Source organism: Pipistrellus kuhlii, unplaced genomic scaffold (assembly GCF_014108245.1).
Source record: "Pipistrellus kuhlii isolate mPipKuh1 unplaced genomic scaffold, mPipKuh1.p scaffold_m20_p_6, whole genome shotgun sequence".
In the NCBI taxonomy this organism is placed as follows: Eukaryota; Metazoa; Chordata; class Mammalia; order Chiroptera; family Vespertilionidae; genus Pipistrellus; species Pipistrellus kuhlii.
The window spans coordinates 28,745,716-29,835,688 of NW_023425562.1; the positions used below are offsets into that span (position 1 = coordinate 28,745,716).

The following is a 1,089,973-nucleotide window of genomic DNA, read 5'->3' on the forward strand; positions in this document are numbered from 1 at the left end:
GGGATATACCCAAAAGCAGAAATGCTGGGTCATAATCTATCCTGTTAAATATTTTGAGAAACTACCAAATAATTTTTTCACAGTGATGGACACTGTATTTGTCTTATCTTAAACACTCAAAAGATTAAGAAGTGGAGTATATGAAAAATATTATCAGATATTCAAATTATAATTACATAACACACACAGTAATAATTACACAATAAATGTGGCAACTCAACCGTCTTTCATAAATACAAAAGTTTATTTGTACTTCATTAGTGTAGAAAGACCACAATGCTTTTCATACCACAACACTCAAGACACGCCAAGTTATTCAAATACATAATTACTTATTTATCTCGACTAACAAAACAGTGCAGTTTAATAAAAGATATACCAAAGATAGAGTTCACAAATTCATTGCCAGACCAAAAAGGAAAAAAAAAAAGAACACAGTCTAGGATTAACAGGAATAAGCTTTATCGTAAGGGAAAGTTTCATCATTATAAAGGTATAGAATGTTTAAGCAAATACATGTATGTTCTTTGATATAGTAAAATGTATCTCTTTAAAATTCCTTTAAACAGGATTTGTTCAGGACAGCAGCGTTTTCTTTCTTTATTGGATCTTCATAGTTCTTAAAAGCATAAGGGATATCCACTCAGACATTATGAGAGACTGCAGCCTCAGGACCAAGTCAAATCCTACCCTCTAACTAGTAATATTCTACCATTATATAACAATAAATAACCTTCAATGTCGGCTATGAATGAAGCTTCGCTTTGTGGTAGAAACACTCCCGATACTTTAAAAATTGCTACAGCTAGGGAAATGTCTTGTAAATAAAGAAAAAGCACTTAAGATAGCTTTTTTTTTTCTTCTTCAAAAAGTCTCTGGTTTTTATAAATTTTCTTTAAAACAGTAAGCAAAGCACCACGTTCTTTCTTCTTATCAGAATATCTTCTGTCCTCATAATATAATTAACAAGGACAATTATATTATTTATTTCAAGAAACATTATAACTTTCATTTCTCCCATTCTTCATATTAGAAGTACTACATGTCCCAGTGTATGCACACTAGACACTGGGATAATGAGTGAAATATAATAACTTGGAGGGATATATGTAATTGGTAACCAAAACTTACCCAGGATTGCATATTTGCATATTTACAAGTTAGTGTATAGCTCTGACTTGCATTACAAAGTGCGAAAGGAAATTTTCAGAATGATTGTAGTGCAGAATAGAATGTTTCCCCCTTTCTAGGAATCATTCCCACTTTGTCTCCAAGGTAGCAAATCAACAGCATCTGATGTGTGGTCTCGGTGGAGGCAATTCTGGTGGAATCTCAGGTTCTGGTTGTAAGGAGAGGATACTATTGGACAGCTCATTCCTTAAAATATCCAGGGGCATCTTCAGGACAAACAAAAGACAAAAACACATTTTAACTACCCAATGTATAGGTAAGTGCTCTGCAAGTCGTACAATTATATAAGAGCAAAGTATTTTTAAATAAAACTTTCTAATCATCAAAGTTTAACTAGACATTCAAATACTAAGCCAAAAAAACAAAGCAGGTTCAGGATGCATCATGTCCCTTTATACCTGAGGAGGAAGAGATCAGATGGACCTCATAACCATGTCTTTTTCATGGCCCAGTATAACGGGAACTCAGTGCATGAATACATGAAAAAGCGGTTCTGCATTCTCAGGGGGTATAGCATCACTGAAGAAAGAAATAACCTTTCTAATAAAACAGCCATTTTATTAGAAGCTTCTGAATTATGTTTGAACTGAGCAGATAACATGTAATAATAACACAGTTCTTACTAAAAAATCTCTGAATGTAAGCTTCAAGACGCCTGAAGAAATTGCTGCTGCTCAGTGAAGCTGCCTAACAATTCTCCTGGTGCTCAGCATGAGAAAGGCTTTGGTGAAAGAATCAGGCTTCTGCTAGAGCAGAGCACAAGGACCAGGCTTCCCAGCTCAGATCCCTGCACATTCTGCTGTCTCCTCCATCTGTACCTAACTTAGTCCTTGTGGGAAAACAGGAACAGAAAAAAAGCAAATGCCAGATAAACATGGCACACTGTCATGCCAGCGCCAGTCACTCCACCAAACTGTATTTAAGGCTAAGTAAATACACTGGACATTAACTCCAAGGATACTGAAGACCACAGAATGGAAGGGCTGCTGCGATTGCAGGCTTGATGCCTCTGGCTGAGTTAACAACTTCACCTGCTCCTTAAGCCAGAGAGAAACTACTGCATTTCCATTTCGAAATAATAAATCCTCAACCAAAAAATAATAAAGGAAACAGTACGTTTCCGATGAAAAACTTTTATGTAGATTTTTCTTTTTTTTTTTTTTTACCTTTTTCAGAATGTCATCAACAAGTTTCAGAAATATTTCATCCACGTTGAAGTTATCCTTGGCACTTGCTTCGCAGAACCGCATCCCAGTTATCTGCTGTGCGAACTAAGGAAACAAGTTATTTTTCCTCTGTGTGGGGTGCGATGTACTCTAATGTATGAATATGAGGCCAATGATGGGGGAATCATACCTTCTGGGCTTCAACTATACGGGAAGGGGAGGACTAAAGGTTTGTTAAGGCCCCTGTATGCTTAATTGTAAAGCTCCTAAGTGCAGCAAATTCTTACATTGTAAGTAAATAACAAAACCTAGGGATACCATGACCTTCAATTTAAATTATGTGACCAAATTTCTAAAGTTATAATGTATCTGATATTGAAAATGTGATTATCTCTAATTCTCCAAGAAGATTAATATATATTAGAGTGAGAGATAATCATGAAAGCAATTTTATGCTTTTAAAAAAATACTTCTTTGTATACAGTGTCAGGTTAGATAATAATGCAGCATATACTAATGTGGTTTTTTTCCCTTCAATTTTAAAATGAATCTAAGGAAGTAAGATTGCTTAAAAAAAAAAAAAAGCAAACATATGAGAAGGATGTGATTGAGTGGCAACTGTATAATTATTTCATAATTTTTAAAAATTAGCAATTTGTTGAAAGGAAAACCATATCAATTGCTAACATACAAAGTGTGGGAACTGACCTCTCTCTCCTGCCCCAGGGGTTTCTCTCACCTTTTCACCCTGCTGTCTGGTGATTTCTCTGTCCGTTTCACAGTCCAATTTATTGCCAACTAAGAGAAGTTCTGCATCTTCGGAAGCATACTGTAAAATTTTAAAAGAAGCTGCATTTCAAAAATGGGCATTATCATATGCTGACAGGAAATGTAAAACAATCCAATATTTTTCACTTATTTGTTCATTCACTCTACAAATCTTTAAGCATTTTCTCTGTCCTAGGGAGACCTGGTTACTGTGGCATGGAAGACAGCGCAAAGACAGCTCACAGTGTTTTAGAAAGAAACATGGTCATAGGTAATTCCTTAGAATCTACCTCAAGGAAATGATTCAAAATAACGGCAAAGCTTTGTATTTAAAAATGATCATTAATAAAAAAATGTAAAAATCCAACTGATGAAGAATGAAGTAAGTTAAGGAACATAAAAGAATGAAGCCATTAAAAACAAACACATAGCCCGACCAGTGTGGCTCAATGGTTGAGCATCAACCTATGATCTAGGAGGCCAAAGTTTGATTCCTGGTCAGGGCACATGCCTAGGCTTTGGCCTGATCCCTGATAGGGGGCATACAGGAGGCAGCCAATCAATAATCCTCATCACTGGAGTTTCTATCTCTCTTTCCCCCTCTCTTCTCTCTGAAATCAGTAATATATAATATATCAAAACAAACATGCTTTGGAAGAACAGTTAATGACATAGAAGGCCATCATAACAGAATATTTAGTGAAATAAGCAGGATGTAACATGGAATGAAGTATAAATTCAATTTGGTCTTTCAGGATGGCAGAACTACAGATTTGAGCTCCGAGTTCAAACAGCCCAGGATACCAGAATAAAAATATAAAAATTCTGGTTTTATTACTTATAACAATAAAACTTTGATTATTGCAATATGGATTAAAGACCTTTATAATATAAAAGTATGATTCCTAAATGTTTTCTTTTATAAGGATTAACACCCACGAGCAAAGAGTTCATAATTGGAAAAAAAAAAAGGCAACACTTACCTTATCAATCATCTTCATCCATTTTGGCAAATCATCAAATGTCTCCTTCTTAGTAATATCATATACTAATATGATCCCCTTGGCACTTCTGTAATAAGCTGAGGTAATGCTGTTGAATCTCTCTTGACCTGCTGTGTCCCTAAGAAATAGCAGCCAAAAAAAATCAGTTCCCAAACCATAACCATAGTAAGTAACTCCATGTTCCAATGCACACAGGGCGAGTGGTGGCCCCACCAGGCTGGCTCCTTCTAGTCATCAGGCCACTCCTCACATCTGTGCATGTTCACTATTAGTGGGGATAGCTTTTCTGAGCTAGTTACATTCAAACAAAAACAAAAAGGAATCCCAATTTCTTTCAAACCAATCTTTTGAAAAGAGAAAAAAAAAGAAAAAAAAAAAAGAAAAAAAAAAGAGCATTTTTATGGCAGAAAGTTGTAATAAAAAGAGGGAGAAGGCAGATCCCACGTAATTTAACTAAAGATGCTAAAATCCTATATATAACAAAAATTTTAATTAAAAAACAACAACACTTTCCAGCGTGAAAGCTCATGCAAAAATAGCATCCTATATAATAAAGGCTAATATGCAAATAGACTGAACGGCAGAACAACTAACCAGTCACCATGATGTGCGCTGACCCTGTGCCCACCGCAGCCTTGTGGCCCACAGTTCCTTTCGAGGTGCATGAATTTGTGCACTGGGCCCCTAGTTAAATATAAAAGTGATTTCTGATTTCTTAACTCATATTCAAGTGACTCACTTAAGCTGACATTAGCTTCGGAATGAATTTTTTGACATTCAAGAATAAAATTATGAAAGCGTGAGGTAACTTAATACTACAAATTACATAAGTACACTTGACACACTTTTCTCCCCCACAAAATCATAAACTTTGCTCTAGATTGATTCTAAATTTATAATCGACTGCTCTGTGAGGAAAATTGTTTTGGAAGGAGTAAGAGAAATAGCAAAAATGAACAAGGAGTTAGGTGGTGGGCTGATATTCAACTTTTATTTTGTAGTCATAAAGTATTATGGTCAAGTCAGCTTTTCTAGGTATTTCACCTCTAACAATTGTTGTATTCATAGGTATAAATGCTGTTATTCCCCCAATTTCCTCAAAGCCTGTCTGGGGTGCACAGTAGCTGTTCCTGGAAAGCTCTGCTCCAGCAGGCAGGCCCTGGGCATTCACTGTGGGTGCCAGGTACCTGGGCACCAGTCTTGCTCCTTTAGAGAACTCAGCCTTTCTGAAATGAGCTCAGTTTCTAACGTGCAAAATGGTAGAAAGTTAACACCCTCTATGGGAGGCAGTCATCAACTAGGAGAAAACGAGGGATAATAATTTAAACTATTTAAGTCTAAAACTCTCCTTTAACCAATCTCAATGGCTAATATCTGATTTTGTTGATAGGATACCCACTAATGAAAAATGCTATAGAACCCTTTTAAACAGAGTAAGTGGTCAAAGGGAAAGAGGCGAGTTACCAAATAGCTTTATAGATACAGTAACGTTCATTATTCTCTGACTGCTACTTTGAAATCTAAGAACTATTTATTCTGCTGAAGTTGAGCACTTCAACGTGAGGAAGGATATAAGCACACTAGTAATGTAGGGAAGCTGGCTGTGACCTAGTTTCTCCATCTAAGAAGCCAAAAACTGCTTGAGACAAATGTGGATCAGCGGAGCAGGGCTTCTGATGAGGGAAACAATGTCTCTAAAGATGGTGTAGAGTTTAGCTTTCCCCAAAGCCTACTGCTGGCATACGCCCAGCGGCCATGGTGGGTCACAGGGGCGAAAGCTGGGCAATGGAGAAACAACAATAAGGTTCCTCACTGCAAAGCTATTCAAAGCCTGTAGCATGACAGGTCTCAGTGGGAGTGTGTGCAACGCTTTCCTGGTCGAGGTGCAGCTTGTGAGGACTGTGTCCCTAAAACAACCCTTGGCAGAGGCTACAATTTATGGCTTCATCTAGGTTGAACTCACCACCAATTAGTTCACATTTCTGATGTTATGCCAAGCAAACGAAACTCATTGGGAAATTTATTTCACATAAAAACAAAGCCATTTGCTTGGTTCCAGAGGACACAAGAATCCCATGCTGTCCTTGACTGAAGGCCCGAGAGGCAAGGCCGGTCTATTTCTGTCCACCAGGGTCCCCCCAGAGCGGCTGTCAATAACATGTGCTGACCAGAACATACGTGTAACATGTAGAAAGTTTAATTCAGTTCGACAAGTATTTAAGTACCTACTCTATGCCAGCACCAAAAAACCAACACAAGTCTCTCTTTTCAAAAACTAGATAAGGTACCAATCTGATCATGCTTTTGTCTTTTTATAAAGATGCAGAATCCTAGTATTTTCCCCTTTATCACCATGAACCCGAATTGTCACTGCAATGACGAAGAGCTGATTTCTAGAGATTTGCAGATTATTAATGCCAGCCAAATCATCATTTACTAACAGCTAGCATGTGATCTTACTATTATTTCTCTCTTTGCTTTTGGTGTAAATTAAAAAATTCCTACAATTCTGTTTCCCTAATTCGGTGATACAATGATGTTTTAAAAATTAAAAAATTCTCATCTATAATATTTAATATATCCATTGAAATGACACAATTACTAATTTGAAGGGCAGGAACCAATTTCAGTATGGTTGTGACCTAGTTTCTCCATGCTGGAGAATGCTCTTCCTCTTCCAAGCACAGTATGAAAGAAAAGGAGTTTGGTGTTAACAGAAGAACGCCGATGAAAACCAAATTCCCCAACAGTGGAGACTGGCACGATGACAGAATGAGTCTTACACAGAGCATTTTAATTCTATGTTTGCCTAAAGTAGGAGACAAATTTCATGGTCAAGTCCATCTCAACACAATGACTCTAAGTCACCATGTATAACTTCCAGGATAGCATTTGGATATAAATGCATGAAACTATATTCTAGCAGAAACATTTTCATTTTAGTTAAATTTTAAGCTCACACACACACACACACTAGAAGTCTGGTGCATGAATTCGTGCACAGGTGGAGCCCAGCCGGCTGCCTCTATCAGGTCCAATCAGGCCGGGCCAGTTGGCCCTCAATTGGGGTGATGAACTCCTTTACCTTTTTCTTCTGTGAAGCTCTTTATCTGGTCTTCATTTTTAAAGGAGCTTTGCTGGTAGAGAAGGGCGTGGCAAGAAATATTCAAAGTGAAGAAGAGCAAGGACCTGCAGCAAGGGTGACTTCCTTTTGAAAGGATGTGCTGCTCCAGATAGAGGGTTTGGTCTAGTGAAACCCAGGTCGGTCTTTGCATCAGGCAAACGGAATTGCTGAGGCCTGTTTGAGAGTCCCGAAGGTTGGGAGCCCGATCTCAGATCAGTTAAAAACACGTTCGTGAAGGGAAGTTACAGGTTCTCTCTCATCAAAAAGCCCTTGCGTGTCTGTGCTACACCCACGGGGTTGCTTTAACTGAAGCCTCCACCTGCAAGCCCACCTCCTCCAGGAGCTGGGGGAAGTTGAAAGTAGCCGCGTAGATGAGGCCGGTGCCAGGGGACCTGGCAAGTGCCAGCAGCTTGGCCGCCTGAGCCCCGGGCACAGGGAGACGGGCTCTGACATCACCGCCGCAGAGGATTTGACGGCACTGGCAGTAGCTTCAGAGCTTACTGCTATTTTATTTTTATCTCCCTTTCCCTTTAAGCCTCTCCAGGTTGTGTGTGTTAGAGAGAGGAGCAGCCTTTGCAGCCTCCTCAGCAGAGAACACACCTTCAAATTGGGTTCACATGCAGCTGGACAGAGTCCTGTTTAGAAACACGTGTGGTTTTGCATTATTTGTGCAATTATCGCTAAAAAGAATTTTAGATTCTGCTTATCTACGAGGGCAGGGGCCGAGCGCAGTTCTTCACTCACAGGCCTCCATCCCAGGAGGCGATGCAGGTGCCTGGCACACGGGGAATGGGGGGGTGGCAGTGGTCGGAGGGGGCCAGGGATCAGGGTCGGGCAGCAAACTCAGAACATGGCCATCCACGCCTTCTGTCTCAGTCCTGACCTTCCTGCTCCAGGTCTGTGGGGGTCTTCCTCTTGAGGCAGATTCAGGCCTCTGCGGGATATGATATTTGCCACAAGCCGTTTCTCCGTGTGGGTGATCAGCATGGGGGTGTTCCTGCATCAGACTTCCTTTGGCATTGTGGTGGTGATGGTGGAGGACAGCATAAAGGTGCAAACACAACCTGTGCAAACTCCTTGTTGAGCACCTTCTGTATACCTGGTGGGCATCTCCCCTCAGAAGGCGAGCCAAGCTGAAACCGGTTTGGCTCAATGGATAGAGCGTCGGCTTAGGGACTGAAAGGTCCCGGGTTTGATTCCGGTCAAGGGCATGTACCTTGGTTGTGGGCATATCCCCAGTAGGGGTGTGCAAGAGGCAGCTGATCGATGACTCTCTCTCATCAATGTTTCTAATTCTCTATCTCTCTCCCTCTCTGTAAAAATCAATAAAATATATTAAAAAAAAGAAAAGAAAAAAAGAAGGCGAGCCAACAGCTCAGTCGTATGCTCCCTTTGTCCGAGACCAGCAGGTGTGCGTGTGGGGGGGTGGTGGTCAGGGGTGGGATGGCCAGGAGTGGGGCCATGGGAGGTTGGAGGGGAGCTGATCGGGGCGGTTCAGGCTGGTTGGCTGCTGCAGTGCATGTCATAGCCATCAGTTGTTCCTCAATAAAGGTCGCTGGGCTTTTATATACCTAGATACATATGAAAGACTAATATGCTAAGTGTCTGACGATTGGTCACTATGATGTGCACTAACCTCCAGGGGGCAGATGCTCAACGCAGGAACTGCCAAGGTGCAGTGACTGGCAGTGGCGGTTCTCAGGTGACACACCTGAGCCAGAGAGGAGGGGGCCGATTCCTCGTGGGGCCGTGGGTTATGTCGTTGCTGGTTTACTGCACACTTGCGTTTGCATTCCACACCCTGTATGGCAGCAACTTTGCAGAGTGCCCTCTCGCACTCCGGGACCCCTCAGGGGATGCCTGAGCGCCAGAGGGACCGCGCTCACTCCACTAACGGCAGGGGGGACTGCCGAGGTTGGCTCCAGGGCGTGTCCAGCCCACCTTGCCCAGTCCTGCCCCACCAGTCACCTTCTAATTAATTTCCTTTTAATGTGCACGAATCTGTGCACCGGATCACTATTATACATATATGTAGAAACACTCTAAGTACAGAGATGTGAAAAATCAGTTCTTTGAAGAACTGAAAAATGTGACCTAAAAATGTAACAATGACACCTGTAGCTTTGGGTACTTTAAACCTTCAAGAATCCACAGTAAATAACATTTTCTTAGATGGACTAAACTCAGACATCATCAAGAAAAAAATGCATTTCTTCTGACAACACCTCTCTGAAGGCTGACTGGCAGTGCTTGCGGGGACTGACAGTGTACAAAACCGGAGCAGGGCTATTATTAGCAGCCTCTCTGACGAGCTCCTTCCAACCAAACCAGATCCTCCTATGCCCTCAACTGGTGACAGCAAAGTGACGACAACATGTCCTTGACAAAGCAGATTACAGCAGCAACAGCACAAGGACTGCTGCCGACACCAAAACAAGCCACGTGTTACTTTAAGTAATGAAACAGGACTCCACTGCTTCCTTCCTACCTACTGGATAACAATAATGTCTTTTCCAAGGAAAAGACAAGTCCTACTTCCTAATTGCATCACTGGGATATTCCCCATAGAAAACTTGCAATCATCCTTTCAATAGATTCAGTGAGTCTTGTTTTTTTTCTCAGTTATAGTCTTCACCGATGTTGTACAGTTTTGAAAATTTTGAGAGCCAAGTCTAAGGAGTGATGAGCGAAGGAGAAGCAGAGAAGGAATTATTTGGGGAAATGCTTTTACATCCAAGAGAGAAGTGCTTTCATCAGGGTGCCCTGTGCATTGCTTGGAACTGTAATATCACATGTTTCCCCGTGGACTGGGATTCATAAGGCAGGGCCACCTACATCAGGCTCAAAGCCACTGGAGTGAGATCCAGAAGAATCCAATGTCACCGGCTCAGACTCAGTGAGCAGAGTCTATTTTATTACTGCCTAAGATGAAACTAAAGTATTAATACATTAATCAATATGTTTTAATCATGCCATCATTTAGACACTGCTGCCATCCACTAAGCAAGCTTCACAAACATTCTAACATTAGCTGTATCTCCTTTGCGAGGCAATCTCCATCAGAAGTGTCTCACCCGCAGGCACTATGTACAGAGGAGGTGTCAGAGACAGCAAGAGCATTGCACAGCACTGCTGCTCGAGTCCATGTATTCTTCTACAGTCTCCCAGACTATGCCAGAGTTAGGTTCTTTCTCGAATCCTATTCGCTACACTAACCGTTGGGAACTTAGTCCAAGTTCTACCTTTATCCTCTGATCACTAGTTGCAGGTGTTGGGTCTGAGCCCTTCCGTCTAGGGACTGGACCTTCTTGGACGCTGGGTCTTAGATGGAGAAGCCATGAGAAATTGTGGGTATATAAGAAGGAATTGTTGTTGCAGAAGTCAGTGGCCATAGCCTTCAGACAAAACAGTTCTTCAAGCAAGTCCATAGAACAGGCAGCCGTACATACACCGGCTGGTGAACAGATACATCGTCCCACACGTCAGCAGTAATAGCCTCTGTGCCTGCAGCAGCTTCTGAGCAACGCAGGCTGCCTCCAGACCTAAGCTTTCCATAGCAACAGTACCTGAGCTCCTGTCTCAGCAGCTTCTCTCAGCCTCTCTGGTCTCTCCCCGCTCCAGCGCACCCCTCTGACCAACTCACTGGCTGGTCAACATGGCTGCTATATCTGAGCTCTCTATAAGCTCTTGGCCTTACTTTGTAGCAGAATCAGCTCTTAGCTCTCTCTCTCCTTCTCCTCTCTCTAGCTCACGAAATATAACATGTATATTATTTCCAGAGACAAAGAGGGCTTCATGCCAATAGTTACACCAATCATATTTTGGCTACAGAAGAGCATGCATGTGCAGTATACCGTGGGATTATTGTGCGTGTGTCCTTGCACCTGCTTATGGTAAATTAGCCTAGGCGCAGAGTGGCCTTGGACATTCGGTGTATTGACAATAAGATATCTGTGCTTTAATTGGCCTTGACTTACAGGTGGACATACTCCAAATACTTTTAAAGGTGGTCTTTACCTTAAAGAGCTTATAAAATTAAAAATAGCAGCTCATGTGAAAGATACTTTGTTGCCATTTCCAGAGTTCCAAAAAAATGGGCAACAAGACACAAAACAGTTTGCTGCCTTTCCGATCATGGGCCCATCTAGTAAGAAATATGCGTTATTTGGGGTATCAAGTATTTAGGCTAGACTGTTAATGTTTCATAATTAAGTTAAAACACCTTAGAGTGGGTTATAAAGCCACAGATGGCCAAATAAAGATATTACCTCAGACACCTCCGATGGGCAAGCAATGCTGGTTCGGCTGCAGCTGTATCCCAGACAGGGACACGGATGAAGAATGAAGGCATGGCACTAACATTCAAGCATTAGGTGACCGATGATGCCACAGATGAGGCAGCAATTAACGCAGATGAAAGCAAACACACACACGGTGGACAAACACTCAGAGCTGAGGATGACCTGCCGAGAGGAGTTAGTAAGCTGAGTTCACTGCAGCTGTGTCCTTAAAACAAAAGGGCATTCTCAGAACAGCTCAGCGGTGACTTTTAAACCAACACCAGACCTGATCCTCTCTCCACAGATCGGTTTCCTAATGCTCCCTGTGGGCTGCTGGGAGCCAGCAGAGTTCTTAGAGCTGACACAGTGGCAGCACAGCTGGTTTGGTATCTCATGCGACTACACTGCGAGAAAGGGGCCGTGGATTCATTTCTAGTTGGCATTAATGAGGGCTTTCTTCATGTGGCATCAGCAGAATGTGGCCAGAAGGAGTGCGTGAGTCCCACGGCGATACCCACACTGTGCCACCAAGAAGAGTCCCTGAACTGCAGAGGTTATCTGGCTTGAAACTGTGTAAATCTGGTCAGAAACACACTGAACTTTCTTTGAATACTATCAAACAAAATAACTTTAAAAACATGAATTCAAGCATACCAGCAATCAATTTAGTGATGACAGTTTTGTCAAGTGATTTGAAAATAGAGACAAATTTACTATCACTGGCGTCCTGCTTTGCACAACTGCCCATGTGCACACGGGAGTATGAAATAAGCAGACTCTTCTAAATTCTCTCTCACTGTTCATTTTATTTAAACATGAGCAAAGGAGAGGAAAAGTAGGAGAGCAAACCAGCTCAAATGGTTAATTGTATTAGACAAGCGTATGGACTGTTAAACATGAATGGCAATTACAGGGTACAGATTCTCCACTTACCAGATCTGTAGTCTGATTTTCTTTCCTCTTAGCTCTACAGTTTTTATTTTAAAGTCAACACCTGTAAATAAAACAGATTAAGATGAAAAAAAGATGCAATTTGTTAAAAAAAATCCCACTTATACATTTAATATATTATTATCAGAAAAACAAAAACAACATGAATATTAGCAACTGTCAAAAGGGAAGCATGCCAGTATCTATAAGCACCCAGTAATTCTACACTTCAACATACAACTGTAAGCCAACTGCTGCTATTTTATCCTAGTTATGCAGCATTTACTATTCATAATATAATTTAACAATTTTTAAATTTCTAATTACTGTAATTTATTACTACCATAATTTAACATAAAAATCAGTTAAATTATATTTAATGATACTGGGTGGAAATTCTTATATAGAACACTGGAAACAATCTTGATTTCAAATAGCCTTACTCTGAATTCACAAATTATTGTATTTAATTCTTTTAGCATTTGCACAAAATTTAGTTAATACATAAACAGTACTTCTTTATTATATGGTCAATAGTGTGGAAGAGGAATTATTTTTTTAAATTTACACATAAAACAATTTTTATTTATTTCAGTATTATCAAGCAAATCATCATGTACCACTGTCCCTTTCCAATTCAGATGATTTTTAAACCAAAGTTTTATTTGTGTAGGTTGCCATCTCAGTTATAGAAAACTTAAATATTTAAGACAGTATTTTTCACACAATTTTCTAAACTAAAAAAAAGTAAAAAAAAAAAAAGGAATGCTGGCTAAATTTGAGAACCAGAAACATATTCTCCACAGGAACTACTTCTCGCCTGCTCTGTAGGGTGCAGGGTGCTCATGCTGCCTGACCTCCAATAAGCAGGGGGGACACAAACAACCCCTGAGTGCCATGTGGCCACAGAGAGCAGGGCCCCCTCCCCGGCTCTCCACTTCAGAGAACTGAAGCAGCACTTCAATGTCAGGTGATGATCTTGAGGTGAAGGGAAAGGCACATGACTGGCTTTTATAATTAGTAACACCCCGTGGACACCAATGTAATACCAAAAAACATGTTTACAGCCCTGTGCAGAGGTGGGGCAGTAGCCCTCATCTGTACAATACAGAGAAATTGCATGGATATAAAATGTCACAAGAAAACAAAGCTATTTGTAATCTCTTACACCAGATATAATTTCAAATGTCACCAAGTGAAAGCTGGTCAATTCAATTTCACTTTCGGTTCTGGAATAAATTTGCTTTCCAGAGCCAAATGGCACTGAAACCACCTTAAAACGCGAAGCATGTTTGTGCATCAACAGTATCCTCAGAGTTCCTAAATGGCTCAACCCCAGGGGAAGAGTGTGGCTTAAAGTGATATTCTTCAAGGCACAAAAAGCAGCCTGGAGGTATCTGCTATGTTCTGACTTTAAACAGACAAAACAGTCTTCCTTACATTAGCATCAAGCTGGGACCTCGCTATGTAACTCTGTGATGGCAATTTATAAATCAAATTCGTATTTTGTTACGACTACTATTGTTTTACTTTTATTTCCAGTTATTTTTATTTTTAAAGATTCAGGTAAGGGAACTAACTTTTATAATACATACCACTGTGGGTACTACTTTATTACACTTGTGAGCTCTACTTCAAATCAACTAAAAGAATCCTTTGAAACAAACAGCTAATGCAAATAATTTTTGTTTCGATTAGGCTGTTTTCTCTGCTAAGAACTGCTCTGAGCCTGAACATGTCAGACACCATTTTTCAACCAACTTGAGTAATTTATCAACTTTAGCAGTCCTACATTAGGACTATTTTGTAAATACAAAGTTCAGTACGGAAAGTAAAAGGAAAATGTACTAATATTCAAAATCAAGAAGTAAGTGGTAAGGTTAGGATAATTTAAACAAGAAAACAAAGTAGCCGAAACCGGTTTGGCTCAATGGAAAGAGCGTCGGCTTGGGGACTGAAGGGTCCCAGGTTCGATTCCGGTCAAGGGCATGTACCTTGGTTGCGGGCATATCCCCAGTTGGGGGTGTGCAAGAGGCAGCTGATTGATGACTCTCTCTCATCAATGTTTCTAACTCTCTATCCTCTCCCTTCCTCTCTGTACAAAATCAATAAAATATATTAAAAAAAGAAAAAGAAAACAAAGTAAAGATGACAGTGAACATGGTTCATTATCTGTTTAGCCAAAATGAAAACTGTCTAGTTCAGTGGTTGGCAAACTCATTAGTCAAGAGAGCCAAATATCAACAGTACAACGACTGAAATTTGAGAGTCGAAAACCGACTTCTGCGCATGGGCCACAAAGTTTCAATCGCACTGTACGTGCACCAGTATGTGCTTGCCAACCACTGGTCTAGTTTTAGTGAATACATTGACAACGAAGGAACTAACAACAACAGAAAAATACCCAGGGCTAAACACAAAACTCCATAAAAGGAACAGCTGATTAAAATGGTCTCCTCTCTTAGATGAAATACCCTTTACATCTAACAGACACACATTAGGTGGCTTGCAAAGAATTGGGAACTCACTCCAATTTAAGGCTTAGAAACACATCCTTGTTCAAAGCCTACGAGTAAACATTCTTAGAAACCTTCTTACATTAAGTCAAAGTATTTCTTAATGCTGTCTATTTATAATATTTACATTCTATAAAAATGGTAAAGATCCCTAATAAAAGGCAGCAAGTCACTGAAGCCTTAAATATTCATATTAGTTTGGAAGAACTTTCCTCTCACTAAGGAGGAATGCCTACAGACAATGCTTATAAACAAACAGGGACAAAAGGGGAGCACCTTCATTTCCATCCACAGCACTTGCCCAAAACCCAGTTTTCTAAAGGTCTCCTGACTAACAGGAAGTGATCAGCCCTACTCCTCCATCAGCTGATGGGGACAGTCCCTGCCCTCAAAGAGCTTAGTCATACTGACCTAACCAACAAACACCCCAGGCACTTGACAAACGCTTTTCTCTGCTGTCCTCTCTTAAGACAGCCTCCTTGTCTGCCCAGAATGTAGGTCCTAGTGATTCCTGTCTGAACCTTATGGGGTCCCACCCTTACCCTCAATTCCTCATGTGCTCCCAGTTGTTGGCCTGAACTCTTTTAGCCCTTACCACCTTGCTCCTTCTTTGTTGGGGTCCTCTCTGAGGACACAGTCTTTGACTCCTGAAAGCCTAGGATAATGCCTGGCAACTCAATAAATCTGATGAATGGACCCCCTCCCGAAATCAAATGCTAGATATGTAAGGAGGAGTGATGTTATTTGGGGAAAAAGTTAGGGAAATTCAGGACTTAGGATTTTAAAGCCCAAACAAACAAAACACTTTAGTAAAAAGAAAGGGCAACTGTCCTGTGTCTGGTGGGCAGAGCAGAGGGATTCCTACAATTCGTATTATTGATGTAAATCCTTAGAGGATGGAGCAGTCTTAATATACTCACATGCTCCCCCTACATACAGCCATCCCAGGAATTATGGTAGTAACTATTTATTCAGTTGCTTAGATGGGAGTGGTCCACTAAGGGTATTATTCTGACAATAGGAGCTTACCTTTCTTTTTTTTAAACTCTCGCTCGAGGATGTGCTTTTATTAATTTTAGAGAGAGAAAAAGCAGCATTGATGTGAGAGAGACATCGATTGGTTGCCTCCCACATGCACCCCGACCAGGGCTTGAAATCATACTTGCAACCCAGGAACATGCCCTTGACCGGGAATTGAACCCGAGACCCTTTGGTCCACATGTTGGTGCTCTAACCATTGAGAGACTGGCCAAGAATGTCTTCGTTTTTCTCTCAATGACCTTTAATAGCAACAATAGTGGGCATTTGTCAAACATGCTGTGCCTGACATCCAACACATAGAATCCTGCAGCAGCCCAACGAGAAATGCTCTAGTATCCTAATTTTGCAGAGGAAAACAGTAGAATGGAGAGGAAAAGGTGATTTGCATCAAGGTCATAGTACATGCTAGTTCAATGGCAGATATTTGATTCAAAATTTGTAACACTGCCTACAAATGAAAGTCAAATGCTTAAAAAAAGTGTGAAATGTTCTATAAATGACCTAGAATCACCACATCAAGCTGTTGAAGAACAGAACTTAACTTTGCAATTTGCCTTTTTCTTTGTGTTTGTCTTTCATAAACCTTAGCAATAGCATAAATAATTTGTATACTTAGTGTTGATAAAATTTCTAAGTTCCTCTCCCTTAAGGCAAAAACATTTCCAAAACATTAGTGTATTTCTTTTGCTGGGCCACAGAAGTTACAAAAGGAAAAATAAAATAATAAACAGAAGCTTCTTCCTGCACATTCCTTTTCAGTAAAAGCTTAAAAAAAAAAAAAAAAAAAAAAAAAAAAAAGGCAGCAAAAATAACACCATGGTTCATGCCTATAATTACAGCTGAATGGATGTCCTCTCCTTTTTCTTCTCTGCCTGGTCCCACCATCAAAGATTTGATTTTATCTTACTGAACACCTTCAGGAAGTTGAAGGGTTTCAGACTTTGAAATATGCCTCAGTTCAAATAGTGGTTGCAATTTTAATGACACTTTATAATATCTATCTTAAATCTGTATAGCTTTTCTTCCAAGGATATATACCTTATAAAGTGTCGCCCAATTTTCGATGTAATATTTCTACCAAGGGAGAGTATTTCTAGCATTTTCACCAAGAGCGAGAAAATAAATTCAGAAATGCATAAAGGTCACATAATGTAAATTTATCATTAAAAAACAAGTCGCACCTAAGCCTGTTTGGCGTCTGCCTGTGGACTAAAGGGTCACAGGTTCGATCTGGATGCCCAGGGAGGTTGGTCACTACCACCCATCCTCAGTTCCCCATCCCAGCCTAGAGCCTGGCCCCAATTGGGCGATGGGGGCCTGCTGGCCGGGGGTGGGGGGTGGGGTGGGGGGGAGATTGCAGGAGGTTGGCCGACAGGCCCTATTTGGTGATTGGGGTCTGCGGACCAGGGACAGCTCCTGTGTTGAGTGTCTGCCCCCTGGTGGTTAGTGTGTGGTTTGTGTCATAGTGATTGGTCATTCCATCATAACTGTTGCTTAGGCATATATATATACATATATATATACATATATATATATACACACACACACACACACACACACACACATATACTAGTGGCTCGGTGCACAAAATTTGTCCACATTAAAAGAGCATTAATTAGAGGAAATATTTAATATTGCTATTTGCCCTTTCTCTATAATAGAAGTGTTAGAGATTAAAGAAAATTAGTAAAATGAACATGAGAATATTCCTCCTGTCAGAGTCTGGGGCACGTCGCAGGACCCAGAGTCAAGTCCCTGCCCATCCGTGAGCACCTCGAAATTGTGCAAGAACCAGACCCAGCCGGCCCCACCCCTGTCAAGCCCTGCTGGGTGCGGGCATGGCCTCAGGTCCCCGGCCTGGTGCCAGGTGCGGCTTGAGGTCTCCTGGCCCATCGCTGGGGTGGAGGGCACGGCCTGAGCTCCCTTGACAAGCCCCACTGGGTGGGGGAGAGAGGGTATAGCCTCAGGTCCCCCACCCCGGCCGGATGCCACACAACCTTAGGTCCCTGCTGATCGCTTGTTACGGGAACCCTGCCTCCGCTATGGGCGCAGCCATTTGTGACAGCGTGATGGAGTGAGGGTCAATTTGCATATTACCTCTTTATTATATAGGATTATCTGGCTTTCCCTACTTTCACTATTATGTGTCTTCGATGAAATAGAAACCAAGTACTATAACTAAAATAGTCTGATGATTCTCAGAAGTAGATACCATTAAAATAGTAAAATAATTGCATGTCATTAAAAAATGCTTATCAGGCCTGAGGATATCAAAAATATATCCCAAGTTTATGAACATCTGCCTCTCTTTCATTCCAGGTTGACATGCCTCCACTCCAGCACGTGAAGACTACAAGGAGACAGCCTTGCACTTGGCTGGAACAAACACACAATGACACCACAAACAACATCAGGCAGGGACAGAAGAGAGAGCCCGAGGTTATCTGAGAAGAGGCTTAGAGAAACAGAGTATGTGGACCACCTGGGAGTCCATCAGAATAGGTGAGTGGTTCCATTTCCATGAACCATCCTTTATAATAAAAGGCTAATATGCAAATCGGCCGAAAAGTGGAACAACTGGTCACTGATGCGCACTGACCACTAGGGGGCAGATGCCAGGCTCACGGCTGGCGAGTGCAGTGGCAAAGCCTCTCCTGCCTCCGTGGCTGTGCTAAGGATGTCCAGGGGAAGGGAGGGAGCAGGCCTAAGCTGCCAGTCGGACATCCTCTGAGGGCTTCCAGACTATGAAAGGGCACAGGTTGGGCTGAGGGACACACCCCCTCCCCCAGTGCACGAATTTCTTGCACTGGGCCTCTAGTACATGTATAAAACCATTTCACAGAAAGGGGTTTATTCCCTTTACAAAAAGATTAAAAACTATTTTGTGGTGTTTACTATGTTTCAGGTACTAGTCTAAAGTCTTTACATTTACTCACTGTACATAACTCACTGCATTGTATCCTCTTAACAATTTGAGGTGGATATTATCATTGTCCCCATTCTACAGGTGACAGGACTCATCAGAGGTTGGTTACCTGCCCAAGGTCACCAGGCTGGTATTAAGAGCACAAATCTGAATCTGAGCTGAACGGCTCCAGGCTATGCTCCTCCCTGTGCAGCCTCACCTGATGAATGAGGGTATGGCTGCCAAGAGGTACAAACACGTATTCAATGCTAAGAAAGGATTCTGTGTTGTTAGGGAAATATTGCAAAGTGAAAATGAGGGATGCTGACTGGCCTAGACAGACTGCTCCTGCATCCGCAGGCCTTCCTCGGCTCACAGACCCTTATCAGAAAAAGCAGTCATTTTGACCTCTTGATGGGGGAAGGGGAAGGAGAGAGAGGAAGAATCTGGAAAATTAAAAACAAAAAACCCAGATATCAAATAGTGGATCAGTAATATATATATTTTTTTAAATATTTTTATTGATTTTTCACAGAGAGGAAGAGAGAGGGATAGAGAGTTAGAAACATCGATGCGAGAGAATCATCAATCAGCAGCTGCCTCTTGCACACCCCCCACTGGGGATGTACCTGCAACCAAGGTACATGCCCTTGACCGGAATCGAACCCGGGACCTTTCAGTCCGCAGGCCGACGCTCTATCCACTGAGCCAAACGGGTCCTGGCAATATTTTCTTCTTATGCAAAAAGTATTATTAACTTTACTACTGTTTAGGTTGAGTCCATAAAAACACAAGTAGATTTTGTACCTTACACAGGCCATCTGTTTACATTTTACTTCCTATTCTCCTATGTATATTTCAGGATGCACCTCTAAAAGACAAGAATTATTTATTGGAGTGTTTCAGAATTTTGGCATCTGTAATATAAATTAGAAGGAGAAGGGAACATAACTGGCTTTTTCTAGGCCAGGTACATTAGATATTTTATCCCCACTTACTCCTGTACCAAAAGATAGAAAAAGGTATTTATATATTTATTTATTTATTTATTTATTTATTTATTACTTCCTTTTAAAAATGAGGAAAATGGAGTTAAAAGTCACTTGCCTAAAGACACACTGATAGCTGTGGTAGAGCTGGGACGTAAATCCAGGATTTTGGGCCCACTCTGAACTCCACACTCTTCCCTCAATATGCCACCCTGGGAGCTCCTAGAATGAGGAATGGCCAAGGAGAAGGCCAAGTGTTTTCCTTAAGAGAAAAATTAAGTGAAAAATTTGGTGGTAGGTGTGTTTCATTCTTTTTCAGTAACTGAGAGCAGAGTTCTGCTGGGTAGCATGCCAGAATAACACAGCTCCTCGTTTAAAAGGGGCCTGTTCCTTCCCCCGAGAGCCGGTTCAGGGGGATTGAGGCTCTGGTGTTAAATTAAGCCTGGAAAACCAAGAGGGTTCTATTCACCAGCTATTTCCATCCTAGGTCTGCCTGAGGTGGAAATGCAGGTTGTTGTTTTGTAAGCTAAGAAGGCATTATGTAAGCACGAGAAACCAAGCAGTGGAGGCTGTCAGGTTTGGTGGGAAAATGTTTTCTATGGAATCTAGTGTTCTGTTAGGCCTGTGTTTTCTGATTTCAAAGGAGAAGCATTTAAAAAACAAACAAAAGAACCCCACAATCACATTCAATTAAGGACACTATTTTAGATCTGTAGCTTTGGTTTTCCAAATATTTTCCCAATGTCAGAAATGTGCAACCACAGAACAAAGGAGAACAATCAATTTCTTCCTCTGCTGAATGCAACAGCACAGCTCTTCAGCTCTTTTCTGACATTTTGTTATGACTGTTTCCATGACTCACCGCTTCTGAAAAGGACAAGCCAGGTGAGCGCAGGCCTCAGTGTTGCATCCAATAAATGGTGAGCAGAATGGCACCTGGGATGAATATGAACAGCCTCTCAAAAATAGCTGCTGACTACTGTACAGAGCTGTTTTCTTAGAACAATGTACGTGAAACCCAAGGCTGGAGAATAATTTGAACCTCTCAGAAGAACCAATTCTGCCTCCTCAAGCCAGTTCCAAGATCTGCACCAGATTGCTCCTGGCTGACTCCTCAGGCTGGAGGAGAGAAGCAATCTCTAAGAATCTGGATTTCTGTCATGCATAATGAAACCTTTCTTCCTCAGTGCCAGCGAACAGGGGAAGGCGGAGTGCACTTGAGCCAGGTCTTTAAATAGAGTTTCATTCAACCTAAACAACCCCACTGCGATACATTTCCATACTTTCTTTGAAAGATAGCTCCATTATTTCACAAAAACAGTCACTGCACAAGCCCATTAGTGTGCATTAACTAAGTTCATTAATAAACCTAACCACACAATACATAGCATAGGCTGGTATAAAAACTAAATGATAACCAAGAGCACTGGTTCCCTTCACACTCACATCTCCCTGAGCCATCATGCTACATCATTCTGGCAGGGAAGTGTTGGGCTTTCGCAGTGGGAATTCTCGACAACTTTTCCTAATTCTCTTTTAAGTGAAACATGTAGGCCGATCAGCGATGGCTCGGAAGATTACATATAAATACAGAAGAGCAAACTAAAACAGTTTAAAATCTGAATCCAGTTGATGTTCATTCTTTGTTTTCTAAAAATCTCTAAGTTCCCAGAATAAAGTATGAGTAATTAATACTTTACTCTGGGAATAAGGTATTGACTCCTCATACTTAACCAGCGGTTCCACTGCTTCTAGAAGTTGACCAGACACTCGTGAACTGCATTTCATCTATCATGTCTCCTGATATGAGACATTCAAGGCCAGGCCCACAGAGAGCCATTTCTGCCAGGGATTTGTATCCACCTGTTTCTTGGACCCCTCAATTCGGCTTCCAGTCGTTGGTCCTGTCAGCATGCGGCCAGCTGCACCACCAGGTATCCCCAACCTAGGAACAGGCAGCTTCCTCTCAACACAGGACTACTGCCAGCAACTAGGTGAAACCAGGGTTTCAGTAAAGCGCCACCATCTTCTAAGACCAGCCCCTCTCAGGGGCCAGCCTGGGAAGTTTCACGCACTGCTACAAAATTAGAAAAATGAAGATGGAGTAGGGAGGGTCTCAGAACTTTTTAATTAGGATATTCTGAATTTAAAAAAACTTTTTAATTAGGATATTCTGAATTTCTTATTTTGGGGAGAGACAACTTGATTTTAAATCTTTTTTAAACTGGCAATTTGTTTTTATTTTTATTAAATATCTTTACTTGGCAAAATAAAAGAACTGGTAATCCCTATGCTGATCTCCAGCACTCTGGGGGAAATTTTACTGCCCAGGAAAACCAGAATTCTGGTTTTGATGACCCTACTCCTACTTTCTATTTAAAATGTCAAATCTTGGAAAATTTTTATAAATATGTAGAAGGCTTAAGATATGTAAATGAATGAATATTTAGATAAGGAATCCAATTCTTAGAGCATTATTTTAATATCCAGAAGTCAGGTGAGGAAAGTAAGCTAAGGAACACAGAAAGAATTCTCCATAGCCCTGTCCCCGACCACTTGCTGACCATGGTGCCACAGTGGCTAAGTTTATCCCTCTTATCTGTAAAATGGGGAAAACTTTCAGGACTGGTATGAGGATCACAAAGAGTGTACTTTTACTGATACATAGTAAATACTTAACAAATTGTAGCTATTACTAAAAGAATGCTGTATTTTATATGCAAAGACAACTAAATTACTTATCCAAAGCCAAACAAAGAGCCCAGGCTCTTTAATCTTGCTCTAATGTTTTTTCTAGAATGCAATGTTCTTGAAGTGGGGGTGGGTTTTGCCTGATAAAACCATTTCAGTCAAAGCAAAATTAAGAGGTAGCAATGAAATAAAACAAAAGTTGACAAACATATAATTTTGTGGGTTTTTTTTTTTAAACATTAGATAGTTGTAAATTTCTACAGCCAACTATTATAGTTTCTTTTCTCATTTCTGAAACTTTAAAAAGCTGCTCCTGTACTTTTAAAAATCTGATATGCTAGCTATATCAGACTAAATAATTCAATTCCATAAATACAAGATACCATTATCCTATCCTATATAACAAAAGCCTAATATGCAATTTTCCCCTTGGGCAGTTGTTCCACTGGGAGACTAAGAGTTTGACCGCTTGCTATGACGTGTGCTGACCACCAGGAGGCAGTGTTAAACATGGCAGGAATTGGCTATGTAGAGCTGGCAGTTGGTAAAAGTGGAGGGGGAGCAGGTGGTGCCAGACCAAGGTGGGTGCGAGCGGGGGCCCGACTGCCCGCTGATGGAGCTAGGTGTGGGCGGCCGCCTGGCTCCCAGGCGCTGAAGGAGCTGGGCAGTGCAGGGGAGGGGGCCCCATCAATCACCCTGCAGGCAGAATGGTAGAGCAGGTGAGAGGGCAGCACCAGGCCAAGGTGGGGTGCCAGGCGGGGCTGGGAGTGAAAGCCGGGGCCTGATCTCTGCAGGCCATCCCGAGGGACCCTGCTCTTGCATAAATTTGTACACCAGGCATCCAGTTTGAAAATAATCCTTCACTTGGACAATTTCCACTAAATAGTCAAATATTAAAAAGTCTTGTTAGCTTTTCATACCCTGGTGAATTTTCTGTCTTTAAACCAAGTCAATTTCTGATTTGATTAATAATTTTTTAAAAAAAATCAATATTTGCTCACTTAAAATCCCCAAGCCCTTCCACAATGCTCTTTTATAGGAAGTCCAGGGATCCTGATTCACTTTTAAAAGGCACTTTGGAGGCAGTCTCTTCTAGCCTGTGAATTACACAAGCCCCTTGGTCTGTGCACGCTCAGACTCCTCCCCCGTGGTGGGGCCACCGTCTTCTCCAGACTCTGCTGTCAGGAGCAGACCACGTCTGCAAGTCTGGACAGGGCAAGGGGAAAATGCTACGGCGGCGGAGAACCTTTCTCTGTGTGGAGCTGACTACACGGAGATGAGAGTTGACAAGCTGGACCCAGAACGACCTATGAGCTAACTGCTCAGACGGCAGGTATTCAGGTGAGGCAATCACAATTCTACACCACACCCAACGCCACATTTAAATAGCATTTTTCTAAAGGAACTCTAGGAATGAATTTATATTTACAGCATTCCAATGGGAAGGAAACTTCCCCTGACAAGTCCTCTCCTACCCAACTGGAAGGTCTTCCGCTACGTTCCTCAAATATTCTGTACGCATCTTGGCCGCTGCCCTATCAACCTGGATCATCATTCCCCAGGGCTCTGGCCACATCTGGATAGACTATGTCCTGTTCACTGCTCAGTGCCCAGTGGGCAGCATATCACCTGACACACAGTGTAAACGCTCAGTAAGTAATTTGATAAGTGGAAGGAGAAAGCCACTCAGAAGCAGAGCTTAGAGAGAGAGGTTAATTAGCTTTCTTCGTGTCTTCACATGCCGGGTCAGAACAGAAACGATCACCTTTCTCTGAACTCCCCACAATTAATTAACATGCACCAAGCCAAGGACTATAGGCCATGTGTGCAAGAAACAAAAATGAGCAAGACAAGAATCCACACACATAAGGGGCCTCGCAGTGTATGTGCATGTGTAGGTGTATGTATTTAGGATTGTTAAGGGACAGAGGAACAAACTCCCTTACCTGCCACTTTCTCATTCCCAAATATCCTACGGAATCCTGCCCTATGAGTTTCACTGTCTTCACGCCAAGACTCCACTTGCTATAGAATAAGGTCCACCCTCTTCAGCATGGCATCCAGGTCTCGAAGATGCTGCCACATTTCTAATGTTCCTAAGTCTTTCTCAGAACATGGGGGTGCTGCTCCACTATGGCCCCAGCTTAGAAAACCCTTCATCTCTCCTCTGCCTTAAAGCACACCTCTGCTCCTATCTCACCTCCATCCAGCCAAGCCCTGTTAGTCACCCACTAGTGCCTATGCTGACTTCATAACACAGTATAGCTGTATTATCCTTCATTTATTTAAAACGAGAGGCCGGATGCACAAAATTCGGGCAAGGGGCTCAGCCCTCACAGACCTGGCATCGACTGGAAGGTCGTCCAGCTGTCTGGTCTAATTAGCACATTAATTATCCTTTTATTGTTATAGAAGATATATTTTTGTTGATTTTAGAGAGGGGGGAGAGGGATAGAAACATTGATGAAAACATCAATTGGCTGTCTCCTGTATGCCCCCTACTGGGGATGGAGCTGGAATCCTAGGCCTGTGCCCTGATTGGGAACAGAACCGGTGACCTCTTGGTTCATGGGTTGATGCTCAAACGCTGAGCCACACCAGCCGGGTTTATCCCTCATTTTTGCATATTTTAAGTGTAGAATCATAAAAGATTGGTAATTCTGAATTGCTTTTAATTCAATTTCAGGTACTATACAGTAACAGTATAAACCCTCATTTAATAGTTTATTAAGTCCCAGTACTTTATATGATCCAAGACTAAATATATGAAACAGGTATAATTATGCTCCTGAATTTTAATAGCATGGTCCCAAGGCCAACATTTAAAAAACAAACAGGGTATAGAGAACACAAAAAATGATCCATTCCAAAGAAACATGAAGGGAAACGAATTCTCACAAAACGACAATACCAAGTTTGGGAATTACTTTCTTTTGTTACGGTAATTTAAAACAAACTCATCCCAAGTTGCAGTGCCTCGGAACTAGCACTGGTTACAACACTAAATTTATACACAAGAATACAGAATACTTTTCATTCTGAATTTCTAACTTAAATATTACTCAATGTTCCTCGGACGTCCCCTGGGGAAACCACTCGCTGCCTACCACTGAAGGTGAATACCCTTTACTTTGAAGAACCAGCTCTGTGGTTCCTCCCGCTCTGACAGCTCTTAAGGGGCTTTCTGCTACCCACACCCACGTGAAAGACCTCAATGCCAAGACCTGCACATCTGACTTCATCAAAAAAATGTCCCTGCGCTTTCAGTTTTAGGTCCCCCGGGCATTACACTTCCTGACCTGGAGAGCTACTGTATTTCCTTCATTGTTGTACTTCACCCACCGGGGTGGTGCTGGCTAACCTATCTCCTCCACTTCTGTCCCCGGGTTAGTCGAGGTCACGAAGGAGTGGTGCGGCCAGGTCCCTCTGCCCCGCATTTACACTTAAAGAAATGGAGTGTAGTTGTAGTCTCATTAGTCTCCACAGATCCTCCACAGGAAATATTAAGCGTCATCATTTCTGCATACCATAAAAGTGAGTTCAAACTTATAACATAAGCCTTGGTTCACGGCGGGAGAACTCCTGGCGCGGTATAGCGTCGGCTATCCTGGTGGATGACCACTTAGGCCTCCGGCCAAGGGCCCAGCTTCAACCTCACTGCACTGTCCCCCCTGCAGCCCACCTCCCACCACCTCCCACCACCCCTTCCTCGGGTGAGTAATGAATGTGAGGGTCCAGAGTTTCCGCAGAGATGCTCACCATGGGCCCGAGGGCGGACGGGACCGATGCATCATCCCAGCTCATGACCGCCCTTTGGGGGTGCGGGGAGGGGGCGCGGAGACGCCTGTGCTCCGTAACCCGCTCCCACCGGGACCTCGGGAGGGCCTGAGGGGGTCTGTGCCGGGAGGAGAGGAGGCTCCCAGAGCAAGTCTGCGCGGAGCTACACCAAGTCCCTCCATCCGGCTCTGGGGATAGAATCGAGGGTTTCCATGGGTCCTCCAACCCCCTCCCATCCCCTCAGATGTCACCGACAGGCCCATCGGCCAAGTGCAAGCCCATCCAGTTGGAGAGGAAAAGCTCAGCGGAAAAGCGATGAGAAACGAGGCCGCCGGCGCGGTGAAGGGCACCAGCCGGGGCCCTGGGGACCGAGGGGAGGCAGGAGAGCCCGGCCCCGGCGCGCCCGGCCGCGGAGCCCTGGCTTACCCACGGTGGACTTGCAGGCCTCGCAGAAGGTGTCGTCGGTGAAGCGCTCCATCAGGCTGGTCTTGCCCACGCCGCGGGAGCCGATGATGATGACCTGCAGCTTGAAGTCGGCCGGCCTGGGCGGCTGCTTCCTCCGGCGGCCCTGGCCCCCCGACAGCGCCGGGGAGCCCGTGCCCAGGCCGCCGCCGCCGACCCCTGCCCGCCTCTGCAGCGCGGCGCCCGGCTCCATGCACGCGTACGGCCCCCGCTCGGCCCGCCGCCCGCCGCCGCCGCCGCCGCCGCCCGCCCCCGGGCCGCGCGTCCCGGGCCCCGGCGCCCCCTCGGCCGCCGCCGCCGCCGCCGCCGCGCGCCTGGGCTCGGCCCCGGGCTTGGCGCCCGCCCGCTCGAGCACCCCTGGCGGCCCGCGGGCCTCGCGCGGCAGCTGCGCCGCTGGTTGGCTGCCCGCGCCCGCGCCCAAGCCGCCGCCGCCGCCGCCGCCGCCGCCGCCGCCGCCGCCGCCGGGAGAGGAGGAAGGGAAACAGCTCCCCCGCAGCAGCGGCAGGAGCATTCCGGACGGGGAAGGGCAGGAAGCGCAGGCGCTGGGCGGCGGGTGGGAGGGGCGCGGGGCCCCGCGGCGGGCGGCAGGTCCGGCGCGCGCGCGCCCCCTGCTGGCGGGAGGACCGCTCGCCCTGCGCACCTCGTCCGCCCTTCACCTACTTTGCTTTCTCTGCTCCCACTGTTGTGTCCAGCATGCCAGCTCTCTCTTCCTTCTCTTTTCTTTCCGTCGTCTGTTTCATCTTCTTCTCTCCCATCTTGCCCTCCCCCCACACACACACATACTTTCCTGTTCACTTTTCCATTCCCTGCTCTCCCTGAGCACAGTCCTAAGACACCATGCCCATAGATTAGCCATCTCTCCCCCAAGCCTGTTACTCTCAAGATGTGTCTCCAAAATCGCTGCCGCCACTCATTGTTGTTGCCAGGACGCTCGCAAGTCCCCGAGCCCCAGCCTCCGCCGTCACCCCCACCCCGGCCGACACCCGCCTCCCCTGCAGACCTGCTCCCGCGCAGACCCCACTCACTGCTACCCTGTTTCCCCGAAAATAAGACAGTGTCTCATATTAATTTTTTCTCCCAAAGTTGCGCTAGGTCTTATTTTCAGGGGATGTCTTATCTTTCCATGCGCTAGGTCTTATTTTCGGAGGATGTCTTATTTTCGGGGAAACACGGTAGAAGCCCTGCGCTCCCCTCCTGGGAGGTAGACTTCATCTCTTCCTAGCATGTGTGTCTTCCATTTCCCACAGGAAACAAGAGAAATCGGTTGTTTTTATTCCTAATTGCTGGCTCAATCAACGTTCGGAAGTCTCCCCCCCCACCCCTCCCGTTTAACTTTTAAAATAAGTAAGTGGGATGCTCCATTGGGGGGAGCGAGTGAGTTAGCTAGCACTCAAACAGTAGTAAGCTTTTCCAGATCGAAACTCCACAAATTTAGGAATTCTGGACTTGGATGTGTTCTGCCGTTTCTGTTCGAAAGGACTTAAGGACGCAGAAAATCGCTGCTCTGGTCCCCTGCCAGAGATTTGTTTAGCAAATTCCTCCGCGTTAACTTGAGCACCTCAGAACACAGGGTTCTGAATATGATAGGAGCTGGCACATTGGCCGAGGGTGATCGTGTAACCCACCCAAATTTCAGCTTTATTTAGAACTGGGTTTGGTAACGCATAGTGCACGTGGATGTTCGCCTACCAATTGGATTTGTAAAAGTCTAGCCTTGCCCACAAAGCGCATTGGAAGTTCACGTTCACGTTTATGAGATAATTCTTAGCTTTCCAAAAACATTACAGTAGGGACCTTTTCGGTCGTTCTTGAGGTATTTAAAATAAGATTCTTTTCATTACTTTAAGCACAAGCTCCATCACTTACAATCAGGGAACCATTCTCAGCTGTGCATTTCTCTGCTTTTCTTGCCATTGAACATTTTAAGGGGGGAAAACTCAACAAACAAAGCTATACAAAGTCTGGTATAAATAATAACTCACTGTGAAGTGTAAGGGATTGAAGAAACTGATTTATGCATGACTTTTGGGGAATACCATGATTTCACAAAGCAAGACACATCTGCTCAGGTAAGGTCAGGATTTTTTAATAAGGTCCATACTGAATTGTAACACCACTTGTCCTAATAGGCAGATAGCTTGGCATGGCTTTGTGGGGCTGGATGCCCTCCTGCCCAGAATAAAATATCTTTCCCATAAAGTAGCTCTTCAGTTTCCTTCACCAGAGTAATCAACGGGTTAAATGGCAGAGGTTTGGGTAATACCTCCTAAGGTCACAGCTAAAAAAATCAAAGGTAGCCCAGATCATATACAAGAATCACCCAATGAATGAAACAACAAATTGATGTTTCTTTCTCTCCCCTCTCTCTCTCTTTCAAATAAATAATAATAATGCCAAATGGAATGCACTGCTTACACCAACCATCTGTCACTACCTTGTGTACTAGTATATAGAACTATACTAGATATACAGTACAATCCAGCAAATATTTGTAAAATAATGAAAAATACTTTCACAGATACTCATATTGGCTTCTCTCAGGCTCTATCCTAAATCCAGATTATGAAATACAGGTGACACTCTGCCATCCTACTCCCCCTCCCCCAAACCCACCCCGAATTCCTTCCTATCATTTTGCCAAGCCCCCCCCCCCCTTTTTCTTTTTAAAATATATTTTATTGATTTTTTTACAGAGAGGAAGGGAGAGGGATAGAGAGTTAGAAACATCAATGAGAGAGAAACATCAATCAGCTGCCTCCTGCACACTCCCTACTGGGGATGTGCCTGCAACCAAAGTACATGCCCTTGACCAGAATTGAACCTGGGACCCTTGAGTCCGCAGGCCAATGCTCTATCCACTGAGCCAAACCGGCTTCAGTCAAGCCCCCTTTCTTTATTATCACCTTAACACCACCATCATCACCTGTGACAGAAAAGTTGCAAGGTTTACAAAAGACCCGATTTGAAAGAGGATGTAGAGTAAAAACAGAGTCAAGGACAGAATTTGGGATCACTGATACTAACAGAATAGGCAAAGGAAGAGGGGCTTCCTACAGGGAAGCGAGGAAGGAAGTCTCGAGATAATGGCGTCATGGGGAAACGGGAGGATTGTGGTTTACAAAGGAATGGCCAAAAGAGTCACACATTATATAATGGTTATATAAAAAAGTACAGGCACTACTCGCTTTACTTGGGCCATAACAATGAAGCTCAAAGGCTGCAAAATGACCTTCATAATCAATGGGACAAATATGATTGTTCCATGACCTTTAACATTTTTGTCAAAACTTTGGCAACAGAACTGTAAGGTAATTGTTGGGTTATAAGTGTATAAAGAAATGAAGAAAAAAATAGTTAAACTAGGACATTAATGTAAAACAGCAGAACCATTGAGAACACAGGTGCATTATTTCTTTGCAGAAAACCTGGAGACTAGCCTGAACAGGCAGGCGTTGTCTTCTTGCTGTATGACTTCCTAGGAGGAGCCGACTTCCTCTCTGTGCTGTTGTGAACTGTTTCCTCCTTTCTAAGTCTAGATCAGCTTCCAACGGTTTATTCTTTGAGCTTCCCGTGTAATGAAGCATCTCCAAGAGTTCATTTCATGTGAAATTTCTTGCTGGCACCACGTCCTCTGGGCATCCTCCTTCTTTCATCACAACCGCCTCAGCGCTGTGTGTGGGTAAGCTGGCCTTCCTGGGGTCCTGGTCCTCACACCGAAAGCCACCAGTCCCACAGCAGCGGCTTCCTCTGGAGCTCCACTTGCGTAGATTGGAATTTTACCTCCAGCATCGCCACTTCCTGTTTCTTTGCTTTACTTCACCTTCGTTGGCCAGTTTCCTCTTTTGACAAACTGTTTTTTATTTTTATTTTCTTTTTTTACAGAGAGGAAGAGAGAGGGATAGAGAGTTAGAAACATCCATGAGAGAGAAACATGGATCAGTTGCCTCTTGCACACCCCCTACTGGGGATGTGCCCGCAACCAAGGTACATGCCCTTGACCGGAATCTAACTTGGGACCTTTCAGTCCGCAGGCCAACACTCTATCCACTGAGCCAAACCGGTTTCGGCTATTTTTATTTTTATTTATTTTTATAAAATGTCCTGCGAGGTTAGCAATGGGACATGTGGAGGTGACTCAAGGACACACTTTGCTCTCTGTGTGGGAACTGAATAACACACCGTGACCAGTCACCCAGAGACTCGGAAAGAAGTGATGTTATAATAAAGAATCTGACTTTATTTTTTTATGTTCGGTACTGATATCTTTTAAGCCCCCACCTCTCTTCACCCCTTTGTGTCCCCCATCTGGGCAAGCTGACAGGGAAGCCTGTTACTCTGCCTTTGGCACTGCTGGGAGAGTCAAACCATGCAGGCCCTTCTGGCCTCCCTGCAGATGCTCTCATCCGAGCCCCGCCCTTCAACACAGTAAGCCCCTGAGCCAGACTCCATCCCTTTACTCTTAAGCCATTTGGAACTGGCTTGGGAGGTCCATCCTGTTCTCCCCAGAAAGCTTCCATAATGTTTGCAACAACCACACCCTCTTGACTTGTGCATGGTGTCATCGGGCTTGACATTCATCCTGAACTTTGGTGGAAGGCCATCCCATTCTTGTGTGTTCAGGACAGACATGGTGCTCACTGGTTAAGATGCACACACACCTGGTGTTTATGGAGTGATCTGGGGACTGAAGTCTGTACTTCATGCAATTACTCATAGTTAATACACCATGGTAAGGCGAATGTGAACTGCTGGGGAGATGGTATTATTTAGCTACCCTGTGCTTAATTTGAAATCTCTGCTTACCAGAACCATGCAGAGAGAGGACTGTGTTGAAAAGCATTCATTACAATGAGGTGGGGAACGGATTGCATTATTCTTCTCTGCTAACAGAACTCTGAGATTTGTCCACATATTCAGACTGCTCTGTGAAGTCCTGTGCTGCAGGTAAAGCTCGCCCAAACATCGGGACCAGGGTGGGAGGAAGAGGGGCATGGTTTGTCTATGTCCCTCACTCAGATTCCAGTCTCCTTGTCAGCAGGGGGCTTTGGAAGAGGCATATGACTACACTCTGGTCAATGAGACATGCAGGAACATCTTTGGGAGACAGGCTGGGAAGGTCTTAGCTCCTCAAAAAAGACCCTTTTCTGCCTCTGTCCCTTCGTGTGAAGGGGATGATGCTTCTAGGAGTTGCTGCCATCTTGCCATCTGAGAGGAGATTAATAGACCTGTGCCTCTGATGTGGCTAGGAAGCCACCGAATCAACCACACCCCCTCGCCCCCACACCGAGGGACATCTTCCTAGGAAAGAGAACACATTCTCTTGTTGTGTAAGCATTTGAGTTAGGCGTTTTCATATTTGAAGTGAAAGACTCCTAACAGATATAGGAAGACATCCTTACGAATACGATGTAATGGAGATTAGCTTGAATCAGCCTTCATCTTTTTTTTTTTTTAAAGACAGAACATGATTATTTATTTATTTATTTATTTATTTATTTATTTTCCCCATCACCTTTTATCCCTTCTCTGCCCTCTCCTAATCGTTTTTTAAGGAATGAGTTTTTACAGACTTTGATACTTTAATCATCAGGAACACATTACCCGTGATGTGCCTGACAACTGGTCACACACACACGTGCTCTGTGGGGCTGCAGTTCAGAACTGTGCTACGCACTAGTTACGAAGGAAAGTCAGCAGATAGGAGAAGCCAGAAAAGAACGCCAAACTCAACATGTTTTGGCATTGGAAATGCCAAATATTGGAAATCAAAGTAATGTTCTGTTGGCTATGGAAACTGATATAAAAACGCATCATCTATAAACTCAGACTGGATCCAGCTTTTGTGTGGCTTAAAGCTTTTTCAGCTTTGAGATCCCTCTTCAAGAAATTCCAACATTACAAATGCAAAACTATCAAGAACTGTGAAGGGTTTGAGATGTTATCTAACTTGCAAGCTAGCAAGTTAGCCTGCCCCAGTTTCATGGCTGCTGGCAGAAGACAGGATCCTGGAGCAGAGGCAAGCAGGTCTCAGCCTTGTTCCTGCCAAGGCACATTTCCCCCGGATTATTGGGTATAATTGACATATAACACTCCAGTAGTCCAAGGTGTACAGCATAGTGATTTGGTATATGCATATATTGCCAAAGGATTATAGCAGTAAATTTAGTTAACATGAGTTGTCTCTCTCATATAGTTCTGATTTTTTTTTCTTGTGAAAAGAACATTTAAGATCTACTCTCTTAACAACTTTCAAATATACAACACAGTACAGTTAACTGTACTGTACATTACACCCCCAGGACTTATAACTGGAAGTTTGTGTCTTTTTATAAGTGAGATAATTCAGTACTTGTCTATTTCCGACTATTTCACTTATTATAATGCCTCAAGGTCCATCCATGTTGTTGCAAATTGGCAGGATTTCCTTCTTTTAAAAGGCTGAATAATATTCCAGTGTGTGTATGTGTATTTGTGTGTGTGTGTGTGTGTGTGTGTGTGTGTGTATCATGTTTTCTTAATTGGTGTATCCATCAATGGACACTTAGGTTGTTTCATGTAATGCTGCAATGAACATGGGTGCAGATATTTATTCATGACAGTGACTTCATTTCTTTTGGATAAATATCCAGAAGTGGAATTGCTGTTTCATATTGTAGTTACATTTTTAATATTTTAAAGAACCTACATACTTTTTTTCTATAGAAGTTGCACCAGTTTACATTCCTTCCAACAGAGGAACACATAACACGTTTTATTAGTTTATTTTATTACTATATTATGCAACAGTGGGCACCATGAGCTTCATGTTCACCTCAGTTCCTTTTGTCCCCAAGTCCCACAGATGCTGTGGAGTGGCCCCGGGTGAATGCTGCACACCGCTGGAATTGCATCGCAGCTAGGAAACTTCAAGCGTGGGAAGCCCAGTCTTCAATGGGGCTGCCAGGAAATTTGCCATGAGGGAGTCCTTGTCTCTATTATACTGGTCGATAGACAAATCTCTCTGCCCTGAAGGGAGATGGGATCGCCATCTCCCAAAGTTGTTTATTATACAAACATTCCTGAAACGATCATCCTGGCCATAGCCAGTTTTGCTTAGTCGTTAGAACACTAGCTTGTGTACTAAAGGTTCCTAGGTTTGATTCCGGTCAAGGCACATACTTCTGTTGGAGATTTCCAGCCTTGGTAGGGGGCATGCGGGAGGCAACCAGTTATGTGTCTCCTCTCACATCAGTGTTTCTCTCTGTTTCTCTCTCTTCCTTCCACTCTCTCAAAAAATCAATGGGAAAAAATATCCTCAGGTGAGGATTAAAAAATAAAATAAAATAAAATAAAATGTGCATGAGTGTTGTTATTTACATATAATTGTTTTTTTTTTTTAAAAAGATCATCCTGAACTAAAGTTGTCAGTATCCAGTTCACAAGGTGTGCAGAAATATGAGTGGCCCATGGAGAATTGTCTCCCAACAAAAAGTAAGTAGAAAGTGAATGTTTCAAATGATAACAGAAATACACAATTTATAAATTTGAAAAAGCTAATAAAAGCTCTGAACATAATTTTAGTACTTGGTATTATTTTTAGTGGCAGGGTGTGGGGAAGGGGCAGCAGGCACCATGTCCAGCCCTGAAGGTGGCATGAAGCAGCCCTGGTGCAGGCCAAGGAGGTGGATGGGGACGGTAAGGCACTGGAGCAGAAGCAAAAAGAGGAGCAGAAGGAACTAGAGGAGCTGAAAGCCAAGCCCCCTGGGAAGGGCTCCTGGCCACAGGTGGAATTAAGAAATCTGACAAAAAGTGAGCTGTTCCTTGCATCTGGGCATTGGTGATCCCTAATTCCACTCCTGTTTTAACATCTGGATTCCCTGCCATACCTTGCCACCTACAGCTAGAATGGAGAGTTGTTTTGCAGGCTGTTGTACATTTAAGAATAAACTTTTGCAAATAATAATCCTATTTAATAAAATCCTAATATGCAAATAAACTGAACAGTAGAACGATTGGTCGCTATGATGTGCACTGACCACCAGGGGAAGGCACTCAACGTAGGAGCTGCCCTCAGCCTACAGGTCCCAGGCTGGCCAAGGCGGGTGCCACTGGGCCCCCTACCCCCAATAGCCCTGCTGTCACTCCACAGATCAGCCCTGATTGTTGGCCAGGCCTAGGTACCCTACCCATGCACAGATGCTGTGCATTAGGCCTCTAATAATAATAATAATAATAATAATAATAATAATGCAGTGGCTCATCTCTTTAGTTCTCCTCACTCTGACACTGTGACCTGCACTGTGAGGCTAGAAAAAACCCATCCCAGAATCCTGCCAAACTGTGTTCTTTAGTTTTGTTCTGTCCTTAATAATGTGCTGCCTGGAATTTAACCAACTCATTTGGAAAAATAAAATTGCATTTATATTAATTAATTTCCTGGATCACTTCTGTAACTTTTTAAAAATTATATTTGTTGGCTACATACATTTGATTACATGACAATAATTTTGTAACATCATCTTGTATGGAGAAAATTGAAATGCAGTCTTCCCGTTAGCATGGTCGTTGGAATTTTCAGCTAGGCCTCTCTCTGGTGTCAGTTCCATCGCTTATCTCTCTTTATCACGGTTTCCCAGTCCCAAGAAAAGGAAAAGGCTGTACTCTGCAGCCTCCAGAAAGAAAGAATATAAACTTATATTCTTTGTTCTATTGCCAAGTTCCCAGGGAAGGCCCTTGATTGGCCTGGCGTGGATCCGCGCTCCAGCTTTAGACCATTGATGGGGGACAATGCAAGGGGTGACTTCGAAGAGCCTGGCCGTTCTCCAATGACCAGAGCCATCCACAGTGGTGGCCGACTCCAGGGAAGTGCAGCCAGGCGGTTGGAATGGCGTGGGCCGTGAGCTGGGAGACAAAATTACAGCTGTCTGCTTCCAGCAAAAAGAGGGGGAAAGCCTGTAATCACACCATATAAAAATAATTGTTGGGACATTTGAATACCTTCCTTGTTTTTCACTATTAAAGGACACTTTATGTTCACACTTTAAGATAGAAATAGTGCTAGGATTGTGTGGGTGTTTTAAGTTTTCTTTTAATATTTTTACCCAATTTCTAAATTCTCATACAAGTCTGCTTTTATTATCTGAAAAAAATGAACTATTATTAAAAGGCAATAAGAGAGGTATTTCAGGAGACATCAAGTTTTTCAAAATATTTCTTTCTTCTGGACACTTGTAACCTTTGCTTAAACAGACATGATTCATGGGGTATCATTATGGAATACTTTTATTGTATCTGTCACTGTAGCAAGAGCAAAGCATGTCACTGTTCTTTTAAATTTACTCAATGGGGCTGGGTTTTTTTCTGTACCTATATGCCTGGATGAAATGGACAATTTCCTAGAAACATGCAATCTTCCAAAACTCAGTCAGGAAACATCAGAAAAACAGATAGACTGAAAACAACTAATCAAATTGAAGTAGTAGTATTAGTAGTAGTAGTAGTAATAATAATAATAATAATAATAATAATAATAATAAAAACTCCCAGCAAAATAAAGTCCTGGATTGGATGACTTCACAGGTGAACTTTACCAAACATTCAAAGAAGAACTAAAACATATTATTTCCAAACTTCTCCAAAATATTTAACAGGGAGAAGACTTCCAAACTCTTTTATGAGGCCAGCATTATCCTAATTCCAAAACCAGATAAAGATCCTACAAAGAAAGAAAATTATTGGCCAATATCCCTGATGAACATAAATGCTAAAATCCTCAACAAAATATAAGCAAACTAAATCTACATAAAAATGCATTCACCATGACCAAGTGGGGTTTATTCTGGGGATTCAAGGCAGGTATAATAGCAGCAAATCAGTAAGTGTGATATATCACTTCAACAAAATGAAGGATAAAAATCATATGATCCTATCAATAGGTGCAGAAATAACATTCGATAAAATCCAGCAGCCATTTAGGATAAAAACTCAGTGAGTGGGAATAGAAAGGTCATACCTCAACATACTAAAGGTCATACATAAAAAACCTATATCCAATGGGCAAAAGCTGAAAACATTTTCCTTAAGATCAGGAACAGGACAGGAGTGTTCACTTCTATCCCTCTTATTCAACATAGTGCTGGAAGCCCTGGCCATACAGATCAGACAAGGAGAAATAAAAGCATTCAAATTTCAAAGGAGGAAATAAAACTGTTATTATTTGCAGATGTCATGATATTGTACATTAAAAAACCCTAGACTCACTCCACCAAAAAACTCCTAGATTTAATAAACGAATTCAGAAAAGTAGCAGGATACAAAATTAATATCCAGAAATAGGTGGCATTTTTATGAACTAATAACAAACTCTCTGAAAGAGATGCAAGAAAATAGTCCCATTTACTATTGCAACAACAATAACAAAATAAAGTACCTAGGAATAAACTTAACTAGAGGTAAACGACCTGTACTTGGAAAACCATAGGACACTGAAGACAGAAATAGAAAAAGAGTCAAACAAGTGTTCATGGATTGAATGAATTAACATTATCAAAATGTTCATACTACCCAAAGCATTCTATAGATTCAACACAATTTCTATTAAAATACCAATGGCATATTTCACATATCTAGAACAAGTATTCTAAAAATTTACATGAAACCAAAAAGACCCCAGGTAGTCTCAGCAGTGTTGAGGAAAAAAACAACAACAACAAAGTTGAAGGGATCACAATATCTGATATCAAACTATACTACAAAACCACTGTAATCAAAACAACCTGGTACTGGCACAAGAATGAGCATATATGTCAATGGAACAGGACAGAGAGTCCAAAAACCAATTCATGTTTTTATGGTCAATTAATATTTGACAAAAGAGGCAACAGCATACAATGACATAAAAACATTTTTTTTTTCCAATAAAAGGTGTTGGAAAAATTAGACAGGTACAGGCAAAAAAAAAAAAAAAAAAAAAAAAAAAAAAAAAAAAAAGAAGAAGAAGAAACTAGACCATCAACTTATATCATACACAAGAATAAACTCAAAATGGATAAAGGATTTAAATGTGATTCACAAAACCATAAAAATCCTAGAAGAGAACATAGGCAGTGTAATCTGAGACATCTCTCATAGCAATATGTTTGTTGGTACATCTCCTTGGGCAAGGGAAACAAAGGAAAAAGAAACAAATGGGACCACATCAAACTAAAACGTTTCTGCACAGCAAAAGACATCATCAATAACATTAAAAGGAACCCTATGGTACTGGAGAAAATATTTGCTAAAGATTCATCTGACAAGTGCTTAATCTCCAAAATATAAAAAGAACGAATACAGCTCAACACCAGGAAGATAAACAATCCAATTTAACAAAAGGGCAAAGGACCTGAACAGACACTTCTCCAAAGAGGACACACAGATGGCCAATGGACATATGAAAAAATGCTCAAGGCCACTAATGAGAGAGATGCAAATTAAAACTATAATGAGATTTAGCTGAAGAACATACATGAATAGTCCATGGACACAGGCAATCATGTGGGGAGGGGGCTGGATGGAGGAGGGCAAAGGAAGGGAAAATGGGGGACATGTGCAATAGTGTCAACAACACAAACTTTAAATAAAAAAATAAATAAGCCTTGATTCATCTCTCAATGCTGTTTTTTTGTTAGAAAATTTTAAAATGGAACCATTTTGTTCTCAGTACATCTATTCTTAAGCCCTAGACACACCTTAGAGTTTTACATCACACTCTGCTTTGGAGTTAAAACTGGAAGTGATAATACCTTTAATTTATATAGCACTTTGGAGCTTAAAAAGGAGTGCTTCCAAATTGCTTATTTCTACACTCAGTTGTTCGGAATTAGGAGACATAAAAGAACTCAAAGAACAAAGATGGAGCCATGAATAATGTATCCCTCTGTGTACTTGCTCGCTTGCATGAAGGATTGTACAACTTTGGAAGATTTGTACCTCAATTGAGATGACCGTTTTATTGTTGTTTCAAAAATCCTGGATTTATTCATTAATGGTTATGCTGCTAAAAATAAATAAATAAATAAATAAAATTAGGTTTTTCTGTTCTTCCTTGAAAGGAGACATTCACACTTGAATGTTAAACTCAACGATACTGTATTTCACTATTGAACATGCTTGCTTGTGTTAATGGCGTGAAGTGACTGCTCTCCAGGCGATGTCGTCTTTCAGGGAGTGTTTCTCACATGCTGCCCAAGCAGGGTGCTTGCAGGAAGGTCAGAGCCTGAGCCACTTCTTCCCCAGACAGCAACCGCTGCTTTTACCGCTGCCTCAGCTCCATTTCCACAGTCTAAGGTACTGTTCTCCACTGGGACTGTTCCCCACTGGGACTGTTCCCCACTGGGACTAGTCATTTCCTCTGGAATAAAGGTTTGTTAATGAGGGAACTAAGGTTGCTGCACACACACACACACACACACACACACACACACACACGCACACACACACGCGCGCACACACACACACACACACACACACACACGCACACACGGCCAATTAAAAAAAAAATCTCTCTTCTTCTTTACTTTTTCCTCCCCACCACTGCCGATTCTTATCCTTCTTCCTCCTGTGCCTGGGCGGGAAACACAGAAAGTCCCTTAAGCCCCACTGGATGCCCCAGACGTGGTTCCTCACCACAGGAGCCACCAGCCTTTTTGAGGAAGTGGGCTAACCTTCATCTTTATCTCCTGATGACTTCTTCAATTTCTCAGCTCTGACAACATATTTAGGAAATGGGGTGAGAGAAAATGGGTTTCTCTGTCAGTAACATGGGGCCTATGAAAACCTCTTAGTCCTGGCAGCCTGAGTGCTGGTACTATATTCTTTCGTCTGCGTCAGGACAGACATCACCATCACCTGTCACCTCTAACCTGTGCCCAGGTGGACTCACGCAAGCCTGAGTTAGCAGTACTGACTTCAGTACTTTTCCTGTCAGGGTTGCCACACATTTTATTTTTGTTGTTGTTGTTGTTAAGCCTCACCTGAGGATATTTTTTTTTTCATTGCTTTTTCAGAGAGAGTGCAAAGGTGGGAGGGAGGGAGAGAGGGAAAAGGGGGGAGAGAGAGAGAGAGAAACATGGATGTGAGAGAGACACATCAATTGGTTGTCTTCTGCATGTGCCCCCACTGGGGCCAGGGGTCAAACCTGCAACCCAGGTACATGCCCTTGATTGGGAATTGAACCTGTGACATTTAGGTGCACTGGCTGACACTCTAACTGCTGAGCACACCGGCCAGAGTGCCACACCTTTGAATGTGACCTGGATCTTTTCATTCAATGTTGTTTTATCATTTAATTATTTAGCGTATGCAGCCAGCAGATGTTATGGAGATGTCTGTCTACCTGACACTCCTGTGTCAGTTGATAAGGGGGGTTTAGAGAAGGATTCCTGCCTCTAAAGACTGTCAATCCAGTAGAGAACATACCTCTCTCTGTATCTGCCTCCTCGCACGCCAAGAATTCAATGTATTAAATATCTCCGGAGCCACTTCAGGTCTTCCTGCCCCACACCATGTTCCAACTGCAGCTGCAGCCACCTGCACAGCGCAGGCTCTGAACAGCCAGAAGGAGCAACCTGACAGCGTCTTGCCTCTTGACAGGCCCATGTCAACAGCCTCTCACTTCTTACCCCAGGGATTCTTCAATGTGGGCTTGGGCCTCTCCATGGGCACCTGCTTAGCACCTATGCATGTGTAACCAGGACGTGGAGGAGTTAACACATTTTACCCAACAGAGCTGATGCCCCTGGAGGTACCCATGGCGAGGGAGGTAGGGTACCCTTGACCAATGGGCAACAAAAGCCTCCCCTTTTCATAGCTGGGCCAAGATAGTAAGCCAGAAGCAATTCCACCTCTTGGGAGAGATTGCAGCCACTAGCACTGTCGTCAAGGACAAAAGATGTACAAGGTTGGGCCCCGCCATATTTTATTCAATTCTCTTTTTGGTTCCTACACAATCTAGCTCTATCATGGCAGAGGCCAGTGGGTTGCTGAAAATTACACAAATGGTAGCCAATGGCAATAGCTGTGATAGATAAATAAATAAATACATAGATGCCTTTACTGGAGCAGATTAGCTCCTCTTTTGGCACTCGACATGCAGCTATTGATCTGGGAAATCAATTTCTCTCAATGGCCATTGATAAGAAGAATAAAATGCAACTGACTTTGATAGCAGTATACCAGTACTTTCTTGAGTGCTCCTATTCTTTTTTGATAATATAATCTATAGGATCATTGATTATCTTGACATTCCCCAAACCACCATGCTGGTCCACACTATTGATAATATTATGCAAATTAGACCTGGTGAGTATAAAGTGGCCAGAAACCTAGGTGCCCTAATAAAATACAGTGTGGCCATGGGTGAGAGATCAATGGCATAAAGATGCAAGAATCTGCCACTTCGATAAAGATTTAGGGATCTAATGGTTTTGGGGAAAGAAGGGAAATCCCTTCTAAGGAAAAGGGGAAGTGGTTGCACCTTGCATTCAAAATCACTTTTTAAAGAAATGAAACATAAAGACAAGGCACTTGGTGCAATGGATTTTGGAGACAGCACATTCACTTGGGAAGACTGTTCTGACCCACTCATTGGGTGACTCAGAAGGCTACCAGTTTTAAGTGGGTGTCAGAGCAAGAGAGGACTCCGAGGAGGTCCAGGCTACCTTCCATCAGGCCATTTTACCCAACAGAGCTGATGCCCCTGGAAGTACCCATGGCGAGGGAGGGGGCTGTGTGGGAAGTCCTTGCAGTTCGGAAGTAATGGCATTCTGCAGCAAAGAAATATTCACCATTTGCTTTTTCAGATTTAAAAAATATTTATTTATTAGAGAGGTGCTAATTTAATACAATACATATGTTATTGAAATTCAACAATAATAGCAGTGTTCAAATACTTTGTTCTCAGGACCCCAGTGTACTTTTAAAATCTTTCTGAGCTCTAGCCCTGTTTGGTGTGACTCGGTTGGGTATCATCCTGTGCTCCAAAAAGTTGATTTAATTCATGGTCAGGGCACATACCGGGTTTTGAGCTCAATCCCTGGTAGGAGGTGTGCAGGAGGTAGTCGATCAATGTTTCTCTTTCTCTCTCCCTCTCCCTTCTTCTTCTCTCTCTAAAAAAATAAAAAGAAAAATTTCTGAGCTCTTTGATTTTGTTTATATCTGCTAATAGTCACATATTAGAAGTGTATATTTTTTAAATTAAATGTCTATCTTAAAAAATTTAAATCTACTGCATATTAATGCTTACTAAATCCACTACATGTTAACATATATAATATACATTTACAAAAATGATTTTCCAAAACAAAACAAAACAAAAGTTAGTGATAAGAGTAATGTGGTTTTACATTTATACAGAGGAGTCTCATATGTGCTTCTACATTCAGTTGGTGGCAAGATACTTGCCATGTGAAATACTCTTGGTGTGCTGCCAGATCCTGTTAGAGACAGACTTCTGAACCAGAGGCACTAGTGCCCACATGACCAGAGCTGACCATCATGAGCTGGTATTAACAGACCGACCACATTATAAGCAAAGAAGATAATGCTACACTCAGGACGAGCCCACGCAAGCGTAGAAGACCCATATATTTCATCATATGGCCCCAAACCTCCTGCTAACAATCTCTGTGACAGCAATGCCTCTGTCCCAACTCAAATGTGTGGCTTAGTGGGACTGGGGTGGGAAGAGTTCCTATCACTAGCTGGTGGAGGAGGAAAAAATTCAGGTTTTATTTACTGACTAGAGGCCTGGTGCATGAAAATTTGTGCACTGTGGGGGAGGGGGGGTGGGTGGTGCCCTTCAGCCTGGCCTGTTCCCTCTCACAGTCCAGGAGCCCTCAGGGGATCTCCTACTGATGGCTTATGCCTGCTCCTTCTGTGGGATGTGACCGGGCTGATCAGGGGAAGGCGCCGCCTCCATCACTCCGCTGCTGCTGCCACTGCCAGCTGCTGGCTTTGTCTGAAGGCAGTTTGGAAGACATCCAGTCTAATTAGCATATTATCCTTTTATTAGCATAGATGGTTTATCAGGATGGTTTGGTGCTAGCCATAAATGGTTTGGTGCTACACGACAGCCCTGCTTAGGAGTGGCATTTGGGACGGTGGTGACAGAAATCTGCCTGGTGGGCAGATCTGCAGGTACTAGTCTTCATGGCTCACTGGTGTGGAGAAGTCGTCAGAGGTAAGGTATCTGACCACATTAGTTTACAATGTTTGCAATTCACGTAACTGGACCAGGATTAGGATCTCGGGCTTGAAAGGGCCAAGGGGAGGGTGGGGGACTGTCAGAGAAACTTGAGGAATCCAAACTATGCAGGGAAACGAGTTCATTAAGATTACTAGTCAAGACCTGCCCAAATTCCAAATTTATTATGTGAAATAAAACTGGTACAGGGATAGTCAAATAAATGGGACAGGAAAACAACCCCAGGAGCAGACACATGGACATTTGGTTTGTGACAGAAGTTCACCATAGGACCATGAGGGGAGGACTGTGTTTTAAAAAAGCAGACCTAACACAATTGGGCATTTATATGGCCATACAATGAAATGAGATCTCCACCTCAGACCATCCGTCAAAATAAAATCCAGCGGATTATAGACTTAAATAAAAAGACAAATTACAAATGGCTTTTACAAGTTTGTTTGGGAGAAAATCTTCATGACCTCAGAAAGAAAGATTTCTACAAAAGCTCTGTGCATACAGAAAAAAAAAAATAGATATTTTGACATTTAAAATGAAGAATTTCTCCATCCAGGATATCAATAAGGAAAGGAATACCCAATAGAAAATGGGCAAAAGGCTGAACAAACATTTTACAGGAGAGGTATTCCAAATGCCAATGATCTTATGAAAAGTGCTCAACCTCCCTGATAATCAGTGAAATGCAAATTAAAACCACAATAAAATACCACGACACACTGTGTCAGATGGGCAAAAGTAAACTGAAACTGCAATGCCTTCTCTCTCATAAATTCAAACACACACGTCTCTGTTTCTGGGCACTTTATTCTGTTCCTTAGACTCTCTGTTTTACCTGCTAAAGAATAGATCTGTCTCCTGTTGGTGTGGGTGAGGGAGAGTTTCTATTGCACAGAAGTAGGAAGGGGTTGTCAATTTTTAAAATTAAACATACAACCAGTTCTCATTTATCCTTCACATACACTGCAATTCCTGAGTCCTTTGGAGATTCCTCAGTTTACAGTTGGCTCTCCATAGCCATGGGTCCGGCATCAGTGGATTTAACCAATCATGGATAAACATATTTGAAAAAATGACGCTACACGGTTGCTGACATGTACTACAAAGAAGACTGGCCTATGGCAGTTGTGTCTGTGCGTCTGTATGAAACAGGTTTGTCTTTTTCTTGTCATTATTCCCTAAACAATACAATAGAACAACTATCTGCATAGTATTTACATTATATTAGGTATTATAAGTGACCTAGAAATGATTTAAAGTATATGGGAGGGCTGGCTGGCGTGGCTCAGTGGTTGAATTTGATTCCTGGTCAGGCCACATGCCCTGGTTATGGGCTTGATTCCTAGTGTGGGGTGTGCTGGAGACAGCTGATCAACGATTCTCTCTCATTATTGAACTTTCTATTTCTCTTTCCCTCTCTGTTCCTCTTTGAAATCAATATGAACATATGTTTTTAAATGTATAAATAAATAAATAAGTATATGCGAGGATGTGCTAATGCATGCCATTTTATATAAGGGCTTGAGCATGTGGATTTTTATTTGTGTGTGGGAGGAGGGGTGCCCTGCAAGTAATCCCCCATGAATATGGAGGGATGACTGTATGTCAGGTTGCTTCTCAGCTTTCTATGTTGCTGGCTTAAGATTCAATTTCCTTGGGTTTACTGACTCATTTATCACTCTTCCATCTGCTTCTAGCATCCAAAATTTGTTGTCTCTCTTTTCATCCTTAAGGGTTTATTCCTTTAAACACACACACACACACACACACACACACACACACACACACTCACTCACTCACAAGCACACCACCCTGTCTTCCTGCTTCTCATCAGGGCCAGGGATCAAGGTGAAAAGGAGAGTCCCATTCAGGAGTTTCCCTTCTGAAAGCTCTGCCTCAACAACTGTGTGGGTGAGAGTGGAGTCAGGCTGACCAGGCCCCACCCCGTGTTCTCCAAAGCCAGATGCACCGGCAGATCCTTTGGCATCAGGAAAAATGAAACCATTTCCGTCCACGAGGTGAAAAAATCTTGGAGAAAAGTCTAAAGGTATGAGAGTACGAGTTACTAAAAAATAACTTCTCAGACACTGGAAATTTAGGTTTTGGGATCCAGGAATAGACACATTTGGGCATCAAATATGGTCTCCAGAACCTGGACTTCTGTGTGGTGCTGGGTAGGCCAGGTCTCAGCATCACAGATAAGAAATGCAGGGCAGGCCGCACTGGGGCCAAACAGAATCAGCAAAGAGGAGGCCATGTGCTCGTTTTAGCAGAAGGAGGGTGGGATCATCCTTTCTGGCAAATGCATTTTCGTTTCTCTCCAAAAGGCTGAAAACATGTGTTCAGCGAAATGGAAATAAAATAAAGCAAAACAACATTAAACCTTCATTATCATCTTAGTGAGATTTCAGAATGAAGAGAATATCTATATGTATACTAATTAATTCTCCTTTTCCCTTTTGCTTCCCCTCTCTCTAAAAATCAATAAAAATATTTAAAAAATCCAATCTGTGCACTAATCCCAGTAGGGGATTTATAAAATTTTGAAGATATTCACAGATTAGTACATTGGTCTGAAAGACAGCTTTTTGTGTAAAGCACAGATTTATTTAGATGGGTTAGATCAACAGGTGTTTGATTATTGACTGTCCTTCATTAGTGAAGAATCACACATATTCTACACTTGTGGAATAAGCCACTTTTCTTCTACTCATCAAAAATTATCAACATATACTGTCTTTGTTAAAACAAGACACATTACTGCCATCTCCTGGAAAACTGTAGTAATAATAATAATAATAACATAAATTGCCCATCTAGGAAGTATAGAAAAATTTAATACTACCCCCAAAACCCACCTTAGTCAAGATGCCTCTCACGTGAACAGCGCTGCCCTTGGATTTGGTGTCCTTGTGCTGTGCAGAGCTTGAACAAGTGTCCTCTTCGTTACCTTCTGGGTTCAATCATACAGATTTTTCTGTGTACCTTCCTTGTCCAAGGAGAACTCTGGGGAGGAACTTGAGTTTTCTCTCTGGTGATTAGCGGAGGGGATGGTGAAGGAGAAGTTCCTCATGTGGTGGTGACCCTCAACCATAAAATTATTTTCATTGCTACTTCATAACTGTAATTTTGCTACTGTTAATGAATTGTAATGTAAATATCTGTGTTTTCCAATCGTCTTAGGCTCTACAGCAGCGGCTCTCAACGTGTGTGTGTGTGTGTGTGTGTGTGTGTGTGTGTGTATGTGTGTATGTGGTGGAATATAACTTTTTGAATGCTTTCAAAACCATCCTCTACCTATCTATTATAAGGGCGCCCATTAATACTCTTAACATCTAACAGATACCGAATGTGGATGTGTAAAAAATCCTCACCACTCTGCTGGTTTTGTTATGCATAAAAAAATGCAGATCACACACTAGCTGGTTTTGCTCAGTGGATAGAGCTCCAGCCCTCAGAATGAAGAGTCGCAGGTCCAATTCCAGTCAAGAGGTCAAGGGACATATCTTGGTTGCAAGCTCCATTCCCGTCTCTGGTCAGGGCCTGGCCCTGGTTGGGGCACATGCAAAGGCAACCAATTGATGTGTCTCTCTCATATCAATGTTTCTCTCTCTTTGTCTCTCCCCCTCCCTTCTACCCTCCTTAAAAACAAATGGGAAAATATCCTCAGGTGAAGATTAACAACAACATCAAAAAAAAAAAAATGCAGATCACAATGATTGCTAAGTGTGCTTTGACTCTTTCAGTTACGTAAAATCAAGCGTAAATGGTTGATATTCCAGGTTGAAAATGTTGACAGAAGAGCGGAATATTTAAGAGCTCTGTTTAGATGTTTTCAACTTGCTTAGTGTTAAAACATGATCTCTGAATAAATTTAAATTGTGCTTATCCCAACATGTCAGAAATTTCAAAGAAAATGGAAAATTTCTAGCAGAAAATTGCTTTGCTTTGTGGAATCTCCCACCACACCATAAATGAGGTATAAATAGTTTTCTAATTTAGGAAAAACAATGAGAAGATTTTGCTGCTGCTTGAGACAAGCAGTTTTACCTACTCTTAAAGTAATTGGAATGCCTGATTGAAAACATCATAGTAGGAGAGCACACAGCTCAGAGAATTTCTGGAATGCCAAATTAGAGCTACAAATAGAAGACGTGTGTATTGGGCTCTACATATCACTGGAAAGAAAAAGGTGTGATTTAAAAAGTGAAATAGCCCTGCTGGGATAGCTCTGTTTATTGGGCATCATTCCATGCAGGAAAGGTTGCCAGTTTGACTCCCATTCAGGGCACATGCCTAGGTTTTGGGCTTGATCCCCATAAGTGGCACACAGGAGGCATATTTTGCTGTCACATTGATGCTTCTCTCTCTCTCTCTCTCTCTCTCTCTCTCTCTCTCTCTCTCTCTCTCTCTCTCTCTCTCTCTCTTTCTTTCCCTTTTTCTCTCTTTAAAAATCAGTTAAAAAATCTTTTTAAAACAGTGAAATAATGTGCAGCTGCTGCAACTGTTTAGGGTAATGTCTTGGGGCCAAATCTCCTTTCTGCTAGGCCCAGCCCTCCGGAGGGAACTTCACCAGGGCCCCATGAGTGTGCACTTCGGCCTTATCCCAGATGAGGCTCTCCCTGACATGCTGAAGCCAGGTTGGGCCATGTCCATTCATAGCCCTATAGCTCACCAGCCTGCAAAGAGCAGACCAGCAGAACCGGTAGGTCTGTCAAGCACAGTTTCATTATGTCAAAGCCTTCCCCTCCTCCACCTCCTTAAGGGACAAATTACCACCGAACTCCTCCCCCCATGTTCCTCCTGGTGGAGCGACTGGACCCCGCAGAGCCCTGCCTGTAATTACTGTTTACTCCGGTTTCTGTGGCTCACCTCATTATAGTTCATCAACATCATGAAAGGGTCTCATATGCAACCAGAGACCAGGGGTGGAACAGACTCAGTTTAGATTCTGACTCACTGGGCTTCATTGGGTCCAACTCCAGTTGTGTCTGCTCCTGGCTTACCTCACTTCTGTGGTCACAGGAACACAAACCACTTCACAGTCACCGGGCATTGTCCCTGCCTTCACGCCCTCTCTGCCACTTCCTCTCCCACCCCAACTCTGGCCAACCCATATAGTTTTCCCTGAATCTAATGAAATTATGTAATGCAGTAGATCATCCCCTGCCCTCAATACTGTTCATTAGCATCTATTCCACATATTTCAGTGCCTTTCTAAATAGTTTTATCCCCTCTGAAAAATTTCTGACTTTTAAAATTTCTCTGGTCTCTTCATCTTGTTTCACATTATATATATATACTTACCTCTTACCTCTTATATCATTCTTTGTCATCAGAAAAATGTTGTGTTGTGCCTATTAGAAGGAGACCTGTTGTTAAGGTCACTGCCCCAAGACCAGGAAGTGCTGTGAGAGGGCCTTCTTCTCTCCTCAGAGTTATTCAGATAAAAAGACTCGTCATTGGTACTCACACTCAGACCAGGCTGTGCTCTGCCTGCTTTCCCAAAGTTTCTCTCTCTCATCGATGTTTCCCTTTCTCTCTCTCCCTTCCCTTCTCCCTAAAAATCAATGAACATGTCCTCTGGTGAGGGTTAAAAAAAAAAAAAAAGTGAGAGTAATTGATTATTTCCCCCCCCTGAATTAACTTAATCAACCAGCCATTAGGTATCCTAGATGTAACCTCTAAATTTACAAAATAAGTTCCACAAAATATATAAAAGGAGCCAGCTTTTCTACTCAACAATCACAGGAATCACCCTCAGAGACAAGCCTACTCATCCCACTATTAATGACTTCAAAGGACAAATTATGCCCTGTGATTTGGAAAGAAAAAAGGAGACTGATTTCTTTTCAGCTTTTACTGAGACCATTGACTTACAATTAAATCATCCATTCCTGGTCAGACACATGCCTGGGTTCCTGGCTCTATCAAGGGTAGTGCAGGAGGTTGATTGATGTTTCACTCTCACATTGGTACTTGCGCTCGCGCTCTCTCTCTCTCTCTCTCTCTCTCTCTCTCTCTCTCTCCAAAACAAAACAAAACAAAACAAAACACTTAGGTTCCTGCCTGTTCTGCTCCAGGTTACAACAGGCAATGTTCCAGATTTTTCAAAATAGTACAGATTTCAGCCTCACATTAGAAATTCCAACATTTTAGCTTATAAACATATTTTTGTCACTTCTCATTCAGAGAAAGACCACAAAATCGTTTGCGGGTCATTGTCCCCCACCCCCAACCCCCAGTGCAGGTCATTGCTACTGATCATAGGTTCGGAGAGCAGAGAAGCTGGGGGTGGAGAACGGAGTGGAAAGGAGCAGGGCTGGAGGTGAGGGTAACTATGAGGAGGCTGCTGCAGCTTGCCAGGCTGGGAAGGAGGGTGGTCTGAACAAGGGGAATGACAGTGGGGACTGAGAAACAGTAAAAGGTGTGTGAGAGATAGAGGAAGTGGACATGGTGACTGACATTGGATGTGGGAAGGGAAAAGAGTGGAGACTGCCGCCTGCTGGGTTTTGGCCCTGAGCAGCAAAGTGGATGAAGATGCCCTTCCCACCAGAGGAGGAGTCAGGAACTAGTAAACAGGCAGGAAATTTCTCAGCTGAGTGCTAGCAGGCCAAACTATGCGTTGGCAAATATTTATGAGTGGTTCTACCTGCCAGGCACTGCTTAGAGAGAGGGCAGTTGGAGAGGTGCAATTCCAAGGCTGGGAAATATGGAAGCAAGAATTCTGTCTGGTGACCCAGGAGTCTAGAACAAATAAATTCTGCTTAATAAATAAAATCTAGCTTTAATTGGTGGAAGAGCACTGTGGCCATGTGACAACATTGTTACAGCACCGCTTAACAAGCATATCAAGGAAAAAACAAAAGTCTGTCACATCAAAACAGCCTTTGGGAAATGCAGAAAAGTGAAGAAAAATTGATCCTCTACTAACTCTTGAAGCAGTCAGGGGAGCTATTATGTTCTCCATGTATAGACAGAAAAATCAGGGATCAGATGAATCCAGGAGGAATCAAATGGCACATTCAAAAATGGGAAATTTGAGGATCATACAATAAAGGGTCTTTAAAAAAAAAATCCTTACCATAGAGTATTCTTTCCACTGATTTTATTTGAGAGAGAGTGGAAGAGAGAGAGAAATATTGATGTGAGAGAAACACATCGACTGGTTGCCTCCTGCATTCACCCTGACTAGGACCGGGGCCTGGGAGGAGCCTGTGACAGAAATACGTGCCCTTGACCGGAATTGAACCCACAGGCTGAGGCTCTATCCACCAAGCCAAACTGACCAGGGCAATAAAGGGCAGGTGGAAAGCAACTTCTGGGAGCTGCAACCCTGCTTCAGTCTGAAACTGCCAAGGAGGCAGTTAGAACCCAGAGCAGGGAGCGTTGTGTGAGTGCTGCCTGATAGGCGCTTAGCAGAAGGACTCAGCCAATCACAAGAATTTGTTCCGAAATACAAGCCCCATCTCCATCTCCTGGCCTCTGACCTATGTCAACCTCCCTTTCTTGGCTGAAACTAATCAGAAGCCAGACCAGGTATCAGTGGGGTGAGAACGTGCTGGTGGGCTGGATGGAAGACAGTCTGCAGAGATGATTAAGGGATTTGCTTCAGGGAAAGATAGGAAGGAGCAGACACCAGATAAAATCTCAGGTCTTAACACTTAGTTAAATGTCTTTCTGGAGTAAATGAGGTGACCAGAGTGTGAATTCTCTGTGAGGAAGAAAATGACAATGCATTGCTAAGGTTATGATTTTAGGTGTATCTTGACATGGTCATTTAAGCCTCAAGAATTCAAAATGGAAAATGGCTTTAAGCAAGTGATAAAAAGAATGAACATGTGTAGCACAATGAGCAGATGGCCCATCATCTCATCGTCTTTTTAGGCTTTCATTAAAAAATTCAAAGTTATCAAAAGGATCTTTAATTGTATGTATAGTTTTTATGGACAACAGAGGCAATCATTCTCTCCTAGCTGGCTTGCATCTGAAGAATACAGGCTGAGCCAGACCCTTAAGTCTTTCTGAGCATAAAAGAACTTAATGAGATCAAGGTCAGCTGCTGCAATTTCTACCTCAATGTGACTGGGGAAGAGGACTTACCCTAAAGCAAAATCTTGGGAATCTTGATTGATTCCAGAAAACTGAGGTTGAAACCCATTTTTTTTTTTTTTTTTTTTTAGAAGGATTCCTGTATGCCTTGGCTGGTTTGGCTCAGTGGATAGAGCATTGGCCTGTGGACTGAAGGGTCCCTGGTTTAATTCTGGTCAAGGGCACATGCCCAGGTTTCGGCTTCAATCCCTAGTAGGAGCTGTGCAGAAGGCAGCTGCTCCATGATTCTCTTTCATCATTGATGTTTCTATCTCTCTCTCCTCCCTTTGTTGCAGAAGACCAGAGAAAAACCAAGCAACGATTTAGAGAAATGGAGTTACATGGTTTATTACGCTGGTGGACTCAGCAGAATAAGTTCCCAAGTCTGAGCAAAGTAACATGCAAGGAGCTTCTATTTTATATCTTTCTGGTGTCTTTGTCCCTCAAATATGGACTATGCTTCCAGTCCTTTCGTGGACTTTGTAAAAATGGCCCCAGGTTTTGGGGGTCTTGACACCATATCTAATGGTCTGGCCTGGTGCTAATACCCAACCTCCCCCTAGGGCTATGCACTGTTCATAGTTTATGGCCTTGTGAAATGTGAGCATTTAGGTAACAGATCCTGCAAGACCAATTTCTGGGAAAGAGGCAGTGCTTTAATTGTAGGTTATCAAACATGTTCACTGGGCTTGCTGGCCCCCCAAAATATCAGGGTTACATTGGAATTAGTCTTCTCACCTTCCTCTCTGAAATAAATAAAAATATATTAAAGAACTAAATATAGTAAAGGGATTCCTATATATGTTCATGCACAAAAAATGATTTTTGGTGCAATTGACTCGATCCATGATTTTTGGGAGATGGTTGAGCCACTGAGAAAAAGACAAACAATAAAACACCAGGTTTCTGGATGGGATACAGTGGAAATGAAGACTGGTGGGGTGACTGGTATTTCCAGGATGGGAAAGTGAGGTCTGATGACCACATCTGCAACTTCCTAGGTCCGACGCCTTAGGCAAGTTGTTTGATTAATCAGGGCTTTATTCTCTTCTATAAAATGAGAAAAATGGCTTTTAGCCAATCTCACTAGCAGTTGTGAGGATCAAATAAGATCAGAGATGTGAGAATGTTATGAAAATTGCTTTAAGCTTAAAAAATGAAGATGCCAATTTTGTTCAGCCCAAAACATTTCCCCCAGAATGTATAGAAATATGCACTACAAATCTGAAGTCCCTTTGATCCTCTCTCATACCGTACCAATAACTGAATCCAAGATTTAAAAGCCTGGTTCAAATGCAATCAATGGTATGCTTTATCTATCAATGTCATTAATCTAGAATCATATTTTAAACAATAAGTCTTACTAATTCTTCTGAGTCCAAATTATTGCAGCCCATATGATATAAAAGTCTGAAGATGCAGAAACTGTTCACCAAGGTTAGTTTAGGAGCATGGTCAGCAAACTGCGGCTCTTTGTCCCCTTGAGTGTGGTTCTTCCACAAAATACCACGGCCTGGGCGAGTCTATTTTCAAGAAGTGGCGTTAGAAGAAGTTTACATTTAAGAAATTTGGCTCTCAAAAGAAATTTCCATCATTGTCCTGTTGATATTTGGCTCTGTTGATGAATGGGTTTGCAGACCACTGGTTTTGGAGAAAGAAATGAAATTCAAGTTTAGATCCACCTGGCCCTGCTCGAGATGCTTCTGGAGCCAGTGGTACACATAAAGTAGCTGAACACTGGTGGGTGTACACCCCTCACCCTGAGGTCTTCTTGAAACTGTAGTGCCATTGATGGGTCACTCCTACTCACCCATCACTACTGGCACCATTAGCAGGAGATGGAGCACAATGAAGATGGGACATGGGTATGAGATATTGAGAGCTGGCCGAATGAGGATTTGGAGGTACTTAGTACCATAGTTAGTTTGAATACAGATAATAAACAAAGACATAACAAATCTAAGCAAGGTTTCCACTGGACACTCCACAATTGGAAATACTGATAGTCTTGTCCTGAGGAGAAGCCAAATCCATTTTTTTTTTTTACTAACATTGCTTCCTGGAAGAGATCTTTCAGAAAGCTAAATTGTAAGCCGGCTATAAATTCATGCCTAATATAATATGGCATTTCTTTTCTGCAAAGGAAAATAAAACCATTCAGTCCATGAGGAGATAGAGAGTGAATTGGAGTTTGCACAAATAAAGTCGTAAAATTAATGTTCGGTAAGAGACCGGCCTTTATGACAGCATATAAGAAAAGGCACCGATAATAAATTTGCTCCAAGGATAAACTACTTTTTTTCTACCTAAAGCCCATCTGGCTGTCATCTTGAAATGAATATTTAGTAAGGGAATAAAATAAAAGCATTTCAAACCCACTGCAGGAATGTGTTTAAGTAGATGAGACCAAAAAAAAAAAAAAAATAATAACAGATGATGAGATGGCCTGGATATGTTTAAAATATCAGAATAAATCACATTCTTCAGGAAGAATGCCTTAAGAATATGTGTTTGGCATCTAGTGCACAATGCTACTTCAGCCCAGATGTGAAGTCAGCGGAGTAGGAGATGACCAAGTTTTGGAAATGGGAGCGCTGCAGCTACTTCTGAAGGACCTCAATCCATCAAGATGCCCACCTAGATGATGTGCTAGAAGTTCTCTATGCACACGCCCCTGCATGCCTTCTCCATGTTGCCCATGGCACTACTCCAAGCCAATCACCTTGTTCACCTGGCACAAGTGACATCACCCAGACACAGAGGTGCAAAACTAGATGACCACTGACTTATTCCTGAACAGAGGGACTGTGCCGCTTAGGTGGTGTGCTGCTGCCACCCTGATCTTGCGCTTCCTCTGGCAAGCAGCACTGCCTCCTGGTGGTGTCCATGGAACAGCCTGGTCACCCTGGCACTCCTGGAACTGGCCTCACCATTCATGGATAGGAGCGCTTTCAGCACCGCTTCTTCCTCAGGACCTTCCATCCTAGCATCTCAGCTTTCTCTTCCCTTGACTCCATTCAAAGCCAATTAAAGACAATTCTTCTCTTCTCCCCAGCACCATGGGGAATTCTGCTGTGGAGATAAGGACTGTGTGCTGGAAGCAGGAAGGGCTGAGTGGGTCATGGGCCCCTGGGCACCAGGGATGGATGGACCAAATCAGCCAGGGTTTTCAATGCAACAGGATCTGCAACCAGCTGGAAGGAACTTCCCTACAGAACACTACCAGGGAAAAGTGCTCTAAGTATGTGTTGGTAGTTTTTTCTATTAACACAGCTCCCTCGCTCCCCTACTAAATTCCAAGCATCCACCAGGACCCATTTGATTTTCATTCAGAATAAACCCTTCTCCCTAAACTGCCCCCCTCCCCACTCTGATTCAGACCTTAGCTCTCTCCCTTCTGCTATGAAATGGTCTCTGAGTCTGCAGGCGCATCCCCTTCCCAAAGACTGCCGCAGATCGCATGTCAGTCCTGTGTTCAAAACCTCCACTAGTTTCTTGTCACCAGCTAGGATCAGGTCTTTAAGGCTCTGGTCAGCCAGCTCCATTTCCTCCTGTGGCTGTGTCTCCCATGGCTCTCCCAGCACCAGGTCCCACCCCCACGAACACCTACGCAGCAGTTCCCTCTTAACGTGTCTTCTTTCCCCGTTCCATGCTTAGAACATGCTCTGCCCTCCCCTCAGACTGTCAGAAATCTCGAGATACTGTCTGTTCTGGAAGGACTTCTTTCCACCCAGTAATCACACTGCTCTGTGCTTGCACGTCGATTTTCTCAACTTCTGCCATTGAAACCTTTGTAGTTTCTGAGAATCAGTTTCTGAACCCAAACCCATGGTCTGAAGAGGACAGTGTTGAGGCTGCTGTCCTGAAGCGTGAGGGGTGTTAGCACCCAGGGCATATAGGTTTATTGGGAGTTTTAGAAGGCAGGAGGACAGCTCCTAGTCCCATAGCCATGACACAGCAGCTACTCATGAAAAGCTGGCTGTGTTAAACCAGACTCAAGGGACTTCCCCTCCCCGCCCCTTGATTTTTACAGTGTGGAAGGGAGGGGGAGAGACAGAGAAACATCAATGTGAGGGAGTGCATTGATTGGTTGCCTCTCGCATGTGCCCTGATCTGGGCCAGGGATCAAGCCTGCAATTAAGATATGTGCGCTTGCCTAAACTGGTTTGGCTCAATAGATAGAGCGTCGGCTTGGGGACTGAAAGGTCCCAGGTTCGATTCCCGTCAAGGGCATGTACCTTGGTTGTGGGCATATCCCCAGTAGGGGGTGTGCAAGAGGCAGCTGATCTCTCTCATCAGTGTTTCTAACTCTCTATCTCTCTACCTTCCTCTCTGTTCAAAAAAAAAAGAAAGAAAAAAAAAAGAAAGAAAGATATGTGCGCTTGACTGGAATCAAACCCAAGACCCTTCAGTCCTCAGGCTGATACTCTATCCACTGAGCCAAACCAGCTAGGGCAAGGAGCTGATTTTTTAAAAACATGAAACATTATAGGTAAATATATTTCCCTCCTTCCCCTTAAGGAGGAAAGGGAGAAGACTATTGAGATTTAGCCCCTGGATTTAATCAAAACCATTGTTCTAGTTAACATTTTGGTTACATGAGCTAGTAACCACCACTACCACCACAATCACCCTCTTTGTTTCCCTCCCTTCCTCTCTCCCTCTTTCCCTCCCTCCCTCCTTTTCTTTCTTCCTTCCTTCGTTCCTTTTCTTTTTGTGCCAGTTCTGTTCATTTGTCTGGAAAGAAAAAAATCCTTTTTCCTTAATTATTAATTTCATGTAATGGTGGCATGTCATGTCATTAGAGTATTAGGGAAATAAAATGGCTACTCATCAGGTAGTCACTTGCAACTGAAAGAGTTTCTACTAATACATATGCCTCTCACCCCAGACAACTTCAGAGCTGACAACCGCTTGCATCGCCTTCTCTGATTGTGCCTGACAAATTGTCGGTGCATAATGAATATTCAGCAACAGCAAAGCCATTTAATGTGTACCACTCAGAGTGAATCCTAATGTCAACAATAGACTTTGGGTCATGTGATGATGTGTCAACTGTAACAAATACACCATTCTGCTGAGGGATATTGATAATGGGGGAGGTTGTGCATGTGTAAGGGCAGGGAGTATATGGCTAGTATATGGGGAAAGCTCTATAAGTTCCTGTCAAGTTTTCTGTGAACCTAAAACTAGCCTAAAAAAATAAAGTCTTATAATAAAAAAATTAATGTTTATAAATTACAATCATTCTACTCTTAGAAATTTATTGGAAGGAAGTCAGGAGAGGTGTAAACAATAACACACACACACACACACACACACACATAAATACAATATATATATTTTTTCATTGCTCCATTATTTTAAAAAAATATTTTATTGATTTTTTTTACAGAGAGGAAGGGAGAGAGATAGAGAGCCAGAAACGTCGATGAGAGAGAAACATCGACCAGCCGCCTCTTGCACACCTCTTACCGGGGATGTGCCCGCAACCAATGTACATGCCCTTGACTGGAATCGAACCTGGGACCTTTCAGTCCACAGACCAATGCTCTACCACTGAGCCAAACCGGTTTCGGCTGCTCATTATTTTTAACTGGAAAAATAAATACCTAATGTGCATTAATCTGGGAATTTTAAGTACATGTTGGTATGACTATATGATGAAATACTATATAGACATTAAAAACCATGAGCAGACCATTACAACATAAAAGAAATCGTCCATGCTATATTAATGCAAAAATCAGAGGGCAAGGTTAACAATATGACCTCAGTATGACATGTAGTATGCATGTGGTGTGGAGCGCACAGGCACCTACAGAAAGAGATACTGGAAATATGCACAGGAACTATTAATCATAGCTATCTCTAGGCGACACAATTGCAAGAGGTCTGTATTCCCTTTTGTAGTTTTCTGTGTTGTTTCCATTTCATTTGACAATGAGCATGCACTATCTCTTTCTCCTAACCAATAAAGCTAGCCAAATTATTCTCCATTGCATTAGTAATTTATGTAGAGCTTATGATATTCTAGTTTGGCAACAAACTAAAATAATGCTAAGTGATATTACACAACAGAAGTTGATATTTAAAATAAAGCATACCTCAGTCATTTACAGTAAAAGCACACTGTTATGTATACTGGCTTCTAATGTGTTGGTGGAAAGCCTGAAAATCCTCATCGTGGAGAGGGAAACTATGCATTATTCCGATGGACATACTACAGCTGAGGTTATTTTTAAATAAAGAGTAGCAGCAGTACTTAGAGTAGAAAAAAAAAATTCTCAGTTTTAATGTTGCATTGTTTTCAGTTACAAATAGTTAGTTGAGACTTAGTGAGAGGATTTTCCTGAGGTGGAACTTACTGGGTTGTGTTTTTTAAAAACATGCAATTTGAAAATTAAAATGATTTTGTTCATTTTAGTTTAGCGATTTCAGAAATTCAATTGTTTAAGGTGAAAGTGTATGAGAAGGCACCGCGTCTTCTTTTTAATCCTATGGTAGTTTCTAAATTTACTGCTAATATACAAAGAAGCTGGAAATTAGGCTGGTACCCTATGGGGCAGAAAACTGACTTCTCTTGATGAGAAACAGAAAGATATGAAAGCTGCCCAATGTTACATTACAAAATGAGCAAATTGCTTATTGTATGAATTACTTAATTTGGACCTGTACTCACTGTTGTTTGGGTTTGCTGCATTTATTCACACTTTCTGCTGTTTACTGCATGTGGGCAAATTCACCATCAGCTGATGTTTGGTGCCTTCTGAAGGATTATTGAGGCACAAGTAACCTCCTGCAACTCCCTTCCTTAGAAACGATGATGTGTTCTATCATTAACTGTTTCCTCATGCTTCACTAACCCATTCCATCGTGGAATCAACTATCAGACTATTTTAAATCATATCCCCAGTGGTTTTAATAGAAATGTCTTTCTTTCAAAAATTCTTTCTTTGTGGTTTGGAGTCTCTTTAGGTCAGCGATTTTTTCAACTGGTGGGCCACAGCAGACACACTGGGTGTGCTGCAAGAATTTTTAAAACACTCAGTACATGATTATTTAGTCAGGAGCATTGATTTCTTTCCCCTTAGATTGTCCAATAAAAAAAATGACAACAGACAACACAACAATAGCTGTCCAATGTGAATGAATAAAAATTATGCTAATTTTCTGTTAGATCAGCAAAAAATCCTTATAAAGAGGGAATATGCTAATTGACGGCTCCGCCCTCAAAGACAGCGGAGCCCACAGCTAATTGACTGACCTGCCCTCAAAGATGATGGTGTCCACAGCAACAAGATGGTGGCACCGAGTCCCCGCAGCCCCGCTGGGGCCTTGCTGCAAGCCTGCCTCCAGAGTCCCGCAGTCCCTTCAGTCCCCCAGCTGCCCAGGGCCATCCTGAGGTGCAGGCAAGCCTCGGCTGTCGGCTGACAGCTGCCCAGCTGCCCAGGGCCAGCCCCAAAGTGCAGGCAAGCCTCAGATGGAGGCTGCCCAACTGCCCAGGGCCGCCTGAGGCTCAGGTAACCAGGGCTGGCCAAGGCTTGTGCTGCCAGCAGTGGCAGCAACAGAGGTGTGATGGGACATCGCCTTCCCCTGATTGCCTGGTTGCCTCCTGCCTCTGAAGTCTCCCAGACTATGAGAGAGAGCAGGCTGGGCTGAGGGACCCTCCTTCCAGTGCATGAATTTTCATGCACCGGGCCTCTAGTAGAATATATATTTTGGTGTGCCATAGAATTTTAGTGATTAGTTCATTTGTGCCATGAGATGAAAAGGGTTGAAAATCACTGCTCTAGATTAGCTGGCCACAGTTCTTTCGTGGAGTAATTTCATGGTTTTAGCTAATAGTTGTGTTTGTCCCTACTCCAGAGCTGCAGGGAAAACATGTAAACAGTTTTCTGTTGATTGGTTTGCCTTCTTTCAGAGATGCTGAGAGAACTGAAATGATCAGGGCCATTTTTCTCCGATCACTTGGGGCTCAGGCAGCGTGAAGCCATGTTCTCTTTTCTTTCCACTCTTTCTTCCCAGGTGATCATGTAAGTTCTGAATTTAAGTACCACCCCCTGCGGCTGTCCCCCGAGAGCACGCCTTTACCCTTGATTTCTAGGAACCAACTTCTGTGGAGAGATGCCGCCCTAGACAAAGTGTCAAGTGAAGGCTGTGGGAGCCCGTGGGGGCATGGGGATTATGTTACTCTATGTTTTCACTTCACAGAGGAACCTGGGACCAGGAAGGATTCCGGGTTGTGTTACGTCTACTAGTACTTGGCAGTTTCAGAGAACCTTTAGGTAGAGTTGTTTGAAACGTGGCCACATTAACATGTCTGAGCGATCTCTTGGTTTCCTCCCCGCTCCAAACCAGCCGTCTATTCTGTAGCTTTTCCTGTGACACCACGAGTCCCCCAATTAAGCCAGAAACCAGGAATCAGGCTGGATTCAGTTCTCCTTGCAAAATACGGCTCACATGGGCCCACTTCTGGCCATGGCCACCAGGGCCACCTCACCCAGGCTGCTGTCATCCAGGATTTAGACCTCTCCAGCAGCTTCCTTTAACTCTTGCCCGATGTCAACCCACTTGCCAACAGACTGCAAAAGTGACCATCTTAAAGGGCAACTCAGGACCAAAGGGGACTGAACAGAAGGGCATCTCAAAGGCACAGAGCAAAGGCGATGGTGATTATGAAGGACCAAGGGGACCCCGGGAGTTGGCAGGGGGACTGTGAAGAGGTGATGGGGCACAAAGTTGCAGCTGAGGGAGCCGGGCAGGTGTGTGGGGCCTTGCTCGGCAGCTCTCCTGTGCCTGCGATTGCTTTCGAGGGAGTCAGAGCTGGCAGTGGGGAAGGCTGGAGGATGGGACTTTGGTTCTTGTTATAAGCCTTACAAGCCTTTCAGCTTTTTAAAGTGTTCATATATATAATACTGTGCTTAGAAGGGAGGAGAGGAAGAAAGAAAGAGGGAGGAGGGAAGGACCTGATTAATTAGTTCCTATTAAGATAATTATGATCCACAACAGTTTAACATATTACTGTTCCCAAGAGCACTTGCAGTTTTAAAGGTGACAAGAAAATCCATTTACATTGTAACCCAACAAAACGAACGAGGCCCCATAACGGGTGAATTGGGGATACACCGGGAGGCATGTAACCGGAGGAGCTGCCCCAGCACCTCGCAAACCACAAAAAGGACAATGAGTAGAAGGGGGAAGGCTGGAGAAAAAGGGTAAGTGATTCCAGAAGGTGAGAGAACAAAGGATGCCCTATTAATTTCCACACCTCTGGAGCCTGGCGCACAGTGGGTGAGCGCCGAGAAGAAGGAGGTTTAGGGAAGGGGATTCAAGAATAGACAGAAAAAAGTGGGAAACTACGTTCGTTTATTTGTGTGTCCATGGTGTGTGTGTGTGTGTGTGTGTGTGTGTGTGTGTTTGGGGCTGGGGGCAGGTACCTGTTAGGAAAGGCCTGGGAATTCAAACTAGGAGCCAGAGGTTTTGCAGACTCACTGAGCACAGGATGATGATCTGGGGAGATTCCGAGTCCATCCCTAACTCATGTATCTGCTGCAGAGGGTATGGGTACAGTAAGTCCTCTCAGATATTATTTGTGAAATTGCCAATGGGAACGTCCCTTTGGAGAGCAATGTGGTAACAGAGGCCTGTGAAAACGTTAATACCCTTTGATACAGTTATTTTATTTTATTTCTGGGTCCGTATCCTGAAGCAATAATTATAAATCTAGACAGATTTCTGCACAAAGACTCACCCTGCAGGGACTTATAACGGCAAGAAATAAGATATAATCCTGGTTTACATATTTGCTTCCTCTTTTTTGTGTGTCTTTAATAACAATGTAGATGTATATCTGTGTCTTTTGTCTATATGAGAATTGTTGCACTGTTATTAAAATGGTGTCTATAAAGAATTTGGTAACATGAAGATATGGGGTTAAATAATAGTAGGAAAATGAAACAATATATCTATTATTATCACAACCTATTTTTTAAAAAACCTATATGACAAGACAGAACAACTGAAGGCAATACAATAAAATCTTAACAGCACTAGGTACATGAGTCATTTATTTTCTTTTTATATTCCTGCTTTTTTTTCCTTCAAATTTATGTAATAAACATGCATTGCTTTATAATTGGAAGTATAATAAATGTTCGCAAGCAAAACTCCTACAGCATTGACAGATTCCTAGCACAGAAATCAGGTAATATGCAACCTCCAGAAATATTCAAAGATTATAAGTCCTTAACATACTTAGCTACTTTTGTTTCTGAGCAATTATATCCAATCCTGGATTTTTAAAAAATTAATCACAAAATCCTTGTAATGTCCTTCTATCTACAGTTATTCTGCATATTCTCTGCTAGAGGTCTCAAGCTTATTCCAAGTGGGTTCAAGAAATTACTGTATGATTCCTTTTAAGTGACTTGATAAAGATTTTCATTAGATTTTCTCCAGTCTACACAGTGGCCATAATTAAAAAGCCCAGCTGTCACTCAAATCGGAACGCATCAGACCCAAAGGCCACGGAGCGTGTTGGCAGGCAGTGCTTGCGTGGATCTCCCCGCAAGCAGGAAAATGTCAGGCGAGAGGGAGGGAGGCCTGCAGATGCTGCATTCTGGAGAGCCGGCATTGACCGACACTGTTTGACAGAAACATTAAAACACGGAGAGATCTGACACATTCCGCTGAAATGTTTTTCCCAAAGGTGGAGCCAGCCGGGCACCAGGCCTCGAGAATGGCTGAGAACTCTGAAATGTCTCATATCTGTTGTTACTGTTTTCTTGTCACTCAGAAAAGGCCACTGGCTTTTTCTCCTGGCCTCGCAGTCCATTAGCTGTGCAGGATCCGGGTAGATAGATGAATATGTCATTCCTACAGCTTTAGAGAGTTGCCAGGGCTCACATTCTTATCAGCTTCAAGCCTGCCCTCCTCTCTACCTGGCCTTTCCGTGTTAGTCACGCTCCCCTACTCAGAAAGGGTCTGCAAACACGTAGGCGCTGTGTGAAGGAACGGTTTCCATTGATTCCAAACGAGGTTTTGTCCCAAGCTGCATTTTAGCAGCGCTGAGACACTGAGGAGGCTGGGCACCCTGCATGTCCCTGCAACTGATACCGCAGGGAGCCACAAGGTGGCTCTGTCGCTACAGCAAAGGTTGTGTTACATCCCAGCCACTTTCCCTGTCAGGGGTTCTTCAGCTTGGGGCAAGCACTCACCAGGCCTGTAGGTGGCGTTGTAGATGGTGATAACTACCACCTCCTGGCTAAGTTCTAGAGCAGTTTTTTCCTTCTTTAATAATTTCTTCATTTGATACTTGGGTGACTTTAACGGACTAACAAACTGAATACTGAAAAGCACATCTTTGAATAGACTTTTTTTTTTTTTTTAAACATGGCTATTCCAGGTACCACCATCTTTTTCATACAAACTTTGTTTAAATGGGGGAAAAGATGAGCTGTGCTTAAATATAACAGGACATTTTTCCCCCCTGTAAATCCCCAAGAAGACGTTTCTCATTGCAGTTTTCAAAACGGGTTGGTTTCTGCTATTAAAGGCAAGGAGCACACTGTTCCTTATAATCTCATTCAATTGAAAAGCACTAAATTCAAGGTCTCAAGGGACAAAGGCAGTGTATGAGGGCTCAGGGAGCTCTCCGTTCCACCTATGGAAAACAGCGTGTTCCAGAACAAACTAGGTGCAGTGCTGTGGTAACACAGCAGCCATGCTTGTGTGGGCTGTTCTTGGCCAAGTTACCTTTTCTCCAAGACACAGCGGTGACATCTAAGACATGCTCACTCAGCCCAGGAGGGCTTCAGGGAGTGAAGCATGAACCCAGGGTACTTTCAGGCCGAGGGGGTGGCTATGACAGGAAAAGTTCTGAAAAGACCCATTGGACCCATCGTATCTTCTCCACCATCCTGCCCTGGCAATGACTTCCAGTAAAGTGTTCAGAGCCAGCTGAGAGAGGTGCAAGCTGGGAGCACCTTAGAATCATATCAAGTGGTTCATAGTGTAGGGTGGGGACAGAGTGATGTTTGAAAGCCCTCAGCTCCCGGACACCTCTCACCTTCCTGATGATTTTATTATGCAGACAAGGTAAATAACCAATGGTTTTGTGAGCTAATGGAACAGAAGGTACTGGAGTAGGCATCACACCTGCTACCTTCCCCATACACTTAGCACCTTGCCAGTATTTGAGAGATTGCCCCACAGCGCCTTAGACTTTCTGGGAGGCAGAGAGAGGAAAGGATTTGTGCTAGCAGCTGGGGGTCCCTAGAGACAGGCAGGGTAACTCCACAAGAACTGTTGGACCCCATCCAGCCCTGAATGTGGGGCAAGAGAGAGACAGAAACAGCGCCAACGCCAGGATCCTCAGTGGATGAGATGGCTGCTATGGTTAACCTCACCACCGCCCCGCAAGGTGAGTATCGCCCCGTTTACCACAGATGAAGATAAGCATTTCTTGCTGCTTTTCCGTTCTGCCCAGAGTCACAAGGAAGTAAGTGAGAGGTGAGGGCACAGCAGACAGGGAGGTCCAGGATGAAAGGAGGTGGGTGCCTGGGGCACAGACAGGTGGCGCTGTGACAGGCCAACCAGCAAAGAGGCGTGGGCTCGAGCAACACCCACCTCAGTGGTTTCAGGCACACAGGAAGCAACGCCCAGCGACCCCCACTGTGCCTGGAGCCAGGGCCTACTCCCATTATCCAGGTCTCCTTTTTACAGATGCAGAGACTGGGCCTCTGCAAAGTTAAGTTGTTACAGAAAAACCGAAGAAGAACAAAGCAATATTAGAGAAATGGAGTTACATTTATTACGCGCGGGTCCAGAGGAAAATATATCTCAAATTCTGGGCCCCAACATGCAGGAATTCTTCCTATATATATGATTCTACCTTCTTTGTCTCCCAAATATGGAGTGCTTCCGGCCCCCTTTTGCAAGTTCTTAAAGAGTCAGTGAGTACTGGGGCTTTGAGACCTCAACCAGAAGCCTGGCCTGGCGCCAGCACTGATAACCTTGTCTGGGGAAGGTTTAATTTACAGAGGCCAAATAGCAGGGTTAAAATTTCAAACAGCAGTTTTCATACAAGATGGATGCTTCAAAGTCACTCCCCCAAGGTCTCACCAGGAGAGTAGTGGGGCCAGATTGCGGTCCCAGGCACCGCGTTGTGCAACTCCCTCCCTCCCGGGAGGACGCTGGACTCTTTCCCCTCTGGGAGCCTTTCTCTTAACCCCTGGAACCTTTGCTTGCATACTCCTAGCACCCTCCACCTCTGCCTCTCCACCTGATGGCAACCTGCACCTGGACCCCACGCAGGGCCTCTAAGAGGAGCACCTGCCCACCCTGTACCCGCCGGACCACCGAGCCCAGAGGCAAGGTCAGCATCTACCTGCTCCCCAAGCTACTTCTGAGGAATTACCAACCTCCCCGTTCAAAAACCTCTGCTCCCAGAGTCTGACATTCACTTTTCTTTTTCACTTGCCTGCACCCCTTGTGTTCTCACCAAGGCTCCTGCACTCTTTGACGATCCAACTCCCGCATTCCCCGAGTGAGCTCACTGTCCCAGACGACAAACCCACTCCCCAGCGTCCCTGTACCCTGAATGCCACTGACCCCTGATTCCACATCAGCCACACACAATATCCCGATCTTTCCAACTCTGCAGGCCTTAAACTCCATGAGTCCTGCTCTGATCCTTTAAGCTGTTGATTCTCAAACTTTAGGGTATATCAGAATCTCCCAGAGAATGGTAAAACACAGCTGGAGAGGGTTACACACAGCTGGAGGGGGTCATATACAGCTGGAGGGGGTTACACACAGCTGGAGGGGATAACACACAGCTGGAGGGAGTAACACACTGCTGGAAGGGGTTACACAGAGCTGGAGAGGGTTACACACAGCTGGAGGGGGTAACACACAGCTGGAGGGGGTCATATACAGCTAGAGGGGGGTTACACACAGCTGGAGGGGGTAACACACAGCTGGAAGGGGTTACACACAGCTGGAGGGGGTTACACAGAGCTGGAGGGGGGTTACACAGCTGGCAAGGCCTTACCCCCAGAGGTTTTCATTCAGGAGGTCTGGGATAGAGCCTATGAGTTTGCATTTCCGAGAAGCAGCCAGGTGATGCCAAAGCTGCTGACACTTGAGAAGCTCTGCAGTGAATTGCTCTCATCCCCATAGCATATTCCCATCACCTGGGGAGCTGTACCAGCCAGCTCTGCCCGCCCCACCCCTGGCTAATTAAGCCAGCATCTCTGGAGAAGGGGCATTCCTGTGCTTTAAAAACTCCCAGGGAATCTGAGGTACAGCCAGCTCTACGTGTCCCCACCCACATCTGTTTCCTCAGTCCTGGCCTTGCTCAGCAAAATCGCAATCCTCGATCAGCCCAACTTCCTGCTGTTTCTGCTTCTAAACCTGGGCTGCTGAGCCGGCACCATCAGGCGGATCTGGGCCATTTCAAGCGTAGTTTCTGGTCTCCGTTGGGTAATCAGCGCTGCTCAGCAGTCTTCAGATGGGTCCCTCATCAGCTCTGTCTCAGTCCTCAGGACACCACTCTCTCCCCCGGGCTCCTCGGGTCCCATTCCTCAGCAGCAGGACCCCACCAGGTGCGGAACCGCTGAGCCTCAGTTGTCCTGTCTGTCAGAGGCAACAACAACCACCTGGCATCGCGTGTTCCAAATGACGGCGCAATGCCAGGGTACGAGGAACTCACCCGCGGTGTTGTCAGTGCTGGGTGATGGATGGTGGTTGTTGCTTATTCTCAATAAAGGGTTCCACCACCAGCTGAATAGCTCTGAGCCCCTCAGAGAGGCATTTACTAGTTACTCATTCACCCATCAACATACTTGAGAACCGAGAGATAAAAAATGGCGGAAGAGTAAGTGGATGCTGGACGAACATTCTCGAGTACCACATTACAAGAATTATTTAGTAAAAATAAAACATAATTCAAATTCACAGGCTGTTTTGGATGAATCCAGATACTTCTTTTTTCCTTGGGCCTTTGCTTTATTTCCCTGTTGCTTTGACTCTTGCCCTCAAAACACTCAACCTGATTTTCCGAGATGATGACGATGGGCTTGAAGATGCAAATAATCAGAACTAGGCTACCCTAGCTGACTAACTTGCATATTTGAAGATATAATATCACAGCCCGCAGTATCTGATTAGTGTAATGAATCTAGGCTTCTGATGATGCTGAAGGAAAAGGTATTCCTGAGTGCAAAGGATGGTCAGGTTTTCATTACCTCCTGGAAGCTGGGCGCCCATTGAGGAAGGTTGCAGCCAACTGAAGATTTCACCAACGAAGAAACAAGGTTTAAATGACCTGACACCATATTTGTGAACAAAGACTCCAGAAAAAGAAAACATAATACATAGCCCCACCCTCAAAATAAGTGCCTCCATGTTTACCAGCTCATTCCTGACCCACTTAGAAAGGTCCCTGAGCAATAGGTAACTGCACTGGCCTCTTTCTCTGCTACTTAGTCTACTGCTGAAATAGACCTGGATGGCCAGAGTTGAATAAACTCAAAGTGCAACTATCATCCATCTAAGAGGAAAGCCAGAGAAGGGTGTAGGTTTTGTATCAGGAAAGAAGTAATTTTTAATGTAAAACATTGAATAGTGTTTCCTGACATATTGAAGCTGACCAGAACACACTACTTCGGTAAGAAACTCCAAAGAAATGGAAAATGAGCCCCCACCTTTTGTCGAACAGCAGGACCACACAGAACTGTGCTGGGAGAGCCACATCAGATGGGCTGAGACCCGAGCCAAAGGGAGGAGAGTGTCTGAGGGGGGTGTCAGCTGAGCAGAGACCAGCTCCGGTTTTTATAAAGGGCACATTGCAGGGCTTTCCCCGAGGCTTCAGGGCCCGCAGTGACTCATTTGATCCCTCGGATCTGCTGATGGGAACGCTCAGGCTGCCAGCCCTGGTCATGGGAATTGCCCATGTGGTTTCTTTGAGGATGGGAAGACTCCTCAAGCTTGGCAAGTTCTACGGGATGGCATGGGTCCACTAGAATAGTGGTATTTTTCCCTCTGGAGAGAACAGGGTTTTTGAAAATCGTGCTCTGAAGCAATCTTCTTTAGACCCTGGGAAAGGATCCCTTCACAGATATAGAACAATGAGCCAGCCTGCCAGTGCGTGCCTTCACTGCCTTCTATTCTGCGGACCATGTATTTAGCGAGACCTGCCCGTGTGCTGGCCACGTGCGTTTTCTCACTTACTCCTCTGAACAAACCGGTGTCATGATCTGGATTAACAGACGAGGAAACCGAGGCTTTGAGAGGCCTCTTGGCTCAACCAGTGATGGGTAAACACGGAAAAAAACACACTAAAACAAGATACCCGGATGTGCAAGTCTTTTGTGCATTTCTGTGGTATAATATTTCTTCTGTGGCCAGATTCAGGGTACCAAGAGTTTACCACTGCCTCACACAACTCCTGCATTTTAACCATCAGCTCCCCAAGCCCAGGGAGCCAGCTCCAGCACAGCCCTCGCTGCAGCATGCAGGCGCTTCTGAATAATCCTTGTGGCCCACCACACTGCACTGGCCCTTACACAAACAAATGTGGGCTCGGTGAGGGCAAGGCCAATATTCAGAGCAGTTCCCTTGGATGTAGAGATGAAGGCTTAGTGATTCACTAATTCATAGAGCAAACATCCATTCTGTTTCTGCAGGTTCACCTGACAACCAAGGACAACAGGATTTTATTCCCTGTGAGAGGATTTTGTCTCATGTAAGAATGACAGGTTTCAGTGCCTCATAGAGGGCACCCCACAGCCAGCTGCAATGATGCACAGCACAGGGGAACAGAGGAGACACATCCATAAGCCCTCTCTATGCTATGTCTTAGCCACCTTCTCTCCCAAGGATGTGTTTTTATTGATTTTGAGAGAGGGGGGAGGGGGAGAGAGAGAGAGAGAGAGAGAGAGAGAGAGAGAGAGAGAGAGAGAGAGAAACAATGATGTGAGAGAGAAACATCGACAGTTGCTTCCCACATGCACCCCAACCAGGGATTAAACCCACAACCCAGGTATGTGCCCTAATTGGGAATCACACCTGCCACCTTTTGATGTTCGGGACAACACTCCAACCAACTGAGCCACCTGGCAGGGCATGCCTTTACTTCCTTCTATCCTGCCATCCATGTGTTATTTTCTCCTTCACTCTATTAGTGTCCTCTCCCAGTGTTGAAGGCTTATCCTTCTATCCGACCCACCTTCCTTGGCAGGACTCATAGAATAAACCCTCTGAGCACCCAGCTCAGCATCTTGCGCAAAGTATAAGCCCTAAAAATGGATTTGGACTTCAAAGTACACATACTTATTTCAACAGTGCACTTCTGGTTCTGACGGTGCCCCAGATGGTTTTGTGATGTTCTCAACTTTCCAGTTGAAAAGCAACATGCGCAGAGAAGTCTCTCTCCATTGCAATTAGAGGCAGATCACAGCATGCAGAGATTGTCCTGGTCAGATGTGAGCGTGGGTCAAGGCAACTACAGTGTTTGCAAGTCTCATGCCCAGGCCTGCCCCCCAGGCTCAGACGTCCTTCCCTAGGAACTACTCAGGTTAGAGTCCAAGTATTCTTTATGACAAAGCAATGTTCTGAAACTTGAAAGAAGTCTGCAGCAATGAGGACTGAAAAAAGCTGGGAGGCCCTGGCTGGTTTTGCTCAGTGGGTAGAGCGTTGGCCTGTGGACTGAAGGGTCTCAGGTTTGATTCCGGTCACAGGCACATGCCTTGGTTGCGTGCTTGATTCTGAGTAGGGGGCATGCAGGAGGCAGCCAATCAATGATTCTCTCTCATCATCGATGTTTCTATCACTCTCTCCCTCTCCTTTCCTATCTGAAATCAATAAAAATATATATTAAAAAAAAAGTGCCAGGCATGGGGACTAGCAAAGCTCTGTAGATCAAGCATGTCAAACTCACAGCCTATGAGCCATATGCCTCATTTATTTGGTTCATGTTAGCCTTTGAGTTTGACATATTTGCTCTAGACCAGTGGTTGGCAAACTCATTAGTCAGCAGAGCCAAATATCAACAGTACAACAATTGAAATTTCTTTTGAGAGCCCAATTTTTTTAAACTTAAACTTTTTCTAACGTCACTTCTTCAAAATAGACTTGCCCAGGCCGTGGTATTTTGTGAAAGAGCCACACTCAAGGGGCCAAAGAGCCGCATGTGGCTCGTGAGCTGCAGTTTGCCGACCATGGGTCTAGACCTTCTGCCAACTGCTAGCTCGATTGAGCCTGGTGTCAAGGTAGGAGACCTGTTTTAACAAAAAAGGCAAGTGCCTGCAGCTGGTCTCCAAGGAGATCAGGGCACGGATTCCGCTCCTGGATCAGAAGAGAGTCTGGGAAAGGGATGCAAACCTTGACATTGACTAAGCCCTGACACCCCTCCGTCTCTGCGGCCAAGCCCAGGCTGTGTGGGTTGATTTTTGCATCCTGTCTTACACAGAATATTCACATCCCTTCTTCTGCTCAGATGACGAGGCTGAGCCCATTTTGTTTTGGTGACGGCATCCAGAGTGGTGGCCAAGAGCACAGAGCTGAGAGCATAGAAGCCGAAGGCGTGCTTGTCCAGGAGACACTGTGATTGGGGGAAGGTCAGTGAAGCCCACAGACCAGTGGGCTTTAGTGCGGTACAAGCAGCAGCACTTCCAGAGAGAGCCTGGCCTCAGAGCCAGCAATGGTCACTCTCTCCCCAGCACTTTATTTGGCTCAGAGCCCAGCAGACAGAAACGTGAGAAAGACAGGTGTTTCCATGCACACCGAGTCTCCTGGGCATTTAGCAAACAGGATGGAGAAAGTGGCTGCGGCAGCCCTTCCTTAGGAAAGATTCAGGGCAGAGGAATTGAGGGCAAAGCGAAGCCATTCTGCTCCCTGTTTGCTCTAATTAATGTAGTTAGCCCACCCTGACCCCAAGAGGGAACTAAACTGGGTAAGACACGTCAGAGCTGGTGCGAAGGAACACACAGCTGCGAGTCCATTTGCGGTGACTATGACCCACTATCTAGTCCGTGTCCTGCCTGCCTCCGTCAGGGAAGCTGACAGGGCGCCTGGGACAACCAGGTGGGTGTTCCCTCCTGCAAGCTTCTAGTCCTTTCTTGAGAACCTTCAGGCTGTCGGTCTACACTCTGGTGATTCCACCTTTTCTTTAGCCAGCAGAGAAACAGATCCTCTGGGACCCCACTCCCCGCTTACTGCACCCCCTCCACTTTGAACGGAAAGGAGCACGTTCAGCGAAGAGCTCATCACCAGCGCTTCCCACAATCTGGAGTCACCTTAAAGCCATTAATGACCATGTGGACCCGCTGCTGCGAGGTATGTCCCTTTAAGAATAAAGTTTTAGCTCTGCTCCCCGGCACAGGTTTCCAGGCCTGACACTTTGCTTCTGGTGTCCTGAGAGTAAAAGCCGCTGCACCCAGACCCGTGGTGGTCACATCCCCCGTGGCCTGCTCCCTGCAACCGTGTCCCTAATGTGTGCTCTGGGCAGAAAACTGCCCTGTTATCGTGAGGAGGCTGTTCCAGCGGTAATGCTAATATCCAGTGTGCTGGGAGGAACCGTTTCCCTGCAGGGCGTCCTTTCACCTGCTGTCCTATTTTACAGGCCACTTACATCCTATTGCAATCGATAGACACATCAGCACGTTCTGCTGCAGCCAGGCACGTCGGCAATCCGGGAGGCGGGCTCCCACCGGTCCCCGGCATGGCGCATTAGGCAGGGGGCCAGCAGGTTCACATCCGAGAGAGCTCTCCATCTCATTAGTTTCTCCCCGTACAGCAGAAAGCATGGTCATCTAGGTTAGAGCAATCAGGGCAGAATTGCTTGCAACTGTAATGGGAGATGCACTAGATTTCGGAGACTTTAGACAATGCCATCCCGCGATCTGTTGAGTTTTAAAACAGAGCTAACGCGGGGAAGGGAAGGGAATTTCTCCACCCCAAAGGTTCTGGTTCCTGTTACCGTGTTCTGAAAGGGAAGCTGAGGAATGCTTCTAGGTGTCCGCCTTAGATCGTCAGTAATCTCAAGGAAGCTATTCTCTTGGCTTAAGAGCAACACAGAACACATTCCTCCAATAAATAAATAAATAAATAAATAAATAAATAAATAAATAAAACTTAAAACTTAATAAATAAATAAATAAATCAGAAAATATATTTTGCTCTGCCAAGAATCCTAATAGGAGCTTTAAAAGTCAAATAGGATGTGAGAGCCCAGAAATCTTTTTATCTATAAGTTAAACAGGGCCTGAGACTAATGCTGAAATGCCCATAAGTGCCTGGACATAAATGGATGGACAAGGAATACACTGTTCCACAAGGCGATTATTGATCCTACCATTCACCTAATTTTCAGTGGGCCATTCATTTTCTTAACTGAAAGAAAGCTAGGGAACGAAATGGGTAGACGGCAGTTAGATTTAACATTCACGAACACAGTATTTGAGTTCAGTTCTGTTCAATACATTGAGAATTTGTTAAATTTCAGTCACCGAGCAGGGCTTGAGATTGGTTCTTGAAGCCTCCTGGTTTATGGGTTGATGTGGGAAGGGTAAACAGACACTTAAAAACCTAATTTCAATCAAATGAAAACAGCGAGGACTCTCACTGGTGGCAGAGACAACGCCCTCAGGTGCTTAGCCCAGCTGGGTGGAGCCAGGTGTGTGGGTCTCTGGAACTGACTGGGAGATCTAGGGTCTGGGGCTGGGTGAAAGGGTTCTGGAGAAATCTGCAGGGAGGAATAGAGCTCTGACTAGCTATGGGGAAAGTCAACACATCAAGATGAGACACCCGCTATGCAACCGTGAGCTTGCCTTCCTCCTGATAGGAGCTTCTACCCTCAGGGATACAAGTGAACAGTTTAGAACAGTTTATCCCCACACAGCGACTTTGGAAGCAGTTGACCTTTGAGCTTTTGAAAAAGATGCAAGATTCCCTGGGCCTCTCTCTTCGGCCGTCCAGGCTCCTGGGTGGGCTGTGAGGTGGGCTTTCTGTGTGAGGAGGTTGGTGGGTGGATGCACACCAGTCCAGGCTTGGCTTCCTTCTGCCTTCTCTCGGATGGCTTTCCTGCAGAGACAGCTCCTGGGATGCAAACCTCACCCCGGGAAGCCCGAAGGAAGGGGCCTGGGCCAAGGAGAGGCGATACCAGATCTGACTCACTGCACGGGGCTGCAAAGCACAACAGACTCATGGGGCAGCCAGAATCTCAGAGGCCTGCTTTCTGCTTATTCCTCCCCATCAATCTCCAAATCCAATGGCCACTGATATCCTCCATTGTGCCCTGTACTACTTCTCTGTTTGTCTGGTGGTGGGCATGCTGGTGCCCATGCGTTCCTTCTCAGCGCATGCCCAGTTCTGTTCAGGTTTCTGCCCGCCCACCTGGCAGGTCACGTGCTTAAGGGAAAGTCAGCCTAGTTGACCTAAGGGTCAGTGAGCGCCTCTTGCCTGAAACCATTGCCTCCTGGCCACTCAGTGGTTCAGAATGGCCAACAAGACTCAAGGGCACTTGAAGGAAAGAATCATCCTTGCTCTTAAGAGGAAGCCACAGGAAGAATGTTCATTGTCCCTGAAGACTTGGCTAGGGGGTGAGGCCTGAACCCATGGCAGCCTCCCAGCTGTCCAGCATCCCGGCTGAGTACAGGTCCCAGTGAGGCCACAAGGAGGCAGAGCCTGAAAACCCACAGGGTGGAGAGAGGCCAGAGCCTCTGCAGGTTTCTCTTTCCCTGATGTGGGCCAGTAAAACCCAGATATGGGTTAGGCTGATCCTAGGCTGCCAGCATTTCTTGCTCCAAAGCATTCTAACAAAAGCCATCTTTTGCTCACTGAGCCTGCCAGAGCTTCATTTCAGGTGTTGCCATTCGACTTACCTGAACCAGTCTGGCCTCCCATGCACCTTCCACACAGGGCCAGAGGGAAGTGCCAATGTGCACAAGTACCCTGCCTCTCCCCTTCCCACAGCCACCTTGCCCACCTACAAAAGTGCAAGCTCTCCCAGTCTGTCCCCTGCCTCCAGCACCACCTGCCATCACCCAGCTTCTGCCAGGAAAGCTTGGGATGAACCCAGGCTGCAGGGTTCATCCTGGAATTCTGTCCACACTCACTGCTTGTGGGGTGACTACCTGTGCCTGCTTTTCCTGGCCTGAGTGCCTGGACAAGTGCCTCTTACTACTAATACCCAGAAAGTCCGGCCTATTAGGATGACTTGGTTGCCCTACCTCTCTGTCCCTCGGACCTCTAACAGGCTCAGAGGTCCCTTCTTTCATGGAGCTTGGATAGTGGCCGGCCCAACATTCAAACACGTGTCTTTCTGATGCCCAAATCCCTTATCTTTCACTTCTTGAAAGATAATCATTTCAAATGACTTGCAATTTAAGATGAATTACACATTCTGATAAACTTGAAATCCTGCCTCTTGATGAAAGGTATAGAATTACCCCAATTAGTGTTCTTGTGCTGGTTTTGTTTCTGAGAAGAACTAGAGGAATGAAAGGAGATGCTGGAAGTAAATCTATGTTTATAAAGTCTTATACATTGAAAGGTGTTCAAAACATGGACTTTATCATGGACTTAACTGTGGCCTTGCTCAAAATGTGGTATGATTTTCACCATATTGTTAAATGCATCCATTTTCTGCGTGTTAAGGAAAAATGCTACACATTACAAGTAGCAAGAGACCAGTGGGATTGGTTCTCTGATTTACATATAGGCAACTCTGTGGTTGGTTGGCAACAGTCGTCTGCCCAGTAGTTCTAACACCTCCTAATTAGCAGAATGGTCATGCCACATCAGCAAGTTCTGTTTGCACGCCCCGATATGGTGACTGATGTCAGGGGTACAGGTCTATTAAAAAGCACCTGAGCTGTTGGCCAAGAAAATATAGGAACATAAATCACATGTTGCTTTACACAGAAATTGCATGTTAAAAATTTAATAGCCACACAGCCCTCCTTAAGTTTTCCATTACATGGTAAGAACATTCCCTCCTCTCAGCCAGCGGCTGCCTTCCCTAGAAGGGACTGGAGATTTGTCTGTCCCATTCCCCCGAAGTGGTATAAAAATAGCAAAGGCCGTCAATAGTGATTGATTAATTTCAATAACGTAAATAATGACTGTAATTGCAATCGAGAGAAATGCTTTCCTCTCTGATTAATCTGACCCTCTGGGCCACCATTAACACATGCACATTAGAATGCTAATCAGGAGGTAAATGCAGTCTAGCTCTGCTGGTCTTCCCCAGCCCTGTCCCATGCTCTTCATTCTAGTTCCAACCCTTTTATCTTGTGCATGCCACCCAGCGCTTCCCTCTGTGCGATAGGAAACACTTCATCTTTGAAGCTGGCTCCTGTCTCAGAGCCATTCCAACCAGAGAAGCATCCTGGTTGCCCTTCAGTGTTGCTCTTGGTGATTTTAAAGCTCTGCGTGACCATCAGCAGGTGGGTGAGTTGGCTAACTGGCTGGATGGTTAGGCCCATTTTACAGTGACTGGGTAGAGACACTGAAAGGTTAGGTGACAGCCCCAATCAGCCAGCAGGTGGGAGGCAATAACAGAAACAAATGTATCCCTCCACATCCTACATTCTGGCTGAGTCTCTCTGATAAACACTATAAGTGCACCGGGGCCACCTCCCCTGCTGACTGACTCTGCTGTCCCCCTTTCCAGGTCACCCTCAGGGCCCCTGGGCCTCTCGATGCCTCCTCTCACCCCCTCTACTTGCCACACCCAGGCGAGCAGAGCCACTGCTTTCGATCCGCCATTTGGAGCTCTTCAAGTGCCTCTTTCTATGACAGTGGGCAGGTCTGGAGGCCTGGGGACTGATCCTTAGGGCTGGTCATTTGGGTCCTCTCTCCTTCAGATCTGTGTCCCTACAGAACATGCATCTGTTGCTTCTTTCCCCACTAAGCCAGGCTCTGGCTGGCACCCTAGGGAGCTTACGTTCACAAGAGCAGACTCTACCTGTCAAAACTAGCCACAAAGTACCCTCCCCCACACACTCACACTCAGGCACTGTGTAAAAGTTCTCAAAATTGAAAAAGGACATTGTATCCTTTACGTTCACACCCCAAAATACAGAGAGTATCCTGAGTCTGCTCACCATTGTTCACTTCTGCTCCAAGGTCCGAGGCTGCAAGGTCGGCCTCCGTTATTATGTTATAAAATGAAAGAGAGTAATTTGATGGAAGAGTTTTCCAAGGTTGATGTTATTTATATTCAGAGATTTGTATCTAGTATTTCTATTGGTAAATGGAAACATATATATATATATATATATATATATATATATATATATATATGCGTTTATTCAAATGTATTCAATATAACTTAGAGGACAGATGGATTCTTCTCAAAAACAAAGCCAGCACAAGAACACTAATTGGGGTAATTCTATACCTTTCATCAAGAGGCAGGATTTTAAGCATGTCAGAATGTATAATTCATCTTAAATTGAAAGGCATTTGAAATGATTTTCTTTCAAGAAGTGACAGCCAGGATTTGCTTGCCCAAGGGGCCGAGTGGCCGCGCGGTCACTCCCAGCAGTGAGCCCCATTTCTCCTGCTATCACAGCGCAGACAAAGTGCCTCGCGGTTTTCGGCTGCACAGGCCGAATCCTCACTCAACCGCGGGGAAATGCCTATCGCATTGACATTTTCTTTTTGTTCCCATCAAGCCAACAAAAGACAATTTTTCAAGATCACACTTCTCTGTGCCTTAGATTCCATGTGTCAAATTGCAGTAATTTCTTAGAAGAGTCAAAAATAACTTGAGTGTGCTCTTTTTTTTTTTTTTTTTTTTTTCCTTTCTGGGCAATTACTAAACTTCAAATAGCCACTGGTGAATAGTCTCCCTCCCCATCCTCCTGTTAGATTAAAAAAAAAAAAAAAAAAACTCACAAAAAACAACCTTCAACTAGCAGGAAATATGACAACACATACTGCCTTTAAATTCAAGCAAAGAGAAAATCTATATTGTATATTTTATTCTGCCCAGGGCTAAGGAAAATACATTAGGAAAAAGGTATCTCCTATAAACGGACCATTTTTTTCTTTCTTTTCCAAGTCTACCTTCTTGGGAAAGGAGTTATTTCCTCAGGGTCTCCTCAGATGACCACAGCACACCCTGGACCAGCCTAAGCCAACTCCAGGCCCGGGATCACGGAGCCAGGCCCCCATGTAGGCCTGGCCCTGGCCACAGGCAGCTGACTCCAGGACCTTAGTTCCAGGTGAGTGTACGTTGAGTGTGGGTGAGTGTAAGTGGCAATTTAGATATTTTTCCTCTTAGTGGATGTTGCCCCATAGAGGAGTGTGCAAGGCTTGGTGAGGGGACAGGGCGTGATTTCAGTCCCCATGTACCTGTTGACCAGATGTCCTCCTACAGGGTCCACCTGCACAATGTGAGAAGGCAGCCCCAAGGATGAAGCGCTCTGAAGAGTCTTCAAGAAACCGCCTCATTTGATTGGAGAAAGAAAAGTACTTCCTCTCTCCCGCAATGCCAGCAGTGTCTCTCTACACGGGTCCTTTTCTCTAATCTTTACATTACAACAACTCTCACCTTTGAAGTGGATATTGAGCCAAGGACTTCAGAGTATAGTTTGTTCTTTTACTTTTTTTTGGAATGAGGAAGGTACTGAGACAGACACTCAATTTAACTTCCTGCTACACATATTTATTATCTATTTGTTCTTTTCATTCTGAAGCTAGTCTTCCAGCTGACATTGTCTTGAAGGCCTCCTCCTCCCCCCTTCTCTCAGCTGTTGCTTATGGCCTTAGAGAAAGAAATGGCTGTCACAGCATGGTGTAAGCAGGTTTCTACTTTGAGCCCGAAAAGAAAGATAGGGAGGATGGAGTGGGCATGCTGGCTTAGGGAGAAGAGCGACTGGTGAAGAGACTCTACCTGTCTTAGACAGTGGAGAAGCTGTGGGCCATCAGATCTAAATGACAGCCACCTAGGAGAGGAATGCAGTGGCTGCTTTTTCCTGCTGTTAAAGTTCGTTAGAGAGAAACAGAAGTGACAGTCCATGCTCCAACACTGCTGCTCTCATACATGCATGAGAGGCTTGCTTCTGAGAGTCCAACAAGGATCTAGCAGCTGTGATGTCGATTTTACTGCCACTGGGAGCTACAAGCAATACAGAAAATTGTTAGGGTTGCCCTGGTTGGTGTGACTCAGTTGGTTGAGCTTCGAAGGGTCTTGTGCACCGAAGGGTCACTGGTTTGATTCCTGGTTAGGACACATACCCAGGTTGTGGGTTCTATCCCTGGTGGCCAGTCGGTGTTTTTTTTCCCTCTCTCTCCCTCTTCCTTCCTCTCTCTATAAATCTATAAAAAATTTTTTAGGATTATGCTTTGTTCTATAAGTTAGTTTCTAAATAACTCTCCATATTGTAAATTGTGAATGAGATTTTTTTTTTAGTTTCCCTTTCTGATAGTTCATTATTAGTGTATAAAAATGCAACTGATTTCTGAATATTTATTTTGTATCTTGCTACTTTACTGAATTTATCAGTTCTAGTAGTTTTGTGTGTGTGTGTGTGTGTGTGTGTGTGTGTGTAATCTTTAGGGTTCTCTATATATAGTATCATATTATCTACAAATAGTGACAGCTTTACTTCTTTCTTTCCAATTTAGATGCCTTTTATTTCTTTTTCTTGTCTGATTTCTGTAATTAGGACTTCCAGCAATATGTTGAATAAGAGAAGTGAAAATGGATATCCCTTAAGAAAAATGCATTTAGTTTTTTCCATTGATTATGATTGTTAGTTGTGAATTTGTTATAGATAGCCTTTATTATGTTGAGACTAGAGGCCCAGTGCATGAAATTCATGCATGAGCAGAGTCCCTAGTAACTGCCGGCTACTGGCCAGGGCCTTCCTTAATTCCATGCCACCCCCTGGTGGTCAGCACATGTTATAGTGAGTGATTGAACTCCCTGTCAGTCAAACTCCTAAGAGGACACTTCACGTATTAGGCTTTTATATACATATAGACTAGAGGCCTGGTCACAAAATTTGTGCATGGGGAAGGGGGATATCCCTCAGCCCAGCCCGTACCCTCTCTAACCTGGGATCCCTCAGGGGATGTCTGACTGCTGGTTTAGGCCTGATCCCAGGGATAGGGCCTAAACCAATAGTCAGACATCCTTCTCACAATCCAGGACTTCTGGCTCCTAACTGCTCACCTGCCTGCCTGCCTGATCACCCCTAACTGTCTCTGCTTGCTGGCCTGGTTGCCTCTCATTGCCCCCCCCCCCCCCCCCCCAGCCAGCCTCGTTGCCCCAACTGCCCCCCTGCCAGCCTGGTTGTTCCTCACAACCCCCCCTGCCAGCCTAGTCACACCCAACTGCCCCCCTCTGCCAGCATGGTTGCCCCTCAGTGCCCCCCCTGCCAGCCTGGTTGCAACACGAAGCTTGCTGTTTGGTTGTGAGTGCGTCCTGACCAATTTGCATATTACCTTTTGCATATTACTTTATTCCCACTTTACTGAAGGTTTTATTCTTTTTCCTTTATCATAAATGGGTACTGGATTTTGTCAATTTTTTTTCTGCATCTATTGATATGATCATATGATTTTTATCCTTCATCCTTTTTATGTGATATATCACATTAATTGATTTGTGGCTATTGTACCAGCCTTGCATCCTAGAATAAGTCCCACTTGGTCTTGGTGTCTGATCTATTGGTGAATTTGGTTTGCCAATATTTTGTGAAGGATTTTTGGCCTATAATTGGCCTATAATTTTCTTTCTTTATAGTGTCTTTGTCTGGTTTTGGAATTAGGAGAATGCAGCCTTATAAAATGAGCTTGGGAGTCTTCCCTCCTCTTGAATGTATTGCAATAGGTATTAGTTCTTCTTTGAATGTTTGGTAAAATTCAGCCATGAAACCATCTGGTTCAAAGCTTTTGTTCATTGGGGATGTGCGGGCGATCTGGCTGCGACATCTGTCACCCCATTGATCGCCAGGGTTGATTCGGCTGATCTGGCTGGCTAGGCGGGTGTCCCCCTCCTCCCTCACCGATCCATGTGCGTCCCTCCCGAAGCTGCTGTGCGCTCAGTCGAAGAGGACGACTTTCCCCCAAGAGGAGAGGACCGGTCTTCGGTCAAGGGTATACGAGTAGCTGCGCTCCCCTGCTAGAACCTCCAAACAAGCTCTCAAAGCTTTTGTTCATTGGGAGTTTTTTTTTTTATTTTTATTTTTTATTACTTCTTTAACTTTATTAGTTGCAATTGATCTGTTCAGATTTTCTCTTTCTTTTTGATTCAGTTTTGGGAGATTGTACATTTCTAGAAATTTATCCATTTGTGGGTGTCTTTACAATCTATCCAAATATCAACCATATAGTGGTGGTACAAAGATTCAATGATAGGAAAAAGAAAATGCAAAGGCCTGAGGACAGAGCTTGGCATATAGGATATGCAATAAGTTTTGGCCTTCCTCATCCATGACATTTTATCACCTTCGAAGGGGAGGACTCTACAAACCCCAACTTCACAGAACCTACCGGTCAGGAACGCCGCTGGGATTAATTAGATTTAAAATTGCCCGGTGAGACTCTCTTAGTTCTTTAGAGATATGCAGGATGTACATTTAAGGTGTTATGACATGATTATAGTTTTCCCATCCTGGCTGGGGCCGCACAATCAAGACTATCAAATATTATAGGCTTCTCATTCTATTTTTTACTACCGGAGCACTGGATAATAAATTTAAATGGGAGAGTCTGAAAGTGAGACGACCTCTTTCCTACTAATTGTATCAATTGAGAATTCAGGTCTGAACCTGGAGAACTTTGTATCTTTTTCAAAGGGGGAGAATGACTTCATAGTTTGGGTCCATGCATAAGGGTTTTTGCAAAGGTGACAAAAATAGCCCGCGGCGCTGACCCCTCCTTGGGAAATGCTATTGAATGACATTTAATGGCGTCCAGTCTTAGCCGAATAGACTTGTTTCTCCTATCTTTTTACATGGTGCCTAAGTCCGTATCTTTCTTTTTCTCGTGTATTTCAAAACATGACTTTAAAATATCGAAGTAATGTTTCTTTTTCCCTTAAAAGATGTTTGTTCCAAGCTGAGAACCTAAGGCTCCTCCTCTCCCCCCCCCCCAGCATTTAATCTGTAATTTTGTAGGTTACACTCACTTGTAGATTTTTTAAAAAGTGCCTTTTATTCTGCTCTAAGTGTTAGAGCAATTTAGATTAATGGGCCTTGGACTCTTTGATACCCGTTTTTTTAAAGGCATTTCAAAATGCGTGGAAGACGACACCCTTTCATGTGTGATAAGTAAAAATCTTGGCAGATGAAAGACTTTTTTTTTCTTTTTTCTTTTTGTTTTTGCACAAAAGAAATCTTCGGTACTGCAGAAAAACCGCAGAAGAGGAGAGCTCTTCATTATTGTGATTTTCCCCTCCTCCCCGCCTCTACACCCTCCCCTGCCCAAACCTGCTTGAGAACTCAGCTGCACGGGAGATGGGAAAGGATGCAGGGTGAGCCAGCTGCGTGGAGAGGGGGCAAGCGGAGGGCGAGGCTGATGTTCCCCCTGAGCCTCCCCCAAGCGTTGCACATCATGCTCATCACTTGTTCCTGAAAAAATTGTTTTTACAGAGCCTGATATTCTCCTCCCACTCCTTGCACCAGTGCATGACCACTCTGAGCACCAATGTTCTCTAGTCAAGATCGCGGCCCAGTTCCCTGGGAGGCGGGGGGGGGGGGGGGGGGGGGGGGTCAGTTGGTTGTTAGTCGCCCTGAGCGGTGCGGACAGACCTTTGTCTCCCCGGTTCCTCAGCAGCAGCGCCATGAGCTGGGGACACCGCTGTGCAGGGCAGGAGCGGTGCCCACAGCTGGCTTATTCACTCCCCTTTGAATAAGGACTATCAGGTCCCAGGTCCCCACTGCATTTGAAGGGGGCTTAAGGGAGGCCCAGCGAGACTGCTGGCATAACTTCAGCTTGCTGTTCTGCCTGTCCGCTTGTCTGTCCGGTGGGAAGGAGGGGTAAAGGTGAGGAGGAAAAGGCCAAGAAATCACCCAGCTGTTTCCTGCAATTGTTCGCCACCTCGTTCTCAATAAGCAGCTCTGCACACAGGCATGGTGCTGCTCAGCACTCTCCTGGCTTATTGCTCCCAAGGGCTTGACTTCCTTAGGCCATGCTGAGATGCTGAACTTTGGTTGATTTCAGGAGAACCAGGGATCTCAGACTGTGAGCCATGGTTAGTCCCCTTGCTCTCAGATGGAGACACAGAGGGTGTGCTCCTGTCCTGGAGTCAGCCCCCCTGTAGTGACAGACCGGCTGACACCATGGGGTGTGAGGAGAGGATGGTGCAGGGCTGGCCACTCTCAGTGTTAACGAGCTTTATGACTGGAGTGGCTTGAGCACCCTTCTCCGTCCTGGGCTCAGGCCCACCCTGAGTTGGCCTAATTCCACAAGGAGCGTGAGGTCAGGGCTGGCAGACGCACAGGCTTCCTGAATGAGAAAGCCGTCGATTGCAGCTATTCTGCCGGGCCACTGGGCAGCACTGACGTATTATTAGGGAGCAAGCACACGTTTCTCATGTCAGTAGTGATGGTCAGCACCCCACGCATGCAGTTGTCACTTCCTCCTTCTGCCCCGTGATATTCACTCATCACCTTCTTTGCATTTTCCTCTTTCTCTCTGAACTTGCTGCACAACAGAGGTGATGACAGGGGGAGTTTTTGGACCCATTTACCAAGAAATGGTGCAAAGCCCAGTGAATCTGTTTGGCTTTATCCCTTGCAAACATAACAGGCATTTTTACTGTATATTCAGAACCTGGACTTTTCCCAACTCCTTCCTCCCCCTCCCACTGATCCTTCCCCACAGGGAACTTTTGCACGTGCTGAAAAGGAGCCACATTTTCAGGCCTTGGCCTGGTGCCCCGAGAGCGAGGGTGGCCCAGGGTGGCCTTGGATAGGAGTGCTCCTGTGCAGGGGAGTGGGGGCAGGGAGACAATAATTTTGGAAAACAAGCCGGGGAAACCCAGAGCAGCACCTTCCCACTATGAGAGGGCTGGTTCCACAGCGACATGTTCCCGGCTTGCAGAGATGGGTGGGTGTGTGGGGGACATGCTGGTAACATATTTATCAGGCATTGGGGCTCTGGCGCTGATTATCAGGGTTCAAACCTCCGTTTGCTGCAGACTTTGGGAACATAGACAACAACTCCAGCTTGTTAGCTTACATGGGCTAATACTTGTCAGAGCAGTCGTGAGGATTAAACCAGGTAGTAGATTCAAGCAGACAGCTCAGGCAGACTTCGAAAGGCAAGTTAGGCAGCCTCTCCCGTCCCCATAAACACACAGCGTGTGTGGACCAGGCACAGCCAGAGCGTGGTGGGCTGGGCCCCAGGAGCCTCCCTGCTGAGCTCTCTTTTTCATAGGCCTCTGAGGGGAGAAAGCACCAGAACAGCGAAGGACTTGGTGGCGTGGAGGGTGCCCTGGCTGGAGAGATGTCAGCTGCCTAGGAGACTGGTGCTGTGGACAGTAGAGACCTCGTGCAGCCCCTCCTCTCCTTTGTCGGGGGAGGGAGCCTCACTCCCACATTCGCCTCCTGCCAGGTGAGGTCAGCAGAATTCGAAAGATGTTCCCCCAAGATTCCCATCCGTGGTTATCCAACCGAACACTAATCTAGATACGGCTCTAATGGGCCTTTGCAGTTGCAATGAAATCAGCTGACTTTAAGATGGGAAGGTTATCCTGGATTTTCCAGATGGGGCCCATGTGACCCAGTGGGGCCCTTAAAAGCAGAGACTTTTTTTTTCGGCTGAAGTCCACGAAATGTGGCGAAACAGGACAGGAGGAGAGATGAGGCGGATGGGTGGTCAATGATGCAAAGCTTGAGAGAACTCATTTGCTGTTGCTGGCTTGAAAGGGGTCAGGGACCAGGGAAAGCGGTGGCCTCTGGAATCCGCATCACCTCTGGCTGCAGGCGGGGAAGCACCCAGGCCAGCCAGGAAACAGTCTTCCAATGACATGCAATTGAGTTCTGGCAACAGACTAAGTGACCTTGGAGATGTGTTTTCCCCTAGCGCCTCCAGGAAAGGACAGCCACCGGCGACACTTTGCTTTTGGCCCTGTGAGAGCACTGGGGCACCTACACCACGCCTGGCACATGATAGACACTCAAAGGTCAGCCTGAAACGGCCTCACAGCCAGTCCAACCCAGTTTACCTCCATTGTGGGGGGAGGGAGCCCAGTTCTGGAGTGCGAGAGGGAGTTATCCTCCCGGCTCGGCCAAGTGAGGGTGGATTGGCCACAGGAGGCTTTGCTCCCTGCAAGACCCAGTGAGGCCCCTGCTCCACCCCACAGTCTATGCTTTCATTCCATCCCACCATCCCCACCACTGTGCATGCAAGTGCCAGGCCACGTTAGAAGTAAGGTCTTCTGGGAATGAGAAACAGGTGGAAGGGTAGTCAGTGGGGAACAGCAGTCAATGTCAGAAATGGCAACAAGAGTGAGAGGTCACAGAATGGGAGGAGAGAAGGAGATGAGGAGGTAAAGGAGGAAGAGAAGGAAGGCCTGACAGGTAGCCACAACAGCCGGTGCTGTGCTGGGAAAGGCACTGTAAGTCCAACGGAATCCCTGGCGCCCACACCTGGTGGCCATGTCTCACTTAGGAGCTTCCGTTGGACCCATCCTGTTCACCTCCGAGGCCTAGGGGACGGGCCACGTCTATTCACTTCTCCTTGTCTCCTGATGTCTCTTCAGGGAGAACTTGTCATTGGCCATGGGCTCGGCCACGCCAGGGAGTTGAGGATGCCTGTCTGGGCCTGCACTTGGGGAAACTGAGACTCTGATGTCCCTAACGAGCAACATTAGGGAGGAGAAGGCTGGAAACAGCTTCTGGTCTTGTTCCTCATACGTGAGCCATTACCTGAAGAAGTACTTTCCTTGCTTCCTTCTTTCTTTTGTCACTTAGAATCCTAATATATAAAAAGCCAGGGGCCATCACGACGGAAGCAACGAGACGGATGACTAAATAGCAACCTGCACGGGGTGACCAGGCCGGCAGAGGGGGGCAGGTGGGGTGACCAGGTTGGCAGGGGTGACAGTAAGGGGCAACCAGGCCTGCGGGGGGGGGGGGGCACAGTTAGGGGTGATCAGGTAGGCAGGCAGGCAGGTGAGCAGTTAGGAGCCAGTGGTCCCGGATTGTGAGAGGGATGTCTGAGTGCTGGGTTAGGCCCAGTCCCTGGGATCGGGCCTACCCCAGCAGTCAGACATCCCCCAAGGGGTCCAGGATTGGAGAGGGTACAGGCTGGGCTGAGGGTCCCCCCATGCACAAATTTCATGCACCGGGCCTCTAGTACAATTATAAGAGCAAATGTGCATGCCAGCCACAGTTCTAGACTCCCTGCACATGTTAGTTCTTTTACTCCTCTGCACACCACTGTGTGGCAGCATGATGGTCATCCCGCTCCACAGAGGAGGTGGAGGCCCAGTGAGATGAAGGATCCGTTAGGGTCACTCAGAGGGGGGTAGACTGGACTTTAAGCCTGCACTGCCTCCTATGCCCACCTGTGGGGCAGGTTCTCCATACGTAGGGACATGGCATCTGTGGCTTTGCTATTGTTGTTCTGCTTAATTTATATTAGCAGCTCATTTATTTTACACCATAATGAACTGCGGCTACTTGATGAAAAGGGAAGTGGAATTTCTATGCCTCTGAAGTTAGGGCTGTTTACTGGTTTATTGAGATTTAATGAGTGGAAATAAACAATACTTTCAGTATATATATTATCAGGTGATATATATTCAAAGCAGGATATTTAAAAATTAACCATCTGCTGAGATACATCCCTTTGTGTGGGAATGTGATTGCCTCATTCTGAAATAGATTTACTGACAAAACCCATCAGACTGTACGTACACAGTGGCTCTCCAGCTCTGGGCAGAGGCCTCCCCTGGGTGAGGGAAGTGTGCTTTGTGGCATCAGGAGGCTGACCTGCTATTCACAGGGCAGACAGATAGGAACTGTAGAGGAGCGCTGGGCCCAATGGCAGAGCTATGAGCACGTTGTGCGCTGGCTGACAGAAGAGTTTATATATTGGTAAGTGTCCTTCCTAGAGGCTACAGTCGCTGGGCTCCTGCTCTTGCCCCCGCCCCAGCTCGCTCCCCCACCCTGAGGAATTGGATTTCCAATCACACCAGGACACCTTGATAACTGCTGAACACACATTACCTGCTGTAAGAGGTTCCTCAAAGCAGGCGACTTCATGACTGCGAAGGGGGCTGCCCGTGCATCACCCCCAGGACAGCAGGCTGGGCCAGGGGGTGCCGGCTCCTGCTGTGGGGCTGCGCCCCACTCTGAAGGCTGATGGGGTCAGAGCACTCAGCCTCCCAGCAGGGGCGTGAGCAGCCTGTGGAGAGCGAAGAGAGGACCCCCAGGGCTCTTCTCTCCTACCAAGGGCGGCAAACCGCGGCCAGACTGGGAGCTAGGGAAGTAGGTCCTGGGCCTCCTGCTTCCTGGTCCTGGACCTCCGTGCTTCCCTGAGAAAACGGACTCTCACCTCCTGTTGTGGACACCAAGGCCAGGCTCGTGCTCCAACAGCGGGGTGGGGGAGGGGGTGTGTGAGCTGCCCAGTGTTGAGTCTGTGAGGAGCCCTGGTACCCCAGGGTTTTATGGAGGAGCAGAGAACTCCCCACTCCCTACATTTGATTTAGGAGAGAGACGATTTAGGGCTAGACAATTTTTTTATGTTATCATATTACAAGTTTGCCTCATTTAATGAGAAACCAATTACCAAAAAGATGCTGGGTGCTTATTACATGCCAAGCATCTTACTAGGCTTCCTGGGAAATTAAAAATGAACTCAGCATGTTCCCGACTGTGAGGAGTCCCAGGACGCACACATATGAACAGTGAAGACACACCACCAGCTGTGCACAGGCAACACACAGGGAAAGGTGGGAGTGTCTGCCCAGTGGCGGGTGGCGGAAGTTGCGAGGGGCAGGAGGTGATGGCCGGGGGTGAGCTGGAGGACCTCCTGGAAGAGGTGGGCAGGCTCTGTGCCCACTGTCGCTGACCTCCTGCATCTGGGAGGGAACTGTGTGCTCTGCCCCTGACCCTGAAGGGCCTTTGGAGATGCTTTGTAAAAGCCCAAGGTCGTTTTTGTGTTCCATGCCAGGTAAGTTCCACATACGGACATCTAGCTTCATATCATTGTCAAACCAGAGCGAGCATTGGCTTTACACATGTATTTCAACCATCCTCTGTTTTGAAAATCTTTGATTTACAACTTTTGGGGGGGAAAACTAATTATCTGGAGCAGAGATAGACCGAAGGACTAACGATAGGTTTCAGGGGTGTCCATGGAATCAGAGAGTATCTGTGGAAGTGCATGTACCTTTTTCAATGGGACAGGGCTCAAAACTTTTTTAGAGTCTCCCAGGAATTGGTGGTCCTGAAAATGGTGAAGACTCCTTTCGTAGTTTGAAATTTTGTCTCTCTCGTGGCTGTTAGTACTGATGTTACTTTAGAAGGTTAACAGAATGTACTGAGGAGCCACAGTGGGATCTCCTGTCAATCACAGGGAGGCACAACTTAGAAGGGGTTGAGGGAGAAAAAGGAAAACACAGGGACTGGAGCATAAGTCAAAACTGAGACTCTTGAGGCCAATACCAGCATTATTCCCAGTAGTCGAGAGGCGGAAACAAGCCGCATCCATCGGTAGATGAATACACAAACAAAAAATGTGGCAAATGCACACAACGGAACATCATTTGGCCTTAAAAAGGAAGGAGGTTCTGACACATGCTCCAACATGGATCTTGAAGACGTTGTGCTGAGTGGAATAAGCCAGATAAAGAAAGGCAAATGCTGTATGATTCCCCTTCAATGAGGCACCCAGAGCAGTCAAAGTCATGGAGACAGAAAGGAGAATGGTGGTTGTCATGGGCAGGGGGAGGGGAGACTGAGGCGTTGCTGGTAATACAGTAGATGCAGATCTTTGCTCTAGCTGGTCTGGTTCAGTGGATAGAGCATCGGCCCGGGAAGGGTCCCGGGTTCGATTCTGGTCAAGGGCATGTACCTTGGTTGCGTGCACATCCTCAGTGGGGGTGTGCAGGAGGCAGCTGATCGATGTTTCTCTCTCATTGACGTTTCTAGCTCTCTTTCTCTCTCCCTTCTGCTCTGTAAAAAAAATCAATAAAAATATATTTAAAAATAAATAAATAAAATGATTAAAATGATACATTTTACCACAATAAATAGAATAAAACAAAGTAAAAAGACTCTCGAGGCCAATGTCAAACTTCCAGCATCCTGTATGCGTGTTGCCTGTGGATTACGAATTTGGCTCTCAGCTTTTCAGCAGCCAAGTCTCAAGCGTTTTTCCTCGGAGAGGCAGGGGCTTACCTGACTTATGAAGCAAAACACTTTGTTATAATGGCCACTTAAGTACCGACAATTAAAACCGATACCTATTACACGGTCATTTAAACGCGTGACAATGTGCTAATGCTTTTATAAGCTAATGGGATAGGAAAGAGGTGAATTATGTTTAAACTGATCTATGTAATTTAAAATGAGGGTAATATCCGAGAAATTGGTGCTTTACCAAATAGATGGAGACACTGAGATAGTGTGAGGGAGAGGGGGAGCCTTGGGTGGATGGACACAGACCCCTCATTAAATCAGCAGATGAGCCGAAAATCAAGCATGCTGCCTGGGGTTGGGAGGGAGAGCCAGTCTGTGGGTCACGCACACCCGAAATCCAATAGGTTTTCAGCGCCAGTGAAATCTCTTCAGCCTGGGGAAGGCTGCCCCTAACGTCTCCGTTTTGCTAACCAGCCAGGAGTGATGAGTCTGATGATCCTGGAAGGACGCAGAAGCCCGATCGCACAGGCTGGAGCCAACTCCCAGGACCGCGCGGCTGCCCTGCTGGCCTGAACTCTCTGCTGGCCCGGCTCCAGCTGAGGTGCCTGAAGTGTGGGGGAGAGGGGGGATCCCCTGGGAATTGCTAGTCATATAGTCCTGGTCCCCAGCTGGCATCACCTCTTGAGGGAGTTTCATGCTGACTTCTCTTGTTGCCAGCTCACAATCCTTGGAGGTGGCAAGTGGGCTCGAAATGCCGTCCTGAAGCAGCGTACCTGCTCTCCCAGCGAGGCCAGGGCGCTCCCTGTGCCCCTGCACTCTGCCCGACTCTCAGGAAAGGACCCCTCCATCTCCTCCAAGAGATGGCTTCCGGAATCCCCACTTCCCAGCTGGGCCCAGTGTGGTCCGCTCAGTCCATGCCTGGGACCGCTCAGTCAAAACACACGCCTGCAGGTGCCATGACAAGGCCAGGGCAAGGGTTTCCCTGACTCACAGGCTCTGCATTCCACTGGCCTGTGGGTAGCAGGCTCCAACCTGCCACCCCTGGGCATCCCTCTAGGGAGCAGGCATGCACCCCAATGCATTCACCAGCCCCTGGGGCAGTGAGGCAGGAGGCCTCAGGCCCAGCACTGCCCCCAGGCCCGCACTTCTCCATCCTTCCCCAGGCTAGGGGGGAGAGAGCGGAGGGTGTGGGATAGGGAGGAGGGAGCAGAGGGCAGCCCAGCCTGTGGGTGCAAGAGGGGAAGCTGCTACTCAACCTTTAAGCCCAGGCGGCCTCTGTGTGCTGCAGGGCTGTGGCCGGAGACGGCAAAGCTGGGTGGTCTGGAGATGCCAGTTCTCTTTCCAGTGGCCAGGGGCTCTGCTCAGAGGCTCAGGAGCGCATGGGCACAGCTGTGTGCCTTTCCTTGTGGTGGGCTCTGAGCTGGCCGGAGAAGCCCAGAGCAGCCGTTAACTCAGCTCCCATTCTGGGCACTTCTGAGTCTTTGCATCAGGGCCTGGGTATCCTATCCCATGGGGGAACTCAGTCCTCAGCAGTTTCTGTCTGGTCTGCTTCCTAAGGCCTCTCCGAGAGATGCTACAGCAAAGCGATTTTCTGGCCTTCATCTTGTGTTCACAGGCTCAAGGATGCGCCTGCGTTTCTCTTCATTCTATGACGTAGCTGCAAACCGCCCGTCTCCCACGTGGGGGTGAGTGAAAGGAGGCTCAAACGCCCTGGGGTATGACTGCCAAGTCCAGATTATCACAAGGCTCAGGCTCATTTTCAATAAGGGAGAAAAACGAAGGGGAGGAAAGGACCCGTGTATTTTCTAGAAATATGCCAGTCACCAGGAAGCACCTGATTGAGTTGTCCAGATGAGGAAATTAAGACAGAGGTTGCCCAAGATCCAACAGCCAGGGAGCTGGTGGCTGTAGCTGGAACCCAGCAGGTTCGCTCCAGAGCCCAGACCCTCCAGTGAGGGCTTGTGGGGCCTGTGAGCACAGCTGGCTCTGAGTTCAAGTCCTGCAGCCGCCTTGTTGGCGAAGGTGCTACATCAGGGAAGCCACATCCCCTTAGCACCATCCCTAACAGGTTCTTTGCCTGGATATGAAACAGTCTCCCGGGATCGCTTTGGGGGAGGAAACGGTACAGCTGGCAAGGACAAATGACTCCAAATCATCTTTTCTACACCAGGAAGAAGGGGCAACTTTCAAAGGGTTCTTAATTAAGTTAGCCGTGGTAATTAAATTTCCGCTCTATTATTTATATTAACATAGAGGGAAGAGGGGCATCTTAATGTTGCTTTAATGAACCAAGAGACAGCCTCCACGGCCTGCCAAGCTGAGCATCTGCGCCCTGGAGGCATTATCTTTGTTTACGGCCCAGCAGGCTGCTCTCCCAGCTCAGGGCCTGGGGGCCTAGCTCAGGGTCTGGGGGCCCATCTCAGTCATGAAGACAGCTGGAAGAACCCAGAGTCCACACTGGCATGGCTGCCCCGAAGCAGCAATGAAGAGCAAGTTCTTTGTATGCCTGCCTCTTGTAGTTAGTAATGCCAATTAACGTGTTATTTACCACAATTTTTACTTTTCCCATGTGAAATCTCTTTTTGGTAGATAGGATTTCTTGCATCTGATACCCGTAGTATCTGGATTTTACATTTGCATGGCTCTTGTGTTACCCACCACACCTTCCCATTTCTTTAGGTGGTGGCACATCCTTGCAGGAAACCCAAGGAAAACCCTACTGTCAGCCGGTGGCCAGGCGGGATGGGGCTGGCCAGGCAGGCCCCCAGGTGGCTGGGGGAGTTCAGCTTTATTTCCATCTGACAGGGGAACGGGGCTTTAGAATACAGTGTCTGCTCTGTAATGGGAAGAGAACATAGAGCTGATCACCACCCTGTTCTTTTTCCAAACACACTTTATAAGCACCCAAAGACATCGAGTTTCTAAGATCACCTGCGATTTATTTAAATGGTGCACTGAAATTTCTACCACCAGAGAGGGCTGAGGGGGCTGCACTGTTCCTGTTACATGAGGGTGTTAAATGGTTGACCCCCTCCACCCCCATGATTAGGCAATCATAATAGAACTAGAGGCCCGGTGCATGAAATTTGTGCACTGGGGGGGTTGGGAGTCCTCAGCCCAGCCTGCCCCCCCTCACATATCTGGGAACTCCCAGGGGATGTCCTATGGACAGCTTAGGCTGCAGTCTGGCCTTCCTCTGTGGGAGGCAACTGGCTGATCAGGGGAAGGCGCCACCCCCATCACTCTACTGCTGCTGCCACTGCCAGCCACTGTAGCTGCCAGTGTTTTCATAAACACAGACTCCAGTCCCTTCACCATGAAAAAAATGACAACTTTCATTAGGCATTTTAAAGATGTCTCTTTCATAGGCTATGACCTTCCTTCCTTCCTTCCTTCCTTCCTTCCTTCCTTCCTTCCTTCCTTCCTTCCTTCCTTCCTCACCTGAGGATATTTTCCCATTGACTTCTAGAGAATGTGGAAGAGAGGGGAAGACAGAGAGAAACATCAATGTGAGAGGGACACTTCAATTGGTTGCCTACTGCATGAGCCCTGACCTGGACCCTGGCCAGGGAGGAACCTACAAGCTAGGTACATGCCCTTGACCAGAATCAAACCCAGATCCTGCAGTCCACAGGCTGAGGCTCTATCCACTGAGACAACTGGCTAGGGCAGGACATGACATTTTTTAGCCCCTCCAGCAGCCGACCTTTATTTTTTCCTCCAGGAATGAAGTAAAAAAAAAAAAATCATCTTCTTGGATTCTTATTACCCAAGTTATCCAAGTGGCATACTGGGAGCTTAGCCAATGAGCAGTCAGGAAAGATGTTTCCTCTTCAGCTCACACACAGAGGCAGGACTGCTGGTACACTGTGGCTGGAGCAGCCTCAGGCCCCCCTGTCGGTGTTGGCTCTGGAGTGGCCCCCTGTCAGTGTCTGCTCTGGGGTGACCCAAGCTGGTGCCGCAGCTCAGGCAAGCGCCCCCCCCCCCCCCCCCCCCCCCCCCCCCCGTCTCTGTGTCCTGCACGCATAACCTCCTCCTGACCGGCCAGGACTGTTACGGTGTCCCAGCCTAATTTGCCTATTACCTCTTTTATATATAGATGACTCTGATAAGCTGCATCTTTATTTAGTCACGCAGGGGTCTTCAAACTACGGCCCGCGGGCCGCATGTGGCCCGCAGAGGAGTCTGATCTGGCCCGCCAGGTTTTTTGGGCAGTGAGCGCAGCCGAGGTGTTACAGTAGGAATTAGTAGTTCATATAGTCCGGCCCTCCAGCTCTCTGAGGGACCGTGATCTGGCCCCCACTTTAAAAAGTTTGAGGACGCCTGATTTAGTGGGTTCCAGCTCAGCACTAGCACAGTAATAAGAACTCGAAGTTCAAGGTGGGGTCAGAGACAAGGATCTGGACCAGCCCTTTCCTTGCAGAAGCTCCCCACCCTTCCTAAAGAGGGGAGGCGTGGGAGAGAAGGCCCACAGAGACAGGAAGCATTGGTCATAAGACCTATCATCCAGTCTATTTAGGGCCAATGCTCACATCTGCTGCCTGACGTGGATGTTTCCTGAGGGACGGCATCCCACTGAGAGGCACAGTGAGGGCCGGGGCGCTGTGGGCTGCAGTGAGCGGAAGGATCCAGGCTGGTCAGCATTGCTTAGCGTTTATACAAGCAAATGTTCTGTCACTGTTCTGTGAGTCATCTGCCTTTGCCACTTCATGCTGCTGACAAAAAAGTAAAAACTCTGATTCTCATTTGAAATCTTAGGAAGGCAAACCTAAAACCCACGGGAGTTAATGCAGAGAGGAAATCTAAGGCTAGGGTTTCCTCTCCTCCCTTCCTCTCTCCTTCCTTCTCTCCCCCTCTCCTCCCCTTCTCTCCAAGTATTTATCAGGTATCCCACTGGTGTTACCTTAATTCCTTGACGTTCAGTGTCCTAAAACGACTTAAAAATACATATATCTTCCTCAGTTATTTTATCAATAGTTGTTTCAGTTAGGAGGATAAACAGGCTCTTACAGGGGTCCTCAAACTTTTTAAAGTGGGGGCCAGATCACGGTCCCTCAGAGAGCTGGAGGGCCGGACTATATGAACTACTAATTCCTACTGTAACACCTCGGCTGCGCTCACTGCCCAAAAAACCTGGCGGGCCGGATCAGACTCCTCTGCGGGCCGCATGTGGCCTGCGGGCCGTAGTTTGAAGACGCCTGGAAGTCACTCAGAGAATGGACTGGACATTTTCATAAATCCCAAGAATGAGGATGGCAAGAATAAAGCAGAGAAAGCTAGCAGTTGATGAAACTAAGGTTCCCAGCTGTAAGACGGCTCCATAATGAAACCTACTGTGGGGAGGATCTGCTGCCACTCGGGAAAGCGCCCTGCACAGTTTCTGGCACAGAACTGGTGTCTGATAAAGGTTGTCCCCACCAGCTACTGGTCGTCACTTAGCACAGCCTGGAACTCCGTTTATTCCTGGTGGAAGTTCACCGCACAGCGTCTCCCTCCGTCAGAGGTGGGGCCGGGCCCTGGACCTGCGCAGAGCAGAGCAGGCTGCCCGCAGTGATTTCCCTTTCCAGCAACTGTTTAGCTTAGTGTTCTGCTTAAGGGCACTCCGATCCCATAACCCTTTAAAAAGTGTTCCCTCAGCAAGTTTCAGGTGTGAAAGAGGCTTGGCGAGGACAGATATTACCCAGGGAACAGGTGAAAGAGAGGAGGAGGAGAGGGGGCTCCGGGTCAGAAAGTCTCCGCCCTGGAACTGCCTGCCCCCCAGGTGAGAATTCATGGCCCGGGCAGACTCTGGGGGTGTGTTTCCTCAGCGCCAGGAGAGGCTCCCCGGATGGGCCTAGGTTTCTTGCTGCCAAAAGTTCTGTCCCCAAAATTTTAACTCAACCTGCTCCAGGCAACAGTTTCTAAGTACAATCTCTCCGCCAGTGACCTGGAGGGACCGGAGCTGCTTCTGCCGGGCGCTGGGACGCTAGCAATACACCACGACTGGTCGCTGGTCTGTCTTTATTGAGCTGAGAATTCACACAAGGGAGCATCATACAGTCAGCCATTTCCTGGGCTTCATAAAAATGATTGTCACTCACTGCGCTTCACAAAAAATTCTTTTTAATGAATAAATAATTTGATGAAATCAAAAGTATTTACAATATAAACACGCGGAAAAGCTTTCGATCTGTGAATCTGATCGCTGAGCTTTGTACTTTTGAACTGAATTCCTCCCCAGCGTCTCCCTTAGAAACAATATAAATCTGATAGAAACAACAACTCATACATTATATGTTTGTTCATTATATGTTTATCTGTTAGTCTTGGAAAGCTACATTAAGCTTATATTATGCAACATATTAAAATACAAATATTAACTAAAAATAATATATTATCATAATGCCAGGTAGCATTCTCCACGGAACAAAAAAAATGTACACTCAGCTGTAACAATAACAAAGGTTCACGGGTCACAAAATAATACCCCAAAGGTACAAATTCCTTCATAAGAATATAATTGTGCTCTTCAAGGCGCCAGCTGTCTGTGCTGCTCTAACAGGCGGGCGCCCAGGGGTACAGCCTCAGACGACTGTAGCTGTGTGTGCTTTCCGCCCGGCAGCAGCATCGCTAGGACGTGGGCAGTGCAAGCGGTTTTATACATCCTCTGGCTCTTAAAAAGAGCCAAATGCTGCAAAGCAAAATAAGCACATCGCGAGTCCTGATCTCATCTTCACAAACGCCTGGGGAGCTCTCGGCTTTGTGGGATGACAGGTCGGTCTGCAGTGCTGAGATGCCGTCAGCCAGAATTCAAGTATTCCAGGGCCACCTCGTAGCAGAACTTGTACTGGTCCTGGAACAGGGGAGGGAAAACATGTCAGCTCTGCGGTACCTGAACGCCGCTTCTAGTTAAGCAATGATGCCAGATGAGGGGTTTAATTGGACGACGTCAAACTGAGAAGAAGGATCTGAATCAGCAATAAATGAGAAAGTCGTGGTTCTGAACCACAAATGTATCCACTGTTGGTAGATGTTCCCACGAGGCCTGATGAAAGGTATTTTGATATCCACACTCACTAGAATTCCTGGGAAGTTCTAGATAACTGGAGCACACATATACGTATATGTGTTTGTCCATACACGCATGTTTACCTGTGCATCAACATGCTGAGCACAAAGCAAGGGAAGACCACGAGGTAGAAGGGAAGATACTGAGTGCTGGAGGCAATGCTTCATGGCTTGCTTACAGAAGGCCCCAGTAAATAAACGTGGCTTCACTCCAGGCCCAACTTAACCTTTGCTGTTCGGTCAGCTGGATTCCCTCCATTTCATGAGGAGTTTTTAAGAACCTCTTAAGGACCAAGCACCTTGACCTGGGCTCTGACTTTGAGAAGTCCATGGTCCAGTGAGGAGGATGAGACAAGCGACCCATGACAACCCATGAGGCAGAGCTGAGCAGGGCCCGTGAATGGTCCTCCAATGTGGAGGAGAGACTGGAACCTCTTAGGGAAGATCTGGCGAGAGGCAGTAGGTAACAGGAGGGAGAGGGTGAGCTTGTAGAGCTGGGATAGGAGTTAATGTGCCTTGGTTTGCCCCAGACAGAACTGGCTTTTGCCTCTTGTCTGGGCATAAGCATTAGCAGCGTTCTCTTTTACTCTGAAAAGTGTCCCGGTGTGAGCGATTACATGACTATCCTAACTGGCATTAAGACAGGCATTCCATGTAGAGGCGACAGGATAAAGAAGGGCACCGGGAGGAAATGTTTGACACCCTCTGGGAACCACATGCCAGCTCTCCATCAGGCAGTGACTTCATTTCTATGAGCACTGCGTTCTCAGGTCATGGACCTGAGGTCCTGGCCCACGCACGTAGGGTCTCAGGTGGCGGGGAGGGCATCCAGCTCCTGTTTTGGTGCACATGGATGCTCGCTGGGTGAGGCCTCTGAACAGAGCAGAGGGACCCAGGGGTTGAGGATGCAGCGGCCCAGTGTCGGGGGGCAGAGGGGCTGGCAATTGTAAGGCTCTCTTCCCAGCCCAGGAAGAGGCAAACTTTTGTGAGTTCTGAGAGTCAACACCACTGTCTCATGGCTCAACACAATGGTCACAACCAAGGACATGGGTCTTTTATTTGCCAAATTCATTACAAATACATTTCTACCTTTTTAAAAAAAATATGTCTCTGATTAGTCACTGCAATGTCCTTTTCCTCCCCCATTATTTGTTCTCTAAAGGCCCCAACTAGTCCAACCTGTTTATTGGAAGACAAGAGCCAGCATACCAGTCTTTGGTGCAGAACCTGACATATAGTTGTGGGGCGGGGGGCACACTTTGGTCTTCTATGTAAATGATGACAAAGGGCTCAGCAGCACTTGATACAACTGAGCAAACAGGAAAGACTAGAGACCGGGGATTTCCAGGCACAGCCTCGGTCCTCAGAGAGCTTACAATCTAGAGATCATTTCCATACACTGACGGTGCCACAAGACAAACACCAGTGGCAGCAACACCTGCCAGGATGGCTCACAGAAGAAGAGAAAGACAGGAACACACATTGGGGAGGATGTAGGGAAGCGGGAGCCTTCACACTCTGCTGGTGGGCATGCAAACTGGCATAGTCACTTTGGAAAGCAGTCTGGCAGCTCCTCAAAAGGCCGTAGAATCACTCTATAGTCCCAAGGAATATGCCCAAGAGAACTGAAAATGGTGTCTAAACAAATCCACTGTGACTCACAACACAGTATTTTTAATTTCAGAATATTGAAAAGAAATCACTTGAATTTCAAAATTCTGATGTTGGCAGATCACTGAGCTGGCCTATTGGCTATAAAGTGCTCCAATGAGTTCTGTGTGTGTGTGTGTGTGTGTGTGTGTGTGTGTGTGTCACAGTGACACTCCCCTCCCCCCAATGAAATTCCCCAATGAAATTTTAAGAGATCCAATTCCTTATTGAATAAAACAGGATTTTGTACACACCTAATTGTGCAACTAACGCGAGTGCCTATTACGAACCCATTTCTTTTAACATGAAGACATTAACATTTCTTTCATTTCGTGGGAAAGGTGGCTGCTGGCCTCCAGGCACGCACTGGAAGGAAAGGCTCAGGCTCTGCTGCCAGGGGCTGCTGTGTAGGTCACGGAGGGGGTGCTCTGTAGGCATGACTCTAATTTTCAAAATGAATTCTCTCTCTCTCATCTTCTCCCTCCCAACCAAGCGGCTAACCCCCACCCACCGATCCTGTGATATCTGACATCTGAATCACAAAAAGAAGAGGAAGGAGGGCAATCATCCTACATTGTTGCGTCCCCTCCCCCGAGCACCTTGGGAAATGCCTGAAATCTTCCTCCCATGGAAACTGATTTCATTTGATCACCAGGTTCAGGCCTGTCTTCCAAGGTTTCTCTCAACTCCCTTGCTTTTGAACAGTATAATTAAACCACAGGAGTGAGCCCTGTGCTTCAGGGGAAAAATGTTTATGCCTTGGTCCCCTGCTCTCCCGACTGGGGCGGCTTTGGCTGGCTTCGGGCATGAAGAAGGGATGTGAGTGGGGGGTCTATCCTTGTGCAGGACGGTACCAGGGAGACCCGCTATTCCTCTCCAAGGCCCGACCCCACTGCCACTCCAGATCACATCTCTTGTTCCCGGGAAGAAAGTGACATCTGAAGAGGCACCTAAAAGTCAGGCTCTGTTTCAAAAGTCCCCACTCACTCTGAGGGCTCTGGGTCCGCCCTGCAGGGCCCGGGCTGTGCCTTTGTCACTCAGGCTGCTGTGTCTGAGGAACTGGGGGCCCTATGGGCAGCCTTCCACTTCAAACACCCCAGCCCCGCTTGCCTGGGGAAATTCAAAGAGAAGAGTCTGCTGGCTCATCTGCTGCAAAGCTCCCCTCTGGTGCTCCTGCTTTTTGAAACTGAGACAAGTTTCATAGCTTCAGTTGATCCTGTGCTGACAGATCCTTCCACATGGAAAGAATCCTGACCGATGCTCCTGCCAGGAGGTGACAAGGTTCCCAGATTGGGTTCATTGTTCCGCGGGTCAATGGGGCAACCAGTCAACGTGCCAAGGAGACCGCTGACTCACCCCTCATAAGACAGCTGCGTGTCTCTGACAATGAACGGGAAGGGTCCCTACTCTCATCTACATCTTTGAAAATGTATGGAGAACCTTCTGCATGCAGAGCCCCAAGCAGTCTGTGTGGGTTCCCTCGTCAGCCCTGTGGGCATGTAGCCACAGCCTTCTCCAGGTCCCAGAGGGCAGCCAGGGCTGCCAGGATGGATGGCTGTCTGGGTACAGGGCAGAAATACCCAGTCACTCAGCAAATATTTATCGGGTACCCCCTTGGAGCTAGGAGCCCTGCTGATGCTGAGGGGAGTTGACCAGCCCCTGCCTCAAGGAGATCAGAGTCTTGGGCAGAGAGGGGACACAGGGCATCAACAGAGATTCCCCCAAATGCTTCCTTAAGATGTGGGAAAACCGACCATGAGAGGACTTACGGAGAGGCTGCTCTCCAGGGCTGTGAGCCCCAGGCTGTGTGACAATGGCTGGGCAGGCCTGAGAGAGGTGGAATGCCACTCAGACTGGCAGCCACAGCCGGCTGGGGCACAACTCAGGGGCCTGAGTGCACATCTCTGATTCCCCACCTGAGTCCTATACCCTTCACTGCAACACACACACACACACACACACACACACACACACACACCCCTACACACTCCCACTCCCACATACACACACCTAGACCTCTACACACACCCATTCTCACATCCATACCTACACATACACATATGCACATATATCTATACATACTGCATACCTATATCCACATCCACACATCCACACATATACCTGTGTATACACACCCCCACATATATACCCATACATACCCCCCAGCTATTATCTATATACATACACCTACACATACACCTATGTACACCCCACATACCCACATCTATATACTCAAATGCACCTATACCTACACACACAGCCCCACACCTATATCCCTACACATGCACAGCCCCTCACATACCCATGCCTACACATTCACATCCACTCATACACTTACCTTCACACCTCCACACCCCACCTTTCAAATAGTCTGCTGATTTCACACAAGTTCACAGCATATCATATGTATGACTCTTAAGAGGAAAGAGGGCTGAACCTGGGTGGCCAGTTTTGCAATACAGGTGGGGGATACTGGCAGAGCTGGACCAAACAGGCGTTAGGGAGGTGGGCCTGGGCAGGCAGTCTGCTTGGCAGGAAAAGGAAGCCTGTCACTCAGCTGAACCCTACTTCTCGCCTGCAGCCCTTTAGAGTCCCCAGGCCCCATGCCAATGGGTCTGAGTCTCTGGGGTGGGCTTCGGGATTGGAATGTCTAAAGTTCCCATTAAAGAGATGGAACAGCGGTTGCCAATGGTGGCTGAGGGGAGAGGGGAATGGGATGCTGTTGGTCAAGGGTGTAAACTTCCAGTTATAAGAAGTTTGAGAATAGTTAGTAATACAATATTACATACGTGCAATTGCTGAGACTAGGTATTCTCGACACACACACACACACACACACACACACACACACACACAGTATTAACTATGTGTCAATCACCTTGATCTTGGTAACTTTGGCCAAAGTTCCCACCACATCCCAGGCGATAATATATATCTCTAGGCAAGATCAGTCCCTGGAGGCTGTTTTTTTTTTGTTTTTTTTTGTTTTTTTTTTTTTTCTAAAACAGAGCCCTAGAACTTCAAAAGCCAAAGTGAGGAGAACAAAGGTGAGAGGGGCGCTACACACTGAAGCACCCGTTTTCCCACAGCTATCAGGGCTTCAAAGGAGCTCAGTATTCAGGCTGTGGGGTCCTGCCTGCCCCTGGGACCCAGGCCTTTGCTTAGGACTGGAGGCTGGCGAAGCGGTAGATAATGTAGAAGCTGGGCTGAAGAGGGGGTGAGGGAAAAGTACCCTGCTCTTGCTGGGTAAAACACACCTCACTGTGTGTTATAAATTATTTTGCTTCCTTGCAATCCACTGGCTTTTCTCATGAGCCCCCAAAACTAAGAATTTGAAGAAATAAATCTTTTAGGGCTTCCTAGATCTCTCTTCAAAGTGCCATGCTTCAAAGCAGATGGATGGGTTTTCAAACTTGGAAGCAATTTGGAGAAACCAGGGCCTCAAAGGGAGGTAGAGACGGGACTCCCCTCTGCACGCTCCTCCACGCTGGCAGGGAGGGGGCGCTGGTTTTGAATGGAGGGGACCTCTGTGGATTCAGCCTCCGCATGTGATACATGAGCAGGTCTAGGGGGGCCCAGGCCAAGGCTCTCCTGACCCCATCCACCTGGCTCCCCCGTGCCAGCACAAGTGCACTCCAAAGCCTTCTGGCGCACACATCGCCGTTCCATGAAGATGCAGCTAAGAAGACTCCGCACTCTGTACGTTTCAATTGCGGGTACAATATCCAGTGCTTAGGAGAAACTCGGTCTCCGATGACCTTTTATGCCCAATAGAATTGTAGCCGATTTTATCACCCTGACCTGAATTAATCCCCTTAGCCAATATACACACAGGTACAAGGACCACTCTCACAGGAATTGTACTTAAAGGCAAAAACAAACAAATGACAAGGGCCCTTATTTAGTTCAGGAAGCTTTAAGCCCGCTGCCAAGAGCACTGTGACATTTTTTTGCCGGTCACCAGACATTACCTTGCGAATATTCACTGTGGACAAACTTATCAGACATTCTTCTCAGGAAATTGCAAAACTGTCCTATATTTCTCAGCCCTTGACTTTATCCTAAAGCTGGTCCCGACCCTCTGAGTTCTGGGCACGCAAGAATCCTGTTTTCTCTAGTCCAGTGGTCGGCAAACTCATTAGTTTAACAGAGCCAAATATCAACAAATGTACAACGATTGACATTTCTTTCAAGAGCCACATTTTTTAAACTTAAACGTCTTCTAACGCCACTTCTTCCAAATAGACGCGCCCAGGCCATGGTATTTTGTGGAAGAGCCACACTCAAGGGGCCAAAGAGCCACATGTGGCTTGTGAGCCGCAGTTTGCCGACCAGGGCTCTGCTCTGATCTTACATAATGACAGTAAGTAGTGAGTTGGGGTCGGAGGCTCCCTTATGGTCCAACCACCCAGGTCCCATTCATTTCGTGGAGAAGCAGCACCACTGATTTGGGAAAAGCCACGTTGCTTCTGCCCATAAAAATGTGTGAGTGATGGAAGCTGCAGCCAGAGCTTAGAGGAAAGGCCTGGAAGGATCTATCCTAATCCTCTGCTTAATGTAGGCTGCACAGAGAGGGAAATGACTTTTTTTTTTTTTTAAAGCAAGGTCAGCTTTGCCCAGGTACCAACCAAAGTTTGGAAGGTACACATCTGTCCGTGAATCAGGGAGATCAAATACAAAATGAAGGCACAGCAAGTTTTAATTGATGCCTTTGTTTTCAGCCTCTGTCAGCCTTCTTATCTGTCTTCAACTCAGGCCACTCCTGATACCCGACTGCCCTCTTGTCACTTGCTTCCCAGGAGACTGAGAATTCTGTGGTGGGAGACCCTACCCTTCCCTCTGGTTCCAGTGACCATGGCAAACTCCTCAGCCTCTCGGCCCCTCCCCAGGAGATCTGTGACCCGTGAAAGGCGTTAGGAGTGTCACCTACTAGCTTCTAGCCGCCACCTCCTGAGTCTCCCCCAACACTTCCCATAACTACCTCAGGCAGGCTGCTGGCTGCCCCATGCCCTGTGGACACCTGCACTATCAAGAACCACCATTCCCACCTCCGCAGTTTCCAAAACACTTTCACGTACATCATCACGTGGGATCTCTTCTATAAGGCAATACGTCCCTCGTTTACCCAACTCAGACCCAAGGGAGTGAAGTGCCTTCCTTGCCCAAGGAAACTTACATTGACAAGTTAGTCACTCTGTTGTTTCTCATCAGAGCATACACATTGTCAAGTTGTCTGAGGCCATAACTTGAATTAGTGGCAGAGCTGAGACTACAATTTGGGTTTTCATGGGCTTCCCCCAGGGCAGGAATGAGAGGGGAGCAGTGCGGGTGGCGACACACAGTCCTTTTTCCATAGAAGCCAATGTGATGCCTTCTGATGGCTGTCTGGGCCCGCACCTGGCCGAACAGGTGGCCTTGTACCAAAGCCCCTGCCCTGCACCATGCTTCTTGGAAGGAGAACAGCTCATCCAACATGGGACACACCGCTGGGGAGACCAGAGACTCTGGGGAGTGACTTGGATTCAGTGTCACAGGCCACTGTCATTACCCAGCCTCGTGTTCTGCTGTAATGACTGAGGACCACGGCTACTTCCGCAACCTTATCGTAAATCTCAGCTCTCTCTTCAGTCTCTTTGTGATATTTAGAATGTTAACCCCCCTGCTCCAGCGCTGTGGCCCTCTCTTCCTCTCTCTCCGCAGGCGGTCCTCCCCACCTCGGGATTAGTCCTTCTTTTCCTCCAGACCCTGCTTCTGCCCACAGAAGAGCACAAAGACCCAACCTGGAAGCTCCCTCCTCTAAGCTGGCTCGGCTGTTCTTGAGTCACAGTGGTTGGCATTTCAACAGCTCCACACAAAAGAGAGATTTCACGAAACACTCTGCGAAAATAATTGCACGGAGTCCTTTGTTTCTCAACTCCTCTCTAATCCCTTTTCGCAGCGATGGCCACCATAATTAAGTGCAATATTCCGGTGTCAAACTAAATTCACAGCTTTGATAAATATTAGGCGATTAAGCCATTTGTAAGATATGCAATTTGAAAAATCTGGCGTTTCACGTGCTATGATTATGTCTTCTGAAGACTAAGTGCTTAGCCACGCGGAAGCCTCTGCCAGGAGCGGGGATTAAATGAGGATGTTCACTTGTGAGTTTCAACTATTTCACCTCTCAGATGCGCTGAGAGGAAGTCTCTCTCTGTGGCAAAGCGAAGAGAGGGAGGAGAGGGAGAACAGCCTTTGCAAGTGGAGTGACCACATGATGTTTTTGAAAAAATGAGCCTATCCCATTGTGATCAGTTTCTCTGCAGACCTGAGCCTGGAGGCCTCCCACTCCCCACACCGCTAACCCGCCCGACGGCAGCGCCCCCTGCGGCGCGGAGGCCTACCAGCAGGTCCACCATGTTGGGCTTGTTGTTCCGCAGCGTCTTCACCGCATGGAACACGTCCACGGTGCGCTGGTGCCGCAGCATCTCGCACACGATGCTGATGGCACAGAAGGTCCCGCTGCGGCCGCCCCCGTTCCTGTGAAGACAGAAGCCAGAGAGTTAGACCTTTGTCTGCCTTACATCGCGCCCCTTAAACCCTGAGAACCCGTGGTGGTGCAGCTCCCGGCTGGGACCCTCCACCTGGGCCAACCTGCTAAGGAAAGGAGATGCAGCTTGTGCTGTGCTGGAGGCAGGAACTGGAACCCCTATTCTCCCAGCCTCACCGCAGCCCTAGATGACAGAACTTAATACAGCACCTTGTCAATTTCTACAGGGAGGGCCTACCTCGGAGATGTTTCAATGAGCACCTCGGTGCTTCAGTTAAAACTAGTGACAAGTGTGGGTTCTGCTCTAAGATGGACTTGGCCTTACAAATACCCATTAGCATTCCATTATTTACTTCTAAGACGTAAGGGCTCTTTTTAAGTAAAGCTTTTAATTTTGAACCAAGTTTAGACCTAGAACATTGCTGCAAAACGAGCACCGAGTGTCCCGCCCTCCCCTGCTGTGGACTTCTTACATAGCTACTCCCATCATCAAGCCAGGAGGTTAACGCTGTGGCAAAACTATTGCTACCCTGCGGACCTCAGTCATGGCACCGGCTTTTGGATGCATGTCCTTTTCCTGGTCCAGGATCCATCCCAGGATCCCACCTTGCATTTTATTGTCATGTCTCCTTACACTCCTCCCAACTGTGACTTCTCTTCCTTGTCTTTCTTGACCTTGGCAGCTTTGAAGAAGACTGGTCAATGATTTTTTTTTTTTTTTTTTTGAAACCAAAACAGAGAATGTAGATGTGGAAAGTAGCCATGATCCCTATCCATAATTGGAGAAATCATTATGAAATACAAACTGTAGGCTGACATTCATTTGGGTTTGCCTGATTTTTTTTTTTAATGATTGGAAATGGAGTTGCACATTTTGGCAAGAAAAGCCACAGAAGGGGCTGTTGCATCCTTCAAGGGAGTCATGTTGAACTCACAGCTGCTGCTGATACAGCTGATCACTTATTAAGGTGGTAGGTGTCTGGCAGATTTATTTTCACTGTGTAGGTGTTACCTTTCTCTTTGTAGTTAGTGAACGTAATGGGAAAGATACTCTGGGATTATGCAAATACGTTGTTTCGCCTCAAACTTGCACCTACTTATTTTAGCTTATATTGGCAGATCACATTGATGGATCCCGTCTGCAACAATGATTAGTGTGGTGCTTGCCTAATTGATTTTCTGCCTTCCTCTCTCCTTCAACATTCTTCTTCTCCCCTGTTTAAAATTGTTATTTAGCTTATTTTTTTTATCATTTGTCAATTTAGACCTATTAATTCTATTTTATGAGCTAAAATCCAGTAGTCTACATATTTTGTTGCTGAAATTGTTCTAGCTCAGTCCACTAGCCGCTCCATCAGATTGCTTTCGTGTTCTTTCAACAGCTGCTTCTTCTTCTTCTTCTTCTTCTTCTTCTTCTTTTTTTTTACAGAGAGGAAGAGAGAGGGATAGAGAGTTAGAAACATCGATGAGAGAGAATAATCGATCAGCTGCCTCTCGCACACTCCCTACTAGGGATGTGCCCGCAACCAAGGTACATGCCCTTGACCGGAATCGAACCTGGGACCTTTCAGTCCGCAGACCCGACGCTCTATCCACTGAGCCAAACCAGTTTCGGCTTGACAGCTTCTGTCATTTTTTTTTTTTTTTTTGAGTATGTCCTTACTTTCTGTAACCATAGATGTTCCAGACTCATTCTATATGGTCCCTATACCAGCTCTAGAATCAACCAATCTAGGGATCTTTAAAAAAATAAACACAGGATCATTATTGCAGCTAACATTAATACACATTTCTCTTTTAATGTAATCAAGTTTCTAGTCACTGTTTAAATTTCTCAGGAAATTTAAATAGTGACTAGAAATAGTAGTTGTCTATTTCAAATCTACATCCAAGCAAAGTCCATGCATTGCATTTAGTTGAAATGTCTTGCAAATTTATTTTAATCTATAGTTTTCTTTTCATTCTCTCTTTTTTTTCTTGGTAATTTATTTCTTGAGGACAAAGGGCCATTTTTCCGTAGAGAGCTCATATTCTGGGTTGTTCTCATTCATTGTGTCTCTGAATATAATTTAACATGTTACTCTCTAATCCTGTATTTTCTATAAATTTGGAGTTAGCTCCAGAGTTTCATAAAAATTTTAATTTTTTTGGATAAGGATGCCTTATAAGTATACTGTCATTAGGAAGTAGGCACAGATATAAAATTGTTCCTTGATTTGTGATTTTAAGATTTATCATTGTGTTCAAATGTCAGTTTGATCAGTCCATTACTAAGTTTCAAAGCAGTTTTTAAAATAAAGTATAACATACCTTAAATTAAGTCCATGAATGCTAAGTATATATATGTTAATTTTTATAAATGCATATGACATGTAAACACCATTTAGATAAAAATATAGACTATTATCAGCTCCCAAGACCCCCTCTTACTCCTTCCTGTCAATACCATCAATACTCCAAAGATAATCTCTGTTCTCACTTTTATCATAAAAAATTTATTTTGGCCTTGGACTGTGTGGCTGTTGGTTGAGCATCGTCTTGTGCACTAAAAGGTCACCAGTTTGATTCCCAGTCGATTCCACTTAATATTATCTATGAGAGAATCATCCATATTGTATCAGTCATTTACTTTTTTTTTATGTTGCTAAAAATAATTACATGGATTGGATATACTACTGTATAGTTTATTTCTCTAACAGCTGATGAATGTTTGGCTGTTTCTAGTTTCCGGTACTATGAGTAAATCTGCTGTAAACATGCCTCATGGTTGCATACATGACTCACTTCTGTAGTCATATGCCTAGGAGAAGAACTCAGAGAATGTATGTGCATTTAGCTTTAGTTAACAGCTCCAAAACAGCTATAGCATATTTATCTCCTACCAACAGTGTATGGGAGTTCCAGTTACTCTACAGCTACACCAACACTTGGTATTTTAATTTATGTGTTTGTCTTTTAAATTCTAGACATTCTGTTGAGTATGCACTGCCATCCGACTCTGATTTTAATGTGTATTTTTCCGACAACAAATGGCACTTAAGACCTGTTCTATGCGTATCAGCCTCTTGGACATTCTTTTCTTTTGATTTCTTTTTTAAATCAAGTTTTTGTCAAGGGTTGTCTAGCCTTTTCCTATTGACTTGCAGTAGTTCTTCGTCATTCTGGCTATGAGTCCTTTGTCCGATGGATGTATCACAAAACTCTTTACCAGCTCCGTGTCTTGCTTTTGCACTCTGACTGGTGTTGTAGGTGAACTTAAGTACTTAACTTCAATGAAATCCAACTCATCAATGTTTCCTTCATGGCTAGTGCTCTTTGTCTTGTGTAACACATCTTTGGTAACCTCATGGTTATAAAGATTTACTCCTGGAAATGTCACTTTTCTTCTTCTTCACATTTTGGTCTACAATCCATCTGGGTGTGATTTTTGTATATAGTGCGAGGAGAGACACCAGGTATGTAGGCAGTCTTTTCCCACTCCCATGAAGTAGGTATGCTGTGGGATCTTTGTTGTACATCAGGTGACCCTGAGGTGTGGCTCAGTTCATGGGTTTTCTCTTCTGTGCCATTAGTCTATTTTCTGCCTTTGCACTGACACCACACTGCTTTTCCTCCATTAGCTTTTCACCCAGTGCTCTCAGCAGCTGTCAGAGACATTGTCTACATCCATCATTTTCATCAAGGATTGCAAAATGGTGATATCTTACATTTCTTTTGGTTTTATTAGCCGGGAGATATGTATAAAGAAAAGAATCCCCTATTTGCTTATCGTGAGTATATGTGGCTTAAAGAACCATCCTTGGGCAGGGATGCTCTGCCCACAGCCATTAGGTGGTGCTACATTATGCTAAAACAATGTCCTTACCTCAGAAGAATAGCAGGGAGCTGTTTGGATCAAAGCATTCTTTGCTGGCTTATACCGGAGGATACCAATTTAACCTAAAAGTCTCACAACTAAAAGTCTTAGATTTATAATAGATTTAAAAGTCTAAACAACAATAAACATTCTCACCAGGCCTGGGTCTCTTGGCCACCCCAATGTTAAGAGAGCAAGAGGCAGCCCCATGAGAACCACAAGGACTTTGTAATGGAGAATGCCCCCCTACCCCCCAAAAAAGCAAGGTTTTTTTTCACCAGAAGAAGGGGAAGAACAGCGGATGCCGGATGCCCATCACTGTCTACTACAGTTAGGTAACAGCCCTCTGTTTTAGATGTCACGTGGAAAGGTGACATAACTGCTTAGTTCTAGGGCCACAGCTGTGTCCCAGAAGGTCATAGTTGGTGGTTGTCTCTGAGGTACAGTGATGTAAGGGAACCTTCTATCTTCCCCTCAGGCTTGTCTAGTGCCTCAACTTCCCCCACTGTGACTTAGACCTTTGTATAATATTACGGCACTTGCCCTTGTAAGGAAGCTACTCATCAAATTTGGTACCATGCATTATGCTCCTAGTTCTAAATGCTGGCAGATGCTAGATGCAGAAATGGATATCTGCAAACTACTTTTAGGTTTTTTTTTTTTTAACTTAATAGATATAATACAAACTCTAACTAAAATGTTAATTTTCCTTGCCAGGATTGTATCAACCCACACTGGTGACCCTCTGATCTTATTCTGATCAGAGGTTATATCTGGCCTTGAAAGATATAAAAATGGGTCTGTGAGTTGTTCATCATTCCTTTTGGCATTTTCTAGGTAGAGATGTTTTTAATGAACTGGGTCCATGAAAAGGAAGGAGAAAGTAGTAAAAGGTGGTAGCTTATGAACAGCTTTTCCGGGGACAAAGGATTAGGGTTAAGTGTGAGTAGGTTCATACGGTTCTTTCCAAGGGAATACCATTTTCTTACAGGCTGACAGGCCACATTTTGACTTGAGAGGCAAGGCAGAGTTCTAAGCGGTCACAAGAAGTCCTAGGGCCCTGAGTGGGAGTGGCATGGCATGAGATATGGGCAAAAGGTGGAGAGTAACCGAGGTCCTTAGCCAAGCTTTTAATTAGGGTTCGTGGGCCCAGAGTAAAACTTTATTTTCCCTTCAATTTGAGAGAGATCTCATTGTATACTTCTAATGACATTCCACTGGATGAGACATAAGCTTAACACTTTAAGTTTCCACAAATTCTCTAAACATTTTCCCTAATTGCCATGACTTTCTAATTGCCTGCTCCATTAAGCCAATTCCAGCTGGCTGATTAGCTACATATCATCACCAATGAGAAAGTGCAGGTGAAAGTGCTTCGAAAAGCACAGAAGTCTCTTTTCAGCAGCTCTTCATCTTGGCCGAATGTTAAAATTACCTAGGAGTTTAAAAACACACCCATGTGTGGGCCCCGCCCAAAGCGATTTTGATTGAATTTGGCTTGGGTGTGGCCAGGGCACAGACATTTCCCAAATGACTGTCAATGAGCAGCTAAGGTGGGAGTCACTGCTCTGTGGCAAAGGTCCTCCCATTTCAGCTCCTGCTAAAACTGGTGGCCTGGAGACCACACTCTGGAGACAATGGCTCTCACCAAATCTTCCCAATGTATATATTCCCAGGCCAAAACCAAAATAAAACAACAAAAAACTCTCTTAAAACCACAAAGAAAACCCCCACACAGTTCCTTTGGAGCTTCTGACATGATTTCCAATAGCATCACCCGCTATACTAGTGTGATGGCAAGCTAGCCCTGATTTGTAGTATTGGCTGATTTCTGTGATGTAGATTCTTTCACTTGGATGGTTTATCAAGTAATCAACAGTTTAGAAAGTTCAACCAGCTCAAAAAGTCCCCCAGATGTTAACAACTGGTTCTCAAGAGCTGGTAGGAGCCTACTGGGCTAACCTACGTGTTTTTTGTTTTTGTTTTTGCTTGTTTGTTTTTGCGGGGGGGAGGGGTTCCCAATCACAAGGCCGGGGCTTGTTTTTATAGCAGTCACAGTCTGTGCAAATGCAGAATCAAAACATGCATATCTTGTTTTCTGCAAAGCAAACCAAACCTTCATCAAGTAGATCATCTCCTTTCACTCACATCTACTTATTTCTTCCCCAACTGTAGTGAAACAAGAGAGAGTGAAATGGCAGGTAACGGAAGGTGGTTGGTCATTCCCAGACGCAGAGCGCTATCTCACACTTACAAGCAGTGCACAACCGTGCGGCCTTCCCCGCCATTGTATTCCTCCTGCCACTTGTCCACCTGGCGAATGAGCTTCAAGAAGGAGCGCTTGGACACCGGCGTGTCTCTGTACATCGGCCAGCCCAGGAACTGGAATTGCTGCACCATCCGATATCCATCTTGGGGCTGGAGAATCAGGCAATAAGCAGGGAGTGAAAAAGAAAACAGGCATTATTTACTTTATTGAATTCCAGTGGGCAGGTTCCACCTACTTGGTCTTCTCATCAAAGGAGGGCAATATTAAAGGAGAGGCTGGCCTATAAATAACAGAGGAAGCTTCTACTGGCCTGAGAGTTATGAGTTTTAATATTGAGGTGTTATAAAAAACCAGGTGTTTGAAATGACAGACTAGGCAAATAAAAGTGAAGCCAAAGGCTTGCAATTTTGCAAAAACCAAGTGAAAAATAACACACAACACGAACACTGACCACATTGTGTAGTAAATGGTAAAACGGCTCTACTTTAATTACAGGTAAATTAAAGGTAGAGGATAGGTTACAATCAGGAGATGCATGTGAGCTGAGGGTGTTATAGATTGCACTGTGTTTCCTGTGAATATGATATGGTTTTGCTTATTGGTGTGACTCTTGCTGAGATACCAGTAGTTAATTAATCTTTACTCATAGTTCAATACAATTGCACTATTCAAGAAAATGTTAGAAAAGGCAACCGTTTTAATCCGCCATGGCTACACCATTGGCGTTACATGTTCCGTGGCCCCCAGCAGTCTTGGACACAGGTGGTCACGCTTTTCTTGTTGACAAACTTTCTTCGTCTGGCTGTCCCTTGTCCCTGACTGCTCTCTCTCCCCTCTGTAGTGGCTTCCCCTTCTGATGGACCACGGCTCAGTCTATGGGTCCCTTTTGCTTTTGTCTCTCATTTGATGATTTCATGGCTTTAAATATTCCAATAAGCCATCAATTCGTATCTTTAGATCAGACCTCTGTCCTCATAGATCCAAATGCCAACTCAATATTTCCACATAGGTGTCTAATGGTCATCTCAAACCTAGTATGCTTCAAATTGAACTCCTGACTCTCTCTCCATGTATGACTCTCTTCTCTCCTGAAATTGTCCTGTTTACACCCACCATCTTCCCTAAATTGGTTCATGTCAATTCTATCACTCTAGTTCTCAGAACCAAAATCTGGAGAGTCACCCTCAGCTCCCTAGGAGCCAAACTGCCAGCAAATCCTATCGGTTCTGCTGTCAGAATATACCAGAGTCTCTCTATTTCTTACTACCTCCAACTGCTACCACTCTGTCCTGCCATTGTCATTTCTCACCTAGACTGTTATGATCGTCTCCCGGTGGGCCTCTCTTAAAATCTGTTCTCAACACAGAAGCCAGAGTACTCCTTTTCAAAGGTAAATTATATCATGCGATTATTCTCAAACCCTGTAATGGCTCCTGATTTCCTTCAGAGCAAATGCTCAAATCTTTGCAGTGGACTGCAAGGCCCTGCATGATCCCTGCCATGCCTCCCCGCTGCCTCCCCTAGTCCATTCCCTAGGTGGTTATAGCTTACTGTGCTCAAGCCATATCAGCCTCTTTACTGTTCCAGAAACCCTCCCTCAGGGCCTTTGCACTGACCAGTACTTCTGCCTGGAAAGCTGACTCTGCAGAACATCGGATGGTTGCTCCCTCACTTCCGTCAGGTGTTTGTTCACACTGTACATCTACTTAAGACAGAGCCTTGCTCTCCCTCCTGTTAATGCCCTAGCACTTTCTACATTTCAGATTTTTTCTATAGCATTTATCAATTTCTAACATATCTCATTATGTCTAATATATCCATTATTTATTGTTTATCACCTCCCATTAAAATGTAAGTTCCCTAAGGTCAGGGAGCTTTGTTTTGTTTACTGATATAGTCTATGCTCCTGGAACAGCGACTGCCACAGAGTGGCACCCTAAATATGCATTGAATGAGAAAATGAAACCCCAATGTGATATTGGCTGTGGTTCTTACTCTGGATGCATTATAAATACGGAATATCCTGCTGATGATGTCTTCTTCTAAATCAGCAGAAACAAATTCCACTTGGATCGGGCCATGTCTGTGAACTCCGTTCTCTGGCCAGTACTGTGGACACAACTGAATTCAAAACAAAGAAACACGAGGTTATTTTAAGAATAAGTTTACTCTGAGCAGTTTGGATATGGTCAGTATTGACATTCAGTGGGTCTTAATACATCCGTGATTCACTAAGTTTTATTTCCTTTCTCTCCCTTCAAGAAAGTAGACTTGCAGACTTTCTTGTTGGCTGATTCCTCAGCTCCACCTGTCCTTCTTCTAGTCCTTTTCCCTGCATTTTCTCAGAAAGCATCATTAAACTATGAGCAATTCTGTTTTCTGAGGACATGTGGATGCTATTTTACACACCCCGTAGTAAGATTCCTTTTGCTGCTGACAAGAACTCTTACAAGGCCCTGGGAAGATGCCACTAGCTGCCATTAGAAGAGCTACGGTTCTTAAGATGACACACATACCTACAAACACCCAAATCTCCATCTTTCCCTGGGCTTGCTTTGCAATTTGTAATCACTTTGGGGAATAAGGTTATTCTGTGACAAGATACTGATAACAGCATTGCATTGAATTTTTATGCTCTGGTCCAAACCCTGCCGCTCTGTTCTAGAAAACCTGGTGTAATAAGAGTAAATGCTTTACCTGGAGGTGGCTTTAATAAAAACCACAATTTCCTAGAGTCTCACACTCTAGCTTTGGTGACACTAGGTTACTGGAACTTTTGTATGAATGGGATATGATGCGCAGTTCTAGTGGAGAAGTGCAGCTGGGCATGGTGTCTTATGAAACTGGGACTTTCATTCGGTGAGCCACCATTCTATTAGCCACAGTGTTAGAATACCCAAGATAGGTGAGAGAATACTCAAGATCTTTCCTTCTCACAAAGCTTTTCTAGCCCTAAGACTCCAAAAGGCATTTAAAGTTGGAAATTAAACTTCTTTTGGGGCATGATATTCCAGTGACACACTGGGTAGTATCATGTAACTTTTATCTTTCTGATTTACCAGAGGGACAAATAGCTGTGATGAGACAAAAAAGAACTACTTCATTACTTTACAATCAGTTTCTATTGGGCTTAGAGCAGATGGAAAACATATCAGCTCATTTTAAGCAGAAGGAAGAACCACAACAAGAGAATCTACTAGCTGAATTTCCTTTCTGATGACTTATTTTCCAAAGGATCTAAACATCTTAGTGTCAAATGTTGCAATTTATATATCTTGCATATAAATTGATTTATATGCAAGATAATTTTCAGTTAATGGCGGGTCAACCTAAAGAGCAATCTTCCTCTATTATAAAGAAGTTAGAGGTTTGGACTTTATGATTAAGAATGAAAGTGAGGTAACTAAGGATACTTAATAGTATCTTAGAAAGTACATTTATTTATTTTTAAAATGTATATTATATTAGTTTCAGGTGTACAGTCCAGTGATTAGACACTATATAACACTAAGTGATTATCCAGAATAAAAATATGGTACCCAAGTTGGTGGGGCAAGGCATAAGGGAATCACCAGGGCAGGGTGAACAGTCATAGCCAGGTTGATGGAGACTCAGGTATGGCACCCCCTGCTGGTTCTGTGGGGGAAGGACTCAGAAAGGGAAAAATGGCCTTTGCCAGCACTTCTGTCTGGGAGAAAGCTGCCCCTCCAGCTCTCATCTGATGCCAGACATTTTAGTTTCTACCCTTATGTCTCTGGTACTTTTCAAGGTACTGACAAAGCACTGGAGTTCAGAGGGAGAGAGACTGAGTAAGTCTGTGTGGGGCCTTTTAAGAGGAACTGCCTGGGACTCCAGCAGCCTCCATCACACTCAGCCACAATCCCTGCTGGTTTTTATAATCCAAAGCTATGGGGACTTCTCTTCCTGGCATTGGAACCCTGGGCTGGGAGGCTTGGTTTGGGGCTGGAACCCCTTGTTCTTCAGGGGGAATCTCCATAGCCAAGATATTCCTCCTACTTTTGTTTTTTAAATATATTTTATTGATTTTTTTACAGAGAGGAAGAGAGAGTTAGAAACATCGATGAGAGAGAATCATCCATCAGCTGCCTCTTGCACATCCCCTACTGGGGATGTGCCCGCAACTAAGGTACATGCTCTTGACCGGAACCAAATCCAGGACTTTTCAGTCTGCAGGCTGACGCTCTATCCACTGAACCAAACTGGTTTGGCTCCTCCTACTTTTTATCTTCTACATCTCTGCCTCTCCTACTAGTCTTGATGTGGCTTCTTTTTTTAAATCATTAGTTGTAGGACTTCCATTGAGCTAGATTTCAGGTGGTTCTGAATAATGGTTGTTGTGTAATTTAGTTGTATTTTTGATGTGGCTGTAGAAGGATGCGAGTAGAACATTTCCCTATACCTCTATCTTGACCAGCTGTTTATTTATTTTTAAATAATGCTCTCATGAAATCTTCCCTTCCTCACTAGCACTTCCCGGCAACAAGTTATAAAACTGCCTTATCAAACTATAGCATGCTAATACCTATTTTCTTTTTGATATCCAAATGTACCCACTGTTAAAATTAATAGGCATTGTGATAGGAAGCAGAGATGGTAATAAAATCCGAACATGCACAGTTGAACTGTTCTGCCCATTTTACTCCTGGCTGAGCTAGCTTTGCTTTTTGCTTGTTCTCTCAGTTCAAACCCAGATCAAAAGCTTGTCATTTATACCAAAGAAATATGAATGGCCTAGGCTGACATTTGGCTCTTGGCACACTGCATTCTGCACTTTGCCCAAGTAAACGATATATAAAATGGCTTAAATGGTGTATAACACATCCATGAACTAGACCTATAAATACTTAAAATAGTTGAGTGCTATTCTCGTACAATTGCAAAGCCTTTAAGTTCAAATGCTTAGTTTAGTGTTCTCTAAAAGACCGACTCCCAGGAGCCTCTTTTCTCTCACTCTGAAAATCAGCTCTGTCTGCTGAATGGAATTACTGTCTCTTTGTCTCTCCTCCCCCTGGCCAGGCAAGGCTTGGTTTCAGTCCAGACAGTTTGGGTTTAGAATGCAGCTTTGGAATTCAAACACTGCTGTTTAAAGAGAACACACAGAAATAACTAATGCCTGGCTCACTAATATGAACAAAACAGTACATCACTACATTTCAGGATCCACATTAGGGGGAAAAGAATGATTCTGAAGAGGGATCAAGCCTTTTATTCTAGAACTGTCTATGACTAAGGACTCCTGAATTAGGGAAATTTAACCCTGGACACTGCGAGTTAGAAAACCAGGATCCGTGGTTCCATTTTGAGTTGTGTCTTTGAAGCTCCCTTAGCTGCGACTGTGTTTTTAAATGGCTGCAATCTGTCCTCTGGAGGGGGCCAATGGGGGAAGACCTGAAACATTAAGCCTTCTTAAGCAAAAAGGACTAGATGAGGACAAGGATTGTCATTATCATTTCATAAACATTCAGGCTACAGCCCTAATAATATAATCTAGTATCTCAAACTTAATTAAAAACATTACAGCATTAAAGAAAATTCCATATCATTTACAGCAGATTGATGGCAATAAAGTAGATTTTAGGAAGGGATGCTGAAATAGTCAGGCCTTTTTATCTTATTATTTATTTATTTTTAAAAGAATTTGTCTCTATTAAATAGGAAATAAATTCAGTTCCAGAACAAGTTTATTCTTAAAACACACTAAGTTCAAGTTTAGCATAACTGTCTTGACAGTTAAGCCTGTGATTGGTATGGCTGTATCCTAAAGCAATAAATTCAGCTCCTAAATGGCCACTGTGCTAATGCTCGCCTGACAAGTCTCTTGAAGAAAATGTTTTTAAACCCCATTACTAATATCGAGTCATTACTGTCCATTCTATCTTTTTTTATGTTTAAGAAGAGGAGCTATGAAAATGTCCCATTTATCATTCTGAGCTTCTCTTATCTTCCAGTCCCAGTTTTATTTCTTTTTAATATCTTTATCAAAGAGTTGACACAACTAATTGCTTTCCCTTAAAATTGCCTGCCACTGCATCATCGTACTATCCCTGATGGGACTGAGAGCTGGGTTCGATGCTGACATCTACCACGGCTTCTGGCTTGCTTGCTCTGATTTTGGTGTTGTGGCATTCCTGTTCCTGTTCCGCTCTGACTCTGCCCATTACCTTGATCTCCCTCCAGTCAGTATTTCCATCCTTTCTGACTCCATCTTGCCCTCTCACTTCCACCATCTGTAATTCCAGCCTGTCTTTGGGTTTCAGATGACTTTCTGCCCCAATCCCTAATTCCATCTGATTTTTAATGTTTGTGTTTCTGCATCTCCTGTTCTCAGTCCTCACCTGACTTTTGTGACCTGGCACTGGAGGCCACACTTTTCAATATGCAAACAAAGCAAGCACAGATTTAACCCTGGGCACGAGCTTTGGCTGTAATAACTCATGAGTCTCACCTGGGCCGGATCCACATCATTCAGCATAACTACAGACGTGCAGTGATAATCCAGGACCAGCCTCCAGAAGTCTTTCACTGTGTTTGGCAAAGGATGCTGGGTGACTATAAAAGCGGAAGGCTGTTTATAGCTCTGCAAACACACAAGAAAGATCCAAATATATCAGAAAATATGAAGGGAAGAAGCTAAGGTTATTTTATATGCATACAAATTTGTGACATAAAACACTGAGCATATTTAACAACTGTTGAATTCTATCACCATTGTCAATGCCAAAACAGACTAAATATAAACTTATCTATATTATAGTAATGATAAAATATTCTCACTTTGACACTAAGAACACAAGAGCATTTCATAAAATGTTTGCTGTCTCTAGTAGAAAAGCAATATTGGCCTTATACATAATCGGTCCCCCCTGCTCCACTCTCCTTCCCCCTCCCCCCTCCCCTGCCCGAGGAATAAGCTTTTGTCTTGTCTAGGGCAGCGGTCGGCAAACTCATTAGTCAACAGAGCCAAATATCAAGAGTACAATGACTGAAATTTTTTTTGAGAGCCAAATTTTTTTTTTAAACTTAAACTTCTTCTAATACCACTTCTTCAAAATAGACTCGCCCAGGCTGTGGTATTTGGTGGAAGAGCCACACTCAGGGGGCCAAGGAGCTGCATGTGGCTCTCGAACGGCAGTTTGCTGACCATGGGTCTAGCGCTTGGGAGTTGGATCTCAAAGAATTTAAAAAATTTAACCGCTTTTTGTCAGCAACTACTAGGAAGGTAGCACATAAATGTTTTGCTCCCAGGCTGACCTTCAGTGTATTCATTGTTCAATTCAATGCTCTACTTCTGTCTTAGGTCTAGCTTACTCCTTACTTAACTGATTTTTTTTGGCTGTTTCCTTGACTAGGCTCTGAAAGAAGCATGGTACTGTCTCCTTATATGATGATGAATTTTTCCATCTCACTCTGTATTTCAATTTCTGTTTTATATATTTTTGAAGCCATAATTTTAGTGTAGCACTGTTATTTCTTCTGAGTGCATCAAACATTATTTCTTATGAAATGACTCCATAAAATAAGTCATCCTATTTTTTTAAAAGTTACCTTTAAAGTCTTTTTTTTTTTAACCTTAAAGCCTATTTTGCTTGCTAACAATATAGCTACTTTCACTTCCTTTTAGCTAGAACATAATCATATATTTCTAGTTATTTTTCTTTCAAATTTTAGTATCCTTTTAGCCAATTCTCCTAAATTATCAAGTAAGATTTTAATAATCCTTTTAATAAGGAAAATGTAAATTTATTTTAAAAATATGTGTAATTAAGCCTTGGGCAGTATGCTCTGTTAGTTGAGCATTGTCCCATGCACCAAAAGGTCTCAGGTTCAATTCCGTCAGGGCACATGCCCCGATTGTGGGGTTGTAGGCTCAACCCCAGAGGCAGCAGACTGATGTTTTTCTCTCTCATATCGATGTTTCTCTCTCTCTCTCCCCCCTCCCTTTCTCTCTAAAATCAATAAAAACATGATTAAAAACATGCATAATTAAAATAGCTCTGCTTTTCCTAAAAATCTTTCCTTGTCATGTATGTGTGTGATGGTGCTACTTATTTTTGCCACAAAAGGATGTATATGCTTTTTACTGCTCTGGAGAGCCTCAAACAAGTTTTTTACTGATATCACACCAATAGCACTAAAAATATCCATTCACATTTCCCACCAATTGAATAGCAAATGCTCATTCAGTTAGAAGAAAACAGACTGACAGGAAGTAATGAGCTGTGTACTATCTGTACTGACAGGTGATTTCCCCCCCATGTTAATTACTGCCTGAATTAGGAAGAAAGGGCACTAAAATAATGTTGCAAACCATATTATCCCACTTGAATTGCCGCAGTGACCTAAGAGCTGTCTCTTGCTCTCCGGCCAGCAGGTTAAATCTGCAAGTGCTCAGAGAGTAAATGGGACATGATTCATTTATCAGTACGTTAGGACTAGTGGTTTCTGCATTGACGGGAAAACATATATGGAGTCTGAAATGCACTTTTCAGAAAAAAATAGTTTCTGTCTTTAAAAAAAACAACACCTCGAAGAGCAAGGGCAGATGAGTCTAAGGACTGCACTTAGTCACTTCCCAGTTGCACTTAGTCACTTCCCAGTTGCTGCCCCTGGAGAAACATCTCCCCGTTTCCTTCCGAGGGAAGGTAGGTGGGCTTACATCCATGAGAGCGGCGTTGATGTAGTTGCTGCTCTCCCCGTCGATGGTGATGAGGAAAGGCAGGCAGCGGTCCGGAGGCAGGACGTCCATGCACCGGTTTTTCTCATGGTTCCGGGGCAGAAGAGCGATGCTACAGTCTTCCACACGCAGAGTTGGCGTGACCATGTTCAGGGTCTGTGTGACAGAATGCGGGCAGTGGAGAAGACACTGGATAGTACACAGTCTTAATGCAGACTGCAGCACAGCCAAGTTTCCTACAGCTGAGTACACGATCAACCCCTCCTCCACCTCCGCCATCGCCCCACTCACAGTTATATTTTTATTTCTCTTTATCTCCTTGGATTTTGTCTATAGAGTGTGCCCATCAGACATAAGGACCATTGAGGGTAATGAGGGCTAGACATCTGGGCACTTGGGAGTAGAAGGTTGGGTAGAATTGGTCTAGAGCCATGTACATTTAGACCAAATGTGAGGATGAGGAACTCTTGCCTGAATATAATATCTTGCTTTTTTGGTGCACCCCGGAGCATTATGGGATTACCAGGTGTCTGCCTTTGAAGTGGGGAAATGGCACTGCTAGACCAACGGTTCTCAAAAAGTAACTTTGCCCCCATGGGACACAGGCAATGCCCGCACACATTTCTGGTTGTCACAACTGATGTGGCATCCAGTTGGTAGAGTCCAGGGATCCTACATGACAGCCCCACAGCAAAGAATTCCCCAGCCCCCAATATCAACATTGCTGAGGTTCAGGAACCCTGTGCTGCCTCAATGATTCAAGATCTGACTTAGATATATTTTTTGAGGAGCAAAGTCACAGCCACTCGCCTCTCCCTCTAGCGTGACTTACCCGGAACTCCTCCTTAATCTGGCTTGAATTTGTCTGTGGGTCCAGTTTGTTCATGTCATAATACAGAGACCGAACTTGGGAAGCAGGGATGGAGGTGTCTCCACAAAGACAGGCTTCTAGGATGGCGTCATGGATAAACACATATTGCTCCTGGTGAAGCAGAGGGGACTGGTTAGTAACAGAGGGCTCAACCGGTTTACATGGAGTGATTAAAGTCTTATATGGACCGATTAAAACCAATCAGATGCTGATAAATACTAGAGCAAGCACTGTGATGCTAGAGTAACTGTGGCTAACCTACTTGGGTAATTCTGATCCCATGGGTTTGAAACTCAGTATTTCAGATGAGGAAATGAGCAGAATCTTATCCATCTATGATAAAAAAAATTGCTGACCAAATTAATAATGCAGAGAAGGTGAAGGGAAACTTGACATTACAGTGAAAAATCAGTTCTGAGCACTTAGAACTATTTACTTTGAAATATTAATGAATGTGATAATTACAAAAGTCTTTATGTGTCCAGAGAAGGGCATTTGTTTGTAGGTTACAAGTCCACAGTTTAAAATGGGTCTTTAGACTGGCCAGCATGGCTCAGTGGCAACCTGTAAACCAGAAGGTCAAGGTTCAATTCCTGATCATGGCATATGCCCAGGTTGCTGGCTCGATCTCCAGTGTGGGCATGCAGGAGGGAGCCAATCAATTATTCTTTCTCTTTTTACTAATGTTTCCATCTTTCTCTCCCTCTCCCTTCCTCTTAGATATATATATAAAAAAGTATTTTAAAAATAGTAAGAATGGGTCCTTTAATTCAGAACTGGCACTGACTTTATCTACAATTATTTACTAAAGTTTTACCATATGTATTATCAACTTTTAATTACTTGAGATGCAAAACAGTCTCATTACTTTTTACTTTAATTTCTATAAATAACCAGGACTCTTAATTCTCAAAACTGCCACTGCTATTCAACATCACCTCAAAAAAGAGAAGCAAGTGGGAAAATGGATGAGACAACATTTGATCAATTGTAAAGTATGTTAAAAATACATTATTGCCCTAGCCGGTTTGCTCAGTGGATAGTGTTGGCCTGCAGACTGAAGGGTTCCAGGTTTGATTCTGGTCAAGGGCACATGCCTTGGTTGCAGGCTTGATCCCCAGAAAGGGGCATGCAGGAGGCAGCCTATCAATGCTTCTCTCTCATAAATGTTTCTGTCTCTCTCCCTCTCCCTTCCTCTCTGAAATCAATAAAAATTTATTTAAAAAGTACATCATCATTATTATCTTTAAAACAAAGAATTCCTACTCTAACGAGAAAAAGACCAGGAAAATAGCATTTAAAGTTTCTGCTATTTTTCTTTGTTAGCTAAAACTAAATAAATAAATAAATAAATTAGGGTTTCCAGTGCCTTGTGTAAACTTTATGCGCAAAAAAAAAAATGTACTGGATTGTTTTTAGTTCTTCTTCTATTTCACAGATAATTTTCCAGGTGGTGAGTGTAATGCTTACTTAAAACAATCACATATTAGTAAAAACATGAATTTCCTATGAGTAGGATCTAATTATTTTCCTCAAAAACTCAACTTCCTGATACACTTCGAATTCTAGTTGATGGAAGTACTGGTTGGTACATAGTGCTCCTATAAAATGGGCAAATTCCCATGATACCAAGTCATTGGGAGGAATTTTTAGGGACCAGGAAAGGAACAAAATGTACAGATACGACCCTTGAGTCACCTGGCAACTGCCTGGCTATTCTGAGGAGTGACCTTGCCCTGGTTACCAGCTAGTTTGAAGGCATAAGAAGAAGAAATGGAATTGGAAGCCTGAAGCCTTAATGCAGAGACTCCACTGGGCTCCTTGACCCGGACACTCTCGAAGATTTAGGCTCATGGCTACGGATTCTGTAACCTGCAAGACTCGTGGCCTTTTGTGTTTGTTTATGAAAGGAAAAACAAAAGGAAGCAAGGAGGAGGGAAAGAAAGGCTGCCAGGTGTGTCACTTTTTCTTTTAGGGAGTTTAGGAGTGAGAATTGCCTGCGCTTCTTTTCTCCTTGGCTCTCTGGGGGGTAGGGATGCACCAGAGGCCCCAGGGGACCAGCTCAGGAGCTGATGGGGACCGATGGGAGCACAGTACCTCCGTTTGCACCATGTTCACTCTCCGCGACCGTAGCTCCCGGACACAGTTATAGATGTCCACCACGCCTTCCCTTTCCGCCATGTCCAACATGATGTCGATAACGATGAAACAGCCGGTCCTCCCAGCACCAGCACTGATGGAGAGAGATATCTATTAGAGGAGGAGAAGGACCCCTGTGTAGCTGCTTCTTTAAAAAAAACTTATCATGTGATGGCGAGATTCACATCACCTCACATAAAATGAACCATTTAAAGTGTGCAACTCAGTGGCATTTCACACCTTCACAATGGTGTGCAACCTTCACCTCCATTGGTTTCCAAAGCATTTTCCCCACCCAAAGGAGACCCACACCCACTGCCCTCTGTGCGTCTTCCCAGAGGCTCTGGGCGTGCTACTCACCTGCAGTGCACCACCAACGGGCCTGAGTTGGGCGGGCTCTTCGATTTGACCTGCCGGACGAATCCCAGCAGCCCTGTGGCATGGTAAGGGACCCCGTGATCGGGCCAGCCAGTGAAGTGAAACTGTCTGATCTCTCGGATTTCATGAACGCCCCTCTGTCATTCCCAGTCAGCACAATGCAGGAAGAGAACAAAGGGAAACACATGATGAGCAACCAAGAGAGCCTCGGGTACCCCTCGGCAGCCAGAAAGTCTAGGGATAGAAACCCTGGGTCTCTGGGAAGAAGGTGATTCTTAGATATTGTACGCACTTTGAAAACCTTACCACAGGCAGGAAGGTACTCGGGTGGAAGGGGAGGTGATGTCTGGGGACAGTACTAACTGACAGGTGCAGTTCCAGCAAATGAATGGATGGATCTCTTTGAGTCCTTGAAATTCCTTTCTAAAAAGTAGATTCAGTGAAGAGTTTGTGTGACACTTAGATCCTAAGGGTGAAGTGTGAGTTCATAGAGAGAGAGGCACAGAACAGGGACCTATGTGCTCAAGCGATCAGCCACTAAAATGCAAGACCCTGTTCCCTCTCTTCTATGTTCTGGTTCCTTTGTCCGGGGCCCTTGAGCAGTGTACACACTGTGGATGCGTAGAGAATGTCACTGGAAGAATGAATGAGGACTACTTTTCAACTACATAGGCCAGAGAACTAATTTTTTTCCATTTGCAATTCATTTTGTTAGATTTCTCTTTTTTAGTCTGGGTAAACATTTCATCCATTCATCTGTTCAGTGACCATCTGAGTGAATGCAATGCTTCCTTCAGGTGTGACCCTAACTGCTGGGGACACAGAGGTATTCAGACAGTGCCTCCTGTGTTCAGGTTGTTGCAGCTGGCTTTTGGAAAACAGGTATGTAAGCAAATATATATTTGCTAAAATTCTTTGTTGGATCAGTAAACTGAAGTGGGAGAGCTGCCTGACACTGAAGTGAAGGGAAGGCAGAAGAAAAGAACCTTAAGGTTTTGTTTTTAAAAAACTTATTCTTGTTTTGAGAATATTTTAGTTTATATATATCCAACAATTTTTTTCCTAACCATGAGCCTATGTTATAAGACTGTGTCTTAAAACCAAAGTCTGTTTTAAAAACAACCATCACTTCTAGAATCAAGGCTGGATGTAAATTTGAGGTTAAACTGAATTTTCTCCTGCCTCATTTAGTGACTATTTACCATTTCTGTGTTAATCCCTGACTGTGGTTTTATTTATCATAACACATAGAACTCACTAACCTTATCACATTCACCATCAGTCATTGTTCACACATACTTATGAGCAAAGAAATTCAGAATTTTATGTGCTTTGAAAGATTGGAAGAGGCCGACAATTATAGATTTTAAGATAAGACTTGCTTGCTGTAAGTGTATTAACATGTCTTAGTTTAATAACCCACAAAAGTTGAAGCTTTAGCTCTCTTTGAAAATCATGCTATTCTTTAATGCTGTTTAGGCATTAAGGTATTAAAGCTATCAGAGAGTCATGAATAAAAATCAACACTGTTATCTGCTACAGATGCTCTGTGACCCCCAAAGTAACATTACAAGGTGGTTAGGAGCCCACATTCCTTATTGCTGACACTGTAGCCAGTCCCAAAGTCTCTATTAGAAGACAGAGGGTTGAGCTGGGTCACCCTCCAAATCACTAGAGAGTTCCCCTAGCTTTAGGTGTGACAACTGGGTCAGTTGTGGTCCCACACAGTGGAAATGTCTATAATACATATTTGCTTATTCCAAGGACCACTGAAGGGCATTTCCCCCCCATATACTGATTTTCCTCTTAATTTTTATTTTTTGAGAACTTCCCCTTCTAGGTTTGCTAGATTTCAGCCCCAGCATTCCCAAGTCCCAAACTTCATCCATCATGAGATGGGCCCCCAACCGTTCTCTTTAAGACTCACTTTCGGAGCAAGATAAATGCCCTTTTCCCAAAAGAAACCTCCACCCTCTTCCATGTTCAAGATTAGCAAAGAGAATTGTTTCTGAGTCAATTCATTAGAGGGGAGGGGGTGTTTGAATGGTGGATGTGATTAATGATCACAGTTACAAATACTTCCCAATTTGATACCATTACATTTTTGTTTATTTTTCATCATAACAAGTATTAATGCAATATAAAAAAGTAATATTCACTTAATTTTTTCCATGTAATTTAATGGGAAAGAAGAACTCAAGATATACAATAAGTGCCTAGAACAAAGTATGCACTTAATACATATCTGTGCATGCTTTGTCTTTGAGGCAGTCAGTTCATATTCTCACTGCCTTCTCTGAACCCCACACACCTCCTAGGTAGAGAGAATTTGGTAGCCATTATCAGCTTCCTTTCTGCCAGGTTAGACTGGGATAGATTCACCAGATAGCCGAGTTCCATGGGGACTTTTAAGCTGTCTTCCTCCTGACACAGTGGGCACTTTACCTTACTTAATATCTGTTTAGCTTTGAGTTATTAGCTACATGGGAAAGGAAAGATGACAGTCCCATGCAGAACAGGGCTTCATCAGTTTCAGATTGCAATGTGTTTGCTTGTTCTGCAAAGTGGAGCCCAAATCCATTTTTCACCTTCGGTCCCTTGATGCAACATATTCTCAGAATTGCAGGGCTCGCACAGTATATGATTGACTGTTTCCCCTGCTTCTAATGAGAAAGTTTAAAATCCACAAGGAGTGCTCCGTGGAAGTGCTAATGATTTGTTTTCCTCAAAGTTTCCAATTGCCCAGTTGGAAAATCACAAACAGGTCATTTTAATTTCCCTCAGAGCCTAAAAAAGCTCCCCTTCCCTCCCTTCCACCACCTCTTCACTAGTTGTCTGGTGACTAAAATAACTGGGTATTTCTAAAACATTTCTGTGTACCTGGGGATGCAAGAGAGTATAATAAGAGGTTAAAAAAAGAGCAAAGAAACAAACAAACCCTTCCTTTAGCACCAGAGACGCATTTTCAGCTTATTAGAGAGCTGACTACTGTTCAAAGAACTCTATGTTTAAGCGATGGCTTTGGATGATTTTTTTAAAAAAGAAAAAATATTGAGGATCTTTTATCGCTATCTGTTTTAATGTAATTCATGAGTGTTTTTGCTAAGAGCTGTACAGAAATCCTCCCCCAAACCTGCTTAAGATGGAAAAAAAAAAAAAATCGAAGTGTGAGGTTCAGAACTTGAAGAATTGAGGCAACTAGAACTCCACATTCTTTGAAGTCCCCAAGTCTCCTGCCTGCTTATTAAAATGACAGGCTAAAAAAAATAGTATTAGAAACAGACTAAAATAAAATCTTTTCAGTCTTGTGATTCTCTGACAAATATGAATTTGCAACCCAGATAGGTAGTTCAAAACAGAAGAGTTAAATTAACCAATAAACAACTTATTTAAACCGGTCTTGCTAACCCAAAAAGTACAAATATAGAGTAGAGGAGAAGGCCAAGAGCCAACTACCCAGCAGCCCACGGATAATCCAGGTCCTCTAAGAGGACCTGACAGTGTAAATGAGCACCAGCCTGCACTGAACAAATTCACAACAAAACTGCTCTGCCCAGTGTAACTGCAGGGCCGAGTTCTGGAGAAGCAGCTCTTGACACAAAGTCTGTGGACCCCAGACACGATATCATGTGTCCCCCTCATCGGAGGCAAGATGAGGACTGACTGGCAGGCAGAGTGTTTCTCAGCCACGTCACCTCCACTGTCCCACAGCCTACCTGTGACACTTCTCTGGGTGGACTGCAGTTTGCTTCACTTTCGGCCCTTCCCTATGTCAGCAGAAAGAGGGGGAATAAGGAAATTCCCTGTTATGCCCTACAGTGCTTCCCGGAGAAGCCCCATCCATGCACATGGGATGAGGCAGAGGAGAGCTAAGGCAGAGCATTCACCACCAGCAAGTACAAAAGGCTGAGACCAGTATGGAAGTGAGTACAAATGGGGTGTTGGTTCATGCAAGGGTGACCTAGGTTTCCAGGTAAGTCACTTCTACCTGGAAAATCCATCAGTCCATGTGAAACCAGAGGCCTGAAAAGCCTCAGGAAGCAGAGGGATTCCAGAAGGAGTTAGGACTTGGGTCTCAACACAGATACTTATTACAGGAAACCCACATGGACATACAACATGAAGGCATTTATTAAACTGCCAGTGAATGAAGAGAGAGAGAGAGAGAGAGAGAGAGAGAGAGAGAGAGAGAGAGAGAGAGAGAGAGAGAGAGAGAGAGAAAAGAAGAAGAAGAAGAAGAAGAAGCAGCAGCAGCAGCAGCAGCAGCAGCAGCTGCAGCAGCTGCAGCAGCAGCTGAACAATATCAACCAGGTTAAAAAGAAAAAGGAAACAGACAGATAGGCATTATCTTTTGATTATCTTTTGGTGTAACTGCAAAATATAGGCTCTTATTAAATGGGAATGATTTGCTTCAAAGATGGAACTGAGCTGTTACAGAATCAAAGGGCAAGATGCAATCTTGAGAAATTACTAGGTAGAGTCTACCTGCATTCAGGTGTGACCATGTACAGATTAGCTTAGTAAATGAATAAGGCTAGCACCACTAATGTCTGGCCATGGCTTTTCAAAGTCTGCAGTGTGAAAACTTACCTTTTCAACAGCAAATGTTCTTATTACATATTCTGCCAGTAGTTCTGTTTCTATTAAGGTGACTTTAATGTCTTTATATATCTCCGTGTCGTCTGGCCAGTATTTGCAGCATTTGACCTTTAGAAAACAAAAAAGGAAATAAAGGGTTTAGAGTTTATTTTGTAGTTTCCCAAATGATGGGTCACAGAATGATTTACAGGATAAAATTTGCATGAAGACCAGAAGTTAAGCTGCACACTACAGAGCAAGATTTATTTTTTTAGATCATGTACGCTTTTCTTCTCTCCCCAGAAGAAGACAAAACGTGAGCTATAAAAGGAGCAAAGCTAGGAAAATGGGTCTAAAGTTAACAGATCGTGTTTATAGTGCAAATATCCCAGCTACATAACCATTCATTTCCTGTTTATCTCAACGTAGGGAATGGCCTGGAAAAATCAACTATAAAAGGTAGTTTGCAATATTTAGCTCCTCTGAATTTTAAATTACTTCCAATTTCAGGAATCGATTGAACATTTTTGAGACGGAGTGAGCAGGAAATCAAAGCCAACAGTAAGATCAGAATTAAAAAAAAATTTTCCTTTTTTTTTTCTTTTCTTTTCTGAGAAAGTAGCCATGTGTTTTTCCCAATTTAGAACTACAGGTTCATTTAAATCCAAGTAAAGTCAATACACAAACCTTGGCAAAATCTGAACACAGTCTTTCCATATTATTGAAAGCCTCTAATCTGAGGATTTTTCAGGTGGAAGGAATTTGTTAGATTTGACTTCTCCAAGTAAGTTTTTTTGGGTCCTGTAGCTCTTGCAGACTTCAGCAAAAGCTTGGGATGAGGAAAGAGCAGGAGGAGTGAGCAGGAAATCAAAGCCAACAGTCAGATTAGATTTTTTTTCCCCCCTGAAAAAGGAAGTAATTGTGTGGTTTTCCCAACTTAGAGTTACAGTCATTCAGGTGTCCTCGGGGCTCCGTCTGAGCCTCTGCGAGTCTGTATTGCATTCCTGGCAGCTTCATCCATGCTTGTCACCACTTCTGTGCCTCTGGCCCCACTCTCTAAGTGCTGAATTCCATTTCTAACCTCTTTTGTGGGCATCTCTCTCGGAGGTCCTGCCAGCACCTCAAAGGCAATATGTCTAAAAGAGAATTCTTTGTCCCCCATCAACTACACTCATGATTCCCTATGTTAACGATGCTTCATTTCCCCAGTTACCCAGGCACAAAATCAGTGATCCGTCTCTAAGACCCAACCAACTGCGAGGTGTAAGACATTTTTTGAAATTCCTCTCCAATATGTTTTCCAACTTTTTTTCCCTTTGCCATAATCTTGGTTTAGGATTTGGCAACTTTCTGCATGAACATTCTATTCATACCAGCACCAGGAAAAACCCGCCAGAGGGTACAGCCAATGGCATTTACTTGCTCTGCTCAATAAGCGTCTATTTCCAATAGAAATTACATGTAATAGAAGTTGCACATGGGCCTAGCATGTAAGGTACTTTATCCTTTGGCCACAACTACTGGGCTTATCCTTAGCTTTTACTACTCTCCTTTCTAGCCACTATGTTCAGAGAGAAGTAATTTGCATGAACCCCAAACAGATCTCATGATCCAGATTCCTATCCATGCCATTCCTTCCGTTTAGAAGGTTCTGCTCACACCCATACTCCCAGCTGAAAATTTTATCCTTTCTTCAAAGATTATCTCAAATGCCACACCCCTTCAAAGTCTAGATGTGAGTGTCTCTCTTTTGGTCCTCTGATGAAATGTGCATATTTTACTAGAATGCTTGATACCTGCCTATTACATGCCACCATGTAAAGGCATCTTATTGCTTATTTCTGTAAATCCTGCAATATCTCATACCGTGTCCCAGAGACACTGGATATCAATAGACAGGTGTAGAACTGAATTTTATGGAGACAATGATAGGGTCAGTGTAGGAAGGAAAATCCCAGATTGGGGAAGTTTACAAAAAGAAATATGGACTGAGGTGACCTCTCCCAGAATGCCAAGCACCTTGGTACTCTAATGCTTCCAGAGTGGTACCTGCTGGCTGTTATCTTAGCTGCTTCCTATGAAACTTCCTGGCTGCTGATTCAGTGAGGTTTTAGATAGGCCTTACTACCTTTACTTGGCAAGAGGTAGGCCAGACACATCAGGAGTTGCAGATATAGTGCAGCAGAAGACAAAGATAGTCTCTGCCTTCAATAAATTTTTAGTTCCCATTTTTAGTCCCCCCGGCCCCACCCCCCACAATGGGAACATAATCTGTGACTTTACAAAGTATAAATACTTACACATATTATGATTTACCCATAATATTTCAAAGATTTACATCTCAAATATTCCAGTATACGAGGGAGCTATAGCCAGGAGATCCCGAGGTTGCCCAAGGACCAGCCAAGCCCGTATGGGTCAGATGCCACCGTTTTCTCCGCAAAGAGAGTGAACTACGGAAAGAAACCTGATCTGCTCCAACACCCTTGGTTAGATGCTAACTCAGGCCACTGCCAGTTGCTCTATAATGAGCAGTAATTAGGAGAAAGGGAGCCTTGGGGTTGCTTCCTTCCAGAACGAGTTTGTGGACAGAGCCTTCTCCTGTGCAGAGCACCTGTGCAGGCGGACCCAGAAGAGGCGGACCAGCCACTTCCAACCCCGCCCTCTCCATCTCCTCTCCCGGAACATCCTGAAATGGTGCGCCACATCTGTTTTTAGCCTACAAAAACCTTTCTAAATTGGGTTTCTTTTAGTATCTTTTCAACTGCTTGGATTTGTGTCAAGTTATAATTTTGCTTTTTAAAAAGAAAAAGAGGAGGAGAAGAGGAGGAGGAGGAGGAGGGGGAAAGTATGCTTCTTTCTGGATGCAGACTTTCCATGCCTGGCTGTGAAGACCAGTGGTTTTGTGGCACCTGTAGGAGCAGAACAAACACTCCTCTCCTCAGATGGAGGCTGGGCTTGACTGCCTTCTGCAGCCCAGTGTTACCTGCACAAAGTCCAGGAGAGGCTGTGCCTCCACACACCCTAATCCTAAGGCAGCAGACTTCAGCTCTGAAGGGAGGCTCTGACCAGGTTCAGTAGCGGGGTGTCCCGGAGCTGGGTCCATTGAGGCACCTGCTACCGAGCCCTGCTGTGTGCCTCACAACAGGAGGCTGCAGGGTAGCAGGATGTGGTCCCTGCCTCCAAAGGGGTCACTGTGGGCTTTAAAATGCACAAACCTGAAACAGCACAGAAAGCAGAGTAACTGCAGGATTTCTGGCCTGAAAAAGTTCTCCAAGGTGGGTAATTTTAAATGGCAGTCCAGATGACCCCCAGGTACAGTAAGGTCAGATAACCCCTGGCAGGCTGGAGCTGGAGCTCCCCAGGCTGCAGCACATGACCGTGACCTTCAGCGCATTCTGACTGACTAGAGCTGTGGTTGTCAGGCTTCAGCAGAATGCCCTGCAGGGCGTGTTACCACACCCCAGTGCCCACTCCAGGAGCACAGATTCGGTAGGTCTGAGGATGTGGGGCACCGGTTTGCATTTCAACCCAGCTGCCAGGTGATGCCGCTGGTCTTCAGACCTCACTTTGAATAGCAAGGACTCAGACAACACAACTGGACTGCAGAGTCTGGCCCCCCTAAGGCTGATGTGAGCTCAGGCAAGTTACTCAGGTTTGCTTAAGGCTCTTCTTCTGTAAAGAGGGGGTGATTTTAGTTCTTACCTCAAAGTGATCTATGATTACGTCAGGGGTTACCAAATTTGTCTGCTCACAGAATCACATAGGTGGGTGGGTGGGAGTGTATTAAATCCCAAAGCCCAGGACACACACTAGGCCAATTAAATCATACGTTCTTAGGTGAGACAGAGGTGTCCATAGTTACTTGTAGCTCCTCAGGCGACTCCCAAGAACAGATGAGTTTGGGAACCACTGGTTCAAGGGACACGATGCAATTAAAACATCTGCCCCAGTGTAAGTGCTCACACAATGGAAATTCTTATTCTTATTAAAGGATAACTTTGTGATTGGGACTCTAGGTGGCCACAGAACTTCAGAGGGCTAGGGGCCACTAAGGGGGTGGAGACATGGAGAAGGGTTTTCTGGAGAAGGAAGAGGTTAACTGAGCATTGCAAAGTGTGCATGGTTTATGGGAGAGGGGGGACCGCAACTGAAAATAAAACAAAGGGAAACTCCAACTTTCCCTCTAAACCAGTCGGCAAACTGTTGCTTGCTAGCCACATGCGGCTTTTTGGCCCCTTGAGTGTGGCTCTTCCACAAAATACCACGGCCTGGGCGAGTCTATTTTGAAGAAGTGGCGTTAGAAGAAGTTTAAGTTAAAAAAAAAATTGGCTCTCAAAGGAAATTTCAATCGCCGTACTGTTGATATTGGGCTCTGTTAACTAATGAGTTTGCCGACCACTGGGTTAAACCTCTTTCCTGCAAACCTTCTTCCAGGGGCTGAGAAGACTGGGGAGAGTGGCCAGAAGGTCTGTTCTCCCATTAGGGAGGTTGGAAGAGCATCCAGGAGAAATTAGGAAGTGGTGTTTGCGATTTGTGGGGAGGAAATTCATATCAAGTGAAGCTGTGAGGCATCACAGAGACAGTCAGTTTCCAAACACTCGTTTTCAAGGTCATGACAACTGCCACACATTAGCCTTTAACGCTTGGATTTCACCACTTGGAATCACTGCATTTGCACAACCAGGGCCTCATTGAGTGGCTCAGGGAGCCAAGGGACAGGCTGAGAAAGGAGAGCTGGCTCTGGCCAGGGCTGCTCATCATCCCCTTCATTCCTTCCATTTCCCCGGGTCCTCAAATGAAAAAACGAAAGACAGGACCAGGGAGGGTGAGTGACTTGTTTCAGGGAATAAATTACTAGTGTGGAAGGCGAGGTTGCAGGGCCAGGCATGGCTCTGAGCACTGGGCATTTTGGGAGGATGGCACTCAAGGTGTATCATCCAATCTTGCTAGGCCTGGCTTCAGGAACAGATGCTAAGCAGGCAGTCTTAAAAGGACTTTCGCTTCCTCGCCTTTTTGGGGGTGAGAGACAGTATGTGGGGTCAGGGAGAGAGAAGAGTAGAAGCACAGTGAAACCATCACTCATTTTTTTTTTTTGTCACTTGTCACAAATTGCTGTTTCTACTGGTGTCGCCCCCTCTCCCCCCGCAATCACCAACTCCACCAGTTGCAGGGAGGAGCCTGGGGCAGATCGTGAAGATCTGTTTATGTGCAGGGGTCCAAGGACTCAGAAACCAAAGATTAAGAAGGATTAAGGAGCTGAATATTAGCTCTTCGGTTGGGGTCACCATAGTGTGATCTAATAAACATTACTTCCTCTAAAGGGGTAGAAGGGAGAGGGAGGGAAAGAAAGGCACTGTTAGGAGTTTTAATTCCTTAAGGGGTTTTCATCTCTCTCTCTCTCTCTCTCTCTCTCTCTCTCTCTCTCTCTCTCTTTCTCTCTCTCTCTCTCTCCCCCTCTCTCTCTCTTCCTCTCTCTCTCTCTCTCTCTCTCTTCTCTCTCTCTCTCTCTCTCTCTCTCTCTTCTCTCTCTCTCCCCTCTCTCTCTCTCTCTCTCTCTCTCTCTCTCTCTCTCTCTCTCTCTCTCTCTCTCTCTTTCCCTCCTCCTTCTCTCTCTCTCTCTCTCTCTCTCTCTCTCTCTCTCTCTCTCTCCCCCCCCCCCCCTAAAAAGAGATACCCAGAAGGAGTGGCTACAGTTCTATTAATAGTTGTGTTCAAGACTAGCTGAGTACAGCGTTGATGGAGATACTGGATAGCAAGAGCAAAGAGGCTGCTTGCTACTAAGTAAAGTTACCCCAAGAGCCCCAGCCAAGAGCAGCTGCCAGTGAGGTTTCCAACAGAACAGATTTATTGTATCCAAACTCTTTTATTTTTTGCTGAGTTCTCACAGCAATAAAAACACTTCCTCACTTACATATCTTGAAAATATAGACTGCTTTGGTCTCTGTGCATCTGTGCAATAAAGATGGAAGTGCATTTGCTCTTTTTTTCTTTTTCTAACTTTTGAGTCATACCCCTGAGCCTCAGTTTTGACATATATAATATGGGTGGCATTACTGATTTCTTAGGGAGGTTGTAGAGATTAAATGAGATAAGATGTATAAAGACTTTGTGTAAAGGCCTGGCTTATAATAGGTTTCCCAGCTCCTCCTTCCAAGCCTTTCATTTGGCCCTGGGGTCTCTTTTGGGCACCATCCTTGAAGCCTATTTCAAACTTGCACAAAATCAAGAACTTCTTCTGAAGGTCTGGATAGCTTGGATTTGGGAAAATGCCATAGAGCCCAAGTAAATCAGCTTCACACCACCAGGCTCCTGCTCCTGCTCCTGCCTGAAGTTTCTCCCACATGGTGTCTGGTTTTCTATCTGGTCTTCCAATTCCTATTGACTAATATTATTAATTGATGGACATATAATACTTCCCATACATACAATATATTGTATAATATTTATAATACACACAAGATCACATCCATCCTATATAATGAAAGCCTAAAGTGCTAAGTGTCTGGTTATCCATTCAACCAATCAAAGTGTAATATGCTAATGATATGCTAAGGCCTCTCAATCACTCGCTATGAAGTGCATTGACCACCAGGGGGCAGTCGACTGGTCGACCAGTAGCTATGATATGCACTGACAACCAAAGAGAAGAGGCTCCCACTGGTAGGTAAGGGGTAGGTAAGCTTGCTGCTGGGATCCAGCCTACTGGGACTGAGCAAGACAGGTTGGACATGCCCTGGAGTCCTCCTGTGGTCCTTGCCCATCTGGCCAACCTTCTGCTTCCCTCCCCAGCCCAGATTGTGCACCGGTAGGGTCATTTGGCCTGGACTGTGCCCTCACAATCTGAGACCCCTCAGAAACTGTCAGAGAGCTGGTTTCGGCCTGATCCTGCAGGCCAGGCTGAGGGACCCTACCGGTGCATGAATCTATAATATTTATTTTCATTACTGCAAAGAAACATGCAGCCTGATGCCTCTTGTGGAATTTAAACATCATGGTACAGGCCACCCAAAAAGTTTATCTTGTTACTTTTCTCTCTCCTACCCAGGGAGGTCAGAGAGCATTAGCACTTCTAGGAAACACATTTATCTAGACAGCTGTTTCCCACCTCAGTCAATAGATTTGGCTTTGACTTTTAGCCATTCCTCAAATCGTAAGTCCTCTTGCCAAGGGAGGGAGATTTGCCAACCACCGAGGACAATAAAACATGTGTCATGTATTCTAAAGATTATTCTGAAAGAAGAGTTTCAGAAATCTTTTGTGCAATGACAGCATTATTAGTGTATGTAGATATATATTTGCTGAGGTACATCAGAGGGACTTAAGTGATAAGGGTGCAGTTTCTATCTCATGGCAGACAGCCTGAAGCGAAAAGTTATAAACCCCATGTTGGTTCTGAAATACCTATTTCCCCTTTACTTTTCACATTCCTTCTATGGACAGTGTTCTCCACTGCATGGCACAGGTCTCCTTTAGCTTTCCCTGGAGGACTCTGCTTCTTTTTAGTAAGTTCCAGCAGGTAATCCAGTGACATACTTGGTCGTTACTTCATCTCATTACTATACTCACTCCTGGCTATGTGAGTAGTCCATTTCTGTAATCCAGCAGCACCCCCACCATTTTCCAATCAGGTTGCCCAAATGCATACTCCTTGATCTTGAGTTTTATAGGACAAGGAAGCAATCTACTGGACACCTTATCAGGTGTGAAGGAGGCTCTTGGATTTTTCATCAGAGAAGTATCCAAATTTTCACATTCTCACTGCTAGAAACCCTGTCCCAGAGAAATGGGGCAGCTTACACCATAAGATGTGGTCCTACTCTGCTCTTCAACATATGGCAGAGACTTCCATAAAAAACATCCTGAGGCAGGAAATTCTGTTTGCCTGTTAGCCTACCCAGTTAAATTCTTCTTTACTTAAATTCCTTAATTAGTGAAACTAGAGTAGGGATACTGATATCCTGCCACTTGGCTAATCTGAAAGGTTTTGTAAAAAGACTATAAAGCTACTTACTGGATTACTATGACTCTTTGGCCCTCTTCTCCTGGGAAGCCCCAGCATTTTCTCACATACTTACTTAGCCAGATAGCCCCACGCCTTCAGGGAGAGGCAGAGCAAGGCCAAGGAAGTGAATTTAGCAGATTTGCAAAGTAGAGAAGGAAAAACAGAATTCCACATCAAGATTATACATCATTTATTGTTTTCCAACAAATTATTCAAGGAAATACCTATAGTGTGCAAAGTGAGGGGAAATTCTTCAATTTTCAGGAGCTCATGTGAGCAGAACAAAGAACATACCATATTGCATCCAATTACACCTCCAAGAAACTATTGATGTGTTCAGCCCGAGTGGGTCCCAGTGTGACCGGGGCTATGCTTTAAAAGCTCTCAGGCTATGGCACATTTGTCCCAGGTTCACCTGTCCATCTGCTACACATGTGGGCCTCCTACCCTCTTAAGGGCTTTATAGACACTAGGGCAAGTAACCTCCTACATGCACCCCAAAGACAATGGCAGATAAAGTTAGAGGTGACAGAGTGGGACAGCCGAGGATCCAAGCCCAGGCCAGTAAAACAGGAAATACACAGGAAGTCCAGATGGAGATGAACATAAGGATTTTTCCAGGGCCAGGCAACTGCGGCAAAGCAGCAAGAGTGTCTGTGAGGGCAAGCAGCAGGCCTTCCAATGGTGACCATAAAAGTGGGTGATCCATGGGTTCAGCTAGAGACTACTGCAGAGCCAACCTGCCTGCAGCTCCCAGCTACCTAGGAGCCAGGAGAGCATGTTCAGAGAAACCCTTGTTATTCAGACCCGCAAATCTGCTTCGATGTTGCGATACCCCATCACTGTGGTACTATTAGAGATGGCTGATACGAAAGTGACAGATGACTTACAGCACATACAGAATTGTCTCTGGAGCCGATTTTATAATCCATCAATATTTGGGGAGAAATGACAGCTTTTTAAAAAATTGCCAAGAACTTAATGCATAAGGGTTCATAAGGTGGGCTAACTTTAAAGAGGTTTCCGTCATATCAAGCATAGCTGTAGTAACTTCACCCATACCCATAATGACCATGTTGTATATACACGTGTGACTTTAGATTCCAGTCTTTCACCCAATGAATCAGAAATCCAGGGAAGGAGAGTGCTCAACAGGAATTTCCCTTGTATAAAACATAAGGTGTTTTGTTAGCTTATAAGCTCTTTTGTAATTATTCTTCCAACTCTTTAGAAACAGTCACAGAACACTCATCCTTCCTATGTGTCCAGCCTTCTGGGAGTCCCAGATGAAAGAACCTAGTCTTGACTCACAGAGGCCTGCAATCTGGGAGGATGAAATAATTCCCAAAGGTGTTTTGTCCCTTTTTGTTTGCAAACTGTAAGTCCTGCCTCTATATTTGGGTTGTAAATGTCTTGAAGGCAGGGATCCCCTCTTCTGTTTTTCTGGCCTTCACCGATAGGAGGTCAAAAGGTCACCTGATAGCTAGCTAACTAGTTTCATGTGTACCGGAAAAGCCATAGAGAAATGAACAGACTCCAACGGGTTAAGGTCTCTAGCACTGACAACAGCCGTGAAACAGGAGGTGTGAGGAAAAGCTATGAGCCTGATGCTGTCTTCCCCTAGGAAATGCTTTACTTCACGGTAACAACTCATGCGGAATTCAGAAAAGGAGACAATAGTCTGCACTCAGAACAAATAGCACTTCCCTGTTCCCAACAAGGAAAGAGCATTTCTGAGTGCCCAAGGATGTGTGAGCAAGGGAGCTCAAGTATGTGTGTGATGCACATATATGGTAAGAACCTTTTATCAGGTACAGAAAATGTGGAAATTGGAAAGAATCTAGTCTGGTTACCCATGTGAGAAAATGTGAGGCAGGGGAATAATTAGCCTTAACAAATGCATGTATGTTACACACACACACACACACACACACACACACACACATTTATTTGCAAGGACACTATGAGAACATTTTGCAGAAGCTGGGATTAGCATTACAGATACAGAATTTTACATAAGAAACCCCATTACTTTAAGCTTTAAAATGCATTTCTTAGTAATTAATTTAAAGCAATTAAGCCTTCAGAAAGATTAAAGAATAAAGTTATGTGGTTTTCTCTTTGCTTTATTTTGAAAGTATTTGTTTGCCTTTAGTCTCACATTTTTTTCAAAATCACCACCCAATTTGGTAATCAATAAAGTGTTTCCTACTTCAATAAACTTGTTTACTGTGTCTGTTTTTGCATGTTTTTTACCCCACAGTTTACCTTTCAATGAAATAGATTTGCTATCCAAATTGGCTTAATGGATATTAGGTGATGATGATGACTCTATTGATTTTGGGGTGTGTGTAAAAGAAGTTTTCTGTGCACAAGGAGGTCTTCCAGATGCAAAAGCCACACTTGCCGTTACACAGAACACGACGGGCTTACAGAGCCATGGCTATTAGGTGATTGCGAGAGTTCTCCCAAGGGACCCTGTTCTCCCCACAGACACTCCCAGCAGCAGGCAGGAAGCAGGTGCGGGACTGCTGATCCTCGCTTCCAGACACAGAAAAGTGCTGGGAAGGTAAGATTGCTCTGTGGTGCCAGCTGATAAACCAGTGAATTGTGATAAGCAATTTTGAGAACTTTGGAAAAGAAGATATTTTTCTCAAAATCATAATTTACTGTAGTCAGATTAGCTCATTTTCAAAGGAAGGTCTATAAATTACAGACTGAGCACCTTTTACAGTCCTATAAGTGAAATGTAGATAGGACACCGACAGAATTCATCTCGTTGGTACCTAATCACACACTGCAATAGTCTGCTCTAGATTTTCTATAAAATGTGTTTAGTGCAGAAGAAATAAAAGTGGATGGCCTTCTCATGAGGAAAAGGGCACGCATGTCTTTTTACTGACTTATTCCTTTTAGAAAATCCAGGCTCCATGCTTTTTTCCCACGGCTGATATTCAGAACAGACACAGTCAGTGCCAGGAGGGTCTGGAGGCCTGTGCATTAAGACGTGACTGGGCTACAGATGCGCTTGTTATTTAAATGGAAACAACAAACAGAAATTCTTCATATAAACATGGGATTTTAGGGTTCATTCAGCCAATTTCCCTTCATTTTAGGGATGTGCAAACGAAGGCTCAGAGGTGAGAGTTCACTTAGAAATGCTCACATTCAGCCGGAGCTGTGGTGACCTGTCCCCCTCAGAGTCAGTTCTGTGAGGACTCTGGCTACTGTTGTCCCAGGACTCCCAGCCCCCAGGTCCGGCTGCCATTGACTGAGTCTGGGTTGCATCTTCCCCTCTTCCCCTACTCTTTAAAAAATATACAATATATATAGATATATTTTATTGATTTTTTACAGAGAGGAAGAGTGAGGGATAGAGAGTTAGAAACATTGATGAGAGAGAATCATCCATCAGCTGCCTCTTGCCATCCCCTACTGGGGATGTGCCCACAACCAAGGTACATGCTCTTGACTGGAATCGAACCCGGGACCTTTCAGTCTGCAGGCTGACGCTCTATCCACTGAGCAAAACCGGTTTAGGCTCTTCCCCTATTCTTATCTCTTAAGAGAGGAGCAGGCTAGCTCCCGCTCCTGCTAACCCTTCACCTGTGCTCTTGACACCCCCATAACATAGCTATCTCCCCAAGTCTCAGGCCACGGCACTGCTTTTTCTTTTCCAGGAAACTGAGGTTGTCAGGAGAGGGTGCCATTCTAAGTGTGTTGTTCATTTGGTTTGGTTACATTGATTTCGCTGCATCCTCACCTGTCTCTGTTCTCCAGGTCAGAAAGATGTTGCTCTTCTAAGGCTTAACTACAGATTTGCACTCTGCCTCCATGGAAAACTTCCCCTCAGCGGTCTGCCTTCAAAGGTGTTCATCTCTCCCTTTCTCCTGATTCTTTCTGTAGCACATACAATTTTCAAAGGTCTCTCACCTTAAAAATATCCTTTGATTGTAAATGCTTCTCTGTTTCTTTCTTTCTTTTCCTTTCTCAGCTAAACTTCTGATAAGATTGAACTCAGTCTACTCATTTGTGTTTTCTACTCTTGCCTTGACCCTACAGACTGCTTTCCGTCCCACCATTCCTAGTGAATGCTGGTCACTCAACATCCCTGTATCCATTCATCCTTCCAAATACAATATGTCCTTGTTGTCCTTTTGGGGACTACTTCTTCCCTAAGGGGTAGTTTATCAATTAGGGGCCCTGCAGGGCAAGGGGTGAGCACATGAACCAATCTGGGGGAGTCAGATGCTCTGTTCTGAACCCTGAACACAGTGAGAAAGCCTGAAAATTGTTGGTGCTCATCCTCGCTGCATCAGCACCATGACCAGACTGCCTGGCTGTGAGGCCCGCCCACTCACTGGCCCCCTGGAGTTGGTGTCTTTCCCCTGTCTGTGTGTAAGCCTTATTCTTCACATCAACACCCGGAGCTCCTAATTTTCTTCTAGTAAATGTCCCTTTGCACACCCCCTACTAGGGATGTTACCTGCAACCAAGGTACATACCCTTGTCTGGAATCAAACCTGGGACCCTTTAGTCTGCAGGCCGACGCTCTATCCACTGAGCCAAACTGGTCAGGGCCTTTCATTACTCTTTTAGTGACAAATGTTAGGAAAGGAATTATGCCAACCTCTCTGGGTGGGTAATAATCTTTAAAGCATTCATTTAGGTGGTTCCCGCCAATCCTCTATCTATATTGAGAGGGGTTAACATTTCAGTCCCTGCTTCTTTTAGCTCCAAAAAAAAACTACTCAGAGCAACGCCACAATAATTTCCCTACACGACCATGAGATCTTATTTGGATTTTTAACACACAGTCACACTCTAATGAGGTCTTCATAAAACTGACTAAATATGTTTAGAAATCATTAGCTTAAATTACCGGCGCAAAACCTCCTCGGGGAGTCCCCCAGATTTGGTTAGAAGACTTTTGGCAGATGGATTAGTTCAACACAGCAGAGCTTGTGCATCTCCACACCCGCAGTGTAAGTGGGAGTGCCTGGGAAACTGGCGCCTGGATGAGAAGTTACACGTCCCTCAGGTGGGTCCATTAAAGAGGGAAAACAATCACAGCACATTCCAGTGCAGTCACATGCCAGGTGTGCAGCCTTCGGGCAGGTGCCAGGGAACCTGACAAGGGTCCCATCCCAGAACACGCGGGCTGAAAGGGGATGCTCAGTGGTGACAAGGAAGTCTCAGATAATGACAGGTCCTGGCAGATGCGCCGGGGACCCTGCTGGAGGGAAGTGCAGCGTCTGTGTCTTCTGCACCAGGTGCTGCGACAGGGAAGGGCTCCCAGTGGCTCCAACACCGGCAATTACAGCCGCCTGCTGCAGACCGCTTCAGGGCAGAAATCAGGGGGAAGCGGTTCCCAGCGCTGTCTAATGAATGGCAGCAAGTCTGTGTAAACAAACGGGCAGCCAGCTCGCTCATGCCTAATTCATGAAGGACGCACCATGTGCAGTAAACATGCAAGCAGGTAGTTGCTGCCCTGGAAAACCATGTCATTTTGATTTCTTCGGTGGTTTTCTTGCTGCTGTTTGTAAGCATGGAAAATGGGAAGGCGTCTCTAGACAAGTGGGCAGCATGAACAATGGGAAAAGGTCAGCGCCTGGTCCTGGAGGGGATGTGCCCTCCTGTCAAAACCTCCCAATCATGCCAGACATCTCAAGGGCAGATGCCATTACATTCATGACTAATTGAAGACAGACCCATCCAAGGGGCTGATGGTAATGAGGTGGGGACTCTTCAGAGCTTACCACATCTCCACAGACATGGTAAGGATTTAGAAGGATTAAAAAAAAAAAAAGTGTATGGGCTTCCATTTATGGATAAAGCTGAAACCTAGTCACTCTCTTCCCTTCAGTTGCACCCTTTTAGCTGGAGTTACTATGTTTATTTGTCAGAAGGAACAGTTTCCATAAAATAAAAAAAATCAAGTCATCACCCTGCATGGGCCCGCCTCAGTGCCAGACGGAAGGCACAGAGACACCACTGCTTCATGGCCCTTTTTGTTTTATAGATTTAAAAAATGTATTGTTGCTATTAGAGAGGGAAGAAAGGAGAGAGAGAGAGAGAGAGAGAGAGAGAGAGATTGAGAGGTGAGAGCTACATCTATCATTGCCTCCTTTCGTGCCCTGACCAGGAATCAGACCCACAATGAGCTTCCCATGCATGGGACAGTGCTCCAACCAACTGCATACAAGATCCAGCACTGTACACCATATCTAGAGTCAGTTTTCCTGAAGTAAGGAATGCAGTTATGTCTAATGCAGCACCCAGGGGTTCTGATGCCCAACAGCCAACTTTCATGCGTAGAGTTGTTTTTGTGTGCTCAACAGAGCCAGATAACAACTGCTTTTAAATCTTGATTGCCTTTCCTGTCGCTCTTGTGACAAATGAAAGCAATTCAGACTATGTTTACTGATAATTTATAAGCTAATGCAGCAAGCAGTAGGAGGAGCTGTAGTAGTTAATGTTTTCTGGAGTGCACCAAATACTGCTCCAGAAGCTTGCTCTGGCCTTACTTTATGTTACCAACAAAGCAAGGAACAAATGGATATGCTGGTGTCTCACTTACCCTGCCCACTTCCACGAGGTTGGTCACCATTATTATGCTCGCCGTGTTTTCATGCCACACCATCCTCCAGAAGTCGTAGATAGTCTCTTGCATGGGTCCTGCAGCAGAACAACAGAAACTTTTCTTTTCCCTTTGTCAGTTTCCAAGTAGAAAATTTCTGGGCTTGCAAATAAATCACATGCAGTTCTCTCACTGTCATAGATGTGTGGGAAGCCACCACTTGCCAATACTGTCAGTGCACCAAGGAACATGGAAAGCTCATGGACCTTGGGTGTTAGCAGGGCTGAAGCTAAGGACTGATTGTTCCTGTTAAGATAGTGGTTTCTCAAAGCAATTCCTCTACTGTTTACCAAACTCTACCTTTGATATGCCTCTATGCATTGCTAAAGGTCAAATGTGTTTTCAAATAAATAAATAGCAGACCAGGCCAGGAGTCAGTGTGTCTCTTCAAGAAAGAGGCTCCAGGTGGCCCCCAACACCTTTTAAATTCATATTTCTTGTATATCATTTTCATTTGTGTGTCAGCCCCTCCTTCGGATCCTTGAACCTCGCTATGAAGGTCATGGCATAGATGGACATAGCTCTCCTTTCTAGTGTTGATGCAAAAGGGTACTCTTTTTAAGAGTACCTATAGAAATATAGAATTTTTCATTCATAGTTGAAATGATTTTTCACTCATAGTTGATATGATTTTTCTCATGTCATCCAACATATCTGTATTTGAGCTTTTTCTACCCCTAAACTATTGACTCGAATGAAAGGTATTTTCCATCATTTAGCTATTTATCTCCATAATACTCAAGAGTGATATTTTAAAACATGGATAACATTACTCTTCTTGCTAACAATTGGCAGATATCCCAGGGAAATGGTATATAGAATGAAATGAGCCTCTACAGGAAAATGTCCTTTTCTTGTGTCTAATGTTTTTCTTATTCTGCCAAATTAACCCATTCTGGGGTGTCTGACTTCCTAAAGTGAGAGAGAAGTTAGAGTTTTAAGCAGTTGTACTTCTTATCACTGAACATGATAAGCACCTCCTTTATTATCTCTTGGGAGATCTGAGAATTGAAAACTCTAATGGACTGGGGTAAAAAACGTGGGAAAATGTGTATTTCAGAATGTCAGTGCTATAGTTATCAGCAGGTATAGAGAGTTGAAATTCAGTATTTCTTTTAATCCAGATTTTAGAAAATCCCCAAACTCCATTTGATGATCATTCATATTTGGGAGAATAAATGTACCATTATAAGTCTTTATAAGACAAGCAGAAGTGCAGGAAATGTGAGGAATACAACTTCAAAGGCACAGAGAGACACATGCTATGTGCGGAATCAGATACCCATTCAGGTACATGCTGGGATCGGGATCCAGTTGTGCTGTAATATCTTGACAACATAGTCTAATGGATTTGGAGCTCAATATCCAAACTGGAGATTGACCTCAGCTTTTACACTGGCTGTGTGATTTTGGGCATGTCATTCAGCCACTGTGAGCTTTAGTGTCTTCATCTTTCCTTATCTACATATTGACTTCAGTAACATTTGTTGGGGTTATTTTGAGAATTCATGGAGTCAGTGAACACTCAGGCATTTTATAAACAGCAAAGCACTAGAACAAAAGCAAGGTACACTGAAAGATATTTATTCCATGGCTGAGGCTTGGATCCTGAGCAATGGTGGCTCATCCAAGGGGACCCTTCAGGCATCTCCCATTTCTCCTGAACAATTGGTTTTGTGTAATTTTTTTTCTCCTTCCTCACTATCAAAGCCTCCCTCCTTTCTTTCCCCAATTCAAACCTCCACCATCCCTCCTTGTGCTTCTGACTACACATTCTTACCCTCCCCATGAAAACCAACTCGACTCCCTGATATCACTGAGTCTAGTCACTTTATGGAACTTTGTATACCACCTCCCAAAAAACTGCACTTGCCATTTGGGCCCCTGTCCCTAGGCACATGCGTGCCATTCTCCTGATGTATAGGCTGAAATTTTCAGTGCCTTCAATCTAAGGTAACAGAGGAGACAAGTAAACATCAGATCCATCAATGACTATGTTTCCAGTTTGCAGAGAAGTACATCCATTGTGTACGTAACAGCTTGTTACTTACAAGAAATGAAATACCAAGTCCATCTTTGTGCAAACAGATAGTTTTCCCAATGTGACCCGCAAAATAAAGGAGTGGCCCAGACATCTTTTTGCATCCTTCATTAGATACACAGGCCTGTGCCACCTGTTCTGAAACTTCTAGGTATAATGTTGATGACAATGGCTACAGTGGATGCATCGATGTTCTGGCATCATGGGTGGTGTGTGTGCCGACAGGAAGAAAGCTACCTCTCTCCTCAAGGCCCAGCAGGAGTCTTCCCAGAGACATTGTAGGCCAAGTTCCAAAGTGCAGCTCACATGCCCTTCCTTAGGTTTAGACCCCACTGTGATTACTTCCAACTTCCCCCTGGAGGGAGCATGCTGTTATGGTTTATAGCCCACAGCAGGGGCTCAGTGAACAAATGAATGAGTGAATAAGTCTGTATGCATATTCATAAACTGTATTACTTATTATTAAGGCATATTAAATATATAAGTATTTAAAAGTATTAACATACAATATTTGCATGGTTCCTTTTCTTTACTTATATTTCAGAGGTTATCTGCAGAAACTTAAAAGCACTCGCCTTTACTTTTCCCCAATTCATTACATGGGGGCATCTTCTGTAAGATCTATTTCAATAGGTTTCCCTGCCCTAAGGCTTTGCTCCCCAACTTAACTCATTCCATTTCCCTAGGTCGCCAGTAGGTGTTCATTCCATTCACCCTAGCCTCCCAGTAGCTGTTCTCTATTGAGGGCAGAGGTTCTCAACTCTGGCTGCATATTACCATGGTTGTGGAGCTTTGAAAAAAATCCTTATGTCCTAAGCCAAGAGACTCTGATTCAATTGACTGGGGATGGGGTTTGGGTCTGGGTGTGTTTTTGAATCTCTCCTGGTGGAAAACCAGAGATCTACAGCATTAGGGACATTGGGACTCTACCTTCTGACCTAACTACCAGGTGGTCTCGTATGAAGTGTTTGTTTTGAATCTACTGCTTAGCCAAACCCTAATACAAGGTCTCAGAATCCAGGAATCCGATTCTTTCTGATTTAGAGAAAATCTTCACTTACAAAATGTCATCTCAGAACACAGCTGTCCCACCTCGGCATTAGGCTGAGCATCCGTTAAGGTGACACCAGTTATAAATATTTACATAACTAAATTTGGGTTATTCTTCAAATAAAGGGCGCTTATAAGCATTAGTGGCTCACGTATACACCTTAGTCTTGATGATTTTCTTACCCACTGACTTGAACTATGAAAAAAAAAATTAGGATAGAAAAATGAATAAGGGAGGGTTATTTTCAATGCTAAAATTAGGCACCGGTGTCCAGAAGAAATAAACCAGTTTGGGGTTAAGATCTGAAAATGTATTTGAACACAACGCTTATTCTAAGTTGACCCCAGAAAGAAAAAAGAAGTGTCAGGAAAGGGCCCCCACCTCCCCGGTGCAGTGTTGCCCTTTCTCCCCTACCTCTCCCCTCCTTCACCCTTGGGGCTCTGTGCACTGTTAGCCTGTGAGAGTGGCCCCTTCTCCACCCCACAGGCCTCTCCCTGACCTGTCACTGTGGCAGCTCAACAATGAAACTGCTCAGGACTGGGCCTGGTTGTCTCTTCTCTTTGACATACTTTAGATTATTTCCCGAGACAGGAATACACTATGAGACAGAGATACATGTCTCCTGACAACATTGAGAAAGCACAATGCAGGTTGGGCGGGCAGACTTTATTGACATGGAGGCTATTCCACTTGATTTAGCAGCTCCTAGTGGGTCTGCTGGGTGACTGGCCCTCGTGAGCCCACACTGAGTCTACAGTTGCATGCCTGGTACACAAGGTGGTTACTGAAAGGGTTGAAATTGGGGTAGGAAGACCATGAGAAGGCCGGTACTCTTTTGCCCTCCATGTCCGTCTCCCAAATGCTGGTGTGGCAAGCACCTTACCATGAGGAGAATCATTGTTAATGTGGTCACTGGGGACTGCTCACAGAAAACAGACATATAGGCTGGCTGGTGCGGCTTAGTAATTGAGCATGGACCTATAAACCAGGAGGTCACTGGTTTGATTCCTGGTCAGGACACATGCCCAGGCTATGGGCTTGATCCCCAACCAGTAGGGGGCAGCCAATTAATGGATTAATGTGTTTCTATCAATTCTCCTCTCTTCCTCTCCCTATAAAATCAATACAAAGAAAACAAGAAAACAGACAAACAACTCCCAAGACAAGGAATGCAAAACAGCAGGCACAGGACTGAAAGATCTCCCTCCCTACAGGTGTGAACAGCTGCAATCCAGCCCCAGTATTGGATTTCTGCAGTTTCTGGCTGGGTGGGAACTGCCACAATTGCTGTGTCTGTGCATTTACAGATGTTTGCACAGTAGGCAAGAAGGTTATTCTCAGCAGTCCTCCCCCTGTGGGACTAAAGCATTTAAAAGGTAAGGCCTTGAAATTTCAATAATATCAGGCCGGTAATACATTCCATTTCCCTCACAATAGTTGGCACACACAGACCTCTGCTGAGAAGGAAAGGTGTGGCGGGGCCATTCTTACCACCACCAATGCCTGAAGGAACAACAACAAAAAAAGGGCAGAAAGAACTAGAGCACAATAAGGAATAATTAAAAGCAATGAGAAGCATGAAGTGAAAGACAGTCAAGGATAGACTCTATTGTGTAAGATGAATTCTCTAGTTCATGAGGAGTGAGACATATTAAAAATTATCACTTCAAATCTTGATAGATGACTTGTACCCCTTATTTTCACATTCTAATTTCTATGCAGTATGTTTTGTGTGTTAACTAGAACTGCGGGGAAGTCAAGGTCCTTTAAGCTCACAGTGGCATATTCGAGCTTTCTGAAGGGAAGAGAGATAGTACAAATGTGAACTTGTATTCAATCACAAATACAATACCCAACTCCTTTTGTGCACTTACTATTTCACAGTTCCTGTTTGAAGTGTTTTATACGAATCGACTCTCTGAATTTAAAAAGCACAATCCTATGTAATAGGTGCTATTGTTTCTCCCATTTTACTGAAAAGTCAGGTAAGCTTCCCAAGGTCACAGGGCTCTTGAGTACTGAGCTGAGTGCTGAAGCCTCACCCCATGGGTGCCACTGCCTCCATTTGAACATAAAGCAACTCAAAAGGGTTCTACTTGACAGGCCAGTGTGTGTAAAGTTATCACAGGCCCGGCGAAAATAAAGTGGAAGAGAAACCCATGTTAATCACTGAAATCAACCTCTCAAGGTCCTATTGCTACTGAATACAATCCAACAGAATAAAATCTGCCCAGTCCAACCTCTCTGCCCATCCAGAACACAGCAAGTTCAATTCCCTCCACCGGCCTTGCCCAAGCTATATAATCTCCCCCGAATACCAGGCGAGCCTCATAACCCACGAGAGCTCCTCTCTGAAAAACACTGTTTTTTCCACTTAAAGATCTTCCAAGGGGTCTCCACTGCTCATAGAGTAAAACCTGGTTCCTTTAATAAGGCAGGTGTGGCCCCATACACCTGGGCCTGGTTTGGGTCCCACGTGCCACCCGTCCTTGGCATTTTCCTGAGACCTCCTCTGCCATGAGCCCTCCTCCCACTCATGCTGCAGTTCAAGCCCGTGTTTCCTGCTGATCTCAGCTCGGCAGACTGAACGTCACTCCCTCAGGCAAGTTTTCCAAGACCCGAGTCATGACTCCCATTCCTTCATGACACTTGATGTTGTGGTGCCTGTGTGTTTTTTATGTCTGTCATCCTCAGAGGTCTGTGAACATGGATCTGCCCATCTAGATCACACAGTTTCTCCATGCCCTCGGGTCTCATACCAAGCTTGTTTTGCTCATTCAAATCCCCCTCCTGGCCCCAGTGGGAATGCCAAGCCAGGTCTCTTAAAATTTCTAAATGACCTGAAGAGACTAGGGTCATGTTTGTGCACATCAGTCCTCTGACCAGCTGATGTGACTAGTCCCCCGAGTGGGAGGACAGACTGTGTGTAGTGGGGCACACACAGAGCGGTGGGAGTGCAGAGGGAAGAAGAGAGATCCTGGGGACAAAGTCACTGTAGAAAACCCAGAAGTCATTGCTTTGGGCACTGGCCTGCCTTGGTACCCAGTTCACTCCATCAGAACTGGAGGCCTTGGGAGGTGGAATATGGATGTGGAAAAAGATGAGCCTAGGATTTATACATTTTATTTTAAAGCTCTTGCTCATAAATAAAAAATGGCCCTATATTTTTGATCCATTATTGTTACTGTTGCTGCTGGCGATAATCTAGAATGGAGATTATAAAGTCAGTTATTCAGCATTCAGGGCATTAGATGTCCCTTCAGTGGTTTCTGAATAAGTTTTTATTAAAAAACTTTAAGCGATTTTTCAATATGATGCTTCCATAACATCCCCGTCTATAATTTTACATTAAGTAGCTTTTCATTTTGCAGGAGTGAAATCTACAAGGTAAAGTATGCCAGCCTGCTTTTACGGACTGCATCTGCCTCGTGTGTCACAGAAGCCATAATGGTGACACAGAAAACAGCTGGCTTCTGCATTAATAAGCCTTAACAGCACCTATCTGATAGGTGCATTTGCTCTCCCCTGAGGCTACTGATGTTAAAATCATGGATTTTTGTGTGAATAATTTTTGGTTTCAGCTGCAGAAAAAGAAAACCCAAGTTGAGATGGCTGGGCGCATGGGATGTGATTTCATCATTTTTCTGACTTGCTAAGAACATCTCCCCCTCCCCATTAAAGAAACAATAAAATCAACTAAGAAAATTAGAAGCAAACACCGAGAATCGTTCCATGATGAAAGAAACTTGGGAATACTTTATTTAACCTAAATTCAAAAATATAACTGGCAGCATGTTACAATAGCATTTCTAAGGATAGCTCTCCATATCCAGAATTACTACTTAGAAATGCTCGCCAGGCTGCTAGAATTTTCATTTAGTGGCAGCAAAAGAGGAAACAATAGACACTGGAGCTATAATAAAAGGCACCTTTTTAGAAGTAGCATAAAAAGCGGTGACTAAAATAATGATGTTAAATACTAGTAGTGTTTTCAGTTAATAAATTGCAGTGGTTCCCACCACACAATGTTGAATCTCTTCTTACACTGGAGTAGGCTTTCCCATGGCATGAGTCATTTTCCTTCACCTGGCTTGCTCTGGATAGAGCTACTTGCTGACTACTCTATTGCATGCAAGTCAGACTTGCAGCTCACAGGCCCCATGCGGCCCACAACGAATATTTTTGTAGCCCAGCCAAAATAACGGTGTGTAAGAAACATTTCAATAAAAATGTTGTAACTTAATTTTTACACTATTCTGTTATATATAATTATTAATAGTGAACTACAATGCTCGATAATGACTGTTACTATAGTCCTGTTGCATTCATTTGCCTTAAGTGCAGGCACACTATTTCTCCCCATTAATACTAGCAGTGAATATTTTAGCAGTTGGTTGCCACATCGTTAGTCTTGAACTGACCTGTTTGGTGCTCCCCATAGGAAATATTTCACTTTCGGAGAACAAGAAAAATAGGTTTATTTGCATTACGCTTATTTATTTGTGCAGTTATTCAATGTCTGGTACGTTAATGTTCAAGAAAAAATGTTAATTTTTATTAAAATGTTCCATTACTTTGTTAACAATTACTCATTTAGTTTAGCCCTTTGTATTTAGTATGTCTCTATTGACATAAACCCATGTTTTTATGAAAATTGAAGCTTTTGTTTTTTTGTGGCCACATAAACGTAATCCTTGTTTACTTGGCCCATGTTAGCCTTTGAGTTTGACATGCATGCTGTACTCTGTCTAAATTGGCTCACAGGTGTGTGTGCTCTTATAACCTAAAAGTAGGCAAACACTTTCTGCTCTATCCATGAATAACATTTCCTCTCAAACACATAATCCACATATTGCTATTTATATTTCATTCATACCATTCCTAAAATTCCCCTTTCAGACAGAAATAAAAAAGTGTGCCAAAGTTAACTGCAAATATTTGTGGCTTTCTCCAGGTAATAAGTTGCATGGAATGTGGGTTTCCAGGTGCATTAGAGAACTTATGAAGTGCTGGCTGGACACCGAAAGGTCATGTCTGACTGAGTTAGGAGAAAATTGGCATACACCAAACATTAATGAACAGGCCGCATATAAATTCTAAAATTGCTTCAAAAAACAGAAAGTGTTGGTGAGGATATGGAGAAAAGGGAATCCCTGTTCACTGTTGGTGGGAATCCAGATTTGTGCAGCCACTGTGGAAGAGAGTATAAAGTTACCTCAAAAAATTAAAAAAGGAACTGACTCATGGCCCAGGGATCCCACTTCTGGGAATATATTCTAAGAATCCAGAAACACTAATTCAAAAGAATATATGTACCCCTATGTTCACTGCAGGATTATTGGGAAGCGGCCCAAGTATCCATCTATAGATGAGTGACTAAAAAAGCTGTGGAACAGTTACACAATAGAATGCTATTGATACTTGGCCTTAAAAAGGACCTTTGTGACAGCATGGATGGACCCGGAGAACAGTATGCTAAGTGAAATAAGCCCATCAGAGCAAGACAAGGGCCATATGATTTCACTCATATATGGAATCTGATGAGTAAAACAAATGAAACAGAAACAGACTCAAAGATAGAGAAAAGAAAACAGCTCTTAGAGGGGACAAGGGTTGCCGGGCTGGGTGAAAAAGGTGAAAGGATTAAGCAAAACCAAAAACAAACAAACAAACAAAAACACATGCACAAAAAGCAACCCAAACCATGATACCACTATTTCACTTTAAAAAGAACAATAATTATTCAAAATCATTGTTACACCCATTAACTTTTACACTGCGGTCCTTTTCCTAAGCTGACATGCAGTGCTTGGGGGACACCTGATTTCCCTCGGATGCCATGTGTGAAACTGATCTCAGAAGTGGTCTGGAGGAATTCCTTTGAGGTAAGAACTACTCCATCTACTGATTCCTTGATACAGATTAAGGTTGGCAATTTTTAGGCATCTGGTCAACCTCTAGCCAAGCAGAAGATAGTGCCTGCCTAACCATCCTCACCCAACACAAACAGGCTGCAGAGGCAGGCCAAGAGCGCACACCTTTCTCTTTACTTCCCCTTCTGGTCAGGTCATTATTTTTTTCTCTTTCCCAGAAAATCATTTCTCAGCCCCATTTAGTTCTCCAGTGGTTTCTTATCCTTCTAAACCTCTGCTCTAAAATATCCTTGTGCAATTCTCACAAATTGATTTGGATGGAGCCTTTTGGAAGGAACCTGTCTGGTCTGCGGAATTAAGCTGTTTTCGCTTACATGTAATCCAACCTTAAGTGTGCATCAGGGAAGCTTCAGACACCGCCAAGGCTGGTGTCCTATGCTTCTCTCAGAGCTGCTCAATTTCTGCAAGACTTTAAAAACTGAAAGAAAATATGCTTCTCCCTGTTTATAATATAGTTTGTTGTCTTTCTAGCCCATGCTTGTTTTTTATTGAAACATTTAGGACAATGATGATAATATTTGTACTTTGGAGAAAGACGAAGTATGATGGTGAAAACGTAAGTGGTTCCCTTTGATACATTTTTCTGGAAGGAAGCATTAATATGTGTAGAATGTATTAGCTTTTATGAGAGCTACGAGTATACACTATCCTTGGGTTAAAGCCTGAACTGCCTATGTGCTATTGAGATATGTGTCTTTTGGAACCCAGATAATTATAATGATAATAAGAATATAGCTAAAATTTATTGAGAGGGCACTTCCAGAGCTGGCATCTGAGCCCAGCCAGTCTAACTATAGTCTATACTCTCATCAACCACTCTTCTCTACTGACTCTTGGAGGGAAAAGATCTTGTCCTTATTACTGACATAAAACATGTTTGTATATGGAAGGAATTTTAGGGCCAAGTCTCAAAGACTTGATTGTGACCATGTCGCATAAGCAAATAAATATTTGTAAATAAAAACCAGGGGTGACTCCTGGCAGGACTTGAAAGTGTAATGTTCTAAAGCAGTGTTTCCCAAAGTGTGGTACTCGTACCCCCAGGGGTACGGGAAGAGTTTGGTGGGGGTACGTGTTGCACCAGAGTTTGGTGGGGATATGCACTGCACTGTGCTTAGCTGTGCCTAATTCTATGTTCTCATGAGTACGAGGGGTACTCAGCATTACGAAAATTATAGAAGGGGTACACACATGTCAAAAGTTTGGGAAACACTGTTCTAAAGCATTTCTGGAAACACCATCTACCTAAAGGAACCATTATTTGGAGTGCATTCTTTTTGGGCTCTATTCCGCCCTCCCTAGCAGTTAATCAACATTTCCAGCTTGCAGAGGCACCACTGTGAGCGGGAGTGCAAAGGCTGCTATTATTTTTGACAGAGAAAGCAGAATAATAAAGGCAGACAAATCAGATTTGAGTGACAGGGGTAAAGATTAGGGATCCAAAGAGAAACGCTTGTATAGAAAAGAATGAAAGAGTTGGTAGGCAGTGTGTGGCAACAATCTGCTCTATGATGATGAGAGAAAGACACCACTACCAGAGGGACCTTTGGTCCTTGATCCCTGAGACAGGTTGTACAGCAATATTGCATGAAGAGCTGGGAAGAGGAGCACAAGAAAGTGTTTGGAGCCGTGGAAGGGAGGAATGTGACAGATGTTCACACCACAAGAGCCTCCTGCTGGCTGAGTTACAGAGCATTCATCAGGCCTGTCTCTCCAAAGAGAACCGTCATAAACCCATCCCGAGTATGTGTTCCCACTATAAAGAGGGGAACAGAGAGAAGGCAACCAAGGAGAAAAAGAAAGAATGGCACCTGTCCGAACGAAGGGGTTTGTTGACCCAAAGGATCTGGCTGCCTTCTGTTGAGGAAAAGAAAAGTGAAGGGAAAAGCCTATATTCACATGCGGCCGGGGGCCACTGCCAGGGAAAGAAAAGCTTTCATTAGTCTCTATCTTCTTTAATTAAGCTTTTCCCATGATACAAGCGGGGTCTCTTTTATTTAAGAAAAAAGAGAATAAATCTCATATCTGATAAAATAGAGATAAGTTGACTCCCTAGACATAGCTCAGTGCAGGCAATCTTAATTTTTTAGTGGCAGCATGGGGCATTACATGAGGACATTCTCAGGAGCATCCTCTGAGTGAGAAGGCAAGAAAAAAGAAGTAACTTGTAATGACCAGGACTTGTTGTTTGCTGCCTTGACAAACTTGTACAAAGTGGTGTCCGTGTGTGATAAAGGAACCTGGTCAAGAGAGTCAAGAAGGTATGCTTCGGGGCTTCCTTTTTCACCTGCTGAATAGGGAAGGGATGGGGAGAAAAACAGCCTAAAGTAGTTCCAAAATCTGGTGTTGCAGCAAATTCACAAATTATAAGAGCTGGTTATTTATACAGATACCAGTGCTGTGTAATTCCTGAGGTCACTGCTGTATTCCTGACTCTTTACTCAGCCAGTCACTTGGTGGTAACAGAGGTGTTTGTTTAATTTTGGGTTAACTAGGCCTGAACGATATGGCTTTGCTTTGCAAGGGTCTATAGTGCTGAGGCCTGGGGAAGCCAGCACCAGGGAAACTACATAGGTACTTACTAGCTCCAGCTCTATCCTTTCAAAGGCCTGACCCTGGAAGAAAGATGTGACCTCATTTTTCCTTGCTGTTGAACAAAAGGCCCCTTAGGAGACACATGTTTCTCCTAGGTTGAACATAGCATGCGTTCTATTAAATATGCATGTTAGTCCATACGGTTTGCAAATACTTTTGTGTGCATGATTCATTTGAGCATAGATGAAGATCACTTAAATCAATTTGTGCTTTAAGTTTCAACTGTTTCAAAGACAAAACAGGCGAGTTGGGCTTAAAGATTCTGACATTTCTACCAGCTTAAAAATATTTTATACTTTTCCACTTCCAATGAGGAACGCCTGTAAAGTACTATTAAATATTTTAAAAGTATTTGTTTTAAGACAGTCTAAAACCGGGTGCCTACTTAACCACAGAACATCATTCATCTTCAAATCATTCTGTATTAATTTAAGTTCCATTACTCCAAGGATGTATTTCCAATGAGGCATCTATAACAGCATGGGTGAATGTTAACTAATGTGATCTATTTTTGGTTTTAACTTTTATTTATTTATTTCTTTTTTCAATCTGCACCCAAGGATATGTTTTTCATTGGTTCCAGAGAGAAAGACAATGAGAGGAAGAGGGAAAGGGAGAGAGGAAGGGAAAGAGAGGGAGAGGGGGAGAAAAAAAGGGGGGAAGGAAAGGGAGAGAGAGAGAAACATTAATCAGGGTTCAAATCTGCAACCTGGGTATGTGCCCTGACTGCGAATCAAACCCGAGACTCCTCAATATGTGGGACAACACTATAACCAACTGAGCTACACCGATAAGGGCAATTTTGGATTTATATTCTAATCTTCTACCTGACTTTAAACATTCTCACCAGTAATGAGCAAGTTTATTAAGAGCACAGAGATGAGGAATGTATATGATCTGACCTTCTAGCTTATTGGCCAGGATCTTCTAAAATTAATCTGGTGAAGAGAAACTATTATTTCAAAGGAAGTTTGTAGATAAGCTGTTAATTGCAACTCTTCATTTTTCCTTGGGAAAGTAGAGATGGAGAGTGAAACGCGGCAGGCCCTGCATGGAGATCTGGGCACTGTTACTTAGAACACCTCGACCTTGTGAGGGTCGTTGTTTGCCTATGTATGTAAAGCATACTTCCCCACAGACTCCCTATTTAAATCTGGACCCTAGAGAATACTCTACTTTATAGGCAATACTTTAAAAAAATATATTTTATTGATTTTCACAGAGAGGAAGGGAGAGAGATAGAGAGTTAGAAACATCGATGAGAGAGGTACATTGACCAGCTGCCTCCTACACCCCCCCCACCGGGGATGTGCCCGTAACCAATGTACATGCCCTTGACTGGAATCGAACCTGGGACCTTTCAATTTGCAGGCTGATGCTCTATCCACTGAGCCAAACCGGTTTTGGCTAAGGGGCAATACTTTTAAATCAATCGCAAATAGTATGGAGTAAGGGAATCCAAACATAACCTGCCACACCCTGACAATGTGGGGACCACATAGCCGGGAAGAGCAATGCCAGCTGACCCGGAACCTGTACTTGAGGAGTGAGCGTCACTGGAGCTTGGAGGAATAAAAACAAAAGTTGTTTACGGAAGGCTTAGCTTTTGATTAAAAAAAATTTTTTTTCTTCCAATTCTACTGAGAAATAATATCAAGTGTTCACGTCTGATTGGAGGCCAATATGCAGGAGACAAAAGCTTCTTTATAAAGTATGGAGGACTTGTATAGATGTTCTGACAAGTCTTGGCTACAGGCATGAGGAAAGTGTCTTATTCTAAGCATGTTGTTTACTGCTTCAGAGGCCTGAAGGGGAATTTTGAGTTATGAAAATATAAACCATATTGCTCTCCCTGAAAATCCTTATTAAAAGTGTTCGTACCACACAGAGCATGTGGAAGACAAACAAAAGAAAAACAGATGAACAGCCAACAGAAGGAAGTCACTTAAGCATAGTTGCAGCTCCTGTGCGGGAGGGGAGGTTCTGAAGCCATTTCCACTATAAACCTTCGTTCTGCATTTTTATTATCTTCACATAAAAGTTTGCTTCTAGCTCAAAGTCCTTACACAAATGTCTTTTAGGTTTCTCTTTTTCAAATTACAGGCAAATTATAATTATGAACAAATACAACTGATTATATAAGGGGTATATGGGGTGGTGGTGAGGATAAGCATGAAGAGGTAGGTCAGTGCAAAGATTAGCATTTAGTTTAACAGGATGAACTATCTCCAAAAACTGTGCTTTGATTTACTGACAAGTCTAAAGAAAGAATGTTAGTGAGAATAGGAGTTGACTAGCCCTTAACTTAGAAAAGAAAACAATCACAGGCATTGGTGATGACAATCCTCAAATTCATGCAGGTAGGTAGATGCTTTGTTGGGCCAACATGAAATAACCTTCTTGCCAAGTTGGAATATTCTACTGCTTAATTGGTGTCTGGCCCACAGTAACTCCCGATTCATTCATTCATTCACTCATCCACTCACTCATTCTTGTATTCTCATTCAGCATCTGCTTCTAGCCAGCTCTCTACCATATGGTTGGTTGGTAGGTACTTGTTGAATCCATGAATGTGCTCTGGGGCATTTTTCTGGTGTGAGGTCATGAGGCAACATTCTGCCGAGGCATCTCCCTCTTTAGCTGGCCTGTGACACAAAATGTCCTTGCGAGGCTGAGGGCAGTTCTGTCTTATGGACAGTGACATTTCTTATTCTCATTGTAAACAACTATCTGTATCTGGTTTTCCATCTCAGTCCCCGTAGCCTATGCCAGTGTGACCTGAAGTCCTGAAACATGCCACACAGCACCCAGAGTTTCTGAGCATAACAGATGTAACTTTAACTCTGCACTGTTAACATTCATGCATGGTTCTCTTCTTGAGTATAGTGCCTTGGGTATAGTACACTTCATCTTTTCTTTTGTCTGAATTGTGCTAACTTGACAGGGCTGGCTACTGGATTGGAGCTCTGAGCTTAGTCTTGATTGCCCCATGTAAGGTCTCTTTTTGTGCAGGACAGGACTAATGGGTCTCCACACAGATTCTCAGACACCTGTGTGGGAACAGGGAGATCCCGGATGCTCCGTGTCATATTTGAGGACAGCTAAGACAATTTTAATTAAGAGGCATTTTCAGATATGACTGTATCATAGAAAAATTGTTTCTTTGAAAAGCATAACTTAGAAGGAAGAAGGAAGGGATTGCGCTATAGATTCGTTTTATTAAAGACTAAACCTGATATCTTGAGGGGTGTATTTTATAAAGCCTGTGCAAGAGGCAGCATGCTCTACATGGGAAGGAGCATAAGCTCTGAGCCTCTTCTCAGGGGGAGAAGCACGTCATCATGCATTACTAGCACCCAGTCCACACACGGCAGCACACAGCTACACGTTAGCTCTGTTTCCGACCCCTGCTTCTCCCCTCATGGGTCTCAATTCTGATACTCATGAAATGAGATGAGTAATCATAAAGTAGTCAGAGGATAGAAATACATTACATTGGTTATAGCACAGAGCCTAGTACAAAATAGGCACTTAATATTTATTGAATGAATAGACAAATAAAAATGCTGAGTTTCAGAAAGAAAAGTATTCTATCAACCCAAATTACTAACATGGAAAGAAAATATATTTATCACTTTTCATTAGATGAGAAGGAAACACACTTAAAATCAACAGTTTTTGACACTATAATATATTCATATTAGAAAACTTATTTAATCACATGCAACCTAGATTATTGAATAAAATAAAACCTACAACTGCCCTGCTATTATTGTCTGAATTACTCATTTCTATCCCAGATTTTTCTGTGATTACTCCCTATTATCTCTGTTTCCAGTTTCTTTCCGGGATAATTCCACACCAATTAATCCACTTAAAGCACTGTTTTCACCCCTTGTCTCCCTGCCTTTCATCAAATAACACGCCTTATTCAAAGCCTCTTAACAAGTCCTCACTTTACCTCAGTCCTTTGTTCTTAGCCCCTCTAGCTCAGGGTTTTTATCTGGGTGTGCAGATTTTTCAGTCTGGGTTTTATTAATTCTGTGAGTGCCTAAACAGCTATGTAAAATTGTGTGTACATGTGAATTTTTCCAGCGAGAAGATGCATTTCAATGAATGATTAAGGAAACTCAAGAAGCCACAGAGGCGAAGACCTTTCTGAGCGGGCGGTGTGCCTCCCAAACCTCAGTAGTCCTCCCATTTAGTGAGTCCTCTGATAAGGAAACTCATCCTTCAAAGCCCGCTGAAGTCTTGCCCTGTCTCCTTCCTCCCACCCCCCAACAGGTCCTCCATCCCTTTTTCAGCTCCCAGATATCCCAGCCAAGTACTGGGGCATTGCCACCTGACTATGACATGCCCTTCAGATTTCATGATGCACAGCTGCTCCTCCTGAAGGAGTTTCAGGGAGGTTCCTCGGGCAGGATCCTCCGATATTTGTGTGTCCAACCCACAGATGAGCGTAGACGTGAGGAATAGGGACTTGATGCTGGGAGGGCCCTGCCCATTACAGACTTATTGAGTTTCTTCCACAACAACCTGGCACCATCTTTTCTGAGTTATTTAAAGCAACAGTCTTGAAGACAGTTTGAAAATAAAAGTAAACAATAATAAAAAGAACACTTCTGCAGGGCTCCCGCGCTTGCACACCATGTGGCTGGCAGGTGTTCTCCCGAATCATTTTGGAGTGGTTCTAAATGCGTTCTAAATGTGTTCCTTCAGCTCAAGGCCCACACGGACTCTGTGGGGGTATCCAGGTACCTTTTCATTGTGAAATATGGTAAGTTCTCAGCAATCCTACCCAGCTGCGAACTCATCCGCCCCTCATAGTGAACAGTGCTTTTGAAATCCTAAGTCTGCCCTGGCTCTGAGTGCGGTCATGGAGTAACACACGTGCTTCCTCTCCTTTGATCCCTGGTGTGCCTAATCATAAATCCTGAATGCTACAGTTGTATTAATGGCTGGTCAGGCAGATGTGATGAAGTGTAGACTGGGTCATCAAAGTGTTAGCTACCAGACGGAAAACAATTAAATGGAGGGAAAATAGGAAGAACATACTAAAAAAAGCCAAAGATCTGGCTTGAACGTGGTCTCTTCAATTTGCAGGAACATTACTATTATCATCAAAGGTCAAAGTCAGTTACTGGTAGAAAAATCAATAAAGGTGAAGGAGGGGGAGAGACTAAATAGATAAATTCATGACATGCCCTCTATATTGAAGGAACTTGTTGAAAATATATATATTTCCAACTCTTGGGAATGAAAGTGGTTGTCAGTTCCATGGGTTCCTGCTGTGAATAGGTTTTAAAGAATTATATCAGTGCAAAACACAGGGGAAAAAAGGGAGCAGAGATTGAAACATTGCATTTATCTGTAGACTTTATCATCCATTTTGTTGGACTCTTAGGTGTTTGTGTTTTTATTTGAATGAAGGTGATCCATGTGCACGTTCTACCTCTCCATGCCAATTACTGCAGATGATCAGAAATCTTTATTACTGGCAATTTGTGACCACAGTTATGCTTGTAGCATACCATACAAGTATACCTTGTCTTAATGTCCTTTGCTTTATTGTATTTTGCAGATGGTATGTTTTTTACAAATTGAAAGTTTGGGGCAGCCCTGCATCAAGCAAATCTATTTGCCCTATTTTTCTTTTCTTTTTCTTTTTTTTTTTTTTGGCCCTATTTTTTCCCACAGCATTTGCTCACTTCATGTCTGTGCCACATTTTGGGAATTCTCTCAGAATTTTAAAAGTTTTAATTATTATATTTTTATGGTGATCTATGATCAGTGATCTTTGATGTTAATATTGTAATTTGGGGATCCATCATCATCATCATCATCATCATCATCATCGGAACTTGAAGATGTGACGGAATTGCTACAATATCAAAACCACAAAGAGTGGTTTTCTGTATTGAATCTACCAGTGAACATGCCATGAAAACTGTTATTACAACATCAGTGGATTCAGAATATTACATGCATTTAGTTGATAAACCACAGAAGACTTTGAAGGGATGGACAGCATAGTGGACAGCACAGATAGACAATTTCCACCACTGCAGGAAGTCTCCTGGACAGTGTTGCAAGAAGTGTTGGGATTCGGCTCTCTGGCTACAATGGCCTTTTCTCCTATTCTGTGACTCTTTAACTGAACCTGGCCTCCTTCCCTCTTCTCGCAGTCCATTGGACATCTATGACTCCCTGCCACCAAGCCTAGACCTTCCAACCATGATTTTGTTTTTGGCATCTTTGACTTCCATGCACCTTGACGTTATGTGTACAGCCTCCTGCTAACCCCTAATCATTGGCAGGTCACATCCTTTTGATTTTCCTGCTCTTGTTTATTGGATATAATGAATTACTGGAAACAATGATAAAATAATAAAATGGAGAGAACGTATGCTCTTTAACCCTAACTGGATCCTCTCTGCTTCTTAGCACCTGAATTCATCTTTCATTGACTCACTAATTCATCCTTTATGATATCTTGTTCCTGAAAACCTCAGAATTCTCATGATCCTCATTCTCCACAGATGACTTGCCTCATAATTGGTGGGGAAGATGATAAAAAACCAGGCCATGAACTTCCTCAACATGTCCCTAGAGCCTTATTTCAGTTTTCCTTTAGTCAAAGTGACCCATCATCTGCTTTCCACTCAGGAGCACAAATTTCTTGAATTCAGATCTTTGCTCATGATATTTCTGCCATTTAGAAGTTCTCCCAATCTCACCTCTGCCACGAAACTGTTTTCAGATCATTACATCTGATCTAAAATATATTTTCTTCTCCAAGTTCCCCTAACATTTTCTCTGTACCTCTCACACAAGTTTTCAATTGATTTTGTATGTACTAATATATAGATCATTTCACATCTTCCCCACTGAACTGCAAATGGTGTGAGAAAGAGAGCTTGCTAGAGTCAGCTTGCATCTCTGGTGGCAACTGGCACCGGTCCTTGCACAGAGGATGTTCAGTACATATACATTTAATGAATATATATGTTTGTAGATGTCAGATTAATTCCTAAGGTATAGAGATTTAATTCAATAATGAACAGATGAATACAATTATTCTAATGATCTCAACATTAAGTTCTAACTAAACCATTACACACCAGAACTTCTGCTGATAAAACAGGGTGTATGTGTTGGTGACTAGAACTGCAATAAATGATGCTATAGCAGTGTGAAAATATCCAAAGGAGGGTGAAGTAGGCACACAATGATAGAGAATGGGCAAATAACTAAAGAAAGACATTAAAGCTGAAATAAACTTACCTTGGGTAGCAATATAATGATTGGGTCGATGATAGCCCTAAAAATAAATGAGAAAGAATATTTCACAAACCTAAAATTGGAAAGCAGCACAGAGGTCACATGCTAAGTTTGCCAAAATGAACGCATCAACAAATACCAACAGTTGCATCACTTGAAAGGTAATTATCAGATTAAGTGCCATTGAGTTTCTCTTAATAAGCAAAGATGTATCAAATATTACAGTCTGATGCTTGCAGAGGGGGTGTGAGTAACTGAACTGTACACTGGCTGTGAGATGATAGACGAGCAATAAACACCAACAACGTATGGATTCTCTGAAATAACATGACCATGACCCTTAGGAGAGTGCAAACAGTCTGAGAATGTACAATAGAATTTCATTTATGGTTGGGCGTTATTGGAAACGTGCCAAGGCTTTAACACATATTCTGTTATATTGGTATAGGCAGTTATATCAATAGAAATAGTAAACATCATTTTTAAACACTGCTAATACCATGACGTGATGTTGTAGCAAAGACCAGGAATTTAAAGAGGCAGCAATTAGACAAGACCCCCTTCCTTTCACTGTGACCCTATAGGAAGGGGAAAGATGAAAACTGAGACCGCATAAAGAAGGGGGCAAAGAACACCACAGGATCAATATCTGGGAAAGATAAAGTCAACTTAGAGAAAATTACACACAGGAAACATAATGTCACCACTTAATACTTTCCATCTCTGCCCCCTGAGATGACCTAAAATACCACACCCAAAGCCACGTGGAAAACAGAGTCAAGAGACTTAAAGAGGAAATAGGGATTTTTTTTTAGTCAACTTAAATGCATATCTGTTATATTGTTTTGCTCTTAAAAACAGGTTGAACAACGAAATAACTAACAACAAAAGCAAACACATTCTTTTGTACAACTGACCCACAATGGGTTTCAAACATAGAATCATGGCACAGTTTAAATACGATTGATGATCCCTCACTTCTTGCCAGCCGATAAGCTCCACCTGGCAAGATCCTGGTCTCACTCATTTGCTATATATCTCAGTGCTAGCAAGGTGCTAGGAGGTAGGAGGAACTTATTTGTTAAACTGAAATAATCCACACAGACCATTAATGACCTATATGGCTAAACACAATGTCCATTTCCCAACCCTCATCTAATTGATCTATCAGCAGCATGAAAGCAATTAAGCCCCTTGAAATACTTTCTTCATTGGCTTCCAGGATATAACTCTCCTGGTCTTCCTACCTCCCTGCCTTATTCATTTATTTGTTGGTTCCTCCCCTTCACCTTGATGTGAGGTAGGAAGACCAGGAGAGTGCTATATCATAGAAGCCAATGAAGAAAGTATTTCAAGGAGATTAACTGCATTCATGATGCTGATAGATCAATTAGATGAGGACTGAAAAATGGCCATTGCTTCAGAGAGAATCACTGATCAGCTGCCTCTTGCATGCTGCTCACCTGGGACCAAGCCCCCAACTGGGCTTGTGCCCTGACCAGGAATCAAACCATGACCTCTTGGTTCATAGGCCGATGCTCAATCACTGGGCCACATGGGATAAAAAAATTCTTATAGTTATTTTTAGGTAACTCCTGGAAATTGTAACGCTAGGACTTTTAATAGCATCTGAGTAATACTTAAGCAAGAAAATAAAAGAATACATACATAAAACCTGTCCATGGAAGTATTGGTGGACTAGGAAATAGTGTGACAGCCAAACAGAGAATGGCTTAGGAACTGTAAGAGGGCTGAAATCTGCTTCATGTAAACTTGGGCTGTAGAGGTAACAGCAACTTTTACCTTGATTTTCAGTCTACTTTTGATTTCATTCATTCTTTCAACTGGAAATATGCTGTCGCCTAAAGAATTTATTCTAATGTAAGACATTAAGTTAACACGATGCAGAAATGAACAAAGAAGCAGTCTTCAATAATTAAACAGCTTGCATATTTAAGGGCATGTCTTGCGTGCATCAGAAGTCCTGGTTAACAGCTGCAGACTACTTTGAAGGCAACTTAAAAGTGCAGTGATGACAAGAGATGGCAAATCATTGAATTAGGAATTAGAGAGCTTTGTCCTCTTAATATGAACACAGATTTTTTTTTTTTTAACAATCAAAGTTGTTGACAAAAAATGGAAATAACATTTTCTGAGTCCCCATTGACATGGGATGGCAAAAAGGCAATGAAGGTTACAGAGAAGTTACCAGCAAAGAGGTTGATTTGAGAAAAGGAGTGGCCAAACCCTCACTGTAAAGCTCTGTGTGTAGGGGGCCATGTTGATGTGAGTGCTTCAGGAACGGGACCAACATATGTCCACCAGTCCTGTGGCATGCACACCATGTGGTCTGTGTCAAAACAGGCAGGCTTATTGAGAGTTTCAAGGTACATACATCGATATAATTCCCATTGATGTAGTCTGAGTTGTTGTCTCCTTCTAAGGTCTGCAGCCTCACCCTGGAATGATCATCTGAAAAGGAAAAGGAAAACCATTAACAAAAGCCATCTGTTGAGATGCTCAGAACCCCGGATTAAAAGGGCATTACATGGAGACCATCAATATCCATACTGCTTTATTTCCTATTTTGCTATTAAGACTGGTAAGAACTTACAATTCTTTGCATTTCACAGTAGATCTCATTAACTGATTCTTTGATCACTTAAGGACGTTATATAGAGTTGGGGGAAGTTTGAAACGTCCGCATAAGAGTCCTCTGAATCACAACAGGATTTTTTTTTTTCTTGGATTGAAAGTTTAGTAACTTCACTAAATCACATATAAGCCCTGAGATTTTGAAGGTTGCCTATGACATCCACCTTGACAAATGATGGTTATAAACCACAGCCAAGCCTTCTGGGAGGTGAGGACGTGGTTTTAACTTCAGTCATCGTCCATGATTTCTCTAAGCCCTCCTTTCTGCACCGGAGGGCAGATAGGCAGGTAGAGCCAGGCTCTCCCCATCAGTCATGGGACTGCATGAGACTCAATTATGCCAGCAAGCCTGAGCAATGCATCTGGAGAAGGGAATGACAGCACATGCCTCAAACTGGGCCACTTTAAGGATTAAATGAAAACACACCATGCCACGCTTGATGTCTGGCACACAAGCACTGGATAGCTGTGTTTATGGTGTTAGTCAACCTTATTTATTTATTTATTTATTTATTTATTTATTTAATTTTTAAAATAAATCTTTGTTGTTCAGATTATTACAATTGTTTCTCCTCCCCCCACTAATGATCTATATTTAAATTATTTTCTGAATGAAAAATTTTCTCCACAAATACCATTGAGAAACATCAATTATTTCCCTGAAAATCTATAATTTAAAAAGAAAAGTTCAAAAAACTCTCTAAGGCCAGATGTTTTCCTTTTTTGCTCACTGTTCTATTCCTGACCTCGAGATTAAGGCCTGGCACATACCTGGTTTCCCCCCAATTTGTGTTTTTTTAAAATGAATAAAAGTGAAACTTCTAATGTGTGAAAAATAGGTGATGTAAAAATTATTTTCCTAAATGAATTCTGTTTTTAGCAGAGAAACATTTCCTTCCAAATAGATGACAGTAACCCAGGGATGGATGCAAATGCAGTCAGAATGTTTCTCATGGTGACCTGCTTTACTGTATTTTGCTTGAAACTCGAGACTCCCTGTCCATAGACTGGGAGTGTTGCGGGGGAGGTGAGCCAGTGAGGCACAGGGTATGTGTGGACTGTTATGGCTTTTGTATTTGTTAGGAGAGCCGGTGCCCACGCACAGCTATTCCAGGGTGGAGCTATAAGCATTCCTCAGGTAAAGCCACTTGAGCCTCCCGGATGAAGGATGCTACAATAGAACTGAATCATGGCCGTTCTACACACATCGGGCTTTTAGTCAGCTCCTCTGGAGGGAGATTAGGTTTGCCTCCCTGTAGTCCTCGACTTTCCCTGGGCAGTTTTTTAAAAGGCAAGCCCTGCATTTACAGCCACCCAATCTTTAGAAGCAGGGCTGTCTTAGGATCTATTGCACCTCCTTGTCAGAATCCCCATCCACAGTTTATTTCTCTTAGACCATCGGGATAAATGCTGCCCATTCCCCGTGATTTACCACCCTTGGGCTTCTCAAATTGTTCACAATGTTCTCATTAAGGACTTCAATCTCTGACAAGACTGCGCTCTCATCTCCCATAAGCAGCACCTTTGAAAGAGTTTTCCCATCATCCCTACTATTCTGTCAGTTAACTCCTCAATTAAAAAAAAAAAATTGGCTGCCACTTCTCCAAATTTAATTGCTCTATTCCTCTGATGATGGAGCAAGATACGTGTACAGAGTATTTCTCGAGCAGACTGAGATTGTTTTTATTTCTCTTTATATGCCTAGTAGTATCTTCTCTTTATTGTAAAGTTGATTCTACTAGATTATAACCTCTTATGGTCAGAGACCACATAGTGTCCATTCTAAATATCCCCAAGAGGCTTGGCTGGCATGGCTCAGTGGTTGAACATTGACCTATGAACCAGGAGGTCACAGTTCAATTCCTGGCCAGGGCACATGCTCTGGCTGCAGGCTCAATCTCCAGTGTGGGTTGTGTAGAGGGAAGCTGATCAATGATTCTCTCTCATCACTAATATTTCTATTTCTCTCCATCTCCCTTCCTCTCTGAAATAAAAAATATATATATATTAAAAAATATTCCCAAGAGCACCTTTGCCAAGGCCACAAAGCCTAATCTCAGCCTGGGCTGCACTGCCACATGCAGCGGTCCTGGCCAACACACAGCTGGTGAGCATAAAGCATTGAACTCTGCCCCAATAAGGAACATGGTGTCATGATGGTCACAGATCCACCCTTAGAGCAGCTAAGTTGTGATCAGGAGAGTTTCACTGGGGCTCCCAGGGAGTTGGCAAGGATCTTGCTCTGATTTTATGTGTTTGCTTTACAACAATCTATTAAACTCTCTATGGATGCTTTATACCATTTCCTGTACCTATATTTCATTATCTTACCTAAGGAAAAGGTAATATGCAAAATAACCATCACTCCATCACAAAGATGGCAGTGCCCATAGCCACAAGATGGTGGCGCCTAGTCCCCTCTGAGAGCGGGCAGTGTGAGCCGGCTGGTAGAATGCTTGCTTCATCGCTGTGGCGACGAGGCAAGGGTCCCACCCTAGCATGGAGGGCCTCTGGGCAGCGGGTGCAGAGCGGCCAGGCCCTGCAGAGAGCAGAGAACCACAGGGAGTGGGCTTAAGCCATCATGGCTCCTGGATTGTAGAGGGCTCCCCTGAGGGCTCCAAGATTGGAGAAGGTGCAGGTCGGGCTGAAGGACCCCCCCTACCCCATGTATGAGTTTCGTTCACCAGGCCTCTAGTTTAAAAATAAGTGTCCACATGGAGGGCATTATGCTAAGTGAAGTCAGCCAGACCCAAAAGGATGAGTACTGTATCACCCCTTATATGAGATTTTAGAGTGTTCAGAATCACAGAGACAGAGAGTAGAATGGTGGATGGCAGGGCTAGGAGGAGGGATAATGAGTTGTTGTTTAAGAGTTGCAGTTTGGCCAAGACCGGTTTGGCTCAATGGATAGAGCGTCGGCTTGGGGACTGAAAGGTCCCGGGTTCGATTCCGGTCAAGGGCATGTACCTTGGTTGCGGGCATATCCCCAGTAGGGGGTGTGCAAGAGGCAGCTGATCGATGTCTATCTCTCATCGATGTTTCTAACTCTCTCTCTCCCTTCCTCTCTGTACAAAATCAATAAAATATATATATATTAAAAAAAAAAGAGTTGCAGTTTGGGAAGATGAAAAGTTCTGGAGAAGGATGGTGGTGGCAACTGCACAACAATGCTAATGAACTTGATTAATACATTAATGAACTGAATCATTGATCAGTACATTAATGAACTAAAATGGACACCTAACAATACTTAGGATGGTAAGGTTTATTTTACATGCATTTTACCACAAGAAATTGAGAGTCCACTCTCTCCGTCCCTCCCTTGTAGAATACCTCTTCATGTTCTCCTCGAACCCCAGATATCCTAGGAAACAGATCTTTCAAAGGAGGGAAGGGAACCTCATGGACTTGCAGCCTGAGAGGCCTCAGGAGTCCCTCTGTTGGGCAGCCTCTCCTCATACGGCTAGTCCCCTTTCCCTGATGACATAGAGGGGGAGGTAGCAGTGACTCTAGCTTGCTACTAGGGGACAGATGTCCTATGTTATTCATGTGTACTTAGTAGATATGAGGTTTATGGAGCATTTTTTCTTTCAGTGATAAAAATGTGTGGTTCATAGTAAGAATTAAGTAAAAGTTAGCTTGTATCATTACTGCCAATGACTTCATTCAAGACCTGATAATTTTTCACCTGGACTATTTCATTCTTGCCTCTAGCTCTTCCCTCTCCAGTGAATCCATGCTGAGTTCATCTTTTCTAAACCAGAATTTATTCTCTCCCCACCTAGTTTAAACCATTCAATATCAACAGGGAACTAATGACCAGTAATGACAAGGTCTTATAGAACAATGGACAGTGATGAAATCATAAAAAGGCTTACTCTGCCTTTACCTGGAAAGACCCCTGTGGCCTATTGTAGATTGGAGTAGAGCAGGTTACACAGCAGCATGTCTCAGGGAGTCTACTAATTTGTACATGTGTGTAGGGATGATGTTGGGATGACTGAAAGGATAGATTTTCTGCTGGGTGGGAAAATTTGGGGTGATATTTACTTCCATCTTTGTGATTTTATGTACTACTTCAATTTTCTACACAGTTTTTTACTAATTTTATAATCATAAAGAAAACAACAGCCCTATCTTTATTTAATAAAAATAAAGCAATCAACTTCAAGTCATAGAACAAAAAGAGATTTGAAGGAAACAGAAAGTTAGCAAGGTTTGAATTTTATTGGTGAGGTTCTGGGTAATTTTCCCCAAGTTTTCATTACTGCACAATTTTTTCTTTAATGTGTATGAATGGCATTTATAATTGAGGAAGAAAAAGAACCTATTTAGCCAGGGATGACTGGAATATGATCAAAAGTCAACTAAAATTTATGTTATAATTATAACTCAATGCTATTCATCAAGAAAGGTAACAAATCTGACCTTTTGAGATACAATCTGCTTAAAGGCCTTATTGCCATTCCTCTTTTCTATTTTTAAAAAGCCTTTATTATATGAAATAGGGCAAACATTATATTTTTGGGGTAAGAAACAGGCACATAAAGACCTTTTAAAAAGCATAACAAACCGCAGCCTCATAGATCTGTGGGTCTCTCTTCCCAAAACAAATACAAGTTATGAAATTCCTCAAGCTCAGAGATGGCCTGCGTTGTGGGGCATCCCAGGCACTTGTTTTGTGAAGTGGCCCCTCCACATTGCGGGAGGTGAGGAATGCCATGGAGAGTTCCTTCAGGAAAACGCCTTTCTCCAGCCATTCTCATGGGCCGTGCAGGAAGGTATGATTTCAGGAGGTCAAGTGCTCCCTGCAGCCCAAGGTCACCCATGTTTAAGCCCCATTTAGGGGAAAAAACTAACAGACCATGAAATCTCTAAGTATAAATGTTTCTTGTTCTTTTTAGTTTTACTAATCACAAAATGAAGTAACTATTCTTGAAAGTACAATTTAAAATCTGTAACTCAGCTTTTGAAATATTTGGGAGTCTTTTATATATGATATAAATACAATGATAATCAGCTAGGGAGAAATTCTAGCACTCTATACAGATTGTATAAATTAATAAGTACTGTGATGAATAACTACATGTTAAAATTACAAATAGAATTTAAGCTATATAAATATAGATTGATGGAAGTGGGTAACTATTCATACTGTTACCAAATTGATATCATTTTATATCAGATGCAGATAATGTGCTTAATATAGCTCAAGTTTTTCTGTCATGAAAGTAGGAGATGTGTATATCTTAACTTGGCAAAAGAAACAATTAAATGGATGTTTTCAGCATAAATATAAAAGCATAACAAACCACTGCTCACTGATGAATAATTATAATCTGCTGGTTACCATGCATGCATGTATTTATGCATGGATATGTATGTATTAATGAGTATATATGCATATTTTCATATATGCAGGTGTGTATGCATGAATGTATTTATGAATTAACATGCATGTATGCATTTGTGTATTCATGTATGTATGTATTTTTTGATGTGCATGTCTGTATGTTTGCATTCATACAGAAGTGGGATAATGTGATATTTATTGTAAAACAGGTCTCTATGCTTTAAGCCCCTGAAACATGTTACTGATGCCCTTTAAAACATGCTAAGTAGCTTCAAATATTTTATGATTTTCATACTAAACACAACAGATATGGGTAACAGGCTTGCTTGCATGTGATTAGACATTACTATAGCAGCAGAAGTGGATCATGTCATTGATAAACTTTCACCTCCAACCAATTCACTCTTTCTGCTAAATATTGATGACATATTTAAGGTAAATTGGAATCTCAGTGATCTAAGTAAACTTTGCCCTCTGAGAGGAGACTGGAAATTAATTTTAATTGTGATTGATCTTCAAATAATGGTTTTGCTCTTTCTGTGGTTATATTCTTGCAGAAAAGCAAGTACCTTAAGGAATTGCCTGGTGCCTCACCCCTCGGTGAGCCTGACTCCAGCCTGTTGTCCCTGCTTGTGCCCACCTGGGTGCTCAGGCCACGAAGGTTCTGAGCATGAGGCAAACAAGGAAACGCTGAGTGTAGTGGTGGGTGACTAGTGTTAAGCTTCAGTCTTGGTTTTAGGTGTTACTAATTTCATCTTGCCTTGTTTCTTTTTTTTATTTAGACATTTTCAGGGATTCATATTCATTATTTTTCAGAATATTGGCAGGACCCCTATCTTGTATTTTGCCTGATTTTTCTAGATTTGCATTTTGCCTTCTTAAACCCTGTGTAACAATCAATCTGTTTCTCCCTTACTCTCATCCACCTGAATTTTCCTCCCCCAAAGCTCTCCCTGCTAGTCCATTTTTATGTATCTAAACTCTAGTTCCCTGATCCTCCCTTCACCTGCCTTTATAGCAAAGACAGGCCATGACAGGGGTAGAGTCCTCAAAAGTGACACTGTAGGAGTCCTGCATGTAGCAGAGAGAAGCACGTGGCTATTAAAATTAAACCCTGGAAGAGCAGTCTTCAGCAGGGGCCCTCAAGATTGGTTGAGAGAATGAGGTGGACAGATTGGGTCACAGCTTTCCCTCTCTTCCTGGCCATGTCACAATTAGCTGGGAAAGTAGATAAAAGGGCATTAGTAACCCAATCAAAATGGAGACCAAACTCAGAAGGGACCCCCTCTCTTCCCCTTCATAAAGCTGTCTATCCTCTCTCTTCACTCACTGACCTCAACTTTCACCCACTCCATTCATAGCAGCTTTTGCTATGTTTATGAACTATCTGCTCCAGTGGCTATATCACAGTCTTCTCTGCACTACATCTCCTGTAGGACATTGTGGCATGCCCTTTGCTCCATGGTGCAGTGCTCCTTTGTTATATGGCTTTGTCTGAGTATTTTTCATTATTAAAGCCCCTCTAGACTCTCAATGCCCTCCATGCTCCTTCCACACATCTTCCCATGCCAATGGCTTCAACTTCCACCTGAATACCCAAGATTCATTAATTTGTATTCAAGCTCAGACGTTTCTCTTAGGGGTTTCAGAGCAGTTTATATAACCACCTACTTGGTATTTCATCTAAATCTTTCAAAGGCATCTCAATATGTCCTCAGATTCAACTAATACATTTTCCCTGCTGCCACCAACATCATGCCCGCCTGAGCTCCCCTCCCATCTGAGAAAACAGTCGTCCTTCCATTTGTCCATCCTCCCAACTGTCCTTCTATCCACCCACTAATCCATTCTCCTGCAAACCAGGAACATAGGAGTCACCTCTGGCTCTTGACTTCCCTACCCTACATGCTATCCATTCAGTTTGACGAATTATGTCTCTTGAATCCATCTACTTCTCCTCTTTCTAGTCCACATTATCATTGCTTCCCTCCTGGGTTACTGAATCTCAATAAGTGTCCACTTCCATTTAATTATTTTACATTATAGTTAGGTTAAGTCTGCCAAAGGCAAACTTAATTAACCTCACCCCTTCTCCTAAAAAAAGCCTTTAATGAGGTTTTCCACATTCTTATCATAATACTAACATCCCTAATCTCCCCCTGGAAGGCCCTGCAGGTCTGACATCCGCTTTCCTTGCTTTCTGGCCACTTGTCCACTCTCACCCCTCCCAGCTCCAGCCACCATCTGATCTTCCTTCCGGTCCTCAAACACAACAGTTCCCTCACACGAAGGGTCTGGTCTGCTCTCAGTGGAAGTGGTGGAAGCCTTCTCGCACTTCCTGAACAAGTCTACGTCCCACTATGGGCTTCACAGTACCATGTACCTCTCTTTGTGGCCCTTGATTTCACTTATTTGTATAATCACATAGTTCATTTGTAAAATCATTTAATTTTCTCCTCCCACCTGTAGGAATGGCAGTTTCCTGAGGGTGGGGGGCGGGGGGCTGTGTCTGTTGGGGCTCACTGCGGTCACCCAGCATATTCACACTTCCCACCTCCCACCTCTCCCTCAGTCTAGCTCACTTGGCTCCAGTGACATGATGGCTCCTTGTTGGCCCCAACACCAAGTTGAGGTGAACCACCCCTTTGGGGTCTCTGCCTGGACGGGCTTGGCTCCCTTCCTCACTTGCATCACGTACTGCCTGTATCTTCTCCTCTCAGGGACTGCATTGACCACAAGGCTGTATTTTTGTTACATGTCTGACTTTCTAATATACACATTATATAGGTTACTTAGGGGTTGTTTCTCTGTCTGCCCCATAGGCATGTTCAGTGCTATGTGGGTGAAGAATTCTGTTTTGTTTCCTGCTCTCTCTTTGACACCTAGGGCAGTGCCTGGCATGTAACAAGCACTCAATAAATATCTGCTGAAAGAATTCCTTTGGCTTGGCATGGAGCCTGGCACATGTCAGATCAATATGTCTTTGTTGACTGGACCACAGGAAGTAGGAGGGAGCCTTGGAAGGGCCTGTAGGTTCCGGCTATGACCTCTAATTCCTGACCCCAGAAAAGAGGACCCCTGGATGTGAGGGGCTGCCATTAGCTGGGAGATTTGCTATATGTCTTAAGCTCCGACTTAATTATAATTAAGGGAGTATCAGGAGGGCTATGCTTATGTGTGTGGTATACTAATGGTGAACTGGGTATTAGTCTGTATTTGGAAAGGGCTAGCTCAGCACATTTATTGTGTAAATAAGCAAAAGTTTAACTTACTTAAGAGCAAAAGCAATAAACACTTTTAAAGCATCATTAAAAGCATTTTAGATTCAAACACGTTTGCAAAAACAATGAATGTGATCATTACTAGTACTTCTTATATTCTCAGAAAAGCACTAATGAGAATCTCTAAGATGTGTTGACGGAATCCTCCCATTGCTCATCCTAGTGAGTGGTATTATTCCCAAGGCCTAGGTGCTCTGCAGCAGGCTCCCCAGTTAATGAAATCATCTTCCCACAATTACATACTTTTGTGTGTGTGCCTGTGTGGGAGGTGGTAACAGTGTTCTTCTCTATGAGCAGCCAATATGGTATACAGATAAGCATGATTGAGATACATACTTTGACTCTTTTTATTCCTCAAATCCTTCCACAGCCTTAACAATTCTGAAGATGATTTCACACTGCCATAAGTAAAGACACACAGACAGTCTCAGATAAATGATGGTTCTCAGAGAGTGCCCTCGGCACTGCAGTGGCCTCATCAGATGGACCTGGGTAGCTCACACCTGACTGGGAAACCCCCTTAGTGAATAACTCAGCCTGCGAGTTCAGCATGGAGAGTGGACAAGGGCTGGTGCCCGGAAGTTCTGGTATTTAAGCCAACAGTAGTGGTATTTTGGCGGCCATATGCGGTAGTGAACTCATCCTAGTTAGCTGGGATGGGTTAACAGTAGTATCTAAGCATTTGGAGCCCCTATTTTGAAAGTATGCATAGTGGCTTGGCAGGTGGTCTAAGTGGTATCTCAGGACATGCCAGCACAGAGCCTTACCTGGAATCATACTCATGACCACAGACAGCTCTAAAGGGACTTTAGAAAACAGACACTAGAAAAAAAGATAACCATTGGAAACAACACAGATAAACCAGGAAGGCCTTATGTGAAGTGAAATAAAATGGGCATCACAAAGAACAAGCGCACGATCTCATATGTATAATCTACAAAGAATACATAGAAGCAGAGAGCAGAACAGTGGTCACCAGGGGCTGGGAGTGGGGGAAATGTGGAGATGTTGGTCAAGGGTACAAAGTTACAGTTATGGGGATGGATAACTCTAGACATGTAATGTGCAGCCTGATGACTGTGGCTAATGACAATGGGCTGAACCCGGAAAGATGCTGAGAGAGGAGTTCCTCGGTTGCACCAGCCACATTTCAAGCCCTCACCGGGCGAGTGGTGACCGCACGGGAGAGCACAGACAGGCCATTTCCACAATCCCAGAACATTCCATTTGCTGTGCTGCCACCGAATCTCTACTGTCCTACTAAGCAATGTGAACACAGGCAAGTAAAGCTTAATTGCACTTCCATAATCAATAGAGCTAACATATTGCTCCCCTGGACTACGCAAACCTTTCAAATTTGTTCTTTTGTAAGTAATAGGACACGAGGAGCTAGATGCTCTCTGGGTCTATTCCTGCTTTTTTGTTTTTTTTTTTATTTACGTCTATTTAGAAATAGTACTAATTCTGTGAGTACCTTGTGCACACTTGGTGCAGACGGTGTGATTTAGAGTAGTTTAACGCAGGGGATGGATGGCTTCAGCCCTGGGAGAAGGAGGCTCATCCATCTACCACGTGTCCCGGCATCGTTACGGAACATTAATGAGGTTGGGCTCAATTTAAAACCCGTCCGGGGCATTATGGATGGGTAACATTCAGTTGCACAGGAACTGGGAATTTCCGAGATAGAATCCTCGCTCTTTGGCTAATGAGTGTTGCGATACGGGGACTATCATTTAACTTCTGCGTTTCAGTTTCCTGTCCTTAAAACGGGGCCATTACTGACCTACCTAACCCAAGTGTCCAGAGGATTAATGAGTTAATGTTTGCGCGGAACTCGGAGCTCCTGGCGGCGAGGCGCGCTGGGGCGTCATTATTTCTAATCGTTCCCACGCAGCAGCTGGGTACCATTAGGACCGTTATGTGTTTACTCCGAAAACGCGTTTTCTTTCTCAGCATTTGAACATTACCGATGTTCCCCAAACCTTAAATCTCACAGTGAAACTAGCCCCATAGCAAGACGCGCTGACATAGTGGGGGAATTTAGGTAGTTTTCCCCTTCCTTTAATAGGAACGCAACGCCAGCGTCCCAGCAGGATGGAGCAGTAATTGCACTGTAAATTCTCCCTGCTGGAGGCTGCTGGTCAATCTTCGCAGGCGCGGGAGGAAGTTACAGCCCAGCACAATTACACCGTCAATACTTACATGCAATGATATTCCCATATCTGTTCTTCATTCTGTTCTCATCCTTCTTAGCAGAGTCCCATGGCGCTGACTGCCCTTCAAAGAAGCTCTGGAAGAGAGAGAAAAGTGACACCAGGAATTACAATGTGGCGCCATAAACACTGCGTTTCAATGACAGAGGAGGGTCTGAAAAAAGGTGCAAGGGTTCATAAGGAAAAATAATGTTCATGCAAATGAGATAACTGACGAAAGCATTTTATATCTTAAACATTTCATTTAGCTCCTTGTTTTCTTTTAGTTAAATGTTACAAATGGGGGCGAAAGGATGAGCCCACAATTGATGGGTACAATCCATTAAAAATGGCTGTGTGTTCATCTCTATTCCACTTTACTATTTGATAGAGGAAAGTGGGACATTTTTCTCAGTTTCTGAATTCTATTACCATTTTCCAATATTCTCCTAAGAGATATAGAAATATTGTTTTTCTTCCCAATGTCTAACTGAAAGAAGGCTATTTTTGGTTAAGACTGTGAAAGTAGGCAAGCTGAGACATGACGTCAAGGCTAAAATTCTTGAATAAATTCTGCTAGAGCTTAGATGTCCATTTATTTAAGGATTTGGTATTATTATACCCAGGGTCTTTGATCTTCATGTTATTAATCATATGTATGTCTATTTTTTTCTTTTTTTCTGTTCAAGTTACAATAAAAATGTCCTCTGCTGTCAGTTGACAAGGGAAAGAAACATCTGGGATTTTTATTTCCACTCCAGCCCACACTCATTTTACCTTCATGTGGTCAACTCTATAAGGAGGTAATGAGAAGAAAGATGGTAGCAAGTAGCATTTAGTAAAACTGATTTCCTGTCTTTGCCTCAAGCTATTCTTATACTTCTTGGCCCCAACTGGGAAAGGCGAGAAGGAAGAAGACAGGAAGACAGAGCAGATAAATGAGCACCATTCTGAAATGTGTCAGGCCCCGGACCTCACATCCTCTAACATGCCCCAGATGGCTTCCCAAACACTCTCCTTAGAACTGAAGCTCTTTAAAAAATATATTTGTGTTGATTTCAGAGAGGGAGAGGGATAGAGAGATAGAAACATCAATGATGAGAGAGAATCATTGACTGGCTACCTCCTGCACACCCTGTACTGGGGACAGGACTGCAAATGGAGCATGTGTCCTGACCAGAAATTGAACTGTGACCGCCTGGTTTATAGGCCAGCACTCAACCACAGAGCCACTGAGGCTGGGATGAAGCTCTTTTTTACTCCCTAATCTCCACCCCACCTATGGTGTTTGACCACCATGGCTATTTTCACCAATTACCAATAATTAGTGATTTGTCTGTGGTTATTATTCCTTTTTATGAGTCCAGTTATATCTTATTAGTTAAACTGCTCTCTAATACTGCTGTTAGGGAGGACTCACCTGCTCATAGACCCCCACAGTGAGCCCTGCCCACCTGCATGTCACCCAGACCTGATCACTTGGTGGATGGTGCTCAGCACATCTGGCTGTGGACTCTCTGAGGACAGGGACTGTATAGTCATCATTATGTTTGCACAGAGCCTCTGCCTCACAGCAAGATTCCAGCCATTAGTTACTAAATGAATGACTGTGAAAAACTTGGTGTTTAAAAAAATTCCTTATTGTTTAAAGTATTATATATGAATTCTTTTCCCCCAATTGACCTCTTCCCTCTATTTCCACCCCCCCACATGCCTTCACCCCCGTAGTGTCTGCACCCATGAATGTTATGCTTATATGCATACATACAAGTCCTTTGGTGGATCTCTCATACTTTCCCTCACCCCCGTGTCTTCCTCCTGAAGTTGGATGGTCTGTTTGATGCTTCTGTGCCTCTGGATCTATTTTAGTTCATCAGTTTATGTTGTTCATTATATTCCACAAATGAGTGAGATCATACGATATTTATCTTTCTCTGACTGGCTTATTTCGCTTAGCATAATGCTCTCCAGTTCCATCCATGCTGAACAACTTGGTGCTTTGGTGATAGTTTCTGTGGCTTTGATCTCAAAATAAGGCCTCACTTCTGTGGCGTGAGTGTGTGTATGTGGGGTTCGGATGCTTGGAAAACCTGAATATGCACAGTTTGCAAATTTCATTCAGCTGCAGTTGGGGCCCCGTTTGTGACCTGCTGTATAGATAATACTGCTGTCACCTTGGAGCTGAGCCCTGGTCAGAGGTTGGCTGGAAAAGAGCACTGTCCCTGAGACCAGTACCTCCCCACAACAGCAGGACACACCCCTTTTATCCTGCAAGAATGAAAAGCTAACTCCACAAATGTGAGAGTGAGAGTTTTAAACTGTCCATCTTAATTTAAGTATCTTAGTAATGATCATCATAAATTACCTTATTAGTGTAATAGGTTTTACACTATATTTATCATTTAGAAAAAAAGCACGGGGGCATACCAGGATTCCATGTACTATATACCTACAGCTATATTAGTATATCCACACTCTCCATTTGCTAACTGAAGGGTAAAATACTGCATAATACAGGACAAATACAAGTAAAACATTTCCAGGTTACTAATAAGTAAATAGAAATACAAGCATTAAAGCACGAGTTAATTTCATCTAGAACAAGACTATGATGTCATCAGGGGATTTATTAAAAAATGTAACTTTTATTCTGCTATAAAATATGCATTTAAAAATTGCTTCAGGGATTTTAAATTTATGCTCTCTTTCTGAATAGTGTCTTTGTTATTCTATGAATGACTATTTCACAGTTGAGTAATAACTATTATTTAACTTCCCTTATAACAATTTAATTCTACTTTGAGCTTGTCGTGATGTAAGTACCAATTTTGTCTCCCTCAGTCTTTCCCATCCATCTAAAAGTTTTCAAATTTTGTCTTTTTGTAGAAAGATGAGAAAGGTCAGTGACTTTGAGGGAAATCACAACATCTTCCTACAGATCCCTGGCCGCTAGTTAACAGTATCTCAGTGTGTGTGTGTGTGTGTGTATGTGTGTTTGGGGGGGCAGTGATGAATTAGGAAAAAAGGCACGTGTTAAACTAGTGAGAAAATGCTCTTAGGTCACCCGAGGCAAAGCCACAAGTCACACGCAGATGCTCTCCTGTGATAGACTGTGCTCACATCACAGCTGTGTTCCTTTAGCATCTGTGGTAATCACGGAGTTTCTAAGAGCCCTGGTTTTTAAAAACAATTATTTTAATTTGATTGTTTTCATTTAACTGATAATCAGGAAACAGACACACGTCAACAATGAAATGATCCAATCTCCTTACTTTTGGGCTCTACCTGTAGCTCCTGGCATGTTTTCATAGGGGCGGGGCCCACGTGCCATCTGTCTCCAGCACTAGCTATGGTGATCACCAGGAAGTGCTTGCAGAATGAACCAGTCCATCTACTCAATTAATCCTCACGAGCAGCCAGGCACAGAGGGACTGCCTTCTTGCTTTACATGAGGGACATGACAGGCGGACAGACCACAACCAGCTCATAACAGGCCAATTTGGGTCAGACTCAACAGCCTGACTCTTAATCCACTGCTCTTCCTGCACCGCCCAGACCCTGACAAGGAGTGTGAAGGGGAAAGCAGTGTTAAACCTTCTTAGAAACACATAGCTAACTATCACTTCCCACCTCATCTCCTTGAAGCTTTGTGACAAGAAATATAAAAGATGTCCAGTGAACTTGGTTGAACTGTTGATCCCTTTTAATCAAAATAGGAAATTTCTTCTCCCATAAGATAACGTGATCACTGCAGGGAAGCCGCAGCAGGAGGGCAAGCAGAAGGGGCAGCTCTTGCCAGGCGCATCCCCAGCTTCCTGCCCAGGAATTATGTGAATTACTTTAAGCGGCAAAATGCATTTTTTTTTCTTAAACAAAAGCAAAACGAGCCATCAGAAAAAGCTGCCAAGAAAAGATCAGACAACTAGTGCCATCCATCGTCTCCCTACAGATATCATGACCTGGTCGTTCATTGTCTGGAACAGCTCTGCTTCCAATTGTATTGGCCAGTCTCCCCATAAAGATATTTGCATTGTCAAGCTCATGTTTCTTTGTCCTTGGCTTGCGAAATGAGTAAGGTGCCTATGGGAAGTCCAGGGAGAGGAAAAATGAACTTCTGAATCGGGTAACTTGGCTTTTGTTTCCTTTTGATATGGAGATTACAATATTTTTTTTTTCAAAGGTGGACCCAGCTTTAAATGCTATGAATTTTTGTTTGCATATTTTTAAAGCATCTGAGGAAATATTTACCATAGACTTTAGATTCCCCCTTATGCCCGAACTACTACAAAGTTAACTGTTTACATACCTAGTTAGGAAAAAAACTTTACCGGTAGCTCTAGAACCACTGGCATGCAGAGAAGCTGTGATGTGACATGTGGGTCTTTAGCAGTGTGAATCCCTGGTGGCATTCCTGGCTTGGGAGTTCTGAGCAAGAACAATCATCAGGACAGGAAGGCGGCTCATCAGTGCTGTGGGACTCTGCTTCCTGTCTGGGCCACGGTGAGGCCTGCACTGGTGTGTGCGACGCCAGAGGTAAGCAAGGCACTTCCTCCACCCCTGCCCTCCCGAGACCCTAAAGAGATGGAACCTTTTCTGGCTACCCTGTGACCTACCTTCTGATAATTTTTTTTTTTTTTTGGTAGACCATGAGATAAACCTACATGCAATATATGCCTGAGGGAAATTAGGTAATTTTGTTAGGCAATCAGCCTACTAGGTCCTATTTCACATCCTTGTTAGCTTTTGAATATCTTTTAATGAATTAGGCAAACCAACACACATTTATGTGATTTTTATCCTGTACATTTTTTCTTTGGGAAAGAACAAAAGCTTCTTTAGCTATTCTTTTCATCTTCAAGAAAACCAAAAGTTATCTCTGTTCCTTGAAAACTATGGACACTGATTTACTGAACGCTTTGAAAAGAATTCTACTCTGAACCAGTTTTCTTGGGAAATAAATTTATTGCCACATCATTTACGTGGTATCTAGAGAAGTGTTGGTCCTATCACATATTGTGGAAGGAAAGCCAACCCGGTTTTGAATCCTCCTCCTGAGAAAGCGAGAACTCTGCTCCCAAAGGACATCAGAGGGCGGATTCCCGAGCATATGCCAACGCTGGCTTCTGGCCACTGGGAGATACTCTGCTTCTCTGCCCTTACAGCTCCCTCCGCCCCAAAGTTTCATGTTCAAGTTTACTGCTAAGTACAACCTCCAACCCTGCCTTCATTTCTCAGTTTTTGCTTGACAGAACTATGAGCGGGTTCACTGAAATCAAATTCAAACAACGCACAGGTGTGACTTTGAAAAAGAGGCCCCGGGAGAGGGGGCAGCGGAGGTGACTGAGAGAAATGAGGCTGAGACCACCCACAGCAGCTGCTGACTCCCCACCTGGGAGCCCACAAGGACCAGCTGGGGAGACAGACCAGGATGGCCCATACTCCCAGCACACTGTGTACGGGAGCGGTTTTAAATCCAATATGCACAGTTAGGTAATATTTAGTGTTTAGGGCAGATTTTTAATATGCAGATACAATTTAACACACCAACTATGGACTTTTATTATTAAAAAACCCACTTTATGTATTTTGGGGATTTGAGCTAATGGTCTCACTGTAGCTTCTGCTAGAATCTTCATAAATATACTTATGGTTTGATTCTACTTAACATGTAATTAAAGTGTTTCCTTGGACTCCTTTAGCTCATCCATACTGAGCAAAGGCAGCAAACCCGGGACATCTCTGAAAGAGCAATAAGTCCCTGAAACAATAAAAATGAAGTCAGGCAAGCTCCAGTGAATACCAATGACTGCTCCGCTTCAGGATGCTGCTCTCCACGGGCACAGAGCAGAAGGAAATCGAACATCCTGCACACAGAGTCATTTTTTTTTCTGAACAGAAAACATGTTTTCGTGATTCAATAACCTCCTCCCCCATTCCTCCTACCACCGTCATTTTCCACAGCATATAATTATACATCTCAGTTGCCCACCTCAAGAGAACATTACTCCAAAACGATGCAGTCTGTTAAAAAAAACACCACAGCTCCCAGATATTAAAAAAAAAACGAGAAAACAATTCTATGCCTCAGAGAAGCAGCCAGGAAGACAAGGATGCAGGTCAAGGCTGAACGTAACGTGTGCTGTGTGTCTTCAGGCCGTGCAGGGTCAAGTTAGAGAAACTCCTGAAGTGGAATTTTCCCTCCCTTTCTCATGAAAAAACTGTGCCCGGAAAAAGGCTGAATCTTCACCCCGAAAGAAGGAAGATGAACTCACTGGGGCATGCAAAGCCTCCGAACTGTCTTTGTTTTCTGCTCATCCTTCTCCTTTGGTTCTTCTGAGAGCTGCATTTTATTAGGTCCATATCAACTACTGATTGCTGTTGTCTCACATGGCCTGGCAGGGCACAGAGGGGCGTGCCCATGGGAAGGTGGCCCCAGGAGCTCAGGCCCAGGGGCAGCAGTGGTCACCGGCCACTGTCAGTAACCAATGTCCTGGGAGGAGGCAGTCACAGGGAGCGGGTGATGCTTTAAGGGCCAAAGAAGTGGGGACTGGGCAAAACAAGGTGGAAGACACACACACACACTGTATTGTTTTTACTGAAATCTAATTGGGATATTCTGATATATTTATTTTTTATATTTTTATTGATTGCAGAGAGGAAGGAAGAGGGAGAGATAGAAACATCAATGATGAGAGAGAATCATTGATCAGCTGCTTCCTGCACAACCCCTACGAGGCATTGAACCTGAAACCCGAGCATGTGCCCTGACTGGGAATTGAACTTTGACCTCTTAGTTCATAGGTTGATGCTCAACCACTGAGCCACGCCTGCCAAGCAATATTCTGGTATTTTAAAAAAGTTGCTAATCCATTCAGCATTTCAAATGGCCATATCTTATTGCAACTTAATCCAGCTCCAAATTTTGCAGAATATATCTGTTTTGCAGGATGAAGGCAGATGATGACATCAGCAATAGTTGTCACACTGCCTTCCTTTACCTAATATCTCTTTCTCTTTTGAAGACTGAACTGAGGTTTGCAGTATAAAAAAAATATTATATGATGTTTTTGAGCCCAGAAACATCCTCAGCCCCACGTTTGGCTGAGCTTTAGAACATGGTTTATATCCTGTTGAATATTACTCAGAATGAATGACTTTTCACAGCAATATCATATTCTTCCTCTTTAGTAATATATGCTTATGGGGTTTTTGAAGCTTTATCACATAAGGCCTTTTATTCCTATCACATAGATATGGAGATTTCAGATCAGAGGCAGGAATGGATGGCCTGAGATGATGCAGACCGTAGGCAGGAGAGCTGGGATCTGAACTTAGTGCTCCACAAAGCTGGCCTAGAGCACATGGCTTTGTGCCCACTGTATGGCATCATGCACACAGCATTCTGAGATCACCCTTGTCATGGGTCATAAGCCACCAAGCATTTCTGGTTTCCACATTTATAATAATAGAACAAGCGCGCTCAATTACTGTCTGCACAGTGATGTTCCTGGGGATGTGAAGACCTGTGAACCTTGAAGGGGCCCTCAATCCACCTGCTTTTCTTTACATTTGCCCAATTTCAAAGCCCCCTTTTTCCACCTGCAGAATCACTGCAGTAGTAAGCTCTCGTAATGACATGACATATCCCTCAAGTGTACAAAGCAGAAACATCTGCAAACTGTGATCACGTTGCCAGAGAGAGAGAAAAAAAAAAATTCTTTACCTGAGTGATAGTAGAAAAGGTGATGAAGATGGTCACTGCGTAGCATGGGCTGATGCTGAGCTTTCCAGGGACAAGACCCATATTCTGAGTAACTGAGACTGATGCACAGTAAGGCAGCTTTTAAAGGGGGGCTATTTTGATATAATTGGAGTGAGTTCTGGTCGAGGAGAGTGGCTGCTCAGGGACACTCAGTGCTTTCCTGGCCTACATTCCTCTCCCCTGTTCCCTAAAAGAGAGCTTAATGATAAAGATTCCCCAGTTCCAGAGGGGCCAGCCTCCTCGTGTTTAGGATGTATTCTCAGGGCTGGACATCTCTGTCTCCCTACATGTGGCAAAGTTCTTACCCACCAATGCTGCTTAGAGTTTTGGGGAGTCCTTGGTTCCTTGGCACTTGCCCCTGAAGGGGATTACAAAGGCCCATCACAAGAAGCATTTTGCTCAATTTGTAACTCCAAGGCTGCATGTGCAGAGTCATCCTGACAGTCCCTACTGCTCATTACCCAGTGAGGATGGGCAGAGGGGGGCTGGACTGCAAGGCTGACACAGTGTTCATATTCATTATATAAAACTTGAAGTTTACTTTTTGGGGTTGGGCATTGACCATCTCATGATGATGGTGTACATCATCAGAATAACCAATCTTATAAAGCTGCAGGAACCTGGACCTTCCCTTTATTATTGCATTACCCAGACAACTCCAACAAGGCCACAGTGTCAAAATAGTGATGTTAATGAGCAACTTGTCACAAATGGTATAAAAAGAGGACTGCTCTATTTAAAAGACAGAGAAAATATCTGATTCAATTGCTTTGCAGTTTCTCTAAATTACTCTGGGTTTCAGTCCTACCTCCAGGATTGCCATCTACATTTCAGAGAGATATTATAGTAATATTCATTTCCCCTCAGATGCAGATATTGCCAGGGTTTGAGATGTTAGTACACTCAAGAACTGTAATTTCCCCCACTTCTGCATCTGCTTTGGAAGAGTGATTTGTCAGTGAGCTTGTGCTAAATGTGCCCAGATATGTAGAGATGAGCAGGAGTCCCTCCATCGAAATAGGCTCCCCTAAAACATCTAGAGAGCAAATGGATGTTTTTTGCAGCAATGTAGCTGCTCCTTTCCTTTGGAGAGCAGCCAGAATAGTTGAGTTCTTACTTATCATTATTGAAATAGCTTTCTACCTGGTTGCTTCACTGCTCTCCAGTGTACTCACTTCTCCCAGAGCTTTCAAACACACACCTGGGCACTCTGGCCAGTGTGGCTCAGTTGGCTGGAGCGTCTTATTACACCAAAAGGTCATTGGTTCCAATCCAGTCAGGGCACATACTTAGGTCATGAGCTCGGTTCCCAGTCAGGGCATGTTGGGGAGGCAACCAATCAATGTTTCACTCTCACATTGATGCTTCTCTCTCTCTCTTCCTATAAAAAAAAAAAAAGTATGTCCTTTGAATGAGGATAAAAAACAAACAAACCACACACCTGGTCACCTGCCACATACCTATTTGAAAACCTAGCAAGTCTCCCTGCTGACAACAAGGCTGTCACAAGGACTAGGGGGGGCAGAACTTATGCAGCCACATAGTGTACAGTTAAGTCTCCTCAGGACAAGCAAGTACTGTTCTCATTCTCATATGAAAGCTTGAGATTTTGATGACATCCTATTGACTTGGCTGCCATATTTGTCACTGTTTCTTGGCAATAATCCATGTCAATTTTTCCTCTCTGGTTCTATATTTTCCCTCTACTGATTCTACCTAGTGTTTAAAAGTGGGGTTATTATTGTTTTGTTCTTGCCTCTCTCTTGAAAAATCAAATATCCTTTCCAAGGTATTTCTTGGAGATCTGTGGGTTTTTAAATGCTCTTACCTCAGAAATCACAGTATATGAGCTCCATCTAATATGATTGAAAATCCAAGGATACTTTTTTTAGACATGACTTGGAAATGAATAAGTGTTACCAGAAAAAGGAATTTTAATGAGAGATTTGTGACACTCTTTTTTGACATCGATTAATTTATAAAATCTACCAGCATAATTCCCAGAACTAAGTCATGATGATTAAAGATAAAAATTCAGAAGGAAGAATTATTTTATAAATTTGGACATCAAGGTTAGAGATACTTTTCAAACAGCTTAGTGAAGAATATTGCATCTCCACTTACTGTGTCAGAAAGTTCAATTTCTACTCTTAAAAGCAAACATTTTTTATGGAAAATTAGACCCACAATGAAATTAGAGTCACAGCTCATCTCCTTTATTTACTGATGCTTAGCCAAACATTTCTATCGAAGGATTTGGACACCATCACTTCACTTCAGAGATCCATAGAGGAAAGTCTAGGCTCTTAACCTTAGTCTCCACGCATGAGAAAGAAATTCTGAATAGAATCAAAACCATAAGCCTCCACCCAGCACAGAGCAGAAATCTTAGCATCATGGACATTTTAAGAGTGGCAGGTGATCACTCCTCCAGAGAGACAGAGCTACTCACAGCCTCCGTGGAGAGTCCTAAAAGGACTAACTCACCCATCAAAACAGATGGAGCACTATTGGTTAAAATCATCTTTCTTCTTGGGTGGACTGCCTTATTCATCTGAGTGTGCTCCCTATAAACTGTTACCACCTTATTAAGATATTTTTGGACTGGGAAGTTGCAAGTAGGTGAAGGAAAAGAGGAAACAAGAATCTCAAAGGCAAGGAAAAATGACTGAGGCCCCAGCAGCACACAAGTTCTTCCCAAATTTTACCACTTGTGTACCACCTTCACCATTTCCCCAGCCCCTTACTGTTTCCCTTTATTTTGTCTAGGGATTTAAATTTCACTATTGTGTATTTGGCAGTGAAATTTCATCTCACTGTAGAAAATGGAAAGCCAAAACATTTATCACAGTAAAGATAATAGAAAAGGTAAATAAAAAAAACAAAATAAAACCATGATATTAATTCCAGCCCAGCTATACTGCTTGGCTATGTTCTGAGTGCAAGGCCTCTTCTTAGCTGGGTGAGAGGGATGCAAAAGACATTCTAAAGCCAAACCAAGGCTCACTGATGAACCAAAGGACTGAAAGAACTAACCAGACAAGTGATCGCTTTCTCGCCCTGTAATTCAGTGCTGTTTATTCCTTGATAGTGGATCTCCTTAAAAGTCACTAGGCATCACCAGTTGTTTGCATTGCCTACTTGAGGAGAACTCTGAATTCATCATCAGTGTTGGCTCACAAAACAGGTGACAGGAGAGGGAAGAAGAGCATGGGGGTACGTAGGACCTGGTTCTTAAAGAGGGTTTTAAAAAAGATATGATTGTATCTTGTGTTAAATAAATTGCTGTCATGATTGAGGGAGAATAAAAAAAAAAAGAGGCACATTTTATGTGGAGTGCACTCTACTCAGAATTTAAAAAATTCCTCTCATGTTCTACAGTACAGTTTTTGTTGTTGTTTTTTACAATCACAATCTGATAATAGAATAACAATTAGTTTAAGTGAATGAAGGTCAGATGCTAAAAGGAAATAGCCAACAGTTGTATTTAGAATCTGCTGATACTTTAAAAAATGAAGAGTTGGCCCTCATTCAAAGAACCAGACATTAGATTAAAACCTTGGGGGCACATGGTTCAATTTTTTATTTAGAATTACAAGGTTTGGAACTAAACTAAAATAAGATGCTATTAGACGCACTGCCTTAAAACATTTTAGTCCAGGCAAGAGAGTGGAAAATAAATTAAAGTAAACTTCAGGGTCAGTTTTCAAATGCAAACAACAAAGACCCAGTGCCCTCGGAGGACCTATTTTACCGGCTCTATCATAACAGAATGAACTTTCACACAATGTCCTGAGCCTGTTGTTTCAGCAAAGAAAATTCCTGAAAGGAGATGTGAATTTTTGCCAAGAAGTGTAATAAGGAAAAAACTCTGGCACAAAAGATTTTGATTACATATGAATTCTCTTCGTGAAATCACAATAAGCTATCAGTTCAGAAGTATTTATAACAACAGATAATATTAACAATAGATGACATAAGCACAGCATACTTGCTTCCTTCTAAAGATTACTCTAAATATAGATTCCAAATAATATTCTACCTATGCTAAATACAAATGCTAAATACTATTACACACGATTGCGTATCTATAACTTATCTATAATAGTGATTGCATGGATGTCTTGACAGACATGAACCCTTCAATTATTTTCCTGTTATAGCTGTAACGTATGCTCAGGGAAATGATTCCAGCGTATTTATAAATAAATGTCAATCTTATGATTATTACCACCACCTTACAATATTTATTATCTCAACGTGTTAAGGACCATTGTTAACCAATGTGTTTGGAATGAATTTTTAAATTATACTGAGGAATAACTTTAAAAGAAAACCTTTTTATTTTGAAACATTATAGGTTCAAAGAAAGCTGCAAAGATAGTACTGAGAGATTCCACGTTCTCTTCAGTTTTCCGCAATGGTTACTAATGACACATGTTGTAGTACAGTTCTGAAATCAGGGAATGGAATTAGGTACAACTCATCTGAATGGTTCTATGCTCTTTTATCGGGGGAGGGATGGACATTTTCATTCCTCTGGGATAACAGCTGGGGAGTGTGATTGCTAGGTTGTACAGTAAATGCATATTTAGTTTTTAAAGAAATTTCCAAACTATTTCCCAGAGTGGGAGTGGCTCTACATTTTTACCAGCAATTTATGAGCAATCCAGTGTCTCTGTGTTCTCACCGGAATTGACTATTGCCCCTATTTTTTACTTTGGTGTTCTAATATTTATGTAGTAATAACTCATTGCAGTCTTAATTTGTATTTCTCAATAGCTAATTACGTTGACTCTCTTTTCTTGTATTTATTTGCTTTTCCTATACCCTATCCTTTGGTGAAGTCTTTTGTCAGATATCTGGACTGCAAATATTTTCCCAAGTTTAGGGCTTGTTTTCTCATCTTTTAAATACAATATTTCACAGAGTAAATATTTTTAATTTGATGAACTCCAATTTCTTGATTTTAAAAATTGTATCATGTGTTTGGTGTGATGCCTAAAAATTCTTCACTAAGCATTAGTGCCCTCTCCCCCCAGTAGCTTTTATTTAATTTATAACACTATAAAAGTCTATAAGGTCTTATAGTTAATAAATTGGATACTAATTATAATAAAATAATCAACACTGTATCAGTGATTGCAGTGTCAGTATCAGCACTTCAGACATTAGGAGACATGCTCATAAATATATATATATGTGGACCCCCATCACACAGGCTCTCCAAGGTGACTCTTAGGTGCTCTTCTTCCCTCACTCCACTTCTACTTGAATGAATTGGGATGTGGCCCTTCATTCAGACAGTAGAATGAAGAAAACCTTTGTGGATCTTCCAGGATATATGAAAGCACAAGGTTGTACTAGCAAATGAATAGGAAACAAGTGAGAAAGAAACAAGAGAAACTAAAAAGTAAAAAGGAGAGAATGAAAGCATGAACATGAATGTAGGTCTAAGATGAAGGGCATAATGACAGTTTTCTTTTAGGACTTCCTTTGTTCCAATGTCTGTGGGATATGATGTTGCTCTAGCCAGATGGACCTTCCTTCTCTTGTCTTGCCTTGAAAAATTGATCTATTATGACTCAACTCAAACCTACTACTTCCATGCATTTTCTTCTCAAGTTTCCATTGCTTGATTTTTCCCTTCAAAATTCTATTGTACTTATATGTGCCACTTACGTTTTTGTTACAGATCGGATATGTAACATCCTCTGTTATTTTTATCACCACAATTAAATTATGTGCTGCTTAAAAAGAGGCCCATGTTCCCACTTAACACCTGCACAACAGAGAGCTGAGTATAAAGCAGGTGGCAGTAGGATGCTCATTGCAGGAACTACCTCAATGATTGCCAAAGCTGTTGTGTGTGACCTTCCAGAGCATAAAAGGTAATGATAGTTCTGGAATAATGGGAATGTCTTACATCTGCATTTTCCAATACAATGACCACTGGCCACTGGCCACTATGGCTATTGAGCACTTGCAATAAGGCTAGGGTAGCTGAGAAACAGAATTTTCAACTTAGTTTAAATTAATTTAGATTTAGATAGCCACATGTGGCTAGCAGCTACCATATTGGACAACTCAGGTTTTGACTTACAGTGGACACACCCACAGGGCTGATGGACAGGAGCTGCCAGGGGATTGCCTAGCCCAGCCTCTCAGGGAAAGCCCCGTGGCTGGGTCTCAAATTGGAAAATGTCTCAGTCTTCTTGAATAAAAAATATGATTTTCTCAGTGTTAGGGGCTGAATTGTGTCCCATCCTTTGCCCCCCTGCCAAGCTCTTATGCTAAAGACTTAACTCCCTGGTATCTCAGAATGTGGTATGTGACTGTATTTGGAGACACTGCTGTTAAAAAAGGTATTTCAGTTAAATGAGGCCAAATGGGTGGGATCTAATCCAATATGACTGTGTCCTTATAAGGGGAGATTTACACTAAGGGATGACCATATAAAGCGGCACCATGAGGGTGGCCATCTGCAAGCCAAGGAAAGAGGCCTCAGAGGAATCTCACCCTTTGTTACCATGATCACAGACTTCAACCTCCAGAACTGGGAGAAAACATCTGTTATGTAAGTTGCCCAGTCTGTGGTATTTTATCACGGCAGCCCTAGCAAAGTAATACATATGTAGCACACTTAGAGACGAACTGTTCCCAGTCATAGATGCACAAATATTAAATTGAAATGATTCTGATGTGTAACAGAGGATGCTAATGAACTAACTTACAGTGGGGATGTTTTCTCCTCTGTGTCCATTTTGCCCATGGTGCAGTATGCAGTGGCACTGCCGAAAGCCAAGTCGTCAGGGTGATGCTATTTGGTAGACACTGGGTTCGAGTAAAAAAAGTGGTATGTTTTGTGGGAATGAGTCACTTAAGTGTGGAAACACAAAGGCTGGCCCTGGCAGACCCAACTCTCCTTCTGCAGGCTGACGTGCAGTGTTGGATATACACAGACAATTTCTGCTCCTCTGAAGAACTTTCCATAGTGAAAATTCAATCTTTCATTGCTTGAAGTGTGATTATCACTGAATTCTTAGTCAAGCCGTAGTTCATGCAAGCAGGAAGACTTTCTGTCTCAATGCTACAGTCCTGTGATGTGTTCATGAAACAAACCCACACAGAGGCAGACAACCCCACTGCCAAAGCCTTCAAGACACAGCATTGGATGAAAGAAAATGTGGTTCATGGGGCTTGCCATGGCCATTAACCCACTCCTCAGGTAGGGCTGATTTCGTAATGATTTAGTGTGGGCAACCCCGGCAGCCGGAATTAATTAAGAACTATTCAGGGATGCTGAAGCACCAGCAGCAATCTGCAGAGTCTTGGCAGTTAATTAAGGGTCAGAGCAGGGTCTTCCTGTTTTCTCCAGCTCTGCCTGCTCTGCCGGGCCTCAGAGCTATGAAATCGGATGCGTATTCTGACTTTATGCCTTTTCCTTTTCACATCGCTAGTGGTAGAAGACGACCTCCAGAGAGGTCATTATTGCATTGCCATCCTTTCAAAATACTTATATTTAGATCATCCTTGACAGAAGAGAATATTTTCCAGGCAGGATGAATGACCTCTGAAAAAGGGGAATTCACAAGCATCCTAAAGAGATTGTCTATGTAGACTTGCTTTTAAAAGCAGGTAGTTATAATAAAAATACTTTGAAAAATAGTAAAAGGTGCATGTTATCTACATGAATATATTACTGGGTGGAAAACCAGGTCAAGAAAAAGAGTGAATTATTTTTTTTTCTTGCTGTGGCAACTTTATTACAGCTAGAAACACGATTCTGCCCAAGAAGGCCATCAGACCAGCAGATAACCATTAAATTCTACTAATAAAAAAGATTAACAGAGAAGCTTTTATATATTTATTAACACAGAATGGTCCAAACTATGAGGGAAGGTGGAGGGTGAGGGAGTAAGACTTGTATGCATGCATTGAGCATAATCAATGGACAGGGGAAGGGAGAGGTGGTGGTGGTGTGTATGTGTGTGGGCATGTGCTGGGGGGTGAGGGCAGCCGGAAAGAGGTCAATGAGGCAAAAAGGAGGCTTATGTAATACTTTAAACTATAAAGATTTTACATTTTTAAAAAAGAAAAAGAGTGAATATTTCAATAGACGGAGAGTTTGGGGCTCAGCAGCACATGAGGAGTTAGACATCAGCAATGATGACTACTTCTTCCCGCCTACCACCTCACATTTGAGGGTGCTATTTAAAGTTCACAAGGATGCTGTGTGGCATGGCCCCTTTCTTAATTTCAGTAGTTACATGCAATTTTGCACATACCCAAGAACTTCATGTAAACTTATAGGCAATTACATATCCACTGAAATGTATAACGTGATCAGGTCTTTCATTTATTTATGTTTTCATTTTGCCTCTGCTCTCACCGACTCCTGCAGCAATCCCTCAATCAGAAGTGAAGATTGAGGTTTAATGACTTATGTATAATTTAGTTTTCTGCAAGATGCCTCTTCACTTTTGGTTTTGCATAAGCTTAGAAAAGTACGTCTGTTTATCAGATCGACAAGGACACCAAAGATATATATTTCAGCTCTACCTTTTTATACTGCAACTTCTTTCATTAGAACTGTTATCTTAAGTTAATTTAGCCACCGCAGTGTATAACAAAACTTCAAACCAGGAGACAGCAGACACTTTTTCTTTTTGCCTTTCTCCCCAAATAAATTTTTTAGGAAACTTTGGCTGCTATATCAATATTATCTTTACAATAGATCTAATGAAAAAGAAAAGTCCCTGTAAGCATTTGTTAAATAATTATACCTCTAAACACTTTCCCCACACGAACCCTCAGAAGTACTGTTGGACGTTTTTAGCCTTGGGGACAAAGCCTGTTCACCACTGTAAGTGCCAGAACACCCTATTCAGGAAAGATATATTTTAGTGAAGGTGAATAAGAATCAGAATTAGATTCTTATCTAATTCTTTTTCTAATTCTTTTTCATTATATCCATTATAGATTGAGTTAGGTAGTTTATTAGATTTTGTATAGGTTATATACTAAGAAGCAGATATAGGGGGTTGGCAAAAAGAAGAGCTGAAGAAACACTGTGGGCCACCCATTCAGAATACCAAAGTGAAACATTATGTATTAAGAAACCAAAATCCTACTGTGCTCATGTTTCCCATAGTTCCCTTTTTCTATCCTAGTTTCTTCCTACTTACATGAAGTTATAGGCACACAAAACATATTGGCTTTCACGTTTAAATCATTATTACCTGAAGTCTTTAACAGCACCCATTGTGCTAGAAACAGAAAAAAATTGAAAATGTGTAGCTCTTTTAGTAGCATACTTATAAAATCAGTGGAATACTTTCCAGCTTACCAGGCAAAGAGAACTTTAAACACATAAAGATCCATATACACACAAAAACACACAGATAAAACAAGCTTTGTCATTGCCCTGAGGATTTTAATTAGTTAGATTCTGAAAGTTTGTATAATCAGAAGATTAACTACTAAAAAAATCATCACCTGAGATGTGTTATCTTTTAAATTAATTTTTAGAGAGAAAAATATCGATTGGTTGCCTCCCTATATGCCCTAACCAGGGATTGAACCCACAACCTAGGTATGTGCCCTGACTGGCTCTTAAACCCATGACCTTTCCCTGTACTAGACAATGTTCCAACCCAGTCACCCGGCCTGGGCTGGGAGATTGACTTTTTGAAAAACGTTTATTTCTACATATTGAACACTGCCCAGATTCATCTCACATATTCTACACTTACTGAAAAAAAAAAAAAAATCCAATTTTTAAGTGCAATATGGCATTCCATTGGTGCCAATGTCACAGGACAAATACACTTTGCTTTCCTTAGCCTTCTTCCACCATGCCTCCCCAGTGCTAACAGGAGCAAATCACTTTCAAATAAAGTAAAAATTATACACAAAACACCTAAAACAAGGTCAGTTTACCAGATTAAAGTCCTCACATCAAAATCATATAACCATGCTGTCAATAAACTTAATTTCCAACATTCCTCACATTTCTTGTTTTGGAAAATTGTGATCTGTCATTTACAGGTAGGAGCAAGTTGTTAAGCCTGCTGGGTATCTGATATACATGGAATCCCTTTTCCCATCATCACATCTTTTCCACTCCTTTAGCTTTCACAGGCTCAAAATATGGAGTAATGATGGGAAAGATCCTACTTTCTCTTTATACTCAGAAGGTGGTATCGGCCCTAGAGTCAGATGTCATGGGTTCAAACTCCAGCACCCCACATAAACTTCCTGACCTTGGTAAGAGATTAAACTCTCTAAACTTTTGTTTCCTCATGTCTACAATGGGGTGTGTGGCAAGATTCAAATGAGAGAATGAATAGAAGTGTTTAGCCCAGTGCCTGGCCCAGGACTGACTCAATCAATATTAGTGGCTATTTTGATAAAAATACTGACTGTTCTTACTACACCATGAAGAGGCCCACCATTGGCCTCTAACAATTTTCAAAACCATGAAATTATAATAATTGGTTGTTGAAATTCAGCATCACTGGCTTGTGCTGACATCATAAGGCAATCCTGTAACGAGTTTCTTGCCGAAAACAGAAACCACTGTGCCTGCTAGGTTCTAAGCAGAGTGCTAGACACTGCAGAGACTACAATAAAGGCCTTCTCCTTGAAGAAGACACAATTTAGTTGAAACACTCAGGAAACAGTAAATCGTACACAGAGCCTAAAGCAAGCAGCATGGACTCTCAGGTGCTGTAAAGGTCTGAAGAAGGGAGAGATCAGTGAGGGTTTGATGGGTGAAGAGGGGAAGGCTTCATGGAGACAAGACTTGACCTGGTCCTTGAAGAACCAACCAAAAAAACCTGGAAATGGAGAGGGAGACACAAATGGGCTCCCAGCAGAGGCAAACGATGCCTGCTACTAAGACAGAGGTTGGGAATGAGGGAAGGGGAGGAGATGATTTTATCTGAGTGAGTTTTTATGACAGAAGAAGGGACCACAAAGGGAGATGAGATGAAGTTTACCAATGGGAAGGAGGGTCATAATCACCCAGTGCTTTAGACACTATGTGTTTCTTAACACAGGGGAGTGAATAAGATTTCAATGTGATGCGAAAAAGCAAAGCCTGGGGGTGGTATAACAACTGATTGGATCAGAGATTTTTGTCTTGATGTCTCTGGCAGTGATCCAAGGATAGAGAGATCAGTTCTGCAACACGGTGAAAAAAAAAATCTAATCTAATCTATCTATCTATCATCTATCTATCTATCTATCTATCTATCTATCTATCTATCTATTATCTATCAATCATCTATGCATACACATAGATGTACACCCACAGAATATCACTCCCACAAGAATCCTGTGATGCAGTCCTTAACCCCCTTTTCTAAAGGACTTGGACATCTTAAGAGACACATCAGAAAGGGCAGCCACAGTGTGTCCTCAGGTCATGCAGCACAAGGGCCCAAGGGAATATCTCTTTTTTAATGGTTATGACTTGCGTTTAGTAACCATCATAGCAAACTTGATTTGAATGAGAGACTTGGGTGATAAAGGGCCCGAACAGAAGTAACAAGGTCCTCTTTTCAAATGTCTTTTGAGATTTTAAGACATTTTGCCCAAATCATCTCACCTGAAAAACAGAACAACTCCTTTACTTATTATATCTGCTCTTGTATTTGTTTTTCTGCAAAGGTCTCAACACAAGAGATTCTCTCAGTACCAGTGAAGCTTTTCACCATTAGCCTCTCATAAATCAAAAGGATATATCTGAAAGAGGATTCTTTCATTTTTTATTATCCATTTAATCACAAACTTAAAATCTTGTACTAATTTTTTATGCAGTCACTCTCTGACAGCACCTACCAGTGTCAAGTTGCAGAAGAAACAATGACTACGGGCTGAAGGATAATCACATACGTCCCATAAGTTAAGGGTGATCCCACCAGTCATCCCTCAACATGCGATGTTGGAATGGCGTCTGATGTCAGTCAACATACCAGGGAGCTCTTCCTTGAATAATTATGTATGCGAGCTTTTAACAATGACAATGCAGGAATGTTTCTAAGGACAGATAATTCTGATTCTTATTCACCTTCACTAAAATATTTCTTTCCTGAATAGGGTGTTCTGGCACTTACAGTGGTGAACAGGCTTTGTCCCCAAGGCTAGAAACGTCCAACAGTACTTCTGAGGGTTCGTGTGGGGAAAGTGTTTAGAGGTATAATTATTTAACAAATGCTTACAGGGATGTCATTCTGAAAAATAGTCTTCCAAGAGCAATGCCAGTGCAGCTCAAGCACTGATTAAATTGTTTTGACATAATTGTCAGTTCATAAGAATCATGACAGCCACTACTCGGACAATTTTGGAGGGAAAGCTATTGGAAAGAGTCACAGGGGGAAAGCATCAGAAAAGCAATTATGAAGAACCATTTATTTATTTGATGGGAACACTGATGTCACATATTGGTATTAAAAAAAAAAGCATTAAAGTTATCTGACCAATGCAGTAATCATGGCTAGAACTAAAAAACATACATGAAAATTTTCAGATAGGGCAAAGTAGATCAAATCCCATGTTCTGTAATCTTGCCAATGCTCTTTAAAGTGGTGAAGGGGTCAATAATATTAATGAGATCTGTGCCAACCTATAAACAAGATGTTGGACAAGGAAATTGGACATCAAGACCCTAAACAAAGCATAACCACTAAAGACTCCATGAAAGATTTACTCCCCACTAATAAAGCACGGAGCAGCATAACAATGAGTCATGCCAGCCAGCTCCATCCGCCAGTGCCACCCGATGACCGAGTGTAGTGACAAGGTTTAGAGCACACTGGGAGCGGGTCAGCTGCCACCCGCTGTCAAAGTGCTGAGGACTAAACGGGAAACATTCCAGGATGGCCTGCTGACAGAATTCACATTCAGAGGAATTTCTGAAGGGCAGAGAAAATGGGCAAACGGGCTTCTCAGCAAAGTGCTTTCCCCTCGGTTTTAAACTGTTCAGCCAGCTCCATTTCTTACTTTCTGTCCATCACACTTACAGTACAAGTGGCATTGTTTCTGAATACAGGCAGCCTTGAATAGTAAGTACTACTTATCAAAGACCCATTTATATATTAACTATCACCACTGATACCCTCCAACCATCCACACGGGTAAGATGTTCTCACTGGGACAATCTTGTTTAAAAATTAGAGCTTTTAGACAAAGATCCAAAGGCTCATCAGTGGAAAGAACAGAAGAAAAAAAGGGAGCTGCAATGGGTGATATGTGAGCCTCGCTGAAGTCCAGGCTTCGGAGCAGTGGTGAGAGAGAGGGAGATGACTGATGAAAGAAGAGGTAAATGAGCACTGGAACACAGAATTCCATTTTTAAAAACAATTACAATTCAGAGAGGAAAATCAAACTACCAAGGGACTCATATTTATGATCAAGACTAGAGAGATCCACGTAGCAAAGGGAACGTAGATAGGAATGTTCATTCCATTTTACATGCACATCCTATGTGGAAATGCAAAGAGCAAAACTGGAGGGCAAGGGCAGAGGTAAGCAGTCTGCTACTGGGTTAGAGACATACAATACCAGGCTTCTGCAGAAAGTGTGTCCAATAATGGGAGAATGGTGGCCGAGAGTGACAACTGTCATCAGTCTCAACAGCAAAGGGTAGTAGAGGTCCACGTTGCAAGGAAAGCATGGCCACCATTGTGATAAGCCTGCCACCACTGCAACTATGTGACAACCAGGATGAAAACATGGTTTCTCCATAGCAAACACCAGGAAAATCTACAGATAAATGATTGTAATAAAGATCGCTGAAAAATTGGTTCTGGACAAAGGAGCAACATATAAAAGGCAATAGCGAATGTTTGTGTATATGTACTCTATATCCTTGTAATAAAAAGAAAATGTAACTTTAAAATATACTATCACCATATCAAAAAAGTACACATAACTAAAAGATGTGTAAGGTTTTATGGAGGACATTTTGAAACTTTATTGAAAAATATAAAAGAAGAACCAAATAAATGGAAGCAGAAACTATGAACGAATAGGAAGATCCAGGGTTACCCAAGTTTTTCTCCCAAGTTTTATAAATGGGGCCTATGAAATTCCAAACAAAATTACCCAGTTTTTCATGAAGCTGACTGTCCAGGATGTCCACACTTTCCACGTGCACGGATTTTTAAAAATTATGGCAGCACGAAGCCTAAGGACAGCCAACACATTTTTAAAGAAGAGCAAGATAGGCCCATGGAAGAGGCCATCCAAGCCAATCAGAGACATTAACACCCTCATGAAAAATAAACAAGAGGCAAAGCACATAAGAAACATTTCCCATGGCTAGTAAACATATGAAGACTGTCTAGTTGCAAATGGAACAATGACGAGATACTTTGTTTTTTTTTGCCTATAAAACTGGCAAAGACTAAAAAAAAAATGAATGCTGATTTTGGTGCCAGTGTTAAGGGTGCTCATCAAGGGCGCTGATGGTGAATATGAATTGGTCCCTTTCCAGAAAGCAAGTTGTCAATATGCATAAAGGATCTTAAACACTTGATACATTCTGAACCATTAATTCCCCCTCTTGAAATCCATCCATACAAAATAATGAAGGTAAATCCAAAGAATTATTTGTAGCAGTGTTCATGGCAAAGACATAAGAAACACCCGTGATATAATATTAAATGGGAAAACAAGATATAAAACTATTTATATTAACAGTCCAATGCATAAAAATATTGGACGGAAATTTAATAAAAGTTGACAACAGGTGTATGGGTGATTTTTATCTTTTTCTTCATAGTTTGCTTAAAATTTTCAAATTTCTATTGCTTTTAAAGGAAAACAACAATAGATCAGGACTTGCAAACCTTAAAAAACATATTTTGTTACCCTCTATCCTGACGATTGTTTCTCATTATTAAAATAGAGAAAAAGCCTGGCTGGTGTGGCTCGGTGATTAAGCATTGACCTATGAACCAGGAGGTCACAGTTCCATTCCTGGTCAGGGCATGCCTGAGTTACATGGGGGCTCAATCCCCAGTGTTGGGTGAGTAGGAGCCAACCGATCAATGATTCTCTCTTATCATTTAGGTTTCCATCTCTCTCTCTCCCTCTTTTCTCCTCTCTGAAATTAATAAAAATAAATATTTAAAAAGATAGAGAAAAAAAATAAAAGCAAGCTCTCTTTAGGCAGACAAATTATGTTAATTGAATTTATAACATATTCTCTTCATAAGTACACTTAGTAATCAGCCAACTAAAATATTTTGGCCATAAAATTGGCAAGGAATTAAAATGCATAATTACCTAAAGCACAAAAAATACAATACATATAAAAACATATGCTGTGTTTTTATAATTAACACTGAGTGCATAATTATTCAGTATCTCTTATATAGTTTCCCTGAAGTAAACAGATAAAAAGGTTTTCCATGAGTCCCTAATGGGCAACAATAGAATATAAAGGGAATGAAGAAGTTTTTTTTAAATTTATAAGATATTGAGTAATATGGATGAATTCCATCATGGATTTAAAAATACTTTTATTTCAGAAGATGCAATAGAAAAAGTTAGCATATTCTCTTTCTTTTCAGTGATATGATAGGTCCAAAGAATATGGGTTGTGATTAAATATTATTTTTGTTTGAATAATACATGTGACAATTTATCCTATCTAATAAAAAAGAAACATGCAAATTGACTACCTTTGCTACGCCCACAAACCATGACAACCAGCCAATCAGGGTGAGTATGCAAATTAACCCAACCAAGATGGTAGTTAATTTGATGTCTAGGCCAGAGCGAAGATTGAAGACAGCGCTTGCCCGTAGAAGGAAGCAAAGCTCTGGCTGCAGAAGAGAGCGAAGCTGCAGAGAAGCAAGCACCATTGTGGGGAGAAGGGAGGGAAGCAGGCAGGGAGAAGGGAGGGAAGCAGGCAGGCTGAGGAGAAGGAAGAGAAGCAGGCAGGCCTGTGGAGAAGGGAGGAAAGCAGGCGGGGAGGCGGGAGGGAAACAGGGGGGGAGGCGGCTGCAGCAGAAAGCGCTATTGTAGGAATCTTCCTGCAATGGACCTCTAGTGTAATATAAAATATGAAATAAATTAGTTTGAAACATTTAGTGCATATATTTCTTATTATTCATGGTCCTTAAAAACTAGGATAGTGGGGATTAGAAATATAATGCAACTATGATCATAAACACATTTCAGACACTTGAAGGCTTGTTACAAATATGTATTAATATCATCACCATACCCTCTCAACTCCAGAGTTCCCAGTGTTTGGAGATGGGGTGGGGGTTAGACATGAGAAAGGTAAAGGGAATGGGGGAAGAGAGAGGAGGAAAAGATAAAAAGGGCATTATCAGGATAGAAACCACCTCATTGAGAAATGCTGAATGAACTCAAAAGTGCAAGAGGAAAGGCCAGAGAACAGCCCGAGGATCCTAGGTGACGACACTCTACCCAGCGGTCGGCAATGACAGCCACCCACTGGAAAACCTCCCATCCATGGAAATGTGTCAATCAAACAGGAAGTCTGGCCCCGCTGAGGTGGCAGCCCCACTGAGGCAGCGGCACCATGCTATCAGAGACACTCAGTGAGCGCTTGGCCTTCACAGCTGACAGTGATTTGCTCAAGGGTCCAGTGTTAGGGTCTCAGCAGAGATTCTTCAGCAACATCACAGGTCTGAGACATGGGATACAAGTCTTCTGAGTAATCTATTGTCCTTTCTACCACACACACTATTATTTGGAAAAAATAACAGACTTTTCAACTGGCTATTTTTTTTTTTTTTGTATCGTTATTAAAGGTATTATCTTGGGTCCTGCCTGGAGATTAGGAATCCAGTTAACGTGATCCAATTAAGAGAGAATATGCTGTTATCACATATAACAGAGGTCCAGGTAGCTTAACAGTCACCATCATGTTGCATGATCTCACTCAATAAAGAGTCAACATCTTCCAGAGAGGATCTTTTTAGAAAACTCTGGATTTCACACACAACTCAAATTTACACATCCAGTTTTCTCCCTCCCTTCTCCCTTCCTCCCTGTACTGGGTTGATTGGCAATAATAATCCAGGGAGGTGGCATGTAGAATCCATGCTCTCAAGACCTGTAGCTTGATTTTAGCTCCTGGTGGGTTTTGATGAAACAGGCTGAAGGATATCCACAGAATGATTTTCCTGCAACTCTTGACAATGAAAAACCCGAGCAGGAGAGGAGCAATGCTGGAGTGACCTCGCTTTCAGAGCTGGGACTGAGCGATGTTAATGGGCAGCATCTGCTGCTGCGGAGATGTTAAAACACCAGAGTTGGCACTGTCAACGGGGGCTCCAGGGCTGGATGGGTCTTCTGCCAAAGGACAGAGCACTTCAAAGCGAACAAAACCACACAGAGGAAAAATAACACTCTTGCAATGGAACCACAAGTCAAATGAAACTCCCAAGGTTAATTTCCATAGGTTCATATCCCTGCGGTGTTGCTTGTGGATATAAACATGTGTCGGAGAGAACATGAACTTTAGAGTCAACAGATTATGGGAAAAAGTCTATCACACCATAGCAGAATAGCTGGGCAAGTTACCTAAGTTCTGAGTAATTTCCTCATCCGTAAAATGGGTATAATAATGTATTATAATAGCCTTGAGGTTAGAAATACATCTGTGTGTGTTTACCTTTGTACAGTGCTGACACATTAGATGTTAGACAAAGATAGGTACTACCAACATCATCATCAAAATTCCAGAAGACAAGCAAGAGCATGAAAAGTTTACTCCTCAACACCTTGTTCCCACTAAAACACGTCTATGATAAGATAAATTACGTTTATGAGCTTAGAAACTGTGTATGAAGATACACTATAATTTCTCTCTTGGAATAGTCATGTTATGAAACGCACTGGAGTTTCACCTGGATAATTTATTATTACTTTTATTAGTGGTTACATAAGAAATTTAAAACAAACATGGATTACAAATGTTTATCCTAAAATGTTTAAACATTTGGTTGGCATTCAATGGGTAAAATAATCAAAGAATCATGTCCATGCTTGCTATTCTTATTTTTGTTTTTTAAAATATATTTTTATTGATTTCAGAGAGGAAGAGAGAAGAAGAGAGAGATAGAAACATCAATGATGAGAGAGCAAAGCCAGCAACCTGAGCATGTACCCTAACAGGGAAAAGAACTGTGAACCTCCTGGTTCATAGGCCGATGCTCAACCACTGAGTCATGACTGCAGGCATGTTTGCTATTTTCAAATGATCAATATTGCTAAGGTTCAAGTTGGTCAGCACAGTTTTTTTTTTCTTGGTCAAATGCCATTAACTAATTTGATCCTATGTGATGACTTGTATCATCTGAGCATATGTTTTTAATGGTTTTATCTATTTTTAATTTCATTTCTATTTCTAGGAGTATATTTTTAATTTTATTTCTATTTCAAACACATAGAAATCAATTCAGCAAATATAAAGTAACTTAATAGTGTTTGTCAAATATATATGGAATAAATCAATAAATTAATACATATCTTACTGTATATGTTAATATACTGCCTACTACCGTATAATATAAATACATTGCCCACTGCATTATCAATGAATATAATGTTCACTGCATTATCAATTGATGTGCTGCCTGCTATGTTATTCAAACACAGTGTCATGAGACTGTGAAGGGAATGGTTGTCCCTGGTTGGGAGGTCAGGGGAAGTATCAGGAGGAGGTGATGTATGAGTTGGATCTGAAAGGACTTGGCGAGTGCAGAAGGAGCCAGAAGTCACCCTAGGCAGAGCCACAACCCGAAGCACAGCTCTGAGACAAGAAGGTGTTAGGAGTGTGAGAGATGGCAAGCCACCGAGAAGAGCCAGACCATAAGGTGCCTGGTGGAAAGTATCTGTGATTAAAATGAAAGCCTGGGATACAGGCTGAGGTCACATCATGGAGGGCTGAGCATGCCATCCACCGGAGTCTTTATTTCTGAAAAGAACTCACGGCAGCTATTTGAGCCTTACTCAAACGTGATGAAACGTCTATGTTTTACGAAGAAAATTGGTAGCAGAGTGGAGGACCAATTTGAAGAGGAAAACTGAATGTCAAGAAGCAAGTTAGGAGACTCTTACCATGGTGCAGGCCAGAGATGAGGGCCAGGGCCGGGGAACTGAGAGGAAGGGATGGAACTAAAAACTGTGGGCAGAAAAAGCAGTCAGGACTTGTGACCTGCTGATGGAGGTGAGGGAGAGGGAGGGGCAGTGACAACTGTGCTGGAACTCGCTAGACCAAGTCAGTGGGAGGTGACACCATTCAAGTGGTACCACATATTCCTGAGGTCAGCAGGTGCTAGGACATCGGTGCATTTACAGTCCCTTGTGGGCTGGGTCCTGTGACCAATGGCATCTGACACTGAAAGCATGTTAACAAGTGAGAAAAGTGGTTAAGTCTCCAGGGCGGAAAAACATTCTAGTACCCAACTTCAAAATAAAAGCCAGGCAGCTTTGGCTCAGTGGATAGAGCATCGGCTGTAAGGGTCCCAGGTTCAAGTCAGGTCAACCGCATGTGCCTTGGTTGCGGGCACATCCCCAGTAGGAGGATGCAGGAGGCAGCTGATCAATGTTTTTCTCTCATCGATGTTTCTAACTCTCTAGCCCTCTCCCTTCTTCTCTGTGAAAGATAAATAAAATATATTAAAAAAAAATAAATAAAAGCCAGGCATCTGACTAGAAGTGCCTCAAACAAACCGGGAAATGTCTACCATCGTGAACTATCATCAGAGGGAGGATAGACAGTCATAGGAAATAACAATTTTTAATCGAATTTTCTTTTTTTTTTTAATTTATTTTATTGATTTTTTACAGAGAGGAAGAGAGAGGGATAGAGAATTAGAAACACCGATGAGAGAGAATCATCGATCAGCTGCCTCCTGCACAACCCCCACCGGGGATGTGCCCGCAACCAAGGTACATGCCCTTGACCGGAATCGAACCCGGGACCCTTCAGTCCGCAGGTCGACGCTCTATCCACTGAGCCAAACCGGTTTCGGCTTTAATCGAATTTTCTGAAGCTTATGCTTACACATGATATTACCAGAGGCACAGGCAAGAGAAAACTATATTTAAAACAATCAACTAACACCTAAGAGGTCTTGAAAGCTACCATGACAAAGTACAGCAGGCAACAAATAAGACACTTTTATAATTATCGGTTAGAAAATAAACAAACCAGGTATTCATGGTATAATCCACCCTCTCTACTGCACTATTTAAAAACATGCAGAAACGCTTATCTACGAGAAAGTGAGCCTAAACACATACACTTGACTTGCCCCAGAGAGCTTGAAGCAACCTCAAATTTCAGATAGAAGTTTTTTTTTTGTCATTTCGTTATAGGCCTGGCTCTGCATCACCATCATAATTATAGGAAAAAACATATCAAAACTCACTTGGCTGCTGCAGCCACTGGAGGCGCAGCTGTGTGATTCTTAATGCGCTCACAGTGCCTGCCAAACACTCCCCACTCCGTCCTTAGCTTTCAGTGGCTTTGTTTGTGTTGTTTCCTGTGGGATGGAAAATAACCTGCACTGATTGTGGCAATTGATTGACTCAGCTGGTGCCCGAGAACATGAAATAGGAACTGAAAAGCACATCTGAAGAGTGTGTGGGCTGGAGGTGAGCAAGGCCGGTGCCTCCACCCCTGGCTGCGCGGACGCAGGGAACCAGCTGTGTCAGGCCACGGTTCTATCAGCTGAGTAACACACAGGACCTATTATTCCACCTGCCCTCTCTCTGTTTTCGAAACTCAACAAAGGGGCCGATATGCTCCGCTCTGAACATTTTTTCCAAAGGTACATGCCACTCTCCCTCTGCCAATAACCTCCCCCAGGGGAGAGACAAGGCACCTGGCACCTCTCCTCTGGTTCTGCTGTCCGCCCATCTGACATGGGGCCATGTCTTCCCAGTCAAGGGCCTGCCCAGTCAAAGGGCATCTGAACGGGCAATTGTAACCACAATCTCCACAGAGAGGGGGTGGCTTTCAGGATTTTTTTGATGGCTTCTTTGGCTTGCCTGGGAGGCAAGTAAATATAAAACAGATTTTGGAGGACAAGTGAGATTTAAAAAAAAAAAATTATCAATTTTTCACAGAGAGGAAGAGAGAGGGATAGAGAGTTAGAAATATCAATGAGAGAGAATCATCGATCAGCCGCCTCCTGCACACCCCCCCACTGGGGATGTGCCCGCAACCAAGGCACATGCCCCTGACCAGAATTGAACCCAGGACCCTTCAGTCTGCAGGCCGATGCTCCATCCACTGAGCCAAACCGGCCTAGGCTAAGTGAGTGAGATGTTTTAAGGCTAAGTCCTTGTTAACCTGTCACAGCTTTGTCAAATACATACTAGTCCTTCCCTTACCCATGGTTTCACTTTCCAGTTTGTTACCTGTGGCTAACCATGGTCCATAAATATGAAAGGGAAGATGACAGAAATAAACAAAAGTTTTAAATGGAATGTCATTCTACGATGTGATGCAATCGAGCGCATTCCCGCTCCATCCCGCCTGGGACAGTGTCTCCACTGTGTATGCTTCCCTCTCATTGGTCACTTAGTGGCCCTTAGTTATCGTACTGACTATGTGCATCTGAGTGCTTGTGTTCAAGTTACCCTAATTTTGCTTAATAATGGTCCCAGAGCCACTCATATAATTTCTATTATATTGTTAATGGTTCTATTTTATGATTAGCTACTATTGTTAATCTCTTAATGTGCCTAATTTATACATTAAATTGTATTATAGGTATGGATGTAGTGCCATTTGTGTTTTTCAGGCTGCCCTATCTAGGAGCAGTTTTAATTACATTGCTATCCTTCCTTTCTCTTAATTTTACAATAAGAGAAAAATGTACTCTTTCAGAAACACATGACTGTTTTCATACTGAAGGTTGATCTTTTTCTGCTTAGATCCCCAGAGATGGAGGATGAGTTAAAAACAAAACAAAACCGAGGACCAAAGGCCTTTTGGGGACCAGAGATGGGGAGAAACTCACTCTCCAGCCCTTCAGGGCCACCAGGAAGTGGCATGTGGGGCTCAGCAGTTGGAATGCTGCAGGGGCAGAGAGCAATGGAGGGCACAGGTTGCCATGCCTAGGACTGCCTGGTGGGGGCAGGGTGTAGCTGCTGCTGTATCCTGGGGCCTATCACCCTCTTGACCCCAGGTCTTACAGGCCCAGAAGTCTGTAGGTGCACGACAGCTCAGTCCTCACTGCTTCCCTTCAGAGCAGCTACCTCCGTTTTTTCATTCTTTGAAAACCTACAGACTTTCCCAAGGGGTTAGCACACACCACTCTACTTGTTGGGAAAAAGAACCCGCTCCTCTTTCATAGCAAAGCAGATAAACTTGCCCTTTCCCCTCCGTCTTTCTCCAGAGATCCCCATCCACCCTCCACAGACAATATGCCATTTTCTGTTCAATTCAACCTGTTTACTTTGCTATTGTGATTCATGTCTGAGTTTCTTTTGAATCAAATTATTGCATTTCCCTAGTGAGACGTGCCAGACGACGATCTTGTTAGAACAAAATCAAATACAAAATTTGCACAGAGCACCGTGCCGTCTCATCCCCACCACATGTTTTCCCTTTTGTATGGACACACTTCTGTTGCCTACTTGAACAGTAATAAATCCTTCTCGTGTTTAGGCCAATTTTCAGACATGTCTGTCTTGGAAAAGATAAAGATGAATTGGTTGAATCACTGTCAGCAGAGAAAAAGTCACTGTTTCAAAACTATTTACAATCTAGATGGCTGGTTTTCCTAATGTACATGGGTTGAAGAAAATCAGGAAGACCAACTGGATGATTACTCTGAGTCACAGTAGCAACTGGGGACTCTCTTGACATTTATCCCCACGCATGCTCGAGTGCTGAAGTAATTCATAGCTTCAACAAGTGTCCAAGCCAAACATGCCATAGCATTTCTAAACAGGGGCAGAGAGATGTAGTTCTTATGCTTTCTCCATGATATATTTTCCTCTCCCTTTTCTTTTTTGGGTGTTGCTTATTATCTTTCAATCAACTCCTGTGTGCCCTGTGCAGATAATATTTAAGAATTAAGCTGTGTGTACTAAATAGATCTTCGTTCAAGTACAGGAATGAAACTCACATTATCTGTGTCTTTCTTCTTTTCCCATGCTTCCAGAATAATGTCCAAGTCCAAGCTCTCCACTATGACACAAGTGTCCTTCATAATTGGATTCCTGACTCCTGTACAGAGCAGTCTCCCTTAGGATTCAGGCCTGTTTCTCAGTGCGCCCTGTTCTACTTTGTGTATTCTTGAGATCTGCTCTCTTTTTACCTTCTCCTTGCCAACTCCCACTCACCCTTTAAAGAAAAGGTCATTCTAACTCAGAGCTGCACCCCAGACTGGCTCAGATGTCCCCAGTGGCCTTAAAGGCACCACTGCAAGTCTCTTTTGTGAGGCTTAAACCACTGCATTCGCTATGTGGCTGCTTTCTCCTGCAGAGTGAGCTTCTGGAGGGTAGGCACCCAGTACCCAGCAGTGTCAGATTCACAGCATCTGTTCAGTGTTCTATTGTAAATTAAGTGCAATTTATTAAATTAAACTTTCTCCTAAACCCTGCCTTGCCACAAACATCAGTAGGACCTTTCTTTCTGAAAAGAGTATTCCATGATCTCCAGTTATAACATTCCTTAGGACTTTCCTAACAGAAAATACTATTTTAGCAATTACATGTGATAGCATAGATTTAAAAATACTTATTTTCTCAACTCTCAAACTTTATTCACATAATCGAACCTACCTATTTATGTAAGTTACTTTTTAATGGGAGCTTTTGATGATATATGATAAATAGAAGGGAAATTATTTAGCTCTATAGCTAAAGTGAAAATGTACTGAGCCCTTTCCATAAAGTGACTGGCTCACTGTATCCTCAGAGTGCCGAACACAAGAGATGACAGATGTGTACTGAACCACAGTGTGTCACAGTTCCTCTATAAAGGACACTGTGTGAACTTCTGCTTTTGAATCTTATACAGGGTAGGGCAAAAGTAGGTTTACAGTTGTAAATATGCAAAAACAGTTTATTCTTGTATTCTTATTTATTAATGTACTGTTTTCCAGATGAACATTTTTAAACCTACTTTTGTCCTACTTTTACTAGCTAAGACTTCAACTGAATGTCATGATATATTAAGTGGGTTAATCCTCATACAACCTTATGAGGTTGATACCATAGTTACTTTATTTTAAGGATGAGAAAATTGAGGCACAGGGAGGTTAGACAACTTCCTCAAGGTAACACAGCTAGTAGTTGAGTTGCGATACAGGCAGTCTGGAGCCAGAGCCCAGACCCACACTATGGCCTCTCAGTATTTTCCCTGAGGGAATCACACTAAGCCAGGCCGCACAACACTCCTGACTCCTAGGACATGTTAAAGGGAAGATGTACACTTCACTGCACCATTCAAAGAGGTACCTCTGGTTAGAGTTCTAAAGCTAAATAAATATAAGAAGTAATAGCCTGAGGGCTTCTAGATTCATCCTAGGATAATATTCCCTAAGATTAGAGAATGTAGAGCACAATAAATACAGCCTGGACAGCTCCTTTAATTCCCATCAGCCTGGCTGTGCCTCTAGAGAAGACCTGGTCATGTGATTCAGTGACACATGCAGGCAAGGATGACAAAGGTAGGACTTCAGGCTTGAGGTGAGACATAGCTTAGCAGGCATCCCTGTCTCTGTGCAGCCACTGCAGTTTTTCCTACCCATCAGCATCCATCATATGTCCCACTTACTCTGTCTCACCAGGTTCTTCCTGCCAACATCAGCACCTTGTCCTCCCCTGACCCCCAGGAGGGGCATTTAATCATCTGAAAATCACTCAGTGCTAGGATTCTTCTTAACAGAATATTCCATTTCATATTTCTCCCAATAGCACCTTCTTATTTGTTCCTGCTTTCCTCTCTAGCATATGTTCTCCCCCCCCCCCCACACACACATTTTCCTTCTTTCCTTTTCCTTTGTTTTAAAATGGTTTTGGTGTTTAAGCATTTACTTCTGTCCGCAGCTTTATGGAGATATGACTGATATGTAACATTAAGTAAATTTAAGATTTTTAATGTGATGATTTGGTACTCTTGCCCATATTATTTTTAAGCAGTCCTTTCTGATCTACTGGCTAGCTAGAATGAGAAAAAGGGTATTTAAAATGTAATTAATTAGTAAAGCATCTTATTTCAAAGTACAACTACTCAGTGAATCATGAATTATAATATGCTTAAAATGAGTATCATTGTTGGCACTTACAAATCATATTTCTGCAGGATATCTGAATAGAAAATATGTTTTTGCACACTTTCAAATATGTATCACCTATAGTGTGTTATAGGAAGTGAAAAGGTAGGTATTTTTTAAATAGTCCATGAAAAATTATCAGGTTACTTTATGAATTATTATTTGAGCCTATAACTAATCTCTTTGACATTAATATCTTTAATAAACATTTGAGTAATATTTGCATTCAGAATATTGGATAGAACTCAGACATCACTTCTATTCATTAGGCTTATATTTTCTCAATAACCTAATTTTGTCTTTCATAAGATATTAATGCTTTTGGAAGTCTTACTCTTAATCCCATTAATTCCTAAGCTAGCTTTTAAAAGTGCATGAGGAAATATGCAAAGGCAGTCAATTTCACTGAATTATAAATCACTAAATGTAAAACTAAAATAGCCACTAAATAAAAATTTCAGGGTTGCTAAAATGCAGTACTTGATCTGAAAATATTTCCTGGACTTAAATGAAACCCTTGGGGTTTGGTTTGAGTTCATTTCTTTGGCTTTGTTGTCTTTGAACACAGGTCCACTGGCAACATACAAGGATGCACATGTCAGCAGACAAAGTGTGTCTATTTGTCTGCATTGGAGCGGAGAACTGGACTTAAAAGATCAGCCATTGCAGTGGTATGGCTCTCACTGCTATAAGGAGCCTGGCCAGCAAGCTCGGAAATGGAGTTAAATCTAAGACAACACAGCTCCTGGAGCATAATATGAAGTACCAAGTGCTCCCTAAGAAGAGATGAAGCAGTTTGAAACTTGTAGGATATGTAGATGATAGGAACTGATTTAAAAATACTCTCATTCCAGACAAAATGTTCTCCAACTGTGGGCTGGTCAGGTTGATACGGCACCAGAAACACATTCTAAGATTAAAAAAAACCACATAACTATATAATCCTATTTTTTTTTTTTTTTCTATTTCAGAGTGGAAAGGAGAGGGAGAGATAGAGAGAGAAACATTGATGTGAGAGATACATTGATTGGTTGCCTCCGAATGCCCTTACCAGGGCTAGAGATCAAGCCTGCAACAGAGGTACATACCCTTGATGAAAATCAAACCCGGGACCCTTCCATCTTTGGGATGATGATCTATCTACTCTATTTTTACTATAAGCATGCTACCTTTTCTTCACTAGTGACTGTGACCTAATTTTAACAAGGTAAAAAGAGAAACCTACTCCCCTGACTCAGACACTCAAGTAGCATGGGCTTTTTTGAATCACACTTCTTAAAATAAATTCATTCTTTTCAGTTCTTGAATGACTTTCTAAAAGAACTGGTCAATGATAGAGGCTGTGAAAGAGATGAGCCCCACATTTTACACAGGATCAGAGAATACTGCCACTCCTGGAAATACCCTGAATGCTGTCACACTAGATCCTGGGTCAGCCACGTGCTCATGGGCTGGCTGGACAATCCCAGCTGTCACGAGGATGACACTAGCCAGTCTTCTAATCTCCACCACATGACATGACTTCGGTTGTCTATAATTGTTTTAAGTGAGTAGGTTCTTCCTGGGTTAACTACACAAAAATCATCAGGATCTAACATCATATTTAATTACAGGAAAAGCCAACGAAGTGATCACGAATGGGGATGAGAGCCTGGTGGGCGCCTGTTTTCATTGCATTTAATGCACACTCACGACCTAGTAATGCATCTCCCTACCAGATGGAAATGGAGCCATGGCTGGAATACCTGTTCTCTTTCTGGCAGCCCTCATGGGGCCCACTGGCTGGCTGCGTGAGCTGGGAGCACAGAGCCTGGCATGATGCTCAGGAAGGCTGAGAGGGGCCCTGGTGCTGAGCTCATGCTCACCTCGTATTCCTCCTTGAAGCCGTAGCCCTCGGCACACTTCATCTGCGTGATGTGTTGGAGCAGGTCTGCTACGCGGATGGCAGGATGCAGCTGCCCCGTCTGGTAGGGCACTTCGGCCGCCTCGCGCTTCTTGTACGTGTGCGACTGCACCAAGCTGCTGGTGTCACTGGCCATTGTGTGGGTCTCGTCTAGGAGAGGAAGGGAAGGAGAAAGTGAGGGTGAGCCAGCAGGCGATGTCAAAGTCACTGAAAATGCTAAGAACTGGTGCTGGCATTCCCCTCAACCTATAGCTGCAATAATCCCTACAATGGCTCAGCAATAAAAAGAAAAGTTAAATGTTTAGAAATTTACATGGGATTGGCAACACTGATAGGGATGAGGCAGAAATCTTGCTTTTGACAAAGCAGTCCAAACGATCCATTTCTTTCACAAAGCTGGTTGGTAAGAACCCTTTAGCCTCCGGGTGCTAAGTTTATAGAAGTTTCAGTCTGAAACTTCATCAAGGCTTGGTATTAAACCAGTCTTGGATTTCTTCTGAAGATTTGTCACCTAATTTGTATGATGGAGAAAATGAAGTCTGTACAAATGTTCTGTGAGCAAAACAAAAGTGCACAAAATGGTGTGGCTTACAAAGCTAGCAATGAGAATGGACTTGACAGGTGAAATCAAAGAAAAGTGGAAAAGGAAAGGGAAGTGATGAGTCACTTTGCATGCTCCAGGATCAGAAAGCTTGACAAAATACTGTGGACCAGCACACCACACATGGAATGTTCTACAGGAGCTAACATGCAGGCCGACACGCAGCAGAGCCAGCTGGCTTTGTCAGGGTCTACAGATGAGAAACACCCCCCACTCCCTCCACACCTTCTCCATGGGACGTATGGGGGAACTTACCATTTATTGGCACTTTTAAGAAGGTACATATCAGGAGAAAAGAGGAGAAAAAGGAAACAGGGCATAAGCAATAATACTGTGTGAATAATTACAGGTAGTTTTTATTTTGTGCTTTGACAGTTAAGTTCTCTATACAGAGGTGGTCAGGGGGCAAAGCCTCCCATCTTGTCAGGATGGAGGTGCTTATGTACTCTGTTCAAAAAGGAGTAAAAGAAGTATCACAATTGCTTCTCATCCCCCAAGAACCCAAGTAAGGACTAAGGCTTCTTATTTGAATTTCTTAAATAGGTCAACCAAATTGTATTACAAAATTAATGTGAAAATTTGGTCAAATAAGCCTAAAGAGGCTGTGTTTTGATGGAAGGCTACTAGTAAATTAGATGAGTGAACTGCAGAAATTGTAGCTATTAAAAAATGTCTTATGTAGGAAAGTGCTATTAGATTAAGAGTTTCATAGTCTACAGGTTAACGCATAATAATGCTGAATACCTTTAGCTGTTTTATAATTGAGGATGTGTCTCATCAAAGTATAATGCAAAGTCACTTAAAATGAGGATAGTCAATAAGAATCTATTTCAGGTATAAATTTTTTTTTTTTTTTTAATTACCAGATTGTGTATCAACAGGGAATTCAGTTATGGGGTTTGTTTTTTAAACTGAGAAGTTCAGGTCCAAAGGAAATTTAGCTCAAGGGTGCCTGATCAGCTGGGCCTGGTTTTGAAACCTCCCTTCTCTCTGCATTGCAAAGCACCTGGGGATGCATGGTATGAAAGGTGGTACACAAGTGTGTAGCTATGTCGCTGTTGCTGAAATGGCACCTGGATCACTACAAGGTGGCTAAAGACACAAAGACAAAATAAAAAGGGTGGTAAGTTGATTTTATGATTTTTTCCCCCATCTGGAATTACTTTGAAATTTAGAAATCCCTATGTTCTCATTTTATAAGAACTGTCACAAATCAACCGGGAGATTTTCATGTCAGGTCTGCTTGCTGGTGACTGCCAAGCTCATAAAGTGGGATACAGGATTGCTCCGGACGTACTGAATCCATGGAGCTTTAGCTACCCCAGTAGAAAGTTTCTTCTTGATACTAAAATAAATGGCACATTAATTAGTTCCCGCCTGTGCCTCTCTCGTTCCCTCACTTTTGCACCTTTTGGGATGAACATAATTAAATGCCCTCCATTGTGGACTGACCTTCTAAACTTCCCCTAAATTAATCATCTGGGTCTCTTAAGTGGATAAGCTGGTGACCGAGCAGCGCTGTGATCCAGGGTTGGGACATTCTTGGAAGTTTTAACCACGTGGTTAAAACCACTGTTACCATCGTATGCATCATCTCCCGGCACTGTGACATCTCGGCCTCATTACCAGTGTAGATGTGTCCTGAAGCATTTAAACACTACTGAGACCACCTAAGAAAAGAGTACTTTTATCTAACATTTAGATCTCAAAGAAAAAATAGAACGTTCCTTGTGCAATAGCTGTTATGAAATTGGGTCACCTAAACCGGTAGAAATTCTTGGTTCCACCCACATAAGTGAGAAATCAGTGTCCACAACCTCTTAAAAAAAGAATTATTACTGATAAAAACATACAATTTGACATTAATTTCCTACATTGTTAAAATTTACCCATTGACATATGTTTACATTTAAAAGTATGCATAAAAGGAAATCAGAAATAAAACTTCTCACTAATAGTTCTGATGGTTTTCTAAGAACAGAGAATGAATGCTACCTATATTTCTTAATATCTTGAATTTTCAACAAGCTAGCTAAAAAAACCTTGAAATTAATGCTATGTTTTTGAGGTCAGGGAGAATCGATCAATTGATCAACCCATCCATCTATTTATCTTATTTGTTTTTGCTAGAAAATGACGTACAGGCATACTAAAACTCTAAACATCAGGACTGGGGACCTTAACCTGTGAGATTAAAAGGTGGAGGAACTAGGAGACTTAACTGTGCCAAGCTCCAAGTCACAACAAACATTTCTTCTAAACTGATTCTAGTTCTACTCTCAAAAGGTACCAGAGTGGATATACAGCTTATCTTCCCTCAGGCGATAACCTCACTAATCCTTAGTATACACCAAATTCACATTTGCACCAAATAATGTGGAAGAACAGCTCCCAAGCAGCACCCTTTGTTATGGTGGTCCGTGTATAAGCTAGACATGGCTGACTTATTTTTCACAATGTGCATCATTTTTGCTCCTTGAATTATCTGTTCAAATGATTCTCTTTCAGTAAAGAAGCCTAACCAACTTTAAAAGATGTCATTAGTGTTCATAATAATGAAGCAGCGACTTTAAAAAAATGATATTTGTTTAATAAGCTTATCTAAATCCTGCTGTGAAACCTGAACATTTTCTTCCCTCTGACAGCTCAGCCCTCCCCATGCACAGCTCGCCCCAAGGTCAGCATGTCTACCAGAGGAGCCGGGAATGAATGGCACAGCACACAAAGAAATGCAAATCTTTGCCTATCCAAAGATGCTGCAAATGTCATCCGCATGTAGATGGCATTGTTCAGGAGCCTAAAATTAGCCCACGCCCCTTCACTTATGAAAAGAATAAAAATGCAGCTTTCCCTCCCTTGATAGTCAGTATTAAAAGGTGAGAGCTTTAGTGGGTTTTGTTTGTTAGCCACCAAAATCATGCAAATTCAAAAATTCTGATTTATGCCTATTCTTATACTTCTGAGTTCATTTTTTCCCCCTCAGGCAATGAATTTGCTTAAGCCCAGAAACGACCATAAGAAAAAAAAAAATCACCCTCTTTACAAAAATCATAACAACTTAGAGAAAAGAGAAGCACAGGGGGGAAAAGTTATATTGTAAAGACATAAACCCGTGTAAAGAGAGTCAGGAGGCGTCACGGCTGAGGATGGAGCTCCGGCTAAATGACTTGCTATGTACCTTGAAGCCGTTAGAGCTGGGCTCCTTGGCAAGGTCAGTGGTAGAAAGAGGACACAGCCGTGCTACATGTGGGTTGTATGCAGTAGCAGCTCCTCCTGGTTTGGTCATGCCATTTCATAGCTAGGCAGTGCTATTTCCCCTCACCCTTCTCATACCCGACAGAAGGGATGTTGTCCCCTCTTGATCCCCACTGGGAACAGTTCTGCCCCATGTTTTATTTCTAACTTTTTATTTCATTTCCAGTGACATCTGACACATAGTAAACCATGTGATTATAAAGTGCCATCTTGTCCTTTTGCTGTTGGGAACATCAGCTCCTTTCAAATTCCGCTGTGAGCAGACACTATAGAACGCGGGGTGCCCCGAGTGTCTCTGAGGAGGGGTAAGGGGCCAAAACGCTATTGTAATCATTTTTTCTGCATGACGTTCGGCATACTGTAATTACAAAAATGCTATTTTTGAAATCGAAGATGTTAGTGCTTAGCAGTAAGTGAATGTAACAAGCTATTTTCACTTTTACAACTGTCACGTTGGACAGAATTCAGCTCTTGGAAGTAAACAGCTGAACAATTGCATACTGTGCTTTTTTTTTTCTTCTGGGATCAGACTTGACTTTACATTTGGAACACAGAAAGGGACACTATTGGAGCTGGGATTGTTCATTTGAGCCTTTTGGTATAATTTCCAACATGCATGAGGCAATAGAGACTATCTGGAGAAAGTCTTTTTATTCTCTAGGTCCCCATTCCCCACCCCCCATCCCAGACCACCCACTACCCCTGTGTCCTACTTGCAATCACTGCATCATAGAGAATTAAAACTTCTCCCAGAGACTGGCCACTGACTCTCTAAATTACTCCTGCAATAAACTGTGATAAAGGGAAATGTTCTCACCTAAAATTGCAGTTGGCACAAATGGGTCTGTCATACATCATAAGCAGGTCAATGCAGAGAAAGTAAAAAGAGAAAGAACAGTAAATGATTGATGAAAGGCCCCCCGATATTCCCCCAGAAAGCCATAGAAAGCACCGGGTTATAAGACATCAGACACATCAAGCTCCTAAAGCATCATGGACAGCAAGGTGAGCACTGATTGAGTCCAACTGCTAGGGCTTATGAAAGGCGAAACCATGGAAAAATCCGTTACCTGGGTAATAGGAATTAGGCACCGACGTGCTCAGTGTGTTTGTCTTCATTGTAAAGGATGATGGCGAAGACACAGCTGTAAATAAGAGAAAGGCTAGTCAGCAGATGCAGAGGCAATGGCACCTGGAAGCGTGGGTCTCGGATCACTTCCAGGGACGCCAGCTGGAGTAGACGTGGCTGCGGAAACACACAGGTTTACTGAAGTCCCCATGGTAAATGTTACCATTTCTGCTCTCTCCGGGGAACTACTCTTTTAGAGAATAAGCACCCTCTTATCCTGTAAGCTTTTCTTACCCCACAGATGAAGAAAAACCAATAACCACAGCTGCCATTTTTATGAAATTCATTAGGTTTCTACATTGACTCCTAGCCTTTGCCTGTAAATGCTACTATCAAGTTGAACTGATTTTTCTCAACTAAGAGTACGAGCATGTGTCCACACATGATTTTTATAACTTGCAAAATCCCCTCTTTCCTCATCTTTTGGGTACGCAGAGAGCTGCCAGCCCTGGTGTATGGAAAATAAAGGGGAGGTTTCCTGTGTGCTGCATGTCAGGTCAACTCTGCAGGCCCACATATTGTCCTACTTGTCTTTTCAATCCATATAAAATGCTCTTTTTATTTGAAATATTCCTCTAAAACTCTCAAGATTCAACCTCTTCCTCTCTATCATTAAGAGGAAAGTCAATCCCATCTAATTTAGCTGAGATTCCACTGTAATTGGGTATTTTTCGTTTTTAGTTTGCTAATTCCCTTCAATGTCTTAATTGATTAGTGCTTTAAAAACACTTTAATCTCATTAAAGTGTTCAGATAAATAATTTGAATGTGCCCAAGCAGGTTAATGTAAGTCTAAATTTTAACTCCTGTGATGAAGCCATATGATTTATTAGGTGTTGAGTTCCTACCCAGGTACATCATTGTATTATGGGAACCAATACCAAATCCCGATGGTATTGTGTGTTACCTTTACTCTGATGACATGCTAATATAGTTAGCTCTCCTGGAGAAGTTCCTTTAAGGTTGGTGTTTTACCTGCGTTTCTGTTTTTAAAGGGTAGAATTAGTGAACAACAGAGCAGCAACCAGAACCCAGGCTGCCTATTATTTACAATATATGTTTCTAAAATAGAAAAGTATCACATTTATAATGCATGTTTATGGAAAGCTGCCAGGAAAAAAGAGAGCAATTGATGAAAATAAGAACAAAATGCCTGAGTACCTATAAAATATGCGAGGGTCAGCAAGAATAATGCCTATTACCCGCAGACATTTTTACATGGTTGGTAAAATGTGCAAAGCAGACACAAAATAATCACGTTTATTTTCACCTTCAAATAAAAGGTATTTTAAATACTTTAGGTTTTTAGTACACAAATTAATCTCATTCCCACTATGCCTATCTATTTTCTTCCTTTTTATGTACAACTGCCTTTTACTTTGGTGGATAGATAATACTTGTGCTGATTTTTAAATTGTCCAATCTCATTTTTTGCTGTTGCACTTCCAAAAGGTACTCCTTTCCAACTGCTAGCACTTTCTCCCAAACCTAAAAGATCTCAAACATTCTCACATTTGTAATAAGTTTGGGGCTGGAACCTCAGTGGCGTAATGAACCCTTTTCCTCCCTCAGTAACTGCTCTCTTATTTTAAAAGCATTAAGAAAGAGAGCATTATGATAAAGTTTACTATTAGAGTCACTCCTAATAGATGGAATTTGATGAGATCTATTCATTGCTCAAAGAGCGGGAAGAAAATGGAATGCCTATTGCATTGTTTCTCCTATTGGCTACATTGATGGGAGGCCCACAGAAATGCCTAATAGCAAACGAGCTGGCTTGGGAGCTAACGCTGGCTTCTGCAGCAGTCCTCTGTGCATGAGCATTTTTGGATTGCCACAGATACATTCACTTTTGAAAAAGTAATATCAAATTAAATTTCCTGTCCAGAGGCAAATATCCCCTGTTGTTCAAACTTCACAAGCCTAGGAAATATTAATGTAGGTCTCTGCTCTTCGGGCAGGTAATTCCAAGTAAATTTATGCGTGAGGAATTGCACCATGAAATAGAAAATTTGGGACATTAATGGGTTATCCTGGAAAGTCAGAACATGTGGCCTCCTATATAGTATCATTTGAGAAATAACTGCCACTACAAAAATTCTAACCTTGTCTTGGGTGGGAAGGGCTTCTCCCATACCAGCCCACAACTGATGAATCATAAAGTGAAAAATGCAATATATAGCTTGTGATATACCACCGATTCTGTCACCTACATTGAAGCTGACAGAACAGGGCTAAGGCAATGACTAAGGACAAGGAGTGCTGGGCTGCCCACAGGGGTCAAAGTTGTTTCTGCTGAACTCCCGCTCCACCAGGCTAGAGCATTATGATAAAGTTTATTGTGCATAAATGTAGCACTTCTAAGTAGGAACAGATGGACAACCATAGCCACCATACAGAGAAGTAGGCAACGGAATTCTATGAAGCTTTGCTGAATGTAGGAGAAAGGCAAGGCCTGAGAGAAGGCAAGTGTGGTGACCGGATGGTGACTGAAGAGAGATGTGGATGGGGGAGCTACAGAATCAGAACAGGCCCGATGGGTGGTCAGGACTCCAGCACACTGTCCACCCTGCTATATGCCCTCTCCCCGCAGAGACCAGATTCCTGTGCCTCTAAGCCATGAGGTCCCCAGCCTTGACACACTTTTATTAGTGCACTTTTATTCCATCCCCATGCTATCCTACAACCTGATCATAAAGCCACGGTGAGCAGCCACCTGTGGCATGGATTTCACATGATAAAGAAACCTCTGACCTTGAACCCAACAGGGCCATGAACCACAGAGTCAGGCATACACCATGGGATTTATTTCTGATTTCTGAGAGGATCTCCAGGGACACAGCAACTGCTCATTTTGTATTTCGTATAATCAACATAATTGTTGGCTTCCCGAAATAATGCCTGTACCTGGATCACAGGTGTTAGTATGGGAAGGTATGAGCTGAGCTCGGCTACCCCACCTGGTGTGAAATGTAAGACTTGTGAAGTGGAAATACAGTTTAACTTATTAATTGACGCTGATAGCCCTATAATAAATGCAGATCCTGTCAGCTAAAAAAAATCACCAATTAACTGGTTACTGGCATTTAGTGAACTGTTTTTTTTTTTTTTACAGGCTTCCCATGTGTAATTCAACACCTGGTTAGCTTACAAATGGCATCTAAACAACAAAATAATGATGAGAAGCATGTGCCTTCTCGGAGAGGAGAGGAGCCCTTGCTCTCTAAGTCTTTCCAGAACTGTAATGGGATAATGGAAAACCACAGAGATGGATGAGAAGCCAAGAAACATGTGCACTTACACCTCCCGTTCAGATTGTGGGTGTCCATGAAGGAGAAGGCCTCATCGCAGTTTGTACCTTGCTCAGCATAGCTCTTGTCCATGGAGTTCACCATCACGGTCATCTCCTGCCGCGTGCTGCTCATTGTCTCCTTCCGCTTCTTGGCCAGTTTCCTTGGGACAAAGAGTTCATTATGTAGGCATGCATCTGAATAAAAAATGGGATGCTGACATGTGTATTGACAAATGATCAGGAATAACTTATATTGAATTAATCATATTCATTCGTAACATTGATTTGTTGTGCCTTCTAGATATCAGGTTCTCTGTCAGCTGCAGAGAGATGGAGGTGAAAATCAGCCACTGCCTAGCCTTAAACATTCCCACAGTGATGCTAGGACTGGAAGGCCTAAAACATTCGTTTCTGTTCTCACTACTATAAGCTAAATTAAAAAGGACAATGCCCATTTTAATGGAGTGCAACAGAATCATTTTCTATTTACTGATATGCTTCTAGTTACTAACCTTTTGCTAAATTTCTTTCTTCATTTCCATATTCAGTGCCACAGAGCAGATCCCTCTAGTACGTATATTTGCCAAACACAACTCTAACAGTCTAAAAATTAATCTAAGAGGCAAATGGTAGAACTAATGAGCCAAGTGAGGTGAGAAGTGCACAAAGGGAGCAGGCGTGATGCCGAGCCACACAGGGAAGAGGAGCCCAGGCCATGGGAACCCTAGACGGCAGCCCTCATTTCCCAGAAAGCTATGGCACTGGACCAAACCCCAAAGGAACCCAAATTAGTTTCCCACCAAGGTTTCTTAACAGAGCAGAAAGTAAAAATTTCTCAACCTGGGCTACCCTGGAAAGTTGAGTAGCAATGGAAGAGGAGGCAAAGGGCTGAGGAAAGCAGAGGTATTTCCAGTTCTTCTGGAGGCACAGTTTAACACTGGCCTCTACAACAAGGATGTCAAATTCTCACGCATCGTTTATTTGGCCCGAGTTAGCCTTTGAATTTGACATGCTTACTCTACATCCTTCTCACTGACCACCAAAAGCTCCTAGAGTTACAGATACCTAGACAAAAGCCATAAACTTAAGGGGAACTGACATCCAAATAAACAGATCAAACATGTCTTTATAGCTGTTACTACCGGAGCTGGTTTTATGCACCAAAGACAGACAAAAATAGAATTAGAGATGGTAAAAAGTGAAGTTTTAAGAGGACCATGGCACCATAATACCTAAAATTTTATGTCCCAACACATTCTTATTATGCCCAAGCACCTAGCAACATTTACCGAAGAAAATGGCAGCTATTGACTCTGATTGATCTAGGACACAGCAGAATTTAAAATAAGCCACATAATCAAAATTACCCCCAATTAGGTGATTGCTAATGCAGTGTAAGGCAGTGACAACATTAGACCATATGGATAATCTTTATCATCATTTCCAAATGCCACATAACGCAAATGCTTTCTTGCCTGTAGTTATAATAATCTTTTAATATCGTACTTTGAGAGCAGAACTGTTTCATTAATAAGTTGCCCTTTTTTAGTTCTAAAAGTTGTTGGGGGAAAATCACCTATAACTTCTATGAGAGCATTCAAATTGTGAAGATTTTGAAAAGCAAGCCAGTGTCACTCCTTTGGGCACTGGCATTCCTCTCACCAGTGTGCAGAGCGTGATCACCTTCTCCAGAGCCCGGCTTTTCTAGGCAACCATGCTCCTCTGAGAGGCAGGCTGGACTCAGATGTTCTCCATCGGTGTTCTGGACAGAGGCAGCACCAGGCTCCAGCTGTGGTTACAATAACACATTTTCTCTCCCTTTCTAAATTTGCCAGCTCATTGGAAGAGCATTCTCAGGCCAGGTCTCCCCAGAACACTCGAATAGAGGACTGAGATAATTAGCCCCATAATTCAGGCAAAATATCCCTATTTTGCTTTTTCTTTGACTTTGGAATAATTTATGCTGATGATTGCCACAATATTTTCTTTTGTTCCGCCTATGAAGAAAGCTATAGCCAAGTTCATCTGACTTCCCTTTTTGTCTTTTTTTTGCTTGCATCCCTCTGATCCTTACAGGTTAAGGAATGACAGTGAATGAACTTCTGGTGTTGTTGCTGGGAAGGGGTGGTGGATGGGGGGGATGTGTGCACCAATGAATGCTTATACAGGTAAAGCCCTTTTTCCGCTATAATCCTCCCCAGGTGTGAACTAATTTCAGTGATGTCACACTATACACTTTAATGGTGATCTTCCTTAAGCACAAAAATAGCCTTTTAAGGACTCAAGAGAACATGCTCAAATCAAACAGAGATCTTCATACGAGAGACCTAGAGCTTTAAGCTCATATCCATTAAGCACATCCTCTGTCTCCATAAACCTTCTTCAAGACCCAGCTCACAATGTGCACAGCAAGGCTTCCTGCATTAGTCTGTCTCATCAAATGTCACAAGCACAAATACCTCACAAGGGCCAGGCAAGTGGCATAAGTAGGTGAAGTAGGCACAATACAACAAGGAGAACTGGAGACTAGAGTAATGGAAGAGGGTAACTGCCACTTGGCTCTAAAAGCGATATCTCATGGAGGTCCCAGACATTGTAAATTTCAGGAAAAACTAGAAATCCACACTTTTGTGAACTTAAAAATATTTAAAGTGTCATCAGATACTAGTAATTCAAATTAAATCAGATACTAGTAATTCAAATTAAAAAATAAAATAGTATGAGGCCCCAAAAAAGCATGTTTGTGGATACTTCTGCCCTCTGTTAATAATGGCACTTAGAGGATTATATGGAATGAAAGGGAATGGAAACTAACCTATGGTGCACAAGTGGCATCTCTCAGTGCCATCTCACTTAATCCTAATAACCTAATAAGAACTATTCTTACCTCCCATTTTACAGATGATACAACCCCACAACTAAATATGAGGTTTTGAAAGGTAGGATTAATTTACTAGCATCTAACTAAGGCTTTATACAAAGCAGGTGGTACCAAATATTCTTGTTAATTGAAGTAGTCATTGTCATACCAAACCCTTAGAAAGGAGAGTTGTTCTATAGCCTAATTTTCAAAGTATCTTGCCTGGTTATGAAGGATGCAAGTTGTTGCTTGGGGTTTCATATATGTTCTTTCTTATACACAGCCTGATGCAGTACTATATATATATATATATACACACACACACACACACACACACACACACACACACACACACACACATATATATATATATATATATATATATATATATATATATATATAGTATATAGTATATATATAGCTAATATGCAAAGTGTTCCCTCAGGAGTTCGACCAGAGACTGCAGTTCGATCACTCACTATGACGTGTGGGAATACCAGGTGTGAAATGAAGGAAGGCTCAAGTGGGCAGCCAGCAAGGGAAGGCCCTGCCAGCCAGCTGGAAGGCCCCGATCAGCCCTGATAGCCGGCCAGGCCTAGGAACCCTACCTGTGCACAAATTTCATGCATTGGGCCCCTAGTAATTACATAATGGTTGAGGAAGGCTAGATTTGGAATTGAGGCTTGGGAATGTCTGTGGATAAACTGAACTTTTCTCTTTCTCTTTTACTCCCCCTTATAGGCTTTGAGTTTCCGTTCTGTATTTTTTTTTTTCAAGTGAAACTCTGAAAACTCCAAGGAAAACTTTGTAAACAATGAAATAAAGTGTTTTGTGCAGGGGAAACTCATAAAGTGGAAGCAATTTTCTTTGCAATCTTATCTAAAGACACAAGTCAATTTATTTCCCATTTGATTTTTAACAAATGGTTGCCTGAAATATTTTAATCTCAACTCTTCAAACTTGAACTGCATGAATCTCAAAGACCCCTGTAACAACAACAACAACAACAACAACAACAACAACAACAAACTTTCTACCGACATGAAAAACGAATCAAAGAATCAGAGTTTACAGTTTAGCATGCAAGAAACTTGGAAATCATCACTCTGTCCTAACAAGTAAAAAGTTGAACAAAATGAAATCAACAACTCTTCTTAGACAACTCATCATAATTGAGGTCCCAGGACAAACAGGTAGATACAGAGAATTACAACTCACCAGAGCAGAAATCTCAGTGAGAACCGGCAATGGGGTAGAAAAACCTAAACCCTAATTGACACATTATTGGAGGTTCAGTGTGAACAAGTCTGAATCTTGATTGTTAGGTGCCCCCATACTTTTGTGATTCTTACCTCCAGGAGCCCTATCAGGTCCTCACAGTAAAGAATGAACAACTCCTGCCCCCCAGTCTCTGGCACAAAGAATAGGAAAATATCCATTTTGAAATACAGATAGTGAAAGATAGATTATTCTAACATTAATTGAAAGAAATCAGGAGTAGCTATATTAATTTCAGACATAACAGATATCAGAACAAGAAAAGTTATCAGGGCAAAGAAAGGCATTCCATAATTACAAAGGGGTCAATTCTCCAAGAAGACTTAGCAATCTTTAACAATGTGTATGTCTAACAGCAGAGCATCCAACTATGTGAGGCAAAAACTGATAGCACTGCAAGGAGAAATAGATGAATCCACTACAATAGCTGGAGACTTCAACACCCTATCAGTAATGGAGAGATCCATAAGGCAGAAAAATCAGTAAGAACATAGTTGAACTGCACAGCTCCATCAATCAACCTGATATAACTGACATCTGCAGAACACTTCATCTGACAATACTAGAATACACATTCTTCTCAAGTTCACAGAGAACATTCACAAACACAGATCACATTCTGGGCATAAAACACACTTTAAAATAGAAATAAAAACAGAAATCATGCAAGGTATGCTCTCAGCAGACCACAATGGAATTAAACTACAAACTAGTAAGAGAAAGCTAACTAGAAAATCCCACAATACTAGTATGTGGAGACTAAACCAAACACTTCTTCTTATTCATTTATTTATTTATTTAATCAGGTGCATTTGCCTAAGACTTTGAATTAAAAGCTAATGACACAAAGACATAGGGTGTCCTAGCATTTCTTTTTTTCACCTCTTAAAATTATTTTTATTATTGAAAGTATTATAGATGTTCCTCCTTCCCCCTCCATCCTGCTTCAAGCTCCTCCCAGGCCTTCGCTGCATTATTATCTGCATAAAAATCCTGGAAGAAACCACAGGCAGCAAAATATCAAACATCTCTCATAGCAATATATTTGCTGATCTATCTCCTAGGGCAAGGGAAACAAAAGGAAAAAAATAAACAAATGAGACTACATCAAAACAAAAAGCTCTGCACAGCAAAAAAGCCCAACAACAAAATGAAAAGGGATCCCACTATATGATAGTATATATTTGCCATTGATACATCTGATAAGGGCTTAATTTCTAAAATGTACACATAACTCATTCAACTTTACAAAATGAAGATAAATAATCCAATTTAAAAAATGGGCAAAGGATCTAAAAAGACACTTCTCCAAAGAGGACATAAAGATGGCCAAGAGACATATGAAAAAATGCTCAAAGTCACTAACCATGAGAGAGTTCCAAATTAAAATGACAATGAGATATCACCTCACACCTGTCACAATGGCTACTATCAACAAATGACCAGTGCTGGCAAGGATGTGGAGAAAAAAGAACCCTAATTCACTGCTGATGGGAATGCAGACTGTGCAGCATATGGAAAGAAATATGGAGTATCCTCAAAAAATTAAAAATGGAACTGCCATTTGACCCAGTGATCCCTCTTCTAGGAATATACTCTAAGAATCCCAACATACCAGTCAGAAAGAATATATGCACTCCTATGTTCTTAGCAACACTATATACAATAGCTAAGATCTAGAAAGAGTCCAAGTGCCCAGCAGAAGATGAGTGGATAAAAGAGATATGGTACCATGCAGCTATAAAAAAGAATCTCCTACTCTTTGAGAGAGGATGGAGAGACTTGGAGAATATTAAACTAAGCAAAATAATCCAGTCAGAGAAAGACAAGTAACACATGATCTCACTTACATGTGGAATCTAATGAACAAAATAAATTAACGAACAAAATAGATCCAGAGACTTTGAAGCATGGAACAGACTGACAGATCTCAGAGGGAGGTGGTGAGGTGAAGATTAACCAGATAACTTATATGCATGTATGCATAAGCCACGGATAAACCATGCACTTGAGTAACAAAATAAATCTCAGGAGAAATTTAAAAGGTATTTTAAAATACATGAAAATGAAGTTTATAAACACAGTTTATTAGTCATTTTTAAACTTCTCATGCTCTTTGCCTTCGTGAAAAAAAGCTGCACTGAGTTAGCTGCATATTGCACTGCGTTCCTGCCACCAGAGCTGACCCTTGCAAAGGAGCTGCTAGGCTCATAAATCAACCAATGGGCTGAAGACCTGCCCAGGCCAATAGAGGTGGCACAGCTATGTTCTTGTTTGCATCTTTACCGACCAATCAGAGTGGCTCCATTCTGACCAATCAAGATGATGCTATTTGGACCACCTGAACTGTGAAGATTTGGATTCCTCGTTTGCATAGAAATGGACCAATCATGTATTAGGGGGCCAGGGGCAGGCACTTTTATCTAATCTGTCAGCTTTAATTCTGCCTCAAGGAAGTACGTATTTAGTTTCCATTGAAGACTGAGTTTTCCCAGCTGGAGCTGTAACACCTGAACTGAGCGGCCTGGCCCTGGCCACTGTAACTGTCTCACAGTTGAGTTGTTCCACAGTCAAGCTGCTCCACAATTGAGCTGTATCACAACTGTGCTGTTTTCAGCTGAGCTGTTTGATAGCTGAGCTACAGCCACTGAATAAAGTCTCTCCCCACCCAAACCCACCCCAAATTGGTTACTCCTGTTGGTGGTGAATTTGGGATAATGACCTTTGATTGACACTAATCACATTCCCTGTTTATTGTAACTCAAGGTTATATAGAACATGGTTCACCAAAAAGCATTACTGCCCCCTCTCTGACCTCTATCAGAGACCCTGACACATTGGGTTTTGTCAACAAAGATCATGTCTGGAAAATGACTTAGTAGAACTGAACTAAAGGTCAGTTATTGACCTCAGAAAAGGTGTCTTCATTTTTAAGTTATGTCATTTAAAATTCTACAGAGATGAAAAAATTTGAAGATGTGTGAATCCCAAGTAGACTTACGTATGAAAAGACTTTATGGTCTTGGGTTCTAAAATTAAATGTGTGCTTACATTTGATTAAGGATTGGGGCAGATGCTGGAACCAAGAAAAAATATTTAATTTTTCTCACAGTAGGGATAAAATAGATATTGGTTGAGTCAAAGAATTATACATTATACCAAATTTCCAATACGGCGGAATAATCCTAAATGAATAAGGAAGAGGTAACTGCCTTAAAGATGGCTCTGTGATAATTACCAGATAACTTTGTTTTTAAAGTGATGAAGAAGAATTAAAAAACAAAAAACAAAAAAACAACAACAACAACTCACACCACAACTTTTTTCTATTTTGGTAGTAACTTGAATTTAACATTATTCACGTAACAGTCTTAGAGGAGAAGGCTTTGGGTCAATCCTGAAATGCACTTATCACTCTCCTTCATTTCTACTATGTGCTTGGGCACCTTCCTCACTTCCTTAGGTTATCTTTCCTGCCAAGGAGAAATCCCTTGTGAGCCCCACTTTTCCCCACCCACCCCCTCATTCTACATTTGGCTCATGTCCCTAAGGGTGAGAACTATGTCTTATAACTTTTTTTATTTTATTTTTTATTTTTAAACTGGGCTCCTTCAAACACTTGCTGCAGAAAGAACCAAGAAAAACACACATATTCTGCTCTCTCAAGATTCACCCAATAATAGAGCCCTGGGGAATAACCCAGCTCACATTAGCACTTAAAGTAATCTCCCCAACCAGCCCAAGATTTTAAAACACTAAAAAAAGGCAGCAATAAAAAGAACAGACACAGTATCTGTCCTCCTTGGTAATACTTCGTTTAGTTTTATTTCTCCTACCAGGGCAATATAAACCCAGAGGGACTGGAACCAGCAATGGCACAAAATATATGAAAAAGGTAAAATCCATAACAGAGCAATGGGAATAAAGTGACATTAGTGATAGCGGGTCTCGTTTACAGTCGGCTTATGTTGCTGAATTCCATGTGTGCACATTATCTTGAATTTAATGGTTTCAAAAAATGTCACTCAGCAGCAAGACTAAATTGGTGTACTGTTGATCTTCTATCAGACTATAAATATAAGTGAGAAAGAGAGGACTTTTTAATGCATGTCATATTGGAATAGTATCTCTAGTTTCTCTTGACAAAGTTTGTTAATCTCACTAAAAAACTGAAATGCCTCTGTCTAATAAAAACAGAGCCAGCTATTGGTGTTGGCACAGAGGGAAATTGGAGCTCAATAAACAAGAAAACTGCATATTCTGTATTTTAATGTAAGCATGACATTATCATAAAATCCAGGTGACCCCTTAGATATTGCAGAGCTAATTAACCAGAAAGCTCTATTCTACCCAGGGTAGATTAAAAAAAATGTGGTACATCTACACAATGGAATACTACGCTGCTGTAAAAAAAAAAAAAAGAACTCTTAACCCATTTGCAACAGCATGGATGGAACTGCAGAGCATTATGCTAAGCGAAATAAGCCAGTTGGAGAAAGATAAATATCACATGATCTCACTCATTTGTGGAACATAATGAACAACATAAACCGATGAACAAAATTAGACCCAGAGACAGAGAAGCACTAAGCAGACCACCAAACTTCAGAGGGAAGGAAGGAGAGGGCAAGGGGGAAGTAAGTGATCAACCAAAGGACTAGTATGCATGCATATAAGCATAATTCATGGACACAGACACGGGGGGGGGGGGGGGGGGGGGGGGGGGGCGGGGGTAGGGCATGTGCCTGGGCTGGGGGTGGTGCACTGTAATCATAGGATATCTTAAACAGTGGAAGAGTATCAGGTCAGAGAAATGTGGTGTGAGAAGGACTCAATCCACCCTGGCTGACTTTGAAGATGGAGCAGGGGCCACAAGCCAAAGAATGTGGGCTACTTCTAGAAGCTGAAAAAGGCAAAGAAAGACATTTCCCCTTAGACTTTCCAAAATGGAACACAGCCTGCTGACACCTTGATTTGAGCCCAGGAGACCTGGGTCAGACTTCTAACTTATTGAACTATAGGATAATAATGTGCTATTTTAACCAGTACACTTATAGAAATTATTATAGCAGCAATAGGAAACTAATACAACTGCATTTAATCAGTGTCCAGAATTTTAACATTTTAGCACTTACAGGCATTCTTAATGTCATTTGACTGATTTTTAGTCTTTCTAAAACACCTATTTATCTATCAACCATTTTCCCCAACACAGGTTTAGATTTTCTTACTAATTTATCCTAAATGAGTGTTTCATTGTCAAAAATGCCATTTTCTCTCTGTGAAAAAAATATAAAAATCACACTTTAAAAGTCTTTACCTCTGATTTTGAATTTGAAAATTTCTCTTTTTTTTTTTTACAGACAAAAGTATCAAAAGCAAATTAGACTTATTTTAGATTTTTGATACACTGGCAATGAAAGGTTCTTTTTAAAGAAAATGTGAAAAGCATTTGACTATTCGCAGTTGACATACTGTGTTTTTGTATATACCTGAGGATGTGTGAGGTTGAATAGTTTTTCAAGTGTTACTTAGCTACACATTACTATTCTATAAATTGCCTATGCATGCTTTATGTCAAGTTTTTTATTTAGCTTGTTTATCTTGCACTCTCAATATTTTTTTTATAACTATAGGCCCCTAATACTTTGACATATAAGCATCAGAAATATTTTATCCTAATTTATAGCTTTTAAAAAAATTCTTCTTATCTCTTCTGTTTTTAGGTATATAGAAGTTTATAATTTTGATGTATTCAAATTCATCAATTATGTGTATTAAGATTTTAGGGAGTTCTCTACTTTGAGATCATAAATATATTCCCTTATATATTTATATTACTAGAGGCCTAGTGCACAAAATTGTGCACTGGGGGGGGGGGGTCCCTCAACCCATCCTGCACCCTCCTATAGTCTGGAAGCCCTTGGGGGATGTCTGACTGATGGCTTAGGGAAGCGGCCCTAAGTCATTAGTCAGACATACTTAGCGCTGCCATGAAGGTGGGAGAGGCTCCAGCCTCCACTACTGCACTTGCCAGCCATGAGTTTGGCTTCTGGCTGAGTGATGCTTCCCCTGTGGGAGCGCACTGACCATCAGGGGGCAGCTCCTGCATTGAGAGTCTGCCCCCTGGTGGTCAGTGCACAACAGAGTGACTGGTCATTCTGCTGTAGGGCTGAAATGGGCTCTCAGACATCCCCTGAGGGGTCCTGGATTGGAAGAGGGCACAAGCTAGGCGGAGGGATCCCACTGGTGTATGATCTGGGCTGGGGAGGGATGTGGCAGGATGGCCAGCTGGGGAGGGACTGCTCTAGGGCATGTCTGGCCCATCTTGCTCAGTCCCAATTGGCTGGACTCCAGCAGCAATCTAACCTACCAGTTGGAGCATCTGCCCCTTGGTGGTCAGTGCACGTCATAGTGATTGGTCAGCAGGTCAACTGTCTATCACCTGGTAGTCAGTGCACATCAAAGTGAGCAGTTGAGCAGCCTTAGCATATCATTAGCATATTAGAGGTTTGATGCAAGAGTAGACCTTCCTTCCCCCAACTGCTAGCTCTGGCTTCCCTCTGGCATTTAGGACCCAGGCTTCCCTTGCAACCCTAGCTTCGGTCTGGAAGGATGTCTGGTCTAATTAGCATATTGCGTTTTTATTGTTAGAGATTACGCTTTGATTGGTTGAATGCTCGCAGGGGTCCTCAAACTTTTTAAAGTGGGGGCCAGATCACGGTCCCTCAGAGAGCTGGAGGGCCGGACTAGATGAACTACTAATTCCTACTGTAACACCTCGGCTGCGCTCACTGCCCAAAAAACCTGGCGGGCCGGATCAGACTCCTCTGCGGGCCGCATGTGGCCCGCGGGCCGTAGTTTGAAGACGCCTGCGTCTACTGGATGACCAGACACTTAGCATATTAAGCTTTTATTGTATAGGATTATGTACCAATGCCCTTTCTCTTCCTAGTGACAGAGACAAAGGGGATAAGTTAGTTGCTGGTTTGTCAGATATGGGAGAGAGAGAAGCAGACAATTGAGTAGAGATGGTAGTGAAAGTATTGACATAAATCCAGAAGCAGTAGCTGACCAGGTTCAATGATTACTCCTGTCAGCCAGACTGTGGTCTCTAAATGCCATTTCCCACTAAAAACAACCAGAGTTTCTTAGAGAAATGGCTAATTCTAGTCATGGGGAAGACACTGCACAAGCTGAGTTGAGAACATCCTGGGCATATGGAAAAGGGAAGAAATTCTCAAAGAGTTCTGGAGTCAAAAGAAACAAGAGACAATGCAAAAGGGACTTCTATTGGCCAAAGATGAAATATTCTGAAAATCCAAACACGAATTACTGTGGAGTGTTCAAAGGTATCAAATACATTGAAAACCTGAGTCTATAATGACACTACTGGTCACTGTATAAAGACATTATAGCACTAATTCATTCCAAAACTGGAAAATAAAGGAATAAAATAAAATAAAATAAAATAAAATAAAATAAAATAAACATTTATCTCAGGGTTCCAACATGAACTGTTTCAGGGTAAGCAAACAGTGGAGAAGAGGTTGGCAGTTAATAAATACAGAAGAATGACAGAATTAGGATGTTACTATTTTGAAACACGTAATAAAATAAGAGATCTATCTGGGCTATCATCTTCAGTGGCTTAAAAAACCATTAAGCAATAGGCTGATGTGGAACTTTATACTGTATCAGGTTGGCAAAACCACCATCCACTAATCAGTCAGCATTATGTGCTTCCCAATGCAGTGCTATAAAGAGTACAAAGCATTACCTATGAATGAGTCTTACCAAAATAAGACACCTGAATCTGATTAGGCCTCTAGTTCTTGCCCTAGTTCACAGAAGATATAGATAATAAAGGACACGGTAATATCACGTCCTTTATTAAAATATAGATAATAAAGGACTTGATATTACAAGAATGCATCATCCAAGTTTAGAATGTGGGGACTTTTATAGGATGAAATGGTTTATTTAATAAATGCAGGAGATATGGATCGAACCCATTTTCAAGGCTACAAATGAGGAATCGTTGATCGAGGGTTAGGTGACTTGTTGCAGAACCAGAACAAAAATCCAGGTTTCTATGACTTTTACTTCATTTTTTTCCAGGACACTGACCAAGAACTCTATAGTTTGACAAGTTGATAGTAAGAAGTAAGGTTCGCATGAATAATTTGGTTTTCCATGTTCCAATGAAAATTTGTAGAAAAAGGGATTGAGATGTACATGCCCTATGAAGCCATTGGAAAGACTGTTCCAAGTGCATAGTTCAAAAAGCACCAATAAAGCAGATTTTCGAAAAAAAAAAAATAGTTTTCTTTTTAATTGAGCGCTTCATGCTGAAAAAGGGTTCTTCTTTTCCTCATTGACGCTCTTTTATCCTTTCTTGTGATTAAAGAGTCACGTGATTTAAATAAAAGGAAAGAAACTGAACCTACTCAAGTGATAGCCCTGTGATTTTTCAGAGCAAAAAACACAGACATGAAAGACTTTTTTCTGCAATGTATGACAGACTTTCAAATTATCTTTCTCAAACTAATTAGCATTTTAGAAAAATTGGGTTTAATGATTAAAGAAGCCATCTGCTTATCTGGGAGCTGCCTGGTGAATAATGCTGGCAAATTTCAGAGGATATGTATCCTGCAGGTACTGCATTTTTTATTTCTGAAGAGAAAAACTCTACTATCCCCTTGCACACCACCAACTAATTCAAACATATGACCTGATTGTGTCATGCTATGGTGCCCTTCACTCACATCAGAGGTTAAAGGGCAACAGGCACTGGGTAGAAGGTATTTGAAAGCTTCTCAAATATTATTTACAGTCCTCCCTCAGTATCCAAGGAGGTAGACCTCTCATGGATACTAACATCTTTGGATGCTCTCTGGTCTCTTATATAAAATGACGCAGTGTTTGCATATAACCTACATGATTCTTTGATATACTTTAAATAATCTCTAGATTACTTATAATACCCAATATAGGGTAAATGCTACATAAAGAGTTATTACACTATATTGTTTAAGAAATAATGACAAGAAAATAATGTCTGTACATAGCATGACAAACATAGCCATTGTAGATCTAACTACACAGTACATGCCAGCAAACAGGATAACATATTTTCCCAAGTATTTTTGATCTGAGATGGATTGAAACTGCGGATGTGGATCCCACAGATATGGAAGGCCTACTATGTATATAGAGAAGAGATTTATGGTTTTGTTTACTTTCTAAAACACTGCTCTTTCCCACCATATTAAATGGTATGACAGCAGACATATATTGATAGTTGACATAAATCTCAATTCCTAGATTCTTTGAGGTGTTGTCTTCAGCAGTTTGAGTAGTGAAAACTCCTGGGGGTGGGGAGACAGCATAACTGGGCCCAAATCATCCTCAATAACAGGCAGGTTTTTTTTTTGTTTTGTTTTTTTCCAATTGTGTAACTTTGAGTTGTTTTGGTGGCTGTGCAGGGGATGTCTTATCATGAAAGTTCTGCTTCCTGGATTACAAGGAGAAAGCTCAGCACATCATTCTGCTACTGATGTTTAGAACTAAAATAATGAAAAATATCTAATATTTGAGACTGTCTTATATTAAGATTAATAGAGTTGAAAGTCTTTCCTTAAACTATGCATTGGGAAGTAGGTTTATTTTCTATCCACCCATTCTAGGCCCCCATATAATTTTATTCTGACTAGATACAATAACCAATTTTTACATTTACTACTCTATGGCTATACCTTTCAGAGTTCATTTAAATTAGTCAACCAACTTTTAGAAATACACATCAGGTATGAGCTGCCTATAGCGAAGCCCAGGTGTCCTTCTGTGGAAAGCTTTGGAATTGAGGGTGAGAAGATGGGACTTAAGGCTTAGATAAAAAAAGTTATGCTGAGCAGTAAATACTATCGTATATTAGGGATTACTAGGAAAACAAATTTTCCATTTTCTCTTATCTCCTTATACTTCCATCAGCCCCTCCCTCTCTTCTGTCAGATGAATACTTCTTCTTTTTAAAAAAATATATTTTATTGATTTTTTACAGAGAGGAGGGGAGAGGGACAGAAAGTCAGAAACATCGATGAGAGCGAAACATTGACCAGCTGCCTCCTGCACACTCCCCATTGGGGATGTGCACACAACCAAGGTACATGCCCTTGACCAGAATCGAACCTGGGACCTTTCAGTCCAGAGGCCGATGCTCTATCCACTGAGCCAAACCAGTTCTGGCCAGATGAATACTTCTTAGGTCACCAACTAAAGAGCAGCAATCAGAGGGATCCCTACTCCTCCCACAGTCAGTTCTGGCTTTGTATATAAAAGACAATGTTTCCTCATGTGTATAAAGGGGAGAGCAAATTACTTATTTTATAGTTTGATTATGGGGATTAAATGAGAACATAGGTAAAGTACATTTGGCGATCCTTGGTAAAGACTCAGAAGATATGAGGGAAAAGTTAGAACCCTTTCTAACAGCTGAATGTTGTTTTATTTTATTTTTTATTTATTTAAAAAATATATATTTTATTGATTTTTTACAGAGAGGAAGAGAGAGAGATGGAGAGCTAGAAACGTCGATGAGCTGCCTCTTGCACACCCCCTACCGGGGATGTGCCCACAACCAACGTACATACCCCTGACCGGAATTGAACCTGAGACCTTTCAGTCCACAGACTGACGCTCTACCACTGAGCCAAACCAGTTTCGGCTGAATGTTGTTTTAAACAATAGTTCCATTTCATCTTCGATATTTGTGCATCCATAAGAGATGTTGTTAGGACTATAGGCAATATAATTTTTCAGTATTCATTAATTCATTCAGCATGTCATACGTATCCTCTGTGAGCCCAGCACTGTGTTAGCAGCTTGGGATACAGGATGAAGACTACTTGCTTCTGAGAAACTCATAGCTACTAGGATAAATGGGAGTATAAAAACAACTATAGAAGCAACAACAAAGTTCACCAGGCTCTGTAGAGTACCAGGGAACACAGGCAAATGAGAAAATAAACTCTGGATTATCATTTGGGTAATGCTTTTCTTCTTATCTATTTCTATCCTACTGCTCTGACTGTGGTTTGCAAAATAAATGCCCTCTCAAATCAGCTGGGTGAGGGGATAAATAGAAGAAAAAGAGTTCATGCATAAGTTAAACAAACTATTTTTCCGGGGAAAGCACTGGACTATTATTTCACTCGATTATTATCACTTTGTTCATTGGGATCTTATCTCCTAAGGATTTTATGATGTACTTAGTGAGTAAATTGTCCTCACTCCAGGGTTCTCATTAATAATTATAAAGGAGATGTTGTGTTTACTAGTACTAATATCCATCAGCATATAAATGCTTACATTTTGTCCAAAGTAAAATTTGGTATTAAAAAAATCAATTATCTTTGAATAGGTAATTCAATGGATGGTCAAAGAAAACAGTCTGATTATAAAGTCAACAGTCACAAGTATCAAAGGAGATATCCCCAGGTCTGGTCTGACCCCCTCAGGTCTTACACCTGGTACTATGCCCACCGCCTACCACAGAGCCATGTTAAGACTTTGGCTCTTTTCTCCAAGGAGTCTTCCTTATTACAGAGAAACTATGGCTTTCCTAACTCAGAAAAATAATGTGGATTTAGTGTGCCAATCCAGTACAATTTGTTTTTTTTTTTCCTGGTTCTTTCTTGACAGTTGCTTCTACTAAATTAATTCAACATGGGGAATGCACCAGCCTAGACAATGAGAGCATCAAGTGTAAATTTCTTAGCCACTCCGAAAGAGAGGAGAAAAAAAAACAAAAACATTGGTCATTTATGTGTGTATCTGTGGTGTGTAATGAAAAGCAGTATTTTTTTTTAAAAAATCCTCAGCCGAGCATAGATCTAGCCTGCGACCTAGGTATGTGCCCTGACTGGAAACTAAACCTGCAACCTTTTGCTGTACAGGGCGATGCTCCAACCAACTGAGCCACAAGGCCAGGGTGAAAAGCAGTATTTTTAACTTGCTCTGCTAAATGGCTAGAATTATGTAGTATCTGCATGTCCCCCAAAAGCAAGTTGGGATGCATATTTGAAAGAGATAAATTCAGAACCAGCAGAAATACTTTAAAGTTTCTAAAATCACCACAGATTCTATATATATTCTTGTTCTTTTTTCCCCCCTGCCTCTCTACATTTTTATATTCTTCTCACTATTTAAAAAATAACTTCCTATTAACTTTAGCAGTTCTTTATAATAATCTAATGCTCTTGCTATGTAATGCTTCCTCAGTGCAGTGCAAGGTGAGCACCAGAAGAGTAGAATTTGTGAAACAATGCTTTCTCTGGAAGCAGGTGCCCTGTGAGGGTAGCATTGCTGCCTATGAGGGAAGGAACTCTATTGCTCAGGACCCCTTCCACACCCTCAATGTGCTGGAGGACATGTGGCTTTTATCATCGATGGGAAGTTTTCTCTTCCTCCATCCTCAGAACTATGAGTCAATTCTCTTCCCAAGGATAGGCTCACAGCGCCATGGATTCTACTGATTCTCTGGAGAGTAGCACACCACTGTTCCAAGCAAGAGCAGCCAGGAGAAATGACAGGGTGTGTGTCCCTCCATTCTTTCCTTTAAAACGGCAGCAGGCTAAGACCCCCATGACCAATTCCTCAGGTATAGAATGGTGACAGAGGAAGGCAGAGAAGGAGAATTAGAACATGTTTCTTGCCATCGAGTGCCACACTGCCCCTTTGCTATGGGCTCCTCGAGTCCCCCACCAAAGCAACAGTTAATCTGCTGTTTATTCCAAACCACCTACGGAAGTTAATGGACAGTTATAAACTAATTGAATGCGGCTGTGGCGCTCATTCATCTTGCTTATTCAATTTAGCTCCCTCAGTCTTCCATAAGGCACGGGGTCCCTGCTGCTCACTCAAAACAGTCTCTGGCTGCAAGAAAGGCAGTGGAACAACAGGAAGCTAATAGTTTAACTGTTCCTCTAAACGTGTTTGACAAAACTGACGTTTAGTGCATTATGTCACATTGTGGGTAATCTGCAATTTACCCCCAGGCGTGCGGTGGATGTTCGCTTTATTTACCTCTCATAGTTAAAAGCATAATTAATATTCCACCCTGTAACAAAGATTAGAGATTTGACAAACATTGCAATTTAAATTCTCCATTATAGCAAACATTAAAATCCAACATCTTCCACACGCCCCACTGCATAAAGGACACGTGTAGCTGTAATTTAACTTTTTTGTTTTTAATACCGCAAACTAATTTCTGCTGTCAGTTTAATGAGCTGGAAAACACAAATCTTGCCGCTCTCCGTGAGGGCGCGGGCTGTGAGAGATGAGCCAACGGGGACGAGAGCACCGCCGATGTCTTTCAAAACATGTTTCTGAAGGCACCGAGCACTCTGCCTACGTGTCAGCTAGTAAATTGCCACCTGATACCATGGGTCCCTGAAACGAGTTTTAAGTTTGAAAAACATAGCTGCGAAAAGAAAGCATTTCAAGAGAGAGAAACAAACAAACAAAAAAATTACTCTGGTATTTTTTTTTTTTTTGAAGTAATGGTGTGTATGTGTAAGGGTTGTATGAAGTGACATGCGGATACTAACCACAAATAAAACAAACCAACAAAGCCACGTCTGCCTCTTGAGACAAGTGAGGGATCTTCTAGAACACGAAAGCCGGAACAAGGTGGCCGGGCCTGCTGAAGGAGCTCTCAAAGGAGCATTACCGCGACTCTAATACATGCTAATTTCGCTGGCATCTCAGGTTCATAAATTTTATGTGACTGATTAAAATGATTGTATGTGGAATACCTTCAGGCAGCTACAACGGCTCATTAAACAAGGAAGCTAGCTGGGAATTATCAGTAATGTAACAAATTTGTATACATAACTGCGATGTCTTCGGGAAGAACGGAGGAGGAATATTTAAGTGCCCCTCCCCCACTGGCACTGGGCTCAGGAGGGATGGGAAGAAACGCCTTCATCTCAGAGCTTCTGGCTACTTCCGCTCCTCCTCCCCGACATGCAGACACCCACTGACATGTCGACTTGAGCACGAGACTTCATTAGTCACTGCCAACCCCAATCTGTTCCCGTTATTTTACATTCACGTCCCAGGAGGAAACGCACTCTCCTGCTGCAATTTCGGGTTAAACCAAAGATAAACTGATTCGCTTTAGAAAACGACAAGCCAGCAAGTTTCAGCTTATACTAACATCATCCAACACAGAGGAGAGTATGTGTAAATATCATTAACCTCGCCACAGCAATCAAAGGAAAGATACAGATAATCTCCAAGGCATAGGTTTCCAAATGGCCCAAGAGTCAAACACTCTCCACAAAGATGTTTCCATAAGCAACGCAGTTCTAGAGTTGAGCACATCCATTTCCTTTTACCCACGATGCACGCAAGAGCCCTTCTAGATCGATTTTCAAGTGGGAAGTCGGTTATTCACCAAAACATCCCATCCCAGCAGCACTGGAGGCGTTACTTGATTATCCTTGATGAACATCCATAAGTCTGTACCATCTATAATAAAAGTCTTTGCCAGTTCTTTGTCAAAAAGAGCATCCATATCTGTGGGATGCCAATGCTAGTAATTGTCCACAAAATGCTTGGGCACGATCCATGGAGATTATAGGTCACTATGTGACGTCGAGATGGTTTGTTGGGCAAAAAGTGAAGTAAAAATATACCTGGATTTTGCCCTGGCTGGTGAGTGTCAATGGTTAGAGCACTGGCTCATGAACCTGGGTTGTAGCTGCAGGTTCAATCCCTGGTTGGTTGGGGCATGTGTTTCTCTCACATTGATGTGTTCTCTCTCTCTCTCTCTCTCTCTCTCTCTCTCTCTCTCTCTCTCTCTCTCTCTCTCTCTCTCTCTCTTCCCCCTTTTAATCCCCCTTAAAAATCAATAGAAAAATATGCTCAGGTGAAGATTAACCAAATCAAAACAAAACAAATAAACTTGGTAATCAAAAATTTGTTACCAATTTTCCCTCTCAACAGAAAATGCATGAGGATACCCTTCTCATTATACCCTACTGAATTTTATAAGTAGTTGTGAATTTGATGTGAAAAAGGAAGGGTATTTTACTTTCTAAATGTGCATATCCTTGCTTATTAATGAAACTGAACAACTTTAAATACATATATTGACCATTTGCATTTCCCCTTCTATAAAATGACTGTTGATATCCTTTGCCCATTTATCTACTACAATCTTAGTGGGTTATTCATTGATTTGAATGGATTACATTAATATCAATATAACATTTGTTACTCAACACTTGTTGCCTTTACTGTTTTCTCTCCATCATCTCATATTGCAGTTGCTCTCTTCTTTCACATCCACAACCACATCTTTCCCATCTTTCAAGGCTCAGTTCCTTGCCACATCTCACCTTTGGGTCAATAGCGACCTCACTTTTCTCTGCACACTAAAGCAATCATTATCCTCTCTTCCTCCTGTCTTAATTATCTTTCAATATGTATAATGTCCTATGAGATCCAGGAGGTAAGCAACTATTTCTCACACTTTCTAGCCTTAGCATATTGCCACAAAACAATAGTGATCTTAATCAAACATAGTGTTATGCTAAAAAAAGAACAGTTTTAAAAAATCTTTGCAATTTTCCTTTCCCTGAAATATAGTTTCCAAGAGAAGAAAAGTGTCATGAAATACAAACAACTCTTAGATAATAGAAATTCATTATGCACCTAGATGAGATTATTTTTTGTTACATACTACAAGCTGACATTATGTCCTGAGATGAACGAGTAAGTAATTATGTATAAAAGCTAACAGTGTGCAAATGGAAATATTTTTGGCAGACATGAGATCCACTGAACATAGTGGATGTGTCAAATTATTTTTATACTTCAAGCATAGCATGTTCCAAACATAACTATATAAGAATCATAGCAACACAGCATATTTCTGTATTCTAAAATGTCAAAATATTTAAAGTTATAAAGTACATGACAAAGTAAACATATAATACAGAAAGCAAATCCAAAGAACTTAGTGTAGTTTATTCTTAGCAATGGAAACCATATGGATATTTGGAAAACATTTCTAAAAATGATATCATATAATCATAACGTAAGGCCATACATGCATGGAGGAATAATAGGGCTGTTTATTTTGAAGAACCCACAAGCAGCCAATTGGAAATTTAATTTTTTTAGTATAAGTGATTGAACTTGATATAGAGTGAGGCAAAGGTAGGTTTTGTGAGTACACAAAAGTTTCTTCTTATATTATTATTCATTAATTATTATATTATTTTCCATATGAACAACTGTAAACTTAACTTTTGCCCCCCCATATTTTCCTTTTATAATAGGACCATAAATTATAGCTGTGAGAAATGATGGTTTCTTTGCATATTAAATGCATAGTTCTTAAAGCTTTCTACTACCTAAATGGTTTAATATTTCATATTTGAACTTTAGATAACATTCTTAATTTTATGATGGACATAATTTATTTCCAAGGTTAGAATGGTTGTCTAATTGTCAAGCAAGTTAAATAAAATGAAATAACTTGGCCATAAAGTACTTTGGCTAATAACAATGTAAGATCAACCTTGTAAAAAATAATCTAAGCACTTAGAAACTTAAACAGTAAATTATCATTCTGTGCTTGCAAATGCATAGGCAACAAATAGAAGATGATACAGGTGGATAACTCAAACTTTTTCCATACTCTGACCAGAAAAGCCCTAAAACCGATAGATGTAAAAGAAATTTTTTTCTCAATAAAAACCCCCCAAAACATTCTGCTTTTATTATGAGAAATATTTGGTTTTGATTTTTTGTGTTGCTATTGTTAGTTACCATATAAGGATACTTATGAAGGGGGTTTCTCAGTCCAGTCATTCTTTGTATCAAGTCCAAATACAACTTGGACAACTCGTAAGTGAAGCAAGGTGCAGGCAAAATGGCTCTCCGCTAACCCTGCTTACACGCTGGTGCATTAATACTGCCCTGCTATGAGGCTGTGCCATTTCCGTCATTTCCTCCCCAATGCTGCAACTGCCAGCAAGGTGTAGGTTTAATTTTTTTCTTTTCCTTTTGGTATTTTCTACAATGGCATTATACTTCCAAAACTAATCTTCCTTCTATTTATATTCCAATAATAAGACAGCCTTACTAGAGTATTTCACTAACTACTAGAGGGATTTAAAAAAACAACAAGGCACAAACCAAGCCTATTTTACTGTAAAATGCCATTACTCAATTCACGTCCCCACACAATTCCATACACATATAATGGAGAGGGTCAAATACATCCTCAATAAAAAGGCATCACATTTGGGGCTGGTGGGTTGCTATTGCCAAAAGTGCAAGAATAAAAAATGTTCAATAATGAATGCAATTTTTCTTCCCCTGTTCCATTCCTCTTGCAAGCAAATGACATGCTAAAGTTAGCAATTCTTTTGAGATCATTTGACATCAAGTGATTTAAATTTCTTGGGGTCATTCTTTCAAGAAATGGCCAAGAAAACGCTGTGCAGTTAGCATGTGGTTTGGTTCAAATGTACACATAAGGAACAAATGGCTCCATGGAAAACACCATTAGGATGTATTTTCCACCTCACACCTGGAAAGAAAAACTCTTAGGTGTTTTGGCCTCTTCCACTGCCCGCATTCTTCAGTGTGCTTCAGTTACCAGTAGGAAACTTAATTGAAAAACTTATCTTTTACTCACTTAGAAGAAATAAGGAATGGCAAGAATGAATCTTTGCAACTTATACTTCTCTCTGTCTCCATGTAAATGTGCACATATACACACAAATATATATATATATATATATATATATATATATATATATATATATATGTATATATATGGCGAAATCATTTGAAAGTTGGTTGTAGACATTATGATAACTTATCCTTTAACATGTATCACCCTAGAACAAGGAATTATACATAACCACAGTATTATTATTACCCATTTACTTAAGAAATATAACAATAAAACAAAAGTATTAGCTAACATACATATAGGCATATTTAAACCTTCCAATTTGTCCCAATAATGTCCTTCATAGGAATTTGCTTTCTTTTCTAAAGAATCATACACTACATTTACTTGTGAGGTTTCTTTAGACTTTTTAATCTAGAACGGTCCTCTAAATTTGTTCCTTTCATGATATTGACCTTTTAAACTTCCCAAAACCTGCATTTTAGGAGTATGAAATACATTGAGGAATTCACTCCCTAGTAGTTTGTACCGTACTTCTCTAAGTTCCAGTTATTTTAAAGTGCACAGGAATTCTATGAATATTAATATATACAATATCAGTTACATCAGGTTGCCTTCAAAAACTAGAATGATGTGATACAAAGAGCTGTACCAAATAATTGAATCAGATAGGAGTCTTGCATTTCCCAAGAATAGTCTGAACTAGCAGTGATTCCACTCAGATGCTCATTCAGATTAATTAATTGTATATGAACACATATATTTTATATTTGCAATGGAATAATGTGCTACTTTAACTGTATTTTATCAAGAGAAGGTGACTGATGAGAAGAAGGGGGAAGAGAAGGACAACCTAGACAGACTCAAGGAGCAGAGTACGTAACATAATAAGAGGATGACCTGAGCTGGGACAAGGAACTGACAAGTAGACATGGTTACATGAATTACCAGCAGCGTGCTCAATATAAGGAGCTTGGCAAAACATCTGCCAATTTCTTACCATTCCTCCCAAATTAAGAGGAGAGCAAATGAAAAAGGAAAGGAAGAACTATAAACTCTTAAAGGATAGGATTATTCTAGATATATACAAATCTGTGGGTAGATTGTTTTTTCCATATAGACAAAATTCTGAATCTGAGCCAAAAAGTAGATAAGAAAATTGAGGTATTTAATTACTAAATGTATATTATCCAGTCCTTTTTGGAGCCAAATTGAATACAGAATAAACAGAATATGATAAATATAATAGAACTTAGAGAAGCACCTCCTCTTTCTACAATATAATCACTGTAAAATAGTTATTTATAATCCAGCTGGTGTGGCTCAGTGGTTGAATGTCAACCTATAAACCAGGAGGTCATGGTTTGATTATGGTTAAGGCACATGTCCAGTTGCAGGCTCAATCTTCAGTGTGGGGTGGGCAGGAGGCAGCAAATCAAAAATTCTCTCTTATCACTGATGTTTCTATCTTTCCCTCTCTGAAATAAATATATTTAAAAATAGCTGTTTATTTTCAAATAGGTTTTATAATACTTTAAAATTAGAGGCCTAGTGCACGAGATTCAGGGGAGAGGGGTTCCTCAGCCCGGCCTGTGGCCTCTCACAGTCCGGAGGCCCTGGGGGGATGTCCACATCCCTTTCTCAGTCCGAGACCCCTTGTTCCTTTCCGCCAGCCTGCTCTCTGCTTCTTAGAGGTGCCACTGAGGCAGAAGAGGCACCAGCCAGGGCTGGCTGTGGCGCTTGCCAGCCATGAGCCTGGCTTCTGGCTGAACAGCCCTCCCCCTGTGGGAGAGCACTAACCACTAGGAAGCAGCTCCTGCATTGAGCATCTGCCCCCTGGTGGTCAATGCGTGTCATAGAGACTAGTCATTCCGCTATTTGGTTGACTTGCCTACTAGGCTTTTATTTGAATAGAAAGAGGACCACTAGGTGTTACCATAGAAGGGTTGAGAAAATGAAATTATTATTATTATTATTAATATATTAGAAAATCAAGAGAGAATGAAGGAGTTGTGGGAGAAGATGAGGTGGCTGGGACAGGAGCCAGTCTGATTTGATCTTTATCTTGAAGCAGCCATACATTTGAAGGAGGGAAGGGCTAGCTAGGGTCCTGTTCCCTCCAGGTTGGCTCTGGAGCACCTGCCTCAGATCCTCTTTTGCTGTCATCATTACACAACCCAATAATATCAGTGATTTGGACAAGTCAATCCAGCCAGCCCAGTTAAATACATCATCTTAATGATCTAGCTACTTAATTGATCTAGAATCCATCATTCTTAGGGGAAATCAGTATTCAGCCCATCTAACTGGGAAGATTATGTTTAATAGAGACTATGATCAGGCTGTTGAAGTGGTTATAGCCACAAGGGCCAGATAGAAAGAACTCCTCTCACTATTTAGGACAACAGATGTAACCCTTTGGACTAATTTATGTTTAGATTGCTCCTCTCACCACTACTGAACCAGCACTGAGTAGCGTTCCCAGTAAGAGTTGGTTGCTTAGAATATACCTATTGAAGGAATAATTATTGCAGCTGACTTATTATAAATCTGGGGGAATATCTTTAAGAAGACCCAACTTCAGTATAAACTTATATGAAATTTCTAACTACCAATGGTACAATTTTACTTTACTGAAATGCATGCACCTGTGTTCTTAGTTCACTTTAGCCAAAGGAACTGATTGCCAATAGATACCCATTACTACAAATTCCAGAAGCAGAGGGCACACTTAGGAAAATGTGGTCCAAGAGCAGGGATGACCTGTTTCCACCCATTCAACTTGGAATGCTCTCATTCTATCGGGCTTCTTGGTGATTCCATAGGAGCTGGAATTCCTGGAATGAGCTTCTAGCAATTGGTGAAGTCCTGTGTGACGTTTCAACGAGAATATGTTTGACAGCCAAATAACTTGGCTTTCTCTATTTTCCTATCTTACAGTCAAAGAACATTATCTTGTTCACCAACCATAACAGAAAAGCTGAACTTCATCTTTAATTATGTCTGAACATTTGCCTGTTAGGACAGCTTACATACTGCTCCGTAAGGCTTTTTGTATGTGGTGTGAAAGAGAAAACGCTGATGCATCTGAGAACTATATTAGTGAAACCACAGGACAGTATGTGGCCTGATTAATCTTATGAACTCAGCATTAACATATTGCTGGAACATAATGCAGATTACAAATTTATGAATGTACAATCCCAGCTTCCAATAAACAGAAAAGCTTACTCCTAAGCATCTTCTTAATTCTATTTCTCTTAACTTTGTCCTGTGAACAGAAGCTAAAGCCAAAGTAGCTTCTTATGAAATTCCACCTAAAAGTAACTTATTTTTTAGTTTCCCCATCTTTTCTCTATAAATACATCTTTTCAATAATTTTAGTATTGACCACATTACATTCTGTATGTCACAGTCAAGTGAGTCAATTATCAGTGATACCCCATTGACACTTTCTTAGCTACACAGCATCTGTGTAACATATTTTCCATGAAAACATACACTGGGTAAATAGAAACATGATTACCTAAAATAATACATGGTAAGAACCTTGAAGGATTTGCCTTTTTACATAGAACATTGGCCTAAAACTCATTAAGAAGACCATGACTGTAACATTATCTAGTGCCTTGATATTCACTCAAATACTCTACAAATAGTTTTGAGCACTTACTGTGCCTACAAACTATTGTGTCTCTCAAAACAAGCCAGAATCAAATACTGTCCTTATCTCAAATTGCTTGAAATGAATATTTATTTGGCTTTCTACACAATATAGTGTAGAAAAGACACTCCCAATTAACTACTCAGAGATGATCAAAATGTAGTGACTAATGGCCCTCCAGTTTGCCTTTTTCCATACCTCAGGTCAGATATTTGCCTAAGGTGTGGTACAGATACACTGGCTACTTTTATTGCACCACATAAGTGGCGTCATGGTTCAGAAGGATTGTGGCTTCTAACCCAAGCTCGAGTCAGGGGAGGCCAGGACCTGTATTAGACCATGACAACACAGCACACTATTTGGAAACATTAGTGATGGAGTCCCTCCAACTGACAACTGTTTCTCCAGACTGCTTTCTTGATGTACTCTAAGGTCTTTCTTAACTTAGTGGCTGTCAAATGTGGGAAAATACGTGAAAGCCAAGTACAATGAGCACTTTGCCAGCACCCATACTGGGTGCTGATTCTAAATAGAGGGACAATACAGGCGCATGCTGCATGTTCACGGGACAGTTTCAGAGGACTGCAGAACCTGTATCAGCACAACTTCCCCTGGTATCAACACCAAACCTTCTTCAAGGAAATGCACCCTGCTTATCTCACTGCCGCCTACGCCCATCTCCCTGCAGTAATAGCACCCGGGAGCAGAGGAGGTATAAGACTTTACCTGAAAAACAGAGATGATATTTGACAGCTTTCGTTCCATTTGTGCTAAAAACCTGGACTGACCTGAGGTGCTTAAGGCAGGCTCACCTGCACACTGTAGAAAAGATACCCCAGAGTTCTTGAGAGATGTCAATGCAAGGTAATCCCGCCAAGCTCCCTGTCCACCTGTTATATCCAACCCCAATTAACGGCTCAAATCCTAGAAGACAGATAATGGAAGTGAGGCTCAGTAATTCTAGCTCCTGAAGACCTTCCTAAACGTCTGCCACCAGCTGGTCAAGCTGCTTCACTGAAGAGGAACACTAACTAGTAACGAGATCTTGCTCAAGTTTAAGTGAGGATTTAAATGGGCCCTTTACATTTTTTCTTGTACATGTCAGTCAGATTGATTTCACATTTCTTTTCTATATCCTTTGCTCATTCAAATGGATAGTAGGGTGTGGTGCTAGCAGTTATAACAACTGCGGAGTGTTGTGAAAGGAACTCGTCACTTAATAACCTCACGCTGGGTTTGCATGCACTGGAGCCACAAAGCAAATCCGTGAGCCAGAGATCAGAATCTGCCCGTGGAGTCCACACGAAGGCCCTGCTTTGGCTTTCCCAGAACACGCAGAAAAGGAAATTCTAAGTTCAGAATTTGACTCATTTCCAGCCTGGCGACATCCCAGCGCCCTGGTCCATGTGTGGACCACGGCTCTGCAGCTTCTGAGAGGTTTGCGTACAGGGATGTCCGTGAGGATGGAATGAGCTCACAGACCAGCGTTGCTGTGTGCAGCTGTGCTCGCAGGTGCCAGAGAGGCAGTTTCCCGGGAGATCTTGGACTCCCAGAGGAAGGCTCTGTATGCCTGAGAAGTCCAGCCATAAAAAAAACTCTGACAGCTCAGATCTAAGGAGCCAGAGAAAACAGCCCACATCTCGAGCTGAATGACACTATTTCACTCTAAGTGTGTGGCATTCTCAAACAGAGGTGTCCAGTACCACACACTATTTCAAAAGCAAGAAAAATATAAAAGTAGCATGAAATTGAGAGGTGAATTTCTACCTTTGCTTTAAACAGACAGGATATTTTGGATACTGCAGCTTGCAGCATTTTCAGGGGTTAGGTCAGTGGTCGGAAAACCACAGCTCGTGAGCCACATGGGGTTCGCTAGCTGCGGTTTGTCACTCTGTTGACTGAGTTTGCCAACCACTGTCATATACTACCCTTTACCTCTTTGCACACAATATGCCACAATTGCCTAATCCTCACAGCTTCCAACTACATGGTAACATTTACTCTAGTTGATTTTTCATCCACTGGCCTAGGCCATAAATCGCTCTGATCCCGCAATCACATGATAATAAGGCCTAATGAAGGACTACCCAGTGTGACCACAGATGGGACCATAAAGGGCTTGGTTGTTTCCAATCTGGAGTTCAGTGCTTGTTGTTGCTCATGCAGGGCCCCAAACTTCCCACAGAACTTTCTAGAGACAAATAGAACCTTGTTGTTTTAATTTTTATTAATTTTCATGTTATCTCTTTGTTTTGAACAATTTTATCATACTTCTCTCACCATCTCAAACTTCTGTGAGCTAAAACAACGTTTTAAAACCCTGAGAGACCAGAGGTTATCACATGGACTATGTAACTATCATGGGTGCCACTAGCTTTTAAAAACAGGAACAAATGTCTGGCCATATGCTAGCATATGATTGTTTGGTTTAAAAAATGGCTTTTCACAACAAGCACGATTTCTATAGGAATGTGACATTACACAGAATCACTAAGAGAAAATATTCAATGGCAATACAAACCATTCTTGCCACATCAATATGACCTGATGTTTTTCTTCATATGGTATGCATCTATAATAATTCAAAATTTAAGATGCGATGTGTCTGAAAGAATTAAAAAAAACACCCCATAGCTCTTTTGTAAGACAGGCCAATATACAGAGCGTGGGTCATAGGCTGAAAGCCTTGTCCTTATGGCCCTTGAACTTGAAACAATCAGAAATATCTACCTAGACTGTGAGGCATTCTGCGATATAGCTAGCTTAGGCTCTTCAAAAAGTCAATGTTGTTGTTGATATTTCTGATTGTTCCAGGATAAACATTTTTATCACCACTACTATAAGCTGATCCCATGCCCTTCTATTGGGAGCGCATGAGCAGGCACACAATGTTAACTTGTGCACTCTTGGCTTTGCTAAATTTGATGAGGAAGGCATTGACCACCAGATCCTTCCATTATAAAGTCTCAGTTTTCCTTCATAGTAAGATAATCTGTGGGGTGACAATTTAAGAATGAGTGAATATTCTGACTGGAGACAGCTCAGTGCTGTCCCTATAAACTTTGGCATGCAGCCCTGATTGCTGACCACACTGCCGTTCTGCATGTTAATCAAAGCAGAGGTTCTGCTCCCTGCCCTCCTGCTCCCCACATGTTGGGCCCTACTGTAAAGAGCACCCTGAGACTACACGAGGGTTGCTCTAGGGCGGGATCTGGTCACAGGCTGCAGGACGGCAGCCTTGGGCCATTATACTCCTCACCGCTGACCATAACTCACTGGGGTAAGGAGACCCTTATCCTGTCATCTAATCATAGTTTTTAAAGAGCTTTGGGAGTTACACACATTTTGTTGACATAACTTTTATACTGGAGAGCATAAAACTGGGAGAGTAAAAATAATATGAAATCAATTTACAAGCATCTGGAAGAGAAGATGCAGCTGTGCTACTGTCCTACTCGATAGCTTTCTTCCCCACAACTTCTCATTTTGAGCATTCTCAAGTCTACAGTAAAGGCAAAAGAACAGTACAGTACACATCCAAATACCTTCCACCTGGACTCCGCAATTGTAAACATTTGCTTTCTCTTTTGAGAAATAATATCTAAAATTCACTACCAAATATTTCTGGGGGGAAATAGATATCTGACATGTTTTCCCCGCAGAAGTATTGGATAGTGAGTTTTAGATATTATTTCTATCCCCAAATGCCATGTCAGTGTGCATCTCCTACCATACCGTTATCACAACTGAGAAAAATAATGACTCTACAGCAGCGAGCGCCAACCTTTTGGACCTCAGGGACCACCGTTTGGCAACGGTGCTCTACCATGTCATTTGTCATGCAGTCTGTATTCATCCAATATCCTCAATTTTTGTTGTTGTTTGTTCTACTTTGCACGCAGGTTCAAACACTTCTTAGGGTTATGTCTTTTTAGTCTTCTATAATTTATAACAGTCTACCGGCTTTAAAAACAACAACAACATTGACTTTTTGAAGAGCCTAAGCTAGCTATATCGCAGAATGCCTCACAGTCTAGGTAGATATTTCTGATTGTTCCAGGATAAACATTTTTATCACCACTACTATAAGCTGATCCCATGCCCTTCTATTGGGAGCGCATGAGCAGGCACACAATGTTAACTTGTGCACTCTTGGCTTTGCTAAATTTGATGAGGAAGGCATTGACCACCAGATCCTTCCATTATAAAGTCTCAGTTTTCCTTCATAGTAAGATAATCTGTGGGGTGACAATTTAAGAATGAGTGAATATTCTGACTTCCAGACTATCTCTTACCCAGGCTTTAAACAAACAGTGATCATTCTTATCTGAATCAATTATTATATTGGGTTTTGCAAAATGGTGATTTTTCTAATCCTCTCATTTACACCTTTACTCACTGTATTACTCTGTAAACAAAAAATATCCTTTCTCTTTCTAATTTTAACTTTTATTGATTTCAGAGAGGAAGGGAGAGGAACGGAGAGATAGAAACATCAATGATGAGAGAGAATCATTGATCAGCTGCCTCCTGCAAGTCTCCTACTGGGGATCAAGCCTGCAACCCAGGCATGTGCTCTTGACCAAAATCGAACACAGGACCCTTCAGTTCACATGCTGATGCTCTGAACTTAACCACCTAGGACCTAACTTTTATTTTTATAAGTTTAAGCCATTTTGCCCTGGCCTGTGTAGCTCAGTTGGTTGGAGTGTCGTTCCCTATCCTGAAAAGTTGCTGGAAAGAAACAAGTGAAGACCTCACATATCAGCTCTGAAGGATGCAAATAAATAGTTACCAAAAATGTCTTTGTCATTATCTCACTCTGGGCTCAGGATACAATAAGAAAGCCAGCTTACTTAGCAGCAGGAATGCTTCAGCTTTTATAAGAACTGTGCTGACGAGATACTGTCCACAGTGATGTCCTGCAGAGCAGGCTCAGTATGTCCTTGCCTTCACCACTTAGAAATCACAGTAGCCACCCTGAGTTGATTTCTCCAAAACAGGGAATGCTGTTTATCTTTCCACCCTGAGATCTCCGAATGAACACAACAAAAAGAATTTATACCTACCAATCTTCAGAAAGGCATTTTCTGAAAAATTGGTTGAATGTGGCCACTACTCTTGTCTTAGTCCAATGGCTTTTAGCTGAAAGGAGTGTGACTTTTTTTTCCATGTTACAAATGTTTAAAGTAAACATGTAGTAATTCATCCTTGAAGATTCTTCATAGATGTGGAGTCTGAGTGTCAATTGAACTAAGAAACTAAGGAGATTTTACGGTAAAGACAATCAACTTAACGATCTTCATTGCTAGCTGTTGCTTACCAAATGTAAACAGATAGAGCATTACTCACTTATTGTCTTCTAAGGGCTGAATGTAAACAACATATGCAAACTATGATGGCTGAGACTCCTTCAGATGGACATTTTCCTTGGCGTTATGGTAATACACTGCTTGTTACACACCACACAGTAAACATCCAGCACTCACTTCATTAGAGAACAGCATAAGTTATTTAAATCTTCCCTACAGAGTTTGCTTCAAAATGAACAGTTGTTTCAGTGTTACAGTGTTCAGAGAAAGGTTGGCTGCTGCTAGAAGGAAGGAGTGTACCAATTCCAGCTGTGCACACCCTTTGTATGAACACAGAGGGATCCTTCCTCCAACTACACAGTGTTCAAATCTTGTGCACAACTGCGGCTAGTTTTATGCTGAACTGCATGCCTTCTAGACTTATTTTTGTTTTGTTTTACCCTTTAAAAATGAGACACTCTGCTGCACATTTCCTTTCCTCCACTCCATCAATATCTGAGAAACAATGTTAGTGAGTTTATTTATTTTTTTGGATTTAAAAACCTACACTTTTAGATAGAGTTTCTTCTGGTTATGGAATGGAATATATTTTTAGCTCATGGAATAAAAAGCTTGTTTGTTTTTAAGAATGGATGAAAAGAAATACAAAAAAAGATGATGTTAAATATAATCATCTGGCCAAAACCGGTTTGGCTCAGTGGATAGAGCGTCGGCCTGTGGACTGAAAGTTCCTGGGTTCGATTCCGGTCAAGGGCATGTACCTTGGTTGTGGGCACATCCCCAATAGGGGGTGTGCAAGAGGCAGCTGATCGATGATTCTCTCTCATCGATGTTTCTAACTCTCTATCCCTTTCTCTTCCTCTCTGTAAAAAAAAAAAAAATCAATAAAATATATTTAAAAATAAATAAATAAAATAAGGTAAAAAAAGAAAAATATATAATAATCTGAACTTAAAATCTGCATATAGATTCCCCAAAGGCAAGTGGAGTAATGCATGACATACTGTTCAATACGCACAGGTGAGCTTCTTCTACGGTAAAAGGGTTCTGGGAGAAACACACGTGGATCCACGCCAGCTGCCTGAGTCCACACCGGGTGTCCCACACTGCATTTTGGCCAACTTGGTGAACAGCGAACGCTACCACGCCTCCTGTACTTCTGCCTTACTCTAACCTCCTAATCCCTAGGTCCTGCTCACTCACTGCATAAATCTGTCCACTTCCTCTGTCTTCTTACTGCCAAACTCATCTAGGTTTCTGCTTCCTCTTGCAGTTGCCTCCCTTCAGGTCTCTGGAAGGCACACTGGCCTCACTCCAACAGCTCTCCACACTGTCGCCACAGAGAGCTTTTAAAACACAAATCTGATCACATCATGCTCTTACAGCACATCAGTGGTTTTTAGTCTCTTCCAATGAGATTTACACTCTTTCCCTGACCTAGAAGGCAACCTGTGGTCTGGTTCCAGCCACGTCTCCAGCCTCCTAACCCATCAGGCTCTGTCTCCTGCCTGAGAATCCTTCCTCTACCGGCATTTTCCTAGTCACTCACACTGGCCACGTTCCTTCCTGTGGAGAGAACTACAGTGTTTGGACAGATTCAAACCTAGGACTAATTTAAGGCACAGTCCTCTCATTGCCACGTGCAAATCCTAGCTTGCAGGGTAAGTGCCCAATTGATATAGGCTGCAAGTAAACAAAGCTAAATCAGGTGCATGCAATTGAGTAAGATCGAAACCCATGAGAATGTTGCAAACATCTTGACCACACCCTTACTTTGCCTCGTGGCATTAGGCTATAGTCTACACATGTGTCAAACACAAGGCCCGCGGGCCAAATCCGTCCCGCCAGGCCTTGCAATGTGGCCCGCACCGCGCTGTCATCACTGCACTCCGCTGCGTTTCCATCACAATGACAGTTTATGACTGTTCAGTAAACCATTCGGCCCGCGATTTAGGCTGGATTTTAGATTTTGGCCCCTTCTCTGATTGAGTTCGACACCCCTACATAGAATAAAGACACGGCTTGTAGTCCCTGGTGCTGTCGCTAGCTCTCCATCAGAGAAGTTCTCCATCAGAGAGGACAGAGTCCCACCAAGACCCAGCTTTATTCTCTTGTCTGTCTTTTCTCAATCCTTCACTGCCCCCGCTCAGGTTCGCCCTTGGCCGTGCTGGCACGGCACACCCTCCTGCCACAGGGCCCACTGCAGCTGTTGCTTCCACCGCTAGATCTCACTGACATCTCTTCCCTCGGGAAGTCTCTTTGGACCATGCTATGTCACTCCCTATAATGGCTTGTAGAGACAAAACAGCTGTACCCTACCGTCCCTTACACCTGCCACAGAGCATATGCATATGCATCTTGTGATTATTTTAGTAGCACCTGTGAAAGCCCATGAATGCAGGCACCAGACCACCTTAGGTTTTCACTGTTTTTCACCTAGCACTGTGCTTGGCCCATTGAATGTAATATGGAGGCTAAACAGATATTCTAGCCTCAGTTCAAATCTTAGCACTGCCAATTGCTAAGTGTGTTACTTTGGGAAGTTATTTAACCTTCTTGCACCCAAGTTTCTCTAACTATGGAATGGAAAAAAAAAAAAGAATTGTTGTGGGGATTAAATGAATTCATTGCACAGAGGACTTAGAATGCTGCCTGATTCACAGTCATATATGTGTTTGCTGTCACCACCACCACCACTCTACTACAGTTATTATTGATAAAGGCAATTTTTAGGGAATTCTAAAAGAGAACATAATATACTTTGGTCTATATTCCTTCAGAGGATCAAATATCACTACCGTGGAAATGGACATCAGAGTTGTCCACAGAAAGCAGATCTGAGGGCAGTTGTTGGTATGAAAACAAAAAGGAAGCCGAAGACCCTGGAAACCATTTGCATTTCCACTAATAAAAGAATGTTAAAACGCTGAGCATGGTTTAAAAGAATAATATAGATGATCTATCCTGCTTCATATGGAAAAAGCCTTAACACATATTAAAGTAACTAAAAAGTCATATACTACAGGTATAGAACAATTCAATTTATGACAAGTATAAAATAGTACACCATAATGTTCATATTTAGTGACCAAATTCCCTCTCTAGAGAATGGATCTGTGTATGCAGCAGGTAAAGGGATAACTTGGGGAGATGTTTTATTATTTTACTTTATGGGATTAACAAGCCTGTACTTGCTGGTTAATTGAATTAATTGATTTGATTAATTATTATTGTTTTACAAATGAGCCAATATTTATATATTGGATATTATTGTCAAATATTTAGCTATTTTTTATGTTAGTTTGATCCCAAGTAATTCTGGTAAAGAGAACAAAACAAAAAAATTAATAATCATTCCACTTCTTTAAAATAAAGGAGATAAATGAGATTGGTTAATATATTAAGTATAAATATATTCACACCCTTGTTCAATTTTGCTTTATAGTGAACTATGTGAGGTGTGCAGGTTGGATGAGTCTGAGAGGGGACGGTGAAGGATTTAGAAAAGAGAATAAAGCTGGGGCTAGGTAGGATGCTGCTTCTCTGATGGAGAGACAGCACCATAGTCTGCAAGCTGAATTTTATAGCTAGATTCCATGATGCAAAGTAGGGGCATGGTTAAGATGTTTACAACGTTCTTGCGGGTTTCGAATCTGCTCTATTACACGCACCTGATCAAGCTTTGTTTCCCTGCTGCACCTCCCACAGCCCATATCACTCAGCCACATGGGGCTACAGGTTCAGACCATAAGGTCAAGTTCACAACTATAGCCTTTGGCAATAATTGTGCTGGGACTTGCACGTGGCTTTGCCATGAGAGGATCGTGCCATTTCATTAGTCCCAGGCTTGAACCTGTCCAAATGCTGCAGCCGCTTTCCACAGTGAGGAATTCCCTTTCAGGATGTAATCCTGTCACATGCAAATAATTAAATTATCATTAAGAACTGAAAACAACAAAGGCAGCTCATAAGGGGAGCCAGAGACCTTCTACAGTTAAGGCCCCCAAACTAATGCTACTCATCTTTGTCCTAAAATCAACCCAAATAATTAAAGGAACAGGCTCCTGTTGAAGTCCAGCTTTTCCTTTTCAGAAGTTAAAAGGCTGAACTACTTTTAGGATGACCAACAACAGAGAACTGTCTTTGCCAAGTTGCCAGCACTGATGAAGGAAAATGGGTTCTGAACTAGTAACCTGAGGAAAGCCTGAAGTAGGTTCATATCCCCTGAGAGGCCCTCAGTTTGTCTGATTCAGTCCGATGTCATGAGAAGCACCAATGGAGATACTTCAGGAGACAGTTTTAGTCCAATGTGCACAGCAGCGGAAAAGACCATTAACTTGGGCAAAAGTCCAGCTGTCCAAGACAGTCAGTGACCTTTCTCATATTAGGCTACTTGCCTTTTCCACTTAGCCAAGTTCAGCCTCATTTTCTTTCACTGGCCCTGTCCAGGGATGCATGCACTTGGGAAGGACAAACATGTTCCAATGGATAGCCCGTCCTCTGTGAGACCACATCTTTCAGTGAAGCTCTGGGTCGCATTGCTCCTAGGACCCTGTTTGGAGAGGTCACTACCCACTTGCAATAGGCTGCGGGCTTAGGGGGTGGAAGCTCTTCCAGAGGACACTGCCTGCTCCTCATGCTTCCACCATTCCTGTGCTCCTTCCCAACCCTGCAGAGGCTCTGTTCCATCTTTGCCTCTAGCCCTGTCTTCTACAGTCCAGTTTCAGTAGACTAGTCTTTTACTCAGCATTAGCCAAACAAGGAAGAATGGGGCTCACTAGGACAAAGGCAAAAAGCACTCCAGCGCTTATGTTTCCTCCTGGATTTTTGCTCACAGAGTAAGACTCCTGAGGTCATTTTGGAATCCCCAGGAAGGTCGTAATTTGTTTATTTTGTTCATTTCCATATTCACAATGTCTAGGACAGGCTCTACATGTAATGGGGTCTCAAAAAGTTGTTGGGTGAATACACGAGTAAATGCAGAGGCATGGAAAACTTTGTAAAGAATTACTACAGAAACTACCTAGTTTGTAGGTGGATGATGGGCTGAGAAAGTATACATGGTATAAGCCTCAGAAAAAGCTCCTCATACTTTTAGAAAGTAAAACAAAACACTTAAAATCATTTAGCTGGTTCCAAAGGCCATCAGTGTTTGAATGACTAGAAAGGCAGGAGAAAATGGAGTTGATAGAAAAACGCAAAAAGAAGTAAAATATAATTAAGAAAAGAATGCACACATAAACAAATGGGGGGAAAATAAAGGAAGGGCAAAAGAAAGGATGGAGAAGAAACAGATGCATTTCTGTTCACCCTGATCCACAAATAATTAGAAATAAAACTGTCAACAGGGCTGTCGAGCCCCAGTGAAGGAGATCATTAATCCATTCTGCCTGGGTTTGGAGGACTGATAGACAGTGGCAGCCTTTGTTTATTACCGAGGTTGACTTCCCTTTCAGAAGGTTACTGGCCTTGATCTTATTTCCCTGACTGGCTGTTGGTGCCTTGCTAATCGGAGCAAAACCCATCTTGAGTAACTACTGTGAATGTCTTAAACTAATCTTCGGATGACCTTTCTCTCAGCCTTTCATGCAATAGCCATTTGGACGTTCAGAGGACCTCACAAATTACCATCCTGTTGGTGATGATGGGCACTTTGGTTCCCTTTATTAATAGAGATACTGCTTTGGTGTTAAGCTGCATAATTGACAGCAATGTTCTATAATGGGAGTGCTGAATTCTAGATGTTTCTTTTTCTCACAAGGAAAACTGGAATAAAGAAAATCATGTTGCCTGTATTTATATTTGTGTGAATAATTATGGAAACATTACAGAAGTGGAAGGGGCTTAAGAAGTCACCAGCTCCAACTCCCTGCCTCCAGGCACACCACTTTGAAATCTTTGAAGATAGATGGTTATTGGACCTATTTTTAGAGACTGCAATGGATAGAGATTACACAGGCTCCCTTGTTAGATGGTTTCCAAAGAGAACTTCTAGATTCTATCTCACTGTACTCTTTTTCTCTATTATACTGCCATACAAAAAGCAATTCACTAATCGCTCAAGATACTGGACTAATTAGCCCTCAGGAAATTATTAATGGCATAAGCTCATAAATTTTTAAATTTCCCAATTTGACCCTTGGATGGACTAAATTTTTAATTTTTAATACTTTTTGAATATCTTAATTAACATGCAAAATCCTTAACTGTTAAAAATGCTACTTTCCCCATTTTTAGTCATAGGAACACATGCTTGCTCTGTAGTCTTGAGCATCACAGCAATAAGAAACAAGTAAGAAAGCCTGAAGCAACATGGGTGGACAGCTCACAAATACATCTGTGTTCCTTTTTCAGTGAGAAAATGTAATTCTCTGCCTGTGAAACAGCGGTCGTGCTAAAACATGCAATGTTTCAAAGTAGGAATCCTTGCAATTGAAATTCTAAACTATGTGCAACCAACAAAATTACCTTAAAGATACCTATTTGACTCAGCATGCTAATGCCAGGCCACCTTTGCTCAAGGCTATTACCGCCACAGAAACTGAATATATAACCAGTCCCAGTTTACTGGCTTTAAACATTTGGCCTAAAGCATTAATAGGTGCAGACCTTAAGACAAGAAAATTATATACTGTCTAATTAAACTCCCAGTTGCAAATGCTGCGAGTTGGTATGGGAAATGGGTATTTATAGATTGCTAGTGTGATTATGCTACAACACTGGCAGAGTAAAATTCAGCACCTTCTGGGAAGAGAACAAGAATAAAAACAAAGGAAATATACATGAAAGCTTTTAGAGAATTTTAACCCCCCCCCCTTTTTTTTTTGGTCTAAAATTTCAAATATATAGCTTTTATCCCCAATTTCCCACGGGGTGAATATTTATAAACTCCAATAGCATCTCCTTACATTAGATTTCTGCAAGTCACTGGAAATTAAAAAAGGTTAGTATAGATAAATTTTTCTTGAATATGGTATAGAAACTATCATTAGCAGCAAGTGCTTTTGCCCTATTTGCATGTGCTGAATTTTGCTTAATTACCCCGTAGTTTAATTATGAAGTTCAATCTAGAGAAGAACTCACAAAAGCCAGCGATGCAGAGAGCCGGCCGCTCATTCCACCTCGTGGATTTACTGCTTTGAATCCTAGCGCAAGCCGGCTGGAACAGACTCCATTTGTGAGGGCATTAACATGTAAACAGTGTCAGAGGGAAGACGCATGGCACCGACTGGCCATGCTAATGGAAAGGGATATTGAGTTTACTAATTCAGATAAGGGCACACAGATTGCCTTTTCTCCAAAGCACAGGGGCTGTCAGAGAAACAAATGCGTGGCCCATGTTGCAATTAATTTGATTCTTGTTCTTTTAAGGCTCTACTTGTAGATTTAATTAAAGCTCTCACACACTGGGCACATTCAGGAAGTGCGTGAATTTAATGGCTTCTTTTGAATGAAAGCAGCAGTGGAAAGTTGTGACTCAAACAATAAGAGGCAATCATAAGACGGAGATGTTTCTAATGAGAAAGTACGCTCATTCTTCCTCATGGTGCACTTCAATTTATTTTAATAAGAGACAGAAAATTGTACTTTTTCTATAGGTGTTACCCCTCCCCCCCTTCTTACTGCTGTATTATTCCTGAGGTAAATGCTGCTCCACACTCCATCAGTACTGTACTTCTACCATTAGGTTAATAACTTCATATATTTTTTTCTATATTTTATTTATTTTTTACAGAGAGGAAGGGAGAGAGATAGTTAGGAACATCAATGAGAGAGAAACATTGGTCAGCTGCCTCTTGTATGCCCCCCATCGGGGATGTACCCGCAACCAACGTACATGCCTTTGACCAGAATCGAACCTGGGACCTTTCAGTCTGCAGGCTGACGCTCTATCCACTGAGCCAACCCTGTTTCAGCAATAACTTCTTTAGTTGATCAAAATAACTATAATATATTGCCAATTTTTATGTTGTGAAGCCTCAAATCCATCTGTTTTTGTTTTATCTTTAAGATTACTTCCAAAATCACGCTTATTTTGCTTGCTTTGTACACACACCAATATCCATTGTTGAAAAGCAGTTTTTTTCTGCCCTGACCCGTTTCCATCACTCAGGACATACTGACATGAAATGAGTAAGCTAGGTGCTCTGTTAAAGCAAACACTATGAAATATTTTATGAATATAATAATACTTTATCTAACAACACATATATCATGTTTGACATTTTTTTATATCTGAAAATTTCAACAGAATTGCCACCTCCTCTTTGATGTTTTCCCAGTTCCTCCAGGTGAAAGCAAGTTTTCCCTCTGAACTTACACAGCCTTTATCCCTACATTCTCTCATATTTTATCATTTTCAGCTTAATATTGTCTTTGTGTGCTTCGCTTCAGTTTCCTACTAGACTATAAAGCTCTTGAGATCCTTGAGTTAGTCTAATATGTGTGGTCCCCATGGCACCTAACTTAGTGCCTTGATTCATTCTGCAATTATTGAATGAATCAATGTGTCACTCTGTCACTCCTAACCCCTGAACTGAGTACAGCCATTTACTAAGAATGATGAAATAAATACATCAGAAATTAAAGAAAAAGCATGTGTTTCTGTGTATATTGACACACATGTGCACACATCCACACATTGCTTCGTTTGATCTACCATCACACTCTGGTACAATAAATTATAGTGTCAGTGAGTGCATCCTGGGAGCCATTCATGATTAGACAACGCCACACCCAAAAGTGTTTGCTACAGTATGGTCACACGGTACAGGCAGAATCAGGACCACAGAATGCGTTCCCCTTGAATTTTTCCCTCTGTTCCAATGCGTTAACCTGAGGTTAAGCATCTGGTTCTCGTGGTGATTAAGCCAACATGCTGTGGTTGAGAACCTTCCTCACCATTAGGATCTTGCCAAGTTATATACACAGGAATTTCAGCAGCTGGCCCCATCTTTGAGGGCAGTGGTTCTGAACGTCCGTACTGATCACTGTATCTCCTAAAAACTTGTTATACATGTTCTGCCTCTACCATGATGCCTGGGGTCTGACTTGGAAATATCACTATCATGAGCACCCTAGGTGATTCTGAGGTAGAAGGCTGTTGATTGAACACAGAGGAACACAGCTCTGTGTCCTAAAACAGCTCTGACCTGCACAACACTAAATTTCCCATGGCTGGAGACGTAGCTACTAATTGGCCATAAACAGCAGCATAAAACAAGGCTGGGATGATCTACACCTGGCACTTGTTGAGTGAGAGTGTGAGTCTAAGGTAAGAAAGGGTCAATTTTGAAGTGATGCACAGGAAGAGCCAGGTGTATCTGCACCACCTGCCCATCATATAAATCTGAGTGACATGAGCAAAAATGCCTGGAAAATATAGTTGCCAATCTTTTCTTTCTTTTCAAAATTTAATTAACTAAATTAATAAACGAATTGCCCCCTTTAAGCCAATGAAGTGCTGTGCAGGGGCAACAGTTAGTCCTTAAAAGGAAGAGCCGAGGGCAAAATGCTGTGTATGAGAGAATACTATCAATACATTTCAAACTTTATTTGTAGTCATGCATGGAATAAATATGACAGGAAACAAGTTTCCCTATTCATTTTAGGCTGCAGATCTGACAGACTAGAGTGACTGTCATAAAAATAAGTAAATCCAATAATTGGACAAGAGTTATCGCAGAAGCAATCTGAGTTTTAGTTTATCCAATTTATTGCTTTGTTGTAAAGGTCAGGCTGGTAATATAGAATCACACATCAGGGCTAACGAACCTGAAGTGTTATCTGGCAGAGCCTGAAATGATCAAACAGGGAAGCTCAGAGAGGTCCCAGGATGTGCCAAAGGTCACAGACTGACTCAGTGGCCCTGTTGGGGCCAATGCCTGCCCATCCAGACCGGGATGCACTTAACTTTGTTAGGATCATCTTACCCTTTTCACTCCTCTAGGATTCCCTTGAATGGACTGCAAGAAGGAACTACTGTCCCAGGAAATGGGCACAAATCAATATGTATAGAGCAGTCACCATCGTTTTGACAGAGAACTTGACAAGAAGAGGTATCTTCTTTCCTTTAGCTTTCAACCTCTTTTCTAGGATCAGCTACTAAGGACTGGCCTAGGACCAAACCTCACAATTGCATCAGTAAGGTTTCCAACTACGTTGTGCACTTCTACCCAAAAGTATTTAGAGATAACTGATGGCTTTGAGTTTTACATTGTTAAAAACTAATGCAGGCTACATCAGAAAGGCATTTACTAGCTTAGACAGAGAATGTCCCCATGGACACGAATCCTTATGGACTTAACGATCACTCAAGCCACGATTTTTGCTTTACTGGGCCAGTACATTTGAGAATTTGACAGAACTGTGCCAGGACGCTTCCCATTGCACGTGTCCTCTGCCAGGGCTTGCAGGCACTGTTGTAGGATGGGCCATGCAGAAACAAGAAGGCTCCCCCAGACTAAGACAACTAGAGATACATTTTTAAATGCCAACTTTTAAAACCGTAAGCAAAATAAACAGGATGCTGCTCAAAAAAGTGCTCGAAGTTGAAGTAATTGCATATAAAAAAGAGAAAATAGCTAACAATACTTGTCTTTCTTAAATATAAAAGTCAGACTTTGAATTCACAAGTTGAATATTTTTTTTAAAGAAATAACCTCTTATCCTGATGTTGACAATTTAAAAAAAATAAAAAAAGAAGAAATAGTTTTGAAATGTTGGGGAAAGAGTTTAACTGCCAGGGTTCTCAGAATGACATATAAAAATGTCATTCTGAAGAGACTGTTTTCTTTGCAAAAACCCTGTAGTTCAATCCTGATGTCGAATATTGTTGAAACTGGGAGTATGGCAAAAGCCTGTCCAGTGGAATTAGAGGGATGTTCACAGAATTAATACGAGACGACAAAGACACAGGAAAACCACAGCCCCTATTACCTACCTCCAGGTTGAGACAATTGTGCTGACAATCCAAATTACCCTGAGCTAGACACAACCTCTCACTCTAAATGCGCAGGGAAAGAGATGCAAACATATTTAAACGTAACCTGCCGGGCTTTCTCTTGGCTGCGATTCTCTCTCACTGAGGCCCCAACTGGTTTCGCCAGCAAAAGGCCTGAGCTGTTTACCAAGCAACGTTTCCTCATTTCTCACAGTCCCACGTCCATGGCAGACCAGTGGCATCTGGTTCAATATTTCATTAAATCCTCCTGAAAACTAACAGTTCAATCTATTAGAAAACTACGGTCCCTAAGCAACATAAATTACCTAGCAGGCTGTGGCTGTAGTGCGCAGCACAGCCCATTTGCTGTGGAGACACTGATAGCTGTAGACTTCCTGCACATTGTAGATGCAAGAAGCATAACCTTCCTAAGCCTTTCTCAGACAGTAAATACTGAAACTTTTAAAAAAAAAGTTTTTAGCAGGAAATGGTTATTTAGGTCTAGGATGAATTATTTTTACGTTTTGCCTTAATTGTCCAGGAATTTAACATAGAATCCTTTCTTGGAAATATGGTGTGTGTGTGGGTGTGTGTGTGTGTGTGTGTGTGTGTGTATGTTGCCACTTCTGTAGCCTGTCGTCACTCTCAGCAAAATGACTGAAGTGCATTCACATGAGGGCCCCTGCAGAAGGCTTTGCTCAACAGAGAATTTAGAGCTAATTTATTTTGGCTGCAGGGCACCTGCAAGTTATGTAACTCAGGAGTAAGTGTGGGTGAGCAGCGGTTTCATTCTGGACTCGTTTCGACAATCAGTGGTCAGTCTGCACAACCTTCAAATGCAGTTGTCACTTTAAAGTGACAGAAGCGTGGACATCTCTGATGGCTATCGGGAGGGATGGGAAGGCCTTCCCCTCCAGTTACAATAATGCTGGGGGAGACAGAAAGTGCCCGGACTGGTTTAGAGATCAATTCTTCAGGAAAATTCCTGTAATTTGCTCCTTTAATGAGTTTCTTCTCTTACCCCAGGCCATAAGTCTAAACTTTTATTTGTAATAATAAACAGGTAGGCAAATCTTTGTATATTACTTTTTAGGGCCCCGAATAAACCAGCTACAGACCAAAGACTGCCTATAAATAATTTTTAGGGCTGCTTTTTTCTTTTTTCTTGAGTTCCATGTTAAATGTTTATTGCACAAAGAAAATATTAAAATGAAGCTTTAATCACAACGAATGCTCAGCTCATTTACAAATTTACTGCTTGGTAGTAGTTGGAGGGAGCCAAGACTGTAACTGACTATAATTGTGTGGCTAGCACAGCAATCAATCACACAGCCCGGGGGCCTTTTCTGGGTTGAGCCCTTTTCCCAAGCACCTGGGGCCTGTCACAGATTAAGACTTCTTGCTCCCTGCATCTCACCTTGCTGTACTAGAAGAATGTAGACGTTCTCAAATTAATTGTGTGGCCCTTGCATTGTCAGTGGCATGTCAGGAAATTAGCTTCGCTGACATCATTCAGTTAAGCAGTCACCAGAAAAGTCACATGAAAGCAATCTGTGCAGAAAGCACAAATGGGGATTTGCAGCTGTGGGCTCCAACTCCCCCCACCAAAGCATTTCCCTTATCTGGGCTTCTGTTTTTTCATCTACAAAATGAGAGGTTAGGACTAGATGAACTCCGAGGCTCCTTGCAGCTCTTGAAATTCTATGCATCATTTAGTCTGAACAATCTTGTGCATTAGATGCATTCCAAATGACAGGCGTGTAAAGTGAATACTTGCATACTAAATCGTCTTTCCAAATACTGTTGTTTCAGGAATATGTATTTGCAGAAAACAAAACAAAAAAGTGGACTCAATGTAGAAAAAAAAATCATTTCAATGAATTAATATCCATTCAGCCTATATAAATATATACATGCTTTGCAGAACAAAAAAAAAAGATAATTAGCAATCAACATGCGATTCCTCAAGACTAAGGAAATGTACACACATATACCACACTAGATTCCTGTCTTGGGTAAAATTCTTACTAATACTGTGATGTATATGGAAGCTTAACCGAGCTTATACAGTTAAGTTTTTCTCCTCTATTTTTGATAATGATTTATGTATAAATCAAGGGTAATAGAAATAGTAGCATTGGGGTATACTTTATAAAGTGTTTAGTAGCCCTAGTTGGTTTGGCTCAGTGGATAGAGCATCAGCCTGTGAACTGAAGGTTCCTGGGTTTGATTCCTGTCAAGGGCACATGCCTTCTTTGAGGACTCAATCCCCAGTAGGGGCCTGCAGGAGGCAGCTGGTCAATGATTCTTTCTAATCATTGATGTTTCTATCTCTCTTTCCCTCTCCCTTCCTCTTTGGAGTCAATAAAAATATTTAAAAAAGATAGGAAAAACAGGCCTTTTGTCTTATTTCTCACTGTGGCCTATCAGTGACATTTAGTCATTTTCCTTCCATATACTCACAATATTTCTTTAAGAAAATGATTTCTAAGGGGCTTGATATTATATCTATAAAGAAATTTAATTCAAAAGTCAAACAGGGATGAAATATATTTTATTTAACTTCTTCCCTTGAGTCTAGGCAGAGCTTATGTGTTTATTAGAGTGGATCTGAATTATGCGGGAGCAAATGTTCCTGTTTATGACCTGACTATGGTGACAGGGGCCATGCTATGTGAGGTTGTGCATAAAACTATAAGGACCTACTGAGCATAATTCCAATGCCATAATATTTGCTTGCATTGGTTTAATCCTGCTCCAAGAAAGTTAATGAGAGGAGTAAGTGGTCAGCATTTTCCCACTATATAAACAATTTGTGATTACCTATTGTTTTATCTGGATGTTTCCTGTCTTCCATTGATAATAATTGTTGATTCTACTTAAAAAGGAAACTTTATAAAATAGTTATTTTAGGAATTATGAATGGAACTAAGTTATTTTTCTCCCAAATAAAAAAAAAAACACACAACACTGTAAATTACCAAATTTAGCAAATTTTCTACTGAGAGAAGAAAAAAAAATTAAAACAAAGATTACGGTGGGCATTAAATGTAGTCTATGCGTTATTTCTAGCTAAGTTTAATTTACTATATTAATGATGATTCTTATTTTGTAAGGATTACAAAATATGTTATAAGATCCTACCATAGTTTCTTATGGCAGTCTCAGCTATAACGTGGTCTGGGCTGCCAGGTTCAATATGAAAACCAAAAGTTTGGCATAAAATTGAGATTAGATATGATCAAAAACTGAAAATATGTCTTTGTCAAATTCATTTGAAAATATTTAATAATTCTCAGGAAATAACATAGATTAAGATTAAAGATTAGTACTATAAAATAATGTTGAAATAGATTTAAAAAAAAAGCATACAGATGCCAATAAGTATTTTTAGCTAGAAATATACTCAGTGTTGTCCAGAGTTGAGAAGCTGAGGCCATTTCCTGCATGGCAGAAGATAATAGGAACTGGAAATGCCTACAGCTGGAAATAAGCAAGCCAGAGCAGAAAGCTGGTATGAAAATCAGCCCAGAGGCCTAATGCCAGCCAAAATGGCAAGGCATAAATCACATTAAAGGTTAACATCCAGTCCTTGCTGGGTAGCTTAGTTGCTTAGTGTCATCCCAATAAACCAGCGTTTGAACTCTAGTTAGGCTACATACAAAAAGCAACCAATGAATGCATGGATGGGTGGAACAAAATCAATGTCTTTCTGACTCTTTCTCTCTAAAATCCTATATAATAAAGAGCTAATATACTAATTAGACTGAAGAGCAGAATGGCCATCCAGACAACCTTCCTGACAAACCCAGGGCTGTGAGGGCCAAGCCCCTTACATGAATTTCATGCATTGGGTCTCTAATCAATATATAAAAATTAAAAAAAAAAAAAAAAAAGCTTAACATCGGTTTTCCTGAATCATTGAAAGGTAATATTTATCTTGCATCAGATGTCATACTATGTTAACAGAGACCAAAAGAAAAAAAAAAAAGAGCTGCTGTATTACATTCCTCTTACCCAAACTTTCCATAGATCAGAAACACAAGCCTGCGTGTTCCTGAAAGTAGGGTTTGCAAGCCCCGCTGAGAGCCTGGATCTGACTTGCTAAAGTTCAAACCTCATACTGCATTGCATCTTTTCACTCCAGACACTGGACTTCTTGCCTTTGAACTACAGATGTTTCTACCAACACAAGCAACCTCCGCTCCTCATTAGTCCCTTGGAGGCGCAGCAGTGATGGCACGCAGAGCAGGGTATACCACACAAAGACTGGCAGCCTTGCACTCTCCTCTCTGAGTCTAACAAGTGAGAGGGTAGGAATTGAGAACACAGTTGGAGTTTCAAGTTCCAGTATTTTCTGTGGGTTGGAAACAGGGTATTAACTATGGACTTCTGAAGCACAGAGGTGAGCCCAGCTGATCGGGGGGATGCTGAGAGGCAGCAAGCCTGGCCTATCAGATAAGGCAGTGTACATAAAGCAACAACTGGGTTTGTCCAAGTCATAGGGCTAAAGCCGAATGGTGTTAGGAGGAGAATGGAAATCAATCATTCATTGCATTTTGGATGAGCAAGGCTGCCGAACTAACTTGGAATTTTACAATGGTGTAATGTCTTACCATGTGGATTGAAAATTATTTATGCATAAAGGTGGCCATTCATTTGTAGCCTATTTCAAGTTTCCTGAGATGCTTGATTTGCCAAAGACTTCTGGAGGAGTCCGAGTTACCCAGGACCTCTCTGCCTCTTGCCCTTCAGGCCACAGAGCTGATGTCCTGTGGCAGTTTTCAGACAGCCTGGCTGGCATGGTAGGGTTCCTCTTTCACATGGGGCACACTTTTCTTCTTTCATACATTCCTTGAGGTGATATCTATGGGAATTCTGGTCACAATATAGGTCATGGGATTTTCTCTTGGCTTCTTTCCATCTTTTTCTATTTCCATTAATTTCAGTGAAAGAACCATATTGGTTCAGAATGCAGCTCTGGCGGTAAGCTGGCTTCAACCTCAGTCCTGTCGCTTATTGACAGTGCTTCTTTATTATTTTTTATTCAACTGAATTCAGAAAACTTTTTAAAAATTAAATGTATTGGGTGACATTGGTCAACATGATCATGTAGGTTTCAGGTGTGGGTCACTATGTTAAAAGATCTGTGTATTGCCCCATGTGCCCACCACCTAGAGTCAAATCTCCTGTCAACATATCTTAGGGTCTGAACATAGGGTGTGCTTCTTTAAACAACTTACTTTTCTACGTCTTAGCTTCCTTGACTAAAAACAAGGTCTCAGTACATATATCATAAAGTTGTTACAAGGCCTAGCTGTGATAATACTCATAAAAGACTTATAGCAGTGCCTCATAGAAGGCAGATGCTTATACATAAGCTATCATTATCATCATCATTGATGTTACAATACAATGAAAAGACTATTTAGAAGAGTCAATTCACATTCATTCATGGATGTCTTATCAGTCATTTAGATTATTCAAGGTAAATCTTGCTTTTATCCTTTTTTGAGTCATTACCATCCCTATTTGGAGGAAAGATAGGCTCTGTGAGAAGCTTGCTATACATAATATATTTAAACACACAGTGCCTCAATATAGGGTGGTGAAGCAGACCTCCCTTCACGGGACACTTCCTCCACAAGTTGACTCCAATTACAGGGAGAAGGCTACAGTTCAGGCAAAGGGATTTTGCAAGGAGAAGAGAAGGAAGCAAGAACAGGCCTTGTTCCTTGCCTCTGTGATGACATGAATCAAATAGTCTGGGGTCAGCAGCTGAGGGGAAGAGTACAGGGTCTCACGTATGGTAAGACCTGCTGTTTATTCACTCATTTATTCAATGATCCACAAATAGTTATCTCGTCTGGATGAGGAATCTGACAGACAAAAGTGATTAGGCCATGGTTCCTGCCCTCCATAAGTTTCTAGTCTAGCCACCAAGTCTACTCTACAAAAGCTACTTAGAAACAGGCGACCCAGAAAGTAATTCAGAACCCACTAACTGGAGCTTTATTTAACGGAGAGAAACCTTAGCTGCAAGCTTTAGGGGACATATACTGAATTAATTTTTTTAATTTTTATTTTTAAAATTAAACCTACAAGACTGAACCTGCACACACTCTGAGGCCTGCATGTGGGGAGCTATGTGGATTTCACTTGAAGCCCTTGGAGCTTCTGGAATGCTGGGCATATTCCTATTCGATTTGTAGGCGATCTGATTCACAGTCACCGTTACTAGTTGAGAAAATAAAAACGTGACATGTGGGAGAGCCATGGGCCTCATGCTTCCGGTATTCCTCTCACTGGTGTCTGAAAATAATGGCAGCAGAACCCATTGTTTTCTTCACTTATGACTGAAATAAGTGCATCACAAGTAATGTGAGTGCATAGTTCACTGACTCCTGGTAGGTGGCCATCCTGCTTTGCTTCCGGGTATATGGTAACAATTTAGGAGGTGCTTGCCTGAGCAGGTTCGATTTTTGCACTGTCATCATTGTCAGTTACAATGCTGGGATATTTCAGGCTGCAAGCTCCAAATGAGGCTTGGTGTATTTTTGTGGAACCTCCTAGTCTCAGGTAACTGGGTCTCAAACTCATCAGTATGCCCTTGCTGTGAGCTGGACAAAGTAACTCTCTGGGCCAGCTCAGGCCTAACAGTCCAAAAGGCAAACACTCCATTGCAAGGCTAATCTACAATTACCATGGCTGGTCTGATGCTCTAGCTGACAAATGACTATTAATAGAATGATGAGGGCAGCAACAATGGTTCAAAACCTGTCTGAACATTCTGTCCACCAACATCAGCACAGTTTTTAAAACTGCAAAATACACATAATAACATTTACTGACTTCACATTTTTTGGGTGTATAGTTCAGTGGCATTCAGTGCATCCACACGGCTGTACAGCCATCACCACCATTCAGCTCCATTAAATGCTCACTCCCCGTTCCACTATTCCCCAGCCTCTGCTGTCCACCATTCTACTTTCTGTGCCTATGCATGTGACTATGCTAGGTATTTCATATACTGTATTTGCCCTTTTGTGAATGGCTTATTTCCCAAAGTATAATGGCCTCAAGGTTCATCCATGTGTCAGAATTTCATTTTTAAGGCAATACTATTCCGTTGAATGTAAATACCCCATTTTGTTTATCCTTTCCTCCATCAATGGGTACTTTGGTGGCTCCCACCTTTTGGTTATTGTGAGTAACATTGCTATGAACATTGGTATACAAATGTCTCTCAAGACCCTGCTTTCAATTTCCTTTAGGTAAATACTTAGAAATACATTTTTGCAAATAAATCCAGTAGCGCTTCATTTCTGAGCCCTAGGGTAGTATGGTTTTCATTTCATGCACACCTAAAAAGGGATTGCAGGTTGCTAGAGAAAGAAGTTTAACAGACTGCGTTTGCCAAATCACAAAAATGAACTAAGCAGGAGACTTCTTGGCTAACAACATCTTCTCCAGCAGGCCCCTTAAGACATCATAATAAACAACATTTTAGAAACCAAAAATCTGCTTTAATTAGTTTTTCCAAATTCTGCTTAGTTTCTCTCTTAATTTACGGATCTTCCATATGGCTATATCATTTACTTCAGCTTAGCTTGATTGTAATTTGTTCAGAGCTCCAGTTTAATTGTTGTAAGTTCTTCACTTATTCTCACTAAAATTAGCAGTGTAACATCTGAAAGAGAAATGATGGCTGAGTACCCTCAATTTAAACTAAAAAAAAAAAAAAAATACTAATGCTAATTCAGTGGTCAGAATAGTAATTAAAATATATTTTGAGAATTCAAATTTTTGTAAGTCATAGAACACATAGTATTAAAATAATTGTTGGTGATTTCCTTCAACTTTCTGTGTTAGAAAAGGGACTTAAGCATCAGTGAAGAGTGTTGCATTATACCATACATCATCAGATCAATAATTTTGACCTTTGAAACTGTGAATTTGTTAATGATGCTCATTAATCAACCACATTCTTCCTAGAGTTGGTCTCCCCGCTCACATAATGAATTATCATTTTAGTTAATGACTTATAACTGCGGTTCAATGGTGTGGCCATTGTTATTCTTTACATCAGTGTCAATCATACAAGTAAAAAGGCACACAGCATAAGAACCATTTACTTACGTTCTGTCCTGGGCTCTGTGTTTGGCAGGTTTCCCTGGGAAGCGATCACTAACTGGTATCAGCTCTGGACAGCGGAGGGACACTGCGCTAATTAAGGGGTGAAGAGCCTGGACCTCACTGTCGCAACACTGACAGCACAAAGCTACCTGAGGGAACATTCCCTACACTAGACTTCATCCAGACGTAGGCAAGGTTACAGAAGCAGCCCTGCACTCAAAGTTCCGGGTTATAAAAACCCACAATTTTAGAATTTAGGGAGAAGTTTTGGATTAAGAGTTAGAAGCTGTTTGGAGATCCAAATGGATGGGTCATTTCAGCCCAGGCACCAGCCCAGCAATTATTATACTTTCCTTAATGCAGATTCTGAAAATGTGACTTTGAAACAGGACACTGAATAAAACTTCCAGGCTTAAAATATTTTCCACATACAATGCACAGTTGGTTAGAGTGGAACAGAAATTCTTATCTCGGGGGTAAACCGGTAGAGTGGGAGAACTGCATTTAATGTCAGCTTGCCTCCAGCCACATGCTGCAGGCATCTCTTTGAAAATAGGGCTTTCATCAGTTTCTCTCTTATCCTTTTTGTTTCATGATGTCTTCAGAAATACTTCCTATTTTTACTGAGACTTTTTTTCTTGGAAGTACCAGTACTGTTTAGATATAATATAATGGGTGCTAAATGTTTAACGAGATATGCAGCATTTGCATTTAATGACAAATATACATTTGTTAAAATGTGTTGAGGAAAGAAGGTAGAGGTATAGTGCTTCAGAATTAAAATAGTTATATTTACCTAGAACAAATGTTCATGTAGTTGAATTGCTAACATTTGCTATTTTGACCATGAATGCATATTTCTTTGATTATTTCCATAGAGCCACAACTTCTGTCATTTCTACTTACCACATCAGCTGAGACTGGAATTTTACTATAATTAATATAAATGTTCTTAAAATTTTAAAAGATCTATAGAAATTTTAGAACAATAGTAAATATAATTTATCAGCATAAAACTGATGGTGCTTGTATGCTACATTCTGTCAAACATGTTATTGAGATAAATCATTGCTATGGAAACTGTTGAAAATGTAGATATTTTAACAATACACGATGAAACATAATAAGCTACCTATCTCCTACTCAACTTATTTAATTTTGAGAGTATATTATCATGTATGAACCTTTTATTCACCTCATACCTTTTCTTTCTTAACACTTGTGGCACCTAACACTGCACCTCAAAAGAAAGCATGTTTTGGGGAAAGATAAAGATAATAAAAAATTGCTTTACTTAGTGAATAAACAGGTAATAAACGTAAGGGTTTTGTAACAGTTTTTAAGGAAAATATTTCAAATTAGTCCCGGCAAGTCTCAAATGAATTAATATTTATAAACAAATTAACAACTAGTCATTAATATGTGAAAGGTTTATAAAACATTCTAGCTAAATATAACTGATGATCACTTGTTTTTAGTCATCATTGCCTAAGAATCTCATCAGTTAGTATGAGTTGAACAGACTTTCCATGTTTACTAGAGGTCTCCCTTCAGCAACTATTTTTAAAAATATGTTTTTGTTAATTTTTAGAGAGAGGGGGAGAGGGATCGAGAGATAGAAACATTGATAAGAGCGAAACATCATTGACTAGCTGCCTCCTACACACCCCCTACTTGGATATCAAGCCTGCAACCTGGGAATGTGCCCTGATCAGGAATCAAACTGGCAACCTCTTGGTTCACAGATCCATGCTGACTCACAGAGCCACACTGGATGGGCCAGCAAGTATTTTTTTATAGGAGGTTGTTCTTTCAGAAGGTAGTGCAAACTTAGTTAAGCTAATAATGGAAAATGCCTCCCAATAATATTTGCTGTTCCTCCTATCAAGATCTCAGACCTGGCCTGGCCTGCTAACAAACACAGACAGTAACTACTGACTTCCTCAAGAGAAAGACAACAGATTGTATTTCAAGAAATTTTAATGAATTTGTTTCACCCATACTTTCTCTTGGGCCCAGTCTGTCTTTATACCAATGGCCAAGTCAATACTGTGGGTAGAAGAAAAATAGGCTAACTAGCTCTCACAGGACTGGAAGTCGGAATCGGATTAGCATTAGGCTCTTACCAGCAAAATGACCAATACTATACTTAATCCCAGGTAATTCTTTTTCCTTTCTTCTCTTTCCTTCCCTTGTAGCTAAAAGATAAACCACTCATCAACTAACACTTCTAGATTTGAATTGACTGAGCAAAGAGAGCCTTTGAAAGAAACACTGGGTATGTTTAAATAATGAAATACAGTAACGAGCCATGCACTGTACTTCTAGAATAGCAAATGTATAGTACTGTCACCATAGGCTGCTACATAATAGAAAACCCGATACTTTGAAATTGGGATGGACTTCAGAGATCATATAGTGCAAGTCTCTCAATTTACAAATGAGAAAACTAAGGCCCAGAAAAGTTCAGAAACACAAAGTTAGTTAACATACAGATCTAGGAATTCCAAGTCTGGATTTAGTGTTCCTCTTGGGGTCGGGGAATGAGTTTGGGGGTAGGGGAGCGGCTGAAATGAGAGAAGGAGGTCAAAAGGTATAAACTCCCAGCTACAAAGTAGAGAAGTGATGGGAATGTAATGTACAGCATGGTGACTTAAGGTAGTAATACTGCATTGCATAATTGAAAATTGTTAAGAGAGTACATTTCAAAAGTCCTCATCACAAGAAAAAGTATTTTTGTAATTGGTAATAGACAGTGACTAGATATATTGTGGTGATAATTTTTAAATGTATGCTTTACTGAAACTATAAAATGTTAGATGTCAAGTGTTCCTCAATAAAAAATATATTCAGTGTACCTGATAACCAAACCATGTAGCTTATTACACATCAATAGCACTCCAGCAACTTATTCATGATCAATATCATGTTTTAACTATTATACACAAAACTTTTAAAACATTTTTTTGGGTAAAACCCTGAACAATTGGAAATTTTAAGAATTTCTGTTAAATATGATAGTTTGTACAACATGACTGCTGTTCAGGTCTAAATCATAAGTTTTGTACTTATAGGCACAGTAAATTGCCTTATAAAACATATTCTATACTTGAAAAAAAAAGCAAATACAAAAGTGGCACATGCTTTGAAAACAATCCTTTTAAGATTATGTAGTAAATAATCATTTAAATTTAATATGAGTTATTGGTATTTAGTCTAAAGTTGTATCAAGGGCATATATTACCACAGGCAATATCTTCAAATGCATAATTTATGACATCACCTCCATGACTACCTGAGAGACCCAGGAGAGCTAGACCCTGGGAGGGTGAGTTCACACTTAGCTAAGGTCACAAGGGAAACTGCTTGCCAGATGACACAAAACTCCATGTATTTCCACAACTGATATAAATCTCTCCAAAATGTTTAATTTTAATATGCAGGCATAGAAGGCCTAGTGTTGGAATTTATACAGAATCATACTAAAAAAACCCTATACCCAACAGTACAGAACATTGGTACAATATACTTAAACATCGAGGTGGAGAGAGAAGAAGTACATACAGGAGAAAAATATGAGAGGTAAGACAGAAGTAAAGTAGAAAAGAAAAGAAAAGAAAAGAAAAATATATGGGAGGAAGAAATAAAGAGATAAATAGCCCAAAAAGAAGAAAAGAAGTGTAAAGAAAAGAGGTACAGATAAGTGAAATGAAAAGAAAAAAAGAATTAAAAATAAGAAGAGAAATAAAATGATGTGAAAAAAGAGAGAAAGGAATATCGATGTATGACTTGTGAAAAGGAAGAGTTCAAGTGATGGGGATCCATTAGTGATAAAAATAGCTGGAAGAGAGCAATATTTTGTCTTGAGGCCTGACTATCAACTAAGAAAGAAGTAATAAATAAAAAAAGTGCACACACACACATTTGGATACTAACTTACCCCTTAAAAATTGTTGTTACCCAAGGTTTTATCTTCTTCCTTGACTTCCTTCTCCTCATTCTACACTTACCTTTGAGTGACCTCATCCAAACCTATGGCTTTCACTCCAGGACATGCTATAACTTTAACTATGGCAACTGGCATGTCCAATGGCCTAGTGGGTATGTCCACGACTTTACAGGGAGAGTGAACTTAACAAAGTGCAAAGATGAACTCTCCATTTTCACTCCCCAAATATGTTCTATTTTCTATATTTCACATTTTGGTCACAGTAAACTAGATTCTGCATTATTCCATCACCCTCGGCTTCTGCTTACAGATGGCTACAGAAACTTACCTTCTCTCCTCATTTTTCTAAAGTTGCCTCCTCTTCATTCAACTGGTCTTTCTGACTCTAGTTCTTTTCCCCCCACACTGTGCTCAACCCTAACATCAGAGTTCTCTTTCTAAGATAAAAATTGTATCAAATTACTACCTGCTTAAAGGCCAACAGCTGATTTTAGGGCCATATCCAGTCTCCTTAGATGACCAGATAAAACTTCCAAGACCTCATTTTCACACCTTCTCCATCCTCTCCCTCAACCATCCATGACTTTACTCCACTCTATAATTATTTTAAAGCTATAAAGAAACAAGATCTGAGTGTTCCCTGTTTGGGAAAATTTATCTAGTAGTTCCTTTACCATCTATATTTTTATGTTGATAATTTTTATATAAATTAAACATTGTATTATTACTAAACAAGTTTTTGCTTATTTTCACAAAACAGAAGGCACTGTATATTTTTCAAGCATCAGAGGTAAGGATCACTTACTATAGCTGTATCTGTTTTCCTCCTCCCTGAGACCATCCCTTGGCTAGACAGTGCAGTTTCATAACATGCCATGTGCTCTAGTTCTTGTCTTTAAGCACGTTATGCCCGGTGTTTCTGCCAGGCTGTTCTTTGAGAGTCTCTTTCTCATGGGGTCTCTTTCTCATGGGGTGTTGTGCTGATTCATCCCAAACATGGTGACTGCACATAACATAGGCTCCATCCTGTCACCCTGATCTTCATTATAATGATTAGGAAGCCTTCTTTCTCGTATCCTCAAGAACATCAAATATGTTAGCACATCAAAAATCAGTACTAAATATTTCCTGGTGAATAAATGTCTTTAAAGATTATGCAGAGCTTTACATACTGACTTGTGGGAAAGCACATGATTTTTATGTTAACTTGGCATGATTTGCTTTGCATATTCATACAAAGTAACCATTTATTCTAAATGTTGTCCCATAACCTTGAATGCTACATGATGAAAAATATCAACAATCAGAGTCACAGATGTGTCTTGGTCATCAAAGCCAATTCAATAACGGACTATTTTTACACACATGAAGCAACTTGGCAACAATGGAATAGCACCACATCTTTAGCAATAGTGAGGAGCTCACCTTTTCTTCATTACCAACACAACTCCAAGAAATATAATAACAAACAGCAAGATGCCAGCAATGACTCCAGCAATTTTAACTGTGTGGTCTGTTGGTTCCTCAGGTTCTGGGACAGGTTTTGGAGTAGCAGCTCCTAAAGATGAAAGGAAATGAGAAAGAAAAAAGGGTGAGTAAGAGAGAATAGAGATGTTACATTAATTTTTTTTTCTCCTGCTGCATGTAGCACAGTAATAAGACTTATCAGAGCCTGCAGACAGACAAGCTTTGACTTTTTCAACAGCTTTCAAAATCACTGGAAAGAGTGTAATTGTTCACATTGTTCTTCAGTATTTTACTAAATTATAACATGGGCTGGATAGCACACCCAGAACTGACCCTTTTATAAGAAACTCTTCTCAAACACAGTTTTTTATATTTTTATTATCTCTATTGGCTCCCTGCTCTTTCTGCCATTTTAAATCTTGCTAACAACACAATTGCTATCCTAAGCCTTTATCCAAATTTGATTTGCTGGAATAGTTTCCTCAATTATTTTTCATAAATGAACCAGTAATTCTATAACATATTAACCCACACACCTGGAAAAGTGAGATAAGCTCATTTACCATGCATTTTACCAGCAATTGTTTTTTTTTGTTTTTTGTTTTTTTTTTAACACAATAGAGATTTTCCCCCTCTGTCTTTGGAAATCTAAATCTAGGTCACATCTGGTAGGCAAAAGACTCCTTCTAAGCAATTTATACAACGTAGGAAGCAGCTGATGATCACACTACTGGCACCCACATTTAATATCTGTTGAAATGAGATAACCAAAGCCTTACAGTGGTGGCTGTCTTAGCTCTCCTTTCTCATTTCCAAAACACCGTTTGTCCTGTTTATAGTATAATGTGATGGAATGTCACATCAACGTCAGATGAAATATCCATTTCCTCTGCTAAATGAGCTCAGGATGAAAAATATTAGGAAGGTAATGTTCAATTCACTAAACAGAATCCATTTTTTAAGGGCTTCTAACGTTTTAATCAAAACGAGATAGTGCTCAGCATCTGAGCCATCACGCCACCCTCACTAGGTTGACAAATCATCCTGAAAGGAGGAAAGTCATCTGTTCAAATTTCTCACCTTAGATTTTCCTTCTTGTTTCATTGGTAAAAATGTAATTAAAATTGAATGTTGGTACCACCCCTTCCTACCATTGCATTGTGTTTTCCATTCATCCTTCAACTGGTACTTGACAACCTTAACCCTCATTGTGTGTGGTGCATTTTAGAATGGGTTTATTCTAAGATGAGTCATGCCAGAGAAGTAGGGAGTGTCAAGATGTAATTTTTCATGTTTCCATTGGGAGCATACTAACAACATTTCTTTCAAAAGGCATCCACATTAAGATTTTATAGGTGATTCTGCAGCCTGAACATAGCTGTGAACATCAGACTGCAGAAGATAGTCAAGGTCAGGGAGAAACACGAAGTGCACAGAGGCCATAGTCATCTGAGTTGCACTCCGTGGGTACATTTCAATCAAAGTGACAATCGTATGGAAAGCAGTGCCGTACAACAGATACCTTATTAAATGCAAAACCTTATGGGTAATTCTTGATAGGTCATTTTTATTTCTGACCACTTCCGAAAGATGCCCTGTTATTTTGTTTGAATGGATATCTCTCAAACTAGTTGTCTAGGTAAACCTTGAAACCATTAATGTTTTCCTCTTTTATTATAATTACAATCTTAAGTATACTACTCCAATATGCCACTGGAACAAACAACCAAGTGGGAGATTTGGAGGACATTATTACACTAAATACGTTGCTGGGGAAAATTTAAAGACAAAACGTATATGTCATAACCCTGGCTGGGTAGCTAAGTTGGTTGGAGCATCATCCTGTACACCAAGAGGTTTCAGGTTCAATCCCCAGTCAGGGCACATGCGGGGGGCAACAGATGATGTTTCTTTCTCACATCAATGTTTCTCCTCTCTCTTTCCCTCCTTCTCTCTCTAAAACAAACTAAAAACATACCTTCATGTGAGAATTAAAAATGTGTATGTTATAAAAGGATAAATAAAAAATTAAAAAAGTAATCTATGTAAAAAACAATGTTTCAAATTCACAAAATTGAAAAAAGGTTCAGTGTTTTTAGTTTTGATTTTTTCTATCCAATTACAAAATCTTAACTTAAAAATAGTAAAATAAATTTAGTTTTATTCTTCCAAATGTTGGCATATTGGGGCTCATTCTTTGCATCTTACAAACCTAGTTATAGATTGTAAGTTCTCCAAATATATTTTCTATTATATATAGATGATTCACTAAGGTATTTATTTATTTATTTATTTATTTATTTATTTATTTTATAACCAAATTATGCCAGTATATACAACACTTGGGAAAGGAACTTTTTTTTTTTTTTTTTTTTTTTTTTAGAAACCCTTAATTTAGCTCAGAAAATTATAATATAAAAATACATGGCTACAACCCATATGTTGTAAACATTCAGTAAGAGTTTGTCCTGATAATGGCCATGCATTTGCTTCAGTTAACCAGGCAACTAGTGTGTGTTCCTTTAGCTTTGGGCCTGTGTCCTGTGAGAATTGGCGAATGACTCTATACATCTTCGGGTCAGGAAGAGAGATCGCCCCTGCAGCCTTTCATTCCCTACAGGAAGCAGGCAAGCACATTGCTATGCAGCCAGCGTAACCTCAGTATTATCATTCTTTAGCACTTACTTTTAACTCATTTCACATTGCAGGTCAAGAAAATGAAATGTTCTATCTCTGCAGGACACAGCTGCAATGCGGTTAGGGTGGCAATCATACAAAATGGAGGGCAAACTCGAGAAGGACAAGGAGGCTGCCTGGTGCTGCCTGGGAGCCACCCACCCTCTGCCAGTAACAGGGCACAGCCACAGGATCCCTGCGATGTGCCTGAGGGACGAGGGTGAGTCCCACATCCGTGCTTAGCGCTACTCTGGGGAAGCATGAACGCAGACACAAGTTGGGATGAAATAAATTACGGCCCTGAGGTGCGTGTCGTTAATTCCAGGTTCACTCGAGATACATGTCATTCCTGTCTTTCTCTGCCTGCCCTCCAGCCCTCCCTAAAATGAGTACCTTCATCTTCTCCTTCAATAGAGATGATGTTCCTCTCTCTACTTTGTTTCTTTGGAAACATGTGTTAGCGAGCTGTCAGTCAGCCTCGGACAGAATGTCATTGCAAATGACAGCTTGTTCCCTGCCCTCCACCCAAATCTCCGAATTTAACAGTATACTTTACAAACTGCTTGGCAAAGGGCTGTTTTCATAATATTTCCCCCTCTGTCTTGTTATTTTCTTTTCAGGTTTTTAATGGCATAAACTTTCATTCGTTTTTTAGGGAATATATAAATTCTAATTGTTCATGGAAAGGCATTTCCCCCCCGATACTGTGCATTCTGCTTGGAGTTTACTGCACATTTAGATCTTTATAAAAAAGAATAAATTCAAATATATACATTTAACAATGGGCAGTATCTAGGCCTAAACATGCTCATTAAAATGATGAATAAGCTAAAATGTCTCTGAGAGATGGAGGAGAAGGAGCTACTAAAGTCATGGTGCACCATCTTCACAGATGCCCGTTCCACTTGACGCCTAGTGACAGCTATGGGTTTTTTTGTTTTGTTTTGTTTTGTTTTGTTTTGTTCTGATGACTGAGAAAATTTCTAAAAAAATGGTATTCCAGGAACTTGCATTATTTAAGGTTTCAGCTATAATGTCTAATGTAAAAAAAAAAAAATCTAAAACTAAAACAAAAACCCAAACCCAATTACCCAATGCAGTATTTGGTTGGTTTTTAACTTGGCAGAAAACAGCAGCCAGTTTTGGCCCAGTGACTGATGTTAGATGGCATAACAGCAGCGTGGCAGCCTGAGGACATGATGCCTCAGCCTCAGGCTTGAGGTCTGGGCCCAGTTCTGATTACTGATCAGGATGCACAAAACTTCACAGAAGAGGTCAGGCTGCGAGGCCGGAAGACAAGGGAGGCATCACTGTGGCCTGGAGCTAGTGACCTTCCCACAGCATCGAGACAGGCTCACCTGGAGGAAACAGGAAGCCTTCCAAAGGGAGGGAGAGGAAGGTGAGAAGCACCTAGGGCGCCAGAACCTCTGCTGAAGGGTGGGTACATGCTTGCTGGGAAAGATGGGAACCAATCCCCTGTGCAGGATGTGAATGGGTGATGGATGCTACAGAGAAACATGCGCAATAGAGTGGGGACTATGAGGGCAGGCAGGTGCTAGTAAGATCTGAGATGGGGGTTATTTATTGAGAAAATAACACTTGAGCAGAGACAGGAAAGAGGAAGGGGAGTGAGAGAGGATGGCACTCAGGAAAGAGCATTGAGGCAGGGGGGAAGAAAAAGTTTAAAGGTACAAGATGAGACTGTGAAATACGGAGGTGTGCCTGGAGTGGAGTAAGCTGGGGAGAGTGGCGGGGAAATGTCAGCCTGGGGGCACCTCCACAGATCATTATAAAGACTTGGCTTTGTCTTTGCATGATGGGAGCTATGGGAGGATTGTGAGTGGAGGAGTGATGTGGTCTGGTTTATGTTTTAACAGGATCGCACTGGCAGTGGTGTTTAGAATTGGCTGGGGGTGGGTGTCAATTGTAGAAACAGGAATATCAGGGGTGAGGCTATTGCAATAAGCCAACAAGAGATTAGGATGCTTTGGAATAAGACAGTAGCAGTGGAGGTCAAACTTGAGATACATTTGCCCGTGAACAGGGTGCAGGGGTGTAGGTATAACATCCGGGGTTCTGGCACGAGTAGCTGGCAAGATGGAGTTGCTGTTTGCTGAAATGTAGAGAACTGGAAAGGCAGGTAGCTGGGAGAGTCAGGAATTTGGTTTGAGACAAGTTAGTTTTGAGACATTAGACATCCACAGAAGATAAAAGTAAGTAGGCAGTTGGAAATAGTGGGGAGACATCTAAGTTTAGAATCTACGTTTAGATCATACGTTTTTTGGGTTGGCAGCAAAAAAGATGGTATTTAAAATCATGAGACTGCATAAGGACACTTAGGAGGTGAAGAGAGAGTGAGAGGGGGCGAGATGGGGGGAGGGAGCAAGGAGGGAGGGAAAGAAAGAGAGGAGGAAGGAAAGAGAGGGGGGAGAGAGAGAACAAGAGCGAGAGAGCGAGAGAGCAAGAGAGCGAGAGACAGAGATATTAATGTAGAGGAGCCGTTGACGAGAATACCTGGGCAGTACTCAACATCCAGGCTCACTGAAGAGTGGAAAGGAAGCGCAGTCAGAGAGCCATGGGAAGGCTACCGCCTCACCTTGGCCAGGAGCCTCCAATGTCTGATCCAAGGGGGCAAACTGAAAGGACAGGAGGGACTCGCACAGGCTCCCCACTGGCTGCACACAGGTGAGCTCAGGTGTCAGAGTGCAAAGGCCTGTGTGGATGCTGGGGCCATGGAAATACATGGCCAGCTTCCTCCTGGGGAAACCTGCTTTGTTTGGTTCAATGCTTGAACTGATTCCAAGCAACAAAATACTTCATCTTGCTACGCACAAAACGCTTCAGTGGCAAAACAAATACCAAACACTCCTGGTATATGGGAGGTTGGGGGGGGAAGAGACCTAGGGGACAGCAACCATGGAGGCTACTGCTGCTGAAAAGAGAAACTGAGGAGTTCAAGAAAACTTATGAAATGAAACTCAAGAAAAAAGAAGAAAATAAAGTGGAAGCTATGGCAATATATAAAAAGTATTGTTACTTCAAGTGTGGCTCAAAGAGCACTGTTCCCAAAAGATACTGTAAAATTTCAATTAAGGAAGCCTTATACATTTTATGCTAACATTTTTATGACTTTATAGAGGGAAAATTTATTTTAATGAATTCTCCTGGCTTTTTCTTTTTACCGTTTGCAGAGGTGGATTACTTTTCTTTTTCTTAAAAATAGCAACAACCTGGTTTTAAAGATTATGTGAGACAGTTCATTCACGTCTTGTGCTCAGAGAGTTTGAATTCTTTGCTGTCTGTGCTTAGGTTTTTCAGTCGGACCTTAACATTATACATAATACAAAACATCTCCCTGATTTTTCATTTAAATTAGATAGGGTTTTTCTTCCTAGGAATAATCTTCATTCACACTTTATGTTTTGTTTGTAACCTGATTATGCTTTTGAATTTGTAATTCTTCCTTTGTACCTAATTTCCACCGCAGGGCATGCAGAGTGTGTATGACTTACAAATAATAATCAGAATAATAATTTTTCATATAAAACTGAGATACTGGATTGTTTGATATATGCCATCTTTGGGAAATCAATCTACTTCTTTATTTTTGCTTTAATTTCATGACAGTTACTGTCTGAGTTATTGATGTGGCCAACACCCAGTGGGAAAGATGATCTATCAAAGCCTGATATCACTTACTATTGAGGCACTAAAAGTTTCAAGAGAATTATTAGTGCTGTTACTATTCTGATGAAATAGCTTTATGTTTTTCATTCGCATTTCTCAAATCATGGTCAAGTAATAAAATGAAAAAAAGATTTGTCAATAATAAGGTATCAACTGTGTTAGCCTCTCATATAAAGTGAGTAATCAGAGAGGCAACGGGAGTAGATGTTTTCCAGGCTGCACCAGTTAAGAGTGGACATTTCTAACAGTTTGTCTGACACTGAGTTTGAAGGCATTAAAATAAAAACCACTACCCCTCAAATTTTCTTAGAGACTTTGTGCCTTTGGGTTATGACCTAGCTTATGTTTAGTTCTTAAAAATCATTCCTGTGGGACAAAGAATCACCACAGCTTCCTGAATAAAGTTGTTGGCATTTGCAAAACCTCTTGAACTTTTGTCTGCTGCCTGGAATTTGTCATTTACTATCTTTTTTATAAAAATACATTTTATTGATTTTTTTTTTTTTTACAGAGAGGAAGAGAGAGGGAAAGAGAGATAGAATCATCGACGAGAGAGAAGCATCGATCAGCTGCCTCCTACACGCCCTCCACTGGGGATGTGCCCACAACCAAGGTATCTGCCCTTGACCAGAATCAAACCTGGGACCTTTCAGTCCCCAGGCCAACACTCTACCCACTGAGCCAAACAGGCTAGTGATATCATTTACTATCTTATCAAAAAGTAAGTGCATATACCTAAAAAATTCTCTGCTTGCTAGAATAATCAGTATTTCTGAGGTTCAAAAATATAGTCTCGCAAAATCATGCAGAGACGTGCCTCACAGGCCAGTAAGCCACATGCACACAAGGTACGTACACACAATGTACGAAGGATTCTTGGAGTCTTAGGAGAAAACGGGGTCACACAATCCCCAAACTCTGACTTGGTAAACAGGCAATTTTCCCTCAAACAATGAAATTCTTTAATAAATAAGAATGATATTAATTGTGTCATTCTGTTTAATATATTTTAGAACAAAGACTCTCCAATGAAAGAGACTTTAAGAGTTATTTGTAGAGTTTTCGAAACGTGCAGATGGCTGGGTTTCCCACTGACTGGGTCCAGGGTCTGAGGTAGAATCCAGGAATCTATATGTAACACCTTAGATCATTCCCTACAAACATGAAAAAAAAAATCCAACTCAAGACCTGTTGTTCAAAAAAAAAACCTGTGAAAGGTTTTCCCAGACTATGGAGAACGGAAAAAAAAAAAAAAAAATATTTAATTGGTCTGTTGTTTTAAAAACATCTTCTAATATATTGCTGTTGTTTATCAGTTAGCCTATTTCTTTCAATGCCTTATTTTAAAATATCCTTTTACACAACGAAGAGGCAAACCTGATAGAATAAAATCCTAGTTTTAAAATTAACCACAAGTATGGACTAGAATATATTTTTAAGTGTAAAAGAATTTAAAGCATGCTGACCTGATGTTATTAAATTAGACAGGAAGAAGGCTGACATTTTGGAAGACCTACTTTAAATGCCAGGTATCTTACACAACTCCTGCTTAATATTATACCAGAAGGTATAGTTACTACCATTTTACAAGTGAGGAAACCAAGGCAGCAGAAGCAGTCAGGATAGCTTGCCCTAACTCACTAAGAAGGAAATGAGAGGGCTGTACACTCTAGATCAGTGGTCTGCAAACTCATTAGTCAACAGAGCCAAATATCAATAGTACAACAGTTGAAATTTCTTTGGAGAGCCAAATTTTTTTAAACTTAACCTATATAGGTACGTACATTGCTGTTAACTTAATTATTAGGGTACTCCTAAGCTGGCCTTTGCTAAAAACTCAAGGGGCCAAAGAGCCGCATGGGCTCTCAAGCTGCAGTTTGCCAACCACTGCTCTAGATCTATTTAATAAGTATGTCTATGAAGTCCACTCTTGTTGATCTGCATCATAACTTTCTCCAATAATATAGTAAACTCAGGTGATTACTGCCAACACTTTGGAAGAAAAGATTCAAATTCAAAATCATCTTGATCCTTTGTAAAGAGGTGGGCCTAACACAAGAACAAAACAAACCAAACAAGCAAACACAAATGCAGAACAATGCAATAAGAAAATTAAAATCCTGAAGAAATGAGGAAGAAGGACTTTCTGGGCCTAAGTACAGAGAAGAAAGGGCTGGTAATTCAGTCAATGTGATTCTGAAATGTCCGAGAGGAATGACATGCACACAATAATCCTTCCAGGTTATAAAAGGCTGTTCCAAGTAGAAATGCTGAAAAGGAATCAAATAAAAAAAAAATACGGGTGATCCACAGGGCAGAAAAAAGGACTATAAATAAAGGAAAAAGAAATTGAGGTCACTTATCTAACCAAGGAAAAAACCAGGAGGTGCCATGCCACTGTCTTCCACTGGAGCTTTTCAGAGTGTACCTTTGACTTCCTGAGATTAACACAATGTCTTTGACATAGTGGTCACTTTATAAATCTTTCCTGAATGAATGTCTTCAGATATGCAGGATACATTTATAAAGAGAACAATTGTCATGTGTGACCTGTGTATGAATGTGGCCTATTTTTTTTTTTTTAGCATACACACACAGGCTTGAATGAGCAGGAGCTCAAGTCCTTATAGAGAAAAGCTGCACCTTTTCCTTCTCTGTGTCCTTAGTGCTTAGAATATACTAGGTACACAATAAAGGTAAGAACAAGTAAATACTTTTTGATTGTATATAAAGGACACGTTGACCCTCAGCACATAAAAATGAAACCTATTAAAAGGGGGTTTTCTTAGTTTCTCTTTGGGTTGAAGAGTAGTCACAAGATATTAAGAGAGGTCAGTTCTCACCACCCTGCCCAATCTCAAAAGAAGTCAAAGAATGCTATTCTTTCTCCATCCCTTCTCCATTCCCTCTGCCACAAACAAGTTTACATCTCTTCTGAACTTTTGACCTTGACTCCCAAGTAGATATCACATCCAGTCTTTTACATACTGCAGCCCCACTGATCTTCTTAAAGAACAACTCTAATCAGGTCACTCTTTCATTTCAGAAACAAAAACAAAACAAAACAAAGGCTTTCTAATGCTTATTTCAAAAGGCAATCAAGGTCTTCCCTGACTTTACGCTTGTCCTCTTTCTACTTTCCTTCATCCACTTGTGTTCCAACCAAATAGAAATGCTCTGTTTTCCTCATTCAGCCAACATTTCCTCTTCCCGATGCTCCTTCTGCATGGAAGCACTCCATTACTCATTTTTTGAAGGTTTAAATACCTCTTACCTTCAAAGGGTACTTAGCCCAAATAGTGTTGTAGAAAGTATTCTCTTTCCTACTGGACTTCAAGAGCACCTTGCCTCACCCCTCTTGCATAGAGCTTTCTATTTTCAACCTTGTCTGCAGTTGTTTTGGTGAATCCCTTGTGCCACACATACTCTAACATCAGCCCTTTGGGACAAAGTTGCTTTTACTTTCTGACCCTCACAGATCTTGCTTAGTATCTTATCATGTGTCCATAGTATATGCAAAGACGTGTTTGCTGAATCCAAGATTTCTCACAATAAATCTCATTTAAATGTTTCTGTCTTTTTCATTTGTGTTGTTTTCACAGCCTACTTATCCATTTCCCATTTATGTTAAAGTTCTCAGACATAGAATAATGGGTATAAGTGAAAAGAAAAAGGAAGAAAAGGTAGAAGTGGAAAATAAAGACAATAGATTGCATTTTGTGTCTCCCTCCCCACACCCCACCCCCCACTAATGACCATTATTTGGTGAGGGGTTATTAAGAAGATAGGCATTTGCAGCAATTTTTGAATCATCTCACATGGGCACTCAGGCAATATGCTGAGGGAGAAGGAAAAATGTCTGCACACTGGCTCCCCTGAACATGCCTAGAGAGTGCACAGAGGACGGGTTTTTCTCAGAATGTTGCTGACAGATAAAAGTCTTTACCAATAAATTTACTGACCAAAGTGTCATCAATGGGAAAATGAGATTAATAGAAAGAAAGAGCATAAAAATAAATACCAGTGGCAAAATGTTATATTTCCACCACCGAAGCAGTGAAATACGTATCTATCAATGACGGGAAAGTTAACTGGGTACATATCAGAGAAGACATGAAATGAGTATCCATCGAGAATAAAGTGTTATGAACTCAATACTTGTAATGATTAAATGGCTATGGGCCATTTTTCATGATCACATCTGGAATTTGTTTCAGAAGTCTTCAAACTAGCTCAAGTTTTTGATGCAGAGTAATTACAATGGTCTGGGGCTCTTTAGAAAAAAAAGAGAGAAACTTTAATAAGGTGATGCTAGCTAATATAATTCAAGTTATTTAGAAACATTTCATTTAATAAAATGATTGCATCATTTACAGGACTGCTTTGAAATCATTTTCTAACTTCTTACTCATGAAATAAGGTAGAAATCTGAAAATTCTTTTTATTAGGTCCCCAACTGGCTAAAAGACATGCAACTCACTCTGATGTGGTCTTTACCCATGTGCATGTACATAAATATGCACCGTTTGGTAAAGAAAATATTTAAAGACTTAGGAGAAGAACCTGCCTAGTTGGTTAATAATTTTGAGTAAATAAGACAGCACCTAGGCAAATTCCCAGACACAAAAACTGATCTGTCAAAATGTGTTTTGACTAAGAGAGCTCCAACTTGAAGAATTAACTGTTATAATTAATAATAAACCAGAATTAATAATTGCATCATTAGCAATACCAATAAGTAAGTTATACATATTAAACTGAACATCAATTACATCGCTGAGTGATGTATTGCTTCGATGTTCAGCAGAGCAAATGGGAAAGCTCATCAGAGATACTGATAGATGTGCTGAGCAGATGCCATTTATTAGGCCCAAGGCAGGTGCCGGGCTTATTTTCAAAGACAGTTTCTCAGGGATAGTTTTTCACTCTCCCAAATGAAAACAACATGTTGAAGAAATTGTGATGCTTCTCATTCCCTTACACACCACTATATTTTTCCAACTTCAGACCCAGGGTCTGAAAAAATTATTTAATGAGATCATCTATAATCCTTCTGAATAGAGTCCTATTACAGTGCATCCTCTTAGGTTCTCTTGAGAACCAATGTTACTGAAGGACAAACACAAAGAACGGCGTTCACATTTAAACCAAGAACAGTGAGAACAAAGGAACCCCGGATGGCCAGGACAACAAAAGGAGCCAGGTGTTTTGTTCCCCTGTGCTGGCTACAGAAAGCACAGAATAGTTTATACACTGCTTTCGGCTATTTCCTGCTTTAAATAAAGTAGTTGTTTTTGAAAATGCAGTAACTTTTTTCATCATTATCATCATCACCATCACTGCCAGCAGCAAGATCATAGCCTGGGTCATGCTGCTCTGTTTATATCCCAAAAACTGGCAAATGGAAAATATTTGCCCGTGGGGGACTCATTGCAGATTTTGGCATATGAAAGAATAATAATATTCATCTCATGCTCTAATGCTCCTGGAGACCATGCCATCCACATTGTGTTCATGTAAATAACACCCTCTGCAGCATCAAGAAATCCATTCATTTTCCCCGGAAGTTCAATATTGCACCTCTCTGAAGGCCTGAGAAATTCAAAAACTTGGGACTAGTGGTGGCCTAGGGTAATTTCCTACTTCTCTAGAAAGCCCTAAGGGCCATAAAATAATCCTTGATTAGAATAACAACTCCAAAGCTCCAAATTCTGCCTTTAGCCTGGGCCAGCTTTGTGTGAGGTCTTTTACATGCATATGTTAATGTAGTCATTCCCTCATTGCTGACCATGAAATTAAAAAAATAGTATTCTCCCTGTTTTCCAAATGTGGAAGCTGATATTGAGAGTTTAAGCGATTTCCCCAAAGAGCTGGACTTGAACTCACTATCTTCCATGTAAAGTAAATGCTTTCTAAATTATATACACTGGGATGCAGAGTCCATGTAAACCACCCTATCAACATTTGGTGCAGAGAATCCTGAGGCCCCGATTCCTCTCAGACATGTTTGAAAACAGCCCTAGGAAGTGTGCCATGTGGTTTAGAGAATGCTCTGCAGTCTGAACTTCACTGTCCCTATGAGCTGGTCACCCGGCCCCCTAAGAGCACAAGAGAGACCAGTACCAGCACTAATCTGAGGTTTATCCCCACTGGCCTACAACTACATTGAAATTTCATTGACGTTCTTTTCAGTTTTGAAAATAAAGCATGCAAATGTTGCGTTTAATGCCATGATATATTGATTTAAAAAAGATAAAAATGTTCTAAATCATTTCCCTCAAGGAGAGAGAAACTCCCTCTTGAAGGCCTGGATGTGTCTGCCAAGTACTAGGATAAGGAAAGGGAAAGCAACTGGAGAAGGGCTACAATTCCACAAAAGACAGCCGCTGGCCCTTGTCCTTAGGACAGAGAGCTGGGCAGGGGTCATTTGCTTGTGAAGATATCATAGCTAAGCTGGAAAAGTCATGGTTTGCGAACAAGTCAGACATGAAAAGCTAAATCCCAGATCCTCTCACATTAAAGACTGACAATTCTACAAGCAGTATGTATGTCAGGCAGACGTGAGGGTGGGAGGATGGAGGTGTTTGTAAATTGAACATGCTAGAATTTTATAAGCCAATATTTTAAAAAATCTTCGGGCCTCCCTCTCAGCACACTGAAGACATCGATGAACGTGTCTGGACACTGATAGTGCCAAAAGGGCAAATAAAATGAGGTATTTCTGTTGAGAAGATTGTGGGTTTTTTTCTTTTTCCTTCAACTCACAGGTCCTGGTTTTCCCTCGATTCTTTTACAAAGCCAGAAAGTATTTAAGAGAAGAATTGTTTGTTCAAAAGGGAATTTTGTTTATTCTAGATCTATCCTTGATATTTTTTTGATTTCCTGCCTTTACAACATACGGCTGAGTTAAGATAATGAAGGAAATTCTGACTTCCTTTCCATTCTGATGAAATATATTATATTTGATCATACCCATGAATACTTTTTAAAAACCTCTCACAAATACTAGGTAGTTTATAATATCTACAAGAGAGACTAGGTCAAAGTCAACCAAACAAGTACACACAGAAGTATAACATGGCCCTTTGCCTACAAATTCACCTTATATCCTAAAATACAGTAACGGTTTTCTAAAGTAAGATAAGGGATGAAAAGCAAATGCTCACAGTTGGTATCTAACAACAGTAGGATGGAATTTCCTAATAGCCAATGGAGTAAAGAGAAAGACTTAGTAAAATGATATTGTCACTAAGTTTAGATAAATGTCTTTAAAATATCCATGACTTTTCTATGCTTATTAATATAAAAAATAAATTAATTTTATTTTGTTATAAGATTGAATGTATTTCCTATATATTCTATAGGAAATGATGATTAAACTCATTAAAATTGTTTCATGCAAAAACTTAAACTATTTTTTGAAAGTATAGACACTTTCTTTTCCCAATATTCTGCATTTTTTACTGAAATTTTGGTTTTGAGCTCAACTATTTAGTCTCAGCATTCTTCTTAAGCATGCAGGAGGCACTATATTTTAACAAAATTAAGAGGTAGATATCCTAAAGTACAGAATTTCAATTTGTGCTCTGCAAGCCAGAAAGCTCTATGCCTAAGCAAACAGAAGACTGCTAAATATATTGTTTTATTTTCCTTTCTTCTTGCTGATAGAAAGAGAAAAGACAAAATAATATTGAAAAATTAAATTGTTGTCTTTCACTGAAAAGCTTTTTCATAGACATCCTACAGTTTATGTAATGAAATGAAAATAAAACTATTTGGTGCAGTATACGTGTTTTAAAAGATATTAATTCTGAAATCCAAATCTTGACATTTGACTCAGTATTTCCTTCCACAAAATGACAAAGAGAAAGGGACAGCATCTCCCCTGGCACTCCTGTATCCTCTTACCATTTTCTTGTAACTTTACTGTTTTATAGATGAAGCTGCCATAGCAGAATGACAAATATAACACGGAAAAGAACAAAAAAGGGCAATAAATCACCAGTGACACTACAGCCCATTAAAATGCATTCAGCTGCTGTTGCAAGAAGAATAAAAATTCCTCTCACTTTACATTCTTTCTAGCTGAAAAGGAAGTTTTAGCTATCCTTATAAGAAATCCTAATAAGAAATTCCAACCAAATTCTCCTCACACTAACTTTCTATATTGGATTCCATGGTCAAAATATATAGCATTGATACCATGCTTACTGTTTAATAAGAAATGCCCAAGATGGGGCATAGGAATTGTTAATTCTCCATCTATATATAACACTGCATTTGATAAAACCAGTTGGAAATGGTAGTTCCAATTCAGCCACCATTTCCAATAAACTTACCAGCTTAAATAAAGAGTTTGGCTATTATTACTTGTAAAAAAGTCTAAAAGAGAGACTTTCTTCTCTTAATTTTTACCTAAAGTTCTCTCAAAAAGTCACATGAAAGCTCCCGACACTGAAAATGACTCTGGCATCATATAGATATGCCATTTTAGATTACAAATAAATTTATGTTAACTTACTTCATTACACACTTAAGACAAATGGTTTAAGATACTGGCCAATTTGTTGAAGTGAAATATATATTGAATTGTTTATGTTGTTTTTAACAAAGGTGATAAATATAATTTTCTTAAGGCAAAGAGTACAAGTTACACTTCTTTGAATTCTCATCTCTTAACACAGCTAATCTATATCCTATATAATAATAATAATAAAAAAAAAGGCTAATATGAAAATAGACTGAACAGCAGAACCACTGGAACAATCGAAACAACCGGTCGCTGTGACCTGTGCTGAACATCAGGTGGCATGTGTGGAACGTGGCTGGCGTTGGCTGTGGTGGGATGGTGGAGCAGGTGAGCGAGGGCACTGTCATCAGGACGAGCCTCTAGTGGTTACTGAAAATTCTTTGCTCCCGGGGCTGTGCCCTGCTCACACCTGCAGCCAGTGATGCTGCATGCACCTCTAGCACCCGCTGAGGGCACCAAATGATCAGGACTGGTGCTGGGCACCAGTAGAGGGTGTGAGCAGTGGCTGTTGGCCCCAATTGCCCTTGAGGGCTTCTCCACCTTGTCCTGCTCCTGAGGAGCAATCAAGGCAGCAGCCACCATTCCCACCTGCTGACAGTGCTGACCCCATTCACATTCACTGTTGGCACTGGCCCTAATAGCTCCATGCTGTCATCGGGAACAGTGGCAGGAACAGGGCTGCCGGAAGACAGGGGACTGGGGACATGATGGGAGGGTCTGGGTGTGGGTGCAGAGGATGGGCCAAGACCTGCCCCTATGCCCACCACAGCCTCTTGGCCCACAGTTTCATTCAAGGTGCACAGATTTGTGCATTGGGCTTCTAGTCTCTGTCTCTCTCTATATAAAGCCCCGTGACCAGAATGACCAGAATAACCAGTGGCTATGACATGCACTGCAGCAGCCAACTGGCCTGATCTGGGCCTTAACCTTAACCCTAACACCACCCCCCCTCCTCCCTGCCCAGGCCCAGCCCCCGATTGGCACCTTTGTTTTGAGCCTTTTTTTGTGAGCCAAATTAATAAATGCCCACTGATTTGATTAGTGAGTCAACATTGAGGTTGAGTCACCTACTGACTTAGTAAACTTGGCCAATGGAAAGGTGGGGGGAGAAGACTGGGTGGGGGATGGAGAAAGGGGCAGAGGAAGGAGGCAATAACTTACACAGCAGTTCGAAGACAGAAGCCCTAAACGTCCGAGTGAGGTAACTGTGCCCAAATCAAAAGCATATAAATGAATGAAGTCAAGAAGTGACAGGAAAACCCAGGTTCAGTCTCAGAAAGTAGAGGTCAAATTAAGAGAATCACACCAACCACAGAGGAAGCTGCCCTCCCCCAGGCCTGCCCCACCCCCGATCGGACCCCAACACTGCAACTGGGGCCGGGGCCAGGGCCGGCCGGCCAACCTCCCATGGCCCCTCCCCTCACCAGCCTGGCCTGATGGGCCCCATCAGGGTGGGCTGGCCAGACCCCACACATGTCGAATTCATGCACCGGGCCTCTAGTTGTATATAAAGGTCTTTAAGGACATGAGGAGTTCTTTACCCACAGGATGACCAAGTGAACCTTTCCCTCCTATAGTAGGGGCCAGGAATACTCTTGGAACAGTGGAGAGCAGAGCTCCCTACAGCTAATCATTTCAAAGATTGAAAGGTTGCAACTTGTATTTCTATCAGAGCTGAACTGTATGCACTTCCTGAAAGTGTCTTATGGGAGGCCTAAGTGGCCATCGGAGGTCTAAGTGACACTGGGCCCTGTGCACCTCCTGGAGTCCCACTCTCCCTGAGGCAGACACTGTTGGGAGCTACTGTGGGCTTTTTTTTTTTTTTTTTTTTTTTTTTTTTTTTTTTAAGTGGTGTGGAAATTAGTCCACACCGTAAAGGCAATTTTATCTTTTTACAAATGACTTCATTCCATTGGAAATTTATAGCTGGCCTCTGAATGCCTTTTAAGTGCGAGGGCTGAGTGGCAGCTTGTGAAAAGTATAACGATATGTAAAATATGGTACTGTAGTAGTTAGGAGATAAAAATACTTCTACACACATTTCATAGTTGTCTCAATTAACAGTCTCTAATACAACACTTTATGAATATAATCACTGAATGATTGAAAGGGCAAATATACCTGCCTGCAGCTAAAGGTGGTCATATTTTATCTCAGAGCCCATATATTCAAACAATATGCCTGAGTTTTATTGTTTATGCTCTTTGTCACTTTTGATTCCTATGCATATCACGGTAAATAGCTCTCAAAATAAATGAAGTGGATCTCGCAGGCAAGAAGTTGAATGAAGTCATTCCATCTCTAAGGTACTGAGGGTCCTTTGATAGGTTTGAACCTCCCCTATAATTCCCTATCAAGTGCTTTTCTATTCAGACCGCAGATACTACATAATCCAGGGCCAGTACTTCACCTGTATTAATTTCCTGGCATTTGGCTCTTCTATTCTTGTCCACTCCCTCTGTGTTTTTCTAGGCTGGGACGATCCTCTGTGTCTTAGCTTTTCTTGTGTCTTTGGCCTCTTTCATCTCCCCTCCAATGTTTCTAGTGTGACTGGAGTACATAGTACATGCTTGAACCTGTCTGCCCCTCTTGAAAACACCTCAGCTGCTACCCTCTGCCCCTGGGATCAAGGCCAATGTCCTTAACGTTAGCCTCTTTCTGCCTGCACAACCTGACTGCACCCAGACATTCTTGGAGCCATGATGGCCTCTGAACAGTTCTTTATTCTTGGGCACGCTACGTCCCACCACAGAACCTCTGCACTTGCTGTTCCTGCCACTGACTGAGCTCAGGTTCCATGAACGATCCCACCCTCTTTAAACTGTAACCAGTTGTCTGAGCGACTCAGTGAGGTTAAGATCTGGTTTCAGTTACACCTTCAACTTGCAAATAAAGAGCCTGAGGTCTACAAAAGGACAAATGTCACCTATCTGCATTTAGCCCTATAATAGGTTCTCACAGAGTCCCTGGCTCTGAGAGGTGAAGGAAGAGAAGTGGGCAGACGGAATCTGGGAAAGGGCACAGATAAAGTTGGTGTGGGTTTTACAGAGCAGTCTGTAAAACAATTAAAATAAAACTAAGTCTCATGATAGTGACACAAGCTACAAAATACCTAAGAATAAATTGCATAGGAAAGATCATTCACTGTTCACCTTTCAGTCAATACAATACTCTTGAATACCCACTAGTGTGTAAGGGATATCTTGGGAACAAGACAGACCAAGCCCTGCTCGGACCACATTCTAGGAGGGAGACATAGCATCATCATGGAACCTCAGAAAGTGGCAGAGTGGCCGAGACCGTTTTGGCTCAATGGATAGAGCGTCGGCTTGGGGACTGAAGGTCCCAGGTTCGATTCCGGTCAAGGGCATGTACCTTGGTTGCGGGCATATCCCCAGAAGGGGGTGTGCAAGAGGCAGCTGATTGATGTTTCTAACTCTCTGTCTCTCTCCCTTCCTCTCTGTACAAAATCAATAAAATATATTAATAAATAAATAAATAAATAAATAATACAGTTATTGTCACATGCTTTTTAAAAAAAAGTGGCAGAGTGACAGGCTAGGCATGGCCAGAGAGATGGGCAGGGCCATGCACTGAGGTTTAGGTTGGCCTCCCCGGGAACATGACCTTTGTGCTTGCTCCTGCCTGCTGAGACGGAGCTGGTGATAATGAAGTCTGGGGGAAGGATGTTTTGGTCACAGGTAACAGAACAGGCAAACATCTGGCACAAGATCCATCTTAGAGCTTGGAGAAACAATAAGAGCTCAGCAGTGAGTGAGAGAGTGATAAGAACTGAGGACTGAATGCAAGGCCAGGCATGGAACAGGCCCTTCATGCTGTGATTGGGAGTCTGGAATTTATTCTAAGTGCAGTGGGAAGCTACTTAGGGGCTTTACGAAGAGCACTGATGGAACCAGACTTCAGTTTCAGGAAAGTGGGCCCAGCTGCTCTTGGGCAAACGAATGAACAGGAAGCCATCAGAGTAAGTCAGAGAGCAGTTATACTGCTTCTGCAGTGGTCTAGGTGGGGCCACCTTCTTAGTGCCTGGATATGTCAGCACACAGCAGATGAAAATTCCTGCTCTCATGAGAGGAATTCTAGGAGGGGGAGAAAGACAGTAGCAAGCATAACAAGTAAGCACAAAGGGTGACAGTGCTATAAAATAGGAGAGAGTAGCAGTGTAAGGAGACAGGTTATCTGGAAGGGGTGAGAAGGTATCATGGCAAGCTGTGCTGTTAAGAAGGGGGAGTTCTTAATGCAGACTTCAGTGAGAAGGTAGATTTGAACAAACACTATAGGAAGTGAGGCAACCATCCCAGTGGATAGCTGAGAGGACTATTGTAAGCAAGGGGAAAAACAAGGGCACAAGATTGAAGGCAGAAGCATGGCTGATGTGTCCAAAGGACAGGCAGATCAGGGTGGCTGGGCTGAAATGAGGCAAAGTGCGAGGAGAGGAATTCTAATGGTGAGAGGGGCCCTGGATTTAAGGACCAATAAGTAGACATGTAAAAATAAGTGGTGAGGTATTAGAAGGGCATTCCAGCTTTATCACAAAATCCTATATAATAAAAGGCTAATATGCAGATTGTCCCCTCAGGAGTTCTACTGACTGGGAGTTCCACCGCTTGCTATGATGTGTGCTGACCACCAGGGGGCGGCGTGGAATGAAGGCAGCCAAGGGAAGGAAGGCCCTATCAGCCCTGATCACCAGCCATGTCTAAGGACCCTACCTATGCATGCATTTTGTGCACCAGGCCTCTAGATCAATAAAACCAAAGATTATGATAACAGGGTAGGAAGAAACAAAAAGGGCCATGCAAATCTAATGGTAAGAACTTAAATATGATAATATGACATTTTAATTCCGTGAGAAAATAACTGTTTACTTAATAATTAGAGCCGTCTAACTGGTTGTTTATCTGGAAAAAGCTAGACCTTTCCCCAGGCCACACTTTAGATGTATTCAACAAAGAGCTAAAAATCAGTGTAATGGCTGAATAATTGGAACTGTGTGAAGAACTTCTCAAATTAAAAACCTTGGAAAAGGAGAGGGAAATGGGAATATTTTTGGGAACATATTTGATTATCTAAAAATGGAACATCTGCCGAAACCGGTTTAGTTCAGTGGATAGAGCGCCGGTCTGCAGCCTGAAAGGTCCCAGGTTCGATTCTGGTCAAGGGCATGTACCTTGGTTGCGGGCACATCCCCAGTAGGGGTGTGCAAGAGGCAGGTGATCAATGATTCTCTCTCATTGATGTTGATGTTTCTAACTCTCTATCCCTCTCTCTTTCTCTCCGTAAAAAATCAATAAAATATATTAAAAAAAATAAAAATGGAACATCTTTATGCCCAAAGAATAAATGCATACGGCCAAATACAGAAGAAAAAAATGTCTATATTGGACACACGAGGTTGTAAATGTCCAGGGCAGGTGGAATTGTGGGAAAGGCCATGCAAGTTAGACTGCTGGAAGCATGAACTGCTAAAATTGGGAGGAATGTTATCTAGTCAGTTCCATGTGAAAAACAAACTTGCTCTTTACTCATATTTGGGAATTGTTTAGAAATAAAAGTTATAATAGACAGCACGCATATAGAAAGCTGTTTATCCTAGATTGTTGTTATTAGTAGGGAGAAAAGTGGTGAAAACCTGAATGTCCATTAATAAGAGACTGGGTAAATAGATTATAACATATTCATATTGTACAAAAGAATAATAGTCAACTATAAAAACAATGCCTTGATTTTTATATCGATATATTGGCTTGATTTCTGAGTCCTTTTTGACACAAAAGAATATCGTGTTCTGAGGACAATGCACAGAAGTTGATCAAATATCCTCACTTCCTTTTCAAATGTCATCAATACGATTAGTCATTGTTTTCTTCATATGGAAAGGGGTGAGAAGCGACAAAAATTGTCTCCTTGACCAAACTCTATTCAGGGTCCTCTGGGCCCTTTCTCAACTAGGCCTCCATCTTGATCTGTAAAGACTTAAACAAAACATTAACATCGTGTCTAATAGCTCAGTGTCACATCCCTAGGTGACCCTTGTTTCCCTTAAAGTGCCTGCCTGAGGAAATGTCAGGCCGCCCAAAGAACTGACTGTTCCAGCAAACAGGGCCCTGTCCCCCTGTCTCCCAGCCTCCGGGGGATGCAGGAGCCTATTTCAGTCAGTGCCAGTTAGCAAATTCAGATGCATTTCACAGGCACCAACACGTCCTTCCAGCTTCCCTGACTGGGAGTCCCTGTTTGTCACCCTCCCTTCTCCACCATTCCCTCCTTAAAATGCCCAGTCACCTCTATAAAACTTGGAATGAAACTCAGCTCCGTCACCTGTCAGCAGTTATTGAGTAAAATCTCCTTTCACCACTTTAACAAACATCCGACAGTGCTTACCTTTGATAATGCAGACATAAGCTGCTTGTATCTTTTACAAAACTTGGAACTTTATGTGGGAATAATGGTTGGCTAGTTCTGTATTTTTTAAGACACTAATTATATTTAGCAAGCAATTCTCATGCTCTGATATATCTGATTTGTACTTGAATTCCAGGAGTCACTTTATGCAAACTCTAGGACACAGATCTTATCGTATTAGATGTATGGGTTAACCAAAATAGACGATAAGTTTTGGAAATCGTTCTTGATAATATCTCAGAGCTGGCTAGGTCATTAAATCATAAATAGAAATATCTTAATATAAAACAAATAGCTTAGGCATATTTATAAAATTATCTAGAAAATATTAAAGAGAATTTCTAGCACAGTGGTCGGCAAACTGCAGTTCCTGGGGGCTCTTTGGCCCCCGAGTTTTTAGTAAAGACCAGCTTAGGAGTACCCTAATTAAGTTAATAACAATGTACCTACCTATATACAATAGTTTAAGTTTAAAAAATTTGGCTCTCAAAAGAAATTCCAATAGTGTACTGTTGATATTTGGCTCTGTTGACTCATGAGTTTGCTGACCACTGTTCTAGCATGTACAGCTTTTAATTTTCTTCCTAAAACAGTTTTATTTTACATGCAATTAATCACAAAATAAAGTAGAAACCAGAAGCATTTCCAGTTTCTATAATTTACTCTGTGTGCATTTGAAAGTAGGATTTTTGAGGTAGATAGAATTTTCATTCCAAGTATTATTCTGTTCTCTCTTTCATCATCTTCTAAAACTAGTGATTTAGTAAAGCATTTTAAACCTGTGGGTTATATTCATTAGCTGCTAGAATTAAAAAAAAGAATTAGAATAAAATGGATCAAGATAGAATAATATTCATCTATTCAGGGATTAGCACTGCTAGTAGAGTGTCTAAAGCTTTTTCTTCAGTTAAATTTATGTGTGTGTGTATGTGTGCATGGGTGAATTGGTTGTTGATGTATTCTTACTGTTGCTTGAGGACAAAATAGCTTAAGAAACACTCCCAATGCAATGATTGGTCTGCTAACCAAACATGCTAGCATTTTGCAGTCTGAGCTGCCTTCATTCAGTGAATTAAATCAGTCAATATTTATGAACACTTCTTGTTTTATCCAGCCCAGTTTTGTGCTGAGGTCAGCTCACCAGGGTGCTTGTTGTCTTTGGTGTTAGACAAGAAAGGAAGGTCCCACCTATAACAAGGCGAACAGCAGGCACTGCATTCTGAGCCAGAAGGAACTACAGAGTTCTCATTATCTTTTCAAAGTTTCCTAGTGTAAGTATAGCCTCAACTAGCATTTGTAGGAGCATAATGTCAGCACAATTAAAACAAGAAGTAGTACGTATACATTCAAGGATACATACCTTGAATGTATCCCTCAGGTATCTCCTATTTGCTTCTAGGAGGAACTGTGTTGATCTAGTAAACGAAACTACAAATGTTCAATGGGTCAAGAATTCAGACCTGTCCCACTGCCCACGTCTAAGCTGCTGGACACAATGAGATAGGTTTTGAAATATATGTCCTTTCCCCGCTCTTAGCTATATAACTGTTGTCTCTTCTTAACTGCTACAGGACAAATATAATAGTACTTTTTTATTCATAAGAGCATGTGTATGTGTATGTTTTGACGCCATTGATGCAAATATGCTTGATATCAAGAGACTGGAACCACAGAGTAAAACTCTTTTTAAGAATAGAAGCTTATACCTGGCACACAGAAGGTGCTCAATAAATGTCAAATCAGTGATTGAACAGATTAAGTGCCAAGCTTGCAGTATGACTCATGAATAAATCTATTAAAAAAGAGAATGTTACTGCTATCAAAGTTGATGGTTGATGCAAACGGAAAATGCAAAAGAAATATTACCCGAGTTTGGATTTATCTGGGTAAGATTAACCATCATTAAAACCAGCAGTAAATACTGGGGAAAAAAAGAATGGGTCATTTATTTATTTTTTTTTTTTTTACTGGGTTTTGAGGCTTATTCTAACACTCTATCATTTTAATCCCTAATAAAACAAAGTAAATGAGAGAGATTGTCTGCAGCCTGTACAGGATTGGCAGCCATATATTCAGCTATGTATGTGTCCTTCATAGACTAGTTCCAAAATAATAACTCACCCTGGACCCAAAAGCCTTATGAAGGAGGCTTATTTATGAGGTACTTCTTAATCATACAAGTTTTAGAGAAAACGCTATATTCAAAAGTTTCACTTACATCACATTTCATAAACAGCATGCTTAATTTGAAGGTTGCCGGTTACAGGTATGTCCTTAGAAAGATGATATTTAGCTATATATCTCATAAGCACTCATTTTATGATAGTGAGGACAACCCATTTTTAATGACTGGGTGGGAAGACTGGTGCCAGCTCAGACATAATGGGTTCAGACTTGCTGAAGGACCCAGATTACCTTCAAGGTCAACACCTAACTCTATGGTACACAGCATGCCATGGGCCTGCCCGGGAATGTAAAGGGCTTAAAGGGAAGGACTTAGGTGAGAAAGACACTATCACTTAAGTGCTTCCTTTGGGAAGAACACTTCAGAAGTTCAGGATAAGAAAGAATCTGTAACAAGCAGAACTTCAATCAATAAAAGAAATGTGCTTAAAAGAAACTTGAAAGCAGGGGAAGCAGAGCTGTTAATAATAAGTTTATAGCCTGCAGGCCTGACACAGAGGACAGAAAATATGTAGAGAATTCCAGCCGAGAAAGAAGTGGAGTTATTCTACATTTCTTTACCTTATAAAGATTAGTCTATAATTTTCCTGAGTCTCACTTACATTACTTTTCAAAGTAATAAGCTCACAGAACCTAAATATTTATGAATTTTTACCATGAGTTAAGCTTTACATCCTTCCCCCCTCCAATTAAATGTCAGAGTATATTCATTAGTTTCATACATACAAAACCGTTTTATGGAAAGCAGTTGTGTGTTTATTACTCAGCCTTAATCATGCCTGATTAAGTTTTGACATCAATGATCTTTTGGAACCCAGGATTTGGTTCCTGACCTTGTAATTATGTTAGAAATGTTGGCAATGGCTTGCTTTTGTTGCAGGACAAAAGTTTGTCTTCTGGGGTTTTCTGACCACTCACCTTCAGTCTGGAGTAATTTACTAGACTTCTTTCCTATATGAGTTTATATCAATGGCCACATGCCTTTAGAGGCAGCATGAATGGGCACACTGATTTCTCTTGGTATAAATAAGCACACAGTTCAACTCCATGACTCTAAGCCATTTGTTTTCTTAAAAACTTCCCTAAATTATTCCATGCATTTGACTTGCAGATGCACCACTTATGTAAACACATAGCTTTGAAACAAGGATCTAAAAGGAATGCAACCAGCTCTGCTCCAGTTGTATGTACATGATGAGCTATTTGCACAGCATTACCCGAAAAAGCTTTGAGTGGTTTTCAATTCATAACTCTGGCAGAGAAGCCCCTGTATTGCTAACTATTTGTACAAATGAGACCCTACAATGTGAAAAATGAACCTCTCTCATTCTCAAACCACAACACCTTTTTGGCTTAATTTGGATTATTGTGGATCCATTTTTATGGATTTTGTTTGAAATCCTGTTTGATGTCATTGCTATTGCAAGTCCAGCAAATTTCATTTCTATATAACATTAGGCTAGAGAGGAACATACCAACAGACAAACACACAATGGAGACATGCAGTGGAGTTGTGCTTAATGCATGGGTATCATGTGCACAGAGTACAGACCAAGCACATTACTTCATTTAATGCGGGCACATGTTTGTACCAAGAGTTTGAAACATTGTAAACAAGCCTTAAGCAAAGGAGGAAATGTAGAGGGAAACGAAGCTGAGAAAAATGAGCGGGAAATGGGCAAGATGACTCGTCTATACTTGAACATCTGACCTTTCAGCTGGTCGTCGCCTGCGGCAGGGGCGATGCGAATGTAAGGTGTTGTAAGCTGAGTCACGATTATCGCAGCTATGGCAAAGGAAGATCCCCAGGTCAGCATGCATGAGGGAAGAAAAAGCCAGACTGAAGCTAGGCTAGCAAGGAGAATCGCGATCAGTATATCACATTGTCTCTACTTTGTCCCAAAACAACAAAAAGAGAAGGAAAGAAAAGAAAAAACAAAAAACAACTCATAGCAAGGTGTTGAATCTTCTGAATTAAACAAGCTTTAGCCAGGCAGTTAAGAGTTCTCAGTACAACACAGTTGAAAACTTTGGCTGAGATTTTGGATAGATCAACTGAATAAATAAGTGCAAACAAACACATTGGTCCCAAGTAAGGCTCTATACTGGACAATTATTTCCAAATGCTATTGAGTATAACGTATAAAGATTCATTGCTAATTCTGACGATCTAAATGTTAGGCTTTTTGAATTTATTAGATTATTTAAAATTCTGCTGCTTAAGTCACAATATTTTCTCTTCTTGCTAAAATCACCTTTGAGAAAAACATTATCCTCTTTCACTAAAAAAGGAAAATATGTAGAGAAACTTCTCTGATAACTAAATTTCATGTAGAGTATTTCTATTTAGAAATCTCATTCTGTCACATTAAGGGAATAAAAAATGTATCTCACAGCATTGGTGAGAAAAATAAAAACTAACCATTGCCTTTGCTATAGTTGTCATTGTTAACTTGAGACCAAGGAAATCATTTAGATTCTTGAAGTGGACCAGGCAGACTCCTGGTTTGCTTGGAGAGCTCAGTAGTTGTGTTTAAATGGTTAACAGTTATGACACACAGATATTAAAAAAGTAAGAAATTAAAACATCAGTTCTAACATGATACAGCTGGAAAATGATGCAAAGAAAAAATACTGAAAAATTAAGGACGGGCTTACATGAAAGATTACTAATTTACATGGAACAGCCTGGGTGCTATTAGAAATGTGGCAGCAAGTAAGGAAAATAGATCATCTACCATCTGCAGACAATTAAACCCAAAACTGCTGCTGCATAATATTTTGAAATATCCCTCTGCATCGTTCAAATAGAGCTGCTCCTTATAACTAGACAACTGCCACAACTGGGTTTAAAAGTAGTGTAATCGGCTCTCAGACATTATTAATGAAAACTTTCTAATCTTGCTAAGTGAGATGAATAAACCAACAGTTTGGTCAAAGAATAGAGAACTCCCAGGGTAATACAAAGATAATTTTCTTGATATGACATAGTATGAGATTTTGCAAACTGATATAATAAGTTGTGAACAGTAAAATGCTATTTCTCAGGCTCATAACAAAGTTGGTACCGATTTCAAGTTTATACATATAATATTTGTTTGGTCAGAGACTACTGTTGTTCAACCAACATTCCTGTGTGGTATTTCATTACCTACAGGAAAATCGCACCTACCCGATTTTTGAGAAAAATTATATTGCCTTATACAAAAACAAAGCAACTCTACCATACTGATAAAAGTAAGCAATATGAACAAAACGTTATTTGAAAATGGCTAAGCTGGGCAGCCATGTCTTCACCACTGAAAGGAAAGCTAACTGCAATCTGAGGTTCAATACGCCCATGGGAAAAAGTACCTTACAGATAAGATATCACAAAAAGTTTTATATGATCTTTCTAACCCACATTGTAAAGGGTTCAATTGTTATTATTTTTAGTTAAAAGGGAAAACTGGATTATGCTAGCAATTATTTAAAAATAGTGGTCAGCTAGCCACTGCCTGCTTTTGCAAATAAAGTTTTATTGAACACAGGCATGCTTATTTGTTTACGCACTGCAGACAGCTGCTCTTGCACAGCGATGGCATAGCTGAGCCATTGTGAAAGAGACCATCTAGCTCACTGAGCCTCAAATATTTACCATGTGCCTTTTACATAAAAATCTCTTGTTCTCTGTCTTAGAACCATGGTCAGCAAACTGAGGCTCGCAAGCCACATACAGCTCTTTGGCCCTTGAGTGTGGCTCTTCCACAAAATACCATGGCCTGGTGAGTCCATTTTGAAGAATTGGCATTAGAAGAAGTTTAAGTTTTAAAAATTTGGCTCTCAAAGAAATTTCAATGGTTGTACTGTTGATATTTGGCTCTGTTGACTGATGAGTTTGCCGACCACTGTCTTAGAATATCAATAAGAATGTATCAGGAAGACAATCACTAACTTTAGTAAAATAAAGTCAGGAGATTTCCAATTCGTAGGCATTGAAGATACTTCTGGTGCTTTTAGGGTCTCCCTTAAATACAAAGGTAAGTATGGAAGAGTGAAAAATACAATTTGAGAATCTGACTTCCAAAGTAACACTTCAGTTGAATTTTGTGGGATCTTCTGGTATTGTTATGTGCTCAACTGTGTTTTAGCTGACTCTAATGTTCCTTTAAAAATGAATCTGGGTCAAATAAATGTGGGCAAAATATAGGACACAATAAAGTTAAACAGGTGTTTTTCCTTAGGAACTTTCCAGGGGCTCTAATGCACTGATGACGTACATTATGAAGACTATTTCAAATCGAGCAAAGAAAATACTGTCTCTAGAAGATGCTGAATGACAAATCTATGTCATATTTATGTGTCTATTTCTAAATCCATAGCTCAGTGATAGCAGATTAGCATATGTAAGTGATCTTACTATGTAATTTGTTTTCTCCTGCATTGAATATGAGTAATTAAGAGGAATCTTAATTAGCTTTACATCTCTACAGACATTCTTTTCGGTTCTCTTGTCAGAGTACTTTCATTCGGTAGCATTGTGTCCTAGAAAGGACGGTATTTCTTTGAGCGAAACTATGAATAGAAAAACAGTCTACAGAAACTTCTCAAAGAGCCTGGTGATTTAAATAAGAAACATTCAAATTTCTGAATATAGTCAGAAATTATATCAGGACAATGGAAATCCTTCAAAGTTTCCTGAAGGTCTTCCAGCACATTCCAGTACAAATGTAAATTGAATAAAATATTAAACTTAAAAACAGCGAAGGAATTTTGCACAGAAAATTCACTTTTAGACACATTGGAATCATGATTTGTGTTTTTTTGTTTTGTTTAAGGTTTATGGTCTGACTATTATAATACTTTTGGAAAGAATTCAGCATATGTTCTCATGCAGTTTTTGTTTTGATTTCTAGCTACAATGCTGTTTGCCAAATCTTAGCAATGGAAGAATTATCATATATAACCTCACTCCCCATACACTAAAAACACAAACAAACAAAAATCCTCAACACCTTTATGAACTATAAATCCTCAAAATTTAAAAAGTGACATATTTATGTATCTGTACTTGGAAGTCTCAGATTATACTTAACATATTAAACACCCAGGTACTTTTTTTTTTATATCCAGATAATTTAAAAAATAAATTTATAATAAGAAAACACCCAAATACTATATTCTCAAAGAGAAACACAGCTGGCACCATGCTATGGGACATATTATTATATTGAAATTAATGAAAAGTATACATTTTAACTGATTGTTATATTAATTAGAGTGAATATAACCCACTTAATATAAATAATCTAATTTTCTAACAAGATGGATTTTGATTTCTAAATATATTTTGTCAATTTAGAATTTTCACTGATAAATTCTAACGAAACTAGCATAGAAACCATTTCAAGCCTACCCATTATCACAAGGCAGCCATGTTATGTAAGAGCAAAAGGAAACACATATACTCATTGCTAAGACATATAGTTGGACCAACTATAAAAATGTGAATGTGTTTTAAAATAAAAAGAAAAATTAGGAGAATTAGGAAAATAAAAATTAGGAGAAAAGCTACTGTTTACTGTTTAGATTAGGGGTGTCGAACTCAATCAGAGAAGGGGCCAAAATCTAAAATCCAGCCTAAATCACGGGCCGAATGGTTTACTGAACAGTCATAAACTGTGATTGTGATGGAAACGCAGCGGAGTGCAGTGATGACAGAGCGGTGCGGGCCACATTGCAAGGCCTGGCGGGACGGATTTGGCCCGCGGGCCTTGTGTTTGACACATGTGGTTTAGATAAAAAAGAATCCTATAATTGGGTGGACAACATCCAAACATCATGTATATTCTGTGGTTTGGTGTCTTTATCTTTTAATTCAAGAGACAGAATGCTGTCATGAGTTTGCTTACAGTAGACAAAAATAAAAATACAGTAACATACATCTATGAGGACTCTAGATGTATAAATTAAAGGACACATAAAAATATAGGCAATTTCCCATAATGAAGATATGCAATAACATACCTTGGGTTTTTTCCTGTGCCTATTTTTCAAGAGGCTTTATATTTGAGATGATTAGTGTCAAAATATACCCTTGGTATATGATTAAAATAAGCAAAACATTAAATTTATAAATAGTATGAAATATATCTTTAAGAGATATACCCATACTTGGAATTATAAATTATAGTTCCGTGTGAAGAAATGTCCACCTCCATACTTTTTAAAAAAACTTTTAGTAGATTTTTATTGATTTCGGAGAGGAAGAAGGAGAGAGAGATAGAAACATCAACGATGAGAGAGAATCACTGATCAGCTGCCTCCAGCATGCATCCCACTGGGGATCCAGCCTGCAACTAGGCATGTGCCCTTGACTGGAATCAAACCTGGGACCCTTCAGTCTGCAGACCGATGCTCCATCCATCGAGCCAAACCATCTAGGACAACCTTCATATTTTTAATATAAAGATACTTGTCAATAGTTGTTTCTTGAGAACATTGAAGTCTTTATAAATTCAAAACATTGCTTGGGAAAATGGCTTAGTATCTGAAAATTTAATTAAGCCACCATACTGTAAGCAATATGTGGCCAAAAAAGAAGTATTTGAATTGTTTTAAATTTCAAACATCTTTATTATGTGGCGCCAATAAAGTTAATAGACCTGACTATTTCTCTGCTATGACGGAAAGATGGAAATGCTTCCCACACTGCAAAAATAATTTTTAGTGTGAATAAGGAAAAATGATGTGATTATGAAGGTGGTAAAACATTAAACTGTGCTGGAAAGGGAGGTTGCTGCACCTGTACATGTAGAAATTAATAAAATGAAATAGTACCAAATAGTGTAGTTTTGCCTGTAAGGCAATCCCCAGATTTCCTCCTGTATTAGGATTTTATGACTAGAAATGACAATGTTATGTAATGAATATTAAAATTTCTTTCCCTCCTACACCTAAACAGATTATCTGGATAGAGTTTGTTGCTCTGAAAATTTTTGCAAATGGTTCAGAAAATATGAGAAGGGACTATTTAGTCAATTAGGTCATCTGATTGCCTAATCATCCTTTGGTGAATTGAAAAACAAATTACAATATTGATTAAATCTAGCTGATGGAAGAAAATGCTCCAAAATCACTATCTAATTCAATCTATTGTGAAAACAGCAATCCTCGGGTTTCTATATTTACTAGTGTGTTCTTTATATAATTATTTAAATATGTAGATGGACATGCCAGATATTTCATTGTTTTCAGAGTAAACTAACTGGTCAGTGACAATTATAAGAGGAGGACAGATACTTATACAATGCAAGACTATAATTTGCGAGAGGATCTGCTGGCTGAAAGCCATGAGCTACAGTGGAATATCAGGGGTAGGAGTCCAAACACTTGGGATCAAGCCCATAACCATTGGTTATTAGCTGAGTGATCTTGGTAAGTCAACTTGTCTCCCAAAATACACATTTTTTTCACCTTAAAAATAAAAATAGCAATATCTGTGTCCTTTTCACAGTAATGTTAAAGAAATAAAGGAGGGCAATTAAAGTGATTTTCAGTTCTGATGTTAAACATAAGGCATTATAAATTAGGCACTGTGGAAATGGATTTACTTTTTGAGACCTCAATGATATAGAATTCAATAAAGCAATTTGAGCATGGGCAATGACCTGGAGGTCTAAGAACATCAATACCCCATTCATGGGCCCTATCATACTGTAATAGGTAATAGTTAATAGCATATTACAGTTTACAAAACTCATCAATATCTTTAATTTCATTAATTGCTAATATATTCCTGTAAACAAAGGCACTAATCACATATAACAAATAAAGAATTTAGTATTTAAAAATCAATATAGATTCTTGGAAATAAAACTATGAACCCATGAGGACAAAGAAAATATAAATGGGGTGAGTACCTCACACAATGCCTGGAACATAATATGAAACCCTGAAATATTTGTCATGCAAGCTGAATAAAAAGTCATGTATCTTCATAAATAAGAATTCAATGAGAATTTTGAAAATGCAGATGGACATCCATAATATACTCAACTATGTTGCCTGACAGTTAAACAATGGAAACAAGATATTTTTATCCAACAGAACTCATCAAGTGACTACTACCCATGATCTGAGGAAATCTACAGACCCAGTGACGCCTTCTTGCTGTCATACCTAAATTAAACCACACAGAACGTGCTCATTGTCACATGGTTACTCTAATGTCTGAAGGAGTGTATTTAACTACAAGTGTTAATTTATAATGCCTCATTTTAATGCAGCATTTTACATTTCTCCAAATTTTGTTGTCATACATTGCCACATGTGATGGTTAAAATCCCACTGCAAGATGGACACAAGGACATGACAGCTCTGGCACACACATAATGGGGCTTTCTTATTTAGGAGGTGCCATGTGGTGAACTTGGGTGGTGGCCCTAGCCATTTCTATAGCTCATCCTCGATCACATTGTCCAAGATTTGAACCAGGCATGGGAAACAAAAGTTCTACAATAATATCACCTGGTTACTATAGTGTCAAGGAGACACACCAGGCATGGGAAACAAAAGTTCTACAATAATATCACCTGGTTACTATAGTGTCAAGGAGACACATATCATCAGGGGAAAAACAAAAACAAAAAACATGCAGACTCTATAGAATCACTATAACTAGATAATTCTTTAAAAATAGCAGGCAGTATTTTACTAATTTGTGTATGAAGAGTCACTAGTTACAGTAGTACTACATGTGGTACTATGGTTTAAGAAGTATACTGATATCAGATAAAATTTTAAGTTTTTAAAAAAATGACCATTGAAAACTGCTTGGACCATTTATTTTAAGAAGCCTTTCAATGTTAATGTTAATGTTAACTGCCAGTCAATATTAACTGCCATTGGTTCCTATACATACCTACATGCACATACACATGCACACATTTTAATGAATTTAATAATCAAAGAAGTTTGGAAATACCCTCTATAATCTTAAAGGAAATACATTCAGAGAGCATTCCATAATTTCAACTTACCTTTTGTGGCCACTCGAACACAGTCTATTTTGGTTTCCTGTGCCAAAGAAAGAAGGGGAAAATCACTATTCATGTTTTATTTAAAACAAATGAAAGTACCTGCAGTTCTATGTAAATACTGTTAATGAAAGGTCTCATTGGTCCTAGAGTAGCATTAATCACATGATGGCCACTCCTTGAACCAAGATCAGATACACCTGGCTTCAGCCCAGATGGTGGTGGGCATTTCTGGAGCAGATAAGGAGCCCGGAGCAACTCCAAAATGTATCTGCCTGGTGGCCCCTGGCCTCCTTCTGCAGACTCTCACTTGCTCCCTGTGCTAGCACTCCCTGAAGATCTCTGTCCCAGATGCCCTCTGTCTTCACAGGCAAGGTCAAGTCAGGGAGAACACCCAGACCCTTGCTGTGCAGGAGGCAAACCACTGTCACATCTGGGAAGCATGCCTTCTAGGAGACTTTACTGTCTTATCAGAGTTCTGCATTCGTCTGAACACAAAAGGGAAACTTTTCACAACAACTCGACAGATTTTATTTTGTTAACATCTCATCTTTTTAAAGCTGTTTTCTCTTTGGGAAAAAAAGATACCTAATTTAGTCACAGTTATAGGAAACATAAACTCTTGGGGATTCGAAGAAACAGGACAGAATATGCTGAAAAGACAGATGTTGTGAATCTCACAAAAGTTTATATGAGTTGAATGTATGTGTTGTAGCTATACTATTTTCCTATAAAATAGTATGCTAAGCAGAATTACTAGCCAACTTTTCATAAGTAAAATCTGAAAATAAAAATCATCATGTTGACAATATATTCTTTTTTTTTTTTTACCAAAACAAATATGAATATATTCATTTCTTTCCATACATTTCAGTAGATAAAAATAACTTTAAAAAGTGTGTGTGTGTGTGTGGGGGGAAACCCCACATTTGTTTCAATAAAAGCACACAAAAGCATAACTATTTCTTACTACTTTCTTATTTAATCTATGTTCACATTCACAATGCAAAATAACATAAGTAAACAGCCATCTATATAACTTACCCCATTGGCTCTGCTAGCAGCTTGGAAGTAAATTCTGTAGCTTTTATGGGGGAGAAGAGGCGTGTTCCAGTATCCATTGTATGTCTTGTTATCACCAATTGTAAAAGGCTGAGCTGCCTGCAGGCTGTTTGCTGGGAATTCTGCAGCAAAGTAGTACTGTGAGTTCAGGATAGAGGCGTTCTGGAAGTGAATTGGCACTGGGTAGCACTTTAAGATCTCTGTTGTCTTTTTAGTTCTTCGAGAACGTTCTTCCTCAACAACTATTTGGTAGACACTAAAAAAAGAAGAGAATTATCTGTGATAATTTATAATAACTGAGCTTATGCCCTTTGCCTCTGATTGTGTAGACCCACAGGATATCCAAAATAAAAAATATACAGGATAGAGTCAATAACAAGTGCTTAGTAAATAACGGACACTCACACAGAACTCCCTCTTCCCAAATAATACAATCTATTGAAGGAAACAAAATTCACACAATTACTGAAGTTTTATATAACGATCTCTGCTGTTTATGGGAGCTGGACACTAAAATACTACTTTTCTTATTAATACATGTGATCGAAGATAAATGTGTAGACCAAGCATTTCAAATTCAAAGGCTAACAAGGGCCAAAAAAACCAGGCATGAGGCCCGTAAACCATGAGTTGGACATGCCTGGTATAGACAATTAATTTAGTTTACCTAATAAACAGATTTATATTAACAATAAGTCTATTTTTAAAGGAAATGTATTATTTTCATCAATGACACTTGTATAAATTCATGTGAAGTTTTAACAAGTCACAAAATATAATGTGTAATGACTCATATTAACCAAGATTTGACTTCGATATTTCCTTATATTCCTTTGCCCTTTCCCATATCCAGGCAGAGGAAAGAGAAGGCACAAGAAAAGCAGATAAAAAGAATTGGAATTTCAAATGCTGAGGCCTTGGAGTTATAAGCAGTTTCTGAGGGTAAGTGATGAACAGGGCTACTTGAATTATATATAAAGATGGGAATGATCATCCTTCGAAGATGCCTGCAAGGATAGACACCTCACGGAGGAATGGATTTCACACCTTCCCTTCCCTGCACCTTCAATGTCTTTGAATTCTGAAATAACCCGAAGAGAATGGAAAAAAGGTGGAAAGGACAAACTTAATAAGATATATACATTTACTAGAATGATGAATAACTGTGTGTTTTGTTGAAAAAAAGTTTCTAATACTGAGAAAAACTAAACCTTGATAACAACTTTTAAAAACTGAATCCAATAAGCCAGTCAGAGAAAGACAAATACCACATGGCCTCACTTATATGTGGAATCCAATGTATGAAATAAACTGATAAACAAAATAGATCCAGAGATGTGGCAGGGTGCAACAGACTGATGAATCTCAGAGGGAAGAGAGGAGGGGGCAAGAGATCAACCAAGGAACTTGTATGCAAATATGCAGAACCCATGGACACAGATAATAGTGTGGTGAAGGTTTGGCTGGAGAGGGGGCTGGAGCAGAGTGAAGGAGGTTAATGGGGGAAAAATGGAACATCTATTAATACTTCAACAGTAAAAATAAATTAAAACAAAACAAAACAAATTAAAGAAAAACTGAATCCAAATTCAATTCAAGTCCTTCTGGCAAAAAGATGTATCTTTTTACCATACCAGAAAAGCACGGCTTCTCCATTGAACAATGCTACAAATGCTGGAGTTGCTCAGTATTGAGAACTCAGTAATGCCTACCATGCCCGCAGGCCAGGAAAGGCCTGGAGAGGTCCCTTTTTGGGCTCTTGTCCCCTGTGAACTCTGAGTTTGGACTCCGTGAAATTACCTGTTTCTGGAGTACAACCACTTAGCGCATTAGTGTAATGCAATGCAGCTGCCCTTCAGTTTGTAATTCTGTCTAAACAAAAATCAATTGTTGTAGATGTAGAACATCAAAATGATTGCTCAGAAAACAAATAGTCGAGCATGCTTCCAGTGTAATGATACGGTGAATTCTGAGCAGTGATGTAAACTTAAAAAAATAAATACAACTCTCACTTCCTAACATCAGATACTTTTGGCTATATAACATGCTTACCAAATGTAATAGAATTTTAACTGTATAATATATCCAACACAAAAGGAACACAAAAGAAGTAAAGTGGACTTTGATTTCTTACAATTTCTCCCTGGCTTCTTACAGCTACAGTCAGATGTGCTACTTTAAAATATATCTGCAGCTCAGCCAGTGGCTCAATTAGTTGGTATGTCGTCCGATGCAAAAAAAGGTTGTGGGTTTGATTCCTGATCAGGGCACAGACCTAGTTTGCAGGTTTGATCACCAATCAGGGAGAAAATTGGAGGCAACTGATCGATATTTCTCCCTCCTTCCTTTCTTCTCTCCCTCCCTCCCTTCTTTTCTCTCTAAAAACAATAAAACATATCCTCAGGTGAGGATTTTAAAAAATCTACCTACCTATCTATCTATCTATCTATCTGCACATTTTTTTGAGATTTCTCCCATCAAGAATTGGGTTGGGCAATCTTAATGACTATATTCAGCCAACAGAGTATAACAGTATAACAGAGGGACAATGTGTAAATCTCAAGCTTTGGTCAGAGAAAACCAGGAATCTTCAGCCTGGTTCCCCAGGGAAGCTAGCTGGGAAACATAGCCAGGCACCATGTAGGTGGTCCAATGACCGTGGACCTCCCACCCCAGGGAGGCCACATGCAGGCACTCTGCGTGGCAGTCCGTGGCACATACACCAATCTAGGCTCTAACCCTAATTCTGCCAACAACTGAGGTTTTAAATTAACTTCTTTGGATCTTATTTTTTTCCTATGAAATGAGATAATTAGAGGGATTTTTATGGTGTATTTTATATTCATAATTTTTATGCAGCATACAAGAACTATTACCACAAAAATTATACATCAAAGGAATAAACTGCTTTGCAAAGAGATTATCCATTAAATAAGATAACTGAAAGCATTAGCTCCTTCTACCAGTCAGTTTTCCCAGTTTATTTGCTATACTTCATGAATTTCAAAATTTCACTTTAACAACTTCTGGGAAATGGAAATATGAATATACCTGGGGAATAATTCTATACAAGAAATACTAGCCACTTTTTTTTAAGTTTATAAAATTATTTATTGATTTTAGAGAAAGAGAAGAAATGCGGAAAGAGGAAGAGAGAGAGTGAGAGAGAAAGAGAGAAAAACATAAATTTGTTTCACTTATTGATGCACTGATCTGTTAATTCTCATATATGCCCTGACTGGAGATGGAGCCAACAACCTTGGCATCATGGGAGATGCTCTAACCAACAGAGCTCCCCAGCCAGGGTTCCCACACACAGGTTTTATTTTCCCATTTTATGATGAGAAAACTGAAATTCAAAGGGGGCTCATTCATTGGGGGCACGAAGCTAATTAAGTAGATGTCATTTCTTGACCATACTAGCATGGCCTGCTAAAAACTCCTGGTTAAGACAGGAATTTTCTACTTCCCCATAAACACTTTGAGTATTGTATAGAGAGCTTCTTTCTCATTTATCAAATCAAGGAAGCCATAGATGGTAATTATACCTTTGACCTCAATTTCTTCTCCCATCTGTACTAATCGTGACATTAACAATTTCCACCATCCAGACTCCTGGATCTGCAGTGACAGGCTGGTGTCTTCTCCAACTCCCGCTTTCTCCCAGAAACCTCGTCAATGGCACATGGGACAGTGATCACTCACTTCTCCACCTGCAGGGATCTGCCCCCTGGTGCTAGATAAAAGATTAGCAGAGCCACTTCTGGGCCTTTCAAAGATCCAGAGTCTGGAATTCTCCTACCACAAACAACTTTCCTCTATTCCTTCACCCTGGCCTGGTCCTGAGTTTGTTATTTAAATGCTGTTTTCCCCAACACACTAAAATCTTTTGTTGCTCTCAGCAGATGACCTTATCTCATAAAAAGTCTGAGGTCCACTCATGACCTCTCTCAGGGATTTACAATCTCTTACCCCATTTCTATGCACTTGTGCTCTGGGCCAAACTCCCAGAATCATGCTTCCTGTAAAGTCTTAAAGCTATTTGTGTAATTTTTATCAATATTTCCAAAAGTCTTATAAGTTTCTAGAGAAAGAGGTCTATGATTTGGTCATGCCTGAATCTCATGACAATGAAGTGGTCATGAAATACATATTTTTTTTTCAATTCTTTTTTATTTTATTTTATTGATTTTTTACAGAGAGGAAGAGAGCGGGATAGAGAGTTAGAAACAGCGATGAGAGAAAATCATTGATCAGCTGCCTCTTGCACACCCCCTACTGGAGATGTGCCCGCAATCAAGGTATCAATACATGCCCTTGTCTGGAATCGAACCTGGGACCTTTCAGTCCCCAGGCTGATGCTTTATCCACTGAACCAAACTGGTTTGGGCTGAAATACATATTTTTGAAAGCATAATATAATCCCAAAGAAATTTCTATTCTCTCTATATTATAGGTAATAGTAAGGAGGAAATACATTGGTATTCAAAAATATGCTTTGCTTAACTACAACCTAACACTGTTTATTTTTTATTAATTTCCTGAATACCAAAGAGCTAATAGATGATGAAATTTCCATGAGAAAAGTTTTGTGATATGAGGATGTGGTATGATTATAAGTTTATCTTGGATAGCCCACAATGAACTAACGAACATTGAGAGCATCAAAAGCTGCATTTCTGCTTTCTCTATCTTCTTTGCTCACCTCCATCTCTCACTTCCCATCATCTTTTCCCTAACTTTGCTAGTATGTGTGCTGTGTATCTGTTTACTAATGTATTAACTATTTTTGAGCACCTATTATGTACCTGGCTCTGACCTACTTTAACTAGAACACTGTAACATTTGACATTCTCTAATAAAAGAAAATTTTGAATTTTAACTTAAATGCCATCATATTATGGATGAATAAAATTAACTTTTCTAAGCAATGATTTTATGAAGGTTAGATGAAATTTTAAGAATTAAATGATCATGTAATGGGCCTCCATTTTAGCCAGCTGGTATGTTACACTATGTACTGTATTCCAGATATATTACTTTTTAAATGGCTACCATCTACTCATCTTCAGATATATTAGAGGAAGAACTAAGTTGACTAGAGCAATTTCAAACTCAAAATGTCTTTTCATCCTTGCTCGCAAGACAAATTCGATTTGCAAGCATCCCGAACTCAAATCTATTTGCTCTTTAATAATTTAAGCCCTGAAAGGTCAAGAAGCTCTTTTCTATTTTCCCTTTATCAAAGTTCAAGCGCTAATGAAAAATAGCTAAATCTTATCTGCTGACCAATTGCCACACACTGCTGTCTCTCTGATGGAGATTAACACATTATTGGCTCCTAGGTCAATGGTACCTTGCCAGAACTTTATGACTGATAGGTTTTTCATTTGTACAATTACCATCATTTGACTAATGAACTTTATGAAAGCTTTGCAACCATAATTGTAATCTCAAAAGTAGATTCAAAAATCTCACTGTTTGATTTTTTTTTTCTTAAAAAGGTGATTAAAACCCCTCACAAATCCTCAATAATAAAAACCAAGCAGACGTTTGTAGCTTAGAATTCTATTATCCTTTTACTGTTGCTCATCCTCCTATTGTTTGTTAAAATCACATCATTCCTAGCCTGGTTCCACCATTATTCTGGAATTTAAAGTAACATAAAATCTTCCTAAGGCATTTGCAATATGAAGGCACAATCCACAGTGAAGATAAATCTGCCAAATATGTGACATCACTATATCATAACTTTCTTAGGGAGTGAAATTTAACTTAAAGTTTAATTTATGCTGTGCTTTTCTATAACAACACTTTAAGGCTTCTGCAAGGAGAATATCTCCATTTATATAGAACTAAAGGCCTGGTGCACGGATTCATGCACTGGTGGGATCCCTGTGCTCTCTTGTAATCTGGGGCCCCTTGGGGATTTGGACTGCTGGTTTTGACCCAATCCCTGCAGGCCAGGCTGAAGGACCCCACAGGTGCACGAATCCCTGCACAGGGCCTCTAGTATGCGTATAAGGTTAATCTCTTCCCGTCCTCCCCCCACACTCCACTCTGAGATTCATCAGTCTGTTTCATGTTCCCATGGCTGTGCATTGAGCGTCTGCCTCCCCCCCCCCCATCCCCCGGCGGTGGTCAGTTCACATCATAGCTACAGGTTGAAAGGTCGATTAGTTATATATATATATATATATATATATATATATATATATATATATATATATATATATAAAATACATGAAGTATAACCTATAAAAGAACATCTTTCATGTACTTTGTTAAACTTGAAAGTTCAAATGTGATAAAATGTTTTTGGTCTTTTCAAACTTTGAAGACTCTGAGGGAGAACTTGCTGCAGATTTGAAGTTGACTTAAAAACTTCTGTTCTAATTCATTTCCAGATTAAACCCTTATTTGTAAGTCTATTTTTCTTACCCACTTATTCTACTTATTATCAGCATCAACTATTGGAGGGTTATCCCACTGGATAACAAAACAGGTGGCAGAGTCAGAGAGAAAAGTAGTAATCCATTTTGTTGTTGCTTTTGCTAAAACTTTACAGTGGGAACTTCTGACTATTTCAAGGATTTAGAATAGTGTTCATTTCATGGTACCTAATAGTGACTTTTTTTGCTTGATTTGCAATTTTTGGTAAAAAAAAATCTATTCTAAAAAATAGAGATTCGTGTTAATATTATCTTAAAGATATTTGGGGATGAGAGCAAATGAAAGTATAAACTATATGCAATGCATGTGAAATAAATGCTTAATTAAGGTTCGCTGACATGTAACACACAGAATTTACTTTTTTCTTGTTCTATTCCTATACCTGTCAGCATTTATTGAAATGACAACCTATTTACTACAAAAACCTGGTACAATTAAACTAATTTTTAAGTTTTGCCACCAGTTTATAATTATAAGGAAAAGAAGTTGTTTGTTTTCACGACTAGGATTCCTTGGAGTAATTCATGTAACACTAGAGCTGAAAGGGGCTGACCTGACATAGTCCTGTTCACTGAACCATAAACAAGGACTGATAACGCGTTTCCCACAGACAATGGGTACTGCATAGCAGACACAGCATAAATAGATCTGTGGGATTGAATATTCTGTGTTAGCAACTTTAATTTCTCTTTGTCCTTTTTTTTTTTTTTTTTTTTTTTTTTTTAATATGATTGGCTATAAATTGCAGGGCACCACAAATATACTTTATGTTCTCTCAGCCATAATTCATCACAAAGAGCTTGCCTAGCATCTGTAAGTTACTACTGTGTGTGTGTGTGTGTGTGTGTGTGTGTGTGTATGTGTGTGAAGCATGCCTGAATATGCAGGCCAATATCCTGCTGCTCTGCTAGTTAGTGATAAAATCTGATATAATAAAATATTAATTATAGCTGAAAGGTTGGGCAAGAAATATGAACTCAATTATAGTTCCATATTGTGAACAAAAGGCAGGAAGAAAAAAATCCTTTAGTTATGGAGGTTTGGGATAATAAAAGAGCAACTAGGACATTAGACTCAGGCTGAGAAACTCTGTAAAAGGCCACCTGTTATTAATCTTCACAACAGGCACCACATTTCTAGTAAATTAGTCCTAATGGAACATCTTTAAGAGTGACTTCTCCCCTGTTTAACAAGTAAAGACATTTTTCTTTGCATATTTTATTTCACTAAAGTTTATTCTAATTTATTCATCACAATTGCATAAAAATTATAATTCAAGGTCAGCTACTATTATTAAAGCATTTTCTCTTTTTTTAAAAAAAATTAACTTTCTTTTAATTGTTGACACAAAGCATTTTCTCTTAAATAGTGCTAGTGATTTGAATAAAAAGAGAAATTGAATACTATTGAAGCCACATTACATATCTTAATTATTATATGTTTGTATCATGTTCAATTCAGAATATTTTTGTTCCTAAAAGTAGTGATACTGCAGACCAGGTGAGCTGACATGAAAATGCCACCATCAAAGAGGCAGGTGCATCAAAGCAGGTGTGTGGAGAGAATGCTGAACTGGAGCCACACCACAGGAAACTAATTCCAGTTTTGCCACTACATTGTAGGATGACCACTAATGTCCTTTCCAGGTATAATATTTTATAACTCCTTGTACAAGATCAGCCAAGTTGTAAGATCAACAAATGAAAATTATTTCATTCTTGTTTATTCCATAATTCTATTCTACATTATTTATCAGGTATCAAGCCCTGTGCTGACACAGGGAAGAATTAAAAGAGCAATAAGGCACAGATTGTCCTTATCCTCCAGTAGCACAGCCTGAGGGTGTTAGAAACATGTCACTCAATCAAAGAACTATTGTGCTAAGGATCTCAGAAAGATTGCACAAAGTGTGACTGTACAAAAGGGAAGTGTGTCAATGTCTACAACAAAATCTCTTGCAGCATCATCTTCATTGAGTACATCTGTCCTGAACTTCATGCCTAAGCATTCCTACTGCTGGGAATATCTGAAGGCTGCTCCTGCACTGCCTACAGACAACAACTTTGTCCCCAAAATAAAGAGGTTTTACTTTATTTTATTTTTTTGTTAATCCTTACCTGAGGATACTTTTCAATTGATTTTTAGAGAGAATGGAAGGGAGAGGGAGAGACACAGAGAGAGTAACATCTGAGAGAGAAACATTGATTGGTTGTCTCTCCGGCACATGCCCCGAGTGGGGCCAGGGTTTGAGCCTGCACTGAGGCACATGCCCTTGACATGAATCCAAACTGGGACCCTTCAGTCTATAGGCCGATACTCTATCTATTGAGCCAAACCAGTTAGGGCTAAAGGATCTTTATATTCCCAGTGTAGCTTTGATTCATTCCACCACTTATACAACAAAAACCCCTCCAAGTTCCAAATTTTCCCCATCAGACTCACCAAAACAGCTGAGCTTCCAAGGACCCATGATGATGCTATTGTTATAATAATAATTTTTTAAAAATATATTTTATTGATTTTTACAGAGAGGAAGAAAGAGGGATAGAGAGCCAGAAACATCGATGAGAGAGAAACATTGATCAGCTGCCTCTTGCACACTCCCTACTGGGAATGTGCCCGCAACCAAGGTACATGCCCTTTTCCAGAATCGAACCTGGGACTTTTCAGTCCGCAGGCTGATGCTCTATCCACTGAGCCAAATATTATTATTTCGGCTATAATAATTGTTATTGTTATAGCATCATCATAGGTTCTTGGAGAAAACTGAAGGTCATGGGAGGGTCAGCTCAGGAAATCCTGCCAGGCCCCTGGATAACCATAAGAGGAACCTTAAAGTAGCAAGCTTTTCCCTCACAATTTCCATATTGCCCAGCTCCTGGCAGACCTACACTGTAGGGCAAGAGAACCAGGGGGATTTACGGTGATTCCCACCACCACCTGTGATGCCTGAGGTGAGGAGCAAGAATGGAGGCATTGCTGCTCGTTGGGACAGGCAGGGAGAAGCAGCCTACAAACATTCAAGAGTCCTGGTCTCTGGTCCCCTCTCCCTCTTTCTGAATCTCTGCCAGGCAAATTGAGAACTAATCTTTCTGCCTCCTGTAATCACTCCTCTATACAATGACTCATAATTTCTTAATGTTAGCATTTTATTTGATATCCATCTTAATCATTAAGGAAGGGCCAATCAAAATATTGCAGACGTGTTTTGTTATTTCTTGGGAGAGGTGGTCATTTCTTGCCTCCTCTGTCCACAGGCAGCCGCGCTGCTGGGCTTTCTCCACAGGAGGCCTGGCTGGTGTGCCCCTGAGTTTGGGGGTCTGGGCTCCCTGTGAACCTGACCTGGTGATAACACTGCTGCTCTGGCCTCAGACACTGAATCCTTCAGAGGACATTGTGTGGAAGAATTTTTTTTTTTTTAATTAGCGAAGAAAAGCTATGCACTGTATTTTTATGAACAAAAGCAAGTCTGAGATGGAGTTAGAGGGAAAGTTAAATTAAGTTTTATTGTATAAAAGCTCAAATACATCTACTCTATTATTATTATCTTCCCCTGCCATTTTTAAAGTTTCTTTTGAAGGGTCTCGAATAACAAACTTAGCTTCCAAAATGAATTTTCAAAGAGATGACTGACATTATCATCCTAAAAGCAACATTAATAAAAACGATCTTTATTTCTTGTCAGTAAAGGAATCCAGAGTATTATTTTTTAATACAATAAAATTCACCTAAAATCAGGTGGGGGAAGGGAGGTGATGGTGGTAATAAGGGACTCAGCGCCCTTTGATAATGCTCGTTGTAGCAACTCAGCTACAATAAGAAAAACCCAAGCCAATGTAGTAATATAAAACTGAAATTTCACCACCGAATGACATTCTAGTCTTTGTGATTATGTGTATCCTAATGAAGAAAGGAAAAAAAAAATTAGGTTGGAAGTCAGCTATTTAGACCTCCTTTCCTTAAATAATTTTAGCCGTGGATAGAACCTTTCCAAAAAGTTCAAGAATTGTGACAAAATAACATTTAGCCCAAAAGGTTTGGGCTAAATGCTTATATGGTTTGCAGCTCCTGGGAGGGAACCAGCTCCTGCTGGCTAATGTGACCTCCTAGGCCAGTGGTTGGCAAACGGTGGCTCACGAGCCACATGCGGCTCTTTGGCCCTTTGAGTGTGGCTCTTCCACAAAATACCATGGCCTGGGCGAGTCTATTTTGAAGAAGTGGAATTAGAAGAAGTTTAAGTTTAAAAAAATTGGCTCTCAAAATAAATTTCAATCGTTGTACTGTTGATACTTGGCTCTGTTGACTTATGAGTTTGCCGACCACTGTCCTAGGCCACATAAGGTTGCACAGAGAGAGCACAGCTGTGGGGTCAGAGCAGGATGCCTGTTATCTTCCCCAGGTCTGAGTTCCTTCATCAGTGCTTGGGTGCTGCACCTGAAGAAGCATCTGCTCTGGATGGCCACAAATCGTTTCATAAAGGACCAGGCATGGGCCTGGGATGTAGAGCCCTTCAATCCAAGCAACAGTGATTATTACTGTAGTTATTACTCCTCATAGTAAGCTGCTCAGAAGATCATAACGGAAGTTCAGAAAAACTGTACTAGAACTTAAAGTATTTCCTGAGACACGAATGGAAGAAAGGAGACACCATGTTATTACAAGTTGTTTTATTGTTACAGACCTGAATAGTGCCAATGACACGTAAGAAAAGCTTTCCTAGTGATCAGGTAGTATCTGCGTTAATGCTGTCCTGACAACCTTCTTACCTGTCATTAATTCTCCTGGCCACCCTTTATGGCAGATACGAGTATTAGTATTACCCTCATCTAATTGATGAGGAGAACGAGACTCAGGCAAGTTTCACAGCTTGTCCAAGGTTACAGAGAAAGTAAGGGCCAGGATTTAAACACTGGCTCACCATGCTCCATGCGGAGGTTGGTTTTGCTGTTATGGTCTTAACATCTCTGCGCCGTATTTCCCAGGGCAGAACTACTTTTTGTAATTAGTCCAATCACCAATGTTTTCTCATCTCTGTGATGTTTGGATGGAAAGAAAGGTCTTCTAAAACTTTAATTTTACAGAATGAATATACATTATTAATACCAAACACATTTCTTGCATAAAAATTATTGCTTCCACAAAATTATTGCTGCCCTGGATGACATATGGCTTAGTTGGTTGGGGTGTCATTTCGAAGAGCATGGCCAGTTCATTTCCCAGCCAGGGCACCTAACTATTATAGGTTGCGGACTTGATCCCCAGTTGGAATGTGTATGGGAAGCGACTGATCAATGTTTTTCTCTCTCTCTCAATCTCTCTCTCTCTCTCCCTCCCTCCCTCTCCCTAAATATTAATTAAAAATTTACTGTCAAAATATGGGTTACTGTACTGTTAGAACATGGATCCTATTAAAGTGATAATCACAGTGTATTGGCATAAATTTGAAGGGTAGTAATGATTAGAAATTTTAAGCATCTAACAAGAAGCAAGAAATAAATGGAATAAAGACTGAATAGCAATCTAGTCAACATATTTTGTTAAGCAAATCTGATATTACAGTTTTGCCCTTTAAAAAAATTAAATTCCTTATTTTTTGAAGTATTACATGAGTCTCCTTCCCGCCCCCCCCCCCCCCCCCCCACCTCTCCATGGCAGCCCCACCCCTAGCACATGCCCTCCCCCCCAACCCCCACTGTCTGTGTCCATTGGTTATGCCCATATGCAGGCATATAAGTCCTTTGGTTATGCCCATATGCAGGCATATAAGTCCTTTGGTTGATCTCTTATCCGCTCACTCCCTGCCTTCCCTCATAGGTTGGACAGTCTGTTCGATAGTTTTGCCCTTTTTTAGCACTTCAGTTTAAAAAGAACTTTCACTTATAGTAATCTCAATGACGACACTGTGAGATATGTGAGCTGCATATAAACTCCCATTATAGAAAGACTCTGAGTCCACAGGATGGCCTAGACCACACAATAGCAAACAACAACCAGATGCCACCCGAGGCTTTTGGTCCCTGCTACATGGTTTTTTAAAATTGTTATACCATCTTCCTAAGACATTGTGTCCTGTGAATCATTTACACCAGAGAGATAAGATTCCACTCAGTCTGAATAAACTGCAGTCCTCTGGAGAGAGCTCAGAGAGAGCCACACAGAACTATCTGCCAGCCTTCTTCCCACCTACACCCCTGGGTTTCTGTGGGCCATGCCGGAGCCCCCACCTGAAATGACTCATTAACCTTCCACCCAGAAGCACATGGACCCATTTACTTCCTCCAGGTTCCTGCCCCAATGACTGACTTAAGATGGAAATGCAATTATGTTGGTGCCATTAAAAATCTGTTTAGAGCCGAAACCGGTTTGACTAAGTGCTTAGAGCGTCAGTCTATGGACTGAAAGGTCCCAGGTTTGATTCCTGTCAAGGGCATGTACCTTGGTTGCGGGCACATCCCCAGTAGCAGGTGTGCGGGAGGCAGCCGGTCGATGTTTCTCTCTCATCGATGTTTCTAGCTCTCTATCTCTCTCCCTTCCTCTCTGTAAAAAAAAAAAAAAATCAATAAAATATATATTTTAAAAAAATCTGTTTACAGTCCAATAATTTCTTAAAAAACAGAAGAAAACATAAATTGAGGGCTATGCCCAGTGCGGAACCAGGGTTGGAAAGTCAGATGTTAAATCACAGAGGGCAGTGCCTGCCCTAAGGGCACTGGCCGTTTAGCAGGGCAAGCAGTCACCACACAGCCAGGTGAAGGAGTCTGAGGTGGCCAAGGAGCAGCAAGGCCAGAGGAGGCTCTCCCAGGAAGTAGGCATCTGGGCTATACCTCAGAGGGTGACTGAGTAAGTGAGAGAAAGGAGTAGGTGCCTGTGAATGTATGTGTGAGTATGCATGTGTGCATGCGTGTTGGGGGTCGGAGGTGGGGTATAGGAGCGAAGAAGAGAGAAGACTGCATGCTCAGGAAGCACCAATTGCAGCCTGCCATATTCGTAGTCCTGACCGCCTATTTATGTGACTGAAGCTGGCAGGTGGCTTGAAGGGGAGGCTGACCCAGGTAGTGACTAGATGATGGACACCTTCCATTAGAGATGAAGCAGTCTGAGTCTGGATTTTCCTTAAGGGCGAAGGTAAAACTGATGGACTGTTAAAGAGAATGAAAGATCCCTGCAGCCCCAGTGTGAGCACGAACTGGAGAGCTGAAAAAGCAGCAGTAAGAATGAAGACAGCAGAGGGGTGATGGAAAGAAAAGGAGAAAAGGGGGAGGGGGGAATGGTTAGTGACCCTGAGAGGTGAGAAGAAAGGAGTCAGTACTGGTACACAAGATTCCCGTCACCTTCCTGATGGAATGGGAATTTGCAGCAATGGCTTATTTGAAGGAGTCTTTCTGAATTTCTCTTCTCACTTAACAAAGCAGAAGAGATTGACTCAAGGATAAAGGCAGGGTATTCTTTTATGCATATGCATATATGGAAGGGTCAATGTATTTAACTTTTATTTAGAGATGAAAATGCAAATTAAAACCCTTCTTGTTCCAGATATTGACTTGTTAAAAAGCAGTTTTAGATTTCCAGCTTCTTACCTTTGAAAGTTTCAGTGATAATTACTTCTGCTAAGAAAGAGGTTCAATTCAATAAACATTTATTGCACACTTAATTAGGTATGAGCTACTGAATGATAGAGACTAAATTATGAAAATCATTTTGCGTTTCCTATTCTATTTACATACATTTTACATAATGATTAACCTAGGAAAATACTCACTTGCAGAGTTAAATGCATAAATCCAATATTCCTGCATGCTGGTCAAACCTCATTTACCATGAGTGTGTTTTAAATGAATTTACCAGGATGGCCACTCTTTGCCTCCCTTTACATTCTCTTAGGCTTTCTTATAGGTTGCTCCTCTCCTTGGTGGGCCTATACTGACTTCCAGCTCCTGACTGGCTACTTCTCCTTAGGGTCTCAGCTGAAACTGCACACTCTGACTCCCTTGTTGAGATATCACCCTAGTGTCAGATGCTCTTACAGTGGCCTGGACGTTCCTCTGCAGCACTGATCATCATCCTAGCACAATGACCTGGACATAAAAATATTCAATAGATGTTTGGTGACTGGATGAAGAATCCTATCTAATAAAAAGGTAATATGCAAATTAACCATCACTCCATCACAAAGATGGCAGTGCCCATAGCCACAAGATGGTGGTGCCCAGTCCTCTCAGACCCACTGGAGTCCTCCAGTCCTGGAGGGGTGGCCACTGTGAGCAGGTAGCATGAGCAGCCTAGCAGAATGGTTGCTTTGTCGCCATGATGACGAGGTAAGCGTTCCTCCCTGCCAGAGTGCAGATAGGCGTCTGGGCCACAGAGAGCCTCTGGGCAGTGAGTGCAGAGCAGCCAGGCACCACAGAGAGCTATGCGTGAAGGGCTACTAGTGAATGAATAATAGCCACATGTCAACCCTAACACTCCCAATAACACTTTTCACTATTATAAAGGAACAGATTTTAATGAGATGTTCATAATGCATAGAGCTCTTAGCACATCTCATTGAGCAGAGGAAAACAACAACAACACTGACACCAGACAGGAAAATACTTTAAGGTGAAAGCAGACAAGTGAAAGATCTGGGACATAAGAGAACAACTCAAAAGGGTTATGGTGATATGGAAAAAAGCTAACATCTCTTCCTAATTCTTTCACTATTTTCAGGGTGAAGAATGGAGTGTTCATTAAGTAACTGAAAACTATAATAAATAAGTAACCATCACAAGGATAATATAATAATATCATATGTATGTGTGTGTGTGTGTGTGTGTGTGTGTGTGTGTGTGTGTGTGTAAGTGCTGGCTGAGAAAAAGTTCTGCTGAAGAGAATGATACAAAACAGAGGTCATTATATGACTGTGCCCCTCTCCCTGAAATAGGATCACGAAGCAGTGTCATGGCTCAGGTGCCCTCTGAGTGGTTCCTGGGCTCTGAAAGGCTGTGCCTCTAAGCAGCGCAATGGGCTAATTTTCACTCTCTGCCCCATAAGTGACTTTATCGGTCTCCTAGAACTTACAAGATTTTCTTGCATATTTATGTGATTTTAACAACCTAAAAAAAGTGAAAGAGATTTGACCTATACAGTCAAATCAATCTTTGTCAAAATTTCCAAGATCCTCTCTCCCAAATATTACCAGTCTTAGCTTGGAACACTGCTAGAAATGTATCCCTTACACTCCCTGGGATCAATCCCTGTGATTGAGAAGACCCAACAGTTCCTGAGAAATGGCAGAGCAGCTCTGAGAGTCATAAGGCAATGCATTGTTCAGTTCCAGGCATTTGCAACCTTTTGGTGTTTAAAATTGTTCCACTGTTAACATATATAGAGCGATGGGAGGAGAGGGGGGAAGCAACACCATGTAACTCTCTCTGTTGTCCATGGAAAATGGAAATCAATTTGCATGTCCACCTTCCTCGCCTGATAGATGGTTTCTGGGCTGCTGGTCAGTGTGATGGGAATGCGCAGCACTACCTGCTTGATCGCTAGGGAGGCAGTTGTGTATAATGTATGGCCTCCACTGGAAATGACACTCAAGGGCATCCGGGTAATCTCTAGTTCCAATCGCGGGCATTTATCTTTTCAGCGACGAGCATAGGTTCCTTTGGGCATAGTAGGAATGAGAAATTGCATGATCGAAACCTTGGTTCTTCCCTGGCTCTGCTCAGAAATTAGTCACATCATCCACGGAGTGCCCTGGTGGAGAAGCTCTGGCACTCTGGATTTCAACACACAAGACCCTGCCACATCCATTCTATGGGCCTTGCTCACACACCCCAGCACATCTGATAATCACTGCAAAGGTGACCAGCACAGGATCAGGGCAAAGCAGTTAGGGCAATGCAGTGGAAGGAAGGACAAGAGAAACTAAAAGAGAAAGATCCAGAAGGTCCTTTGCCACATGTTTACTGCTTATAAAAATGTGGACTTAAAAATAGTCACACAATTTGTAAATTATCAGTCATTGATATGCTAGATTGTCAATTCCTAGTGTTCTAGCATTCACTTCAACAGTACTTTAAATGGTTACCAATCACTTTGGTTAGTAGACATAGTAAATCTATTTTCTTTTTTTTCTCCCTATAAAGGACTAAATGGTTTTGATTTCTTTAAATCTTGTTTCTAGCCGAAACTGGTTTGGCTCAGTGGTAGAGCGTCGGTCTGCGGACTGAAAGGTCCCAGGTTCAATTCTGGTCAAGGGCATGTACATTGGTTGTGGGCATGTAGGGGGTGTGCAAGAGGCAGCTGGTCAATGTTTCTCTCTCATCGACGTTTCTAGCTCTCTATCCCTCTCTCCTCCACTCTCTAAAAAAATCAATAAAATATATTTTTAAAAAATCTTGTTTCTAATAAAAATTAGTATTTGGCATTTACAAGGCCCCTTCCCTTTGTGACCTAAGAGGTAACTATATACTAATTAGGTCCAATGGGAAAGGGAGGCTGGGAGGACTACACAACCTGCAGACTGTGCCTCCTTGCTCCCTCCAGTGCCTCTGATGCGCCTCTGATCAACCCTGCACTGCTGCAGCTGAGTCACTCATGCTTACCCTCTTCCTTACCTAGAGCCTTGGAATGCCTTAGCAAGTGCCATCACAAGCTCCTCTGCATCCCCGGAGCCTTGCACAGTGCTTGGACCCTAGTATCTGGTAAATGTAATCTTAGCAACTTCATGACATGAAATGCATTAGTCCTGCTTTGGATGATGAGGAACCCAAGGCTCAGGGATGTTGGGAAATCTATAACGATCACACAGCTAATGTGAGAGAGCTGAAATTTAAAACTAGGTTTAACTACAAAGAGGATGTTCCTTTCCTATTCATGAGTCTCATTTCAAAGTTTAGTCCACAAATCATGTGGCCCAGAGTAATTATCTGAATGTCAGAATAGTTTTTTTCCTTAGAATATGCCAAAGGAAGAAAGGGTCACTCTGCCTTGTCTAAAAGGGTACATGTGACACCTGACACTATATTGTTGATTAGGCCATAATGAAATTATTAACTATTGATAAATACAGTAGTTTCTAATTTATTGAGAGCATACCACTGTTTAGATCTGGAAATTATATATCAATTTCTAATAGGCGATTGTAAAATGAAGCTACTTTTATATGCATATAACAGAATCTTTGCATCTGAAGGCTAACTTTTTGTTGTAAGGTTTTACACTGTAGTTTTTTCTTTTTCAAAAATAGTATTGTCATTACAACAATAAAAAAATTAAGGGATAAACTATATTTGTGAATCAATAGTGATAAATATTTCAAACCATTATTTAGCCAGGATCAAACTCTTAGACAAATCTATTCTGATTAAAAAGATAATCTGTGGATTGTATTCTAACATAACCATGAGTTGGAACTTGAATCACAAATATCTTTCTCAGAAGAAAGTGAAGGAAGATGCAGATTATTCAGGGGTGAAGAGAACACTGGACTTCATGGAGACAAGCCAAGAAAATGTCACACTGGGTCTTCATGGGAAGCCACACTGGGAACTTTCCTTTTAGAGTAATTATATGCAGAATATAAGTTTCCTTTTGATTTATGCTTTTTCCCCCCAACAGATCTGATGATAGCCATAATTAGCTAATGATTCAGGGTCAACAGCGAAACACCTAACCTTTTCAAAGAGTTGTTTTACAGAACTGAGGCATAGTGGAAGTCTATTGCCTATTTATTATAGCAGTTCCTAAAAACTTGAAAATGCATAAATAAAGGTAGTCAGATGCAATCAAAATTTAAAATGCAGGAAAGATATCAGAAGTTAGAGAAGTTCTATTTATGATTTTATTGGTAGAGACAATTGCTAAATCCTTATTTTCTGTTTGGCATTTACAATTAGATTTTTCATTATATCAGATTTGACTAAAATGAGACACCCAGAGGAAAACTTAAGAGGATCAGAAACAACACAAACCACCTATTGACCTGGCATGAAGAACGCCACACAAGAAAATAACACTTCCATAGTGTATATTGTATTTAGTGTGGTTTGACATATTTTTTAAAAAATTACTTCATACTTTTTAAAAAAATATATGTTTTTATTGATTTCAGGGAGGAGGGGAGAGGCAGAGATACATAGACACATCAATGGTCAGAATCATTGATTGGCTTCTTCCTACATGCCCCCTACTGGGGATTGAGCCTGCAACTGGGGCATGTGTCCTGACCAGGAATCACACCTATGACCTCTTGGTTCCTGGGTCAAGGCTCAACCCCTGATCCACACCAGCTGAGCAACCTCATTATCTTCCCAAGAGCCATATAAAGCTGATAACTCAAAGGCACCTTGCAAGAAGCAGAAGAGAATGAGATATCCAAAAAGGTAGTGCTAATGGAGTGAACATGTGTTTCCTTAGACTTACAGGTGGCAGACAATCAAAAAGATTGTTACTGCTTTAAAAATATTTTTGGTCTATACCTTATAACATCCAACTTCTAAAACATATTAAATCATATGCCAGCAATTTTAATTCCTAACATAGGAAACTTCTTATACCAAAAATGCTTATCTCTACCTTTCATTAATAACAATGATCTCTTTTATTGCTTTTATTGTCAAAAGATTTGTTTTGTAGTCCCATCTGAGGTGACACATTTTACTCACTTTCTGACTCCCACTCTGGTGCTGAGTCCCTTTAACAAAATCTGCTGTGTGACACCGCCTAGGGATAAGAGTGCAGGCTGATGGCCCAAAAGAATAAATCTCATTCCCCACATAGCCCCGGGATCAAATAAAACATTTTTAGGAAGTGCAAGGCATTACCTTAAAATAAACACAATTGCTTTAGACTGCTATTTATCTTCAATGGAATGAAAACTTGTCCTTCACCTTGTCCTCAGAAAACAGTATGGGTTTTTCAAAGGACAAATAACTTGATAATGAGAAAAAATAGCATATTTCAACACACTTCTCATTATCTGTCTAATTTGTTACAAAAGAATATTTGATTAAGTAGTTTGAGTAAATCAGGTGCTGGAAGTTAACAATGAGGCTTTACTATGTGCTCACATTTTCCTAGGTAAGTACGTAAGGCAAAGCAGGTTAAGGAAAGACATGATAGAATTAAATGAAAATAGCAAACATTTGAGAAGTCTATCAAAATAATGTGTTCAAGCGAAAAATCAATTAAATAAAAATCTGGACATATTATATAAAAATAATTCTTTTAAAAATATATTTTATTGGGCTTTTACAGAGAGGAAGAGAGATGGATAGAAAGCTAGAAACATTGATGAGAGAGAAACATCGATCAGCTGCCTCTTGCACACTCCCTGCTGGGTATGTGCCCACAATCAAGGTACATGCCCTTGACTGGAATCAAATCTGGGACCTTTCAGTCTGCAGGCCGACGCTCTATCCACTGAGCCAAACCGGTTTCGGTATAATTCTTGATTTATATATAAAACTGATGTTATATGACACACATCTTTTTAAAGATCAGAAGTACTGCCTGGCTGATGATGCTCAGTGGTTAGAGTGTCTGCTCAAGCACCGAAGGGTCAAGGATTCAATTTCCAGTTGAGGACATGTACCTGGATTGCTGGTTCAATCCCTGGTCCTGATTGGGGTATGTGCAGGAAGCAACCAATCAATCTGTCTCTCTCACATCGATGTCTCTCTCTCTCTCTGTGTGTCTGCCTTTCTCCCCCTTCAAACATTCCATTCTCTCTAAAAGTCAATGGGAAAATATCCTTGAGTGAGGATTAACAAAAAAATAAAAATAAATAAAACCAGAAGTGTTCTGGATGAATAAAATATTTATGCTTGCCATAATAGAAAATATTTCTTATCTTGTTTGAAATCTTAAGTAGAACACAACTTTTAAAAAGTAAGGCAAATGTTTCTTCCATTCCTTATGCTCTTATCTCTTCTCTATTCATAAAGTAGTGAGGTTCCTATTTGCTGCCCAGATTCTCAGCTACAAAAAAAGTATTTATAAGTTTCTTTTTTATATTTTTAAAATATATTTTATTGATTTTTTACAGAGAAGAAGGAGAAAAATAGAGAGTTAGAAACATTGATCAGCTGCCTCCTACACACCTCCCATTGGGGATGTGCCTGCAACCAAGGTACATGCCCTTGACCAGAATCGAACCTGGGATCCCTCAGTCTGCACGCTGACGCTCTATCCACTGAGCCAAACTGGTTTTGGCGTAAGTTTCTTTTTAAATATAACCACTGAGGAAACATTTGGTTGCAAGGACAATCATAATATAAGTTACCAATAACAATAAAAGTACAACATTAAAATAATTGGGGCTCCATTTATTAGAAGGACAACAGAATGGGTGCCACAAATTAAATTTACATTCACATGTTTAGGCATTGGTTTTTTTAAAATATATATTTTTATTGATTTCAGAGAGGAAGGGAGAGGGAGAGAGAGATAGAAACATCAGTGCATGCCCCCTATTGGGGATCAAGCCCACAACCTGGGCATGTGCCCTTGACCAGAATTGAACCTGGGACCCTTCAGTCCACAGGCCGACTCTCTATCCATTGAGCCAAACTAGCCAGTGCTAGGCATCGGTTTTAATGTTTGGGGTTGTGGGTGTGATTATTTTCCACCTCCATCCCATGGACAGACAAATCTGTAACTGATGTTTCCCCCATTTAATATCTCCTGGATGAATGAATAAAAAAAAAAAAGAACTTAATTTTTAAACTTTTCACTGAAATATCAGAATGTTTAAATAATAAACATTTTCAAGTATTGAGTTTTAATTAAGAAGACATGTAGCTCCAAAACATTATTTATAAACAAATTCAAGCAACAGAGTTGTGAGAATCAAAGTGAGTCATTTGGAAACATCATCATCTAAAGCTGAAAAATATGATTCTCAAGCATATAGACCATTACAAGGTCTAACATATTATTAACGAGGAATATTGCAGTCATGTCTATATCATAAATAAAGTCACAGAGGGAATTTTTGTTGTGTAAAGACTGTGTTAAATTCATTCTTGATTTAGAGCTGCTCTTTTATGCCAAAGTACAAGGGTTTTCATTGTTGGGTTGTGTCTGCATGTAATGGAGAGACGAGAGAGAAAAGAGGTGGTTCTAAATGAGTTTCTCCCTGTCTTATTAAAGAAAACAAATTGCATCTATGAACAGACATTAAAATTCTGTCCTAGGTGCTAGTTTACCAGCTGGAATGATGGAATTTGTGTTCTTCCTAGCCACCTACAGATTTAAATAATTGTATGTGACAGAGCTGAAGTGTTGATCAATAAAAAGACAACAGTCATTTACAGTGAGACTTTAGTGCAATTTCAAGAATCTGCACTAACCAAGCTGAGCGCTTGCAGCGGAATCAATACCTTACTTAAAGAAGATCACCAATGAAGTATGACTGAATTTTAAAACCGATGAATATGGATTAAAGAAAAATCAAATCAATTGAAAGAATGGGTTTTGGAAATCACACAATGACAGTATTTTTGAACACATAATACTGTGGAAAATCCAGGGAAGCAAACAGATGTTCACTTTCATCTCCCCTCTTTCTTCTAGTAGTTATCATTTGGGAAAAGCTTTCTTGTATTGCAGTTTGATTACATGTGCGTTTTGCAAATTTCCAGATGTGTTCAAATGTTTTAATCTACATTATGGCTTTATATTTTAGGGCCCTATGATTCCCTAATCAGAGTTCTTATTTCTCTGAACACCAAATGCAATGGAACATTTTCATATACCCCATTTAGTTTGAAAGTATTATAGACTTTTCCCCCCACTCCAAACGAGTTTTTCTAGCTATCTTGGTCTTCTATTTACTCAATAGATAATCAGTCCCATTTTGTTGTACTATAATAATGAATTCCTTGAAGAGAATATTTACTTTTATGCACAACATTAAATCTTTGACAGGTGAGATTGAGATAATTTCCTCTCTCAAATTTGTGCAATAAAACTTACCCATTCAAGACAAGCATCCTTGCAATAAAAGTAGTGTCCATAGTGGATTTTCCTGTAATACTTACTGAATATTTTCCCATAAGAAATGAAACTGATTGGAGCATTATGGATTTAGATAATGAACATGGATTATACATTTATTAATGTTAAGATGTTAACATGGTGGATGAAGGTAAAATAGAGGGCAGAATACATAGTTGACCCTGTCAAATTCCAGGAATATTTTGCTAATAACAGGATTATGTTTATTAGTAATCAAAGAAGAGCAGTTATGAACTTGGAACATAAGGCAATAGGACAATTGTGAAGGAAATGCCACAACCTAAAATAAAATCTTAGAAAAAATAGAGTTGGGCATGATAAAATGAAGTGAGATCTGGGGAGAAAGCTATGTATTTTGCATATTTGACAAGCCTTTGAATCTGTATTGTTACAGGCATAAGAATAAGAAGAAGTCTGAGGATATCTATAATTAATGAGCTAGAAAGGCTTCAAAAATCTCCAAAACCAACTAGAAAGGTTTAAATGAAAACAACAATAAAACAATGCTTTAGCAACACATATGACAGAAAATAGGAAGAGTGGTTTGAAATACAAGTGGCAATTTAAAATGATAAGGGAAGGAGGACTGGAAAGAGGACTAAGGTGGATTGCCCTAAGGAGTATTTTTGGAAACTTAGACTTGGAAAGATCTGTACAAAGATGTGGATGGAAGCCTGACAGAAAGGGTTTGAAGGAACAATGCAATAGGAATAGAAATATGTAAAATGTGTTTATATAGAAATAAAGTAGAATAGAGAATAGCTGGCTGTTTGGAGAAATGGCTAGGACTTCAGCTTCCTTCAGTTTGGAGGTCCTAGACATCAGTGACCTTTACCCTTTCATTTTATCATGATGCTTTTATTGTAGAACACAGACTCCCGTACTAATGGTCCATTGTTCCTGAGTCTGGGCAATTGTTAAATTGGTTAGAAAAAAATGATGTCCTGAAAGCCATGGTCAGAAGCATCAACTTCCATTTAATAATAATTCAGCCTTCCAGAGTGAAAAAGGAATGACCCATGGCCAAGTACCCCTGGGTCTTGGACAGCCATCTAATGAGTGTGTGCCTTGGGTCATTCAGATGAGTGCAACCAGTCATCACCACACACAGATCAATGGGTGGTGTCAGTGGCATCACGTTCTAGCAATAATAACATTCAAAATTTGCAATAGAGCTTTTACATATTCCATAGTGTTTTCACAAACTACACCTATGAATGGCAATCCCAAATCCTTTATATGAGTTATGTTGAGTCAGTCAACAGAATAAATTATTTCCTACAATATTGTAGGTTTTTCAAGTTGTGATTCTACCTTAATGTGATTTCACTATCACATTTTATTCTGTTCTTACTCCTGCCTCTGTGGACTAAAATTAATATACATATCTCATCAGTGGTAAAAAAAAAGAAAAGAAAATAAGTCCAACTAATCACTGTATGATGCTATATGAAAACATGATAAAAAAAAAAGCCAGGTTTTAAAGGGTTAATGAAATAAAATTTTACAACAGGAACATGGAAACAAATCTGATATAGCCTTAATTGTGACTGTAAATGTTTCCTTAGTGTATGCTACTGAATGTAATAGATTATTTTGAAGGGAATCACTTCTGATAGTACAGGATATCTGAATCCCTCTGAAACAAGTAGAAATTTCATTTATATAGATTAATGAGCTTATGACAAGTTCATATTCAAGAATTATTGAGGCATTCCCTTGCTTCTTCCTGGGAAGAATAAATTTATTTTATTCATCCACTGTAAAAGTAACACTTTATAATTTCTTAGCTAAATAAATCATCATGGAATGAGAAATGAGACCCTACATGTTGGTAATAAACTTAAATCTGTTCAAATAAAGACTTCACCATTCTCTTTCCACGAGTTTATTGCAGTGACTTTCAACTATTTTACCTCATGGCACACACAAACTAATTACTAAAATTTTGCAGCACACGAAAAATGTGTTACATATTTTGCCGACCTGACAAAAATAGGTATTATTTTGATTCATTCATATTAAATGACTATTGTTGTGTTGGCTTTTGTCGTTTTTTAATCTGACAATCTACAAAAGAGGTCAGTGCCCCAGACTAAATAGGCAGGTATTTTGTTTTTTAAAAATTCTTGCAGCACACAGGTTGAAAATTGCTGGTCTATTTCTTTTATAATAAAAAAATGTACAACACATAGTCCACTGAGACATTAGCCAATTTATGAAATTTAGCCAAACTTAAACCCCAGGTAAACAAACAAACAAACAAACAAAAGATCCACTTAACGAATAGAGCTCAGGATGAAAAGGCCAAGTGCCCCTGGGTATCTAAATTGATGCAAGCAATTGTAAAGCCACCTTGCAACAGACTGGGGCTTTTGTTCCTCATCTTCAAAGAACAACCCCCTTGCAGCGGAGTCAAACTTTACACAGTACTTGATCACTGCACATCAAAGCACTTTCCTTTTCCTCAGTCATATCTTCTAATTAGAACTAACACAAATAGGGGTTTACATGCTGACTGAGGTTGGTTGCAAATCCCTGGAAAATGCATTCAAGAAATTAATCAATCTGATTTTGGTTTTCATGTCTCTGGAGCCAGCCCATCCCTTCCCTGCTCAGTACCTGACAGGCGCGCCTCTGCTGTGTGCAGGTTTCAGCATGACTGTCACTGTATTGTCAGTTTGATTCAAAGGGGTCTCAAGTTCATAAGCCGGCATAGAGGGTGCTGGAGAAAAATGCATAAGATGGGAGACTCATTATTTCTGCTTTCCCCCCCAGTTTTTTGTCTACTTTCATTTACAAAAACAAACACCACAAAACATTAAGAATACTATGCACTTAGATTAAATTGCAGCTACCAACTGACCATGAGCAGCCTTTATGTACATACCTTACACAAAATATCAGGGACAACTGTTAAAACCAACACATTACCTTTTTTGATCTCAGAGAGCAAAGTTGGGAGAGAGCATTCACAGGACTTGTTAGTTGTTCTGTTTCTCTATATTCTGTTTCTCAAATTTGTTTGGACTCTTGCTAAATGGGTGTGGTGAGCTTGTGAAATTTGTGTTCTTTCCTTCAAAAAATATACTTTAAATGCACATTTAAGAAATAATTACTAGGATCATAGCACGGAACTTTACAGTTCTTCCAGGTAAGTCAAGGTTTTTTGTACCAAAGATTCACCAGGGGATCTGAAGATGACAGTAGGAGCCAGAGAGGCTTGCTGAAATTAGTGATCAATGGTGGGCTTTCAGGGAAGCACGGAGTAAAAAAGATACGGGGATTGAGCTAAGAAAATCAGGGGTTTGACTTTTCCTGGTGCCTTGTTTTAACCAACATAAGAGCTGGGGCACATTATCTCTGGAGCTTTAGTTTACTCATCTTTAAAAGTAGAAAATTACCCTGTAGGGTTGTTATAGGAATTCAAAGAGATAGAGATAAAGAGAGCCAGACAAATATAATTCTACAAATGTTAGTTCTCTTCCTAATGTGAATGCTATTTCCAAGGCCATTTCCTGGCATTCTTTTTTCCCCTAGATTGTTAGCTCTCATTATGAGAAGATAACAGAGCTGTTGGGTAATTCTGTCATCCCCATGGACAAGGGAAATCACCTCATAAACGCTGGGATGTGAGTGTGCACCTGGTCTTTTACAACCACAGGTATAGGGAGCCGATGAGAACACTAGAGATCAGTTTTGACAAATATAGTTTTTAAATCTCTGAAATATAAAAAGCTCTTACATAAAAGACATGGGTTATATCTCAGTTCCATTTATTGGATTTCCTCAGCATTAAAAATTAACTCCAATTCTCTGAAAATTAACTTGAATTCATAATACAGAATTACATTTTGTATAGAGAGTAGCTAGCTCTCTCTCTGAGATCCATGAAAGTAGAAAATAGGGGCCCATAATTTGTAATTTTTTTGAACTATAAAAATTACATAGTTATTCTTGATGAGCCTGGGTAGGCTAATTAAAATATCGACTACCTTTTCTTTCAAATAGATTTGTATGAACTTGATGGGCTAACAGTGCTTTGGACTCATATCAAGTAGAATTTTTATTTAATAAACATGGTAACAATGAATTATTTTCCTATACAAACACATCCTTTAAGATAATAACCTTTTTAAAGTGGTATCCATGGGGGAAAGTTACAAAAAAAAAAAAAAAAAAAAAAAAGAGGAAAAAGAAGGAAAAAAAGGGCTTGGAGTTATACACATTGGTACACGTTTCTTTTTTAAATCTTCACGATAAATTTCATGCAGCAGCCAATACCTTAAATTACATTTGGGGGAAAATTCCTTGATCAAAGTCAGAAAGGGAGTACATAGCAAAATTATAACTAGAACCCATACTTTTAGATTGCAAGTCTAGTGCCCTTGCTACTCACTCATCTGTACAACCCATGTCATTTTCCTACCTCCCAAGGCCTTCTTTCTCTTTTCCAACTCTCCATGTTGTTCTAATAACCTAAGACTAATATATTCTTGGTCAAATACCAAGAATATATTAAAAATCAATTCAAGTTTATGCTCACAACTAAAATCTTACACAATAAAAATTTTCCCTTTAAGTTACAATTGCTTAAAAACAAAGTTCCAAATCTTCTCCCTCAAAACCCAGTAGAATTCTTACAGTACTCTAGTTGTATTTCCCTTCCTTCATTTCCAAACAAAAAACTTTTATAAAACAAGGGATGAGGGACAATATATATGAAAACCAGGCTAATTATTATATAGCTACCCCTGACTATGTTATCTCCCTCACCGGCCTTCTGCTCATCTACCCCCAACCAAAACAATCAAAGCCCAAACTCAAATATTTCCCCTCTCCTACCCAAGGGGGGAAAATGGAAAAAGAAAATGCCCATGGAATGTGTTTACTGCTGCTACATAGCCCATACCAGATGGCAACTCCATTTCCTCTAGTCTGAAGCACTAAGAAATTTTCTGCACAGTTGCATATGCCCAGAAATATTTCTCAAATTATATCTTTTGTTGGATGGTATAATTGAAGTAACAAACAAAAAGCTGGAGGCCCTAAGTGCTGGGAGCAACTTCTCTGTTGCCCCTTGTCTCTTTAGGACCTGAAACTTCCAATAGTGAAGGTCCCAAGGAAGGCTGACCCTCTGGCACTGAGCTCCATATAGTGCTGCCTTTCTTCTGAGCACTCAATCATTCATGGCGCATTACAGAGTTTTTTCCAGCACTGCTGCTCTGGTAATTTGGGGCTAAGAGTGAACAGAACAGAACTTTCTGTTCATGTCCAAGTGCTCCAATGCAAACTGTGGATCTCAAGAAAGATCTTAAGCTCCAAAATAATAACATCCGTAATATTTCACTTAATTCCATAATTTTGATTTTCAGATACCTGAAAGCATTTGAATACAAGGTATCAGTTTGGGTGAGCTTTGCATCCTTGACAATGGGGATGAAAAAGTACAAAATATCACTTCTGATAAACGACATAACTGATAAAATACCTGATATTCTCGTGGTAAACTGATTTGTTGCTGGAGGTCCAAAACCCTTAGCGGTGCTAGCTCGGATGGTGAAGGAGTACGTTGTCCCCGGATAAAGTCCAAAAAACAGGAAATGGGTTTCATTTCCCAGTTTTGAAACTCTGCCACTTTGATTGGATAAGTCTATTTCCGGGTCAAAGGAACTGACTGCTTTGTAAGTGATCTGCAAGAGAATGAGGATGCGATTAAATATCTGGCGCAGGGAGTTCAAAGATTGCATCTTTATCCAATAAAGCCTTCTGATGTATGCACTGTCAGGCACTGTAGGATAAGCTCTCTGATCCCTTTAGACTCTTCAAATCCTGGACCCAGCGAAGGGGCGCAGGTACTCAGCCAAAACTCTTATGAGTTACTACTTTTATAGACAGAGGAACTTAACGCCAGTAAATGAGAACATAAAGGATGAGGTCAGGTTTAATTTAATGCCATGAAGTTGTTTGCTTTCAAGATGTCATTTTGGAAAACAACACTAAAAAATACAAAAAAACAAAATATGATTCAATACAAAATAATAAAATATACAATGAGCTCACACAGGTAGGACCATGACAAAGGTAAGGCCTCATCTCTCTTGCAGTGGTTGCAGTTTGATTTAGTACAGAATAGGATTACAGTCCCCTAGAAACAAGGACACTTCTCCTCATTTTTTATCAATGTGGACAAAGGTAAAAATGGCCAAAGGTGTCTGCTTCAAAAATAAATCCTAAACACGTGTCAGCAGCTGCTGATGCTATGAAGGCAGTCCTCATGACAGGTCATATTTACGTCTTTTCTTGATTGCTCTTCAATAGATGGCAGGCTGGAAGTATTTTGTTCTGTACCACTGAGTATGGTAGCAACCAGCTACAAATGGTTATGGAACACTTGGAATGTGGCTAGGGAGACGGAAAAACTTAAAATGTAATGTAATTTAATTTAAATTAACTAAAGTTCAAATTTAAATTGCCACTTGTGACTAGGAGCTGCCATTTCCAACAGTGCAGCACTAGAAGCTTTCGCCACCTAACAGGTGTTTGAAGCACGCTGGGTGGGTCTGATGTGTGTGGGAATAAATATAACTATAACATAGTGGCTTTAAATTTTTCCCTTTTAAATGAATTTTAAAAAGAATTTCACTCTAAGTAGTTCATCAACTATTCAAGAACATACATTTGGGTGGTGATTACTAACTTCTACCAGTTATAATGACATAATTTTTAAAGGTGGCATATTCAAAGTTTTAAATTACAAAACTGAGCACTCTTCTTGTTTTTAAATAGGTAAACTGACATATAATTTATGTGCATGAATGCTAACACTGTTATTACACGAAGTGATAGCTCACATTCTTTCTTCCTGGATTCGTACCATGTCATTATAATTAAGGAGACCGCTCTGAAAGAATATTTAGATTGAGTCAACTGAGCTTTGGAAAGAAACTGTTTGCTATATATATATATATATATATATATATATATATATATATATATATATATATATATGTGTGTGTATATATATATATATATATATATATATATATATATATATATATATTAGTCTCTGCAGAAACTGGCACTCTCAGAGTCAGGCAGCTTGTCTGTTGTTAACCCTCTAGCTTATGTCCCTCACAAGGCTACTCTGAATCAAGAGCCAAGACCATGGCTCCACCCGCGTGGCTCAGTAGTTGAGCGTCGACCTATGATCCAGGAGGTCACAGTTTGATTTCAGCATATACCTGGATTGTGGGCTGGATCCCCCATGTGGGGTGTGCAGGAGGCAGCCAGGCAGCCGATAGTTCTCTTTCACCACTGATGCTTCTGTCTCTCTCCCCCTCTCCTTTCTTCTCTGAAATCAATAAAGTATATATTTTGAGAGAAAGAGAAAGAGAAAGAGAAAGAGAGAGAGAGAGAGAGAGAACCATGTCTACTACCCAGCTGCTGTGGGAGGGACGCAGCAATATCCCTGCTGTGTGCTCAAGTGCTTATTTTAGTCCTCCATCCTAACAGCCCCAGAGGATGAGCTAAGCTATGGCAGCATAATTGCTCCCCCAAAGTTTATTTATTCATCAGTCAGCCATTTGAAACATATTAACTGCATGCCTCCTTATGTACCAAGCACTGTGCCCTGAGCTGGGGTCTCACGTGAAGATCCAGACTTGGTAGCTCCCCTGGAGGAGGTAATTGTCTGATGGGGAAAGGGATAAAAATTCAACGATGATACAGTATAATTAGAATAAGGGCTAGCACTGCCCACAAGAACTAGGTTAATCATCTTGTTAATTTTACTACCATGTTGAAAACTTTAATGGGACATAAATGCATATGGGACAAAGTCCAAGCTCCCTAATATGTGTTTAAGACCTACCCTCCCCAGGTTTTATTTCTGAATACTTGACATGATGACATTATATTACCTTCTGTCCTGGTTACTCTTCTAGGAGCACTTTCTGGGCTTTCCTCACCCTACTTTTGCTCACTAACTTTAGCCTGTCTAGAACACCAGAGTAGCTCTGTCCTGATTTCTCTCCTTACTCAGATTCATTCATCCCATTCAAAAAGACATGGCCCTGTCCTCAGGTAAGAATCTGGACTAGGATGGGTGGACTGGAATGAGTAGAGAGCAATAAGTAAGTAAATAATTTAAAAAATACTAGGTTCTATAGAAGAAAAAGAGGGTATCAAGATAAAGAATATTGGGCAGGGGGTAGAAGAGGAGTTTTGCTTTCTGTAGTTTCATTATCTAGGGTTAACTAAAGTCTGAAAAGATTAAATGGAAAAATACAGAAATAACTAATTATTAATTTTTAAATTGCATGCTCTTCTAAGGAGCATGATGAACTATATATACATCATCCCATCCCACTCCATCCCGCCCAGGGACGTGAATCATCCATTTGTGCAGGGTTCTCCACTCTGAATACAATCTCCACCTCCTGGTCACTTAGCCTTCTCTCAGTTATCAGATCCACTGTCCTGGTATTGCAGAGCTTGTGCTCAAATGATCCTTACTTTCCTTAATAAAGCACAGGAGTAGTGCAACTGGCAATTTGGCTATGCCAAAGAGAAGCCGTGAAGTGCTTCCTTTATGTGAGAAGATATGTGTGTATAGGAAAAAATATATGAGGTTTGATACTCTCCACAGTTTCAGGCATCCACTGGGGGTCATGGGGTGTATTCATTACAGATAAGAGGGGACTCCTGAATAGGAAAATGCAGCATGATGTAATACTTCAGAAGGTTTTTGGAGAAAAAGAATTCCATATACATGGCTTATTAAATTCCAGTAGAAAAATAATTGGAGATGTGGCTGATTGGGACACAGGTATAAGGAAGTGGCTGATTGGGTCACAGGTATGAGGAAGGTTGGAGCTAGAACAAAGTAGGAAGAAGAGTAAGGAAAGGCTAGTTCTAGAGGCTAAAGATAGATGTCAAGGGACTATAAAGGAGAGGGCAAAGAATAACAGCAAAAGAATATTTAAATTCTGCTAATTGCCATAATTCCTGGCAAAAATGACATTGTCAGCATTTTCCAATCATTAAAGGTTGGTGTGCCTTTCATAAAATGAAATTAAAGAGTAGACATGAGAATAACCTGAACTTACAGCGTATTCATGTATAACATCTACATCATTCAATCTGTTTTTCTTCACTCCTTCTAAAATTATCCAAATGTGCATCCTACCTAAGAAATACCTGTATCATTTTTTTTTTTGCTAAGCTTTTTTTCCAACTATGATAATTAAGCTCTCTTTTACCTGTAGTCAAATGTGTTTCTATGATAGAATACACTGTTCTTAAAGCCCCTGCTTCTCTTTGGACTATCATTCTACTTCTTTAGCATATATCTGTCCCGGGAGCCTGTAGTCCTCCAGAGTGGGGACCGAGTCTGGTTCAACATTAGCCCTTGGCTCCAGGAGGAAGCTCAGTCTATCGTTGACTCTGGCACAGGCTCAGTGAATCACAGTGTGCAAAGCTTCTTAGATAAAGAGCTCCCTCCTGAGACCTCATCTATGGCTTACCTTGAGGAACCTAGAACTCTCTCCTTCCTACTTCTAGAAAACATGGACAAAGGAGAGAAAGATAGAGGCCCGATGCACAAATTCATGCACTAGTGGGGTTCATTGGCCTGGCCTGTGTGGGAATAGGGCTGAAACTAGCTCTTCGATATCCCCAAGGGGTCCCAGATTGCAAGAAGGCCGATTGTCCCCAACTGCTCTCCCCTGCTGGCCTGGCCACCCCTAACTGCCATCCCCTGCCAGCCCAGGCACCCCCCAACTGACCTCTCCTGCCAGTTTGACCGTCCACAACTCTCCTCCCCTACTGGCCATCTTGTGACTACGTTACACAAGGGCATCACAGGACGCCACCTAGGTTTTTATTATATAGGATTACTTAAGCCTGGTTCACACGTTTGACATTTTCTCTTTGGTATCCACAAAATAAACCAACCTGCTTTACTTGCCAACATCTGATTCTTAAAACTCTGATTTATGACACATTCACATATCACCAGTATAGTAGCATTTAGATCAGTGTTCAACTGGGAGATCCTAGTTGCTAAAGTCAGGGAGATTAATGGGTTCTTCTTTTGAATTATTATTCCTTTTAATGTTTCCACATTAAAGTTACTTTATTACACAAAGATACATGTCTACTGAGATCAGTCCGTCTAGATAACAACATAGGCTAGGTGGAGTTACTTCTTAGAACTTTAGTTGATTTTAAAGCCTAACTTTCTGTATCTTTTCTGGCAAAAAATAAAATAAGTAAATAAAATAAATAATTTTTTTTTAAAAAAATCAACTATTCTTGATTGGTGAGACTTGAAAATGGCCATGGCCAAAAATATTAGCTAAAAGATTCTGTTAATTGAGAACTAAGTACGAACTTGTTTGATTTAATTATAAACCTTAGTTCTTTGGATCTAGCCATGATTTTCTTACCTGATTCATTTACAATGAAGCAGCCAATAAAAAGCACCAATAACTTAACATGATAGCCATTTTCTTTTATCTTTTATCTTACTTTATTTAGCTTCCTACTAACAATAATTTTTTTTTTTTTTACATTTCAATACCAAATTTCAAAAGTTATACGGAAACATCAATGTGAGGCTATTTGGGTCAGGAAAGGGGCTCAGCAGTGATTATTGTCTGACAGCTCTTCTGCTCAGGCTTTTGTCAGTAGTTCTAATAGGTATTCAAGCAGAGATGCTGTAGGAGGAACTGTCGCAATTTTCAGAAGCTGAACAACATATAATTTGGTTGAATTTGCATTCAAATAAATGCTTGCTTCAAAAATGCACCTGCTTGTTACTATGACAATAGGCATCGTAAAATGATGCTCATATAGATTGATGACGACTGTCATCCCATTATTGCTATTATTTTCTTCCTTGAACAATTCATCAAATTCTTCTATTACCTATTACTCAACCATTTGATATGCCTCAGTAGACAAACCATGTCACAGAAGTTTTAATGTGTGTTTTGCTAATACTAAAAAGCCAAGAGACATTCTCCTATTATTACTTCTGTGACAACATCCATTGATTTTGCTAATTGAATAATCAACATTCTTCTGTGATTTAGTAGTAAAATATTTTATAGTAAGTAAGAATAGGATTGAGTGTGTACCTCTTAATGTATACTTCAAAATACTGTTTTTAATAAAGTTGATTAAAAAATACGTTAATATTTTTATGCATATTATATAACCTGGAAACATTCACATTATTATAAATATGCATCCTAAAATATATATAATTAAAAAACTCATTTTTAATTTTTTGCTTTTATATAGTAACCACTATAACTATTCAAAGACTTAAACTTCTTTTTTTTACATTTTTCTCATTTTTTTATTAAGATATTATATGTGTACATATCTTACCATTGCCCCCCACCCTACTCCTATACATGCCCTCACCCCCCAATGTTTTGCATCCATTGGTTATTCTTATATGCATACATATAAGTCCTTCTATTGATCTCTTATCTCCCCCACCTCTCTCTAACCTTCCCGCTGTAATTTGACAGTCTGTTTAATGCTTTACTGCCTCTGTATCTATCAAAACATGATGCCATTATGCATTTCTATGACAGCCTAGCTATCATAGAAATTATAATAAAAATTAAATTACCAAAAGTATATATATACTACCTCATATAAAGTGATGACACCATATGTTTGAATTGGTTCTCGCCATTGAAGAAATATCTTCTCTTCAAAGGTACTTCCTTGAATGGATTCAGTAGGAACAGCACCTGGCACTGTAAGGGGGAAAACCAACAGATGTTTAAGTAACAAACCAAAAAAAGAGAGTTTTTTAGACTTGAGTAAACTCTCTATTGAGGCACAATATTTTAATAATCTGTATACACATTGAATTAAAAAAATCTAAAATTCAAAACTGAGGCTATTTGGGTCAGGAAAGGGGCTCAGCAGTGATTACTGTCTGACAGCTCTGTGGTTAATAAAGAAAAACATTCCCTCATTTTTTCTTTAAAGTTTGACTATACTGTGGTTAATAAAGAAAAACATTCCCTCATTTTTTCTTTAAAGTTTGAATCAATTAGATGAACCCCAATAATCATCTTTCATATGAGCTTTTTAATTCTTCAAAAATAAATTAAGGCGTCCATGGAGAAATCAGAATTCCCGCACATCTCTTATAAGAGTATAGATTGGTACAGCCATTGCATAAAATAATGGTAATATTTAAGTAAATTTAAGGAGGCAACTATCATACAACATTAACAATTCAAACTCCAGGTATATTCCCTAGTAATATTTTTATACATAGTACCAGGAGACATACACTAGAATGTCAACATAGCAGCATTTTAAAACAGAACAAATAAAATTGAGTTAAACAAAATAGTTTAATTATTTCATATTCACACAATAAAACACAAAAATGATTGAAAATGGTGATAGCTTTATGAAGGACCTGATACTTATGGAGAACTGGTAGCAGAGGAGATGGAATTGAGAGGCAGCCATGTAGAAATGCAGGTGGTGGATGACAACAGGAGATGAGGAAGAGCCCAGGATAAAAAGTATGGCATAAAGGGCCAATGCTGAGGGGACATTTTTCAGAATGAACTGCAGTGAGAAAGTCAGTAGTTCTAGAGTAGGGGTGTCGAACTCAATTATAGAAGGGGCCAAAATCTAAAATCCAGCCTAAATCGCGGGCCGAATGGTTTACTGAACAGTCATAAACTGTCATTGTGATGGAAACGCAGCGGAGTGCAGTGATGACAGTGTGGTGCGGGCCACATTGCAAGGCCTGGCGGGACGGATTTGGCCCGCGGGCTTTGTGTTTGACACATGTGTTCTAGAGCATAAGTCAAGAATACAGAAGACCTTGAAAGTCAAGACTTGGATAAAGAGAGTCATTGAAAGTTCTTGTGTAGAGAGAAAAAAGATGCAAATATATTTCAAAGGTCAGTTTAGTGAGTGAGTAGGGTGGCATTAGAAGGACAAAAAGCTGGGACCACAAAGAAAGGGCAGAAATTATTATAGAAATTTCAGTACAAAATAATGAAGATCTGAATATAGGTTGTGGAAGATGAGAGACAATCTAATATCATGAAAGTAGAAACAACAGGAGTTAAGACCAAATTAAAAATTGAAATGCAGGGAGAAAGGGTCAAGAGATGACCTGTCGACCATGCTGACACCTTCATTCTTATTTCATGGGAGATGAAGAAGACTTGGAGAAATAAAAATAGGACTTCCAGTCTCAGCCCTGACTACTATACACTAATAATCTTAACAAAAATCCTATATAATAAAAGGCAAATATGGAAATTGACTGAACTGATGAATGACCAGTCACTAGTTAAATTCTTGTCAATGTGTTCCCACAGGGGAGTGCTGCTCAGCCAGAAGCCAGGCTCACAGCTGGCAAGTGCAGTAGCAGTGGTGGGATCCTTTCCTGCCTCTGTGACAGCACTAAGGATGTCCATCTGTTGGACATCTCCCGAGGGCTCCTGGACTGCAAAAGGGCGCAGGCCAGGCTGAGGGACCTCCTCCCACCTGATTGCGCAAATTTCATGCACCGGACCACTAGTAATTGTATAATAATAAAACAACTATTTGACAGCAACCAACTATTTTAAGAAGAGAAGTTCTTTATGGGGGTATAAAAGATAAGAATGTGGGTGAATGACTCATTTCCACGTTTTTCTTCTTTAGCAATATGCATGGTATTGTATAGGCAATAAATAATTCAAGCACCTTTTAGCTCTTTACATGAAATAATAAAGTGTCATAAAATTTTAATTTGTTATAATTAATGATCAAGCTCATAATCAGCTACATGAAAAAACAAAAAAGTAAACATGTATTTTCCCCCAGGAATAAGTAAGTATATTCATTTAATGAGCTTTCCAAGTTCTTTTGAAACTTATTCTGATGCTTGACAAATGAACTCTAGGTCAAATATATGACATACTACTACTGTATTTTATGTGCTGTATGACACGTGATTGTATATGATATTGTATATAATCAGTATAAGAGCACATTTACATCCATGCTATGAGATTCAAGGTATAATTTTACTATTTTAAATTATTTTAGAGATTAATTGTATATTTACTTTATTGATGAGTTTCTACTAATGTGCATAGTATATTAGTTAAATTCTTGTTTATTAAGGTAATATCCAATTACAACATTGTTCCTATGGGAAAATATGATCTATTTCATGACCAAAAACCTAATGAGGTAATTTCTCAGCACTACACCGAAAAGCAAGGGCAGCCTCTCTTTTGGGCTAAATTTTTATCTGAAATATGAAAAGTGTTTCAGAATGCCTTTTAAATATACTTAAATAAGCATTTCATATAAGTAATAGTACCCAAAATAATAACTCTTTAGTTCAACATGATAATAAACCTTGAATAAAGAGCAATATAGAATTATTTTACATAGAAATGTGACTATCTGACTCATAAAGAATTAAAATACACTCCTACTTCTTTATTCCCTATACCCTTTTTATCAGTGCTTAAGTATGCAGAAGCATAGACATGTTTATATTTTATTATTCAACACACTAAATAGTTATTCCTTCTATTTTCACTACAAAGATCTCAATTTAAAAGAAACAGAAGCTGCTTTCTTGAGAGGGTATAGATTTCAAATAAACATATTTAAAAGTACTCACGATCTTCATCCGTCTGCACTATGAGTTCTTGACTTTCCTTCCTTCCTTCAGGATTCATGAGGATGAGTTTCACACTAACATTGGTGTATGGTGAGAGGTTAGTGATCGTATGCTGAGGGTGTGAATTATCTGTGTCCCAGCTTACTTCTTCTCGCACCTGTTCTTGTCCTCCTACTTGATAACAGTAGTGGACTGTGAGATTGTAACTATGGCAACGAGTCACATTATATCCAAATGGCTCCCAGCGGATAGTGATTTGTCGAGATTTGACTTCTACCACTTCCAGTTTCCTTGGGCCTCGCATGGGATCTATTTACAAAAGAAAATAAGGAAAAAGAAAATGTAAGAGAAATGAATTTTAAAAGATATGGTGAAGCCCAGATGTCACAGATTGTCATACGTGTCCCCAATATCTGTTCTCCTTTTCTGGAATAATAAAACCCTTCAATCTTATCACTCAGACTAAAGCCTAAGTAACATTTCCAGCTTCTTTTGCAGATTGGCCATGTGCCTGCATTCTGGTGAAGGATGAAAAGATGAGAAGTTAAGAAGAGTTTCTGGGAAGGGGCTCAGCATCTGTGTTCTGTCTTCCTTCCTATTATTCTGGACTGAGGACAGGGTATTTGTTGCTCATGCAGCTACAATGCAACATGAGGCTCTTACACATTAGGAATTCAAAGCAATAAAGAAAAATGAGCTACAGTTCCTGATAATCACTGAGTTACCATTACCAGATTTGAGTTGCCTACTTCCAAATTTTTCATTAGAGATAAATAAAATGCTTTTATTTAAGTCTCTTTTCCTCTGGGACTCTGATATAAGAAATCAATCTTTTTTTTTTTAATTAAATTTATTGGGGGTGACCTTGGTTAATAAACTTATACAGGTTTCAAGTATATAATTCTATATTATCTGTCCATTACATTGTGTACCACTACCCAAAGTCAAATCTTTTTTCATCGCCATATATTTGATCCTTTTTATCCTTTACTACTTCCCACTCCCCTCTGATCACCACCATACTGTTATCTGTGTCTATACATTTTTGTTTGTTTCTTTTCCATATTTGTTATTTGTTACTTTCAGTTTTATATCCCATATATAAGTGGAAAAATCCAATCTGAATGTGAAGATATATATGTTATATATACTTTTAAAAATTAATAGAGTAAATGTTTGAGAATTCACAACGAAATAATATGATGGTGAAAGAGCATCAACTTCTGAGCAGAACTCCAGGTCCCTTGAGTTTTGATTTGTATACAATTCATGCAGTCAATACTGAAGTATTTCTTTCTCATCCCTCACAAAATCTTAGCATTATTTCTTAGTCTGAGCTCCAGAAACAGAGTTTCAAGCTTAGAAATCTATAATGACATGCCAGGAATAAAAGCATTTTGAATGGGTTTAAAGAAAGAAACTATACAGAGAAAGCTTAAACTTGTTTGTGAAATGAAGATTAAGATAGAATACTACTAAGCATGTAATATTTATTGAGTGCCATATGCTATAGATTTTTCTAAAAACATTTACTTTTTAAGGTTTTGGGAAGAACTAATCTAAAATGAGGTGCTTTGGTATATTCATAAATACATTTGATATATATATATTTTGATTTTTCTTTTCCTGAATTGTAGTCATCATATATGAATTTAAAGTGATCTGCAACAGGTAAGGAATCTATAATAATAAAAGCGTACTATGCTAATTAGACCAGACAGCTGAACGACCTTCCAGACGTCATTCCAGATGTCCATCTGGATGAAGCCACAGCGTCGAGGGCAAAGACAAAGGCAGTTAGGGGCAATCAGGCAGGAAGGTAGGGTGGTTAGGGATGATCAGGCAGGCAGGCCATTGGTGAGGAGCCAGCGGTCCCAGATTGTGAGAGGGATGTCCGACTATAGGTTTAGGTCTGATCCCGAGTGATTTCTGTGAGATCGGGCCTAAACCAGCAGTTAGACATCCCCTGAGGAGTCCCTGTTTGCAAGAGGGTACAGGCTGGGCTGAGGTTACACCTCTTCCCCCCCTCCCTTTCATGAATTTCATGCACTGGGCCTCTAATATTAAATAAGCATGAAAACTTGAGAAATACTGTGTGTGCTCTTCTAAACTAAGTTCCTTTATATATATATTCTATGTTCCTCAAAACAATCCTGTGGACTAAGTACTATTGCCCCCAATACACAGATTAAAAAAACAACAACATCATGGCAATATCAGTTCAATAGTTTGACCAGGATCAAGATTTGATGTTAGCACCTGAATTCATATCTGTCTGACAACTAAACAGATGTTGCTTTGACTCTACTGCAGAGATTCTACCAAAAATGAAGAATATAATAAAAAAATTATGATGGTAAAGATACCTAAAACATGACCAAAGAATATAAAATACAATAAATACCCTATGTGTAATCTTGGGATAAATGCTGAAAATAATCCTTCTCCCTTTTCCTAATTCCAGAGAAGAGGCTCCTAGGACATGTGCCCTAGCTCAGCTTTCCCAGACAACCCTCCCTATCTTTGCAGCCACTGGAAATTTGCCTGGACAATTACTGATTTCCATTTGTGTATACATTCCTTGTTATCTCATCATTTAGAACCTAGAGAGAACTTTGAACCACCCTCTTTCTTTGCAACCTCTAACAAATAAAAATACGTAAAGTGAAATAATGTTTTGGTTTTAAATGTGCTATTTGGGATTCATTGGCCAAGCAGCTGCTAAAACCACAAAATGAATTTAATAATGATTGTTCAGGTTACTCCATCCTGTATTAACTTGATAAACCAAGGCCAACTGAGATGAAAACAGCCCTAGAGAAACTGGAATGGTATTCTCACGGAATATTCCTTATTACAAAATTCATTTTTTATACGTAAGTTTCTACCCCGTATTTTCCGGCATATAAGACGACTTTTGAAAAGAAAAAAAGTCAACCGAAAATTGGGGGCAAAAGACCAAAATTGCACAAAAATTACCTGCAGATCTTGACGGCAAAGTAAGTCTTTTCTTTGAAGTGGGGGTAGTCTTATGCAGCGAATATGGGCCTAAACCTATGTTTTAACTGTAAAATTAGGGGGTCGTCTTATACGCCAGAAAATACGGTAGTGATAGGGAAAATATCGTAAGTAAGCTATTCAGAAATAACCTTGAAGGTTTTTTTTTCCCCCAGTCCAGAGACTTTTTCACAGTGTAAAGGAAATGTCTAATTTTATATAATGCTTCATTAGTTGAATGTTTATAAAAAAAATTTTAATAAGCTCTAGATCCCATATACATAAACAGATTAACATGCATCTCTTTGCCTCTTTCCTTATTAATCACAGTCTCCTCAAGGACCATTCTTAAGCATTTTCCCAAGGTTTTCATCATTTTTACTGACTAATAAAATGACTAAGTGCTTCAAATATCAATTTAAACAAGCAATGCAGTTCTAACTTAATTTCAATAGAAAACTACTTTCCACTGTATAAATAAGCCTGTATCATTTCGGTATTCCTTAGCCAAGAGAATACACACATGAATTAAATACTAGGATTTAAAAAAAAACAAGGGTTCTGTCCATCTACTGGTCATTTTTTTTCCTTCTTTTAAACCATACTCTCTTCTTTTCTGTTATTATCTCTTAGGATTAGATCATGGTAAAATTATGAAAGAAAGTTCCCATAAATTTGCCAAGTATAATAGCTAAACCTAGCACAAAACAACCCTCTCTGTGACCAAGGCTCCAGGGTCCCTACTGTCATGAGTGTTCATTTACAGATTTGACGAAAAGAGGCTTGTGCTCACAAGCCTGCATCTTTAAATGCTCAGTTAACCAAAATGAATGATTTTACCAAAGCTTTTCCAAACCTAATATTTCCACTGTTCCCTTCATGGGCTTTTGCCTATAGTACAGTTTTGTTGCATTGCCAAACAGGTCAATATCAACATGGCAGGATCCAATCATATAAACAGGAGAAGGGATAAATACTACTTTAACTCTTCTTCTTCTTCTTCTCCTCCTTCTCCTTCTCCTTCTTCTCCTTCTTCTTCATTCATTACTATATTCTACCATTTACTTTTTTATGTCTCCTTCTTCCCCAATCAACCCCCCCCCACCTGCCATTCCTACCCCCCAGGACAAGCCCCAACCATCCCCGTGTCCATGTCCATTGGTTATGATAATATGCATGTATACAAGTCCTTTGGTTGCTCTCTTACCCCTCCTCCCCACTCCCCTGTCTTCCCTCTGAGGTTGGACGGTCTGTTCAGTGTTTCTTTGTCTCTGGATCTATTGTTGTTAATCAGTTTAGTAAATGGTGCTGTGAAAATTGATCAGATACATGCACGAAAAATGAAACTAGATTACCCACTCACACCATACACAAAAATAAACTCCGATTCTTAAACACTCCTCCCATTAGTCAAAAGCTTAAGCGAGAAGTTGATGCAATACCACCCTGTGGATAATAGCCCACATTAGATGAAGAGCTGTCATTTTTATTGTCAGCACCCAAAGACTAGAATTAAATGAGTTGGGAAAATGGCATCTGATAACTTAAACTGCGTGGCCAAGTACCTGTGACAACATCCTCCTTTGGTGATAGCATTGATAGGCTAAGTTCAACGACTAAGGGAATCTGACAATCCTTTCAACTCATCCTTAGCAAACTGCCTGATTTCATTGCTGCTCTTTTTAAAGCTTCTCTCCTGCCATTCTACAAAATTGAGCTCTGATCCAGCAATGGTTTACAATGGCTACATCTTAAGTTAGTGCTTTATAATACCTGTACCTTCTGTTGGAACCATTTCTATTAGTGTACTGCTAGATGTGAATGAGGCATTCCACAGGGACAATCTACTCTAGTGACTTAGACTGATGATCACTGAAGACTTTGAGGGACATCGTTGTAGAAATATATCCCTATTGTAGGGAATGAATGGCAACTTCTTAATCAGAAATGGGTAATTTCAGTTGGCTGATTACAACTCATGCTGCATTTCGGGGAGTAGGGTACACACTGCCCAAAAAACCTTGGCATTCTATTACTACCATTCTATGCATGCAAAGTAAGTCTCTTGGAGTTAGGTAAAAGGGTAAAAAATTACATTCATAGGACCACTACTTGTAGAATATTTGCTTCTCTTTCCTCACAATCCTGAAGATGTTAAAAAGATGTGAGTCTGTTCCAAGGACGTGTCTCCTCACACGTGCTCCCTTGGCCAACACTGGAATGAGCATCGTGACAGGCCCCACTGGCACGGATCATGCGGCCTAAACTGGGCGCAGTGGCTAGGATAAGAGACTAGAGCATCCTCTCGAAGGAGAACAATGGCTGTCATGCCTGAGCTTAGTCAGGAACTTTTTCCCCATTCCCCCGCTGGCCAGTAGCATTTTTCATTCTGTTCTATTTCTGTGAGTTTGAGTCAGGTTTCAAGCACAGCAATCTGACAGTTTTGCAGCCCTAACCCCAGGGAACCAGCACGCCAGGTCCTAGCCTCTAGCACTGTAGCATCCTATTTAATCAGTGATCCTGGCTCCTTCTACACTCACCCCTGCTTTTTCTATAAATCAGGGGAGAAACTGACAGATAGGATCAATTTCCATTGCAAGTTCAATTCGCAGCTCATTTCTCCGGAACCCTGCACTTTTACCTTCTATTACTACTTGAGTGCTTTTTCTGAAACTCAATTCAGAACTTGGGAGAGAGATTTGGGTGTAATTTTAGGATCCTGTCATTAATAATAAAAAAACACAGACTGCAGCCAAGGTGCCCACTAACAGGTTTCTCTTTGGTCCTTCTTCATGAATTATCTGGAAGTCTATTACAATAAAAGGAATAACCAGCAGATTGGCCTTTGACCTCTGCAGCTACTGTATTTCTGCCTTACCAGTTACACAAAAGAAGGTGACAAAATAATAAAATGATAGTTTTAGTTTCTTTACTGTTCAATTAAATCAAAGAAAATACCTGATTAACCAAATATTATAGCGACCTATCCAATCACTCAATATTCCTAAGCAGCAAGGAATTACATTAAATTCCAGGTACATGATGGCACCTTTTTTTAAAGTGAAATAGCTATAGTTTTGTCTGTTTTCAGGTTTTTAAAAGTGTCCTTTGTCAGAAAAGTTGAACATTCTGAAATCTTTAAATCTTTATTGTTGAAAGTATTACATATGTCCCTTCTTCCCCCCATTGATCTCTTCTAGGCCACCCCTGACCCCCAGCTCAGGCCTTCACCATCTGATTGTCTGTGTCCATGGGTTATGCATAGATGCATACAAGTTCTTTGGTTGATTTCTTCCCTCCCACCCACCCTCTCCAGCCTTCCCTCTGAGATTCCACATGCTACTCTAAAGGCATCTATAGCCTTGACATAATAGAATACATTAAAACTTGTCATAATAATTATATAAATTTGAATAGTCCCTCCCACAAAAATATTTTTACAGATATTACATGAATAGTTTTTATATTAACTATTGTATCATAGAATCAATAAATGTACTTGAAAAGTCTTAACTGTATAGCCCAATCTTACATCAATGAATAATTTATTCCTAAACAACAAATTGAAATTTCAAAACTACTACTACTTTACAATATGAAAAAAAGAGCCTTATTAATGAATGAAAGTGCAGCAGCGCCAAGCCTTATAGAAAATCAAACATTCTATTTTATTTCTTGATTTAAGGTGGACATATTCTCCGCAATATCTTTCATGTGTTCCAGGTGCTGGTGTGAACTTTTTTTAAATCAGAAAGATAAGTAATCTACTACCCTTGTGATTGGGAAATGGACTATCCACATCTGAGTTATGTTGACAGTTTAAATTTTGATCATAGTAGAAAGCTGGAACTCCCATTCACCTTTTATGGGAAATGTAAAGGATTACCTTACATAACACAATGACTAACACACACTCCATGGTGAGAATGCAGACCCTCTCAGGCAAGAGTCTCAGGAGGCACACACTCCACACCTGAGTGACCAGTGAGGCCCCGGAGGAAGGTTCTCCTGTGGTGCTGGGAGACACTGGAAGAGCACTGTGCACAGACAAACACTGTGCTTAGTTCAGTTTGTCCACTTAAACTAAAAAATAAAGAACTTTAAAAAATAAAGTACAGGAATACATTTTTGTTTCAGGGGATTCACCAAGGTGCCTAATTTCAGCAAGTCTTTCGGAATAACTTTTAAAAAAAATGTTCTACTTTAATGTTCTTACTAAAGAGTTCGTTGAATGGCAGCTGGAAAAAAGAGGCAGTAAAAATGTTACTATTGGTATCTTCTGAAATAAAGAAATATGAGTATTGATAAAGTACCCAATGGTAGTAACATTTGTCACATTGTATTCTGCCTGAATTGATTAACTGTACAAAGTAAGGCTAGGATGCCGCAATGGTTGAAAGATATTATTCTGCAGAACATGAAATATCCTTTTTTTTTATTTTAATGTAAGGTCTCTAAAGTTTTAAGTAATAAAACTTTAAAATACATTGAAAAGTACAAAATCAATCACTGTTTTACATACTAATATCAAATGTTAACATTTTTGTGTTTTGCTTCAGATAACTTTTTATTAAAGAAATAAAATATTGCTGATGTAAATCCTTTCCACATTCCTGCAGGCTATCTCAAGGTTATCATGTATCATTCCCAGACATGTCTTTGTACTTTTATTACATATATCTGGGATGGTTAAAAATTTAGGTAATTGCTTACCATTTTTTTGCAACTTGAGGTTTCATTCAACATCAGCCATGCTGAAATATAGATCTTGTTTAGATTTATTTTATTATTATTTTTAAATATATTTTATTGATTTTTCACAGAGAGGAAGAGAGGGCTAGAGAGTTAGAAACATCGATGAGAGAGAATCATCGATCAGCTGCCTCTTGCACACCCCTACTGGGGATGTGCCCGCAACCAAGGTACATGCCCTTGCCCGGAATTGAACCTGGGACCTTTCAGTCCGCAGGCCGACGCTCTATCCACTGAGCCAAACCGGTCCCGGCAACTTGAGGTTTCATTCAACATCAGCTATGCTGAAACATAGATCTTGTTTGGATTTATAGATAGGTCAGATGGATCATTTAACTAGTGTATAGAATGCCATTAATATATGAACCATAGCATACACATCATTTACCAGAAATACTCTCCACTTCAAAACAACTAGGTCTTGAGTATGATAATTTATATAAGTGTGTATGTGTGTGTGTGTGTGTGTGTGTGTGTGTGTGTACTATATACACACATCCATAAACATATACATACATGTATATATATAAACACTCACATATACACACATACACATACACATTACACAAACTAAAAGTTCTTAGAGAAGACATTTTTAATGAACAAAAACTTAGGATAAACCAGTTCAGAAGTAAATGTGCTGTGAGATTGGCATGTTGACAGAGGTTAAGGGATATTCTTTTTCAGCAATCTAATGCCATTCACTAATTTACCAGACTTCAATATTCAGACACGTATATAAAATACTTAAATTGCATTTTCACAAAATTTTCAAATCTAGGTATTCCTCCCTAATCTTATCATTCTCTCATGCTATAGCCAGACTTTCCTATGTGGCACTGATCTGAATCTAAGGATTTTTAATTATTGCCCCTTTATAATACAAACCAAATAAAAAACATTTCCATCAAAACTATCAAACAGATCGTATATCATTCTTACTTTCTGTACTAGTTGGGCGAATCTATCTGTTGTATCCTATATATACTCTCCCTCCCAAATTAACATCTCTGCTCTCAATGACCTATACACATTCAGCAATAGTCACCTTTCACTTGCCAAAAAGTAGCTTTTAATTTATTTTAACATTACATCAAGATCAATCTGTGACTGTGTCTTTTTAGTCAAAATAAAAATTCAGAGACTTTTATAGACCCACATGGTCAAAACCCTAATGTTCATATATTGATAGTGTTTCTATATGATTTATTGAGTTCTGTAACAATCAAGTTCATTGAATATAGACACTGGGTCTAATAGAAATGCTTTACAAGATGTCTACATCTGCTAATCAACACATTTAATAAAAGGATACTAGTACAAAATAACAAATATCCTCTGTTTAGCTCAGTTCCTCTCCTCTCATAAGTCAATTCTGAAAACATCTCATTTTCTCCAGTATTTACCAGTGTTCTGTGCTGTGACTTGCATCGGTTTTACTTTATCACTTTAAAGGAGTCACAGTAAAAATGTGGCTTCCACTAACCGAGGAAATGGTCCATTTTTGCGTGAGCTCCTTGGTGACATTTCCGAAGTGTAAAGGTCATCGCTGTAGAAGGAACACTACTGCTATACAGCAAAATTAGAATCTTCAATTGTTTCGATGCATTGGGATGAACAAACCGCAATTCATCCTATGGATGAACTTTACATGAAAACTGTTGTATGACATAAAAATAAGTCTGCAGTAAAAGGCTTCCTTGGTATTTATTTCAGACTATATAAAATAGGAGGCAAAATGATTTCCAAAGAGTACTTCAGAAGTGTCAGAAATAGCAGAGAAGCATCAATCAGACCATCAAACCTCAGAGGGAAGACAGGGGAAAGTAGGGGTAAGGGGGAGAGATCAACCAAAGGACTTGTATGCATGCATATAAGCCTAACCAATAAACACAGACATCAGGGGTGTGAAGGCATGAGTGGGGGGGTCAATAGAGAGATAAGAACACATATGTAATACCTTAATCAATTTTTAAAAATTTTAATAAGAAAAATTAAGATGGCAACCCTAAAAAAAGTGTCAGAAATTGGACTGGAATGGGTTTTGCCCTTTCCTAACCTTCATAAAACTGTGATGCCCACAAAAAGCCTTAGATGTTTGGATCTGAGATTTTTACCCAGAGCAATAGTTTACCCAAAACATTCACTCTTCATTATAGAAGTCAGGTGATTAGTGTTGGAGAAGAGCAAATCAAATACACTTTAGTTTTTTTCTTTATTGATTAAGGTATTATATATGTGTCCTTATTGCTCTACTGCCCCCCTCACCCTTCTACCCATGCCCTCACCCCCTGGTTTCTGTGTCCATTCGTTATGCTTATATGCATGCATACAAATCCTTTGGTTGATCTCTCCCCCTTACACTCCCTCCCCTACCTTCCCTCTGAGGTCGGACAGTCTGATCAATGCTTCTCTGTCTCTAGATCTAGTTTTGTTTATCAGTTTATGTTGTTCATTATATTCCATAAATGAATGAGATAATATGATATTTATCTTTCTCTGACTGGGTTATTTCGCTTAGCATAATGCTCTCCAGTTCCATCCATGCTGTTGCAAACTGTAAGAATTCCTTTTTTTTTTTTTTTTTTTTTTTTTTTTTTTTTTTTTTTTTTACCACAGCTTAGTATTGCATTGTGTATATGTACACCACCATTTTTTATCCACTCATCTGCTGATGGGCACTTAGGCTGTTTCCAAATCTTAGCTATGGTAAATTGTGCTGCTATGAACATCAGGGTACATATATCCTTTCTGATTGGTGTTTCTAGTTTCTTGGGATATATTCCTAGAAGTGGGATTGCTGGGTCAAATGGGAGTTCCATTTTTTAGCTTTTTGAGGAAACTCCATACTGTTCTCCACAGTACAATTTAGTTTTACCTAAACTAACCATTCTCTCTAGTTAACACTAAGCAGGTAAATTTTATTTAAAAATTTAAACCTGTTTAGAGCCTCCTATTTTTGGTATTTATAATCTTTTTATGATTGCCTAGTCTTCCGTTTTAAGTTATTTATGAGTTTTGGCAAATGGTACCACAAAATGCCACACTAAACTATGCTAAAATTATTTTTCTGTGTTTTCACTAGCAACTCGTATTAGAAAGAGCTTTCCTCAATGTAAAATTGCATATGATTGATAAGATTCTGTTTAAACTCTTATGTTTTCCATCATTCATATCTAGGGAAGCATGGAGAATGGAGGGTAGAAAATACAGTTCCAGAAGGTTAGATAACATGTTGCTTGCATCCCACTGAGAACTTCAATATCAGGACACAAAAAGGAATAGACAGTTTCCTTTCTTTTAAAAAGATAAGAAAAAAAAGAAACAAAAGTTCTAACTTAAAATTAAACAAAAAAAGCTTGATCTTTTAATCAAGAGTAATAAAAAGCTGTGGTATATTTATACCATGGAATATTATGCAGCAGTAAAAAGAAGGATCTCTTACCCTTTGAGACAGCATGGAGGGACTTGGCAAGTATTATGCTAAACAAAATAAACCAGTCAGAGAAAGACAGGTATCACATGATCTCACTCATATGTGGAATCTAATGAACAAAATAAACTGCTGAACAAAATAGAGCCAGAGACATAGAAGCATGGAACAGATCGATGAATCTCAGAAAGAAGGTGGGAATAGGTGGGTGGGTGGGTGGGGAGAGATTAACCAAAGAGTTTATATGCATATATTAGTATGTATAACCCATGGACACAGGCGTTAGTGTGGTGAAGGCCTGGAGGTGGGGCATGTGTGGCATGGAAGAGGACGATTGGAAAAAAAGTATTTCAACAATAAAGATAAATTTAGAAAAATCTTAAACAAACAAACAAAAAAAGAGTAGTTTGCTTCACTGTTAAATTAGCTCCAGATTTTTCTACTAAATTAGCACTGGCTTACAGAAATACCTTAAAAGTAGTTTTTGAGTGGGATCGAGTCAATTTTTCCACCTTTCTGACTTTGCAATGTTACTTTTCAGACGCTTTCAAATATTAAGCCTTAGCTTTCTATGAGGAAGCTCAATTTTCTATTTAGAAAATGGAAAGGCGATATGAATTTTTTTCCTAGATGCCAGAAAATCGATCAATTATTTATTGAAGATGTACTGATTCACAGCCATTTATTCCAACACTCCTGGAGGCCTGTCATCTGCTTCATGTCCCTTAGAGAACAGTCTATTACATTTATTTATGAGCAACTACCCCAAACTTCTCCTTTGAATGAACTTTTGTCTCCTGATTTCATAGCACCAGGAAAAAGTTCTAGACATCATCTTCTCCACTGTCCACAAAAATGAGGAGTGGGTGTGGTCACAAGTCCCCCAAGATGCCCTTGCCATTTCATGCACTGACCTTATTGCTCCCCCAACCTCAGAGATTCTGACATTCAGCTCTGGGTGGAAGGAGGGGGCGGGCTAGGAATTGGGATAAAGTAGAGTTTTAAAAGCTCCCCCTGAAGTAATCTGGAGACCACCTTCACCCCTCCTGGTAAAGAATGCCTGAAATACAAAAATGAACACACATAATACCATGCCACCTGGAAAAGTACACAGTGTGATGGATATACTACAGCACACTTTTGTTCTTAGGTTGTTTGGTACTCTTTTCTTTTTTCTTAACTTTCTATGTTTTTTCCAGGTATTGCTTTTTTGAATGAAATCACAAGGGAACTATAACAAATAAGGATTGTTATAATAGCTAATTCCTGCCGAAACTAGTTTGGCTCAGTGGATAGAGCATTGGCTTGTGAACTAAAAGGTCCCAGGTTCGATTCTGGTCAAGAGCATGTACCTTGGTTGCGGGAAATGGTAGATTCAGCCTGTACCTGGAAAATGGCAACGTGAGAAATATCTCAGAAACACAAATCATGGAACGTGGTTAGTTAAATAGTTGGAATGGGACAGTGGGGGTGGGGCACAGGACAGGAAAGGCTGAAAAAGTGACATACTGAAGACAGTCTTGCCCAGACACAGCACAAAGGGAGAAGAGCTTGGATTGAAATGCTTGTGCAATATCCATAAAAGGAAATCGGGATGCCACTTAACATGAATCTGCAGCTCAAGGTCACGGTGGAAGATTTGGAGTTTATGTGACTGTTCAAGCTTCTGGTGTAGAGGGTGATTTCAAGAAAAAAAAGCATTTTAAAAGGAGAGAGGAATAATGAAAAAGACCACATTAGCTGAACTTAATTTTACTTGGATTTTATGGTTTTTAAAAAAAGATATTTCAAGGCATTTGTCCTTTCAAATGAAACTGACAGTAATATTAAAAGTTATAATTTTAAGCTATTCATTCTTTGATATATATGCCATTTTCAATATGTAATTTTACAATAGGTTTTCCTTGAATTTTTTAAAAAAAGATAAATAAGTTTTAGTCAAGTGAGGAATTTTCAGCTTTGCACAAGAGCCAACCGGTATTTGAATTTTTATATGTGATACATATTAATAGCTATACATTTTAGAGAATGCTTCATTTAAATTCTAATGTATTTTAATAAGGAATGAAAGAATATCACCCAGTATATTTTTTTTTTCTTAAATTACTCCCGGTGCTTGATTACTCCTCCACAATCAAAATCATGTCTTACATATGAATGATACAAAACAAGGCTACAGCCTGCATGTCTACAAGAGAGATTTTAGTTGCTTGTTTAAAATGACATACCTAGCTATTCAGTAATCACTTTCTAATAACCCCTTTCATTTCCAAATCTACTTAGCCATCAGGCAGCAGTAAGGAGCAAGCTGGCAGCAGTTTTTACAACTGCACATTAGTTTTACATTTCATGACAAGCTAATTCTAGAGAGTTCCAAAGAGAGACAAGCATGGGCTCTTGTGATTTTCTTTACTTTGCATGAAGGAAACATGTGACTTGCTGCTAAAGGAAAGATAAAAGGCTCCAGACATATACTTTTCACATCATCCTTATGTCAGTGACAATGTGCCCCAATTGTACCCCAAGTGCTACGTTACATATCTAAGTCAACAAAAAGTAACAAGCTGACAATTACTCCTCAACCCAAACCAGAGAGTTATAATGCAGAGGTTCAGAATCCCAATCACAACTGGAAGTGAACATGGTATGATGGTGGGATCCTCACAAGAGGTCATGGGTTTAAATGCTGTGCAGACATAATGCAGAACTTCAGTATTCACATCTTTATTTTATTTTTTAAAAATAGTTTTTATTGATTTCACAGATGAAGGAAGAGGGAGGGAGAAATAGAAACATCAATGATGAGAGAGAATCATTGACTGGCTCTATACTGAGGATGGAGCCCACAACCTGGGCATGTGCCCTGACCAGACTCTAACCCTCTCCTCCTGGTTCATAGGTTGATGCTCAGCCACTGGGCCATGCCAGCCAGGTAGCTTACACATTTTATAATGCAGAAATATAACCACACTGTATTATAGAAATGACAAATATGCTTGGTCATGGCAATCTGGTCACAACAGGGGCTTTCTGATGCAGACAAACTCAAGCCAAGCTTTATACCTGGTATTAAATTCAAAACCCTATTAAGTGTCAAGTGTGTGAATATAAAGCACCAATAGCTGAAAAGGGTAAACTGACTTTTAAGGCATTTTTTTAGCCAATCCATGGTTCACACCTGAGCAATACTTTACTCTCTTGATTTAAGCTTTTAAAGTTGCCATGAAAATCACCTGGTAAAATGATAAACCATGGTATAAATATTCTCAGATTTTAGCAGCTCTATCCTCCCAGGAAAGCACAGTCACACATCTACACCAATAAAAGGGTAATATGCTAATTAGACTGGGAGACCTTCCGGACATCCTTCTGGACAAAGTGGGGGACTTGGCTGGCCTGCAAACTGCCCCCAAAAGCCCTCAGCCCCTCACCCAGGCTGATTATGCCAGAGTGTTTAGGGGTGATCAGGCAGGCAGGCAAATGAGCAGTTAGAAGCCAACAGTCCCAGATTGTGAGAGGGATGTCCGATTGCCAGTGAGCAGGCCCGCATGGGAGACCGTCGGACATCTCCGGAGGAGTCCCAGATTGGAGAGAGTGCAGTGCAAGCTGAGGGACCCCCCATGTACTAATTTCATGTACTGGGGCCTCTAGTGTTGTTTATAATGCTTTACAAAAATAAATGGGTCTGCTATTTCATACATCATTCTGAAGAAGATGTAGCAGGATGTTCTTGCTATCACTGCAGTCAATGGCTGCTGACAAACTGCATTAATTTTAAGTCATTATCCCCAACAATGTTAGCTAAATCAAGACTTTAAGACAGGACTTCACTGAACCAAAATGACAACACTGGTGGCCATATAAATCTATACTAGAGAAACGTTATCAATTAATGTTACATGGCTAAATAGCAGAGTTAATTTTTTCAACATGAATACAGTCTGATATGTGTAACCAACCTGAACCAAGTGATGCAGAATGAAATCAATTTTGGCAAATTAATTTTCAAATGCAAGAACTGATAAATTAACACTACTCTCCAGTTCAACTGGTGGAAAAAAAACAAACTTTGAACTGCTCAATGTATTCAGGCCTAGAATGAACAGAAATAGCTCTTTCACTGAGCAATTATGTATTAACCACTTTAAATATCTGGCAACAAGACCGAATAAATGACAGATGTGAAAACGGAGAAACTTGAGATGAAAAGGAAACAAATGAAAAGAAATATCCTTTTAATTTCTGACTGACTCATATTCTCTCATTATTTCTCCACACAAATTATCCATATCACTCTTTTCAAAAAGTTTTCTTCTAAATTCTACCACCACCAATGACCTTGAATTTTACCTTATTTCTTCAACTCCAAGCTAGCTTTTGGTTGACTTTGCTTTTTGATTAAAAGCACACACACTGCTAGCCCAATGCAACTGTACACAATACAGGGAGCAGTCATTGGCTCTGGACCTGGGGCCTAACCCAAGTACAAAAATAATTCTGAATGGGAATTCTATTTGGGTGAGAATGTGGAGCGCAAGAATCATACTTGGCTGCCATACATCAAAACACATGGTGCAGATTCAGAGAATGCATGCCAGCCAGCACCTGCTCACTTTTCACAAACTGAAACATGCTCCCCTGAGTTACTGCTGAAATCTGTAAGCTCGGGATGGTCACTCATGAGGCCAACGTGAGAAGAAGTGATAGTAGTGAGTAGCTAAGTCACCACATCGTCATTTCTAAGGGCAAGAGGAAATAGAATCGAGTTGAGGAGAGAGGTGTCAGAGCCTGAGAAAGCTGTATGTGGGGGGAATGAGTGGTCAAGCTGGGAAGGGGTACCCAAAATATATGCATCCAACTCTCTGCTTAAGGGGAAGTTACCCAACAAAGATTTCATCTAAAAAATGTTTACTTCTTCTCTAGAGCTATGAATACAAATGATTTAAATTACCAACCCTAATATTCTATCAGTTTGTAATATATACAATTTGAAATATAGCCAATAAGTGTTTTGTTTTGTTTTCAATTGAGGCCTTCAGTTATGATTTTTGACCAGAGTATGGATATCTCATCTCAATTGTCTGCTAGCTCTGAAAATCTTCAGTCCTGGAAAAGAATAAATATGGATCCAATCATGTATCAAATACCACATTATAAACAATAACATAAAAGATGATAGCTACTATTTTTAAATTCTTATGTTCCAAGCAGTATTCTATATGTGTGTGTGTGTGTGTGTGTAAATGTGTGTGTGCATATGTGTGTGTTAGAAAATACATTAGTTAAATATAGAAGGAATGATTCAAAAATTATACTTTAAACTTTGTGAAAATATAAGATTAAGACTGAACCTCTTTTAATTTAAATAATAAAGCAGAACTGAATAAGTATCAAATTGCTGAGGACAGAATTATAGTAATCTTAAAAGTTCCCAGAACTTCTTATGAGGCTTCATTTCCTCATGATGGTTTATATGCACACAAAATAATATACAAGATTTAACGGGTATTTGCAATACTGACAACTGCATTTTATTAACTTCAAAGGCTGGCTTATAGACAATAAATCTGGTGTGTTCTAATAATGTAGGTATTAAAAATCTGCTACTTACAGAATTATGAATTTGGTAATTACTTCTGAGTTGCATGAAACCATAAAATGTATCAGGCTCTCTCTAAATAATTCTGGTAAAAATAAACTAAAAAAAGTAGTTTCAGTTATTTATGAATATTAAAACCTTTTCAAGATGTGATAAAGACATGTTTTCAACCACGGATTATGTCACTAGAACTAACTCTAGCAAAGGCCCTAATTCTGGCTAAGTGGTTAACTTGAATCACCGTGCAGTTTCTCAGAATTCAAAGTCAGGAAGGCTGGCCTGACTAAATGGCTACTGAAAATAATGCTGACACTGGGGCAATGTTACTAGTATGATTAGCAATATGGCTACCTGCTAGACACTCAAGAAGCTGACTGCAGATGGGAAAAAGCAGAAAGCTAAGGTGTATTTTCACAACCATGCAGGCTCCTTCCTTCCTTCTATCCAACCAGCCTTTCCCCTCCTGCTAAAACAAACACACATCTGATTAACGTGACAATAAAACTTATTCTGAATTTCAGAGATGTTATCAAGCTTGACTAGCCTGGAAAGGACTGCTAATCTGTAACTTCCAGATTCATCTCACTCTTACCACCACTCTCCACATCTTCACTATATGTCCCACACTTGATATAGTCCCATTGATGGCAAGGCCACCTATTACTTCTTTGCCTACATTTCCTGCAGCACTGCCAATGTGCCTCCATCCCCCTCAAAACACTATCTTTCTAGAATGCATTCACTTCAGATGCAAGAGGAAGACATTTTTTCTCCCTGACTTTTTTGCAGAACTGGCTTGCTGACCAGACTGCCTTGTTTCTGGCATTTTCATTAATTCCACGCATATTGCATCTGACAGAATTACTGCTATGTTTGTTGACAGAGCCCTCTGGCCTCCAAATATCAAATGCATGATGTTCCTATCAAAGTTGACACCTGTTTTTCATTCCCAGGCATTGATTTTTCCAGCCATAAGCCAACATATTTCATAGAAAAACGTGTTAGCACTATCTGCAAAGTATTGATTGCAGTACCACTGAAATCCCTACCTGAAAATTTACGGCCTTAATTTCTAGCAGGTTATATCAGTTATCTTCAAGTGGGTGATGATTTAAGAATGTGATCAGCATGTGCTACCTAAAATGTTTACTACTGAGCAGGCTACACAACCTGAAATTTATGACAAAATTCAGAGAGAGAAATAAATTTGAATTGTTTAATTAAGTTGCTCAAAGATCAGATGAAATGGCCACTGTTTTTCAAGGAAAGAATCAAAATTAAAAAGATATAAACAAAAAGAAAATGCAAGTATTCAGTGTTGCAATTTAGGAACAAAAGACTGGGTAGTTTACAGGTAATTTATTCAAAGATTAAGGAAAAAAGCCTGTAGCAACATGTTATGGAACAGAATTTATCACTTTATATATAAAACATATACAGACTTATCTAGATTTAAGAATCTCATTTATCATCCCACAATAATGCTCCTCAATAATAATATATTGAGGAACTGTATGCTAGTTACTGTGTTAAGAATTTCATTTGAGTCATCTCATATTGTCCTCAGATTATTTGTAAGGTTGATACTATTCTCCATACTGTTTGAGAATGAAGAACTCTGGAATTCTCTCTGTTCTACACAGAGGACACACACAGAACAAGTTTTCAATAATGGTATTGAAAGACATAATATTTCCAAATTTATTATATTAAAAGAGACAAATAAGCTGTAAGAGTGTCCCAGAGTCAGCATGCTAACCTGTTACTATAAGCATGTGCAATACAGCCCTGGCCAGGTGGTTCAGTTAGTTAGAGCATCGTTTTGTACACCAAAAAGGTTGCAGGTTCGATTCCGAGTCAGGGCACATACCCAGGTTGCGGTTCAGTCTCAGGTTATAGGCAACTGATCAAAGTTTCTCTCTCACATCGATTTCTCTCTCTCCCTTCTTCTGTCTCAGAAACCAATAAAAAAAACATATCCTTGGTGAAGATAAAAAAAAAAAAAAGGAAAAGAATGTGCACTACAGAAAAACCACTAAGCATAAAGTGTTCTATATATGTGGTTTTGAGTAAATTCTCACTTTAAGGAAACATGAGTAGAGAAGAATTATTTAGCACTCACTTAGAAGTGACTTTGATAATGTATCAGGTTCCAGGCCTCCAAATCACCTTCCACTCTATTCTATAGAAACAATTATTAAGTACCCAACCAGTTAGATTCAGGCAAGCAAGGTGAGAGGGCAAACATGTTGGAAAAGTAGGGGCGGACTTAAAGTGAGAGAAACCATATGAATGAAAACTATCACTTTACCCTTACTTCTACTTTGTTGAGTCTTCCATACTAATTCAGAATTATGTTACCCTTTTAAAATCAAAGGTTATACTCCTTCCTGTTTAGACTGCTTTGATTTTGTTATTGTTATTTTGTTTTATTTTGCTATTAGAGGCCTGATGCACGAAATTCATGCAAGAGTAGGCCTTCTATCACCTGGCTGCTGGCACCGGCTTCCCTCTGGCACCTGGGACCCAGGTTTCCCTCTGGCCTTCCAGAAGGTCATCCAGAGGATGTCTGATCTAATTAGCATATTACTCTTTTATTATTATAGATGTGGGAAGTCTCTTTAATATTTGACTAATAAACATTATTATACATATATATTTAGCTATGAAATGTTAACAGAAACATGCAGAATCTAATTAAATAGAAATTTCAAAATGATTTACAAAGGTTAGTACCTCACAAGAGTACACATTTCTATAAAAAAAGATATTCCTAAGGAATGTAAAATCCTATTAACTAATATATCAAAGCTGCAGGGACTTCCATTTTCTTAAGAGATAAATTTTCTCACTCTAGAAATAAGAGAGTTAATTATCAAGCCATCTCTCAAGTAAAAATTGATGTAACTATGAACACAATATAATTGTCTATCTAACTAATTTACATTAGGATAATAAAAAGATTGAATTATATGTCAGTCAAATATTTAAAGACCTATCCTTACATGGATAGATCAAAACTTAATCAACTTTAAGAATATTTTATAGCGAATTGCAAGAAGTAATTTTTTTATGAAGAAATGAGCATTAGCAAACTCAGGCAAAGGTTCTTTATTTCATATACATATTGCAGAAGAATATAAATTGGTACCAAATGAATATCTGTCTGTGCACTAATAAGCATCAATAATTTTGGCATTTGGTACCTATATTTTTAGAAGTTTTTTTGATAGGGGAAATAATTTGTTTATGAATATATCACCAGTCCCAGGAGTTTAATGCCCTTTGATATAAGACATTCAACAAAGACTGTAAGTCCTATTTTTAAATGGCATGCTTTGATTTTAAGTATGCCAACTTTTGGAAATATGATAACAAATACTGGTTAAGTATGTTCCATATATTAGAAAGTTAGCTTTAAATTAAGTAACATAACTACAATTATTATTCTTTTTACTTCTCATGAGACAATTAATATGTGGACAATTTAGAGCTTTGAACAGGAAGATGATTACCTATAAATAGAGTGTTCATCTGTCCTGCTTTAAATGGATAGTCCCGGGCTTATGCCTGTTCTGGCATAATTAATATTGAGGTTTGGAGTACAAAGCAGATGGTTACCTTGCCTATCAGCCATGAAACTAAACTCACAGTCATCTTTGGTAGAAATGCCCTGAGCCATGGTACAATAAGAATGATAGCCAAAATTGTGAACAATCAGATCAGACCCCAATAGAAACTAATGAATGGAGATCAACCAAATGGTAAGACTGTCAGAGACCTGTCATTTAAATATTTAATTAAGATATTTACCTGAAATAAAATATCTACTAACAATGTTCAAAATCATTAAATAATATCACTAATGTTAAAAAGAGGCAGAAATTAAAACCAAAGAAATTAATCAAAAAGAGCTCATCTAATATCACATATGGAAATCATTTCTCTCCTTATAATACACAAGACTGACATGAGGTTTTCTAAGACCAAAGTACAGCATCTTGCATGCTTTTATTTTTTTCATAGGGACCCAAAGTGCCAACATAAAGCATGCATTTAGCCCTATGATTTTCAATCTTTTTCATCTCAGAGCACATATAAATTAATTACTAAAATTCTGGTTCATTCACACTAGATAGCTATTATTGTGCTGGCTATTGTGATTTTTTTATTTGACAATTTTAAGGGAAAAGTGGTCAGTGTCTCTGACTAAACAGTCAGGTATTGAACTTAAAAAAAATTTTTGTGTGGTATACCAGTGTGCTCTTGCACACTGGTTGAAAATAGCTGATCTAGCCTATTGATTAATGAGCACATAATAAGCTGAAACAGTCATACTGATTACTGACTTAGATTTCATTCTATTAATGAAAATAAGTATTTAAAAATGCCTTCACTAAAGATGAGATAAACCCAAATTCAGAAAACAGTTCACTTGAAGAGACTTGTAGGAGATGTGTACATGTGTGCATGTGTGGATGCATTCTGATAATTACCATTATAAACTGGCAAATATTTATTAATTATTCACTTTGTACATTATCCATTACAGTTTATTAATGCAGTGCCCATGAGTATGTTCAACAGTTGGGCAGGGCTGCTAGCTTAACTCCTTGCTTGGGTGGGTGGGCCACAGGATATACTCCAAGACTTCTATGGTGCATTGGCTAGGGACCCAAATCAGGTAGCACTGAGCTACCTGGCCAGAAAGGGCCACCAACTCAGCTCTGTAGATGGGTATAGCCACTGGCTGGGATCTCTGCTCAGGTGCAACAGTAGGCAGGAACACAGTTTGCCAAGAACTGACTATTGGTTGCTATAAGTTCCAGCCCCTATCTGCTATCTATCTGATCCTGAGGGCTCATGTTCCACTGATTCCCCCAATGATCCTTGGGAAGTGAGACTCCCGGAAAACATCCCATCATTCTTGGAAAGTTGGATGTCCGCCCTGGTTCCCTTTTTATCACTGGATGAACTGTGGTGTGGGGAGAGCCCTCTGGGTGTGGCACATACTGGCCCGAGGGAGAAGTGTTGTGGTCAGTCACCCTTCCAATACAGTCTTTTTGAGGGTCTGTTTTCCAGGGAGGTGCTTCAGCCTCACCCCTGGAGTCCTCAGATTTTCACAGTGATGTCTTATCTATGGATACTGGCTAGTTGGTCTTTTGGTGACTGGCACTGAACTTGGGAATGACCTATGTCCCCATCTTGATGATGTTACTCCCCTTAAGATTTTCATTTAATTTTCTAAGACTCTACTCACATCACTTAGTTCAATTCTGAGAAAAACATCAGAATCCTCTAAAACTACATGTGTCAAACACAAGGCCCACGGGCCAAATCCGTCCCGCCAGGCCTTGCAATGTGGCCCGCACCGCGCTGTCATCACTGCACTCTGCTGCGTTTCCATCACAATGACAGTTTATGACTGTTCAGTAAACCATTCGGCCCGCGATTTAGGCTGGATTTTAGATTTTGGCCCCTTCTCTGATTGAGTTCGACACCCCTACTCTAAAACTACTCATTTATTTTAGTAGTTTCTTAGAATAAAATCCTTTGTGTCAAACTATGAAAGCAAACTTATATACCAGCTTTACTCAAAATAAAACTATACCTACCATTATCTTTAGTTAAACATAGATAATAATATAGTCTGTCTTGAAAGCAATCAAAAGACACTATAGGTCTTTTACATTAGTGTGTAATTCCAGCAATCCATGCTCCTGAGAACATCTAAGTACTTTATGATTACCTGGAATTAATGTCCCTTCCAAATCCAAACTTGACAGAATCTTCCATTTATCTATTCATCCTGGGCTATCCATCACTTTCCTTTCTTACTTTTCCTGATTTCACTCACCAGTTGGCAAGTCCTGGCTAATCCTCAATGAGTCTCCCTGTCACTTACAACACCTTGACCTTTGTCCTTCCATTACCTCACACAGCAGACCCTGCATTCCTGTGTTGGACTTCCATATTCTGACTCTCATTCCTACACTGAGGACTTTGTAAATTGCTACCTAACTCTGAATAAGTGGATGGTCCTATCTAAGACTAGTGATGTCCAACCTCCATGGGGCTGAGATGTTATTGGAAAGCTTCCACTTCGGTTATCTTCCATCCCCTCAGAAACTCGTCAGTTTCTTTTCCGAATGTCTGCCAAACATTTTACATCTATAGCACTTACACAATATTCAGTAAACTGAGCACTTAAATATCATTAAGTGAACAACCCGGTACCTTCTTACATATTCAAGTATTTGAAGGTCACTTATATGACAGAAGGACCATGACTGATTTCTATTGCCCCAAGAGAAAGTGTAATCTTGAGAGGAAGCTACAGAGAAACAAACTTCAGATCAAAAGTGTATTTAAACACTATCTAAGTGTTACTAACTTCATCCGGTGTGGCCTTCCTACCCGTACATGTCCTTTCGTAGTGATGGGTGGACACCTGTTATGTTTTTGGCTGGTGCCTGTGGCTGAGGTAAGAAAATGGTCTCTGAAGATCCCTTCAAGCCTCAGACCCAAGAGCCAGGCCATGAGCTGTGAAATGGTACAGTTTATGTATGGAGAGTAAAGAGCACTAGTAGTAACAGAACACAATTTTATGCTTCCTCTGAATTGCTGCCCCAAGTAGCTCAGTCCCCAGCTCTTGCTTGTTTAGCGGAAGCAGGGTAGAAGAATGAGAACTATCAGGAGCAACATATCACCCTAGGAGGATGGCTTTTGGGGTATTTTCCCAGCTTACAATTAATATTTTTAACTGGTGCTTTCCTCCAGGGAAGTCAGTCCCAGAAGTAATTTTTCTTAGAGCATCCCTGTCCCTGGGAACACAGGGTGGGAGCGCTGGACAGCCTTTCCATTTTCCAGGAGACACACAGGGAGGGGGTGATGGCCTTCAGAGAGAAAGGAAAATGAAGGGAGGAAGCAGAGACACAAGGCTGAGAGAACACTGACTTACATTTCAGAATGGGTTACAGTCCTCCTTAGAGGCAGGTCTGTAGTCTTGCCACCTGTGTCTGAAGCATGTATCGCTTCACTTCTGTCACTTGGAAACAAAGCAGCTTAGCCAGTATACCACAAGCTCTGCTGGTAGCAGCCTCCTCACGTCAACCAAGGCTTAGGTCAGACACACTTAACTCCCCAGGTACAGAAAGTAAGTACGTCCCATTGCCCAATGCAACTTTCCAACATGGCGTGGAGCGGGACGGTCACTACACATAGCTTCTCAGAAGGCTGCCAGCCTCTAACAATTTTTTCTCAAAGACCTACTGACAGGTGTTTCTGGCCAGGATCTCTACACATTTATTACCAGGATGTATGTAGCTACAACGGAGTCCCACTACTACTGCACTGAAAACAAAGGCTCAAAGAAAGCCACTGGAACTATGCCCAGGAGGCTTCAGTGATCACAAGTGCCAGAGCTTTAGAAAAGCCGGAGTCCTGTAGGGAACTATTGCAGATAATACTTTGTTGAGCACATTCAGATTCTGTGCTCATCTGCGGCACAGAAGCAATATGCAAAAATGGGTGTTTACTGTGTTGGGTGATTGTCATCTTTTCCTTTTAATACCACCAGTCCTCAAAAACATCCCGCAAGGCTGCAAGAAAAACACCCCGAAAGCATAGTGTGCAGCATAGTATAAATATACCTTAATTGGGCTGTCAGTGTACCAAGTAAGTAGTAGGAGACCAAGAAGCAATCCAGCTGCTTGGGCAAAGAACCCACAACTCTATATAGGCACAGAGAATGCTCTATGTTCTAAAACATTTTAAACAGTTCTCATGGGATCTATAAATATTTTCTAAAGTATTTTCATCTTGCTAAAAATGTTACTGTTTTAAAAAGCATAATGTGAAGCATGGCATAAGTCTCAGACTTTTCCCCTCGAATATGAAATATTCATAGGACTAGAAACATTCTTTTTAATCACATGCATTATTCTTTAGACACATAATTTATAATAATACTGATAAGACTATCTCCCTTTTCGTTCCGCGAAGATGTGCAAACCTACAAACAATGGAAACCCCAATAGTGTGCTTCAAATTAAAAGAATGGTTAGTTGGACAGGGGATTCAGATGACTCTGCCAGGCATGAAACAGAGGGTAAGGTGGGGTGTGGTTTCTTTAACTTGAGAGCAATGAGCAGATGTCTCAGGTACTTTTTGCCACAGATAAATCAATAAAAATAGTTAATGAGAATCAGTGTTAACAGTTAATTACAAATGATTCATATGTATTGAAATTTGTCTTCAAGGTTTTTCCTTGATAAGATTTTAAAAAGTATTAATTCTTATTGAAAAAAAAGCAATAATGCTCCCTTACAAAATAATAATAAAGTTTCTTGGGAGAATCTTTTCTTCAGTTATTCTGAGCTGCAGGGATTTAACTCATGAAAACAATCTCAATGGCTGGGCATTTAACTATATAATAAACGTTAGGTCCTTTTTATAATGTTAAGACGTGGCATCTAATCCTCCTTTAATTCCACTGATAGCATGAAATAAGAAATGGAAGGAGGGAAAAAGGTATTTTCTTTTTCACTCTTGCATAGTTTAAGAATATTGAATGACTGGAGAGATGGTGCAATTATTAGAAATAATGACCAAATTAGAAATATAACCAAAGCATCCTATGTACTATACCATTTTGTCAACTATACAGGGTGATACTGCTTTTTATGTATTTCCCACATAGGCCAAAACTCAAGAGATACATTTAAGTAGACTTTTCTGATTGTGAATGGCACTAAACATTATAATATATCAACTCATTTAATTCTTCCAAGTCTGAATTATGCATGGTATCTCTAATTATAGGGCATGAAACAGACTCAATCAAAATAGTAACTTGTCCAAAGTAATACAAATAATGAGTAGCAAAATCAGTCCACTTTAACTTCTACTGTATTTCCCCCTTCACTAACTCATCTTTACAAATGGAATTTATCCTGCAGAACAGAGTGTAAGTGTGCTTCCAAGAAGGATGAAGAGAATTGATGATATGCTCTCTGGAAACCTTTTCTATTGTGTTTTTATTCAGTGCTCTTCTAAGAAGCCTAAAGCCTGTCATAGATATCACCCTATTCATCTTTACCATTTATCTGGCTACACTGGTTTCTGATGTTATTACTATTGTTCTTACGGATGGGGAAATTAAAGTGAGCATTGGTGAGCAAGAATGTCAGCAAGTGAATGGCAGTTTGGACTAGAAGTCTTGCCACCTAATACATAATCCAGAGCCCTAGCCACTAAATCTTAGTTTTTGCGATATGGTAAAACACACAAGACCATGCTGCCATTAATCTTTAATGAAACCAAATGTCAACTATACTATTCTGAATCATCATTCAGTTTCTAGCCTAATATCCAGTATATATCCAATCTTAAGACCACACATTCATATATAAAGGTTGAAAGAAAATCCAATTTCCTTCGATAATTACATAAATTACTTTTTATGTCACAACAATTTCACATGAGAAAGGAAAGTGAATTTCTCTATCACTTTGCACTCGGATATTTTTGCTCTCCTTAAGGAGTCGATCCCCCTATAATGTTGATTAACTATTTAAATTTTTTAAAAATTATGTCATTCTGATAAACTTTTCCTTTCCTATTCATCAGTAGCAGATGTCTCCTTCTGCCTGGAGGACAAGTCTAATGCTCTGTGACAATGTGGAAGCATAACAAAACCATAAACAACCTGTGTCTCTGCTTAAACTGGGTTCACCATGCTGATTCTTCCTTTTACAAATACAGAGCAAATACAAAAACTGCCTAAAAAGGCACCTATAGGTTTCCCAATATCCCTTAACTGATATTATTATCAGTCTCCTACTTCAGTTGGATCTTACCCGAAAAGTTATTTTTAAGATGTCTCTTAGCAAAAATAAAAATGATTTTAGAAAGACACATGAAAGTTAGGCTGTAAATCCTCAGTATAGGACACATACATTTCACTTAGCGAATTCACCTGAATGGTTCTAAGATAAAATATCAATAAAATATAAAAAGTATGTTAACCCTCTGTGTCTCCATGAGTGCTTTTCCCTCGGGCTACAATACTCTGCTGCTTTTCTTCTCTATCAAGGTCAATCTTAGTTATGCTTTAAGGCTTGACAGAAAGTTTACCTCTTGAGGCCCACCTTTGCCTGCACACTTTGGGCTTGAACATAGCCTCCTCTTGGATCATACAAGGTTTTAGAGTTTCCTTCACTAAGCAAGCATTTCCATTTTGCTACCTAAGAGTTTATAGGCCTGTCTTTTTCAAGGCTGTGGACTTCTAGGAGGTGGGGCCAGGCTTGCTTTAGCTCGGTACTTTGCTCTGTACATTTCTCTATTTCTCAAATAGCTGAGCCATGGATGTTTGGCAAATGTAGTACAGATACCTCTTGAGCTATAAAATGCTTGGATCTAGTCAGAGTCTCAGTGGCCTTGAAAATATGATACCACCCACCTCAGGTACGTGGCTGTAAAATGGGTCAATAACCCCCTATTTCTGGGAACCTGTTTTCCAGACCCAGAGAGCATAATTCAAAATCACGCAAAGCTTAATTGCAATACTCTTTGTGAGCTGTGTTTTACTATACAAGTATAAAGTAGCATGCCTGTGTGTGTGTGTGTGTGTTTGTAAGAATAAGATGGCATATACTGTGTAAAACATTTGAAATATTGAATACATTTTCAATCTGATAACATATTTGAGTGACTGCAATTAAAAACATGCTTGAAGAGAATACTCCAGAAATTAGTAGGAGACAGAGCTACACAATTAGTATCTAACTCATAGATGAATGTACCAAAAATAGTCTTTATATATTAGTTCACATAGTGAACATCCCAGCACTTTACCATAACTACTACGCCAACTGTGTACATTTGGGGAACAGAAAGTAACCATACTTTAAATGCACTAGTGGCCCGGCATACAAAATTTGTGCACATTAAAAGGGAATTAATTAGAGGAAATACTTTAATATTGCTATCTGCTCTTTCTCTATAATAGAAATAACAGAGATGAGAGAAAATTAGTAAAATGTTTATGAAAACCTTCCTCCTCTCAGTGTCTGGGGAGTGCCGCACAACTTAGAATCAAGTCCCCACCCACCACCCTCACTCTCTTCGAAAATGCAGGAGATCCAGACCCAGCTGGCCCCACCCCATTGGGTAAGACTCAGATCTGGCTGGCCTCAATCCCATCAAGCTAGTCCAGACAGCCTCAGGTCCCCCAGCCTAGTGCTGGGGTGGGGGGCATGGCCTGAGGTCTCCTGGCCTGGTGCTGGGGCGTAAGCTGAGGTCCCCTGTCAAGCCCCACGGGGCAGGGGGCGTGGCCTGAGGTCCCTCACCCAGGCCAGGAGCCATGCAGCCTCAGGAACCTATTGTTCAGACATGATGTTAAGGTGTCTCAGCTAATTTGCATATCCCCTTATTATATAGATAGATGAATACTGGGCCAGCAACATAGATAAAAGAAAATGAAGAAAGGCTGAGTCATTATGTAAAGCTCTCACATACACTTTGTTTAAAATGTCTGATAATTTGCAGATTATTTGGATGAACAGAAATAGTCTTTTAAAATGGGTATAATTTCTAGTGATAAAATGGTATCAACAGCGACATTGTTTGTCTAAGTGACCCTGTTGTCAATTCTCATATTATTCTCTAGCTTCTGGGACCACATCTTTAACTTCTGTTTTATCCTGTATTGACCAAATGTAGCAATCAGTACTTTTAGGGTGGGCCAGGAAGAACTTGCTTATTAAAGGAACTAATAACCTTTTAACATTATTGTTAAACATTTTTTTTTTTATGTGTGAAGCAAATCAGGGTGTTTATATCAAACACTCAAGATAAAAATCTAACCATCTGTTTTCTTTCATCCATCAGTAGAGTTCTTGTGCTCTCTTTTTTTCCCTGTCTCTGGCCCCATAGATTATTTTTTTTCCTGGTAATAGCATCTTTGGACCATCTCAAGTTTACTTTAAAATCTCATTTCAGTGTTGACACACAAAACAGGAACCTCAGTTAATAGCTGTATTTCTTAGATGACATTCCGGGCACCATCTGGGGTCTTATCCACCTCCGCAGCTTTTCCAACCAACTTTAGTATTTATTCTGAGATTAATTCTGAATAATTCAAAAATTTCCTATCCCTAGGCACCTAAAAAGTTTTTTAGGGAATGGCATTTTGAATTATAATTCCAATTAAAAATGCTTTAAAATGATAAATGCTCCTTGTTACACTTATCTTTAAAATAATTAGTAATAATCTTTTCAAAGCTTAGAGACATCTATATAAAGATTACTTTTTTTGTGACACTTAAACATTTAAGGATTCCTGTCACAGATCCATTGAAAAGTTTATTCTAAATTAATTTTACAACTATCATATCAAATGGTGTAAACTACCAAAGTAAGTTAGGTTGTCAATGACAGTGGTCAGAACGCCCCACATTCAAGTCTTAATGTGTTATTCAAAGGGCTAGGCACACTTATCTCATGAATTTGAAGCTCTTTTTCATATTTTAAATGTAATATGAACAACTTCATATGAGAAGAGGACTTTCTTTTAAATCACACAGGTTTTAGAAGCATATTTAATTCTGTCATTTTAAAATACAATAAAAAACATGTAACTACAGACCTACAATAAGAGCAAATTTTATTTTATTTTTTATTTTATTTTTTAAATATGTTTTATTGATATTTTACAGAGAGGAAGGGAGAGAGATAGAGAGCTAGAAACGTCGATGAGAGAGAAACATCGACCAGCTGCCTCCTGCACACCCCCACCGGAGATGTGCCCGCAACCAAGGTACATGCCCTTGACCGGAATCGAACCTGGGACCCTTCAGTCCGCAGGCCGACGCTCTACCACTGAGCCAAACCGGCTTCAGCATTAAGAGCAAATTGTAATGTTGTCATATTTGCTCTTTTGATAGGGCCTTTGTGTTTGGGCAGAAACTAGAGTCAGTGTTGGACAATGTGTTCCCCCAGCTACTTGTCATGCAGAAATGTGATATTCTTTCTTGATAAGATTGAGTCAGTGACGGGTTCTCTCAACCACACGCATAGGTATGGATTCATTGAAAAGGGCCATTTCAGAAATTCAGGGAGTTTATCAAGAATAAGTTCAGCTGATAAACCCCAACAACATTCCCAGACATCAAAGTAAGGGGCAGAGATGAGCAAAGATCTTGTCTCTGTGACACCAGGTAAATACTGGAGCATGAAAAAGGAATTCTGTACTTGACAAATCTCCTCTGTATTCACAGCAATGCATTCCTGGAATGCATCTGAAAGGAAGAGTTATTAGAAAGGATAAATCCCTGTTTTTCACTACACATTTTTGACACTAAGTATAGACTTGTTTCAGTCTGCTTGGTGTGTATAAGGTAAGTCTATGTGCATGTATATCTATATGCCTCACAACATTCATGTGTGTGTGTGTGTTTGTGTGTGTGTGTGTGTGTGAGTGTGTATTCTTCCTATCCACAACTTTTCCAAAAAAAAAAACAAACACAATTTCTCTTTATTTAGATCTATTTTGTGCATTATTCTTAAGTCTAATATACAGTTTTACATTTCATTTAGCAGTAAACAACTGAAGCATAATGCACCCAGAAAAGGCAATTACTCTAACAGTTCTAATTATCTTGTAACACTTGCTCTTTTCCTTAAGTGTGTGGGTACACATTCTTTGATTTCTTAAAAAAAGAAAAAAATAGAGAAAATGTTCTTTTTAAAAATTCACTAATCCAGGAGACATAACCTCTTCAAAATAAAAATATCTTTGAAATGATAAAACATGAAAAAATTTCCAGTCAAAAGACTGCTTAATTACCATAAATAACTGATTACTTGAACTTTTACATATTTTTTTTCCAAAGATTGTGTAAATTCCTGGTGGTAGGTAATTTTTTTATATTGGCCCAATATTAATTTATTTATTCCAATGGTTAAGAAAAAGGTTCCTTAATATCCTCAAAATGTAATTAAATAATCTACACCAAATAAAATCTCGTTCTTACATATCCCTTGTTAAAGAAGAAGATAAACTGGAAGTGATACTAAATACCTTAGTGTTGTTTTTTTTGTGTGTGTTTTTTTTTCATTTTAACTTGAATTTGTTTATGAGAAAATCTTTAATTTCAGGATGATATATTTAGAGATATTTTTCAGTAATGGATGTAAAAGAACTTTGCGCCTAAAACACGTATTTGTATTCTTCTCTTGAAAGCCTAAATTTTTAAAGCTAAGAAGTACAATCTCCATAAGTAGTGATATAATTCATACGGTTTGATATTTCTGAAACTATAGAAAAACTTTTAGAAGCCCAAATGGATTTTCTCCTTCAAATGAATCCCTGTTATTCATGAACTAACATCACTCCTCTGTCAGGTGCCTTAACAAAAGGAAGTACTCCAAGGGGCAGTCATTTCTAAACTAAAAGAGACATAGCTAGGGTTCTAGTTGCTACAAACTAAAATATTCTGTTATTTAAAACTATTTTAGTGCTGCTTTCTGAAGGTGTACATGCTGTTGAAAAGGGAACCAGTAAACATAAACACAATGAGAATATTGTTTATACCTTCACCTTCCCTGCCCAAAAGGAGCAGTGGGAGACATCCCCCATTTACCCTTGAGTGGTTCAGCTTTTATGTATGTTTCCCCTAACCTTCCCTCTGGGTAAAAAACCAGCATACTTTATTTGAGAGAAACAACATTCAATAAATCATGATCCCCTTTGTTAACTGACAGCATTTCCAAATACGACAGAGGTGCTCATGCAAAGAGCAAAGATAATATGATTGGAAGGCTGTAGAATGCCAGAGGGACAACCTGGCAGAAGCAAAGTAACCATTCTAGAGAAATTCCCCATCAGTCCATCTATCACAGAAATGGATATCCTTTAGAGTTTCAGGAAACAACAACAAAAAAGTATTTCTAAAATAACTTTTAACTTTAAAATAAAAGCAGATGTACTATTTCCCTGAGTTGTATGGAATCAATAGAGAAAACTATGTGTCTAAACAAATAAACTACCAGAGGTCTTATTACTACTTTGAAGGAGGTGAGAATTCACTATAGTGCTGTAAGTTGCACAGATTAACGTTGCTCACAATCAAGTTTCCTCATCCAGGGCAACCATGATCACACACAGACTGATCCACTAGAGAGTAGCAGAAATACAGAAAAAGAAACCAGAGCAACAATAAACCCTGATTTTCTTCTCAAGGAAGGGAGGATTGAAGAATGAGAAAGAAAAATGTACAAAAAAACCCCCTCCATTTTACACCTATTCCTATACCTATAATTTGGTCATCCTAATATATAAAAACCATGGGTCTGTCACCACCGGAGGCTTGACCAACTGGAAGTCAGTCCTGCAGTCAGCACTGGGTTGCTGGGGCGACCCAGAACTGACTGCTACAGCAGCAGGTGCAGTGACCCAGCACTAATTGTTGAGGGGGCTGCAAATCAGGCCCAGAGAGAGGCCTGAAGAGAGAAGCAGTGTCTGATCCATAGCCTCTGTGGCAGCTGCTGATCATCACTTGCCTCTCTTTTTCTCTCCAGGCCTGGCCAGCAGTCATGCTTCCATTTCTCTCCAGGCCTCCACCAGGGTTGCTGATCAGTCCCACCTTTCTGATCAGGCCCCATTGATAGTCCCAGAGGTGATGACTGTCATAGAAACTGATCAATCAGAACCAAATCTGGGTCAACTGTGAGGAGCCAATGGTTGCCTAGGAGGTGGAGCTTTTGACACTGACTGGCATAGAAACTGACCAATCAGAACCAAATTGGCCTGCAGAGGTGGGCACTTGGGGGTGAGATCAGGCCTGCAGGGGAGTGCAGTTGGGGGCCAGGTCAGGCCAGCAGAGGAGTGCAGTTAGGGGTGATCAGGCAGGCAGAGGTGATCAGGGGAGGGTAGTTAGGCTCGACCAGGCCAGGAGGGGAGGGCAGTTGGGGGCAATTGGGCCTGCAGGGGGTGATCAGGTTTATTTAAAACTATTTTAGTGCTGCTTTCTGAAGGTGTACATGCTGTTGAAAAGGGAACCAGTAAATAGTACAGCGGATAGGGGGTGATCAGGCTGGTAGGCAGAAGTGGTTAGGGGAAATCAGGCAGGCAAGCAGGCAAGTGGTTAAGAGCCAGCAGTACTGGATTGCGAGAGGGATGTCATTAGGCCTAACCAGCAGTCAAACATTCCCTGAGGGGTCCCAGATTGGAGAGAATGCAGGCTGGGCTGAGGGACACCCCATCTCCCCCGTGCATGAATTTCATGCACTGGCCTTCTAGTTTTACTATAAATAAATACTAATAAATGTATATTTCTCCTTTTAGAAGTGAAGGTGGTATTCTTTTGAAAACCAAGAATTAATATTAAATTGTTAGTGTGTTACAAACATAGTACTTTCAATTTGTATGTGATATTCCAGTTGAGATCATCAGCCACCAAAAATCCTATCACCAATAATAATTTTACTAATAGCTGAAGTTTGTCTTTATATTTAAAAGTTAGAATGGAGGAACCATACCAGGCAGTTGTCCAGAGAAGTTTTATATTTCTGCAAATGTTCCCTCCAAGTACAATCACTTGCCTTGGGCAAAGAGTGATTCTGAGCAACGAATTAATAGTAGAATTCAATAGAAATGATCAAATCTGTAAATGAGTCTGAAAATGGGTTAAGAGAAATTTAGTGGTTTGAAGTAAAACCCTACAAGTGGTGCTCTAGGCTACAGATGCTTGGGCCTGTAGAATTGAATATCAGAAAATGTCCCAGTCAGCATTTCCCTTAGAAGGGAAAAGTCATCTGCTTCCTTCCTATCAGCCACACCTGGTTCTAGAGGTTTGGAATGCCAACATTTATCTTCAACCTAGTGTCAGTGGGAGCGTACATGATCTATTATCTACTCTCTTCTATCTCTCCTTATACAATTTCCAGCAAGTCTGGTACCACACTACAGGCCCAATACTCCCCTTGTCCTTTCTGGAAAAGCAGTTGTTTTGGGAGCAGACGTTCCCTTTATTTCTATCTGGATTTTCTTAAATGAAAATACTTTCTTCCTTTTAAATATTCTGAATTATTGGAGAGGATCTGGGGTTGGGTTTTTGATTTACTCTCTGGCCTTTACTTTTTATTGACACAATTTTCCTCATATTCGAGGTACTATGACCAAATTGCCTTCATAGCATCCATGCATCTTCCCCCAGTCTCACCTTTAGCTCACAGCGTTCTCCTGCTCCTTATCTCTGTAATATCTGTATTTATATGAGACACTTGAGAAAATAATTGGCTCAAAGAACCCCAAGCCCTTACTGCCTATTCCTTTTGATCTTCCAAAAATTTATGTGATATCACAAAAGACCCCAAATACCAACAGTGATACTGAGAAAGAAGAACAAAGTTGGACGAATCACACTCTCTGATATCAAACTATTCTACAAGACCATAGTAATCAAATCAGCATGGCACTGGCATAAAAGCAGACATATAGAATAATGGAAAGCCCAGAAATAAACTAATGCCTTTAGTCACTTAATATTTGGCAAAGGAGGCAAGAACATACAGTGGACTAACCATAGTCTAGTCAATAAATGGTTGGGAAAATTGGACAGATATGTTCAATAAAATGAACTACACCACTTTCTTTCACTATACACAATAATAAACTCAAAGTAGATGAAATATTTATATGTTAGACTCAAAACCATAAAAACCCCAGCAGTAAACATAGTAAAATCTCAAACATTTCTCTTGGGAATATTTTTTTCTGATATATTTCCTTGGGCAAGAGAAACAAACAAACAAAAATAAACAAATGGGACTACATCAAACTGAAAAGTTTTTGCAAAGCAAAGGAAACCATCAACAAAATGAAAAGATGGGAGAAAATGTTTGCCAATGATATATCTGGTAAGGGGTTAATATCCAAAATTTATAAAGAACTTATATTACTCAACACCAAAATAATAAAACAATTCAAAATAAAAATGGGCAAAGGATCTAAATAGACACTTCTCCAAAGAAGACATACAGATTGCTAATAAACATATGAAAAGATGCTCAAGATCACTAATCATCAGATATTGCAAATTAAAACCACAATGAGATATCACCTCATAGCTGTCAGAATAGCTATCCTCAATAAGACAATAAACAATAAGTGTTGGTGGGGATGTGGAGAAAAAGGAACCTCATGTACTGTTGACGGGAATGCAGATTGGTATAGTCACTGTGAAAGCAGTATGGTGTTACCTAAAAAAAATTAAAAATGGAACTGCCTTATGATCCAGCAATACCATTACTTGGAATTTATTTAAGATACCTCAAATAGTAATTTGACAAAGTATATGTTCTTTTCAGCATTATTTATTATAGCCAAAATTTGGAAGCAGCCCTGGTTTCCATCAGCAGATGAGTTGCTAAAAGAGCTGTGGTACATTTACACAATGGAATAGTACTCGGTTGTAAAAAAAAAAAAAAGAAGGAAATTTTACCCTTTGTGACAGCATGGACTGACCTAGAGATCATTATGCTAAGTGAAATAAGCCAGTCAGAGAAAGACAAGTACCATATGATTTCATATGTGAAATCTAATTTCACATATGTGAAATCTAATGAACAAAATGAGCTAACAACCAAATAGAGACAGACTCAGGTAGAGAGCAGGCTAACAGCTGTCAGGAGGCAGGGGTGTGGAGGGTTTGAGCAAAAAAGAAAAAGAAAAGAGAAAAAAACTCATGAACACAGACAACAGTGTGGCGACTACCGGGAGGAGCAGGGGGGAAATGGAGAGGAGGGTTTAGGGTAGATAAATGGTGATGGGTAGAGACTTGACATGGGGTAGTGAACACACAATATAGTGTACAGATGATGGGTTATGGAATTGTGCACCTGAAACTTGTGTAATTTCCTTACCCAATGTCACCCCAATAAACTCAATAAAAAACGAAGAAAAAGGAAAAAAGTAGTTCATATTTGAGGCCTGGGAACTAATTAGGCGAGTAGGAACAGAAATTCTATAAAGGAAAATAGTGAAAGATAAAACTACAAAAGTTGAACCTGGACAAAAAAGACTAATACTTTTGTCATTGGCTTAGACAAAGTAACTGAAAGCTTCTGAACAGGAACTGACTTGACCAAAGAGATATTTGACCAGGAAAATTATTTTGGTAATAGCATTGAGAAAAACACACACATAGGAATCGTGATATAAATAATAAAGTGGCCCTAAAAGATCAGTTAGTCTAGAATGTCCTCCATGTCTGCATAACTTGCTATTATAGGCAACACGTCTGTGGTAAAAATGGACATTGTCTGATTTCCTACATTGTTTATTTCAGGATAGAACAGATGCTTATGTATAAGAAACACAAAGCCAACTCTAATCTACCTATTCTTAAAGGTTAATTCCCAAATAATTTAATATTTTACTAATACTAAAGAGGTAAAGTAAGTTTTCATTCAAACAAAAAATTAAAGTTTAAATTAAAAATATAGATCAGGAAACCAAAAGACAAAACATTTTACCTAATGTCTCCAGTTTTAGTTTCCTATGCTCATTATAGCAAAATAAATTTGCTATATTTTAAAATGAAATGTGTAGTGGATATTATTTATCAATAGTTCAACTGACTCACTTTACATGGAAGAAATGTGATGCTTACAACATTATTTAATTAAACTTCACAGCAAAATCAGGAATCTAACTAGAATAGGAAAAGACTCATGCTCCAGGATTATTTTTTAAAGGTACAGAAGAAAAAGAAATACAATTGCTTTTTTTCATTATCTCATAATTTCTCATCTTTTAACCACAATTCTTCAAAGCAATAGTTTATATTTATTGAACATACTATGGTCAGGCACCATGCTTTAAACACTTCATGGAATCTCACCCGGTGCACACAATCGGCTTATAAATAAGATGTCCTTGCTTCCTCCCTCCATAACTTTCCAAGCATTGACTGTCTTTCAAAATTCAGCCTGAGTCCCCAAACCTCTGGGAAGACTTTTCCTGTGGCCTTTGCCAACCTAAGCATGTCTTCTGAAGGCCTAGTACCCAAAACCTGTGTGTAGAACAGTACCATTCATCCATTTGATTTGAAGCCTCCTTCCATGGTTATTAAGCATTTAATTTTACTCCTTGCTTTTCCCTCTCGACTTGCAAGTCTAAGTGGACAGGATTTAGCTCTTGTATCTTTTCATATTCCCAGCGCCTGCCGAGTAATATACAGTAAACACAGAAACTACGGCCATGGAGGGGGGTGATGTCAGTGCTGATCTCCAAGCACGTGCTCGTTTCCATGGAGTTAGCACGAAGGAGAAGGGGCTTCCAGCGACAACGCTTTCTTCTATGGAGCCTCCAAAATTCAGAGGAAAGATAAAACAACATTCACACCCAAAGCTATTGGAATCAAAGGAAAAAAATACATTCGTTGTTTTTTCTTTTTTTCTTTTCTGTCAACTAACCACATTATTAAACCCTGAAATACCCAAAATACAAAGAATAACATGACTAGTTATTTGAGTTTTGAACCAAGGCATTCAAGTACTATGATAGAAAAGACTTTCTTCTCTGATTCTTTAATTATCTATTCTTAAAAGCTGTAAGTAAAGACATTTTATTTAAAAAAATAAAATAAAACTTAATTTGTTTTCAATGAAAAGGTGGCTTGTCTTTTAAGATTTTTAAGCTGAAAGATCTAACCTTTCACCAACCTTCTTCGACAGCCTTTAATTTTTCCATCGTTAGTCTTGTCAGCTGCTATTTATTGATTTCTCAGAAATTTATTCTGTGTAGTACAGGCCTGAACTGCTGACCTCCCACTGTACACATTTGATACTCAGCTACTTCAGGGGGAGTGGAAGGGGGAGGGTCTGAGATTGGCTGGTAGCAGGACAGCTATATTAGCATGTGATTAAGCAGGCACTGTCTCTAACACAATGCCGCTTCAGCTGATTTTCCATTCTTCAAACAATACTCAAACTGTAAATGCTTCATATGTAGTTCAGGGATAATTTCCATAGAAATATTTCTTAGGTATTAAATGGGTCCTAATAAATACGCAAAATTGTGCTGTCACTTTAAAGGTGAGGACAGCCACACAAAAGGGAAAGTACCTGGCATTCTAGGCATCAGATGTCACTTCAGGAAATTCAAATGAATAAAAAGGACCAGGATCAACTATCCTCTTGACAGCCTTAACCGTTAGACAAGAATCTACCACTAGGAATAATCACAATGTATACAATAATTTAAGGTATAGTTTCCCACTCAACGTTAACATTACAAGTTTTATAATTAAGACTCTCAGTGGCCAATGGCAGATTAATAAATCTCAAATTCTGGGTCCACACCACTATTTTATCTTGTTAGGTTGTTCCATCCTCCACAATAGTGGACTTCAACCTTGAGGTCTCAACTACTTGACTAGTTCCTACTTGTTGAGTCAGGATGAGCCCCCTTTGGAGTCTGTTCCCATCTGATGGCTTGCTGGGGGCACTCATAGGCAAGTCACTCAAATTTACTGAGTTTTAATATCACTTGAAAGAGAGATTAACTATTTACTTGAATCACTCAAGAATGTTCCAGTATCAGAGACTGAAGGCAGTGGCAAGTGCTTTGAAAAGAGTAAGTTAGTAGGTAAAATTAAAGGTAGTATTTAAGTAACAAGTACTCATTCAAGAAACAGGTTTCTTGATCCAAACATATCTCATAGTAAGGCTCACTCCCACATGTGGCTATGCAGTCCTAGATTCTAGCCCTGAGATCTGCAACAGGCAAGTCAGATCCTGATCAGGGTAACTGCAAAGGGGATAGAAGGACAAATACTGTTTTTGTTTAGTTTCTGGGTCCTCATCGAATTTAATATACAGTCATTCAGTTGAAGTGATATTGTTTAATTTGGGGTGGGAGATGGTAGGATCCAGTTTTCTATTTGGGTAAAGTTGAAAAGTACCTGATAGAGAAGTGAAATGGAAATTAAACTCTTCAGGCATTTCGAGGACAAAATTACACATATTTTATCTAAGGTGAGTTCCCCTCACTAAAACACAACAAATAAGAGAGAGAAGTAGGAGGAAAACCATCTCCACCACATGATCTTTAGACCTATACTTACAATGATGTTTTTGATGTAAGGACTTTCCAAAATAATTTGTAGTTAATCAAGTATAGAAAGGCTATACAGGAAGCCTTGTAATGTAATATGCAAATATTTTCTGTTAAATATTCATTATGCCAACAGGACCTGGGCACCCATGTGCACCTCACTCATAGAATCAGTGATCCTGGCTATGAATTTTTTTTTCCTTTTGCACAACCTAATATCCTTAAGTTGAAGTTTTATAAAGAAGTTTAAATTACCCTGACATCTTTTTAAAATATTTATAAATGTTTGCTTGAGAGAAAGGACATGAGCTAGTAATTCACAGAGCAGGAGCTATTAGCCATGTAAAACTAGATTTTTCTAATTAATAATCAAAACACACATAAACCTGTTGGCAGCAGGCCCAGCAGGACCTCGTTCAGAAGGTCTGGAGTTCATTTGCTCCAACAGACCCCCAGCTGGGTCTTCATCAGCCACAGGCAGCCATTGGAAGAAGAGATCATGAATCCTTGTATCTCACATCCCTTTAAGTCACCCTAACACCCAATATATTAGGCAAGCTCCACAGTTCTGGGGAGCTTGGAAGGATATCCCATCTCCAAACAGGCTTATCCACTGCCAGTCATGAAATAATTTTTAATAAGGAAAAAAGCCACTTAATTAGAAATTAAAAGGCTTAAAATACCAAAGGCTGATTGTGGCAGTGTTTAAGTACAAATGAGTTTCATCTATATAATAGCAATAATAAGAATAATAATGAAATTATTGAGAACTGTAATTAGAGGACAGGAAGAAAGGAACACCCTCAGAAGTACGAGGCTCCTGAAATAGGAGAGGCAACCCCTTGAGGTGACAAGATGGCACGTGTGTACAATGACAAGTGCCACTGGAGGTGGGGGCAGGAGTCTTGAATACACAAACATGTGTCTTGCTATTCATTTGCTATACAATTCCAGGAGTCTTAAATTTTCTGAACCACAGTTTACTCATTTATAAAATGGAAGTGATGTCAACCTTGACCATTGCTCTGGGTTTAGATGTGATTACTTATGCAAAAACATGTGGAGCATATACTGCCATGTATGGAAGTAAAGCCATATCTGTGTAGCAAAAGCCGGGTGCCAGAAAAGAAACACCTAGAAACATGACTCCCGTCCAAAGTAAGGCTGTTCATATTTTTAACGGGAGAAAGACCAAGAGACACAGTATGTAAAGCTGTTTTGGTTATGCAGCTATGACATCAGGTGGCTCTACTGGAGAGGATTTCTGAATCATTCGTATTGTTTATAGAACAGTTGGCTTGGTTATCAAAGGGGCTTCCCCGACTTCGATCTGCGTTTTCCAGCGTTGTTGCCCTGACTTTAGATATTATATTTCCCTGCAACAACTCACCAGCAATGCCCAAAGGACCATTCTTTAAACAAGCTAGGAAATAAATTTAACACTCAGCTATACAAGCTGCAAACGTGCTTTTAGGAAATACAATATAGTGTATGCTTACCATTTACATAACCAGACAGCTGGAGTCTACAGAAATGCAAATTTTGTCATCACTCAAATGCACTGAAAAAATATTCTTCACTGAATCGCCAGGGTGAGGGGAAACCATTTGGGAGAAAAGAGATACCAACAAATCCAAACCTTAAGCAAATAATAAATAAAAAAGTCCAAGTTTTCTATAAAAGTAGAACGGGGACTGATTTTCTTTTTATGGTTTTCTGTTTACAGAGCCATGAGTTACTTTATGGTTCTTCCCAGTTGTGTGAAGCCCATGCTAATGAGCAGTCCAAGTGCCTTTCTGTTTCCTGGTGCTACATGCTTTTTCTCATTATGATGTTCTCCTGTCATACCAGAGGTCAGCCATTTTCTGAAATGAATTATGGGGGCTGCAAAGGTTACTAACTCAGGCACACACCCAACTTATCTTTGCTCCACTCAGCTCCAAGCCTGTTAGAACACCTTTTACTCTTTCTTTTTTTTTTTAAGTCACTAGATAGGCAGGCAAACCATACTAACTAGTGAGAAATACTATCAGTATGAACTGCATAAGCAATTTTTCTATACAATTCCCTACAGGATAGACTACTCCCATGGCATACACACACACACACACACACACACACACACACACACACACACACACACTTTACATAAAAATAGGAAAAATCCACAAACTGCAAATGTTCAGATATTCTGTGGATCTTTTTCTTTATTTCAAAACTATCCAACATGCAACCTCTCAACCCTCACTCTACACGAGTGGCTGCTTTCCATTTAAAGCCTAACTCACTGTTAGCCTTCAAAACAATCCTCACTTCATCCCCAAAGCAGAGAAGGTGATTTGGATTAGAGAAACTCAGTCCCTTTCTCTCCAGCCCTCAGAGACTCATGGAGGTTAATAGGTCAGTCCAGGAAGCAAGAATTTCCGTATCTTTCAAGAGGTCTGCACCTTCTGCACCTGCAACACCCAGCCATCAGGAAAGTGAAGGTAAGTGCTTTTCGAGGCTGGAAGAATCCACTTAGCTCCCATTTGCCAGAACTAAAATTGCACTCTTGGAGCTTCTGGCAGGAAATGAGTAACTGGACTTGGTACTCCTATGGAGAGAAAAGGAAAGGAACTATTTCTCTTCCTTCAGTTTCCTGAAATAGAAGGGTCCCAGGAAGAAGGCCCACAGGCAGCACAAGGAGAGCATCATTAAGTGATGCTACCTCCTATCTAGTATTAAGCGAAGCTGTTGAAGTAACAGTGCAATTATATAAAAGCAAAGAAATACAAAATCTCCTAAATTCGTTAATGTATAATATGTAATTAATTCCCAGAGATTCAGGTTAGGGCTTTAAGCCACGGGTATGACTACGTTGCAGAAGTTAACATTTTGCTTTGTCTCTGTGACTTCCAAGATGGCATAAGGGAAGGGCTGATCCCTTATTTATTCAGCAGTTGCAAGAAGGCTTGGACAACACCTTCTGCAAGCATGGAAACCATGTGCTCTGAGGAGCGTTCTTCCCTCTTTGTTATCTGGAGGACACAGTTCTGTCATGTACACCTAAAGTGGGATGCCACTTTGCCAACTCTCTCTATGGGCAATATAGCACAAAGGCAAACCTCACACTGTTCTGAATAGTTTAGTTTATTTTTAGTCCTAAGAGAGAATGTTTAGAGGACTTTTAAATATTTTTAATAGAAGAGAAAAATTTGGAATTACAAAATAACTACTGCCCCAAACTGTTAGTCTCTTGAGTTGCACATTAAGTTTATGAGCAAAGATGTATCAATATTTCTTACCCTTCACCTCAGCCTGAGGGTTGCGATCATGGGGAGACCAAAAAGAAATTTATTTTATGTCTGTTAGAAGATGATTAGTTATTGGTTCTCAAACTTTGGAACACACCAGAATCACCTTTAGAGCTTGTTAAAGCAAGATTATTAGGCCCTACCATGCAGAGTTTCTGACTCAATATTTGTAAGCTAGAGCCTAAGAATTTGCATTTCTAGCAAGTTCTCACACACTGCTGATGCTGCTGGTCCCGAGATAACACTTTGTGCACCTGACATAGTAGGGTATATACACTGGTCCACACAAGCACTGAGAAACAAGTATCCGGCTTCTCCTAGACTCACTGCTCTGTCTAACCAGAAGTTTTCACCCCAATGATGATGTTGTATCTTTTCTGCCAGTGGCTCTGACTTCTCTCTAACCAACAGTGGGTAGGTGATAATGAGTTAACATATGTCTAGGTCAAATCATACCTGTAAGAAATTACTCGCTGTGCTACCTGAATGTATCTCCCTGAGAGCAGGATATTAATTCCTTTCAATTATTTGCTTTCACTGTTATCAAGGTTTTTAGAAGCCAACCTCAAAAAAGAAAAGAGGACAGAAACTATGTGTACATATGTATACTCAGCATCCAGACACCTAAATGTCTATTGGCCACCTATTCTGCCCTGGGGTAGAGTTTCATAAATCTAAATACAGTTTGAATAGATTAGCTGATAAAGGGCAAATCAAAAACCACACCTTTCATCCAAGCTTCTCACCAGAAAACTTTTAGCCTTGAGTTCAATTTCTCAGTAGTTTTTGTTGTTCATTTTCAGTAGATCTTCCAGTAAACAGCGTGCGCGCGCACACACACACACACACACACACACACACACACACAATTTCACTATGGCTTTTGGTCAATGATGAGGGCCACTCAACACTGAGAAAGTAGCAGTAATTATCCCAGCAGCCAGGTGCCAGCACATACAGGCAGAAGCAGAGCTCCACCCTGGGGTTTCTGCAGAGTCTACAACTGCATCCCTCTTACTAGTAGACACAGGATGGAAAGGGGCATCCATGCGTAGCACAGAGTTTTGATGATCCATCCCCACACCAGTCCTGTCAAAGGCAGTGAGTGATTGATATGGCGGCTGGCTGACTATTTCAAGCACATGCTGGGTCCAGTACTTTTGTCTGCTCTCTTTCAAAGCTTCGGCTGCTCACTCTTCTGCCTCAGAACAGCCATTTTCAGTTTGTTCTAAAATACCATTTTTCACTAAACGTTTTGGAAATGCCTAGGTCCCACCATGTTTCACCAATTTATCCCAACCACCATTTTTCGTATGTCCCAAAGTCATTTGCCGTGTTCCAACGTGAGTCGTTTATTCCAGTGCCTGCCACCACTGGAAAAGGTGAACAAGTCTTTGGAAAAGCACAAAGAAACGTTAGCAAGTAAGAATGCCGCCTCCATCGCTGAGTTCCTATAAGGGTACTTTTAGCATATACTGTACTGCCATCTGGAACAGACTGTTCTCTTCTTGTGGCTTCATGATACATGATTTGCAATGGATGAGGCAGCCTTTGTAAGGTAGATCTCTATGTTTCTATCAAACTCGGTCCAAAAAAGTAGGTCTAAGATCTACCTGGTATAGCTGGTTTTCTTTTCTTTTCTTTTTCTTTGAGGAAATTTATTTGTTGCAAAGATGCCCTGGGATTCCATTATGTGCTATTGCCTTGCAAACAAATATTTCTTTTTCACTTTAATAATTACTTCTGCAGTCTGCTTTAGATTTGCCTCTGTCCCCTTCTTCCCTCCCTCTCTTCCTCCTGTCCTTCCATTTCTCCCTCCTCCTCCTCCATCTCAGTTATGGGTCATTTTCTAGTCACAAAAAACAGTCTTTCCATTAACATTATGCTAATGTCACCACAATCCTCAAAAGAGTAAAAGTACTGTGTTGCCAGAATAAAACCCTCACCCTCTATTTTGCATTAGTCCTCACTTAAGAACAGTGACCGGTGAACATGCTGCTTAAGTTTAATTGTGGGTGGGGTGAGAAGGAGTTTTGAAGAAGATTCTTTTTATTTTGTTTTATTATATTTTTATTTCTTTATTGATTAAGGTATCACATATTTGTCCTCGATTCTTTTTATTTATTTATTTTCAATTTCCACAATGCTTTTATGATATTCTCCCTGAGATCAGGACATAAGTAGAAAAACAAATTAGGAATCTCATTCATGTTTTTTTCATTCTCAAGAATATATTGATATTAACTGTAGGAATATAAATCCACTGATTCCACTGAATTATACTCAATTATCCTGGGTCAGTAAGCTTCAAGCAAATCAGAAGCTTAATCTTAATCATTTCCACAAGGCCTCCATTAGCTGCAACAATCCTTCATGTAAGCCATCATGAAAAACGCCCTGTCACCTGTAAAACCTGGCACACTGAGACAGGCTTCCTGCAATCCACCCATCCCCTCGCCCCCAAGGTCTCACCCATCATTTATGTACATGGAACTGGGCTGACATGAACACAGAGCATATTCCTGAGGGGAAATCAGCCTATGAAAAGGCAGTGGAGGAAGAAGAAACTCTTCTGTCTGGGGATCAGAGTAGTTTGTCTGCTCGTGAGCATCCTTCCTTTTTTCTTCAAGGACAGAACGTTAACACCTTTAAATCTGTGAATCAGTGCTGGTCAGCACTGCCAATCCTCTTGGAAGAATTAGTGAATCCTGGAATAACCCAACTGCAGCTTTATTCCTCTGGCTGGATGTTACATAATTTTATATTAATGTTTTTAATACCGTATTTTTCGGACCATAAGTCGCACGTTTTTCCCCCCAGAAGTGGGGGGGGGGGGGAAGTCCCTGCGTCTTATGGTCCAAATATAGCCTACACATATACTTTAAAAAAAAAGTTTTTTTACTTGCCCGGCTCTGTGTGGTCTCTGTGTGCTTGCCCGGCTCTAAAATGGTTCTAAGTGCTGCTGTTTACTTTACAGGGTTGATTACATGTGTTTATGACTGTGATGTTGGGTTTTAATGCACATAAAATATTTTAGGACACTATTTGTTTCAGAATCTTTTTTTCTTCATTTCCCTTCTCTAAAAACTGGTGCGTCTTATGGTCCGGAGCGTCTTATGGTCCAAAAAATATGGTAATTATAAGTAGTTACCACTTAAATATACCATCATAGAAACCATTTACTAGATAGCAATCTATATGTTACATTATCCAAAGAAAGTCAATATGTCCCTCCCTATTAGCAGACTATAACCTAAGATAAAGTGGCTGCAAAGAAATATCTAAAAAACAAACAAAACACACGTACCATACGCACAATCATACACATACACAACTCTTCACACTATTAAAATGCAAAGTCACTGGTGCATTTTGAATGATGGTTAGTAAGAGAACAAATGTGAAATGATTTAGAAAATGTAAGATCAGAAGAAAATACCATCTTGAAAATCAGAGAGGGCTGAAGAGCTGCATGAAGGAGACAAGAGTTGGGAGGCCTGTGTGAGGGAAGGGGAGGATCAAGAGAAAGTAGCTAGTATACCATATAGAAATGTAGCTTTACATATGCCATGTTATTCAGCTGTGAGAAAGAAGGACACTCTCCATGTGCAACAACATGAGTGGGATTTGAAGGAATATGCTAAGTGAAATAAGCCAGACAAAGACAAGAATGGTATCACTTAGATGTATATCTTTAAAAAAACAAACAAAAAAAATATCCAATTCATAAAAACAGAGTAAAAAAACTTGTTTCCAGGGCGTTGGGATGCGGGAATTAGGGAGAATTTTCAGCTTTAAGGTGATTAAGATATGAGGATCTAATTAAAATATGGTGGCTATAATTGATAACTCTGTATTGAAGAATTGAAATTTGGTAACAGAGTAAAATTTAAGTGTTCTAATTTAAAAAAAAGAATGAAAAATAAATACATGAGGTAATGACTGTGTTAATTAACCAGATTTTTTTTGGGGGGGGGGGGCAGAATTCTTTTATAATGTATACATATAGCAAATCATCACAATGTACACTTTAAATATCTTATAATTTTATATGCCAATTAAAGCTGAAATGTAAAAAAAAGTGTTGACCAAGAAGAACTGAGTGGATATAGTGGAAAGGTTGAAATCAACAAGAGGACAGGAGGTTACCCAGTAGGATGCAGTGAAGGGACGCACATGCATAATGGGTGGAGAGGAACTTGCAGCTTCTCCCAGGAGATGAGCAGGTAAGAGGGGTTCTTTAATTCTTGAAATCAGGTACAAGGAGAGTCACGGTTAAACTTTAACAAGCGAAAATTGATATGCATTGTTAAGATAAGATGGATCAAGAGGGGTTCGTTTTGGAATAAAAAGAGCAATTCCTAAGCAAGATGGTATAGATTTCAGCTGAGCCCACTGGCCTGTGGCATGCTGGCCATGGTTCAGCACAACAGTGCTGTTCACTGGAGGCATTAATTTTTTTCCTGTTACTTAGCCTGCAGTGAGGATAAGTTGGCTACATCAATTATACTGTTCTCTCGGATTTGTGTTAACAGTCATTATAATAATAAATTCAATAATTACAGAACAAAAATGCTGTGATGAGTAGTTGTGTATCTGCTATGATCCAGACTGTACCAGATGCTCTACATTCACCATCTTACTAGGCTTTTCAGGATCCCAATAAGGAGGAATTATTTTTAATTCCATTTGATGGGTTAGGAAACTAAGGCCTAGAGTAGTTTAACAATTGGGCTTGGAAAACTTTTTCTGTAGGGAGACAATGAGTAAATACTTTAGGCTTTGGGGGCCAATCTCTGTCAAAACAACTTTGCAAGTACAAAAACAGTCAGACACTATATAAAAGAATAAGTGGAACTATGTTCTAATAAAACTTCATTTATGAGCACTGACTTGATGTAATTTCCTGTGTCACAAAATATCCTTGCCCTATTGAATTGTTTTTAAGCATTATATGGTTCTCAGGGATTACAGAATGAGGAGGGAGCCTGGCTTCAGCCTAAGAACCATGTTTACTGACCTCTGTTCAAGGTTATCCATTAAGGTAAGTTGCAGAGTCAGAATTCAAAGCAAGTTTCTCAAAAATTGTGCCACCTCCTATAAGCTTAACATCAAATTAGTATAGGCTAGTACAATATTGTAGACAGAATAGTCTATTATTACCATTTACTTCAATTGGAGTATGAGAAAGATTACTTTATAAAATTGGCTAGCCCAAACACTACCTAACTAGAGGCCTAGTGCACAAAATTCATGCACTGGGGACAGGAGGAGTCCCCTCAGCCCAGCCTGTACCCTCTCCAATCCCGGATCCTTCTCATAATCTGGGACCATTGGCTCCTAACTGCTCACCTGCCTGCCTGCCTGATCACCCCTAACTGCCCCCCCCTGCTGGCCTGGTCACCCCCAACTTCCCCCCCTGCTAGCCTAGTCACCTCTAACTGCCCTCCCCATCGGCTTAGTTACCCCAAATTGCCCCCCTACTGGCCTGGTTGCTCCTTACTGCCCCCCCCCCCCCTGGTGGCCTGGTCACCCCCAATTACTCCTTCCACCAGGTGGCTCCTAACTGCGCCCCCCCCCCCACTGGCCTCATTGCCCTAATTGCCCACTCTGTGGGCCTGGTCACCCCACACAGCCTGCTGCTCGGTTATTTGGTCGCCCCTGCCGGCCTAGTCACCGTATGCAGACTGTTCAGTCATCCATTAGGTTACGATGGTTACTTAGGCTTTTATGTATATAGATATTAACATCTATAATAATAAAAGCGTAATATGCTAATTAGACCAGACATCCTTTCTGACGAAGCTGAGCTGTGAGGGCCGAGTCCCTTGCAGGAATTTCATGCATCAGACCTCTAATATATAATAACTGATAAACAAATCAAGTGAACTTTCGATTTATTTAAATCTAACAATATTTATTGAATGCATATTAACATAATAGGCAAGGCATACATAACCATCTAAGAAAAAGTGCCATTTTCTCTAAACTAGGTGTTAGCAATAGTTATTTACTTTGTGGCTGATTTTCCCCATGCTTCCACTGAACTCTTCCTCCAACTAAATCCAACTTGTGTCAGAATCCCTTAGGATTTTAATGGATGCTTTTATGTGAATGTTCATAACAGCTTCAGAAACAACTCAGATAACCACCAACAGGTGAATGGATAAATAAAATGTGATTATATATATATATATATATATATATATATATATATGGACTATTAGCCATAAAAATGAATGAAATTTGGATATATACTACAACATGGATAGATTTTTAAACATTGTGCTTAGTGAAATTAGTCAGGCACAGAAGTGAAAATATTATATGATTCCACTTATATGAAATACCCAGAATAGGCAAATTCACAGAGATATAAAATAGTCTAGAAGTTACCAGGGTCTGGGATGGAAGGGAGTTCTTATTTAATAGGTACAGAATTTTATTTGGGGAATGATAAAAGTGTATTCAGTATAGACAGTGTTGATGTTTATACAACATTATTAGTATATACAATGACACTGAGTTGTACCCTTAAGAATGGTTCATATGATAACTATTATGATGCATGTTTACCACAATAAAAAAATTAAAGCCCTCACTATGACTTTTCTTTTCTTAAAAAATAGAAAGGTTCTATTCATTCTTGCCAAACAATAAACTTATGAAAAAAATTCATTTATTTTCCAAAAATTTCATATTGCTGTATTTCTAAATATGTTATTTTCAAATTACCTATATGCTTTTTAAGGCTGTCAAAGAAAAAAAATGAAGTTTTTGTTTACTTAACATTTCAAAATAAATCAATATGCATTGTGAACAAAAATGAATCATGACAATGTTGACTCTGAATGTTTTTAATCCTTAATGATATGCTTTAAAAATCAGATAGCTTGGTATTAAATAGAGCATTAAATGTATTCACTTTTCATATGTTTTTATAAGCCAGGTAAAATAAATCAAAACATCACCCTCCATTTGAACAGCAGCCACGTGTCCTGGAGTTATGTGGTCCCCACTCTCTCCCCATACTTTGTTCCTCAGAGTCACTGACAGCTTTTGGCTGTTCCTCTGTCCTCTGCTCAATACACAGTGGAATGACAGGTAGGCTGCCAAGAAACACACATGACTGCTCTTCCCTAATTACTGTTTCTCATATCTTTTATATATAAGTGTTTTGATGGGAGAGCTTATGCTATTAATAACTTAAGAACAATTAAAGACAGTAAACATTTCTCTACTTGTTTTGCTTTTACCAAAGCCTTAGTCAGCTTCAAGTGACTCACATAAACTGAACTAAGTTAACCTGCTTCTAATTATAATATAAAAATAACCTCTAAAAATCATATTTAAACACAACCCCACAAAGGTTTACATAAATTTTAACACGTTTCTTAGGAAACATCTGTGGAGAGTAGGGAAATAAAGATAGATTTTTAGGGTCAGCCTTAGCTTGAAAAAGCTGTGTTTAGCTGTCAGTCTCTATGTTGGGGTTAAGAACTGTATTCATTTTCTATTGCTGCCAGAGCAAAGTGCCATAGACTGGGTGGCTGAGACAACAGCAATTTATTTTCTTACAGTCCTAAGATCAAGGTAAAAGCACGGTTGGTTCCTTCTGAGGCCTCTCACCTTGTTTTGCAGCTGGCCATCTTCCCATGTTTTTGCATGGTCTTCCTTCTGTGTGTATGTGTGCTCATCTCCAATTTTCAGAAGAACATAAGTCATATTGGGTTAGGGCCCAACCTACTTGTCTCATTTTACTTTAATTACTTCTTTCAAGATCTTATGTCCAAATATAATCACAGTCTGGGGACTGGGGATTTGAACTTCAACATCTGACTTTTGGGAGAACATAATTCTACTTATGACACTAATTTAGAACACTGCTATTTTTTAAAAAAATATATTGATATCAGAGAGGAAGGGAGAGGAACAGAGAGAGAGACATCTGTTCTCTGTTGATGAGTGTGAATCATTGATTGGCTGCCTCCTGCATGCCTTCTATTGGGGATCAAGCCTGAAATCCAGGCATGTGCCCTGACCAGAAATCGAACTGTAATTCTTGATCCGTAAGTCGATGCTCAACCACTGAGCAATGTCAGCCGGGCATTAGACCACTATTAATTACTGTGCATGAAGATATTTTCCAAAGTTAACAATGTTGGCTCAACTTGGACCATGCCAGTACACACTTAACTGCCCCTGATTACTGATGCTGACTTAACTCCAGCCCCTGCTGCTTCACAAATCACAGCCCTTTCATGCAGGGACTGTGGCTGGGGATACAGGTCCCCGGTTCCCAGTGTTGGGCTTGAGCTTCTGTCTCCCCGAAACAATGCTCACTCTTTCTGGCACACAGCAGCGAGGCAAAACACTGCCCTGCAGTGGCTGGCCAATCACAGATCTGAATATATGCCATTGTGTTTCTCTCTGTCCATGCTCAAAAAATGAACCTGAACTGAACCACAGAATATAAACATTCCTTGGCAACTAGGTACATAAAAGTAAGAAATCTGCTTTTCTCTTCCCTGAAAAAATGAAAACACATTTCAAAAACCCTCCAAAAGTCTTTGATTCTGTGTGTTAGGCTGAGCTATGCTTCTTTAAACCCTGTTATACAGAGCTGAAGGCTTGAACTATAGGGGATCTGTTACCACATTCATTTCAAATTCTGATAAGCATTCTTGAATTTTTAAAAATGTTTTTAGTCCATCTATCTGAGCATCGGGCCTCAGACAGCTCTCCTTTTTATCTTTTAAGTTCAAAGTACAATTTTGAAATAAAAGTTTAAGCTTTCCTGTGAATTCTGAGAGTTTTATACTCTCAGGAGCAGTGGGCCCAAGGTGTTAGACATGTGTCCCCACACTGAAGGAACTTTCCTTTGCCTTCCTCATCTCCCCCTTAGATGGAGCCAAGACTACAACTATTCTAAAGACCACCTAGGCCCAGAACACCACATAAATTTGATTAGGAATTATAATGGTAGGTCTTCTAAATATATTCTACATTTGCATCAACTTGGATTGGTACAAACATTATATCAGTTTTCAGTTGCCTAGCAACGAAGTGACATGCTGTAACAGAAAGAACCCAATATGGAATTGTACCTCAGTTCAGTGTGACCTTTGAATGTCCCTTAACCATCTTGGAATTTCACCTTCCCAGTTTGGAAAATGAGAATCCTGTTATCTACCTCCCAGTCAACTGGGGGTTAGGTGAGAAAATGGATGTGGCAATGCTTTATAACTTAGATGTCCTAATGATGGTATCACAGGGGCATTTTTTGTTTTTCTTGATTCTTCCATGACTGCTTGCTGATCAGCAGCCATCACTGCCCTTTGTTTAAAAACATGAGGTGGCTTTGTGGCATGGGGCTGCTCCACATCCTGCCTCTTTCCAGGGACTGTTCCATGTGGAACACTGCAGCACACTACACCGCAGTCTAACAATTGACATTTTTATTCATCAAGTTCACAGTATCTCAAGGCAAACTGCCTACCAACCTTGATAATGCCGTTTTACTATTATGGATGGAAATCGGAAATATCTCCTGCTCTTTAGCATTAAATATTGAGTGGAAGTAGAACTTTTATTGACAGTTTTATTACTTTATTTTACTACCACACGTTTTAATGTGACAGTAAAGCAGCGAAACACACATTAAATAAGTGCTGCGATGACTTGATAATGACCTTCCGCAGATTATTTTCCCCAAGAAGGCTGGTGGCAAAGAAGACGGGGAAATGTGTTAAAGGAGAAAGCAGGAGGGCTCAGACAGAACCAGGGACAGTTCTTTAACTGCCTGACACACACACCTGAGCCCGCAGCATGTGCTGGTACTGGTGGGCACAAAATGAAACGGTCGGTTTTTGTCTTCCTTATCTTACAGACGGATGTAGAGCCAGAGACACACCGTGCCCATGCAGAGTATATGAGACAAATGCCATTATTAAGATCTGCCCCAAGTGTGATGGACAGGGCCCCGATTCGGTGTGGTGAATAAGACAAAGCCTGACACACACAGGAGGTGCTGACCAGCAGAAGAGAGGAGGAAAGGAAGTTTGAGAAAGGAAACAGCATGCAAAAAGGCATGGAGGTATGACAGAAGGATTTGCTCAGGGGAGCATAAAGGGTCCCATGTGAGTGAAATATAAGCTGGTGAAGGAAGAGTAGGTCAGAATTGGGGATGTGAAGACCTTCCCAGGCCTTGCTAATGCTCCTGTGTCTAACAACTCGGAGAGCACTGTGTGTATACTCGATACTCATTTGCACTTAAGTGCTGTGCCATGATGTTCCCCAGGGGCATGCCTGGGAGGCACAAGCCTTCAGCTGGCAGCTCAGGTGGGGAGAGAAAAGGATGCCTGGAGGTGCGTATTAGATTGACTTCCTCAAGCTTCAACTGATGGAATGGCTCCTTTGAGGAAAAACCTTGCAATTCCTCTCTCACTCAGACTCTGAATGTCATGGATCCGTTGACTAAATATTTGTCAAGAGCCCACGGGATTATTACTGAAGACTTGGGGCTTCCAGGGTAAGAGAGAGGTCTGATGTTTAAAATGACAGGGGAACACATGGTTCTCTTGCTTAGAGGTGGTTTAGGGACAACCTCCATGCGGAAGGGATATGTAAGCAGGGATCTGAAGAGAAGGCAAGAGCAGGAGAGCGCTGTTCCTTAGGCAGGAAGGAGAAGCTGAGCCAAGGAAAGGGAAAGAAGTACAATAAAAGCTGAAGCCGAGACAGCACAGGAGCCAGCGTGGAGAGCTGATAGAGAGGGAGGCCAGGGTGGGCAGCGGGGGACAGACACCTGCCATTCATCCCTTCCATGGTGCGGGCACTGCATTAAGACAGACAAAGGCATTGCCCTCGGTAGCTTATGTTCCAGTGGAGGGAGATAGACAAACATGCAAAACCCATACCGGGTATGTCAGGCTGTGAGAGCAGTGATGCGGCCTGGGAGCTAGATACCTCTGTGGCCAGCCTGCGGTGGCAGTTAGATTGTTCTATTCATGGCCTGCAAGTGCCATGGAGTGTATTATCATGGGTCTAAATGTCTACCTTGAGTCTTGAAAACACTCTATTTTTAAAGTATTAAATACAATTTTTACCCCTTTTTTAAAAAAGCAAGCAGGAAAGGGGACACAAAGTGCTGGCAGCAGCTGTATGGGGAGGAGTCTGTATTTTATGGTCTTTTTTTTTTAGATATAGGATTCTTGAATTTGCTTTTTAAAAAGATCTCTGTCTCTGGGACAGAAAGTCTGGAGGGGAGAGAAGGATGGTGGGATGATGAGCTGGAAGGATGCACAGTGAAGCATGGTGGGCAGCTGAGGCTCATGCACAGCACTGCAGACAAACTTCCTAAACACCCAGGCGTTTGGGGAAAAAGAATGGGTACGACTCGGTGACTGATTCAAGTGTAGGGATAAAATAGTGGAAAGAATCAAGGGTGAGTACTAGATTCTGGCTGGGATGAGTGGGAAGTTTGTAGAAATATTTATTGAGCTAAGGGACACTGCAGACCAATACTTATCTCGAGGGCATGGGGCAGGGAAGGCTGTGGGGAAAGATGTTTAGTTGCATCTTAGAGATGAAGACTCAGAGCTACACAGGTAATCTAAATAAAGACATCAAATAGGTAGCACACCTGGCATGGCCGCAGATCTAGCAGATAGAGCCCGAAGCTCCTCTGAGCTGGGCTGAGGACAGGGACATGGAGATGTAGGAGCACACCCTGGGAGTGATCAGACCCTGCTGCTTACCCCTCAGTCCTCAGTCAGAAAGCAAAATGGGTCCAAAGCTGCTACAACTGAAATTCCGGTGCAGCCCCCCACAGCCTCTCCTGGGTACCCTCCACACTGTCAGCAAACCTGAGGGTCACCAGGGGTCTTAACCACAACACCAAGACACCAGAGTCTATGGCTTCCAATTCTGGTTGTTGTTTTTTTAATTTGAATTCTGCTGTTAATTATTTTAAGGATATGTCATTTTCTGAGCATAACTGCTGGAAAAGATACATAATGCAAATATATTATGAGCTCTATACTCTCTTTGGGAAATGGAAGTTTAACTTATTTTTCATTGGGACTAATAAATATATTGTATTACCACAAAACATGTTAACCAGTAGTCTCAGCTAAATCATCTTAGATTCCATAATCTGTCCAAAAGAATAGCTTAGGTCCAGCTTTCTAAACCTGGTATTAAAATGTTTCCAAAGGTGTCTAACTGATGAACTTACCGGGAAAAATTATAAATTGCTAACTTGGAATTTCTACTTCCCCAAACCCTTTCTAATTTTACCAGTATATACAGATTAACCTACATTGCTCCTTTCTTTAAAAATCATCATTAGACAGTCCAGTATTCTATCCTAGAATGGGATGCGTGTATGTTTTACACACTCAGGTGGGGTTAGACAAAGGTGGCCCGCGAAGGCAGTTGCATGGAGGGTCAATGATTTCCTCTGTGGGCTGGATACAGGTCACCTGCAGCAATCATTTCTCTGCCCTCGCTTCCTTTTTCTCTTTGACTACAGTGAGAGCTCCAATAGCCACAATGAAATTAAAGAGCCAGCTCATGGATAGGTCACCTAGGTAACATTCAATTTTCTTTGACATGGGTGGATGACAGGTGTGGCGCCCAGAGCCATGTTCTCTTAACTTCCATAGAAAAGTGTTATTTTTCAAAAGTCGATATAGGTAATTCTGAGGGTGAGAAGGTATGTCTTTGTTTTCAAGTAATTTATAAACTTTAAAAATAATGAAAGCTGATATGTGATCAGTATGGTATGTATGGGTCAGATAAAATATTGATAAAATAAGGAACAAGTGTTATAATTTCAAAGTACTAAGAAATTATTTTTAAAGAGGAAAAGATACATTTAATGTGTCAAAACAAATAAGTGTTTTAAATGTCCACCTAATAAGCGAGTAGGCTGGACTTGATAATATGAGAGCGTAACTGAGGACAAAACTGTTAAAGTGGCCATTTTCTAAGTCAACATATCCTTTTAACAAGAGGCATATTAATATCTGCTGGTCAAGCGGAGTTCTGCTTTATAGTTTAATTGCTACATAGCTTCAGAATTAGGGCAACAAGCAAACACACAACTTGAGAAATAGAGAAGGTTTACTAATCCCACATTGTACTTAGTAGAGTTACACCTAAATGACTCTGACAGATAATTATCTTTTATTCTTTCAAGAACCTCTTAGGGCTGAATAACCCTGTCAGGTTATATCTCTATGCTATATACAACCAACTGCCCCACTCAATTTATGTCCATTTTATCTGGTTTTATCTTGAAATGAGAAGTTCTTATTGTCTAACCACATCCTTTAATTGACTTAAACGAGGACTACATGTTTTACTCACAGAGCCAGGTTTTACAACAGTGAGGCAAAAAGCAAAGTGCGCCGAGCGCCTCCAGTGCCAGCTCTGAGGGCTGCTTCTGCAGCAGGAGACTTGTTCACTGTGCACGTGTGTGATATGGACTTGGTGTGCTCTCATACAAACAGACGCGCTGTGCACTCGTGCAAACAGACTGTTCACTTGTGCAAACACTTGCTGTACATTTGTGTAAGTAGACTTGCTGTGCACTTGTGAAAACAGACTCACTGTGCACTTATGGACACACACTTGCTGTGCTCTCATACAAACAGACTCGCTGTGCACTTGCGCAAATAGTCCGTGCACTTGTGCAGACTGGATGTTCACTTGTGCAAACGCTTGCTGTACATTTGTGTAAGTAGACTGGATGTGCACCTGTACAAATAGGCTATCTGTGTACACGTGTAAATAGACTGGCTGTGTACTTGTGCAAAAAGATTCGCTGTTCACATGTGCAAACAGACAAGCTGTGCACTGTGCGACTTACTATTATCCAGGTCTCAACTTTCCAGTCAATAATAGTATGAGTCAGATGAAATGATAGAGAACTCAATTTTTTTTTTCTTGTAAATATATTCTGTCAAGAACTGAAGGGACCAAAAAAGAACTGTGAAGGGTCTGGGATTTTACTCAACTTTCACATTAACAAGTTACCTGCCCTAGTTTCACAGATGTTGGTAGAAGATGTGTGACACATAGATTAGAGATAAAGGAGTTCATTAGTAACAACTCAGCATGTAGCATGAGCTTCAAGTTGCTGTTGGATCAAATGTATAAAGACATGTATCCACCATTATATCGTACAGAGTATTTTCACTACCTTAAAAGTCCTGTGTTCTTCCTATTCACCCCTCTCTTCCTGCTAGCAACCACTGATCCTTTCACTGTCTGTATAGTTTTGCCTTTTCCAGAATCTCATCTGGTTGGAATTATTCAGACTGTACTTAGCCTTTTCAGGTTGGTATCTTTCACTTAGTAATATGCATTTCTTCCATGTACTTTCATGGATTGATAGCTTTCTTTTAGCACTGAATACTTATCCATTGTCTGGATATACGTACCACAGTTTATTTGTCCCACTGACTGAAGAACAACTTGGTGCTTCCAAGTTTTGGTAATTATGAATAAAGCTGTTATAAGCATCCATGTGCAGATGTTTGTGTGGACATAAGTTTTATTCCCAGTGCGTATGCACGAAGGAGCACTATGGCTGGATCATATGTTAAGAGCATATTTAGTTTAGTAAGAAACTACCAAGCTGTCTTGATAAGTGAATGTACTGTTTTGTATTCCTATCAGGAATGAATAAGAGTTCCTATTGCTACCCAGACTCACCAACAAGTGGTGTTGTTAGGGTCCTGGATTTTGGCCACTCTAATATGTTTGTAGTGCAAGGATACGTCTTCATTACTCCAAGTCATTATTTCTGAACTAGCAACACTACCATCACTTGGAATTATTTTTAGAAATATGTATTACTGAACCCAACCCCAAACTTATTAGATCATGAACTCTGGGGTGGGGTGGTGAAGGCAGCGACCTATCAAATCTCCCAGGTGATTCCGATGTAAACCAACAGCACTGAAGTTCAGTGAAGTTTGAGAATAAGGACACTAAGTCAATCAATTCATAAAAATTTCCCAGGTATCATTACTGGTCCTTAATTGGCCTAACAGATTGAAAGAAAGGAGTTATATTCTATGTCTGAGAAAATGTTTCTCTCTCTCTTCTGTCATATTTGAACAAGTACCTTTTCCTGGTTAATCATTTGACTATGAAGTGGACCAGCCTTGGGTTAAAGCCAATGCAAGAGAGATTTAGAAAAAACTTAAGTCCCCGATAATATTGCTGAGCCACTAAACCAACAAATTGCAAAGTGTGATTTATCCATGGACTTCCTGTTACTACAAGTTAATAAATTTCCTTGTTGTTTAGTCTATGAACTGGCTTTCTGTTCCTTGCATCTAAAACATCCTGAGTAAAACAGTTTATTTGTGGTCTGCCCTAATGTTTATGCTTACTTGTAGAACTTCCGCCCTACACTGTTCTACGAATCTCTTCAAGCTTTGCTTCATGTAAATATGCCTTACATTGCAAAGCAATGGGGAGATACAATTAGAAAGCGATGTCCATGCGACCAGAGAACTTACCACTGTGTCCCCTAAGCCTCGGATAGTTACTCTCAAATAATAGAGTATCAATAAATATTTGTTGAATAGATTAATAAATGAAGCAAACAAAGATTAGGTGTGGGGTTATTTTAATTTAATTAAGTCTACTCAGCTTCTATACCACTGTTCTTCCAGATGGCTGCTCTGTGGTCACTTGATGCCCCCTCATTCCTGGATACCACATCACATGCCATCCCAGAACAAAAGTGAGCAAGGGCCATTTTCTTGGCTCATCATTAAAGAGTGAAAAACCTTGCTCAGAGGTCTTCCCAGACCTGTAAACATCTGCACAATATTTTTTACCGGAATTTTACTGAACAAAGAACTAGGAAAAAATAAATTCTTTAAAAGTTATTAAAAAAGAATGTTGAAAAATACCTTCTAAAACAAGATTGGAAAGTGAGAAATGACAAGGAAAAACAATGATTTAATATGCTACTACATATCTGGCCATCTATCTAGACTGAATAAATTTATGTTTGGATTGAATTAAAAAGTCTAATGAAACTTTTATCATATATTAATAAATATGGATAGTCCTAAAGGATAAGACTGATTTAACTACATACAAGTTAAACATTTCTTCTTAAAATGTACCACGAATAAAGTCAAAAGGCAAATGGTGAAATGAGGGAAAATATTTATAAAATATATATGACAAACAAATGATTAATAACCCTACTAATAAAAGCCATTCCTACAAACTGAAACAGAAAAGACTGGAAAATCATCCTAAAGAAAAAATAGTATTCTGATGGTGAAAAAACAAAACAAAACACAAAATGTCAATAAACACATGAAAGAAAATGAAATACAAATTAAAATAGTAACATACCATTTCTAAATCAATAAACTGACAATCAATTTCAAATAAGCTTTAATATTCAGGGCTCAAAAGCATGTACAGAAGGTTCTGTTCTCACACCTTGTGGGAGTTTACTAGTAACCTGCAAGCCTACTGGAAAGTAATGTGGGATCCAGTACTATCTTAAATGCACTTTGGCCCAGCAATTCTACCTTAAAAATGTAATCTATAGAAATATCCATATCGATTTTTATTTATATATCACTTTTTATAGAAATTAATAAGAACATATCCATCAAAAAAGGAGGGCTAAATAATTAGGTTATAGATACTCCAGGATAATAAATAGTTACTGCTAAGAATAAGTTAATTCTGTATATATTGCATTAGACTTTAGCAACTAAAGATATGTTCAGAAAATATTTAGAGATGTAAAGTAAGTTTGCAGAATACTGCTGTATACAATATGATCTCCTTTTGTTATAATTAGTAAGGAGTAGACCTGGGACATATTGACATTTATATGCCTACGTGAGCATAGAGAGACGCCGAAGGATAAACACGTACGAATTATCTACAGGCAAGGGACTGAAAGAAAGATGAGGAAATCTATTAATAACTATTTTATCATATATTTCTGTATTTTTGCCTCGTATAGCATCTGTGATTTTAGTATTTAAAATGGATAGTTAACCAGATATAAACATTAACATATCAAATGTTATTTGTGATGAATTCATAATCCAAATTAATAGCAATATAGCCTATCCAAAGAGAAGTGAAGTAACAACATATACTATTTAATAAAAAATATATTATTTTTTATTTTATTGGTTTTTAGAAAGGGAGATAGAGAGAAAAACATCAGTGTGGAAAAGATACATTGATCTGTTGCCTCCATGACTGGGGATAGAACCCACAACCTAAGGTGTGTGTCCTGACAGGGAATGGAACCCCTGACCTTCCTGTGTATAAGACAACACTCCAACCAACTGAGCCACATGGGCCAGGACAAATGGAAATATATTTTAACACCTGTATATTCTCTCCTGATTATTTATAATAGAAATGGTTTTCAATACTAATTATAAATATGTATCTACAGTCACTTGTTTAGATGTATATGAAAGAAATATAGCTGTTTGGTTGGTAGAAATACATTTTACATAGTTATATTACTTTTATTTTTCATTCTAGAAGGGTAATAACATGGATAAAAGATCAGCAATTTTGACATCAAACAGTGCTATTATCTTTCTTGTTTTAATAATAGGTATAACCTTACTTTCTAATAAAATGTCTTGTATTTGTAGTTTTAATTTCATATATATGCATTATTCATTTTTAAAGCTTTCTATTCACTTATAATTTATTCTAATAGATAATGTAATCACCAGTTCTTTATATTCTTAAAATTAATTTATAAAAAATATTATACAAACAAAGGAACATGGTTAACCTTTATAAACTGAAATTTTGACATATCATCAAGCTTTTATAATCTGTTGTTATTACTATGGAGGTTTTAGCTCTCATCTATTTTACCTAGTTTGAACAACATAAGCAGCATTATCCTTACAGATGAAGCAGGCAAGTTCTATTTTGAAGGCCAAATATCATTGAATGTGTTAGGATACGTTATCTGTCCACATTAATGGGGACAAATAAGCCGAGAGCAGGTTTGATAAGAGAGTGCATCTGAAAATGCTTAGGGAACAATGGACAGAGGTACACAGGATGTATAAGGTCAAAGATAAAATCCACCTATTTCCTAATTCATGAAATTGGTTCTGAACAAGCTGAGTTTGTGATTCCAGGCACAAGCAAATAGCATAGCTGGCTGGTTAAGAGTGAGTGAACTTTTCCTAATATGTTCTGAAGACAAAGGCCATTCTGGAACTGGCTCTTCCACCCTTGCGTCAGAGGCGCAGAATACAAGCCTGCCTCAGAAGCAGCCTTCATAGCGAAAGATTTTACCCATGTATTTCAATTCCTTAGAACCACAGCATCATCACCCCATCAGCAATCTCATTCAATAAGGATCTTCTACCTTCCTGAGATCTGTAGGCAAATGAGCAAAAGGAAAGATAACCCCTGAGAGAGGTGAGTCATATGCCATAAAGTGCCTTACTACTCAAATCAAATGATGGTTGTCAAGCTTTGTGTGCTCAGGCAAACTTAAAGGAGTTAGGGTACTGGGCAGCATCCCTCACTCTTCAAAGAGTTAAAGTGTTCAAAATGTTCAAGTCGCTAATAATTGTAATACGTCCTATACCACAGACTAACAAGATTTCACAGGTCAGTGAAATATTCATATTCTGTTATCTTTGCCACTCTAGGTCACTATGTTGTTCTATCCTGATAACACTTGAAGAGTCAAAATGTTCTCCTAGCCGAAACCGGTTTGGCTCAGTGCCTACAACCAAGGTTCATGTCCTTGACCGGATTCAAACCTGAGACCCTTCAGTCCACAGGCCAACGCTCTATCCACTGAGCCAAACCAGTTAGGGTCAAAGTTTATTCTTGGATTATTTATTAATCATTGTTTTGGTTCCATATGAACAACTGTAAGCCTACTTTTGTCCCATCTTGTTAAAAAAATGTGGCCTCAAACAGTTCTGTGATATTTTTCAGGGTTCAATGACCCATCAGAAGCACAGCTGGGTGAGGTAACTGATAATCTCCAGACCTTTTTATTTTCTCAAACTCCCCAGCTTATTCGAAGCTACCCAGGAAGCCGCCTAAGAAGACTTCCGAACAGGGCCTGGAAGAAGTACTGATGGTATGCTCATTCTTCACAGCCAAGGACCCTGCCTGACACCTTTCTGGGAACCATCTCTGCACTCAATTAAAGTCAATGGACTAAAAGCAACTGTGTTCTTTTGTCTGACTTTTTTTTTTTTTAAGGGAATTTTTATTTATCTATTGATTTTATTAGGGTAACACTGTTTAAGCACTTCTAAACTTCTCACACAGATTTCTCAGTGTGGCCAAAGAGTTTAGATGGGAGAAAGTGCTGGATTGAGGTCCAGGCATTACAAAGCCTGTGGGGCATGAAGATCTGTAAGGAAGGAAAAGAATATGTTATAATAAATAATAATTGCTACTATGTTATTGTCCTCTGCCCAATTCAATGCTACTCAATGCCATGTCTTTATCTCTGAAGTCTAATAGGGAAGATACTTTTTATGCCCTTCTAATGTTTATAATTAAAAAAGGTTTCTAATGGCTCAATGTGTTGGAAATGCATTAAAAACATATTGCCCTTTGGCAGAGCTATTTTAGCATTAGAATTAGAACACTTTAATTTTCCCCCTGGTAAATAAACTTCTATAAAAAAATAAATCCTTTCAATGAGGGCCTTGGCCTGTATTCCTTCTGAATAACAGCCTTTGTTAGATCTTAGACGAGTTCCTAGCTACTCCTGAGGGCCCATGGGTCAGCCCTGTGAGTCAAAACACATGTTGTAAAGCCAGTAGCTGCTTTGTACAGAAAAGATAAGTCTGACTATCCTTGATTTAGAAAGAAAACAAATCCAGTCTTGGCAGTGTTTAATTTCAGATTAGCACCACTAAAACCAGACTGTTTTTTGTGTTTTTTTCCCCCTCTCACAAGAGGAACTAAGAGTAATACATAAATAGACATGGGCCGGCCTTCAGTGGAAAGCAGGCATCACGCAGTTTGGGCTTTGTATAAGGCACCCCCCTCCCCCCCTGCCAACAAACTTACTCACCACTCATTTCCATTATGTGAGTCTCTTTCAGATGAACTTAAAAATTAGCCACATTTCACAAACAGGGTGAATTAAACTTTAAAAAACAATATTAGCCTAAATCTCATGTGGTTTAGACTGGACCTAGTGGGGAGGAGTATGCTTCTATGTAAACCACACTAAAAGGCTTTCTTAGGTATATATAACACAATACAGAACTTCAGCTTTGTAGTTAGCAGAACATTCCCACAGGCAAGGATGCAGGACCTCTGCCCTGCAGGGCTGCTGATCCCTTGCTCATGTATAGACGTGTTCATCAAAGTGCATGGGCAAGATAGGAGAGGGCTACACAGGTACATTTGTTCCAATGCAACAGTACAACTACCATGTTGGAAACAAGAACAGGTGATACAGGAAAATTTACATCATAACAGGATGGCACAAACAGTCTCTCTCAGACCAAGGAGCATTGGAAAATGAGTGATTGGGAGGAGATGAAACATATGTCCCACCTCTTGTGTCACTAAAAGTACTACAGATGGAATGGCTATAACTGCATATCACCAAAGCAACTGAGTAGGACAAAATCAAATGTTAATGTAGCACATATTCAATCTTTTGATTTTAGTTATGTAAAAGGTTCTAACTGGCATATATAATACAAATACACACCTCTATAAATAGGTATTGAACTCACTCATCCTTACTAGTTTAAAATAATGGCATATTATTTTAAGAACCCTCTAATATCTTATATCACTCTTTATTATTGGCCTATAGAAACCTTATTGCTGATGGAATGGCTATAACATTCTGACATAGTACTTCTAGGTACTTCTTCGTAATTCGGCTCTCTGGAAACACAGCAGCACTACCTTCTTCAGTCGGCAAGATTTCCATAAGTCATAAAGATAAAGGATTTTTAAACTTTAAGAATTATTAATTTAATTGAAAGCCAAAATTGGTGCTTAAAGTCTTAAGAATTCCATAAGCTAAGCATATGTAACGCAATTATCAGAGTAATTAAAAGGTTACAGTTACACATGCTATAATATGAATGCATCTTGAGGACATATGCTATACAATATGCTAGACACAAAAGGACAAATTCTGTATGACTCCATCTATATGTGGTACATGGAGTAGTTGAATTCATAGACACAGAAAATATAGTGGCTGACAGAACCCAAAGGAGGAATTACGGTAAGTTAGTATAGGTACAGAGTTCCAGTTCTGCAAGATAAAAAAGTTGTAGATATCGGTTGACTTAACATTCTTGAACTATACACTTAGATAGTTAAGATAGTAAATTTTGTTATTTTACCACAATTAAAATTTTAAGGTAATATTTTAATAATCTCCTGACTGTCTACTCTCTATCACTTTATCTATTTTTCAGAGCATTTATCATATTATATATTCATGGATACCTATTTGTTTATCCCTCAAATACTCCCAAATTTATCAGTTCTGAATGCAGGATCTTGTCTTGTTTTTATACCTTTAAGGCCAGCGAATGTACCTTGCAAATACGGGTGTTCAATAAATATTTTAGGAATACATTTTTAAAAGTTGCAATCATTTGTTTTTCAAAGATTGTTAGTTATATTAATTCTAAAGAACACATTCAGTTCAGCTTTTTTTTTTTTTTCACTCTCACTAGTCTTAATTGTTAAGTCTTTAGTTTATCATCATCATCCTTCTTTGACTCCTGGGGCCAATTATTAGCAAGCCACTTAACCACAGTTAAACAATAACTAGGATACATAAAAAGCAATATCCCAAAATAAAACACATAAAAAGTCCACTGTGAAAATTAATCTAACTGCATTATCAGTTTCTCTTTTTCAAGTAGCTACTACTTAATGACTTGTGATATACAGGCTGCACATAATTATAAAAATAGAAGATGTAATAGAAAACACAAACTAAATTGCATTTTGCTTAACTGGATACTGAAGTAATTTCAACTCTCTGAGGTTATCCAACCATAGCTGAACTGCGAAGTTGGAAAATTACTAGATATGTGTTTAACTCTTGAAACTAGTTCCTGACTATGATCATAAAAAGAAAAAAATACACCATATAGGCAGAGCACTTTTATAACTTGTAAAATACCTTTATAGATAATATATAATATAATATTCAAAAGAACTTCTGACGGGGCAGATGTCACTGCCCTTATTTAAAGATGAGGAGGTACACCTGGACTGTGTGGCTCAGTGGTTGAGTGTAGACTTATGAACCAGGAGGCTGCAGAATCAATCTCCAGTAGGGAGGATGCAAAAGGCAGCAGATCAATGATTCTCTCTCATCATAGATGTTTCTAACTCTCTCTCCTTCTCCCTTCCTCTCTGAAATAAATAAAAATATATTTAAAAAAATAAAGATGAGGAGGGACATTGACACATGGAACAGACTGATGATTTCAGAGGGGATGGGGGGCAGGAGGGCGGGAAGAGATTAACCATGGACACAGACAATAGTTCCATGAAGGGTGCCAGTGGAGGGAAAATATTTTCAACAATAAAGATAAATTAAAATAAAAAATATAAGGAGGTAAAACCAGAGAAGTTAAATGATTTGATGATGGTCGGAATTTTCAGATGCACAAGAAGCGAGAACTCTGGAACTGTGCTACAATACAATTCTTGCAAGAATTCGGAGTAGATAATGAGATTGTATCTATTAGCCACACATGAAAATCAATTCCACTGCACAGAGTTAAGACAATAAATAGTGATCTGGCCATTTTAAAGCAAGAAGTAAAATAGATTTTCATGGATGTCACCAAAACATGATAGGACAGATCTCATTGGTTCAGCACAAAAGTGAAAAGAAAGCTTGTCCCAAAGAAACAGATTTAATTTAAAAGAACGAAAGAATGATGTCTGTCATCAAGTCAATGATCAACTGCAGAAAATTCTATGAGATCATATTAGAAAACAGTGCTCCTCAGATTTTCAGAGTATCAGATAAATTTCTAAAACATCTAAGATAATGAAATCAGGTTGCCAACATCTAACTCCTTTGATTGAAAATGTTAAATAATTTAAAAAATTTTAAATGGCAATTAACTTTTACTAACTGCTAGCTATATGTAAAATACTCTTCTGAGCACCTTCTTTCCATTATGTATTAAAGCGTCATGGCCACACTACAAGACACATATTACTATTATCTACAATACGTATATTATGATTATTACTCCTGCTTTATAGATAAGGCAACAGAGGGCCAAAGGATAGCAGTTTTCCCAGGTCACATATATAGTTCCGGGCAGAGCCAGAACTCAATCTGAGCAGCCTGGTCTCAGAGCCTGTGTTTTCAATTGCTGACTCTGGCTCTAGTACTCTCTGACATTATCATTTCATAAAAGGGATATTTTCCCCTGACCGGTTTGGCTCAGTGGATAGAGCATCGGCTTGCAGACTGAAGGGTCCCGAGTTCAATTCCAGTCAAGGGCATGTACCATGGTTGCGGGCACATCCCCAGTAGGGGGTATGCAGGAGGCAGCTGATCAATGTTTCTCCCTCATCAATGTTTCTAACTCTCCATCCCTACCCCTTCCTCTCTGTGAAAAAGTCAATAAAATACATTTTAAAAAATAAAATAAAAAAGGATATTTTAGCATAAAACTCAGGCAGGGCATCAGAATAAAAGCTACATCTTAAACTTTAATCTGTTTAGCAGTATTAAAAATTCACTATGTTTTTTTTTTTCTTTTGCTCAGATTTTTGTAAGCCTCCACTGCCTGGCAAAGCAGAACTTGATAAGCATAATTATAGAGTTCTTGGGCAAGAATAACACAGGAGCAAAATTCAGACTATCAGGGAAGAAACATATGATGCACCATCTCATTAGAAAGAGAACAGCACAAGAATTGTAAAATCTTCATACAGAGGTTCTTCAGGTTCCACCAGCTCAATCCCCTTCAAAGTACAGGTTACCTTCTACACTGTCAGATTCTGCTGGAATGGATAGGCCATTGGAAAGCCACTATTCATGATTCAATCCTGGACATATTTATACAGACACTGTTCTTCTCCACTACCTTCCTAATTTCTTCTTCACTAGTTGAGCAAGGTTCCAGAACCATTCCTATTCTAGGTGCTATCTCTTGAGCACAGTCCATTTTATGTTCTCTTTCTTAAAATTCAGGAATAGAAATAAACACAACAGTTAAAGGGAGGCTAAGTAGACTGGTGGAATAAGACTATGGCCTCATTTTGCTTTGTTAATACTACCTAGGATTATATTAGATGTATAGATTCATAAACATGGAAGCCAAACCCTCAGTCTCTTTTTTATGTCTGATGTTGCTAATTTTTATTACTCTAGTTCTATACTTGTACTCTTGGCTTTTTAAACCACACCAGATGGATGTGGAATTATTCCTCCACAAGTTCAAGCTGGCCCAGGACATTTCCACCGACTCTGCAGAATGTGTAGTCCCTCCCAGCTTTTGAGACCCATGACTTGCTCTTTATGAATCCTAAGTGCTCACAAACCATCTGAGCAATAGTCTGAGGCCACTATCCAATTTTTCAGTCTACAGTTTGCAGCAGCTGTCTTTTGCCTTATAACTCAGTTTGCTTTCCACAATGTCCCACTGCTCACCAACAGCAGTAACCGGTCTTATCTTCAGACTTTCTCAAAGGCCTCAGGTCAAGAGAGAGTGAAAACCTATTTCTTCCTCCAGTAAAAAGCCTCATTTGACTTCACTTCCTGCCCCCACCTACTGTGCCTCTTAGTTGAGTTCTGATTCTCTCACCTAACAATTCCCAGGCCTGTCTTGTTCAACTACAGCCATTTCAAAAACATTTAATGTCAGTGCACCAAGAACAGTGTCAGCTGCAGGTTGCAATGGTAACAGGAACAGAGTACTTTATCATTGGGCTCCCTTGCTTAAGTGAGGCTTAGTACTTCAAGATACAGTGTTGGCATGCAAATATCCATTCAAAATTGGTTTTAGATTTTTAACAAAGGACTGTCAAGCTGTTATGAAAGCTCCCTGTCTCTTTGAGAGTTATATATGTTTACACATCATGCAGCAATAACAAGAGGCTTCCTGAAAACAGGAATGCAGGCATTGTACTCTAGGGAAATGTATATAGTAATTGTGTCACTAACTGAGGTATACAGGCAGCAAACCAAGAGAAAAAACAAAATATGTAAAAACAAGGGAATTAGAAATATAAAGTAGGTGGGGTTGTAGGTGGCTAGAATAAAACATTGTATCCTCTCCCCAGTCTTTCTTCTTCTTTTTTTAATATATTTTATTGATTTTTCATAACGAGGAAGGGAGAGGAATAGAGAGTTAGAAACATCGATGAGAGAGAAACATGGATAAGCTGCCTCTTGCACACCCCCCACTGGGGATGTGCCTGCAACCAATGCACATGCCCTTGACCAGAACCTAACCTGGGACCTTTCAGTCCATAGGCTGACACTCTATCCACTGAGCCAAACCGGTTTCGGCCTCTCCCCAGTCTTGAGAAGTGAAATTCTAATCTTCTTTGAGAGAGAGAGAGAGAGAGAGAGAGAGAGAAACTTCACTATATTGGCACACCCCAAACAGGATTCCTCAAAATAATACTGAATGTACTGCTTACAAAGCCTGCTTAGAGAAGGACAGAGATTATGAAGGCTCTCAGCCCACCCGTACTAAGGAGATTACAGTATCTACCCTGGATACTATACAAGCAGTTATAAAATAAATTACAGATTTGGAAGAAATTCCTATATTATAAAATCACATGTACAATGTTCTCCACAGCTATTGTTTGCATTACAACAGGTAAGAAATTATTTCACAAAAAGGAAGGGCCATTTATTTATCTAAAGAGAATGAGGAAACAACATGGCTTACAGAGTTGAGGAGGAGAAAGAGTTATCAACTCCTTCCTCCTTGGACCCACCAATCAGGTCTGTGGAGACAACCAGTGCAAATAGCAGTTCTTATTCCAGAGATCCTGCACTGAGGGTGATGTAAGCATGCTGGTGTGGATCTGGCAAACATACTCAGGCCCATCACGTATCTTCAGAAGAAAAATTTTCTTGCTCCCCTCTCTAAGAAAATCCTTAAAACGGGGAGAGATGCATGCTATAGGCCTAACCAATGGACACAGTCAATAGGGGGAGTGAGGGCATGAGTGGGGGGATGGAGGAGTAATGGGGGATAAGGACACATATGTAATAACTTAATCAATAAAGAAATTGACAAAATACCTTAAAACAACACAATCAAACTAACAAAAAAACTAAACAGAATTTTCCCCATGAGTTTTGAACTTGTGGAAACAGTATACTCCAAATTCTAAAGAAAAAAATGAAACATCTACAACTGTTAAGGTTTAATTATGTCTCCTACCAGTCAGGGTCAAACTGTACTCTCAGTATTTTTAAAACTAAAAACAAACAAAACGAAACAGTGATATGTGTCTTCTTAAATAATGCTATCTGAATAATCAATTAACTCCATAAAATTCATGGAATTTCTTTACCTGAACCCACAATTGAGTATAAAGGGGCTGTCCATTTTAATAATCAAAGAACACTTCAGTATCCCAATACACAATGTCTCTCTACTTCTGGTGAGAGAGGAGCCACACAGAAACAATACCATCTCCTCTGATGGGAGCTACCTTCAGGCTTTGATTTTTACAGGACTCGCCATTTCTCTGTCCATCAACCCTACTTTTATTTAAGCTGTGGAGCCGTTTCAGCACAGTCAATTAGAATTCTATAATCTAAACTCGAAGACAGCATGCAGCCCACAAATCACCCCTGCTTACTTAACAAACGGGCTTCATGTCATTGGCAAGCAGCCCTCTATTAAATATCCATCAATAAAAACATAACTTTAAAGCTATCTCTTAGATGAAATCTATTATTCCAAAGCTCCTCTAGGCTATAAACCTATTAACTGTGAACATAAAACAAAGGGGCCAGGAGGAGAGTATCTGACCTATAAACAGACATCATTAAAGCAGATACCTGTCAATTTTAGTGATAATTCCTACTTGAACTTTGTGATACTCTTGGGAAGGTGTAAATAAAGAATGGTAAGAGAAAGGAGTGGAAACTGCCTGAGAGGTACTCCGTGCCTTGAAGTCCCCAAATCCACAGGTTGTTGGGCCACTGTGGCCAGGCAAAGGGGATTATCTGTTCCTGTTCAGGATGCTACCAGAACAGGGGAAGGTTAGGCGCCTGATGAACACCAGTGCTACAGGTCAACACCCATAAAGACAATGACAACAGTCCCGCTTCCCACACTCACCAGCACACTTGGTTCTCGTTCTGAGGGCTGGCCCAGGAGATCCAGTGCCACCCTCCCCTGGCCTGGTGAGGAGCACGCTGATCTCATACTCTGTATCTGGGTCCAGGTGCCCAATCTTATAACTCGGGGAGTCCACTGGCTGCCGGTCATTCCAGCTCCCACTTGCCGTGCAGTATTCCACCTCTCGGGCAATGATGGGCCCATCCCCATTGATGGAGTTGGCATTGAGTTGTATCCACAGGTAGGTTGCCCCCACTGAGGCCAGCTGAGGTGGAGCAATTGGAACTGGTGGTTCTGAAAAGCAAACCCAAGAACCATTTTTCAGACACTCTAGTCTTCAGTTTTCAAAGAGTTAAGCACAAATCAATTATGAAAATACAGAAGACATTAACATTTCTGGAATAAATGGATTAAAACTGTTTTTACTTAAAAATATATATATATTTTTACTTGTTTCAGAGATGAAGCGTGGGGGGGGGGAGAGAGAGAGAGAGAGAGAGAGAGAGAGAGAGAGAGAGAGAGAGAGAGAGAAATTGAGAGAAAGAGAGAGAGTGAGAAACGATGAAAGAAAATCATTGATTGGTTGCCTCATGTATGCCCCCTATTGAGGATAGAGCCTGCAACCAGGACATGTGCCCTTAACTCGAATGGAACCCGGGTTCCTTCAGTGCTCTATCCACTGAGCCAAGCAGGCTAGGGCTTATTTAGGTTATTAACAAAAAGCATACTGATACAGGTTCTCACAATGTTCAAATGTGTAAAATAAACCATTTTTAAAATCTAAGCTTGCTCGTGTTGGTATATCTCCAGTTTCTTTTAGAACACTTCTCATTTTTTTCTCAGCTACACAGACTTCAAAGGATCTTTTCCACTAAAAGTAACTTCTTAAAGCTCTCACAAGTGGTAGTATTAAGCTCTAGAAGGTACTCTATTGTCAACCTCCTCACTGAGAATGTCTTTGGAATCATCAAAGGTGCTAGTTATCTTTATCATTAAATTCCACTTCCTTATATTTATAGTCACAATATCATCACTTTAAAAACAGGGCTGAAATTATAATTTATTTCATCATAAATGCACAACCAGGAAGACTCGTTCCCAAGAAATGATCACAGTGGATTCATTTAGCTTCAGGAGAAGCCAACAGTGTAGACAATGAAGTCCACCCTGCTGCTATTCTGGGTGTTTCCAGTAATGGGTCTTATTAAATCAGTGAACGGAACGGAAAGCTCTGAAGCAAAGCACAAGCTATGCCTACTTGATGTAACTCTAAGTAATCAGCAGCAAACACTCTTTACAGCCCAAGAAAGTCTCTCAATAAAACCTGAGATCAACTCTTTTTCCATATGATTATCTGAAGAGAAGAGAAGAGACAGATAACCTTGTTTTAAATAGGTTATATTATTCAGGGACTAGTTGAATGGCTCTTCAGGGACCATTGAAGGCATTCCATAGGCCAATGTCATTATGAGTGGTATCACACATCATATTAGGAAAGAAGATAATTGCATAAAATACTATATTAATGAGTCTCCATATTAAAAAAATAAAAATAAAGATCCAGTGATTTATTTTTAAAAATATTTCTGAAGATCGTTTGTGTCTCTTTGGTGTTGTTTTTGCTTTCAACTCCCCCTTTAGCTCATATGAATGCATGGAAAATAAAGCATGCTACAATCTATTACACTTATGCAGGCTTGCATGACACAACTTCTCTCTGCTCTGTGGCACATGCACCTAATCGATCACAGTCATGTTTCCTGCTGAATGAAACTTCAGGGCAGCTAGTACCATCTGACCGTGGCTTCTGAGATGATACCAGGTGATCCCTAGACTGACTAAAACACCAGCAACATCAGTTCCCTTTGCTGGGATGGGGTGTCTTTGTTCTTTTCTGTATTCAAGGTGCAATAAGTCATACTGATTTTCTAAAAGAGCGAGGGAATCTCAGTAGATGGAATCAAAATAAGACACAAACTAAAGAATTAATTTTATTTGGTGGAATACCAAATTAGTGTAATTTACTAAAATATTGTTCCTATTGTTTATAAATTACAAGTTTGTGCTAACTTTTCATTTTTTAATGGTTCTGACTCAACTTATAATGACTTAATATCAGTTTATTTCATTAGAGTGATTCATTGAAACAGGACATGAAATGGGCCTTTTATAGTAGATCATAAGACATTTTTCAGCTAGATTGAAAGAACAGTTAATTACTCTAATGTTGCAAATACTAGCAAGGATAGTTGAACTGCCATTCAAAATACAATTCAGGGGCAAGGCTACAAAGGTTACTGAGCACACACCAATTCACTTAGGATATTATTATCTTGTAGCCTAAAATAGACATATCTTTAATGCTGGTCCTGAGAATATTTTCTCTATTAATTCCCTATTAAGAAAAGTACCAAATATATTAAATGAGAGATTTAACTAGAACCTGGAAATAATTGAAATAGATATTCAAAAGGAATTGTGGGTTGCTGGAAGCATCAGTACAGGAAAGTCAATATTTAAATTTGAATACATTTCCCAAAGGGAAGGAAATAAGGAAGGGAAGGAGGGAAATCTATACTAAGCGATAAAAAGCAATTTAAGATATTTGATTCAAATGAAAGTGAAAAGACATCATAAATAATTCTAAATCATACCAGCAATAAAAGAATTTATACACACATAGATACATGTACATATTTCTAATTATATGTCTCATACATATCTCATATAATGAAATAAGATATTTATATATGTGATATATACATGCATTTTGAAAATTACATGAACTATTTTTTGCTGTTGATTACCAAAAGCAATGTTACTAGAGGGAAACGAGGGTGGAGGTAGGTTGAAGAGGGAATAAATGGTGATGGAAAGGAAACTTGACTTGGGGTGGTGAACACACAATATAATATACAGGTGATGTATATAGAATTGTACACCTGAGACCTACATAATTTTATTAACCAATGCTACCTCAATATATTCAAGAAAAAAAGAAAACAGAGCAATGGTAGATACAAATAAGATAAGAATAATAGTTAAAATGTGACCCGGGCTTCATTTGGGAAGTTGGTACCAAATCAGTGTGTGGCCATAAAAAAAAACAAAAACAAACAAACAAACAACAAAAAAAACAAACCTAGCACTCCAAATATTACATGCCTACAAAAAATTGTTAAGATAGATACAGGTGGCCTAAAAATGTCATTGTATCTTTCAAAGTAATCATCTCAAGGTAATACTTTATTGAACTAGTAGAATCCAACATGGTATCTCATTCTATATAATAAAAGCATAATATGCAAACTCTCCCCTTGACCAGGAATTCATTTGGAACTTTGACCAGCGGGCAGGGCCAGCTGGTAGAAGTCCAGGGAGGCCCTGGCCAGCAGAGGGGGCAGGAGGCCCTAGCCAGTGGGTGAAGACAGCAGCAGGAGGCTGGGGGAAGGGAGGGAGTATCCAGCTGGTAGCAGGCAGTTGCTAGGCACCCTACCAGTGCAGGAATTTTATGCGCTGGGTTTCTAGTTTTAAAATAAAATATATGCAAAATATGGGTATAAAATAGTAAATGGGGGGCAAGTCAAGTTTCAGATATGAGCCATGACTACAAGCCCATTATCACAGGCTTCCCCAGTCTGCAGGGGTTGAAACAGGTGCCAGGATATGTGTATCACAATGAGCCAAGGTGCCCCTGTGCTGTCTTAAGACAGGAAAGCTTATGCTGCATAAGGGTGAACAGGAACCCTCCCATTCTGTGGGTTTGTTTGATCTATCAGACTAGAAATTTCTAATTCACTTATAACTTCCAACAAATTAGCTTTTCCACAGAGGCAGTTTTTAGAGATGTGACTTGACTCGCATCGTACTGATCCCAAAGCATGATGCCTCAAAAAACAGGGGCTGTGGCTGGTCACTGGGACTCTAATGTAACAACCATAAATCAGGACCAACCACAGGGAGCTAAACCAAGATGAAAATTATGGAATAACAATGACAAAAAGAACTGAGCCGTGGAAACCCCGTGGCTGCTCTACTGGATGGGTTGGTAAACGTTGTCCATTTTCTACAGGAGACACCTCGCCTCCCAGATGCTCCGCAGAGTCTGGTGAGCACGCCTAGGAAGCGTCTCGGTTTCCTAACAGATATCTTACCTAAACTCAAACACTAGCCAGAGCAGCTCGTAAAAGATTCTCTAGAAACTAAAACACAAAATTCAGGATCCGCTGTGGCAAATAATTTTCAAGCAGATATTCCGAGTGTACTTCCTGAACACTGAACACTCTGGCTGCTGATTAAGAAAGCTGGAGGGAGGCTCACCTGTAAATGTTTCTCTCATAAGCCAGTGGTGACTGGTACCGGACTATCACCCTCAAGCTTCTGATTTAACATGGATGCTGTGGGGAAGGGGAGAATGGGTGGGCAGGCATTTATATATATTTTTTAAATTTGGAAAAGTCCTACTGACATCTGAAGAGCTCTCAAGTACTGGAGCAGAGAGGAAGAATCATCCTGTACCTCCCCCTCCCTGTCAGGCACCAACAGGGGCTGGCTGCTTATGGGGCACCCTGATCTAAGTGCTGTTCACAGACTTTGCTTGCGGTCCTTCTAATAAAATAGGTAATATTTTATGTCTATTTTATACATGAAGGAACAGAAACAGAGAGAATAAGCTACTGGCCCACGCCCACATGGCGAGTGCAGCCTTTAAAACTGTCTATATAAAGAAATTTCCTGGCAAAAGCAATAGCTCATTTAAAAGATATTAATGGTATGTTCCATATTTAGCAAATTCGGGGGTGGGGGAGTTTAAAAAACAGGCATCATTATATTCTGCTGGGATGAAACAGTAATGGTCTTCCACACGTCATCTGAATATCTCTCATGGTACATCTAAAAGTCCAAATTATCCTGTCTTGGACCAAGACTTGCCTTAGCAGTTTAATACTATAAAGTCCTCAGCTCACATACAAAAAAGCATTAAACAAGATAAAGAAAACTTATCCCTCCTCCTTTTTTTTCCCCTCTTCCCCAACCTTCCTGAATATAATGGCTCAATTTTTCAGTCATGCAAAATATGGTAATAGAAACTAACTGCAACATTATAAATGTTAACTCAGAATTATCAATATGGCTTGTGTGATATGACTGAGCATTTTTATACTGACACTGCTTCATTTTATTAACCACCCTACTATCATAAAAACCCTGGCTGGTGAATATTTGCATTTTAAGTGATTTTCTATCAGTAAAAATATTTTTATTCCTTAAAAAAATTTATAGGTTGTAATTTCTGTATACAGAGTTGGGAGAAGAACTTGCCAAGAGCACCTTCATTGCTTCGTATGCAACTAAACCGACGTGAACAAAATACATTTTTCAAAAATATTGCTCACGTGCAAAATTTGTACTTAAAATGCAATCCATCAATATATAAGCCTGTCAACAAAAAAAACTGTTCAGAAACATACAAGGATCAGTTTGAGCTTAAAACAAATAATGATCTCACTACCGTGTAAAATATCTATTTTAACAGACTATTTGAGGGTATAGAAACACATTAAATACCTTTAACTACCAATTCAGCATAGTTTGATAGGCCGACACCTCCTTCTGTGCGAATCATGCAGCGGTACTTTCCGGCATCTCGTTTTGTCGTATTCACAACATTAAAGGAAGCTATGAATCGTCGGGAGCTAGTCACCTTTATTTCCTTCAGAGGAGCATCTCGTACATCAATGCCCTGTATAAATGGGGTAGAGAAGGAAAAAAGAAACAATGTCAATTGTCATATCAAAACAGCAAGACACCTGATGACGACATAGCATTGATGTGAATTCCATACAGATCTTGGTTCCATTGTTTATTGCTCACTGGCAGTTGTTCCAGGAGAACAGATGCCAGGAAACCAAAATTCTGCTGTATCAACAATTTCAAGATTGAGGGATGCAAAATTAAGTGTCCAGACATGTCTTGTTTTTGCCCCTTCAAGATATTAATTATGTTAAATTATCTCAACAGGAGGAGAGAAAAAGCATATGGAAAAAATCTTTATTTTTCTCCCAAACTATCAATAGTTTTTTCATAATATGTTATTTTCTTGCTTGGGTAGGAAACAAAATTAACTCACATGTTACCCTATGACTGTCCTCATTTTATATATGAACAAATAAACAATTTATAAAAAATTACATTGAAAACCTAAGTAGACATTAGCATATTCCTTCTCGTCTAGGTTTGTAGGACTAGTCCAAGCTTTATGATATCGCTCCTGAATGCACACAATCCAAGCGGAAGTATATGCTTAACATTACCTGATACTGAAATACAACAAGAACAGCTCCTTTTTGCATCCCATAGTCTCAGGACCACATAAAGCAGGTCCCACCACTGGGGCAGCTTCATCGTATACTATCCCTGATACATTAAGTGTTTCATTTGCATACTTGGAAGTCCATTCTATACTGTCTATAGTTGAAAGCCCAAAAGAAGTTTACCAATTTTAGTTCTATTTTTCTTTTTTTTTTCTTTTTTATAATTATCAGGAAAGAGACTATATTTAAAATGCTATTTGTGAGTGCTAAGAGAAAACAATGCACAAAGACCTTAAAGCTAATGCATGATGCCACATACTATATCCATTTACTCACCCGGCAACCATTTTGTGGTGCCAATCCCATGCTATCATTCTGTTAAGACACTATTAGGCTCACAACAATGAACTAAAGAAAAGTGGGTTCTGTTAGAGGGAAGTATAGGCCTGAATACATAATCACCAACGACGGCTTAAGTATTGAAGGGACAGATCATGTGGCAGCCAGAGATCACAATGTGACCCAACTTTAGGGATGGTGGCCATGGGAGGTCAGTTTGAGGAAGTGACAAGGAACTGAGATCTGAAGTAGGCAAAGGGGGAGGGGACAGGAGCAGGTGAAAAAGAGCTGAAGGCCTTGGATGTAGGTAAGGCAGCCTGTAGAACCAAGGATGAAAGCAAGCATGTTTGCATTCAAGGACTTGCAGGCTATATTAAAATGCTTGTGTTTATAGTTTACAAAACAACAAAACTCATGTATTACTTGGTGATTTAAATTATACAAAGTCCTGTCCTAACTGGTTTGGCTGGGCTGATAGAGCTAAGGCCTGTGGACCAAAGCATCTTGGGTTCAATTCCAGCCAAGGGCACGCACCTTGGTTGCAGTCTCCTCCCAGTCCGGGCTCCTGCAGGAGGCAACCGATCTGTGTTTCTCTTTCATTGATATTTCTCACTGTCTTTCCCTCTTTCTAAAAAATCAATGGAAAAAATGTCCTCAGGTGAGGATTAAAAAACAATAATAATAAAAGAAAAACGAACTACTTAAAAATTAATAAAAATTTTAAAAAATTAATTATGCAAAGCCCTTAAAAGCTTTTATTTGTGATACTTTCCTTGACAGAATGTCCTAATAGATATGATTTTGGGAGTTAGACTGACCAGGGTGTCAAACCTAACTTCAAAGTGATTTATCTTCCTAGAGCCTCCCTTTGCTCATTTGTAACAAGAACATGAAACAACTCGCTTTCAGAGTTGTCATGAGAATTTAAATGTGCATTCAAGAACACTGGCATACTGACTGGCACTACACATGAGTTCAAGAAAAAAGGCAGACAAACTCTCAAAATACCACCTTTTTACTGATGCTGCAGAATATGGCTGATGTGCAGTAACAATGGGCTCACTGATACTGAAAGCACAGAATTAAAACGACTCACCCACACAGGCACAGACCGCATTAGAAAATCACAAGGCCACCTCTATGTTGGGAGCTGCTGTAAAAACCACGGGATGGAGGAACAGGGTTCACACAGGGAGTTAGCTCCCAAAGAAAGGGTTGGGCTGTGCATGCTCAGAGCTTCCTTCCTAAGCAGCTCCTGCCTGGCAGAGAAAAGGCATCAGGAGTGCTGCACAAGTACAGTTCCTGCCACAGGGAAGGAAACATCAGGAGTGGAGAAAAAGAGTTCCACCAACATCATGTTCAATATTATCTGTCAAAACATCGTTAGTAATAGCTTTAAAATCATAAATCAGAATGTGAAGTTATATATATGCCTTATATGACTTATGTTTGTCTCCTAAATTTGGTCTGAAGAAGGTACCAAAAAGTTAGAAAAACAAAACAAAAAACAAAATTAGGCCTAGCCAGTGTACAGAGCCTCCGTCTGCGAACTGAAGGGTCCCTGGTTCAGTTCCTGTCAAGAGCACATATGCCTGAGTGCCTGTTGGAGCAGCTTATCAATGATTCTCTCTCATCATTGATGTTTCTATCTCTCTTTCCCTCTACCTTACCCTCTGAAATCAATATAAATATTTAAAAAAAAAACAATCTAGCATTATTAATTACACCATTCTTCCATGAATTCCAGACATCCAATTTATCATCCTCTCCACCAAATAAGTAAATAATTGAATTCTACCTGTAAGAATAATATTAGACCTACTACACTATAAAATTAATTTGTCTTTCTTCAAACTGAAAAAAATAAATCTAATCTCCAGTTTTGAGGGGGGGAGGGGAAAGCCCCAAGGATGTAGGCAGATTTCATATCTGTAACTATTTGTTTTGTTTACTAATAACAATAACAAAAAGTGCTATCTACTTATTTATTTACTTACTTGTGGCACAGATCTTGTCAGAATATACTTCTATAGTAATCCTGTAGCATTTTTCCTAATGAATAAGTCTATCTCAAAAGAATGTTTATTCAAAAGATTTTAAAGTATATGCTCATTGATCCCTCACAAATATTCAAACTGTACTGAGGGCACTCAAGTTTAATAAAACCTCCTTTTTGAATTTATTCATATGCTGAGAGGAGTATTGCTTCATAATTATTATCTTCATGCCACAGATTTATCCTTTAAAATAAAAAGCATCCAACTAACAACTCCATATTACTCTAATGAGTCACCATAATTCTCAGGAATAAGCTTCTTTTTTTATTTTAATTTTTAAAAATCCCATGCATTTAATCACACAGAAAGTTGGATTAAGCTTCTTGGGGGGAAAAAGTACATAGGAAGGAGAAATCAAATGCTAACTAGCGATCATTCAAATTTAGGATCCATACCAAATCATAAATCTTGCTCAAATCTGCAGATCATTTTCTATTAAATCATTCAGATGTACAAGGATCCAAGCATTCATTCAACCAACACATAGTAAAAATGTTTTAAGATGCACATACTTGGTTAATATAAGGGGAGCACAGAGTTAAAAGAGCAATTCCTTACCTAACTGAATTTACAGTCTTATTAGAAAAACAGAAAAAGTAAGGCAATAGTTATATTATAGTACAGAGCAAAGAACTGCCTAAAACAGTAAACCCAGGAAAAGAGGACCTTGCTGGAAACCAAGATCAACAGTAATTAATATAAATGCAAGAAGTCCACCAGAAGGCTGAGTTTGGACTTCTTCTATAACCACAGGGTGAATTTGCATTTTATTACCTACTACTGAAACAATGGCCTAAAGCAAACTCCCCCAAACCTGATAATCTTACTGTTTACTAAATATTACCACTGATGTCTGTTTGCATTCCTAAAAGGCAATTGTGTATTCTATTGTAGTAAATAAAAGCAGCTGGGAAAGGAGACTCAGTGGAACTTAACTACTGCAGTTAAACTTTTCCCTGGCTTATCCCCATAATTTCAAAATTAATTTTTCTTGTCTTGTGTGTCAATTTGCAAGTCAGCTCTTTCTGCAAGCCTTTGAACCCAAAAGCCATGCTGTCCTTGGCTTTTCACAGGGGTGTGAGGGTTCGCTTTTCAGAAAAGCTACTTGAGGCCAGGCTTAAGGATAAATCAGTTTATCAAACACTGGCAGCGGAGAATAGAGCCCAGTGAATGAAAAAAAAAAAAGCTCTCCAAGAGTCAAGACAAGAGATCATGGGGGAAGTATAATTTATTCCACATGGCTAGACCAAAAGTGCTTCTAGGAATAGCATGTTGTGGGGTCGAACCCTGGGTTCAAAATAAGACTACCAGAGGCTGATTGATTAAAAAAGCAGGCAAGGATTTATTGAACTGGCCAGGATGGCTGAGAGAGCAATACACGCAGGTGGAGTCCACATGACTGCACTGTTCCAGGTGTAGGCAGTTCTTTTAAAGGTCTAAACCACAAGAATTTTCCTTTGTTCTAAATTCTAAATTCTAAAGGCTAGGAACAGCCCGAAGGATCATTCCCAGCCACATCCTGCTGCACATTGGAATGTTGGCCCTATCTTGCAATAGCAGATAGTACAGAAGCAGAGCTGAACATTTAGTCTCTAAAGGTTATCTACAGTTTCTACTCCTGAAGCTACTGAGTCAGTGGGAATCAATCTCCTGTGGTCCTGATCCACAGGCACAGGAAAATTGCCTTAGCCTCCAGGTCTCAATCTGGAAGCTGAGGCAACTACCCTATTGTTTAAGCAAGTAAACAAGTGCTGAAGTCAGAATAGAAGGGTTAATATTCAAACAGGAGTTTTTACCTAAGTATGGTTGTTACCATACTTCAAGCAGATAATGAAACTAGAAAGATGAGCATAAGAGAAACCACATCAAGAAATATAACATGTTGAGGATTATCATTTATTGTGATGCCAGGAAAGGAAGGACTTTAGGCAAAAGGGTGACATGACACATGGGTATGGTTATGAACTGAAGGAAAGAGTATGGGTGCCCAACTGATATCAAGGGAAATTGGTTATATATTTTCAGGAATCAGTAACAAATGACAGAATTAGAGATGAGAAGGAAAGGATTCTAAAGATATTTAAGAAATAAAATCAACAAAATATGTATTGTACTGCAGAACCATCTTTCTTATCTAGTAAACTATGAGGTTCACAAGTCAAGAATCACAGTTCACTCATTACATGGGTGCACAAGAAATAGAACCCAACAAATACTTGCTGACTCTATGAATAATAATAGCCTCAGTGGAAAAAATGTGGCATTGGTAGAACAGGAATATGAGGTTGTTAAATGAACAGATTTATATTCCAGGCCCTAAAACTGGACAACTAATCTTTCACAGGGAAACCAATAGGGAAAAGAAAAGAATATTTTAAGCCCAGCATGTCCCTCGTTAGCAACATTGCCCACTATGGTGGTAGGCAGAATAATGGCCCTCAAAGACACCTCTTTCCTAGTTTCTAGAACCTATGAATATGTTCCCTTACATAGCACAAGGGTGTTTGCAGAGCAGATTAAAATAATGAACTGGAGATGGGAAAATTAAGCTAGATTAACCAGGTAAGTCTAATGTCATCACAATGTAAGAGGAAGGTAGGAGAATCAAATGCAGTAGAAGATGTGACCACAGAAGCAAAGGCTGGAGTGATTGATGAGTGTGAAGATGGAGGCAGAGACCATGAGCAAGCAGTGAAGGCATTCTGTAGAAGCTATAAAAGGCAAGGAACATCTTCTCCTTGACAGCTTCCAGAAGGAACCAGCCATACCATCACCTTTTTTTTTAGGACCTCTCACTCCAGATCAGCTACTGTGATAGTAGCAAACTCCCCCAAACCTGATAATCTTTCTGTTTTACTAAACATTACCACTGATATGTCTGTTTGCATTCCTAAAAGGCAATTGTGTATTCTAGTAGATAAAAGCAACTAATAAATTTAGCTACTAAATTTGTGGTAATTTGTTATAGGAGCAATAGGACACTAATACAATGAGCATCGGGGTAATAAAAAAAAACAAAAACAAAACCCTGGAGTTTTAGGAAGATGAAAAGTAATACATTGCTTAACAATGGGGATACATTCTGAGAAATGCATTGTTAGTCAATTTCATCCTTGTGTGAACATCACAGAGTGTACTTGCACAAACCTAGATGGTGTAGCCTACTACACACCTACAGTATATGGTACAGCCTAGGCTAAAAGCCTGTCTGTACAGCATGTTACTGAATACTGTAGGCCAGTGTTTCCCAAAGTGTGGTACGCGTACCCTCAGGGGTACGGAAGAGTTTGGTGGAGGTACACGTTGCACCGGAGTTTGGTGGGGATATGTACTGCACCATGCTTAGCTGCGCCTTATTCTACGTTCTCATGAGTATGAGGGGTACTTAGCGTTATGAAAATTATAGAAGGGGTACACATATGTCAAAAGTTTGGGAAACACTGCTAGGCCATTGCAATACAATGGCAATATTTGTGTAGCTAAATATAGAAAAGGTCTAGTAAAATGTGGTATAAAAGATTAAAAAATGATACACCTGTATAAGTCATTTACATGAATGGGTTAATGGAGGAAAAATGAGAGAATGTCCTCAGAGCACTGGGAGGGGCGAGAGATGTCATTCTTCACTTTGTAATTACTATGGATGAGAGGAGAATAATAGGGGACTAATGACAGGCAAGTGGTGTGGCTGAGAAACCTGTGAACCACCAGAGTCCATAGTGGCTCATCAGTGTGGGGGTGGATGTTACCTTTCTGGAGCTTTGGCTCAGGTTATTTCCTTCTCTCCTCCAACGTGTACTAGAATGCCTTTGACAATTAACAGGAGTGAATAATATAGGATTAAAGAAAGACTTCAACAAAGCCAAATGATACATTTAACAAGATAATCATTCATCTAAATAAATGTAAATCAATAGTGTACTTCCTTCTTATTAAATCAGACTTTGCAAGTGTATACTGGAGATGTGACTTAGGAACACCTTCATCACTTAAAGGTATATGAATATTTCAAGGTGGGTGGGAAGAAATTAACCAAAGAACTTATTTGCATACATGCATAACTCATGGACACAGACAATAGTGTGGTGAAGGCCTGGAGAGGTAGGGGCGGAGTAAAGGAGACCATTTGAGGAAAAATGGGGACATCTTCAATACTTTCAACATAAAGATAAATCAGAAATTAACAGGCAGTTAATAAAAAAAATTCACTTTTCAGGTGTATTAATATAAATTATCTGCAGAGGCAGTGCTAGGAGACACTTCCAGAAGACAGCATATGCTCCTGGCATCCCGCACTCTGAGAAGCAAAGAAGAAGTAGGCTTGCTCAGAGGAACGTGAGCAGGACACTGAAGGGCTCGTCTTCTCCACGGTGAAGAGCTGGTCAGTGTGAGAAACAGAACTCAAGAGGGAGAGGATAGCTTATTTCAGGAGCTCTAAACCACCAGCAGGCCGGTGTGAAATAGGAACTGTACTTGAACGCCATGGCCAAGGGGCTCTATCACTTACCGGAAACTCTTGCTGTAAAATGGACCTCTGAATTCAGTATATTTTTAATTTTATAAAGGTGCATATACTGTATATTGTGTGATGTCCTCAGGAGAACCTGAGCCAGCACCCTCTAACCAGACATTGACGTTTCTATATCAAAAGATATGAATATTGATTATAAGGAGGACAAAGAGAGATCATCAGTAGCTTCACATCAGTTCAGGTCACCTTTGTCACCATATGAATTACAAAAATGAGCAGGTTTTGCTATTAAATATGAAGAACATTCAGTTTTTAGATTTGGGAATAAAAGAGTGACCTCCATGAATGTACATTGCCAGTCTTACCCACCCGCACCCACTATCATCGCCCCCCCCCCCATTCCACTATCACTCTGCCATGTCCCCCACTGCTCTATTGCCTCAGCTCCAGCCATAGCCGGGCTCCTGGGTCTCTTTATCACCTGATACAATCCTCCTTAGGGCCTCTGCCTTGGTCCTCCTAGAATATTCTCCCCAAAGTAAACAGGCAGTTAATTCCATCTCCTTCCAATCACAGCTCAGGGAGGCCTACCCAGACCCTGGATTTAACACTGAACCTGCTCTGCATGGCAACTGCTTAGCCCTGTGTCCTGACTAGCTTTTCCTGAATGCAATTGACCACTTGCTAATAAACTACTTTCTTACTTGTTGTAGTCATTGTCTATTTCCTCCTACAGGAATACAGTTCCACAAAGGCAGGGATCTTTGCCAGGTTTTTTATTGCTGTTTCTCCAGTATGAACACCATGTCTGGTGCATCCTAGGGAGAGCTGATGGTAATATTAAAAGGGAGTTAGGCACTGAAAGGATGACTGACCACTTTGATTTTTTCAATGCCTTTTGGTCCCCAAGTAGCCTTCCTCTGGTCAGAATTAAACAGGGAATCGTGGGTAACAGTGGCCGTCAGTTTTCTCTGATGCAAGGAGGTGTGAAATAGTACATGAGTCCCTTCCCCGTGTGCCTTTCCACCTGACAGGCATGATTGGACAGGACAATGTGCTCAGAACCTCCAGTACTCCTGAGCATCCAGGAGCCTAGGGGAAATGCTTTATTATTCTGGCAGAATAAAATGATGAAAATATACATTTGGGTAGAGAGAGCAAATCTGTCAGCCAGTTTTAGCCAATTTTCACTGTTAGAAGGAGGCAGTCATGTTAAGGACTGCAGCACTATGTTCTTAATACCATTAGAGCAGGACAATGAGAAATCAGGAAGGATGGGCATTCCTTTTGTTCTCTACAATTTCAGAGGTCACTAGAAAACAGAGCCGAGGACCTGATTGTTGAGAACAAAACCCCCGTGCTCAGTGCAAAGCGTGGCATCTGAATGTCCAGGGTTGTAAAAAAATTAAAAAAATAAAAATTGCTGACTGATTGTTAACTTAATGAAACCACCATAATGGTCATATGTGAGAGGAAATGATCTTGGTGGGTTAAATACAGCTTTTTAGAAACACAAGAGAATCTTCAACCTTGCATGCATTTCAATCTGAGAAAATTAGGGGGAAAAAGTACTTATAGTTATTTAAATTAGACTTACAACCTCCTTTGTGCAGTGGACTAACTCTAGGACTTCTAAATGAGCAGTAATTTACCAGCAAAAAAGATACATATTACGTCTTTCCGAAATAGTTCTGCAATAATCAGGGCAATGATTGAGAGAAATTGAGGTCAGACGTTAGCAGCACTTGGAGAAAATTAATCAATCCCAGGCAATTTGTAGCCCCTCTGAATGCAGAAGCTTAGAGCAGATATGGGCCAGTCACCCTTCTTTAGCCATACAGGTGGGGATTAAATTGCACTCTCATTTATTCAATAGGGAAAGTAGTCTCTATTATTCCACTTTACAATATGCTCATTTGTAAGATACTGATTGAAATTCTTAACACTGGGATCACAAATAATACCAACAGGGCCTGGAGTAATTTTGTTTAAAACATTTTATGTAATCTAAATCCAACAATAATTGGATACCTCAGCAAATCTACTTTCTGGAGTCCATATGTTTTTTGTTTTAATAAAAAAAATAAAGATAGTGGCGACCTTTGATTTCTAGGCCATAACCAAGCTAACCCAAATATTTATCAATTTAGAATATCATAATCAGAAGTCCTTACTTATATGATCATGTACTACAAATATATATTCGCAAGGATACTTTAATTGGCTAATGGATATAGCTAAATAATATGCAGATATCCAAAGTGATAAAATATTTTAACATATGGCCTTTATATTGTAGGTGTGTTTGAGTAAAAAAATTGATTATAGAAACGTAGAACCTCATTTTGATAGCTATACATAGTTCATTTCATTATATGTTTGTAATATTTGAGTAATATTATTTAGACAACTTGTGTTTAAGTTTCATTTAGAAGTTTACCCAAATAATATAGGATATACATAATAAGTGCAGTATTGATGAATATCAATGAAATTAGAAGTTCTTTAGTATTAAAGAAAACATTCAGCTCTTTTTTAAAAATAAATTTTTACTAATTTCAGAGAAGAGGGGAGAGGGAGAGAGATAGAAACGTCAATGATGAGAGAGAATCATAGATCAGCCGCCTCCTGCATGCTCCCGAGTGGGGAATCAAGCCCACAATCCAGGCATGTGCCCTTGACTGGAATCAAACCCAGGACCTTCAGTCTGCAGGCCAACTCTCTATCCACTGAACGAAACCATACAGGGCAATATTCAACTCTTGACTGAATTAACCCAGCCTCATCAGACTCAGGAGCCTGACACTGACTGACATTTCCTTTTGGGCTAAATATTTGGGTGCGGAAGGCAAAGACTTGACCCTGTTTATTTCAAAACTACAATAATGCCTCCCTAATATGAGGAAGATGGAAGTGCCTGAGTAACCATCCATGATTAAAACACTAGGATAGTCATAAACATGGCCTGAAAAGAACATCACTTTTCCTCAATCAATAGGCATTAAAACACACAACTCTTTCAGAAAACATAGCTGAGAAAAGATAAAGTACAAGATAATTGAGGCTGAAAGCCCTGTGGCTCTGAATTGGAATTCTCAGAATTATCTCAGGACATAGATTTTATTTTGAAATGTGTGAATGTGTGCATGTGTATATATTCTAGCTCTGTTTGATGGGAAGATCCAGAAAAATTACATAGCAGTAATCAATACCTCTATGGTCAGATTATAATTTCTAATGACCAATTCCCATTGAAAAAGAATCAAGACTCCCTAAAGAAATAGCTTATTCTAGGTCATTAAGGTGGAAAATGTAAAAACATAAGCCTGGAATATACTGTCACACCCTGGCCCAGGGCAGGGATCATCCATGCTGAGTATGCCCCACTGTTTAGGTGTGGAAGATTTGAGCAGCAATCCTATCTAATAGAAGAGTAATATGCAAATTGATCATCACTCCAACACATAAGATGGTTGCCCCCATGTGGTCAAAGTTGGATGCCCCCATGTGGACACAAGATGGGCAGCAGGGGAAGTCAGTTGGGAGGGACAGGCCTGCAAGGAAGGGCAATTGGGGGCAATCAGGCCAGCAGGGGAGGGCAGATGGGAGAAACCAGGCCTGCAAGGGAGGGCAGTTGGGTGAAATCAAGCCTACAGGAGAGGGAAGTTAGGGGTGACCAGGCTAGCAGAGGAGGGAGGCTGGGGGCAACTGGGCCAACAGGGAAGAGCAGTTAGTGGTGTGTGTGGGGGGGGGACCCAGGCCTGTGGGGGAGAGCACTTGAGGGGGACCAGGCATGTAGGGGAGGGCAGATGAGGGAATCAGACCTACAAAGGAGGGCAGTTAGGAGTAACCAGGCCAGCAGGGAAGGGCAGTTAGGGGTGACCAGGCCTGCAGGGGAGGGCAGTTAGGGGCAAACAGGCTGGTACAGGAGCAGGTAGGCATCAATCAGGCTGGCAGGGGAGTAGTTAGGGGGTGATTAGGCTGGCAGGTAGAAGCAGTTAGGGGCAATCAGAAAGGCAGGCAGATAAGCAGTTGGGAGCCAGCAATCCTGGATTGTAAGAGGATGTTAGACTGTCTCTTTAGGCCTGATCCTACCCTCGAGGGGCCCCAGATTGGAGAGGGTGCAGGCTGGGCTGAGGGACACACACCCTATGCACAAATTTCATGCACTGGGCCTCTAGTAAAGATAATAAGTATGATGGATCAAAATACATCAAATGTGTTCAATCTACAAGTTGATGATAATGCCAATGAAAACAATGATAATCTTACCTAATAACAGACAAACATGTAAATTGACTGTACCTCTGCTATGCCACCAGCCAATTAGGAGTGGTATACAAATTAACAAAGATGTATGTTAATTTGCATATTCCACCACTGAGTGACTGGGGTGGGATGCTTGTGTCATTGCCATGGTGACGGCACAGGTGTTCTGCCCCACCCCTGGTTTCTCATGGCTTGGCCTCTAGTAGCCAGTGTGGAAAGGAGCAGCCAGAACCGAAAGAGCTAGCTCCAGGACCTGAGCAAAAAAGGGCTGGGCCATAGTGGAAAGTCAGTGCCAGCAGCCAGGGAAAGGAAAGTCCATTCTAGCATGAATCTTTGTGCATCAGCCTTCTAGTAATATTAATAACCCACTTGATCACTTTTAGGTGATGTCAGTGAATTACATCATTATTTTGGAAACTTGCTAAAAAAGACAAAGTATCAAGTATGTATGCCATCTTCCCTTTATGATTTATATATCAGGGTAACTAAATAGTTGATATGAAAGAGTTCTTTTTAGAAGTATTCCAGCTGCTAAACAACAACAACAAAAAAACCCTGATATAATTGAGCCATTCTGTAGCACAGCCCTCAATGAATTAATAAAGCTAGGAATAATCAGCAATGAACTGATAATATCACAAAAGGAGCCATAATTTGCTAGAAGTATAATATTAATCAGAAGAATAGATTAAATGACACAACCAGAAGGCAATGAGCAAAATTCAAGATATGGAAAACTGTACAGGACAAACACAGACTGAACAACAATAACAACCACTATCAATAAGGGGAAATGGATGGAGAACCTAAGATAAAAAGGACTTAGGGGATAATCATCCACTTGCAAAGCATAAAATGCATTGCAATCACAATGCATTGCAATCACAATGCAATGCAATCACAATGCAAAAAAAAAAAAAAAAAGCTGCTAAAAGAAACAAAGTTATAAGACGACTGTCAAGGAAATGTGAATGCTTTATCTAAGGCTTACATAGTGACTAATATTATTTTTATCTTATGGGTTCTTATCTTTTAGAGCAGGGGTCTGGGCCAAATCTGTGCCCCACACCCCTCATCACTGCTCTGCTTTGAACAACTCACAAATTAAGCATAGTTTTTACATTTTTTAATGGTAGAAGAAAACCAAAAGAATAATTTTGTGACAATAAAACTTATATGACAGTGGAATTTCAGTGTCCATACATAAAGCTGTACTGAACTCAGTCACACTCATTCTTTATATGTTGTTTTTCACTGCTATCCTGCTACAATGGAAGAAAATTGAATAGCTGCAGCAAAGACTGGCCTGCAAAATATGCTATCTGGTCTTTTACAGAAAAAGTTTGCCAACTCCTGTTTTAGAGAAGCATTTACAAGTTAAATGCAAGACAACTGAGACTGCTTTAAAATAATCAGACGGGAAGTAGGTGAAAATATAGATGAAGCAATTGGCCACATATTGTTACTTGTTAAAATTGGATGCTGAATATATTATTTTCTCTACCTCTGAATGTATTTAAAATTTCTACAATAAAAGTGAAAAGTGTGCTGAGCCAGCTCAGCCAGGTTCGGTGAGCCTGCGAGGCGGCGGTGAAGGAATGGGAAAACACAGACAAGCGAAGAAAGCTAGGTCTAAATGGGAAGCTGCTCTCTGATGGAGAGACAGTGCCACAGCCTGCCAGCCAAGTCTTTCTTTTGTAGTCTGATTCCATGAGGCAAAGTCAGGGTGTGGTCAAGATGTTTACAACATTCTCTCGGGTTCATCCGAATCTACTCTATTACATGCACCTGATCAAGCTTTGTTTATTTTGCTGCACCTCCCACAGCCCATATCACCACCCGTGGGACCACAGGTTCAGATCATAGGTTCAAGCTTACAATCATAGCCTTTGGCTATCATTATACTGGGCGGGGGGGCTTTGCCCTCCAAGCTAGGACTTGCATGTGGCTTTTAAAAAAATATATATTTTGTTGATTTTTTACAGAGAGGAAGACAGGGATAGAGAGTTAGAAACATAAACGAGAGTTATCGATCAGCTGTCTTTTGCACACCCTCTACCGAGGATGTGCCCACAACCAAGGTACATGCCCTTGACTGGAATCTAACCTGGGATCTTTCAATCCGCAGGCCAACGCTCTATTCACTGAGCCAAACCGGTTTCTGCTGCACATGGCTTTGCCATGAGAGGACCTTGCCTCTCATTAGTCAGAGGCTTGAATCTATCCATACACTGTAGCTGCTCTCCACAAAAAAGAAACTTTTCTTCAAAGAAGCAATTAGAAAGTAATCTCCCATGTTTGAATTTTTTTGAATGGCTATTTTAACCATGATTATTTCTCCAGAAAAAAAAAATGATGGTTTTGCTGCTGTCTTATACATACTCCAGTGCTACGTGAATCAAAGAACCATTCTTTCAAGGTATCATTTACTTCCTGCAAAAGAATCAAGCCATTTATATGGTAAAGGTACCACCTCAATAGAAGTGAAAAGACAGTCTGGCAAAGGAGACTGTATCCCAGGGTTGGTAGTTGCCTTATTCTGCAGCAGCGCTTTCATAAATAACAATCACATAGATAGCACAAGGAATGTGTGTCACATTCATTTCTTGAATGAAAGTCATAATTAGCTTTCACATTTTAAAAATAAACAGAAACTATGTAATTTTGCCACTTTTCCTTTGTGGTTAGCGGACATCACTTCTTAGAACAGAAACGAACATAATTTTATTACACTTGGGCAAGAGCCAACTCTCTTTCCTTTGAATGAAGGGAATGAAGGGTGGCATTTTTATAAGCAGGACAGATGCAGAAGAGAACCATGGACTGCTTCATGATTTCAAAGTTCATCCTCTGTAGAAACTTCCTGGCCGCGACTGGATGCCACTCAGAGATGTCGATGGCCTTGTCTCAAACTGGGTCACGCTTGGAGCATGATTTGTTCTCTAGTTTATGTCTAGGTTCTAAGGAGATTTTTTAAATGAAAATCCATAAAAAGTTGTCAAATTTTCTTTCCATCTCAAGGAAGGACCTAAATAAATTCCCCTCCCTCTTTACTTAGTACACACTTCCAGATTTCCAGACTGAAAAATCTAGGACTTTCAAGACCACCTAAGACAGATTCATAAACCTCCCAGCTGAAACATTATCCATTTTTCCCTCCTCTTCCCAAAAGAAGAGACAGAGAAAAACAACCTAGAGATCCTAACAATGTCCAAACTCTTCAGGACCCATTCTCCAAGGCCTAGATCTCTAAAAGGAGACAGAAGAGGCTGGGCAGTGTTAGGATCCTGGACTCTAGATCAGGGGAATTCTGAAGCATGACCATTTCCAACTTTCCTTCTCATGACAGAACTGCAGATTCTTGGAAGCAAGATGCACAAATGAACCTTTTTTTTTAAATTCATTTTTTACAGAGAGGAAGGGAGATAGTTAGAAACATCAATGAGAGAATCATCGATCAGCTGCTTCTTGCACACCCACTACTGGGGATGTGCCCGCAACCAAGGTACATGCCCTTGACTGGAATCAAACCCGGGACCCTTCAGTCCGCAGGCTGACGCTCTAGCCTAGGGGTGTCGAACTCAATCAGAGAAGGGGCCAAAATCTAAAATCCAGCCTAAATCGCGGGCCGAATGGTTTACTGAACAGTCATAAACTGTCATTGTGATGGAAATGCAGCGGAGTGCAGTGATGACAGCGCGGTGCGGGCCACATTGCAAGGCCTGGCGGGACGGATTTGGCCCGCAGGCCTTGGTGTTTGACACATGTGCTAGCCACTGAGCCAAACCAGTCTCGGCCACAAATGAACCTTTTGATAAAATGGAAGAAAAAAAAAAAAAAAAAAAAAAAAAAAAAAAAAAAAAAAAAGAATAAATGCTTTTATGGTTCTTAGGTCAAAAACAAACTGAATTAGCCTGACCTGCAATTTTTCAAGTTCAATTTCATATCCTGGCCCAGAGACCTTCAGGTTGCCTTGGAGGAGAAATCCCAATGCTCCTCCTGCTTTACCTGTTGCATCCTGCTCAAAACACCAGCTGCTTATATCCCCTTTGACTAAGTCAGGTAATATCACAAAGAAATATTCATTTCTCCTAGAATCTCCCTACACACGTCATTCTGTTTCATCAATGTAAAATAAATCTTAACCTTCAAATTAAGGTAATCCAAAATCATACTATATTAAAACACATAATAAGGCTTTGATGTTTTCAGACTGAATGCTCAATATTGTATCATATATATGAACAATAATGGGTGAGATTTCAACAACTCATAACTTTAAGGAGCAAATGGTTCCTATAGCACCCAGAGACAATCCTTTTTATGCATTCCTGATATTTCCTATGATGGTAAGTGATGTTAAATTTATGCTTTAATATATATGCTATAAAATACTCAAGTTATGCTGAAACCGGTTTGGCTCAGCGGTAGAACGTCGGTCTGCAGACTGAAAGGTCCCAGGTTCGATTCCGGTCAAGGGCATGTATTAATACGTTGGTTGCGGGAACATCCCCAGTAGGGGGTGTGCAAGAGGCAGCTGGTCGATGTTTCTCTCTCATCAACGTTTCTAGCTCTCTATCTCTCTCTCCCTTCCTCTCTGTAAAAAAAAATCAATACTATATATATATTAAATACTCAAGTTAAGCTTGCCCAGGGAACTGTAATTTTACTTCTTTTCAGATAACTTTAAGGCTTTTATTTGGAACTAGAGTCCCAGTACATGAATTCATGCATGGGTGGGGTCTGGCAGGGGGCAGGGATTCTGGAAGTTGAATGGCTGCCCCCCCCCCCCAATTCCAGCCTCTCAATTGGGGGTGGGGCAGGCTGGGGGAGGGGCTGAGGGCTGTTGTTGGGCCAGGCCTGCCTCCTGGTCAAACTCCCAATTCAGGGGACAATTTGCATAATACCCTTTTATTAGGATAGCAAAATTGCTCTCATATACAGTTGTAACTTCTTCCCTGATTATCTATAAATGAAACTGAAAGCCACCAAGAAAAGTTGACCAAATGTATACATCCCTTAACACAAAGCCAAGGCAAAATTCCACACGTGAGAATATAACTTTTAATTCTGATAAAAAGTATCACTTAAATCAATCACAACATGATGCTTAGGAAATACTTGTGTCTTTGTACTATGCAAGAGGCAGTATGGTCAAGAACGTAGATTCTGGACTTGCATGGCATGGTTCAAATCCCAGCTCCTGTTATTAACAATGGGCCACAGCGGGAAAAATGAGGGAAACTTCCTGAGCCTAAATTTCTTCTATAAATGGGCATTTAAGAAAGAGAGTTCTCCTAGGGATCAATTCTGTGGGGTGGAGGGGAGGGCGGTGGGAGAATAGAAGCCTGAACATAGCCTATCAGAGCACCTAGCACACAGTGGTATCCAGTAAATGGAATTGTAATTATTTTATTTCAAACATATCTGTTGAAGTTAGTAATGTAAATGGTATTAATTCAATTTATAATTTACTCATTTTTTAAAATCAAAATCCTATAGGTCAGAGTAGCTATTCTTATGAGTATAATTTTAAGTTACAAAAATTTCAAGATTTTCCTTTTCTCTCAAAAACAGTTCCACAATGATCTGAGCTCAGAAAAGTAATGAGAGAAATTTATTAGGCAAGTGAAAATACTTTTTTCACAATTGGGTAGCTATATTCAGTTAAGTGGATTTATATATCAAACTCCCCAAAAATATCTCTGAGGCAACAACTAAAATGTTTTGATCCCAAGTAAATATTATTTTTAGAAAAAGAAGCATCTAAAATTAAGGGCTCATATCAAATTACATGTCATACAAAAAAAAAATGAGTGGGGTAGGTTTTATTCATCAATTACTGTGACAAAGATCTGTTGTCATGGTGAGAATTTAAATTATTCTTAATAGATGTTTATTGCTATTACACTTAACTGAGGTCCTATGGCAAGAAAAAAATTTTAGAAGGGGAATTAGAGAAGAAACTTTTATAATAGATAATTAAAGTGCCTAGGAAAAGGGCACATAAAAAAGGAAAGACGGTATATTATTGAACCCATTTACTTCTAAAATTACTCCAACTTTGAATGATATTTGCCCTATATTCTAAAATAGCAGGAAGTACCACTATGTTCTATATGGCCCTCTCTCCTCAAAGACCATTCCTCTGGAAATGAACCTAAAACAAGTGCCCCAGAAAGTCAGCAGAGTTTGTGCCTGTTCCTTATGCCTGTTTTCCTGGTCAAAGGTCAAATATGGGCCTTTGATATTCACCTGGAGGAGAGACACATGATTTTTTCAGGCAGTCAGTAGCCAAGTGCCATGAGCTGGTATTTACTGAGTACATGTTATGTGACAGGTATTATTCTAGATGCTGTGTTGCAACCAACATTTTTAATGAGTACTTCACAGTAATGCCACCTGGGTTTCTCTTCTATTCCTACAAATAGATGCGTGTTATGAGATCAGATGAATACTACTCTGATGCCTTACTTCTATTAATAAATACCAACCTGTCTCCAAAAGAAAACAGTCAAATATATTGTGTTATGAAGATTCTGAAGTTAATAAAGATATTTTCACAGTAAATCTGAGAATATTTGGTTCAAAGGCCAATTTTACTTTAAATACAAGGTTGAGCAATAAAGAAAAATGTCCAAGTGACCAAAATTTACTAATCTGTAAATAATAAAAAACATTTATACTTATAATTGATGTTAAATAGCAAATACATATCATGATAAATACAGAATGTATGACTGTGTTAAAGTTTCCAACATTTTCTGGGCTTCTGTTTTCTCATTAATCAAGTGAAGTATTTAATGTAAAGTCTGTTCCGTTAAATTCAGGTGTTATATAATTTTGTGATTCTAAAAAGTAAGCCAGTTAATAATGATAGGGGACCCTAAGATCTGTCAGGAGAAAATGATTATTTTCAAGGTTTACTTCACCCAACATGCACATGTAAATCCCTGCTTGGAGGAAAGAGGCCATTCGTCTTCTATTGAAAAGGCATCATCACTGCTCCCATCTCCACTGCTTCCTTGCTTTCTGCCATTGTTCTGGATGCTGAACCACTTTCATGTCTCACCCACTTCTGAGTTTGATGTTGTAGCTGAAGGCTGTAGACAGAATATTTGTGTCCCCCCAAGATTCTTATGATGTAACCTAATCCTCAATATGATGACATTGGAGATTGGGCCTTTGGAAGATAATTAGGTTTAGATGAAGTCATGAGAATGGCACCCCTATCATGATGAGATTAGTGCCTTTATATGGGCATGACAAGCCCAGATCTTTCTCCCCCCCCCCCGTGTGTGTGTGCACACGAGTGTGTGTGTGTGTGTGTGTGTGTGTGTGTGTGTGTGTGTAAGGATACAGCAAGAATAAGGCTATCTACAATCCAGGGAGTGGTCCCCACTAAGAATCCTGCATGCATGCTGACATCCTGATCTTGCACTTACACTCTCCAGAACTGTGAGATATAAATGCCAGCTGTTTAAGCCACTAGTTTATGGGAGTTTGTTTTAGCAGCCCAAGCTGATTAAGACACTAAGACACTAAAAAACAGTGGAGCCTCTTTAATGTAATGAGAAATGAATTAAATAGAAGTTATAAAAAATGCCCACACTGGACAGATACAGAAGAAGAGGCAGAAGTGCCTGTGTTTCCTGGAAAAGAATGTGCACAGGTTGCGGATTTACAGACATCAGCACTGTCTTTGGTGATCATCTTTATTTATTAAAATGCTGAAATAGGTATTATAAATATTAATTCTCAGCAAAAGAAAGCATATGTAGGAAAATAAAATTTAAATACTTAAAGAACATAGCAACTTAATACAATCATATATGGCTTAAAGGGTCAAGGACTACATAAAAATTTATAAACTAAGAAATTGTACATCAGCAAATAATCTATAAGTATAAAAAAGAGCATCTAAAATTCCATTTTTCTATTTTCAGTGATAAATATATAGGTATATATATACATATATATATACATATATATGTTTTTAAATATAAGCTTCACAAGTGATCAGAAAGTTGATAATAATAAGAAATATGGTCATACTTTGGGTGTTTGAATGATTTTGCAAATACATTTCATTTTACTATCTCCCATGGTTGCACCAATATTGTATGCATAGACTGTCATATCTGATAGCATATAGCAACCATCTTCAACAAATCCACTGCATATCAGTTTTGTACTATAAAAAATAGTTTTATAGATACTGTCTTCCTACTGCAATTGTCTGCAAGATGTTTTAAGTACTTTGCAGCTATAATAATAGATGTTCATGTACTATGTTTTATTCGTTGTTCTGTATTCTACAAATACTGATACCAGTTTGGCAATAACTTGTGGGGCCCATATATACAACAAAGAAAATGTAAGCAGATTGGCTGCATCTGTTCACCATAAACATTTCTTCATTAGTGTCATCATCAGATTTATTTGTGTTATATTTTTGTGAAAGACTCTGACAGTGATCATATTTAATCTCTAATTTAAGACAATCAAACCATTGACCATTTTTCTTAGTTGTGGCTCAATATATGTACATGAAATACATATGGGCTTCTTAATTTTGTCAGATGTTAATCATGGAATGCTGGTCACATTCAAATTCTAGTAATAAAGTGGTAAGTGAATATGGCCTATTCACCTAGCATAGGGGTATGAGAAGACAGCATAGTGGAGTGTAATTAATCAGTAGCACAGTAAAAGTAAGACACAGAGATGTACTGTTCCAAGGTCTGCCATTTACCTTTGTGACCTCAGATAATCCTGCCCCTCAACCCCCTCATCTACAAAAGAAGTTTAAGACCATGCAATACTCCCATGAAACTCTATGCAAAATGCCTGTGGCAGAACTCCAAAGATGGTAGCACAAGTAACACAAATTATTGCAAATGGTGATATCCAAAAACATTGATGTACCCCAAATAAAGAAGCATGATTAATTTCTAAATCTTGACTTACTATTGGGAAGATTCAAATTATAAAATGACTGGAAAAAAATTGTATTCAATTTTTCCCTGGATCTGAGAATTATTTTGAGGATGTACGTGAATTTATATGCAGGAAAGCATTTTGTTAAACTGTGCATTAGTGTAATAAGAAGAAATGTCGATAGTCATATCTGCAGACTACACAGACCTGGTCCATGATTCCAGGTTTGCTTCTCTCCACAACATCTAGAGAACGGCCTGCGGCAAAGGACTGGGGCACAGCACCAGGAGGGCAGGAGGGCCCTGAGAGATCATCACCTGCTGAAAATCTTCATGGCTACTGGACGCCACTCCTCATAAACAGCTTATTAGAAACCATGATTGCAAGCAAAGGACACTAGTCTCATGTCATCAGCTATTAAAAAATAAACATCTCTCCACAAAATGCCTGTCTTACCACAGGAAATAAGTCATTTAACAGTAAAATTACTCTAACATCGCAAAGATAGCACACTGAGTCCAGGACAAGCTAAGTTTCACTCAGAATTTCAAAGCTACAACAGTTCTATGTTTGTCACCCCTTTCTGAACACAATCATGTGGAAATCTGCAGGCAATCAGCAGTCACTGATGATAACAAGGGCAAAGAAGGATTGGGCAATAGACAACTACATTAATGGACTAATAATAAAAACAATTCACCAATACAATGATAAAATTTAATAGAACAAAAGCAGGTGAGACCCTGTACATGAGAAATTCATCATGAGAGTCAGAGAGGAATACAGGTACCAATTATAATTTATGCCACCTTTTCCTTTCCTAACTTCCAACATGTGTCGCACTTTGCTTCAGACCAGTGATTGTCAACCCTGGGCACACACGGAATCACGTGGGAGATCTTAACAAAATATTGGATGCAGATCCTACCCCAGACCAAACTAAATCAGAATCCTTGTATAGACAGGGTATAAACAAACAAAGAAAAACAAACAAACCTCACCATGTGGAGTAGTGGAATCAGGGTTGAGAATTCTGCACTAAGCCCATCCCCCTCTTCTTAAAAATAGCAGCTAGCTTTCTCCCTACAACATGAGAGATTCTCTTTAAAACAACCCCCTACTTTGTAAAAATTGAAGATCTCCAATCCCCAAGGAAATGCTCAAGTTTAAGCATAAGCATCCCAAGTCCAGTTTGCAAAAAGAACAAATTGACTCCCTCAACTTGCATGTAAATTCTTGGGAATATATAAGACTCTGTTGAGGTGAGAGTTTAGACTTTATATTGTATTCTCTCAAGTAACATTAATATAAATATCAGAAGAAAATTCCATAAAAACTAAGATTTCTAAAGATAAATCAAAGATGACAAGGATATTTTCAAAGGGTCATTAATGCATTGTGGAAAATGCAATTAAAAATGTCTCATCTATTACCATAAATAGCTAATCTTGACAGAATTTAATATTGTACTAAACAACCACTAAGAAAATAATTCTCAATCACCAACATCAAGAATCTAAGATAACTGGAGAGTGGGATAAAAAGGAAAAGGTCAAATACTGAAGAACAGGGTTAGGCACAGTTTTCACACACTGCAAAAGCTTTTAAAATAATGATTGTACAACTTTTAGAGAAAAGGAAACAGTAAAGATGATTTTGGTAGATATAATTTCAGTCCTCTGCCCACATTCCTCCTTCCTGGCCAGAGGACACTAACAAGGACAGAAGGATATGAGAAAAGAGAGTGACATCAAGGTACAAGGGTGAGGAATTGTCCAGAGGACCCAGCTATACTTAAGAAGATTCCTCCATGATCTATTACCCATTTGTCAACACATTATTGACTAATCTTGGATAGCACATTTGGCTATCTTCCGTTTTCCCCAGAAATTGAGAATTATCAATGGCCATTTACTGCAGTTGTAATGATTAAAAGGGATAAGGGATTGAACATTATAGAGTGCCATGCAAATGTAACACATCACAATCATTATTACAGTGCAGAAGAGGTATAATAGAAGTTGGAGAGGTGATGTGCACAGAAGAAAAGTCAGTTTGCAGGAAGTGGAAACCAAGGTAAATAGGAATAGAGCTTAGAGCATAAAACAACCTGGTAGCAAACACCAATCTATAATAATAAAAAGCATAATATGCAAATGGACCAAGCCGCTGAACAGTGGAACAACTGTCCAGAGAGACTTCCAGACAACCTTCAGGATGAAGCCTGGGCTGGGAGGGCCGAGGCAGCCAGGGCTGCGAAGGCCTACCCTTACACGAATTTCATGCCTCGGGCCTCTATTAAGTAAATAATTAACCAAAAAGGAAAGGGGGAAAGTCAGCACTACTCAAAGTGAAGAATGAGCAGCCTGCACATCCATGTTGGAAAGGAAGAGAAAGAATGAAATGAGAGAATTGCATGGGCGGATAAATGACACCTAGAGTCTAAAATGGGTAACACTCTGGTTAGAGGGGGGCAGGTCACTCATTCTCAGAATTATTGAGACCATGGATCTACTCTTGAAACAATTTGCCATGCAAAATACACAGAGAAATTTGAGGATTGTAAAACCCAAAAATTATGATTACCCTGGAAAATGTCTACTTAGCATTCTTAAAGGTAAAAGATGTGTTATTAATGTTTTCTAAGTTTGGGCTTATTGCTATCTAAATTCACATTAAAACAAGGTCTATAAATGTGTGTGTGTGTGTGTGTGTGTGTGTGTGTGTGTGTGTGTGTGTGTGAGGGGGGGAGGGAAAGGGAAAAGATGGGATAGACAATTTTTTGGGTTTTTCTCTAGAGGAAAAGTAGGAAAAGGGTACTACTATTTGTACTTTAAAATAAGCTCTTAAAGTAATTTGACAATCAGCTCTTCAAAACAAGATAGCTACGCACAAATAAGTGGGGGAAAACAAATTCAAAACAAGGTCTGTGACAAACAATAATTAGTGTATCTAGAACTCTTAATATTCTGGCCACTTAGTGAGAAGAAAGGAACGGGAAAACTCCCCACAGCATCCATCTTCCATTAGGACCTGGCACTGATCCAGTTCTCTGGGCCCCTCCCCAGAGGGCAGGTCTTCTTCCCCCTGGACTTTGAATAAATTGGTGAAATGAGTTACTGTACCTGCAACCAGAGCCTGTCCCCTGCCATGGTCCTGCCGATGGCACTGCACTGGAACGTGGCAAACTGGCCGGCATTCACTTCCACATTCTGAATCCTCAGGAAGTGGGGGGTTCTGGCTACATGGAGAAAAAAATGAAAGATATTAAAAGTGGGGATCTGGAATTAATATTAGTACGTGTGTTTTTTAATCTGTCTGTAATTTCGGGCCTTCCCATTGTTTACGCTTGAAGAAAACAGTGCTTTTGGCTTATCAGACCTATAAAGATTTCATTGTAAATGTTAAAAGAGATTCTGGAAGGCTCTGTTAAAAAAAATTAAAATGCCAAGTGTTTTGGGATAGAACCAAGCAGAAAAAAGATATTTTATTGTTCCTGCTGTGCAAATTATCACAGCTCAGCAGTCTTCTTGTAATAACAGATCTGTATTAATAAAGCTTATACTGAAGCCTAATTGATGTTTTGAACAGAAACATATTAGATATTTATACTAGCAACATGAAAAGAACAGTAAGAAGTTAAATGATGTTGTCAAGGAAACTTTTTAAGCCAAGTCAGAGCTGTGCATAATATATATTTTAATAAAACTAATTGGTATGCAGCATTGCCTGTATTAATATTTCCCTGTTACCAAAAATACTGTCCCTATAGACAGACTCTGAAATTATGCTGGGACGCCATAACATGGTAATTTTTGCTGATTCTTATTTCCAATTCAAGAAAAAAGAATAATTCCAAATGCTAAATGGCATTAAGTCTCATAACATACACTGTCCATAGGGGACAGCTGCTTTAAAAAAAGGATAATTCTATTTGATCTGAGACGTACACACCAATTTCCACAGCACACTGAAAATGTGTGTTCAAGGAATGGAAGGATAGGTCAGGAATTATATTTTATGATAACTTTTACTTTTAGGGAAAAATTTCTTATCCCAATGAGAGAGTGAAAGAGAAGCAATGGGTGGGGATGGGAGAAGTTAAGGAGTAGAAAAGGAAGAGAACAAGGACACTAGTATTTTCTGGGAAGTAGGGATGAAGCTGGATAATGACTACAATGACTTCTGTGCCATGCCAGCTTTCCCTCATGGGACACAAGTCTTTAGGGCACGTCTAGACACTTTTAAATAATGGTCCCAATACGGGGCACCTAAAGATGAACTAGCACTACTATTAGCCTGTGAAGAACATAATTAAGAATGTAAGTGGGTTACTATCCAAGAACAAAGAAAACATTAATTTTAATATCAACAACACACAGGGAACCCCATTGCTAATTTGGAGATCACTAATAATTTAGACAATGTATTCTTGATGCTTAGCTTTCAAAATACCCCTAAGAACTTCTAAAATAGTGGTATAACTACAGATCACTCTTTTTCATACTAATATTTTAAATCCTTATGAACTATTTTTTTTTCCAGCAAATTAATCAAATTAGATGTGGTCAAGAATAACATGATTTTATGGCTTTTATAGATTTCTATTTAAAAAGTTCCAAAATAGCCGAAACCGGTTTGGCTCAATGGATAGAGCGTCGGCTTGGAGACTGAAGGGTCCTGGGTTTGATTCCGGTCAAAGGCATGTCCTTGGTTGCGGGCACATCTCCAGTAGGGGATGTGCAAGAGGCAGCTGATCAATGACTCTCTCGTCGATGTTTCTAACTCGTTATCTCTCTCCCTTCCTCTCTGTACAAAATCAATAAAATATATTTTAAAAAAAATAAAATAAAAAATAAAAAGTTCCAAAATAAAATTTTGTTTCTATTCTCTGTTACCCCAATACTAAAAGACCCATTGTTTTTAGAAAATAGAAAATAAGTAACCTCTTTTTATTTTTATTTATTTATTTTTTTTTAGCATTTCTGGGCCAGAAACTTTCCCATGGAATACTCACCAATATCCTATGAAGTAGGTATTTTTTCCTTTTTACAGATGGGGGTGGGAAAGTTGTGGGCACTTAGTAAGCATCAGAACCAGAGTTCCAAAGCTCAGGCAAGGCTCACTGTACCACACTCCCTCTGCCACATGCCCTCTGCTAGCCTGGCCACCCTGGTCTGCCCTTCCCGTGCTCTTCAGCCCACTGCCAATGGCTCCTATTTGACTCTTGGGATTTTAGGTTCTTTCAAGACCCTTTGCAAATGCTATTTCTTCCATGAAGCTCCCCATGGACTTCCTTGTCTTGCTGTTAAGTTTTTCCAATGTCACTTATCCTCTCTCCTATATACAGTAGTTGGCCTTCATCTGTGAGACATAGGTTCCTAGACCCCCAGAATCTGAATGGCTTCATTTATATAGTCCTCCTACTGTATATTAATTAAATATACTATTTTTTATATTAGGACTAATATATTAAAAGCTGTCCATCACTTATAAAATCAATTTAATTCTTTTCCCTAAGAATTATAATTTAAATAATTTATTTTTCTTTTAGAAAATAGCTTCAATAATAAACATTAAAAATAAAGTGCTTATTTTTTAAATCACATATGAAGTTATCTCCAAGAAGTAACTTTTACAATATATATGCATTTCTGCACACTTAAACATTTTTAAGGGAAAGCATAATGAATTTGTTAACCGCTTGCGAAGACACAGAGCACATTGACCTAAAGTTTGGGCCTCTTGAGGGAGGCTGGAAATTGAAACTTTGATTCATCTAGACTCAGAGTGAATTCAGAAATATTCATACAGACTATGTATTTGCACTAGGTGAGGAGGTAGATGAAAAGCCAAATCCTAGGAAAAGCTGAAAATAGGGAGGGCCTAGGAGGAGGGGTTAAGGTAAAAAAAAAATTCCTAAAATCCTATTGGAACCACAAAAGGGAAGCTTCCTGGACCAGGCAGGATCCTCTCACGTGGACAATTATGGGATTCTGTGTTATTCAGGGCTGCTCTGACAGATCCTTTGGGAATATCTGGCTTTGCACAGAACCATCAGAGCAACCTTTGCCATTAAAGAAACTTTACATCCTCTAAACTGGCCTACTGGTATCTTACTCTTTTGTGGCAACCATTCACTTTTTTTTTTTTTTTTTAATTTAAGAAGATATTCAGTATTTCCCCTTTAAAAATATTCATTTAAAACTATTTAAAAATCTGCCTACTATACATTAATGATTCCCACTCAGAGGCAATGTCACTCCCAGGACAATGTCTGAAGACATTTTTAGTTTTCACAAGCGTGAGGAAGGTAGGGTGTACCACTGGTATCTAGTGGACAGAAGCGATGTGTTGAACATCCTACAATGCACAACACAGCGCCCACGGAAAAGAATTACCAGGCTCAAAATATCCATCGTGCCAAAGTTGAGAAATTCTGACATACATTATATGGACACAGAAAACTTCACTGTTGAACATTTGAGTTTCTTATACATAATGCCAAGATAAAAGCATTCATAATTAAATTGTCATGTGGACTTTTTTGTTTTTTCCTTAGGATAAAATTCTAGAAATCAAATTACTAACACAAAAAGTATGCATTTATAAAAGCCTTTTGACACAAATTGCTAAATTACTTTCCTTAAAGCATGTAACAGTTGTATTTCTTTGAGCAGGATATACGGAAGGGCTCATTTCGATGCCTGGTCAAAAATACTAGGGATTACCGAAACCGGTTTGGCTCAATGGATAGAGCATCGGCTTGGCGACTGAAAGGTCCCAGGTTCGATTCCGCTCAAGGGCATGTACCTTGGTTGTGGGCATATCCCTAGTAGGGGGTGTGCAAGAGGCAGCTGATCGATGACTCTCTCTCATAGATATTTCTAACTCTCTATCTGTCTCCCTTCCTCTCTGTACAAAATCAATAAAATATATTTAAAAAACTAGGGATTAATTTCTGTAGCTTTTTTGATAAGCTTATTAAATATATATATACTCTTCTCTATCAGCTAAGCAAATAATAATAAAAAATTGGAATATCAGACGGTCACTGGCTCTGCCCTCAGCCTGCTCATGCACAGGAAGTGTGGCCTGGAGAGACTACGTGCCAAGGGCCCTGTTTCTAATCACAGCTGCCTGTGCCACAAGAGAAAGGCACAGCCAAACTCATTTACCAACACAGCCTCCTAATACTTACTGTCTGCAGGGAGTTTTCGGTTAGGATATAACTTGCATTTTTAATTTGGAGGCCAAAGATATGATTGTATTATACTCTTTCTTTGTTCACCCCATTCTTAATAAAGATATGTCACACAGAATGAAAGTTATCACGTTTCCTTTAAAATCATGGGTGGTTTTTTTTTTGTTTTGTTTTTTTCTTTTTTTTTTCTTTTCCTTCCAATATGGCTTTCTCAGAGAGTGCCAGTGCATATTCCTTGCACAATAAGGTTCAGGGTCTGAGGAATTTATTTCTCTGTTCAAATTGTATTTTGGGGAGGGCCTTTCTTTGAAAACAGATTGGCTGTTTTGGTTTGAAAAAAAACAAGGCTGCTTGGTTGAGAAGAGATTGTCAGGAAAAATAATAATTTGATGTATAACAAATGAACAAACATATTAAGTGTGAACACTTCTATAATCAAATTATCCCTTTCAAATGAAAGGGGATTTCTGATCTGAGTAGAAGCTAGTAACTCCTGTGTCAGGATGAATAAGACAAAGGGACTGTGGGATTCTATTTCCCAGGTCAGTTTCCATCAAGAGCCTGAAAGTCAGAATTTCTACTAATGGCATTTGTAAGTTTTTACAATAAACATTAAAGGCTTATATAATCCTTCCAAAGTTTTAGGATTCCTGGATCCTCCCTGTCTAGTTCAGTAAATCCTATAACTGTTTTCAGCCAGATCATTTTTAAATTAGGATTTTAGCACTTGTGTATTCAAGCATCAATAGTTCAGCCCCTTACTACCTCCGAATAGAAGTAAAAGTTCCTAAACTGATGCCTTAGAGCAGTGGTCGGCAAACTCATTAGTCAATAGAGCCAAATATCAACAGTACAACGATTGAAATTTATTTTGAGAGACAAATTTTTTAAACTTAAACTTCTTCTAATGCCACTTCTTCAAAATAGACTCACTCAGGCCGTGGTATTTTGTGGAAGAGCCACACTCAAGGGGCAGAAGATCCACATGTGGCTCACAAGCCGCGGTTTGCAGACCAAGGCCTTAGAGGGATTTTTTTTTTTTTTTTTTTTTTTTTGTAAAATAGGGATTTAGAAAAAGTAACTATATCAGAGAGTTGGGATAAAGATTAAACAAGATGATGTAGGGAAGGCATACAATATGCCTGGTACTTAGCCTAAAAAACATTCATTACTATTTGAAAGAATTGATTTATCACTGGATGCTGGAAAAGATCCAAAGCAAAAGAGTTCTACAGCCAGAAAAGTTTTGAGCCCATGCTGAGCTGTATGCTCTGAACCTTGCCAAACTACCTTAATTGTAACACCAGGTAGAGCACCATTAGAGTAGAAAATTTCAATATCTCAGTATTAAAAAAGACAAATTCTCTCTCTCCAGATTTATAGGCCCATTTGTCTCCTGGATACCCTTTCAAAATGCTATGCCAGCTTTCTTCTAAAATCTGCAGGAGTTCTAAAAACAATCATCCATGAATTTCAAACAGTTTTTTAGTACACCTCTCCTACTTTCTCATCTCTGCCATATCCTGTTGCTTGTCGCTAAGAAAACAATGATTTGAGATAAATTAATACCCCCAAACATCTATCCTTTGAAAACAATATTTCAAAGGATAGATGTTTGGGGGTATTAATTTATCTCAAATTAGCCTTTCATTACTAAAGTCAGGTATTATCATTGACAAAGATACAATTTTTTTATAAATGTTTCATATTATTGATTTTTCAAAGACTATATCAAAATATTAACAAAATCAGAGAACAGTAATTTGTGAGATCAAAGTGCAAACTGAAGTGGGACAATAGAGGACTGTGCACTAACCCCTTTTATTTTCATTTGCATTCTGATGTAATGGCATAGGTTGAAATAAACTGGAGGCATGCCCAACAGACAAAATAAAAAGCCAATGTTTCTCTCTATTTGTCTAGCATATCATCACAAGCAGAAAAACAACTTCTACCAAAAGAACAGCCTGGTACTGCCTACTCTAAAACTGAAAAATAACATATTTTACAAACTTAATTTTTTTTTAAATTTTTTAAATAAATTATCCCACTCAAAAACTCAATCAATTGAGTTAGTTAGGGTGACAATCTGCAGGTAACTCATTCTAGAGGACCTGTCAAGATGTAGTGTACAATAATAACAATAATAATAATAATAACCAGCTAACATTTATTAAGCTCTTAGAATGTACTAAGCACTGCTCTAAGTTCTTCATTATACGTTAACTCATATAATTTGTACATTTACCCTGTGAGGAAAGCCTTATTGTTATTATTCCATTATATGAATAAGGTTATGGAGCCAAAGAAGTCAAGTAACTCTTATGATAGAAGAAGCTTTGCTCTTAACATGTTTTGGGACAAATATTTATTTTTTCCTTGAAAGTTAAAATGTATCTTAATGGAATAATTTGTCAAGTGGAAAAGTAAGCTCAACATTCTTATCATAGAAAAATAAGTTAGCCTTTGTATACAAATATGTTTTATAAGTCCCTTGTATCCTAAAGAAGAATGATATTCCTTTGAGAGAAAAAAAAATCCAAGTTAAGTACCTACATGTTTAAAATGAAATGTCTGCTCTGAGTCTATGCATTTCTCACCAAGCATATGGATCTATCTGTATTTAACAGAGCATAATTCATAAAACAATTCTAATTTTTTATTTTTTACTGTTAGTCTTATTTTAATCACATTGTTTAATGTCTTCAAAACAAAAACTAGTATTGAGAAAAACTAATATAATTTTGAAATAGGTAAGCAATGTTTGGGTATGCAAATAGCCTTGCACACTAAGTGCATGATAGCTTGCTGCCGCTTGCCTCAGCTGGCTGCTCAGCCCACTGCCACTCATAGCTCTCTGCCACACATAGCTCACTGCCCTGCCCTCTTGTAGCTCTCCACCCGCTGCCCTGTCCTCCTGCTGTTGGTCGATGCATTATGGTGTAACAACCATTTGCATATTACCTTTTTATTATATAAGATATCAATGAGTAAAAAATTTTATTTTTGAACCATATTTTGAACACAGCATTTATTAAATATTTAAACAAACTACCAACTTATTTTATATTGCAAAAGAGTATTACAGAATAGTCTTGCATTTTGTATTCACTTTATATAATATATGGCACACAAAAGATTTTTTCAATTTTTTATTATATTATTATGTTTTTTTAAAAGTTTATTGAATTTATTGGGGTGATATTGGTTAATAAAATTACATAGATTTCAGGTGTACAATTCTGCAATACATCTTTTTTAATTATTAAATTCAAAATATATTTCTAGTGGACATTCCAAATATAAAAATTATCTATGTTCCTTAGAAGTGGTCTTAAGCCAGAGAGCTGCTGTCTGCACAGCCATTTCTACATTTCCCAGCCAATCCGCATCTGACTGTACACTAAAATCAGTATTATACTGTATACAAGCAACTGTACACTTATAACAGAACAGCTACTTTTTAAAAAATATTGTACTTTTTCTCATAAACCTATGTGAATCCAAAAAGGAACCTGCAGAGTGAAGTCAATAAAGTTTTGCATCTTTTGAGAAACACAGTTTTGGATATGAAATCAGGAGTATTATCTATAAATCTTGATAGAAAATTCCTTAAAAATATTACCTGTAAAGATTTCCATTTAATGACTATACTTTTGCCTTCTTTTAAATATTTATTCGCATGTTTTCCCCATAAACTTAGAGGTTTGGAAAAAATTACAGAAGGGCTAGCATCAAGATAACTTAAAGCTTACAATTCAAAATGCTGCTGTACCACACAGCTCACCTTGTTTTCAATGCGTCTCCTCATAGCAGTCTGCAAAGCCAATTATGTATTAGCCCCAGCATTCTCCAAAGGAGAGACCATAAACACCTTTATTTGACCATAGATAGGCCTGGGCTTGGAAGGAATGAACAAAACTGCAGGAGACACATTTCAGGAAGGCTCTGATAGAAGGACAAGCATTAAGCCTTCCTGTATGACTGAAGGCAGAGACTCAAACCCCACGGAATGAGAGGGGCTGTTTTGTTGGTGAGCTGCCAGATATACTAGTAGAAGGAACCTGGGATACAATACAATAAAGACTTGTGCACAGCGAAACTGGTTTGGCTCAGTGGATAGAGTGTAAGCCTGTGGACTGAAGGGTCCCAGGTTCCATTCCGGTCAAGGGTAGGTACATTGGTTGCAGGCACATCCCTGGCAGGGGGTGTGCAGGAGGCAGCTGGTAGATGTTTCTCTCTCATGGATGTTTCTAGCTCTCTATCCCTCTTCCTTCCTCTCTATAAAAAAAATCAATAAAATATATTAAAAAAAAAAAAAAAGACTTGTGCAAACTTGGCCTTGGCCACTGCATATGCGCCCAGGGCAGCAATAAAATCTGCCCTGTGGCAAGATTTGCTCTGAGAAACAAGGAGCACTCAGCACATAGTAGGCATTCAGTATTACTGCCTCTGATTTTTACTTCCTGGTCAGAGGTGAGTCAGAGGCTGCAACATTTATGCACATTAGAACTGTCCAGGTGTGTTCTCCACGCCCGAGGGGATTACTCCAAGGATTTGGCCAAGTTCCAAATCAGGTAATTATGAGCAACTCAATTGGCCCTGTTTCACTTATGTACAGCATTGTTCGTTCTTCTATCGTTTCAGGAAAAAGAGGAAGGCGATTCTTCTTACATTCACTGATTTCCCTGACAGATGAAAAGGCAAATGCAATGTGCTACAAGAGTAACGTCTGCCTTAGTAAAGAACGAGATGATTGCTATGCTTAAACTTCAGTGTTGTGACCGGATAAAGATCTCAGAGAGAGCAAAACCCCTCTGGGATGGACCAGGAAGATTCTGTCATGACGTTCATATCATGTGACAACCACACGGGGCTTCTCGGTAACTAGTACAGGGAGTGAGCTCCTGATCTATTCAATCCATGCACTAAAGCAGTGTTTATATTTCTAATACCTCTGTAGATATAACCTTTCTTTTGTGAAATTGGGTAGGACCGTCAGCAGAGTTCCAGGAATGTATGAATAGCCAATTTCTCTTTAATGCCGGGAACCATAAGAATAAAGCAGGCTTCTATTCCTCAGCTGGCCAAAGATTTAAAGTCTGACAATATCAATTTGGGGCAAGGATATTAGGAAAATAAAACTTCCATGCATTGCTAGTGGGAATATAAACTGGCTCAGGCACTTTTCATAGCAATTTGACAGCATGTAGTAAAAACTAAAACTGTTTCTACCCTACATCCCAGCAATTCTGCTTCCAAGAACATACCCTGCTCTCTCACAGGGCACCCAGAGACACACACATGAATGTTCACTGCCACAATATTTGTCATGGAGAAAAACTGGGGAGAAACTAAATGTTGGTAGAAGAATAAAAAAATAAAATGTAAAATATTCACATGTTAGAATATCATAGATTGACTTAAAAATGTAATGTCAAGGAAGGTAGGGTTGGGGGAGGAGGGATAATACAGACTAATTTGTGCAGTTGAATACCATTCATTAGAATTTAAATAGGCAAACAGTACTTCCTTATTTTTTATGAATACATCATGATTATGAGAAATACAGCATGCGTACATGTAAGCACACACACGCACGCACACACACAGACAGACATTTTCAGATTTCTAGGTACCCAGCTCTTAAATCTCTTTCCTAAAACTGAGAAATGCCCCCTGTATGTTGCCAGCTGAGGCCTGGATTCCCTGATAGAAGCTGTAGAAGCCACAGCTTCCTTTTCTAGGTCACCCTATGGTTGTGGGAGAATGAGAACATGATTGAGCTGGTCTACCGTGACAATCGCACTCTGTTTTCTGTGCCGAAGGCTGAGGTGAATGTTCAGGCATGTGGCAAAGGTTGCCCTCCAAAAGTCAGGAGGCACAGGAGGGGGCAGCAGTCCCCCTATCTTCATGGGCATAGCAATTACAGTGGTCCCTTCCTCTCCTGCCTATTATGTTAGCCTAGTGTTTCCAGGGATTCTGCTTGCCACCCAGGTCCCTTTCAATGCAAAGTTTTCCTGCTAAAATCAGCTGCACCTGTTTCACCTGCTAGTGGACCAGAAGCCTTCCAGATGGAGAGGGCCAGCAGCAAGCTCCCTGCTGGGGGCCCCTGGGGAGGGGAGGGAGAAACAGGACTGGAGACCTGCAATTGATTTTATTGATTAAGGACAGGGTTCAGGTGCCAACATGACAATCAAGAGCTGTTCGTTCATACTGGGTGATAGAAACAAAAGTGTGTTATTTTCACTGGATTTTTTAAAAGAACTAATTTATAAAAGATGAAGGAGAGGCCATTTCTAGGGCCCCAAGGTGGTTTAGGTAGATTTTGTATGTTCACCAGATCCCAGGCCTGTTTGGGGCTATATTGTTTGGAATTATGCCCAAAACATACTAGATTTAGGGACAAAATGCACAGATTTTCAATGTTTAATTTGTAGTACTCTTCAAAATGGAAATCTAAACATCATTGCAAAGACATCCCTGATTTTTATTTTAAAGACACTTTGGTACATTCGATGCCATTATACACAGAATACATGTTTTTGGACTTCTGGGCTGGCAAAGCAGCCGCTAGAGACTTGTCAGGGAAGTCTCTCAGCAGAACTACTGCTCCCCAGGTTTCAGTGCCTTCTCTTCATCTGTAATGTAAACATGCCCCTCACAATGTACACGGATGTTTAAAAGTTGAGACAACTTACTACATGGATGTCCTAACACCTTCACTTCATCAATAGCGAGGTAGCCTTGATGTCCAGAAGTTATTACTTCAAAAACCACCTGGAAATTTAAAAAAAAAATACATTATTTACTCAATTTGTCAGACTTTTACCAAATGTCTCTTATAAAGAGGTAGTTTCTCTCATTCATAGATTCATTCATTCATTCATTCATTCATTCATTCATGTTTCTGACAAACAATAACGGAGCACCTAACATCTTCAGCCGATGTTCAGGTTCTAAGAATAGAAAGATAAACAAGACCGTTTTCAGGGAGGTTAATGGGAACGGGCGGTCAGACAGCACCCTACCTCAAGGATTCACCTGGCAAGGAGGGAATGCCATGCTAACAGCCAGTATGTAGGAGACAAAGGCTTCAAGTCCCTACAGGAAGCAAGGTTTAGATTTAAGCTGCTTTAAGATACCGCACTTTCTGGCTAACTCCTTCGAGTGGGCTCTATGACCAGACTGAACCATGTGGAGCCCTAGGTTTTAAACAAGAAAACTTTTAAAGCTACGAAAGAAAAGTACAGATGCTAAAGAGCCCCTCATGAGGAGGTGGTGTGTGAGCTGACAGCTGAATGTGAACAGTGTGAACAGGGCCAGACTCACAGTGTGAACAGGGTCAAATTCACAGTGTGAACAGGGCACGTGCAAAAACTGAGGCCAGTGTGGCCATGGCCACCAAGAGGAGAACTGGGACCTACAGCCTTGAGGTTCTGCTGTGACCAAATTACAGAGGCTCTGCTCATAGTGAAGAGTGTGCAGAAAAGACACCATATTGAGAACACAGAGAGAAGGCTGTGGGGCTGAAATTCAGATGGCGGAGAAGAATGCATAAAGGTCGCCGGTGAAATCCAGTGGGCATGAGCCACTGCCTGATCGAGGGAATAGCAGGCAAGAGAATAAGGGCAACATGCTCTGAGCATCTCAGGATGCATGGCACTTTTCACATGGTGGAGCCACTTCAGAAAAATAGAGGCTGAATGAGAAAAAATGACCAGTAAGAAGGTTATCAAATATCTCACCACAATTGTCTAAGATATCTATTGTCAGGCTATTATTAAAAAGGTCCACATGACATTGTGTTAACCTCATTTACAGATGGCAGGAACCTGTATCACTGGGAACACCATGGCACCCGACCAGGAATCGAACCTGCGACCTTCCAGTGCATGGACTACCCTCCAACCTACGGCACTACCAGCCGGGGCTGAAGATGATGTCTGAAAACACTTCTTGGAGAAATGACATTTTTCACTTATATAAAACCTGCACACAGATGTTTACAGTTTTATTCATAACAGCCCCAACCTGGAAACAGCCTAGATGTCATTCAAATGATAAATGATCAAACAGACTGGTACATGTATAGATGGATTACTACTCAGCAATAAAAGGAACTAATTATTGATATACCCAACAACTTGGGATGAATCTCTAGAGCACATGTGTCAAACACAAGGCCCGCGGGCCAAATCCGTCCCGCCAGGCCTTGCAATGTGGCCCGCACAGCGCTGTCATCACTGCACTCCGCTGCGTTTCCATCACAATGACAGTTTATGACTGTTCAGTAAACCATTCAGCCCGCGATTTAGGCTGGATTTTAGATTTTGGCCCCTTCTCTGATTGAGTTCGACACCCCTACTCTAGAGAGTTATGCTAAGTGAAAAAAAAAAATCACAAAAGATTACAAAGTATATGATCCCATTTATGTAACATCATGTAATGTCTAAATTTTAGAAACAAAGGACAGGTCAGTGATTGCCAGGGTTAAGAATGAAGGGAGAAGGCACAGGAGGGAGATGGTATGGTTACAAAGAACAAAATGGACAATCTCCATGATGTTAGAACTGTTAAGATCTTCATTAGGTTGGTGGATATACAAATCTATTCAGTAATAGAATTGTGTGTTTTTTATAGCAGCATGATTCACAATAGATAAAACATGGGAACAATCCAAGTGTCCATTGAAGAATGAATGGATAAGAAAAACATGGTGCATACTTACAGTGGCATATTAGTCTTAAAAAGGAAGGAAATTCTGATATACTACAACATGGCTGAAGCTTGAAGGCATTATGCCAAGTGAAATAACTCACGGAAGGGCAATTACTATATGATCCCATGTAAATGAGACACCAAGAGTAGTCCAATTCATAGAGACCAAAAGTAGAATGGTGGTTGCCAGGAACTAAGGAGAAGAGGAAAACTATTTCCTCTTCTCCTTAGTTTTATGTGGTATAGAGTTTCAGTCTTAAAAACTAAAAAGCATTTTGGAAATGGATGGTGGCGAAGGTTGCACAGCATTATGTAGGCATGTATTTAATACAACTTAAAATTATTAAGATGATAAAATTTACATTATTTGCATTTTACCACGTGAAAACAATTGTATATAACTAAATACACACAAATATGCATGCATAAGTAAGGGTAAAATGAGAAACTTGAAAAAGCTCTGTAGATTTTAACAATGTCAGTATTCTGGCTGTGATAATATATACATTGTTAGCAAAATGTTAGCATCAGAGGAAACAGGGTAAAGTGTACACAGGAACCTGCATTATTTCTTACTATTGCATCTGACTCCACAACTATCTCAATAAAAATTAAAAACTATATAGATAAGTTGCCATTTACATAATATATTACATACACTGGACACATATCATGCCATTATTTTATGTATTAGTTTATCAAAGATCCTTCAAGGAATAAATATATCAAGAATGTGCCATGAGTGTATTGTAGATACAATTTTAAAAACCAATTTTTCTGATTCCAAATATCAAGATAGTTTTGCTAGTACACATTGCCTGAACAAACGCGTCAACCCCAGCACTATTTGTTTGTTCAACAGAAACAGAAATGGAGAAAGCAATCAGCAAAGCCTCAAATGGAAAAGCGCAGGTGGCCTCCTAGATAAGAAGTCATCCCAGATACACCTGCTAGACTAGGTGACACTGCCACAGTGCCGCCTCACTGAAAGACAAACCACACAGAGAAGAGAAGAGGCCCATTGGTTGAACAGAAATGAAATAAAATTTTGTCCTGCTCATAAATTTAATTATTTTTTCACTGACAATATGCAGGAAGAAAGAGATGCAGGGATATTCCTGCAAATTAATCTGTCTACGTTTAGTCTATAAAAAGACACATAGTTGATGAACATTGAAAGCAAGTAGAGGAAAAAGACTTCCCAAGGCCCTCAAGACAGAGCCCCTTGGAAACAGTCATATACTAGCTAGCCAGGGACAGCAACAGGGGGCAGAGCAGGGACCAGCTAGCTGTTCTGGTCAGGATGGCCATTTCACTGACTGATGTCTATGACCACCAGCTATCTGAGAATATCACTGCTCTGATCATGAAATGATATTTTGAAAGTTGAACCCAAAAACTTTTATCCATTATTCCTTCCTCTCATCTGTCCTCCCTTCATTCTTTCTTCCCTCTCGCTCATTTATTCATTCACTACCCCAAGTGTCATCTCCATTCCAGGCACTCAGATAAGCACTTAGAACAAATATAAAGAGAACAAATGAAAACCCCTTTCCTTATCAAAATTTTCCTTATAGAAAGTTATATTTTTGCTTTATCAACTACAAGGGCTGAAGTGTCTCATAAAAGCAGAATAATTTTTATAGTGTCCAGATAAAACATGATCATGTGGATTTATTTTTGAAGTTGACATGTGTGCATATAATGCACAATATTTTATGTAAATCAGAATGGGGCCATGACCTTACCAAAGAAAGAGAGAAAGGAAGAAATTACAGACCTAGAAAAGACATTTGAAAACCGCTAAATCGCTTTTTCATCCGCCACTAAAAGCTCAAAGATTAAGTCTTATTATCCAAATATTCCCAAATATTTACAGAATATTTTATATGCTCTGGGGGATCCACAAAAGTGAAATAATTTTATGAAATTTAAGCTTTAGTTGATGAAAAAAGAATGGAAGATCAGAAGGCAACGATAGCCAAATGATAGATGGGAGCAATAAGGAGCTCCCGTGGCTGTGACCCCTCTCCACCTCAGGACTGCATCCTCCTTACCACATCAACCAGTCCAATTTCCCAGCCTGTCAGTACAAACTCGCAGATGCCCCAGCAAGGCCTTACCAAGTGTCCCTCCTAGACTAGAAAGAGAGAGGCCTTGCCACAAGCTCGCTTTCCCAGCCAGAGGACTCCCAACGAGGCCTCCTTGTACAAATTAAACACATGCTTATCCCTGAAACTGTTTCTGCTCCCCTTAGTCCTCCAACTGAAACTCCGACAAGCAAAGAAAGATAGCTTCTGATTATTAATGCACTAAGAGAATAATGGACTGCCCTTTTAGTTCATTAAAAACTTTGTAAAGTAAATTTCAGGAACTTGACAGTTTTGAGTACTAACTTTCAGCTAATTGAAGTGACAAAAATAGGAAAACAATTTTTATAGACATGTTTATGTGTGAGTGTCTAAATATACTTATATGTGATGTGTAAAATGAAATTTTATATGACACACTTAGGTGTTTTACATAAGAAGGTTATAAATTTGAAGCAATGGCCAACGTTTCTTTCAAAGCAAATTTTTCAAACAACCACTTTCTAACTCTTTCCTCATAATGACATTTAAGGGCTTATTAGCACAAGTTTTTTTTTAGCTGTTTCATCAAGTTTATCACTTAGTGTATAAATGTTTCAACACAGCCCTAGTTAGCATGGCTCAATTGGGTGGGCATCATCCCCTGCACCTAACGGATGCCGGTTCAATTCCTGGTCAGGGCACATATCCAGGTAGCACCCTCAATCCCCAGAAGGGGGCATGTTTAGTTCTCAAGATGATGCTTCTCTCCCTCTCCCTTCCTCCCATTCTCTCTCTCCAAAAAAAAAAAAGGTAAATAAAAAATTTCTTCAAAAAAACATAATGTTTCAATACATACCACAGAAAAATTAAGTATCATTTGTACTGAAAAGGTTGCGATTTTGAAACAACTCTGAATAAATGAAGAGATCTGAATTTAGGTGCTGTAGAACACTTTTGAATTGACTTCTAACTTGATTTTAACACTTGGCCCTTAGAATATTAACTTAATGAAGAAGAGGGTGAAAATGCAGCCCAAAAGATGAGGCCTATCTGAAATAGGTTTCCCAACAACAGATTTTAGCATCTTATACATAGGTTTTATTGTCAAAAACTCTTGTTATATGACAAGGTTTCCATTTTGTACTTTTCTCTAGCCAGTGCACTTACCAAGAAAGCTTCAAAAGCAAAAATATTTTTGTCTTTTGTCAATAAGAGACTACTCATTGAAAGTGCAGGTATTGCCCTAGTGAAGTATAACAAGTATATACAGGACCCAGTGGGAGTCCCTGGAATGTCTGAAAATGCCAGCATCTAGGGCCAAAATGATTGAGGTCAAAGGAAACAATAACACGAGAACACTGACAGCACCACCGGAAAATAAAAAAGAAAGGTTTAACAAATTGATTTGGGATGTGGCCGTGCTTATCAAGCAGAACAGAATACACTGAAAATCTGTTTTAGAAGTGAGGCTTGATCTCCTTAGGTTGTCACACAAAGTATTTTCTTTAAAAAAATTCAAATAAAAATTTTTTATATATTTTACAGATCCATGTCCCAAATACCTTTTGTATATATTATTTCATTTGCCCTAGTTAACCATATGAAGCAGGCAATATTAACTGCCTTTTAGGGATGACTAGGCTAATTTAGAAAGGTTAAGTAATTTTTCTGAGGTCACACAATTAGCACATTGCAGAGTCAGGGTATAATTCTAGGTCTATTTTACTTCCAACTGTGGACTCTTTTTGTTAACAAAGTGCCTGAACTAGTAGGTATAACAAGGTCTATATACGTAGAATACATATGCACATACACACACACACACACACACACACACAGACACACACACACACATATATATATATATAATCCTATATAATAAAAGCATAATATGCAAACTGGCCAACAGAGGAATGACCAGTGGGCAACACCAGGCCAGCCAAGACATGTGGCAGCAGCAGAGGGAGGGGACAGCAATGGGGGCGGGCGGGCAGCAGTGACCAGTGGTGGGAGGGGCAATAAGGAGGGCAGGACCAGCTGCTTATTGGCCAGCGCTGGCCCCTGACTGGCCTGCCCCATCACCTTCTACAGAGGGAGGCCACTGGTGGGGTGATGGGGGGTGGGGCTGGCTGATCACCAGCTGGTTGCATCTCACAGAGGGAGGCCAGACTGCTGCTTAGGCCCACTCCCTACCTAAGCCTTCAGTCGGACATCCCCTGAGGGCCCCCGTACTGTGAGAGGTCACAGGCTGGGCTGAGGAACACCCCAGGCCCCCCAGCCTGTGTGCACAAATGTTCATGCACCAGGACTCGTGTGTGTGTGTGTGTGTAATGCAAAACTATATGTATACACAAGTATATTCATTCTTTAATGCATAATTTTTTACTTCCAGATTTTAGTAAGAAATGCAATTATCTACTCAACCTAAAAATATAGATGCAAGATACATAGTTTTAACAACATACATATTAAGACAAGGGTAAGCAAACTGCAGCCAACTACAGATTTGGCCCCAACTTCTGTTTTTGTATTGCCCACAAACTAAAGATGGCTTTTATCATTTTTAATTGGTGAAAGAGTATTAAAAAATAATAGTACTTTTTATTATATGAGAATTTTATGAAATTCAAATTTTAATGCTCATAAATAAGATTTTATTGGAACACAGCCATGCTCATCCATTTCCCTGTTGTCTAGGATGACTCTCACACAACAGCAGAGTTGAGTAGTTGCCACAGAGACCATCTGGCCCACAAAGACTGAAATATTTACTACTCAGCCTCCTGCTTTAAGAGAAAACATTCCTGCTTGGCTCACCAACAAAGTGCCATTACTCTGGATAACAAGAAAGTACTTATCAAGGGCAATAGTTTGTCACAACCAAACTATTGCACTTCCTGTGGGAACCTGTGTTCCAGCAATGGCAGGGAGGAAAAACCCTGCTTGCCTGACTTGTTTCAACTGTATTACATGGGTATGGTTTTAAATGCCCACTTAAGTATGTAGTGGCATTATCAATTTTTAAAAAAGCATAATTGCAATATACCAAAATAAAACCATAGACAAGAATTGTATTACAAATCTCAAAACTCTGTATAAAATTCATTTAAAGTAAAACACACACACACACAACTCACTTAACAGACAAATCTTCTATAAATACCTGAACTACTGAAATTTTATAACTCTTTACTATTAATACCTAACCCTTAGGTCTCATTCTATACAATATTCTCTGGTGTTAACAAGATTTCAGTGAAATGTTTTTGTTTTTTTACTAAAACACACACATTTTTAGAAAAAATGTCTTTGCTTTCTAACCTAATCTAACTTATGATTTCAGTAGTTCCTCCCTTACATATTCCAAGCTGGAAATTGGAGGTAATACTGAACCCTATATATATATATTTTGTTCCTATACATACACACCTATGATGAAGTTTACTTTATAAATCAGGCATGGTAAGTGATTAACAACAATAATTAATACTAAAATAAAACATTATAACAATACTAGAGGCCTAATGCACGAAATTCGTAAATGAGAGGGTGCCCAGCTTGCATCCTCTTCATTCTAGGACCCCTCAAGGGATGTCTGACACCTGGTCTGGCCTAAATGGGCAATCAGACATCCCTCTCACAATCCAGGACTACTGGCTCCCAACGGCTCACCTGCCTGCCTGCCTGCCTGCTTGCCCCTAATCATTTCCCAGCCAGCCTGATTGACACCTAACTGCTTTCCTGCCGGCCCGGTTACCCCTAACTGCCCTCCCCTACTGGCCTGGTAACCACTAACTGCCCTCCCCTGCATGCTTGGATGCCCCTAATTGTTCTCCCCTGCAGGCCTGGTTACCCCCAGCTGCCCTTCCCTGCTGGCCTGGTTGCCCCCCTAACTGCCCTCCCCTGCATGCCAGATCACCCCCAAAGGCCCTCCCTTGCAGGCCTGGTCCTTCTCAACTGCCCTCCCCTGCTGGGCATCTTGTAGTGGCCATATTGTGTTCACTTAGGGGTGGCCATTATTGACCACATGGGGGCTGCCATTTTGTGTGTTGGAGTGATGGTCAATGTGCATATTATTTTTTTATTAGATAGGATATTATAATCAAAGTTGAATTTGCTGACCTTCTCTCTCACTCCTCCCCCTGATAACTGATCTAATAACTGAGCAGCTACTAACAAGCGGGTAAGGGGTGTCTTTAGTGTGGAGACACTGCACAGAGGGGTGATTCTCATCACAGGTGGGACCAAGTGACAAGCTTTCAGATGTCATCACGCTACTCAGAACTGCACACTATTTAAAACCTGTGAATTCTTTAGCTCTGGAATTTTTTATCTAATATTTTCAGACCACAGATGACATGGGTAACTGAAATCTCAGAAGGTGAAATTGCAGATAAGGGGGATATAATCATTATATTTGAAAAGTTGAAAGCTAAAGTGGTGGCTAAAGTACTGGCTCAGTATGACAAACCACAAAGTCGTCCTATCTTATTCGGGAGTAATTTGCCACAACACAGTATTTAATCTTACAAAGCTTTTGTTGGATCTGACTTATTTGGAAAATATCATTAATCTTCATTATTTGCAGATTCTGTATTCGTGAATTTGCCTACTCATTAATTTATTTGAAACCCACAAGTCAATGCTTGCAAAGCTTTCATGGTCATTTGTGAATGTGTACAGTGTGGAAAAAACTTGAGTTGTCCACCATACTTATGCCAACTGAGACTGAAGACGGTAATTCACTGCCTTCCTGTCTCAGCTCTTACTGTAAACACGTGTCCTTATTTTAGCCTATGTAATGCCATGTTTTTCACATTTTCTGCCTTTTATTGGCGATGTTGCTGTTTACAATGGCCCCAAGTGAAGTATTGAGTGCTGTTTAATGTTGTTCCTCAGCGCAAGAATGCTGTCATGTGCCTTATGGAGAAAATATGCATGAGATAAGCTTCATTCAGGTCTGAGCCATAGCGCTGTTGGCTGAGTTCATTGTTAAGAATCAACAATAAATGTTAATTTAAAAAGGTGTCTTTAAGAGAAACACACACACACAAAAAAAATAAGGTTATGTATTGACTTGCTGATGAAAATGTTTTGAGTAGGGGGTTGCAAAATTAATCCTGTATTTTCCACAGAAGCAACAATTTGGCATTCATTTATCCATTGGTGGCTGTGACTTTATTCACATAATAACTGAGAATAATGACAATCGATGGTATTAGAGTGCGTTGGTTCATTCTGAGCTCCCGTTTCTATCAAAGTACTTGGATGTAAGAAGGCCTCAATATTCATTTTTGCTAATGGTTCCAAGATATTATTTGTAGCCATGGGATGTAAACAAATGCAAGACTGAGAGGACCAACATTTACTCTATTAGTCAACAAATAACATCCTAGGAGATAAGATACTGTATCTCCATGGCCTTTGGGAAAAGCTATTTGCTCTCAGGTAGGAAACGTGAATGAAAACATGGCTATGTAATACACACAACAAGCCCAAGTGGGCCACAAGACAGGCCCGACAAGCTCAGTGAACAAAAGTATACCCACGGGATGGTCTGATCATAAATTGCTAACTGGGGTGGCCATGGCAGGTGGTCACATCCCAGGCCTACAGCTTCCTTAGCAAAGGTCAACCTTTACCTTAAATGAGCCCTGTCCACTCGTCTTATACATCTAAGAAAACATACCTTTGCAATGCTAGAATAATGCTCTTTTATAGACCCCTTAAAGGCTCAACTTCAGGCACTGGAGCACATGACCACAGAACCCTCATAGTTATCTTGTTGCCTGCATGGAAAATACCACCTCCATGTGCTGTACATGCTAATTATTAATTGTCCTGAACCCATCGATGTAAAAGAAGTATGCATTTCTCCATTTTGCTTTTTATTCAGTCCTAAATATTTCTCGGCTCTGCTTTCTCCTACCTCCTCAATCTACCACCAATAGATTTCATATACTTCCTTACATTTCCTCCTTTGATTCTAAAAAATATATATATAAAAGGAATGGAAAAACCAACAGAATTTTCCACTATTTCCTCGATTCACTGAGGTCTTGTTTCTAGGCATGTCCTCAAACATGTGGCTCAAATAAACTCTCATAAAATGTTCCAATAGGTTTGTACATTCGTTCGTCGACAGAAATAACCAGTTAAGGATGGACTCTCATTGCTCAGGAAAAGCCATCCTGGATGTCGGCCTATGAGAGGTTTGACATCAGGCTCTCCTTCAGAGACCTGCCAAACAGGAGACAGGAAGCAATCTAACACTGCAGCATCTCTGATCCTCCCTGCTTCAGTGAAGAGCAAAATTAGCTTTCCATGCTGCTACTTTCCTTTGCTATGTGTGAGCAAAGAAGTTTGCTTACCAACTCAAATACTCACCATGAAAAGCATGTTAGTGGGAGTCTTTTGTTGGTTCCTTAGAACAAAGGAGATTAAGTGGCCCATACATAATCTAGTAGATCCTTCCTGGTTTTGATTTGAATAAAGAGCTAAGGTGGATCACACCCATTTACAAAACCATTACTCTCATTTCTTTTTCAAATGAGTTAAATAAACACCAAAAACATATACGGTAAAGTAAGTGTTTCTATAATGATAAAGAGTCAAAGCAAAACCACAAATTGTGTGATCTTAAAAAATCAGGAATAAAATATTAAAGCATTGGTTTATATGGACATGTTATCAAAGTAAAGTAAAAACCTACTACTTTCCCAAAGGTATAGGCATTCAAAGGAGAAGATTCACAGAGCAGTGAACTACCAATGCTTTCTCATGTCTGTTCATTAAAGTGGTTCTTAAATGACTTCATCTGTTTTTTTAACCAATAAACATGACTTCCTCAGTTTTCTTTTTCTTTTTCCTTCAAAATTTAAAAAAACCCTAATGTTCTTTTCAAATCATTTCTAATCATAGCTCAAATACGCATTGTATAAAATGAAATATGGAATAAAATTAAGGCAGAGCGGAGAAAAGAAAAGCACAAGAAATAACAGAACCACAAGGAAGTTAACCCAGAAGAACTAATTTTTCTTGATCTTCAAATAATAAGCACAAGCTAAGAATAAAACTTAATGAGGTTAAATTTAAAATATATACATTTAAAAATATTACCTTTGAAGATGAAAAACCATCATGTGAATCCATGTACTTCCTAAATGCAGCTCTGGGTCCATACTAAAGTGATAGCCTGTTGTTCCCACTGATTTCTTAAAACAGACTGCTCATCTTTTTTAAGCACAAAATGCAAAGGACAGGGCAACTGCTTAGAATTGCTTTCCTGCTCCAGACCCAGTTATATTTCATGGCCACATCCAATTCCCCGTGTCAGCCTCAAGAAGTGATGCAATTCAATTGTCTTGCACTTGGAATAAAGGGCCATAAGGCATGAAATTTATGGAGTCAGGGAATGCTCTATTTTTCCATTAGTACATATCAGTATTTCCCAAGTGTGCTCCAGGGAACACTACACTCAAGAGATGCTTTGCAAAAGCCTAAATTGATGCCCAAAACTCCAGCTGGGCACCTGTACCTGCCATTTGTCCCTCCTGGAGATTTGGAAACATACCCAGACTCCGAAATGACTTGCAATACCAAGTGTGTTCAACTTTGTTTTAATCAGTGCTTCTTCTCATTTTGTCAACTAATATGCTTCAACGTTCCTCCTATTTGTGGACCACGATTTGGAAAACTCCTATTCAGATCTAAAACACTGGCTCTGAGCAGCACATTTGTGAGGCACTGCTCCCTTTCAGGGTGGGCTTTACATGAAGTTCTGGTGAAATAAGTGAGCTGGAGGCAAACACAGCAAAGAAATGGAGGTGGCTGTGTGGGGAGTAAAAGTTAGAGCTAAATGTGAAGAGATGGGTAAGATCAAGTCGTTCCTATTATCTCAGCTGCTCCTGTACCAGGGAAGATGTCAGAATGATAAAGGTAAATCTGGGTTTAGCGTCCCTAAAGGGCAAACTCCTTCCATCCTCCCTGCACAGAGAATTTTGAGCAGACATCAGCTGGAATCCACTCCTCATTTTCTCCCAGGACCTTAGTACCTAAGGGATTTGTTTTAATAGGAGGTTAAAAAGACTGTCATCCTCCCAAGACTTTACCCTCACATTCCCTCCTGCCGGTGCCCACTGTCCCCAGCTCAGCTCCTTTATTAAGAGGCACAGGAGAGGAGGTTTCTAGGCCACCTGAGCATTTTTCTATTTGGAGAGTAATCATTTGCATTAATGATTTAGCCTCTGGCTAAACTCAGAAAAACTGTACTCCAAAGCAGGGAGAAATAGTGAGAATAGTGAGTATGGGATTCCAGCAGCCTCTCTGGGTGCATGCAGGGTAAGGAATCCACAGAAGTATATGGGTGGGGCCCAGAGAAAAGCAGAGGGGAAGACATGGAATCAAAGCAGAATCTTTGTGTGTTTATGTGTGTGTGTGTGTGTGTGTGTGTGTGTGTGTGTGTTTTGTTTTTTTTTAAAACAAGCACAATAAAGCAAGAGGGTGCTTATGAGAGTAAAACGCTATTTTCAAACTGGTAGGAAGTCAATGCCTCAATCAAAGGAAGCAGGTGCTGTAGCCCAGGTGCCCTGATGAAAACAGGTAGCAGGTACTTCTCCCTTCCCACTGCTGCCACCCAACAGAGGGGCAGGTTATAAGTAGCAGTAATCAAGACAAACATTAATTAAGGAATTAAATATGTGTTAATCACCAAATAGTTGACAGTTCAGGTTTTAATGAATAGTAATTAAGCCAAAATTAACTGTAATCTGTGCAGGTTATCATTGGGATTTGTACCTGTAGAATACTACTCTCCTCTAAGTAAGAAAAGCAACATAAAATAACTACTGTGGCAAGAACACTTTACTCCGCTAAGAAATGTTTTTGAAACTCTATAAATGCATAATGAGGATATTATTGGGGAGGAAACTATAAAGACAAAAGATGCCCAAAACATCCTACTATGATTATCAAAAGTATATAGGGTGGCTGTGTCTCCTTTTATTGGAAACATCCCCCAATCGAGTAACTGCAAAACTCAGATTTGTTTAAGATAAAAAACAACTAAGTCTTCTGTAAGGAGTGATATAGTAGGAACTAAAGTGCTCCACTATTAGCTGATTCCCTTTTTATTGTCTTCCACAAATCTTAATCTCAATAAACTACCATCATTTATTGAGAGGTTAGCATGTCCCACATGTGCTTTTTCTTTCCTCTTTATGCCCTGCACAGCCTTTATATTTAGTCCCATAATTAGGGAAATAAGTTTATATCAGTTGCCTGAGTTTAGAGGTAAACAGGGCTGATATTCAAATCTAGTTCTATCTGACCCAAAACATATGTTCTTTTAGTACACTCTGATGGTGCCCAATTTCAAGCAATATGAAATTACTCTAAAAGAGTTAATTCAGCCTAGAGAGTATAGCTCAGTGGTTGAGTGTCAACTCATGCACCAAGTGGTAAATGGTTTGGTTTCTGGATAGGGCACATGCCCAGGTACTGGCTCAATCCCCAGTAGGAGGCGTGCAAGTGGCAGCCTATTGATGTTTCTCTCTCATCAGTGTTTCTATATCTCTCTCCCATTCTCTCTAAAAATCTACAAAGGTATATATTTTTAAAAAGAGTTAGTTTATCAATATTAACTCATTTTAACAAAACTACTTTTAAAAGTGTAAAATGCATGTTTTGGAAGCAAAGTACTATCTGAATAAAATGAATAATTATTTATTCACTTTACATTAATTTGTTTAGATCTCAATAGTGTGTCTTGGCTAACTGTAATAGCCTAACTACTAGTGCAGAGGTGATGTCTGGGAGGGGAGCTGAGTCACTGTGCACCCTATATAATAAAGAGGTAATATGCAAATTGAGCATCATGCCATCACAAGATGGAGGCACCCACAGTGGGGAGCAGGGCCAGGGCTAGAGGCTCTGTGTGCCTGCCACTAGAGTCCCCGAAGCCCCCCTGGGGCTCAGGTCCTCCTGTACCCCCCACTAGCTGACAGCTCTCCCATGCTCCTCCAACAAGCTGCTTATCTCTCTCTTCCTCCCTCTCCTAAAGCTGAAATCTGACTTTGGTGTCCTACAAATTGAAAGTTATAACTCATGTCTTTGAGAGTATCCTCCATTGCTCAGCCAGGGCTGGCTCCTCCACATGCCTGCTGCCAGAGTCCCCCCAGCCCCGCCAGGGGTCCTCCTGCACTCCCCACTGATTGAGACTCAGGCAAGTAGCACTTGGCAGTAGCCACTGCCCAGGGCTGGCCCGAGGTGCAGGCAAATCTTGAATGGTGACTGTCCAGCAGCCCAGGGCTGGCCCAAGGCTCAGGTAACCAGGGCCAGCGGAGGCTCGCTCTGCAGGCAGTGGCAGCAGCAAAGGTGTGATGGGGGCATCACCTTCCCCTGATCACCGGGTCACCTCCCGCATCTGAGGGCTCCTGGACTGTGAGAGGGGGCAGGCCAGGCTGAGGGACCCCTGCTCCAGTGAATGAATTTTCATGCACCAGGTCTCTAGTAGGAATATAATAGCTACATAAAATAGACTCACTTCCTCAGGCTAGTGCAGAACTTCATCTAGAAAACTCTATATAGGAAATTAATTCAAAGGCAGACAGGCTCATGCAAGTTTCATGTTTCTAAGAGCATTAGGATATGACAGCCTGTCTCCTCAGTAAGGGCACCAGGGCACAGGCTAGGGACTGCAGGGTGTGTAGCAGGGAAGCCCCATCCTAGGGCACTGCTGCCTGAACACAGACAACTTAAGTTTCTGCCTTTATCCTGATCATTTCCTATTAGGATAAGTAGGCCAGGGTGGAAATAGGGTTTGGTAGATATTTTCCTTCTTCACCTCTGTTAATATAGCTTGTCTTCCTCATCCCAATCGGGAAATATTGCTGAGAGTTTGTAAGTTTCCTGCTGACATTCCTCTTGTATCATCTACAGAGTACCATTTACCTTATAGCTTATGTTACCATTAGGTTAATGACTTCAGTATGTTTACCAGCCAGCAGATAAAGCAAAAATACAAGGGAAGTACTACCTTAACTATGCCTTTGAAACTTTAAAGGCTGATGCTCAGTTGGAGACCTCAGGAATTAAATGAGCAAATGTATTTTTTAGTGGATCCAAGGCCTTTAGCGATGTTGATTACCAGGTTCATCAACACTGAGCAACACTATATTAAAGAGTCTCTACAAATCCACCATTAAATTCAAAGTATGAAGCTATTCCTAATGAATTTTCCAGTGAATCAAAAAGCTAGACTGAGAATTCAGTCCCAATTTATGATGAAATATCACATACAGTTCAGTAAAGTGAGACAAGTCAGAGGGAAAGGAGGGGAAGTAGATGGGGGTGTGTGTGTGTGTGTGTGTGTGTGTGTGTGAGTGTCTGAGGTTTACAATTAGAAGGCAGAATATTTTATTCCAAAGAAATCAGTAAAAAAGAAGAATTCATTGAAATTAATAATAGTTTGATTTATAGTACTACCTTTCTTTCAGTGTAGCTGATAATTCCTTTTAAAAGACTAAACTCCTAAGACTTTATAAATTAAAGTCTTGAATTTTGATGGTCTAAACTTAGTGTGTTAAAGGCTGTTATGAACTGAATGCTGTACTTCCCCACTCCAAAGCCAGCAGCCAGACATCCCTCTTGCAGTCCGGTGCTCTAGCAGTCCGGGACCCCTCACTCCTTACCACACATCTAGTATATATACTAAAGGCTGGTGCAAGAAATTTGTGCACTGGACGGGCATCCTTCAGCCTGACCTGCACCCTCTCCAATCCAGGAGCCCCCAGGGGATGTTCCATGGGAGCGGGCCTAAGCCACAGTCTGGCATTCCTCTGCAGGAGGCTACTGGACTAATCAGGGGAGGCCACCACCCCATCACCCCAGTGGCAGCTGCCAAGGTGTTTTCATCAATATGGATTCCAGTCCCTTCACTACAAAAAAATGACAACTTTCTTTAGCCATTTTCAAGATGTCTCTTTCATAGGATATGCCCTTCCTCCCTCCCTCCCTCCCTCCCTCCCTCCCTCCCTCCCTCCCTCCCTCTTCCTTCCTTCCTTCCTTCCTTCCTTCCTTCCTTCCTTCCTTCCTTCCTTCCTTCCTTCCTTTCTTTCTTTCTTTCTTTCTTTCTTTCTTTCTTTCTTTCTTTCTTTCTTTCTTTCTTTCTTTCTTTCTTTCTTTCTTTCTTTCTTTCTTTCTTTTCCTGCACCTGAGGATATTTTCCCATTGATTTTCAGAGAGCATGGAAGAGAGAAGGAGAGACAGAGAGAAACATCAATGTGAGAGGGACACTTTGAATGGTTTCCTCCTGCATGAGCCCTGACCTGGGCCCCGTCCAGGGAGGAGCCTGCAACCTAGGTACATGCCCTTGACCAGAATCAAACCCAGACTCTGCAATTGGCAGGCCAAGGTTCTATCCACTGAGCCAAACCGGCTAGGACAGGATATGACATTTCTTAGTCCCTCCAGCAGTAGACCTTTGTTTTTTTCCTCTAGGATTGAGGTGGAAAAAAACCTAGATCATTTAAAAAAATATATATATTATTGATTTTTTTACAGAGAGGAAGGGAGAAAGAAACAGAGTTAGAAACATGGATGCGAGTCATCAATCAGCTGCCTCTTGCACGCCCCCTACTGGGGATGTGCCTGAAATCAAGGTACATGCCCTTGACCGGAATCCAACCCGGGACCCTTCAGTCCGCAGGCTGATGCTCTATCCACTGATCCAAACCGGTTTTGGCTCTAGATCACCTTTTTGGATTCTTATACCCAAGTTACCAAGAACACCGAGAGTGGCATATGGGAAGCCTAGCCAATGAGCGGTCAGAAAAGGTGCAGAGGCGGGTCTGCCAGCGCACACTGCTAGCAGGCCCTGTTCTCTTCAGGCCTGCGCCATCCGTGGCTTACCTCACCACACACAGTCCTCTCCTGCCCACCTGCTTGCGCAGCCTCTTCTGGTGTCCCGGCTAATTTGCATATTATCTGCTTATATATAAAGATGTGTGTGTGTGTGTGTGTGTGTGTGTGTGTGTGTGTGTGTGACCCTAACCTTAACCCTAATTTAAACAACTGGATTTAATGTACTGATTTACATAGGGTTTTTCCATTTAAAAACATAAGCTCAAATTCATCATGAAATGGTTCGCTACAATATTATTCTTAATGGTTGCAAAATAAATTTTTGAGTTGAACTAGAACAAATTAATCTCTATTATAAATAATACTATTTATGAATTTTCATTATTACAAATAAACAGCTCTGAATATCCTTATAGTTAATTATTTGCAACCACTCTTCATTATTTCCTTAAAATGAATTCGTAACACTAGATTGCTAAATCTAAATTTTTAACACCTTTAAAATATATTACCAAAGTGTACTCCAAATAAAAATTTTAACAATTTATATGTGAACTAACAGCTTTCACTAGCCCTTCATTTCCATTTAAGAAACATTTATCACTCATTAAATGCCAGAAATTGTTACAAGTATAGGGTACAAAAATAAATAAAGTAATACATTTATAGCCCATTTACTCCCATGATCAAATCCAAAGATAGAGGAATGGATGCATCTTCTCGATTAAAAACCAAACCTGTGGAATGAATTCATGCCATCAGGTGAAAAGCAGGCAGGAGATGACCCACTTTTCCCTCCCTGAGTCTATCTGAGCAAACATGAGAGATGATCTTGGATCCATGATGCATTTGGCTCCTCAGTGAGCCAAAGGAATTAAGAGAAAAGCAAAATATCACAATCCTCTTAATGCATCCTCGTAGCTTGAAATGGAGTTATTTTTAAATATCAGGTTGTTTGGAAAGGCGCTGTGGACCAAAGGAGAGAGAGCACTCAATGACATGTTATTAATTTCCCGCTCTTGACAATGTCGGGATGCGCTTGGGTTACAGGAACTCTCCCACAGTCAGGATGTGACATCAAGATTGCTTTTGTGCCATTTCTTAACTTCTCCTAGATCTCCACCCTCGTTACATTAAATGAGAACTCAGAGTGGCCTCAGGAGAACATCCCAAATGACAGCAGCAAGGACAGCGGTTCCAGGCCAGATGAAGACTCCGCCTACATATGGCATTTTCTTCCCATTGCTTATGAGGTTGGAGCAGGGACCTGCATCTCACCAGCTCTTCTCCATGGGGCTCACTTCTTAATGACTCATTTACCCCTGAGAGCCACTTATGCAAGAAGGGCTGCTTCTTTTAGAATCTAGTGCTCTGTCTCCCTGAGTCAGATAAGGCTTACTTAATATAGAAAGTGCACTATCCTTGCAGAGAGCACTTCCTGCCCTGCTGCAGGTGACTGCTAATATATGTATAAGCAAGTTTGAGTTGTTTCCTTTACTCCTTTCTCAAGATAATATTACAAAGTTTTAATACATTTCCTATCAAATAGCATAAGCTTTCCTTACGTTGGTATAACAATCACATCACTTCTTATACATTCTCAGATGATACAATTTAAAGTCGATTTTTAGAAGTTAGAGGATACATCAAAAACATGAAATGAAAACTAAGAGCATACCTGATAAAAGTTAGGCCAAAAAGTACTAATGGCCAGTTCTGCCCTGTTCCATGTGCGTGTCGGCTCTCCGGATATATTCCAGATCGGGTTCCCCAAAGGCCCATTGTTGACCTTCACGTAGACATTGAGTAACCCGGGAGCAGAGTTACTCTTGCTGGACACGAAATAGTGAAAATCAATGCAGTGGGTATCGTTTTCTTTGAGCTGCGGTAAAAGGAGGTGGGCTCTCTGCCCCTCGGGTCTGCCAGATGTGTTCACCAACATGAAAGAACCTGAGAAAAGAAAAATCAAAGGAGAGTCACAATCTGAAACACAGCTTTCTGGTCACTTCTGAAAAGCCACCATCATTGACATGGCTTGACCCTGAAATTCCGTACCTACCTAGGCTTTGAAGATCCCATCTCTCTCATACCTTTTCACCCCCAAAGTATTCTCAAGATCAATGAATGGAAAATTCCTTTGATGTCACTGAAATTAGTCTCCTAAGTAACAGAAATGTGCATCATTTGCAGACATGTTCTGGTCAATCTGGTAACCACTAAGCCACACGTAGTTATTTACATTAAAATTAATTAAAATTCCATAACATTCAAAGTTTAGTTCCTGAGTCACCCTCACCACACACACTTTAAGAACTCAATAGCCACATGTGGCTAGTTGCTTCCATATTGGGCAGCAGAAATATTGAACTTTTCCATAATCTCAGAAAGCTCTATTGAACAATACATTATATAATGGTACCACCACTTGGGAATCACATGCACTTTAAGATTCTCACATAACCTAGACTCTAGAGAAAGAGAACAGATGGGTCTGATGTGTGGAATCTTAGAGAACCTGACTGGCTTTTATAATGATCCTTGTAATCAATGTAATAAAATTCATGCAGTTCAGTCCCACCACCTCTCTCCAATTGCTATAACAATGGACTTCCTGATAGTGGGTGTTTTCATGACTGTGCATACTAAGGCCATCTTGAAGATGGTTGTTTTCAGAAGTCTTCATGAGCTTTTTTCTATCTTTGCATCCATGGCACTAAAGCACCCATGAAAATGTTTCCACATGGAGTCAAGCTTGCCAGATACCCTGGCATCAACTGTGCCATCTGGGCCTTCCCCAGGTTAAAGATCAACAGAAAAACAATCAACTAATTACAGGAATTTTATATATCACATAAAGACAGGTAAAAGCAAAATGTTCTAAAATGAAAGGGAATATAGGTCATTCTAAGTCTTCTTTAGCAGAGAGAAAAATATACGGAAACTCTGAAGAGAAACACCTAAACTTGGGAGTATAAAGATGAAGAGCTTGAACTCATGATTTCTACTGGGTGAAGAGACTATTGCCCTTGTGTATTCCTTTTTAATTTTGTAAAACATATTTTTATTGATTTCAGAGAGGAAGAGAGAAGAAGAAAGAGACAGAAATACCAATGATGAGAGAGAATTATCATTTGGCTGCTTCCTGCATGCCCCCAATGGAGACAGCCTGCAATTTGGGCACATGCCCCAACCTGGAACTGGACTGCAACCCCCGGTTCATAGGTCATGCTCAACCACTGAGCAACACCAGCCAAAGGTGTATTCCCTTTTAAATGCTCCTCTTGTGATGCACAATTTTCAAGGAGCTATGTATATGTACATTTTTGTGTACATAATATATGTTTTACTACATACCACACATATATACACGCACAATACTAGAAAAAGTGTGGGATTTCTATATTGTCTATGAGCTGTGACTTCCTAAACAGAAAAATGAGAAGACTACCTTTCCCAGAGAATTATGAGGACTAAATAAGAAAACAAATGTAGATTAATCCTTTACAAATTAAAGGATCAGTATTAGAAAATGTTTGCTTATGGCTGTTACCCTCCCAGTATCCCTAGAGGAGGTGAACTAGTGGTAATGCCATTTAAGATAGATAGGAATTATCTCATAGAGAAATTAAAAAGCACCTTACCCAGACTTTAGGATGAGTTAGTGGCAAAACCAGAACTTTGAGCCTCTGAGTTTCCAGCCCATTACTCATCCTGCCACACTCCAATAACCCTGTATTTCTCTGTGTGCTGCTTGAGCATATATGAGGCAAACAAACCCCTTCATAACAGTGAAGGAAAATTACAGACGCTATTTGAAAATGGAGCAGTTTTTCAAGAGATGAATGTTATGTACCTGTAAATGTGAAAGCTAAGCCACAAGGGAAGGGTTATCTATGGAACATATATTCCAGTAATAAGGAAAAACTGAAATGTGATTTAAGAAAGAGTTGGGGACAGAGAAAGGGAACAAGTGGCAAAAAAATGCCATTGAAATGATTTGGGCTAGCTATATACTACAGAAGGTAGAAATATCGTCAACATACAAAGGTTTGACCAACCCAGTAAGAAATCTAAAGCAGGCTCTTGTACGTTTCTGCTCTTGATAAAACTATACTTTTCTGCCCTTAGCAAAATATAAGAAATTTTATTTCATATTCGATCATCTGGGGCTCTGTTACCTGCAACGTAGCTACAATGTGTACTGAGGCATGACATGGCCTTGAGACCATCATCAAATCACCAAAACCTTTAGTGTTCCACACTACCAACATCATTTTCTGGAATGTTTCCGTCATTTAAACTTGGGCAGCCATGGGCGGCAAACATGACAACATGCAAAGGATGGCAAACTTCCACATTTCCCAAATGCCGTGAAGTCTCCTTTAGATGGCTTGGGTGAAGCTGAACCATACAAATTTCGTTTCACAGCTTGGCATAAACTTGGTAACTTCCTAACATTCTGTTCAGTAAGTGACCAGGGCTCTCTAAATTGCTGTGGTTTTTTTTTTAAGCTACACAGCCTTTCCTCCAAGACTTGAATATACTCCATCCCAGCACAAAGTGCTTTGTCAGCTTTCTGAGCTGTTGAAAGCATACAGAAATGTTCATGTTGATGCCAGGGTGACAGTCTATGTTACATACTCAAGTGATTCTAATTTTCATACTCCTCTCCACGCCCCCTTTTTTTGAGCCAGAATCCAGTCTGTTTGTCATAGGCATCTTCTGTATTACAGATGACATAGGATTAGCAAATAGGGGAGTGACATCCATGTAAGACCAAAGTATGTTTGGTTCATGTGTGAACTTTTTGTAGGATATTATAGTTTTAGAGACATCAGGGGCAGCTTTTCTCTTAAGTAGAAGGCTATGTGGTTGCTTTTGAGGAACAAAAAAAGTCCTGAGCAGTGCCTTTGCATAGTCTAAGAAGTGGCAAGAAGAAGACTAGTGGTTTCCAGAGCCATTCCTCTATCTCCTCTGCTAAGTTGTCTGGGAAACCATGAGAACGGATGAAGAAACTCTACTCCCTCCTGAGTGTAAAAAGGAAAGAACATGGGCTGATGAAGAGGAAAAACCCTGGATCCGATTTTTAAGTTGGCATACAAGGGTCTCTATTAGAAGGGAATGATTTCCAAGACTGGTTAGTGAGAAGGAGCCCTCGGATACAGGGCTAAGGATGGATTCAAAGGGATTCTGACTGCCAGAGTGAATGGGAGTCAATGGGCCAGTGTTTTGATTAGGGTTGTTACTATTTTTATTGGTTCTCTGGATACAAAACTGCATAGACTGTGAGTGATCTGTCTCAACCCCATTTTCCTCACTGGACCTATCACTACTACGTGTGATTTTATAAGCACACATGTATAGAAATGGTCCACACCGTCTTTTTCTTTCACTTGTTCTCATCCACAGAAAGCAATTCTGTCTGGGCTATCTCCATAGTCACAGGCAAGAGACCTCTCCTCCCATGGTCCAGAAACCAGGTGAGCATCACTCTGATGTCACACACACAGCCTTTTAGAGGAGGAGTCTCTCTTTACTGAGAACTTACCCCCTGGGACATTCCCCTGAGAGGCCTCCTTTTTCTTCCTCTGGAGTCTCTCAAGTGGTGTTTCTATGCAGCCCAGATAATTAATGATTAATGCATATAAAGGCACCTAGGACAATGCTTGCCATCTAGCATAAGCTCAAAATATGTTTGTGATTAGCACTATGATTATTTTGTTTCCTTATAGTTCCGCTGAAAGCATGACTTCTCTGAATTTTCTGCAATTCTTTAGTATTTAGCTCTATAGATTTCTACCTGTCCACATCAAAATCTTCCTGATCCTATCCTATTTCAGGTCAATGATAATTTTTAAATTTCCTTTCTTTATGAGAGAGGACCATTAGTATTACAAATGGCATTACAAAACTCAATGAAATTGAATATTGAACTCAGTCTTGCCCCTACATTTAAGCTTTGGGAAGGGGAAGCTTTATTTCTGTGTGACCATGAGAATTTACTTCATGGTTTCAAAGTATAAAAGGTGACATTTCAGCCAATACTGTGTTTCTGCCAGTGCTGTACTACTGTCTTATGGTGAGTTTAGAGAAGAAAATGTGAACATTTCTGTTTAGCAGAGTCTAGCAACCCAGAATCCTTGGGGAAGTTCACAATTGTGCATAGAGAATGGGAAGTGGGAAGAACGAGATGCCTTTTCATTGTTTGAATGTGTCACTTATATGATATTAAAGAAAAGTCAACTCACCAACCAGATGTTTAAAAAATTCAAAACATTTATATTCAATTGTAGACTAAGAGGGTGATTTTTCTTAAATATCCCTATATGGCTGAATGTTTAATTTTCACCTTCTACTTCAGTGTTTTGACTTGAGGAAATGAATTCTTAAGGAGTAATTGGGTCTCCCTTGGTAAGCATTTCCTTACCTCAACTTTTTTCCCCTACAAAAAAACACTCCAACTGGGCAAATGAAAGAAATCAGAATTCAAATTAGCACAGAAGTTCTGTTTGTGTTTAGATAACAAAACACTCTTAAATCCTAGTTTGGAAGTAGAGAATTTAACACTGCAGGCAAATAAAAAAAGCTCCACATAATGGAGTGGGCTTCAAAAGGAACAGTCTTTCCATGCAGACTTTGAAGGTCCGTTAAGAATAATTATTTTCATGTTTTTGAAAAGAAAACACTGTTATGAGAACATGCAGTGTTTGCATTCTTGAGTCTTTGGGTAAATTAAATTTAGCTTAATCATATCCACTGGCAAATGCTTTTGATAAGGCTATCTTCCATCATTGTTTACTACAGCAGCAATAACTACGTATAATTAGCTATTCCCTTCTACACCATCATTAAAATTTGCATTGGTATGGTAGAGGCTCTAGATTTTTAAAGGCTGAGGAAAACTGGCTGAATCATCTTGCTATATTTGAGAAACTTTGTGCACACAACAAAAAAGGGAGCATTTTCAGTCATCCATTAGGAAGGTGATAGGTGTTATCAAATACTTTGGCTGACAGAGAAGAAGCATTTATAAACTTGAAAGCCATTATAAAATTCACTTTTTAAGCCTCTTAGTTTTAATAAAAGTGCACAGATCCTTAGTCTTTCATTCCCTTTGGCTGTTTCATCTTCATTTTTTCCCCTCAATGACCATGGCTTCACATTTATGAACTTAAGGTCCAAAAGCCATAAAAAGTTTACAAGTCCCATTTGTGTTAGCACATATCCTGACTCTAGTTTATACATGGCTTGTGGGCTTCCTCGCACCTACTTAGATACTCCGCTTATAACAATGACGGTATCTAGAGCAGTGCTGCTCAAACAATCTATGATAAAGGAGCAGTTTTAAAATTAATAATGCATTTCAGACCAAGTTTATGTAAAGCATAATAAATATGGATTTTTTTAGAAAAATAAAATAAAAAGACATGCAACATGCAAGCACAAGTTTGTTATTAAATAAGCATAAGATTAATCTGCTAAATTCCTCTAAAAATTTCTAAAGACTTTCTCTCAATTTCTGTACTGCCCATGGACCAGGAACAATGTGCGGTCCAGCTCTCATCTCAAGAGCACGCTCAGGGGCACAGCCTTGAAGTTATAGGGGTATGGCACTCTTGGTACCCAATCTATGTATTTTTCTCAACAGTGGAAGAAGAACACTGATATATGCTAATTGAAAAAAAAATGAATGAAAAAATTTTTCTCTAGTTTATTAACCCAGTGATAATGGTTATAAAGTCAAGCAAGCTCCTTGCCTATGATGAGAAGTGGTGGAGATGAAGTGTCGGAAGCAAAGCAGGTAGACACACAGGGAAGAGGCAATCACAGTCTTGGTAAGTGTAAAGACTGCACTGAGACTCGATTCAGGAAAGAACTGGCTTCTAGGCAAGGAGCAAAGGAAGAGAGCTCAGTGGGCCAGGGCACCGGGATCACAGCATTAGTGGCTGGTCTTAAGGAAAAGGGGAAAATGCAACAAAGTAAAGTATGCCACCCAGTGCCTAGGCGAGGTGCTCCATAAGCTCCATCTCGTTAATTCTCCCCAACAAGAATGACGTGAGGAAGCACAGAGAATAATTACCTCACCAAAGGGTCCCCATGTCTGATAGGGAAATGGGAATTTAATTTTTTTACATTTAACTCCAAAGGCAATGCTCTACAACCAATTATATTTCAAACATTCTATTACTCATAATACAAAATATATTGCATATTGCAACCCAATATACATGTGTGATGCTACGTGTGCATACATAACACTTATACACATAGATACATATTCAGACAAAAATTTTTATGAAAAAAAATGTGTCATGCCCTAACTGGTTTGGCTCAGTGGATAGAGTGTAGGCCTGCAGACTGAAAGGTCCCAGGTTAGATTCAGGTCAAGGACATATACCTTGGTTGCAGGCACATCCCCAATAGGAGGCGTGCAAGAGGCAGCTGATTGATGTTTCTCTCTCATCAATGTTTCTAGCTCTCTATCCCTCTTCCTTCCTCTCTGTAAAAAAAAATAAAATATATTTTAAAAAATGTGTCACTATGTTTCTTACCATGTGCCTGAGTATTATATTCACATCTCCTATTCTACTATATTTCATTTTGCAACATAAATAAGTAAATAAATGCTGGGTGCAACCCACAATTGATTTCACAGCCCAGGAGTGCTTTAAGGCCAGGCTGCAACTCCTCCCCAGCAACCAAAACCAACAACATCTAAAGTGGGCTCTGCCTCCTTAGTAAGAAGGCTTTTCATTTTTAATTTGCAATTTCAAATTGATCTCATCCTTCAGCTATCAAGATGTCATGTGACATCCCTCCTCCTGCTCCCTCAGCCAGTACTAACAATGGTCCTAAAAAATATGTATTTTCTGATGTGAAACAGGGAAGATGAAACCTGTGGAGAAATAAATGAACTCTGGGAGCAAAGCTCAAAGGGAACAAAGCCTCTGCAGGGAGCAGCCACTATCACTTTAAAAATACTTATTAGCACCCACTGCAGCCTGAGGAGAGACTGTCCCCGCAGCCACACTATGTTCTGTAGACCAGATGTCACGCAATCTTCTGAAGCTACTGCCTCTCCTATGCCCTTTCAAAGATTTCACCCTCGTACAGATACGTACTTTGCAACTACTAGAGAAGAAAACTCTAATAAAAAAAAATTCCCTTCACCCAAATGTCCTATCCTCCCTTTTTATTTTACCCTCCATCTTCTTGCCTTTTTTGTCCTTTCTCAACAATTCCTGGGCAAGACCATTTGTTTTTTGCACCAATTTTTGCCATGTTCCTAATATCCTCATGGAACTACAGGAGGAGAGCAAAGAATTAACACCACATCACCAGGAAGCCCAAGTGAGACTCTCTATGCAACTGCACGGCCTCTTCCCTCTTAGAGTCCAGTTGGTGCTCTCACTGGGAGAGCACTGATGGGCTCATCAGATGAGGACTTCTTACAAGTCATACTAGTTGGTACGCGCGCGCTCTGTTCCCCCTGAGGGCATTCCACATCCATCTAAGTGCTATACAAGTAATAATAGACATAATTCATATGCCTAAATGTTCATAAAACACTCGCATTAAGACATTCATATTAAATAGCCATTGTCAATTTAGTGATTCACATAACTGAATGGGTATTGTTAATTATTCATAAATACTGAGCTGAACCAACAGATTCATTCATCTTAAGTAGTCATGTTTAGCCATGACAGGGCTCATCTGAGTGCCCATATGTGCTGGGTATTTTGAGAACCACAAACTGTAAAACTTGGATCAATTCCTCCAGCAAGAACCTCACAGATTAGATGTATATCATACATTATTCTGTATTCAGAATAGTTAGAAAAAAGAACAATCTCAAATTAGCAAATCAGACCCATTAAATTTAGTAACGTATATATATATATATATATATATATATATATATATATATAACTACAAGCTGGAGTCCCTGCCAATTTTGTGAATTTAGAACTATCAACTAACAACTCTTAAAAAAGAAAAAAAAAAAGAAAAAAGAGTTTCCTGACACAGGTATTATATGAGACAAAGATGGGATGAAAAGGCTCATTGAAAATGGAAGAAACCCCCAGGGGGTTTTCTCCATTGAGAAAAGTAATGTGTTCTCTTCTCATAAGAAAAGTAAAGCTTTAATGAAAACTGACTATATTATATTGTGTCATCTAGAGAAACTGCTTCAGTGACTTAGCTGGAAAATACTGTCCGTTCTATGATTCTTCATTAAAAAAACAAACAACAACAACAACAACAACAAAAAAAAAACAAAAAGAAACAGAGAAGAGCAAACACAACCTTTTAACTATCTGATGACACTAATGAGTATATCCAGCATGGAGAAGTGACAGGTAGACTGTTTAGAAAGTTCTTAAGATATTGACTCATTTCCCCTGTCAGGCTTTTTATTGCTTGACATCTTTAGAAACTAGTTTGTTTTTGTTCCAAATATCAGAATGACACAAGTCATCACAATATAGGTTTCTACTCCCCCTTCCCCTAAATTATTGTCAATTGAGAAATGATTTCTTTTTCACATATATAACAGGTGATAGTCCATCAGCTACACTATGTCTTTCTTTAAGAAAAAAAAAAATGAAGCAACTAGTTTCTATATAAATAAAAAACAAACAAATATTTTAATAGTGCATCATTTACATTTTCAGCTTAGCAAAAGCATAATAGTGGTGCTTTGTCACACACAAAAACATAGTTCTCCAGAAAACTCCAAGGGTTTGTTAACAACCCTGTTTGAGCTCCCCATCTTCTTGAAGAGGAAACCAAAAATCTTGCTTAAGATGTTTCATCAGCCTGGCTGGGGTCAGAGGCCAGAGCCACACAGAGATTGCACTGCTGGGTCAAAATGCAGAAAGACTGAATTATCAAAAGTTAAAAAGGTTATTTTCTTAATTTCTCTTTTTAATAATTATCTACAATAATAAAAGCATAATATGCGAATTAGACCAGACAACCTTCCTGACCAAGCCCAGCAGCAGGGGCTGCAGTGGCGGGCAGGAGCAGAGGCAGAGGAAGCTGCCACAGAGGAGGAGGCCAAGCCCTTGCACAAAGTTTGTGCACAGGCCTCTAGATGACATAAAAACTCAACTAATCTGATTATTAATTTGTATCCTACTGACTGTTGTGGCTAGGACTTCCAATTCTATGTTGAACAGAAATGGTGAAAGTGAATACCCTTGTCTTGTTCCTGATCTTAATGAAAACATGTTTAGCTTTTTACCATTGAGTATGATGTACATAGGCTTATTATGTTGAGGTATCTTCCCTCTAATTTCACTTTGCTGAGAGTTCTTATCATGAATGGGTGCTTAGCAATATTTTTTGGATATGTGTCCTTGGGCAAAGGAAAAAAAGAAAAGATAAACAAATGGAACTCCATCAACCTAAAAAGATTTTTTATAACAAAGAAAACCATTAACAAAACAAAAAGACAATCTCTTGATTGACTGGTGGTATGGTCAATTTGCATCTTTCTCTTTTATTAGTGTAGATTTGCTATGAACCACTTTCTATTAAACACTGCATATCTTGTCTTTCATTTGACCCCCTCAATAACCCACTGAGAAAGTATTATCATCATTTCATAGAAGAGTTAAAAATATTCCCCAAAGTCACATAGAAAACTAAGATTTAAATCCAGTCAGTCTCATTTGAGGGTTAATATTTTAACCCAACACATAATCAGGATTTTATAGCATATCACAAAGGCATGTAACCATATATTTGTGTCATATGCTCTCTAACAAATTAAAAGAGAGGAACAAAAAATGCACTAGAAGCTGTTAGGGTCATCTTCAGCTTTGAATTACAACTCTTAAAAAATGACATTATTCTCAAGTCCCATGAGCCATTCTCTTACTTAAAAGTAAAAATGAAAAGCCACCATGCTTAGGCCACAGTGTGGAGCTGAAAGAAGTTTTATTGTTTATTTCTTTAGTAAACAAAATAGTTAGTGACAAAGTACAAGATAAAGAGATACGAATACATCTATTTCTTTCACAACTACCAAGGTTCACGGAGAAAGATGAATTTAAAATGAGCCATTTAATATCGTATAAACAATTAGATCAACCTCTGGATCTTTCAGAAGCCCAGAGGATACTGTTTATTCCTGTTGTTTCCTAATGCAATAAGATGACATAAAAACACTCATGTGGCTTTTCTTAAAAAATGTGATTTAAGGTCAAATTATTCAAAACAGATGTCCTATTTCCTTGGCTTACACAACCCTCGGGAAGACAAACATTATCTGATAAGTACTGATGTAGCTGGGGGTCAGAAACATTTGTGATGAATTACAGAAGTAGTCAATGATGCTAAGTACACTACGTTTTCTTCCTCAAAAAAAAAAAAAAAAAAAAAAAAGAGTGCTCCATTCACATGTTTAGTCAAGAGTCACCACAAGAATCATTCCAAACATTTATTACTGTACAATTAACACATTCATGACTGCTAGTAGTGAAAGGGGATGAAATGTAGAAAAGAAAAATATTGATTATTACAGATTTTTCTTTAAATCAAGACTACTTTCCCTTTAATTAACCAATAGTCAGGTGACTAATTTATTCAAGGCATTGCTCTTAATCCACATAGAGAAACAGATAAAAACACATTGAATAGGATTACCAAGCAACATAAATTATAAATGCACAATCATACAGTTTTTATATTAACTCTTACATATTAGGAACAGTAGAGCAATCTAGAGCAGTGATATTAAAGAAGCAAGGAAAGATAAACGGGACTCTTCAAGTTACAATCAAATACATTTTTGTCAGGCTGGTGTTCTATATGATTCTTAGCTCACATGAAGCAGAAGAACAGTGATTTCATATTATTCTGACAATTGAGTTTTACCTGACAAAAAAGCAAAATAGTAAATTTTGTACTCCTGAATTCCCAACTTTGTGTGTTACTTGGCATATGGCAGGTTGTGGACTGAACTACCTGAATGTGTTACAAACAAGAAATGGCAATGTATATATTTTTAAATCACTGTATATATCTTACTGGTCGGGGTATTTTTTCATTCATTTTTGCTCTTTATCATTTACACTAGAGGCCCAATGCACAAAGTTCATGCAAGAGTAGGCCTTTGCAGCTCCAGCTGCCTGGGCCCTCACAGCCCAGGCTTCATTCAGAAGGTAGTCTGGGAAGGTTATCCATGAAGTCATTCAGTTCCGCCTTTAGGTCAATTTGCATATTACATTTTTATTATTATAGATAATAAAACCCTAGGAAAAAAAGAGCAAACTCTGTATTTTGCAAGTATCTCCATAATGCATTCCAATGTTTTTTAAAAATATATTTTATTGATTTTCAACAGAGAGGAAGGGAGAGGAATAGAGAGCTAGAAACGTCGATGAGAGAGAAACATCGACCAGCTGCCTCCTGCACACCGCCCATCAGGGATGTGCCCACAACCAAAGTATATGCCCTTGACCGGAATCGAACCTGGGACCCTTCAGTCAGCAGACCAACACCCTATCCACTGAGCCAAACCGGTTTCAGCTGCATTCCAAATTTTAATCCTATCTTCTTTTACTCTTTAAATCTATAAACATGTATGGAGTAACTACTGTGTGCCAGGGACTGCTTTAGGCACCACTAATTCAAAGCTGAGTAAGACTCAATCCCCATTCTTAATTCTAGAGGGGGAGGCCAATAGTTATAATGGAATGGTATAAGCAGCGATAAAGCTATTCCAACAGTCATTTAGGGCATGGAGAAAGGAGCACTAAAGCTAGTTTGGGAAGGTGGGTGTTAGTGATGGCTCTTTAGAGGAAGTGATCTCTAAGCTGAGTCTCTCAGAATGAGCAGTTAGCCAGGCTAGCAGTGGGAGGAAATGGATTAGTGGTTCAGCATTTACTCATCCAGCAAGTATTTATGAGGCTCCATGTAAGTAAAAGACACTAATACTGAGCATGAGGAAGACAAGCCCATGGCACTTCAAGTCTAACAGGGAAGGCACCATATAATCAAAGACTTAGAATATGAAGTTGTAAGTATACTAGAGGGCCAGTGCATGAATTGGTGCATGGGTGAGGGCAGCAGGCCCACCCTGATGGGGGCCCATCTGGCCCCTCCCCCAATTTGGGGAGGCAATCAGGGGCGTTATAGTCTTCATGATGACTTTCATTTACTGCCAGCAGGGCAGAGTATGCTCAGCAAAGCAGAGGGGTACCTGATAGAGTTCAAAACGAGTATCATCTAAAAGAGATTAGGTAATTCCTGCTACTAAAGGAGGTCCAATGCCAGCCACCTTAAACATTCAGCTCTCCAGACAACTACATACTAAGGACACCCATACTGTGTTGTAATTTGAACTTCAGTTTCACTTTTAATTTCAAAATATTCACTTTCATGATGACATGGCAAAGATGAACTTTCGCATGGCTCAATCTCTAGTCTTTGGGAAGACACTGGATGCTTTGCTTTTAGACTATTCCTGATGCTAATTCTAGTGAGAAGCTTATAGAACAGCCACACATAGTCAGACACCAGATGAGCTGACTTTCATGTCCTCATAAGTCCTCCAGCTGCTCATGAGTCATTCCAATTCTTGGTCTTATCCAAGCAAACAACCTCACAAAGGTTTCTAGAGAGTTTTCTACTGAAAATTAATTTCCCTGAATAGAATGTGGAGTACTAACTAGTTCCCTTATGCTTTGGATGGCTCTGGACAAAAGATTCAAAATAAAAGGATATTGTCACTTTTAGATTGCTGTAAGTCATATGGTCCCAAGAGGTACTGATAAAAGCTCCATTACTGATACCAAAAGGCTAGATGTTGTTAAAATCTGGCACTCAAAAGGGAGTCCTAGGCACAGAGTAAAAAGTCTTTATACAAAGCAATGTAATTCCCACCTTCAAATTAAAGAATGCCAGACAGGGTGACTACTTTATCCTTTAAGAAGATAAAGTCATAGTCCAATCTTAAACTGGATTTAGGACACATATAACTTCTATTATAAAAAAATGTCAAGAAATACCATTTGCTTCTTCCTTCATAACCTTCAAGTGGAAAGGTTTTGTTGAAAGACCTTATTTCTTTTGAAGCAGGTAGGTTCTGGGGTAATCTGCTAACTACTAACATATAAAATGTTAATATTTTGTTGACAAATGCAGAGAACATCTTTACACTATACAGAATGTTATAGAATGACACCTATCATTCAACACTGGTATAATAAAAAGAATAGGTCTAGTCTCTGTCCAGGGTTCCTGGCACAGAGCTTCAAAATCCCTTAGAATTTCCTGAATGACAGGTGTTTATTTGTGATGTTCATGCCTTAACTCAGGGAGGGACCCCTAAATAGCTTCTGGATGGAGCCTAGCCTGACCACAAAAAAAGACAAACCACCTAATTAAAGGATTGACATTTTTAGAAATGTTGACAACTGAATTCAATCTCACAGCCAATGAAGTAATTGATCGTTCTTATGTAACAAAACCTCAATTGAAAGTATGGGTGCCAAAGCTCAGTGGGGCTTCCCAGTTGGTGTCCACAGAATGTGCTAGGAAGTGGCATGGCCGATATTATGAGGAGAGGGTATGGAAGCTCTGTGTGCCCTGCCACCTTTCCCCAAACCTTCCCTAGCACTTCTCCTATTTGACTGTTCCTGAGTTGTATCCTTTATAATAAAAATAGTTGCAAGAACAGTGTTTTTTTTGTTGTTGTTATTTGTTTTTTGTTTTGTTTTTGTTGTTGTTCTATAAGTAATTCCAGTCAATTACTAAGCCTGAAGTAAGGTCATGGGAATCCTCAAATTTCTAGCCAAGTTGAGCAGAAATGTGGATGACTCGGAAACCCTATTTGCAGCTGGGATCTGAAGTAAAGGCAGTCTTTTTGGGGAGCTCGTTCTTTAACTCCTGGAATCTGATGTTAACCATGGTTAGTTAGTTTCAGAATCAAAGGATTTTGTCCCTAATCTGTGGGGTCTTTGCTGACCCTGGGAAGTCAGAGCCACTCTGAACCAAACTTGAGGACACCCAGCTGGTGTTAGAGAGTTGTTAGAATGTAATTAGCAGACCCTCCCTTCCAAGCTTATATTTTCTGGAACCATTCACTCTTCCCATGTGACACTACAAACCACTGCAGTCCTCCCCCACACATTCAGCTCACACATGCTACAAGATTTTGCACATCACATTCTGGAACTTTCTCCGTGTTTTACATGAGACAAACTCCTTCAAAACTCACCTAAAGGGCCATACATATATTTACATTTCATACAGATCGAAAAGGTATGTATGCTTGAGATGCATGAACCAAGAAAAAAAGGTGCACTTTTTGTACAGTATTCTGTTTTCCCAACCCAACCTCAGCTTCTGGTAATCCTCCTTCAAATGTTATGTTCCACCAACAAAAATCATTTGTCATTGCCTAACACACTGCACCTCCAAGGTCCTGTACAACTTGTTCCTTCCTATCATCTCTACCCCAATCCTCTGGAGAACTCCTCCTCTTGTCTCACTGCACCCTCTGGATGATCTCTGGATGTCTTCTGATTCATCTGCCCTCCCCAGCTGGTGCCACACAGTCCGCTCCATAGCCCCCACTAGCACGTACCACTCACCCTGCTTGTCTGTATGCTTCTGAGGCAGAGCACTCTCTCACCATCCATATCTATCCCATTGGCCACAGTGCCAAGAATATAGTACATGTGGAGTAATCATGGGATGAATGACATCTGAGTCTCTCAGCTTATTCCCGAGAAGGGAGTAGTGCTAAAAGCATAACTGGCTGAAAGCCACAGCACTCTGTTCCAGGTCCAGTTTGCCACAAAATTATCATACAACTCTGAACAAATATGGGTATGGATATTAGGCAATTAATAATCTGAAGTCTCCCTTAGTTGTGTATATATAGATACATGCAATTAGTAAAGAAGAAAGCAAATAATTAGGGCATAAGTAAATCAAGAGTTAGAAATAATTTCTATTACATATCTGTGAGATTTTAACTAAATGGTTTCCTAGATCCATAGTCATGAAATGTTACCAGTGGTAGGAAAACCAAAATGTCAAAATGTTAAGCCATAGAGAGCATGCAATAAATATTTTCAGTAGAACATGCTCAAAGAAATGAAAATTCCTAAAAAGGCCACCAGTTTAATAATTGCCACTTACCAGCCATTTTAGGAAGAAAAGATAATTTCTTACCTTGGGAAGTTTAAAAATCTAAAAAAATGTTAAACCTCATCATACATCTACTCACATGAAACTACTTTAAACACACACTTTATATTAAATTTTTACACTTAAAAAAAAGACAAGCACTTAAGTAAAAGGGGGTAAAATTCTGATTACTAATGCTATTGACAAACTTTTCCCCATTGCAAACCAAATACCAGAAAGATAAATACAGTTGTCGAAAGCTGAACAGAGTTTTCATAGAAATTTCCCTGAGCAAGTACCTAGGTGCATGTTTCATTTTTTTCTGGCCAGTTTCTGCTTTCGTGACTTTTGATAACCTAATGTACTTAGAGAAGTTGTAGGTCCTGCCTCCCTAATCCCCAGGCAATTTACCCAGACCAGCTGTACACCATGGCCTGTGCCTGGGCATATCATGATTCTCTATTTAATGAAAGAAGGATCTTTTTTCTCTTATATTCAAATAAAGGTGAAATTATTCAGAGACTTAGTCACATATGCTAAGTTCACTCAGCCTGTTCATAGTGTAAAGGCAGCATTAACAGTCTTAGCAGAACTAGCCCAGCGCAAGAGTCAACTACATCTTTCACCTTCCTTACCCATTTTATTCTCTCACCCTCTCTACCTCCTTGCCACTCCATTCATTTGCTTAAGAATATCTTCAACTAAGCCAGAAAAATCCCTGGGAGGAGCTCATGGATAAAATTCATGGGGTCTATGAACTTGGATGAAAACAAAATTAGTTTCTAATTTTTAATACTTCCTAACTGAATATTTCCTTCAAACACGATGTAGGCAACAAACCACAACTTTATAAGCAGTACTTGCAACTTTGTCACTAGAAAATCACACAGATTTTCATATTATATCATATTATCATGTTATAGTAACTACTTTGAAATTACCAAACTTAATCGAGGCACTCCTTATTACTTTAGTCATATATAAGTCATTGTTATGTTATGTTTTTTAAAATATTTAGATTCTTCCATTTACATTTAATTGGTTCCATTAAAATCTTCTGGATTTTCTGCACTTAAAAATATCAGTCTGAGAAGCAGTCTGCTAAGGATGTCCATGGTCCCAAAACAATTAAGAACCCATGTTCTAAATGTGCATGCCTTTCTAGGATTTCCATTTCCTTAAGACCACTGCCTTTCAAAGATGTCTTCAGAAAACACAGAATTCCAAGAACCCAGATATAAATTAGAAGGAGATGTTTGCTTCCTAATATTCAATCAAACATACAGTCTACAAATTCCTTTTTGCTTTTTTTCTGGTTAGTATTACTATTTAAATCAGGACTTTGGCTTCCTGGATACATGAAGCCTCTCTCTCTCTCAATCTCTCTCTCTCTCTCTCTCTCTCTCTCTCTCTCTCTCTCTCTCTCTCTCTCTCTCTCTCTCTCTCTCTCTCTCTCTCTCTCTCTCCACCCACCCGTCCACCTCTTCTGTGGAAGAAGGGTGCAGGGTTGTGAGTGAAGGATAGATGACCTTTATGTGTAGGCTCTCTGTCCACCAGACGATCTATGTGTGTATCCTCCTTGTGTCTTGACCTCACCAAAGCAGGCCACGTGCTCAGAAGGAGAATCCAGTCTCACCTCAACATGAGTGAGCTCACAGGAGCATTCAAAGTGTATTGGTTTGTACACTTGTATTGCAGATATTTTGTAGAGTTTTTAGCCTTATTTCAATTTATCCAAAATAAGCTGCAGAAAATGCTGATTATGTGCATGTATAAATATTTTAAAATATTACACTGTCACTTGCAAGCCTAGCTGCAATAAGCCAGATTGCATTCAAATATTAAAGACGTGAAAATTCTCAATGAATAATTGTTAATCTCACTCGGTTTTCATATTACTATAAATACTGAGTGTGTTTCATTGTAATCATTATTCTGTTTACTTTATAAGCAGAAACTTAAAAGCACAAAGCATAAATATTTTAGGGGAGTTTTTCAGAACTAGAAACCTTCAGTTAAAAAGAAAATGCAGGGAAGGCTGAGCAGCTGAGAAATCAGACATTCAATCACTTAGCACACATTTCTTAATGGTTCAGACACTGAGCTAAGGGTCGGATTCAAAGCGAAAGAGGATAGGGACATGGGCCTTGGGGAGCACAGTTCATGTTGTGGGGGATGCAGATGTGCTAAGGCGTAACTAGGAATCCAGAATGAATGTAGGGAGTAATTGAGGAAGGATGGAATTGGAAAGTCAGGTCAGAAACGGCTTCTTTCTCAGAGGAGATATTTGTAAAGATGCGTTTGCCATCTGAGCCAGAGATTAATAAAAAAGAGGATTCAAGTGGAACACAATTGAGAACACTGGTCAGCTTAATTCCTTTGAAGTAGCAGGGGTAGGGACAGAGAGATCCTGTAAAATAAGACTGGCCACTGAGACAGAGTAAGGCGTGGGCCTCCCAGGCTTAAGGGCATCATGACCCATGGGCAAATATGGTACAAATTATTGATCCATATGTGCCAAGTACAATGATTCCTCTATAGTACGTATCTTGGGCAATTTCCCAGGATACTGGGTAAACATTGTCTCTATTAAATACAAGTGTTCCAGGGAACAAAACAGACACCGGAAAAGACAGGGAAAGAGGCTGAGTAGGCAATGCTGGTTTAAAAAAGCTCACGGGCTCTATGAGTTTAGCAGTTGGGTTTCCCAAGTTGCATGTACCAGGTACTTTGCCTAGGACCTGAGGCTAAATGAGGCAGACCCCGGTTCTGCCCTCACTGAGCACTTAAACCCATCTGTTTATCTGAATCTGCTGTTTTTCTCAAACTAAAAGAAGAAAACATAAGATATAGGATAGAAATGCTAGCAATGCAACAAGAATGGGAAAATTATCAAATGTGAAACAATTTCACCAGTCCGCCACCTCTACCTTGCCCAGGGTCCCCTCAAAAGCAGGGCCTTAGAAAAAGGTTTCCCAAACCAGCCTGAATGTAAACACAGGCAGAGCCTCATTCCTCTTTTAGCAAATTAACCATGCATTTGTTGTAATCATTCTTTTATATAATATTCCACTGTTGCATGAAGGTTTACTTCATGCAGAATCCTTGAAGTTGATGTCTCAGTTGTAAGTGTACCTGCTGGTATGATTATTATATCACAGTGCCAAACAGACCCAGGCTGTTTATTTTAACAATTTAATTTGGTTGCCCGGTTGGTGTGGCTCACTTGGTTGGCAGCCTCCCATGCACCAGGCAGGAGGTCACTTGTTCCATTCCTAGTCAGGGCACATATCTGGGTTGCAGGCTCAATTCCCAGTAGGGAGCGTTCCGAGGCAGCCTCTCAATGTTTCTCTCTCTCCCTCTCTCCTCCTCTCTCTGAAACCAATAAAAACATATTTTAAAAACAATTTAATTTGGTCACTTTATTTTGAGGGGCATCTGCTTTCCAAATCTGTACATTTTCTACAGTGACCTACTCACTGTGGGGATGACATTTTCAACCACATTCCTGGGGAGTGCGAAACATTTGGATTGCGTCACTAATTCTCCTTACTCTGAATCTGTGTTCCTAAATTAAGCAATGTCTCTCCCAGCAGTCAAGATCTTAGCCAGATGAACTTAGTCTTCTTTGATTTATGGTTATATTTTTTTTTCATTGCAAAATAATAAACTGGAATTTAATTTTACACAAATCTTTTTGGAAGCTTGGATATTAAAAAGCTGATCCATTCTCTATTTACTGACAAAAATTCACCTGGTCCCAAAAAACTTCAGGGTGAGTTGAGTATTATTATTCCCATTTCACAAATGATACAGTAAGATTTAGTGAGGAGAAGGATGCTGCCCAAAGTTATTCAGACACAGGTCAGTGGAGATGGGATACAAAGGCAAGCCAATTACTGAGACTTTGTGACCAGGACCATACCATGGCCACCTTCCTTTCTGTGTGGGTCTCACCTCACCCCCCAAATATGAAAGACACAAAAGGAAATGAGTGAGGGGACCTTTGTGGGTATAAGAAACCCCATAAGACAAAGGGATACTGGGCGGAGATGTAGATGAGGTACATTTCCCAAGCCACAGGGCCTGAACCCCATGCCTGCAAAGCTACAGGGGACCAGATCTCATTAATCACTGTTTGCCACACATGACACGTAATGTTTGGAACAATACTCAGGCCAGCTGAACTTTAAGTGAAAACCCAATGCACAGCATTCTAACACTTTAAGAGGCTAGGCATACATAGGCAAGTAGTCAGTTCTTCTCTTTCTTCATTAAAATGCTGCATTGCCCAGGGAAGTTGGTGAGCACACTGGTACCTGAAGGCAAAGGGTATTGTGATGCCACCCTCAGGGACATGCATGTAAAATGGTTACTTATTAAAGATTACTTCCTTGGCAACAAATCTGTCAAACCAAGATCAAAGGTCTGGTCTGCTGAATGAAGCATTAAGAAATGAGGTTTTCTTCCACGCTCCTTATATAATAATGTGATGCTTACAAAGGAAAACTTCTAGGTCATTAAAAATCCCTTCTTAAAAATTATATACTAGTCTAAAATTTCTAACATTTCCAAAGATTAAAGAGTAAAATATTAAAAGTCTCCCATTCTTACAAACCTTTAATTCCATGCCTCAGAGGTGAACAAAGGCTAACAATTTCATACATGCACTCCCAGATATTAGCTTCATCTCTAAATAGTATTTTAAAGTTACGAAGTAAATCAAGGACTATTTCTGTTCTAGTACCTGTTTTTTCAAGTAGTTGCCAGTATCTCCTACTGCAAACTTTTATTTTGTAATGGAATTTCAAGTAAAATAAAATTAGGCTCCATCACATGTTTTACACTAAATTTTTTTGAAAAGATATATCAAGATTATACATGGAAAATTCACTTATTCTTATAAAGTTAAGCAGAAACTTTGCAGAAATATAAGAAGTAATATGCTAGGTCTTCATTATTTCTACTTGAGCCAAGAGAGGAAAAAAGAAGCATGAGACCAAAATGGAAAGTTCATAGAATTCTTTCCCTATTATACTCTTATTTCTCCTGTATCTCAGCAATAAACACCAGAACTTGAAAAAGAACATAGTAAAAGAATGAAAATTACTGAGAAATGGTAGACAACAATTTCTTCAAAAGCATCTATATCCATTATTGCCTTTAGCTAAAGGAATGATTTTTCCTTCACCCTCTTATGGTGCATAAAAACGAATATGGCTGTTTAAATTTTCTGTTTTGCGGAACGTCAGGAGGAAATTCTGAAATGCATCCTAACAAACGGCCAATTCAGCAGTCTAGGTCCAACAGCCTCCGAGAGAGAATTTTATGGCTCCTTTTCCCTCCAGCACCTGCTCTCATTAGCGAGGCTTCTTGGAATGAAAAGACAACCAGACGGAAGACGTAATCCCACTGACTAACAATTTACAAAATCAGTTTTCATTGATGTTCAAAGCTATAAACCTGGTTAGAAATAACTGCTCCCTGATTGAAACTATTTTATCTCGGCGGACAAAGGCCGTTCTAACGAGAATGGTCTTGGTAAAGAAGACTATTTTCATCTCTTTCAATACTTATTTTTCAAGTTCTATTTTTCCCTTCCAAAGGCACACCCATGGCTCCATCACTTCTTGTCAGTGGAGATGTTTCAGTGGGCAGTGGAGCACTGGACTATAGGAAACAAAATGAAGGCAAGGTTCAGAAATCCAGTACTATTTTCTTGACACTTACATTTTCCGATGCCCTGGATGAAATGCCAAGGGAAGAGGGAAGGTGAAATTCTCATTTGCCTAGGATGCTTTAGCCTTTTACTTCTAGACTCATTACTTCTACTAATGTCTCAAAAGCCCACAGCCTTACCACCAAGTCTTGACTTTACCTGAAGCTCCCAAGGGTGGCCCAACCGAGCATCAACTTCAACCCTTGGGAAAGGCAGACCAAGTCTGTTCTCTCCCAACTCACACAGCGACCTATGGTCCATTTCCTCAACTACATGATTGAGACGACAGAAAATATCACGCTCCTTTCAAAGGGATTGTGGGAAGGAATGGCACAGGAAAGCCATGTAACGATGGAGTCTGTATCAACATTTTCCTAATGCCCTGGCAGCTATCTGTTCTGCCTTTGCCAAATTCTGTTTTAATAGTCAAGCCGCCAGATTTTTACGTAATATGCTATCTTTTGTACATTTTGAAGTTATACTTTTAGGTAGACAATACTTAGAAGGGTAATATTTTCCTGTTACAATCCTTTAGCAGTGTGGAGTAGTAATACCTCTTGCCTTGCCTTTTTCTAACTTCAGTTTAGTATGACAGCTTTTTTTTTTATTTAGGGGCTGCAGCCTTTTATTTTCACACTTATTATTTATATTTAAGGTTCATAAGCAGCAAATAGGCCTTTTTTCTTCCCCCATCCTTTTAGTCCAATCTGACAATCTCTGCCTTGGAAGAGAAGTTCTACTTTGTGCATATTTAAGATAATATAGCTATATTTGGGCCTGAATTTTCTATGGAGCCACTTGTTATTTGTATTTGTTTTGTTTTGTTTTTTCTCCCTTACCGACCCCTTCTGGATTGATTTTATTACTTTAATTTTCATGACAGTATTTTGTTATTTACACATTCTTTCTGCATTAGTTTCATGATTACCCCAGAGATTACCATATGGCTCCCGGAATTACTGAAGTTCAAGATCAATTTGTACTTATACCACTTCTGAAAAACTCAAGAAACTTAAAACACTTTTAACTCCTGATGTATGTGCTACTGCTGTCATGCATTGTAAATGTCCAGGTGAGACCCCAAAAGCTACTACTTCTTTTGTTTTTCACAGTCAGTTTTTATTTTGATTTATCCTTGCAGCTAACTCCTCATTGCTTCTTCCACCTTCATCAAAATGATCTAGGATCATTTTTCATTTTGCCTAAAGCATTCCTTTAAGCATTTGTGCAATTATGTGGTAATTAATTTAATGCAATTGTGTGGTAATTAATTTTTCTCAGCCTTTTCTTTATTTTGGTATACAAATAAATTTGTTTCAGAGATGTCAATCCAATGGCTTTAGCTTCTGTCATTTCTGCTGAGCGGCAGCTGTCCATGTTATTATTGCTCCTTTGAAGGTGGCATGCCTCTCCTTCATGGCTGTTTTTAGGACTTACTTGTCTTTGGTTTTTAGTAGTGACCACACTGTGCTTAAAATTTCTTGCATTTATCATGCTTAGGTTCATAACTCTTCTTCACAATTGTAGTTTGAAGTTGTTTGCTAATTTTGGATAAACTTTGGACATTTTCTCTTTAAATATTACTTCTGCTCCTTTACCTATCTTCTTTCCTTCTGGGACCTCCAATTCTGGAAATTAGAGCTTCTATTTCTCATGTCTTGTGTTTTCCATCCTTTTTTCCTTCTGCACTTCCAGATATATTAAAGTCTTTTATTAATGCTAGGTTAAAGTTAAAATGCTCCAATATCTGGGTCACCAAAGGGTTAATATTGTTATGCTTTTTGTCCTGTTGATTTTCAGTTAAATCCTGTACTTTGGAGTACCCGATTACTTTTAATTGCATAACAGTGTAAATGACAAATTACAGAGAAAATTTGAAGCTGCAATTTATGTTACTTTCCTCCAGAGAGAATTTACTTTTGCTTCTGGAAGATGAATGGGTTAGAAAGAGATTACTTTATTAAATCACTGAGAGAACTGGTCTCCTTCAGATTCACTCTTATTCCCTCTGTGTAACCCATGGGGTTCCCAATGGGGGGCTTAGGTTGTTTACCAGGGCTTCTCTTCTTTAGCAGGACCTGGACTCCAAAACTTCAGGGTCTTGCATAAGACCCAGTTCTCTTTTCAGCCTCTCAGACAACACTTTCGATTCAGTAAACGCTTTAAGGAGAAAAGTTTCACCAAAGGGGGAGGTCATCTCTTTTGGGGGCTGCCTTCTGACTGGGGTATTAGCACTACAAATACTCGCTGTCTCACAAATCGCAATGCTTTCAAACATCAGCTTTCAAACTGATGACTCTCAGCCCTTCCAGATTGTCTAGTTGTTGTAAGTCGGTGGTCATTAGTCAACAGAGCCAAATATCAATGGTACAACGACTGAAATTTCTTTTGAGAGCCAACATTTTTAAACTTAAAGTTCTTCTAATGACACTTCTTCAAAATAGACTCACCCAGGCCGTGGTATTTTCTGGAAGAGCCACACTCAAAGGGCCAAAGAGCCGCAGGTGGCTCTAGAGGCGCAGTTTGCTAACCACTGTTCTGAGTGAGTAACGGCCCCAAGCAAGACAACTGGCCACTCCTGGAAATGCAATCCCATGCTCTCATTTAACGGCTCAAGAACAAACCACTTAAGTTCCCATTTCATTTTCTCCCATATTGCATACAATTTAAAATGTACCTTGGGGCAAACTTATTATAAACATCAATATATAATGCAAGTTCTTACTCAGGATGATGCAAGGGTATGGGAATTATCTGTATATGAACAATGGCCTGTGTGCAAATCTTGGCTGCTAGTCCTTGGGCAAGGTATTCAACGTGTGCCTCCATCTCACTATCTGTCAAATGGGGATAATTTTACTACCTATGTCATAGGTACTTTAAAGTATTTAGGAGAGTTCATTCTACTATATTATTTAAAACCTCAATAAGCCTTTGCAAACTATTATTATTAAAATCAATATTAATGTTAATAGTATTTTTTTTTTCATACCATGCATTCCTAAAGACATTTCTGTGGTTTATACTGGAAGTTTCTCTCTTGAATCTGTCACCTTTCATGATCACATTTTTCTTTCAACCTTCTCTGGGTAAAAGACACAACTCAGTGCCGATTTCTGCATTGTGGTCAGTCTGTTCTTTTAAGTTATTTCCCCACAGTTTGCAATGGCACCTCATTATGTTAAGGTGTTTCAAAAAAGTCTCCACATCATAGCCGCAAGGAAACATGTTAACAGACAACTCAATTCAACTCATTTCATTTAAGCTGAGAAAGACTGAAAGCTCCAAAAACCACCTTGCAGTTGGTACCAGCATGCCCAGAAGAATGGATCAGACAGCATCAACTTTTATTTCTTACTCAAGAATAGGAGCTAGAGTTATGGATATTTTTTAGAGATCTACTGGGTCTGAATATTTCAATGATACTTCCTATGTCTAAAAAGACAAATCTAGGATTTATTCTCTTTGCTTAATAAAGATTGCAAGGGCAGAAAGGGAGCATGGGGTAAATGGGGAAACATAGAGAAAATTTCATTAAAACACACAGCAGACTGCTCCGTGAGAAGAGCACTTTCTTGATAACCTAAAGCACTCTATCCCCTCTGAAATCTCTGAGACTTTCTACATGCAACCCTAGACATATGGTCTTCGCCCAGTATGAAATGGGCAAAACATAACCGTCAACCACTGGAGGAAAATTCATTTCACAGGTAAGAGGGGAAAGCCAGAATCACTCTGGGTACAATATAGTCCATAAAAATGTAAATATTAATGAGTCAGATGCCATCTCAGATCAAGTGAATCAGCCATATGCTCCCCTGTGGCAATGGAGAGGAAAAGAGCCTTCAAATTTCTAAACCAGAATCAGGGCTGAATCATACTTAATAGTTTATTTATAAGGAAATTACCTCATTTACAATGAAAGCTATTTAACTTCCAGAAGTTAATGTGCTACTTCACATAATAAAATTACTACAGTCTTAAAAGAAAATGAAAATATTTCATGTTAGAAACAGTAAGTTTATTCTTATGGTGTAAAGTGGTAACATTCGAAAGCAAATTTTATCTGTAAAGCAATTCCTTGTAATTCAGAACTTAATGTAAATAAAGACATTAGATGACAGCAAACCACATCTCTTTTCCGTGGGAAATATGGTGGTTTGGCTATTACTGCATGAGTAAGGACTATCAGTAGCAAGATGACCTGCATCATTAAACTAAATAAAGCATTTTTCACACCGTTGCTTCTGGCTACAGAAAAAGCGAATCTCTCAGATATGCCAGGCCAATCTTAGTTGGAAATATTCTACTTATTTAGGTAGGGAAGCAAATATAAACCTTGATACTCTGGTTCCAGTTTACTCCAGCAGATCATTATGTAATGCCTCCTATAGGCTGGGCATGTTGCCAAGTGGGAAGGGACTGGGAGGAGGAAACAATGAAGCATGAGGGTGCAACAGAGGGTATTGGTTGCTACAAATAATATCCTAATGTGCTACAGAAAAACCGTTCTTACTAGTTATAGAAAATACAGAAAAACAATAAAAAGCATGTCCAGATATCTATGATTCTTGAGGAAAAGAGGTAATTATTTTCTTCACTGCATGGTGATATAAAATAACTATTCCTTGATTTAACAATGTAAACAAATAAACCAAAAAGACCATGTGTTCTATCTTTGGTTGATGCTCAGTAACAATGGAATCTGGCAGTAACAACAAAGACACTCAGAACAAGAGAAAGCCCATGGAAACAAGAATCACGTTAGGGTTTTTCATTGTTTTATTTTTGTTTTTAAGAGGCCAGAATATTTAACAGTCAAAACCATGAGCCCTAGAATCTAAAAATCCAGGTTCCAATCTCAAGTTTCCCACGTATGAACTGTGTGACTTGACTTTAGATGAGTTAAATCTGTAAAGTGGGGATTGTATGAGTCAGAATGCTCCACAGAAGCAAAAAAAACAGTGCATACTGGTTTTACAATAGCATGATTTGGAGAGAGATATTAAGGGATTGTCTTATGTAATGGTGGGGGGCTGGCAAATCTGAACTGCACTAGGCAGCAGGGTGGAAACTGGCAGGGTTTCTGTGGTGCAGTCTTGAGGAGGATTCCTTATTCAGGACAGCTCAGTTTCTTAAGGCCTTCAATGGAGTGGATGATGCCCACCATATTCTGGAAGGTAATTTGTCTAACTCAAAGTCTACTGATTTCAACATTTGTTTACTCAAAGTCCCACAATTTAAATGTAACCACGTCTAAAGATGTCTTTACAGAAATAGCTAGACTGGTTATGACTAAACAGCTGGCACCATTGCCTACTCAACTTGACCTTAACTGTCCCCGGGATAAAAAGGAGCATCTGACTCATCAGGCTGTTGTATTACGTGAGTTTATGCCCAAAGGTGCTTAGCACAATGCTGAACAAGGAATAAATGATCCATATATGATAATTCTTAAGTGTTAAACTCATTATAGGGAATCCTTTCTCAGATTCTAGAAAGCTTAAGTACGTAGTATAAACTCTGATAACATCAGAAACAGTTTAAATTAACCTAGGGTAGTAAAACAAAACAAAACAAAAAAGAGTGCACATGTCTGGTTTTACTATGCCCAAAGGATAAGACTTTTAAAGTATAAGTTATATACATTTCATTTTTGGTGCTGCTCTTTTCCCAGCTCCCACTTCTAAGCCAAGGGGAGCTCCCTTTACAAATTTTCTGAACCTAGAGTTCAATCTGACAACGTACAGCATTCTCAAATCACCCAGCAAAGGCCATTCACAGCATCAACAGCATGAAGTCACTTCCCTTTCTAGGCAACTAACTATTTTCATGATTATACTAATGCCAGAGTATTTTAAGCAACTCTGGTGCTGGGTAATCTGCAAATTGATCTCTGAATAATCAAGTGCTGACCATGCCTCTCATTAGACAATGATTTGAGCCCCAAATGCCCTAATCTGTCTGACCTAAAGTTAGAAATACAACTGTTTTGTTCTTGGAATGAAGCACTAAGCAGAACAGAAGCTCCAGAATAGCTCCTATTTCTCTTCTAAATTACACATTTTTGGTTATATGATGATCACTTATAACTGGCCAGGAGCTTCAGTGATGACAGAAATTATTTCTATATGGAAGAATTCAGCTCAAGGAACTAAATATAATGCCATGTGGCTGATATGAGCCTGTATGAGCCTGATTTCTGCACGTAGCTTCTCCAATTACTTTCATTGTGGTACTTTACAAATTGCATCCTGTCCTTTCATAGCAGATCAATTTAAAATGTAAAAAAAGCCTGTCTTATGTAACAAAAATCCCAATAAAATTTACATTAAGTTTAATACAATAAATGCACTGACCAAAGTATCTTGGACTTTCAAGGGCATGTCAAAGCCAAATAATAGCAGCTTCTGGAATTCCAACAAAACAAACAAAGTCTGCAGCCAACTGCTGCACCATATGCTTCTAATGGCTTCCCACTATCTAAAGCCAATTTATCTTTTGAACAAAACACACCATCACAGAGGCACATCACTAAGGGCATATTTTTGACCATTTGTCAGTTTCTTGCCACAGCAAGCTTTGAAGTCTGAATAAGAAGCTGAATCCTGCCTGACAATAATGGATGCATTGCCAGTGGCTTTTCCAGTGCAGACCCCGACAGAACAGTAATCTGGATTACTTTCCTCTGAGTTTCTGGAGACAGACCTACCTAGTGATTCTCTCTGCCCCCAGGCATCTTCCCCAAGAGCCTCAAACCATCAAAGGAAGAAGTTGCCTAATGACCATCTGTGGATATGTGTTTTCTGATGAGTAATTTATTTCTTAATAATCACAATTTCTTTCCCTTGTAAAAAATTTAAAACTAGAGGAAGCTTTCCTCGGTCCTTCAGTGATCCTACTGGACAGTTAACAAAAATGTTTGGGAAACAAATATATCTCTTGATGTTTAAGACTGACATAAAAAAAGGTAGACTTGCTCCTCAAGGATTTTATTTCAAAGTAAAATATAAATATCCTTTGATAGCATTTAAGACCATTGTTCCACTTTCCAGTATAGATAATCAATAGCTGACAACTGAAATCCAGCCCTTGTTGAAAATGAAAGGAGTATGTATTTTCCTCAAAACAAACTATGGTAACATTGTAGACTGTGATTGTCCAGAACTTTCAAAAAACTTGAATTCTCCCCACCTGATAGTACACGTCTACCTAAATGCTAGTCTGGAACTTCACAAAATACTAGTGCATTCAAATAAATTCCTTATAATTCCTACTACTATACTTAAGTTTTTCTTATTTAAATTTATTATATCTTTATTATTGAAAGTATTACAAACATCCCCACCATTTGTTTTTTCCCCATTGATCCCCTCCACCCTGCACCCAACCCTCCCAGGCTTTCACCACACTATGGTCTGTGCCCATAGGCCATGCATATAGGCATATAAATTCCCCAGTTAACCTCTCTCCTCCACTTCTTCATCCCTACCTTCCCTCTGAAAGTCTTCAGTCTGTTCCAGGCTTCCATGTCTGTGAATCTATTTTGTTCAACAGTTTATTATGTTCATTAGATTCCACATATGAGTGACATGAGAGATTCAAAATAAACTCCACAACCTACCCTATAAACAAACAAAATGCAGAGTCTATTCTGTTTCATGGTGATAGAAAACTCAAGTCAAACTAGGCTAATTCTAAAGGGAAATTTATTGGCACATGTAGCTAACAGATCAGGGGTAAAAATGCTCTCAGATGCAGAGTGAAAAGCAGGCCTCAAAGGATGCCTCCACTCAAGTATCCCTGTCCAACAGCACCACCCTCCAATGGCTGCCTTCTTCTCAGCCAGGAAACTGGCAGCAGCAATGGGACTGTATCCTGACATATATCTCACCATGCACTCTCACTGGATGATCTATGTCTCTAAATAAGTAAAGATGGCCAGGGATATGAGACTACATGGCCTTACAATAGTGAAGTCAGATTACCGCTTCTGTCTAATCTTTATGGCTGAGGAAGCTGAGGTTCTGGGCAGCCCTGTGTGACATGTTCTACTCTTGCCCCTGGCATGGAGCTGCACCTGCAGCACAAGAAGGGTGGGGCCCAAAGGAAATATGGGTTTTATTACTGAAAGGAAGAGGAATGGAGATGGGGATTTCCATCTTTCCAAAAAACACATTTGCCATATCCTTTAATATTAAATGTAATAAAACGATAAAGTGCTTTGAACTATATTCATGAGATTCAACTCACAGCAGTCAAAAGAAAAGAGGTTTAAGTAAACTAGAACATTCATTCTTTAAAGTACAAGGCAATATTTGTTAAAAAATTTTATCACCCCCTAAACATAAAAATGAAGATAATCAATACTCAATTATTAAAATGATCCACACCAACTTAAAGGGAAAAAGTGGAAAGCTATGTAAGTAAATTAATACATATAAAAAAGAAAAGAAGAAAAATGCGAACTTTCAAGGGGGAAAGGACCCTGGTTAGGCAGTCTAGTTTCCACTAAAAATAGAAAAAAAATTGCAAGTTAACACATGGAAGTTTTATTCTTCTTTTCTATAACCAAATGAAAGGATTCTACTTCATGAGACCCATCGTCACATCTGCTAAAGAGCCTTGCAACTGATCTTGCAGATCCTTTAAGATACTCTGAGAGTTACATGCCACATTCACTTTAGATACCTTTAGTATCTGTCCTGATGTTAAAATTCCAAGAACATACTAGTAACCAAACATGTGTTTTGGTTAAAATTCTAAGAACATACTAGTAACACAAACATGTGTTTTCGTTACTTATACTTTTTCAATTGACATTCTACATTATATACAAATCCATGATATAAAAATGCCACTTTACATTAGCAATGTAGTTTTAACCACCTATCTCTGGAATACAAATACCTTGATTAAAGTAGAATATAGGAATATTTTCCTGGAATAAAACATTCTTCTATTGTCTTGAATGTGAAAAGAGTGTCATCTTGAATGTTAAGGCAGGTAAATATATAATTATTACTAGTATGTACTCTGATTTTCAGAATTCCTGAAAATATTATGAACGAAAGTAAATGTCTCTAACATTTATTTATATTGTTTTGTTTGTTCTTCTCAACATAGACATGATTTGAACCATACACACTGTCACAAAGATATCACTATAATTATCGCCTATATTCAGGTTTTCATTATTTATCATTAAAATGGTTCAGATAATCCAAATGGCAAGCAATCTGAAAACGTTTTCATTTTGGTTTCAAAATAAATTTGTTCATTGCACATCCTTGATACTAACTGAGGACTGAGCAGCACTGGACGTGAACTGCTAGGCCAAAAAAGAGATGAAAAGTGGTTCTTTATTTGTGTAACAATTTTTCTTTCACAAATATTTTCATAACTATTACTTCATTTATCTTCTCAAGAACTCAATTAGCACAGGTGTTATATCAAGTGCAGTACCAGCGGGGCTGAGTCCACAATCCAGTTTTCCTGCATGGTTTCTAAAACACAGTCTCTCTGTCAGACTGTGATAAAACCCTTTCACTATAGTCTTTCCGACTTCTTACTCAGTCTAGAAAAACAGCATCCTTGCCAACAGACATGTGGTCCAGAGAGTTTCTATCACTCTCAGCCACACAAAATCAAGAGGATGAGTGACTTAAGCCCACCTATAAACATTTATTCATGGATACCTTTATTTTATTATAACATTATTCTACTATTGTCAAAATTATAAATATAACTCTATAAATACACAGTTTATAAAGAACTGTTCAGAACTGAAACTTCCAAGTCAAACACAACTTGATTAATTCTATTACTGATGCTGCTTTTTTTTTGGTCACTAGAAATTAAAATATTATTGCTGGAGATTATTATTAGTTAAATCAATCTCAATGGGAGAAAATTATGTTTCTACATTATAGTCCAGGCCAGGCATTTTAAAACACATGAAATATTTTTGAGTTTACCTTAACAGCTCTGGATATACTAGGTACTCAAAAGGAAACTGAGTGGGGACAAAATAGTACTGAGGTTTATAGAAAGAGAAAATATAGTTAAAAGTACAGATCACAGCCAGGGTGATGTTAATAAATATGAATTAAATAAGTTACCTGTTGAAGAAAATGTAAGTGCAATCACATCCGAAGCTAATATATCACAAAATAGCAATACTCTGAAATGCGCCTATCCATTTTCCCCATAAATAAGCACAGGGCGACTTTATATCACCACTCACACAGGCTGATTTAACACATTAGCCTGCTGGGTAACACGGAGGCCTTCTTTGTGTTTTCCGTGGCATTTTTCTAAATTATAATGGAGACAGTGTGAAAAGGAACTGCTCCTGCTTGGCACAGCCCACCTTGGACTGACTGCTCATATATCTCACAGGTACTGTTTAACTTCAAAGAACCCTGACCATGGGAACTGTGTCCATGCAGGTCTATTACAGAATTGCACTGCTGGGGCCACGGAGCTAGACCGAGGTATCAGAGTGGGGAGAACCTCTCCCGGTGGATTTTCTGCCCACTGTTTAGTCTAAGATCAGTCCTAGTACAACATGTGGAGGTAGAACTTCTCCCTTCTAGAGCCAACAGTCCCCTGGATATGGACCAGGAGGACAGAGGCTGCCTTGTGGAGGGCTCCCAGACATGGAGGGAAGCCGGACCCTGGCCCTGGAGGCAGGCTGGCACCAGCAGGAGTCCCAGAAGTAGGTCCTAGCCAGCTGCTTGCTTCCCATGCACTCCCCTCCTCTGCAGGTGAACTCTGGCAAAGTCAGGTTGGAAATGAATCTCTGCCAAGAACCAGTTCGAAGGTCCTGACTGCACTTGATAATGGAGTAGCCAGAGGGAACTCACTTGCCCTTCCCACAGGCCACAGTGGCTCTCGTGAGAGAAGCCAGTGATGCTGGCTGTGCCCAGAGGATCAGCAGCCTGGCAACATGGAGTCTCGGAGGGAAAGTGTCTGCACTGAGGTGGCAGGTCTCCCTGGGGAAGGAACTCTCGGACCTGGGGGATACCTTGAAGGGGTGAGTTTCCAGCAGGAAACCTGGGGACCTTGTCTTCATAATTCCCTCTACATACAGTAGCAGTGTCTGTCGCAGACAGATCTTAAGTGCTCTTTCCTCGGGAATCACACAAAAATAAGAGCAAAGCAGGTTCAACTGTGCAGAGTGAGTAGCTTTATTGGTTGCTGTTCAAAGAAGCAGAGAGTCTGCATTCTAAGATAGCTCCCTTTGATTAAGTTGGGGATACTGGCTGGCAAGAGTGGGCTGGGCAGCCTAAATCCAGTCTTTCATTACTATCCCAGCAGGGGTTCCCCAGCCTGGCTCTGGCAGAGCAACAGGGAGCTCACACAGAGAGAGCAGGAGGCACACAGAGGACTCCTGGAGACACACTGCATTGGGAGCCTCAGGCTCAAAGAGGTCTAACAGGAGAACACTTCCTACTACCATGCCGCACGTCTGGATGTGCTTGGATGTGGCATCCAGGTGGGTTTAGGGGAGCAGGGGAGCATACCAAAGGGTCCTATAGGAGATCCACCATTTCTCTTCCAACAAGACCCTGCACAGCCTCACCACCGCACTTTAAGGGACAGTGGTAAGCATAAAGTAGCAATGTCCTTGGTCAACAGAGATGGAGATTCATCTGGTATGAGTTTTTCACAAATTCATACCTGGCCATAACCCTCTACTTTACAGAACCTTTCAGTGACTGGAGCCATGGCCACTCTAATCCCCTCTCCCAGCACTTCACAGTCCCTCTCCCTTCTCAATGTCACACCCTAGAAGTACTAACCCACTTGAAATCCCTCAAACGTATTTCCGCTACTGTACCATGCTGACTGTCCAGAAAACTGCATTCCTTTCTCAAATCACTGCCCAGGCCTTATCTCTCCTGTGGCTCTTCCTCAGTCCTAACCTTTAAATGAATGAAACCCTTCTCTCCTGACTCTTCCTGGGTTCCTAATAGAGGCCTTCACCCTGCTGTACTTTGGCCATGGATCTCCGCGTGTGTCTCTACTGGAACATGGATTCCCTGTGGGCAGGAGATCTGCTCGCATCTCCAGCAGTCAATGCCAGTAAGGACACATGTGTGGGTTTCTGCATTCACTCCACCCATAGCAATAAGAATGGCAGTTATGTCGAAACCGGTTTGACTCAATGGATAGAGCGTCAGCCTGCGGACTGAAAGGTTCCAGGTTCGATTCAGGTCAGGGAGGTGTACCTTGGTTGTGTACAGGGGCATGTACCTTGGTTGGGGCACATCCCCAGTAGGGGGTGTGCAGGAGGCCAGCTGATCGATGATTCTCTCTCATTGATGTTTCTAACTCTCTATCCCTCTTTCTTCCTCTCTGTGAAAAATCAATAAAATATATTAAAAGAAAGAAAGAAAAAAAAGAAAGAATGGGAGTTATTTAAGCACTCATGAGCACAGGCATCAGTAAGTACTTCATAGGCATTTAATTTTGACCAAAATTCTGCATGTAGAGGTTATGATTATTTCCATTTCGGGGTAGAGAAACCTGGACCAGAGAGAAAGACAACTGCCCCCAAGACATCACAGCTAGTGAGTGTAAGCATGATATCAGACGTGCTTAGGACAATTCTTTATTCATTCTCTCCCAGAATCCACTGTGTGTCAGGTTCTGTGGGAAATAATAAAGATGAAGAGAGCTCAGAGCCCAGGGTGCCAAGACAAGATATGTAAGAGTTTAATTAAGTGTCTTAGGGACTACGATGTCATTCGGTGCCGGAAGGATGAGACACAAAGAATTTTATCTCAGGACAGATAGAGTCAAAACTGCTCTTGAATAATTGAATGAAGTTAAAGAAGTGGAGGTGCTTGGGTGAATTTTAAAGCTCTCATCCAGATGCTATAATATGCAGATCTAGCCAATTAGTAATGCTTCCATTACTCTTTCAGCTACTTTTCACCAAGTCCCTTAAAAAAACTTCTAAGTTCGTGTAGAAGAAACAGTGTTGTTCTATGAAATCATATTTCCTAGGAATTAAGTTACATCTTTCCTTGACAACTTTGGTTGAAAGCTCCCTCCAAGGAGAGTGAGGGCCAAGATAAAAGCAAACTGGTTTCGCTCCAGGGGAAGGAGTGGATAACTCATAAAATCCCCCAGCCAATTTGACTAGGAGGCACGAGGTTATGGACAGACACCAGTTTCTGCCCATACCATCTGCCTGGCAGAGCATTCCTTCCTGGCAGGAAGCCTTTTTCGTCCTCAAAGCACTCAGATAGAGAGATCAGTAGCCTCGGTCCCTACTGGCTTCCCGGAAACTCATTCCAAGTGAAGACCAGCAGTGTGATTAACACTGCTCAGAGGAGCGCGTGACAGGCTGCCCTGGACCTGAGCCCAAATTCCAAGACTTCTGAGTATCGCATGATGCGAGGACAAGTCCAATTTTACAATGTGACCCCAATTATCCTGCCAGAGACATTTCTATCCATCATCCTGCTACAGGACAACAGAAGAGCCAAAGTATATCCCCGTATATGTATTATTTCACAGAGTAGATAGAAAAAACAGCAGGGAAATAATTTCATAAATTGAACCAGTCATTTAGAATCCCTCACAAAGCTAAAAATATTTTGTTATAATAAAAAGACCATATGTTATGTTTTATCCATTGTGCAAGTGTAGCCTCATGTAGTAGTCAACTGTCAATTATTAAAAATGAGCAGAGGTAGTACAAAAATAGCCCTAACTGGCACTGAATGCTCTGTTGCTCATCTACTCCATGCAAAAAGTTCAGTTGTCTCTGAAATTTATGAAACTTGAAATAAATTGAGAACAGGAGTCAGATGTCATTATATTTATACATGTAGCCCATCGCGAGATATCATGCACAGTAGGCCACCTGTGGCCTATGAGGGAGCTGGTGGGAACCGCAGGGAGCCACACTGCTTCCCAGGGAAGCAGGCCCACCGTCTCCTTTCCGGGCCTGTGCTCAGCTGCAGAGGCTGCAGGCCGGCCACCTGTCTCTGTCTCCATCTCCACTCCAGGCCTCACCTGAGCATGCAACCTCCTCCTGTCTGGTCTTGATCCTTTATGGAGTCCTGGCCTAATTTGCATATTCCCTCTTTATAGATAGATAAACTTAATTTACACAATCCAGAAATATTTCAGGTCTTAACGCTATGTGTTTGCCTACTGTCATAATTACCTTGGGTTTTCAATATGACCTATTTACTTGGTCTTATTCTAGAAATAAATAATTATCATCATAGTTAAATAGACAGGAAAAATAATATACCTTTTCCTCTTAAGGAGATGCATTTCAAATAAAATTTCAATTATTATGCTGAAATAGGATTTTTTTTAAAATTACTTTTAGAGAGAGAAGAAAAGAGAAAGTGAGAGGCATTGATTTGTATATGCATTCATTGGTTGATTCTTGTATGTGCCCTGACTGGGGACTAAACCCTCAATCTTGCTGTATAGGGTTGATGCTCCAATCAACTTAGCTATTCAGCCAGGAAGTATTGCTGAATTATTACTTATCTGTATTTTATATATTTTTGCTGTTTGGAACAACTGCATGCTACTGAGAATTACAATACTAAGTCAATCAAAATGAATTTTATTTTAAAACAGAATTTTTATGATCATAAGAAGTTTTTTAAAGCATGGAATTGATTTATAATTTTATTTTTGATATAGATAAGCAAAAGTGATTGATAAATGTGTCAAAGAAGCAAACACACAACATTAAAAATAAATTCAGTGGGGGAAGTGGAATGAAAATATGACATCAAGAAGAGAAATAATGTACAATTTCTAAATGTTAAAGAAAAATTTCCTCATGATTTAAAATGAAAAAATATGGGCCTGAAGTTACAATACTATGGCGTTTAGATTCCAGATGATAAAGAGAATAATTATAACATGTCAGAATACCAATATCTATCACTTATTGGAAATTACATTCTTTATACATATTGCAACTTATGATGGAAAACTTTGCATGTCAGATTATAACTGCATGAGAAGAGTATATTACTGTTTTAAAAATTCTTCTGGTTTTAAGATAATCAGAGTTGTGATCTCTCTGTCAACTCTCAATGCCACGTCAACTTTGAGACTCCAGCTTCTAAGGCACATGTGTCAAACACAAGGCCCGCGGGCCAAATCCGTCCCCCCCAAGCCTTGCAATGTGGCCAGCACCGCGCTGTCATCACTACACTCCGTTGCGTTTCCATCACAATGACAGTTTATGACTGTTCAGTAAACCATTCGGCCTGCGATTTAGGCTGAATTTTAGATTTTGGCCCCTTCTCTGATTGAGTTCGACACCCCTATTAAGGAGTAACACATAAGAGAAATATTCCTTAACTAACAGAACACAACTTCCTCTTTTATTACAATGGCATTTTCTAAAGCCAATACTAGTTCAATCAGACACTCTTTGGAAAAGGGGCTCCATATTCAAAATCTGAAAAACAATGCAGAGGAAACTGCTTGCACAACAATGGGGTGAGTGATGACAGCCAGACTTACCACTTCATATGAAACAGAAAAAGTACAGACAAAGTAAAGGTCCTGGGTTTGATTCCGGTCAAGGACATGTACCTTGGTTGCGGGCACATCGCCAGTGGAGGTGTGTGCAAGAGGCAGCTGGTCGATGACTCTCTCTCATCGACATTTCTAACTCTCCATCTCTCTTAATTCCTCTCTGTGTAAAATCAATAAAATATATTTAAATATACTTAAATACACACACACACACACACACACACACACACACACCAAATAACAGTTTGGAAGAAACTGGATTCCAGGAACTGAAGAACAACAATCCTTGAAAGATGGGAAACAGACGAAGTGAGCCCTAAAATTCCCCCAGATTACTCCTTGAGAGAGTCTCCAGGCTGTGAACAGTAGGGAGAATTCAGGCAGAGCCCCGCAGATTCCCTGGGTGGATGGGACTAAGCAGAGAAAGTGTAGAGAGGCCACGGAGGCTCCAGATTGCAGGAGAGGGTATTGGCAGAAAGCCAGCTGCACAGAGAGAAAGCTCTGGAGATCCACAGCACAGTACCCCTTAGCACAAGCATATAAGAAAACTACCTACATCTGGAAAGAGGTTTATACAAGAGGCCTAGAGAGGACAATGTCCACATGGGGCAGGAACAGTGCCTGTTCCCACCAGCCATTCTGAAAAAACTCCTAGTGCACAGAGTATTGGGAGGACCTAGGAGAATCTGGCCTCACTGGTGGGGAATAAATAATCCTGGACTGCATACAGCTCCAGTTCTGCCTAAGGAATCTTAACAGCAAGATAAAAAAGAATCAACTTGTTTCCAAATAACACATCCCATAACAAAGTTGAAGAATTTACAGAAATACCCAACAATGTAAATTTCACTTTGTCTGGCATCTGATCAAATGTTACCAACCATGCAGTCTTCCAGCGCTTCCTACAGGCTGTGTTCTTACATTGACTGTCCATAAAAAAGAAGGCGGAATAAATCCACCCCATATATTCTTCAGCCCTGGTCCTTTGCCTGATCTATATTGTGATTGAGAAAACATGGTGGAGGAGTTATCAACCATGCAAACAAATAGGAAAACAGGACCCATAATAAGGAGATAAATCAATTGATATAAACCCAGAAATTACATAGATATTGGAGCTAGTTGATAAGGACATTAAAATAATTATTATAACTATATATGTGCAAAAGGTTAAGTAGAGACATGAAAGGCATTTAAAAAAAATAAACAAAAATTTTAGAGCTAAAACCCACAATGTGTGAGAAGAAAACCACACTAGATTGGGATAATTACAGTTTAAACATTGCAGAATAAAAGATCAATGAACTTTAAAACATAACAATTGACGTGCAAAATGAAACATAGAAAATATATTTTTTAATTAAGAGAGTATCAATGTGTGGAACATTTTCAAGAGATATAATAAATATGTAACTGGAGTCCCCAAAGAAGAAGAGAAAGAGGGCAGACAGAAAAATTATTCCAAGAAATAAAAGCAAAAGTTTTCAATCTTGATGAAAATTATAAGCTGACAGATCCAAGAAGCTCATGAACCCCAAACATAAGAAATCTGGAAATAAATAAAGAAAATCCATGTCAAGGTACATTTAATCAAATTGCATCAAGCTGATGATGAACAGAAAAATCTCAAAGACAGCCATAGGCAAAAAAGAGGCAATACTTTTAGAGAATGAAAGATAAATTTGAAAGCTGACTTCCCATCAAATTACAGTACAAGAGAGAAGAAAGTACAGCAACATATTTAAAATACTGAGAGAAAAAACTCTCAAACTAGAATTCCACATTCAGCAAAAATATTTTTCAAAAATAATGAAGGGAAAATAAAGACATTTTCAGACATACAAAAGCTGAAAGTGCTCATCACAAATACAAACTATAACATACAAATAAAGTACTTTAGGCAGAAAAAAATACCAGATGGAACTATGAATCTACAGAAAGCAATGAATAGAAATGCTTAACTGTATGAGTAAATATTTAAGATTTTGTCCTATTATTTAAGTTTCTTTAAAAGAAAATTGTATAATACAAGTAGTAACGATGTACCTGGAGTTTACAAAAGATGTGAAAGTAAAATATATGACAACAGTAAAAGCTGAGGGTAGAGCCCTGGCCAGTGTTTAGGTGGGCCGAGTGTCTTCTAGTACACCAAAAGTTTTCCAGTTCGATTCCCAGTCAGGCCGCATGCCCAGGTTGCTGGTTCAGTCTCTAGGGTCATGGGGTGTACAGGAGGGAACCAGTCAATGTTTCTCTCTCAACATCAATGTTTCTCTCTCCCTCACCTTCTTCTCTCTCTAAAATCAATAAAAAAAATTTTAAAGGCTGAAGTTAGAGAAATGGAAGTTCACTTTGGAAGATTCTCATTCTGTACTTAAACTGGTATACTATCACTTGAAGGTAGCCTTAATATGTTAATTATGTGTATCAATATTATAACATTTATAGCTAATAAACCCATCAAAGAAAAATAAAAAATATTCAATATAGATGAAAGCAGAAAGAGAGGAAAGTCAACAAAAAGTAGATGGAACAAACAAAAACAAACAACAATAACCATATCAATGTTTACATTAACTGTAAATGGTCTATATATGTCCATTAAAAAGCAGAGTGCCAGATCAATTTTTTTTAAAGCAAGTCTTAACTACATACTATCTATAATGTACTTAAAATATAAAAATATAAGTAGGATAAAAGAGGATAAAAATATGTAACTACTACAAACTAACAGAAAACTACAGTATCTATAAAATAGATTTCACAGTATGAAAAATATTATCAGGGATAAAGCAAGACAGTTCATAATTATAAAAGATCCAATTCATTAAGAGCATATAATAACTTTAAACATTTTTACACCCCAAAATAAAGCTTCCAAACATATAAAGCAATAAGATGGTAGTCCTACAAAGAGAAATAAATCCACAATTACATTCAGCATTTCAATACCCCTTACTCAATAAACATAGCAAGTATACAGAAAATCAGTACTAATAAGTAAGATTTTAAAACATTATTAATTAACTTAACCTAATTGACATTAATAGGACACTACACCTAACAACATCAAAATGTACCTCCTTTCCAATTATTCACAGAACATTTGCCAAAATAGCACATATTCTGATTTATGAATAAACCTAAATAAATTTAAAGAAGACTAAAAAAATATCAAAATGTTTTCTCACTACAATGGAGATCAATTTGTAATCAATTATATAAAATATCTGAAAAATACTTAAATATTTATGTGTTTCTAATACACTAAAAACACTACAAAATAACTCAGTGTCAAAGATACATCAAAAGGAAAATTTTTAAGTGTTTTTAACTGAGAAAATATTAAAGTACACTTATCAAAATTTGCAGAATACCACTAAATTGGGAAGCAGGGGGCATAAATATATTCAGACAAATTTAATTTGGGAAATCCTAGAATAAGCAAATGGTCAAACTATTTTGTCACAGAATTCTCTGATTTTGACAAAACTATTAAATCTTAAAGAACATAACTTGGGACCCAAAAGTACCAATCACTCATTTTGCACTAGTCATGTCTTATATCACTTGTTAAATGAGAATTCCTTCAAAGTGAGAGAACATAACATACATTGACATCTTTCCAACAATGTAGCAACGCAGATGCTCCCATATATTTAAGTGTTTTCGATAGTTTTGGATTAAAATTTAATTTTACTTCTCTGTATTGATTTCCCTCCAAGCATTAAGTCTATTCCCATACTTAAAACTATAACTTCTTCCAAATCTGCTGCCTTCACTATGAACTATTTCTCAAATACTATCTAGTTCTCTATTTAAACCACACACTGGACATCACTAGGAAGAAAATTTACCATCAGTAAGACAGAAACATGCCCTCAACCAATTGTATCAATTTACCCCACAAACTATTTTTCTGTCTTCATAGAACAGAAGTATAATTTAGCAGCTATTTCATCAATAACTGAGACAAGCAATGGTAGAAGTGGAGATAGAGAGAAGTAGATGGATTTAGAGGATATTTAGAAAGAAGGAAGTTTGAACTACTAATGGCCTGGATGAGGAAAAAGCTGGGACCTCTCTTCAATTTCCCTTTTGAACAACTAGATAAATGGTGGCACAGTGTATGGAGTGAAAAAGCTTCTCTATGCTTGATACATGTAAGTCTCAACTGATTTCATTCCCTATCACTATTATTTTATTATCATTATTATCCCTCTCTATGGAAGTAAATAATGCATGTTTCCCTTCTGTCCATTCAGTTGCCTGCACTTCCATTGCATTTCGTTACATTCATTCTTCTAGGTCTGTCTCTGAATCCCACAAAGAGAATACATTTGGCACAGCACATGCCCATGGCAGGTCTTAGCCAGTTTGCCAGAGGAAGCTGCTGATATCCTGGAGGAACAGGGATCTGCACAGCCACTATTAAATACCGCTCCCAGTACCCATCCCCACAATCTCTAGATAAATATTGCCTTTTGAATTGGGTAATATCAAACTTCAAGTAGAGATATGAAGAGAAAACCTCAAGTTATTAAACATTTGAAGAAAACAAACACCAAGAAAGAAAAGCAGTCACACAACAAATAGTGAAAGTAGCACTAAAATGGTGATTTAGAAAATATTAAAAATATCCTTTAAATGAAAAACACAATATTTGGTCTAAAGGGAAAAAAGGATAGAGCTGAAAAATACATTAGTAATCTAGCAGATAGAGCCAAGAATTATCCTACATGGCAACTCCCTCTCATCAGAGAGAGAAGGAAGGAGGGAGACAATGAGAGAGAGAGAGAGAAAAGTTAAGATAAGCAAGAAGTTTAAAAATAACTATAATATGAATTTTGAAAGAAGAAAATAAAAAAGTAACAGAAAAGACCAAATAAATAATAGAAAAAAAGTATACAGCCCTGGCCAGTGGCTCAGTTGGTTGAGTGTTGTCCCATAAACCAAAAGATCTCAGATTCAATTCCTGGCCAGGGCATATGCTGGGGTCGCCTCTTGGATCCCCAGTAAGGGACATGCAAGAGGCAGCTGATCAATATTTCTCTCTCTTTATCTCCCTCTCTCATCAATAAAAAAACTTATTTTTAAAATGTGCAGAGTTGAAGGCACTTATCTTCCATCAAGAGGGCTTATGAAGTTCCAATAGCCCATAGGTGGATAAGAAGCTCTTTGGAGCCCAGTCCTCTGTCTTAAACTGTTGACTATTTCTTTTGTGGCTCTAGAAACATTGCAGTTAAAGGACTCTGACTACTTAAACTGACTGTGGAATGGAAGGAGAGCCCATAAATGAATGACTGGTTCTGGTTACTGAAATCAAGCTTTTGATCTTTTTTGATCTTTGTAAATCTCAGCAAAGTGTTTTGTTGTTGTTTTATTATTAATCCTCACCAGAGGATTTTTTCCCAATGATTTTTAGAGCAAGTGGACGGGAGGAAGAGGGGAGAGAGAGAGAGAGAGAGAGAGAGAGAGAGAGAGAGAGAGAGAGAGAGAAAGAGAGAGAGTGAGTGAGTTCCCTCTAGCACATGCCCCCATTGAGCCAAGGAACCAACCTGCAACAGAGGTGAGTGCCCTTGACTGGGAATCAAATCTGTAATCCCTTAGTGTGTGGGCCATCAGTCCAACCACTGAGAAACACTGGCTGGGGCCTGAGCAAAGTTCTTATGCAAAAATTCCTCTTCGAGATCATAACCCACAGGTCTTTACATTCACTTTCATTCTCATTCTTTCTCTATCCCCTCCTCCAACTCCTTACTCCTTTCTACTTTCATGCCCATGCAAAACCATGGCAACCTGATGTTGGCATATGATTATTTAATGGGGAAATTGAGTAAGAAACCCTCTTATAGAGAAGCCTAACTGAAATGGGCATAATCTGCAATCACATGTAAGTCACAGGGATTAATTCGTCAGCATAATGTCTCAGAAAGAGGGGGCTAAAACAGTTAGTGGCATTCTACAAATAAGCTCCATCAAGCTTTAGAAACACCTGTTCTCCACTCTAGTCCAGCTTCAGGCTGACAAGTTTTCCCATGGACCTCTGCACTCCTGTTGCTCCTTATCAGCTCACACCCCATTCACACCCTGAGGTACTTCAAGCTCCCTCTTCAAAGAGCTAGACCATCTAGACTCAATTTCTCCTTCCTAAGCAGGTTCACTTTAAATAAGTATTACTGTAATAGATAAAAGAACCTTTTCAAGACTCAGTTTTTAACAATCAGTAGTAAGTTGGCAACTGGAAATTTTACATTCCAGGCAGATTACACAGCTCTCCCATACTGCTTTGTAGAGATTTATTTTCATACACAGCCATGACAATTCATCATATTCTGTCCCCGAAGGGAAGGGAAAGAGCCCACCATTTCATAAATAGCTGCAGGAGATTTCTGGGCAGCTCAGGCCTCTCCTGCACTAAACCCCTGGAGCGGAAGATCTAAGAGGCTCCCTTCCCACTGTGAGAGATCATTCTTCACCTTTGGTCACGCAAATATTAATGGGCCACTAGGTACCTCAACTGGAAAGAGAAAAGCAGCTGATAAGATATGCTCCTGCTATGGAAAGGAGAGCTAGAAGAGAGCAATAAGAGCACACAGTGGACTAGAAAGAACCTACAACCTCATTAAATAATTTTTACAAAGGTTAAAAGTCACCAGAATAGTTGAAATAAGAAAAAAAAAAGCAATCCTTAATGAAAGTAAAAGATGTCCTCCACCAAACTTCAGAGACAGTACTTTCCAAATGTCTATTCAAATCACACCCTCTCCCTCCCTCCCTCCGTCTCTCTCTCTGTCTCTCTCTCCCTCTCTCTCTCTCTCTCTCACACACACACACACACACCCTCTCTCTCTCTCTCTCTCTCTCTCTCTCACACACACACACACACACACACACACACACCCTGCTAAATAGATGTCTTTCAGGCTAATGAGGCACTTAGTTCACACTATTTCCACTGCACCTCTAATGCTTTGTGAGTCAAGTGCAACAAACAGGCTTTGCTCAAGACGTAATTTGTAAGCAGGCTACCTAGAAATCATAATGAATGTTCTTATGGAAACTATGCACTTCCTGTAATTCACATCCCCAGGCTATTCGTAATGAGTCCACACAGTGCACTGTGCCCACGGTTAGCGCGGTAATGAGCGTGCTCCTGAACCTGACTACTAGATTACGATTCCACCAGGGGAAATACAGTTTTCTTACATTTTGGGGACCTATTTATACCTCTATCCCAACTTGCTAAAGGGCAGTTTTTGAAGATAAGAGGAACAGGGACTGGAGACAAGGAAAGGCAGGAAGCGGTAAGAAAGGGGGAAGGCACATGGTGGGGTCTTTTGTTTCTGTAGATGATGAAGAATAGATATTACTGATTGCAGTTGGTTCTCCACTTGCCTCAGACTCCACCTACCTCCTATTATTCCAAAGTCACCATGTCCTAAGCTCAGGTCCACTGAATTTCTCTGGATAACTCACTGCCAAGAGTGTACTATCATAGGTCTGTCCCTGAAACCAGCCTCCAGGAATTCCTAGGAAATGCATGGGTAGTGCTTAGGTGCTTCCCTCTTCTGTTCTAACCCCAATTCTTCCCTTTCTCTCCCTTCCTAAACTCTAAGGGAAATACAGAATTCCTACGTAGGGCTCTAGTAAAATTTATTTTCATTGCAAAAGTGACATGCACTCAGATTTTCTAGTATTTAGTCAAAACAGGGATTGTTGGGGGAGGGAAGTATGACAGGGATGATGGAGAAGGGAAGGATTTGGGACCTGAGCCAATGTGCTGTGGCCACAAGGACATGTCTGTGGTTCAGACTGAAATAAGCTGGTCGCATCTGGGATAGAGGGGCTGCAGATAGTCATCCCCTCTTCAATGCATCCTACACCCTGACTGACCCAGGAGTGGTGTCAGTGGGGCCAAGAGCCAGTGGGAGCCAGTAGCTGTCCATAGTGCCAGTGGGAGCCAGTAGCTGTCCATAGTGCTTCCTAGGTGGCCTTTCCAGCTTGCATTGACTCACTGCACCCAAATTTAGAGACAGTACGATTATTATTTACAGATGGGTGATGGGTAACAGCCTGAGCCCCAGAGGAGAAACTTGAACCCAGGCCTACTTGAGAGGGAGTTTGCTCTCTCACCCACCCCCTCCTCACAGTGCCCTGGGGAATACAGGTGATTATGGGAAGCTGAAGTCAGGTAAAGCTAGAAGCCTTGACATACATTTCCTTGCCCTCCTAAGTCCCAGGGTCCTTAACTGTCCATTAGCAGTTCATGAGCTAGGTAATGATCACTATGAAGTAAATGCATGGAAAAAACAGCAGTCAGATTGGAGCAGATACCCATCCCTGGAAGCTGTTATTATTATTACTAATATTTAAATCTGGAAGTTTCAGTATTGTTTCAATTTCTTCCAATTAGGAACATACTACTAGTGAGATGTCAATATCTTTATACTCAGTTTATATTAACTTTTAATATTATAGACTATTAGAGAGTTACATTTTGAAGAAAACTTAGTTGACAGTTATGACATAATACTAACAAAGATAATAAAATATTCTGTATTCGAAGAAATCCCTCCTTTCTCATACTTAGAATTTACTGTACATCCAATTGATCAAAAACATTTTTTAAGATTAGCTGAAATCTTTTGCTACTACACATATAATTTCAACAATTCAATCTCAGTTCTTTGTCAAGCAGTAAGATTGAACATGGCAGGAAAGAAATCTAAAGTCACCAAATTCAGACTCATTTTCTACTAGTTTCCTTGGGAGATGCAGGTTGTGCTTTCTCCAGGTGGTTAGATTTTGTCCAGGATTCACTGCTCAGAATCCCCAATGAATCTTTCACCGCTGGTGCCAGATCCCTCTCTGGTTTCAAGGATGGAGGCCTCCTAAACCAGCGTGCCCACTCTCTGCTTCTCCCCTCTGCCTTTTGTTGTCTGCTTTTGAACCACTTCATCACCCATCTCTAATTCTTCAAGGGAGTGTGAAAAGACATAAAGAGGGAAAATTAAATTCCACTCTGTCAATTTTGTTTCTATTCACAAATTTAATGAAATAGAAACGAAGGAAGAAATACTAGCAAATATGAGGTTTGGGAAATGCCTTTCTTTACTCAAGCTCCTCCCAACCCTCTTGGCAGACAGACTTCAGTATGTTATGAATATGCATAAGATGCCGGAGCACAGGAAAACACATCTTTTCCTGGGATAGCTGGGAAGACTTACTACTTTATCTTTAAACTTACAAAAGAATGTTAAGAATCTGAGTTGAAAAATAAAAGGCCATACTTGTACCTCAAGAGTAATTATTGGAGGCAAAATCTATAGTACCCATGTAACAAACAGTAAAATTGCATAGACATCACCCATATGAATCAAGTGTAAAAATTAAGTAAAACATTATATATATACAAATATTTATACTTATTTCCTTAAACACATAAAGCTACCAAAAACTAATAACCAGAGTCTCAACAGATTATGCCGTCTGTTTTTCATTTCTCAATGTAGTGATGCACTTTTTTGTTCCTTTGGGGAGGAAGGGGCAGTTCTTGTCTGTTAAAATCACAAAAATACCTAGGTTTACTATGAAAAAGAACAAATGCAAGCAACTACTTTGCAGGGAGATGCCTTTTCCCCCAGATCCCTTTACAATCTATAATAATAAAAGTGGATTATGCTAATTAGACTAGATGTCCTTCTGGACATCCTTCCGGATGAGGCCAGGGCTGCAAGGAAAGCCCGGGTCCCGGGTGCCTGCCTGTGGCCAGAGGAAAGGCCAGATCCTGGGTGCCAGAGGGAAGCCGGTGCTGGCAGCTGGAGGAAGGAAAGCCTACTCTTGCACGAATTTCGTATATTGAGCCTCTAGTACATAAATAACTTAACTCAGGCATCCAGAAACTCTTAATGGTGGAATACATAAAATGTGAAGCCTAAGATTAGACATCACAGTTCAGTGGTGTTAAATATGTCTATATTGTTATACAATCGACCTCAGGGATTTTTTTTTTTTTAACTATAAACCTGCATTGGTATTTTATTATCCCCTTGTTTGCTAAGATAGCACATCTCAGCTCCTGCATTTCTATCACTCTAAAAAGGAAGTTCTAACCTTGGAGTAAATATAACTGGCAGACAACAAGATGACCTTTTTATAAATCTAACTGGAGTCCTAAATTGAATAGTAGAGTCCACATCTGCTTTAGTGAAAGTAGACCCAGACATCTGCAGGCAGTCAGACTAGCAATGTCAAAATCAAGTTCTGGTAGCAAAGCTAAGAATACACAGTTGGAGAGTGTCCTTGTCAGTGGAAGGTTGATAGCTGTGGCAATAGCAGCTGTTGACCCTGCACTTGGGACTAGCCACTTCCAAGACTATAGTTAACAAACCCACTGGGTTGTACGGAATATTGCAGGAGCCCCTAGGCTCTTGTCAGGCAAAAATGCTTCTAAGGGGGCTAAGTCCCAGGAATTCTGTTGCTCCTGAGATGTATTCAATCTCCGTGGTGTTGCTTCCTTAGATCTGAAGGACAAAGGAAGTAAGGGTTATACTCAATTAAGTACTTACTTTCCTAGGCACCAGACAATAGCCTAAACACCTACCATAGTTCACAAACTGTTAAGTAGCTGGTAAGCCACAGAGGATGATCTGCGTAATTAACTCTTCTCAAAGCTGTCATCTTCAATTACAGAGGAACTCTGCCTGTTAAACTATCAAACCTATAGGCCAAAGATGTGGCTTCTCTGAGTGGAAGTGCACTCTGGGTCTTAGGGAAAGACCACATAAGATGTGAGAACATTACAGACAACAAAGGAAGGAAGGACAGCAACATAGGAATCTCCACAGGAAGTAGCAGGAGCACATAGTGCACAGAACACATTTGTAGGGACATTAGGAGAGGAGAAGGGTCTTCACAGGGGAGGTAGCAAAGGTGTTGGAGACAGGCCAGACCAGGTACCTGCAAGGCACCAGCCAAAAGGTTGATGGGGGAGGAGGCTACCTACACTGATTAAAGCCCAGCCCTGGGCACTTGACTGGAGTTTGAGACATTTCATCTTCTTTTTAGAGAACCTTAATACCAAGAGACTCAAGTTAGCAAAAGGTCAGAGAGATGAATGGCAACTCTTCTATCCATGACAGTTAGCCTCATGAAGCTTTTACCTCTCTGGGGATCCCCCCCAATGAGGAATCCTCCAACGTGACCCATGGTATGTGTCAACAGCAAGGGAGAGGGGCCTGAAGCCATTTTATTTACATAAATTTATTTACATACATTTCACAGATTTAAAATAGAAGAATAATGATGTTGTTTACAGTTATTCTGTGAGTATACTATCTGGTTTCTGAGAATAATACATGTGTGCTATGTAAGTTCATCCAGAGGGGAATGACAGGAGCACTGCCCTCATGATGGTCACCAAATGGGAAACCATGATGGCCATGTTACGATAATACTGGTGTGGGTCTGGATTTGGATAACCTAATTTGACTGGAGGTTGACAGTAGCATCCAGAGATGCCTGGCCTCTAACATAATAAGAGCAGCTACACTGATTAGCTCCATGGAAGGCAGTGCCTCTGGTCTGATCCCCTCTCCTGCAAATGGCCCAGTGCATCAAAGACGCTCCATTTGGTGGGTGACACCCCTGTCCCTGATAGGACTTCCTGGAGGAAATGACATAAACTCTGAATTCCCCTCTCCTGACTTAGCTCCCCTAGTCCTTTCTGAGCAATATGCTGAATGTACACATGGGCATGGAAGCCTGTGCTTCATCTGAAAGGTAATACACATGTATGTTTCTCTGCCCTGGAAACTCAAAGGGACCTGTCATCCCATCTGTAGTCCTGTCTGGGACTTGAATGACCACTGCATGCACCTGCCACCCACAAGCTCTAAAACAGCTCATTCTGCCAAGTTTAGTGAAATCTGCAATTCAGAGTGGTGAATGTGCATTTGTATCAATCATCATGCTACTAATCACACCTGTTAAATCTATCATCTTGTTGCTATTATCTAATAATGGGTCCAGGTTTCAAAAGAATTTATTTAAACAAAAAGTAGTGACAAAAATAGTAACAGAATTTATCATTCAAAATGGTAATATCTTGATGAACAAAACCTATAATGCAAATATGCAATGTAAGTTAGTATGTGCTGGAACAATAGCATCAGAAATTGTGATGGTTTCAGACAAATTGCCAAAATAAAATAAGTGAAAATAGGAAAAACGATCATGAGTATCTGAAAGTCAGGTTTGACTTATCCTGTGTGTGATGCACTTGCCTCTAATTCTCAGTAAGTGGACATCATAAAACTTTCACAAATAGTAGCACAATAAGAACTTTGAAAAAATGTCCAATTGGCATCTCTGAGTAACCCAGTAGGGATTTTCCAGAAAAAGTGCATTAATGTCTCCTATAAACCTAAAGAATGTTGTCATGAAATAAAGAGAAATGGCCCTCAATCACAGCAGCACCGTTCAGAATTGTTCTCAAAGGAAAAAAGAATGTACAAATCACACTTTAAGACCCTCCTGAAGCTGGCTGCAAGGTTGATGGATGGTATTATGCAAAGGGAGAAAGCAGAAGACTCTCCTAGCAGAATTCCTATATCAGCAACATTCTGGCCATCAATCTAATACCAAAACACAATGTCAAAAGAAAGTTGAAACCTATATGATTTTAGTAACCAATGTCATCCCAATAAATTCAATAAAAATTGAAAATAAACAAAAGTAAATACAAAGAAAAAACCGAAATCAGTCATATAAAGGGGAATGTCAATTGCTCTCCACCAGACCTGTCAGATGACCACTAAATGTAATCTATGAATCAGCTCTTAGAACAGGTGGGGTAAGAAGGGAGAATAACTCCACAGCTTTTGGTGTTTTGACAGGAACAGAGAATTTGAAGCTTTAGTTAAGTCATGATGCAGACCTGGAAGGGTGCTCTGAGGTCATCTTCCTGGAGCCTTGGCCAGGCTTCCATCAGAGGAGTTCAGAGCTGCACCCGGAACCACCCCACACTAGGATTTGGTCATGGCCAACAGCTGGCACAGAGCAACTCAGAGTCAAAGGGTTCCATGCCAATGCTATTTTTGAGATCTCTGGCACGTTAAAAATGCAGAGATGCCAAGATATAATTTTAAATTGTATTGTTTTACATGTTTAACATATGAACACTTTAAACATAAAATATTACAATGCATTCTAGTTATGTCGTTCATAAGATAATAAAATAGAGTAAATATACTAATTTCTGGTACACTATAAGCAATGTCATCTAGCAATGAAACATATTTTGGCCATATGATGAACACTTTCTACTCTCAACATTGTCCATGTGTCTCTATGCCCTAAAGTTGATCTTTTTGTGACGATAATGTTGAAAGTCCAAGTCCTAGAGAGCTCAGGGCTCTCTAGTTCCTTCACCCTCAGCCCATGACACACAGGGCAGACATAATATCATAAACCTCCTGATCTTGATCCACCATTAAGTAAAACAGTGAGAATGGGAAAATTACCAAATTCCAGACAAATTTCCAGCACACTGTACAGGGAGAAAGAGAGCTGCTTGCTACAATGACATAGCCTGGTTGGCACAGACCATACTAGTAAAGAGAGTCTAATGATTTCCCGTGACCAACTCAATTCATGTATTTCAGCAACATACACAGTATGGTGAACCACTTGTCCCTATATAACTGGGAGATAAAAATAATAATTGTCATGATAATTCAGAAGGAAAAGGATCCCAACACTTCATTGGAATAAAAAGAGTATTTTCTAAAGCTTTTTGAACAATGCAGCCAAATTTTGATTTAGGAATCTATTTATTATTATCTCCAAGTTGAAATAACCAAAAGTTCAACATTCAGTTGTGAGATGTTCCTTGACACGGTCCTTGCACAATCTGCAGGGAGAAATCCCAAGGCCCGGCTATGTAGATAACTTGAAAATAAAATTTTTAAAAATTATGTCATGTTAAATAAACTATTTTTATTTTTTACCACTTTCTAAAACAACCTTTCGAATTTTACTTTAAAATTTGTTGACTGACCTTTTTAAAAAAAAAAACTACCATGGTCTCGCTGATGTGGCCCTGAGGTTGAGCTTCAACCTCTGAACCAAGAGACAGCCAGTTCGATTCCCATCAGGGAACATGCCTGGTTGCAGGCTTGGTCCTCAGTGTGGGGTGCACAGGAAGCAGTGAATCAATTATTCTCTCTCATCATTGATGTTTTTTTTCTCTCTCTCTCCCTCCCTCTTTCTCTCTCTCTAAAATCAACAAAAACATTTTTTTTTAAATGTACCCTGTGTCAGTTGTATAATCAGTGGGCACCAAAGATTTGAGAAATACAGGCCCATATAATGAAAGGTATGGGTCCAGGAAGTTGAGTACAGATGTTTTCAGAGGGATGTAAGATAGGAGAGAAGCAAACTAAAAAGCACTAAACAGAAAAGACAGGAAGAAAGCAGAAGTGCTATGGGCTCTGCCCCCTCTGGAGTTTCCCTGGATAGAAAGAGAAGCCAAAGTGATCTCTCACACCTCTACAATAAACTACTTCAGCCTGGCCCAAGGTTGAAATTGAAGTTGATATATCATATCAAACGACTGTGAAGAATTATCTACAAAAGTTATTATGATGTCATCTGTAAATACCTATTGATATCAATAGCTTTAAATTATGTGGTGGCATTTTGGTTTATTAGGAAACTTCTTCAAATGCATTAAAAATCTGTTTACTCTTAGTATTGATTTTTTGATAAATATATTATCCAGAGAGGTTATATGCAGTGATTTCCCTGGAAAAGCTGACATTTATTCAATGATATTTACTTTACTGAATTAAATAGAAATATATACTCATATATCTTTGCTATATTTGGGAAATTATCTTCTTAAGAGTTAAGGTAAGAGACTATCTGTTTTATAGAAATATTAGGGCATAGTTTATTAGCATGAAGATCAGCAAAGGCTCTGGATGTGAAAGATCTACCAGCTATGGATTAATTCTTCACTGACTTTTATATCAATATACTATAAAGTTAACTCTCAAAACTTATTTTAGTCAATTGACTGAACTTTTTAAAGATGGCACTCCTTTAAATTAACAAAAAGCTATAATTATAGCTATCATTATATTCAATTTCAAGCATTTTTCTTTTACAATAATTTACCAGGACTGACCTTTCCTTAAATAAACTTCTCTAGAGCCAAGTGTGGCTGAGGCTGCAAGCTAGTCATTAAATGTTCTTTTCCTCTTCCTCCTGGGCATCCAAGTAAACTATCCAGCTGCCCTTGCAGGCTGCAGGTACCATAGGACTTTGTTCTCTCTAGTTCAGAATCTGGCAGAAACCTCCCACAGATCCTCCACAGATTTTCTCTTTTGCCATGTAGATGTCCACGAGAACAATGCATGGTGTAGATGGCAGATTTCTTTTCATCCTGGTGTCTGTGTTCCTAACCCCCAAACCTCTAACCTTGGCAAGAAGTTGATGACTGCTGTTCCAAAGGTTACCTTAAACCAGCTATCACCAACCTTTCAGGCTTCATGGACCACCAGTGGCCCATAGACCACCAGTTGGTGACCACTGGATATGAATAGAAAATAAATGTATCCAGTGCTAACTCACTGAAATTTTGGGATTTGTCACACTATTTTTTAATATATTTTTATTGATTTCAGAGAGGAGGGAAGAGGGAAGGAGGGAGGGAGGGAGGGACGGATGGGGAGAGGGAGGGAGGGGGAGAGGGAGAGGTAGGGAGAGGGAGAGAGGGAGGGAGAGGAAGGAAGAAGGAGGGAGGGAGGGAAGGAGGGAGGGAGGGAAGGAGGGAGGGAGGGAGGGAGGGAGGGAGGGAGGGAAGGAGGTAGGGAAAGAGAGAAACATCAATGAGAGAATCATTAATCAGCTGCTTCCTGCACATCCCACACTGAAGTTTGAGCCCACAACCCAGGCATGATTTGTCACAGTATTAATACATTTCTGTATTTTATAAATTCTTAACACAAAATGAAGAGACCTTCGTTTTCTTTAGAAAACACTCTAATCATAAAATAAAGTTTTAGATTACAGGATCAATTGAATTTGGATGTATCCTATTCTCAAAACTCATTGAACAAGTCAATAGACATTTGTTGAATAATCATTTCATTTGCTCTTACAAAAACTTACAAAGTAAATGAAAATGTCTCACTATGTAAATTGCACCTTCAAGTTACAAAGAAAGCCTGATAATACAAAAATACAATAAACTAGCTCCTTAAAGAACAATGTCTTTGGTCACAACTGAATGTGGAATTTCCTTTTATTCATTTGATTGGTTAGTTGCATTCTGTGTTTATTTTTGGTGACAAATGTTCAATTCCAATTCTTAAGTGTTAGTAGCGACTCCCATGAATTACCCGAGGGAATTATCTTTCTTTCTTTTAATGTATTACAGGAAAATTCATCAGCTTAGAAAACACTGGACTTAATTTGAAAACCAGTCATTTCCCCCGATTGATCAGTGGAAATAGCAAGAAGGGCTAGAAGAACTAGTGGTATGTACCTAAAGGGCTTCACAACAATTAATATTTTGAAAAGTTTTGTTGAATTTGTCAAATATGAAGTCTTAGAGATCTCTCTTTAACTCTCTTGAACTGAATGGTATAAGTTAACAAAATTATTTGCATCAGGAGACCCCTTGAAACTAAGACTATTTTAAAATTCACCTCTTTGGTTCATAGATGTGAAGAATTAGCATCATTAAAATGTCCATACTACTCAAAGTAATCTATAGATTCAACACAATTCTTATCAATATACAGTACCAATGGCATATTTCATAGAACTAGAACAATATTCCAAAAATTTATATGCAACAAAAAAGACCCCAAATAGCCACAGCAATCTTGAGAAAGAACAAAGATGGAGGGATTATAGTTTATCAAATTATACTACAAGGCCATAGTAATCAAAACAGCATGATACTGGCATAAAAACAGACATATAGAATGATGGAACAGAATAGAGAGCTCAGAAATAAACCTACACCTTTATAGTTAATTAATATTTGACAAAGAAGAAAAGAAAATGTAATGGAATAAAGATAATCTATTCAATAAATGATGTTGAAATATTAGACAGACACTTGCAAAAACATAAAAATAGACCACCTTCTTACACCATACAAAAGAATAAACTCAAAATTAGACTTAAATGTTATATTTGAAACCACAAAATCCTAGTAGAAAACATTGACAGTAAAATCTCAGACATTCTCGTAGCAATTTTTTTTTTTTGTATAGCTCCTTGAGCAAGGTAATCAAAAGTAAAATAAACAAATGGGACTACATCAAACAAACATTTTTGCACAGCAAAGGGAACCATCAACAAAATGAAAAAGCATTCCACTAAATGGGAGAACATATTTGCCAAAAGTATATCTGATAAGGGTTAATACCCAAAATTGTGAAGAACTAATGCAACTCAACACCAAAATCAAACATTCCAATTAAAAAAATGGGAAAAAGAGCTAAATAGACACTTCTCCAAAGAAGACATACAGATGCTCAATAGTCCTAAAAAGATGCTCAACATCACTATATTCATCAGAGAGATGCAAAATAAAACTACACTGAGATATCACCTCATACCAGTCAAAATGGCTATCATCAATAAATCAACAAGTGCTACAGATGTAGAGGAAAGGGAACCTGCATTCACTACTGGTGGGAATGCAGATTAGTGTAGCTACTGTGGAAAGCAGTATAGAGTTTCTTCAAAAATTTAAAATGAAACTGCCTTATGACCCAGTAACCCCACTTCTGGGTATATATCCGAAAAACCTGAAACACTAATTAAAAAAAATAAAAATAAATAAATAAATATATATATATATATATATATATATATATATATATATATATACATATATATATATATATATATATATATATATATATATATATATATATATATCCCGAAGTTCATTGCAGCATTATTTACAATAGCCAAGGTATAGAAGCAACCCATGTGTCCATCAGTAGATGAGTGTATAAAAAAACAAACTGTGATACATGTACACAATGGAACAATACTTGGCCATATAAAAGATGGAAATCTTACCCTTTGCAACAGCATGGATGGACCTGGAGAGAAATAAGCTAGGGAAATAAGCCAGTCAGAGAAAGACAGTACCATATGATTTCACTTATATGTGGAACTTAATTAATGAAATACACTAACAAACAAAATAGAAACTGACTCATAGATACAGGGAACAGACTGATAATGGTCAGAGAGGAAGGATGTGGGGGACTGGGTGAAAAAAGTGAAGGGATTAAGCAAAAAAAAAAAAAAAAAAAAGAAAAGAAGAAAGAAAGAAGAAAGAAAGAAAGAAAGAAAAGAAAGAAAGAAAGAAGAAAGAAAAAAAGAAAAGAAAGAAAGAAAGAAAGAAAGAGGGAGGAGGGGAGGAGGGAGGGAGGGAGGTAGGGAGGAGGAGGGAGGGGGGGAGGGAGGAGGGGGGGAGGGAGGGAGGGAAGGAGGAGGAAGGAAGGAAGGAAGGAAGGAAGGAAGGAAGGAAGTGAGGCAGACCTGCATAAGCAGTGAAGTCAAGAAAGAAGACTTCAGAAAGCCCAAGCAAACCGAAAGCCCTGAACAAGCCCTCACCGAAAGACGAAAGAAAGCCCTCCCCTCTTCATAGACACAGATAGCAGCATGGTGACTGCCAGAGGGAAAGTAAGTAGAGGGAGGTAGAAAAAGGTAAATGGGGATAAATGATGATATGCAAGGAAACTAGACTTGGGGTGGTAAACACACACCACAATATATAGATGCTGTATTATAGAATTGTACACCTGAATCCTATATAATTTTATTAACCAATGCCACCCCAATAAATTAAAATTAGGAAAATAAATTAAAATTTCCATCTTTGTGGGGATGGGCATGTAAAGAGGCAAATGAGGAGAGATAGCCTCTTTCTACTTCTGTTAACCTCAGAAATCTGTGGTTGAAAATGATCTGACTTCAGGGATTTACTCAGAATCAAAACATGGGCAGGTTGTGGCCTGTGAAATGATCACATTGGATTGAAATCTGCTTCCCTGGAGTGCAGGAAGTTCTCTGCTCTTTGCTTTGTGGTGGTTATGTTATTAAAGAAAATATTATTCTTATCTACTAGGGAAGGTCATTAATGATTACCCTTTGTGACAGCATGAATGGACTAGGAGAACATTATGCTAAGTGCAATAAGCCAGTTAGAGAAAGACAAGTACCATATTATTTCACTCATATGTGGAATTGAATGAACAAATTGAACTATCAAGCAAATTACAGACAGACTCACAGATAGAAAGCAGGCAGGTAGATCTGGTGTGTGTGTGTGTGTGTGTGTGTGTGTGTGTGTGTGTGTGTGTGGAAGTGGTGGGGGGGAGAGAAGGAGCCTGAAGGAGGAGGGATGGAGCAAAACAGAAAAAAAGAGAGAACTCATGATCATGGACAACAGTGTAGTGATTGTGGGGTGAGGAGGGAGTGGGGGGAAGTGGAAGATGGTACAGAGGGAATAAATGTTGACAGGAAAAGTTTGATTTAATTTTTTAAAAAGCCTTCATTAGAAACACAAAAATAAATGAGAAGCCTTAATTGGACCAAAGGAGAAGAGGGAGAGAAGTGCAGAAGGCATATTCATCTGCAAAACCTGTCATACATCTTTTTATTTTTCTTCAAAAGGATTATGATGATGATTATATTTTTAGAGAGAAAAAGTACAGCAATGTCACCTGGGGCAAGAAGATGGCCATCCAAATAAATAAGCAAAAATTACAGGTCTCCATCTGCTGGGGGACTGAAGGAATTACTCAAATTAGAAAGTGTGACTTGGCTTATTGCTTGTTAAAAATTATTATTATTACAGATAAGTTAAATAAGAAAAGTCTACTTCATTTAAAGAAAATCTGGCTGGCCATCCCAGTCACAACTATATGGTTTTGTTACTGAAAAGTTGAAATGAAGCAAATTACATGGCGTTTCTCTTTTCAGTGTCAGGGTAAAAATGTATGAACCAAATATAGGCATTTTATTTTTTTATTTTTTATTTATTTATTTTTTTACTAAAAAATGGTATTTTATTTTTTTAAATAAGTTTTTATTGTTCATATTATTACAAATGTTCCTTTCCCCCCCCCCCACCATTGCTCTCCTCCACCAGGTTCCCACCCCACCCTCTGCCCATTGTCCTCATCCATAGGTGCACAGTTTATGTTCAGTCTCTTCCCACATCCCCCTCTCCCCTTTTCCCCAAGAATCGTCAGTTCACTCCCCTTCCATACCTCTGATTCTATTATATTCAACAGTTAATATTGTTCATCAGATTTTTTTAAATTTCCTTGGTTTTTAGATTCACTTGTTGATAGTTATGTATTTGTTGTTCATAATATAGGCATTGTAGAAAGATATCCTCTCTCAGTGGAGGCAGTCTCTCCCTCCATTCAATTCTACGTGAAAAAGGAGAAGGACGCACCTTCAGCCTCCTGGGCAAAGCTGTGGATGCCAGTGACAGCTGGGCAGATGGCCACTTCCAATTCCTGATTGTATCTATCAAATATCCTTAGGAGACTAGAGTGTTCTCAGCCTGTGGGGGTCTCCTAATAACGAGGACTTTCAAAGTGTTCTCCAGGCTTTAAAAGCCGCGATAATTGGTAGGAAATTGGCAGATAATATTAATCCTTACTAAATCTTTGTCACTCACAGATTTAATTTTCTTTTATTCCTTTCAGTGCATTATTCTACCCTAATAATTGTGCTATCACCTCCTCATACTGTGATATTCCGTGATGTTCTTTATCTCATGGATAAAAAAAACTGTGTGCACCCATAGCAGGTGCTTCATAAATATTTATTGAAAAGGAGAGAAGGTCCTAGCACTAGAAAGAGCTAGAAAGGTCATCCACTTCTTTCTTCTTCCGTAAGCTTAAGTATTGTATTTACCATAATAGCTGGACAAATCTCTAAAGATCACCAGATCTCTTTGATAATTCTTTCCATGGCTGTATAACATTAAATTTAGAAAATATTTATCTAGCATGCCTTTCAAATACTAGCAAATTCTGTTAGAACTCATATCTTTGGAAATAAATGTGTGATCTTACATAATGGGGTTACTGAAGGAAGATGTGTGAATGGTAAGTTCAACTACAGGATTTGTTATCACATCACAGGCAATTTCTATCAAGCACAATTTCCAAGTCTCCCTGAACAAGGTTCAGTCATTTTTATATCATTTTGTCACTATACTTCATAATAAAAGTTTAAATTATTTTATCATGACAATATATGTAACAATTCCACAGTTAAAATCTCAGAAGTAGCACTAATGAATGAATTTATACAGGCTCAGCCATTTATGAATAAGTTTAAATAATTCAATTTGTCCAAAACTCTGCTGTCCAAAAAGCCTATACCCAAACAATTTCACATATTAATCCTACTTACAAATGTTTCTGGAACGTGAAAGTTCATAAATCCAACTTTCCGAGTTAGTAATATTCACAGTTGCGTGGCTTCATACAATGCAATTTTATGTGTATTATTTAATTTAAAATGAGTATTTATTATTATAAAGAAGGAATAGCTTTCAAAATAGGAATAAACTATTTACAATTGTCTGTGTGTGAAAATAGAAAGTTAATTATAACATTCAGATATATCCTGTTTGCAATATTTCTAAAATCTTTTTCCTTTATTTATTTGTGTTCTAGACTTCTCCAAGCCTTTATTTAACTATATAACGTCATGACTGGCCTATCATTTAAGAGGACCTGAAGCAGTGGTTCTTAAAGTATCTTCTAAGAATGCATGAAATCCCCAAGACCCTTTTAGGAAGTCTATAAGGTCAAAACCATCTTCATGACAATGACTTGACATAATTTGATTTTATCATTCCCATTTAACTCTCAATTACTAACAGATGTACCACATTGCTCTGATGGCTAAAGGAATGTATGCTATGAATACTGTTCTCAAAAATTCTCAGTTTTAATTTCTAACCCAGAATACACAGATATCAATAAAAACTCTTAGGATGTTTCAAAAATATTTTTTCAAGAGTGTAAATGGGTCCAAACACTGAAGACTGAAAACCAATCACCAAATAACTTCACCCCCCAAATCTGGCATAATACAAGGAAGTTCCTCCCTCAGGCACATGCCCCTGCAATCAGCTGAGTGTGCATACAAGTGGGGAGTGGGGTCTAGAGAAGTCAGTTCAGCATTTCCTCACTCAGGTAACCTGGCTAAGTAACAGCATCCCCGTGCTTCCCTAATTATCAAGGCAAGAAAAGGGAAAGAGAATGTGAGGAGTTTCATGCTGACTATGGAAACCACTGCCTGGCAGTGACACAAGTCACTTCCACTCACATTTCACCCGCCAAATCCGGTTTGGCCACGTCCAAATCAAGGGGACAGAAACACACAACCCTCCCTTTTTCTGGAAGGTGACAGCTAAAAGCAGTTCTTCACCAGCACTGCCAATTACCACCAGGGCTATCTCCCTGAGCAGCTAGTCTCTTCCCAGCGTCTGTTCCCAAAGTTATTCCCCCTTCGTAACCATGGATTCCTGGGGCCTCGGAAAACAAGTTTTTTTGAAACATGTGGAAGGATAATATTTAAATATGACATGTACAAATTCACATTTTTAATTTTTTTCAAAACAATAGACTCATCAAATCTGAACAAAATATATTATATCATGGTAAAATCTTGCCAAAGATAGTGTGTAGCACTATTGTGTAAAATATGCTTTCTAAAAGCCTTTGACTGGCATGTAAAACCAATTATTTCTAATAATTTCAAATAAATAAGTGTCCAACACCGTTTTATAAGAGCAAGATCCAGATCAATTCAAATAATTAACATTCCTGTCCGAAATGACTCATCCAGCCCAAGTAACAAATTCACATGTCAATGATGGGTTGACCCAATGACCCATCTGCTAAAAAATACAAATTGTGTCTTTTTGTTTTCCAAATAATGAGCATTGACTGCAGTGTTAGAAAGGTCACTTGTCATCAGTTCAGTAGTTGACCTGCTTACAAATTGCTACCTGTCACTCCACAGAGAGCCTGGACCATCCGGAGGAACTAAGGCACCCTGTGTCTATAAAGTATAACCGGGGAGGTGACTACCATTTTCACAAGACATGTGCTTAACAGGACAAGTGTCCTATTCAACAGAGATAAAAAGAGGAAGCAGCATGAAAAGGAATGACTAAAGAGATATTTCATAATGCCCCAGGATCACTACCAAAAACCTCATTGATTTATATTTGCTTTAAATAGCAATGCATCAAACCCTGTCTCTAAGACTTATGCTGAAGATTTCAATATTTTGCACATTTTCTATGGTTAGCGGAATAAATACAAAAGATGTCTCAAATTCTCTAGAAGGAACCAGGGAAAATAAAATTAAGAAACAACCATTATGGCTTGTCTCAGTTTCAGTTCTTATAAGAGAATTCCTTCTATCACATGATCTAACACATCTAGGGGAAATAATGAACAACATAAATTGATTAACAGAAACAGACCTGGAGACAGAGAAGCAGTGATCAGACTGTCAAACCTCAGAGGGAAGATAGGGGACGGTGGGGGTAAGGAGGACAGAGCAACCAAAGGACTTGTGTGCATGGATATAAGCCTAACCAGTGGTCATGGACAACCGGGGAAGGGAGGAATACATGGGGAGGAGTTTGGGATAGGAATGGGGGATGAGGACAATTATATGATACCATGATCAATAAAGAACTTAAGAGAAAAAAAAGAAACAACTCAGTATTAGATAACCCAAAGCATACAAATAAAGACAGGTCATTAAAAAAATTTTTTTTCGTGATGTCCTCTCTAAGAGTATCACTATATTCATATACTAGCTCGCATATCTGATTCAGACACTGACTGCCACCTAATCAGTTGTCTCAGTCTGCCTGCCAGCAGAGAGAGGCGTTGTGATTGTCCAGCCAACAATTAATTTAATAGCCGTATTTATTTCTCTTTCAACCACTTTAGCTTTTAAATATCGCTTTGAGATGTGATTTATCACAATCTCCTGGAATAAAATATCAGTCTACGCATTAAAGGCCAATTATTTAAAATAATGATCTGCACAATCATTTCATGGAATTTGCCAAGAAATTCTGTATGATTTTTTTCTATATTCAGTACCATACTATGGACTGGATGCAAATGAGTGCAAGCATGAATCCAAAAATAAAATTTAATGATTCCTTATGCATCTTCTTATAAAGTTTCAGTTAGTCACCAAAATATCTCCCAATAGGACAAAGGTTTTTTTTATATCTGATACACCCACTGAGGCATAAGACCACAGCATGAAGCACTTGTCTTATTTTAGAAAGGCCTAAAATTATATCCCTGAAGTTAGTCATTGTAAATCAGTCCATCAGCTCCACTAAACCTCTGCAGTAAAGACCAAGGAATCATTCTGATATGCTCCGAAAAGGAAGACATGGGTCAACCCAGGTTTTTAAATACAAATATTTTCAATGTGATTTGACAGGATGGCATTTTACCTAAAATGCATCCGTAGATAGGAATTGCACTGGCCTGGCACTAAGTCAGTCATGTGTCTTGTTTTTCTTGTTTTCATACATATATAGCAGATTTTGCTTAGTTTCAAAACTATAGAAAAGTTGAAAGAGTAATATAATAAATGCTTATATATACTTCAACTAGACTTAATTATTAACATCATATTCTCTCAACACACATACACACTTTTTTCTGTACAAACATCCAGGCACCTACCCATAAATAATTTAGCATGAATCTCCTAAGAGCATGGGCATTCCCTTACATATTTATATGCTTTATGGTACTTATTTACTAACCAACTCTCCTTATAATCACTTTTCCCTATATCCTTTTACAAGAAACTGATTCTCACTATATGCATACACAGTCAAATAATTTATTTTTTCCTCTCTTTGCCAGAAATCAACAGTCAAAATGACCTCCTGGCTTCACATCCTATATCAGCTCCACAAGGCCTGGGCAAGTCCTCCAGTTTGCCTCCCATTGCTCCCTTCCCCAGGCTGGGCTGTTTGTAGTTCACTGATTCTCAGTAGCTTCCAGTGCAGCCTTTCCAGTATCTCTGCTCTACCACACTTCACTCACTGCTTCAGGATAAAATGTTCCTTCCCTCTTCCTGGCATGCCCATCTGCTCTGGCCTCATCCTCACTCAGAATCTCATGGCCTTCTCAAGAGCCGCCTCCTCCAAGAGACTTTCCACTTGCCCCAGGTCTCTGTCTGGGCAGCAGCCTGGCCCCACTGGAGCACGGGCCACACCGCTTATATGTCTCCTGGAAGACTGAATGCAGTCCACCACATCACCAATGCCTGGATCACACCTCACCAGCACCTCACACACAGCTGGTGCTCCAAAATAGGACTTTCTGGGTTTTTTTGTTTTTTTTTTCTGGTCTAAAGGGCAAAGAATAAGCCAGACTTCTCTCTTATTTAAATGTATTTCTTAGACCATGGAAAGTCCCAAAGGTGCTTAAAGGGGAGGGAACCCAGGCCAGTGATGACTAGGCCTGACTCACACAGGAGAATTGGGGAACCAGAGCCCTCGGGGCGCACAGAATTCCCAAGGTCTTCCCCATGTGGGTGTCTGTGCTACTGTGATGCCACCATTAACCTGCCAGTGGCCATGCAAGCTGGTAGTATATCAGTGGTCACCAAAAATTCAATCTGACCCCAAAGACCTGCCCTCCATAAGGAGAAGCTACTGCTGGGAAGCCCCAGACCCAAGTGGTAAGTCTTCCTCAGCCTTCGGCTCTCTGGTCTTTCAATACATTATCTTCAAATTATCCTGTTCCACCTCAAGGCCCCTCTGAAGTCCAATGAGGAATTTGTGCCCAGAAGACTCAAAGACTGTCCCTGAGTTTCACATTAAAGCCCAATGTCTCCTCTCTTGACTTTTATTGCCAAAGGGGGTTTCTCCATTCCAACAACCTGACTAGATTCAGCTGGAAGTGCCTTGCACTGGGGGAGCAATACACAGAACACAGAATTTGTGAGTACTGACCCACTCCTCAGTGCGATCTTCTCTGGCTGGCCATCATAACCACCGCATTGGCCCACTGCCCTGGACCTCCCTCTTGCACATCTCACCCCTTCCTCAACTCAGATTCTGAGAGATTTACAACTCTGTCGCGAATGGCCCGCCTGTTTATACCATTACTGGCCTTCACATAATCTTATGTGTGATTTTACGGGAAATTAAGCAAGAAATAAACCTATCTTAAAAACGTATTTATATATACAGGATAAGTTGTATACTTTTGAGCAAATATTTAAAAATAGCTAGCCACTGTTCTTAACTTTTTGTAACAGTTTTCCAATCAGACAAGACAAGAGTTTAGAACATATTTAAAGGAGAACATTTGTTGGACACTGAATATAAACTATTGAAATAAGGGTCATACATAATACACTGGGACCCCTGAAACACTTAGCTATTCAAAATCAAGATGCTTCAAAAAAAAAAAATGACTACCCTGATTGTGGAAGTTTTGCATGCAAAACTGAATTACTGAAAAAAATTACTTATGCCAAGTGAAGTAAGCCATGTACGGATAGACAAATAGTATACGAGTCCACTATCTGGGGTACCTAGCGTGGTCAAATTCATAGAGACAGAAAGTAGAATTGTGGTAGTTAAGGGTTGGGAAGAGTGGGGAATGGGTAGTTAGTATCGTAATGGGTGTAGAGTTTCAGCTGGGGAAGATGGAAGAGTTCTGAGCTGGATGGTAGAAATGGTTGCACAACAGTGTGAATGTACTAAATGCCACTGAAGTGCACATTTTAAAATGGTTAAGATGGTAAATTTTATAATTTTTTTTTAACCTTTGAGCGGAGCAAATTGTTTACAGTCATATTAAAATGAGGCTACCCGGAGCATGGTGCTGGTTAATTAAGAACTACCCTGATCTTAATTTTTTCTTTCATTATCATCTACATTTATTTTTCTAAATTTGTGGCTTAGAAACTGCTGTCAGAATATAATGTCAGTTCCATTTCTTTCACTGTGATCATTGCTCACTGTTTAAAAGCTAGCTGGAAACCCAGCATAAGCCTCGCCAAAGTGATTCACATAAGGTGCAGGGAGGGAGTGCGTTTGTCAATGACTGTCTCCTAAGTGCATGCCAGGCTGCACCTCACTGTGGGACACTTGAATGAGATATTAAATCATCATTAAACTCTTTTCAATTCTTGACTTCAGTTCTTGGAAATATTCAGAATCAACTAGAATAATGCCAAATCAATGATAACCCTCTCCAAATTTTTAAGTATTAGTTTTTATTATAAAGTTATTCCTAATCATAAAGGAAATATTTAAAATAGAAATGACAGTGCAATTACCCCAAGTCCTACCATGATGACAAAACATCGTATTTAAATGGACTTCTTTCAGCTTGCTTTTTTAATCTTTCAAACATTATGTAAAGATCTGTCTCTTCTGTTTATTTGGTATCATTTAGAAGAGAAAAATATGACCTTTGTATGAACTGCCCACCTCGCAGAGAGTACTAACGAGGCTACTCCAAATTATTCTGAAGATTACTTCTTAACGATAAAAGGAGGACATTTCCCGAACACTGCGCTTGGCCAGGTTCAAAACTAAGTTCCCGAAGTGGATTCTTTTGTCTCATTTGGTCAGCAACCTATGAGGCAAGTTCTAATGCCCTTCCACAACTTCTCACTGACCACCCTCCCACAGAGTTCATCCCATCTCAGTCTTCGCTCCTGCTCTTCTCCACCCGGTAACTCACAACCGTGTCCCAAACTGGATTCCAGGCTCTGCTCAGAGAGGCTGTTCCTGTCTATGGCTCCCAACGCTCACTAAGCCTTTATCCTGATTTAGGTTTTCTTCACAGTCTTTAGCATGCACACCACCCCCCCCCCCCCCATGGCATCTGTCCCCACATGTCTCTGCTTATTACCTGACTACCTGCCTCCTCCGTGGGACAGAACTGGTAGGTAGACAGAGACTACTGAGGCAGTTCCATCACTCCACAGACATATATTACTAACTAATAGCTCACGGATGAGAAGCCTGAGAAACTGGGACCTGCAGCACTTGCCCAAGTTCCATAGCTACGAAGCGAGAGAGCCAGCATCTGACCTGGCAGCCTTCATGTGCATTTCAAGATCTGAATAGTTGCCACCTAACCTGCTTCACCAGATGATTGCCCCCAAGGGAAGATCATTGTTTGGCATTCGAGAAGCAGGTATGGGGGCTGCTTCTCTCACATGATATCTGGGGCAAGTTTAATTTCCCTGAACTTCAGTCTCCCAGGGTATAAAATAGAGATAATGCCACCCAATCTCCCAGGGTCATCATGAGGATTAAATTATATAAAGAAAAAAAAAAAGCAAACTTTGTCAACTGCTAATTGTCATTTACATATCACAAGCTCAGTTTGCTTTAAAAAAGAGAATTACTACAACATACTATACTGCCCCATGCCTGTGACTTAGATGATTTTGCTCTTTTTTAAAGAACAAAGCATACAAGAAAGCTGAATTTGATGATATAATGTGCTGAGTCTGATGCACTAAATTTTGTATTTTTTTTTGAATACTAATTTCCAGAAAGTCAATCATAAGTGCTGGAAAATATGGTCTTATAGGATGGGATTCTTTGGCAATCCGAGAACAATCTCACCAGATTGGGAGTGTGGGGTGCACTCAGTGATGACTCCCCAGCATCTCCAACAGTGCCTGGCACATAGCAGGTGTTCAATAAATATGTGTTGAACGGTGACAAGATTAAAAAAATGAATGAGATAATTAGACAGCTGTCTGACTATTCTGTGCCAAAAATATCACTCACTACATACACACTGAAATTCAGTAAGGAAATAAATATCATTTCAAGCCCTTTTTAGTCTTCTCTTCACTCACTAAGCCCCGCATAAGTCCTGAAGTGTAGGTAAGCAGAGAAGCCTTCCCTAGCAGGAGCAAAACACACCTGATGAATGCACCCAAAATGAAAACTTCAATTCCTTTGTCTGTCCATCCATCATGTTCCCAAATGTGAAACTAACTCTACACAAATACAGTCATTTTTTTCTATTTTCTGGGTCATCACACTAAGAGTGCATATTGCTCCTCCAGCCTGGCACTTCCCTCTCTCTTTCTTTCATATGAACACCCAGAGAAATGATCCAATCATCAGTCACTGCATCTCCATAAAGATCAGAAACAACACGGTTCTCAATTTGCAATATGTAAAGCTTGGATGTGGGAAACTAAATGAGCTTCCCGCTAGATGCATGATCTGCTACTTAGAAAAGCACTAAGCATAATGTTTTGTTTTCCCAGCACTAGGACCCAAATTCACTTAAGTATAGGCTTTTTAGAGGCATGGTATCTTAAGGAGACCATGTTGTGTAGAAATAAAAACCAGCTTTATGACTATCAAATGCCTGTGGCTATAAACTACCCTTGTATTTCTTACAAATGGATTTAGTGTTTATCTTTTAGAATATAAAACAGGGTCACATATTCTTATTCATAAACTATGGAACTTGTAAACTATTTTATAGAACTGGAACACTGAGTTACACGTTATATTCTAATGAAATATAAAAACATCAACCATCTCATAGCAAATGAACATAAACTTGGTGGCCTAAAACACCAAAAATGTATTATCTTTCAGTCTGTATGTTAGAGGTCTGAAAAGGATCTCTCACTGGGCTAAAACCCATCTTTTTCAGTAGACTGTAAGGTCTCTGAAATAAGGACCTATACATTTTCTTCACTCATCCTGGAAACATCTTTTGTGAACCTACAAAGTTCTAAAAATTGTGCTATGCATTGAGGATACAAAGGCAGCCCCGGGAAACATATGGTCTGGTACAAAATCAGATCTATCAGAACCTCTCATTACGTGTGAATTGGATTATGTCAAAGGTTCAGGAATGTCAATACAATAGAAAGGTTCAGAGTAATATAATTGTAAATTCTGCTTTTTATTTATAGATCATGCAAAGTAAAATGACAGGCCTGTTTTAGAGGAAAACAGTACTGATTTTAATACATTAGGTTTTGAATTCTGAAGCATCTATGATTTTGTAAGATAAAAAAAATCTTTTTAACTATATAAATAAAGAATTTGAGAATATTAAAGAAACCATCAACCACTGTCAAACTATGTAGGTGTTTTTATATCATAAAATGCTTAATCAATAATTCTTACTCTATGTTTATAATTACACCTATACTACAGTATATAGAGTGATAGCATGAACCAGTGTAACAAGATGCCTGATTTTTATTTGGTTATTTAATCAAAGTTTCTTGTGCTCAAAGTGGCAATCCTTATGACAAAGTTTAAGAAAGTTCCCAACCATCAGAAAAACTGTCTGATTCAAAGACTATAATCCATTATAACGCAACTGTCGACTTTAAGCAAAAACATAAATTATTTGGTATTTATTTGCCCTAAATATGTATTTCCAAAGTCAATGTCAGAGCCTCAGAGTAGTTATTATGTCAGCATGTATAAAGCTCTAGATTGTATTTAAAATTTTTTAATGTGGCTAAAAATAACCTCACACCTGAAGAGAAAGAAAAGCAAACCCTACACACTTACGCAGGGGTCCTCAAACTTTTTAAAGTGGGGGCCAGATCACGGTCCCTCAGAGAGCTGGAGGGCCGGACTATATGAACTACTAATTCCTACTGTAACACCTCGGCTGCGCTCACTGCCCAAAAAACCTGGCGGGCCGGATCAGACTCCTCTCCGGGCCACATGTGGCCCGCGGGCCGTAGTTTGAAGACGCCTGCTAGAGCATCTATTTCAAAGAAGACAAAGTAATATTTTAATTAGAGTAAATTTTAAAATTAGAATAAAAATTTTAGTCTCTCACTGTCATAATTTTTAAACTCATCTTGATCGATTATTTGCTTCTTAGACTTACAATAGTCCCACGAGGATTATGTAACTAAACAATAAAGAAAATCACAATGCTTTAATAGGCAGCAAATTTATGGGGAAGATAGAGAAGTCCTACTCATCAAGCTTTTTTTCTCACTGATTTTAATAGCCCAAATGTTTGGAAAACATACAAACTGATAGTGAAACAAAATGTGAAATAATGTATGTTAATAAATATGAGTATAGAAAACAATAACAATATAAATTAAGAGTCCAAAGCCACAATTATATGCTGGTACCCAAATGGTTTAAGAGGAATACACACATTTTTTTTTTCTCTGAAAAGAACAAAACAGAAAATATCCAGGCTTTGTGGAGACTACTGTGTCTGCTGCAACTACACACCTGCTGTGGTAGCTTAAAACCAGCCACAGACAATAATTAACAAACTAGAGTCCTGGTGCACAAAATACATAAGGAGGGGGGTCCCTCAGCCCAGCTTGCACCCTCTCCAATCTGGGACCACTCAGGGGATGTCCACCTGCCAGTTTAGGCCCAATCCTGGGGATCCCTGGCTCACTGGTTCCTAATCATTCACCTGCCTGCCTGCCTGGTAACCCCCAACTTCCCCCTCCATGTCAAAATGATTGCTCCTAATTGCCACCCCCGCAAGCCTGGTGGTCAGTGTGTTCCCACAGGGGGAGCACCACTCAGAAGCCCGGCTTATGGCTGGTGAGCACAGTGGCGGTGGCAGGAGCCTCTCAAGCCTTCATGGCAGTCAGACAGCCCCCAAAGGCTCCTGGATTGCAAGAGGATGCAGGCTGGGCTGAGGTGACTCCCCTCCCCAAGCGCACGAATTTCGTGCACTGGGCATCTAGTTTATAATATGAATTTCCAATCTAAAATTTTAAAGACGTCCAACATCACAGCCTGAAAAGGGTGTCCATTAAAATGATCAAGCTCCAATGAGATTAGAGTTCACTAAGAATGATCTTCCCACTCTTCCTTCTGAATATAAGGTAGAATTCTTGCTGGTGTTCAGTGGAGCAAATGTCCTTTACTCATCAGAAAATATACGAAGCACTTATACAGAGGACAAAGCATCCACATGTGTGCATCACTGTTTCATCTGAAGAATGCTTTCAAGATCACTGGCATCCTCACAGATCACCCAGGTGCCAGGTGAACCCCTGAGGACAAGGTTTATGCTACCTCCCAAGGTCTCCAATTCTCCAATTCGTGACCAAGACTGTAATTTCGATTCCTCAGCTACAGTTCGATTCACTAGTCACATTTGACAAAAGAGACATCAATCTATTTCCTATATCTGCTGCTTGGGAAGGATTAATTGGGAAGTGCCCATTAATCTAGCTCAGATGCATCCAAAGGTAAAGGAAGTAAACTTTAATTAGACTTTAAATAAAAAGAGACAAAGATAAACTCTTTGCAACTGGTCTTCTTAATTGTAGTAGCGCTCTCACTAGTTAACCGGTCCTTGGCTGCCACACTCAGAGACCTACACCCTCACTCATTCAACCAATACCCAGTGAATATTTACTGCGATTAAGACTCTTGTGAACATTTGATTTAAAACAAAAATAAACAAAAAAACTTAAAACAAAAAGCAAACCTGATGGCATCCATGGATCAGAAGTTGGTTTGGCCAAGGTGTTCACTTGCTCCCAATTGAAGTCATCATCGTCAGCTTGCTTATATCCACAAGTGCTATATGGCTCATCAAAGAGGCAACCTCCTGAAACACAGCAGAATGGAAAGTAATGTAGATCACACTAGACCTCAGGAAAAGTCTTTGATGATTATAGGTTACCATAAACCTTCTTGATGCTCCTTAAATTTGATTTGAATTTAGTGCTGAGGAACTCCAGATATTGACCCGATTGAGCCCTTGCTAGCAGAGTATTAACCATGTCTTGCCAAAATGCTATATTAAATTGCTTCCCAAAAAGAACCATTATTTTAAAAATTCAATTAAAAGTAAGAGCTATACAAATGTATAATTCCTATTTTGCAGATGCACAGGAATTTGCAATAACTGATCTTGTGTTCAAAACTTTAATAGAACCACCCAAAGTGTTCAATGTGTTTTCTATAGAAAAACCATTATAATTTGTACCAAAAAAAATTAAAAGAAGAACTTTCACCACAACACTGGCATGATGGCAGGAGACAAAATGCAGTATAGATCATGGACATAGCTTGCAAATTATTTTTTCTAAGGATTATTCTAAATTTACCATAGAAACTGGTTTTATTTTACTAGTAATACTTTGGATATATTAAATATCAAAATTAAAACAGGTTATAGATTTGTTTATAGTTCACTATTTTTAAAGTCAAGAATAAATTAAAACTAAACATGTGATAAACATATGCTTAATTTTGGTGCTAGAAATAAGACTACTTAAAAAACAAACAAACAAGGTAGTATATGCAAAGCACTTAAGCTATTTTAGCATCCTGAGTCACAGAGACAATGTTCAGTCCCTTCAACATCCTTAAATGTCTCCTGTTACTTTGAATTACTATAGTATCAAGTCTTTTCTCCAATGTTTCACATTTCAAAAGTTACTGATTGTATTGACCAAATAAATTATTATGAACTCTAGAGGCCAGGTGAACAAAATTTGTGTACTTGGGCCATGGAGTGGGGGACCCCTCAGCCCAGCCTGAGCCCTCTCACAGTCTGGGAGCCCTTGGGGATGTTCAACTGCTGGCAGTCGGGCATGCTTAACACTGCTGTGGAGGCATGAGAGGTTCCCACCCCCACTGTTTTGTTAGCCAGCCATGAGCCCAACTTCTAGCTGAGTGCACGCCCCCTGTGGAAGTGCACTGACCATCAGGGGCAATCCTATTGAGCGGGATTGGAGTGAAACTGGCTCTCCGACATCCCCCAAGAGGTTCTGGATTGCAAGAGGGCACAGGCTAGGCCAAGGAACCCCACCAGTGCACAATCAGGGCTGAGGAGGGACCATGGTAAGGCTCCAAGCCATGGCTGACCTGTCTCGCTCAGTCCTGATTGGCAGGACCCTAACAGCAAGCTAATCTACCAGTCAGCTGTCTGCCCCTGGTGGCCAGTGCAAATCATAGCTATTGCTCAATGGGTCAACTGTCTGCCCCCTGGTGGTCAGTGCATGTTGTAGCAAGCAGTTGAATGGCCTTAGAATATAATTAACATATTATGCTTTGATTGGTTGAATGAACTACTGGACGACTGGACACTTATCATATTAGGCTTTTATTATATAGGATTATATTAACCATTAGATAATGTCATTAATAACATTAATTTAAAATTCTAATTATAATTATTGTCAATGATAAAAATTAAGCATTCTAAATCAATAACACATAAAAATAAGAATATTACTACACTATGTCTGCACTGTATGCCCTGGCAGCAATAAGTAAAACAGCAGCTGTACAACCTCAAAGATAAAACAGATGTTAAGCGGTCACCTGGTCCAATTTCCATCCAAATGTTTAAAAACATTCTAGACAGACAGACAGCTTATGAACATGTGAGGCTCTGATAATTTTAAAAAGCACCTTTACCAGGTAAATAATCCCCCTGTATAACAGTCTACACTCTGCTTCCTGCATGTCTACTCACTTATCTTAGCTCTACCCTCTGCAGAAATAGTAAAAAGTCTCAGCTCTTACCCAGGAAAGCTGATCATTTGAAAAGCATTGCCCTGTTCTAAGTATTCTCTGTTCAGGACAAAACATGCTTTGCTCCCTCCAGTTCTTCCTACTAGAAGCTATTGTAGTAAAACTTTCACCATTTGGTAAACCCCTGAACTCTCACAGGTTATCAGCACTTTTCCAAAAGAAGGACTCCAAGTCCTAAATTCCACTGTCTACCTCCCTGGACCTCATACTCTTTCAGCAGTCTGAACAGGGTGCTGGTCCAGTCTGAATTTCCATAGGAGCGTGAAATTCAAACCACTGCTGTTGAGCCGATTCTCCTCTCTACTAAGTAAGGTAAGCGACTTTCTGAATGAAAATATAGGACATACTTTTACCCTCACTAACCTCTGTCTCTTTGTTTTCAGTGCATCACTCCAGTGTATCAAGAGCTACTGGAGTCCTGATTTTACATTTGGGTATTAGTCATCTTACCTAGACTTGGGTATGTGCTGATTGGATAAGCATGCTTTGTATGTCTGCCCCCAGATCACTGATTAAAAACAAACACACACAAAAGTTAAAACAGGGCAGAATGAAGGAGCTCAGACTCTTTTAAAAGGCCTGTGCTAGCTTTCTAACTTTCTCTTAGTTGTGCTCTCCAGGCATGACGGTGAAATTAGTGGCTTCGGATGCTGTGTTTTATAACACATTTAACAGACCTGGGCAATTAAACAATCCACTGGGAACAGAAATACATTACAAAATACACCATCAAATTAATATTTCAGCTTGACATGTGGTAATTTATACTGCCCTTTCACTCAGCTTTAACAAGTTCAAAGAAACAAAATAGATTTGTTTAACGCATGTAATAGTACTAACAACTTTTGACTTTGGAGTGAGAAATGTTACAAGACAATGCAAATATGTTCCCTTGGCTGCAAACCCCAATTCTGATGTAGAAAATAGATTCTATACTCAGGCCATAGCCCAAACAGTGTGTAGCACTAATAATGTTCAAAAAGAAAAAAAAATAACCATGGAAACACAGACAGCACACTGATGATGAAAGTCCTGCAGTGCGCTCTTAAGCAGGGAGAACTAGCTATGGGCATCCACAAAACAACTCAAGGCTGGTTAAAGATCTGCTTTATGACGCAACTGGTGGCACTAAAGATATAACCAAACATAAAGGGAAGAGAATGCACAGCTGACAGCAACCCCAAAGACTAATGCAATGCTGGTGCAAGGATATAATTTTCCTATTACATAAAGCTACTTTTATCACTTGAAAGGAAACATAAAAAGATGATATGGTTCTTTCTGGACTCATGTATGATTTTATCAAGCCACTGGAAAATAGGACAGATGAGGAATTTCCTATTGCCGGAAGATATATCCCCTTGCACACTGATTTTCCAACAGATGAGAGACCCTAAAATAGCAAAGGTGGTGGATGGAACTAAAATGAGAAGAGATTAAGGTAAACAACATCATAATTGAAACGGCCATTTTGAGAATGGACAAATTAAACTTTTGGTGTGTATTATTATTATTATTATTATCTTGGTAAAACTTCTGGTTTTTAAGGCAGCTCCATGTAGTTGTGGAAGTGAACAGGTTCCAGGGTCAAACACCTGGCACATACACAGTCTTCCGCCCCTAGCTTTGTAAGATTGAAGACAAAGCACCTGGCACTCCGCACTCTGATTCCCCTATCTGTAGAATGGAGATAACATGCACCTGATGTGGTATTTCTAATCATTCAATTACACAGCAAGTGTACAGTTAATGCAACAGTGTCAGGCATGTTCAACCATATCAGTTATTATTAATTCTTAAATCCTTCTTACCATATATACCTCATACAACAATTAGTCTCCTAAGTTCATTTCACTGCAAATGGTTGGACTGTATCATTGGAAATTTAGTAAGAAAGTAAAGAGTTGTAAGCAATCCTGCAGCACACTCTGAAGTATGGTAGCAATCATACTTAGGTAAAAACTGCTGTTTGAATTTTAACCCTGCTATTCTGGCTTCTGCACACATTTACTTGCTTAAACAATAGGATAGCTGCCTCAGTTTCCAGATTGAGACCTGGAGGCTAAGGCAGTTTTCCTGTGCTTGTGGACCAGGACCACAGGAGATTGATTCCCACTGACTTGGTAGCTTCAGGAGTAGAAACTGTAGATAACCTTTAGAGATTAACTGCTCAGCTCTGCTCTGTACTATCTGCTATTGCAAGATAGGGTCACATTCCAATGTCCAGCAGGATATGGCTGGGAATGACCCTGCGAGCTATTCCTAGCATTTAGAATTTAGAATTTAGAACAAAGGAAATTTTTGTGGTTTAGACCTTTAAAAGGACTGCCTACACCTGGAACAGCGCGGTCATGAGTGTGGACTCCACCTGCATGTGTTCTCGAGGCCATCCTGGCCAATTCAATAAATCCTTGCCTGCTTTTTTAATCAATTAGCAGCCTCCAGTGGTCTTATTTTGACTCCAGGGTTCAACCCCACAACACACTCCAGTGGGCTCCTCCACGGAGCATGTGTGATTTGTAAATGCTTTGGGGCAAGTGAAGATTATGAGAAGGAAGCAAAGCCCGCTGAAACTCAGTGAAATGAATGAGCATTTCCAAAAATAAGTCTCATTGATTTTCAGAATAGCACAGACAGTTGGCCATCGTGTACAGGAATGTGGTCAGCAGCAGACTTTGGCAATGTTTGTCCAGAATTGTCTTGCTTGGACTAATGCCCAATCGCTGATGGCTGGACTTCATTCCTCTGTCAAATCAAAGTAAATTATTTCTCTTTTATGGAGGGAAATTGAGACTGAGCCACGTCATAAATAAGATGGAGGAAAGGTGATGCAAGACGGGTGGAGCAGTGGCCTGCATCATTCATATTCTCTCTCACAACACACATATTCACATGTATGCACATGCCCACATGCCTACATCAGACCTTACTGAGAAAGAGCAGTTTTTCCTTAGCAAAGGTTAAGACTACACACTGAAATACTACATGTGCTGAATCAATAATAAATTTTCTTGCAAAATGAAGTGTCTATGGATGTCAAATACTTAGGTTATCATCATTGCTGATTCCTATGCAAAAATGATAATTCCATGGCCTACTCCAGGACATACCTTGCTACACAATGACATAGAAGTTAACAACATTAAAGAAAAGTTAAAATTAAAAAGCAAGGAAAATGAGCAAAGAGAGAGAGAGAGGAGAGAGAGAGAGAGAGAGAGAGAGAGAGAGAGAGAGACAGAGAGATTATAATAGGAAATAGTGAGGACTCCACTTCACCACCAAGTAATAAAACAATGCCACCAGATTCATTTACAAATTTCACTTTGAGTTTGGGGGACCAGGCCCAAAAAGGAAAATATGATTGATTACATAATTCACAGTATCTATGAGATAATATTAATACTAAAACTACTGATAGGGACTATATTTTACTGAGGACTTGTTTAATCCTGATGCCAACCCGATAAAGTAGATACGATGGTCTTCCTTTTACAGGTACATAATCTGAGGCACAGTGGTTGCAGAGTTTACACAGGATCTCAAAGCTGGGAGAGATTTGAATCCAGGCATCCTGTGTTGACTGCCCAGATACTATGGGATAGTATCTTCCAAGCTGAAAATCCAAAAGAAACAGAACTACTCCTAATCTAGAGAGAACCATCTTCCCAGGACCCTGGTAAGAAGCAATCAACATAAGTTGATGAACAGAGTTCTCATCAGCATCCACCAGAACAGAGCTATAGGTTTTAGGGTCTATTTAGTCACATAGTGTGATGACAGTATATCACCAAACTTTGATTCAACAAACTTGATTTTGTGGGAGCTCAGTGCATTCTTAAAGCTGTAATATACCTGAAAATGGCCTTTTTGCACGTTGGTTCTCTCAACAAAATCTTACTGGGCTGCTAAATTTTGTGTATTTACTCCCCAACTGAAAATTGCAACCAGTCTGTGCTATTACTGAAGGGTAGAGAAAGCAGATGAAATAGTGGTACGCCAGATAATATTTCATGAAAACTGAAGCACATCAAAAGAATAGGTGTCCGAAAGCCTATTTCTGCTCAAAAGTAATTCTGATTATAATTGTATCTAAGTTATCTTGGCATTCCCTAGAATTGGTACATGACAAGACACCAATAAATGCTTTTTAGATAATTAAATTCCCCAAAATTCTATGCAGAATTCAGCTGCAATAATTTTCGCCAATTGTTTAAAGCAGTTTAATGTAACAAACACCTACACAATGAAAGCAATCTTAATATAACCCCACAAAACACCCAACCCTGCTAAAAATGTGACTAAATCATTGACCATGTTCATGTTTTTATTATGGTTGAAAAATATAATCCAGTTAAATGTTAATGAAGTCTACACAAATTATAGTTTTCACTTTATAAAAGTTGAACTCTACTTTTTCTGGCAATAATTAGATAGCGAGGTTAGTTATCTATAAAGGTCATTCTTGACTTATGAAAATAAAATATTGTCATTTGCATACTGGAGGGAATTTATCTTTATTCTTGCTTTAGAGTAGCAGGGAATTATTCAGTAGATCCAAGAACAGTATACCATCATTAACATAGAAGCTATAAAGGAGAGGATGGTCTGCTTTCCTCCCAAAGGAAACCTTGTAAGAGCTTTCACATGACCATTCTCTATCCTACTGAAGAAAAGACAAAGAAAAATAGACATGGATGAGAGCTCATCATTTAGGGCAGTGCTTAATGTTAAATTGTGACCCATTGTCTTCATCCAGGCCATGTATTAGTATATGTTCATTATACAAACCAAATTTATCTCCACTGGCATAGCATACACTGATCTTTTTTAATTTCTCTCCCGTTCAATTTTGTGAAGGGTGAGTCTAGATCCACTAAACTAACTTCACAATTCTACCAATAGTGTTGTCTGTGGTACTTAAGAATTGGGGATAGAAACATTATCTGGGACTGTTTGTTCAGCTTGAAGATATCAATCAAAACTACTATGAGATTGTCCTACCAAGGCAGTTAGAGTGCAACCTGTGTTCTACAAAGTTCTCTGGTATTAACAGCTACCATTCCGTGAACATCTGTCACGTGCTAGCCAGATTCTGCTTAAGGCAACATATAGTAATCATTTCATTTACTGCAAATACTCCCCTTCCCCCCCACCACCACACCCCCGCATTGGACTGCCAGTTGCGAGTGTACACCCCCACACACCTCCCTCGTGGTTTAGGGTTCAGGTTCAGGGTTTGGCTTATGGAGGAGGCCGCACACAAATGAAAGAGACTAGACAAGAAAAATACTAATTTGGGAATTGGGGGCCAGGCGGAAGCCCAAGAGAGCACTATGCTTTGCTCTGGCCTTGCAATCCTTTTTATTCAGGTCTGGAATTCACCTATAGCCCTTAGGCAAGCAATTTCCAGTAACAGCTGGACCACAGCCCATCAGCAAGGATTTACATAAGACTAAAAGGTGGGAGTTGCTTCAGCTCTCTTTTATCTCCATCAGACAGTGGGTGTATGGCTCTGACCCTTGCCAGAGTCTCAAGGTTGACCAGCTTTCCGGGTTCCTTGTCCACACCTCTCTGCTAGTGAAGACAATGAGCAGCTTCCAACAGTTCACTCCTCACAACCTGTATAAGACCATTGTGTCAATAGGTCTGATTCAAAGATACGTGTTACATAGCAAAAACCATGCAAACGTCTACATGTATTATTTAAACTTAAAAACTCTAAAGACAACTGTCAATATCATCTGTGCCAGTTACCAACACTCAGCTCTAAATTCACATTTCATTGCTTGCTCTGCAAAAAAAAACGTATCTGGGCCGACTAAGTAGGTTTCCTGTCCCAGATGCTCAGATGTTCAGCTCTGACAGTGGTGGGTCTGGAGAGGTACCACAGGGAAAGGAGTGGGCTCCAGGGCCTCCCTGGAAGGCTCTCAGCACTGAGGCTCCTCCAGCAAAAGGCTTGCAGCGCAGGGGCCTTCCCGGTGCTCCGCTGCCCTGGTGCTCCGTGGCTGGCAGAGAGCAGCGTACCCCAGAAACCACTCCCCTAGTGGTTTTGTAGCACCTCCAAAGGGTCAGGGCCCATGAACAGCTGCCCAAGCCACCCTAGAGGTCACATCTCTTCCATATTGTATCAGTGTTTCCCCACAATGACTTCCATGTCATCCACTGAGCCACACTCACGCCCTGGATCTCAGCTCTAGAGGATCTCCTCCCCAGACCTCTATTTCCATCCTGGACCAGTGGCTGTTCTTCACAATGGCTACTCCTTTATTCTTTAGAACTCAATTCACTTCCCACTAGCTAATCTCTTGTATTCTAATCCGCTGTTAATTATTCTTTACCAAAAATAAATAAATAAATAAATAAATAAATAAATAAATAAATAAATAAAAATTCCCCGTTCAAATCACTGTGTGGTTTCTGTCCCCTGACTAGACCTTAATTGACACATTCCTATTTTTACAAATGGCTATTTGGAATGGTCAAATGCCTTGCCCAAAGTCATGTAGGGCCAGCAGTTAAACCGAGGCCTGAGTCCAAAATTCAGACTCTTTCCAAGCTACACATCATCACCCTTAAGCCACCTTTATAAAATAAACAACACAACAATGCGTACTATTTATATACTGATTGTTGCATGAATTGCATTGCAAATAAATTCCTGATTCTAAGAAGCCAGTGGAGGACAAATGTTAATTTCATAAACTTATTTATGACATACATACACATTTTGAGTTCTGCCTTTACCAGGTTTAAATGGATTTATATACTCTAACAATGGTTCTTGTCATAATTACAGTCCATTTGCAGCTATTTCATAAAAAGGCTGTAACACTCCTTGAGGAGATTTCTGGAACATTTTTCTCACTTGTTCTAAATACAGAATGACCCCCTTTAAGGCAGCCTTTACCAAATGCACAAAATATTAAAGGAGTCTCTAGAAAAAGGGCAGGTCAAAAACAAGTGCTAAAGTACCCCCCCAAAAGAACTGATGTTATATGTTTTATTTTCCTAAATTACACGTAATCTCAGGTGGTCCCCTCTATTTTTTTTCCATTTTAAAATAGTGAGATAAAAGGCTATAAACTACACATTTCAAAGGATAAACAGAAAGGGAGCTATAATATACATCATTGTGTTAAGAGTTGTAAAAACAAACCTGTACCAACATAGCAAAGCCTCTGCTTTCTTCCTGTAAATCAACCCAGTGACAGCGACATTTAATTGCCTGCCAACAATGAATGTATATAATGCCTCTTAAACTTTGAGTTCCCCAGTGATGGTTAGTGAATCAGACACTAAGCGTTGTAGAAATGCTCTTCTACATAATTTAATCAAGCAAGCGGTTTTTACACATTGCACGGGCATTTAAATGGCTAATGTTATGCACTATTGTAAAAATGCTATTTGCCAATGGATATATTTTATATAATTCACAGGAAATAAGCTGTCTTGTTCTTAAATTTTCTGTGGCATTTACACTCACTGCATTCTTCATTTTATATCAATTTACAATTCCTAATCATAAAAAGACCTGACTGTAATAAGCAAGCATATATTTTTCTCATTGATTTAAAATTTAAAATACATTATAATAAGTAACACTATTATTACTTACTTTCCAAAATATTATACAGATTCAGCCAAATCATTAGAGACCTAACTGTCTCCTTTTCCATCCTATATAATAAAAGGCTAATATGCAAATCCACAAAACGGCTGATGCACACTAACCACTAGGGGGCAGATGCTCAACGCAGGAGCTGCCCCCTGGTGGACAGTGCGTTCCCACAGGGGGAGCACCACCCAGCCAGAAGCCCTGAGCAGGGCTCACAACAGGAGCTTTTCTTGCCTCTGTGGCAGTGCTAAGGAAAAGCTAAGCCGGCAATTAGACATCCCCTGAGGGTTCCCAGACTGCGACCCCAGGACAGGCAAGGCTGAGGGCCCCCACCCCATGCACAAATGTCATGCACTGGGCCTTTAGTATACAAATAAGTACCTCAAAGAGTTGATACAGGATTTATATAAACCACTCATATATATATTCCCTGTAAATTTGAATCTGCCTGAATATAACACCAATGCTCTTATCCTCCACCAATATTGAAAACTATAGTGTGAAAGAAACAAAACAGTTGTTTGCCTCTATCGGAGCAATAGGAGTAAAAAGGGAGAAAACTGACAATATCTGCAAGAATTGTCTGGGGGAGAAAATGAGCACTCCTAGATCAGTACTTATTACTGGATCTCAGAGAGGCCTGTATCCTGAGACCCACACTGGACCAGTGGGTCTCAAAGTGGGTCCCTGAACCAGCATTCTCACCCAGGCATTTGTTAGAAATGCAAATTCTCCCCACTCCCCGAACTACAAAATTAGAAACTCCCAGATGGGGTTCAGCAATCTGAGTTTTAACAAGTCAGACCTCCAGGTGATTCTGAAATGTATACTGATGTTTGACAACTGCTATTGCAGACTGACCCATTTAACCAGAATCTTCTGGGAGCAACCCCAGAAATCTGTGGTTTATAAAAAGTTCCCAGAATAATCTAATCATCGGCCTATTTTAGAAAAGTGCTCTAGATCAGTAGTTTCAAATATTAAAAGAAGGAAGCAGGTTTTTAAAAAATACACAACCTACTATATTTATTTATAAGCTCTATTATGTAGTACACTACATATGCAGATTATTACTGTACATACACATGTATAATTGACCTTTAAAAGTACAAACTAGAAAATAAATTAGAATTAATGTCCAAATATTTTCTTCCATAGGTCAGTGGATTGTATTATACTCTTCAAAGGGTGTGGGGAAAACCTTTGGGTATCACTAGTCTAAATAACTCTCGTTAATCATAAACATCTCTTAGGTAAATAAGGGCAAAGAAGAGCACTGGCAGATCCAAGTGTTCCAGGCTGTACTTCCTCTACAAGTGCAACTACTCAAGAGATACCCTAGGTCCGTGGTCGGCAAACTGTAGCTCGCGAGCCACATGCGGCTCTTTGGCCCCTTGAGTGTAGCTCTTTCACAAAATACCACTTCCATTTTAAAGTGAGGTTAGAAGAAGATTCAGTTTAAAAAATTTGGCTCTCAAAAGAAATTTCAATCGTTGTACTGTTGATATTTGGCTCTGTTGACTAATGAGTTTGCTGACCACTGCTTTAGGTAGAACATGATCCTGGCTTTTGGTCAGAGATATCCCCAAAACATTAATAAAAAAAAGAATTTAATTTTATGCCCAGGAGCACACCTACCGCTAAGTATGGTTTTCAGAAACTTACCCTCCTGATGACTTTATTGGTATAAAATCACTATCTAGGACAGCTGATAAAATAAACTCCTGAAATTACCAATATGCAGTAGAGCCAAGCTATGCTCTTCAGCTTATATTAACCAACTAATGGTTTATTTTCACTGGATACTGATTAACCTAATCTCAACTATTATAAATGTATTTCCTTCAATGAAAATTTTTTCTACATATCACATTCATTGCGTAGAAGCTAATGAAAATGAAATGTAATTTCCCATGTCCTCTTAGGTAAAACATGCATTCCAATTCCATATCATTAGGAATACTTACTCTAAAATGAAAATTGGTAAGACTATACTTAATTGGAATCTGAGACATGGGTGCATTAAGTCATAGATCTACCAGCTAACTAGTCTATCTTTGGGCAGTTTAAACAGTGAGCATAAGAAGGGGATATACAGTGCTCAGAACATAGGTGCAATTAACATGCCTGACTTCAACAATGAAAGTGGATGGTATGAGAGGGAAGTCTTTCATTTAGTCCAGGAGTCTAACAATCATATGCCCCAATGAGCTGGAACTGAGAAATGAGAGAAATGAATTGATTCTCCCCCATACCAATCCATCATCACTGCTCCATCTTCCTTCATGCCTCTCTTAGTGAGCATATCTCATTGGGTTCAGTATACTTCTTATGCTTAAAGATCTAATTTTTTATTAATTACTTAATTAATTTATTTATTTATTTAGAAAAAAGTAAGCAGAACCTCCCTACAGGATTTTCAGGGGCAATTCTGAACAAAAGGATCAATGCCCTATACAAGGTATGACTTTTGTAATACTTACTACCAGTTTCCCAGGGAGATGGTAAAGGCTGAACTTGGTGATGAGTGTGAAAGTGTACTCACTGTTTCAGGATGATACATTTCTAACACTGCCACAGCTGTGTTTGGTGCATGCTATCTGAAGTAGGAAATTAAAGGGATAGACATCTCTTTATCAATGTTGCCTATATTGGTTGACAACATCACAAACCAGAGTCTCAAAGGCAAAAACCTGTGAGCTGACTGGCCTCTTTGTTTAACACCTTACCCCACCCCCCAAACAACTTTCTAAATGGTTCTCCTATCAGTTTCCTATTCTTTCCATACTGCAGTTTGAGTTTCCTCTCATGTCCCCACTGAACTTGACCCATCCCCTCACATCTACAGTATATCCCACACACTAACAGAACGTTGAGATCTTATAAAACACATAGCTGAAAATAGTTTCTCCCTACTTAAGGCTATACATCAACCCCTCACTGCTCATGGGATAATGTTCAAATAGTATCATGTGACATGAAGTTTTTCTGATTTGATCCTTTCCTACCTCTTTATCGTAACTTTCCTCTCATTGTACTACTGTGTTTCCCTGAAAATAAGTCATCCTCCAAAAATAAGACATCCTCTGAAAATAAGACATAGCACAACTTTGGGAGAAAAAATTAATATAAGACACTGTCTTATTTTTGGGAAAACATATACTCTGGTAATTCCTGAACATTTGCAGATTCACCCCAATGGCCATGCTGCCCACATGCCACCATCTGCCAGTGCTGTCCCGGCACCCCCACCCCAGAGTCAGGCTGGCAGACTCCTGATCACTGTTCAAATCTCACCTCACACCCCGCCATTCCTGGGTACCTATTGCTGATTTCTTTTCACAAAGTCAATCATTTATTCCTTTGCACCCTAACTGCAAAATGTGCATGCCTTCTAGATGTCCTTCTCATCCCACACAGCACTCTGGCCATGGGTATGGGCATATTGTCTTCTCCACTGCACCATGAGCTCTGGGGGCTTGGGCACTGTTCCCTTCACCTGTCCTGGAAAGGTGCTGCTACTCATTAAATAACCTACTTGAAAGTGTTTTGTAACAAAGGTAAGAACAAAAGCCATTTACTACTCTATGTTAGAAAAGAACACCGGGGAAGAAATAATAATGGGCTTTACGCACTAAACACTCTGGCTACACCAAGAGATAAAGAAATCCTGATGCTGGGGTGCCTGCCTTTTTGACTGACCCATGGCATCTCCTCTCTTCCCTCCCTCACTCGGTGCCAGGCATTATGTCAGCACTGAGGAGGAAGAGGGGAGGAACACTAAAGGATACACAGAAGATTAAAAAGAAGCCCTTGTTCTCTGGAAGAAATCCTGAGGGACAGGAAGAAATTAAAAAGAATATAAAAAAATGATACAGGAGCCAAGAGAGAGGGGGGAAAAAACAAACAAACAAAAAAAAAAACAAAACAAAAACCTCATCCTGAATATCTGTCCCTAACTGGTCCAGATTTAAAAAAGACAAAATAAAAAAACAAAACAAAGCAAACAAAAACTAGAGTGTCAGCAACTGGAGGCAAGAATCTAAGATATCCATGGCCTGTTATTCTAAAAATCTGCATAATAAGGCTGTTATTTGGCAGACCTCAGCATAAGACAACAAAAAGCAAACTGATTTTCTGTGTATCTACTGGAACTCTGCTTTAATGTCTCAGTTGGTTATGTTTGATTTTATGTTCCAAATGTAAAAGGAATGTTAGTGATTACATATTATGTATCTTTCAAATTTATGAAACATAAAAATAGTGAATACTTATTCAATGTCAAACTTCAATTCTCAGATCATTAAGAAAGTATGCTTTGAGAAAAAAAATGTATTATGTAATTTTTTTCAATTAGGAAGCTGATTCTCTTTTCTTTTTATTTTCTTTTTATTTTTTTTTAATATATATATTTTATTGATTTTTTTACAGAGAGGAAGAGAGAGCGATAGAGAGTTAGAAACATCGATGAGAGAGATACATCGACCAGCTGCCTCTTGCACACCCCCACTGGGGATGTGCCAGCAACCAAGACATGCCCTTGACTGGAATCGAACCTGGGACCTTTCAGTCCGCAGGCTGATGCTCTACCCACTGAGCCAAACCGGTTTAGGCTAGGAAGCTGATTCTCTAAGTTATCAGCATCTGCTTATGAATGTCTGTACTTATTGAAATCAGTTTACATTTTTCAGTCTATAACAAAGAGGATCAAAACCCAATAGACAAAAAACACTAAATTAAAATGGATTCATACAATCTGTCCTCTAGCATCTTCCACTCCAAAAAAATATTTATTTAGACCTACCATGTGCAGGCCCATGCAAGCAAGACATTGGTCCAAGTAACTAGATATTAGATTGTTCCTATTTTGATAAACTTAAGGACAGTAGACACAGGAATGTTGATGGGGAACAGTTTCAAAACAAGGAAATATCAAATTCAAGATTTCATACTATGCCTGGCATGAGTCCTGTTCACTGAGATATTTTAAATATAAAGCCAAGAAAGTGGAGAGCTTTGCTCCTCAGGAAGCTTTGTTCCCCCCATGTTGCTGACTTGTTGTAAGAAGCTGTAGTCATCGGCTTAGTTAATCAAAGTGTCACCATAAAGTTGGTTTTCATCATCTGAGTGTGCAATTTTATAATTTTACACTTGGTTATACATGGCCTGGATCTCTCTTTCTTACAGGATGATTTTTCAGCGAGTTATTGCGTTGGTCCTTGGTCATATTGAGTACTTACTCTTTTTAAAGATCTCAACCCATTCAAGTAATTTTTTATTGATTTCAGAAAGAAGGAGAGAGAAACATCAATGGTGAGAAATAATCATCAACTGGCTACCTCCTGCATGCCCCCCACTGGGGATCGAACCCACAACTAGGGTACGTACCCTGATCAGCAATGGAACTAGTGACCTCCTGGTTCATGGGTTCATGCTCAACCATCACACCAGCCAGGCAGACACTTAACTTCTAACAATACTTAACCTAGCACTGGGTACCTAGTAAATTGAGAATAACTCCTTGTGGATCAATATAATATTGGCTGGGCTTAAGAATTAACTCCTTGTGGATCAATATAATTGACTATGAAGGTTTACTTAAGCCCAGGTTTACTTAAGTAAACCTTCTTAGGGCCAGAAATCTGCCTAGAAGAAACCTTAGAGGCCAGCTAAATTCTGTAATATTAAAGCAAAAATCCAAAGTGAACTCTGGGGCCTAAACCCCAATGCTGTACAAGCCGTGGTTCCCAGAGGTCTCAGCCATGCAGGGAAACACATCTCAGATCAGAGCCCTCCTGTAAAGTTAGTACATCCAGTTTGTGGTACTGACTTTGCCAATATAAACAATGTACCCACTCTCCCTGGGCTTAGGAAAATGAGGGAGCAGGCACCACTTTTCAGCAGTACACTTGATGACATGAAAGTTCTTGAGCAAGGGATAAAAACCAAAAAGCACCAATATCAGTTTTTCTTCTTTAAATTTCAGAAAATGTCTATCACAAAAATGCAGACAGGACCTTAACCACAGGAGAGAAAAACGTGGCACTGCTACTAATAGTTCTCAATAAAGACCTTCATTATGCTGAACTTTTATACATTGCTAACTTCAAAATTAAAAAATGAAACCCAGGGGAAACCAGAAGATTTAATTAGGTCAGGGGAAAAAAACTTGTTTAAAAATATCCTGTAATAGATAAATTGTTAAATCTCTAGATCTGCCAAACATTGTACTATCTCCTTTAAACATTGAGATATTAACACAAATGTAAATCCTGATTTATAAACGGAGTGGCAAAACTTTACTTTCATAACATGTTTGGCTCCTGAAAACACCAATTTTCTTACATCACTAAAGGGTTCTTTAAAGGGAATTGTTCTCCAGGATTCCTGCCAGAGCACTGCTCTCATTCTGTTCTAGATTTTTTTCTTCTAGCTCCATGATTCTTAAAATTTGCAAATTGAAGGATTCTTGTGAGATTTTGAACAGATCTATCCATGGTCTGCCTCCCGGGGACAAATGAATAACGTACACATTTTATAACTCCTTGGGTTTATAAAACTCTTAGGGATAATTCAGCATTTATTCAAAGGACAGTTCACTGACCACCTGCACCAGAATCACCCAGATAATTTCTTAAAACAGATCCCGAGCCCTATCCTACACACGTGGAATCAGAATTGTTGGAAGTGGGGTTGTGGTTCTGAGGTTCAGATTGTCTCCCGGTGTTTCTGCTCCTGGGTGAAGGGCAGGTATGTTTCTCTGCTATGGCCATTTTCCTATCCGGCATTGGCTGGTTCTGAAATAGATGCTCCTCTGGCATCGCTCCCCTCTCTCCTGAGGAGCCCAAGATCTCCAAGGTCATTTCCACATGATCAGAGGGCACCTCTGCCTGCATCCCCACCTGCTCTGTACATGGGATTCCGAACTTCACAACCACCCCGGGCTCACATGCACAGCAGGTTCTTGGGCTCCTCCCTACCTTAACTACAGGCACTTCCCTCCCACCCTCCCAAACAAACTCTTGCTCACTCATCCTTTAAGACCCATTTCCACAGAACAGGATAGCTCCTCTTTATTCCTGGGTTATTAGTTCTTCCCTGAGTGCCATTCATTCTCACATGAATTAAATGCTCTCTCTGCTCCCTCTGGACAGGGTACATGTGAGCACTGGCCTTCCTGACTACATGGTGCGAACCCAGATTTTATTGCAGAATCAACACCTGGTGCCTGGCTGCCCAGGATGGAGGCTTCTTCATTGTTTGTAAGAAGATTGAAAGATGTCCAATTTGTGTTTCTACCTGGGGACAGAAATTATTTTAAGTACTATGCAAGTAATAAAGCTGAGGCTGGAGCATTTGCCTGATTTATCAAAAGCATGCTATTCAGCATCCAATAACTGTGGATCCATACAAGGGCAGAGTTGCCTCCAATACCAAATCATGGGTTTTAATCTAGTTAGCAATTCAGGACACATATAATTCAGGCGACAAACTATAATTCAGCCTCGTGATGACAAGGTGATGTAGTGCCAGAGATTACTGAAAGGTTACTGCAGATAAGGAAGAACAAGGGGGGATTTCTAGGGGAGAAGGAATGTAGGTATGACTGGGGAGACAGGTCAAGTCTTTGAGGGGCAGGTAGGGTTAGAAGGCTACTATGTGTGCACAGAATCAAAGTTCATTGCCATTTGGAAGAATATAAAGAAGGGCTGAAGACCAGGATGCAAAGGCAGACAGAGAGAGCAGGATAATGCTAGGCAAGAATGGGATTATCACACTGTCACCTTCCTGATTCCACATGGCCATCCACAAGAGTCTGGAGACAAAGGAGGGCAAAAACGTCATCCCATCTTACAGACAAGGTCAGAGGTCAGAAACGTGGTCTGACCTGCCTACAGTCCAGAGGTAGATGACAGCAGAGGTGGAACCTGACCCTTAGTTTCCTAAGCCCTAGGAGGCCCATTTTCCTCTTAGTATAATTGGTATACATCTTACAGTAAGATGACTAGTCTGTGGGTGCTCCCTGCATTTGTACTACTGAAGCGAATTTCATCTTTACTAAAACAAATAGGGTAGATGTCATCCTTGAATTTTACAGCATTAGCATCTTAACACTACTGTGTACAAAAGCACAAATATGGAAGATCTGATGACAACAAAAATAACTTAACTTTAAAAAGGCAGGGAGAAGTAAGATTTACTTTCTCAAACAGATTCCCAAGAAAATGTACTCCTAGCATCAACTACCAATAATCCTGCCGAAACAAATCAATCTTTTACAAACAAAAATGTTAAGTAAGAGTGCTGAGAGAGGTAATACTGCGCCGGGCATGTTTACAGGAAAATACAAGGATGCACTGAATTAACTGCTTGTTTGCTTTTCTATGTGCTGCAGAAACCTGACCTTAACGGAAAGCAGCCACAATGAATCATCCAGAAAACACAGACATTGTGACAGGGTTCTGAGAGATCAAATCTCCTTTCAAAATTGAAAAGAAATGCTAATGAACTCCAGCTCAGAACTGCTGCACTAGAAAGGAAATTAATATCTAAGCTGGAACAGCATCCACTGTTCCACCCAGTAAGATAAAAACAATGGTGTTTGGCTACAGAGTACAAGGAAATATAGGGGTCTGATAGGAACAGAGGAAATGAAAACAGATCTTACAAAGAATCCAAAATGAACAAAGTTGTACAAGTGAAACTTGAGAGGGAGAACAAGATTTGCATCGGAAAGGATAGGACCATAGCAGTCTCTCAGCTTAAAACTCGGTATTCTTTAAACTCATACCTCAGTCCCCCACACAAAGGGTGGCAGATAATTGAAAAGAAAACCAGTATGAATTTTTTTTAATGTGTAGAAGAGCGCAAATATAATTACGTGTATCCTATCTTTTTTTTTTTTTTTTGGAAAGCAGGATTTATATATAAAAAGGCTTGGTCACACACCAGGGCGACAATATTTAAGAAAAAAGAGCAAGGAGATGGAGGCAGATTATTTCCATCTCATTTTATTTTGAGTTGGTTATAAAACCAAATGACACACTCTGCATAGAATAAAATTCTTGCACTGTCTTCAGATCCTATTTTCTCTTTGGACCGAAATTCAATCAGCTCCTAAGCATTTCAATGGCTCCTCCACGTGGACCACACATGCTCCTCTCAGCCACTGTGGAAAGATAGCCTTACCATACTCTCAAAGGGGGTGCTGACATTTGCTTATCCCCCCTCTCACGTCTGGTCCCCCTCCTCACTATGAATAAAGCCATGCTGACTGCACAGATCACAACATCCAACTCCTCCAGGGGCTTGGAATGAGCTTGTTTTCTTCTTTGCATGATCTCTAGCTTCCAGCTCTTCCTCCCATTTTCCCCTCACATACATCTACCTTGGCTCCTCTGGGCTGGTCTCTCTTTTTTTTTTTAGGCCAATCTTTGGTTTGCCTGTTTTTTTTTCCACTAGTAATTCTACCCCTTCCTGTAGGGGTACATGTCCCTACTAGTAGTTGTTTGATTTGTCTGATTATTATTGTCTTCACATTTCTGTCTCCAAATATCACAGAGTGTAAATTTATGTAGAAGAGCAATTCATCAGGAGGGTAGCCAAGGAGAGTGGGAGACTAGAGAACGTGCTCTGGCAGTGACCTTGAGAGGAAAGACAGGGGCAGGACCAGGCCAGGGGAGCAGTTTGTTTAGGAACACCGGATACTCATGTCACCCTGCCCTCTGCAAAAGTCACACAGTGAATTATCTCTAACTACTCCCACTGCTCATTCCCTCAGGCTTCCCATATCTGGCATTAAGCTTCCAATGCCGGCTGTTTGTAGTCACAGATCCACATCACAACTGCCAGGAGAAGACAGAGGGACAACCCCATCTCTCCTCAACCTACTCAGAGAGGGAGGTCCTGCATCCCACTTGTCCTAAGATTCCCTGGACCATTTGCTGCCTGTCCCTGTGGATGATTTCTCGAGAGAACACAACGTGAAGAGAATAAAGCAACACTGCTGCAAAGATGTTCTCACAGGTAGTGCACCTGCCAGTCTAATTAAAGGACTTGTTGCCTCATTCTCAGTGGCACAAGTGCCTAGCAATTATTCCAGGCAATGTGGAAAGGAGCCTGATATTTCAGTTCCTGGAAAACATGAAGACAGTAAAGGGAGGCTGCATTTTGGGGGCCAGAAGTCTGGTCTATGGTAAAGAATGCTCATTTCTACTTGTTTACTAGTCATACACTCTCTCATTCAAATATTTGCTTGGACTATACATTCATATTTGTTTTAGATTCAAGCACCTAAGGATGATAATTTGTATTCTATAAAATTCTGCCTGAAATATGCACACAGAAAGGGGTGGGGTGACTTCACAGGGTCTCTTTAAACTGCTCCATGCAAGTTCCAGCACAGTGCTATTAGGATCCTTAGTTATCATTCATTGAGGACAAACACTATAACGGGTATGAATAAAGGATACAAAAGAAATAGAAACACAACTACACAACCCTGGCCCAGATTTAAAACGTTAACCAATCTATACCCAACAAGAAATTCTAAAGCATTTTCACATACTTGAGATATAAGCTTGTAAATATGAAAAATAAAAAATACTGCACCATGAAAGACATATTTGGTAGACTTACAGCACACACATGAACAGTTATGTTAGCAATGCCAAAATGAAATAGGAGGAGATGGGCCAAAGAGGAAAAGGGTGGAGGGGAGGGAGTGTGGGGAGTAAAGGCAAAAATCCAACAGTGTAATGGGTCTCAAAATGAAACAGCATGCATAGCAGCCAAAAATAAAGTAAAATTATAAATTAAGCCAACAGAAAGTGGTGTGATGCCACTAAAAACATTAGCAAACAGGCAAAACAAAATGACATGAACATGATAAAAATTGCATTTTTAAAGAGAAACAGATTTAATCATTTGAATCTTTTTAAAGGCAGCAAAGCAAAGCTAGTCTGTAGTAGTAACTAATCCACTTTGTTGATTTAAACTCTGGTTAAATTACTTATAGGAAATTTGATTCTTATTAATCCTCGGCTATTTAGTAGTACCTCACTTAATACTCATACTCAAAACTTGATTATGTAGGAAGCTCTGTTCTCATTTTATTGATGAGCAAACTTAAGTTTCTTAAGATAATATAAGCAAGTTAATATAACAGCAACTAGCACTCACCTCAAGATGAGCCAGCTTTCAAAACATAACCACTTAAATTTTTCCCTTTTCACAAATATTGGGTGTGATACAGAGATTACTGGCTACTTCTCCATAAAAATTTACTAATTTTGCCAAACATCCTCAATGAGCTTCATATGGCTACAGAAAGGTCTGTACCACCTTCCCAACTGGCTTAAATGCTCTACTAAACCAAAGATTTTAAGACTGTTCCTCAAGTCTCAGCCATCATAACATTTCCAGAACCCAGCCCTTCCCAATCATTAAACCTTTAAATGACATTTTACTTTAAAGGGGGCTTAAATGATTAAGAATTCTTACAAAAAATAAACAATAGATTTTAAGTTAAGAACATCAATCAACTTAACTAATAAAATTGTAAAACAAATTATTTGCCAACTGGCCACAACTAAGAAGTCAGGAGACATCTGAGTATCTTTTTTCATGGCTCACAAGTACATATCCAATACAAATAAAATCTGAAATGAACCATTATTGTCACTTTTCTTAGTTGTAGAAATCACAGAAATATTTAAAAAGAAGAAAGTACTCGAGGCCTATAAGATGTACTTTTCTAGAATGCCATACAGTCCAAGCATAAATTGACAGAATTACACCACAAAGATTATAAGATCCAGAAAACACAGAAATGCATTCAGCATTATTCACCTTGGCTTATTAATTTAGGCAGAAAACTTGGCTAATCGTTACAAGGTGAGATTTTCATTAGGACTTGAAAATAAAAATCATTTCATTCATTTGATTATGAATACATAGTGTGAAGGTTGGAGGGGATGCTAGAGGGAGGAGAGGAATTTTTAAAGGGGACATCAGGCTTGGTAAATAGTAGATAAAAATGTCACTCATTCAACAAATATGCAGGAGCACTGAATGTGTGTGGTCTGTGTACTGAGTGTTGGGATATGATGGTAGACACAACAAAAGTGTCTGCTGTCATGGAGCTCAATAGTTAAAATCAGGAATCTACCACCTCAAGGACAGGTTTGGACTTCCCTCTAAAGTTCAAACATGAAACATACTTCATCAGTCTCTTTTGAAAGGTTCATACTCTTGTGAAGAAACAAGATATAACACAGGGGTGGTGCTCTGGCCAAAGAATAATCCAAGACAAACAAGTTCAAAGAAGTGAGAGAACATGGCAATCTCCTCTGTTCTTCCCTCTGGCAGCAACTATGTGGGCTGTGACGGTTAATGTAATGTGTCAACTTCACTGGATCATCCATGGGAGTATCTGTGGGAGGGTTTCTAGAAGAGACTAGCATTGAACAGTAGACTGATTTGAACAGATGTGGGTGGGAATCATCCAAGCCACTAAGGGCCTGAATAGAACAAAAATAATGGAGGGACAGAGAATTTGCTCTCTGTGCTTTACTGTTGAGCTAGGACTTCAGTCTTCTCCTGCCTTCAGATTGGGACTTACACATTCGACCCGCTGGTTCTCAGAAATACACCACCAGTTTTCCTAGGTCCATATTTACAGACAGGTAGCAGATTATGGAGCTTGCAAAACTCCATAATCACATATAATAATTCCTTATAATAAATCTAGATAGATAGATAGATAGATGATAGATAAGAAAGATAGATGATAGATAGATAGATAGATAGATAGATAGATAGATAGATAGACAGATCTTATTGGTTATTTTTCTCTGGAGAGCATTGACTAATTCTCTGGCCTTTTGGTGTCCCACACTGTCACAACTGTTACTCCAGAAGTTTGTGCATTCCTTTGCATATCCCCCCTCTTGGAATAAATACTCTTAAAACCTCAATCACAGAGGAAACTCCTGCAACCCTAAGGTCTCAGCTTCCTCAGTGACAGGGACCCTGTTTAAAACCCCCCCCCCCCCGGCCCCAACTAAGTTCTCCCTGTGCTCCCACAGAACTTACACTTCACACTGGTAGCACACAATAAAGGTGTGGTTATTTATTCGGTGTAAAAGAAGAACAAACAGTTAAGTAAAGATAACCATTAGCTGAAGAGGCAGGTGTGAGGAAATTCTCTACAGAGAGAATCATGTAGTGGAGAGTGAAATGGCCAGATTAGAGGCATTGTGATCATTCAGGTATCTACCAGATGCATCCTTGGTGCCTGGCAATGTGCAAGTCACCATGCAAAGAGAATCTCATTTTATGCTCAAGCAACTATATTAGGAGCAAGTATATATGCATTGCACAAATGAAGAAACAGTGGTTTGAAGCAAATACATCGTCTACCCAACATAAATAAAATAAACTTATAAATAAAAAAATTATCTTTTCAGACACTAGTTTGATTCCAAAATTATATGTTAAAAAACAAACCCAATTCCTGATTCCCTTCACTTCTAGATGAGAAAATCAGGACCCCAAGCCATGAAATCACTTACCAGAGTGGCAGGGCCAATAAGGGCACATATGGCAGGGGCAATGTATAGAAAGGAACAGAAGTGACTACCGATGAGGATGAAAATTCAACCATGGTGACTTTCATTATGCTGGAGGCATAATGAAAAGCCCAATGTGACTCTAACATTCCAGGCTATTTACAAGGCTAAATGAGCCAGGGGAGGTGTCTTGGAAAACAGCATTAGACACATCCAGCTGACAATTAGCAATGTTAGATCCATCTCAAAAGTGTGTGAGGACAAGTGTAAGCCAGGGAGCACAGGCATTCTTGGGGTCAGCAGATCAAGAAGAAACTATCTTTGCTCCTGCTCTAAGGGGACGTGCTTCTATCTTATCATTTCAGGCCTTGGATGCTAAAGCCTGGATGTTTAAAGTCTCAGTCTGCTGGGAGGTCAGTTACGCTGGAGACAGAGGCTTCTAGGTGGATTTACCCTTCTCTAACAATGAAGAAATCAGATGGTCATGAGATGGCACACATACTATCCAGCTTTGTGGAGAAAAGACCTGCTCTGGAAGTGACAACAGGTGGGTAGGAAAATAGAGGGTGTGGCACAGGCATGTAAGAATGTTAGGTGTTAGAGTGATGGAGGGTCTAAAGTGTCAAACAGGAAAGTTTTACTTGCAATAATGGCCAATAAAGACCCATTCTGGCACAAAGAATAGTATTCAATTTGCAGCTGTGCAGTATAAACAAGAACAAGGAAAAAAAAAAACTAGCTATCACTAACAAGCACATAGGCAGCTTCAAAATCAGGAGAGAGGGTCAAATCTATAAAGTATTTTGGAGATAGTCTTGGCAATATAAAAGATGGTATGTTAAAAATAGCCTATAACAAGCTTGTTTCACTGAGAGGCATAGAAAGCATTTGAATGCTCTTGAAATAAATAAATAAAACAGAATGTAAAAGTGAACCAAGGATATAAATTTAAATTTAGCTTTATCAGAACAAAACATATCCCCATGGTATATCCTTAACTGTTATGGAAGTGATAACTGAGAAAAATATCCTTTAGTCAAAAACTATCCTGTAATTCCAACTTTCTTAGCAAAACCTAAAAAAGATTATTATGTGTACAGGGATTTATATGGAAATTCTTATCAAGTAGTATACCAGATCCTAAAATATAAAGTGAATAAAGAATCTTGCTTAAGAAGAAGAAGAAGAAGAAGAAAAAAAAAAGCAACAGTTAAACGATATTAACTGTTATTTTAACACTAGCTACTGGACTTCTTAAGACATCTGTAAACACGGGCTTTTATCCAACTTGCTTTAAATAAATTTTTTAAATGCTTGACAAAGCAGAGGATATCTGGTCTGGCAAAGCAAACAACTTCACTTGAAAACAGAATTGTTTAACCCTAGGGATTTCTGCAAAGATTTTTTTTTTTTAATATTCCTAACATGGGGCTTGAGATTATATATTCATGCTTTATAAATCACAAAGCACTTGATGCAGGTAAATCATCGTTCAAGTTAGTGAATCTTCCAACAAGCCCATCTTCCTGCCCATGCCCCTGTAAGCACAAACCATATGCCACCTCATTATGATGGCTACTATGAGCAAATGGGGTCAGACTGTAATTGCACATAATAGGGCTCTGAGTCCTTCCTCACTCATGCATTTTACCTATATGGTCTCAAGGAAGGTTTTTTGTTTGTTTGTTTGTTTTTTCCCTTTTCTTTTTTCTTAACACACCTATAATCTCAGTAAAAATAAAAACATATTGGTTTACATCTTTGTATATTCCAAAATGTACAGGGAGACGAGGCAAGTTCTGGTTTTAGGGAGAAATGCAATTAATGAGCAATTACTATTTAAAGACCAAATCCCTGTCAAAACAGTTTGACAAAAAATGGTGGTTTTTACACACACACAGCTCGCAGTAGTGCTGCCAACAGAAACAGCGGGTGGTAACTGCCAGTTAAAAGGGTTCTGCAATGGAGGTAGGGGGAGAACCACTCTGCCCCTCCCACATACTCTCTTTCCAAAGGGACTAACCATGCCCCAGTCCTGTTCCTGCAGAGCTCCCTGGTCCTTACCAAGGCCATCTGGGAGGCCTATTGCAGCAAGTAACTCCAAAGACAAATACTAGCAGGGCTAGAGGAACGTCAAAGCATGATGCACTGAGTGAAATTGCTCCTCAAATACAAGTTGTCTCATCCTAAGCAAACTTAGACCGACTGAGGAATTCTAAAATTAACCTAGAGAGAAACACTGGCAAATTGCCTCTAAACTTTTCACTGAACAGAAATTTCTGGGACATCTCATCAATGTTGAGAGTTGTTTCCCATGGGCTGGGACTTCCTTAACAGCCTAGTCTCCCATCATTGGACTAGGAAGCTGAGGGGTCACTAAATCAAGAATTCTGCCTCCTGCTTCCAAAGTGGTTCATTTTAATGATCACAGCAAGGATTTGGGGTGCTATTCAATATTAATCTATCACCATCACTAATGATGCTGGGAAATTACATTTGGCTTTTAATTAGAATTAGATTAGTCCAAAAGGGCAGGAAAACTCAAATGTCAGTGGGTTAAACAAGACACCAGAGTATTTCCCGAATAGATGAAGTCTGTGTAAGTAGCCTGAGGTTCCTATGGCAGCTGTGTTTCACAAGTCCACAGAGACCCTGAATCCCTTCAGCCCATGGCCCCACAGTCTGAAGGAGTAGCCTTGAACCTCACTGTCAATATGGGGCTCCTTCCAGCATACTCACAGTCCATACAGAAGAATGTAGGGGGGAAGGGAAAGGGTGTGTCCCTACCCTGAAGATGGCTGATGGAACTTGTGCACAGCACTTCCACACATAGCTCACTGTCTAGAGCCCAGCCATTAAATTCAGCACTACTGGCCATGTGCAGCTATGTCAACTGAGGGCTCATGCTTGCAAGAGACTCTGGAGCCACAGAAGTTTTCATTGTCTTCCTTCTTTCATAATCTTCCTTCTCTTCCGTGAATATACACATACAGACCCTGATGTCTACCTACCTCCTCCATCCTCACTCACTACAACATGGAAAATGGATATAATCCAGACATTCACCATAAAGGTGGTAAAAGAAATACGAGAAGGGGGCTTGCCCTAATGTCAAGGCTATTGCAGGGTGAAAAGGCAGAGGAAAGAGGTGCTCTAGGTATGCCAAATTGAAACTCTGAGCACATGAGTTTACAGAAAGATCACTGTACACGGTGGTCAGGATGTATCGACTTAAAATATAGTTCTTTGGATATTCTACTGGTGGCTCTAAAGAATTTAGTGGGTTGGTAAAATTGTATATGTTTAAAAATATCTGACTTGTGTTTTCATGATCCTCATTGGATGCAGAATTCAAATTTGAAAGAATTCTTCCAGGACTTCAAAATACCACGTCAGTACCTTCCGGATGCCATTGTTTCTGTTGAGAAATCAACTCAAAATATTATTGTTGCTTCTTTGAGAATCACGTATTCTGTTCTCTGACTGCCTCTAGCACGTTCTTGCTGTCTTTGATTTTCAGCAATTTGACCATTATGTGCAAAGGTGTAGTATTCTTTGTGTTTCTCTTGTTGAGGTTTGTAATTTTCCCAAACTCTGATGTCTTTTATCAATTTTGGAATTTCTCAGGCAGCATCTCTTCAAACATTTCTTTTATCCCATTCTTTTCTCTGCTTTGTTGGACCTCTACATTCATGAACTGCTGGAGTTCAGAGCATTCTGACTTCAAAATTCCATCTATCTGATGGTCTTTCTACTGGAGTTTGGAACAAAATACACGTAGCTTGTATTTTTTCCTATGGGAAAATAAATAAATTTGAACTTCAAACAAATGGCATTTGGAGAGCAATCATCTCAATTAAAAATAAGATAATGTCTATAATCATAATTATCCTTATAGTTGCATTGGGAAATATTGGGGGAGTTCCAATATAGTACTCCTTTTTTTTTTTTTTTACACAAAAGAAAGCTGAAACCAAAAAGATAAAGACCCTGACTTTTGATTCCTTTATTCATTCAAAAATATTTATCTGTTAGAGACCTGATGCATGAAATTCATGCAAGGGCCTTGGCCCCGGACCCTGCTTGCCACTACCACTGCAGCTGGAGGCCTCTGCCACTTCTGCCTCGGCCCCCGCCCACTCAGGCTTTGTCCAAAAGGAAGGGTGTCTGGAAGGACATTCAGTCTAATTAGTATATTACTCTTTTATTATTATAGATTGCCTACTATATTCCAGGTACTGTCGTAGGCATGTGAGCTATATTTTAATAGGTGAAATAAAATATGTATAAATATAAACATCATGAATAAGTCAATTAATAAAGGTCCTAAACCTTATAGAAGAAAACAAAACTGTAAAAGGATGGGGAGGGCAGAACAGGGTGATAAAGGGCAGAATACAATATTTTACTTTAATATAAGATTTTCTAAAATATCATTGATAATGACTTCACCTCACCCCTACTCTATTCATCATAAAGACATGCCTCTTTACAGAATAATTTATACCTACCAATTCAGTTTCTTTTCCCCTTTAACACGATAAGTGCCCAGTCAGTCACCGGTGACTGACACTATATGGTGACTGACACTATACTTTCCATCCAGAAGACAAAACAGGATGGGCACTTAACGTATTAAATGCCCTGGGACAAAAACCTTAGCACTCAATATTCATTCTAACTATTATGCCTTTATGACTTACAGGAAAACCAACACACTGATTACTCTTTTGCCTGGTATTCTCCACACTGTGACCTCTGGACCCAAAATCTACAGACAAAAAGGGCTGATAATTTCAACCTGATTTTGCTTATTTCTCACAAGACTTTTTAAAGAGGCTCTATTGGGTAATTGTAGAAACTATATAGTCTGGTTTAGGCTTTAAACAGGATTTACCCAGTCAATCTAAATAACATAAATCCAAGTGTGATGCTTTCCCACTAATTGCAGAAAAATCTAAGTCAGAAGCTGATTTCATGGTAATCATTGCCATTTGTGTGATGAGTTTTAGAGTTATTTCAAAATACTCTCAAAGTCTCTCAGATAAGAACACACTAAGCCCAAAATAAAAGCTACTGAATAATGTATTCCTACTTTTACATAAATAAAAGTATTATTAATTTTGATAGCTTCTACAGATATTCTTAATCTTAACCAGTATGCAAATCAAAACATATGTAAAGGATAATTTATACTACATATATACCCCTTTTTTAGTTTATGTACAAAATATTCAAGGGAAACTTCATGGACAGTAATTATCCAGCTACATACTTAGTCATATGGTGATCAAGCCCCACATCTACTTTTAAATAAGGCAGGAATTACATTTGACTAGTTCGTTCAAATACCAGGTGTGAGCCAGTTTTTCCCTTTTTATTTTAAGAAGATAATATTATTTTAAAAAATGTCAAGCAATTGTCTTTATCTCTACGACTCGAGCATACCACAGCAATCCCCCAATAAACACTCAAGAACAAATTGACAACTCACTGATATTAGCTAAAACAAAAGACTTTCTTAGACTGTTGTGAAAGATGTGATGAAATAAGAATAATACCTTTCCCTACAGAACATAACCAAATCACACCAAATATTTTACACGTATTCTTCTATGACATTGTCACCTAGAGTATTGAATTTGATAAGACAGGTATTACAATTCCTATGAACGCATGTGATGAAAATTAAGCCTATTAAAGTTAAGAGACAATCAGTGGCCACACAAGGTGGTGACACAGAATTGGATATTTGGACCCTTTACCTTTCTACTCAGAACAACTTAAGGCTTAATTACATACTGGACTCTAATAATTCCAACCCAGATGTGAATGCTTATAACTAGGTGACAGGTGGACATGCTACTTAACACTGTTGCCTCTCTCTCAGCATATATGATGGGAATATTGGGTGGTTTCCCCACACTGTTATCAGAATTAAATCAGGAAAGGTACATGCAACATTGTGACTGGTGCCTAGGTAATGGGCAAACACTCTCCTATATCAATCAATGCAGTGTGATTTACAATTTTTAAGTAAAATTTCAAAATTTAGTAGAAATTATTAGCAATTTTATAAATTTAGACTTACTATGATCTATCTCTGGCCATTTCTCACAAGTATGCTTCAGAGTCTTGTTGCATACCTGAAGTGTGATCTGCTACAGAGAATCCCAGGTCTCCTTCAAACCAAAAGTTCTTTAGAAAGACAGAACTACATTTTTCAAATATACATCTTCTTATCCCTCTACTTTCTTAGTACAATGCCTTCAATAGAAATGATGAATAGATAGTTGAGGGAATAGATGTACTGATGAATGGAAAGATATATTATTGGGTAGGAAAATTCCGTAACTTAACCATTTTGCACAATCCAACTAAGAAAATCCCAGGAGCCTATGCACTGCATAAAAAAAGAAATTAAAAGCCCAGTTCCACATCCGTATATCCAAAATTCTGTGTGAGATTTTTTTCTTAAAGTTGTTGGAAATAGCCAACATATTTTTCGCTCACTACAACTCAAAATAAATTCTGCTTTAAATGTCCACAATATCTTAAAAATGGGAAGATGAAAAATGTATGTGGATTCCCTTAGTTTTAGACATTTAGAGGTGTCTATCTGGCTTCCCACACACCCATATCTTGTCTTCCTTCAAACACTAGGAAACTTCAGTGGGGAACAATGTGTTAATGATGTAGGTAATTAGGTTCTAAAAGTTGTCATGATTTTAATAGAACTGGGAGGCATTGGAGGTGGCGCATCAGAATAGCAATTGCTCTTGACAAATGGGTGCACAGTCCTTCCTGTAAACAGGAACTTCCCTGCAGGAGAACCCCCCCTTCCCTGGGATCTGTCATTTGGCTGTTGCCTTAGAGAACTGAGGAAAGCAATTACAGGACAAAAAGGCTGATTACCCCTGCATCTGTAGAAGTTAAGCCAGGGATGGGGTTTCATTTAGACGGAAGGAATTTTTGGCTTCTTTCAGAGCAGCACCCTGAAAGATGAAACCAATCTCCTCAGAGGCAGAGGTAACTTGTTGAGATGGAAACCCTTAAGATTTAGTTTCCTCGGCCTAAAAGGTCAAGCCACTTATTAAGAGTTATAACAGTTTTGCCAAAAATGACCACCTTCTGGGCTTCACAGAGGCCATAAGGGAAACACACAGCTATTCCTGTGCATTTCATTCACTGAAAGTATTAATGACCGACAAATATAACATTTTATTAAAACTCACAAGGGAAATTGGGCGCAAGAATATTAATTTCTTGCTGTCAATGTTTTAAAATGCTTTCTTCTGGGAGCCCTTTCTCAGTGGCAACAACAAGTATTTGCTCCACATACATGAAGTGAGTCTGGCATGGCAGCTGATAGAATACCTGCTGTTGCCCAGTAAAACTGAATGCCACCCTCAGCTGCAGATCAGGTGGGGCTGCACTCCTCCTGATGGCAGCCTGAGCACAACCAAGGTGGGGAGGCGTGCCCTCTCACATGTGATGCCCACTGAACACCTCCTGTAATGCAAGGAACAGTCACTGAACATCAACGCATGGCCACCACCACGCTATGTATGAACTTTTCACGGAGCATCTCATTCTGTACTCAGAACAATACAATGCATTCCGTATGCTGTGATCGCTCTCACTTACTGTCACTTATCCCTCGCCCAAGTCATCTGAATGTGTGTCCCTTGCCATGAAACATTAGGTGTGTGTGCTATATATAAAGGAGTACTGCCACTCAGACAGCCTGACTGGAGCAAAAATAAATACCCAGAGGGAGATAAGTAATTTCTGTCCTAATAAATTTGGAACCATCACGCTCCAGAGAATTAAGTTTTTTCTTGAGTATGCCAATGGTACTACCACAGACTAATTTTAATTGAACTTGAACACTGTCTTAGTGCTTCCCAGAACACTAATGCCAATAATGCTTTCTTCAAGCAATAATAATATTCCACACCATCTCCTCCCCTTTTCAAATTAATGCATATAATAGATCTGTGGTCTACATTCCTTAAGAAAGAAACTACAATCCCAATAAACTTTAAATATCTACTCTACTAGAATACAGACTAGCCTGCCCTTTTCCCCAATTTGTTATCTGTTCACAGGATTACATGATATTTTTGATTTAGGACTAAGAACAGTAGTAGTGATTTAATTATAAAATTAAACTCAAGTATACATAAATCACAATTATATAAACATATTACAACTTCATTGGATTAGCCAACAGCAAATTTAAAGGTGATATATCACAGAATGTGGGGAAATGCACAAAATGTATACTGCAACCTCATTTTCACACCAAGTTCCTACTTTCCTTTGGAAGCTTTTCGAATCCCCTCCCAAAACCACATACAGATTGAAGGTAGCCCAGCCTCTCTCTGTCCTTCAGAGTGCTTGAGATTATACTGATCATTTGTCCACTGGGCCATTGGCACAGCTGGCTCAGAAAAGGCCTTGGTTGGATTAACATAGAGCTGGAGTGGGCCTCCTCTAGCTTTGCATAAAGGTATGGGACATAAAACTGGGAGCCCTTCATTGATGTGAACTATTCAGTGTAGAGAGCTTTTTTTTTTTTTTTTTTTTTTTTTTTTTGTGGGATGGGCGGATATTTCTAACCCCTGTATTATATATAGCACAAAGATTCCTAAATGCAGCAGGAAACTGGCTGCCTAAGGAGCCCTGGAAAAGCTTGTTAGAAACCAACCCACAAGCTTTATCACCAGAGATTCTGATTCAGTGGTTCAGGTATGGGGCCCAAGAGTCCACACTGTGAATATGTTCCCCAGGAGTTTCCAAAGAGTAAGTAGATTAAAGAATCAATGTTCCCTACCGGTTTGAACTGCACCGAACCTCCTCTCTCTAGGATGCAAGCAAGGTTAAGGCTATCACAGAGACCAGAAGTATAATCGAAAGCTGATGCATGCAAAGAGAGGAAGAAGAACTCAAGCGTCTGGTTGGGGAGCAAAGCAGCCTGAAGATAAATTTCATAACAAAACAAAACCTCAAAAATCCTTCCCCTATATTGATTGCCCCGTGCACAAGTCTATTTGGTGGGAAAGTATGGACCTAGAAATCCTTCCCAGGCTGACTTCTCATGGAAATCTTTCATTCATTCCAAATAATAGACATCAAAGAGAACTGAAATATACAGGTACTCAAAAAAAAAAAAAAATACCCAGAAGGTTAGACGGTATTTGCAAAATACCTTTCATTCTTTAGGCTCACGAGAAAGAAACAAAGGTCTGGTCAAGGGAGAATGCATTACTACAAACATGGAAGACGAAGAGGATGGTTAACAGTTACATCTTTAACGAAATTAACTACTGGGTACAAATGGCCATGCCCATATGGCACTCCAAACTTATGCCAATAAAAAATCAGATCTATATAATTTTATTAAGCAACACCACCCCCAATAAATTCAATTTTAAAATATTTTTTAAAACTCAAATGTTAAAAACAACAAGGAAGCCTACATTTATTAATATGAAAGTCGTTTTCATGAAGGAGTAGGTGTGTATTTGTTTTATGTTGTAACTAAAACAGAGACTTCTCTTTCCTAAAGCAAATCCCCCATCTTAATTGTTATGCCACAAGCTAGTTCCAGGGTAAGACTTCCACTGATTATAATTATTCTAGATATCACTTATTTCTCTGTGTATATCAGCTCAAATTTAACAATCTCTTTCTTATCCTGATTTGCTTACCAATTTTAACTGTCACTATTGTCACACCTATAATCATGAGAGATCTCTTTGGGGAGCATTTATCTACCTTAGATAAATGAATGCATTTCAAACTTTTTTTTTTTTAAGGCAAACTAAAACTTCAAATTCAAATACTGCAATTTATCCAAATAAAATATAGTAATGCAGTTTGGATTTAGCTGAACTCCTTGACACCAAAACTATAAACTACATTTTTCAAAATCAGTACACATTTCCCAGTCTTCCTTGAAGCTTGCAATAAGTATTTTCATAACTAAATACTAACCAATAAAAACGAGATGTAAGTTTAAGTATAAGGTTGCCTCTACAAGGATTATGTGGCTTCTCTTTGGCATAACCAAACTGCCAGTATCACTACTGTGGTAAGTTGAGGCCTTGATCAAGTAAAGTAAGGATTACTTGAACACAAGCACTGAGACATGTGATAACCAAGATAGCTGATCACCAAAGTGGCTACTAAGTGAGCAAGCGGCCAGGAGCCTATACAGTGTGGAGAAGCTGGATAAGGTATAATTCACATCCTAGGTGGGATGTAACAGTGGTGCAAGATTTCATCATGCTACTCAGAATGCAACTGAAACTTACAATTGTTTATTTCTGGAATTTTCCATGTAATATTTTTGAAGCAAGGTAAATCATATAAACTGTAACCACAAGTAAGGGGGTACTACAGAACTACAGAAAATCTAGAGGACCTTTTTGTGACAGTCAATTACCTCTCCAGGTCCAGTTTATAGCCAAGAATGAGATCTTTAGCTGGATGAGATCTCTAGCTGCTCTTCTAACTCCAGGATTCATTCAAAAGTCCTAAAATGGTACCACTCAGAGTTTCTTAAAAGGCTTCAAATTAATCATTTCAATGCCAACCAAGATCATTTCAATTCAGAAAGTTTATATTTTAGAATAAGCCACTATTTTTTATATCGTTGTATCATTAGAATACATTTTCATTGCTATTCTGTTGAGTTTATATTCACTGTTATTGTCAAAAAATTAGAGAGAAATAAGGATCATAAATAACTTTGAAAAGAATGTATTAAATATTGAATGTTTTGGAACAAACTTCAAAATGTCAAATTGATAAACAGAAAGCAAAATCTTGATGAAGAAATGCTACTCCTTTTTAAAGTGTAAATCCTGTAAGATCAGAATTGTTCAATACAATTTAGTCCACTCCGGAGTACAGTAAAATAGACTTGATGGATGGCAGGCTGTCTTGATCTTTTCTATTTGTTAGATGATGATAGATGAGTGATGCTCACTGCTGAGTTTCCAGGCAGAGCTTGTGTTTGAACTCCCTGTCTCTATCAAGAGGTTCTAATCAACAACTGTTCTAAATCTGTCTCCATCAGACAATGTGACACTCCACAATTATGATAAAGGGAAGGCCAGAAACCTCACAGACCAAGTCCCTAGATATTGTGTATAACATGGGTGCAATCAACATGTCAGTGAAGCAAAACTGTCTCAACAAATCTGCAGTATTTGAGACTTTAAGTAAGCTTGAACCCCCTCTTACACCCCAGGGGAAAAAAGGCTTCTGGCTCCATAATCACTTGTACAGTCCTTTTACACACCCTGTTTACTGAGTAATGTAATCAAAGATAAGGGACTTTTAACTAACTGGTCTAATTTTGAATGAAGAATGATGCAAAACTGCTAAACTGTAGCTAATCCAAAAATAATCATTTGGACTTTAGATAGATACAGATACAGATACAGATACAGATACAGATATGTGTTCAGTCTGTGTGTATTAAGAACATTTATATGTCTACTAGAGGCCTGGTGCATGAAATTCATGCATGGGGGAAGGGGTGTCCCTCAACCCAGCCTGCACCCTCTTCAATCTGGGACCCCTTGAGGGATGTCTGTCTGCCCACTGAGATTGGGCCTAAATGGGCATCCAGACATCCCTCTCACAATCCAGGACCACTGGCTCCCAACCACTCGCCTGCCTCTGCCTGATTGCCCCTAACCACTTCTGCCTGCCAGTCTGATCACCCCCTAACCACTCCCGTGCCAGCCTGATCGACACCTAACTGCTCCACAGCTGGCCCAATTGCCCCTAACTGCCTTCCCCTGCCAGTCTGGTCACCCCAAACTGTCCTCCCCTACAGGTCTGGTCATCCCCCAACTGCCCTATCTTGCTGGCCTGGTCACCCAAAAATGCCCTCCCATGCTGGCCTGGTCATCCCTAACTGTCCCCCCTGCTGTCCTGATCCCCACAAACTGTCCTCCCTACAGCCTGATCCCCACCAACAGCCCTCCTCTGCAGGCGTGGTCCCCCCCACAACTGCTCTCCTCTGCAGGCATGGGTCCCCCCAAAAAATGCCCTCCCCTTTAGGCCTGGTCCCCCCAACTTCCCTCCCCTGTAGGCCTGGTCTCCCCCAACTGCCCTCCTCTGCTGGCCTGGTCACCCCCAACTGCCCACAACTGCCCTTCCCTGCTGGCCATCTTGTGGCAGCCATCTTGTGTCCACATGGGGGCAGCCATGTTTGGCCACATGGGGGTGGCCGTCTTGTATCTTGGAGTGACGGTCAATGTGCATATTACTCTTTTATTATATATGATAGTAATTATGTGTGGTTTTGAGGAAATAGAGACACTTGTCTGCCACCCCGTGAAAACACAAAATTACAACACGGGTGGTAATGTAGTAACCATTTGACTAGTGGTCAAATACTCAAATAGCTAAGAGAATTATTTAGAAATCACATTTCTAAATATATAGCTTTTAAATGCTCAACAGAGAACAGGTGAACATGCTGTGGCTCACCGTTGGCATCAATTATCCTGAAGACATACTCTCAAAAACCTAGAATAAACTTCTTTAAAGTTATGTTTTGGCATGACACTAGGAGTTCACATTCATTTACAAAAGTCTCTCTTTGACCTTATAAAACTGATCTTATTAAATAAGTGGCAAACAATTATAATAATGGGGCCTCTACAACTACACAACCTAAAGATAAAGCTACAGTAAGGTTTCAGGCATAATAAAGACTTAGGGTCAAAGCGGAATTTTTTCCATAAATATTTTACACTTGGGAAGATATTTAATATAAGCATTAAAGTATATGTAGAATCTATATTTTTCATTAATGGAGTATATAAATTTCATTATATATTAGAGAAAACTTCAACAAGACAAAATGCCCAAAAGCTTGATTTAAGTTCATTTTTTCTCTTAAGAGAAAAATGAGACTAGGATTTAAATTTAGCTTAGCTTTACATGATTCTATAGGATTAGAGGTTTTAAAATTCCTTGAAGTTAGAGGTGTTTAGGACACTAAAGCAGCTAATAAGGACAACAATGTAAGAAATAAACTCAAATGTGTGCTTTGGGATGATAAGGAAAAAAATACCTAAGCATGGTTTTAAAACAAACAGTATGACAAGAAAAACTAGGAGCCCCAAGACCATTTTTAATTGCTTTAACTTCAGTGAATGCCACAATGTCCTTCTGACATGAACTCTGCTACATTCTTTTGAATATTTTTACATTTGTTTTTCTTTCTTTGCCTTACTACAAAACAAATGCTGTTTTCAAATACAATAGAAATTCTGCTTAAAGCAGAAAATTAAAGTGTAAGGAAAAAACAGGGTAGATATTATATTTCACCCATGAAGAGCCTCAAGCATGATTCTATATCTCATGATTATCAATTCATTCCTGCACCCTGATTGAGGGATACACAAGCATCCTTGCAAAGTCCTCTGGAAACAAAACGTAAGTGGGGAACAAATCTCAATTTCTCTGATGTACAATAAAGGGTAAGGCATTTGATTCAGGAATGCCACACACAGATAGTTGGAGGTAAATCAATTTTCAAACCGATTAAAAGTTTCTTAATGATCCTTCAGTTATCTTTTAAACCTATCAATATATATTTAAACTGAGGAAGAATTCCCAAATAGTACAGGACAGAGGTTAATTATTCCTGTTTTTATCAACTGTAATACAGAAGTGCTGCTATTTTAGACTTCAGGTAGCACGAAAAAAAAAAGAATTACTAAACATACTCAAATAGTGTAAAATGAGTCCTAATATTTTTTTTAATATATTTTATTGATTTTTTTACAGAGAGGAAGGGAGAGAAGATAGAAACGTCAATGAGAGAGAAACATCGACCAGCTGCCTCTTGCACACTCCCTACCGGGGATGTGCCCGAAACCAATGTACATGCCTTTGACCGGAATAGAACCTGGGACCTTTCAGTCCGCAGACCGAAGCTCTACCACTGAGCCAAACCGGCTTCGGCCTAATATTCTTTTAAATATATTTTATTGACTTTTTTTTACAGAGAGGAAGAGTGAGGGATAGAGATTTAGAAACATCCATCCATGAGAGAGAAACATCGATCAGCTGCCTCCTGCATACCTTCTACTGGGGATGTGCCTGCAACCATGGTACAGGCCCTTGACAGGCCGACACTCTATCCACTGAGCCAAACTGGTTAGGGCTAAAGTAATATTTTTAAGTGTCAAAGTATCCCGATGTTAAGTATCATCTCATATTATGGTAGCAAAGAATTGAAAGAACTGGAGACACCATAAAAGAAAAAGCCTGAGACTGAAGCCAAGATTTGGGTCTAATCCCAAATTTGTGATTCATACTTAACTAATGCTGTGACCTTGATCAAAAATACCTAAACTCTGATGCTCTCTATTTTACTGCCTATAGCATAGAATTGACTATAATGCCTACATTGCTATTTGGGGGATTATGGGAAATAACATTTGTAAAACACCTGGCACCCAGGAAATGATCCTAAGTAATTGGTATCTTTCAACCACTTAACATAATTCTTTGGGGTTAAATTTCTCATATTTCGATTTGCCGCAAAATTGTAAATGTTTAACGCAGCATACAGGAAAGTGCATTCATCCAGAAATAAAAGCCAAACACATACTTTCCCACATCCAAACTGGGGAGAAATGATAATTTGGCTGTTTATTTGGACTCCTATGTCTACAAAACAGCTTTCCAACATAAATTCCAATCTGACATACAATTGGCTTGCCACAAAAAAACCAGTCATTCGGCTGTCTCTCAAAAGACTTTACTAAATAGGATCTGTTTTAAAAAATAAATTGAAAATATAATCTCAGAATGCACACACATACAGAAAGAGGTGATCTCTCTTGTAAGTATCTTTGGCACATACCAGAATTAGAAGCGAAAGAGGCTGGTCTTAAAAAAGTTACTTGGTCCACAGTACTTTTCAATCTAGGGTCTCCTCTATCATATTTCTGACCACTGTTCATCTAGCCTCTGCATAAATACTGTGAAACATAGGGAAGTCAGTACTTTTCAGATCACCCACTCCCTTGTTTCACCTCTCTGACTGATAAGAAGCTCTTCATTAAAAATGCAACCACTAGGAAATCCCAAACAACAAAAACAAAACAAAATAAAGAAAAGAACAAAAACACTTGATCCTACCAGTGAATCTTTCTATATAATAATAATAATATAATAATAATAAAAGGGTAATATGCTAATTAGTCCAGACGTCTTCCGGACAAGCTGAGGCCCTAGGGAGAGACATAAGTCAATTGTTGAGGATCAATTAAAAGGAAGATATCCTCAATTCCCCAACCGCAACAGTAACTTGCTCCAGGCTCACTTCCCTGGAGTGTCTAGGAGAACATGCAATGCATCCGCCACCAGAACCGCTATTCCCAGCATTCTTGGTGCTCCACATGCTCTCAGCTTCTGCTGGCGGTTTGAGGCTCCTCCCCTCCAGCTGTGTGACCTCAGGTGGGACACTGGGCTCAAGTCTCAGTGAGCCTAGCATCCTTGGCTCTGGCCCCAGACTCCTCCCCTACCACTGCTTGACCAGGGTGTAACATTGGGCTCACTTCACTGAGAGCCCAGCATTCCTAACTCTGACCCAAGGTCCCTCCTTCAGCAGCCAGCCTGGTCGGACAGGAAGCTTGCTTCCTCCATTGCCAGGGGCGACACAAGCCTCCAGCTTGCTTTGGCTGGCTCCGTGGCCCCTACCAGCTTTGTCCCACTAATTTTCATACTCACTCCTAATAGGCTGGTGGGTGTTGCAAAGTGACAGTTGATTTACATATTTCTCTTTTATTAGTGTAGATGTGGAATCCATGCAATAGATTATTAAGCTAGCAAAAGAATTGAAATATTGACATGAACATGACATCGATGAACCCTGAAAACATATGCCAAGTTAAAAAAAAAAATCCAGTCTTAAAAGATCATATAATTCCATTTAAATATAATTTCACAATAAGCAAATCAATAGAGGCAGAACAAAGATTCGTAATTGCCTAGGGCAAGGGTTAGGGGGTAGAAATAGGAATTGACTGCTAATGGGTTCAGAACTGGATAATGGGCCTGGCCAGCATGGCTTAGTGGCTGAGCACTGATTAACCTATGAACCAGAAGGTCATGGTTCAAATCCTAGTCAGGGCACGTGCCCAGGTTGCTGGATCCCTAGTGGGGGACATGCAGGAGGCAATTTATCAATGATTCTCATCATTGATGTTTCTGCCTTTCTCTCCCTCTCCCTTCCTCTCTGAAATCAATAAAAATGTTTTGTTTTTTTTTAAAAAAAGAACTAAGGAATGAAAATGATATAAAATTAGATTGTAGTAATGGTTGTACAACTCTGAATATACAAAAGCCACTGAATTTTACATTTTAAGCCTTTAAATTATTTGTGTGTGGTTTATATATCAATTAAGCTGTTTAAAAAAAAAATGGATACACTATCATTTCAGAAGAGAGACCTAAAAGTCAATGCTTAAAAGAATGAGAGAGTTAAATTTGTGGGCAGAATTAAGGGTGACAATCCATCATTTAGATGAGCCACTAATCAGAAGGAGCTATCTCACTCCTGAAGACTGCAAGTTTGGGGAGACGCTGAAAAAGCTTCTGAACTAGCTGCCATGGATGGAATGCCTGCATTTAAGATTAATTCTTTGGATCTTTTAAAACCCAGGGTCAAATGCAACTCTATCAAAATACTACCAGTATTATGTAACTGATAAATGCATGAAAAATAAAAACATGCACATTTTAATTCAAAACTTATTTTTCAAGCACAATACTATAATTATAATCTAAAATAAAAATTATATTAAGGAACAGTTTATTCCAAATATATGTAGGTATCAGCTGCCAACAAAATTTTAATACTGCTTTCTTAATCATTGCTAATCTCCCTGTCTTGAATTGATTGGTACTAGTAAACTGCCTTTGGTCTTACTGTGAAGTTTATCTGAGTGTATGTGCTCTGACCACTGGGAACTATCGGGTCTAGTAATAATTAATGTCGTTTTTAAACATTCGTTTAAAATCTTGCTTGGCGTTGACTTGTATTGACATAACCTTCAAACACGTGGTATCTACAGAACGTGTGAAGTGCAATTAACAAGTTTTGCTTGAAAAAGTTTGTGTTTGGTTTGGTTTTTGTTGCAAAACTAGGGCTAAGAAGATGGCAGATGAAGAGCATATTCGGCACTGCATGCTTTATGAGTTCCAATTAGGAAGAAAAGCAAGTGAGGCTGCAAAAAACATCTGTAGTGCTCTTGGTCAAGATGCAGTTAGCGCCAGAAAATGCCAGCGTTGGTTTGAGAAATTTTGCGAGGGAAATTTTTCATTAGATGACAAGAGTGGTCGAGGCCGTGTGTCCAATTTTGATCAAGAAGCTCTTCAAGCTCTTTTGGTGCAAAATCCTCAAATTACCCAACAAGAGCTTGCGACAACTTTAAATGGTTCACAAAAAAACAATTTCCAATCAATTGCGTGCACTTGGCAAAGTCCAAAAGTTTGGAAAATGGGTTCCTCATGAGTTGACCGACAACAACCGTAATCAAAGAGTCACAATTTGCAGTTCGCTCCTCTCTCGTCAAAACCGTTTGCCGTTTTTAGAGCAAATTGTTACCGGAGATGAAGAATGGGTGCTGTATGTTCATTTGAAAAGGCGGCCTCAATGGTTGGACAAAAATGAGGCTCCGCAGCCCACGCCAAAACCTGACTTGCATGCGAAAAAAGTGATGTTGTGTGTTTGGTGGAATTTTAAAGGAATTCTTCATCATGAACTTTTACCATCTAACCAAACCATTACAAGTGCAGTGTATAGTACCCAATTGGAAAGGTTAGGCCAAGCTTTAAGAGAAAAAGAATCCGCGCTGATTAATCGGAAGGGCGTAATTCTTCACCACGATAACGCACGACCGCATACTGCAAGAATCACTGCTGAAAAACTGCGCCAGTTGGAATGGGAAGTTCTCCCTCAACCTGCATATTCTCCTGATCTTGCCCCTTCCGATTACCATTTGTTTCGTTCTTTGCAAAACTTTCTTCTTGGAAAAAAATTTAATAATGAAGAATGCCTCAAAAATGCATTGACCGAATTTTTTGCATCAAAATCACAAGAATTTTTCAACAGAGGGAATGAAATGCTTCCTGAGCGTTGGGCACAAGTAGTAGAAAACAACGGCAACTATATTGTTGATTAAATTTTGTTGTATTGTTTAAATAAATTCGATTTTAAAAAGTATTAGAAAACGACATTAATTATTACTAGACCAAATATATGAGTCCTATGTACCCTAAAGGTATTAAAGAAATAATAAAAGTTCACAGCTAGATTCTGAACCATATTTGCAGTGAAGGTCAAGTAATTGATCCTTGCCGAAAACTATGTTTCAGGGGAAAATACAATGCATCAGTAGTCTACAGGTGTGATGGTGGGGTAAAATGAATCAGTCTCCTTTTTTTTGTCAAAGGTTGGGTTTCTTATAGGTTTGGTCTAATTCCATAAAGTGTTACTGGGTCAATATTGCTTTTAATTTTTTATTTTAAAAGTAGAAGTGAAAAAAAATAGTTTGTCATATTTTTCCAACAACAGAAATTATCATGGTTTTATTTTTTCAGCAAATCCTAACATTATGGTTGATTAAAAGAGAAACTATGTAAGATAAAGCTTTATATATATATATATATATATATCCCACTAGTGTATACAAGAATGATGTTTAAAAAAAAAAAAAAGTAGAAGAGTCCTACTGCTCTTTTCAGCAGATATGCACTGAGAGGCAGCTATGTGCAAGGAGCAATACCAGATCCATGGAGGGTCCCAATTTTGTCCTCCAGAAATTTACACCACCCCTTTAAAAAAGAAAAAAAAATTACTAGGGTACATAAAGGAGATATTAGAGTAGGTTTCACAAAAATAAATAGGCAATCGATAAAAAAATATCTTTTGTTGATTTGATTGAAAATAGGAAATGAATAGGTAAACAATAGAAATTCAAAAACAATGCACGTAGAGGGAGGGAGGAGCAAAGTCTTGAGGCAGGGAATATTCGTTTCAGTCGCTATAAGGTATATGTAATGAAACTCTAATGTACATTGTTTTTTTGATTTTCAGAGAGGAAGGCAGAGAGACAAATATCTATGTGAGAGTGAATCATGAATCAAGTTGAGATCTTGTGACAAGGAAGCAACTGCAAGTACCTATTTGAGAAACGCAGGGAGCACTGGTGACACAGGAAGAAAATCCAGCCAAGAAAGCATGCTATATGTGTCCTGCTGCCCTCGTGGAGTCAAGCTTAATCCTGAAGGGTCATGCTAATTAATGATGCAAAGATCAAGCCTCCCAATGATTCCATTTGAGGTATCATATCAATGTTTAGAGTCACTGTTTGAGAGCTTCCCCTGAGAATGCTAATTCCAAGGCATCCCCAGACTTTCCTACTGATGGGCAGAAGACAATTCCAAGGTTCTGGGGAGGAACTCCCAGAGCACACTGCAAGATCAGATGGAAGTGAGGGCTATGGACAGAGCCACCCAAGGCGATTCGCTTCAGCTTTGACAAGTATCTCTCCACCAGGCAGGGGTCATCTTGCACCCATACTAGCAATGTACATGAGGGTCTGTGTCATCTCAGCTTTGCCAACAGAATGTGTCACAATTCTGAATGTTTGCCAATCTACTGGGTAATACAAAGCACTTTGGAACCAGTGCTGTTTTAATTTGCATTTCTCTTACTCTGAATGAACTTAAACATCTATACATAGGTCTAAAAGTCATTTCCATAATCATTTAAAACAACTGTCTATTCATGCATCTTACCCATTTTTCCTCTGAGTTCTTGGTCTTTAATTTTTTAAAAATTATTTCATTTTAGAAAGCCTATAGGTTTCTAATATATGTTATAGGTATTTCCCCCCAGTGGGTCATTTCTCTTTTGATTCTGCTTATGGTATTTCTGTCATGCAAAGTTCTATCTTTAATTTTTTATACTGTTTAAGACAAATTTATCTATTTTTTTTGTTCCATCTGGATTTGAATCACAGAAAGGCTTTTTTAAATGCAGTTGGTAAGTGAATTTAGCCTTTTTTATTTTAGTTTTTGCTGGCTTCATTATTCCCTTGAATTCCACCACACACACACCCTCCCCCACCTTTATATTAGCTCTCTGTCCCACTTTAAGTTTTTTTTTCCCGTGTATGATGTGAGGTATGAAAACTATTTTATACTTTCCAAATGATTATCCAATTGTGATACTGCCACATATTAAAAGTTATCTCTTCTAATAAAAAGAAAGGAACTATCAAACCCCCCAAAGACATGGAAAACCTTAAATGCACACTAAATAAAACAAACCACTTTGAAAAGATAAGCTGCAGTATGATTACAACTATATCACATTCTGGAAAAGGAAAAACTATTGAAATGACAGAAAGATCAGTGGTTGCCAAAGAGCGTGGGTGCAAGAGTGGGATAAATAAATGGAGCACAGGAGACTTTTAGGGAAAAGAAACTATCATTCTAATATGATTACATAATGGTAATGCATGTCATACGTTCATCAGAACCCATAAAATACACAACACAAAAAGCCAATCCTAACGTAAACTATGAACTTATGTTAACAGTATTTTATCAATATTGGCTGGTCAATTGCAATATATGCACCACACAAATGTAAAATGTTAAAAACGGGAAATAGGAAGAGGAGGGGTATATGGGAATTTTTTGTATTTCTTGCTTAATTCTTTCTACAAACCTAAAACTACTCAAAAATAATTTAAATTAAAACAGTGTGAAACTGGCATAAAGACAGACATATGGAATAGAATAGACAGCCCATAAATAAACTCACATATATTGTCAAATTATTTTTGACAATGGTACCATGACCATTAAATGGGGAAGGAAAATCTATTCAACAAATAGCTTTAGGAAAATTGTACATACACGTGGAAAAGTGAATGAAGTTGGACCCTTACGTCAAACCACACACACAAATTAATTCAAAATGTATCAAAGACCTAAACATAAGATCTAAACAATAAAACTCCCAAAAGAAAACATGGGAAAAGCTTCATGATATTATATTTGGCAATGATTTCTTGGATAGGACATCAAAAGCATAGGCAACAAAATATAGACAAACTGGACTACTTCAAAATTTAAAATGCCTGTGGATCAAGGCAACAGAAACAAAAAACAAAACAAAACAAAAACCCACTAAATGAAAATAAATCTTCAAAGCATAAATTCCATAAGGAATTAATAAACAGAATATATATATATAAAAAAAAACACACAGAATTATCATATGAGTCAGCAATTCTATTTCTAGAAATTTATCCTCCAAAACTTAAACCAAGGGCTCGCAGCAAAAATTTTTATACCCATATTTATTGCAGCATTATTCACAATAGACAGTAGTGGAAGCAACCCAAGTGGTAAGCAAATGGATAAACAAAATGTGATATGTAAATACAACAGAGTACCAGTCAGCCTTAAAGAGGAAGGGAGTTCTCATACATGCTACAAAATGAATGAACTTGGAGGACATTATGTCAAATGAAATGAACCAGACACAGAAGGACAAGTACTGTACAATTCCACTTATATGAGGTACACAGAGTAGTCAAATTCATAGAGACAGAGAGTTGAATGGCAGATGCCAGGAGCTAGGAGGAAAGATGGGAGAAATGAGGAATTTGTGTTTAATGAGTACAAAGTTTCAGTTTTGCAAGTTTAAAAGAGTTCTGGAGATTGGTTATTCAACAATGTGAAAGTACTTAACAGTACTGAACTTTATATCTAAAAAATGGTTTACATGGTAGCATTTGTTTTGTGTATTTTACCAGTATCTATACAAAGAAAAGCCTAAGTGGTTATGATGCCCTCACATGGTTTTTCAAGATACCCCTGTAGGTTTATTTTCTATAGAAACATTAGAGTCTAATTGCCAAGATAAAATAAAAACTTGTCACTTTTACTGGTTACATTATATTTATTAACTTGAAGATAAATGGCATCTTTATCATGTTGGATATCCCATACAAGAATAAGTTATGACCGTCCAATTGTTCAACTCTACCTTTGGACTTTTTAGGAAAGGTTTAGAATTTTTCTTCTATAGATTTGGTACATATATGCTTACTCCCAAGTGTTGGTGGGTTTTGTTGTTGTTGTTGTTGTTTTGTGTGTGTGTCATTATTTTTACTGCCATATATAGAATTTTCTATTCAATTTTGTTTTCTGATCAGTTAATGTTAGATTTTTAAGTTAATTTCATATCCTAGTACTTTACTTAATTCCTTTACTGTTTGTGTTCATTTTCTTGTTAATTCTTTTGGAATTTCTGCGTATCACCTGCAAAGAGATCATTTCACTCCCTCTTGTACCAATTCTTAGGTTTCTAATGATCTTCCCTTGTCTGATTTCATTGACAAACACCTCCAATGTAACCTTAAACAGAAGTGAGGATAATGCCATCCTTGTCTTGTTTGGAGGCTTGTGGGAATGTTTCTCATATTTCAACATAAAGCAAAATGCTAACCTCATTTCTGCAGTCTAAAATTTTCAGCTATCATTAAAAGGATTGTTCACCAACTCCTATTTTAGTGAGTGTTATTTTTCACATCAGGAATGGGTGTTGACTTTTGTTAAGGATCGTCACAACTCCTATAAAGAGAGCCACAATGAAGGTCTTGTCCATAACCCCACACTCCATGAAGGCAGGAACCTCGTCTGCATCTTTCCAACAATCTATCTACAGAATGTTAACACATAAATTTTAGTACTGTTTTTGATAAAGCAATAAATAAGCAATTTTAAGTTGCTAATTATTCTATATAACATAATGTTATTATATTGTTTTCTGGTGCCTTTTATGTTTGTAAACATAACGAACATAAAATGCAAATTTTAACTGTTAAGAGTGTTAATACGTGCTCATCTAATAAGTGGACCCAACATATAAAGAAAAGCTAGCGGTGAAAAGCTACAGATTTTGCCGGTACAATTTAAGCTTGAATGCATTTGGTAAAAATTCCACCTCTGTACTAAGGAACAAACATGGTTCTCTTCTCTCTCCGGGGGTCAAAAGCATCAACAGAGAGCTAATCTAAGACTATTTTAAATAATCTATACTAGTTTCAACATTCATTATGCTCTCATTATAAAAGTGTTCAGGTGAAAAGCTCAGGGCATCCAACAGCAGGTTGAAAGCTTTAATTCAGTCGGAGGAGGGGATACTGTAAGCCAATAATAGAAAAGCCTTTTTAACAAAGGCTGTCATTCTCTTAAAGTAGTAATCTATAGGAAATTACACAGAAAGAACTTGATTATAGTTTTCAGCCTTTTAGAAAAAGGATAATTTAATATGAAGTTAAAAGCCGATTCATTTTCTCAAGGGTTTTACCACCTGTCAATTATACTCTTTATGAATTGTCCACTGCGCTGATGTATAGTTAAAAACAGACTGGAAAATGTTATTTTGTTGTAATTAAGGCTCTCAATATGACATTGTAGAAGTTGGATCTACTACAAAAATATATATTCTTGATTCCCTGTTTAATTTATATTTCCATAACCCAGATATTTACTTTATTTAAAATCCTTTAACTGTATGCATTCTGAAAGCCAGTTCAAGAACAGAATAAAGCAGTTGGGTGTAAGTAATAAAAAATTCTTTTAAATAGCATATTCTGAAGTATGCTACTGGTAAAGTAATTCTTGATAGAACACTGGAAAAAGTCAATAAACAAGGCATTAACTTTTGGAATCATTATGTCTGAAGCCACAAATAGAATAGTGTAGTAACAAGGATTTTGAAGTTCACCTACTAATAAATTCAAGAACTTCTTTAATAGAGAGGGGGGGAAAAAAAACTGAACTCAAAAAGGTTAAGTGATTTTTCCAAGCCAGATATTCCTCTGCTAAAGCCAGAAGTAGTTTTCGGTTTTCCATTCAAATATAAACTATACTTTTTCTATGTTTTTCCTCCTCTAAACCAGAGTTGCCATAGAGAATATGGGACACGTCTTATGAAGCATTACACAGTATATTTCTCGGTAGAAGAAGAAGCAAGAAAGACAGGATATGGACATATTTTCACCACAATCTCTACAGGTAACTTGTAAACATCAACAAAGCAAGAAATTCAGAAAATTCAAAAGTCCCTATTTTATGCTCAACCATCCCATCTGATGTAACTAGCTACTTATGGCTACAAGGGATACACCAAGGAAGAAGTTATTTTGTAAGGAATCCTAATGCTCTTTCACTTACTAAAATCAAAGCACAAATAATGGGCAAAAGACATTGAAAATAAAGAATACAAATGAACAATGAAAGGTTAGGCGATGTTCAAATTCACTGTTAAGAAATAAGTAAATAAATAAATAATAAATACTATAAACCCCTTTCCACCAAACCACTCCAAGAACATTCAGTGGTAGATGCAGCCTGAGCTAATGCTCTGGTTTCCCTGGAGACATTCCTACTTTCCACAATCCCTGATCTGCAGGTCCATAGGTAACCTTGGGATACAAAAGGAGCACTAGACTCTGAAGGAGGAGGCTCTGTGACCTACAAGCTAACCTGTGAATCCCTGGCCTTCATTTTGAAGGCTAAGGGGAAATTCACCAGAGAAAGGGAGAGAGCCCTCCAGGTGGAAGGAAAGGCGGAGGGCAAGTTACAGAAGGGTGAATATCCGTGGCCGGCTATGAGAATGTGAAAGGAATGGCTGAAGGTCACAGGGTCTTCCCAACAAGTGTAGTTTTTCTGTAAGGGGCGCTGTGTGCACTGTAATATGGCTGATGACCTAGAGCAAAAGGCTGACTGAAACAAAGGCCCAGTTAGAGCTGACTTCCAGAGCCCAGGTAGGGAGGCGGATGCCCTGACTGACAGTGGAGGAGAGATGCTCCTCTGGGAAGTGGAAGTTGTTTTCAGTTCAGACTTTGTAAAGGATTATCCAAACAAGCTGAAGGAATAACACTGTGGGTGGGGGGTGGGGGTGCGGGGATGGCTAAGAGAGGGTTTGCTGCCATTGTTTCCAGAGGAAGTGATATGGTTTTTATTGTGGATATTTTGTCCAACAAGCCCATTACACCACTTATCTTTCCACAGTGTTCCCCCTGTCCTTGCATGTACCTCAGGAACCATCTGCAGATATTAATTTATCCACACCATCAGCCATCCGGATTACAACAGGACTAAAGGTTCTTGCTTATTTATAGTCTTTAGCACCTACAGTGACTGGCACAGAGGAGAAACCAGATGCATTTTGGTGCACTACTTTTTTCTCCATTCTATCCAAAATTACCCAAGTACGATTTTTGAAGATCTATGTCTTCTCACTCCATCCCCATGTTTAGAATGCAAACGGGCCTGATACCCTCTACTCCTGCCTAAGGAGGACAACATGTGAAGTGGGGAGCAGCCTGTCCAGATTACTATTTACATACACTGGTTGGAATATTATTAGAAAGACAGTATTTCCAAGAATTGAAGCTCTTCTATTTTGATGAGGACCAATCTGTTGACTTAATACCCTCTATTCAGCTGCGGAGCTGTCTGCTAAGGAAAAGTGTGAACAGTAATTCAGTGCTACTCCAAGAAATGTGGAAATCACCTGGCAGTGTGGTTCCATAGCTGAGCATTGACCTAGGAACCAGGAGGTGTCTCAGTTTGGTTCCTGGTCAGGGCACATGCCCAGGTTATAGATTGCAAGGGATCCCCAATAGAGGGTGTAGAGGGGGCAGCAGATCAATGATTCCCTCTCATCATTGATGCTTCTGACACTCCCTCTCCCTTCCTTTCTGAATATTTTTTTTAAAAAAAGGAATGTGGAAATCACACCATAGTGCTCTTTTGTCACCCTACTGAACAAGATCCCTATTCAACTCCCAAAGTGTGTGTAGCAAGATTTCCATAAGACTGAACACATAGTTGGCACTCAGTACCTGTTAATATTTTTATTTGATAATAATAGTCTTTTAATTCATTCTAGGATTTAGAGAACATTAAAAAAAATAAATAAAAACTCGGTAGGATTTTAATGAAGGGTGCATTTTAATTCTAGTAAGATAGGTACCTGTCTAGCTGGAGACTTTCCAGATGGGCAAGTTCATGATCTTGAAAATCTCCAGCAAACTGCTTCATTCAGCCAAACAAAAGTCAGGTCTAAATAGATCGTGTGTCAGCGGTGGTCCTTTCCTGGATTGTACCCATTTCCCTTTATAGGGACACACCCCAACATTCTACAGTGATCAGACCGCACATATGGATAATGCTGCCTGGTAGATACTAACAATCTTGGCAGGTTTCCCTTTAATAAACCGCTCCAGATGTTAGCCTCCGTAATTATGCCTGCCATCGTTCAGCTTTAGGAATGAAATACTGGTGCCACGACTCCTTGTTTGTGTTTCCATGGATCATCTGCAAACATAAAGCCTGTTCAGCCCTACACACTGTCTCTGCATAGAAACGTGCATAAACAGAGACCCAGCCATAAGACCGCCAGCGTGAATTTGTAACTATAAAAACTGAGATGCTCTCAGAACTTTTCAAATGATTCTTATGTCCTTGTACCTCTAGAGTTAATGAAACATTTATACAATCCTTTGCATTACAGTTTCAAAATATGCCAGAAAAATGACAGACCTGATTCAAACAATTATCTGTAACACCGATAAAACAGACTGCTATACAGGAAGAGGAATCTACTCTGGAAATCTTTTCCTAGGAAAATTTTAAATGAGATGCCGTGATGTTCAACTTTAACAGTGTTGTTAGAATCAGAAAAACATGTGAATGTTTTCATTTTCCAAAAGCCTCATTTGCAAATATTTTTTGGTGATCCCATTAAAAAATAAAGTTAGTCATAATATGTCTAAAGTAAGTGTCAGAACAAGTTATGGCAATATGATTTTAAGAAAAACACCTGAAAAGGCATATCTAATGATACAAATGATACAATTTTTTCGACATTAAAATGAATCTATTTGGTGACAAATAATCAACGGGATCTTTTGGGACATTAAAACGACCATGCTAAAAAGCCAACATTAAGCAGAAACATGATTAAATGATAGGAAATGATTGCTGACATTAGAATATTGACGGTGCATGCAATGCAGTCAGTACCAAGGTATGGAGAAAATAACTTTTATAAGAACTAATTTTTTATTAAAGAACATAAGCAACATATTTACCCTTCTAGAATGGAAGGACATTAGAAAATAGTAAGAAGGTTAATCTTTGGGATCAGAACCTAGTTCTGTCAGATATTAGTTGGGGTTCTGTGGACAAGTTACTCTGAATAAATGAGTGTATGTAAAAGTGGATGGTAACAGCCCCTACCTTCACAGGATCCCATAGGAAGTAGAATAAGATCATGCATGTGGAGGGTAGACCTTTCAATTATTAGTTAGTTAATAATAAGTAGTAATCCCTCCAATGTTAGATATTAAATTTTTTATGAAAACACATTTTTCTCACATAAGACTAAAATAAGCAATGTCAAGGCAAGCTAGTCCGCAACCCACCTCAGGCTGCCAGCACAGTCCTCCTCACCTATCTTCAGAGTGAGCAGAGTTCTAGAATCCGCACTAGGCAGTGTGTATCTGATGAGATGTTGGTGTGAACTCAGAGCCCCAGAAATGTTATTCCCAAAATATAAGAAAACGAATTCCAGAAAATCTCATTTCTTCAGATGCATCTGTAACTTTCAAGGTTTTGTTCTGCAACTCTCTCTTTCTTATTGGCAAGTTAATCGAGGAAGGATAAATATACCTCCTCCCACCCAAATCTCTTGCGTATGTATACTATACATAATGACATTTCTAGAGTCACTGCATTTCTTTCTAATGATCCGGTAATGTGTTTATTTTGATGGACACAGTGAGGACCTGTTTCTGGTATCATTAGGAAACCAAGACAATTTTGTTTTAATCAACAAAAATAGCGGAAGATAGAACTAATAAGACTAGCTGCACTCATCTGTGACACCCATCCATGAAACACAAGGACAAGTATGGTTGACTTCACAAATCTCTTAAAAGTTTCTAATTACTCAACTGCATCTAGATAATTATTCAAAATGAAAATGTCTTTAATAATGCCATTATAGCAATACATCTTCTGCCCTCATTAAATTGCTCGCCTACCTACAGTCTGATTTTTAAAAACCATATAATACCCCCAGGCTTAATCAAAGTTACTATAATAATTTTAATATGGGCATTTTATTGCACTTTGCTTTCTTGTGCTCCACATATGTTGCTTTAAAAAACAAACAAATTCAAGGTAAGACCCTCCATCACCAAAGGATTATAACTTACTGAAGGTTCAGACAATAGTTAGCATTTTTTTTAGCAATAAAGACTTCTTAATTAAGGTGTACACTTTTTAGACATAATGCTATTGCACTCATTAGACTATAACGTAAACATAACTTTTATATACACTGAAAAAAACAAAAAAGGCCTGTGACTTGCTTTATTGAGCCATTCGCTTTCCTGTAGCGGTCCAGAACTGAACCTGCGATGTCTCTGAGATATGCCTTTATAGTTAGAACTGCAGGGGGCATAGTGTCCCAGAAAGAGATGGCAGAAACACTTCTTAACATTGTCTTTAACATGTCTGAGTCAATTTTTAGTAATTCATTTATTCCACACACATCAGTTTATATCACATGCAAGGCTCTGGGAAAGTCAGATGGGTACAAAGAAAATTAAGACGGAGTCTCTCCTTCAGGGGCTTCAGTCAGAAAGGGATCTAGTCTAACAGAGACTGAAATCTCAAAATCTAAACAGATAGACCAATTCAGGTTTTATTTAAAACACTGCTCAAAAAGGTCCATTTTGTTGCCATATGTCCAACAACAATATTTTAGAACTTTTGCTTCCACTATGTCCATACATAAAAGCGCTCTGGTTTTTATATTTTCCCTTTGAGGAAGTTGGTGAAGTAATTAGAAGTCTTAAAAATACAAAAATATACAATCAAAACATTTGCTGAACAGTTCTCTTTTTGAAATTAAGTAATCAACTGAGATGTGAAATCTAAGAAATATTTATCCCCAAAGTGAAAAAGGGTAAATATTTTTCTGGGTCATAGAACTACACTTTTGAGATCCACTGTGATAACATTATTCACACCATTAAAATTCCTGAAAACAAAGAACTCAACATAAAATCATAATGCAAGTTCCCTTTGAATTGGAAAAAAATAATCGAGCTGCAGAAGGCCTGTGCTGCACCAGTACTAACAGTATTTCTGATCACTATGCGGCTGAAGAAATGGCAGGCTTTTCCTGAAGGGTTTCATCAAGGCCAGCAGAATTAATGAAGTTTAGGTAAGAACCATAATTTTAAAATTCTGGGCTACATTGCTTGCAGACATTTCTTCAATTTACCTATTCTCAGGAGTATATTTCCTTGCATCTGGACTTGGAATTCTGAATAGATTTCTCTTGAAAACACCTAAGACATGGAGTTCCTTAGAACGAATTAAAGGTTACACTTTCTTTCACACAAAAACACACCTCATAAAAAATCATATGTGCTGGAGCACTTTCCAAGACACACCATCCCTGGTCATAGGAAACTCTCAGCCCAGTCAACAATACCAACAAATAAAAGCAGGTATAATATAATATAACTATATAAATAATGTACAAGGCAAAGCAATGAAAGAATACACAATAGTGTTTTAATATGCACTTTGGGAGCTGACCTTAGAGCCTCACTACAGTTTAAAAGATGATTTTTCTACAAGCCAAACAACTAACAAATCATGTTCGAAAATGCAGCCTTCCACTTCACACTGGGGACTGCCTAAGATCAGAAGGCCATTAAATCCGTGTCTACTTACATGCGCTGTTCCAGATAGGAACAGTCAGAGAGACACCTGGCCTCCAGGAGCATCCGCCAAATAGAGTCCATCCATCACAATTCAGGGTTTGCAACTGAACTATATTAATTTCTACAGCTATTAATAAAAGATCCTGATTGCATGTACTTGGCACAAGACTCAATCCCTCCCTCTGATTTCTGCCAATGTTTGAGCAACAAAATGCAATACAATAGTCTCTTCATTCAAGTATATGATAGATATGTGTGTGTGTGTGTGTGTGTGTGTGTGTGTGTGTATCTCATACATGCCTCACATACCTGAATGTGGAAGATAATATAAATGGAAATGGAACTGTTTGATAATTATTTACTTGGGCTTTGTGGTATAATGATTTATCATCTTCAAGGTAAATAAACTCTTTTTAAGAAGGCATGTTTTTTCATTAAAAACCCAGAGTATTAACTTCCAGTATGAACTAAAAATTATTCTTAAAAATTAAAATGAACTTAATACTAATTAAAACTTTAATGAGTACAATAAATAAGGATAAAGTCAGGGATGTCAACTGCTAAGGAGAGCTTAGAAATGCAATGAAAGTAAGCTTATATTTCATCATTCTTGCTCCATAAGTTCTCAGTCATGACCTCTCAGGTTCTTGCACTTTTTAAAAATATATATTTTTTATTGATTTCAGAGAGGAAGGGAGAGGGGGAGATAGAAACATCAATGATGAGAAAGAATCTTTGATTGGCTGCCTCCTGCATGCTCCACTCTGGAGATCAAGCCCTCAATCTGGACATGTGCCCTGACCAGGAATCTAAGCATGACCTCCTGGTTCATGGGTCAATGTTCAACCACTGAGCTGTGCCAGCTGGGCAGGTTCTTCAACTTTTAGAAAAAAACTATATTAGTTTTAGGTGTACACCCCAGTCATTAGGTATTTATATAACTTACAAAGTGGTCACTCCCATAAATCTAGTACCCATCTGACACCATACATAGTTATTAAATATCATTGACTATATTCCCTGTGCTGTACTTTATATTCCTGTGACTATTCTATAACTACCAGTTTGTACTTCTTAATTCCTTCACCTTTTTCACCCATCCCCTCAGATTCTTGCACTTTGTACAACTGCTGCTCCATCATTTGGTAAGAATAAAAGATGGAAGCTGGCCAGTGTCTGGTCAATGAATGTAAGTCGTTTCTGAATCCCACTGAAAGCTGAACCAAATCCAATCATGCTGGGTCCACCAGTGGATAAAGAAGAGAAACAATTTTCTCCCTCTAAAAATTAAATCAGTTGTCTTTCAATTTGCCAGTCTCTTTTTGGCATCTATTATTTCTCAACGAGCAGTTATCCCAGAAACTCAACAAATAAAGCAAAATTTAAATAAAATGAAGTTAATTCAATAACACACATTGTCTCATTGAAGCCTGATTCATGTAAACCTCCTAATAAAGAGGGAATATGCTAATTGACCATCAGGCCCTCAAAAAGATGGTGACACCCACAGCCAAAAAGAAGGGGATATGTTAATTGACTGTCACTCCATCAAAGATGGCAGCACCCACAGCTACAAGATGACTGCACCCAGTCCCCTCAGCCCCGCTGGGATGGCAGGTGCATGGCATGGCCAGGCCCGCCCCAGGCATACCTAGCTGTTCTGTGCACCTGCCTACAGAGGCCCCAGTCCCCTCAAGGACCCAAGCCGCCCAGGGCCAGCCCAAGGTGCAGGCAAGCCTCGGATGTTGGCTGCCCAGTCGCCCAGGGCTGGCCCGAGGCAGGAAACCAGGGTCTGCTGAGGCTTGTGGTGCAGGCTGTGGCAGCAGCAGAGGTGTGATGGGGGTGTCACCTTCCCCTAATCACCAGGTCACCTCCTGCCTCTGAGGGCTCCCAGACTGTGAGCAGGGCAGGCCAGGCTGAGGGCCCTCACCTCCAGTGTATGAATATTCATGCACCTGGCCCCTAGTACTTACATAAAAATGTATACCATGTCAATTACTTACCTTTAAGCAGGAAAGTTACTCTGATCATTATATTTTGTTCGCACTGAGAATTATAAAATGTACTTTATGCTTATAGAAGATAACGGTATGAACAACTAAAAGAGAGAGTTTGGAGTTTATTTTATTTTTCTTCAGAAATGTTTTCCTATTTCATAATCTGTACTGAATGAATTAGATGGCCATGACCCTCAGAGCACTAACGTGTGTTCTCCATTCACCTGGACCTCCCAGGGAGAGCAAAATGAGAGCAAGATAATATAAGACCTCTTCTATATCTGCATGCTTAGACTTATCAAAAAAAAATGTCTGATATAAATAGACTGTAGAAAAAGCAGTGGAAGTACACACACTATTGTTGAACCTGCTTTGACTTAAGATGAAATCAGAAAATACTTCAAAGAAATTATAATGGGTTCACTTTGTTAAAATACACACACACACACCAAAACACATACACACACGCACATACACACACAGCCCTAGCCCGTTTGGCTTAGTGGATAAAATGTTGGCCTGGGAATTGAAGGATCCCTGGTTTGATTCTGGCCAAAGGCACATGCTTGGGTTGATCAATGATTCTCATCATTGATGTTTCTATGAATGTTTCTTACTTCTTCTCTGAAATCAATAATAACGTATTTTTTTAAAGAACAAAAAAATATACATACTTACATACATAGGGAATTTTTAAAAAGTGATTACTTGCCAGCTTATCTGACAAGTATGACACAAGTTTGTGTTCTTTAATATATTTTATAATCTTTTTCATCAAAAGAAGAAGATAAATGGACCTCAGATCTCATCCACGCCTTAGTTAACTTTTTACTAAATCTACACAATGCAACAATAATTTCAGCTTCAGATTACCAATATGTAAGAAGCTAAACAGCATATACTTTCCTTTTTAAGATTTCTCTACTTAACTCAAATACCTGATGAGTACACACATTTTCTTTAACTTTAATCAAAAGTATATTTTATAACTTTTTATTTTTAGGATAAAGGTGTCCTTCCTCTGTAACAGTCTTCCTTATCCCTAAAACCAAGTAACTGTTTTCATTATACCCTCTTGGCATCAGTATTTGTTGGATTCACTTCACTTGAAAGTATAATGCTTTCCTCCATGATTCCTCACTAGCTTCATTTCCTTTGTAATATATTTTTAAAAGCTCATCTTTTTTGTTATTGTGCATTTAAAAGACAAAAATTTTATTTACGAGTTATTCTGAATACCAAAAATGTCCTTCTAGACTCTGGCAGCAGCAGAGGTGTGATGGGGCATCGCCTTCCTCTCATAGCCAGGTCGCCTCCCTTTCTAAGAATCTAGATCCTTAAATCATTCTAACATGTTCTTGTTTCTTACATTAAAACTGTTTACTGCAGCACCCCTGAAATTTGAAGTCACCCATAATATTCTACCCCGTAGTATACTAAAACTCTGAGTTAAACATGTGCCTAGGAAACTCAGCCCAGTCAACAATACCAACAAATAAAAGTAGATAAAAAGGGTAAAAAAAAAATCTTTATTGTGAACAATCGGATGAGGCAGACAAACTGTGTATCCACACACAAAGAGTAAACTTATAACCATCTTGAGTTAGGGGTCTATATCTCTCTGTCTCCATCTCTAGGCCCTCAATTCTCCATTCACATGCTCCATGTCTACAAGATCCCTTTGCATTTCTAAAGCTCAGCATGGGACGCTTCTAGTAATGTCACACCTTTTGAAAGTACAGTGCCAAAAGGGGAAGAAGGAAAGTTATCACAGCTCAGTGTCTCCAGAGCTAGTTCAGTAACCTTTCCTCTTCCCTCACAAAGGGGTGTCAACAGACTTCTACCTTGAGTTGGATTCTTTATGTGCTCAGTACCCCTACCCTTCTCACAGTGCTTTGGAGTGGCAGGAATAAAGCTCCCTGACGAAGCCATAGTCATGCGCAGGAGGGGATTTGTCTCTCATGTGTGTGGTACGGGTCTGGAAGCATGGCATCTGGACTCTGAGGACGAACCAATCCTGCCCCCAAAAAAAGCCAGATACAGCTCTTCAAATGTGACATCATGCTGGAACATTAGCTCAAACTGGAGTATATGCAAGAACTAGAAAAATATGACATCATAATCTCAGTTTGCCCCAATAAAGGTTCTTTTAGGGAATATTCTTAATGTTATAAATTCTTATACTCCTCGTGTATACTACACATGAACACAGAAGGTACATGTAGTAAAAGTAATTTCAATCCATCTCCATTACCATAAAATAGAAAACATAATATTGATGTCCATTAAGAAAATTATCATTCTACATAAACATAAACATCTTCTGTTGCCAATACAGACTTTATCGTGTTTAGATGTGCATTTTAAATGGAAAGTTAAATTATTCTAGGGAATAAAATCATCACTAGGAAGGCTTCCTAAAGCAATTGCTGCAAATTTTTAAATTATCATCTAACAGGCAGCTGATATCAGATAAATTAGAGTAAATCAAAATAAGACTAAATGTGTAAATAATGTGTTGATTCAATTCCACTATAGGGGTAAGTCATTACGCAGAAATGTTTTTATTTAAAATGGAGAACACTCACCAAAAGTATCATTTTTCATTTCCCTGGTAGTTGTATCCCATTATTTTATTTCCTTGCCAGGATACAATTAAATATTATATATTATCTAACTAAGACCCAGTGCACAAAATTCGTGCATGGCCAGCAATCAGGGCTAATTGGGGCCTTCCAGCTGCTAGCAGGGAACTTCTTGCCAGCTGCCAGGTGCTGGCTAGGACCTTCCTGCTGGTTGCTGGCTGCTGGCCGGCTACAGGAAGTTGGCTATAGGAACGCACTGACCACCAGAGGGCAGCTCCCTGCATTGATTGTCTTCCCCCTGGTGGTCAGTGCACATCATAGCAACCGGTCATTCCAGTCATCCCAGTCACTTAGGCTTTTATATATATAGATTCACCAACAACCCCCCATTTGCCTATTTATCCATTAAGAAATCTCATCTGTTGAGAATAAAAATTATATGATATAAAAAGTAATGATTTCCTCTTGTTAAAGTTATATCATCAATATTTAAGATACTTAATATAGTCTATAAACCTTGTGTTATTTCTAATGCTCACATTAAAATTTTACTTCAAGATATTTATTACAAGATTAGTTGAGGTTAAAAACTAGAAAATGTCATTTTGAATAAGTCAGAATCAATAACCTTACTTTACACCAATTCTTTCTAGAGCAGATTATATTTGTTTCATAAAAATAGTAAAAAAATCTTTTTGAAACTATTACTTCTTTCAAGAGCTTTCTCTTTGATGTTATTAACTTTGGCCTCTTTCTTTTTTAATCTTCCATCTTAAATTAAATCCCTGGGAAGCATGTAGCTTGTTGGCTGGTTGGAGGGATTAAATATAAGGGTTTATAAAGAAAAGCAGCTTTTGATACAATGCTATTACAACATGATCACTTACCCATAAATTGTCAGATACAGAGGGTTTTTTATGTTAGACACAAATGTTCATTTTAAAAGCTATTATCATCCAACAAATGGAATGAGGATTACTTTTGTAGTTTGTATTCACTTTACAAATAAATAATCAGTTAACATGACTGCAGGACAACAAGCAATGCTTTTTGCTCCTTTGTTATTTGCTGGCAGATTTTTTTTTTTTCTACCACAGGTTTTCATTGTGGTATACTAAATGGGCCCTCTTTATCACCTAGTCAAAGGATTTCATTGGTATTATGCAAGAAAGGGGATATGTCTGATTAAACATTCTAATTTACAGATGGTAGACTATTGGGTTTCCATTATTTGAGATAGCAATTGTGTAACATAAAACACTATTTTGTTTAAGGCAAAAGTGTTGTTTTCAAATCACCACCCAATACATTTTTTTTTTTTTTTAGCAGACAGATCCCACAATGAAAGTTTTAGAGTTTTCCCAGCATCTATTCCCTTCTTGCTTGCTAACTGCACCCTGAGTCCCTTCTAGGTATGTATATATTCCTCAATCAGTGGATGCAGACCTGAGTCCCTGCCTTTCTGTAGAAAGGCCCATGGGATGGTTTGTTCTGGGCTTTGAGTATTGAAAGAGAAAAGGATTCTGCCTTGTTCCTACAGCATATCCTGAAAATGCAGGGCATAGTTAGGTAATAAATCTTGCTCCTTAAAACTACGCTGGGCCTCTCCTAATCTTTATAGTGAGCCCAGCTTTCTGACCTGCTGCTAGATTCTGTGAGCATCCCAATGTCCTTACAATAAATTCCTTTTCTGCTTTAAATTATCTGTGCTCCAATTTTATTGCTTGCAACTGAAGAACTCTGATACAGGTGCCCTTTTGTGAGATTATCTCTGCGATAAAGTAATGAACATCAGGTGCTCTTTCCAGAAATGAATAATGGCCTGACCTTGTCTGATGGCCCTGAGGAGTCCTTAGGAGGTAAACTCAAAAAAAAAAAAAAAATCAATAGCTTTAGGGGAACTACTTTTTGTTTTGCTGTTGCTGTGTCTCCCTAGGACTTGGTAACTGATCAACATGGTAATGCTACATTTGCCCATTTATATAATGGCCTTTCTGATTTATGACCTAAAATCTCAATTACATTTATAGAAACCCCAAGAGATACATTTCCACAGATTCATTCCCGCAATTAAATGAACACTGAACTGACCCATCATATGTCTTTCGCTCACCTGTAAGCACATAAAAACTTGGACAATACTTTCTCCTTTTCTAATATGTTTACTATCATCTTTAGGAACCTCTAAGACACCTTGAGGAATCAAGCTATAATGATCATACTGCGGCTAAAATCTCTTCCCACAGATTTCTTCACAATCAAATGAAATTCGCCATCTCCACTGAAATATGTTTGCCAGACCACTGAGCAACGGTCTAGCAGCCTTCAGGCAGACCCAGGGATGCTCGCAGGCATTCTGAGATATCCCTATGATTTATGGAATTCTAAACACAAATCACTCCTGGGATTGTGTTCATTATTATGCTTATCATTATATGCATAATTATGATAATGACAGAATGGTTTTGCCATATTATTATACAGCAGAGTTGACCTTAAGAGTAGGGCATTCTAATCTCTGGATCTGATCCAATCTCTTAAACTCTCACAAATGCAGCACTGTCTCAGGCCAGTGGCAAACGGGGAAGTCAGAGAGATTTGACTGAATGAACCCTGAAGTTGGAGGGGATCAGGAGAAGGGATGCAGACAGCTTTACAGGAGCTGAGAAAGACCCCTGCTGAATGCCAGCAAGGATTTGGACGATCTCAGAGGACAGCCACAAGCAATTGGATTCCACCTGCAACCAGAATGAGCCTAGAAGTGAATTCTTCCCCAGATACTCCCATATAAGCACTCAGCCAAGGCACACCTATATTTTGGCATAACAAACCAGTCCAGCCTTCTAACTGAGAGGACTCTGAGCCAAGTGCCTGTTGTCTTAATCTGCTAAATCTGTGGCAACCTTAGGCAACAGTAGAAAGCAAATGCATCCCTCGTCAAGAAACTCCTGGTCACACCAAGGAATCTAGGTATCCTCCTATGGAACAGAGGGTGTCTTTAGAACATTACTCTCCATATTCTTTTACAACTTCACCTGCCCAATAGGATCCTCCAGTAGTCAGTGAAGGGGAAGAAAGGTGAAGGGAAAGGAGAGAAACAATTAGTAAGGAGTAAGTGTCATGGATGTCACTGGGGGTTTCTTTTAATGTACCCCACAATCCTGGTGGCAAAGGGTACATCCTCATTTCATAGAAGGAGAAATTAAGCCCTACAGACATTAGGTTACACAGAAGTTCAAACTTACACAACAGCAGGCAAGAGCAAACAAGAAACAGGCTGTTTTCTAAACTGGATTTTTCCTGTTAAATATATGCCAAATTACATATACCCGAAAAGTACTGCAGGGCACAAAACACCAAGGATGCTAAACAAACCCAAACAGGACCCTTTGGCCAACATAACTCACACCTCCCAATGCCTGAGACAGGAGAAAAACTGCCATTTAAAAATGAAAAATTCTAAACAACTTCCCCAAAATCCCTTAAGCAAGTTATTTTTGAGCCTTAAAAAAATGTGATTTCTTATAAATAAGTAATGTCTAATTTTAAGCTACAATTTAAAACTAACTTGAAGAGATCATATACTTATTTAATCATACAATTAATCACACCACAATGGATCTTTTTGTTGTTGTTTTGGCATCTCTAACAAATAGAGCTGTTTCAATACTTTCAGCCAAAATGCAAACTAAGTAGACACTGTGATAATCAAGTAACAGTTGTCCCACAATCATCAAAAAGCTAGAATAAATCAGGTAGAGACTAATGAAAGTTAGAGAGCAGAGTTAAGTGAAATGTAAAACATTCATTATCTCTTTTCCCCCAAAGAACACTGATAATCTTAATGACATAGAATACATAGCCAAATTGTTTTACATAAAATTGCCAGTTAATACTTTTTAATGCCCGTTTCTCAACCAAGAGATGTTTCATATACCTTCTTAGACATTCCCTTTAGCTGAGGCACCTTCCAACTAGAATATTAAACACACATGAACCAGAATAAGGTTAACATCTATTATAGCATGTTGATGACAAACTGGGACTCACAAATCTGACCCACTGAATTGACACCCCATCTCTGCCACTTAGCTGTCTGGCCTTAACAACCATACATAGCCTCAATACCCAAATCATAATACTAGCAACCATGTGGAGTGGTAGAGGTGAAATGAATTCACACACACAAAGTATTTCCATCATACTAACGAGGTACCAGACACAGTTATAAATATCAGTTGTAACAAATGTTTTGTCTCCTCTATATCCATTGTCAATACATGTGGAACAAGCAAGAGAGATTTCTTGGAACTTCTCTTCCGGTCCCCTGGTCTCCTCTCCCTACATCTGCCCAATTATCACAAAAATACAGATCTCCAGCCAGAGGTAGGAGAGGACCACATTTTTAGTACATAAATGAAAATTAAAATTATGTAAAATAAACGTAAACATTTCAGAGTTGTTATTCAGGAAAAACTAATCAAGAATTGTATGGGTAATGTGGCTAGTGACATGTTGCAACTATCTAGAAGTAAAAATTAGCAATATTTACTAGTTAAACAAGCAATGCATTTGGGAACCATTTTTAAACACAAAGAAGGATTTTTCTTAAGAATATAACAGTATTTTGATTCCAAAACACAGGAAGTAAGAGTGGTGAACAGAGATATGCATCATCAAACTGATGCTAAAAACAAAATTATAAGGAGAGAAATTGATGGCATAGGCCAAAAGGTTCCGCTCACCCATTAACCATCAGTTACAAATTTGCTCATTAAGAGAAACTGCTTTTAGTAAAGTCGTGTAAAATATGGGCTTTATAGGCAAACAGACCCTCTATTTTCTAGCTATGCTTAACCTTGGCAAGCTAGTTTACATTTTTCTTTTTAAACACATTTGTCATTGATAGTATTACAGCTATTTCCCATTTTCCCCTTCTTTACTTGGCAAGCATCTTTAAGCAAATAAATATCAATTTCTTCAAAAATAAAAAGGATAGAAGAAAGGAAGATGGCAGTGTAGGTAAATGCCTGTGTAGGTGACCTCAGACAGTGGCTGACTCTGCACCTCCCTGGAGACCCAAGAGCCAGTGTACCCAGTGGTCAGGATCAGACCATACTAGATTACAACTCTTCACATCCATAATCAACACACTCAAGTGAGTACCAAAGTCCCACTAAATAAGTCCTACTCCATAGGAATGTCTCCTGCACAGCAGCTCTCCTACTGTAGTCGCAGCTGGTCCTCAAAGCCATTTGGCCTGGAGGTTAATTCCTCCCAGTAACACCAAGAGCCATCAAGTCTCAACTATAACAAAACTGTCCTCACAGCTCACAAAGGGATTCATCTAGAGTGCCCAGCTCAGGTGACTGGGGAGGGTGAGCCACTGGGTCCTACTATTACTCTGCCATCTTAAGGAGACATAGAAGCTCTACCTAATATATAGAAACAAACCCAGGGAAGCAGCCAAAATGCAGAGACAAAGAAACGCATTACAAATGAAAGAACTGGAAGAAAACAAACTACTGGATGTAGAGTTAAAAACCACAGTTACAAGGTCACTCAAGAATCTTCTAGAAATCTCAAAAAAAAAAAATGGAAAAGGATCAGTCAGAAATTAAGCATACACTGACTGAAATAAAGCATAATATACAGGGATTCAACAGTAAAGAATTCTGAGAATCAAATCAATGGTTTGAAATATGAAAAGACAAAAAACAAAACAAAAAAAAACACCCAATCAGAAGAACAGAAAGAAAAAAAAATTGAAAAATATAGAGATAGTGTAAGGAGCCTCTGGGACAACTTCAAGCATACCAACATTTGGATTATGGGAGTGCCAGAAGAGAGAGAGCAAGACATTGAAAATGTATTTGAAGAAATAATGACAGAAAACTTCTTCTACCTGGTGAAAGAAATAGACTTACAAGTCCAGGAAGCACAGAGAGTCCCAAACAAGAGGAAGCCAAAGAGGACCACATCAAGACACATCATAATTAAAATGCCACGGGCTAAAGACAGAGAATCTTAAAAGCAGCAAGAGAAAAGCAGTTAATTACCTAAAAGGGGATGCCTATACAACTCAGCTGATTTTTCAGCAGAAACTATGAAGACCAGAAGGGAGTGGCAAGAAATATTCAAAGTGATGAATAGTAAAGACCTACAAGCAAGATTATGCTGCCCAGCAAAGCTATCATTTAGAACTGAAAGTCAGATAAAGAGCTTCACAGATAAGAAAAAGCTAAAGAAGTTCACCATGACAACACCAGTATTATATGAAATGTTGAAGGGTATTCTTTAAGAAGATGAATAAGAAAAAGATAAACGTATATATATGAACAACAAAGGGACAACAAATAGATACCTATTAACAAGTGAATCTAAAAATCAAAATAAATAAGGAAATATAATGAACAGAATAAACTGGTAAATAAAATAGAATCAGAGGCACGGGAATGGAACAGACTGATGATTCTCTAAGGGAAGGGGGGTAGGATGCAGGAAGAGATTAAACAAAGATCTTATATGTATATATGCATTACCTATGGGCACAGACAATAGGGGATGAAGGCCTGGGGTGGGGCGGGAAGTGGGTGGAGGAGGGCTCTAGAGCGGGTGGGGGGAGATGGCCATCTGTAAAAATCTCAACAATAAAGATTAGAAACAAAACAAAAAGGATAATAAGATTACCTTCTCACAGTTATCTGAGGATTAAATGAGATAATGTATAACAGTTGATAAGAAAAGCTCTTTAAGTTTGCTCATTATTACCATTTCCCCGAAAATAAGACAGTGTCTTATATTAATTCTTTCTCTTAAAGTTACGCAAGGTCTTATTTTCAGGGGATGTCTTATCTTTCCATGTGCTAGGTCTTATTTTTGGAGGATGTCTTATTTTCGGTGAAACACAGGTAGTATTATTCAGGCCATTCTGAGTTTCACATTAAAAAAACAAACAAACAAAAAAACAAAACCACAACATCACAAAAGTGAGAATAAAAATCCCTCAAGCTAAATTACTTATTTTCTACGACTATTAATCTTAAGAAAGTTAAGGGTTTCCAAAGCACAGAGTCCAACTACTCCTCTAAGTACACGGATGACTTCTACACTCAGTTCACACAATTTCTCCTTGACTCCATCAAGCCTCCTACCTTGGATTCCAGGATCCTAATAGGTCTTTCTGTACCCATTAGAGATCAGGGGTAACAGGCAGGTTCTCTATGGACTGAGCAACATGCTGAGCCAGTCACCCACGGCAGACTTGAAATCAAGGGTGGCTATTTTTAGGGGGTGGAGGAAGGAAGAGCGTGCCCTGCACAGCCCCCAGTTAGAAGAGGTCATGGTCAGTGTAGGATGTGAAGACCAAAGAGAATAATATATTTCATTATGCTCAGACACTACTTACACTATCAAGCTGTAAAAATACTGGTGTTTTCAGTAATTCCTATGTAAGGAAAAAGTGTCCAATCCCCCAAGTAAAGCAGTTCAGAAGCATTTTCCACACACAGTCCATTTTCTATACCCATTTGGCCAGAGTAAAAGTACACAGCAGTTCTAACACATGGGAACATTTTTTTTTTTCATACGTGCACTCTCAAAAATGTCACCTCTCAGAAGCATGAGGTGCAGGAACATAATTCCCTTCATCGCTGGTTGACAACAATGTATTTTTATTTTGGGCATCAATCAATGAGGTTTTCACAGTATACTAAGGCCAGTAGAGATGGAAGCTTGCCACTATGAATACAGCACTTTGCTGTAAGCAAGATGCTATATACATAACTGCCTTTGGCTTAAGGGACAGAAACGTGGCCATAGTGTACCACCACTCATTAACATACCTCTTTTCATCACAGTTTCTCCTTTCTGACATGAAATATATGGTGCTCAAAATTCATGCACTGGGGGGGGCGGGGGGGGGAGAATTCCCTCAGTCAGGCCTGTGCCCTCTCCCAATCTGGGACCCCACGGGCCTAAACTGCAGTCTGACATCCCCCGAGGAATGTAGCAGTGCTCCAAGTGACAGACAGCCAGGGAGGAGCTAAAACAGAATTCAGGCATCACACCACTTGTGCTCATCCTGGCCTGCTGCTCCTGCTGCTGCTGCTCAGTAGTGCTGCCACGGAATTGGGAGAGGCTCTCACTGCTACAGCTGCTCCCACCAGCCATGAGCCCAGCTTATGGCTGAGCAGTGCTCCCCCTGTGAGAGTGCACTGACCACCAGGGGGCACCTCTTGTGTTGAGCATCTGCCCCCTGATGTTCAGTACACACCATAGTGACTGGTTGACCGGTTGTTCCAGTCATTCTTGTCATTCCGTCCTAACGGTTGCTTTAGGCTTTTATATAGATAAGGAATGTGTAATCCTTGGCTGCCTCAAAGCAATTCTATAACTAGCATGCAGTTTCTACACAACCCCTTTATCTGATTGGAGATGGTATGACCTTAAGATGAAAACAGCAGGTTATTTGGAATGAACAGGATATTAAATGTATCCTGTTTAGTAAGTGTCACTATAATAAAATTAAGAGAAAACACCACTCTTTAAATTAAATCCCTAAATAATTTATACGGTTGGCCCTAGACTTGGCTTATCAGTGACTTTGTAGACAAACTGTCAAAGCACAGAAAATTAGTATTAGTTCAGAAACTTGTAAGTGCCTCTCAAAGAACTAAAAAAAAAAAAATGTATTTTCAAAAAAATATTTTCATGTTCTCAGGGCTTAACAAAAATCATCTATTTTACATTTGTTCTAGTTTTTAAATAACCTGACAAATTCAAATCAGTCAATCAATTATCAATAAGATTTGTGCAGTAAAATCTTTAGCTTTCAGCAGTCTCTTAACACTAAACCTTCACACACACTAGGCCGAAATAAGCATCTCCTAGATGATGGGAAACGTGCCCAGGTGAGACATCCATTGACTATTTTGGGATATGAAATTTTACTGAGGGGAGGATGACAGTTTAGTCATGAAAACAAACAATACTGATTTCGGCCCCATATTAATCCTTTACAGATGGTCTTTGTAAGTTAACTCAGACTAAAGGACAAGGATGAGCTAGAAAATCTAACCTCAGCAAAGCACTGGAAACAGAGGCTACTACACCCCGATAATTGGAACTGATCAGAAATCACCAAACTTATTTCCTTTATGCAAGGCTCCCAGGTGACCAAGAGGTTAGTCTACGGACGCACTGTCACCACAGAAGCTAATGAGGAAACTAAAGGATTTTTCCAACAATTGCAATACTAACTTCTGTTTTTCAATAGACAAGAATGCTATAGTAACACTGAAAAAGTAAGCCAAGAAAAAATTTATTTGCCTCCCTGAGCTTCTAAAAGCTTAGGATATGTGTTATGAGAACAAGAGCCAATTCTGAATTATGTCTTTACCCCTAGATGCCTAGCACAGTGCCACATGTATAGCAATTGCACATTTTGAAAAATGTGTTGAATGAAATAGTAGACAATATTTCTCCCATCAACTGCCAGGTTTCATATACTGCTATCTGCAGAGATTATTGTGTGAACAAGGGTCTACTGCAGGGTAAATGATATCAGGAACTTTTCACCAAGTAAAAAGAGGCCCAGGAAGTGGTTCTGAAAACATGCCCAAGCAGTCGGTGTTTATCCTGTCCTCACCACTGGAATGAAAAGAAACTGTAATATTAGTAAACTCCAGAGATTTTTTAACTGCGCACTTTGGATGTAGTATTTTATGCACGCTTGTTTTCTCTGTGGGCTCTTCATGAATTTAAGCCTAGGATCCTTCCAGTGTGTCCTGTGAGTATTCCGTTTTCCCTTAAAATGTCATAAGGTCCCAAGCATCGATTTCAGCTTCCAGCAAGTTATCTGAGATTATTTAAAAAAACAAACTATATCCACAACTGAAATAGAGGTTTAAAAAACTAAAAGAAATAAGGTACTAACATATAACAAAAACCTCTAATCCAAGGACCCCACCAATAACACCCAAAAAGAAAAAACTTCTACTTGCATTATTTACAGTGAGATTATTTTATTAAAACTGATTTAGCTTATATTTGTTTCCAAGTTGATAAAAATTGTATTTCAAGATGCAAACTTAGGAATGCACATTGTTAATTATAAACATGCCACCACACAACTCTTTTTACTGAAAACTCACTCCGGATCTAGAATAAACGCTTCATTTATGGCAGCCATTTTCAACTGGTGTGTACAAGAATTTTTAAAACATGTGATACCTGGCTATTTAGTCAGGGGCAATGGCCCCTTTTCCTTTAAGTGGTCACGTAAAAAATATAACAAGAGCCAACACAACAATAGTCATCTGGTGTGAATAAATCAGAATTATACCCTTTTTTCCAATTTGGCAAAAATATTATTTTTTGGTGTGTTGCATAAATTCAGTAATTAGTGTAGTAACTCGTTTAGTAATGCCATGAGATGAAAAGGGTTGAAAATCGCTGCTTTAGGGAGACAGATTAGGCCTTTGCCACTTCCTACTTGTGTTTGTAACTACTAGGATTAAAACTCATTTATTTTCCACTTAAGTGAGCAAAATGATCCCGTTTGGTTTAATTTATCTGTCTCCACAAAAATGAAAACACCAAAAATACCCCAAAATGAAGTCTACCAAGTAGACGCAGACAGAATTTGTTCTTGATGTCCTTGACCACTCAGCAGCATATTTCTTTTTACTCATTTCTTTCTAAATAGTGTTTTTTCCCCACACAATGTGGCCTTTTGACTTGCACACATAATCTTTCTTTTTCTTTATCAGTAAGGTTTTCTCCTATTATGCTTTAAATATTTTTTTGTTCTCATTTCTTATTCTCTCCCTTTGGAAATACAGATAATTCTTTGCCTTTCAATGTATCAACTTCATAGAAACCTTTTTATCTCATCTTTTTCCCTTTTTTGTAAGAATTTCACAAGTTTGAATTCCTTGCTTTCACTATGTTTCTTTTTTTTTTTATGGCTTCATATATAACTTTCATCTTTCATCTTTTTAAAAGTTATTTTTCTTTACTTTTTAATTGAGATTCATCAGCTCACTTTCCATCTTCTTTTTCTTTTCTTTCATCATATGTATCATTTAAAAAAAAAAAAAAAATTTGCAGAAAACCCAGTTATTATTAATCCTTGGAGGTCATGAAGAACTATGAGTCTGAATTTTTCTTCTGTTTGTGGGATGACTTGCCTTCTGATATATAATCTTCCTCTAACTTTTTGTTCCTTTCTTCTATTAATTTGCACCATCTACACCAGGGTATGGTTTAAGCCAGAGGCATTTGACATGAAATGAAGACAATCAGTCAGGTGCTGAAGAATTGTGCAGGAAGAATAGTGTAGGAAAAGCAGGGAACCTTAAAAGACCAGTATTGATCTCTAACTATCTCTCCACCTCTGTTAAATCCTTGTGACACAGGTGTATTTCATAAGAAATTTCGGTGTGACTCTCTCTTCAGCGGAAGCAGAGAATCAATATAGGTTAGAGAAAAGCCACTCATGTCACAAGCTCTCTGTATGGTGACCTCATGATTACCACTATCTGAGTAGTCTTCCAGGCTTACCTTGGCCAGATCCCTACTTTTAGGATCTTGTACTAAGCATTAAGTGGCATTCACTCAGCATGTTGGCTTGGATAGGCACACAAGTAGGGGACTCACCCCCAGGGAACCCCTCACATAGACTTTACTGGTAACAATGGGTCCTGAGAGTTTAGTTCACATCCTGCCCAACCATACACAGTGCCTCTGCTCCTCCAGCAGTTCCATGTCCTGCAGGTTTCTGGGAGATATGACAGACATGCTGCAGGAGAGTCCTGCCACAACTGTCTTATCACCTTAGTGAAGCCATTTAATTTCTATAGGCCGGACTACCTGAGAAACCTGTATCCACCCAATTCTGAAGACTGTGTCCACACAGAGCATCTTCTCTCCTTTGGTCCAAATACCACTTTTGGCAGATTTTCCTTTAGTTTTTGGTTTGAGGATGTAGCTATGTATCTAAAACGGGCATTTTCTTTCTTTTCTTTTTTTTCTTTTTTTTAATTCTTCTTACTCCTGTTAGGGCCTCAGGACAGAAAAATTGAATGAACATGCCTTTATCATCTTTGTTTAATTTTTAAGCTAAGGCCAATAAACGTTTTTTTCCTGTAGAGACCAAACAGTAACTATCCCAAAAGACTTTCTAAGTTGATTAAAATATGAAAAAAAAAAAATGCTTAATCTTCAAGATGCTATTCTGAATATTGCCTAAGACTGGACTCATCTATAAAAGAAAACATTCCCCCCCCCCCCCCCGTTTCACTGTATTGTTATGCAAAAACTGTAAGTATATGTATTTTGCTTCCTACTTACTAATAATCCCCATAAAAGGGTACTCCACCAATTTCAATAACAAAGAAGCCCAACACTCACTGAGCTCATGAACTGTGATTTAAAACTTGGGTCCTTGAAGGACATGCCTAAAGAAATTATGATTCTTACCAAAGCCAAGGATTAAATCTCATTTAACTTAATCCTGAATAAATTCAGGTTGAGTGCTTGAAAGAGGGAGGTTCTTCCCTGAAAACGTACATTTGAAAACTAATGATATTTATTATGGATGACCACCTTCCTCTCTTAACCTTGCAAGTCTGAATGGAGCTTTTATAAAACTTCACCTCTAGCGCAGGCTGGAACACCAGCCAAAAAAGAGGTTACTATATAAAACTCTAGTCTCATCTCCATTTATGTTTGAAGTGTTTTATTTGCTTATTTATTTTGAAAATTAAGAAAAAAGAACTGAAACTACAGCAACTGTGTGGCCTTTAAAAGACTTTTAAAAAGCCTAGCTTTCTCTTCCACTCCCAACTCTCTCCTCCCCAACGCGCCCCTCTCCCAGATATACAACTATCACAACCTCAAAGGCAAACCAAGGTCAACTGCAATAGCCAAGGACACATTTCTGTGATGGAGAAATGGTCACTAGTTTTATCCAACTCCCTTTACTTTCTTTTGGGAGGGTACTTTACAAATAATCATTATTTTATATTTCCTATATTCATTTACATAACCAATGAAACAGACCTCTATTTTATATGGAAATAGTTTCTTCATAAAAAGAGTTGTCTGGGAATAAAACAAATATGCGTTTTTGTTGGGCTAATTTTTTTTTTTCCTAACTCAGTGGCAAAATGAAGAACTGCTAGATCGTCAGCCCTCAGAAGCTGGAGGCAGGAAATAGGAGGAAGGTGTGTGTGGGGGGGAGGGGGGAAAGGGGGAGAGGGACAGGCAGGGCAGAAGGCATCTCTCAGGACCAGGGCACCTGTCCTGCGAACACAGGCAAGGCGGGAAATGCAATCCGACAAGCTGTCGGGGACTGGAGCAATGTACCATCAAGTATTTTTAAATTCAGTTCCACACAAGTCCATTCAGTTTTGCCCTGAGATGTTACCAGGCATTTAGCTGGTGTGTATATAATTATCTGTCCCTCTGAACTGGGAGTGGAATACAGCACCAGGAGGGGCAGGGCGTTTACAGAAGAGAATGAACTAAAAGACTTGATGTGAAAGAGAGCTGAGCCCTGGGGACTCGTTCCAACGTAAAAAAGTTTTCAATCGCTTCCCATTTTCCTGGCCTTGTTTCCTCAGATTTCTGTGATAACTGGACACGCCTGTTGGTCATGGAGCCTTCACAACACAGAGCTTGGGCACTCTCTGATAGACCTTGGGGGCAGCAGATACAGCATTTTCATGGAACAGTTTGGGGACATATATATATAAACATTCATTCATCCATTCCACAAATATTCACAGAGCTCCCACTATGTGCCAGGTGTGGTATGAAGCACTTGCCACACATCATTGAACAAAACGAAGCAAACAAACAAAAACAAAGGTCCCCTGTTCAAGGAGGTAGGCGAACAATAAACAAGGAATAATTAACGAAGGTGGTTAAGTGCTGAGCAAAGAGAAGCAGGGCCAGGCAGGAGACAGAAAGGTCTGGGATTGAGGGGGCACAGAGCAATAGGTATAGGGAGCAGTCAGGGTGAGCCTCACTAAGAAGGTGGGGGACCTTCCAGGGTGAGGAATAGGCAGAGGCGGCATCCTGGAGGGCGAATGAGGCAGCTGGGGCCTGAGTGCGGAACATGGCTGGATGAGGAGACAGGGACAGGAGGGCACAGAGGCAGGGCCAGACCAGGCAAGGCTGAGAGGTTTTTGTGAGGACTTCAGTTTTCACTCTGAGATGAGACCCTGCTAGAAGATTTTAAGCAGAGGAGTGATGTGCTCTGGAGTCTGCTTTGAAATAATCGCCCTGTCTACTGTTGTGGATTCTGTGGGAGTCAAGGGGAGAGGCAGGAACTATTTAACTAAAATGTGTTAAGAACTGTGACATCTGAAAGTGAAACAATAACAATGAAATCAAAGAAGAATAAGAATCATGGTTCCTGATCTGGATTGAGGGACTGGCTTCCAGCATTAAAAGGGGAGGAGGGGGATCCCACGTTGCCAGGACACAAAAAGGTGTCTTTCCAACTCTTCACTCAAGACCAGGGGTGGGGGGAACTCAGCGAGGCTTGCAGCACGCTTGCGGTGCAATTCTTGACTGCTCTTGGCCTTTGCAAAAGGACTGCTTTCACCAGAGTTTGACTTTCCTTTTTATATGAAAGAAACTCTTTCTCTAAAAGCAAACAAATTACAAAAACAACAGAAATAGAAAGGGATGAACTCAGTTGACTCTGGGAATTCCAACCTGATTCAACATTTTTGTGACTGCCTTCAGGTTCCCTTCTAGCAGGAAAGTGGAAGCAAGTAAAGGGGGAAAAAATTTTTAACAGTATAAATAAACATTAACACAGAACTAATTTTCTTAATTCTCATTTCACTGAATAATTATACCTTTGGGCTACCATGAATAATGTATTAAGTAGCATGCAGTTTATAAGCAGTCCTGCAACTTTTACCCTCATTATGCAATTATTTGAAATCATTCCAGGGCAAACCCTAGGTAAAAAGTGACTTCCATGCAAATGTCCTTTTCCTATCAGTACGTGGATAGTTTGCTAAGTGTCTCTTTAGATTAATAAGAACTATTCAAAATGCTATTTAAAAAATCTGTCTGAAATACGGCCAATAATTCATTAAACTTCTAAGATGCCAAACCTCACTCTTTTTTTAAATTATACATACTGATCTTTAACTCAAGCTTTTTAAAAAATTTCTTTATTGATTAAGGTATCACATATTTGTCCTCAACCCCCCATTCCAATCTCCCCCACACTCATGTCCCACCCCACTATTGTCCTTGTCCACTGATTAGGCTCATATGTGCGCACATAAATCCTTTGATTGATCTCTCCCTTTTATCCTCACCCTCCCTTTGAGGTCCAACAGTCTGACCCATGGCTCCTTATCTCTGGGTCCGTTCTTGTTCATCAGTCTATGTTGTTCACCATTTCCCCTAAATGAGTGAGATCATGTACTACTGCAAATTTAAGAATCAAGCTTCTAAGGAATATAACACCATATATTTACTTCCTGGTTTCTCTAGTTAATCAAATTCAATTAGAATCATTGTTACAAAATTATCCTCTTAAAACAACTCAGTTTTGGTAGTTTGGGACTAAAGGCCCTAGAAGAGTTCCACCTCACGTGAGAATTGTCTTCATTTTTAACTGTTAGAATGGGCCAATGCAAGCATGTCAAACTCGCCAAGGCAGTGAGTTTGACATACTTGGGCCACACAAGGAGGCACCAATACATTAATCCTTATAAAGAGCCTGTTGTGGTAAGTCTCACATGGTGAAGAGCACTGATTACATACATGTGCATGGTCCTCCTTTTTTTTTGTGCTGCTTCATGCTCTCTGTCTCATTGCAGATGATCACAAAATGGCAATCTAATTACTTAAGCTATTAATTATGCTTGTGATTAATTTGAAATACCTGACAACATGTAAATGGCACGGTGAGAAACAACAGTCTTAATGAATCCTAACACCTGAAACTGTTTGGTATTATTACCAGTCAAGTAGCTGTGCTTAATTTCCTCTCAGCTGGGCATATTCACAGAGTCGGTGCCTAGGATGATTTACTAAAAATGTGCTTCCACACAAAGTGGTTAGTGTGCACCTGAATTTGGCCTGGAACTGTGAATGGCTTCCCCTACCAGCCTCCCAGGCCAATCTTAAAATAAAACCATTAGACCTTGCATTTGATTTCCCCTTAATGCCTTCCTATTCACACTTCTTCCACAGCCACTGGTCTACCTGCCCAACAGCCAATCCCCTCAAAAAGTCTGTTGATCATCTTGGAACCTCTAAACATAGTAAGATTTGCAAGCCTTTTGTGAATTGGAAATAGTTGGGGGAAGGCTGGCTGAGGGGGAGAAATAAGACAAGCATGCTGAGCCAAAAACACAGGACCTCATCTGAAGACAGTTCCTGAGATGTGGGACCAAGGAGTGGAGGGGCCAGGACAGGACTACTTGCTGGGTTTCAGAAGACTGGGCCTAGAACTACCTACAGGGAGCAGAAGTGTCTACCCCACAGCCTGAATGCTGGCACAGAGTGTTGTGAAGGTTCTTTGGGCACTGGAGCCTTCCCTTAATTAAGCTGAAATTGAAGGAAAATTGAGTGGCTGACTGAATATCATTTCTATCCAAACATACAGGTTGAGGAAATGTAATAACACCTACTTAATCATCAGTTTAAATCTAAAAGGAATATTCACTTTCAATGGTAAATCAAATGAATGCATACAGGGACTCCAGGAAATATATTCACTCTTATTAATGTCTTGGTGACAACTTCAAAATTTTTATCTGCAAGCTAGACTTCTTCCACAGCCACTGGTCTACCTGTCCAATTTCAACCTTAATATTTCCACTTCTATATATTGGACACCTCAAACATTACATGTCCAAGACAAAGTTGATAATCCTCCTCACACCTCATCTCCCAAACCTGTCCCTCCCCAGTCTTCAATATCTCTGTGTCGATGTCATCAATTCAGATGCCCTAGCCAAAAACTGTGTAGTCAGCCTTGACCTGTCTCCTCCTAACTAAATCTAACCTGTCACCAAATCCTCATGGTCCTACCTTTAAAATATACCCAGAGACTGATCCCTCCTCATCACATCACCTCCATGATTATTTCTGAGTCCAAGCCACCTCTGAGTCTTGCATTGAATATGTCCATGGTCTCCCAAAGGGTCTCCCTGCTTCCCCCTCTGACCCATACAATCTATCTAAAAAACACAGCTAGAGTATTCTTGTAAAAAAGTGAATCAGACCATATGACACTGGCTCAGAAACCTTCAGTGGCTTCCCATCTTTAAGTAAAAGCCTCTTAGAGTCCTATTAAACTGGACATGACTGAGCCTTGTCTCCCTTTCTGAGCCCTTAGGACTCTCCTCCACGCTCACTCTGCTTCTGCATCTCCGCTTTCACAATCCACTGGAGACAGACTTGCTCCTCTGCCCGGAGCACTCCTTCCGCAGGCATCTACATGGCTCCTTCTCCACATTCTTCAAATGTCAAGGGGCACGGCCTGACCATAGTATTTCACGTCAAAAACCATCTCCTCCCCACCAACGCTCCTTTTCTGCACTATGCCCATCTCTATGCTAGCTTACTAGTATGAAGGCAGGGTATGTTTTCTCAGAGTACAGCTCTAGCAGTATGTCCAGACCCAGAGGTTCCTCAGGAACCTCACCACTCCCAAAAACAAAGGAGGAGTCTATATGCTCTCCCCTTGAACCTGGGAGATCACCTCTACTCATAAAGTATGGTGGAAGCCACTCTATGTGATTTCCAAAGCCAGACCATAAAATGCAATGCAACTTCCACCTGGCTCTCTCGGGACACGCATTCTTGGAATCCAGCCTTTATGCTACATGGAAAGCCGAGCCACGTCAAGAGGCCTGTGCAGAGAAAAACCAATCTTCGCTCCGCCCATCTCAGCCTGCATGGAGCTCCCAGCCCAGAGCCAGCTGAGTCCCCAGCACCCCGAATAGTGCCCTGCTCATAGCAGCTGCCCAATAAACATTGGTTCAATGAACTGAAAAGTCCATTCTGGTGAAACGTTATTTTTTTTTTTTTTTGATGAGGCTACAAATAAGTATTAAAAGAAAATGTTAAAATGCTGAGGGGTAAATAGTTGGAAAGTGTGCAGTGCAGGTCTGCTGATGGCCAGTGCACTCTGGAAGAGCGTGGTTTTCCCACTGGTATCAGTGGCCTGGTCATTCTGGAAAGACAGCTCTGTGTGGACAGGACTGCCCTCTACACCCTGACCAGCCGCTTACCCCTCAGAAAACACTGCCCTGGCCTGGCACCGCCATGCCTGCCACACAGGCCTACTGAGAGAAGTGGAGGAGGGCAAAATGCACTTCTTCTGCAAAGATGCACACAATATCTCCTGAATGCGAAGAAGTATTCCAGGCCATTAAAGAGGTGCAAACACGAACAAGACATCGTTGTTAGCATTAATATTTTATTAAGATTATCGATGTGAACATGCTTGGCAAACTATATTGCCACTTGCAAAGAAAACCATTCATGGCAGTAATGATTATTATACAGGCTCTTTCCAGGATTCTTCAGATGTCACCTGGTATTCCTCAATCAGGACAAAAAAGGCATAAACCGGGAGTCCACCGGGCTGGCAGTGTGAGCGGTTTTCCATGTCTGCTCACTTTTCTGCAGGGCCATTGGATCGCTCTGAACATCCCAGTTTGTTTTTATCCATGACTTCATTTTCATGAATGGTTGGGTGAAAGATATTCTTCTGACCTCGTGTGGATGATGTTTCCATTTACTAGCTTGGAAATTGGCTAGAGACAGATTTCCTCCTCTCTTGGCACATTCAGTGTAGCTGCCTTCCCAAAGAGGCTTCCCAACTTTCCCCTATTGAGAACCCGGTCAGGGCCAAGATCTTCAGAGCAACAAACTCCCTGGCAGGAATCCATGTGAGCCGTGTGTGTGCCCCACAGATGCAGCTGATGCAAGAACAGAACCAACGGCCAATCTCGGGCCTTCTTCTCTCTCAGTGGAATCAGAAACTGAACCACATGTCTCTGAAAAGTCACATCGGTGCTGCATTAGCTGCTATTATGAATATTCTGAGTGTCAGGAAACTAAATGAAGATGGATGCTAATTGCCATTTCTCACGAAAAGAAAAACAGCTTTTTAAAAATAAAATGTTGCCAAATGCATCAATGGTTTCTTAAAGAGATCTTTCCCTTCACCTCTCCATCCTGCTGCCCTATGCAAAGACACTCCAAGTCTCCTGTACAAATTCCTCCTGTTGCCTGTGATTCATCCTGCCAGTAAGTAGACAGAAACGTATTACAAAGTATGTCTAATTGTGGTCTCAGGAAAGCCAGTGGGATCCCCTTTAAGGGGGTAGGGGGCAGAGCTCCAAGTGTCTGTGGACGTTGATTTAAGTGTTGTGCATAAGAAGTCTGCCTGTCCCTGTACAATCCTGCTATTTACTGAGCATCTACTGTAAGTAACTATAAGTAAGACATTATGCACTGCCCTTTCTCTATAAGTCACATCATGCTTCAGGGATCACCTCCAATCCTACCAATAAAAAGTCTTCATCAGGAATAGAAAGCATCAGGAATGAAATAGAATAAACAGCCTAAATGAAATAGAATAAACAGCCTAAATGAAATAGAATAAACAGCCTAAATGAAATAGAATAAACAGCCTAAATGTACAATTCCTAATGTGACTGATTACAATGTTGGAGATAGGGAGGGGTGGCCAGCTGATTCGACCCAAGTCTGATGGTGAAATCTCTGAGAAGTGTATCAGTCATGGAGCGTTCTGCTACCCTCTGCTCTTAACTTGGTCATTTCTTAGGTATATATGCGGGGTTGGGCAAAAGTAGGTTTACAGCTGTTTATATGGAACGAAATACAATTAATAAATGCAAAAATAAACTCTGCTTCGTGCACTCACAGCTGTAAACCTATTTTTACCCCACCATGGATTTATGAAAAGAAGCTACCTTATTTATTTATTTATTTATTTATTTATTTATTTTCCCAAGGAGGCTTCAGGATTGTAAATAGATTCTCAGGCCTCATAGAGATGATGGTTCTGGAGATAAAGAGGCAAATTCTGTGTGGCTCCATTTGGGTCATCTCACAGCCCAGAACGGCATTCAAGGATAAAGAGCAGACATTAGGGGTCTCTTCCCAAACGAATGGGACTAAAAATCCTCATTGTTCTTTTCTGGGGAAAAAGGCTTCCTGACAAACAAGCAAGCCCAAGCCAGCACAAGCGAGGCCTGAAAGAAACACCTTTCATTTTACCACTGCTTTGGAGCAGCAGCATTTCAGGAACATTTCAGCCCATCTTGCACGCTGCCCTGCACGAGGCCAGCCCACAATTAAAACTCTAATTGCGCCCCTCCCATGGCTCAGCATGGCTAAAGCCCACTGTGTAATTTGACCAGAAATGAATAATGGAGCCTGGATGTGTGGCCTGTCATTTTGCATTACTGTGGTGGAGGGGAGAAAAAGATGCAAACAGTTAGTGATGAGCGAGGTGAAGGAGGGAAATGAAAATGTCAAGAGCGCAAGGAAACTGTTAAATGGCACCAAACGCCTGGGCGGGGAGTTTGCCTGCTCATGTGCTGCTTGTCTCCCTCAATCCATCACCAGCGAGGACGAGCCACCTCGGGAGGCATGAATGTCCTCAGTCAGGAGGCCGGGGAGGCCTGCCGTCCCTGACCGCCTACGGCAACAGCAAGCCTGCCCTGAACTGTCAGTGTACGGGCTTCACTGGAATCTGGCTGCTGTCACCGGGAGATCCAGAAATAGCAGCACACAGGCGCTCCCGGCCTGCGAGCCCTGCCCACGATGCGGCAGACGCTAAAATCAGAAGTTAAGGGTGGTGATGTTAAGCAGCTTTTAAAGGAAAAATAGGTAGACAGGGACACAGCTATCTCCTCTCCGTCTTTTCAAAGAAAGCAATACACCATCAGCTCTGTATTTTAAAAGAGAGAGAAAGGAAGATCAGGAGGGCGCCACAATTAGCAAAGAGAGGATGAAGAGAGCAGGACATCACCCTGCCAGGAGAGAAGAAGCCTGAGAATGGGAGGTGTGGCAGATGAGGCTACTACCGGTAAGTCAAAACTTCACAGTGCAACACCATGGATCACAAAGACAGATAAGGTAAAAAAAAAAAAAAAAATATATATATATATATATATATATATATATATATATATATATATATATCCCTGCACACAAATGCATGCCCCAGGAGGTCACTGCCGCCCTCCTATAGCTCTCTACCTATTGCCGCCACCCTCTTGCAGATCCGAGATCAGGTCATTATGCAGTTGGTAGTTATGCCACAGAGCATAAAAGATAATTAACATATTCCTCTCTTATTATATAGGATATATAGTTCATTGATTTTTTACAGAGAGGAAGAAAGAGCGATAGAGAGTCAGAAACATTGATAAAAAAGAAACATCAATCAGCTGCCTCCTGCACACCTCGTACTGGGGATGTGCCCACAACCAAGGTACATGCCCCAGACCAGAACAGAATTGGGACCCCTTCAGTCTGCAGACTGACACTCCATCCACTGAGCCAAATCGGCTAGGGCCAGATAAGGTGACCTTTTAAAGAAATATATTTGTTAAAAAAGGCCACGCCGAGCCACTATTGTCATTTTGTTCTCCATGGAGAGCCTCAGAGCAAACCTCAGCAGTGCCCATCAAGGCAGTGGAAAGGGGTGATGCCCAGGCCCCCAGCTGCACTTGGCCTGCAAGGGAACACAGGTGTGTCCCACTCTGGCAATGGAAGCATGAGACCATCCTCACAAAAATCCCCACTGCAACCAAAGCCATGCTTCCCCTCTACCATCAAGGTTTTAACGAGGGTTGATGGGGTAGCCCATGGTCGGCAAACTGTAGCTCGTGGGCCACATGTGGCTCTTTGGCCCCTTGAGTGTGGCTCTTCCACAGAATACCACGGCCTGGGCAAGTCTACTTTGAAGAAGTGGCATTAAAAGAAGTTTAAGTTTAAAAAATTTGGCTCTCAAAAGAAATTTCAATTGTTGTACTGTTAATATTTGGCTCTGTTGGCTAATGAGTTTGCTGACCATTGGGGTAGTCCATCTGAAATGCATTTGCATAAAAAAATGAGGATTCCATTGGGAGGCTGAAGAATGAAGATATGGCAATAGCACCTTCATCATCAGGACTGAGACAGATCTCATACTATGACACGGCTGCTAAGACGTGCCTCCTGATCCAGTCCCCAATCATTCACAGCCGAGCTCTACGTAGAGGAATTATAAAGTGAAATCACAGACCGTGACACTGACAACTCTGGCCCCCAACATGTTGGATTGGGAACCTCTCTTGTGGAAGGGAACACTCGGAGGAAGGCTGCAGCCCTCACTTGGACACACAGGCAACCACTGAGGAAGTGCGGTACCAAGCAGACACCAAGGCAGGGCACCGGGACACCTAGGTGGGCGATAGCCACTGGCTGCCTCTCCAGCCCTGTCCGTTCTCCCCTTCCTCACTTCACTCTCTTGCACTGGCCTTGTCCCCTCTCGAGAATCTGCTCCTCTCGCCTCAGGACTCTGCACACAGGTTTTCTCTCCCTGCCATGCTCTGTGTCCCTAATTCCATATGAGTAACCCCAATCTTTCTTCTGGTTTCAGGTGAATGTCAAGTCCTGGTTTGACCCCCAGACCTGGTTTGACCTCCCTCTGCCCCTTGTCTTATAGCGTCTCAGCATGTGTTCATGATGCCTCCTCTCCAGACTGTAAACTCCGTAAGGACAAGTCTGATGCCTGCACAGCAGACTGGTATACTAGTATCAGGGCACAGGCAGGGTCAAGAATGCATTGCTGCTAATGTTAACATGGCCTAAGTGTAAAACCTCAGCTAATTGTCACGAAAGACACTGAAATCTTCTACTACATTCCATTCCCTGCTTCTAGGCCTACCAAGAGCAGTGTGACTATAATGGGTTCCCCAAGAACTTGCCAACAATGAAAAGCTGTCCTGGCTAAAGGTTATGGGTGCAGTCTGTCTTATTTTCTCATCCTATATAATAAAAGGGTAATATGCAAATTTAATGGATGGTGTAACAACCGGTCACTATGATGCACCCTGACCATCAGGGGGCAGATGCTTAATGCAGGAGCTGCCTCCTGATGGTCAGTGTGCTCCCACAGAGGGAGATCTGCTCAAGCACAAGCGGGGCTGACAGCTGGCAAGCACAGCGGCAGAAGTGGGAGCCTCTTCCAGCTCTGAAGCAGTGCTAAGGATGTCCAACTACTGCTTAGGCTCACTCCTTGTTAGGGAGCAGGCCTAAGCCGTCAGTCAGACATCCCCTAAGGGCTCCTGGACTGCTAAAGGGTGCAGGCCAGGCTGAGGCCTTCCTACCCCCTGAATGTCGTGCACTGGGCCTCTAATTATAAATAACAAAATGATAATATGACTCTCTCATTCAGGAGATAACCAATCCTGGTAACATACTGCTTCTTCAAACCTAAGGCCAAACTCTCAGCAAATTCATAAAGGAGGCTTGCCCTCTTGGGATTATCTGGGCAGCTAAAAACTCTATTCCTTTATAATGTCATTCCCTAGATGTGTTTGTCTTTCCATTTCCACAGACGTTATAAATTCAAGAGAACAGCATCATGGGCTAGTCATTACCTGTGTGGTAATACTGATTTCTGATTGGTCAGACAGCCAAAATGAGCAGCATTCTATAGTAACAGAGAAGACAGCTCAAGCATTTAGTACCTTTGAGACTTTATGGTTTCTAATAGCATTTGTGCTTATGGTGCTTTGCAGCAATCAAGACGCATTTCAGCATTCTACTACTAAAAATGGCTTCAAGTTCTATTTATACATGCTTTCTCAAAATGTCTTTTATTTTCACATGATTATAAGTGATCTACACATACACACAAAAAAATGAAAGCTGACCATTTTGATAAAATAGGACGGTCATGAGTCCATTTCATTTCTAACCACAAAATTTTCCTAGAATTGTTAAAATGGTCAAGTAGAACGGCAACTTGATTAACTCACAGGCATACAAATGCACCTGATTCTGAATTATTCTCCTAATAAATATTGTCAAAAGGGTTAGTGCTAAAATTAGACTTCATGTAATTAAGTTAAAAACTGGGTTTATTTCAATTAAATATTTAATGTTTATTAAATGTTTGTTGAGTTTAACCTAAAAACCTACCATTTCTGCAGACTACTCCAAAGTTTATGTTTTTAAAGAGTTCTGGGGAAAACCAAATTATTTTTCTATTTACTTTTACACAGCAGAAGATACATATTTGCTTGAAACAGCTGAAGACAGTTTTACACAGACATATACTGCATAAACTGAAATGAAATCTGTGAAGCAAACATATACTGAATATTTAGTAATAATCATTAGAGTGGAAGGCCTCATTCAACCTCAAAGAATAGTTTTTAGTTAATTGAAAAGAAGTTTCAAAATGAGAGTTAAAAAACAATAAAAAAAATTAAATGATTTATTGTGAATGTGAGATAAGCGTACATCTTTCATCAATATAATGTCGGTCAGTCTTTTCTCAAAGTCACAGCTCTGCTGGTCAGAGATCCGGGTCATCTGTCTAGAATAAACCTCAACCATTTATGCCTTTTCTCAGCTCTTCAGTTTAAAGTTTCCTCTCATACTTTCCTAAAACTTTTTAGCTGGCTTGCTTACCTTAATGCAATAGTATCATTTTCCCCTAAAGCAGCTCACCTATAGTCTTTCCAAAAGATTCACCTAAGTTTTTATAGGACAACTCTCTTTCCATCCCCTATTCACTTTCATTAATTTCCTGATAGGATAATTTTGAGGATTAATGAAGCTACAAATACCATCAGCATAGACAGTTTTGAGAAGATGTATAACTGACATTTCTACACATACAATTCTGCTGTGTTTAGCACAGAGTGGACATTAATTAGCATGCTTTACAGAAGTAATGACGGGTATTATTTGATCAACTAAGTCAGTTAAAAATGTTTCCCCATGAAATCAAGATTGTCTGATTTGAAGAAAAAAAAAATTCAAATGCCCTGCACTTTGAGAAAGAATACAGTATACAACAAATAAATCTATGAACACAAATAAAAGTGTTTACTATTAAAACTCCCTCCTCATTTTGCAAAAGAATTAATATCAGAACATATTTAGTAAGTGGAAACCCTCAACGTATTATAAATACTGTATTTATAACATTTAAGTTAGAAAAATATTCTTATTACAAGTAATACTAGTGTACATGAAATTTGTTTAAAATATTTCTCTAGTTATTATGTTTCAATAAGTGCTGCCTGATTATTAAAAGTGTTTTTGCCTTTTAACATTTCAACTGACTTCATAGGTATTAAATTCTTTTAATAGAATTAAGTTTAAATTAATCAATGGATTATCCAATTCATGAATTGTGTTTACATGTACGAATTTAATTTTAAAAAATGATAATATAGTAAAAATTAACAACTTTTTGCTGTGCTTCTTTTTAAAAAAATCCCAGGTTATTTAAATTGCATATTTGCTTTACTATTTAAAGAATGTAATTTGGATTTCACACTCCATTGAAATATTAAAAAAAAAAAACCACATGGATTCACACTAAAAATAGAGAAATGTAGCTTTGAGCCTTATTAAAAGACAGAGGTCTTCAGTAATGGCTTTTATTTCATGCCATGTCAGCATATAAAGTCTTATTTTATAAAGAATTGTACTAGGAAAAACAAAGCACAAGTAATTGAAAGTGAGCACTCAGCCAACATTCATGAGAAACATGTGTTTTGTTGTGAATGCTGCCATCTCTTAATTTCACCAAGAAATCTTATGCCTTTGCTCTTGTAACAGAGCATACAGAAGAGCTATTTTAAAATAATAGTCAATTTAAAATTTAAAAAAATATTATACTAAATTTTTAAATATTGTGAAATAATATGCTTTATAAAACCAGCAAGTAAAGTTCATTTTCTATATGCTATCAAGGCCCCAAATATGGAAAATTTATTACAATATCAGTGTTAAATATAATACAAAGAAGAGAGTTTTTTAAGTAATAAAACAATCAGAGGCTGTAACTGAAGTCTCAGATCCCTTTACTTTCAAGTGTTTTCAAGTTCATTTGCCTTCAGGTAATTGAGCCAGAAGGGTAAAAATCACCTACGATTTTCATGATAAATGTTTAAATAAGCAGACCAAATGGTAACAAACATCATCACAGTTTCTCACAAAGAAAGTCAACACATAAACTTTCTGTACTCTGGACATGACCAAGCTGAAAAAAAAAAAAAAAAAAAAAAAAAAAAAAGCACAACAGAAACAAAATAAGGGCTCACTGGAGTTTTTTATTTCCCACACTGGAGAATAATTTTTTCCATCCCTAAGATGATCTGAGTTGACAAATTGCTTCTTCTGGTTACTTAGCTTTCTAACCTCAAAGTCCATTTTCTAACTTCTGTCTCATCCAGCTGTTGACAGGCTAATGCCACCAACCAATGTAATAAACTCTCCGAGGGTTTAGGATTAGGGTAGGAAATTATAATGACAGACGAATCCAATATGAAAACGCCCGTGTTTCAGCCCAGATCACATCTCCAAAGGAGAATACACAGTTCTCTGGAAGGGGGCTACTGTACACGCCATTCCTTTCAGGGACAATGCTATAGAGCCTTTTGCAGGAAAAGGTTATTTAAATTGCATATTTCCAATTTCCAAAAAATTGGAAACTCTTCTTGCCTAAAACACTTCTCGAAAAGTCAATAAAACTTTAGGGCACCCAGTATGTTGGTTCAATTTTTCTCAGAAACAAATGTTCAATTTCCTCTTCTTCACAGAGCTATGAGTCAATAACCTAGTATAACTATTACAGATATGACAAGGTTGCAGGTTTGGGGATACATTCCAAGATCCCCACTAAATGTCTGAAACCACACACAGTACTGAGCTCTGTATATACTGAATTTTTTTCTTATACGTACATACCTTTTCGCTTCAAAAAAGCACATTACAGCTTCTCTGTGGCATATATGGATTGCCAGCATCACGATTCTTGTGCTTTGGGGCCAAGATGAAGTAAAATAAGGGTCCCCTGAGCACAAACACTGCAATAACTCTCAGCTGATCTGATAACCTAGCAGGCTTCTGAGTGACTAATGGGCAGGGGATGTATACAGTGTAGAGAAGCTGGACAAAAGGATGATTCCCATCCCAGGCGGGATGGAGCAGGACAGTGCAAAATTTCATCATGCTGCTCAGAAAAGTGCACAATTGAAAACTAATGAATTGTTTCCTTTTTGGAATATTCCATTTAGTATTTTCAGACCACAGGTAAGTATAGGTAACTGAAACCTCAGAAAGTAAAACCACAGATATGAGGGGATGCTTTTAGATCCTAGGATATTTGGGGCAATGTCTACCAGGGATGCGGCAGAATGGATGGCGAGAAAATCCCGTATCTGCCTTTCCCCGGCACCTTATGGAGACAATGCTCCTTGACGTGTTTTTTCACATCCAGAAGTATCCAAGGGCTTGGGCTCAGACCCAGACTTGCCTTGGATTATTTACTGACTTTTCAAAGCCTCAGTTTCCTCATCTGAGCAGTGATATGTTATCTGCAATAGTATTCACCTCATGGATATAAGGGATGTTTAAATAGAATGTACTTAAAGCATAGTGCTAGACCCATAGAACGTTTTCAAGCTTTCAATAAAATTTTCACCTATTCATCACTGCCCTATTCTCTGATCCTAACCAATTAATGCCTATAAATAAAAGTCTTTCATCTTAAAATTACCTTTGATTAATCCCTGTGTTCTCAGCATCGTGACAAATCCTGTAAGAAAGCTTCCTGATTGTCATTACCCATCAGATGCAGAAATACAGCTTTGTAATTAACCTCTTCTCAGCACTCATGCTCTCCCTCCGGGATTATATATAGGGCATATGAAAGCATATAGATTTGTGTTGTTCACAGTTGGAAATATATATCCATATATATATATATATATATATATATATATATATATATATATATAATTGATTTGAGAGAGAGAAGCAGAAAGATATTTGTTACTCTACTGCTTATGCATTCATTGGTTGGTTCTTGTATGTGTCCTGACTGGAGTTCAAACCTGCAACCTTGTCATATCTGGATGACACTTCAACAACTAAGCTACTAAATCAGGGCTGTGTGCAATGTTATTAAGTGAGAGAAGTAAAATATTCTGTGATGTGGTAGCAATCATTTCTGGGTATACTGCAGAGCGTTTTGGATTAACTGTTTTCTTGTTTCTTCCTTTTCTTCCTCATACAATGGGGTAATTTTTATCCCACTTATAACAAATCACCAAGGACAATTGGGAAAAAATCAAATGTAAAACTTAAATACGCTCTTATCCATCTATACACACACTAATTTAGTAATAAGACAAATTAAATGTACTGAGGTGAAATTCATACCTCAGGCACCCTCTCTCCTTCGTAATACATGGGACTACATTATAGCCACGTGGATATGATTAAGGAAATCAAGAACTAGTTAAATATAATTGAGCCTAGCATAAGCCAGTGAGTGCAAAATATGCTTCTGAGAGAAAAAAAAAATGAATGGCACAATATATACTTAATAAAAATCTACTCAGCACCTTACTTGAAAAAAAATGAGGAATGCAGAAAAACTCAACGTGGGCCCTGGGCTCAAGGAACTGAAACACAGTGAGGGAAACGGGGCTCCTGCTGAGATGAACAGAAAGTGGCTCAGATGACAAGTGGTTCCTGGGGGAGGAAAGCGTGGGCTGGCTGGCTCAGGTGCGGATGTGTTCCATCAAAGGGCCAGAACTAGTGGCCCCTGGTAAGATGCAGGGGGCCAAGGCCAGCTCTGAGACAGGGTGGGGAAGGCTGATGGGACCTGCATGTTGAACAGATCACAATGTATGTGCTTTCAGGAGTTATTTCTACTCTTAAAACATATACACACAAACGTGTAAGTTTTATCAGGACCACGCTTTTTCTGGTCTATATGTATCATATCACCAGCACTGAATCCGGTTTATAAAAGCCCTAAAATCCAAAAGACGGTAGCTATAAGCTTTCATTGGCTTCAGGTCAAGGCTTTGTAACCCAAACTTCTGGGCACCTTAAAGAGAGAACAGTGTTCTCAACTAAGAGGAAGGCATCCTCCTCATAAAACTACCCAACTCAGAATATACTAAGGTTTTGATGAAAATGACATTAGCTTGGGATTTGGAAGGCCAGACTCCATCAGCAATTCTACCACTGTACTAGCAGGGTTTGCTTCCTCTCTCAGACACCAGCTTCTCCCCTTCCAAATGGCATTTGCCGGGCCGCCATCACATGTCCTTCCCCCATCCCATCCTAGAGAATAGGGGCACGACCAAAAATTATGATACCCAACCCCTAGGCACAGCAATTGGCTGGAAGGCCTGCAAATGACCCATGGCAGGAGAATCAGATTATTTCCTGATAGTTCTAATATAGCTACAATATAACAGAGAAAGCAGAACTCCTTCTTCACGGGATCACTAATCTGGAATAGGCTCAATGGCCATATTAATAAAACTCATAATTGCCTCAGAGTCCTGGCATAGGAAACACAAAGAACTGCACAGTTACTGTTGTATAATTTTCTTTCCTCATTTCAGGAGAAAATAGAGCAAACCCTGATGGAACAGTTCTGCCAAGAGATGGAGGTACATGTCCTGGCATTAGTTCAGTACCACTTTTTCAAGTTTGCTTTAACTATTATTTTCTTCCCCCTCTTTACAATTTTTTAAATTTTGTTTCAAATAGTTTCAATTGGGAATTCTTTCGCTTGCAACTGAAAGCATCCTGACTAACGTACAATGACCTGTGACATGTAATAATCTTCCTTGCACCTTAATTTTCCTCCTTATCACAAGACTCCTCCCAATAAGATAATCTCTAAAGCTCCTTCCATATAATTATTAGTTTCAAATTACGTAATGGTCTGATAATTTGGAATGACATAATGCTTTCTGGACTGAGTTCTGGCTCTCACACTGCACTGGTGCAGAAAAGACAGCCCGAATGCTAACCATCCATCAATATTAGAAAACTAGAGGCCCAGTGCACAATATTCGTGCACCAGGGGAGAGGGAGTCCTCTCAGTTCAAGACATCCCTCTCACAGTTCAGGACCCCTCAAGGGATGTAGCCAAGTGGCAGGCAGCCAGGGAGGAGCCCGAATCAGGGACCAGGGACGGGTACCTCACCAATCGCTCTCATCCCAGCCCACTGCGCCTGCTGTTGCTGCTGCTGGGTAGCACTGCTGCAGAGTCAAGAGAAGCTCCTCCATCGCAACTGCCCTCGCCAGCCATGAACCCAGCTTCTAGCTGAGCCGTGCTCTCCTTGTGGGAGCACACTGACCATCAGTGGGCAGCTCCTGCACTAAACATCTGCCCCTGGTGTTCAGTGTACATCATAGCAACTGGTCATTCCAATAGCCCCACCTTAATGGTCGCTTAGACTTTTTTATATAGATATAAAGCATATAACATTTTATTAACCTTCTAAGATATTAAAAAAAAAAAACAGTATACATATAATTCTCCTTTCTTAGGTCCATATTTGTCCCTGCCAATTATTCTCCCATGCCACCATTCAATTTTAACTATAGACTACAGCTACCACAATTATTCCCACCAAATAAATTATCTAGAAAAGACTAGGTATTAACTGCCTTTAAATGACTTAGGAACTTGGATCTGGTTACAAGTAAAATAAAGCATGAAATAAGCACTCTACCTGTGTTACTACTGTACTTACCAAGATGTGGCAACATACTCTGGGTAATTTTCAAGCACAGATGTCTAAGAGAAGAAAACTGACATAAAGATATTCTATTTGTTCACAGAAAAAGAGTCAGTGACACAGCAAAAAACAAAAATGCATGCTCTATAGCACAAGGACAGTATCTGCTTGCTCAACATATATAAGAAAAATAAAAAGCATTTAGAATAATACAAGTTGATCAAATCAGGAAAAAAATGCTTTAAAAGTAGAAATGAGATACCTAGTTTAAATGCATCACCTGGAAACCAAGAAAACTTACTAGGTGAAATACTACAGATTTACAGAAACAAACATGGTTAATTTAGGTTTATTTAAGAAACCCAATTTTTCCACTGTGAGAAAAGAGTTTATAATGATTATTGCCCATGGAATAATTTAATATTTAATTTAATTTAATTTAGAAGTGCTATTAATGAAATGTCTTGTACCGAGTGATTAAATCAAAGGAAAGTCATTTTCTAAAAGACCATTAAAAATACATTTGCATTTTGAACTATAAAAATGAATGCTGAAACAAGAGAAAAATTAATAATTGACAGATTCAAGCATATCTGTTAAAAAATCTAAAATTAACATAATACTCAAGTAACAAATGCATTAAAACTGCAATTCTAATGTAAATAACTTAACACTGTAATGTACTACTCCATGATTTTGCCTCAGAAGATAGTGTACACAATAATCTCACCCCCCAAAAAATAAACTTAAAATAATTAAGAGGGGACACAAAAGGTAGATACTTGCAAGAAACTGCAATTAGATAATGTTTAAAAACATTATACGCCATTGAGAAGCTTATATAACACAGGGAAGGCAGAAACATTGGCAGTTTTTAAACATCAGAATTTAAACTTTAATTATAGTCTTACACTGTCTTTGGCCATTTCCAAAAATTTTAGAATATTGAAAAGAAGAATTTTAAAATGAAACAAATTAGATTTGTTTCTAATAAATCTAATAAAGTCAAAATTATTAACATTCAACTTCTATAATCCAAAAGATTCTCCTCCTATACCTATAATGCTCTTCATCAGACATTTTATTCTGAACCACTTTCTATTAATCTGGCTTTGCCTGATAACTCTAGGAAGTGTGATTAATTAGAAGGGTAGGGTAGAGAGGTCAAATATACTGTGAGGTTTTACTAATCAATCTTTAGTTTTCTGTTTGGTTGATTGAATGGTTTCTTGCTCACCTTCAAGAAGAACTGAAATAGGATAAAAAAATGTTTAGCATTAATAAAGTATAAGGCCCTAACCGGTTTGGCTCAGTGGATAGAGCGTCAGCCTGTGGACTGACGAGGTTCGATTCTCGTCAAGGGCATGTACCTTGGTTGCGGGCACAAAATCTAGTAGGAGGTGTGTAGGAGACAGCTGATCGATGTTTTTCTCTCTCATCAATGTTTCTAACCCTTCCTCTCTGTAATAAGTCAATAAAATATACTTAAATAAATAAATGTATAAAGAACTTTAAATATCTATTCTCCTAGCCAAAGCCAATAAAAAGTCCTTCATGCTTAAATCACTACTGAAATTCCATTATGTGATAAGGTAGTCAAAATGCTAAATTAAATTTTGAACACTGATCTGATTCATCTATGAAATTAATGCAAAACACCAGGACATTTTCAAAAGTAATAAACAATAAACATGGTCTGTTCTAATGAAACTCTATGAAATAGTGTTTATATTTGTACTCAAGTCCAAAACAAATGGCATGTCCAAGTTCATCTTGCTATCAATGCTCTAATTCCCTTCTGAGATTTTTTCCACCTACACTAATTTGATGATTATTAAAAAGCTATTATATCCCCAAAATAAATTTTAACAGAAGGTGAGAAAGAGAATGAATGTAAAGCATGCCGTAAGTCACACAAGCACAGTTTAAAAACACTAGACAGTGCTGGAAGCAACACTGCTGAGTGAGTGAATGAGGCAGCTCCAATGTCAGCTGCAAAGAGGCAGCACGCTATCATTACTGAGTAAATTTCACCTTCCCTACTTCGACTAGTGATACTGTCCAAGACAACTTCACAGGAGAGCACAACATATGACTATACTTTTTTTAAATTTCGATTATGAAGCATCTCAGTACTATAAAAAAATAAAACATTTTTTTTAAAAAACTGAACCTAACAAAACTTTATTCGGAAATGTCACGTATTAGGAGATAAAAGAGAAACTTCAAATTTACCTTCAATTTGACAAAATATGCCATTTTACTTAGACACATACACTTGCATGAATAAATTAAAATTTTAATTACCATAACTTCACTGATATGGCCACGGAATTACTAACTGCCACGCTTGCTACTTTCTCTGACTTGTAATGTCCTCACTCTGAACCTCCCACTAGTCCTCTTCTTTAAATCCTCAGTATTCTTCAAAGCCTCGTTCAAAATGCAACGTCTCTGGAGTCCTTCGGATTTCTCCAGTTAAATATAAAACTCCCCTTCTCCTAAGTCTCTCAGCGAACGGCAGGCCTTCCGCCCTGTACTGACCTGTGTGAGCAGATCACCCGTCCTGCAGGGCTGCAAGCACCTCCAGAAGGCGTGTGCCTTGCTTATATGTTAGCTTCACTATCGCCCAGTAGAGACAATTCTGAGGTAGACAGTGTTTCTGAATAATCGTATGTAATAAGACAGGAATATGCTAATTATCCATTACGCCCTGAGGCATAACCACCAACCCTGTAAAGACTGGATCACGGATCTGCAGGAGGGTGGGGCAGTGAACTACAAGTGGGACAGCTGAGAGCTATAAGGAGGGGGCAGGGCAGCAAGCTATAGGGGGAGCAAAGTGGGGGTGCTACAGGCAGGCAGGGCATTGGGGAACTACAGGAGGGTGGCAGTGACCTACTGGCGCACGGATTCATGCGCAGGGCTACTAGTTAAAAGAATAAATACGTTAATATGATCATGACAGGGAAGACTGTAAATGGAATAATACAATGATAATGTAATGACTGATTCCATACACTGATCTGAAAATTATTAAACTTCAGGCAAACACAAAGCCTTGGGACACCCAAATGAGGCTTAGGATTGCATTGTCTCCAACAATTGAGTTCTCTCCTCTACCTGGACTACTGCCTCCAGCTTGTCATCTAGCCTTCCAAGAATTCCTTGGAAGCCTACTATATCCCAGGTGCTACAATGGTTAATGGGTATACAAAAATAACATGTTCCAGGCAAGGTCCCAGCTCTCGGAGATCAACTCTCATCTTACATGTGAGGCACCCTAGCAAATGCTTTTAGAAAGGCTTTCTTTCATGTGACTACAGCAGAAAACAGAAGCAGTTGTTTCCTGTACCGTCTCTGACATTCTATCCATTGCTTTCCTACCTTTCTCTAACAAATGGAAGCCAAATGAGCCATTAACCATAAATAAACTGAGTAACTAAACTTAATCAAATGGGTAACTCCATCAAATTTAGTCGAAGTGGGCATTCTGTGGGTTTTACGGTGCCTTAGAGGTCTCTGAACAGTGTAATATATCCCCTGCTAATTTAGTCAAACTGCCTCAGCCAGGAAGCTGTAGACTGACAATGCGACTTCGGGTTAGTCCCCAGGGCTCCTGCTGTCTCCAGTGGCTTTTCTGGGATCATTTAGGCATTAACTTGTCTGTGTTTCCGCTATGTTTGGGCTCAGTGGTACGGAACATCAAATAATCAAAGCTGGTTAAATTTGAAAAGAATGTTCACAAGTCTATTATTTATTCAATGGATAAATAATGTATTAATCCCCTAAAATGTACAAAATTTTCTACAATCTTAAAATATAGTGAGCTAGAAAAGACACATAAAAATAAGTATAACGTAAGACAATATATGATGAATGATAGGTCAAGGAGGAGAATAAAAGGGAAGTTCACTTCTTTATGAATAATAAAAGCTAACATTTATTTAGCACTTGCTATATAGTAAGCAAAGTACTGCACTAAGCACTTTACACAAAATACTGTGCATTGCATCATAAAGTACTACTTATGTGGTCAGAAGTTAAATAGGAAGAAAATGAGATTTGGGCCCTGCATTATGAAATTGCCTCATCCATTAAAATCAGAACTTTAAAATTGGTAATATAAAATTAATGTTGATGTAAAAATAAACGTTAGTTCTTTTTTCTATACTTTGTGAAAATATTTAAAACCCTAACATACTCATTCCAAATTCACTTTGAGTCTATGTTCCAAATATATGGCACATTTTTAGAGGACTCAATGCAAACTTAAGGTGCTGTGTTTTTTTAACTTTTAGCTAGTAATTTCTTTTCAAGTAAAAATATTCATTTTCCCTGAAATCCTAAAAACAATCTATTGAGACCAATTTAGTAACCAATTTATAAAACAAAAAGAAGAAAGATGTATGCCTGTGTGCTACATTAATATTTTATTGTTTATTATCTTAGGGACATTTAATATTAAAATAACACATTATGATTTATTATATGCATGTTATTTCTTTTTCATGTAAATAATTCATACAATTTCAACACTAATTGAGATAATTTGAAACACGAACTTAGAGCTGTTTCTATCAGTAAGTTGGGTAAACAGAGTTCACAAGGTGACAACTAAGGATACAATAATCAAAATCAACAGTAAAAAGTCAATCCATCAAGGAGTTTTTAAGGATAAAGAGGAGAAAGGTGTCCCCATATAACTTACATGAGGCCAAATATGATTGATGCTGTATTCGTGGCAGCAAATTCAGAGGACAGAAGGATAACATTTTTACTTGGAGGAATCTAAGACACTTCTCTGAGGATGGCAATTCAGTTGGGCATTAAAGACTGGAACAGGCTTTCAACAGGTAAGAATGCGAGAGAACTTCTTTCACATGCTACCTTCACAGTCACAGGAGCAAAGACACGGCCAAGACAAACCTGGGTCAAGTACACACTTGGTGTAGCTAGGTCACTAACTGCAGTAGCCTACATTGTGGAGATGATCGGATGCTCTGGTGAGATGTTTCAACTTTATTCCACAGGTATGCATTTCTCAAATTGCACAACAGAGATAGGAAGAGAAGGAGATGGATGTAGCAGAAAAAAATGAAAAAAATCCTGCTCTTTATGGATGAACATGTTTGTGGTGGCTATAGATAACTAAAAATTAAAAATATAAAAATATGTCATTTTAATGTATAATATAAAGGTAGGTATTTAATTTAGGATGACATTTGACCTGAGGAATCGAGAGAAGCCATGAGAGATATTGGGGATGTGTATGCCAAGCCTGGGAAGCAGCAAGAACAAGCCTTCCAGGAGGAAGTGGATGATGGGAAGTACAGTAGGACCATATGATGGGAGGAAGGATTAGGGAAGAACAGTAGGGGATGAAATCAGAGAGGTGTTGGGAGATCATACAACACCCAAAGGCCTTGACAAGGAACCTATATTTGGCCAAGTGAAACAGTGAGTCACTAAATATTACATAATTTGTTCATATGTTGGAAGTATCTGTGTAGACCAGCATAGGGCAATGTGGAAAGCAGGAAGGCCAGTTAGTAGTGCAAGTATCCTCCAAAAGAATCATGCCAATGAAGACCCATAAGATGGAAAGGAACGTAGTTAGAAATTCCAAAGGTAGAATCAACAGGATTTGCTAACAGGTTAATGGTGAGTGTGAGAGAAACCAAGAAAGTAAGGATGACACTACCTTTGGCCTGAGAACTAGACAAAAGGTGCTGTTATTTACTGAGATGGGAAAGACACAGGAGGAGCGTTTGGAAAGAAAGGGTTCCAAGCACCTGGTCACTCTGCCAGGATGATATATAAAGCAGGTCAGATTTGAAACTGGATCTGTCAAATTCAACACCTACATATTTCCCCTTCAGCTTGGAGAAAAGCCAAGATGCAATACAACAGGGGGAATTCTGGGCAGGAAGGTGGGGGAGTTGACAAGAATGGGGAAGTAAATAGAAGGCAGAGCCAGGGAAAGAAAAAAAAAAAAAAGGCGGAGAAGCCATTTGGGGACCTTTAGACACTGGAGAAAATGTGAAATATCTGCTGAGTGATTTCTGATCAAGAACCAACAAAAGATGAATTACCAGAGGAGCAGGAACATGGAGCTTGCTGCTCAGATTAGGTGACATGGACCTGGAATAGGTGAAGGAGAGCCCATTTCATTCAGCAAGGAACGCTTGCACAATCTGAACTCTCTGAATTTAGCAGCAAGACTCCTCTTTCCAGGAGGCACTTGGAATGTCTTGTTTTTACAACAAGATCTTATTAATCCAATAACTACAAGGCCCACTTACCTTCAAAGAGCGTAAGAGGTCATGGTACAGATGACTGCTTGGTCATGTGCCCATGTTACTTAGCACCCTGAATCGACTGAAGCAGAGGAATGCACTGCCGCTTTTAGAGCATTATTGCCCTAGTGTTTTTCTGCTTCTGTGTTCTGTCTCGACACCACTGCTGTATTGACATGCTGTAGTGTGATGCATGGATGGCTAATCCTGGGGATTCTCCATTATCTCCCGCTTTAGGATGTGCAGCATCAGAAATCCGATGGATTAATGAAAGACTGTTAATGCTAATTGCTGACATAAGACTATTAAGGGCACTGAGGCAATTACTGAATTTTTTTTTAGATGTCTTCACAGCTTTCCACAGCACTCTACTAAACAGTCATGCTAATTCCAACAGTAAACAGCACACAGCTTTGGGAAGAGACCATTCCATCCCTAAATCAAGATAGTTTGCCTCAGATCATGTATCAGATGCTGTTCACTCTACCTGGACCCCAGGCACAGTGGGCGACTAGGATTTCACACACCCTGAATGGGAAGAGATGTGCCCCAGTGGCAGCCAGGGAGCCTTTTTCAGCCAAGGGAACCGATGCTCTGATCATGGGAAGGCGGTGAGGTGCTTGCAGGTGACCTGTGCCACCAAAGACCTGTGAGCCACCAAATCTTAACAGTATAGCAGGTGACCTGTGCCACCAAAGACCTGTGAGCCACCAAATCTTAACAGTAAATATGAGCTCAAATTCTAATTCTGACCCTTATCACCTGTGCAATTTATAGGCCAGTTATACCACCTATAAAGTGAGTATGCCATGCTTCATGTCTTTGCATATGAAATGTGTAAGAGGAGAAATGGCCCAGCCACTGATTCAGAAAGCAACATGGTCTGGTTCTTTCCACAGGTGTGTCGCTACCGTGGACCTGGATATACTAGTTCAACAACTTAAGGACAACTGACATAATTGGCCACTGACCATCTTCTTGTGCTGATTCCACAGGCAGCCAATTTACTAACTTGGCTTCCCCTTAGATTGTTTAGATCTGAGCATGGTGTATCCATTACAGAATATTATATCACAATCTCAATGGAGACTGATAAACTAGCATTTGTCACTTGGGTCTTTATACATCTATACTTCGTGATTTTGTTGAACTTGAGTACAGTGAGCACAGGATATAGGGATATTCAAATTTCATTCACATGCAAAATCTGGAGGACATCGTGTTGAGTGCAATAAGCCAGACACACACACAAAAAAGCAAATATTGCGTGATCTCGCTAATATATGGAATCATAAAAAGTCAAATTCATAGAAGCAGAGAGTAGAATAGTGATTTCCAGGGGCTGGGAAGGATGGGGAGATGTTGGTCAAAAGACCAAAAGACGCTAAGTTGCAGTTGTACACGCTGGAGATCCAATGTGCAGCATGGTAACGATAGTTAATAATACTATACTGTGTGCTTGCTGAGCCTAAACCTTAAATGTTCTTACCACAAACATAAAAAGGTCACTGTATGAGGTGATGGATCATGGTAATTGATTCACAATTTATGCACATACCAAATGCATATGCATATGTATACTTTAAATATACTTTTTTTATTTGTCAATTATACCTCAGTATGTCCAGAAACATATTTAATTAAGACCCGTTGCTAGTGTTACTGCCTCATCCCTGATGGATATGTAGCACAAGAACCATCAAAAGGAAAAGCCCAGACTCAGGAGAAAGGAGCAGTGTTAAGGAACCACCCATCTATGCAGAAAATAGTTCTGTCTCTCTGAACCGTTATCTAACTCTAAAATTGGACTCTGCAATCCTCATGAGCACCCCCAATGAATCCCCTGGTCTATTATGAAAATGAAAGGTCAGCCTTGTGTTAGTTAACTCCCTTTTGAATACAAATGTGTTATTACAGCCAAGTTAATGGGAATAAATATATCTTATCACAGTTACTAAAGTTGAGAATCACCGCTGCAGAAAATCGAGTGTATTGATTATTTAAGAAGGGAAGGGTGAAAACAAAGGAAGACATTAGCATAGGTTTTGATGAGGCTGAGTAATATTTTCTCAGTGGGATTCAGTTTCAATTTGAAGCTGAAAGGACTCTTTGAGCTTCAGGATATTGGGTGATTTGGTTAAAATTCCAGAGGATTGGATTCAAGATTACTTTGTAATCTCATGACTTTAAAACCTTCTTAATTAAAGACTTACATTTGTTTTAAATGAAACAGGACATAGATTTGCAGACCAGAAAAGCAGATCAGTGTGAGGGGAAAAAAAAAAAAGATCTGAATGGTAGTCCCCGAGGCTCCTGAATTTAATGTGATACTCAATTAAAGAGGAAAAGCAGATCCTGGCCGCAGGCTATCACATTCACATGGCACGTAAAGTAAGCTGACCTCAGGCCCCAGAACAAAACCACAGGCTCATATGAATACCACAATATCCATCTGGAACTGTCCTCCCCTTCTTAGATAACAAGGCAACACCTAGTATTTATGGTGTGCTCATTTTATCTCGAGGAGAGGAAAACAAAGCTTTGGTCTCCCTTCACAAGGGCCTGGGTCAGACATGGCCTTGGAAATCCATCACTGAATCAAAGATTTCTTCAAGTTCATGATAAGAAGAAAAATACTTTAAAATAAAAAAGATGAAACTTTGAAAGCATCACTCCAATTATTTTTCTTTATTTCTCTCACAAGAAACTCCAAAAATAAATCTTCAAATAAATTAAAAGTCTATTCCATTTTTTTTTTTTTTAATGTTTCAAAACCTCCTCCTCCCCCCCACATTTCCTTGGAGTGACTATCCTCCTTCTCTGCTCCTCTTCACAGGCCAGTTTGTCAAGAGCAGTATCTGTAAATGCTCCCTGCCCCTTGCCCTCTAGCTGATTTCAGCTTTCACCACCACACAAAGTTCTCCCACTAATGTCCCAGTCATCCCACTCCCAGCCTGATCAACCCCCAAATTGGCCCCCCTACTGCCAGCCTGATCACCCGCAACTGCCCCCCCCACCAGGCTGCTTGACCCCAACTGCCCCCCTGCCAGCCTGATCCCCCTCAACTGCCCTCCCCTCCTGGTCTGATCGCCCCTAACCACATCTGCCTTGGCCCCGCCACCATGGCTTTGTCTGGAAGGACATCCGGAAGGTCTCCTGGAAGGTCTCCCAGTCTAATTAGCATATTACCCTTTTATTAGTATAGATTTATATAAGATGGTTATTAGCTAAACCTATTGTGGTAAGCATTTTACAATACATGTAAATCAAACCATTAGGCTGTATGCCTTAAAGTTATGCAGAGAAGTATGTCAATTGTTTCTCAAAAAATGGAAAAAATCTATATGATCACTGATAAATAACAATGCAGTATTATTCACCCATAAAAAAATGAAATATTGACTTCTGCAACAGTAAGGTTAGACCTCAGAGGCATTTTGCTAAGTTAAATAAGTCAGACCTAGAAGGATAAAAATTTATAATCTATCTTATATGTGGAATCTTAAGCAAACAGACAAATATAAGCTCACAGAGAGAGAACAGATTAGTTATTACCAGAGGCAGGGGTTGGGAGATGAGAATGATGGGTGAAGAGGGTCAAAAAGATAAAATAATAAAATAAAATAATGCCCCAAATCGCTCAGTTTCTACTGTAAACCTCATGAGTCAAAACATCTCAGGTAGCCCTGACTGGTTAGGCTCAGTGGATAGAGCATCGGCCTGTGGACTCAAGGGTCCCGGGTTCAATTCCAGTCAAGGGCATGTACCTTGGTTGTGGGCACATCCCCAGTAGGGGTTGTGCAGGAGGCAGCTGATTGCTATTTCTCTCTCATCAATGTTTCTAACTCTCTGTCACTCTCCCTTCCTCTCTGTAAAAAATCAATAAAATATTTTTTAAAAAGCTCAGGTAGCAGAATATTTCAGAACAAAAGTATCCATCCTTCAACACATGGATAATTCTGATGAGCAGGTTTGGGACCTGATATAAATAGTCATCCATCTAAATTGAATCTTAATCCTCTTGACGACATGCACAAGCCCAAGATATGCAGTCACCACTCATCCCTAATGAGGCAATCCATTCCTCCCGAGGACAGGCTGGACAGCTCTTCCTTATATTGACCTGGAACCTGCCTCCCGGAACCTTGTACCATTGATCTTACTTCAATAATTCCTTTAAATCTTCCCCAGAGGGCATGGTTGGCATCCCCACTGTCTTGACGGATTTCCTCTGAGGCTGCTTCCATATGTCTGCACCATTTTTTTTTAAAACGACTTTCATCTTTTTAGTGCAGTTTTAGGCTCATAGCAAAATTGAGGGAAAAGTACAAAGACTTCCCATATACCTTTGCCTCCAAACATGGATCACCTCCCCTCCCCCACATCAACATTCACCATGAGCAGGTACATTTGTTGCATGCTAAACCTACACTGACACATCATTATTGTCCTTAAGTCTACCACCATTTTAAAAAACTGTTTTTATTGATTTCATAGAGAGGAAGCGAGAGGGAGAGAGAGAGATAGAAGCATCAATGAGAAAGAAACATTGATTGGCTGCCTCCTGCACACCCTCTAAAGGGGAATCATGCCTGCATCAAACTGGCAACCTCCTGGTACAAGAAAGAATGCTCAACCAACTGAGCAACACTGGCTGGGCTACCAATATTTTTATTGAGCCAAGTTCCTAAGGCCAAATTTAGATGGCTCTAGGCCATTTCTTCATTAAAGCTAACTTGATGATTCAAACGGATTCTCTCAACTTCACAGTGGTCATGAAACCAGCATTGGGGTAGATGGAGCTGGGTTGGAGGGCTAGCCAGTCACTTATGAGGCTCAGGATTGCAAACCACAGTAAAGCCTCAGCTTCCTCATTTGTTAAGTTTAGATATCAATGCCTTCCTCTTTGAGCTGACATAAGAAATACAATCCCTCCTGCGTGAAAAGCTCACAGCCTGGCACCGGTGCACAGAAGTACACATAAATAAAATGTGAGTCAGTTCTGTTTAGCTCCGCTAGCATTCAGATCAGCACTGGACAGAGTGGGCATTCAATTACTTGTTAAATGATTGTGTTACCAATAGTCTTGGAAAAAAACTAGAATTTAAAATAACAGGAGTAAGATGAAAATCTATTCTAATTTCATTCTCTTTTTGGTTCAAATTAAAATACATTTTTCAAGTGACTCTTAAAATGCCAACTAATGGTTTTGAAATCATGCAGTGATTTAAATTTTAAATAAAATGGATAAAACTGTCTGATCTAGAGTCAAATTTTGTACAATATTTGCAATGTTCAGAACGTTATATTATCTTTTTCAACTCTCATTTCAAAGATAATAACTATCATGTAACAATAGTACACTAGGGAATAAAAGAAACACATTAAAACAGTTGCATACATTTTAAGTAGAATCATTAAACTACTTTACAGGCTTTGTTTCTGAATTATTTTAATGTTTTGGTATTAAAGTGAAAAACAGTGAGTGCTTCAGACACTTACAAAAATCCAATCTGATATACAGAAGCCTAATTAGTATCCTGACATATGCATTACTATTGAAATATATACTAAATATATTTCACACATCTATCATATAGCCATTTGAAAATTCCTCAAATTATTTTAGAAAAAAACTAAGATGACTGTTTTGTTTTCCAACCAAGGTCCAAGGGGAGCTACACACACTAGGATGTCAATCTGCTAAGTGTCTCTTATTTGGCATAAATGGAACTCTGCTCACTTTCGCATCCCAGAAACAACCCATTTCCTAACTAACCTGAACTGTCGGTTTCCTTCCTGCTTCTTTTAGAGGGAAAATAACTGGGTTAAAGTTCAGTTCTATTCCCTATCACAAAAACTCCCCATCTGCAATGCTTCAGATGGCATTAAGGTAAGCACTGCCAAGCACTCAGTACCCACCCAGAAGCTCTTTAAAATCCTTTAGGGTCCAGCATGGAGCCTACCAGGGAGCAGGTACTTCTTACATACTTGCTGGAATGAACTGAGCATTACCGAGGCCCCTGGGCATTCTATTACGTCCCAAAGTCTCCCTTCCATGGCACCCCAAGACCTGGAGTCCAGCCTTGAAACATGTGGATAAAAAACTTCACCCTGAACTACACTGGGAGGGGTTGGTGCACTGAGAAGACAGGATCTCACTCTGAGGGACCAGAAGGCCAACCACAGGACACAGGACCTCATTAGCCAGGAGTAAACAAACTGCTTCCCAGACTGTATTCTGGGCTTAATCAAACCCTTGGGGGAGGCAGCTATCACCAATGTCTGAGGCACAAAACAACTGTAATGTTTGGTGGCCAAAAATTAAAAAGAAAAAAATGTGTCTTGCGGAAAATGGGGTCAGAGTGGCTGCTTGTGCAAGTCAGTGGTGTCAGGAGGGAGTCAGAAACAGTGGGGGATGGAGGTGATCAAAGGAATCCTAACTCCCTTGCTATTTTAGTGTGAGTCATAAAGATCCTTGGGCAGAGGAGACCAGAAATCCCCCTGCAGAGAGGAAGAACACTGTGCCGCCCACATAGGGTGCTGAGGCCTGGACTCTGGCGTCCAAGGGAAGGGAAGCCACGTGTAATTAATTCCAATGGGGGGTGTGATCACAGTGTAAGAGTGTGTCACAAACCTCACAGCGAAAACCCAAGCAACTTCTAATCTGGCTGAGACCCTGAGCAAGGTGCTGGGTTTATACACATTACACCATCATAACGAGCAGGCCTTTCATGTCCATGAGCCCACTAGCTTAACTGTAGGGTCGGGGTGGAGTGGGGAGGCTAGGCCAGACATTATCAGTATGCTCCCTTTTATTCTACACACACATTTTATTCCCCTCACACATGTTCTGGTCAGCCATCACCAGGTTGACAGCTGAAGTTTCTGAAAGCAGCTTATAGGACTCTATGTAGGAGATTGTGGAATAAAAAATTTTTTTTCTGCCTAAACTCTGTGTATCAGGCATATGCTATGTGAACCCAGGTAATGTCCAAAGGTTGTTAAGCCCTTTTAAAAGATGGGAACAGCCGAAACCGGTTTGGCTCAGTGGTAGAGCGTCAGTCTGCGGACTGAAAGGTCCCAGTTTGATTCTGGTCAAGGGCATGTACATTGGTTGCGGGCACATCCCAAATAGGGGGTGTGCAAGAGGCAGCTGGTCGATGTTTCTCTCTCATCGACGTTTCTAGCTCTCTGTCTCTCTCCCTTCCTCTCTGTAAAAAATCAATAAAATATATTTTAAAAAATAAAAAATAAAAAAATAAAAATAAAAGGTGGGACAACAGCATTTTCCAAAGTGGAGTAGTAGTCACCAGAATGCATGCCCTTTCCTGTGTCACATCACCTGACTGGAAAGGGTAAGAAAATAACCTAGTTTAAAAACAAACCTAGAACATAGTCCTAGTTTGAAGAATTTAGTTCTGAGGATCCATCTCCTTTTTCCAGTGAACATCATCATCATCAGAGGAAAAGGAGCAAAATCATGGAAGCCTTGCATTAATTAGAGACTTTTGTAAATGTTAATTCACTCAATATGCACAGAAGAAATTATTCTACAAAAACAAAACAAACAAAAACAAACAAACAAACAAACGCAAGGAGCTGGGAGGCATGGGTGTGACCTGCACACTGTAGACCTGGGTTTCAAATCCACGCCTGTGATTGCCAACGTTACACATTGACCACTGTTACTAGTCTTTCTATGACTTCACTGGTGACTGACAAAGACAGAATAAGTACAACTTGATGACACCCCCTTCACCTCCCTGCTACTGTCTCCCAGTGGTTTTTATTCAGGAAGGCATGGAGTTCTAATGAAAGCTTTATTTTCTATTATTTTACCTCACAATATGAGTTCATCATAGGGCAAGAATTAAGCCATATTCTTTCTTCATTTTTAAACCAAAAATAGCAAACTGATTCGAACAGTGTGGGAAACTAGACTTTTAAAAGATCTATTTGCATTTAATGTGATAAGAGCTGGAAAATTACTAGTAGGTGAAATCAAATCAGGAAATATCTGGCTTATTGATATGCTATTAGGATGTGCTGTTTTGATTTTTTTCCAATAACTTTCATATCAGAAAACAAAGGAAACACATTTGAGATGGCATTCTAAATGCCTGTCTAAAAAGATATTTGAACTTGGAGTTTTCTTAGTTTTCTACAAGCCTTTATCACACACATTTTTTTTTTATCTTATTCTTTTCCTTAAATATATACTCAATGATAGCTATACATATATTTCAAGCTCTTAGAGAATGTCTACAAATTTTGCCCTGAAGGGCTGATTAAAATCTCAATCTGAAGATTCTTTATGAGATTCTAGAAAAACAAATTTAAAGAGCCTATATGATCAATTGCTATTCTTATTGTGTTTATGCAAACAATTAGGCCAAATTAAAACTAGACTTAATGCAGATTCTATGATTTAAAAAAAAAAAAAAAGTAACAGTAATTTTAGGGAGAAAAAATTGTGTTTCAATGGAAATAACAAAAAAACTAATGGTAATTTTAGGGAGAAAAAAATGTATTTCAATGGAAATAACAATGCCCAAAATATGAATATTGGACTCTAGTGCAGGTAATTATCCTCAAAATTTTGTTTTTCACCTGTGGACTAGAATGATTCCTGAATTTTTCTAGTTGTCTTCAACCCTCCAAATTAATATTTCATTTTTTCCTCCCATCTTTGGACAATGAATTATTGAGAACAAAGTGTTTTTCGAAGGCTGTATCAGTGCACACCATACAGAATTCAGTACCTCATGACATCACCAAAGATATTCAAACTACAGACAGGATCTATCAGACTATCCTGCTTGCTTTTATTCCAGCAAAAGCCTTGCATTCGAAAGTTTTCTCAAGTGACAATCTTGCAGACTCACAAACTGGTTTATGATTTGAGTTTTCTTCCTTCTGTTTTCATAGGGTATATGCCATGCCTGTACTTACCTGACGGCTTGTTTACACCATACAGGCCTCACTTTAGGAGCCCATCTGCATTGCTACCTCTTGAAATGAAACTCAGCAGTTAGACTGGATTGGTTTGTTGTCAGGACTAGATGGTTGAGTCCCTGAAGTATTAAGGGGTCTAATGACTTCACTTGAAACTGCTTTCCCTTTTCTGCCTCAATGAGTCAGATAGAAAAGGCCCAACATTCGTCAAGGACAGTGGAGGGGGCGGGGGGGAGATCTTAAAATGTTCCCCTCAGCCTAATTTGAATTAAATGTGATAAACCAAAACTCTTCAGACAAGGGTGACACACCTTCCTTCAAGGAAACCATTCCTTCAGCCTAATCTGGGTTATTGTCAAGTTAGTCCCTCTCTCTACCACCTGGTTTCTACCTCTCATCAGCTCTTTAGTTGCTCTATTTCTCCTCATTTTTGGACTATGCCTTTTAACCTTCTTGTCTAATGTGTCACCTCAAGAATGCAACAGGATGTCAGCTTGTCCAGGAGTGCCATCATCTAGACATGGCCATCCTCTCAACACTGAGTATGCCACTTCCCAAGGGCAGCACAAGATTGGCCGGCCTTTGCAAAATCTGTTTCCTGTGAAGACTCCCCTTCTCTTTTGCTCCATTCTTCCTTTGGCAAATAGGAAGCATCTCTGGGCCTGGGAATGGGCAGGGCTATACCCCTTGGCAGCAAGAAGAAGCTGCAGAAGATCAGACCTTCATCCATTCATTCTTGTAAGACTATAAGGCCCAAGGTTCTTCAGGGGAGAAATACATTAGAGTAGGTAGGTAGATATTAATAAAGGAAGAGAGCAAAGGAAATCACATATTATTTAGCATAATCAACTAGGGAGCATACACTTGCTTCCATGGGAAGCTACAGTTTCACACACTGCTCAGGGAACCACCAGTCCATTTCCTGCAGATCACTAGGGAAGGGAGAGAACAATAAAACGGGAGGCAAGCACAATCAGAGTAAGAGCCAAAATGGTGACCACAGAGGCCTCTAGCGTAGGCAAAGGATCACATTGGATGAGAGACACAAAGATCTAGGAAACAGATTAGTTAAGGAGTGAACCCACCAGAAGCCCACAAAATCTTGGGAATTTGATTGGTTAGTTTGAAAAGGGCACCTGGTCCCTCCCAAGCTCAAGATACTATACCCTGAGCCTAACAAAGACAAAGCCCCCCTCTTTCTCTCTTGCCCGCTAGCACCTGCTTGTCCCAAGAGTTCATGAGTTCTCTCTCCACAGAAACCACGTGGCCCTAGCAGCTCCCTGGGGCCCAAGGACCATGCAGGCTCCAAGTGTAAGCCCTGACACATCACCAGCTCATGCACTGCCAGGAACATAGACTTAGCTGGTCAGAAGGGGAGAAAGGCTGGTCTGGAACAGCCTTGGCCTGGCACAGAATCTAGGAACATTGGCCCTATTTCTGAGCCTGATGAAGACAAGATTCTACTTTTTCCATGGCAGAACAGACAGAGATGGGACATTGGAAACCTGGGGGAAGCCTTCTATTTTCACCCAAATAAGTTTTATTATCAGACTTCATCCTCCCTGTAGGTCCCCGAAAATGCTTTCCTTGTGACATCACAAGGACCCTGTTTCCACCGGCAACAGTAGCAACCTAAATATCCAACACTGGAAAAAATAAATATAAATTATGAGTAGTATTAAATCACATGCAGATATTAAAAATCATATTTTCCAAGATTATTGCTCAGCAAGGAAAAGTAATTATCTTGATCACTGAAAAAGGCAAGCTGTAAAAATTGCATATATAGTATATATTCACTATCATGCACAGAAGTACACATCTATAATGCCTATATATATGTATACATGGAAATCTGAAAAAAAATACAACAAATTATTATCAGTGTTTCTTTGAATCACTGGATTGTGTTTTGTTTTTGTTATTGTTGTTACTTTCTAGCATTGTCTAGTTTTCCCTACAATGATGATATGTGATTCATATAATCAGAAAAAGGATTGAAAACATAGTGATTTTTAACAAAGAACAAATATACTTTCTTAAATAAAGGTAAATTTTACATTAAAAGCAAAACCTTTTTTATGTAACTAAATTATAACATACTAGTGACCTGGTGCACAAAATTTGTGCCCATTAAAAGGGGATTAATTAGAAAAAATAATTTAATATTGCTATTTGCCCTTTCTCTATAATAGAATTGTTGGAGATGAAAAAAACTTAGTAAAATGTATATGAAAACCTTCCCCAAGTCTGGGGCTCACCATGGGACCCAGAGTCAAGTCACCACCCATCCACATCCACCTAAAAATTGTGTAAGACCCAGACCTGGCTACTCCCCCTCCCTGCGTCCGCATTGGGCTAGATCCAGACCCTGCCAATCCCACCTCTGTCAAGCCCTGCCAGGCAGGGGGCATGGCCTGAGGTCTCCCAGCCCAGACCAGGGTGGGGGGCATGCCTTGACGTCCTCTGTCAAGCCCCACCAGGTGGGGGACATGGCCTGAGATGCCCTGTCAAGCACCACTGGAAGGGGGCATGGCCTGAGGTCCCCGCTCAAGCCCCACCAGGCAGGGGGCTGCAGCCTCAGGCCTGAGTTCCCCTGACCCAGCACAGGGGGTGAATCAGGCCACGCTGGGTTGGGGGCAAGGCCTGATGTCCCCCAGGCTGGTGCTGGGGCAAGGGGAGCAGCCTGGGGTCCCCTAGCCCAGCACCAGGATGGGAAGTGAACCTTGTGATCCCCTGTCAAGTCCCACCTGGTGGGAGGAGTGAGGCCTGAAGACTTCTGCCAAGCCCTGCCGGGTGGGTGGCATGGCCTGAGGTCCCCTGTCAAGCCCCACAGGGGCAGGGGAGGGTATAGCCTCAGGTCCCTGCTGATTGTTCAAGGCTCCTTATGGGAACTTGGCCTCAGCTGTGGGTGCAGCCATCTTTGTGACTGAGTGATGGTCAATTAGCATATTCCCTCTTCATTAGATAGGATTGCCCACACTAGAAATCACCTTATATCAAAAAGAAAATTAGAAAATAATAGTTTTCAGAAATTCAAATTTCATTAAAATAAATAAGGTTATCATACTTAGGATTTAAAAATAAAAATGTATAATAAAAATGTTATACAAGTGCCTGCCTGGAATCACCAAAAAATCAGAAATGGAAAAACTTAGAAAATGACTTTTCCTCTTATGCCTGGAAAAAATATCTTGGAGGAATTACAGGTTCAGCAAAGAACTTGGCCAAACTTTGGCTTGTTTCAACAACCCCAACATCTCTTTCTCTCTTTGTCAATACAGATATATATACACACAAAGCTAGGCTTAGTCAAGTATTTAATCCTGTTCTCAGATTAAAAGAATCACACCCTCTGACACCCTCTGCCCCCCTAAGAACCTCACCCATAGCAGAGGAGGGTTCTGTCCTCAACACTGAAGCCGACATAGGTCGGATATGGAGAAGACAGAAGTTGCTTTTCACTTTGGAGATGACACAGAATTGAGAATTCCTGCCAAGAAACCATCCAACGGATAACAAGAGGGTTAACTGGAGGAGGAAAAAAATAGACTGTTGGAGGCAACCTATGGGAGGAAAAATAAAAGAAACTAAAGAGAAAGGCCAATAGCTGTTCTAGATTAGCAGCCAGGAAATTGTCTGCCCCCTGCTCTACGCCAAGAACGAGCCAGAATTGTGTGACTCTTCATGCATAAGAGGTTCCCAATACCTGTCTTCTCACCTGCTCGTTGAGAATACTTGGGAAGTGTCTTCACCAAGCTTCAAACAGGCTGACCAGAGGGTAAAGCAGAAGCCTCAATCAGCTCCCATCAGACAAATTGTGACTGCGTCTCTCCCACCTCTTCAACAAGTGTTTACTTAAAACCTAACTATTAAATAGTACAGAGCTTAAAAGGTTATTTAAGACTCTAAGCAATCATCCCTATCCTGTATTTTAAACATACATACACAACATACATACACAAGCAGTAACTGCCAACCATCTGTACTAAAAATAAATGAAACTTTCTTTTTCTTTTTCTTTTTTCTTTTTTTTTATGAATAACATGTTTCTAAGATTGGAGTCCCCAGTGACAAGCTGCTTTACAAAGCTCAATCAATTCCAAGTGAAATTATTATTTTGTTATTGTTGTTGTTTTTAGTAAATGTCATCCTCTGTAAGTGGTCCCTGAGGCCAAGCTCAGTGCTCCCGAGTCTCTCCCAGACTATTGCCTTCTGTGAATCAAGCTGTTAGAAAGTCTGCACACTTTTGGCATCCAGACATTCATATGACCCTGAATTATTTATTCATCTACCTTTGCACAACTTCCTAAGCACCAGTGGAGACCAGGATGGCTTCAGCTATTTGGTGTTACATCTTCTCAAGTGGCTAAAGAGGCTATAAAGCACCCCATTGCTTAAGCCTGCCATCTCAGTTCCATTAGCGGTAAAGACCTCTCTATTCAAACTGCTAAGTAAATCCTCCTGAGAGCCCAGGGACTGTTTCATGCTTGAAAGCAACTGTTAAGGATTTGACAACAACCAAACTGTTCCTATTTAATCCTTCTCCCAAGGTAAAGAAGAATTATAGGTAAACATATGCCTTCATTATTTGCTTTGCTGCATTTCAATACCCAATCCCATACAAAATTGCCAGCCAAGGATTTAATGCAATCACTTCTGTATTTCAGAGCTATTGCCTTTGCAGAATGGAAAAAGCTTAACAAGGGCTATGAACCTCGTTAGCTAGCTACTGTATTTTGTGTGGCATACATCTTAAATATCACAGGGGTGAAGCCTAATCTTAGTGAGGCTTTTCTTAAGACTTTTTATTATGTTGGGAGAGAGAGAGAGAGAGAGAGAGAGAGAGAGAGAGAGAGAGAGAGAGAGAGATTGAGAGAGAGAGAGAGAAACATCAATGTAAGAGATAAACATTGATCTGCTGCCTCCTGCATGACCCCAATGGGCATCAAGCTCGAAACCGGGCATGTGCCCTGAAGGGAACTGAATCAACAATCCTGTGATGCCTGGGTGCATGGCCTGGTGCATGAGACAACACACAACTAACTGAGCTATACTGACCAGGGCCAGTGAGGCTAGTCACAAGTATTTTTAAAAATATATTTTTTATTGATTTCAGAGAAGAATGAAGAGGGAGAGAGAGAGTCAGAAACATCAATGATGAGAGAGAATCATTGATCAGATGTCTCCTGAATGCTCCACACTGGGAATCGAGCCCTCAATCAGGACATGTGCCCAGACTGGAATCGAAGCATGCCCTCCTTCTTCATAGGCTCATGCTCAACCACTGAGCCAAACTGGCCAGGCTTAAGTTTTTGTTTTCTTAAGGTGACTCAAAGTAACAGTTCCAGGTGTTGTTTTTTAAGCTGGCACCAAATATTTGTTTTGAACTCAAATCAAAGGTCACACCAAAGTGTGAAAAGAATTTATAAAGATTGTACTAGAACAGAAATTTTTATCATTTGTTTTTTGAATGACAGTAGGCATGGAGTCCTTAGGGATTTATTTTTGGACGTTTTCTTTCAAGTTGTTTAGTTTTGCATTGTTCTTAGCCTTGAGTACTGTATCTATAATATTTAGGCCAATTTCCCCAGGAGAAGATGCAAAACCAATGCATTAAAGCAATTTTTCAACTGGCCTAAGATCTCCAATATTCCCCCCACCATGACCACAAACTACCAACACACGTACAGCCATCATGATACTAGTTCCATCACAAAAAACCAGGGAGAATTTGTTTGCTTTGTCTACCTGTAACATCCTAGATATACGACTCCATTCCTATTGGTGACAATTTTATTAATAATATTCAACAGAAGTTCCAAAATGTGTTAAGTGAGAGTAAATGCAGGTAGAAAAATGCACTTTAAATAATTATTATTCATGTAGCATAAAGTATCAAAAACAGGAAAAAGAAGATAACAGAAATGAGAAGGACAGGCAGAGGCATGAAAATTTACTGGACTGTTCCCTTTATATATTTAAGCCTGTTAACCCAGCTCATTTCCCTCAGGGAAAGAAGGACAACTTTTTCTTTATTTTAGTGTATTAGGTCAACTGTTATTTGAAATGTGCACTATTAAGTAATCACGTCCAGAAAAGTTTCTGTGAGAGTTTTTTGTTTTTTTGAGTTTTGTTTTTGTTTTTTATTTGAGGGGGATACAGGGGAAGGGGAGTAAGGTAAGAGGGAAAGAGTTGTTTTGTTTCAGGAATTTGCGAGTTTCGTGTGAAAATGAAATACTTTTATTAACAGTGGGAGATTATTTCCAACATGGGGCAGTCATCAGCAAGTCAGACACAAAGCAACATCTTAGAGAACAGATTCCAGTCCATTCACTTCTCATGATCCCATGCCCTGGAGCTCAGAATTCCAACAGCCACTTCCAGCGTGCCTCCTCCTCAGAGCCAATTCTCAGAAAACCGAAGTCCAGGGCAGCGTTCCAGATCTTCCAGACTTAGAGTAGGTAACCAAATTGAAACCAGAAATGTTCACAATTTATTCAATGATGCTGCATTCCTGAACCTCCCTCCCACTTCCCAGACATTCCACCACACCACAACTCCTGTGGCTAACAATTATTATCTTTGAAAGGCTTAGAATGAAATGTGCATACACAAGTATATACATATATGAATATATATATCTGTATACACACACACACATAGGGGTTGGCAAAGTAGGTTTACAGTGTAAGTATAAAACACAGAGTTTATTCTTGTATTAATTCATTAATTATTGTATTATTTATTTGAGCACTTACTAGACTGTATCTAAGTGTACCTTGTCACTGTGACACTGAGTTATGAAACTACTATAATAAATCATAACTTGCATGTCTTTTTTCCACACAAACAACTATAAATCCACTTTTGCCCACCCCATGTGATCAAGCTTGATGAAAACCCTCTTTAAAATTAAGTTTTTAAATTAAAGCTTTTTTTTTCTCATTTAAGCAAATAACTCCTAAATTTGCTCAGGAAAACTATATTTGTACCCTAAACAGAAAGAGAAAGACTATCTTATATATTTTAATTCAATTTAATAAATCTTTATTGAGTATGTAATTTTGCTCCAGGGAAACAGAATGGAAAAGGAAGAGGTTATGCCTTCAAAGAGCTTACAGATTAATAGAGGAGAAAGTCAATTTGTAATCACACAGGAACTTCATTTCTTTAATATAATTTTCTCCTTAAATAAAGCTAGCCTTCTCCAGTCCAATCGCACCAGGACTCACTTGCTTCTTTTCAAACAGGTCCTTCCATCTTGGCAGGTAGTGCAGGCCCCATTCCCTTAACCCTTCAGCCCGTAGGACATTAGGTTCTGGTCCCCATCAAACTGTCTGAAAATAAAGCCTCGGGTCCACTCACCATGAGAACCCCGGTTTGGGCCAAACGAAAAATAACGTCTTTACCTCAGTTATGTTTCAGCTCCAGACCCATGAAAGCAGAAGGACCCAACCAACCACCGCCTCATAAAATAAGACAGGACGACAGCATGGCCGACATCAGGACCTGATGCAATGATCCATTACTCCCTGCCTGACTCTGACCAATCCGGAGCCACAGCCCACAGCCCTTAGCTACCATGACTAATGACTTGTTCCCTATATAATCTACCACCTGGAGGCCATCAGGGAGCCAGGCCTCAAAGCACCAGCTCACCTCTGACTCTGAGCTTGGGGCCAATTCCTTAAATACATCGTTACTTTTTTTGCTGCAAGCTCCTAGTCACAACTTGAGCTTTGATATATGCAGGTAACAACCCCCTTGATCCGTTAATGATTGAAACAAATAACTAATTTCTGCAATGCATGATGGTTATATATTCTGGGAACTAGAACATCATCAAACAGCAATATTAGTTCTAGTCAAGAAGAATCTGGGGAAGCTATAGAGAACAGATGACACTGAAGCAAGAACTTGAACATTGAGATGGATTTTGATTATTCAAGCTACAAATAAAAATGTCTGTCCTATTACTTTAAGTCTCCCGAATTTCCCTTTTTAAACTCACCCTAAAATTATAAAATACTCTCAGAATCATAACTTCCACACATCCAGTGAGAGGGCTTGAATGCCCTTCAAGCATGCCATACCATGACATGATATAAAATCTAGATATTTTGTACTGGAAAGAATTCCATTCAGCTGTGAACTCTAGTTCTAAGACATCTACTCGAATATATTATTTTAAATTCCCTCCTGCTTTTTGAGAATGCAGAACACCTCCCTCTCCACGCTTCTTTTGATCAAGAGGTGGTGATGGTGAGAACAATGGCAAATGACCCAGCACAGCACAGCCACTTACATGTGGAAACACTAAGAAACCCACATCGTGGACATGGGCCAGGAAAGCAGGCCAGACAAATGAGAGACACCAGGATCAACTTGGCCTTGTGAGTGCTGCAGACAGGCGGGTCTCCTCAGGCCTCTCATAAATCCTCGCCCTAGAGGCCACCAGTAGTTCTGCTCTCCTGGGAGGGCAGGCAGGAAGGGAAACGGGAGGAGAAGACTCTGACAGCCATGTACTTCCAAGCACAAACTGGCTGTGGGCCCTGGAGTTGGAGGCGTCTAGGAAGCCAGCGCTGGGACAGAGGAAAAAGGGAAAGGAGGCCCAAAGCGGGAGGGAGGTGCTGGGGCTGGCCACTCCTCCCCTGTCCCTGCCTGGCTGGAATCCGGTGAATGGATGAAAACTCTGCAGAGCAACTCAGGGCCTTTCTGAGAACCAGAACCAAAGTGACTAAGCTCAGAAAATGAGTCTCAACCAAAAGAAAGCAGCAAGTAATCCCTAAGGCTTTGAAGCTGTTTTTTTTTTTGAGTCAAGTCTGTGGATACCTGGTTATCTGCAGAAGGGCACACTACGCATGTAATGCCAGCAGAGTCCTACACAGAAATCCAGGTTTCCTGAAGTCCCTCACAAGGAAGAGGCTTCCTCAAGAGCACCTCAGGGAAGAGAACTGGCACCATCTCCTTTCTAGTCCTGCCTCTCTGGACCCAAAATGGCCGGTGGAAGCCTTCTGCACTTGTTTCTGACATGGCGCCTACACTTCTGCGGAGGCTCCCCTTCGTTGAGGTGTTAAGATGCAATGTGGAGGGCATGAGTCTGGCCCACCTCCAATACTTGGCTACTTTTTGATTACACAAAATCCTTCTTCTTTTGTCTCCCTGTGGCATCAAAGCACACATTTGACTTTAGAAAGGGCTCCATCCTTATCCCTCCAGGCACACAACTCAAGAGCCCGCCAGTCTACTAGTGGCAGCATCAGTTACTGTTCCCCAGCGCATTCCTGAGAGTGGCTCCACGGGCATCAGCTGATCCAGAGGCTCCATGGGTGAGTACACTCAGGATATTCTGCAAACCATCAGGACCATTCATAAAGGACGCGGTTCATCTCTGCTAAACTCAGATTTCCAACATCTCTTTAACAGCAACAATCAATGATCTTCTTGTGAAAAACATTACTATGCCCTACATAAGGTATTGGGAAAAAGAGCCCATTCCTCTGACAGAATGTGAAATTCTTGCTCCCTTGAGCACAACCCAACCCCTTTTTACCTTCACCTGTGAAACCAGCTATCCCTCTGAAGCCACAAAGAACAGACTCCCTCTTGAAAATGGCAGCCTGGAGCACTCTGAGGGACTACCATGTCATCTCTTAACTTTGATTGTGGTGAGGTCTTACTGATGGTGTTTAATATGTGCGATGAGTAATTGAATAGAGAGAAGCTCGTTAAGGACAGACTTTTCTGATATATTTATGTCAAGTCTTTCATGAATTGCATTTGTTAACGCGAGAAAACACAGGGATGAGGGATCAAGAATTAAGCTTAAGTCCAAGAAGACCAGGTCACCTCAAACTATATCCCACTCCCCCTCATAAGCAGCATGTGGAGAGTTTAGTCATTAGGGAAGTCTAATAGTCTTTCAGAGGGAGGTTTCTATACTTGGGGGAGGGGAGCCGTCAAAGCCTTTTTGGAAAGTGCTCAGTTGCAGCTGGGCTCTTCCTAATGCTGGTCTGCCCAAAGGCACATCTGTCCTTGGTCTGCGCTTCCCCCGTCCCACCACCCTGTGTGTACCCCCTCTCACTGCCTCCCCATCCCCTATCCCTCAGAGCTCCTTGCCTCCGGGGTTCTGTGGGACTTCACTGGTGTGCAAAGGAGAAAGAACCCTGGAAAATATGCAGGGGACAGAAACCTCTGCTACCAGCGTCCCACACCTCCTTTTCTATTTCAGAATTAGAATGCAGATGTGAGAGGGCTATCATCATAGGTATGGTTTGGAAAATGAAGTCAGACTTTTTCTGGGGGAAAAAATAATTAATTAAATCTTAGTTGATGGGGAGATCTGGCTCCGTCAATTAGGTTACACAGCTCCAAAGTTTTCACAGAAATCATATATTCATCAAACGTTAATACACAGGTAGCCTTTTATGCATACAGTGAAAAAACCTTATAAGTAGAGATTATTTTATACAAACAGAAACTTCTGAAGGGCCCTACCACAGGATATATAATCTTTCAGAGCATCTGCTACCCAGAGCGATGATATCTTAGGGTCCTGCACTATTGCACACTCATCCGACCACATTAGAGGAAGGAGCTCTCTCACCCTCCCTCAGATCCTGACCCTGAACACCAAGCCAGTCACCCCTCTGCAATATGTGAAGGAATAATCACAGAAAATCCACAAGGCCAAGGTCATCTCCCTGCACTTGACAACAAGCTGTTGAGTGCTTTATAGCCACACTACGAACAAATTAACCCAGAGAACAGAGTATATAAAATAAATTGAGCTTCTAAAAAATGGGCATTTATCAATAAAGTCAATGACTTTATTTGTGATAAGATAGTAGTAATTTTCCCCATAGAGTTCCCAAGTTTTCACTATTGTTACATTAAGATTATAATTTTTAATAAAATTTATTTAATCAAGGGAGGTGTTTTTTTTTAAAGTTTTTTAAGCAAAATCAAACCAGCTTCCTTCCCAAGTTGAAAAATTGTCAAAAGCAAAACAAGTGATTTTGAAGATAACCTTCCTTAAAATTATCAATGTTAATCTCCTGAAACATCAACATAAAATTGCCACTTGTTGAATCTTTATATTCTACTGTGCATATTGGTGAGGGGGAGGGAGGAGAAGGACAAGAAGGGTCACAATTAAATTCTCCACCGCCATCTCATTCTGATATGGAAAACAGTTAAAAACTCATCATCCACTTGAAAAGTTTATGATACTTCTAAAAACAGTTGTTATTATGCCATATATATATATATATATATATATATATATATATATATATATATATTCATCCCTTGGATTAGAAAACAACTCTTTAAGCCCATGCTTTAAGAAGCCCCAGTTTGGGCAAACAAATGCCTGTGCTAAGGACTGATGGCAATATTGATCCTGTGTCAAACTCATTATCTGTCAACAGCAGCTGAAAAGTTCTTCATTACAAATGAAAGATACTCTGAAATAGTAGTTCATATTAGGCAGGAAGGCAAGAGAAATTCAACCAAGATGATTTGGTTGGAACAGATAAAATTCAAATTACTAACTGGATCAATTGCCTATAAATGATCCAATTTTCTCTAATAAAAGACATCCTTTCAGAGTGACAACAAGCTATTTTTTTCTTTTCTAGTATCACTTACTATTCACTCCCTACTTCTAAGCTTACAAGAAGCTCTAATTACTTCAAACAGGAACATTCAAACATGAACATTTAATATTCCTTCAGTTTCTTAGCTTTGAAATGATCTTTGATCACACAAAATCAAACTTCTAGCATCTTTTTTTTTTTATTCAGAAACCAGCATTCCAGATGTACTCTACTGCCTTACATATACCACAGGCGAATGAGCCTGTGTGTACTTTATTACTATGGCAACATCAGCTTTGCCTCTTGCTTGTTCTGTTCTATGCTGAGTTAGCAGTTTAAGTAAATTTCCACAATAACCCTTAGATCATTTGCACAATTAATAGCCTTGACGTGGATTCTATTTAAAACACTAGAGGCCTGGTGCATGAAATTCGTGCATTGGGTGGGGGTTTCCCTCAGCCCAGACTGCACCCTCTCCAATCTGGGGCCCCTCAAGGAAGATTAAACAGCCTGTTTAGACCTGATACTACCAGACATCCCTCTCACAATCCAGGACTGCTGGCTCCCAACTGCTCATCTACCTGCCTTCCTGATTGCCCCTAACCACTTCTGCCTGCCAGCCTGATCATCCCTAACCACTCCCATGCCAGTCTGATGGATGTCTAACTGCTCCCCTGCCAGCCTGTTTGCCCCCAACTTCCCTCCTCTGCCAGCCTAGCCACCCCTAACTGTCCTCCTCTACAGGGCTGATGGCCTCCAACTGCCCTCCCTTGCAGGCCTGGAGCCTCTCAATTGCCCTCCCCTACATAGGGGTAGGATCTTTGACCACACGGGGGCAGCTATTGTGTGTTAGAGTGATGGTCAATCTGCAGGTTACCAAGGAAAATTCATTAAAAGACCTGTATTGTGACCGGCACTTTCATAAAAGGGTCCACATATATTTTAGACATTTGCTCAGAACAGAGAATGAAAGTAAATCATAGCATGAGAACAGGCCACTATATGTCTCTATGTCTCTCTCTCTCTCTCTCTCTCTCTCTCTCTCTCTCTCTCTCTCTCTCTCTCTCTCTCACACACACACACACACACATAATATTCGGTCTCAGTTACCTTATATCTTCCTTTATGTCAGTGTTTCTCAAATTTGTTTAAGGTTCAGAAACCTTTTGAAGAAAAATTATCATCAAGGATGACCCAAAGAAGGTCTTACTAAAGGGTTTTTGGAACCCTGGTTTGAGAAACACTAACTTAAAACTAAAAAAAAATAAAATAAAAAAACAAAAAAAAACACACCTTTTTAAAAACTACATAAATGACAAAAATACATTAAAATAAAGTTTATAAATTACATAGAACATAGGTTGACTGCAAATTATTATAGGCACTCATGTTTGATAACCCCATCTAGAACTATTGTGCAAAGCCCAGTGATTTCTTCCAAACAAGTTGCTCTTGTCAGCCTGCCCTAATTTCACCATTAGTATAAGAAATTTCCCAGTTAAAGAAGTCTTTTAGACATTTCCAAAATGACCATTCACTTTATCAATTTCTCAAACTGCCCAACAGAATTTGTCTTGTGTCTCTTGCATCCTCTTATAACTATTTAATGGGCCTCCCTGTTGCTGTTTGTAATCTAATTACACCTTTATTAAAACGTCTCCCAATCCCCAGTATTAATAACAGTTTAAGTTATTTGTATAGACCCTTCCCAGGGAAACAAGGCTGGCATAACACTTACCACCAAAAACATGGGCAACATCTTCAGTAGCGGTTTTCATTAGTAAAATTCTCACAATCTGATCATGCCAGTTCCCTCTAACCAGTGGTCGGCAAACTGCGGCTGGTGAGCCACATGTGGCTTGTGAGCCGTGGTTTGCTGCTCTGTTGACTAATGAGTTTGCCAACCACTACCCTAAACCATTAGAACTGCCTATTTACCTCTGAGGAAATATTATCCCTAACTTAAAGCTAACAGCCACAACTGGGCAATAATCAGAAATCCCATAACTGACAGAGTTTGGGAGATCCTCTAATTCCAGGAGATAAAAAGTATTTGTCCACAGTTGGGGGTTGTGCCTGATGGAGGCACAATAGTAACTGAAGGGGGAGTAAAGTGGGGTGGCTATCAATTATATTTCTAAATCGAGTTCAATATAAATCTATTTGAAGATAGGACTTCAGTGCTATTGAAAGAGATGGACACGTTTTGAGGATTCAATGCTATTCCATGATCTCATTTTACAGATGATTCTGGGTCTCTTTAAGGTGAGAGGGCATCCCAAGTTTATAGGCATCGAGTGGCAGCAGCTGGGGCAGAACACTTAGGTCTGTCTCCAAGCCAACCCTTCACTCCACAACCTACCTGTGCCCTGTCATACACAGGTTGGGGCTCCTTAATGAACTGACAACTCAGTCTCATCACCAAGCATCCCCCACCATTTACAGCAATGCAAAAAAGAACATGTGGGCAAATTCACTATGATTTTAAAAGACCAAAATCTCAGCAGAAAGAAAGGGCTGGGCAGAAAAATCTCAGAAACTCTAAAGACTACAAAATTATGTTTAGTTTTAAATGGCAGTAGCTAGAAAGTATGCACTAGGAAGGAATGAACTAGTATGGGTAATCATTTAATAACAGCATAAACATAACCCTGGGAGAGAAAACAAGAATTAGAAAACAATCCCAAATAGCTAACCTTGACATCTGCCTCCCTAGACTCTGATCACTTGACCTTCTGGAGCACAAAGGGACTCGGCACTTCCAGAGTTTTCCAGATGTTCCTGCAGTTGCTCTCATTTTTATTCTTACATCTGTTCTAACAGGGTGAGGTTACTCTTTTTAAACTCCTCACCCAAGGAAATATATTTTTTATTTTTTATCTTTATTGTTGAAAGTATTAAATATGTCCTTTTTTCTCCATTGACCCCTTCAGCTGGCCCCACTCCCCCAGGCCTTCACCACACTGTTGTATGTGACCCTGGGTTATGCATATATGCCAGTAAATTCTTTGGTTAATCTCTCCCCACCCAAACCCCACCTTCCCTCTGAGATTCCACAGTCTGTTTGATGCTTCTATGTCTCTGGATCTATTTTGTTCATCGCTTTATTTTCTTCATTAGATTCCACATATGAGTGAGATGATGTAATATTTGTCTTTCTCTGCCTTATTTCGCTTAGAGAAAGGAAGGTGAAGAGAGAGAGAATCATTTATGTGAGAGAGATATGACTGGTTGCCTCCCTTACACCCCATGACTGGGGATCAAACCCACACCTTGGCTATGTGCCCTGACCAGGGGGAGTCAAATCCACAACCTGGCTTTGTGCCCTGACCAGGAATCGAACTCACAACATTTTGGTGTGCAGGATAATGCTCCAACAAACTGAGCCACCTGGCTAGGGTGGGAGAAGCTAACCTTTACTCAGATTGTCCCCATCTCCAGGCATCCACCAGTTCCCAAGAGAATTCTAAAAGTTCTTTAAGCTGTTTCAGAGCTAACAACACTATTACAATTTTTGAAGCTCCATTCCACCGCCAAATCTGTGGGGTTCAAGAATGGAACCCAAGAATGGAAATATCGCTCCATGAAAAAAAAAAAAAAAAAAAAAATTGAGTGCCTTTATCCCAAGGCTGAATGGGTTAAATGCTACAGATCATACATCAACTTCAGTCACCTCTCAGGAATGAAAGAAAGCCAGGTCCTTCCGTTCTCATTTTAGAAACCTCAAAAGCTCACCGACACTAATTCCAGAGATCAATGTGGAGCTTCAAAGGAAAAACAGAACTCAGACAACCAATACCCTGCATCTGGGTTTGTTAATGTAATATCACAAATCAACAGGAATGTCTTTCACAGAGAACTCTGAGATTTTTCACAAAAATAAAATGTAGAAAATTAGTGGAAACTTTTCTCATCTTGGACAGGCTGTATTTAAATTCAGGTGATGCCAGGAGTGTGCAGAAGCATGCTAGCCTGAAATAAAACCTGCATCAGGAAAAAATGTTCTTGGTGTCTGCAGACTCTGCTGGCCTCCCTTCCCATTGAATCTCAATATCCTCACAGCACTTCCCTCTTGTCATCTCCACAGGAGCCTTCTCAGAAGCAAAGGGAATTTCTTCCTTTGATGTGAGTCCCAGGACTCACCCTGGCAGACTCCTCTCTAACTAGGGAATGGAAGGTCTCATGGTTTCACTCATTACAGAACAGGTGGGAGAGCGACCCTGCAGAGCAGCTCTACAAGGACAGCGTGGGCAGCTGGTAAGGCTAGAATGGCAATAAGCCAGCTACTGAGTTGCTCCCCACCTCTTTACCGCCTTGGCATTGGGGCTTAAATATCAGACAATGGGGCAGAAGAAAATCACATGTGGAGGTGGGTGCGGGGGCTGGAGGACACACAGGACTTTGATATATGTAGAGAGGAAGATCAGTTCTCTGAGGACAGCAAAGAGAGGAATGAGTAGCTTCCCTATGGCATCCAGGATTCTTATTTTAGAAAGGTGACATCTTAGCGTTCGGCAGGCAGTCAGCAACTTGAAACTTAACAGCCTAGAGCCTAACCCTATCCTCAAGCATATTAAGCTGGCAAATGCATCAGAAATCTTTGCGCACACACACACACACACACACACACACACACACACACACACACTAGAGGCCCGGTGCACGAATTTGACACAAGTGGGATCCAGCTGGCCTGACCTGATCAGGGTGTTGGGGGCCTATCAGGGATCAGGCAGGCAGGTGGGGGGTATGGGGGTGGTGTGATCAGGGCCCAGATCAGGCTGGTTGGCTGCCACAGTGTGCATCATAGCCACTGGTCATTCCGCTGTTCTGGTCACTGGGCTTTTATGTACATAGATTATGGCCCTGGCCAGTGTTTCTAAGTGGCTAGAGAGTCAGCCTGTGCACCGAGGACTTGTGGGTTCAATTTCCAATCAAAGATACATACCTGGGTTGCAGGTTGAATCCCCAACCCTAGCTGGGGCATGTGATGAAGGCAACCAATCAATGTGTCCCTCTCACATGTCTCTCTCTCTTCTCTCTCTCTCTCTCCCTCTCTCTCTCTCTCTCTCTTTTCACCTCCCCCCCCCAACCCTCCTTTCCTCCTTTATACTCTCTAAAAATCAATGGAAAAAATCTCAGCTGAGGATTAACAAAACAACTCAAAAAATTAAAACATTAGAATCATACTCAAATGCTTAGTGTATTTAACCAATATCTGGAAAAGCGAAGCACAGAGAGGCTGAGTCATTTTCCCAAGGTCACACAAGTCATGAAGCCAGAAATCTGGCTCCAGAGTGTAAGCTCTGATCTAAACCCTACGCTGGGCTGCCTCCCTCGGGTGGGAGAAGCACGTAGAAGAGACAATCAGCACAGCCAAGCATATCAGTCACTCTGAACACGATTCATCTACAACCTTCTCCATATGCAATGAGTGAGGAAAGAGCATCAGCTGGTCGCAGTGTGAATTTCTGCAGTAAATGTTTCTAAGATGTCTCCATTCCTTGCAGCTCTGAATCTCAGTTTTTGCATCATTTAAATGGTGAGAACGGCAGCATCTCCCTTGAGAAGCAGGTGTGAACATTTAATGAGGTAATGCCTGCACAACACTGCACACCCAGGACCTGGCACCCACCCAGCTCCCTTCCCTGCCTTTCAGGAGACACTTGTGAAGTTCGAATGGAAGGCTTCAGGTGTGGGTTAGGGACCCCAAGGCAAGATGTAAACAGCAGAAAGGAACGTCTGTGATAAAGAGAAGTAAAATTCAGGGCGTCACTGGAGGAGCTGCTGAGTCAGGAGCCTCCGGCAGAGCACTTTCAATCAAAACAGGGTGGGGGGATGCACAGAGAACCCTGCAGAGGGAACCCAAGGACCTGAAACTGCGGGCGTTTCCCCAGCATCTACCGGGCAGAGTGAAGGAAGCAAAAACACACATCTCCCCTCCCGTTCAACCAAAGCCAGTTTATCTGGAGAAAAATGTTAGGAATTAGGAAGGTCACACGGGCCAAAGAGCCCCAACAGCCTCTTCATGTTTAAGTTTAAACCAATAAAACTAGCCAAGTAACATAGCACTACCTTGCTCCCCTCCACAAAGCAGGAAGTGTAAAATGCCATCACACTCTGCTGGCACATGGCATGCATGACTATGTACATATGGCATGCATAGGAAGGGTAACCCTTGGGCGAATTCCACAATTTAAAGTCAGCCAGGAAAAAATAAAATCACTTCAAAAATGTGCCCCAGGAATAACCCCTGAGAGAGTCCCTCTTCCCTCTGGCAGATCCAAAGGGTCTCCTAAGGTACCTGTGCCCAGGAACTCGGGTGGTGGCCACATCATTCTCCACCTTCCACACCATCAGCCAGAGGGGTGTCCCTCCAAACACCCGGAGTAGGCCCTAGACCACATGTGTCAAACACAAGGCCCGCGGGCCAAATCCGTCCAGCCAGGCCTTGCAATGTGGCCCGCACCGCGCTGTCATCACTGCACTCCACTGCGTTTCCATCACAATGACAGTTTATGACTGTTCAGTAAACCATTCGGCCCGCGATTTAGGCTGGATTTTAGATTTTGGCCCCTTCTCTGATTGAGTTCAACACCCCTACCCTAGACCCTCAGGAGTTTTAAAGCTGGTCTCAGTCTTCAGTTCAGAAAGAGGGCAGCTAGCAAGGCCCAGGGCAGCCACCCTGCACTTCAATCATGGAAGGAGCTCAGGTCCCCTCATTTCCCCTCCCCACGCTGCTCTAACCAGGAGGACAGTGATGGGAATGGGTTACTCTGGGTAGGAGGGGAGAGTTGCTGGCCTCCCCCACTTCTGAGGTCCTGTTCATGGCTACACACATTTCCTGTTCCAAATTGCAGAATCTCTGTCTGTTCTGCTTTACAAAGGCTTCTCCCAGAGTTAGAACCAGATCACCCCACAGACCACCTAACCCCATATCATTTATCTATAACTAGTAGGCCTTGGGCAGGCTGGGTTAGCCACACAGCAGACTCCTCCCCAATTCATAACCACAGGCCTCAGGTGGCCTGCAACTCACAACCTAAACGAAATTGAAATTGTCTGGAAGCAGTGACATCAGAATAAGCTGTTAGCATCAACTCCATACAATCCAACTCCACAAAGTAACCAAGGAACTAATCCTCAACATAACCTAAAACAGCGGTCACCAACCTTTCAGACCTCACAGACCACTAGTTGTCCCGAGTACCACCAGTTGGCGACCATGATCCAAAAGATCTGGCCTGATCCCCTGTAAGGTCTTAAAAAGATAAGCTGATTTTCACCTTGACTTCTTTATATTTCTATTGGAGAAAAGAATGTTGATGTGTTGGCAACAAGGATATGTTTCTATTCCTAAACCTTTTTATATGAAGCATGCTACCACAAAAAGGGAGGGTTTGTGTGACATTTTTTGATGACTTTTTTTTTAATATATTTTATTGATTTTTTACAGAGAGGAAGGGAGAGAGATAGAGAGCTAGAAACGTCGATGAGAGAGAAACATCGACCAGCTGCCTCTTGCACACCCCCTACCAGGGATGTGCCCGCAACCAATGTACATGCCCTTGACCGGAATCGAACCTGGGACCCTTCAGTCCACAGACCGACGCTCTACCAGTGAGCCAAACCGGTTTTGGCTTTTGCTGACTTCTTAAACACACACACACACACACACACACACACAGTAATAAAGGCATTTAATTTTTTAAGGCTTTAATTTTAACATAAGCACAGCCTTTCTGCTACACAAAATTTATTAATATTCCAGTGAGTACAACTGACTTAGTCAATCACATTAAAAATTCATCTGTGTTACACTGGAAGTTTTTCTCAGTATTTCAAATTGCACCGAGTGCCAGCACCAAAAGAGAAAAGACAAAACCCCATTTTAGGGGCCTCTGACAGCTTTAATGTACTGTAAATTGAAAGTTACTGTGCGATACCACTGAGAAATAGAGTATTAGAACTGTTCTATCATTCCGTCTGAAACTAAATTAGAAGCACTGGTTCTCTTCCAACCACAGCCAAAGGAAACCTTGACTGGCTGCTCCATTTCCTCCCGCATTTCCATGGAAATGAACGTGAACAGGACACCCCTCTGACCTCTTCCAGGGGAAAAACCCTCCATGCTTCTACCTTTGTTTACAGTTACAGGTAGATCTTGCATGTCACAGACAGTAATGTCAAAATAGAATTTAAGATTCCTTTTGATTCCCCCTTCATGCATACATGCCTTCAATATTCATACATCTGTCATCACTCTCAACTCTTCATATGCTCCCCCCAAAAAATACCACTTGCAAATTTCCCCCAGCAGCCCATACAGAGCCCACTTTAGACTATTTTGAATTGATGTTAGAATTTCCAGGTGCCATCATTAATGCTGGGAACTACACCACAAGATTTCTCACACCAAAGAATCTCCCTTTTCCAGATCATTAGCACATAGTCCACTTGAATCAAGATGGGCTTCCTGTTTTGTTTTAACAAAGCAGCAGCTATGTCCAGATCCCATCACGAACTCCAGTGTTACCCCCTGGCATGCGGCATGTGGCCAGGCAGCCACCGTGTCTCACTCTTAACTCTCCGGATCCTAACGCTGTCTCCTGAGGTCCCAAATTTAGCACAGAGCCTTGCGAGGCATGAAGAGAATTGGAACAATTCATTCAAAATCTGCATCAGTTTTGGTCTCCCAAAGACAGAAACAATTTTAGTACATCTCAAATAAATGAACAAATCAATCAATTTGCAATCACTACATCAACTTAAAATAATTTCTTTTTTAAAATATATTTTATTGATTTTTTTTACAGAGAGGAAGGGAGAAGGATAGAGAGCTAGAAACATCGATGAGAGAGAAACATCGATCAGCTGCCTCCTGCGCACCCCCCACTGGGGATGTGCCCACAACCAAGGTACATGCCCTTGACCAGAATCGAACTTGGGACCCTTCAGTCGGCAGGCCGACACTCTATACACTGAGCCAAACCGGTTTCGGCTGAAAATAATTTCTTGAATGAGAAAAAAAATCCAGCATGTTTAATCTGATTATTCCATAAATTATCATGTGGGCATCAGAAGGCCATAAGGCAGCAGAGTACCACTTTCTAAGGGATGAAGATGAAGGGGAAGCATGCCCCCGATTTTACGCTAACAAAAGCCAACATGTCCGATCTGAATACCCACGGAAAGTGCGCTCTGATGGGAGCCCACACTGCGCTGCAGAAGCCGGGTGCCACTCAGCCCAGGGATCAATGCTCCATTGTGAACCCGCAGGCTCAGCACAAACTCAACAGGCTACTGTGTGTTTCGCAGCAAGATCCTGAAAGGATAAAAATCGCTAATTCTGAACCAGGGAAACAGGAGGTTTGTCCATTTTAAAGCCAAATCTACCAACTGGCAGTAGAAAGAGATGAAGGTGCGGGAACAGAGATAACAGGCAGGCCTCAGCCAGACAGTCCAAGAGCGAAGCAGAGAGGGAGAGGGGAAGGGGACGTTCTGGCACCCTCAGGACCTGTCCACCAGACTCTCCGGGCGGCAGGCATCTGGCCTCAGGCTGATTTCACAGGCCGCAGGCCTTGGTTAGGAGAAAAAAAACTGTGCCTGACAGGTAAAGGCCTGGCAGATGTGAACAGGCAGGAGCCCTAAGCAAAAAGTATTGTAGCTTACCATCCTAATCAGACACAACCAGAAAACTCAAAGTGACTCTCCTAAAATGGAGTTCCCAGGAGGTATTTTCGGAATTTTGCAATTAAATCTCAATAAAACAAATTCTACAGTCAAGGGAAAAACAAAAAAACAAAAACAAAAAACACACAATGATTTCTTTAACATAAAGTTAAAGGATAGCATGAACAAAAAATTATGAAAATAGTTCTAAAATTTTGTTTTTAGATTTAGATGTTTTCATAGTACCATCTTTTTTTCTCCTAATATTTTAGTGGCAAATATTGATGCATATATTTAAACTCATTAAAGCATTAAAGGCATTTTCCTTATTCTTAACAGGTTTATTTTTAAGGCACCATGGTCACATAGTACAAGGGGAAATGTGACTAACAGAATAACAGTATTGTTTAACATTCAACCTAAGCCCACCTAACCTTTGTCTAAAGCTTCTCCTTGGCTTTCTTTTGATTTTTCCCTCATTAATAATTCCCTATTCACGTTATTTTACTGGGCAAAACTGAAAACCAAGTTCACAGAGGTGGACTAGCTTGCCATTGGCCTTATCACCATGTTAGTGGACCCTAGGACACCAAGATCCCCGCCCAGCCCTGATTTACAGCCACCTCTCTGCAACCCTGAATCCTCAAGAACACAGACTCTGAAGGGGACCAGGAGGAGTGCATTGCTGACTCTGCCACCAACCAGCCAAGCAGACCTTAACAGGTTGCTGAAATGTTCCATGCCTCAGTCACCTCATCAGCAAGATGGGGGTAATGGGAGCACCTATTTGCCAGGGAAGTGTGGGCTGGTGCATGCTACAGTACTTGGCACTTACTAAGGGCTCACCAAAAAAACAAACAAACAAACAAAAAACAAACAAACAAAAAAAAAACACTATCTCTGTAGTTGTTATTCTCTGTCCCTCAAATATGGAAAATTCCAGGCAGCAACCAAATCACCAAAGTTAACTTGACACAACCAATTTATGAAATTGGGATGATGTAACAATGTATGATCATGTAAACTCTTATCACTTATATCTAGTAGACTAAATAATGGCCATGCAGCTCAGCCTGCATGGCTCAGTGGTTGAGCATCAACCTATGAAACAGGAGGTCATGGCTCAATTCCTGGACAGGGCATATGTCAGAGTTGTGGCCTTGATCCTCAGCTGGGGTGTGGGAAGGATATGCAGAAGGCAGTTGATCAAGGAGTCTCTCTCATCATTGATGTTCCCCTCTCTCTCTCTCTCTCTCTCTCTCTCTCTCTCTCTCTCTCTCTCCATCTCACTCTCCCTTCCTCTCTGATATCAATAAAAATATTTATTGATGGCCATGCAAAGAAAGCAAATCCTAATCCTTGGGAAGTTGTAAATGTTATCTTATTTGGAAAAAGGATCTCTTCAAATATAATTAAAGATTTTGGGATGATTAGACAATCCTGGATTATCCAGGTGGGACTCAAATCCAATAACAAGGATCCTAGAAAGAAAGGCACAGAGAAGACACACAGAGAAGAAGGCCGCCTATAAGTGAAGGAAGGCAGAGGCTGGAGCGATACCGCTACAAGCCAAGGGCTGCTGCAGTCACTAGAAACTGCAGGGCTGGCCCCCGGAGCCTCTGGAGGAAATGTGGCCCCGCTGACACCTTGCATTTGGACTTCCAGTCACCGGAACTCAGAGAATAAATATTTGTTGTTTTAAGTCATCAAGTTTGAGCTACTTTGTTATGGCAGCCCCAGGAAACGAATACACCACGGGAAACAAACATAGCAATTTGTCAAGCAAGACACAAAAAGGGGAAGAGAAACTTCCACAGCTGGGATGGTACTTCTTGCCAAAAGAGAAAAACCTGATTGGAACTTGGACTCGAGGTCTGTGAAACTGTTTAGAAACCATACAGTCTGCAAAAACAACCATTTGGATACTTCGGTCAGTTTTCTATCTTGTAAGAGGCAGGAATGTGGACACTGCCCCCATGCAGGGCGGAGCCACGGCGCCTGGGAGCAGTGGCTCTGCGCACAAGCGCGCTGCACAAGCTCACTGCCTTTGGAGGACTGCTGCCTTTTCCAAGTGCAAACTCAGGCTCTGCCCCGTTTCTGAGGAGAGGAGCTTGTTCCCAGGCAAAGGAAGGAGAGTCTCCCCCGAGGCAGCACAGGGAGGTCCAGGAGACCCAAGTGCAGTGTCTGAAAGCTGCAGGCGCTTTGGAGGTGTCAGGAGGGACATCTGGGTGCAGACATCAATGGCCCACAGTGCACACAGCCAGCACCACCCCAGGTGCTCCTCCCTGCCCTTTGCCAGGACCCAGAGGAAAAGCGGGGCCAGTGGTGGGGACTGCTTCAGGAGAAAGGGAAGTGCAATCGTTTCCCTGTATCTGGAGGGGATATGGCCCAAGACCCCCAGTAGAAGCTTGAAACCACAGACAGTATGAATCCTGTATTATACTATGCTTTTCCCTACACATACATAACTTTTCCCTATACATAAATAACTTTGATAAAGTGTAGTGTATAAATAAGGCACAGGAAGAGATTAACAATGAGAATAAAAATATTGAACAATTATCTACACTGATAAAAGAGAAAGATGCAAATTGACCGTATGTTCAAGACCCCCACCAGCCAATCAGGAGTATGCAAATTAAACCAACAAAGATGGCGGGTTAATTTGCATATGCACACCCTGAGGGGCTAGGAGCAAGGTGGGACGCTTGCCATAGTGGCAACACAGGCATTCCACACAGCCCCAGCAGCTCCAGGCCTCTGGGCAGCATGGGAAGGCGAAAAGAGGGCTCCAGGCCAGAGGGAAGGCAGAAAGGCGGCTCCAGGGGGGAGGGAAGTCAGTGCAGACAGCCAGGGGAAGGAAGGCCCATTCTTGCACAAATCTTCATGCATCGGGCCTCTAGTAATAATATATTGTAATAAAAGTTACACTATAGGTGACCTCTCTCTCCCCCAAATATGTTATTGTATTTACTCACCCTTTCACATAAAGGAAGCATTTTACGGCTTCTCTGTGGCATATCTGAATTGCCAGCACCACTACTCTTGTGCTTTGATCATTATTAAGTCAAATAAGGATTACCTGAACACAAGCACTGCGGTATCTGGACAGGTGACCTGATAACCAAGACAGCTATCCAATGACTAACAGCCTTCCACAGTGGAGAAGCTGGAAAAAGGGAGGAGTCCTGTCCAGAGTGGGACAGAGCAGGAAGGCTCCGGATGTCATCATGCTACTCAGAACGGCAGATAATTTAAAATGTATGAACTGTTTATTTCTGGAAGTTTCCATTTAATATTTTCAGACTGTGGTCTGATGGTAGGTAATTAAAACCTCAGAAAGCAAAACTTCAGATAAGGGGGACTACTGCATGTCCTCAGCAGAGGCTCTGAGGGAAGCAATGAAGAGTTGTGTTCTGCAGCCACAATCTTGTGAGGTGTGGCCACATCCGAGGCAGGAAAGGCATTTACAAGTAAAGCTAATAATTTAATTCAACATTTGCAGGGCACTTTGGGGAGCAAGCAGTGTGTTAGGTGTTGGAAATCCCTGTGTTGCAGGACAAAGAGCAGTGAAGAGGTGACATGAAATTAGAATAGGAAAGATGAGAAGATGGCCATGAGGAAAGTGGGTGTGGGCCTCACATTGGAACCTGAGCAAGAGAACGAAGGTGAGAGTGAAAGCCAACCCTTCATGAGGATTAGCCTCGCCATCTGTTAGGGGTTCCCCATAAATGGACCAAGGGCAATGAGGAAGGAGGCCAAGATCAGCTTTGGCCCACAAAAAAAGGCCTTTGGTCTCTCCCAAGAGGGCTTTAAAAACACTGAACTTGCTTTTTTAAGTTGCAGATTCTCCTAGGCCCCATTCCAGCCTTCTGAATCAAAATTATTCAGTGTGGTCCAGGTCTCCAGGCTGCAGTAAGCCCCCAGATGATGGTGTGAACCCCAAACTGTGGCAAATAGGACTATAGCAATCGTCCAGGCAAAAGTTGGGAGGGTCCCAGTTAGACAAGGGAATTTTCATATAGTACTTCTTATTAAACTTAAATTTACACAGAAAAAAAAATGAAGAATCATTGGAGACTAATTAGACCTGCATTAATTCTAAGACAATCCACATGCTAACTTTAGAAGTTCAGTTCCTAATCATAAATTCAGTCTGTCTAGTAGAGCCCTTTTTTATTCAAGTTTGAACACCACCCTACAGCAATGAAAAATGTGTATGGTAGCTATATCTCAGGACATAAGAACAATGAGGGCATCTTATTTTCTAATCAAGACTCTAAAATTATTTTTTTCTTTAATAGCAGTTAACAAAAGTTTAGTAGTGACTGAAGAATGATTTCTTCGCAACAATAGCTGAGCTAAACTCTAAATCAGGATGCAGCCAAGAAATTCTAAAGACATGATTAGACTACACAAGTCACAGAAGGCCACTGTGTTTTTGAGTGGCAAAAATTAAAATGATACAAAATAATTTTTTGGTCTAAAACTTGATGATAACACTTTAACATGTATAAAGTTCCAACAACTCAAGGGTCCTTACAAATAATATAGAGTTTATACCCTTTAGGAATGAGATTTTACTGTGAAGTGAGTGGGTATAAATCATATTAAAATGGCTACTGTACCAAGCAATACACAATTGCTTGATTACTCTTAGTTGATTTTAAAAAAAAATTGAAAACTGAATTCTTATGCTAAATACCCAGTAAACAAAACAAGACAAAAAAAAAAAATGCTAAGATAACAGCAACATTTACCCGAAAAATATCTAACATGAGGCAAAAGTTGAATAAGCAAAAAAACAAAACCCTTTCTTCCAAGAAAATGCTGACATCAACAATGCTATTAATACAGCAAAACTTAACTATGTTTGGGAACCCTGTTATAAAAGGATGCCAGATTAGCACTATTTTATATCTGCCTAAAAAATAATGTTAATTAATTCTGGACAGTTCTCTCCAAGTACCTAACTTCCTCCCTCTCATCCCAAAGAACTAAGCACTGAATTGAGCATATAGCAGATGATCAATAAACACTTGTAGACCTGATCGATAGAGTTTAGTAAATACCAAACAGGTTTATCTTAACCTCAGAATTATGTTTTGTGTTTACTCATATGAAAGTATGTATAACTTCAAATACAATCACAAACATCTAACTCAGATTTCAGTTAGATAAGCATAGGATCATAATTTTGAACCACACTGTTTACCAGAAGATTGTAAACAGTGGCTTTTGGCAATAAACATTTTGAGTTTTGGGAAACCAAAGATTTTCTTAGTGATTCTGAGCTCAGAAACAAGAATATCAACCCATATATATTTTGGAATAAAATTCCATTTTGTTTTAGTATTAGATGAGTCGACTTTTTAAAAATGCAGGTCTTTGTTTAAATCAAGAATCGACTTTGTTATATATGAAACTTATTAATTTCAATAGGGTTCTTTCTATACAGGCCATTTTTGAACATGTAAAATAACCCATTTTGAACATGCAATGCATTTTTAAAGCATTTTTCCACATTTGAACATTTCAATGTTCATCATGCTAACATGAGTGAATTATAAATGTTCTGACACTTGATCCTAATCTGCCCAGGTCTGGACAGTTTTAGGGAAGATTCTTTTCACCCATTAGTTAGTTGCATTTCTATTCTTTTCAAATGTTCATTCTCTTTCAAATAGTGTAGCTTCTGAAATCCTTGCAGAAAAGCTAATGCTTATGTACATCTAAATTAGCATTCTACATAAATCTGTAATACAGGACACTAACAAATACTTTAATTCTACATCTTCTAGGTACACTGGAATTCCACAATCCACTCTAATTCTCCTCTCCTTCCTGCCTGGCCAGAATAGTGTAGCAAAAAAAAAAAAAAAAAAAAAAAAAAAAAAAAAAAAAAAAAAAAAAAAAAAAGAATAAATATAGGGAGGAAAGCAGAAACTTCAGTACAAAAACAACTTTTTTAGGAACCCGCAGCTGACTCAGGATTGGGACATAGACTAACCACCTTATCTAATTTCATTCTATCTGTATTTTCCCACTAAACACAGAAATTCCCAACCATAGATAGTAACAAATAACTAGAGTAAATCAATAATCTCTCTTCAGGGGCAAGACTTACCTCTAATTACAACATTGACAGAATGAGTAAAGAAATTATTAGCATTCAAGTCTAAGAGCAAATGGACAAGAAGGGAAAGGCCAGGGGAGCAGCTTTTAACCCACTTAGCATCTCCCCATCAGTGACTCAAGGCCTCTAATTCAGATCCAAAAAGCAGTTACCCCCCTTTTCTATACTCACATGTTATACACACAATTAAATTTCGTATGTTAAGAAAATGCTATGAATTAAAAACAAATGAAATGAGAAAAATACTTTGAAGAGAAGGATTATTGACATTCCTAAAAGAATTTAAAAGTAAAAAAATGACAACGCCAGTAGAAAAAACAAGCAATAGACAAGTTAATAAATAAACACAAAGGGCCAATAAATCTTACCAATGTATTTCCAAAGAAAACCATCAGTTGTCAAACAATTTGGCAAAGACTAAAATATTTCTGCTGTGTTTTGGGGATCTATGGAATATATATACAATAAATAAACATATATACCTTTTTTGAGGGCAGTTTGTTAAAAATTAATTAATACATTTTTGGCGATTTGTCGTATGTAAACAATCAAGGATGTGTAAAAATTGATATGTATAGAAACACGCTAATCGCAGCACAATTTAGCATTTTGCTAATAGCCATAGCTTGGAAACAATATCCAGCCTAAGGGAAAGTTGCATTAAAAAAAAAAAAAAACTTTACATCTATAGTAAGGAATATTATGCAGCCAAGAAAAGCATGCACTTGAATAATTTCCTAAGTTTTAGAAATATATGAAAATATAATTAAATAGTATTAAAGATTAATTTAATTTAAGGTCACAATTTCAGGTTAAGTTTAAATAGAAAAATATAAAATTACATATGTATGATTCTAATTTGTAAATACATGAATAGATAAATTGCAAACAAACTGGAAGGAAATGTATCGAACTATGGTAATGACAACAAGTAGCAGCATTATAAACTTTTTGTCTTCTTTATATTTTTATTATTTTCTGAACTTGCTCTATGAAAAATATTATTTTTAACAAAAAAGAGTTAAAGAGGAAAGAAACTATACAATATATTAAAAATAAATAAATCAGCCAAAGCCGGTTTGGCTCAGTGGTAGAGCATCGGTCTTCGGACTAAAAGGTCCCAGGTTCGATTCCGGTCAAGGGCATGTACATTGGTTGCAGGCACATCCCCGGTAAGGGGTGTTCAAGAGGCAGCTGGTCGATGTTTCTCTCTCATCTTAGGTTTTGATAATTCATGAGTGCCTTCCTGAGGTTTTCCCAGAGCCAGAGAGACTCCCTGGGTACTACCATCTCATCGACGTTTCTAGCTCTTTATCTCTCTCCCTTCCTCTCTGTAAAATATCAATAAAATATATATTTAAAAAACAAATAAATAAATCAACTAGAATAATGTTTCTATTAAATATTCCTAAAATATTTGAATATAAAACATACCAAAAGTAGTTTTAAAAGGTTATATACATAATGGAATTTTTACTAGAGCTGTGTAGGGTAAAGAAAAATGACACAATGTAGTAATTTATGAATGTATTCACTTATTGAAAAGAAGGAGTGTCTGATATTTCACACCACTCTAGGCATGGGATCACTGAGTGATCAATCTCAATTAAAAATAATTAATCTAACTATAAACCAGGCATCTGTAGTGAGAACCTTCAATGGGGTAGTTGAGGGACACCTACTTACTTACCCGAGATAAGTAGGAGATATAACACTTTGAAAAAATTATGTGAATGGAAAGAAAAAAAAAAAGAATAGTCTAGTAGCTACATCCAAAATAAGAATGAGAAGCTATGCCATTTTCTAAAAATGGCAAATGGAGTTTTAACTGAGCAAACTTTATTGATTTTTTAAATAAAAACAAACTCACCTAATTTTAAATAAGTTTACACATTTAGTTCCAATTTAGGATAAATTTTTTTAGTGCAAAAGTATTCAATAAATAGAAATCTAGAAGAAAAATGTAAGACATTTTTAGAAATAATTGTGAAAATAATTTATTATACATTTCAATATGCTTTGATTGTTTTGGTTCTGCATTTCAATGTCTTTAATCCTTTCAAAATAAAATAGCTGAATTTGACATTTTAATATATGAGTATTTATTTTCCTAGCATCTCAATCAAGAATACATACGGGGGAAATTTTTCTGTGATTTTTTTTTTTTTCCAGACATTCTTCTTGTGACAAGAATAAGCAGCTCAAGTCACTTCCTCAGAGAAGCCTTCACTGGTCAGCTTAAGTCTCCCCCTTTACATACGCTCCCAGTTCATGGTGTGCCATTCTACATGTTTATGTGTGCTGTCAACTAAAATCTAAGCCAATAAAGACAAGGACCAGGCCTTTTTGTTTAGACCTTGATCCCTAATACTGAGCACAGTATTAACATTCAGGTATCAAATGATCGGGTAAGTAAAAGCCACATTACCTTGTTCTGGGTGTGAGAACACTCAGATATACCTTATTAAAACATAAAGATGATTAGTTCCCAAGTTTTTCATGAATTAATTACCTCATTCAAGCCAAAACATGCTCCTCTGCTCCAGGCCAGCTGGGGAAAGGACAATTAGAAAAATCTCATATCCTTTTCTACATTAGGGGCGGCTGGGAAAGGGGGACGCTGTGAGGCCATGGGAAAAATATTTAGTATGAACCCTGATGGCCAATGTTCACATCCTGGGCTCTGCTACTTACTAGCTAAGCCAGGCCTAAGCATATTTTCCTATCTCTAAAATGTGAGTGCTATTACAAATATCATGGAATTATTTATAAGGCAAAATAAATTTCTGGAGAATAAACAAAATAAAAACTGCAAAAACTATATAAATGTTAGGTTGTATTGTTATTTTATTGATTGATTTTAGAAAGAGAGAAAGAGGGAGAGAGAGAGAAGGAGAGACAGAGAGGGAGGGAGAAAGGGAAGGAGGGAGAGGGAGGGAGAGAGAGAAAGAGAGACATATCAGTTTGTTGTTCCACTTATTTATGCATTCATTGGTTGATTCTTGTATGTGTCCTAACCAGGGATCAAACCCAGAACCTTGGTGTATACAAATGATGCTCTAACCAACTGAGCAACCTGGCCAGGGCCTATTATTAATAAGTGAAGACTTTACTGCTTCAACCTTAAGTGGTCTCAGCACAGATGTGCACTGAATTCAAATATTTCCAGATAAATAACAGCAGAGTGGGGCAGAGACCCAAGAATAGGACAGAACTAGTCATTATACAGAGTGGGGCAGAAGTAAGTTTTTGAGTATGAGTATGGAAAGTAATACAACAATTCTCTAATAAAAGAGTAATATGCAAATTGACTCCAACACACAAGATGGCCACCTCCATGTGGTCAAAGATGGCTGCCCTCCTGTGGACACAAGATGGGGGCCACAAGATGGCCAGCAGGGGAGGGTAGTTGTGGGCAGTCAGGGGTGACCAGGGCAGCAGAGGAGGATAGTTGGGGAACCTGGCCTGCCAGGGAGGGCAGTTGGGGGGGACCAGGCCTGCAGGAGAGGACAGTTGAGGATAACCAGGCCTGTAGGGGAGGGCAGCTGGGGGGACCATGCCTGAAGGGGAGGGCAGTTGATGGGGGGGGGGGGGGGAATCAGGCCTACAGGGGAGGACATCGCTCAAGGGGTCCCAGATTGGAGAGGGTGCAGGCTGGGCTGAGGGGGAACCCCATCCCATGCTCCAATTTTGTGCACCGGTCCCCTAGTTAATTAATAATAATACAAGAATAAATTGGTTTTGCATACTCACAATTGTGAACCTACTTTTGCCCCACCCTATGGAATCAACAGGAAGATCTTCATCTACTACTGACAGTAAACATGTTAAGACTACAGACAGAGTAACATTATCCATTTTCTTCTTTTCAGGTAATGACCTGCAACTTCACAGCAGGATAAACTATTTCTGACATGAAGACCCTTCCTTTCAATGTTGCACCTCCTAGGATGACACTAGGTTGAACCAGTGCTACCAAACAACCTCCCCCCTAAATACTGCCCCTCAAAAGTAGGCGCACATTAAGTATGTCAGAAAAAAATCACTGCGATAGACATCCCCACTTACGCTGCAGTGTAAAAGCCACTGCATAATCAGGACAATGGAGGGGCTTTTTTGCAGCCAATTCCTCCTCAGAGGCACATGGGGATGGCACCAATGTTGCTTAGGTTTTGATAATTCATGAGTGCCTTCCTGAGGTTTTCCCAGAGCCAGAGAGACTCCCTGGGTACTACCAGCTCCAAAACACTCCAGGCAAAAACCACCTCTGCCCTTATCCCAGTGGAGCACTCTGGGGTCACTTCTACCAAGCCCTGTCTGAGTCTGAAGAGTACCTGGCTCAGGCTCACATCCAGCCTGGCCTACGTCATTGAATGAGACATTCAGAGAGACCTTCAACTCCAAGGTCCTGGGAGAGCACTGCTGTGGCCCTGTCAGAGCTCTGCATGGCAGTGGGCTTTGAGGATGATAATTTACTCTGCTAGGTACACTGATTTCTCTCCCTAAATCAAATCGGCTATCCATCATCTTTGCCTCCCATAGAGTTGTCTGAACGGAAGTGTTTTCAAATTATTCCTTCAATTTAGAGGTCAGCCTTAAAAAAAAAAAAAAAAAAAAAAAAAAGCTACATGCATTCTGTTGCCACAATGACACCAGAACTATTAGCGAGAAGAACAGCACTCATTGCAACATGCAACCTGCCGGTATGGAGCCCTCAGAGAGAACAGTAAGCAGGAAAAACTTTCTGGCTCTGGGAGAAATTCCCCTGTCCCCATGATTTCAGCGAGCTTAAAACCAATAGCTAACGGTAATACCTTTGTATTCCACACTTATATTAATAATGCTCTTATTCCTCTATGCCTCACTTCAAATAAATTAAATGGAACTCACTACTATTTCTTCTATAAATTTGTTTTTTTGTTTCTTTTGACAATCAAAAATGTCAATTGTTTGCCTAACATCCACAGACCTACAGCGGAGAAGGAGGAGTTGATGGGGTGGGGGTGTATAGAGAAAAAGTTGAGACTCAATTCTATCTTCCAAAAGCTTTATTGGAAAAGGCACTTAGGAAAAAGAGCATCACAGCTGATTGTAGCGTTCTGGGTTCAAATCCCAGCTCCACCACTTAGATACCATGAAACCTAAACAAGACAGTCAGGTTTTCTGAATCTTAGCCTCCTTTGTGATAGGTGGATAAATGGCCTTCCTCACCAAGCTCTTGAGATTCACCACTGCCAGAGTAGGTACAGGCAGGTTATAATATGCAAAGCTTTATATCTACATAAGTTCTTTATGTTATGAGCACAGAGGCTCAAGGTTAAAGGCTTGCAAGTAAAATTCCAGCAATGCTATTTCCCCCTAGCAAGGAACTAGTGGCTAGAAAGTGGACTTAAGTGATCGCTAATGCATTAATGACTGGCATGTGGCAGCGACAATGGGACACGCAGATGCAATTTGACATTAATGGGGAGATTTGCCTGTGGCCATGTTCCTGGCAGGGAGGAGGCACACCCACGGCCTCTTGCCTTTCACGTGGGTATGAAATCAGAGGTCGGCCAAGATTAATTAGAAGCCTGCAGTTCTATTCTCTGCTGCTGGTAGGAAAAGTGCATTTCCATAATGTGAGGAAACGTTTACGTGGGACAAAAGTCTGGCTGACATTGAGGGAAGGGCTGCTTCATTGTGAATGCTGCCTGTGTGGTGCTTGTCAGGACAATTACTTTCTGCTCAAGTAGCTTGCTTTTTAACATTTTATTATCTTAACAACAAAAAGCCCTGGAAGCAATAATTATTTATTATGTTAATTCTTTAGCTTTCTTTCTGAAATTTCAGTAAGACCATTAAAAACTAGCTGTGCCCTTGAAACAAACCAGGAGTTTATTAATACTCAACCAATTAAGGGGGTGGGGAGGAGCAAAGGAACAGAATGCTCTACACCAGCAATTATTAACTAAGCAGTCAGTTTGCACACTTTCCTTGCCACAAGTTTTGTTCCAGAAAGCATCCTGTATAATGAACTGACTGCAGACCGATGTGAGGGGTGTTTACATCATTATAAGGGTCTACAAACTCTCAAAAGGAATGGATGAAACCTGCTCTGCAGGTCAAAAAAAAAATGTTCCGATCCAGGTTATAATGGACACCACATCCCCTTATCCCCTCTCACAAGAATGGAAAGAATCGCCAGAGTCTTTTTTCAACTCACCATGAAGACCTCCAAATCAAAGGACAACGTTATCTTCACAGGTCAGCTCCCTTTCCCAGTTATTTCAGGCTATTATCTTTAGTTTTCAAAAGCAAGTGCACACACTGGCACACACACAGAACCTTGGTGTTTAATTTGTTTGTTTGTTTGTTTGTTTTAATCCTCACTGGAGGATATGGTTATTGATTACTGATTTGAGAGAGAGAGAAGAAAGGAGAAATTATAGAGACAGAGATAGAAATAGAGATAGAGATAGAGATAGAGAGAGAGAGAGAGAGAGAGAGAGAGAGAGAGAGAGAGAGACACATTGCTATTCAGGGATTGAACCCATAACCTAGGCATGTGCCCTGACTGGGAATCGAACCCTCAACCTTTGGGTCCACAGGACAGGGACAATGCTCCAAAGAAAAGAGCCACACCAGCCAGCTGGTATTTAAGGTATTTATTAATTAAACCTTAACAATGTATCTCTTTCTAGAACTGTATGAACACCACCCCTTTTTATACCAACATATGCTCCAATCTTTTAAAACTCTCCCATGCTAGGACCTCGCTGACCGTAAAGGCCAGGCCGATTCACTGCGAGCTCCGCAGCAGGGCCACTAAATAAGGCGCCCCTCCCACGTGTCAGGAGGCTGGGGCAGTAACCACGTGTCAGCTCAGCTCAAGAGCAAGAACAGTGCAGAATATGTGGGACACAGCAGCCCACAGGCCAAAAGACCAGTCTATGGCCACACCCGGAGGCACTACGGGCATAAGACCCTGCCTGGTAAAGGAAAGGAAAGCTTTGGGGACACTCCTGGGACATCACACAGCTTTCCTGGCCTGAGGGGTGGAATCCATGATAAGCTGGAGCTCCAGGGACCTGAGGAGGTAGGTCTCCTTACTGTTCCATCTGCCTTACTTTACCCGCCACACCCATATTGCCTGGACAAACACCAACTGTATAAAGCTTCAAAAGTTCACTGTAGCCGAAACCGGTTTGGCTCAGTGGTAGAGCGTCGGTCTGCAGACTGAAAGGTCCCTGGTTCGATTCCGGTCAAGGGCATGTACCTTGGTTGCGGGCACATCACCGGTAGGGGGTGTGCAAGAGGCAACTGGTCGGTGTTTCTCATCGACATTTCTAGCTCTCTATCTCCCTTCCTGTCTGTAAAAAATCAATAAAATATATTAAAAAAAAAAAAAAAAGTTCACTGTAGCCTTTACTTTTCTATTTTCCAGATGGCTCTCAAAACCTCTGGTGCCATCCAATTTAAAACTGCAAGAGAAACACTCTTAGAAAGGGTTAGTGGAAATATTTAAAAAGTAAAAATTCTGATGGCTTTTGGTTTTGAATCAGTTTTCCTTCTCAATGGTATTTCAGTATTTCTTACTTGGAAAGGGCTACAATACATAATACAAAGAATCAATAACTTTAAATAAAAAACAAGCTGCTGAGAATGTTTACTGGATAACCAACAGGAGGCACAGAGTACCCAGAGGTCAGTGCTAATGTGTCCTCATCCCCACTTCTCCAAGGCATGACGCACATTCTCAGGGGCTGAATTCATCGCCCTCACTTACAGAAGAAAGCAGCTGCCAGGCGTGGTTTTTTAAATACCAGTTATTTCAGGCTATTATCTTTAGTTTTCAAAATAGACATGGTCCAGTTATATTTTCTGAAATCGTTTCTCTCTCTTTACGCACAGGATACCTGTTCTGTGGTCTGGTGTCTAACTATAAACATAGGCAACCAGAATTTAAAATTCAAGCACCGGAGATTCTTTTTAATTCTTTTTTTTTTTTAATTTTTTTTTTATTGATTTTGTACAGAGAGGAAGGGAGAGAGATAGAGAGTTAGAAACATCGATGAGAGAGAGTCATCGATCAGCTGCCTCTTGCACACCCCCTACTGGGGATATGCCCGCAACCAAGATACATGCCCTTGGCCGGAATCGAACCCGGGACCTTTCAGTCCTCAAGCCGACGCTCTATCCATTGAGCCAAACCGGTTTCGGTGATTCTTTTTAATTCTTGCTCATTGCTTTCCCTCAACATAAAAGTAAATCCTAACAGATCTAAGTAAAAGTAACAGGCCTCTCCTTCCTACTCTCCCTATAATGATAGGTAAACATACAGCAAGGAAGCCGCTGTCCGTCCTTTAGAATACGTACGTTTGAGTGTTCAGCAGCAGGGTGTTCCATCTGCGTGGTTTTATGATGTGGAGGGTGGTGATGGGGCTCATTTAGAACAGACTCACTTGTCGGCCTCATTCATCCTTCCTCCCCCCCTTTATACGACTACTGGCACACTGCTTCCCCAATCTCTCTAATCTAATTCTGCACAAATGCTTAATAAGGTTGTGGAGATTTAATGCAATTAGGAATGTTGCTCACAAATTAACCAATCCATTAACACTCCAGCAAAGAAACAATTCCCGAGGAAAAACAGCCAAATGAGGATTAGAAGGCAACTGACTATGGGTACAACAATCTGTTTAAAAAATCACATTGCAATGCACTGTAATACCTACATATCTATGTTTTGTGTTTTACACATTTCAGAGCTAGCAAAAAAAAAAAAAAAAAAAAAAAAGTAAATTGTTTCATCTGAAAATTTTCCTCTTTCATTCAATTTCTAAAAGTAGGGGATGACCATCAGTTTTTGCCAATTCAAACTCACAAAATCATCACAGCTCTTTATTGACTTACAAATCTTCAGGGATTCAACTCTTACACAGCCATTATTTCAAGTAACTTTCATCATAAGATGGATATATAAACACACAGAAGGAAATCTGGTAAACACAGAAAAGTTAAAAAAAAATATACCAATAAAACCACTCTCCAAAAATGACCACATATTTTGACTTCTATTTCATGCATTTCCAGTTTTTTAAGTAAACATTTTTAAAAATTAAACAAAATTGACTTACCCTATACACATGATTCTGTCACTAGTTTTTGACCCGCATCACTCTATTGTGATCGTCTCAGATCATTAAACATTCTTCTTTGTAATCATTCTCAGTGGCTGCATGACATTCTATTACATGAATATACCATGACTTAGCCTATTCTCTATTGTTGAGTGTTGGTTTCCCAATTTTTCATTTCTCTAAATAATGCTTTAGTGAACATGCTTTCAGATTAGCCTCTCTACATTTCCACTCTTATTTCCCTGGCATGAATCTATCGTATCTGGACAAAGTCCAACTCTTCCTGCACTCCAGTGCACCATCTTTCTAGGCTCCAGGTGTGTACACGCTGCTTTAGAGAAGCGTGCTTCAGGTGGTCCATCACTCTGCAGACCACCCCTGGCCAAGGGTTGGCCTCGGATAACCCCTCTCCTTGCCACTTTTTCGTCCCCCTTCCTCCCGGCCCCAAACACATTGCAAATATCCTTATGAATGAAAATTACTAAAATTCTTACTAGATGCTAGTGTTGTATTTTCTAAGATTAAATTGTCTTACTATTAGTAAAGGGATCATGGGTCTCATCCTTTTCTGTGTTACAAAGACGTGCTGCCTCCCTTTAGAACTCACAGGAAACCTGAACTCTAGGGCCTAAACAAACCGTTTCACTTGTGCTTTAAGATCCATGTAATAGTCCCCACCCACTTCCCATTATAGAGATGCTGGCATGACTACAGGAAGGGAAGGGGGAAATCTCCGTTAATCAGGTGCCTCAGCGATGCACAGCTGTTTCATGCCGCAGCACTCTGGCTCCTGTTCTGCTTCCTGGAAGGAGATGAGAATCCAATGGGACACCGTCAGGTACACGGAAGGTTTAGTTGCATAACTGGAAACTACTTTTTTTTTTGCCAGATTCTTTCAGGTCAAATTGATTCTTCCAGGTAAAATGAGGAATTTACATCACTGTTTAGTGTTCATATAATTAATGATGACTCCTAAGCAAGTTTTAACACCAAAATCATTTTAAATCATAATGACCTGTTTTGATTTCAGAAGGGGTAACTGAGAATAAAGTATCCGCCAAAGGCACAGAGTAAGTCGAGACCAGGCTTGAACTGAGCTCACCGGCTTGGTTTCTGCCTCTTCTCGTTGGGGGAGAGGAGATGTGTAGGACCATGAAAATACTCTGTATGACGCTAGAATGGTGGATACAGATCTTTCTACATTTGTGCAAATCCACGCACCGCACAACACCCAGGAGGGCGCTAATTTAAATTATGGGCTTTGGGTAGTAATGTGTGTCCATGGAGGTTCAGTCATTGTAACAAATGCACCACTGTGTTGGAGAATGCTGACAACTGGAAGAGGTTATGCATGTGTGGGGGCAGGAAGTAGATGGGAAATCTCTGTCCCTTCTTTTTAACTTGGCTGTGAACCTAAAACTGCTCCAAAAATTAAATCTTTTTCATCTAAATTGAGGTCTCTATCTGGAAAGATAAAAGCTATAGACCCCCAGACTCAGGGTCCTGCTCCGTCATTTCAGGTGTCCCTGTGAAGGTCCAGACAAAACCACAGGACAGGGGACTTCTGCAGCTGCAGGAACATTAAGAGGAACACAACACTGAAAGGGAAAGGCCACCAAGTTCCATCCTAGCACCAGGTATGCTCTCCTTTCCTGTCTGCTCTTTCTTAACAGGCCTCATACCCTACAAAAGGAAGGCACACTTCTCATGTACAAAAACATCCATGGCATCAAAGAAACCCTGTAAGGTTTTGCTCCCAAAAAGCCTTCTTTAATGATTAATCAAATACCAGATACTCACTGCAGGGCTTCATGTCTTTCTCTGTCAGAGCCATATGTCATTTAAGGGTAAAACAATGTTCTAGAGATGGAATATTTTAACCCTTGTGGGATGTTATAAAATCAGATAAATTATACAATTTAATGACCACACATGACTCTTCCCTTGACCATAAAGAATATATGTCATAGAAGAATTGGTGAAATTTAAAAAATATATGACACAGATAAACATTAATGCAAAAATTGACTTTTAAATGTATCCAAATATATTGATTAGTTTTAGCATATATATGCACTCAACACTCAAACATGACATTAGCTGGAAAGGAAAAACCTTCAAATAATTAAAAATCTGGATAATCCTAACACCGATTACTTTATTTTTTTTTTTTAATTTTTGGCAAGTTCAACCAATCTTATATTTTAAAATACAATATTACATAATAGACACTACATTAGAGCAATAAACGTTTGAATTCTAAAACCAGGATGATATATTTTTTGGCAAATAACTGAGCCTAATAAGCCTAAACGTTATTCTTAGTATTGCATCTTATTTTATTTTTTGTTGAATTTATTGAGATAACATTGTTTCACAAAACCGTACATGTTTTAAGTGTACAACTCAACAAAACATCATCTGCATACTACATTATGTGCCTGACACTGATTTTGTTGTTGTTAATCCTCACCATAGAATATTTTTTTCATTGCTTTTCAGTATGGAAGAGAGGGGAAAGGGAGAGAGAGAAAGAGAGAGGAAGAGATATCCTTGTGAGAAAGACACACTGACTGGTTGGCTTCTGCAAGAGCGCCAACTGGGGACAGGTAGCAAACCACGATCCAGGTACGGGCCCTTGACCAGTAATCAAACTTGTGACCCTTCTCTGTATGGGATGGTGCTCTAACCACTGAACATACTAGCCAAGACAAGAAATCTGTAACTGGCTGTGTGACCAGTTAATTGTAGGTACCAACAGTACTCAACCCAGCCTGATTCTTTTGAATATAATTGCACTGCTTTCCAAATTTTTCAAATTATACAGGAAAATTTCACAAATAAAATACTTGAGATTTAGCTTAGATTAAGTGTGTATTTTACAGTAAGTTAGTGAAAAATCCACTGTATTAACATTTACTTATGATATAATTTTTGCAGTAAAAGTCAATCCTCATAAAATCTTTAATATATTCTACCTCTTGACAAAAAATACCAATTCGCCACAGTGTCCATTTATTTTGAGTAGCATACACCTCTCTTTTATTAAATATTAGAGGCCCAATGCACGAAATCTGGCACCGGGACACAGGCTTCCCTCACAGCCCCAGCTTTGTCCAGAGGGTCACCCAGAAGGAAGTCTGGTCTAATTAGCATATTATTCTTTTATTATTATAGAAGACTAGAGGCCCGGTGCACAAAATTCGTGCACGGGGGAGAAGGGTCCTCTTCAGCCCAGCCTTCTCCAATACGGGACCTCTTGGAGGATGTCCAATTGCTGGTTTAGGCCCCATCTAAACTGCCCCACCCCCACTGGCCTAGTCACCCTCAATTGGCCCCTCCCTACCAGCCTGGTCACTCCATGTAGCCTGCTGTTCAGTCCTTTGGTCATCCCTCACTAACCCCCCTGCCTACCTGGTCGTAGGCAGCCATCTTGAGGGTGTGATAGTCAATTTGCATATTACCTATTTATTATATAGGATAATAGGAATGCCCAGCTGGCTTGGCTCAGTGATTGAGCATTGATCTATGAACTAAGAGATCGTGGTCCAATTCCTGGTCAGGGCACATGCAGGCTTGATCCCCACTGTGGGTTGTGCAAGAGGCAGCTATCAATGATTCTCTCCTCATTGCTGTTTCTATCTCTTTCCCCCACACTTCCTCTCTAAAATCAATTTAAAAATATATTTTAAAAACAAATATAATTGGAAACCTTGAATTTTTATATCTTCAGAAATTGACAGTTACTTCTGAGAGTATGCCTATTATTTTTAATTATTTCCAAAAGTCAAACACATTCACACACATTTACCAGAAAAACAGTATGCTTTTTCATTTTAATCCTCATTTTATAATTCCTCATAATTTGGGTGCCCATTATATTATATTACTATAAATTAATATAAAACAGATAGATTTTCCATAGTTTTATAACTTATTACAAAATATAGTTGAATCTACCAAATTACATCATTTTAAACTTGACTAAACTACTTTAATAATGTCATCTCATTTCTTTATACTTGTTAAAAAAAATCCTCAAAATGCAAATTAACACTTATTTTAAATTGAAAACTAAGTTAGACCTTTTCTGATACAAAGTATGACTGATTTGACTGACAGCTTTGATGAGAAGTTCTGTGCTAACCAGATCATATGATAAATATTTTTCATTCACTGATTAGCCTTAATCTTTCATCTTCAATGTTTGACAAAAATGTTTATATATAAAAACTTAATTTTTCTCCTTCAACTGGTATTTACTATATATATATTGTAAATACCAGTTGAAGGAGAAAAATTATATATATATATGTGTGTGTGTGTGTGTGTGTGTGTGTGTGTGTGTATATATATATATATATATATATATATATATAATGCATTGGCTAAATTATATTAATATTATTTTTGTTTTCTCAACTCTTTCTGTATATTTCTGTATTTCTGGGATAAACAAGGTATCTTTAAAAATAACAGGTGTACTTAACAGTTATTGGTGACTCTTGGTTTACTTGGTTTCTTTTCCAGTAAATGGGAAAGTGAATGATGGACATTAAATCTTTAAGGACTAGCTGGTTTTCAATTTTTTGTTTCGAACAATTTTGAGAATGAAACTAATCAAACTTTCAGCTTACGGGTCATTAAAAATAATTTCTGATACTGGATCTCGATGTGAACTATGGCATGTAACTTGAAAACAATTCCAAGTTGCATTGCTCTAACAAAAACCCTCTACTCCTGTCTACCTCTTTATATGAACAAGTTTCTTGTTCCATATGGAGACAGAATTGGTGTTTTACCTGTTTGATAGTAATATATATTCACAGCTACATGAACTAATTTTTTAAAGCCCTGTTCATTTCTGAACTACTTTCCCAATAAAATTTAACAATGATTCAATTATATACTAATAATTTTAGTGAGACTTCAACAAGATAAAATTCATCAATAAGATCTTTATAGTCTCATAAAGTTAAAATAGAATTAAAATTTCAATGTAAACACAGAAGTTTAACAAATAATCAGGAAAAGACTTTCAAGCTTAAATATGCTATAATTGGATAAATAAAATATAAATACCAGTTAAAGGAGAAAAATTAAGGAGGTCAAATTTATCTCAACAGAAAAAATGCTTTTTCATATACTTTTAAATGGACAATGGAGTGTATTAAAAATCCCTTTGATATTTGAATTCTGTCCCTGAGATATGAGTTTAAAAGAATTTTATAAAAGTTTTATTTTAAAATGTGAACATAGGGCATAAATTTCCTCCCTCTCAACTTTATAAACATATGTTGCAAAATTTTAGATATAAACATCAATCTACAAGGAAGTGCCCAGTTTATAAAATTCTTTAACTGGATATACAAGCATAAAAGTCCAGGGTCAATGCCTCACAGACCTTGGAACTCATCAGCATCAGCTCCTTGCTCAGGGAAACCATTTCACTAAAGCAGGATCTCATAAAACAGTATCTATCCTTTGTTTTGTTCCTCATCCTGACAGCTTTGCTACAATATACCCTCCAGAATGAGTAAACTAATCTAGTGACTCTGTTTTGAAAATCATCCCACCAAAGTAAAAAGCCCAGCCTGGTAAGCGCCCTGAGAGTCGTGTTCTCCTTCCCTTCATCCTGTTATTCAGGGGCCAATGCCCTTTACAACCAAGCCATCTGCACAGCCCTCCCTGGACTCCTAGCTCACCAGTCAAAAGGATACAGACACAAAGATCCAGAGTTTTGAAACAGAAGCAAGCTAAGTTCATGGTGTATGCAGAGTGAGTCTGTGTCTGATACAAAGAACTGGCAGGAACGATATTAGTGGCTTCAGATTCAGGTTGGTCAAGTTCAAATCTCAGCTGTCCCCTTACAACTTACTTGAGCTTGGTCAGTTTGCTTAGCCTGAGAGCTTATTGCCAAGCCTGTGAAATGGGGGTAATTTGGGTCATACATAGGGAAAAAAGCACTTAGAGTAATGCTCAGACATCTTAAGTATTCTATAAGCATTAATTTCCTTTGGTTATATTATAATAGTTTTATCCATAAGTACTCTGCCGATTTGATATAAGGCTGATAAATCTCCAGCCGGTGCCTGAAATAGACATGATAGTGGTTACGCCTCACTTACTGTTTCTCTCCATTTAACCAGCACGCACTCTCATCTACGTTTTTCAAAGGAGAAACAGGATGCCATAGCTTGTCCAATGATAATTCTATTGGGAGAGGAATGGTGATGGTCCAATGGCAGGCAGACACCTGCTTGGTTCTCCATTTTCTTTTAAAGCACACTCATTACTCAAGATGAAAATGCAGGAAGGAAAGGACGAAAGAAGAAAAAAGAAAAAGAGAAAGTTTAGGTCCATGATAGCAGGCATGAGAATAAAAGAAGCCAAGATTCTGATTCCTGAAATTTCCCTGATCCCACACACTTTTTTAGCTTTTGGCCAAATTCCTCACCAGCTCAGTTATCCTTAAATAAAGCAGCAAACACACGCTACTGCAAGGAGACAGAAGGGAAAAAGGCCAAGTCACTAACAGGATCTTCCAATTAAAAAAACAACAAAAACTATTAATTTTTTTTTTCCTTTCTTCAATTTCCCAGGCCTTTTCCCTTCTGCATACTCTCTAAGTAGATGACACAACCTTCAAACACTAGGTTGATTAGGAGGCATTCCATTTCAAGAGAGAGAAAAAAACATTCAAAGAAAATATTATTTAGAGGTATTTTCCCTCTCTTCCCTCCATGCAGTGGCCACATGCTCATGGGCATCTCCTAATTGCCAGGGGCACACTGCCACTCCTCACCCCGCCCCTGTGGGCTGACCCCTGCAGAGCCCTGCCTCAGGCCTTCCTTGCTATAGACTTGGCTTCCAGCACGCTTGCCAGGCCAGCCCTCGGCTCATCTACGTGCCCCTCAGGATTGTCTGCGAGCTCCTGTGAGCACATCCTCATCTTGGACTTGCTCACGTCCAGCCCAGCCAGGCCCCAGGGCCTCACACAGAGCTCAGCCAGGAGTCCTCGCCCACAGACGGTGCAGAAACCTCCTAAGGCAGGAGTCCATGCTGCCTCATCCTGCTCCAGTTCTACAGAACTTTTTATTTCTGGAAAAGACCATGCCTTGCAAACAACCCTGGACTGTTCTCCCAATCACTGATGATCCCTCACCCCTGTGTTCACATTTAGTGTATGGAACTGATGCATGAAAGATGAACCCTGGAGTAGGAGGGTGGCCCAGAATAGAAAAACAAACAAACAACAACAACAAAAAGAAAAAAACAGTATACATTCAGAAAGCATCCTAAGAGAGAAAAAAAAAAAAAGCCAACTTAATAACAATTTCCCATTTATAGAGAGATACAGAACAACCACTTGGTGGCGGGTAGCTTTGTTCTTTTCACTAAAAGCAAGCATAGGAGAGCCAGGGTTGAAGAGTGATGAGCACAGGTCAGCTCCACAGAACATCCTGCTCCAACTGAAACCCTCAGAAACAACCCCAAACAAGGGTGTGTGACAGCAAGACAGTGCACATGTAGCAAAAACTTCATAGCTAGGGAATCAATTTTCAAAATCATTTAATCTGAGCCACATGATCCTTTTAGATACTCGAGGTATTATAACCTCCATTTTATTCTTCAGGGACTTGAGTCACAATGAGAAGGCCTGACCCAAATGACATGCCAGATGGGAGCAGAACCAAACATTAGAACATACAGGTCCAGTCCTGGGGTCCTCTTCATCCTTAACAATGAGCAAACCACCCCATTTTCTCTCCAGCTGCTCAGGAATCCTTCCAAATAAGTTCTTACGTATAAATCTGCATCTGTTAAATGATCATCATTTTGTAAAAATTAATGTAAACCTATGTTTTAGAAAAATCACTCTGAAAGATACCATTCCTCTCTTAACATTCACTCATCCTAACTTTCATTAATGTTCCATTTATTTTGGTATAAATCTCCCCAACAACACTGCAAAAAATAAAAAATAAAAAAATTTAAATAAGCAAAGTACACAAAGTGATATTAAATAAGCAAAGTACAAGAATCTATTTATTGCAGACGATTACACATCAGATGGTTATTTTCCAATGTGATTAATTAGACCCGCTCATTGGATTGTTTTAAATCCTCCAAATATGGATCTACATGCTTTCTTTGCCTCTGTTCAACCTCAAAAGAAAAAACAATTTGTTCTAAAGAAGGTGATTAGCATCAGTCTCCAAAGGCCTGCCCACTTCCACCTGAAGTGAGTCTTAAAATAAATTAGCTCTGACCTCAGAGGCACTTCGCCCCTGAGAACACCGAGGCACACAGATAAGAGATTTACAAAGGATTTTACACGTTTCACCCCAATCAGATATCCAGATGCCAAACACAAGAAATTACAAAAACAATTCTATCCGGAGGATTTGAGGTGACACCGAAGACAACATTCTGCCCTCTTCTGCTCATGAAAGATGTGGGTAATGTCTCTAATCAATTAATTTCCTTCCAGTTGCTTAGAAGCTAAGTACTTTTCCTTTTAATTTACCATTTCAGAGGGCTGTGAAATAGCAGAAGTTACACTGCAATGCTGGGCTCCACCAAATTTACAATTGTTTTAAATGTCAAAATGAGAAACTGTACCAAATACTTAAACATACGTTGGGCCCAACAGGCAGGGGCAAGAACACAGGTTTTGGGCCCAAGAGGCCCTAGAGCACATGTGGAAATAGAGTTAAGTCTATCAACATGACCACTGATGGAAGACAATTTGAGACTGGGGAACCACAACCTACGGAGATTGCAGACATAAAGGAAGCGCACCAGGCAATGGTTGAAGGGTATTCCATAATCTAGGGGCTCCAACAATTACAGCAGCTATCATGGACCAGGCGCTGTGTTTTCCATAGGATAACCGAGGAGATAAGCACCATCCCCTTTTCACAGATGAAGAAACTGGCCTTGGAAAGGCAATGTGACTTTCACAGCTGATACACGATACAGTCAGGAGGAAAAACTCGCATTGAATCAGGCGGTAATCGCCTTCAGAACACACCTGGAAACACAGAAGATTTATTTATTTATTTATTTATTTATTTATTTATTTATTTCTAATTGTCAGTTAGCTGATGTGACCTCTGAAGCAAATCTATAAATCAGAATGCCACTTTTTATAGATAAGGATATGAGTTCCCTGAAGTTAAATAACTTCCTTCTCAGATGGCAGTAAGTGGCAGGGTAGGACCTCAAATGCAGATCTTTCTATCCTAAATTCCCTTTTTTTTATTTTTTCATGGCTGCCAGTGACTTCGCAACTGTGTTTTTCAAAGCAGAGGCGTCTCGGAGCGGAGCAGGGACCCTGGGTTCTTCCTGGCAGAGCCCTGTACCGGACCCAGTCTGCCACCTCTCCTTGTATCCTCTAGTCTACAATGTGGCCCTGCAGTCCCGCACAGCAAGGAGGGAGGCCTGTTTTCCCGTCTGTGATGGTAGGCTGGCCCTATGACTGGCTTTTACCAGAATGTGCCCTTAGAATGAACTTGCCATTGGGCCTTGGCCCGCTTCTGCCCTCTCTTTGAAAACGGCCAGCTCGGTAATGAAGGACCACATGGAGGAGAGCCCAGCTGTGCCAGGTGAGGCCATCCTAAACTAATGGATAGCCAGTCAACCCCAAAATACCAGGAGAGCCCAGCCAAGGTCTGCTGCATAGAGACATATACATAAAGTATACCAAGTCTAGCATGGATCTACAGACCACCCACGGAACATGAAAAAATTAGTTAACGGTGTTGTTTTGAAGCCTCCACGTTTTGCAAGATTTGTTTCATAGCATTAGCTAACCATTAAACTTGTTCCCCAATTTGTAGAGTCACTTTTTAAATCTGTCCACAAAAATTTTGTTTAACCAAAAGATTTTTACACTTTCTTACCTATGTAAAATTTTGCTTAACCAAAAGATTTTGAGGCTATAAAAATAAGCTGATAAGTACTGAACTTGGCTATAACTTCTATACTATCTTCCCACTCCACCGTGCTTCACCTTTAGTGAGCTGTGAATGAGTTCCATGGTGTCACTAGAAAATGAAAGAAATGCACAGACACAAACGTTACATTTAGAGCATACCTGTTAATGGCAACTACATCCTCAAGTGCGAAGGAAAAGAGTAAGCTTCCTTTATGCAAATCTTCCTCTGTGCAGAGGCAGCAAAAGGCAAGTGTGGGAAGCATCTAAAATCCTTTAGACATCGCTTCAACACCAACTACCTTTTAATAAGCAACTGCAGGCTATATCAGGCAGGCTCTCAGATCAGACCCAATGTTCTAGATATTTTCTCCTACCCTCATGTATCAAAAACGACCCACTGATCCAAATCTCACTCTTATACCATGGTATCTGACAAACTAATTTGAGCTAAGATATGGTAGATGACAAGCCTCGTGCTCTTTGAGTGATTGGAGAGACCTCATAGATCCTTGACTCAAATGTCTTCATTTCACGAATGAGAAATCTGACATCTAAGGATGTCAACTTATTGAGGTGACAGCTGGTTGAGGATGTCATATTTAAGATGACTTAATAATAAGCCACCTCTCCCAGAGATGACACTTCAACAAGCACCTTTCTTCTTTGGTCAAAATGATGAGCTGGTGGAAATTTCAAGTGCTTTAACAGACTGGCGTGCCCACTTTAGGTTTGTAAGTATGTGAAGAATGACTACAATCAAAATGTCATAAGATTGTGGCCTATGATTCTGGGGTCACTTAAGGCCAATAATTCTACAATGTTCATATGTTTCCATGCAGATGAGATGAAGGAATAAGTGCTGGAAAATTAATCTTCCCAATATCATCTTGTCTCATACTCTTCTTTAAATGAGACATCTCAAAAGGCAGCTATTATCTATAAATTTAAAGGTCTAAAGTCATCTGTGTTATTATTGTTCTAAAATGCCTTTAATTCTTTCACTATAACACCCTAAAAATTCCAGACTGGTATCACATTTACCAGAGGCCACCAAATTGAAAGATGGGTATGAAGCAGATAAGTTCTTATAAAATACCTTGTTTCATAATTCATTTTCTCTTCTGACACCAGAAAGCCTCCGCTTCATAAAAGAAATTCTCTTCAGTCAGTTATAGTTTGGCATGTAAAACTTCATGTAATGATCCTCAGATTCTTTCTTAGCACTAGTCGAGAAAATGTAATAGATTATCCAAAGGGTAGAATCATGACTAATTTCAGTAGCCGTTAAACTTCAATGAACACCAAACTCCTCTGAGGTGTTCACCAATTTCTGTGACTTGACTCCAGAGATTTCTGACTCAGTAGGTCTGTGGGGCCAAGAACATGCATTTTTAAGGAGAGCCTCAGGATGAGTCAGATGCAGGTGCCCCACAATGCCTTCCATGGCACTGAGTAGTGCTGGCTTTTCATGGTGTCAAGTCTGAAATGATCACTTGGTTATTTTCAGTGTTTTTTCTTCTTTTAAAACATAATAATATTGACCATATATTAATGGTCAATATATGTGTGTATAACTGCACCTACATATATATCACCTATACGGTCTCCAGGAAGAAATATCAAAACTTTGAACCAAGGAAGGGTATCTCTTAGTTTGAACCATATGAAATTGCCAATACTCTGTCTTTTCTGACTGATACAAACAGTGATTTCATATGGTTAAAGCTACAATGGACATGGACAACAGCCGAACAGACTGATGCCCCCTTTTCCTCATGATTGAACTGAGATAGCCCTGTCACCTCAAGAGTCCTCCTAACATCATGGCACTGGTTTAGTCTTTATAAAAATCCAACAAGGCATTTTTCCAGAAAAGAAAACTAGGGCTCAGAAAAATTATATAACATGCCCGAGGTCACATGGGAATTCAGTGGTAAAAACAGAATTCAAAACTAGAATACCTGATCTGCCCTGGTGGTGAGAGGAGGAACGGGGAATAGAGAGGGGGACTCTGACCACCTTTCCACACCCCAGTGGACCCCCCTCCGCCCAGCTGAATTCGGGGCCTTAACACCCTCCATTTTCCCACGTGCCTCGGTGACTGGGCAGGCTCCCACTCCAAACCTTCTCAGAGTCAGTAACACAGAACTGTCAACAAGCTGCCCACAGGGGCTCCCCGCCCATTGACCAGTCCTGCAAAGAAAGGGAGGAAGGGGCTCGCTAAAAAGCCATACAAACCACCAACAGGAAGAATACGGTAACTGGTAAACTGAGAAGATAAGGCAGGAAGCCCCTTAATATAAACACGTAACATAATCTCAGTCAGTAGAAATCCGGGAGATTTACACCACACTCAGTGGTCCACGTTTCAAAAGTCAAGGAGGTGAAGATCACAATTTATGAGACGTGTCCAAGCAGCCTCTTTTTATTAAGCTTCATCTCCTCAGAATGTGCCAGGCTGGGAGGAAAAGGGAGGAGAGGATGCCAGCTCTACTACAGATGAGCCCGTGATAAGGTGCGGAAGTCTGAGCTCTGTGGAGGTATAATTGATTTCATTCTGTATCAGATGTAAAACTGCACAGACAGTATGTATTTTTCCCTGTCATGGTACCTTCTTACTAGTGAACCATGGTTTTTTTAATACAACAATGACTCACATCCCCCCAAGAGGGATGATAAACGTACTGCATAATAAATTTTGTTTTTTAGTGATAAACCTACTGCATAATAAATTTTGTTTGTTAGTATTCTAGCAGGATTCTATGTTCTGGCAATAACTGATTTATAAATTTTGATTATATATGATAAAATTACAGGCTTAATTTTACATACTTAATTAACAAAGGTAACACCTTTCCCCTTAAATTTGTGAACTGAAACTTTCCACGCCTATAAATTGCTAAGGTAACCAATCACAAAACCCACCACCTGAGCCTCTGGTTAAGGTTATTACAAATGCTTAAAAAAGTCAAACTTTATAGAAAGAAAAAAAAAAAAAACAGCAATAAGCATAAGTAATGTGATATATTTTTCTTCCACAAGGGAACTTCATTCAGTCATTTGTTTACTCAACAAGTGTTTACAAAGTGATTGCTACATGCTAAAAACACTGTTCAGTAATTTGAATTACACATTTTCAGCATTTATTTTAAAAGGAAGGCTTCAGATCACTTTATAATTTTGTATCAAGATAGAAAACAGTGAGCCAATTTCAAGCATGTGGTTATGGCATGATTTAAAATACCTCAAAGTACTCCAAACTGAGAAGAGAGAGCAAATAGGATCATCAAAACTGGATTGTGGAACAGACGGATGTACCTCGATGTGAAGGTGGGGGGATGAGAAGAGATAAATCAAAGAACTTATATACTTATATGCATAGCCCTGGACGCTGGCAATAGGATAGGAAGACCTGGGGGGAGATATGGGGACTGGGAGGAGGGAAGAATGGGAGGAAAATGGGAAATATCTGTAATACTATCAACAATAAAAATATATTTAAGAAATAATAATGCAGGCAATGAAAAAAAAAAAAACAAAAAAAAAAAAAATGGATTTTGAAATGGGTGTGGTCTAGGTCCCTTCATGGTGTCAGAAGGCCATCTCGGAACCTGTTCTGATTCTATCTCTGGAAGCAGAGGAAAATGGGGCCTCAGGAACCCAAACTGAAACATATTCTTTTCATTCTATGCAACAACCCTGCTTTCTGCATACTGAATAGGAATGAGAGATTAAAATGAATATTCACCCATCTGAAAACAAACCGATGCTCTGTGAATGTAGCCCATAAAAAGTAAATGCTTTGCTTCTGCTCAAGCTGCCGCTGCATTTGGAAATAAATCATTCTGTTAAACGGTGGCCTTTTCCTCCAGGGAAGATTCTAAAGTCGCATCCACTGTAACAAGCCGCTGACAACACAGCTCTCATCACTCTCTCCTGTACCCCTGACAATCCTTGCTCTCTGGCCTGCGAGGTTGCCCCCCTCCCCCACTCGCCCCAGTTCTAAGGTAAGTGGCACAGCCTTCTTCCAGCACATCCTGCACATCCTCCATCCTCTCCTTGTTTCCACCCAGGGCCCAGCACACTTGTGTGTCACATAAAAAGTTTGTAATGACTCATGGTCTTCTGAGCTGACAAACCTACTGAATCAGATTTCCATATAAATGTTAATGACTTCCTGATTTATACACCTAAACTGACAGTGTTGTAGAAGAAATCTCTTGCAGATGTAAGCACAGTACACAGGCCCTCCATATGAATGTCACACACACACTCCACTGCCTTTTCTAGTCTATTACTGAAATGCCTGAGGGAGAAGGCCCAGAAGGTAAGCATGAACTCTTACTTAGTTTGCACATGTGTACTACTTCTTTTAGTCCCACTGCTATCCATGGAATCACAACCTAGCTTACAGCCAAGAAAAAGAAAGTATGAGGAAGGTTATCACAGAGATGAACCTAAATTATCTTGGGGTTGGTGCTTGAACAGCAAACTAAACTACAATGACCGCTAGTGGAACTTCCACTAAAGAACTACATTTCACAATAAAGAGTCTGAGAAACGTGTACAGGAAGATGAATTTCCACTAACCAGCAGGCCTTCCTCCAGCTGTGAGTGAGCGCAGGAAGCCTGCTGGGGCAGCCTGGGCCCTGGGCTCCTGCAGGTGGGGTTAGGGATGTAGCTACACCTAGTGATCAGCTGCGGATTGCAGCAGCAGGAGCAGGCAGCAGGAGGTGGGGCCGCCCTGTGAAAAGCACTCTGCCAGCCACTGGTTCTCTCTCTCCACGTCTGGTGACAACGTTTTCAAGGCAAATTTGTCACATGACATCACAATCACGCCTTTCTGCCTGGAATATGAAATGATAGAGATGCAATGATTGTCTTTTTGTGAACAACAGAAAAACAAGGCTCGATTTTCGGATACACATTGTCAGTGTTTGAAAGAGGTGTATGATGAAAAGCTCTCATTTTCTATTGAAAGTTGAGTTCATTTCCAAAGGCAAAATTTCACATTTCCACATTACAACTCCAACGTCTATGTTTATGAACTCCCAGTTCTCTACTAAGAGAGTCCTTGTTCCTTTGCTATTTCAGCCGATCTTGAAACTTTTAATAGATGGATGATTTTTCAAAATAGGGAAACTATATCTTTCTTGCCTTTGCTCATTGCCATCCCAGGGTTCCCTCACCAAAAAGGGGCCTCGCAGAGTAAGTGCTCAAGAAATATTTACTTGAATTAAAGGAATTCTTTTAATAGGCACATCGGACTCTCTGCTTATTACAAGCCAACAAATGTCTTCTTCTATACACGGTATCAACCCAGAAAAATTTCCAGTGGCTAATCATCACTGCAAAACTTAATTAAAACTTCACGTTGTGGTAAGTAAAATTGTAGAAAACTTTTTTTTTTTTTACAACTGGCTGGATCCAATATCTTCCCCAGATAAGACTATTATTTGAAACGTCACGCTGGCAGTTTCACCGAACAGTCACATCAGCCTGTGCATAGTCTTGGCTGTATTCACCAAGAGGCTAATAAGTGCGTGTGAATTATATTTTCTCCCCTAGTTCTCTTTCAGCTCTCGTCCAGGGAGGCTGGAAATACAGCACAGGGGTGCCAGTGCTTTTAAAACAGCAGCTATTACACTTTGGCAAGTAGCAGAATCCCCTAGAGTAGGGGTGTCAAACTCAATCAGAGAAGGGGCCAAAATCTAAAATCCAGCCTAAATCACGGGCCGAATGGTTTACTGAACAGTCATAAACTGTCATTGTGATGGAAACGCAGCGCAGTGCAGTGATGACAGCGCGGTGCGGGCCACATTGCAAGGCCTGGCGGGCCTTGTGTTTGACACATGTGCCCTAGAGCCTGCTGCCTGCCTGCCTGCCTGCCTGCCCAGACTTTCTGATTCCGGAGGCCTGGGTGTGGCCCCAGAGTCTGGGCGTTTAACAAGCTGCCCAGATGCTCAGACTGCTGGTCTAAGGAAACACTTGGAAAGCTACTCTTGTGGAACAACGTTTCTCAGAAATGTGGCTACCAACCAGGATCACGTGGGGATGCAGTGGGAGCCTCCAGGGACCTTCCACGTTAGCATCACCACGGCTCACCATAGTAACCAACCTTGGGAAGGACCACCTTCTAGGGCTAGGCGGTCCTGGTCACGCTAAGTTTTGAGAAGCAAAGGCTTAAACAAGTTCACTGCCAACACTGGCTCAGCACGCCCAAGTCCTTCCCGAAACCACCGAAGCTGCTGAGGGATAGATCTATCTGCACATTTTGCCACTCTTATTTTTTTTTTAATATTTTTAATTGATTTTTTACAGAGAAGAAAGGAGAGGGATAGAGAGTTAGAAACATCAACGAGAATCATCGATCAGCTGCCTCTTGCACACCTCCTACTGGGGACATGCCCGCAACCCAGGTACATACATGCCTTTGACCTGGAATCGAACCCAGGACCTTTCAGTCCGCAGGCTGATGCTCAATCCACGGAGCCAAACCGGTTTCGGCAATTTTGTCACTCTTGATTGCCCTCCCTTCCTTATGTCCCACCCTTAACGGCAAAGAGAGTGCAAGGACAGCCAGCCGCCCCTGCTAGGATCTCCAAAACTTACCGTATTTTTCGGACCATAAGACGCACTTTTTTTCCCCCAGAAGTGGGGGGAAAAAGTCCCTGCGTCTTATGGTCCAAATATAGCCTACACATATACTTTAAAAAAAATTTTTTTTACTTGCCCGGCTCTGTGTGGTCTCTGTGTGCTTGCCCGGCTCTAAAATGGTTCTAAATGCTGCTGTTTACTTTACAGGGTTGATTACATGTGTTTATGACTGTGATGTTGGGTTTTAATGCACATAAAATATTTTAGGACACTATTTGTTTCAGAATCTTTTTTTCTTCATTTCCCTTCTCTAAAAACTGGTGCGTCGTCTTATGGTCCGGTGCGTCTTATGGTCCGAAAAATACGGTGTGTTGCTTACACCTGAGCCCACAACCCTTTCCTTCTCATGTATGGTCCTCTTTGTTTTTCTCTCGCACAGTCCCACCCTTTCATTATGACCTGGCCTTGCCAGCCGCCCCACTGGTGGTGGGACTACAAACGACCAAGGTTGATGACTAAAGCTTTCCTGCTCCCCACCCAACTCTAAGCCCTACTACTTATCTTCCCCAGCAGGTTTTGGGAGCTGTGCAGTGTACACTCAGGCTTCCTGGTGACTAAACTGAAAACCGCAGCCATATTTTAGGAGCCTGAGAAGCTGACTCTTCCTATGATGTGAAGTTTCTATTATTTTGTATATTTTTAAAATTTATCATGAGTGAGCTTAAAACTTTTGTAAAAAAAAAATTCTATAATATAAACTTATATACAGTTTATATAATCTGAACACATAATACAATTTAATTTGTTATTAAGTTCATTTAGAATTACTCACTAATGATATATATGTTGCTTTTCCATATATCACTATGTTTAAGTAACTTCTCTTCTGAAAACCTTTAGACTAGCCCTTTGAAAACAGGAGAGACTAACTCCTTTAATTTCCCAGATCAGAATAATTTGCTGAGCTCACACAATACTTTACATACACACAGCACTAAAAATGTTATAGTAATTTCTGGGCATATTTCTTTCATGCCCATTGATTTCAATTTTAAGTATTTTCATCATATCAATGATCAATCTGATGAAAGCACCATAAAAATATAAAATGTCATGACTCTAGTTATCTGAAAAAGAAAAAGTCAAACAGCTAACCAAATCTATCCCCACTCTTTATAAATTTAAATATGTCAAATTGTTGTATTTTGAAATAATGTTGGACATATATAAAAAGTTGCAAAATATAGTACAAATATTTTTAGTACACACTTTACCTGCCTTCCACAGCACAGCATAACCACAGACTTACCAAAACTAAGAAATTAAACATTGGTACAATACTACTAACTAAATCCTACTGTTTCCCAACAAACGTCCTTAAAAGAATAATTTGAAAAATGTATTTCTCAACAAGAGTCCCAAATTCATAGTTATGTTAAGATTTAATCTATTCCAAATACTTACAATAGTGAAACAAAGGGCCCAATCTGTCTGTATTTCTATTTCTGCAAAATTTGCTTACCAGAACTTAGCACACCAGTCCCATTATAATGCAAAACTAGGCATTTTGTTATATAATATATGTTATAACTTGGCTCTTTGAAAAACTGGATGAAAGAGGAATAACTCGCCAGCTGTTTGGCTTTCACTATGGAAAAGAATTTCAAGCAAAAGTAAAATGATTTAACTTTCTTCCTCACAGCTTACTTGTATTTTTTTTTACATAAGTTAATTTTAGTGATCATTAAAAGTCTAGAAGGCAGAAAGTGAGCCTCCAATATTTTGCCTAACAAATTAAAAATTACCAAAATAATAATTTTTAAATGGAAATGTTTACAAGTAGATGAAGTCATCATGGACCAAAAACCTCTTTTCTTTCTTTCTTTTTTTTTTTCTTCTTTTCTTTTTCCTTGCAATAAGTTTAGCACTTTATTTCTGATGTCTGGCATGCAAATTACATGTAGTAGACTTCCAGAAATGATTAATTAACAATTATATAAAATCCAAACCCATTCCATAAGAGGATATGAGAATGAGGGGTACTGCATAAGGGGAGCAGCCAAGTGCCTGTGTATAAATCTTAGTTACATAAAAACACCTCACTGATTACATAGAACCTCGTAAGTCAATCCTTTGGGGGGCCTAGAGGACCTCTCAGGAACACGTTCCTTTCATAGGAGGAAAAATGCAAGCCAGTACTAACAATCACTTCTCTCCCACCCTTTCGTGTCAGTCAATTCAAGTATGGCTTGTTTGTTTGCAAATGATCAGGATTGGTAACTTATTCAACAAATAACATGTTAAGTCTAAGGCCCTAAGTGTTTTATGGAGAACCAAAGGGAAAATAATTGACTTGGCCCTCAACAAGCTTACATTCTAGCTTCTCTATCTTTAAAATTGATTCCATGTCAGGTGAAAAGTAGCCACATTAATACAATTTCCAAAAGAATCATAAAAAGAAATTGCCATGTCTCTCATAATATCATAAGTAACTTTCTCAACATACATGACTTTTCCAATGGAGGAATGTGCTGCAACATAACTGAACCTTGGGCACACAAAACTTGCCAACTTCAAATTTTTAAAATGTCAATATTTCTAACCAATCTCTCAGATACTGTCCTTCATTTCCCCTTTACCCATGAATATATTAAGATAACTCTGGCTTTCCAAATATAGAGAAAATACACCTTAAGTCATGGTATGGTAAGTCAGACAAATAGAATGATATATTTCCTCTGAGAGGAAAAAAAAAATCTGGCTAAATTTTAGTAAATATCTGTTTCGGTTTGACTGATAATTTAAAGCAGCAATAATACAGACACAGGTCAGTACTACCCAAGCTGAAAGACTTTTTAATGATGAGGAACTAAATTATGTACATAAGCTAGATAAATATCTGTTTCCAAACTCTTGCACGCAACTTAAAAATCCATCCAAATGCTATATGTCACAGCTTAACTTGAAACAGATCTCAGGCAGGGGAGTTATAGATCTAAGGTCCTCACACTTGCCTTCTAATACCAAGGAGTTGTAAAGCTCTAAAACTGGCCAATCTGCTCCCTGTCTCACTAATAAAGAAAGCAGGCCAAAATCTCCATCAATCTTATATCTGACATCAGTGTGTCATCTTGTTAAACCCTCTGGAGCAAGTGCAATTACCAGGCAGCTAAGAAAGTATTAAAGTTAGGGAAAGGGTGTTTCTCTACTGAAGTTGGTTTGGTTTTCACAGCACTGAGCCCATCAGGTAGGGAACTACAAGCTCAGCTTCTCCTCTGCCACCAGCTGTGGTCAAGGGTCCTGCAGCTCAAAACATACATGTTGTGCCCAAATATGCCTCGGATGCCAAGGTGTAAAAATGTACATCTCCACTGGCCGGGGAGCCAAATGTCATTTTCAGTGTTCAAAATGTGCGTTTACTACTAGTGAAAATCTCCATCAAATTACCAAAAAAAAAAAAAAAAATCCAACTTATTCATTCCTCCAGAATGGAAACCTACTTCGCAACCCAAGTTTAAGGCCAAACAGCGGGCTTTTTACGAAAAAAAAAAAAAAAGCAAGATGCCTAGTGCCACGACTGTATCTGGACCTTAATGAAACTAACACACATGAGAAATAAAGTGTGAAATGTGCAAGAGTTTGCTGCCCATCCAGGCGTGTGCTGCTCCAGGTACTACTGGCGATACAGAGGTAACCCTGTAACACTGACCCCCGACTCAGAACACTCCTCGCTTGCAAGCAGGCACACGTGTACACACACACACACACACACACACACACACACTCACATGCACTGCCAGTCCCTTCCCTGCCCACCTGGGACCCCCGGGGCGGCGCGGCGCGGCTGGGCTAACACGTTGCCACTGGCCAGAGGTGCTCTGCTGGGGATCCAGGGTAGGAAAGTGGAGCTGGAGGCCTGGGGTCCCGGCCATTCCCTCCCTCCTGGCCGCTGAGTCTCCCTCTGGCACCGAGGAGGAATGCCCGCTTTGGCTTTCCGGAGCTGCCACGCGCCTGCCTGAGGATCCCTGGCCACCACCGGGAGGACCGGCCGGGGCGGCGGCAGGAGCGGCGGGGCGCAGGGCGGCCGTCCCGGTCCCCGGAGCTGCAGCCAGACGGACGGGACGATCGCCGCGGGCGCAGCCCAGCCCCGGAGATCCCGCCCGGCCGCCGCCGCCGCTGCTGCTCCGGGTCCGCGGCACCGCGCAGCGCCCACGCCCGGCGGCTGGCGGCTGCAGCTCCCAACTTCAGGCAAAGTTTTCCGCCGTTCGTTCCTCCTGGAACCGGCCGGCCGGGGACTCGGAGGGATGGCCGTCCGCCCGGATCATCGCGAGCCCAGGCAGTGGAGCAGCGGAGCGGGGGCCAAGAAGGGGGTCCTGGCTCAGGGGCTGGTGCTCCCGGCCAGTCCGCTCCGCCAGCCCGAGTACTAGGTGCCCGCCCTCCCCCCAAAGGCCCCTCTCCCACCCGGTGCCGGCTAACGGGCAGGATCGGTGCCCTGCTCGCCGCACCCCCCCCTCCCCGGACGCTTCGATCGCCTAAAACTGTCCCACCCGGAGCTGCCCGCGTCCCGGGCTCCCGCTCAGGCCCGCCAGCCCCGGGCGATGGCTAGAGCGGCCCCGCTTACCTGAAAACGCCTCCCCGGCGGCAGTCAGCAAAAGTCCGGCCAAAGTCGCCAGGCCAATCCCAAGTCTCATGGTGCAGAGCGCGCGCCGGGCCGCTCCGGGGCGGCGGCGGAGGGTGGGCGCGCTGGGGAGGAGGATGGTCGGTCGGGGATCTCTGGGTTCCAGGCGGCGGCGAGAAAGAGAACCGGGCTCCCCAAAGTGCCAACCGCTGCACAAGTCCGAACTCCAGCGGCTCCCAGGGCCAGGGGACAGGGTCCTGGTCCTCCGGCCGGGCCGCTGACCCCACGAGGCTTCTGGTGCTGCTGCAAGAGGGAAGCGGAGGGCGCGTCCGCCGAGCCCAAATCCGCCCTCCGTTCCGGCGGGTGCCGCCGCCGCTGTCCTTCCCCTGCTTGGGTCCGAGCCGCCGGCCGTGGCCGTGGCCGTGGCCGTGGCCGCGCGCGTCCCGCAGGCTGCCTGCCTCTCCTCCGCCCGCCCGGCAGCCCCGAGAGCCCAGCCCCCGGGAGGCGGCGCGCCAGCAGCAGAGCCCGCGCCGGCTCCGCGCGGGGCGCTTGCTCCCGGACTGACTGGCGGTGCCCCGCAGGCCGGCTGGAGGGAGCGCCCACGTCACGGCCGCCAACGCCGCCGCCGCGCTCCGCTAGGGGGCGTGAGCGCCTCCCCGCCGGCCCGCGCTGGGCGGCAGCGGCGCCTCCGGGGGGAGCGCGGCCGGGGGCTGGGGCGGCCGCCGCCGCTGCTGCCACCGCCGCGGGGATGCGGCGCTCCCGGGGCGCAGAGGAAGGGCGCGGAGGCTTTCCACCCGGCCCCAGGCGCGGCTACCGCTCCTGGCTGGGCAGGCGGGGAGCTGCGCCTCGGCCAGAAGTTTGTCCCTGGCCCGGAGCCGCTAGGAGTTTGTTGGGAGTGGCGATGGGACCGGCGGCCTGCGGCCCCGCGACCGGGCGGGGGAGCTTCGAACCGGCGGCGGGCATCGGTGTCGCCGAGCAGGGCCAGCTTCACCCCCTCTGCAGGGCCCGCTCTCCCCTGAGGCTGCGGGAAAGCCGAGCCCGGAGGTCGGGGAGGCTTCGAAGCGCCCCTGGCTGCTTTTCGCCCGGGGCAGAGCGAAGTTGGCCGGCGCCAGGGAAGGAGCGGGACCGGCGAGCGCCTGGACGCCGTGGCGCTCCAGCTCGCCCGCGGGCTCCGCGGACCGACGGGCTGCTGTCCCCAGTCCAGCGCCCGCGAGGCAGGAGGCACCTGCTGCTTCCCTGTGCCTCCTCCATCCCCAGCGGGCCGGAGCGGGCCGGGCAGGGCACGCGTGGAGAGCGGCGTCTCACCGAAAAGAGGGTTTGGACATAGCCAGTGATTTCTGTATCTAGTGCAGAGTGTTGAGAAAAAGGGAGAGGGGAGGTGTGGGTAATAAATAATGTCTTGAAATATTTCATTTAACATTTGGGGTATGGGATGATTATAAGAAGTGGATAAAAAAAAAAAAAGCTTCAGATGTTTCAGGAAAAAAGCTTCAGATGTTTCAGAAGAGTTCCACTTTGTAAAATTACCAAAAACAAATAACTCCAAAACTCCCATCTCCCTGGGGATATGCATAATAAGCCAGCACTAAGCAGCTATAGATGCCGGGCCTACCTGAACACAATATAAGGCCTGGGGAGAGGTTAAATTACAAACCAAGGTAACCAGGAGTAACACCATGTTCTAGCACAGGCAATGGCATGGGCAGGAAGGCAAACCCATGATACAGATGTGCCCAGGGCTTCTCTGCACGGCCTTCCCCTAGTGTTTATACAGGTTCCTAAAGTGCATTGATCCCACGTTCACCTCCGTCCTGTCTCCAGTGAACCCCAGAACCAACCAGCAAGGATATGCTACCACTGCCACCTCCTGGGCCACATTCAGTTGTTAGACAACTTCGCGTCTGGAGTGCCAACCGCCCCCAGGTCCTCTCTCTTCAGGAATTCCACTTATTAGGTCCTTTTTAGAAGTGTCTTTAAAAGGCTCTACGTTAATAATTTACTTCTTAATATAACTTTACATCATCCTGCCACCTCTCCCAAATATGTACTTGTTGAGCCTTACCTTTAATTAGAAAAATGAACATTTGAAGTATCAAAGAGGAAGGGGAGTCACATGCTCTTAAGGATCAGCAAGTGAGCATGGTCCAATCTGCTACCTGGGTTTTTCATTTAATTGAGGTTGTGTGTGCGCTATGATGGTGGCCAATAACCTTTTTTTTTCTTTTTTTTTCTGAGTGGTCACGTGCTTTCCATTGTAGCTTTTATGCTAGAAGATACATGGAGGATCCAGAGGAGAAGGAAGTCAATCTAGTTAACTTTAATTCTGAGTGACTTCTTTGCATCACGAGAGGAAGTTAATATTAGGGTAGGGTTTCGTTTGCAAAGTATGTTAATTCTTCCAGCCAATAGCTACTAAGGCCATACTATATGCCAGGCAGTGTGCTATGTGCTGGAGGTTGTCTTAGGCTGGTCTCCCCAGAAACAAACTTGGAAGTAAGGATTTAAGGGCAAGTGGGTTTTAGTGAGGAAATAATGCCAGGAAGCAGTATTGAGAGGAATGGGAAACTGAGACAGAGTGGGGAAAAGAAGTCAATATAGGGTGTATTAATGAGCAGATTACCACTGTGGGCAGCGGGGACTCAATCCCCCAGTGACCGCACTGAAAAGGTGTGGAAGAGCCTTAGAAGTGGACCACTCAGAAAAAAGGGAAATGTGTAAGGTGGGGTGCATGGGGAAGGGGGGACTGCAGGGGAGCGTGTAGGAAGTGGCTGCTCCAGTGGAGGAAAAGCTCTGCAGGGACTGTTGCTACCCTGGTAACCTGAAGATACCCTTTCCCTTCCTTCTGCTACCTGAAGCTTAGTGGGAGGGTCTAAATTTCCATCCTCTCTGTCCTCTAACAGTACAGTCTTAAATTGACTCTACCCTTATTAATCTACAATCCCCAGTCACTTTTGCAAACATTGATGTGGTTTTGCCAGCAGCTCCTGCTCTCACAATTCACAACAACTACTGTTTCATTACTCCCTCTTACAAGTAATCCGCCAAGGCGGTGCTGACACCAAATGGAAGGCTTCTATTGAAAATGAATGGAATGGACTTCCTCTAAATGAAAACGAATGTATTGGAATTCCTGTTGGAATCCTTCCAGGGGGACATTTGCTTTAACTTCTTTTTCAGGAGAGGAGATTTTTTATTTTAACCCAACCACATGATACTCCTGGCTCTCAGAGACAGTGTGACATTAGCAGAGTGGCTGGTCAGAGTTGGGGTGATGTCAGGCCAACCCCTGACTTCGGTAGGCTTGGGATATTGGGTACAAATGGAGACCCATCATATGTCTAAATACTACAAGGTTATTAATTAAGCTAACAAATATTACATATCTTCCTACCTTGACACTTGACAAATATAACGAAATTGAAATATAAGAAAACCTATAGTTTTTATATGATAAAAGACAGCAAAATATCAAAGACAACTGGATATAACATTATGAATATCTAGATTTTCTGTTGATAGTCTGTATGGATAAATAATAAAATGAAGACATACATAATGCATTCATTATTATATTCCACAAAATTGATTTTCCCTTTATTTCACTAAAATCACTAATTATAATAAAGATGATCACATAATTTGTGTTCCAATGACAGCTGTGACCTGAAGCTATGCTATTCTGTATGGCATACCCAGTGGCCTTGGCTATATTGCAAGTGCTCAGTGGCCACATGTAACCCATTGCCACTGTATTGGATGGCACAAACATAAAACATTTCCATCATCAGAGGAAGTTCTGCTGGACCAGTGGTCGGCAAACTGCCAAATGCGGCTCTCGAGCTGCGGTTTGCCGCTCAGTTGACTAATGAGTTTGCCAACCACTGGGATAGGGGCTTAATCACAAGGAATAACAACATCCTGTAATTATTGGAATCGAGAGTCTAGGTCAGTGGTCGGCAAACTCATTAGTCAACAGAGCAGCAAACCGCGGCTCGAGAGCTGCATGTGGCTCAGGAGCCGCAGTTTGCCGACAACCGTAGTAGACAACATTGATAAAGGATTTGTATATTCAGATTATTCAAAAGGTGTGTATACATTTTCATAAAAATGTAAATTAAAATTTTAAATTAGAAAATTAAAGTTAATTTTCTATAGTTATTGAAAGCTATTTTCTTCCAAATGGTTCGGTTATCTATTAGAATCAAAATGTAAAGTACAAATTATGATTGTTCATAAAAAGCTTTAAAATTATTAGTTAAAAATGAAAATTTAATCTTGCCTTAATTTTAGTAAAAGGGGAACCTATTAACAAATCTAGCATTCAAAGTTCACCTAGTTGTCAAGGTAACTTATCAGATATCCTGTTTCACATATGTTAAAACTGTTGATCTATTATTTTAACAGTAATATTAATCATTTAATTTTGCAAAATATTCCTTGGTCACCATGTTTGACTACCTGTAAATACTATAGTACAGTGGTCGGCAAACTCTTGCAACTTGCGAACCGCAATTTGCCTCTCTGTTGACTAATGAGTTTGCCGATCACTGGCCTAGATTCTTGAGTCCAGTAATTACAGGCTGTTCTTGCTCCTTGTGATTAAGCCCTATCCCAGTGGTCGGCAAACTCATTAGTCAGCAGAGCGGCAAACCACGGTTCGCAAGCCACATGTGGCTTGAGAGTCACAGTTTGCAGACCACTGCTATAGCAATGTGTGACTTCTAGCAGAACCACAGATTAGAACATGAAGAGAAGCAAGAAAATTGACAGTTGGCACTCCTAGAGTGGAGAGCAGCTATAGCATTTGGACAGGTTCAAGCCTCAGACTAATGAGAGAGCACAGTGCTCTCATGGCAAAGCCATGTGCAAGTCCCAGCTTAAAGGGCAGAGCCCTCTCAGCACAATTACAGCCAAAGGCTATAGTTATGAGTTTGACCTTATGGTCTGAACCTGTGGTCCCACGTGACTGAGTGATATAGGCTGTGGGAGGTGCAGCAAGGAAAACAAAGCTTGGTCTGGTTCATGTAATTGAGTAGATTCGAAGCCCACGAGAACCTTGTAACCACGCCCTGACTTTGCCTCGTGGAATCTGACTATAAAATAAAGCCATGGCACTGTCTCTCCATTGGAGAGCAGCGTCCCATCTAGACACAGCTTTGTTCTCTTGTCTGTGTTTTCTCATTCCTTCACCGCCCCCTCTCAGGCTCACCCATGGCCGTGTCAGCTTGGCACATCCTAGAACAGTAATCATTTGAAAAGACTGTTTAATATCCTTGCTATCTGAGAGGAAGGATTTGGTTTTTAATTAATTTGACTCCTCTCCTAAACTAAGTTTCATTATCCGCACACTGAGAAGGGCCCATATGCCATATCAGCAACAGCACACCCCAATCACTGCTCAGTGCTGTTTCAAAGACAGAAATTATGGTGAAGCATTTTTCTGGGGCCTGCTCAGAGATCATCTGAAGAGTGGATGTTTTGGCCCTAGCCAGTTTGGCTCAGTGGACAAAGCATCGGCCGGTGGACTGAAGGATCCCAGGTTTGATTCTGCACATGCCCAGTTTCAGGCTCGATCCCCAGTGGGGGACGTGCTGAAAGCAGCCAATTAATGATTCTCCCTCATCATTAATGTTTCTCTCTCTCCCTCTCCTTTCCTCTCTGAAATCAATAATATATATATATATATATATATATATATATATATATATATATATATTTTTTTTTTTTTTTTAAGAGTGGATGTTTTGGGTTATGTTTCATGCACTCAGCACTGAGCATCAGATCCCTTATTACAGAGGTGACCATGTGTCCCTTAATAAACTTATTTTTGTATGTTTATGATACTCAGGTCTCTGAAAGGCATAGGCCCAGAGCAGGAGCCCGCCTTGCCAGATCTGTGGGCAGAATGGCTGACTGTCCTGATGCAGCGATGCTATCTCTGGCAGCAGTGACTCCGTGAAACTTGTTCAATTGCCATTCATGTCAAATGTAAATTTAAAAAGAAGAAAGCTGATTCTGCCATAACCCATTTCTACCTGCCTGAAATGTTATGTTGAATTTGGAGATGAACCACATGCAGAAACTTCCTAATTTATCCAAAGAATCGCCACATCTGCCAAAAATCATAGACAGCAAGACCATTTAAACACCCCCAAGTTTGCTTAATTGGGGCTTTGGTGACCCAGCAGAAAAGACTGTCATTTTTGTTGTTCGGGTTTTCTTCTCTAGGCCTTGCTGCAATGATTATTTCCCATTTTTAGAGGCACGTTGAGATCCTGAAAGTGTATTTTTAGATAATAAATGGAAAATGTAAATAAGCACCCTTGTATAAGTTTCCATAATGATGTATTCTCTTTAAGTGATCAAAGATAGCACGTCCTTGAAAAGAGAGAAAGGAAGAAAGGAAGGGAGGACATGTGACGAGAAGGAAGAGAGAGAAGAATAAGATGAAAGGAGAAAGAGTTGGACTCCACAGCTAGGAATGTGGAGTCCAACTTGATTGAGTCCCAACTGTGGAAGTCACATTAATTTCCAATTCCTGGCTTGTAGAAATAGCATTCCATGCGAACTCTATGTGAACTCAGACAGACACACTGAACAAACCTGTTCCTGTATTACATTGGTCTCTGATTAAGCAGAGCTTTAAGTGAGCATGCGTCCTTTTCTCTACCTCAGAGGAGTGTGTGAGCCAGGGGCAACAGAGGGGAACCTGGCACGGGTACGGTGGCATGCAGATCTCAGTGCTGCACACACACCCACCACTGGAGAACTCTACTTGGATTCAGACAAGAGAGAAGCCAACAGAATTTTTCAGGCAGGACTTCATAGCTTCGGTCCCCTTGTGAGAGTGTATCTGGGAAGCCAGGTGAATGGAATGAAAATGAAAAACGCATCATTAGGTGTTAACAGAGGCCAGATGAAACCGGGTCATTTTAAACTTGACCTGTTCTCACATGAACAGAAGGAAGAATTCAGGACGGCGCCCTTTTTTGTAGCTGTTCCTATCTTACCTAAGGTCAAATCTGTCACTGACAAAAGGTAAAGCTCACACAGGCATAATTCAAAGCTGCTTTCATAAAAATGCTTACATCACCAGGATAACGTACTGGTGGCCTCGGAATTCTTTCTGGTGGGGTAATTAAAGTGGGGAGAGGTAATAGGTTTTTGTTCTCTCCTTTGCTCACATTACTCTCAGAATAGTAGTTCAACTCCCAAACTACTATAACTACTATTGTTGATACTAGGGTACTGCATCTGTATAGTCTTTTTAAAAATCTTGACCCTAACATGTTAGTCTGTGTGGCATTGGGCAAGTCACTGAACCTCTCGGTGCTTCAGTTCTCAGTAAAATGAAAGTAATAACTGTACCAAATTACAGAGCTGCTGTGAAGATTAAAGAGATAATGTAAAGTGTTGTGAACACTTTCTGGTGCAACTTAGATATCCTATGATGATATATTGTATAAATGGTTGTTGTTAACCACTGGTTTTAAAATCAAATACTGTACTAAAGAGAGTCTGCTATGCACAAAGTCCTATGCTTAGGTTCCACACAGGTAGAAATGGGATAGAAAAATGTAGTTGGGCCCAGTCACCATTTAGATGGGAAGACCTTCAACAGATGTTTCTCCTTTCTCATGAGGTTTTCTTTCTACTGCCAGACCCATCACCGGACAATGTCCATGAAACCACATGGTTTATTATGGCGGGCCCTTCTTGCTTGAGCATCTGCAAAATGATTACAGGAGTAATACTTTCTGTCCTGTCTACACCATTGCATTGGAAGAGAATAAATGACAGCACGCATGAAAGTTTGTTACAACAGACCCTCACCAGACTTGGAGTTCATTACGTAGCTCTTCTATTTTATCAGATAGGACTAAAAGTTCACGATTTGCAAATAGGTTATATCTTAACAAAAAAAAAAAAAATCTGATTGGAACTTGTACCTTTTTGCTATTTTAGTTGAACACTTTAGGGAGGTTAATATTTTTAAAAACTCATATTTAGTCATGGGGCCAGTAGCAAAGTGGATCCTACATGGAGATCTCAATATACTAGAGCCGTGGTCGGCAAACTGTGGCTCGCAAACCACCTGCGGCTCTTTGGCTCCTTGAGTGTGGCTCTTCCACAAAATACCACATGAAACTTCGTGGCCCATGCACAGAAAGTGGTTTTCGGCTATCAAAAGAAACTTCAATCATTGTACTGTTGATATTTGGCTCTGTTGACTAATGAGTTTGCCGACCACTGGGCTAGAGAATATAATTATTGCCGCTTTGTCTGAACCTGTGTTCCCAGGAACAGGAATTATAGGAAGTGATCTGTCGGCGAGTCCCCAGCAATAGTCTGACCTCCAGGATGTCTGTCTCCTCTGAGGGTTGTTATATGAGCTTTGCAGGGAAGGACACAGATCTCTGGGTGACTCCCCTGCCCTGTGTGGGCAGGAAACCAGAGCTGCCTCACACCCAGGGCCTCTGGGGACACAAGCCATGCTGTACCCTTTCCTTCCGCTCTTGCATCCTGGACTGGGGGAAGCAACTGCCCATACAAAAGCACTGCTCTGACCAGAATAGCCTGCTGGCCCTGCTCCCCCGGGACAGGAGAGCCAGCGCAGGCTTTTTCCTGTCTGGAAGCATAGCTCCATCTACACGACCAGCTGTGGCAACATCACAGACATCACCTCCCTCCCACACACACATCAGTGGCAGTTTTCAGGCGGCTTCATTGAGTATGAAAAAAGACAAAGGGGATAAAACCTGATTTATGAAGATTTTATCAGAGCCCTCTGGCGGTCAGTCACTTTAGAATCGCTCTTCTTTTAAGTCACCAAGAAGTCCTAGAAGAAAATGCTGCTGCAACCTCTTTGGAGCTGGGACCTGTGAGAGATCTGCTGGCTCGCTCATGGAGCGAGGAAATGACACCTCACTGTCTGCCTCACCCTCAGTTCAAAGGCACAGGCACAAGCTGCCCAGCAGCAGCTACTTTCACCCGGGGTTCATTAAACGAGAGAGCGACCGTCTTTGTGCCCCCTTTTCCCGCAGGCATTTTGAACTAACCTTTTATATTAGTTCTTATGCCTTTGTCAGAGACAACTCTTTCTCTCAGAACACAGTTTGCAGGCTAGTCAGATTTTCCAAAACTCAGGGTGGAAATCATGGTTCCCATGGATACTTATCTCCTTTTTATTTTGCTTTTTTACAAAGCACAACCTTTGAAGTCAATAGGTGTGTTCCTTAAAGCTTGGCTTGACTAATACTGTTAAGAAACACTTACAATGTCTGTCCTACCTCAGATTAAATTACTGCAACAGCGGTGTCCTGGGTCCTGTGATCTGCAGTAAGGCTGAGTCCCCACTAAAACATGAAAAAACATTTCACTAACATCAAAGAAAATGTCATCTTTACTTTCTCTTCCTCTTTGATGTTTTCAAGTTGCCGATTGTTGCATTTTTGCATTGGAGATTTCTAGACAGCCATTACTATCAAGATGAGACAAACCATAGAAGAACAGATTAGAACTTATCTCAGTGTGTTTTGGAGCTAACGCTCACGGAAGTCTTCCTATGAGTAAAGCCTTCCACTAGGGCAGTGGTCAGCAAACTCATTAGTCAACAGTACAATGATTGAAATTTCTTTTGAGAGCCAAATTTTTAAACTTAAACTTCTTCTAATGCCACTTCTTCAAAATAGACTCGCCCAGGCCGTGGTATTTTGTGGAAGAGCCATACTCAAGGGGCCAAAAAGCCTCATATGGCTCGTGAGCTCCAGTTTACCTACTACAGCACTAGGGCATTAAAACTGTGAAAGACGTGCATGATTATTATGCCCATTTCAGAGGTGAGGAAAATGAGGCTTAAAGATAGAATGACTTTAATCTTGTAAAAGCAGGGCAATATATTAGACCATGGTCACTCAGCTAGTAGTAACTGATAGAGCAGTGATTTGTAGGCAGATATTCTCATTTCCAATGTTCCTTTTCTTGATAACTCTGATGTATTTTCTATCTTCATATTTGTCTCATTTCTTATCACAAATTCATCAAATTATTGTCTATCTGGCCATCTCTGTCCACACACGGCAGTGATCTTTGCTTATATGATGACCTGGAAGTCCCTCTCTAAATTTTTCCACCCCCTCAAGGATGTATTAGTTAGGATTATGATCATCCACGGATAACAGGGAACCCTGCCAAGACTGACGTACGGAACAATGGTTAGGGGCATAGGAATACTGCCTGTGTTCAAAATCCAGCTTCCCCACTTACTGAGTAACTTGGGCATATTATTCAACCTCTTCATGCCTCAACTTCCTCATCTAAAAATTGGGATAATAATGGTACTCATTTTTGTAAGACTTACCAGGATTAACTAAGAATTCAAATGAATTGCTTAAAACCGTGGTCGGCAAACTGTGGCTCCAGAGCCACATGCAGCTCTTTGGCCCCTTGACTGTGGCTCTTCTACAAAATACCATGGCCTGGGTGAGTCTATTTTGAAGAAGTAGCATTAGAAGGAGTTAAAGTTTTAAAAATTTGGCTCTCAAAAGAAATTTCAATTGTACTGTTGATATTTGCCTCTGTTGACTAATGAGTTTGCCGACCACTGGCTTAAAATAAAGATAAGCTGCCATGAGATATAGTTCCTCACATGAAGGTAGGCGGCTCTGGTGGTGCAGCCATGTCATCCTTGCCTCTGAGGACCAGCTTCCTCCTGCCTTACTGCTCACCAGTCTTGCAAAGCCAAAGTGCCACCGTCTGTGTTCCAGGCAGAGGGAAGAGGAAGGGCCAGGGCAAAATGACTTCTTGTGAACTTCTGTCTGTTAGTTGAGAAGGGAAGGCCCCCCTAAAGGACTTGCCCCTACAGATCCTTAGTACAAATAGTGACGTATGGCTAGGCTTCCCTTCCAGGGTGCTGGGACTTTACTTCCTCTGTTTTCCAGCCTCTCTCGTGGAGGAAGGCAGGGGACGTGTGGTTGGGAACGGACTGAGTGAACTGACCTCTAGTAGCACCTGAAAGAGCCAGCTCATAACCACCTGCTTATCTTTTCTAATCACTAAATGAAAGGACATCACATACTATTTCTTTGGAACTAATTTATGGTCCTGTGTTTCTTGGAACCATACTTTTCCTTTAAAAAGAAGAAAAAAAAATGTCCTCAGGTCCCAGTTAATGCCTTCTCCTTGGAAAATAATCTCTAACCACCCCCAATGAATACCGAACTCTCCTCATAGCCTCCGTTTTAACACTCTGCTTATTTCCTTCATAAGGCTTAATGCACTTGGCAAGATGGGATGGAGAATATTTTTTATATCCCTGATAAGCAAGGTTTTCTTCCCTGTCCTTGGTGCACCACGATGACCCTGACTAAGAGGACAGAATGCTGTCACCTCAGGAAGGAGGAGGGTATACTGTGGAAGTTCATGTCAAAAAGAATAGGAGGTGGACAGCCATCCACTACATGCTGCAGTGGACATGGGAAGAAAAAGGAAATGAAAGCAGCACTCAGAGGCCAGACATCAAGGCAGAGGGGCCCAAGAACATGGGGTCAGTGACCCAGTTTCAGAGAATAGTCTGAAAGCTGGCATGCCCCTCACAGAAATCCCAAGCTTAACATGGCACTAGCCTAACCAGGTCAACCACGATCACTCAATAGCTACACAGAAAAGTAGCTTGATTTTTTTTTTTTTTTAATGAGTGAATGATTTTGAACATCTTTTGACAGGATGTGTGTATCTCATATTGTGATGGTATCTGAGACCTTGCCCTCACTAAATTATAGCTATAATGTGGCGTTCTATCTCCTCCAAAGATGATTACTTCAGGGCAGAGATCACCTTTTTCTTCTTTGTGTCTCCTTCCAGGCCTCCTTCCAAAGTACTCCGGGGGTATTTGCTAATTAATGACATGAGGGGCTGAAGAGAAAAATGACAGAATTAGAAAATAACAAATGATTTTAAGTTCCGAGGTTACCTATATTTTTCTTCATAATGGGCCTTATAATTCAGTGGAAAAGAGAGATGCGAGTAGATGGGAATAGCAGATACTGTCTGCTCACTGTTTCAGCGATACTTTAATATAAAAGAATGGCCATGATAGTAATAACATTCCCAGAGGACCTGTGAGATACAAAAATCAGTATTTAACCTTAAGAAAAAGGGCTTTGTGCTTAGGTAATGACTGGTGTCATATGCATCTTTACCAGGGAAACTAATTTGATGTTTTGAAATTCTGATTAAATTTCTAGGTTTCATTCTGTTTTCCTAACCACTTTTTTTTTTTTTTAACTGTTTGCTTGGTAGAAACTGGGATCTTTTATTCTGACTTAATACTCTCATTTTTGTCAAATTAAATAGACAATCAGCTCCCAGAATCAACTCAAGTATTCTCCTGCTCTATGTTTATTCAAATAACTCCATTTGACCAAGTGTGCACAAAAGAGCTTTAATTCACAGTGCTGGCAGAGTGGTCTCTGGGCACATGAACCTCTATGATCCTCAGTTTTCACTTAAAAACACTAACAATATATTTCCTGACAGACTTATAAAAATACATGCACTTGCGGGGGGAAGGGGGAGAAGGTCCCTCAGCCCAGATTGCGAGAGGATGCAGGCCAGTTCAAGGGACCCCATCAATGCACGATTGGGGCAAGAGAGGGATTTGGGAAGTTGACTAGCCAGGAAGGGACCATGGGAGGGCATATCAGCCCATCTCACTCAGTCCTGATTAGTGGGACCCCAGCAGCAAGCTAACCTACCAGTTGGAGCGTCTATCCCCTTGTGGTCAGTGCACATCATAGCAAGCAGTTGAGTGGCCTTAGTATGTCATTAGCATATTACACTTTGATTGCTTGAATGGCCGACCACATGACCGGACACCTATCATATTAGGCTTTTATTACATAGGATCAGGAGGATGAAATTGTAGAGGGTGGCTACAGCGTTTGGACAGGTTCAATTCTGGTACTAATGAGAGGGCACAATCCTCTCATGGCAAAGCCACGTGCACGTTCCAGCACAATTATAGCCAAAGGCTATGGTTGTAAGCTAAACCTTACAACTGTGGTCCTACGTGGCTATGGGAGGTGCAGCAAGAAAAAAAAGCTTGATCAGGTGAATGTAATTGAGTAGATTTGTAACCACGCCCTGGTGGAAACTGGCTATAAGATAAAGTCTCAGCTTGAAGGTTATGGCATGTCTTTCCATCAGAGAGGGCAGCATCCTACCAAGCCCCAGCTTTATTCTCTTGTCTGTCTTTTCTAAATCCTTCACCACCCCCTCTCAAGTTCATCCATGGCCGTGCTGGCTCTGCACATGAAATGAGATCTATGTAAAACACTTTGTAATGTGTAAACTGATACACAGATGGAAGTTATTATATTTTTAAATAGTATCATGAGCCTGAATTTCATTCTCTGTTTATAGGAAAACACACTGAAAGCAGACAGGTCAACAAATTGTCAATGTTTTGTGTTAAAAATGGTACATTGAACCACACTTTTGCCTTTTTGTCTGCCTCCTCCTGAAAGTCCAAAATAATGATATAAAGAGATAAGGCAAAAAAAAAAAATGGAATTAAACCACAAAGACAATACATGGAAGAGGAGGCAATGGCAACAAAATTTAGAAGATGGTAAAGCATAAAGAAGAGTGGCAACTTGCCTGGCAGAACAAGGAAAAATGAATCCTACGCTGGCTTTTGAGAAACTCAAGTGTCTGTACCACTAAAGTTCCAAAGTCTTCAGGGAATGGGGGTCTAAGTGGGCTGCTACAAAAGGATTTGTTAAAACATTTGTTTAAATTCACTTAACAACCCCCTAGCAAAGTCATCCTTTTTTCACTTAGCCAAGGTGACTGCCAATTACTTGCTCTTGCTGAAAATTAGAGGTTAACTGGCAAAGTCATGACAGTCAGTGTCTGCACTGCGTAGGGACCTCAAACACAACTGAGGTTGGGAATAGCATGTTGAAGATGAAGCTTAGATGGCAATCTAAGTAATGAATTTTGAAACACTTCAACCTTTTTATCCCACTAGCTTCCAGAACATTGACAGCCAGGTTTCCCCCCTCCAAATAGAAGATGGGAAGAGTCTTCTCTGAGGAATACGACCAGTCCCAGAGACAAGATGTAGATTCTGTCATCGGGATTTTCCCAATAAAACTATACAGTAGCTAACTGAAGTTCATATGCTTCAAACAAATCCTTGGAACTCCCCATTAGCTTCATAATGCCCCATTTTCCCCTTTTATCTGTTTATAGCTCTATTGGGCTATAATTTACAACTATAAAATAATGCCCCATGCCGAAACCAGTTTGGCTCAGTGGAGAGAGCTTCAGCCTGCGAACTGAAGGGTCCCAGGTTCGATTCCAGTCAAGGGCGTGGACCTTGGTTGCAGGAACATCTCCAGTGGGAGGTGTGCAGGAAGCCGCTGATCGATGTTTCTCTCTCATCGATGTTTCTGGCTCTCTGTAAAAAAGCAATAAAATATATTTAAAAAAAAATAATGCCCCAATTTTAAATATAGAGATCCAGAGCCCTGAGGAAAATCTTTAATATGGAAACATAAATAATAAAAAAGAAGTAAAGAACACTAGATATTGAACGGAGACAAACTTCATAAGAAAAAACTATCAATAATATTGTTAGAAAAATGATACAGAGTCTCTTTAAAAATAAGAATAGGATGACCAGTGTGTCTCAGTTGATTGGGCCTTCTCCCATGCACCAGGAGGTTGCTGGTTCGATTCCCAAAGAAGGGCATGTGCCAGAGTACAGAAGGCAGCCTACTGATGTTACACTCTGACATCAACATCTTTCTTTCTCTCTTTTTTTTCTCTCTAAAAATCAATAAGCAGTTCTTTAAAAAACAAAAATAAAATAGGATGCTGTAGAAAGGAATATTCAAAGGACAAAAATCAATTATTTGAGATTAAAACTATAATAGCAGAGATTAAAGAATAAACTAGAAAAGATGAAAAATAAAGTTGATGAATTTATTCATTAAAGTAGAATAACTTTGATTTTCCTTAAATTAGAACATAAAGATAAGAAGATGAAATATAGAAGAGAAAAGAAAGATGAGAAAATCAGATTAGGCCAGTAACATTTATCATCCAGAAAATAAAGTTCCAAAGGGGATTGGGAAGGGGGAGGGGGAGAGAAAACAGTGTGAAATAATCAGGAAATAAACCAAGACAATTTCCCAGAAATGAAGGACATGGATTTCTAGTTTGAAAGGGCCGGGTGCTCAATATAATAGATGGAAATAGACCCAGATTGTGGCATATCACTGAAATTTCAGAGCACCAAGGCAAAGAAATGATAATGTAAGCTTCTAGAAAGGAAGACTGATTTCAGTGTGGATTGTGAAGCATCATGCCTTCAGACTTCTCACAGCAACCTGCAGGCTGGAACACCACAGAACAAACCTTGACATCCTAAAAAACAGCCATGATAATGAAAAGAAACCATGTCCTATCTGGTATTGTATTCTCAGCCACACTATAATAAAAAGTGAAGGTAAAATGAAAGCATGTTCAAATATAGATTGGAGAAAAATTAACCCTTTTTAAGGAAACTACTAACAGATATGTTGAAATGAGAGAGCAAACCAAGAATTAAAAAGGCATACAAGAGATTCAATGCAAGAAAGACAGAATTCTTAGCATTTTTAGCATAAGATCTTTTCATAGAATGAAGCCGTGCAGGAGACCCAGAGAAGACTGGATTGGGTGAGAAGGTCCATGAGAGACGTCTCCAGGAAGATGAAAGTAATAGAATGCTTAATATGTTTAAACATATTGAGAGGAGAATTTAGGTATCTATAGAGCTTGGAATGCATTTGTGATAGCAGCTAGATGAAATAAAGATAGAAATTAAGCTAAAGTTAGGTAGAAATTAAGCCAGCAAATACAATTTTATTATTAACTCCAGAAAAATGTGAAGGAAAGATAATGTGATCGTATGATAAATGTGATCGTATGATAATGTGATCGTAAAGATAATATGTCTCAGATGTGAACAGCATTTGGTTGTTATAATAAAGTTAACAATAAGTACTTATTTGACCAAGATTATGACATAATTAACTGTGTTGAGAAGATGGCAGCATAGAGTGTGGTTTTTCTCCTATGTGAAGACAGAGGGTGGTGGTAAGAGAGCAGAATCTTCACCTTCCAAAGTGGGGGCTCAATGGCAAGTCTTAAATTAGCATAATTAAACATGATATTTAGATATGTTAAAGTAAATATAGAAAGAAATGGCCAACAGATGGGACAATGATTACCCCTAAGAATAGGAAATGTGTATATGTGTCCTATAATGTGCTCATTATGACAAATTGTATGCATATATAACTGTAATGGAACTATAAAATAAAATTCTCAAAAATAAAAATCAACCAGTTTTAGAAACCTAATTTTTCTTTGTTCATTGGACTATACAACTTGCCCCATTTGTAAGCACTTGAGACACTTAATTTACAAATGGACAATGGGCAAGACAAATATAAAAATATAACTCTGACCTGCAATCTAAAGCAAATGGCCCCCCAAAAAACAACCTATTATCCATGTTACTGACCCAACAAGCTAATCTGCTATAAATCAGAGTTGTAGGAAATCAGCCCATAACCCCTTGTAACGATCATTCCCCAAACCGCCAGAATTTGATTAATAACTGACAGCTTCCCTAATCTTGACTCTTCTTCCAACTTAGGACCAACCAATAAAGACCAAATATGCACCTGGCCAATCACATAAAATGCTCCTCCTCTAGTTAACGTCCTTACAGCTCCCCCATTGCCACCTTCCTCTGACAAGGTCATACCTAAAGCCTTCTCTCTTCCCACCATAAAGCTTTCCTCCGCCTTTGAGTCCTGGCCAAATACCAATGAAGGTGGCTGACTCCCTTGGCCAGCTCTTAATAAAAACCCTTTGTTTGTTCCCACTTGATTGGTCTTCATTTATTTTCACTCACTATTTTAAGGACTTGAAAATTTTCAAAGATAAAAAACCACTTGATTGGTCAAGAATTGATATTAGCTAAATGAATAATCCCAGCTCAAGAAGACAATAATTTCTTGACAGATCCTTACATTTATTCACTCACATATTGTACTCTATTTCCACTTGCCAAATACTACAGTAGGTGCAGTGGGAGATGCAAAGATAAAATTGCTAAGTTGGAGCATAACATGTCATCGAATTTAATAATTTTAGATTTTCTTAAATTCAGATATTCAAAATTATCTTAAGTTTTGATAACTTAATTAAAGCTGTATTCATACTTTTTAGAAAATGAACATACTTTAAAAAACCAAGTTTCTGGAAAGAAAAACCAGGTTAGTGTCATACTATTATACTTTTTTTTAATTTTACATTTTCTCTCAAATTGCCCAATTTAAATTTCCTTACTTAACTATCTTGGCATATGTCTCAAGTATGCTTCTTTATTTTTACCCCCTTGAAATCTCCTCTTAGGTTTACTACTGCAAATATAAATGTTAAATGTATATTTTATTCATGCACATTTTTTTTCTTTGTGCTTAGAATGGAATTGCCAGTGTCCTGTGAAGGGACAACAGATATAATTATGGAAAATTATTCTATTGAAAATAAGAGTAGTTTTTTATAATGATGTAAATCTGAGAAAGATTGAGGTTGGGAAAACAGATGTATTCATAAAAAAACTACTATGTGCATGTGATGAGCTAGTTTCAACAAGATTCAAATAATGCAATCAGTGGGGATTTGACTAGTCCATGGAGTTGTCAAAGGCCTGTGAGAAGCACGAATAATAGCTGGAAATTTGTTGTGGACACGAGGCTATTAAGCTTGTCTCCGGCTGCATTCAATATGATGGTAAAGACTGTTATTAAATAACTGATTTTATAGCAACGGTTAAAATTATTTGGCCAAAGTATAAATTAAAGTTTATGATGGATGCAAATGTTTGCCTTAAAATGTATAATACTAATTTAAGTTCCTTTCCCGTTTAAAAAACAGCAACACTCAGAATAGTGATTACCACAATAATGGCAAATTAATAAGGCTGCCAAGAAGACTTCACAAAAGTATGGAACATTAAATGTGACTTTTTCAAACACAGACTTGCAGCATTATCAGTGATCTCTTCCCTAGCTGAGTACTCATAGCTGGCATGGGCAGTAATGAGGGTGACACATAGGCAATCTTAAGGACCAATTAAGGAGAACAAATGATGAATCTGATCCCCTGGAGCCTTCTGTGTTACATGCAGATGTGGGGAGGATCAGTCAACACCTACCATATCTGGAATTCATTTCTACCTGCATAATTTCTTTATTTACACTCCCTGAAATAAAACTTGTCAATTTATAAAAGGCAATTTTTTTCTTTGTTCGTCCTCACCCAAGGATATTTTTTTCCATTGATTTTTAGAGAGAGTGGAAAAGAGAGGAGAAAGAGGAGGAGGAGGAGGAGGAGGAGGAGGAGGAGGAGGAGGAGGCACAGAAAGAGAAAGAGAGAGAGAGAGAGAGAGAGAGAGAGAGAGAGAGAGAGAGAGAGAGAGAGAGAGAAACATTCATGTGAGAGAGAAGCAACCAGTTCGATTTCCAGTCGAGGACACTCACCTGATTGCAGGTTACAATCCTGGCCCTTGTCCCGGTGCTTCTCTCTGTGCAGGCAGATTCTCTAACTACTGAGCAACACCAGCCAGGGAAAGGGGAAAAAAAAGTAGCAAATGAAATGTCTCATTTAATATAGCCTTGAAGCTTTTTAGAAATGAGTTTTCCAGCCCCACCCTGTATTTACCATTTCTGAGTCTGCATGTTAGGGTGTTATTTCCAGAAGCTCCTCAAGAGATTGAGAGCTGGGAGGCTGGGCAAGGTTTGAGAAACAATAGCACTACCCTGTAATATCCAACTCAATATCTGACACAAAGTGAACACATAATACATATTTGAGGATAGATCAACTTTAAGAAATATTTTAATATATTTTTTTATTTATTTCAGAGAGGAAGGGAGAAAGAGAGAGAGATAGAAACTTCAATGATGAGAGGAAATATTTGATTGGCTGCCTCCTGCACATCCCTTACTGGGGATGAAGCCCACAACCTGGGCATGTGCCCTTGACTGGAATCAAACCAGGGACCTTTCAGTTCACAGGCCGAAGCTCTATCCACTGAATCAGAAATATTTTTAAATAAAGTAATATTTGGAAAGAGAAAATTCTTAGCAGTGTAAAATGAGTTGAAGGCTGCTGCAAAAGTCATATAACCTGTGTTTTAAAAATTAATCTCATCAACAGGGGAGGTTTGTGAAAACCCCCTAAAGTCTTCTGCCTAAGGATTAAATCTAAATTTCTGAAAATATGGCCATTCACCACCTGGTCACTACTCTCTGGACCAAACTCAGTTTGCCTGCTACTCACTGAAAGTGCAATGCCTGATACAGGACTAAGAGGCATTAACATCCCCCCAGTTCTGGATTCTGTTGGTCGGCCGAAATTCAGCTAGTACATATTTGGCTTATATTGATTTAGCAGTTAATAAAAATTTTAAAAATTTATTCAAAAATGCCTTTAAGCAATGGTTCTCCCATCTTAGGTTTGGGAAGCTGATTATGAACCTAATAAAGAGGCCACTTAAATTTAGTCTCCTTAGATTTAATTTAAGATCCAGCTTGTCAGGTTCATTTTGGATACTATCATTCAATATATTAATCTCTGTCTCTCCCAGCTCATGTCATGCTTGAATTTGTTAAACATGTTGTTTCTGATGGTGGCCTAATGGTGTTACTAATAAACACATAAAATGAAAGAGAGTCTTTGGCAGATCTCCTACAGACCTCCCTCTGGTTAAACAATCTAGTTTTCACCTGGTCACACACCTGCTACCTGCCTGTTAAGCCCAGGTTTTGTCATTTTATTAATTAGAAACAGCATAAGGAGCTTTTAAAAGCCACCTTCTTGATAAATCTTATTTTCCATTATCTTAAGTCTCTGTTTCTGCAACATAAATTTTAGTTTTTATGCTCAGAATATTTCATATAAAAATACAGTGCCCATTTTATAACTTAACTCATTTTTAAAATTTTCTCATTATAGGAAGAACTTTAACAATATGGAATTTCTTATGATTTATTTTTCTAAACTTCCACCAATGTGCACTGTCTCCTCTCAAGAAGACAATTCTTGCTCATCCAAAAGTTACAGTGTCTGAGAGCCATTTGCTGAGGTACCACATTTCAATTGCTTTAGTACGTTTCATTTAGGAGAACTCTGAAGTGAGAAAGAAAAAGAAATAGAGTGGGAGTCGGTGATGAGAAAAGAAAAACAGTATGTAAGAAGCCGATAAGAAACATTTCTGAACAATGGAAAAAGAAACAAAAAACTAACAGGAATTCTCAGGAACAATTTGATTTTACCTTTGACTCAAAGAAAACATTCATGAAATGCACAGATGGGTATTCCAAAGTATTGGGTTTAAGTAGACAATTTTTAAACCCTTGCAATTATGAAAAGGGCTTGATGGAGAGATTCTTTTCGAGAGATATATTCTAAAGTGAAGATGTCTAGTCTTACACTAGAAAGAAAAAAAAAATCTGGCTTAAGGGAAAAGGAAATTTACTGGCTTAGATAATTTGTAACCCAGAGGCTTGGCCCAGTTTGGGTCAGACTGAATCATAAAAGGGTGTGGTCAGAACCCCATCTCTCTCTGGGTTCTGCTGGTCTCATTCTCCGGAAGGTATTCTCCTCTCGGTGACAAGATATTTGCAGGTTCACACACTTGAAGCCCAAGTCCAGACAAAAAGTTAATGTTTCCTCTTATTAAATCTGCCCAGGTGTAGTAGGCTGCATAACAGCCACCCAAAAGTATAAGGTTCTAATCCCTAAAACCAATAAATGTTATAAGGAAAAAAATGTCTTTGAAGATATGATTACAGTGAGAGTCTTGACATGGGGAAATTATCCTAGATTTTCCAAGTGAACCTCAAATCCAATCACAGTATCCTTTTTTCCTCCCAAAGTTTTTTTTTTAATTTATGTAATTGAACCATTGTTTTATTTATTTAGTTAGCTAATTAGTTAGTTATATTGATAGAAGAAGAGAGAGGGAGAAAGAGATAATAACATAAATGATGAGAGAGGATCATTGATCACTGCCTCCTGCATACCACTTACTGGGGATTAAGCCTGCAACCCAGGCATGTGTCCTGACTGGGAATCAAACTTGTGACCTCCTGCTTCCTGGGTTGACCACTGAGTAACACTGCCCTGGCACAGTGTCCTTGTTTTAAAATTAAAATTATTGGAGTGATATTGACCAATAAGATTATATAGGTTTCAAGTGTATAAATCTATGATACATCATCAATCTTCTATCACTAGATACTTGACCCCCTTTACCCTTTACTACCCTGCCATTCCTTTCCTTTTGGTAACCACCATATTGTCTATATATGAGTTTTTGTTTGTTTTCTTTTTTGTTTATTTGTTGCTTTCAGTTTTATATCTCACATATGGCTGAAAGCATATGGTTCTTAATTTTTTTTCTGTCTGCTTTATTTTCCTTAGCATGATATTCTCAAGATCCATCCGTATTATTGCAAATGGCAATATTTCATCTTTCCTTATGGCTGAGTAATATTCCATTGAATATAAGCACCACATCTTCTTTACCAATCATCTTGTTTCCTTGTCTTACCCACCATGAATAATGCTGTAATCAAGATTGGGATGCATGTGAGTTTGTGGATAAATGTTTTGAAATTTTTGAGATACATACATAGAAGAGGGGTTGCTGGGTCATATGGTAACTCTATTCTTAATATTTTGAAGAGCCTCCATAATGTTTTCCACAGTACCTGTACCGATTTACATTCCCACTAGCAGTGAATAGGGGTTTCTTTTTCTCCACAACTTCTCCAACACTTGCTATTATTTGTCTTGTTGATAATAGCCATTCTAACAGGTGATAAGTGGTATCTCATTGTAATTTTAATTTGAATCTCCATAATAGCTAGTGAAGTTAACCATTTTTTTTTTTATATCTGTTGACCATTTTTATGTCTTCTTGGAAGAAGTATCTGTTCAAGTCCTCTGCCTATTTTTGCTTCCATCTACAAAATATAACTCAAAATGGATCAAAGATCTAAATATAGGACCTGAAATAATCAATTACATAGAATAAAACACAGGTGCTGAGCTTATGGACCTTGGCCTTAGAGAGGATTTTATTAATTTGACCCCAAAGGCAAGGGAAGTAAAGGCAAAATAAATAAATGGAACTACATCAAACTAAAAAGCTTCAGCATAGCGAAAGGAACTGACAACAAAACAAAAAGTCAATCCACTGAAGGGTAGACTATTGGCAAAGAGCAGCTCAGAGAAAGGGTTAATATCTAAAATATATAAAGAACTCATACAACTCAACACCAAACAAACAATCCAATTTAAAAACGGGCAGAGGACCTGAACAGACACAGTGTCCTTATAGGAAGATAGAGGGAGACTACACACACAGAGAAGAGGAGGAAGTAATGTAGTTATACAGAAGCAGAGATGGCAGAGATGTGGCCACAAATCTAGGAATGCAGGCTACCACCAGAACCAGGAAGAGACGAGGAATATATTTTCTCCTAGGGCCTCCAGAGGGAGCAAGCTCTGCTGACACTCTGATTTCGACCCAGTGAAACAGATTTCAGACTCTGGCCTCCAGAACACTGAGAGAGCATGCTTCTATTGTTTCAGCCACCAGGTTTGAGGTAATTTGTTAGAGCAGCCACAGATAACTAATACATTGGAAATGTGGTTCACTCTGATTTGACCACCCTGAATCACATGACCAAATCTGAACCAATCAAAGAGTACTGACAAGCTGAGATAGTTGCTTTATTGTTTGAGCATGTGCAAAACTTTTCATGAGGTAAACAAACTCCAGGTGCACGAGGGATTGGTGCCCCCAAACAAACCATGACTGGAAATAGAAGCTAGTTGAGGAGAAAAGGCCCAAACAACAGATAACCCTTTCATGTTTGAAAGGAGAAAACAGAGGAAAGTACAAAGTTAATGTTTATATGCCAGAATGTTGTGACGGTAGTGCACTTGAACTTGTTTTTTTGTTTGTTTGTTTGTTTTTGTTTTTCCTGTGGTGATGCTGATAAACAGCATATTATTAGGGAAACAATGTGTTGAACAGGCACCACTTACTAAGAACAGATTTGTTTTTATTGCTGATCACATAACACCTCTTTCATCTCTGACATGTCTCCTTTCTGAAAAGTTATACATTAAGATCACACATATTATTTCAAATAGAGATGCATGATGATAGTAAGATAGGATATTGTTCTGTATTTATTTTTAAGTTCTTTCTGATTGTGTCTAAAATGCTTTGCTAACAATGTTGGCTGTAGGAAGAGTTTGTACCACAGTCTGCAGTCTGATGTCTCTCATAGTTTCCACATCTCTTCTTCTTTTGAAATATATTTTTATTGATTTCAGAGAAAGAAAAAGACTGAAACATCAATCTTAAGAGAGAATTGTTGATCAGCTCCCGTCTGCACACCCCCTACTTGGGATCGAGCCCACATCCCAGGCATATGCCCTCACCAGCAATCAAACCATGACCTCCTAGTTCAAAGGTCCACACTCAACCACTGAGCCACGCCAGCCAGGATCCAAGTCTCCTCTTGAATTACAACTACTAACTGACCTGTGAAGACTTTTCGAGGATGCTCTAGCTCTGCCTCTTTTGTGCTGTTGGACTGGATAAGTTACTTACATTTCCCAATGTCAGTTTCTTCATACGTAACATGAGGATACATATTTTCACAGGATTTGTTTTTAGGATTATTTAAAGATTTGTGTAAAAGATTCTAGCAGGGTGAGCCCCACAAGGGAAGATGCTAATATCACTCCATGATGAACCTGTAACCCAATAGGCAGAGTTAAATCATCATTCCTAAAATTATTCCTATCATTCATCCTCTTCTCACCCACCCTGAAGCTCTTCTAATGACACATTCCCACTTCAGAAGATCCGCACGTGGTTTCCATTGGGCTTAGCATGTCACATTCTCCCCCTGTTTAAAACTTCGTAACATTCAAAATAAGATCCATTCCCATGCTGAACCATGCAGAGCTGTACCTGCTTGTTTATTCCCTAACTGTTTTTTTTTTTATGCTAACAAAATTTCTTTGATGGGGCAGAATATCACAGCCCGCCTCTTCAGACTGAGATGGCTCATTTGCCTTTGTTTTGAAACTGTCAGATTTTATTTTGAAGTTTTAAATTAATTGGCTCTATTAGTTTTCCCTTAGCTTTTTCATTATTTACTCTCAAAAGCTCCAGTAGATAAGTCAGGCATAATTTCCCTGTATGTACATTTTGCTAGAGGGAAAAGGGAAACTGGCACTGTTTGATCTGGAGGGAAGAGAAGTCCCCAGTTAAAGCGCAGATTAGCCCCGAGGTCCCATGTCTCTCCTAGTGAGCAATGCCGCAGCAGCTCTGAGTTCCCTGGGGCGTGTGGGAAATCTATGGCCAGACTGAACAGGTTTTGGGGGTTTGTAGTACTCCATCTTTGCCCAGAAAATGTTGGAACACAGTTGCAGGACCCTTGTAGGCACTTGATTGATTATCTCCTTATATTAAAGGTAGTTGTCATGAATATCTCCTTATTATTTCATGAATATCTCCTTATATAAAGGGTAGTTGTCATTCCTAATATAAACCACATCTAAAATAACTAAATTCAACTAGTCTTCAAAGTCTGAAAGAGAGAGAGAAAGAGAGAGAGAGAGATGAAATACAGACAGGTGATTTTTATTGATATAATTTAAATGTTTGATAACATTTAAATAATGGAAGCTTATTCTTTAACAAGCAATTTTATCTACCTTGTATTTATTATTTACACCTTGTTGGTTATCACAAGATTTCACCTGTGAATACCATGCATTCTGGAAATAAGTGTGCCAGAACACCAAATCCTAAATGTGGTGTGAGTATGAGAAGTCTTTAATTTCTTCTTTTTTCCTAGGTGCATTTCCCAAGAAAATTTCTGTATCTTAACAAATGTCACATTAATAATATGATATTTTTACTAATATTTTTAAAGCATTTTTATTTTGTAACAAAATTTATTGGGGTGACGTTGGTTAATGAGATTATATGTGCTTTGAGTGTACAATTCTATGAAGCATCATCTGTATATTGTATTGTGTGCCCACCACCTAAAGTCAGATCTTCTTTCATCACCACTTATTTGACTCCCTTTACCCTTTACCACTCCTACCTCCCTTTACATCTGATGTCTGTGTGTATACATTTTTGTTTTTCTTGCTTGTTTATGTGTTGCTTTCTCTTTTATATCCCACACATGAGTGAAATCATATGGTTCTTAATTTTTTCTGCCTGACATACTTTGTTTAGCATGAGATGTGATCCACATGTACAATTGAATACTACTTGGCCATTAGTGACATCACTGATGGATCTTAGGAAGAATTTTTATTTTTTCTATTTTAAATATGTTTTTATTGACTTCAGAGAGAGGAAAGGAGAGGAAAAGAAGGGCAGAAATATTGATGATGAGAGAGAATCATTGTTTGGCTGTCTTCTACACACCCCACTGGGATCAAGCCTGCAACCAACCTGGGCATGTCTCCTGATGGGGAATTGAACCATGAACTCCTGGTTCATGGGTTGATAGTCAACAACTAAGCCACACCGGCTGGGCAAAAAAGAAGTTTCAAAAGAATATGATCAATATCCACCATAGTGTTAGTTTTACAGATTAAAGCTATAAATATATTCAATAACAGAAATTATTTAATAAAGTTTTATACTCATACAATAGAATACAATTATTTCTTACTTAATAAACATTTGCAAGCATTGGTGGGTGGTTGGAGAGCATAAACTTAGACATTTATACACTTTTCCCCAATTATCTATTTTTTTATTGTTTGGCCAACAAGCCATCTTTCCTGACCCAATTCTAGTCTTCACCAAAAACCTTTGTATTCTAGCACTCTGATGAAAGGCTTATATCAGTGAGAAGCAAAAATGGCATTAATTAAAAGAACACTAATTTACATTTTCACTCTGCTCTTCTGAAAGTCTGACTTGACTGCTAATGGCCAACTTGAGACTGAGATGAAAGGGTCCTCTAAATGATGGGGAATTAATATCATGAACATAGGGACATTCAGAATTTAGGTAAGAGTGTCTGGAATTCACAAATGAATGTAAATATGAGAGGGCAGAATATTTGTAAGTATTTTATTTCTAAGGTTGGACTGCAGAAATATGGTTCAAATTTAGAAGAAGCAAAACTCCCTTGGGATTCAAAGTAATTGTATAAAACATTGTGAATGAATAAAAAATATAGAAATTCAGAATTCAGTGAAGCAATTCCCGTGGTTAAATCCATTTCTAGTGAATGAGGGACACAGATATGGTTGCCACATAAACAACCCAATTAGAAGGAGAGTATCATTGTCATGGGGGGAGTCTCCTGGTGTTGCTGCTCTCTTAGCTGGGGAGATGAATTCTAGGTCCTAGAAAAAAAGATATTTGGTATCATCTAGTGACATCTAATACGATAACTAGAGGGACAGGATCAGCCAGTTACAATCCACGGAGAAGGACCTATCCACAGTAATTAAAGTTAATAGATAATGCAGGCTTTGTCACTAGAAGACAGAATAGACCAAAATGCCAACTATTTATATTCTATTTATCTAAAGCCTTCAAATACTATGCATAATAAGTGAGCAGGACTGAAAGTTCCTGAGCCTAGAGCCTCAAAGAGAATGGCATATTTATTGTCTATTTAGCCTAGATAAGAAAAGTAAATTCATATTAACTGCACTGATGGTAGGTATAGTAGGCAATTAAACAAGCATGCATAGAGTAGGAAAGATAGGCTAGGTATGGAGCATCTCCAAGGTGGAAAGCCTAGCAGTGGACAATTGTGGGATGGGACCTCACCCCCAAGATGACCTTTCCTGTCTAGCATAACACTGGTCACGTGGTTTAGACCACCTAACCTTTCTTATCACTGGCCATGTGGCTTGGACCCTCCCCTGACCTTTCTTCCCTCATAGGTTATTCTCACAAGCCTTTGCATGACCACTCCATTAAGCATCAAACCCTAGCGTTAACATCTAGGCCGCAGGTGTATTTCAGCTCCAGGCCCAGAAATGCAGCAAGGCCAGCCAGGGCAGCACCATGGCTGACATCAGAACCAGCTGCATTGACCAATGACACCCTGGCACCACCCAATCAGTAGAGACCATGATCCTGAAAGGACACATCTGGAAACCTGATGAATATTCTATTGAGGTCCTCCCTAGAGGACCTCAATAGAATATCTTTGCTTTTTATTCTTTAAGCTCCCAGAGCCTTTCTTTTGCCTCTTGTTTCCTGAGCCCACACAGCCCAGCTAGCTCACTTTCATGGCTACCTCTGGGACTTTCTAAATAAAGTTTTGTTTGTATTTGAGTCTTGGATGGAAATTCTTTATTAACTAAAGCTTAAGTACCAAGGTTGCTGAATCGAGGTAACATTCTGGTGTGATACGCTGTTAACAAAGGCAGTCAAAATTTAATAATTATATACTTGACTTTGCCTTGGTATAAGTACTTTTTAAAAAAAGTTTTTCCACATTTAATCCCAAGGAATTAAAGATAATGTTTAAATATTTATGCCATTATTTCATTGAGTTACATACATAAAAGTCACAATTAGTTATATTCAGGCTTTTTCTTATAACAATCATATCTTGTGTATGGAGGATATGTTCTGAGACACCCAGTGGATGCCTGAAGCCAAGGATGGTAATGAACACTATATATACTATGTTTTTTTTTAAATATATATTTTATTCATTTTTTACAGAAAGGAAGGGAGAGGAATAGTTAGAAACATTGGTGAGAGACAAACATCGATGAGGTGCTTCCTGTACATCCCCTACTGGGGATGTGCCCGCAACCAAGGTACATGCCTTTGACCAGAATCTAACCTGGGACCCTTGAGTCCGCAGGCTGACGCTCTATCCACTGAGCCAAACTATGCTTTTTTCTATACATACATATCTATAATAAAGCTTAATTTATAAGTTAGGCACAAGAGATTAATCACAATAGCTAATACTAAATTAGAATAATTATAACAATGTACAATAATAGAAGTTATGTGAATGGCTTTGAGGTCATTATTAAGGGACATAAGGGTTACTTGTACATAAATACTTTGATGTCATGTCAGTGGATCAGATAACGAAGAAGGCCACCAAGTGACTAAGGGATGGGTAGTGTATGCACTGTGGACACATTGGGCAAAGGGATGTTTTGGATCGAACAGAGGGTATTGGTGTAAGATTTCATCAGAACGGCATGCAAATTAAAATGTATACATTGTCTATTTCTGGAATTTTCCACTTAATATTTTGACTATGGGTAACTGAAATCAGGGCAAGACGAACCACAAAGAAGAGAGGACTGCTGTAGCTTTCCCCACCTGAAAAATCTAATCAGTGATCTGTGTATCATTCACCCAAGGGGATATGGGCCACATATCAGAAATGGAATGTAGTTAATCTTTCTTGTTTTATCAAATTGGTCTCTTAAGCCAGCAAGCCCCTTAGGAAGGGATCTAAGTAATTCCTTCTCTGTGATCTTTTTAATCAAAACTTAAAAAAACCTAAGCTTGAAAAGAATGGCACAAAATTTTTGATCCACTTTGGCTATTCTGTACATTGTTCTTACAACTTTTGTACCCTAACTCGGAATCTATTTCTTTCCACTCAATCAAAGTTGCAAACCACTAGAATGTGTATGTAAAGTAAGAGTCCATTGCAGCATGGAGAAAATTTTCCAAGAGTAGCAGATTTCCATGAAACACATGACTAAGAGATGACTTCTTGGCAGGGCTTCAGCTTTTTGCCTCCTTCTGTTTACTGAGTACAGAATGTAATGAAAATAAAAAAGTCTGTAGCAGCCATACTTACTATTGGCTGTAGTAAACAGAATGGCCCCCCTAAAGAAGTTCATGCCAATAAAACTGGATTCTGCGAATGTTACATTACATAGCAAAAGGGAATTTGTAGGTATAATGGAAACTGTGGGCCTTAAAAAAGTGCGGGCCTTATCCTGAATTATCTTGGTAGCAGGAAGTCAGATTTTAATTATCGAAGCCCTGTTTTAGCTTTTACAGGTAGAGGCTTACCAGCAAGGGCCAGAAAAGGGGCAGTTAAGAGCTAAGGGCAGCCCCCACCTGACAGTCAAAAAGGAGATGAGGACCTTGCCTTATATCTGTAAGGAACTGGATTCTGTCTACCATCCAGTGGGCTGGATTCATTTCTGAGCTTCTAGATAAGAATCCAGTTGGCTGACACACTGATTTTCACCTGTACTTCTGACCTATGTAACTATAAAATAACACACTTTTGTTGTATTAAGCTGCTAATTTTTGTGTATTGGTTAGCACAGAAGTAGGAAAAAATACTTTAGTTGAATCCTTTATAATAAAAGGCTAATATGCAAATTGTCCTCTTGACTGGGAGTTCAACAGGGAGTTTGACCAGGAAGCTGGGCCAGCCGGTTGGCCAGCCACCTTCAATCCCTCCCCCCAGCCAGACCCACCCCTGATTGCCTTGATCAGGGCAGGCTGTCTGGATTCCACCCATGCATGAGTTTGTGCACCGGACCTCTAGTAAATAAAAAAATAAAAAATAAAAAAAAACACAAGTAAATGAGGAAAAATGAATGAATGAAATAATCAAATGTGATTTAAGAATAGAAATGTTATATATACATTTCCCCAAAAGAGTTGAAGAATTACAGATCCAATTTATTTCCAAGGTCCTTTGATGCTTTTCTTTCACTTTGCTGATCCATGTCAAAATCGCATCCCATTTATGGCTCCAAGAGGACACAATTACATGCTGAAACCACAATCTCTGTCCTGCTGGGATGAGATTTATTATCATTTTTAGTGTATAATAACTATTTTGTGCTTGTGATTCCTCAAAATTATTGCTTGAAGAATGGGAGCATTTTCCATCCAGCACATAAACTATTACTCTTCTTACCCAATGAATTCAGATTTAAGTGCCTGCATATATTTGTGGGGGTTTTTCCCCAGCAGGTATTTACTAGCCTCCAGTTCTGACAGTAGTTTTCTGCTATGCTCTAAAACTATTACCAAAAACAAACAAACAAACAAACAAATAAACACAGATAGTTCCAAAATTAAAAACTGATTTATGTTCTAGAAATGTATGTCTAAGTTAGGGCTTTGTCACTCAGAATGCAGTTCTATATGAAACAATATTAAAACATGTATTTTTTATCTAAAGCAGCTCACAAAATCCATTTAATTAAAAAATTATTTGAACTAATCCTAAAAAATTTAACTGAATTTAAACACTATCCATTTTTTTTTCTATGAAAAAGACTTCACTTCTCCAATTTGTAATGTTAGAAGTTCAAATTCCCCTGGCCAGTTTGGCTCAGTGGATAGAGCTTTGGCCAGTGGACTCAAGGGTCCCAGGTTCGATTCCGGTCAAGGGCATGTACCTTGGTTGCCGGCACATCCCCAGTTTGGGGTGTGCAGGAGGCAGCTGATCAATGTTTCTCTCTCATTGATGTTTCTGACTCACTCTTCCTCTCCCTTCCTCTCTGAAAAAAAAAAATCAATAAAATATATTTTAAATAAATAAATAAATAAATAAATAAATAAAATAAAGTAAAGTTTAAATTCTACCTACATAAATTGGCTCTGATATTGGGATCAAAGTTTCCATTGAGTAATGGAGCATATAGTTCTGAATTTAAGAAAATCTTTTTTAAGGAAGAACCAAGATGGCGGCCTAGATAAGCACCTAAGCTGCCGACTCACACAATAATTTAAAAAACAACTAAAATCAGAACGACTTCATCCAAAAACACAGGAAAGCCGATGGAGTGGGAAATCTACAACTAGAAAGAAGGAGAGAAGCTTATGAATTGGACTGGTAGCCGCAAAGCGCTGAGGTAGGGAGACACTAGAGTGCAGAGAGGAAGTGCGGCTGAATGCCTGGCTGGCGGGAGGGGAGTAATTCCCGATTGCACTGAACCTTTTCTGACTGTACTGAACCCCAACCCCAGCCGAAACCCCAGGACCCAGGCTCATACGAATGGAGTCTGGACTGTAGAGAAAGGCACCCAGAGACTCAGAGGCTGGGAGACCAAGGAGCTGGGAGCCACAGTGAGGAGGGTCTACAGTAGGGGTGTCGAACTCAATCAGAGAAGGGGCCAAAATCTAAAATCCAGCCTAAATCGCGGGCCGAATGGTTTACTGAACAGTCATAAACTGTCATTGTGATGGAAACGCAGCGGAGTGCAGTGATGACAGCGCGGTGCGGGCCACATTGCAAGGCCTGGCGGGACGGATTTGGCCCGCGGGCCTTGTGTTTGACACATGTGGTCTACAGTCACCTACACTCGAGTGAGTACGCACAGAGGTCTGACCACAGAGGTTGCTGCAGCCTCTCCATAGCAGAAGGTGTCAGAAGCTGCAGAATACAGAGGCCCAACCCAATTCCTGGGCAAGTCACTGAGGCACCCACACTTTTGCACGGGGGATCTGGGATACTCAGGCAGAAACTCAGGGGAGCCGAGGAAGGCAGAGGTCAGGTAGAAACTCAGGCAAGTCTGATCCTATAAGACTGTCTCCAATACTAAAGGTATCCCAGAGAAGACACAGCTGATACCCACATCCAATTGGCCTGAAGGTCAATTCCTTCCAGGGATATCAACAATAATAAAGACTTAGCTACAACAAGGCTGTACACGCAGTCCACAAAGGGGAGCACCAAGAGTGTCTACCTCAGGTAACTGAGAAGGCTGACCCACTAGGCCAAATAGGACACCAAACACACAAAGCCATCCTACCAACTGTGGGAAGCAGTGAAAATACCAAGACAAAGAAATAGATCTTAAACGAAAGAGGTGGAGGATCAGAGTTCAAAACCACTGTTCTAAGGTTATGCAAGAATATCCTAGAAAAGGTCGATAAATTTCATGAGACCCAACTAAAAATTAAACATAAACTGACTAAATTGGAAAATATTATGCAGAGATCCAACAGCAGAATGGAGGAACACAAGAATCAGGTCAAAGAGCCAAAAGACACTCCTCAGGAGAAGCAAGAAGAAAAGAGAATCCAGAAAATTGAAAATAGTGTAAGGAGCCTCTGGGACAACTTCAAGTGTACTAACATCAGAATTATGGGGGTGCCAGAAGAAGAGAGAGTGCAAAATACTGAAAACATACTTGAAGAAATAATATCAGAAAACTTCCCCCACCTGGTGAAAGAAATAGACTTACAAGTACAGGAAGCGTACAGAACCCCAAGCAAGAAGAATCCAAAGAGGAACACTCCAAGACACATCATAATTAAAATGCCAAGGGCAAAAGACAAAAAGAGGATCTTACAAGCAGCAAGAGAAAAGCAGTTAGTTACCTATAAGGGAATACCCATATGATTATCAGCTGATTTCTCAACAGAAACTATGCAGGCCAGAAGGGAGTGGCAAGAAAATTCAAAATGATGAATAGTGAGAACCTACAACCAAGATTACTTCATCTAGCAAAGTTATCATTCCGAATTGAAGGGCAGATAAAGAGCTTCACAGATAAGAAAAAATTAAAGGAGTTCATCACCACCAAACCAGTATTATATGAAATGATGAAAGGTATTATTTAAGAAGAAGAAGAAGATCAAGTGAATTAAATATCTGAGGGACAGAATAAACTGGTGAATATAATAGAATCAAGGGCAAAGAAAGGGAATAGATTGATAATTATCAGGGGGAAAGGGGTGTGTGGGTGCAGAAAGAGAAAGGATTAAAATCGTATAACCTATGGATGAGGACAATGGTGGGGGGAGAGAGGGGATGGAAGGGAGGTAAGAGCAGAGAGTGGGGAACTGGGTGGGAGGGAGCTATGGGGGGTGGAGGGGAGAAACAATTGTAATAATCTGAACAATAAAGATTTATTTAAAAAAAAAAGAAAGAAAGAAAAAGAAAATCTTTTTTATGTGCTTGAACCATCTTATTTTGTTTAGTTTTGTTTTATTTCTTTGTATCAGAAACCCCAGTTCTCATTATGTTGGATGGTCTTGTTCCTCTTTCATGTCTACTACTCTGTTTCCCCGAAAATAAGAAAATGTCTTATATTAATTTTTACTCCCAAAGATGCGCTAGGTCTTATTTTCAGGGGATGTCTTATTTTTCCATGAAGAAGAATACGGTACACATTTATTGTTAAATGAAAATAAAGGAAATTTATTACCTGTATATGGTATGGTAGTATGGTAGTTGTCAACACAAACCAGACAAACTTTGAATCTTACAGTATCAAGAATTTACTCATTTATTCAATGACAATCATGTCATCATCTTCTGGAACATCATCATAACAATCCAATTCCTGAATTTCCTGGTGAATTTCTTGTGACTCCATTTCTTTCAGAATCAGTGGACCAAATCTCTCATGTTTTGCAATAGCATTCTGAGACAGAGCCTAGGGGGGGCCTTATTTTTTGGGGAAGCCTTATATTTCACTCAGAAGGAAACCTGTAAGTAGGTCTCATTTTTGGAGTATGTCTTATTTTCAGGGAAACACGGTAGTTATTATATCCAGATTCTTTAATCACCATGGTAAACTCTAGCATCTGTATGTGACACCTTATACATTACATTTTCTAGAGACACTAAATGAAAAATAAATGGCAATAGCTCCTCAGAGAAGTTAGTGCTCAGATCTATAATTGTTTCCCTAATTTTCCAGGCAGTACCTTTAATAAAGTTGGTGCTACTCAGTAATAAGTTACCAGTGATCTTTAGGACGTGCAACACACACCCAAGGATGTTTTTCTACTTGGAGGTAACAATGTACATGAACCATTCCAATAGGTAGATAATGTGCTTAAGAAAAGAAAGTGGTAGAGACAATACATATTTTACGAGTTAAGAAGATGAAACTCAGTTTATGCTTGATGTGACCATTTAGCAACCCCAAATGTACTGATAATTTCCTTATTCATAGTTTTATTTGTTTTAGAGTCCTCTGCCAGCACCTTCCCCATCTCTGGGTACCCGAGTCTTCCCCACCTTCGTGATGTAGCACATGTGCACACTTTCTAGTCCCATCTCCAGGTAATCTGCTTTTCCTCTCATTTCCCATGTCAATTCATCACTATTTTTTCTTAGGACCTAGTGGAATAAAAATGGATAGATGCATTTTTTCAACTATTTTTTTAAACGTGTAGTTTTAAAAACCACACTTCATTAAGCAAATGACAAGGTAAAATGAGATTTACTGTATATGAAAAGAAGCAGGGAGAACATGTCAGCGGTGGTAAAGGCGGCCGGAGAAGTTGATGAACAAAGGCCTGGAAGCTGGACGTCAAAAGGATGGCTCTCTAGAAACAAAGAATTCGTATTGAAAATGGCAGAAGGTAAAATGGTAAAAAGTAGTTGGGGAGCAGATGGTGTAGGGCCTTGCACAATGCTTCAGGGATGGGGAGTTTGGACTTCATCCTGAAAGCCACAGGAAACCACCAAATGCACTGTTAAAACAGATATTAAGGAAGATTAATTTGGCAGCAGTATGTAAGACAGAAGGGGGAGGCTTATTAAAAACTAGGAGCCCAGCGCGTGAAATCACACGGGCCCCTGTCCACCCACCCGCCGCCCTGCCTTGACACCTGAACCTCTCTACACAGAGTTCCAGTGTGTCTGGCCTACCCCCGGACCCCTCTGGCCTTCTCTGGCTGCTTCAAGCTCAGTCCTCAGTCACTCAAGTGGTCTTGGGCTGGTCCCGCCTTCTCCGGGTACCTGCTGGTTTCTGCCAGGTCTCCAGAGCAATGCGGTGGCTCTGCCCCATCATGGTGCCAGAGGAGAGCTGGAAGCCTTCAGCCTGCTGTGCTGTGCTCCTTCCCCTAGCAGGTGGGCCGCAGGGTGTTCTGAGTGCGAGCAGTGGGTGACAAAGAACTGGTGAGGGGAGTGCTATGGGCTCTCACCCTGCCCTCTCTGGCACAGGATGGTCCCACTTCTGGGTGCCTCCCTGCTTCAGCCTTGTCTCTGGAGCAAAGGCCCGCCAGACAGGCGGAGACAGCCTCTTGTGATAGGTAGTTATAATTATGGTGTCCCGACCATTAGCATATTAGGTCTTACTTATTATGGTATATGTTAGTAGTCTAAGGGTAGCAGGCACAAATCTTAAGGGTCCTAGTCAAGTGGGCAGCAACCCCATAAACAAAACTGGTAACTGTTCTCATTTTCTGTAATTTACCTTAATTTCTGGTGCTAAGTCTCCATTTTACTTGCTGAAGAAAACTTACTCTAGTCACTCTCAGGTAAAATAAGTCCAAGTCTGTATTTTCTCAGGGTTTTAACTCCAATCATTTCAGGAGGGTCTGGGAGGAATGAGAAGGTGGATGTGGGAGATACTCATTTTCGCCTTCTCCTCACTGTGTTGGAGTCTATTCCCAATGTCACTCAGCTCATTTGTCCTCCCAGACAAAGGGTGAATGGTCATTGGGAGCACAGATTGTGCACACAAATCCTCCTTATGAGAAATGTCTTCATTCTCACATGAAACCCCTGTAGGCCCCTCTCTTGGATAATGCTAATCTCTAGAATTGGAGCACCCTGAGAGGATTCAGAGACTATCAATACCACTCCAGTCCATAAGGCAGTAGGAGAATTTCCTCCAGCTGTTATCCACCAGTTTCACCTTGCAGCTTCTTCTCAATGATGGTTATGAAACAGGAATTTTAGGGGTAAAATGGGTTTAGGAAATTTTAGAAATTTCAGAAATTAAGGGGACCACAGAGGAAGCACAGGGCTGCAGAGCAGAAGAAGGTATTACAGTATTTCCATAGAATAGGGAAGCTGAAAAGCTACAACAGGTACATTTCCATAGAATGAGAGAGCTGGGAACAGCAAAAGGTCTATATTTATAAAATATAGAGAAGGAAGCCCTTTATCCAGAAGGAGAAGAAGAAAGCCCAAAGGGAATAGAAAAACAATAAGGAAGGGGTGGGGGGTGGAGTACCTCACATGTCCCATGCAAAGTTTGACCTTTGAGCCCAGGAGTAACTATGATAATCAGTTTAAGGGACTAGTGACCAATCAGAGGAGATATCAAGGCACCTGGATCTGCAGCCTTTATAAGCCATAGGAAAAGGAACTTAGTGGGACCCTTTCCCCCTCCCTATTTGGGAGTTCATTCTGTGGGACTCTTTCTCTCTCCTCATGTGGGAGTCTGTACTTGTTCTTCAATAAATCTCATTCTTTGCTATACCATTCTGTCCCTGGATTCATTCTTTAATTCCAGTGGACAAAGAATCCAGATTGCAGTCCAAAAATTCTCTTTCAGTAAGAAGGTGGGATAGGAAAGGGAGATTTGTCACCTGTGTATGCTGTCTTCTGTCTCTCAGGTCCTCTCTTTCAGAACAACTTTCTATCCATAGATTCCCAAACTTAACTAAGAGAGCCTATTATGTTCTCTTTTAGAATTCATCACACTTATGTTTAACTCTTTTTTCTCTGCCAACCTCTCTCCCTTTATTTCCTTCCTTTTCAGTTTGGATTTGTGGTTGTTATCTTTGTTTTTTAGTTTTGTTTTTCTTTTAGTCTATATAGCAAGTCGTATATGTGCATCTGAATCTTTCATATTACCTAAAGCCCAGAGGGTTTTGAACTTAAGAATCAAACATCTGCATTTTTTTTTCCCTTGGTTCTTTAGTGAGTTCCACAGTGACCATGGGTGTTCCTATCTAACTTTGATCTGGAGGGCGCTCTTAGGAAACAAACAGATGGCAGGTGGAATTACATGGAAAATCACATCAATTAGCACTCTAAACATTGTGCCACCATATAAATAATGATGTCCTCATGACCTAGACTTAGGCAGAAAGAAAGCATAAGAAGGAAAAATCCATTGATTAGTGTTAAAATAAGATGTAGATTGAGAATTTAAAGCAAGTTTTGAGATTTTGAGCATGGGTGAATGGAAAATGAAGGAAGTTGAGGTAATTAAGAAAAATGAGATGGACAAATTATTTATGCCCCATGTCTTAATATTCTTGAACCTGAACGAACACAACAATTATAGAATACATATTAATTGTATTAATGATCTAATAAGCCTACTCTAGATAATCAATTTCCTTGATCAAACTCACTAAGGGTGGTTTAGAAATGAGTATGTGCACTCATTTATATACCTTGGGAATCATATCAATTGGACCAGCAGGTGGTTAGTAAACATGGAATAAGAATAGACAGACCCAGTTATATTTAGGGCCTATCCAATTACTGAGCAAGATGAATAGCTCCTCTTGGTTTAGGACTATTTCTGTCTAAGATAATAACCCCCAGGAATCTTTGGTAGCAGCATGTTCCCTTCCCTAGAAGTTGTGAGGACATGCTGAAAAATTCTATACTGTTCATTTTCTATATTTTGTATCTGTCATTTCAAACCTCTATTATTTCCTTGCGCCAGTTTGCAATTTCTTACATTACTGCTAATCTTCTACCAGTTACATTTTAAATAGATGACTTCCATTTTAGGGATGCATGCTGGACCCCTGGTGAGACTTAGAAAGCACCCTCAAATTGCTATCAGTATGTTCATGAATCATCTCTTGGGTGGCTTATTTCCTGAGATGATCTTGCAGATGGCTAATGTTTTCCATTTTATGTTGATTTCTGTTAATGCTAACCTCTGAGTATTATAATATCTGACTCTGTCCTAATTTTAGGTTATGTCTTTGCTTTTGTTATCCTTTAGCCTTCCTTTCTAAATTTCCATATTTCTGGCATTCGTCAACATTTGTAAAGGAAAATGGACAAGGAGGACTGATTTTTGTGTAGGGTATAGTGAGAGTTTAGGGTATATTGAGTTAATTAGAATAAGAATGTTAATTGTAGAGGTTTAATTAGGTCAATACATAATATCTTGTTCTTTTCTTTCCCAAGGAAACATTAAGACCCAGGAATTAGGCAGCTAGAGATAAAAGTACTGGCTTTATTACTATGTCTCAGGTGCTTAGAAGAGTGACTAGAACATGTAAATAATAAGTATTTGGACACAGGAACAAAACTAAGATTGAAAAAACATAGTTCAATGTACAACTACATTAGCTGCCTAACACACTTCTGAATTAAAATAACGTATCTGGTTCCACGAGAGTCTGGACAATCCAAAACCTCTTAGGTAGAGATGGAAAGGCTTCCATCCATGTAGCTTCCTCCAGGCAGGCTAGTCCTAAGAGGGTGAGCAGAGCAGGTCACCTTTCCCCTCAAGGAAAGGAAGGAGTGAGAGAGTGGAGAAAGGCCAGAATGTTATTCTCAGGGGAAGGCCCCTCATAGAAAGAAAGACCGTGGGATGAAGCCTCTTTTAGAACATTTCCAGCTTATGGTTCCTTTAAGTCATTGAAACTAACAGTTAAATATACGATCAAACAAAACCTATTAGCCCTGGGGAACAAAGGCATAAGAATTTGAAGATTTTTTTTTTCTAATTTATTTTATTGTGGTAAAATATTCATAACACGAAATTTGCCATATTAACCATTTTAAGTGTATAGTTCAGTGGTATTAAGTACATAAGTACATTCATTGTGTAATTGTCACACCATGCATCTCCAGAACCCATTTCATCTTGCAAACCTGAAAACTATACACCCTATAAACAGTAACTCCATAACGTCTCATCCCCAAGACCCTGGCAACCACCATCCTACTTTCTGTTTCTATGAATGTGATTATGGCAGAAGGAGATTTTTTAAAAATCAGCATTATCACAGATGCTGAATTGGAAGATGAAGCTTAGATGCATAGTCACAATAAGCTTCCTAGTTCTAAATAACTCTCCAGATCTAAACTCAGGCAACTACTTGCACCTGCAGACTCCTTCCATCTTCTTGGCCTTTCCCACAGTGGGACACTGGCCAGGAAGCTTGGGTGCAGGCTAGAATACTCTGTGGGCAGGCAGACCCTGAAGAGGTGCCCTGAAGGGCTTGGCCTGTTCATGTTCAATCTTTCCATTAAGGTATCCAGAAAGATGGGAGAAATCCTCCCATAGGAAAAAAGGAGTGGGGATGAAGGTGAGAGAGGACGGGAGACTCACTATGATGGAAGAAGGGTCTGTTAACATAGAAACATTCAAACCTGTAAAGAATTTTTGTGAGTTTATTTGGGCCAAACTGTTGACAATGGCCAGAAAGCAGAATCTCAACCAATTGGGATAATGCTCCCAGAGAATGGCAGTTTTCCACCTTGTCCTATACATTACAATCAAAGGATGAGAAGTAAGTGGGGTACATGAACTCCATAGGAGATAGATTAGGGAGATGGGAGAAAGCAGGGGGGGGGGGGTGCGCGGGCAACTCTGGGATTGGATAAAAAGTAAAATGATAGACACATACTTCCTTTACTTAGGTGGGTGCAGGATAGTTAACAGTTAACAATTGTTAACGAAAAAAACATTGAAACCTATAAAGAATTTTTTTGTGAGTTTATTTGAGCCTTATTGTCGACAAATAAGCAGAACCTCAACGGATTGAAATAATGCTCCAAAGAATGGTGGGTTACATTTCTCTTTTTATACACTGAAATCAAAGGAGGGACATAGGTGGGTTGCATGAAATTCATTGGTGGTGGAGTAAAAAGGCGGGAGAAAGCAAAGCGGTGGGAAACTCCTGGGATTGGATAAAAAGTAAAATGATGGACCTGTACTCAGGTGAATGCAGGAACAATTAACATGATAAGGAAGGAATTTGAGGCATCTGTCCTGGCGCTCACCACATTTGGTTGTGCCCCAGGGGCTCCGGAAAAAGGGAAGTTACAAGTTACCCAGACATCTCATAGATATGTTATTTTAGAGGCAAAAAGGCAAATGGGCTCAGTAAAACGATCAAAGTTGATCTTTGTCTGGGAAAATATCTCAGACATGACTACCTACTATAACCTGTTAGATATTTAATTTTAAAACCGTCTTTTGTGGTTATCTTAGGTCTCTGACTGCCACACAGGCCTTCCCTGAGCTTGTCAGGTTAGCATGTGGCTCTTTTCTTTCACACAATGAACATGACAACAACAGCAAGGAAGGAATTTATGGTCTCAGTCCTGGTGCCAGGGGCATTTGCTTGTGCCCTGAGGCATGTTATTTTATCTGTAAACAGACCATAGGCTCAGTTAAGGTAAAGATTGAGCTTTACCAGGGAAGATACTGGCCTACCACATGACTACCCATTATAATCTGCTTTTAGTTATAGCTTTTCATTTCAGACCATTCTTTGTAGTTACTTTAGGTCTTGGAGTTTGCAAAACCTCCATAAAGATCTTCCTTGAGCTAGTCAGGTTAGCCTGTGGCCTTTTTTTCATCCACAGGTCAAAGAAGATCAGAACATGTGGAAAGAAGGCCTCAAAACTTAATCTCACTCTCACACTCGTCACTGTCCAACACAAAAGAGGAACGCCAAAGGGAGGAGGAATTGGGAGGACCACAGGCATGAGCTGGGAGCTCTCTCACCCTATCATCAAATCATGTTTACTTATCTCAAGTTAGAAGTGAAAAACCCGACTGCCTCAGAAGTTTATTACTGACAATGTTCATATATATATATATATATATATATATATATATATATATATATATATATTTGTTTCTAAGTTTATTTATTTTTTTTTGTATTACAGAAAGAGTGAGTCATAACTCTACAATCACAGGCTAAAGACTGCCATCCTCAAGAGATCACGTTTTTCAACCCAGAGTGAAGAAGTGGCCTGTGTTAGCTATGGTCTAGATAAGCTATGCTAAAACATTTGCTGAAAACAGAGTTAGGGAAGAGAGGGAGTGAGCCAAGCAGGTTTCTCGTTCACTATTAGAGTTTTCAGGCATTCCATTCCCACCAAGAACGGTCCCTGTCTTGTCTCTGAGTAATGGATACCTGAACGGCTTCCTAGGACATCTTTTCTCCCAATGTTATTCAAAACTGTGGCTGAAGCTGAAGCCTTCAGAAGTTGTGCTAGTAATGGCCCTCTGTGTGGGCTATAATGAAGCAGGCATTTGCACTGCGGAAAGTATTGTCTCTGCTTTAGAAAAACCCTGATGGCTTCTGTTACCAACACAATGACAAAAGCAGATAACACAGGCATTTGGATTTTGGTTCATTTAACTGGCGGTGAATCTTTTTTCTGAATACTTTCAGGGCCTTAAAGCTTTTTTTTTTTTTTTTTTTTTTTTTTTTTTTTTTTTTTTTTTATCCTTGCATAAATTGGAATTGAGAGATAGTCTGAAGTTGGAAATCTGACAAGCCAGCAACTGAAGAACTGACTTTCCTGGGAAAATGCCAAGTGACCCTAAACCTCTCAGGCAATGCTTGCCCAGGTATTTAATCAGCTCTCCTGTGGTTTTCCTTCCCTCTTCTCAGAAGATTGTATTACGTTTGGCATCCCAAGAATCTTAAAGAGAATAGGTACCTTGCTGAAACGATGATGTAAAAAAATATTTTGCACATAAGTGTGGACCAAAAGGGGCCACATGCTAACCTGACAAGCTCAGGGAAGGCCTGGTGGCCACCTTGAAAACTCAGAGGCCTAAAGTAACCACAAAGGATGGTCTGAAATGAAAACTTTTTAAACTAAAAAGCATTTTATGGAGGGTAGTCATGCCCTAGGCTGGCATCTCCCCTGACAAAGGTCAATTTTTACTTTAAACTGAGCCTGTCTATTGCCTTTTTGCATCTAAGATAACATATCAATGGAATATAAAAGCATTCTCCTTTTTTCTGGACCCCTCAAAGCATAAGACCCATCAAAACACAGGCACCACTCTGTGGAGACCACAAATAACCACTTGTTATTGAGTTAATTGTTGACTGTTAACTATCCTGCACCCACTTAAGTAAAACAAGCATGTGTCTATCATTCTACTTTTTATCCAATCTCAGACGTTCCCCAGCTTTGCTTTCTCCCGGCTCCCTAATCTGTCACCAACAAATCTCATGTATCACACTTAAGTCTCCTCTTTTGATCGGAATGTATAAAACAAGGTGCAAAACCGCTGTTCTCTGGAGGAGCATTATTTCAATCCGTTGGGATTCTGCTGCCTGGCCATTGTTGACAGTTTGGCTCAAATAAACTAACAAAAATTCTTCACAGGTTTGAATATTTGTTATGTTATCACAAGGGAAGCTGCTTCCATGAAATCTACCCTTGTAGGTTACCCAGGGTGTCACAAAAAGATGTCTCTCACTGGTAGCCCTTCAATATCAGTCTTATACTCTTCTATAGAAACATGATATTTAAGCAGAAACCAGTGCTTTATATCTTGAACAATAACCTGGGGCAATGAGAGTTCTTGTCCAAGATTTGACTTTAGGAAGAATCCGGTGGAATTTGAAGCTTCTGTGCTCTTAGAACCTTCTGTGCAGGTTCTGTTCTCTTCCTGCAGGGTGATGCTATCTGCCTTTTTGGTATTTCCCAGGATGGTGAGGGAGGAGAGAGCATAATGAGATCATGAAGGCCCCTCTGTGTATCCTTCCTTCTATCCCAGAAATAGTTTCCTTCTGCTCATCACCCCTTTTATTTCCTGGTGGATCCTGCCAACAGATGTGCATGGCCCAAATTTCAGAAATGTCTGAAGACAAGTTTTCTTAATGAGCATTTTGTTCTCTATAAAAGTAATAGCACATTTTGTGCAATTGACCTCTTGAAAGAGGTTATATCACTGTTAATGGACTTTTTAAGCTGATCTGCAATTCAGCTAAATAAATAAGTGGTGATAGAATGCAGGCTCAAAACATATTACTCTTGCATCAATTAATACATTGAAAATTTTGGCTTCTACAAGGGTGGTCTTTACATTTATGTGGTCTAAACAAAGACCAAAAATCATAAGTAAATTAAAGTAATATATTGATGACATTGTTTCACCTTCAGAAGCATTTTCTAGGCTTGAACCTATTTTTTTTTTTTTTTTGCATGTAGTTAAAGGTTCCATTTAATATGAGTATTACACTTAAAGTGTCTGAGTACTTGGGTCTCAGCTACTTCCTGCTAACCTTTGTGGAGGCTACTGACCTTTAGCTCTGGTGAGCTGTAGTAAGCATGGGACTTACAGCAAAATGAATGGCTTTGAAATATTGCCAATTTACACAGTTTTGGTGAATATCAATTTCCTTATTTCTAAAGTAAGGAAAGTAATATTTATACCTCAGCAAGTGTTTTAAGAATTTAATGGTACAACACATGGAAACATAATTTGTTCTTCCACTTAGCATCATTTTGTCTCTTTTCTAGCTGAATAATATTTCATTATCCGAAAAGTTTTTGTGGGAACTTTTGTTTTCATTTCTCTTGGGTATATACCTAGAAGTGGAGTTTTGAGGTCATATAGTAAATGTAATTAACAGGTGAAAGAACTGTTAGGATGTTTTCCAAACACTGCAACCCAGCATGTTCCCTGATAGGGAATCAACCGGAGACCTCTTGGTTCAGGGATCTACACTCAACCATTGAGTCACACCAGATGAGCTAATTCTTTTAATGACATTATCAGTATATTTTTTAGTTATTCCAGTGGTTGCTCTAGAGTTTATCATATACATCTTATTTTATACAGTGACACAGGTTGGCAGTGGTTTTATTAGGTCTCTATCCACCTCCCCCTTTTTTTTTGGATCACACCAGATTGTTAAATCTAGCAATTGCTTATTTATTGCTCTAGTATTTTCAGCAGAGTTCTGTGGCATAAAAAAAAATTTAGCTATTATAATACCTTGAATCTCTTAATTTCCTTTCACCATAATCTCTACTATTCCTGGGAGCTCTTTAGGTTTAAATGTATCCATGCTTTGTTGTAATTGAAGGCAATATATTTGGGAAGAGATTGAGAGCTATGGGTTTTACAACTGCTTCTCTCCCAGGCAAAATCTCTAAACCAGGGCTCTGGAGCTGGGAGTAGGGATAATGGCAACCTTCTCTCTGATGCTGCTGCTCTAGGGGCTGAGTGCTTGGTGGACTGTGAGGTATGGAAGGGGCAACAGCCTGGGGGTGTCTCTTGGCTTATTTCTCTAAGCATGCAACCAAAGGTTATCAGTGAGCTGTGCCCAAGGGACAGTTTCCATCCCATGAGTCAGAGCTCTGTAGAGGAAGAGAGTCCCCAGCTTTCAACCTGGCAGGCAGGACGAGAAATACTGAGGTCTGGTTCTTCAGTAGAAAGCCATTCTATTGGAGCTGGGGGGAACACCACAGACTCTCATCTTTAAAACTTCTGTAGATTTTATTGAATAAATGTTTTCTTTATTTTCTCTTTGCCCTGAGGGCCATTTAAAGAGGCTTTAAAAGTTGTCTTTTTTATGGTAAGTACTTAATAAATGCCAGCCTTTCTTTTACCTCTGTTTTCTCACAAAACACCGAAAACGTTGTGAAAGCCTCTTCTAGCTAATAATTTTTATTTTAGTGTCTTATAATCATTAGTTCCCTTAAAAAGACTTCTTTAATCACCTTCTATTTTTTCTGTGATGCAATGAGGGGTCAGCTTCTTTCTATATACCAGGTAAAATCACAAAACACTAATAGATAAGGAGGAGGGGTAATTTAACACTATCTCTTCATATGATCCTTTACTCTCCTCTTAGCCTTTACATTTTACCCAGTTCCTGAGGGTATTTCTAAATAAATAATGACTCAATATTGCTCCTGGATTCTCTCAAGAGCAATACTGGTTAAGTTATTTATTTATAATGTCATATTTTCAAGAATCTTCTTGAACTGAACTAAAGTTCCATAAGCCCTTTTTTGCCTACTCCACTATCATATTTCCCACCAACATTATAATTAGTACAACTCCTTCCCCACCATTCAGGAGTTCTGCTGACATTATAGTAACCTATCAAAGTGTATTCAAGCTCCTTAAATAATTTTTCTGCACTCTGGCTTAGTGGGTTTGAGTCCTGGCCACACTTTAGTCCTTAAATCAGCTTTCTACATAAGCACAGGGCCCTATTATCCTGGTATCCAGCCATAGCTCAGAGCAGCAGTGTAGTACATATAACATCACCTCAGTGGCACTCTGTATTTGGGGCCTTTTCTGATACCAAGCACTTTATAGTCTCTACTAGCTCAAACTGGGTTATTGTTAATATCACCTTTCTCACTTCCATATCTGATCATTTACCATACTGTTACTTCAGAATATCATGAAGACTAACTGGTATTATGGACCAATGAACCTTATTTCCTAAAAAGTTACAAATGCAAGGGGGGGAAAACATAGACAGTAGATTTATGTCCAACTCATAGAGATGCAGTTTCACAAAACAAAGGTGATTCAAAGAACAGAAATGAGAAAGAAAAGTCATGAGAATAGAAAAAGGAAATACTATATCAGCTAAGGGAGTTAAATTAAAAATGAAAATACCTCCCAAATTTTATAATAAATTTTAAAATATTGCAAAGCAATACCTCTTGCCAGATCAAAGTGAAATCCCTTAATAATATATACTGCATGAACGCTGATCTCTGTTTATGACATTTATATTTATAAATTGATTGAGTTTAGTAAGCAGAAAGGCTAAAATAGCATTGCCATTATCTTGCTTTTCTTCATGAAAAGAAATTTCATTTTCAAAATAAATATGAGGTATCTTTTACAGATTTATAATTCTTTCATATTATATAGTGAAATTATATATTTTAAAGATCAGCCTCATTTTTTAGATATCTTGATTAATAAAAGCATGTGGAAGAATATATACATTTTTATTGTAAGGTATTCAAGCTTATTTCTATTTGTCTTTGGAAAATAAATCTTGGGCTACAATATGAATTTGGGCATGTTTATTTTTTCAGGGAATTCATAGCAAATTAAATACTGAGGCCATGTTTTGAGGGTCCACTCAGGAGGAATTAATAACATCTCCATATTTTAATAACCTCTGGTTCTCTGAACCTCTCCATATTCACAACAGTTGCCATCACCATAGCCCATTTGCCTTTCTAAACTTGCTTGTCTGTCAAGCTCTCAGTTCTCCTTGGGGCTAGAAGAGATAAATAAATGGCTTTTTTGTTTTGTTTTATTTTGTCTTGTTTTGAAAATAGTTTTCTGGTAGTTGGGAGTCAAAACCTGGAATATCTTTCCTTCTAGGTTCTGCAGGCTGCATATGTGATCAGGGAAGGTGATAAGCGAGTAAAGACTTCAGAAGAGAACAGAGGACCTCTGGGAGAGAGCTTCATGTTTTTCCAAGAATAAACAGTAGATCATTATTCCCCAAGCTGGTTTGCAACGATTTGCTAAGCTGCCATTATACGTAGACTCAAAACCATATTTCTGATTATATGTCCATTTGTCTTTATCCCAACTATAGCTATAAATTCTCCTCAACAATCAGAGAAAGAAACAGATGGAAATGGACACAGTGACCTGCACAGACTGGCAAGATCTTTCACCATGGAGTCAACCTTCTAGAGGCGATGTTGCAGAAGTACTATTCTGACTTGAGCTAGCTGAACTCTCATTTCTTGTTAATGACCAAAAAATATGATATATTTTCCATTTGTCTGAGGCACACTCAAAATTAATGCATAAATCCAAAGGCATTAAATCAAGGACACATTTTAGTATTCTGGGAAAGCTAAGTATTGTTATGATATCAAAACAATGAGAATAACATTATTCCTACTGGTGGGTAACTTACCAGATTTTTTCAGGCTATTTTCTATAATATAAGCATATGCTTTTCATTTGCATCAGAAGTTCCCTCATTAAGATGAGTGAGTCCAGCGTTCACGCCAGCTGGTATTGAGCAACAGACCCACTGACTAACTGCATGAATAAGGCTTCACTCGGGCGGAAAGATAGTTTACTTTTATTTTTTTTTCTGCTTTTGTGACTTAAGCAGGGAAACTGTGATATACAGCGTATGTTCCTGGTGATTTGAAATTGAAGCACATAACTTAGAGAGAAGCCGAGTCTGAGAACAGAGACCAACGGCCTGTAAAACATAAAAGGATCAAAGGAAAATGTCAGCGTGAAGTAGATTGAGAATAAAGAACAGGGCCAAGTGGGAAGAAGAAGAGTCTGTGAAGGAGAGAGGAAACAACCTGCCTTCAGCAGTGGAGGGTGGAATGATGGGGGCAGCAGGTGATAAGGATAGGAGGGAGACTGAGGACTTAAAGCAATCAGATAAAGGCTTAGGGCAACAACCACCCTTCTATTGTAATAGCCCCTTGAGCAAATAGTTCATTGACTTAGACTTGCCAAATAAACACCATATATCATATTATAGTAAGGAAGAAAATGTATTAAAACTGAGGCTGTATTATGAGATGAAGGGGGAACTATTTAAGATGGTAAATAGTTAGCTCAGAGAGACAGAGCAAAAATCAGCATTTCCTGACTGTCTCTTTCAGAACTTGTCCACACGAAGTTAAGATGGTTATGTTATCTCATAACAAATGTGGGAAAGTGATTTACCATCTTCAGTTCCTGAGAACAGATGGACATAGATCATACAGCAAGCATGATGTGGAGGTAAAGTAAGAGGTACCTGCACAGCTCAGCTTGACAAACTAATGCCTACTGATTCCTGCTCTAGTACCTCATTTCAAAACTTACTTGAATCAATTCCATTCTCAATACAATACTTCCCTACTCTGGTGCATGACATATTGTCCTTGGCTGTTAGCAGGAGTTGGTGGACAGTCTATTAGAATAAAGTCCTAAGCAGCAAAGAAGAAGGAAGAGGAAAAAATATATAAAGGAAGCAACTTAAAAAAGTGCATGAAGTTTCCTAGGTCTTAGGAAGGCTTCCAGATATTAAACATTTTCCTTCTTGACCTGAATTATATCATTGCCACTATGCTTTTCTTAATGCATATTTTATAGAAAAACTTGGAAAGTCGATGGTCAAGTGCCTCAACCAGGGATATCTCCCCCACCTTCCAAGGAATACTCGACAATCTCTGAAAACATTTTTGGTTGTCACACTCAGAAAGGGGCGCTACTATCATCAATTGGGCAGAGGCCAGTGGTGCTGCTAAGCATCCAGAAATGTCCAGGAAAGTCCCTACCACAAAGAATTATCTGGAAAAATATGTCAGAAGCGCCAAGGTTGGGAGACACAGTCACATATCAGCAAACATTCAGGGTGTGTGTTCAGGGTAGCTTGCCAGGTTCTAGGATGTAAAGATGAGAGGCACGGAGTCCTTTCCTTTAAGAATTTGCCATCATATATGATATAACTATTTGGAGCAAAGAGAGATATTCCCAGGTGAGCCATCAGAGAAGGCTTTGGGAAATGGCAATGTTTAAATGTGAGGGGAAGGGGTGCACTCTCTGAAGGAAGGAAAGAAAGGAACAACGAGGCAGAACAGGAGCAAACCCATGGATGGGATCAGAGGTAAGTAGAGTGGAAAGAGTGTTGGAAGAATAATTGAGGCCAGACCTCATACTGCTAGGCTGAGAAGGTTTTGTTGCTGCTTGTTCCTCTATTTGTTGTTATAGCATCTTTCAGTGGAGGGAATCCATTAAAGGTTTTTGAACAGGAATGTGCGATGATCAGAGACCTGAAATTGGAAGATTTTATAGTGGAAGTGTGTGAGTGGCGACCTGAAAAGCCACCGTGTCTTCACTACTCCCTGCACCAGTCTCCTAGTGAAAAAATGGAGTGCATGCTCTGCTCAAGGCCTTGCCTCTGACAATCCTCCCTAGCCTGCTCTGTCAACCTCAGGCTGCCTTTCCCACATACAGATCCTGCTGCTTCTCTCCCAGGTCCTTCCTTCTTCACTGTTAGCACTCATTTTTATTACTTTTTTTTTTTTTTTTTGAGCCATGATCCTACGTCCTCCTAATGACAGAATATGTTTCAATACCCGAGTGGTTCTCATGCATTCACATCAGACTCACTTGAGAGATGTCGGGGATGGGGAAACGGGAGGGAGGGACTACCGAGGGATGGTGAATATGTTAACATGGTGATAGTTTTATGGTGTGTACATTTGTCAAAACTGACCAAATTGTATAGTTTAAATAGATGTAATTTACTGTTTGTCAATTTTATGTCAACAAAGCTGTGTTTTTAAAAATAATCAACTGGAGGGCTTGAGATTTTGCATTTCTAATGCTCTTTGAGAAACACTGGTCTATACCGACCTTGGCTAAACCAATTTCCTTCCCATTTCTGCATGATTTCCAGATTTTTTTTCTGTCAGGATCCCCCCTCTAGAAGGGCTATTGGGCACATGCTGACCTTACTTCATCAGCTGCTCTTTATCTTTGCTCATTGCAGCCTGGCTCTGTCGTCTACCACTCTAACAAAATTGCTGCTTCAAGGGTCACAGATTATAATGATAATCAGCGCTTATATGGTTCTTTTCTGCCAGTTTTGTTCTAAATACTTTACATGTATATGAACTCATAAATCCTCAGAACAAGCCAATGGGATAGATATGATTAAACGTTTCACTCTAAATTGAGAAAACTAAAGGACAGGATGGTTTACCAATGGACCCAGGTTACATAGCTAGTTGGTGGCAATGAAGTCGGGGCTTGAATTAGGGCAGTCTGCCTCCAGAATCATGTTCTCAGCCCCTGCTTGTCTTAATTACACTATCAATGGCTTTTTAACTTGACCATTGAGGAAGGGGAAAGAGCAGGTGGTGATATGCTGAACGAAGCTGGCCTGGCACTCATGGCTAGGTCATGCTATTCTTCCATTAAATGCAAAGAGCTTCAGAGAACAACCTCAGACAAGGGTGCCCTTAGACTATGGGAAATGAGCCAAAGTGAGACCACTTCACAGTTTTGTCTAAGAATAGACAACTTTACCCTCTCTCTAATTCTCCCTCCCTGTAGATAAGATTTATTGAGATACCCAGTCATAGAATTTGCTCCTGCTCCTTGACAGAAACTGCTTCACAGTGAGCCTCTGCTTCCTTAGATTCCCCCCAAACCACTCAACCAAAGCCCAGATCTTACTGTAGGTTCCAATGCCACCTTATAGACACCCTGAGGTTCCCTGTGTGTGTGCCTTCACACCTGCAACAAGCAATATACCCAAATTGTTCAACTCCTAATAGGGTCCTTCAGGCTTTGGCTGGAGTGCATTGACATCTCTAAGTTTGACTTCCCACTTTTTGAAATCCTCTTCGTTAACTTCTAGATGCTGTTCACTATCTCCTCATTCTCCTTCGTTTTTTATGATTTCTACCTCTTGGTATTCATGTCCTTGTGTAATTCTTTTCTTCTTGAGTGTAGGCTGAGCCTAACAACTTCCTTCAAATGAATAGGATGCACAAAAAAATAATAGGATATCCTCTGTAAGATTAGGTTACAAAAATACACTAGCTTTTATCTTACTTGGCTTCTTTTGTTCTATCTTGCACTCACTGGTGGAGCCAGGTACCATATTGTGAGTGGCTCTATGGAGAAACCCACAGGAAGTGGGCTTCACATAGAGAAATCCAAAGAAGAGTATCATAGATCTAATATTGACCTCCAAACAATAACCAGTGAAGAACTGAGCCCTGCCAACAACCACTTGGGTTATTTTGGAACTGCATCCTCACCTAGTCAGCCTTGAGAGGACTGCCATCCTGGCTGACTTCTTGACTGCAACCTCAGAGAGACTTTGAAGAGAGGCATCTAGCTAAGCCATGCTACAGAAACTATAATAAACTTTTATTATTTTAAGTCTTTAAATTTGGGGATAATTTGTTACACAGCCATAGATAACTATTGTAGACTCCCAAAATTGGAAGATGAATTATTCTATAGCATAGAACACATTATATCACTGGCATAGAGTCTTTCATGGCTGGCCACTGCCTCCAGGATAAAGGTTCACAGTCCAACCCAAGCTTTAACATATTCTTGGCTTTAGCTTCAATAAACTGCTCAGCTGTCCCAGAATATACCAAGGGATTTTGTAGTTTCCTTTCCCTAGAGTGTTACATGTTTTTGGAAGTCTGCTTAAGAGCACCTATTGCCCAGCTGGTTTAGCTCAGTGGTTGAGCATCAATCTATGAACTGGAAGTCACGATTCGATTCCCAATCAGGGGACATGGCTAGGTTGAGGGCTCAATCCCCAGTGGGGGACATGCTGGAGGCAGCTGATCAAGGATTCTCTCTCATTGTTGATATTTCTATATCTTTCCCTCTCCCTTCCTCTCTGAAATCAATAAAAATGTATTTTTTAAAAAAGATCACCCATATTGGAATTAGTCATTTTTTTTTCTCTGGTGTTTCAAGGCCCACAAAGATAGGTAGAAATGAAGGCAGGAAAAGTAAAGAAAGCACATAGCAGTGAGGAAGTAAAGAAAAGTAAGTGTAATAACACAAGAGACAGCAGCTGGAAAAAATGATAATGGAAATTCATAGGCTTCAAAGAGAATGGACTGTGCACTGCAGCAAAATGCAGACTTGCTCATGATGGAACACATTTTTTTTGTAAGTGAATCAGTCTGGTTCTCAGGTTGGGAGTTACATTTGTAGCTAGGGGGGATGTTGGTAGAAACCTTAGGTGAAACCTTGCTGTTGCTATTTTTGGCCAATCAACATAAGCAGCCTGAGGCATAAGCAGATGCCTAGGGCCCGGCTCCTGTGGGTGCCCATCATGCAATAGCCTCTGGGTACATTTACAAAAATTATTTTTAGATGTCACGTCTGGCTCTCAGAACTTCTGGTTATCAGAGTTACTCCACTCCCCACCGTTAAATTAGGTTTCTTCCCTGTGGAATGTCAGGGATTCTATGATGAAACAAGATCAACTTGGCTCAGACTTGCTATTAAATCTTCTATTGAGAACCTTGTTTTTATTTTTCCTGTTAGGGGTAGCCATTTGGTCTAAGAGAGTTTAGAAGGAAAAAATGTTTGCTAAAGGCAGCAAAGCTGAGAAATATTTAACAGTATGCAAATCCAGTAGGCAGCTCTTGGATTTAAAAAAAAAAAAAAAGGAACGGAGGCTATTCTACTCTTATAAAAAGGGGAGGTATTAAAATGCAGTCATTAACTGGTGGAGTGTTCCAGAATAGGAAGTTTCCTACAGGGAATTTGGGTTAAGTTTCTCTGGGGTATAACAAACCTGTACATCCTCATGAGAAGCCGGAAAAGAGGAGAATTTGAAGTAGTTGGGCATGGATCTTAGCAGGCAGAGTAGGACTGATTTGGGAGAAAAAAATGCCTTCCCCGTCTTTATTATGACTGAGGTGAGAAAGGGTGCCTGTGGCAGAGACAGGTAGAAGTTGTTAGCTGTGGGAAAGCAGTCTCGCCCGGGCTAGCCGGGGGCCGTGTGTTACTTATTTATCCAGCTAAAAGTCCAGGTGAATTTAAAAGAAGCACTGTGACCACTGTTTAGAGCGGCAAGTAGCTGATTAGAAAGAAGGATAATAAATTGAAGGAGAACAAATTACACAGTGTATCTTGCTGGCACTGAACCATGGAGTCCTTAGGATTCCGAAAAGACCTTAGCACTAATAATAGGATTTCTTACTTGGGTTGTCTAAGCCTTAACTCTAAGGTCATAAAGAGACTTTTTAGCATGAAAAGTATGCCAGTATTTATTTTTCTGCTTTATGATTTTTTAGAACTAATATGTGTAATCCAGAGCTGTCATTTTATCATTTATGAGCTTGTCTGTTTCCCTTCTGCCTCTCTCTCTCCCTTTCTCCTTCTCCTTTCTTCTTTTTCTCCTCCTCTTCCTCCTCTTCCTCCTCCTCTTTTTCATCCACCTCTTCCTCCTCCTTATTCCCTCCCTTTCCTTTATATTCCAGAAACAACTTTAGGAATCAAGCAGTGACTGCACTCAAAGACCTGCCCCAGACCAGATGCTGACAAGACTAGTCCCCAGAGATATTCACTGCTGCATATCCCCTGCATTAGCCAAGGGCAAACCCACCTTCCAAGGTCTTCAGTTGCTGTAAGCTCCTCCAGCTGCCTCAGCACCTCCACCCACATGGAGCTCCCCAACCTGGAGCGTGCAGCTCATTAAACTTCTCACCACCCAGGTTGCCTCAGTCACCATTAGAGGTCCAAGCCTCAAGATCATCATAGTTGTCCAGGTTGTCCCAAATATGTCCTCATCTCATCATCCACCCTTCTCCATCCTCCCAAATAATCCCAAAAGGTCCCTTTGAAATTCATAGACCTTTATCAACAAAGACCCAATGTATCTTTAACCTCTTGCCTGAACATTCCATTCCCCTTCTTGCATCTAACTCAGGAGTCAGAAAACATTTTGTGTGTAGGGCCAAGTAGTATATATTTTATGCATTGTGGGCAATATACTAGTAGTCTTTGTTCCAGCTACTTAACTTGGCCATGCTGGCACACAAGCAGCCATAGAAATAAGTGAGTATAGCTGGTTCCAGTAATACCTTATTCACATAATCAAGGGCCAGACTTGGCCAAGGGGTAGTAGTAGTTGCTGATCCATGTTTTAACAGAAGGCTGGCTATACACATGGGAATTCACTTTCCTCTGGCTTCAGATGAAGGCTGTTTATTCCCTCTTCAGCTTTCCAGGTCAGGGCTGTCGATTGCCAGTCTCTCTATGATCCCTTATTCTTTGATGACTTGAACACTTGACTCACTTCCCTCTCAGTTCTGCCATCATTTTTGGAGACTTCAGAATTTAATAACTGGCTCATCCAATACTCTGATCTTACAGTTCTTTAAATTTTTTTTATAGCCAATAGTCCCTTATTCCACCTCACCTCAGCCATCTATTCACAAAGCCTATCCTAAACCTTGTTATCTCTAAGTACATTTTCAGGATCTCAATTTCTAACATCTCCTGTCCAACACTGGCTAAATCCAAAATATCAGCCAGTAGATTGCCTTTTAACTTTGTTGATGGTTCCTTTGCTATGTCTTTTTAGTTTTATGTAGCCCCACTTATTTATGCTTGCTTTTTTGTCTTTGTTTATGGTATCAAATCCAAAAAATCATTGACAAGAGTATTTTCTTCTAGGAATTTTATGATCTCAGGTCATATGTTTAAGTTTTTAATATGTTTTAAGTTTACTCTTCTGTATGGTATAAGATGGTTCACTTTCATTATTTTGCATGTGGCTATTCATTTTCCATACACCATTTATTGAAAGGACTGTCCTTTCCCCATTGTATATACTTGGCATTTGTGTCCTAAATTAATTGATCAGCCTCCCATTTTTGTTCAGTAGAGCTGAGCTTCAGGTGTCTGGAGCAGTAACCAACTCAATGACACACATAGTGACGTTTACTCTCCCATCTCTTCCATGTTTCCTCCCTTGCCGCTGTTTCTGAGAGTCATCTCCAAAGTAAACTATTGTATCCAAATCCAGTCTAAGCAACCCACCACCCTTCCAGCAGTGTGTGCTGTCCAGCTGACCCCTGTGGTAAGGAGCTTATGCTACATGAGTCTTCACTAAAGGAGGGAGGCCTGCAGCCCCTGAATCTGTCAAAGAAGTTCAGGCAAGTACCCCAAGGGCAAATCACAGGGCTCTGGCCTTCACTAAGTTCTAATCACTTCCTTGTTTCTAAGAAAAAATAATCATGAACCTTTTCTCAGGTGATAATTTCAAATGTAGCTGCTTATATTAGGCATACAAGCAGCTACATTTGGGTACACAAGCACCTACATTTAGGTACACCAGACCTAGTCAAGAATTCAGAACTATAGCCACAGCCAAGAAAATTTAGGAAAATTTCTGTATTGATTAGAAAGAGTTTAAAATTTCTCTTTCCTGACTAGTTCCACCAACCTCTCTCTAGTCCTAACTCAGATAGACTATTTTTTTTTTATAATCACTATCTTTAAATCATTTTGACTTGAATTTGATGTAAATAAGGCACCTCATATTTATGCATTGGTTTGTTCTTTCAAGCCCAATTTCCCGTTTCATTTACATGATTTTAACTTGGAATATGCAGTTATTTAAAGGCAGGAAATAAGACTGTGCACATCTCTTTGACATGCAGTTAGGTGATTATCTATATATATATCTATATCTATATCTATCTATATCATCTGTATCTATATCAATCTGTCCACTACGTATCTACCTATCTATAGTGCTAATGGTAACAGTGTTTCCTCACTTGAGAATGAATGTTTCTTCTTCTGCTCATGCAGTTATGACTATGGCTAGATACAATATATCATGAATGGAAAAGAATTATTTTTAAATTACATGTGTCTTTTCTTATCTAAATCAGCTCAGAATATCATTTTGACAAATGTCCTCAAGTATGACCTAATTTTCCAAAAGGTCAGCATGTGATGGGAAGAAGAATGGTATGAGGGACATTTGGTGAGTGGCTTCCCAGGCTTGAGTGGGAAAATAGAGCACATCATATACTGTGATGACGCAGGGGTGCCCATCTTCCTACACTTCATCCTAGCTCAGATGCTATAAAAAACGTCAACTTTTATTAGATTTCTAATGGATTGCTATTAGTTCTAGCAACATAGTGTCCCTTCTCATGATCTTTCTTTCAAAGGGTGTTTATTTTCTTTCTAGTTGTGCTTTCTTGTAAGAATGAAAGCAGTGGTTCACAGAGCAGTGTATCTCCTGACCAAATGAAATCAATAAAGAATCAGAAGATTTCCCTAGCCATTCCAGTAGCTCGCCAACTAAAACAACCCTTTCTGCTACCTGACAATGGTTGCACAAATTATGAGCATAATCCTCTATTCTAGCTCTGAGCTTCTTCTGATGTCTTTGAGATGTCATGCTGATGTGTGAGAAGTGAGAATAGCACTGGGGATCCTATACAGATGGTTCTTTTGTCCACTTGCAAGCCCTGATTCTCTGAACTGAAAATGCTATATAGCTATTAGAAATGTGTTTGTTTATTTTTACTATGCAACACCCTTAATTGGGGTAATTAAAAGACAACTATAAAAAGTACTGTTTGTGTCTACTTTTTCTTTTTTAGTTTAATGATACAGATTTATTACCTAGCAGCCATATATGTATAATAAATATTAGGTTCATTTATTAATCAACAAGAATGTTCTATTTGTCTTTTCTTAGTTTTGGCTGATACATTTAAAAAAAGACAAAGATAAGATGAATAAAACAAGGCACTATATTTTATTATAAATATCAAGGCAAATTAATGAATTGAGTTTTCCTGACTGTACAAGTGAGAAAATCTTATTAAGACGAGGATCTCTGTACCCTTGCTGAGCTTAGGTCATATTTGTGCTGGATAGAAGATTGCCTGTGAGGAGCCTGGGACGAGGAAAATAACAGAAACTCTATAGGGGATGTTTGAAAGAATGGATGAATGAGGAAAGAGTGCATGAGAGAGACTGAGAGATGGGTGACAAAGTTTTGTACTGATTTGATTTGGCCACTTCAGAGATATTTATTGAGTTACCCTGGAATGAATGGTTTAGAGCAGTGGTCAGCAAACTCATTAGTCAACAGAGCAAAATATCAACAGCACAACAATTGAAATTTCTTTTGAGAGCCAATTTTTTTTAAACCTAAACATCTTCTAATGCCACTTCTTCAAAATAGACTCACCCAGGCCAAGATATTTTGTGAAAGAGCCACACTCAATGGGCCAAAGAGCCGCATGTGGCTAATGAGCTGCAGTTTGCCGACCACAGGTTTAGAGGGCTCTGTGCTTTGAGGCCATTGGCAATTAGGAAGATACAACACAGCAGATGGCTTATTGTCTTATTATTGTGTTAAAGGGACATGCATTTAGCATGCTGTTAAAATGAAATCTACGTAATCATTAAAGGAAACAGACTGATTAATTTTTTTTCCAATTTGGAAAACAAATAATATGCATAATATTTTCCTATTGTATTCCTCATCTTTTTAAAGGGTGAAATAAAATTGAAACAAGCCAGAGTTCAGACATCAGCACTCACTTTCTCCCAAGGCATGACAGCACACTTGAGAACACTTAATGTGTAGCCCAACCATTCTGTTACTTGCAGCTTTATTGAATTTGGTTTGTGAATTCAAAGTGTCTATTTTTTTGGGAATCACTTTGGTCAAAAGTTCAGTCCTTTAAAGAGTAGTTCTCAGTATCAATTTCAAATTCCTATCGTTCTCTTTGCTTTCCCTAGTGAAATAAGTGTGGCTTAAAGTGCACACATCCTCCTAATCACATGTCAAAATTATAAAAATTATCTTATTAAAAGATGAGAAACAGATTTTTAATAAGTAAATATTAAATAAAATATTTACATAGCACTTGTTAATACTAACCTCTGGATTTTTGTTTGTAAGAGATAATATGGATTGTTAATGAAGTTGTGGTCCCCTCTATCTCTAGTTCTGGTTCCGTTACCTCCAATACTCCTGACTAAAGCATTAGGAGTTTAAAAGTGATTTATAAACCTTTATAGTGAAATTTATGTATTTTGAGGTTTGGTTATTGGTGAGAAACATTAAGTATTCACCATATTATTATGATGAATACCTATCTTGAAAGGCAGCCCTTTGCTACATTAATGCTTGTTCCATCAGTTGTTACTCAGCTTCAGCCACCACATTCATTGTGTCTCAGGGAACTGCAGACTATGGGGCCTGGGTCTGGCCCACAGTTTGTTTTGTGTGCTAAGTGAGCTAAGAAAAATGTTTACATTTTTAAATATCCAAAGAATAATATTTTGTGAGAGTGAAAAATTACATAAAATTCAAATTTCAGCATCAGCAAATAAAGTTTTATTGGAACAAAACCATGCTCATCCATTTATCATCTATGGCTGCTTTCACACTGGTAAAATAATTGTTACAGAGACCGTATGGCCTACGATGCTGGAAGTGCTTATTATTTGGATCTTTCCAAAAGGAGTTTGACAACTTCTGCTCTATTCTGTTAGCTAGTTCAGGGAGTTAACTCTGCCCACTTCCCTTAATTTGCTGGCTCCTAGCAGTAGTAGTTACCTTTGAGCCTGACCTGACTCCTAACACTCTGTGAAGTCTCCATTCATATTAAAAGTCCACACTGAGTTTTCCATTCCTTAACACCAAAAAAAGGCATCCCCAAACTGATGGGCTACAAGATGGGACTTATAGTAACCAGCCTTTAAAGATGGTCCCAATGATCCTGGTGTTCGCACAACTGCATGATCTCCTTTCACATTGTCCTAGATTTGGGTGTATGACCAGGAGAATATGGTGGAGCTGACTGTCATTTCTGAGATTACATTATTAAAGACACTGTTATTTCATTTTGATCTATTTCTTGCCCTCTTACTCTTAGATCACTTGGCTTGGGAAAATCAGGTTATGTGCACCTCTAAGGAAAAGTCTATGGAGAGAAAATCTCCTGCCATTGCCATATAAATGAATTTGGAAGTGGATCCACCAGCCCTCATCAAGAATTCAGAAATATAGCCCCAGCCAAGAGCTTGATTACAACCTCATGAGATACCCTGAGCCAGACCACCCAGCTAAGTCATTCGCAGCTCCCTGATGCTTACTTAGAAAGCATATGAGAAAAATAAATGTTTGTTGCTTTAAGCAGCTAACTTTGAAGGAAATTGTTGTGCAGCAATAGATAACTAATATGAAACTGAAAAAGCTTTATTTTGTCAACCATGGCGCTACCTTTTCCCCACTCTTCTATTTAGTCTATTTATGGTCTTCTTTGAAATGTGAATTTCTTCTCCTTTCTGGCTGTGCATCATGGGTGAAACTTGATTTTTTTTTTTAATTTTTCTTAACTTTGAACTTACGCTTTTTCTCAAACTAGAATTCAGCCTCTCCCTTTGGCAGTTGCCCTCCAGGGACTTTGTAGTTCAGTGCATGTTCCTTGGTTCTCTGTGCTCACAGACTAGGAATGATTTCTCCATTGTTAATGTCAGGGTCTCTCAACTGGAATTTTAAATAGAAAAAATAAGGAGAAAAAATCCTCAGTAAAAAAAATACTTGCTGTATTTTCTTGGAATATTCTTGTGAAGATCATCATCTTAATTTTGGCCTCTCATTTGAAGAAAATAAAGGATGTAAAAGAATTTAGAAGCAAGATGAAAATTTATAAATGGCACAATCTGACTACCTGATTTATACATGATAAAAATGAGGCCCTGGAGGTTATGGGATGTTCCCAAGGTCACTCAGCTAGTTACTAGGTCTTTTAATGCCATGAAAGACCATTTAAATGTAATAGGTCTGTGAAGGGTAATTGAAGCTAAATCAGGATTTTGTGGGGGAGGAGGAGGTGGTTTGCTGAGAATACCTGTCAAGCTCTATGCCTGGGTGAGTCCTGGTTCAATTACCAGACTGGACACTGAATACATTGGGCCATTGGCATGACACAAGATGGCTGGGTTACAACGCAGCTGCTGGGCAATCTTATGTCTTAAGGAGACAGAAGCATCTCCTTTCTACTGATGAATAATGTATTTTGATTCAATCTGTAGTTCTTCTATTTAAAATATATATATATATTTATTGATTTTTTTACAGAGAGAAAGAGAGAGGGATAGAGAGTTAGAAACATCGATGAGAGAGATACATCGACCAGCTGCCTCTTGCACACCCCCCACTGGGGATGTGCCCGCAACCAAGGTACATGCCCTTGACCGGAATTGAACCCGGGTCCTTTCAGTCTGCAGGCCGATGCTCTATCCACTGAGCCAAACCCGTTTTGGCAGTTCTTCTATTGTTATATAAACATATAAAATAAGCCCCAGTTGAGTTTTGGGCTTGGGGAATCACAACAGGCTGACAGAACGCCTAAGAACTGGGCTGATCGTGTACAGGGTAAGAGGGCTGGACAGGAAATTGGTAGAGGAGGGAAAGGATTAGTATTTTACTGTATGTATGCCTATGGTTTTGAATCTTTTACAATAGGCATTTGTTTGGCATTTCTTGTGTAATTTCACAAGGTTTTACAAATTTGTAGCAAAAAAGTAGCCCCATAGGTCATAACCATTTTAGAAATTGAGTTTGAAAGTAGAATTTTCCATTGTGTGTCAACATGTACATAACTCGAACAGTTATCCTTGCCAACCAATAACACAAGTGAATTATAAGCAAGACAAAGATTAGAAATCAGGATGCATGCTGTGATAGGAGTGAAAGTTACAGGCAAGAGATTCTAACACAGCTGATCCCATGAGAAGAAATGGGGTAATTTATGGCTTTAGGAGTTGGAATGAACTGAAATGAAGAGCTTCTTTATGGTAGAGCTATTCACAGCAGGAAGGAAATTTAGGAACAGGTTATCATTCAAACTGAGAGTCTTTTCCCTTGAGTATTTTAAAAATGGAATTAAAAATCACTTGTTTCTGCCCTCATCGGTTTGGCTCAGTGGATAGAGCACTGGCCAGTGGAATGAAGAGTCCTGGGTTTGATTCCAGTCAAGGGGACGTACCTGGGTTGTAGGCTCATCCCTGCCATGGTCCTGGTTGGGGCTCCTACAGGAGGCAACCAATCAATGTGTTTCTTTTACATCAATGTTTCTGTCTTTTCCTCTCTCTTCCACTCTCTCTAAAAATCAATGCAGGTGAGGAATTAAAAAACAAAACAACTTGAAATAAAAAGCACTTGTTTCTGACTAGTTAGGTTTGAATTAGCTAATATCTCTATTTGGTTAGTAGAGAAAAAACCAAGGGCAATATCAGTCACAGTGACCATGCAATCATTTCTTTCCTTTGCTTTTGTTTAATCCTTGCCTTCATTTTTAGAGGAATGGAGAGGGGGAGGGGAGAGAGGAGAGAGAGAAGAGAGAAATGTCATTGGATCAGGAATCAAACCCAGAATCTGTGTATGTACCCTGACAGAGACTCAAACTTGTGACCCTTTGTTGCATAGGACAATGTTCCAAGCAACTGAGGCACACTGACCAGTGCTGCCATCTTTTATAAATAAAATAAAATAAATGTGGGTGATAAATCTGAGTGTCCTAAGTGTCCAACTAAATCTTGAAAAATGAATTCAAATCAAATCTAATTTTACTAAGTCTTATAAATATCTTCACATTATTATTTACCTATGGTTCAAGTTCAGACCTTCAATTTTTTAAACTGTCTTAAAACTTATATATGTCCTAATTTTTGTAGAATGGATGCATATTTTGTGTAATTAAAAATACATAAAAACTACAAAAAAGAAAAAAGGCAAATTCCTGGAAAATGTATCATAGTAAAATGCCATTATTTTGGACTTGTGAATAAATATTTTATTTTAAATTATTTTAATACATTAAGATAAATATTATACATACATAAACGAGAGTAAAAATAGTGTTTCATGGATAAATAAGAATTATCTGATGCCAAAACATATGTAAGACAAACTTGTTATTATAAATATTTTAAACACTTTATCTTGATTAAGCTATTAATTTATACTAGCAGTAACAGGAGACCGACTTGTTTGGGAAGTCAGCTTCTGACTATCTTTAGTCACGATTTTCAAATAGAATCTGTTTAGTTTTCCTCCCTTCTGTTCTTTCTCTCTGTGAAGTGACAATCTTAGTTTCTGATTGCTGAATGGAAAGAAGGAAACCAAGAGCAATCACCATGCATCACTTCTGGAAACCAGAGCAAACCAAAATGCAAGCAATTAAGTATTGAGGCTAGCTTTTACACATGATAAATTATTTGGCATAGTAGAATTGCTTTAAAATTTACCCCTTAAGGAGTATATTTATCACTCTCAAATGCTTACATCCTGGTCAAGAAGAGATAGAGGGTAAGGAAACTTAAGTTAATCCAAATGCCATATGGAAAATCTGGCTTATTAAAAAAATGTTAGAAATTCTTAAAACAATGATGGTTTTCATTAGAGATATTTTCAACCTCCCTTTTTTGTATTGTGATTTCAAGATGTGATAATAACTTTTCTGTTTAGTTTGCTTTCATTTATTTCCCATTATTAGCTTGGTAGTCATATTAACATTTGAGGATTAAACAACAATATAAATGGTAGAATTATAGCTATTTAAAATTTATTTTTTGTTTTTCACACCTTTATATGTTTGCTACCTTTTGATTCTAATGAGCATGTAGTACTTTTCACAATAAGAAAGACACTCCTGTTATGGGTTAATAAACACACAGTTGATCCAGAACCTAGTATCTTTCAGGGGAAGTAGCTCACTAGCTGTGCCACCCTGAAATCCTGTCCAATGATCTCCCTGAAATCATGAACTCTGGAATGACTCCACACTAGAGTGATCCCTCACCCCTTTTAGGAGATGCCTAGAGAAGCCAGAGACCACCTGCTTTTCTCAAAGACTCCATGAGCCAGGAAGAGGAAAGAGGTGCTCAGATTTGTTTTCACTTCCCCCATCTTCTCTCCTTGCCCCTCCTCTTCCTTCTCAATGAAGAAATGAGTATAATTTTTAAAAATTCATTAGGAAAATATTGTAAACCAAAACAAGCGTATGTGCACATTTGTTTACTCATTCAGTCATTCATTTATATTGTAAATATCTTCACATTATTATTCACCTATGGGGAGGAAAGACTTTGCCATGTATACCTTTGAGACCTTTTGACTTTTTGAGCATGTATATGTAATTACCAAAGTAAATTAGGTAGTCTATAAAACTCTCTCTCCTAAATGCTCTTCCCCAGATAGTCACATGCTTCCCCCCCCCCCACTTTATGCAGATTCTGCTCAATTATAACCTTCTCAGTGAGACCTTCTGTCCATTCCCCCAACCTCTGACTTTCATTATCTCTTCCCAAGTTTCTTTTTCTTCACCTGACATAATCTCTGGTACTTCTTTGTTTATTGTCTGCCTGTCCTGACTAGTATTTTTAAATTCTGTGATAGCAGGGACTTTGTTTTGTTTGCTGCTATTTTCCAGGAGCTCAAGATAGTGTCTGGCATGTGATAGCTACATAATATGTATTTGCGGGTGAATGAATGAATGACTTGATACTCATTTTTTTGTCTTTGCTTTCTGAGTCTACTCAGTCACTAATATTTGTAGTTCTTCATAATGACTTTCATAGTTTTCCTTCCTTCTCATTATCAGAACCTCAGTCTGCTCCTCAAATCAACCCTGATGCTAGTTAATATTCCTAAAACCACTTTTCCTTGCAAATAAAAGAATAATTATATATACTTTTTGCTGTCTCTCTCTCTCTCTCTCTCTCTCTCTCTCTCTCTCTCTCTCTCTCTCTCTCTTTCTCATATATGTATATCACAGAATTTATATATATATATATATATATATATATATATATATATATATATATATGTGTGTGTGTGTGTGTGTGTGTGTGTGTGTGTGTGTGTGTGTTTATGTGTGTTCAGGCTATATTAGAAACACCAAGTTACTCTTTATTGCATTTAATATAAATACAAATTCTTAGCTTAATTTTCAATGGACTTCATATAATGATATTAACATATTTTCAAACTTTATTTCCAATTGTTCTAAATAAATCCCTCTTTCTGTTCTCTTTTGACTGTTCTAAGTGCATTCTTAATTACAGATCCTTATATTCTTGCTCCACCCTCTTCAAATTTGGCCTAAATTACAAGGATTAGCTCAAAGCCCACCTTCTTTTGTTAACCTTTACTCCAGTCCTGCAGTCCAGAGCCCTGCTCTAAATTTGGAGCACCTGCTCTCTACATCACTCACTTTTCATCTAATTACATGATATATCCTCAAGAATTTTTTCTTCTGCATATTTAAATTGCTGCTTGACTTTCCAATAGTAGTTATGTTTTTTATTTTGAGTTTTTCTTTTTGCTCTTTTCATACCAAGGTGAGATAAATTATATTAATTATGCCACTCAATATTAATGTCAGTCAGTATAGATTAGGTTATGCTGCAGTAACCAACTAGCCTCAGATCTCAGTGGTATAGTAGAGCAGAGGTTTCTTTCTTATCCATGCAGCTCATCTAATGCAGGTGGGTTGAGAGTTTGTTCCCCAGAATCTCTTAGGGACCCCAGATACTGCAACACCCCATAGGTAATATCCATGATCACTACAATGGGAAATTGGGAAGGGGAAACTTACTCACAAGGTCTTAAATTCCTCAGACCAGTTGTGATACTCACTCCCACTCACAGCCTGGTAACCAGAGTAACTCACAGGATTCTAACTGCCAGGGGACTATAAAATGTGGGAGGGCACATAGATATTGAAGCAAAATATATCATGAATAACTCACAGATACCTACACAAATTGGTTGAGTTTATGTAGGATGAACCAGAGAATGGATAAGTTTCAAGAGAATAGCTGTTTTATACAGCTAAGAGATATCATATGATTTATTTGCATAATTCAGAGAATAAGTACCTTATCACAGTGATTTAATTTAAGGTGAAAGTTCAACACAACACCAAGTCATAACAAGCTTATTTTTATGCCTTGGAGTTAAGAATCAGTTGGTGTTGATTCTTGTGTACACTAAGCCACTGTCTTGAAAACTCATTTGCCAAGTCTTAATGGATTTTCATATATCCTGAAATGACTATGGAAATTGTCTCCTTATTTAATATGTGGTTGATTCCTGGTTAGAAAGAAATGTCACTTTCTTAGCATCTCTTACTATCAATTGGATGGTGAATTGTAACACTTGGTATGTCACTCCATCTCTACCCAAGGATTTTCAGGTCAGAAGTGCACTTCTCAGTTCCCCCACTGAAGCAACAAGATCTATAATCAGTTAATGAAATGTTTTCATGAATCATGACTAGGGTATTTCATTCAAATGTAACTGAAATAACACAACCTATTCTGGCTTTAAAAGATAAAGCTATGTGCAAACTTATTATGCAATAAAGAATAGCTTCATGTTCATTATGTGCAAATCACGTGTGGTAGACTTGCATTTAGATAAGTCAGAGTCAGAGTAATGACTGGGTTGCTTTTTAAGATGCAGATTTGTGGGACACAAAACCGGCTTTTGGTAGGCACTGCTGCAGTCCTAATAACTGTTCCTTATTCTTTATACAGTGATATGTCCATTGCCTTTTAAAACCTGATTTTCTAATTGCAACATTCAAAATATATTTTCTCATCGTGTGAAATAAGATTTTTTAAAAAAATCTTTATAATTCGCATGTGTATCAGATGCCTGTAGTATCTTTTTCTTCCCTCCTCCCTCCTTCCTCCTTTCACCCTCCCCTTGTCTCTTTTTTATCTTGGGTACAGAGGGTTGACTTCAGCATTTATGAAGCATTAATGCTCATGGACATTATCATTGGTCCATACAGGGCTTTTCTCTCATTAATTAGTGAGTTTTAATGTTTTTATACTTGGTCTCTTTTATCAGCATATTTCACTACCCTGCCTGTTTCACTTTCACAGGGAAATATTTAAATGTTATATGCATCTTTGTATTTGCATGCCCTCTTGCAAAATGTATATTGTTTTAGTAGGTATCTTTTTAGCTTCTATGAATAGTATTTTTGAACCTCATTTTATTTCTTAGGTTCATTTAAGTTGATATGTGACCTTATTGTCCTGATTGTTGTATAGTAGACGATGGTGTGTATCTGCCATGGGTCACTTTCCTAGTGAAGCCATATTGCCTCTAACCCCCTGCCACTACAAACATTGCTTTGGATAACATCCTCATGCATGTCTGCTGATAGGCATGCATCACAATTTCCATGGCATTTATGCCAAAATTGAAATGTTGGGTACATGGGACTTAGCCATGTCATATTATCCCCTGAAATGGATGTCCAGCACTGTACTGTGACCCCTTCCCCATGCCCATCCTCATGAATGCTAGTACCATTTGATCATGCCTCCTGGTCTCAGTTGGTTTGGTTGACCCAGGGCCAACACTGACTTCATGCTGGGTCAGTGTGTTCAATCCCAGAGTGTTGAAGCTCAATTAAAGAGGAATTGATTTGAGGAAAGAAGGAATTTAAGTGCGAGTCAAGGCAATAAGACAAAAGCCCAGCTATCTGGAAAGGATAATCTTGTTACAAATTCCAGGGAAGCTGTAATGAGATGAATATGAGGGTGCCTAGGGCTCAGTGCATTCTAGAATAGGGGGCTGCAGATAGGCCACCCCACTTAGCAACCCCTTGTGCCTCAGCAGTTGGTGCCAGAGCCATGTGGTGAGCAATGATCCAGTTTCAGCAAAACATCATCATCTCTCACATTAAATTAATGATGTTAATTTGAATGTTATTGCTTTTGTAAGCCTGCTTATAATTAATTTGTAAATTTGTTTTGGTTTTATAACTGTAAACGAGTCCTGATCATAAGGAGTTTATACCTAATTTTATGTTTCTTTATATTTGAGTAGCAATGTGATAAAAAAAAAAAAATTAGGATCAACCCTGAGGGGGTCCCTTTGTTTTTTAAAAGCATCTGTATTTTCCAATTCAGGCTGGAGAAATGTTGCTCAAGTTTTATCTCACTAAGTTGGCTCTTAGGCCCCCAAGAGTGTACACACACACACACACACACACACACACACACACCCTGGTGCCCTGACTGACCTCATCTTATTAGGCTCCAGTCCTAATGATCCATTTCATTTCAATTCTGTCATCCAAAAGATTGCCTCTCTGCAAGTTTCATGCCTTGGTAGATTTGAAAAGCATGCCACCAGTCGATGTTCGTAGTTGCAAGCAACCAAATCAACTTTTGCTGAGTTCAGTAGAGAAGTCATTGCAGAGATTGGGGAAAGAGGCATGCCTCATAGGCTCATGGGGAAGGCCACGGGTCCCTAGGACAGAGCAATCCGAGCTACAGGAAAGATGCCATTCCAAAGCAGCCTACAAATCCTGAATGTGGAGGATGTCATTGCCTCTTGTGCCTGGATGGCACAGCCTTCCAGGCCTCTAGTCCTGGACTGGGGACATCTGCCCTGCAGTGCCTGCACTGCCCGGAAACACAGAGCTGCTGCTTTAGCCCATCTCCTGCCACCAGAGGGATTTGCCCCATCACTTTTCTAGTTCCCTTCTTCTGGTCAAAAGTTGGATGTGTGTGAGACTTACTTGCTGGGCCAAGGTCACCTGCCCACACCTTAGCCGCAAGGAAAGTTGGGAACGCAGTGATTGGTATTTACTAGATCTAGTGGTGGAGGCAGGCTCTGTCCCCCATCATGGTTTATTATGTCAGCAATTCTTTAAACATGAGGAGGAGGTCTGGCTGCCAAGCAAGGGGGAAAAATTTACATTAGCCATGTGTTTTATGTTTGTATCCAAAGTCATTGTCAAAAGTGTAAAAGAAGACCAGGATGAGGATGGCTGGGTTTGGCAAGAGGCAACAGTAACTGTAATCTCTGCCCATATCAATGACTAACAGGATGAATCCATGGGGTGGGATCTGATGCCTAACTCTGCTCTCTGCCTCCTCTGAAAATCATATTTTTTTCCAAACCCACATTCATGAAGGGTGGAGGAGGAAGGGGATAGGAGAGCCTGTTAATTCTTGTTTCCTTGTGTTCTTTCATCTGGGTAGACACATTTTCAGAATGAAGTAAGTCAATGGTTTTTCTCATTATTGCAATAAAATTTGTCTTTGTACCTGACTCCCCAAGGAGTTGGAACAGAAGCAGTTTTCACGTTCATACTTTGCCATACCAGGGCGCAATGTCTTTGTTAAGACTGTTTGACCATTTCTCATTTGATCTGCCATCCCAGTCTGCTGGGCCCTTCTATGGCACCCCGTCCTCCCCCCGCTGGGAAAGCCCTTTTAGGACCCAGAAAAGTTCCCCTGAAAGTATTTTTTTTTTTTTTTTAGCCAACTTTGGCTCATACTCAATCATGCTTTGCTCTATGGCAAATATGCCAGACTTTGCAAGGCCAAAATGCGCTGAAAGTCCAGGGGATGTTTGTCAACACACTTGGGTTCGAGCAACTGGGTGTAAGGCAAAGGTGAGAGGTTAGAAGATAATAAGGGGGAGGGAAATTATATCAGTAATTCCTGGTGGCCAGAAGCTGGTCAACTAGCACCAAGTGAGTTTTCCCTTTGGGCAAGAGAGAGAAGGGAAGCCCAGGAAATGCTATTTTCCTTCACGTTCGGGAAGATATGTTCAAGTAACAGATGTAAAAGGAGCCCAATAAGTGTTAATCAAATAAATGTATCTAGCAAGCTCTCTCTATATTTTATAAACAGTAATAGATCAATGAGCTTTATAAACAGCAACTGTAATCTTAGACCAAAATCCAGGCAGTTGCTTACTTTGACATGGAATGAGTTATAAAAGCCAAAGTCTAAATATGGTGGAGGAGGATCCTGAGAGAGCTAAATAATGTCATAAAAATGCTTGAAATATAGCTCTTCTGGGGCAGCTGCCAGTACCCTCAAGCTGAGATGCTCTGGCTCCCAAATATGAAAATAAGGGAACGGATCTGCCTCACCTCTTCCCACTCCAATCAGTTCTACTCACCCTGGAAAGAATGAAGAGTCAGCATGTGTCACTTAATGGATAAGACAAGGCAACTTCTAAGACGAGGTGGACCTCAGTCTTTAGTGAGATGCCTTACGGTGGCTAGTAAGTAATTATTTGTGAATGTTAAAATGCTAGCCCTAAAATATGATTTCTTAATTATTTTATATAGAAACTATATTTTTTATTAGTCCTTTCAATGGGAACAGAGGCTTTACTGGAAATTGCCTGGCCTTGTAAGCTGGATGCAAAGGCACTCATCATCAAACAACAAGATACATTGATAAGAAAGCTTTTTATCCATTCTTGCTTAATGGAATTGGAAGCAGAGAGATAGGAGAGCTAAGCCTACTCAGGGTCACAACTATCTGGTGTCTGGAAACTTGGATAATTAGAATGATGATTATTAAACACACTATAGGCAAATTAATCATGTGTAAGTGAAAACACATTTGTCTTCTCCTCAGGGAGAAGCAAAATGAAAAAGTTCGACATTAGATGATAAGAAGCCAAGCCAGAATTCTTTCTCCTAGTTATTTGGGCAACTGTCTGTCCTGGGTCTCTGTGTGTTTATGTGGCTTTGTGCCTCTCATTCATTGTAGGCAGTGGAGATGGAGCTCAGAAGAACCCATCCAGTGCAGGGTTAGTGAGATCTAGGCCCCTTTCCCTAGTTTTTATTCTCAACTGACCATGAATTTGCACTCAGGGCATTTCCCCTCTGCAGAGGACTGATGGTGTCCTGCCTAAGACAGTCTCAGATTGGAGTCCCATTTACTACTGAGTGGCTGTGGACCCTGGAAAAGTTAGCTCCAAGTTTCCTTTATTATATTATGAGAACAGAAACAGTACCTACCCCATAGTGTTAATAAGAAAATCCATTTAGAACACTGGCCAGAGTGCAGAGCACATACTAAATTCTTAATAAATATAACTTATTTTTATTTAAGTAATCCTACTTAGTGTGCCCTTTCCTTGGCAAAATGATCGATAATACATAGGTATATTAATGATCATTCATTTAAAATAGGGGTGTCGAACTCAATCAGAGAAGGGGCCAAAATCTAAAATCCAGCCTAAATCGCGGGCCAAATGGTTTACTGAACAGTCATAAACTGTCATTGTGATGGAAACGCAGCGGAGTGCAGTGATGACAGCGCAATGTGGGCCACATTGCAAGGCCTGGCGGGACGGATTTGGCCCGCGGGCCTTGTGTTTGACACATGTGATTTAAAAGGAATATTCAGTGCTGTTTTTTATCTTTCAATATAGGGATAAGTAACATATTCTTCTTTAAAGCAATGCATGTTATACAATCACTGCAGAGCATGTGTTTATGATGGCGCTGAACTCTAGTTGTGTTGTTTAGAAGACTACTTTGTTACTTTAATTTAGCACAAATTCCAGTCAGTAATTTCCAGATAATACTTATGTTCTATATCTGGGTATACTCTAGTTTGGATCTTCACATTTTAATTCCAAAACATTAATTTTTCTTTCTTTATTAAGTCTGGTACATTTACATTATAATTTTGAGTGGAAAGTTATCTTATAGTTTTCCAGAATACTTTTTTTATTTTAGAAATATTATTTTACCCCCAAAATACATTTTGATTAAAACAAAGAAAATAAGGATGAAAGTGTTTTAAGGGGTGAGATGATTTTACTAATTTATTCCTCAATTTAGAAGTTGTTTTCAATTGCAGAAATCATGCTAAATGTGGAAATGGTGAGAACTCTATCAATGTGATGGTTTTAGAAACATGCAATTAAATAATTTTTTTTAGCAACCACCATCAAAACAATTGAACCCTCTGCTTAAAAACAAAGTGATATGTTTTCATTTCTCAGTCTTTAGAACATGAGTTCATAACTTCAGGCACACTATTTTTTTTTTAGTCTTTCACTATACTCCAGAAATGTGTCTACCAAATTTCTAAATCTAAGGTCAAGTCTGTTAAGCATAGATCTTTGTAAGGATATCTTCCCAGATGGATCCTCTTAGCATGGATGTTAGGTTATGCATTTTTAAGATCTATTCAAAGGGTTGGGGGTTCTGAACATGTATTTCCTCCAGTTAATAGAAGATATTTTTCTAATTCATTCCCCAAAAATATTTTGATGGCTTCCAAACAGCTTTTATTAGAGATATAATTAGGAAAGAGAAAAGATTACCATAAGATTGAGCTTAACAGCTTCTAATGGTATTGATCTGAGTCTCCTCACAGAGAAAACAGAGAGGGAAATAAAATTAGTTACAATATTCACATTGTTTTAAAGCCTAATGCCCACTCATTGCTTTAAAGGAGAACATTTTGTCCTTGCCCTGAGGCCCGAGAGAAATTTCTCCTGTTGAGTCTCATAAAGAGAAAACTATGCAATAAAATTGTTTTAAAATGTTCAAAAAAAATCCCTAAAACTAATGCAATACTGGATTTTATATAATTGTCCTTATGATACAAAACCACAATTCAATAAAAATAATTCTACAAAAGGCCAAACTCCAGATGAGTAATATAAGACCCAGGGACAACGTAGGCCTGCCCTTTTTCCATTAGGAATCAAAATCTAATTCTAGGAAGCCCTCACAGGTAAGGGGATGAGTACCCAATCCATAACAGGTCGGCATCAGTCAGAATAAGGTGGGGCTTTTTTCCATTCATGATGACTTAACATAACTCCTGGCCAGACTCATCAGCTGCAGGGAACATGACACTTGCTAAAACAGCACCGGCCAAATAAATCTCTGCGATGACAAGATCTATGTTATGTGCTGTCTGATATGACAGTCATGAGCCATATGAGACTATGAAGTATGTGACATAGTGAATCTGAGGAACTGAGTTTTAAATTTTACTCGCATTTAATTACTTTGAAAATCCACAGTGACTCCTGGCTGCTTTATCAGATGATGTGGCTCTAGAGCACCATGAGATGGGAACCAAACTCAGCTTATCCCTGCCCTGAGTCTGGGTCTCCTGTGTTGCCAGGTCTGTCAAAGAAAGGAAGACACAAATACTGGGTTTGTCTGGAGGGTAGTTGGAGCATGATCTGGTAATTATCTCAGGCAGGAGTGATATGGAAGAAGAGATGTCAGGGCATGTGGGTGAGATGCCCTGACTGCCCCAAAGTCTGCAGTGGTGACTGGGTGCTGGAGCACCTGGAGCCCTCCAAGCCTTCAAGAATGGCTACCCTTGCTGCACCCACCTTGATGTCTGCACCTGGGGGAAGTGGCATGGAGATGGGTCTGGGATTGAGGGGACTGAGGAGAGCCAGGGTGGGGTCCAACATGGAGGGTCTGGTGACTAGTCCATTCTCAGCTGTGCACTTCTTGCCCTTTAGCCTTCTTAGGCAGCCGAGGGGCCACAGTGCCAATGAGGAATTATATGTTAACTCAGTCTACTTATGCTGATTATACTATAACTAGAGGCCCGGTGCACAAAATTCATGCACAGGGGATGAGGTGTCTGTCCATCAGCCCAGCCTGCACCTCTCCAATCTGGGACCATTCGAGGGATGTCTGACTGCCCTCTTACAATCCAGGACTGCTTGATCCCAACTCTAACTTGCCTGTCTGCCTGATTGCCCCTAACCACTTCCCTGCCAGCCTGATTGATGCCTAACTGCTCCCCTGCAAGCCCAATTGCTCCTAACTGCCTTCCCTATCGACCTGGTCACCCCTAACTTCCCTTCCCTGCAGGCCTGGTCCCTCCAATCACCCTCCCTTGCAGGCCTGGTTATCACCAACTGTCCTCCCCTGTGTGGCCTGGTAGCTCCCAACTGCCCTCCCCTGCAGGCCTGGTCTCCCCCCAATTGCCCTCCCCTGCAGGCCTGGTCTCCCCCAATTGCCCTCTCCTGCAAGCCTAATCACACACAACTGCTCTCCCTTGCAGGCCATCTTGTGGTAGCCATCTTGTAGCCACATGAGAGAAGCCATCTTTGACCACATGGGGAGGCCATCTTGTGTGTTGGAGTGGTCAATTTGGTTATTTTTTATCTAATAAAAGAGTAATATGGTCAATTTGCATATTACTCTTTTATTAGATAGGATTCATAAGCTTAAAATTTAAAAAGTTAAAAGAATACAATAGAGGCAATAAGAAGCAAATCTTATTTCCCAATATAAGGCCAGTTAAGGGAAGTAAAAATAGACACATGCCACTGTATCTTACTCAACAATGAAATGTGTTTAAAGAGCAATGATATGACAAGTTGCTCCAGCATGTGACAGCATTTTCTGAAACTTTAACCTCCAAAATGTTACTCTTTGGTGCTACAGAAATAATGAGGTCATATTTTGGAATGATAGCAGATGTTGCATTCATTATTTGAAAAATATAAATTTAAAATAAAAAAGAATGAAGCTTGTAACGTTTTATTTTCTTCAAAAAGTTTTTCATGTGTAGGAAAAATTATGAGCTCAGAAATGGACCAGTATAATGCAGTTCAAGTAGAATGCTTCTATTCACTAGCTTAAACCATGGTTTTCCCTAAATATTTTTCTGTGTTTTTTATAATGATTGTAAAAATTAAGGTAAATGAAAAACCATTACTCTCTCCTTTGTATTAATATATTGTGTTAGCTATATAAGAGGATTTCAGATTCAAGTCTAATTACTTCTGTTTCAATTCTGCTCTTTTTCTATTCTCTTTATTGTTTTGTTGTCTGAGCTTTCAACCATTTCTTAAAAGATGCAATATTTCTTTATCAAGTAGCAGCAGAAAGGATGTAAATAAATAATTCCCTACAAATTAAATGAAACCAGTCATAGAGTAATGTAAAACAAATTATTGCTCTGTTCTAACAGCAAGCTTATGGGGTAAATAAAAAGATGTTAAATAACAATAAGATTTATAGTCTGGTCTTTCTGACTCTAAGTCCTCCTGTTGATGATTGCATTCTCACATGGAAAAAATATGTTCAGGGCACTAGATTCCTCAAAGTGTCCAAGCAATGTGATTCTATTTATATTTCTTACCATCTTCACTATTTATATTTCTTACCACCTTCATTTTTTGGATAAGAGTTATGCAGGTTTATCATAGAGAAGAGCCCTTTCTCTTCGTTTTCTTCTTAAATATACTTGATATACAGTATTGTGTAAGGTTAAGGTGTAAACGTGTTGATTTGATACAGGTATATGTTGCAATATAATTACCACCAAAGCATTAGGTGACACCTTGACACCTTTATCCCATCACTTAATGACATCCTCTTTTTTTGTGGTTGGAGCAATTAAGATCTAGTCTCTTAGCAACTTTGAAGTTTCTAATACAGTATTGTTGCTTCTAATCACTCTGCTCTTGGGACTTATTCATTTACCCATTCAAAGTCTGTACACTTAACATCGTCTCAATTCCCCCACCCCTTTACCCCCCAACCTCGGACAACCATTGATCTACTTTAACCATAGCACTCACAACATTTAAGTTTATATTCATGGAGTCCTTTATTCATAGTTTCTTTTCCAGATGGAAAGTCCTAATCTTCCAAAGGGAGGGTACTTTGGCTTCTGACATTTCTTGAGTAGTTGGAAAATCGGAGAAATAACGATTTGGAAACTATTTTTGCATGTTGGAGGTCTCAGCTTTAAAAGAAGGCCAATAGGTTCTGTTTGCCTAGTAGTTTGATAAGTACCAGGTTAATGTTTGTAAAGTCGTATAGTGCAAGCCTTGCTTCTGGGCAGGCCTGGATTCGAATCCTGGTTCTGCCACTGCATACTTTGGGGAGTAGCTTAATCCTGTCCTTCTTCCAATTCCTAAAGGGGTTCTTTAGGAAGAGGAAGACGATATAAATAAAAATTATGATCAACAAATACATAACTATCAACAAGTGGAACTAAAAGCTAAGAGAATTAAAAAACCTGATGAACAATATTAACTAGTGAATATAATAGAATCAGAGGTATGGAAGGGGAGTGGACTGATGATTCTTGGGGAAAAGGGGAGAGGTGCGGGAAGAGCCTGAACAAAAACTGTGCACCTATGGATGAGGACAATGAGGGGTGGGAAAGGGCAGAGGGAGGGGTGGGACCCTGGTGGAGGGGAGCAATGGAGGGGGGAAAAATGAGGAACATTTGTAATAATATGAACAATAAAGATTTATTTTAAAAAAAGAATCTATCTGCCTCATCAGTGAGAGTGCCAGGTGTTCATTGGGCAGGACGTGAACAGCCCTGGCCCATAGCAATGGCTCACTCAGTAAATGACAACCCTGTGGTCCGGGGCTGAAGTGATGCGACCACTGCAGGGGAGCAGAGCAGCACACGGCAAAGAGGGTGGCCTCCCCTTCCCAAGCGCAGTTCTGAGCAGACTGGTTCAGAAAGTGATGGCTGGGTGGCTGTAGCGTCCTTGGGTGTTTTGCCTGGTTGCGACAGTCTATTGCCTTTTTACATGAAGAACGCTTGGCTTCTTATATAATGCTGCTGCCATGCTCTCTCTCCTTCAAAATGCCACAGGCATTGCCCACTAGAGTCTGATACTGATGGCGGAGAACATGTCCCAGCCCTCCCCTATATAACATATTTTCTTCTTCTGCCTGGATCCCTATGTGATTCCTTAGCTGAGATTGAGGTCCTATAAATTTACCCAAATGTGTCTTGGTGTTGACCGTTCTCTATCACACATGTTTTTGCAAGACAGAGGTCTCAGTGTTAAATGTTGTGTGGAATGATTGAATTCATTCAGCAAATATATATTAAGTACCTACCATGTGCCAGGCAGTATTCTGGGTGCTGTGGATATGTCAGTGAACAAAACAGACAAAAGCCTTGCCCTAATAGGCATTATATTCTCCTGGAGGGAGATGATCAGTAAACATAATATGAAGAATCAGTTATAAAGTGTTTTTGAGAGATAATCAGTGTTCTGAAAGGGGTTGAAGCACCTGTAGAAGAGAGGTGGGTTGCAATTTTAAATAGGCTGCTTTGGTTAAAGCCTGAATTGGAAGAGACATTTGTGCAGAGTTGAAGGAGGAGGGAGGGTCTAGCAGAAGAAAGCCAGTGTGATGGGGACTGCTGCATGAGAGGGGAGATGAGGAGAGGTGAGGCTGGAGAATGCTGGGAGCCAGATCTTGCAGCACCATGGAACCTCAGGGGGCCTTTGGCTGCTTTCTGAGTGATGTGGAAGCCAATGTAGGGTTTTGAGCGAAGAAGAGACCTGATCTGACATATGCTGTGAGAGGAGCTTTCTGGCAGCTATATTAAGAACAGACCAGGGTGGAGGAAAATTCTGTTTTGTTTCCTTCAGAAACACTTTAGAAATAAATAAGCCCATACATCTTTGGTTGCTTTTGTTCAATTTATCCTGGTATTTTCTTCAGAAATAAGAGTTGCACATATCTTGGGCCTCTGGCTCAGTACCCCACATGTACCATCTATCACTTTTACAGATCTCTGCTTTCCCGTCATTTTGGTAAGAGTTCCTCAAATGTGTTCTCTATTTACTTATTCAACAGATAGTTATTAAGTGTTCTGAGTGTGTTAATCACTGTTCCAAGTTTGAAGGTACGGAGCGGAGCAGATGGCAAAAGCCCCTGCTTCACAGACACTGACAGACGAGTGAGGAGACAGACAGCACACCAGGTGCACAAATAAACACACGTGGTGATTTCATACAGCAACACTGCTATAAAGAGCATCACATGGGCGTGTTTGAGAGGGGGTGGAAAGGGGCACTAGCTACTTGGGTCAAAGGAGGTCTCCCTGAAGTGAACTCTGAACTGAGACCTGAGTGATAAAGAGAAACCAGCCAGGTTCCCAGTCAGGCAGAGATCCACATAGAAAGCAGCAGGTGCCAGGACGAGAGAGCTGGGAAGGAGCTCAGCATGTCCGAGGAAGGAAGAGAAGGTGGCCTGGAGAGAGTGAGGGAGCAGGTGGGCAGGAAGGTCAGAGCCGTAGGCAAGGAAGGAAATTGGATTTCGTATTCCGGGCAGAGAGAGTCATGGGAAGCTTTGGAGCAGAACATGGATGTCTGTGATTTACATTGCTCAAAGGCCAGAGTAGGGCAGGATTTCTTAAACAAGACAAAAAGAAAAGCACAAAGGAGATAGATAAATCTCCCACTGAAACAAAAATTCTATTATAAAAAAAACACCCCACATGATTTAAAAAGTGAAGCAACAAACAAGCACAAAACCAGCCAATGCTTTGTATTCAGAAGGTATAATCCCTGCCCCCCTCCTAAAACCAATAGGAAGGAAAAAAAGCCAATAGAAAAATGAAGGGAAGTGATGAATGGAAAAATAGAAATCAAGCATGTAACATGTGCTCACTATAACTGGTATTCAGATTTAAAGTTACAAGTACTATTTCACATTCATCATATTAAAACACAAAAATTACATATTGTTTAAAAAAGTGGACAGAAGGTTAAATATACATAGAAACACATTTTAATGACAAACAAAATTCAATTAATACTTACCTCTGATCGGGAGAAAAGAAAACATAATGAAGGAAGACTGCCCAAAGGCTTTAACTAGTTTGTAATATATTATTTCTTAAACTCCATTGTGAGTATATGGGTATAAATTTGTTTTTGTTTTTTGTCACTGTTGTTTTCACATTACAAAATATTATTATGAAATATTTAAGATTTAGAAACAGGCATTAAAAAGATCCCTTAATCTGCTTAATGAAAATGACAAACAAAAATGAAAGCAGAGCTTCCCAGTGGAGGGTTGACTAATGCATTGATCCAGACAAAAGTCGGTGGAGGAGGAAAAGTCATGTGATGGTGTCAACCAGACTTGGAGACAAATCCATGGAGTGATTTGTCTTGTTGAAGAGAGGAACCAAGTATGACTCCTGGAATACTGACTTGAGGAATATAATGAATGTAGGACCATTTGTGAAATGAAAAAGACCATGAAATAGATATGTTTGGAAGTAGGAGGAGATCATGAAGTTTAGTTCAGGATATTTTAATTTGAGATTATTAGACATCCAAGTCAAAATGTCAAGTTGACAGTTAGATATGAATAAAGTGTTTAAGGAAAGAGATATGAATTTGAAACGTCAATAACAGGTAAATGGCATGAGAATATCTGGAGAAAGAAGATAGGTAAAATAGACAAAACCCAGGCATGTTCCATAGGCATTCTGCTACTGGCTGAGGAGGAACTAAGACGGAAACCTCAAAAGGAGTGAAGTGACATCAGAAGCCAAGTGACAGAATGATTTCAATAAGAGAGGGCTTATTCCTGCTGAAGTCAAATAACCTGTGGATGGAAGAGGGGCAATACAGAAGTTGTTGGATATCATGACAAGAGATGTTTTAGTGTTGTAGTTAGGGCAAAATACAGATTGGATTAAGCTCATGAGTAAATGAGAGGAATAGAAATGGATTAGTGAACCTATAAAAAGTAGATAAAATACAACTATAACTGAGGCCCTTTTTTATTGTTGACAGTATTACAAATTACCCCCAACCTTCCTCATTTCCCTCCCATCTCAGAGTGAATCACAGTTTTGATGTTGGTAAATATCCTCTCCATCATGTTTATATTTCCACTACATATGCATATTTGCCTAATTAAAATGCTTTATGTTCTTAAAGTTTGTACAAATGCTGTCATATTTGATATGTCAATGGTTTGGGAATGACACAGATGACATAGATGAAGAGATCTCCAGAAGCAGAGAAAAACAGTAACAGTGGGATACAGAGTGTTCATCTTCAAGAACATGAGGCAGGAAAGTCAATGGCATTGGGCAGATCTGTGAAGAGAGCAGCCCCTTCCCCCTCTGGGGCTCAGGGAAGCTCCAGAGACTCAGGCCTTGGAAATGGAGGAGGAAAATAAGCTAGAGCTCCAGAACCCAGAGGAGCTGAGTCAGCTTACCAGGATCCCAATGCTAGGTTTAAGAGTAGGAGGCATAGGGAGATCACTAGCCTGGGCCAAGATGGACTTCAGTACATATAAGAGCCAGAGCACCCTGGCAGCAGAGTGACTCAGGTGTAGCCCCCTAAGTCTAACTTACAACCTTTTTGGTTTTGGACTGGTCATGGGAAGATGAGGATGGCCTTTCTTTCAGGTGGCAGTCTGCAGATCGCTGCTGTGTCTGGGAAGGGATGCCACGGCTGACAGGTGTCAAGTGGAGAATGACTCAGCTCCAGGGCCTCCCAGACCTACATCTCAATCCTCTGTCCTGCCCATGAAAAGAGGCATTTTTGGAGTTGAGAGAAGCAGTAAAAGGAGACAAATGTGAGTAAGAAGAGCAAATATGTTGGTATATATGATTGAAGGTAGCTATTGATAAGTAGGAAATGTTGGAAGGCAAATTAATTTTAAAAACAGTTTTCACTGTTTGTATATGCTGCCACATCTTGTGATTGTTTCCCAAATATTGTTTTTTGGCCAATGTAGATCTAAGTATTCTTAAAATGTAAAAAGAGGGACGTTATGTAGGATCTGCTGTTGACAATTACACAAATGTAGTGAAATACTGACAAGTTCTTTGTTCTTGTCAGCTGGCCATGCTGCCTTGCATAGTCATTTCAAGATTTTAATTGACCTTAGAGCAAACTAAATTGAGGACACTTAAATAAACAGCTTACTAAAGGAATACTGTCTAAGGGTTGTATCAGCCACAGCCTTCTTAGAGATCCTGGCAGCTTCTTTTACCAGCATCCCGTAAAGGCTGGAATAGAGCCATATCAAATGGGGAATGTTTGCTGGGGATTATAATAGGGTTTTTAGCATATATGGGCCCCTTTGCTTCTTTCTGCAGTTCAGGCATTTCAATGACTTTAAATAATAATAGTAATTATAGTGTATGTCTAGACAGCAACTTTCCCCCTTTGTGTGATGATAGCTATAAAAGTCTTTTGGCTCACAATTTTTCCAGAAATAAGAGGAACTATTGGTTGCCATGCAGAGGTTCTCATTTCCTGGGGGGGGGGGGGGGAGAGGAGGAGGGAGAAGAGAGAGAGAGTGAGAGAGAGAGTGAGAGAGAGAGAGAGAGAGAGAGAGAGAGAGAGAGGTGGATTGTCTCCCAACTGGTCAGCTGTGTTGGGGTCTTCATGCCCTGTACCAGTGATGTGAGGCACTGCCCCTTTGCCCACGCACTTCTTTGCATCTGCAAAGTTGCTTAAGATGCTACCAATTGTAGAATGCACTGTTATTTTATGCACCAGCTTAAAAAGTTGCTGTCAGTTCTAATTGAAACAATCTATTGACGCTAAAGCACATCCTGCTTTCAGAGATGTGATCATGTGAAAATGGGAAGAAGTGAAAATGCATCTTAGAGCAGATGAAAAATAGTACTTATGTTATTCTATAGTGCCTCTGAAAGAAAATGGGCAGGGACTTTAGCACGGCCCAAGCAATCAAAAACAAAAATAAAAATTGCTTGAAAAGGCATATTTCTGTAAAAGCCCATAAGACCCCTAAGGAAGGACTCACCAGGTGGAATGGAGAAATGCCCTTAGAAGGCTCCAGGGTCAGTGCAGGGGCCTGGTGCCTCCCAGAGCACATGGGCAGATAAACCTGTGTGAATTGAAAGTGATGCAGGGCTGGGGCTGACCAGCATGCCACTGGACTCTCTAGAGGACATGGAAGAATGGCCTTCATAAGGCTGGGTGGGGTGAGAGCTCAACCACATGCCTGGGCTAGTGGCATGGCTTGCCCCTTCCTAGGCAGGGGTGAGAGGCCACGTGTTTGAGGACCTTGGATTTATTTGGCTGGATTATTTGCTACTCCAGGAAAAACTGGGATTCTTGCTTATGGGTGGATACAGAACTGGCCATTTGAAGACACATGGAAATCCATCTGCACCTATGCTTATACGATGAGGGAGAAACCAACTAGTCACATTCTGATAAAGGAGGAGCCATACAGATGTTGGAATAAACCCAAGGGCATAGACAATGATATTAGTAATAGAATTTGGCCAGGAGCAACCGTCTACCCAGGATTCTGATTGCTGAGATGGAACAAGGGGAAAGCACTCCAAGTTTTCGTCCCCCAGCTGTTGGCAGAGTTCATTAGGCAAGGGGGAGTCTTCTCACATAAGGACAGTATTACTGCATTCAGAGGTGGTCTGGCTCCCTCAGTGGCTCACCATGCTGTATAATCATGGTTAGCTGCGAATTTGTTCATACTCATGCTTGTGTGGCGAGAACAGAGATCTACAGACATGGCAAGTAGGCCTCTCTCCTGGGGGCAATGATGACTAGTGGGTTTTCTTGGTAAAACTGGGTACTGTTGGTAGAATTCAAGAAATACTAAGGAGAGAGGAAGAAGCCTGATATACCTCTCAGTGGAATTCCAAAGGAGTTAGTGGAAAAAATGGGGGGAAGGAAATATCTGAAAAATCATTGAAGGATAATTTTTCAAAAGTGATAAAGCTGCATATAAATTAGAATGTATAAACTAATAAAAAAACAAAAATAAGGGGAAATACTCTCTAACAATGCAAAAGCCAGAAAGGGGGGAAAAAAGCAATCTAGAATGTTGAGACAAACAGAATGTACAAAATAAAATGGTAGCAATGCATCCAAATATGCTAAGTATTCACCATCAACGAGAATGTACTACATTTCTGCCAGATTAAAATCCCTAGCTATATTTTACTTACAGGTCCATATCTATTAGACAAGCCTTCAGAAAGATTAAATGAACCAGAGCATTTCACACAGATCTGAACAAAACACAGACGAGGGAAACAATGTGCATGGTTTGGGGAAGTACGTGCACTTCGGTATCACTTTGCATGAGGTGCAGTGGAATGTCTGAGAACTGGTTCTGCAGTCAAAGTACCTTAGTGTGCCAGGTTATAATGAGTAAACCTTGTTATGTTGGAATTATGTTTCCCAGAAGATTCTCTTTATCCTAAACTATGGCTTTGAATTTTTAAATACCCTATTTTTTTCTGTAGTCCTGTGTTAATATTCTCTACTAACTTACATCAGTAGCTGAGAAGCATGAGATCTCAGGTTTCTAATTGTTAGACAGCACTGTGTTCTGCCTGAGTTTTCTGCTCCCCACAAAGGACCTGGGCAAGCAAGCCTCCCACCACCAGAGAGAAGCAGGGGAAGATGTGCAGCTTCCCAAGAGTAAGTGTGGAGTTTAAGGCTAATGGTTAGCACACTTACTTTCTTTGGTCTTTCAGCCCAGGAAGGTTATCTCAACACTCAAGGGCTCCTTCATGCTACTCATTTCATTGGCAATCTTATTCTGGAAGTTTGTCTGTCTATTTCCTCTATCTGGCCCCAGGTATTCATCTCCACATGCAGCTCCTGAAGATATTACCCTAGCTTTCTTTTTTTATTTACTCACCTTTGTTTTCTGCCTCAAGTTTGGCAAGATGTGAACTGGTTAAGAGGGTACACTCCAAATACCTCATAATTTTTCATAAGGAGACAACATTTCTCCAACTACAGAACAACAATTCAATCAATTTTGGTTGAGAATCTACTATGTAGAAAACAACATACCAGATGTTGCTGATTGAAAGATAAATGAGACACTCTGGCCTCTGTTGTGGAGGGCCTGGAGCCAAATGCATGAGACAAACAAGTAAACACATGATTTCACCATCATCCTGTTATCCTGACAGTGAATCAGACACAGGCATTCCTGACGCAGCAGGATCAGGGAAGGTTTCTGAAAGAAATAATCCTGAGGAGGATTCCCAAAGGATGAGTAGGAATTAAACGGAGATGAAGGGCATTTCACAAAGATCTGAACAAAACACAGATGAGGGAATCAATCAATATGCATGGTTTGGGGAAGTACATGCACTTTGGTATCACTTTGCATGAAGAACAGAGGAAGTGTATGAGAACTGGTTTTGAAGACCTTGAACGTCTTGAGAATGTATAAAGTTGGGGTAAAAATAACCAAGAGCTGGCAATTGGAGAGAGATACTCTTCTGAGGATGTTGAAGTGTCCTGGGTCCTTTAGACACCCTTGGGAGGGACATGAAGTACTTGTCCTCACTTCAAACCCAGAGGACAAGGCTAAATTGAAGCCTTCTAGAGAACTTGCATGACAGTGGGACTTGAATGTTTGTTTAGTCCACTGGTTTCTGACTCAGGCCTGAAAAACCTAAAGGATGAGCGGCTTTGGCTGGCCAGCTGCCATGATGGCAGAGCCAAGTGGTGTGAGTTCACTGGCTCTGTCCCTGTGTGGCTGTAAGTCCAGAGTTTGTCAGGGTTGGGGGCCATGAGACTTTCTTTTGGGTCAGTTGTGAGAAGAGAGAGAGGGAGAGAGTGGAGGGGAGAGAGAGACAGAGAGAGAGAGAAGGAGAGAGAGAGAGAGAGGAAGAGAGAGAGAGGGAGAGAGACAGAGGAGAGAGAGAGAGAGAGAGACAGAGACAGAGAGACTAAAAAAGAGCACTAAATTGGGTTTGTCAGTTTCAGATCTGTTCAGAGTGCTTCCTGGAGAGGTGACATCAGCCCAGCAGAGAAGCTAACGATGGCTGAGAGATTCCCCAGCAATGCTGGGGGAGGAGGCAGGTTCTCTGAAGAGCCCATAAAAATGCCCCATGAAAAAGAGTCAAACCAGAATAGCAAGGATACTGGCCCATCCTAGTAGTCATCAGATAAGACTTCTTTTGCAACTTTCTCTATGGTCTTTTTAGCACAGTGGCCCTGTGCTATCATTTAGCACCGAGGCCTGGCAAGGTGATGCCTCACTACTAAGTCAAGGTGAAAACAAACATCAACCCCCAAACAACAAACCTCTTATCCCCAAATGAGAACCCCAGGGCTCTATCTCTTTGAGGTTCCATTAGTTCTTTCTCAAGGAGTCAGTGCTCTGAACCTGAAAGGAGCTGTGTGGACTCCTGGAAAGAGAATGAGAAAGAGCCATAGCCTGCAGAAAGCCAGGCGGGGCCCCATAGTTTGAGTGGTGATTTTGAGGTCAGAAAGGGTTGGCTTCAGACATGAACTCTGCCATCTCCTACCTGAAAAGTGGTTGGCAAGCTACTTTAATCTCTACACACCTTAGTTTCTCCTACTGTAGGGATAATACTAGATAACTTATTCTGAGAGCTGACTGTGACCAGATGTTATGCTGCAATATAAGTATTATCATTGCTCTCATTTTAAAAGGAGGATCTGAGGCACAGGGAAGGTCAATAACTACCCAAGTCACTAGTTATTCTGACTTGGTTACTTGACAGGAACTGAGCCTGGAGCAGGTCTGCCTCAGGCTGGCCGGTAGTGTGGGTTCTCAATTTTATGCAGAAAGGATTTCACAGTTTGAGTCCAGGTGATTTTGAGAATATGTTTATTAAAGTTGGAGAAGGTGAAATAAATGAAGGATTTGGGTAGAAGAAGCAGCAGGAGAGAGCACTGCCTAGGTTCCCTAGAAATGATATAGGAGAGAAGTGAGCCGTGTGGGGCTGCTGTTAGCTCACTGGGAAGTCAGAGAAAAAGAGGGCCTTGGAGATAGGATTGGGGTAAGCCCCAGACAAGGAGACACTGCCTGCTGCTCCCCTGGTTGTAAGTCTCATGGGGACCCTTACAGCTTAGGAAGAAGTAGAGTTCATGACTGAGAAGGCAAGGGTGTGCTCTACAGCATGCCCACACAGGTCTTTGTCATGAGTGTTTTTATCTTTCTTCTGTGAGTGATAATCTTATGGGGGGGGGTCAATAGAATATTCATTAGGTGTGTTTTTAATATGTTGATACATCAAAATGAGCATATAGGGGAGTTTGGGATTATAACTTGGTCTGCTTTACTGTTTTACTTTTATCTTGGGTCTTTCTGGCTCTAATTAGATTTTTGTTATTTATTCCCCTGGCTTCATTTGTCCTTAGGTTTGGCTGGCACAAATGGCATTAACTGGGTCTCTGCCCTCTATCTCCCTGAGCAGGGTGATTTAAAGCTATACAGTCTCTGGTTAGGGAGGAGAGGTATAAATCATTTGCTTTCAAGTGTCCTTAGTTAGAGAAGATAACATTTTGTGATTCACTAGCTGACTGAAAGTTCTTCAAATTGTTTGGCCTTGTTTAATTATTTAGTATCAGTTTCCCCATTCTACTTTTCCAGGAATTTCCTTAGTTATTACTATCCTGCCTCACCCAGTCTGTGCTTTGGAAGGCCACATAGGGCTGCAGTGAAATGGATACCAGCAGGTAACTGAGAGAGAGTGGCTATGACCCATACTAAAAGCTGTTCCCATCCCCACCAGTAGCCAGTCCCTTCTTTTGAGTGTTGGTGGTGTTTGAGGGAAGTGAGGAGTTATGAATCTGTTAGCACTGGACATCAGAATAGCTTCCTCTTGATTATCTGTAATGAATCAAAGGTGTCACTGAGTTATGGCATGCAGTTTAGATTCCATTTACACTGCTGAAAACTATGCATTGTGAAGCTGTTCAATCACATTCTCTCTTGTACGGATAAGGAGTTATTAATTTTCTTATCCTGTCTGGTACTCACACACTGGATGTACTACTTCGGCCATATAGAAAGCATCTTTGAGAGACAGGTATTTCCTTCTTCTGATAGAAGCTGACACTCTATTTTGTCTTTAAAAATTATTTTCCTGGTGAGTAGTTCTTAAGAGTATGATGTGAAATGAAGCCAGGCAGCAGCAAGACTGGCAGCCCAGATATCTGTGGAGAATTAACTTGTCAAAATACAATCCAATTATTAGGCACACTCCTTTGTTTCCCTCCTTTGTCTTTAAGTCATTACAAATTTAGACCAAATCAAGAAACATGAAAGGGAGATGACGGGTGATAGGAAGCTAAGTTAGGAAAGGAAAAAGTCTATCTTACCCATTGATAAACATTTGAAACTCTATTTTTTTTTTTTTTCAATAGCTAAAATAAAACAATCACTTTTATTTTGGATGCATGTTCTGTGTAAGAACAAAATAAAATAATAAAAAAATGTAGAAAACATATGACACTCAGCTAGAGTATAGTCTTTGTTCTTTGGGTCGTTTTGACAACACACAATGGGAGGAATATTTCCTGAATTTAAAAGTTATAACTGCCTAGCTGGCATGGCTCTGTGATTGAGCATTGACCTATGCACCAGGAGATCATGATTTGATTCCTGGTAAGGGCACATGCCTGGGTGGGGTGTGCAGGAGGCATCCGGTCAATGATCCTCTCTCATCATTGATGTTTCTATCTCTCTCCCTCTTCTTTCCTCTCTGAAATCAATAAAAATATACTTGTAAAATTATAACTGACTATGTTCATATGATTATATCTTCAAATAAACAATTACTTGATTCAATTTGATTTCTGTGACCTTAAGAACTTTTTCATCAGCTTTTAGATGTTTATTCTTGTAAGTCAAACGTCATTTATTCTTTATATATTCCTATCAATATATTCCGCTAAAATTTTTATTGAGGTATAATCTATATATATAAAAGCCTAAGTGACTGAACAACCAAATGACTGGTCGACTGGTTTCTATGATGCACACTGACCACCAGGGGGCAGATGTTCAATGCAGGAGCTGCCCCCTGGTGGTCAGTGCACTCCCACAGCCAACCTCTCTTAACCAGCTACACTCCCCGCCCCCATCATTGGCCCTGATCATTGGCCAGACCAAGAGACCCCACCTGTGCACAAATTCATGCACTGGGCTTCTAGTTGACATATAAAGAAACTCTTTAACTCTTGCTGCAAGTGTATATTGGTCATACCTGGGCCCTGCCTCCAACCTCCTGATGGAATCTCAGAGCTCAGCCAAACCAAGCTGCCCCTCTCCATAGCATGTGTGTGTTTTCTAGCTCTGGGCTGGCATCCAGCTCACTGTCTGGGCCCCTGGTAAATGCACTGGGCCAGGGGGACTTGTGCTCAGCAATGTCACCACAGAATGTGAACGCCTGTGATTTCCCAAGCTAGAAACCAATCATGTCACTAAATTCCCTGGAGAAAAATCACATTTACTCAACCACATGTCTTCCATCTGACAAAATATATATCACCAACTTCATCTAATTACTTAAACATGAATCACTTGTTGAACTTGAATAATTTAAAACCAGCCCTAACAAAAGGATACCATTCTCCAATAAGGTTATTGTTAGTATTATATAAACAGAAGGGGGAAATGGAATATGCTGCAATCATGGAGAACATCACAACCACATAGTTTTAGAAATTGTGTCTGGGGGGTTGGTTTTGGTTTTGGTTTTCAAACCCTTTGGTATTTAAACACCTTGTCCAAAATTCAAGTCCCTTTTCTACTTCCTAGAGGCATGAACATATACTTCCTCTGCCTTGCTTCCCAGGAATGAGAAAACTGGTCAGCATCTAAACAAAATATAAAATAATAAGGTTTCAGATAAAAGAATAGCATGAACCATCCTGATTGCGTTGAAGATGTCAACTGTGAAGGTGCTAACAGGAGGCAAAAGCACAGGAGAGTCCCCCCTCCTTGCAAAGGTGCCTGCAGAAGCCACGTGTCCCAGCCTGGGCCTCTCAGTTCCGCCAAAAACAAACAACAAAGATTCTTCTGCATTGCAAGGTTGACAGGCAAGTGAGCTCCAGGAAAGAAGGCTTCCTCCTGTGATCCTGTTTTTGCTCACTCTTCTTCTCAAACAGGAAGCAAAAAGTTCCAGCACATCCCTTCCAGGAAGAGCATTCTCCTTCCTGCTCCCAGCTCCAGCCCCTGAGTATCACCTCATTTTATCACCATCTGTTTGGACAAAATGTATTCCTCTGCTATGTGGCAGGATCTTTCCCCAGGCACTGCAGATGAATACCTGAGATTTCTCTGTGCCCATAGGTTCTCTCGGAGGAGACTGAGAAAAGAGCCTTGTTCAGATTTGGGAGAGCTGTCCCCTTTTGCCCACCTGGGAGACTGATGACCTGTTCATAGCTGAAATATGAGAGGAGCATTTTTCATTATGGAACAAGCAGCTGACATTGCGCTACTGCTGTTTGCACAGGGAAATAAGAAGGTAGCAGAAGAGACTGTCACATCAGATACAATCCTGCTCTTGCTTTTATCTCTTGGCAAAAATGTCCTGCTGAAAGCCCTCTCCGTGCTGCTTTAGAAACTCTGAATAATGGCATATCTGGGAATTCTGGTACCATTTTCTGTGGTTGAATCCAGTTTGTATTATCTTTCAATCTATTCACACTGACTTTGTGTGCCACTTCCCTCCTGCAAAGTGTTCCAAAACTTGTATTTATTTCTCTCATTTCTAAAACCCAGTTTGAATGTCTTTGTAGGAGCTTTAGGATTTGGAGTCTGGCTGAAGCAAAATGAAACTGCACCATGCTGGCTAGAGTTCAGCATTTAACATTTTAGAAAAAAAAGTCTTTAGAGAGAGCACAGCTGAAAATGACAGGAATCTACATTCATATGACCAGAGTGGGCCAGAGGGCCAGGACGTCCCCCGTGTGCTGACTGGGCCTCAAAAGAAATACTGACGATCCACAGGAACGCAGGCAGGGGCCCCAGAGAGAAAAGCTTTCTGAGAGCTACTGTTCCAGAATTTTTCACCGGTGTAGAAAGGGACAAGAGAAGCTGATCACCAACAGGGACATTGCTACAGCGAACCCAGCTTCAGGAGGCTACTTCCAGTGGTCTCTGCTGCTCCTTGTGGCCTGGAGCACATGCAGGGTGGTGGGAGGGAGCATGAAGATGGCTCCAGCCCAGTTCCAGCCTGCAGTGCTGGAACAGAACAAGCAATAGACGTCTAGGTTCTTAGAAATGAAAATGGTGCCTATGTGGTCCACACCAGTGAAACACCAGGACGCCTGGCACACATAACAAAGCAATGGAACAGTGAAGGGCACTCCATCCAGGTGTCCCAGCTGCTGTAGGCTGCCTGTTTGCCTGCTGCCTGTCCACCACTGGGCAGGTGGTGAGCTCTCAGCTCTGAGAAGGCTAATGAGGAGTGGGCCTCCCTGCTGCTGTGCTGCCGCACAGGCCTGTAGCTGGCACACTGAGGAAGGGCACAAAGGCTACAGGCTGATGACACCGGTAACATTCAGCTATCACACACGTCTGCAGGGAGCAGGTGAGGCAGAGCAAACATAGCCTAGCAACAGAGCAAAACACAGGGGCTGCCAGGGGAGGATGCCCGGCTCCCCAGTGGGGATGATACAGGACAGTTGCCTCCTTTCAGTAGGCAAGGACATTGTTACCGATGTGCTCAAGAAGAGGTTTGACAGTTCCTGGCAAGTAACTAAATATTAAAGAAAGAGGATTTAAATATCAATTATTTTAAAAGGTAACATTGGCTGACCTCTTAGGAAGGAATTGAGATGAGATAGGAAGATGCCCACCTATTTAAGAGAATGTGCTGGGAAATATTTCAAAGAACTGTTGTTGTGTTTTTGTTTCCAGTAATAACAGCTCCAACAAAAGCAATGTAGACCATGAATAGAACTAATCATTGTGTGTAGTAATCCAGCCGCAGGAGAATGTTGAAAGCTCATAGTCCCTTTTTCTTTTTATTTCTTTGTGTGTGTGTGTGTGTGTGTGTGTGTGTGTGTGTGCAATTTAAATTTTCCTATAAAAGAGAAAGAACAGGGATTGTGGCAAAAACTGTTTTTCTCTCCTCTTTTTACAAACATTTACTCCATAATTAGAATGTTTGATCCATGCTAATGAAGTTATACGGATGCAGGGATGCTTGAAATTCACAGCTAATTCATAAATATTATCTTGCCAAGAATTTCAGCCTCTCCCCCGGTAGAACTTTCTATATAGACCACTGGAAGTAAGCAACACCTGTTTGAGGTTTGGATGGGTTAACGTCTTGGTGCCTAATTTCTGCTGAACTGATGCAGAGGGAAATTCAGCAGGGTCAAGGCTGGCGGCAGGCTCAGCTGTGGATTGTTCTGGTTGTTGAAGTGTATGCTGGGCCTAACTAGAAGCTGAGGCCTAGCGCCAGTTGCTGGGAAACCTGGGAGTGTGGAGCTGTAGGCAAGTCTAGAGAGGTCAGCAATATTCTAATTAAACACCTATTCCCAAAGGAGGTTGTAATCAAAGGGGAAATAGGGCAGTGGCCTTAAGAGTTCTGACATAAGGCTCAGTGTGCACAGGTGTATTGACCATGTTTTCTAATTTATTCTTAATGCTCTGCCAGTTGGGGCCTTCCTAGAGATAGCAAACAATGTCCCGGCAAGCACACATTTGCTTTATAAACTATGCAATCCAGAGTCCATATCCTCAACTACCTCTTTCATCAAATTCTCACCAGTACAATTCACCAAGCCAGTGCACCCTCTTCCCTAAATCACTCAGGGTCAAGTTCAAAATAACTAGGGACCACCCTATAGCTCAGAATCCACCAACATTATTCAGACTATTCAAAGCTAAATTCACTCTATGTATCTACCCTGCCTTGCCCCCTTTGCTTAAGAAAACCCTAATGAAGGCTTTGGATCATGATTTTTTCCTCTTCTCCTGTATCCTGATGTGCCCTGGTGCTTTCCCCGGTAGCCATGCATGGCTTGGTGTGAGTCTTGATTCTAGGAATCTGTGTGTATAAATATATTTATTCATGCCACTCATTTCCATGTCTGCTGTCTTATTATACCTGGTTAATACAAATCCTAGTATATGTTTAACACAACAGGGTTACTGACCCTATGAGACTGAGTGGTGGCTCATGACTTGCCCATTCCTTAGCATTGTCTGTAGAGAGGGTTAGGTTTACAGACCCTTGAGCTGCAGCTCCAACCATAAGGGGTGGGGGACTGGGACAACCAAGAATATGAATGCAATTCTATTGCAGAGGGTCCGATATCAGAGCTAACAAACACAGGACTTAGAAAATCTAGCTATGGGCAGTACAACTGGTAGAGCCAGGGTAAGAAGAGAGCTCTCACTCTAAACTGTACTTACTTTTTGATAATTCTAATTCTGGAAATTAGTTATCACAAAATAACAAGATATTCACAAATATCCTTGGAAATCTTTTTATATTGTACCTTATTTATATATATATAAAAAAAGCAATCATCCTAAATAGAAAGGTTTAAGTATTAACGATACTATCATATGATGGATCACTTAGCAGTCATCTGGCATAGTGTTTTGTGGCATGTGAAATAATAAGATATCATTAATTTTAAAAATAAGTTAAAAAAACAGCATCTACACTAATAAAAGGGAAGATGTAAATTGACCATACCTTCATGATGCTCACCATTCAATCAGGTGTAAGTATGTAAAATAACCCAACAAAGATGGCAGGTTAATTTGCATGCACAAGCTCCAAGATGCCAGGGGAAAAGGCACAGACCTCCTGCACAGCACAGCTACTCTAGGCCTCTGGGCAGCATGGGAAGGCAGAAAAGCGGCTCCAGGCAGAGGGAAGGCACAAAGGTGGCTCTGGGCCGGAGCAAAGGTGGTGCCAGCAGCCAGGGGAAGGAAGACCCATTCTTGCACGAATTTTTGTGCATGGGGCCTCTGGTTATGATATAAATAAAATAGACATTGACATGTACGTAGAGATTAAAAACGGATTTTCTCTGGGTCATGCCATTACATTTGTTGTATGTGCTTGTTTACTTTTCTGCATTTTTCAAATTCTATACAGTGAACATGTATTAATGATTTGATTTGGTGATTCTCTGGCATAGAGGCTGGGTTGAGCCCAGAGCAGGATGGAGAAACCCTGAGTAGCAGGATGGAGAAACCCAGAGATTCCTGTAGAAGGCTTTGTAAGTAGTCAGGGTTCAATCAGCCCCAGGCAGTTTGACCTCAGCACAAAGGATTGCAGACGTTTATTTCCAAGCCCCCAACTGCTAGTGTATCTGAGTTTCTGATACTGAGTGCCCTGGCTCTGAGATGCAGCCTGGTGTCTCCAGGTGACAGGAGGCTCCCCAGCCATAGGAGTGTTATTAGACCTGGGCAGGATGGTGATGCTGTGGTGATGCTCCAGTTGGTGTAGAGAACTCATAATTAGCAACAGCAGGAACCTGAAAGAGAAAGGAAGAGAAATAACCTGCCAGCAAAAGTGAAGAATAATTTCCCCATGAGATCATCAATCCCTTAATAACCAAGGGATGATAGTAATTACATTAAATACACATAAGAAGAATGAATGCAAAGACTATGACCACAATACAATAATGTGCCAAAAGAATAAACATAAGAGCATGTAATAGTTCATCCCTCTATAAGGGAAGGAAATCAATATTGATCAATTCATTTCAGGACTGCTATTTTTATTAAGAAGCCATTATTTCTTAAAGTAAGGATAAGGATAGCAGCACCTGTCACTTTTCAATCCCTCAGGGACGCTCAGAGGAAAAACAAAATCTGGGAAACTCACGTGCACGTGCATTTGAAATAAATGTTCAGAAAATACTTGTTGCATATAATTAAAATCAGGTAGAGTTTTTATAATTAAAAAAAAATTATAATTAAAATGCGCATCCCCCAAATTTTAAGCCTGCAATATTCACAAAGAAACCTCCTTCTGACAAATAACCTGTGACAATTTCATAATAGAGGGTTCAGAAACCTCATTAGACCACACGCGTGGTGCAGCTGAAGCACTCAACGGTTTCCGAGGGTTTGTCAAAATCTAATTAGGCAAACCACAGGCATCTGCAAACGCGGCGCTTCTGCTCCAGACGGCTGGACTCTCAGGGTGCCCCAGAGCTCTCACGGGGTCGGTTTGCTCTCAGTGTCAGTGACTGGAACACTCACCTAGGATGGTCTTTTTGCTCCTGCAGGAGAAAGTATTGCCCAACGCGTGTATTCACTGATATGTAACTCCCAAGTTTGGTTATATCCCTACGGGTGCTACCAATTGTCGATGGGAGTCGAGACACTTTTTGACCTACAAAACGGGTCCATGGTCCTGGGCTCTTGAAAGAGATGTCTATAGGATTGGCTTCAGGTCCCAAGCAGATAATACCTCTGTTCCCCATGGAGCTAATCTCACTGCTCCACCCCATGCATGCTCCTTTGTGGAAGCAGCGAGTTGGCCACTCTAAAAGCAGCAGTAGTGAGCCCTTCAGTGGATGTTAAATCTGCAAGCTGGTGAAGAAAATGGTGACGGGAGAAGGCAGATGAGATCTGGACAGTATCTTGGAAAGAAAAATGTCCTGTCAAGGAAACCATTGGGATGTGCTATAGTGGGGAAAACACAGGCTTTAGAATCTGGCAGATCTGAGCCTGGGCTCTGGATGTACCATCTATATCGTTGTGATCTTTAATGTGCTTTTTAGTTTTCTAAGCATTCGTTTCTCTTCCACTGCACTTCTGTGTCCTGGGGGTCTGGATTTCTGGTCGGTGGGGGTCCCACTGTCCCTCAGGAGTCCTGCTTCAACCCAAACTTCTTTCGCTTCAGCTTCTCTCTGCTAACCATGGGACAGGGTCCTCATCTTTCATCCTGCACAGCACAGCACACACAAGAGGATGTGAACTTCATAGGCACAAAGTGTGTAAAAAGGAAACTTTACTCCTTTATAACTCACTTAGTTCTCGAGCTTCTATTTCTGCTGAAGGCAGAGAACTTGTTATTGCCAATTGAATTATAAACTATGTTACTAAGTATAATAGTTCTTGCTCTATTTTGGGTAAATAGTTCAGGATGTTTTCCTTTCCCTTCTCATTACCTCTCCCCATGGGTAATCTAAGAATCAACTAGGCATCAGTAGAAGGGAGCATCTATCTCTCTTTACTTGGTTTAGTGCAATGTTGTCTCTACTGCTGATTTTCATTGAATTCAACCATGCTCATCTACTGCTGAATGCCCCATGTTCCTGTAGTGCTTTGGTCGTTAGATCTACTGAGGACACCTGGTGTTCTCTTAGCCCTGAGTAACCACAAGGCCTTTTCAAGGCCCCCTACCCATCAATCCTTTCCTGGCCTTCTCCAGGGCTTGGAATGCTTTTAGATGGGCATCCCCTAACAGCTTCTGACAAACAACCTCTTCTCTAAAATCTCAATGGCTTACGATAATTTAGGTTCATTCCCACATTACAATCCGCTGTGGCTTTGCTCAGTGACCTGTTATTATAGGGATCCAGGTAGAAACAGAAGCTCCTATGGTAGGGGTGTCGAACTCAATCAGAGAAGGGGCCAAAATCTAAAATCCAGCCTAAATCGCGGGCCGAATGGTTTACTGAACAGTCATAAACTGTCATTGTGATGGAAACGCAGCGGAGTGCAGTGATGACAGCGCGGTGCGGGCCACATTGCAAGGCCTGGCACGATGGATTTGGCCCGCGGGCCTTGTGTTTGACACATGTGTCCTATGGGAACAAATATTTGGAACAAATAATACAGTCTACTGCGCTCACTCACCACTCAGGAGTTGGGAGAGACTTGGAGCAGAAAATAGGTAAATGTTCAGTTTCTCTCTGCTAAAAACACCCTGCTCCCATTTCTACAAGACACCTCCCATTTTTTGGTAGGCTGATAAATGGGTGGTCCTTTACTTCCAGACCAGCTGCCCAGCTGATTTCTCGGGCTCTACCTCTGTGCCCATCTCCACCTTAGAGGGTTGGCCATTCTCTTTTCCCATGGAGCTTAGCCCAGGGCTTTCAGAGAGTAGGGACCTTCCTTGGACACACACAAACATATGTGCTGGGGTCATAATTCCTCTAGAACTTTTCCCTTCATCAACTTCTTAAACTTGTGTTCTTTTGGGTGAGAACCCTGGGAAGATATCATCACGGGTTTTGTCCCACTCATCCCAGCCTTTGGGGTTCATAAACCCTTCTCTACCTCTCAAAACCTAACTCTTGCAATAGAAATCATCAGCTTTCAGCATATTGGTTGCCAGTGTTTAAAAAAACTATATTCAAACATTCAGTTGACATTTTTGTTCTTGCTGTGTCTGCCCTTCCCTGAAGCAATGGGGATCACTGATGTAATGGGTAGAGGGTCTATACAACAGAAGATGATGTGGGGAAAACAGTTCAGATTTTTTAAAAATATATATTTTATTGATTTTTTTACATAGAGGAAGAGAGAGGGATAGAGAGTTAGAAACACTGATGAGAGAGAAACATCAATCAGCTGCCTTCTGCACACTCTCTACTGGGTATGTGCCCACAACCAAGGTACATGTCCTTGACTGGAATCGAACCTGGGACCCTTGAGTCCGAAGGCCGACACTCCATCTACTGAGCCAAACAGTGGATATGGCAACAGTTCAGATTTTTTCAGAATTTTATCCTGCCACACTTTTGATCAGACTTTATTGAAAAATAAAAGAAAAGAATGAAATTAAGAGAATAACTTATACCAGACTCTATCTTCCTCTGCCCTCACTGCCCAGTCATAGTTTCCCTGCCTCTCCTCACCACCTGAAGTGTCCCACACAAGTGCTCACTTCATCACAATATCAGATTGCTCCTGGCACCAGAGATGAGAATTTTATCTTTTCCTTTAATCCTGTGTTTACTTCTCCAATCCACATTTTCCACCCTGGGATGGGGTAGGCCCCTTCCAGGGTGAATGACTGCAAGACCATCAATTCTGTTAAGTGAAAACCCTTCAGTGCTCCCCCTCCCCAACTCCTCACACCAGTTTGTTCGGCTCCTATGGTGCTAACGACACAGTCACACTAATCTAATAGAAGGACTGGGTTCAAAGTCTGGGTTGTTAAGTTTTAAGTAAGTAGCAACACTTAAAAGACATCTACACCCCAGTCGACTTTGGCTGCACAAGGCTCAGACTAGTTTCTTTTAAATTTTGCTCCATTAGCATTTCAATAAACCTCAGTATCTAGCCTCACCTAGAGGTGTTTTGTTACTATTTTTTAAAGCTTCATAACCACCTCTGGACCAAGTCCATGTACTGTGACCCCAGCCATTTATTTTCCCTCACCTGCTGAACTCATCCAAAAGGTCTTGTCTTCTTAAAAATTATGTTGTAGGTGTGATGCTTTCGTGGCTGTTTTCAGTGTACTGTGTGTGATGACCCCTTTGTAAGTGTCCTCATCTATAAACACTGACATTTGTAAAGACCCCTAACTATTCTTCATAAAACCATGGTAGAGAACATTTTTTTCTCTCTTCTGAGAAAAGGAAAAAAAAAAAAAAAAAAGGCAACTAAGAAATAATTAGTGGGAAATTAGCCAAGCAAGTGACCTCTGGGGCTAAGCATAATTTTTCTGTCCTCATGGGTTTCCAACAGCAATTGAATAAGAATTATCCTAATTATCATTCTGGAGAGGCCATAGCCCTTGGATGAAGAATCAGAAGATAACATCTGATGCCTGGACTGCTACTGCATGCAACTTCCCTGGAAGCTAACAACAGATGAGATGGTTTTTGACTCCTACCCAAGGGTTTCATGAGGAATAATCAATTACCTTTACACTAGTAACGGGGTGATGGCACTGGCGTGCTCAGCCACCAGTGGTTGACCCTCAACATATATACCCATTCCTCTTCCTATATACCCATTTTACAGGGTTATGTGAGCCTTCACAAGTGAGATGTAACTCACCTATAATTTTTTACAGATTCATGTCAGAGTACTTTTATTCTACTCAAATCCAATGAAAGGGACAAAGAAATATCATTCATTGTTAGCTTATTTTATTACATCTTAGAAAGACTTCTTTTTGGAACACCAATAACTGGTTTTGAATACGCCTGCTCTACTGGACCGTATAGAGGAAATTAATGTCAAGTATGACAGCCAATCCCTGGGCCATTTCCGTTTTTAATATTCTCCAAGTGTAATCATTTTTCAAGATTCTATTCATAAAGAAGATTTTAGAGTGCTGATGCCCATGTAATTCTTATAGACTAGTAGTCTTTAAAGTGTCACTCAGCAGTCTCTCATCTGTTCCTGTAGCTTTCTTGTAACACAGGTAGAAGTATTCTTCCTGTCACCCAGCTAGGCCACACTGAGCTGATTCACAGACACTGTAAGGTTTAATGAAGGGCCACAACATCAACTAGAACTCAGCTCTTTGAATTATAGTCCAATTACTTAATCATGCGTGCTGAAAAGAGCATCGGATTTGGTGTCAGATTTTCTTTAGACCTGGATTTACACATGTGACTGCTTATTTCACTGGGTGGTTGTACACTAAGTGAGCACATGCGTGTAATAATGTCACACAAATGTGGATTCGTATTCACTTGTGAATATAGATAGTCTGGTCACATGGAGGGCATGAAAAACTTCCTTCCACATGGGAGATGATGTCATGGTTTTAGTGTGGTGCCTTAACTCCAGTGGTTCCCAGCTGGGAGGGGCGATTTCTGATGGCAGTTCTGATTGTCATAAATGGAGGGGACTAGTGAGTAAAGGCTGGCATGACACTGAACATTCTGCAATTCACAGGACAGCCCCACAACAAAGAATTTTCCAGCCTTTAAGTCAATAGCCAATGTTGAGAACTCTTGCTATAGAGTAGGACTTCTTAACCTGACATTAGTAGATTCACAGATAAGCTGTGAGGATCTCAGAACCCACCCTGGTTTACTTGGGGAAAGTGAGCCTATTTCTGGGAATGGTTCAAGACTTGTCAGTCAATAGGTTTTCATAGTGGTCTGTAATTTCAACACGGCCGTCATCCTTGCTCTGGCTGCGCTTTAACATCCAGAGAAACTGCTGCTTTCACAAAGTCTTGAGTCTTCAAATCTTTTGGGGGAGCAGAAATGACATATCACATAAATAAATAAATAATAATGTTGTTTTGCCCTCAACTAAGTAATGAAAGAGACAAAGAAAGATGCACTGGTAGATCTAGTAGATGATGGGCCACCATTGCTGGGACCAGGCAGAACGTGGGTAGTGCTGGGAGGAGAACATCATTTTCTTCTGTGTGCTTCACAATTCCATGAGAAGTTTACTTATGTTGCCTCACTAGAGCTTATTCTATGCCCACAGTATAAATTATTCACCTCAGATCCAGGTCTGAGTGTCTTCCTAGAAGAATTTGGAAACTCTAGTGGAATCTGATTGTCACATTCAGACATCCTGGCTGTGACCACCAGCACATGTTACCATACTGTGAAAAATTCAACCCCTGGCTAGAGCAATGATTCATGACTGAATTATAACCATTGGCATGAGCCTGATGAAGCTATAAACCCTCTTCTCAGAAAATTTCTCATGTGCCTCAAACACACCTGATATTGACTTTTCAAAATTACAAGGGTTCTATTCCCTTTGATTCACAAATGATGACATCTTGATTGGAGCACATACACACTTCTCTGTCCCTGTGCCCTGTAATATTTATTCCATAAGGTCTTGAATCAACGTTAGTCCTCCTCTAGTTTAACTTTCTAAATTACTCTCCTCAATTTTTTGGCAGTCATGGGAAATAAGATAGAGGAGATAGTTGAGACCGACTTTCAGACAGAATATTTTATTTTAATGGCTATGAACTGCTAAATTGTAATACATTTTTCTTCTCTAATCTCTATGCATTGAACATGTCCAAAATACAAATAGTTATTGCTGGTGTTATTGCCCAGTTCATATTGTTTCCAGCGGAGCATGAATTCTGCGGGAGAAAATAACTGTTCGTCTTTCTCTATATCTTGACCATTACTCAAAAAAAATCCTGGAGGTAGATTATAATCCTTACCTTCTATTTCCTTCTGGATTATTTTGCTGTAAATCCAAACCTCATTTCCAGGACAGAAATTAGGTCTACTGCAAATCAGACAGTTATAAAACTTTTTTTTTAAAAGACAGTCTTAATATGAAGGTGATTTTTTAAGAAAAAATAAAAAAGCTAACCATACCCTCATAAGGAAAATGGAAAAAATAGAGGAGCACTGATGTGTTATAGAATTTATCACCTGTGGCTCACATGGTCCAATCCTAGCATAGCTGAAAGTAATCGCATTGTTTTATCACTACTCTGCTGCCTGTATGGTCTCAGCCCAGCTCCTAATTCAAGTGCCTGTGTTACAAAAGCTATTGTGAGTGGCCATTGGCTCAGGAGGGAGCAGTTAGGAAGCTGAGCCCTCTCCCTTTCTCTGAGTGAGCACTTCAGGGCAGGGCTTTGGCTCATTAGCGGTAACGGAGTATGGCTCAAGCCACACAGTCCCCCTGTAAGTGTAAACTGAAGAAACTTATTTCTCCAGAGGTTTCAGTACAGCACCTATCTTTGGAGCCAAACTCATTCACAGACTCAGAAAGGAAAGCAAGTCATCTTCCATTAGTATGAGTCGGTAATCCAGGTAAAAATAAGGTCTCCCAATAGCATGAGAAATGTGGCTACAGCCTGAAGTGTAGCATTAGTTGTCTTTTACAGCCTAACTTCTTCAGATTGATGGTTTTAAACTTTGCTGAAGACTCAGACAAAGACAGTTAAAGGAGCAGACAGAGAACTGGCATTCTGAAAATTTCCAAAGTATCAGAGCATTTGCAATAAACCTTCTGGAAGCAGGGAAAACAGTCTGATCATGAACTATGTGGAACAGAATAAGATTATTTATGTTTTAACTAGAGGTCTGGTGCATGAAATCCATGCATGGGTAGGGTCCCTAGGCCTGGCCAGCCATCAGGACCAATCTGTGGGGCAACCATTGGGATGATGGGAAGGGGGGAGCTTGCACCCACCTTGGCTGGCCTGGGGCCTGCGGGCTGGGGGCAGCTCCAGCATTGGGCATCTGCCCCTTGGTGGTCAGTGTATGTCACAGCAACTGTCGTTCCGCCAGTTGTTCCTTCATTCAGTAGATTTGAATATTAGGCTTTTATTATATAGAATATATAATAAGTATAAAGTATTGCCTTTCTGAGATGAGTGTTAGTGTACCTATGATTAAGTGTACATGTTCTGAACGCAGACCTGTGGGGTTTGAATTCTGGGTCTTTTACCTCTGGATGTATGATGTAGAGCAAATTACTCCTCTCTGACTAGTGTTTTCATCTGTGCACTGGGTTGTACTCAATATCTGTGTTATTCTAATTGTTGAAACTTAAATAATATATATAAAGTATTAGAACCTATGAACAGTGCTGGAAACAATCACTCAATCACCAAGTATTTACTGTGCGACAATTATGGGCCAGGTGCTGTTCTTGGCACTCGGGCAACAGCAATAGACAAAAATTACAAACACAAACACATCCTGAAAATTCACAGAGGTTATATTTCGCAGAAAACACTCAATAATTAGTGCTGTGAAAAGTCTAATTGACTGTTTTCATCACAAATGGAACATGCATTGCAGAAAGCCCAAATCCTGTTTATCCAGGCACATTGCTCAGAGAACACTGCCACCACAGGAGAATTTTCCTGGTTTTTTAATGAACGCTTCTCTTCCTTGGTATTTCTTTCTTTTCTTTTTTTTCTTTTTTTAATACATTTTATTGATTTTGTACAGAGAGGAAGGGAGAGAGATAGAGAGTTAGAAATATCGATGAGAGTCATCAATCAGCTGCCTCTTGCACACGCCCTACTGGGGATATGCCTGCAACCAAGGTACATGCCCTTGACCAGAATCGAACCCGGGACCCTTCAGTCCCCAAGCCAACGCTCTATCCATTGAGCCAAACCGGTCTTGGCTCTTCCTTTGTATTTCTAATAATTGCTTAAAATATGGCCTCACCTGTGGCCAAGGAGCTGAGATTGTGCACAGAGCTTCTCAGCCATCCCTCTCAGCACAGAGCCCGGCTGCTCGGGGCAGGGAGGCCTTGCCAGCATGGCGATCTGCTCTGATTACTGTCGTTGTAGCAGGTACAAGTTTTTGGCTTCAGTGTGACACTTGAGCCCATCTGTCTTGATAGCCACAGCCCCTGTTGACCTTTAGCTTGTCCTCACCCCCTACTTAGTGTGTGGAAGCTGTGAATAAAGGCATTGTTGGTGCTTCTGTCTGTCTGGCTTGGAGCATGCTGGCTGGTGCGGGCTCAGCCCATTGTCTGTATCCACCAAATCACAGAGGTGAGAGGTGTTGGTTAAAGAGACCCAACACTTGAGACATCGCCATCACTCGTCCCCTGGGTGATGGACCTAGCAAAGTTGCTGACCTCTCTTTCAGTACGTTTCCTTTCACCACAGTTAATCTTTTCCACATTTAAGATTGCATGTACAACTCTGCAAATTAGCAGAGGCTTATAAACTCAGGATTTGAAAGAAACTGAGCTGATCTAAGATGAATTGATGGACAAGTAAGGGCTTAACTAAAAACTTAGAACATATTCCACAGCCCTGGAGGAATATTTCTGCTTGCCATCAGGTAAAGAACTGTTAAACAAAGATGATAGATGATAGATAGATAGATAGATAGATAGATAAAAAGATGTAGATGTATTTATATCTTGTATAAAATATAGTTTTAAGCCACCTGTAAAGTATAGCAATATTATATTATAGTATATATTATATTCCATTATATCTGCATCTATACACATATATACATTATATATATATATAGTCCCAAAAATGTATAAACACAGTATTTAGTAATTACATTTCATTCTCATAATTGAACCATCAGCTGTTATAAAGTACGTATACATTTTTTTGGGACACCCTGTGTGTGTGTGTGTGTGTGTGTGTGTGTGTGTGTGTGTATCATGTAAATTACTGAAATGATGCACAACTTTGCTACATGAGCTCAATCTATACTAATACGAGCTTGCTTTTAAAAAACAAAATATATGTGGCTAACTTTTGAGGGTGATGTATTCATGGTAACTTGGAAATGAGATAAAAATAAATAAAATTGCAGATTTGTAGAGCTGAGATACAAATCAAATCATTATCAGGAGAGCGGAGTGGTAGCCAGTCTGGTTAGGTTTTACACACCTAAAGAGAAGGTCAAGATGCAGCGTTTACAAGCTAAGAGGTAGCCCCAGCCAGACTGATTCCCCACAAGAAGCCCAGATAATTCAGGCCAAGATGAGAATAGTCCGGGATGTCAAAAAAAGAAAAGAGAAGGTCTCCAGGAAGCATGAGCATGAGATTAGGAATTGTTGGCACCTGTATAATTTAGGGAAAATCATTCCTTGTATCATCACTGAAAACACCCACAAACAAATAGGACAAGAGACTTCTTTTGTGATTTTTAAATTACAGATTTAAAAATCTTTGTATTAATCCTTCACCTTTGCCTGAGGTAAGCTGGGGATGTTCAAAGGATGTTTGGCTCAACATATTAAAGAAAGAGCCCCAATACATTCACGACAAACATGTTGAAGTCCCGCGTTCTGACTTGGAACCACAGGTGAGGCCAGTGCTTCTGGACTGGTTTTAGAGGTATGTGAAGTATGCGCACTTCAAAGGCAAACATTTTATCCCCTGCAAGATTTTCTGCTGAGTTTAGGTTGGCACAAAGAGATGTAAATAAACACGTTTCAACCCATTGAAATGACCTCCTGATTTATTGCTTCCAAACTTGAGGAAATCTATGCTCCTAAACTCCAAGAGTTTGCTTATGTCACAGATGGTGCTTCCAGGGAAGAGGTTATGCTTAGGATGAACTCAGTAAAGGCCTTAAAATAGGGACTTTGTCCTGTAACAGTCCTCTCTTGGCTAACTCTCTTCCTCCAAGCTGATGCTCCTAAAGATGCCCCTAAGGTTCTTCCGCCTCAGTATTCATTTGAGTTCCAGGGCAGAATACTGGCTGTGATTGCCTGGGGCAATGTTTCCTCATTGAGGTCCCTTAAGAAAGCCTCAGGTTTGGAACAGGACAGCATTTCTGAATGTATAGATTGGATGGTGTAGTAAAAAGTATATCATCCGATGAGTCCAGGGAAGCTGAAGATTTTTAAGATTTCTATGGAAGACTGACACAGTATCCAGATTCATACAAATGATCTGGCTCTGCTGGGTGGAGTAAATTACATAAGTACCTTCAGGAGGGGGGCACAGTTGTCACCAGTGTGCAATGGAGCATTATGACACCACCAAAGGACGCTGAAAAGCCACTAGGGAACACTGAGGACATTCACTAGGCATTCAAGTAGTCACCGAGTATTGGATAGAATTTCCTAAAAATGAACTACTGAAGTTTTACAGGAAGATAATGCTGGCTGTCCTAGCCAATTCAGAAATCCCACTGCCATTCTTTGATTAAAAAAAAAAAATTGGCACTATGGAGTGATTTATTTCATTCCTATGTGAGCTGCTTAAAGAAACCGCAGGACTTGTTTACAGAGATAAATTCATTCCCAAGGTGACTAGATAGAAGCCAGCCGTGATTTACACCATATATATTTTTTTAATCTGGTGTTACAACATCTGGATAAACCAGAAATTTTATCATTTAAGTTTCAGACTAGATAAGTGCTACTTTAAAGGGTGCATTAAGTGATATAGTACTTTGAAACTAGCTTTTAGATTCTCAAAATTCATATCCTCTTGCTTAGTGCAATTTGGTTCTTGAAAATAAAATTTAAACTTGTTTACAACGGTTTCGTTTTGTAATAAAGTGGCTAATTTATCTGCAGCTGCAGTAGCAAGCTATTTTAAAACTTGAATTTTCACAAATGGTGAACTTTAATCTGTTTTTCAACTAGTTTATTTGCCTTGCCATACATAACTTTTTAACCAGGAAGACTTAGGAAAACATGGTGTTCAAACTGTACTCTAAACAGTGGAAATACTAAAAAAAAAATTATAAACAGGATAAAGGCAGTGGCTCTTACGTGGGGCTTTGACATATAGGCTGCTTTATAATCATTTTTGTGCATTATGATTTGGTGAAAAATCTTGAGTACCCTTTCAAAATATTTATGTAAGAAAGTCATTTCATTGCCCTAAGGTAGCCCTAAGAATTTTTTTTAAATTTAGTGTGACTAAAGCTTTATTTTTTTTGCAACATTTTAAAAAAATTCTTTATTGATTATGGTATTGCATATGTGTCCTTATTCCCCCATTACCCCTCCTCATACATGCCTTTACCCCCTGTTGTCTGTGTCCATTGGTTAGGCTTATATGCATGCATATAAGTCCTTTGGTTGATCTCTTCCCCTTACCCCCACTCTCCCATACATTCCCTGAGGTTTGACGTTTTGATCAATGTTTCTCTGTCTCTGAATTTGTTGTTAAGCTCCTTTTAAAATTTTCTACATGAGTTCAGGATATTATCAAAGTGACAAAGCTTTAACACCTGACCTAAGCTTCTAATAAGGTGGAAAAGTATTAAATATATACTAACTCCCAGCAATCTATTTTAAAAAATGTAAACTTCACATAGCTTCCTCTAGCCCTGGCTGGTGTTTGTCAGTGGTTAGAGTGCCAGCTCTCAGGTTCGAATCCAGGTCAAAGGTACTTATTTGGGTTGCAGGTTAATTTCCCACCCCGTAGGGAAGGGAGGCAACCAGTCCATGTGTGTCTCTCTCATCAATGTTTCTCTTTCTCTCCCCCTCTCTTCCATGCTCTCTGAAAAGCAATTGAAAAAATATCCTCAGGAGGAGAAGATTAACAACAAAAAGAGCTTGCTCTATATAGACTAGCTAATTCTACATACATATATATTTTGTTTAAAAGAGAAAATTTCAGCCTCAGAAGTGGATTTCATTAGAAAACAAATCATACTAGATTGTTAGCTTATTCTCTTACTAAACATGACATGAAGTCTTCTGAATAGTTTTTGTTTTTAAATTGTTTCAGTATTTTAGCTGAAAACACCACTAAATGTGGACATATGTGTTATATATAAATTTTATCTTTTAATACTGTTTATATTTAACCTATTGTTTAAAAATGAATGTTAAAGAATTTTAACTAAATGCTGAAAAGTATTGCCATTGCTTGAATGGGAAACGATCAGTTTGTTTCAGATTCAGAAATTATTCACATGCTCCAAAATTATGTTAGAAAATATTCATCATTGGCCCTGGCTGATGTGGCTCAGTTGATTGAAGAGTCATCCCATACACTGAAAGGTTGCAGGTTCGATTCCCTGTCAGGGCACATGCTTAGGTTTCAGGTTCAGTCTCCAGTCAGGTCTCATTTTGGAGGCAACTGATCGGTGTTTCTCTCTCTCCCTCTCCCGTCCACTCTTTCTCAAATCAATTTTAAAAACTCTTTAAAAATTAAAATATCCAACTTTGTTTTCAGTTAAAATATATTTTCACATTGTCTTTGTTTGCTGAATGGGTAAAATAAAAATTAAAATAAAAACATTGTGTCATTTAGATTTGGTTTATACAGAGACCAAAAAACTCATATGACTTCTTTTGGTTCCATTACAAAATGCCAAAAATCCACAAAGCCTGTTATAATGAAAAGAGTCAAGATGTAAAATGGACTTCCTTGGTCTTCATTTGCAGTATCATTGGTTAATTGTAAAGGTGGGGGGTGGGGATGATGTAATCCACAAACTGGGTCAGAAATCCCCAAAGAGCTGAGTTGAATATTTGCAAGATTCAAGACTCCAAAGTTAGAAACTGTGTAAGAGCTAGAAGAAAATGTAGAATTATCTTTGTAAAAGCAGAAAAGTGCTTTTGAAGTTTGGCTTACCCCTCCTCTGAATATTGTTCTTATGAAAAAAAAAGTAGACACTATAACCTTAGTTATAACTTTAATTATAACTCAACTTGAAATGCTACTACAATTACCTGTATGGGTAATCTGCTTGGAATAGATATTCAGAAAGGGCTCAATTTTTTTCTGGCTTTTATTTCTATTATAGTTGCTAAGATAAGTGTTAAAAATTATAATTTTTCATATTAATTGGTTTCAAAGTCTTCTTAAATAAAGGTAACCTAGCAGCTGAGTTAAAATATTATAGTCTCACCTGGCCAGTGTGTCTCAGAAGTTAGAGCATCAGGTACTGAAGGTCATGGGTTCTATTCCCAGTCAAGAGTACATACTGGAGTTGCAGATTCTATGGCCAGCTCTGGTTGGGGCATGTGAGGAAGCAGACAATTGATCTCTCTCTCTCTCTCTCTCTCTCTCTCTCTCTCTTCCTCTTCTTCCCCTTTCAATCTCTCTAAAAATTGATGGAAAAAAAATCAATGGGTGAGAATTAACAACAATAACAAAAATTAAAGTCTGAAAGGAAAAGTAAACATAATACTTCCTCCAAGAAAATAGCATTTTTCTAAGTACAGAGACATTAATGTTGTTTGCCTTTTATGTATTGTTTTCCTTATTCTCAAAGTGATGTCACATGATAGAATTATTAAAATGAAGGTTAAAAAGAGCCACGAAAGACAATTGAACTAAGAGTTGTGCCAGACAATTCAGGTAAACGATCATTTCTGCAAGAGATATGGAGTGTTATAAAATATTTCTTTTATATATTTTTGGCTCTCTGTTTTCATTCCCATTGCCTAAAATGAATTATAACAACCCACAGTCACTTGTTTATGGTTCATCATGGATTTGTAGATGTGGGAGTCTCTTTAGACATCAGTTAGTCCTGCTTTCTCACTTTACCTGAGAAGTGAGAGAGATTGGGAAAGCAGAAACACTTGTCTGAAACCACACAGGTAGAAACCCCCTGACTCAGCCCAATGTTTTCCCAAACCCACCCAATACACACACTTACACTGACTCTTCTAGCTACCAAACACGCCTTGTCCAATAGACCAGAGAGGAGATATTGGTTGTACCTGGCCTTCCCATTGCACCTCTTTTCTCAAATGCTCAGCTCTAACTCTCCTATCTGTCCCTATCTAGCATTAGGAAAATGAAAACAACAGAGTATACCTTTGTGAATTAGTACTTGTAAATGACACAGGTACTGGAACGTCTATCAAAATATCCCCCAAAGATCTTCACCCCAGTGGCCATCTTTCACGCATTACCAGAAGTAGAAACAAATTTCTGGCCTGAAAATTTTGTGGGAAAAATGTGTGAGTGAGGGCTGCAGGTAGGGGGAAGGAGGGACTACAGGCAGGAGGAATCCTTGAGGGCATGAAAATGTTCCGTATCTTAGTTGTGTTGGTGGTTTCTAAGATGTATATAATTGTCAAAACTCACAGAATGGTACATTTTAAATGGATTCTGTTTTTATACATAAATATTTTCTCCATGAAAGTGAGTTTAAGAAAACTATGTCAGGAATCCTATGATAAAAATGTCTAAAACATTATTTCTCTTGATATCTAATGAATAAAAAAGACTCTATTCTTGTTTTATAAGATTATCATAAGGTACTTTTAAGAAAGCAAAACTAAGATTTCTGAGTATCAACACAATTTGAAATACAAGATTATGTAAAAAAGGTGAATTTCTTCTCTTCCTTGCCTAGGATAGGACTGGAAACTGAACTCCTTGGATGTAAGAAGGAAGAAGCCCTATCTTTTTACCTCTTTGCTGACCGGGGTGTCCACCTCAGTTTACAGGCAAAGGAGAAATACCTTTTAAAAGCTGACTACTTTCTTTACTTACTTTCCATTTGACCTAATATCTAAAAATATACAGCTATGCAATAGGCTCCCTTTCTCCATCACAGCAGATAATAAATCTACAATTCTGGTCAACTCTCTTAAGTCTGCCAATTAACTTCTATCTTTAAGCAGGCCATTTCACATTGCCTCTGCCAGAGTCTCCAGGGAGAATGTCTAAATGCAGTGCCCTATTTTCATGCAACTTAATGCTCTTAAACTTGATACTATCACTTGGATCTTGAATGAGGGCTGGTGGAGGAGGCCCAGAGTCAGAGCAGCTGAAAAGGCCTAAATACTTCTGTAATGCCAAGGGAAGTAGATGGTGCGATCTCTGCCCTGTGACACAAAAGAAAGAATTAGAGGTTTAGTGCATTAACTGGGTGAAATGTTGCACAGCATATTGTTAAGTAAGGCCAATTAGGCCCTTTGCCAACGAAGTTGAATCTTTAAATAACAGGGCAGAATGCGCTCTGGGGAAGATGCTGTCTACATGCAGAAATAGCCTTGGGATGGGCAAGGAAGAGGGTCTCGCTCACCTGACACATTCCTGAGAGCCCCCACACCTCATGTTCTGGCTTCCTCAGCTCTTCTGTTGGCCAGAGAGGCCTTGCCTTCTGTCCTTGCTCACTTCCTTTTCTTTTTCCTCTAGAGCAGTGATTCTCAACCCTTCTAATGCCGCAACCCTTTATTACAGTTCCTCATGTTGTGGTGACCCCCAACCATAAAATTATTTTTGTTGCTACTTCATGACTGTAATTTTGCTCCTGTTATGAATCATAACGTAAATATCTGTGTTTTCCTATGGTCTTAGGCGACCCTGCTAGTGGTTCTTACAGGTTGAGACCCACAGGTTGAAAACCGCTGCTGTAGAGCCTAAGAACATTGGAAAACACAGATATTTACATTATGATTCATGACAGTAGCAAAATTACAGTCATGAAGTAGCAACGAAAATAATTTTATGGTTGGGGTCACCACAACATGAGGAACTATATTAAAGGATCTCGGCATTAGAAAGTTTGAGAACCACTGCTATAGAAGCTTACCTATTTGTAAATGTGACCCATGAGAATTCAGGATGATAAGTAATTTAATGATCAAAAATTAGGAAAACAAGCTAGATATTTCCCTCTCGGAAGTCCTTCCTCTAAGGTTATTAATTCTTTGTAGAATGGTTCTATCTTCTCCTTTGATCTGGTATCTTTTTGATGGAGCCTGAAAGAAACTGCATGGCTTTGGAGTCAAAAGACCTGGTTCCAAGAAAAAGTACACTGTACTAGGGGGGTGATGGAAGAAAAGAGGTTTTCTGCTTTGCTTTTAATAATAAGATTGTGTGTTCTTAACCTACATTGTATAAAAACAGGACTTTGAAGTACAAGTTTGGTTTTTAAGCAACCATTCATTTCAAACTAGACAATAACGGCTGTTTATAATTCAGTGACATCTGAGCTTGACAACAACTTAGAATCAGAAGCTAACATCTGAAAGTGAAAAGAGGGGTGAAGATGTCATAGGAGGAAGATCAGAGATGCAACCTGGAGAAAAAGAGGAGTGTGGAAACAATGCATATCCCTGAAAAGGAAAGCGATTAAGTGTGAGGCGTGTGTAAAAATAAAAAGACCTGGTTTAAGTAAACAGAGATTCTGCAAATGAAACATAAAGGTGTGTGGTTGACCCAGGGCCACAGTGAAGCCTGGAGTGCTGGGCCAGTGACACCACTTGTAAAATTCACGAGAGGGGAACAAATTGGCTGAATGTTTGCTTTACAATTGAAAAACCAAACCAGCAATATTCAATGATTGTAAATAGGTCCCAATGAACATGAAACACATGAACAATGGAGACATGTGATGGGAAGACTCCGCTAATGAGCCTGGTTTCCCTCAGTGAGCCTGTGTGCTCAGGGCTGTAGCTTCATATTAACTGCATATAATATAATCACATTTTCTGCAGCAAGGACTATGGTAGTTAACATTTGTAGAATGCTGACTATGCGCCCAGCACTGGACTAAGTGCTTTCTGTGCAAACTTCATGAGCATCCAAAGACAGAGTCAGAGTTTGATTTTCATTTCAGAAAGGAAGACCTTGAACGGGCTGTGGTCCGGTAATGTGCACAAGTCACACAACAGGCAGGTGGTGGTGGTTTGAGCCCAGGCCTCTCATCCCAAAGCCTGGGCTCTTCATTTCTCTCCAGCTTTTTACATCCAAACTGGGAATGGTAAGGCCAGACTCTTCTAACTCATGGGTGTGTTAGTATATAAAAGGAGATATGTGGAAATACAATGTAAAACATAAACTACCTGACCAATGCGCATCACCGGCTGACTAGAGCTAATTATATGCCCACTAAAAACAATTTCAAACCTTTTTGGAAATTCGAACACATTATCATTTTTAAACATTAATTAAAATATGTCCATACATTTGTACGGGCCTAAGGTAGCTTATTTAACTCAAACAAATAATTAACATTGATAAACTGTGAACATTTACCAGTGTGAATAGATCTCAAAGATATACTGTTGAACACACACACACACACATACACACACACCAAAAAAAATAAGATGTGAAATGTTATATACAGGGTGTCTCAAAAAAATGTATATACATTTTAATAGCTGGTAGATCAATTTTGAAAATAAAATGTATTTAAATAAATATTGCTTTTGTAATTATTTTGTAATTATTTAAATGTATATGTGTGCATATACATTTTAGGGGGACAACCTGTATTATTTTTTAACCATTGTTCAAATTTTCAAAATTTTGAAATACATAGTGATACTATGTATTATATATAAATAAATATGCATTTAGTAAAATTATAAAATCATGGATCATATTGAAAATCATATACCACCAGCCACTCTATCAGATAATTCCTGATATTTAATGGCTTTAATGCAATAAATGTTTATTTATTCTCATCTACATTAAAGTCTAATATAGGTGTTCCTGGTTTTATGTGGCCACTCAAGGAACCTGGCTATTTCTATTGTGTGGATCTTGGTTCCTCTTTCTTCAGGAGTGAAGATGAGTCATGTACAAGGCCTAGCTACAAGTCCCTACTTGGGCAAGGAAGTGACATAGCTCCACCATGGTCCAGGGGCAGCATTCGGTCACGTGCCCACACCTAGATGCACGAATGTCTGGGAAGTATAGCTTCACCTCAGTTCTGAGAAGAAAGAACTGATTTTAGTAAGTGGCCATGGGGATGGGGTTGAGAGTACACAATAACTTCAGGAAAAGAGGAAAACTAAATATATAAAATTTGATATTTTTATGGCTGGGTGAAAACTACGTAAGTATTATATCACCATTCATACTTTTCTTCATGTTTAAATGTCTTACACTTTTAAAAAGAAAAATGTGGTGCAAATGGGAAACTTTTCTTGATGCTCTATATTAAACTGCTGGTCTTTAACAAAAACAGAGGTGGCAAACTAAGGTCCATAAGCTAAGTTTTTACATTTTTCAAGACTTATAAAAACAAACAAACAAATAAATAAGGAGAAGAATAAATACCAGAAACTGTGTATGGTCCACAAAGCTTACATTATTTACTATCTGGCCTGCAATAAATAAATAAATAGTCAATCACTGTGTTAGAACAAAAGAAAATGTGATTTATATCTGAAAAACTTAAGTTAAAACTCATATATGCTAGGCACTGTGCTCACACATGAATTTTTTTTAAATAAAATTTTTTTTTTATAACAGTGCTATCTTGAAGTACAGAGAGCTGAGGTAATTTGCACAAATTCATACAGCTATTGAATGAGCTCTTGTGGAATTGAAACCCTGGCAGTCTGATTCCAGAGTCTATGTTCTTCACTCTTATACCATTCTTTCTTTCTAGTTAACACCTTGATCTCTCATATTTAAAAGATCTCTATCTTAATAATGGACTGATGAAATTACAGTTTACATTTAAAGTCACATGTTTACATTGTAGTTGACATTTAAACATACATATGCATACAAACATATATAAAAGGCATCTTCAAGATAATAAAGAGAGCATTATGAAATCCTTGTTATTAAAGGAGTGTCAGTCTACTGGTTTGGGAACCGCTGCTGTGGAGTGGGAAAGAGAACTGAGTCTGCCACTCCAGGAAACACTAAGAATTACAGGATGGGAAACAGGAGGAGAATGTACGTAGTAATAAGGAAGTCAAGGAGGCGGAGATTTGCAAGGCACAAAGTATCCTAGTTGGTTCCCTAGAAACAGCCCGAGATGGAGCTTCTTAGGAAGGTTTATTGAGAAAGTCCTCTTAAGAAAAAAACTATAAAACTGTGAGGGGCAAATGAATGAAGAGAAGAAGCTAAGTGAAGATGGGGGATTCGTTGGCCATGGGACATGCTGGAGCATAACCAGCCCCACAGCATTGAGGCAGGTGTCACCTGTGAGCTCCCATCAGCTGAAGGTTGTTCTCTGAATAGAGGCTGTGCTGTGAGCCCTCAGCAATCAATTCTTGAAGCACCTAGAAAATGGATATATGGCCTGATGAAGGGGGTTTGGGGACATGAACAAAATTACTTCTGCTGCAGCCCCGTCACCTGGGAAGATCTAGTCTTCAGAATGTTCACCGGATTAACCAAGCACAAGCCTTGGTGAAAATGAGCAAGCTCTCCAGCGGTTGAGAGGGAGCCTGCTTGAACTGGTTGAAGGATGGAGGTGGGGACAGCAAGTTTCAATCAGTCTTTTGAATAATTTGGATTGAAAGAGAATCTGAAAAATCAGCCAGAGGCAGATGTGAAGATAAATTCATGAAGTTATAAATACCTCCCAAGCCTCTTCTGAGCCTATTCTCTACCTAGTCTAAGACTCCATGTCTTACCCCAACTCTAGCCACATGTGATTGGATCTGAAATGAGTTGGTGTCTAATTTATATAAGCAATCAATAGCCTGGCAAAAGAGTCTTGCTGATGGCGAAGTGATGAATGGCCAAACCGATCGGATCTTTCCTTTCAGGGAGCTTGAATGTGAGGCTCACTTTGTAGAAGCAGAGAGGGGGCAGCTGAGTCATGAGCTGGCACCAGAGTTGCTCCGAGCTATCAGCATCCGCACTGTGTGGAATCATTTAGAGCTCCTGCCGCTCACCAATGAGCCACAACTTGCAGTTCTGTGGGCAGGGGAATCGCTGAGGCCCTTTCCTCTGTCTGTGGTAGCTTATACTAAATCCTCATTAACTAAATATCCAAGTGATCCTATTTTTCTGACAATCTCAAAGAGCCTACCCCAAGGAAGGTGGTATGGTGGTGGTGGTGGTGGTGGTGGTGGTGGTGGTAGGGAGGGGGGTAAAAAAGGGCCTTGCTTTGTATTGTGTCTGATCTAAGCTGTCATCAGCTGTAAGGCACACCACTGCTTATGTTCCAAGAAAGAAGAAAAAACGTTCAATGGAATTATCAAGGGCCTTCCTGGTAAAAAACATCCTGATTTTAGAGATGTTAAATGTGAAAAAATGTAAGTCTGAGGATTGATGAAATACAGTATATTTGGAAAGTGAGAGTGGGAGATGTTTCTAGATTGAGTGGAGGAAACTATTGGGCAGACAGAAAAATGAAGATACATCAGGAGGGAGAGTGGGATGATAATGGAGCTAGGTCCTGGCAGAGGCAGGAGGGACCAACTCAAGGACACAGAGGAAAGATTCATCCTCATGAACTGGACGGTAGGCCATCCTAAAGCACATAAAAATACATATTCTAGGCGAGAGAAGAGATGGTGAAAAAGCTCAGGCCTTGGGCCTCACTTTCCTCAGTTATTAGGTGGCAATTTTGTGTTTCATTTTGGAATTTTTTTTTTTATGAGTTCCTTTATAAGCTCAGGCTTTTGTTTCTGGGTGTTAACTGCATTTACCAATGATTTTAAAAAGCTGGCTGAGAGCATAAGGGGGCAGAATTTAGAGTTTAATAAAAGGGCAAATAAGCTCCAATACAAGAGTGCTACTTCTGGGATCACACGGCACTTCAGCAGGATTGCAGACAGCTCACTTCGTAGGAGGTTGCCAAGTGATGCCACCTCAGATTAGGATGTTAACGAACATATTGCAAGCTTGAAAGTTCAAGGCCAGAAAAGCCTGAGTGTAAGGTATTTATTACCAAAAGCCCATGTTTATCGACAAAGGCCTGCAAGTGCAGGTGAAGCCATCACTGGACTTACAGATGAGACAGTGGGTCCAGCAGGTGACATTCTGCCCAGAGTCACACAGGTGTGTGGAAGCAGGACTTCAGAGCTTCTCTGCCTGCAATGGGGAGGTCTCTCCACATCACTCTCTTACTCACTTGGCAGTCTTATAAATTCTCTCTCCAGATTAAATGTTTTCATTTGTTTTGGAAAAAATTTAGTGTGTTTATGGTTTGCTTTTCACAAAAAAAACAACCATTTCCCTAACATTCAACTCCAGATGAAGAGATTCTTGAGCTTGGGATTTGGCATTCAGTGCCGTGATGCAGCATGATTGCAATATGTACTCCATGGACATGAGCTCAAGGGCAAAGGTTGTTCTGTGCAGTTTTTAACTGTGTTCTGTGTGGGGTCTTCACTCAGGGCACCACCTGTGCTGTGTGAGCACAGCCAAAGGGTTCAGTGAGTCTGAGGAGGAGCGGTGTAGGATTAAAGACAGACAGACAAGAGACTACAGCTAGGGCTCAGCAGATCTGTGCCTGTATGAGGACACAGAAAGACCCAGCCTGCAAGCCGAGGCTCTATTTTATAGTGAGATCAAAACAAGGGTGGTGGTCAACATGTTTACAATGTTCTTGTGAGTTTCACTTTATTTTGGCAGCACTTGCTGCCCCTCCCACAGCCCATTAGCTACCTAGGAAGGAACTAGGGAAGGCTATAAGGTTAAGCTTTTAATCTAAGAGGGCTCTGCTCTCCCAGCTGAGACTTGTTTGTGGCCCACCACAGGTCAGTCTGAGGCTTAGCCCTATAACTGCTTCCTGTAAGCATCCATGAGTGCTGCTTTCTATAAGGATGAGCATTCAGATGTCCCACCATCTCAGGTGTGACCAGCCTTCCCAGGGAGCGTTGGAGGACCTCAGAAATGGACAAGGATGAGCTTTCCTCCATGTTCTCCAGCAGCTGTACCCACTGCTCAGGTTATTCTATGGTGTGTGTTACATGGACCTCTCTGTTTTGTTCATGCTAATCTCTCAGGCTGGAAGCAGTTCTACCTGTCAACTTTTTCAAATGCATCTCCAGCCACAGAACCACAGTCAGTGTCTAGCTCTATCCTTTCCAGCTGGGGCCTAGAGCAAGTGATTCTACCCCTCTGTGCCTCACACTCAATATCTGTTTGTTTTTTGTTTGTTTGTTTGTTTTGTTTTTTATCACATGGCTTGTTTTTTGATAGCTATTAGGCAAGAAATGCATCAATTGAGTCTAGGTATATATTTAGAGGTGAAAGGATTATGCCTTTTATTTAGATGCTATTCCTTTGCAAATTTTAACATACGTAATAACTGTGTTTCACAACCAGAAAGTACTGGATTTCACAGCAGAGACAGCCAGAAGGAGCATTGCAGGGGTTCTAAGGAGGGAGTTGCAGCCCGGGTCCCTCAGAGCCCTGGATCTGAGGCCAGGACGCAGGGCTTGTGGGCTGCCTGAGATTTCAGTGTCATGGCTGTGGTCCCAGGTAGGCTCTTCCACCTTTCTGATTGATGCAAGCACCTCTGGCCCCATAATCGACTCTCTGGGGAATGGCCCCTTCTTGTCATAAAGCCCTCATGTTCTTGTATGCCTATGCATTTCCTCAACATTCCAATTGCTTTCCCTGGGGCTGGCTTGAATGTGCATGGCAAAATGTTGTTTGCTTATTTAACTTATTAACCTCACCCTGTCAGCTTCTGCCTGGCCTCTCCAGCAGGGACCTTCGGTGGCCTGGTTGTGTGCATAGTCCATCAACGTTCTGTAGATCTGGAGGACCCTCCTCCCCCCCGGAACCGCATTTGGTGAAAGTGCCATTCTTGAACCAGAGACTAAGCTGGAAATAACCAGGACATGGATGCAGGGGCATCAGCAGCGAAGGCTCAGTGTGTGGTGGGCCGTGTTAAACTACACCATGCTCAGTGTCTGGTGGACCACAGGAAGACATATGACCATTATTCTACCCACACAGTAGGAATTCGGTTACATTTATTTTTCTACAATTAATGCAGCCAGGTTGAGAGTTTTAGTAAATGTTAAGTATGTGTAATTAATGGCAAATATTTTGCTCTGAGACTCAACAGATCATTTGCAATTAATCAGTTGATTCTGAAGGTTAATCAAATAAAATAGTCACATTTTCCTAGTCTATATCCTCAAAGCACACACACACACACGTGCACACATTCATGGGCACCCATTCATAGGCACACACTGGCATATCACACATGAAGTCCTAAAGGGAATAATGCTTGCTAACTTTGCCACTTCAGATGTTTCTTGAAATTGTAGTTATTTCCACCTTCTCCATCCCCTCTTACCAAACTCTCCATGTTCTCCTCTTTCAAATAAACATATTTGAAAATGCAGTTTTATGTTACTCATAACTTGCACATCCCACCAATATGTGTCAGGCCTCAGTGCAGGGATGTCTTTGGCCCTGACACACAGTGCTCTTGTCTGGGCCAAAGTCAGGCTGTGAGGAGGTGGAGAGGATGGAAAGCACCATTGACCCTGTTTGGATGATTAAAACAATAGGATCCATCTTAAGCCAACAGTTTTTGCTGGCCCAGGGACATGACCATAAACTCAGCCCCGAAATTACTGTACAAATACGTTAGACTCAGAAATAAAAATTACTAAATTAGTCTATTTACTTTAGTAAAAGTTAAAAGTCTCTTTTAAAAGTAGGTTCATACATTTCAGCAAATGTGCCCTTCCCTTTTGTAAGGCACCTATGAAATAAAACAAAATGGTGGCAAACTCTATAGGGACCTTTAGGGAGAGCCTCAGAGTTCTGGCTGTGGGGTTGGCAGACCTGGGAAGATTTGGCTCACAGCAGCAGAATAATAAACACCACTATTCTTCTCTGCTTTCACCTCCAGCCTGGTCCCTGAAGCATCCAGTGAAGTCAGGTGCTGCTTACAAACTGAGTGCTCTCAGACATCCAATCATATTTAAGGTTTCCGAAAAACACCTTAGAGTTTGTGGTTGGTTTAAAAAAGTGGACTTTTAAACTAAGCAGAAAAATAATTTTCTTTGGAGCTTTGAAAGCTTTGAAAGCTTTGAAATAAAATATAAATACTTGGGCTTTGAACTAAATATCTATGACAAAAATGACAACTATAAAGCTCTCCATCCTTATCTGATTGTTCTGGCAAATTTGGAAGCATTGTCAACAATTTTTACCTTATATAATAGCCTTTCAGTATAATTTCACCTCTTTTAATATTGAAGCCAAAATAAAAATTAAAATAGTAATAAAATAAGATAAAAATATGAATCATAAAATGTCAATAGGTACTGTACATACTGATCAATAATTACTTTAAATGTAAATAGATTAAATGTTCTATCGATAAAAGACATCAGGTGGCCAAATGAGTAAGAAAAAAAGACCCATACATATCTATATATCTATATATATATCTATATATATCAATATATATCTCTCTCTATATATATCTATATATATGATATCTATATATATATCTATATCTATATCTATCTATCTATCTATCTATCTATCTATCTATAAAACCCTAATATGCAAATAGACCGAATGGCTGAACAACTAAAAAACTGGACAAACAACCAGTCACTATGACATGCGCTGACCTCCAGGGGGCGCACACAGAACATGCCAGACATCAGCAGCAGGTGTCAAAGTGGGGAACATGGCGGGCATTGACTGTAGCAGGATGGTGGAGCAGGTGAGCAGGGGCGTCAGACCAAGTTGGGGTGCTGGTGGCTGTCATCAGGGAGAGCTTTTGGCGGTTACTGAAAATTCTTTGCTCCCACGCACTGTAGTCCCTCCTGCTGCCTACGCCAGCCCTGCTCAGACCCGCTGCCAGCACCAGAGCCACCACTCACACCTGTTACTGGCACCCGGCAAAGCCCCTGATCATCTGGCACTGTCACTGGGCCCCAATCACCCCTCAGGGCTTTTCCACCTCCCCCTGCTTCTTGGAGGCAATTGGGGCCAGCAGCCACCTCTAACACCCACTTCCGGCAATGGCCCCGCTTACACCCACTGCCAGTGTCAACCCTGCTCGCACCCACTGCTGGTGCCAGCCCCAATCACTTTGTACCATCATCAGGTATGAGCAGAGCTGTTGCTGTCAGCAAGTTGGAGCGGCTGCAGGTACAGGGTTGCCTGCAGATAGGGGACTGGGGGCTGCAGCGGGAGGGGCCAGGTGGGGGTGTGGAAGATGAGCCAAGACCCACCCCTGTTCCCACAGCAGCCTCCTGGCCCACAGTTCCTTTCAAGGTGCACGAATTCATGCACTAGGCCCCTTGTTCTTTCTATAAGAGATCCACTTCAGGTTGAAAGTGAGATGTTATGGAGGTGGAGTTAGATTAGTTGGGGGTGGTTACCAAATAGTGAGGGCCTTATAGGCTATCATAAGTAGTATTTTTTTTTCCCCTCATAGTGAATTGGGATACTTCAGAGTACAGAGAGCAGAAAGCGTGTGATCTGATTTGATTTTTAAAAGGGCCCTCCTGGTCATAGTGCTGAATATACTAGTAAATAGGGTTTTGTGTGTGTGCAATTTTGCAAACACAGTAACCAACTAAAAGGAAGGGTATTGCAATAATCCAGGAGAGAAATAATGGTATCTGGACCAGTGTAGTAGAGGAGGAGGTGACGAGAGATGGGAAGATGCTGGATGGAATTGAGAGTTTCCTAGAAGCTCTTCCTTTTGGGAACTGGTATACTCCCTTTGGGACTCCCTTTAGTCTTCATAGAAGAAACCAGGGATGGTACTTAATGCAGAAACACACAGGCCAGCTGTAGAGGAACAGGGAGAAGGAGATCTCTGGTTCTGTGAAAGAGTGCATTTCAATATTTATAAGGCCAGCAAATGAATTCCATTTTTCAACCCTGAGTCCCACACGCTGATCAAGACCGAGTGGCTGCTGCACCCACCCGCCCTCTGGAGCCTCCTGCTCATGCCCTTGTGCAGGTCCAAGTGACAGCGGACCTTCCTGAGAGGGGCTACCTGTCCTCCCACCAGAGTGCCATGGCGAACTCATTTTCCCAGACACTGTGACATTACCTCCCCTCAGACCGTGTGCTTTTTATCTTGTAATTCTGAACAATCTTTGCGAAGGCTCCTGTCTGAGGGTCCCCTCAGTATTTTTTCGTGTACCGTAAATCACTGCATCTCTATGCTGCCTGATGGTTTCTAATAAGATCTTCTCTGAGGCCTCCAGATGAATCTTTCAGGAAGAAATCAGCATCTGCTCATCTTCTGTCTTCTCAGAGTCTCAGGGACACCAGGTTTGTTGTGAGGGGGGCACGTCTTGTTCTTTCTGTTTCAGCCAAAAATGACAGGATGAAAGGGCTTGGAAATGCCACAAGCACAGTTCTGGTAGTTGCATCCCTGAGAGTTTACAAGGTGAAGAGACAAACCTGTGGGCTCAGGTGGGGAGTGTTTCCGCAGAGGACATGTGGATGTGTGAAGCCCCTCTTTGTAATATAAAAAATGTGCTCTGTACGGAGTTTGGGTGATATTGTATTTCCTCAGGGAACTGTTTCCAGGGATAAATGCTTTGTTTTTCTTTATTCTCCTCTGCTTCTCCTTCTCTCATCCTTCACCCCTTGCCATTTCCTTCACTCTTCCTTCTTCTTTCTCCTTCTTTTCACCAGATATTTCCCGAGTGCCTCCCATGTGCCATCCACCCTTCTGGCCTCTTAGATACAATAGTGAATAAAACATCAAAATAAAAATATTCATGCAGTGAAAAATCTTGTTAAGAGGACAAAAAGACAAGCTATAGACCTGAGGAAAACAATTGGAAACCACTAACTGGCAAAGGGCTCAGAATACATAAAGAACACTCAAATTTTACCAGTGAAAAAGCAAGCAGCCCAGTTAGAAAAGGGGCAAAAGATATAAACTGACATTTCACCAAAGAAGCTTTCCAGATGGTAAATATGTTCAACATCACTATTACAGAAATGCAAATTCAAGCTATGATGAGATATCCCTACATCTACTCGAACATGTCAAATAGAGTGACAATCCCAAATGCTGGTGAAGATGCAGAGAAACTGGTTCTCTCATGCATTGCTGGTAAACTGGTACTGCCCCTCTGAAGAAGCATTTGGCAATTTCTTTTTTTATTTGTTTTTATTTTTTTATTTGTATCTTTATTGTTGAAGTATTATTTATGTCCTTCTTTCCCCCCATTAACCTCTTCCAGCTGCTCCCATCTGCCCCACACGCCCCCTCTCAGGCCCTTACCACCCATTGTCTGTGTCCATGGGTTTTGCATATATGCATACAAGTTCATTGTTGATCTCTTCCTACCCATCCTCCCCTGCCTTCCCTCTGAGGTTCAACAGTCTGTTCATGCTTCTATGTTTCTGGGTCTATTTTTGATCATCAGTTTATTTAGTTCATTAGATTCCACATATTAGTGAGATCATGTGATACTTGTCTTTCTCTGACTGGTTTATTTCTCTCAGCATAATACTCTCTAGATCCATCCATGCTGATGTAATTGGTAAAAGTTCTTTCTTTTTTTATTGCCACATAGTATTTCATTGTGTAAATGTACCACAGTTGTGTTTTTTTGTTGTTGTTGTTTTTTTATCCACTCATCTGCTGATGTGCACTTAGGCTGTTTCAAGTCTTAGCTATTGTAAATTGTGCTGCTGAGAACATAGGGGTGCATATATTGGCAATTTCTTTACAAAGTAAACATATTTAGCATAAGAATCAGAAATCCAATGTCTGATAATTTATCCCAGAGAAATGAAAATGTATGTCCACACATACACACACAAAAAATAATATTTCATGAATATTCTCAGTATCTTTATCTATAATAAAGACTACAGATTTGGAAATAACCTGCATTTCATTCTATGAGTGACTGGCAAAATAAACTGTGGTACAGCTATATCCATCGGCAATAAAAAAAGGAACAAGTTGTAAACACAATTTGAGTGGAACTCAAGGGAATTATGCCAAATGGAAAAAAAAAGCCAGACTCAAAAGGCTCCATGCTATTATTCCATATATATAACATTCTTGAAATGACCATACCACAGAGATGGGAAAAGAGAACTGATCTAAGTTGGAAACAAGGCTGGGGTGCTGACTATTAAAATAAAGTATGAGGGCCCCGACTAGTGTGGCTTAGTTGGAACATCATCCCACACATCAAAAGGTTCAATTCCTGGTCAAAACACTTACCCAGGTTGTGGGTTCCATTCCTGCTTGGGGCATGTGAAGGAAGCAGTTGATTGATGTTTCTCTCTCTCTCCCTTTCTCTTTCTAAAATCAGTTAAAAATTTTAAATAGAGTCTGAGGAATATTTGTGGTGATGAAATTGTTTTATAGTCTGCATGTGATAAAATCACATAGAACTTTGTACACACACTCAAATAAGTGCGTGTAAAATTGGAGAACTCTGAATAAGGTCTGTGAGTTGTATCAATGTTAATTTCCTGGTTTTGATATCATCCTATAATTATGTTACTATTCCTATTGCTATTGGAGGAATGATGTCAAGGGTGCATAGGACCTCTCTGTACTATTTTCACAACTTCATGTAAATCTAGAATTATTTCAAAACAAAACATTAAAAAAAATGCTAAGCAAAAATCATGAAATAAAGTAACTCACTCCCCAATACTCTGCTCTCAGTATGAGTTAGTTTTTTATTTAATCATTGTGTGTGTGTGTGTGTGTGTGTGTGTGTATGAAATGATTATATTTCCAAAAAGGGCTTATAATGTTCATAGTGTATTGCTATCAATTTTTAAATTTAAAAATATGTCACAAATTGGTTTCTATGTTTTAAATTGTTTCTGTAATATTATTTAATGTCTTATTGATATTAAGTAGATTAAAATAGCCCGTTCATTTGCAAACTCCTTTCAATAGCAGAAGCTTCTTTCTTTAAACCTGAGGTTATGGAGAAATGACGTGGGGCAGGAGGCTCAGTGATGTTTCCTGTGGCCTCCCAGCTGTTCACTGTGCTATAACGATCCCTGACACATCTCCAGCAGATCGTCAGGCTCTGCAGGTGGAAAATTGTGTCTATTTTTTAAAAGACAATGATGAAAATGCTATATCAAATATGTTCAATGAGAAATTTTTCTTTGTACTCAACGCTGTTACTAGCCTTTATCAGAAGTGGCAAATACCTCAGCTTCACATTTTGACTTTGTGAGGAAATGGAAAACATAAATATTTGAGAGGTTTGCATTGGTGATAAACAGAGTGAGGAGAATGGGCTACTTGACCTTTCCCACACCTCCCAGAAATTTTCATTGAGAATTCCTACTTTCCAAAGGAATGTCACTGTAGACACAGGCTATCCGTTTTGACAGCTAAGGTTTATACAGTCATGTATTTTCATCTATAGAAATTAGTTATTGGCATACCACTCCTAGCAATGCTGAGTTTTCTTACTGAAATTGAAAATATGTCAAGCCCTCCAAAATTCTTCCAGCAGTAATTAACCTAAGCATGCCCTATATAGTTTGTGCCAGTATAGATAATATATAAATATTGCACAATGTGTCTTTAAAAGTTTAAGCACTTAATAATAATAGTCAACTCTGATATATAGATTCAGCTACATATCATACTAAAAATTATATGTACACTGCCACTTCCTAAGAAAACAATTAATGCTCCATATCCAGTAACACGTACTTCTGCCAAAATTGAATGAAAGGCAATGTTACCTCAGTGAGACATGCCTTTGGCAATTCACCTCATTTGTAGAAGTCTCAGGTGCCAAATTTATTGCTAATCAGGTTTTCTATCTCAGTTGACAGTCCTGGTAGAGAGCCATGCTTTTATTTTCTTGTGATATTTAATATTATGAGTGAGAACTTCAGAGCAAGTGGATTGTCCCTTTGCCAGTATACAATGTAAAAAGGCGGCCAGGTTATTGATGTCCCCCATTTTCTGGGAAAACAATTATTGATACAAATCTTAAAACTCATTCCCAGTCCTACTGACATGGCTCAGTGGTTGAGTGTTGACCTATGAACCAGGAGGTCACAGTTTCTTTTCCAGTCAGGGCACAAGCTCAGGTTGTGGGCTCAAGCCCTAGTGTGGGGCTTGCTGGAGGCAGCCAATTAATCATTCTCATCTGTGAGAACTCTCTCTCTCATCTCTCTCTCTTCCTCTCCTTTTCTCTCTGAAATCAATAAAAATATATCAAAAAAAAAAATCCATTCCCAAAGAACTCTAACAATCAGGCAAATTTTAGAGTAATCACAGCAATCATCACCCTCCCTACACAAACTTATTGGAACCATTAGTCGCTGTGAAAAGCTCAAGTACCTTGCGACCTGCACTAAAATGCAGTTCCACTGTGGTCCCAGAGTTCCCGGATGGACGCAAAGGCATTTCAACCTCATCAGTGTTCCTTGTGAATTTCCATGAATCGTGCTCCATTTCAAGGACTATCACAAATATTTTCTGAGAAGTAGCTGTAATGCAATGAACAACACTGAAACTTTGATGCAGCGTCTTTCTGTGAGATCATGACTGGTAAAAAGCACCGGACTAGGAAAGGAGACTGAGCAAAGAGATAGCATCCACGTGACTGAGCTTGGATGAAATTGTAGCTGATTCTCATGTGCACATCATGCTTTTTTTCCTTGTGAAAATACTAGAAAAAGACACTGTACCTTCCGTATGAGGTATTAGAAACCTACCTCTTAATGCATAGGTACCTTCATTTTCTCATAAGGCAGACAGCAATGGAGCTGTTTTCCTTTTGAGAGATATGGATTCCTGGGATATAGTTTCATTCATAAGCAAGACTCATGCTGGGTAATCTGGTTTACACAAACCAAGCTCAGATTTGCTTGTTGGGGGGCCAGGTCATATCGTATGAATGTGATTCAGATTGTTGTCTCCTGCCTCTGAGCTCTCCATGATCTACAATACATGGTTATCAATTGGGAAGCAGGGCTGGCTATCCCTCTATAAACATTAATAACTCCTTTCCCTGAACACTGGCCATAGCGTGTGATTTCTGTGCAAGAAAGGGCACAGAGGAAAGTCTGCCTGCTTTAAATCAGGACCTCAGAGAACTCTCAATGTTGCAGCTTTCTTTTTCTTAACTATGATATATTTTCATAATGGAGAGGATGCCTGGAAAAAAAGAGTTGTGAAGAGCATAAAAGGTAACACAGGGGCCTTCTCTACAACTAAATCTTTTTTGTCTGCCAGGTATTTTTTGGTGCTAGTTCTCTGCAAGAGACAGGCATGACCCAGGTGAGACAACTTGGTGTGAAAATGGCTGCCTCCTGGGCAGTCCATGGGTTATTTAAAAGTTAAATGACTTGTAAGGCCCAAGTGAATCAACTAGGATTTGGGTGACAAATGTTCACCCAAGGGAAGTGATACATGCTCACAGGGCATCTGAAAAGTGCCTAGATTCTCAGAGATGGTGGAGGATTCATTAAAAGAGAAAAGTCACTGCCCATGTTACTGCCTGCAGACCCTGCGCTGGGTGAGTTTTGAGTGAGCTGCAGTCCTGGGCTGATGATACTCAGGCCCCAGAAGACTTTCTGGAGAACCTGCCCAGCATGTGAACCACAGGGCCCAGGCCTGCTTCCTTCACACCTGAGCACTGGATAGGCAACTTTCAGAGATGATCTTTACCTGCAGTAGGAGCACATTGTATCTTCCCATCAGACCCAAAATCCCATTAATTCTAGAGGCCTACCCCACCTACTTTGCATGTACATTAAGTTAGAAACATGAAAAAAATAGGTATCCTCCAGGCACTGCTTGACAGCTGATGAGTAAATTGTCTTTATTTATAAGAGAAGATCAGGGGACATGTCATTGTGACTGGCATGTAACAACTGCAAGGTCAAAAGAATAAGCTGCCTGAATAACAGCGTCCCAGTTCCAGGAACATAATTCCCAAGGTGGTGATCTGTCAGGGATTGGAGAGGATAAGCGTGTTAAGTGCGGAGGGTGTGTGTGCCTGTGCACGTCTTCCTCCTAAACCACTTGCTTAGGGAACTCCCTTGGAGACTATTCAGCATTTATTTCTCAATGTAGTCAAATGCTGAATCCACAGTTTCCCCCACCTCCCTCTCTCACCTTTAGAACACCCTGGGAAGTAACTCACGCTTTGCTTACTGGAAGAAGCAGTAAGATGTTTATTGAATGTCATCACATTCAGGTCTTTCTCTTCCCGCATATATTTGTTCACAAGATGGAACAAGCCATCTAATCAGGATCATACTCTTCTAGTTTACGTTCTATATTTATAGATTTACATTTCTTCCTTTCACTTTTCTTCAGTTACAATGCCATGCCAAAATTAAACAGGAAACGGGGTAGTCTCATTCACTTCATACAAATCAGATTGTTGTCTCCCATCCAGTTACTAGTAAACACATCAACTCAGCATCAGCTAAAAGAACAAACCTCAAGCGGGTCACTATTGCACTGGGAAAACAGAGGCCCATGGGAGCACTTTCACCCGCTCCCACCACATCTTCTGGTCTGTGCCCACCCACTTCTCCTTCCCATCACTACCGCTGAGTGGCCCAGGATCCTTTCTAAAGCCGGGCCTTCCTCATGATTCTGTCTTATCTTCTCAAAGGCACCTCGCCAGGTTGTTCCTTCTGTTCCTTTGACCACACACAGAAAAATTTTCCTCAAAAAATATTTTTCATCCATTTACTAGTAAAAAAAATATATTTGAGATAGGATAGAAAAAAAAAGTTAGGGAAATCTTCTAACAAGTGGAATGAGGACATAGGAACAAACATCACAGGCCCATGAGGTTAAGTCCTCACACCAGAGCCCCCACCTCCATGCATGATCCAAGGGAAACACTTTAGAGTGGCTGTCACAGAAGGAAGCAATAAGAACTGGCTAAAACCATATCAATTCAAGATCATTTCAAAATTTGACCTGAAAAAAAAAAAAAAGGGTCTCAAAGCTCATTATACCATCATTACAATGAAAACTGACATCACAAGTAAAAGGGAGGCGAGGGGGATGAGCACCATGACACTTCCGGAATGGACAATCTTAAATCTCATTCATTTGAACTTTGGTCCCTAGCCCTACACCAAAAATTACTCTTGCAAAGGTCACCAGTGACCCAAGTGTTGTTTACTTGGCCTGTCAGTAGCATCTGGCACAGTTTTCCTCCTTCTGGAAACTATCCACTTAACTTTCTAGATAACACAGTCTGCTGGTTTCCTTTCAAATTCTCTGCTGGCTTTTTTTCTGCCTTTTATCAGTTTTCTTTGCTGGATCTTTTCCATCTTGCTGACCTCTGGATTAAAGTGCCCAGGGCTCCAATCTCATCTATGCTCATGACTTTAAAGACTGTTAGAATAACTCAGTCTTTTATTTTCTGGATGCCCATGCATTGACATTTGGGGCCTTCCTGGCCCCGGAGGGACTCGCCTGCCAGAGCTAGATAATTCCTAGAGATAGTAAACAACTTGCCTGCCTGTGAGCACGCATTTCAGATGCAAACCAACTGCTCCAGAGCCACTAAGCATCTGCCCTCATCATCCCTAATCTTCCTATTGCCACATATATGGATCCAATCATTAGGCCCCAGAGCTTGTTGAAAGTAGTCCAATCAGCCAGTCCTTCAACAAGTCTGTTTACCCTCCCTTGCCCATTCCTTCCCATGGAAACCATATGAAAGGCTCTTGCCCACTATTTCCCTCTCTTTCAGTCTGCCTGCCCGTCTCACCGTGGCACTTCCCTGTGTGGTCCTACATGCCATGCCTCTTGTTTCTAGGGAACTGAGAGAATAATAAACTTTTCCCTTCATCATGGCCATTCCCATGTCCCTAATTAAAACAAGCCCCAGTTACCCTTAACCCATCTATAACCAACACACACGCCCCAAACTTAGGTCTCTATTCTAGGCTTTTCCTGTAACTTCTGATTCAGATATTCATCTACCTTCTAAATATCTCCTCTAGATGTCAAATAGTACCTCACATTTAATGTGTACAGACCCTAATCTTCTATTAATCCTCTCAAACCTGCCCCTCTCATAGTCATCCCCGTATCAGTGAAGAACAACTAAGGCCTTCCTGACAGTCAAGCCAAAAATTCTAGTGTCATCATTAACCCCTCTTTTTCTCTTGAATCTCATATTTAATCCATCAATAAATTCTTTTGGCACTATCTTCAGGTGATTTTCAAAACCTATTCTCTTGCAATCATGCCAAAATAAAACTCACTGCCACTACATCAGTCTTCAGCTCATAAACAATATCTGAAACACTGCTTATGTTCAATAAATGTGTTGAATGACTGACAGGAAATGAATTCTACTTATTTCATTATCCCATTAATAAATTAATGTATACTTACATTGTTGATACATAAAGGGCAATATAACACTTTATTTCAATCTTCTTAGACCTGAGGAAAGATGGAAATATATTGCCTCAGTATAAGTTTAGCCATTAACATCAAGATGAGATTGCTTCAAGTCTCTGTAAAAGTTCAAAAACTTCCCAAAGGTTTCCAGGGTTGTCTAAGGAACCTGATTCTTATGATCACCTTGGAGTCTGGCTTTCATGGAGATGAGAAAATGTATGGGTTGTCTTGCCATCTTATATCCTTCATTCTCCTGCAACATGGAACTTGACACTTGACTCATTTTCCACGTTCACTAATAATTTTGAGTGTAGCACAATTTACTGGATAATTGTGTCTCACAAAGAAGGGAATTACAATTCAGAAACACAACAATTTCTGCCGAAAACCGGTTTTGCTCAGTGGATAGAGATTCAGCCTGCAGACTGAAGGGTCCCGGGTTCGATTCCGGTCAAGGGCATGTACAATACATTGGTTGCGGGCACATCCCCAGTGGGGGGTGTGCAGGAGGCGGCTGGTCAATGATTCTCTCTCATCAGTGTTTCTAACTCTCTATCTCTCTCCCTTCCTCTCTGTAAAAAAAAAAAAATCAATAAAAAAAGAAAAAGAAAAGAAACACAACAATTTCAAACTGAAGGCCACGACTCATTAGTCACTCAACACTGGGAACTTTTTAATGGCCAGTACACTCCATTCAGTCCTCAGTATCACACTTTTTCTTTCCCTGCCTCACCCACCTTATTCCTCCTAGATTGTTACTCTACTCTCCCTTCCTTAAAAATTCTTCTCATTCTTTCTAGAAGCAGAAAACACGGGCCTTCCATGTCACAAGATTTTTCCTCCTAAGGTAATAGTTGTGTGTTGGTTGGTTGTTTCTATTCTGAATTACTTTATGAAAAATTTTAGATACATAAAAACTATAAAGAAAAGGACAGTTACCATTCACATACCATACAGTCTAGATATAATAATTGCTAATAATTTATCATATTTGCTCAATTGACATTTTTTGTGAAAACTTTATAAAGTAATGTGCAGATATCATGGCACTTTGTACCTTTACTGTGATCTGCAAAAAATAAGGACAGTCTTGCATATAACCACAATGTGCCATCCACCTCTAACATATTAACAATATCCCTTAATAGCACCAAATGCCTCGTTCATTTTAAAATTCCTCTGCTTGCTCCCAAACAGTTGTGTTTTGAAGTAGCAATTTTATTTACTTGTTTATTTACTTACTTACTCAGTTAAACCTGTATAGTTAAAGCAGCATCTATTGCTATGAAACATTTGAATATGGTTGCATGCATTTCCTGAACATCACTCTTTATACGAAGTGGAGACAAATGCTCTTTATTAAATTACCTGAACCCATACCATGATAGTGGGGTCTCCGTTTTACACAGCTGGTTAATGGAAGAAGATGTATGAGCTCATTTGTTAAGTTGGGGGTCTGTAAACAAAAACAAATGGGAGGAAGAGCAACGGAGACAATGAGTAATGGAAACAGTTTCCAGACCAGACACTGGGGCTTCAATAGAAAATATGTACAGCCAGAGGAGACTTTCTGGGGTCCCTGTGTCTGTTACCTAGCAACAAGCCCATTACACAAGCATACTGAAGTTCAGTTAGCAGGGCTCAGGGAGAGCAGGTGGGTAAGAGGACCAAATTTCTTCTTTAATACGATATTAGTAACTCAGGTCTACAGCAGTCTTTGGCAGGGGTGATTACCTGGAGAAATGGTTTCTGTAAATGCTTTCCCCAGGTTAAACTCCTGAAGAAAGAAGATGGCTATAGCTTAATTTACCGTGCAGTCGTCATTACTTATTTGTCCATACATCCATCAGGTCAAAGTTAAATATACTATTATATGAAAAAGAAAATCATCCAAATTCAGATTTAGTTTTGACTCAGTGTCTAAGGCTCTAAGAACCATCCAAATTCATCCCTAATGGCAAGTGAAGTGTGTGTCACGATTTACTGTCATTATTTTTTTATTATTTTTTGCTTTTAAATAAATTACTACATTTTTTTTTCACGTTTGCCCCTTCTTCTATTAGGGTGTTGCTATGAGCTCACAGGGGGGCTTCTCTGCCATCAGTTTTGCCCAAAATTTGTCAGGTAAAATGTTCCTTCACAGTATAGTGTTTTAATAATGCAATTATGTCAATAGTCAATACCATCCTTTAAAAAAAATACTCAAAGTGATGCTTCTCATTTATCAACAAGTCCAAGCTAAGATTCACACTAACCAAAGTTAGAACAGCAACCTAATATTATGATCCCTGCTCTAGCATCCTATCAATTAATTTGTGTTTTTCACATTTTTGTGTGTTTTTAAGTTTTTAAATTGTGGTAAACTACACATAAACAATTTGCCATTTTAAAGTGTACAATACAATAGTGATAAGTGCTTTCACATTATTATACGCCAAATGTTCATAACATCTTCATATCCCCACACTGAAACTCTGTACCCATTAAATAACAACTCCTCCCTCTAGCCCTGGGAACCACCATTCCCTCCTCCCTCTAGCCCTGGGAACCACCATTCTACTTTCTGACTCTATGAATTTCACTTTGGTATCTCATATAAGTGTAATTACACAGTATTCATCTTTTTATGATTGGTTTATTTCCTTTAGCATAATGTCTTCCAGTTTTATTTATGTTGTAGTATGTGTTAGAATGCCCTTCCATTTTAAGACTGCGTTATATTCAGTTGTAGTATATACCGCATTTTGTTTCTCCATTTAATAACCAATGGGCACTTGATTGCTTCTGTGAATAAAGCTTGAACATAGTGTATAAATATCTCTTCAAACTCTGTTTTCAATTCTTTTGAGTATATACTCAGAAGTAAAATTGCTGGATCATATGATGATACTGTTTAATATTTTAAGGAACCATCACACTGCTTTCTGTAATGGCTATGCCATTTCACATTTCCCCCAGCAGTGCACAAGAGTTGCAATTTCTCCACATGCTTGCCAGCAATTATTATTTTTTGTTTTTTTACTTGTTTATTTATTTGTTTTTTAAAGTGGTCACTGTAATGTGTGTAAGGTGGCATCTCATGGTGGTTTTGAATTGTATTTACTTAATGATTAATGATGTTGAACAGCTTTTCATGTACTTATTGGCTATATGTGTATCTTCTTTGTAGAAATGTCTATTCAAGTTCTTTGCCTATTTTTAAATCACATTGTTTGTTTTTGTTGTTGGATTGTAGGAGATATTAATGTATCCTAAATATGATTCACAAATATTCCTCCTATTCTGTGGGTTACCCTTTCACTCTTGTGTTTTTAAGTTTTTAGATTGTGGTAAATACACATGAAAACTTGCCATTTTTAAACTCTACAATACAATAGTGTTAAGTACATTCAGACTAGAGAATTCAGATGTATTGTGTTAGTAAATCACGGAAAATGGCAAGCATCTGAATATAGGGATGATTGAAAAGTGGTGGGAGAGGCAAAGTTTACAGAGTAAAAGGGAAATTGACAAAAAACGGGAAGGAGGAGCTGGGGGGTGGGGGAGGACCCAAACATGTTTTCCATCTGCTTTGCTGCTCTGCATTTGACCTCTTTGCTGGGAAGCCAAAAGAGGAAGAGGAAAAAACACAGATAACTGAACAGCTCTGATACCACCATGGATGGCCGTCCCAGGCCCCTCAGAAGACCTTCTGAATCACTCCTGTAGCACTTCAAGCCTTCTGAAAGTCACTGCTTAATAATTACACTCTGGTTTTTGTGCCTCATCACATTCCTCACAAATTGACAGTGTCAAAATCAGAGTGTGTTTTAGACTCTAGGTTTATTAAGTGCTTGCTTGAAGTTTTCTTAGGAAATGGAAAGTAGCCACGGCTAGCATTTTGGCTCTATCTTACAATTACATTATTTTCTATATTTTGCTATCTCTTTTTTTCCCCTCTCTGGGCTGGAAGACGACAAAAAATGAGCTTTATACCCTTACTCTTTTGAGTATCCTTTACCCAAAAATAGCGAACTGTAGCAAAGCAAAACGCTTTCTTGTTTTCAAAGTTGCAGGCATCCCACCATCGAGGGAAGTCCATTTTATCAGCCTGAAACCAAAGTTCCACAGAAGCACATTACCAACGGCGCGGGTGCTGGCACAGGATGAAAGCTGAGGGTCCTTTCTGGCATTTCTGCAGGCCTTCAGCCCTCAGAGACACACCAGCCTCTTGGTCTGCTTCTCACCTGGTCTCTGGAGGGGTGGGAGAGTCACAGCCAGGACCACAAATAATGCACAGCCCCTGCGAATCTGTGAGAGGAGCATTCAGCCTAGAGACAGGGATAAACGCTGTGGAAATTGCCCTGAGACATTAAATGTCCACAACGAGCAGATGGGAGATCTGCTCCTCAGAGGTCTTGTTCCAAAGGCCCCTCCACTCCCGGCGGCTGGGGGTCAGCCCCGCCTCCCGAGGAAGCAGGAGAGGCTGAGTTGGTGTTGTTGCTTGGGTTCAGACTGAGGTTTTGGCTCAGGCTTTTTAAGAAAGAGGGCAGCTGCCTGGGTGGAGGAGAAGGTCCTATTCATCGTCCCACTGCCGGGGCGGGCTGCTCTTGTCATGCACTGGACCTCTCCCCTCATCTGTAAAATGGGTGAGGGGGCTGGCCTCTGATGAATGTTGGAGAAGTAATGGATGTGGGCAGGGCTTTCACGTAAAAAACAAAAGGTGTGATTTGAGCATACATTGTTGTTATTATGTCTCCCCCACACAGCCAGCGCTCTATTGTTCCTCTTAAGAAACTCGTTGCTGCTTAGCCCACAACGCCCACAGCCCACACCGCCAAGCTCTGGCTCCTGTTGTTCAATGGGTGGCTGCCCTTATAGCACAGGATCACCTTGGTAGGCGCTCTGACATTTTTGCTCCTTAATTAAATGAAAACTTTAAAATACACACCAAGATAGTGATTTTTCCTTAAACCCTTGAAACTTTTCTGCTTTACATGAAAGCAAAAGTCCTCCTTCACCTTCTGTCCTAACACAAGGCATGCACACGGGTCGTTTCACCTGTCTTAAAGGAACCCAAGGCATGGGGGGAAAGGGGTAAAACACTGCTGAGCACAGACATAAAGGTGCGGGAGTTCTGAGGCTGGAAGGCTGCCAGGTACTCGGGACCAGAGACCTCTGGGATTGACGAGGGGGTGGGAGGCTCTTTACTGCTCTTTCTCTTACATTGCCTCCATAAATATTTTCTTTTTATTATTGTTTTTGCTGTTTTCAGGTTTAGTTTATGGATGCAGTGAATGCTGTATCTGGACGTTAAAGGATTTACTATCCTTGTTAAGATTCTGGCCACTTGGGGAGATTTTCTTTGGCGTTTTCTCCCCTGAAGTAAACACATTGAGTGGATGGCGAGAGGGGTTGGTTTGTTTTTTCCTGGATGCCCTGATGTGCATTTGTTGGGAGTGATTTTTAAGCACTAAAGAGATCATTCCTTCAAACATGTGATGTACTTTAAAGGTGGCTGAGAAAGGTGGTCATCCCTGTGTGTAGTTATGGGGGAAAGTACCCAGCTGCAGACCTGAGCTGTGTCTGTGTGTTCATCCCCTAAAATGGATGAAGGAGCAACAAAGGCAAAGCCAATGGGAGGCCCACCACGTGGGAGGCACCCACTCTCAGAGCACATCAGCTGCTGAGCCCTACCCCTGTTCTCGTCTGTCCCTGAGTGATGAGCTGTGGGTGAGAGATTACTCACTGTGGGGCTCTCAGTCAGAGTGTGTGGGGTCAGGTATGGGGATCAAAATCCGGATTCCTGAGAGAAAGTGATCCAGTTGTTTGAGCTGTTAGTCCCTTTGAAGAGGTGCTTTGGAGGGAAGAGGTCCTTCCTGAGAATCATGGTCCCAATGGCTGCTCTCTGTGCCCTTGATAACAATATTTCAGAGTCATGTGAACAGAGCCCGAGTGTGTGTGTGTGTGTGTGTGTGTGTGTGTAACTTTCAGCCAAAACTCTTTCCTGCACTTCTGAACCATATATCTAACGGCTTACAGCTCATCTCTACTTGGATATCCATAAGCACCTTTAGCACAATATCTACAAAACCCATTCTGTATTGTTTCCCTCCTAATCCATTTTTTCTTTTTTCTTATTTAAGAAAACCATATGCTCATCTGCCCAAACCAGATGCATTGATGTTCACCTCACTTCCTTCATTTTCCTTTGTCCCAGTTCTGTTCCATTGAATTGCCAAGTCATTTTGTGACTCACATACAAATATATATATTTTTCAAATCCTTCTGTTCTTTATTCCAATTGCCATCTCCTTGCCTTAGGCTACTATTCCCTGCTAATCTGGCCCATCCCATTGGGCCCATCCAACCCATTCTCCTGGTGCAATAAAGACTGGCATTTAAATGTCATACCACCTTCACTGGCTCCCTATCCATAACATACCTCAGAAGACTCTTTGTGATCTGATTCCTATTACTGTCCCCTGGCACCTCCAATGGCCTGGCCATATTGAATTACTTGCAGTTCCTAAAACTGCACCTACCTCTTACTAGGCCCTGCATGTTTTTCTTTCTGCCCAGAGCAATCTTCCATCTTCATACCTAATGCTAATTAAGTCTTCCATTCTTAGCGTGGATGTTACTTCTTTTGAGAAGCTCTTTCTGCTCAAAGATTGGGCCAAATAACCTTCCAATATACTTCTCATACAATGCCCACACAGTACTCCTGAACCGTAGATAAAGCCAATCAGAAGGTAATGGATGGAGGGCAAGACCTTCAACAAATGAAGACTTTTCTAAAACCCTTCTCACCACAGCTGATACCCCAACCTGAAGGGACCTGAGAAGTCTTTCTTAGCAAGCTAGCACCTACTTTTCACCAGGCACCGGCATCGGCATCGCTGTGCTGTGCTATGCTGAATGGCTGGCCTGCTGAGCCATGTGTCCCCTAGACAAGGTGATGAGCTCTACATTTTGTTCTTCTTCTTATTATTATTATAATCAGCTCTTATTGTTTCAAGCACCTACTCAGCATTTACATATTTGTTCTAGATTTTAAAAAGAGTATTTTTATACCCAGTTCAATGGTTTTCAACTATGAGATGGTTTCCTTTCCTCGATTCTACTTTAGTTAAAATGTTACATTTAACTGTTCAAAGCAATAGATTATATAGACCCACGGTTTTGTACTCTATGCAAAACTATGGTTCGTCTTACCCAACTGGAAAATAGTTTGCTGCTGCAGTTGGAGCAGTAGCAGCAACAACAGTGATAGGCAACAGGATTGAGCACTTGTGAGGCACTGTCCTGAGCTTACATTTTTTTAATTTTACTTAATTATCACCAGAATCCTATGGAGGAGATAGTATTAGCATTTTCATTCCAAAGATACTGTAACCAAGGTGTAGAGAAGTGAAATTATTTCATAATTAAAATTTGGAAGAGTCGGGATACATATCCAGGCAGACACATTTTAAAATTAAGCCTTTGAATCAGTAACTATACATGATTATAGGGTTTAAATTGAGTTAAAGTTGTGAATGTTTTCTCCTTGGAGTTTTTTTCCAGTGAGAACCAAATAGTCCCATTGGATTTATATCATTAATAATACATGGGAGTGACTGAATTTTATTTTTTAATCAGTTTGACATGTTTATTAATATGTTTTATGTAGCCATTTGGCCTCTACCAATCTTTAGTTCCTGTGCCTTCTCTACAGCAGGAATAGTCTCTGAGTCAGGACTGCCCCTGGGGTCCAGCTGCTCACGTTTTGCCATCACATGACTGAACCTGTTAGTCACCAATAAAAGGTTCTTTCTCAGGAAGCCAAACAGAGGTGGTAAAATATTCCAAACTTTGGATGTATGCCTGAAGGGGAGCTAATAAGCTCCATTCAGGCCTCAAACTAAAGCCAAAAGTTCTCTCCATGCACCATGAGGTACTGCCCGAATCTCCTCTCTCCCTAACTACAAGTGGATGTTAGGGATTCCTTCCCTCAAGGAAATGCTCTCTTTCCTTTGAGGATCTGCAACTAGAGAGGCAGTTGTGTCTTATGAACAAAGACCCTTTTAGGATGGGGGCGGTCAGCATGGTGGGGAGGAAAGCCCTCACCTGTAGGAGATTCTTCAGTCTTTCTAGCTAGGACCCTTTGGTTTTCTCTTTGGAGAGCTATGCAAACATAAATATAGACTATTGAGTGTGAAGATTAGGAGAACTTTAGAGAACTTCACCTCTCTTTATGACACACATGTTGGCAGAGAGAAACATTAGATCAAAATGTTAAACTTAAGTTGGGGCCCAAAGCAGTGCCCAAAGACAACTGCCTGAAACACTGAGGACCAGGGTACAGAGCAGATGAGCAGAGTGACCCCATGGGAAGGAGAGGTACAAATTATATCAGTCCTCTGGCTGCCATTGTCCACATCTGAATTATACTCCTTTGAGTGCATAGAGGCTCTGAGAAGGCCACTCTGAGATGGAGCTGCTCCAGGAAGGCTTCTACATAGGGGCTGATGAGGAGTCCTACTGCTTGCCCATCTTCTCATGAGCTGAGAGACTTATCAGAAATGCCCTGTCTTCTATATCAATTCCTTCCTTCACCAATTTCGGGATGTTCACCAATGGCCCTGACTCAAATAGGAATTAATAGGCTTATCTGATTGCTGGTGCTTTAAATGCCAAAGTGCTGAGCCAACATTTCTACCAGGGAAAGATGGCTCTCAGATAGGGCCATTAAGTTCCCATGAGTGTATGTGTTTACTGTGTCCAGATAAGTCAACACATTTATTGGGCACCTACCCTGTGCCCAAAACTAGACTAAATTAACTCTGTTTGGCTACAGCAATGCATGTTTGCCTTTATCCTAGGGAGAACAGAATGACAGAGGGGAGAGAAGGCAGTCATCTTGACAAGGTTGAGTTCTGAAAATTTTTTCCAGTGTATACACTTGTCTCGCCCATTGGTAAAGTTTCTTCCTTTGGTGTATTTTTAGTTAAAAAAAAAAAAATCTTACTTCTGCCTCCTCCACAGATTAGCCAGATGAGCCTAATAGGACAAAGCAAATGGGTAGCATGAAGCCTGGGATGAGACTATGTTAAAAGTGGGCACCCTCTGGACATGTAGCTGGAAGAAATTTACTTATTTCTTCATTGTCAACACACATTTTTTTAATATGTGTAAGGTCTCTGTTAAACACTAAGCATTTACTGATTAGCCCATAATAGCCCTATGAAGTGGTATTATTATTATCTCCATTCAATGGATAAGAAAATGGGGATACAGAGAGGTTCAACAACTGCTCAAGGTTATACATATGTGGTTTCTATTTGTCCAACAACGTGGAGCAAGTTGACTTACCAACATTTATAAATTGAAATATTTTGCACAAAAAGATTCAGATTTTGGAGGGATTGAGCAAAAAAAAATTTTTTTAAAAAACAAGAGAAAGAACTCACTGACAGGATATGGACAACAGTGTGGTGATTGTGAGGGGTAAGAGAGGGGGAGGAGGTGGAAGAGGATATAGAGGGATAAAGGTGATGAAAAAATAAAATAAAGAAAAAAATATCCAGATTTGTGGTGTTTCTTTCAAAACTGGAAGATATTATGACACTGGGCCCTATGGCAAGCAGAACTAAGCTATAAAATGTCAACATTTACTAGAAATACACATAAAATATATGTTTGGTATATTCTGCCAAGTCCCCACTCCTGTCTCTATAGGAACTCTGAAAAACAATGTTTCTGAAAGATTCACTCTGAGATAAAAATGGGACAGTGTTCTAATCTTCTGATGAAGTTGGGCAATATTACTATTCAATAAATTCTGAGACAAAGGACCAAGCACAATTCCAGACCAAAGATGCCACTTCCAAGATACTGAGATTGCAAGATTCTCAAGTCCTACTCATGAAACAATAGAAATGCATGAAAAAAAAATGAACTCATTCCATCTCTAAGAAATTATTCCTAAGAATCCTTATGATTGGGATAACTATATAATCTACTATCTAAACCAGGATATTTGTAAGTAAAAGATGGTTGTTCTGTTCCTCAGTTTATTGTACCTCATCTCCAAATCCACCCTCCATTGCTTACTGTAAATAGATAAAGTCTATGAATATTTCTCCTTAGCCAGCTGGAATGTGGTGATACTTTGTCAGTATAGAACACTGGAGGGACATTGGAGGAGGTGAGGTTTCCCTTCCTGATTCTGGAATGTTCCTTTCTAGGATATTACACATGTGTTTTCTCCAGCACCTGGCTCTGGTAGCACGTGGTAGCCAGCAATGCCAAGCAGCAGCAGCTTCCCCCAGAAGCCTCTTGAACAGTTTTTCAGCCCAGTGCCATCAGGAAGATACCTCTTCTTGCATGACTTCCCTGAAACCCCCTAATGACTTTGTAGCAAAGTTCTGAGATACAACGCCTCCTAGTGGAAAGCTTCCCTCAGTGCTCTAGAAGGCAGAATAAAAGTTCCACCTGTGTGGCACTAAAATGACAGATTTCCCTAGTGAACCATAGCCATATCCTCTCCTAGGAAGCCTGGAACTCATCCCTACCCTTGTGGGAGAATGTTGCTTCCATGGGTACTATATCCTATCCTCGGGGGCAAGGCTGTACCTTATATATGCAATCCTATAATTCTTTAGAATTCTTTTGAACTCTTACCAGTCAATTCCCTATCTTAATATCCTGTGACAAATTCTTTATATTAAACTTCCCATATACAAATTTCTGTGTTTCCTGTCTTCTGATTGGACCCTGACTGATAAACAATTGGTACAGAGAATGAGTGATTCCAGGAGATAGAATTGCAAAAGAGGCATTTGGGGATTGGTTAGGTGCTGCCTTTGGTTTGAGCACAATGCTGAGCTCATTGACAATAGGAGATGGGATACTAGTAAGCCATGGCACAAGTGACATCACAGCTAACCAAGTTATTACCAGTTGTGAGTTGTGATGAAGCACATGCCTTGACAGCCAAGTGGCTGGTACACTTGGCCATTCTGACACTCACTAAAGATCTGCGGTGTGAGATGAATCCTTTTGAGTGCACTTGAGCACATCCAGAAAGAAAATGACAAGCTTGGGTCCTTTTTCTCTCAGTTCAAGTCATGCTCTGAGCTTCCATGACAGCCCTAAAATAATTTATTTCTTGTTGTCATAGGGCTCACATTGCTGAAAATTGGATACAAAATTTAATTTGTTGATTTTGACAGTTGGATTCACAATCTCATCAAGTTTCTCATGTAAAAGCTAGGGCATTGAATGGGGAAAACAGGTTCCTGAAACTTAGAATGGGAACATCTGGTTGGATGGATTGTCACCTAACACTGACGTCAAAGTCCCACCTACCAGTGGAAGTGTCTTGCTCTCCCAATCTGGGGAGACTAGCCATGTTTGCTTGTGATAATCTCACCCCAGTGGGACAGATGTCTTGAAGCAGTCTATCCATTCTCCTCAACACCATCCAAGAACCACCCCATTTTGTCACTAACCCACAGCTTGGCTCACATCTCAGTTTGCTGCAGGGGTACAGGCACACATTATAACCCAGGGAGAAACGAACTGCAAGAAAAAAGGATTGCAAGACTTTTCAAATATACATCCATAGAAACCAGGGGTACGCATGTGTGGGTGGATTCTAAGGGCAATAGACTAGCTGAGAGGGGAATGTACTAGTGGATAGGACCAAATTCCTTAGTATCAATGCATTTACTAGTTTTGGGATTTCATGTGTTAGCTCCTGCCATTGGAGATGGCTCTAATAATGAACTTGCTGGGTTAACTGAAACTGTGCCTCCACAGTGGCCTACATACAATGAGGGTGAGGTGCCAGAGTATCCCTGGCATAATGTAGAGACCATCTGAAGACTTAGGAAGAAAGGAATTTAAAACTGAGTTTATCGTGCCAGGACCGGTTTGGCTCAATGGATAGAGCATCGGCTTGGGGACTGAAGGGTCCCGGGTTCGATTCCGGTCAAGGGCATGTACCTTGGTTGCTGGCATATCCCCGGTGGGGGGTGTGCAAGAGGCAGCTGATCAATGACTCTCTCATCGATGTTTCTGACTCTCTCTATCTCTCTCCCTTCCTCTCTGTACAAAATCAATAAAATATATTTAAAAAAAAAAAAGAAACTGAGTTTATCATGTGTGACTTATATATCCACTCGCTCCACAGCTACTACAGAGGTCTGGAAGACTTCCCTTCACTAAGGCATTGAAAAATCTAATAATGAGGGGAGCACCGATATCCCTAAAAATATCTGGAGCTGCTCTCTTTTGCAGGCCCAGTATGGCCTTAGAAATTGGTCATCCAAAAGGGCTCCCTGATTTCAGTGGAGCTGATGGGATCCTGGAGTTGCAGAGGGCAAGGTGGGCTCATACTGTGTGTGATTGAGCCTGAACAGCAGGTGTACACCAACAACACTGGGAGGTATAGTCACCCTTCTTAGGATTATTAAAGAACCATTTAGTGCAGATTTAGAGAGCAATATTTGAAGTGTTTGTGTCTGAAATGTAGACCTTTGATTAGGGTCTTTGCAATGGTAACTAACCACCCCTGGAGTGTGGATTTCTAATTTGGAGGATGCTTCAGCTGTTACCTGCACCTAGGGCATAGATTAAAATTAAATCGTATACACTTATGGACCATATTGAATGTGCTGGAGTATTTTAAAGTAAATTATAGCCGATATAATCAACAGTGTTCCTCACGTGATAATAATCGGCTCCAGCCGAGTGCCAGCCACTTGTTAGATGGGCCACGCATGCTCCCGTTCACCACAGTCCCTACTTCTCCCTGATTTCCCTGTGATAATATGAGCTCCCATTTGTCATCATGTTTGCACTGTCATTTTTTCATAGATGTGTTAAAAGGAAATTGGAATATTTATTGTACTCTGTCTCTATCAAAAGAAGGAAAATGAAAAATAGACCTGGGAGGGTTGTCTATGTCAAGAAAAATAGGAGACAGTATAGTTATTATTTGTGAAGAATGTGTCTGTGTAATTAATGTGCAAAGTGAAGTGAATCCATTTCGGAAAGAAAGCTTTCCCAAAGACGGCTGTGGCCTGGTCTCCCATCTCTTGTGCTTTTCTGTAATGTGACTGGCCACCCCTCAACAGCAGGTAAGATTCACAGGTGAAGAAATACAGATGGAATGTGTTGTTCTGAGGTAACCTGCAGCACAGCCAGGTCCCAGGTCCAGCCCTCTGACTCCCAGTACAGTGCTCTTGGAAAACTAAAAGTCAGTTGAGTAACAGGGAGTCCTGGACATAGGCTCTGTTTCTAAAATGTGGTTCCTGGCGGATGAATGCAAGTTTGGAGAGAAAGAGAGAGAGAGAGAATTGGGAGATAAAAGCCAGAAGGTCAGATGAAAGAATATAGAGAGTAAGGAACAAATATACTTGGATCTGGGCTAACAGTGATGTACTTGACCAATAAAATGTGGAAATCACATGCTAGGGCTTCTGGAGCTAGGTCCCCTCTGTGTCAAATCAACCCATGGAAACACAACAATAATAATAAACTGTTGTTTTAAGCCTTTAAGTGTGGGCATGGTTGTTATGTAGCAATTGGTAACCCAAATAGATACTTTATGAAGTAATCTTGTTTTCTACTTATTGCTTTTCTGCCTGGATCCCGTAGGCATTGAAGTTGAGACCTTGTTTTTGTTTAGTTTTGTCCTTGTTGGAGACTGATGTCAAGCACCTATATTTACTAGCATTTATCCATCATGAATATTCATGGTGCATAACACATATTCAGCTGGTTTCTATTGAACAAATTGTTTTTGCTGGCTTGTTTTTTCCCCTGGGGGAAGAAGAATCCCGAGCCCTTCCGAATAATTTTTTACCTTAGAGATAGGTTCCTGTTCTTGGGCACTATAGATGCCCCTCACACAGGTATGCAATTTACACTTAAAAATAGTAGTGAATTTGTTTTTCACCTTAGCAAGTAGGCTTGCTACCCTCCTCCAAGAGATTTTAAAAAGACGTAAAAGATGCTGTTTCATGTAAGGTATAGTGGCTTCACCATGGCCATACTGTTGTGGAAAAAAATCTAACCCTTGACACTGTGACCTTGGGTAACCCAATATGAATCATCTTACTGCTAGAACCTTCTCCCAGTCCGGCATCCTTTCTGATTTCTCCTGGCTTTGTTCTTTACTCTGCATATTCTTACATTTGATCCTCTTTTCTTCATCTCCAATCTGCCCTTTTAATTTGACCATCAATTCAGTCTCTATCTCTGTCTCCGTCTTTCTCTCCAAGACTGTCCTCACCCACTAGGCATCTCCCTGAGACCTCAGTCGTCTCCAGAAGTCCCTGTTGCCCCTCCTAGTTTTCCGTGAGCACTGTACTGAGAGTCAGAAGAACTAGAGCTGTGACCTCTTTATGGCTCAATAAGCTCTTTGGATCCAAGCAAACACTTCACCATTGCTTCCTCACCTGGAAAAGATGAAGGAGTGAGCGCCTTCTAGCTCCACATTCTTACTCTCATATTCTAACTCCTGGTCAGCTTTTGGCCTTCCTTATCAGGCAAAGTGTTTCTCTTTCTAACACTTGCAGGCTCTTTGAGCACTTCCTTAAGTATAGGGATGGGATGCAACCACTAATATATTCTATCCCCCTTTCCTTAATATATTATTTTGCACTTTGCCCTTAACTGTTTTTGAAATCCCAGCGAATATCTGCAAAGATTAAATCCAAGCTTATTGTGGTTTTCGCATTTCAGAAAAGCAATTGCATCATCCATCATTTAACCCAGCTACACAATAATCAGATCGGGATCACATAATAACCTTTTTCATAACACAACAAAACAGTGGAGTTCAAATAACGCCTTTACCAAGACCCTAATCTATTGTTCCAAACAATTAAGCAGCATTCCTATCAGAGAGGCCATCTTTTTCCTGCCCAGGCCAGCAGGCCCTACTTTGGGAAAGATACACACAGACAGGAAACCACTCCTCTTCCTCTTCCTCCACCTGGCCTCAATGCCAGGAGCTGGCTCCGGAAAAGGCCTAGGGTGGTCCGTACTGCACTGGCCCCTCCACTCCAAGGGCCCTCAGAGGAGCACAGAGCTGGGATGTCATCTGAGGTCTGGTCTGTGCACAGAATCCAGCCACTGAAGGGGCCTTCCACTCCGGCGTTTATCTCATTCTATTTCCTGAGAGCCAGCCTGGCCAACACAGCTCACAAATGCTATCAGCATTCTGCTCCTTCCTCTGCAGATATGCTTGGGAACAACTTCGGAATATAAGGACTTTAAACAATGAACAACATTTGAGATAGAATTAGGGCTAAGTCCCGAGCAAACAGCTGGTTGAAATATTATATCTTTATCTGTGACTGTCTCTAATTTAAATAACCCATAAGATGTTTGTTCAAAACACTGGCCGAATCTGCCTGTGCTGCCTGGATGAATTCCCTCCCTCTTCCTCCCCACAACTTTCAGCTTCTGGGAGAAAATGACATCTTTTCCTGCAAGTCAATAACTTTTCCCTCCTCACAGGATGCACTCCCACCGGAGTCAGCCCTGGGTCAGTTTTCCGAGGCCGGTTGCTGCGCCCTGCTCAAAGTTGCCCCAGCAGCCGCCCCTGGGCTGGACTGGCCTTCAGGCCAGCACTTTTGGGGTGTTACCATGTGGGGAATGCTGCTTTCCCCTAATCAGGAGTACTTGGCATTCAGATGCCTGTCTGCCCAGGGCCTTTCTGATCTTCAGTTCAGTTCTCATTGAGTCCTTTGCAGACTATGCCACCAGGGGACAAATCACATGGAGAAAGGCATCCATGTGAAATGTACATGTCACCAGCAAGGTGAGTGAGGGGTCATGTGGAAAGCTGTAGAAGGAGGAGCAGAGAGGAGGGCAGCCCTGAGCGGTTGCACCAACAAGGGCTGCGGGAGCAGCCTAGGGCAGGTGTGAACTTGAACCTCGGGTTTCCATCTGCAGTGGGTTCCACACACACACTCCCTCACGGAAGGTGATGGTTCTTTGATGGTGGGATTCCTGTTGACCCCCTCCCCTGTTTGTCTCCCTCACCCTCAGTAGCAGGAGATTCTCAGAGTTCTCTGGCTGACATTTCCTTGTATCTCCCTGACAAAGGGACCAGCTGTGCCTGTGCTTGTCTATCAGCCTGTTGTCCTCATGGCCTCCCTATAGACACCTAGATCCATGTGTCATTAGAAGGGTGTTGTCCACCTGCCTGGGCCTATGCAATCCACTCCCAGTGACTGTCGGTAAACGCCACCGCAGGGACAAAATGAGAAAAAGTTCCCATGAGCCCTTGGAGCTGGGGATGATGCAGGCAGGCCTTCTCACGGACTCTGGTTTCCATGTCCTCCTTGGGGCTGGTGCGTGAAGAGGCCTGACCAGGAACACCCCGCTGGCCTGCTCACCCTGGGAGGCAAGAGAAGGACCAACCTTTCCAAGGGTTTCTTTCACCAGATGTGAAGAGCCCCGCTGTGCTCCAGCTTCTTCTCTTTTCTACCCCCAGAGTCCAAAGTATTTTAAGGAAATGGATTTTGCTGGGGGGCACAGAATAATAAGTGCATAACTAAAAGGCACCTAAGATGGTGTTATCAATACGCCAAGCTTCCTCATGCCATGATTTATGGGCCTTCCCGCCTGCCTGTCATGGTAACTCTGCTAACCCTGATGAGTAAGCTGTACAGGGCACCTTTTCGCTTTCCCAATAGAAATAGATGCTTGACTCTCTACAAATGACTGTAATTATCAAGAAGCCTGCTCACCATATAGCAGTGCAGCACAAATATGCAAGCTCCATCAGAGCCCCCTGGAAATCGTCACATTGCTAATTATAAATGTGTCCGCCAGGACCCTGGCTTCCTTCTATTCTTCTCACATCCTGCAGATGGCCAAACTTAGGACCTGATCATCAGAGTCCCCTGGAATGGCAGCTGGTGGCTTGACAAGGCAGTGTTTGGGCTTTGGGTGGTGGCAAACCCCGTGAGAGTCTTTGCCTCGTCACAGGGCAGGTTCTGTCTACGTGGTCAGGATCCACGCCTGGCATGGAGCCCTCACTAGGGCACTCCACTGGGGAACACATGCCGCCTTCTTGATTGCCGGGCAGCCCTGGCTCAGGTATAGTTTTATCCAAAGGACCTGCCCTGCTTCCAGGGTGACTTTCCAGAATTGGGAGGGTGGCATGGAAATTGTATTATTTCATCAGCCCCAAGACAGGATTTGAATATAGCATGTAGACTTGCTCTACCACAGTCTTCTTTAAAAGTAAAGCTTGGGACTACATTTCAAGAAATACAATGTTGCCTCCATCCGGTCCCCACAGTGACAACTTGGCTTCTCCCCTCCTCCCGGGGTACAGAGCAATGTTGTAGTGTCCTACTAGCCCTGAGGTTTCTAGGTAGTGAATGGTTCTGGATTTTCTCTTCATTATTATTTTTAATACTAGAGGCCCAGTGCACGAATTCATACATGGGTAGGGTCCCTCAGCCTGGCCAGTGATCGGGCTGATCAGGGCAGTGAGAGGTTGGCTGCTGGCCAAAGGGAGAGGCTGCAGGAGGTTGGCTGTGGAAGCGCACTGACCACCAGAGGACAGCTCCTGCATTGAGTGGTCTGCCCCCTGGTGGTCAGTGTACATCATAGAGATCAGTCAACTAGCCATTTGGTCATTTGGTCGCTTAGGCTTTTATATACATAGATGGCTGGGAGTCTGCTGGGCTGTGTCTATCCAAGCAGAGAATCAACATGAGAAAATGTGTATTACTACCAGTCCAGCTTCTGAGAGCAGTGGGAGGATCAGGGACACAGTGTCCACATCCTGGATTAGCAGTGCCTCTGCCCCCTTCTGGCTGCATGACCTTGGGCAGATCACTTAATCACACTGGACTCCAGCTGTTTATTTCTTTAAAATGAAGGATGTACTAGGTGCTTTTCTAATTACTGATATCAAACATTAAATCGTTTAACAACTATTGGTGGTTCCCTGGTGCCAGGCAACCTGCAGGTTGTTTAAGACCAGGTCCCTGCCTTCAAGAGGCTCTCCCTGCACACCGGAGACCAGACAATCTCAGAGCAAGCAGCACCATCCCACAGGACTGCAGACACAGAGGCCAGGTCTCCACATTGGAAGGACTTGCTGCCCAGGAGCACAGAGCCTGGAGTCCAAGGTTACGCCCTTCCCGGGCAGCCACATCTCATGATGAAGAGATGCCAGGGGGATAAAGGCCCGAACACAGTGCCATGTTTGTTTTAGAGCCTGCAGTTGGGCTGAGGCTTTATAGGGCCTGAGCTGCATTTGATTTCTCCTTGTTCCTGATCATGCTTTGCCTTTCCCCTCACAGGTGCACATCTCTAATCCACATCTTTCCTTCCAAACTCCATTTCAGCATCAACTTCCAGAGATCAGACTGCAGTAGACTCAGAAGTAGTTTGGGCCATGGAGATGATTGAGTGGATGGAGGAACACAGGGCAAAGCTCAGAGTCGATTCTTGTACTTTCTCCCTTGCTGCCATTGCTGTGGAAGGGTTGCACCCTGAATACTGCCTGTCTTAGTTTGCTCCCCTCCCTCCACTACCCCTCCTACCCTCCCCCCACCAAAAAAAAGCAGATCCTGAAACAAAGCCTGAGGTTTCAAGAGTTTGTTAGGTGACACCAGGAAGCAGAAGTAAGAAGTGAGGAAAGCAAGGAGGAGGAAGAGGAAGAAAACCACATGGTGAGCATTGTTGAGCTGTGTAGAGGGCCGCCTGTGAAAGCATATGGGCATTTCTTTTAATTATTGCCAGCTGAGACAGAGACGATTGGCAGAGCTGCATCTAGGATACACATTTCCCCAAGATGGCGGAAAGTATAATTACTTGACCTTCATATCAGCCCTGATGTCGGCAGGAGCAAGACTAGATATGTAAATTCAGGAATGGTAAGGCCTACTTAAGAATGCAAATAAGCTGGGACCAGTTTGGCTCAATGGATAGAGCCTCGGCTTGAGGACTGAAGGGTCCTGGGTTTGATTCTGGTCAAGGACATGTACCTTGGTTGAGGGCACATCCCCAGTAGGGGGTGTGCAAGAGGCAGCTGATGGATGACTCTCTCTCATCGATGTTTCTAACTATCTCTCTCCCTTCCTCTCTGTACAAAATCAATAAAATATTTTTTAATTAAAAAAAAAAGAATGCAAATAAGTTGGTGTTATTTCCTGGTATTAGGGATATAAATGTGCTGGGAGAGGTCACTTCATCTTCCTTCCTCTCCAGCAGACAGAATGATGGCCCACCCAGCTCCCAGTTTAAAATCTTTCTCTGTAAAAATAAACAAACAAATAAATAAATAAATAAATAAATAAAATAAAATAAAATAAAATCTTTTTCTGTGTCTTCTCTCTTTATTTCTATTATTTCTCAATCCCTGGCCACCTCCACTGAGAACCAGTTCATTCATCTCTCTTTAGGCACCAGACACAGAAAAGGGAGATCCCCACCATGTTTGGCCCCCACTGCATCAGACCTCTTAAAAGCTGCCTCACCCCATGGATAATTGGGCTCAGTCCTTCTGGGGACTCTTTAAGAAACATACAGAAAGTGCCTCAGAATATTTTTCTCTTCACTGACTTCCAGTCTTGTTGGCTGAGGGCTGTCTGCCCTTCCACACACACCCTCCCCCCACCTGCCAGGCAGCTTTGCTCTTAGACAGAAGGAGCTCTGAGGGCTTTGGACAAAGACTTGAGGCTGAAATGATAAAAGATACGGTGGGCACTTGGAGTGGCCCCACCGGCAGCATGACAAAGACCATCTCTCACAACAGCAGCTGCAATGGGAGGAGGCCATTGGGGTGGTGTGGGGCCTGTGGTCTCTGCAGCCTACTCACTTGGGCCCCTATATTGTGTGGCTGACATTCCCTAATCTTGCCATGGGAGACTGAAGCCCAGCTGGGCCATAGACATGCTTTGGACATGGCATAGGGACTAACAGTGCACTGACCTGAAACCCCAGGGCAGTGCCAGGCCAACAGTGCCTGGGTCTCACAGCACAGAGTCTGTGTTTGGCCTCAGGAGCCAAATGACATGGGCTTTAGCACTTAGCAGTGGTGAGATGGGGTCCTCACAGTGATGGTCCGAAAGGATGGTCCTGAGGCTCACATGCGCAGGGCCCAGCATGGAGTCTACAGTCAACACTTTGGTAGGGGTCAGTATTATTAGATCTTTAACTGAGTGTCTTTCTTGCAATGGGAGTCTGAACACTGCTTCCTCAACCCACAGTACAGCTGTGGGATATTGCTCTATTGTCCACTGTAATAACCCCTCCACAATTGCAAGCACAGGAATGCAGACACATTTCCCCAGCTGCGTGAGAAGTATTTCCTTCTCATTTAATGTACAAACGAGAGCAAAAGAGGCATTGTTGACATTAAGAATGGACGTCACCCCTTTCCCACCTAAGCTTCTTGGGCAAGGTTTGTTGCTAACTCAGAGCTTCGCTGAGGTCACTAAAGAGCTTCAGGATAGCTCTGTAAATGCTTAAACCCTTTATGCTTTATGAAACAAACTGCTTTTTCAGCAGTTTTGTTTTATGTTTATTGAATTGTTTGTTCTACAATAAACCTGATGAGAAGCATGCTTCATTATGCTTGAGTCCTACCCCAGCAGAAATATAATAGTGGATTTAAGCACTTCTGGTTGCTTGTACTAGTGTGTTTCATTCATCCTTTAATTCCTTCCCTCCCTCTCAGCATCGTGCGGCACACCCCATCCAGCTGTGACTGGGGTCAGTTTTTGTAAGGGGGAGCCCTCACTGGTCTCAATGCTATGAAGGATATAAAATCAGGACAATATAAGGGTAAACAGTAGCACAAAGCACTTACAGCCAAGGACTCCAAACTCCTGCCAAGCTTCCGGAACTGACTTTGCCACTTAGGAAGGAATTTTATTGGGATCAGTAATATCCATCCCTCCATGTAAAGCACTTAGCACAGTGCCTGGCACATATAAAACTGAAGACAAGTCCTGTTGGAACTGTAGCACGATATACTGGAACTAACAAAGGTTTTAAATCTGGACCCATGTGGTTGAAATATTGGATGCAAAGTAGGTTTGAATTTCAAAGCCCCAATTAAAGTTTTTAAACTTTTCACCCTAGCTGGTTTGGCTCAACAAATAGAGCCTAGGCCTGTGGACTGAAAGGTCCTGGGTTCAATTCCAATTCCACTGAAAGGCATGTACCTCAGTTGCAGGCTTGATCCTCGTCTGGTTGGGGAACATGGGGGAGGTAACCAATCGATGTTTCTCTCTCTATATCACTCCCCTCCCTTCCACTCTCTCTAAAAATCAATGGAAAAATACCCTCAGGTGAGGGTTAATAAGCAAACAAAAAAGCTTTTAAACTTTTCTTTATAGCAAGTATTTTTACCCCTAGGGCATTTAAAGGTAAATCTGGAACATAGTCAAAGGCCTCTTAAAATATTGTTTAACCTTTATTATTGTAATTATTCATTACTGTGATCAGGCACAAAGAGAAAGAGAAGAAGAGAAATGTGTACATGGAACCGGGGATTGGGAGCCTGGGAAGGAGGAAGGGCCCACAGCCTCTCCGCTGGCTCTGGCTGAGGGGGTTCATGGAAAGAATCTCCCACAGGAGAAAGGACACTCTGGACGGACCCCATTGATCCAGACCATGGGAGACATTAAGGAAATGGATATGTAAGCAGGATCTTTGGCTAAGAGCTGGGATAGGAGTGGGAGCTGGAGGAAGGCATGCCATGGTTCTGCAGAGAGTGTGAGTGTGTAGAATGAGGTGGCTGATGGGCTTATGCTGAGTCTCAGGTCTGAGCAGGTATGAATTAGTTCAGGAACTTGGCCTTGCAATGATTATTTTCTAAGCCATGGCTGGAACGAGGTATAAAATAGAATATTTCTAATGCAACTGAACCTATTTAAAGCACTAAACTTCATTTAGTTTTTATTATGATGTTTTTCAATTCATTTTCAAGAAACCAAAGAGGTGTTTTCTGAAGACAGATGATAAGGTGCAATCATACTGGGCTCCCGGACTTTCTGAATGCTGGGGTGGAGAGGCAGCCAGGTCTTATCTGGGTGTGAACAGAACTCCAGGGAGAATAGTCAGGGAAGAAAGAAAATGAGATCACTAACATTTTTTTAGTATTTACTCCCTCTAGGTGCTGCTTCTGCATATGTAATATGTTTAATCCTATACGATCCTGAAAAGAAGTTTACTTTTTAAATGAGGATGTGCAGGCTGAGTCATGTGCACTGTCTCGGAGCCAGCATCTAGCAAAGCTGGCTGGGAGGAGGCTTCCTCTGACCAGCAGCCATAACTCCCAGGGAACAGTGTCTCAGAGCAGACACGCCCACCTCTCTGACCTCCACCCCATTTACAGATGCCTGAAATTCCATGATAGAAACTCATACACTTGTGATAAAAAGAAAAACTCCATTAGATTTCTCTCTCTCTCTCTTTCTCTCTCTCTCTCTTAGATTTTGAATGAAAAAAAGTAAAAAAAAAAATCATGAAGGCTTGTGTTTCTGGTGATAGGTTTCCTCCATTTCATAACTTTGTGGCTGGTGACAGCAAGTCACAGGTCAAGGGCCGGGTATCAGAGTGGCTGAAGGAGGAGTAAGGTATGAGTCAGCCAAGGAACTCACAGTCCTTCTGGTGGGTCAACAATGACCTGTACACAAATGAGGAAACTTTCAGAAAAAAGTTTCTACTTCATTTCTACTTCTATGTGTAAAATGATAGAGAATGAAGAGGGGAGCGTAGCAGATAACGCAAAAGGGTACTAGAAGATCAACAAAGCCAACATGCACTGAACAGTAGTTTACAAAGTTAACATTGGAGAAGATAGTTGCTCTCTTGACATACTCTGGAATTATGGGGGTGGAAATGAGTGGGAGATACTAAACATCTTCTGGCTTTACACAGGAAATTAAATGTGAGAGATGAATTTGGAGAAGAGCAAGTTGGGTGGGAAATCATACAATAGGATACTGTACAGCAGTGACAATAAATTAACTAGAGCTACAAGTAGCCACATAGATAAATCTCAAATATATAATGTTGAGAAAAGGTTACATGTTGTATTGTATTGTTACGTAAGCTTAAAAACGGTGCAAAAGCAGTTAGTTCTATATGTTGTTTAAAGGTACATGCACATTCATAGTCATTCACAGGATGGATAAATACCAAATCCAGGATGGCAGTTAACTCTGAGTGGGGAGGGAATATTTGGGATAAGAATCAATACAGGGGGTGCCCATTGCTTTTGTGCTGCTCACTGGGTAAGCTGAGTAGGGACAAATTTAATACTTGTCTAGATAAATTAGTCTCTATGTGTTTTTTATATTTGAAATATGTCCTAATAAGTAAGAGAGAAGTATGTGAAAAAGATTAATTTAGCATAGTAATATAAAGGGCAAGAGGGCCATACAGCTGGGGAAAGATTCTAAGATCCCTTTAGAATGGTTTGAACAAATATAGGATCCTATTGTACTTCTTATTTGGCTAACTGTAAAAGACAGCTTAAATGTGACATTTGGAAATTGTTTTTGCTGATGAATCAAACACTTTATATGGCCTAACCTCTCACTTTATGCAAATATAATGCCAGTTACACAGTAGAAAAATCTCTTGTGGGTGATTCATTATAGGGAACTGATGTTTTCTTTACTAGTCTTTTTATCTTGGTAAATTTTAAATGTCAAAAAGGAGGAAGAGCAATACTATGTACTGACCTTTGGGGCAAGATAGCTAATTCAACAATAGGAAGCAGGATTCAGGATGAATAGAGATAGTACACTCACTTGTAGCCAATCCTCATCCTTGTAGAGTTGTCAAATCAGAAAGGTGTATTATTATAAAATCAGGAAATAAAATGGGACATCAAATTAATATCTTATTTATAACTTTAGACCTTTTTCTATTAAAATATCATAATAACCTTTACAACGCAAAGAGCTTTTATAAATTCAAAGAAAGGAAAATACACTTTAAAAAATGGAAAGGGAATATGAAAAGACAATTTACAGAAAGAAGCATAGATAACCAAAGACAGCTTTAATTTGTATTTCTTTAATAATTAGTAACACTGAAGATTTTACATATGTTTATTGGCCATCTGTATGTCCTCTTTGGAGGAGTGTCTATTTATGTCCTTTGCCAATTTTTAATTTTTAATTGGATTGTTTGTCTTCCTGGTGTTGAGTTGTGTAAGTTCTTTATATATTTTGGAAATTAACCCCTTATCATAAGTATTATTGGTGATTATGTTCTCCTGTACAATGGGTTGACTTTTCATTTTGTTGATGGTTTCTTTTGCTGTGCAGAAGCTTTTTAATTTGATGTAGTCTCATTTATTTATTTTTTTTCTTTGTTTTCCTTGTCGTAGGAGATCTTTTGACAAAGTATTGCTATGCAAGATGCCTGAGATTTTACTGCCTATGTCTTCTTCCAGGATTTTTATGACTTTGTGACGTACTTTTAAGTATTTTATGCACTTTGAGTTTATTCTTATGTATGATGTAAGTTGGTGATCTAGTTTCTTTCTTTATTTTTTGAATGTATCTATTCAATTTTCCCAACACCATTTGTTAAAGAGACTTTTTATTCCATTGTACTAGTATGCTCTTGTCTCCTTTGTCAAATATTATTTGACCATAAAGATGTGGGTTAATTTCTGGACTCTGTTCTGTTCCATTGATCTATATGTCCATCTTGTGCCAGTACAAGGCTATTTATATTACAATGGTTTTCATTAGTAGTCAAAGATATGCAAGGAAAAATATGGGGGTTTCATTTGCATTTTAAACCTTTTTATACTTATCAGATTCAAAATGTTAGAAATATTGAAAAGACCACCTTCCTATCATGAGGTTGGTTTGGTTGCATTCTATAAATAATGTTTTTCTTAGAATAAGAACCAGTTCCATATGGAGAGGGAAATATGTCTGCCTTCTGAATTGTCATTGTAATATAACAAAGTATGTTGATATAAGAAATTAAATTAAGCTGATATATGTAATTTAATTTCTTCTGCTGATCAATCTTTAGATAAAGAGTTTATTAAAATATAGCATATTATCTACTTGTGGCAAGCCATTAGCCATTACCAACTATTAAATCATCACTAAATTTAGTTTATCAGATTAGCTAATTAGTCACACACTCTTTTTCTTCAAAACTTTTTATATTTTGAGCAAAAAATACAATGGCAGTTTGTATATAGACTTATATATTTACTAGTGACCCAGTGCATGGACTTGTGCACATTGAAAGGAAATTAATTAGAAGGTGGCCTGCAGGGTGGAACTGGGTGAGATAGGTTAGACATGCACTGGAGCCAACCTACCTCAGTCCCTCCCCAACATCTGCAGAGTGAGCAGGGTCCCTCTGACAGGTGGGGTCCCTTGGCCTGGCCTGCAGAGATTGGGCAAAAACCGGCTCTCCGACGTCTCCCACGGGGTCCTGGAGTGTGAGAAGGCACTCTGCAAAGAAGCTGTCCTACGTGGTGTAGAATGCAAATGCAAGTGTGCAGTGAACCAGTTTAGGCCGACAGTGCCCCAGCAACAACAAAAACTCATGGCCATAGGTGGAATCATGCAGCAAGGAATCAGGTTCCCTCCTCTCTGGTTTTGGGGTGCATCACCTGAGAACCACCACTGCCAAGTCACTGCAGCTCAGCAGCTCCTGTGTTGAGTGTCTGTCCCCTGGTGGTCAATGCACATCATAGCGACCAGTCATATGGATGAAGGAACACTTAGCATACTATATATATATAGTATGCTATGTATATAAATAAATATATAGTATGCTATATATATATATATATATATATATATATATATATGTACATACACTAAAGGCCTGATGCATGAAATTTGTGCAAGGGCCTTGGCCCAGGCCCCCACCTGCTGTGGCTTTGTCCAGAGGAAGGATGTCCAGTCTAATTAGCATATTATTATTATAGATATTATACATATATAATACAATATTGTATAAATGTATTACCTTTAGTGCTCTCTCCATAACAAATTCTCCTTTACTTTCTTTTGTAATATAATAAAACTTAAAATAAAGTTAATTTCTCAAATTCAAATTTGCATGCCATGTAGTAATTAAGCATAAATAGTGGGAAGCCCATTAAAAATAAAATAAATACCCAAATTTTAGTTTTATCCTTTCTTATTTTACAAGTTTAAAATATCTACAATCAGAATCAAGTTAACATGTTTTCCTAATGGGATTGGGAAATAGAATATTTGCCCTTCATACACATTATATCACTCATTCTTATTAGAATGACTTAGGGAATAGACAAGTTCCTGCATACTTGTAACTGGAGGGGAAAGGAGTCCAAACTGTCTGCTGCCAGAGAGATTTAGTCTAAAAAAAAACATTTTCATGCCATCGATTTAATTATTATTTAAAAAGAAAGCCCCCAGTGACTTAGAATTATATTGCATTAAGAAACTTAAAGTAAATTAAAAGCCCTAAAACAATCCACATTATTTCAAGGTCCCAATGGCACATAAATTATGCCTTCAGCTCTATTCATTTTATCTCTTTTGTAAATATGGGCAGTCTCAGAATTAAACCACTTCACTAATAAAAGGCTGTTGCATAGAAACATCCATTGATCCTCTATTCTCTTATAAGGTCACAGAGTATCAAAGTTCCTGGCAACCCCTGACCCAACCAATGCCCCAGACCCGTTGCTTGCTGAGGCTCTGTGCTAATTTCCCATTTCAACTTGTCTTAACGCTTTAAGGCTTCCAGCCCTGGGTCTTTGGAGTACTCCAGTAGTGACCCAACTGTATTGATTCCAACTGTGATGAATTAGGCTTTAGGGGCTAGGCTGAGACTCTGCCCAATACTGAGAGCATTTGGGTCAACTATGAGTCCTTATCATATAATGATCAGGTATGCAGCTCTGGCCTGGCTGGCATGGCTCAGTGGCTGAGCATCAACCCACAAATCAAGAGGTTGCAGCCTGGTCAAGGCACATGACTGGGTTGTGGGCCCCATCCTCAGTAGGGGATGTGCAGGAGGAAGCTGGTCAATGTTTCTCTCTCATCATTGATGTTTCTATCTCTCTCTTCCTCTCCCTTTCTCTCAGAAATCAATAAATGTATATATTTAAGAAAAAATGCAGTTCTGGACTGTTCAGACCTCCTGTTTTAGTTTCCAGGCTCTGACATTTGTTAAAGACACAGCCTTGGAGAGTGCAGCTACTCTTTGCCTTGTTTTTTCTCATCTGTAAAATGAGAACAATAGTTATAACTGAACTTACAGGTACTGTTATGGACTGAATTGTGTCCCCTTAAAATCCTTATGTTGAATAGAGCCTTTATTAGAGTAACTGAGTTAAAATGAGACCCCATGGGTGAGCCCTATTTCAGTCTAACTAGTGTCTTTACAAGAAGAAGAAATTAGGACACAGGCACACATAGAGGGAAGACTATGTGAAGACACAGGAAGAAGATGGGCAATTGCAAGCCAGTGAAAGAGGTTTCAGGATAAATTAGCTCTGCTGATGCCTTGATCTTAGACTTCTAGCCTCTAGAGTCATGTGAAATAAATGCCTGTTGTTTAAGCTATCCTTAAAAAACAAAGCTGTGGCACTTTGTTTTGGTGGATCTGGCGAGCTAATACAGGTGCTTGTGAGGATTCCAGGGGGCAATGCAGAATGAAATGCCTAGAAAAGTGCCTCACAGTAGCACATGATAACTATTAGCCATCATTATTCTGTAGGCAAATATGTCGCTAATTCTAAATAACTTTCTTAAGAATTAAGATTTACATCACAACCTGTTTATCATTATTATTACATATTAGGATTACCTTGAACATTGTCTCTTTTTTTATAATAAACATTCATTTGTTCATTCGTTCATAAAATAAACATGCATTCACGGCTGACTTTGGTTCAGGAACTATATTTGGTGTGGAGGGCACAAAATGAATAGGTCACAGCTTGTAAGCCTTCCTTGAGGAGCTTATGGCATCTGGAACTGGTCCAACATGGTGCCTGGCCATCATTAGAGTGACTGAGTGGTGGCTGGAGGCCGGTAAGGTTGAACATAGCAATAAAGGAGAACAATCGCCTGTCTGCAGGGCAGGCGGAAGAGGGGTTCTCTGAACCAGTTGAAAACCAGCCTCGCTCTCTGATAATGATGTGAGTTTTCCAGAGGAAGCTCTGCAGTCACCTGGTGCTGACCTGTAACATCCAGTGAAAGATGGCTCAGTCTGAGCAAAAGTTTTTCATTCTGTGCTGTAGGTTAAAAGGTTGCAAACAAAGGCCAGCTCTGCTGGTGCAATGGTAGTCAGGGCACAAGGGCTGAGCAGGTGCATATCTAATGTGGGGGTGGGGAAGGGATGCTGATGCCTGTCCCTTTACCTCACACTTTCTGGCAGAGAAAGACAGGAATAAAGTATATGTGTTCCTTAGCGAGACTGCTTACAAAGCCAGATCAGATTTATTGGAAATTATAATGTCACTAACCACTTTCACAATTTTTTTATTACTTTATTCAGGTATAATTGATATACAATCAAATGTATATATTTAAATTATAATATTTGATGTCTTGAAATATGAATACTCCTGTGAAAAATTTGCCATCATCAACGTAGTAAACATATCTATCACCTCCCAACATCTCCTCCTGCCCCTTAGTGATCCTGCCTGCTTGCTCTTCCTCTCTCCCTGCCTGCAAGCAACTGCTGACATACTTTTATTTACTATAAATTAGCTGGCATTTCCTATAATTTTATATGAATAAAAATCATACAGTTTCTATCCTTTGCATATGTTTTCTGTCCAGCATAATTATTCTGATATTTGCCTGTGTTGTAGGTATATATAAAAAAAAGTCTGTCCTTTTTTGTTGCTAAGTAGCATTCCATTGTATGCATATGCTGCAGTTTTGTTTATCCATCCACCTGCAGAGGAACATGTAGGTTGTTTCCTGGACTGGGCTTTTGCAAATAAAGCTACTGTGAGTATTTGTGTACAAGTCTTTGTGTGGGTATATCTTTTTTTTTCTCAAGTAAATATAGGGTGTTACCCAAAAATGTACTGATATGCACACACTTTGAATGATTATGAAGGCAGTGTTTATTGAAATACATTTAATTTTCCAAGTTGAGCTATAAGCTGTTAAAGTGTGTACACAATTTTTGGGACACCCTGGATATGAAGAATGGTTGGATCTATGTACTGGGCCTTTGTATACTTTTTTAAGAAACTGAAAACTGTTTTTCAAAATGTTTGTATTGTTTTATATTTCCACCAGCAGTGAGTAAGATTTCTAGTTCCTCCATAGCTTCCTCATTATGTCCAATTTTTGCTTAGGTTTCTACTCTCTAAACAGCATTATTTAAAAAGCAATCTTTAATTTTAATAAAGTTTAATTAATCATTCTTTTATGGTTCATGCTTCACATCTAGAAAATCTTTGCCTCACCAGACTTACAGCTTTTCTCCTATCTTCCCTTCTAGAAACTATATTTTTAGATTTTACATTAAAGCATATGATCTATTTTGAATCAGTATCAATTAGGTCAAGTTGGTTCATAAATGTGTTCAAGTCTTCTATTTCCTTACTGGTTTTCTGTGTAATTTTTTTAAATCGTTTATTGAGCGAGGGATACTGAAATATGTGACTATAATTGTTTGTTTTTCTAGTACTTCTACCAGTTGTTGTTCTATATATTTTGAAACTCTATTATTAGGTGCATGTTGAAGATTGCTATGTCTTATTGATGAATTGACCTCTTTATCATTATGAAATGAACTTCTTTATCCTAATAATATTCCGTGCTCTGAAATCTAGTTTGTCTGAAATTAATATAGCTACCACAACTTTCTTTTGACTAATGTTAACATGAAATATATTTATCTTCATTTATTTTTAATCTATCTGTGCCTTTACATTTAAATTGTATTCTTTGTAGGAAACATACAGCTATGTTGCTTTTTTATACAATCTGACAATCTTAGCCTTTTAATTGAAATGTTTAGAGCAGTAATGTTTATGATGAATATGGATATGTTCTGGTTTATATCTACCATCTTACTGTTTATTCTCTACTTGTTTTATATTTTCTTTATTTCATCTTTCTTCCTGCTCTGCCCCCTTTTTTAACTAACTGAATATTTTTTATTATTTCATTTTATCTCCATCATTGATTTATTAGCTCCAACAACTTATTTTGCTATTTAACTGGTTTCTTAGGGTTGATAGTAAACATCGTTAACTTATCCTAGTTGACCTTCAAAAGATATCACACCACTTCATATTTTGTCTTACATGAATTGGGCTATTATAACAGAATACCAAAGGCTGGGTGGCTGAAATAACACATATTTATTTCTCACAGTTCTGGAAGCTGTGAAGTCCAAGATCAAGGTGCTGGTAAATTTAGTAACTGGTGAAGACCCACTTTTTGATTTTTATGTGTCCTTACTGTTGTATTCCTACGTGGTGGACAGTGGAGACTGAGAACAAGTATCCTGTCTCTTCTTATAAGAGCACAAACCCTCACTTCTGCCAGAGTGGCTTTCATCAGTAAGTCAACAGACAGTAAGTGTTGGCAAGGACATGGAGAAAAGGGAACCCTCATGCACTGTTGGTGGGAATGCAGATGGTACAGCCATTATGAAAAGCAGTATGAAGTTACCTCAAAAAATTAAAAATGGAGCTGGGACCGGTTTGGCTCAAGGGATAGAGCGTTGGCTTGGGGACTGAAGGGTCCTGGGTTCAAATCCGGTCAAGGGCATGTACCTTGGTTGTGGGCATATCCCCAGTAGGGGGTGTGCAAGAGGCAGCTGATCGATGACTCTCTCTCATCGATGTTTCTAACTCTCTATCTCTCTCCCTTCCTCTCTGTACAAAATCAATAAAATATATTTTTAAAAAAAATTAAAAATGGAACTTCCTTATGACCCAATGATTCCACTTCAGGGAATTTATTGGAAAAAACTCAAAGCCCTAATTTGAAAGGAAATATGCATTCCTATGTTTGTTGCAGTATTATTTGATATATCCAAGATTGAGAATAGATGAATGGATTAAAAAAGCAGTGGTACATTTACACAGTGGAATACTGCCCTTTGCAACAGCATAGATGAACCTGGAGAGCATCATGCAAAGTCTGTGGTTGGCAAACTGTGGCTCTAGAGCCACATGCGGCTTTTTGGCCCCTTGAGTGTGGCTCTTTCACAAAATACCATAACCTGGGAGAGTCTGTTTTGAAGAAGTGGCGTTAGAAAAAGTTTAAGTTTAAAAAATTTGGCTCTCAAAAGAAATTTCAATTGTTGTGCTGTTGATATTTGGCTCTGTTGACTAACGAGTTTGCTGAGTGAACTAAGCCAGTTAGAGAAAGATAAATTACCATATGGTTTAACTCATATGTGGAATCTAATGAACCAAATGAACTAACAAGCAAAATAGAGATAGACTCATAGATAGAGGGCAGCCAGCCAGCTCTCTGGGTATGGAGGGATTGGAAGGATTGATGTGAGAGTAAAATGGTGATTGGCTGCCTTCTGCATGCCCCACACTGGGGATCAAGTCCCCAACCCTGGACATGTGCCCTGATAGAAAATTGAAGAGGCAACTTTCAGGTACACAGTACAATGCCCAACCAACTGAGCTACACAGACCATCTGGGTCAGTTTTAATTATTTTCTTATACTCATTAGTCATATATCTCTGCTATTTTGCATGCTTGATTTTTTATTGGATGTCAGAAATTTTGAATTTTATGTTTTAGGGTATTGAATAGTTTTGTATTCCTATCAATATTTTGTTCTGGGACAAAATAAAGTTACTTGGAAGTATTTTGGTCATTTCAGGTCTTTAATTTTAAGATTTGTTATGTGGGACAAGAATTCACTACTGAGGTAAGACCCTTCTGAATGCTTTACTTAGTGTTCTGTGAATAAGTTTTTCAGTCTGACTAGTGGGAACAGGCACTGTGTAAGGGTTGAATACTATTCCTTCTTATCCTTTAAGATAAGAAAGCATGGTTCTCTGTCCATCTTTGGGTTGTTTTCCTCACCTACTTGTGCTCGTTAGCACACAGTGGAACACACAAGGATGATTTTCTGCAGATCTCTGGAGTTCTTTCTCCTCTCTAATATTTTGACCTGCAAATGCTAGCCACCTTCTTCTCTCTAGATTCTCAACTTAGTGAGTCTTCTCTTCCTGGTCTCCCGTTCCTGTGCTGTGCCCTGGAAACTCTCACGGCAATAAAATCAGAAAGTCACCATCTGCTTCCCACCTTTCAGCAATTACTCTCCTTCATTACGGATGTCCGGTGTCTTAAAACCCAGGTGTCATATATTTTAGTCACATAAAATAAAAGGTCTTACGGCCTAGCCCTAGAACTTACACTTCATCATTTCCACAATATCCTGATGGTTAAAGAAAGTATCCCTCTCCAATTCATGTGTGTTGGGGAGTGGAGTAAGGAGAGACCACACAGAGCATATATATCTGAAGTGAAGGATCATTAAAGGCTGGTTTCCACCCACAGGCAGTGAATACACCAACCTGAGGAGAGGGAAAATTAGAACAGATGAGCAGGGTGGAGCTAGATGATAGAACATTGGAAAAAGTTGGTAACCATCAGAAAGAATCTGGACAGAAATAATTCCTTTGTACCCTGTGTTTTATAAAAACCTCTGTCTCAATTGAGCTTTCGTCACACTATTTCACTATTATTTAAGTATTAGTCTCCTACTAATTTGAAAATTCCCAGAAGTCAGAGACTATCTCTTACATTGGATCCCCAAGCTCCAACTCTTATGCCTAGATTATAGTAGCAGTTCAAGCAGCATGTCTTAAATGGAATAAAGATGAATGGGCTGGAACAACAAGTTTACCAATCTCTATTACATGGCTCTAAACTTTGTGATATGCTACACTGGAAAGAAGCATAATGAAAATAGTTCTTTAGGGAAGCTGTTTGGAACCAAGAGGTTGGGAACAGAGGCCAAAAAGGTTCATCCCAAAGCTGATGTGGCAATTTAGACTTCAAACAGTAAGACTTGGAATAAATCAGAGTAAGAAGTAGCAATAAAGTAGAAGGATTGCATCCCAGATCCATATGGAAAAGAAAATAGATAAAACTTACTGACAAATGAGTTTGAAATGAATAAAGGGCCAAGATGACTCCAGTGTTTCAAACCAAGGAAACATGAAAACGGTGATGTCACTAACAAACTAAGACAGTGCTAAGTATGGAGGCAGTGCTCCCCTTCCAAAATTGTTCTTCCTTTATTTCCTATCTGAATTACCTTAGAAATCTTGGAATTGTTATTGATTTCTCCTCCTTCCTTATCTATGAATCCAGTTGCAACTTGAGTTCCCTAGGAAGCAGACTAAGATGGAGTGTAGTGTGCAGGATGTTTACAAGGTTGTGCGCCTGCGATCAGCCCTGTGGAAGGGAAGAGAATGAAGCAGGAGTGGGCAGAGGGAGATGTGGAGCAGCGCACAGCTTTGTGTCATTCCACAGGTAGCAGTGGAGCCTGAATGACCCTTCCAAGTGGCCCTGAATTGGACCAAGTTGGCCAAGTCTTCATGCCCACACACTACTCAGCCATTGGACCACCCTGAGCTGGGCAGTGACCTCAGGTGAGGAACTCTATGAAATTCCAGCAATCCTTGAAGGGCTTGGAAGCTGAATAACTGGGCAGCAAGTGCTTCACTGATGGGGCATTTAAGTGGCACATCAGTGTTCCCAAATGTTCTTCATCCTGGCAGGTTAGTTATTTGGGGTTCTCATGACGTTTTTCCTGAACTGCTGTAACAGAGTCTTATTTTAACTCTCTGCTTATTGTCTTCACCTCTTTCCCATCCATTTCCACACTGCTGCTATGATGATCTTTCTAAACAGGCATAATCATGCAATTCTTTATCCTAAAATGATTCCATGGCTTCTTGTCACCTGTGCGATTCAGTCCGGACCTCCAGCCACCCTGCACTCTGACCCTGATAAGGTTTTCACATGCCTCTGGCTTTTTTTCTGCCAGACACCTTCCTTCTCTGACCTGGTGTTTTGCTTAGCTCACCCCTGCCCTGCCTTGCAAGACTCACCTACCTTTTGTACCTGTCATGGTTTTGTGAACCAGGGTTAAGTGGCATTTCACCTTTTCGTAGCATTATGACATGAAACTCCAATTGTTTGGTCCCAGATTTTCATCTCCTTAAGAGTACAGACAGACAGCTTGCTCTTTTTAATTCAGCACCTAGCACATGGCCTGGCATGTATGAGGCTTTCAAATGTTTGAGCAACAGATGAATTGATCTGAGAATTTTTAAAAAATACAGTTATTCTTCTGATTACCAGCCATCTTCTTTTAGACACCTAGGACAGTTTTCAAAGGCAAAAATCAGTCTCTTTGAAACGAGATTTATTTATGGATCAGCTCTGAACTCCTTGGTAAAAATGTTACAGTCTGTGAAGTTTAGCCAAGGAGCTACTTAAGCTCATAATTGAAGATCTTCCCTGTGGCTGCTGAGTAAGTTACTGTAGGGAAGAAAATTGTTCACTGCATAATCCCACTCTCTAATTTTCCCTGTTCTCTTCCTCTCACACCCCATGGGTTATCCCAGGAACAAAGGAGGCGGGAGGGTATCCCTCTCCCTCCTCAGGGGATGCAGAGCTGTGTCGTGTCTTTTTCTTCTTCTTCTTTTAAATGTATTTTTATTGTTTTTTTACAGAGAGGAAGAGAGATGGATAGAGAGTTAGAAACATCGATGAGAGAGAATCATCAATCAGCTGCCTCTTGCACATCCCCTACTGGGGATGTGCCCACAACCAAGGTACATGCCCTTGACCAGAATCGAACCCGAGACCTTTCAGTCTGCAGGCCGACGCTCTATCCACTGAGCCAAACCGGTTTCAGAGATGTATCGTGTCTTCTTGTCCCAGATTTCTAGACTAGATGAGACCAGATGGTCGCTCTTGAAGAATCTCTTTGGCCCCCAACCCCAGCCCAGTGTTGTCCAGGCCCCACCCTCTCACATGCCTTCTATCCCTGGAGTGAGAGAAAAATCCCGAATCTTCTAAGCCATTCATTGTTGTCAACAGACAGCTCACTTCCACAACACTGAGCTCTAGATGAGATACTGAGATCCTGCTCTCCTGGAACTTTCTAGATTTCCTGTGAGACCTAACACAGGAGTTTAGAGATGGTTGTATGGATGACAGTGAGCTGTCAATAAATCATCATACCTTATTCATTTGTATTAGTTTATGATTCTTTCTAAAAGAACCTTTAAACAGAATTTCATATTTCTTCTAATACCAATGGCTTTGGGGGAGTCACAGAGACTCATTGGGAAACTTTATTTTACAAGGCCATGTCCTATCCTCAAAGGTTTTCATGTTAAATTCTATTAACAGCTTTTGTCTTTTGTTATAATGCATATATTAGCAATTAAAAACCATTTAAAATAATTGATTCAATTTACTAAAGCCAACAAATTAATTAACTGATGCATAATTAATTAGAGCAGCAAGGCACCCCTTCTTAACAGTCCAGATAGGAAAGCTGTGATTTGTGTGCTCCTGGACAGAGTAGATAACAGTCAGCTGAGCTCTTGAACCAGATACTGACACAATCAGGGTCATAATTTAAGAGCCAATGGCTGTTCAGCCCACAGAAGGAGCACTTGACCTGGGCTACATGAAGTAGTGCTGTCTGCACAGGCTAAATTTTAAGATAGAAGTAGTACTTTGGCTATCAGAGCAGGGAGGCAGGGGTTTGGAATGAGGGTTCTGAGAGAGCATCCTTGTCCATTGCTCAACACCTAGAGTACATTCAAATTGCCTGTGCAATTTGTTTCAGGTCCATGAGGAGATGAGTCCAGAAATTGAAAGTAAGCATTTAAAAACTATTATAGGAATTTGATAGTCATTTATATCTTCTGAATCTAAAATTTAATTTTGGATGCTTATATTTTTATGTCTTTTTCCATTTAATTTTCTAATAATTCATTTTTATTGTATTTAAAATGAGTATCAGTATGCAATAGATTATAAATTATTAAAAAAGAATAGAACTATCCCTTTAACACATATATTTCTAGAACCACTGCCTTGGATCATTCCAATGAGTCTAACCCCAGACCTTGAAAAATACTGTTTGACCTGACCATGTTCTAGAGAGGTTAGGTGAACTCTAACATCCCTTTGCAGCTGAGTTGAAAGTGAGATTTGAGATGTTTGCATTTCTCTATGCTTCTGAGCTCTGAAGAAATGCTATCCAGCTGAAGGGATGGACAGAAACAAATTCAAAGCCATGGAAGCTGTGAATAATATAGCTGCATTGATATTCATTCTGCACATGTGCCTTCTGCAGGGGTCACGAGTTGACTGTGAAAGGTAATATCATTGTACAATCTCAGCCACAGCATGAGAATACATCTCACTGAATCAATGGTCCCAGCTCCCACAACAGTGGGGGAGAGACCTAAGGGCCTGCATCACAGTGCTTTTAGCAAGTTAACGACAGAAAAGAAACCTAAAAGTCATACTTTGGGAGAGTGGGATATGGATGAACCAGTTAGAAGAGAATAGTTAGTCATTCACAGACTTTACTAATAAAAGTGAAATGGGTAAGCCACTTACTTGAAGTGGAACTGACAGTTCCTGAGCCTGACTTTAAATTGTCCGTGGGTGTGGTAATGGGAAATAGTGCCTAAAGCCAGTGCATATGTTTTTTTTTTTTTTGTGTGTGTGTGTGTGTGTGTGTGTGTGTGTGTGTGTGTACGCACGCGTGCACGCGTGCGTGGGCATGAGTAGCTGCAATAGCTTTTGTAGGGGTCTAGGTGGGTCTGTCTGGACAATCGGTAGGTTATTGCATGTGCTCATACAGACCACAAAGGATGACTCCCCACAAACCTTCATGGCAATCTCATTCCTTGAACTATCATATACAAGAGCCCTGACTTGGGAATGAAGAGGGCTTGTGGTTTGGTTTTGGTACATGAGTGATCTTGGCAATAAGATCTCAAGCTTTTAAAATGTGCAATTTCTATTTTGAAAATAAAAGTTGCTTTTTGTAAAACAGTTCCATATTGCCTTACCGGAATAGGAAAGTCCCTCATCTGAGAATGGAGCACACCAGTAGTGGAGAAATTAGGTAGGTTTTGACTTGAAGTCTAACTTCTCTACTTTCTAGCTGTTTAATTTTTAACATAGTACATGACCTCTCTGAACCTGGACAGAGTAGATAACAGTCAGCTTCCAAATTTGTAAAAGAGGGATAATAAATTCTACCCTTAAAGACTGACACTTGCAGAATACTTCTTATGCGCTAATTTCTGTGATAAGTAGTTATATAACATATTTTCACTTGTCTTTACAGCAAATCTTTAATGTTGTGTACTATGATTACATGATATGCAAATCCAAACACTCAACAATCACAGCTTTAGAAAAAATAGTGTACAAAGGACTGAGCATAGCCCTGACACATAGTAGGTCCTGACTAGATGGAGTCTATTATTACTGCCACAACTGCCAGGAAGGCAGAGGCAACATGGGAAGTGGAAATGCATACTTGGTATTTGCTGTGAATTCTCCCCTCCCCTCTGCTCTGCTTTACTGGTACAGAGCAGCTGGGAGGTGGCCCAGGCTCTGGGTTTCTTGGGCCCCAGCCACATCAGTCAGGAAAGCTGGTTTATCTCACCGCAGGCCTGAGGAAGAATACAATTTTAGAGACAACTAGAAGACTCCATGACCCCCCAAGCCTCTCCCTTAAGGCCTGGATGTTGCCTAAAATTCATTTGAGGGGAGTCACCCCATTTATTTTGCTGGGATAGCCAAAAGTTAAAATGTATGAATGCTTAGGAGAGCTTGCACAAAAGTCTGAATAAATTTCCAGCAAGCAGTATAAAATGACATCAGTTCTTAATAGCTGTGATAGAGGAAAATGTAGAAAGCAATGGTCACCTGGCATGGGTTAGGAAAAGGTGCTATTGAGAAGAAAGGGAGAACAGAAACAATTTGGAGAGCATCTGGGTTTTATACCTGGCTGGCCCTGCTTCTGCTCATCTGAGTACAGACAAATTGCATATTGTGAGCAAAGGGAAGAAGCCTTTGGAAGAAGGGTGCCTGCACCTCAAGTGGACCTCTCTGAGGGATCCAGGCTGGCCACTTTGGCCCAGCCAAACTCTCCTCTTGGGCTATGGGCTTGGGTGTGTGATTATGAAATTTTCTCTCCACTCTTCTCCTCCTCAAGTTCTTATTGCACTTAGCTAACCTGACTGCTATGTGCAGTAAGTTATTAAAATTAGGCTTCCTGATTTCAAATCGCAACTCTCCACTTACCTGCCTTTGGGTAAGTACTTAATCTCCATGAACAGGGAGCTCATGGGGGTGTGTGAGGAGGAGATGAGGTGCTGAGCTGATGTGCTCTGAGCTGTGCCTGGAATGTGGGAAGCAACACCGTTCCAGTTTGTGTCCCACAGGAAGTGACTAGCCCGTCAGGCATGTGCTAGGCCACCCAGTCTCCTCAGATCAACGATGCCATTGGCAGTTGCACACATTTTACTATATGAGAAGTTATTCATTTACAGAAATTATAGTTTCTAAATGTTTCCTTTCTGCTTCACAAGATACAAAACAGTGACTCATCCATCTCTTTCATGAGAATGGAAGTCTTTAAAGATACAAACCATCTGGGGCAGGCAATAAGGGCTCTGACTGTCACGTGTCTCTGGGAGTGGTGGGGAGTCACCTCACCTCTTTCCCCTGAGGTAAATGGAGGAGGTGGCTGAGACAGCTCCCAGCAATAATGCTACCTGGATGTTGGTCAGCATTGTCTTTTGAAGCCATATTATACTTCCTGAGCCTATCTACAAAGCCTATCTACTTAGCATAAATATTAATGAGCTTCATATTTTCTCTCCAGCTCTCTCTAAGCATCCCTCATGCCATGTTTCACACACACACACACACACACACACACACACACACACACAGAGAGAGAGAGAGAGAGAGAGAGAGAGAGAGAGAGAGAGAGAGAGAAAGGAAATGAGCTAGCTTCTGAGAACTGAATCCATTGAATGAAAAAACCAGTATATTCAATATACTTTCATATGCAGTCAATAAAAAATATTCCAAAGAGCCTTATGAAATATCACACGGTAAACAAATATCTACTGAGTATCTACCAAGTGCTAAAATGAAGTCCTTTAGATAAATTATTGAATTCACATCCTTGTTCTGAAGGAATTTTCAGTATATTATTAGAAAATAAATACATGGATCCAACTACTTTCAGGTTGGAGGGGATAAATGCCATAAAAGAAATAAAAATTAAATATGATATGCGTTCAAGGGAGAGAATGTTGTAGTTAGGAAGTCAGGGCCCCTTACCTTTTAAACGCTTGTTGTAGAAAGGCTTGTGCAGATAGGCAGGGGAAATGAGCTCTTAGGGTAGGTAGAATGCAAATCTAATAACATGAAGATAGGATGAGGGTGAGAGGTCTTGAGAAAAAGGAGGTAAAAGAACATTCCAGAACAAAAAGGAAGAAGGAGAATTCCAGGGTGAATCTGTATTCAATAGGCCTATTTCTGAGCAATGAATGTATAGATGTTGTTGCCTGAGATCCTAGAAAGCCTTGAACTGGGTAAATAATGTATGCCCTATTCCTTATTAGGAAACTGAAAGTTTTATAGCAGGAAAGGATATGTTGGGTGAAACAGAAGGGGAGAGGGAGGTCTGCAAGGAGAATGTGGTGCTAATCCAAATGAGAAGAAGTGATTGTGGTCCGGGTAAGGGCCTGTCCCATCAGTGATGGAGAGAAGAGGCTTAAAGGTAGAAGGACCACACATCTAGTTTGCCAGGGACTGTTGTGACTTAGACCTGGTATAATTTTTAAAAAATATATTTTGTTGATTTTTTACAGAGAGGAAGAGAGGGATAAAGAGCAGAAACATCTATGAGAGAGAATCATCGATCAGCTGCCTCTGGCACACACCCCCACTGGGGATGTGCCTGCAACCAAGGTACATGCCCTTGACTGGAATCGAACCTGGGATCTTTTAGTCCACAGGTCGACGCTCTATCCACTGAGCCAAACTGGTTTCAGCCACCTGGTATAATTATTAATAGTATTCTCTTTACAAGTACACCAGTTTGGACAATAAACTATGTGATCACCTTAGTTAGAAGTGATATGAGGTGAGTAACTCGAGTAAAACTAAAAAAGAAACAGGTTTTGATTAAATACAGTGCCCACTGATACCCATAGTTTTTTTATATCTTCAGCTGGCTGCCCGTAGGTAATGCCTCCTGGTTCGGATCTATTTTCTAAATTGGGCTTATCATTTTGTTTGTTATTATAGAAAATTTTGCTGCTATAAAACTCTGTTTTGCATATCTTGATGTTCCTAGTGTAAAGACCCCATAGATAATGGTGGCTACTTAATGTTTTCAGATTATTATTAAGGCCTATGGGACCTCATCTGAGAAACCTCAAAAAAATTACAGAAGATATTTGTCCTTAAAGGTTCATGATGATAAAGCCCATGTGCCCTGATGAGGAACTGAATCCTCAAACTTTCGGTGTGCAGGATGGCATTCCAACCAACTGAGCCATGGGCCAGGCCTGCTCTGGCATTCTCGTTGCTCAAATGTGGCCCAAGGCTCCTAAGGAAAGGTCTTACCCTCTGACGCAAATCACGACCTAACAAGAATGAGACTTCCTAGCAATGGAGCACTAGTGATACTGTACTTCTCATAACTGATCAGTGTTGCTTTCCAATAGTTGAAGAGATGCTTTCAAGGAAAGATCATCAAACAGAAGAAATGTGAAAAATAACATAAATGGATCACCTCAATATGGAGTCAGAGCTGCCACCCCAGAACTGCCTGACCTGTCTTATGTCTCAAAGTCTTTGGAATAACAACTCTTTGTAAAGCTAACAGGAAAGCAGACTGAACATTAAAGTCATTCTTTAGAATTAGCACCATTATGTGTAGCTAAAGAATAACTAAGCCTATTTGCATCTATTGAAATTCTTTTCTTGACTTTTTTTTAACACCAATAGAAGTTCCTGCCTTCTATTCAGGTAATTATTACTCTTCCCTTTCTCATAAAATCTCCTTGCCTTCACCCCCTGGTGGAAACACTATTTGGGTTTGTTTCTACTTGGATCAGTGTTTCTCAAATAGCTATTCTTTTGGTTCTCAAATAAATGCTTGTTGCCTTTTTTTTTTTTAAGAAAGAAACAGATTTTTGGAGGAAGATGAATCTACTTGTGTTCATAACTTTGAAGTAGCATTTGGGCTTCTAAGAAAAAAATATAACAATAATAATAATAGCCAACATTTCTTGAGTGCATACTATATGTCAAGCAGAGTATTACTTCATATATTCTTCAATAACCCTGTGACATAGGTACTACTATTATCCTCATTTTAGAGGTGATAAAACTGGACAGAGGGAGTTATGTGACTAGTAAACAGTTGAAAATCCTGGCCTTGACCTCAGGAAAGAATTATAAATAGAGAATATCAAAGGGTCCAGGTTAGTTGCCAAAATAGAGATTGAAGTAAAGGAGCAGAAAAAAGAACAAAATGGAAACAGCAGGAGGAAGAGACTATCAGGAAGACCCAAAGGGAGCAATCAGTGAGAGAGGAAGAGATATCAACACGACAGTCTCACAAAACCTATGGCCATCATAGAGGGGATGGCCAGCCCATTCCTTCAGAATGCTGCAGAGAAATGAGGGAGAAGTGGGATGGAAAAGTCTGTTGGACTGCTGACTTCTGACCTAACGGCAAGCTTGCTCATTTCTCCATTGTCAAAAATGTTTCACTTCTACCAGATAAAGAACAGACGTCAAGCTCCTCCTGCCATTCTGTATGGTGTGGAAATGGCCCCCTAGCCCAGCGTTTTTCAACCGCTGTTCCGCGGCACACTAGTGTGCCGCGAGATGTTGCCTGGTGTGCCGTAGGTGCAGACAAGACAAGAATTTTATAATTTTTCACTATTTTGTTTACTTAATATTTCATAATAAAGTAATTATAAAATACTTTCTTTGTGTTTATTTGATTCCTATTCAAGAGAATTACTTTATATATAGTCAATATAGGCACAGAGTTAAATTTTTTAACATTTTCTAATGGTGGTGTGCCTCATGATTTTTTTCATGAAACAAGTGTGCCTTTGCCCAAAAAAGGTTGAAAAACACTGCCCTAGCCTCATGCTCTTGGGGAAGAAACCCATTTGGAAGTTGCTGTTGGCTCTAGGAGGCAGGGTGGCTGAAGCATGAGTGAGAAAGGCTGGTGTGTGTGTGTGTGTGTGTGTGTGTGTGTGTGTGTGTGGTTATTTCTGCCTGGAGCTAACACTAAACTAGGCTTTTGAAAAGTGACCAAGCAATTTCCTCAGCATAGGTGTAGTATATAAAAGTAGGTGAGAAAGAACTATAAGGCTTACCTTGCCTTTGATGACTGAACAAAGTTTACTAACTTCCAAGGATAGACTTTCACTAATCTGTAAGCCTAACTTGGCTTGACTCTCACAAAACTCAACGTGAGAAGTGTTTGTTATGCATACCAGATGGTGATGAAATAAAATCTTAGTGTTTTTGTTGTATTGTGTGGCTGTTAGTATTTTGAGTGTTTGTTTTGTGTACTATTGGAAGAAGGATGCAATTAGCTGTAAAGTTCTTTTTCTCTGGGTATTAGATACCATAAATTATCACGCTGAAACTACTAGTACTTCAGAATCTGGAGTAAGCTAGGATTTATTTTCTCCCTGCTTCAATTTATATTCTTCCTCCATCTGTACCAACTTCCTTCTTGAGGAATTTGGTGTTTTTGTGATGAACTTATCTTTGGAGAGAAATTGAGAGTTTCTTAACCTCAGCAGTATTGACATTGGGGGCTGGAAAATTCTTTGTTGTGGAGGTCTGACCTATGCATTATAGGCTGTTCAACAGCCTTCCTGGGCTCTTCCCACCAGATGCCAGGAGCAACCAATCCCTTGCCCCATCCTGTGACAGTAAAAAATTTCTCCAGACATGGCCTAAGTCCCCAGGAGCAAAATCTTCCACATTTGAGAGCCACTGTGATAAGATCATTCATACTGGGATGTTAGTTATGTAGGATGTTATTTCTTCAATGAACATTTCCATTTTGTAAGTGGTCCTAATGAGAAACAATGCATATGAATAGAAAAATGAATTTTTCTATTTTTTCTGTATTCCAATGAATCTCTAATTGTATTTCTCCTGATGAAAGAAATACAATGTATGTAATGAATACACTTGGTCATCTTCAGATTGGATTCAGGAAGTTCAATTCAGGAATTCTCCACCAGTCCGGGCTTATTTACAAAGTGCTGCAATATCCCTTAGGAGGGATCAGCATTGGATGCTGAGACTTGGCCTGTGTGTGCTGGCACTCACGGCATCATGCAAGCGTCCTCTCTGATCCTCCTGTGGAGTCATTCCTACTGCATGTCCTGAAGTCCTACTATCACTTCAAATGAGCTGTCTCCACTTTGTGTCTTCCTTGTCCTGACCACAGGCTCCTCCTAGACTCGGGGAATGTGAGAAAGCTATCCCTGACTTCTCTGAGACTGAGGCAGACTCTCCAAGCCCCGGACCCACTTTGTTATAGTCCTATGTTTCTGCTGTCGATAGCGCTGGTATGATTTCCCTGTGTCACTGGGTCCTCAGCCCTCTGGGTTTCTACTCCTTTTTACTACCCCAATACAGCCAGAGATTGAGGTGGGGTGTGGGGCAATCTGTGTCTATCTCTCTTACTTGGGGGAGGTAGGGGAAAAGAGAAAACTCTTGAAACGAAAAGCTAAGAATTTATTGCCTTTGGTTCTGCAAAGTGACTTCCCTCTAAGACAGTGATGAATCATTGCTAGCTGCCGGGCTGGAGGAAGGCCCCTGGGGCCTGTGGAGAAATTGACTGGAAAGAGAACACATGGCTTAATATCCTCACTACCCTCCTCACTTGGCACTCCTCTGTCTATAGGTACAATAGCTCTGGATGCAGAGTTTTCCAGGCACGTCCTCAATAAACTGCATGAAATTACACAGGGCTACTTAATCTCTCTAATTCCACCAGGCTTTTTGGTGGGTAACTATGAGCCAGAGGTATGAACCCATTTTTCATCTTAAGTCATCAAAACTACATTAAAATTCAGTGTCTCCTCAACATCTCCATAGATCTGAGGATTACAGCGGGAAATATGGGAGAGTGTCCATAGGAAGACAAATCTTACTAAATGTGTGCATGACCAATAGAAAATAATGATACCCTTATACTGGGGATTCATAAGACTCAGTGAAAAATAGCCCTGCCTTCCCAAATCTATAGTTAAGAATAAATAACACCAAGCATTTATCCAGAACTAAAGAATATGTCATGTGGTCTTACAACTACCATATCTCACACATTCTTTTTGTTGTTGTTAAGTTGCATCACCTCCTACCCTAGCCTAACTCTCAATGATGTGCTTCCCTTTGATTTCACTGAGGAAACAGAAGCAGAGAAAAGGGAACTGGCTCATACTCCATCCTCCTGCACCGGCATCCATGTTCTCTATCTCCCTCCTATCACTCTGGGCAAGGCCAACTCCTTTACTTCTCACTAGACCCCATCCTCTCTCCTTCCTAAGAATTCCTTTATGCAACTAATTCTCCAGGCTCTTTTCTGTCTTGTCAAAGCATGCTTTTCTACTCTTTCATTTACTTGAAAAGTTTGAAAATACCCGTGTTTCCCCGAAAATAAGACATCCTCCTAAAATAAGACCTAGCGCATGGAAAGATAAGACATCCCCTGAAAATAAGACGTAGCTCAACTTTGGGAGAAAAAATTAATATAAGACACTGTCTTATTTTCGTGGAAACAGGGTACTTATTAATGTACCCCTATGTTCATTGCCACATTTTTCATAATAAGCCAAGACATGAAAACGACCTAACTGTCCTTCAACAGATGATTGGATAAAGAATATGTGATATATGTACATTGGAATACTACTCAGCCCAAACAAAAATATGAAATACAGCCATTTGCGACAACATGGAGGGATCTTGACAGTATCATGCTAAGTGAAATAAGCCAGATGGAAATGGACAAGAACCATATGTTTTCACTCATATGTGGGATAGAAAACTAAAATCTGCAAATGAACAAATAAAACAAGCACACAAACAAAAGGAGAAACTCATAGACACAGACAACTGAATGATAGTTACCAGAGGAGAAAGGATTGGGGAAGGACAGAGACAGTAAAGAAGGTCAAACATATGGTGACAGAAGGAAACTAAACTTCAGGTGGTGGGCAGACAATAGAGCACACAGATGTTGTGCTATTAGTTGTACACCAGGAATTAATATAATGTTAATAACCAATATTACCCCAGTACATTTAACAACAATTTAAAAACAAGAATAAGAATACTGTTTCCTCCTCTCTATCAAAAAAGAAAATAAACTAGATATGCTCTTTGGACTTTGCTTTCCCTCTACTAACACTTGATTTCTCTCCTTCCCGTTACAGCAAACAACAGAATTGTCCATCCTCATCTTCTCCATTCTGTCACCAACTCACTCCAGTCAACTTTCTTCCACTCACCCACAGAAACATCTGACCAAAGGCAACACTGACCTCCAACAGTACTAGTAAACTCAGTAGTCAGTACTCACTGTTCAAGGTTGTTGACCACTTTTCCTTCTTAACATGCTTTCTTCACTTGGCATCTGGAACCCCACCCTTCTTCTCTTTCTCCCATTCCTTCTTAGTATCCTCCTCTCTTTCCTCTTCTCTCCAACGCTGGATGTGGCAGCATCTTTGAATGTGTTACCCTTTATACAGGGAACGCACTCCCTCTAACCACGCTCACTCCCTGAAGCCCTCAGCCAGTTAGTTGCCTGACTTTAAATGCCTCTAAATGGTGGTGACCCCCCAAAGGTATATCTCCAGCCTGATTCCCTCTCTTCAGACTTGTAGGTATATATACCTACTTGAAATCTCTGAACACCTGAGACTTATCATGTTCAAAACCGAGCTTCTCATCTCCTTGCCCATTCTCTCCCTACCACTTTGAGCTTACTCCCCAAGTCTTCCTCATCTCAGTGAACAATTTGATCCTTCTGGTTAATCAGACCTAAACCAAGGCATAGTTCTCAACTCTTTTTCCAAGGTTTACATAGGGTCATCAGTCATTTCTGTCAGTTTTACCTTCAAAATATATCCAGAACCTAAGCACTTCACAGCCTCCCCAGTGCCACCACTTTAGTTACCACCATCCTTTCGTTGATATGCTTCCCTAGTCTCCGCTCAACACCTGCAGCCCCATCAAACCTTTGTGATAGCAGCGGTGCTCACGCGTTTGGTCTCAGAACACTTCAAACCCTTGGGAGAAATCGAGGACCCCGAAAAGCTTTTGCTATGTAAATTAATATCTATTGAGATTTATAAATTAAAACTGAAAGTTTAAACGTAATGAATTTATTTAAAATAATAATAGCAAACCTATTGCATATCAGCATAAATAAAACAGTTTTCTGAAAAATAACATTTTCTAAAACAAAGCAATAAAGTGAGAAAAGTAACTGTGCATTTTGGAAAGTTTATGTATTTTGAAAAGCACCTTAATAGCTCACTTAACAGAATATAGATGGATACTCCTATCTGCTTCTGCTTTCAATCTATTAACCATTATGCTTTGTGCTGCCTTTAGAAACTCCACTGTATACTCGTGAGAAGATGAGAATGAAAAGAGCACATTATGTATTATATTTCTGTGAAGATATTTTGACTGCGTGAGGAGTCCCCAGACTATACTTTGAAAAATACTGAGTGAGATCATATCATGCTTTTCCTCAGACCCTGTCACTGGCTTCCAGAAGCAGGGAGAATAAAAAGCAAGTGCTTGCAACATGAACTGCCCTGTTCCCTGGCGGGCCTTAGCCTCCTCACCCACTCTGTTCCTGCCATACAGGTGTCCTTTCTAAAGCATTCCAGGCATGGTGTGCCTCAGGACCTCCGTGCTGTTTCCTTAGCCCAGAACACGTCTCCTCTGGATGTCCTCATGCGCATTCCCACGTCTCCTTCAGGATGTCACTGAAATGTCATCTTTTCAGTCTTACCTGGCTGCCTCCTTAAAACTGCAACACTGTCCCCTTTCTCACTGCCCTTTTGTACTCCCTGTCCCCACCTCCCACTTTATTTTTCTTTTGTCATTTAAATCCATTTTACCCTTTATTATTTTTTAATCTCTTTTCTCTACCACTATCCACACCCTACAACTGTTTGTGACCAGAAACATAGAAAATATTCTGAATACCCAACAAAAAGTGCAAGTCAAATAAATGATGTTGGGGCTGAGCCATTAAGATGCGGGCAGGGATTTTGGTTGTTCCGTTCACTGCTGTCTTCTCAGCAACTAGAACAGTCCTTTGTAGGTTTTCAATAAGATTCAAAGAATGAATGGGAGAAATGAGGGGGTAAAAAAAAACGAATGAATAACCCTGTGATGTAGGCATTATTACATCTCAGTTCCAGTTGAGGAAGCAGAAATGTAGTGAGGGTGAGACTTTCTCTGAGTCACAGAGTTAGTGAATAATGAATAAGCCTTGAATAACACAGGTCAACTGGCTGTAAAGCCTGTGCTCCCTTTATTCCTTCTTATTGAATTGACTGGGATGACACTGGTTAACAAAATTATACATGTCTCAAGTGCACAGTTCTACAACTCAGCATCTGTACATGGTACTGTGTGTTCAGCACCCCAAATCAAGTCTCCGTGTACCACCATTGACACGCCTATGCCCTCCTCCACCCAAACCCTCCCACCCAGCAATAACCACACAGTTGTCTATGTCCCTGAGATATGTTTTCTCTCTTTTTTTTTCTTATTTGCTCAATTCCTTCATCTCCTCCACCTGTACCCTCCTCTGACAGCTGGTACATTTGTCAAATATGTCAAAACTCTCGGCCAGTGGGCCACATGCCTCGTTTATTTAATTAAACAAGGCATGCTTGATACAATGTAATACTACACAACATGAGAAAAGAAGGAACCTTTATCCTTTGAGACAGCATAGAGATTATTATGGTAAGTGAAATAAGCCAGTCAGAGAAAGACAAATACCATATGATATCACTTGTATCTGGAGTCTAATGAACAAAATAAAGCGAGGAACAAAATAGGAACAGTGGCATGAATACAGGGAACAGACTGACAGCGGTCAGAGGGGAGAGCTGAGGGACACTGGATGAAAGAAGGTGAAGGGATTAGCCAAAGAATGTATATGCCTAACCTATGGACACAGACAATGGTGTGGCAATGGCAGAGGGAAGGAGGGGCCCAAGCTGGGTGGACAGGGCCAAGGAGGTGATAATAGGGGACATCTGTTATAGTGTCGACAATATAAATAACAGGAAAAACACTTTTTGGTTTGCTGTTGTTCTATTTGTTTATTTATTTTTTGTTTTCCTTGTCCAAGGCGATATATCAGAAAAAATATTGCGATGAGAAATGTCTGTGATTTTACTGCCTATGTTTTCTTCTAGGATTTTTATGATTTTTAGCCCAACATTCAAGTCTTTAATCCATTTTTAGTTTATGGTTGTATGTAAGAAAGTGGTCCAGTTTCATTTTTCTGGCCTGTATCTGTCCAGTATTTCAACACTATTTATCGAGTACACTATTGAGAGGAATTAGATTGACACACAAGCTCACAGGCAGGGGTCCAGTGGAAAACAAAGGCAGGTTGAACATAGGCAGGGGCAGACATGGTAGTTTGAGCAAGCCTAGCCACAGGAACCAACCAAGCAGGAATAACAAAATGTTTTTGGACTCAAAGAGGGAGGCATGGGAAACGAGGGAGAGTCTGCAACAGTAAGGTGAACTGAGGCATAAAAACAAGGAAAGTTCAGGTCCGTTGCTGAGCAAGAACAATTGAGGGAATCAATCAGTGATGACAAGGGTAGATATATAGCAGACTTGTATCAAATATGTACCCTAGATTACAAGGCTACACACACTGCCCATTATTGGGCTCCCTCCCCTTTTGGAGAGTCTGAATCTACTTATAATAAATTTTTCACACTTTTGCTTAAATCTTCTGGTCCACAGAGCTTATTCTTCAGCGTCACAAGACATGACCCCAGGAGAAAACCTCGGCTCACCATACTGGTTATCACTGTCTTTACCTTATCATATATTTTGCTTCTTTTGTCAAATATTAATTGACCATAAAGTGTGGGCTGATTCCTGGGCTCTCTGTTTTGTTCCATTGATCTATATGTCTGTTTTTATGCCAGTACCATGCTGTTTTGATTACTATGGCCTTTTGGTAGAGTTTGATATCAATTATGGTAATACCTCCAATGTTGTTCTTCTTTCTCAAGATCACTTCTGCTATTTAGGGTATTGTTTGGTTCCAGACACATTTTTGGAATATTTGTTCTGGTTCTTGAAATATGCTGTTGGCATCCTGAAACCTGTCCTCTTTCAACTACACAATTCCATAGGCGATCACACTATCAGGTTTAAGCCAATGTGGAGATCAGTGATTTTCTGTTCTAACTGTGCCTTCTTCACTGGAATAGTGGACTCCAATGGCCTCATTCCACAGGTGATGAAAATAGGTCAAGAGACATGACATGACCTACCTGGAGTCACAGGCACCAGAGTAGGAAATAAAAACTTGCATCAAGAAAATGTAAGTTATGGATGACTCCGTTTAATCACCTACAGCTTGGTTAGGCAATGCATGTTTAGAGCAATTCATAGCTAACTTGCCCACTAGTCTTGGATTGATGATAACATAGTCACAATTGGCTGCCTGGTATGGTTCTGCGATAGAGTCACACAATAGAGTATTTATTTTCATGCCTTAGTGACAAGTCAGGATACATACTTGAGCTGCAGAGCCACCTTCCTCAAGGTCAGGGCTTGGTTGCTGGACTCAGCTGCCTGGAGTCTCTGCTTGAGCTACTTTCCTCAGGGCAGGAGGCTAACGTGGGCCACATGTTTCCCCTCTGTGCCAGGAACTGTGCTTTTGGTGCTTCATTCACATTCGTGTTCTCATTTACCCCCAGAACAGCTTTGTGAGCTAGTGGTTCTTACTATTATTCCAAGTCTAGGGCTCAGAAAGGCTAAGTAACTTGATTAAATTCAGAAAGCCAGTGGCTGAGAAAGGCAAGAGCAGAACACACATCTTACTGATTCTACAGTGCATGCTACTGCCATCTTATAAAGTAGGTGTACCACAAGCCTGGCATTCTAATTACATAGGGCAGTGGTTGGCAAACTCATTAGTCAACAGAGCCAAATATCAACAGTACAACGATTGAAATTTCTTTTGAGAACCAAATTTTTTAAACTTAAACTTCTAATGCCACTTCTTCAAAATAGACTCACTCAGGCAGTGGTATTTTGTGGAAGAGCCACACTCAAGGGGCCAAAGAGCTACATGTTGGCACAGTTTGCCAACCACTGGCATAGGGAAATCAGGGGCCCCTCAAGGAGGTTGAGTGAGACAGAGGAGAGGAGGACTTAGGTTTTACCTGGTCCTTTCAAACACTTCCCTTTCTGTCCCATAGAAAGGGTCAGATTTGTTTTAAAATATTCTAGGGGGGAAAAGGTGTGTGTGTGTGTGTGTGTGTGTGTGTGTGTGTGTGTGTGTTTGTGTGTGAATATGTATGTGGTTTTGTGCTGGGGGAGGGGAGATAAATAAAACAAGGTTGACAAAATATTGATAATTTTGAAGCCAGATATTGATAATTTTGAAGCTAGGTCATAGAGAGGGTTTCATTATATTATTGTCTTTATTTTGTGTTTGTTTAAATTTTTCATCACAAAAAAGAAAAAGATTCAGCTAAAAGAATGTTCATCTTATTGTTTTTATTATAAAACATGGGAAATAGTCTAAATATGTAATATCTGACCTTTGCCTCTACAATAATGCAGACATAATTTATTGATGTGGAAGATATATTCATAATGTGCGAAATAAAAACAAGAAGTAATTTCCAGAAAACACTGCATATTAAATTTTTATTTTAAGTATGTATTTATATTTTAATGCTTGTATTTACATTTGTACTGAAAATAATCTGGAAATACTCTTTGGAAGCTTATTTCTGAAGTAACATAGGAACTTCTGAAGTAAAGAGGTATCACCATGGCAATTTAAAAGTCTTTTACATTTTTGAAAAGCAGATCATAAAACAGCCCATATAAAATGACCATATTTTCATTAAAAGGGAAAAAAGAAAGGAAAAAGAAAAGATTCAGAAGCAAAGCCTGGATGTAGGATACAGACTATATTTTAAAATAACAGGACCAAAGCTAAGCAGCTGGAAGGCACATTTGGGAGAAAATCATGGAACAGACACATTGAGGGTGGCACAGAACCCAAAAACTCTCCCACCCTATGTGCCAAGTGCAATACAGGGCTCAGCCAATACTTGCTAAATTTCTAAAGGTCCTCTCTCTCTGCTCTGGGAATGTGCTTTCCCTGAACAGAGAAGGAGAATTGAGTTCATTATTCTTTAGGTTGGAAAGTTTTGATGAAAGAAAGTCTCCTTTGAAGCGGGAAAGGCAGCAATGAACAGATTGGCAGGGGAAGTCGCTGGCCTCTGTCTGGTGACAGCTCTGCCAAGGGCCTAGGTGCAGCATCTTCCATGAGCAAGGGAGTGGGTTTTGCCCGTGTGAACCCCAAGAAAAGGCAGGAGCTAAAGTAAACAAGGGCATTAGAATGCTGCGGGCACTCAAGAGGGTTGAAAGCAGCAGCACATTCACGTTGTCCAGCTGAATGGAAAATCTGTAATTCAGACCATGCAGGAGGCAGCTGGGTTTGCTGCTGTACCAGTAGATAACATAAATCTAAGGTCAGAAATCGTACCCTGGATGTGCCACAGGGCAAGGCTCTCTTCTGTATCTTTTAGCCATCAAGTACAAAGATTAGCTGATATGTCAACACAATACTAATGGGACTCCATGGATCTTATTTCTCAAGTGTCTTTAATCAATTAGGGGTTGTAACTTCGTCTTCCCAATGTAAATAACCTTTAATACTGATTAAGGCCACAGTTCATCAACATGATGGCTTTATCCTGGTATGTGGGGTGTTTTTCCTTCTTTTCTTCTTTCTTTCCTTTCCTTTCCTTTCCTTTCCTTTCTTTCCTTTCCTTTCCTTTCCTTCCTTTCCTTTCCTTTCCTTTCCTTTCCTTTCCTTTCTTTCCTTTCCTTTCCTTTCCTTCCTTTCCTTCCTTTCCTTCCTTTCCTTTCCTTTCCTTTCCTTTCCTTCCTTCCTTTCCTTTCCTTTCCTTTCCTTTCCTTTCCTTTCCTTTTCTTTTCTTTCTTCTTTTCTTTTCTTCTCTTCTCTCTCTCTCTCTCTCTCTCTCTCTCTCTCTCTCTCTCTCTCTCTCTCTCTCTCTCTCTCTCTCTCTCTCTGTTGAAATTTTAACAGGGAAGGAAAGAGCCTAAATAGATTTCCTAGCCCCGTGACCCACACTGGTGTTGGAATAGGATCACGCCTGTGCAGTGGGTGTTCCATGTTCAAGTGTTCCTTGAGCTCTGGGGAGGGCAGGCAGTCAATGGAACAAATGTTTTTCCTTCGCCTGTATTGAGTGAGAAACTTTGCTAAGCCCTGGACTTTATTTGCCACGCTGGATAATTAAAGAAATCGAAGCTCATCATCTTCTGACAAGGTTTTCAAAGCGAAATAAAATCAGTAAATGTCTAAAGGCTAAAGAAATGCTAATTGATATTAAGCATCACCACCTCTGATTTAGGATTAAATTACATTTATGACAAAGAGGGGGGGAAAGCAATTCTACAATTATTTCCACATTATTTCTATTGTCACACTCCTTTCCTACCCATATAGGAAAATCTAGAGTAGGAGGCCTTTTCTGTTCCAATCACCTTCCCACAGTATAATTGTTACATGAGCCATTATAAACAATAAAATGATCTAAGGAATAAAATGCTTTTAAACATCTTGAATTACATTATATCATTAAAAATCTAAACATTTCCCCCAATTTTTAACCTTGATCTTTTAGGGGGATGTTGTGTGCAACTTTAGAAGGTTGTCAGAATCCCTGTTATCCATGTTAAAGTAAATATAAGCAAGCACTGTCTGTCTTTTCATCCTTCTGCCTACCCACCTACCCGTTCATCTTTGAAATACATGTTTACCCATCTTAAGAAGAGAAAATGGCTGAGACTGGGAAGAACCATTGGCAAGTCACAACTGACATCATAGATATACGTAAATATGTACTAATACTCATTCAGAAGTTATATACAACTCAGATATTCAGATCAACACTTTCCAAACATTTGCATTGTAGCCTTCTCTACAATAAATTTTAAGCATTCTCAGTATATACACACTAGTAACTCTGTACACAAATCCATGCACCAGTAGCTCGCCAGTAGCTTGCTGCCAACCTCCTGTAACTCTCCTCTCACTGCCACACCCTTCTGTAGCTCCCCTCACTCTCTTCTTTCTCCCACCCCCCTCATAGCTTGCTACCCTGCTAAATCTAACCCAAATCCTATTGCTAGCCCTAATCACAATCCTAATCCTAGCCCTAATCCCAATCCAGATCCAACCCTAAAACCTAACACTAACCCTATCCCTCACCATAACCCTAACCTTAACCTTAACCCTAGCCCTGGCCCTAGCCCTAACACTAACACTAACTCTAACCTAGCCCTAATCCTAGTCCTAGCCCTGACCCTCACCTTGACCCTTTCCATAGCCCTAATCTTAACCCTAACCCTAACCCTAGTCCTAACCATAACACTAACCCTAACCCTAAAACCTAAACCTAAACCTACCCAAAGCTTTAGCCATAACACTAGCCTTCACATACCCCTAATCCTAATCCTAGCCCTAGCCCTAGCCCTAACCCAAACCCTAACTCTCTAGGTGTATTCAATGTGCAACCAAGGACCCAAACGCTAACCATAACCCTAGCACTAACACTACACTTACCCTAACTCTCCAGATGAATCCAATGTGCTTCCAAAGACCCAGATGCTAACCCTAATCCTAAACCTAGCCCTAGCTCTTGAAGTGGCGAGAAAACTACAAATGAGACAAGTAATTTCCCTTTCTTCTAAGACTATCTTTGCTGTCTGGTTACACAGCTTTATGCAGATTTTCTTGGATTCTCCACACACTGCCAGGAAGTTAGGATGGCATAACACACAGAAATTCCCCTCCATTCATCATGCACACCTAGTAAAGCCATGCATCCAGGCCAATTGCATTTCCTGGAATGCGTCAGCCACAGGAGAAAGAGCAGTGTTTCTTCTGAAAGTATTTTCAATACAACAAAATGATCTGATTGTATCTGAATATGTTTTATTCAATTTCATCTCTGCAGTATTCAATGATAGAAATATTTGGGGCTGTTCAATGACATGGTAGTCAGCCTGCTTAGAGAGCAAGCCAATCAGATTTTATTCTCCTTTTGTTTTCCTGGAGTGGATCAACATGGATTTTTATAGCTCCTGCTGGATTGATTTGTAACCACCTTTGAATGCCACTTTACACACATGTGGTGACTTTTTTATTTTTGAGAAAATGAAATCTGTTTGCTTCCTTGTCATGGGCTCTTAGGTCTGAAACTCAGCTTCTTTTTTGTTTATTTCTTTACTTTATGTTCCCAGGGAATGGTACATGAAGTGACCATCGCAGACAGCTGAGCCCTGCCTTCTATCCTTGGGTAAAAGTGTTCAGCGTACAGGGAAAGGACCAAGATTGGGGCCAGCATGGTGCTTCATCCCCTTTCTCAAGCCCACAGAAGTCGCAACACACAGCTGCTTGGAGAAATCCATGTCATCTGTGATCCTGGCTATTGGTAGAGTCTTCTTTCCCACTGTTGTTCTCCATCCTCACCCTCCTTTGCCCCCCAGAATACCTCAGTTCCTTTTGTGAACCCGTTTTCCAGGAGTGTCATGTTCTCTCAAAACAGATGTCATTTGGTGGGACAGAGGGAAGCGCTGGGAGTTATCCTTAGAGTTAGAATGCTATGGGGCTGAGAGCAAAGACTGTGGGCAAAGACCCAATCCCTGTCTCAGCTCTGACCCTCTCAGTGTGGGGCCTTGGGCAAGTCACCTCTCTGAACTTCAGTGTCTTCATCTGCAAAATCATAATCATGCTAGCTCTATGGGGTGGGGTGGTCAGGTCCCCTTCTGTTGCAAGTGAGAGAGACTCAGCTTGTAACCAAAACCATCCTAAGTGGTTGATACTGTTCTTGCTACATTGTATCTTCCTATAGTTCCCTTATTATCATGATCCAAAATCCCTTTTTCAGACAGATTAACTCCATTGGTCTTTGAAACAGCAGCTCTGCCCTCCCTCCCCTCCACCACCCCCCACAACCCCCACCACAGAAATTACTCTGAGACTTCTCTTTATGCTCTTCATAGCTCCTATCACCACCTTAAATTACAGTACTTATGTTTGTGCAGTGTTTGTCTCACCTAAATATGAACTCCATACGGGTAGATACTTTCTTCTGTTTACCACTAAAACTGTGGTTGGCACATAGTAGACATTCAATTCATATTCGTTGGGTCCTTTCTAAATAAACAGCATTCTTCCCGGTATTCCACTGTAGGCCAGGGCAAGATGAAATCCAGCAGGTATCTCTTTAATGTTTTGGAGGGTATTCATAAGATTGATTGGTTGTTTATTAAATATTGGTGGGGGGGGGAGAAAAATAATCTATAGCGTATGCTATAAAATGTTGTCAATCAGTGTTTATTCAACTTTAAAATTATGATTCTTTTCATTAACATAGAAATCTCCCAGCACTAACTACCCTCTCTGAGAACACCAGGGTAGGGATGGGGGAGTGGGTTGGCAGGTGTTTGGGCCCTTCCTAGGAACCTCTGTCTCCTGCACGTTCAAGCAGGAGGTAGGAGGAGGGTGTTGAGCTTTGCTTTGCTTGTTTGTATTATGAATTTAATAGAGATCCCCTTCTCTTTCCTTCCCTGCTCCAGATCTATAACTGGAGAATCTGTTTTTTAAGCAAACCAAGGTTTGGGTGCGTTTTAGGAACAATCTGGTCTTCCAGTTTGGATCGGGACTACGCCTGCCTTCGCATCACAGGGCAGGGCACATTGTCATCAGGTGCTAGCATAACAAGAACCCTTTTGGGTAGTTTACAACTTCCTTGGCTCCGTCCCTGCTTAATCTGATTTTGTCCTTCATGAGAGACAGGTAGTAATATTCCAGATGCAGATGGTGTCAGGCTTAGACAGATACTGACTAAATTAGCCAAGGCCAGGCCTGCCCCAGCCCCGAACCCATGCTCTGAGCCATTTCTCTGTTCCTCAGAGGGCCCTAGCGGAGCCCTCGTGGCCTCAGTGTCTACTGGGGCCCAGCAGAAGCACTCCCTGGAGGAGGAGTGACCGAGGCGGCTGCTCTTCATCCATCTCACACCTGACGCACGGCCCACCTCAGGGGGCAGCTGCCAGGGCACAGCAGCCTCAGCAGCCTTGCGGTGGGAGGTCTCCAGGGAGCCATGGTGCAGGGCCACTTTGAGAGTGACAGCAGTGTCGTTGAGATAAGAAATAATGTAATTCTCCGGGAGAACTGCAGTCTTCCAGCCCATATAAATGATTCCTTTAGTAATTTTGCCAAGGATTATGTGTTATGTGTGCTCGGGGAACCAACACAGCCTGAGGATCCGTCAATATTTCTAGGGGAGGGTGTGTGTAATCAGTCAAGGGTTCCGGGGGGAGGGGGGGAGTAGTCGATTTTTAATGGCAAGTGCTTTTAACAGCAAGTGGTTTTGAATGAAAAAGTTTCAATGATAGTTTTTAAATTTGTTTTTCTTTTTCCCCAAGAATCAGCCTGAGCAATTTCTTACGGAATTAAAATGAAATGTTTCTGGGGTAACAAATCATCCCGTCTTAAGGCTTAGAGCTTTGCGTCTCACCAGCTAATGTGTCTGAAGAGGGACTTCGGAGGATTCTCGAGTAAGAAGAAAACCCAGGGATATGCTGTCAGGACATAATTGTCTGGGGCACAGTTACCGCTTTATGAGCCACTGGGAGCAACCAGGAGGAGGGACGTGCACGGAAGGGGCTGTTGGGTTAAAGTGGGGTACCAGGGCAGCAGGGACCCCTGAGCAGGGGTTACTGGGGAGCACTCCGTTCATGTCATCCACTAACCTCTCTCTGGGCTGTGCATCAGGATCTGGTGTGGCTTATGTAACAGCTGTCTCAGGATGGGGCCATTTGTCATTTTGTGAAGAACCAAAAGTGGATATCTGTCCTGGAAGTGCCATTTTCTTTGGAAAAAGCAGGTCTAATGATTTATAACCAGGTTATGTATTGTGGAGACTGGCTCAAATTTGCAGCCCTGCAGGAAATGTTACTGACAGAGCTTTAGCGGTTTCTGAAAAGTATCCATTAACGCCTTTGTGAAGGGAATTATCTTTGAGGGAAAAGAAGAGAAGGGTTACCAAAGTCTAAGAACAGGGCCAAATGACACCCTCTGGGACGGAGATGAAGTTATTACAAGCCCACCAAGTTTTGAAAGCAGAAGAGGGATGGCCTTGATCTTTACAGAACTGTCGTAGGCACCCCTGAGAGAGTAACCCATTGTGGGCCCTGCTGGAAGTGGCTCTGGCTTCCAGGGCTTCTCAGTGCTTATGTCTCTGCTCCTTCGATCCTGAAATCAACAGACAGGTCCAGATTTCTGTCCTCCATGGCGTCTAGGCCTTCACACACTACGCATGCTGACCCCTGTGTGCCATTGACCCACCATCCCCCAGCTTTCTGCCTCTCTCTGGGCCTCCCCTCTTCTCACTCTAGTCTGGACTCCATGGCTGATTATGTAACCGCTCTTTCCTCAAGATCCTCCACCCTACCACCCTGCCCTGCTGAGTTCCAATCTGGAGCAGTCCCACATGTTTTCCCTCCTGTATCAGCTGACATTGTGTTTGGTTGTGATATTATAAAACCTGACACTGGTGGCTTAATCACATAGAGGCTTTACTTTCCCCCCATAAAAAAATCAGAACAAGCTCTTTCTCTCCTCTTTCAGTCATTGTTAGCATATAGCTTTTGTCCCCATGTTTGTTGTCTTATGGTTCCAACAATCTGACATTATGTCTGCATTCCAGAAAGGAAAGGGGTCAAAGGGTAGAAGGCATGTGCCAGCTGAATGTGCCCACAAGCAGGTAATTTTTTTAATATATTTTGTTTATTTTTTACAGAGAGGAAGGGAGAAAGATAGAGAGCTAGAAACGTCAATGAGAGAAATCATCGACCAGCTGCCTCCTGCACGCCCCTCACCGAGGACGTGCCCGCAACCAATGTATATGCCCTTGACTGGAATCAAACCTGGGACCCTTCAGTCCGCAGACCGACGCTCTACCACTGAGCCAAACCGGCTTCGGCGCAAGTAATTTTTTAAAAAACCTTCATGAAAGAACCACCTAGGGCCAGGCCACCCCTGGATACAAAGGAGGCTGATGAATGTGTTTTCACTCATCACATTGACTTTCTAAACAGAATAGGGTTCTGTTAGTAAGGACAGTGGGGAGTGGATCTGGGCTGACAACCAGCTGTCTCTGTGGCCCTCCACTCCCTTCCTGCTATACAGGACAGCTACATGGTCTCCTGTTCAGCTTGACCTTCCACCCTCGGAGGCTGTCACACACCTGCTACTGTTCTCAGTCCCTCTGACCAGCCCCACCCAACTCGTCCCTCACTTCATAAGATGCTAAACAGCATGAGTCAAATGCAAGTCAAAATCACTATGAGGTACTATTTCATACCTACCAGGATGACTATCATGAAAAAGACAGACACTAGCAAGTATTTTCCACTGGCCATGACCCACAGGTTGAGAACTGCTGCTGTAGAGCCTAAGACCATTGGAAAACAAGATATTTACATTACGATTCATTAATAGTAGCAAAATTACAGTTATGAAGTAGCAACGAAAATAATTTTATGGTTGGGGTCACCACACATGAGGAACTGTATTAAAGGGTTGCGGCATTAAAAAGGTTGAGAACCACTGCTTTAGAGAGATAATGATGGATGATATGAAAATGCTTGCATATACTCAGCATGCTATTAAGCATGTTTCTGGATTCCTCATTTAATTCTCCTATCAATGCTGTAAGATAGGTACAATTATATTGCCATTTTAGAGATGAGAAAGTTGAGGCAGACAAAGGTACCCTGGTTCACTCAGCTGGTAGGTGTGGAACTGGAGGTGCAGGCCAAGTGTTACTCAAGGAGGAAGGAGTTTGCAGGGAGACCAGCATCCGAGGGCCTCTCTCCTGATATGGGAAGTATTGATGTAGATGAAGGGTATGTATAAAATGGCAGCACCAGGCTTATTTCTGGGTCTTGCTTAGTTTAGGTTTTGAGTCTCTGTCTTGTATTTCCAGCCACAAGCTCTGGATTTGTCAGGGGCACAGGGGAAACAAGGTTGGAGTAGGTGTGGCACCAAACCTGCGTTTTATTTCTCTGTGATTAAGGGCAGAAAATAATAGCCTGTAAGAAGTCTGTTTTGAAAACTCAAGTGCTTGGCCATCCAGAAACACGGAGCTTTGAAATTCAAAACAAGATGCATTAAATGTTTTAGAGACAAAATGGAGAAAATAAGTCAGCTTTTAATACAGTATGCCCCAAAGCATCTGCAGTGTAAAAAGGAAGGGAAAAATAACAGATGGAATTGACCCTACAATACCTGTAATTCTGATAGATGTGCCTAAAAAGAATTATTTGGAATCTGTTTTGCCTTTTTCTTGCAGAGGGAGGAGAGAGAGAGAGAGAGAGAGAGAGAGAGAGAGAGAGAGAGAGAGAGAGAGAGAGAGATTGTAGTCATAAACATATAAAAAGCTCTTTGGAGATGATGGGAATCAGGGATCTATTTTCCTTTTATTCTTGGTCTGTCTCCCCAAAGCCTATGTGGAAAGTGTGGCAGGGACCAGGAATGGCTGGGGGAGATCTGTGGCATTCAAGTGATTTCTTTATAATAACTTCTTCCAAATGCACATATCAGTGTTCATGCTATAAAACTAAAAGCAGGTAATCCATTTTATACTGATGTTTATATTAAGGTACCACAATATTGGAATAACAGGGACAGGCTACATTATTTAATAATTAAATGATACAAATTTCACAGTGTAGAGTTTATTTTCAGATTCTGATCAGAATCAAAATGGACTGGGTGAATTCTTGTTAACTTCCATGGATTACCTCATCTATTACAATATTAATGAAACTCTTCATGTTGTTTTTAAAAGAGTTAAGTAACCAAAATGGGCCATCAGAGAGAGAGGCTGTCTTCCCTGAGTCCCCAGTCCTGGGGCTTGTGAACACGCCTGTGTGTGATGCAACCGATGGTCCCTAGAGATCTCCACAGGACGCTGCGGACCAGCCATCAGATAGGAGCTGGAGAGATGACCTTCAATTCCCTTATGGGAGGCCCATGACCCTAGGAACCTATTGTTCTTAAAGAGGAACCTCTGTGACCTCCTCCCAGGGCAACTCCCTGCTCCACCAGGAGGGGAGAGACAGGACTTGCTGCTTCTGCCAACAGAGAGGATCCCTTCCAGGCATTGGAAATGTGCGCTCATCAGAACTGCTATTTGCTTAGGTAATCTGTAGCTCAGCCATGGGGATTTTCTGGTTTACTATTCAGACAATTGTATTTAAGCTCCTAGATAAAGTACCCTGGTGCCAAAACAAACCAGAGCTTCAGCTAATGAAGTGTACGGACTTAACCAGGTTACCCAAGCCATTGGCACTCACCAGTCTCCTTTCCTTTTAGGCCCTCTTCTTTATGAGGAAGGCACAGGCCACCTTGGCTGTGGCTGTGAATCAGAAAGACAGGTTGGCCCCATCCACCTGACTTTTGGATGTCGACCAAGACATAAGTCTTCACTTCAACCAGAGAAAGAAGAAGAGACAAGTTGTAGTGATGTTTTTGTTGACTGGTGAGGCCTGTGCCTCTTGTACATATGTCCTCTCATCTAGTTCTCATGAAATGCTAAAAGCATTGACATCTGACTTTACAGATGCAGAAACTGAGCCCAGGGTTGTTAAGTAACAGGCCTATAGTCACAGAGCTCTAATTCAGGGCTGAATTAGAGAGCGGGATCTCCATTTTGCACAGGTCTTCAGCAAGGTGGTGTGGCTACCTGAAGTCATCATCTCCCATCTCTCCCAAGTAAGGCATCTAGCTCCCCAAATCCTGACAGAGTGGGCCACTCACACTAGAAGGAAGTTCCAGCCAAAGGCACATGTCAGGGATGGCCAGGAGCAGGAGAGCTGGCAGGCTTGTGTTGCAGACCTTCTCAGTTCCTTCTCCCCTGTCACCTCCTTCCCCATCTTTGCCAACCTTCCAGATGTAAATAAATAACTGAGAAAAAAGACATGTATCTTGACGTTTGCTTAGTTTCCTGCCTCTGCTTATTATGAGAGCATGTGCATTTTTCCTCTCTGCTGAAGACAGTTTTCATATAAATAAGGGTTTCACTGTGACTCCTTTCACCAATGCTAAAATTCCATTTAAAAGTAAATTGATTTCCTAAAATATATGTATTGGCAGCAGTGACCACCACAGCTGGTATTACAGTTTACATTTAACATAGTGCTGTTTGCCTTGACAGATTCCATATTTTTCATACATAAATCGATAGAGTGATGTTTAAAAAGCTTGAATCTTTCATCTTTCCCTCCACTCCACCTCTGCCTTCTGAAAACCATAAAGAAGTAACTTTCCAGCGGGTGTCATTTATTAGTTTGGAGAGTATTATTTGCAGCATTTGACTATAACACAATCACTGTAAACTCAAAGAGGAAATGCTAGGATGGAGAGCCAGAAATTTGCTTCAAAAAGGAAGCATTCTGACAATTTTTTAAAAATCATGTGTGTATATATGTGTTGTGCAGATGTGTGTGCAGATGTGATGCATGTATGTACATGCAAGTATGTGGGGGGGGTATATTTGTGCATGTGTTTGTGTGTCTGTGTGCGTGTGTTTGTGTGTTGTAATATCAATTACACACACACACACACACACACACACACTTACCCCTCTGACCTGGTGGACATGGTATGAAAGAATAGCTATCTGAGGCAAAGACTCTTAGGCTGAGGCCTGGGAGAAAAAGGAAATGAGCAGTTGTGAGAGATGAGTAGGTGGATGGAAGTCCAAGTACATGTGAGTTTGCCTTTGCTTGTGCTCTGAGATTAACATTTGGCCTTGGAAAGGAAGAAATCCACTTAGGCCTCTAGCCTCTACCTCAGCTCTTTCAGTCAACCTTCCAGGAGGGCTGATCAGATAATCACATTCCACACTGGAGATCTGGTTTCTTTTCCAGAGGACAGAAGCTGTGCAAAGGAACATCTCACTGGCTCTTGTGTTCTTGTTTTGTTGTTGTTGTTGTTTTTGTGTTTTGTTTTTTTTTATGTATCAGGAAGGTAAAACCTTGTCTAGAATCTTTTTAGACTATTTTAGACTAATGACTCATAATTTTTTGTTACCATAGAATGACATGATTTGTAGCCTTATTTTTAGTAGCTAGTTGATCAATTTAAAACAAAGAGTAAGTAAGAACTCTCTGGGATCTTTTACTATTTAATATTTCAGACAAAGTCAGAAATGCTGGATCATAATGGTTGTAGGTGAGGGTTATAAGTGAAAGTGAGGGTCTGAAGGGTATTGAGTTGGCATTTCAAGCCAGGAGCTGACCCAGCTGTCCATATTTGGATGGCTCAAAAGGTGCCAAGTACAGAGATACTATAATAATTCTGATATTGCAGGGGGTCTCCGTTGTTCCCCTCCCCAACTTGCTTTCGAAGAGAAGATTTTTACATTTTTTAAAATGTGAGATATTCTGGAATGTTTTACCTCTTTCTCTGGTCTTTATAGCACCTAGATTTTCATACCATTTATTCTTTTCAGTATTCATTAGAAACAGAATCATATGTAATTTAAGTTTTATTCTTTTGCCAGGCACTGTAATCTGGAGTGATTTGGGGGTCAGGAATAAGGGTCACTGCCATGACTCCCTAGGGGAGAGTTGTTTCTGTCCTCTTGACTCCACTGTCAAAGAGGAGAGGCTGGCCCACCCAGTAAGGTCACATTTTCAGGTGGGTTGAGCTTGGAGTTAGGCCTAATCTTTTACTAGGAAATGATAACTCTGTTCCTTTTCTTTTCTATCAGGGCAGTATATGTTTGGCCTTTCTTTGTGAAGCAGTATAATCTTAAATTTAGGTTTAAACAGAGAGAAAAGTGGCTGCTTAGCCATCAATCTTGGACAAATGAGTCTTTGCCAGGACCCAATCCAGCCTATTGGAGTTCTCCAGTGGGACTTGGGTCAAAGTCAAAGGCAACTCAAACATTTCTTAGCCCTTGATTTGCTAATCACTGTCCTATATCCTCAGAGACTTAGGAGGAAATTGTGATCAAGGGTGCGTTTTAATAGTCCTGGCTTCCTGACTAAGTGTTCTCAAAATACCATGGGGTAATTTCCAATCTGACTATATAACAATTTTACCAATAGATCACATGAATAGCCAGAAGATCATGAGAGAAGCAATCTGGTGAAGGAAGAGTAAACCAAACCAGTCTACTCACTGTTCCATTGATTCTGTAGCTGTTTTCTCTAATGGAGTTTGGAAAGGAGTGGATAAGCAACCATCTGGCTCAGGAAGTCTCAGATGTATTTTCACATCAGAGCACTTCGCTCTTCCCCTTCCTAGTAGAACACAGAACTCCTACCAACACTGTCCAGGTCTTGCCTCTTCCTTAAGATACAAGTTCAAATCCACAGTCTCCCCTGTGATGCCAGGCCATAGTAATCTTTCCAGAATCACTTGGAACTTTATACAAGATGGGGCAAAAGTGGATTTATAATTGTGAGTACTTAAAACACAGTTAATTATTGTATTATTATCATTTATTTATTATTGTATTATTTTCTATACAAACAACTATAAACCTACTTTTACCCCACCCTGTATAATGGTTTCCTCTGTTAAGTTTTTATTTTATATGATTTCTCATCCTAACTAAGTTATAAACATCTTAATAGTTGTTACCACAGTTTATATTTATCTGTACTCTCTTCATCGAGTCTAGCACACTAACTTGTATATCGTGTATTCTCACACATGATGAGTGGATTTTTGTCTAAATAGTTTAAAGTGCCCAGGAATAGGGAAATCTGCTTTGATTTTTTTAGTAGAAATTAATTTTTTTAAAAAAGAACTAACTCTGAATCGTCACCTGCAAGGCTACTCCTGAACTGCAATAAGAGATTCCTTTGACACCTTCTTGGCATATGTTCACTCTTACCTACCCATTTCAAACTGCAGTTAAGTTAGTTAGAAAATTATCTAATTTTGGAAAGAATGTATGTACTTTCAATTCTAAAATGCACTTTTTTTCCCATTTTTACCACTGATGACTCTTATAATTGGCAGTATTTTTCCTTTCTTGGTGTTATATAAAATAATGTGTCTTATAATGGATGATGATTTATAGCTAATGGAATACTGTGCGTTTGTATCTATCATCTGTCACATACCTATCTAGTAATTCATCTATAACTCCATGCAGTGACCTTTACTTGATGGATGCATGTGGAAGGAGTCCATAACTTACATCAAAATGTGACAGTCCCCTACCCTGTTCCTTCCCTCTGCTGCCATTGCCATGCATGTTTTCAGGTGTCCCCTTAGAGCTTGTAGAGTATTAGTGAACTCAGAATTAGGGAAAGAAAAGATTGCATAAATAGAAGAAGTAAATAAGGAAAGTGTATCCAGAGAAAGACACCTAGACATAGCCGGACCCAGGCACAACTGGTTTGCTTGTCATCTCTACTTGTGTTTCGTCCTCCCTTTATCATTTCTTTATGTTTATGCAGCCCAAAATATCACCTGTAAGATGATTTATTGAGATGTTGGGGGTATAAATAATCATCTACTTTAAAAAAAATATCTGAGTTAGTGACTTATCAACTTCAGTATGTCTAGCTTCTATTCAGTTTCTTCTTACTAATCAAGTGAGATCAGCGACACCAATGGGGATTGGGGGTTTGGAAGAGAGAAATGGATGACACAAAGAACTCAGGGGAATTGAACAGGTTATTCTTTTGATGTGGACAACTTTGGCCTCAGTGTGAGCCTGGGTGTGCTGAAAAGAGGGATTTAGTGAGGACAGGTGAAGTTCAAGGATCATAACCTGAGCTTGTATAAGGAACAAGAAAGAAAACACTTCCTCTTGCTTCTTTCCATAGCACACATGTAGTGGATAGGATGTTGCATTTGGCTGTCCAGCATCTTCCCTTCTTTTCCTGTTTTAAGCAGTTATTAGTCCTTTCACCTTTTAGTCCCAGAATTTCAGGGAGACCTTACATCACTCCCACCTCCATGACTCCCAGATGGCTGAAGTCAATGAACACACACCATCCCCAGAGGAAGTGTTTAGAAATAGACATATGACCCAATTTGGGGCATTGAGTGTTTCTGAGAAAGAAACTTCTATCTGCTTCTGAGAAAGCTACTAAAAGAAATGCTTTCACTTGCTTTGGACTGGGTGGTGTAAGGCTGTGGTGTTCCATTCTCTTTTAGAGTTATATTAGTTTTTGTAAATTTTCCTGGAAACCTAACCAACAGGTATATAATTTTTGTGATAGAAAATTTACATCTTGGTGGGGGGGGGGGGAACAGCAGTTGACTTCACACAAACTTTGGTAAACCAGTCTGTTCATCAATCCAAGAGTAATAGTGGCAATTTTTAAATCATATGAGTCCTTGATTTGTATCAAAGAAGTGGATAATCTTTTCTATAATATTTCAAAAATTTTAGAATGACATTGTGTCCTGAAGTGATATATTAGATTACAATGACATCCTGTTATAAAAATGCAAGAAACTAAAGTAATTTGTGAAGTGTTAGCAGCTACCTTCATGTGAACTCTCCCTGTGTGGGCACTAACTTACTCTGGATGCTGTGGTAAATGCTTCAGTACATCATGCTGTGAAAGTACCGAGTTTAAGGTCCAATGGTTGAAGGTGGAAAGCTCTTGGGAAGGGTGTCTGCTCAGCATATTGGAGATTGGGTCTATTTTAGCCCAGTCTGGTTTGAGGAAGGGGGCCCCAGGACATCTGAAGGTAGAGACTCATTTGGATCCAAGGTGGTCCTGAGGATCTGCTTTCTCCATGAGTAATCTTCATATTCATAATAAATAAGTGAAATAATAATGATACCCAGTGATTTTAGCAGACTTCTCAGTGTGCAAAATGCCTTCACATCCACATCATAGTTGTGCTCAGGGGATGTAGCATTCCTGCTTTAGACAGCAGCATATTGGTAAAGAAAGGCATGCTCAGGATCCTGCAGTAGAGCTGGGCCTCCAACAGCTTTTCTGACTCCCAAACATAAAGTCGAGTTGAACTCACCCAGATGTTTCTACTACATTTTGCCCTGAGCTTTACAAAAAAAAAATGAGATCACCAGGTGTAAGTTCCTTTGTTTTCCATCTTCTACATTTTAATATATCTTTGCAGTCATTTGTACTTTCTCCATTTTCTCTTGTCTTAACTAAAAGACTACACCTCCTACCTTAGCCAGGTAGCTCAGTTGGTTAGAGCATCATCCTGATAGGCCAAGCTTGGGGTTGCATCCCCAGTCAGGGCACATACAAGAATCAACCAATAAGTTCATAAATAAGTGGAACCACAAATCAACATTTCTGTCTATCTCTACCTTCCTCTCTCTCTAAAAATCAATAAATAAATTTAAAATAAGTAAATAAATAATAGCCTGTCCATATTTGGAAGGCATTTCTTTGCCTGTTTAATTCTTTCTTTGTGCTTCCCTGAATCATCTTTGTTTTCTTTGTCTTCTGCCTCCTTCCCCTTTGTCTCTAAATGTGTTGAATTCTGATTTATATAAAAAAAATAAAGCTTTTATCTCTGGGCACTATATTTATACTATTTTTTTTCTTTCCCCTTCATCCCTTACCTTTTAGAAATAGCAACCTTTGCCTATTGGGCATCCTTCTCCCTTCCCCACACCTTTCATTAAGAGTCATTCCAGGACCCCCATTGTTTGCCTGAAACCATGAATAGTACCAAACCCTACATATACTATATTTTTTTCAATACATATATACATTTCACTTAAAGGAAGCACTATCAGGCTTCTCATTGGCATATCTGAATTCCGAGCATCACTACTTTTGCAGTTTGAGACCATAGTTAAATAAAATCGGGTCACTTGAACACAAGCATTGTGATATTATGACAGTTGATCAGGACAAATGGCACCTCCAACAAGTTATGCCCTAATTTCTCTTTTCTTCTAAATTCCAGAAAAAAATAGAATGTATTCTATTCATAGGATATATTACTCACCTCACCTAAGTTTATAGTTTTGTGTCCCTGGTCATAACTCCTCGACTAGGATCTAATCTCCTGGAAGACAAGGACCAATGTTTTATACTTTGTTTGGTATGCACCATATTCTTGCAAGAATGTTTTATATGTAGCAAGTGATAAGTAACTATTAGTAATAAATACTTCCAAGTACAGGTTACAGTGAGTATTTATTACTTCCTTATTCCTAAGTAATATATATATATATATATATATATATATATATATATATATATATATATATATACATACTATTTTGAGGGTTATAGTGTGGGGTCTAGCTCAATGTTCAAAGGTGGCCTTATTTATTTTTGCATACTTATTGTCTTGGTTTTCATTTCTCTTTCTCCTGTGTTGTTCTTGTGGATTTTTTTTTATTCTGTTGTGAAGAAGGGTTGGTATAGAACACTGCTTTACTTCATTGAGTTCTCCCTTAATTACTTTTGTAATGTATTCATTGCATTATTTGAAGTAAGCAGCTCCCCTCTAACTTCCATGATTGAGTGTATTCATTTCGTGAAGATTAAAAATGGATAGCAAACCATTTTTATTATCATACATGTGTTATTAAAGAAAGTATGCAATTGCTTTGTAACTTTCAATTCAGAGAGAATTTCCTTTTGTTTACTGTGAATAATTCTCCTGCTCCCCACCCTCTCCAGAATAGCTCTGACTTTGGCAGCACTTGCTGGCTAGACAAATATATCACTGCGATTGGAAAAATATCACAAGAGGGACAGTTCCAGGTTTGAAAATAGGGCAATTAGCTCTCAGCATGAAAAGGTGTGTTGGATGTTCCTGAAACTGAGTGACAGATAATGTTGGATTGAGCCAGGCATAATACCCAGAACCACCACATAGGATGCTTCCCCTGCATGTTTCTGTCAGAGAGGATGATTTCTGAACTGAATTCTACTACTCACCCTAAGAGACCTTGCCAGTGTGTGTGTGTGTGTGTGTGTGTGTGTGTGTGTGTGCGCGCGCTCGCGCACACGCGTGCGTGTGTGACACCTGCCCCTTTTGTGGGGAGTGCTGCTTTTCCTCAGCTCTATTTGGTTCCTGATAGCTGGACTGGAGATTGATAGCACCAGCCCCACACTCAATGACTGGACACAGCAGGGAGTGGGCCACCTGTGCCAGGCCACTGAGAGACCTTCCCTGGGAATCATGTATACACTGCAGCAGAAGAGAGAGGCTCCTTTCCTCTGGGGTTGCTTAATTGACATGACCTAAGCCTGGTTTTACTAGTAGTAGTGCTCTATACCAGGTGGATATAATCTGCTTCAATTAGTAGGGAAAGAAGAAGCCAGCTTACCAAGATAAGACCAACTGGGGAGAGAGTAAAAGGGAGAGAGCAAAAAAGGAGAGATAATGATGATGTTATTTGCATCACTCTGTCCACCATTCCTTAGGCCATTTCTCCTTCTGTCTTCCCAGTTCCATGTGCTCACCACCCTCCTTTATTCACATGCATATTGGGTTGAAGAGGGTGGTTGTTAAATTGGGACACTTCCCCACAGGGAGGATTGCATTTTTGCCCTTCTTGTGAAGTTGTGCTTGGGTATGCCAGGGAGGGCTGCCGGGGAGTCAGAAGTAGCCACATGGTGTCCTGGGTTCATCTCATGTGAACTGAGTTGCCTGGGGGGGTAGCCACAGTGCTGCGTATGGCTCTCCAGCACACAGTTTGTGTCCAGATTCTTTCTGTCTAGTTAGGAGATATGACAAGACACTGAAAGAAATAGAGAACTATCTGGGGCACCATGTGTCAGCCCACCAACATTCATGGCATGTTCATTGGTGCTGTAGGGCCATGAAGAGGAGCAGACAGGTAGGGCTTGTAGGGTCACTGAGGGGTCTTGGTGACTATTGTCCTTGATCAAGGGCTGGGAAGGCTGGCTAGAGTGTGTAGTCTAAGAGAGAATCTCAGATCTTTGAGTGACAAGATAAAAATTAATCTCTTCAACCTTTAGGGTTTTAAAATAGCTAAAAGTGTTTGATTCCTACTTTTATTGAAGGTTTTAGATTTTTCTTTTTGTCTTACTTTTTAATTGACTCAAGAATCCCCTGGGCAATGCCAAAATTTGAGGGCATGAAACAGGTAATTTGGTTGTTGGCCACACTGGGCACCAAGCTCTCTCAGCTGTAGTGAAAAGTGTGTCTCCTTTCATTGGGATTAGATGGGAGCCTGCTACTACTTGTTCTACCCACTTCGAAATGCCATCATGATCGACCCATAGGACAACCTGTGATAACACTTAAGAAAAGTAATTACTGAGTATTATCAACCAATGTCTCTCAGCTCTGACACCAAATATACTGCTCAAAGGAACAGACCGTAGCTTTGCAGAGTCAGTCTGCATAGTTCAGCATGCTCCCTTTTCAGAAATGCCATGGCCGGTGGCTTCCCTTCAGTCTGCTTTTCTGGCCAATGAACAATCCTGTAACTTTTCATTGTTTCCAAGGAAAGAAGTTATTCAAGAAATTATGAGTAGAACTAATAATAATAAAGTATGTATTTAACCATCTACAATTTACATTATCTTACAATTATAAACTCATAAGATGATGCATATTTATGACAGATTTTTAAAAAGATAAAGAGTGGACCCTGACTGGTTTGGCTCAGTGGATAGAGTATTGGCCTGTGGACTGAAAGCTCCAGGTTCGATTCCGGTCAAGGACATGTACCATGGTTGTGGGCACATCCCCAATAGGGGGTGTACAGGAGGCAGCTGATCAATGTTTTTCTCTCATCCATCATGTTTTTAACTCTCTATCTCTCTCCCTCCCTCTCTGTAAAAAAAAAAAAAAAAAAAATGTGAATTTTATAAAAACAGAAGGCATATTTGAGACAAGTACTGTTCAAAAGAATTTTGTTTTAGAGACTAAATTCGTTTCCTACAGATCCAGAATCCCGGGGAAGACAGAATTGGTGTGGCCTTTTCCATTCATCCCATGTTAGTGGGAACGCCTGAATGAGATGGTGAGCAGCTTTTAAAGAGATTAATCTCAATTCCAGGGATGAATATTAAATTCACGTTTCATAGAGGACTTGAGTCCTACTGCATGAGGGTGATTCTCCGTTAATATTGTCCACAGGAAGGAAAGCAGCCCCTTCTTGCTTCTAATTTGGATTGCCCGGCTCAGCAAAAGTGGGCAGTTATTTCCTCCTCATGGTTACCTCAGCTGTCCCTTGTAAAGATACTGTAAGGATATGGTAACTCTGTACTGAGGCCAAGAAGTTTTTGAATCTCCCAACATCTGTCCAAATCTAAGTTGGGTTATCAAGAATATAATCTTTTGAGTTATTTAAAACTTGTCTGTCTGGTAAACATGGTGAAATAAGACTAACTTATCAAATAAAATCACTTTTTAAATTTATATTTATTGTTGAAAGTATTACAAATGGCCCCCTCCTTTTTTTTCCCATAGACCCCTATCCACTTGGCACCCACCCCTCCCTGGCCTTTACCACACTATTGTCTGTGTTCATGGGATATGCATATATGCATATAATTTCCCTAGTTAATCTCTCTCACCTCCCCCCTTCACCTTCCCTCTGGAATGTGTCAGTCTGTTCCATGCTTCTATCTATGTCTCTGGATCTATTTTGTGGGCACATCATCAGTTTATTTTGTTTGTTAAATTCCACATATGAGGGAGATCATCTGCTACTTACCTTTCTCTGATGGGCTTATTTTGCTTAGCATATCCTCTCAAGGCCTTTCCATGCTGTCTCAAATGGGAAGAGATCCTTCTCTTTTACAGCTGCGTAGTATTCGTGGTGTAAATGCACAACGATTTTTATCCACTCGTCTACTGACAGAATGTGCCTTTTTGGCCTCACCCCCCCCACACACACGGGAGAGTCAGTGTGAGTCTGCTCAGGAAAGTAAAGACCGCTCTGAGTATGTCAAACAGGAAGGGATTAGATAGAGGGAATGAAGTGCTTATAAAACCATCGGAAGCCTAAAAAAGGGAAAATCTGAGACCACCTTCACTTTTGTGCTTGCCAGTAGATAATTAAGAGGGGCCAAAACCGGTTTGGCTCAGTGGATAGAGTGTCGGTCTGCGGACTGAACAGTCCAGGTGCGATTCCGGTCAAGGGCATGTACCTTGGTTGCGGGCACATCCCCAAAAAAGGGATGTGCACGAGGCAGTTGATTGATGTTTCTCTCTTATCAATGTTTCTAACTCTCTGTCCCTCTCCCTTCCTCTCTGTAAAAAATCAATAAAATATATATATAAATTTTTTTTTAAAGAAAAAGAAAGTTAAGAGGGGATGCTGCTCTGAATCAGGAACCTACAGACAATTGCTGCAGGTCCCTCAAGTGATCTTCTATTAGCCTGAGGTGAACTAGATATTAGGGCTCAAGCTGCTGGATAACTCCTGTCTGGCAAGACTACACCTGACTTCAAGAGGAAGAAACACAACGGCTCCTGTTACCATTTCACCTGCCAAATATCAAGTGAATTCAACTCACTGATGGAATGTTAAATGCGTACAGAACATTCCTGGCAAGGGAGAAGGAGACACGTGGCTCCCAAGTATCTGGCCTGTGGAACATGAGAAAAACATAGATATATACTTCTCCATTCACTTCTGTTTTCTCTCCTTTGGACCCAAACCTTCCTAATCCTTTCCACTTCTATTTTTCTTGGGGGGGAAAAAATAGCATAAGTCAACATCCTAACGAAGAATGGGAATGCCAATACATGTCAAATTTATTAGGTCTGACAAGAGGTGTTAGCATGATAATGAAAGCTGTTGAAAGTGTAGTCACTCTGTCTAGTTTTAAAGTGCATTAATTCAATTCACCACGTTCATTTATATTTAACAAAAGACACACGATGACATTTTGACATACTTTTCCTCCTCTTGGATCTGATTTGTGTGAAAAGTAAAACCCATGCTAAGAACATATTATAAGGATGTAATGAGGGAGGGGGAAAAGATACAATGAGGAAATTTTATCTTAGAAAATAAAAAAAGAGAGAGGAGTTATGGTGTGCTGCTTTAGTAAAATTTTAAGTCCCATTGATGCAATTAAAGGAAACAAGTCAACTGATCACATGCTCCTCTCCAGGCGAGGAACCACATCACAGAGCAGAGGACCTGTCCTCCAGTCCCATGGCCTTGGTCCTGGTGGAACTCCGTGGGAGTGGGGGAGGACTGTGAGTGTTTCTTAGTTGGTGGTGACTCATCTATTGTCCCCACACCCTGCCCTGTGTGGCCTGCTCTGGCACCAACAGCCACCTCACTGCTGTACTGCCAGCCTCCATCAGGCTTGGCCAAGTGGAGGTGCTGGAGGGAGGAGGAAGGAAGAACTGATCCCCAGTTGGATCCCCATTTCCCCCAGCCTTAATTCTTCATCCCAACAGTGGCAATGCCTCTCCATAGCAGCAGCTGAATGAATCCAACGTGCAGTTTTTCTAATGCCAGCAGAAGCATCATCATCCTGTGGGCTCAGAGGCCAGCACCAGGTGAGCAGAGCCTTCTTCCCAGAGGCCCAGACCCAACACCAGGAACTCCTGAGATTCCTGGAGGATGCCCAGCCACCACAGGTGGCAGTTGCTGCTCAGGTCACCACCCTGGATACCTGTGCCTAGTTAACAACTTAATGCATTAATTACAATTCTTTCCTTTTCTTTTCTTTTCTTTTCTTTTCTTTTCTTTTCTGTTCTTTTCTGCTCTTTTCTTTTCTTTCATTCTTTCTTTCTTTCTTTCTTTCTTTTTAGGGGGGAGGGGTCAGAGAAAGCTAAGAATATACTCCTCTCCCCCTCACTTTTTTTAATCACTTACAATTCTTTACATTAAATTCTCTCAGAATAACGATACAGTTTCTGTCTCCTGATTGGCACCACTCACAAGCAGCACTTTTAGGATTTAGGAGGCCTGGACTTGCTGAATGAATGATTGAACGGATGAACCAATGCTCACAGTGCTGTTTGGGAGCTGACCATAAGCCATGTTCATTGCACGCTCAGCAGGAGTGAACAAAGGTGCTTGCTGGGAGGTCAGCAAGGACTGAGCCCAGCACACTCCCATCCCCATCCCCCAGATCACCACCCAGCTTTCTAGGCAGGCCCTTTCCTCACTCCCTCCTCTGGGCTCCCTTGCTTTAGCCAGGGAAGGGCAATCACAGTCTTAGCACCTGGGGTAAGCATGTCCCCTGCCACATGGGTGTCTGCAGGGGACGCTTTGGAGGTACGCGAGGGACGCCCAGTTGTGCATGTAGAAACAGCATTTCTGCCAGATCTGCACTTACAGCTAAGGCCCAAACTCCAGCAAATACAAACCTCATGCCCGACTCTAGGAGAGAGCACAGCCAGAGGAGTCAGGTTGACTATTACTCGATTGGAGTAACGCAGCAGGAAGCAAATGAACATGATTAAAGAAAATGGACTGCATTTCTGGGTTGGCAGAGAAAAAAAAAAAAAAAGTAAATAAATTTTTTAATGCACCTGAAATTTCCCCTGGTTACTGTTTACTTAAGAGTGGGAATCCTAAGACAAGAGTGCCACCTGCTGTCCATTGTCAGACCTGAACATCACGGTTACTTCAAAGCTAATGCCCGAAGTGGGGCAACTGTGGACAAAAAGCATTCCATGTTAACGTTGTATAATATGAAGGCGCCCAGGCATGACGGCTCCCATCCTTTAGTTTCCACAAGACATTTGGCCCTTCCCGGTTATTTCCATACGTCCAGAGATACCCAGAGAGGCATGCTGGCTGGTGTGGCTCAGCAGTTGAGGGTGGACCAAGAATCAAGAAGTTGCCAGTTCGATTACTGGTCAGGGCACATGCCCAGGTTGTTGCTTGATCTCCAATAGGGGGCTTATCAATGTTTCTATTGATGCCTCTTCCATCCTCTCTCAAAAAAACAAACAAACAATAAAAGCATATTTTTTTAAAAGAAAAGAGCAGGCCCTAATTGGTTTGGCTCAGTGGATAGAATGTCAGTCTGCAGACTGAAGGGTCTCAGGTTCCATTCCAGTCAAGAGCATGTACCTTGGTTGTGAGCACATCCTCAGTAAGGGGTATGCAGGAGGAAGCTGATCAATGTTTCTCTATCATTGATGTTTCTAACTCTCTATCCCTCTCTCTTCCTCTCTGTAAAAAAATGCAATAAAAATTATAAAGAAAAGGTAATTCATCTGAAGATTAGAAGTATACCAACTTCCTGGCACAACTCCTGGCAGATAGGACCAAAACCGAACAGTTAACATAAGGAAATAAATAATTGTGGCTGCGGATTAGATAAAATAATAAGGTTATAGAAACCTGTTCCATGGAATCAGGGAACCGCAGGATGTTAGAACTAGAAAGGGTCTTTGAATATTTTGTACAAGAGCCAAAGCAAGACATAAGAGTCGGTGGAGTGGCTGGCAGGTTCCAGGTGCCATTTTAGGGCACTGGAGAAAATGCACATGAAAAGCTTGGAAGGTATAGAGTGGTGATGACGATCATGATGATGGTGACAATATTATGTGTTAACTCCCTCTCTGGATGGAGGCGGGAATCTAACGTTCCCAATCATTTTCTGAAACTTCAACAAGAGACCTAAGTAAAATTTAAGTTGAAATGCAAATACCACAGAAAGAAGAAAACACAGACTTACATGCATTACTCCCAAAAGCAAAGGGTTTTAAATTAAATTCTTTCCGGAAACAAGTTTTGGAGCTGCGTATATGCACGCGGAGTGTGACTAGCCTGAGTGAGCTAGAGACAACATAAACCAAAATGGATCAGCAATGGCGATCAGACAGTGGGGCAGAGGGAAACAGAAAAAGCAAGGGCATCAGACCCCGCACAGTGCACCAGGCTGTGGTCCGGACAGCCAATCTCAGGCATGCCTCTTCCTTTCTCTGCCAGCGCAGCCTCTCCACCCACAGCGGGAAAGTGTGAGGACTGGTCCATGGCCACTGACATCCTGCTTACAACGCCAGCGATGTACATAGCCTCCAGGAAAACTTGATACATTGTCTTTAATAGAAAGGGTTTTGTTTTCTCCTTTCAGCCTTTTACTGCTTCATTTTTATTTCACATGGAACTTACTTCACAGCTTTGGGATAGATATGGGATGTATCCCCTGTCCTACCACCAATAGCATTCCCCACTATGATCCGAATGTGTTCACGCCATCTGTCTCTGCTACCCACCATATAATTCTCTACCCATCTACTCACTGGCACGTGAGCAGAATGAAGTGATAGTCACAGGAGGCACCACAAGCCCGTTGTCTTCCTCTGATGCAATTTCCTAAAATGCAACATCAACATTGCTAACTGTGGCATTCGGTGGCTCGCTGTTAACCGGGATATCAATGACCAGAATTCCTCTTCCCAGTATGTGCTCACACATCTTTTGCAATAGAAGCCAATAAAGTCAAATTCGTTTCTATGGTGATATAGCATTTTCATTTCAATAATTGAAGGCTTCCTGGGCAAGGGAAACATATCGTAAGGTAAACCCCTTCCCCCCCAAAATTATTAAAGAATATCAAAGTATGCCAGTCATAATAGATATTTTCATGATATTGATAACATTGAGTTAAAAAAAAAAAAACTGTATGGAGAGACGACAGTGCCTGTGGCTTTGTCCTCAGCACCACTGGGAGAAAGAGTGAGAATGATATAATCTTGCCTTCTCTGAACATTTGGTCAAAAATTGCCTCCTCTGCAACCCCTCCACCCAAATGACTCTATACTATTCACCTGGATTTAGTTTTCTCCATAGCAGTGAACACTATTTGAAGTAGCATATGATGGTTATAATACATAATGATGTAATGAACACTCTGAAACCCCATATGTTACCAATATTTTTATTTTATTTTGTTTGGGGATCTTGAAACAAACCAATAGACACACAAACAAACATTCAAGTGTCCAAGTGGATACCTTGTTTGACCGTTTTCCCAATTCCAGAAAGCCTTGAGGATCCCAGAAGCAACAAGGCGGCTGATTGTTTGCCATCATCTGCTATTCCAGAAGAACATCTTAAAACAGTTGTTTTAGCCACTTCTGCAAAGTAAGGGAACATGGTTCTTGCCAGATCCTGGTCAAAACAGAAACATTTCAGTGACATAGCCAGGAAAACTGTTAGTTGCTCTCCTCTGGAGGCTGTGACAAAACCCTGCGTTGCCTGCAAATATCAGGATTGACTATTTTCCAGCCATTGATGGATATTTGGCCGCTGTCCCAAACATGTAATTGGCATCCCCTATTTTTATCAGCCAGAAAGATTGTAGATGAAACTCTGGAACTACCACACAGGCAGATATATGCTATCTGGGTCTGGTTAATTAGATAATTTGTATCACTTGAATGCATTAACCAATAACCCCAAATTCATCCCAGGCATGAAAATTGATCAATGAATGATTTGTGCCAAGAGTCATCTCTCCAGCCTCCCATTTGGTTTCTAGCTTTCTCTGACACTGGGAGGCAAAAGTAGTGAGTTCAGAGAGGTGGTGGGGAGGGAGGGCCGAAATATCCTAGAGTGACTGACAGGTGGCAGGAGCAACACCTCTCCATGTCACACACAGTAAGCAGGCCCTTGGTAAGTTCACAATTGTACTGTAGAAGGCGTTAGCAACCAGCACAGGGGTCCGAGGGGACACAGTGACAGGTCAGTCGTCTCTGTCTCCCTTAGAAGTAGTACTGCTTAATTATCGAATGAAAACAATCCAGAAATGGACACCAGCTACTTAATACATAAATTAATAACAGTGCTGTGAGTCAGTTATCAAAGCAGTTTGGTCTTGGAATACAATTCTATTTTATGTGAGCCTGGGGATTCTGATTGAAGGTTTCTTTTCTCTTTTCCTCTCTTTTTTTGTCTTTTATGCTTCTAAATAGAAACCTGAAAGTTGACAGAGCCTCGGCTGGTCCCAGTTTTGTGAACAAGCAGACCAACCACCAGGCTGGAGCATGTTTATTGTGTGTCTCCTCGGTTCAGATACCAACTTACAAGGTGGAAGATAAGCAGAGGAACTTCACCAACCTTTTCCACCAGAGCAAGGAGCATGCAGGGAGCACATTGCAAATTCTGTCCAAGAGGGAGAGAGCAAGAGAGTATTTTACTAAACTCCTTCTTTGTTCATCACAGGAAAGCGTTCTGGACTGAAGGGTAAATCCTACCCCCCTGAGAAGACCATGAAAGAGGATCTCCCTTCCCTAACTCTGGATCCATGAATTAAGAGAGAATCCTTCTAGCATGTTCAATCCTTCTAGCAAATACTCTCTTGCTCTCTCCCTCTTGGACAGAATTTGCAGTGTGCTCCCTGCATGCTCCTTGCTCTGGTGGAAAAGGTTGGTGAAGTCCTCTGCTTATCTTCCACCTTGTAAGTTGGTATCTGAACTGAGGAGACACACAATAGACATGCTCCGTTCACCTCATCGGGGAGTGCTTTAGATTAATAAATGCAAGCATTCTTGTAATAATCCCACCAGTAATGCATAACATTACTGGTGGGATTATTACATCGTGTTGAATATTTAATTTATCTGACATCACCCTACTGACTCACTGCTATTAATATAATTGATTAAATCTGCTTCCCAGTAACACAATCTGATCGTTTTTCACAGCTGGGCTCCACATTCAATGTCCTCTTCTGCCACACCTGCAAACACATTGCCTCCTTCTGCATCCATCTGTTTCCTATTTCCCATGAGTGGGAGCTGGTGAATCCTGACTACAGGAATGGAGCGGGTGGATATGCCGAGAAGTCAATGGGGATGGGGTTAAAAGGGATGGGGGCATCAAAAACTGGGATAGATGGATGTCTGGTCAATCTGTTGGACAGAGTCAAGCCTCAGGCAACAAGCATGGAAATAAGGTGCCACCACCAACTCCAGATGCCTGAGGTTGCAGCAGGCAGAGATGTGATTACTTTCATCCTTGGAGTAGCTGGCACACCCAGTCTGAAATCACCAACAAGGTTGGTCCCACGGAGAGCTTGTTAATAGAGCAATGCACCTTTTGCCTATCTTCCAAGATTGATTCATTCTAAGCCAGATTACTTTATTCATTCAGTTATCCTGTGACTATTCACAGGATAACTTTGACATGACAGCTATTTTAGAAACAATGATGATCTAGGAATGGTTCCAGAAATCATGGACTTATATAGACAGATCGAATCAGTGCATTTTACCTTGTGCCAGGTGCATTAGAGAGATCATTTGTAATCCTTCCAGCAACCCTGCAACAATAGGTATTATCATCGCTATGCGATAGATGAGATGTTAAACACCACTTGTGAGTTCATGCAGCCAGGACGTTGCTGACTCAGGTCTGTGCTTTCTGTAACAGAAGGAGATCCTACTCACCCTAAATACAATGTAATGGCTGTTATCCTTCATGAAGAGTCAGAAAGTAGCGCATACCTACTTAGGACTTCTTGTTGAAGGAATTTTTTGCGTGTGTTTTTTTTTTTAAATTATTTTATGGATCACTGAGTTATAAAGGGAGGGGTTGACATTTGTGTCCTTAGGTTCCTTTGTTGGAATCCTCTTTCACTGCATTCACACCCCTTACACCTCCACCCATAAGGATACTGGGTCTCTTTCAGGCTTTAGTGGACAGGAAAATATGGTTATGAATCAAAATATTTCAGATCAATTGGAGACTTTTGTCATTTTTCAGAAATTTTGGTTACTTGGGCATAAAGCCCGTTTCTACCACAGGGAGTCAAGATGGGCATGTTCAGGGCTTTGCATGCAGTGTGAGGTGGGTGCAATTCTATACCCATCTCAGAGATGAGCCCGCAGAGGTCTGAGCTCATGTGAAATTTTGTAATTGTAATTGGAGTATTATATTGAAGCATTTTTATTTGTAAAAATAGAACATCCTTTCAATCCCAGTCCTAATTTCATCAAAGCCCCTTTCTGCTTAATGGAGACCAAGCACAGCCTGCAGCAGCATTTAAGTGATGGCAAGGTCATTGCTGGGTGGCCTTAGTTTTTTATAGCTAGACACATTACCACCCCTCACCAGTGGCACTGTTTCTTCAATTACAACTCCCTCATGGCTTTCTGAGTGAATTCTTTTGATTAGATCCAGCAGGGTAGATTACACTGAGAAATGAGGAATATCTTACAAGCAGTTAACTGATCTGATCTGACCTCAGAATAGAAAAGGAGAGAAACAATGCTATTCTGTAACTTACATATCAAAAAAGAATGATCATCTTACAATTAAATAAATATACGTAAAGCAATGTGTTCTGAACTACTTAAAAACAGGATAGCATACCAAAAGCTGGATAAAAGTAAATATAACAAAATATGAGTAGTGTGTTTTTCTGGATGTTAGGAGTAGGGGTGATATCACTCTTATTGATACTTTCTCATTTTATTTAATGTATGTAGTGAGCATGTAATAATATTATAATCAGAAAAAACACAATGAATTTATGTTGAATATTAAATTATGAAATTTTACCAAAAAACATTCCCATTTAAATTTATGTTATGCTCAAATAAAGTTACTTAAAAGCTAGATAGATATGTAAGTCTACATTCTAATAACATCTCAATTACAGGCTTCTGTCTCTAGCCAGAATTTGAGTGGCAAAATATGAGTGATGGTCCCACATAAAACAAATAAAAAATCTTGGTATTGTATTTTTTTAAATATTTTATTTTAATTGATTGATTTGAGAGAGAGAGAGAGAGAGAGAGAGAGAGAGAGAGAGAGAGAGAGAGAGAGAAAGAGAGAAGAAACATCATTGGTTGATTGTGTATCTTGACTAGGGATTGAACCTGCAACGATGGCATATCTGGATGACACTCTAACCAACTGAGCTGCTCAGCCAGAGCCTAAAATTTATTTTAAATGCATTCATCAGTGACTTGACAAGTGGAAATTCAGAAAAAGGAGGGAACCAACGAGACTTGTATTTTCCAACCAAAGTATTTGCCAGACCTAGATAAACCTGAGGTTAAATTTCTATAGCTTTTCGGACAGACCCTGGTGTCCACCCTAGGTGAGAAGTATGTCCCCTTTTCTGCAAAAACAAAACAAAACAAAAAACCCTCAACTGTAACCAAATGGCTAACCATTAAGATAAATGTGAACTGGGAAGAAACCTACATTCCTCTCTTCTGTGGATACTATAGAAATGTTCAGTCTTAAAGATTTGGGCTGGGTAGAGGAAATAATATCCACCTAGAATTTATACAACATGCTGGGCCTCAAGCAAATATGCAGCCCAAATTTGCACCAAATGGGCAATCCAAAGCTTTAATCCTATACACCACCTTAAAGCCATCCCTGATAGGTGAGGGACCCAGGAAGGAGCAGAAGCAGATGCAGATCCTTTGGATAAACCCTTCTCCCCCTTCAACCTGGATGTCAAAAGATTCCTTTAGTTTCTTCAGAGAAAGCTCATAATAAAAAAAAGTAACAATGATGATTATTGCAGTTGCAATAGGCAGCAGAAACAAAAAATAGCAGAACAGAGATAAAACATTAGATATTGGAATTATCTGACAATGGATTATAAAATAAATATGTTTAAAAGACATGTAAAGAAAAAGGATCAAAAATAGTAATGAGAAAAATATTAGAAAGAAGTGCCTAGGTGACTGGACTAAAAACCAAGAAGGGTATCTAGACATTAAAAACATAACTAGTGAATTTAAAAATTCAACAATTGTGGTTTAATTGATCAAAACTTAGCTGTAGAGAAATTATTGAACTAGGAGATATACCTGAATAAATTTTCCAGAATTCAGCTTAGAGAGAAGAAAGTGATTTAAAAAATAAGAAAGAAAAGAGATTAAGATCTATGATAGAATGAGAAAAAAATCTAACACTGAATTGGAGTTGAAACCAGTGTGATTAGAATTGAGAAAAACAATCATATAACTGCTGAGAATTTTACAAAACTGAGAAAAAAACATCAATCTACAAATTTAAGAAGCTAGTGAATCCCAATCAAGCATGATAAATAAAATACTAAGACACACCACAATGAAAGTGAAGACAACAGAAGCAAAGTTGAAAAAAAATCATGAAATCAATCACAGATAAAATAGGAGTTGCCTAAAAAGACAGCAATTAGACTGACGGTTGATTTGTCAAAAACAGCAGTGGAAAACAACGTGCAGTGATAAAAGTTTTCAATGTGATAAAAGAAAATAAGTCAGCCTATAATAATTATAATTCAGTAATAAAATATGTTTAGATGAATAAAAACTGATATCATTTTTCAATAACTACTAATATACTTTAACCAAAATAAATTCAAAAGGATGTACACTAGATAAAGAAAAAAATGTGATTCCTAGCTCAAATGTCTAAGATAGAAGATAGAATGATAAGACAAAAGTTGGGTAAATATGTGGGCAAAACTAAAACACATATTGTAGTAAACAATAATAAAAATTTCTGGTGTCATTTATTTTAAAAAGAAAGAGAATGCATTCACAATATATAAAGTACATATATGTACTAAAGTGTGAGAAAATGTGTAATAATTAGAAGGGAAAGAAATAATCATAATTATTTTAAAGATCTTTTAAAAGACTAGAGAAATAGATTAACTTTAGACTCTGGCAAGTACACACTAGAAAAATATATTGCATAATTTACCAACTAGTATGGAGAAAAATAAATGATAAAAAAATATTTAAATACACAATAGGGAAAGAAAAAAATGAAATGTATAGATGGCAGGACAAATAGGACAAAATAGCAGAAAAAATATCTCAATTCCATATGAATTTAGAACACCAGTTCTGGGACACTATGATCATTAAGCTTAGATATGTACACAAAAGGAAAAATCAGAAGTTGATTAGCTTCTTTCCTCAAGCCACTGCTGTGATAGATGGAATATCTACCTCTTTTGGGATAAATCACTCTTCTTCATGACCACAATATCATCAAAATTCTACTGAAGAAAGGGTCACATTCTCAAACACTAAGGAAGTCCTGCATTCACAAAGGAACAAATCTTAGAATAAATGATCCACTTCAAGGATCTGTGTTGCAACTATTCGACTCTGTTGTTATAATGTGGACCCAGCCAGAAATAACTTAGAAAGAAATGAGCATGCCTGTGTTCCAATAAAACTGTATTTACATAAATAGGCAGTGAGTCCAAATTGGTGTGCAGGCCATAATTTGCTGACTCTGATTTAGTTCAATAGGAACAATAAGAGGAGACAGTATTAATTCTAGCTTTTAAACAGACTTGGAAAGTTCCTTCTATAGTATGGTTTCTGTGACCGTGTTGACCACATGTAGGGAACTATTTTAGGCAACAAATTTCCTGGGGTGGTGCCAGGAAATTCACACATTGCCATATGACATCCATGATGCCACAGAGCTACTATCACCAACAGAAGGCATTAAAAGATCTGGTCATTTAATTAGGAGCCATCTTTTGACAAGTGTCCCTCACAGGCACATGCCTACAGCTGTGCCTTGGCAATGGCTGTGATGTCAGCCCCAGAGACGATAGACACCTCAGTACAGTAGAGGGATTAGCCTTGTCTAAATATATTGACAAATATAGTAGAAGACAGGTGGCTCTACCTCATGACTCTTGAAATGAGAGGCCCAATAAAAGGATAAGAAGCAAGTGACACTAATCTCCTTCAATCACTTAAGAAATGCCAGAACAGCCTTTCAAACTTGCCCCAGAACCACATCCTATAAAGGGGTGGAGGGAATCTCATGTAGTGTCCTGGGATGAGAGCAGGCAGTGGCTAACTTGGACTTCGACAACAAAGGATTTACACAGCCGAGTGAAATAACTTTCAGAGGAATCTGGATAGAAACCAGACCCAGAAACAGAAGTTGGAGATGCTGCAGTGGGGAAATGAAACCCTGCACAAGGAGCCTTAGGAAACAGAAAGGAAGGTCTGGAAGAAAAGGGTCCTGAGATTGAGAAAACGGCTGATGAATGAGGCTGTTATGAAACAACAGTGAGGGGTAGAATCAGTCTCTCTGAGAGTTGGGGTTGGCCCATGAGGATTCTGCAGTGGTCCAGCCCCAGGAACCCTGGTAGAGCTGATGACCTCTTCCTTCTTCATTGCTGCTCTCTCCCAGTGAGGGGCAAACTGAGGAATGGTGTGTTTGGACATGCTCATCTTTACAAGGATGTCTCAGGGCACGCAGATTCCCATGGGATGAGATTAAACGTTGCCATACATTTAATTTAATTTTTTATTTACTCAGAATACATAGTGCAAAAAGCATGCTCTATGTCACCAGCCAGAATAACCCATCTGGGACAGGCAAGCATCATCTATCACATTTGGCGTTTTGATTCAGTGTTCTGTCTGAGACTTGCAATGACAGAGCTGCCACCATATGTGAAATCTGCCGTCGCTCTGCTTACTGTTTCATTTCATCCTTGATTTACTGTCGCTTTCAGAAGTATTGAACGCATTATTGTAGGGTTGAGTTGATGTCTACAACACTTCTTAAACTGTCTTCGATTTTCACAGCTAAATATTTTAAGAGTTGCGGCATCTGAAACTGGAGTGTAAAAATGTTTGTATGTGTTCATTGGGGAAGATAATCAGTAAAAATATCAATTACAATGATTATTAGTATAAAACAAAAATTGCAATGCTTGAAGACCTGTTTGAGTCACAAATGATAATTTTGGATTGGGACAGGCTGGCGTGACTAAAGCTATGGAGCCTGGAATGCAATGGACTTGCAATTAACCACACCGTCGGGCGTGGACTGTAGACTGGAAGGGTGTCGCAGACAGCTCCTTAAACCTGGGCTTCAGCCCAAAGAGTCAAACAGAAGATGCCTGTGAGAGACAGAGAGACGAGGAGAGGAGAGGCTGCCTAAGTCAATGGCAGAGGTCTCTCTGCCAGCACGCAACCAGAATGGAAATTTCTTTCCCAGCAAACAACAACCAAGACTGGGAATGTGCCCACAAAAGCAGCAGAGGCTCTGGAGCCTGGAGTGGGAGGTTCACATCAGAGTCTCCCTGACTCCAGAGAGGTATGAGTTTGGGCATCTACGCCTAGGAACTCAAAAGGTCATGCTGGGAGACATATGACCAGAGAGGATGCGCTGGGTGCATCTCAAGTGCAAATTCTAATATTCCTGGAGGATTGAACTGCAGGCCTTTGTGACACAAAAACTAAGGACTCTCTTAGAGGAACAGGCTGGTTTTGTTGTAGGAGGGGCCCGCTCGAACAGGGAGAGCAGGCACAGGGACGGTGCAAGCAAGAAGAATCAAAGCCAAATGTCAAAGGAAGAGGCCTTCCCAGAAGCGGGGCCCCAGACTGTCTCCAAAGCTCTTGTTCGGGTGGAATGAAGATGGGCAGAGATCTGCCCACCGCCGGGTCCTTCGTTTATCAGTCCTGACTCCTTCCTGGAAGCTTGTGAAGTCCAACCTGCTTCAGGTGTCACCATCTCCCACGCACCTCCTTTCTCTTCTTTTCTCCGGCTTTGACTCACACTGACTTCTTCCCCTGGGGTTCCTGTCCTAGATGTTCAAGTGCATCCTGAAATTTCCCGCAGGCAGTATCATGGTGGTGCTCCTGAGATGAGCGCAGTGCTGCCCCTGGCAGGCTGGAAGAGGCATCACTCCCTCCTGGCTCACTGTTCCTGACCCAGAACTGTGGGCACCCTTTGTGTCCCACTCTCCATATTTATAGAGAAGAACCAATTAATAGGGTTCATTCAGAGACTGATTGGAAGATATAAATCACTAGACGGTTACTCAGTGTAAATCAGTTCCTACATGAGGATTTACCAACACCAATTTTGGGGGAACTGGTAGTAATACCCCAAACTACCATATTGTTGGTTGATTGTTAATGATCTCTTTCTTAAATACACATTCAGATGTACAAACTGAATTCAGTCATCAATAAACTACATAGTTCTCTGTAATTCAATTGTTTCTTGTAAAATTCTGAGTTAAATCTTTTGTGTGCTATGAAGGGGATATATCTAAGCAAAATGAGGGGGTCCCTATATTCACAATACCAATGCCCTCCCTGGGTAGATCAGAGAAACACACCTGAGATACCACATAGAACAGTGGAATCAGATAGACTTGTAGCCATTGCCAAGCTAGCTTCCCTTACTAGATTGACAAGTAATTTAAGCTCTCCAAGGCTCAGTTTTCCAATCTGTAAAATAGGGTAATAATCATGTAAAAATTAAGTACATCTGACTCATGGTACTTAATAAATGGTATCTATGTTTGTGTTATCATATTTATCATTATTTTATTTATTTCCACCAACTAGAAAACATAGAAGCTAAATTGCAGCAACTAAATAATGCCTTCTGACAAAGAGTAAATGAGATGATACTGACAATGCTGACCATTCTGTCCCCAAGCTAATCATTTATTTATTTGATTCATGACTGTGAGTTTAATTATGTATGCACTGTTAATGTTAAAGTTAACCTAAATAAGTGATGAGTGTTTTCATATGTTGAGTTACTTCTCAAGTACAATATATTTTAACAAAAGTAACTTTGTTTTATACTAAAAGGTACTTCCTAATCAGGGATTCACATGTATCAGTTGATTGATTTAAGAAAATTTCAACTATGGCACAATTTCCAAACCAATGATTTCTAATATTTAGAAATCAATGAATTTTATACAATGTATTAAGTACTTAATGTGGACCAGGAAAAAACGTTATCTGCAGAGTAATACAGCAGTGAAATAAGGTGTTGCTTATTGTCATGCATTGGGAAACAGATATTATACGAGTTGTACGTCTGTATCACTATATGTGTAATTACATATACATTAATTAAATGTATTCACAAGCACGTGCACATTATTTAAGTTATGATAAGTACTATGAAGGAAAAGTGGAAAGTCAGAGAAAGTTTTTCTGAGAAAGTATATTTGAACTGAACCTTAATGGATAACTAGGCTTTGGCCATGCAAGATCATTCCAGGGAGAGGGAGCAGTGTGTTTGAAAGTCTGAAGATAGGACCAGTGCTCAGAAATATTCAGGAACTAAAGAAGGCTGATATGGGTGCACATTTTTTGTGAGAGAACAGAGCGGTGGGCAATGGGTCGGAAGAAAGAGAACTTGAGTTTGCAAAGTCTTGTGGAGCATGTTAAGGATCTGGATTTTATTGCAAGAACATATTGAGGGACTTCAAGCAGGGGTCCAACATGATCCCATTTGCATTTTTAAATAATTCTTTGTGCCTGTGTGGAGAATGGATGAAAAGGAGCTGAGAGGAAGAATTAGGGAAATCAGAAAGAGACATGATGGTGGCTTAGGCAGGCCAATAGGAGAAATGGAAAGAAGGATTTTGGAGGTAGAATATCAGAATTGGGTAACAAATTAGATGAAAGGATTAGAGAGAGAGATGGCTAGAATAAATTCCAGATTCCTGTGTGGAAAACAAGGAGGAAGAATAACATTTAAAAGAAAATTATCAATAAATCAATTGACTAGACTGTTCTTATGGGTAAGCCCCTGTTATTAAAAGTACTTGAGCATAAACCTTTTTCTTTTAAATATGTATGGAGAAATTTAGATTAGATGAATTTTAAGGTCTGTTTATTTTAATCCTAAAGTTTGCAACCATTGCATGGATGTTAGTCTGATAATATTAAGAAAAGAAAAGAAAAAAATAAATGTTTAGTCATCCCTTGACCTATGGAATTGGGTATAGCTTATAATTTTTAATATATTTGATATCAAATTACTTGCCACTTCTCTGTGTTACACAATATTGTTACATTATGTAAAAATTAGAGTTTTGAAAAGATGTGAAGTAGTGTGGAAACATTCTCATAAAATCTTAGTTTTGCACAAAATTCAAAATAATGTCAATTCCCTAAGTTAAAAAAAATTGTGTTTTCAAATCTGATAAATTTTATGAATTTTGAATTGTGTTTATGTTACTTTCCTATGACTGTATTTCATTTTATTTGGTAAACAGAAATACTGATCACTCTTTTCTTGAATTAATGATGAACTATGATAGTTTTGAATTAAGAAAGGTATAGAGGGAAATATCCTCACTTAGAGTGAAGCTTTATATGTGGCGGAATTATAGGACTTTACCTATAAGTCACCTGCCCAGCCCCCACAGATGTAGATCTATACAATAGAATTAGTGAATCATCTTTTCCTCCGAATATTTTATATATATTCACAGATGTATTATTTTAAGAGGTTCTTATTTCTCTTCCTCTTTGTCTCTCATTTTCCCAAAGTATAGATTGAAAGTAAGTTGTTTGCAAGTTTGTAGACAATTTTTAAACTGTAACGATATGTGGGTAGGAAGACAAATATTAAATCAGAAATTATTCCCTACATTTCTATTCCCTGAAGGAGGAGGAACTGCAAGAAGGGAAAAAGCCTGTCATCATCAAAACACATGTGGGGAAAATAATTTCACAGTGTGGAGATAAAATTCTGTGAGCTCTTTGCAGTTCAAGGTAGGAGTATCGAATCTATTCAAAAGCCCTTGAATTAGCAGAACATGAATGAACAACGGATTATCTGACCAATGTGTGGGAGAAATATGTGCACGTACATACCAATAGAACTTTTTCTTTGTTTTTCAGAACTATTCGACATTGTGTTTTACCTTTTTTCAAATATCCTTTGCCAAAAAAAAAAAGAAAGAAAGAAAGGAAGGAAGGAAGGAAGGAAGGAAGGAAGGAAGGAAGGAAGGAAGGAAGGAAGGAAGGAAGGAAGGAAGAAAGGAAAAAAAAAAGAAAGAAACAATGGCTCACATCATGCATTGATCCCAGAAAGGGAGACCTCTCTCAGTGACTTGTGTGAAAACAGACCATCATGTATAACGCATGAGGCAGTTTCTTCCCCACATGTAAGAGTAAGAATGGGAAGCACCATAATTCCTCCTTGTGCATGACTTTATGGTGCTTCTATGCCTGGGGAGAGAATATGAGATAAAGCCAAAATAAAGGATATATTTAATTAGTTTTGAAAGAAAGCTGTTTGCTTCTGCTTAAATAGGAGAGAAATGAGTGATTCAGATCAAGAGCTCAACTCACTCTTTGGAACATGTTATGCTCTTTTTAAAAAAAAAAAAACACAGGAAAGATTTAAACTCTATGTTCCCAAATATTATTGAATCAAATCCAATAAGGTTTTTTTTAAAAAAATAATTAGGAATTCTTTCTCTTCCAAAAACATAGGAGTTTTAAATCAATCAAATCAACGAAGTCAAACAGCTTATGCAACTGTTAAGGCAGTTGTAATCATGGAATTGCATTATGTTTAGCTGAGCCTCATTTTCTTTGTCCATGGACTTAAGGCCCTATGGAGGATGGGAGCTAGTTCACAAGCCAAGTCCCCAACACCTACACCGTCTTAGGATACACAGATACTCAGGGAATGCTATGCTGGAAGCTTTTCATGTCATCCCATAGGGCTCTTACCTCATGCATGATGTTCCAGAGACAGAAAATAGGCTTCCCCAAGGCATGTCCTGGCACCCTGACTTCTAGGAAACTCAAATCACTCAAAAGCAAAGAAGGTGGGTGATTATGTGGTGTTCCACTGGGAGCTCTAGCTCATACCATCACAGTCAATAGTCTCCTAGCTTTCATAATGCATGTTTCTCACAAGGGTATCGGAAAATACTTCGACACTTTTCAAATGGACTCCAGTTAATCTTTTATTTTCTGTCTTGTGCTGAAATAAGGAATAAGTCTAGATGCAGTAGGAAATAAGCTCTCTCCTCACAAGGAGATTCCTATGGCACTACTAAAAAAAAAAAAAAAAAATCTGCATAGCAAGCCTCATGCTAATAGCTTTCAATTATGTGTTCCTAATGATGCCCCGCTCCGACAGATTTGTTAGAAGCCCTCTTTGCTTCCCTTTTATTACTATGCTGTCCTTTTCTTTTTAAATTAGTAATGCTTTGGATTCAGCATGTAACTTGACAAGTAACTTAAAAGGAACACTTGTAAGAAGTTCTTTTCTCAACAAGGTCAAAATTGTTCCCATTACTGTTACAATAGCTTTATTCTTTCTCTGTATTTTATTTTGTATTCTTAAAATATCTGGTGGAGTTGTATTTTGCTGTTCTTGGATGAATTATAACTAGTACTAGTACTTCGTTGCACCATCAAGGGTACTGTTACCTAGATACACATTTAATCTAGGCTGGATATTTTGTTTCTCAAGTATAAGTTACACAGAACTGAAAATCATTCTTTGATGGAGTAAGAAGATAGAGCACATGTGGTTACTGAAGTAGATATAGATGGAATCATTGAGTATTTAGTAACTTCATATTGGCTAAATCTAACAGCTCAGATTTTTTTTTTCCTGAACTCATCTTCTGTTTTTCACCATTTGTAATGGAATATCAGTGACTCCATTCAGACTCCCCCTAGTCTCAGTATATTACTGAAATGAATCAACCCAGTCCACGGTTCTTTAATTTTCCTCATTTTTAATGTACAGCTATCAAATGCATATTTGGTAGGTGCTTTGAAGCATATGAATTTTAAAATGCAATAATCCATTACCGAAAGAAAAGGATTTTGTTTAATGTATCCTTGCAAATAGTGGCAGCATTCCCTCTGTATCCCTTTTCAGCATGAACAAGACATCGTTGTGAAGTACAGGTGCAGAGTCCTGAAGCCACTCTATCTTTGGTTGTTACAGAAAGGCAGGCTATTAACTGAAGCCTGAGAATGGAGTACATTTCTTTATTAACCGTTTATTAAGTCGACAAGCTAAGTAATGACTACATTTTTCTTTCTAATATGCATCAGTTTTATGCATTTAGCAGTATTATTCCTGGAACAGATGTGTCTTTTCAAAGTCGTCTTTCTTTCCTAGGAACATAGGATTTCTTCTTAATTGTGTGCTTGTAAGCTACCACTTACAAGTGAACACACCACTGAGATTGCTCTGTCCCAAGAGCCAAGTGACATGAAAACCACAGAATCATCAAGATTGCGAGCAGCCAGCTCCCGCATCAAGCTCCCGCATCAAGTTCCCAATTAGCTGGTATTCTTTGGGTAAATTTATTCCGCAGCCGATGCAGTCATCTCCAGCGCTTCGGTTTCAGAAGCCTTAGAAATACCTGGGAGTTATTTGAACGTGGCAGGATGTGAACTACAACAAGATACAAAAGAAGCACCTCAGTCAATCAGCAAACTATAGAGTTTGACAGCGAAACACTGAAGGCAGTCTCAAACTCCATCCGTGTTACTGTTTTGCATCACTAAGATTATACTCAGCACTTCCCTTTATCAATAAAAAGGGCCATTCCCAAAGAATCAGTATCTACCTACAGAACATTAGGCAACGACTATTGCCTTTAAGATTCCCTCAATGCTAAGTATCAACGAAGAAAACTTTGCTGCTATACTTTTGAAAAGCACCAATGGAAGCCTGACACTAACTTGATAACATTTTTTTTTTTCTTTTTCACATAAAGAGTATAATGAGCTCTTGGGTAGCTTTCAATACATGGTTAAGTTCTTTTTCTGGAGTAAAGTTACTGCGGAGTCAAGTGACTGGAAAAGCAAGGAGAGGAAATTAAATGATTGCTCAGCAGGAGAAGTGCGGTGCCGCTGTCCCGGCCACCCTCTCCGCCCACAGCAAGATCATGGAAATTCGGCGGGAGCCCAAGCGGTTCTTCAGCAGCGACCACGAACAGGCGTGATCTGGCACCCGCCGGTGTCTGTCTGACAGCTGCCTGTGCTTCAGCCAGCGCTCAGAAAGTGATCCGCCGGGTTCTGCACTGCAATTTCCCTCTGAGTCATGAGGTCAAGTGAAAACTCCACTGATGTCTTTAATGTCTTTAAATAGTCTTGGCTCTAGCAAGCTAACGTGGGTGAAGATCCGGCAGTGTGCCCGTGTGTGCCTGGCAGGGAGAGCCAGGGCTCCGGTTGCTGCTGGAGGGGGAACTTAAGAGGGGACTTCAGCTGCTGCCCGGTGACATGGTAAGCTCTGTTTGCAACGGTCTGACAGAGAGCTCCTGCGCAAATGTGCTAATGACCTATAGTATCTGATGATAACCACGGGAATTGACTTGGGTCTTTTATGAGTGGGAAATGGACTTGGAAGTCTGTTTGGAAAATCACCTGTGATATTAATAAATGGTCTGGACCCTCTTTGAGCAGCTCTTAGAAAATGGCAGCTCCCTACTAAACCTGCCTATGCTCGGACCCAGTGCCCCAGCCCTTTGCTGCACTTTCCCACAGGGAATAAAGGGAGGAGGGGAAGGAGTTAGGATGCAATGGCTGCAGGGGATAAGGGTTTGACTGATTTCTCCCAGTCCTGTTTTTTTGTTGTTGTTGCTGTTGTTGTTGTTTTAGTTATTGTTCTTTGTTTATTGAGATCTTGGAGCTTGGTCTAGTCTACACCATCCAGTGTGTTGCCCTCCCTCCAGCCCATCACTTCCATTTCTCTTGAGGGGGATCTCGGCTTGCTGCACATCACAGGATCCCTCGTGGGTTTCTGTACCTTTCACCACATTGTGGGCTCCTTGGTAGAAGGAGCAGGGCTTTCCTCCTCTCGGGTTCCCGGTGAAGGGGAGCGAAAAGAAGGTGCTAAGGAATATAAATTTAACGGAATTAAGCCAAGGGTATTAAGAAGTTAGACAGGTCTTGGCAGCAAACCCAAATTCTGTCTCAAAATGGTTAGCCATATTCTACAGTCAAAAGTGCCAAGACACTTGAACAGTGGGCTAGCCATTGATCTGTGGGTGTGGGTGCTGTACTTTCTTCACTGCCACCTCTTCGTTCTAATCCTTCAGCTCTCAATACATCATAGATGTTTCAAGGGCTCTCGGCTACTGGGACAACAGGAAGACCCAATGACCCTTGTGGCAGGGACTCTAACATTGCTTGTCCTGCTACCACATTTAATTAACAGCCGTACATGTTTATAATTAAAAGCAAATGTAATAGTTTACAGCCTTTTGTCCAAAGAGCTTTTAAAAATGTCACCGAAGTCATTTTTAAATGCCCATAAGTGAAAGCCAAGTGGCAAATATCGCCCTCTCCTGAATGTTAGAAAAGCAATTACATTTTTTGTGTGACTTGTCTATGCCTTACCTTCTTTTTCCTGCCTTTAGACCATTCCCCCCCCCCCTCAATTATTAGCTCATCTCTGAGAGGGCAGACCCAGTAAGGAAGGAGAAGGGAAGTTAGAAAGGATGACAAGCATTGGCTGGCATCTATAGAAAAGCTCAGGGCATGACTATGGTCAAGAGGATTGGGAAAGAAGGTTGAAACTGCAGGTTAAAATCGAGTTGTTTTTATTATCTAAAAGCCATCATGAGCCAGTCACTCAGCACCACACGTAAACATGAGCAGCTTGATTGTTACTCTACAGTCATGTTAGAGACAAGTTTCCTCCAATTATCCCTCCCCTGCCCCACGTTGCCCCCAAACTTGGGGGGAAAGCTCTGTCTAACTTGGTCATCGCCAGAAGGGCAGGGCTCCAGCTTGCCCTTTGGTCCCAAGTAAGGCTTGGTCCAGGCTGGTGCAGGACCGTGTCTTGCTGTTGCCACCTGGCCTCAGGTTGCCAATTCCAGGGTTGACACCAGATGTTGCCAATGCCTCATACTATACTTGGCACGTACTTAGTAAATATTTAACTTCTGAATCCCATTGAATCAGACCTGCTGACCATTGTTCCCAGGGTCGAATCCCATTGCTCCTCAGGAAAATTCAAGCAATTATTTCTCTTTGGAGAACACCAAAGTCCTGTTTCCATGTATGCTACGACCAGATTATGGGGGTTATTGGGAACATATTATGGGGGTTATTAGGAACATACAGAGTTCACACCAAACCCCTGCCTAGAAATCCCTGCCTAGGATGCCATTCAACTACAAATTAGCAAATATTAACACACACCTTGACCAACCGAACAGTAAGAGGAGAAAGCTCAGGCTAGAGAAGTACCCACTGGGCAGCAACTGGGGGAGCTGGCTGCTGTTCTTGCCTCCCTCCACAGGCTCTCAGTTGTGCTTTTTGTCCTTCAGGTAGCTGACCAGCATCTCCAGGCCCCCCTCCACCAGCTCCGGCAGAGGCCTCGCTAACGGGTTATGGGAAATGTGCAGCCCCTTGTCCATGGGGTTCCAGGCGATCCTCACCAGCCTGCCCAGCAGGTAGAGCTCCTCCGGGAGGGTCTGGATGTCGTTGTTGTTCAGGTTCAGCACCTCCAGGCCGGCGAGGAGGCAGAGCGAGCGCGGGAAGGAGTGGATGCTGTTATTCTCGGCGATGAAGATCTGCAGGCTGCCCAGGCACTGGATGCTCTCGGCGATGTTCTCCAGGCGGTTGGAGCCCACGTGCAGGAAATCCAGCTCCCTCAGGGCGAACACACAGACGGGGATGTGCACGAAGCAGTTGTTGCTGAGGTTCAGCTTCCTGAGCCGGGAGAGGTCAGCGAGGCCGGCGGGCAGCTGGGAGAGGCGATTGTGGGACAGGCTCAGGACCTCCAAGCTCCGGCAGGCGCCCAGCTCGGCCGGCAGCTCGCTCAGGCGGTTCATGTTGAGGAACAGCACCCGCAGGCCCTGCAGGAGGCTGAGCTCCGGGGGCAGGCTCTTCAGGTGGTTCCCGCACAGGTTCAGCACCACCAGCCTGCTCAGCCTGCCCACGTCGGGGGGCAGCACCCGCAGCTGGTTGTGAGACAGGTTGAGCTTCTGCACCTCCGACAGGCCCCACAGGAAGTCGGGGACGTCTGTCATCCCCTTGGTGACCAGGCTGAAGCTAATGTGGCGCATGCCCCGCTTCAGCAGGGCCCGGGGGTCCCTCCCCGAGAGCAAGGCATCATCCCACGCCGACAGCTTCTGCCTCCTCCGCAGGCACCCCGTCCTCCTGGGGCCCTTGTCCTTGGAACCGGCGCTGGACTGTCTGGCCCCCATTTGTTTTTTGCTCCCCACCCTTTCCCCACACCCCGGTGCCCAAAGGTTGGGATGAGTCCTACCCCAGCTGCTGAAAGCCTGGCTGGCAGCGGGCGGGGAGCGCAGGCCGAGGTGAGGAAAGGCCGGCGGCGGGCAGTCAAGGGCGGAGGGAGCTCCCGGAGGGTCTGGGTCAGATGTCCTCTGAGACGCCCCGCCGTGGCCCCGGGACAGGCGGTGAGGTTAGATGGTGTCTCTCGGAGCGGCGGGCTGTAATGATATACTCCGTCCCTGCGGCTGCTGCGGAACTGAACCCTGCACTCCCTCTGTTTGTGGAAGGCAGCTGTCCCTGTCACTCTGCCCGGGGTGAACCAGGCTTTGGTGTGTGTACACAGGTCACAGGGAGGCTTTATGTAACTCTCTCCTCTCTCAGCTTAGCTTGGGTACCACAGCTGAGCGGGGTGATCAACAAGCCCATCTCCAAAAAAAAAAAGCAAAGAGGAAAAAGCAAGCAGGCCACGCAAGCCCAGGCTCCATGGTGGCCCGACTCATCAGGGCTCCAGAGGGACACTGGACTAAATCCTGGTGACAGAGTTTGTCTCCAAAGCTAAGGATCCTCAGATGATGTACTCACCCATTTCATCTTTTGTGAGTTGCGGAAAAGGAAGGAAGGGGCCTGGACACCTGGAAACCTCCAGGCAGGAGGTCTTACAGGATGCTGGTCAGTGACAAGAGAAGAAAGGGGGTCCAGACCCCCCACTCCCATTTCAACTAGATTTCTCTGGGGACCTCTGTCGTACAGGGGCTTCTGAGCTTTGTGGGGTGCACTTTAAGTGTCTGAACAGCCTCTCAAGTGGCTGCCTTGGTAAGGTAAGCATGGGGTGCCCACTGTTTTGGAAAAATATAAAAACAAAACAGTATAGAGAGACCTCCCTGGGTATACACGTCTTTCTCTTTCCCTTCCCTTCTCTCCCTCTCCACCAACTCGCCTTCTCCCCATCTTGAATTTAAAAAATAAAAAGTTAACTTGTACCCTAAGTAAAGGGAGATAAGAGTTGGTGTTATATGCTGAATTGTGTCTCCTCCAAATTTCAAATGTTGAAGGCCTAACCCACAGGACTTCAGAATTTCGAGATTGGGCCCTGTGAGAACACAGGGAGAAACCTGCCACCTGCAGGCCAAGGAGAGAAGTCTCAGAAACAACCTGTCCGGTGGACACCTTGGTCTTGGGCATGCTCCCTGCAGATCCATGTTCTTTAAGCCATCCCCGTCTGCGGTGCTTTGTCCCCACAGCTGATGCAGCTGGGGAGGAGGCAGAGATGAGGCCGAGAATAAATAAACAAACAAACAACAAATAATGAAAATAGGCCGTAATTAAAGGGAGAAGTGATATCCAGTGGATGACCCACGTTCTAAGAAAAAGGCTTGCCATCTGTAATGAGGGCTGGGTTGGCCAGAAAGCAGCAGCCCATGAGCACAACCTCCCGCACAGCAGATGTGTGTCCTGGAGAGCGATGCTGGTCCTATGACCTTGGTCACAGAGTCCAATCACCAGGCCAGAAGCCGGAGCTGGGCCCTGACTGGGTGCTGCCTGCGGCATCTGCAGGCCCAGCCACTGAGTGGCCAGTGTCTGGGCAGGAGCAGCAACAAGAGGTATAAAGCAATGCAAGGTCATTTCTCACTCCACTTGGCATTGGAAAGAGATCTGACCCCTTTCCACCGAGTAAACCCCTGGACGAAGGTGGAGAGTGGATTTTTTAAATGGATACTTACATGTTCTATTAATTGGGGGAGGGAGGTAAGAAGCTAAATTTGTGTGCTAAGTTTTTGGAGCAAACCATGCCTTATGATGCATATGACAGTAGGGTTCTGCTGTTTTATAAAAAGTTAGCTAGGCTTCTTTTTTCCCCTCATGAGCAGGAGAAATTATGCTAGAATTCCTGACATGTAGGAAATAACAGGAGTTGGGATGGTTTGAAGAAGAATCAAAAGCTTTCTTCTTTACAGCAATTCTTTCTTTTTCTCTTAACACATCTCTCCAATGATAACTTTTTTGAGCATTTATCAATAGTCAACATCTATTGAATGTTTACTATGCGAAAGGCATTGCACTAGGTACTTTACAATGCAGGATAGAAGTATTAAAATTATCTTTACTTTACAGATAAGGAAACAAAGATAGGATGAGATTAAGTAATTTATGCAAAATTAATTCACTTGCCTAAGTTCAAGTATCTATCTAGTCAATGTCAGACACAGAATTCAAACCCAGTTAGTCCAGCTCCACCACCTGCTGGAACTATAAGAAGACTCTGGGGTTATCCCTATAGAAAGATGGATTAACTATGGCTAGATTGTGTGTTTTGTTTTCAAGTTGCCGAAAGCTAGGTCTGGAGAGAACATAGTTAAATAAATGACTACCTTAACTGCATACATAGAAATAACTATAGAATTAGGCATTAATCCTGCTTTCTGTACCCCATCACAACAGGGAAAGCAAAAGTTAAAATATCATCCCAGAAGACTTTGACATAATGGATTTAATCCCCTCCAAAAATAGCTCAGTTCTTCTCTAGTGAGGTTCTCATATATCAAAAGGATGAGCTGTGTGAATAGCTGACTTTATTTCTCTAATTTTTTGAAAGGCAGATACTGGCCGCTTAGTTAACCATGGGTTTGCAGTCAAAGTGTGGGTCACCTCGAGCACGATAATGGACTTAGTCTCTGTCCTCATCTCTGAGTCAGGCCTTTCAGGCGGATGACTGCCCAGCGCCACTTCTCACTCTGTGAGTTGAATTCTCACTACACATGAGACCACTGTAGGGAAGTGTAAGTCATATAGCTTCTGTTCTGGTGAAAGCATGCAAATTCAAGGAAGCTTCTATTTTGCTTAATTTTATATTGTCCCTGGGGAATAAACAGTAACAGTACTGTCTTCTTCCCTCCCTCCCTTTTTTTCTTCTCCATTCCTTTTTAAATAATCTTTTTATTAGAGAGAGAGAGAGAGAGAGAGAGAGAGAGAGAGAGAGAGTAACAAGTAATGCTGTTGGCTTTATGATTCACTATGGAGACCACACATCTGACTTTTTCCAAAAGAGATTTTTCAAGATCCTCTGAGAGGCTTACAGTTTGGAGGAAGTCTCATTGTTGGACAAAATTTTGAAGTTCCAGTGCATAGTAAGTAATGTGGCTGTCTTTAAAACCTAAAGAAGTTATATAATAATTGAAATGCATTTAACATGCTCCATATATTTACTACATTTTTGTGTATGCCAATTGATAATTATCCCAATGTATAAAAATCGACATTTATTATTTTTTAATCCCACTTCAAATAAATCTGAAATGATGAGAATATAAAATAGTAGGTTATAAAAAAATCCAAAGTTACTCCTGAACTCACACTAATGGAATATCTATTAAAAACAACTTCTTTTATTCTCATGATGGTTTTTCAGCTTAACAGGCATATCATGCCTGATAATTCCGGGCGGAAATAAATGTGTTTAAATAATTTATTAAAATAACAATTTTACTGATTTAAAAAAATTTAATAGAAAAGTATGAAGAGATAATCCAGCTAACATTTTGCATATGTAAATCTATGTCTATTTTCCTTTGCATACCTTTTTCAATATATTTTTTTTTCATACACAAAATTTTTTTTCATTGTTGCACCAAGCACAGCCTGATGCTGAATTTCATAGGAATCAGCAGAGAGACTCCATTAAACCACCATGTCCTCAAGACAGCCATGGTTTAGCATCTGTAAAATGCATGCAGTGATGAAACCCAAAGTACATAACAGAATCCCCTAAACCTCAAACTCACTAGTCAACAGAGCCAAATATCAACAGTAACAGTACAATGATTGAAATTTCTTTTGAGAGCCAAATTTTTTAAACTTAAACTTCTAACCCCACTTCTTCGAAATAGACTCACCCAGGCCGTGGTATTTTGTGGAAAAGCCACACTCAAGGGGCCAAAGAGCCGCATGTGGCTCGCAAGCCACGGTTTGCCTACCACGGCCCTAAACCATGGTTAGTGATGCCATATGATCTACAGTATAGTGATGGTACATGATGATACCCCAGTAAATGATAGCTTTTACATAAATGGTGGGTATTATACACAAATACCCAACACATACACATGCCTCTGGATGCATTTACTGAATATTCTCCGTGCCTTTGATTTTACTTTGTCCTTGTTCATGAACTTGACACTCTCTTCAGGGCCAATCAATACTGTATCTGTGAAGCATCTCTTATCTATCTTTCATTCACCTAACATTTGCAGAGTATTTACTTAGTGTCAAGAGCTGTTTTAGACACTGTTATAAGGGCTCTCTGATTTTCATAAGACTCATGAGGTCAATATTGTTAACCTCATTTAAATATGATGCAGCCAACCTTCAGTGGGGTTAATTGATGCTCCAATTACAAACCTCATTAGTATCAGCATTATTATGAACACCTAGTCTTCTGCTCTAACTCCTGTTCTCTTTTTATCATGCAAATACCTGGCTTTCCTCTGCACAGATTATTTTTCTTAGTAAAGTGGCTTATTATTAATCTGATTAGAAAATTCCCTAGCCTTACAGCTCACAGCGACCTCATTGAAAGGTAGCAACAGCCTGGCGGTCAATGTCATAAGCTCGGGTTACTGTGGCTGGCCATCTTGGATTTTAATCTAAGTTTATTACTGAAAACGGTGTGACCTTGGGCAGGTTACTCAGCTTGTCTGGATTTCCATTGCCAGTGTTTTTACCTGAACTCAAAGAAGAGCTGAGATGGGCATCTGGGCTGGTTCAGGAGAGGGAGGCAGCATGTGCAGACAGACACCTGGGTTATTCCTGAGCAAAGCTCTGTCTGTGAGCCACTGCTCCGGCACTCAGCAGTCACATAAAGCCGCATATTCTGGCCTGAGCCTCAGAGAGGAGACAGGCAAGGTATGAAGAACAAGAAATACAACTGAGGGTCACTGCAGCCCAGTGTGAACGGAAGGAGAAGAGTTTTCTTCTTTGTGCCCTCGGTCCGTACACTGTGTGGGTTCTCGCTAACTACAGACTGACAGAGTGATCGTCTCCACACCAACAACTTCTTGGGTTTCGCTTTCACACCAGGGGCATGGTTGGGTATCATGCCTATCCTTATGGGGAATATAGAACCCTTTTTTATTTTTATTTTTATTTTTTTTTTAGCTAGGCTTATAGTAAGGAAAATTTACTGTTTGATTCAGTTGGCAGTTCAAAAATAATCCAATGTCTAAGAATTAGATCATATTTGGAGTCTTCAGAGATTGCCATGTCCCCATAAAAGCTGGTAGCACCCTCTAATGAAATATTTATTAGAGCTGTGGTTTTGCAAATGACACATCAGTTTAAAGTAACGTGTTTGTTTTTTTTTTTGAAAGCTAGAGGAGCATTGCTGAGTTTCACAGCTATCACAAGCTGCCATTTCCTGAAGCTCCTAGCACCAGCCTTTCATTGTGGAGTGCATGGGTGACACAAATGTAGCAGAACGTCTGCTCCCACAAGGGCACACATTGCTCTAAGTCAGAGGTCAGCACAGCAACCCACGTGCCAACATTAATAAAGCATGGGCAAATTCAGGAAAACAGAACTGAGATGAGGAGGAGAGTCGGGTTTTGTAAGATCATCCCTAAGTGGATGCAGCTAATGGTTTATTGTTTCTTCTCAAATCAGGGCTAAATGGTTGAGTAGGCAGCCTCAGGAAACCTGTGGCCATGAGGGAGGAACCACAGACACACAGAACTTCCAACCCTGTTTCCCCGGAAATAAGACAGTGTCTTATATTAATTTTTTCTCCCAAAGTTGCGCTAGGTCATATTTTCAAAGGATGTATTATCTTTCCATGCTCTAGGTCTTATTTTTGAAGGATGTCTTATTTTCGGGGAAACACGGTAGTAGCAAACATAATTGTCTTGGTGGGGAAATACTTTTTTTTTTTTTTTAAAGAAACTTCGGACATAAATGGAGGAAGAAACAAAGAGCAAAAGAGCTCTTCCAGAGAAATCCTGAAGTCTCATAAAAACTGTTTTTGTTTGGTTGGTTTTGTAACGTGCCATACAAGTAGAAGGAACCCAGTAAAAATGTACTGAGCTATCTTTTCTCTCATTTTATTAATTACCTGTTCCTTTATTCCTCCAAACCCTGGATGCCCTTTAGTCTGGCTTTGCTTTAATGAAATCCTAACATGTGATAAGAAGTAAAAAGGCAAGCAGATAAGACAAAATCATAGATATCAAAATTGGTGTAAGTAGTGAATTTGAAACTTTTGCTTGTCGTGAAGATGGGATGTCTGAAAAACAGGACAAAATACATGGCATCTGGCATAAGTGCAATGACTCCAAAGACAAGAACAAACAAGGTTGCCCTGCCACTGCCTGCTGACTGCCTGAAGGGAAGCGCCACGAGGAAAGCTGGGCCGTCTGCCCGAGTCCAGGAGATCAGTAACCCCGACAGCAAGTGGGAAATCATTTGAGGTTCAGCTTAATGCAATGGGGTCTCCTAGTAGAGTCTTCTTCTTGGACCAGCCATACCAATCAAAGACCAAGGCGCCGGATTTGGCAAATGTACTCAGTGTTAACACCTGCCTCCTATCTACTTTCTATTTCAGGTTCTACTTTCACTTAACTTTCTGCATCTGTATGTATGAGTTAACTTCTTATTGTTTCATCAGTATGTAATACGAGTAATTATTTTGCAGCCTAACATATTTAGTTCATGTAAGCAGAATTGGTCAGGATATCTATACCCAGACGGTTGGAATCACAAGCGCTCTTGTCTTTTTATCTTAATCTTTTATTGTTTCTTAATTGTCATATTATGGCAATATTGTTTAATTTATAATGATTGAAAAGATGCTACTTTTGGAAAACATGTTTCCTTTTCTTGTCCTCATAGCTAAGTTTTGAGAGAAGACATATAGATAGAGAAGAAATAAAAAGCAGAATTAAAAAACCAAGGTCATCAAGGAGGCACAGAGGGTTTTAAAAGCAGGCCAATGGGTAATAAGCTATATTCACTCCCACACCAGAAACAATGAGCTTCTCTCATGCCTTGCATTTCTGTGGTCAGGATAGGTGCATTTGAACAGGTTTGGGCAGGATGGAGAGGCCTCGGTAACCACTGTTGGACTCCAGATTTAGATCCCATTCTAGAAATCACACACATTAAAATGTTTTTGTTTTGTTTTTTAATCCATCAGGTTCGTTCATTAAAACTAATTTCTTTGAAACTAATTTTCTGGGTGTATATCAGATACTCTGTAGCTAACCAGGCATGACTTATTAGATTTGTATTTCTGCCTGAAAACCCAAAACAACTTTGAATGTCTCACTTCCTAGTTTTAAGCTTGATCTTCTCTTCATGCACTTTATTGACTGCAAAAAAAAAAAAGGGGGGGGGTGTGCTAATATTAAATGTTAACCAACTCTATGTGGCTTATTCTTTTAGATTTAATTTAATGGTAGCTTGCCTCTAACCTATAAGTGAATGCAGTTAGGTTATAGATAAATGTCATTAACACACATTTATATTCAATGACTAATAGAGTCTAAAATAAGTTATTTCTTCTCTATCAAACCTTATCATCAGAAGATCAAATCTTATTGATTTGATTTCTTTGTGCAATTTGTAGCTCCATATAATTTTAGCCTTTTGGTCTTTTCCATTTAATTTTCAAAGTCTCCTAAGAATCTTTTCTCTCTTGTTGCACATTAATTTAGAATTAGGCAGAAAGTTTTTATATTTAGATGAATGAAGCCGTTAAGGAAAAATGTCATCAATATTAACTAAGCATCATTCACACTTAAAGAAATTTTTTAAAAGAAAAATTGAATATGTAATGTGTGTTTTTTTTTGTTGTTGTTGTTTTGGTATTTTATAAATTTTCCCAAACTTATTAGTGGAGGTTACTTAACTACTATATTTCTAATTTTTCTAATTTTTCACACTTGATCTTAGCCAAAAGGCCGAGAAACAATTAATTTTTCTAATTTTTCATTAAAATCTACTCAAAACTATTTTGGTCTTACCAGAAATATATCAATATTTGCTGTTCTAATATGTCTTTATGATTATGTTTTGATAAGTCACTATGAATGATTGTTCTGAGAAAATTAACTGGTAAGTCTTTTCAGATTTAAGACAATTTAAATAAATTCAAAAAAATAATTGAAATAGTGTTTAACTCATTTATAACTGACAATTAGAATTTTCACTTACAGTTTTTTATTCTATTAGTGAAAATCTGAAGAAAACTGTTTTTTAAAGCTGGATTTGTGCTGATTTAATGGGGTTCCTGATTTAGCTAGTATAAATGTTTATACCCTGTAACTGCTCTAGGGGGAGCTGTTAGTCCTTCGTTGCTCAGTAAACCAGCAATCATTTCTGCATGTCTGTTCAGCCACTTTCTGATTATGAGTGTTTCATTATCACTTCATGCTTGCTGCAATTATGAAAGCACTCTCTAATCATTCAGAGAGGCAGTAAAGAAACTCTGAGAAGGAAGATGATAAATGCAATCAGCTGCCTTGAAAATCTAAAGAAAGTTCAGCTGGTTTCATGCTCATCATCAAATACTAACAAAATAGAAAGTAAAATTATAAAAATTGCATATAAGAAACACATTTCATTAAAGTTGAAAGGGATAGTAAGTCAAAAGTTATGTGGTAGGTGGTAATAAACCTGCTTACTCGAGAACAAATGGCCATGAAAATGTCAATTAACCAGGCGTCCTTTTTTCTTAACTTTTTAAAAATCCAGTTCAAAGAAACAGGATATTCCTAACCCTCACAGCCGGAGGTTACAAAGAGGTCATAATATCTCTGAGATCAGAATTCTTTTAACTTGCTACACCACTTTGTTACTGCATCCCTCCACCCTTGCCCCTTTTCTTTGCTAGTCCCCTCCCCCCCACCACCACACACACACACACACACACACACACACACACTGTTCTGCTGGTGCCTCTGATTACCCTGTCTGTGTACCTTGGCTTCTTTTTAGAATAAACCTTTATTCCAGACCTGCATCTGTCTAGTTTCCACTGATGACACTAAATACACTTAACATATGCTACAGGAATTCTACGGGGGTCACAAAAAGATCTTGGCTCTAAAGCAGAGTCTGGGTTCAAACCCCACCCATCCACTGTGTAAACTGAGGCAAAGTGCCTAATGTCGCTGGATCTGTTTACGAGGCTATAAAATGAGTATAGTAAAAATAAATTTTTTTCTTTAAATGAACATAATGTAGGTCATGTGAGATGTATTTTTCAGATGCAGACAAATACATGCTTTTTTTCACAAGGTCTTCTGGGACAATGAGAACCATCACAAGGATGGCTCAACACTCTTTCCCCTCCACTCCTTGTAGAGAAAGGTGAGTTCACTGCTTGAGAGCACATGGTTAGGGTTAGGCTGTCTGTGTGTGTTCAAATCCAGGCTCCTCCATTCAGGACGGGACTATGGTAAGAAAAGTGAGGCATGCAGCTTGAGCACAAAATTTAAGAAGCCACCAAACAGTTCAGTCATCAACAGACAATATTTTAGACAGTTTTTAGAGAAAAACCATATTAACAAACTATGGCAGACTTCCCTTTTTTGTAAATAATGAGTGTGTTTTTTTCAGAGATGAGATTAGGGTGAGGCGAGGGAAGCCAGATTGTAGAAGTACAGGGTCAAATCTGGTCTTTAGCTAAAAGTTTAATATTTTATTCATCATAAATTTTTGTGTTAATTTTGACTTTTAATATATTATATTAAGACATTTTTCTTGATTAAGTGTTTTTGCTTCCCTTTAATTTTTTCACCAGGGTTTGTTTCTTCATGAATCAAATGGGAATGATAATAATAGCACCTATCTCATAAAATCAAACAAATTGATGGGTAAAGGATTTATATGAGTGACTGTATCATAATAATTGTTATTTTTTTCTCCTGTGGCATCATGCATAGACATGATCTTTTCCCATTTCCTTGTATCATGCCTGTCATACTCTCTCTTTCACTTACTTATCAATGCAACCAACATGTCATTAGCACTAATCTGCGAAAGACAATCCATTAGGTGCAGTAAAGGATTAAAAAAATGTATAAAACATCCTATAAATTTATAATCTGTTCACAGATTTGTTCAGCTGATTTCAGCTGCAAATAGAAGAATGCATTATTAAAATATTACTTAGGAAACAGAGCTTTATTTTCTTATAGAACAGGAAGTGTAGAGGCGGCTGGGTCTGGAATTGTCTAACCTAGCAGACTAATAGCATGGGGAGTGGATGCAGCTTCCTTGTGCCTCCCTGGGCTGTCTCCTCAGGGCTGCAACGTGGCAGTGAAGCCTCCAATCGCAGCTCCCAAAACCAGGAGGACGGTTGGAGGCCTGGGATGGGAAAGGCTGAGGACAGCAGGACACTGGGGCATCCCCTGAGCTCAATAAGGCAGGCTATGTGGGTTTCAAACAGGCCTAGAGTCCGTGTCCCCTGCAACCCAAGGAACCTCCTCAGGGACGGCACCTGAAGGGCAGCACCCATCAAGAATCAGCCTGAGGCTGGAGATTCCCACCAACACCTCATATCTGTATCCCCTGTACCCAGATTAGCTCAATTTTTTCTTAGGTGAGTCCCCAAAATGACACCCAACCTGAAGGAAGTTCTGGAAAGGGCAGGCTGGAGTGGAAAGATAGGATGCTCTTAAACTTGTGAAGCTAAATAATCTTAATTTAGTCATTTGGATCTGCCTTAAGACCAGGTAAAGATACTATCTGGTCCCTCCCAGGCCCTACAAAAGACGTGAGTGCAGATCCTGGTTTCATTAGTCTCTAGGAAGTCTTCTGCTGCTGAAAGAGACTAGAGCAAACAGAGAAAGGAGGAGATATGGCCTTTATTTAGAGAAAGGGTTCACTGTTTTCTTTGAAAGATAGATAGTAAAAAGCCACATATTAATGAATTTAAACTTGCTTATAAAATCTTCATCATCAAAAATTAGATTTAAAGCAGGTAAAATGTTACTCAAATGTTCCCTTGGAATTGATGTGGGCAGAATATGAACATTGACCTCTGCAGCCTTGGAACCTCACATTTATTCTAGTTATTGCCTATTTCCTTTCGTCTTTATACCCTCTAATTGCTGAGTAGTCTGTAGCTATAGGAAATTGCTTTATGGTGTAATTTTTTTGTTTTTGTTTTTTGACTACTCAGGGATAGCATGTAGAGAATATCTCGTAATGGTTTCAAAGCACAATCTTTGGCAAAATAAAGTCACTTCAGGTTAATTAAGAAATTTAGAAAATTCTTCCATAGACTGAGAGGAAAGGTTATAATTAAGATAGATTTGATGTCATTAAGATAACTTAAAATGGCAACTCTTCAAAAAATGAAGGTAATAAAGTCAGTAGGAAGAAAAGTTCCATATATTTAACTCATTTTTGGATGAACTCACCTTGCTAGAAACAAGAAGGGAACTTTTCTCCCTCTACTGCCATACTACCTGGGCTGGCTGCTCTCTATTTCCAAGGCCTGAAAGATGTCCCTAAGCTTTCACTGTCACTTTCAAGGATTAGAGCTGTCTCATTTTCAGTCCTTCAAATGTCCAGAACCTTTATGACTCAAAATGTAAGTCTCTCATTCAAATCACAGTTCCCTACAGCTCAGGCCTGATGTGGGTATGGTAGCACCAGGCAGCTGTGAGAGGGATGATGGAGATGGACAAGTGAAAGCTATTTGTGTGACTTCATTATCTGATATCCGAGTGACAGTGGTCCCATGGTGACTGCTCTTGTGGGTTCTTCAGGTACACAGACAGCTGGGGCGTCTGACACCAGAGGGAGCAGTGATGAGAAGAGCATTGAACCAGTCCTCGAGGCAAGGATAAGAGGACATGGAGGAGATGAGGACCAGGGTGTGCCCTGCAGGCCAAGCTCTGGTGGCTTGTGGGAGACAAGCAGGAGCATGAGAAAGACCTTGTTTACTTTCCAAGGGCTGCTGTAACAAGGCACCACAGCCTTGGGGGCTTAAAAACCAGAAATCTATTGTCTCAAAGATCTGCTGGCCAGAAATCTAAATCAAGGTGTCAGTAGGGCTGTGTTCTCTCTGAAAGGTATAGGGGATCTTTACTTGCCTCTTGTGACTTCTGGTGGTTGCCACAACCTGATCCAGGGCATGCATCTGGGTAACTCCAGTCTCTGCCTCTCCTCACATGGCATTCTCTCCTCATGTGCTTGTGTCTGTTCTCTTATGAGGCCACCAGTTCTGTTACGTTAGAGACCACCTGCCCAACATGAACTCATCTTACCTGAACCAATTACATCTGCAATGACCTTCCTTTCAAAGAAGGTCACATTCACAGGCACTAGGGTTAAGACTCCTCTATCTGTTAGGCCTGATCAAATAATTGAATCAATATCCCCTCCCCTGGGAACTGACCTTTAGACCACTTCACACCTGACATTCCCTTTCACTTAGACCACATTCCACTTGCTAAGACCACATTCCACTTCCTAAGACCATTACCCTTCTCCTGCAGACCTTCCCAGGATCCTGACTCGCCCAGAGAATTCTCTGCCCAGAAAAAGCGCACCTAGAGTCCATTAAAATCTCCGACTCCCCATCCCTGGGTGCTGGTACCATTTGGGGGCTCAGCCCATCTGGGCTTCCAGTGGACCCAATAAATTTCTAATCCCTTCACCACTTTTGGCCTCATGCGTTCCTCCTTCGGTGACCCATTATCTTTTTGTGAGGAGGCACAGTTCAACCTCTGATAGACCTGGGCAACCTCTGCTGGCTCCTCATAGCTTAGTACTTCAGGTACATATAAGTATCAGAAGGGCATTCACAGTCTCTCAGCCTGTCCTCAGTTCCTTTCCAGTCCTGTGTTTGGCCGATCTTTTCATTAGTCTACATTCAAGCATTGTGAAGTTCTCCACCCAGCAGCAGACAATGGACTCTGCCGGCTTCCCCCATGCCTCCCCACACCTCCACTGAGCAAGCTCTCCAGATTTCAAACTCCGTGTCACCGCCTCTGCAACGTCTTCCATCAGCCCTCCACCACCATGAAGAATGAATCACCCCCACCCACAGCATTTTCTACAGTGTCCTAGTACAGCACTCAATATGGAATATGGGATATGTACTATTTTTAATCAGGTTTGATCCCCTTTTAATTCTGTCAATCACCCCCTTTGAATTTTACACTCTTTAAAGGGCAGGACTGTTAGGGTTGGTGGTTAGATCTTCTATCCATTTAATCTCCTGTCTTGTACAATAGAAGTAAAATGCTGCATTTGACAACTGGCCAAACAATGTTTGTCCCCAGGAAGACTTGGGAAGCCAGATAGAGGGGAGGAGCTTAACTCTGACTCCAATTTCTGATGGAGGTCTTCAACCAGTAGATGAGGTGTTAGGGGTGGATCTGATGCATGCCCTGGGAGAAGAAGGCATGGAGATCAAGGGCTTTGGCTATTTTAGGACAGAAATAGGGTTTTGAGGAAGATGGAGGTAGAACCGAAAGAAGGGGAAGGACATTCTAGGCATCTACTATTGGAGGAAAAGGGAAAAGAGGTGGATTTTTTGTTTGTTTGTTTGTTTGTTTTGTTTTGTTTGTTTTGGCTCTCACTTTTCTGGTGAAAACCTTAGGAGAAGGACCCAAAATAGGAATGGGGTTTGATAGCTGAGTGTGTTCTAAGTGTGCTACTCATTATCAGAAGGTAGCATTTTTGGTTAGTGATAGAGACAAATGAAATAGTACATTCACCCTATGATTTCATACAGGAATTTAGACTTGGCACATTTGAGTATGTTTGGAAATTAACTCCAGGGACTACTGGTTTATCTGGTAGCATGGATAAGCAGCGCCATCTAGTGGCAGTCTAAACAAATTATTCATGGTCTGAAAATCGTGTCCTCTTCCACATGAAAATCTCTATTATTTCATTTGCATATTTTCAAATATAATTTATTTCAGAATGAGATAAACATTTAATGGCAAAGACTTTTTCATTTCCATAATGCCTATTCATTTAAAACTGAGTGAAGGGAAGAAACAGTAGCTTTTATCTCAAACATTTTATTATTTTGCAAATATTGAGTGCTAGGGTTCACCAGGTCCTGGCAGACTATGGGTTCAATACTGGCATAACCTGCTCTCGTGGGACATAGTATGGGAAGTTCATAGTCATCTGTGCATACTTCAATATTTTAGAGACTCTGCTTCACACACTATTCATCCTAAGAAATTATAGGAAAGAATCTTGACTTTATACAATTTTCTAGACCTGATATTTAATTGAACTAAATTTCAATTTAATTTAATTAAAATAAAATTTCAGTTCCTCATCATACTAGCCATGTTTCAAGTGCTCAATAGCTGGCCACATAAAATTGTGGTTACTTTATTGGATAGCACAGTTTTAGAAGATAAAAGGAATTTGATAAGCCTATATTCTTCATTTTTAAAATCTCTGTCTATCTCCTAAATATTTCAAAGCAGTTCTTTTTAGGGGCATCCAATGTTAACTGAGGGAAACCCAGAGGAATATTTTTCACTGTGTACAAATTTTTTCCTTTAATTTTTTTTTTTACTATGTTCATGAAAACAAAATAATTACTTTTAATTTTTCATACAAAATTCTAAAATAATATTTCAGTCTTGGTCAAGAATAAAATACATGTTAATTTTTTCATGGTTATTTTGAGTTAATACTATCAACTATAAACAATTATATTTCAGAATTTTTTTAAGTTGGGCTGCAAAGAAAGCTAATTTCACTTCTGTAGGCCATTAAAGTTGACTATTAAAATCAACTAAAACAAATGAACTTCATTTGCTATTTTGAATTACAAAACATAAAAGGGGTAACTATCTTTCTTAAAACGGTTTTTTATATTAAGTCCAGATCCCATTTCAGCTTAAAGATTTTTGGTTTTATTTTAGCAGATATAGCATGAGTCACATCACTATTCAATTTTTCCATCAACCAATTTTTATGGAGACTGAGCTTACGAAGGGAATGGGCATTGTGTTAGGTGTGATAGATGGAAGGTGATGCAACCCCAGTTTTGAGCCTCTATCTGCATTTCACAAAAAAACTGCTTCCTAGGAATATCTATATATTTTGACAAAATTTGACACTTCAGTAGATCACTCCAATTTCATTCTTTCTGTATTTAATGTTACAGAAAAATTAACAAATAATCATTAAATATTGAAATTTATTCATCGTTATTACATGTTGAGTTGGTTATTCTTCATTTGTTCCAGGTCCATTCTCTGCCTTTCCCTGCTCAGCTCCATGCCCCAGGAGCTGATCCCTGTGACCACACCCAACTCCCTGTCTGGTCTGCTTCTAGTGGATTTGCCATTCAGAGACACCAGCCAGAGATTAAAAAAAAAAAAAAAAAAAAAAATGAGAGGGGAGAGAGATCATGTTATGCCTGTTCCTTTCCTCCTTTGACACTGTGTATCTGCCATTAGCTGTGTCTTCCTATGACTTTGGCACCTCTTTTAAAAAGATGGATAGGATTTCACCAGATGACATCAGTAATAGGGGCTTTCCACACAAAGCAAAATAGGATAGAAAGGCAAATTGTGTTTGGAGAAAAGCAGAAGTTGACTTTAAAATGAGTGCTGCACAGAGAGCACGGGAAAGGACATTGAAAGGAGATCAGGCTGGTTGTAGCTAGATGAACAGAGCCTTAGCAGGGAGCTGGAGCTTGCCTGATAGGCAATGGAGAGCATTGAGTGGGAACTTCGGGGAATTGAACTTGGCAGTATTTTGCAGGAGAGATTGAAAGTGATACCAGTGACAGGCTGTCAAAAAGGTAATTGCTGATATCTATCTTGGATAAAAATACTGGAGCAGAGTGTTGAGAAAGGGAAGGGAGAAAGGTTGGAGAAAAATCCTTCGATAAGTCCTATGTTTATTTAGGGATGGGATGATGTAATAGAGTTGTGGCAGACAACAATCTCTGTACCTTGCAAATATTCACCCTGGAATTATTCTTTAGTTAAGGAACTTTGATTTTACTTGGGGTGAAACTGTCCGCTGCCTGAAAGATGCCATTTCCCAGCCTTTCTTGCTTCTAGGCCTTTTCTCTATTATGTGATTATTTTCCTTTCTTTCTTTCTTTCTTTCTTTCTTTCTTTCTTTCTTTCTTTCTATCTTTCTTTCTTTCTTTCTTTCTTTCTTTCTTTCCCTTCCTCCCTCTCTTCCTTCCTTCTTTCCTTCCTTCCTTCTTTTGTTCCATTTGGTATTGGCTTCAACTGTGAGTTATTTGATGTAGGGAGTATTCCTTTAACTCTTTGTGCCCTTTATAATGAAATGGTATAATAGCTTAAGTCTTCAACAATATATTTTAAATAATCATCGTTACAAACTTTAGATCCTCTAGGAATCAATGTGCTCTGGTTTAAATGTATTTTGCTATGACCCAACCCTAGAATCTATTTGTCTATCTGGAACAAAAACCAAGGAATCTTCACTTTAAATGGATACACCAGGACTTTGATACAAATGGTTTGAAGACTACACTTTGAAAAATGTGGGAAAAGGATGAATAACTAGGCCTTTAGTTCAGGCGAATTATCAAATTTTGTTGTTGTTAATCCTCACTTAAGGATGTTTTTCCACTGACTTTTTAGGAATAGTGGAAGAGAGAGGAAAAGACAGAGACAAACATCAACGTGAAAGAAACACATGGATTGGTTACCTCCTGCAGAAGTCCTGACCAGGTCCGGGGCTGGGGAGGAGCCTTCAACCAAGCCTTTGTGTCCTTGGCTGGAATTGAACCCAGGACTCTTTGGTCTGCAGGCTGACGTTCTATCCACTGTGCCAAACTGGGTAAGGCTGAATTAGCAATTTGGTATATGGATGTACTCAACATGAATTTATTGCCCAACTCTTATGTGATAGACTTCTAGGTTCTTAGATAGATTAGTGAACTTGATAGACAAAATCCATATATCTTCTATCAACTTACATTTGACAGGGTTGACTGGAAGGGTGAATAAATGAATTACTAAATGCTATGAAAAACGTAAAAGTATAATATGATAAGTGGAACTGTGGGGAGGGGACTACCTACTGCTGATAGGATTCACAAAGAAGGATGTTTTCTTAGTTGAGACCTGAAATTTAAGAATGTGATATAAAAATACTTGGTTGCTTAAGAAATATAAAAAGACTAGTGTGGCTATAGTATAGTGTGAGAGGCCAGAGTCATATGAGAAAACTCTTTTCAAGGAAGGCATGGTCTACCTTATTAGAGCCCAGTAGGCAATACAAAGGTATATGGATTATTATTCATAGTAAAATATTATATAAAGCTGTAATTCATATCTTAAGATTTTGCCCAACCCAGCTGAAGTGGCTCAGTGGTTGAGCATTGACCTATGAACCAGGAGATCATGGTTCGATTCCCAGTCACAGGGCATATGCCCAGGTTGTGGGCTCAATGCCAAGTTGGGGGCATGCAGGAGGCAGCCAATCAATGAGTTTCTCTCATCATTGACATTTCTATCTCTCTCTCCCTCTCCCATCCTCTCTGAAGTCAATAATATATATATATATATATATATATATATATATATATATATATATATATATATATGTGTGTATATATATGTATGTATATATATATATATATATATATATATATATATATATATATGATTTTTTAAAAAGGATTTTGCCCACCCAGATTCCATGCCCTCTTTCTTCAGAAATGGAACCTTGATAGTTCTTTTCAGAAAATCTCATTGAATGCAGTCTGGGAAATCCTAATCTCTCCCAGCAATCATACAATTTCCCAAATTTGAAAATTGAGCCCAATTAATATATACATAATAGATACACAATTTATAAGTTTATATATACTATATATACAGGTCATTATAGATAGCTGTATATCTATAATAATAAAAGTGTAATGTTAGACTGGACATCCTTCTGGATGACCTTCCAGATTAAACCGGGGCTGCCAGGGAAGTCTAGGACCCCGGTGCCAGAGGAAAGCCAGTGCTGGCAGCTGGGAGAAGGAAGGCCTACTCTTGCATGACTTTCATGCATTGGGCCTCTCGTCTATAATAATAAAAGTGTATTATGCTAATTAGACCAGATGTCCTTCTAAACTATCTTCTAGATATAGCAGGGGCTGCAAAAGCTGAGCCCCTTGCATGAATTTTAAGCATTAGGCCTCTGTTATACATATAAAAGCTCAATACATTTAAAAATACATAGTAAAAGTCTTGAGTAATATTTCAGATATAGTTGGCAAACATTAGCATCTTGTAAAGACATTTTGAAAAGCAAGTTGAGTATCAACGAAGGAGATTTTACTTCAGATATTGGGCTAACTGAGGCATCAGAGAAACACAAGACAATTATTTGCTTAACTCATCATCAGATCCTGGTGTTTTAAGCTTTTCACATCTGACCATATGTGTGATAAGGAATTTGGCTGGCCTTTGTCTTGTGTTCCTAGGAGGTAACCTTTAAACTTCTGGAATTTCCACAGTGATTGAAGTTTCTTTGTCATTTGTTGTAGGCCCTGGGAACCATGCCTGACAATTTATGCTAACAAGGTGACTCAAGAGGGCCCCCCTTCCAAGCCATGTCAGAAAGACCACCCATGAGATTAGAGGGTTGGAGCTTTGAGCCACCTATTATTAGTCCAATATCTGGGGAAGGGACTAGGGCTGGAGATTGAGTCACATGGGCGATAATGCAATCAAACATGCCTACATTAATGAGCTTCCCTAGTTAATAATACACTTTCTTTATTGCCATCCATTGATGTGTAGGGGCATAACACATCCCAAATTCACAGGATCCCATTTGAAATCAGCCCAAACCCTCCCTATGTGTCTTTCTCTTTGGCTGGTTTTGATTCATTTCCTTTCATGAGAATATAACTATAATTGTAAATATAGACTTTTCCTATGAGTCATTCTAGTGAATTATCAAACCTGAGGTTATGTTGAAACCCCTGAATTTGTAGCCAGCTGGCCAGAGGGTGACATTGGGGAACTCTAAAGTTGTGGCTGGTATGTGAAGTGAGGGCATGTACACATATAATGCCTTAATAAAAAATTTTAAAAAATGAATGTTAGCATCGATCAGACTGTCAAACCTCAGAGGAAAGGTAGGGGAGGTTGGGGGTAAAGGGGAGAGATCAACCAAGAGATTTGTATGCATGCATATAAGCCTAACCCAGTGGTCTGCAAACTCATTAGTCAACAGAGCTGCAAACCGGGGCTTGCTAGCCACAGTTTGCCGACCACTGGCTTAACCAATGGACAGAGATACCAGGGGGATGAGGGCATGAGTGCATGTGTTGGGGGAGGGGGCGCTGATTGGATGAGGATACATATGTAATACCTCAATCAATAAAGGGGGGGGGGGCAAGTAAACAGAAAAAAAAGAAAGAAATGAGTGTCGTGCCCTGGCCAGTGGTGTGACTCAGTGGTTGAGTATCGATGGTTGAATCAGGAAGTCACAGTTTCATTCCCAGGTTGTGGGCTCGATCCCCAGTGTGGGGTGTGCAGGAGGCAGCTGACCAATGATTATCTCTCATCATTGATGTTTCTACTTCTCTCTCCCTCTCTCCTCCTCTCTGAAATCAGTAAAAATTATGTTAAAAAAATAAATGTGTTGTTTTAAGCTTCTAATATTTGTGATACTTAGTTACACAACAATAGAAAAATAATATAATGGTCTTAGCATCTAAAGAGCATAAGCTAGTGAAATTCCCCTGAGCCTCTGTTTCCTCAACTATAAAAAAGGGACAATAATGCCAGGTATGTTTGTTGTATGCCTTAACTTAGATAATAAATGTGGAAAAACTTTGTAAGAGTGCCAAAGAAAAGTGTGAAATGTTTATGTTGACATTACTGGGCATGCATTTGAACTGGACCCAGTTACCTGGTGTTAACAGTATTTCCAATGAAGTGTGTGGCAGTATGGAGATGTTAGTTGAGGTGGAGGACAAGGAGGAGGAAAATGGACAGTGAGAGGTCTTCAGATCTTTATTTGAGACTGTATTAGAATGTACTATCAGCAGACAAGACTAAGCCTCCTGTCTTTATCACTCTAATTATGTCCAAGGGCCTTTAATCAGAGGATTAAAGCATCTTTGGAAAGTACACAATTCTCAAATGTTTAATTATCTCCACTCCCCCCAAAAATGTAGGAGGGAGGTTGTCCTGTCCCTTTTTTTAATTGTGTGTTGGAAATTATCTTTTACTGCCCTTTACTCTCTTTGACATTATTGCCAAAATGTCTTCTTTCTGCCACCACCAAGAGTTCTGTATCTCAATTCAAGTCTTTCTGAATTTCATTGCTATTGGTTACTCTTCTTTCTCTTGGATGTTGACAGTGGCACTTAATTCATAATGCTGGTGATTTTTCCATCACATTTTTCTACATCATCTAAAGCACATTTGTAGACATGTTTCAACCAGTTATACACATAATGGAAAAAAAAGTAGCATTGTTCAGGTTAGGCTCTTAGGATAAGCAAAGTCCAACTTCATGTTTTATCAAGCAGAACTTTTTCCCCTATAAAGATTTAATTATATTCTTGACCATGCCTAATTTGGAAGACAATAGAGTAACTGTAATCACTTCCAAAACAAGTTTTTTTTATACTTGTTTCCAAAAAGTGAGGATTTATTTAGGATTTTTATATCAATAAAAAAAAAAGTAGCTGAAACTGGTTTGGCTCAGTGGATAGAGTATCGGCCTGTGGACTGAAAGGTCCCAGTTCCTATTTTGGTCAAGGGCATGTACCTTGGTTGCGAGCACATCCCCAGTGGGGGGTGTGCAGGAGGCAGCTGATGGATGTTTCTCTCTAACCGATGTTTATAACTCTCTATCTCTCTTCCTTCCTATTTTTATTTTATTGATTTTTCAGAGAGAGGAAGAGAGAAAGATAGAGAGCTAGAAACCTCGATGAGAGAGAAACATCGACCAGCTGCCTCCTGCACACCCCCTACTGGGGATGTGCCCGCAACCAAGGTACATGCTCTTGACTGGAATCGAACCTGGGACCTTTCAGTCCACAGACCAACGCTCTACCACTGAGCCAAACCAGGTTCGGCCCTTCCTCTCTATAAAAAAAACAATAAAATGTATTTTTTTTTAAATGGTAGAAATAAATTTATATATATTTATTTAATTTATATAATTTATTAAATATATATATATTTATATTTCAATCTATTATTAGGACAATGTTTAAAATGAAAATATGTTATTATTATGGCTAAATATATTATTTGGGAAGGGTTTGCTCTTTTGTTTCATTTTGCTCCTTCATTTACCTTAAATATATGTAATACTTAATATTATGCAAGACATACCAAAGTAGGGTCTTGTTAAGAGTGAGGTCACTTATGTCACCTAATGTTTTGACCCAGACATACATTCTTAAAGATTCAACTAGATTCATCCAATTGTTTATTAACCTTATTTTCTTCTTTTATGACATTTATTTTCCTGTTCCTTTAGCATAGATATTATTTTACTTTATTTACAAGATTATAAGTACCTGAAAGTCAAAGAAAGACCAGGTAATTCTTAGCTCTTCATCTCCCATAATTGTTGGCCCAGATCTCACTCAATAATTTTTATTCAATGCAACTTAAAAACATAATGAGAATGACCAAACAACCTAGAATAACCAAGCTGGCAAAGAGCTGATAATATGTATATTTAAAAGAATGAGTCAATTGGGGTGGTTTTGGCTGCAAGTAATGTAAAATATAATTTAATTCATTTAAATAATGTAAAAAATATTTCCAATATAACAAGAAGTCTGAAAGTACCTGGCTCAAGGTTGTATAATTGCTCAGCAACATCATCAAGGACCCAAATTCTTTGCCTATTTCTATCTGTTATCCTCAGGGTGTCAACCACCACCCTTGTGGTCATAGCTATGTGGTCATAGCTATGTAACCCGAGATAGCATATTCTCACATGATTCTTATTAGCCAGAATTATATCCTAGGATTACTCTTCTGGCTATGATCTAGAACAGAGACAAAATATAATCTCTCATATCAAGTAGAAAATTGGTCAAGGCCAAAACCGGTTTGGCTCAGTGGATAGAGTGTCTGCCTGCGGACTGAAAGGTCACGGGTTTGATTCTGGTCAAGGGCATGTACCTTGGTTGCGGGCACATCCCCAGTAGCTGATCGATGTATCTCTCTCATAGATGTTTCTAACTCTCTATCCCTCTCTCTTCCTCTCTGTAAAAAAAAATAATAATATTGTAATAATAAATCAATAAAATATATATTTTTAAATGAATAAACTTGGATTTTCTTTAAAAAAAAGAAAAAAGAAAACTGGTCAAAATATATAAAACAATAGTTTTCAGACATTGGACAGTGCAGAACTGGACTTCATGAGAGAAGTGAAGTAAATGAGGCATACATATGCTCAAGATTAGTGCCTGCAGCCCCGCCAACATGACTCAGTAGTTCAGTGTTGATCTATGAACCAGAAGGTCATGGTTGGATTCCCAGTCAGGCACATGCCTGGGTTGTGGCTTCCGTCCCAGTATGGGGCATGCAGGAGGTTGCTGATCCAAGATTCTCTCTCATCATTGATGTTTGTATCTCTTTCTCCATCTCCTTTCCTCTCTGAAATCAATGAAAAAAATATTTTAAAAAATGAAAAGATTAGTCCCTGAAGATAGTTTCCAGGACACAGCACAGGGAGAACTACCAAAACTGCGTATTGTGGCCTTGCTGACTTGAGGAGATTGAGATTCCAGTGCAGCGACCAGGTCTGCCATGATTTGTGGGGTAGATAGAGTACCAGAGATAAGGAGGCCAGTATTAGCTTAATACTACAACCATAAATATACAGAACGCTACGGTATGAGCTAACGTCCCTCAGAAGCATGATATAAAACTCCCCAGTAAAATTTCAGCAAATTGAATATAGTAATACATAAAATGTAATACATTACATAATACATTAGCAACTACTTATTGGCTAAGTGGAGTTTCTCTGAGGAATACAAAGTGAGTTTAATACATTGGAAGAATAAAGAAAATCTATGTGATCACCTCAATAAATACAGTAAAAATATTTGAGAGTAATAACATCTGTCTGATAAAAACTCTCAACCAACTAGAAGGAGAAGGAAACTTCCTCAACTTAATAAAGTACTTCTACAGAAAACCTATAACTAACAATCTATACACATAATACACACACACACACACACACACACACACACAGGCACACACACACTCACACACACACACACACACACTCACACAGGCACACACACTCACACACATCTCTGCTCTGTCAGCTGGGAGGGACTAAGAGACATGACATACTAGCAGCAAGGAGCACACCTAGCACCCAGATCTTGGTTTCTTTCTTTAAAATATATTTCATTGATTTTTTTAAGAGAGGAAGGGAAAGGGATAAAGAGTTAGAAACATTGATGAGAGAGAAATATTGATCAGCTACCTCCTGGAATAGGATAAAATAAAAATACTGTACTAGCTGCTCACTTTTTCTGTAAATCCAAATGAGTTCTAAAAAACACTGAGATACCACTACTAGAATCATTGGTATGAAAATGACTGGCAATACCAAATGTAAGTGAGGATCTTAAACAACTAGAAATCCTATATAATAAAAGAGTAATATGTAAGTTGACCAAATGGCAGAAAGACCAATTGCTATGACATGCACTCATCATCAAGGGACAAACGCTCAATGCAGGAGCTGTCCCCTGGTGGGTCAGTGCACTCCCCCAGGGGGAGCACTGCTCAGCCACAAGCCAGGCTGATAGCTGGCAAGCAAAATGACAGTGGCAGGAGCCTCTCCCACCTTCGTGGCAGCACTAAGGATGTCCGACTAATGGCTTAAGCCCCTAAGCCATCAGTTGAACATCCCCGAGGGCTCCTGAACTGCTAAAGGGCACAGGCCAAGCTGAGGAATAGGCCTATGTCTGAGTGCATGAATGTTGTACACCAGGCCGCTCTCTAGTCTTATATATTGGTGATGGGACTTCTATATTGGAAAGCATTTCTGCAGCTTTTTAAGAAGTTCATATATATTTATCCTATGATTCAGCAAACCCATTTCATGTATTTACTCAAGAGAAACAGTAACACTTGCCTACACAAAGATTTGTACTTGAATGTTCACAACAGCTTTTTGCATATGAGCTAAAATTTAAGTCACCCAAATGGACAAGTTTTGGTATAGCCATATAAGGAAAACTATTCAACTGTGAAAGGAATGGGCTGCTGAATTACACAACTTGGATGAATTGCAAACACATGTTAAGTGAAAGAGGATAAACACAGTGGGGTCCTTTGGCTGGTCTGACGTCTTCTGATGGGTCCTGGATTATGAGAGGGCTCAGGCCAGGCTGAGGGACCCCACGAGTGCATTCATCCATGCACTGGTCCTCTAGTTATATATTATTTTATATTCATACATATACCTCAATAATATTAAGAAAAAAGGAGCCCAGTCTCCAGCTTGTGTCTAAGCCAATCCTGGCAAACAGAATTACCTGGATCAATATGAATTTACCAACTTCATTCCTGGGGGTTAGAAAGAGCTGCCTTCCCTTGGACAAAGACAATCTTAAACTTGGATAAGCTGAGGGTTTGTTAGCAAGAAGGAAGATGGGTTTTAACCAGTAGTGTTTTCTATCCATGGTCACAAATATAGGCATTGGCAAACACTAATGTCCTTATTAAAATTAATCACATATGATCTTTATCTCATAATTAAAAGCCAGCCTTTCATGAGTAGGAATCGCCTATGGAACCATTCCTGAAAGCCAAAACTGTGTAAAATGCTAATGAAAAATATCAATTCAATTAAGACACATATCAAGCAAACCCTCCAGCTCAATGAACTGGCAATTTGGAAAGGAGTAGATTAAGCTCCCCCTTGAACAGTCCTGACATTGTGACCAGCACATGTGGTATGTGACCTTCTTTCAACTCTCTTTTCCTTCCCTTCACATGGGTTATTTTGTTTTGAATCCTTGCTGCTTAGCTTGTCCTTCTGTCTTTGAAGGGAGGACATTTTTGGCTTAACCCTCTGAGAGGAAAGACATATGCTGCTCTGCTCTTGAAATCTGTTTATTTTCCCCACTACATATGTTTTGCTTTCTTCTCTGGTGTCTGTGCTGAAATTTAAGAGGTCTGCCTTGCACCAATGGTTCTCATTAAAATATAACTAGATTTCAGGGTCATAGCTTTTTCAAGTGCGAGGTATGGAACTACGCATAACTTAACGTTCTCTACTCCTGATGCATTAGTGCAATTGTTAGAGAATTCAGGTATAAAGTGACTGAGATCTGGTACAGGCTTACTTGAAACATCTGATACTTAAGTAAAATGATCTAATCCGTGCATGCTTCTAGGTTATTTAGGCCCTAAATACCTTAGGAATGTAGGTAATCAAAAAACAAACAAACGTGGCCTCATTATCTCAATAGTCCCCATTCTTCCTAAAAGCCCTCCCTGTTACAGTTGTGAAGCTGTGCCCTGGGCACTCCAGAAGGTCAACAGAAGAATCTGTTTGAATAGCACTGTCTCTCCGAAACCTGTCACTGAAAATATTGTCCATTCTGTTGATAATTCATAAATAATGATGTCTTCATTCTCGGATTTATATTTGTTGATCCTGCTAATTTCTTTTTATTAAAAAAAAGAAAACTATGTAGCCATTGGAACTTCCATTTTTGTCTTAGTTGTTAGGAAACCTAAAAGCTAAACCTTGGGAAGAATCGTAATGAGGAGCCTAGATTAAATACTGACTCACAGCTGAACCATTTGATTTTTCAAATGACCTCGGTCAAAGCCCCTGGCTCATGCCCAGTATGGAGACCCAGGCCCTGGAGATAATGTGATGCTGGTCGCTTGTTACTTAAGGTCTTTCTTGTCTCATTCCACACCTTGAATTGATCATATGTTATTCCAGGACAGACTTAAAGAATGCCTGGACCAGAAGGGAAAGAGCCTCCCAATCCTAACACAGAATTGAATCTCCTGGGTTTGCGGAGGGTCTCAGGAGGACCCCCAAGCTGCTTTAATAATAAGCTTCCCAGTTTGCAACATCCTTCATCTGCACAATTTCCTTTGGAAAGCGATCTCCACTGTGCTTTTGATACTAGCTTGGATTGATCTTGCTCATCCCTAACCTAGCCTCACTGCTCATCTTCCTCCCTTGCTCTCCATTGTATCCTCTGTCAGCAGCAGGAAAACTGCACCAGGTGGTCACATTGGTTCAGCAACCTCTGTTCCTGAGTTCTGGCTAAGGGAAGAATTCAGAGCCAAGACAAACTGAGAAAGCTTATTTAGAAACTCACAGAGGTAGAAGAAGTGAGCTATAGAAAAAATGGGCTCAGGAAAGAAGTTACAGCGAAAGAAAGGCCCTTGGAGTTTAGGAGGAAGAGGGAGAGAGATACGTATCTTGAGGGAGGAAAGAGGAAAATCACAACCTGGGGAAAGAAGGAAGTGGGGAAAGGCTTGCCCTCTATCCTGAGGGTTTTTATCCAAGGAATCTGGAAAGGATCTCCATAGAATATTCATGAACTTTTTTGGTGTTACTCCTTAGGGTTATGGCCTCTACTGATTGGTGGGCCCAGGGGAGAGAGTCATGAGTCTGCAGCTGGTCCTGATGTTAGCCATTGTATACTGGTAGCTCCACCTGGCTTTTCTGCCTGGAGCTGGAATACAACTGAGGCCTAGATGTCATCTCTAGGGGTTAGTGCTTAAGGCAGTTTCTGTGCGAGGGCTTGTAGTTTTGCCGGTCGCCAGGCACCCGGGGCTATCCAGCTGTTGATCTCTGCACCTGGCCCATCATTCCTGCTCTGCTCATGCCTATCTTAACTGCCTGCTACACTTTTTACACACTCAGCTGGGATTCTTAGATCAGTGTCTTGGTTCTAATCTGCATGCCCATCATTTCTTAGCATAGTCCACATGAATTTCTTGGTTGTCATAGGCACTATGTCTCTAAAAGTTTCTATATTTACAAGCACCTGAGGGGATTCCACTGAGATTAGGTATGACCAAGTGACTTCTCTTGATCAATAAGTGTCAATGGAAACTTTAAGATCCAGCAGGTAATGCTCTTCTTTTGCTGCCTCAGTGATAAGAAAGCACATGTTGAAATGAAGCCTCCATCAGCGTGGACCCTGAGTTACAGAAAACAGAGGCCTCTGCTAATCCACAGTGATCAGGAAAGTTGCCTTTGTTATTTTAAGCTTTTGACTTTTGGGAGCTGTTTGTTACGACAATATAATCTGTAGGATCCTGACAAAATATCCCCTCCCGTGTTTGTCTTTGATGTTTCTGTATCACAGTATTGTATAGGCTTTTCACATCCCGAATATCATTGGTGCTTTCAGGTCTTGGTTTGTATTGCTTTTAATTCTATGCCTTATTATCCATCATTTTTCTTATTGAATTCATTTCCATGTTTATGACCTTTAGCATCTTCCTGCTTCCTTACCTTTAGACCTTTTTTTCTTTATATTAACCTGCATCCATTCAGATCATATTCTAAAACTCATTATAAAGCATCTACATCAAGACTGAAATCCCTAAATTAAACCTTTCTTCCAAATTCCTAACTCCTGATCCCTCCTTCTGGATTCATCTTGGTTAAGCACATAGGCATTTTGCACCTGGTTCCTCACAGAAAAATAAAGCTGACAACCATACCTATGGCCATGGGTTGTTGTAGAGATTGAATGAGATAATCTACAAAAGCCCTTAGCACAGCCCCTGGCCCACTGCAAATGCTCAATAGCTGTTAGGTCTAATAATTGTTGCCATTAGGCGTGCTGTTAGCAACTGCTATAATTAGATTTGCTCTGAATTCCTGTTATATGGGATATTTTTTTTCTTTTTCTAACTTTGTTCTAATTTATAATTCACTAAATCTATTAGCATCCTGTGATGGTGGTGAATTCTGAGTGTTTGCTCCATGCAGCCCAGCTGTGGCTCCCCTAAATCACCTACTTCCTTAACCTGGAGTTGACTGAAGACACATGAAGAAACCCAGGAAGATAAGCAGGAAAAGCACCCAGCTGAGCCAGCCGCCCCCCCTCCCAATCCTTTGAGAAAAAGAAATAACTTTTGCTCTAATCCATTAAATTTGGGATTGATTTGTGACATAGCAAAAAACATGTTATGGCCGTGTGACTTTGAGCAAGTTGGCTATCCTCTCTGAGCCTCTACTGAGGAAATAATGTTTATCTTGTACAGGAGGCTTAAGCAGCTGACGTAACAGTGAGTGTCACTTCTCTATAACTTTCTGGAGTATTCACCATCACCATTGCTTCATCCTTGCTGCTTTCTCCTTCTCCAGATTTCCTTGCTGTAACTTTTACCTTCGCCGGACCAATTCTGCACGTCCTCTTCGTGAAGTTGTCTGCCATCTGCCAAGAGCTCTCTTTCCTGGTCACGCTTTCCCGGGAGTGCCCCACGGCCTCTCTCTGAGAAGTCCCACTGTTTGTGAGCTCATTCGTGTCCTCGGCTTTGTGATCACGCAGAGAAGACTGAGCTCTCCATCTGCCTTGAATTCCCAGCTGTTTTTCTAATGTCTCCATTTGACTATCTGGTAACTGCCGAACCACAACAATCAACTGTGTGCATTATTTCCTCTCCCATTGGCTCACCTTCCCCTCTAAACTATTTTTTTTTTTTTCATTCCCACAAAGGAAATTTTAAATTCCCAATTTCCTTTATCATCTGTATCCAATTAGTTTCTAAGTCATGTTTCCTCTTTGGAAATCCAACTTTATTCTCTCCACTCCCCATTCCCACTGCCACCATCTCCCATGCCCTCCCTACCTCCACCCTGTTACTATCCTAGGCACCCACCTCCCATTTCTCTTGATTTCGCTCTTTCTGTTTATTGCTAACAGATAGATTATCCTTAGAAAGACTCATTGTTTCTCTGCTTAAGACTCTAAAGCACATGTGTCAAACACAAGGCCCGAGGGCCAAATCCGTCCTGCCAGGCCTTGCAATGTGGCCCGCACCGCGCTGTCATCACTGCACTCCGCTGTGTTTCCATCACAATGATAGTTTATGACTGTTCAGTAAACCATTCGGCCCGCGATTTAGGCTGGATTTTAGATTTTGGCCCCTTCTCTGATTGAGTTCGACACCCCTACTCTAAAGTAATTTCACGTCACCTCTGCTTCAAGCTCTAATTCCTATCCCTGGTACATACCTACTCATGGTGTCCTCGTTGAAGTATCTAAACCTGTTACCCATTCTCAATGAATTACTCCCTTTAGGAGAGGCTGTTCTTAACTAAGCATATCCATACACAGATGCTGAGGCAAAGACGAAAATGCGGATGTTTTATTTGAAAAGTGAAATCTATGGCAACAGAGCAGAGGATGCAGGAAAGGAAGGAGATTCGGGAGGCTGCACAGAGAGAGGTTTCAGGTGCCACTTCTGCTTCTGGCTGAGCCAACAAGAAGTCACCAGGGGCCTGATGAAGGTGTCTGCACGCTGGGCAAGCTGCAGGGAGACCCTGGGCCAGGAGACACTCCTCAGTCCGGCTCCCTTGATCATCTATTTCTCATGAATCAACATCCCCCCAACAGGGAATAAATGGATCTCACTTCTGGGTTTTATCATTGGCTGGTAGCTGCTTCAGGTGCCAGATCTTAAACAGGGTGGCAGGGGGTGTTCTAGCAAGGCCAACAGTATAAGAAAGAGGATCTTATAGGCATACTAGAGGCCTGGTGCATGGATTTGTGCACTGGTGGGGTCCATTGGCCTAGCCTGTGGAGATCAGGCCGAAACTAGCCGACATCCCCCGAGAGGTCCCAGATTGTGAGAGCGAGCAGGCTAGGCCGAGGGACCTCACTAGTGCATGAATCACCATCTCTCCTTCACTCTTGTGTTTTTAATTTGCATCTTTCTGATGATTAATGACATTGAGCATCCTTTTTTGGAGAATTGTCTATTTAGGTCCTTTGCCCAATTTTTAATTCGGATGTTTATCTTCCTGGTGTTGTATAAGTTTTTTATATATTTTGGAAATTAACCCCTTATCCGATGTATCATTGGCAAACATATTCTACTGTGTTCCATTGACTTTTCATTCTTTTTCCTCTTCTCCTTTATAATTCACATAATATCCTCAACTTCCTTCTTTATCTGACCTTTCTTTATCACTGACACAGTGGAATCTTCAGTATCTACCTAGATTTTAATATAGCTGTGTATTATTTTCCCCCATATCATCATCTACATGTGATTTCTGGGAGAGAGTATTTACCTTATGTGTTAGTCCCCTATTGTTGCTAAAATAAATTAACATATCTCTAGTGGCTTCACACAACACAGATTTATCACCTTACCATTCTGGAAGACAGACATTCAGATGGACATTTACTAGCCTGAAATCAAGGTGTCCCCAGATCTGGCTTTTCCTAGAGGCTCTATTTCTTTGCCTTTCCAACACCTGGAAGCTGCCACCTTCCTTGACTCAAGATCCCCTCTCCCTGTCTTTAAACCATCAATGGCAGGCTGAGTTCTTCTCACACTGAATTCCTGTGATTCTCCTGCCAGATAATTCAGGAAAATCAGCTCATCTAAAGATTCTGATTTATACCGAAAAAAAATGCAACAGATTCTAAATGTATACAATTGAATGAATTTCAGTAAATGTCTATACCCATCCAACCAACACCCCTTTCAGGATCCAGAACGTTTCCGTTGCCTCAGCTCCTCTTCTGTCCCCTTCTACTCACCCTTCGGTCTCTCCATAGGCAGCCACTGTTGGTTTTTGATCAGTTTTGCATGTTGCTAAACTTCATATAAATGGAGTTATACAGTGCTCTTTTGTGTCTGGCTTCTTCCACTTAACATAATGTTTTTGAAATTCATGCCTGTTTTCCTGTGAGTCAATGGTTCTTTCTGTTTTATTGCCAAGTAATATTCCATTGTGAAACAGACTACAATTTTTAATTCCACTGTCCTGCTGATGGACACATGGCTTGCTTCCAGATGCTTCATATTATTGCTATGAATAAAATAATATATAACGTTATGAAAAAAGTCCTTGTTTAATCACATCAGTATTTTGACATGTAGCATAATATATTCCCAAGATTAAGCCATTAGGATGTGTACCCCTTTGGGGTACAATTACCTGGCCTGCCACCCCTAATTAGCCTACTTGGTCTTCTCCTCTGGCCTAAGTCTTCTAATCATCTTATTTCTTGCCACTGACCTTAAGGAGCTTAGCCTACACACACAGCCTCTTTAACCTTTTCCTGGACAGACTAGGACACTGTAACCCAGTTTTAGTAACTGACCTTTCACCTCTTTCCTTAGTAACCGAGACCACAGGTGTATACTCAGGCTTTGCACCCGAATCCTAGTGTGGTGCTCCCATGCCCAAGTCCCTGCCTGGAATCTCAATTTCTTTAGAACTATAGGACAGCTTTACTTGTACCAAGTTTCCAGAGAGCACTCCTGCTCCATACTCTGGGCTGGATCACTGCTATGTGGGTGTCAAGTTGTGCAGGAAAGACGCTTGCCAGGCTGTCCTTCCTCTGCTTGCCTATGACCATCATCCTCTAGGACTGGCTCAACTAGCCTCCCAGCAACCAATGACCGGAACTGAATTGCTATCCACACAGGAGCTGGTCAGTTAGCCCAGTGTTTCTCAAAATATTGTTGCACGTGAGAATTGCCTAGAGTCTTAAGACATCTCCATATCCAGGCTTCACCCCATCCCAAATGAATCAGAATCTGTGTCTGAGTCTGTTATGGCCCAGCATCAATATGTTTTAAAGCTCTTCCATCACTTCCAATATATAGGCAAGATGGAGGACAAGTGAACCAGGGATTTATTGCTCAGTGTGTGCTCACCTCACATGTCACAGTGTTTTATGCAAATTTACACTCTTGTATTTCAAAAATGGCTACAAAATAGCATATCACATTGATTTACTATAAATTACTTAGCCATTTAACTATTTCTTGGCATTTAGGCATTTTTGTTTTTCCTTATTTATAGGTGACTTCAAAGCAAGCATCTTTGTGGGCCTAGTAGAGCTGAAATTCTGCTTTCTCACAAAACATGGACATTCTTTTTTTTTTTTTTTAATATATTTTATTGATCTTTTCAGAGAGTAAGGGACAGAGATAGAGAGCTAGAAACATCGATGAGAGAGAAACATCAACCAGCTGCCTCCTGCACACCCCTACTGGGAATGTGCCCGCAATCAATGTACATGCCCTTGACCGGAATCGAACATGAGACCTTTCAGTCTGCAGGCCAATGCTCTATCCACTGAGCCAAACCAGTTTCGGCAAAACATGGACATTCTTGTATCATTTTTACCTTAAACAGGCCAACCCTGAACTTTCGTGGTGCTGTAGATAATTTAGACATTTCCAAGCATGATACAGAATGGGAAAATTGGTACTGCTGGGTTTTGCAAGACACATGGAATCGTGACATTTTTAATGTTCCATCTTATCCAAGCTTGTTCATTCAAATGGCTTTTGAAATTCTTCTTTCACTGAAATCTTTCTGCTTAATCTTGAACTGTGACAAATTGTGCCAACTTGAAAGTTTTGACACTTCCATTTCCTATTCACTCTCCAAATGTACTGACCTTTTGCTTCCCTTGAAATCACAAGTGTGAGTTCCCTGTCTGCAGCTGAAACATAAGGTCTAACTGAAGTTCAGACCGAATGTATAGGAGCCCAGGATATAGGGAGATAGATAACCCTTTGTGATTCTTCCTGTTGCCTTTGATCTCATTGTTATGATCTCAGAATAAGAGAACAAATCATATCAGAGGGTAAGGTCTGGATAGGACCTTAACCCCCTGAACTCATTTCCTCATCTCACACAAGGCTAACTATCTGCCTATCCTATAGGACTGGGAAGGTCACATGAAACATCTACATGAATGCACTTAGGACACTCGGAAAGATATCTATAGAAGTGGGCATACAATGTTATCTCAGTACAGGAATATTTATAATCCTGTATTTGAATATTTAAAAACTTAATACTTATAACTTTTTAAATACTAAATTTACTTAACCGTTTATTTGATAAATACTTAATGCTTTAATATTTTACTATTGATAGTTAATAACATCTGTATTTTAAGTTTGGTACTGTGATGTGTTCCTCTTCAGCCAACTATATACATTGCATCATTTTTAAAGTGCCAAATTCTACCTATTGTTATATACTTCTATGATTTTAAAAAATAATATTATAAGGATAATTTATTCATTAAGGATTTCAGGAAATATTTTTAGATAAACTGGAATTGATAGAGTTATCAAATTGATTAACACAACAGAGATAAAATTATCTCCCTATTGAGGGGAGGGGAGACAAAATGAGTGAGACTGTAAAAGGGACTTTTACTATCCTATGTGTTTGAACTGTGAAAAAAAAGTGAAATATGCCAAGTGTAATGAATACAATTTTAATATAAAAATCAGAGAAAACTATTTTAAAAACCAACAAAGCAGTTGAAATCTTATGTTAAAACTAAACTTCAAAAAAGTATGAGACTTCTTCCTGGAGCAGTTAGTGTAAGCAAAAAAATAATAAAATCGAAGCGACCTTTCTTGCCTTCCCTAGAAAAAACGGGAATCCAGTTACAACACACTTTTAGAGAAATCTTCACAAACTCCAACAGCCTGCGGGGGAGGCTGGTCAGCTGAGCAGGGATTCGCCTCCAGAGAGGGAAGGCTCTAGGCCAGGGCCCGGCCACCTTCAGTTTAGCTAAGCCCTGGTCCCAAGCCGGGGGAGGGAGGGGGGGGGGCTGGCCGCCTGCCCCGGGGGCACCTCGGGGTGGGGGAGAGGGAAGGTGCGGGCTGGTCTGAGCTGCGGCGCGGAAGCTGCAGCGCTGGAGCTGCGCGGACCCAGAGCCCATGGGGAACAGGAGGGTGAGCTGCAGAGCCACCATAGGGCTGGGTCAACAGGACAAATCCTTTCTCGGAAAGCACCCCTCCGGGCCAACTCCAGCAGTTGCTCCCCCTTTCTAGTCGCTTTCTCTGCCAAACATCCCCGACTGTGACCCGGCCGCGGCCGCGGGTCAGCGCCACGCCAATCTGGAGCTGGGGACTGTGCACCGCGCAGGGCGGGCGGCCTGGCCCGGAGCAGCGGTCCGGCGGGTCCGGGCCAAGCCCCGGCCTCCAGGGGGAGGGTCTTCGTCGGCGGGCGGGGCGGGCGTGGCGGAGGTCGGGGGTGTGTCGCAGGGGCGGGCGGACCGCGGAGGGTGCCCCCGGGAAAGCTCTGCACCGTCCCGCTGATCCGGCTGCAGTCCCAGGCCCTGAGCCCCGAGCGGCGGCGGCGAGATGCGCGGGGGCTGCGCGGGGGCCGCGCTGCTGGCCGCGGCGCTCTGGGCGGCGGCGCGGTGCCAGCAGAGAGGTGAGCGGGCCGGCCCCCGGGGCGGTTGCGGGACAAAGCCGCGCGCTTTGTCTCTCCTGAGGTCGGTGCACGCATCCTCGCTCCCCTCCGACGGGAGGACCGGACACGTGGGTTTCCCCGCGCGCGTCTCCGAGGCGGGGGGCAGCCCCTCCTCCGAGCCTTCGGCTGCAGACTCGTTGGGCTTTGGGGGGCACCCACTGCCTCCTGCGGTACCAGAGAAGCGCCACGCGGGGGTGGCAGCCGTGGGCGCTTTGGGGATGGGGGGTGCGCTGTCCCCGCGTGGGTCTCGGGCTCCGGTGCGCGGGGCAGGCGGCGGGCGGAGTGCGGGGCGCGGGGATTGAATGGAAAGGCGTCCTCCCGGGGCTCCCCCATTGTCCCTCGTTGGGAAGCCCAGACCCGCGCGCCGGGAAGGGCAGGCTCCCCCGGGCCACCCGCAGCCCAGGCGGAGAGAGACGCGGGGAGCAGAGCGCCCCGAGCCAGCTGTCCCGGGCAGGGAGGCCGGTCCGCACCGCAGGCGGCGTCTGGGGCACAGATGCGTCCCCCAAACCCCGCTCTTTGTGCCTGGGGTCTCCAGGGGGCCTGGCCCGCTCGTTCCCGGCTCCGGCTCAGACCCTCCTCACTCTGGAGTGCAAGAGCCATTGGCGAAGGGAGGACTCTGCCTGCTGGTCGCGGCGCGGGTACAGTGGCTCTGGTGGCAAGGTTTGGGAAGAACAGAAACCCGAAGCGAATAGTCTTAGTTTCTGTCAATGCCAGGAGAGAAAGGGGAATCCTCTTTTCTAGGCAGTCCAATCCCATTGCTCATTCTGAGCATGGAGTTAAGTCTTCCCAGCCTTGTTGCTGGCTTGTTGGCTAGGCGGTCACAAGATGTTGAAAACATCTTAATGCATGCAACATATGGCCATGGGCATGTGCGCACAAATACACCTTTTATTAGATGCATTTTAAGAAGAAAAGAAAAAAAAAAAGCACGTGTCAAAAATAGGTAGGTGGCATGAAAAATGCCGTCGTGGGAAAAATGTGTTTGGGCATTGTGCTGAGTTAGTCAGTCTGCAAAAAAGAGACCATCTCATTCATTCAAGCATTCATGATGAAAGCATTGGACCGGAGCTTGGAAACGCGGCTCTGAATAGCTCAGCTCTGCGCCCAGCCAGGGCCGGGAGAGAGGGGGAATTTGCATAGTTATCCTTGAAAGAAAAGGGCTGGCCTAGGGGAGAGAGGGCTTGGAGCCTGGAGCTGAGCTCTTTGCCCTCAGGTTGCACGAAGTGTATGCGTCCCGGTTTCTCACGGGGTGGAGAGGGAGCAGCTTGACTCAGCATTATTGTTATAAGAAATTGCAAGTCCTAGACGTAGGAGGAGATGCCCCTTCATGTTTTGCGTGTTCCTCCAGGGGCTCCGCGCTCAGCCTGGGCGGTTATGAATGGTGTTTGGAGAAAGTGGACCCCCTACAGCTTTCCTGCTTTAAGATGCTGTGGAAACCCACCCATGGCTGGAGCCTTTGAATCTGGTTCACCGCCTTCAGTCCCCACCCCACCAACGATCACCCTTCCCAACAGGCATCTCTGAGAGAGATTTGATTAAAAAAAAAAAAAGAAAGAAAGAAAGAAAAAAAAAGAAAGAAAAGAAAATCTGTGTCCCACATAGATAGCATGAATTAGTGAAATTATATGACAGGGTCGTAATAAAATAATAAAATAATACTGACCTGTATGTGTTTGAAAGTAATGATTATCTGATAGCATTTACCTGATCAGTAGCCCTCTATCCTTTCTGCAGTTTTTCCAGATTACTTTATGACTCACAGTATGTGACCCAATGGCTTAATTTCTTTTGAAATGTAACCAGCTTAAAGTAAGCTACATATAAGAGGTGGTGTGTTTCTACAAATAATGTTAGGCTAAATCCACAGCTCACAATTACATAGAATTATAGTTGCTCCACAGGTTGGCTCACCAATTCTTTTGTTTTAAACTTCCCTTTCCCCCTCTAAGTAACAAATAGATAATTCCAAGTATACAGAAAAAAATGACTATTCTATGGATGAGGGGAAATTTATTTCATTCTCATAAGTGACATGGTATTCATATTTAGCATGTGTGTATTCAGTAGTACAATGTGTGTGCCTGAATGGATTTCAAAGGTGCATTTTTCTTTTCTGTAGCTATATTCCCCAAGTAAGGGCCAACAACAAAAAATATTGATTTTAGCAGTTAGAAACAAAGATATGTGTAATAAAACCTTACTGCCCAACTCCTACATCTCCTGGACTTTGGCCCACTCCATTTTTCCTCTCTCTTTTTCAGACATTAAATATAAAGCCTACATCTGTAGTTAATCTAGCATGATGGAGAATTCACATGTGACAAGGGTATGGAATAAACATATACACTGTTCTGTCTTGTTCTGCCCCTCTTAGAATTGTGCTGCTTTAAAAGCCACTATCATAAAATGTTTATAAGGTCACTTATTTCAAGGGAATCATCCTTGAAACATGCTACCATTTTATAATAGTTTATTCATAAAGTCTTATGGATATTCATTATTATCTACAGGAAGTGTCTATAGGAAAATGAAAAGACAAATCCTTTATAAAAAATATATTTTATTATTATTATTATTTTTTACAGAGAGTAAGGGAGAGGGATAGAGAGTTAGAAACATGCATGAGAGAGAAACATTGATCAGCTGCCTCCTGCACACCCCCTACTAGGGATATGTCCTTGACCAGACTCAAACTGGGATCCTTCAGTCCACAGACTGACTCTCTACTCACTGAGCCAAATGGGTTAGAGCAAGATAAATCTTTATGTGTTGTATTCTCTAGCTTTACTAATGGGAAATTGGGCAAATTACTTAGCTTCTATGTACTTTAGTTTTCATCATCTGTAAAATGGGAATAAAATGGTGTTTCCCTGGAAGACACTGTTAGTGATGAACTGAAACAATGCAATGAAATGCATAGAACAGGGCTTAGTACAGGGTTAGCCCTCAATAGTTATTTGCTGCAAGCATCATTACAGTATTACTATTTTGCACAGAACTATTGGGGAGGCCTTCTTTTAAGCTATATTCTTTGACTGGCCAAATAATTATGATCTCTAAACCCATAATAATCTGGCTACTCAGTGTGTGTGTGTGTGTGTGTGTGTGTGTGTGTGTGTGTGTGTATTAGAGGCCTGATGCGTGAATTCATGCATGGGTGGGGTCTGGCCAGCCTGGCCAGGGGAGGAGACATGGGCCGTTAACCAGCCTGCCTGCTGGTTGAATTTCTGGTGGAGGGGACAATTTGCATATTAGCCTTTTATTATATAGGATATATACTGAGTGGCCAGATTATTAATCATTCAGAGATCATAGTATATCTGACCACTCAGTGTATATAATTATTTAGAACAGGGAGTCTAGATTAGGAATCAGATAGTCTTGGGCTCAAATATCAGACTGGTCACTTTGATGAACCATGACATTGGTTAAAGTTTCTTTACACATCTGAATTCTTTTTTTAAAAAAAATATTTTTATTGAGTTCAGGGAGGAATGGAGGGGGAAAGAGATAGAAACATCAATGATGAGAGAGAAACATTGACTGGTTGCCTCTTGTATACTCCACACTGGGAATTGATCCCACAACCCAGGCAATGCCCTGACTGGGATTCAAACCATGACCTCCTACTTCATAGGTCTACGCTCAACCACTAAGCCACATCTGGGCCATATCTGAATTCTTAACATCTGTCTTCCTGTTTTAAAGGATGGGATTAATATGATTAAATATCACATGAAAACAGTTACAGTTTTGGGCATGTCCTAGTGACACAGGCATGCAATCCATGATGGTGGCTCTTACTGTCTGCCTGCCCTGCATGCTCACCATCCTGGCTCCCCTCCCTCTTTCATTGCCCACATTAAGATTTGTTGATTTAACCAAATGAAAATCTGCAATCTGTCTCTCATTTTCTGCCCCCACTGCTGATTAGGCTTGGCAGTTGTTTGTTTTATCCAGGAAATATTGTGATGATTCTCCCATTAGGCCTCCCTTCTTTGTCAGTACTGCCTCTGCCGATTTTTCTAGGAACATCCCCACCCTTTGTTGGACCAACAACACCTAAACCCTTCACTTCCTGTCATGCACACACAAAATGACACCGGGGGAGGTCTCACTGGGGATAAACCAAGGAGTCAGCTCACCTTTTGTCCCAGGGCTAACAGGTGTAATCTTGGGCACACCTGCACCTGTTCATAACTCACCAGTGTTTGCCGGCACATGGGCTGTTAAGTGCAGGACAAGACCCCTGTGAGGGTCCTAACTCCCTGGAAAACGTTCCCAGTCCCTGGATGTTCTACCACTGCTCTCCTCCTAGTGCTGCTATCCTACTTGCTGTTTCCATGGTGGTGTCAACTATCAGCTGGCTACTCTGCCTCACTCTGGCTTGGGCTTCTTGAGGGAAGGGATTGCTTTCGTTACATCTGTGTATTCATTGTTTTAATAGCCACCTACCTTTACTGGGTCAAATTCAAATTAAGATCTGTATTTATGAATCAAGTAACTTAAAAAATATTTTTGAACAGGTAATCCCTGCCCATGGCAGAAAACTCAAAAGGTACTAAAGGCTGTAGAGAAAAAAAGTTAAGTCTTGATGTTATCATTTTCTTTTGTTTTCTTGAGTATCTTTCCATAGCTATTTCTTCATGTAACTCAAAAGCAAGCTACTTATGAAGCCTACTTCTTCCTTAATAGTATAAGGGAGGTACCCATTATTTCCTGACAAAATATGGAACCATATTCCTCTCTCTACTACCTTCCGCCATTCTTCTCCTTCGATGTACCTATTGCAGGATAGTAATGTATCACTTAATGAATTTACATACTTGTAAAACTTCCACCTTCCAATTTGTTCCTTTCAAGATGGTCTTTCACAGAAAGGCATTAGACCCATGTTGCTTAGATCTTTCGGAATTTAAAAACTAGATCATCAATTAATTTGACAACATTGTGCTGTTTCTAAGTGTTGTTTACAGTAGTAGTAGTAAGCTATACCTTAAATAGTAAATAATTTTTAAAACTATATCTTAGACAATTTATGGTATAGAGAAGTCAAATTTGAGAATAATTCTATTAGAAGCTTAGCATAGTGTGCTATTTACTTTATCAATAAATATGACTCATGATTGGAACACCTATGGCAGACAAAGAGAAACTTAATTAAATTTTTAAAAATTGATTTCAGAGAGGAAGGGAGAGGGAGAGAGATAGAAACATCAATGATAAGAGAGAATGAATCATTGATCAGCTGCCTCCTGCATGCCTCCTACCAGGGATTGAGCTTGCAACTTGAGCATGTGCCTGACCAGGAATCAAACTGTGACCTCCTGGTTCATAGGTTGACCCTCAACCATGAAGCCACACCAGCCTGGTGTGAAACTTAATTTTAAAAGTAATTCCCAGTGAATAAAGTTAAGCCTGTACTTTGGATACAAAAATTAGCTGAAGACACCCAGAGAGAACTCTTGATGCTAGATCTTAGGTGAAATTTTCAGTTACATTCCTCAGAAATGTTTGAATGAACAAGAGACCTGTGGTCTCCTATGAAAGATATATGTAGCTTTTTATGTTTGCAAATACTTATTTTGTTTGTTTTATTTCTAAAATACTAATATGTATCTATGAACAATTGGTTAAATGAATGCATTTCAAAATTAATGAGGAGACAATCTTTTATGGAAGTAATTTTACTTAAGGTCATGATCTTGGAACATGCCTGTCAGGGAGCTATTTCAGCATGCAGCACCATGCTGTAGCTGGTTTCGCTGCATTTTCATGTCCTTTTTGTGGAGGGTGACAGTCCATCCCCAGAGTAACCACTTAATAGCACAGAGCCCTTCTATTTGGGTCTCTGTTTTCTTGTCTGGATCAGGGGAGCTTTCTTTGGATTAACTTGTTCCCAGTGATTTTGTGTCTTGCTTGGGGGCAGGAGACAGACAATGGAGACAGTGAGATTCCACATCAGCTCGGTGGATAACATTCTTGCCTAGGTAAGCATTTATCTCAGACTGTTAATCCAGAAACCCCAGCATACACACACATAAGGTTCTGATTTCAGTGTGGTGCACATTATTTTTTCTTTTCTAAACCCACTATTTGAAGTTTGGATCTTTTCATTCCTGAAGTTATCTTGAAGTCTGATCTGTTGGCCCAGCAGGAGTATGACTCAAATTCTTGTGCCAGACAACCTCCTGTATTGCTGGTGGGAATGTCAAATTTAGATAACTCAGTATTTATGGAAAGTGCCATCTTCTCCCATTCCCTAAAGAATTTCTTGCATTTTGTTCCATTGCTTCATAATTTCTTGCCAGAATCCCAGGACATTCTCTACAACAATAAAGAAGATGCTTACGTTTAATAAATCACTTTTAGTTAAAAGAATATTTAGATTTGGGAAAACATACCTCACACTGCAACACATTTACATGCCTTCCAACATTTCTGCAATGACAGAATTTTACTTTCAGAAAGTGGTTGTTTCTTGTCACAGTCCCAGCACAGGAATTCTTTCCTGCCTCAATGACTCCCTCTCTGCTTCTCCAGTTTGTGGCATTCTTTCGGTTACCATGACTTCATCTTACTTTTCTTCTTTTTAAATCTCCTTCTCCACATTGTCTCTTTGAATTTTAGTTCTTCCTTTAAAGAACTCCCTGATTTATTGTTGTCTTTCCCTGTTACCACTGCAAATGATCACCAGCTGTCTGACTTACTACCAGGAGCCACTTTGAATAATGCTGGCATTCTTACCCTTGATCTGGTCTCACATGCACTGTTGCTACAGCACTGCCTTCATCATACACCCCTCTGCTTCATCCATTCCTGCTCCTGCCCACAGGCCACCACCCTCTGTAATCCCTCCAAATTCATTCACAGGCAACTAGCCCTTATCCTCCCTTTCTATCCTGAACATCTCCTTCCTCTAGCAGTTCTCAACCTGTGGGTGGAGAATGAGTGAATAAATGAATGGGGTGACGGAATCAGAGGTACAAACTTTTAGTACAGACACTTTCATGTCTCTGGCTATATGTCATTTAATTAAGTCAGAGGTATAAACTGTCAAGACCCACAGGTTGAGAACAGCTGCTGTAGAGCCTAAGACCATCAGAAAACATAGATATTTACATTATGATTCATAATGATAGCAAAATTACAGTTAAGGAGTAGCAATGAAAATAATTTTATGAGGAACTGTATTAAAGGGTCGCAGCATTAGAAAAGTTGAGAACCACTGATAGACCCTGGATTGCACTCCCAGCTCTAAGTTCTGGCCCCTTCTGGCCATGAGATCCTCCAGCATCCTAGGTTTTATACCACCCAAGAGATAACCATTGGGCAGGTCTAGGAGGGATCTGGAATCTATTTCAAAAAGTCATAATCAAATTTTGGTATCCAGAGGCACAGAGAACTTTGTAATTTCAAGTAGACCCTTTGGATTTCTATCAATAGTTTACATAGTTGTTTCCAGACCTGTCTTTGCCACGTGGCTTACTTTCTATTCTTGTAGCTGTACCCTGTTGTGGGCTAGCACTCTTTCCCCACCCATTAAAATTCCCACTTTCAATCCCTTTATTCTGACTCTCTAATTCTGGCCTTTCTTTCTTTCTTTCTTTCTTTCTTTCTTTCTTTCTAATTGAGGTATATTGACATATAATTATATTTTCAGGTAAACAACATAATGATATATATATATATATATATATATATATATGATTATATATATATAATCATTATATATATAAATCAAATATACAATGATTATATATCGACTTATTGTGTGATCATTTCCCAATATATATTCATCAACATATAGTTGCAACCTTTTTCCTTGCGATGAAGACTTTTAATATTCTCTCTTAGCAACTTTCACATATGCAATACAGTATTATTAACTATAGTCACCACTGTACAGTGCATCTCCCAGACCAGTGATCGGCAAACTCATTAGTCAACAGAGCCAAATATCTACAGTACAAAGATTGAAATTTTTTTTGAGAGCCATATTTTTTAAACTTAAACTTCTCCTAACACCACTTCTTCAAAATAGACTCACCCAGGCTGTGGTGTTTTGTGAAAGATCCACACTCAAGGGGCCAAAGAGCTGCATGTGGCTCTCATGAACCGCAGTTTGCCAACCACGGTTCCAGACTTACTTATTTTATAACTGGAAGTTTGTACCTCTGACCCCTTCACCCAAACACAACCTTTGTAAAAATCTAAACTCCCCTCTGGCTTTGTCAGCATACTTCTGGTCAGTCTAGAAGTTCAGGGTGGGGAGAGTTTGAGATATTCACTAACATGTGAAATGCCTGTGGAAGCTCTCATTGCTTTCCTTTAAGGGAGTTGGCATTTTAAATATTTCATATTTTCTTGGGGGAGGAAATATTTTCTTGTGCGATTGTCATTTCTATTCAATTTTTCTAATTTCCCCCCTGTGTTTGTTCATTCATTTATTCACTCATTCCTTCATGCACTGAGCAAATATTGGGATATGGAGTCAGGGATGTACAACATCTTGAGGACTCCATTCAGCTGCCATCCTCACAATGATCCTGGGGCAGCTGTTGACATCTTTGATCAACTTTTTTTGAAGTTCATAGAACCAAAAGTGCATATATATTTTAAAAAATATATCCTTATAGATTTCAGAGAGGAAGGAAGAGGGAGAGAGAGAGAAACATCAATGATGAGAGAGAATTATTGATCGGCTACCCAGATGGATGCTCTATCCACCGAGCCAAACCAGCCAGGGCCCAAAAGTGCATATATTGAAAAAATGTTGAGAAATAGTCAAAGAAGGAGTGGTTGGATTAAAGCCACAATGGTGGAAGTTGCTATCTATTGTATATTTTGTTTGCTCCCTTTCTCTCATGAACTCAGAGCTCAACTATGTAACTACCGTAGCTCTTCCGTGTGCTCCAGGAGAGCAAGCACAGTTAATAGGAAGGTCGCTCTCTGGGCTGCACATCAGATTTTAATAACATCAATGCCCAGGTGAATCCAGTGGTCATTATTTTGAGATCCAGAGGAACATGCAGTTGGAATTAGGGAAGTCACTAAGCAGAGGGATAATCTAGGGAGTGTGGGCGGGGAAAGGACAGAGTTCCAGCTCCAGAGGCCTGAGGGACCTTAGAGGGGCACCCAGATAGTAATTGAGGATGGAGAACAAGGAAGAATCCAGGTAATCAAACTAGACAAAATTGCCTAGGCATTTTGTAAACATCAGTTGGCCATTAACTAGTAAAGTGCTATTGTTTATGGAGACAAATAACAGAACAAAGTTGTGGGTACTTCTGGACTACAGCCGGAATACAGTTTACTACTTTTGGAAGTTGCATCACCTATTTTAATGCTAGTTGCTTATGGGTAGTTTAACATGAGTAACATGTGCATGTGCACACACACACACACAAACAAACACACACACACAGGTGATACCGGTCTTTACACTGAAGGTTTTTAATTTCAGACACTAGTTACTGTTTATGTGTAAATGGATGTTCATCCTGAGTCAAAGCTTCTTATGTCCTCAGTGAGTAATTGTCATCACACTGTAGTGAAGAACTCTGTGGGATCTGCAGACCCTGCATTCAAACAAGTGCTGTACTGGAAGCTTGGGAGTATAGTCCCAGGTGTTGCAAGAAGGGCTGACATTCTGCTATCCCCAAATCAGGCCCCTAGACTTGCCAACTTCTTCAGGGTGAAAGCCATGTGTCTGGGGAAAACAGCAGGTAGGGGGTCTGTGCTGAGGCGCTAACTGGGAAGGAAGAAGCACAGTAAGTGTGGAAGGTGCATCTTAGAACTTAAACTACAAGACCTCACTGTTCAACAACGTATCCGTTAGAGATTTGCCATTTGCTCAAAATGGGAAACCTGCATGTGAACCCCAGTAGAGTGTGTAGTAAAGGAAGGACATTTGGGTTTTTAGTGTCTTTTTCTCAAAGAAAATAAGCTACAGAAGATGTATATAAAATGTGGTTTATTTGAGTAATCTATTGTGGTCTGGCCTGGTTTCTGATTTCTTTATTACTAACATGTGGAAATAAAGTACATGCTCTCTGGCTATATATCATAATAAAAATATAGCGAAGAACTTAGAAAATAAAAATGAAGTGATATTAAAACTCTTATTTTAATGAGATAAAGAAAAAGAAGAGGAGAGAGTCTTTGGTGATGAGTTGTGTGTCCTTGACTCTCCTCATCTCTATCAAGCTGTTTTCTTCATCAGAATGGGGAGATAGCCCCACCTTCTATGAATGGCCCTGCTTTTGTTCTCAGAGGCTCTCTTGAAAACTCCTCCCTCTCCATCTGTCACTTAGACCTACAACCTGGAAGCTCAAATGCAAGCTCGTGAGGCATTCTGGGAACGGATGTCCTGGTGTACTCTCAGACCCACCTCTCCTCACCTTGTGCAAAGCCATCCCTGTAGGCCCTCTGAATAGACACCTGGATAGACAATAGGAACCTTATCTTCTGCCATATCAAACTGGTTGGAATTCCAGTAACCAGCAGGACTGGGGCTTCAATGGGTGGCCCTCTGTCAGAAATTAGCTAGTGCTATGTAAATGCCTTCTGTTTAAATTTTAACATTATGTTATAAAGATTCCGCCACGTCTTCAAAAGCATTGTTTTCAATATGAATGAACCAGGCCAGTGGCAGCATCATTCAAGAGGAACAGGTTGGCTTTAATAGATTTCCCTATTGGATGCTCAGTTGACCTTGTTTGTATGTTGGGTCTTTAATGTTGGAGCCATTGAAAGTTCTTCTTTCTTTGCAGTAAGCTAACAACTTTTGTCTTAACTGAAGCACCTCATTTCCTCTAAAAAATAGTTGTCAAAGGGCTCCAAGAATTGAGTGCAGGATGGGAAGTCTGGAGTTCTGGTTAAATAGTGACAGAAAGTTGCTGGAGAAAGCATGACTTCACTAATCAGTCTGATGATCTTTGTGCCAAGGTTTGGCTGAATTGGCCAACTCTAGAGTGCTAGAACTGGAAAAAAGCCAAGAGATCATCTAAGCTCTTGGACTTCAAGCAGCCACCGTGGAAGATGCTCAGCCGTGAAGCGTCTCAGCCCCCTTCCCCCAGACCTACAGAACCAGAATCTGCATTTTAATGAGATCTCCAGGTGATTTGTGTGCATAAAGTTTGAGAAGTACTTCCTCTTTGCAAACTTGTGTATAGAATGACATTCTAACATATGTGCATAGTGAAGTCATAGTTATTACATTTGTGACTGCTAAGGTTCATCTTCCTCTGTCTTTAATAGTACGGCATTATTAATTCAACCTTAGATCATGTTGATATTTTTCATAACACTGATCTTATATTATGTATTTCTGTCACCAGGAACTGTAATGTCTTTTCTACCTTTGCCAAGACTATTCTGTGCTGGCAGAGGGTTTTGGGGGAAAAGTCGAAGGTCTTGCATTTACCCTTATTAAATTTGTGCTAGTTTTACTTTGGCCACTGTTGAAATTCCACTAACTCACATCTGATGTCTTTTTATATTATTTCCTAAATTAGGATTACTAATATTAAACTAATGTTTTTGGGAAAGCATTCTTCTTTCCACTTTCCCCATGACAATCCACCTGTTTGGCGAATGCTTTCCTTTCCAAGGAAATCAGTTCAGGTGGAGACCTCTAGGATAAGTGTTACTGGTGAGACGACGAGACCTCAGTTCTTGTCTTCTTGAAGGAAAGAGTTTAGTTAAGAGATAAAGTGCAGCAAAGCAAGTATGAGTTTTTATTGGCCATAGCAAAAGCACCCTCAGGATAGTGAAACAAGGAAAGGTTTGGCATAGAGAAGCAACAGGAAACGCAAGGCTGGGTTTCTTTGGCTCGTGGGGAAGTCAGAGAAAAAGGGGCCTCGGACACAGGTTCAGGGGGTTAGCCCAGAATGAGCGGCCACTGCCCCATTGCTCCCCTGGTTACAAGTCTCCTGGGACTCTTAGAATTTAGGAGATGCACACTTGTGGGGGAAGGAAAGGAGGAAGGGAATGGTTCGGTGCCCACTAGGTTCTTCATCCAGAGAGTTTCTTGCAGGTGGGAATCTTAAGGGAGGTCCCAAGGAAAGACTTCAGTAGAATATTCATCAGTTTTCCAGATGTGCTCTTTCAGGGTCCTGGTCTCTGCCGATTGGTCAGCATCAGGGTAGGGGTCTTTAGTCATTACAGCTGGTCCTGGCATCACCCACCTGGGTTGCTTTTTCTGGGCCTGAAGCTTAACTATAACGGAGGCCTCGGTGGTTATCTCTAGGGAGGAAAGGTCACAGGGTCTAAACTGAGTGACCAGTGATATGAAGATCAGGGGGTCCAAACTGCTCCATCATCGATATGTTAGGGAAGGAAAGGTTACCCGGGGGCCAGGTCCTTGTTTTCTGTTTTGCTCCTTGCTAGGCATCCAGAGCTTTCTGCCCTGTGACCTTCCGTACCTGGTCCCTCATCCCTGCTCTGTTATGTCTGTCTGAGTGCCTATCACAGAATTAGCAGAGATTCACAAGTTGTGTGGCAGAGGGAAAACCTGGGGGGGGTCTATAGTGTGATGGAGGCCAAAAGGAGACAGTGTTTAAGAAGGAGAAAGATCATTCTTAACAAAAGCTACAGTGAGATTAAGTAAACTGAAAGTAAACTGGATGTTAGGTTTGACAAGATAGAAATTAATGGAGGCCTTGAAAATGGCAATTTATTGCCGAAACCAGTTTGGCTCAATGGATAGAGCGTCAGTTTGGGGACTGAAGGACCCGGGTTCGATTCTGGTCAAGGGCATGTACCTTGGTTGCGGGCACATCCCCGGTGGGGGGTGTGCAGGAGGCAGCTGATCGATGACTCTCTCTCATCGATGTTTCTAACTATCTCTCTCCCTTCCTCTCTGTACAAAATCAATAAAATATATTTTTTAAAAATGGCAATTTATTGACTTAAAGAAACAGAATTCCAATTGAAGTCCAGTAAAGAGCAAATGTGAGGCAAGGAACTAGAGACAGTGAATACAAGTCTTATACATGTCTTTGACATAGTAACAGCTTTTATTTATTTTTTTAAACAATAGAAAACCTATTATATTTAATGTATGTATCTATATAAAGAGGAAGCCAAATTCCAGAAAACAAACACCAAGGGTACTAGAACTGAATATTATTTATACAGTTTTATTTATCCCAGTGAGAATTAGACCAAGATAATTTAACCCTGTACTTTTGATGGAAGTGTTTAGTTCTTAAATATATTTGTCTACTGTTGGTCTGCAAGGTGAAAGGTAGCTCAAATGAGTTATTTGTTTATAAAATGTCCCTTTAGATATGCAGTGGAATAAAAGGAGCTGTAGTTGGCGGATCGGAGGTCATTGTACTGGAGGTCAGGGAGAGGTAGCAACACCGTCTTGAATGCGAAATGATTTTGTTAGAGATTCTTGGACACTTGTGAGGGTCATCCTCAGTTGAAGCTACCACTAGGGCCAGCTACATGATTTGAAGAGCTAGTGCATAATGAAAATGTGGGGCCCTTGTTTAAATTGTGAACAATTTCAAGATGGTTTCAGCAGAGCATTAAACCAAAGGCAATTACTGGTCACACACACTCATGAAGCAGCCCTGGGCATATTCCTACATGGGGATATCAATGTTTCACAGCCTAAGCAAGTACAATCTATACAATAGAGCACGGAAGGGGCAGAGGAAAGGTGAAGAAATAACCGAGACCTTGAAGGATTTGTGGAAAAATTGATTATCTTTGGAAGTGTTTGGGCTGATGAATATGTTGAATGGATGTGTTTAGGTATTTCAAATATGATATAAACAGTGCAAAGGTTATAAATGATGAAACTACATCATAACTCAACAGGGCTGGTGATGTTCAGTGTCAATGTTCTCCTTGCTTCTGGACTTTTCCTTTAAGAGTTCACTCCTGTAGGGACTCGGGAGGAGTGCGAGGGGCAGTGTCTTTCAGGCACTGGAAAGGATATAACATTTAAAAATATATGCGAACATCAAGCTGCTTTTGTGGTTTGTCTGTGTGCAATTATGCTTTCGATCAGGTAGAATTATTTAAATCATTACTCTTCAACAACAATTTAAAATTTTTTGGCAGCAAAAGAGAACACTGCATGATGAATGAATTATATTTTTCTCTGCAACAAAACTTCTGTGCTGAATTAAAAACTGCAGTGTCATGGAATACAAGTATTAAAGAAGGCTTTTTGGGAGGAGTAGGTGACCCCTGATAAGCTCTGTTTTCTACAGACAGTGTTTGTGCCTTGCTTGCTCACAGGCTTCTTTATCTTACAGTGAAAACTGTCCCTGTCTTTGTCAAGGACACCTTGAGCCCATTGGTATGGAAATGGCAGTCTAGCAAAACCCAGCTAAGGTCTTTCTTTCACTTACCACCCCCTCTGGTTTTTCAGAGATTAATCTTCTCTTCGTTTTCCCTTGTGAGAAAAATAAAAACTGTGTTAAAGGTCAAACTCTCAGGAATTTGGATTTGACTTTTCCTCACTGTTTGTGTGAGGGTCTTTCTTTCTCTCCCTTTCTCTCCTTCTCTGCCTCCCCGCCCTCCCACCGCCCCATCCCCTTCTCACTGTGCTAGAAAGGGCCTTGGAATCTCTAGAAGGCTTTTCTTTTACTAACAGCCATCAATGATTAAGTTGGTTTAGTCCAGAAAAGGAGTACTTGCTTTTGTGGGGGGTGGAAAGGAGGCGATGAGAACAAACATTCTCTAGTTAGTGCTTCTGTGGGGCTGAAGAGCTCCCTGTCTGCAGGAGACTCAAGCCACCCTCACTTAATACCTTCCCAAGTGTGAGATTTTTCTTGATTCGAGGCATAAAATAACTATCTGGTAATATTTGAACAATTCTCACTGGAAATGAAAGCCCTATTTGTTTTATAATAAACAAGCAAGACTTCCATGTATTTCAACATTGGCTTTGATGTGTTATTATTTAAACTCTCTGAGGATACCGGTATTTGATATACAAAACAAGTTCATTTAATAGTGATTAAAATGATTTTTAATTTGTCATGTCACATGAAATAGAATTTCTTTAAATATTGTACTCCTGTTATGACAAAGTATTTGGCTCAGGTTTCTCGTGGGAAAGGAGCAGAGGAGTAAGGAACCACTTACTTGTTAGAAGGAGTTGCTATCAATTGCTGATCAATCAGAAGTAAAAGTGATGCAGGTGTTCCCAGGACTCGGGGACCTGAAGGTCACCCACACATGGTGGGTTCTTGGCTTTTGCAGGAAAGAATTCCAAAAGGAGCCAGCATAGAGCTGGAAATGAAAGGGAGTTTATTCGTGAAGCAGGGAGACTGAGAGTGGGCTTCTCCACCAACAGAGCAGCCTCTCTCGCTTGGGATTTCTTCCTTTTATCGAAGCCCATTTAATAGAAGGACAGGGCATTCAACAGGGGGGAGGAATATTCGGGCTTTTTCTAGGGGAGAGGGAAAAACGGGTAAAGACTTCTCCAAAGAGCTCTTTTTGGCCATTTTGGGTCCTTACATGGCAGTGGTTCTCAACCTTTCTAATGCCTTGACCCTTCCATACAGTTCCTCATGTTGTGGTGGCCCCTAACCATAAAATTATTTTTGTTGGTACTTCATAACTGTAATTTTGCTACTGTTAATGAATTGTAATGTAAATGTCTGTGTTTTCTGATGGTCTTAGGCAGGCATCTTCAAACTACGGCCTGCGGGCCACATGCGGCCCTCAGAGGAGTCTGATCCGGCCCGCCAGGTTTTTTGGGCAGTGAGCGCAGCCGAGGTGTTACAGTAGGAATTAGTAGTTCATATAGTCCGGCCCTCCAGCTCTCTGAGGGACCGTGATCTGGCCCCCACTTTAAAAAGTTTGAGGACCCCTGGTAGGCAACCCTGCTAGAGGTTCTCAACCTGTGGGTTCTCAATCTGTCGCAACCAACAGGTTGAGAACACATATATTTACATTACGATTCATTAACAGTAGCAAAATTACAGTTATGAAGTAGCAATAAAAATAATTTTATGGTTGGGGGTCACCACAACATGAGGAACTGTATGAAAGGGTCGAAGCATTAGAAAGGTTGAGAACCACTGTTTTAGAGGATGGCAAGGGCCTGGCCGCAGATTACCTGACTAGTGCTGATCAGGCAATTCCTGCATGGCTGGTTTAAGATTCCATTTCTGGGAGAGCTAGAAACTGTAATTAAGTTTTGGTTTGGAGAGCTGGGATTTAATAGGACCAACTCCATTTGGGGCCAACTGTGTTGTTTTTATCACCAAGGAGTAAGCAAGAATCCAGAAAGGGCTATTGCCATAAGCTTAGATGGGAAGCACAACCAGCCTCTGAGGGTCCTTCGGCTGAGGATCAAGGTTGTAGGAAACATCACATGCAAATAGAAAGTTGATTATGTTTTTTGGAGAAGGATAGTGAGGGGAGAAGAATTGGGGGGAGACTTGTCAGCAAGTTAATGATCTCTGTGTAGATGGTAAGTGCAGGGAGAGGGCATGCTGATATAAGGCGGGACAAAAGAAAAACATTTATATTAGCCTGAGTCCAGGGAAGACCTGGGCTTAGCTTGAAGGATGAGCAGGGAATGTGAAAGGTGCAGAGGAAGGAAACAAATTGATTTGAAAGCAATGAGGAACCATATAAGGATTTTAAACCATATATACACCTTTTACTTCCTGGTTCATAGGTCGACACTCAACCCCTGAGCCACATTGTCTGGGCAAAAAATTTATTGAACTTAATACAAGGTTCTTACCCGCTTTTTAAATGACATATGAATATGTTACTAAATGTGAATTCATGCATCCTTTAAAAATTTATGTCATTAGAATACCTGAAATATTATTTGAATACCTTAACTATTAGAAATTTATGTCATTAGAATACCTAAACTATATTTTTAGAATAGTTTGATGTTATATTATGGAACAGTATTAAATGTTTCTAGGATTTCTCACTAATTAATGTCATTTGTAGCTGTTTAAGGTACTGCTTTTGTAGTTCAATAAGGTGATACCATATTTCAAAGAGAATTCTGGAAACAGGATAGTTTATTTGTAATAGCAGTCTTTCCTAATCAATTTGTAGAAATTTACATGATAAGTGGGTGAGATTAGGGAAATGAACAGAGCATATATGGGGTGGGGGGAAGAATTTGAATGTTTTTTTAAAAGTCACAATTTTCTCAATTCAGAAGCTTTAAATTCCTATTTTTTCAAATTTCTTCATGGATTGAACAAGTAGCTTTGACTGTTTTTTCAGAACAAAATCTCTTGACATCTGAAGCCACTTTTATTATTCAATCTGATAAAATATGCATAATATTTAGTTTCATGCTGATAAAAAAATGACCTGAAATATCACCACAGATCCATTAACTAAGAATTGCAAGCCATTTTTACCCCATAATATTACAATGATTAGGAATTAGGCAGATAACATTTTGTAGAACTTGGGTTGTTTTTTTTCCAAAATAGAAAAAAAGTCATTAGAAAAAAAACTTGCTTCTCTTGCACACAGATACATCGTTAAGGCCCTGAGCCATTGGCCCTGAATCATTTCAGAAACATTGATAAAGAAGGTGCTCTGAGCTTTAGGGCTAGTCAGCATTGCACATACTCTCTTTTAAGGTGGAGAAAAGATTTTCTGCTGGGAAAATCTTTGAAAATGAATTATTCAACTATCAAAGTCTCTCAGCTGAAATCTTTGGTAATTGTGTGTAGTAGCATTTTTGCCAGCTTCATAGCAATTTTTCATCTAACAGTAATAAAGAAATTTCCAGCAGATTAGTGTGTTCCTGAAATATATTTAAGAAAACCAAATGTATTCAGGCTGTGAAGAAAGGAAAAAGAAAAAAAAAGCTACTGGTGAATGAGAAGGAATTTATTTCATGCTCCATGGAGTTTGGCCTTATAAAGTCTTTAGCTACCAGTTAAATTCAGGGATAGAAAATGATTCCATTGTGTACGCTGAATGGGGGTGGGGGGCAAAAGGCAAATTAGTATTCCAGTAATACTACTAGTAACTAAAGTAAATAATGTCTCTCAACAAAAATGTGTCATCTAATTTATTAACAGCTAAGTAATGGTAAAACTTGTCACGTGTCCTGCGACAGCCCTCCTTCTGCCTTTGATTTTTATGTGTAAAATCAAACTTTTGTTCTTGGTAGGTTCTTGATCTTAGTGCCCTTTCTCACCCTTTGATTTCCCATCCTTCCTCCTACTGGAAGCTCACATAGTTTCCCTTTAATTGAAATATTTTGGTTGTCTTTGAAATGATTCTGCAACCTGAGGGTCTTTTGAAAAGAATTTTTTTTAAAACATGTTTTCTCCAGTACATATTTCTAACTTTCTTTCATCTTCTAGCAGATGTGGTCATAAGCAATGAGGAATAATAATTATTCTGTAACTATGAAAAGTAAATTATATATATATATATATATATATATATATATATATATATGGAATAATTTTTAGTGAATAGTTTTTATTCAAATACTAGTATATCTGAGAAGAAACATTTATTTAATTTTAGGGAAAGGTAATCAGAATATATTTTTGAAATCAATTATTATAAGTCCTTTTTTTACACAGCCATGCTGACAAAGGAATTTATCTTTTACTTTTAATTAAAAAGCATACTTAGAATACCAGCAAGGTAAGGGAATATGGACGTTCTTTACGGCCTTTCTAGAGAAAGAACTACTGGATCCTGATTAGTACAACTGAGATACTGTTTTTATGTCCACAAGGTTTGACCTTCCTTTTCGCAGGGATTCAGAGCATAGACTCCTGATAACTCAAGTTCTCCTGGATGGGAGGAAGCCTGGGCAGAAAGTGGGGAATTCTCTTGATGTGGAGCAACTAGAGGGGATAATAAAGAACAAGTGGGAGCGTTTATTAAGTTATCTATCTGGTGAAGTGTTTGTTGGTAGAAAAATGCATTGTTAAATCAGTGCCTGTGACCTTGGCTTCTCTTCCTTGCTTGACTGGCCTGTGGAAGGGAATGGAGAGAGGTGATTGTATTGCAAATCTAAATGCAAACATGTGCTTCAGAGGCAGGAAAACATCATTTAGGTATTTGGATAAAACACCACAGCTTAAAACCATATTGTATTTGCAATTGTTAACTCATAAAATATTACATTTGAACCAGATAACTAGAATGTTATGGTCATAAACGATGGAGAAAACGAATATTTATCTCAGTATCAAACAATAAATATCAGCTCCTTCTGCCATTTAAGTATCATTCCCAATAATTACATGTCACTTCAAGAAGTAGATCATCCCATAAAGTGTAAGTGTTTAAAACTAATGGTTGGTAAAAAAAATAATAATTTGTGCCCAACTGGAGTGCCTCGGTTGGTTGAGCATTGTGCACTGAAAGGTTGCCTGTTCAATTCCCAGACAGGGCACATTCCCAGGTTGTGGTTCAATCCCCAATCACATATAAAAGGCAACTGAACGATGTTTCTCTTTCACATTGATGTTTTTCTCTCTTCTCTCTCTCTCTCTCTCTTTCTCCTCCCCTTCTCCCTCCCTCTAAGCATGTCCTCACATGAGGATTAAAAATAATATTAATTTGGGGAAGTGCATAATTAAAGATAAAGATTCCTCTGTTTCATCATAAAGTCTTTTTCATTAAAAAATAAATCCCTTGAAAGAAATATAATAAAAATGAAGAACTTTAAGTTAAAAATTAAAATATAACATTAAACATAGTATCTGATGTCTCTGTGTTATGCTCCAAAATTAATAATAGTGCTCTAACATACATATATCCAGTTACTATTTTCTATTGAGAAGGGCTTGTTGACTTGAATAGGATCATTCCACTATGATAGAACTACTAATAGGTAGCTCTGTTTTATATGGAAAGTCTTTGAAAGACTAATAAGTTACTTTTTAGTCAGTCAGAGAAAGATAAATAACACTCGATTTCACTCATTTGTGAAATATAGTGAACAACATACACTAAGTAACAAAAATAGAACCATAAACATCCAACAGACTGTCCAAACTATGAGGGAAGGCAGGGCTTGGAGGGGGGCAGGGAGGGTAGGGATGGACAGGGTAAAAGATCAACCAAAGGACTTGTATGCATGCATATGAGCATAATCAGTGGACACAGAAAGGGGGATGAGGGTATGTCCTGGGGGATGGGAGTGCCTGGGGAGAGGTCAATGGGGGGAAAAAGAAGACTCATGTATTACTTTAAACAATAAAAAGTTTAAATTAAAAAAAATAAAGTGAAAAAAAATAACGATGGGCCACTTTATTTTTATTTATTTATTTTAAAAAATATATATTTTATTGATTTTTTACAGAGAGGAAGGGAGAGAGATAGAGAGCTAGAAACGTCGATGAGAGAGAAACATCAACCAGCTGCCTCTTGCACACCCCCTACTGGGGATGTGCCTGCAACCAATGTACATGCCCCTGACCGAAATCGAACCTGGTACCTTTCATTCCGCAAACTGATGCTCTACCTCTGAGCTAAACCGGTTTCGGCAAGATAGGCCACTTTAAAAGAAGTTGTTTTTTTTAGGTAGATGCATGGTGAGTCTTTAAATGTAGCAACTCTTACAAGAATAATCATTTTTCTTTTATAAAGTAAATTATTAAAATATTTATAATAAAGATTATTGAAAAGATTAAGCAGTACCTAAAAAACTAAAAGTCACAGACATGAATTCCTTCTAAATTACTGGAAAGGAAATAGTTCAGAAATAATGTCGACTCTATTATTCTTTATAGAGAAAGGATTATCTTCTGTGATCTTTGAAGATCAACTTCTAGTAAATTAGAAAAATCCCACTTACCTAAGACCCCGCCTCTCAGTACTCAGGATGCCCTTTCATGTAGAAACCTCTTCAACATCGTGTGTATGTGCTGTCTGGGTCATAGAATCTCACTGCTATTATCCTCTCGTCCCAAGATAAAGTCAAATCTCAAAAACTTAATGGAGTTATTTTCCTCACAGTCATCGAAAAATGGTTTTCTGAATAATTTGAACCAGCTGCTTAAAGATAAAATTCGCTGGAGACAAAAGAACTGTGCAAAGGCAAAGATTAACACTGAATTGAAGAGAATTTGGGGAAAAATAGATCTTTGTGCTCTCAAGTTTTATTCACCAAAGAAAACAGTCCGGAAAGAAAGAGAGAGAAAAGTATCCTCAGTAATGATAGGAGAGACCTTGTAAGTGTTTGCAGAAGCAACTAGAGCAAAGTGGGTAGAAAATGGGTGCCATTTTAAATGAAAGGTGTTTGAATCTCATTGGCATATGGACCATTTGTGCAGGGGATCATTTGAAACTTCTTGAAATCTATTTTCCTAACATTTCATGAAAAATGTGCATCAGAAAAGCAGAACTGTACAGCGAACATCTGTTTTCTCACTGAGAGTCTACAATGAGCATTTTACTCCACTTTCTTTGTTACCTGTCTGTCTCTGTAACCATCTCTCCCTACCCATCAATCCAGCTTATTTTTCGGTGCATTTCAAAGTGAGTACACTTTATTCCTAAACTGTTTAGAATTTATACCAACATTCTTATGACTTTTTAAAATTGTCTGAGGTAAAATTTACGTATAGTTGAATATACCAATCAACTCAAATCTCAGGCTTTCTATGACTTCACAACAGCATCGTATGATTTTATTACTTCAGAAAGTTTCTTTGTGTCCCTTCCTAGCAAATCCCCACCCTCTGCCACTGCTGGGCAGAGTTTCTTCTCATAAATGAGTTTGTCTTCTCCTAAAATTTCATATAAACGAAACCATGATATAACTGCTCTTGGGTAAGACTTCATTCACTCAGCACATAGATTTTCAATTACGGTTTAATTACAGTTGACATGAAAAGTGAGATGAAGTAATCCCATCCTTTTCTATTTCAAGTGGCTGAACTGATTTGGTGAATGTTCACTTTCAGGCCTGTTTCCTGCCATCCTCAATCTCGCCAGCAATGCTCACATCATCACCAACGCCACCTGCGGGGAGCAGGGGCCTGAGATGTTCTGCAAACTCGTGGAGCACGTGCCCGGTCGCCCCGTGCGGAACCCCCAGTGCCGGATCTGCGATGGCAACAGTGCCAACCCCAAAGGCAAGTGTTGCTCCTTTCGCTTGAAAGTACCCATGGGAATTTATATGTTTTGAAATGATTATGAAGACTTTTATTAGGAAACAAAGAGCACTGTGTTGACCTTCGCTGCTATTTATTTCCACTAGCATACAGTTTAGAAATGAAACATTTTAAACCAAAAGCTGAGAGGTATGCATAATTTTATTTTTTTATAATGTTATTGTTAGATTACAGTGGGCATGAAATATTATATTAGTTTCAGCCACTATAGAAAATAATATGGAGGTTTGCAAAAAATTAAAAATAGAACTACCATATGACTCAGAAGTTCCACTTTTGTGTATTTATCTGAAGAAACCCCAAATGCTAGTTTAAAAAGACATGTGCACCCCTACTTTCATTGCAGCATTATTTGCAATAGTTAAGACTTAGAAGCAACGTAAGTGCCCATCAATAGCCAAATAGATAAAGCTGATGCAGTACATATATGCAATGGAATATTACTCAGCCATAAAAAGAATGAAATCATGCTATTTGTGACAACATGGATGGACCTAGAGGGTATTATTTTTCTATTTTCTTTTAACAGAACGCCATCCAATATCAAACGCGATAGATGGCACCAATAACTGGTGGCAAAGTCCCAGTATTCAAAATGGGAGAGAATATCACTGGGTTACAATCACTTTGGACTTAAGACAGGTAGGTAAGGCAAGAACTGCTGAAGAATGTCCTTTGGGAAAGTCTGCCTTATTTCTAACCATGTTTACATTCTGTTCTCAATGTTTTTCCACAAGGTGAAGTTAAGCAATATACAGAAATAGCCCATGGTACCATTGCTTGACACATTTCTCATCCCCAGGAATCTTTGAGAAAATGAGTGAAATTCTTTCAGTGGGGTTTGATGTTCTAGAAACTGTGTCAATAGGGCACCCTCATTCATTCAGGAGCCTATGTCAGACTGTGTACTCGATGTCAACAGACACATCCATGCGTTTTCTGCCATTCAAGCTTATTATCTTGCTACTAGAGTTCCACTGCACAAATTCATGCACAGGTGGGGTTCCTCATCCTGGTCAGTGATTGGGGCCAATCAGAGCCATCTTGCTCAGTCCCTATGGAGAAAATTGGGGTTGGCTGGCCAGGGCAGGGGAAAGGCTTGGAAATAAAAGAGAACAGTGTTAAACCTCTTGACCATGCCTCACCCTTGACATGCTGTCTGTGCGGGCCAAGAGTAAGGTGGAGTTGTTCAGTACTTCTGTGAGCAAGCCTTCAGCTTGAGTTGGGATAAACAAGGTATAACTGGCTCAGGCCACACTTGCAACCTTTGGATTTGCTTTAAGACCATGCAGTAGAATGGAGAAAAATATGGTATGGCCCTGGTTGACCCACATTTCTGGAAATTAGAAAAAATTATCTGAATCAAGGGATGAAAAGGAGAGATGGTAGCTATTGTCACAATTTGATTTCAGTTCTCAAGAAAACCCATTGCACCATATTCTTATTTATTTCCATCTGATTCTCTTTTGTTAGAACTATTCAATATCTTGTAAAATGTCAGTTGAGACAAATAGTTGAAATGTGCACTGTAGGATTGATTGTAATAGGAATTTTGGGGAGTTAATGGCAAGTTATTATAATTTTTTGAATAGGTAATAGTTAAAAAAATGTGCAAGATTTTAAGAAGACCCAACAATTCTGTGTAAATTTACATGCAAGGAACTTTTATCTCTTATAACAATAAGGTGATGACCAACATATAAAGCTCAGGAGGCATTTTTCCAAGTTTAGGTTCATAATATTATGTAAGTAAAATGATATTTCTGATGCTTTTCAGCCATATGTCTGAGTTAATGTCATGCTTTAATATTTTCAAGGCCACTTAGAGAAAAATAGATTAAGGGACTCCATTTTTGCCATGGATTTTGTTTTATTGTTGTTTTTAAATGCATTTTTATTTATTTTTTTTGGGGGGGGAGCGAGGGAGTGAGGGAGAGAGAGAAAGAAAACATTGATAAGAGAGAAACACTGTCTCCTTCCAATTGAACCAGTGACCTCTTGGAGCATGGCACCAACTGGAGCCACACTGGCCAGGCCAACCCCGGATTTTGTTTTTATTTCAGTTGGAAGGATGCTTCTGAGGAGAGTTTGATTTTCCCATCCCATTTTCAACTTATTTTCCTTTTTTTAAAGGGAAAAAAGTGTAACCATTTTCATCAGAAATGTGGTGTTACATGAGTATGGCCAAAGTAACTGCTGGACATTTTATATATCGACTTCAAATGCACCTTAGACGGGCCTTTGTTTTGCAACATGTCAAGCTTGACTTCATCCCAAAGGGAAACCTCTTGCTTTAAGAGGAATTGTGTCAGCTTGAGAAATACCACAGGGGTATCAGTTTTAGGTCTTTAAGGTATATTTTAAAAACAGGCATGTGCATTTGACCCTTGAATAACACAGGAGTGAGTTAGGGGCACTCTGCACCTACAGATCCCTAACCAGGAGCCGAAAACACTACAGGAATTTATTTGAATTAGAACCCGTGCTGTTCAAGGGTCAGCTGTGCATACCACTGTAAACTGCTAGGTAATTTCTAGTGTTTTAAGATAAGCTTATAAATTAAGATTGTTTAAAATAATTAGTGATCGGTAATTTCTTTACCTTTTACACAATACAAAAATCTTTGCTGTGCTTTCATTTTTTTTAAGTGCATTATGCTTACAGTTGAGCAAAACTTTCTCAAATCTATTTATTTATTGAACCTTTTTATTATGGATATATTTAATTGTGTAGGAAGCATATTACTGTGATATCCATATACCCTCCCTTGAGGCTCAGGGATTTTTTCAACATTCTCTTGTTTGTTTCAACTTGCTGTACACTTTTCAAGTTAAATGCAGTCATTGTGACATTGTGCCAATACAGTATTTTTTGAATCTTCTAAAAATAAGACATTTGTTCTGAATAGGCACCATGCCATTAGCAACTCTAACAAAATGAGCAGTAATTAGCTAATAACTATTTTTACATCTGCACCCAATTTTCCTGATTTAGCAACCAGTGTCTTTTATAGGTGTGTGTGTGTTTTGTTTTGTTTTTCAAAACCAGGATCCAGTAAGAAACATGCATTGCATTTGATTGTTGTGCTTCTTAAATTTCTTCTAATATGAATCATCCTCCAAATTTTTAAAATTATACTGATTTTTTAAACAGACTTCATTAGGTTAATAGTCTTGTAGAATAGCCCCCTTCTGGGTCTGTCAGATTATTTCATCATGGCTTTGTTAACTTGTTCCTTATACCCTCTATTCCCTACAAACTAAACTCAGCTCTAAAGACTCGAAATACTAGTTAAATGGCTACTTCTGTTGCACCCCAGCTTAGTTGTCTCTGTTGTAATGCTACTAAATTTGAATCCTATGTAGGTATTGACAGCCAGATCTTTCCCTTATAAAGTTATCTCCTTTTTCTCCCACATCACACCCTTGTTTTCAGGTCTCACTGACACTCCAATCTAGAACATGTCTACACCTTCTGATGACTTTTCCCTATTGTCAAATCTGCATGTCACTTTGGCAAGCCAGCCATTAACCAGGTACTAGTTAATTTCTGGATTATATACCTCGCTAAGGCAGAGACCACAGCTGTCTTCTTCCTCTTCCTCCTCCTCTTCTCTCCCTTTCCTTTTTATTTTCCTTTTCCGTTTCCTTTTCCTTTCCCTTTCCCTTTTAGTATTTCTTGAGGGTTGCCTGGTTCACTCTTGCATGCCCAGGCATTGGCAGAGTTGAGGCACTGAGTGAATCACTGCAGCGCTAATAAGTGCTTTTTAACATTCCCCTCCTCTTTGTTTGCAGCCTGATTAAAAGATGACAATCAATAAACAAGCCTTTTGACTTCTTTGTCACATTCCTGTAAAAATGTAAAATTAAAGTATACGTTTCTAAAGTAAAATTATAGACTTTAATTAAGAATCCTAACAACTTCAAATTATAAATGTGTTCATGTACTTTAATAACATCTCAGCTCCTGAGGTTTCATGACCAAATTAGTCACTTTCATTCTGTGTTGGCTATGCTGAAGACATGGATTGATTCTCTAGCTGATCATCCCATTGAAATTATGACATTTTTAGCCTCTGTGTATCATGTCTGGCTACCTGAAAGATAAACTGAAGAAAATAAGTGGTGTTATCAGAAAGTCTATAAATGTTGTACGGTTTGCAATAATAACTACAGTGTTTGCTTTAGTAACATATTACAAGAGGAATGATTTGATTTATTTACTTCTTCAAAATAGTGCCTACCACTTATTTTTTTACATTGACTTTCAACATTTTAGAATTAACATTTAGATACTTAGTAATAGCTTACTTTTATGAAAATCTATGGGTATTGAATGTGGTATTTTTGTTTTAAGAAAAATATCAAACGTAAAACTAACATACTTGTGTTAGTTTCTTTAGTATAGCACTACACCTCGAGAGTGAGCCAGGGATCTTTTGTGGCAACTTAGAATTTTAAAGAAATTCCTCCAAGAGAAAGAGAGCTTGCACATTTGGTGGGTCTTGACTTGTATAATTGTCAACATTGTTTCAGGCCCCTGTAATTTTATTACTAGGTATACTTTATAGTAAAGTTTCTTGATAAAAGACCCCAACGATTTCCAGCTTGAGACACACTACTTTAAAAGTTTAATACATTGGGCAAGTGAAAAGATGCTCAACATCTTTACTCATTAGGGAATTGAAAGTTAAAACCACAATGAGATACCACTTCACACTCATTAACATGGGTATTGTAAAAAAAACTAAAAACAGAAAATAAGGAATGGGGAGGATGAAGAGAAGTTGCCCCTCACGCTTTGCTGGTGGGAATGTAAAATGATGCAGTGCTGTGGTGAACTGTGTTTCCAAAAAGTAAACATAGAATTTCCATATGATCTGACATTTCTACTTCTAGGCATATTCTCAAAGAAATTGGAAGCAGGAATTCAAAGAGATATTTCACAGCTATATGCATAGAAGCACTATTCTCTCTCTTCTCTCCCCCCCCCCCATATATAGATATAGACATAGACAGATATAGATATAGATATAGATATAGATATAGATATAACCTATGTATAGCATGTAGAATCTATTTATGTGTATGAAGCTGTGATTTAAAATCAGGACCCTCGCTTCCTTCTATTCTATGTGACAGCCTCACCTCATTTATTCCTGGTTTCCTATCATTGTTTCCCCTTGAATTATGAGTTTATAGGAAAAACGGCAGGAGCTCTTACAATTTCCTCCTGATTTGGGAGAGTTCAGATTCTTCCCAAGCCCCTCCCTTTATTCCCTTCCCCCAGGTTTCTTTGTGGCTCAAAGGGTCCTTCCCCCCCCCGCCCCTGCACTGAGGCAGAGTTTTAACACTTGTCCATGTGTTCGCTGTTACTGGTAGATCTGAGTGATGCCTAATGTGCTTTTGGCCAAGAAGCAGGAAAATGAATCAGTTTTTGCGTTCTCCTTTAAAAAAAGTTAAACCTGAGAACGTTACTAGGAGTGGTCAGATGTGTGAGTGAACATTCGTAATGTTCCTTTAGAAGACTAAATATGTTTCATAGAAAAGGAAACGTTTCCTAAGGCATTGAAAATAAAGCCGCCTTTTGAAGAACTGCTTTGTTTTCTGTGTAGGTTTAATTAGGAAGTAGCACTTTGTTGTGGGAACATAATCACAGAGGGGCCTTTGTTTTATGCAAACCCCTAGACAAGAGCTGCTTGTTTGCTGAGTTTTAAAACCTCATTAATTTGAATGTCTGTTATTTTTCCCAAAAAAATTTCTGAAATATTGATCAGAACTAGATTGAGGTTTATTATTACACTATCCAATAGACAGTGTTTGCTAAGCACAATGACAAGGTAAATAAGAAAAGAACAGGCACATTTTTTTAAGGCTGAACATCTTGAAAGCTTTTTAGAACAAGAATTGCATGTAAATTGGAGCTTCTCCTTACAAATGAGTCTTGACTATTTCTTTAAAAAGGTCAGGCAGAGACCCTTCCTGGAAACTGGTAGAAATTCCTCTTACTGTGCTCTCATGTTTATTTAAAAGGACTCCCTTTCAGTATTGTATTACTGAGTACTAGTCTCAACCAATTTGAAATACTAAGTTTTTCTTGAATTCGTATTCAAAACAAATAGATTAGAAGAAATCTTAAGCTCTTCATGACCATTTGGAAGTAATCAATACTAAGTTCTTGCCCTTTGGACATTTTTTTTTTTCTACTTTGTCCTGTTCTCTAATATATATTTCACATTTAAAAAATATATTTTATTGATTTTCTTTTACAGATAGAAAGGGAGAAGGATAGAGAGTTAGAAACATCGATGAGAGAGAAATATCCATCAGCTGCTTCCTGCACGCCCCCTACGGGGGATGTGCCGGCAACCAAACCCTTGACCGGAATCAAACCCAGGACCCTTCAGTCTGTAGGCCGACGCTCTATCTATCCCCTGAACCAAACTGGTTAGGGCCATATTTCACATTTTAATAATCTCATTTTATTTTCTCATACACAGCTTCTCTTCTAGTTGTTTATTTCTGTGTAAGGAATTACTGCAGACCTTTATGGCTTAAAACAATAACGTTCATTTTATATCTATCTAGGTTTCTGTGGGTCAAGGCTTGATTGAGTGGGTATGTCTAAGGCTGCAGTCCCTGGGGGCTGGAGATGGAGCCACTGGGAAGGGGGTGCTGGGGGAGATTGGGGTAGGGACAGTGGTGAAGTTGGGGGGGGGGGTGCGTGTGTAGGCAGCAGGGGAGGGTGCTTGGGCAGCTGGGGTCTGGTCAGGCTCGCTCTTCATGTTGTCCCAGGATTGCTCTGCGTGGCCCTCCACGTGGGCTACTGGCCTCCTCACAGCATGGTAGCATTAAGGCAGGTTGGTTCTAAGACAGTTCAGGGCTCCAACATGAATGTTCCAGAGAAAGAGGCAGAAGTCGTGTCCCCTGTAGAGTTGGCCTCCAGGGTCATACATGCCACTTCCCTTGTGCTCTGTGGGCCACCCAGTCCCTGAAATCAGCGGAGATTCACCTGGAAGAAACATGAAACAACCCTGGCCAAGCGGGTAAAGAATTTGAGCCCTGAAGCCACCACAGCCTCTGACTTTGAAAAGGTCCCTCCTGGCAGCCTCCCACAGCTTATCTTTCAGGTGCCAGAGCTATAGGATCCACTGGGGACCAGAGATGGGGTACAGATATTGCACCTTAAATTGTTCGGTGTTAATGACAAGTGAGCTGAATAAATGAGTAACGGAGGCCAGGCTTTCAGAACTATATGAAGTTTCATTTTTTGACAAGCTTTATTTTTAAACCTTATCACTTGGGTATTAGCAATGGTGGTTTGCCAAACCATTTCTCCATTCGACACAATTTAGTTTACCAGACTTTCCCCTCTTTTTCCCCCTCTGTCTGTTTTGAATGGCCATACTATTACAGTATGTCTAACTCAGTTCTTAAACTGGGGCTTGGAAAGAATTCTGGGGGATTAGGGAAAATCGTTTTCAAGATTCTGTAAAAATATACTTTCAGATCCCCGACTGTTTTGGCTTCAAAATAAAACTTTTTGTGTATTTATGGAAAGAAGGGAGGTCCATTCTGAAATAATTATTTCTTCCTGTTATATTAAAGCTAAAAAAAAAAAAAAGATAAATTCTAATTTCCAAAGAAATATTTCTTTGATAATTACAGTGCTGTTGGAATTCATTCCAACATTTGCTTTCCCCCCCCCCCCTTTTTACTTGGTAATCTACTCAAATTGTAACAATCTTCATCTTTAAAAAGAAAGCTGTAATGAATAAAAAAACAAAGTAGCTCATGAATACCTCAGCTATACCTCAAAAGCTCTTTGTTTTTAATGCCTTCAGTTGACCTTTTCTCTATACAGAAAATTCTTTTTTCTAATATAAAAGTAAAACCTTTTAAAAATACAGAAAAATATAAGGAAAAAAGTTTTTTAAATAATCATTTGCAATTCTAACAATCAGGAATTACCTTTTGATGCATTCCATCATATCTGAGAGCACTGAACATATTAATAATTCATGATCTCTGATTATTGGGTTTTGGGGATTCAGGATTCGTTGGTGAACAAGACAGGAATGACATCCAAAGAAGGTCCTTAATACAGAAAAAGTACACATATGTTCCTTATATATGTTGACTTGTTTTTTTAATTTTTAAAATTTATTTTATTTCTTGATTCCAGAGAGGGAGGAAGACGAGAGAGAGAGAGAGAGAGAGAGAGAGAGAAATTGATGTTGAAATAGACATATCAATTGGTTGTCTTCTGCAATAGAACCTGTGACCTTCAGGTACAAGGGACAACACTCCAACCAACTAAGTCACACTGGCCAGGGCTGTGTGTTGGTTTTTTTCACTGTCACTTCAGTTGTTATCTAGGCTGACCCTGGCCCTCAGGAGCTTTGGTCTCCTGGGGGAAATGGGCGAGTACACAGACTGCTTAGTCTTGGTGCTGTAGGATGTGCAGGGGTGGAGAACGCATGGAAGGAGAATGTGTGCAGGAGGGGCAGCTTAGCGGACAGGGATACAACCCAAAGGAAGAACTCAAAGGGAGTAGAGAATGAGGAAGGTGCGCAGGAGAGAGCAGCAGGGGAAAGGCATGTTTGTGGAGCTAAAATACTTCACCTAGTCTTATAATAAATGTTTCTTTTATTTTTCCTTTTCATTGAGATGCAATTTACACACAGTGAAATTTATGCATCTTAAGGGTATAGTTGGATGAGTTTTGATACATACAAATAGGTGTAAACCACAGCCTTGTCAGGAGGCAGAACATTTTCACAGCTCCAGAATGCTTCCCTTTGCAAGATGAAATACTGTTCTATTCAGTTTAGATTAGCTTTGCCTGTTATTTAACATCATATAAATGGAATAATATGATGTCTCTTTATTGTGTCTGACTTTTTTCTCTTAGAAGTATTTTCTCTTAGCAATATGTCTATGAGAGTCATCCATTGTTAATTTTATTGGTGTTTCGTTCTTTTATTTCTGAGTAGTGTTTCACCTCATGAATACATCAAAATTTGTTTATTCATGCCCTTGTTAGGTTGTTTAGGTTATTTTAGTTCTTTTTTCAGTGCCTATTGTATTTATTTTCTTATTGAAATATAATTGCCATGTAATGTTGTATAAGTTTGTAATGTACAATTTTTTGGTTTGATTGCACTTACATATTACAATATAATTACTACAGTAGTACTAGCTAACATCTCATGTCAAATGATTGTCATTTCTTAGAATAATTAAGGTCTAGTCTCTTAATTTCTTTAAAGTTTCTAATACAGAATTATTGAGTGTATTGTGCATTATATCTCTAGAACTTATTAGCAACAATAGTTGCTACAGTTTTTTATCTTTTATAAATAAAGATGCCATAGCCCTGGCCAGGAAGCTAAGTAGATTAGAGCAAGAATCAATCAATGAATGAATAAGTAAGTGGAACTACAAATTGATGTTTCTTTCTCTCGAATCAATCAATTAATAAAAATAGCTGTAGCTGATTTGGCTCAGTGGATAGAGCATTGGGTCCAGGATTTGATTCCTGGTCAGGGCACATGCCTGGGTTGTGGCTTGATCCCAGTAAGGAGTGTGCAGGAGGCAGCCAATCAATATCCTCTTTCTCTCTCTCTCCCTCTCTCTTCCTCTCTAAAAATTAATAAAAAATATTTTTTCTTTAAAAAAGAAAGTAGGTTGGTGAATTTAAGAAAAAACATACAGAAGCTGACAGAAGTAGGCTTGCAGTTGTCAGTATATGGAACACAGGATTTATTATTGTATTATTATTAATTTATTAATTATTGTATTAATATTGTTGTTAACCTACATTTGCCCCCTTGTATTGTTCAATTTATGTACTCACTAACATAAGTGGAAATGTATGTCTCACAACCAAAACCCTCAGCAGTATGGAGATTAAAATTTTCTTTTGTTTTTAGTTCTGTGCCAATTGAATAGCAGATAATTCATTAATTCATTCAGTAACTCATTTATTCAGGTATAATACATATTATTTGATTACTTTATACCACTATGTTGTTTATATATTTTGTATCACTGGGTTGAATTCAGATGCTTAAACAATGTTTGTTCTTGTTTATTATTTTCACATGTATAAATTATGCCATGATTATTAATCTCTACTGAGGCAGTTATATTACTTTGTAACATGGTTTTAGATATTTGAATAGCAGGACAGAATTTTCAATTTTTTTATAGCAAAAGAGACAAAATTGAATTAACTAAATATTTTTAGAGGTGTCAGTTATCAGGAGAATAACTATTGTACTTGGGGAAAGTGACTAAAAATCTGATAGTAATACCTTATATGAGATTTGTGAATTTTATAAATGTTTTCTAATCATTATTCCATACTAATGATGTGAGAAATCCAAAGAATATATATATATATATATATATATATATATATATATATATATATAATTTTAGTATATGTGCTGCCGAAGTGCACATACATATATATATGTATATAACATATCGATATATATATATATATATATATATTTACATTATTCACTATGAATAATGCAGTGAAGATAATGTACAGAGAGCACTTTCTGGGTTTCTCGTTTTAAGCCTGAATCATGGAAAACATTAAATTTGGTTTTATAATTTTCTAGATTAAAGAAATTAAAATTTTACTAATTGGCTCTCACTTGTTCTTTTGGAGGAATGCGGGGTGAGTGGTTCTGAAAATCTGATTCTGTCAGCATCAGTCTTGGTGAGAGGACAGAACTACCAAAGTCATGATAAAGTAGGACCTCTTTAGTGACTAGTACAGCTGCCTGTTTATGCCAATGCATTTTCTCAGACCAGTGGTCCCTTTGAAACTTGTGCAGATACTTGCAGAGTGCTGACTCGCTCTATCCTGCCCTTTATGCACCATAAGGTACGGAAATGAAACCTGGAGAAGCTGTGAGATCAAATTAAAGCCTGCAGATAATTAGCTGGGAACCACAGCTGTCAAAACCAAGATAGCCTGAGAAATTTGATGGAGCCTTAGAACCATTTATTAGCCAACGCATGGTTAAAGCTTTATTAGATTAACAGACAACTATTAGACTATGTGGAAATAGATTTTTTTGTTTTGTTTTGTTATTTTTTAAATTAATAGACTTTATTTTGTAGAGAAATTTTAGATTTATAGAAAAATTGAATGGAGAGTATAGAGAGTTCCCTATATCCGTTCTGTAATAGTTTTTATTTTTTTTTAATTTTTATAAAATATAGGTTATTCATTATTTTTACACAGTAAATAATGAAGTGACTAATGCAGTTTCAATAGTTCCTATGAACTATTTAGAAGGTGATTTTAAAAGTTGTCAGTTGTTTTGTTTTTAATCCTCACGAGTGGACATGTTTTTATTGATTTTTTAGAGAGAAAGAGATAGATAAAAGTATCTATGTGAGAGAGAAACATTGATTGGTTGGCTCCTATACACACCCTGACGAGGGATCAAACCCACAAACTAGGAATTGAACCTGCAACCTTTTGGTGTATGCAACGATGCTCCAACCAACTGAGCCACCTTGACAGGGCAAATTGTCAATCTTATAATTTAAAATATTCAGTTTTATCTAGTATTTTATGGCATATAATCAAAGGATATTTACCTCTGTTCTTCATATGATAGAAATACAAGAAAGCCAGTGAAATAACCATTTAATAGGCCACCATTTGGGATCATTTATAACTTTATGCCAGCCTTGTACACAGGACCAGGCAAGAAATGGGGGTCCCTGAGGCCAGCTCGCCCACTGTTTAGGACATGGCACCAAGGAGGAAACATTCTGTTTGTTCTGTGGCTCTTTAGTCAGGGCCTCTTTTCATATTCAAACCCTAATGGTTTGGGGCTCTGATTTAGAAGGTGATTGTAAGAATTTTTTTTTTTAAGTCCTCCTGATATTTTTGAAGCATCATCATGCCTTATCAGAGCTTAGTAACAACATGACAGAAATAGGGTCATGGGAAAGATTAGCTTTCAAACGTTCCCTCTGAGCTATCTGCTTGACCTCCAGATGGTTTAGTTGGCTTCTCCAAAGTTAGTCCCTGACTGAAAATACCACATTCCTACCCACATTCTATTTAGAAATTTCCATCTTTCAACAAAAGTTGAGTCTTCATAGCATTCACTGTTCTCCCTAATTCCACATTTTTTCTTGTGGCAGAACATACATAACATAAGATTTATTATTTCAACTATATTTTAAGTGTACAGCGTTGTGGCATTAAGTATATTCACATTGTCATGCAGCCATAACTATCTCATCTTCCCAAACTGAAACCCTGCACCCACTGAACACTGACTTCCCACACTCCTCTCCCACCAGCCCTGGCAACCACCGTTCTACTTTCTACCTCTATGAATTTGACTTCTATACGTAACTCATATAAATGAAATCATACAGTCTTTATTCTTTTGTGACTGGCTTATTTTACTTAGCATAATGTAATTCAAGTTTACCCATAATATGGGATATAGTAGGATGTGGTTCCTTTTTTAAGGCTGAGAAATATTCCAATGTATGGATATCCCACAGTTTATTTAGCCATATATCCATGGACAGATATTTTGATGGTTTCCATCTTTTTGGGCTATTGTGAATAGTGCTGGTATAGATATTGGTATACAAATATATGTTTGAGTCCTTGCTTTCAGTCTTTTGGGTATATATATATATATATATATACCCAATTTCACATCTGGGTATACACACACACACACACACACACACATTTGTGTGTGTGTGTGCACACACACACAAATGTGTGTATCTCCAGAAATTGTGTGTGTGTGTGTGTGTGTATATGTATATATATATATATATATATATATATATATATATTCAATATATATATATATATATATATATATATATATATATACAAACCAGCAATTTCTGTGTGTGTGTGTATATATATATATATATATATATATATATATATATATCCAGAAGTGAAATTGCTGGTTCATATGGGAAATCTATGTTTAATTGTTTGGAGGAACCACCATGCAGTTTTTCCACAATGGTTATCCCATTTTACATTCCCTCCATGATCTTTTTATATAAACAAAGGTCTTTCTATATAAGACCATTCTTTATATACTATCTTTTTAATAAGCTTTAAATGCCAAAATTTGTCAGTTTGATGCCTGACAAATCATAGATGCTCATTAAAATCAGATAAATCTAAAGAAAAATTAGAATCTTTAAATAAGATATAGACCATAGTTCCACATAAAGAATAAAGTCTTACAAAAAAAATTCTTTCTAGTCTGTAATGATAGAAGAATAAATGATTCAGCTGGATTTAATGACCAAAGGAAAGAAATAAATTGTTTCTAGGTGTTGTAAATGTGTAACTAACAGGTTACTGTTTGATGGAGTTAGTCAAGCACGGATTTGCACAGCTTTTTCAGATTGTATCGCCAGTTGGATTTTCGAGGTTTAATGATTAGGAGTGCCTTTTACTTTCATGGCTATGATGACACTGTGTTTTTCTCATGATAACGGATGAGAAGAAGGGATGTGAGACTGTAAGCTCCTCACCATTGCTGGGTCTACTGGGGCATGAGAGGTCAAAGTGAAGGCTAGGAGATAAAGTGAAAGGAAGTTGAGTTTTCAGCCAGAAATTTTTAGGGACTGAGGAAAGAAAGGGGGAGTGTGGGCTTTGTGGCCTCGTGGGAGAGACCTTGCCTCTCTTCCTGAGATGGGAAGGGGGTCTGGCCCAAGTTGGAAAGCCCTGATTGGTGTCTGTGTTTTCTTTCTCACTCACAGTTTAACATTTAGATAACTCTCTAAGACCCACTCAGTTGTTTCCCTCCTCTATTTTAGTCTTAGTCTTTACTATGTCGACATCAATACCTCTCATGATTTCCCGGCACCAATGTCCAATTCATAATCTTTTCATCTCTGGTGACCTCATAATTATTGGTTTAAAAGTTCTCTAGTGTTCTAAAGGCTTTACCATTGTCCAAAGACCTGCACCCTAACCAGCCTCCCTCCTGCTTGCTATGCTCAAACCAACCAGGCCTCCTGCAGGTTCTAGATGGCAACCCGATCTGGTACCAAGGGTCTTTGTTCCCTGCCCCTTTGCACTTCTATTGTCTTTACCTAGACACCTCCTATGCAGTCTTCACTTCTTTTCAGAGATCCTCAGACCTTGCCCAGACTTAGCTGGCCACACCCAGACACCTTCAACACCTGTCCTTCTCCATGAAGACTTGGACAACCCCTCTCTTTCCCAATAGATTATCCAGCCCATATTGACCATACCCTCCACTTCACTGCTGTATTTGTAATGCCTGCTACAGTCAATGTTTGTTGAATGGATCTCGTGCCCCAGTAGGGTGCTTCTCTGAGAGTAACTACTCTGCTTCTCTGACCATCCCTCCTCTGCTCCAGGAGAAGAGCTGACCCTGCTTCTCTAGGGCCACTTCTCTTTACCTACTGGACACACAGGTTCTCAGGACACACAGGTTCCTGATCCTCAGGACAAGGTCACCAAGCAGGTTTGCACATGTCTGCTCAGCCTGTGACCCAAGAGGTAGAGTGCCTTTGCAGCCACCCTTGTGAGCCACAACCTCCAATTTTTCTGGAATATTTCTCATTTCTTTCAATTTCCATAGCAGATTTTTGAGTCCTCTTCCACAGTCAGAAGTGGGAAAAAGGGATGCTAATTATCCACATCTGCTCCAACATGAACGAAGTGGACACTGCATTTTGGGGAAAGTCTAAGATAATTTCAAATACTAAGATATTCATAGGTGAGATCTGGTTAGCTCTGGCTGAGGTGGTAGTGAGGAGTCAGGGGATGGGAAGGGCTCTCTTTATATATCTCGGGTCCTGGAATTGCATTTCACAAGATGGTTTATCTCATTAGGGGCTAGTTGCATGGCATTTACAAGGTGGGTAAAAGTAAAGATCCCCATAAAGGGCATCTGGTAATGTGCTTCTTACGCTTTTGAAGTACAGGTGTTCCCACTAATCTTCCACCAAATTTAGCAAAACCATTTCGGAACACCTGGTGAAACTGAGCATTGGGAACAGCTACATGGAGAAATACATTGAGATGAGGAATGGAGACCATCCTCTGAGTTGGCAGTTTCAGCTTCTTAAAGTGGTTGACATTTATCCTTTGAAATACTGCTACTCCTCAACCTTAAATGGGAGCCATGGTACGTGGACCTGGGACAGCTTCCTGGTGGGCTCTTCGGGAAATAGCTTTTCTGGATGATGAAGAACAGAGCTACTCTGACAGGTGTTTTCAACATCCCTATCCCATCTTCAGATCACTGGTTAGCGGTTACTGTTTACTTTTAGGTGGCTTCGTATCTCTGTGCCCTTCATTTGCTGGAGATAATTTTTCTTACTCCAACTTTTCCTCCATGTCTATTTGAAGTCTCTGAGCTTGGTTCCAAAGTGAGAATTCCTTGATATTCTGAGACGCGAATCTTAAGACTTTTAAGGAGAGAAATCTACGTGATCTAAATTTGTCACTACCACTAGCCGGTCTCCTTTCCCTCTTCCCTCACCTCTCTCCGCGCCCCATCCCCCAAAAAGCAAGAAGACAATAAAGAGGGGGGAAAAGAATGCACTTTGCCATGTTCATTTTGCACTTTAAATGATGACAGCACCAAGTTTAAAGAAAAATAAAATCGATAGTATTCCACGATTCTCTTCTCATTCATGAAACTCCTTTTGTTTGTTAATTTTGTATACAGCCCTAATATGAGGAAATAACAGTAAAACAGCCAACAAAGATATCATAGAAATGACACTTTAAGGTAATTGCCCAGAAAAGATTTGTGCATATCCCAATATGCCCAGCAAACTTTTAAGCCCCCAATTTTTCTTTTTCTGGCTAGTTGTTGATGCTATTTCACATTATTACCAATTAACTAGATATATTAGTAGTCAATACTCTATAAAACCAAAAGTGCTTCATATCTGCCATTAGTAGTTAGCCTTCTAGTGAGTAATTACTTCTTTATTTTGTAGTAACACATATTAAGTCAAATGATCATTTTGAATTCTAGTTTCTAATAATGTCATGAACTATAAACCTTACAAAGCACAAATTCACCACTTTCATAGGGATAATTGAGCAATAATACTTTCAGACACATTTAATTCTTTTTTAAATGTAATTTGATTCTAACCTAAATCCCTTTTGTCTGTGAATAGTTCATTTTCATCGCATAAAAGAGGAACCATTCTTCCATCCATTGCCTAGTTGCTGCCTCAGAGGCAGATCAGTGCTGTATGGAGACTTTCTGAAGGGGAGTCCTCACATCCGGGCCCCTGCAGATCACACACAGAGGTCCCGCAGGGAGCAGCTGGCCTTCCCCTGGAGGGGAGAGACTTGTTTCCCCAGGTGCCTCTGAAACTAACCTCTGATGTTGAAGAACGAGGCTATCTGTATTTTTCAGATCTCTGTGCCTGAGGTGGATTTAATGTATCCAAGTTAAGATTGAGGCCCACATGAACATTCCTGTCTGGATTCCTCTGTGGAAACTGGTGTTTGATCTGTGTTTACTCTTATTTCTGTGACACTGTTCATGTGCATGTCAGTGATCATGAACAAAGCCCTCCCAGTGGAAATCCATGATGAACGTGGAGTTTTAAATGGCTGTATCAGCTGCACGTTTGGCAAGGCTGAAGGGATTCTGAATTTAGTGAAAACCCTGTTTCATCCATTTGTGTTCAGCCAACCTTGTATCAAGGAAAAAGGCAGTTTAGTCAACCATGCACAAAAATAAATAAATAAATAAATAAATAAATAAATAAATAAAAGAGCAACAGAAATATCATGGATTTCACTTGCGCAATGGTTTAAAATTTTATATATATTAGTAGAGCATCTCTCACTTTTTAATGTATATGTTTGTCAATACACAATCGATGAATTAGAGCTTCTATTACATTTCTAGTGCTATCTGAAGAGCAAAAATTTAGTTACTCAGAATTTTTTTCATTTTATATTTTATTGATTTTGTTCAGAGAGGAAGGGAGAGAGATAGAGTTAGAAGCATCGATGAGAGAGAGTCATTGATCAGCTGCCTCTTACACACCCCCTACTGGGGACATGCCTGCAACCAAGGTACATGCCCTTGACCGGAATCGAACCCGGGTCCCTTCAGTCCCCAAGCTGACGCTCTATCCATTGAGCCAAACCGGTCTCGGCTAGTTACTCATAGTTTTGGAATCTGGGAATCCAAGATGAAGATATTGGTAGGTTTATTTCTTCTTGGTTCCTCTCATTGGCGTGCAGGTGGCCACCTTCTCCTTGTATCCTCACAGGGTCTCCCTTGGCCTGGGGTGTCAGTGTCCTATTTTTTTTTTATAAAGACACTGGTCATATTGGATTAGGTCCCACCCTCACTTAATCTTAATTAAACAACTCATATAAAAGCTGACAAGGGTTTGATGAAAGTGCAAGAATATGGTATTGAAATAATTGCTTCAGGTGGAAGTAGTAGGTTCAAAACACGGTTAGTTCTCACCAGTTGCCTCCACTTGGGATTTCACTCTCCTTTTTCTTTGGAATCCATAGAAGTGTGGCATAGTGGTCTGTGTTCAGTAGCATGGTGTACATTTTAGTATCTGTGAGATCTTGGAAAGATTACTTAATCTTTCTTTGCCTCGGTTTCCTCATCTGTAAAGTGGAGGAAATAGCAATATGCCCTTTATAAGATGAATGTAGCTCCAAGAAGAGCCAACAATTCTCACAAAGCACTTAGCCTTGTTCCTGGCCAGTCAGGCTACATAAACATTAGCCAGGGTTCACTGTTGTTTCTTGCATACTCTTCCCCTCTCGGCTGTGTTTCCTGGGCTGCCATGCAGAAACCGCAGTGTTAGCTGGAACAACTGCCAGTGCCCAGTGCCCCTGGGTTGTATGATAAGAGTGTGTTTAGCTTTGTAAGAAACTACCAAATTGTCTTCTGAAGTGGCTGTACCATTTTGCATTCCCTCTAGCAATGAATGAGAGTTTCTGTTGCCAGTATTTGGTATTGTGTGTTTTCAAGGTTGGCCATTCTAATAGACACATCTGTAGTGAACTGACTCCCCCCCCCCCCCCAATATTCAGATGTGTTATCACCAAATAACTATGAAAAATATATTTAACACTACTATTAATGTAATATAATACAACTTTTATCCTCCAGAATGCAGGTGGAGAAAGATATTGGGAACAAGAACGCAAGCACTATTATGAACATTAATAATGATACAAATCTATTTGTATTTTTTGAGTTTACAGGCTACCCTGCTAGCGGTTCTCAACCTGTGGGTTTTGACCCACAGATTGAGAACCATTGCTGTAGAGCCTAAGACCATTGGAAAACACAGATATTTACATTACGATTCATTAACATTAGCAAAATTACAGTTATGAAGTAGCAACGAAAATAATTTTATGGTTGGGGGTCACCACAGCATGAGGAACTGTATTAAAGGGTCGTGGCATTAGATGGGTTGAGAACCTCTGTGCTAAGCTTTAGAAATGTTGGTAATGATCGCTTAACAGTTCTCTCGAGAGAGCTTTGGTTTTTGAGCCACTGACCCTTAGCTGAGATTTTTCAGTGTCTTTCTTCCAGGTCTTTCAGGTCGCCTATGTCATCATCAAGGCTGCTAATGCCCCTCGGCCCGGAAACTGGATTTTGGAGCGTTCTCTGGATGGCACCAAGTTCAGTCCCTGGCAATACTATGCAGTTAGTGACACGGAGTGTTTGGCTCGTTACAATATAACCCCAAGACGGGGGCCGCCCACATACAGGGCGGATGACGAAGTGATCTGCACCTCGTATTATTCTAGGCTGGTGCCACTGGAGCATGGAGAGGTACTGTGTCCACTGCGGTCATGTTTGTTTCACACCAGGATGCCCCCACCTCCACCTCAAATGGTAACATAGCCATCACAAGAGCTAACACGAAACACCCAAAAAGAATCTCTCCTAGTAAACATTACAAAGAACTACTGTAACTGTCTAGCTCTGTGGTGGGCAAACTGCGGCTCGCAAGCCACATGTGGCTCTTTGGTCCCTTGAGTGTGGCTCTTCCACAAAATAACACGGCCTGGGCGAGTCTATTTTGAAGAAGTGGCATTAGAAGTAGTTTAAATTCAAAAAAATTGGCTCTCAAAAGAAATTGCAATCGTTGTACTGTTGATATTTGGCTCTGTTGACTAATGAGTTTGCAGACCACTGGTAGCTGTACTTAACATATCATTGACTAGTGTTGACTGATGATTAATTTCATAAGCAGTACACCTTGTTGATTTCTTCCCTGCAAAGAGATTTCTCACTTGTTGGCATCTTGCCCATATTTACCAAGGCAAGAACATTAGGTGAAATATTAAAGAGAGAGCTAAAATGCCTCTCAAAGATATAGTTCTCAATTTGGTCCATAAAGTTCTCTTTTTCTTCGCCGGTGTTGAGGCTTGGAGATGGCCAGTGAGGTATTTCAGCTCAGTGCTCAGCACACCTGGACTGTACACACTTTATTAAAGTCAGAGTGTAACCCAAACAAGCCACTCTTTCTGCCACCTGGCTTGGTGAGATAAAGCTGCAAAAGCTCTCCTAAGTGCTCTGCACCGCAGGAACCCTGCAGCAGTCCCTGCATTGCAGAGCAGAGATTCTTTAAGAGAATGGAGATTACAAAGTTTCCTGGCACTTTCACTCTCCCGGGTCTATGCATGACATCTAGAACCTGTTTCAGAGAAGTCATAACCTCCTGATACAAGTTACCATACCCTCAGGACACTGGTGGAGGTGCCCCTGAAAAAAGATTTCCAGCAATCTCTGAGACCTGGACTAGATAACTTCAAATTAACTGAAGACGTATTGTGCTCATGATGTTCACAAGTAGTTAACAAATGCTAGATTTCTGCAAAAACCTAGTTGTTTGGTTTGATATTAGATAGCATCTGTAAAGCGTTTGGCCTGAAATTAAATAGCCAGGACTATATTTTTGCATGCATAAAACTGGAATTTGTTTACTTTGATGCCTTTAGATTCATACATCATTAATCAATGGGAGACCCAGCGCTGATGATCTTTCCCCCAAGTTGTTGGAATTTACTTCTGCACGATACATCCGTCTTCGCTTACAACGCATTCGAACCCTCAATGCAGATCTGATGACCCTCAGCCACCGTGACCTGAGGGACCTCGATCCTATCGTTACAAGACGAGTAAGTAGAGCTCCCGACCATTGTGAAGTTTATCTTGTTTAAAAGAAATACACTCTTTTTGGTTGGCCTTTTCCTTCTCAGTTGGCCTTTTCCTTATTTTACCAAAGATCATTATATATGCTTTGTTAAAATTCCACCATTAAACCAGGTGGTTTACACTTACTGATTTTTGTGTATTAAATTAACTGTGTTTATGGGATAAATCCTACTTCGTCATGAAAGTAGGATTATACTTTTATATAGTGCTATATTTGATTTAACAGTATTTTATACTTCTTATATAGTGCTATATTTGATTTAACAGTATTTTTTAGGATTTTCAGTAGTGTGGGGTTTGTGTGTGTGTTTTTTTTAAATATATTTTTATTGATTTCAGAGAGGAATGGGGAGAATGAGAAAGATAGAAATATCAATGATGTGAATCATTGATCAGCTGCCTCCCGCATGCCCCCTACTGGGGTTTGAGCTCGCAACCCAGGCATGGGCCCTTGACCAGAATCTAAACCGAGTCCTGTTAGTCTGCAGGCCGATGCTACCCACTGAGCCAAACCAGCTAGGGCAATAGTATGACTTTTGAATGACTGCTTTGGTTTAAGATTCAACCAAGTTGAGAAATTCTTTTAAACTTCTTTGGTTTCCATTGATAAGTTAATGAAACATTATATATTTTAATGCCCACAAAAATTCATTGTGCATGATATGTTTTAAAATATATATCTAATTATCTTCAGATTATCAATAACAATTGGGATATTTGTTGGAGTACCACCTTTTACTTTTTAGTGCAATTAAATGAGGTTTTAATTTTGTCTGTAACATTTTCCCCTTAGTATTACTATTCAATAAAAGACATCTCTGTTGGAGGAATGTGTATTTGTTATGGTCATGCCAGTAGCTGCCCATGGGATGAAACTACAAAGGTGAGTTCCAGTATTTCATTTTGCTAAAACATCAAAATGGAAGTTGCAGCTATAATGTTTGCATTGTGCTTTTCCATTCAAGGCAAATGTAGAAGGTATAAAAGGATTTTCTGATATTTTAATTGGTTTCATTTTTTTATGATTGTTGTTAGATCATCATAAACTTTCATATTTTTTCAACAATTTTATTTTGCTTTCTTTGGAAAATATATTTCTAATTAAATACTATTTTGTCATAAAATACACATAACATAGAATTTACCATTTTAATCAGTTAAAACTGTACCATTCAGTGACCTTATGATATTTGAAGCTCTTCTTTCTGAAAGAGGCAAACAAAAAGCATGTGCAGTTATAATTTATGTTTACATTCTTTTAAAAGAAGGATTCCTCTCCTCCCATATTCTCCCTCTTCCATTTTTGTGGTGCTAAAATCAAGATAAAGTTGATCTATTTTAGCTAATTCTCAGTGAATAAGATGACATCTCTCTTCTCATTTTAAATTTGCATGAAGTTACTTCTGATTTCTTTTCCAATCTGTGTGTTAATTTAACTCTTAAATAGGATTATTCTCTTATCGATGCTGAAAATATGTAGATGAATCTCAAGAAACTTATTAATAGAACTCAAATCCTTAAAATCAATGTCTCTTTTTTGAAAAACTTTTCTTAATTAACTCATATTTTAGTTTTGCTTTATTCCTCCTCACTTTCCCTTTGTAACCCATTCATGTATGTATATTTTGCTCTTACATATAAAGTTGGCTTTGGTATAGTCATCTATCCTCAATTCTAATGTCTTGCTATGTATTTGACTGTGAGACACTTCCTTTTAAAATAAATTTAAGAAAAACATACAGATAAGTTTTTAGGTACCATTTTGTATCCGTGTTGCCTAGAAACTACGGTGTCAATGTGAGCATAACACCTGTGGGGAGAGCTGCAGTCGCTGTTGTCCTGGGTACCACCAGCAGCCTTGGAGGCCTGGGACCATTTCTTCTGGTAACATGTGTGAAGGTGAGTCCTCTGAGTATGCTTAAGTGTATGGTGACTTATCAATATTTGTAATGAATAAATAATTTCCTTTTAGGTAATTAAGTAGTTCCCAAATCGGCAGGTTACTTTAATAAAATTTAGACTATTTATTGAAACCTGAATTTATGTTTATGGATTTGTTATTTTATCTAAGATTCTCCTTCCCATAGATGAGTGTATCCTTTATTAATTTGGATTTAATTTTCAAATAGGCAATATAGTCATAAGATTCCAACACCTAACAATATATAAAAGTATATAGCAAAAGCATTACTTTCTAGCTCCATTCTTTCCACTTTTTATTATTTCCTAGTATGTTATTCCTGAAAGTTTTATAAAACAAAATAAGGCATATATTGATATATTCTTGCCCCTCACACAGATTATACGCAGAACCTGAGATACTATGAGTGCCATTCAATGCATTGCTTTTATACTTAACAATAGATATTGAATGAAAATCTTTCAATTTTTGCAATATGAAATGCTAGGTATTTTTAATTTAATTTTTAAATTTTTATTTATTTTATTTATTTTTGTCCATCTGTTTTTAAAAACAGTGGCACTGAATTCCATTATATATGGATGCAACATAATTAAAATAGCTATCGTGGGTGTTTTGATCATTACCAGTCTTTTGTTAACATAAGCCATGATGCAGTGGTTACCCCTGTCTATGTCATTGAGAAACGTGCAAGGACTTCTGCAAGATATAATCCCAGGAGATAGGCTGATGGGTCAAATGACAGTGCACTTATAATTATGGTAGCTATTTCCAATTGCCATGCATACGATTGCCCATATCAATATTATTTATTCTATAATTTTCAGTTAATTTATAGTCATAGAAACTTACATAGGTTTTCCTTACATATTGTTATATAACAATATATTGCATATTAATTGTAATATAACAATATATTACATATTAATTGAAATTCAAAAATATTCTTTTAGAATGTAATTGCCACAATAAAGCAAAAGACTGCTACTATGATGAAAGTGTTGCAAATCAGAAGAAAAGTTTGAATACTGCTGGACAATACAAAGGAGGAGGGGTTTGCATAAATTGCCTGCAGAATACCATGGGAATCAATTGTGAAACCTGTATCGATGGATATTATAGACCCCACAAGGTAAGATTCCTCCCCCCCGCCCCCCCATAGCTGAGCTTCATTGTCTTCGTAAAGTGGAAAGGAGACTTCCCCAGGTGTCAACGTTAACCTTGAAGGCTCATTTTCTTTTGTAATATTTCTTTTATATTATTATGCTAGTAGTGTTTTCCAGATATAGATTTCATACTCTATCAGTCTTGTTTATTTGCTCAGATTAGGATGTCTACTTATTGTTCTTCAACTTGAATCTGGGGACCGCTTGGCTGTGTAATCTCAGAGTTTTATAACATTGTCAATGCAAAGAGTCAGCCAATAACTAAACAGCTCTATTTTGCCCATAGGAAGTGCCTAGCTGATCCTCAATTGACTTGGAATGTAGTTGTTCATGAATCACTGTGGTGGTCTGGTCATAAGTGACCAGATGCACATGTAAGTGATGCTTACCTGTGGCTCTGAGAGTCAGCAGGGGGTGGGGGAGGGCAGTGGGTTGTAGTGATGAAGGGAAAGGATGGCACTAAGCTAATGAATCTAGCTGCTGTCGCCATCAGAAAGCTGATTGGGCTTTCTAGCTTGAGTTTACCTTATCTTCCTGAGACCTGCACCTCTTGGATGCACAAATCATTGTGTTATTCACATCCTGGATAAAATATCACATTAATGATGCTTTGTCATTGATATTATTGTTGATATTATTGCTATTATTTATAGTAAAATAATCCAGAACAATCCCTGCCTTTCAGGTGTCTCCGTATGAGGAGAATCCTTGCCAACCCTGTGACTGTGACCCTGTGGGGTCCCTCAGTTCTGTCTGTATTAAGGATGATCTCCAATCCGATTTACAGAAAGGTAAGTTCTGCTTGTAATCGATTTCTTTTTCCTTTCTGTCTTTCTTTCTTTCTTTCTTTCTTTTTTTTTTTTTTTTTTTTGTGTGTGTGTGTGTGTGTGTGTGTGTGTGTGTAAGATTTATTCATAGTGAAACTGTAACCAGACAACAAAAGGGTTCAGGCTGCCTGTCACTACTTCAGCCAACTAAGCAGAGTCAGAGTTGAATTGTATATGAGCATTTATTCCAATAATAGTGGCATTATGGGAGAGCAGCAGGTCATCACAAAAATCTGCTCTGCACCCCACCATAAGCCAGCTGCTTATATTAGATAGAAGGACAAAGATTAAGTGGAGAAGTAGGAATTACAGGCATGGGAAAGTAGGCACAAGTCATGCTGGCTCAGGGGAGGGGAAAGTTGCAGTTGCAGGAGGGCAGGCGCCTCCGGGGACCCTGGGACCAGATTACCAGTGATAGGGGCAGGGGTTGTAAAGAGCAGGTGCCTTCTGGACTAAATTGTTTTGGCCATGAGGTTGTAAATCTTTCCATACTGATAGGCAGTTCTCGGGAAGGAGGATGGACTGCATTCCGATGTTAGCTCTCATGTCTCAGGGAGAACAGCTCTCCGTGAGGTTAGAATGTGCTTCCTCTAATCAGAACAGAACCATCATGGTTAACACAGAACATGACTAATATTTCTTATAATTAGTTTCCAATATTCTGTTTCTGCCCCTTAAAGAACTATGACTGTTGTGTAGTAATTTGGTGATGTGATTTCCTATTGATTCTTTTGTTCACCAAACATTTATCAAGTACCTAATGTGGGTCAGGCAGTTTTCTAGGACCTAGGAACACATACTTGAACAAGATGATCAGGGTTCCTGCTCACAGGCGAACTCTATGCAAACACGTGCACTTGTAGTACAATGCCAGGCAGAGTTAAAGGTTAAGGGCCACAGGAATAAAGCATATTCAGGATCATGATTGAACTGATATAGAGTGTGGAGATGGCAATACTGAGGTGATGAAATGCCATTTGAGAGGTTAATTGAGCATTTGATGAAAGAAGAAACAAGGCTTATTTAAAATCATTCGTGGAACACAGTAAATAGCAATAATTTGATTTAGCTGTTGGAAGACACAGGAATGTTGCATACACCTCCTCTCACAAAGCAAGCAAATCCTCCAGTTAACTCTGTAAGAGTCAGTGTTGTTTTTATTTCAAAAACGCTCCAATGGACATGTAAATACCTAAGTCTCCCAAATAGATTGCTTCTGTTCAGAGACTTCTGTGACCCCATCAAAGTCTTGGTCACTGGCAGGTAAAGCGGATAATGACCTGCAGGAAAGGAAGTGCCAACTGTGGGGCCCGCTGCCAATGTGAAGGGTCCATTACACATTTGAATTGATTCTTAACTGCCCTGTTAATGAGCGGATGATGACAATGATAATGACATTTACCCTTGTTTGGGTTCACTTAAAATAGATACATATCATTTTAACTTTCAGCCATACAGATAGAAATCATTTAACCCATTTTACAGTCAAGGAAACACTCACAGAGCAGTTAAGAAACTTGGCTGAGGATATAGAACCAGGAAGTTTCAAAACTGGCATTAAAAGCAAAGACAGTGCTTATTGTCCCTGACCATCTATCTGCCTCTGTGCTTAAGAAATAAACAAACAACCCCCAAACCCTCAAACTTTATGCTATGATATAATTCATTGCTATAATATAGAGTATACCTATTTCATATGTATAATGCTTTTTAGCATATTCATGGGTGCAAATATCACCACAGTCCAATATTGGTGCATTTTTACCATCCCATAAAAAAACCCAGAGCCATTCCCCATTTCCCTCCCCTTCCTCCTGGCCCTGGGCAACCACTGACTTACTTTCTCTCTTTAGATTTGTTTATTCTGAACATTTCATATACATAGAACCATACAATATGTGTTTTTTTGTGTGTGTGATTGGCTTCTTTTACTTAGCATAATGTTTTCAAGGTTCACCCATGGTGTAGCATAAATCAGCCCTCCCACCCCCGATCCTTTTTTTTTTTTTTTTTTTTTTTTTTTTTTGCTGAATGACGGATATTCTATTGTATGTATATTTCACATTTTGTATATCCATTCGTCAGTTGAATATTTGGGTTGTTTACTAGTAGACTTTCTGGCTGTTATGAATAATGCTGCTTCAAACATTGTACAGTGTTTCAGTAGATGTATGTTTCTATTTTTCTTGGGTAAATGCATAGGAGTGGAATTGCTGGACCATATGGTATTTTTATTGATTTTATAGAGAAAGGGAGAAGGAGAGAGATGGAAACATAAATGATGAGAGAGAATCATTGATTGGCTGCTTCCTGTACTTCCCTGTCCCTCACTAGGGATCAAGCCTGCAACCTAGGCATGTGTCTTGACTGGGAATCAAACCGTGACCTCCTGGTTCATGCTCAACCACTGACCCATTCTGCGGAGCCATGCTTAACATTTTTAGAAGTGTCCAATGGTTTTCCAAAGCTGCTGCACCATTTTACGTTCCCAGCAGTCTCCATGCTTTCATCTCTGTTTTTTTTCTTTAAACCAGGGGTTGACAAACTGTGTCCATGCAGCATATCTGACAGTGCCTGTTTTTGTAAATAAACTTTTATAGGAAGAGAGCTAGGCCCACCGGTGTATATATTATCTATAACTGCTTTCAAGCAAAAATGGCAGAGCTGAGTATAACAGACGCTGGCCAAAAAGCCTAAACTACTTACTTCCTGGCCTTTTACAGATACAGTTTGCTGACCTTGCTTTAAACATCTTTTCCCTTCCTGTTGGGTTATTGCCCCTCTTTTCTTCCAGGGACATGGCCAGGTCAATGTCCATGCAAGGAAGGTTACACAGGAGCAAAATGTGATCGCTGCCAGTTTGGCTACAAGGGTTACCCAGCATGTGTCCGCTGTGACTGCAGTCTGGCTGGCAGTGTGAACGAGGACCCATGCTCAGAGCCTTGTCTCTGCAAGGTACGTGGAGTTAAAGCTGCCCCTGCGTTTCCTTTGAGGTTTCTAGGAAAAGGAAAACATTCCTTTGGTTCAGAGGGCCAGCTCCTGAGCAAGGCGGCAAGGTGTAGGCAGAACTCCCCACTCTCTTCACACCTTCCTGAGAAGTGCGATGGTACAATATATTGGCCACAGGGTATGTCCTTGGTCTTACATGGGCACTTGGTTTCTTTTTTGGTGCCTCTGGGGAATGGCTGTATATTTTCCAGAAACATTTCTGTTACTTCCTCTGTGAAACCAAGCACTGCATTTATGAGGCCTTGACTATCACTTCTTCAATGACATTGTTTTTCAGTTTTATGTTTGGAACAGAACCAGGAAAACATTAAATTTCTAAGAATGTTCATTAAAGGCAGGTGGCTAGGGAGGCATATTATTTGGCAATCTGATACCAATAACCATTTTCCCTATCATTCTAAGGACTTTCAATATAATTTATGTGCTTATTTCCAGGTAAGCTGAGTCTTAGGCACATGCAACAAATGACTGAAATAATCTTGAGCATTTGTAAATAAGACAAATAGTCACATTGCCAAATAACATCAAAATATTTGAAAGATCAGCAAAGCTAGGAAATTCAAAACAAAATAATACAGAAGTGCCACCTATCTACAGGATATCCAAAAAATGTATACACACCTTAACAACTGATATCTCAATTTTGGAAATGAAATGTACTTTAATAAACACTGCCTTTGTAACTATTCAAAGTGTGTGTATACAGTTTTTGGGACACCTTGCTCTAAGAGTCTCAGCCTCATTCTTGACTACAAAAATCAAATGACAGGTATTTCAAAATATCTGTTCTGGAAATATTGACATCATCAGGCTTCACATTACTCTAAGCATGTTTTTATTTACATTTTTTTCTGAATCACCAAACACTTCTTTTCAATATTATGTTAATGTGATTTTTATTCTGTCCACCTACTGGTTTCAAAAGCTAATCTTTCATTCTAATTTGCAGGAAAATGTTGAAGGGAAACATTGTGATCGCTGCAAGCCAGGATTTTATAACTTGAAGGAAAGGAACCCCCAGGGCTGCTCTGAGTGTTTCTGCTTTGGCGTTTCCGACGTCTGCGACAGTCTTTCCTGGCCCATCAGTCAGGTGCGGGCAACGGCCAGGAAGTGGGACTTAATAAATGTACCCCGGTGCCCTGCCCAAGTGGCTTAGTTGGTAGGAGCATCATCCCATGCACCAAAAAGATTGCGGTTCTATTCCCTGTCAGAGCACATCCTAGGTAGCGAGTTCCATCCCCAGACGGGGTGCATATGGGAGGAATCAATTGATGTCTCTCTCTCTCTGAAACAAATAAACATATATATAATCAGGTGAGGATAAAAAACAAAAACAAAACAAAAAACACACACACGTGTCCTTCAAATGTTAACATACCTAGAAGTTGTGTTATAAAGCCACAGAGCTGATTTTTCCCTGTAATTCCTCTCTCCTTCATTTGGAACGACAATGAGTATCAATCCAAGACAGCCTACTACTAAAGTGTTGCTACAGTGTCTTCCTAGGTGATATGTTTGTCCCCACATACATGTCCCTATTGAAAACAATAGGATATTAAGGTACTGTAGACTGCATTGTGTTTAAATTTGCTCTGTGGGAAAATGCATCCAGTTGTGGGATCGGATCTCACATCCTCCCCCTCCCCTGCCCACACTGGTCTCAGTCCAGGAAGCACAGAACATGGGGACCTGCAGAATTTTCCAGTTCAAAGAAGCTGGAGTGGGTGGGAACAGCAGCAGGTGGCACAGGGTTGATGAGGGTAGGCAAATGATCCCTACTTGTTTTGGGAATGAATTCTGGAGGGATGAGTTCAAGGGGGAGATTCAGCTTGTGACTAGCAGGGAACAGTGTGATGGTAGGAGGTCAGGGAGGAGCTGCAGAGGAGGACTTAAAACCACCTCTACTCCCCACGCCCATCTCAGGAGACCTGTATTCAGCATCGGGTGGGGATGAGGATGCTATTCACTGAATCTCCGGTCCCTCCTTCCCTTACCTCCCATCAGGATGGTGAGGAAAGGGGCAGTTGAGGGGAGGGAGGAGAAACTTTTAGCCATGCCTGAGAATGGAAGTGAATTCCTATGTGTGATCACTTGTCATCTCTATGTAGGTGACAGGTTGAGAGGATGGGATCTGAAGGCTATTTTTATTCACTTTTCGGCATTAGGCTAAAAAGCAGGGGGCAACAGCAAAGGAGAAGTCATGGTTAGCAAAGTTAATCTATTCAATGCATTTATTCAGTTTTTTGCTATTTTTTAATCTAAAAAATGTATCTGTGATCTTCACAAATTTGCTCACATATTTGTTTGCACTTGATCTGGATTTGGGGTAAGTGTGGCCCCTACTCAGGTTTTTCTGGCTGTTTGGCAAGTGAAAGGGTCACAGGTCTTGAACTTCTATGGGCCCAGGTATTAAACTGCATTCCTACTTAAGCTTTCCAGCTCTCTTTCATTGTGGACATATTAGCTCTAGCCTGGGATAAATCTAAAAGGACTTCTACTCCAAATTCTAAAATTCTTGGATCCTTTTTTTAAAGGTGAAAGATATGTCCGGGTGGCAGATCACCGACTTGATCAGTCTGCGTAAGATCCCATCTCAGCAGGACGCCTTGGGTGGGCGTCATCAGATCAGCATCAACAACTCCGCGGTCATACACCGGCTGACTTCCAAGAATTACTGGGCGGCCCCGCAGGCCTACCTCGGAAATAAGGTACATCTTAGACAAAGGTCTCGGAGCACATTAAGAAAGAACTTGCATTGACATTTTAAATCAAATTATTGGTCACTTGAGTGTTTGACAGAAAATCATACAGCGTTTACCTACACCTGACTCGCAGGGTCTTTTTTTTTATCCTTGTTTGGCTTTTTGTTACATGATGAAACGGGAACTTGGTTCTTCCTGGCCCGTCATAGACAGTCTGTTGTGTGAAGTCTTGTCCCTCCTCCCGAGACAGACCTGCTGTCCTTTGGGTCCCTGGTTCCCTGGGTCATGTGGGCCTCCGTGAAGTGCAGTCACATTCCCATTTTTTAGTCAGTTGTGTGCTTATTTTAGTCTGACGTATAGAAGACTCTTGGAAAAGCTCTGCATAGGGGCTATGGCTATGCCCCCTGGTTTCATGATCACGGTGATGATTGATCACATAAAGTTCAGGTTGCTCACGTTTAGGAGCAGGCAGAACGCTTTCCATTTTAAGAACATACTAAAGGGGATTCTACAAAGTGGAAAGTTGGTCAACATGATGTAACTGTTTCCTTCAGTGACTTTGTCCCATTTCCCCCAGTTATTGATATAACACTGTTCTGCAGAATCTGATTATTCTGAAGATATATTCCGTGGAATCTCTCTCAGTAACTATAGTGCTTTACTCCCCTTTCTCATGAGTTTGGTGTGTTTTAATGTAATGCTATGTTAGGTCATGAGTTTGGTGTGTTTTAATGTAATGCTCTGTTAGGTCATGTAGCTTGGGGAATTGCTAGTTAACTTGATGACTACATTTTTATTTTATGGATCATTTTATATATGTTTATATAGTGTCTATTTTTGGAAATGATTATTTTCCCATTAAATTATAACCATAGAAGATGTTTTCTTTTTATAGTATGAGTATATCATCAAAGGTCAGTAGTTTTTTTAAATTTTTTGTGGGGGTGTTCTTGGTTTGTTCTTTGTCTCTTCAGATCACCTCTCCAATTTTATAGTATAAATATTAGATTCTGAACATTACATTGTTATAACATACCTGGCCAAAATAAAATCCTCTAGTTCTTTCTTTAGCTGAACAAACAGGTTTCTTATTATTCTACAGACAGCACAATGAGGTAAAAATTTTGAGATTATAGTTGTGGATCAAACTCTCCATCCCCTAGAGAATTTAAGTGAGATAAATCTATTCTATGATTAGCAGACATTTATAGTATTTACCTTGGGACCTCTAAAAAGGAGTACATTTTTCTTTGATGTATTTAACAATGTCCTGCATTTTTGTAATGGCCATTAAGCAAAACATTCGTGTGTGATGCTTTCTTTTCACTGCCTTTAATGTGAGCTTCCTCACATATCATGGCCCCTCAACCTTAAAGCCTGGGTGTTTCCAGATGGCTCCTAACGACCACTTCTCCTAACTGAGGGGCTACGGTCATGCACCTCCCCACGCCTTGGTGTTCACTCTCACCTAACCATTCCAGCTGACTGCATTCGGTGGCTTCCTGAAGTACACGGTGTCTTATGATATTCCAGTGGAGACAATGGACAGTGCCCTCATGTCTCATGCCGATGTCATCATTAAGGTAATTGCTTTTGCATTGGTTTGGTGGGATGACAGTTGTATGACACAGTGTGGCTAAGCGAGGCCACAGTGGCAAGGAGTTCATGGCCACTTAGCAGTGATTGGCCTCTTCTGGCTACCAGGAGATTGAGTGTGAAAATTCTGTCATTGGGCCTGTTTCTGGAATTGCCTCAGGGCAGCACCTGTCACTCCTCCCTACAGCTGACTACCTTGTCACATTTTATTTTATTTTTTTATTTTTTATTTTTTTAAATATATTTTATTGATTTTGTACAGAGAGGAAGAGAGAGGGATAGAGAGTTAGAAACATCAATGAGAGAGAGTCATTGATCAGCTGCCTCCTGCACACCCCCTACTGGGGATATGCCCGCAACCAAGGTACATGCCCTTGACCGGAATCGAACCTGGGATCCTTCAGTCCCCAAGCCTATGTAATGCTATGTTACATTGAGCCAAACCGGTTTCAGCAACCTTGTCACATTTTAAAGAAAGATGAGTTTTGCTCTGACATGGAACTACCTTTAAGGCCCCTTCCCCTCCTGCCACATTGCCCCCGCAATATGGCAGCAGTGCCTGATGGGACAGGAGACACATTATCATGTTTGCCCTCAATCCTCACCCCTCCTGTCCCTTGTCCCTTTCTCCTCACCCTTCTTCTTCCCCATCACACAAAGCTCGGTTTGGTGCATAAGGTTCCCAGGGTGGTCAGAAACCATTTCGGATTCTGGTCTGGAGTGTCTGCCTGCACCTCTCCGTTCCCTTTAGTGCCCTGTCCCTCCAGCCCCAACCTGCAGCACTTGGAAACTACGGGCCAAACACACATTTTGTTAACAGCAATCTTTAATTTTTAACAGGAAATTTAACAGCAATTTTATGAAAAGTAGGAAGTATATTTACTTTTTCTACTTTTGTTCTTCAATTAAAGGGTAGGGTTATCAGATTGGTTGCTTTGAGGAAAACTGCGGCAAATGCATGATTTTTTTCCCCTGCATCCTAGCAAAAACACACACACAGATTTTAGATTTATTATTCAAATCCCTATGAGAGGAATACAGTGAAGCATCCCTGATAGTCCAGGACCAAGAGTTACAGACCCCAGTACCCAAGGACCTATGCACGAATGAAAAGCCATGTTGCTGATTACAAAATTTGTTTTCATTTTTTTGATCATGGCATGGAATTATAAATATATTTCCTCTTGTTTCAAAATGTTAGGGGAATGGACTCACTCTAAGCACCCAGGCTCAGGGCCTGTCCTTGCAGCCCTACGAAGAGTACCTCAACGTGGTCAGACTTGTGCCTGAGAACTTCCGAGACTTTAGTAACAAAAGGGAGATCGATCGAGATCAGCTGATGACTGTCCTGGCCAATGTGACCCATCTCTTGATCCGAGCTAACTACAATTCTGCAAAAACAGCTCTTTACAGGTGTGTATAGAAAAGGAGGGTACTTCACTCTTGTCTTGATCATTATATATTTTAAGCTTAATATATTTTACTCAAGTATTTTAAGGACACAGCTAGTAGCATCAGCAGTCTTTTAAGGTTATTTTTATTGCTATCATTTTAGTGAAGATGTCAGACTATTTGTCAGAATAATGTACCTCATAGGAGACAGACTTGACATCAGGGTGAGGAACTTTCAGGGTGGTTTTCTCAGAAATGCCTGATGAGATGACAGTTGTCTGGGCAACACTGCACCTGGTTTTTACCCCCCCGAGGAAAAACAGTCTTAGGTTTTACAGTCTATTTAAGCTAATGAATCTATCCTTAGTCATTTTACTATTTTGAGAAGATCAATTTCTAGCAGTGCTAGGCTAAGCATAATCATTGGATGCAGTGAAAACAAATGCAGAATTATGTATTTATTATTAAGGAAATTTATCTGTATTACAGATGAGACAATTGACTAGATTAATTTTTCTGAAGTGTTTTAATTCTGAATGGGTGACATAGACTGTCTTTATGTAGCAGTGCATCTTTGTGCCAAATATCGAAGGCATTTCCAAGGAATTATGAAAGCTCCAGAAAGTATATTATGAAAATCTTCACTGAACAACAACAAAAAAGTCATATCACCATTTTGTTGGATTTGTCTTTAAGAATCTGTCTTCCTGTTAGGTGTTGTTTGTAAATAAGTGGGATAACGACCCCTGTCTCTGTGTGTAGGTTGGATTCTGTCTCTCTGGATACAGCTAGCCCTAACGTTATAGATCTGGCGCTGGCCACCGAGGTGGAACACTGTGAATGTCCCCAAGGCTATGCAGGGATCTCCTGCGAGGTAACACTCCTGTCCTGCCTTCTTCCTTTTTCTCTTTCTTATGGGGAAACATGCATGGAAGGTGATGGAATGATGCACATTTGAATTTTAACTTTAGAAACCCAGCGTTTCTAAACTTCAGACTTTGAGGGACTATAGGGATATAGGAAGCCATATTGTTTGAAGAAATCTGGTTCCTCTGGAAGGACACTATCCTGAGCTCTTTTTCTGTTATCTCTTTTAATCCTGGCAACAAGCATTCAGGCAGGTACTTCTATGCTTTCTGTTCTGCAGATTAAGAAACTGAGGTAGATTAAGAAACTGAAGTGGTCAAATCAGAATTTGAATTTCATCCTTCTGTTAAACATCATATGATCCTTCCTGTAATTGTTTATGATTGGTTATGATTATGAACATTTGTCCTTGGTTGTGATTTCTTGGCAATCATTTTTTTTAATGAAATGAGTACATTTAGCCTTAATTGTGCTTATGAATCATTATTAATTATAAACTTTGCAGTTGATAAAGTTGGCCCAAGTTTTCATGGTGTGAATATTTAACAAAATATTTTTATGTTAAATATTTTTCAGGGTTTAAAAATTTTTTTTTTTAAATTCTCACCAGAGGACATGTTTTTTATTGATTTGAGAGAGAGAATAAAGGAAAGGGGGGGAGAGAGAAAGAAACATCGATTGGTTTTCTCCCATACATGCTCCACTGGAGATCAAATCTGCAACCCTAGTCATGTGACCTGACCAGGAATTGAACTCATGACCCTTCAGTGCATGGGACAGAGCTCCAACCAACTGAGCCACACTGGCTAGGAATCATGGTGTTTTTTTTAATTATTATTATTTTATTTTATTTTATTTTATTTTATTTATTTACTTTTGTGTGTGTGTGTGTGTGTGTGTTTTAACCAATAAACTTTTATTTAGATATAAAACATTTACTTTTAGGCTCAGCAAATATTTATAGAGTCTGGTCCCTAAGTGCATAATGCTTAATGGATACAAAACTCTAACACCTCATAGCATGTGGCATATGGGAATAAGACATCTTAGAGACCGCAGGCAGGTAGAATCATGGAAGGAGAAACTGAGGCCAGCTACCCCAGGTGGGGGCATCAATGAGCATCTGCTGCTGGAAACCGAGCCACTGGCCTTTGGAGGGAAATTTGCTGATGCACATGGGACAGTGACTAAAGTAAGAACAAGAAGCTCAATACACATTTTCAAGTGTTTTCGTCAGGCAGAAGGACTTGTTACTTACTCAGAAGTTAACTGACTTAAAGAATCAGAATTGGACTTTTTGGTAGTCCAGCCACCTAACAGAGCTCCAGGCAGCTGTCTGCTCAGTTCCCACCTGCAGACAGGGGAGCATGGCTGTGAGAGGTGTCAGGGAACTTTCCCACAGTCAGTGTGAATGAATGCATTTATATATCACCTGTAGAATGAAAAAGACTCTTTAAGCATTCTTATAATAAAAAACAAATCTGTAGCCCTTCTACCGTGACCCCCAATGCGCATGTGCTGGCCTCCAAATGAATCCTTCCGCAGTCTACATTGTAAATGTACTTCCTGGCTGCTGTAGCCCTGGGCAGGTGGTGGACGCGGGTCCTGGAGGTATGCACACCTGGCTTTGAGTCATGCCACTGGCACAATGGGCACATTATCTAATGCCTCGTGTTTCAGATTGCATGTCTATAAAATAGAGGTGATATTTCTCAGAGTTGTCACAAGGACTAAGTGAATTTCTGTGTTTGGAGTGGTTCTCTGCTCCTCATGGCCAGGGAGAGGCATCGTTGAATGCCTTCATTGTCTACTCGGCACCCAGACCCAAAAGCACACCTGTAATGCTTGCTCAGGTAAACTGTTGTAGTTTGACTCAAACCTGCACTTGAACACTTTGGTAGCAACATGTAATGAATTTGAAGCAAAAGAAAAAGGAAATAAAGTTGAGCCGAAACTGGTTTGGCTCAGTGGATAGAGTATCGACCTGCGGACTGAAAGGTCCCAGGTTGGATTCCGGTCAAGGGCATGTACTTTGGTTGCGGGCACATCCCCGGTAGGGGGTGTGCAGGAGGCAGCTGATCAATATTTTTCTCTCATCGATGTTTCTGGCTCTCTATCTCTCTCCCTTCCTCTCTGTGGAAAATCGAAAAAATATATACATTTTTTAAAAAAAGAAATAAAGTTGAGGGGGAAAATTCTCCCAATTGAAATGCAGATAAAGGGCTGTGTGTTGTGACATGATTTCTAACAATACTGGGTGGGGGCGGGGGAATACCACACAGCTGTATGCTGACTCAGTAAACTTTTGTCCATTTGTTTCTACTTTTAAAAAGAAAATAAGGATCTGGAGTACAGTGATGGTTGCACAATTTGGTACATTTACTAAAAGTCTTTGAATTGTACTGTTAAAATGGGTCCATTTTATAAAGGCACATGAATGATGCCTTGATCAAGATGTTTGGGGGAAATAAGAAAAAGGAAAAGAAGTAAGTTCTCTCTCCGTGGAACACCGAGCAGTGTGTGTTTCTAATAGATTGGGGCGATGGTTCAGCAGCCTGTCCTTCCTTTGCAGTCCTGCCTCCCTGGCTATTACCGTGTGGATGGAATACTCTTCGGAGGCATTTGTCAGCCCTGTGAATGCCACGGCCATGCAGCTGAGTGTGATATTCAAGGCGTTTGCTTGGTGAGTCTTACCAAAACCTTGAACTCCCCACTCCTACCCACCCCATAGTCATCTGCTGAGCAGAAGTGATTTTTTAAAACATGTGATTCCTCCACAGGAGAACATTTCTCCCCTTGAAACCCCAAAGGAAATTTGTATATTTCAGTTTATGTCATAAAATATTTCCTGCTTGCCACATCTTTTTTGAAAAATATGTTACTTTGGTGATAGTGAAAAAGGGATATATGACTTCATTGTAAGTTTTTATTAGAATAATGAAAAGTAATTATTTCCTTTGCAAAGTTATAAAACCATAAGTAGCCATATAAAGGTAGAGAGTGTTGTCCACTGATTAAATAAAAAGGATCAGATGTTTCAATGCAAATGTGAGTATTTCTTAAAAACTTATATTACATAATATATCATGAGAAGGATAATAAAACTAGTAATCACACTGATTTGTATAGTATGTAATGCTTTATAGTTGTTAGCTTGGATCAGCTCTTTAAACAAATCTTTCATGCAATATGAGCTGAAACAGGACTTAGCAAATATGTAATTAATCTTGAGAATGAGCTTTGGGGCAGATACAGGGCAAGGTTTGGTTTTGAACTTCAAATCAGGAATTCTTATAGGCTCTTATGCCCGGAAGGCAGGCCACACTCCTGAGTTTTGATGGATTCACTCCTCATAGATGGAGCAAATGCATATGTTAATTAGCTGAATCCCATTCATCCTACAGGGATATGCTCACACTCTTTCCAAAAGAGACTGATTGAGTCACAGGGCTAGGGAAAATGATCAGAACCCGTGAGATGATCCTGGCAAGATGCCAGGGATGTCTTTTTCTCTCCAGAGCCCTAATTGTTCTTTACTCTGTAAGCTCAGCATTCATTCTGTTCTTTGTTCATTTCTTTGTTCTCTAAGTAGAGTGCCTATAGAACTGCGTGAAATGATGGTTTGCACACAGGCTCAGGCCTCTGGGCTGTTTCCTCAGGCGCACAGCTTCCCACAGCTTGATGAGGTTGTTGCTTTGAAGCATCTCTCCCTTTGCTAGTGGGGTGTGCAAGGCCAGCCTTGCAGAGGGTTTTGGCAGCACTTGGGGTGATCAGCAGGTGGTGGTCCTGCCACCCAGGGCTCCAGCTGCAGGTAGGCAGAAGAGTATTTGCATGTGCTTGCATGTGCTTGTATGTATTTACAAAAACGTACACTCGTGTTTAAGTGGAAATGCCAAACAGCAATGGCCCTTAAAGCTGGAATCACCATAAATGGTAATTTTTATAGTTTGAAATTTTTGGAAATAATTTTAGATTTACAAAAGGGTTTACAAAAGTAGAGTTCCTATATAACCGTCACCCTACTTTCCCTAAGGCTCACATCTTGAATCGCCTAGTAGCTATCAAAACGAAGACATTAACGCTGGCACAGTCCCATCAACTAAACTGCACTCAGACTCCGTCAGTTTTCCATGCCTGCCCTTTCTCCGTTCAGACCGAGGACTCCACGCTGCACACTGCGCTCTGATCTTCTTTAACCTGGGACAGCTTCTGTTCTCTCCTTGTCTTGTGATGGTGGCACTTTGGAAGAGCGCTGGGCATTCTGTGGATAGTCCCTCCACCGGACTGGGCTGTTTTCTCATGATTAGGTGGAGGTTATGCATTATCGGCAGGTAGATACGGAGATTGTGTGTCCACAGTGTCCCCTGTTTTGTCACTATGCTTTTCCTGGGGATGTTAGCCAAGGCCACTTGAATAAAGTGGTGCCTGCCAGGATTTTCCAGTGTAAAGCTATTTTCCTTTTCTAAATAAGTAACGTTTGAAGAAGCAAAAATAATAAAAATTATTATTAGGATTTTTCTTCCCATTTGTGATGCTTTTTGCTCCTTGGTGTAAATTCAGATTTCATCTGGATCTGTTTCTGCCATCTGAGGAACTATTTCAGGATTTCTCCTATGCAATCTGATGGCTGACAGATTCTCTTATCTTTGGTTTATCTGAAAAAAGGCTTTATTTTACCTTCACTGTTGAAATATGCTTTTACACATTTTTTCTTTCAGTACTTGAAAGTTGTTCCATTTGCTTATGGCTTGCAGTGTTTCAAATAGAAAGTCAAGTGCAATTCTTATCTGCATGATGCTCTGCCTGCTTTTCAGATTTTTCTCCTGGTGATGGGTCACATTATTTTCTTCTTCTATTCATATTTAGTAGTTTCCATTCCCTGTGTTTTACAAAAACACTGTATTTGGAAATGATTTAAAATTTATGCAAATATTGTAGGAATAGAATAGTACTTAGAACATCCACCACTTACCAATTCACCTACTTTTCATAGTTTTCCCTGTTTATTATTCTCATTATTTACCTATCTAATCATGAGTTTTCTAAACTATCTGCCAATAAGTTGCATATACTATGTCCATTTATCTTTAAATATTTCAGTATGTATATCTTGAGAATAAGCATATGCTGTTATGTAATCCAAGCGTAGTTATTAACTGCAGTAAATTTAACATGAATATTCTACTTTTTCTAATCAACCATCTATTTTTCAATATTGTCAACCGACTCAATTATGCCCTTTACTAGAGGCCCAGTGCATCCATGCACCAGTGGGTCCCCTTGGCCTGGCCTGCAAGGATCAGGCTGAAACCGGCTCTCTTATATCCCCTGAGGGGTCCCAGATTGTGAGAGAGCGGTTCTTGGGTGATGCACCTCGGAATTGAGCTCCCACCCCTCTGGTTCTGGTCACTACAGCTCCGCAGCTTTTGCTTTGAGCGTCTGCCCCCTGGTGGTCAGTGCACTTCATAGCTGTCAGTCAAAGCATCTACCCCTGGTGGTCATTGTGTGCCATAGCTATCGGTTGGACAGTTGAACAGTTGCTTAGGCAGATAGATAGATAGATAAATAGATAGATAGATAGATAGATAGATAGATAGATAGATAGATAGATAGATAGATAGATAGATAGATAGATAGATAGCATTTTCCACCTCCATTACAAGACCCCATCTAAGGACTGGATATTTTATTTTATTTTCATGTCTCTTTAGTCTCCTTTAATCCTAAATATTTGCACAGCATTTCTACATCTTTAATGGCATTGGCATCTTGAAGGATATAATAATTTTCCAAAAAATAGAATGCTGCTCCTTCAGGGTTCTTCTCTTATTTTCATGTGAATAGCTTCGGATTATACTTTTCCAGCCAGAATACTTTGTTAGAACATGGCATGTGGGAGCCCACCATGTCCACCCCCCTCACTGGTGGTGTTCATTCTGATCGCACAGGTTGGGTGTTGGTCCACTATATATTTACTGCTCTTTTCTTTTGTAACAAATCAGCAGTTTGAGAGAGACACTATAAGACCATGCAAGTATCCTATTCATCATCAAACTGCCCCTTAGATTTGGCAGTCATTGAGGATTCCTGCCCACCCAGTACCTACTACGATGTCTGTAAAAGGAGGGCTCTCCAGCTCCAGCCCTTCCTTCCCCATGCTTGCCGGTTGGCAGGAAACATTCTTCCACAAGCAAAAACCCTCTCTCCTCCCCAAATGTTTATTGGTTTACATACTTACTTTCTGTCTGAATTCATGAATTCCAAATTCTCCCAGATGTGGGCAGTGTGAGGATATCCAATAGTTTTTGATCGTGTGATGACTATTGTTCAGTGAATGTTATATTGTTGAGTTTTTAGATTCTGTTGCTTCTGTTTTAAAAAACTTGGAAATTTGTTTTAGTAGACAGGTGTGTTCCTCCATGCCAGCATGATTGTTTCAAGGCCTTTAATAAAAACTTTGTGTGGCGGTTCTTATAGAGGCTTTACTCTGAGGCAGGCAGGGTTAGCACTTATAAGAACTAATTTTCCGCCTGGGGTCTTTCATGAGCACGGTGGGTGTTTACCAGGGTCTCCCAAACAGGCTGCTTAGAATTATAATGTCATGAGCTCTCTCTGAGTTCTGAATTTTTCAGCGTATGTGTCACCTGCCTTTCTTTGACCTCAAGAAGTGGTATTCTTTGCACAAGCAGCTTAGTATTCAGGAGCTATTTAAAGGGGTCTCCCAAATAGATTTCTGGAGCTCTTTCTCTAAAAAGCCCAAATTCCAGCAGGTTCATCCTTCCTAAACTCTGACCTCTGTCTCTAACTCAGCAAGACCCTCCTATCCCACCCCTATTCTGCTTGGCAAGTGTCTCCAGGCAGAAAAAAATGCGGTTGGAGGACTCATCCCAATGTCTTCGTTCTCTGGAAATCACAGACCTGCACCCTCTTTGCCCAGCACCTGAAAAACAGTTGCATCACAGATCTGTCCCAGTTTCCTAATTGTTTCCTGCAGAAAGACAGTAGGGTACCAGTTACACTGATGTGGCTAGAAATGAAAGCTCTTACACTTCCATTTATACCCATTAAAATTTTTACTAATCTTTCAACAAGCCACCCTTCATATAACAGAGTTTTTAGCATTTTGTCTTTTTTTTTTTCCATTGTACTTCAAGTTGTTTTTGATGGATCTGAGAATCCTCTACAGAACCTAGAGTTGAGCTGTCTTTTCATGCATGTGTCCTAGGTGTGCAAGCACAGCACCACCGGGGATCACTGTGAGCAGTGCCTGCCTGGCTTCTATGGACGGCCTACCCGAGGGACCGCTGGGGACTGCCAGCCTTGTGCCTGCCCCCTCACCTCAGCCTCAAACAAGTAAGCTGGCACCTGACATGGCCAGAATTTCCATCCAGATGTGTGCTGATAGCTTCACAGCAGCACTGTGTGTGCAATAAGAGTGTGAATTTTGCCCAGTGGTCATTAATTATGATTTAAAATGGAGGAATGGGGGGGGGGGGAAAGTTTGGTGTCTTAATTTATGCAAAAAAAAAAGTTGTGTGATGGCAAGGACATTGGCATACTTTATTTCCCTTTTGGTCTAAACTTGATCATCAATTCTTTCATAAAGTATATACTGTGTGCCTACTACTGGGCTCGGAGGTATAGGGGATACAGAGATGAATTAAACATGTTTGTGGGCTTTAAAAGGGTTTGATATAATGATCAAAACATTCAGCTCATTGAGAATGAGTGGACTTCATTCAATTTACTAAAAATATTGGTTGCACACCTACGATATACTGGGTATTGTGGTAGGTACTCTGAGTATCAAACTGTTCAGTGTGGCTGCCCTCCCTCAGATTCTACATTGTGGTCATGTCCACAGAGGAGGAATGTCTACTGTACAGTGGGAATTGTCCAGGAACGATTCTGAGGATGCTCTTGATCTGAGTCTTGAAGGGTGAGAAGGAACTTGAAGGCAGCAGAGAAGGGCATCCTGGACAGGAACTGAGTATGGGCAGCAGCAACATCAGCAGATCCGTATGAGGACTGAGGATTGCAGGTGGTCGGAGCACAGGCGCAAGGGCAGGTGGAAGAGACAGTCAGGTGCAAGGCCTTACACATCATGCGGGGCTGTGCTTCCTGCAGGCCAGCTGTTTGAAAGCCCCTCTCCCTCACTGCTTTACCCTTTAGAACTTCCTCCATCCACATCCAGAAATTCCCCCATGGGGATTTTTATTTGAAACTCCAGTGTATAAAACATACAATGAGGGCTACTGGGATGACATTGTGAGGGACTCTTATCCATCCCTATATGCCCCTTCACAGGCCTCCCCAAGACTGAGGACTAGTTTGAAGGGACCTGGATCAGCAGAGGGGGCCTTGGGGAAATGTAACAACTGAAGTGTGTAAGTCAGCTCACTCTTGGCCTGTGTGGCCTGGGCTCTGAGGCAGGCAGACCCAGCCAGGGAACCCAGAGGAGAGGAACTCAGAGCAGGCCTCCTGGAGGAGGTGACAGCTGAGCATTGGGGTTCAACTGGGCAAATCCAGGCAGAGAGGGGGAGAAGTGTACTCTGGGTTGAGGGATGAGCAGGTGTGAGGATCTGGTGCCCATAGGCTTGACTGTGAGGACTCCGAGTTTGTAAGGTCAGGAGTGGTAGAAATTAGGCACTTAAAACTTTTTAGAAATTCTACACAATCCACTGGGAAATTGCTTTCACTTCTAATGTTTCAACAGTTTTAGCCCCACGTGCCACCTAGACGATGGAGATGAAGTGGTGTGTGATCAGTGCGCCCCAGGCTACTCAGGGACTTGGTGCGAGAGGTACACTGCATCGCTCAACTGTTTCCAAAAGTTGCATTCAAAGTTTATTTTAATAAAGTCTATGTGTTTATTGTTAAGTGTGTAGTTAAGTGTGGGTTTAGAGTTTTGGTATGTAATTTTCGTTTCATGTAATTATATAGGAAAGCCAGCATATCAACTAAAAATTAATGTTGGAACTTCCTGGGAATTGTTTGGGCTCCTTGAGCTAATCTGAGTTCTCAGGAATAACAAGGGGAGCACGGAGGAGTCGGTATTTACAGTTCACACATTTGAATATCCCATTACCCTGAGTAATTCCATGGGGGTGGTGGTTTGATTAATAGCTGTCTCCTGGATCCTGAAGGCCCATGCTGTCTGTTCCCATCTGTCAGTCTCAGTGCAGAGTCTGGTTACAGTCGGTGGGAGAGGGTGACATCCCTGAGTGTCAGGGCCAAGCACACATTCCCTTGGATTTATGGCTCCAATAAATGTGTGAATGCCTGAACTTGGAGGTGCATTCCTTTCACAGTAAATCTTATGTAACAGGACTCTGTCTGATTGATTATCCATTCAGAAAAACCCCTGGATGGTAGGGGAATGTCAAGAGAAATTGAATTTATTTGGATCCCTCCTTTGATGTTTGACGCAGATGCGCAGACGGTTACTACGGAAACCCAACAGTGCCTGGGGAATCCTGTGTTCCCTGCAACTGCAGCGGGAATGTAGACCCCTTGGAGGCCGGTCACTGTGACTCCGTCACTGGGGAATGTCTGCGGTGCATTGGGAACACGGATGGCGCCCACTGTGAGCGGTGTGCTGACGGCTTCTACGGAGATGCTGTGACTGCTAAAAATTGCCGAGGTGAGTGTATGGGCCGTGAAGTCAGTCCATGCCTCATGACCCTGTATTTTCTATCCATTTTCTTACAGGTGTCACAGGGTGCTGAGGTAGCTTTATCTGAGTGGGTCCTGTGTTAATGCCGGGTATAGACCCCATACTTGAGCCGTCCTTACGGCCGTTTGATAAGTTACTCCACTTGAAGGTCAGATGGTCTGGACAAGATGCATGTTCCCAGCTGAGGAGAAAGTGGGACTTTACAAAGTGCTGGGCCCCACTCCCAGGGACTGCATTGAAGCAAGAGTGATGCTCAAAGCCTGTCAAGTCTGTGAGGGAGGTACTAAGGGGTTTCAGGAAGCAAATGGGATTTGCAGATGTGGCGTGGGAAACAGGGAGACTCTAGCCCTGGAAACTGGCATGTCTTAGCGGCCTGTGCCTGACCCAGCGATCCCACATTGCCCTGCAGGTTCCTGCTTAGGTCCTTGAAATTATGGATCAGGCAGAATCACTCATTGAGGAAAAGTAGATTTTCCTGTGTCTTATATGACAGAATTAAAGCCCAAAGGCTCTCAGATTTTTATGTTTTTGCACAGTTCTTGAAAGAGTGAAAGATCTAAAATGTCAATTTTAAATTTTTTTGGGATAATTTTCCTATAAATTCGAAAGGCCTACTGTGCTATTACAATGTAGAAACACAAGAGGGTGCTAGAGATACAGAAAAATATTTTTACAGGCACACATCCACAGAACAAGGTTTTATAGACCTGGGCCAGTCAACCTGATCTTCAGCAGTGTGGCCACCATGATAGCTTACCATCTGATTGTTTATCATATCAATCTAAACATATAAATACATAGGTTAACTTGTATTTTTTAAGCCTTCAAAGTTTATGGAATGCTTTTACAGTACTCATGTTGTTTCTTTTCATCTTGGCCATTTATTAAGTATCTGTTACTTCCAGGCACTTTTTATTTCCTGAATTCCTAAGTACTACAATAGGAGCTGGAAATTTATGATCTGAGTCTTTTGGGGAGCTACACATGATGGTGTGGAGGAGACGCACCCATGGGATGCCCTTAGGTTTTGGAGTCTGACTAACATAGGGTAGAGTCCAGGGTTTATTACTGACCAACTGTGTAGCCTCAGGCAAATGTATTAACCTCTCTGAGCCACTATTTCCTTATACATAAAATGGACATAATCATAGGTATATATTAAGATCTTTCTGAGAAGTCAAAGGGATAACAAAATTGAAATTCTATAATTGGCAACTACTTTAAATTAGCATTACTTCTAACATCAACAATTTTTAATTTATAATTGGTATTATAATTGTTATAGAAGGATATGGAAGTTGTGTGACCTATGGCAAGTTCCATATCTTTCTAAGGTTTAGATTTCATGCGGAAAATGATAATGCTTTCCTCCTATGTTTGTTACAAAGATTAAATGAAATATTGCCTAAATTCTGACAGGCGCAAACTGACTGGCACATAGTGTGATAAACATGATTTGTTATCAGCATCATCCATGTTTTGTGATGATCATACTTGGAGTGAACTTTGAATTTTCCCCTGAGGAAGGGAAAGCGGTAGGTGAGACACAGAGCGGGAGGTGAAGAGGGAAAAAACAGGGAGAAACCAATGAGTGGGTGTGCAGAAACCTTGCTAAGAGAGGTCCCAGAGAGAGAGAGAGAGTGGTCAGAGGGTCCCAGCCCGAAGAAAGGTACGGCAAGGTGAAGACTGAGAATCTGCTCACTGAACTTGTACTTGGGAAGTCCCTGGAGGCTTTGGGGGAGTTGTTTTAGCAGATAAGGTGCCAGGACAGAGCCTGCTAAGGAGAAGGGAGGGAGAGGATAGGCCTCTGGGAGATGGAACCTTGGAGAGAAAGTTAAGGGTGTGTGTGTGGAGGGGGGAGGACATGTGTGTGTGTGTGGTGTGTGCGCGCGCGTTTTCAGTGGGAGACCTTTGAGGATGGTTGGACAGTGAGGAATGTTTAAAATTCAGGTTTTATTATTATTTAAATATGGCAAGGCCAGCAGATCCGAGACAACTAGCATTGAGGACACAGTTTGTTACTCACAGATGCCAGCATGGGGTTGCCATGTGGGAAGCATCCTGGTTGGTCAGGAGGGGACACGTGGGCTAGAGCCTTACTTGTGGTTTCCACAGGAGAAAAGGGCCAGGCAGGGTAGACAGGTTTAGAATTGGTTGGTTTCAATGATTTCAGCAGGTTTTGGGGCTTGGCCCTTAGCTATCTCAGACAGAGAGGCCTTTAGGGCCATAGTCAGTCAAGGAGGCAAATCCCGCCTTTCTCTGACCTTCCACCTTCAACTCCCAGTGTTTCCAGGGCTCTGCCTCCCACTGCAGTGTGCTGCCACATGGGTGTGTGTGCACTTAAGATATTTGCAGTTTTTTTCTTCTTCACATCACTGTACCTTATGACTGAGGTGGTGCACTTGCTGAATCCAAGTATTCATTAATAGTATATGTCCCTGGGATATTTTTTCAGTGAGCTTACTAAACATTTTAAGTAAGGAACATATTGACAGCTGTGGAATGAATATCAATTAAACATTTCTTGGACCCATTACATTGCATCACTTTAAAAGGTGGGGCATTTTGTACCTGTCTCATCAGCATTGTAATAGTAGATAAGACAGAAAAGTCTGGCCTGAAGGTAAGTATATTCAAACTACAAATGACTCATCAGTTAGAACAGGGAAGTATTTTTCATTAAATTATGGAATATCATATTTATCCACATTGGCATAGCTGAGCTTTAAAATAGATATAATTGGAATGAGAGCAAATGGTTAAATTGATTTTGAAATCTTCATTGCATATTTTTTAATGAAACTTTGTGGATATACATTAGTGGTTCATTTTTAAAATTTCAAGGAATTGATGAAATTGGTCAGGTTAGTTTGCTAATTATTCTCTGGGATGACTTCTTCTATAATACCAATCCTATTTTTCCTTTCTCTTCAGAAAAGTACTAAATATTTAAAGTTATTGCAAAGTAATATATGCATTTTTTTTTTAAAGTTTTGTGACCTAAAATGCGAATGTTTACAAGTTTTCCTTTGGGGACTGTGGGATCTGACTGTAACTTTACGGGAAATGAGCAGTTTGTTTGTGTGCGCCAGCCTGTGAATGCCATGGGAAGGGCTCCGTCTCTGATGTCTGCCATCCTGAGACCGGGCTGTGCAGCTGCAGAGCACGTGTGACTGGACAGCAGTGTGACCAGTGCTTGGTAAGATGCCTGCGGTCATTGCATGCAATTAAAATATCTGTCAGAAAAAAATAAAAATAAAGTATCTGTCAGCGTGTCTATAATTGACACCTTGGTTCAAACACAGGGAATCCGTGACTGCTGTCTAGAGCTAACTGGTTGTACTGTGCTTCCCTATCTAGGGAGGGTGTTTGCAGTTTACAAAAGAATGATGTCACAGACACTCTATAATTATATGAAACATGCTATGTTTGATTTGGACAACATTCTAGTACTGTCAGTCCCTTGTTAACACGTGTTCTACCCCTTCTGCGAAACAGCCTGGCTATTACGGGCTGGACACGGGGCTCGGCTGCCTGCCCTGTAACTGCAGCCCGTCAGGCTCCCTGTCGGAGGCCTGCACGGAGGAAGGCCAGTGTCACTGTGTGCCGGGCGTGGCTGGGAAGCGGTGCGACAGGTGTGCGCGTGGCTTCTACGCGTTCCAGAACGGTGGCTGTACACGTAAGCGTTCGAATTCATCATCGAGACTGTATCGTATTCCCAGACTTTTCTTCAGGCCCTTCCTCTACTCCTGAGTCTGTGAAGTGCCCTTACTCTTTCTCTTTTTGACACGCAGGATTCCATACCTCTTCTCTGTTTCCCTATTCTGGGTACGGCCATAACCTTGGGTCAGGTTCTGCTAATTGTGTGAGCTTACATTAATTACTTAGCTTGGCTTTAGCTGTAGTTTCTTCCTTTGTAAAACGGAGAAGCTAATTATAGTCTCCATCCAGGAGTTATTTTTAAAGTGGTGCATTGTCTGTAACACGGCATTTGGCATACAGAACTGGCTTGCCAAATACTAACTCTGTCTTTCCCCTCACCCCCTTCCCACCCTGGTCCACTCTTTTCTTTCTCCCGCTGCGTCCTGATGACCTCTCTTCCGGCAGCTTTTCTTGACTGGGAGGAGCCACCACCTCCCACGAGACACAAAAGGGGTCTCGGGAATCATGTGGTCTCTTTTGGATTATTAATAAAAGGGAGTAATTTGTAGCATCAGCTCTTACCCCTTCCGTGGCCCAAGGTGTGCTGCCCTGTAACACCACCGTCTGTCTTTGCCGTAGCCTGTGACTGCGCTCACACTCAGAACACATGTGACCCAGAGTCAGGGGAGTGTGTCTGCCCTCCTCACACTCGAGGCGTGAGATGTGAAGAATGTGAGGACGGATACTGGGGCTATGACCTGGAGCTCGGATGCCAGGTGTGTGCTCTGATCTCCGCATCTTCTTACCTGAGAACTGCTTTGCTGTAACAAGTTTCATTCCTCTTCTTTTACTGTTAGCTTGATTTTTTTACCTTTTTGAATAGCTATATTTAAAAGTAAATGTGGATTTTGTGGGAATCAAAGTGATAAAAGCTGCACCCTTAAAATACATCATTCTAAATTTTCAAGAATCTAGCTGTGGAATTGATGGCTAAAAGATAAAAAAATATATATATATTTTAGTGCCTTTAAAATATACTCTGCAATGTATGCTATCTTTCAGGATAAGGGCATAACTCACTTTACTGGAGGGCTTATGGCTAGTCTTCCAGGTTTCCAATTTGCTTTTTGGAAAAAAAAATATTTTTATTAATTTCAGAGAGGAAGGGAGAGGAAGAGAGAGGTAGAAATATTAATGATGTGGGAGAATCATTGATCAGCTGCCTCCTGCATGCCCCACACTGGGGATCGTGTTCACTACCCAGGCAATCGAACCATGACATCCTGGTTCATAGGTCAAGCGCTCAACCACTGAGCTATGCTGGCAGGGCAGGGTTCCAATTTTCTATGTAACTTTCTTCAGTTAAACTTGGATATAGTTTGTGTTTTGAAAATGGAAACATTACTTGGCTTCTAAAAGAATGTTTGGACGTACTAAGCAGATTGAATTTCTAGTCACAGTCTTGGCCCCATGAGCATGTGCCACAAAAATGCACAGATGTCCAGCAGCCCCTGCCTCCTGCTGGCATGTGGGGAAGTGAATCCATATGGCAACATGGAGAGAGACCATTTATTTGTATGATTTCCCCACATGTAGTGTTTTCCTGTAATCCCAGTGTGTGTACATGAGGATGTAGAAGCTGCCTTTGTATTTATTTATTTAAGATTTTTCTTTCAGGCCTGCAACTGCAGTAGTGGAGGGTCAGCCAGTCATCAGTGCGATGTGCTCACGGGCCATTGCCAGTGTAAGCCCATCTTTGGCGGACCGAGCTGCCATCAGTGCTCCCTGGGTTTCAGGGACTTTCCAGACTGTGTGGCCTGTGACTGTGACCTGAGAGGGACCGTGGTGGACACCTGTGATGAGGAACAGGGTCTTTGCAGCTGTGCACAAGGAACTGGTACCTGCTCTTGCAAGGTATGGGTCCTTGGCACTCCACTTTTTTCCTCTCTCTCACTCAGCATTATGACTTTTGGGCTTTTAACTGTTTAAGCACTAGGCTTCAAGCTTCTCCTAATGAGCTGAAACTGCCTTCTAGGTCTGAGTAAGTATGTGTTTTACTCTTCTAGAACTATGAATGATTCTTTAAATGGGCTCTTTACTGGTTATTACAAGTTAGATGATGAAACTGATTTGAGAAACACTGAGTTTTCTATCATGTGCTTCAGTTGGCTGAGTAGTTGATTTGTCTTGGACAGACAGGTAAAATAGATACACAGAGTTAAGAAGACTTGTAATTTTAGAGCTGGTAAGTAATTAGTTCTTTGTATGTGCTAGAAGACGAAAGGAAATTTGTGTTTCTTTATTTTCCCAGGGGGTAAGATTTCAACCTCATGCTTAATTCCACATATTTCCATTAGTTTTCCCATAGTGCTTTGTTATAAGGAGGTCATTGGCCACCTTCTCTGGTCCTTCTCTGGGTCTGGCGTGAAGGAAGCCAGACGGTAGTGGTGATTAGTGACTGGTGATGAGACAGGGAAAACTCATATACATACTATGGCCAGGGAGTAATGGAAACATCCGTGAATACCATTGGCTTCCCTATCCATGACAGCAGTTCTCGTTATGCATGGCCTGAACAGTTCTCTTTCATGCTTCTCCATACTGACCCATCATCAGAGTCACCTGGGACCTCCAGAAGGATTCTGGGTCCCCTCCAGGAGGTTCTCATCAGGGATTCTGTATTTTTCTAAAGTGTTCAAGATGATTCTGGTCATCAACTATGTTTGGAAGTCACTGCTTTTGTTTTTGAGAGAACTGATCCCCAGAGAAGGTAAGGAACTTGCCTAAGGAACAGGTAGTTCAGAGATGTTTGTTAACCCAAACTTATTTAGATGGTTTGGTTTATTTCATGTCTGTTTCTTCAGAAATCTATATTATTTCAGCTAAAAATGAGTCTATTATTTCTTCCCCTTTAGGAAAATGTCCTTGGCCTTCAATGCAATGAGTGTCGTGCCGGTACCTACGCTCTCCATGCTAACAACCCTCAGGGCTGCACCCCATGCTTCTGCTTTGGGCTGTCACAGCTCTGCTGGGAGCTGGAGGGTTATGTGAGGACACCAGTAAGTTAGACATGAAGTTAACATGTACTGGTTTTAAGCCTGAACCTTTGGGATTCGGGTGGTGCTAAGGAGAAAATTCAAGCTCTTACATTAAATTTTGATTTTATGGCATGGGAAATACTGAGACACTAATTTGGGTTTCTTATGAATCAGAATTCTGCTTCTGCTGTCCAAAGAAATATATGGAGCTGGAACTTAAAGCATTCAGTATTGTTCCTTAGCTGGTCTATCAAAAGCTTTAGTTGAAGAGGAGATAAACTGCAACATCTCCAAGGTCTCTATATAACTGAGCATTAACCCCAGCAACAGTTTGACCCTAAATGCTTAAAACACTTTCCGGTCATTTTAATCCACATGTTTAAGTTTAAAGGAAAAGTGCTCATTATTGAGGTTTTAATGATGAAGCTGTCTTGTCTGGGAAATAGTGGTAGAATCTGGCAAAGCAAAGGCATGGAGTCAGGTCATGTTCTAAGGTGCATCTTTCCTCCTTTCCATGACTAGATAACACTGGGTCCAGATCAGCCTCTTCTGCGAGTGGTTTCTCAGAGTAACCTCCAGGGCACGACCCAGGGGGTGTATTACCAGGCCCCTGACGTGCTCCTGGATGCTGTGACTGTCAGGCGGCACGTCGACGCAGAGCCGTTTTACTGGCGGCTGCCCGAGCAGTTCCAGGGAGACCAGGTGAGGCCCCCACCCAGGTGAGAGCCGTGCACGCTCCCGGGGATACGGGTGTCATTTGAACCACTACAGACTGTGCTGGCTTATCCTTCACTGAAGAGCTTATTCATTTCCTCTTCCGAGTGGGGATGGAAAAATTTAACACTTATAAAAATCCTCCTAAATATATGGATTAATTTTATAGTCTTTTAAAAATTCAAACCATAGCAGAAACCGATTTGGCTCAGTGGTAGAGCATCCGTCTACAGACTGAAAGGTCCTGGGTTCAATTCCGGTCAAGGGCATGTACGTTGGTTGCAGGCATGTCTCCGGTGGGGAGTGTGTAGGAGGCGGCTGGTCGATGTTTCTATCTCATCGATATTTCTGGCTCTCTATCTCTCTCCTTTCCTCTCTGTAAAAAATCAATAAAATATATTTAAAAAAAAAATTCAAACCATAATTTCTTTTTCTTTCTTAAAGCAGTCATTCAAAACATATTATTATTATTTTTTTTACTGATAAAAGCTCAATACAAGCCTGGCTGCTATGCCTACAAGGTCTTCCTCAGAAATCATCCAGTTTGGGGGAAAGAATCTTGAAGGCATTACTTGCATTTTTGTTTATGTAAACATTGGAATCTGTGTGTGAATTCACCTTGATCGTTAAAATGTGCAAATTTACATTCAGTGAGCTTACAGAGATAGGTAATTTGTAATTCAAAGAAGCTTGGAAATAATTGGGACCATTGCTACATTGACTGTTATTTTGGAACTTACCTTTTTGTCAGTGTCATCAAGAGGAAGCTGAGGGAGGTGATGGATGGGACTGTGATGGGGGTGATGGTTTCACAGGTGTATACTTATCCCAAAACTCATCAAGTTACATACATTAAATATATATGGCTTTCTACAGCCAACTGTGCCTCAAAAAAACAAACCTGTTCTATAGTCCATATATGAGTATAGAGGTGGGGTGAGGGGAAGGTAAATTGGGTAAAGCAATCAAATATTAAATATAATAGTAAAGGAAGGAAGCTAGCCTTTGGGTGGGGGCACACAAAAGCATGCACAGATGTTGGATTATAATGTTGACACCTGAAAATTATAGAATGTTATTAACCAGTGTTACCCCAATAAATTTAATTTTTAAAAACTTCATAAAAATCACTTAACAAAAAAAGGACTATAGCTTAAGTGAACTCAATCTGTCATTAAGTAGAATTAGAGGGAAGTAAATTCCAGACAGCATATTCCACCCATGGGATGTATTTTTAAGATGCAAGATTTCTAAATGGCAGCAAGCTTGTAATGAAATATTTTTAAACCAATGCTGTGTCAGGGAAGTAAATAATAGTTTACTCTTTGGTAGCTCCTGGCCTATGGTGGCAAACTGACGTACAGCCTGGCCTTCTATTCCTCCGATGGCCTGGGCACCTTCAACCTTGAGCCTCAGGTGCTCATCAGAGGCGGCCGGACCAGAAAGCAAGTCATCTACATGGATGCACCTGCACCAGAGAACGGAGTGAGGCGAGAGCAAGAAGTTGAAATGAAAGAGGTGATCCTGTACTCTTCTCATATAAGCCCCTCAAAGGCACGAGCTTTGCTGTGGACATAATGCTGTCAGTAAGCGGCTAGTAAGAGAGTGATCTCAGAGAGCCTGGCATCAAAATTCTAATGGGTTTAACAAGATTTCTAAAAATGAAATCAAATTCCTATTCTCAAGACACTGATATAAGGCTTATGTTAATTTAGTGGGGATTGCATTTAAATCCTTTATGTTGGTACACAACTCTCTAGCTATATGGCCATAATGGTAAGAAGTCTTTGTACTTGCTTGATTCTGGGCAGTGGCTGACCAGCCACTGTGGCTGCCACGGGGACGTGTGTGGATCTCTGAGACTGGCACTGCTGCCCCTGGGAGGTGACAGGAGGCCGTCCTTTTAATTAAACTTAGTGGCATACACAGAACTGGGTTCATTTTTGGAGAAATATGTAAAATAATCACTTTCTTTGTAAGTTTGTGTGCTTCAGATAATTTGTAACTCTGAATTTTTCATTGAATGTGTTTCCCGTCCACAGAATTATTGGAAATATTTTAATTCTGTTTCTGAAGAGCCTGTCACACGTGCAGATTTTATGTCTGTTCTTAGCAACATTGAGTACATTCTCATCAAAGCATCTTATGGTCAAGGGCTACAGCAAAGCAGGTACTTAGAAACTTCTAGAATTTAAAAATGTTTTTCTTATGTGAAAGCAAAGTGAAGGGGTTTGATGAGATTTGATTCACTTCACCCCCATTACCTCCTATTTTTATTAGTATATGTATTTCTCTTCTTCACCAAAACCTTATTAAATTTTAATATTAGTGTGAAATGTATGAAAAATGACATAGAGCATTCATCTCCCATACCAACATGGGTATAAAATATAAGTACATAATGGTAATGTCTTAGATGAGGAAAAAATATAAACAAATGTTTTTAAGTTCTGCTATTTTCTGCCCTTAAACCACAATGCTCATTTCTTTGTAAGCAACATATCAAAAATGCTGTCCTCTACTCACTTAACCCATAAAGGAGGCCACTAACTTTTGGCCAACTGGTACTTCAGGAGGTCTTTCAAGTATATTTTCTGTAACACTGCTTTTTTTTTTTTTTTTCATTCTTTACTCAAGGACATGTTTTTATTGGTTTTAGAGGGAGGGAGAGGGAGAGAGAGAGAAACATCAATCTGTTGCCTCCTATATGCACCCTGACCAGGGATTGAACCTACAACCTAAGTATGTGTCCTGACTGGGAATTGAACCCCAAACCTTTTGGTGTATGGGAGGATGCTCCAACACACTGAGCCACCCAGCCAGAGCAGTAACACGATTTTTAAGTCTAAAATGTGGCCTGAGAACCTCCACTGTGTAAGAACGGTATGAACGCGCTTTCACAAATTTCCTTTGTAATCTTGAGGAAAGCACGGCTGTAATATATGTGTACATTTCATTACCTACTGCGCCGTTTCTAGGACTAAAAATTGGTGTTTTCTCTCACCCCTCTTAACACAACGGTTTCCCAGGATCTCACACGTTTCCCTGGAGGTCGGCAGAAAGGCGCATGAGCTGCCCCCGGGCAGGGAGCCGGCCTCGCTGTTAGAGAAGTGCCTCTGCCCTCCTGGCACGGCTGGATTCTCATGTCAGGTGGGAGACTGGGATGCATGTCCATGTCCTGGTTTGGGGTTGAAATATGTTATAGCAGCTCTAAGTGATGAACAGAATGCATCTGTGTCATATTATATTATTTTCTCTTAATTTTTTTAATGTGGTAAATATGTATAAATATATTTTAGCCATTTTCAAGTGTACAGTTTTGTAAGGTTAAGTACACTCCCCAGTGATGTACAGCCAATCTTTAGATTTATCCACCTGGCAAAACTAAAACTCTGTGCTCATTGGACGCTAACTCCCATTTCCTTCTTGACAGTCCTTGGCAACCACCAGTCTGTTTTCTCTATCTATGAATGTGACTACTCTAAGTGCCTCTCGTGAGTGGAACCGACAGTGTTTATCTTTTTATGACTGGCTCATTTACTTAGCATAATGCATTCAAGGTTAATTCATGCCGCACAGGGTATCTGGATGTGCTTCATTTTGAGGCTGAAAAATATTCTGTTGTATGTATAGACTGTATTCTGTCTCTCCATTAATCCATCAATAGGATACTTAGGTTGTTTCACCTTTTTGCTATTGTGAATAATGCTGCTATGAACATGGGTATGCAAATATTTTTCCAAACCCTGCTTTCAGTTCCAAACCTGGCTTCTCAGTCGAATTGCTAGGTCATGTGGTAGTTCTGTTTTTAAGTTTTGAGGAGCTGTCATACTGCTCTCCACAGTACTCCGCCATTTTATGTTCCCTCTCGCAAAGCACAGGTTCCAGTTTCTCCACTTCCTTAGCAACACCTGTTTTTTTCTGTGTTTTGTTTGTTTGTTTGTTTGTTTTGTTTTATAGTAGCCATCCAAATGGTATGAGGTGGTATGTCATGGTTTTGATTTGCATTTCCCTAGTGATTTATAATGTTGAGCATCTTCTCGTGTGTTCATTGCCATTTGTGTGTCTTGGGGAAAATGCCTACTCAAACTTTTTGCCCAATTTAAAATTGGATTTGTATTCATTTTCTTTCCTTTTGCATACTCTCAGGACTGTGCACCTGGTTACTACAGAGGGAAACTTCCGGAAGGTGGTGACAGGGGACCTCGCCTTCTGCTTGCTCCTTGTGTGCCCTGCAACTGTAACAACCACAGCGACACCTGTGACCCTGAAACGGGGAAGTGTCTGGTATGCCTGTTTGGGTGGGTGCTTGTTTGAAGGTTAGAATCGGCAGTGAGCATTACAGTTTCTGGTTCAAAGTCACACCAGTCCCTTGGTTTAGAGAGAGCTTACATTTAGCTAAATGTAAGATACACATGTATTTTCTTCAGAAAGCTTTTAACTAAGTGGTCTGAGATTGCTAATGGAATCTTTTGCTTCCTTGAATTTTTTTGCAGGCCTCAATTTTGGAATTGATTAAGTGGGCCTAGTTTATACTTAACGGTGATGGTGGTTATAGTCACAGTAGATGAGAACTTTACATAATAGAATTTGAAGGATCAGCCGAGCCTTGTGGCTCAGTGGTTGAGCATCAACCCATGAACCAAGAAGTTACCAGTTCGATTCCTGGTCAGGGCACATGCCTGGGTTGTGGGCTCAATCCCCAGTAGGGGGAGTGCAGGAGGCAGCTGATCTATGTGTCTTTCTATCCCTTTCCCTTCCTTTCTTTCTAAAATAAATAAAAATATACATATTTTTTAAAAATTGAAGAGCCACCTGGAAGTATTAAAAATAAGTTAATGCCAGTGTTAAAAATGTATTTCTCTCCACTCTTTTTGCATTTGTAAATGATTTTTATTCTTGCGGCTGTCTTAGTACACATTTGCTTCTCAGACACCTTCCCCTAGACCAAGTTTGGTCTCAGAGACATAAGGAGAACTCTTATCACTGTAAGGGTCCACGTGACCCAGACAGAAGTCTTGTGTTCCAGATTGAGCACGATCTCTTGTGCTCGTGATTTTGCTTAAGTTGTCATGACCTTATTGATAACAGGATATTCCTTCCCTACTCCTAAAACCTCATCCTTTATAATAACATGTGGAAACATTGGTAAACTATATAAATTGTGCCAAGACTAACTTGTCTCATATAAAATAACTTAGTGAAGAAAAATGGACTGTCCACCGAGAGAGACACACTGGAAGTGTTAGGGGTCCTGGGTGTGGCCCAGAGGAATGAAGACCAACTGGCTTTCAGTCACACTAGACCTGCCTTCCTCTTCTTTTACCGAGAAGCATCTTTCATATGTGGAATTTAAAAACAGTTTCTACAAGGGAAATTGCTAAATTACAGCAGTGCATAGGTGAATTTAGAAACTGAAGTATTTCATGGTTTTTCTCAATTAAAAGATATGTGTTAACCTTTGCTAACCCCATTATATATGTGGAATTAAAGAATTATTCCAGTCATCCAAGGTAAAATGGACTTAATGAGGATGCAAATAGCTGCAACACTATTAAGAAAAAATTTTATTCATCCTAATTAGCTTATCTCCAGGCAAAAGAGAGTGCTAATAGAGAAAGGGGGAAAATATCATCTGAGGATTTAAGGAGAATTGATTTCAGGCAACATAAAGTTGAGATGTAATTAAGTGGAAAGAACCCTTGGCCAATCATAAGGACAGAGGTCATATGAACAGTTTAAAAAGTTGATCAGTTCTTTCAGACTACATTTGCAGCTAACTATTTTAACAAGATTAGATACTCCTGGGGCATTAAATTATGACCTTGCCTTTCCTGGCCTGAGTTCACCAGAACAAAGTTCCAAGATCTTCAGCTGACTTGTTGGTTTGTACTAAGAAAGAACATGAAAGACGGTGGCAGTCTTCCCAGCGTAAACCATGATGGATAGCTTCTGGACAGTTCCCTGCTTGGGGAATGGTTGGCCAGATGTGACCTGGAACCTCTAGGAGACCTCCCCTGGGCCTGTTAATTTTGCAGTAACACCACAGTGGACACGCATAATGCCAGAAGACTGGACAAAAGATTATAAATCTCGATTATAAATCACGGTGTTAAGCAGAACACATTTTGTTTCTTGCTCTTCCCCCTTTTTTATGCAAGATCTGTGTTCTATGCTTGTCCCTACAAGGTATTGCTAATTGCTATAACCAAAATCCACTCTAACAGAAAATGGTGTCTGGGCTTAGAGCTTGGAAGTTCAGGGTTGCAACAGACCTGTTTTTGTCAGAGTCCCTTCAGATCTTAAGACTAAACTACAATATCCATGCCAAGTGGTTATTTAATGTATATGTACACACCTCCCGCTCACTCCCACAACAGCTCCATGCATCGTTGGGCAGCCCTGGTTGCTCCTGGGACTGGTGCCCTTAGATCATCTGCAATAGGTTTTAGTATTTGGAGTCATGGAGACAAGCCACTAGCTCAAATGTGGTCATGAAAAGTGGCGGTATCTTAACACATTATTGGCAAAAACACTTGACAAGACTCTTCTTCCACATGTCCAAAGACTCTGAGTATTCAGTCCTCTCAGTCAAACACCCTCAGGGTACATGCACATGCTGGTCACCTTTGACAGTTCTGAGTGCATTCACCATACTCAGGTGTGAGGCCAGCATCTATCTGAAAGCATGCTCAGGGCCCAGTGCTCAGTCACTGCTGCCGGTCCCAAACCGACCAGACACTAAGATGTTTACACTTTTTCCACAAGTTCAGCACCTGGGACCTTGCTCTTTGAACTTGGGACCTTACCTGCCTCGTCAGTCTTATCTGTGAGACCTCTTTTGTGGTGCAGTATAACCATTTCATTTCCATTTGACAAAGTCTCTTAAGCAATCTCTAGGCACTTGTGAGAATATAGGTGGGCGTCAAGACCTTTTGGATCTGATTTTGTCACCCAGCATGTAGGATTTTTCTCTCTCTTCATGTCACTGGGCCTTTGGTATTATCATAGAAGAGATTGATCAGAAATGTGATATGAAAGGGGGTGGGGAAACCAAAGAGCAGAGAGATCCCCTGGGGTTCCCTCTCCCCAGCTACTCTCTTCCAAGAGATAGGACTAAGCCTTTTCCAGTTGAAAAATTGACAGGTTCTCTGTGCACTTCCCAGAGCAACCAACTCATCCCACTGTCAGTTCCCATGAACAGGTTCTTATTTGCTTGCCACTCTTTGGGGCAGCTTGTCTTCGATTCTTTAGGGTCTTGAAAACCAGGGAGCTCATATGTTAGGGGGAGTTGGTGTTACCAATCAAAAACCAAAAAATCTGCTTCAGTCCTGTTCACCATCTAATATTTATTCTTTAACAGCCATATCTCTATCTCCATATCCATATCTACATGCATATCCATATCCATACCTGTAAAAGGCTAATATGCAAATCAACCTAACAGCAGAATGATTGGTCGCTATGATGCAATCTGACCACCAGGGGGCAGATACTCAATGCAGGAGCTGCGCCCTAGTGGTCAGTGCACTTCCACAGTGGGAGCGCCACTCAGCAGAAGCCAAAGGTGGTGGCAGGAGCCTCTCCTACCTCTGTAGTACTAAGGATGTCTGACGGACTGCTTAGGCCTGCTCCCTTTTGGACCTCCCAGACTGCGAAAGTGCACAGGTGGGCTGAGGGACACTCTTCCCCCTACTCCCTAGTGCACAGATTTCATGCACCGAGCCTCTAGTATATATATTTTCTACACGCATTTTCTTTTTAAGAGAGTGGTTGCAAATTATACTTCCAAAGAGATGCCAGTTTAATTTATTTTCCCAGTAAAATTTATTTTCATCAGGAAAAGTAGGAATACAATTTTAAAATACATATACTGGAATTATTTTTAATAAGAAAAATGTGAAAGTACTTTTTCAAACATATAAAAAGTTTCTCTCCACATCCTCTCTTGCTGCCCACTATAAAGCCTGAGGTAGTGCATTTGCTCAGTGGCTTCTATCACTGAGTCAGACTCAGTCCAGCACCCAAGGCCAAACAAAAGCGGGTTTTGTGTTGGACTCGATGTCAAGAACTGGTTGGTCTTTTAGGTTAAATGTTTTTAATAGCCTACTTTAAGGTCTAAATGATGACATAAAATTTAACTAGACATGATTTGGTTATTGCAGGAGTCTATTGGTGCTGCTCCAAAACCCTGTATTTTCTCCCCTCATGTCTGTTTCCCATGTCATTTATTCATTCACTTCTGCTCTTTCAACTCCCTACATGTGATCACTGAACTCCAACCATGTGCAAAGCCAGTGTGCTTCAGATCACTTTAAATCACTGTATATTTTAGATTCAAATTTTAAGGATCAAAAGCTAGCTGCTCTGTGGATATTTTCCATAAGAAGAATGTATTAGTAACTTCTAGGCTGTATTGGATAAGTGCAGTTTTATAATGAAAGAAGGCCACAGAGCTGGCAATGTTTCCATGATTTAACAAACTTGAAGAAAACACTCCCTTCCCTAAGAATTAAAAAAAAAAACCAAGCTGATATGAAACGTGGTGGTGCTTAGCTGATACCAGATAAGGATGATTTCTAACAACTTCCCCTTTCCCCTCTTCTTAAACATGGGGCCCCAGAACTGCGGCGACGACACGGCTGGCGACCACTGCGATGTGTGTGCTCCCGGGCACTATGGGAAGGTGATGGGCTCGGCCACCGACTGCTCTCTGTGCACCTGTCCTCACAGCGGCCCTGCCAGGTGAGCTTGTGCAGATGCGCCGCACACCTGCCCCACCGAAGCTGGGGGTGATTCCATTTTCAGCCCCAGTTTCCAGGGTCAGTACATGGTCTATTTTTCACTAATATTTCTCCATGTGTTGAGAAAGGCTAATTTTAGAAAAACTGTCCAATTCTCACGAGCACTTGAAGAGAATCTTTCAAAAGCAAAGTTTCTGTGTTGGTATTGGGGTGTGAAAATGGAACCAATTAAAGAAAGGACTTTCGGTTGTTGGGGTTTCTTTTGGGGTGTTTTTTAAGACCAATGTTAGCCTCCATCCTAGGTATCCAGTATGCCTAGAGGTGACTTATTATTAATTCTATGAATAATGATATAAGGAATTATGATCCTATTTAGTGTAAGTGAACAGGTTTAGAATTTATATTTGGTGACGATGGATGGAATACCAGAAATGCTACATAGTGATGAAATTGGGGCCAGGTTCTACCTGGCACTCGTGATGATTGTGTAGAATTATCTGCACATCAAAAAGAACCAGACATTTTAAGTGGAAGTTGGAATATCCATGGGTCCTCTTTGGTTTTAATGAAAATTGTAATTCATAAATATCATTTTATCATTGCTTAGAATATTTGACATGGCATTAAACACAGAAAGATCAAATATACACATTGAGTATACTAAAATGAAGTTCTCTTTTCAGTATTTGAATCTTCTTTCTTTTATTATCTCCAAGAAAGCGATGCTTGACAGTGAATACCAAATGAGAGGCACTGTGTAAACTTCCCTTGTACACCATTAAGCACCCTAAAATTTATTGTTACCATTAATGTTTTGTATTAAATCTGTATATAAAATTTGACTCAATTCCACTCCTGTAATCTAAACTACAGAAATACTTGCATAGGTGTGTAAAGATGGATACATTTGATCATTGCTTATACTCATGGGAAACTGTGCAGGAACTGAAATACCTGTCTACAGGGGATGGTTAGACATTGTGGTACATACCTAGTGTGAAATATTTCACAAACACTGAGAAAAGAATAAGGTATATCTATAGGTATGAAATTGGGGAAATGGCTGATTGATTACCTAATTGTGACTATATAATGTGATGCTATTTGGGGAAAAGTTTATATTCATATCCATAGCTCCATGACTGTATGTGCCAAGAGAAATGTTTGGAAGACATTTCTGTAATGTTTGAAAATTTTACTTTTTCAGTCAAAAAGCTTCTAACCATCCCCAGAGCCTATGATAATGAATTAAAGTTAATATTGCTAGGAAGAGTCTGCGGACATTTGTAATGAGCCATGTACCTTAAGGGCCCTAAAATGTATGTTTTGTTTTCCACACGTTTTATGTTTCCACTGAAGTGTGTCCCTTTGCTGTTTGAAGAGGGGAAAAAAATCAAAAGTGAAGTAAGGCTACTAGAGAATCAATCATTCTTGGAACTTCTCTTAAATGGCCCCCAAACGCCTGATTGCCCTGGTGGTGTTTTTCAATGGCTTGCAGTACCCAGATCAGCCTCTAGATGGTGCACGGTGCATTGGTAATTTCAAACGTGGAGGCAGAGGTTGAAAAGAAAGGAATAAGCCAAAAGCAGAAGTCCATGACTGTGGGGGGTCCATTATCTGAGTGGATATTAAACTCTGAGCAGCTCTATCATTTTGCTTCAAATTGTCCTCCACACAACTCCCTACTTTTAGGTCCATTTATTTTCAAATTCCACCCTCCACTCTTTACTTTCCTTTGCCCCACCTGTTCCTACTTGCCTGTCCTAACAGCTCATTATATTCACCAGCATTTGTCCCGCTCTCTTTTCCATGCTGATTTTCATGCTTACTCATATCATCATGTACAGCTCTCTCTAATCACCTTTTCATCTAATTAGTCAGCTAATTCTCCACCTAAGTCTCAGAACAAGACCCTTCACCTGGGAAGCTTTCTAGCTTAGTGACTAATCAGGGGGAATCTATAAGATCTGCTTCCTTCCCCTCACGTGGTTGTCACTGAACATGTGTCTAATGAGTGTCTTTTGGATACAAGAGGTACACAAGTACTGATTCCATGTTTATTTCCCCCAATATATTTTTGCTCACTATATTGTAAGCCCTAAAAACCTTGTCTAACTGTGCACTGTAATCACTTAATATTCAAGACAGTGTCTTGTACCCTAAGAGTAATGAACAAGTCCCATAAGAAAGAGCTGAAATAGTATATCTGAAAATTAAAAAAAACAACAACATTGTTTTTCTTTCAGTTTTAGTCCCACTTGTGTCTTGGAAGGTGACCACGATTTCCGCTGTGACGCCTGTGCCCTGGGCTACGAAGGACAATACTGTGAGAGGTATGTGGTGGCTTCGGATGTGAAACTGCAAGGCACAGCTGCTGCTTTATACCGTAGGACATAGTTACTAAAGTGATTTGAGAGTCATCAGTTTGGTTGTGCATGATTGATATTGCAAAACAAAATCTGCCGAAACCGGTTTGGCTCAGTGGATAGAGTGTTGGCCTGCGGACTGAAAGGTCCCGGGTTCGATTCTGGTCAAGGGCATGTACCTCGGTTGCAGGCACATCCCCAGTAGGGGGTGTGCAAGAGGCAGCTGATCAATGATTCTCTCTCATCCATGTTTCTAACTCTCTATCCCTCTTTCTTCCTCTCTGCAAAAAATCAATAAAATATATTTTAAAAAATCTATGTATTAAGATAAGTACACTTCCTATGGCCATCTCCTTCTCCTTTTAGGATATAAATTATAGAATGAGGTAACTGGGACTGTGTTCTTTGCACTTCACTTGGCAGAAATGGTTCATATATTATCTTACTGGCATTGGTACTATTGTCTGTTCCTGCGCATTTTCCTTTCCGCAGATGCTCCTCGGGCTATTATGGGAACCCCGGAATGCCTGGCGACACCTGCCAGAGGTGTGATTGCAGCCCGCATGGCTCCGTTCACCAGGACTGCGACCGCCGGACTGGGCAGTGCGTCTGCAGGCCAGGGGCCTCGGGGCTCCGATGCGAGGAATGTGAACGCAGGCACCTTCTGGTGGAAAGCAGTTGTATTTGTGGGTATTTTCCTTCCTGAATGTTTAAAGGTGGCTTTTCCTCCACAGTGTTCCTGTTGTTTTTCTAGGACTGCGCCCTGTGGCATCTGCAGGAGAAAGTCCTGATCTCACTAAGCACCGGTTGCTATGTATTCTACCAAACTGAACTTTTCGTAGTGCGTGTGGAGCCCAGGCAGAGGTGCTAGGGTAGCAGCATTTACCTCTCTAGCACTCTAAGCAGCACAGTCATTCCAGCTTCATAGTTTATCTGCATTGATAGCCCTTTAATGGAGTCAAGAATGAGCGCAGAGAGAGAACACCTTTGTGGGCTGTCCTTTGTGTTCCTCGGGTTTCACTGGTGGCTTCATTCTTGGCTGCTGTGGATATCTTTTCCAGTTCTGATTTATTTTAATAGCAAGCACATGAGTGCTCATCTATGGATGTCTTCTCAGTGGTTCATGGGGAAGATGGAGGGTGGGGGGAAGTAATGTCAGGATCATGGCACCCAAGAGCTTTTGTTTATGTGTTTGTCTTAAGCAAAAGCACACCCAGCCTCCTTCACTTGAATTTGCTGAAGGTGTGTTTCCAAACTATCTCAGGAAATGATAGACCAAGCTCTGCAAGGAAACACATTGGGAATTTGTTGCCATTGGTCCAAGTCACAAGCGAGCAGATGCACTGCAAATGTTAGTTAGAGCTGTTAATATAACGGACCTGGGACTCACTCGGATCAGATGTTTCTTTCTGCGTGACCGGGGAAGTCACTTAACTGATCTGAGTCTTGGAGTCACCATCTGAGGATAGGGATTTAGTAGTATTCTCTGCTTACCTCCCATGATGCAGGTGGTGTGAGATTCTGTTCCTGGAAGCCTTGTAGTATGCTTTGCCCTTGTTAGGATTTTATGTTGTTATTATAAAGCGGTTAATGCACACCCATGGGAAAATGTGCAGACCATTTTGCATTAATTTAACTTTCTTTTTCTTTTAGCTTGTGATGACGAATGTGTAGGTGTGCTGCTGGATGACTTAGATGCTATTGGTGATGCCAGTCTTTCTGTGAACCTCACCAGCATCATTCCTGTCCCATATGGAATTTTGTCAAACCTGGAAAATACAACCAAATATCTCCAGGTAGGTACTGGGAGTACAAAGATGTGTCATTGAGCAAGATGGAGTTGGGCTGGACAGTAGGAGTCATTCTGTCTGTCCTCCCTGCTTCCTTATTCACAATGTGCACTGCTGGGAAGTGTCCAGCCTTCCCTTGAACGTGACCTCATTATCTTGTTTTACTGTAGGACCCCTTAATTGTTTAAGAGTTATTCATTAGATGCCTTTTTATAAATCCTACCTCAGGGTTGTTCTTCACCTTTCGGAATAAAGCAAAGTGCACTCGCTCCTCCTTAAGACAAACCTTTGGCTATTTGAAAATAGCTGTCCTAATACAAATATAGGAAATAAATTGGAGTGGTGTCTTCTTTAATGCTAGAATATGCTAAAGATCACTATTTTCTGTAAATACGTTATTTTTAACTTAATTTTTAGCTGCAAACATTTTTTTAACCTAGAAGATTACATAAAAATCTCTAGGGGCATATCACTGTTTTATGTTTAGTCAAATAGGATCTGGATCTCCCCCAAAAATGGTGGAGGAAGTTAAGAAATAGACTCAGTTGGCATTATTCTACTCTACTATTTTTAATGCTAATTGGAAAAAAATATATAATTCTTCATTTTTCTTAAAACCTATACATTAGAATTTGAGATAATTAATTCACTTATCAAGGATAGTCATTCCTGACTGTCTTTTTTAGTTAAAAGCTTTTCTTAGACTAGACATTTCCTTAGGCAAGTGTGCCTGTGTGTGTGTTCATTTTTAAAATAAAAAGCAGGAAATATGAAATTACTTTTCACTCACTATAGACACTATCTATCTACAAATACTATTTTTTTTTTATCACTTGTTGTCCTAGGTATATAACTATATTTTAAATTTATCAAGTCAGATGAATTCTTGTCTTAAATATTTTTTTTCTTTTTATCGACTTTATTGTGGTGACACTGGTTAATAAAATTATATAGGTTTCAGGTACACAATTCCACAACACATCATCTGTACATTGTATGTTCACCATTTATTTTTATTTTTTATTATTTTAAAAAATATATACTTTATTGATTTTTTTTTTACAGAGAGGAAGAGAGAGGGATAGAGAGTTAAAAATATCCAGGAGAGAGAAACATCGATCAGCTGCCTCTTGCACAACCCCCACAGGGGATGTGCCCACAACCAGGGCACGTGCCCCTGACCAGAATCAAACCCAAAACCCTTCAGTCCACAGGCCAACACTCTATCCACTGAGCAAAACCGGTTTTGGCATGTTCACCATTTATTCCCCCATACTATCCTCTACCTTCCCCTACCCCTTCTACTCCAGAAATCACCACACCATTATCGATGTCCGTGAGTTTTTTCTCTCCTATTTTCTCAATCCCTTCACCCAACCCCAGTCCCTTCCAACAGCTGTCAGCCTACCTTTTATCTGTGAATCCGTCAATTTTAACTATTTTTGAATGATTTGCTCCCATTTAAACCACTTGCCAATTCCTTTAAATAACTTTTTATGTTTACCTAAGTTATGCAGTAGATTAAGAATGTAAACTCTTAACTGTTTACTGTTTTCATTGTTATTACACAGCAACCTTGACCAAGTCACTTAATTACCCCCCACATAATAAAAAGCTATTTTATAGGGTTGCTATAAGGTTTAACTACAGTCATGCAAGTAAAAAATTAGAAGACTATTGGCATAAATTAAGCACTAATTGTTAGTGATTATGAAGACTTACTTAATGCTTTCATATTTTAGCCTAATAAGTATTTTTCCTTTAAGCCTAATAAGTTTTTAAAGTGAAATTTTTAAAGTGTTAGCAATTATAGTTAAAATTGATGTGACTCTAATGAAATTAAGCCAGACTTACCCAAGAATAGCAGGAGTAACAGATTCTGCACAACAAAACATAATTTAAATTCATATAAGAATGGGTATATATAATATATACATACATATATGCTTGGGGAATTCTATATAATAAAACCCTAATATGCAAATCAACTGGAAGGCAGAACAACCAGTCACTATGACATGCACTGACAACCAGGGGGCAGACGCTCAGTGCCAGAGCTTTGTGGTTAGTGCACACCCACAGGGGGAGTGCCACTCAGCCAGAATCCAGGCTTACAGCTGAGGAGCACAGCAGTTGCAGGCAGGCACAAGGAGCAAGGGTCCTGGACTGCAAGTGGGCATAGGTTGTCTAAGACAGTGTTTCCCAACCTTCTCTCATGATGAGAATCACCTGGTGGAGTTGTTAAAACACAGATTCCTGAATCCCAACTAAGAAGTGCTAAACTAGAATTTTTGAGAACATATAGGTAAAATTGCATACCTAACTTAGTGCTCTGTATATAAATCTGTCTATAGAGCACTAGTTAAGTATACAATTTTACCTATATGTTCCCAAAAATTCTAGTTTAGCACTTCTTAGTTGGGATTCAGGAATCTGTGTTTTAACAACTCCACCAGGTGATTCTCATCATGAGAGAAGGTTGGGAAACACTGGTCTAAGAGATCCCCCAGTGCATGAATCTTGTTCACTGGGCATCTAGTGTGTGTGTGTGTGTGTGTGTGTGTGTGTGTGTGTGTGTGTATATATATATATATATATATATATATATATATATATATTATTGATTTCAGAGAGGAAGAGAGAAAGAGAGAGAGAAACATCAATGATGAGAGAGAATCATTGATTGACTGCCTCCTGTCTGCCTCACACTGGAGATCGAGTCCACAACCTCGGCATGTACTCTGATCGAGAATTGAACAGTGACCTTCTGGTTCAAAGATCGACATTCAACAACTGAGCCACACTGGCCAGGCATGTATGGCGAATATAATGCAAAAGGTGGCAGATGGGAGCATGTTGCTATAATCAAAACTTAAGTAAATGTGATTCATTTTATCTTTTAACTAGTGGCCCGATGCACAAATGAAAATTCATGCAGGAATGAGTCTTCATTCTCCTGGCTGCTAGCACCACCTTCACTCTGGCCAGAGCAGCCTTTCTGCTCTGGCCTGAAGCTGCCTTTCTGCCTTCTCATGCTGGCCAGAGGCCCAGAGCAGCTGGGGTGGTGCTGAATGCCTGTGTTATTGCCATGGCAACAATGCAAGTGTCTCACCCCATCCCTGGCCGCTCAGAGCCTGTGTGTGCAGTGTGTGCAAATTAACCCGCCATCTTTGTTGGGTTAATTTGTATACTCACTCTTGATTGGCTGGTGGGCATCGCGAAGGTAGGGTTGATTAGCTTGTGACTCTTTTATTAGGTAGAAGCAATTTCAAGGAAAGAAGAATTTCTTTCTGTGAACAAAATAGTTGATAACTAGTGAATCAGAACATTTATTTTGAAGCATTGTGATTTGTTCTCTTCATTCTTTATAGGAGTCTTTATTAAAAGGAAATGCACAACAGGAACTGGTAAAACTTCAACTCGCAGGTGTTACAGAGCAAACAGATGACCTGCAAAGTGAGGTAAATTCTTTACACAAAGGGTTCACTTCCCACCCAGCATTTGTGAGCAATTGCATTGGGGCGTTCTTGAAGGTTCCAGTTAGGTCAGGGCAGCCTCTGCCTCTCAGGAGCTGTGCTCTGGGGATGTTATGATCAAATTAGTTTTAACCTTGACAGAAATGTGTTAGTGGGGAAGACTCCTGGCTTAATTTCTATCATCACCTCCGCTGAGGGAGCCGTTGGGCAGTCACCTTTCCATTTGACCATCATTTTCTCCTGTGAATGAAGGGGTGGGTGGGATTGCAAGATTCCTGAGGTTTCTTCCTTCTCCTAAATCAGCTGCATTAACTAAGCACTTGGTGAGCTCGGTGCTCAGAGGCACTTCTCTAATACCAGGACCACTCACTGAAATTCACTAGGCAGAGCCAGTCTGGCGTTAGTTGTGTGGTGTTTGTGCAACATTTGAGTTTTAGGCCATGTGCTTCTGATTTTCTGATTTTGAATGGCAAGTGAGTTTGCTCTAAAGTCAGCAGGGAATTTAGTCTGTTTATCCCACATCGGATGATTGGAATTTCCTCATTCACAGATGGTGAGGGGGGAAGGGGTTTATTGCCAAATTTATAATTTTCACTTATGAATTTCATACACACATGCATATGTATATGTGTACTTAAATATGTATATAACAATGTGTGTATACATTGGTGAATCTACTCTTTGTCTCTCAACATCTATACACATACACAGTGGTGTGCACTCTAAAAATAATTATTAGCTTGGCTCCTATTAATTTAAAATTAGTAATGATTTGGGGCGAGTTTAAGGCTTACGTGTGGGCTCTACGTACCTCAGCGAGCAAACATTTGGAAGGAAATAATAAGCTGGTTAAATAAATTCTCTCTATTCATTAAAGAAGATTCTCTTTGAAAACTGACTATAAAACACATTTAGACCTATTCTGAGTTACTTTACACTCCTAGAAATTACAACCTTCCCTTTTACAAATTATGACATTCCTAATGAAAAACAGCAGCCGAGGACAGCTAAATCTCAGCCCCTGGGCTGCCAGCTTTACATACATCATCAAATTTCATCTTCATAAAGTCCATGAGGTAAGTGCTGTTATTACCCCAGGTTATTGATGAGGCTAGAAGATGTTACCATCTAGGGCTCCAGGATGGCAGAACTGGGCCTAAAACCTGGTTTATCTGACTCCATGTTCATAACTCCTTGACTAAGTTCTCACGGTCAATAAACATTGGTTAAGATTTTTCTTTCTACATTCTGTATACTTGGGTCATAAAGTGAATATCGAATCTTCATAGTAAAGATTCAGGGAGAATCTGTAGTATAATAACCACTTAGGCTGCTTTTGAAAATATGTCATCTTATCTCACACAAAGGTAGCAGTAAATTATTTCATTAACCACTTAATTTTCAATCCCAAAATATTAACGTTGGTTTATATGGTAGTGTAAATATTTATATTCTGGAATATATTTTGTTATTTAAAAGAGACAACTTGAAGAGCAAAGCTTCATATTATTCAAGTCAAACTAACCTGAGACCTTTATTTTCTATCAGCTCACTAGAGTGTTAACAAGTAGCCAACATGTGGCCAGGGCGACTGAAAGAATCCTCAGCAAGAGTCAAGATCTCATGACATTTACTGAGAAACTGAAGATAAGCATTCAAGGTAGTGTGATCAGTGTCTAGCTTGGGGAGTCTATGCTCATTTGGAAGGAAAAGTTCCATTCACACTATGCAACATATGAATAGATGTGTGTTACTTGCACTCAACTGCTAGAGCCAAGGACTGGGGATCCTGATGTTTCCAGATCGTGGTCTTTCATTGGGAGTTTTATCTTCTAAAAAATGCATGTTTCCTTCTTTATTTTCTATATGATTTGCTACACCTACATCCTAAGTATCAAGTAGATGTGGTGCCTTCCCATCTGTTATGAATTTCCCAAATTAAGACTTGTTAAGTGGTGCACAGGGTGCCAGACGATGAGCGAAGCAAGGTCCAACAACAGACCATAGGAGAAAATGAAATAGAGAAGTTTTTACTCACAGGTCCTGCAGAAAGTATCCAGCATGCCTCAAGGGGAAACATGGAGAAGTCAAGGCAGGGATGTTGACAGAGAGACAGAACCTGGGCACCTGCTTTATTTGGTTCTCTGGGTACAGTGTTTTGGGGTTCCTGAGCTAAGGCCCAAACCAAAAAGGCAGACTTTTGGTAAGCTCCACAGGGGTTTTGTCCTTGGGGCACACAGGGGAAGGTTTTAGGAGGCAGGGGAGACTGTTGATCACAGGGACTGTCACCATAGGAACTTACAATAGCTTCTGACCCTGTGGCTGCTGTCTAGGGCACGTGCTTGTATGAGGAGGCAAGTGTCTGTTTAAGGTCATTGCAGGCCTCTTGGCCACAGAAAATGGATGCCAAGGCAGCAATGCCATGTGAGTCGCTAACTTGACACCATTCCTTTGCCCACAATAGGAGCCAGTGTGATGTGGAGCTTCAGTGTGGTCCCAAAGCGCAGGCACACTATTAGAGTAATTTACTCACTACTCGATCGGGATGTCCCCTCTGATCTGACTTTTAGGTTGCTTTTTTTCGTTTTCTAGCCACAAGAAATATATTTTTGCTTTTCTTTTTGGATTATTGTATAAGGACATAAGGAGTACAGAATCCAATGCAAATCAGACTTTATAGGGCAAAATATAAGAAAATTATTAGAATAAATAATATGCTTAATAGAAAGAGTAATATCAAGTATTGGTGATTAATTCATGCAGCAAATACTTGTTGAACAGCTTTTATGTGTCCAGTGCAGGAAATGCTGAGGTAACAGTGGCCACAGCCCCCTGCCTTCCGGAGAGTAAGGGCACTAGGGAAAACTAACATTAAATAAACAGTAATCCCAAGCCCATGAGTGTCTTTTTATTTTATTTTAATTTTTCTTACTGACATTTGAGAAAGAGAGGGAGGAAAGGAGGGAGGGAGGGAGGGAGGGAGAGAGAGAGAGAGAGAGGTCAATTTGTTGTTCCACTTATTTATGCATTCATTGGTAGCTTCTTGTATGTGCCCTGATTGGGGATTGAACTCAAAACCTTAGTGTATGGGGACAATGCTCTAACCAACTGAGCTACCCAACCAGGGCTGCCATGAGTTATTTGATTAGGAGATGTTCAGAGTGTGTTGGGATGTACAATGTGCCTGGCCTAGATTCGAGGTTCAACCAGTTCAGCTGAACAGAGCAGCCTCACTGAAGAAGGGTCTAAATTCTTCCAGTGTAGTGCTGTCCACTTTTGAGAGACTTATTAAATGATTGATGAATTTTCTCCATAGAAATTATTGAAAAGGCAACAACTCTAAATCAGACCTTGGATGAAGATTTCCAGCTACCCAGTTCCACACTTCAGAATATGCAAAAGAACATGACGTTTTTGCTAGAAACCTTGCAGAAAAGGCATTTCATGCAGTTGCATCAAAATGCTACCCTTGAACTAAAGTAAGTCCCTAAATACTGCCATTCATGAGACAGCCAATTAGAGGAAAGAACCTCAGTATTGAGGGGGAAAGGCATTGTGGGAGGAGGCAAAAGAAGGCAAGCTCTCATTGTGGGAGAAATGTCACCAGATAGGGTCCCTATTATCATGTAAATGAAGAGACTGCCAGGCCCTACAAATAGAGAAAATTGTAATCAGTGCCAATATCTCTGTTTGTGCTGGTATGCCATAAGTTGTTTCTCTCTGTCTCTTCAGCAACATGATACTGTATTTATTGAAGATAAAATATAACGCAGTTATCATGGAAGAAAATCAGTTAGTGGCTTCTACCTGTGCTATAAACTCTAAGATAGATGGACATTATGCTAAAATAATTCAGTTTAGCTATGCAAACTCTAATTGAAAACCTCAGTGTGAAATGACAGATCACAAAGGATTGTTAGACATGGTCACTTGGAGCTTGTAATTTCCTTTCAGGCATGTTTCTTAGTATTTTCACACAGTTATTACTTGATGTAATATAGCACAATCTGTCTTTTTTTCCAGGGTTGTGATAGATATCTTAAATATTGGCTTAAATAGTTACACAAAAGTCCATTCTCTATGGACTGTGACATTTTAGCTATTTTTAATCTATTTTGCTATTTTAAATAATGTTGTGATGGACATTGTAGACAAGAATATTTTTTATATTTCACATTATTATATTACTAGGGTGGATATTAAGAAGTGAAATCATTTAGCCAAAGAATTTGCATGTTGATCATTCCTATTTGCATTTCCAAATTATTTTCTAAAAGATTATTTAAAACAATGTACACTTCTACTGGCAACACACTGGAGAGTTAAGCTTACACTTTTTATTATTGAATACTAGTACATCCTGAGACCCAATCCCCTAAGGACAATGGGTGGAATTGGGCCGTTAAGTCAGAGACCATGCTGCTAGATTTACATTAGATTAATCATGTTGCCTTGACCCCTACCTTTTGCCCACATGCTCACCTGACATGCATGACAGAAGGAAGAACTGGTGGGAAAGAGGCTGACATCTCCATGTACCTCTTTCCAGGACCCATCCATTCTTAAGGTGGCTACCACAGGCTCAGCTGTGCTATTCTCTGCTTCCTATCCTTCCTTAGCTCCCCGCTGCCTCCCAGTGAAGTAGAAATGTCATATATCAATATTTGATTCCAGTAACATCCCCTTCCCACTAACCAAAGTCCCCTCACCCATCCGTTTCCCACTCATCCTCGACTCTCAGTTGCTCCCTCCCACAGCCACACTGAAGAGCTGATGGACACTTATTAGAAATGAGATTCCCTGGGGATCCATGGGAGTCATTTTGTGGGGCTTCCTCTCCCACCATTACTCTTCCACAGTCAGCTCACTCGTTCATTCAACAAAATGAGCTCCCAATGGCAGATATTGTGCTAGGACTTGGGGACACAAAGGAAAAACAATAGAGATGTTTTTGCTCACTAGGATCTCGTAGTCTAATTACAAAAAGTCCATTTTCTGAAGAGCATTTGAGAGGAAGGGGAGAAGGCAGGGCCCCTCTTCCCCTGGCACCCTCAGTGCCCCCGACTCTCCTAACCTGCTAGGCCCTGTGTCTACTCTTTCTCTGTCATTGTTGGTCATGTGTGTTTATTTAGAACAAAGTTATTCTTGAGATTGTTGTTCTCTCTCTTTTTAATTTGCTAGTTAAATTATTATTAAAAAGACCTTTTATTTTAAATATTAAAGTTTAAAAAATGTGTTCTCTGATCTCCACTTTCTTATTTTCTATGGATAATCCCTGTTCTTATGCTATTTCAAATTTTGTGGATTGTTGTAGGGATTTATCAGCTTTTTAATGATAATCCTTAGAAAACTGGTAATTTGGGCTAAGTGTGGCCATCCCATTGTTGGGAATATTTAGCACACAAATCAGTTGCTTACCATGCCTGTGGCAGGGTCCCGGAGAGCACCGTCACATTCAGTTTCACAAGGACCCTCAGGACTCAGCGTAGAGCTGTCCTCATGGCCCATATACCTATGGCAACGTATTAAGGATGCACAGCTGGGTTGGGGAAGAAGACACGGTGGAGCCTTCAGGTGTCCATTCAGGCTTCCTTTCCTTGAGAGGGCACAGAGCGTACTCTTCCCTCAGCTACAAACATGAAGCAGCATATGGTGACGTTTCTGCCCTGGGAATCCCACTAGAGGGTCAGCATTCGTGGTTTTTACCGGGGGCAGTGTTGTGAGCACCCTTGGCCCAGCATGTGCCTAAATTCTACCGTCCCAGAGGGAAAGCAGGTGTTCAGCATAAAGCACATTGTCTGTAAGACTGTGGAAGCAATGAGCCACTGGCATCAGGTAGAGAACAACGGGAACATTTTACAGACCTTGCAAGCAGGCCCTTCAAAGCATAGCCTTCTGCCCACTGTAACTCTTTACTGCATACTATAAAACCAGGCATGGAAGTGTAAAACCCCTCTGCTATCATTTCAGTGGACAGGGGCTTTGTCGCTCATTGAATTACTATGTGAACCATCTATATTTGTCAGGGCCGCTGAAGATTTATTGTTACGAATTCAGAAAAATTACCAGAAGCCACAGGAAAAGTTGAAGGTAATACAAGAAGCAGCAAGCAGCCTCCTTTCAAAGCACAACAGTGAACTGCAGGCAGCAGAAGACCTGGTGAGGGAAGCGGAGGCGAAGACGCAGGAAAGCAGCCGCCTCCTGCTCACTGTCAAGGCCAGCCTGCGAGAGTTCAATGTGAGTCTTAACAGCTCTCTCCTCAGGTAAAGCTAGTAATCAAATTCTCCCGTGTAAATAATACAAATTTCAGGTTCTTAAAAAAGGAGCCCCTAGCACTACTTCAGCATGCAGTGTCTGGCACCAGTGTTCGGAAGGTGACTTGCTTATGAAGCATCCTTAAAGGTGATTTTTGCTACAGGATAAAAAGCTGCGTGTTCAAGAGGAACGAAACGTGACCTCAATGTTTACCGCCAAAGGGAGGAGACTGCTGGACACTGCCACAGCACATGCAAAGGCTGCACAAAGTGCGCTAGCGGTAAGTTTCTACTCAGCACAGCCACACTATGGTTTCCAAATCATAAATATGCGCACACACACTGCCGAATACTTGCCTATATATTCACCGCATTGATTTATCTATGTAGCAGTTAGAGTGCCACCGGGATGAGCTGCTTTTGTGGACTGCCAAAATCAGGCACCACGTGGATGACCTGGTCATGCAGATGTCCAAACGAGGTGCGCTTGACCTTGTCTACAGAGCCGAGGGTCATGCAGCTGAGCTCCAGGAACTAGCAGGAGCTCTGGACAGGTGAGACCACATTTTGCAGGAATTCCAGAGGTTGTGATCCATTGGTCCAAGAGAATAAGGATGACTGTTTTGGTCACAATGTTAAGTCACTCTTCCTCTTTTGTCTAAAAATGGAAGATTCCTGTTTTGTTCACCATGGTGAGTGGGATTTCCTCCCATATCTGAGAACGTAGTTGACCATCAATCAGCATAAAGGTATGATGGAGGAATGCAAACTGAACCCCCAATAGGCGTTTAAGAAAATTTAATGCTACGAAACCAAGCCATCAAGACATTGCTCCATGCCTACTAAGTGCTCAGTTGCATGTGGACAGAACAAAGACATTAACTCCTTTGTATCTCTTACCTTTTTGGAGCTTATCCTTTGTCTGGCTTCCTGCAGTGATGGAGGTTGGTTGCCCACCCTGGACCTGTAAAAGTGTCATATCACCCCAGATTATCTTCTACTGCCTGAAGGCCGACCATAGCATTACAGTAACTTAAACTTATATTTTTGGCTCTCAATAAGAAGTACAGTGTTAGGCCAGTGTTCCCAAACTTGTCTGCACCATCAGAATAACCTGGGGAACTTAAAAAATACTGATTTCATACCCTGGCTGGGTGGCTTAGTTGGTTGGATGTCATCCCGTATGCCAAAAGGTTGGTTCAGTACCTGGTGGAGGCAACTGATAGATGATTCTATCACATCAATATTTCTACCCCCTCATTTCTACCTTTCTCTCTCTCTCTTTACCCCCCTCCTCTCTCTCTAAAATGAATAAGAACATATCCTCAGGCGAGGATTTAAAAACAAACAAACTGATGCCTTTGTCCAACCTAATTCTCCCAGTCCCCCCCACAAAGATTGTGACTTAATTCATCTGGGTTGTGACCTATTTTCTAAAAATATCCCTAGGTGGTAAATGAGGGAACCAGTGTTTTAGGCCAGTGGTCGGTAAACTCATTAGTCAACAAAGCCAAATATCAACAGTACAACGATTGAAAATTTTAGAGCCAAATTTTTTTAAACTTAAACTTCTTCTAAGGCCACTTCTTCAAAATAGACTTGCTCAGGCCATGGTATTTTATGGAAGAGCCACACCCAAGGGGCAGAAGATCTGCATGTGGCTTTCGAGCCTCAGTTTGCTGACTGCAGTTTTAGGCCTATCAGTAATTTACACCATACTCTGAATTAATTGGTAACTTTATTTATTTAAAATTTGTAATAAATTATGGATGGAAAAAGTCTGGACACACTGGGATTGTGTGTTGGTATGTTTTGTGGAAGGGGAAAAATAAACATATTTCCAATTTGAGGAAACTGCCCTAAAATATTAGATCACACCATGAAGACAATAAAAAAAAAACCTATATATGATAGAATATTGCATAACTTATGTGCTGCATTAAGTACTACTGCCTACAGATGCCACAGGAATCAGTAGTAGAAAATGGAATTAGATAGTGTCTCTCTTTTCATCTTTCATCATTTCTGACTACATACATAGCTAGAACAAAACATTTATTACTTAGTATCTGCAGTAAAAGCAATTGGTATGATACATAAAGTTGAATAACATTATTATCTTTTACTTATAAATCACCAAACTTTGCCAATCGAGTTGTAACAAGTAATAACTGCTGATGTCTGGTTTGGGAATCACTCAATAACCTTGGGAAGAAAATGAAGTGAGTCACACACCAGGCACAGATATTGATTGTCAAATTTTGTTTTCAAGATAGAGTGGCTGGATGAAATTGCACCATTACCTGCGCTGCACCAGCACAGCCAGGTTCAGTGAGCCTGAGGGGGTGGTGAAGGATTAAGAAAACAGACAAGAGAATAAAGCTGGGTCTGGGTGGGACGCTGCCCTCTCTGATGGAGGGACAGCATCATGGCCTGCAAGTGGAGTCTTTATTTTATAGCCAGATTCCCTGAGGCAAAATAGGGGTGTGGTCAAGTTGTTTACAACATTCTTATGGGTTTCAAATCTACTCAATTACATGCACCTGATCAAGCTTTGTTTACTTGTTGCACCTCAGGAAGCCTGTATCACTTAGCCACTTGGGAGCCGCTCTCCACAATTACCAGTTGGCAAGTTCCTAAGTGATTTGTCTACTTGTAAGAGTGAAGTTCAGATAATTGAAAGACTATCTGATCTTCCTCCAAAACCTCTAGTGAACTTCAACAAATTGTTGTATGCCTTTTGAAATAAGACTCAGCAGCCTTACATGTTCTTAGGAAAGCTTTTTGGAAATTAGCAATTGCCGAGCAGCAGAGATGACAATAAATGTAAACACTCAGTGGTACCCCAGACACATACTGGGGTTTGATGAGAGATCAAAAGAGGGCAGCTGGAAGAAATAGATGAATGGTTAAAAGATGGGAAACAGCCATCATCTCTTCTTGGATATTAAACAGTCATTCTTAGTGTTGTTGTGACAGTGTGGTCACTGGTTCTTAAGATTCTTTTTGGAGTCAAAGGGGAATCCCTAGGTTGTTATTCCTTGTGGATGTACTGCTCTAATGGGAAAGAAAGTAGGATGCTTTTAAGAACAGTGGGGAAGCCCAATTTTAGTTTATCATAACACCTGTAAATACACTGATTTCATAGTGTCCTTGGAAATGTTAGATCTGTGTCGCTGAATGCAACCAGCGCAACCCACATCTATTCCAACATTCGGAGCCTGATTGAAGACTCAGAAAAACTGGCAAAAGATGCTCTCAGGACTGTGATTGAGGTGAGCCTGCTAAGAGCCAGGTGGGCTTCAATGGGTGCCTTCCTTTTTTAGACACCGCGGGGGATTGTTCCTTAAGAGGCTTGAGCAGAGACTTGGTGGCTTAAACGTATGTTTGTCAGCACTGCTTTCTGGTGGGATCTGTTTACTATGGCTTCTGCCACCGTGTGGTATGTTTTCATTCTTAAAGTCACAAATACTTCTTTATAAAGAATAGGGACTAAGTGAGGTAAAGATGAGGAAAATCTCACCATTTCTTATTATAAAAATGATAATGCTTCTTGATACCTACTCTAGGCATCTTTTTTTTTTAATTAAAAAATACAGTTGACAGTTAACATTATATTATTTTCAGGTGTACAGTATAGTGGCTAGATATTTATATAGCTTTTGAAATGATCCCTCCAATACGTCTAGTACCCAACCAGCATGATACTTATTATTACAATATTATTGACTATTTTCCCTATGCTGTATTATACATCTACGTGACTATTTTGTAATTGCTAAATTTTGAGGCATCTTTTCTTACCTGTGATGAAGATCTTTATTCAATGGGTGTTTTTTGCCTTTGTATATTTAAAAATGGCTTGTGTTCTTTCTCTTCTCCCATAAGTTAGGATGTACGTTAAACATGCATTAGGGCAATTAAACTCTCCCTGCCTGTTATCTAGTTGACTTCCCTGTTTGGAATGAGATGGGAGGCTATTCTGATGGAGTGGCCTTCACATCCCCATCGGGATCCAACCCTGGTCTCCAGTCACCACATGTAAATTGTTCTGTTTCCTAGTTCCCAGAAGCCCTGGAATCTAATGGGAAAGCAGCTCTCCAGCGCAGCTCAAAATTTCTAAAAGAAAGCAGGAGCCTGAGCAGAAAGCATCAAGGTCAGGTGTTTGTTTGTTTTTTTGTTTTTTTGTTTGTATTTTTTTTTTGTGTGTGTGTGTGTGTGTGTGTGTGTATGTGTTTTGTTTTGTTTTGTTTTTCCCCAGAAAATACCTGTGCAGTTTCACTTTTCTTAAGAGTTTCAGTAAGCAATAAATTGTATATATAAGAGCTATCCAATAACAAATTGGTATATCCATAATAAAATGGCAGCAGAATTCTGTTGTGTAAGAGAAACATGCAAGTTTTATGTAAGACAGTGTATTTTTCACCTTAATATATTCTAGTATAGCGAAAATGTCATCTTTTACTATAGAGTAAATAGTGGTCTATAAACAGCTCACCCCCCTTGTAGACTACCTCTCTGTCCTGAAACTGTGCTTCTACTGTACATGTGTCGCTATGTGCATATATTTTTGTTTCTCTGTAAGTCTTACAGTTTAGAATTTGTTGTCATCTCACCATATAGAAAGTACACAGTTCTCAATCATAAAGCATTAAACACCAACTCTAGCATCAATGTTGATGGGCTATGGTTTCAGTTTATACAAGTAAAGGTAGGCCATGAAATAGTGAACGTCCTGCAATTAAAGTTTAGGCAGAATGGTCATGTTCATCAAGGATTTTTATTAATAATTCATTTTTTAACATGAGTTCAGAATCCAAAGTGATTGTGTATTATGAACAGAAATGCTGAAAGTGAAGCTTTGATTAGACTTAGAGGAGGTTGAGTTGAGCACCTGTTGGTGGTGGCTGGGGGGGGAGGGGTTGTCAGAAGGGAGCAGGAAGCAGAGGGCCCTGGCTGGGGAAGCAGGTGGAAGATGGGGAGGGAGATTACCAGACAAGAGCCCGGTTTGGGGTTTTACAATCCAGAGGAGAAAGGTGGCCACAATTTAGATATAGGTAGGAAATTGATGAGTCCAATTTTAAGCCTGAGTGATTGAAACACCTCAAAGTGAGCTCTAATTAAATTATATATGTAATTTAAGAAGAAATATTAGTGAGAAGAGCAACAAGCAAAGTAAGGAAAATGATCGAGCAAGCTAAAAGTCACAATTTCTATAATCAGGGGCTCGAAGTCTTACTGGAGAAGCTTTCAATATGGGGAGGGTCTCTGTAGAAAGCTGTCAATCTGTACAGGGGTCAAAGTGATGAATAAAACTTGCCTAGGCAGCTTTTTATTAGGCCAGCTTAAAAGGAAACGCTTTTCCCCTTTAAATAGGTATCACATTGGAACTGGGGAAATTGAAAAATGCGGCAAAGACATTTCAAGAAAATGCTGATAAGATTACTAGGCAGACCAATGAATCACTCTTAATACTGAGAGCGATTCCTGAAGGTAAGTGGAAAGGGGGTTCTTGATTTAATTAATGTCTTCTCATTGCAAAGCCATTACCCATGAATATGAGGAGGTTCTGCCTCCGGTTTGATGAAGAGCCCTTTGCTGGAAATGAGCCCAGGATTGATAGTTCTTACTTGGAGAGGAATATGATTTGGAAGTGAAGATCACTATTTTTTAATAAGTTCAGAATACTTGAACTGAAATATCAGAATTATACTAAAAAACAAAAGCACTAGAGATTTTATGCTACCATACTGATTGCTGGCTTTTACAATGCACTTGTCACATGCCTTAACTAAAAGAAGTGTCATTCAAAAAAGTCAGCAAGTAAAGGAGCAGGAATGTTCCTGCTTTCATTATAAATGTAGGAAATTTTAAAAGTCTTGCTTGGTAATCTTCATGAGGCAATGAAGCATTCTGAAATAGTTCACTTTAATATTGAGGGTTTACAAGTGTAATATTCATTAAAATTTTAAATAAAATAACTTTTACAAACTGTAATACAAAGGAATTGTGCTGTATATACACTATTTACATTCCCTCAATCTTCTCATTTTTCTTAGTAAGAATTTTTTTTAAGTCTTACAAGTTGCCCAAATATCTCTAAATTTCCATCTGCTGATTCACCTTTGGGAGCTGGGCTTGAGCACTCTGAATTTCTTATCTTAAATCAGTAGGGCATTTTCTGATGTGGATTTTTTCCCCCTCTCTCTCTTTTTGAGAACACATGGTATATTTGTTGATTAAATACTTAAAAATAACTTTTTGAAAAATAACTATTTGAAAAATAATTTCAAATTTGCAGAAAAGTTGTAAAAAGAATACCAGTATATTCCTTATCCAGCTTCTGCTAGTGTTAATGTTTGTCCCATTTGTGATTGTGATTTACACTTTTAAAATGAATGCTAGTGCCTTTTAAAATAATTATCACCCAGATTTTTCTAGAAAAACAAAATTCCAATTTATCTTAAGTGCCCATATAATCTGTATTCGGGTGTTATATCTAGCAGCCAGTTGATGTGAAAAAATACCACTTCCTTTAGCCTGAGACACATCCATGCCACCTACACGTTTAAATTTTGAAACCTTCTTACGCAGACATGGGATGATTTGAAGAGGTATTTAATGGATATGAGAAGGGAATGACAGAAAAGAGACCAAATAAAGCAGTTTAGTTTCTTAAGTGAGAGCCTGAACATGGCCATTAGCAGCTGCTTTTGTTGTCCCATATGTATTAAACTCACATTTCAATACAGAGAGCTTTTACCAAAATTAGTATTTAATTTATCCCTAAAAGGCAGCAGTAGCTCATATGACAAGCAACCTTAATATTGCCATTAAACACAAGAAAACCCGTTTTATGATGTGCATACTTGCATATGAATTTATTTCAGGTGTCAGAGACAAAGGAACCAAAATCAAAGGGCTGGCCGAATCTGCCAATCAGAGTGCTGTGAGCACGCTGAAGAGCGTTGTGGGACTGAGTCAGAAGCTGCTGAACACATCCACAAACCTGTCCAAGGTCAATGCCACCTTACAGGAAGCAAACGATCTTCTACGGGACTCCTCCATGACCAGTATGTCGCAGTCTCCCTTCCCATTAGGAAAGTCTGCAATTGTGCAATTTTGAGCTTGCCAAGTGCACAATGGTGCCTTGTTCACAAACAGCATTTCTAACAGAATGAAAATACACTAACATCTGGATTTCCATTTATAAGGGAGAGAAGGGCCTACAGTAATGCACAGTGCTGGGGCCTTCTTCACATATGTACCGAAATGTCAAGGATTTGATTCTTAAGATATCCTGTTTTATCCAGTGCTTTAGTAATGACCAGTTCATTTCTCTGTGTCCTTCACCCCAACCCCAACTTTTTTGCTACCTTGTATTTGTTAGGTTTGTTAGCTGGGAAAAAAGTTAAAGAGGTGGAAACACAAGCCAACCTTTTATTTGATCGGTTGAAGCCTTTGAAGACATTAGAAGAGAACCTGAGCAGAAACCTGTCAGAAATTAAACTGCTGATCAGCCAAGCCCGGAAACAAGCAGCTTTGGTGAGTGTGGGGCCCTGTTGCTACCAGTGACCCCCGGTGTCCCCTGGCTGAGACTCTCCGTAACTCCAAGTCCTATAACTCCCATAGAAATGGCTTTTTGTCTCACCGCGTCCCTGGAATGTCTACTGACCTGCTCTGAATAATACCAGACTCCTCACAGCAGAGTCTTAAGTATATTTACTTAAGTATATTTAATTAGTCTCATTTTTTTAAAAATCTCTGCCTTCATACATGTTTCAATCTATTGCTAGCAAGGAGATCTCTATGTCTTTGTGGAAATTTGTAATTGTAGCTTAGATTTATAGATTCATAACTATTAGCTAATGGTTGTGTTAAGGGTTAACATCACTCTGCATTTCATCAGTGGCATATGGTGTTATTTCCATCATTTTACCAAGGTGGATTTTAATAATCCCAAGTATTCTTTGGAATGTTTGTGCAGTTTGGGCCCATCAGCTAGGAGCCTGACCTAACAAATTTATATGAACAAACGCTGCATTCATCCAGGTCACTAAATCCACGAGAAAATTGACACCCAGAAAAGCACACACTGAGATGTGGTCAGCCATCCACCCATCGCACGAGGCATTGCTGTGCTCTGGAGGGAAGGCGTTTCAGGGAAATAAGATCTTGAGAGAATATCAATTGTCACACTGCTGGGGATCTCTGGTCTAATGTTTAGCCACCTAAGTTTTCTAGCCAAGATACAAGAGTTCCCAGCTCTTTGACACCCCTCCCCTCACAAATGACCTCACTGTTGGAACAGGGCTATAGGTTTATATGAGCTCTGACCTCCACCTGTTTTAGTTCCAGTCACCAAATAAATGTGAGCCCAGCAGATGGCTCCAAATGCTCTGGTTAATACAGACTTAGGGAAATATATGCTAAATATGCAAATGATTACTTAGAGAAATATGTGTAATATTTGCTCTAGAAATGTTTGTGAAAGACTAAGTAGATAATCCCTCCATTTATTCAACAAGTGATCATCAAATATGCTCTCTGTGGTAGGACTAAGGATTCCAAGATAATTTGGATAAGCTCCTTGTCTTTAAGGAATTAAATCTCATAAGACATAGACGAGTTTTTACATAACACACTTTTAAAACTCCAAGACTGACTTTTTCATATTTAAATACTTTACCAAATAAATTTCTCTTCACCACTACCTGATTTCTCACTTCTGAAGCATTCTATGCTGCCAGGAGAGGCCCCTGCCTGACAGTGAAAGTCTGCCTGGGACTAGCATGTCTGAGCCCCCAGTACGCGGCCAATGTGTCATTAAGTGATTGGGCCACCTTTTCTCCTTCTGCAGATTAAAGTTGCTGTGTCTGCAGACAGAGATTGTATCCGGGCCTACCAGCCTCCGATCTCTTCAACCAACTACAACACCTTAACACTAAACGTTAAGACGAGCGAACCGGATAACCTTCTCTTCTACCTCGGGAGCAGCACCAGCGTGAGTATGGATTCGCAGAAAGCAATACGTCTCTTATGAATGCATGTGTTTTCTGAATCGACTCTTTTTTGATGAAAAAACAATAGGGTCTTAGTGAAATCACGAATTCTTCTAAGGGAACTAACCTTTTGCTAAACTAGTAGCATTAGATTAAAAATAAATTACATAATATAATATCTGTGAGAGGGAAAGTGACATTGAGGAAGGAAAAGTGTCTCCATTTGCAATCATAATCACAAGCTGTGGCTTCGATGAACATTTCGTAATGCCTTCTGTGACTTTTGCTGCCACTGAGTTTAGCGTTGGGTCTGTAAGGTTGACCTTGGCGGGTGTTACCCAAAGTGGAAGCCTGGACCCTAAGGCCTGTCACCATTGTCATGCTTCACCCAGGCTCTTCCACCCACTCAGATCCCAGTAGTCCCCAAAGGCCAAATCCCCTGTGGAAAGCCATTGATAGCTGGCTTTATGGGGGAACTGGGTCAGAAGTCTTGTCTCTGTTTACGCAGAAAATATTGGCAAGCCCAGATTACCAGAAATGTCTTTTTAGGAGCTAGGGTGCAAAATACATGCAACTCCTGATGTGGGATTTAATGGCTCTTACTGCGTATTTCACTTTCATTTAATCCCTTCTCAGACTGGGCACATACACAAGTGCAATGCCATCCCTCATCCTCCCTGGAGACTACTAGTGATCACACACACACACACACACACACACACACACACACACACACTCTTGAGCCTTTCTGGGGAATGTTATGGGAGACGTTGTGAAGGGCCCTGCACTGCAGGGTGGTGAGGTGCTAATAGGTCTGTGTGGCCACCACTCTCAGTGCTCTAAGTCCTGCTTCAGCTCCTGGGAGGCGGGGTGGGAATTAAATACAAAACAAGATGCTATTTTGTTTTTTTTAATGAGTAGAAAAAATGCTGTAGGAACTAATTCTTTATTTTTCAAAATATATATATTAAATACTTATTGATTTCAAAGAAGAAGGAAGAGGGAGAGAGAGAAAGCTCAATGATGAGAGAGAATCATTGATTGGCTGTCTCCTGCATGCCCTCTACTGGGGATCGAGTGTGAAACCCAGGCATGTGCCCCATCCGGGAACTGAACCATGACCTCCTGGTTCATGGGTTGACACTCAAACACTGTGCCACTCCAAGGGGGCAGGACTCGTTTTTTAAAGTGTTTTAATAGTCATGCAAGCAGTCTGGCCTGTAAACTCATGCCAGCTCACCCCCTGCACCCAGCCTGACTTCCTGGCAGTGGAGATGAGGCGAGGGAAAGTGGCCTTCCTCTGGGACCTGGGCTCCGGGGCAGCACGGCTGGAATTCCCAGACTTCCCAATTGATGACGACAAATGGCACAGTATCTACATAACCAGGTAACGGAGAACGTTCTCTTCCAGCATCTCTCTTCCTAAAACTGTATCTAAAGTCGTATGTGATGTTTTTCACATCATATGAGTCTGAAACTTCTAGGAAGTTAGATTACAGTGGAAGACCACTTAGAAATAGGTGTGTTTTTTTTTAATTTTATTTCTTATTACAGAAGAAATAAACATTGTTACCCAAACCAACAATAAAAGAAGAAAACAGTTAAAAAGCTTATGTTCCCTTTAGAATGGTAGGTATGTCTGAGGCAGCCAGCCCAGTAAAATGTTTACTGCCCAGGACATGGTAGTAAAGGCAGCGTGGTAGGAGTCCCCTGTGGCTGGCAGTGGAATGCAGGCAGAGAGGCCAGAAGATAGGATATAAGTGGGGAATGGGTTTTCTTAACAAACACAAGCAAAACTCTTCCTTATCAAGTCTCTCTCCAAAGGTAACTCTTAAGCAAGCAGCTTTAAGTGTATGTGTGTGTATATATATATATATATTTTACTTTTCTGTAACATTATGGTTTATTATTGATGGTGTGTTGTTAGGAATTTTTGTCTTTTGCTTTGTTATCAATAAAAAGAAGTCATATTAAAGGCAGTAAACAGTTTCAAATATAGTTGAACCTATTGTCCATGACTGTTTTACATGGTGGAAGACTGCTTTCCTAGATTTTGTAGAGGAAACTAAGGGTGGGAGTTTGGAAAGATGAGAAGCAGGGAGACCAGCAGGGAGCTGTTGCAGTGGACATGGGGAGAAGCAGATGGAGGCTGGATATGAAACATGTATGTACATATGCGGGCTGACTTGCAATTTTGTTCTTTTCGCCATTCTTTATGACCCTTAGGTTTGGAAACATTGGTTCATTGACTGTAAAGGAAATGAGCGCAACTCAAAAGCCACCACCAAAAACAAGTAAATCCATAGGAGCAGCTAACGTTCTGGATATAAACAACTCAACACTGATGTTTGTTGGAGGGCTCGGAGGACAAGTCAAGGTAACACTATGAACATTCATCTGCATACAATTGATTGGCTGATGTTACCTGTATTTAAATTTAATACTAATTTTCACTGAAATATGTTTGACATTTATACAATGTTACATGTCAAACATATTTCAGTGAAAATTAGTATAATTGTTGAATATTTCAATACTCAGATGAAGAGATTTTGCTTCTCTTATTTTGCTTAATGACAGTTCATAGCAGAGTTGGGTTGGTTTTGTAAGGTAAAGGATTGTACTTAGTAAATAGCATAAATGGAAAAGAAGTCAGTGGTTCATTTTGCTACTTGGGTTTCTCTTCCAATGATGAAACAAGGCATTCAATAGTTCACATTAATTTCTGTAAAGTTTCTTTATCTCTATTCTAACTCTAGTGGTAGACAAATACTATTATAATTAGTGTTTAGTGGAAGAGCGCATTGTACTTATTTCATTACACCAGTTATCCTTTCATGGAGCCATGTTGAGTTGTGTGGATTTAGTTCATGCTCTCACATGACAATATGGGTCTCTGTGCCATCCAGGCCCTCACCGCTGACCACACATTCTCTGGGTCTGTTCCTCACTATAAAAGAGGCTCCTCTCCAGCGACCCTACTAACTGAGATGATCATTTAAGATCCATCCAGTTGTCACTCACTCTAGTATTCCATCATTGGAAGGAAATCCAGTGATTGCAAACTGGTTTTTTTGTGTGTGCTTTTTTTTTTTTTTTTTTTTTTTTTTTTTTTTTTTTTTTTTTTAATGGTTTCTCAAAATTTGGATCTGTTAGATATAAGCTTTCAGGGAGGAGTTTCATTCATTTAGAGAATTTATTCTTTTTCACCAAATATATATGGGCTATGTTTGTGTGTTCATCTACTTTAGAAGTCTCCCGCTGTGAAGGTGACTCATTTCAAAGGCTGCATGGGGGAAGCCTTCTTGAATGGAAAGTCCATCGGCCTATGGAACTATATTGAAAGGGAGGGCAAATGCCATGGCTGCTTTGGAAGGTAATATTCCCCACAATTTAAACATTGTATGTTAGTGTATTAACATCTGAGAACTGCTTAAAGAACTTACCTGTATATCAAGAGTTTATGGTGTCAGTCTTCTGATTGCGAAGGAAAAGATGTAGATTTACTAATAGAAGGGTATCATTTTTAACCCTTACAAAGGACTCATTGCTGTGTCTTATACTGTATGCTTTGATCATGGATCATAAAATCAAGAAACAACAGACATCTTCTCAAACCACCTTCTGTCTCAAAGAGCCACAGTAAGCTTTGGGTAAACCACTGTACATTTTCATTTTGAAAATACTTCCAAGGATGAGATTTTTGTGTGTGTGCTGTCAATTTTTTATAAATAAGTATTTTCTTATTCCTAACTCTATGATTCTAGAAATAAAAAGCACTTGCAAAAGGAGAACAACTACCTAAAATCCTTTGGCATATACTGATATAATAGAGTGCATTTAATAATTTAACCTCACCAATCTCAACACCCCTGTATTATTTTCTAATAATATCTTATGTTACACAGAACACACTGACAAGTGCTGATATAGGCACTTGAGTGTGCCCTTGGGCAAGGTGCTTAGTCTTTGAGGCTCAGCTATTAATAGGCCAAATAGGGACCCATGGAGGACCCCTGTTCACAACAGAATCATCAGAACTAGAGTGGAGTGAATATTTGCTGTGTGCCAGGCACTGTGTCCAGAACTCTGCAGGTTTTAAATCATGTTCAGCTCTCCCAGAGAGGTTCTATTATTATCCCTAGGTTACAGATAAAGGGGATGAAGCACAGAGAGGTTAGGTAACTTTTCTGAGTTCACACAGATAGTAAGTTGGGGAATTTGGATTTGAACCCCAGCAGTCTGATTCTGGAGTCTGTGTCCTTAGCCACATGAAGCTATGGTCAGCCAAGAAGTAGAGCAATGGAACATGTTTCTAGGAAGCCACATGTTTAAGAATTAAAGAACTGAGAATGAAGTCAGTCTAAGAGTTTATGCAGAGCACATTTCCTTGAAGGTATATTTCCTAAAAGAACAAAACAGAAATTTTTAGGAAAAGTTATACTGCAGGAAGCAATAAATGAAACCTCAGCTTTCACAGAGTACTGCTATTTTTTGTTTTGTTTGCAATCATTTTATTTTGTTAATGGAAATAATGTTACTGTTTGGTAAGTTTGTCCTACTTAAAGATAAGTTGGTACTCACTTATCCAATAAGTTGGATTATTGCACTTTCAACTGGGAAAAATTCAAATTCATATAAAACAAATAAATACCCACCCTAATCCAAGTTTCACTCTCAAGTCCCATGAGATTCCAAATAAGAATTTTAAAACACAACAACAATGTATTCCAGATGAAACTACTTTGTAATTGAATGGTTTGGGGTTATTTTTATATTGTATCAAATCAGACTTTTGAGTCTGGAAGACCAGAAAGCACACTGATCTGAAAGTTGCTGTGGTCCTGCCCTGGCTAGTGTGGCTCAGTTGGTTGGAGCATAGTCCCCTACGCCAAAAGTTGGTGGATTCGATTTCTAGTCAGGGCACATGGGGGAGGCAACTCATCAATGTGTGTGTCTCTCTCTTCCTCACTTCCTCTCTAAGATTAAATTTAAAAATAACATTTAAAAAAGAATGGTGTGGTCTCTTTTATATAATTCTGTTGTAAGCTCATCCTGCAGAATTTGGAGGTTTTCTTTGTCTATTGCTTTGTAATGGTCTTTCTGGTACAATGGTGCTTATTTATTTCCCATTATAATTCCAGTTTCACTAATATATTAGTTAAATGCCAGTATAAAAATTCCCCATGAAAGCACTAGAATTGACAAAGAATAGTTTCATTAAAGGAAATTAAAACAAATAGGAATCTAGTTGATAAGTAGAAATATTTACAGTACTTATCCATCCTTTGGAGATTTTTTTTTTTTTCCAACAGAGAATACTGACTATATTAACTTTCTTTTCCTTATAAAGCAACTGGGCATTTGTCTTGCATAGTCCCATGGAAAGCATATTTTAAGATATCATTTACACTGCCATCAGATTATGGAAATGATAGCTCTACTGTAATTTTTGTGAGGGAGAACTGGGTAACTGTGACATCTGTTCTCTTGAACTACCTTCCTGAGGGCGGATTGTATTTTGCTGCTCTGTTTTGCAGCCCCGAGAATGAAGACTCGTCCTTCCATTTTGATGGGAGCGGGTATTCTGTTGTGGAGAAGACACTACGAACTACTGTGACACACATTATTATGCTTTTTAGTACCTTTTCAACAAATGGGCTTCTTCTCTACCTCGCTTCAAATGGCACTGTAAGAATCTCCATGGGGCAGTTGGCCCCACTGTGTATATAGTTAGATTTCCATGAGAATATTTATGTTTAAGACTATTTTATGAGCATTTACTAATACAAGCCCATATATGTCATATGTTGTCCCTATTTCAAATAATTTATTATATCAGTACAGATGAAGCTTTGGAAGAGCACCAAGTAGAAAATAGGTTTCCCATCATTGTAGATGTCAATAGAACATTTGTTAAATTTGGGGCTTAAATAATATGTCTTGTTCTATGTTCACTCTGACCACTCTGGCCTTATTTGAAATCCATTCACTGGATTTTCATATTCCCATTTTTTATCTTATGTACTGGTGATTTCTCCCAATCATTTAGTTTTATTTTTAAGAACTAGACCTTTGTCAAGCTCAATGAAACAGATACAGGGAGATCCTACTTCTCTTACTGAATTGTAGGTTTTGATAATGAGTTTATCTCATATATGTGTAGTATTTCAGAAAGCCTCTGTGAACACTGAGTTTCATAGCATAGCCCTCTGGCTGTTGGTCCAGGTTCAGCTTTCTCTGTCTTCAGGAGGTTTCTGCCATCCCTAAGTTAGGAAAAGGAAATCTTGTGATAATGATGCAGCCGTGGATAACTACTTTTCAATTTTACAGAAAGACTTTTTATCCATCGAGCTGGTCCATGGCAGGGTGAAAGTTACAGTTGACCTGGGCTCTGGGCCTCTTGCCCTTGTAACAGACCGACGCTATAACAATGGGAGCTGGTACAAAATCGCTTTCCAGCGGAACCGGAAGCAAGGTATGTGCACAGCTGAGTGGATGGGATGTTGGTTGGCCTCATAGGAAAAAAAATATGTCCAAAATCTGGTTTTTACTTACTTAAGCTTTCTGGGAATTCTTAAATTATACTCTAATAAAAAGTTATTGGGATTCTAAGCATCAGGATTCATATTTTTCTAGAAGAACATTAAATTCATAGATTGCTTTCCAAATGTATTATTTAACATCAAAGGCTCAACTGGGAATCAAGAATCAAATCCATTTTATTTTCTTTCTGGATTTATTGACCTGCACAGAGGATCTTCAGTGAATAGTCAATAACATTTTCTGGTCAAAATGACAGAATGTAAAAGAACATGCTTTTGTAAATGGCCTTTGTTAGTAGAAGTTTGTGGTTTACTTTAGTGTAGCTAGTGACTTTCATTTCTCATAGATTCCTTTCAATCCCCTTTAGGACTCCTAGCAGTTGTTGATGCGTATAACACCAGTTATAAGGAAACCAAGCAAGGGGAAACCCCAGGAGCATCTTCTGACCTCAATCGTCTTGATAAGGATCCAATTTATGTGGGTGGATTACCTTGGTCAAGAGTTGTAAGGTATGGTACCACAGTGCAGAATTTTTATATTCTGAATTACCAACTAACTCTACTGGTTTCCTAGGGCTGCCATAACAGGGTACCACAAACTGGATGACTTAATAGCAGAAATGTGTTCTCTCACTATTTAGGAGGGTACAAGTCCAAAATCAAGGTGTTGGCACAGTTGCTGCCTACTGAAGCCTGTGAGAAAGGCTCCATCCTACCTTCTCTTAGCTTCTGGCAACTTCAGGCTTTCCTCAGAATGCACAGGATGCTCTCTCTGTGTGCAGACACTGTCTCCCCTCTGGGTGGGTCTCTCTGTGTCCAAAATTTCCCTTTTGATAAGGACGCCAGTCATACTGGATTAGGGCCTCCTCTCATGACTGCATACTAGCTTGACTACATCTGTGAAGACCCTGTTTTCAAATAAGATTATATTCACAAACACTAAGCAGTGGTTCTCAACCTTTCTAATGTCCTAACCCTTTAATACAGTTCCTCATGTTGTGATGATCCCTGATCATAAAATCATTTTCATTGCTACTTCAAACTCAACCTGTGGGTCGAGAACCGCTGCTATACAGCCCAAGACCATTGAAAAACACAGATATTTACATTATAATTCATTAACAGTAGCAAAATTACAGTTAAGTAGTAGTAACAAAAATAATTTTATGGTTGGGGGTCACCACACATGAGGAACTGTATTAAAAGGTCATGGCATTAGAAAGGTTGAGAACTACTGCACTAAGGGTTAGAACTTCAGCATATTTGAGGGAGGACACAATTTAACCCATAACTTCTACTTTGATTCAAGCCACTCTATGTCATATTAATTTGGAATTGAATAAAGCTTTTTTGCAGTAAAATTAATGATTTTATATTTATACTTTTTAGAACATCTAGAAATTACTACTGTGCAATATTTGGAGACCCTGCTTTCCATCACAGGTCATTCTCCTCTCTCAATATTTTAGAGTAATAGAATCTCTTTCTAGACACACACACGCACACTCAGAAAAAGCAATGTTTCTGCAGATTTCTCTGGATTCTCTCTTTGTGTGAGCAGAATGAATAACCTATGTGAAAGTTGAAAAACCAGCATCAGTTAATTGATGAAAGATGGAAGAGAAGAGAGGCAATTAAATCCTTTCATAACACTGATTCATGCTTAACTTTGTGACTTTAACACTTTACATACACTTTGTGGTTTATTGTCCTCAGTTTTATAATTTTTGATTGGAAAATTAAGCTCTAACTTTTTTGGAGACCCACTGTCAAGACAAGATAGCTTCCAGGGAGTGGGATCATTAAATGTCCAAACTGAGTCAACCAGCCCAGTGATTTTCAAAGATGTATTTGTAGCACTGCCCCACCTTGAAGCCAAGTTCTTATACACAATTTCAATACATGGCACAGAAGTTCAGCCAATCCAGTTGCTAAGGGTTGAGCAGTGCAGAATTCACTTTTCCACTAGCCCCTTCTTTGTGCTAGAAGTTTCTGAAAGTTTCAAGGAACATAGTTTACAATGGCAGTCACATCCCCTCTCCTAGTCTTAGGAATGAATACACCTAAATTTCTGGGAATTGGTCAGGTGCCCCAGGTCTTACCACTCCGCCAAGACAGAGCTAGGGCTGAAAATCTGTCTCCTAATCTGATTCCAGATATCACTCCGTGACATGGTGTGCACTGTGTGCTCGGGGTGTAGCAACCAGCTGTGTCATAGTTCATCTGTGCTTTGCCTAAATAACAGTGAGTGTCAAAGGTCAGAGCCTCCTTTCTAGGAAGATATCCCCAATCACAGACTCACACTTAGAAGGGACTTGGGAGCAAGGTCATCCCCTTATTGACAATGGAAGAGGCTGAGATCCACAAAAGTTGAGATTTGCCCTAAATCATGCCATTGTTGTGATTCACGGCTCATTGCTCAACACGGAGATAATGAAAAATGAGCTGTGACTCTAACAGGAAACCATGTTACTAGCTGATATTTATGATGGTAACTTGGAGCTCTTCAGTAGTCTCTCTGTTTTAGAAATGAGAGCCTGACCACAATTCAGCCTCACCCCATTCATCACAGCAGTGTGGCAACTTTTTTTATGAAAAATATGGTATTGACTTGAAGTGTACAATAGGGTTGTGAATAATTCCAGACTTCACCAAGTAACATTATTTTCTTCAGAACAAAGTTCACAAATATGCAGTATGGACAACAGCCAATGACTTCTCTGGCCTGTAATCCTAGGAAATCACAATTGCCTGCACTTGTCCCCATGGAGCAAATGTTCTGTGAACATGGAGACTGCATTATAATCTCTGCAGTATGATTTCCTCATGACAGTGCTCTGTCTTTCTTATTATTGGCCTGTGTTTTAATATGTTTAAATTGTAACGACTAAGTTTCCCTTGAAATGTAACCATATTATCCAGGTAGCTATCAAAATAGTCAAACACACAAATTATTTCTCTGTCTTTAGTCCTAATGAGAGCATTTGTTTGAGACCTGCAGTTCTTACCATCAATATCTCTTAGAGGGAGGCCGAACACTCCTGCAGAAGGACACTTGGAAATAGATCTTTCTTATTCATAGATCCATTTTCATCCCTTCTCTCATAAATGGAACGATAATGTTCTCATGTCCTTCCCTACAGGAGAGGCGTCACCAGCAAAAGCTACGTAGGCTGTATCAAAAACCTGGAAATATCCAGATCGACCTTTGACTTACTCAGAAATTCCTATGGAGTGAGAAAAGGCTGTGTCCTTGAGGTGGGAAGCAGTTTATTAATATTGGAACAAGTTTCTATATATGCCCACTGTGTTATTAACACAATGAAGTAATAAAATCTAAGGCAGTGGGGTGAACAGGAAAGAGGTGGGGCAAGTCTGCAGTGGCCTCCGCCATGGGCGGGTCAGTGTGTGATGGACTGACGCTCTGTTCCCTCTCCTTTGTGACCAGCCCATCCGGAGTGTTAGCTTCTTGAAAGGCGGCTACATTGAGTTGCCACCCAAGCCTCTGTCACCAGAATTGGAATTGTTGGCAACATTTGCCACCACAAGCAGCAGTGGCATCATCCTGGCTGCCCTGGGCAAGCGTGGGGAGAATCGTCAGGTCCATGGGGTGAGTAGTTCAAAGGCTATCGAGCCATGAGCCCAGGGAAGTGACTTCGGGAACAACTGGATGGAAATGACTTGGTCGTAAACAGTTATTGTTTATGAACATGAATTTTTAATAAGTAAAAGTGACCATTGCTGAATATCTTTCCCTTATGAATCCGTGATTTCTTTGTGTTGCATAATCCATGTTTCTTTTCTGGCTACTGACAAGAAAGATACTTGCTGTCTACCTCCAATTTTTTTTAAACTTATTCAGATAGTGTATACTGAGTTCTCTTCTACATGTTATGGTTGTTACTCTTCATCCTAAGTCTAAAGCAGCAAGTTCTGAAATTCTGTGAAGTTATTTAGAATACTGTTCCATAAGTGGGATTTTGTTACCTATTATTGTAGGATTGAAAGGAGCAGTGGAAAGTAGCTGTGGCCTGTGATAAGCAATGGACCAGCATAGGAGAAGAGAGAAAAGTTGGTTTTCCATATTAATATTTCATTTTAGTAGCATAGGTAATATTTACCCTTTCCTCTGTTCAAACTTGCGTGGACCATGTCATCTGAAGAACCTTCACAAATGCTAATAAATCATCTTTTTAAAAAAATTTCTTTATTGATTAAGGTGTTATATATGTGTCCTTATTCCCCCATTACCCACATTCCCCTTAATGAAGTAGAGACCATGCAGCTACAGCTTACAGAGTGCTGTCCTCCACTCTGGATGACACTTAACAGACACTGCTGTGTAGTTATCACCACCACTCTGCAGAGTGAATGCTCCTCCTGTACTTTGCTGAGGAAGAAATGGGTTCAGAGAGCCTGGTTAACCTGCCCAAGTTCACACAGCTATTATGCATGTGTCAGAAGAGGGCTGAAACACCTCACAAGCCACGTGATGAAGGGCTAACAATGCCAGATTGGTTTCTGGGTTCCACCAACTTTTTTCTTTTTCATTTCAGATGAAATTCATGTAAAATAAAATTAACTATTTTAAAGTGAACAATTTAGTGACATTTAGAGCTCTCACAATGTTGTGAGGCCACCTCCTCTATCTAGTTCCAAAACATTTTCATCACCCAAAATAACATCCTATGACATTAAGCAGTTACTTCCCACTTCACCCTCTCCCTGCCCTAGGAATCTTCTTATTATACCTGTGAATTAATTTATCTAGTCTATATATTTCATATAAAAGGACTCATACAACATGTGATCTTTAGTGTCTTTCTGTATATTTTATATAAAAAGACTCATACAACATGTGATCTTCAATGTCTTTCACTTAGCATGTTTTTAAGGTTCATTATAGCATGAATCAGTATTTTTCATGACTAACATACGACTGTATGTACATAGCATAATTAGTTCATTGCTGAGCATTTGGGGTTGTTGCTACCTTTTGGCTATTGTGAATAATGCTGCTATGAATATTCACATGCAAAAATGTTTGAGTACTTGTTTTCATTTATTTTGGGTGCATATCTAGGAATGGAACTGCTGGGCCATGTGATAATTATATGATTACCTTTTTGAGGAACCATCAGTCTGTTTGCCTCCACCAGTCTTAAGACCACTTGCAAATCAATATTTGCAACTAAGTCAGCAAAAAGGAATGCTGTCACCTAATGCTAGCAGTTCTGCTGGTGGACAGACCTCTTTTCAATCTGTCACTAAACGTTTGAAGAGCTTTAAACATTTTCAAAACCTTCAACTCTTTAGTCCCACTTTTACAAATATTAAAAATCATTTCACAGGAAAAAAAGTTAAATGTTCATTATGTATGATCTTAAAATTTATAAATAAAGTATTGTTGTTGTTAATCCTCACCCAAGGATATTTTTGGTATTGATTTTTTAGAGAAAGTGGAAGGGAGGAAGGGATGGAGAGAGAAACATTGATGTGAGAAGGACATACTGATTGGTTGCCTCCTGCATAAGCCCCAGATTGAACCTGAACCCAGGTATGTGCCCTTGACTGGGAATTGAATCCTTGACCCTTGGTGCTTGGGCCCACATTCCAACCACTGAGCAACACAGGCCAGGGCAAATGACCTAAATTTTTAACAGTAAAAGGAATAGATCCCACAATAAGATAGCACCTCACGTCCGTTAGAGTAGCCATAATCTGAAAGACAAGAAATAACAAATGTTACCAAAGCTCTGGAGAAAAGATAACCCTATTGCATTCTTGATGGAAATGTAAATTGGTACAGTCACTATGGAAAACACTATAGAGTTTTATCAAAAAATTAAAAATAGAACTACAGCATGACCCAGTTATACATCTGGGTATATATTGGAGGGAAATGAAACCATTATCTGGAAAAGATATCTGCACCCCATGTTCATTGCAGCATTCTTTGTAATAGCTAACACATGTGTTAACTAAATTTAATTGTAATCATTTTGCAACATATACATATGTCAAATCATTATGTTGTACATCTTAAACTAATACAGTGTTATATGTGAATTATATCTCAATCAATAACACTGGGAAAAAGGAGATATAGATTAATGACTTACAATGTATCTATTTGTTGGTACATAATGTGGCAATACATAATAAGTATGAAGATGACGTGGAAATGCAAACCTTTGGTATGGTGTTTGATAGTAACATAATACAGAATATAAAATATAAGAGTCAAGAGTAGAAAGTAATATAGAACATTTAAAATGGTTGTTTTAGATGGTGATATTTTTAAGAAATTGCTTACTTGATGCTAATATACCCACATTACCTTCCTAAGAGGACAGTTTTTAAAATCATATAGTCGTGTTTTTTGTATTAAATTCTCTATGAAATCTTTCCAGCACTTCTTCTCCATCATGCTGGTTGAAGGCCACATTGAAGTGCATGTTAATCCTGGGGATGGGACCGGCCTGAGAAGAGCTCTCCTGCACGCCCCCACGGGCACGTACAGCGACGGACAGGAGCACTCCGTCTCCTTGACACGGAGCGGGAGGTATTTGTGTAACCAGGGCATGTTGACCTCACGAAGGCTCCACAGGAGGAATCTTGTTGTGCCTCTTCGTATGAGTGATTGGGGTGATTACTGTGACATCATTAGCAGTCAGTTTCTCACAGCAGTCACAATTTTTACAAAATAATTCTAGAACCTGGCTAGAATCCCTTTTTTGGAATTGTTTTATGTGCTTTGTCATAGTTGCAGCATTTTCATGATTGAACCTTAACTGTGCCATTTTCTGAGGCCCAGTATAAATTATCTTTACCCTGGAATAATTCTGTGACAAATAGTATTAGTAAATTGCACTATATCGATACTGAATAATACAGGGTAAAATGTAAAGAATAAGTAAAATGTGTAATATCAACATTCCTGAATATTTCCCTTCAAAACTATAGATCAAATGTTTTAAAAACACACTGGGCATTTTATTACAGGTAAAGAAGTAAAAAACAAAAAAACAAAACAAAACAAAACAAAAAGCCCTCCAAAAAGCAATTGAATTAAATAATCTATACTAATAAAAGGGTAACATGCAAACTGGTCACAATACCCTCACAGTAAAAACCCAACAGCAGGCTGCGTGGGGCAACTAGGCTGGCAGGAAGGTTCGGGAGGAGTGACCAAATGATTGACCAGCAGGCTGCGTGGGGTGACTAAGCTGGCAGGGGGGTTCGGTAGGAATGACCAAATGACTGACCAGCAGGCTGTGTGGGGCGACCCGGCTGGTGGGCGGGTTAGGTAGGGATGACCAAACAACTAACCAGTGGGCTACGTGGGGCCACCAGGCTGACAGGGGGGTGAGGGGTGACCAGGCCAGCAGAGGGGGGCAGTGAGGAGCAACCAGGCCAGTGGGGGGCAGTTGGGGTGACTGGGCTGGCAAGGTGGGCAGTTAGGGGTAACCAGGCCTGCAGGGGAGTCAGTTAGGGGCAATCAGGCTGTCAGGCAGAGGCAGTTAGGGGTGATCAGGCAGGCAGGAAGGTGAGCAGTTAGGAGCCAGCAGTCCTGGATTGTGAGAGGGATGTCTGACTGCCGGTTTTGGCCTGATCCCTGGGGCAGTCGGACATCCCCTAATGGGTCCCAATTTGGAGAGGGTGCAGGCTGGGCTGAGGGGATCCCCCTCCTCCGATGCATGAATTTTGTGCATCGGACCTCTAGTATCTAATAACATTCCGTTCATTTTTGGAGAATGTTCAATTGTAGGTTTTAACTTTCAATTCACCTTTTTATTCACACACAATGTTAAATTTTATTTTCAGGGAACTTTTATTATTTAATACGTACTTGTGGAATTAAGTATTATATTTCTTTTATTTTCTTCTTCAATCTTTTAGAATTATCACTGTCCAACTGGATGAGACAAAGCCTGTAGAAATGAACTTGGGCTCATTGGCAGAAAGCATGACAATAAATGTGTCCAACCTGTACATAGGAGGGGTTCCAGAGGGTGAGGGGGCAGCGATGCTCCAGATGAGAAGGTCCTTCCATGGCTGTATCCGAAACCTCATCTTTAACATGGAGTAAGTATAACTGCTCTCAGCATGTTTGTGACTTCCGGATTTTTTAATACTCAGTACTGACACTAATCTGCCATCTAATTTTTTCTGTTTGAGATTGCCTAAAATTCTGCAAGTACCTGAAGTGAACCCCATTTTTGAATCACGAAAGTCTCCTAAATGGATTTAAAATAATGGATAAATCTGGTCATCACAAATTTTAAAAAATATCATCAAACATTAGTTCCACAGAATTATCAATAAACAGCAGAAGTCAAATATATTTAAGAGACTAGAGATTTTGTGATGGTAGTTTCTTTTTGTCTGGAGGTCACATATTTAAGGGAGCCTTTACAATGTGCTACTTGCAGCTTCAGATTATTAATGGCTTCTCCCAAAACTATAACTGCCTCAGCAGGAACTGAAGTCACCATCCCCCATGTGGAGCTCATACTGCAGAGGAGAATTAGCATGTGCCCATGGCATTTTGTTCTTCCCCATTCACCCTGTGTCTGTGGTCAGTGTGCTGGTGGGATGAAAGCCAGGCATGAACCTGGGCAGACCAGAGTCTGCACAGGGGAAAGTAAATGTGCACTGAGCATGGAGTCTGGAGTTCCCCTCTTGACTTGCCTTGTGATCTTGAGCAAGGACTTATCCTTCATGGTCTTAGTGTCCTTCTTTGTGAAAGAATCCCTTAGGAGTATTTGAAATTTGCAATAAAACATTGTTTTGGTTTTCAAAATAAGTAGAATGTCAGACTGTAGGTTTAGTTATTTGTACACTCAACATTTATTTATCCAGTTGTTTGCTTAGTAACTGATTAAGCATCTTTATGTTCCTGAAAGCCATGAGGCTGGGACTGTGGTAGGGCAGAAACGTTTCTGTGCTGTACATGGCCATGTCCTTGGCATGCACCAATAGGGTATGTGTGGACAGCAGATATGTTTCAAGGCTTCAGGGTAAAGAAACTTCTGACAAGTGTGGTTCGTGACTTTCTGGCAAAGGGAAACCTGTAAAGAAAGAATCAGTGTTTTGCCGAAACCGGTTTGGCTCAGTGGTGGAGCATCGGTCTGCGGACTGAAGTGTCCCGGGTTCGATTCCGGTCAGGGGCATGTGTGTTGGTTGCGGGCACATCCCTGGTAGGGGGTGTGCAAGAGGCAGCTGGTCGGTGTTTCTCTCTCATCGACATTTCTAACACTCTCTCTCTCTCTCTCCCTTCCTCTCTGTAAAAAATCAATAAAATATATTTAAAGAAAGAAAGAATCAGTGTTTGGCTGAAGGCACTGTGCAGTGCTGAGAGAGCCAGAGGCAGAATCTGGCCCTGAGGCAGCCCAGCCAAGGCTGAGAGAGGAGGTGACCACATTCCAATTCTTGAAGGATGCTCAGGAGTCGCCAAGTGGACAACAATGCAGGGAGATGGGAGGCAGAAACATCAAACGAGAATATATAAGGCTATCTGGACTTCTAGTCATTGTGAAAGAGAATTTTGTTAATTTTTTAATGGATTTTATTTGTTCAATAAGCAGATGACATTGATTCATATGTTAGCTTGCAATCTTTTAATTTTGAAAACACTTTGTTTCTAGACCTTTGGATTTCACTGGTGCAGTTGGCTATGAACACGTGGACTTGGACACTTGCTTGCTTTCAGAAAGGCCTAGGCTGGATCGTCAGGAAGAGGACAGTGAGCTTCTGCCAGAACCTCATCCTCTACCACGTCCAGTAAGGAGGGCTTTCTTTCGTTGTATCAGGCACAGCCCAGAGGAAATTAAAATGGGGGCCTCGTTTCAGAGTAGAGGAAGCTGAATGAGTCCACCGGAGCAGTGATGGAAAGGGAGGAGGTGGTGCCGACAGTCGGGGGGCAGGACTGCTGAGGGAGCCAGCCTTCTGGTGGGTACGGAAGCACAGAGAAGAGTAGCCCTGCCAGGGAGGCTAACGGGAGCCAGAAGAATGGGGAAACACTCAGCTTCTTCCATTCACCTGCCCTCCAACCTCCCAGCATGGCCCTCCATTGGTAGAGCCAGCTGGAAGCCACTTTTCAAAGGAGCCTGGACAGTTAAAGTGATGAAATCAGTGCAGGGGCAGGGAGGGGTATGGTCCTCAGCAAACTCACAGGTGACATGGCGCAGCTTGTATGGATGGAGTATAGGACTCAGGCGCTCCCATTTGCTGTCAATCCACAAGCTTTTTACAGTTTCTGGAAGGATTCATGATCACTTTGGATTTAGTCAGAAATATGAAAGTAAGTACTGAATGCAAGCCATTGTACATATCACTGTCGCTTTAAAAAAAAAAAAAAAGGAGTTGATTAATCTAGGAAAAGCCAGTTTTGAGCAAATATGCTTAACAACAGGCATTACTAATTTTCAGTTTCTCTTCCCTTTTGTGATTTCTCCGTTTCCTTGGTTGAAAGCACGCACTCTTAATTATTTGGATGCTGGCACAGTTTCGGGAAAAGCATTCCTTCTCAGGCCCAGTATGCGTCCAGGACAGTAGCATCGGCCCACCCCAAGCTGGGAAACTGAGTCCCAGGCCTCACTGGTTTGGGGTCAGTGTGTGGAGGGCCCTGTGGGGCACAGGTGCCCAGGCACCTTCTCTGGCTCCTCACATTCTGCCCTGGGGTCTAGGAGCCCCTTCCAGCCGGACTCCTCTCGGTTTCTCCATGGGGAATTAGTGACCTCACACTCGGAGGTCCTGCTGTCACCTGTGGGCACTTGTGATGCCCCAGGCCTGCGCTGCAGCTGCTCCCGCAGGAACGATGTCTCCAGGCCCTTCCGAGCTGGGGAAGGTGGGCGGCAGCAAGCCCTCACCACTTGAGTGGGATTGAGGGGAAAGACAGACACTCCCATTGCCTTTGTAGACAGATAAAGGGCTGGCCAGTAAATTCTTTAAAAACAAAGGATAAATCAGTGAAAACATGTATTTGTGGTTGTTGGTGTTCTGATACCATTGCTTCTGAGATGTTTACTTCTTGGAAAACTGCATATGTTAGTGGAGTTCTAGGAGGTGTGTGCAGCTGAGAGTCTGTGTCTCTTACAGCAACAGTGTGTCGTGGATGGAACCCCAGAGTATGTCCCCAATGCTCACCAGTTTGGACTCGCACAAAGCAGCCATTTCGTGCTGCCTTTCAATCAATTGGCTGTCAGAAAGAGGTAGGACTCACAACCCATCTCAGCTCTCTGGTATATTTCTGGGATTAGTTTCATAGGAGAAGGAAACCTTTCTTTGTTCACTGCCTCAGCCTCAGCTCCTAGAACAGTGCCTGGCAGATTTGGGCATGCAGTAACCATACTCTCCTGAGAGGCCAAATATGAATGTTGGAATGATTACTGGATCCTCTCTTTGAGGTTATTTTAGAAAGTAAACATGAGGAAAGCTTTTTCTTTTCTGCGGGCTGAGCTCTGCTTTTCCTCCAGGCTCTCGCTTCAGCTAAGAATCCGGACATTTGCCTCCAGTGGGCTGATTTACTACATGGCCCACCAGAACCAAGTGGATTACGCCACGCTCCAGCTGCACGGGGGCCACCTCCACTTCATGTTTGACCTTGGGAAAGGAAGGACAAAGGTCTCTCACCCTGCGCTACTCAGTGACGGCAAGTGGCACACGGTATGCTCCCAGGAAGCTTCTGATCACTCTTTCCAAGGGTTATTTCTTCTATCTCTTGTAGTGACATTATTCCCTTGGATTTCTAGCTTGCTTTGTGTTTTCCATCTCTCCTATAGAACGTAAGTACCTTGCAGGCAGGGACCTCTTCTGCTTCCTGAAATATCTCCAGGACCTAGCTCAGTGCCTGGCCCCTCATTAGGCACTCAGCAAACATTGGTGGAATAAATGAAAGGTCCCAAAATGTTCTCACCTTGATAAGAAGTAAATTAAGCCACCCATGGTGTGATAGCCCAAACCTGAGATCATGGCACCTGCTTTCTTATCAGAGTCTGGCACACTTTCTTTTCTAAAACATGCACTGCCTGTGCCTCTTCCATCTTCTGCCAGGCTCCGTCTCTTAGCAAGGCCAGCTGGGTAAAACTCTGAGCCATCCTTTAGCATGTCAGTCAGGTTATTGCAGCTCTAATGAACAGAGTTGCATACACACATCTGTTAAAGTCTTCCCATCCTTAAAAATCATGGATGTTTTCATTTTGCTCTAGGTCAAGACAGAGTACTTTAAAAGAAAGGGCTTCATGTCAGTTGATGGCCAGGAATCCCCGCTGGTGAGCATGGTGGGAGACGGCACCACCTTGGATGTGGAAGGAAAGTTGTACCTGGGAGGCCTTCCCTCGGATTACAGGCCCAGGAACATTGGAAATGTAAGCAGCGTCTTCTGTATGGGGCCCATGTTACCTTTATTTTTGTTCGTTTATGTTTAGAGGAACATGTTTTTGTTTAAATTGTCTTGTTCTGGACCTGGAGTTTGGCTGCAAGATGCAAACCTTTCAAACCACATCCCTAGTTTGTGTGTTTGGGCTTCCCCTTGAAGCCAGCCAGCCCTCCTTTTAGTTAATGAACATTTGTCTTTCCACAGCTACTTAGATTCAGTGAAATTTGGGCAAGTCCAGGGACTTGGTGTTTACAGATTAGAAAACATTCTTAATTTCCATGATGTTTATCCAGAATAATAGAAAATACATATGTTGCATTTCTAGCAAAGATACTTAAAGAGTCTAACTAAGCTTTCAGTTAGACATTCATGTGGCAATTCCATTTTAAAAATCAAATGTTAACATTTTAGTGTGTTTTGTGGAACTATAGGGAAATGTTGCCTTGCCCTCTTTGTCATATTCTCTGCCATCCCCTCTCACGTCGTTTGGTTTAGGTCACCCACAGCATCCCTGCTTGCATCGGGGAGGTGACAGTGAACAGCAAGCAGCTGGACAAGGGCAGCCCGGTGTCTGCTTTTGCAGTAGCCCAGTGCTATGCAGAGGCCCAAGAAGGAACTTTCTTTGAAGGAAGTGGATATGCAGCTCTTGGTAAGCATCATCGACAATCTGAAAAGACATCTCTGGGATTCTCTTGCCCTGTAAGATGATATGGACCCAAAAGTCATATGACAGGGCAGGACCCATTGGACAAGGCTGCAGCAATACCATTTAGTTACCTGTCCCAGCGTATTCTGATTTCTCCACTTCTAACGTACAGCTTTCTCACTTCCTGTGTCACCCAGATGGCCTGACAAAGGCTTCCACCCCAGGGGCAATGCAGCTCCTGGCAACATGTAGCCCTGCTTTCACCTGTAACCTCCCGCATTTATATAAGACATGCTCCCCCTGTCCAAGCTCATAAAAGCCTTTGAATCAGAAGTCAACAGCATAAAATATCCAGACCAGCCAGCCAAATGCAAATTGGATTTGATGAAGAAGTTAACCCCAATTAGATTGTTGAAAATATCAATTAGAAGTCAAAGAATTTTAAATCTCTAAATTGTTTTAGAATATAAATTCCTGGAGGCTTAGAACCAGCCCTCGTAATGTATCTGGCATTGCCTCCTCATTTCAGATACTTCATTTGCTGGTTAGCTTTCCGTTTGCACTCAGAAAACCATAGGGAACTAACCTCTCTGGCCACTTTGCCCTCTGCTTCCAGGAAGGTTCTGGTGAAGATTGGGGCAGGAGTGAGAAGGGGAGAAGCTAGTACACTTCTCTCCTCCACTCTGTGCTTCCACGCTCTGGTAATTCCACCTGCTCCATTTTTCCTTCAGCCCTGGGTGTGGTAACAACTGCCTGCTACTATTGCTAATATCCCCAATTTAGCTCAGCTTTGTTATTCATCTGAATTTAAAAAAATCGTTCAATTAAGTCTCACTTTAAAAAGAAAAAAAGAAAAACATTCATTTGCCTCTCAGCATAACCATTATGGCTTGTCACAGTTTAGGTTACAAGGGTATTTCTTGGATCACATGATCTCACACATCTTGAGGAAATAATGAACCACGTAAACTGATGAACAAAAACAGACCCAGAGAAAGAGAAGCAGCAACCAGACTCTCAAACCTCAGAGGGATAGTAGGGGAGGGTGGGGGTAAGGGGAAAAGATCAACCAAAGGACTTGTTTGCATGCATATGGGCCTGGCCAGTGGCCATGGTTAACAGAGGGGTGGGAGCATATGTAGGGAGGGGTTTGGGATGGGAATGGGGGGATAAGGACAATTATGTGAGACCATAATCAATAAAATAAATAAGTAAATTTTTAAAAAAGAAAAAAACAAACAAAACACAAAACAACAAAAAACCTCACCTGGTTGCTAAGTTGATTCGAGTATTGTCCTGATAAACCACGTTTTGTAGGTTCAATTCCCAGTTAGGGTCCATACAAGAATCAACCAATGAAGGCATAAATAAGTGAAATAACAAATCTCCCTCTTTCTCACTCTCTCTCAAATCAATAATTATTTTTAATGAAAAAATTTTTTTAATTGTGTGAACTCTAATATACTCAGTGAATGATGTCATACCCAATATGTAGATATTGGGTAAATAAATGGACTATTCTTACACAGATGATAAATCCCCTTGCCTTTTCCCTGAGTGGCTCTAGATGAGAGGATGGGCCTGCCTAGATGAGAGTCTGGCCTAACCCCACTGATTGTGTGTCTTTAGAAGCGTCACTTCATCTTACAGATGTGCAAGCTGAGGCTCACAGGGGAGAGGTCACTTGCTAATCGTAGAACTGGATCCAGAGAAAGAACTACTAGAGCCAGGTCTCCCGAACCTCAGACAGGAGTCCAAATGCACAGCCAATGCAGCCTACTGTGGGGCGGTGGGGTCTCTCCAACCTGAGCTTCTCAGGCCGGGCAGGACTCACCCATAACTCGGGCTCTCCTTGGTTTTCAGTCAAAGAAGGCTACAAAGTGCGTTCAGATGTGAACATCACACTTGAGTTTCGTACATCCTCAGAGAATGGCGTCCTCCTGGGGATCAGCAGCGCCAAAGTGGATGCCATTGGGTTAGAGATTGTGAATGGCAAGGTAGGTGCTCATCTCCATCAAGTCACCCTTTGCCCTGGGGTCTGAGATAGGTGTGGTTGAGAAACAGTAGAAATACCTAGACCCACACTTCAATGGAATGGAGAAAAGGTTCGATATTAAAAAATAGATCATCTATATATATAAAAGGCTAATACGCAAAGTGTCCCCTCAGCAGTTCAAACAGGAGACCGGGAGTTCAATCGCTTGCTATGACATGCACTGACGACCAGGGGTCAGCAGGGTGCTGAGGGAGTGAGGGAAGGAGGAGGCAGGTAGGCTGGGAACCTTATTGGTCCTGATTGAAGGCCAGACCTAGGGACCCTATCTGTGCATGAATCTAGTCTTAAAATACTTTTCAAGAATTCTTTATAAATTTAAATGTATAAATTTAAATTTGAATTCAAAGCAAAACTGCAACTATAATACAACTTATTTTCCCAAACAATTTTAAACTAAGTTGCTAAATAGATGCTCCATTTTTTCTAATTTTATTTGGAAATAATTATAGATGCATAGGAAGTTGCAATGAAAGGTCCTCTTTCACATTTTGCATAGACTCCTCAGTGGCAGCATCTTGCATAATTCTAGTGCAACCTCAAATCCATGAAACTGGCATTGGCACAATCCACTGAGCTTAAGTTGAGCCAGGTATACATGTATGTGTTTTACTCTATGTGTAGCTTCAGATACCCCCCACCACAATCAAGACCCTTAATTGTACCATTGCTACAGTCTCCCTGGAGCTACCCCTCTGACTTTCTCCCTGCATCCTAACCCCTGGCAACCACAACTAATTGTTATTTCAGGATTGTTATACAAATAAAGTCATGCAGTATGTGTCCTACTGAGATTGTCTTTTCAACTCAGCCTCCTTGCCTGGTGGTTTAGCCTGTTGTTGTGTGTACCAATGGTTCATTTCTATTTATTTGCAGAGTATTCCATGGGATGATGTACCACAGTTTAATTTTTTTAATGCAAAAAACAATTTTTTTTTTCTATAAGTATTCTGCTCTTGCTTTTCAGGCTCCAGTCTTCATGTTGGGAACAAAATGATCTCAATAATTAATAGTACTTTTAGTCTCTTCTGTTTTAAAACTGTCTCCTTCAGAGTTTCTGCCAGCTCTCATTCTTCCTCTCTCCAAGTCGATTCGGGTGTGCTTTATTTACTAGATTCAGAGGGAGGGAGCCTTAATTGGCCCTTTTCTTTTCCACTTGGTCTCTCCTGACAGCTGTTGAGGTATAAGGACTTTCCAGATCATCAGTCACAGCCTGTATTTGTGCATTGGCCAGTTGTGCCTGGTGGCTGTAGGAGCAGTCTGAAGTCTCCTCATTGCCAGTGCAGGGGAATTGCTCCTGGACATTGGGCCAATGTCCCTTGTAGACCAGCCTTCCCATCCCAGCTGTCATAGGCACTGCTGCCTCTTCATCTTTGGCCACTTTCTGTATCCCCCAGAAGGTCCTATGAAAACCTGGGAATGTCTGTCCTGCCACTCATAAGACACGGGGAGTCAGGGTGTGAACTAGGGTCCTCTCTCTACCATTTCTGCCACCGTTTCTATTGCACTGTGGTCAACCTAAGTTGTTTGGGACTAACATGCTTGGCTCTTGAGCTACTGTTTCCTGTAAAAACAAGGAACAAGTCTCTATGCTCTAGACTAGGGGTGTCTACCTCAATCAGAGAAGGGGCCAAAATCTAAAATCCAGCCTAAATCGCGGGCCGAATGGTTTACTGAACAGTCATAAACTGTCATTGTGATGGAAACGCAGCGGAGTGCAGTGATGACAGGGCGGTGCGGGCCACATTGCAAGGCCTGGCGGGACGGATTTGGCCCGCGGGCCTTGTGTTTGACACATGTGCTCTAGACCTAGATTCTCCCGAAATTACCTCTTGTTTCTAGTATTTCCTTCTTACTCCCCACAGGGGTTCTGGTTCCTAGTAGATCCTAAATGAGGGTGGGGAGAACAGAAGAAAGTCATCTGATCTCTTGCTTCACCTCTTGTCCTTCTTACTTCACCATCATGTCCAAACAAAACTGCCTCTACATCATATTGCTGCTCTCTACCTGTGGCTTATAGCCAACTTTTTTTTTTTTTTCTCATCTGTACTTCAAAAGGATTTTGAAAATTATGTGACATCTGAATATGTTGTCAGAAGTGTAATGTGACAAGCCAGCACAGCCATGGGTGATCCTGAGAGGGGGCAGTGAAGGATTAGAAAAGACAGACAAGAGAATAAAGCTGGGTCTAGGTGGGATACTGCTTCTCTGGTGGAGAGACAGCGCCACAGCCTGCCAGCCAAGGCTTTATTTTACAGTCAGATTCCACAAGGCAAAGTAAGGACGTGGTTACAATATTCTCGCAGGTTTTAAATCTACTCAATTACATGCACCTGATCAAGCTATGTTTACTTGCTGCACCTCCCACAGCCCATATCATTCAGCCACGTGAGACCACAGGTTCAGACCATAAGGTCAAGCTCACAACAGAAGCCTTTGGCTATAATTGTGCTGGGACTTGCACGAGGCTTTGCCACAAAGAATATGCTGCCCTCTCATTAGTCCCAGACTTGAACCTGTCCAAACGCTGTAGCCGCTCTCCACATTGTAATAGTTGCAAAAAAAAAAAAAAAAAAAAAAAAAGTAATGTTTGATGTACTGTGTATTTTACCACTGTTACAGGCTTATTTTATTGTTCTTTTAAAACATTTTTAGTGGTTGTCCCGGGGTTTACCATATTCATCTGTGTCACATCTACCTTGAAATAATACTGAGTAGCTTCACATACAACATAAGAACCCTACAACAGTATACTTATAATTCTCCCCTCACATCTCTCTCAAGTCTTAGGTTTTTTTTTTTTTTGCTACCACTCGTTGTGGTTGTGGTGGAGCATCTATAGTTTGTCAGATGGAGTTGGTAAATGTTGCTCCATAGGTGCTAGCAACTGCTAGGCCCTGACACCCTCAGTGAATCCATCAGCTCCTGTTGTCCTGAAAAGGGAGCATCGATTTGAGGACACAATGCTAAGTTAGGTGGTGGCTCAGTTTGTTCCCATGGGAGGTGTCCTTTGCCCTTCCTGAAATTTCAAGGATAAGATAGCATCTGAACTCTTTGAGGCTATTTTTAAAAACGAATGTTTATTTCTTAGTTTGCTCTCCTTGTTGGCAAAAGGCTAGATTTTATCCACTTAAAGTGATTTATAGACATGGGCTGTGTTCCTTAAATATGGAAAACTTCACTAAGATACGTGCTGTGTCTGTCGTTTGTTTAGCTCTTGTTTCATGTTAACAATGGCGCTGGTAGGATAACAGCCACATACGAGCCCAAAGCTCCCCATACTCTCTGTGATGGAAAATGGCACACGCTGCAGGCGAACAAAAGCAAGCACCGCGTGGTGCTGGCCGTGGATGGGAACGCCGTTCATGCTGCAAGTCCACACATCCAGTCCACCTCAGTGGACACCAACAATCCCATTTATGTTGGCGGCTATCCCGGTATGTACGGGTGACAGCTCTGCTCTTTCACTTTCCAGGGCTTTGTTACTAGGGGAAGTCTTAATTCAGATGGATACAGACTAGGCATTAAGAAAAATACATTGTTTGGGTAATAAATCCTTTACCATTTTAGAAGGCTATTTCAAATAACTTCCTAGGAAGTTCTTGGGAAATTAAAATAAAACACACGTGTAAATTGATGATTAGGTAAGACTCGGAGAATATTGGATGTGATGCGAAGGAAGCTGGGGTGGGGGTGGGGTGGGTTAACTGAGGCAAGTCACCTTAGATGAGTCCCCTTATAAGGAATCATTTTTGGGTGGATAATCATTTTAGAAGACAAATACATATCTTATCCTCTCATATCAGTTTTGGGTTAGAATTATGAATTTTCAGAAGTTCCACGTAACTGTTACAAATGATAAACACCTTATGACATTTTAAGACACAACTATGCCTTTAAATTATTACATGCTAAATTTTCATTGACTTATCACAGAAGCCACATGTGTGGAAGAATATTATTCTAATTTTGATGTAAAAACCAGTTGAGTTTATTTTTGTTCTTATTGTGTTGTCCACGTCATTTAACCAAATTAACCAGGACTTCTTTCCCAACAGCTGATGTAAAGCAAAACTGCCTGAGCAGCAAGACCTCCTTCCGGGGCTGTTTGAGAAAGCTCATTCTGGTGAAGGGCCCGCAAGTGCAATCCTATGACTTCAGCAGAGCTTTTGACCTACAAGGAGTTTTCCCTCATTCCTGTCCTGGGTCTGAGCCCTGAACTTCAGGGAAACTCATCCATTCGGATCAATTGTTGCTTATATTTTGAAGAGTTATTTTTGTGAATTAAAATTTCTTCAGATTTCATTTCCAACTCAGGTTAAGTCTTTTCATAGAGAAATTGTTGTGTTTATGTTAAACTAAAACCACATGTACAACAAATACCTCTATTAAATAGTTTAAATGTACACTGAATTCATTGGCTTTGTTCAAATTCTTTTTAAAATCTTTGTTAACATTGACTATTCTGTTAATTACTAGACAGGATGTCAGTTTTATTTATAAGCTTTTAGAAAATAAAATATCATTATAGACTATAATAGATTAGAGCAGACAATGAGTATTTTCCTGTCTTTACCAAAATTTTAAATTCTGATTTCAACAGGGAAGCAGTGCTATTGATTATTCTCCAGCAGAGGGCACTAGCTGTTTGCCACATAAGCATTAAGACCGGCTCCAAAGGGTCAGGGGGTGCAGGGAGCAAAGGAAAGAGCTGGAACCTCCTTTAGATATATCTTTATTGAGTCAAGACATAACAGCACTTTTCAGGACAAAAGGCATTGCTACTAGCTTGCTCTTCCTTCATTGTCTTTTTACTTTCACACCTTGGAATGAAAGTTTCCATAATCAGTTACTTTCTCTGGGAGAATGTGTACAATTTCAAAAGAAGGGAAATTTAAAAGCCACACATACATTCTTTTCAATGTACTCTGCAGCTTTAAACCCAGATTTCTGAAGTCTTATTTGATTCTCTCCAAATATATTTCGTTTTGCTCTGTGGCCATGGCTGGGGTCAACATGGTTGTTATTCCATAATCTTTAGAAAAATGATTTCATTTTTCAAATGCTTACTTGGAGAAGAGGTCTCTACCTCTCTCAGCAGTGACCTACTTTTCCAATCTGGAGGATGATAAATTCAATTTCTATTTCTGTGAGAGATTTTAATTTGATAAACAAGAAAGGCAACTGTGGTCATGTTCCCTGTATCCATCTTCTGTGCCTTGCTCATGTTTCTGAACTCCTGTGGCCATCTGCACTCCTTTCCAGTCAAGTATCTGCCTGAAGATATAAACGTAGCAGCCTATTGGCAAATCTGAGTTCTGTAGCACCTGGCAACTTAAGAATGCACACTCCTGCAACCTCAAGGTAGCCACAGAGCAGCTGGGTTAGAAAAGGGGTATTTGCATCTCAGCAGTGAAAATGCATGAGGGGGCGGCCCTTGGGGGACTGTGTGTGGCCTTTCTGTTGATGTTGCTATGGAAACCATCCACAGCAGGAGATGGCAGCTTGGCCATTCTAGACCTCAGTTTACCATCTTGGGTGAAGAAGTGATTCAAACCAGGAGACAGAGCAGACTGTAGAGTTGCCTCAGACTTTGTGCCCCTCCTGCTTCCCTCCCCTCCTTCCTACTCTCCCCACCCACTTATTAATGGAAATTAAACAGAGTTTGGGATTTTGTGAAGTGAGCATTAGTCATTATTCTGCAGAATCACTTCAAGTTTCATGTGCTTTTAGATTGTTTGATAGTGAAGAATGACACATTTTATACCTACGATTCAACCCACAAATTGTTTTTCTTGCCATCAAGAAGTAATTGGACAGCTGAAACCTGCTTGGCTCAGTGAATAGAGCGTTGGCTTGCAGACTGAAAGGTCCCAGGTTCAATTACGGTCAAGGGAATGTACCTTGGTTGCGGGCACATCCTCAGTGGGGTGTGTGCAGGAGGCAGCTGATCGATGATTCTCATCAATGTTTCTAACTCCCTCTCTCTTCCTCTCTGTAAGAAATCAATAAAAATATATATTTTTCAAAAAGTAACTGGACAAAGGAAATGTGTGTCGCATTGTATGTAATACAGGATGCAAATAAAACATTAGAGAGTTTACTCCTGCACAGACAATAAAAGGATAAACACCTGTAAATACCTTTAAGAAGAAACATTTAAGAAGAAACTAAGTATCCTATATAATAAAATCCTAATATGCCAACCAACCACAGAACGCCTGGTTGCTATGATGCACACTGACCACCAGGGGCAGATGCTTAACTCACGAGCCGCCTCCTGGTGGTCAGTGCACTCTTATAGGGGGAGCGCCACTCAGCCAGAAGCTGGGCTCAGGGCTGGCCAGTGCAGGAGCGGCGGCAGGAGCCTCTCCCGCCTCTGCTGCAATGCTAAGGACCAAGTGCTCTTACAGAAATGATCTCATTTAAACATAATGATTATGCAGCAGGCAGAATAAATGTGAGATTTTTCATTTTATAGAGGAGTGTCAATATCCTATATACAATATATCACATCTAATAAGTAACAGGGAGTCCAGGTCATCTGAATACCGGTCTAAAACTTTTGGAAACAGCTGCCTACTTACCACATGGCAGTGCTGACATCACAGGTGAAGTTATTTTTGGAAAATTTAGACTAAACATAATACAGAGGGGAGTATTTTTAGACCAAATTATTAAGATAATCCTTATGGGTTTTTACTTATTACATAAATGTCTCTCACAGATAATGAACAATGGGGAATAATAAAGCAATCACAAGGTCTTATACTTTCAAGCTGTTAAAGACATCATTCACTTATTCAACTTATATTGAACAACTATCACGTGTTAGCCACTGTAGGTGATGGTAGGGATCCCATTATAATGTGGAGGAGAAAAAGGGGGGGGGGGGCTCTATGAAAAGTAACCTCAGCGGGTGATCTGATCACAAATTCTTAATTGGGCAGGGACATGGTGGGTAGTCATACCCCAGGTATATAATTTTTTAGTGAAAGGTTTATCTTTGCCTTAAGCAAGCCCTACCCATTGTTTCTGTGCATCTAGTTTTTTTAAAAAAATATTATTTTATTGATTTTTTACAGAGAGCAAGAGAGAGGGATAAAGAGTTAGAAACATCGATGAGAGAGTCATTGATCAGCTGCCTCTTGCAAACCCCCTACTGGGGATGTGCCCGCAACCAAGGTACATGCCCTTGACCAGAATGGAACCTGGGACCCTTCAGTATGCAGGCCGACGCTCTATTCACTGAGCCAAACCGGTTTTGGCTGTGCATCTAGTTTTGAAATAAGCCAAATCCACCATCAAGAGAGCTCATAATCTTAACTATCCTGTGATCCAGTCTGCCTTGCGCTTCCCACAAGCAGAGGCCATGGTGGCCACTCCGGAGCAACTATTATAGCTACCACGCTGGAGCAGATCCTGTTGATGCCTCACCCAGGATCACATCTACCAGATCCTACCTACTCTTCCTGAGCACTTTCTCTTGTCTCCCAGGGCCACAACAGCCTGGGAGCGGCCCTCTGCCCAGGAAGCAGCCTCTGCCTCCAACCTCTGTTGCCGGTGCCTCCTTTATCTCAGCCCCATTCAGACACACTCTGGGTTTCCTGACCCCTCACCCCCCCAAACCCCACCCCGACCTCCGCCCAGCCAGGATCTCTGGACAGGACTCAGGTCATCTTTATGGATAGACGAGGGCATTGGCCTGCTTTTGAAAGAAATGGTACAAAAATTGGGAAGGAGTGGGTGGCACGGAGTACACCTGGCCCAGCTGGCAGCAAGGAGAGGCGAGCTGGGCGTGGCCGCTGGCCTGGGCCTCAGCTCCCGCCTCGGGGCGCACTGGCTCCTCCCAGAGCCAGACCCACGCCCTTCTGACCATCTGCCTGCGCATCTAACCCCGGGCAATGGGTCTGGCC

At 40.5% G+C, this 1,089,973-nt stretch overlaps 4 protein-coding genes, 1 non-coding gene and 2 pseudogenes across 18 annotated transcripts; 4 read left to right on the forward strand and 3 right to left on the reverse strand.

The window, feature by feature from the left end:
• Positions 1–225: 225 nt before the first annotated feature.
• On the reverse strand, positions 226–27,386 carry RAB12 (RAB12, member RAS oncogene family). Of its 3 annotated transcripts, XM_036418573.2 has the most exons (6): positions 26,809–27,376; positions 12,467–12,527; positions 4,109–4,247; positions 3,097–3,186; positions 2,358–2,462; positions 226–1,397 (listed from the first exon to the last, which is right to left on the reverse strand). In XM_036418573.2, exons 1-6 carry the CDS (start codon positions 27,353–27,355, stop codon positions 1,284–1,286), a joined length of 1,056 nt encoding a protein of 351 aa, XP_036274466.2. In that variant the 5' UTR covers positions 27,356–27,376; the 3' UTR covers positions 226–1,283. The 3 variants fall into 3 exon arrangements, with proteins under 3 accessions (XP_036274466.2, XP_036274467.1, XP_036274468.1); XM_036418574.2 differs by lacking the exon at positions 3,097–3,186 and having other exon boundaries at positions 26,809–27,381; XM_036418575.2 differs by lacking the exon at positions 226–1,397 and having other exon boundaries at positions 2,365–2,561; positions 26,809–27,386.
• A 16,771-nt stretch (positions 27,387–44,157) lies between these two features.
• Positions 44,158–45,423, forward strand: LOC118707896 (annotated as a pseudogene).
• A 48,154-nt stretch (positions 45,424–93,577) lies between these two features.
• Positions 93,578–701,670, reverse strand: PTPRM (protein tyrosine phosphatase receptor type M). 12 transcript variants are annotated; one of them, XM_036417763.2, is made up of 35 exons: positions 701,090–701,670; positions 539,605–539,727; positions 470,294–470,565; positions 451,663–451,741; positions 440,883–440,998; positions 416,936–417,110; positions 411,368–411,661; positions 341,815–342,123; positions 338,799–338,908; positions 332,620–332,821; positions 329,751–329,853; positions 304,656–304,929; positions 303,615–303,651; positions 296,306–296,380; positions 271,056–271,188; positions 215,777–215,928; positions 212,418–212,492; positions 212,165–212,191; positions 208,348–208,359; positions 207,454–207,641; positions 172,542–172,629; positions 161,446–161,522; positions 159,054–159,090; positions 140,090–140,187; positions 125,517–125,633; positions 124,643–124,693; positions 120,909–121,063; positions 120,507–120,642; positions 118,371–118,520; positions 117,521–117,694; positions 115,310–115,441; positions 110,839–110,964; positions 108,829–108,992; positions 102,573–102,708; positions 93,578–94,324 (listed from the first exon to the last, which is right to left on the reverse strand). In XM_036417763.2, the coding sequence occupies exons 1-35, from the start codon at positions 701,157–701,159 to the stop codon at positions 94,271–94,273; spliced, it is 4,521 nt and encodes a 1,506-aa protein (XP_036273656.1). In that variant the 5' UTR covers positions 701,160–701,670; the 3' UTR covers positions 93,578–94,270. The 12 variants fall into 12 exon arrangements, with proteins under 12 accessions (XP_036273656.1, XP_045430697.1, XP_036273659.1 ...); XM_045574741.1 differs by lacking the exon at positions 124,643–124,693 and having other exon boundaries at positions 215,834–215,928; XM_036417766.2 differs by lacking the exon at positions 124,643–124,693.
• LOC118708559 lies at positions 507,909–508,041 on the forward strand. Its single transcript, XR_004984633.1, has one exon. It is a non-coding gene; the product is annotated as a small nucleolar RNA SNORA51 (small nucleolar RNA).
• Positions 701,671–799,330: 97,660 nt separating the features above from the next.
• LOC118707897 lies at positions 799,331–803,205 on the forward strand (annotated as a pseudogene).
• Positions 803,206–919,622: 116,417 nt separating this feature from the next.
• LRRC30 (leucine rich repeat containing 30) lies at positions 919,623–921,658 on the reverse strand. The gene has a single exon (XM_036419019.2). The coding sequence runs from the start codon at positions 921,401–921,403 to the stop codon at positions 920,498–920,500; it is 906 nt and encodes a 301-aa protein (XP_036274912.1). The 5' UTR covers positions 921,404–921,658; the 3' UTR covers positions 919,623–920,497.
• Positions 921,659–955,701: 34,043 nt separating this feature from the next.
• LAMA1 (laminin subunit alpha 1) lies at positions 955,702–1,086,463 on the forward strand. Its single transcript, XM_036419056.2, has 63 exons — positions 955,702–955,841; positions 977,789–977,959; positions 978,528–978,640; positions 996,618–996,860; positions 998,033–998,212; positions 999,043–999,132; positions 1,000,031–1,000,148; positions 1,001,124–1,001,302; positions 1,002,022–1,002,127; positions 1,004,958–1,005,118; positions 1,006,122–1,006,262; positions 1,007,707–1,007,880; positions 1,009,356–1,009,457; positions 1,010,672–1,010,883; positions 1,011,625–1,011,736; positions 1,014,302–1,014,412; positions 1,018,955–1,019,082; positions 1,020,446–1,020,532; positions 1,021,161–1,021,372; positions 1,024,498–1,024,604; positions 1,024,904–1,025,084; positions 1,025,687–1,025,823; positions 1,026,725–1,026,961; positions 1,027,963–1,028,106; positions 1,028,608–1,028,787; positions 1,030,132–1,030,317; positions 1,030,842–1,030,969; positions 1,031,829–1,031,949; positions 1,032,949–1,033,086; positions 1,037,423–1,037,544; positions 1,039,790–1,039,876; positions 1,040,402–1,040,595; positions 1,041,563–1,041,705; positions 1,045,071–1,045,160; positions 1,046,724–1,046,835; positions 1,048,492–1,048,654; positions 1,051,202–1,051,412; positions 1,051,594–1,051,710; positions 1,051,820–1,051,983; positions 1,054,578–1,054,704; positions 1,055,492–1,055,585; positions 1,056,806–1,056,922; positions 1,058,320–1,058,502; positions 1,058,820–1,058,974; positions 1,060,290–1,060,433; positions 1,061,685–1,061,818; positions 1,062,658–1,062,808; positions 1,063,683–1,063,807; positions 1,065,972–1,066,122; positions 1,066,765–1,066,909; positions 1,067,345–1,067,486; positions 1,070,120–1,070,234; positions 1,070,425–1,070,586; positions 1,073,390–1,073,541; positions 1,074,879–1,075,064; positions 1,076,627–1,076,762; positions 1,078,080–1,078,192; positions 1,078,457–1,078,646; positions 1,079,189–1,079,347; positions 1,079,854–1,080,007; positions 1,081,868–1,082,001; positions 1,085,272–1,085,494; positions 1,086,116–1,086,463. Exons 1-63 carry the CDS (start codon positions 955,769–955,771, stop codon positions 1,086,274–1,086,276), a joined length of 9,228 nt encoding a protein of 3,075 aa, XP_036274949.1. The 5' UTR covers positions 955,702–955,768; the 3' UTR covers positions 1,086,277–1,086,463.
• The last annotated feature ends 3,510 nt before the right edge of the window (positions 1,086,464–1,089,973 follow it).

Bases quoted from the DNA above. Each gene is read 5' to 3' on its own strand.
- RAB12 (XM_036418573.2), bottom strand. From the start codon at position 27,355: ATGCTCCTGCCGCTGCTGCGGGGGAGCTGTTTCCCTTCCTCCTCTCCC. The intron at 12,528-26,808 runs GTAAGCCAGGGC...TTTTATTTACAG, and splicing joins GGCCTGCAAGTCCACCGTGG to GTGTTGACTTTAAAATAAAA. The intron at 4,248-12,466 runs GTAAGTGGAGAA...GCTATTTCTTAG, and splicing joins AAAATCAGACTACAGATCTG to GGACACAGCAGGTCAAGAGA.
- PTPRM (XM_036417763.2), bottom strand. From the start codon at position 701,159: ATGAGACTTGGGATTGGCCTGGCGACTTTGGCCGGACTTTTGCTGACT. The intron at 411,662-416,935 runs GTATTTAATGTG...TTTGCTTTTCAG, and splicing joins TGCTGAATTGGTAGTTAAAG to AACCACCAGTTCCAATTGCT. The intron at 296,381-303,614 runs GTAAGTTGAAAT...CCTTTGCCATAG, and splicing joins TGTTCGAGTGGCCACAAAAG to CTGCGATAATCGTGACTCAG.
- LRRC30 (XM_036419019.2), bottom strand. From the start codon at position 921,403: ATGGGGGCCAGACAGTCCAGCGCCGGTTCCAAGGACAAGGGCCCCAGG.
- LAMA1 (XM_036419056.2), top strand. From the start codon at position 955,769: ATGCGCGGGGGCTGCGCGGGGGCCGCGCTGCTGGCCGCGGCGCTCTGG. The intron at 1,028,788-1,030,131 runs GTGAGGCCCCCA...ACTCTTTGGTAG, and splicing joins AGCAGTTCCAGGGAGACCAG to CTCCTGGCCTATGGTGGCAA. The intron at 1,048,655-1,051,201 runs GTAAGTCCCTAA...TATATTTGTCAG, and splicing joins AATGCTACCCTTGAACTAAA to GGCCGCTGAAGATTTATTGT.